General features: G+C 47.3%; 5 protein-coding genes and 2 long non-coding RNA genes across 17 annotated transcripts; 3 read left to right on the top strand and 4 right to left on the bottom strand.

Annotated features, from left to right (window-relative positions):
* The first annotated feature begins 59484 nt into the window (after positions 1 to 59484).
* On the top strand, positions 59485 to 59838 carry LOC131828161 (large ribosomal subunit protein uL14-like). Its single transcript, XM_059168972.1, has one exon. It carries the CDS (start codon positions 59485 to 59487, stop codon positions 59836 to 59838), a length of 354 nt encoding a protein of 117 aa, XP_059024955.1.
* A 154356-nt stretch (positions 59839 to 214194) lies between these two features.
* Positions 214195 to 221458, bottom strand: LOC131827304 (uncharacterized). Its single transcript, XR_009351970.1, has 4 exons — positions 221300 to 221458; positions 217780 to 218089; positions 216290 to 216422; positions 214195 to 214409 (listed from the first exon to the last, which is right to left on the bottom strand). It is a non-coding gene; the product is annotated as an uncharacterized LOC131827304 (long non-coding RNA).
* An 85013-nt stretch (positions 221459 to 306471) lies between these two features.
* AGAP1 (ArfGAP with GTPase domain, ankyrin repeat and PH domain 1) lies at positions 306472 to 812275 on the top strand. Of its 7 annotated transcripts, none has more exons than XM_059167640.1 (19): positions 306472 to 307230; positions 475866 to 475924; positions 482883 to 482970; positions 504582 to 504667; positions 507483 to 507624; positions 512366 to 512500; positions 553135 to 553262; positions 554428 to 554583; positions 560947 to 561039; positions 623265 to 623369; positions 642728 to 642896; positions 661717 to 661875; positions 692283 to 692444; positions 725505 to 725582; positions 742796 to 742950; positions 746013 to 746103; positions 754426 to 754648; positions 809116 to 809371; positions 810924 to 812275. In XM_059167640.1, exons 1-19 carry the CDS (start codon positions 307068 to 307070, stop codon positions 811125 to 811127), a joined length of 2652 nt encoding a protein of 883 aa, XP_059023623.1. In that variant the 5' UTR covers positions 306472 to 307067; the 3' UTR covers positions 811128 to 812275. The 7 variants fall into 7 exon arrangements, with proteins under 7 accessions (XP_059023623.1, XP_059023624.1, XP_059023625.1 ...); XM_059167637.1 differs by lacking the exon at positions 306472 to 307230 and adding an exon at positions 447129 to 448645; XM_059167635.1 differs by lacking the exon at positions 306472 to 307230 and adding an exon at positions 447129 to 448666.
* A 31702-nt stretch (positions 812276 to 843977) lies between these two features.
* Positions 843978 to 846996, bottom strand: GBX2 (gastrulation brain homeobox 2). The gene is made up of 2 exons (XM_059167633.1): positions 846058 to 846996; positions 843978 to 844972 (listed from the first exon to the last, which is right to left on the bottom strand). Exons 1-2 carry the CDS (start codon positions 846578 to 846580, stop codon positions 844449 to 844451), a joined length of 1047 nt encoding a protein of 348 aa, XP_059023616.1. The 5' UTR covers positions 846581 to 846996; the 3' UTR covers positions 843978 to 844448.
* LOC131827302 (uncharacterized) lies at positions 846110 to 986730 on the top strand. Of its 4 annotated transcripts, none has more exons than XR_009351967.1 (3): positions 846110 to 846278; positions 881740 to 881980; positions 986674 to 986730. It is a non-coding gene; the product is annotated as an uncharacterized LOC131827302 (long non-coding RNA). The 4 variants fall into 4 exon arrangements; XR_009351969.1 differs by lacking the exon at positions 986674 to 986730 and adding an exon at positions 885747 to 885830 and having other exon boundaries at positions 881740 to 881976; XR_009351968.1 differs by lacking the exon at positions 986674 to 986730 and adding an exon at positions 885809 to 886260 and having other exon boundaries at positions 846111 to 846278; positions 881740 to 881976.
* On the bottom strand, positions 864186 to 925724 carry ASB18 (ankyrin repeat and SOCS box containing 18). The gene is made up of 7 exons (XM_059167634.1): positions 925473 to 925724; positions 918584 to 918586; positions 905660 to 905779; positions 902084 to 902351; positions 882419 to 882923; positions 866254 to 866367; positions 864186 to 865515 (listed from the first exon to the last, which is right to left on the bottom strand). Exons 1-7 carry the CDS (start codon positions 925681 to 925683, stop codon positions 865330 to 865332), a joined length of 1407 nt encoding a protein of 468 aa, XP_059023617.1. The 5' UTR covers positions 925684 to 925724; the 3' UTR covers positions 864186 to 865329.
* On the bottom strand, positions 961904 to 1114694 carry IQCA1 (IQ motif containing with AAA domain 1). Of its 2 annotated transcripts, XM_059167631.1 has the most exons (19): positions 1114438 to 1114694; positions 1104463 to 1104787; positions 1101075 to 1101194; positions 1097809 to 1098000; positions 1095766 to 1095837; positions 1080375 to 1080580; positions 1047705 to 1047789; positions 1039642 to 1039773; positions 1031077 to 1031152; positions 1024170 to 1024276; positions 1023903 to 1024004; positions 1017909 to 1017976; positions 1015209 to 1015291; positions 1008199 to 1008306; positions 1004451 to 1004650; positions 984109 to 984195; positions 974057 to 974234; positions 967767 to 968005; positions 961904 to 962453 (listed from the first exon to the last, which is right to left on the bottom strand). In XM_059167631.1, exons 1-19 carry the CDS (start codon positions 1114446 to 1114448, stop codon positions 962325 to 962327), a joined length of 2520 nt encoding a protein of 839 aa, XP_059023614.1. In that variant the 5' UTR covers positions 1114449 to 1114694; the 3' UTR covers positions 961904 to 962324. The 2 variants fall into 2 exon arrangements, with proteins under 2 accessions (XP_059023614.1, XP_059023615.1); XM_059167632.1 differs by lacking the exon at positions 1008199 to 1008306.
* Positions 1114695 to 1153433: the final 38739 nt, after the last annotated feature.

Genomic DNA, 1153433 nt, shown 5'->3' with positions numbered 1-1153433 from the left:
GCCATGGTTTACAGATGAGAAAGTAAGGCGCAGAGAGGTTAAGCAACTTCCCCAACGTCACACAGCTCTGAAGCAGGGAGCTGAGACCTAAGGACCAGGCAGCTTGGCTCCAAGGCCCTTGTTGTCCCCCTTTCCTGCCACACCCAGGTGATGTTTTCCTGTGAGCCCAAATCCCCAGCAGGAGACCGAAACTGTCACGTGCATCGTTGCAAGTGGTAAATAGCAAAAATTGTATTTCTGACTTCAGAATGTTTTACGTGGAGATGATAAAAGGTAGAGAGGTTTGCAACAGGCCTTTCATTTTTAATTTCCTTTGGTGAAGCAGATGTAATTCGTTCCCGTTCTGTCCGCATACATCAGGGGCTGCCTAGAAGTCAGCGCAGAGGACGGCTAAAGGAAGAGTGACTTTAAAATCTGCTGCGATACAAATGTCCATCGGTAATGGGACAGTTAGAGGAATTATGGTACATTTATATAGGGGAATGCTGTTCAACCAATACCTATTCAAATGGAATAGGCAGCTCTGTAATTACTGGTGCAAAAGGGTCTCCAAGATACAGTAAGTGAAACAAGATTTTTTCATTTATGTTAAAAGTAAAAAACAGGGCCATACACGAAGCACTCTTAGAATGACATTACGACACTATTAGAATTATGCTTAGTGGGGCAGGAAGGTCGCTGGGGCCTGGAGATCTGCATTTGGGGGAAGAACTTTCTGTTGCAGATCTTTTCTGTGCCTTTTGATTTCTTACCCTATAATGCTGATATTTTCATACTTCCATATATTTTTTGCTGCAGATAATAACGTATGAAATGAGAGTAATTTAGAATTGGCTCTGGGGAGACAACGAATTCCTCAATTTGCAAAATTTAAAAATCGAACAAGTACCTAATTTGCATATTGTTCATCAGTAAAGTGGGTAAAGATAGGCAGAAAATCAAAATTGATTTATATGCCCAGAACTGGATGTTTTCAGTCAGGGTACCCAACCAGCCAAAACCTGGATGGGTTTCTGGGGGTGTCTAGGAAATCCTCAGATAGTGTGCTGATTTTTTGTTCATTTTTCTCTGTGCATCCCCTTTGGAGGATGTCTGGAGTTTTTAATAGGTTGGTAATCCACAAAACTGTAACAACCACTAGCCTAGAAGCCATAAAAAGATGATGTCCGTGTAAAAGACTATATACTAATTCAGAGTTTTAATGAGTATCCCAGAGGGACCCAGCAGCGTGATGCTAAGTGGGGGTAAGAGGAGAGCCCAGCAACACTGGTCATGGTCCCGTGCAGCCTGCCAGCCAGCACCCAGGGCACAGCCCACCCACAGGCTCTCAGTATGCCCTACATACAACGTGCATCATTCTGTCCGTCTGCCGGGACTGCACTTGGCTGCATGCCACAGAAACTAAGAGAGACTATGGGCAGGGGGGAGGGGTTCATTTTTCTTACTGACAAGTTGACCAGGTGGGTGAGTGCTCAGGGGCTCACGCTCCTGCTAAGGGAGCCAGCCTCCTCCTATCCCCGCACAGCTGTCCTTCGTGTGGCTTTGTCCTCTGCTCAAGAGAGCTCTCGAATTTCTAGGTGCCAGGTCCTTTCTCCAGGCAGTCATAAGGGGAGAGGGCAAAGAGCCTGGGGTCATCCCGCTAAGCATGTCTCCTTTTACAAGGGAAACGAGAACTTTCCCAGCCATCACACTCAATAGAAATCCTTCGTGTTTCACTAGCCAGCACACTGTCACACAGCTAGCTCTGGAGGAGGGAGCCTGGGAGTGGTCCGCTAGTCGGTTGCAATAACCATACACCAACTAGAAATCCTGTAAGGAAGAGGCACAGACTCCAGTGGAGATCCCAGATGGAGTTCCCCTGTGCGTGTGGAGCATGCGTAGACGGCCCGATCTTCCTGCCCTAAAAACAGGCCTAAGAGCCTCATGGGAAAGGTGCAGCCGGGGGTTCTAACTTATGATCTACATTTTTCAGTGCCATTGACATCAAAGGTAAATGCAATTACATGACTTTAAACTCATCACTGTAATTTCTGTAACAGGGACTCACACAGCAGGGATGCCTTTAAGGGTTCCTGATGAAAGCGACATGCTTTTTTTCTTTTTTAAGTTTTAATTGAGATGTAACTGACCCAGCGCCGTACACATGTACAGCTTATGAGTTAAGTGAGTGAGGTTTTTAAGTTTAAAGCCAAATGCATTTTAATAAAACCAGCATACAGTGAAACAGCCAACAGGGTTTGGTTCACTTGGAGTCACAACCAGAGCTCCAATTCGGAATAAACTGAGTGCACCTGTTATCCACCAAACACTCCAGGAGCCTGGCCTGCCTGCAGATTCTGCTCTCATTCTTCACTGTAAAAAAAAGCAAGGATGTCTTTTGTCTGAGCTCTTTTCCTAGATACGACCAGATGCCAAAGCTCCTCCTAACTGAGGGCAGGAAGCCTGGGGTTGGGGCCGCAGCAGGGAAGGAGCCTGTGAACAGTGAGGTGGTTTGACTAGAGAACGTGGGAGCCGGAAGTGATGTGATGTAGTCTTGAACCAAATGGCCGAACGGGTCTTTCAAGGTACAGACAGCGACTACCCACAGAAGCAGTAGATGCCCCCTGACACAGGATTGAGTCCCATGAAGTGATACTGATTTATCATCACCATGACGTAGTCTTGAGTTCTAACCAGAAGCGTCCTCCTTGTGGACTGGCAGCCGGCCTCCTGGGATCCCACCTCCCACGGCCATCTCTCTCCCAACCCCAGCTGCCTACAGTCCAAGCTGCAGCATCCAACAGCCAGAGAACTTCTCAGGTGAGCTGCCTTTTTGGGGATGCTTTGCTAAAAAATGTCTGCAACATGGTATTTCTCCAGAAGCCAAGAACCCACCAAAGGACAGTAACGTCTCAACGGAAACCAAGTATGAATATAAACCTAAAGCCCTCCTCCCCTTCGGAAATCTTCCATTTTCTTTAATATCACTCTGAAGCTTTAATTTGAAAATCTTGTATCTTAAAGTGATGCGACGGGAAAGCCATCTTCAGGTTTTCCCTCCTGTCCATTACAACGTAATATTTGTCCTAAACATGGAGGGTTTATCTGGATCCAGATTTAATACAGGAGGAAAAATTGTTTGGGTCTATCCTTGCTGAATTACCCACAGTTTAGGCAAAAGAGTGAAATTTTATTTTCCAAAAGAAAAAATACACTCTCAATTGCATGCCCCACCTTCTGGAGAAATGATTGGAGAATGAGTTCTGACAGAGCTCCTCTTACATGGTTACCCATGATGCTATTTTATAACTCATACAGAGCATCTTTGATTTATGTTTTCTGCACGCCCAAAGGAATAATGATAGGGAGACTATCATTTGGGGGAAATATCAGTTCTTTCATTTAGTTTCATTTAGTTTTAGTTTCTGAAGGTACATTTAAATCTCTGTTTCTCTAACATAAATATTAGTTGCTTATCACAGCTCTACAATAGGTTAAAGAGGTAGATTTCATGTAGTCTGATTCTTTAGGGTATTTTGAAATATTCTCTGACAGCTTGTGAGTCTTTAAAATGTCTCTATGGGAGCTGCATAAACATTAAAGAGATAGGCAATAAAAAATGCAGGGACCTGTAAGTGCTCTTGCTGGGGCTGCCCATAAATGTTTACTGGGGGGTCTGCACAGCCCATCCTCACACACTCCACTCGCTCTGAGAAGAGGCAGCCAGAACTCTCCTCTCTGGATAGATGAGAGGAGGCCCAAATGACATCTGGTCAACCCAGAGAACACTAAACTTCAGCAGAGACTTCCCAAGGACGAGAGGACCAGAACAGGTCACGTGTGATACCTGCTCTCAGTTCTCTCACCCCTCCTAGACATACACGGGGTCCCCTCTTTGGAGATGGCTTTCTCCTTTGCACCCCCTGACACTTCCCTGGGAAGCTCCTTCTCTAGCACCTCTCTAGGGTTCCCCTCCAATCCTCAGGCTTGGCCAGGTTCCTTCATGAACTACTGGTAGATCCGTGACTCTTTCCCCCCAAGAACTTACCCTACTTTGTCATTTAAATGTCTTTAACGTAACTACTTCCCTGACTTAAGCCTCTCCTACAGGACTCTGGGCAGGTGCCTGGTCTAGTTCTGCTGACTGTTGTGCCCCCGGTGGCCAGTATTGAGCAGCACAGTAGACACTTGTGGGAAGGGGAGGGGAAGGGACAAGAGGGTCCCACTGCGGAGTCACTCAAATTTTCACAAGGATAGTCTGACAACTCCACAGAGCCCAAAACTGAAGCTGAACACAGTACTTAATTTGCTGGTTCTTTTGATTCTATCCACACACAGTGAGAATCTCCTTCATCTGAAGAACTCAGCCCCCTCCTCGCTGCTCATTCACTTTTAAGCTGCATCCTCTATTGTACTTAGAATTGCTTAAAGGAACAAAACTGCCATCATATTTTATAAAACCATTTCATACCAGAGATCTGAATGTATGGTAGGCCCCTGAAAACTGCCTGTAGGCGTCTAGTTCTAATATCATTACCTGTGGTTTTATAGCTCAACTTTGTCAAAATGAAGGGCTGCCATCCATAAACAGGAACTCTGTAGAAGTTCCTTTTAGTCGTCTGGGAAAACTTACGGGCTTTAGCTGCACTTAAGCACCTTTTGCTTTGAAAAAAAAAAAAAAAAAATTCCACTGCTGTTTTTTCATCCATACATTATCCAGAGTTAAATGAAGAAAGACACAATAAGGTCTAACCTCTGCAAAGTCAACCTAAAACCTCACTTCAAGGGAAATAGGATCCTCTGTGTTGCCAGTGGAAACCAGTGAGGAGGCCAGCTCAGAATGCTGGAGATACAGCTACGTGTATCTCCACGTGAGTGGCTATTGCCGGCTGGCATTCTGCCTGTCTGCCCTGCATTGTAGGACAACCCTTCCACCCAGAGTGGTCAGATGTGACCTTGACCAGACCAACTACTCCACCAGCATATAGAGAAGCCTGTGCCATGCTGGATCTGAGGGTCTGAGAGCGCAGGATGGGCAGTTGTGAAGAGAAAGTGTATAGGAATTCGACTGACCCTCCTCTCTGTCCTTGCTCTTGAATAGGCTCATTTGTTTTGAATTCAAACTCATAATGAAAGTGGTTTATACCCATATCTGTCCACTGTTATTGGACATTCAAAGCTTTCTGCATGCCACTGAGACCAGTGCATGTTTATGTAATGCTGGATACAAACACTATTATACAAACACTCTAAACCTGTCACACACAGAAAAATTAAAAATGAAACTCTAAAAGATCAATTTAATGGAAAAATAATTTAACTTCTTGCCAAAAAAACAAAGAAACAAACAAAAAACACTGCAGTACTATTTAAAGGAAGACAACAAAATCTGGGCATTCAATAATGAAATGTTCACAATATCCGATACCCAATCAAAACTTCCTAGACACACAAAGTTGTAAGAAAATGTGACACATGGTCTGGATAAAATCAGACATAGAAACAGACCCCAAAATGCTACAGATGATGGAGAGATGATGGACTTAGCAGAGAAGGGCTTTAAAACAGTTATTATAAATATGCCCCAACATTTTAAGGAAAGAAAGAACATAATGAGGAGAGAAATAGAACATAGAACCATAGGAAACTGTTAAGCTATGGATAATATAATGCAAGAAATACAAAATTCTCTATACCTTTGCTAATCCAGGGGATTCGCTTTTAATATGAAAACATTTCAAACACTCAAAAATAGAAGAATACAGTGAACTTTGGTACCCAGCACCCATTTTGACAATCACCCACACTTTGTTCTTTGTGTTTATCTGTCTTCCTAAAACTTCTCTTTTTCTGGAACAATTAAAATAAATCCTAGATATCATATCGTTTCACTCATAAATACCCCAATATTTATGTCTAACAAATAAGCGATCAAAGCTTAAATGTACCCACAATACCATTACCCCACTGAAAAGATTACCAGCAATTTGTCCGTGTTACCTAATAACGAATCTCTCATCAACTTTCCTGATTGTCGTAGGAAATTGGAATTGGCCTTTGTGGTTCATTTGCTCTATTTATTGCTTTCAGCTGATGTGTCTCTTAATTCTCTTGTAATCTTAATGGTTTTGTCTCCTCCTCTGGTTTTTCCATACCAGTTATTTGTTGGAAACAAGCTAATCATTTTCCAGGTCATTTGCCTGACAGAATGTCTCACTTTTTGATTTGGCTGGCTGAATCACTGGGGCATCATTTAAATTTATTCTAAACCTCATATTTTCTGTGAATGGGTAAATCTAGAGGCTTGATTAGGTTAAAGTTCAATTATAATAATACTTCACAGGTATTATTATACTGCAAACTTCTCATTGCCCAGCTTCAGGAAGCACAGGTTGTCTGGCTGTCCCTCCTTTGGTGACATTAAGATAGATGAGAGCAATCAGCTGTTGCTGGCCTGATCCAAATCCATTATAAGTTCCCCCATCGACTCTGGTTTTAGATCTCCCTTGGAATTATAATTTCAAAATATCTTTGACAATTTGAAAGTTGAGGTATTGGACTTGTTTTAATTGGTCAATGTTGATTCATTGTATTGTTTTACTCAGAGAACTCCTCCTTGATTCAGCTCCCCAACCCCTTGCCAGGCCTCCTCACTGGGTCTTCATCTTCTCCTGGCCATTCTTTTGCCCATCTCATCAGGCCCTTTGGACTGCTTGATGCAGGAATCATTCCACGCTCAGCTCCTAGGAATTGTCTCCATGTTCCAGGCCACAAGTAGGTATGAGATACCAGGCCCTGATTCCAGGTCACCATGAAACGTCCATGGGCAGGCTGCCAAGCCACCAACTGCACACCCTTTCCCCATCACAGTTAATACTGTAGAGTGGGGAAAGTTTAATGAAGCAAGTCTGTTCATTCCTAGCCACTTTTAAACTTTCAGACCCTCTTCCTTAGATACAGGAATGAGTCTGCTCAGGTTGGGTCTTAGACCCAGTTTGTGGAACAAACACTGTCCCGAATTAGAATGGGCCTCCCCTCCCCAGTTGGGTCTTTGGCTTTGGGCTACCTTGTGCTCTTCTACTCTCCTTCATCTTACGATGCATTATTTCCAAATGTATACTTGGTGGGCTCACTCCAGAGGCCATATACATGGGCCACAGAGACATGCCAAGATCTAGCACAATCCTAAGATGAGCACAGGTCAGGCTGGCTGGCTTGTGGGAGTCCTGCCTCGGCCGACAGAGTAACAGGAAGCAATGAGGTCACTAACCATAGAGAGATGCATTGTGCTGCCAAAAGAATGCTTTTCCAAAAGGTTTTTCTTTGTTTTGTTTTGCTTTTGTTTTTGTTTTTGGGTTTGTTTGGGTTTTTTTAAGAAAATAATGTAAAATTTATTTTTAGTAGTAATCCAGGCAACTTTGTGAAAAATGTTGAAACCCCTTCCCCCCAAGGAATTCCTATGAATCTCCCTAGGAAGCCTGCAAGACTCAAGGAGTGCTCCCCTGCAGGGCGCTGCAGGACACCCTCCCCATGGGAAACTCCTTCACGCATCAGGTCCTGATCAAAGACATGCTTCAAGTTTGGTGTATTTTTGACCAGTTTGTGTCATCCACTGCGTTGGGGGGAATCTAATCAGAGCCACTGTTGGAATGGTGGGGGTGCCGGGATGGACCCAAGTTCACTCACTGCCACGACCATGGTCGCAGTGACATTTTAACATTCACAGCACCCCGAGGGGCAAGTGGTGAGATCAGCCTATCCTTAAGTCAGAATTTTGTCTTCAGCCCAGCCTTGGGTCACAGACACTTCTCTCAGAAAGATATAGGATTCCAGGCCCTGATTCCAGGCATCCTGCACCAAGGGGGAAATATTCACACCTTGGAAACCCATCTAGGGAAGAACATGGGACTCTCCTACTAGTGATTCTTGTAACACTTTATTTTATCTTTGGAATAGTAGAGACATCCCTTTCCATCTTAGCAACAAAGAGACCATCAGTTCCCACTGTGTTCCTGGCCGCATAGCTTTATCAAGACCACCGGAAACCTCCTTCCTCAGTCTGATTTACCCGCGGCCAGCGTCCCGGGCTGCTTCCTTTCTGCAGCTAAAAGCCAGGGGAAACCAAACACTATTTTACTATACCTGGCAAAGAGTCTCCTATTCTTCATTAGAATGAATTTATTGCAGTTGAATTTCAGCTCATTTTGTCTCATTCAGGGAAGAGCTGCTGAGTCTACATGACAGTTGGCCGGGACACCTGAAGAGTATGAGCCTCGGACCACTGAGCAATTTTGTGTCTGGACAGTCAGCCCTTCACCATATGTGGCTGGAGTAGGGTGCTCTGCAACTCCCCAGTTCTTGTCTCCTAGGAATACGTGATCACTGGTGCCAAGTCCTCAGACTCCCCACGTCCGGCTACCACACCCTATCTCCATCCCACTGCTGCTCTCTCCTGGGACTTCCAGAATGGCTGAGCTATCTCTTCCCCAGGTTCCGTTTCGTCCCTTTCCTTGCTCTCTGCAGTTTGTCAAGCGCCCCTTTGCCATTGCTTCCATCCAGACATGCGCTCTTGGCACTTGCCCCATGGCACTGGAAGGAGGGCGACTGCTTCAGTCAATAGAATATGGCAAAGGGAGGCTGTGTGACAGCTAAAACCAGGGCAGAAGTCCACATGGTTTCTGGAACATTCACACCTGAAGTCTTGACTGCTACGTAAAAAGTCCTATTATTCTGAGCCCCCATGTTCTGGGCAGGCCCACATCACAGTGAGGCCATGCGGAAGTGCTGAACAGTCCCTGCTCAGCCCAGCCCAGGCACCAGACAGGTGAGTGAACATCACTCCAGAAGTTTGCAGTCACTCAAGCTTTTTGCATTGTGGAACAGAGACAAAACATCCTGCCTGTGCCCTGCACGCATTCATGACTCACAGAATCCAAGAACATGAGAAATGGCTATTGTTTTCCACCTCGACGTTTAGGGAGTTTTGTTCAACGGCACCCAATAACGAGAACAGTGCTGAATGTCTCTGCTCCTTGGTCTCCATACATGTGGGGACAGTCCTTACTTTTACCTTCTCCTCCCGTGTCTTCCCTCTCTTCCAGCTAGCATCCATTATGCCTGCAGAAATCCTGAACTCTTCCCGTCCCTTCTAGAAAAGCCAAAGGAGCGTACTCAGCTGTTTAATAATTAACAGTCCATCTTTTGCAAATCCGTAGAAATGTGCCAAAGAGCGAGCCCACAGGAGCATGGGTGGTTGATGAGGGAGGGGAGGTCCATGCGTGGCCATTGGCTTCACTGACCCGCATTTTTGATGATCTGAGATGATACAGAAGAGAAGAAGTGCATCTAAATACGGGGGAAGTTATGCCGTCAGGACGTTCCTGGTGGATTTATCGCCGTCCTCCCTGAGTATGGATAGAGTTGCTTAGAGTCAGGGAAATGGCTTCGTCCACGCGATGGAGTTTGCAAGCACTTAAAATGATGGCGTGGGGACAGCAGAGTCTGTGGTGGGACGTTGCACCGTGCGGTTGCTGAGCAAACCAGCCATGTATGCATTGAAAATAGTTCCAAGAACGATTTTAAAAGAAGAGAAACAAACCCGGGGCACAGTGCTCACATACCACAGGAAACCTGGACTAGAACACTCACTGCAGCCCTGGGAGCCTTAGCAAAGCCATGGAAACAACGCCAGGCCAGCCGGGAGAAGAGCAGACCGGTGAACTCTATCTGTCCACAGCATTGCAGCAAAACTATGCAGAAAGCAAAAGTAAGGTTTGGGTGATCAGCCTCTGGTGGACGAAGGCAGCAGGATGTAAAGGTGGCAAAACCACAGGCTAGGTGTAGGTCATTGCTAGTGACCCAGCTATTGCTTTGGGTAATGAATTCTTACAAATACCTAAATAGGCAAATAAACGGGGGGAGGGGGTGGGGGGAATTATTCATGCACCAAGGCTGAGTGTGTGTCCAGGAGCAAAGATGGGGCTTTATCTGGTCCTGCAGGCATGAGGCCCAATGGGGCAAAGAGGGAGCATGAATACGGCAGGAGGAAAGGCTGGAAAGGAGGTCAAGACAACTTTTTCCAGAGGCTGAGCCATGGTGGGGGAATAAAACAAGGACAGTCACTAGGGGAGCGGACAAGTTTACAAGGTGGTGCTGCGCGTGTCTGTTTTGAGTCTGTGGGCTAACGGGAATAATCAAGCAGCTGGAAAAATGATGATGCTGGAGAGAGGGAGGTTCAGGACCAATGTCCTCGAGGAGGCAAGAGGGAATGTGGCTTGGTATCAGGTAGGTATCTCTCTTAGGAACAAATTCTTCTCCCGGATGGTTCTGTCGGAGCCCCCTCCCCACCAGGCAGGGCGTTGGCGCCAGCCCAAGGAGTAACTGAGACTTTTCCCTTGTGCCCACACAGCTCAGCTTACAAGCTGACTGTTCTCCCAGGAGCTGTTTTCTCATTTGCATGGATCTGAAAGCCACAGATCCAAACTACCCCTCTCCACCTGCCTGCCGTTCCTCCAAATCCTGCCTTTGTCCACATCATCCTCTTGGGAGAAGGAAGATGGGCCACATGCCTGAGGGGAGCACACTCAGCAGCCATTAAGCCACTGCCTGTTTTGTGGGCTCCCCGATTGGTGCACAGAGGGACCCCCAGGCTCCCTGTACCTGCTCAGACCCACCTGCTGCCTCCCCATTCACAAACCCTGAGCTCCTGACAGCGGGGCGTTCCACTTTCTCCTCCATGCTGCTCCCGAGGCTCTTTCTTCCTTCTCACCTGGAAGAAACAGTCCACACCATTTTAGGCTTAGTTCAAAAGCTGCCTCCTACATGAAGCATCCCCAGCCTTCCCTGCCCCACCCCAACCCCAACCTGTCCGGCCTCTCCCATGCTGCCCATGGCTCTGTGTCCTGGCCAGCAGCCAGACTCCCAGGGCCTTCTTCACCCCTCCCCAGAAGCAGAGCTCCTGATGCTCCCCCTTCAGAGAGAGGCTGGGGGAGCTGGGTATCAGGCCTACCCCTGAGTCAAAGTCATCAGTCAAAACTGAACCTGAGTGACCCACGGTTTTACTTTTCTGAAAATCTTTGTTCTTTAAAAAAAAAAAATGGACTACTCTCTTTGTGAAACAGTTCTGAACCCAAAGGTGGAAACAGATACTTCCAATTCCTTCTGGAACATTCTTCCAGGGCTTATCCTGGAAACGCCCTCCTCAGCTCCCTCTCCTGCCTCCTCCTCCAAGGAGGCTCCTGTCTATGGGGCTACACTCCCCTACTTCAGGCCTCACCCTGCCCTGGCCCAAAGCTCAATCTTGCCCATTCCTGGATCCAGATGGGCGTCCCCCCATTCCCTATTCTTCCCCCTTGCCCACCCCACCCGGTGATAGGTGATAGGTGCCTCCCAGCCCCAGTACCCACCTGCTCCATAGGCCCAGACCAGGGGCAGAGGCTGTCCCCAGCACTGTGCTCCCTTCTGCTCCCCAGGGACCTGGGCACAGGAATGAACCCTGACGAGAGGGGATAGAAAGGCTTTAATTGATTTTTCGTCTCTCCAGGCCAGCTTCCTTTACTCCCTGCCTCCCATCCCAGTCCCTTCCCCACCCACAAAAAGGTGGGCTGGAGCAGCAGGAGAGGGTGGGACCTGGTTTTGCATGCTTGGTTTCTATGAAGGATCTAAAGCGGAGCAAGAAACCCAGCAGAGGGACCCACCACCGTACTGTACCCTAAACAGCCCATACATTTCCCCGCAGTTTACATCTCCAGCTGTGCAGGGAGAGTAGAGGAAGTAGGGCTGGGCCCTTCGGAGCAGAGATGTCTCACAGCGTTGCAGCCCGGGGCATGCAAGGGGTGGGGAGGGGCGGGGGACCACATCCTGTGGGCAGAGGGGTGGAAACCTCTGAAGGCCCTCAGACTCAGGGCTGATCCTCCTTTCAGGAAACAAAAGCCCAGGGCCAGACGGCTTCCCAGGGGAATTCTACCAAACATTTAAAGAAGAACTAATTCCCATTCTCCTGAAACTGTTCCAAAAAATAGAAATGGAAGGAAAACTTCCAAACTCATTTTATGAGGGCAGCATCACCTTGATCCCAAAACCAGACAAGGATCCCATCAAAAAAGAGAGCTGACCAATATCCTTGAGGAACACAGATGCGAAAATTCTCACCAAAATACTAGCCAATAGGATTCAACAGTACATTAAAAGGATTATTCACCACGACCAAGTGGGATTTATTCCAGGGCTGCAAGGTTGGTTCAACATCCACAAATCAGTCAGTGTGATACAACACATCAATAAAAGAAAGAACAAGAACCATATGATACTCTCAATAGATGCTGAAAACGCATTTGACAAAGTACAGCATCCCTTCCTGATCAAAACTCTTCAAAGTGTAGGGATAGAGGGCACATACCTCAATATCATCAAAGCCATCTATGAAAAACCTACCGCAAATATCATTCTCAATGGAGAAAAACTGAAAGCTTTTCCGCTAAGGTCAGGAACAAGGCAGGGATGTCCATTATCACCACTGCTATTCAACATAGTACTAGAAGTCCTAGCCTCAGCAGTCAGACAACAAAAGGAAATTAAAGGCATCCAAATCGGCAAAGAAGAAGTCAAATTATCACTCTTCACAGATGATATGATACTATATGTGGAAAACCCAAAAGACTCCACTGCAAAACTGCTAGAACTTGTACAGGAATTCAGTAAAGTGTCAGGATATAAAATCAATGCACAGAAATCAGTTGCATTTCTCTACACCAACAACAAGACAGAAGAAAGAGAAATGAAGGAGTCAATCCCATTTACAATTGCACCCAAAACCGTAAGATACCTAGGAATAAACCTAACCAAAGAGGCACAGAATCTATACTCAGAAAACTATAAAGTACTCATGAAAGAAATTGAGGAAGACACAAAGAAATGGAAAAATATTCTATGCTCCTGGATGGGAAGAATAAATATTGTGAAAATGTCTATGCTACCTAAAGCAATCTACACATTTAATGCAATTCCTATCAAAGTACCATCCATCTTTTTCAAAGAAATGGAACAAATAATTCTAAAATTTATATGGAACCGGAAAAGACCTCGAATAGCCAAAGGGATATTGAAAAAGGAATTTTTTGATCCCGCTCTGCTCCCAGCATAGGAATCTCCCTTCCACTCCCGAGCCAAATAAGAGATGGGTTTCCGCAGCAACCGAGGAAACATCTCAAGAGAGCGGTTATGTTGTTTTGAAGTGTTTTGAAATCTTATCAATGGTTTCCAGGGAAACCCAGGATGAGGACTCAGAGGCTCTGCTAGGTAAGTTTAAGATGAGGCTCAAGGGAATGTATCTGAACCCACAGTATGCAAGGACTCGGCTGTTTATTACGGCAGAAAACTATAGATCTCTCTCACATCTGACATTTTAATTTTATTGACAGCTCGGGCTTATGTGAAGTGACTGCTTGGAGAGGTCAGCATCATTCAGACCATGATGTAAGAAATTACACAAAGCTTAAAAATCATGAAATTTGTGAATCCCATGGGACTGGAGATTTAATTAACAGCGTATATTACACTTTGGGAAAATAAAGTTCAAAAGTTAACAACCCAGCTGCCAAATTTGGGGTAGAACACTCTGTAAATCAAATGATGGTGCAATGACCAATTAATTGGCTCAGAGCAAAATGACCACGACCTTTGATGTTTCCTCCCAGACCACCCACTCTGTCTTGCCCATCCTTCCTACCATACTCACCAGTCAAAACCGTGGCCAGTCTGAATCCCTCATGGATATTGGATTTTAATGCACTTTTGGTTTTGGTTTTGCATCTGCTGAGATCGCTGGATGCTTTTGCATTTCTGCAACAAGCAACGTCTTTCCCTTGGTCCCTGATCATCTCTCAGATCCTCCCACTCCCACATCTCAAATTCTCCTTTGCCCTTATTTGCATGTGAATATTTAGGAAGTCTCCTGAGCTCTCTGAAGGCTGCTCAAAGGAACAAGGGTGGAAAAGCAAAGTGCCAACATGCTCGCAGTCTGGGCAACCTCATATCACCACCTCTCTTGAGAATAATCTTCTGTTTAATTAAAATTAAAGTTTATATTTTAATTTCCTAAGTAATATTTTTCATTGTCATGGTGCTATATACATTCTTTATATAAAGTGACCTTTTATTGTCCCTGGATTTTCTTATTGGAACCAAATTCAGTGACTATGAGAAGAAACAGATGAATCTATACATAGTTAGATTCACAGACACACAGACAAATGCAATTCAAGTAACTTTTGGAAAGTTTGCTCTGGCTGTGCACACACCATGGGATATATTTTGAAGACAAAAGAGCTGCAAAGAAATCTTAAAATTTATATAACAGGTTTGTTTTCTGTAGCAATATTGATGTAATTACAAAACACTATTTCATGTGTATTCTAGGATTGGGTAAATGCATCAGTGTGCAAATGTTGGAAACAAGGAATCTTGCTACGGGAGGAGATAAGCTAATATGAATTGTGGGGATGTGAACAAGAACCCTCCGATGTTGAATTGGTGGTAAAGTCATCATCCACACAAACTTATAATTTAAAAATATATATATATATTGAATCTCTCTCCACCAACAAGATATAGAAACAAGGACACTCAACTGCAGCGAGCACACTCAATGCCCAGAACCTGGTTTCTAAATTTCTTTCTCCACCAAAGGGAAGGTTGACTGACTCTAGGCTTGCAGCAAGGAAAATACAAAATCTGTCTTACAAGGTCAGAAGGGAGGTCCCCAAAGGCTGATGTGGGCATGCAAAAACAGCTCTCTTGAAAGGCCTCCCCCTGTACAAATTTGGGCTGTTTTGAGGTTTTAAAATAAGTTTGACTATAAACACAGTGAATTTTTTAGAAAGGTATTTGCAAACCCAAAATAATAGTTTAAAAAGTGGTGAGGGGACAGGTCCTCTTTATGAAAGAATGTACTCATAAATAGAGAAGAAACAGTAGATCAGAAAAAAAAATCACAGACTTAACTATTCAGAGATCACCCCTTGATGTTTAAAATCATTAAGTGAAAGGCTTTTGTGGAACATAGTCACATGGGCTCAAAATGTCATTCCACAGATTAAAGGATGATGTATATTTAAAAATTATAACTTCTTGTCCCCTGTAATGGGATGAAGTCATGTTTGTCATGTCTCTCTCTCTCTCTTTTTATGATTTATTAATTTATTTGAGAGAGAGAGAATGAAAGTCGGGGGTGGGGGCAGAGGGAGAGAACCTCAAGCAGACTCCCCGCTGAGTACAGAACCTGACATGGGGCTCGATCCCGTGACCCTGAAATCATGACCTGAGCCAAGACGCAAAGAGCTGGACACTTAACTGACTGACGCACCCAGGCGCCCCAGTCATGTGTGTCTCCTGATGGGAAGTGCTAATCCACACATCACCCATGTGACATTCCTTCCAAAATGTCTATCTTCAAATCTACCTTGAGCAGGCAGTGAGACAAATACGAGCCAAATTAGGGGATATTGGAAAAAAGCCAAAAAGCCAGCCTGGACTCTTTTTTTTTTTTAAAGATTTTAATTATTTATTTGACAGAGAGAAATCACAAGTACACTGAGAGGCAGGCAGAGAGAGAGAGAGAAGGAAGCAGGCTCCCTGCCGAGCAGAGAGCCCGACGCGGGACTCGATCCCAGCCTGGACTCTTTAAAAATATCAGTCATGGAAGACCGTAAACAGACGGGCCACTTAAGATTAAAGATGAAGAAAAAACCATGACAACTGAACACAATTTAGGGTTCTTGATCACAATCTCTCCTTAAAACAAGCAGGAAGGATGTACTTGGGAAGATTTGGATATGGATTGACTATTAGGTAATATGACTATATTAAAGTTGAATTTCTTGGGTACCGTAGTGGTAGAGATGCTTAGAAAAACAATGAATGTCCTCTTTCTCAGTACTTAAGAGTGAAGCACCAGAATGCTTGCAAATTCCAAATAATCAAGTAGCTCAAGGGGGAGATCACAGATGTAGACATGCGCACACATAGGTATATGAAGCGTGCCATATTACAGTGGACACACAGAGAAAGAACAAATGGGGCAAAGTGTTCATTGATGGATCAATGTATAGATTATTCTTTCAACTTTGCTATAAGCATGAACATTTTCAATACAAAATTTTGGAGAAAAGTTAAAAACTAGGTGATCTTTCTTATCTTACCCCAAATGAGGTGTCTTAAAATACCAGGCTTTCATCTCCCAAGGTTCTGCAAGGCAATAACAGTTGGAAATCAAGGCATCAGGTGGGCCAGGCTCTTTCTGAAAACTTCGGGGGAGAATCCTCGTTTCTCCCAGCCTTGGGAGGGTCCAGGTTCCTTGGCTGGTGGCTGTGTCACCACAGCCTGTCTCTGCCTCCATCCCTCATCTCCTCTGTGTCTCTCTCCTGGCTGTGATGTTCTACTTTATCAGACAAGATACTCCCTTCCGGAACACTGGGTGGAAGATAAAGATCTTTGTGTAGTATTTCTCATAACTGTATTGGAACGTACAATTATCTCAAGCTGAAAAGGTTTTGTTTTGTTTTGGTTTTTTCTTAATTGGCAGAAGCAGAGAGACTGAGGGAGGAGGAGTCTGTGGGTCTTGGCATCTGATTAGCTGTGGGCAGAATGACAGGTTGGAGGTGGCGTCATGGTTTCACACAGGGATGATGGGAGATGGTAGAATCAGAGCGAAACCAAGGACAGGAATGGATGAGCAAAACCTAGAGCCAGGCTAGGAGGATGCATGATCAGTAGGATGGGCTTTGGGGACTGGAAGCCCTTGTTTCTTTGTGATGCTAGCACCATCAGCCCACTGGAGCCACCTGATGTAGAAATGGGTCATTGCCTCTAAGGCTAGAGGGCAGACATGGGAACCAAAACAGAAATGCAACTTGGCCCGAGGCAGAACCAGGGCCAGGATGAGGGTGAACACACTCCCTGTCTTTCACTTTTAGCAAAACCACATTCAAGGGAGGGTCTGCCTCGGCTCTGCATGAACTATTGTTGAGAATGGCTGTCCCCAACTCCCATGTGTAGTAATTCCAGCCTGCAGGAGAAGGTGACCTCTTGCTATTGGCCTTGCTCCCAAATCCTTGAGGGAAAAAGTTCTGACTGAGTGTCCTGGGGCCGGGTGCCCTTGCCACCGTGGCCGGCGTACAGGGTCACTTTCCGCGGGCCTGGCCAGAGCCCCACAGAGTGCCACAGTCTGCGGGACTCCCCTTGAGCTGGGACATCTCACAACGCATTGGTCACAAAGGTCCTTAAAGTGCCTTATGTTCAGTCCAAGGATCTTATGAGAGTCGTAGAATTAACCACATTTTCTTTTTTCTTTTCCAGCATTATGTTTTAGAAAAACTTCTTGCCAATGGGACCTGAAGCAAACATTTAGATTGGCTTTGATTAATTGACCCGGACCACCCCAGGTGGTCCAATCCCCAGGTCTTCTCAGGATCAGAGTTTCATTTTGTTATCAAATCCTGATCTAGACAAATGAAAGTCATTCTTTTATGAACGTGTAATGATTGCTCCTTTACAATCCCTCACACTTTCTAAAATCATTACTGATTTTTCTGGTAAAACTTACTTGGCAATAATTTATGGTAGAATAACCTTTCCACACGAGGCCATTTTTCTTTAATGGAGAAACACGACTTCCTCATGGTGACGGACGCAGACGTAAGCAGCTGGTGGTCGTTCTCCGGAAGTCCGCTGGGATACGTTGGGCTGTCTGCTGCAGGTCCTGAGGCACCATCACGTGGGGCTGGGGACAGGTGGTAAGAATCAAAGGAACGCCTACGAAGCTGTGGCAGGAAGGTAGACTTTTTCTTTCCTTTTCTTTCTTTCTTTCTTTTTTTTTATTTCCTTTTCTTGTTTGAAAGTACAAGCAAACCTTCTGGGAGAAGGATTTCCCCTCCTGGGTTGGCGTTCATGGAGCCAAGTCCCAAGCACCACACATCTGAATAAATAAATAGGTCTGCTTCCTCGATTTGGGATTTGTTGGTTTAATCCCACAGTTCTGCCTCCTGGTGATCCTTCGTTAATTACATGCTCTAGAAACAAAAGAACTTTGTATTCTTTAATCATGGAATTTCCAAAACATCAAAGTGGACAAGGAAGTTTTCCAAAGCTCTTTGATTCCACCCATGTTCCTCCCCTTCGGAGTGTCTACCAGTGAAGGGGACTAAAGGTCAACCACAGAGGAGGGGGCACCCCGTGAGCAGGGAGGACCGGCTACCGCATTTGCGGATGGTCGCTCCTGCAAATGTGGTTGAAAGGTTGTTTTTTTTGTTGTTGTTGTTTGTTTTTTTTTTTTTTTTTTTTTTTTTTTTTTTTAATAAGAGCTTTGAGCAACCCCAGGAGTTATCTCTGTCCGGGCTGGCAGCTGGGGGATGTGGGTGATACAGAACGAAATGACATTCCGAACATGCCATTTCTGGTGTGGAGTAAACACATTCTGCAAAACCAGGTTCAAGGGAGGGTCTGCTTAGGCTGCACATGAACTATGGTTAAAGAGCCGGGGACCCTCTAAAACTTGATTGTGAGGTCTTCACAGTCCTGTGAGCGGGAGTTTCTCTCAGAAATTAGGTCAGAATTGAACTAAAAAGAATCCCAGTGCAATGCAGTAGAGAAGAATGGGTGGGACGGTGTGTGGGACAGAAATCTAAGGCGGTTCCCAGGATTCCGGTCCCCAGGATTCCGGTCCCCTCCCCATCCCCAATGTGGGTGCTGTGTGTAGTCCTCTCCTAGGGAACGCTGCGGACTGTGACCCACAGGGGATAATCGCTCTTAGGTCGAGCTTATGTCACATGACCAGATGATGGCCCTTCTTTGCATATGTGACCTTATCCAGGACTCTGTCACGCTGAGGGGCTTTCTGTAAAGGGTGGACCACAAAGGCCTCTCTGATAAGATGAAATTGGGACAAGTCCTGAAGGAAGCGAGGTGCACAGCCGTGCATTTGTCTGGGGTGAGGCCAGAGGCCAGGGTGTGCGTGTTGGAGCAGCGGGAGGCTGGGCTGGGGTCGACAAGAGGTCCCTGTGATTTGCAGGAATCAGGAGGCCTGAGCACCGGTGGAGAGGGAGGGGGCACTGTCCCTGGAGAGAGCACCATCACCCAAAAGGAAAGAGGTCCATGAGTAGCTTACCCTGTTGAGAGATGCAAAGGAAGTTAACTCTTCCAAGGGGGGTCAGAGAGCTTTGTTAGATCACGAAAGGTAGTTTGGGGATGGCAGACCTAGCCCATTCTTGGTGAGGTATGGCCATTGCCACTGGCTTACTGGGTAATATTGAGGAAGCCATGTTGCCTCCTTGAGCACAAGGAAGGAGTTGGATTGAACCAGTGATTTCCAACCCGGAGACTTGGAGGTCTAAGGGCTACAAACCAAACAGTGCAGGAAGGAGACTCACGTCCTATGGAACTGTGTGGGTCCAAGCGTTAGCCTGAACCACAGGTACAGTAGAGGTCCGGACAGAGTTTCACCATAGTCTGTGTAATGGAAAGGGGTGATTGGGTGAGGTGGCCATTGACCCTGGCGCACAGGGAGCTGTCCTGTCGTCCCTGCCTGGTCTGAGCCTGAGGAAGAGAAGAGGTCGTTCGGTACTCCTGCACAGATCCTGAGCGCTGCCTCTGTGGGGAGAGATACTCAGCATTTCTGCTGCCTTTAGAGACTGTCCCATCTCTGAGTTACAGCTCTTCTGAGGTGTGTGTGCGTACATTCATGCCTGGATGCACATGTGTGTATATGTGTGTACGTCTTGGGTTATGGATATGGATCTCTGCATGTATGTGTACACATGTGTGTGAGTATGAGTCTGAGTGTGTATGTGCGTGCTGTATGTGATTATATATACATGTGTGGGTGTTTGTGTGCTATTATATGTGCATGTATGTGTGCAGTTGTGGGTCCATGTGGGGTCTGTATATATGTGGTCTATGTGCATGAATTATATGTAATTGTGTGTACATGTGTGTTGCGTGTGCATGTGGTGTGTGTTGTGCACATGCATGGTATGTGTGCATTGTGTTGTGTGTGTGCACGTGTGTGTACACATGTAGGCTGTGGACACGTGTGAGTGTGTGTTCCTACAGTTCCTATAGTTACTCACAGAAGGTGAACCAGAGGAAGAGGAGGGGGCTCGGTAAAGCTCACAGGAGATAGGCATGGAGGGCCATCCCCTGGGAGGGTGTTCAGGGGGAAGGCGCCACATTGAAATGTTACATGTCACCAAAGAATTACTGAACTCTACATCTGAAACTAAGGAGGTAATATGTTAGCTAATTGAATTTAAATAAAACTTAAAAAAGAAAAAAAAAGTTAAAAAATACATAAAATGTTATGTGTCCAATGTTAAAATGTCCATACTACACAAAGCCATCTACAGTTTTAAGACAATCCTTATCAAAAGACTGACAATGTTTTCAGAGAGCTAGAATAAATAATCCTAAAATTAGTATGGACCCGTAGAAGACCCCAGATAGCCAAAACAATCTTGAAAAAGAAAAACAAAGCTGGAGGTAGCAGAATTCCAGATTTCTAGTTGTACTACAAAGCTGTAGTAATTAAAACAGCATGGGATTGGCACAAAAATAGGCACACAGATCAATGGGATAAAATAGAAAGCTGAGAAATAAACCCACAGTTATGTGGTCAACTAATCTTTGACAAAGGAGGCAAGAATATGCAATGGGTAAAAGACAGTCTCTTCAGTCAATGGTGTTGGGAAAACTGGACAGCTCTATACAAAAGAATGAAGCCGGACCACTTTCTTACACCATACCCAAATATAAATTCAAAATGGATTAAGGACCTAAATGTGAGACCTGAAACTATAAAAATCACAGAAGGCACAGGCAACAATTTCTCTGACATCAGCTCTAGCAACATTTTTCTAGAGATGTCTCCCGAAGCAAGGGAAATGAAAGGAAAAATAAACTATTGGGATTACATCAGAACAAAAAGCTTCTGCACAGCAAAGGAAATAATCATCAGCACAACTAGAAAGCAACCTGCTGAATGGGAGAGGATGTCTGCAAATGACATATCTGATAAAGGGTTAGTATTGAAAATATATAAAGAATTTAAACAACTCAGCATCCAAAAAACAATCCAATTTTAAAAAGGGGTGAGGACATGAATAGCTATCTCTCCAAAAAAGCAATACAGATGGCCAACAGACCCATGAAAAGATGTTCAACATCATTCTTTGTCTGGGAAATACAAACCAAAACCACATGAGATTTCAGCCTCACACCTGTCAGAATGGCGAAAATCAACATCACAAGAACAACAGGTGTTGGCGAGGATGCAGAGAAAGGGGAACCCTCGTGCTCTGCTGATGGGAAGGCAAACTTGTGCAGCCGCTGTGGGAAAACAGTATGGAGGTTCCTCAGAAAGTTAAAAATAGAACTACCTTATGATCCAGCAATTGCAATGCTAGGTATTTACCCAAAGAATACAAAATATTAATTGGAAGGGACACATGCACCCCGATGTTTATGGCAGCATTATTGACAATAACCAAACTACAGACACAACCCAAGTGTCCCATTGACTCCCACTGACTGATGAACGGATAAAGAAATGTGGTATCTATATGTGTGTGTGTGTGTGTGTGTGTGTGTGTGTGTAAGCACATATGTATATTGAATATATATATATATACTTATATATATACATACACACACACAATGGAGTATTATTCAGCAGTAAAAAAAGAATGAAAACTTGCCATTTGCAACAACGTGAATGGAGCTAGAGAGTATAATGCTAAGTGAAACAAGTCAGTCAGAAAGACACATGCCATACAATTTCATTCATATGTGGAATTTTAAAAGCAAAAACAAATAAGCAAAGGAAACCAAAGAAAGAGACAAACCAAAAAACAGACTCTTAACTCTCGAGAACGCACTGATGGTGACTAGGAGGGAGGTGGGGGTGGGGATGGAGGAAACCGGTGATGGGGATTCAGGATGGCACTTGTGATCAGCACTCGTGGATGTAAGTAAGTGTTGAATGACTGTATTGTACACCTGAATATAATCGAACTCTGTGTATTTACTATACTTGGACCCAAACAGTTTAATTAAGAAAAAAAAAAAAGGTGCCAGCTGACAGGTCACAAACAGTCATCTGACCTCTTAAATCCTGATTTCCGCTCCTGCTGGAGTCTGACAAGGAAAAAAAGGAGGGAAACCGCTTCTCAGATTCCTCCCATTTGGCCCTTCCCACTCTTCTGATGAGAAAGAGAGGGCAGGTCACAAGGAGAAAAGCCAGGGAGTTCACCTCCTGCCAGATATGGGCTGGGCAGGAGAGAATTTCCACCATGCAGGGAGGAGCTGGGGGTCACACCTCTGTCCCAGGCTCCGCTGCCTGAATTCATGCTCCCTGAGGCTGCCCAGGGCTCAGTCCTTCTGTGCCCTCCTGTGACTGTGACGCTTCATTGAGCCATTTTCTGGCCGTCGTTAACGCTGGAACAGACCTTGCGCTCGCCTGCTCTCTGACTTTCCCTTTCTTTATTTTGTTTGACCCTAGACCGATAAACCGAAGAAGATCTAATCAGGGTGCTTCAAGTTACTTGAAACGGTCATCTAAATATGGACCAATTATCATTCAGCTATTTCCTCCGCCCTCAGCAATGGGCGATCAAGTTTAAGCCAATCTTTGCTGAAGTTTGGGCAAAGATAAGTGTTTTCTACTTAAAGGACGGGATGTGGATGATACCAGCACATACGGATGGGAAAGGAGAATGGTGTCCTGAGAAGACTCACTTCAGAGGGGGCAGCCCGCGTGCATGGCCGCCCAGGGCTGCTGTGGGGAGTGCGATGGCTCGCCACTGACCCACTGTCCAGCCCCTCTGATGGTGGATCACTCAACACCTCGCCTGTCCCCAGGAGCCTGTGGGCAGGAGACAGACCACAGTTCTTGGACTTCTGTGCTTGAGTTATCGCCATCCAAGATGGTCACTCTACTTTCTCCCTACCTTCTCTTCGGACTAATTTTTTCCCCCAAAGACATTTTTCTTCAATGAACCCCAGGCTGGTAATCCTACGACTGGAGCCAGTCTTGAGCACAGAAGTGAGCCAGGCCTGGTGTGGCAGCTCTCACAAGATGCTGCTGGGAATCTCCGGAGGGTGTCGACAGCCTTCGGGTGGCAGAGTCCAGCAGAAAGTCACACTAGTCAGTCGTTTGGATGGTGCCCCCTTCCCCTTCTCACTAACAAGGCTGCACCTCTGCGCTCCTCCTCAGTTCCCAGTGCACAGCAGGCGCCACCTGCCGGCCCTGAAGCCCTCTTTTTTTTTTTTTTTTTTTTTTTTTTTAAGTCCCTCACTGCTTGGGGACCAGAGTACTAAGATCCCAGCCCTCCAGTTCTCTAGCAAAGTTGCTGATGGATTCTGACTCTGAAGGAGGCAAGGGGAGCAGCATTCTTGGACTGCCAGCTGTAGAGGGTCACAATTATAGCAAACACTTCTCCTAACCCAATATACATAATGAAGAACACACAGGCTCCCCTTTTGCTCGGATGCTTGCACTTGGCTCCAGCATGGAGTCACCCTAAGTTCTAAACATCTCTTCTTGTGAATAGTGCCGCCCAGGTCCCAGGGAATCGCTTCTCTGTAAGTCTTTGGCCTTGAGACCAAAGGCGACTTTATCCTGAAGTGGGGAAGGTTTGTAGGTTGTGCAAATGAGCTGTCACAGATGGTGAATGCAGGGAGCACTGTGGGCCCTGAAGAGTAAAAATCCAAAATAAATCCCCTGTCACATTCTCCCCTGTACAAGCAGGGATCCGAGTGCCTCTTGTATCACCAACTATCATTTCCAACAGTCCTGAGCATCCACTTTCTTACTTCCCTGTGTTCCTATAGGTGCTTCTAGAAATATTCCTGGATAAGCAGGTGCTCAGAGGACTTGCATATGGTAGCAGAGGAGCAGTTTTCCATATCAGACCATTTGTTTCACGTTTCATTTGCCCACACAGAATCCTTGATGTAACACATACGAACCAAAACGACTTCTTTATCTTTCTCTATAAAACTTGATATTGCTGGAAGGGGTGGTGGAAATAATATGAGTGACATGATAGATTATATGGTCAGATTAAAACATTTTGCAGTGTTTTATGATACAATAATTATCTATTTTATAAAGCCCTGTGACGATGCCTGAACAAAACCTGTAAATTTCCAGTACGTTCCTGAAGTGAAGTATTGCTTTAAGACTTTTATTGACGATTTCAGTTTCTATGCTTTAGCAGATGGAAGTTTCTTAAAAATAAAACTAATAAAAAAGATCTGAGAACCCCAGTGACTCAAAAACATTTGTCTACTTTGTCATTACTATCAATAAAATGCAGATTATATGAAAATATTGATTATAATGGCATAATTAGTGTGTCTTGCTGAAATGAAAAGATAGAAATGTATAGACAATATATGACTTATGAATTATTATGTTATTATAATTGCTTTTCCAACAGCATAACCTAGCTACAAGACAGTCAGACACACAATACTCAGAAGTCCCATACTTCACCAGCTTTCTGTCATTCTTTTAAAAATTGTACTTATTTATTTGACAGGGGTGGGGAGAGAGAGTGTGAGCACAAGCAGGGGGAGAGGAAGGCAGAGGAAGAAGAAGGCTCCTGGTGGAACAAGTAGCCTGATGCAGGGCTCGATCCCAGGACCCTGGGATCATGACCTGAGCCAAAGGCAGACACATAAGTAACTGAGTCACCCAGGTGCCCCAGCTTTCAGTCATTTCAAATCGCAGCTTCACAAATATGCTCAAGAGGCCGGGGGAGGTTGGCAACACACAGCATTGTGGCTAAGAACTTCAAGAGAAAGGAGTTTCAGTTGATGAGGAGTCCTGGAGAAGAGGATCTTTTGGGGTGTGACACAGAGGTACCATGAGCTTTGATATAGGAGCTTGATTGACTCCAGGTATTCCCAAATCAGCTTCTGGAAAGCCTCTTCCTCTTCTCCAAGTAGAAATGTGGAAGTTGTAGTTGACAATGACAACTGTCATGCATCCCACTCCAAGACTACAGGAGATGGGGGCTTTGTCCTCCTGGTGAAGGACTCGTAGGGTCCAGCTTTACAGAGGAATACCCCTTCACGGGATAGTTCAAAGCCACTTGCCACAAACAGTATGGCAGTTCCTCAAAAAATTAAAAATAGAATTATCATATGACCCAGCCTTTAGGCATATACCCAAACGAACTGAACGCAGGGTCTTGAAGAGATGTTTATACAACCGTGCTCATAGCAGCATTATTCACAATAGCCAAAAGGTGGAAACAACTGAAGCATTCATCAAATGCCGAGTGGATAAACCGAGTGTGATATACACATGCAACAGAGTATTACCCAGTCTTTAAAAAAAAGGAAATTCTTTTTTTTTTTTTAATTTGACAGACAGAGATCACAAGTAGGCAGAGAGGCAGGCAGAGAGAGAGAGGGAAGCAGGCTCCCTGCTGAGCAGAGAGCCCAATGCGGGGCTCGATCCCAGAACTCTGAGATCTTGACCTGAGCTGAAGGCAGAGGCTTAACCCACTGAGCCACCCAGGCACCCCAAAAAGAAGGAAATTCTAACACCAGCTACATTAAAGAACTTTAGAGATATTATGCCAAGTGAAATAAGCCAGACACAAAAGAACGATACTCTGATGCCATTTCCATGAGGTGCCTACAGTAGTCAGACTCATAGATACAGATGTTGGAGGGTGAAGCCGGGGGAGGGGAGGTGGTGAAGGATGTTGGTGATGGTTGCGGAACAAGGTGAATGTACTTCATGCCTGTGAACTGTACACTTAAAATGGTGAAGTCGGGGGGTGCCTGGGTGGCTCAGTGGATTATGCCTCTGCCTTCAGCTCGGGTCATGATCTCAGGGTCCTGGGATTGAGCCCCACATCGGGCTCTCTGCTCAGCAGGGAGTCTGTTCCCCCCCCCCTCTCTGCCTGCCTCTCTGTCTACTTGTGATCTCTCTCTCTCTCTGTCAAATAAATAAATAAAAATTTAAAAAAATTAAAAAACAAATGGCGAAGTCGGTACGTTTTCTGTAAGGTCACCTAGCTGGAATCACACAGTGCGTAGCCTTTTCAGGCTGGCTTCTTTCACTCAGCAGCATGCATAGAAGTTTCCTCTGGGTCTTTTTATGCCTTGATGTTCTATTTCTTTGGAGTGGAGTAATATCTATTCACCTCCTGAAGGACATCTTGGTTGCTTCCAAGTTTCTGCAGTTGTGAATAAGGCTACTATAAACATCAGGGTGCATGTGTTTGTGTGGATGTTAAGTTTTCAAGTCCTTTGAGTAAACACTAAGGAGCACTGTTGCCAAATCATACTGGAAAGTATGTGTAGTTTTGTAAGAAATTCTCAAACTGTCTTCCAAAGTGGCCGTGCCATTCTGCTTTCCCACAAGCAACGTGGGAGCGTTCCACTTGCTTCACGCCCTCATCAGCATTTGATGTTGTCAGTGTTCCAGATCTTGGATATTTTAAGAGGTATTTAGTAGTCGTTTTTATATATTTCTGTAAAGCTTTCCTTTCTACATTGTGGCCAATATGCCTGTCCACGGAGAAGTAAACCTCATCAGCTGGAATGCCCAGTGAAATGAAGCCTTCCGATTTCCAGGGAAGAATTCTAGCCCGCAGGAGCGAGACGACGTGCAGTGATAACCCAAGGCAGGCCAACTGTGCACTTCTTGGACACCAAGCCCTGTGGAGAGAGCTCAGATGCTAAAACTGTTAATTACATGGTAGCCTTTCTCTCACGAGTCCCATTTCCAGCTCCATAACAGAAAGGCATTTCACGGAGAGGCTACCATCTCAGCCTACCTAAGCCGCCAGCATAGATTTGTAATCTTAATAAAACCGAGACTGGCTTTTTATTCTCTGGAGGTGGCAGAGATTTTATGGTATGCAGGATAAACATACAAATGGGTCCTTTATAGCCTTTTGAACTAGAAATCTGGGAAACATACCAGCAGGCCATAGCTGGGGACTGGGTGCAGGCTCATCCTAAAGTGCCCTGACTCTCCTGGTCCTTCCCACAATTCTTTATTCATGTCCTCCCAAAGTGAAAACTGTGAACAGACAGGGACTATGTGACTCGCTAAATTAAAAAGTACCAAAAAGTGACTTGCTTGGTGTGATAGTTAGTTCCATGTGTCAACTTGGCTCAGTTATGGTACCCAGATGTTTGCTCAAACACTCCTCCAAATGTTGTTCTGAAGGTACTTTTTGGATGTGATTACTATTTAAATCAGCAGACTTTGAGTAAAGCAGATTCCAATCCATAATGTGGGTGGGCCTCCTCCAATCAGCTGAAGGCCTTAAGCAAAAACACAGAGAACCCCTGAAGAGGAAGGATTTCTGCTTCCAGACAGCCTTTGGACCTGAGCGGCAGTGCCTACTCTGTGCTCCTCACTAGCCCTTCTCTGGGTTCTCCATGACCGGTGCAGAGCCCATGCCTCCACCAAGTCGGACGTGTCATGCATCATCATTGGGATCAGATTCCAGATTTTGTAGGTGTTGTCGGGTACATTCTCACCTGCCTCCACGACCCCCTTTATGCTGCAAAGGCAAAGCTGTCTATGCAGTGCTCTTTTGGTGTTCAAATTATGTGACGTAAAAACAAAGGATATAGAAAGGAGATATAGAAATCCCACTCCAAGTGAGAGTGATCCTCCCCAAACATAAACAAAATAAAATTTAGATTAAAAAAAATCACTGAGACTTGCACTCTGTAATTCCAAAGCTGGCAAGCCGCACGAATTCTAGCTTGTCTTTGATCTGTCGTCGTATGGTAGGGACACTTTAACTGTCAACAGCAATCTTATCCATCCTTTTAAAAAATTGCACGGACCACATCGCTGTTCTTTTGCATCTGGACTTCTGTGATTTCCGTGTTGTTGTTATTTCCCATTGGAATGCCGTCTGAGCTGTCCAGTGGTGACACTGGTGCCTAAAGGTACAGGAGAAAATCTGTGCCCTTAAAACAAGTCACAGGGCTACTGGCGATGAGGGAAGCTAAAACATTAGTCTATGCCTGGCTCCTATTTTAGGAGAGGCCACTGCCAAAGATTAGGGATGGTGCTGGGAAATAAAAGTATTGTTGAGATGGGTGATGCTTTACATTTAAAATACAGAATCCAGGAAGGATGATGAAAAATGTGAATAGTGTCAGCTGCAGGGCAGATGACATGCTCATCTTGAGCCGGATCCAAGGTCCCGTCGGTGGTGGAGAAGCTGGTGACGCTCACAGAGGGAAGCTGAGAGAAAGCAGAAAGACCAAGCTGACGCTTAAGGAGCTGACGAAGGCAGGAGGGAGGAAGAGCAGAAAGGCAGCTGGGGTGGGTGTTCGAGAGGTGTTGGGGTTTGCAGAGAGGGAGAGAGAACAGAAAAGAAGAGTGGAAGTGACGGAGTGTGTGAGTTTTATGGCCTTGCATGCTCTTTCGCAGACACATCGTGGTGGGCGACCTTGAAGGACACCACAGGTGGCTGGACTGGGCCATGTGGGTGCTGAGACATCCTGGGGTTTCACAGGGCAGAGAAAGTCAGCTGAACGAGCCTTCATGACCTGTCCGTTGTTGAGACTTATCTGATCAGATGTGAGCATGAGAAAGTGTTGACTGAGCCTGGCTCTCTGGTGAGACTCAGAAACAATTGTGTACAGTCCTAGCCCACTCATACCCCTGCTGGACCCTACTTCTTCCCAGCCACGTCTGGTCACATCCTGCCTCCTTGGCCTGGACTTCAAGGTCATCCATATTCACACCCACCTCTCCAGCCCTGCTCCCAACAGTGAAACCGTGGTCCTGCCCAAGGCTGGCAATCTCCATGCTGGCTCCCTGCTCCTCCAGGCCTGCCCTTCACCGCCCTCCTACTTGCAGCCACTCCCGTTTCTGACTTGCCTGGTGATTATCCCAGACTCCGGAGTCTGTCTCCCACATTTGGGAGCTTTATCCCCTCATCCCTTAGATCTCCTGTAGCACTAACTGGCTCAGCCTTTAACGTTGGTGCTTTCTGGATGGTGCGTTATAGACTGGTAAATTCTAAATCGTTTAAATTAACTCGTAAAATCCGCTATTATTATCATTCAACTCTTGTAACAGGTCAGTTAGCCTTGATCAGAGTTGTCATCGACGTTATTGGAAAGGATACATATAAGAGAATAATATAATGGGGAGTTTTCTAGCAATACTTTTTTTCCCCCCCAAAATCGGAGTATGTCTTTTTCTGAAGAAATGGCACAAATTCTATCAAATCACTCTGCAGGATTTCCCCTAATCCTTCTCATGTGGCATAAGAATAAAGCATGAAAGGCCCACCACTTAATCTTACAATTACTCTCTCCCTACATTCTCTTAGCAAAACCAGCAAACACAGCATTCCAAGCCCTGGCTATTTCATGACCCTGCTTGGTAAATTATGTTACTTTATCTGCAATGCTATACTTCCCCCTGGTGGAAATAAACCAGCTATAACAACTGTAATCTTCCTTTTCCTGAATCCACGGGCATATTGGGAAAGGACCAGGGAGGGAAATCTAGTCTGTTTATCTCCAGACTTTTCATCCTGAAACTAATTGTTTCATCTCGTTTGGTTCCAAGTTTGAAATATGTTCTTGTGCTTTATTTTCCTCCCTACCTACAGTGTTGTATATAGTCTTGCAATTTATCTATTTAAATTAATTTATCTTCCTATTAGAGTTAACACGCAATATTATATTAGCTTCGGGTGTACAACACCGTGATTCAACAGTTGTATACAGTACGAAATGCTCACCAGGGTAAGTCTGGTTACCATCTTTCTCCATATGACCTTATTACAACACGATTGACTGGATTTCCTTCTCTGTGTTTTACATACCCTTGTATGGTCTTAGAATTCTTTCACAGCATTATACAGATGAAAAGGTATATTTTTGGAAAGATATTTTTATCTCCCCCAATTTAATGTATTAATTAATGATGTTTTAACCTTTCTTTTTTTTTTCTTAAAGATTTTATTTATTTGACAGAGTAGTTTCAATCCCCCCCAGAGACAGAGTCATAATTGGTCAGTCGGGAGTTTTCTGACCAGTGCTAATGAGATAAGTCACATGGGTCCTATCCATCCCCCAAGAGAAGACAAGGTGATCCACCTAATAAGACCCCTTCCCCTTCCCCCTAAAGGAAGGTGACCAGGTCTGAAGCAATCTATTATTTTCTCTCATTAATTGTTCTTTTTATTTTCCGCCTATGAAATCCTCCTATTTAATGCATCACTTCCTTCCTACTTGCTAGATGGGATGCTACTTGCTTCATAAATCGTCAGATAAAGCTGATTAGATCTTTAAATTTATTCAGGTGAATTTTGTTTCTTTCTCTCTTTTTTTAAGATTTTATTTATTTATTTGACAGAGATCACAAGAAGGCGGAGAGGCAGGCAGAGAGAGAGGAAGAAGCAGGCTTCCTGCTGAGCAGAGAGCCCGATGCGGGGCTCGATCCCAGGACCCTGGGATCATGACCTGAGCCAAAGGCAGCGGCTTAACCCACTGAGCCACCCAGGCATCCCTGAATTTTGTTTCTTTAACAACACGGAACTATATCTACCAAAAGATTTGCAAGTTGTCTCCGCATGAAACTATAAACGTGTTCTTGGATTGGAAGACCCAACATGGAAAGAGGTCAGGTCTACTGAAATTCATCTATAGACTGAATGCAATCCCAGGCAAAAGATCGGCAGGTCATTTGGGGGCACATCGACCAGGTCACTGTAAATTTTATGGAAATGCAAATGACCAAAAAATCTTGAAGGGGAATAATAACTTTGAGAAATATACTCTCCTGGTTATTAATGCTTATCAAGAAATTATAGGAATGAAGATTATAGAGTGTAGGTATAAAATCAAACTACAGACCAAACCAGCAAACAAACATAGATCAAACTAACAAAGTAGAGAGCCTAGGGAGGGCTCTGATAAAGTTGTCACGACACAAAGAGTGGATGGATGTCACGGCTTTTGTCTTACTGGTGATGGGTCAGTTGTATATCTATGTAACTAGAGCAATGCATACTGACCCCTCCCTTACACCATATACAAAAAATCAAGTAACTCGTAGGTAGATTACAGACCTATATGAAAGAGGCGAGTGATGAAGCTTCCAAACCAGCACTATTCAGAGAATTTCTGCGGTGATGGAAATGCTCAGATTCCGAGCTGTCCCATGCAGTGGCTACTGGCTGCAGGGGGCTGGGAAGCATTTGAAATGTGACTAGTGCGGGGGCGCCTGGGTGTCTCAGTGGGTTAAAGCCTCTGCCTTCCCCTCAGGTCAGGATCCCAGGGTCCTGGGATCGAGCCCACACTGGACTCTCTGCTCAGCAGGGAGCCTGCTTCCCCCTCTCTCTCTGAAATGTGACTAGTGTGGTTGAGGAATTGGAATTTATCCTATTTAAATTCACTTTGGGGTGTTTTGTTGTTGTTCTTTGCTTTTTTTTTTTTTTTTTAGAGAAGGAGGTAGAGCAGAAGGGAGGGGATTTCCCCTCATATGAATCTGTTGTTTTATATTCACACCCATTCTTCTGTGGGGTTTTTTGTCTTCTTGTTTATTCAAAGTAAACAAAATCTTAATTTCATGATATTGTTCCCATACCAATCATACATGTTGCAAAGATCTTTAACCAAGGTCTCCTCTGCCTGTGGACATTGTCTACGTGGTACTTTAGTGAATATAAATCTTTAATTTGGATATATCAAATCATAATTTTCTCCCTGGTATTTGTACTGTTTTGGCTTTCTTTGCCTAGGTCCAGCTTCCATCTTGTTTTGTTGCCTTTTCTAAATAGGTTTAATGAGGTGTAACCGATGTATAATAAACTGCATATATTTAAAACATATAATTTGATAAATTTAGCAACACACACACACCTATTAGATAATCACAATGAAGATAATGAACCTGTCTACCACTCCCCCAAATTTTCTTACAACCTTTTGTAATCCATCCCTTTGTCTCTCACCCCTATCCTTAGAAATCACTGATTTGTTTTTTATCACCACAGGTAATTTTGAATTTTCTAGAATTTTCTATAAATGGCAGCAGAAGTATGTCCTTTTTTTAATGTCTGGCCTCTTTCATTCAGCATAACTATGCTAAGATTCATTCATCTTGTCATAGGTCGGTTCCTTTTTCCTTTTTGAATTACTGAAGGGTGTCCCATCATCCATTCTGCAATCACTTAGCGTTGGACATTTTTGTGTTGTCTCACGTTATTGGATTATTATAAATAATACGGTATAGTACTTTATAACTTTCAGTTCATTTTATTATAAATAATAATGCTTGACTTTGTTTAGGAGTCTTGTATGTTTGTGCATGGAAACATTTCTATTCTCCTTGGGTAGATACCTAAGAGTGTCCTGGCTAAGAGGGGCCAGAGTTTTGGGGCTAAGCCTGAGTCTCACCATGTCTAGGCAATAGGCTGGGCGATCTTGGGGTCACCCGGTGTGTTCCCCCTTTCCCAGGGACTGCTATTCTCTGTTTCTTGTTGGCCAGTGTTCAAACCATTATTTCACATATTCTGTTCAGTTTTTTGGTTCTCTAAGGTGGTGATGGGGTAAATCTATTCCCTATTATTATTCTGTCATGTCTGGACCCAGGTGTTCTCCCTAAGTTGACTTTATAATTTCTCCTTCTACATTTAGGGCTTCAGCCCATCTAGGGTATGCCTTTATGTAGGCTGTTATGTAAGGTCCACTGTTGTTTTCCTCTACGTAATGGGCCACTTCTCCCAAGGCTATCTACTAAATCATCTGTCCCCCCCACCATTGAAACCATCTTTGTCGTACATCAGGTTCTCAGTTTATAGGGCAAGAGATCTCTGTGCCCCATCAGCCACTCTCTGCCCACAGCCAGTGCCACACCACACCTACCACATTACTGTGTCTTTGTGCTAATTTGGTAGGACACGGCTGTCAAGTTTCCCTTCACTATAGTAAATCTCTCTTCTTCTATAGATCGGAAATGTATTATTAAATGACGAAGCTGGTTAAAACTGGAAAAAAGTCTTTCTGAAAATTTGAATTCAATTTCAAATTTCAGAATTCAAAGTTCCAGAAATTCAAATTTCTGAAAATTTGAATGCAATTTCTTGGAATTTACAGAAAAGTCAGGGGAGAATTGATACATTTGTAAAGGGATATATTCTCTTCCAAAGAACAATCTTACCTTTTCGGTTTCAATTTTCATATATATTCTTTAGAACTCTTTCTTTCATAGAGTTCTCACGTAGAAGGAAAGTGTTTGGTATAGCTGTGTCATTGAGTTTTCATAATTTGTTTTGGAGTCTAGAAACCTTCCTAAAATCATTATTTCTAAACAGTTTTAGAGAGAGAGAGAGTCAAAGAGAAATTATTCCCCAGACTTGTTAAAAATAGCAAGCTAGATTTTATTCAGACTACTGCTGAGAGGCAAGTTATCAGTAGAGAACCAAGCTCAGCTCCGATGTGTGCAGAGGTGACTCAGTATGTCAAAGGGGGGAGGAGGAGGAGGAAGGAGAAGGGTAGGAAGCAGACAATTCTAAAAGGTGGGTAAGGGCTTGGTTAATGACATTAGGCCCTCTGTGTCTACTAACTGGTGCTTGTTGAGTAAGGCTCCTACCCACATTTCATTTCATTACTGTTTTCATTATTACTGGGTTCTAAGTGTTTCATTATTTTAAGGAGGCATACATGAGATCATTTGTGATGAAAGTTTGTAGTTCTTATAGACCAAGGTCCATAAAAGGTCTCAAGGGCAACCTCTTTGTCAATAGGACCATAGTGATGGGGGAAACAAAGGGAAAAGAAAAATTAAATGTTCTTACTTCTTACAGCCCACTGACAAGTCCTTGAAACAGGCAGAATGACATTCCTCTAGGAACTCAGCTGCCTTGATGTTAAGGCTTTGCCAAGGGCAAAAGGCAACCTTAGCTGGACCCCCTAGGATCCTGTAAGTCTACTTTAACATATAAAAATTCCTTTGGAAACTTCCTTTATCTCTAAACCCCCCAAGATACATGTCAGCAATCATCCCCCAAGCATATGATCTACCAATATACATCTGAAGGGTCTCATGACTCAGGTTTGATTAGACAGTAATAAAAGACTTTTTCCTAACAGCAGCCAGACAACTCAGGGTCCTAGAAAACTTGCTTCCAAAGTTCCTTGGAGACCTATGCTGTCCCTAACCCACTACTAACTTGAAAGTTTATAATGGGCCACTCCTCATGAAGCCAGGGCAGCTCCTTCTGCCGATAGGGTCCTGTCCCCTTGTTTTAATAAAACCACCTTTTTGCTTCAAAGATGTCTCAAGAATTCTTTCTTGGCCATCCACTCCAGAACCCCAGTGTATTTCCTGCATCAATATCATCTGCAAACAATGCAATTTTATATCAACCCTTCCAATTCAGCGCTGCTTGTTTTTTATACTTGCCTTACAGGTCACCACCAGTATTTCTTTAACCCATACTGGACACCCTTACCTTAATCTCTATTTTTTAAAGCCAATGTGTCTCAAGTGTTTTCCTTAAGTGGGACTTTGGCTGAAGGTTGTGGAGTCCTTTGCATTTTCTGGTTTGCTGAGAAGACTAATCATAAACAGGTGTTGTACATGTTGCGATCACAAGTTTTATCTTATAGAAAAGAGTTTCTGACTCTGCAGAGATAAATAATTCTAAGAGCTGCCTCATTGTGCTATTAATGTGGGAAACTACATCCTTTGATTTTTCCCTTTTTTTTTTCAGATGTAACTTGTTAATTTATTTGAGAGAGAAATGGCATGTGTGCTTGTGAGGGTGGGGAGAACAGAGGGAGAGGGACAAGCAGACTCCATGCTGAATGAGGAGCCCTGTGTGGGGCTCCATCTCAGGACCCTGAGACCATAACCTAAGCCAAGATCAAGAGTCAGACACTTAACTGAATGAGCCACCCAAGTGCCCCTGATTTATTTGATACTAAGGTATCCTTGCAGTGCTCAGACAAACCTCACTGAATCAGAATATAACTCTACAAATATCTTAGTTTATGTTGACGACCATACTACTTGAGACTTTTGCGTGATTGTCCAGAAGTGAACAGGACTATAAAATACCGTTTTCAGTACTACCTTAGCCAATTTTAGAATAAAAGTTACACAGCATGATTAAAATTAATGTAGCAGCTTTCCATTTTCTGGAATAACTTAGACAAAATAGAAATTTTCTGTTCCCTGAGAGTTTGGTTAACTGGCCGACTGAACCTATGGCCTATTGGGGGAGTGATTGGTCTTTAAGGACCATTTCAAGTTTTCATGTTTTTGTTCTTCTGTTCAAGCTTTCTATTGCTTCTCACATCTAATTTCACATTCTACACTTTCCCAGAAATTTACCTCGTAACCCTTATTAGAGTGTAGATGTTCACAATATTCTTAGTTTAAAATCAGTGGTTTCCCATCTGACCACTCTCTCCATATAGTTGATTTGCAATTTTTACTCTTTAATCTTAATTATTCTCGCTAGAGGTTTCTCTTGTTTTTCTTTTCATAAAATCAACTATATGTTACTAATTATCTATATTTCTATTCTCCTGTTTCTGGCTTTGTCTTTGTTGTAGACATCTGACATCATCTCTGTGACTCCCCTCCCTTTCGATTTGTGTTTGATCAGATGTTCTTTTTTAACTTTCCAGGTACAATGCTTCACTTGCTTGTTTGCAATGTTTCCTATTTTGTAATAAACACATTTATTCGCTTTTCTATAAGAGCTGATTTCTCTGTTTTCCAAAACACATTAACACACATTTCATTTCATTTACTGTTTTCATTATTACTGGGTTCTAAGTATTTCCTTCTTTTAAGGATGGTTACTTTGAAATCTGATCTCTATTTTGAAAAATTAGTTTGTAGTCAGTCACATGGGATTTTTTAGGTTTTTTTAATTATTTCAAAATATATTCTATTATAGAATTTATGAAGACTTCCTTTTTAGACAAAAGAAGTCTTTTTGTCTAAAACATGCCTTTGTGGATATTTTATGGGCCTGAAAGCAGTGTTTTCTCTAGTGTTGGGAATAGACTTCAAGCTCAATAATTGTGCTATTCAACTCTTATTAAATTTGACCAGTATGTGTTATTTGTTGCCAGATCTGTTCTTGCTTATTGTATTTGATATTGTAATTAAACAATTTATGTATGTTTAATTACAACAAACAGAGGAAATATGATGACCAAGGTAAACAAATGAAATAGGACCACCAAAACCGTGTTCCCAGGAAATGGAAGAATCCTTTAGAAAGGAAAATAAGAGCAATTTGCTTAAAAAGGCATATGGAATTCAGTGATGAGGTGTTAGTGAGATCATTGTAAAGGAAGGGGGGTGGGGGCGGAACATCTAGGAGGATTCCACACTTAGATTTTACCTGGGTATCCTTAAGGACACACTTGACTTCACAGAAAACAAAACCGTCCATCCTAAAAAATGCATCCCGGGTACAGTTCATGTAGGAAAGATGACTTAAAACTCCAGTCAGAGCCAAGGCATCATATGAAAACAGTGTCTATTTTTATTTATGATAGGTTTTTTAATTAAAATAAAATATTTAAATTATACATGTATTTTTTATGACTTCCTCCTTTTAGTTTTTTGATTAACCCACCAATTAATCATTATTACTGTGTTAGAGAAAAGGGCATCTACCACATATTATTCACGTGAATATTAGAATATCTGTAAAAAAAGATTGATGGCCAATATTCTAAAACGTTAACCGTAGTTCTAGCTCCGTGAAAGGATTTTATCTTCCTGCAGCTTCCGTCTACTTGACGTATTTTTACGGCAAGTTTGTGTTATTCTTGTAACCGGAGGGGAAGTTTCTTAAATGAAAAAAAATAAGAAGTACTAATAAAATTAAAAGTAGGGAAAGGAAGAAACAATAAACAAAAACAGTATAACTTACAGTCCTTTACAGATCTCGAAACACTTATTTGATCTTTACAAAAGCCTTACGGATCAGCTACTCTAAAAGACCGTCTTCTTTCTCTTTTAAACCGATGCAAAAACAGGTTCCAAAAAGCTGAAGGGCTAGCCCATGGTCACTGTTCCTGTTATCTTTTTGTCAAAACCTAGTGGCTCAGCTGGGTGGCTATATTTTGGAGGTCTCTCCTGGGGTTGCTGCCACCTGGAGGCCTACTGGGTTGATGATCAAGATGGTGCCTTCCCATGGCCACCGCTGATGCTGGCCCTGTGCTGGGAGCTTGGCTGGACCCGGATCCAGAGGGCTTACATGAGCCCCTCTGGCAGCACGGATGCCAGATTCTTAGAGAGAGACACTACTAGAAGTGAGTCTTGACGAGCCTCAGGCAGAAGAGGCATGTCTTCCAGAAGATCCTCAAAAATCCCAGAGCATCATTTCCACCACCTGCCATTGTCCAACCAGTCACCAAGACCAGCCTGCCTTCCAGAAGAGGGTCCCCCTCTTGATGGAGCATGACATGGTCACACCACAGAAGAGCATGCAGAATGGAGAACACTGTTGGGGCCATCTTGGAAAACAGAATGTGTTTCCATGGTCACAAAGCTAAAGATCATTAGGACCAGGATGACACTGGTGTTCTTTCTACTGCAGAACACCCTCTGTCAGTAAGATTCACAGGTGTGAACCACTGTCCCACAGAGTCTGAAGGGATGGAGGTCTGGTAAGCCTTTCACTTCTGCATTTATTTTTAATAAAAACTATTTGAGGGCAATTGTATATTTTCGTGTAGCATCAGGACTGGTATTTTAAAAGTTCTTAAGCCAAATTATAGAACGTGCCTGTGATTTCCCAAAGGCTCGAGGGGGACTAGGAATTCACACTTGGTGGTTTCTCTTCACATAGAAGTCAGTGTGTTTGGATTGCTGATTGGTTATTGGTAATAAAGTGATTTACCTAGGCATGGAAAAAAAACTTAATAACTGCTTTGTCTATTAAAGTCATGAATTGCTTCAAGCAGCTTCCTTCTCCTCCAGGAATCTCAAACAAAGCAAAGAGTGACTTTGATGGTCTCCCTTATTTCCCCTGGAGCCCGCATGACTTACGTTCTTCCTTTCTCTCTCCTCTTTCCACACCCAAAATTTCCCTCTGAAGAAGTCTCTGGGGAGCCCAGGTCCCTGGAAGATTCCAGAGCGCGGGTTGACAGGTGGCACCTCAGGGTCAAAGGTCAGCATAAGCCTGGGGAAGTTCAGGCCTGGGTTGGCGGGGGACACCTAAGTATTTTTTTCTTTCAAGAGATATGGTCTACTTGGTTTTGTTCCTCCAGGGTTTTAACAAGATTAAAGAGTGCTTTTAATGAGCAAAAACAGAATCTTTTGACAGACTATCTAGTAATCTGTCATATTCATCAGGACTTTAAATTTCGCTCAGTATTTGTTTCCCTCATTACTGCTTAGGGTGATTACGGGACACTTACTTTCCAATTACTTTCATTAATTGTCGTCTTCTGCTATGCATTAAATTCAAAGCACACTTGACAAACTGTTGGGGGCCGCCTTCTTCTCCACCTGCTGCTTCACCAGAGCTGCTGAAAGACGCCCCATAATTCACTTGCTGAGAGCACCTCCTTCCTCCCCTGACCCCCATCAGCTCTGCTCCTCTGCTCCCAGAGTCCGTGGGGTCAGAGACATCCAGGAGGGAGCCCAAGGGGCAGGAGCAGGGTGGCCCTCCCTGTTGGGAGATGCTGTGAAGCAGCACAATTTTTGTTTGGAGAGGGGTCACTGTGGGGAGGTGGGGACTGTGAACATAGCAGGGCCCGTAGGACAACCAGAGCAAGTTCCATCAGATTCTCTGTTTCTTGAGTGGATCCATGATGAGCTGGGGTTTTCAGAGTCATTTCTCCTTATAACCAACATGCACCCATCCACCTAAGGGCATAAGGGGCTAACCCCGAGAGTCATGGGCACCCTGGGGAACACTGACATAGGGCAGTCCAAGGGAGGACCCACCACATTTGACCTCTAGAGCAGTTTGCATTTCAACAACTCCCTTTTTTTGGGACAAAATTAATTTTTATAATAATTACAAAATCGATGTAGGTAGGCAGGGTATGTCTGAGGACCCAGAGAGGGGGTCCTAAAAAACTAGCCAAAAGGGTGCTTGGCTTTATGCAGGATGGAAATCAAACTTGAGCCAACAGGAAGTGAAAGTGGAGTTTATTGAAGATGCAGAAGGAGTGAACAAGGGATGTGGACAGAGCATCTGGGAGACCCAGAAAGGAAAAAAGCATGAGTCTCATCTTTGCCTGGGGTCTGGAGTTTTTATTGGAGATTGTGCTTTGGTGCCCATGTCCTCTTAAACATCTAGAAACTGGTCAGAACAAGGACTTGGTCCTATTGGTGTCAAGGTGTTTAGAGCAGAGGTCTTGGAGACATTTTATGATGGCCACGTCCCCCAGCCTTTAGCTGTTTTGCTGGAAGCCTCCAAATTTATCGCTATCTCTTGGCGGAGAACTGGGAGAGCATATGCTATTTGCATTACAAGGCTCATGCAGAGTGGGTGGGGGAGCAGGTGTTAGGAAGAATAGAAGCCAGAAGAGGAGCAAAGGTGAGAAAAGGCTTTTTTTTTTTTAATAGAAACTGTTCAGTTTTCCTGCCTCAAAATGAAGCAAATGATAATAATGACCAGAAAAGAAACACAAATGGTGAAAATTTTCTTGTTTCAAATTACATAGATATAATCATACTTAAAAATAAATCATAATAATCAAATAAGTATTGTGGTACAAAAAAGGGAAAATACACACACTTCTTTTTTTCAATTGTTCTAAAATCTACATAATGGTTTAGACTTTGACCCTGTGGATATGGTTTGGTATGATATTTATTTTTTTACTCATTATTTTTTCTGGTTTTATTGAGGCTCAATTGACATATAACACGGTCTGAGTTTTGGCTGTTCACTCTCATGATTTGGCATGTGTGTACATTGCAAAATGATTGCACGGTAACTTACCATCCAAAACCTCGCCTAGTTACAAAGTTTTTTCTTGTGATGAGAACTTTTAGGAACTTTTAAGATCTATTCTTTTAGCAGTAGATGTCTGCGACAGTCTGATAATAATAATTTACATCAATAATTGTCCAGTAACCAACAAGCAGTTTTTAATAAAACTGAAGTGTCTACAAAAGACACAATTCAGGCAACTGCTAAATCACAGCCTTTCTGTACATCTTATCTTGATCTACTCTTTAGTTTTAAAATAAGCGAAGAGAATACATTATATTTTCAAGATATTCAAATTCAACACACAGCTGCTGGTAGGAACTAAAATAAGTAGAAGAGAAGGGGCATAAACCAGAGCCTGGTTCTTCCCTGTCACCTCTCCATTTGTTTCGTGAATCAGAGTGAAGGAAGAGTCACAGTTCCAGAGTCGTGGAGCAAAACCAGGGCTTCTCCATGATAACTTACATGTGTAATACAATGTTATTAATGTGCAATTTGAGGCTTTCTATTACTTGTAAGAGCCTATTTAGCCAGAGCAATGGCATCCGGTTAAGCAGTGATTTTGTTGTTTATGCAGTAAAACTTAAACAGTTCCTGCCCCCCCTGGCTCCCAGGGGACTTACTTAAAAACAAGTCCCAGAAACCAGTCCCAGGTAACAAAGCCCAAATACAAGGGTGAGTCAGGCCACGTGGAGACATCCAATCAGTGGGGGTGCATACTGTCTCCCTAGCTACAAAGAAGTATGGGTCCCGCCCTTTGGGCTCCTTTTGGGAACCAATTCTGACCAAGGTGATAGGCTAGTTCAAATATCTACTATAGGGTAAATTGTAATTCAGTTGATCACTTATGTGTGACCTAACATGACTGTGTAGCTCTCTCTGTGTGTTACAATCTCATTGGCCTCCTGTGCGTGGCCAGGCCCAACCACATGGCCTTTGCCCTTAAAAGCTAGTCTGTAAGGCAGAGAGAGCTCACCTCTTTGCAAGACACAGTCCTGGCTGGTCAGTTTGATTCTTGATGCTTGGCGCAAAATAAAGCTTTGCTTGACCTTCACTTTGTATCAGCCTCGCTCCTTTAATTACCAACCCAACATTGGGGGCTCATCCGGGATTAAACGACAAGAACTGAGCCAGCATCAGAATTTCTGGGAAAAGCCTCCACAGGTAAGATCTCCAGATTTTATTCTGTGAGATCCAGTCTGTCTGCCTGGTTGTGGAGCTCCAGGGTATGGCCCATTGGGGAGAAGCTGGATGCAGCATTGCTCTCCAGGGCTGGAGTGGATGCGGGGATGCCCCATCCCTCTTCTGGTAGATCGCCAGGGGGTTCGAGTCATCCTAGGTGGTCAGGGGACCAAGAAAATCCCCACCAGTGGGTGGTTGCAAGAGACCAAGAAAATCTCCACCTATCACTGGGTCTGCGGTTGTCTTTGTCTTGTTTTTTTGTTGTCTTTAGTATTGCTTGTTTCTAGGGAACTGAAAAATCCCACCAGTGAGTATTTCTAGGGGATCGAGAAAATCCCCACCAGTGGCAGGTTCTGGGTAAGGGCTGCATGGTCTGTGGTTGTCTTTGTCTTGTCTTTTTGTTGTCTGTTGCATTGTTTGTTGTGTTTGAAGAAATGAGGCAAGCAGACAGTAAGGGGACTCTGACTTTCATCTCTCTGTTCCTTCTAATAGATGTGGGGCTTCTCCCTTATTCACTTCTTGTGTTAATGGCTGACTATAACTGGAGCCAACTGTAGTTAGGCTAACTCGAGACAGAGACTTTAAGGAATATTCCCAAGCAGCTGCTGAAACTCCCTTTGTTTGGGGAAGTTCCTTGCCCTCTCTGGCCCAACCTGGACTGGCTAGCCCCGCCCCCCTTGCTGGCAGGAAAGCATTGCATCTGCTCCTCTCTTTTAGCTGATGAGCTCTAGAACTGGGAACCCTTTCTCTGCCTTCTGACGGCACTTTGTTCTGTTCTTCAGTGTCAGGAAACAAAAAGAGCACCCCCTGGACCTAACACCCCCACCCCCAGATCGTCCCACCCATGTCTCAGGTAAACATTCAAAGTGGAGTGGGCCCAGGTGGAAAGTAAATCAGTATTTGAACTAAGTTAAGTTTGTTGGATTAATTAGGATGGAAATGCTGTAAGGGCCTACTTAATCAGAGGGAGCCATTTTGTTGTTTATGCAGTAAACTTAGATTGACCCTATACAGTAAACTTAGATTGACCCTGTCCCTCCCAGAGGAACTTACTTGCAAAGCCCAGATACAGGGTGGGTCAGGCCAGGTAGAGACATCCAATCAATGGGGCACACATATATCTACTAGGGTGAATTGTAATTCAATTGGCCGCCCATGTGTGACTTAACATGACAGTGCAGTTTTCTCTGTGCATTGCAATCTCATTGGCCTGTGTATAGCCCAGCTAAACTACCTCTATAAAAGTTAGTCTGTGAGGCTGGGAGTTGTTGCCTCTTTGGAAGAGATGGCCCTGACCGGTCAGTTTGATTCTCGATGCTTAGCATGAAATAAAGCTTTGCTTGGCCTTCGCTTTGTATCAGTCTCGCTCCTTTGATTATGGACCCTAACAATGTCTTTTGAGTTAACAGCAGTAATTGTGAAACTTCAAAGCTTTTATTTAAGGTCAAATAATCTCGTGTTATTTGTTAAAATCTGTTAGCAAAGAGATGGCTGAACTCATGGTTAATTGTCTGTCTCAGGGTTTTAATGGGAAATTGTAAAGTAGCTTTCAAAGTCTTTAGTAACCTGAAACTTTAAATCAAATGGGATAAAATGCTAGAGCGCTGGCTTCTGGAACTAGATTTGTGCTGTTGAAATCTGTTGGTAAACATGTTTTGTGCTTAACTGGTTCATAAATTTGCCTTCTAAGAATTCTGTTGTAACAGTTCACAATTGGTTAGTATTTTGTCTTCACTAGAGATTGAAATGTTTCTTTAAAAAAAAAAAAAAAGTAAATGGTTTTCTCTTTGTCTGCCCAGAGTTGTAAATGAGATCTCTTTGACTCATAAGGCTATTCCTTGATATGCTAAGTTACTCAGGGAGTACTGCTAAACCAATGATAAACCTTGGGTTACATTTGGGTAAATGCTGTAACTACTCTAGAGGTTCTATACATTTCCTAAAGTTTTAATGTTTTGATAAGGGTCATCACTTGATATTTAATCATATCTATTCTGAGTTTTTGTCATTTGTAATTGTCTTAATTCTCTTGTAAGATAAATTCCACCTTAAAGGAAATTCATATGGGAGACTTTCAGGACAAATAAAGGTCTTTGATATGTTAAAATCCTGGAACTTAAATGGGTAAGAATTTCCAGAAGTAAGAGCTGTATTCAGACTAAACCAGAATTAGCAACATGGGACTAGATGAACTGAAAGATTGTAATGTTGTGTCTCTTGATGTTTTGTCTTATTTTAAGCATTATTGGTTCTGTAATGTTTGCTCTTCCAGACTAGGGAAGCTTTTTCTTAAGTTATCTGTAACTTACAGAGATGTAAAAGTACTCATTTGTAAACAAATCAAGGCATTCAACTCTTTCTATCTGAACCTTCTGAAAGTCAAGGCCTCAGCAAGTATTCTTTCTTCCATGGCAATCGGTCATTTGCACAAGTTCAATAAGAATCTGTTCTCCTTGTAACAGAACACCATTGGAAACACTGGTAATTTTACCAAAGCTTTAACTGGAATGTCATATTTGAAAAAGACTCAGATAAGACCAGACAGCTTAAAGGAACTAAGGTTAACTTTATAAAACCTGGAGCCAGAAAGCCCTTTGGAACTGTTGGCCTGATACCTTGCTTACAGAGTTCCCAGCAGCCTCACCAGGTGAGTAAAGAATGTCACTTCTTGGCAGCTACAGAAACCTCAGGATACTTTGAGTACCTCAGGAAGAGGAATTCGCCCAAATTGACAGGTATTGCAGGCATGTCTAATGGCAAGTATGTGGCTTGGCTTCTGGCTCGGAGAGTCTACTAAAAGTTCAACCTAGAGATTCATTATAAGAAGTTCCAGCAAAGCAGATTCTAAAAGATCTATATGATCACTTACTGTTCTTGCTGAGCTTATGTAAATAAGTAGGCCAAGTTTGTTAAAACTAGACTTGTTTTTCAGATGAATTAGTCCTGATCTGGCTATCTCTGGAAATGAGAGTTATTTTAGAGAGAGAAATTATGCTTTAATAACACACCTTTATGGATGTTAAATTCTAGATTTGATTGTTTTTAAATGTTTGTTTACCTAAGCTAGACAACTTGAGGTAAACGTCAGAGAAATTGCACAATAGCTCATTTAGACGATCTTGCTTTTGCCAGTCAGCCAGCCCAAGATATAAGAACACTTCAGAAAATTGAAGGATTTGAAAAGAAGAATCTGACTGAGTTAGTGGGAATAGCAGAAATAGTCGCTGAGGACTATGGGTCATGCTTGCGGGAGATGAGAGCTCTCTTACAGACTCTGAAGGAAAAGGGGTATTAGGTGTCAGCAAAGAAAGCACAGCTTTGTCAAGCCACGCCACTTATTTAGGCTTTGATCTCCACGAATGAGTTCCTTGGGACGGTGGGCTAATGCAGGCTGTGGATACCGCGGTTCGCGGAGATGGCGCGACCTCTCTATGAACTGGTTAAGGGAAGACTCACTATGATAGAGTGGACAGCTGAGGCAGAAGGAGCATTTCGGGAATTACAAACAGCCTTACTGAGTGCTCCAGCATTGGCCATCCCAGATGTTACCAAGCCCTTCCACTTGTATGTGGATGAAAAGGCAGGGGTGGCCAAAGGAGTTTTGACTCAGATTCTGGGGCCTTGGCAAAGGCCAGTAGCCTATCTTAGCAAGAAACTAGATCCAGTAGCAGCTGGGTTCCCCTCTTACCTCCACATAATTGCTGCCACAGCCCTCCTGGTCAAGGATGGAAGTGTATTTACAAAAATGGACTAAATTCGACTCTAAAGGGGATTGGGCTAAGACTAGAACAGGAAAGTTAATTCTTCCTCAAAGATTAAGAAGAAATTAGTAAGCCAAATATATCATGGCACTCATTTGGGGACATGCAAGCTTAAGGAGCTTATGGGCAAGCAGTTCCAGGTATCTAAATTAGGGCATATGGCTCAGGATGTGGTCAATAGTGTTGGGTCCAAGGTCAAAGGAGCGAGACTGATACAAAGCGAAGGTCAAGCAAAGCTTTATTTTCGTGCCAAGCATCAGGAATCAAACCGACCAGGCGGAGCCACTCCTTGCAAGGAGGCGACTTCTCTCTGCCTTACAGACTAGCTTTTAAGGGCAAAGGCCATGTGGTTGGATTTGGCCATGCACAGGTGGCCAATGAGATTGTGACACACAGAGAAAGCTGCACAGTCCTGCTAGGTCACACATAAATGACCAATTGAATTACAATTTACCCTATAGTAGATATTTCAACTAGCCTATCACCTTGGTCAGAATTGGCACCCAAAAGGCGCCCAAAGGGCGAGGTCCATACTCCTTGGTAGCTAGGGAGACAGTATGCACCCCCACTGATTGGATGTCTCCATGTGGCCTGACCCACCCTTGTATTTGGGCTTTGTTACCTGGGACTGGTTTCTGGGACTTGTTTTTAAGTAAGTCCCGGGGGGAGGGGGGGGACAGGGTCACTTTAAGGTTTACTGTATAAACAACAAAGTCATTGTTTAACCAGATGGAACTGCTCTGGCTAAATAGGCCCTTACAGATTGATGTGCTCAATGTCAGGAGGTAAATGTGGGAAGAACTAGAATGGGAAGAGGGAAGAGAGAAAGAGGTAAGGAGCCAGGAATTTATTGGGAAATGGATTTTACAGAGATGAAACCGGGAAAATATGGGCACAAGTATATGTTAGTTTTTGTGGATACTTTTTCAGGCTGGGTAGAGGCTTTCTCCACCAAACACGAGACAGCAGGGGTGGTAGCCAAAAAACTACTAGAGGTTTGGGTACCTCTCATGATTGGGTCAGACAACGGCCCTGTATTTGGGAGTTCAGTCTCACAGGCATTGGCCAAGGCCATGGGCACTAATTGGAAACGACATTGTGCCTACTGGTCCCAGAGTTCTGGGCAAGTAGAAAGAATGAACCAGACTCTTAAAGAGACCTTGACAAAGTTAATTCTGGAGACTGGCGGTGGATGGGTGGATCTCCTTCCTTTCGCCCTCCTCAGGGCGTGGTGTACACCCTACTTAAACAAGGTGACCCCATTTGAAATATGTTCGGGAGACCCCTCCGCTCTGCCCTCAGCTACAAGAGGTTGCCCTAGCAGAAATGACTGATCAGTCTGTACTCCAGTCACTGCAGGCATTACAGTCTGTCTTAAAAAGAGCCTATGCAGGGATCCGAACTGCCCACACTGAGATGGAGATGGAGGTGGAACCACATCCTTACCAACCTGGGTACTTGGTTTGGATACGTCACCACCACGTGGGAAACTTGGAGCCTTGCTAAAAGGGACCATTTACTGTCATCCTGACCACCCCCATGGTGGTGGAAGTTGAGGGAGTCAGGGCCTGGATTCGCGCAGGTCACGTCAAACAAGCCAAGGATGAAGACACTCCCCAGAGGTGGATGCCACTGCCAACAGACCCTCCTAAGACTCAAAAAATAATGGGTTCATTGAGTTCATTGTTGCTCCAATTGTTAAAGTATAGGTGGGAGATATAGACAATTGCAAAATAGAAGAAGACTTGGCATACTATTTCTAGAAAAAGAGGGGCATAGAACTGGCTAAAAGTCAAGGATTTGACTAATCTTCAAAGAAAAGGAGAAATGTAAGGGCCTATTTAGCCAGAGCAGTTCCATCCGGTTAAACAGTGATTTTGTTGTTTATGCAGTAAAACTTAAACTGTCCCTGACCCCGCTCTCCGCAGGGGACTTACTTAAAAACAAGTCCAAGAAACCAGTCCCAGGTAACAAAGCCCAAATACAAGGGTGAGTCAGGCCACCTGGAAATATTCGATCAGTGGGGAGGCATACTGTCTCCCTAGCTACCAAGAAGTGTGGGCCCCGCCCTTTGGGCACCTTTTGGGCGCCAATTCTGACCAAGGTGATAGGCTAGCTCAAATATCTACTATAGGGTAAATTGTAATTCAATTGGTCATTTATGTGTGACCTAGCAGGACTGTGCAGCTTTCTCTGTGTGTCACAATCTCATAAGCCACCTGTGCATGGCCAGGCCCGACCACATGGCCTTTGCCCTTAAAAGCTAGTCTGTAAGGCAGAGAGAGGTCACCTCTTTGCAGGAGATGGCCCTGGCCAGTCGGTTTGATTCTCAATGCTTGGCACAAAATAAAGCTTTGCTTGACCTTTGCTTTATATCAGTCTCGCTCCTTTAATTACGGACCCAACATAATGAGACAGTGATAGTAGCAGCTGTCAGAAACTTACAACCAAAAATAGATTCCAGTTCACTTAGGTGTATTGTAATGTAGATGCTGTTTAGAACTGCCCACACATCGAAACAATAAAATCCAGACTGGCTTTTAGTTGGTTTTATTATTCTTTTCCAAGTACTTCAAACAATGCCATCCCCTCCCCTTATTGTCTGCTCCGGATAGACCAGCCCACTGCCTGTGGCTCCAATTTAGACAAAGACACAAAGCAAGAAACGTGAACCCCACCTCCAGGATCTGGTAAGGAGAAGGAATGTCTGCAAGCGACGCTGGCAGGCCGGGTGCAGACCCAGAGAGGGTCCCACAGGACAACCCAAGAGGGTCCTAGGCTTCATCCAGAATGGAAATCAAATGTGAGCTTGCAGGAGGTGAAAGCAGAATTTATTGAGTAGAGAGAGAGAAACAGATGGAGCATCTGGGAGACTTGAAGAGGAAAGGACCATGAGTCTCGACTTTTACTGAAGATGGTGGTCTGGTGTACATGGAAACTCAGCATCATGGAAGTGGCTAGAACAAAGATGAGGGCCCAGGTGTCATTCCTGGAGCCCAGGGTCTTGGCTTCGAGATGTCTAGTGCCGGTGGTCTGAAATACTCATAGGATGGCTTCCCCTGGTCATTCCCACCTGATCCTTCCTTAGATATTATGGTTCTAGAGAAATCATAAACTCCTTGTCCCTTACAAGAAGTACATGCTGTTGGCATTCTGAGGCATGTGCAGAATGGGTTGTGGGGGCGTGCAGGTCCTCACAAGAACAGAATCAGGGAAAGGAGCAAAATGCAGATTTTTATGGAGTTCTTCAGTTTACCTCTTTCACAAGGAGTCCTGCTTCTTCCAAATACCAGTCTTAAAAAACACTTTCTGAACCTCCCAGGCACAGAAACTTCCAAGGCCACAGCTCCATGGTGGCTAATATGTGCCCTTGTTGGGTCCATGGTCAAAGGAGCGAGACTGATACAAAGCGAAAGTCAAGCAAAGCTTTATTTCACACCAAGCATCGAGAATCAAGCAGACTGGCCAGGGCCGTCTCTTGCAAAGAGGTGACCTCTCTCTGCCTTACAGACTAGCTTTTAAGGGCAAAGGCCATGTGGTCGGGCCTGGCCACGCACAGGTGGCCAATGAGATTGTGACACACAGAGAAAGCTGCACAGTCCTGCTAGGTCACACATAAATGACCAATTGAATTACAATTTACCCTATAGTAGATATTTGAGCTAGCCTATCACCTTGGTCAGAATTGGTGCCCAAAAGGCGCCCAAAGGGCGGGTCCCATACTCCTTGGTAGCTAGGGAGACAGTATGTGCCCCCACTAATTGAATACCTCCATGTGGCCTGACCCACCCTTGTATTTGGGCTTTGTTACCTGGGACTGGTTTCCAGGACTTGTTTTTAAGTTAAGTCCCCTGGGGAGGGGGGTAGGGCAGGGACAGTTTAAGTTTTACTACATAAACAACAAAATCACTGTTTAACCGGATGGACTGCTCTGGCTAAATAGGCCCTTACACCCTGAGCTCCTGAAAATCCCAGGATTGTGGGCATGAGGCCTTCCTTTCCCAGGCTTCCCCCAAAGGCTTGAGGTCTGCTTAGAGTGAGCTCTCTGCAGAGAAAGGCCTCCCGTGTCTGCTCCTCCTAAAGCCACAGGCCCGGCATCCTCACCTTCCTACAGAAAGTGTGTTCACGCCTCCACAATCTCCAATTCCTGCAAATCTCAAATGAAAAATTAGCTTAATAACTGGTAATCGTTAGTCACATATTGAATTTCTTTGGGACTAAAGCTAAACATAAATTGGAATAAATTGTTCTAAAATGGGAGACAGGGAAATAAGCAGACTAGAGAGAACATTTTAAAAAGTGAATTAAAGTTATTTAAAACATAGCACTAGAGTCCTGCAGTAAACAGGGTACTAGCTCCCTAAGATGTCTATGTCCCAATTCCCCAAGCCTACGAATCTGCAAAGGGTGGGCTGGGTTCAGGAGAGGAGCAGCGAGCCCCAGATTCAACCCGACTCCAAGGACCTCCATCACGAGTGGGTCCCCTGGAGCCCTGGGTCCCTCCCACGTTGCAACTCCTGGAGAGAGCAGAAGGCCTCCATGGAAGCCACAATCCCTCCCCTAAGACTGTGACTAGTCTCATATGGAATGTTCTCGTACCTTGCAGTCCAGATCATACACCAGCTACGAGGGCCGAGAGGAACCTTGGTCTATCTTAAGGCTCAGTTCAGGATTGGTTCAGAGATTTCTAACTTTTCAGGTTTAACACTTTAATACTAATGGTATATGGGTCCAAAGCAGTTTCCTATTGCTGCCATAATATACTACCACAAACTCAGTGGCTTAAAATAACACAAATGTATTATCTTATGTTCTGGAGGTCAGAAGTCTGCACATGGGTCTCACTGGGCTAAAATCAGGGTGTCAGCAGAGCTGCTCGCCTTCTGGGGGCTCTAGGCAGAATCTGTCCTTGCTTTCTCCTGCCTGAGAGGCTGCCAGCTTCCCCAGGCTCCAAGCCCCGCCCTCCATCTTCAAGCACATCTCTTCCTACATCTGACCCTGACCTTCTGTCTCCCTCTCATAAAATTCCCTGTGACTGCCTCGGGCTCACCCAGATAATGCAGAAAGATCTTTTCATCTCAAGATCCTCCACTTCATCATCTCCTCCGAGTCCAAAGGGTCAAGTAAGGCAATCAGAGACAGGGATTAGCATGTGGGTTGAGGGGGCCAGCTCACCGTTTCTGAAAAATAATCTTAAAAATGAGCTCTGGTCTGTTCATTTCTCTGTCTCTTAAATTAAAGCAATTTCCTCTGCTTTATGTTTAGCTCAAGTCCCAAAGAAATTCAATATGTAACAAATAGTTACTAGTTTTTAGGCTAATTTATGATCTGGGACTTGGCTACACTTGGTCATTGAACTAAGAGGTGGTTAGCATATTTGTTCCTTATTTTGATTTAGGCTGTGTATCAGTCTTTAAAAACAATTAATGTGGTTTAGGAACCTAAAATAGAATGGATTAAATTAAAACCAAAATAAGGCTCAATTAGAATGGTAGGTGGGTTTCTCCAGGCACCTGCAGATAGCCACTAGGGACATAACTTCAAGGTGTTCTGGCTGGTGGTTTGGGTTAAAAGATGAGCCCATTAGGTTTCCTTGTCATGTGGTCAAGTACACACAGATCCCAGACTCTTCCTCTTTGAGCCCTCATCTTGGGGTCAATCCCCACCCCCAACCTGCCCGGACGCTTGTCCTGAAGGTTCAAGTAGCGGTTCGCTCCTACAGGAGCTGTCCCCATGCTCCTCTCTTACCGCGGACACACAGGCCCGCCTGGCTCCTGCTCAGGCCGTTCTGGCCATCACCTTCTGCCCATCTCCGCCGGGCACTCACCCATGCACCCCACTCCCATGCCAACGCACTGACCCCCAAGGGAGGCTGCAGGAATTTGCAGGAGCTCGGCCATCCCTGGTCTCCAAACTCAGGCTTGCAGCAACTCACACCCGCCGCACGGTGCCCTTCCAAACCTTTCCTGCCCTCCCAGATGCCGCCGGCCTTTCTCTCCCAAGTCCCTCCCTCGACTCTCACCGAGAAAAGCCACGATGGAGTTTCCCCCTCCCTGGGCCAGGGAGACTCGGGATCACGAGGTACCGCAAGTATTTCTTTCCCTGACTGATTTTTCTCCAGCTCCTGTCAGGGAAGGAGAGTATACAGGTGCTGCATTTTATTTATTTTTAAGGTTTTTGTTTATTTAAGAGAGAGAGCAGCATGGTCGGGGAGAGACAGAAGGGGGACAGAGATCTCCCTCCCCCAAGCAGGGAGCCTGTCCTGGGGCTTGATCCCAGGACCCTGAGATCACGACCTGAGCCCGATGCTTCACCGACTGATCCACCCAGGGGCCGCCGCACCTGCTGTATTTTTAAGGTTCTTCACCTCTCTGTCCCTAGTGTCTGGGGCATGGGGGGACTGAACATAGCTCGGACTTCTGTCGTGCCAATGGGAAGTCCTATTTTTCTCAGATGTCATCTTCCTTGGAAGGACATAATGAGAAATAACCCACTTTGCATTGTGCATGCCTTCATGTGAAACCATTTCTAGACCACCTGCTGTGGGTCAGGAGTTGCACCCGGTCCTGGGGACCCTGTAATGATTGGGATGCCTGCCACCAAATGTGTAGGGCAGCCTGGTGATGGTACTGGATCATATTTATGGCAATGTTTTAAACTCAACTCTAATAGAAGGCTTCCAGAAATAAAGGTTTCCATGATCTTTTACGGAACGATGTCTCCTCGATCTCCCCATGGTCAGTCCTCAGGGGCTTTGACGTTGCTCACAGTGAAGCCGGGAAGACCCACCCTTGAATTCCTCCAATGAGGTCACTGTCCTCCTGAGCCTCTGTGGCCTGTCAGGCCCACCGTCACAGTGACATCATCACAGGGGCCTTGGTGGTCCCTCCAACACCTGAATGGGGGATTCCTGGCCCCCACAGCTCACAGTCTGGAAAGAAAGGACGAGAAGTACAAAGAGAAACCCGTGGTGGGATGGCCCATCCCCGTGCAAGGAGGTCCCGCTTTTTCTCATCCCAGTGGACCTCCCGGAGAGACCCTGGGATAAAGGCACAGAGCATGTTTAACAGGCCATCTGCATCCGGTTGGAGGGTGAGCCTCCTTAGCAATCAGAAATTGCCAGGGGCAGGGCTCCAAGGAGAGAGTGAGCCCTGGGGTGCTGGAGGGGGTGGTGCCTGCTGACCTGTCAAGCACCGGGAACGCTTGAGACTTCACCATACCTGGAGCTCTCTCTTGCCTTAGAGAGACAGAGCGGACTAATGGGCACTAGGATCTAGAGGAACTGGGGGCATGACCTTGGGTCATGGCTTACGGTTCACTTTTTTTTTTCACTTAGTCTTTATATGATCAAAGTCTCACATGCCCACGGCTTGAAAAATCCAGCTCTTCTACAAGTCCTATTATAAATAATAGGACTTCCCTGCCTCCTTGTTTCCTACTTCCCAGGGACAGCGTCACTCACCAACAGCAGCCAATTCTTTTGGTGTCCACCTCCATGTCTGAAATCACACTGTGCCCTTGGGATCTATTAACCCCAGTGGTCAGCTGGTGGTTCTCCTCAGTGGTTGAGGACTGACTGGGTTTGTTTACAGCACACATGTGCCACGTCTGCTCAATGAGGTGATGCAGTAACTTTGGCGAGATCAATACCTAGTATCTGCATTAATAGAAGTTCATAAATGCAGTTCCCAGCTGCAATGGTGAGTTTTGTGTCAACTCGGTCAGAACGCGGTACCCAGTTATCCAACCAAACACTAATGTACATGTCGCTATGACAGTAAACATCATCTACAATCACTCACCTTTAAGTAAAGGAGAAAAATATCCAAGGTGTGGGTGGGCCTTGTCTAATCAGGTGAAAGGCCTCGAGGACAAGCCTGAGGTTCCCCTGAGGTAGGAGATATTCTTTCTCCAGACTGCAGCACCAGCTCCTGCCCAAGCTTCTAGCCAATGCTCTTCAGGTTTTGGACTCACCAGCCCTTCAACCACACAAGCCCAATCCTTTAAGTGAATAAATAAATAAGTTTGTGTGTTTATTGATGCCTAAAGGATAATATTCTTCTCCCTGCTCTTCCTCTGGAGAGCCTTGACTCCTGCCATGCTAAGCCTGTAACACATGATGCTAATGCTTCCTTTTCTACATCATTCTGGTTTTTTGGGGGTTACTGATGGTTTGGTTTTGGTTTGCCCACCTTGGGACCTAGTTAACATTCATTTACCCCCAGCCCCCGAGGAGCACAGCTGTCCTCTCCTACCACTGCTGTGGTGCTGCCGTCCAAAACCTCAACTTACCCGTGAAGCTTTTCTCTGGGCCCCACATGGCTGCCCCCCTAGGATCCTCTCCTTGTCCCTCTCCTGGAGACCCCCTTCCTGGATTCACACCTTCTCGTGCCTTCTTTCCTCCCTCAGTTCAGCAGAGCATATCTTCATTGTGCCCTGACAGAAAATAATTTTTCTGAATTCTTTAATATCTGAAAATGTCTCTTTCTCTCCTCCAGCTGAAGGGTGGAGGAATTCGAGGTTGGAAACCACTTCTCCTCGGGTTCAAGGGCGTTGCTCCTAGCTCCCAGCATAGCTGGGCATGGTCCCTTAGCTCCCAGCGTGGTTCTTGGCAAGTCCTAAAGTGTTCTGGTTTTGGATCCCCTGTGAGAAAGCAGTTGCCTGCTCTCTGAAAGCCGCACGGGATACTTTTTGTCCATGATATTCTGGAATGTCCTGACGCTGTGGCTCATGCGGGCTACCTAGGTCCACCCAGCTGGGTGCTGGCCATCCTTTCATGCAGGAAGTCCAGTCCCTCAGTTCCAGAACTGAGGGACCCTCCAGCCTCCCTTCCTGTCTCCCCTTTGGAATTCACATTATTTGGACCATGGTCCCTTCAGGCCAATACCCTCATGTTCTCTTCTTTTTCCCTTTTGATTTCACCTCTTTTCTTTCTACTTTGCTTTCTGGAAATTTTTTTCAACTTTGGTTTCAAAAGTTTTATCAGGTGTTAACTTTCTACACTTTCTCTCTCTCTCTCCCTCTCTCTCTCTCTCTCTTTCCCCCAAGGTCTTTGTTATTATTCTCTTACATTCATTTTCTAAAATTACTTTTGAAGCATTATATTCATACCTCCTGGGAGCACTGGATCTTCAGTTCTTCCAGGAATTCTGATAGCTTTACGTATGTATTATAACTTTCTGTCTCCATGCATATCCCAGAAAGCTGACTGGACCCCTGTGTAGGTGGGTAGGGTTTGTGTGGGGTGGTCTGGGTGAGCTACTCAGTTTGAGGGATACTCTGTGTTCCTTCAGATCCCCAGACTCCAACAGCCTCTTTCCTGGAGACTGGAAGCCTGAGGTTCTAGAAGCTGCAGAAACAGGACAGGTATCCTCCGACTCTCCTGGGTGACTTATGGATGGGACCGCGGACCAGGGAGGTGCTGCTTCCCCCAGCCCAGCACCGGTCTACTACCCTTGGGAGACTAACCAATCTTCTGCTGGAGGGAGGAGGGGTCATCCAGCCGACGGGGGCAGGGGAAGGAGGTTTGGGGGGGTCTCAATACTGGGATTGGCTTTCATCCCATCCTCTTGTGTTCAGCTCACGCTCAGGCCTCTTCAGAGCTTTGTGGCTCTGATCCTGCGGGTGCTTGGTTTCCTCTGCGGCCGGTTTAGGATCCCCAGGATTTTTGGCTGGGTCAGTTACCAACCACATCTGCGCTCTTAGGCGTTCAACTCTCTCTGTTTGCGCTTATCTTCTGTTCCGTTTGCCCTCAGAGATTCATGACTAAAGAATAGAACAGTCAGCCAAAGTAAAAACCTCCCCTGTTGTCCCCGTGGGGTTTCAGAAGGGAGCCAGGGATAAAGGCGTGAGATCAAGTCTTGGACTCCTGTAGGATGTTTCTGTCACACGCTCTCTATACCCTTAGCAGCCCATGTCCTGGAGCTTCCCAGGGCGGCTGGCTTCTGTAAGGACACTCTTCTTGGCCAGAGAGCATCTCAGGACGGAAGTAAGTCTAGGCATAAGGAATTCACCTTCCAAGGGGATGCCCGCAGTGCTTGGTTTCCACAGCTCACATCCAACACCTTCCCAAGCCACGAACATGCCTCACCAGAAGACCAGTGCCTCAACCCCATCCTTCAGAGGGAGCTTGCTCCTAGTAATGAAACTGCCTGTTTGGCTTCAGGATGCTGGGCGCTGTGACCATTCACAGCAGAGCCGGTCACTCCCGGCCCCGGAGAAGCAGGGATGTTCTGGGTACTGGCTTGGTCTCTGTGCTGTGGTCCAGCGGGCAAGGCAGTTCCCCCCTGGGTGCTAGTCTCTGCCTCTAAGTTGGGGTCTCCACAGAGCAGGAGGCAGGCCCGTGAAAGCATCCTGCCTAGCATTGGCTTGACTTCCCCATCGTGTTCATGGAAGCTCAATTCCAAGGGTGTAAGTTGTCCCTTAAAAAATCATGTGTATCCTGGGGCACCTGGATGGCTCAGTGGGTTAAACCTCTGCCTTCGGCTCAAGTCATGATCTCAGGGTCCTGGGATCAAGCCCCACATCAGGCTCTCTGCTCAGTGGGGAGCCTGCTTCCTCCTCCTCTCTCTCTCTCTGCCTGCCTCTCCACCTACTTGAGATTGAAATAAATAATATCTTTAAAAAAAGAAATCATGTGTATCCTTTCACATCCTGACTGGAGAGAGTTTGGAGGCCTTAAGTTCCCCCACCGGGCTTGAGGCAGCCACCAGCGACTTGCCCTGTGCTGTTTCCTAAAGTCGCCTAAGTAGGTCAGTAGAGAAGCAAGAAACCTATCGTGCACAAATTCCATAATTTTCATTTGAAAAGCTGTAGAGAGTTGTTTTAAACCAGCATATGACTTACACACCTATAAAACTCACTTGTCTTAAGTGTACAGCACAGTGAGTTTTGCAACAAATGTGTGTGATCAATTATATTCACGATACAGGCTGTTTGCAACCCTGGAAAGCACTCCTGTGCCTCTTGGGGGTCTCCCTGGCCACTCGTCTCCCATCCTCCATCCTCAGACAACCCCTGCCTGCTCTCCATCACTGGAGCTTTGCCTTTTCTAGATAAACAGATCATATAATTATACAGTCTGGCTTCTTTCCTTTAGTGTAACATTACTGTGTATCAGAAATGTGTTCCTTTTTATCTCTGGGTAGTATTTCACTGTATGGATGTATCATAATTTGTTTTTCCTTGCATCAGTTGGCAGACATTGGAGTTGTTTCTAATTTCCGGAGATTATGAATAAATCCACCATGGACATTTGAATGCATTTCTCTGTGTGTTCATATGTTTCCTTTCTCTTGCACAAGCACCTGGGAGCACACTTGCTGGTTATGTAAGTGTCCTTCATGTTTTATAAGAGAACTAATTATACAAGGTGTCTCAATGATATACATGACTATCCACATTCAAACCAATTAAAATTAAATAAAAGTGAAAAGTCAGTTCCTCGGTTGTGGTAGCTATTTGGCAAAGTGCTCAGTAACCACATGGGACTAGCACAGAGGAGTATTTCCACCAGCCTGGAAAATACTGCTGGACAGCGTGGGCACCAAATTTGAAACCTCGAGTTTCAGAATAGAAAGTTTTGTGTCAATTTGGACCAAAGGATTTAAAAATTTTTTTTAAAGATTTTACTTATTTGACAGAGAGACATCACAAGTAGGCAGAGAGGCAAGCAGAGAGAGAGGGGGGAAGCAGGCTTCCCACTGAGCAGAGCCCGATGCAGGGCTCAATCCCAGGACCCTGAGACCATGACCTGAGCTGAAGGCAGAGGCTTTAACCCACTGAGCCACCCAGGTGTCCTGGACCAAAGGATTTTTAAAGGCCAGCGGTGGTCTTTCTCACCATTGTTTACGTAAACAGTAATATCCTTGCCAAATCTATTTACAAGTGGAACACTACCATCCTGTATTCATTTTGCAGAACTAATGTTTGGAGCAGCCCAAGGACCAAAGCGTCCGACAGCCTGAAGAAGTTATTGTTCAGGCTGGAGCATCTGGCCGTCCATGGGGGCCAGCCACCCACGGGGATCCACTGCCCTCCCAGCCTCAGCAAAGTCCTGGAAACAGCTGCGAGAGCCGGGGACTCTACCAAATGGAGAGGAGGCTCTGCTCACGGCTGGGAGAATGCCAGAGGCTCCGTGACAGGTAACGTTGTAATGGATGGGAATCACAATCTGGACTCTTCATTCATCACTCTTTAAAATGAGGGCATGAAACCCACCTGATGGAAGTGTAGATTACTGGTCAGCCTTGACACTCTAGGTTTCAAGCCCCAGCCTTCTTGAAGAGATTGGGATTTAACAAATAGAATTTTTTTCTGACCCCACCTCAAATAGGTTCTTTTCACCTTGGCTCTTCCCTAAGAAGTTCTGATTTCCTGGCAGCTGAGGCTAGTGGTGGGGAAGCTAGACTCGGGACAATCAGGGGTATTGACAGTGGGCATGGCTCCGTCCCTTGTGTGTGGTCTTTCTCAGAGAAGGGAAGGCACATCGTAGAAGAAGGGGGTTTTGTTACCTCTGGGGCAATGTTGCATTTTGTGAAAGAAAGTATTTTAACCACCAATTTGAACAAAGCTGGCAGAACAATAGTCCTTCTTGTGGTCTTAGGCATTAATCTTCCTTTATGTAGGGGGGAAAATCAGACGCCTCGATGACGTCATCATTTGGCTAGGAACAGAACCAACAGAACCAAAGGGCACCATTGTTTCCCTGACAGGGGGTTCGAGAGGAAGCTGTGTTGGCTTTTTCTTTTCCAGAAAGAAGAGGGGCACATCTGCAGCTGACCACTAATAAACATGGCTGGAATCTTAACACTGGGAGAATTTGCCGGAATGTCTGTCTTTGTAGAAGTGATTCAACATTTCCGAAGAGGTTCCTCCCCATCTGTCATCTCTTTCTTTTCACCCTCAGATTTAAAAAGAGCTCAATTTTTTTTTTTTTTTTTTTATGGTAAGTCTAGTGGAATGGTTTTTCCTCCTTCCTTCTATTGTTTCTTTCTCTCTTCACTTTTGGTAGACAAAGTCATTTAGGACAATAAAGCAATAAAGTTATCTTATGAAAGGTGGTCAGCATGAGCAAGGGGGAAAATGTGTTGTCGGGAGATACTTGGTGTGAAGAAGCCGAATGACATAACAAGCTGGTTCTTGGGAGGAGCATGAAGGCTTGGCGCTGCCCTTCCAGAATGTTCCAAAAACTTAAAATCTCCATGGTCTGGTGAGAAAGACTCCCTGGGGAGGAGGGAGGGAAAGAGAAGACAAATGGATAGAAAAAGGGGTGGGTACTAGACCCTACAGAGACTTGACAGAGACGCCCGGACCCCTGTCAGGACTTCACTTTGAGCACACCAAGCGCTACCTTGACAGCAAAATGCAGTTCACATAATGGGCCACTAGTGTGACTATTGATGGCCTGTTTCTACAAGCCCTGCTTGGACTGCAGGGCACACCAGCAAGGTAACACAACTGACTTTCAATAGACTGATTGCTAAAATGACCCCATTTTCCACTCCTTTCTGTACTCATGCCTTTTGCAATGTGGCTTTGCCTTCTTTTCCTTGAGAGATGGCATGTATTTCCTCATCCCTTGAATCCAGACTGGTCTTTGACTTGCTTTAGCCAATGAAAGTGGCAGAAGTGTTTGGACCTTGGCTTCAAGATGGTTCGTGCTCTTCTGCCTTCTCTTGGACCCCTGCCTCCACTGGGAGAACAAGCCTGGGCTAACCAGCTGGAGAATGAGCTCCACATGGAGCAGAGCTGACTCTTCTTAGCTGAGACCTTCCTAGACCAAGCTAACCAGCTTGCCAATGTGCACTCAAGCTAAGCCTGGCCAGGTAAACCACAGGTTTGCAAGTAACACATGATGGGGCACCTGGATGGTGAGTCGGGTAAGTATCTAACTCTTTATTTTAGCTCAGGTCATGATCTCAGGGTCATGAGATCGAGCCCTTTGGCAGGCTCCAGGCTCACTGTGGGGTCTGCTGGAGATTCTCTCCCTCTCCATCTGCCCTTCCCACTTATGCTCTCTCTCTCTCTCTCTCATTTTCTAAAATAAATAAATGAATCTGTAACATCTGTAAATTGTAAAAAAAAAAAAAAAAAAAAAAAAAAGAAGTAACACAAGATTGCTCTCTTAAGCCACTAAGTTTTGGGGTGGTTTGTTACATAGCAATAACATAGCTGGTAACTCTTTGGAAACTGAGAGTCGTAGAGGGCAAAGAGATGGCAGATGACATAAAATCATCATAAAACCCAAACGACAGTAAGCCCTGGCTTGTGCGTGAGCTGTGGTTACTTATGAAGCAGAACCCCGCCATGAGCTCTCCCCCCAACTGGCAATGAGGAACACGAGGCATCCCAACCAAACTTCTTCTGGAGTGCCTTCTCTAGGTCCCTCAGCTCAGTGAGCTCCCAACCCAAAAGCCCACACTCTGCACTCACGGGCAAGCCACAGTGAGAAGCGAGCCACCTCTGGATTCATGTTCCACAGCCATGTGGAACAGATACCATTCGTAGAGGAAACCCTAAGTCTCTAGGGTTTCCTCTACGAATGATATCTGTTCTGTCCCGTTCCAGCATTGAAGATGTCCAAGCAAGGTTGTGGTGGCTCCTTCGGTATGAAATTCCAGATTTCTCTGGGTCTTCCGGTAGGGGCTGTGATCAGCTGCACTGAAAACACAGCAACCGAAAATCTGTATATCATCTCTGTGAAGGGGACCAAGGGAGGACTGAACAGATCTCCTGTCGCTGGAGTGGGTGACGTGGTGATGGCCACAGAGCTTGGAAAGAAGGGACCTTCAGCAGTGGGAGTTCAGAAAGCCAGACAAGAGAAAAGATGGTGTGTTTCCCTCCTTGAAGATAACGCAGGGGTCACAGTAAACAAAAAGGTGAAAGGTTTTTCTGTCCGGGACCAGTTTCACAGGAGTGTGCAGACTTGAGGCCCAGGATTGCATCCAATGCTGATAGCATTGCAGGATAATTTGGTGCCTTTGTTTAAAAAAAATTAAAAATTATCTGTGGGGCACCTGGGTCGCTCAGTTGGTTGGGCGTCCCACTCTTGATTTCAGCTCTGGCCGTGACCTAAGTGTCCTGAGATGGAGCCCCATACTGGTCTCTGTGCTCGGAGCAGAATCTGCTTGAGATTCTCTCTCTCCCTCTGCCTCTGTCCTTTTCCCTGCTTGCACACACACACACACACACACACACACACACACACACTCCCTCTCTCTCTCTCTCAAAATAATACATAAATCTTCAAAAAATTATTTGCTCTTCCACCAAAATAATGATGCTTCCTTTCTGAAGCAGGTGCAGTCTACCGTTCCCTCACTATTGGTGGACACCCTTTAAACACAGCAGTGGGCACACAAACCTATGAATGGCTCTCACGAATAGGCTCCAGTGATGTCAACGGAGGCTTACTGCTTTTCTAAAATGACAAGTTATCACATGCCCTTTGTAGATCATTCAAATGACAATTAAACAATTCTTTTTAAACTGATCTTAAAGATCAGGGAGCATCTAAATTGGGGTAAGAAAGCCCTCCATTCCCATAACTGCTGATGACAGCCTTACGAATCTCTTTCTGCCCCTTTATCCTGACGTCTAGAACATGGATTTCTCAGTGATGTCCATTTCATTATCTAGTCCTCCTACTGTGGTTCTTGTTTCGATATTAGCGGTTTTTGTTGGTTATCGTGTTTTATTTCCAGGAACTGTTTGTTGGATTGATTGTTTTCAGAGCAGCCTGTCTTTGTTTAAGGACTGCAGTGTTGGTTCCCAAAACTCTCCAGGGATATTACTCGGGCTTCTAAAGGACTTCTCTTCCTTTTCTTTCCCCCATCTTTTAAAATATATTCCAGGGTGCCTGGGTGGTTCAGTGGGTTAGGCCTCTGCCTTCTGCTTGGGTCATGATCTCAGGGTCCTGGGATCAAGCCTCGCATCAGGCTCTCTGCTCAGCGGGGAGCCTGCTTCTCCCCCGTCTCTCTCTGCCTGCCTCTCTGCCTACTTGTGATCTCTGTCAAATAAATAAATAAAATCTTTAAAAAAAATAAAAAATACATATTCCCAAAATAACTGATTGGCTAGAAAGATCAGAGAAGCAACCAATCTACATTTACACCCTCTCACTCCATAAATAATCTTCATTACTTTTTTTTTCTTTCTGTTTCTCTCCTTGTGTTAACTGTTTCTTGTGCTTGCCACCTTCTGGCATGTGCCTTTCCTCCAACGCCTTAGGATCTTGCCTATGGACTTGTATTTACTAATCATGATCTAGATTCATCAGTATTGACTGCTGTTGTGAGAATCCTTCACAGATATGAAGGCCACTCTTCTAATTCTCTTTTTAATTCTCATGGCTATTCCCAGAGTGCACCATTTGGCTGCGTGTTTTGGGGGTGGGTTTTTCTTTGCCTGCAAGAGGTGTATGGCCAATTGAGGAATTCTCTGTAGTTCTGGTGGATGAGAAAGGGGGCTAGTGGACTGCAGATTCTCTTCGATGGAGAACGAGAGAATTTACCCTGGGAGCAGACTGTATGGGGTGTATATCGGAATTGCTTGGGTTGGGAGGTGGGTGTTAAAATGTCTGTCGGGTCCCACTGGCTGTGTTTCTCATACATAGGGTTTGGGGTGGGGCCTGGAGAATTTGCATTTCTAACACATTCCCAGGGCATCCTGCTGCTGCTGGTGGTCCTAGGTTGGCACTTTTAGAAAAACCGTTAGGGGCTCTCCCTGCAGTGCGAAGACTCCTGGTGCTTGACCCCTCCATGCTGCTGATGTGGTGGCGGGAATCTGATCGGGACAGGATGGGACCTCACTCACTCCTTTATGGCCTTGATGTTCTCCTGAGGACCACAGACCTGCAGGAAACCTGCTGCAGCAGAGGCCTGGGGCTCTTCTGGAACCTGGATGTCAACTCTCAGCCCCAGCTGCTCCTGAGTTTGGGTGGTCCCTGAAAAAGCGGTCTCTTCCCTCTTCCTGCAGCCTCCCAGGCTGCGAGCCATGTGGGTTCTGACCAGGCCTGTACCGCTTCCATCCTGTCTACTGGGCACCATTCAGAGATTGCCAAGAACTCCTCATCTGATACTGGTTCCCACCTCAGTCCTCCAGCACTGCTAGGAGTGCCTCCTCCTTCTCCTGTCCTTCTACTTAACTTTTAATTGGCCATTTCTCAACAAACACACAAGTTGACAGAATGAAACAAGTAACCTCCTGCTAATAAATGAATGAATGAATGAATGAATGAATTCATTACTAAATTTTAAATGCTTCTGTTATTTATTTTTAAAGATTTTATTTATTTGTTTGAGAAAGACACAGAGAGAGCACAGGAGCAGGGGGGAGGGGCAGAGAGAGAGGGAAAAGCAGGCTTCCCCCTGAGCAGGGAGCCCAATGTGGGACTTAGTTCTAGGACCTAACATGATCTTAGTTCCAGATCATGACCTGAGCTGAAGGCAGATACTTAACCAACTGAGCCACGCAGGCGCCCTTGCTTCTGTTATTATTTATTTATTTATTTTAAGATATTATTTATTTCAATCTCAAGTAGGTGGAGAGGCAGGCAGAGAGAGAGGAGGAAGCAGGCTCCCTGCTGAGCAGAGAGTCATCGCGATGCAGGGCTCCATCCCAGGACCCTGAGATCATGACCTGAACCGAAGGCAGAGGTTTAACCCACTGAGCCATCCAGGTGCCCCACTTCTGTTAGTTAAATATTTCTTGTTTAAATGAGATCTGGGGAGGTAAATAGGGAAAGCAGGTGTTTCGTCTGCCATCGGGAGCTCGTGCTCCCCCGTGATCCTAGTTAAAGTCTCATCCGCACTTGTTTCTAAGTTTTCATTCTCAGTATCTCCGGCTACCTAACCCTCCCAGTTATACTTTGTTTTCTAGAAAGTTTTGTTCATGTTACACGTTCCACTTCATTTCATGAAGCCATCCACAACTAAGCCAGATATACGCATCAGTGGGGACCAGGTAACTATAATCTCCCTTGTAAACCCCGTAAACCTTTCAATTGTGAAGACAGAAGACAGGATAAGAGATTTTAAGATCTGCCTCAGAAAAGGATAAGGTTTTGTTCATTTATGGGTGAAACTTTACCTTGGATTTAGTCCATGCTTCTAATCCTTAGAGTCCCACTACTCTATTTTTTTTTTTTTTTTTAGTATTTTATTTGTTTATTTGAGGAGTGAGAGTGAGCATGGGAGGGGGAAGGGTCAGAGGAGAAGCAGACCCCCCGCTGAGCAAGAAGTCTGACGCAGAACTCAATCCCAGGATCCCGGGATCATGACCTGAGCTGAAGACAGATGCTTAACCCACTGAGCCACCCAGGCGCCCAGATTCTCACTACTTTTCATGTGTCTGCATACTCTTCCTTCTGCCCCATGAGGGCAAGCCTCCACCATATTTGGATACGTTTCAGATGCAGCAATTTACATGGGTGTAGATCGGCTGTGTTGACTTAATATTCTTTTCTGTATGCGAGAAACGTGTGGAAGTGGAGAATAGGGCTTTAGGATGAGGGAGTCTCCTTGACTCGGCTCTGCTCCTCCCTGGCCAGCACCGGGATCTTCTGGGTGTAGCTCCAACATCACCATGCAGAATGCACACCTGCCCTGGGGAGAGGGAATGCAAAATGTCCCTCCAGCAGCCTCTATCTGGCCAGTTTGTCTCTTGGAGCTGATAAGTTGTGCCAGCACCCTATTTTAAAAAAAAATAGATTTAAACTTTCTGGGGGGCAGGGACCAGGTTTTAAAAGAGAAAGAAAGCTCAGCTGGGGGTGGATGGGTCTTCACCTGTGTCATTTATCTGTGGGTCTGCCTGCCCTGAACATCAGAGCCAGGGAATCTGTGTCAAGGTTCATGCAGATGGAGCACCAGGTCCCACCTGTCTCCTCCCTGGGCCAGGCACACCAGACAAACTAGCAAAGAGTGAATGGACACCAGCTACCACCTCTTGCTCTTTAATGTTTTTGTAAATAAAGAAGACACATGCATTATACAAAAATGTGCATAATAGACATGAAAGTCTGTCGCTCTAATCTTACATCCCAAAAGCAGCCACTGCTGGCAGTTAGGTATTTTTCATTCCAGAACCTTCTATCCATATAAACCTGCTTTGTCACTCGCTTGTACTTTCACTTTCTCTAGCCTATCAAAAACACGTTATAAACATTTAGAGCCCCAACTGCACAGCGTTCTTCCCACAATTGCAGAGTTGTCCTAATGAGGACCCCGTAGGTCGTAGCTGTCATTGTCAGCATCTGTGTGAGTGTATCCACACAGGCAATGGCTGGGTCAAAGAACAACTAAGTATTTAGATCAGCTAGACGAGGCCAAATGCCCTCCTAGATCCTGCTCTTTTAAATCTTAGCACTTCCGGTGTGCTCCTTCCTGACTCCATTCTGAAATCACTTGGCAGGCCCAGGGGCTCGCCACTTCATGGAGGCCTGCTGGGTCCTCCACTGGGTCTGTGTTCTGGGTTTCTGCCCCCACGTGTTCTTTAAATGTCAGGATTTGAAGTCCCATGCCTACCGACCTCAAAGCTCCATCCCATTTCATTCTAGAGGATTGCTTCTGCCACCGCTTTCTTCCCAGCCTGGTGTGTCCCCATTAGCAACTAAAAATAGTCCTTGGCTCAGCACACGGGCTTGCCGCTAGATCCAGGTCTCGGTATGTGAGCGCTTCCCTGGGGCACAGATAGGCGGGGCACGTGTCACCTCTTTGGCCCATTCCGCCATCCTTGGTCCTCACCGCCAGCTGGAGCGTGCTGCCAGATGGAGCTCGCTGCAGATGGAGGGTTTAGCATTCTGGGGAGAAAGAACCTGTGCTAGCTGCTTCCCAGGCTGCCATCCCATGGGTCAATCCCTGTGCCCGGTAATGACTTCTCCGCTGTAGCCAAGGAACAAGCACAGTGCAAACCATCTGTCTCAAAGGCTTTCCTGTAGCCGGAGGAAGGAGCGTGTGCATGTACGTCCACGTGTGTGTGCATGGGTGGGTGTTTTCTCTTCTGAACCCTCCCCCTGTCTGGGCTGCAAGACTCATCATCCTGTCCATTTCTTCAGTCCCCTTGTATAGCAAGGACTCCGAGTGGTGGTGAGCTGGTCAATGTTAACCAACCAGCTCCCGGGAGGAGAAAGCCCTGATGAGCGTTTGTGGGTTTCCAGGATATAAACAGTCCCGCCATGGCCAATAGCAAGCTATCAACATGACATCATTGACTTCGGAGTTGGGAAGAAAGGCACAGAAACCACCACCATTCTGTAGGATTTCTGCCACACACACACAATAGACATAAATAGCCTGAAAAAAAAAAAAAAAAACAACCCACTGAGGTTAGTAAAAGAGACAGGAAGTGATGAGTTTTGAATATTTATTATTTCTTTTTAAATTCAGCTTATTTCTAAGTTTATATGCTTTGGTTTTTAATAACAGCTATGCTTAATAACTGGCTCAAAAAATTCCTGAGACTTTAGCCATTTGCTCCTACATATCAGTCCAAGCCACTGAAGGCTCAGCCGCCTCTGAGTGGCTCTCAGGGAGGAGTAAACTCTTGAGTTTGGGCATTTTCTTAAATATTTCTGTGAAACAGTTCCCTGCTTTCTTGCATAGTTCTTGGGGGCTGCGTGGCAAGTCCTTCTTCAGCCTGACACCCATATCTCAATTCTCCACTCTTCCCAAATGGACTTCTGATACTTTCTTAGTCTTTTTTGAGGGAAGAGGAGAACTTTCTAGAATGTTCTAGAAAGAAAGATTCTGGGTTAATAGTTATTCTGAGTACCTGTCGCAGAGGTCAAGTTGAGCTTGATTCTAAATACAGATCTGCACGTATTCCTTGCTTCTGACTCTACAGAGACTCTGAGCAGAGAGGTATTTGAGCCTCCAGAAGGAAACTAAGAGCCTTGGTCACTCTGACTCCTGGGGATGTACTTATCTGAAATGAAGATAGAGACCATGCACCCGGAGAACAGCTGGAAAAGATTCTAAATGCATTTTCAAAACTTTCCTTACATAAACTCTCCAATTAAACTTCCAATAAGAGAGCCAGATCTCTTTCCACTAATTAGGAATCCAAATTTGGCTTTTGGATTAAATCCAATAAACCAACTTGGGTCTTCAAGTGTATTCATTCATCAGCAATAAATATAGAAGTTGAGAGCCCTGTATGAATGCACCCCTTCTTTGGGTTAGCGAGTGGGTGGTGGGATGTGGGAGCTGAGTTCTCCCCAGACCTGCCTCTGTGTTTTGCTCCAGGATGTGTGTCTGGCTTGCTGGTTCTTCTCACTCCGTGCCAACAGCATCCCTCTCCCACCCCATTCCCTCTGATCTTGTTTTGGGATTCATTTCTCAACATAGCACTCCAAGGACTACCTACGTACCAGAGGAGGCACAAGGGAGAAACAAATGTGTTACTTCCCGATCACCAAAACAACCACAAATACGCACACACATATATACATAGCACGTGCAAACACAAGCACACAAAGACACACACACACACACACACACACACAAACACATGCACATACACACACAGACACAACCAAGAACACATGTGCCCACATACACACAGAGTTCATAGTCTTTCAAGAAACTTTTCAGACACTGAATTTCTTGCCTTTGGCCCTCCTACTTTTATTGGATCAGTGTTGGCTAGGATTACCAGCAAGAGTTTCCTGCAGTGAGCTACCGGATTCCGTGTGAAGACATTTCTGTGAATGGTTTGAATGGTTTCTGACTTGGGCATCCATCAACCCAAGGATTCTGTACCCAGTCCCAGTCATGATGTGTCAGGAAGGGCAGTGTCCGCACCAACGAGCAATGCTCAGACACCACCTGTGTGTCCTACTAGTCAACTCCTTTTCACACTGTCTAGGGGATGGCATCAGGTCCCACAAGTTGAGGGATCGGTCCCACAGATCTGCCCGGCACTCCAGATGCCAATGGTCAGCCCAGGGTGTCCCCTGTGCTTCTCACTGACTGACTACAGACTGCAGATTCCAACAACCCCATCCTTGAGTTCCACTGGTTTGCTCTAAGAACTCAGAGAAACATCTTACTTACTAGATCACCAGTTTATTATAAAAGGGTATAGTTCAGAAACAGTCAGATGGAGGAGATGCACAGGACAGTGTATAGGGAAGGGACGCGGAGCTTCCATGCTCTTTGAGAGCTGCATTCTTGCTACATCTCCATGGGCTCAACAACACAGCAGCTCTCCAAACTCTGCTTGTTTGGAGTTTTATAGAAGCTTTATTACATGGATACGATTGATTAAACCATTGGCCATCGGTGACTTGGTCAGCCTCTCCTCTTATGAGAGTGGGTGGGACTGAGTTCCATCCCTGTAGTCACACAGGAGTTCTCCTGGCAACCAGCCCCCACTCTCAGGTGCTTTCTAGAAGTCCCCTCAGTGACCTAACAAAGGACACCTTTGGGACTCTCATCACTTAGGAAGCCCCAAGAGTTTTAGCGGCTTTGTGCCAGAACCAGGTGGACACCAACTATGTGTTTCTTATTACAAATCACAGTATCAGAGCCTCACCTGGGGCATGGAGGCTGGCCTGGGGGGCCAAGGCCATGTGCATATCATGTGAAGTTCCCTTGTTCCTTATCTTCAGTGGCGTCTCTGATTCGCACCATGCTGAGGTGATGGTGTGATCACGGAGAGGGGAGGCGGATGGAGCTCCATGTGACCAGGGAGCGCAGACCCACAGGCAGGGACTGAGTCTGAGTGTCAGTGGAAGCCAGGGCAGGGACATGCATGTGAACAGGGGGTGGCTCACCTGCGTCTTGGTCATAGTCATTAAATCGATTAAATGTCATGACAATAGACAACTTCCCCAATAAAGAACCCAACAGATATTTTCCCAATGAATTATTTCAAAGTAGAATCTCCACGGAATGCTTCAAATTCTTGGAAAGGTCGCCTCTCATCCCCTCACCAAGCGTCGTGGGCTTCCCGCCCTCCTTGTGCTGTGTCGAGTTCCACACGTGTTCATGTGATTTATGATTTGAGGTTCCAGGCTCTTTTTTTACTTGACTTTTTCGGAGCACCTACTGCTATACGTCAGGGGAATTACATGTTGACCTGTTCACTGCACACCCCTTCCGTGATCAGTGAGCACGATCGCTGTGCTGAAAGACCGGACCTCAGAGGCTCAGACAGGCCAGCAGACATCCCAGGGCCACCTGGACTGTCCCCTCGCTGGTCAGGAGCCAGGGGGCTCTCTGCCGGCATGTCCACCCCACCCCACTCCGTCTGTCTTGGGCTCCCCCTGTTCTGGGCCCATACATCACATCAACCCGATGCTCTGACTTGGAGGCTCAGCTAACAAGGCACCCTGCAGGATGCTGGAGGGGGAAAGGTTGGGGTATCTATCTCCCCGAAGCCTTCCCTGCCGGTCCCCTCAGTTGGCTGTCATGGCTCCCCTCAGGACAGACATCTTTACAGGTCCCCCTTCTTTTAAGTTCTAGCAGCTGCTCCCTCCGCTGGTCCCATGGGGTGGGGCCTGGAGATGCTGTGATTAGCCCCAGGGTACAGGATACAGCTCTGGGCCCAGTTATCCACCACCACCACCCCCAAACACACAGGGCCCAAACCTTTGTAAATAGCTCCTTCCTGTTTTAGCTCCCTACTGCTGAGTAGCTATCACCACAAACCTGGCACACCAAGCAGCACTCTATTATCTCACCGTTTGGAACGTCAGAAGTCCAAAGAGAGTGCCTCTGGGATGCAGTCAAGCATCTGCAGGGACACTCTCCCTCTGGAGGCTCAGGGAAGAATCCATCCCTTGCCTCTTCCAGCTTTGGGCATCGGCCAGCCCTCCCTGGCTTAAGGCTGCGCATCCCCGCTCTCTGCCTCGAGGATGGCACTGCCCTCTCCAGTCTCTGTCCCGTCTCCCTCTACCTCTCTCTTACAAGGACACTGGAGACCACACTGAAGGACCATCTAAGAGTAGTATCCCCATTTTAAGATCCTTATTGACCTCTGCCAAGCCTTTGTCCTAAACAGTAAAGTTTCTGGTTCCAGGGATTAGGACCCTATCTCTTTGGGGCTATTGTTCAAACTGCCGCTTTGTTACACCTTCCTCATACTATCCCACTTTGAGCATGCTGTCTGGCCCTGCTAGGGCCTGACCCAGACAGCTGGGCCCGCCATAGATGCAGGAGTGCAAAGTCAAGCCCGGTGAGTAAGTTACCATGATAACTTGCACGGGGCTTTCAAAACAATTTATAGGCTAATGACTCCCAAATTGACATCTCTGGTCCATTCCTTCCCACTGAGTTTCAGGATCATGCGTCCAGTTGGCTATGTGACATTTTCATTTGGGATAGTTGCCTTTCCATTTCGTAAGCTCCTCAAGATTGCACGGCAAAATCGACCCCTTCTCTTTTCCTGCCTCCCACCTGCTCCCTCCCTAGCCTTCCTGTCCAGCAAACAGCCCCACTCCCCACTGGTTCACCCAAGATGGAAATCAAAGTGTCGCCAACATATCTCAACAACCTCCCCACACCCACCAAACATCCAAGGCACTGTTCCTGTGGGTTCTACCCCCAATTCATTACCGTGTCCCCATAGGTCCCACCTGCACGACAGATCTGGATTCTTGTGTGGAAAGCCAGTGAGCGGACCTCTTGATGGGACAGCAGCAGTCATCCCGCAAAGGGTGAGCATACCAGGAGGAAGGATGGACAGTGGCTCTTGGTGGGCTCCCCCACGCGGTGGACAATAAGGAAACCAGGCTGATCCCAGGAAGTGGGTCCCATGATCTCCACAGAAACAGAAGGGCCTTCCAAGTCCTGAATTCATTCTGGACTGGCCATCTGTGCCTCTTGGGTCCCCATGAGAGGTGACTGGGCTGTGACTCCTGGACAAGAGGCAGGCCTATGGGGAAGATTCTCTCTGCGTTGTGGCCTGGCTCAGGATCACTGGAGGGGTCTGATCAGCCAAGGGTTGCACCACCATCGTTGGTACATGCCATGCGGTAATTTGTCCCTGCGACCTTGACTTGCTGTTCCATGCTGTTCGCCTCCTCCCTAGGGGCAGGGATTGGTAGCTGGAGGGGGAAGTCCAGATTCCTGCTGAGTATCAGAAAGAGGCAATCCAAGATCCAAAATGAGTCACAAAATAAAAATATCTGCATAGACCACGCCGGGTTACCGTCCATAAACTGAGGAGCAGCAGGAGCCCTGTGTGGTGAAAGCGATGTCAGAAGCAGTTCCTGGCCACGTGCAGAGCTGCGCCATAGACCGGGAGGGCAGGCGTCCAGGCGCCCAGGGGCTGGAAGGGACCCGTGCAGGAGCGTGGCGGCAGGCGGTGGTATGGGAGTGTGGGGTCAGCGGCTGGGTCACCCGCACTTTCTTCCTCTAAAATTACCCTCAAGGCCAGGCATAAATCATGGGCTTTTTCCCCCCTGTAGTCACTAGATGTCACTGCAGGAAAAAATCTGACCAGAAAACAGATGCGAGGCAGAGAGGGATATTAATGTTTTGGATCCTACGGAAGTGGTCGCCTTGGCAACGGGGAGCATGTGAAAGAACTTCCTTCTTTGTGGACACCAGCGGCTTCCGAGTGATATCACCATCAGCGCCCCAAACAGAAGATGCTGTCTGTTAGGAACCCAGGGGAAGGGAGCAGCACGGGAGGGGCTGGAGGGAGGCGGTGTGCAGACGGAGGGACACACAGACAGCATCTGGCAGTGTGAGCGCTCAGCAGACCTGTGTCCATTCTAACCGAATTACAAAGACCCCCAACCAGAATGATGGCTTTTCCTTCCCAGTGTTCACTCTTCCGATAAAGACGCACCTCTTTGGCCATTTCGACCACAGCCTCGGAAATACCGAGATGGAGCCGGGCCCAGACAGCAGGCAGGAAAACCCCAGATACTGAACCACAGCGGAGGGGCGGCCCTGGGGGCAGAGGCTCAGTGCGCCTCGCCAGGCACTTCTCTGCGTTTTCGCTTTCTGCGCCACCTCTGTGGGAGGGAGAGGATTCTACCCCAGGCTGTGGAGCTGGGAGGTGGGAGAAGGAAGAGGGGAGGAGGGGGGTCAGTCCTGCCTTAATTCAGCTCCCACTAGCTCACTAACTGACCCTGTGGCCAGGAAGGTGCAGACAGAGATCTCCCACGCCTGCGGCCACCACAGCTGAGAGCCAGAGCCATCTCCAGAGGTATAAGTGCCCTTGAACTGCCCTCTGGCTTTTCACAGGGAGCTTTCTTCCGCCTCCATTGGAGCTGGCTCCCACAGCCCCGTGGATCTTTGCATCTTGGAATTAATCAGTTTGCTAGAGCCTGACCCTTGGGGGGATATTAGCATTTAAAGGGTAGTTTCTTCTCCAAATGCATATCTAATTGCTAGAATGTATGCAAGCGGGAGCTCAGAGAATTCTAGAGCGACCTCCGTCCAGAGCTAAGAAAACCAGTGTCTTCTCCGGAACAAGGCCTTGGGCAGGGTCTTCCACGAAGCACGCAGGGTGCAATGCGGAGGATGAGTCCCAGAAGCAGGACCACCAGCGGGACCTCCATGTGGAGAGGGACTGGTGTCTCTGGCAGGGCACTCAGGGAGCTGGCCAGAAGAAATTGTATCCGGAGATGGGAACAAATTAAAAACAAAGACAACAACAAAAAACAAAACAAGAGACGTAAGTTCTGAAGATCCAGGTCCACACTGGCCATGCCAGCTCACACCAAGGTCAGGCTGGAGCAGCGGACAGGGGTGCATGAGAGGAAGGAGGGCTTGGAGGCCACGCAGGCTACTTACATTGGGCCAGGACCTGGACCTGGAGGTGCTGAGGCCAGCCTCTGGGGACAGTCCTTTAGGACAAGCTGTAGTCTTGCTTTTCTGTATTTTCATTCTTCTACAAAAAACATTTGTTATTCATATTATTTTAAAAATACAAACTCATTATTTGGGCCTGTTGTGCCCAGAACAGCAAGCTGGTTTCTCCACTACGTAAAGTGTTTGTTTTATCTCAGGCTTTCACTGTTACTAAATGTCTATTAAATATATTAAGCCAAATTATCCACATTGGCTGTTGCTAAGACAACAGGTTTTAGGCTTCATTTCTGACGCACGCCCCCAGGGGAAGCCTCCAGTCCTGCCCTCACACTGGGAGCCTTGGCCTGGCTTGTCAGCTGTCTCAGCTCAGGGCACCTTGCAAATAGTGATGGGAGAGCAGGGCCTAGATTCTCCTGCCTCCACAACCCTCAGCAGGAAACTTCTCTCTTCAGAGCCGTTGGTTGATCCTCCTCACCGCGCCCCAATCCCCAACACATGTGGCACGTTGTCACCTGCATTTGCTATATAGAGGGCTCCCTGGATACTTAGCTCTGTGGGCTGCTAGACCCATTTCCCGCATGTGTGCGGCGGGGGGCTTCCCCACACCCACGGACAATTTGGACACCAATAAGTTGAGGGCTTAGTCTTAAAATCCTGCCTCCATCCCCCACACCTGCCCACCCCAGAGGCCAGGTGCGTGCTCACACTGTGGCATGTGTTTCTACCCACTGCAGACCAGAGGCTCCAACACCACAGCCTTGGGTTTTGGTCACCAGCTGCAAGTCTAGGTCGCCAGCTGGGCTTCTGACTAATGGTATAAATCAGCAACTGGTCCTCCAGTTGCATTGAATTTGCTAGAGTGGTTCAAAAAACTTACTAGATCACCAGTTTATTATAAAAGGATGTAACTTGTTGCACCTGACCGGGTCCATTGGCTGGTTTCAGCTCAGGTCATGATCTCATGGGTCCGGAGATTAAGTCCCACCTCCGGGCTCCGCACTCCACAGGGAGTCTGCTTGAAGATTCTCAACCTCTTCCCCTCCCCCTATGAGCTATCCCTCTCTCTCTCTCTCTCTCTCTCAAATAAATAAATAAATAAATCTTTAAACAAATAAAAATAAATGAAGGGATCTGACTTAGAAACAGCCCGGGTGGAGGAGACGCATGGGGCTAGACCCAGGAAAGGGCATGGAGCTTCCTCGTTCCCAGCACTCCATGTTCTTAAACCCAGAAGCTCTCTGAATCTTGTCCTTTTGATCTGTTTTTATGGACGCTTCACTACATAGGATTGATTAAATCACTGGCCATTGGTGATTGACTGGACCTCCAGCCCCTCTCCCCTCCCCAGAGTCAGGGCCTCCGTTGGAAAGTTCCAGCCCTCCGAATTGCAGGGTTGGCTCTTCTGACAACTGGCCCCGCCCTTAGGTGCTTTCCAAAAGACACTTCACTAACATGACAAAAGATACCTTGAAGCTCCTGTCACTTGGGAAATCCCAATGGTTTCAGGCGCTCTGTGCCAAAAATGGGGATGAAGACCAAACACATATTTGTCCTAAATCACAATTTCACACAGCCAAATACCGTCCACACTAAAGGCAACCCATGCACATCAGGAAAAGACACCACATCTTGGGTTTTGGCAAATGTTTATGCATCTGGCAACGCTTGCCTGGAAACATGCTCGTTGTGGAACATTCCACCTGTACTCAAGGTGGGGCTGTCCTTCCCCCCTCCCCTCCCCCACCCCCACACAGGAAACACCAGTGCCCACCGTCCCTCCAGCAGGCCCCGCACCTTCGGGGCCCGTTCACCTTGCCCAGATGCTTCTGCAGTCCTCTTCGGGCCTCAACTCCAGGGGTTCTCAGAGGGAGGAGGGACACTGGCTATGCTGGATGCCCCGGAGGGCTTGTTAGAGACCTGGGTCTCAGGTCCCACCTCAGCCTTACTGGTCAGTATTTACAGCCTTACACCGAAACCCTCACACTGAGAAATATCAGTGTTTGCCAGTGGTTGCAGACTATGGCCCGTGGGCTAAATCGGGTGACCTCTGGCTTCTGTATGGTCCACAAGCTAAGAATGGGCTTTATGTTTTTAAATGGTTGGTGCTCTAGACTGAATGCTTGTGTCGCCCCCCAAATTCATATGTGGAAACATATTTCCCGATGTGGTGGTATTTGGTGGTAAGACCTTTGGGAAGTGATTAGGTTCTGGAGATGGAGCCTCATGAATGGCATTAGTTCCCCTTATAAGAGAGCCCCCACCCCCCAACGATGGAATAGTATGCAGTCATAAAGAAGGCAATCTTGTCCTTAGTGACAATATGGACAGGTCTGGAGGGCATCGTGCTAAGTGAGGTAAGTCAGACAGAGGAAGATAAATACCATATGATTTCATTTATATGTGGAATCTGAAAAGAAAAACCCACCTCATAGAAACAGACTAGAATGGTGGTCACTAGTGGTGGTGGATGGGGTCGGGAGGGATGGACGAAGGTGTTCAAAAGGCACAAAATTCCAGTTATATTATAAATGAGTCCTGGGGATGTAATGTACAGCATGGTGATGTTAGTTACAATTTTGTATTGTCTACTGGAAAGTAGCTAAGAGAGTGGAACTTGCAAGTTCTCAGCGCAAGAAAAAAAAAATTGTAACTACGTGAAATGATAGATGCTAACTGTGTAACCACTTTGCAATATATACCTATGTCAGTGTGTTACATATTTTACTTGAAAGTACTACAAATTTATATGTCAATTACATTTTAACAAGACTGAGAGGAAGAAAAAGAGAGAGCCCAGAGAGCCATGTGAGGACACAGTGAGAAGATGGCCGTTTATGAGCCAGGAAGTGGGGTCTCACCAGATGCAGAATGTGCACAGGAGCCTGGTGAGACCCCAGGTGCCTGGACCCAGTGTGCAGGTATCTTGGAACAGTGTGACATACATTACTACCATTTGCAAGCCACCCCAACCCCATGGTGCTCTGTTAAAGCAGACCTGACAGACTAAGACAGCTGGAAAATAAAACAAAAGAAAAATATTCCATGATGTGAGAATTATGCAAAATCAAATTTCAACATCTCTAAATAAAGTTTTAATGGAACATAGCCACATCACTCCTTTATGAATTTCTATGGCTCTTCTCATCCCACCACAGCAGAGGTGAGTAGTTGGGATGGGGACCACATATGGCCCATGAAGCCCAAAATATTTACTATCTTGTCCTTTACGGGAACGGTTTTCCCAGACCTGATCTGTAGGATCATATGCCATTGATCATTCCCATGATTTTCCAACAATTGTTCCCAAAAAAGTTCCTCCTTTGACCTCATCACCGCATCCCACAACTTGTGCAACTCCCATCCCATTTCCCGTGCCCCTACCCTGCACGTCTCCTTGGACAGGTGCAGAAACACAGGGCTCTCCTTTCCTGAAGACTTGGTGGGTTTGAGTCGCAGCCTCAATTTCTCCTTTGCTAAACTCGCAGCCTGGCCTCTGGGACTGCACAGGTCAGCATGGCACTGAATGCCACATTCCAGTCTTATTGGGGATTTTTTTCAGGATGGCTAATCTGAGTGCCATCTTCATAACCTGAGCATCCATGGAGCTCTTGGCAGAGAGAAAGCACTCAATAAATTGTTTACTGAGCCAATGACTGAATTAATGGGCCATGTCATCTATTTCTGGGTGCTCTTCACAGCACCCAGCACAGCTATGGGTAGACAGTGTCTAATAGAATGATTAATTGATGAATTGATTTTCCTTCAAGAGGTCCGAAACGCCTTGTCTCATCCGTTCACCCATTTATCCTCCACAAATATATTAAACCATGATGCTGGGCTGGTTTCTAGGATTACTAAGATGAATTAAGATAGAAAACACCTTTATAATCTTGCAAATCGGTAAGAGAGGGAGGCATATGCTGTAACTATTCCGGTGGTTGGCTCCATTCTGCTTATGCAATGATTCCTCCACCCGCTGGACATCTCTGGGACCCCCACATACACGCGAAACACTTCTGGCTTCCAGGCTGAGGGATGTGATGGGTGTGGTCCTGCTGCCACCCTGCTTGCCCTGCCATTTCTGGCACCAAGTTTCCTGCATGGCTCAGGACCCATCGGGGCCACTTTGAGGACATGACAGGTGCTTCCTGCCCTGTACTGGCCGCTGAGTTTCATAGAGTACAGAGGTCTTTCCTGATGGTTTCCTGAACTCCTGGGATGCTGGAGCCTCTGCAGGCTGGGGCGGTGTGAGATGCATCCTTTCCAAGAGAGGAGTGAGGCCACACTGTGTTGTGTCCGAGTTCCAATGTGTTACTGGGTGCTTCCATTGAAGTCCTAACTTCTGTGACCTCAGAATGTGACCTTATTTGGAGACAGGGTCATTGCAAAGGTAATTGGTTAAGCTGAGGTCATACAGGAGTAGCATGGGCTCCTAATCCAATGTGTCCAGTGTCCTCGTAAAAAAGGAAATTTGGACCCAGAGACACACATGCAGAGGGAAGTCCATATGAAGACAGACACCCATGAGTCAAGGAGAAAAGCTTCAAACAGCTTCTCCCTCAGCCTTTAGAAGGATCCAACCCCACCAACACCATGATTCCGGACTTCTAAAATTGTAGCTTGTGAAACATTCCATTTCTATTGTTTAAGCCAAGGATGTTGTCCTCAGAATCCCCACTCGTCCTGACCAGCAAGATTTGGTTACCTGACCCAGCTCATCCTTCGGGGCTCCTTTCCCCAAGGAAGCCCCTTCCCCCAGGCTCTTTGGGTCCCTCCAACCCACAGGTACCTACAGGTACAGGGAAGCCCACCCATCTGCCCTACCAGTGGAGGCTAGTCTGGTCCCTGGTGGAGGGCGCCGATGGCCCTCAGCCCCGCCCATCCACTGACCAGCTTGTTCCCATAGGCCAGACCCAGGAAGTAGGCAGTGGAAGGAGAGGTTCTTCTCTAAGCAATTATCTTACACTGCCCTTAAGACTACAGCCAAGAAGAGACTGGTGGGTAAATGGGAAAGAGCAGCTCTATTCTCTGGATATTTGCGTCCATCAGAGCAGCGAGGCCCCACTGCTCACAGACCCTCCGTCTTTCATAGGGGGGCTTGCCTGTGGTTCTCAAAGGAAGAGTAAGGACTACCTCGGCAACATTCACCTACCTACCTCTTGTGCTTCTGAAGGAAGTCCTTGACCTGGGGGCTGGAGGGAGGAGCCCCATCGGCCCTTCTCCTTGGAGGGCAAGGCCAAGTTAGGCTACTTCATACAGCCCTATGCGACCCCCCATGGCCTGCTCCTGAGCAGGAAACTCCAGTTATTAGAGGGAAATGAAAAGTAAAAAGTGGTGAGCTGTCCCCTGACTTAGTCATATCCTTTGACCTCTGTCCTAGAAATCGGAGCCTTATTACAAGAAAAAATACTGTCACTTCATCCCCAAAGGCCTCTTAAGACAAATTCTTAAGGCCTTGGGGCCTTATTCAGCAACTTGATTTTCCCAAGGGCATTGGTCTTTTAAAGGTTATCCCTAGTAGCCTGAGTACTTTCTGTTTATTGGAACAACAGTGAACCTCTGCCATAGTCCACATAATCTGATTTCTAAGACAGGTTCAGTCAAGGAGCATTACAAACAAATGCCCCGCGGCCTGGCATGAACCATTAGGGCAAGCCAGCGTCTCGCAGAGATGACAGGTGGGAAGAGAAGGAAGATTTCTCTTCCGTTTGAACTAGCTCTACCCACTGGGCCAGAAGACTCCAGCAGCTGATGGAAACCCTGTCCTAAGACAAGCCTTCAGGGCATCATGTCAGAAATCCCACTAATCACTTCCCACCCTTGCGGAGTAAAGCCCAGTCAATAGCATTTACTGCTAAGAACGTTATTAAAAATCGAACCAAGCAACGCCCGCCAAACCCTAGGGTGAGAGTGACTGGGAATGAATAATTCTGAAAAGATCCTGGACATCAGTGTGCATAAAGCACAGACAGCCCGTAACATCCAAATGGTGAGAGGTCGGCTCCCTCCTGTCAGCCCACCTGGGTTGCTGATGCCTGGGCTCGAACCTACGGTCTCAGCCTGTGGGCTGCCCTGTCCCCCTTGTGAATGCAGTAAAGGAACAAGCAGATTCCTTCTCACCAGTTCAGGGGAGGCCCTTCTGCCCTTGACTCAGGTTACTTATGAGGCTTCCCCAGAGCCCTGCAGGGCTGAGGCATTGCCCTCTGCTGGGGGGCAGCCAGGGTAGTGACCTGCTTCCTGCTTCCTGGCCTCACTTGCGGAACACAATTCATGGAGAAAGCTCGGTACCCCCTTCCCTACTTGGCCTCTCCTTTTGTCCCTACCAAAGACTGATGTTCCAGATGTTGCTGTCTGGATGATGCTGAGGTTGGGGCTCTGTGGCCCGTCCCAACCCCAGCCCCGCACAATGAGAACCTCTGTTTCGGGTGAGTTGGGTGCACACGCAAGAGGAGGGTCACCAGCAGGCAGCTCGGAAAACTGGGCTGCCTTTTTGAATCCACTGGGGGCTTAAAGCCCATCCTGATGCCCAGGTACCTCCTAGACAATTAAATCAGACTGCAGGGTGGGAGCTGGAATTTCTAGGGGAGAAGTTCTCCAGGTATTACTCATGGGCAGACACTTTGGAAAGCCTCTAATCTAGGTCCTTTTTCCCAAACTTGGGGCAGGGCCATGATTTGAGGGGCCCCATTTTTCACAAGTCCCCACACCTCGAGAGGTGGCCGGTGCAGGGCCAGACTTTGCAAGAGCCAAGTTCGGGACTTCAGGCTCCCAGACAGCAGACAGCAGTTATTAACTCTGCAGGTACATCACAGTCCCTGGGGGTGGCTTTAAGCATTCTGTCGCCCAGACTGCCCTAGGCCAATTAAAAGAGAATCTGAGGGGTTTGAAGTGGCGGGGGGGGGGGGGGGGTTCAGGGTACCGGGGGTGGGTATTATAGAGGGCACGGATTGCATGGAGCACTGGGTGTGGTGAAAAAATAATGATACTGTTATGCTGAAAATAAATAAATGAAAAAAAAGAGAGAGAGAATGGGGAGCGTGCAGAGAATGAGGAACCTGTGTCCTCAGGATATTTAAACTTCCCTGGAGATTCCACAAACACCCAAGACAGAGCCCTGTCATGGATGATGCGTGTCTCTCCTGCACGGGCCAGCTGGAGGCCGAGTGCCCAGCACCCTGCCCACCACAGCAGGTGTGCCCCACTATGACTTCCCTTCTGGCTTCTAGATACTTGGGGTGCCCAGTGCATTTGCTCATCTCCACCCTGGCTTCTGGCACGTTCTGGAGACTGACCCAGGCTGCAAGGTCCATGTCAGAGATGCTGGCCCACACACAATAAAGAAAGAGTGGAAAGGAAGGCTCCAGTGAGCAGCAAACTCTGCTGGGTGCCCTGGAGCACAGGAGCCCAGCCATGCTGCTGAAGGATTTCAGGTCTCATCAGGGCAATACCCTGTGCCACCCCCCCCCCCATCCTGCATGTTCTGTCCCCAGAGAGCTCCTACATCTGATGATGTGATTGCCTCCTTAGAATCCACCAGGGGCTGGATTTGCAGTACAAAGGGGCACTTTGCAGTACATTGGAACCCCCGGAGGGCTTGTTGATTAAATCAGGTCTTGGGGCTCTGCCTGGGAGCATCTGATGCAGAAGGTCTGGAGCAGGGCCTGAGAATATGCATTTCTATGCTGTTCTACTCCACATCTGAAGGACCTGGCTGGATTCTTTGCTCTCTTGTTTGCCAGGCATTTGTTAATGGGTTCATCACACGCACCTCATCCCCATGTCCGGGGACCCGCAAGCCGATCTGTGAAATGCTTTGGGACACAGTCTCCAGTCCTGAACTGCATGAAAGGGTCCCTAGCTAGGCCTCCCCAACTGCTCCCAGAAGGTTCTGACATTCTGGTCCTAGAATGTTTTCAGAACAAAGACACATTGGACACCTGGTCTAGCTCCCTCCAAGGAGCAGAAGAAGGCAGCCCCTGTGGGGCAATTAGAAAACCCCCATAGTGCTCCTGGGAAGCTGCTTGATTTCACTTTGTGGCCACAAACATTTGGCGATGCTGTGGGTCCTTTGGGGCTTCGATGCCCCGCCTGCCCAGGGAGCACCTTAAGTCACCCTCTGTGGTTCTGCATGGGGTAGCTGGGGCCCCCACATTCTGACTGCTCTCTCTCCAGAGAGCTCTGGAAGCAGCTCCAAGAGGCATCTGGTGACTTTGCTCAAGTCACCCTGGGTGGTACCGCCAAGCCCTCAAGATTCAGTCCCAGCAATAATGGTCATGCTTGCTTCTGCACATTTCTGCTTCATAACAAAGCAGATTATAGATGAGCTCCTGAGCTGTGCTGCTGACCGCCAGTTCCCTGGGGTAGAGCTTCTCCAGCTGAGGTCCTCCCAGAATGCGTGGATAAGACAGTGGTCGGCTCTCCCTGGCAGTGCCATGAGGATGACCTGGACAGTCTGCCAACCTGTGCACGTCAGAGACCACGCCCACATCCAGGAGGCCAGCGACCCATCCAGGTGGTCTGTACATCACTCTGGGAATCCAAAGTTGGGGTGAATTCTTGCTACTTATTTCCCCCCGTATAATGGGATCATGTATCATTTGTCTTTTTGTGACTTAGCTTAATGTCCCCAAGCTTCATCCATGTGGCAGCATGTTAAAGGATTTTCTTCCTTTTCAAGGCTAAGTAATATCCTGTTGTGCACTTAGAACATATTTTGTGTATCCGTTCATCTGTCCACAGGTGTTTGGTCTGCTTCCACCCCTTTGTACCGCTGTTGTGATAGTTGGTGTGCAAATATCTCTTGGAGGCCCTTCTTTCAATCCTTTGGAATGTGTACCTGGAAGTGAGATCGCCGGGTCAGACAGTAGTTTTTTTGCCAGCCTGTCTTCAGCGGTGACTGCACCACTTGACATGTCCACCAGCAAACAGTACCCATGGTCCCGTTCCCACATCCTCCCCAACACTGATTTCTGCTGTTTTGATAATAGTCATCCTTTCCATCCCACTGTGGTTTGATTTGCATTTCTCTGACCGTGAGGGATGTCATGGACCTGTGGCCATCTCTGCGTTGTCTTTGGATAAGAACAGTTTCAAGTGCGGGGAGGCAGCCCACGCAGAATGAACTCCCGTCTTCCCTGGGCATCCATCCTACCAGACAAAAACAAACCAACCAAGAGTACAACCGCATGTGCATCCTGTGATGACAGAGGCTACAGTGAGTCCCCAGTTAGGGTTGGTGATGGAGGTGAGGCTGAGGCAGGAGGAGCCAGAGAGGACTCTGCAGTAAGTAAGCATCCCCGAGGAGACCTGGAGGGGAAGTGCTGGGCATGGAGAGCATGGGAGGAGCTGTCCAGCTGGCACAAGCAGACGCACAGGCCCCAGGGGGAGTGGCCGATATGTCAGAGGCCCCAGAAGACTAGGGGCTGGAGAGGAAGGCCAGGGGCCAGGACAGCAGCAGAGCACGGGGGGACCTCTGTGGACGGTAGTTATGTGAGGTCTTTATGTCCAGTGGAAGTCTTTGGTTCTTACTCTGAGCAAGATGGGGGGCATAACGTGTCTAATGCTCTCTAGGATGTGAAGAGTGCTTACTATCAGTGCAAGTTATTAAGGTCAGCCTATTTTATTCATTTAAGAGAAAACACCTTGGCTGTTTTAATTTTGTGGTCAAATGAAGGAGGGAGTCTGAGGAGAAAACATATAATAAAACCCCTTCTTCCTTCTGGAAGCTGGGCATTTGGGGCTCTGGGAGCAGCAACCTGGGTTTTCTGCAGTTACTGATCTAGAGTTTATCCTGCTTCTCAGTCATTTGGCTGCTGTCTGGAATTCTCAAAACCCTTCAGAAATTCTAGGGGTCTTGTTATGTAGGCCTTGTTATGTAATTGTTACGCAAGAAAATCTTCCAGGGAGGTGAGAGGGAGCGAGCGCACACGGCCTTCAAGATTCCATGAACCACTTCAGCCTCTGTTGACCTCCACAGCCCAGAAGGGAGAGCTCAGGCTCAGCTTGTTTCTTCAGCAGAAGTCTTTGAATGTTTTCATGCCTTCAAAATAGGGTCGACTGGTTGCTGTCCTTGGCACAGAGATGACCAGACGTCGGAGCAATCCCACAGAGCAGGTTGGCCCCAGTATAGATGTGAGGTCTTTCCATGGGAGGAAGTTTAGTTCTTTCTTCAGAGATGGGTCAGTCCACACAGCAGAGGCTCCAGTCAGCCTCCCTGACCACCGGGGTAGCTCTTTCCATGACATCCATTGGCACTGGACACATCAAAAGAAAGAGCCAGATTGGAATCAGAAAGATTCTTCATGCACATCGGGGAAGGGAGGAGGAAGGGGAAGGGGGGGGAGTACATGCACAGCAGAGCCTTCTTAGGAGCAGAGATGCGAGGTCTCATCACCCTGACTCTAGCCTGCCCACACTGTGGGACTGGAAAACCCATCCACTTCCAGCCTTTTCCTCCAGAGAGGCAGCTGTCCAGAACACCATGCTGCTTTCTAGTAGCTCTCTATCTCCTGTAGAGTCTTTTTTTAAAAAAAAAAATATATATATATTATTTATTTATTTATTTACTTATTTGAAAGAGAGATCAGAGCAAGAGAGACAGAGTATGAGCCAGGGTCGAGGTCAGAGGGAGAGGGAGAAGCCGACTCCCCATGAACAGGGAGCCTATTTGTGGGGCTCGATCCCAGGACCCTGAGATCGACCTGAGCTGAAGGCAGATGTCCAACTGACTGAGCCACCCAAGCTCCCCTACTGTAGGACTCTGGATGTGAAAGATTTGTCTTCCTTGTATGTCCTAAAGTATTCCCCAGGAATCCAAAACGGTCAACAAATGGCCATATGATCATATTGATTTTCCTGTTTTCTCTCAAGAAAAGATGAGCTGCGTGGCTTTGTGCTGTAGGTCAGGGTCCGTAACTGAGTCCTCCTCTGTGTTCCCCCAGGAGATGTGAGCGTGAGCAGACAGGGAAGGGCACGGGGGGGAACCTGTGATCGCCCAGGGTGAGGTGGAACACAGAGTAGGGAAGGAGCCAGAAAAACAGAACAATATCCCGAATAAACCAAACCAGCTCAGGTGGGATCCGACAATCCGTACCATCATATGGATGAGCGCTGGAAGCCTTTGGCTATACATAAATTGGAAAGACTCCTTCAGGCTTCACGGTTCAAGACGTCTTGGGAAAGACAGAACACCAGCTTGAAGCACTTACAATTGTGCTGATGGACGTGGCCCGGCGCGGAAGGGCATGTGACCCCACGATGATGTGCCCTCGACACTCTTCCTAGGGTCCAACCGCTGCCTCTCAGGGCTGCTATGGAGATTAAGTGATGGGAAACTCAAGAAAGCCCCCATGACACTGGAGTGTGCTATTCAATTTTAGCGATTTTTCTTGTCAGAAGATTGAAATTCTATTTGCATAAGAAGTTTCTATCGAGGTTCTACTAACATACTCTAAGTGCATGACTTATTGTCACTTATCCAGTGACACTGCAAGGCAGGTTTGGGTCCCATTGTTCTTTAAGGGAAGATAACTTACAGCCAGTTTTTCTCCAAGAGATGTTTCTAGGTTTTAGAGTTTGGGAGAAATTTCCCACGCATACAAAGTAGCTCTAGATGAAATTCCTGAACACGAGGATGGTAGAAGGTGGAACTTGGATTGTGCCCGATGTAACAGCAGTAAACCCAGAGCTGAGTCTTCAAGGCAACCACACTTGGTGCTCCCTGCAGTGGGGGCATGTCCAGTAGATGCCCATTCTCTGAGAAGAAACATGAAAAGATAAGATCGCAATGTGAAAAAGAGAAAGGGTGGGCTTCTCAGATGACCTCAGTTCCCGGGTCCCACCTCCCTAGCCCATGTTGAGGAGAGGGCACGAGCTAGGTCTTTCCACAGTTGTTCTCAAACCACTGGTCTAGGGGATGGGCGGAGAGGCTCACAGTAGAGGGAGAGAGGGTGGGTGTGTGTAGAGTAGAGGGAGGGTGTGAACGAAGATGCTGTAGGGATGAAAGACACAAGGTGACACCAGGCTCTTCTGAAGAGCTGCAAAGAAGTGTTTCTTCTAACATCGCAGGTTCAGAACTTTTGAGGCTAAACAGCAGGTACAGAGAGCAGAGAGAGAAAGTTGGCCTAGGAGATGTTGTGGAATATAATCACAGGAATGAAGAAACAGAAAATGCAGCTGTTGGGCCTATTGGTAGGCATGCTCTTCCTTGGCGGGGGGTTACTCTCATTGCGGCCCTGTGGCTAGGGAACCAAAGGACTGGAGTCACACCCAGGCTGACTTGTTCAAAACTGGCTCCTGGCTGTGTCTTGTGGACCAGGTACTGTTGTAGGTGCTAGGGACACATCGGGCGGGCCCATTGCTTCCCTCACCTTGGCTCCTTCCTAAAGCAGAAGTCAGCATGCTACGCAGAGGTTGCAAAGTGGATAGATGTCGCTCCAAACAGGACCATCCAGATCCAAGGGCCTGGGGCAGCCCAGACTAGGCCTGACGCCCAGCCACCATGGGGTGATGGGCCGGGGAGCCCCTACTGACCTGACCCTCCAGCTCCCATGTGAGGGATGTACAAGGAAGATAAACAAGTGGCTGCAAAGCACATGGAGAGATGAGCTCAACTCAGTAAGAGGGAAATGCAAATCCAAACCACTGTGAGATGCCACCATATGCCCATCAGGTTAGCTACAGCCGTTAAACAAGCAAACAACAAGTGTTGGAGAGCACATTGGCATCGGAATCGCTGAGCACTGTTGATGGGAATGCAAAATGGTGCAAACACTGTGGAAAAAAGATGGAGTTCTCTCTTAAAATTAAAAATAGAATTACCCCATGGTCTAGCAATTCTTCTTGTGGGTAGACACTCAAAATAATTGAAAGCAGGGACTCAAAGGGGTATTTGTACAGCTATGTTCATAATGTTATTCACAATGGCCAAAAAGAGGAAGTGTCCACTAATGGATGAGTAAGTCACAACATGGGATCCCTACTGGAATATTTTTCAGCTTCCAAAGGAAGGAAATCCTGGCATGTCTAAACATGAATGAGCCTACTTAGAGGAGTCACATGCAGAGAGATGGAAAGCAGAACGGTGGGTGCCAGGGTCCAGGGGAGGAAGGAATGGGGACTCCTGCTTAAGGCGGACAGAGTTTCAGTTTTGCCAGATGAAGAGGTGGTGTGTACAGTGTGAACGTACTTAGTGCCCCTGAGAGGTGCACTTAAAAATGGTTAAGATGAGGGGCGCCTGGCTGGCTCAGTCCAAGGAGGGTGCAACTCTTGATCTCAGGGTTGTGAGTTCGAATTCCTTGTTGGGTGTAGAGATTACTAAAAACAAATAAATAGACTTCTTTTTTTAAGATTTTATTTATTTGACAGAGAGAGGGGGAGAGAGGGAGAGAGAGCGAGAAAGCATAAGCAAGAGGAGGGGCAGAAGGAGAGAGAGAGAACTAGACTCTCTGCCTAGCAGGGAGCCACTTGTGGGACTCGATCCCAGGACCCTGGGGTCATGACGTGAGTGTAAAGCAGACACTTCGCTGACTGAGCCACCCAGGTGCCCTTGAATAAATAAACCTTTAAAAAGGTGGTTAATAGTTGGGGCGCCTGGGTGGGTCAGTGGGTTAAAGCCTCTGCCTCCGGCTCAGGTCATGATCCCAGAGTCCTGGGATCTAGCCCCGAATCAGGCTCTCTGCTCAGCGGACAGCCTACTTCTCCCTCTGTCTCTGCCTGCCTCCCTGCCTACTTGTAATCTCTGTCTGTCAAATAAATAAATAAAATCTTAAAAAAAAAAAAAAGATGTTTCAAAGGGAAATTTAGTTTAAAAAAAAAAGATGGTTAAGAAGGTAAAATTTTCTGTTGTGTTTATTTTACCATAGTTTTTTGGGCTTTTTGTTTGTTTGTTTGTTTGTTTAAAGTAGGCTCCATGCTGGGCAGAGCTTAAACTCATGACCCTGAGATCAAGACCTGAGCTGAGATCAGGAGTCGGATGCCTGACCCACTGGGCTACCCAGGTGTTCCTATTTTACCATAATTCTTAGAAAGTGGTTGAGGAGGCAGATAATGCTGGAGGTTTCAGGAGAAATAGTCTTTCTCCCAAGCACCGTGTCCTCTCTCCTCTTCTCCAAAGAGAAACTCCCCTCACTTGTGGGTTTGTGCCCTTCTTGAAGTCTGGGTCCCACATCACGGTACCCACTGTTGAGCTTCACATGAACCTCCTTTTCATGTGAGTAAAACTGTTTCCTGGGACGCCTGGGTGGCTCAGTCAGTTAAACATCTGCTTTCAGCTCAGGTCATGGTCCCAGGGTCCTGCGATAGAGCCCCACATCAGGCTCTCCTGCTCATCGGGAAGTCTACTTCTCCCTCTCCCTCTGCCATTCCCCTGTCTTGTGCTCTTTGGATCTCTCTCTGTGTCAAATAAATAAATAAAATGTTTCTTAAAGAAAAAAAAAAAGTGTTTCCCAAAGAGAAGTAGGAGACGCAGAATGATCTGTGGGGCCCAGGCCAGCCGAGAACACAGAGCTCAAGGGGTGGTGAGGGGGACATGGTGCTCACTGTGGGAGCCCCCTCCCCAGGACACCTGCAGCACAGAGGGAAGGCCCCTGCATCCCTGTGATGGCCACGGGGCAGGCAGGAGGACATGGTAAGCAAGAGAGAAGGGGTGGAATGTAGGAAGCCGTGGTGGGATTCAAGATGACATCTGAGTGGTTCCACCCAGACGCTGGTGAGTACGTCCTTGCCACTCAGGGCCTCACTCAGATGTGCATTCCATCTGTATGAAGGCACTGGCCGGAAGGAGTGACCCTAGGCTCCAAATAAATGCCCAGAGCCATCAGATCAGCACGACCAGAAGCTGACATAGAAGAACAGGTAGGAAGTATCATCTGGCAGACCTTCTGCTCTGCCCCCAGTTAGCCATGTGATTTCTGTAACATTCTCGAGCCTCTCCGGGTCTTTGTTTCTACTTTGTCAAATTTGAGGCAAGACTAGTTGGCCCCTGGAACCCCTCCTAGCCATTACAGCAGGGAATTCCTTGATCCTATGAACTCACATTTCAACACATGTCAGATCTGAAGAAATTTGTGGCAGTGAAGACTTTTAAGGGTGACCAGCTACCAAGGAAGGCTGTGGAATTTAATTCCCCAAAGAGTCCTTGTGAACGAAGACAGAACTTTCTCTTCTAGCCTCCGTGAAGTGCAGTGTTGCTCGAGGCCAGAGGACTAAGACTGCCGGCCTCTGGATTCCAAGGACAGCTTCACCCTTCTCTAATTCTGTAACTCCATCTTCCGTGGATGGCTCATGGCCACAGCCAGGAATCCCAGCACGTTCTTTCCTTTGCAGTTACTGGGGCCACAGCCACACACACACACACACACACACACACACACACCCAAGGGAGGCACTGTCCCCATCCTGCAGGGGCTGCAGGTTCCCCCTCAAGAACATTCAAAAGAGATTGAGGTCTCCTCCCCACCGATGCGTGGGGCCGGTCCATCAGCCCTTGGCGGGGAAACTGATCATGTAAGTTGCAGCGATGTTAAAGAAGTGTGTTTTCATAGCATTTCTAGGTTGCTTGGAAGTTCCTATGTCCATTGCTTAACACTTTCTGAAAAATTGGAGTATGAATCAAGTTTTGGTGAGTGGAATTATTTTAGGTGACTTTACTATGTGGGGGGAATCCTGCAAAAAAAAATTTCTTTGTGCAAAGGTCTAAAGTTTTAGGTTTTATGAGGCTGGATGTTGGTGTATTTATCTGCTGTTAAAACAAGCAAACAAACAATGGGGTGCCTGGGTAGCTCAGTTAAGTATTTTGACTTTGACTCGGGTCATGATCTCAGGGTTGTGGGATTGAGCCCTACACGTGGAGCCTGTTCACGATTCTCCCTCCAACTCCCTCTGCCCCCGCAGCTTCTCTCAGTAAACAAATTCACAAACCCAGATACATATTTGAGTATTAGGTTTTTGCACAGTGACTTCTCTCTTTCATAGGAGGCCTTCCCTGCCCTCCTAGTTCTGGCCGTAGAAGGTCCCACTCCTTGGTGGCTCATGATGGTGAACATGCTGGATCATTCCAAGTATATTGCTGATAAATTTGTTCTTTCTTAGAAAGGCACTGATACGACCCCTGTTTTTATGTATGTCTCTTAAGAAGTCTGTGAAGTGGCCCAGATGGGGTGGGGGGTTCTTCTTGCCCTCTCAGAGGTGAGCGAAGGAAAGCGAAGGAAAGATTGAGCCTTCAGTAGTTAGTGGTGGGGGTTGGGTAAGAGGCAGAGCTTTCCGGCAAGGTGGAGGGCCCCTGGGGCTGGAGTTTGATTAGCTCACAGGCCGACAGTAATTGTGTCTGAGAGTGGCTGTCATGCCTCCCTGGCGTTACCCAGTGGGAATGGCCAGTCAGCTTTCCAGAGTTGGCCCGGATCTGGCCCAACGAGAAAAAGACACTCTGGGTGAAGTTGTCTTGAACTTTTGGCTCATTCCTGGGACCAGTTTCTTCCCTTATCCTCTAGGTGTCTTCATGGCCTTCCCCCCCCTTGCCCCCCCGTCCCCCGGCCTGAGCTTTCTGCCCTGATTTCCAAGAACATTTACCTGTCTGTACTGTATGAGTCAGGGTTCTGCAGAAAACAGAACAAAAAGGAGAGAGAAACACTTATTTTCAGGAATTGGCTCATACAACTCAGGCTGACAAGTTCAGAGTCCACAGAGCAGGTAGAGAGGGCTGGATGTGCAGGGTTTTTAATAATAGTCTTTTTTTTTTTTTTTTTTTTTTTTTTTTAGCATTTTATTTACTTGTCAGAGAGAAAGAGAACACAAGCAGAAGGAGCAGCAGGCAGAGGGAGAAGCAGGCTCCCCGCTGAGCAAGGAGCCCAATATGGGACTTGATCCCAGGGCTCTGGGATCATAACCTGAGGCAAAGGTTTAACTGACTGAGCCACAGAGGCATCTTGATAATACAGTCTTGAGACAAAATTCTTCCTATGAGAAAAGTTTTTGCTCTTAAGACCTTCAAGTGATTGGATCAGGCCCACCCATGTTACAGAGGGTAATCGCCTTTGCTTAAAGTCTACTCATTTTAAAATTTAATCACGTCTACAAAACCCCATTCACAGCAATATCTAGACTAGTATTTGGCCAAACAAGTGGACATCGTAGCCAAGCCAAAATGACACATAAAAAACTTAAGTGTCAAAAAACCTCCATGACTACCTTTGTCCAAACTCCTGCCCCTACCCACCTCATGTTTGACCCCTTTTGGCTTGCTGTAGGATGCCTCCTGGTCCGCTGGTTACCTGCCAGCCCTGGCAGTTTGTCTGACCCTCACATTTCTGACCCCTCCAATCGGAGAGTCTGATGATAACTGAGCACTATCCTTGGGATGTAACTTTCTCAATAAAGATGTTGAAAAAATAAACAAGGCTTATTGTCATATCCACTGCACATGAATGTTACTGTTACTGGTTTTCAGTCCCTTTCAAGGGAAAATAAAAAGACGAACTAGAAATAAAGGGGCCCCTCTCCACCCCACCATGCCCTCTCTCTCCTCTGCTGCATTTCCAACCCCCTCTCTGGCTGCGACCCTCCAGCCATCCTGCCCAGACTCCAGCAACAGACCCTCAAGCTGAACCACAGCAGCCCAAGGAGGGAGGCTGGGGTATAAACACCATGGCTTTGCTTTCCTTCTTCTTCTTCTTTTTTAAGATTTATCTTTACTTATTTGACAGAGAGAGAACAAGCAGGCAGAGAGGCAGGCAGAGAGAGGGGGGGAAGCAGGCTCCCCGCTGAGCAGAGAGCCTGATGCGGGGCTCGATCCCAGGACCCTGAGATCATGACCTGAACCAAAGGCAGAGGCTTTAACCCACTGAGCCACCCAGGTGCCCCAACACCATTGCTTTTCAAAGTTAACCCTGTGGATTGGACACAGCTGTGCTCATTCTTCCTGGTTCTTCCATTTCAAAGCTGCTGCATGCACTTTGATCTCCAAGAGTCCAGTCTGTTCGCTTTAATTAATGATGTGCTACTTCATTCTAATTTGTTCTATATTTGTTCGCTTTCAAGATGCCACTTGGGCATCTTCCCTATTTGAAGCAATGATGAAAGCAAGTCAGGTTACATAACAGGGCTTCCAGGCACGTGGGACCAGCTGCTGTTTCTGGCTTGTACATTTTGTCTCTTGGTGAAGCCAGAGGTCAGTGGCATTGTGTGTAACGGAAAGGAGGAAATAGACTCAGAAAACAGGAGAGCCAATTCCTGGGTGCCCAGGCATCAGCCAAGCCACATATGGTCTTTTGGGGGAAAATCAATTTCTGAAGATCAGGTGTAGAGCAGCAATGACCTTCGATTACTTCATGTATCTCTTCCTCCTCCAAAAGTTCATAAAACTAGCAGAGTCACTTTTTATTAAGACATTTGTACCTATCCTGAGATACTCATTCTAAGAACAAACACTCATTTCTGAAGAACTTACAGTTCTTGACACCTACTGCTCCGACACAACCCTCCTGAAGACACACACACACACACACACACACGTGCATGTGCACGCACACCAAAGTATATTCCAGTTTCTTCTTTAGTTCATCCAAGATTGTCCCTGACCCACACACCACCTACCAGTCATGAGTCTGCAGGAAATGTAAGAGTCTCCACCAACCGAGTTTCTAGTCTTTCCAACAAGCTACAAAGCAGGTGGCCTGAGGCCCATCTGACAGATGGCGATGCAGACTCAGAGTGGATGAGGATCTTGCTTGAGGCCACCGGAACACCAGGTGCTGAAGCAGGTGCTCCTGAATCAAACTTCATATTCTATCCACGGAGACTTCTCCAGTGGCCCGATGAGGGATGGGACACCACGCACGATAAAGTGCCTACTAGGATTTACAGTAAGGTTCACAAGCATCCCACGTCTAGCCCCTCCATAGAATTAATATTCTGTCACTTGGTGCTGGTGTCCTAGCTCACGTGTGCAAAGCAAAGACACTGAGGTCACACGGGAAGATTAGTGGTGCTTTGGCATCATGCCCTTCTCATAATGACCATCAATTCCTCTGGGAGAAGCACCACAAACACAGGCACAAAAGCATTGCTTCCCAGGCCATTGCAATGATCCTTGGCAAATGGACATGCTCTGTCTGGTTGCCAGATAAGTTATTACACACAGCAGTGTGTGCGCGAGTGTGTTGCTGCCAACTGTAACAACTGCTCCCACCATTAGCTGCTGCTTGATATATACTGACGGTTTAATCCTCAAGGATCTATGCCTGGAGATAAACCAGGTCCTGAAAGCAAGCACCTGTTAATATGTTTTAGCATCCCCACCACCGAGGGTATCTTCTCTCATGAAGACATTGACCATGGGTGAAAATCACCCTCCCTCACACTGAAATTTTAGCTGGGGGGCCCAGTGAATGTGGGCCCACATCTCTGAGGGCCACAGAGTGGTAGACACAGCTCTGTGACTGCATGTCTGGGCTGAGTTGAGCACCAGGGACCAGACTGTACCTTGGACCTCAGCAGGGATGTGCGGGCTGATTATGGAAAATGTGTCCTGGGCAGCAAACAACTCCAGGGCTGGGGCGGGGATCTGGACTAGGAAAAGATTCTCATCTGAGACCAAAGATAGAGCCACAGCTGGAGCAAGACCAGGAAAGCCACAAAGGAGGGCTGGGGTGTTTGAGGCTTGGCTCTCCATTTAAGAAAACCTTAATTAAACTAAATTAAAACCTAAATTAAATTAATTAAAATTCTTAATTTTTCTTTCCAAAAGTTCCCCTCTCAATGCATGTTCCCCAGGCACCTGAGGATTGTTAGGGACCCTCTCCTCACTCCCTCGAGCTCTGTGTCCATCTTTCATCCAGTTCTACCAATTTTATGCCCCTCCCCCTAGCCCAGTAGCTCTCGAATCTGCCTCTCTCCAGCCCTCCATTAGGCCTTCTGTGGACAATTACAATGTTATTACGAAGTCACACCATCACCACCTGCCCACTGTCACACTTAACCCACCATAATTCTCCATGTCCTCCCACCCCAGGGATCCTTGGAAAACACAACTATGCTTGTGTCCCTTCTCTACTTGAATTACTTCTATAGTATCCCACCTTCAGACTAAAAGCACACACCTTGGACGTGGCCTCTGATTCCGTGTGGTTGGACCTGTCAGCCTCCCTGGCCACGTCCACCCTGCTGCTGCACCCTCTCTGCCACCACCTCTGACTTTCATCCTTACGTCTCATCTTGGCTGTCCCCCCCAGGACCTTTGCACAGACCACCCCTTCTGCATAGACCCCCTTCCCTCCCTCCTTCCTTGACTGAGTCCTGCTTACCCTCAGATCTTTGGACACATGTCACTTCCCCAAGAATGCATCCCCATCGCTTTAAGTAACACCCCATTCCACGAGTATGTATGACTCCATGCTTCATCAACCGATTAGTGAGACTCTCCCCAGTTTCTTATAGAATAGTGATAAATATCTGTTTCCCTGTGGTTACCTGCTTCATGAAGACAGAGCCACAGCCACACCTGCTGTTTGACCATTGTGTTCCCAGCACTAACCAAATATCTGGGACGTGGTGTGTGCACAAACATACTTGTGGCCTGCAGGAGGCTGAGTGTCAGTTATCTTGGTGCTGAAACCATGGTGAGTAGATCATGGTATCAGGACCCCCACTGACCATCAGGCCACCAGTTCATGATTAGAAGTTGGACTCCTCCTGTTGCCAAATAACCACGTGCTGGTCAAGGATACATCTGTTAAGCCTCTCCAAAAGGCCTACATTTTTAACCAAGATACATATCAATCACAAAACTCCCTTTGCTGCATAAAGCCTTTTCCCCAGCTCTAGGTCTGCAAGCAGGGGGAACACCTACATCAGCCAGGTGGTAGAGCAATCAGATTGTCATCCAAAGCGAGGGGGTGTGCAAACGGGGGCAGAGGAGGTTTCCAGGGGGTCCTGAATATTGTTATATTCAGATGCATTTATTTATTTGGGTGTGTGTTGAAAATATATACAATCCGCGTGTCCAACCTGCGACCGCACAGATATGATTGCTTAGGAGAAGACTAAAGAAGAAAGAGAATAAATAAATAAAATTCATTTTAAAAGTCTATTTCTAGAAAAATATAAGCTAAATCGGATGTTGGTAAACCATGGAGCACAGGCCAGATCTGCTCCCCGGACTGGTTTTGTATGGCCCACAAGCTAAGAATGTTTGTTTTTTAATGTTTTTAAAGGGTCTTAAAAAAAAAACGGTAAGAACAGGTGACAGGGATCACGTGTGACCCACACAGCCTGAAATGCTTTCGAACTGGCCCTTTCCAGATGACACTTGCCAAGCCTGGAGCTACCACCTCGGAGTGGGGCCGGAGTCATGACTGCATGGGGAGAGCACACGGCAGGTGCTCGGGAAAGTCAGTTCCGTGACTCTGGACACGTGGCGGAAGCTTCTGAAAGCAGTGTCTTCCCATCTGTAAATGGGAATGACAACAGTACCTGCCTTGTACAGATGGTGTGGAAACGAATGGGTTAATTCATATAAAGCACTCAGGATAATGCCTGGTGCCAGGAATGTTAGGGGTTGTGGGTTTTTTTTTTTTTTTTCTTTCTTTCTTTTTAAGTTTGTTTTCTCCATCACAGAAATTTGATAAATACTGCAGCCTGTCCCCAGTCTGGCGTGCCGGCTTTGTCCTTCATTTGTTCCATCCTTCATTGATCTTACATCATGCGCCGCTCGGGTCCTGCAAGAGGCAGACTCCTGATGGGGTCCGGAATACGGGAAGAGTACTGGAACCAGGCTCTAGGGAAGAGGGAGGAGGGAAGGAGTGGGATTGGGCACGAGCGCCTTCAGACGGCCAAGCAGCCCGGATAAGGTCTCAGCCACCAAGCTGGAGGGGTCCTGGAACCACGCAGAAGCATCCAGACTCAGCATCCTCCGCACCTTCTCTGTATGGGGCAGTCCTGAAGGCCTGCGGTCTCTTCCAGAAGCGAAGGTAGAGTCTGAGGCCACTGACACCTGGAGGAGAGTCGCTCACTGCCGGTCTCCATTGCAGGGAGAGGCAGCAGTCCCCCCCACCTCGTGACCCCCCTGCACAGGGCGTCCACCTCAGCGTGCATCACCCAGAAGTGGCCCAGCCGGCTTCCAGTGCAGCTCTTGCTGGGGAGGCTGCCACTGAGGTGCCCCTTCTCCCTCCTCTGCTGTCTGTGATAAGCTCCTCTTCCCTTCGGGTATCAGCTCAGCAGGGCTGGGGACTGACCTGGTACCCTGACCTGAACTCTCTCTCCAGCAGACTGATGCCCTGGTTAGCATCTTCTTCTCAGGCTCAGGTTACCTCACGCGACTCATCATAGTCACTGCGGGGCACCAAGATGCTTGGAGGGGGTCCCTTGCCTTCCACGTGGACTCCCCCCTCCCCAGCCCCACCAACTCTGTCAAATCAACTCTTGCCCCTCTTGGTGACAAGATCCAATGACCCCTACCAAGATGGGGACTCCTCTTTTGCCTGCTGAGGCCCGGGTGCAAGGGCCCTAGAGCTCTGGAAGCAGCGTTGGCCAGTACTTGGCTTTGTAGAGGCCTGGCTGTTTCCCCCAGGAGCAGAGTATCTCCTCCAGAAGCCAGAAGCCCTGGAGAGCCCTGGCGTGCAGTACAAGTCTCCCGTGGAGTTCTCTGGAAGGATGGTGTGCCCGCTCAGGTCCTCTGAGGAGCGGATGCCAAGATGGGAGTAGATGCGCAAGAGCTTCCCGGGGAAGCACTGTGAGCAGAAAGGGAGAGAGCGGGGTGTAGGAAGAGCCTGAGCTCTGGCAGAGCAGACACCTGTGAAGGAGGGAGAGAGAAGCGGGGCCGGAAGAGCCCCAGACCCCTGGAACCCAAGTCACCATTAGAAGTGTCGGTTAAGACCGCCTTCCCGCAGCGAGGCGCATGCACAAGACTCCTGTACGAGGGGGAGGTGGGTGGGGGGAGGTGCTGCAGGGGGGAGGCCCATTCCCCAGGAAGCCCGCTCTCACCTTCACAGCTGCCTGGAGCTGGAGCCCGCAAGCAGGAGGGCACGGGCGCCTCCAGGACCCCCACACTGAGCATTCTCACCTGATCGGTTTCGATTTTATTGCCAACATCGTTGAATGGCTGCTTAGTTTCTTTAGGTTGAGTAAAACAGGTTGAATATTTTAAGTATCTCTTTATAATTATTTATATCCCTTAAGAGAGTTTTCTCAAAATGGAGGTCCAGGGCCAAAAGGGTGATTCTTTCTAAGATTCTTGGTACGCGGTGCTAATTCTGAACCATTGTTTTTCACCCAGCAGTATACGAGTGTGCTAGCTCCTTGAAAAAGGCCAGCTTAGGGAGGTCTAGTTAAAAGGAAAAAACAAACAAACAAACAAACAAAACCCAACCCTTTCATCCTGGTATTTCTTTATTTATTCCGAATAGAATGGGATCTTTGAGGGCTGTGGGGGGTTGGACATTTTTTGTAATGGTAGTTAAACCAGTCGTGCTATTTATTTATTTATTTATTTATTTATTTACTTGACAGGCAGAGATCACAAGTAGGCAGAGAGGCAAGCACAGAGAGAGGAGGAAGCAGGCTTCCCTCTGAGCAGAGAGTCCGAAGCGGGGCTTGATCCCAGGACCCTGAGAACCATGACCTGAGCCGAAGGCAGAGGCTTTAACCCACTGAGCCACTGAGCCACCCAGGTGCCCCACCAGCCGTGGTTTTAAAAAATTGGTCGTGAGCATCTTCGGACTGGTGGGCGCCAAGATATGACTGGCCTTGACAGAGACTCACGAGGACACTGGCCTGCACGGGAAGCTGGCTAGGGCGCCGGGTAAGGGAAGCTGGCAGACCATGGTGAGTGTTTGACCCCACGTGAAGGAGAGCGGGAAGGAAGGTTGGTTCTGGAAGAGATCTTCAGCTAAGTGCAGCCCACCTCCCCCAAGAATGGCCTTCTTATAACCCTGCTGCCCTTGGTGCCTGGCTGGGAGCAGCCCACAGGAAGATGGCGGAGGTGTGAATGTGGTGACAGGTTTGAGCGCCAGCCAGGCCCTTGGTGATCAGGGTCCCTGCAGTTGGAGATCTGAGAGGCGCATTTCCATGGTCACCACATAATTCTTCCTGCCTTTTGCCCACTCCTCGGTAGGTATTACGGTATTTAATTGCTTTATATGAGAATTTAACATAATTACTAGCTGTTTGCTTGCCAATAATGTCTTAGATGTGTTCCCCAATTTAGGATATTTCTTTCAGTTTTTTAGGCAGGTTTTTTTTTTAAGTAGTCAAATGGACCTTTTTAAAAAAATCCTTTTTTACCCTGTAATCTCAAGTAATAGGTTTGCTTTGTCTGAATTTTTATATTTAAATTTTGAATTGTTCTAGAATTTGTTCTAACATAGGGTTTAAAGTTAAGTATAAATAGTTTCAAAATTCCAAATCACCACCTAGTTTTCCCCCAACAGTTGTTTGAACATTACCTCCCTTCTTTAGTGAGTCAAAATGTCACTTTCATCAGATATCATATGCTTACATACTCTTCTCTGCTATACATGGTGCACCTGCTCTGTTACTTTCCCAGGACCACAGTTAATGCCCAGCGGTGGCTCAGCCACTGAGTTTCGTGGCTGCATCCTTCTTATGCGCTGGACACCCTGCTAACCACTGGATCTGAGTATCTCCTCTAATTCACACCACCAACACCAACACAGATACTCTTATCATCCCAGCCTGTAGAAGAGGCATCGAGGCTTCAGGGGTTCGCTGATTCGCGAATGCATCTAACCAGAGAGTCATGGCAGTAGCAGACTCACGCAGGCAGCTGCAGCCTGACGTCCCGCCAGGGACCGCCGTGAGCATCCATCCAACCCTCCATGTGTCACTATGCCCGAGTGTGTGAGCTCTCCGCTTGGTTCCCCAGATCCATCAGACTCTCCTAGAACAATAGAAACCGCTAGTGCCTTTAAGGCACAGATGAATATCCCACTGGACAAGTGACAACCCCGCCTCTTCTTGTTCAATGCCTCCCTGAGTGGGATGAGCTAAGCTACTTGTGACGGGTTTAAGCCATGAAGGTTGACATGCGTGTCTCCGTTTCCAAGCCTGCCATAACAAAGCATCCAAACCTGGGTGGTTTAAAACAACAGAAATGTCTTCTCGCCCAAATCTGGAGGCCAGAAGTCTGAAACGAGGATGTCGGCAGGGCCAAGCGCTCTCCAAAGGCTCTCGGGGAGAATCTGTTCCAGGCCCTTCTCTTAGCTTCTGGTGCTGCCAACAGTCCTTGGCACTGCTTGGCTTGGAGACACATCCCTCCCACCTCCGTCTCCTCGTCACCAGCTGCTCTCTCAAGCTCCTCTCTGCCTTTTCTCTTCTTGTAAGGACACTGGTCACCTTGGATGAAGGGCCTCCAGGATGACCTCATCTTAAGTGACTTCATCTGCAAAGGCTCTTCTCTCCCAGAGCCTTCGTGGGAGGCTCAGCCCTTCTGGATGCTCTCGTCTCCCTCTCTGTGCCCGTACAGTGGTCTTCCCCTGTGTCCCTGTGTCCCTGTGTCCCTGTGCTCAGCACGTGGACTCAGGCCCTATCTTGCCGACTGGAAGTCTTGGTTTAGTCAGTCTGCTCTGCAGACCCAAACCCTTCTAGGTGCAATTATCTCAAGGGTGCTGATTCGTGGCCCACCCTGCTTTCCCAGTACAAAAGCTCATTTATTCTGTCTATCTGCCTGAATCCTGTGTCTGACCTTCAAGTAGTCTGGGATCTGGGAGTCAGATAAATCGGAGAGGTGTCTGGAAAGGATTGGTGTTTGGGGGCCAGAATTCATGTGTAGGGAGAGGGAAGATCTTGGCTAGGACCGGGCAGCGGCTTGAAATCTCGGGAAGCCCGGTGTGCCGAGGGGCAGAGCTGGCAAGGAAGTGGCCAGGGAGTGAGGAGAAGCGGGCCCAGAGCTCTGCAGTCACCTTGACCCGACTCACCAGGGCCAGCTGGGTCACAGCAGGGACTGCAGACCAAGGGTGAGTCTTTGCAGCCCCAGCCAAGGAGAGAAGCCAGGCACAGGCTGCTCAGAGAGAAGGGCTTATTTTTGGTTTTCTCCAGGTCTATAGCCAGGCTGGGGTTTATACTCAGACAGATTTGTTATTTTCCTCTTCATCATGTAGGACCTTTATCTAAGGTCAAGACCAATTTAGCCAGCCATAGTGTTGTCTCCCCACCCCCAGAGAACTAAATTAACCTCTTGGAGCTCTGGAGATCCAGAAATGTGACTGTGGTGACTCTGGATCTGGGAAATCAGAGATGACTTTACACACCAGGCACAGAGGGTCTTTCAACAGAGGAAACTGCGCAAAGACCAGTGTGGGAGAGCAAAACAGAAGTCAGCTTGAAGGACATTAACATAAATCTGAAGGGCAAAATAAGCCTGATGTGAGCCTCACAGCAGGAACATCTGAAGGAATGTCCCAGACTGGGATCTAGAAAATAGATCGTGACCTCCACCTCCCCATTCCTGGCACAGAGCTACGATAACTCTCGTAATTTCCAAAGCGATAAGAGCACCGGGAGTGTCTTTTGTTCTGAAATCTGGTCTTTGACTTTGGTTCCTGACAATGAGCTCCTCAATCCCTTGTCATTTCCCGGGTGATAGGGGTGACTTTGCTCTAATAAAGTGACTCTGGGTGGGCTCCCGCATGGGGGCTGGTCACCAGAGAGACCAAGCCATGCTGAGAAGCTTGGGATTTTCAGCCTTACCTCTTATTCTCCAGAGAAGGAAGAGGGGCTGGAAATGGAGTTTATGATCCAGCAGGCCTAGCTGAAGAAGCCTCCGGAAAATCCCAATAGTATGGAATTCCAGAGAGCTTCCAAGTTGGCGGATGCATCTATACCAAGAAGTAAGGCTCTCCAACTTGACAGGGATAGAAGATCCTGAGCTCAGGGACCTCCCCGACCTTGCTCTGTGTGTCTGTTCATCTTTGCTGCATCCTTTAGTAAATTGGTAAACCTGTTCTTCTGAGTTCCACGAGTTTTTCTAACGAACAGTCTAATCCATGAGGAGAGGAGGTCATGGGAAACTCCAACCTGTAGCCAGATCAGACAGAGGCTGTGGGTAACTTGGGGACATACTACTTGCCATGGTACCTGAAGTAGGAGAGTCTGACAGAACTGGCAGGGTCTGAGGTTATCTCTCATAGCAGAGCATCAGAATGGAGATAAATTCTAGGCACAGAGTTGATATCACAGAATTGCTCGGTAAGGGGAAAAAAAAAATCCCATCCCCTTGATGACCAGAAGGGTTGGAAGTGAAGTATTCTGTGTGAAAGCAAATGATACACATAAAAAGAAAAGACCAGAGTTTTTTCCAATACATGGGCCATGCTGAGACCTAAGGCAGCAGTTAGAGAAGTTTCTGGAAGCAATGGAACTGAGCAAAGGCAAGTCCAGACACAACCTGCTCCCACACTGGGCCTCCCGTCCACAGAGCTAAAAGCTGAGCAGAAATAGGTTTTGGGGGAGCAGAAACATTGATCCCACCAGGCCATTAGGAACATCAGAATCATCAATGGCACCAACTATTCAGAAATCCGCTGAGGGTTGTCCTGACAAAATAAATGCTGAAAAGGAGAAGTAAATTAACCAGTAGGAGTTAGATTTTACTGGCTAGAGCAATTCCACAGCAAAATGCAGTAGTAGCAGCCAGGGTGACCAAGACATTGTCACTCAACAGCTCATCCTCAGTGCGGTGCCCAGGGTCAGCTTGGGGCTCAGAGGGAAATGGAAATTAAAAGTCTTTCTATACTTTTATACTATACTATACCCAGGGGCACCTGGGTGGCTCAGTCAGTTGGGCATGTGACTCTTGATCTCGGCTCAGGTCATGATCTCTGGGTTCTAGGATAGAGCCCTGAGTCAGGCTCTGTGCTCACATTGGAGTCTGCTTCAAATTCTCTCTCTCCTTCTGCTCCTCCCCCTGCTCCCGTGTGCTCACATATGCTCTCTCTCTCTCTCTCTCTAAAAATATATAATCTTAAAAACAAAGTCTTTCTATACTTGGAATGTGCAAAAAGAAACCCAAATCTAAGACCTGGAGATTGGAGTGTCATCAGTCAGTATCCTACAGTGTTCGAGAATATGGGATATATTCTTATATATATTCTATACTCCTTACATGTTAGGAGATGCAAGAAAATGGGGATTGGACTTCTTTTCTTTGTATCAAGCAGCTATTGCTGCAATAGTGCTGCTTAACAAACAAGCCCAGAACTCCACATCATATTTCTCATTCCTGTGTTTGTGTGCAGGCTGTGGCTCTGCTGGGCCGGGCTGGGCTGGATTCCAGGCTGGGGACTTAGCTCCGGCTTGCTGATTCACCTCCTCGTTGTCCTTAGAGAAAGTGGCCAGCTAGGCCTGGGCCTTTCATGGCAGATGTGCAGGAGTCAACCCAAGCCATGCTGACACCCTTGAGGCCTCTGTCAGCATCCTGCATGCTCACTGGCCAGGAAAAGCAAGTCACGAGACCAAGCTCTAAATCAACTGCAGATATAGATTATTACCCATACATTCCACTGGGAGGCATTACAAAGTCACATGGGGAAAAATCTGGACATATTACAGAGATGGGTAAAGGACCCATCTTCCAACTGACAGCTTTCCTGATGGAAGATTGCTCTCAAAAAAGTGTAGAGCTCTAGATTATGGTTATAGGCAATGCTCCCAGCAAGAGTGAAATCAAGAACTTTCTCTCATGTTGCCTCTGTCTGCCTCTCTTTCTTTTAGATATACAAGTCCCTAGGATGGTTTTGGAAGTGGGGCTGGCTTTGCGCCTGGGAGTTTCTTGATGCAGACTTTGTACAGTCTTTTGATCACATCGCAAAGCCTCTGGTGAGCTGTATCGTACAACTGGCTGGACGTCGTGTAAGACAATTACTGGAAGAGAGAGTATATTTTCAGCCCCAGGCGCAATATGGCATGAGACAAATCTGATTAATGTTCTGTGCTGCACATTTCAGAACCATCCTGGGGAAGGGGCTGAACAGCTCACCAGTGGTCCCTGGATCCCTGGAGGATACATAAAGGAGCAGGGAGTGAAATTAGAGGAAGGGGCCTCGTGAAGATGGAGGGCACTGCTAACTCTTCTCTACTGAAGGGTCCAGCCACAAACCGCCAGCTGACCATAAGCCTGACAGTTGAGTCCAGCAGGCTGACAGCACAAAGCATGGGGTGAGCCTGAGCCTTCACATCTACCATTTTCATGGAAGGAAGATTGTATCGGTCAGCATGAGCTGGATGACACTGAGTAACAAACAAGCACACGATCTCAAGGCTGAAAACCACCAGGGATTATGTCTGGCTCACTCTCTGTGTGATCATCACAGGCTGCAGGCTGTTCTGCTCCACCCCGCGCTTCCTCAGTGACCCAGGATGCTGGACTAGACTCCCCTGAGTGAGGAGCTCCCCATCACATGGTGAGACTTCCACTCTCAAAGGCTTCCAGCCAAAAGCCACACACCACTCCCACCTCCTTGGTCTAAGACAGCCCTGCACGTGGTGGGGAAGTGCAGTCCTCCCATGCGCCCAGGAAGGAGAATCAGAATGTTAGGAATAGTCCTGGGGACCACTGTGGGAAGGATTGTCAGTTCTCTCTCCAGAAGGGAGAGTCTGGAAGAGCCTCCACTGGCCTCCATCCTCATGCTCATTCACTCCCACCTCCCACAGACTTTTCTGACTGGTAAGACTAGCGACAGGCACAGTGGTTGATCAGTGGATGAATTCAGCTCCCCTCTGCTGCCATAAGCACATGGAGGTCAGGTGCAGGTCAGGCCACCCAACGCTCCAGGTCCCCGGGCAGGGGGCTGGGCCACCAGTGGGTAATGTGGCAGGCACCATGAGTCTCCCTGCTCTGCAGACCTCAACTCTACTTGGTGTGAGTCACTCTGGAAGAGAAGCTGCCAAAAAGCCCAGTGGGGGCCTTAAGTCCAAACAGAGCTCTTCAACAGAAGTTTATTTCTCCAACGAAAGTCCTTCTGTTGGTTTTAAAGCCCAATTGCTATGGCTTCAGAGTCTTATTTCTCACCAAGTTCTCAACTCAGAGGTGATTTAGGGCCGATGATTAATTAGCATCCTCTATGCCTACAAGACCCTCTGCATTGGGTTCCTTTTTTCATTTTTTAGTAAGTTTTTCATTAAAACATAATGAAAACTTTGGGGCTTTTATGTCACACCCCGCTTAAGGACGTGGGGAGGAAAATGCATGGTCAGGAAGAGATCCACAGTGCCCTGGGCCGCCCCCCCCCCCCCCCCAGCTATGGAGGTCAGGTAGAAATTTCTGTTCAGGGCGTAGATGGTTAAACATCTGAGTTCGGCTCAGGTCATGATCTCCAGGTCCTGCAGTCAAGCCCCATGACGGGCTCCCAGCTCACTGGGGAGTCTGCTTCTCCCTCTCCCTCTGCCTCTCCCCCAGCTTGTACTCTCTCTGTCTCTCTCTCAAATAAATTAATAAATCTTAAAAAAGAAAAAGAAAAAGAAATTTCTGTCCATACCAGTGGGGGTACACAGAGTTCACTGCTGTTTGGCTGGGAAGTTTCCCAGAATAGTGGCTGGGGAGTGGGCAAAATGACACAGGGCCAGACACCCCGGCTAAGGACTGAGTGGGAGCCCGAGGCAGACCTCAGTGGGATACCCACCAGGGAGGGCTGGGATGGCATCCTGTCAGCCGGGAGAGCCACTGGCCTTGACCACGTGAGGACAGATCATGCCAACCGGACATTCACAGGCTCCAGACTGGTGCGCTCATTTCTGATGCCTTGGCGGTCAAGGTCAAAACATGAAATCTAATGAGAAAAAAAATGTGCTGTTGTTTTTATCCATGTTCTTCTTATTTCTTAATAAATGCACCATTTTTTAAGATATTCTCCATTTTTGTTTTCCCTGTTGCTAGTTCAGCCTCCTGAAGTGCTATTTCTTTTTTTTTTTTTTTAATTTCTTCCAACAATGATGGTGTTTGGTTTATTATAAATCTTATTCACCCTCTGCCCCATCCTGCTTTTGTTTAAAAGATCATGCACCTTTTAAAAAATCTCTTTAAGAATAGAAAACCTCCCCTTGATCAATCTTCCCTTTGTTCAAGGAAATTAATTTATTTCAGGGTAAAGACTTCCCTCTTGGTTGTTACAACAATGATCTGTTATATTCTAAATGTTCATCCCAGATCCCTGTTTCTTGTTATTCTATGCTTGCCTCGTTCTTAAAACTGACACATTTTCTTTTATTCTTGTAGTTTAGGAATATTGAAGGCCTGCTTGTCTTTATAAGGAAAATTATCAACCATGACTAAAGTATTTCTCCAAAGACCCCATATACCCGCCACCCAGATTCAAGTATTAGCTAGAAATTGCCACATCATTTGTGTTTCTCTCCTTCCCTTCCTTCTTTCTGAAATATTTTAACACAAATTCTACATATCAGATCCTTTCTCCCTTACCCTCTTCAATCTACATTTCTTTTTAAAATATGAGCCTTTTGTTACATAATCACAAAACTAACATAATTAATCTCCATTCTTTGATATCAGCCCATACCCCTTTCATATTGGAATGCCCCTAATTGCCTCAAAAATGACTTTCATACAGGTGGTTGGAAAGGGTCCGCTTATTAAATCTAGGCTGTACTGTCTTTGGTCACAGAGAATAAACTAAATGGAGAAAAACCCTCTCCTTCCTGCCCCCCCCCCCAATCCCAGCTCATTCAGCTGTCCCATTCTTCCTCATGCCAAGTGAATTGCAGACACTGGAAGAAAAGCACTGAGTACTTCCTGACAGTCTTTAGGATGAATATTTGATTTAGCAGCTTCATTTATTCCGAGTTCTCATTAAACCCTGTCCTTCAAGGTGTCAGTCAGCCCCAGCAGAAACCCAAACAAGGACCAAGCCCAGCCACTCAGGCTAGGATGATAAAGATGGATTATTTTTTTCCATTTTATTGTATATTCCCTTAAGAAATTTCTGAGGCTTGGAGACCACTTTTGTTCAGCACAGGTTAAGAACAAAGCACTTAGGCTCAGTGGCCTATCTGCAAGGAGAAGACAGTGCAGCAGATCAGAAGGCAGGCTGGACATCGTAGTCATGAATTTGAGGACTTCTTGTGGTAGTCACAAGAGTGGAAAGAACACAGCAGTTCTTTTTGCGTTGGTTTGTTTCTGTGTAGGAGGAAAGAGATGTCGACACATAAAAATTATTTTTTTCGGGTGACGTTCTCTGTTGGTCAAAGTAGTTAAGGTTGGCATTCTTTTTCCCTCGTTCCAAGCAGTTTCTTCTCCCCTCAAGCTTCTGAGGATGTATTCTGTCTTCTGCCACATGGAGGCAAAGCATCAGGGTTCCAATCTGATCCCGACCATCTGCACCAAGATGGTGGAGGTCACCCATTGGTCCACCAACTAGAATCAGAGCCAAGAGCAGAAATAAGAGTTTCCTAAGGCTAGATTGTCTTCGCTTTGTCACCTGCATGAATACATTGGGGAATGACATTTGTTTCAGACAATGACATAAGTTTTGGTCGGGGATATACGTTTGGGACAATTCTTTGGTGTCTTTAGGGATCCTGACATGCTCTGAGTTTCCAGTGGCATCACCTTCAGCTTGTCCTCATTAAGACTTCACCCCCAGGATGCTTTTCCAAAAATCGTGGTCAAATCATACTCCTCGTGGTGCAGGACTACCCAGGTGTTGTTGCTATGGCTGTCCTTCCAAATCTTTTCCAGAGGGGAGCACTTCACAGCCTTGTATGAGCGCTTGGCCATGCTGGTGTGTAGCAAGCCTCCAAGGCCCAGCAGATACCAGAGCATCTCAGGGTGCTCAACCCAGGACATTCCCCACATACCCTGGCCTCTTGCTAGGGGCCTGATCCTGTTTTTCTGGCCCTGAAATGATGACAGCAGACTGGGCAGTGGAAGGGTCTATACCATTAAGAACGTCACTGTTGGTGCCAAGCTGCCCAAGTTCAAGACCCACTTCCTCTGCTTACTATCCTCCTTTCTACCTGATATCCCAGCATGGTTATTGTAGCTCCCTCTCACTCTCCAGGGTACCAGGAGTTGGCAAGATTCAGCTGGATTTCAGAACTGAAGCAGTTACAACCATGCCTGGATCCCAGAGAAGGTCCCGTCATTTCCTGTCCTCAGGTCTCCTTCTTCAACAATGTCTTCTTTACTGAACAAACAGAGGAGAGCTTGAGCATTAGCCCTGGGGGAGTAGGGGCTATTGCCCTTTCTTCTCTGTGCTGTTGTAAAGCACTTTCATTACTCCCTGTGTAAATCCTAAGGAAGGGACTTTTGCTGGGTCTGAGCTCAGAAGTAAGTGGTTAGGTGAGGGATGGATTGATTGGGGTATGAGAAGCCAGGATGGTGGGGGAGCACCGTGTCTAGGGATCTTGAGTAGAAGTGGGAAGGCAAGCAGGGCAAAAGACACACATGACCTCTTTCCCAATTTTGTTGGAAGTGCCACTGGAACAGATGAAAGGAGAATGGATATCCACCATGGATCTCTTTTAGGACATCACTGTTATAAAATTGCCTGGAGGAGCTTCTTTCTATTGGTGCCCAGGCCCCAAACAGAAGGTAGGATCTGGGAGGAACAGCAGAAGACATCTGTCTCAGTCCCCCTGGCCACACTTGATACAGTTTCCTGTGGAATGGTAGGGAGGTCAAGAACCTTGAGGACATTTTGTCCCAGGGAGCTCCCCTCTTGGGCTGCTGACTGGGCCAGGGCTTTAGGGATGTTGGGAAGCATAGCTTTGTCACTGGGCTGATAATTCAAGGGCACAAAGACAATTTGCTTCCTAAAGGGGCTAGATGTGGTTTAGAGAGAAGTAACAAATCAAGAAATGGGGTTTAGGGGCACCTGGTGTCTCAGTTGGTTGAGCCTCCAAATCTGGTTTCAGCTCAGGCCATGATCTCAGGGTTCTGGGGTGGAGGCCCACATAGGGCTCTCTGCTCAGCAGGGAGTCTGCTTGAGGTTCACTCTCCCTCTCCCTTTGCCCCTCCCCCTGCTTGTGTTCTCCCTTTCTCTCTTTCTCTCAAATAAATAAGTCTTTTAAAAAATGGGATTTATATTCTGTTAATAAGCCCTGGGGGAGTCGGGGCTATTGCCCTTTCTTCTCTGTGCTGTTGTAAAGCACTTTCATTACTCCCTGTGTAAATCCACCTGCGTAGCAGATAATGTGAGAGAAAAACACATGGTCAGGACCTGTTGAGGGGTCTAGACTCCTGACCATCGATTACCAATGAGTATTGACAGAGCTCATACGGGGTGGAAACACAGCTCAAAGGGAGAGAAGAGTTGAATACATTTCAAAATGATCTGTAGTTAATAACAGCAATAGCATTTGAGAGAATGACAGAAATGGAGTGACATAAAGATTAGGAAATTGGGGCAACACAAAAGGAAAAATGCTGCAAAACAAACACATATTTACAAGTCTGACTGATCATCCAAATCAGATGTGTGGCAGAGACCCGATTTCTCTCTCAAAATGTTTGCATGTGTGCATCTCTAGGACAGAAGGATAAAAGCAGTGCACCACAGGAAACTTGAGGTCACCACTATGCTTCATAAGGGGAAGGACACATGTCCCCGGGGGGCTGGGGGGAAGAGGTGGGCTTTGTCTGAAGACCCTCCAACTCTGAGTAGCAGCACCCACCTTCCTACAAATCCTGACCTCTGGGGAGCTTGACTTCCTGATCCCAGCAAGGGCCAGGAAGCCTGCCTTTTGGAGTATTCTGAACATGACCCAACGGGGAGCTGGGGCAGATGGCACTCCTCAATCCTAGTTCATTCTTCTCTCCAGTTTTCTGTGTGGAAGGAAAAGCTGTGGGGCAGGGACTGTATGAGATCCAGACCCACTCAAGATCTGTGATTTTTAGGGGCACTGACTTTTGATTTCAGCTCAGGTCACAAGCTCAGAGTCCTGGGATTGAGCCCTACATCAGGCTCCTCACTCAGCAAGGAGTCTGCTTCAGGTTCCCTCTCTCACCCCTCCTCTGCCCCTCCCCCCTCACGTGTGCACTCTTCCACTATCTCTCTTTCTCAAATAAATAAATACATTTTTCTTTTTTTTTTAAACATATAATTTATGATTTGTTTCAGGGGTACAGGTCTATGATTCTTCAGTCTTACACAGTTCACAGCACTCACCATAGTACATACCCTCCCCAATGTCCATCACCCAGCCACCCTATCCTTACCCCCCCACCCCCAGAAAATCTCAGTTTGTTTTCTGAGATTAACAGTGTCTTATGGTTTTGTCTCTCTCCCTAGTCCCCAGTAAAATAAATAAATAAATCTTAAAAAAAAAAAATCTATGACTTTACAGGGAAAATCCTTAAGAATCTCCCAAGACATATTTAGAAAACGAACTGTAAACACACATATTCCAAATATTTCTGTTACTGAATATTTATTTAAAAATACAAATATGCTCTAAGCATAAAAGAAAAATAGCTATACCTTTGATTCTAACTTACGATTAATGTTTTTCAATATTTGAGAAATCCTCCTTTTTAAGGTTTGTGTTTCAATATTCTCCATATAATTATTGTCTACTCTGATTAAAAAAAAAAAGTCAAGGGGGAATTGTTTTTCTTTTTTAATATAGAAGCCAATATGACATGCGTTTGTTGTCTTTATGACTGCTCACTCTATAGAATTAAAAATTGTTTGTGGTCTTATCCTCATTCACACTATAAAGATGCCCCTCACAGAGGTTCCAAGTCACACAGTGGGAAAGACCCTCTGGCTTCAGCCTTGGCAAAAATTTTTTGTTGATCCCAATGAAGTGACTAATTCATAGATTTTGTTACAGAGTCACTGTTTTTATTCAACACCTTCCGCAAAGACACAGTGATAACCACAGGAGTACAGGACCACTATCACGACCAAATCTTCCCTTCCAACCCACCCCTTTGCTTTGCTCATGTTTATTACAATAGCTTTACAAAATTTTACAAAGTAACTTTTCTTGAAGCTGAGCGAGGGAGCCCTGAAAAGCCTTAGAACCTTCCCAACAGATGGGGGGAGGGTGCACACATGTCGGGGACCCAACAGATGGGGGGAGGGTGCACACATGTCGGGGAGAGATTGTATATTGCAAAGTTACGTATCATGAATCTTGCTTAATTCAGATGTAACTATAGCAACTACGTATAATTGAAGATTAGTGAAGAGTGATGTCCCATGAAAATCAACTTCGCCTTAGGGCATTTTAATTAAAGCATAAATATTTTGAAGACAGAACAAGTTCGATGTTTTTAAAGTAGAAAAAGGAGTGAGGAGGAAAACATAGACGTGTGTGGGTATGTGTATGGATAACATCTTTAATTCTTCTGTTTTCTTTCCGGGGCCATAAAACTAGGAAAACTATTAACATAAAAGAAGAACATATTTGAAAGAGACACATTTGGTTGCATTCACTTTTTAAATGCATTCTCTGGAGACATAATCCATTTGTTCTTATTTCTATGCATGAACTCTACTATACCGAGTACTTGGGAGAATGAGACAGAGTTCCCATGACTTCTAAGGGTTGGCTGGCGCACAGAGCCCCCTGGGGGAAATAGTGGGGAGGTGGGACTGGGTCATGGACATGGACAGCCTTCTGGGCACGACTGCTGGGTCCTGGGTTTACAGGACCATGTACTAGCTGCAAGTTTAGGCAAGCTTCCAAACTCTCTGATCCTGGGTCTCCTCATCTATAAAAGGGTAATAATAATACCAGCGCCATAGGGTTGTTGGCAGAATTAATGAGGGTAATGAGTGAAAATTATGTGGCACAGGATAAACAGTGACAAAGTCAGTTCTTACTGTTGTCATTCGAGGTCTCATTAATGAGGAAGAGAGGGATGGAAGGCTCAGGAACAGAAGTTTGAAGACATGAATCCTAAATCTTACACTTCCAGAAACAGCTAGGAAAGTTCTTGCCATATCTGGGGTTCAGCCCCCTTGCCTACAACCTCAGGAGCTTGAAGTTTATGATGTTCAAGACCCATCCAATTCCCAAATCCTAGGCTTGTGACTCAGCCTTCCTCCGCACGCCTTCCAGATGCCATGGCCTCATTTACCCTCTGAAGGACCCACCAAAGTGGGTGATCTCGAGTCTGCTTGTCACAGGTGAGGATGTCAGGCTCGCTGGCTGGGAGAGCAAGACAGGTGGAGCCAGGTGCTGGTCTCATTACATCACTCTGCTTCCTCACCCTCCTTTCAGTTCAGAGGTCTGTAGAGAGAGATTCGATTAAGAGAAACCCATCCATCATCCAGCTAAAGCCATGCCACAGAGTACGCATTGATTTCTGCCTTCATACTTGATCGATATGATCCTCCCTCCGGACATTCCCTACCATGTTGTTCACACACTGGAAATCCAAGTGTCCTTCCCAGCGTTCAGCTGTGTTAATTAGCCTGGAAATGACAGCCTTGACACTGACGTGTGGCTATGATCCCTACATGCTTTCCCTTGAGCTGTGTATGATGACCTCGTGAATATAATTACCAGTATTTATAAGAGGGAATTCTGATTCATGTCAGATTTTTTTTTTAATCAATAGGCTATGTAAAAGAAAACACATGCCCACTCCACCCCACTCCCAGCATAAGGGAGCATTTAAAGGATGTGGATGGTTCCATTTATTACAGTCACATAGGGAAATGTATTGACTGATATATTTATTATTCTATTAAATGGATAATTCTGTTTTTAAAAGAGGAGGGAAATTTATCTCATGAAACTTCTCATTTAAATTCAACAATTCCATCACTGTTGCTGGGGATGTAGAGGACCTGGGGAAAAATAAGGCAAATGAGTGTCACAGAATTTACACCACGGCAATGGGTGGGTGTCCCCATGGCTCCTGACAGTCCCAGATTTACCTGTCACCCAGGCAACCCTAGGAACAATGGAGGGATCCGAGGGCTTGGAAGGAGGTGTTTGTTCGAGGCCTCAGGGAAGACTTCAGTAAGAGATATTTCTCCTGAAGGTTGAGTGGAACGTGTAGAGGAAGCAATGAGGCAGTGGCCTCACACCAAACCTTTGAATTTTGAACTTTATGTTGCAATCATGAGGGGTCTGATACAGTGAACTGGCACGCCTTCGGGTTGGGTTCTTCCAGAAGCAGATGCTGAGAGCAAGTTACAAGGACAGGATTAAGAGGTTTGTTGAGGAGTGACATCTGTGAACGGAAAAGAGATGACATAGAACTGGGTGGGGAAACTCGTTGCAGTACAGAACAGACTGGACCCATGCCACCCACAGGGGCTGCCCACGAAAGGAGGCCCATGAGGACAGACATGACCAGTGGTTGTCCGGGACATCCCCGAGAAGAGTGGGACTGGGCACAGAAGCTGAGGGGTCCTCTGAAGGAGCCAAAAGAGGGAGGCCATTAGCACCTCACCCTGTTCTAGAAGGTGAGACTCAGTGATGTACCTCCTTGTCTGCAACAGTAAGGAGTCAAGTGCTCCAGAAGTAAGAGTTAACATTTATCGAGTGCGCGATATGCTCTCTTGGAAACACGTTACCTGGATTATATCATCCAACCCCCAGAGCAGGATGGAATGATGGTACTATTATAATTATTCCCATTTTCTGGATGAAGAATGGAGGCCCAGAAAGGTAACATTGACTCGGAGGCAGTAAGGCAACTCCCGTCTCTTCAGTGTCTGGAGTCACCGGTCTTAGCAATAACACCAAACCATGACTAGGGTGAGCAGCTGACATGGGAAGCCTAGTCAGAGGGCTGTTCTGGAGTGTTCTGTGCCATAGCCTAGAGCAGTGGCATGGGGTAAAGAAGAAGGGAAGGCTTTGGAAACGTCTTCCAAGAGAGAACTTGCACAACACTGTCTATAAGTAGATGCAGTGGGTAAAAAGGATACATCACTAGAGGAGGTTGAGATGTCAGCCGCTTTGGGTTTGATACCTCTTCTCAGATCAATTTTGGCAACTTATAAATATATTGGAAAGACATGGACCACATGCAGATTCCTAAATTTATGAGCTTAAATTATGCATGTGATATTACTTATCTAATTTGCTGAATAGGTAATACATTCACTTTGAAGAGCTAAAAGTATCAAATTGTATATGGTAAAGATCTCCATCCTCTGTCTCCATCTGATTAGTCCTCACCATGCAGGACATCCAACACACTTCCCGTTCATCAGTTTCTGATGCATTCTTCCAGAACCTTTAATACACATGGGAGCAAAGACAAAGCATATCCACCATTTTTTTAGGCCAATTAAAAATTTCTATATACACACAGTTTTTCCAGGTTAGAACATAAAATCTTGTCTCATTTTTTTTTCATGGCAGCAGGGGATGGCAGCAGTAGGATGGGGAATTGTTATAACACATTTGGTGAATCCTATTAAGAGACATTTACTTATTTGTCACCATTAAGAAGATTTCTTCTTTGGGGACAAAAATCACGTTATTTGTCTTAAAAGTTTTAGTTTGTTTTATCTCTGTGGGTATATTCTCTTTTTTGAAATCCAAAGTCTACAGGTTTTCATTTCTTTCTTTTTTCCCCTTGGTCACACTTCTTGAAAGCTTCTATTTTGCTTGTCTTTTCAAAGAATCTGATCTTGGCTCTATTTATTATGTCTACCCATTTTATTTCTACCTTATCATGTTCCCTTGTCATAATGAATACCTGATTGGGGGGTGCTTATTTTTCTGTAACTTCTTGAGTTGAATACTTAGTTTAAATTCTTTAATCTTTCTTCTCCAGTAGAAAGGATTATAGAGCTATGACTTTAAATTGACAACATACAAGTTTAATCTGAATTTTATTGTCATTATTCATTCTAATTCATTTGTAAATCCACTTTGACATGAATTAATTTGCTCTTTGGCTCAAAACTATTTGAAAGAGTACTTTCAGAATGTCCTAGTACTTAAGTTTCATTTTTCATTTTTTATTTGTGGTTTGTTTCTACATTTAATGCCTTTTGGTTAAATAATCTGACCTATGTAATTTTGACTTTGGAGTATGTAATCAAGTTTTCCTTTAGCCTATATATAACCAACTTTGGTAAATATTCCATGGTTATTTGGGGGGAAGAAACTTTGTGTCTATTTGCCGGATACAAAATTCAATATGTGTCTATTAAAATAAATGTTAATTGTAATGTGCGGTCCTCTTCCTTCCTTATTTTAATTCTTGTCTCCATCTGGCCAAGTCTGAGTTGGTGCCTTAATGTCTTCCATTATTATGGTGTCTTGATCATTTCTTTTAGCAATTCTAGGGATTTGCACTTTATGTATTTCAGTGCGATGCTGTTTGTACATCAAACACACTCACGACTTTACACATCCCAAAGCATTCTTATAGAGTAGAAAATAAGCACCCAAGAGCTGCATTACTTCTTCATTTATAGAGTGGGCTATGGAACCACTTTCCTGCCTCTTATGGAATCTCTTTAACCACCAAATTTGGCCAGACCACAGAGTGCACAGAAATCTGTTTGCTCAGTAATTTTACTGATATTCTCAGAAATTCAGCCAGTATCTTTTTCCCTGAATGTAATCCAGCCATTTCATGGAGCTCATTAGCTCTCCCAAGGTATGAGTTTATGATTTCTTAAATCATGGGGTCACCATAACAAAACAAGTAGGGGCTAATTTGTACCCAGACCAAGTTTCTACTCTTGGCAAAACTTGCTCTATTTCATCCCAAAAAATTTACTGTAAAGATGAAAAACTCTACCACAGTTTGTGGGATTTTCAAAGTGATGTCAAGTTAAGCTATAATTCACATTTTGCCTTGCTAAATAAAGTTTACCTTATTGTAATAGGGAAGAAGTTTAAACACATTTCCCAGTCCTGAGTTCATGCACGCCCATATTTCGGGGTTGATAACTCATGGAATTTGGAGAAGCAGTACGAGGGATTTTTTTTTTTCCCTCTTGACATCTTTCTGGCAAAATATTATTTTAAATATCTATCTATCTATCTATCTATCTATCTATACCTGTATGTGCTTATGCTACCATTCCTTAACATTAACTCCTATAAGTAGAACTCTCACATCAAAGGATGAGAAACTTAAGATTTTAATATGCAATCTGATATTGCTCTTTGCAAAGCTGGTCCCAATCCACACAATTTGGTGTGGAGCAAAGCCTGTTCGCCCATTGTCCTTGTCACACCAGTATCAGTCTCAGATCTTTTCGACCTGGCAGAACAAATGTTTCAACCCTGTAATTTGCATTTCTTTAGTCGTTAGTAAGTTTTACAATTTTCCTAAATTTGTTTATTTATTTTTCCAGTTTTATGGAGACATAATTGACATATCATATTGTATAAGTTTAAGGTGTACAACATAAGGATTTGATATATATAGTATTACAAAGCAATCACCACAATAAAATCAATTAATGTAAATCACCTCACACAGTTACAATTGGTTTTCTCCTTGTAAGGAGAACCTTTAAGATGTACTCTCTTAGCAACTTGCAAACACACAACACAGTGTTGTTGACAACACTCAGCAGACTGTACAATATCTACTGCAACCGAAAGGCCATTTGCATTACTTCTGTTAGTTGCCTGTTCCTATTTACTGCCCATTTTTCTATTGGGTTATTTGTATTTTTTTTTCTTTTTGAAATCTTTCAGAGCTCTGTGGAGGAGTTTGCCTCTTCTGCCCTCTTGATGAGATTTTCAAAGCATTCTAGATTCGATTCTTTTACATGTCTGACCCAGCTGAATTATTCTTATCAATCATTTCTCATATAAAAATACCCCACAAAGAAGATTGCTATTGTTATTCCCATTCTACAGGCACTGAAAATGGAACTCAGAGGTTCAGTGCTTGGGAACTGACTAAAAACCAGGATAGGGATCTGAAGTTCCAACCACATCTTGTCCTCAGTCTCCTGAAGGCTCATCGTGTAGCTTTGTTCAGAGCTGCCACCGACTTTCTGCTACCGCGCTACAGGGCTGCTGACAGTGTGACCAACTTCTATTTATTTGACCCAGAAACATGCCATTTCAGCCTGAACAACCTCTAACACCCTTTTCTCCACCCTCAAAATTCTAGCCTAGGAACACCTCTGTGTAAAGTCCTGCCTCCTTAAACTCACAAAGTTCCAGTTCTCAAGCATCTCTGTGTTTAGTCCAAGGGGAAAGTATGCTTGGGCTTGGATCTGTCTTGGGTTCAGACACCAGAGAGCAACGTTGTGAATAGAGCTTGTCCCGAGGAGAGACTGCTTCCCTTTTGGTATTTGCCACAACCCTGGAGAGCTCTGATCGTCATCTTTCCTGGCCAGTTCCCCCCAGAGGCTGCGGTTGAATGGATGGACGGATCATGTTATTAGCCATCTCTAGCTGATGCCAACCGGACTGAACTGCTTCGAGGAAGAGCCAAGGGAAAGCTGAGACACATGAGGTGTCCTGCTTCTTGGCTGTAGCATAAATTCAGCATTTTTCGGACAGAACTACCACTGCTCGACTGTGAGCGGAAATCTGCGTCCAGGGGGCAAGTGGCCACCCCCGGGTATGAAAGCCCAAAGGCCAATGCAGGTGCAGGCAGACAGACCCTGGGAAGGACCTGCAGTCCAGCTGCAGGGGGCCCTCCCTGCTACCCAGTCCAGCACAGGTGTCAAGGGCTCTCAGACCACCTCAGGGGTTATGCTTACAATCCAATATAACACCACATCTGTGAATTTAAATGATGCAAATTTGAAATAGCGTAATATTTTTAAATCGATGCACTTTAAAAAATTATTTTTATTAACATATAATGTATTATTTGCCCCAGAGGTCAAGTCTGTGAATCTTTAGGTTTATACAGTGCACAGTGTTCACCACAGCCTATACCCTCCCCAACGTCCATAACCCAACCATCCTATCCCTACCCCACCACCCCCAGCAACCCTCAGTTTGTTTTATGAGATTAAGAGTCTCACGTTTTTCTCCATCCCGATCCCATCTTGTTTCATTTTTTCCTTCCCTACCCCATACAACCCACTACCCCGCCTCTCAAATTCCTCATATCAGAGAGATCACATGATAATTGTCTTTTTCTGGTTGACTTTAAATCGATGCATTTTAACTAGATGAAAAATAAATAAAATAGTTCAATTCCTGAAAGTCAAAACATCAGGAATCAACACCATTCTAAGGCAAGCAAGCTGAAGACTTTGGAAACGTGTTCCTGCCCTTGTCGCCTGGTGGCGCTATGTCCACAGGTGGGCTGGCACGCCTGAATTCCTGAGGGGGGTGGTGGGAGGGGCGAGCAGGTCCTCCTGGGCACTCTGCAAACCCTAAAGATCCCACAGCTTCAGAAGTGCCTGCTTTTCCCAAAAGGTTCCTTCCACCCTATCCCTCCAGCCGCTCTCTCTGCTGACGCTTCATACAATTCAACAAACTTCTTGAACAGTTACTTTGGGCCAGGTACTATGCTGGTTGCAGGACAGGCAGCAAAGATAGAGGACGTAATTCCTAGAAAAAGTTATGCTCTAAGGTCAAGATCATCCCCTAAGTAGTCACCAGGGTAATATGAGGCGCGTAAGCAGGAAGCCTGCTTGTGTGTGAGTGGAGGTTTACTCAGAGGGGCTGCCAAGGCCTCCTGGGGAGACATAACCTGAGACGTGAAGGATTAGAAAGCATTAGGTGAAAGCTTTGGGGAGGAGGGCAGCTGAGAGAAGTCACGGCAGGTGAGGGCAGGTGACGGTGGCAGGAGCAAGCTCACAGAGCAGCAAAGAGGGGAGGTCTCAGCAGCTCCCCTCACCCTGCAGTGGGCTCTCCAGCTTTTGAATTTGTCCACTGGGCTTTGCTGTGTGTTCAGAGTCAAAGGCACTTTGTCCTTGATCAACTAGAGATCCCCGAGGGACAAACCTCAAACCTGTGGCCCTAGACTTAATGAACTCATTGGCCAATGTAATTAAGCAGAGACTCAGAAGAACATGGCCTCCTGCGACCAGCAAGCCCTTTAGCAATCCCTGAAAACACAGACCCTGAACTTCACACTGAGCTCAGGGGTTTCTTGTCTCTAGGCTGATGGGTCTCAGTGAAGCCCCCTTCTCCATTCAGAGCACACCAGAAAGGACCATTAGTCCCATCTCTGAGCAAATGTCCAGTTCTTGGCGTTAGCAAAGCCATCCTTCCAGAAACCCATGCTGACCTCTGCTGTCCTTTTGGTTTCCTTTTGCAAAGTCAGTAAATCAGGGATGCTTTCAGCTCCCATTTCATAGCAAATGTTTCCTTCCAAGGTAAGAATATTTCCAAAAGAATTTGGCCCTGTCTTGTCTATTACGTGTAGGTTCATTGTAAGAAAACATCCTTAGAAACACAGATCGTCCAGCATTTGGCTGCACTGATTCTTGCCTGTGTGCTTTATTTAATTTTTTAAAAAGATTTTATTTATTTATTTGACACAGAGAGAGCACAAACAGGGGGAGGAGGATCCCTGCTGAGCGGGGAGCCTGCCACGAGGCTCCATCCCAGGACTCCAGAATCATGACCTGAGCTGAAGGCAATCACTCAGCCAATGGAGGTACCGACCGAGATGCCCAATGCCTGTGCCGGTTTGGACAGCTGTTCTACTTGATTAGATGGTGAGCCCCGAGTGTGAGTTTTCACCTGCTTACTCTGAGATCCATGATTCGTGGATTTCCTTGACAGCAAAATCAAGATGGCATTGATTATGTCTTGAGCTCTTTTGAGAATTAAATTCAGGATAGCATAAGAAAAACACATAGCATAGTACTTGGCGCATAGTATAGTACTTGGCTGAGATGATTATAAATATTATCATATCTTTGAAAAAAGATTGTAAACATTTATTACAGCTTTTTAAATATGATGTAAAGATATTTTTTTAACCAGAATTTAAAGAGTCAATATATTCTGATCTATATGGAGCTAAGTTTTCTCTCTATGAGAAGTCAAATTTGGTTGTCTCAGTGTTACCACTCAGTGTTCACATTCTTTAAATGAAAACTACTATGAATTATTCCTCACACTGGTATTCGAGGCTCGTGTCTGGTCCTGAATGTTCACTGCGCATGACCAGCAGACTCCATTGGTTCCTGGCCACATTTAATATGATGGCCAACCACCCCCCACCCCATCCTCATGCCCCTGGTACACAGCAGCTGCCCCTGGCAATCATTTTCCTCCCTAGAGAAACACATCGATGCTTTCAGATCCATGAAACAAAGCCATCACCTATTTGTTTTAGAGTTTTATGGGTATAATTCCCTTGAGCCTCTCTGAAATAAACAGGACAGTTTCGATCTCATGGGCCCACAAAGAAAGGAAGGGAGAAGGGCCATGCACTGGGGAGGGCTATTCGCTGGGAAGGGGAGGATTTGGTTGGGCTGTTTCAACACCACTGGGCTCGGTCAAGATGCCATGCACGTGATGCTGTGGCTGACTTTCAGTTCACCAGGATTCTTCCTTCCCTGCATGGCAGCCCTGGGCCCTTCCTTCCCAACATGGCACACCCTCTCTGCTCTACCGACTCCCTACTCCTGGTCATCCCCCCATGGCTCTAGGACAGACACTGGACCTCAACTGGGCCAGATTTTCACCTGGGGGATTTGAAGGGAAACTCGGTATGGTGGGTGAGAGACTATTGGGCAAGGTGCCTTGGAAAGCTGTGAGAGGAGCCTGCACTCCATCGGGTGAGCAGGGAGACAAAGGAGAGCAGTCAGCAAAGAGAAAGGCGGGACCCTAGAGGGGACAGGGCACAGCAGAGGAGACAATCCTGCACCTCCTCCCTCTGCTCTCAGACCCATATCCTGGAGCCCACTTTCTTTTAATCCATCCAATGTCACTTCTCCTGCTTATAATCCGAGAATCTCACATTTCCCCCGAACCTACGTTCATTTTATGTCTGTTGCTTGCAATATAAGAATCTGAGCAAGGAAAATCTGCTAGTTCCAGAGGATTTGAAGGCTCAAACCTCAAGATATTCAATGAAGATTTTTTTAGATGGCATTTGGAGGATAAGGAATCTTGGAGGGTGTGACAAAGAGGTGGGGTTTAGCAAATTCCGTTTCCACTGAGGATATATCACAGCAAAGCGCTCAAACTCATTATTCCTCATTTCTCTCTGGCACAAAATTATCGATGCCTGATGCTTAAGAAATGATCATTATGAAAGAAAAATAGATGTTCAGGGGACACTGCTCCCTGGCAAATACAACAAAATAAACCAAAGCAAACCCTGCTTTTTCATGTGAGTGAAGCACTTCTAATTATGCACAACTAGATGCACAACATCGAATGTTCTAGAATGATCTGACTGAAAATACCCTAAGGCACAGACCTGAAGCTGAGTCTGGGGTGGGGAAAGCTGTCAGGGGAGGACAAGAGGAAGTGCCGCTTGGGTGTGTTCAGGCGGGCAAAGAGGCTCCACCTACCCTGGTGATTTCCCCTACATTTTGTTTTTTTATCTATAGGGAAGGCACAAACAAGAACACAAGAATGTAAATTTTTAAACATTATCCAAGTCATTCTTATGCTATGTAATTTTCTGGGGAATATGCACTTTACTTTAAAACAACAATAAAACCAGGCCATGGAAATATAATCACTCCTCCCTCCTATGGCTATTCCTGCTATCCACTGTCTAGGTCGGGGTGACAGGGAGGGAGGAGCCAGGCATCTCCTCTAGGAGGGGCCAGCTTGAGGTCAAATCCCACACAGCAGGGCCCAGCCCAGGCAGACTGTGTGGTGCGGAGAACGCTCGCTGTCCACCGTGGAGATCACCTCTGCTCACGATGCCAGCTTTTCACTCTGTGCTGATGCGGATCCGGGATGCAGGTCCGAGGAAACTGATAAAGAAGGGCATTCTGTGTCCGGCGGCTTTACTAGGCATTCTGAAATGTGAGGCTACTCCCAGCTCAGCCTGGCATCTGCTCTCCAAATAGCGTTAATGGGAGGCCATGTGGAAGGAAAAGAGAAATGCAAAGGAAGAAAAGGGAAGACTGAAGACTAGAATGGGAGGCAGGGCAGGTGAGAAGACAGAAGGGGCGGGTGGGGGGTGGGGGGAGCAGAGAGGAAGCGCGCATCTCCCAGGAGGCTCTCAACACTTCCAGGACGTCCCAGCTCTCCCTGGAGCCTGGAAAGCAAAACCAGTTTCTCTCCCTCCTTTCCGTCCTTCCTTCCTATTTCTCTTTCTTTAGAGCCCGAAGGCAAAGTTGGTCATTCTTCATCCTTCAAGAATTATGACAAGGTTTAGAGCTCTTGGTATGTGCAATGTCTCAGAAGTACAAAGAGTTTATTATCTATTTTCCAAACAAAGCAATAATCAGATCACTCCAGATAACTAATATCGTGTTTTCAGAAGCCCTGAGTAGATGATAAGCTAATATTTGTACAGTTGACCTTAAAAATGTGACAGCTAAGAAGCTCTTGGAGAGATGCCCAGAAAGACACCAATTATTACAGGATTTAGCAATGCCGTGTGAAAAGGAACTTTTCACGATTCTTTTAAAAATACATCTCCAGTTTCGTAAAGCAGTGTGCTAGAGTAACTGGGGGATTATTCTTTGACAGCATAATTACATTTTAATTGTATAGCAATTATGTGTTCGGTAGCAATGAAGGAGGGCCCCAGGAGCCAATCGGCTGCCACCACTGTGACATGGAAAGACTCTGCAGCTCGCGTTGGAGAAGAGGTAGCCATTTCCATCTTCTCGTTGTGCTCCTGCTTTTACAAAGATGGCGAGGACTCTCCAAGACATTTGGGCACTCACATTGTCCGAAGAAACAGCCACTGTCTGTCAAAAACCCAGCTAGAGGCTGTTTCACAAAATGTTCTAAGACATATTTAGGAAACTATTCCCCTTTGTGCAATCAGCTCCCAGGGGACAATGAAGTCTACAGAGGGAAAAGGGAGCCTTTTGCAGGGAGCTGGGTTGGGTGGGGAGCCCCGTCCAAGATTCCCGAGGGACAGTCCCATTCGGAACCGTTTTCCTTTCTCTCCGCTCTAAATGTGAAGCAATTCAAGCTAGAAGGCACGACGAGCACTAATGAGCAGGGAAGTGGCCCAGAATCCCAAGATCTGTGTATTATTTTCTCCCCATTTTTTTTCCCACTACCCTTCCCCCACGGCCCTCACTCACAGATCTGCTGTCTGGGCTCGGAGGACAGGACACTCCTGTGAACTGTAAACTACTGTAAACTATTTCCCAAACCCCAGCTTTCTAAAGCACTAAACGTTTTGTCTCCATTATGATTTTTACCTTATGAAGGGATGAACATTGTGTCTAAAAGGGTAGTTGTGACCTTCGGACAAACCGGCAGCTTTGGGAAAACTGGAGTCCGTTTTGAACTGGATCTGGGTAGCACGTTACAAATTAAATATTCACTGATCTAGATTCGTAAAGGATGGAGACGTTAGTCGTCCCGGACTTGAAGGCCGGGCCAAATGAACTCGATCTGTTGCAGAGAACGCACAGTGTCTGCGTGCACAACCCTCTGTCTGTGTCTCTTTCTCTCAATCTGTCTCTCATTCCTAGATCATTGGAAAGTTGAAGACTTTAAGTCCCCCTGAATATTTCGGCTCACACTGGATGATGTATTCATATCATTCTATCATATAAGGATACTCATCAGGTGTTCTTTAATTTTGTCAGAAAATTAAATATTGGTCATTTCTTCTTGGTTCCTAGACTCCCAAACCCAGATCTACCTTTCAGGAAGGCTGCACCTTGAGAATCTTTAGTGGGAAACTGACCTGGAAATGCCAGCTCCTTCTTCCCCAGCATCCCTTGCATCCTCTCTTTCCCAGCATCCCTTGCAGTAGGGCATGGTCATGTGACCAGCCTCCACCAATCGGGCGTGTATCTCCTCCGTGGACTTGGGCATTGGTGACACAGGAAGCAGGGATGTGGACCCTTGTTGTAGCAATGGGCGTCAGCTGCATCGAGGCCCTGGGTGGCCACGGCCGCCCCATGTGGGGTGGTCGCCAGCCCACATGGTGTGCAGATGGTGGCTGTGGTCCCGGAGCAGCCCACCGTCCCTTGCAGCCTGTTTCCCACCACCGTCCTGGGGGCTGCCCCCTTGCCTGTCCCTGAGCTCTGCTCCCCCTCAGTCAGCTAGAGCTGCCCCAGCTGACCCGACCCTGCCCCTGCAGAGGATTACTCACACGCACCTTGCTAGGAGCAACACAGGGTCACTTATGCCGCAGAGGCTGGGCCTTGGCGTCTGGGTCTCCAGAACGTCCTCCCAGGATGGTCGTGAAAGAAGAGAGGAAGGAGCCCATGGCTCGTGTGCAGCGGGGCTTAGTGGCCGGGGCTCCTGTCCTGAGGAGGTCCCCACCGTTTTCTATGCACAGTAGCCTCTCAACCATCTAATATTGTTTGGAAAGAAACAGCATTTTTATCCTGTAACGTGACTGCATTTTACAAAGGTAGTTTTCAAGATTTTGCAATCTTCATGAACCTCCCCCCCAAAAGTCTGCTCGTGTTCTCCCCATATCTGTGGGACCCGGTAAAGAGTGTCTTCTGCAAAGAGTTAACCAGATCTGTGTAGCCTAACTACAACCAGATAGATCTTAAATCTTCCCTCCATCTGCTCTTCCTCAGGGAGGGAAACAGCAATTTCTTAATTTTTTAATTTTTTTTTAAATTTTTTTGCTTGGCTGTTAAATATGCCCATCATGAGAATGAAGCTCTGAGAGGTTAGGTGCCTTACAGGTTTGAAGCAGCAGAAGCAGCGTTGATCCGGGATCTTGGGCTTCCCTGGTTTGGAACTTGGTGCCATTTTGCAGTAAACAATTAGGGGGGGGGGGGCTGGGGCAGGGTTGGAGGGGATTCCGGGGTGGGGTGCTTCCTCATGCACAGAGAATGGGATCATAAAGTGGTGCATTTCTTATGAGAAGTGATTCGGTAATATGCTATGAGAGCCTTGAGAATATTCCTGATTGGCTTCCAGGAATCTGTCAGGGGGACTCAATCACAGATACAATAAAAGCTTCAAACTCAGAGTTGTTTATTTCAGCTTTATCTATAAAAGCAGAAATTGGAAACATAAATAAGTCAGAGGTGGGAATGATTGAGAAATGATAATTCATCCCTTTGTGCTGTCATCAAAATCTGTTTTCAATGGCACTGGAATTGCTCATGAGGTAATGTTAAGCGGGAGAAAAAAAGAGAAAACTATATTCAGCATATAAATTATGTATATTTATGTTTTATGTATTTAATACATATTTATAATTATATACATATAAGTCACTAACACCAAAGTGTTAGAATGATTCTGTCTGGCTAGAAAGCTCATTGGTGGTTTATAGTATTTTCCAAAATCTTTACAATGAGATGTTGTGAGAATCTACAAAATTCTGTAGGGTGTCTTTTACTTTATGTATTTATTTTTATTTCTTTTCCCCAGCTTTATTGAGATATATATGACATATAACATTAATCATATAAGCACAGAGTGTATAATGTGATTTGATACACATACAAATATTTGAAAATGCTACCATGTAAGTTCAGTTAACACATATAACACCTCACATAATTTTGTGTGTGTGTGTGTGTGTGTGTGTGAGAGAGAGACACAGAGAGAGAGAGAACATTTAAGAACTACTCTCGTGACAACTTTCAAGTACGTATCTGGTATTGTTCACTGCAATCACTGTGCTGCACTTTTGATCCCAGAACTTACTCACCTTCTAACTGGAACTTCACACCCTTTGAGCAGCATCTTCTGTTCCCCATTCCTCTTCCAGGCCCTGGAAATCTGCATTCTGCTTTATTCTAGAACGCATTTGTGTACTAAAATAAAAATGTGTATAGCCATGAATCTAGATCTCCATATTAAAAAGAAATGTTCTAATAAGATTAGATTAAAAGCAAAGAAACAAATAAACAACAACAACAAAAAAAAACCCTGAAAGACCCACAAGAAAGTGACCAGAGGTGATGGGAAAGAGAAAGCAGGAAAGCAAAGAGAAGGCAGACATCTAATATTGACACAGGACAAAGTGGAGATTTATTAAGAAAATACATTCTGGGAGCACCTGGGTGACTCAGTGGTTTAAGCATTTACCTTCGGCTCAGGTCATGATCTCAGGGTCCTGGGAAAATAAAATCTTTAAAAAAAAAAAAACGAAAATACATTCTGAAAAACCTTGTCATTTTTTAAAAAGATTTTATTTTAGAGAGATTTTATTAGAGTTTTTTTTTTTAAAGATTTTATTTATTTTAGAGAGCACATGCCTTTTGGAGGGGTGGTCATGGGCAGAGGGAGAGAGAGAGAATCTCAAGCAGACTTCCAGCTGAGCATGGAGCCTGACGTGGGTCTCCATCTCATGACCCTGAGATCACGAACCTAAGCCAAAATCAATAGTTGGATGCTTAAACAACTGAGCCTCCCAGGTGCCCCCCAAAATCTTATCATTTAAAAAAATTTTTTTGAAGATTTTATTTATTTATTTGACAGACAGAGATCACAAGCAGGCAGAGAGACAGTCAGAGAGAGAGAGGAGGAAGCAGGCTCCCCGCTAAGCAGAGAATCCAATGTGGGGCTCGATCCCAGAACCCTGGGATCATGACCTGAGCCAAAGGCAGAGGCTTTAACCCACTGAGCCACTCAGGCGCCCCAAAACCTTATCATTGTTAATGAATGAATTATAGGACATCCTCAGACTTCTACACTGACTTGCTGTTAGAGAAGCCTGAAGACACCAGTCTCTTTCTGAGTCATTTTCTTTGTCCTAATGGTAGAAATACCAGCCACAACCTCTTGGAGTAGCTGTGGAATGGGATGAGATGAGCTGTGTATCACTCATGCAATAATGTGCCTAAGTAGTTGCTCAATACATTTCATTTCATGTTGCTGAACAGCATGGCAACAAAATATGCAAAGGAAAATTTATTAGACATTCAAAGGAAGTAGACAGAAATGTAACTATCAAATGAGATTGTAACTCACCTTTGTCCAAACTCAGACAATAGCAACCACCTCAAGTTGTTGTCTGGGGGATCATGAGAGATACTGAAGGGTTCTGTAAACCATAACACAACATAACAGTGTTAGTTATTTTCAAGAAGCAAAATAATATTTATGGGAAGTGATTACATTTTTTCCAAGGTCATAAAGAGATTCTCAATAAATCTTAAAGAAATCTTGCAATCCATGTTTATGGTCCCAATATAATATTTAATATTAGCCATTTATATTTAAATCAGAGAAAATCCATCCCCTCTAACATTTTTAAGTGTTCTCCCGAATAGTACTTACATATAACAAATGAAATAAAGAATGCAATAGTAACTGATTTGGAAAATAAACATTATATATTGAAATCAAATTATAAATTATAATAATAAATCAAACCATGCCTTAAATGACATACTTTAATATTAGATTTTGAATGCAGGATTAGTTTATGAGCTCTGATGTAATTTGAAAAAAATCACAAAACAGACATTGGAAAGGTGTGGTAATAGGGGCACCTGGGTGGCTTGGCTTCGTTGGTTGAGCAGCTGATTCTTGGTCTCGGCTCAGGTCATGGTCTCAGGGTCCTGAGGTCCAGCCCCACCTCTGGCTCTGCACTCAGTAAGGAGCCCACTTGGGATTCTCTCTCCCTCTTCCTTCACCCCTCCCCCCCACTCACACACCTGCCCTCTCTCTCTAAAATAAAAAATAAATAAATCTTTAAAAGAGATTTGGTAATAAAAAAAAAGTTTAAATCATAAGAATGAGGGAGGCTGAGATAATACTGCCAGAAAATATCCAGACTCCATAAAAAGCTCATGGAAATGAAAGAAAAAAAAATTAAAGGTCCAGCAGGTAAGTAGACAAAGGGTTTTAACCCACAGTGCATCCTTCATTATGAACTTGTGCATAGTAGATGGAAAGATAAACAAGAACACATAATTAAATACCCATCTAGTTTTCCTATATGGGGGGCATGTTCCTAAGCAGTGACCTATTAATCCATTTCATTTGCCACCATGCTGTACAGTAGATAGTGCTGTTGTTCTCACTTTATGGATGGAGAAATGAATCCTGGGGAAGTGGAATGGCTCACCCAGAGGCACTCTGCCAGGATGTGGCAAAGCCAAGATTTGAGCGCAGGGTATAATCCCTCTTGGTCACTACCTCAGCAAGGTCAAGGGAACAGAAGATGCATGAGTGAAGGTGTGGAGGCAGAATGATGTACCACAGTTAGGACACAGAGGCATCCAACAATGTGGCAATGCCGAAATAACCTCTATGCACTGAAGAACAGATGCTGTCATTAAATTTGTAATTAAACCAACTCTGAGCTACTGGAAAAATAGGGTAAGTGAAAAGAACATCAGTTGCAGGCACACGAATGTTTGCAGTGATGGAAAACATGTGTGCACATAGACTAGCACAGGAAGGGTACCCAGAGGGTGAGAACAATGGAAGTGTCTGTAAATTGTCACACAGTGTCAGGTGATGGCATTGGTCTTGCCCCAGATACAGCACCCTGGCTTCTGGCAGGGCTAACTGGGGCACAGCGAGGAAATCCCTGCCCTTCCACTCCTGGTGGGTCCCCATGCCTCATCCTTGAACCTCCTCACTTCCCTTGTGCAGACTTCTCTGGGTCCTGACGAGGCTGGCTCCCAGACCCCAGAGGGTGAGGTTAGGTAGCCCCAGCTCCTGCCATCGAACCTGGCCTGGGGTATATCTGTTGAAGAACTCAGATGTCTAGGTACTGCAGAGGAAGTTCCAATAGCTTCATCACATTCATCAGAAAATGCAAACTTTCCCTCTGAGAACACTGTAAATTTTGACCCAGAATTTCCCATTGTAAGGTAGACATTCCGGACCACTGTACATGGGAGGAATGCTAGGTAATCTTTCAAACAGAAAAAGGAATGTGGGACAATATCTGCTTTTCTAATTAATTTTTAGTTTTCATTCCAAGAGCTCCACTGTAATAACAATGTTTTAAAACCCGCACATTTTTCTGGATAGTAAATTTCACCGTAAAAAGACTTGGACGAGAACTGGCATGATCTTTGCCACGGGCCTAGGAAGGGGGGTCTTCATTTGTCCTGTTTACCTCTGCTGGGTGGAGTGGCCATGGGGCGTATTTGCCCACAGTCGTCCAGCTAACACAAGTCCACCCCCTTGAGGACGCACTGTGAACAAACCCCCAGGAGAAGCACTCCAAGTGCGTTCAGTGCAATACTGAGATGGCCCCAGCTTTGGGTCCATAGTAACAAGATCAGTGGGGGCTCACATTTGCACGGCAAGGTGTCATTTTCCAAGCTCTGAAGGTATCAGCTCACTTTCTCTTCCCACCCTGTGAAGTTTGGGGCCGCATGCGCCTTATTTGATGGGCCCTCATGAAGCCGAGAGCTGGAGAGGCGCGTGCACCAAGAGTGTGGAGCCTTCCCGGGGCCCGCTCTCAGCTCACCTGCGACCTCTCTCCTCTCATCTCCAGATGCCTTCGGAGGAGCAGGTGCCTTGGGATACTAACTGTATACCACAGGAAATGAAGGTGAGAGGATTTAAATACTACTACTGTGATTGCATAGCCAGTGAATGGAAAACCAAGAAAACCCGGGAAACCTCAGCAGTTCTGCTCCTGAACCCACAACTGGCACCTTTAGCTTAATGGCAGCAATTCTCAAACTGCGGTCCCCAGACCAGCAGCCGCAGCCTGTTTGGGACCTGTCAGAAAGGAAGATTCTTGGGATTCTCTGGATTCTGGATTCTGCATTCGAGTCTCTGGGGCGGAGGCCGGCTGTTGGTGTTTTTGCCAGCCCTGGGTGATCTGAATGCTCTCATCCTTCTGTGTGTATATATGTAAACACGCACACAAATGCACATGTGTGATCACGTCCATACACGTGACTGTTAGCTGGTGGGATGAGGGCTCAAATCCAGGTGTCCTGACACTTAATTCCATCTTCTACCAGCTGTTCTCAAGCCCTCCTGAACATTCGATCATTTGGAGAGTTTAAAAGCAACGCGTTAACAACAGAAACAAATAAAACATCATGTCCACCCCACCCCAGGACAATTAAGTCAGAGTCTGGGGGTAATGCCAGGCGCTGCCTTTGTTAAAAAGTCCCCAGATGCCAGACAGCTGTTTCCACAGACTATCCTATGATCTCTGGCAATAAGTTTATATTCCAGGGCCAGGCCCTAAAACACATACTGGAAGCAGGGTGTGTGGGGGCGGGGAGCATGTGTGGGGTTACCGTAGGGGTCAGTCCCCTCTGTCGGGTGACCGCCTGGGCCACATCATTGGGGAGACTCTGTGTTCATACTCCAAGAGCTGGAGCCCTGAGATGAGCGGTAGGGGGGGCATCTTGGACTGGTCAGAGCCCCCAAAGTAAGTTCTCCTGATCCCCTCCAGGGAGGTGCCAGGGGTCAGGTGGGCAGTAATCATGGAGTGTGGGCATCCTGTATGCAGACCTCGCTGTGGCGCCTCCTGGGCGGCAGCGTAACTGGGATTGCTCCCCTGCTCTCCCTGGTACAGTCTCATCTGCTCTTTCACACTATCTCTGCCGGCTGGTATCTTTCTTTAATCTCCTATTTTTAATTGATTCAGTAGTATTTCAGGAAGAAGGGTCACTCAGTGCATGTGTTAAGCCTGTCACTTCTAACCAAAAACATGTACGGGATTTCCCAATAGAGTCCTCTTGTATCCCAGATGTGTGTCCGGACATTCTCCCTCTTCTCCCTAAAAAAACAGCTACCTCTCATCCTCATATACTTACTTGTTCCTTTCCTCCCACAGGGCCTTTGCACATGTGCCTCCCACTGCTGTTTCCTGCAGCCCCTGGGCCTGTGTTTGCAGCATGTTGTAGTATGCTTAATGTCTGTCTTCCCAGTTCCCTGTAAGTTCATGAGGCCTGAAAACGTGTCTGATTGTGTGCATTGTTGCATCTATCTCTTCTACTCAATAAGTATTTTCTCAGTGAACAAACGAGTGCATGGGCACATGGGGGCTTGAAGACATTCCAGTTTTGGCAACATCAGGAGCCCCATATGAACCGACTTTACAGACTGGTCAAGCTGGAGTGTCTCAAAACTCCTCCACAAAGAGTGTTTGGGGCCACGCTGACCTATAACCCAAAACTGAAGGCACACTAAGCCAGGCTTTCACTAGGAATAGCTCTAAGACCAGAAACACAGGGGTAATTAATGCCATCCCTTACACACTTACTGATCTTTAGTTTCTGATATTCAGAGTCCTGTGCAAGGCAGACTTAGGTCACCTGCCTCTGGTCCCTTCTTGGACTTGTCACCAATGACCTTGGCTGTATAACGTGGTAGGATCACAGTAAAAGGAAACACAATCCATGGGGTGTGGGAGAGTTGGTACTTGTGCAAGCGTTAGGAGCCTTCAGTAAAAGCCATAAAATAAACAAAGCTATGGATATCGAGGATGGAGAAAAACTGCCACTTGCAGCGATGGGCCTTTGGGTAGCTGAACACTGTCTCTGAGCTGGAGTCTCTTGAACCAGCAGCCTGTCCAGGAAAGGTGGGTGGGAACAATGGTGACAGCCTGTCCCGTAATGCAGTTGTTCAGGCTTCTTGGGCTGACAAGATTAAGTGAGCACAGTGCAGGACAAGACCTATTCTGCCAGCCTTCTGCCCTACTGCCACCCCTGCCTAAGCCCCCACATGGGCTTTCAAATTAGACCTTGCCCTGAAAAACCTTCCTCTTATTCTACTTAACAATTCAAGGCAGGCTGGACCAGAATCCAGAGACCTGGCCTTCTATACCAGCACAACAATTAGCCAACACGATGGGAAAAATCCGTTTTCCCTGTTTGTGTCTCCTTATACAACAAGGAAGTGGGGCTAGAGGAGCTTTAATTCCTTCTAATTCTGAAATGCTGTGCTTCTTTTATGAGTTCTGAACTCCAGGGTCTTCTTCGCACAGAGGACACAGTCATGTCTTGCTTGATGACAAGTGGTGGGAAGGCAGGTTTCCAGGACAGAAGAGAGAAATCTGAGAGCTGTGCCATCCCCTGAATCACAATTACATATTGGGGGAGATTAGAAAGACAGAACCCCACGGATTTTGGGGGAGGAAAGTCAGTGGGATCTAGGGAGTATGTATCAGCTACCTATTGCTGCATAACAAATTTCCCCGAAGCTTAATGGTGTGAGACAACTCATGTATCCTGATTTCTTTGAGTCAGAAAGCTGAGTGAAGCTGTGCTGGGTCCTCTGTCTTCTGCCCTGGGCATCTGACAGGCAAGAATCTGGGCATCAGTGAGGCATGAGCAACGGACAGCAGACTGGGGAAGGGTCAGCTTCCAAGTGCATGTGGTTGTGGGAGGGATTCAGTTCCTTGCCGGCAGTCCCAGGGAGGTGGCCCTTACCTCCCATGGGACTCCTCTGACATGCAGCACTCAACATCAGCATGGGCAGCCTGGAAAGGGGTCTGCTAGCAGAACAGAAGCTACAGTTTTATGTAACCTAATTATGAAAATGACAGCCCCTCCCCTTTGCCACATCCTACTGGTCAGAAGCAAGGCTCCTCACACAGCCCACAGGGGGTGGAAGATGATCTGTTTGTCTGCCCTTTCAGACGTGGAGTCTCCTGGAGAGTGAGAGAACTTCGATGGTACCAACAGAGGCCATCAAGAGGCTGCTGGTGCTGTGTAAGTGTCCAGGGTCTCCCTAACAAAACATTGCAGCTGGGTGGCTTCACAGAAGAAACATCATGTCTCACAGTTCTGAGCCCCGAAGTCCAAGATCATGGTGTTGATAGGGCTGGTTGCTTCTGGGGCTGTGAGGGGGGACCTGATCCAGGACTCTCTGAGCCTCTCATGGCCTCAGGAATCCTTGACTTAGATACGTTCAAGTCACCTATCCTTTGTGCACATCTGTCTCTGGGTCTACATTTCCCCTTTTTGTAAAAACACAGCCACCAGTAGCACCCACCCTAATGACCTCATTGTAAATTGCCCATCTGCAAAGACCCTATTTCCAACTAAGTTCCTGGTCACAGGTGCTGGGGGTTGGGACTTCAACATCTATTTTGGGGACATGATTCACCCGATTACAAGTTCTAACACAAATATTATTTTTCTGACATAAGCCATACTTGGCTAGGGTTTTGGCTTTTTAAAACTAGGCTATTGTTTTGTTTTGTTTTGTTTTGTTTTGTTTTGTTTTTCCCAAAGCACTGAATAGTTTTTCTGACGTTGGAGTGAAATTCACAAAACATGAAATTAACCATTTAACGTGAATAATTCAGTGACATTTTATGCATTCATGATGTTGTAAAACTACCACCTCTCTCTAGTTCCAAAGCATTGTCATGACCACAGAAGGAAACTCTGTACCCATCAAACAGTACAGTTTCTCCCCCTCCCCCCTCCCCAGCCCTGAAACCATCAGTTTAGGTCTTTGTTCTTTGAGGATTTTTTTAAGTATACTGAGCTTACTCCAACCCATCACTATACTCTTCACCCAAGTGTATGAGATAGCCCTCTAGGAGATGAGTGATACTATTGCATTCATCAGTACTCTCCAGATATCTCCAGATAAACCAAACCAACAGGATGTATATATATGAGGAGAGAGAGTTCTATTTTATTTTTTTAAATTTTTGGTTAAATTTTATTTATTTATTTATTTGTCAGAGAGAGAGAGAGAGACACCACAAGCAAGGAGAGCAGCAGGCAGAGGGAGAAGCAGGATCCCTGCTGAGCCAGGAGCCTGTTGTGGGACTCAATCCCATAAACTTGGGATCATGACCCAAGCTGAACTCAGATGCTTAACTGACGGACCCACCCAGGTGTCCTGAGAGAGTTCTATTTTAAAGAATTGGTTCACGCAGTTGTGGTGGCTTGGTGTGTCTCCATTCTGATAGGGTGGTTGGAGCAGGCTAACTCAGGATAGAGCTGCAGCTTAAGTCCCAAGGCCATCTACTGGCAGAATCAGTCTCTGCTCTATGAAGGCCTTCAACTGATTGGAAAAGGCTCACCTGCATTATGGATGACAATCTGCTTTATTCAAAACCCACCAACTTAAAAGTAAAGTTCATCTAAAAAACACCCTCACAAAAACATCCAGAATAATGTTTGACCAAATCTCTGAGCATGACAGCCCAGCCAGGTTGACGTGTAAAATTAACCATCATGACTATATGAATCTTCACTGCTTCTTTTTCTTAAGATTTTATTTATTTATTTATTTATTTATTTATTTATTTATTTGAGAGAGAGAGAGAGAGGATAGGGAAGGGCAGGGGAAGGAAACATGGAGAGACTATCAAACAGACTCCCTGATGAGCACAGAGCCCAAAAAGGGCTTGATCTCACAACCCTGAGATCAAGACCTGAGCCAAAAGCAAAAGTCAGAACCTTAACCAACTGAGCCACCCAGGCGCCCTGAATCATCACTTCCTTTCCTACAGTGAGGAAGCTGAGCCATGGAGAAGCTGAGTTACCAGCCCCTGGTGAGATGGGAATGCTGTCTTAGCCCAGGTAGTCTGGTTCCGTGGTCCACACTCTACTGCCTGCTTCACCACCTGTCACACACCTGACTTAAATACACCGTCTGCTGTGCTTCTGCTGAGACCATGGCTCCCTCCTCACACCAGCAGAGATGCGCTGGTGAAGGATGACAGCCTCCCTGGGGGTCTCTCCACCCTCCTGCTCTCAACCCACAGCCCTGTCTTCCCCTCAGTCCTGCTGTTGAGGGATGCCTTCAGGCTGTGGGGTGGTGGGGAACTTGCAGGAACTCCTCTGGAAGAAGCTCAGCATCTCCTTTGGGGGCACTTCCGGGTTCCACCCGTCCTAAGAGTCATGTCTTAAGAGGACACTGTATTGCCTCCTCCTTCCCTGCCTTTCTGATGTCTCTTCCCTCTCCCCCCATCTCCCATCTTCGCCACTTCACCCCAGTGTTTGTGGATCACACATGCCCCTGCCTCTCCCCGCACTTCCTAGCCTCAGAATTTTCCATGGCATTTGCTAAAATAAACCAGTGCTCATCCACCAGGCTGATGGAAATAGCTGTGGACAAAACAGGGGGCAGGCCACACTTTCAAGTAGGCAGGGGCCATGTAAGGGGCCTCAGGACCCCAGCACCATGGAGGCTGAGGTCATAGCAGTCAGCCTCACTATGCCCTACAGCTCCCCAAGCCTGAGGGGTCTTCTCTGCCCAACTCTGGCTCAGCACCCATGTGCCCTGTGTCCCCTAGTGGCCCACCCTCTGGAGTCAGCCACATCTGGACAACTCAGTCCTCTCTCCCCAGGCTCCTGGAATTGCCTTTGGTCTGGATAGTCCTCTCTCCACATTTCCCCAGAGGCACATGGTATGACTTCTTGTGAGGACACCTACCCCAATTTCCATGACCATCAAGGTGTTTGGAAACCAGCCCCGGGACACCCGGCCCCAAACATGGTCTGAGGCCTGCACACTGAACAGTGGACTTTGCCTTGAATGGGCAAATATGGGAGAGAGGAAAGCCTTAATATTTATCTCAAAAAGCTGTTCTGCCCCATTACAGAATGCTCTTCTGGAATTTTCTTGGGATCTCCTCAGGGTGGCCTCCAGAGAGAAGGATTTAAACAGGACCCACTGCTGTTGACCTAAACCCCGTTCCCCAGAGCTCCAGCGTCTCCCTTTAGGGGTGACCATGAGATGCCCGTCACAGGCACTGTGTGGACAGTCTGCCTCCTCCATGAGACAACGCATCCCACAGCAACAGCGAGAAGAAGGAAACAAAGTTAGAAAGCTGAGAGCTGGAGGATCCTTGGATTTCACCAAGACCAGTTTCCTGTTATGGATGAAGTCAAGAGCCTGGAAAATGAAATGATCTCTCCAGGCTGGTGGGTCCACGGAGGGCCCTGCTTCCATCCACCAGCCATTGGGAGGGAGCTCCCAGGCAACCCTAGAGCTCTCTGCATGCCCACTGGTGAGGAGCAGCAGCAAGGGGCTCATGCCAATGGAATGAACAGCAACTTTCCCTGGTGCCTAATGGCAGAAGTTACAGAAGGATCTTTCCAGAAGTGGGTATAAGCATTTCACAACACGGAGTGCTTTTCAAAGACACATTTCACAAAATGCCAGTCCTCGAGGAGATAATAGTGGGTTTTCAGAAAAAGAGGAAAGCAGGATGCCTGAACATTTCTGCTCTCTTTGAAAAACCTCAAAAACCACAGCAGGAACAAATGTGACAGAAGAAGGCTTCCCGCCAAATGTGGGCTGGTGGGGGGATGAGACTCCTTCTTTCACAACGGAGACAGAGACCGACCCTCCAGCCGGAAGTGAAGGATGTCTCTCTGGAGAACAGGCTGTTCCCACGGTCACAAAATACACTCATTTTCCAAGAGACAAATGGGGTGACCTGCCAGCCTTCAGTCTGTGTAATAATGCGACTCAGTATTTATGAGACCCTGCAACAAAGGATAATTAAAAATGGGAACGCAGTGAAATATAATGAAAACGGCACAGAGCTCTGACAACAGACACATGACAAGAAGTGGCCTGGGTACTAAAAACCAAACAGAGAGTTTCTTTTCATGACTCTTTAGATGTAAATTTAGTCTTGTAGGAGATTTAACATATCTCAGAAGCCACGAATTTACTTCTAGCTCCATATGGTTTTGGTTTTGGGTATAATCGCACTGAGATCTTAGCTACTGTGAAGAAAGGAACCCCACATTTTAGTCTCAGTGGCTGAGTAACACCAGTGAGGGTGTTTTGAAATGGTTTGTAAAGCAGGCTCAGATAAATGAGAAATAAACATGAAGATTCACTCCGGGAACCACATCTTTTGGAAGCAACACTGTGACAAAAGGAGTTTGCATGGGCACTCTTCATCATTTCCCTCTTTGATTTTTCTTTTTCCCCTGCTGATCAGTGGTAAGTAGAATTGTTAAAATGCTCTGGGAGATAAAGATAATGACACCGCTTTTTAAAAAATGACCATAGTTAAGAGAATTTCAAGAGCATTATATCGGGGTCGGACCAAAAACTCATCCCAGAGAGCACTCTTCTGAGCACAGGCTGAATGTGGTAACCTTGGAAACGATAAAATAAAAACAGTTTAGACTGGTTCACCAAACTGCATGTCTAAGTCTCTGTTGGGGGAAGAACTCGGCCAAACTCAGCCATTCAACATAGCTGTGGGTTGAGCTTCAGACGGTAACATAGAAAGATAATAGATTAAAGAAGAAAAAGCATGTGATTATCTCAACTGATCGAGGAGAAGTATTTTGTAATACTCAACAGCTATTAATGAAAAAAAAAATCTCTTAGCAAACTGGGGGAAAAGGTGAACTTCCATAATGTGATAAAACTTTATACCAATCACATGCAGCCATTCTTCTCCTCCTGATGGAGAAATCTTAAAACACATTCCTTTTAAGATTAGTTACAAGACAAGAATGCCCATTATTACTGGGGTTGTGGAATATGCGGTCAGAGGTCCTGGCCAATGGCAAAAGAAAAGAAAATGAATTAAGGCTATAAGGATTGAAGAGGAAGAAATAAAAGTGTCATCAGTTATAGACTGAACAATCATTTACCTGGAAAAGCTGATCAGCACCACAAAGTATTAAAGCTCAAAACAATTATTCATTAAGGAGTGCCTGGGTGGCTCAGTGGTTAGGCCTCTGCCTTTGGCTTGGGTCATGGTCTCAGGGTCCTGGGATCGAGTCCCACGTCGGGCTCTCTGCTCAGCGAAAAGCCTGCTTCCTCCTCTCTCTCTCTGTCTGCCTCTCTGCCTACTTGTGATCTCTATCAAATAAATAAATAAAATCTTAAAAAAACACAATTATTCATCAAGTTCTGGGTGATATGATCCACCTTCAATGTCAGTGCTCTGCATCAGCAAAAACAACAAAAATTATTGTAAAACACCTTCTTACATATTTAGAAATTCAGGTAATAGCTTAATTTAGAAATGAGCTTAACCAGTAACATGCAAAGTTTCTGTCGTGAAATTTCCAAATCATGACAAGCATCCTAGATGATCTGGGTAAGCGGAAATGCTGCCTACTTTGGGGAGAGATGATTGAATATTATGAAGAAGACGCCAATGATCTCCCAGCTAGTACAAGATTTAATACAACCCAATCAAAACTCCAGCCCTGGGGCACCCGGGTGACTCAGGTGTTAAGCATCTGCCTTCAGCTCAGGTCATGATACCAGGGTCCTGAGATCAAGCCCTGCATCGGGCTCCCTGCTCAGCGGGAAGCCTGCTTCTCTCTCTCCCACTCCCCCTGTTTATGTTCCCTCTTTCCCTATGTCTCTCTCTGTCAAATAAATAAATAAATCTTAAAAAATAAAATAAAACAACTCCAGTCCTTTTTTTTTTAAGAAACTCAGAAGCTTATTAAAAATTATGTGAAAAAATAAAAGTCCACTAATATGTAAGTAAACCTTACCCAAAAAAAAATGGGATTTCCCTTACCAGGTATTAAGACGCACTGCAAGGTCATAGGAATGTGGCATGATCCCCTAGAAGAATCGAACGGAGGAGTAAGGCAGGGAGAGCTCAGGAAACAGGGTGTTGTGGGATTTATGGCACCTTAACGCACATGCCCCAAGAAGAATGGGCAAATAAGTGAGCAGATTTCTCAGGAAAACAGGCTCACTCTATGAAGAAAAATCAGATTGGATGCTTACACTAAACCATATCTGAAAGTGAACTCTACTTAAGCTAAAAACCAACTGTGGCAAGTAAACTTGTAAAGTAACTAGAAAAAAATATTGTGGAACATTTTGGGGACTAGGCTTAGGGAAGTATATATGAAACTAAACTCCAAGAGCAAGGTTACAGGGCAAAATTAATAAATTTGTGCACACTAAAATTAAGGATTTCTACTCAAAGAAGGATACACTGGACAATGTTAATAGATCACAGAATTGCAACTATCTAAAAATGACAGGGATGGACGTGTAGAACATACAAGGAATTCTTACAAATCTACCAGGAAAATGGGGGGAAAACCAACAGAATGGCAAAAGGGTATGAACAAGCAAACTAGGGGAACATTCAAAACTTAACAAGCACATACAATGATTGCTCACATTCATTAGTTCAAATCAGAAAAATTCAAATTAGGGACACATGGGTGGCTCAGTCGGTTAAGCATCTTCCTTCGGCTCGGGTCATGATCTCAGGGTCCTGGGATCGAGCCCCATGTAGAACTCCCTGTTCAGTGGGGAGCCTGCTTCTCCCTCTCCCTCTGCCTGCCACTCCCTTTGCTTGTGCTTGCTCTCACTCTCTCTCAAATAAATAAATAAATAAATTCTTTAAAAAATGCAAATTAAAACAGCTTCAAGAAATTACCACTGTAGATGAGCACAAACTAAATGCTACAATTATGGAGTCAGATGATTCCCTTAAATATCACTACAAGGAAGATAGACCAACCATTCCAAATGATGGGACATTATGCAGCCCAGTTCGACAACGGCATACCCTCTGAGGCAGAAATCCTGTGCCTGTGTACATTACCCCCAAAGAAATCCATCCCTAGGTGCATTAGGAAACATGCAGGAAGATTTCATCATGGCATTATTTATGGGGGTAGTGAGCTGGAGGCATTCAAGGGCCCATTGTCAGCAGAGAATAGGAAAAGCATGGTGTATGTGTTCTCTGGCATATTATGCATCAAGGAGAATATTTACTATTAAGGGTGCATCTTAGTAACAGTGAAAAATAAGAAACACAATGTAATGTATATGAACTTCATATATTTACTCTATCACCTATGATATTTTACATATATGAAAACTTACATGTATTAGAGTCACATACATTACATACCAATTACCTATTTGTAAATAGATTGAACTTGCAGAGTTCATCTTCAGTCGTACTCTGATGAGATAGTCTTAGGCCAAGCATCTCGCTTAGTAAGACTAAAGGAAGTTGGACAAAATCCAGAAAATATTTCTGTGAAGGAAGATCCAAAAGAAGAATGAAACTGAAAAAGGTGACACCGGCATTCAGGGCACATTTGCTCTTTTCCAAGAGGACAGACTGGGGGATCTCCTCTTCAGTACAAGCTTCCAGCCATCTCTCCTGCCTTTATCTGGAGGATAAAATTGGTGTTCTGGACCCAACAGCAGGGACGGCCTTAGACACACACCAAGCTTTCAATAGGACTCTGAAGACTGCACCCCAGCAGGAAAACTGAACAGGAAAAGGACCAGCCCCCACCAGGACAGCCAGCCAGCAATGAACCGTCCTCCACTGCCATCAGGGGAGGTGACATGCAGCTACTTCTAGAAGCAACAAACCGAAAAAACCTGTCTATTAGGAGAGTAAACTCTTTACTTCATTAATAGTATAAGGATGCCTTTGATCTCTCCCTTAGTGCACGGCTGCCTACCGTCTTTTCTCTCAGATTTTGTTGGTCTGAAAATATCTTTGCCTTCGCTTTGAAGGGGTGTTTATCATATTTGAAGAGACGACACTTGCGCACGACCTTTATACTGTGTCCTTTGTATTTCTTAGAACTTTTTTTCATGTTTTTGATCATATATCATCTGTGGGCTAATTCCTTCCTTGCAGTATCTAATCTGCCCTTAAGCCATGTGCTTAGAATACCAGGTTGCTAGTTATCCCATCTCTGCTTTCAAACTAATCCATTGTTCCCTGGATGTTATCATTTCTGCTGACTAAGAGTCTTGTTTTTTCTTTGTGTCAATTTGTTTTAGAGTTTTGAAAGACACCAAAATTTCTAGAGAGAAAGGAACTACCCAAATCAAGAGAAGATACAGAAAATATAACTAGTTCTTTGTTCCAACCACAAAGAAAACTTATTCTCAGACAGTGTCACCAGTGAATTCTTCCAAACATCTCCCATATTCCCAAAGAAATAATACTGCTGTTTTACAGAATCTTCCAGAAAATAGGAAAAGTCACCTTTGGGTCCAGCCTACCCTTGATATCAAAGCCTGACAAGGACATGATAAAGAATGAATGTTACAGATCTGCCCTACTCAAGTGCACAGATAGAAAAACACTTTAAAAATGTTTTCTTTTCATAACAGATCTAGTGGTTTTCAAAAGATTGATATGTCATAATCGAGTTAAATTTATTCACGGAGCGCATTTTAAAATATATCACAGTATTTTACTGCATCAACAGGAGAAAAGAGCACCACCAAACGACCATCTTGAAAGAGGCGGCAAGAGCGTTTGACAAAATTCAACGCTCCTTATGTTAGAGGTTGGTGCCAACCTGACAATGAAGGGAACCTTCTTTACTTGAAAAAGATTACCCACAAGAGAGGAAAAGAAAAGGAAACAACAGTTCTCAGCTTCATGGTTCAATGTAAATTGTTGAAAGCTTCTCCTTTGGACCAGGAACAAGATAAGGATGCCAGCTAGCATCCCTTCTTTTTTAAAAATTTATTTTTTGAGAAAGAGAGAAAAGGAGAGAGAGAGAGAGTGAGAGAGAATGAGCAGGGGTAGGGACAAAGGGAGAAGAAGAGAGAATTTCAAGCAAACTCCCTGCTGAGCATGGAGCCCAACATGGGGCTTGATCCCACGACCCTGTGATCATGACCTGCACCAAAACCAAAAATCAGAAGCTTAACTGACTAAACCATCCAGGCACCCCACTAGCATCTCTTCTGTTGACTTCATGCTAGCCGTCCCAACCAGGGCAGCTAATTAGAGAAACAAAAAGACATAAGGATTGGAAAGGAAGATAAAAACCTTTCCTTGCTTGCTGACAACATGATGTTATTTAGAAAAGCTAGGTTAAATGTCACGGTTCATGAGCAAATACATCAGAGTCACTGAGAAAAGGTCAATCTTTATCAGCCAGTTTTATTTCTTCATGTCAACAACAGTTAGAAAACTAAATCTAAAAAATGTTTTCAGTAACATAAAAAATTATCCAATACCTGGGAATGGATCTTATCAAAGATGTGTGAAGCCTTTAAAAAGCGAGTTGTTAATAGTAATGAGAAAAATGGAATAAAACCTGAATCAATGGAGAGATATACTATGTCCATTTATTAAAAAACTCAATGTTAGGGGCGCCTGCGTGGCTCAGTGGGTCAAAGCCTCTGCTTTCGGCTCAGGTCAGGATTCTGGGATCGAGTCCCACATTGGGCTCTCTGCTCAGCGGGGAGCCTGCTTCCTCCACTCTCTCTCTCTCTCTCTCTCTCTTTTTCTGCCTACTTGGGATCTCTGTCTGTCAAATAAATAAAATCTTTTAAAAATAAAAATAAAGATAAAAGGGTCAATGTTATAATGATGTTGGTTTACATCAAGTCGATCTTTAGATTTGATGCCGTCCAATGTACAGGTCTAATAAGTGCGTGTGTGTGTGCACATGTGTGTAAATTGGCAAGTGTATTCTTAAACATATATGTAACTATCAAGGCCCAAGACTAGACAAAATAATCTTGAAGATTGAGGACAAAGTTGGAAGATAAATACTACTAGCCAGTATGGGGTCAAAGTAATATAGGAAAATGGAACCACATAGAGTCTGAAAACAAACACATAAAAAGATACCTGATTTGTGGCAAAGAGCACTATTGGGCAATTGGGAAATTCGGGTCCTTCACTGAGTGTGCTGGGTCAGTTAACTGTTCAGAGGGAGTAAAGTGAATCTCATTCCTCCACCACAACTTCAGTCTCAAGGATTAAAGATGAGCAATAAAACTTCCAGAAGAAATATCTTCATAATCTTGAGACTGCAAAGATGTATCAAACAAGATCCAAGAAGTATTCATCATAAAGGCAAAGGTTGATAAATCATACTATATATTAATTAGGAGCTTTTATTCGACAAGCGACATTGTTCTGAGGTTTAAAGAGTGAAACAAAACATTTGCGAGACACGTAAGTGACAAAGGCCTTATATCTCAGAAAACAGAAAGTATTCCTACAAATGAATACGAAAAAGACAGACAAACCAAAAGAAAGATGGCAAGAATTTTAACAAGCCCTTAACAAAACAAATTCTCCAAGTAACTAATAAACATAAATAAGTGTTTATTCTCATTAGTCATCAGGGAAATAAATGAAGTCCTTAGTGAGCTATCACAGGACAGGTAAAATTAAAAAGATTGACAAGGCTGGTGACAGCAGGATGTGAAATGGTAGGAACTCTGATATATTGCTAGAAAGAAATAGAAATTCTACAACCGCTTTGAAAATCTCTTTGGCTGTATCTAGCAATCCTAAACATATCTAGCACTTCCTTCCCTAGATTTAAAATCAACACAATGCATATATATGTGCATAGACAGACATATTCAAGAATCTCTCTGACAGTGTTACTCACAATTGTCACAAACTGGTAACAATCCAAATGTCCATTAAACATAGACTAGTTAAATAAATTACAGTGTAACGATACAATGAAATAGTATACGGTGATAAAAACAAACTGACCTGGGTGCACTGGAATGAATGGTCTCAGGAACACATCTTTGAGGGGCACCTGGATGGCTCAGTCAGTTGGACATCTGCCTTCAGCTCAGGTCCTGATCCCAGGGTCCTGGGATTGAGCCCCACATTGGGCTCATTGCTCAACAGGAAGTCCGTTTCTCCCTATCCCTCTCCCCCACTCATGCTTGCTCGCTCTCTCTCAAATAAGTAAATAAAATCTTTTAAAAAAAAGAAATATCATTGATTAAAAGACAGCAGACACATAAGATGTTTGTGATTTCATTTCTATGAAATGCAAAAATAGGCAAACTAAATCTATGGTTTAAGAAATCAGGATAGTAGTTATCTTTGAGAATTAAGAAGGGAATAGCATTTGAGAGGGTCCACAGGAGGAGCTCTGGGGCCAAGAAATGTTCTTATTGACCTGGTACTTATCACGTGTGTATTCACTTCATAAACATTCACTGACATGAGCTTACTTATACATGGAATCTGAAATTGCCAAACTCGTACAGAGAGTAGGGTGGTGGTTTCCAGGGAGTAGAGGGTAGGAGATGGGGAGATGTTGGTCAAGTGGTGCTAAGTTTTAGTTATGCAAGATGAGTAAGTTTGGGAGATCTAAGGTGCAACATTGTGACAACAAGTAACAATAATGTCTTGTGTCCCTGAAATTTGCTAAGTCAAAATAGCTTTACACACACACACACACACACACACGTAACTTACATGAGATAATAGATATGTTAATTGTTCTGGAATGTTCTGGAAGGTTATCCCGGCCAACAAATATGGTGCACTCATATGGGCAAGGCACCTGGTTGGGATGTGGGTGGGTGATGCTCGAAACAAAGCAGGACTGCAACAGCCATTGGAGAGGTGAACACACTGGTGTCAGGGTGCCAACCCCTAGGGGAGGGCAGCCACCCATGAGCCAGAGGTCCTCCGGAGCTCCAAACAGGTGTGTGGACAGGAGTACAAGCAGAAAGACCACAAGAAGGGAAGACAGGGGCTGGCAGAAGAAGCAGGAGTTGCTGACATTCCTGGTACAGATTCCAAAAAGAAAGCAAAGCACATGTATTTCTCATGTTTAAAGTAAATCTGCATATTTTACAAAAGTTTGACAATACAGAGAAATATAAATAAAAGAAGAAATATCACCGAGCCACCAGCCAACAGTGCTGGCAAGATGCTCTCTCCAGCCTTATGATCTTCACCATGAGCGCATGGGGGATGCTGGAGGCTCTTCCATAATCCTGCTCTTGAATGCTAAAAACAGCAACATCAGCATTTTTCCAAATGCTTGTCAGTCTGAGACCATCATAGGAAAAAAACCAAGATTTGCTTTGGAAGAAAGAGGCTGATGAATTGAACTAGACACTAATTCCAGAGATAACCTGCAAGCATCTTCAGGGGAAGCAGGTGTGAATCCCAAAGGACAAACTCACCAGCAGTCACGGTGAAGGTCGTCAGACGTTGCACGTATGTGAACAGGAAATTATAAATCTATCCACCAATCACTAGATCATGCTAAGGCCACAGAAGGCCTTTTAAATTCCTAATTTTTCCATTCACACATATTCAAATCTCTCAGAACTCCTTGAGAAAACAAAGTCAATGAACTTCTGTTTTAAAAAACGAATTTTGAAGTTTCAAAATAAAAGCAGACAATCTTCTTGGGGTAAAGAAAGGAGAGTTTATAAGATACTGAAATTCAAACTCAGAGTCATAGTCTCAAAGAGCTGAGAATTCAGTGGAATATGTGTGAAAGAAAAGTGCTTTGAACATGTAAATTTTATCTCAATATTAGTCTGCTAGTATCACTCACTTATTTACGTGTCAAAAGAAGTCTCCCAGGGAGGTTTTTATGGAAGGTTTGATGTACTCCTGGGTCACATGTGGCAGAATCGGTGAAGGTGAAATCTGTGATTTAATCACAGCGACAGCTTGGGAGTAAATTCAGTCTGCTGTGACACGCGGAATTTACAACTGGAATTTAATAAATGCAGTTTTCCGCACCAGGCATAGTAGCAAACCCAGTTTCTGTACAACTCCTACCCCCACTTGAGTTTACCAAGCAGCTCTCACTCAAGGATAAGCACTAATGCAAAACCTCAGAATGCCACAGGAAAGAAAGTTCCTGGCCTCTTTTATTAAGCAGACTCAGAAATCTATTTTTTTTTTTAAGATTTTATTTATTTGACAGAGAGAGAGAGACCGCGAGAGAGGGAATACAAGCAGGGGGAGAGGGAGAGAGAGAAGCAGGCTTCCCGCTGAGCAGGGAGGCAGATGCGGGGCGTGATCCCAGGACCCTGGGATCATGATGTGAGCCAAAGGCGGATGCTTGAAGATTCAGCACCCAGATGCCCCCCAGGAATGTATTTTTAAAGATAGAGAAGAACTGCATATTTAGCTGACATTTTATGGTTTGTCTTTACGTCCTCTCTGCCCTCTTAATTTCCTAGACCAGGCCGTGTTGCAAACCAGAGGCTTCACATTCTTGAAAGTGTTTTTGTAAACATATCATAAGGAACTTGTCACTAAGTCCTATTGAGACTGGAGCTGGTTCACACAACTTTTAGACAAGGCTCAATTATGGTATTTGGGGCTAACAAGAGTCTTGGTCCCAGACACACATCTGATTCAGGGCCATTGGAAGTGTTTGGGCTGACAAGCCCAGTGTGCTTTGGAACCTACAACTTCACTTCTCAGACAGTAATTTTGCTTATTCAACTTCTCTCTTTTCCAATTTTCTCGAATGTTGACTTCATCTTCTCCTCCCCTCTGTATCTAGTTCTACCCATTGCATATGGCAGAACGAGAAGGCAGTGGACTGGCTTACATGGTGACTCTCGGTGGCCTGGAGAGATGCCAGTCCGTTCTCAATCTTCACAGTACTCACCGTCTACAAAGTCGCCGCAGACGCACGATCAGTGAAGACCATATCATTGCCCCATATCATTGCCCCTAGGGAAATAGATGGTTAGGCTCCTGCTGGCCTCTGGTTACATTTTCCAACATTTTCATCAACCAGTCAATACATGACCTTGTTTTAGGTGTACTTATTTATTTTTTTTAAAGATTTTATTTATTCATTTGACAGAGGGACAGAGATCACAAGTAGGCAGAGAAGCAGGCAGAGAGAGAGTGGGAAGCAGGCTCCCTGCTGAGCAGAGACCCCCCCCCCCCCCCGTGCGGGACTCAATCCCAGGACCCTGAGATCGTGACCTGAGCCGAAGGCAGAGGCTTAACCCACTGAACCACCCAGGCACCCTAGGCACATTTATGTTTAAAGACACCTTATTTAATATACACGTGGCTTCATTAGCGTTGAACAGCACCGTAACTCCAGCCTGACCCACACTGAGCTGTGCTCTTATGTTCTCTGTAAGGTGCATGGCAGCTTCCTTGCACCAGAGCAAGGACCAGACAGCAGCTAGCGCTGCACATTGGGGCCACTTTCAATAGCAAAACCACCAACAAAAAGTACAAAACTGGAAAACGTGTCTCTTCATGGAGCATGAAGAGGTCACTTTTCTCCAGTGTGAGTGGAAGCAGGACGGCAGAGCAGCACCTGGTGCCAGCTTACCTGTGAGCAGATGGGTAGCAGAGTGACTCAGACTTCTCAAGGCACTGTTGCTGTCTGCACATGACCACAAAAGCACCAGGAGCACTTATTTGGGGGTTTCAAATGGAATTTTCCCAGGTAGACAAATTTGCAAATCGCCATCTTCAAATAATAAGAATTGTCTGTATTTTGTTTCTCTTCTTTGGTCTCAGTTTTCTTATTTGCAAAATATATCAGGGGAGGAGGAAGCAGGGGAGCTCTTGGCTGGTTTTCAATCTGTGCTTCCCCTCACCTCCCCCTGGGGACCCTAAGGATTCAGGGGCCGGGCCTCCGAGCTGGGGCGCAGCTGGGGTGCTGTCACTCCTCCCTTTCTTCCTGTGGCAACCACACCTTTGGTTACAGAGGTGTTTCTCCCTTATTCTGTCACATGCTTCCACTAAACAGATTTGCTGCCATGCTGCCAGCGTAGCACGGGGCATCTGATCCTCTGGGTCCCCTCAAGGCCCTGGCCTCCCTCTCCTGCCTCAGTAATCAGGCCAGGGGGGCAAAGTCCTCTAGGGCACAAGAGGGAGCCTGGGAAGGAGAGCCATTCTTGTTCTGTCTGGCAGTGCTATTGGCCACCTCGGGCCTGGGAATGACGCCATCGCCAAAGGAAACGGAGCCAAGAGATGGGAGAGGGAGAAAGAGAGAGGAAACCAGCTCAGCCTGACAGCAGGGTTGAGCCTCTGAAGTCAGCTGACTTTCAGACTCCCCGCAAGTGCACTTAAAAGAATATGTTTCTTTACTTAAGTAAATTCAAGTTGGATTCCTGCCCCTTGAGAAAGAACAAAGCACCATTGGCTTAGAGGATCTTTGCGATTCTCTCTCTCTCTTTCCTCCCCCTCCCCCACCCCTGGGGCCCCTGGTGTCCTTTGCTGCACCAGGCTGGGGGTGGGGGGGGGGCAAGTCACTACTTGACAGGTGCTTTCCAACCACATTTCATGTCTCTTTGCCTTATTGTGAAAAGCAGAATGCATGATGTCATCACAACTACCATTCCAGTCACACACAGTTGACTTCTTATAAATGGTGATTGGTTTTAAAGATGGTTGTCCTTTCCTTTTTTTTTTTTTTAACAAGTCATGTGGCCTATGTCTAGCTGAGTGAGGGACACAGAAAGGCAACCTCGAGCTTCTGGAGCGCCGTTCTGGTGGGCTCCAGAATACAGCAGGAGTCGCATTACTGGAAGCAAGGTTTCAGGGCTGCACGCGTCTGATGGAACAGACAACTAGTCCACCCCGGGGGGCTTCTGACTCAGTTCCTGCAACTTTCTCTCCTGGCTTCTGCTGCGGCATCCTCGGGGCCTGTCGTTCTGGGAGCAGAGCCTCCAGATCTGGCTCATAGCTCCTGCTCGTAATCACACCCCCAGAGCTGTCATGAGGCTGGTGAGCCATCAGGGCGCAAAGCCAGCTCTCCCACGTGGCTCCACCATGTTGAACCCGGAAACTTCTCTTTGTCCGACCCGCCTATCTGACACCTTAACCTGGAGGATCTGCACTTCTCGGAAGAGGAAGGCGATGGGTCTCATCGGCACTTTCCCTTTTTTATTCTCTGATCAGCTTCTCGCTAAAGTAGACCAGCCATCCCCGCGTGCTGAGTTGGAACCACCGTGTGGCATTTTCAATATATCCATTCAATTAATCATCCCCAAACCCATAATGAGTGGATATGTTTTTATACTTTACAGATTAAGACACTGCAACTCAAGAGAGGGGAAGTGACTTGCCCAGGATCGTCACACTCACAGATGATGGGGCAGGACTGGAACCCAGCTGTGCCTTCCAGTGCCCCCCAATGGAGAGCAGGGAAACCAGCTGTCCCTCTGCAGGGAGGGAAGAATCCCTATTTTCCCCTGGCTCAGCCGCTCAGATCGTTGTTCCAGGGACGCCAAAGCTGCGCCTGCAAGTTTCCAAATAGGTTGTGTTCAAGTTTTGTGCAGCAGGTGGGACTGAGGCCTCCGGGGAAACAGCCTAAGCAGAGACAAGATAAGGACCGGAATGTGACCACTGGAGACAGGATAGTAGGCGAGGTAAAGACCTGGGTTGTCTCCACCAGAGTGTAGACTACTGGCCAATTGGGGATGCTGAGCATGTGGTGGGCTCCGAGCCCAGGGCGGGCTGTGCCATCCTTGTCACGGACACGGCAGGTTTCCAACACGGGGTATGGCAGAGAATGCCAAACATCTCCTTGCCATTGACCACATGCCGAAATGACAATATGTGGGATACGCTGGGTGAAATAGAATAGAATTTAAGAGTACCATCACATGTTTCTTTTACAGTTTTCCTGTGGCTACGAATACATTTTACACTACGTATGTGGGCTCCATTTGAGGCCCACATTCCATCTCTACTGGACAAACTGGACTAGACAGATAAACGCCCGAAGCCAGTCACTACCAGTAACAGACAGATAAACTTCGGAAGGCAGTAACTGTGCTATTGGTGGTATTGTAACTACCACCAGACTGTTCCAAGGCTGGGGAGGTTATGCCCCATAAGAAGAGAAAATTGCAGAAGGAGGCACCTTCAGGATGGAATAGATGCTTTTATGAAATCCTCAAATATGCAGACAGAGTGTTCAATGTGTAATGTTGGTAAGGCTATGTGTAAAACTCTGTAGCCATAGGACGAAATGCATGATTAACTAGGGAGGTTAACTAAAGCCGTGAAATAACGAGATAGATGTTATGGCCTTGCGGCATGCGTTGGCACTCTCCGACGGCCCCGACAGGGGCAACCCTGGACTCCGTCCTGCACAGCGCTCTAGCGGGCTGAGTGGGCTTGCCCTCCCTGGCTGGTGGCTTGGCCCACGGGAGGCACTGGCAGGAGTTCAAAGGGTGAGAGCGGAGAGAGGACAGGGTGTCAGCTCTCTTGGCCACACCCTGCCGGGCTGTAGGTGGGCGTGGCCGCGGCTCCCTTGCCAAGACCACAGCTCCTCCCAGATGGTCACTCCACAGCCACGGCCAGTTCTTGGCATCGATCCCTCCCCCAGCCCCAGGGAGCTCCCACCTTGCCGCTTTCCTGGAACGCTGCCCACTCCTTGTAAACAAGCTTCCAGCAGGCTCTCTTTGCTGGTCCCTTTTGAAATTACCACTTAGTGCCTACCTCTGCCCTGCCACCACCACCCCCCCCCCCCGTGGGTGTAGAGCACAGAATGAATGAGTGACAAACTGCCCCTGGGGGTTAAGCCACCCGTGTCCCAGATAGCTGGGAGAGGAACCAGGCGAAGGCAATGCATAGACTTCATGGCACGGGAGAGACCCCTGTGCGGAGTCTGGGAGGGGGCGGGGCACAGAAGGGCGTGGAAGGAGACAGGGGAGGAAAGCAAGTTTGGAGCACAGCAGCATGGGGCCACCCGTGTGACCACCCAGCCTCATCTTCCTCATTGGTAAGGTGGGCAGTGTCCACCCGACACGTGGTTGAGAGGCTCAGCCGAAACACGGACCTGTCCGGGGAAGAGAGACTGGTAGTAGCCAGTTCCCGGCTTGCTGGCAGGTAAGAAAGCCCCTGGGGCACATCGGTGCTCACACCAAATTTAAGTCAGAAACAGCATCTGGGACATGTCCCTCGTCCTCGTGACCCCTCCCCACCAGCTTGGGTCTCTCCACACTGGAGCAGGGCGAGATATTGGGGACCTTCCTCAGCCCTCCTCCACGGGGGCCTCAGGGAAAGGACAGGCAGGAGCATACATCCCTGGGACAGGGCGTCCCCTCTGCCGGCAGGAGAGCTTCAGGCTAATCCGTTCCCACACCAGCTTCTCGAGCACTCAGAGTCCCTACTTTAGTGTCTGTTCCACACTTTAGCTTATGGTGTCCTGTCATTTCTCGCCCCTCACTGAGCACCTGTAGTTTTCATCTGCTCAACCTTTCCCCTGTACCCTCTGCATCCTGGGCTCAGAGACCAGCTCAGGTCCACACGGCCCGAAGGCTCATCATCAGCACGTCCCCACATGGCTTCCTGTGACTGGCTGTCCTCTTCCGCCCGAGGTCAATGCAGCCACGCCAAGCAGTGGCGGTTAATGTCTCAGTGGCCCCTTCTCTTCGAGTTGAGACCTGGGTTGTACCCTCTTCAATTGGACCAGCACAACATCCTTCCCGCCTCCGCGGGACCCGCCTGCCAAGCCTCCGCCGGAGCCAAATTCAGAGCTGGCGGTGGCACTACCAGGAATTGGGTGGAGAGTACCAGAGACTTAGCCCTCCAGTCCCTATTCCGTGCCATGGCCGGGTTAACCGGGACCTTGACCTACTGACCTGCGATCACCCTGTCTCCTCGTGAGCTCCAGCCTTTCCTGGTCTTCCCCAAGTGGCCTCCCACTTTTCACAGAGCGCTGTCCCTCCATCTCCACACAGACCCACCTCCAGCTCCACCGAGTTCGCTTCTGCCGTTCCTCTCCCCTCCCTCCCCCTCCCTCCCCCCTCCCTCCCCCTCCCTCCTTTCTTCCTCCAACACTGCACAAAACCCATCTTCCACAGAAGGAAATTTCCCACAGCCAGGTCCTGTTGTGTTATTGGGGTGACCACCTCCTTCCTTGTCCCTCAACTTTCCTGTGTCCACCTAGGGCCACTCCTCCTGCCTGTGAACCCCAGTGTCCCCAAATGCAGATTATCTGCACCCTTCTTTGTCCAAACCTTTCACACTGAGGCTAACTAACCAAAGGGACCCTCACTTTATATGGCCATGTTCGTTCTTTGCCTAAACAAAGCAATTTTCTGCAAAGACGAATTCCGCATTCTCACCAGGTCATAACACCTTCATACTACAAACAGATTTTGCAATCATCAGTGTCCCTTTGTATCCTTTGTCACGTGGTCTCCTTGGCTGTCCTGCTTTCTGCTGAAGCCCTAGCACAAACCACAGTGACTCACACAGTAGACAATCTATTTATATTTGGTAAGTGAGTAAGCGGACACTTTAAGATGAATCAGTGTAGCCTGTCAGAATTATTAGAAAAGAAACCCCAAGCCTGAGCCTATGGGATGACAGACCATCAGCGACATCCTCTCCCGGGCGAGGACCCACGGATCTGGCAGTCTCTGCGGCTGAATCCCACCGGCATCAGTCAGTGTCTTCTGCTCTCATCTCTTATGAGACTCATGGGCTGGAAACGGCTTCACTTAGTCTCATTTTAAATCAGTGTGCAGTCTTATTAAAAACAGAGATCTCACATTTACAAAATGCGTAGTTCTTCTCTATTCCGGTCTTGGTGTAATGCCTCAAAACAGAATCCAGTCTCCAATGCCGACATTCCCATGCGCAAAGTGCCACCCTCCCTGCCCCGGGCTGCCCGCGTTTCCCACAACTCCACGCTCTTCGGGACTCGAGGTCCCTCCATGCAGCAAAGATAGGCAAGACAGGTGTCTTCATGCTGGGTCCATCCCATTGGCAGAAAATCAGGGGCGGGAAGGCGCGATGGCTGACGCTCTCTCCCTTCCAGCCCCTGCTTCGTCCCAAACTACGTGCAGTCCTCACAGAACCTTCTCCCATCTCCACCCCGACTCTCACTTCCTCTCACCACCAAAACCACACAGTTACTTCCCCTTCATCACCTCTATGTGTCCAAATACCATCATATGAAGACACGTATTTGCGAATCAAGGTAGATTCATCTTATCCCATGGAATCAGTATATTTTATTTCAAACAACTGAATTTAATATTAAAAATATTCCCAACTTGGCATGAACACATTCCAGATCTCAGAACCTTAAGGTAATGTAACATTTTTTAGAGCACGTTTCTCTCCTAGTTAGGATCACCATGAAATAAGAGGCCATCGTTGAAGCTAGGAATGGGAAGGGATGGGGCAAGGGGCATTTTATCATGCTCGGTCTCTCTCCAACCCTGGGACAGCCTTGATCTCTGCAGATCCGTTTGTCTCATGGAGCACTAGCTGGTTACCATTTGTGTCTTTTTTTTTTTTTTAAGTTTATTTATTTGTAATCTCTACACCCAACGTGGGGCTCAATCTCACAACCCCAAGATCAAGAGTTGCAACCGTTTGCCAGTCATTTTCAGTCAATAGCCATAGAACCCTGAATAACAGCTGTTGATAGCATCTTTTACATCAGATATTGCATGAGCTTGCTCGAGCTTCAACAACAGACACTTACTTCCTCACAGTTCTGGAGGCTAAAGTCCAAGATCAAGGTACCGGCAGCTCTCCTGAAGCCTCTCCCCTTGGCATGTAGTTGGGCACCTTCTCGCCATGTCCCCATATGGCCTTTCCTCTATGCATGGGCATCCCAGCATCTCTGTGTGTCCAAACGTCGTCCGCTTCTTGTAAGGACTCCAGTCAGATTGTGTTAAGACCCCTTCTAGTGGCCTCAATTGTAACTTCATTAGCCCCTGAAAGACCCCATCTGCCACGTTCAAATTGCATACTCTTGGGCAAATTTCTTAATCCTCCCTGAACTTCAAATACCACATCTTCCAAAGGTAGGTGATGAGTGCCATCCATTAGGACGTAGGTAAGGATTCAATGAGATAATGTGGGCTAAATGTTCAGCACAGTGAATGGCACAAATTGGATGCTCAGGTAATGGAAGTCTCTGCAGGAGACTTCTCTGTATTTGCAGCTGGGAGCCCTGCCTGAAATTTCACAGAGGAGTTAGTGTTCATGGTAATGGTAACAACAGTTGGCATGACACAAGCTTCTCCTGATTTCTTGGTTGCCAACCATAATAGGACCCCCATGAGCATCTCTGAGCTTCTGGTCCAGGACCGTGAAGGCTCAGAGGGAAGTTACTAATCTTTATTATGGTAATAAACCTGTGTTTACATTCTGGGTCTGAAAAGGAAATATAAGCATTATTTTCATGTCTTTTTATAAAATGTTGGATGCTAAAACGTCTTGCCTACTTAGAAGTCCCTGAAGGGTTACAGACGTATCTTCTAGTTGATTTTTGCTTTCCCACTTCCATCTACTATTTTTAAGGTGACTTTTCTGTTTTCAGTTTTCTTCTTCTCTTGGCTAAATATATTTCCATAATTAACATATTTTCACTTAGCAGATTTATATTTATCATCATTACTTATGCCCATCTCCTTTTCTGCTTTTATAAACTGAGAAATGAGATTTTTTTCAACCAGTTAAACATTACTTTAAGACTTCTTTTCAACCGTACTTTTTTTTTTCATTTTCGCCCTGTTTTCTCCAACCTTCTGCTTTTGTTTTCCATTTACTTTAAAGGGACAGAGTACTTTGAGAAAAATCAAAATATCATTTTACAAATAACAATTTCTCTTCCTCCCTTAACCAGTGAATGGAACTATATATGAAGTCTGTCCGCTTCTCAGAGTCTCATTATCCATTTGATGTATTCAATCTTACTTGCAATAAATCCATTCTGCCTGGGCTCATAAGAGCTTCATTCATTCAATACACTTCTGCTTAAATGTCCTACCCAGAAGGGCTGCAGAATTTGTCTTCTTACATATGCAAATCCAATTTTGGCCATTGGTAAATGGACACACCTGCTAAATGACCACCTGGTCTTTCCAATGGCATTCACGAAAGACTCACCTTTAAGATGGCATAAAAGGGAATGATGATCCGTGTCTCCAGTGGAATTTTGTGCTAGAGGACTGCCAAGGCTCTGTCAAGCCTGGGGTTCTAGTAGTCTGTGAGATGCCTCATGCTCCAAATAAACTGATGTCTTTCTTTGCCATGAGGTCTGTCCATAATCCACTCTGCTTTTATGGTCAATTACTGTCAACTTTCTAAGGAATATAGCACCTTACTTTTCCTTCAGAAAGAACATGAGCCCATCAGTAAATTGCTTTGATGCAAAGAAAATGAAAGCAAAGTGGTTATTATCTGGTCCCTTATCTACTCCAGTTTGTAACTTAAAATAAAAGCCTTTATAAATAAAAAAATAAAGAGCATGAAAACAGTATTAAAATAACAATGGAAAAACTCAGCTTAGAAATGGAAATCTCTTGGCAGGACTGGGTAAATCAACAAGGCGAAACCAGAGTCCTGAAAATTAAGCCCCTGGGAGTTTTGCTCAGGACTTGAATAATTCTGTGACTCCCTGATGTGGCAGTTAGGGGGATATGATACCAAGTTCACAAACAGTATATCTTGTACTACCAGCTACAACAGGAGTATGTCTTCATACCATCCAACGTAGGTCTATGCATGCATGCCAATGACTTGTAATCCAGTTTTGACAGTCAAAATGTACTAAGTGAATGAATGAATGAATGAATGGCATGGTAGAATAAGAATGATCCTATTCCTCTGTAGATGTGAGCCTGGACCTTCATTTTATAGAATCCTAAGGTCTGTATCTTCTCATTCTTTTTTTTTTTTTTTAAGATTTTATTTATTTATTTGACAGAGAGATAGCAGAGCACAAGCAGGGGGAGCATCAGGCAGAGGGAGAAGTTGGCTCTCTGATGAGCAGGGAGCCCAATACGGGCTCAATTCCAGAATCCTAGGATCATGACCTAAGCCGAAGGCAGACACTTAACTGACTGAGCCACCCAGGTACCCTATATTTTCTCACTCTTGAAAAAAATAAAAAAACTGAGACCCAAAGAGATGATATGACTTGGGTGATATCCCACTGGACCAAAACACTATTCCTGTCCCCTAGTTTTCTATTTCAACCACTCCATTCCCTTTTGTGTTGCCTTGCAAGATGGAGGAAGCCCTAACCAGAACATGTACACCTGGTTTCCTTACTCAGTGAGTTATCTGGGGCAGAGATTCTTACTCCATCTGTACCAACTCTTTCCTCATTCTCGCAATGAGGAAGGAAAGCCTTCTGTGTCCCCTACCTCACAAGAGATGTGGAGGAGGGGCCCTCAGATGAGCCTGTGGGTAGGATCAGAAAAAGCAAACCAACATTGAATACTGATATTATTTTACTAGCATTTTCTTCATTCGTGTCACTGAACACTACCTAAGGTCGTACTTCTTCCTTAACTTTGGTACAGCTGGGTATTTATTAGGAAAATTTCCTCTTAGGTGTCTTTGAATTCTTTGGTTCATGTTAAAAATCCTGGGTGATGGAAAGAATGTGGGTTGAGCAATGAGTATTAAATTCTGCAGGTATTGTGCCATAACCTGGTGCACCAGAGTAACTACAAAGCAAAAACCGTGGGTGGCCGCAACCCCAATACAACCTCAGTGGCCAGCCACAGAAACACAAAGAATCTTGGAGGAAGTTAGGTTTTGGTTATAGGTTACCACGGCGAACTTGTTATCACAAGTTGCCGTAAGGAAGTGTTGCATCTACAAAGAAGCAAATATTCTTTGGGCCTGTGAGTCATTGTCCAAAATCATTATTCTATTTTGAGTGCATGGGAAATTCAATGATCTGTTTATGCATTTTTCTTAAAATTCTAGAAGAATGAAGCACATAAGAGGCATTTTCTTTTCTTCATTCCCAATCCTTTAGATCCCTTTGTCTTAGCTTACTGACATGGGCTTGTTGAGAAAGCCTGAATTCTTCCATGAGAATTCTAAACACTCCCATTGAGCACAGCTGGCATAATTTGAGCAATCAAACATAGTACTCTTGGGTTATAACCCAATATAAAATAAATATCCATGAGTCCATACTGATGGAAATAAATGGTTCATTAAATAAACGAATGGGAGAGAATAGACAAATCTCCCATGGAGAGGAGTTCCAAATAGTTGTGTAAATATTCTGTCAAGGAGGGGGTGGGAGGGCAGGCACAAACCCCCTATTCCGTAAGCATGGACCACTCGTGGTAACTGTTTGACTAATACTCCTCAGAACTATCCATGTGTCAGCCAAGAGGCTCTTAAGGAGACATATAAGAAAACACAATATGGTATCCCACATGGATCCTCGAAGGGAGATGGGTAGGAGGTGTCTTGCTCATAGTGAAAGGCTGAGACCTAGCTGGTAGCTGTGAGGGAGAGGTGGGTTGAAAAAAAAAATCATCATTTTGCCAATATCTTGGTAAGGACTGGATGAGAAAAGAGTCAATAAGGGATAGGCAAAATTTTTGATAAAGGGCAAAATATTCTGTGGACAATAGACAAACAGGTTCTAAAGTTTATATTGAAATTCAAAAGACTCAGAATAACCAACACAGTCCTGAAGAAGAAGAACCAAGTTGGAGGACTGATACTACCTGACTTCAAAGTTTACTGTAAAGCTATGGTAATCAAGACGGTGTGGCATTGGTGGAAGAAAAGACAGATAGATCATTGGAGCAGAACAGAATGCCCAGAGATAGACCCACATACATGTCACCAACTGATCTCCGACAAAGGAGCAAAAGAAGTTCAGAGGAGAAAGGCTCGTCTTTTCAACCCAGGAAGCTGGAACAACTGGACCTCACAGGCGAAATAATGAATCTAGACACAGACCTTCCACCAGAATGAATCACAGACCTAAATGTAAGAAGCCAAACTGTGACATGGGAGGTGATCTGTGAGGTCATGATGTGTATTTATTCATTTACAATGATGATAGTTATTAAATGGAATGGTGTCATCCATCATGAAACAAACAACAGCATTTTCTCTTTTTAGGCTGATCTGCATAATAAATGCGTTGGAACAGGAAGGAACGAAGGAAGGAAAGTAGCCGAAGCGGTGCAGGATTGAAGGGAGGCGTGGCGGGAGGAAAGGGGCAGGGGAAAGGGGAGGCGAGGGGTGGGGGGTGGGCCTGGTGTCTGGGAAAATCTGGAGGTCTTCCCCTAGCTGCAGCCTTGACAAGCCAAGCCCCAGCCAGTCTGTAGCTCTTTAGCCCAAACCCAAAAAAGCCTCATGCTATTGGAAGGGCACGTGTTCCCAGGTCTTACGATAAACCTAAGAGCCCAAAACTTCCACCCCAGAGAGTGGATGTGAACCAGGAGCAAGACTTTCCCTAATTTGACGTTTTCCTGTTCTGAGACTCCCATACTCCATAGGTCACAATGACCGAGGTTCTTGACGCTTCCACATTTGCCTCTATTGCCTTCTTGGACTTATAGATAAATGATCCAATCCCCTCCTCACAGACCATTCATAATGACAAGAACCCATGCAAACGGTGTGGAGAGCGAGAGCATTTGATGGAACCACGGGAAGGGCTCCAGATTATTTTCAGGGCTTTTTCTGTATGTAAGAAAGAAATTTGGGACCAATTAAGTTCTTCTTTGGTAGAGGAATTGTAGTCGTTTGTGTGTGTTTCCGCTGTGAAGTGCCTGTTCATTATACAACACTCGTCCAGTGCTACCCCATGCATATTATATCCCGCTTTTTTCTAGAACCAAGTTTTGGTGTTCTGAGCTCACCTTTTCTCATTTTTAATTCCTGCTAAAATGAGAGATGACAGTTCTGATGTCGAAATCAGAAGTTATTTTTAGGAACTGGGTTACAGATTTTTTTTTTTTTAATCTGGGATGTTTCATGAAAATTGTAGTGTTTTAATGTCTTTAAAAGATCTTTGGGAAGCCAGGCTTTTCTAGGGAATGTACACATTTCGGAGAAGGGATGAACAATTTTCTAGGCAAAGGTATATACTTAGGATAAAACCATGGTACAGGGGGCGCCCGGGTGGCTCAGTGAGTTTAGTGTCTGATGCTTGATCTCAGCTCAGGTCTTGATCTTAGATTTGTGAGTTCAAGCCCCTTGTTGGGCTCCACAAAACAAAACAAACAAACAAACAAAAAACCACAACAACAATCAAAAACCAAAAATCAAAAAACCAAAAACAGCACAGAGTTGTCCAGATGCCAGGAGCCTCTAAGAGTCTAACCTGCTTTATTTCTTCAGCTTTGTTGACAAATAGGGACTGTGCTTCTTGTCCACACACTTGGCCTTTGGAGCAGGCTTTCTTCCTTACTTGAACACACGCCAAGGTTGACTGATTAACAGCATCTTAGGATTTTTCCCGGTCATATTTTGCATTTGCTCCTGAAACACCAGTAAGATAACAAGGATTTTTGCTCTGAATACTTACTTATATAGTCAATGATTAACTCTATGTTGTATTTAAAAAGTGCTTGTTAGAATCGGGCATGGCCTCACATTTTTAAGGTGGAAGGCACCCGGGAATCTTCTCCCAATATATACAGGGAATTCAGGATTTAGATGCTTTTGGTCAAGGATGGACTAAAGCTCTCTGTTATCCATTACTGTGTAACAAATTATCCTTCATTCAACAGCCTAAAACCATATGTACTTACTATATTCACAGTTTCTGTAGGTCAGGATTCTGGACACTGCTTAGCTGGGTCTTCTGCTGAGTGTCTAATAAGGCTGCCATGGTGTGAGCCAGGGTTTCATCAGAAAGCTCCAGTCGGGAAGGATCTCCTTCTATGCTCACGTGACCATTGGCAGGAATCAATTCCTTACAGGTTGTTGGACTGAGGGTCTCAGGATCTTGAGTGCCCCCCCCCCACTGTCAACACCCTTAACAAAATAGGCCCAGAAGGAGCCATGTCCTCCTCACTCTGTGGTAACTTTGGGCATCTCTCTGTCCCAACTACAATGACTGTACCAGACTCATTCCTCTCACTTTTAGGTACATAATCTTCAGTGAGCCATGAAGAGAGAAAGGGCAACTCTAGAATAACTAGCATCCTGGTCAGGAGCTGGGGAGGACTCTGGCCAAAGGGCATATCCAAATTCCGGCTCCATTGATGCAGGTCTGAAAGTACTAACCTGACCTCAGGATGAAAGATCCCTTTACTAGCCCCAACAGGGACAGTAGACCCCAGGCATGGCCTCTGGGGTTTCACTATAAGGGTGACTTTATACCCCCAAGCTTTTGGAAACTGGACATATTGGTTACAATGGCATTCTTTGGCTTTTGTCTAATAGTTAGATCTCCAGGCTTCCCAATGGAGCTCAGTCTCTTGTTTATATCGATCTCTGACTCCATGCTAGGAGGGCATGTGGTCAATTTCTTCCACGCCAACTGTTCACCAGCCTCCCAAAGAAGGACTATTTGGGTGCTCATGTGGAAGTACTTGGGCTGTAGACTCCAGTTCTAAACTCTGTCTCAGCTTCAGCCCAGATGGGACTTTCAGAATAAGCATCTGAGACACTTGATGCTCTTCATAACTTCCGTTAAAAGTATCATTTTCAGGGACGTCTGGGTGGCTCATTGTGTGAAGCCTCTGCCTTCGGCTTAGGTCATGATCTCAGGGTCCTGGGATCAAACCCCACATCGGGCTCTCTGCTCAGCAGGGAGCCTGCATCCCCCTGCCTCGCCTGCCTCTCTGCCTACTTGTGATCGCTCTCTGTCAAATAAATAAATGAAATCTTTTTTATTTAAAGTATCATTTTCAGCCCAACCTAGAAAGGAAATAAACAAGAGTTCCTAATAAATTCCATGTTTAAACAACTTGAAGAACAAATTCTATTCATCCATTACAAAATGACGGGGGAGGAAACCCCTCTAATGAGGATTATGAGGCATCAGCCCTTCTGTGTTGATTTTACTTATAAGGAATATTAAGTTACCTCACAAAACCCGAGTGATCATTCCGAATACATTCATGCAGTCACTCAACAAACAGTTACCAACACTGTATACCAACACTGTTCTTCTCTAGGTACTGGGGATACAATGGCAGGAAAAGAAATGAGATTAAAAAAAAAAATTCTGGAATCCTGGAATCACAGAATTGTAGGAGGGAATTAGCTAGCTCAAGTTATTTTCAGGGATGTTGAAAGTATGGATTAATACACATTAATTTTCCTTAAAAATCGTTCTTAGATCAGCGGTAATACATTTTTAATGATGCAAAAGTCTTCCAAATGTGACATAGATAGGAAGGGCCTATTATGCTCATATTCATATTTCCTATTAAATATTCTAGGTGAAATTACTCTTTCACCTGCCTCTCCATTGTATTCGCAAATAAAACAACTAGGGTTGAAAATACCAAGTTAGTGTTAAAGAATTGCTAACACTGCCTTTTCAGAAACAGCCCGATACCTTGGGCCCCTAGGCTCTGTGCCCCTCAGAAGGAGGCCCCACCTGGAGTTGAAGTCTCTGTGGCCAATGTTTTAGAATTCTTAATAGTATTCTCTTTGAATTTGTGTTTTATGAGTGATGTGCCGTGGGACAATGGAATATACACTGGGATCCTAGAGCCTCAGCTCAGCCCCAACCCCCTCTACCTCTCCTCTACCCACCACCCATTTTCAGTCACCTTCTTCACCAACAACAGCAACTATAACTGGGGACCTGGGCATGGGTGGGAGTAGACAGCAGGTGTACCAAGGCACTGAGTCTAGGGGCAGAGCTGAGAAACCTGGGGAGTGTCCATCTGCATTTCCGACATTAAATAGCAAATAAAAACCACCAAGGCAGGTAGAGAGAAAACCCACAAAAGAAAGGAAAAGCTTTTCTCTCGTGCTTTGAACAGAGGTCTTGGATGTTCATGTGGCGCGGGATGATGTAGCTGGCCCTGGCCATTAGTGCCTCAAACTCTATTCCCAGCCTCACTTGTGGTTTAGAGGTGGCCAGCCCTGCCGATTTGCCGAATGGAGCTCCCTGCGAGCTAGAAACATTTGTCTTAGTCATTGTTAATTTCTCAATATAGAGCAAAAACAGGTGTTCAGCAAAACCTAATAAAGGTAACTCATTAAAGCCCATTATGTATTTGTACGCTTACTAATTATTGCTAATGTATTACTCATGTCTTGTATCATTATTCCTGTTTGATCTGTTGAATCATGAAAACGATATGTGTTCTCCAGTATAGTTTTTGTGAAATACTCCTTTGATTATCAGACACTTTCTATATTAGACAACTGTGTTTGGTCCATAAAGGTACATGACATTTGTTTTTGGTTTGTATCTTTTGTTAATGTAAACATTTCTTTCTAGGGGATAATATTATTCAGGCTTTAAAAAGATGGAAATCTCCAGGGGTGCCTGTGTGGCTCAGTCGGTTAAACCTCTGACTCTCGGTTTTGGCTCTGGTTGTGGTCTCAGTGTTGTGGGATAAAGCCCTGAGACACGCTGGGTCTCAGCACAAAGTCTGCTTGAGGTTCTCTCTCTCTCCCTCTCTTTCGCTCCCTCAGTTCCTCCCCGTACTCTCGCACTCTCTCTCTCTCAGATAAACAAATAAAATCTTTCTTTAAAAAAAAGACAAATCCTTGGTTAATGGGTTCAAAGTGACAGATACGTAGGATGAATGTACAACATACGACTGAAGTTGCTAATATGGTATTGAATACCAGAAATTTGCTAAGAGAGTAGATTTCAGATGATCCCACCACATACGGGAAATAACCAGTAACTCTAGGAGAAAATGATGTTAATTAGCTTGACTCTAGCGAGTGTTTCACTATGTACGGCTTTACCAAATCACATACACTTCAAATGTATGCGACTTCCTTTAAAAACATCAAATGAGGAAGTCCTGGCATTTGCCACAATATGGATGAACCTGGAGGACATCATGCTAAGTAAAATAAGCCAAATGCTTTCCAAACTGCCTTCTGGGAGGTCAGGGCAAATTGAGGGATGCAGGTGCTCGAAATAAACCTACAGTGCACATTGGGAAGGTAGAGACAGGTGAGTTCCCCCGATCGGCACCCTCTGTTCAGCATGAACTCTTGGATGTTGATTCTTCCTGGGGTCAGCTGTAAGGAGATGGACGCTTACCAGGACAGAAGATGGTGATTAAACAGCCCTTGTGGCCAGCATGGTGTCTTTCTGCGTTACTCAGAACCCTGCCTGATGGTGGCCGCCCCAGCTGGGACCATCTGATTCCCACGGCACCAGCTGCAGCTGCCAAGCTCCACGGACACTGCTTGACTTCCAGCCCCTCAGGGATGCTGAGGCCACAGCTACCTGACATCAAGATAATCCATCTGCTTCAAAACATAATGAGAAGAACAATTATAAACAAAACAGCTGCTTGAACGACTATGGTTTGTTTCCCCCTTCAACAGCTTGTTTTGTCCACTGACGACTCTGGAAAGAGCCTTCCCAGAAAAGAACAGGTTTTTCTGGGCTCAGAATGATGTCCTGGACGAGGGTGATTGACACCTCCATGGGTCTTGGATGGACAAGGATATAATTAAGGAGCCAGCTGATGCGGGCTGACAAACCCCCCTCTCGCTGTAGAAGGCTGATGCACGGAATAAGTCTCATTCCTGGCGTTTGAGCCGGCCTCTGAATTAGACCGTCGCCTTCATCTGTCCTCTTTGTCAGCATCTGCTTTCCGTTGCTTTTTTTTTTTTTTTTTTTGGACCTGAGTCCCAACAAGCTGCAATTTAGGCCTTGGTAGGGTTCTCGATGATGGGTTTGCTGAGGACTGTCAGTAATCTGGAATTTATGTCATTCATTGATTTGTTGTTGAGTAAAATAAAACCCACTTATGGTGCAGACAAGAGAAATAATTCAGGAAGAGTGCTCGTGAAAGGCAGCCAAGCCGGCTCCACTCCTTTCCCACCGGCTCTTGCTCCGGACACAGCAGCATTCAACTTTCCATTCCTCTTGTCCAGTGCTTCTTCCTTGTGTCTAAATACGACGTGTCTACCATTCAGTTCTGATTTATCCCCCGGTAAACTGCTGTAGGTGATCTGTTATGACGTGTCTTGGTACACCGACACTCCGACTTCCCTGCGTCTGATAACACTACGTCCCCACTTTTAGTCGCCTTCACAGATGTGGTGCCACCATGATCCCCGAGCGCTCCTCATCTGTCTCGGTGTCTGCCTCCCAAGGACCTGATCCACGCAGTCGGACACAGGGTATCTGAGATAGCAAGGGAAGATGAGGTTAGAGTAGGTGACTCAACCCCAAGACCTCAGTTCTCACCCCATCCATTTATGAATTCATCAAAATGCCAATACAAATATCGACAAGTAGTTTTGTGAGGTTAAGAAGTTGATGCTGATGTCCCTGTGGAAAATGAAACACCAAAGAACGCAAGGGAGACCGAGGAGGGAAATGTAGGATGAGATCCAGCTTTTCTTGTCAGGAAAACATCCTAGAAGGCCTCCAGAAGGAAAGCAGTGAATTGATAGGCAGGTGGAATAGAATTTTAAAAATCCCAAAATAGACCCAAGTACATATGGAAACTTAGTATATAGTAAAGATATTATTTCAAATCATCAGAGTGGAGACAGATGTTTCAATAAATGGCACAAGGCCAACTAGATAACCATTTGGGAAAAGATAAAATTAGATCCACACCTCCCACCATATGCAAAAATCAAGTCCAAGGGCGCCTGGGGTCTGAATGAGGAAACGTGCAGGTGTGTACATGCTCTGCGCAAACAGGGGTAAATTCTCTTTAACCTGAGGGTAGGAAAGGCTTGTGGCTATGATCCCAAAGGGAAAAACAATAAAAGTAAGGCGTGATCAACTTGACTCTATAAATATATATTTTAAAAAGCTTTTGTACAGGAAAAAAAAATCATCATAAGGAAAGCTAAAAGATAGTGACATCTGGGGGATGTATTCAAAATTCTTATTAGGGATTTAGGGTAATATCTTCAATATAAAGATTTCTTTAAAATGGAGAGGAAAATAACAAAAAAAAAACAATAGAAAAATGGGCAAAAGATACAAGCAATTCACAAAAAGATATAAAAATGGCCAAGAAACATGAAAACATCTTCCATCTCACTCCTAATAAGAGAAATGTAAAGTAAAACAACAGAGAGGTTCCATTTCTCACTTATCAGATTGGCAAAAATTCAAGCATGACAACACTTTCTGTCAGTGAAGCTTTCTCCTGTGTTGCTAGTGAGAACACGAGTTAATACAACCCTTTTCAAGAGGCATTTGGCAACATCTGGCAGCACTGCATGTGTGTTTGTCCTGTGATCTAGTAATCTGACCTATGAAGACAAGGTGATTCACTGCAGCGACAGTTAGAATCAGAGGCTATCCAGTCATTCTCACCTAAGGCAGTGCACGAACAACCATGGGGCATCCTCATGGTGCCTAGAGTGCTGTGCAGCTGCCCAAATGATGGTAAAGCTCAAATGATATGGAGGATTTCCAGGAGGCATTAAGTTAAAAACAGAAAGGCCAAGTGCAAAAGAGGACTAAGGTATGCTACTGCCTGTGTAGGAAAAAGGGAAGAATAAGAAAATATTTGTGTATATTTCTGTTCACTTGTGCAAAAAGATAAACCAGAAGCTGATGGCACTGGTCACCCCAAGATAATGGGGTGAAAGGATGAAGAAGGACGAGTCCCCGTGAGTCTAGTGCTGACTTTTGGAAGCACACTAATGTCTCCTAGACTCAAAATCAGTAAGAACGAGACCAGCGCTAGTGGTGAAGGGCACAGGGAACTTAACTTACAGATGAACTTTATGATGTGGTTTCCAATGAATGGCATAACCACACTGAAGGATCAGGAGAGAGAACAAACCCAAGTAACATTTAAAAATGATATTTTGACTCTGTGCCTTATGCCAGAGACAGAAAGAACAATAAACAGAAATTGAACTCTAACTATAAGGTTTGGTTTTCTTAGTAGTCTAGGTTAGCATATCTGAAACTATGTATTCTAGCTTTAAGGAAATAAGCAAGTTTACTGTGGATCAGGGGAGCCAGATATCTCATCCAAGAAGGAAATTAAAAATATGGAAAGAAGGGGCACCTGAATGGTTCAGTTAGGTATGCATCTGACTCTTGATTGTGGCTCAGGTCCTGATCTCAGGGTCATGAAATTGAGCTCTGCGCTGGGCTCCATGCTCAGCGGGGACTCTGCCTGAGATTCTGTCTGTCTCCCTCTCCCTCTGTCCCTCCCTCCCTGCTCTCTTTCTCTCAAATAAATAAATTAAATATTTTTAAAATATGGGAAGAATAAAGATTAGAGTGATCCCAAAGTGATGTATTGGAGATCACAGTATGAAACACAAGACTTTAAAGACGGGAGGGAGGGAAGGAGTGAGGAGGAAAGGAAAGAGATAGATGATGGATAGACAGATAAACAGAGGAATAGATATTGACATATTTCTTTTTCTTTGTCTTCTGAGAGGTCATAGAATCAATGATACCAAATGGTAATAAGCACCTATCACTTCGATCTTGGTTTCTAAAAACCATTCCCCAATAAAGAGAACCAGCGTTTCTTGAAGAAATGGTTGGTTTGGGGTCTGAAGATGGAAAAGACCTTGAAGAAGAATGTGAAACATTGTTGCACCTGAAGATAAGGATAGCTCCGAGAATTATGGCCACATGTCAATGGACACAGGAGCACCTTGAAGGCACACAGCTGGCCAAATCCGGGACAATTCAAGTATCAAAACAAATAATGACAAAATACTGACAGATGCAAACAAAGGGAGAAGAGACAAATTTCCTAAAAGTACAGTGCCAGCTGATACATGCAGAGAAAACATGAAATCGGAAAAAATCTCCATTCAGAGACCATCGTAATAAATACTGACTTGGAATGTGACCAGCAACCTTGATAACCGCATGCGGTCATCATGATGGGACCAGAGCACTGCCTAACCTAAGAGAGATGATGACTTCCAGAGAGGTACCTGACCAAGCAGACTGGTCACTTGCGAGAATGCAGATCAGGATTTAGTTTAGGCTGATCAGGGAACAAGATATTTGTTTGTTCCCTGGGCATTCGGTTTCCCTTCAGCCCCCTCCCTGTTAACCACATCAAGCAGGACACCAGCCCAGGTCTGAGAAAGGCAGGCATACACTTAGTAGGAGCTGCTAGACTGGCAGAATCCCTTTGCCGCCGTAAGCCTCAGAAGCAAGTTGACGGGGAGGAAAGTGGTCTTCCTCTGCAAGCCAGTGGGTTGGCGGGGCTTCAGCAGTCTGCAGATTCTTCCCTTCCTTGGAGACAGCCCTTGGGATCATTAGCACCAGCAGACTTGCTTTTTCAAGAAGCGTGCAATCACAGCTCTCAGCTCGAAGGCTCTGAGCCCTGCGGGGTCTCCTGTGAGTTTCAACATTTTTATTACGTTGGATGTTCCTTGTCATCGTTCAGACGGAACCTATCAAGACAGTCCTGGGGTGGGCACCATATGGTTACCCTCCCCTTCTTGGAGTGACACTAAGGAGAATAATGACATTCTTCCAGATCTGACTGGATCATTTTAATCACATACACCATACGCCACCCGGCTGCTAATCCCAGCTCTGGGCTTCCCACGTCCTGAAGTCAGCCTAGTAGGGAATTCGATTAATGAGGCACCCTTGAGGAATAGCTTGCTCCCTTCATTACTACTGGGAAAACAGAAATGGAAATTGTAAGTTCTGCTCCACAACCTTGGTGTCTCACAAGCCGCAGAGCTGTCCCTGCAAGGAAGGATGGGGGTTTTGTTTGGGTTCGACTGTCAAAACCAAAATTTCTACTTTCTGCCTGATGGCTCGTTAACATCTGTTTAGCCATAGGGCTACGAAGATCCTAATCCCACATTAGTTTTTGAAACTCTTATGTCCCAGCTTCTCCATCCAGAGTTTTCTCTGCATTTTTTTTTTTTTTTTTTTTTTAGAGGGGAGGGAAACCTGGACATGATGTGTGTGCATGACCACAGTGCTTTCTTTCTGGACAGTAGAAAGTCCTCAAAACTTGAATTTTGGGCTCTTTAATTTTTTTAAGTTTTTCTCCTTTTTTTTTTTTAAAGATTTTATTTGCTTTAGAGAGAGTACAAGCAGGGGGAGGGGCAGAAGGAGAAGCAGGCTCCCCACTGAGCTCAAAGCCTAATAGCGTGCTTGATCCCAGGACCCCAAGATCATGACCTGAGCCAAAGGCAGACACTTAACCAACTGAGCCACCCAGGCGCCACTGCATTCTTTAACATTAATGTAGTTCAAAGGTGTATGCATACCTTTCTGAAGTCCTTTATCTCAAGAGTCCTTTAAACTGTCTGTTCTCCAAGTGTTATATATTTCAGAAAAGGAAAAAAAAAAAATGCTGTGTTTTTCTCCCTCTCTTTTTAAGACAAATGTATGGACCTCTTGGAAGGATTACATAGCCACACCAGAGAAAACACGGAAAATATAAAATATTACCTGCAACCTCAACATGAGGAAATGAATGTTTAGTATTTGTTAGAGCTATTTGCCTCAGCCTGCTGTTGGTCTTTTTATTTTTGCATTTTTCTTGCGTTCACAATTTCCCATTTTTATTTATACACATGTGTTGATTGCTTTTATCACTTTTAAGTTTAGAAAGTTATTTCTTCTCTACAGTCATCCATTTCAATTTCTTACAGGTTTTTTTTTATGTCTGATTTTTTAAAAACTCTTTAATCCATTTAGAAGTTAACTTTACTGGAAGATAAGATTTTTTTACTCTGAGGAACCACCAAAAGATGTCTCGGTAAATCATTGGGTTCCACACATGTCCCTCCTCCGCCCTCTCCCCCCATGTGTCCGGGGTGATGGCTCCTGCCAACATAAACCCTCCTCTTGGGGCACCTAGGGGGCTCCGTCGGTTAAGCGTCTCTTGATTTTGGCTCAGGTCCTGATCTCAGGGTCATGAGATCAAGCCCCACATCAGGTTCCCTGCTCAGCACAGAGTCTGCTTGAGATTCTCTCTCTCTCCTTCTGCCTCTCTTCCAAAGAGAGTGAAATTCTTTCTCAAATAAATAAGTTAATCTCTTAAAAAAAAAAAAAAAAAGACTCTTCTTGCTTGTTGACCTGTGGACACAAGGAATTCAAAGTAGGAGGGACCCCTTGTGGTTCAGTGGGGCTCTCACTGTGTCCCCAGGCAAGAGTGTGAACCATCTAGGGGCCAGAACAGCTTACCCTGTAGAGCCCAGAATTATAGGGAGAGGGATCACTACATCTCCAGTGGGTCATTGGAAATTAGGGTAAGAAGGGGCATTCCTGCTTTGCCCTAGGTTCCAGAACACAGTCCTCTTACTGTTAGGCCAGAGTCTGATTCTACTACATCCTGGGGGATGGCACCCACCCTCAGAGGGCCATCTCAGCACTCAAGACTCATCCTCATGGGCTCAGTGCTCACCTTCCTTCTACCCTTCTGGGCAAATGTTATGTTGTGCAAAATGTCAGGCTTGTGGATCAGGCACTTCTGAAGGACCCGGGTAGTGGAGATTATGGAGGTGGTGGGAGGTACCTCTCCTGACTGCTCTGAGGCTCCTCAAAGCTGACAGCCTTCTGTGTCACCAGGCAAACAAACCAATGCAATGTTTCTAGGTGTGGAATATGGTGCCTCCAGAGCAAAAAGAAACTTAATAGATGCATTCTTTCTTTCCTTCTTCCCTCCTCCCTCCTTTCTTTTCTTTCTTATCAGAAAAGGATACGGCATGTAGCAATTTGCCTTCTATTTGGGGAGGCATTGTGAACAGATCCCCGACCACTGAGCTCCTGTCCTGAAGTAACAGGCCCCTCGACCTTCGCAGCAGTTACCATGCAGAGCACATGCGCCTTGCCAAGGCCTCCAGCATACCAGCCACCTCTCGCTCATTGTTGCACACACTGTCACTGATGTAGTGGGTTAAAGTGATGTCGTCCAGGATGCTCAGAGGAAGCCAAAGCTCTCTGGCCGATAGAGCTCCTGGAAGATCTGTGAGTGTGTGTTATTGTCCATTAAAGGTGAATATAAATGGTTTCTGAGCCTCTTCCCTGAGTGAGCTAGAATACAGTCACCAAATCGGTGATAAATTCTCCTATCCCAGCCTCCACATGGCTGCTGCCATGGGACTTCTACTTGTCTGAAACTGCAGTGGACCAGACTTCCCCTTCAGATCTACCTGCTCTCTGCAGGAGCCAAGCTGGCAAATTAAATGTGATTATAGTTGGGACCAAAACCCTGCATTTTTTATCTTTGATGATACACTACTGTTCCTTACTTCCCTTCATAAGCTGTAATCTTACAGTTTTTTAAAAAAGATCTTATTTATTTGAAAGAGAGAGAGCACATAAGCAGGGGGAGGGGCAGAGGGAGAGAGACAAGCAGATTCCTTGCTGAGTGCAGAGCCCAACGTGGGACCCAATCCCAGGACCCTGGGATCATGACCTGAGTCGAAGTCAGGCACTTAACTAAGCCACCCAGGTGCCCCTGTAATCTTATTTTTTATTTGTTATCTTTGGTGGGGGAGGGGGCAGTTTCAGAGTTTCCACTTAACCACCTCCCCTATGATAGCTCTCCTTTCATGAACCAATGAACCTATATGGGGCTTCTTCCACCTATAAGATATATTGATCCTAACTATATAATGGGGGGCTAAGGACATGGTCACCAGATGGATTCACCAAACCACCTGACACATGCTAGGGTGTCCTCTGACCAGGATACCACTTACCTGGTCTCCAAATGCCCTCACTCCAGTAGGGGACCACAGGACACTTTGGGTCTCTGACTAACGAGGTCAACACTGATTCTTTTAATACTAGTCCTCAAAAAGTCCTGGAATTCTCCTTTCCACAGTGTCTAGGCACTTGAGTAAATGACCATAGTCCCTCTCGGGAGAGACTGAGGGTATCGTCATTGTATATAGTTAGGACAATGTTGGGGGGCCTTTAGTTCTGGGAATCTGGGGAGTTTTTCAATCCAATGGGTTTGCAGCCTGAAACCTGACTTGGGTCTAGGACCCCGGGCAACAGTAGTGACTTTATTTGGAATGACTACCCTCAGCTTCTGGCTCATCCATTCTCAGTTGCTTTTGAATTTACATATGAAATACCACTGTTGGAGGCTCATCTGTTTTCCTCCTGGAATACCACCATTTATTAAATTATCGTCACAACTCACACCCCTCACTGTCAATCCAATTTTGCCAGTTGTTTTGATCATTGTGACCCTCTGGCTTCTGGTGGTCTGGTGCTGCCCATGGTATCTGTTGCTTTAGGATCTCCAAAGTCCCGAAACCTCACTGTCAATGAGCCAGATTGTGTGACAGTCTCTCTGACAATTAGCCCCAGCCCAAGGCAGCTCCGAGGAGAAACCAACAGCCCAAGGGGAACAAAGAGGATATGCCTGGATTGTCGTGGCAGATGGTGGAAGAAGGGACTGAAAGGCTCAGGGGAGTGGACGTACTGGAATGGGGCCAAAGTGGGAGAGCCTCCTTCAAACTTCTTGATGATGCTGGTGTTCCTCTTATCAGCACATTCTAGTTGGCCTTAAAACCGGTCTGAAAGTGTGTGAAAAGGGTGTCCCCAGGCCTTCCTGTGGAACATGGAAAACAACATTTGAGAGAGTTTTCTGGTCTCTGCCAACCAAGAAGGGAGCTCTGGAGTGACGACTGCCCATTAGAAGAGTCTTACTGAGGAGGAATTATCAAGTTCTAATATTCTGACCTGCTTTCTCATTAGCAAAGGGCTACCCAAAAAGGGAATGGCCTCTTCTTAAGGGCACTAATCACTGGAGGCCAGGAGCTAACTATGCTTCTTGCAGCTGAATGGCAAGTTCATTCATTTTTTTTTTTTTTTTTTTACTTAGTGTTCAAAGATTCATTGTTTACGTGTAACACCCAGTGCTCCATGCAATACATGTTCCCTTTAACCACCAGGTTCGACCATACCACCAGCTGCCTCCCCTTCAAAACCCTCAGTTTGTTTCTCAGAGTCCACAGGGTTCATCTCCCCCTCCAGTTTCCCCCATTTCACTTTTCCATTCCTTCTACTAATGTCCTCCATGTTATTGCTTATGTTCACAAGGAAGTGAAACCATATGGTAATTGACTTTCCCTGGTTAACTTAATTCATTTAGCATAATCTCCTCTAGCCCCATCCATGTTGATGCAAAAGTTGGGCATTCATCCTTTCTGATGGCTGAGTAATATTCCATTGTGTATATAGACCACATCATCTTTATCCATTCATCTGTCGAAGGGCATCTTGGCCCTTTCCACAGTTTGACTATTGTGGACATTGCTGCTATCAACATTAGGGTGCATATGTCCCTTCTTTTCACTTCATCTGTATCTTTGGGGTAAAGACCCAGTAGTGCAATGGGCAGGTCTTAGGGTAGCTCTATTTTAATTTTTTGAGGAGACTCCACACTGTTTTCCAAAGTGGCTGCACCAACTTCCGTTCCCACCAACAGTGCAAGAGGATTCCCCTTTCTCCACATCCTCACCAACATTTGTTGTTTCTTGCTTTGCTAATTTTTGCCATTCTAACTGGTATAAGGTGGTATTTCAGTGTGGTTTTGATTTGAATTTCCATGATGGTTAATGATGATGAACGTATTTTCATATGTCTGCTAGCCATTTGTATATCTTCATTGGAGACATGTCTGTTCATGTCATCTGCCCATTTTCTGACTTGATTATCTGTTTTTTGGGTGATGAGTTTGAGAAGTTCCTTATAATTTTTGGATATCAGCCCTTTGTCTATAGCGCCCTTTGCAAATATCTTCTCCCATTCCGTGGGATGCTGGGAAAATTGGAAAGCTATTTACAGACAAATGAAACTTGACCATTCTTTTATACCATACACAAAGATAAACTTGAAATGGATGAAAGACCTCAATGTGAGACAGAAATCCATCCAAATCCTAGAGGACAACATAGGCAGTAACATCTATGACATCGGTCACACCAACTTCTTTCAAGACACTTCTCCAAAAGCAAGGGAAACAAAAGTGAAAATGAACTTTTGGGACTTCATCAAGATAAAAAACTGTTACATGGCAAGTTCATTCTTGAAAGAAAATTGAAGCAACATATCTCCACGGTTGTTACACCTATAATGTGATGAAAGGTGACTTCAGAATTATCTGTATTCTTTTTATATTTTTCACATATTTTCAAAGAACTTTATGATGTTTACATTCACAAAAAACCATAAACGAATTGTGTAAAAATTAATTGCTCAATTGGGCACTTTCCCCACCATACCTTGTGGTCATTGGTGACCTTGGAAAAGGCAGAGTTGCAAGAATGGATGACAGATTAAAGGGAGTAAGGAAGTAGTTGGGTACCAATTCCCTGATCAGTAGCCTGGCTGTTAAATTATTTCATCATGAAGCCTTCACAATGGCCCATCAGGCACCCTGCTTTGACTTCCCATGCCATGACAGACATATGATAGGGTTGCAGTGGTGGTCATGGTATTTGGGCAACAGAACTGGGGAGACCCAGAAGTCATCTCAGTGAGGATTCATCTACCATGACAAGATATGAATCTAAAAGTGTGAGCACATCAATGGAGCTGCGTTCATGAGGAACTGAAGTCAGATGAAGGACAATTTCTGCAGGAGACTTCAAAAGATGGAAACAATATGAGGTGCTGAAAACAATCTTTCCAAACCTTCTCACTTGCCCTCTCTTTTCTGGAGGGCTCATCTGCATGGTACTGGGCTACTGAAGTCTCCTATATTCTCATCACATTGCATCCTGCTTTCTCTGGGAAGTGGACATCCCCCTTTACTGCCCTGGTTCAGTAAACGGGTAAACCAAGGCCAAGATAGTCACCTGAGAACACATGTTAAATAAGCTCCTGTGTTTCCTTGATGGCAAAATGGAATCAATACTAGTTTGTCTTGGGCACATGAATGAAAAATGAAAGCTATGTTTCCTTTGTGCCTTTGTGACTGGGAATCTTAATGCCAAATGCAATGCCCCATTGTAGAAAATAATTCATCTAAGATTCTTTCCCTCCTATTAGATAGATTTTTAAATTCATTTATAGGTATATTGTTTTGCTTTATGAGTTTTAACTCAAGATAACCTTAAATCTGATGGGAGTAAAAAAAGTGTAATTCTCAAGTAAAAAAAAAAATCCTGCCTTGTGAAGCCAATATGAAGATTAATGAGTTAATATTTACACAGACCTTTGAAGAACATTGGTGGGTAGTATTTTTTTTAATATAAGTCATAACCAGAAGAATTATAATAACCTCTTATGTTCTGGAAGATGCAGAGCTCTTATTCATTCATTAATTCTCAGTTAAGGAAAGCATGGTTTACAGATGTCACATTTCCTTGAAGCAAATTAAGTGTCCTTAAGAACCTAGGATTGATTCTTTACAAAGCACAATAATGGGGGAGACAGTTCTGGGACCTGGGAGGTTTCACTGCTCATCCAGGCTTTGCTCTCTCCTACCCACAGGATCATCACCAAACTCTCCATTCCCTAGGCCTCCATCTCTTCATCTGTAAAGAGCGGTTTGAATGGTGGATCTTTGGGGTCACACATTTGGGGTCACATGTCCTAGGACAACCAGTTGAAAACTATGGACCTTCTCCCAAGATAAATATAATACACAACATTTATGTACAGCTTTGGGGGGACTGTAGAACAAAGGAAACCCATTCTGGAGTCCTTGCTGAAGAATGCTGGATGACCTCTTAGTTCTCTCCAAGCTTACGAGTTTTATATGTCCAAAATGAACGTGCCCTTTGGAGGAAGGGAAATGATGGGCATGTACAAAGCTGTCATTTTCCCCTGAAGAGCAGCCTGTCCCTGTCATATCATTTCTGGGTCTCATTCAAATAAACTTGTGAGAAAGGAAGGCTATGATGCCTGTAGGAAAAAGACCACTGGGTATGGCCAGATGCTGGACATACTTTACATTTTTTTCTGAGACCACAAATATTTCCATGCTTTGAAACTGCTTTTCCTTTTTCCTGATGTGAGCTTGAATTTGCTCCTATAACTCATGCCCACTCAACATTCTTAACCCTTCAATCTTCATAGCTAAGTCTTTCAGGTGATCATCAACCCTGGTTCTATTAACAAGTCCTTAACTAACCCCACGAATCCAAAAGGCACTCATTGAAGACACTTTAGCCCAAGGTTTTGCATCCATTCTTTATGTCTAGCAATGTGATTCCTGGTATATAGATCACACAAGGACGTGTTGATTCACAAAAGAAATGTGTCTAATTGGACATTCTTCTAACCAAAGCAGAAACACGGGAGTCTGTGGGCTGTGCTCTGGGCTGAAGCTCCTCTCACTGACAAGACACGTGGGATAGGATTTCTAACCTCCTTTCCAAGCAAGATGGCAGCTCCATTGCTTTTTGCATCCTCTGTGGGATACTTCATCTCCAATTTTCCTATCCCACCCTCAATGATTTGGAGGCCTGACCTCTGCCTTGAGCCCTGACTGAGCAGCAGTACCCCCCACTTGGGCTGGGGTTACTCCCTGGATGGACCTGCCTCTGGATCTCTTGAGATTTCAACAGTGAGAACTCTTCAGGTTGCAAATAAAAGAAAAAGGTTGGGGTGGGGATATTTAGAAAATCCTGGAGTGTCTCAAGAGCTCAATAGTAAGAATCCATCAAGACTTCAGAAGCAAATGAGTCTGGGGTGGGGACAGCAGTCTTGGGGGTCTTTCACCCCCCATCTCCCTGTTCAGCTTCCTTTGCTTCTTTAGCCCACATGGCCGAAACCCACCCCAGCAGGTCTAAACTTTGGGCCCCCAAAGGAGGCTGACTTCATTTTTTTTTTTTTAATTGAAAATCCAAAACCTCACAAAGCTCTCTTGCCTGTGTTCAGTCAGGTGCACACCTAAGACCCATCCACCGCAGCCAGCGATGGGTCACACAGCATTGTCATGGTGGCTTCCATGGGGAGCAAGAAATGGAATGGAAGACAGATGAACAAAGTTCCCCAAAATGGACAGAGATCACGCTGGGTGAACAGAACTCCTGCCTCCTTTTCCTCTCCTCCTCAGCTATAACCACAAAACTTGAGTTCCTCCAGCCCCTTAACTATAAGTAGTTGTATTTATATAACTACCTTAAAAGAGGCTATTTCCCCAAAACTTCTCCTACTAGGGCATCTCTGTATAAACTACGAAATAGGCACTACATGGAAAATTAAGGCTGAGATACCTCTTGAAAATAATACCTCCATTGTGAATGACAACTAGAGGGCCCCAAGAAGTGGGCTCTGCCACCAGGTCCCTTTCTCCTTCCCCTGACTCTTTGCAGTCACCTGGAGACACAAGTCTGGCAGAGGTCACAAACGATGGAATGAAGGAATTCACAAAATCAGTGAAAGGAACGACTTCAAAGGATACACTCAGAAATTGGCACCAGTGGGGCACTTTTGGTGCTGTTCCACATGGACCAGACCACGCAGTTCGTAATGTTCCGGTTACCGCCCGAAGGCACATAACCCACGTTCATTCTGCATCTCTGATCACCACCACCATCTCTGGGTTAGCAGCCAAGTGGTACATTCCCAAAGTGGGAAAACATGTTCAATGCTGCTCCGAATTCTGCTCTAGAAATTGAAATTGTTTCAAGCTTAACACTATTTGCAATTTATCTTTTGGGCCCCCTTGGGAGGAAGCCCTGATGGAGAGGTTTCCATGCATAAGCCCATCTCCTATCTTGCTGGAAAAAACCTTCTAGGGTGGGAGTTCTCTGTCTGAATCTTTGGCCTCCAGGAGATTTCAGGATGGTGATCCTTGGAACCTGCTAGTGTTATGTGTGAAAGGTTATGTGGATTTCTCTAGGAAGTTCTTAGCTTTCATCAGATTCTCAAAGTGACTCGTAACAGGAGAGAGATTTCAAATGGCTATTTTCTGGAAAGAGCTAAAACTGATCTTACCTTGGATTTCACCCCATCCATTGAAACTTTGTTCTGCAAGCCAGGGGACCCACTGAAAACAGGTTGTGGAGGCAGCCCATCCCATGTCACAACTGGAAGAGTCTTGAAGGTTGGATCAGGAGTGCAGCAAACAACCTTTTCCAGTCCATGTCCTCCCTCCCCCAGTGTTCTCATTAACTCCCCCAGGTTCAGCCACCGCCAGTTGACCTGAAACCTGGATCCTTACCCTCCATACTGCCTGACCTACACTTGAACTTGGGCAGTCCTTAGTTACCCCAAACTCAGTGTGAGTTAGGTAGAGTGGAAACAAGTTCAGATTAGGAGATAAGTCTGCCCTGCAGGAAGTTTGACTGTATCACACACTTACCAAGAAGCTCAGGCAGCCCTAGGTCTCTCTGAGCCTCCTTTCCCTGCATGGTAGTGGGGATGATGAGGCCTTCCTTGCTGGCTTGGGTGAAAATTGAAGGCCAAGGCCAATGCTTTGCTCAAGATTGGCATCGGTGTCTTTCCCTTCAAACTAGACCCTACCTGGTGCTCTGCTCTGTAGAAACCCAGTCTCCATTCAATAAATCATTCTGCAAATAACCCTGATGCCTGCTGGGTGCCAGACCCCATGCTGGGTGCCGTGGACTTGGTGGTAGACCAACGGCTGTAGCTGCCTTGGGAGAGAAAAGGCCCCGTGACTACAAGGAGAGTACGGTGAGATGAAGGTGGGGGCCAGGACGGACCTCACGCAAGCTCATCCAACTAGAACAGGAAAGCCCTCCGGACGGGCAACGACAGGGGTCCCCTGGGTTTTCAGCTCCCTCTGGCCACTGTGTGCAAGAGGACCACAGTGGGCAAGCATGGCAGCAGGGTACCAGTCACAAGCCAGGGCAGGGGTCCAGCGACAACCAGGGATAGCAGGTCTCATCCAGCTATTTTGGCCTCTGTCCCTTCTCCTCCCCACACCCCATCACTTTTCCTTTAAAACGTATCTCACCATGACCTTCTCCTTGTCCCACACTTGCTGAAAGAAAGAGAGAGGGTGGGTGAGAAAGACAGTGGAGAGTGAGAGAGGGAGGAGAGAGAATACCTGGGAGCAGAATCTGGTTTCAGAGAGTTGATTCCTCCCTACCAGGCTGTCCTGCGTACACGGCCACCAGCAGCCCACTGCATGCCACTGCCGAGCACCCTTCCTCCAAGATGCCCAGGGCATCTGTTTCTCGAACCTGCGATAACTCAGTTTCCTTTATCTCCCATCTCCATACCTCCCCATCCTCCACCCCATCCTCCCTCCTTCTCAATAGTCTGCTGAAAGCAAATACACATATATTTGAAGGCAGGCTCCAGAGCTTTCTAAGAGAAGATTTTAACTGTTTTGAATCTTCTACAGCAGGTTCCATTTGTTAGCGATAGTTGATGAGGCGGACCACATAGGCAAGAGGGACGTGTGTTTTTAAGGGATGCTTTATGCATTTAAAATCAACTTAAAAATAGATCAATTTAAGGGAGACCCCAAGCTAAATTTGCATACGATGCCCTTTGTCTGTGTGTCATTTGCTATCAACAGCACAACTGTCATCTCTGGGGATTTTGTAGGCTAAGTGAAGAGGATTTATTTCTTTCTCTTTATTGTCCCATATTATTTTGTTCCGGTCTGAAACACAGATATCATACCATAGATAAACAAATGAACAGGACTACTTGCTCATTCTTTTCGTTCCTGGCGTGGAAACCTGCTAATAAAACCATAATCCCTCAGCTCTGCAGTAGTAAAACAACGGGGGAAAGTCTGCTTCATTGGTCGAGATCTTTCATCAGCCCAGAACTAGGAACTACTGTGCTTTTAAAAGAGTTCTGCCTGACGCTAGGCTCTTTCTGTACATGACAGAAACACACAGTACTCTGACATGTCCGTTTAACATGAAGGAGAAATGCGGTCTTGTAGCATGAACACCTGAGTTCCCACAAACAAAATGCTCTTTAATTGTAACATTTTTCTGGTTAATCTCCAAAAATGATTTCTCAAATTATCCTAAATTTAGGTATTTTTTTAAAAATCTCCAAATTCGGAGTCCCCTTCAACCTTCATTTTCCTAGAGTTCGAGCAAAACATCAATTTAGACAGTCAACTTATTTAAATATAATTAGCCAGCTCATTCAACTAAAATCCTGTGGTTAAATTTAGGTCGAAGGGGACGTTCTCAAGAATTTGAATTTACTGGTTTTCTAGGTTCCAAAAGCCCACCCTCATTGGCAGACAGACATTCATCTTCAGCTCTGCTAGCTGTCCCCCCAAATGCTGGGCTCTGAGCGATGCTCAATAAACTAACTTCGCTTATGTTAAGCAAAAGGTGACCCATGGAGAGGGCAGGTTTGATTATGACACTCAGCGGAAGTAGTAAAGCGAGGCTCAGTCACCTCTTTGTGCGGGACTATGTCATCCCCAAGGATAAATGCAGAACAGTCCACACAATGACCCTCCCTGCTGGCCTAATGAGAGTCGTCTCTGTGGTTGCGATTCCTGCATTGTTGTCTTTGTTGGTCAGTGACAGGTGTCTTTCCGGCTTTCGGCTTTCGTGGTCTCCCCTTTCTCAGTTTTCAGAGCCGGCAAGGGTCTCTGTGGGGTTGCTACAAGGCTCTGGTTCCCTGAGCGGAGAGTGTGCCTCAGGCGCCATTACCCCCCTGGCTCTGCGGGGCTGCTCCTCTTGGCGCTGTTGGAGCTACCGACAGGATTTGCAGAGACTAGCTTTGAACTCCAGTGGTTGGGCAGAAGAGTGGTCCTCGGTGGCACTAATAAGCCAGAGCCAGCTGGTGAAAGCTCACAAGAGCCAATTAGTCAAGTGTTCAGAATTTTGCAAGCCAGTTGTTCAAGCAGTGGTGTCTTGAAATCAGTTGTCTGCGATAGGGCCATTGACACCCCAGAAATGGTCACACGGTAAAAATCCAGGCTCTGGCTCTTTCCCCGCTTAGAGCCAGTGGTTAAACATTCATCAGCATGGGGCCAGGTCATCCCTTGGCTACCAGGAGACCAGATGTACAGTTCTTTTTTTTTTTTTTTTTAAAGATTTTATTTATTTATTTGACAGACAGAGATCACAAGGAGGCAGAGAGGTAGGCAGAGAGAGAGGGAGAAGCAGGCTCTCCACGGAACAGAGAGCCCGATGCGGGGCTCCATCCCAGGACCCTGGGATCATGACCTGAGCCAAAGGCAAAGGCTTTAACCCACTGAGCCACCCAGGTGCCCCCAGACGTACAGTTCTAATGGCTTTCTCAGGCTGCAGGAAAACCCAAGAAGGTGGTGCTCCCAGGAGATCATACTTCTCAGAAATTAGCGTGGTTGAGGCCAGAGGTTATAACAGACTTTTTAGGCTTGAAAGTATGAGTCGCTTCTGTTGCCTTTCACTGAGGCAGATTGTACAGTGGATGTTTGGGCCAGCTCCGAAGACGGCATTGTATTTTCTTCCATTTTCAGTATCGCTTCTCTGGGAATCTACAGGATGCCCTTGAAAGAAGAGGTGTGGTTGGAGGGAGAGGCTACTGACACCAGGAGATTCCTTCTCCCGGGAAAGAGGCGAAGGTCCGTGTGAACACTGCAAGGACATGCAGGGTTCACTGTAGTCCCCGAGGGTGGTGGGAGCGCATGACAGCTAAGTGTCCTGTGTGGTGCATGCCATCCCGGTAGCTGGTGCTGCCTGGGCCCCCTCCCTGGCTCTTGAGCCTCCTGCTGGCCTCCCACCCAGCAGCTGCATCTGAATTCAAGCCCCCAGGGGGGCAGCTCTCAACAAAAGACTGACAGTTGGTGTGTAAATACCCCAGCACCCAAGGATGCTGAGTCCTTGTCTCGGGATGGCTGAGTCGAGTCCACGGGTCACCCAGAGCTCCCCAGCATTTAACGGGCCAGGATTCCACGTGGTAAGAATAATGCATTCTTTATTGGGTCTCCTCCTGTCCCTGGCTTATTTTTCTATTTTCCACCAGTGCTCACTAGGATTAGCTCCCAAGTAAATGCCTGGGGCCGGAACCCTCGTCCCACTTGGAGCCTGCAGCCAGGGAAGGTGGAGGAAGGCAGCCGTCAGTTTCACTGAAACCGACCTCACCCAGCTACCACTCAGGTGTGCACCTGCTCCTGGAACCAGATGGTACCCAGACTCAGCGCCTGCGGATTCCAGCCGGGATGCTCCTTCTGCTCCTGAACCTGGAGCATGAGAATGTGACCTCATGCTGCTGGGAATTAAACCCAGTGGAGGTTCTATCCCATGTTGGAGACCTCAGCTGATTATCGTTAGGCTGCTGAGAACTGAGTAGAGAATGTCTGGCGGACTTCTTCTTTTTTTTTTTTTTTTAAGTCTTACTATGGAAGTTCTTAAGCATACATACAGCACAAAACTGATAGATGTCACTGTGTCAGTATGTTGTCAGGAGACAGAGGTCACCTTATGGGTGATGGGCCCACCGGGGTTTAGAGTAGCTGGGACACAGGACAGAGACGATAGGCAATCTGGTACATCAAAAGGGGTTCCTACCATGCCCTACGTTAACAAAACACAGTGGCCGTATGAAAACTAGCCATGCATGGCTAGCCCGGGCATCATATTGGTGGGTGAGCAGATTGCCCTGCACAGCCCTGTAGCAGGAGTGGCCCTAACACAAACCTGGAAGCAGAGGACAAGCTTCGAAGAATCTTTCCAGGAGTAAAGTAGAAATTGAGGGCCATGCATAAGTCAGGGCTCTGAACGTGGGGGCGAGGATAAAATCTGCCAGCCAGCCCCAGGAAAGGGCAAGGAATGGATAGCTCTTTAGACTCTAGATGGGGAGAAATGTTTCCCGTTGCCTCCTGCCAGTTTGATGTTTGGTTTCATAGTTCCAGGCATCTCCAAGCTCTGAAGTTAGTGGAAAAAAACAAAAACATTGAGGAGGGACAGTAACATAGTTGAGGCACTGGTGGGTTAAATAGAAAACCCTACGATTCCACGAGCAGGTAGGAGGACACTGAAAATGAGCTGGAAATCGAAAAACGAACAGAGCAATCGGCCATAAGGGAAACCCAGCAGACGGGCATCAAAAACCCCGCATCAGACGCGGGCACTAAAGCAGCAAGACGGATGACGATTGCAAGAAAAGAGCAGGAGTGAATACGGAAGGACAGCTTTGAAAAAAAATAAATTGGCTAGTACAATTCTAAAGTTATACTTACCAAAAAACGAAACTCCACAGAAGAGTTCTAAAAAGAGATTCAGTCCAGCAGAGTTTGAGTTCAGAGCCAGGTATACCAAGTCAAAGTTAGGAGCCGTCTGACCCTCCCACCGAAATAATCTAACAATATCCAGAGGATTCCTTCCTGTGGGGTCAAGAACAACAATGCAGAAGTCAAGCCTTCCTCCACACTTGAGGAACTGTGCATTGCACGCCGCCTCTGCGCAGGAGAAGACCCTCTCTGGGGGAATATGGCTTGCTTAGTTCATGCAGTAGGGCAACCAATCGTGTAAAGCTGTGTAGGGGCGATTTTTTTTTTTTTTATCAGGGTTCCTCTACAGACTTACTTCCTGGCATTCCTGTCCCACTTTTTTCTCGAGTCAGTCACGCCTTCAGTGGATCAGACAGGTGGTGAGGGTTTGGTTGCCTTTTAATCAACATCACTTGATGGTTTCCTAGAAACTCACCCCCAACATGTATTCATTCTGCAAGTATTGCTTGAGTATCCGCCATATACCGTCTATTCTTTCAAGTCCTCAGGATAAACTCATGGGGGAAATATTCTGGCCTTAAGGAGCTTGCATTTATGAGAGAAAGAAGGAGGAGGAGGAAGGGGGGAGGAGGAGGTGTGTAGGGGAGAAGGAGATGGGGGGGAGGAGGAGGGGGAGGAGGAGGAGAAGGAGAAGGAAGAGGAGGAGGAAGAGGAGGAGGAAGAAGAAGAAGAAGAAGAAGAAGAAGAAGAAGAAGAAGAAGAAGAAGAAGAAGAAGAAGGAGAAGGAGAAGGAGAAGGAGGAGAAGGAGAAGTAGTTGAAGAAGAAGAAGTAGAAGAAGAAGGAGGAGGAGAAGAAGGAGGAGGAGGAGGAAGAGAAGGAGGAAGAGAAGGGAAGGAGGAGGAGAGGGAGGAGAGGAGGGAGGGAGAAGAAGCAGAAAAGGAAAGGGGGAAAGGAATGAGGGGAAGGGAAAGAAGAATAAGAGGAGGAGGAGAAGGGACAGGGAGGAAGGGGAAGAAGAAGATGGAGAAAAAGAAGGTGGATGAGGGGTAAGTGGGGAGGAAGGGGAGGAGGAAAAGAAGAGGAAGAGGCATTTGGGTGGCTCCGTCAATTGAGCATCTGCCTTCGGCTCAGGTCACGATCCCAGGGTCTTGGGACAGAGCCCCTCATGGGGCTCCCTCCTTGGCGGGGAGCCTGCTTCTCCCTCTCCCTCTCCCTCTGCCTGCTGCTCCCTTGCTGTGTGCTCTCTCTCACTCTCTCTCTCTCTCTCTGTCAAATTAATAAAATCTTAAAAAAAGAAGGAGGAGGAGGAGGAGAAGTAAATGACTTCATAGGTTGAACATGGTAGGGATTATGAAGAAAAGACACAGATGCTCTTCACCCTGCCCTGCTTGTCACCAAAGACAACCATGATCTACCCTTTCCTATTACAGATTTCCCTGAAGCAAGCACACATACTCTCACTGTTTTTCTTATTGGGTTTCATGTCCACAAACTGATAGATTTTGTTATTTTTAATACAAACAGCAACCTAAGCATACAGTCATGTCTCTTGTCGCTGTTTTTATTACACAAACAGAGAAGATCCGGAGGTGAGCAGCTCAGCCCCTGCCAGCCCCCCTTCAGGCTGACCAGGTGATCTTAACTGCTCGCCTTCCCTGGACTCCCCACTGATCAACCATTCCGGGCAACTGCTGGCAGCAACATAGTCTGAAAATGGATCAGAAGCCCAGATGCAGCTCCACAGCTGAGCGAGCTCCCGGGTCTCTGGAAAGCAAAACCCACAACAGACAAGCTTCTGGGGAAATAGGATTTGGCATCACAGGAAGCCACGGCATGGCAGAGAGTAAGCCTCTGGGGAGAATAGGAAGAGACCACTGACCTCTCCGTGCAATAATGCAGCGCCTGCCCCCTCCCACCACCAGGGAAAGTCTGATCAGGATGGGAGGTGGAGAAGGGAGGGAGGTTGGGGCAAGAGAATGGATCATATCCTGTGAGTGAATTTTAGGGGGGCACGAGCTGGAAAAGGCAAGGAAATGCTCCCACCCTCCAGAATCACAAGAAATTTGGCAGGGGGGTGGGCAGAGGGAAAGCCCCTAGAAAGCCTAGGGAATGTGCTAACTTGGTGTGTCATGAGAGCCAGAGAGACATGTAAATGCTTGGTGGGGTCCAGGCAACTGGAAGGCTGCCATGCAGAGCCCGAACCCCAGCTGTGCCCGGGGCCTGGAAGAAGGGAGCCCACATGTGGCACGGAGGAGGCAGCTGGGTTTCCAGGGAATCACAGTAACTTCTGTTTTGTTGATAGTGAAGAATAGATTTTTCTATGTACATCGAGGCACCAATTCTGTTGGACTCAAACACCCACAGGCTTGATCAGTTTGAACTTCATCTCAACCTCATTGTACAGTAAAAAAGTGTGTTCCCAAAATTCCACTCCTAGTAATTTTGTGTAAGTGGTAGGCACCTACCTATCACCTATAAAGATATTCCTTATGTCATTTTTACAGTGGCAAAGACGTAAGAGCACAAAATTCACAGATGGGTAAAATAGTTTATAGAACATTCATGTTGTGAGTTATTATGCAATCCTTAAGATGCGTGTTAAAAGAAAAACTGTAATAATTTGAGTTTTTTAAGCACCACCTTGAAATTTCCTTAAAGAAGTACCTAGCATATTTTTATCAGCTCGTTGAATTCCCACAACCTTAGGAGGTATATACTAGAATTCCTTTCTTTTCAGATGCGAGAATAAGGCATGGGGATGTCAAGTTCCTTCCCTAAGGACACATCGCTAGTAATTCTGAGAGGTGGTAAGCAAACAAGAGAAATTAACTAGCCATTTTCAAAATGGGTCCTATATCTACAAATTAACCATCTCCCAAAGCATTGGGAAGACCATTATTACTTTTTTTTTTTTTTACAGTTGCTTTTGAGGGGGAAAATACCATGAGTCAGGGGGGCAGCTCTGTCCACAGAGGGCTATCAGAGGACCAGCATTCACCCAGTGTACTTTGTGCCTCTCTGAAGTGTTACAGTCCTCAGCACAGGTGTCATGTCGCTTAGAGTACTGTCCTTGACATTAAATTCCAGATGGGCAACTCTAGACAAAAGTGCTTAACTAGTGTGAAGGGAGAGAAAAAGGAAGTGTGTCATCCTTAGGGACAAACCTCAATCTCTCTCCCTCAGGGAACCCTGCAGCCCTCTGATGTTTAACTGAGTCACTGTGACTTCCTCCCTGGGTCTGTTCATTGAACTTTCCATCTGAGAATGTCAGCACTGGAAAAAGGTCCTAGAGGGCATCTCGTCCAGCCCACACATCCTGCAGAGATTCTAGAATAGCCCTCTTTTTCCATGATGGAATTTTCCATCCCTGGGAAGAGATATGCCTCAGATCCAGCAAATCATATCTATCAAGTACTGACATTCCTAGAGATGAAAACAAAGTCTGCCTCAGTGGGATATCTGTGGTAGATCAAAGATGACCACAAATTCCTGACATGTATCCCATTGAGAAGGCGCTCGAGATGGAGATCCATATGCCCTCCCTTGAATCTAGGCAGCTCTGTGACTGCTTGACTGATCATGACAGAAATGGCGTTGTGTAGTTTTGGGGGGCTCAGATCTTAAGAGACTGGCAGCCTCCACTTCCTGCCTCTTATGGATTCCAGGCACCTCGCTCTAAAAAGCCTGAGCCACAGGGTGAGGCCACACAGGGACATTCTGGTGGAGAGCCCCAGCGAGCCTGATGCTGACAATCAGCATCAAGACTTGCCATGTGAGTGCACCATCTTGGATTTCCAGTAGAGCTGAGCCTTTAAAGGGTTCCAGCTCCAGCCATGCAGGCTGCAAGTGCATGAAAGAGCCTGTTTGAGAATTTCTCAGCTGAGCCCACAGCTCAGGTGGGTTTGTCAACCCACAGAACCAAAGTCGATATTAATAATGAGTTGTTGTTTCAACTGCTAAGCGTTGGGTGGTTTGCTAAGAAGCAACCAGGGCAAGGGGCATTTTCACCTCCTCCATTCTAGAATGTCAGTATTCAAAAAAGTCTTAGAAGTCATTGCTTCATTCAACAGATGTTAATTGAATATCTTCTGTAATCTAAGAGCATTCCAGGCACTCAAGATTCAGCAATGAATAGAATAAACAAGGTCCCTGTTCTCATGGGATTGATAGTCTAGCAGAGGGGGAGAGAAAATACCAGGTAATGACAAATGTTGCACAGAAAATTAAAATAGAGAAATCAATGTAATTTTAAATTATATATATACTTCTATATTAATATTGTTACTTTCTAGCTATAAGCAGTGTTTTCTTTCTGTGGTGTATCTTTCTACCTCTTTAATTTCAATTTTTTTGTGTCAGCCCATGTTTTACTTTTGTAAACAACATATATTTGAATTGTACCTCTTTTAAAGATTTTATTTTTTTATTTTTTATTTTATTTTATTTTATTTTTATTTATTTGACAGACAGAGATCACAAGTAGGCAGAGAAGAAGGCAGAGAGAGAGGAGGAAGCAGGCTCCCCGCTGAGCAGAGACCCCGATGCGGGGCTCGATCCCAGGACTCTGAGATCATGACCTGAGCCGAAGGCAGAGGTTTTAACCCACTGAGCCACCCAGGTGCCCCAAATTGTACCTTTTTTAATGGTTGCAATCATGCATTCATGTTTGTTGTGGTTATTGTTATTTTGGACTTAAGTCTTCCATATTGTTTCCTGTTTTTTAAGCTATGACTTTACTTTCATTCTCAATAATTGAATCTCCTCTATGATGCCTCTTCCAAATCTCTCTCTAAGCCCAGTTTCTGCTTAACCATCTCCAACCTGATGTATCTGCTAGATACTATACTGGAGAACACAAAATACCCTTTAAGTTCCACCCAGTGGTGTTTATGTTGTATCCACACAGAAGGAGTCCCATCCATGTCCAATGAGCCAGAACTGCAAATCTCTGATGTGTATGACTTGCTCGTCCCTTCCGGATTCTTCTCTCTATAACATGCTTGTTCCTTCACCCGTGCTCCCAGGACATAGAGAGTTTCAAGAAGCATTATTCCATTTTGCTATCACCCTTTTGCAGTGTGGTGCCCACGTTGGAAAAAGTGAGCCTGAGAGTAATCTGATCGGTCCCAAGAAAAATGAGACTGTCTCCTCCTTCCCTTAGACAAGGCACTACCTCTCACAGGCTTTGCTTACACTGACTCTCGGAAGCTGACCCACGGTTGGCTCATGGCAAACACAACACCAACCAAAGTCTACGTGTCACCTCCCTTCTGTGAAGCCATGTCTCTTCTTTGTATGTTTTACCACAGACTCATCCTAATGCAAGTTCCAGGCTGCACGATTATCCCCCATCAGTCTTCATCTTAGAGTCAGGCCACCACTCCAAGCTGTCAAAGATATTTTTGGATTTCTCCCTGTACTATCACCCAGGAAGTGGATGTTTTCTTTGTTCCGATTTTTCTTTCTGTAATTCTCATGGCCCTAGCCCAATAACTCTTTATGTTCCTTGTCTTACTTTCTGGAATATACTCATATCTGTTGGCAGTTTAGGAAAGGTGATTGAGGGAGAGGACAGAAACCCCAAAGAACTTGGGCATAAACCCTGTCTCCAAGCTCAGGTAATAAAACTGTCACATGGTGGGTGTGATTAGCCATGTGTAGGAAGGAACTGAGAGGTTACTAGTGTGCGACAGCAAAGTTTGAGCACATCCAAGAAATAACCAAGAGAAATCTCAGGAAGGCAGGATTGGGTCATGACTGGCACATAACAAGCAGAAATATGCTAATTTGTATCATAGACTGTTTGTATAAAGAAAGGGTTGGCCAGTAGTGGAAATATTGAAAAACAAAAAAAACAAAAAAGCAGGACGCCTGGCTAGTTCATTCGGTTAAAACTCCTGGTTTTGGCTCATGTCATGATCTCAGTGTTTTGAGATCAAGTCCTGTGTTGGACTCTGTGCTGGGCAAGGAGCCTGCTTGAGACTCTCTCTCTCCCTCTAACCCTACCTTCCCTCTCTCCCTCTGTAAAATCAATCAACCAATCAATAACAAAAAAGCAAAAATAGACTCTTAGAAGCAAACATTACTGGCCTCCTAGATTTGATCATTGGATAGGCTAAACTGTGTCCCTTCAAAATTCATATGTTGAAGTCCTAACTCCCAGTATCTCAGAATGTGACTATACACGGAACCAGGGTCTTTAACGAGGTAACGAAATTAAAATAAGGTCATTCGGGTGGGTCCCAATCCCACACAAGATACCCTTTAAGGGGTGATCAGGGCACAGACACACACAGAGGGACAACCACACGAAGACACAGAGAGGAGATGGTCATCTACATGCCAAGGGGAGAGGCCTCAGAGGTAACTGACCCTGCAGACACCTTGATCTCAGTCTTCTGGCCTCTAGAACAGTGAGAAAATAAATTTCTGTTGTGTAAGCCACTCGGTCTGTCATCCTTTCTTACAGCAGCTGGATCAAAACAATATCCCTGCTGGGCCTAAGCTTGCACTAGATCAGACCATAATGACTTCTCCAGCAGGCCACCCCTGAATGACAGTGACTCAGGCCACCTTCCTAAGGTCGACCAGATTCCTTTGTGTTGACTCTGTACCCCCAGGAAACCACCTTCCCTTGAGGTTGGGTTTTTCAAGCATTTACTCCACAAGCACATTTCTCCAGAAAGGTGATGGACCAGGAAGGGTCTTGACACCTGTCTGCAGGTGTATGTATGTATCAGCACACGTACCAACTAGCATCTGCAGCCCATGACCATAGCTGCAGGTAGACATGAGCATCCGCCTCAGGGAGACAAGCAGACCTGTGGCCCTGGGTAACCTCAGCCTCAGTGCATGGGCAAGATGGAGTTTCTGAAGATGCAGAATTGAGAACCAGAGCCTGGACATTACAGAAAGGGCCACGATGATGCCACTTTCTGGAACTGTCCAGATAGCCAGACTGGTGATGCTCAAGTAATGCTCCTCTAACTTATCCCCTGTGTTCTTGGAAATGCAACACCAACAATGTGATCCGGAGGTTTTGTTTGTTTGCTTTCCCAAAACCAGAAAGTGGTAACGATTTAAGGATCCAGGCAGGCCTAAAGGAGACTGATAGAGAAGGTCTATGGTATGTGGCCTGTGAGGAGTTAGGTCAACCTGACTTCTGGGTCATTACTGAGTTCTTCCTAGGATTGAGCAAACCTGGCCCAGCCTGAGAATCTTGTAGCCTCAAGAGTTTTGGGGATGGGGACAGAGTGGGTCTCAGACTTGTGGTAGTCTTTGTTTTATACAATGGGTCACTGACATATTTGAGGCCAGAATGAAGGGTTGGTACCATCCTGCTGGCTTCTCTTGGGCTCTGAGTGCCGGCAAGGAAGGTCAGGTGACTAGGGGACACCTCCAACATAGGCCATGAAGTCTCAGGGACTTCAACTCCTCCTTCCCCACAGAAGCCCTCCAGGTAAATTCAGACTCCTCACTTACATGCTCAGGTCAGATCCAGGCTCCATGCTGTCAGAGCCTGCTCCGGAGTCTGTATCAAACACCCAGGCAGCAGGTAAATAACAAGGCCCTCACAAGGCAGTGAGAACAGGGACAAAAGCAGAGTGTCCCTCCATCAGTACTGGCTGTATGAGAGAATGGGCCCATTGGCCCTCACTCTGGGCCCTGGAAAAAAGGAGCTAAAAGTGGACCTTTCACACTTACTTCACACACAATCCCCATAGGATTATTTTCTTTTTCTTAAAAGATCAAATTAGCCCTCTAACAGAGGGATTAGGACATTTAGAGGCAAGTATAAGGGAGAGCCCCAAGAATCAAAACAAATAGCCTGTCAGAAAAAAAAATTCTTAAAACAAGAAAGAAAAAGGCAACTTTTTTTCCTTGATTTTCCTGATGGCTTAATATCATCACTGGAAACACTGCAAACATGGTGACCTCAGGGCTCTGGGTGGGGTGAAGACACTCATCCCTACAGGGAATGGCCAGTAGATGCCATTTTTCTTGAAAGTCAAATTATTGTCCACACATTCTCATCTTTATTTATTTATTTATTTATTTATTTGATTTTTTATTTTTTATAAACATATATTTTTATCCCCAGGGGTACAGGTCTGTGAATTACCAGGTTTACACACTTCACAGCACTCACCAAAGCACATACCCTCCCCAATGTCCATAACCCCACCCCCCTTCTCCCAAACCCCCTCCCCCCAGCAACCCTCAGTTTGTTTTGTGAGATTAAGAGTCACTTATGGTTTGTCTCCCTTCCAATCCCATCTTGTTTCATTGATTCTTCTCCTACCCACTTAAGCCCCCATGTTGCATCACCACTTCCTCATATCAGGGAGATCATATGATAGTTGTCTTTCTCAAAATGTTGAAAATAGAACTGCCCTATGACCCACACATTCTCATCTTAAAGACAAAGACAACATATACATTGCATTCTGGGTGGGTTTGTACCACAACGTGTTAGTGTCTCAGTCATCTAGGATAGGAATCGGCAGACTTTTTCTTTGTGTGCTATATAATCTCTCTAGTGATAATAATCTCTATCAATAACACTAAGCAGAAGGGCATGGCTGTGTTCCAATAAAACTTTATTTCTAAAACCTGGTAACAGTCCCAATTTGGCCTCTGGCATAGTTTTATAACCACCATCTAAAACATTCCTACTGTGGAGCTCTTCACTTCCCACCGTGTCAGATGAGGGAGTAGAGGGACCTCTGAGTCTTAAATGGCTTGGCTATCATCTTATCAAGTCTGCAAGCTGGCTCCTTTCCCTCTGCACCCTGCTGGAGCTAGGGGTGAGATCTGCACATTCCTCTTTGTGCCTGGATCATATCTCTGGTCTAGCACTACCAGGCCATTGCGGGGTCTCCGTGAGCCATGCAGATGAGAATGCATGCACTGAAAAGTCCATCCCCCTCCCCCTTCCCACACCGGAGGACCTAGAACAATGAGTGATGTTATTAGCGGTTCTTGCTGCCTAATGAAGAACACTGCTTGGCTCTAATAATACTGCTAATTAAAGCCAATACACTTAGTCAAACAAAAGAAGCTTATTTTGCCACTTTATTCTAACTGTGGGCATTAACTTAAATGAAGCATTCTAGCACAGAAGTAGTGGTATAAAATACTCCCACACAAATTCTTCATATTTACTTTTGTGAGTCTTCCAGTTATGTTTTTGTCATTTGCCTGGGTAAGCCCTCCTCCTCTTCCTCCCAACCCCCTTTAAACTTCAAGTGTCATTGCCAAGACTAAGCTTAACACCAAAGTTAATTGACCACAAATTAATTGCCACCCCCAATAGTCAGTTCTGGAAATGACTCGGTGGCTATTAAATGCAGACTTCAGTGAAGCTCATCAAAGTCTGTTTAGGAAAGCATCAGGAGATTTGCGACTGCCATAAGCTCACAAGAGTGCTTGGGCAGTGTCCCGCCTTGTACTCCCAGCTGGAAGACACAGTGAGGTAATCCGTGCTATGACAACAGAGAAAACATCACACAGAGAAAATCGCAAGGAGAAGCAGCAGCTTTCTCTTGAGGAACATGAACCATAGGTCTGAAATTCTAGACTACCTAAGTCAATGAGGCCTCACTGGATTGTGATTTCTGGGTACTTAATTTCGATCTAGGTTTCCCTGAATATCTATATTTCCAGGACATACTTAGAAAAGAAAAGTAGGACTATTTGTATGATATGGGGAATGGCAGAAAAGAAGATAATTTCAGTTACCTGATAATCATATCTTGTCACAATGAGGCAATAAAATAGGTCAGGCCTATGGATAAAAGAAATTTAAGGTTATCCTAAGGCCTTTAATTATAAGGTTAAATGTGCTACAAATTCAAAATTTGAAATTAAATTCAATCACTGGGGCCTCTCGTCATAGAGACTCAGAGGGCCTGCAAAACTAAAGCTGCTTCTGGAAGCTCCATTAGCCCCAAGCATCACATTTGGGAAGAAATCAAAATTTTCTTCAGAAATATTTAGAGGGAAATCCCAAAAGAAGACTAAAGTTGAATAGAGAAAAATGAAGTGGTATTCTGCTGCCATCTGGGATGTAGAAAGCTGGAAAAAGCATCGTTCCTACTTTAATTATGAGAGAAAGAAAGATAAATTGCAAAACCATAACATGCTTTCACCTATCAGAGATCTGAAGTTGCAGGGCAACCAAGTATCCTAAAATCCAAAGAAATGAAGGTAGGTCAAAGGTAGGGTGCAATCACCCGCTCATGTATGAAGCACAGCAGGAGAGGAGGAGATGCTGAGTCCTACAAACAGCCAAGACAAATGCAGCTATAGCAATAAGGAAGAGCAAAAGGTTGAACATGGGCTGGGATGAGAATGTAGGACCCCAGCAGACACATGGGGATTTGCACACACCGGTAGGCTGTTTTCCACAGACTTGCAGCAAATGTTTACCAAAAATGATCAGGGATTGAGGAGGAGACAGGAAATAGCTTCCTTAGTGATGCGGAGCTGGAAGAATGGAGCAGTCACAGATGCAGGAAAGACATGCAGTCCTCTGTGAACCTTACCAGACTGGAAACAAAATTCTTAAGCCTCTGGGAGAGGGACAGCAAATCTATGTCTTACAGAGCATAAGAGAAGACCCACTTGGATGGAACTAGAGAGTATTATGCTTGCCAAAATAAGACAGTCAGAGAGGGACAATTATATGAGGAATTTGAGAAACAAGACAGAGGATCATAGGGGAAGGGAGGGAAAAATGAAACAAGATGAAACCAGAGAGGGAGACAAAATTTAAGAGATTCTTGGTCTCAGGAAACAAACTGAGGATTGCTGGAGTGGAAGGGGGTAAAAGGGATGGGGTGGCTGGTTGATGGACATTGGAGAAGGTATGTGCTATGGTGAGTGCTGTGAATTGTGCAAGACTGATGAATCACAGATCTGTACCCCTGAAATAAATAATACATTATATGTTAATGTAAAAAATTAGAAAAAAGAAGAAGACGCACTTGGGGTTAAGAGAGGGTAAAAATAAAAACTCTATACTCCTGGGCTGGGGAAGCAAACGGTGCTGGGCCCAGGGTCCTACTCAAATATCACTGAAGGCCCTTCCTACCAAGACACAAGGCAGAGAGTGACCACCACAGGGATGGTGTCAGCATCACTTAGAAAGCACCAGACTAAAGACACTGGCACAAGTCTGTCCTAAGCCTATGGCTTGACCAGGTTAACAAAGAACCCAATCTCCCCAATCACCAGGCTAACAAGCACCAAGAAATAAGAACAAGAGTTTCCCACAGGGAAAGGACTGGGAATATAAACAGAGAACCCTGTCTGTAATCACATCACACAAAGACAAAACCGAAAGCTAAATAAGGAGCTGAGAAACTGAGAAAAGCCCTCCAACACCCCAGGTCCCTCTATAAGTATAAGGTAATGCTAGAGTAATTCAGTGAGGATGGTGGTGCAATGGACATAGTCACAACAGCAAGAAAACCCAAACCCAGCTCTGTTCCTGACAAGAGTAACTCACACTGACAGTGTAGAAGAAAGTGTCCACTTTAGACATAATATCATTTACTTCAATCTCTACCCTTTCACACATGATGTCTAACACTAATAAAAAAAATTCTGAAACAAACAAACAAAAGCAAGAAGTAAGCTTATTCCAAAAGACAAAGAAATCAACAAAATCAGACTCAAAGATGACCAGTCCTATGAGACAGGAAATTTAAAATAAATATGATTAGTAAGTCAAAGCTCTAGCAGAAAATGTGGATGACATGTATGAACAGATGGAGAATTTCAATAGAAAAATGAAAACTATAAAAGGCAAACTAAAATATTAGAAAACAGGAGAGAAAAAGCCTGGTAATAGAAATGAAGAAATTGTCTTCATCAAGCTGATCAGTAGACCTAACTTGGCTGAGGTCTACCAACACCTTATAATAATAAGGCTGAGGAAAGAATCAGTAAATTTGAAGGCAGGACAATAGAAAATACCCAACTGACACACAGAGGGAAAAAGCTAAGAAAATAAAAGCAACAGAGCATTGAAGAATTGTGGGAGTTTATCACGTAGCATTATATATATATATATATATATATATATATATATATATATTACATATATATATTGCTATAGAAATTATATATATATGTAATATATTTATATATTTTTATATATATATATATATATATAAAATTGCTATCCTAGAAGGGTAAAAAAAGAAAAACAAGGCAAAAACTATATTTGAGGAGAAAATAGTTGAGAATTTTCCAAAAATAATGAAAGATTGCAAACTACAGATCCAAGAATATTGCAGAACCTCAAGCAGTCCCACTGCATCTCACATAAACCACCAGGTCATATCTATGGAATAATGCAGAAAGAAGATATGACAATGTCCAAACTGTGCAATGTACGGATAAAGACCAGGCTCAAAAACATGTAGTCTGCAGGTCTACAACTGGTACTAGGGAGGCTGGAGTATGAAATAAGCCTTTTGATGAAGAATGTGAAAACATGAGAAAATCAAGTATCAAAATCATTGGGCTTTATACCACTAAGGGCTAGTTCAAAACTCTGGAAAAACTCCCATCTGCATATCATTAAACATTCATTCATCTAATCAGTATTTTCTGTCTCAGGTTGGATAAATTATACTTTTCAGTAATTTTCCCACTTCACCTAAATCTGTCAAATTTACTATTTATAAAATCCATAAAAATATAGTATCATATCTTATTATCCATTAAATGTCAGGATTGGTACTAATTTTCCCTTTCCATTCCTAATCATGATCATTATGATCATGCTCAGTCTTGCCACAAGTATATCAATGGATGAATATTTTCAAAGAGCTGACATTCTACTTGTTTTCTCCACCACAAGTCTGTCTTCTCTTTCACCGATTTCTGTCTTTATTCTGTTATTTTTGTTGCTCTCTTTCTTTTTGGTTTTAAAATGCTTCTACTTCTAATCTTTCTGGAGATGATGCTTAAAATTTGATTTTTAAACTTCCTCTTCCTTACATTTAAAGCTATAAATTTCCCTCTAATCCTTCTCTAGTTGCGTTCCATAAATTGTTATGTATTTATGTTATTATTCTTTTGAAAATAAATTTATGTTTTTAATTTCCATGGTAATTTTTTTAGCCCATCGGTATTGATGAATTTAATAGCGTATTGATGAATTTCCAAATATTTAGAAGAATCTTAGTTATTTTTATTATTAATAACTAGTTAAATTCCACTTTTATCACAGAACATTCTGTCCTACTTCAGTCCTTAAATATTTATGGAAACTTACTTTGTGGTTTAAGTATACAGTTTATTTTGGTGAGAGTTGCATCTGTATTTGAAAAGAATGATTATTCTGAAGTTGTCAAAAGTGGCATTCTGTAAATGTCAACCAGGTCAGGTTGGTTAATAGAGTTGTTCAAATCTTTTATATCCATAATGACTTTTTCTACTTTTCTACTTCCATCAGTTACTAAGAGTGATGTTTTAACAGCTTTAACTATCTTTGAAGATTTATCTATTTTTCCTTACAGTTATGTCAATTTTTGTTTTATGTATTTTGTAGCTGTTATTAAGAGAACACACATTTTTAATAGTATGTCTTTCCAGTAAATTGTCCCTTTTATCCTTGTATGATGTTCTTTAGTTCTGGTGATACGATCTTGAAATTGACTTTAATATTCATATAGTCACTCTAGCTTTCTTATGCTTAGTGATTACATGGTACATCTTTTCCCATCTTTATTTTTCAGTGTAGCTCTGACCATATCTTAAGTGTGAATTAAAAATGTATATGTAAGTGGATCTTGATTTTGCTCCAATCTGACAATCTCTATCTTTCATTGAGATTATTTCATTTATATGTATTTAGTACAAGTATGGATATGACTGTGTTTATCATCTTGTTTTATCATCTTGTTTATCATCTTGTTTTCTAGTTGTCCCTTCTATTCTATCCCTTTGTTTTTCTTGTCCTATATTCTTTGGGTTAACTAAGTATTTTTTCAAAACTTTTCTACCTTATCTCCTCTCTTGGGGAGGTGGTGTTGCTCCTCCTCATTCCCTCCCACTCCACCTACTCACTGCTTTCCAGCTCACCCCTTTAGCTTTCTGCAGACCACGCACTCAGCAATCCCATGAGAGTAAGAAGTGGGCAAAGAGAATTAGCCTGCTGATTCGGGTCTTCTGATTTCCATTCATATGACCAATCCACACGGTCATTAAAATGTCTCTGATTTCTTCTTAGCCCAGAAAATTTTCTCTGTCTGCTCTTGCCCAGACTTGGCAATTGCCTCAGAAAGGAGAGTCTGCTGATCTCACTTCCCTTAGGAACGACTTGTCTTTATCTTCAATTTTTGGATTTCTTTGCATCACAGCTCTTTGATGGTTTTTAAAAATACACTATTTTTTACTTCATTTAGTTTTTTTCTAGCTTTTATGGTGCAAGCGATGCCCTGTTGTGATCTTTGCATTTTAAGCTGAAAAAGAAACTCCCATTTAACAAACGTATGGTGGTAAATTATTCTGTACCAGGCCCGCTGCCCATTGCTCAGGATTCAGTTCAGAACTCTAGACCAGAATATCAGGAATACCACACTAGTGTTTCCAGAACAGCTGGAAACAGTAGGAAGAACGGCATCTTTCCAGGACAAGTTTTTATTAATCTAATAAAACTGATTTGTGCTAGAAGTCATTTTTTAACATGATTTCAATGCCATTTTTAAAAGTTTCTTTTCTAACCATCTATTTTTTTTCTGCAACCTTAATCTTGCCACCTGTATAAAACTGTAGATACTTTCTCCCTTTATTTTCCCTATACCTCCTTTGCCCTTAAAAAGCACAATTAAAGCAGGAGCACCTGGATGGCTCAGTTCGTTGAGCATCTGACTCTTGGTTTTGGCTCAGGTCATGATCTCAGGGTCATGAGATTGAGTCCTGCATAGGGCTCTCTGTTCAGCGGGGGAGGGGCTATCTGTTAGGGTTTCTCCCTCTTTTCCACCTCCCACTCATGCATGTGCTCACTCTCTCTCTCTCAAATAAATCGTTAAAACAAAAACACAAAGCAACCCAACAGTCTCACTCTCCGTAAATACAGGCAGCTACTGAAAAGAACAAATGTGATATATGTAAAAATATTAAGAAGGCCCCATTTCTAGATAACTTCCCCCCTGTAAACCATTTCTTCACTGTTAACTAGAACAGATCAACTGACAGTTAATATTTATATCCCTGCCACTGAGTAATTTGTGGGAATATACAAATGCCAGGTGGCTGCATGTTATGTAAAACTCATCAAGCCAGTGCCTACAGGATGCCAAGCAAGCGGCCGTAAATTGAAATTTTCAGTCTGTTTGCTTTGTTGGACTTAACTATGCAAGTGCTTTGACTGGTTCTTTAGGATCAACTGAATGTTCTGTCATCATCAATTAACCAGAAAACCCTCCCAGGCCAGTGGTACTCAATACTACCTTTGTGGCTCCTACAGAGCAAGGAGGAAAACAAAGCACTCCATTTGGAATTACAAATCTAGTTTCCATCTAGGCCTGCCATTAATGAGCCATATGTCCCGGGCATGTTACTTCCTCTTGCTCAGACTCTAATTCCTCCTCTGTAAAACGAGGAGGTTGGACTAAACATCCCAGTACCTGCCATCTGTCACATCCTACATTCTTGGTAACTGGCCATTAGTTGATTTGGAAATATGTGTGTTGGTTCTGGGTTAGCTCAAGAACAGGTAAGGAAACAAGAGAGCCTGTCTCTGTCTCTGAGTTTTGTCTGTGCTTCAGTGACTCCCCAGGTCTCCCCTTAGAACTTCCTTCTCCTTCATTCTCACCATAACCTCCGCCCGATCATATGCCCCAAGATGAAAGCACTGGCAACAAAAGAAAGCTTTACCCAACCTCATACTTGAAAAAGAAAGAAGAGGAGACTATGGGTGGGCATGGGGCTTGGAAAGTTGGGTTCATACTTCTTCCCGCGGTGTGTTTCAGGCAAGCTACACATACATTGTCTTTTTTTTTTTAATGAGGATTTTTATGAGGATTTACTGAGAAAATGTATATGGTATCCGCAGAACTATGTTTGACAATTAATAAGGACTCAAAAAATGTTAGATGTTGTTACTGTTATCCCTACTCACCAGGAAATTATAAAACTCTTAAGATAGGAAGAATGAAGTTATTTGGTAGTTGGCACCGTTATTTAGGAAATGATCATTCTTCCCCTTCACGTTGTGGTTGGAATATACTGCCCTACTTCACTGAGATTGGGTTTGGCCAATGGAATTTCAGGGTACATGATGCTAGCAATGGCTTTAGATGTTCTTTCCTAGACTGGCATGGTCTCTAGAGGCTTCTGATCTACGAGGGGAGAACACCCCCGATAGCCAATACCCATTCAACTGGGGAGCCAGAATGAGACATGTAGAACTGACTTGAATCTGAGACCCAGCCACACTGCAGTGAACCCTTGAGCATAAGAGTAAATGATTGCTGTTTGCTTTCTTACACAGCATTTTTTTTAAAGAAGCAGTCTCCCCACTGAGCAAGGAGCTCAATGTAGTACTCGATCGCAGGACCCTGGGATCATGACCTGAGCAGAAGGCCGATGCCTAACTGACTGAGCCATTCAGGTGTCCTTTACACTGTATTATAGAAATAGCTGAATTGTATATATTATAAAATTATATTATTTTATTATTATAGAAATAGCTGACTGATAACACATCACGGTGATGTTATTGTGGGTCAAAGCCTGGATATAAGGGAAGACTTTCAGGTGTCAATCATATTTCCTGTCCCGCTTGGTTTCCTTGTATCTGCTTCCTTTCTAGTGCTCTGTCCCTGGGGGGAGAGAGGGTTTCCTGTCAGAAAATTCTTCACTGAATACTGGTCTGCCAGGTTCTAGGGATATAATGCAAACAAAACATTATCCTTGCCCTCTTCTTCTCTAATGAGAACCACTGATAAGTTAACAAGAAATAACAACACTGTAGGTTACAGACTATGATAGAAGAACATCAGGCTGTTATGGGACTAAACAGAAGGGACACCTGGCCCAGGTAATGGGGCGAAAGAAAGCATAAAATGGGACCTAAAGAATGAATAGGCATAATGAGGCAAAGAGTGGAAGGAACATCTCACACCAGGACCAAAGAAACAGGACACAAGCCAACAAAATCCCATCTTTCAAGATGGTGTTCTTTTTTTTTTTTTTTTTAAGATTTTATTTATTTATTTGACAGAGAGAGATCACAAGTAGACAGAGAGGCAGGCAGAGAGAGAGAGGGAAACAGGCTCCCTGCTGAGCAGAGAGCCCCATGCGGGACTCCATCCCAGGACCCTGAGATCATGACCTGAGCCAAAGGCAGCGGCTTAACCCACTGAGCCACCGGGTGCCCCTCAAGATGGTGTTCTTGCCCCAAATCCCCACTTCCCTCCCCTGGTGAGCTGGATTAAACCCAGCAAAACCTCAAGACAGCTTAATGTTTGCCTCACTCTCCCTTGGGGAACTGCTTGGAAATACCCGTGCAGGGGTCCACTTCTGGAAATTCTGAATTAGCACATCCTTGAAATGGCTCAGGCAATCTGCTTGGTAAAATGCCCATCCAGCCTGCTCCTCCCTCCTTCCTTTCTTCTGACTCCTACCCTGCTCTCGTCACTCAGGATCCTCGGAGGAGGCTCTCCTTAAGTCTGTCACACCAGTCCAGCTCAAGAGGCAGAAAAAGCCGTGGGCGTGTGGGTGTTGAGCCCTCTGCTCTTCCCCTGAAACTCCCAGCAGCAACCACTGGAAATTCCTATGGTGCCGCATGCCTGTGGCCACAAGAACGATTTGTAGCTGGGGCTTTGTGGCTCTCACGCCCAACAGAGAAGCAAAGAGTCACAACAGGAGAGACCCTGGTGTGGGCTGGAGGGCGCAGGAAGATTCTAAGTGTGGAAACGATATCAGGCTGCTTCTTAGCCTTGAAACGCAGATTTTCAAAGGAATGTGGTTGAGGCAATTTACTCAAACATATCCCTGGAAGGCAGTTTAACTAGATCATTTATGACCTGACTCTACCCAGCTCCCCTCCCACATGTGTGATTCCTGCTTCTCCCCACCCCTGCCATCGGGCTACACATTCCCACACAAACACACATGTGTACACATTCTCACTCACACACTCACACGTGTCCTCATATGAACATGCATATGTACACACTCTCACTCACACACTCATGCAACCCACACAAATACACGTGTACACACACTCACCAGCACACTCACATGTGTCCCCACACAAATAGTGCTCACACTCACAGCTGTTCCCACACAAACCATGTATACGCACTCTCACTTGTACGCTCACACATGTTCCCACATATACATATGTGCACACCCTCACTCTCATGCTCATACATGTTCTCCCACATACATGTGTACACACCCTCGCTCGCATTCTCACACATGTTCACTCACACACACACACTCACAGCTGCAGAACCTGAGGATGAAGGGAAGGGGAAGCTGTCACCGAGCTTCAGCAAGTACAGCACCAGCTCATACTTTTGTCACCACGGATCATCTAGGCAGGGTCGTGGGGACGACTGCGAGGGTCTAATCGGTGGCCAGCTCGTCCAGCCTCCTCTGCGATCATCTTCGCTCTACAAGAGAAAATCACTCCCCTCTCTGTTGAAAATCTCTTTTCCTGTCAAGCAGTCTGACTCAAGGGAGGAGGGGAGGCTGGGAGAGGTGGTTGTTCAAGTGCCCCACTGGGCGGTGCAGGGTGTGTGTTATGTTTCCGGATTAAGGAGTGTGTGTGCATGTGGCGTGGTGTGTATGGCATACGGCATGTATGTGTGTGTGTCTGTGTGTGTGTGTAGTGTGATGTGTGTGTTATGGTACAGTGTGTGTTGGTGTGTTGTGATGTGTGTGCTGCAGTGTAGGGGTATGTAAGTGTTGTGGTGTGGAGATGAGGGGTGCTGGCGGTATGTGTGTGGGGATGGGCTGTGTTGTGTCTGTATGCTGTGGTGCGGTATTATTGGTGTGTGTGGGACAGTGTAGGTGTGTGTACAGTGTAATGTGTGTATGGGGGTGACAGTATGTGTGTGGAGTGTGTGTGTTGTGGTGTGGCATGTGTTTGTGTGTTTTGGTATGTGCGGTGCGGTGTGGTGTGCATGATATGGTGTAGGGGTGTGTGTGTGTTGCAGTGTGGCAGGGTATGGTGTGTGCAGCATGGTCTGGGTGTGTGCGACTGTGTGTATACACGTGCAGACAACACCCCAAGAAGCATCTCAATGACAGAGAAGCAAATTTCTCCCTAAAACCCTATTTCCCAGGTTTTCCAATTTTTTTTAAAGATTTGATTTATTTATTTGAGAGAGAGAGTGAGAAAGAACATGAGAGGGGAGAAGGTCAGAGGGAGAAGCAGACTCCCCATGGAGCTGGAAGCCCAATGCAAGACTCGATCTCGGGACTCGGGGGGCATGACCTGAGCGAAGGCAGACGCTTGACAGACTGAGCCACCCACGTGCCCGGTTTTCTGATTTTTTTTCTGAGTTTTCTTTCTGAATGTCATTTTTCCCAGGTTTGGGCCTGACTTGAAGATGAATTTCTTCTCTGGAAATAGAAATTATCTATATCTAATCAATGCACTTCTGAGCAACCTTAGCAAACACAATTTAAAAGCAGATCAAAGTGCAAAATTTTTCATCACTTTTGTAGGAACACATTAAATTTTGAAATATCAGGGACACCTGGGTGGCTCAGTCATTAAGCATCTGCCCTTGGCTCGGGTCATGGTCCTGGGGTCCTGGGATCCACCCCTGCATCGGGCTCCTTGTTCAACGGGGAGCCTGCTTCTCCCTCTGCCTCTGCCTACTGCTCCCCCTGCTTGTGTGCTTTATCTCTCTCTCTGCCTCTCTCTCTGGCAAATAAATGAAATAAATAAATTAATGTAAATAAAAATAAATAAGTGAAATCTTTTTTAATTAAGAAAAAGAGAGAAATATCAGAATAGCTGCCTGCCCGGTAAGAAGCCCCTCTCCTTTCCTGGAGGGGAGGAATTCGGGACGTGGGCCGGCGAGGCACGCCGTGAACACGGACACTCTGCTCCTCCAGCCCTTCCCACCCGCAGGTCACACAGCCCACGCAGACTGTCCTTCTCCCAAACAAGCGTTGGTTGTCCTGTCAGTCTCATCTTCCGAGGCTCACGTTCACATTTTCCTTTGCAAAGGGAAGCCCAGAAATGGGGCAGAGAAATGAATGTGTTTGGTGTCCTGGGGCCGTGAGGCACTTGGCCCGCTAGGCAGACACAGAGGATAGAAGGCCAGACCCTGGGACCGTGGGGCCTCCAGCACTGTCCAGCACTGTCCTCCTGAGTGGCACCTCCCACCAGCTCCCCTCTGGGAAGAGCAGCGGGGGCCGAGGCAGCTGGAGGCAGGGCTGACCCTGGTGTAAAGCAGAGCTGTCCTGAGCAAAACACCCGGGGATGTGGCCCAGGATGGCTGACGACGGCCACCCCCAGAACAGCCAGCCAAGCCCCAGCGTGTTCCCCCATCCATTCTCCTTTCCTCGCCCTACCCTCAGGTGCAGGAGGCTGGCAGGCATGGGCCCCCTGGGGGCAGGGGGCATTGGCATTTGGATTCCAGGGGGCTGGGCCAAAGGGGAGCCCAGGCAGGAGGTGGGAAGGAGGAGCAGAGTGAGCCTGGGGTAGTCTCCCTGCTCCCTTGGATGAGTCAGCCTGGGCTGGCGGCCCACCTCCCCGGATGACCCAAGAGCTGAGCTCATGCAAGGGCTCCCATTCCACTCCCATCCTCTGTCCTTTGGTCCTGGGACCGATAGCAGCTCTCTGACTAGCACCTGTCCAGGGGTGGTGCCCCTCCCCCTGGCACTCTCCCTCCGTCCTTCCCACACCTCTGTAAATGGCTCTTCACCAAACTCCCCTTGCCCCACCCAATCTGCCAGGACCTCCCCACCCCGCCCACCATACACACAGGTCATACAGACCTCCTCTCTCATTTCTCCACGTTTCAATTCCCATCCTATCCAAGCTCCAGGGAAAGCAGGCTGAGCCTGCACCCCATGAACGAGCTCCCAGCAGCCTGTGTGCCACACCGCCCAGCCTGGCCGCCACCACCCCAACACTGACATCTCCAGCCAGCTCCGCCCCGAGTTCCATCCCTTTTCTGCGCTGTCCTTGCCCCCTCAACCTTCCTCCTCCTTCAGGACCTCTCCGTTCTGCCTTCTGGAACGTTCATTCCTTTGAAAGCACACGCCCCAACCTCACTACACCCTCACAGAATGCTCCTGCCACCTCTAGGCTCCCCATTAAGGATACTTCTTTGGTGGTAACCCCGCCCGGGGTGTTCCTCGTCCCCTGGAGCCCCCAGATAGGACAAGAGAGTGGGTCTCCCAGATGCCCCGCCGAGGCTTCCGGAGCAGTGCATCTCCATGCATGGACAAAAGCCACCCCCACCCCGACCTGCGCACAGCGACCCAAGTCTAAGTGTCCCCCTTCAAGGCCTGCCCACACCTTCTAGCATTTTCCCTAATCTTAGTCTTGATCACCAAGCTTCAGCCATCCTTCAACAAACTGTCACTCTTCCCTTCATCTGTTAGGAAACTCGATCAAGCTGTGTTCTCGAAGATGGTGAGTCACTGATCCTTCAGACCTCACCAAGTTCTGTGACTCAGAAACACCAGGCAGGCAGCTCCCAAGCAATGGGCATCCAGCTTGCAAAGGGCCAGTGGAGATCCTGCGTGAAGGACAGAGAAGAGAAACTCTCTGGTCCATGGGTTCTAGGCGAGAGCAGAGGGCTTGCTCCAGAACAGGAAATGAGACCTGCATTACAGTTTGGGAAACAGACTATCATTTCTATGAGCACTTTACCCATTCCAAATAGTCATTATGAGTTTGATTTCAAGTAAATGCTTTTCTTTTTATTAGGGATGCTGCTGCATTTAAGAACATCTAAAAATAAGATAAAAAGAACAATTGTTTCTAGTTTTGTTACCATGACCACAGCCTGCTTTGATTTATTGTAATATTATTGGTGAATCAATGCCTGGTCTTAGGAGAGCAAACTTGCTTCTTTAAGGGACCTCTGAGAAGGCAGCGATGTACTGTAGATGACCACAGAAGAGACAGAAATCTCCAGAGCTGGCCTGGGCTCCTGGCTACGTGGAGTCATCAGGAGACTCTGGGACAAATGAGAGCAGACACGGAGCTTCCAAGCCCATCCCATGGGGCAGCGGCTGCAGCCCGCCAGGGCCCTAGGAGAGCAGAATGGGGGTGGGGGGGGCTGGCCTGCTCCCCAGCGAGGCACCTGCGTGAGTGCCCAGCCTGGCAGGGTTTACCCTCCTCAGTTTCAGATGCTCCTGAGGGGCTTCATAGATCCAGGCCATGTGAAGAGGTGGTCTTCCGGGCAAGGACGGTGCACCATGCAGAGCCAGGGCAGGGAGGTCCCTGGGCCAGTAAGGAAACCTGGCAGGTGGCCTAGTGCCCGCCTCTTGGCTGTACTTTGTCCTCTGTTCTCCATGGAAGCAGCAGGTCTCAGGGGCAATTGCCTTGGACCTTTCTTGTGCTTAGAAGGAAGGGCAATATTGTAACATTAACATTAACCATCACAGAGCACTTGCCACATGTCAGGTGCTGAGTTAAGGACCTTCCTGCCTCAAATCACAAGAACTCTGGGAGACAGTGGTTGTTTTTAGGCAGCTGATGCTCAGAGAGGTTAAGTAACTCTTAGAAGATCACACAGCTTGTGACACCACTGGTACACCCATCTAACTGTAAAAGTCACGCTCGTAACCACAGCTCTGAGCCCCTCAGAAGACGACGTCCCCATGGGCATCAAGTGTCCTATAGGGGTTATGTGAGCACCACTCACTCGACAAATCTTTGAGTCCTGGGCTGTGCAATGTACCACGCACATGAAGACAGTGAGCTAAGAACCAGTCTTGGAGCAAAAAGACACGTGCATAAACACCTGAACAAAGGGAGTGTGTGGTAAGTGTGCAGATCAGGAAGTCACGGGTGAACTGAGAAGGTGAGCAGGAGACAGGAACAGAGGAGGCAGGGTAGACGCATGTAGAGGCAGGACGCCAGGCAGCCCAGAAAGAGGGGACACGGAGCAACAGTGGGGGTGTGCAGGGGGATCCACCAAGCTCCCAGCTCAACAAGAGGCAGCATGTATAGAGCAGAACACCCCAAAAGGACTTCAAAGAAGCAAACCCCCCCTCAGGTGCCCACCAAACTGGGGAATATGAGTTTCATTTTACTGCCAAGAAAGTTTCGAGCAGAGGAAAGAACAAGATCTGAGCTATGATTTGGGGACGTCAAACAGAAGCCTTGGTGCGTGCATAGGTTGGAGGGAGGCCAGAAGCGAAGCAAGGAGACCACATAAAAGAAGACACAACTACCCAGGAGAGAAGCACTGAAGATCTAAACCGCAGCCTCGGCAGGGAGGTGGAGAAAAAGAGAAGAACTCCAGCACCACCGGAGCAGACTGGAGAAAATGGGAGGCTAAACAGATTTGCCAGTTCCAAAGGGTAGAGTAAGTCAATGAGACTTAAGCCCAGGGATAGAGTTACTGCGAGTAGGAGCACACACAATTTTAAACTCGGCCATATTCTCAGTATGACTCAAAAGGACTTTACATCCTTAAAATCAAAGCAGGCTATCTTGAAAGAAAGAAAAAAAAAAAAAAAGAACCCTCTCAAATCAAAAAGAGGCCTACGTGGAGAATAAGATGACTGCATATTTTCACTTAGCAGGGATGGAAAACAGTAGATTGTGAGTTGCAGAAAACAAATGGTAACCTAAAAGAACAGATAGAGAAATGCTTCCAGAACTATAAGGGAAAAGAAAAGATGGGAACTGAGAAAGGAGAAATGCGAGAGTAATTCAATCACGTACATTCATGTAACGACCACTTTTGGGCACCTGCTGTCTACCAGACTGGGCTGGTGCTGTGAACTGTCAGGAAGCAGAAGGAAGGAAGATCCCTGCCATTGAGGGGCTCACATTCTAGGGGACAGATGGACCTTGAACAGAAGCTGCAACCACATTAGGAGACACTGAATACTATAAAACAGGGGAACGCAGGGCAGGTATGGGGACTGGCAGTTTTAGGTATCTATCGGGTGACTATCTGGGCCAAATTGAACAAAGACTGGCAGGGCTGATTCTAGAGTGGGGTTACCGGGGAAGGAGCATCTCAGGCAGAGGAATGAGTGCAGAGGACCCAAGCATGGCCAAGGAACAGCAGGCACCCAGGAGGCTTTGACGGGGAGGCTGGGGAGGATGGGACCGATGAGACCAGGAGGTAATGGCAAGTTTTGGAGGCCACTGGGAAAGTTTGGGCTTCTATTCTTTTTTTTTTTTTTTTAAGATTTTATTTACTTATTTGACAGAGAGAGAGAGAGAGAGATCACAAGTAGGCAGAGTAGCAGGCAGAGAGAAGGGGAAGCAGGCTCCCCGCTGAGCAGAGAGCCTGATGCAGGCCTCCATCCCAGGACCCTGGGATCATGACCTAAGCTGAAGGCAGAGGCTTAACCCACTGAGCCACCCAGGCACCCCTGGGTGGGAAACCAGGGAAATTGCTTTTGAGCAGAGTAACCTGTTCATATTTAATTTTAAGAGGATCACTCTGTCTACTGCATTGAGAAAAGATTAGGGACCAGGGAGGAAATAGGGACACAGGGATAGGATCAGGGAGACCAGTCCCGTGATGGAGAAAGACAGCAACAGCATAAAACAGGGCAGTAGAGGAGGGGTGCCGGGTTCTGTAGAAATTCTGAAGCCAACCCAGTGCCAATACGATTCCTCATGCCTTGATGTGGGGGGCAACAAAAAGAGAGGAGGGAAGATTTCCCAGTCTTCTGGCAGGGAAGCTGGGAGTCTGAAGTTGCCATAGGCCAAGACAGGAGGAAGTTGGAGGAGTGCATCCTGAAGTCAGTTTTAAACATAAGAGGTTGGAAATGTCTGTTGGCCATTCTGGTGTCAAGTTTGAAGGCTGAAACTCGGAAGAGAGGTCTACAGTGGAGATGTATACGTACAGTCTCCATCTAAAGACAAATGTGAGCAGACACATACCTGGCCCAGATCAAGAATGTGCATTTTGCAGCATTATGTGACTGTGTTCTCTTCATCACAGTGTAGTATATACTTACTATGCACAAACATAGTATACACAAAGAAGTCATTTGCAATCTCCCTTGAATTGGATAATTACTGCATATTTACAAAAAATAATTCTGTGCTAAGTATAATGCTTTAAATGCCACAGCATCATCTCACTGCAGGAGGGACAGCTGCAGCCCACCCACCTGAACAGCATCGTTAACTGACACTCAGAGCTGCGATGCCATGAGGAAGAGGGCCCAGTGGGTACTCAGCAATGTCCGGGACACAACTCAGTGGATTTCAGTGAGCCAGCCAACCATTGAACCCAACCATCAGGCCATCAGTGATTATTAACAAAGAGAATGATGGAAACATCTGTAAGTGGGAAGGAAGAGAAGCGAGAATGGAACATTTTTATCAAATTATATCAATGACATAATCCTGCTCGATGATTTTAACCCAATGTCTCTAGTCCTCTCTGCTCACAATGAGGATGGACGCCATGGTGAGTGGTCAGGAGGGACATCATTGCTGCTGCATGGGAAAGACTTCCAGATGAAACTTAACCAACTTCCACTCAAGCTCATTGGATGGACCAATCACTGACCACCCGCCATGTGCAAGAAACTATGGGGTGCTACAGACATGAAATAAAACATGGCTCCCTTTCTCCTCTTCCCATGCCCTACCTCTCCAACCTTGGCTTCACCTTGACGTTTCAGTAGACAGAAACCTTTCAGAAGACACCTAGACCTTTCAGAAGACAGAGAGGAGCTTCACCCAAGAAGGGTCTTGTCATGTCTGTTCTGACTAGTGAGCAAAGGGGAAAGGAGAATTATACCACCCTTCTACCCTTGGTTCTTCCTCCCCATTTCTTCCATGAAAATCCTACAAAAAGGGAGCCATTAAATTGACCTTATGGACCTTGAAACATACTTTCTCAGAGGAGGGTACCGGAACATGTCTTCCAAGAGCAGGTGAGCTATGACAGTCCAAAGCAGTGGTTCATGACTCTTCTCCCCTGGCTGAGGACATCTGGCAACATCTGGGACACTTTTGGTTATCTCCATGAGGGGAGGAGAGGTGCTAACAGGTGCATCAGGAGTCGAGGCTGGGGATGCTGCTAACCTTCCTGTCATGCACTGCACCACCCCATCACATGGAATCACACAGTCCAAAATGTCAAAAGTGCCAAAAGAAAGAAACTTTGATCCAAAGAGAAGAAGCCAGATAACATGGAAAGATCAAAGCCAATGCATCAGTCTCCTGAGGAAACATGCCAACAAATGATGCATTCACCAATGGTGGAGTCGGCAGCATGACCTACTCATCTTTTATTCTTTTCTACCTCGACACTATCACGTTGGCAAAGCAGAGGTTCAATGTGAGGGGGAAAATGAGAAGCTGGCAAACCTTAGTTTTTTTTTTTTTTTTAACCTCGCCACACAACTGCACAGAAATTTTATATAGACCTTCTGCGTTTTCAACATCCACATCATGTCATCTCATGCTGGAAGCAGAGATGATTCTGCCCTCTGAATGCCAACATTTCCCCAAGACTGGTACCTTGAGTGTATTGGAAGGAAGAAGGCTATGGGAGCTGGCCAATGAAGTTCTCTGAAGCATTAGTAAAAACGTAGACTCACGTAGTACGTAGAGTACTGGTTAAAGAAATTGGATGATGTTCTAATCAAATGTCAAGCTTGATTTTTTCGGAGTCTTTTATTACTTCCATAATAAATGGAAAACTAAATTCATGTAGATATAAAGTCAGAGTTGATTTTTACGTTATGATTGCCTTGTATGTTGAAAAGGTGGGTCTCTGTAAAAGCTCCTGCTTCCCCAAACTATAAAGAATGTAACAAAATATTAAGAGAATCTTCAGCCATTAAAAAATGCTTCTCTTTGCCCATCTTGCCACCAGTATAGCAGCTAAGCCCCATTGTCTGGACGCTAAGGGTTAGCCCCCACATCTGGTGGTTTGAGGATGTTTTTCTTAGGTTTGTAGATTGTGTTTGGTTTTTGTCTTTTGATACTGTCGACAGTAGAACATAACAGGAACAGAGAAACAAAAGCAATTATTTCCTTTGGCATCGTTGAGACGAGTACTGAGTCTCCAGTAAGCTTGATTTAGGTGACTTATTTTCCATGGCCTTGGTTTCACCAAAGGTGGGCTCTCTCTCACAAAGACCTGTAATGAGGTCCCATGAGGCGTCCCCTTGAACAACACCCAGGTGCATCGAACACCAACCAAGACAGAGAGTGGAAGAGTGTTTGCTGGAGAGAGACCTCCCCCTGAGATAATGCACGCAGGCACCGAAGCTTCGTGGTTCCTCACAGAGACTCAGGTACAGCCGAGTCGCTGGCTGACTGACACCTTACATCAGGAACTTGTGATGTGAGCGGAGGAGAGAGCAGGGCATCGGGATGGTGAGAAGACTGGCCATGATGTCTTCGTTGATCATGGGGGATGTGGACAATCTTAGAAGACCGAAGAGCTGCTAGTGAGATTCCTAATTTTCAAATGCAGGAGACCAGTTTACTTTAACTTAATGCTTTTCTGTGGTACCGCCTTCCAGGGCTAAGAGCATGTGGGGAAGGGAAGCGCAGAAGGGCTCATCACTCCCTACGCAAGAGGACGAGAATCCCCAAGGGAGGAGGGGGAAGAGCTATGGTGTGTCCATCCTGCAAAGACTCTACAGAAGAGGCCTCACAGGTGTATCCCGCCACACCTCCCTGCCCCCAACCACCCCAGGGAATGGGAACTGCCAGCAAATTGCACTCATGGGCCTCAGAGAGCTGGCCTCCTGCACAGACTGAGCAGGGATGTGGAGGGGAAGGGAACTGGCCCCAGGCCAAGGCCTTTCCAAAACCCATTCCATGTTGTGGACAACTTTCTAGACACAAGTGCCTGTCCCAGCTGGAGAGGGGACGAAAGTGTGCCTCCTGGCCTCATCTTCCATTGATGGGATTCATCAGTGGGGCATCGCCTTCCCTGACTGGCCCTGAGAGGCCTGTGGCATGACACCCCTGGGCCACCAATGGGAGGCAAGGGTCTTGCCTGGAGTCTTGCATGCCAGCAGAAAGTGGAACCAGAAGCAGCCACCGGCAGCCCACCACGGTGGCAGTGAGGCTCTGTGGCAAGACCTGAACCCCAACCTGTCCCAGTGACGGAGTGGGTGCTCCCGCAGGTCTCCTTCTACTGTCCTCCAGGCACAGCTCTTCTCAGCAATCGGACAGCTCTCAGGCCTGTCTCTTCCACGTCTGGATTAGGGGACAGGGGAAGTAACAACAGGGTACTTTGCACACCCACACACCCACACCCACTGTCAGCACACTTGGATTTGGAAACTTCCAAGGGTGCTCTGCTCCATGTAGCTGCAGACAGCTGTTTTTGGCTACCAGCTCCTGACTTGGCTTCGGTTTCCTTCAGGCCCTAACAATGGCCACAAACTGGTTGGCTTGCAACTACAGGAGTCTCTTCTCTCCCAGCTCTGGAGGCTGGAAATCCAAAGCCAAGGTGTTGGCAGGGCCATACTCCCTTGGAAGGCTCTGGAGGGAATCCTCCTTTACCTCTCCGGCTCCTAGTGGTTATCAGCAGCCCTGGGCTGCTAGCAGCATCCCTGTGATCTCTGCCTCGGTCATCACGTGGCCTTCCTCCCTGGGACCATAACCCCCCCCCATGTCTCTGTGTCCAAATTGCTACCTCTTAGGACACCAGGCATTGGATTTGGGGTGCCCCCAAATCAGTACCACCTCATCTTAACTTGATTTTACCTACAAAGACTCTACTTTCAAATAAGGTGACATTCCCAGGTGACCATACAGGGAGTTCGGCATGTCTTTCTGGGGGACACAAGTGTACCCCCCAACGTTTTATCATAGAAATCAAGCACCTGGTAGGCTGCCCATCTCATTCTCCTGTAATAAAACTTCATCCATCGAGTCATTACAGGCACAGGTCCCCCCATAGCCAATGCCTCCTGCTTGTCATCATGGCCTTGGTAGCTGTCATTGAATTTATCTTCACATATCTCTGCCAGTTAAGTGTCCAAGACCCCATCTCACTCTATGCACCCCACTTCTATGGGAGCCTCTCTGGGTGAACCCATCTCCAAACCCCTAGAGATGCCAGTAGACCCTTCCTGGTGTGTTTCCTCTCTATTGAATAAGGGGAACACCCTCTTGCCCTCTGAACCCTCAGGTCCCACAAGGCAAATCCATCCTAATATGTCAGCCTCCAGGAGCCTTCTGACCCACCCCTCTACACGGGGCCTCTACCGGGCTGGGCATGCATGGGTACCTAGTGGGTCCGGTCGAATCTCTCCCCTCCCAGGGGTAATAGTAGAACCAGGGCTAGGACACAAGCCCTGAGGAGAGGAGCTATGAGACCACAGCTGCCACCACCTGAGGGACCAGGGGGAGCTGGGATTGTGGGTGTTTCTTACCACCTGACTCTCAACTTCAGCCAGTGCTGGGCCCTTGGCCAGAAGGTGAGGCAAAGGCAAGAACAAGAGGAGCTCCCACACTGAGCGAGGTAGGAAGGAAGGGATTCCTCCCAACCCAGCCCTCCGAAGGGGTACATTTTTGTGCAAGGAGAGAGAGGCACAGCGAGGTTTGGTAACTTGCCCAGTGTCACCAGGTGCTGGCTCCAGAGGAAGTGGCTCACCAGTTCTAGAGGCTTCTCACCCCGTTCTGCAGGATGGCCCGCATGGCCAGCTGGCCCCAGCAAACAGCAACAGAGGCAGACACCAAAGGGTGACACAGTGTTAAAGTAGAGAAATGTTTACGATTGAAAAAGTAGGGTCCAAGGTCATCATGCTTTCTGGAAAGTAGGAGAAGGTTCTCACTGTTTCTTCTGCAACAGAAGCCCTCAGCCCAGCTTGGAAGCAAAGCTGGGGATGACCTTCCCCTGGTATTCCATATTTGTCAGGAGAGCTGGGTCGCCGGAGGCACCCTCCCTATACAGACAGAACACTAGCTGTGGGAGGTCAAGCTAAGGGCCCTTAGGCCAGGATCTTAACGCTTCCCAATCTCCTTCACTCCAGCACAAGGGATTAAACCAGACACCGTATGGAAAGTCCCTCTCGTGTTACACCAGAGGGACTGGTGGTGGTTAAGTTTGTATGGCAACTTGGCCGGGCCTCCGGGCACGCAGATACTCAGTCAAACATGATCCTGGGTGTTTCTGGGGTTTGGGGGTGAGATTTACATTTAATCGGTGGACTTTGAGCAAAGATGACAGCCCTGCATAAACTGGGCAGGTCTCCTCCAATCCCCTGCAAGCCAGAATAGAACAGAAAGGTGGGCCTCCCAGACGTAAGAGGGAGTTCTGCACTAGAAGGCCTCTGGACTTGAATGTCAATGTCTGCTCTGAGCCTCCGCCTGACGGCCCACCCCGAGGATTGTGGACTTGTCAGGCTCCATCATCACATGAGCGAATTCCTTAAAATAGATTTATAAATTTATAAATACACATCCTACTGGGTCTCTTTCTCTGGAAAACTCTAATATATGTGGTTTGAGACAACACAAAGCAAGAAGGCCCTGCCATAGTGCAGGTGAGCTTAGCCGGGAACGTCTGTCCTACCACTGAGCTTTCTAGATGCAGAACCCACACTTGGACAACTGGTCTACGGTGGGCCTGCTTGGCCCATCTACTATCCTTTGACAACGTAATGTTGGTAGCCAGAAGATGGTACAACATTGGGTCTAAATAGGCAGCCATTGGGGCGCCTGGGTGGCCCAGACTGCTGGGTGTTTGACCCTTGAATTTGGCTCAGGTCATGATCCCAGAGTGGTGGGATTGAGCCCCTCATAAGACTCCAGGCTCGGAGCGCGGTATGGAGTCTCCTTTCTCCCTTGCTCCCTGCTCCTACCCCACTCATGTGTGCACTCTCTCTGTCTCTCTCTCAGGTAAATAAATAAATAAGATCTTTTATAAATAAATAAGTAAATAGGTAAGTTGTCCTGGGCTGGCCGGGCCTCTGCACCTCCATTTAGGACTTTGGCGGATGTACACCGAACACGTTCACAGCTACGGAAGTCTGGGTTTCTTTCTTCCAAAGCTTGAAAGACTTGCTCTTGACATGTCTGCGTCTGACAGAGAGAACCATGTAGAGGCAAAAACACGGGTCTCAAGTGTTGACTGCTTCCTTCTGCATCCGATCCCATCTGTCCATTTCCTACACTTAACTCATCCTGGAGGACGATTGCCTCCCTCCGCAGTGCGTGCATTCAGTGGACCATCCTCCTCACTTCCTTCACCCACCAATGCCGGAAAGAAAAAATAAAAAGCACACAACAAACAGAGCTGCTCTGGTCAAGCTTGGGGCTGTGATGATGGACCGGCAGGAAGGATCAGACTGCCCCAAGTTGCCCTGATCCCACATAGGCGCCAACGGGATTTGTTCCAAAGCAAGAGGAACGATTTGCATAGCAGAAGCCTGACCGTGGTCCCTGCAGGTAGGTCGGCTCCCGAGTATTTGGAGCCTGTAGAATGCAGAGAGGAAAGCAGCTTCTTTCCGTCCTCTCCTCTTTGAACGAAGTGCGACAGACATCCATCCCCAGACCTGGAATCCTCTGCTTCAGATCTTTTTGCTCTTTTTGGTTAACTGGATTTAGGAATTGTTGGTGGGTGGGTTGGTTGGTTGGTTGGTTGGAGGCTTTGAGGAGCGAGGGCTATTTCTTTGGTCTGGGTTAGTTTTATTTAGCTTTGTAGGAGCATAAGGACAGAAAGTCGATACCAGAGCATTTCAAATGGAAAGGTCACGCTCCCATCTCTCCTGCTTCTGGTCCCTGCAGGTAATCAGTTTGTTTTCCTGGCCTGTGGCACGTGGCCCTCTTCTCCTAGAAATGATTTTCTCCCATCTCTCAAGTTTCTCCAAGCCCTAAGCTTTAGGGCACCTGTCCTCATATGACAACGTGCATCAGAATCACCTAGAACCACACACTTAGGTGGTTTTAAATTTTCTAGAAGCCATGCTTTAAAAAAAAAGGTAAAAGGAAGCAGATAAGATTGATGTTAATAATAATACAATTTAGTTAACTCCATATGTCGAAATAAAAATTCAATAAAAAAGTTGAATGCAGGGGCGCCTGGGTGGCTCAGTGGGTTAAGCCGCTGCCTTCGACTCAGGTCATGATCTCAGGGTCCTGGGATCGAGTCCCGCATCGGGCTCTCTGCTCAGCAGGGAGCCTGCTTCCTTCTCTCTCTCTCTCTCTCTCTGCCTGCCTCTCAGTGTACTTGTGATTTCTCTCTGTCAAATAAATAAATAAAATCTTTAAAAAAAAAAAAAGTTGAATGCATTAGTTGTGATCTCTCCCTTTTCATTCATAATTTCATTATTTTGGGCTTTCTCTCTTTTCTTTTGGATTAGTGTGGCCAATGGTTTATCGATCTTACTGATTCTTTCAAAAAACCAGCTTCTAGTTTCATTGATACGTTCTACTCTATCTCTGGTTTCTACCTCATTGATCTCAGCTCTAATCTTGATTATTTCCCTTCTTATGTGTGGAGTTGGTTTGATTTGTTGTTGATTCTCCAGTTCTTTAAGGTGTAGAGACAGCATGGCGGGAGTGGGAGGTTGCGGGAACCAAGTGGTGAGTATTAAAGAGGGCACGGATTGCATGGAGCACTGGGTGTGGTGCAAAAATAATGAATACTGTTATGCTGAAAATAAATAAAAGGAAAAAAAAGTGTTCAAGAAATCCCTTTGCCAGCAGGTAGAAGCTGACCAGTGTGCACTGGGAGGAAGATACAGTTAGTTGGGGGAAGTGGGAGCATCTGCCTTCCAAAGGTGAAATGCTTTTGCAAGTTTATATGTATCATAAGTTATCAGAAATAGAATTATTGGAATTTCTTTTTCAAGTCTTCCTACAATTCAAATGAGTTTAGTTATTATTATTATTACTGCAACACTCTTTTCCCTTTTATAAGCTGAGCACATGCAATCAATTTAGATGCTAGCCTGGTTTTACAACAGCATAAGGAATCTCATGATACAAATTATATGTTGTATCATAGTAAAAAAAAAAAAAATTGAATGCGGCCTTCCACATGCCTTCCTCACATCAGGTGGCGAGGTCGAGTGTACCTCACCAGCCGAGTATTCACCTGTCAAATGTTCACTTGCCACCGTAAGGCTAGCGGCCACCACGCAGGATGGTGCAAGCTAGGGAAGCTTATTCAACCACAGCTTACCGGTTGCCAGACATGGAGTTTCCGGTTTGGGGGCATCTGGGTCTGGGTGGGACCTGAGAACCCGAGTATCCACAGTGTCACTGTTGGGAGTAGAGCTCCACTATCCAATGTGGCAACATCCAGCCCCATTGGGCTACAGAGCCTTTGAAAGGTGCTGGGTGCTGCAAGCTTCATATGCATACAAGATTTTAATGGCTTGATAGAAAAAAAATGTAAACATCACTACTTTCATATTGATTATGCCTTGAAATGATAATATTCTTATATGAGTTACATATGTCATATGTCATATGTCATTGTATATGTGTTACATACACATAAGAGTTTTATATTTTTATACATGATTTCATATTTTATAACATAGCATAGAGTAGATTATTAAAGTTAATTTCACCCAGTTCGTGTTACTTTTTAATGTGACTCCTGAAAAATTAAAATCATAGCTGTGGCTTGTCTTTGTGGTTCACATTATGCTGCTATTTGGACAGTGCTGGCCTGGAAGATCACTAGGAATCATTCCATTGACGGCAACGTTTCCTAGAATATGTACCTGAGAAGGCGAGTCCCAGGGGTGTTCTACACCAAAAGATTTCCTTGACTTAGGCAACTAAGTTTGAGACGCGCCCTCTAGGACCTCCCTCCCTTGAAGGTACACATTCACACAGAGGACCCTGCATAGTCATGTAATGAGAAGACTTCCAACCCAGCACTCCCATAATTGTAGGCTTCCATCCTGCCCTTTCCCACCCCACAGAACGAATGTTCCAGGGGACCGACGATAAGATTGCCTCACCATGCCACCATGGGGAACACGAGCCCTTAGCAGCAGGAGAAGCCGGAGATATGGCGTGAAACGCCCCATGCGGAATTTATGAGGCTCCGTGGGAAAGCTGCAGAGGAGACGGAATGTCCCTGTTCCAGGTCACTGATGCTCAGGATCAGACCTAATGGCTGCAGAAGGATTGATGGAGAGACGGATGCCTGATCTCATCAGTCACCGACTAAATCATCTTCGTATCTTCATCACAGTCTGTTTTCCACGGGCCAGAAAATTCCTTAGGGAAGGGAGTGAGAATAATAAGACTTAAATACTCTGCTTTCCACCTGTTTGGTTCCAGGACTTATAACTGTGAATATTTCCATTCAATTAGCAAACTCCTATTTGCCTTCAGAGGCCAAGGCTCTGCGATGTCGGTGGTTTGTCTCTGTCCAATTGTCAACTGACGGTAAGAAGTTGGCTATATTCCTGTCTTCAGCATCTTTTCAGTGGGGTCCTGGTTGTGGGAGGGGGCTTGAAAAGAATGGCAAGGGGACTGCCATTAGCATCAACGGATGCTTCTCTGGCCTGGGGACAGTGACCACCTCGGTCACCTGGAGTGACTTCTGTGTCCTGGGAGAATCACTTGAGTGGCCTCTCCTTAGGCATGGCCTTGGGAAAGCAGCAGCAGGACCCTCTTTAGTGTCTTAAAATGTCCCAATTTTGTTTCCTCCCGACATGCTCACATAGTCCATCTGCCCAACCAGGCCCTGCCGCTTCTCCGGAACCCCCGTCACACTGATGGTGCTCAGTGCAGTGAGACAGACCTTTCTCAGCATCACGGACAGAAACCAGTAAAAGGATTTTCTCTGCCCGCCATCCCCTGTCAGGAGCAACTTCACGCTCTATGCTGAAGCTGTCACACCACCCAACGTCTGCCTGAAGCACCTTCAGTGCAGGGAGAAGCCTGAGACCCAGAGTGTCTCAGAGGGTCACAAAGAGTATTACTGGGTGGCTGGGAATGAATGAGCCAAGGCCTCATAGGTGACCCAGCCGGGACCCTGCAGGGACCTCCAAGAGACTTCCCAAGATCTATTCCAGTACGTGGGTGGGGGAGCTTCTTAAAGCTTTCTACCAGACTCTGGAACAAAAGCTACAAGGATGGTAGAAGTCTGCTTGTAACTTCCTTCTTCTGTCTTTGGGATGCAAAAGATAATTTTCTATATAACCTGTCCATGGAGATATCCATGTAAGAGGAAGGAAGGAAGAAAAGGAGGAAGAGTGAGAAGAAGGGAGGCAGGACAGGACAGAGGGAGGGAGGGAAGCAGGATTTTTGATAAATTTTCCTGCTTGAATCACTTCATTTCTGGGATGACCTTGTTTGACCTTGGTTGGGATTTTTTTTAGCATAAAGTCTGAAAGAACGTAGCAAGCTTGACATTACTTGCTTAAGAATGATGTTCTTGATGCATTAGTCTCCCCTGTCTGTTCAGAAGGTGAAAATATATGCCCCAGGGCTCTGCTGAGGAGCTCCCTTACCACCCCCAAGGCTCACCGGCAGGCGAGGTTCCCAGCGCTACCTGGCAGGGAAGAGCCAATGCTGGAAGGTGTCCCCACTCCAGCCCTAAGATCAGAGCATGGAAATAGACAATACAGCAAGCCGGACCTGCCAAGCAGGGCAGGGAAGCTGGGAGAGCCAACGGCCTCCTTGCAGCCCGGCCAGACACACCAGGGGAGGCAGCCCCCCCTACCCCCACTCCAGCTGCACAGGGTGTCAGCAAGTGCTGACAGCCAAAGCCAGGGTCTGCTCCAAGAGCAGAGAGTCTCAGCTTCCCTCTCCAGGGAACTTTTTGAAGCAGCACTGGCCTCTTGGTGAAGGGAGCCTCAAGGCTTGTGGACAACACGGGGAGTGGTGGAGGCCCCTTTTCACTTATAATAGAAGGGTTTTTCAGCTCTATCTTCAAGACAAGTATGACTGTAATTACTTGCCATTAACGATGCACCTGGAGGATAGTAATAGTAGTCAAGTTCTCCTTAGCTCAGGGAAGAGTTCTCCCAGCAGAAAAGGGAAAGAATCCGCTTTCTTCCACAAACGTCCCCTTCTCTTGCCGTCCAGCAGCCAGTGAGCTGTCCATGAGAGCAGTGAGCTCTTGGCTCACTGGAAGCAGTGGCATATTCCTCTTGAACCACAGCCTTGTGGCCCGAGCTACGGAGAATGACAGTACAGAGGGGCTTGGTGGTCCGAAGGGCAGGTGCGCCTTGCCCTTCACAGCCCCAACACCCAGAGATGTTCTTTAAAGCACTTTGCTTAAAAACCAAATAATGAAAATGTGGATGTTTAAAACCAGCACCGAAGCTCGTCCTTTGGTCTCATTAGGAAGTGTTGGCTGGGGCGGAAGTGTGAAAGCATGGGGTGGGGTGGGGGGTGCAGGACAAGAATATGCAAAGATTTCACACCCCGGAATTGCACTGCAACTCTGCCCCCTCAAACACACACTGGAAGAAGTCTTCCAGAATCCTCATGTGCTCCAACCATGTCCCAGGCTCTAGCTCCCACAACTGCGTGCACCCAGACTGTTGAAGCTCCTTCTCATCCCCACTCCCGCCCCCAGGAAGACAACTTCTCAACTACACAGCCAGAAGCAGAACAGCAACAGGGGCCACTCCGTGGCCTGAGGAGGCATCAGCAGTTGGGAACGGAAGGCCAGGAACTGGCTTTGCAAACCTGGGACCCCTCCGTGTCACCCGATGTCAGTGTTTCCTCAACTAGGTGCTTGCCTCACGAAGAAGGTGTGTAAGTCCACCATTAAGGGGCACATTAAGGATGAGCTCATTAGCTGACAAAGCACTGGGTAAGGGTTCTGCAGTGTTGTTATTTTTGAATTGTGACGCAAGGCATCATTACGGTTGGCTGTGTCAGCTTTAATGAGGTGCCTCATTAAGTCTAAGGATACACATTAAACCTGTCCAGGGTCGAGCTTCCGTGGGCACCAGCCATTCTGGGGCACTGGAGGGAACAGCAGCAGGCAGGGCAGGGTCAGGAGCCAAAATGCTAGAAATCATCCAAACACGTCCAAAGACCTCTCCACCTCCCATCTCCCCCCACCCCCAGACCCATTTTCCTGCTCTTTGCAGCAAAGTTCTTAGGAAGAGTTGTCCATGATAGGCCTCCTGGCCTGCACCTGCCATGTTCTCTGCACCCCATACCACCAACATCTTCTCTTTACCACTCCACCAAATTCATCCTAGTCAAGGTCACTGATGACCTCCCATTGCCAATTCCAATGGCCAGCTGGCTCCTAAGTGTGTTTGTCCTGCCCCAGTCTCATCCCTGGAGCATACACCTTCTACATAGACCAAACAGCCTTCTCCTCATCTCTGTGTGGTTGTCTCTGAAGCACCTCAAGCTTGCCTATCCACACTGAACTCATTCGAGGGCTTCATCCCCATGGCTCCCCCAGCTAGTCCACAGCCGTGAGGGCCAAACTTTCCACCAGCTGGATCAGGCCAAGGCAATCATCTCCCCCTTGATTCCTCTTTCCTCTCCCTCCTCTCATCCAATCCACCAGAAAATCTTGTCAGCCCACCTTCAAATGTATCCAGAATGTGAGCAACTGTCACCCCACCATTAGTACAACAGTCAGAAACACCCTGGCCTGCCCCAGACTTGTGATGCGTCCATGCCCATGTCCTGTCCATCCAAAAAGTTCCAGGGAACCTGGACAACAGAGGACATACAGAAGGACCAAAGGATGTCTAAGTTTCAGCTTGGTGTGCTGGTGATGACACCATGACAAGGAATGGACACATGTGGGTGCTTGTCCTTAGGACAGCCACTGAGGTGTCCCAGTAAGGTTGCGGTAAGGGAGGAAACAAGCAGGCCCACCAGGGACCATCTTCCTCTTTGTGCGTCTTCTGGAAAGTGAGGCCGGCCAAGAAGGCTGACGTGTTCATAATGGTATTCTTATGTGTTGACCATTTATGAAGTGATCTAGAATAAGGAAAGTGCCTAAGGAAAACATGCTTTATCACGTGGCAGAGAAAAATCTAGAAGCACCACAAGGATAAGCATCTGTCAACACGCACGGTAAGAGTTGAAGCAGAAGCTACTGTTGCGACCTGGGGAGCTCTGCAACAGATGCACATGTAAGGCTTCACCATCCGTTGTAGGCTTTCGTTTTTGCAAAGAAAAGGAGCAGCAAACGCAATCTGTAAGAATCTGCATGGAAGCGAGAGAAAATGAATTTCACTAATGTATGTAGGTTCTTGCTCATTTCATGAGCAAGGAAGAGAGTGTTACCACGGAGAGCTCCAGTATCACAGTTTAAACACATCCTGAGCTCAAAATGTGGGCTCCCAGCAAAGCAAATTATCACATTTTCAAGAGTCATCACCAGTGGGAAGTAGAGGGAAGCTGATAAATGTGTGAAGAGTTTAGAATGAACAGTGTGTCTCTCTGCTCAGAAGTTTATAAATAAAAAAGGGGAAATAAGATCTAGTCATGTCCTTCCCTATGTGGGCGGAGCTCAGGAGACCAATCCCCAAGGTCTCATAGTTGGGCTGGTAAAAATCGGGAAGCATTTCCAAACCTTCCTTTCAAGAGCCCAGTCTTACCAAAGCCCACCCCTTCACCATCCTGCCCTTCGTCCTGTGTCGCCATCTTACAAATGGTGGTTCCTTTTCCCATCAGGCTTTGGGGGCGCTTCTCCAGAGCCCCTGCCATCAGAGAGCACATCTCGGTCCCAGAGTAAAGGCAGGACAGCTCCTGCTCCTTCTGGCAGAGTGGGGTGAGAAAGAGGAACAGAATTCAGAAAGGGGTTTGGAGGATGGGGAGGTTGTGTTCAGCCACCAGGATACAGGCTGATGGCTTGGAGGAGCTGATGTTTGGATAGGGTCGTGAATGGTTGGGAATGCCAGAGTGGAAGAGGGGTTCCCTGGGAGCCAGACCAGCATGTGCAAAGGCCAGGGGTAGAAAAGCACACTTAGGGAAAAGTGGTTGTCTGGCCTGCCTGCTGGGTAGTGTAAGGCACAGAGAGAGAGAGAAGGAGGAGGAAGGGTTCTAGAGCAAGGCCAGGCCAGGGCAGAAGAGGTCTTGAATGGTATTCTATTAGGATTTGAACTTGATTCAGAGTCTATAGGCCTCATTTGTCGGCAGCTCCTATCACAGACTGAGCATCACAGAGCTGTTCTCCTAAGGAAGCAAGACCCAGAGACTCCAGAAAGCCCATTTTCTGGCAATGCTCTCATTGCCACATTTCTGGGCTCCCCCAGAGCCCAGCTCAGGGGCATGCAGCGGTTTCTTAGGCAAGACTCAAACTGAGCACAAATCCTCTTCTCTCCTCCAAAGATGGTAAGTCATCCTATTTCAAGGCTTGACCACATCATTGGACATTTTTACGTCTAGGTGTCAGGCATAAAGGAAAGTCATGGCGGGCCCTCACCCTCTCCAGGAAGGGCACACTCACACGAAAGTGTGGGCCCAGCTGGTGGCATCCTGTGCTCCTCCTAATATCTCAGGACGCGAGGCTGCAGCAGGGCCCCTGGGATGGGAACAGCCACTACCAGAAGTGACTTACCTTCTGCAGCAGCAAATTGTTTGATTATACCAGACGAACCCATGATACTGGATCAAAATTATCCAGTAAAGTAGAACTAATTATTCCGAGATTGTTCCAGGTCAGCTTTGCAATTGCTGTCTTTAAAATGGGCACATACAGGGCGCCTGGGTGGCTCAGTGGGTTAAAGCCTCTGCCTTCAGCTCAGGTCATGGTCCCAGGGTCCTGGGATCAAGCCCCGCGTCGGGCTCTCTGCTCCGTGGAGAGCCTGCTTCCTTCTCTCTCTCTCTCTCTCTCTGCCTGCCTCTCCGCCTACTTGTGATATCTCTCTCTGTCAAATAAATAAATAAAATCTTTAAAAAAATAAATAAAAATAAAAATAAAATGGGCACATACGTGAAATCCAAAGGCAAACCCAAGGCACATTAGGCACAGTGGTCACTGTGAGGTGGGACATGTGTGGAGTAATGTAAGTGCCACCAGGCAGACCTTCTGTCTACCACCCTGACTCTGGGTCCTGCAGCTTCCAAACAAACCAGTTTCCTCTTGTCTCACTCATGCTCATTCATGAGGCTGGATGGACAGACCCCGCCCCCACCCCGCCACCTCCCATCAATGTCTCAGCTCTAGCAGAAATCCCAATTGGCTTTCACAGTCCTGCCTCCCTGGAAACGCTCCTTCTAGAGTCATGGGGCAGGCAGCCCCCAGCCGGAATCTACCAGAAGCCCACCTGTACCCCTCCTGCAGATCCAAACAGCCGCCCAATGCACCTTCGAACGCTTGCTTTGGCTTCTCCCATCTCCAGCCAGCTCAGCTCAGCACCTGCTCTGCCCAGGGCTTCTCTGAGGCAGCTCTTGTCCCTGAATTGGTTTGGCATCATCACCCACACCTGCATGAGGAGTTTAGAAATGCAGATTTCTTGGCCCCTACTTCATATGAGGTGGAGCTTGGGAATCATTCCTTTTGGAAGCATCCAGCTGATTCTGACCTCGAGTGGAGCCTGTGAGCCCTGGCCACCCTGGGGATCCCAGCTTCCATGTTCTGTGCTACAAAAATGCAGCATGACCTCCTTCCTTTGTTCTTCAACACATATGTCTTGAGTAATTTCCTAGGACCAAGGGCTGTGCTGGGTACAGAGGGGCTGGGGGAGGGGATTTATGAGAAATTAAGAAGACATGCGCTCTAGAATGAGAAAGTTCACTGTCCATTACAAATAACAGAAATATGAATAAATCATTGTTGTCCGCTGTGAACAGGTCTCCCTTAAAATGAGTGTCCAAGTTCCCATCAGAGCAAAGGAGAGGCTAATCCTTCCTGAAAGTCAAAGGTGACTGCCCAGAGCTGCATCTTGCAGGACCAGCAGACCAAACAGGTAAGAGAGGGGTCATCCATCACCCCAACCTGTTTTCTTCTATACCATCCTTTTCCAGGATTACAAGCGTGGCCATTTTAAGGCTGTGCCATAATTTATAAAAATCAATCTCCCGTTACTGCACATGTAGTTTACTTCCAGTTTTTTTCCTATTGTAAACATATGGCAGCCTTGAAGAATTAAAAATGTTTCCCTCAGGAAAATTCCACAACATCCAATTCCCCTGTCAGAATACTGGGTTTGAAACAAAAACAAAACAAACAAAACAACAGCAACAAAAAAACCTTCTGTCAATTTTTAAAGGTGAAAATTTGATTACTACTTTTTTTTCCCAAAAAAGTTTTATTTATTTGATAGAGAGAGAACACACGCAGGGGGAGCAGCAGGCAGAGGGAGAGGGAGAAGCAGATTCTTCAATGCAGGAGCCCGATGCCGGACTCGATCCCAGGACCCTGGGATCATAACCTGAGCCCAAGGCAGCGGCTTCACCAACTGAGCCACCCAGGTGCCCAAGATTATTATTTTAATTCTATACCTAAAAATATTAATAAAGAAGTACTTTAAAAAATATTGGGTGTGTTATAATGAGCACTGGGTATTACATAAGACCAGTACCCCTGAAACAAATTATACATTATATGTTAATTAATTGAATTTAAGTTAAAAAAATAAACTTAAAAAAATAAAATGTAAAACATTTAACACAAGGTAAAAGCAAAATTTATTGGCGGGGCTCCTGGGTGGCTCAGTCTGTTGAGCATCTGACTTTTGGTATCAGCTCAGGTCATGATCTCGGGGTCCTAAGATCGAGCCCCACATCAGGCTCCATGCTCAGTGGGGAGTCTGCTTGAGATTCTCTCTCTGTTCCTCTTCCTCTGCCCCTCCCCCTGCTTGCTTGCACTCTCTCTCTCACTCAAATGAATAAATAAATAAAATCTTTATAAACATATATTTATTGGCAATTTTTAAGTCTTCTTTTGAGAATCTTACTTGTCTTTTGTCTACTGTAGTGTTTGCCTTTTTCTTACTGACTTCAAAGAATTTTTTAATCTTTTAAAAATATTGACCCTTCATTATATATAGGAAATATATAGATTGGAAATTCTCTTAATTTCTTGGTCACCTTTTATTTTTGAATAGGATGTGTTTGGGGATGGGATACTGAAGTCATCTTCTGCAGAGTAAACCCTACCAATATTTGGCTTTTATGATTTCTGCTTTGGGTGGTCGTATCTCATTGCTGAATTACATATTTAATCTGCTATGTATTTAACAGCTCCTGCTACGTTGCCTCATATTTTATGTTCTATCTGTATATAGTGTAATTAAATACTGATTGAATCTGTTCTTAAAGGGCTGTTTCCAGGGCATCGATTTTTTTTGTGATGATATAGGAAGCAGTTGGTGCTCAGAGGAAACTATCATCCTACAAAATGAAAAACTGGCTCCTGCTTTACAGGCAGGTTCCACTCGAGCGTCCCTTCCAGCAGCTACAGCAATTGTCACTAAAGAACACGTGCCTAAACCACTCAGCCTAGCAGAAGCGTTGTCCTTCTCTTCGAAGGCCCTCTTCATCCACTTGCCTTTCTCCTAAGAATTTCAAGCTCAGCTTCCTTTGCTCTACCCTAGTCATTCCCAAAGCGTGGCCCCTGGAGCAACAGCATCAACCAGGAGCCTGTTAGTAATGCCAGTTCTCGGACCCCACCCCAGACCTACCAAGTCAGACTTTCTGGGGTTGGGGCCCTCATGGCTGAAGCTTGGGGACCATTGCTTTGCATCATCTTGTGAAAATGTTCAAATCATTCTCTCCGGGTCAACCATTGCTTGTGAGCTCTAGATCCACACACTAACCCCCCCCCCACACACACACACAAGATATCCCCTTTTTTGATATCTCTCAGGGACCTGGACTCCACACGTGAAAATAATGTCACCTTTGTGTCTCCCCCCAGCCCTACTCTGTCCCCCCAGCTCCATCATGACCTCTCTCCATGAATAGCACCCCCACTCTGCCCTTCCTTCTAGGTTCTGCTCACACCTCCCATTCCCATGAGTCCTGCCCATCCCTGTTCCCAAGAATACCCCCGTCACCCACCTCACCCCTCTCCCCACCGCCCTTCCCCCGCAGCTTTCTCTTCCCATAACACCAGCCACCTTCTACCTACTCACCTGATCGCCGTGTTCAGTGTCTGTTGTCTGTCTAGAATGGAACATCCACAAAGGAGGGGTCTTTGTTTGGTTCACTGTGTACCCCAAGCGTCCAGAGTAATGCCTGCCACATCAGAAACATTCCTTAAATATTTAGATGAATGAATGAATGAATCTATTTAAGTCCGTCCACTTCACTCACATGCTTATCGTGTTAAGTCAGACTTGGAACGATGACTACGGCATGACTTCATGAGTTTCACAATCTATTGCTGAGTGGAAAAGTAGATGATAGAACCCTGTGCTTAGTAAGATCGCCTTTGTTTGCAGTCAAATGCTCTGCAATGTGCGTGCATCGACGCTATGTGTGCTCGGCGACATCCAGCAGGAGAGTCACCAGCACATCTGAGTGAGTGCCTTCTGGTGATCTCATTCACACCTCCTCCTCCCGCATGCAGGTTTCAAGCTGCTGGTCACACCCACCTGCCAAACCCAGATAAATCCTACGTCCAGAACCTCAGCAGCGGCATCTTGTCACCTCCTTTAGCGAACTCATGCTCTACACCCTTGTTTCCTTCAGGTTCTCTCCTTCCTCCCAGCATGGCCTCCTCCACCTCCCCCAGCCCTCCCCTCCAGCTCCCTGGCCTCATCCCCTACCTCTCACCTGCACCAGCCTCTCGAATGCAGCCTTTCCTGGGGCCTCAACCCACGACTCAACGTTTTTCCTGGAAAAGCCTGTTCTCACTGCTCTTGCTGCGTTGTTCTTCCCGATGAATTTTATGATCAAACAGCTCAACTCCTGTAAAAGAAACAAACTAAAAACGGTGGGTATGTTTGCTGAGATTATGTGACCTGTATAACCTAACAGGTAAAATCATTTTCTGTTCAAGCACGTGTGTGTCTCTCCATGTGTTTGAGTTGTGCTCCTGTTTTAGCTCTTATGGTTTTCTCCAGGCAGGTTTGAGGCATTTCTTGAGTTTTTTTAGCTGTTGTATTTTCCTCTTTGCTCTCGTGCTGGATTTTCTCTCCTGTTATATCATTTGTATTACTTGTATATAAAGGGATTAAGATAGATAGATATCAATATATACATTGAGGAAAACTATAATATATATAAACAATGTATACATTGATACATACAATATATACTATATATACATATATATACTTTCATTTCATAAGTGGCTACTTAACTAAGTTCTCTTTTTTATGGCTTTTCCATCAACTATTTCATGTTTTCCAGATATATAAGCATATCCTTTACAAATAGAGAATGTTTCAGTTTTTCCTTCTAATACAAATGCCTTTTATTGTTTTCCCTTGTTGAAATGCATGGACTGGTCATTGCAGTGTCGTTAAATAACAGTGAAAACAGAGGGCATACTTGTCTTATTGTTCCCTTTAATGGGAAATCCTCACATGTTTTCTGATTAAGGAAGGTGCTAGTCTGGGGCCTGAGATATAATATTTTTATTAAGAAAGTATCCATGAAGTCCGATTTTATTAAGTAGATATTGTCTTTTGTCAAGCTCTTTGTTTTATGACATCTTTGGAGATGACTTTTACACTTTTACCCTTATTTCTATTAACATAATGGATTATATTAATGGGTTTCTTAATATGGACTCAAACCTCACTGTATTTGTTGAATTATTATTGGTGGTAACAAATCATCCCAGAACTTAATGGCTTAAAATAATAATGAACACATATTTTCTCATAGTTTCTCCTTTTTAAAGATTTATTTATTTGAGAGAGAAAGAGAGCGGGAGAGCATGCATGTGAGTATGGGGGATGGCACGGAGAGGGGCAGAGGAAGAAATTCTCAAGTAGACTCCTTGCTGAGCATGGAGCCCAATGAGGGCTCAATGTCGTCACCATGAGATCACGACCTGAGCTGAACAAAGAGTAGAATGCTCAACCAACTGACCCCCCGCCCAGGCATCTCTATTTTCTTATCGTTTCTGAGGGTCAGAAATTGGGGAGGGGCACCTGGGTGGCTCAGTGGGTTAAGGCCTCTGCCTTCAGCTCAGGTCATGATCCCAAGGTCCTGGGATTGAGCCCCGCATTGGGCTCTCTGCTCAGCAGGGATCCTGCTTCCTCCTCTCTCTCTGCCGGCCTCTCTGCCTACTTGTGATCTCTGTCTGTCAAATAAATAAATAAAATATTAAAAAAAAGAAAGAAAGAAATTGGGGAGCAGGCTGTCCATGTTAACTAGACATTAATCCTCAAAAGCTATTAACATTACGCACACACACACACACACACACACAGAGTTGGGTATTATGCAACTCCTGATGGAAGAATATATCATCACCTGTTAAAGAACTGAACTCCCATTTAATCAAAACTTGACCCAACTACCAATTAATTTATAATAAATATACAGAAGACAAAAGAACATCGTAGGGACATCATAGGGAAACAGTCAGCAAATTGCAGACCACAGGAAATGCTGTGTGACAAACAGTCTAGTTTTCTAAATGTAAATTGTAAAGAAAAGAGAGACAGAGACTGGGAGAGAGAGAGATGTGAGAAACAGCTATAAGTAAAAACAGATGTGACAGACTCAGTATTCAATCACAACGGACGGATCTTGTGTGGATCCTGACTCAAAGAAAACATTAAAAAATAATAAGGAGCCACACCTGGGTGGCAGAGTCAGCTGAATGTCTGATTCTTGGTTTTGGCTCAGGTCGTGATCTTGGGGTCTTGAGATCGAGCCCCACGTCAGGCTTTGTGGTCAGCATGGAATCGGCTTGAGACTCTCTCTCCCTCTCCTTCTGCCCCTCCCACTCATTCTCTCTCTCATAGAAACAAATCTTTAAAAAACAAATAAATAACACTTTAAAAATAAGGAAACAGAAATTCGATCAGTAGCTGACTATAATCATATTAAGGAACCATTGTGAATTTTTTTACTGTAATATTCATATTTTGATTTTTTTTAATTTTTCATCTTTTAGAGAGACTTACTGAGCTGTTAGTGGAGGATGGGATACAATGTCTGGAATCTATTTCAAAATTATATGAGAGTGAGAGGTAGACGGAAGTACAGGAACAGCTTTGTTGGCCATGACTGGTCATTGTTGAATTTGGTTAACAGGCACAAGGTTTCATTACCTTCCTCTGCGTGATTTTGTGTGTATGTGACATTTTACCATCTCAAAGATTTTTAGACATCCTGATACATCATTTTCTTCTATTCTGAGCTGCTCCTTCTCTTGAAAGCCTTATTGCAATGATGGCATCCCCTTCCCCCCATGGACCTTGAACCAGAAAGCTGGGGAGACAGCCAGTTCTCTCTTCTTTGCCTCGCTCTGCAGGGTCCATCGAGTTCTGTGTCCTGATGTTTTATATCACCCACATTTTTTTATGGAGGTGAAATTCACATAACCATTTTGATGCGTACCATTCAGGGGCACTTAGTGTATTCACAGCCTTGTACAACCAACCCCCACCCCTCTAGTTCTCAACATTTCATCACACCGAAAAAACAATCTGTACCCATTAAGGACTCACTCCCCATTCTGCCCTCCCCCCAGCCACTGGTAACCTCGAATCCGTGTCCTGTCTCCATGGATTCGCCTGTTCTGGACGGGCCATAGCAGTCGGAGCCTTTTGTGTCTGGCTCCTTTCACTTAGCATCAGGCTGTCAGGGTTCATCCTAGCCATAGCATGCATCAGTCCTTCCCCTACATTTTTATTAATCTTTGCATTTCTTTCCATTGCCTGCACCAATGCTTTACTTCAGGGCGTCCATCTCTCTTTCCCAGGGCGCCTGAACACGCCACGCCCTCCACTGTCTGAAACGACCTCCCTGCCTCCCCAACCCATTTTCCCCAGCGCCGCCACAGCAATCGTACATTTCACCAACACTGTCCACTCCCCACGTTGGCCACCTGCCTGTCCTCCAGGCTTCACTCCTAGGTCCCCTTCACTCAGCCCCCTCCGACCCACATTGTTCTTCTCTCTCGTTCCTTGATCACATTCTTTCTGACCACTGTGACGTGGAACATGCTCCTTGTCACAGTCACTGCACCATTGCTTTCTCTAGCCGGACACCAGGAACCACCAAAAAGCCCATCCAGGGAGGGAGGGGTGGCGTCATAATGTGAAAGCCACTGGAGCAAATGTCACTGGGCTGAAGAACCTGGTACCAGGGGCTCCCTGATGTGAATCATTGCTTAAGAGCACTCTTGCCCACATGAGGGACCGGGCCCTAGTGCCAGGACAAACTCAGCCGAAGGAACATTCTACAGAACACCTGGCCTGCACGCCTCGCCACACGTGAGTGTCGTGAAACACCCGCAAATGATGAGGGGCAGCTCCAGATTCAAGGCTTCACGGAGGCAGGACAGCCAGGTGAGATGAGAGACCCTACACCAGACCCTGAATCAGAAAAAAAAAAAAAAAAAAAAAACTGGGAGGACTTACTGGGACAACTGGTGGAATCTGAAGGTGGACCGAACATGAGACAGCAGTGTTACACGGATATTAGGGACTATTTTGGTGTTTTTGGTTTTTTTTTAAGATTTTATTTATGTATTTGCCAGAGAGAGAGAGCACAAAGAGGCAGAACGACATACAGAGGGAGAGGGGAAAGCAGGTTCCCTGCTGAGCAGGAGCCGGATGAGGGGCTCAATCCCAGGACTCTGGGATCATGACCTGAGCCTAAGGCAGAGGCTTAACTGACTGAGCCACCCAGGTGCCCCTAGGGACTGGATTTATAAACAATGGTTACATTGTGTCCACTGTGTTAAGGCCTAATTTTCTGACCACCCCCCAGTCTGCAGAGCAGGGCACTTGGCATAAGTCTGTTAATGCCTAACTTTGATTTTAGTAAGGACTAGTGTGCCCTTGACATGATCTAACCCCATAAGCCATCCCACACGGGGCATGCTCTGGTCTCCCCTTACGATGGGAGTCTCTGAGAGTTTCCAGAATGAGGTCACCTAAACTCCAGGGCCCATAGAAGCCCACCCCCACCTCTCTACCTTGCTGGGCCCAGCCTGCTGTTTCTTTCTCAGCCTCTCCCCTGGGGAGCTGCCGAGGGGAACCAGCCCCCAGCCCAGCTGTGTCGGGCACACAGAGGGCATTTTTGTGCCCTGTCAAGGCTGGACATGACCAGGGTGGCAATCAGGGCTTTGACATGTGACTCCCCCTCTCCCACCTAATTCCCTGGCCTGATCTGGTCCAGGGCCCGCTCACACGGCTTTTCTGATTTCCCAGCCATTGTTCCAGGCTGGGCGGAAGAGAGGCTTCCCCGAGGCTTCCTGGCGTCCGGGAATGTATAATGAAGTCACCAGCCTGCGAAAGAAAAGGCCTCTGTTTCTCGGGGTGATGGGGCTCGATTCCGGGACGTGCGTTATGCTGCTCCATCTTCAGAAATAAAGTGGGGACTGTTAGGAACACATCATCTGCCCTGGCAGCCCTGAGAGGGGACACTGCATTTCGTGCTCTGTGAGTTCCCTTTTGCTTTCCTATTGGCTGCGTGGCTGCGTGGCTGCGTGCCCGAACGGTGGGCCGTCGCTCTTCTGCCAAGATGGTGTGAGCCACTGGCTTAGAGGAGCCCCGATTTGCACCTTCCTCCAGGCCTTACGAACCAAGAGGCCAGGAGATCCGCTGGGGCAGAGGACCTCCTAGAGGCTCTCAGGGCCTGCAGAGGCTCTTAATCTAAGCCCAGACGACAAGAGAGGTCACCCTGTCTTGGCTCCCGCAGAGGCCGCCACGGGAGCTGTGAGCACAAAGCCGGGATCGTGGTCATGATGAAACCATCAGGACAGGGGCTGGGGGCTCACGCCACGCCCGCCAGACAAAGCCAGAGTCAGGGCCAGGCCAGGTCTTGGGGGCACAGAGTGCGCTGCCCATCCCAGCGGAGTGAGAGTGGCTGAGAATCCGCCGACTGAGAATCGGCCGGCCAAACCAAGGGCCAAACCCCACAGCAGCTGTCAAGGAAAGGGAAGGTCCAAACCTGGGAGTCTGAGGTGGTCTCACTCAGTTTCTCAACTCGAGCTGGGGCCATCACAAAGTGAATCTGTTAGTTCCAAATCCTGGTTTTCCAAACCAATCAGGGGGAGGGGGAACCCTCCAAAGTTCTGGAACCTTCATTGTGGGAAGAACTCCTGAGGCACCACTTGAGCTCATGAAATTAGAACCCACACGTGGCCCTTACAACAGCTTCACCAGCTTTTTCTGGGGTGTGGGGAGAACAGAACCCTATTAACTATTTTAAAAGTATGTCCTTGTCTCATTTTACTTATTTAATTTGTTCCCTTTATATTCCTGTTCCAACCACCCCATCAAGGCAGCCTTGCCCATGGGTGACTATGCATCTTTGAATTTAAATGTATCTTTGAAAAGTGCATATTTCTTGGTGCGTACTGCTATTTTGATTTCTATACACAAGGTTGCCTTGACCAACTGCCTCTTCTGTTGCTCCTGCCGCTCCGAGTGCTTGAGATAAACCCATGCTGCTTAGCGAGCATCTCCACTGTTTCCAAGCACTGCTCAGAGCTCCGTGGTGTGTGTGTGTCCCTCCGGTTGTACCTCTATCCCCGAAGGGTTGGGAGTTCCAGATGCTTCCATCCCCCCCACACCCAGCAGATACAGACACACATACATATAGACACACATGCACATGCACACGCACATGCATACACAGAAACACATACAGTTCGTGTGTGACTCTGTGTGTATGTGTGTGTGTGTGTGCATGCCCAGAAGCAGGATTCCTTGGTCATACTGGGAATAACCCAGGTTCATCAATTGATGAACCCTGAACTGATGACAGACCTGGAGTCCATCAGCTGAATCCACCAGATGGCCCCCCACCAAGGATACGTCCATCTACACTCCCACCACCAATGCGCAAGGGCCCACACACCCCATGTTCCAGAGTTAATGTCATCCTGCTTCTACTTTCCTAATTTTTGCTGGTCTCGTAGATTTAAAGTAAAGACTCACTATAGTTTGAATTTGCATTTTTTTCAAGATTTTATTTATTTATTTGACTGAGAGAGAGAGACAGGGATAGCAACAGAAAGTATAAGCAGGGAGGAGAGGGAGAAGCAGTCTCCCCACTGAGCAGGGGAGTCCAATGTGGGATCTAATCCCAGGACTCTGGGATCAAGACCTGAGCTGAAGGCATGATTAACTGACTGAGCCACCCAGGTGTTCCAACATTACAAACTTCTTATCTCACTTTTACATATTTTTCTCAATTTATGATGCACCTTTCTCATTACGTATTTTTAAATGTTTCTGTTGAGGTATAATTGACATATAACATTAATTTCAGGTGTGTAACATAGTGATTCAATATATGTGTGTATTGCAAAGTGATCACCACAATAAGTCTGGCTAACATCCATCACTATACATTGTTAAAAAAGACTCTTCTTTGTGAAGGACTTTTAAGATCTACTCTCTGAGCCACTTTCAAAAATACAGTATAGTATCATTAACTGCGGTCACCATGCTGTATGCTACATCTCATGACATATTTATTTTATAACCGACAGTTTGTACTTTTTGACTTCCTTCACCCCTTCTGCCCACCCCCACCCCTGCCTCTGGCAATCGCCAATCTGTTCTCAATGGTGTACTTTTTTGTAAACAACTTAACTGAGATACAAATCACATATTGTACAATTAAATTGTGTCATTCAATGGTCTTCAGTGTATTCATAGTTGCGCAACCGTCACCACAATCAATTTTAATAACATTTCCATTATCCCCCAAAGAAGCCATGTATCCATTAACAATTCTCCCCACTACCCCCACCCCCGAAGCACCCAGCCCTTAAGCAACTGCTGATATCCTTTCCATCTCCATAGATTTGCCCACTCTGGATATTTCATATAAATGGAATCCTACAACATGTGGTCTTTTGTGTCTGGCTTCTTTCACTTAGCATCATGTTTTCAAGGTTCATTTGTCTTAAAATGTGTGTCAGTACTTTGTTCTTTATTACCAAACAATGGGTATGGCTAGACCGCGTTCTGCTTATCCATTCATCAGTTGATGGACATTTGGAGTTGTTTCCACTTAGTGGTTATTACGAATGATGCTGTTGTGAACATTTGTGCTTACAGAATTTTGTGTGGACATGTGTTTCCTTCTCTTGGCTATTTACTTTAAGAGTGGAATCATATGGTGACTCTACATATTACATTTTCAGGAACTGCAAAACTGCCTTCCATGGTAGCTGCGCCATTTTACATTCCCACCAGCCATATATGAACATCCCCATTTCTTCACATCTTGCCCACATTTGTTGTAGCCGTCTCCTCTATTACAGCCATCCTGGTGGGGTGGAGCACTATCTCCACCGACGGCGCTGAGCATCTTGTCGTGTGCTCCTGACCATGTGTATATCTTCGTTGGAGAAATGTCTATTCAGATCCACTGTCCATTTTCAACCTGGTTTATCTTTTAATTGTCGAATTGTGCAAGTTCAGTGTACTTTTTGGACCAAAAGGATAAACCATTACTTTGAGGTAATCACAACAGGCTTATTTTGTTTGAGTTTTGCCTTACATATGGTCTGTGATCCATTTGTGGAACGTTTCTCCTCTTCTCGATCTGCACCTCTGTGTTGATTTGCATTGGAGTTCCTGTAGGACTTGGATCATTGGTGCCCTCCAGTTTTCTAGGTATCCCATAATATAACCAAGGAGAAACTGCTATGACTTTATGGCTAATGCTCTCCTACCAAGAACCCTTTTGACGGGACCAGTTGTTTTAGTTTGCCAAATCTGTCTTCAGATAGCTGGGGTCCTAAGTCATGGTTTAGGGACTTACATAAAGCATGACTTCAGTGAACCAGCGCCTTAAGATGGCAGCTCTGGTTTCATGTCACAAAGGTTCATGCCCTCCTCCAATGAGCCTGAAACCACGCTTTTCCTGGGGGCCCTGAGTGTCCCCACCTGGTGTGGATATCAGAGAAGCAGGGCTGCGTATATACAGTCTGGATAGTGATGCATCCCTGTGTGGTCTAGCACCATCTGTCTTTTTATGGATGCAGTATCCAGGTGCTAGGACGTACCTGGCTGGACAGCTGAGGATAACATACCACCCAAGCCTCAAGATTAAGAAAATGTTACACTTTACAACTGTATCACTGTATACAATTTGATTTTATTATGTTTATTAATCACCATACAGCACGTTATTAGTTTTTGATGTCGTGTTCCATGATTCATTGTTTGCCTATAACACACAGTGCTCCATACAATACAATTTTAAAAGAACGTGTACTTATTGCACTAAACCCTTAGTGCCTTCTGGTGAAATAGTCAAAGCCCTGTATTGTAATTTTCCCCATTTTAAAGGTGGAGAAACTGAGTGCAGAGGTGGTATGTGATTGCCTGTGACCCCAGAGCTCATGAGTGGTGGGTAGAGCTTAGGAAAGACCCCAGCTTTCTCACCTACACTACATAACTGCATTGGTCTGCTAGGACCACCATGACAAGACACCCCAGGGGCTTAAACAATAGACCTTGACTTCTCACCATTCCAGAGGTTGGAAGTCCAAGAGTAAGGTCCAGCAGAGTTTGGTTTCTGGTGAGAACCCTCTGCTTGACTTGTGGATGGCCACTTTGTCCTCCGGTGCATGGAGAGGGGAGGAGGGAGAGAGGGAAAGAGTGCACTGGTGTGTCTTGTTATAAGGACACATCCTGTCAGATCAGGGCCCCTCCTTTATGATCTCATTTAACCTAAATTACTTCCTAAAAATTGCATCTCCAAATACAGTCACACTGGAGGTCTTACTCTTTAACATGCGAATCTGGAGGAGACAGGATTCTGCCCTTGGCAATATTATAACAAATTGCTGCAAACTTAGTGGCTGAAAACAACACAATGGTACTATGTTGCAGTTCTGGAGGGCCGAAATCAAGGTTTTACTGGGTTTCAGCAGAGCTGCATTCCTTCTGGAAGCTTCCAAGGGGAAGCCATCTCCTTGTCTCTTGCAGCTCCTAGGGGCCACCTGTACTCCCTGGCTCATGGCCCTTCCTCATGCTGCTCCAGCCTCTCATGCTCTGTCCTCACATCTCCTTCTCCCGACTCCGATGTCCTGCTTCCCTTGTATAAGGACCTCATGATGACCTTGAGCCCGCTCAAGTACTTCAGGATACTATTACCATCCCTAGATCCTTAACTCAATCCTATCTGCAAAGGGCCTTTTGCCAGGTAAGGTGACATTCACAGGTTCCAGGGATTAAGAAGAGACCTCTTTGGGAGCGTATTCAGCCCCCAATGTTCACTTAACTCCCCTAGATTGCATCTTCCTTTCTATAAAATGAGGAAGTAGAACAAAAAGATTCCTAAGACCCTTGCAGACTCTCTCCCGCTGTGGCTCGTGGTTAGCCTGCTCAGAAGAGCAATTTCTGGTTTGCTTCATGTATACCTGTCACCTGCTGGCCATGCTCCCCTAGCTTGGAGCACGAATGAGGTTACATACCTGTTAGATCATAGCTTTTCTCCTCCTCTTTCTTAGAACAACTCTCTCTCTCAAAACTTCAGCTCATCAGCATTATTTTCCAATTTTAGGAAAACCAAAATGAACTCATTTTGCTCAAATATTCGGCAACATTGCATTTTTCAGAATTTCTCACTTTTTCTTCAGAAATTAATCAGATTGGGTATGCATCCATTCATTCATTCCACAGATATTTACTAACATCTGTGTGCCAAGCACTGTGCTACTTTGCAAGGATGCTCCTAAGTCAACATGTGGAAGTAAGAAAAAAAAAATGGGGATTCAGGACATCTGTTTCCTGTTGCCTGGATACCTCATCTATAAAAAGATAGATGATGGTAATGATGACACTAGATCACGTAAGGACTCATCACTATTCAGGACACCTTCAATTCTGAAGATGGCAGGAAACACAGTTCAAATGAAGAGACTCCAGTGAAAAGCTCCCTGCCTTGTCCAGAGGTGTGGGCAGGGTTAAGGGACCACCCAAGGGATGATGGGGAACCCAGAGCCCTGTTACAATGGCCAGTGCTACCATCCCCAGGGACAAGGGAACCAGGTGAGATTTGGAACCACAGAGGTGGGAGCTGTCATCACAAAAAGTCAGAGCTACGATCAGAGATGAGGTGTCAAAGTAGACAGTGGGTGGGTGGCAAGAAGTACCCCAACTCGTCTCTCTTCTGCCCATTCATCTTATGCCAGTGATCAAAGCCAACCAGAAGGGACCCCTGGAGATGCAGTCATGGGAGTTAGTCTCTGGGGGCACAGAGAGGGCAGAGAAAAGCTGAGAGCGGATCTTGCTAGGGTGGGTGGAAGGAGAGAACCAGGGAGAACCAGCTTTCCCGCAAGTCACTCACCAGCTCTGGTTTTTGTTTCCCTCACCTAAAAATGAACCAGAGAACTGGAGTCTACTAGGTGAAGGGTCGTATCCCCATTTATTTCAATTTTAATAATCTATGGTTCGAGCTACAGACATAAAGCAGAAATATAGAGATATGATCTATATTCAACCGCCGCCAAGCCATATGTTTGTTTTCTGTAAATATATAAAATACCGTGAAGACGTGGCTTTCCAGGCACCAATATGTATAAATATATCAACAGGGCTTCCCTCAGCACACATAATTCATAGCTGACTTGCACAGAGTTAAGAGGAAAATCAACAAATAAGAGCATATTCTAGCATTCGGTCTGGCCTGATTGGGGTGGGGGAGGGGTTCTTCAAACTTTCTTGGATTTTAATCTTTACATGAACAGCTGTCATAAAAATAAGAAAGCTTGGGGAACACAATGCACTCTCACAGAAGCCTTCTCTCCTTCCAAGCCATAAATTCATTGAGGAGACAGACATATAGCACCGTGTCCATGAGCCCGCGAGGAAGACTCTGCTGAGAGCCCGAGCCTCCCCGGGGACATGGAGGGAGAGGAAGCCTCTCAGCTTGTGTCCCAGATACGGCAGTGGCAGCTGACGGTCTCTAGCACAGCGCTCTTTCAATCTGGCTGATCATCTAATAATACCTTTGAACAGAAAGAGACAGCCACTGGCAGCAAATGAAAATACTGCAATGCGTTCAGAGAGCAGAAGGGAAGCCAGGCTTCTACTGTTTGCAGACACTCAGCCGTGAACCCTCCGGCTCTTAGCTTGGGGCTGCTGTCTTTGTGAGAAGTCACCCTCTTGACTGGCTCTGGTGGGGGGACATCTCTTTCCTTGTCATGGCAGTGAAGGGGTCCCTGACCCTCTCCTGGTACCATGGCCAGGTTTCAAGGGGAGAATAGCAACAATTGTCTGAAAGGCGTCTGTTGTTAGTTCAAAAATGAACACGTGCAAGGAAATTTCTGGAAGAACATACAGACAACAGTGTACTACTCCCTGGGGAATAATAGGAATTCCCCCTAGGAAGGAAAATTGAAGTCTTGGGGTAGGAAGAAGAATTCTATCTTTACTACGTATCCTTCAGTTCTGTCTAAACCCTTGACTCATGCATGTGTACCTTTTTAAATTAAAAACCACTGTCCTAAGGGGTCCAACCATTCTACAAGTTCTGGTCCTGTTTTGCGATGAGAAGTTCTTTGCCACAAAATGGTTTGCAGAGTATCCCCGATGTGTTTGCACATATCACTCAACCCTGGGGAAGGTATAAGGAATAGGTTTGCTTAGAACTCATAGAATCAAAGTAAATAAAACCGAAAGGCTCTAAAATATCCGAAGAAGTCCCCCCTCTGCATGCCCTGACCGGCATTTGGCATGATTAACTCACACCAGTGACTGATGCCATCCAGACAGGATGCAGGGTACTCCAATCAGCTGATGGGGATAATGGATATTTCTCTTTGCAGGAGAGGACATTGCTGTGGACAGCATGGCCATTGCCAGGTCTTCCTATTTACCGGAAACCTCCACTGGTGGATGCCTTTTGGTTTTCATCAACCCCTGTCTGCCTTTTTCCCAGAAAGCAGAAAGAAAGCAGAGAAAACCTCTGTGAGCCTGCACTAGCCTGGGATCTGGAAGTGGTCAAGGCACCCTTTCCACCACATTATGACTCAGGGATGCTCCCCATGGGGGCAGAACTGAACATCTCCAAAACCCATGATTTTGGAAAGACACAACCTTGACCATTTAACCTTCAGACCCAGCCTGTGATGACCTGCGCTCTGGGGTTCTCGATCTCTACTGCCAGCTCTCAGAGACCCTCTTGGCGCTTTGCTCCCAACTCAGCATGTCAACTCCATCCTCTTTGCCAAGTGAATTTGTCTTCTCCCCAGTTCCAGGTGCTACCACTCCTTGAAGCAAAAGGTCGAGATCCCTTGTGTTCCCCCAGCTCCAGCTAATCTGCCCAGAAGAAGTCACTGGAAGTGAATCAGAAATGTTAAGGAAATAGAATGTGGAAAGAAGTCTGGAAAAAATTAACCAAGAAACTGTTGCAAAACCATCTTTGTGGTGAACAAAATTACCACACTCAAAACATTGTAGGCTTTCACTATCAACAAAACTGCTGTCTCGACCAAATGGCCGTGTTGACTCCCCCTTTGCTTTCTTCCAAACTGCTTTCATGCAAATACTTTTCAGCTTTATCACTTGCTGCCCTGTCCCTCAGCCAGCTCTTGAACCTGACCTGGTGGCACCACACTTTTACTCAGAACATTGCCTCCCCACCCCCACACCTTCCCTGCTATGAGGCGTTGTCATGAGGTCAGGCATGAACCAGAGACTGGGGAGACGCCTTTATTTTTAGGAACACCTGCACACCACTTGGCAAGGGGTCAGAGACATTAATAAACTTTTGGTCAATGAACACCACCAGCTAGAGGATCGTGTGAGCAAGAAACATGGAAAGGTTCCCCTTTTGCCCACCTACACCCATCTATACCCACCCTGCCTCAAGCTGGGGTAAGGACATATCTGAGGCCCTGTGATCTCCTGGCCCTGCACCCTTCCTCCAGCCCCTTAATAAAAGCTCTGCTTTCACTCCACTAAGCTCTCCTACAACCAACACCCATCCTACCACTGTCCCATGACTTGCTTGATTTCCCTCATTTTGATATTTTCCAGTTCAATGATTCCAAAGATGGCCATCAAGATACCACCACACCTGGGCTAGGTCCTCACATGCAGTGTCCCATATGGGACACCTTCGTCCTACAGAACCTGCTCAACTTGGGGGATGAGCCCCATAATGAGGATTTTCTGAAGTCACATTTGGGGCAGCCCGGGTAGGTCAATGCCATCTGGTACAGCTCCCTTTCCCTCTGGCACATAACTGCTATCTAGGTTTGGAATTGTTCTTTATGAACTGAAAGCCAGGGGTTGGAATTTGGAAAGAAAGGGAGACAGAAGACATTACTGGTTGGAGGATTTCGGACACACAGACAACCTGAGACAACCTGAGACCGCCGGCTGGTGTGTTTCTCTCGGCTGCAAACCCAGCCCGCACCCCTTTTACACCCTTAGTCTTTAATTCTACATCTCAGTGGTATTACTGAAGATTAGTGTACTTGTGATCTGGGCACACCTACTAGCTTCAGCCGAAGGGAGTACCTGGGGAAGAGTGATGGTTTTGAGTCATCGGAGGAGGGGCTGTTCAGTCCGAGTGTAGGAAAGGTGGGGCACAGCTGAAATCACCAGAACCAAGGTTCATGGGTCATATGTTTGTCATCTCAGTGTGTCTGCTGCCCAGCCTCATGCCCTCTCATCCTGGGCGGCTTTCCCCCGTGGCTGGAGACACGGAGGCCAGCACCTAGCGCACTGGTTATCTTGGGTTCCCTGCTAGCAGAGACAGACTCCTTGGTTAAGTTTCTCCCAGCATTCTGGGTCTATGAATCATGTTTGTTAGCTCTTGACCCTGACTTTCCTAACTCCGAGAACTCAAGTCCACCACACACTGGAAAGGAAATGCTGTCACAGCAGAGAAGTGGACAGAAGGAACGGCACACTTTATGTAATAATAACAAGCATAGCCATGAGCGGAATAGGGAATATTGGTTGGCTAAGGTGGGGCAGGTTCTGAGGGTGGACAGTAGTGCTTTTCACTGGAATTGTCGGCATCTGGAATTATGCCTGGAGGCTTTTGTACACTGTGGTGGGCAGAATTACCATCCCTGAAGATGTCCACATCTTATCCCTCGTGCCTGGGATTGCTACATTACACCGAAAAGGGGAATTCACATTGCTCATCAGCTGACCTTAAAATGGGAAGATGATTGTGGATTATCTCAGTACGTCCAGTGTAATCACCAGGATCCTTAAATATGAAAGAGGGAGGCAGGAGAGTCCGGGCCAGGGTGATGCCACCTGAACAAGGAGTGATGGGACATTTCCGGCTTTGGGGACAGGTGAGGACCTGGCAAGGCAAGGGGGTGGGGCCTCTGGGAGCTGGAAGGGGGCAAGAAGATGGATCTCCCCTGGAGCCCTCAGAAGGATCACAGCCTCTGCCAACACCTCAGTTTTAGCCAGGGAGACCCATTTTGGATTTCTGACCTGTAGAACTGTCCAATAAAGAGCGTGTGTTGTTTCACACCACTGAGTTTGCGATTATCAGTTACACCAGCACCAGGAAACTAACACATGAAGTAATGGGCTTGTAGGGAAGATTTTGGCTTGGGGAGAAGCAGATAAGAGAGCAGGAAGAGTAATAGGGTCTGTGCTCCTTTCTGTGGCCCATGCCCTTTGAAGAGGCTTGAGCCCCTATGTTTGGAGGATTTGGACTGGGAGTTGATGGTGTTGCTTTCAGGAAACAGCCCCATGAGCCTCTGCGCATCAAGGGACCACCTGACAGAGCTGGTGCTGAAATGTGGGGCAAGGCCCTTCTCCTCACCTTCGTTTTCTTCCCCCTTCTACCCTTGGCACATGAAGGACCATCCTCATTGGACACATCCAAGGTGGAAGCCTGTGCATTGGTATGTCTCTTACCATGATGGAAACCATCAGCTAAGGGAGGTAGGTGGTCTCCCTGGAGAAGCAGCCAATGGGTAGGGGCCGCAGCAGAATGGAAAAAGAAAGAGGAAGGCGCATGTGCACAAAATCTTGTAAATTTAAGACCTTCCCATAGAGCTGTTCCACATAACCGGTAGCCAAGCCCCAGTTAGGAAGTACTGAGTTATTCCTTCCTTCTATTTTTACATTAAGTCTGCTCAGCTCATAAAAGACACAAACACCAGCCAAAAACAGGAAAACTAGGAGCATCCTAAGAAGATCCTGACACTCCCCCTGACTTACTTTCTTGTTCTTTATGACCTGATCTCATGCTGAACCTTTATATACTCTTGATGTCACTGTCCCAAGTTCAATACTGTCTTTCAATATTTATGAATGGAGTTTAAGTCCTTGGCCACCGCACCATCTGATTCTTGGCTTTCTCCAGTGATGCCTCAAGTGAGAATCTCTCTGCTTCCCCAGCACAATTCCCTGTCCTCCTGGCTTCACTAGTGTCCTAGTCAGGCAAGCCTGACCCTCCCACAAAATGAAGTAAGAGGTGGGCTTCGATGTAGATATTGGCCATGACCTCAGTTTCTGAAACCCTCAGAAAAATTGAGGAAAATTTTCCCCAAATTCAAAATAGTCTAGTTTTTTTTCCCTCTCCAACAATGACTGAAATTATAAAAATGTCTCATTTTAACTTGGTATTTCATCAGTGCCCTTCAACTGTCATGAACCAACTCCAACCCTATTATGCAGAGATAGATTAATATGTATCTGTGTAAAATGTATCTCTGTAATTCTGTTTCCTGAATCCAGTGCCCCAAGGCAACACCTGGCTTTGTGACATCAGAACTGATCACTGACAAAAAGCTTATGCTGGTAGAGTATGAATATTTTGGTTCATTTCTGCATCCCTACCCCTCCCATCCTTATCAGAAGCCACCCCAGAACAATTTTCCATTTTGGTGGTGAGCTGGGAGATAGGCGAGTGTCTGCCTTGCATCAAGCTCTGCAGAATGTGCTCCCATATGAGTTCTGGTTTATTCCCCCACTCCATTGGCACTAACCCGTCTCACTGGCCTTCCGAAGGGCAAAGTAGACATTCTTTCCTGGTGCAATAACTGTGAACTTTGCCCAGGTCATCTCCAATCAGAAGGAAAGAATGGTCTTCTACCCATGAAAGGAGTATGGCATTTTCTTCCACCCATGGATCACTGCTCAGTAGATTTCTATTAGAAACTTGACATTCCTTAGCAACTCCCTAGCAACAAAAGCTCACCTGAAATTTCATAAAGCTTTCCAGAAATTGTTTTCTAAAAGGATTCATTCCCTCCCAACATTTTTACCCTCAAGGAAATAATTTCTCTTTATTGCTTTTCCTGATCACAAAAGTAATATAGACTTGCTTTAGAAAATTCAAGCAATATACAGATATAAAAGTAAGAATTCCTGGCTGGTACCACTCCCATCCCTGCCCCCTGTCCCCTGCCAAGAACATCTCCTAAGAAACATTATTAAACAAGGTTGGTTGGTTATTGTTTTCAAACAGAGTTCAAGTTACTTTCATGAGCAATAAGTAACAAAACTCTGTCTAGGTGTCAAAATAAAAAGAGACTTTCCTTTCTTTTTAAGGAAGTTACCACTAGCTCTGCATTGTTTCCCTTTCATTCCTAAACAATAAAAGTTTGCTTTATCCTGGATTTCATCTTTCTAGCCACTATATCGAATGAGGATAAACCAGGAAGAGATTGAGGAAAGCACAGACTCCGCTGAAAGACACTGAGTAGAAGTTCAGCCAACCCAATAAATTGGGTTATAGTGTGAAGTATAGACATGGAAATAATTAATGTGAAGGAAAAAGAGGAGGTGGTTATTGAGTAGCAATCACACCAATAAGATAAGCCAGAAACTTCTGAGCATGAAAATAACCAAGGTGCTTTATAAAGGAAAAGTGATCTTGACCTCATGTACATCCTAAATGGTTCAAAGTTGTTCTTTTTCTAACTGTGGGAAGTCTGAGCCAGCAGGATTTCATACAAACTGGCACTGCAGAAATATGTGTATTATATTAGGGTCTGGGCTCTGTCTTTAGAAAAGCTTAGCATCCTAATTCCAATTTTCTGCATCCAAAGTAAGTCAGTATCCTAAAATAAGGTCATTTATTCTCCGTGGCATAGACAAGATTAAAATAATGCTTCTGTCATCATAGATTGCTCAAGAGAAAGAAAAAAACCTGCATTCTGACAGCCATTGATATATTCAAGAAATATTACTAAGTGTAAATTTTTATGTGAAGCCCGCCACCCAGATGTGTGAGAATAATGTGTGTGTGAATCTTGCAAAACAAAAGAAAAAATAAATCCTTGACCAGACCCGTTGCTAGGCTTTGAAGATGCCATGATTAATAAGAAGAGACAAGGAAACAACTATTAGTCCCACGAAGTGCATGCCACGGTCAAGGAGAGCATCTGTGAGGGTGAGGAGTGTATCCTAAAGGAAAGCATACACTAAGAGAATGTGAAAACCTCAAATATGTCAAGGAACATTTTCTTATTAGGAAATGTGGGACAAATCCCTCTTCAAATTACCCACAAAGCAATTTTTCACTTAAAAAAAAAAAAAAGACTTCATCTGTGTTAGTTTCCCACAGCCGCTATAACAAATGACCACACACTGAGTGACTTAGAGCAGGAGGAATGCATGCTCTCACAGTTCAGGAGGGGGGAAGCCCAAAGACAAGGTGTCAGCAGGGCCATGCCCTCTCCAAAGGCTCTAGGGGAGGGTCATTCCTCACCTCTTCCGGTTTCCGGTGGTGCTGGCAGTCCTGGTGGTCCCTGGCTTGTACACTTCAGACAGTGTCCGTCTCTGCTGGCTTTCTGTGTCCGAACCTCCCTGCTGTTGAGGACAACATTCCTGTTGGGTTTAGGGTCTGCACTCGCTCTTCTGGTAGAAACTCATCTTAGCTCAGTTACATCAGCAAAGACTATTTCCAAAGAAGGTCACACTCACAGGTTCCAGTGGACATTAATTTGGGAGAACCGTGTTCTACCACATAACATTTTGTAACCTTTAGAAGGGAGCATTTTTCAAATTGCCATCTGAACTTCACAGTCAAGCAAGCTTGCGATCTATTTTTGGTCAGTTCTTTGTTTGATTGGAAACATTTCTCACACACAGAAATACTTCCAGAGTAAGGCGCCACTGTGATCCGTTTAAAGTCAGCTAATTCTCCGAAGAACCCCAGACCCTGAAAAACAGGGTCTTGGAAGTGAGGAGCCTCTGGGTTTGAGCTGTGTTTCTGTCACAGGCTGACCAACCCGACCCATTTGCCAGCTTCTGTACTAAACGCGCCGCATTCCGGGAACCCCACAGCACCACCCAGATTGGAACAGCTCGTCGCCTCACCAAGCCTACGGAAAAGCAACACGGCTTTGCAAATGTCAGGACTTACCAGAACAGGAGCCAAGCTCTGGAAAAGCCGTCCTCCAGCTCTGCTCCAAAAGTGTGCTTCTATTCAATCAGCCGTTTAGAAGGGGGACTGGAATCTTGGTCTGAGAATCCACACAGGGTCGGCCCTGAATAAGTCATCTTAATGGGCCAAATGACTGCCTTTAATGACAGCACCAGATGAGGGGTGCCTGGCGGACTCCCTGGGGAACCGGAGGTCTGAGCCGGCCCCGCAGGTAACATCCACCTGTCTCGGGCCTGGAATGTTCCATCTCTGAGATTCTTTCCTTTGGATCTTAAAGACAAAGTTCAAAACTCTCATCCGTACAAATGCCCTCAGGGGGAAGGAAAGATGAGTTTGGAAAGCCCCCGTACTGAACAGAACAGATAGGACGTTTGTCTCAAATCCTGGCTCTGGCCCCCATTTTATATTTGGCGCCAGCAACTCCCTTAATCTCATTGGGTCCCAGTTTCTTCAACTGTAAGATGAGAAAGACAACCTGCCCCTCCCGGAGCCGCAGGGTTGGGGTGAGGTGTGTGAAGTACTCTCTCGGAAGGGCGATTTAAATACGATGTATGATTATGAGAGCAGCAGAGGGGAAGCTTTGCTGGGCCCCGCAGTCCGCCAACAGCCCAGCCAGAATGGGGTATCAGAACAGAACAGAAATCTTCTTGGCCTAACTCAAGACTTTAAAGTTATGCTGAGAGCACTGGCCAATAATTGTAGGGAAAGGGGCTGCTTGCCCTAATATTTCTGGCTATAGAACCTAAAGGATGTGAGGGCTCCTCTGGGGACCCACGAGCCTGGAGAACCAAACAGGGAGGCAGCAGGAACAGAGAGGAAAAAAACAGGAAAGCGTAGGTAGAGAGGTGCAGCACAGACTTGGGGGGTCGAGGGGATCGGCAGGGTTGGCAGGCCGGAGCCCAAGCAGAGATCCAGTCCCCACTCTCAGCCCCTCCCCGAGTGCCCATGGTCAGCTGGTCATCAGGTTCCTTTCTCATAATGAACTAAAGCTCCATGCCTCTCCAGATTTAGATCACACCCAGAGGGTCCCCAGTGAAAACTGAGAAGCCTAGCTGCTCTGGTTGCCACCAAGGGAACACAGCGGTCAAACCAGGTCCCGTCCCTGGTAGCTCCCTGACATGGAAGGGGGGGGGAACAGCAAGGCTCAGGGACACCACTGTGTGGGGCCTCGAAGTCCTTGCAGAAACTGCCCTCGAGGACTCCTGAGAAGGGCAGGAGGGAGAAGATGAGGCCAGGGAACATTAGGGAGCAGGGCTGTGAAGGAGGGTGTCAGGAGAAGGGGGAGCCGGGGAGCAAAGGAGCACTTTATCAGGAGTCCCTTTCCCGGAATTACTTGCCCTCCAGCCCAAGCAGGCAGGCCCAGTGGTCTCCCCCCAGCCTCCCAACCAGGAGGACACCCTGCAGGAGGCATCGTCTATCTATAAACCCCTCGGAGGAACATGCCGCTGGCCCTTTTGGCCTATGGCCAGCGATCTGAAAACAACTCTGTGGGTGTTGAATTCCTTGAACTTTGAGTAGGAGAAATGACTCTTCTGAATTTGCGAATGTTGCCCAAGGCCTGGAGTCAAGACTATCATTTCAGAATAAAAGCTCCAACGGCATCTTTCGAAATTCATCTACTTGTTCCTGCATATTCTTATCTTAAAAAGGAATAAAAGCCACAACAAAAAAAACCCAAAGAACCCAATTTAAAAATGGACAAATGTCTTGAGTCAAACTCTCTCCAAAGACATACTAACGGCCAACAAGCACGTGGGAAGATACTGAACATCCCCATTAGGGAAATGCAAATCAAAACCACAATGAGAGACCACCTCATGCCCACTAGGAAGGCCACTATCAAAAAAAAAAAAAAGCATAAAAGAAAAAATATTGGCAAGGATGTGGAGAAATTGGAATCCCTGTGCACGGTCATTGGGAATGTAAAGTGGTGCCACCACTACAGAAAAGAATATCATGTCTCCTTCAGGAATGAAACATAGACTTTCCAAATGAACCAGCAACCCCACTTCTGGGCATTCCCCCGAAAGAAAAGAAAGCGGGGTCTCCAAAAGGTATTTATTTGTACATCTGTGTTCACAACAGCCCTATTCCCAATAAGCAAAATGTAGAAGAAACCCAAGTGTCCATGGACAGTGAGGGAATGATGTAGTATTATTCCATCTTTTTTTTTTTTAAGATTTTATTTATTTATTTGACAGAGAGAGATCACAAGTAGGCAGAGAGGCAGGCAGAGAGAGAGAGGGAAGCAGGCTCCCTGCTGAGCAGAGAGCCCGATGCGGGACTCGATCCCAGGACCCTGAGATCATGACCTGAGCTGAAGGCAGCGGCCCAACCCACTGAGCCCCCCAGGCGCCCGTATTATTCCATCTTAACCAAGAAGGAAACCCCATCCCACACTATAACACGGATGACCTTTGAAGACATTATGGTAGATGAAACAAGGCTGTCACGCAAAGACAAATTCTGTGTGACATCGCTCTATGAGGGACATAGAGGAGTGGCACTTAGAGGGACAGGAAGTAGAATAGTTGCAGGAGGACAGGGAATGGGGCGTCGTTGCTTGGTGAGGGTGGAGTTTCAGTTTGGGGAGATGAAGCGTCCTGGAGATGTTGCACAGCAACGTGAATCCACTCAGCGCCGTTGAACAAGACACGTAAAAATGCTCAAGATGGTGCATTTAATGTTACGTATATTTTACTACAATTAAATTCTTTGAATAACAATGGTTTTTTTTTTTTTTTTAAAGCTAAAGTCTAAAAAAAGCACCATGATTTACAGTAAAAGAGAACACAGGTCATCAACTGTTGGTCCTATTTAATAAAGAAGGAGAAGCAGAAACATGAAAGGCTAAGTGGTGCCTAGTGATAAAGAACAGAAGGGTTAAATACAAACCAAAGCAAAAAAAAAGCGGTGGGGGGGGTGGGGGGAGCAGACGGTGGAGAGTTTCTTCGTTAGCATTCGAAAGATCAAGATCCTAAATGCCAGACAGCGGTTCCTACAAGTGATGAAAAAGTGGTCGCCCATAACAGAGATGCTACCAATGACTCTGTGCATTTGTGGTCCCCCACACTTTCTCTAGTTCCATCCACCAAAGTAAGTAAGATGATTCCCATCTCTCTCCCCACCACAGTGTGGCCGCATCCAAGCAGAAGTCACCTGTTTCCCTCAGAGTGGTATCCACAGACCATCCAGCAATAAGAGGCAACTCCATAAATACCTTGTTGACTCACTGATTGATTATTTGATTGACTGAGTGCCTGCCTGGATGAACGAATACAGAAATTGCATTTGACATGCCCTTCTCCGGGGTATAAATTGGTGTTCTGTTTTAGAAATACAATTTAGCAAAATCTCTAAGCACTTTTAGAGCACACAGCCTTTGACTCAGAAATTCTCCTCCCAGAAATGTGTCCCGTCGATAAAGCCCGCAAGTGGGGGAAGATGCCAACATGAGTGTCTACAGCAGTACTAAGCAGTTGCAACTGGAAAATTCTGGAAACCATGTGTTTAAGTAATAGGATATTCAGTATCTTCCCACATGCATTCACCTGATGGGATACTATGTGGTAACTTTTTAACTATACCTTCATGTAACAGATTCAAAATCTAGTTTCAAATTGAAAAGGCAGATTGTTAAAGAATATGACCAGTAATCCTGATGGCGGTCTTTTTTATTCAGCGCTTGTACTTAAAGAGAAGTTCTGTAAGGAAAGCTGTGTCAGGAATAGAACTCTGTTTAAGACAGGGAGAGGGACTTCTCCTTTTCAAGTTACACGCTTGTTTGCTCTGATTTATTTTATTTAAAGGTTTTAATTTTTAAATGTGAAAACAAGTATGAAACAATTGTTTCATCTGTAGCCTGGAACATTAAATCGTAGAGAGATATCCACTGAAAGTCAGGATGCTGTACAGCCTCCCGACATGCCAGGCTCGCTCAAAGGGTTCTCTGTAAGCAAGAAGCCACTTCAGTGTTGTCCAAATGCCAAGCTGGCCAGGCCACAAAAACCGAGCCTTTGGACAGGGGCCTTGAGCCCTCCGAGGTCACATCAATGACATATTATAGGAAGGGTTTCAAGGCTTCGTTTTATTTTAATTTTTTCCGTGCTGCTTTTATTCAATGAAAAGACTAATTTCAAATCTACACGAAGCTAAGCTGAATCCAAAGACTTAGAGGAGGAGGTCTTGTGGTCTTGTTTGTAAAAACGAGGCCACTATCCTTTGGCCTTCAAACTCAGGGAAGGGCCTCTCAAATGGCTTCCTGTTAGTGTTTCAGGGACAGTGCAGAGGACTGGCCCCTGGCATCCAGATGTTCTTGGGCTACAGGAGTATCGAGTCTCCGCAGCAGATCCCTCTTTGGTAAAGAGATGACTGCAAGAAATTCTCCGCCTCCTGGCTTTGACTTAGGTCTCACATCATCTGTATCCTCTCCATGCATAGTTCCCACCGTGTACTATCTGCACCATCACCGTTAAGCCCGTTTCTTCCTCAGGCCCCCAGAGAGCCTTCCTTAAATTGCAGGGGGCCCCCTGGGACCTCCACGCAGCGACCTTCCTTCGGGGGTCAGAGCTGCTTCCCCAGAAAGATGCACACATGGTGAGGAGTTCTCCGCTTGCAAGGACAGGCGCCATGCCACCTGCCAACGGTCCTGCCTGGTGACACATTTCATGGTCTCCCAAGTTCTTATTTGACCAGTAGGATCCATGCGAGCCCCATCTTCAGGCTTGGCCCATCTTCCTTCTGAAAGTACCTACGGCGCTCTCCCACACCGAGGGGACAGCCTCAGTGCAGACATCCAGCCCTGGCCTTTTTCTCCCCATCCTGTCTTTCACGTCCGGCCAGCAGCAACCTAAGAATTACCAGCAGATCCCCTCTGAAATAATAAACTGGGATTTTGAGAAGGATCCGCTGGTTCTCGGTTTCTCATCTTCAAGCTAGTTAGTCTTTTTCGTTCTCAGGCAGGAAGTTCACACTCCTGGGCTGTGCACGACTTAGAATCTCTGTCTCGACACTTCCAGGACTCCTATCCTAGAACCCGGAGGCTGTGTGTGTGTGTGTGTGTGTTTGTGTGTACTAAAAGTCACTCCACGATTTTCCTCTGCTCCCTTTTCTGCTCTCACCTCCTTTCCTTTTCTCAAGTCTTCATTTTATAGTAGGTGATGTCTTATTTGGAGGAGGACTTGGGGGTAAGAAATAGGGTAACCCTTGAGGAATTTCGAAATACATGAATTCATCAGGATCGTCTCAGCTATGCTTCAGTAACAAATACACCCTCAGTAAAGGTCAATTTCTTCCAATGCTGGTCGGGCAGCCCACTTATTTGGGTGGCTTCGCAGGCGGTCATGGCTAGGGAAGAGACAGAAGTGGAGAATCTAGAAAGAAGTTCTGAACCCCAGGCTTGCAGGTGGCTCCTGTAACTTTGGTCCACATCCCACAAGCTGGAATCCCAGCCACAACCTAACTTCAAGGGAGATGGGGAAAGGCAGAGAAAAGGAATGTGGGGCCGTCACAGATAGTCATAGCCCAGGCACCCTAATGTTTATTGAGATACTGATACCTGACAATGTCCCTGGGAAGAAGAAAGGGATGGTCCCCTTCCCCCTTTTATGAGACAACCAGATGAATAGCTTGTTCAGCATCAAAGAAGCCTATATCATGTGCCAAGTGCTCTGTGGCCGGGCTCGATGGATGGGACTTTGAGTCTCACAGGTATCAGTGTTTCTCCCATTTGACAGGTGAGGACACACACTCAGAGGTGGGCTGCTCTTCCAGATCAGAGAGTGCCCAGGACAGAGCTGTCCAGAGATCCCGTGTCTCTAGACCCTGAGTCTGAGTGCTCTCTGCCACTCTGAGCCACCAGCCTCTGCCATCACCAGTCACCTTGCATCTCCCAGCTCCCAGCAGATCTCCCGTTCTCTCTTCCTCTGCCATAACCCACCTCAGAAGCCACAGAAGGAAACAGCTGCCCAGCTTGCAAGCAGCTGGGCACCCCTGGGCCCTCCATTTCGGAGCCAGTCCCAGTAGGGACCCGTGCAACCTCGCCCTACCAGGCGGAGGGGGCCAGCGCCGTTGTCACTCTCCCAGGAGACCTCTCCTCCACCCCTTTAGCACCCTGGTTTCCTGATTCAAACTCAAGTTTCCTGCTGGGTCCTGGGCCCATGTCTGAGTTCCATCTGGTCTCGGGTCCTGAGAGCCTATAGAGATCTGCCGATCTATTTCCCGCCAGCCGCTACCACTTACTCATCTCTGGACAGGCTGAAGGCCAAGCCTTGCACTCTCTAGCCCCACACTCCTCCAAATTCCAGCTCCGGGAGCAATGTCTTACCTCCTCTGATGGCCTCAGAGGAGAGCACAGCTCCTGATTCCTTCCGATCCCTTCAGAGCCCAAGGTTCCAAGAATCCAGCCCCAGACACATCGGAGCCAGTCAACTGTCTCCCTTCTTCTCCTTCTGTCTTACTGACTAGGAATCCCTCCCAACCCCTGACTCCAGCATGAATCCACCATGGGAGGGACAGGCCAACTTCAGATATTGTGAGCAGTTCCGAGGTCTCAATTCCCACCAGCTAGACCCTGAACCTCCAGCGTCTCATGGAACCTCTACTTTTCCAAGTTTTGCCCATAAAATAATCCTTAGTGCAATGCAAGGATTTGTAAATTTCTAGGGAAGCAAAGGACACAGATCTTAAGGACACAGAGCTGAGGGAAAAAACATCATTGTGTGTTTAGGAGGGACTATGAACCCTGTTAAGGAGAAGCTGGAGCCCTGAGCCCTGACCCCTTCCTTCTGCTGGGACTACCCATCCCCATGTTGTCCATCTGCATGGCCCCTCTGCAAGAATCCAAGTTCATAGCTTATGACCCTGCGAGGCTGATGCAAGGCAGGCTAAAGAGGTAAGTGTGGGGAGAAAGACCTTGAGGACCTATGAGTATACTTCATTCCTGTTGTTAAAAAGGATGCTTTTAATCCAAAAATTTACCAAGTTGGTGTGTGTGTGTGTGTGTGTGTGTGTGTGTGTGTGTGTGTGTGTCTTATAAGTGAATTTCCTTTGTTGCCTAAGCAGCTCATGCAACTATCTGGGCTCTGCAGCCAAAATTCCTCAGTAATACAAGGTGTAATTGAGAAAGACCAGCATTGATCAATTAGCAATCAGAATTTCCCATCAATACTTTCAAGAATTTCTATAAAATACGTCTAAATTGTGAACAAATTAATTTGGAAGCAAGGCAACAGGTATTTATCTTCCTTGAAATTATTTACTACTCTGACCTAGCTTTCTCAGCATTGGCAAATTAGTAAATTTAATCTATTTTGTTTATTATACACAAGCCACCACAGACTGATTGCACGAGGGAGGTTGCTGTTTTTACGGTAATAGCCTTTGGCCTTTCGGCATTCTGAATTTCTTGCAAAATGTGCCAGTCTTTCTCTACCTTGGGGTGACCGTGTCTCCAGTTGCCTAAATTTTAAGCCTGGTTTTTGTTTTGTTTGTTTTTTCAACCATGATAGGAACAAGTATACCTGATCGCTTGTCCAGAATATAGCAGGAAGGAGGAAATTGGCTAAAAAGAAATTCAGTGAATTCCACTTGTATCTGTGTGGGCATGCACAGTGCCCCCACCATACACATCAACCCCATTCCTGCTGTCTGCCAGGCCCTGTGCCTACTGCTGGGCACTCAGAGAAAACTGGGATGGTGTCTCAGCCCTCCAGGAGGCTCACAGGGTCATCAGGAAGAAGGACAGGTAGCCAGGAACCACGATGCCATGTGACCAGTCCAAAAGGAGCACAGCCTTTAGGCACTCAGAGAACAGAGTGAGGCAAGATGCCAGGCCCATTCAGGGAAACCACAGAGAAGTGTGGGCGTGGAGGGGCAGGGCTGGATGGACTGGATGGTTTGCCAAGCAGGAGTGGGAAGAGTACTCCAGGAAGGACAGAAGGACGAGTAGAAACATGGTGTCGAAAAGGCACTTGGAAGCCTCCAGAAACTGCTAGTAGGCTAGTTCCCTGAGTGAACCAGACCCCATCCATGCCCTTAAGTACAGGAAGTAGAAATGCCCTTTGATCTTTGTTTCTTCCTTACTTCTTTCCACTTTTTTTGTTTTTGTTTTGTTTAATAACAGATATGTGTGTGTGTGTGTGTGTGTATATATATATTTCCCATGCCATACAAATCACCTATTCAAGTGTACAATTCAATGGCTGTAAGTACATGCATGATGTCATGCAACCATCTCCACCATCTAATGTTAAAATAATCCATCACCCGAAACAGACATTCTGTGCTCAGCAGTCCCTTCCCCTCCCCCAACCCCTGGAACTGCTAATCCAGTTCCTGTCTCTGTAGATTTACGTGTATTGGACATTTCGTGTAAATGGAATAATGCAACATGGCATCTTCTGTGACCAACTATTCTCACTGAGCATCCCGTCTTCCAGGGTTACCCGGGGACCAGCACGGGTCAGCACTTCATTCTCTTTTACTGCCAAATAACATTCCTGTGTATGGATAGAGTGCATTTCGTGTACCCACTGATGAATGTTTAGTTTATTTTCACTTTTTGGCTACTGTGAGTTCAACTCCTGTGAACATTCACATACAGGTTGTGTGTGGACGTGTGTTTTTATTTCTCTTGAGTACGTACCTAGGAGTGGAATTGCTGGGGCCCGTGGTCACTCTACGTTTAACTTTGTTTTGTTTTGTTTTGCTTTAAGATTTTATTTATTTATTTGACAGAGAGAGATAGCAATAGAGGGAACACAAGCAGGGGGAGTGGGAGAGGGAGAAACAGGCTTTCCACTGAAGGGGGCTCGATCCCAGAACTCTGGGATCATGACCTGAGATGAAGGCAGATGCTTAACACCTGAGCCACCCAGGCCCCCCAATGTTTAACATTTTGAGGAGCCCCCAGACTACTTTCTAAGGTAGATGCACTATTTCACATTCCTACCAACAGTGTATACAGGTTCTAATATCTCTGTATATCTGCTAATACTTATTATTTTCTGTGTTTTTGATCAAAGCCATCTTAGTAGGTGTGACATTGTACCACATTGTGGTTTTGGTTTGTATTTCCCCAACGACTAAAGATATTGATCATCTTTTCAAGTGCTCTTTTTTTCTTTTTTAAAGTTCTTTCTTAAAGCTCACTAAATGCTTGATTTCTTGGCTGAAGAAGTGATCGGAAGGAGCCAGGGACATCACTTCAGGTTGGGTAGGTAAGGACCGCTGGACCATGGAAGAGCACAGACGGTCACAGCTCTCAAGCTGGGTAAGGACCCACTGCACAGTGTGAAGGAGGGGAGCTCTGAGACCCCATTAATCTGCTTAAGTCCTGGTATCAAAGAGGATGTTATCATCTGAGATTCATCATGATTAAATATAGTTGGATCTGTACAATGTGTTGGAAGGCTCTTTAATATATGAAAAATAGAGAAGTCAGGCAAACCTAAGTTTTTGGGTTTTTTTTAAGATTTTATTTATTTATTTATTTATTTATTTATTTAAGAGAGAGAGATACAGGAGAGAGGAAATACAGGCAGCAGGGGGTTGGAGAGGGAGAAGCAGGCTTCCCACTGAATAAGGAGTCTGATGCAGGTCCTGATCCTATGCATGGGATCGTGACCTGTGCCAAAGGCAGATGCCCAATGACTGAGCCAGCCAGGTGCCCCCTAGACAAACCTAAGTTTTATTCCCTATGCTTTCATTGTGTGGCTTTGGGCAATTTACATAATCTCTGTAAGGCTCCGCTTCCTTGCCTGTAATATGGGAAAACAAATACCTAATTCACAGCTTATTGTGAAAATTAAAAAATATATTAAAATAAACCTATCGCTTTATGGTCAATAAATTTTGGTTTCTTTCTCCTCCTTCTAATACTTGACTGGGGACACTTTGTAATCGCACATCACCGTGAATTTCATACTGTGGATTTTCACAACTATAGAATGCCCCCGGACATAGGAAAGGACTTTTCCACTGCATTGGCTTGGTTGTTTGGTAAAGGCTGAGACCCAGGGCCTGATGCAGTCAGTAAACAAGGCTGTGTTCTCCACAGCTGAGCAGACTCTGAGAAGGATCTAATTATATTTCCCCCTCACCTTCAAGACCTCAGCATCTCAGTGTGGTTTGGAGGGAATTGGCAAGGTGGTTTGGACAGTACAGGGAAGACAAGCTGTGTGCTCTGTCAACGGATTCCTGGAAGGCTGAGTTTTCTGGGAAGGTCATGGAGACGTTGTTCCTGGAGCCAAGGCTGGGAAGAGGAGGAAGAATTGGGTGGTTAAAGAGGAGGCCGCTTCTTTCCCTCTGAAGGGAAACTGATAGGCAAGCCACGCCGAGGCTGGCAAAGTATCTCGGGGTTGGGGAGGAAGTGAGCAAGACTTTGGTTGCGCAGAATTCACATGTGAGAAACAGCCTCCCCAAATTCCTCCTGTGCTACCATATATGGCTCTGGTTGTTTAAATGTGATTGTCAGCGCTCTCCCGGGTGGCTGTCTCATGGTTTGGATGACTGTTCTCATCCATAGTCAACTCATGGACAAATGGAAAGAGCATCGTCTTGCCAGTACTATCAACCCCTGCCCCCCTAGATCCCCACATAGCTCGTCATGGAGACGGTGCCTGCCAATTCCCACAACCAGGCCAGGGGAGGCTCCCTGCTGGGATCTGTCCCTTCCGGTCCATTCAGCTCCTCTCTGGCAGCGCCTGGACACTGGCTGGGTGTTTCTGGCTTTTCTGGCTGCCAACTTTCAAGGCAACAGTCTAAAGATGTCTATCTTCAGAGGAAACGTGTATGCAAGTCTGTATATTTATACCACACACACACACACACACACACACAAAATATGTTACGTCCTGAACATTTGTGTCCCCCTCTTGAAATTCATATACGGAAGCCCTACCCTCCAGTGGGATGGTATTTGGAAAAGGGGTCTGTAGGAGGCCGGTAGGGTGGGGGTCCCCAGGTTGCAATGTGAGGTACCAGAGTTCTGGATCTCTCCCCACTTCTGCACAGGGAAGAGGCCCCATGAACCTACAGCAAGATGGCAGCTACCCAAAATCTAAGAGAAGAGCCTTCAGATTGGAACCCACTTTGCCGGCACCTTGACCTTGGACTTCCAGCCTCCAGAACCATGAGAAATTTCTGTCGTTTTAAGCTGCGCTATCTGTGTTGTTCCATTATGGTGGCCCCCGTTAAGACAACATATATACCAATATGTTTACTTCTGGGCGAAGCTCTTTAAGTAGCCCCATTGCAATTGTGCAAAAGCACCTGTTTTTCTCTGTATAGTTTATGGGCTTTTAAAGCAACAGTTCCTTTTTTTTTTTTTTTTTTTTCAGGTGTTTTCTAAGAAGCCCAGGGACCTCACAGTAAAGACATTTCCTGAGACCATGGCCCTCGGTGAGGTGATTTCACATGATCTGTATGGCTCCTTGCTTCTGGAATCTTCCAGGGCTCCTAAATTACTGAAGGAAACAGATGCCTTATAACCTTTGAAGCTCTTACTCCGTGAAGCCCTGTGCTTGTCCTTACTCCTGTGTGAGACTATGTCAACATTTAATACATTTCGTCTCACCATCTTTCAACTTCAGACTAACATCCAAAATGCTGTATTGATTTTCTAGTTTGGGACATGCATTTTTCCAAATAGCATTCGCTTCTGATGAGTGTCTTTAAAAAAAGAAAACGGTTCCCTGGTGAGTCTCCTGCCCAGCAGGTCTGAGGAATGAGGAGCTGGAGACCAGCTTAGCTCACCCCTTGTGGAGAAAATTGGAACATCAGGTGGGAGAGAGGGTGGTGGGACCAGGTGTGCCCTGAGAAGCTGTATTGACGTAAATATTTTCCCACGGGCCTTGCATATCATTGGACTGTGAATGATATCACTTTCCCATATTGAATATACTTCTCTTTGGCTCCATTCTTGATAACATGCCACTTCCTCAGGCCACGGTCAAGTTGCTTGTCACTTTTCCGAGGCACGGCTGCTTTGAGGACTATATGTGAGATGTGTCGTGTCGAACCTCAGTAGAACAGTCTTTGGCCTAGCTGCTCCCACTTCAGGAGACTTTTCAGAAATGTCCTCACTGACTAAGTTGTGGGAGAACTGGAAAAACTGTAACATTAACTGTTCTGATGGCTTGAGAATTTGAGGATGCCTAGGGACAGGTCAGACCCCTGTTCGTGCCCCTGCACTGTGCCCGGAAAATTGCAGCAGCGCCCCCCTGACCCGAGCCGCGGCCGAGCCTTAGCCAACTCTACCGAACCCCTGAGTCTGTGCCTTGTTCCTTACTGTTCTGCCTCAGAAGCGGAGGAGGCCATGACCTCTGGGGTCACTCCTCCAACCCTTTTATGGGTGAGGATATTGGATTGCAGAGATCTGACAGGACCTGCCGAGGTCATTCAATGAGTCAGAAGCTGAAGGCAGGCTGCCTCCTACTCTGTGGACATCCAGGCCCTTTCCCCACCTCTAGCGACCTCATGGTGACTGCCTCGTCCCCTTCGCGCCTGCACAGGAGAGTGGCTGCCGTCAGGTGCCCTCCATGTCGGGCCCTCATGCTCCCGTTGTGTTCCCACCATGGCCGAGCACTGGGGCTGCATGAAGCCAGTGCTCTTAGTCACCTAATTAAGCGGGAAGACCCAGCCACCACCCTGGCCCCTCGTTTTTGTCTAGGCATCCAGTTCCACCCTCCCCCCAAGTGTTTTAACATCTCCTCCCTCCTGAGGCTCCACTCAACACCCACCTCTCCAGCAAGGGATTGTTGCACAAATGTGAACTGTTTTCCCCATAGGAAGGCAAGTTTCAAAATAGGAGGTGCAGCTGTGTTTAAAAAAAAAGGAAAAAAAAAACAAAAAAACAAGAGTGTTTTCACAGCATCCGGAAGAGCAGAAGCTCACCCAGACTCAGGTTCTTGCAGGCGATCGCAGTGTCAGTCTTCAGGGAGATTTCGAGCGAGAACAGAATGGTCCAGCGTGGAACAGAAGGACATTTCACATTGACTTTCCAGATCCATCCGACAGCGCCGGCTGCGAGCAGGTCAGGAAACGAAAGGTAAAGGGGCAGCATCTCTGGCCTCAGAGAGTGCGTAGTTTTGAACAGGAAGAAAACGTGTCTCCAAACACAATGTGCTTATTAATGGGTGGCGGGAGGTGTTCTCCTGCAAGACCAGGGGCAGCGCCTGTATTCCGTCTGCAGGGTGGGCCCCTTGTCTACGGACAGCAGGATGAGGCTACCAGGCCCGGATCACGCAGAATCCACATTCCCCGGGGCCACTCATGGGCCGCACCCTCCCCCCCCCCCAACACTCCATGGTGACCGTGGTCTGGGTATAACTTGGGACTCTCCTTTGGGGTCAGATTCAGGGACTCTGGGATGTCCTGAAGCCTTGTTTGCATGGGAGATTCTGAAGTCCATGAAGGGGGCCCAGAAGGAGTTTGGAGCTCAGCTTTGATCCCTGGAATTAGGTTCAGACCATCCAAGTCTGAACAACCAGCAGGAGGAGACGGGTGCCTCACAGAGGCCTGGGGAGGATGTTCAGAGGAGGAAGGGAGCTCTGAGCAGAGGAGAAGACCGAGAAGTTCTTCCTGTCCTGCTCTGAGGGGCTGGAGGCCAGAATGGGGCCCAGAGGCCCGCCAGCTCACCAGGCCCACGGCACTCTTGCCAGCATAGTGATTTGTCCCCCCACCGAGGTGTCCAGGCCACATTGAGACGGGCCTCGAATGCCCTCCTGTTCACAGATTCCATCCCGACTCACACATAAAACAGGATTTATTATTACTTAGGACAATGTACTCTGATATTTCCTCTAATCTGTTTCATTGTATTAAAATTCAGATCATCCCAGGGTCCTGGGATGGAGCCTACTCAGCGGGGAGTCTGCTTTTCCCTCTCCTTTTGCCCCTCCCCAGCCCACCCCTGCTCTCTCTTTCTCTCACTCTCTCTCAAATAAAGAAATAAAATCTTTAAAAATAAATAAATAAATAAAATGCAGACCATAACCCTCCAAATTGATTTCATGACCCCCTGGAGAGTCATGACCCGTAGTATGAAAAACAGAGGTCTAAGCCTCCATCGGGAACCTCCTGTGTCAGGAGAGCAAATGATCAGAGGCCAAGTGAAAGCAGAGGAAAGGGGCTGCGGGGCTGCCCGACCTCACCACGCGGAGGCTCTCGGGGGCTGGGAAGGAGGGCCAGTCTAACACCCAGGGGGGACAGGGACTCCGGCAGCATTTCCACCTATGCAGAAAGTGAGAGAAAAGTCAATTATTCCCATACGAGAGAACACTATATGTATGCTCTGACGCAACGTTCCAGTATAAAATAATAGCCTGTAAATGAGAACAACCGAAACGTTCTAGAATGCTCACCCGATGAATTACAAATTATTTTAACCTTGCAATTGCATCAACACCTGTGGAATATTACCATGTCTGCCTTAGCAATGGGGGGTAGGGGTGAGCTACGCTTCTCACAAGGCAGGCATGTTTAAAATCGCTGGACAATGCAAAAGAAGAACTGAGGAAATTGTATCAGCGCACAGAGAGCCTCCCCACCCAGACTGCAGCTTTCCAAAGGTATTAGGAGAGCGCTAGGATAACTGCAATGTATAATTAAAAAGTGACAATGGCTGTTAGAGCAACCAGAGAATAAACTTCTGAGAGGCAGAAGAGCCTGAGCTGAGCACCAGGAGCTGGACCACCCCACTGTGGGCTGGAGGATACCCTTCATATGAAATCCAGAGTCGCTGAAACTAACCAGGGGTGATGGACATCAGACCAGGGGTCACCTGGAGCTGTGAGGGTTGGTGCGGAGATCGACTGCAGAGGGGTACGGCGGGACCTGCTGGAATGATGGATGGATCTCATATTGTGGGGGGTGCCTGAGGGGCGCAATCAGTTAAGCATCTGCCATCGGCTCAGCTCATGATCCCTGGGTCCTGGGCGAGTCCTGCATCCGGCTCCCTGCTCAGTAGGGAGCCTGCCTCTCCTTCTCCCTGTCCCCCAGCTCTTGCTCTCTCTCTCTCTCTCTCTCAAATAAATAAAAAATCTTTAAAAAAAGAAAAAAAGATCTTATATCGTGGTTGGGAAGGTGGTTGTGCCGATAAAGCACTTACCAAAATTCATCAAATTGCACAGTAGAAAATAGACAGCATTGTGCCATATGTAAATTAGGCTTAAAGCTGATTTTTAAAAAATAGCTAAAATTAATCACTATGCTTGGCTGAAGGTACTGATAAGAATATTTTAAGAAGAAAACAGAATGGCTGTCCCCCACATAAGAATCTTGATAACCCACACGTACACGGGTCTGGTAGAAATTTCTGATACCCCGTGGCCGCCAGTTTTTCTCTCCGCCAACAAGAGGAATCTCAGGACATGCTGGTAACACAGGAGATTTAGCTGATAAATGCTCATCTTAGAAGCTGCCAGTACCTCGTTAGTAAGGACGTGAGGTCATACACGAAATAGGATGTGGGTTCCTTGGCCTGTGAGACACAAATAGTAACTTGCCTGTGGGGACCCATCCGAGGTCCCCCCGTTGGACCTGCTCAATATCCAAGGTTCACAAACCACATTTGAGAATCACCGCGGCACCCACGCCTCCTGCTGTATCAGGAACACGAGGGTGGCGTTTCAGGCCACGCACACACCTGGAAGCGTCCATCATGTGTGACAAACCTTGGTCACTCCCTGTGCCTTGCCTGTCTCCTGCCCAGCAGAGCAAGGAGATGGTTTGCTGTGAGCTCTCTCCTAGCTCCTCTGGTCCATCCTGCGCCTTGATGCCTGTTCCCCAGTTGTGAGCTCCTCTGGGCAGCCTGGCAAGTGCCCACCTTCTGTCTCATGGAAGGCTGTCTGCTCTGCCCTGCATGCCCTGAGGCCCAGGGACCAGCTCTCCAGCGGGACTTTCTCTCCCCAGCAGGCTCCTTCCTGCCATCACTCCCTGGACAGGTGCAGCCCGGCCATCCGGCAACCACAGCAGGCCCTTGGCTCTGTCTGCAGCTAACAAGCCTGGATCCCAGTGAAGGCTGGCATGGGTGTCCCATGTCCATACAGTCAGAGAGCATGTGGATTGTACCCAGCAATCACCTTATATTAGTAGACACACAGCACAAATGGAAAGCCACACCCCTCCAAGTTTGAATCCTGGCAAGTTATACATTAAGCTGCATTTACAGTCTGGGCTCCTCCTTTACTCCCCAGAATTTTCGGCTTACTCCCCCAGAATCAGTCTTGTGATCTAGAAGCTAACCCAGCCCTAAGTCAGAGCATGGATCAGCCAAGCCCAAGACTCCAGGGTGATGACTGGCCTTCCACTCCCCCAGGGACCCCACATGGCAGATGCCTCCTTTAGCATCTCTGGATGTCCTGGCACTTGGGGGAAGGGAGAGCACAGCTGTCAGGGAGCCCAGCCTGCCTGGACTCCACTTTAGGGGTCGGGGAGGAGTCCGTTTGGAACAAACGCAGCTGCGCTTCCTCTGTTTGGTGCTAAGGGCAGGATGTGAAGAGGGGAGAAGCTGTCGGTGCTGGGAAGGCAGCCATCGCAGTGAAAGTCTCCGGTGAAGGCAGAGAGGATGGACCATCCCTGATGATTCTGATGCTCAGAGGGAAGCACTCACCCCAGGGCGTAGGAGGGAAACAGGGCAACAGGGGGATGCTTGCCAACGCCACGAGGCTGAGGGCTCTGTCCTCCGTGACGGGGGCCGGCTTACCTGCCCGGCAAACACATCTGGTCCACAGGACTGGAGCAGGATCAGGAGGAGAGCTGAGTCTGGTCCACAGGAATGTGCAGAGCTAATGTGAGTGACGTTCCTCCAGCTCTGTGGAACCTCCCAGGTGAGGGGTGAGGATTCTGCCTCTGGTACCATGCACCTGACTCACACCAACTTGCTTGACTGGGTGAATTTCACCTGTTTGTGGTTCCCAACTCACCGAAGGTGTGTGCTCCCTGAGCAAAGGGGCCACGTGTTATAATTCTTTACCAACCCAAGAGTAATGTTCACAGGGACATAAATAAAGCAATGTTTTCTATTTTTGTTGTCATTGTTCGGTAGGTCCTATGTGTTGCTTTCAATATTGGCATGGGCCAACTGTCTCTCTGACCAAGGCAGGGCTTGAACTCACAACCCCAAGATCAAGAGCTGAGCTGAGATCAAGAGTTGGACACTTAACCAACTGAGCTACCCAGGCGCCCCTCAACTAAGTCTCTTAAAAAGAAAAAAGACATAGCTCTGAAAGACTTCAATGAAAATTATGATTTCGATGCACTTGAAGACAATGCATCTTATTTTTTTAAGATTTTATTTATTTATTTATTTTAAGGAGACTGGGGAGGGAGGGGCAGAGCAAGAGGGAGAAAGTCTCAAGTAGACTGCCCTGAGAGCAGAGTCCTATAGGGGGCTTGATCCCAGGACCCTGAGATCACGACCTGAGCCGAAATCCAGAGTCGGCCACCTAATGGGCTATACAACCCAGTGCCCCAAAAGCAACACATTTTGAAACAATGAGTGCAAAGAAGGTGACTGTTCCTGTGTCCCTCCATGCTGCAGGTAAGGACCATCTGTCCCAGGTAAGAAAGATGACCCTAGGCAGAAAGGGAAGATGGAATGGGCACGTGCCCAGCTGGACCTCGCCAGAGGGGCCACGTCCTAGCCGGAGCAGAAGCAGACATGTGGGTGGCTAGCAATGGCAGAGGAGATGGCTAGTGTACAGGGAGAAAAGCCGGTCCAAGAGTTTGCCTAAAGAAAAGCAGTAAGAAGTCTCCAGGACGCATGTGGCAGGTGTTATCAGGGGGCTGTCGAGGGGCGAGGAGGGCCCAGGGTCTCAGGTGGGATGCTTCTAAGCCACAGGTGTCGCCCTGAGACCCAGTGGGACTGAGCAGGAAGGAGAATGTCCCCAGATTCTGAAATCTAAAAACACCCAGCCTCTAGTTCAAATGGTGCCGGCACAAAAGCCCTCAGTCTGCGTGAAGATGGAGGCTACAGAAACTCAGAGCGACTCCCAAATGACGACATGAGCGATCGCCGGGATCTGGGAAGAGTTGGCACTGGCCATCAGAAAACTGAAAAGAGATTAGGAAGAGGATCCCCAGACACCATCTAAACAGATGCCCCTTTGCTTCAAGAGATACAGACTGGCCCTAGTTTCTACCCCCAGGCTCAGATTTAGGTGTCCCAACCAAAGAACTGGCCAGCTTCCCCTCCATCCAGCAGGTATAATGTCCTGGGAAAGACAAGGAACTGATTCCACCCGGCCATATCCTGCCAGAGCAGGTGACCAATATATCTATGAACATAAGCTTAACACCTGTAGTAATCACACAAATTCAAATGGAATGAAAAATGAAGTCATCTTTTGCCTATTAAACTTATAAAATCCTTTAAAATGATAATACTTACTCTTAGGAAGCATGCCAAGAAATAGACACTCGTGACTGTTTCTAAGAATGCAAAGTGATTCACCATTCTGAAATCTCTGATGAACTGAAAAATTAAAAATATGGACATACGTTTATCTGTCCCTCATGTCCTCTTCTGGGCAACCACTTCTTCTCTGAGGAATTTCTGTGTGGCTTCAAATCAAGGAGCCATTTCTCCTCATTCCCACAGATAGTATGAGAAGCAAGCCAGTAAGCCAAGCCCCCCTCAGGATTTTTCCCAGGACTCTCAGGAAAGACACGATTGCATGCATCATCTTGGTGCACACACAAGACTCAAGACATGGAAAGGGAGGAGAAAAAGCTGTGCACATCAGCAGGGGGAAAAGCTCAAATGCAATACTAAATGAAAATTAAGAAACAAGTTTGGGGTGCCTAGGTGGCTCAGTGGGTTAAAGCCTCTGCCTTTGGCTCAGGTCATGATCCCAGGGTCCTGGGTTGGAGCCCTGCATCGGGCTCTCTGCTCAGCAGGGAGCCTGGTTCTTCCTCTCTCTCTGCCTGCCTCTCTGCCTACTTGTGATCTCTCTCCCTCTCTGTCAAATAAATAAATAAAATCATTTAAATTTTATTTTATTTATTTATTGACAGACAGAGATCACAAGTAGGCAGAGAGGCAGGCAGAGAGAGAGCCAGGGAAACAGGCTCCTTGCTGAGCAGAGAGCCCAAGGTGGAGCTCCATCTCAGGACCCTGGGATCTTGACCTGAGCCGAGGGCAGAGGTTTTAACCCACTGAGCCACCCAGGCACCTCAATAAATAAAATCTTTTTAAAAAATGCAAGTTTTAAAACACCCAGGATAATATATGCTTCCCCAAATTACGTATATGTGTAACTAAAAGTCTAGAAAATAGATCAGAAGGACACACAAATTACTCAAAAGTAAGATCTGTGAAGGAGCAGTAGAACGAAATTTGGGACGGAATGAAGAAGGAAATAAAACAATACAAAATTTTTCTAATGGATTAATGAAGACACAGTGCCCTGAGCTGGAGATCAGGAGCAATCCAAGTCTGTGCACCTAAAATGCAAAACAAGCAAGAAAATTATGAGCATGCCTAGCTGTTGCACAGAAATAATTGTGAGAGACCAGAAGCTACTTAATCATTCAGGAATTAAGACCTATCAAAAAAATTATGGTACATGCATATGATGAAATGATATGCAGCCATTAAAAAGTACACAGCCCTGTGAGATTATGATTTCTAAGAGGTATGTGCTTGGTCTGCATCCAGTTCCTGGCACAAAACACCTAAAACCCTTGGAATTTCCTCTAAGAAGAGCTGGAAAGATGTCTTTTATTATGTTAATGAAGTGGCTTTTGGAGAGCACCTAGGATGGGGGCTGGTTGCCAGGGGAACAAACCTTGAGATTAGAGGCTTGGAATATTTAATACCCCCCTCCCCACTCCTGGGAAGAAAGAGAGCTTGAGATGGAGTTCAATCACCAATAGCCAATGATTCAATCAGTCGTGTCCGTGTAATGAAGCCCTCCACAGAACCGTGAAGGATGGGGTTAGGAGAGCTTCTGGCCAGGAACTAGCAGAGATACAGGGAGACTGGCGCACTCGGAGCACAGAGAGGCTCCTGTTCACCCTGCCTTGTGTATCTCTTCCACCTGGCTGTTCCTCAGTTATATTCTTTCATAATAAACCAGTAGAATTATAAGTGAGATGCTTCCCTGAGTTCTGTGAGCTGCTCGAGCAAGTTCATTTCTCCCTGGAGCCAGTCCATCAGAAGCACAGGTTCACAACTTGGACTCACGACTGGCATCTGAAGAGGGCTGGGGAGGCGGGCAGTCTTGTGGCACTGAGCCATTAACCTGTGAGATCTGAGATCGGAAGCTATCTCCAGGTGAAGAGTACTGGAACTGAATTAAACTGTAGAACAGCCGGCTGGTCTAAGAGAGTTGCTTGGATATGAGGAGGAAAAAAATCTACACGCTGGAACTGGAATCAGAATCAGAATTGCAGAAATTAATTAATCAGTATAGAAAGTTATTCTTGATGCACTGACTCATAAGAAGGCAGATTATAAAATAGTACATACAATTGATTCATACGTGAAATAGAGAACATTCCAGAAGATTGTGTAGCAAATAGGGGCACCTGCGTGGCTCAGTCAGGTAAGCTGCCAACTCTTGATTTTTGGCTCAGGTCATGATCTCAAGGTCATGAGATTGAGCCCCACAGCAGGCTCCACGCTGAGCATGGAGTCTGCTTGAGATTCTTTCCCTCTCCCTCCATCCCTCCATTGCTCATGCGCTCTCTCTCTCTAAAATAAATGAATAATTTTTTTTAATAAAAAAGAATGTGCCATGAATCATTAAGTGTTGTTACTGTTGCGATAACAAGTCTTTTTCCCACTTTTTTTCTTGGTTTATGTGTGTCTTCGGAGAGTTCAGCAGTGAGCATATATTACTTATACAATAAAGAAATACTAAATTTCCAGAAGGGGCTTTTATTCAGTAGAAAATGATGTACTAACGTGCCAACTCTCAAATGCAACTAACTCCTCTATACCCCATTAGCATATTTTAACGATTGCAAGTGTCAGACTATTTTTATGCCATTATAGCCTATCAACCCCTAGATGTGTTGATTTCTGGAGGAAAAAGAGATCAGCACCTTGAGACAGAGCATGAATGACCCACAGGTGTTTCCCGTGATGAAGGAAGAGCCTAAATATAGAAAATCCAACTGTGAGAATGAATTCACACTGTTCGTGATCTGAACGTAAGCAGGTTTTCTTCCTGTGCCATTCTTCAAGCCCTGTGCCTGTGGAGCAGCGCTGTTTGGGTGGATGTCAGGATATAAGCTAGTTTTCCATTCTGTACGCCACTCGCCGCCTGCTTCTGGGTCATTTGGCACCCGCATGCCCACACCATCCTGTTGGAAGGGGCCCAAGGGAAAGACCACGGTGGTTAAGGGCACAAAAGCTGGACTTTGCCAAGAGCAACACTCACGCCACTCCGACTTCACAGGATGGGACTCGATCCAAAGAGGCAGGCTCTTTCCCAAGGAAGCAGGCTCTCTCCCCTGGTAGAGAATGCAACTGAGAAAAGTAGAACTTGCCCAGGACCCGCTAAGACTTTCCTGGAACTTATAAAAATAACTTCCAAAGTTAGAAGGGACATTACTTCAGCTGTGTGTCCTATTCCCAAATGAAAATCAAACCACAACCCAGAAAGTAATTTCCACCATGACTTTGAAGTGCTTCCTTGTACATTCATGACCCTTTTGCAGGTTTCAATGTTTATAGGGGAAATAGTCGTGTAATTGTCAAAAAAAAAAAAAAAAAAAAGGTTTAAGTTTAGCCCTAAACAGCCCACCACCATTTAATTAAGAATTCTCATTCTTCCAACCCAAGGGGAGCAGTTCTAAACTTGCTTTAAACACTGTTGGCTAAGTTAGGCAGGATTTGGAGGCCCCAGATGTCTCTCTAAAGAATTGGGAGCTAATCTGGGGAAGGGAGGAGGGAAAGAGAAGATTGAACACCTGGGACTAACATCCTGAATGGCAGGGGGTGTGGCCTTTCAGAGGATGGGTCCTACACCTAAGTCATCCAACAATAACAATATGTCACCAAAAACAAATGTGGCTTGAGATACAGGAAAGAGCGTGGTGTCCATTGGATGTCGCATTTGGCTAAAAGTAAAGCATCTGGAAATTCTATTTTAACAACAAGTTCCTTGCTGAGAAGGTAGCTGAAACTGTAAGAACTGACATCCTACTAAGAGGCTAAGCAACAAAGAAGAGCTGATGAGTGGACACGCTTGGAATTGGGATACAGGCCATCTTGGGGTTCGTGATTGTCAAGGAGGGGGATTTTGTGCAAAGCCTGGTCCACAGCTGATCTCAGTTCAAGAGCTGTGACAAGGACAAAGTCCCTAAAAGAGGAACACCCTCTTTTCACTCCCTGCAAATGAGTGAGGGGCTTCAGAGTTTTTTAATGTTGACTAGGACATCTTCACATGAGCGAACCACTCCTTCCTTTCCTCCTTTGCATGTCTGCCCCATGTCACCTCCCGGGGCAGCCTCTTCTGACCACCCCAAATCTCGCACCCTCCCGACCTGGCATTCCTGTCCCTACTTTACTTTTCTCCACGACACCTGTCGCCTGACATACCTATGTCTTACTTGCTTGTTTTCTGTCTCCCCGCCGGAGTGTTCGTTCCATGAGAGCAGGGACTTTGCCCACTGACATTTCCCCAGTGCCTCCATCTGAAGGAACGTGGTAGGCCCTCAGTAAATACTTACCTCATCATTGGGTTAATTAACTGATGAATTAATTCCATTCCTATTATTCTGCTTTTTAGTGGAGCCATTTGTCGCATCCTTCATCTCTAGATTATAGCTTCTCAAGGGCAAAGACTCTAAGGGAAACCTTTGGATTCCCTAACTACTTAGCCCATTGATGAATGAATGAATGAGTGAACAAGTGAGTGAATCAATGAACTAACAAAGGAACAAATTATCTAAGGCCCAAAGGACAAATGACACGTTAGAAGAAAAGGGGGAGCCATTAGGAAACCTCTGAATGGACACTTGGAATTTCTTCTTTAGCCCAATTCAAGCTTGTGTCTATACTGCTCGAAACGGAGTACACCCACATAAAAATTTATTTCTATTTATTCAAAGCAAGTCAGAGTTTTTCAAACCGAATGGGAATTTTTAAAGATGATTCTTCCTAGAGTCAAATAAGTTTGGAAAACTCTTCATGTAACAATGTTAAACAGATTTCTTTATGGCAAAACTTGCATGTAGATACATTCATTCATTCTGAATGAATCACCAATATTCATGATTTTTTCCTCCAGTTTTGTTGTTGTTGTCTTACGACCGGGTGCTCTGCCTGTGGACTAGCCGTGAACGCCTCCCAGTGTTCCACGAAACAGTGTGGAAAATGTCGTTTCAACATATAGGTCAGAAATTAGCACTGGCACCTTTTTTCTCCATGGCCTTATTGATGGGAAAACCCGCTGCTCACTTTTCTGTTTGCCGAAGAACTGACATGTTAAAGTAAAGACAGAAAGACCCAGAAGAGCTGAGCATGACCTCTGAGCCTGCCAGGTGGTTAGGAAGGTTCCAGCATGATTTTTATTTTTTTTTAATTTTTTTTTAAATATTTTATTTATTTATTTGACAGACAGAGATCACAGGCAGGCAGAGAGGCAGGCAGAGAGAGGAGGAAGCAGACTCCCCGCTGAGCAGAGAGCCTGATGCGGGGCTTGATCCCAGGACCCTGAGATCATGACCTGAGCCAAAGGCAGAGGTTTTAACCCACTGAGCCACCCAGGCGCCCCTGATTTTTAAATAATAATAGTAGTAAAGTTCTTAAAAGTCTGTAGATGTCAAGGTAAAGAAAAATGAGGAGGGTAGAGAAAGCTTGGGCCCCGGAAGGACGAAAAAAACCCGTTTCCTCTGAGGGTAAAGCATGTCTCGTGTGCTGGGGAATCCCTCTCTCTCTCACCCTCTTGCTCGCTCACTCTTTTTCAGGCTCAAGCCACAGCTGAGGTGGAGGACAAGTTCCGTGACCAGTGGACCCAGGCCGCACTTCACGCCTCCTAGGGCCGGCCCTCAGAGCCCCCCAAGATCACCTCCAACACTCTGTAGCTTCCGAGGCATGGCTGGCGGAGCCCTGAGTTACAAAATGGCAGCAGAAGGGCAAAAAGAAGATCTTTCCTTCCAGCTTGACATGAAACAAGCAAACATGACGGTTCAAGGTCATGGGCGCCTTTTCTAATTTCATTAAGGACGTTTGTTTGCCGAAAGCTCGTTGGCTGCCAGCACAGGGCATGAGGCTGGAGCCGCCCGCTGCAGGCCTCTTCCCTAAAGGGTTTGAAATATCAGAGTCTGTCACTTCTATTCCTGTTGGCAAAGGAGACTTGGCTGGGTTGTTCTATCAAAAGCTTTCATCAAAATAGCCCATTCACATTACATAAGCACATGCAGGTTATATTTGAGAGGGAGAGAGAGATGTTGACGTTTGGGGACAAATGACAGAGCTTGCTGTATGTTGGGGACAAGTCTAAACTCCCCATGGGTGGGGAGGGCTGGCCACAGGAGTCCCTCTGCCCAGACTCCAAAGTCCCCACGGGGCCAGAGAGTGTTTCTCAGGGTTGCAGCGATAAGCTTTCTGGGGGAGGTGAGCACAGAGGGGGGTCTCTCCTCTGTCCTGCCCCTCCCGGTGAGGACTGCGATACTCCTCCATAGTACTTCTGAGCCTGGGAGGGGGAGGCCTGTGCTGGGTTGTCCTCTCTCTTCCTCACACTCAGGAAGGCCTCGGGTCCCTGGGTCCCTGGGTCCCTGAGGGTGCAGCCTTCTGAGGGATCTGGCCTATTTTTTCCCCAGAGATAGATAGATTTCTTTCTTTCCTTCTTTCTTTCTTTTTTTTTCCTTTCTTTCTTTCTTCCTTCTTTTCCTCACCTTCCCTCTTCCTTCCTTCCTTCCTTCCTATCTTAAGATTTTATTTATTTGCCAGAGAGAGAAAGAGAGGCCAAGTAGGGGGAACAGCAGGTGGAGGGAGAAGCCAGCTCCTTGCTGAGCAAGAAACCCGAAGCAGGGCTCCACCCCAGGACTCCGGGATCATGACCTGAGCCAGAGGCAAACAGTTAACCAACTGAGCCACTCAGGTGTCCCCAACTCCCTGGAGATGTCTTAGGTTCTGAGTCTAGGAGGGCTTCTTGACGCAGGCATAGAAGGCGTTTTTCTCCTGTTCCCTTCCTCCAGATATAGTGCGTCTTGAATTCTGCCCTGGGGAGCAACAAGGTTTGCTACCCCTACCCAAACAGCCTGAGACTCCTGTTTCCCACATGAGCAGGTCCTGGGTGGGCCTCTGGGTCTCCTGTCAAGGCCGCTGCGGCTGCCCTCCCAGGCCCACGTCCTTAGGAAGGTTTTTTACCCTACCCCTCCGCACCCCAGTCTTTCCTGTGCTCCAGACATCGCTGAGGTCCGTGGAGCAGAGCCAGGCGTGGGTGCCAACTCCCCTGGTGTCTGCCGCTCCCCGGGCTTCTGGGCTCTCAGAAGCGCCCACATTCAGCCTTGACAATTCATTAAAAGTTTGGGTGGAATCTTGCAGCTGCTTGGAGGCGGACCCCGTCTTTCTCATGCTCTGTGCCCCCAATAAGCTGGACCTGGTACCCAGCTGCCCGTGGAGCCACCAGAGTCCCCCTAGTTTCCAGGCCAGTGGCCACCTCTCTTGCTCTTAGCCTGCAACCCTCTCTCCACCTTCCTGTGCCCTATGCAGAATCGGAAGTCCTCCCCACCTCTTTCTGCAAAGAATCCAAGTGGTTAAAAGGATTAGGTTTATTTTGAGTTTATTTTGTTTTGGTTTTGATACATGTAACAACACTGCAGGGGTTGAGTGCTTTGTTTTGTGTGATACTTTTACGTACATCAAACGAAGCCCTGGAATTTTTGAGCAGTGTTTTACAATTCACAATAGGCATCCTTTCGGGGGTGCATTACCTAATGACCTTCGCAGTAACCTGAGACTCGTGCTTGGTCTCTGGACTCACACGACCGTGAGCCGCAGAGCGTTAACCTGGCTGTCAGGGCCAAATCTATGATTATCTTTCTTTGACATGCTTACTCTTGTAGCAGTCCAGATGCTGTTGTTCTTCTGTCATTTTAATTAAAAAGAAGCTTCGTTTTCGAACAGTTAGGGTCCTTGTTCAAAGAACAGAATGGAGCCTTCCAGCACAAGGCTGGCTCTGGAACCCCTCTCTCCAATCAGTTTTGATGCGCTGTGCACCCTGTGCCAGGCGTCCTATCAGATTCAGGACTAGCAGTCATGAGACCCAGCCCTGAGTCGGGCACAGGCTGCACTCCTTTATTACCATCCCATTTAATTCTTAGGATAGTGCCATGAGATGAGAGACCATTATATCCATTTAAACATAATCTGGGGGGATTTTGGTGGCTCAGTCCGTTAAGTTGGCTCAGCTGGTTAAGTTGGCTCAGCTGGTTAAGTTGGCTCAGCCAAGTCTTGGTTTCAGCTCAGGTCATGATCTTGGGGTCATGGGATCCAGCTCCGCCCACACCAGGCTCTGGACTGGGCATGGAGTCTGCTTGGGATTAAAAATAAATAAAATATATTTTTTAAAAAACATAATTTTGTAGTTTTTTAAATTTCTGAAGTAGTACTCATGGTTTTGTTTCTTAGAATCAAACTTTTTTCTTTTTCTTTAAGATTTTATTTATTTATTTATTTAATTTTTTTGCGGAAGAGCAAGAGAGCACCAGCAGGAGGAGGGGCAGAGGGAGAGGGAGAAGCAGACTCCCTGCTGAGCAGGGAGCCTGATGCAGGGCTCAGTGCCAGGACCCTGAGATCACAACCTGAGCTGAAGGCAGAGGCTTAACCCACTGAGCCACCCAGGCGCCCCATAAAATCACACTTTATGGAAGCATAAGAAGTGAAAAATAAGGCTTCCATCCTTTATCCCAACACTTAGGCTCTATTAGTAACCACAAGTAGGGTGTGTGTCTTATACAGGATTCTTATGTATCTTTGTAGTAAATGCCTATACATACAGAAGCAGACTCCTACAGGATACATTTATAGTAAAACTTTTTTCTGTCTCTGTGGGCTGACACTATTTGCCACCTGATTTTTTGCACCAAGTATATATATGTATTATGTATTTATATATAGTAAACACATCTATCCCTCTATATAGATATATATATCTGTATCTATAGAGGTGTATATATCTTAAATATCTTTCCTTATCAGTAGGTAAATAAGCATCTATGTTAATATTCCAAGCATCTGTTCAGTATTGCCTTGAGTGACTGCTCTAAAATTTATTTATCCAGTTCCCTAATTGTGAGCTATGCAAGTTGTATCTCGATGTTGTGATTGTGTGCGTGCTGCAATAAATTAGCTTTGTGTTTTGCGGGCAAGATAATTCAACTCTATCTCAATATTCTCATCTGTGGGCGCCTGGGTGGCTCAGTGGGTTGAGCTGCTGCCTTCGGCTCGGGTCATGGTCTCGGGGTCCTGCGATCGAGTCCCGCGTCGGGCTCTCTGCTCAGCGGGGAGCCTGCATCCTCCTCTCTCTCTGCCTGCCTCTCTGCCTACTTGTGATCTCTCTCTGTCAAATAAATAAATAAGATCTTAAAAAAATATATTCTCATCTGTGTAATGGAAATAAAAATAGTACCTCCCAGCCATCTATTGAGAGGATAAAATGAGATCATAACATAAAGCGCTGAGAAGGGTTCCTGGCATGTTGCAAACATTCAGCAATTGCTGAATATTATTATTATTCTAAATTTCTGTGTTCTTTTGCAAGAATAAACAATACATTTCTGTAAGTGAAAATTCATGTGGAAAAGAGTACAGGCATTTAGAGTTTTGAGAAACATTAACAAATTACCTTCCTGCAATTTACTCTAAAAATGTTCAAATCACTCGTAAATAAAGGTTAGTCACAGCAACAGTGCAGTTCCATTTCTCACCCACCTAATCACCGAAGACTGAACAATGGGAAGGTAACTGGTGCTGGTGAGCCTTTGGGGGAAGGTGTTCTCAGACTGACTGGAATCATCTTGAAGAGGTTCTCCTTGCTAATTTTGTCAGGCACACTTAGAATATCTGCAGTTTTTGTTGTTGTTGTTGTTGTTTGTTTGTTAACAATTACATAAAGTCTAGTTTGGCCTTCAGTGACCCAGAAGCTGAGGAGTTATGGGGAGTGTCCCTCTGGGGAGAAAGTCCCTCCAGATGCTATGAGTCCATTCCTGGGTCCAAATGGTTCTCAGGAAGAGGCACCCACTGTATTTCATCTCCTCGAAGTCATGGGATTAGCCCTCCAGCTGTTCCTAGGTCCATGAGCAGCAACCTAAAGGGATAGAATAAATGACTCAGTGGAGGACCCTTCATTTCGAGTCTCCGGGGCCAGTGCCAAGAGATTCAGCAGACTCCTTCCACCTTCCATCGTGTGAGCCGGAACAGGTTACTTGACCTCTCTCAACCTCTCTCTCCTCAGTAAAAGAATGCCAATGTCAGCTCCTATCTCCAGGGCTGGTATCTCCATGGCTATTGGCATAAGGAAGGCCATAAGATGCTGAACCACTCCTGTCCCCGTGGGTGACTAGCCCCTGTCCTCATCCATGTGCCTGAACTCTGCGTGTCAGCTCTTCCTGCCCATCCTCCCAGGCTCCCACCCCCCGTTCCCCCACCACTAAAGGGTTCATACCTGGCTCATCAGTGGGCCTCCCCGCTTTATCACCACAGCCGAGTTTGTTTTTGATCGACCGTCACTCATGCCCTAACAAAGTTGAATAATTTCGGGGCACCTGAGTGGCTCAGAGGGTTAAAGCCTCTGCCTTCGGCTCAGGTCATGATCTCAGGGTCCTGGGATCGAGCCCCGCATCGGGCCCTCTGCTCAGCAGGGAGCCTGCTTCCTCCTCTCTCTCTGCCTGCCTCTCTGCCTGTGATCTCTGTCTGTCAAATAAATAAATAAAATCTTTAAATTAAAAAAAAAAAAACAGTTGAGTAATTTCAACGGCACTCTTGCCTGTCTCCCAGAGTCACCAGGGATATTTGGGATGACGCACAGGAATCCCCCGGTACCCTGTACACACTAACCACAAGTAATAACTTATGGCCATAACTGACACTAAATTATCAGTGTCGAATGGAGAGAAGCAATCCTACCGCAGGGTCACCCTCGGTCTCCTCCCTGTCTCTGGCTCCCATGGGAAAGGATTCTTGTTTGTGGTGTCTTGCAAAGAAGAACAAAAGAGGCCAAAGAGTAGAAGGTGGTCCGCATCATGTGGGACTAGCAAAGTAAGAGATGGGAAACAGAGGCAGAAAAGCCTTGCTGGCCAAGCGCCTGGGAGAGGCTGCTTTGGGAATGAGAGTGGAATGTGGGAGAAAGCCATAGTCTGCTGAGGGGGCCAGCCAGAGGCTGACTCAGCTGAAGTCCACGAGTTTATGCTTTGGGGCCATTGGTTTGCAGGGGCTCCTTCTAAGACCCCGGGCAGGGCCAAGTGATACATTGACACAATCATGTATGTTTTGAAAACTTTGCAAAAGCAAGATGTTTTAACCACAGTTCCTTATGATTCTCTTTCCCTCCTTCCCCTCCAACACCTTTACCTCCTGTCGGGGGTGTTAGAGCGAAGTTCCTAAAATATTTTAGTTGGGGTTTTTGTGGATCTATTTATCTGGTTTGTGGTTACTTTTGTGCATAGTTATAATTCTAGCCATCCCAGCATGGGAACGGCTGTCAGGAATAATGCTCTTCCCATCTCTGTGACTCCCCTGTTGCACTGCCCCAGGGACTGCTTCCTTGCATGAAGGTATCCTTTGGTTCTTAGCATCGCAAGGATGTATCTAAAGGAGCAACACTAGGTTTAAAATAAGAAGCAGGAGCTAGACTGCTACATCCTTCCAACATTATGTATATAAAATTACAAGCTGAGAATTCAGTTCTCATGGATGCCTTGCTAATAGGGGAGCCCTCTCCCTCCCATCAGGAGTAGATCTACAAAGCCTCACAGACAGCTGTGCCTCGCCGCAGCTTTTTCTTTAGCACAGAATTGTGTAAATAGAATTTATCAGAGTTCCCATGTAAGTTGCACTAACCTGCAGCTGTAGTAGAAACAGTAGGCACATCTGGGTATAAAGATAGATATTTTATCTGCCCCAAATCCTGGATCCTGTTTTCGTGTATCTGATGGATCAACTCCTTACAAAGTCTGAGGGTTCTCGGTGAAACGGCAGTGCAGAGTTGCTGTCCACACAGCAAAATGGCCTAAGTGAACCAGGTCTCACTGAAAGCAGCACTTTTCGGTAAGTCAGCATTTGTGGGATGAGGGCAGCTCAATTACAAAATTATGTGCAATCAAATATCGACTGCACTTTCTTTACTCTTTATAAACACTCATTTTTGCATCTAATTTTACAGTCATAATTTTGTATTCTTCTTCTTAATGAGGTCCTCCGAAATCATATAAGCCACGGGCTCCACAAAAGCTGGATCTGTCCCTGCCTGAACTCAGGGGGAGAGAAAGGTTTTCCTTTTAAACTCACTGAGTTCATTTCAGATGTAAAATGAAATTGTGAAAATAGGATACCCTGCTTCTAGCTCCTGTTAACACAACCTTAGTTGAATCAAGAACAGGAAATGAACTAAACTGTAGACCTTATGAGAATCTCACTGATTTTTCCTCTAATGCCCCTTTTCTGGTCCAAGGTCCCATCTGCGATTGCACACTGCATTTAGCGATTGGTTCCAGTTAGTGTCTCCAGTCTAAGACAGTTCCTTAGTCTTCCATCCCTCATGACTCTAACACTTTGGAAGGCTGCTCAGTAATTTTGTACACTGTGCCTCAGATAAGGTTTCTCCAATGTTTCCTCAGGGTTGGAGCAAGGAGGTGCATGTTTAGCAAGAATAGGGCAAAAAGGACTTTATATCCTTTCAGTGCAACTCCTGGAGAAGTTCATGAGGCCAACATATGTTATTAATTATGGCAGTTCCCTTGATCATTTTGGTTAAGTTGGTGTCTGCTGGGTTTCTCCATCATAAATTTGCTAACTTTCCCTTCTTGGTAGTAGATAAGAATCTCAGGGGAGATGCTTTGAGACTCTGCAGACCCTACTTCTCAAGCTTTCTCCTTCTAACTTTAGTATCAAGGATCTTGTCTGAGACAATTATTACTGAGGTGTTTGCTTCATGATTATTTTTTATTTCCCTCTTTTTTTTTTTTTTTGGTCTTTTTTTAGCAATCGAAATTCTATTTTGAGGAAGCGCTGTCTCTTCTCCCCCCATTTACTTAGTTATTGTTCAATTATTTATATATACCAGTACGAGATAATGGTGGCTTTTTATTTTGTTCTATATGTTAGAATTCAATACTATCATCATTTATTTTGTTGCTCAAATGTTTGAGCTTTGGCCACTCTGGGTTCCTTCAGGTCAACTCCTGTGTTCTTTTGACAGGTTGTCATCTTTTTTTGAGTATTTCCTTACTTTGGGGCACCACAATATGTTCTAGGTTCATCTTGCATTTTCCCTTCCCCAGCACTGAGATCAACCACTTCCCCTTGGTTCCCTTTATTAGAGACCAAGATATGGGCAGCAGGTGTACCCATTGTTACTGGGGTGTCGCTGCTTCCAGGCTCTCTCAGAAGACAGAGCTAAGGAGTATATGATCATACAACCTACTGAATGGGAGAAGATATTTGCAAAGGACATATCGGATAAAGAGTTAGTATCCAACATATACAAAGAACGGATACAACTCAACACCAAAAAACCCCTAAATAATCCAACTAAAAAATATGGCAAAAGATATGAACTTCTCCAAAGAAGACATCCAGATGGCCAACAGACATGTGAACAGATGCTCACCATCACTTATCAACAGGGAAATGCAAATCAAAACTACAATGAGGTATCACCTCACATCTGTCAGAATGGCCAAAATCAAAAACACAAGAAACAACAGGTGTTCACAAGGATGCAGAGAAAGGGGAACCCTTCATGCCTTATTGGTGGGAATGCAAATCGATGCAGCCACTGTGGAAAATAGTATGGATGTTCCTCAAAAAAAAGTGAAAAACAGAACTATTCTATGATCCAGCAATCACATTACTGGATATTTACCCAAAGAATATCTGTGGTACATGCCCCCCAATGTCTTCAGCAGCATTGCTCACCAGAGCCAAGATATGGAAGCAGCCAAGTGTCCATCGATTGATGAACAGTTAAAGAAGATGTGGGGTACACACACACACACACACACACACACACATACACACACTCACACAGAGGAATATTGCTCAGCCACAAAAAGAATGAAATCTTGCCATTTGCAAAGACATGGATGGAGCTGGAGAGTATAATCCTAAGCAAAATAAATCAAATCAAATCAAACAAATGTCCTATGATTTCACTCACATGTGGAATTTAAGAAACAAAACAATCAAATGGAAAAAAATAAGAGAGAGAGAGAGAAATCAAGAAACAGACTCTTAACTATAGAGAAAAAAATGATGGTTACGGGGGGGTGGGCAGAGAGGAGTGCACCTGTCGTCATGAGCATTGGGTGTTGAATGGAAGTGATGAATCACTGTATTATATACCCGAAAGTAATACAGCACTATATGTTAACTAACTGGAATTAAAATTAAAACTTTAAAAAATTTTATGGAAATATAGTAACACGTGTGTATGTCTGTATCTGTATTTCTTTATCTGTCTTTGTCTACCTACCTCTAGAAAATAATAAGTTTCTACTAATACCTCTGATCCCAGTTCAGCACCTTCTTTAGATAAATACATGGGAGAGGGAACTAGTGGCACCAAAATGGCAGCATAACCAATCCTCCAGAAACCCGCGATCCATCCCGTATCCATGGGGTCTCATGGATACTTCTCAGGGGTATGCATTATTCGAGCTCCCCCCGTGCTGCCATGATTTCAAACAGACATAAGAGCTCACATCCACTGTGAATAAGTAAATCACCTTTGCCCTTCATAAAGCCAAGAACACAAAATAAAATTAAAATGACCTAATTCCAATTGCCAATTCTCCAAATGTTATGACTGGCAAATATTCAGATAAGTTAAGATGCTTGTATCCTGCTGATTTTATCTTTAAAATTATACTTTGTTGATGTTGGAACTCCACTGTCCACAACAAGTCATTGCATTTCAGGTAACAGAGCTGCGTATAATTTGAGTGAACACTTCAGTAAGGGTGACTGACGTCATGGGGTTTTGGAGCTCATGGGGCATGATGCGTGCTGGGTAATGCGAGCTAACACAAGACTTACCAGCAATGACCCTAACGTAGCGCTAATACTCCCAACGGCATCCAAGTCCTTCTTGTTAATATTATAGGAATAGGATGCAGAAGTTTGTCTCTTGCTACACTGGTTTCCACAAGAGGAATTTCCAAAGTATATAATTCTGGCTCCTTGTCCTACCTCCCACTTTTCTCAAGGAAGCTGGGGTCCAGGAGTGGATTGGGAGGTCAGGAAAGGAGAACAGCCATGCACAGCCAGCCCATCCTCCTTCTGACAGCAAAAAGGAGAGACTCGGTTTGCTCCTCCCAGTCCCAAGGGCTCCAAGGCCAAGGCCACATAGGTGGAGGGATGATTCTTTGTCTCTGCCTGTGGTTCAGCAGGGCAGTGTCAGCCTGGTGCTGTTCCAAAGCCTAAGCCATGATCTGGTCCAAGAGTTCCTTTTGGGTTGCAAGTCGCAGGTCACTTGAGGCCAGAGGGAGGACAGGCCTTGCAGATTTTGAATATTAACAGTTCCAAGCAGACTCAAGACCACTCTAGTGAGATTTGATCTTAGTGAGTTACTGCAGTTTGGGGCAGTTCTGTTTTTCAAAAGGAAGGACAGCAGGCCCTGACCTTGGCCAGGCACAAGCTACCCACACCTTCACAAACGCTCCCAGCCTCAGCCAACTCAGGGGGTGGGGCGGTGGTAGGAGGCTGCAGAGCACAGGCCTCAGCAAAGGCAGGTGCCGCTGGGACCGAGTAGGTGTGTCAGCCAAACATGAGCTGCGTGGGAGGCTACAGGGTGCCAGCTGCTACGGCTTGACCTTGAGCTATGCAGACACAGCTGACATTTAAACATGCATGCCAGTGTCACAGGTGAGGCTAAGGCTCGACCTTGACCTTGACTTCGGCAGGCAGAACATTTTCTGCTTTTAAAGCTGAGAGGCAGCTGAGTTCTGCAGGCAGCTGAGTTCTGCAGGGAGTTAGGTCTAGCTTTTATGTGGGTGGCAAGCCTGGGGAGACGGGCCACGAGAGACTGGCAGCCCGATTCCGTCCCATAAGCATGGCTGAGGAGGGACGAATCTTTAATCATATGGTTCCTCACTGGGCCCCGAGTTGGCTCTAGACAGGTTCATTACAAAAGCCCGCTCTGGGTTTTAGACTTCAGGGACCCAAGCAGACTCACCTGCAAGACGTGTGGATTTTTAGTTAAAAACAAATAAAAAGAAATAGGAGTCTCTCATGAAACAAAAGCTGTCATTTTGGGTTAAGGGAGAAACCCAGTTCAGTGAAACCGTTGCTAGAAACCCAAAAGCTAGAAATGCCGGTGCCTCTAAGAAACACATTTGCTCAGAAAATCAAGTGGAAATCAGAATGACATTTAAAAGAAAAAAAAGCTTTAGGCTTATAGTCAGAACAGTAGCCCTGGAAAAATCAAAATAAAATAAGGCAGACTGGGAGGATTAAACCAGAGAGAGAGCTTTCTTTAAGAGGCAGGAGAAAGGGCAGGATTTTAGCAGCTGTCCAAAACCATACTGAAGAAATAAGTATCGGAGATCTAAGGCCAGGAGAGACAGATATAAACAGGAAAGAGCTAACTGCTCTCACAGGGAAATAGTGAGAGCAGTTTGGTTGCTCTCAGATCAGAAACAGTGATGAGGGGTACCTGGGGGGCTCAGTGGGTTAAGCCCCTGCCTTAGGCTTAGGTCATGATCTCAGGGTCCTAGGATTGAACCCCGCATCGGGCTCTCTGCTCAGCAGGGAGCCTGCTTCCCTCTCTCTCTCTGCCTGCCTCTCTGCCTACTTGCGATCTCTCTCTCTCTCTGTCAAATAAATAAATAAAATTAACTAAATAAATAAATAAATAAAAAGAAATGGTGATGGAGTCCAGTGAAATCTGGCAGAACTGTCCTCTCAAGAGCTATGCCAGGCGGGCCTCCTGGAGGAGGTAAGGAAGAAGATATTTAGAGCATCAGAGTCAACAGTAAAATCAACCGGAAACCAGCAGGAGTGCATTCCAGGTGGTTGGAGAAAATCTGAACAGCTTTGAGAGACAGTCACTCAGACCAGTGTGGAACATCAAGGCGGCCTCCTCGGGTGCACTTCAGGGTGACAAGCTTGGTGGGGTCCCCGTGCATCCTACCCTGAGAGGACAAGCCTCAGGAACAGGGATGCCAACGCCCTGAGCCAGGACCGTGAAGGTGGAGTCCAGGCCGGGCTGAGATGCTTGCCTCATGGCAGAATGATCCAGCTCAGGGAGCGAGTTGTAAGGAGGTGGGCAGTGGGGGGTTGCCACAGACCTACAACGGTTGTTTTTCTTTCCTTCTTCTTACTCTGACAGCCTCGCAAGTCTGTGTGGAGGCATATGTTTGAAAAATAAAGGCCACAAGGAAAAGGAAGAAGAAAAGACACTCAGACTAAGCAACCAGTCGTAACCCAGGACCCCTGAGCCAAGGACAGGGAGCCAGTCAGCACACGGCTGAAGTTGCTGGAAACTCAACCCTGAAGAGTGGGACACCTAGGGCACCTGACGCTTCACCATCAGGCCCTGGAAAGGGAGTACTCCCAGTGGAGAAGCTCAGAGCATGAGCTCAAAGTACCAACCAAGCCCAGAGTTCTCCTCACGCAGAATGGGGATGAGCATCCAACAAGACCAGGAATGGGTCTCTATGGGACGAGGGATGTCTAAGGACTACGGACTACAAAGTTCTAAGTCCTGCAAGGAGGCAGCTGTGTCGTGTCACATGTGAGCAGGTGGATTCTTCCCAGATGAGATGAACATGGCACTGACATAAGAATATTTCCATGACATATTTCTCCCAAGTTTAACTCAGAGGTCAAGGATTTGAGCCTGATGGGCACCTGTAGGGGGAAGGGGTGAAAGCAAGATTGTCTCCTTCCACACCATCTGTTCACATGCCCAGGTCAATGCAAGGCTGGGCAGTAGGTGTGACATGCGTGCTCCGTTGTTCCTGTCCTGTCCTCCTAGCTCTTGGATTATTTAAAAGAGGAACACACAAGAGACTTGGGCAACCTTCTGCATGTTGGAATCACCTGAGCAGCCCTGAGAAAGCACTGAAGCCTGGATCTCACCCCAGAGATTCTGAGTGGGCAGGTGTGGGAGCTGAATGGACCCTCCAGGTATAACAGGACACCCAGAACTCAGAATGTCGCCTTATTTGGAAATAGGGTTTTTGTGGATATCTTTAGTTAAAAATCATCAGGGTGTGCCCTAAATCCAATGACAGGGTCGTTTCAAGAGACAGGTGGGACATGCAGAGCCCGGAGAAGTCGATGTGAAGATGGAGGCAGAGGTGGGAGGGAGGAAGGGTTTACAGATCAAGGAAGGCCAAGGATTCCCAGCAACTGCCAGGAGCTAGGAGAGGCCAAGTTCGCAGAAGGAACCAACCCTGACAACATCTTGATTCTGAAGGTCTAGCCTTGAACACTGTGAAAGAATAGCTTTCTGTGGTTTCAAGTCCCTCAATTTGTAGCATTTTGATACAGCAGAAGCTAATGCACCAGGTGACTGTCCCACGTCCCCACATCGGCCACTCTTGCCCTTTCCAATGGAAGAGAGCGCCGCTGCACAGAGACGCCTCCATCCGCGGTGCTTCCCATCCAGACTGTGTCTGGCTGAGCCAGAGAGGATTAGAAATGGGAGATTAATTTCTGGTCTTTAACTTCTTTGACTTTTAACCAACAAGGGAGAAAAAAATTTTAATTCCAAGTTTTACTCCTTTGGATTCCCACTTCTTTGAAGTTTCACAGGCAAGAGGACCTCATCTTCTCGTTTCATTTTATCGCCAGAAACTTCCTAACAAAGACAGGGTTTGTAGTCACATAGGAGGATTTTTGGAGAATCTTTAGGATGTCCCTTGGCATACCGCAGATGCTCTGACAGGCCACGTCAAAGAGCATGGCTGGACAGGATGCAACAGGGCACCGGAAGACGGAGTGAGTGTGCGGCCATGGGGAAAACAGTGACCTTGAGCTGGTTGAACTCCGGCAGCGTTCCTACTGAGTTTTGAGCTATGTGGGAGCGGAGGGTATTACGCTGCAAGTCCCTAAGACAATCCGTTAAAGAGCAGAGCCTGGTTCTATGGGGAGCGGGATGCAGGCCTGGCCCGATACACGGCTGGTGCCCTCCTCGGAGATGTGGGGCCTGGAGGACCGCGGCCCCACCAGGCAAGTCCTGTGGGTAATAAAGATACAAAGCTGGGAGTAGGGAAGCCACCCCCCAGCCCTTCGAGAGGCTTTTCCTCCCTCTCCCTACCCAGACCTGGGCAAAGTGTATCAACTGAGCGTGGGTTTGCTCTCTCCCTCTGCAGCCTGTGCCCAGGCTCACCTGCCGGCAGGACGCCAGCAGGCCATATCTTGAACCTGGCCTTGTCAGTAGTAAAGGTGACATTAAGGTCTTTGCCTGCTGATTGTCTGACTTTACCATTCGTCAGAAATCAGGAGGGAGGGGAGATCCTTTGGCTGACCCTGAAAGCAAAGGCCACTGGCCCTTACCGAGGCCTGGCCCTATGCTGGGGTCTATGTCCAGACCCTACAGGAATCTTACCGTATTTCCATAGGGAGTTTTCCCTACTGCTCTAGAAGGAAGACTACCTATTGTCCCATTTCACAGATGAGGATACTGAAGCACAGAGAGGCTGGGTGAGATTGCACAGGCTAGGAGTAGAAGAGCTGAGATCTGAAGGCAAGCAGTCTGATCCCCAAACTCTAAAGTTAATGAGACAAAAGCAAACCTAGATAGTGCCAAAACCTTTTCTGGCATTATATATCATATAACCTATATTAGATCGTATATAAATATAGAAAATACACGTGGGTATGTATTTAATACATATGGATATCATTTGGGCATGATACTTATGAATATATATACACTCACATATGAGCTTGTGAGTATGTATATGAACATATAGACACATAATTTTTGATATGTATGTATTATATATAGCAAATACGCATATCCAGCAATTTCTCTTACAAGAATCTATTCTAAGAAAGAGTCAAAGAGCTATATAAACGCATATGTATAAGGCTGTTCAAAGCAGCTTCTTTTTAACAACAAAATGGAAATAATTTGAATATCCAAAATAAATATCGATTAATTATATTACAATAAAGTCATGCAGGGGCACCTGGGTGGCCCAGGCAATTAAGCATCTTACTCTTGATTTTGGCTCAGGTCATGATCTCCAGGTTGTGGGATTGAACCCCACGTTGGGCTCCCCACTTGGTGCAGAGTCTGCTTGAGATTCTCTCACTCTGCCTCTGCCTCTCCCCCTGCTCTCTCTCTCTCTCTCTCTGAAAAATAAATAAAATCTTTAAGGAAATAGAGTCAAGCAACACTGGAAAGATATTTGGAAAGGTAAGGGAAGTCTCAGGGACAGCAGTAAGATTTGGAACTGGGAAGCAGACCAAAGGGTGACCAGCACCTAGCAAGGCTGAGACACCTTCAAGCAGTGAGAGCTGAGAACTAAGAAGCAGCGTCCCTGGAACGTCTAGGAATTGAGGCACAGGATACATCCAGTAGTGGGGTCAGTGGGGGTGATCTAGAGCTACACCAAGGAGAGGAATGTGCCTTCCCCACCCCTGCACGAACTGGAAGTAGACCCTCAACAGAAAATGAGGCTGCTGGCCTCTAGACTGGTCACCGCAGGCTTGCTCGAGGGCAGGGCTGCCTCTGAAGACAGGAAGGCTAAGGTGTTTATGTTCTGGATGCTGACACCCTGCGCCTCCTCTTCTAACAGCTCCCGGGCAGGTGCTGCAGGACCTCCCCTCCTGGCAGAATGCCAGTGGCATCTCCTCAGGAAAGGACCTAAAGACTTCAACATCAGCAATTTTCCTTTTTTTTTTTCTTTTAAAGATTTTATTTATTTATTTGACAGAGAGAGAGATCACAAGTAGAGAGAGAGGCAGGCAGAGAGAGAGGGAGAAGCAGGCTTCCCGTCGAGCAGAGAGCCTGACATGGGGCTCGATCCCAGGACCCTGAGATCACGACCCAAGCTGAAAGCAGAGGCTTAACACACTGAGCCACCCAGGCGCCCCAACATCAGCAATTTTCAATGAAACATCCAGCCATTGAAAGAGGTTAGCCAGGTGGGAAGATTGTGACCCTGTTGTGCAAACAGAACAAAGAGGTGACCTTGGAGGTAAGGCTACTGGCTCTTGTGTCCCTCGTGGGTGACCACCAGGATTGGCCAGTTTGAGGTTCCCAAACTGAACACAGTGAGAGCCAAATGGAGGAGACAGGATCAACGGAATGTTCCATAAACATGGGTGGAAATTACACCCTATCTGGGGACACAGCCCAGAGTCAGTGCTGCCAGGGAACGAAGATAAGAACAAAGCCGTTGGTGTGTTGGCACAGGAAACAGCATGGTATTGGTGACAAAGCCCCAGAAGGACAGCAACCAGAATTCAGAACAAACATGGTGAGGGTGTGTGTTCACAGGGAAACTCATTTCATATCTCACAGGAGCTAAATAGACCCATGTACTACCATTCATGAGCCCAAAGGCCAGTGGTTAGAAAGAACTGATGGTATGTGGATAAGAGGTAAAAATTGATCTTACTAGTTCCATTACCAGCTTCTTACTAGTTCCATTACCAGCTGTGGCCTTTTGCATTAGTTTTTCATGCATCAGTGTGGGGGTTTTGTGACCAAATGAAAAACACTCACTACAACTATCGGTCTGCCATTAATGGCCACCCCTAGCACGAAATCATCCTCATGATGCTCACAGTAAATATCCAGACAGTGGGAGCCAGGGTTAAAGCATGTTGAGGGTTGAACTGTGGCCCCAGCACCACTACCGCAAAAGATAGGTTGAAGTCCTTACCCTCGGTTACCTGTGAATGTGACTTTGTTTGCAAAAGGGATCTTCGAAGACATCATTAAGACGTAAGTTAGGTTAAGTTCACACTGGAGTAGGTAGATCTTTTACCCAGCATGACCAGTGTCCTTACAAGAAGAGGACAAGAGGCACAGAGACATACACAGGGGAAAAGATCACCTGTACACAGAAGTGGGGGGAGGGATATGTCCACAAGCCAAGGAACGCCAAGGATTGCTGGCAGAGCTCAGGAGGGGCACAGAAGCTTTGACCTTTGAGTTGCCAGGAGGAAACAACCCCGCTGACACCTTTGATTTGGGACTTCTTGCCTCCCTACTGTGAGACAAAGAATCTCGATTGTCTTACATCACCAGTTAGGGGTTCTTTGTCTCAGTAGCTGGAGGAAACCAACACAAAAGGGCTCAAAGGTGCACCCAGGGCTGGAATTGGAAACCACCCCCCTCCTGATGGTCTTCCCTCCACCTGGCTCTACTCGTCTGGGAGCTCATTATCATACTCCTCGGGGGTGTGGGGGAAACAAAACAATTGTTCCCCCCAAGAGAGAGGACGCTGAAACATATACAAAGGTTAAAATGGAGCCAGGAGCAGGGAGTCCAGCACCAACAAAGAGAGCAGCCCGGCTCCCGTTATAGATTTGTAGTCCTGGTAGTTCAATACAAGCCTAAAAGCCCTCCAACCTGATTTTCAAAATTCAATATTGGCAGAGAGGAAAATAAGCCTTTGTTTTTCATGCGTGAGGACCATTTCTCTGTTCTCAAGCTATCGAGGAAAACAAACGTGGAACCAGAAGATACCTCTTTTCCAAAGCCCTTTTTTCTGCCTCTCAACTGTGCTCTATGGTTTTTCAATAAAGGACAATTAGGCCTGTGATGGCTGTGTGGTCCCTACGTAGCCACAGGTCTGTGGAATTTGTGTGCTGTGGAGCACAAATTGGTCTTCTTTAAATTCTTATTAATTAGATACCTCTTATCTGAATGCGACACCATTTCTGCCTGTTCCCATGGGGGTACCTTACGGCAGTGCTAAGCACGGCAGCATATCTGCCACCCACACCTGCCCTCCACAGCTGGCACTCGCCCAGCTGCACCTGCCAGCCAGGTAGGGCTCCTGCTGGGGTGCACGGTGTGAGGTTGGCTTCTGCCAGAGAGGGAACAGACCTCCCCAACAGCACCCAAACCCAGAAGAACCACATGGTGTGTTGTAGTACCTGCCAACCTTTTATATTTCTCTTTTTGCTCCCCTAACTGTTGTCCTTGAACTTGGCTCTACAGGATTAGAAGAGAGCTAGGACACGTTAAAAGGAAGAGGGAGAGAAGGGAAGGGAAATCAAGGAAGATCCAAAACTGTGAAAGGAGGTGTTCCCATGCCATCATATATGACTTGTTTCTTTACTGTTGTCTTAGAATTTCAGGGAGGGTCCCATTCCTGAGGGCAACGGTAACCTCAGGTTTTCACATAGACCTTCAAGACATATGCCCATGGGACTTATCCTGAGTTGACCACATAGGCTCTGCTCCTTAAACCTGATACCATGAGCAGGCTCTCTAGGCAAAGACTAGAGCATATGGGAGGTAATTGTGGGAATAGAGAACAGTTGAACTGTGGGAATCAGGGATTGCTAACCTCCAACCTTAAGAAGCTCCAAGAGAATCTTCCTTATAGTATTGCTGCTGTGTCTTTCTCCCACCTGGATGGGGACTGAGCCACAGAAACCCATGGCCACCCTGCTGCCCTGGGCTGGAGCTTAGAGGGCTGGGCTTGGGAGAACTGTGACCTGATCCCTATGGGAGGGCCCTGATGTGGGGAGCTGACTAGAACACTTATAATGGCAGACTAAGAGAGAGGCTACCTACCATACAGTTGCACAGACCCTCAACATTGAGGTGGTACAAATTCATCAGTTTTCTTTGGGCCAAGTGGTAGCCTGATATAGCTGACTTTATGGGAACCCACCCAAGAAGGCAGCCTTTGAGGTCATGGTGATCTCAGGGGTAAGAGGCTATGAGGTGGACCACTGGGGCAAGAGCCAGAATGCAGGCCTTCGAAAGAGCTAATGCCTTGATGCCTTGGATGCAACAAGAGAGCCAGCATTCAGACCCTCGTCATGACCAAGAGCTTTGGGAGAGGCTCAAGATGGGTAAGGAATGACTGCTGTTTGGGGTGGAAGGGCCCCCAGATGTAGAGCTGACATGCAGAAGCTAACCCTCCAACCATCACCATTTGTACTGAGCTGGCTTCCCATGAGAACTTGGGACTAGCTGTGTGTGCACTTGTGGGTATGTGGACTCTATTTCTTAAAAGGACACAGCAGTCTTTCAACTCTTTTGCTATGGTCTCAGCCATCACCATTAGCGTAGCTATTAGATGTTAACTATTAGGGTGAAACTAGATGGAAATGGGATATAAAAGTGTAGGAAATACCAAGGAATGAATTGCCATCTACTGTGCTCAGGCTGGGACATAGATGCTTCTGCTGAGTGAGCCTACGCTCTGAGATACTGTAAGGAGAGAAGCTCTCTGAAAGTTCTTTGCAATGGAGCCAGCGGAGTGTCCCAAAATAGACTCCAATACACGCAGGAATCCACCATATGATAAGGGCGACATCTCAAATCAAGGAGAAAAGGTAGGTTCAGTAGATGATATTAGGGACAACTGGTTAGGCATTAGGGGGAGATGGGGAGCGATCCTTATGACAATCTTTTTTTTTTTTTTTTAAACGTTTTATTTATGTATTTGACAGACAGAGATCACAAGTAGGCAGAGAGGCAGGCAAAGAGAGGGGGGAAGCAGGCTCCCTGCCGAGCAGAGAGCCCGATGCATGGCTTGATCCCAGGACCCTGAGATCACGACCCCAGCCAAAGGCAGAGGCTTAACCCTCTGAGCCACCCAGGTGCCCCCTTACAGCAATCTTTTTTTTTTTTTTTTAAGATTTTATTTATTTATTTGACAGACAGAGATCACAAGTAGGCAGAGAGGCAGGCAGAGAGAGAGAGAGGAGGAAACAGGCTCCCTGCTGAGCAGAGAGCCCAATGCGGGGCTTGATCCCACAACCTGGGATCATGACCTGAGCCGAAGGCAGAGGCCTTAACTCACTAAGCCATCCAGGCGCCCCCCCACTTACAGCAATCTTTTTTTTTTTTTTTTAAGATTTTATTTATTTATTTGACAGAGACCACAAGTAGGCAGAAAGGCAGGCAGAGAGAGGTAGGGAAGCAGGCTCCCTGCCGAGCAGAGAGGGCTTGATGTGGGGCTCGATCCCAGGAATCTGGGATCATGACCTGAGCTGAAGGCAGAGGCTTTAACCCACTGAGTCACCCAGGTGCCCCCCCTTACAGCAATCTTAACACCAAAGTCAAGATGTATGGTTTGTAACAGTAGCCACTGGCCATGTGTGGCTATTTAAATCTAAACTAATTAAAATTGGGGGCACCTGGGTGACCCAGTCGGCTAAACATCCAACTTGGCTTGGATCATGATCTCAGGGTCCTGGGTTTGAGCCCCATATTGGGCTCGGTACTCAGCGGGGAGTCTGCTTGAGATTCTCTCCTCCCTCTGCACCTTCCGCTGCCCACAAACTTGCTCTCTCTGTATAAAATAAATAAATATATATATATATTTTTTTGAAATTGAGTAAAAGTAAGGACTCATTTATTCTCTCACATTAGCCACATTTAAAGTGGTGAAGAACTGCAGGGGACTGGTGACCAACAGACTAGACAGCATAGAACATAGCTGTCACCGCAGAAAGTACCATTGAACAAGGTTGTCTAGATGATTCAAACGTTTAAACATTACAACTTACCTTATTAAAGCACTAGAAGAAAAATAAACATAAATTTTAAAATATTGGAATGAAGGAGGGTCTCAAAATGGTTCAAAAAGGTAGATACCAGATAAAAATGGTTCAAATCCATAAGTAAAGAGTTAACATTTTCTCTGTATGAAAGATAGCCTCAGTTTCACAGTGTGAAAAACCAGGGGAAGATTATAACTCATAAGCAGATAAAGAGCTAATCTTCTTAATCAAATCATAAGAAAAATACCAACAGAAAAACTTGCCAGGGGCCAGGCATGTAAATGGCCAAAGAATATATGAAAAGATGCTTAACCTCACTCACAGTTAAGGAAATCCAAATTAAATAATGATGACACCATCTGTTGATAAATAACGGAAGAGGCCACTTTATAACTATCACTGATAAAAATGTAAAAGTTTGCAAAAACCACAAAAAGGTAACACCTCCTACCTGTCAGAATGGCTAAAATAAAAGACAAGAAATAACAGGTGTTGGGAAGGTTGTGGAAGAAAATGAACCTTTGTGCGCTGTTGGTGGAATGCACACTGGTACAGCCACTCTGGAAAACAGTATGGAGGGTCCTCAAAAAATTAAAAACAGAGCTACAATACGATCCAGCAATTCCACTTCTGAGACTGTCCCCAAAGGAAAGGAAACGCTAACTTGGAAAGATAGCTGCACCTCCACATTCCTTGCAGCATCATCTACAACAGCCAAGATGGCAAAACAAAATTAGGCGTCCACTAACAGATGAATGGGTAAAGAAGCTATGATGTTATTCAGCCATGAAAAACAAGGAAATCCAGCCATTTGTGACAACATGGGTGGACCTTGAGGGCAGTATGCTAAGTGAGATAAGTCAGACAGAGGAAGACAAATATTTTATGATCTCACTCAAATGTGGAATCTGAAACAACCAAAGTCATGGAAAAAGAGGTCATATCTGTGGTTGCCGGGGTTGGGGAGGGAGGAACGGGGGAACTGAAGGAAGGTGGTCCAAAGAGGTATACTTCCAGATACAAGATAAATGGGGCCTAGGGATGTAATACACACCATCATGATGGCGGCCAGCGATGGATGTCCTCCCATAGACAGGAAAGCTGCAGAGGGAGTAGGTCCTAAAAGCTCTCATCACAAGGAGAATCTTTTTTCTTTCCTTCTTTTTTTTTTTTTCTTCTTTTTATTCTATCTACATGAGATGACATGTGGTAACTAAAAGTTGCTGTGGCAATCATTTCACAAATCATGTAATTTAAACCCCTATGTGGTCCACATTAGACTTACACAGTGATGTGTGTCCATTAAAACTCAGTAAAATTTTAAAAAGTTTGCACGTATCATGAGCCAGAATGTGGAATATCTGGTGGGTTCATACATGGTCGGTAGAAGAAAAAACTAGAAAAACCTCTTGGGAGGCAGTTTGCCAGCAGAAATCTAAATTTCAAATGCACGTTCCCCTTGGCCCCATATTTCCATCATTAAGAATTTACTCTGCAAATAAACTTGGAGATGCGTACAAAGTTATGTTCACAAAATGGTCACTTGCAGTGTTATTTGTTACAACAAAACAAAAATCCGAATGTCTGTTAAATGGTCTATTTCAATAAATCATGCTACAGTTGTATAGAGAGATAACGGGCACCCACTAAAAAATATATGGGCTGATAAGTTAAGATCCCCGAGATACATAATTAAGTGAAAAATGCAAGGCAAGAACAGTGCATGGTATGATCCTAACTGGAATTTTTTTCTATTTTCAGGTATACAAAATATACACACAGATTCTGCATACACACAAATAGGCACAGACACAAGGGGACGCAGGAGCCTGCTCATAATTTCTCCCAAAGAATAGAACTGGGGTGGGGGAGAGGCATCATTTTATTTTTTTTCTCTTTAGATCTTTTCATGCTTTGGAGTTTTTTATTTTGTTTTGTTTTCCTTTGGAGTTTTTTTTTTTTACCTTAAGCATTCATTTGTTTATATTAGAAAGGATTTAGTTTCAAAAAATGCTCAAGGCACTGTATAAATGGAAAACAGCCATCAACATCTTGCCTAAATTTAATTCCCTTGGGCAGGTATCCCCGCAGGTAATGTAGACAAAGGGACTGAAGTGAGTTTGGAGACTGAGTACAGGGTCACGCATGCGCTGAGTGCGGGAGCGGCTGCAGTCCGTCACCATGGAAGCGAAGGGACGCCCTTCCTGAGGTCTCCGCGCCAACGTGCCAGGCCAGGTATCACCTAACTCCAGCTACCTGATACCCGGTGAGAGGATCCAGCTCTGACTCAGGGAAGGATCTGGTTCCAGGGAATGTGGTCCTCAAGAGCAAATCATGCGACAACCCAGGAAGAGAACCAGCCGGCCCGTGGAAATCCTTGGAAAATGGAAGTTGGTCCTGGCTCCGAGCTGCCCGGAGGATTTTCTGTTCCCCGGAGGTGAACCCAGCGGCTCGGTTAATGCAGAGGCGCAGAGAGGGCTGTTGGGGACGGCCGTGACCGTTCACATTGCGGTGGAGGACCCGGTTCGGGGACAAGCGGGTGTCGCTGGCAGCGCACAGCGCCCCTGGGACTGAGGCTCGGAAGGCCTCTCGTGGGTCTGGAATGGCAGCCTGGAGGAGACAGGCTGGCGGCAGGCCCTGCTGGGGATGTCAGCTGACAAGTAGAAGCCTTGTTTTGTTCTCTGTAGGAACAATGGAGCTTCCACGAGGTGGGGAAGTGTTCAAATGTCTCACATTCTCTAACATCCCACCACACCGAGTTCACTCCTTTTATTTGGACAGACTCTCTTCCTATCTCCCCCCCACCCCCCGCCTTGGATACATATTTTTCACAGTTCTCATTAAAACATAACCCCCAAAATAACATTTTCCCATTTTATTTTTTAAGGGTTTATTTATTTATTTGAGAGAGAGGGAGAGTGAGTGAGAACAAGCAAGAGTGACCTGAGAGCAAGCAGCAGCAAGCAGAGGGGCAGAGGAAGAGGGAGAAGCAGGTTCCCTGCTGAGCAGCGAGTCCAACTCGCAGCTCCGTCCCAGGACCCTGAGATGGTGACCCGAGCTGTAGGCAGACACTGAACCAACAGAGCACCGAGGTGCCCCCCATTTTGCCATTTTAAGTCATTTAATGTTAAATGTATTTTCCACATCTCTGCATAGCACTCCTACTTATAGTTTCAGTGGACTGAAAGTCCCTTACTTCACTGAGCTGACACCCTGTTCCTGTTCCTCTTTTGGGTGGTGACACGTTGCCGGATATTTCTTATTTGGTAACCCGAAAGATGAGACTCCAATGAGCATCTCCAATGTATCCAGTGCTTTCCTTCTATCAAATTACTTCCTAAAAGTGCTCAGGACTGAAATCACAGCACGAAAGATAAAGTTTTTTTTTTTTAAAGACAGAGACAGCAAGAGAGGGAACACAAGCAGGAGGAGTGGGGGAGGGAGAAGCAGGCTCCCCACTGAGCAGAGAACCTGATGCGGGGCTCCATCCCAGGACCCTTGGATCATGACCTGAGCCAAAGGCAGATGCTTAATGACAGTCACCCAAGTGCCCAGACAGAAACACGTTTTAGACGTGTCGCCACATTGCTTTCCAGATGGGACAAAACGGTAGAAGCACAAAGCCAGGAAGGCCTTAGCAATCCTTGTCAGCTGGGCTTCTATACCAAAATACCACAGGTGAATGGCTAACGAAAACAGAAAGCGATTTCTGCCAGTTCTGGAAACTGGAAGTCTGAGATCGGGGGGCAGGGTGGTTGGGTTCTGGTGAGAGCTATCTTGTTGGTTCACAGATGGCCACCCTCCTACTGTGTCCTCACACGGTGGAGAGAGAGAAATAGAACACTTCCTCTTCATATAAGGCCACCAATCCTATTGCATGAGGACCCCATCCTTATAATCGCATTTAACCTTAATTACCTTCTAAAAACCCTAACTCCAAATACAGTTACCCTAGATGTTAGGGCTTCAATATACGAGTTTAGGGGGAATGCAATTCCGTTGGCAAGAGTAGCCCTGTCTCTAGGGGAGCTGCTGGACCATCTGAGCCCAGTTCCAACCAGAGATAGGTGGTTACACCAGCCACTTCTCTGGAGAAAAGCCAGGGTGTGGCATGTGGAAGCAGAATGTGAGCTCCGACCTTACAAGAGTCTGGGGTAAAGTCAACAAAACAGGGGAGAAGGGAAGGCTTTCCAATTTCCATAGCGAGACCTGGAAAGTCATTCCACTTTTTTGTTTATAATCTATGATAATCATTGAATATGAGCTCAGCTGCAGTGAATTGGGAATGAGGCTATTACATTCTAGACCTGAACCTGCCCAGAAACCGTCTGCTCTCAGGTTCTCCCACTGCCAATCTTTTGGGACCTTACTTTGACCGGATACCACCACCAGGACCTTCTCAGTGTCCCCGGCATGCTGGGGTAGCTTCATGAAGACAGGTGTATTTGCTTTAGAGGACCACTAAAAACATGTGTGGCCTCTGGACACCACCAGCACCCTGGAAACAGGTGGTGCACGAGCTCAGGCTGAGGTCAAAGACTAAGCATCACAGAGATGAATCCACACTGCATCGCCTTGCCCAGCCCACGCCCACTTCAGTCCCTCTCCTCCTGTCATCCCACAGAAGGGCCTGTTCCTTTCAAGATAAAATGGGGAAGTGTGCCTGCAAATGTGCCATTTGCTACCTCTTGTCCTCTGCTGGGCCTCTGACACGTTATGGGTGTCAGCACTGGACAGCCCATATGGATTAAAGCTTGGGTCATAAGGATTTTTCTGGAAAGAAAAGAGCTAGTGACCAAGGCTGCAGAGCACGCATGGCAGGACTAAGAACCCCTGTTCTTACCCTATCACACCCTCTGCCTGGGGGCAAACTTCAAGTATTGCCGCCACTTCCCCACTCAGACTCATTGCTCCTTCCATCCTAAATAAAAACTCCTTATCTGGGTCTAACACATGTGCAAGTAATGTAGATTTTACTGATTTTCCATGGAAAGAAAAGAATGCCATATTTTTAAAAATAACATCTTATAGTAAAATGTAACGAGACGTCCCTATTAGTCCTGTTCTTCTCTATCTTTTTAACCAGACTGCCCATCACTGGGCCTCTTCCCGCCTCCCCCTCTCTTCCACAGAACCTCAAAAAATGACCTTCCATTGTCCGAGACTCTTCAGCTCTATTCTTGTGCAAACATTTACTCTCTCTTCACAATAAACAACGCTATCATTTGCCAAAACTCGACCAGATTCTGCTCCTCGAGCCTGTCCCTGGGGCTTCAGCTCATATTGGCCATTAAGGCCAAGGTCAAAGACCAGTTCAGGAGCTACAGGGTAATAAGCACATGAAGCTGGAGAAAGGAAAATGGAAATCTGGCCCAACCTTGGATCCACAGACACTGAAGCCGATGGGAAGTGTCACTTACCGCAGGTCCACCAGAGCACATACTTGAAATGAGCTAAACAGCCACAAGTCAGTATTTAGTTACCTTCCACCTGGACAGCTCTGGGAAGGAAGTGACTGTTTTGTTAACCACAGTGTCCCAAGTCCGCGGCCCACTGCCTCCCACAGAGTGGGTACTCAATAAATATTTGTTGACTGGCTGATTGGCCCCATTTTTATGCTACCCCAGCCGAGCTTATGAATGTGTAAATCCCCAAAAATAAAATAAAATTGCAGATGGCATATTTAACCTAAGCTCAGTTAGACACACGCTGAGTTTGAGAATATAAGAAATTGTTGTAATTTCACATGTGTACCTTAAATTAGCAACTGCTGTTTCTAATAAGATTGCAGGTAAAGTCAACTTCCAGGGGTGCCTGGGTGGCTCAGATCATTGAACATCTTCCTTTGGTTCAGGTCATGATCTCAGGGTCCTGGGATTGAGCCCCATGTCCAGCTCCCAGCTCAGCAGGGGAGTCTGCTTCTCCCTCTGCCTGTGTGCTCTCTTTCTCTCTTATGAATAAATAAAATCTTTTTTAAAAGGCCCAATTCCCGGAAAGGGAATGCTAATATCCTATGAGGTAGGTATGTTAGTAGTTCCGTTTTACAGATGAGGGAACCAAGGCCTGAAGACGACAGTAAGTTCGCCGGAGTCACACAGTGAACAATGGCAGGGCAAGATCTTGAACCAAGAGGGCTGACCTATGCAAAGTTCTGTTTGTGGTCAGTTTGGGGGTTGTCTGGAGAGCGTCCTGGACCAGACATTTTGTCCGACTGCTATCTCTGCCATTGACCTTCGGGTGACCGGAGGTTAGCTTTAAGCCACTGTTTTCTCATCCATAAATAAGAGCCATCTGGAGGTGCTGTGCCCAGGTCTGGCCTGCCGAAATCATGAGCACAAGACTGGTGGAGCCGATTACCACCTCCAGGAAGAGCAGTTTGGCCGAGAGTGAGCCAGGCCAGGATCCAGTCTGCTGTTGAGTCGGAGGCGGCTGACCTGCCTCGGGCCAGTGTTGCTGCCAGAAGTCAAGGACTGAAAAGTTCTATTCCAGCTCTGGTGGGGGTGAGATTGGGGGAGGGGGAGAATTGGCTCGAATGCCCACCTCACTCCAATCAGGGCATTCTACGCTATAAAACTGGGAGCGACTTGATGCTTTCAATAACCAGGCAGGTGGCTTGGGATAATGACACAAGGAGGATGTCTGGAGTCCCAGAGAAATGCCCTATGAGAAGACTCACAGATTGAATTCATTGCTAAGAAACTTCTAGAAGGTGCTTTGGTTTTCAAAAATACTGTAACTTTCCTAAAACAGAGCTGTGGTCTAAAACATTATAGAGAGACATTCAATGACAAGAATCGGAAGAGCAGCAACAGATATGTTCCCACTAAGAGCTGTATACATTGTCGGATCCTGTCCCCACACCATGCTGGTTCACCAGAGACTTTTGGTGGACAAAGCCTAGCTATTCCACATGAGATGGGCAGATGAGCCCAGTGGCTTCTAGTAACGAATCTGAGGACTTATCTGAGCCTACTAAGTCAGAACCTGGATTTCAGGTTCCCGGTGGTCTGTGAGCACACAGAAGTCTCAGAACCATGGGCCGTCAGGTCTTCTATCCATCCCAGGTTTTTCAAGTTGGGAAACAGAAGCACAGGTGAGGAAGTCACTTACTTGGTGACAGGAAGTTGGTGGCTATGCTCAGGGAGCCCCTCACCTCTCACCCCTGGCTGAGGCAGGATCGCTGCCACTTCCTGTGCCCCAGGACCTCCTCCTGGTTGTGAGACTGTCTCCCCCTTCCAGGAGCCCCGACAAGGATGGAGGTGGGACCAGCGGGGTGCCTCCTTGAGCAGCAGACTGAGAGGGACCCAAAACACCACTGCAAACGAACCAAGGTGGGAATTCCCAGGATCCTTACCCAGTGCGTGGAGAGGGATAGGGAGAATGTAACTGGTGCCTTCCCCTTCACCCCTAGGCTCACCACCAAAAACACGCGGGTGGCTTTTCCCCATGGGAACCCAAGGGGTTTCTGTGATCACAGGAGTGTGCTAAGTTTGAAATGTCAGGGAACCAAGGCCTCAGAGAACAACCCCTAGTCCGTGGATTGGTGAACAACTATCCCAGCTTCCTCATCCTTTGGGGTGACCCAATGCAGTCCCCCAGAGGACCCAGGTAGACTGAACCCCAGTTGCCTATAGCAGCATCCTTCTTAGGAACACAGTCTACATTGGCTTCTTCCTCTTCCCCATCTCGCTTCCCAGCACCCCCCCACCCTGGAGCTTCCTGGGGTCACCTCTCAGACCAACTCCTTGGGCTCACATCCTCATCTCTGGGTCAGCTCCTGAAGGAGTCCCACTGGACTGCCTTGAGAAGCCCAAAGACAGTCAGACAGTTGGCGCACTGCTTTCTATGGAGGGTGATTTCTAGTACTTTCCAGAACTGAATATTTTTTGCTGAATAGGTGATGTGGGTTTGGGGCAGAGCTGAACAGCTGTGGAGAATGGAGATAAGGTTTGGCTCATGATATCCCCATGGTACCTTTTTCTTTATCTCTCTGGGAAGCGCAGAAGCTATGCATCTGTATACATTAACCGTTCAGTGAATGTTGGTTTGGATGGATTCAAGGTCACCATCAAGCTCTGTCCAGCTTTGCACCATCAAGCTCTGTCCAGCTCTTGGTTATACAACTGCTTCAAAGACCTGGTTCGTAGCACATAGCTACTAAAATTCAGAAATGAGCTTGCCCAAGTTTGCTGTATGCTATTAGCAGACTCATGAAATCTCTGTGTATTCACAACAGCATCAAAACAAAAGTTCTGTACTTACCCAGCTGGCCCTTCCTTAGGTATCCATAGGCTCCCCCATAGAAATATCCAAATCTCCAAGTGAGTGCAGATTAATGACTCCCTGACTTCCACTCCAGACCCTTTCTGTGATTTTCTGTCCTGTTACCATTAGAAGTTTGCTGTTAAGGGAATACCTTCTGGAGACCCCTCTAAAACCAGGCAGAACCCTCCAAAAGTGATATGGGAGTCCACAAACGCTTTCTGCAGAGGGCCCTACCATAAATAGGTTTTGCAGGCCTTAGGTCCCTGTCATAGCTCTTCCCCCCTGGAGTGTGAAAGTGGCCATAGATAGCAAGTGAATGAATGGCTATGGATGTGTTCTAATAAAACTTTATTCAGATACTCGAAATTTAAATTTATATAACTTCTGCATGCTTTATGGAATAGTCTTCTTTTTGACTTTTTAAAAGCCATTAACACATAAACATGATTCTTACCTTCTAGGCCCCACAGAAACCGGCTGTGGCTAGGGTCTCGTCCATAGGCTAGAGTCTGCAGACCCGAAGCCTAGTGTTGCATCAGCACGTCTCCGCTGTCGGTGGAGGGAACGGTGGAAAGAAAGTAGAATCTGAGGGTGATGTTCAAAAGAGAAGTGAAGGGGAGTGTTCTTCAGCAATTCGCTTCTGCCCACGTCTTCCCTTTGCCTTCTCCTTCCATGATGAGCAGAGCAAAAATGCCCCGAGCAGGTGACACTTGCAGATGATAACGAAGAGGTGTCAATGACACAGAAAATATTTAAATCCTTAGAAAGCATGTTGGTGCCCTGCACTGGTGCATCTCGCTTCTTAAGCTCTCCCCCAAAGTGAATCTAGTGGGGAACCTCATCTACGAAGATAAAGTGGAGCTTTTCTGTGGAGGGAACCAGAATTGGGGATGGAGGGGTGCATTCAGTGCATTCAGTGCACTCAGACCATCCTCCCACCCCTGCCAGCGGACTTCCTCAGGGGGTCCCAAGGAACACCGTTCGACAACCGCTGGTCTCGGAGAAGGAGGAGGGGAGTCAAGCAAATGGCTGCTGTTCCTTTCCAAAGTCAGTCCTATGATCTCGGGAGTCACACGGAAAGTTGGCTGGCGTGCTGCACACCAGGTGTGCCCTGGACCCCAGCCGGGCACAGGCCGGCCCCTCCTCTGTAGTGTGTGCTCACACTCTGGGCAGCGTGACAGAGGGCACACAGGGACACAGTGGGAAGGGATCCTCGCAGCCCGCTCCCTGAGCTAGGTGGCGCGCGACTTAGGAAAGCCGCAGCTCACAGGCCCCCAACATGACCGGTGAGATGAGAGAGCAAGGTCAGAGCGAGAAAAACCTCCTAACTGTGCCTGTCCGTCCAGACAGGTTTTGTAACGGGCTCGTCTTCCCTCTTGCAGAAAATGTCTCTGTGATCATGCTGGTGAGAACTCTGCTGTGTTTTATCCGCACCGACGCTGCGGTGAGGAAGGAAGACACACAGGCTCACACTCAGAACACAGAAAATCGGGTCTTTAACACCGGGTGTGTCACGGCCCCCAGACCCAGCCCTCAAGGTCTGAGAAGGTTAAATGAGATAACACCCAAACATGCCAAGTACTTAGTGGCGATTCGATAAATATTTAAACGCAACTTATACTTGGAAACTAAGTGAAAATCGAAGAACAGAAAAGCAATCCTTTTTTGGTGGATGTCGTTTTACATACATTCAGAGGGCACATGGAGAGGAACAGATGACCCAATGTATGAGATCCTAAGTTTCCCAAAACCCCCGAAGATATTGTAGCAGGTCATCTATCAAACCAAAAGCGTGAAGATGTTTTCAAATATGCACGGTGAGCATGATGAGAAAGATACAGTTGGTAAACATCGCAGAATCCGTCCTTTTAGCTGCCTCAGTAGATCCATTCTAAATCATTACTCGGTTTTCACATGATCTGGGAGACGATTATATAATTTCAAAAGTGTCTGTAAACTACTCATTTGCATCTGATTTCTCAATGTCTCATTTGTTCATCAGCCAAAGCCATGTGTATAAAACCAGCTATTTAATCTGTGCACAGAATGTGTATAAGCAAATTAATCTTCCGTTTTATGAGAGAAAAATTCATACACTCTAAATTACCACGCATTGCGCACATGATACCCAGAAGAGATCCTTTACACGATTGTGTGAGCATGGTCTCCATAAACACCCACTTTAAAAACCACTGCAAATCTAAAGTCAGTGGGCAAAGTGCAGATTTTCACACCCCCGGTAACCAACATGAACACAGACTAGTGTTTCTGCGGCATACGGAAGATGGCTTGAAGGCGTTGCTAGGAGAATAAGGCATCTTTGCCTATTACCTTCATCTGGGAAACAGAAAGCAGTCATAGCAGCTGGGGCCATGGAACCCGTCCAGGACAACTAGCGTGTGGCTGCGTGGCTGTCAGGGAAGGGGCAGGGGCCTTTCTACTGAGCAGCGACTTCTGCCCTAGGGCCAGCACCCCTCTCTGCTCTGGGATCTCTGATTCCAAAAGCCTGCTGGGTCTGCAGCCCTGTTGATCCCCATTCCTGTGTAAGGCTGGGATCTGGAGGGTTTCCTGGACTCAGTGCTGCTCCTAGGTCCACGTCTAACAAGCAGTGAAGTTTGGGGATTGACTTCACCCATTCGGGCTTTCTCCTCTGTGCGTGAAAGGGACTCTGAGATCCCATGCACAGCTCGATTGTGTGACACTTCAGCCTGCAGACTGACTGTTAATTACTTCTTTTGTAACCCCTGGGAAGCGGGCTTGAGTTTTGCCTCGACATGCTGTTACAAGGACTTGGCTTGGCCACCAATCCCGCTTCTGGATGAATACACCCAAAGGAAATGAGGGTGAGGGTCTCCAGGAGATGTTCGTGCCCCCCAGTTCATAGCGTCATTATTCGCAGCGGTCAAAGGATAGAAACAACCTTTGTCTGTCAAGGGATGAAATGAATAAACAACTGTGATCTAAACAGGCTTGACATAAATTATAAATATGAATAATATATTGATATAAATTTATATCAATAATTTATATATATTAATTTATATGTATAAATAAAATGGAATGTTCCTTAGCCTTAAAAAGGAAGGAAAGGCTGCCATGTGCCACCACATGCGCAGACTTGGGGGACATCATGCTCGGTGAAATAAGCCAGACACAGAAAGGCGTGTACTGCATGATCCCACTTAGAGCAGTCCAATTCATACAGATGGAAAGTCGAAAGGTGGTCGCTGGGGGCTCGGGTGGGGGAGTGGGAAGTGTTGTTTAGTGGGTATTTTATTCCAGTTTACAAAACGAGAAAGTTCTGTAGATTGGGTGCACAGCTATATGATTACACTTAATGTCACTCAACTATACACTTAGAAATGGTTAAGATGTTAAGTTTTTCGTGATTTTTTTTTTTTTTTTTTTTGGCCACAATTTAAAAACAATAAAATAAAGGCACGCCTGGGTAGCTCAGTCAGTTGAGTGACTGATTCTTGATTTTGGCTCCTGTCATGATCTCGGGGTCACCCTGCACCCTGCATGGGAGTCTCTCTCTCCCTCTCCCTCCGTCCCTCCTCACCCACCCTGTCTCAGAAAATAAAATAATAAAGTAAACTGTAAAGTAAAATAAACAAATACAATAAAATAAAGGTCTTGCCTAAGAAAACTTAACCCTCTTCCAAGGCTGGACACCCTGGCTTGCCCGCTCTGTCCTGTCCTGAAAGCAGGAAGAGGGGAGGTCTGTGAATTTGGACAGGAAAGCACCGACATCCTTAATTTCACTAAGCTCTAAGTGAAATATAGTATCACCTTCCATCGTGAACATAAACTAAAAAATCACAGAAGAATTAGCAGTATCTGAAATTTTGCCACCAAGGGAAATCAGATATTTTCCTATAGCATTCAAATAATACAAATATCTTAAAATATTCTTTAAGTTTATCAGTAATTCAAAGTTATAGTAGTTACTAGACTGGCTGCTTTATCTTGTTAATTAGTGTGTTTATAAAGAAGTACATATATTCCTATAAACTGTTAAATATCTTGTTAACTGTATGTCAATGTAACTGGTTTCTTTCATAAGTTTATGTATTTTATTGAACAAATTTAAAAACATCAAATTAAATTTTAGGTGAAAATGAGGAAAGCTGACAATGCTTCAGTTTCCCCCAGAGAGGTTGGCTTTTTATTAGTGTGTCACTAATTATGTGTTGATGTCCATACATCCAAGGGCCATCCCATGATTATTTTTTTTTTTAAGATTTTATTTATTTATTTGACAGAGAGAGATCACAAGTAGGCAGAGAGGCAGGCAGAGAGAGAGAGGAGGAAGCAGGCTCCCTGCTGAGCAGAGGGCCCGATGCAGGACTCGATCCCAGCACCCCAAGATCATGACCTGAGCCGAAGGCAGTGGTTTAACCCACTGAGCCACCCAGGCGCCCCCATCCCATGATTATTTCAGTGAAATGTGCAAAGCCCGTGTCTCTTTCCATGCATTTTCAGCTAAGAGGTCAGCAAAAAAAGGCCCCAGCGATCCCCGTGTCCCAATGCCCGGCACCTGTGAAGACTGCCTCCAGTGACAGAAGGGATTTTGGAGGTGTGGCTAAATTAAGGATCCTGAGCTGGGGAGATTATCCTGGATCACCCCAGTGGGCCCAGTGTAATCACACAGTCCTTGTAAGAGGGACACAGGAGAGTCAGAAGGGGGTTAGAAGACACTCCACACTGCTGGCTTGGGAGAGAGAGGAAGGGGCCAGGAGCCAAGGAAGGCAGGAGGCCTCTTGCAGCTGGAAAAGGCAAGGAAACAGATTCTTCCCAGAAGCCTTCAGAAGGAACACAGCCTGGCTGACACCTGGGTTTTAGCTGGTGAGGCCTCTTCCAGAGTTCTGTCTTTCAGAACTGTAAGAGAATAAATGGATGCTTTCTTACACTACCATGTTGGTGGTACTGTGTTACAGCCACCATGGGAAGATGCCTCAACACAGGGACTCCAGCATAGTTGTGCTTAGCAAAGACATCCAAGGGGAAGGCAGGGTGAGCGTTTTGCTTACATGCTTGTCCTCTGAGACACGCTACTTATTCTCTGCCTTTACACAATAACAAAAGTTTGCAGAATAATCATTACCCCCAAAGAGTACTCAGCCCTACTACCTGTGATATACCAACATTCTGTTCTGTTCTCTCCTATTCTTCATCAATAGAACTGATTTCTCAACCTATTGAAAAATCATGAGCCATAGAAATCTTCTCTGAGTGACAATTACTCCTTAATTTGGGAAAATAAGAGTGATGGACTTTTTTTTTTTTTTTTTTTTTTTTTTTTTTGTGCCTTTGGTCTTTATGCAAGAGGTAAAGCAAGTACCATAAAGTATCACGGCTCAGGGAAAATTCCATTCTGACAATTCAAGATGGCTGAGGAGAGGGGCAATGATCCCCATGACAAGGGAGGGTCCTGAGGGGAAAGGTCAACGGTGAGGGATCCTGATTGCTACGATCAAGGAAGTTCTGAGAAAAGTAATGTACAGTGTACAGTTTTAATTTGTCCCATCACCTTGAACTCTGATTTACCCCTGCCCACATTATTATCCCTAAAGCTTTCTAAGAGTCCTTAACAGCCATACCCTTATTTTAGTGACACAGGAGCAATAAAACTTGGATTTCAAGGAGGAACTATTTGCACTTTCAGGGTGATTTTTAAAGTCTGTATAAAATCCATATATCATTCATTAAATTAATTTTAGGGCTCTCCATTACACGTGAACATCTTTTTTTAATGACCCTCAGGGAAGTAATACTGCCACTCACTTTGTTTACTTTTCACAAGAGGGAGACATTCCTCTAATGCTCTTCTCTAAAAATAACTTCCTTTATTTATTAAATAGGCTCCATGCCTAGTGTGGGGCTCACACTCAAAACCCCAAGATCAAGAGTCACACGCTCCACTGACTGAGCCAACCAGGAGCCTCAAGGTAGATATTCTTCTAACCCTATGAATCACTACACACTGACCTAAATATGTCAGGGTAAGAGAAATAAAGATGTGAGTTCTTAAAAGTGGTATTCATCTGGGGGCACCAGGATGGCTCAGTTGGTTGGGTGTCCAGCTCTTTGGCTCAGATCATAATCTCAGAGTAATGGATCAGGCCCTACGTTGGGCTCCATACCCAGCGGAGAGTCTGCTGGAGTCTCTCTCTCCCTCTCCCTCAGCCCCCGTCCCCAATCTCTCTCTTTCTCACTCTAATATCAATAAATCCATTCTTTTAAAAAATGTTATGTTCATCTTTATTTTGTTTTCCATCACCTTGGCTTGGGGGTCACGGGTTCCTGTGGTAGGATTCTGAATATGTTAGTAGCAGGTGGTGACTCACCAGCTTACACAAATCTCATGAGCTCCAGAAAGATACCTGGCATTGAGTAGTGTGGGTGGGTGCAAGGCTGATTCTGACAACTGAGGATTCCTTTTGAAAGCTGTCCTGGTTACTCATAGGTGTAGGTTCAAATGCAACAGCTACTACATATGACAGCACCAAATAGTAAACCACCATGTTACACATTGCATACTGGACTATGGCAGAGTTTATTAACGTGTTATAGGCAGGATAATGAACAACCCCCTTTCTAAAGCTGTCCATATCCTAATGCCCAGACCTTGTGGATATGTTACCTAACATGTCAGTGAGGTATGAAGACTGCAGGGGGAATTGAGGTTACAAATAAGATGACCTTGTAATGGGGAAATTATCCTGGATTATTCAAGTGGGATCAGTAGAATCACATGTGTTCCAAAAACCAAGAGAAAGCAGCAAAAGAGGGGGTCAGGCAATGTGACAAGAGAAAAACTCAGCTCCCCGTTGCTGGCTCTGAAGCGGATACAGAAAAGGGCCACAAGCCCGGGGAGTGTGCAGGCGGCCTGGAGAGGCTGGAAAGGCAAGAAAGGACCCCACACAGATCCTACAGACATGAACGCAGCCACTGACATCTCAGTTTTAGTGTGGTGAGACGCGTGGCGGGCTTTAGACCTGCAGAACTGGAGGGTGGTACATTTGTGTTGTGTAAGCCCCTAAGTTTGTGGTGCAGTAGAAAACTAATAATGTTGCTTCAGAAGAGGGGTCATGGCCATCAAGTAAGAGCTGTGGAGAGTAGATAAGCAGAACTAATGCGGGGACTGGGCTCTCCTTCAAGGGGTCCCTTATTCAGGGCAAAGGCTCAATGAATGATGAACCAAGAAACAAAAATGTCTTACACATGTGCTCTCACAGACATGCCACAATTCTCAGGCATTTTCACAGGGTGTAGGGATCGTCTCTCCATCAGTACCTATTACTACAGTACAAATTACTCCAAAATGTAGTGGCTTGAGGAGCAATCATCATTTATTATCTTTCCCAGTTTCTGTGAGTCAGGGATTCAGACAAAGCACAGAAGGGATGGGTTTTCTCACTGAACTGTATCTGGGGCCTCAGCAGGAAGACCTGAAGCTGGGGAGCAGGCATCTTCTGAAGGATCTTTTATTCACATGTGACCTCTCCATGTGGCTTAGGCTTCCTCCCAACATGGTGGCCAAGGACAAGTGGAAGGAGTAGGAAGCGGGTTGAAGAGGAAGAAAAAACAAGCAGAAGTGGTCTTGCTTTACATGACTCACCCTCAGACATCCTGTATCACTGCTTTTGCTGTTTGGATGGCTGGGAAGTTGCACATAGAGAAAACAGGGATGCCGTCCCTCTATGCTTCCTTTAGAGAAGTGGAGTAAAACAGATTTGGATTCTATCACTTTTAGTAGCCATATGAACTTGGGAAAGTTGTGTTTTAGGTTATATAACTGATCTTTACAGATAAGAAAACCAAGGCTTAAAGATATCCTTCCTCCATTGACAAAGCATCAGACACACATTTTGTTCGATGTTTATGACCACCTGTGACATGTCGCTGCTTTCTTCCTGGAACCAAAAACTGAACAGCGAACACAAACTCGGGAGATTGGCTTGGTTGCATGGCCAAGGATGGCATGACAGACCATGGTAGGAGTCAACTATATGCTACCTCCCAGCAGCTGGGTTATTTACCCATACCTGACCAGCAACTTCCTAGGACCATCCCACTACGAGGAGCAGCTCTTCCTTCCCCTTACTCTCTGCTCAGTTTTGTGATTTACTTTGACCACAGGGATGTCTGCAGATGTGGAGTGCAGATGCTTGAAATATACTTGCCCACTGGGGATAGTTCTCATGAACCACCACCATCACTAAGAAATGTACATGCCTGATCTAGCCCACAGTGCCAGGTGGAGAATGAGAACTACAATGGGGTAAAGGTCAATGGCCATGGAGAGCCCAGTCAAGTCATTTCCCAGAAGGGAAAGTCCACCCAGGGGCAAATGCAAGATAAGGACATTTAATTTTGGTAACTTTCCAAATTCCCCCTCCTCCTGGTCCCTGCTCTTCTCTCCTACCCCGTATGACCCTTCCCCACCTCCACCAGGAACCCAAAGTCTTTAGGAGACACTGATTCTTCAAAACTACCTAGTGCCTTCTGCAGATGACCCTATGAGATGAACTGACCTCTGTCATATTACCACCCATACACATGTCAAACAAAAATCTCAGAGCTCTTTAAACATGGGTGTCATCTAATGAAATCAATGCAAGCTTAGGCAAATGGATAGAGTACACAAAAAATCCAAAGACACATAATGCTTCATGAATTTTCTTATTTACTTATTTATTTATTTGAGAGAAAGAGAGAGAGAAAGCATGTGAACAGGGATAGGGGCAGAGGGAGAGAGAGATTAGCAGACTCACCAATGAGTGGGGAGCCTGACGTGGGGCTCAATCCCAGGACCCCGTGATCATGACCTAAACTGAAACCAAGAGTAGGATGCTTAAACGATGGAGCCACCCAGGCATCCCTGCTTCATGAATTTTCTACGACACTTCTTAGAGATAATTTAGGTGGAATAGCTATGTAGCTATGCATACGGGCAGTTCTGTAGGTTTGGGGGATGGGGAGCATTTTGATGTTTAAGGTTATGGCTGTGAAATTATTCCTACAGACCACATAATTCACACTGTCGTGCCACAGGAGAACATGTCTATCTATGGCTACGCACTAGCAGAACTGCCCTTAATTCACACTTTTAATTAAACATTATCAGAATTATTCACCCAACTCTAACTCAGCTGCTGAATGTGTTCGTGTGGGACCCCTGTGTCCACGTGTGTGTGTCTTCGAGTCTGGCTTCATCTGTAGCGATTCTCACTCTCTGTTCATGATCTCAGACTTGGATTCAGATAGTGAACCCTAAAAGCAGTCCCTCTTTTACAAATAACCCCCTGGAACAAAAGCTCACGAAAGGTTGGTATCATCTTTTTCATCTTTGTGTTCCTAGAATGTAGCACCCTGCCGGGATAGAGTAGATAACCAAAACAAAAATTTGTTGAATGAATAAATGAGAGAATTAATGAATGAACGAATGGGATGACCCTTAGATCTTTCCTTGACTGTTCGGCTGATGGGAGAAACTACTTGGAGGGCCAGCTTGCTCTCAAAGTGAGGTTTTCACTCATTCGTTGAAATCCTTAGAAGGACTAGCCGTATCAAAAATGGCCAGAATTCTTGGCTGTATTCACACAAGATGAACCTATAGTAACCTTCTCGGCAGTGCCACTGAGTCTCATGTTGGTAGAAAAACTTTAATTTCAAAGCAGCTAACATTTATTGAATACCTACTACGTGCATGGTGTGGCAAGAGAAAAGTCTTACTATTTGAGAGATGTTTGTTCACTTATTAATTTATTGAATATTTCTTGCCCCTACAATGACCAAGCACTGTGCAGAAGAAAGATGGTCCTGTCTTCATGGAAATTACAATTTAATTGGGAAGCCATTCATTACCCAAGCATTGACTGGGTATCTATGTCAAGCACTTCTTATATGAGCTGCAAGTAGAATAGGGAGCTTATATTCTAGAGGAGGACACAGACTATACATAAGATAAACCAGGAAAGTATGTATTGTCTTAGAGAGAAGTGCTAAGAAGAAAACAAAGCAAGTGTGGTTTTTTTCCTACTGCTGTTAGAACTTAGTGCTATAAACACAAATTTAGGATCTTATAGTTCTGGAGGTTACAAGTCAGAAACAGGTCAATAAGGCTGTGTTCCTTCAAAATATCTAGAAGAAGATCCATTTTCTTGGCCTTTCTAGCTTCTAGAGGCCACCTTCATTCCTTGGCTCATAGCCCTTTCCTCCATCTTCAAAGACAATGATGCATAGGAATTACCAACCTCTCTCTCTCTCTGTCTGACTCCCACATCTGTCTTCCCATCTTCTTCTCTGACACTGACCTCCTTGCTTCCATCTTATGAGGACGCTTGTGATTACATGGGATGCCCACAGATGGTACAGGAACATTTCCTCCTCTGAGTGTCCTTAAATTGATGACATCTGGAAAGCCCTTTGTCATGTAAGGGAACATATTTACAGATTTTAGGGGTTTGGATGGGGGTACCTTCTTCTTGCCACAGCAAGGAAGTGAAACATGAGGTATTGATGAAGAGGGATGTCATTTTATTTTACTTTTTGGAGAGAGAGAGGGAGAGCACACAAATACATGCACAAGCAGGTGTTGTGGGGGAGGGGGGCAGAGGGAGAGGGAATCCACACCCAGTGCAGAGCCCACCTGGGGCTCGACCTCATGGCCCTGAGATCATGACCTGAGCCAAAATCAAGAGTCAAATGCTTAACCAACTGAGACACCCAGGTGCCCAGGAGGGATGCCATCTTAGGGTGTCCAGGAAGGCCTTCCTGAGAAGATGGATTTGGAATCAATATGTGAAGGAAATGGCGGAATTGGTGGGCACGGTTGCTGGGGAAGCACATTCCTGGCAGAGGAAGCACCAAGTATAACACCAGAGGGGGGCTGTGCCTGGCATGACAGCATGGGAGGCTCTGCAGTGTGACTAAAGAGGAGAAACCATCCTTCATTGGTCTCTCATCTCTGAACATCTGTGGGCAGAGACATGGACTGTCTGCTCTGAACCATCCTTTTTTTTTTTTTTTAAGATTTATTTATTCATTTTAGAGAGAGAGCAAGATAGTCTATGTGGGCATGTGAATCAGGGGAGGAGCAGAGGGAGAAGGAAAGAGAGAATCCCAAGGACAGGGCTCACCAAGTGTGGAGCCCAACATGGGACTCAGTCCTGATCCTAGGACCCTTAGAATACAACCTGAGCCAAAATCAAGAGCCAGGTGCCTAACACACTGAGCCATGCAGGTGCCCTGCTCTGAACCATCTCTGTAAGACCCTTTGTAGGGCAACAGCCTAGGGAGATGGAGATAGTGCTTCCTGTTCACAGTTAAGTGCAAATATGCTTACTGTCCATGATAATTAAGATAGGGTTTCCCTCCTGAAAGAACCCTTCCCATATAAAAGGTTGGGGTTCTCTAAGCTCAGGATTCCTCTCCTGTAGGGCAGTCCACTATGTGTCCATGAGGTCTGACCTCATGGTCCTGTGGAAATGGGGCTCATTGATCTGGTGCATGAAAATGCTGATATTCTACCTACTGCTATTGCTGTCAAGGATAAAGTCCTTTGTTTCTGACCCAGGAGTCTCATGTCTTCTGGCAGCATCTGTGAACTTACAGCAGGCTAACTTGTTAGCTTAGAAGTAGTGGGAATGCTCAGACCCTGAACTGGTGCCTATATGGCTTCAGAGGCCAGAGTAAGCTAGATTTCACTCTGAGTGGGATGGGAGTCACCGGAGGGTTTTGAGCTGAGGTGTCACATGACCTTAGGTTTTATAAAGGTTCACCAAAGCTGCCTTATTGAGAATATGCCGTAAGAAGCAGAAGATCAATGGTCAGGTCAATGACCTACCAATAACCCAGAGGCAAGATGATCAGGGCTCAGTAGTGGTGGTAGAGCGGTGTGAGTAGTGGGATTCTGGATCCGTTGGAGGTGAAGCTGACACTCTTCCGGGTATGAGAGGAGAGGTGTCAAGTTGTTAGCTTGAGCAGACAGAAGCCAGAAGTTGCCCATAACTGGGATGGAGATGATTTCAGGGGGAGCCGGGGGAGGGGATAGCAAGAGTTCAGCTTGAGGATGTTGGATTTAAATTGCCAGGGGGCATCCAACAGATGTTGAGGCATTTGGATATAAATTCATTATTCAGGGGTGAGGTCTGGTCTGGAGAAACAAATTTGAAGTTCATTAACCATATACGATATTCAAAGCCTAAAGACCGAGATCACTGCATATAGAAAAGAGAAGAGGCCCAAGAATGAACATCCCCCACTCCCACCTTCCATATTTAAGAGGTTAGGGAAGTAAGCAGAAATCACAAAAGGGACTGAGAAGCCAGGAAGATAGTAGGGAAGCCTGATGAGCAGGTTATCCCAGCAGCCAGGAGAAGAAGGGGTTTTCAGGAGAGGGAGTGACCAAGGCCTGCTGATAGGTTAAGTAAAATGAGGCCACATGCCGGCATCTCAGTTATTATAGTTACTTACAATAAGTGTAAAGCCAGAGGCATATCACAGATGGAGCAATGAACTCTAAGTGTGTCAAGAACCCTGCTGGGGCTTGGGGATGGGGAGGAGGGCATGAGCAAAGGCTCAGAATGCTGAAGACGGTCGGCACGTTTGTCTGGGGGAATTGTGAGCCCAGGGAGGGTAACGCAGCGAGGCTAGATATCAGGGTACAATACGCGGGCTGCAGGTGAACCGGTGAAGGCTCAGCTGGCTTTGCTCAGGCATGCCTAGGCAGCGGATCTCTGTTTCCGAAAGACCCTTCGGAAGTGTGGGGGCAGGGACTCGGCCAGCGCACAAACCAAGCCCTTCGGGGCCGCCCATTGGTCCTGGTGTTCCACACATCTGCAACAATCCACTAGCTTAGAACCCGCGGGGAGAGCGGTCTGCGCGCGGAGGCCAATGCTGCAGTGCGGTCCAGCTCCGCGGGGTCCGGAGGCTGAGCTTACGCGGGGCTGGGGGCTGGCAGGCAAGGGGCTGCAAGCCCCCTCTGAGCGGGCGGTGTATGAGCTGTCTGATTCACACCTCAACCTTTTGATTTTAAAGGGAAAGGGTACCTAGGAAGTCTCCGTGGTAGTCCAACGCCCCTCGCTTCCCCGTCTAAACTTCAGTTCACTCGTGGAGTGTGAACTCCACGCCCCCACGGCTAAGGAGGCTTTTCGCCTTCGCGAGGTAATTTCATTTAAGAGGAAGCACTCACGTCACTTTCGGAAGAGGCGAAAAGTTTAAAAATGCGGGTTGGGGGAGGCCGACCAAGTGTGGTCGTGGGGCACTGGCGAGTCGCAGAGCCTCCTGCAGTCGGCCCCGGGGAAACAAACAAAAACACGGGGGGGGGGAGGTCGCTCCCCGCCTCCCGGTCCCGAGGCGCGGGGGCACAGGGGCAGCTCCAGGGCCCACGGGGAAGGCTGCGTGGGATGCGAGATTGTCCCGCGCCCTCGGCGCCTTGACCTGGGCCATGCGCCCCCTCCCCGTGGTCCCGGGCGGGGCGGGCCGCGACGTGGCGCGGACTACAAGTCCCAGGAAGCCCAGAGGCGGGCGCGGGCGGAGCCTGGCGCAATTCCCCGGGATCCGGCGCGCAGGGAAGCGCCGCGGAGGACGCAGCGGCGGCGACCGGAGGGCGGCGAGCGCGCGGGCGGGCGGGGCGCGGGCGGAGGCGGGGCGCGGGCGGAGGCGGGGCCGACGTGGGCCGGAGCCCTGCGTGCCGGGGAGGGGGCCGGCCGGGCAGGCGGCGGGCGGCGCTCGGAGCGGGCTCCGCGGCTTGCGCGGCGCCTGCGGCTCGGTCCCGGCTCGGCGGGCGGCGCACGGCAGGCGCGGCTTGGGGGCCCCGGCGCGCCGGGCAGCGCAGCACGCAGAGAGCGGACCCACGCCGCAGCCGGGCGCCCAGAGCATTGCGGCCACTGCCCGGGGGCCGGCCCTCGGCCCCGGCGCTCGGAGCGCGGCGGCTGTCTGGCTTTAATGGCTGCTCGGCCGGGCAGCGCCTAGGGGTGGAAGGGGCTGAGGCGCAGGAAGGCGCCCGAGCGAGCCTCCTCCGGGGCCGGCCGCGCCTGCCGCGGCGCGCTCCATGGGGGCCCGCTGACCCGGGGCGCCGGGGCCCGCTCGCTCGCCGGCCGCGCGTCCCGGCCATGAACTGAGTCTGCGGGCCGGCCCCGCGCCTGCTCCGCCCGCTCCTTTCTTCTCGCGCCTCCTCCGCCCGCCGCCGGCGGGCCCGGCTCCCCGGGGGCTGCGGCGCCCCGGGCTCGGCGGCCCGCGGGCCCCGGGGCGCGGGGCGGCGGCGGCGGCGGCGGGGGGCGCGCGGCTCCGGGCGCGGCGCCTGCACCATGAACTACCAGCAGCAGCTGGCCAACTCGGCTGCCATCCGGGCCGAGATCCAGCGCTTCGAGTCGGTCCACCCCAACATCTACTCCATCTACGAGCTGCTGGAGCGCGTGGAGGAGCCGGTGCTGCAGAACCAGATCCGGGAGCACGTCATCGCCATCGAAGGTGAGGGCCGGGCCGCCGCGGGGCTTCTGGAAAGCGCGGGGGAGCGGGCGCCCCCGGCGCGGCGGGGTGCGCGCGCGCGTGTGTCTGTGCGTGCGTGTGTACACACGCGCGGGGCCGTGGCACGCGGCTGCCCCGCGGAGGGAGCTTTGCGGTGCTTCATGTCCTGCAAGGCCGGGCGACGGCGGAGGGGGAGGCCGAGGGCGCCGCCAGCTCTCCGGGGGAAGATGGGCGGGCAGCGTTAATTTGATCATGGGCAGTGGAGTCTCTCCTGTGCGAAGGTGGCTCGATGCTGCCGCGTCCCGGGCCGCCCTACTGACCGGACCGAGCCGATCCCCGGGGACTGCTGGCAGGGTTGGTGCCACCGGACCCGTGACAGGTTACCAGGCCAGGGCTGGGCGTCTTGCTAGATGTTGAAGAGGTTTGGGGAAGTGCAGCTGCTGGGCTGGGGGCCCTGACCAGAGTGCTTAGGTGGGGCAGGGCCACCCCCTTCTCGTCTTTGCCCAATTCAGGGAGCCCGGTGGAGACAGCTTCACGGAGCCCGTGCAGACAGCCAGCCGGGGCTGCAGGCTGTGTCGTGTCCTGGTGCCTGTCCACCTGCCTCAGTGCAAAGGCTCGTCTCCCTAGAGTGTTTTCTACCAAAAGTCTGGGGCCAGATTAGAAGTAGAGCCTTCCCTACCGGGAGGAGAGGGGGTCCCTCAGCCTCAGGGTCTCATTTTCACAGGCCAGAGGCCACCCCCTTCCAGTTTGTCCAGCGCGGCTGTGACCCTGCTGGAGAGGTGCTTCAGAGTTCGCCTCTCTTGGGCCTGTATTCTCTTGGGATTATGAGTGGCTCTTACCTCTCTGCTAGTGGGTTTCTGGTTGTCTCCTTGGTCCTTCCATTTGGCCCCACCGAGATCCGCTGCGGGGACAAGGTGGGATGTCAGTATGGGCTGTGGTGTTCGACTCCAGCCAACACTCAGTCAGCAGTTTTTCCTCTCTGTTGACCAGAGGTGGTACAAGGCCTGTGGGTGGGCCATGCTACAACTGTCCTAACCAGACGCCACTGGGGCCGCTGTTGAGGAACATTGAGAATGTTCCAAGGCCTGGCAGGAGTTTGTCCAAAAGCCTGGGTACAGGCAGTCACCCAGCTCCCCTCCATCTGGGACGGCATCGGCCACAGGAAGGCTTTGCTTTGGCATCATGCAGTCCGAACTACTAACCCCAGAGCGTCTTGGTTTGACACTTAGCCAGTTTAGGTGGGGAGGGTGGGTGCTGTGGTGCTGATCCTCTTGGCATTTGGCAGCGCGATGGACTTGAACCATGTCCCGGCCCGGCTGCCTGCCGATTGGCTGACTGCATCCACAGGGGACCTGCTGATTCCCTGGGAGGATCGGAGCAGAGCTCCAGCCTGTGTGGGACCTGGCTGTCAGAGCACGTGGCCGCCTTGTTGGCAATTTAAGATGCTTCCAGATTTCTTGAGAGCTGGAGAGTCCCCGTGTACCTCCGATGAGACCTGTGGGAGGCCGTGGGAGCTGCACGCATCTGCTGATGGCCACGTGATGTTGCACGAAGGTTCCTCCAGGGCCTGGGCATCGGCTTGGTTGTGGTCAGAGTGAGAGGGACACTGTGCCTGCTTCCCTTGTCTCTTTGCAGCTCTCTGGTTGTATCCATAGAAGTCTGATGAAACACTTGAAAAGCTAGTGGCAAGTGTTGGTTGCCTTGGCTGAGAGCCCCTCGTGGCCGTGCAGGGACCTCTCGTTGAGTGTGGTTCCTGACGCCTCGTTCTCATTTCTCATTCGGGAAGCCCAGCTCTGGGGTCTCCCGCACTTCCAGCAAAGCAGTCTGACTTTCTAGCAAGAGGCTGTGGTTACATTTTTCTTTTCTTTTCTTTCTCTCTTAAAAAAAGATGTTATATGGTTTCTAGGTGAAGGTTTTTGGTAGCTTGATGTCTGCCTTTACCATGTGACAAGTTAAGCCCTTTCTTGGCTGGAATCCTTGTCATTTTTAATAAGACTCAGAATCACTGAATATGAATCCTATTTGGGACTTTGATGCTATTATTTTTCTGTTAGAAAAAGGAATGTCTGTGTTGTGTGTGGCTGTTAATGAAGCTTAAGAACCATTCTCATATGTTTCTGTTCTTCGCTTTACTGTGAGCAGTCATATCTCCTTTCATTTGTATAGAACTTTAGCAGAAATACTCTTGCATTCATCATCTCATTGTGTGTCTGTACCAGCCCTGTGAGAATGTGGGCCAGATTCATTATCTTCCTGTCGTGAAGAATGGCAGTTCAGGGAGGGATAATGACCTCCTGAACATTTGACTGAGGTCATTCCAAGTCTGGTCTAAAGCAGAGGGTCATTTGAATAGGGAGTGTAGATCTGTACCTCCCAAAGCACCTTACACTGCCCCTTCCAACGAAAGGTAAGTTCATCCATGATAATGAAATGTCCTCTCCCTCTGTGCTGATTTTAAGATATGGCTGTGATTTATGTCTGTATTGTTGATGTTTTGGAAATTGAGAGGATTGCTCGATTGTGGCAGGGGGACATTTTTGCTACGAAAAGAACACTGTGCAGAAGCAATTTTGCGTGATTGTGTAGTGCGTGGGTTATTCACGCATACGGAGCCCAAGAGTGTGGCCGTGGGGCCCGGAAGCTGCAGGCGTCATTTGAAGGAGCCCAGGGCTGGACGTGGGCATCTGCCCAGAGTATTAGCACCTTGCAAGTCAGGATGACACAGCGGCCAAGTAGAAGTCTTTCTGAATTTTAAAACAGAACCATCTGCTATCAGGAAAGCCTGTGCACATCAGGGCAGATAGTTGTTTAAAAATCATTTGTCCCACCAAACAGAAAACAGTCTGCATTTCAGAGGCTATCCAGCTCGTCTTCCCCTGCTTCTGTGAGTACATGTACAAAGTTGGATTCCTATTTACAGAGTTTCTCGGTTAACATATTGTGAGTACTTTTCAGTGATATAGACAATTTTGGAGATATAATTTCTTATTTTGGCATAATAATCCGGCATTTGGCTGTGCCATAATTTATTTAAAATTTTTCTATTTTTTGGTGTTTTCAAGAGTTTTTACTGTTGGTGTGAGGAGTGGCCTTGTTTGGCCAACATCTTTTCAAAGCTCATTTCAAAGTGATTGTAAGTGGGTCTGGATTGGAAAATCTCTTGGTGATGGGCTGAATTGTGTCTATCTTATTTGAAAGAGTTCACTGAGAGTTCCAAATAAGAATGGGTCTGTGGACCCTGTTCGCAGGCATGGGAAATGTGATTTTGTTTTTGTTTTAAAATAATAACTTGTCAAAAAGTTTTTTTTTTTTTCAAATTTTTATTTTAGACTTTGAGAGATTCATTTTTTTCTCCTAAATCTCTGGATTCTAAGGAAGCATTGCCTACTGTTTTCAGATTGTCTTGGTCAGATTTCTGGAGTGTCCCACAGGGGTGTGGCATGCTCTGAAATGTAGCTGGGTGGCACGGATGTTCTCCAAACCCAGACACAAGGGCAGGATCCGCTGCTTCTGGTGTGGAGAGCTTGTCTGGGTTCCCCCCTTTGGTTCTCTTTAAAAAAAAAATCTGTCTGGGGTGGATGGGTCTGAGGTAAACGAAGTCAGCTGCCTTTCTTGTTAAATAAACTTGCTCTTCTCTTAGGGCTCATGTCTCTGTTGGCGACTGCACAGTGTAATTCAGTTTGCCAGCAGTCGCACTGTGGTGGGAATAGCAGCACAGAGGGCTCACTTGCTGGGGTGATGGCTGAGCCCCCAACCAGCTTTTAGGCCTCCACACCACCCCCCCTTTCCCAGGTGGCCCATCAGGCTTCCTGCCAGTCCCACTGGTGGTTTGTGCAGCTTCCTCTGGAGAGAAAGGCAGGAGAGCGCAGTCGCAGTCCTCAGCCAGAGAGCTCTGCCTGGCGTCTCTGGAAAGGGCACTTCGATGGAGTGGGGAGGAGGGGTGCTTGGGCTGAGCCCCTGCACCAGGGGACCTGGGAAGGTGGGGGTAAAGGGCCACTTAAATGCTGTGATCCAGCTGCACTGTGGAGCATCTGCGGACAGTGGAGTGCTAAGTGCTTACCCTGCATCGTCTCAGTTCATCCTGCGGTGATCCTAGGATCTTGATGCCACCGCTGAGGTCCTGAACATGGAGGAGACTTGTCAGAGCTGGCCGCGGGCTGGACTGACCTGGGTGCTGGCTCCGCAGCTCCTTACGAGCCAGAGCAGAGCTCCTGGTCATTCATAGTCTCCGCAGGCTGGAAGCGCCGCGGTCCCCAGCACAGCCTGCCTTTCCCCTGCCAGGAAGGGTCTGACAGTGCTGCTGGTAGCTGCGGGTGTTGTTTCTGTAAAGCTGCTCACCGTGGCGAGCTTGTAAGAGTTGGTTTTCATATAGGACATTATTCAATCTGGTTGTTGCCTGTGTATGTGTCTAGGGAACAAGTACCTTCTTCCTGCCATGGATGAGCATGATTTTTCTTTGCCAGTATCGCCTGCATTTATATATTTCAGGTTTAATTGAAAGGTGCAGTTATGGGGCCTTCTAGTTATTGATACAAATGTTGCACTTTCTTCCTTCGAAATAATTCTCAGTTGGCCGTTACTTGCTTCCAGGTTAAAGTTCATACCTTCCCGTCCAGACGTCCCTTCTGGCCTGGCTGACGGCAGCATCTTCCCATACCTCTCCCAGGCACAGTTTCGGCCTGCCCGTTCCGTGTCCTTCGACTCCTCTCTAGCCTGCAGGACTGGGAGCTTTCTGAGGGCAGAAATAAGGATCTGTTCATTTTTTTAAATGTCCTCAGCGATTCAGTGTGACATGTCTGGCTCTTGGAGGAGGCCCAGGAATTGTTTGTTGACTGGCTCACTTGCCAGAGGGACTAACCTTTTCTCTGGAGTTTGAGTCTCTTTGCTCCTCATTGGTAATATAAATAGCGTTTATCCCCTGGCAGAAGTTGAGGGCGTTTTGAAACTTGTTAGGAGGGTACAGATGTTAGGGCTGGGCACCTTTTGGATCTGATGGGTTTCAGCCTGGGTGGAAACTAAACACCATGTGTTTGGGGTGGAAATGAGGCTTCTTTAGCGGGTGTAGGAGAAGGGAAGACTGCTTGATGAATCTGAGAGCCCTTTTCCACCAGGCGCTTTGCACAGAGAGGGTGTTCCTTTGTGTTGGGTGTGATTGACTTTCCAGCGGAGAAGACTGACGTGATGTATCTTCACTGTAACACTGAGATCCGTGGTTCCCCAAGTTCAAGTGCAGTTGGATGACATGGAGGGAAGCAGACTGCTGGCCCCCAACCCCCAACTTCCTAGCTCTGTAGGTCCGGAGTGGGGTCCAAGAATGTGTTTTTTGAATGAGTTTCCAGAGGCTGCCAGAGCTGCTGGTCCAGGGACCACTCTCTGAGAAGTGTTGCTGTGGGTGGAGGAGCTCCTGCGGGCAGGACCTCTCTGGGCCCGCTGGTGGGCACGCATTCTTACGTGCAGGTGACAGGTGAGGCTGGGGAGTTCATTAAGGCCACACAACTTAGGCATCATGGAGAAGGGATCTAAATCCAGGTCCGAACGGGTTCACGTCACTGTTCCGGCTACATCCATGATGCTGAGTGCTGATGCTGAGTGCCCGTGAGGGAGGCAGTCACACGGGGGTGGACATGATTGGGGGAGCCTATAGGGAGCTGCTCCCGCTTTAAGGCCCCTCTGCTGTGACGTTTGCTTTCCTTCCAGTCTTCTGGAGATTTTTGCGGCTTCTTGGAGTCCCCTGTGCATTTAGAAGGGGCTCGTCAAACTTCAGTTGGCGGGGTGATTCGTCAGAGGATAACGTTTTGTTATCGCCGGTGTGGAGCTGGAAGAGGCTTTCAGTGAAGGAGGCGAGCTGCGTGTCATGAGCAGCCTGGGAGGGCCGACGGGGAGCCCGAAGGACGTGACTCAGAGCCGAGAAGCCACTAGAGCAGCTGCAGGAAACTTCATAGCAAATTCTGGGGCCCTGTCACTGCCACCTCTGTTTTTGTGGTTGTTGTTGTTGTTTTGTTTTGTTTTTCCAAACCAGACTTTTTATTTGGTTAAGACTAAAATCCCTTAGTTTGCATCCTTCTTCTTCTTCTTCTTCTTCTTGTTCCTGTGTACCCTGCAGGTGTTTATAGTTTGTGAGTCTCGCTCCGGCTTGTTTTAACTACTGATTTGGTCTTGTCTCGTGTTTCTCAACATTCAAACAAACCCGTTCCCCCACCTCCCACCCCCCTTCTCTACGCTGCAGATCCTCTGAGTCCTTTGCTTAAGTGATTGAGTTTGGCAAAGCGGATCAGGCTTAGTTATTTTTAAAATCCAGGGTTCGGAGTTCTGATCTGGTGCTTAGCTGCATAATTCCTTCCCTTTGTTAAGTGCCTCTCTCTGAGGAGGAGGCCTTCTGCAGAAATTAAGCCGCAGTCTCTGCAGCATCTGTTATTTTGGGACTGGGGATGAGGGCAAGGCTTTGTATGTGCCGCCGTGGGCCCCTCTTCCAGGAGTTCTGTGCTTTTGAGGGGCTGAGAGGGATTGTGGGTTCTTGCTTTATGGAGTGGGAAGCCCATATGCAGGGCTGCGAGTGAAGTGACTTTCCCGAGATGCACTGATGACCCACCCAGGAGCAGGGTTGTTCCGGTCTGGTCCCTCCAGCCTCCCTGGGCCCCAGCTCTCAACTGCCTGAGGCCCGAAAGTGGTGTCTTGGTTGCCTCTGGGGGTTGCGAGGGAAAGAGAACAGTGCCACCCCTACAGAAGAGGTTGTTAATGGACCCTTTGAATAACCAGCCAAATAGTTTGTGTGCGAGGTCGGAACATTTTCCATAAAGAGCAGGCTAAATATAGGCTCCAGGGTGGGGACCTGGGCCCAAGAGGGGGGTGTCAGGCCTCAGATATTGTTTCTTCCACTGGTAATCAGAACTTGCCACCAGCCCGGAACAGGTGGCCACCCTGAGCTGTCTGGGAACAGATTGGTGTTTTTGTTTAACCAGGGCCTCATTTGCAAATTTCACACTTCTCCCGCTGTTTGGTGGGGATTGTCTTTTTTTGGGCTGCAGTGTTGGAGTATTTGTACAGTGTTTCTACACAAGCAACTGTCTCATCTTTAAAGCTGCTCATGCCGTCTGCTTGTCATTAGCATCGTGGTTTAGAAGCAGCTTTTTATTTTTCATTTTTTAAGGGTGGGAAACACTTTTCATGGTCCTGGGAGAAGAATTCAAATAATTACTGGCCATGTTCACTTTTGATTTATGTTTGGTCTTAGAAATGTCAACATTCAACAGGCTCCCGCAAATAGAACCATGTTGATTTCCAGCTTAGGACACAGCCTCACCGAAGCCACTGTTCCCATGTTCCCAGATAATAGTCTTCAAGGGAGAAGAGTGTCTTTTGGAAGTCAATTTAGTTTGAGTTTAAAGAGTTTTAGTTGACAGGGACATACCAACAATAATGATGAAAGGAAGAAATTAGAAATTTTTTTTTTTTTAATCAATGCCTGCGACAAAACAAGACCCATTTTAGGTTCCTGGCAGAGTTTTTACCTCTGAAGTGCAAGACCAGAAGCGTGCCCTCTGCGTGAGGACGGATGGTGGCCGTTAGCAAGATTTGGTCTTGCAGGTGAGCTGGTTACTTCCTGGTTTCTGTAATGAAAACGAAATTGATTTGGAGAGAGCTGATGGCCCTGAGATTCAGCTGTTTGTTTCCAGTTGTCCTTTTCCGTGAGGGGAGAGCAGGCCTATCTTCCAGGGAGGGTGCTTGGCTGAAGCCTGCCAACCCACCCTTCGTGGTGGTTCTTGAGGACCTGGGGTGCCGCAGTCACGTGTGGTTCCCTCTCCCGTTCTGACCCGGCTGCCATTAGTGCAGGCTGGTAAGCCTGATTTCAGACGGACAAGAGCATTGTTTCAGTTGTAGGCTCAACAACCAGGTCTGGGTCTCTGCTTGTCCATGTGTTACTATTTTGAGTTTGGGATTGCTGGGACTGGGACCACTTTAAGCTCCTGAATTTGTCTGAGCTCTTTTTTCACCTAGAGCATTATTACAGAAAGATGCCCGAGTCATCAGGGAGGAGGTTTTCACGGACTGAGCACATGTATGTCACAGGCATTCAGATGAACAGACAAGGCAGCCGGCACAGCCAGGACCCGTCTGGGCTCTGGGTTGAGTTTAGTTATAGGAGGTTGCCTTGGTTTATTGGTGCGTTCTCCCACTGATGGGCATTTGCATGGTTTCCTGTTTCTGGCTGCTACGAACAGCGCCACTGAGAACATTCTCGTACTGGTCTTTTGGTTCCTATCAGGTACCTAGGAGTGGGGAGCTGTGTGATGTTACCTGTGTGGACACAACCAACCATGAAACCAGTCTGTCTGGTCGGTAGGCACCAGTCTGAAGAGACCTTTCATTGCTGTTCAGTGTTTAGTTCATGGGGCTTAGGGACTGCCTTCTGCTTTTGATTTTAATTCTCTGCCTTGTTTGTTCATAAACAAATATTTAAGTGGCTAATAAATTTCCGGCACTGTCTTAGATTTTAGGATTTTTCTATGCACTGTTAAATCCTTGTTAGATGAATAATTACAGCTCTGTAAAGAGAAGCTGTGTGAGTGAAATCCTTCACCAGGAAGTACTTTCCTTTAAAATGTGGATGGCACAGTTCCCCTGAGGCCGGCATGGGCCCCTTTGGGCTCTCCCTGGCTCTTGGCAAATCAGTAATCAGTTGGGGTACTCATTCTGGAGGATCCCAGCCCAGTCCAGGATCCATCTCACCACACCCATCCTGGGTGTTAGGTAACCTTTGGATCTGTGTTGGCATTTGAATGGAAACTCATTTTCTACTCTGGGCCTAAGCTGTTCTGTGGTCTTATAGTTACATATTAGCACTCCTCAGTTTCTGTTGTTTGTAGCAATTATGTGCAAGACAGGAAAGAAAAAAAGCTAAGTGTTGCCAACTCTGTTACTCTCAAGGGGTTATTTTCTTTGTTCCTTCTGTGGTGATCTGGAGCTGCCCATCCTCTCGACAAAGGCCACACTGACCGGGGCCAAACCTGGGAGCTCATGAGGGTGGGAGGGTGTGTGCGTGCGGGAGAGCTTCTCCAGTGGCTTCACACAAGAAAATGTTTATTTTGAGGGATGGGGGTGGGAGGGCTGTGTTTATTGTCCCAGCTTAGCATGGAAGTAGCTAGTGTGAGAATCAATAGGCAAGGTTTTATGAAGCACTTACAGTGGGGCAAAGGGCAGTTTTTAAAATCTGGGGTGGGGGAGGGCAGGCAGATGTACGGGACCCGAGGCCTTCTGCCAGCACACCTTAGATCTAGCTCAGGAGGCCATAGGAATACAAACTGAGATAAGGGGCCACAGTAGTTCCAGGCTACGTGAGAAAGCCAGGGCTGCCTTGCAGGGAATGGGATTAACCCAGTTTGGAGGGTGGGTGGGACTCCCAGTGGAGGGTTTTCCGGCTAGTGGGTAACAAACAGGATGGATCCTCAGCATACAGAGACTCAAGGAGTTCTGGGTGATGGAGAAGAGCCTCTGCTCTTCCAGAGAGCAGGTCAGGAGCACTTTTATTGGGGAGCAGGAAACTATTGATTATGGATTTCCATTTGGGGAGGGGAGCACTGTGATGCTCAGCTGTGGCCCTGCAGGCTAGAGGGGGTCTTGGTGGCTGCAGTCATGGGGACTGGTGGGGAGGGCTCAAAACCGGGACCATCATCCAGGCTGTTATGGGGGGAGGTGGGAGCACAGACAGGCCCCAGGAGATGGTCAGGGAGGTGCAGGCCACCAATGTGGCCTGTGAGCCTCAGGATGGAGTGGGGGAGAAGAGAGACTGAGGTTTGATCCTTGAGGTTTGTTGAAGGGATTCCAACTATGGATGCCCTGGGGGTTTGGGCAGGGGGTGTACGGGGCCATGTGCGACAGTTACCTGGGATTTGTGGAAGAGGGCCCTGTCCTGTGGGGCTGATTTGCATATGTAGATCAGGGAATCACCCTGTCTCTGGAGCAGGCCAAGAGGCAGGCATCCGGGATGTATTGTGGCCTCTTCCTACCCTGCAGACTTTAAATGGGTGTCCGAGGTGTGTGGACGAGAGTTGCTCCGGAGTCTGGCTGGTGTGTATCTGTCCAGGAGCTGAATCTGCCCCAGGTAGGGGCTTACATGATTGAGTTGTTGCTCATAGCCCCTGGACTGTGGTGGCCCCTGAAGTCTAGCTTGTCCAGCCAGAGTCTTTTGGCCAGCTGTTCCTTTTTCAGAGCAGTGCCGAGGGCATACCCCGGGATGCTTGACTGATGTATCGGTCTGGAGCTAAACCTGAACTTACATCTTTACGTCGGGCTCTCTACCCAAGTCTGTGGCTGTTCCTGTCTATTAGGTGTGTGTAGTTTCCACTTAATGGCTTGAATCCATAGACTTGTAGAGCCAAGTGCTGGGAGTACAGAGGTGAATGGGCCATTTGCCAGGTGTGAACAAGACAGGTTTGTGCTTTGGGCCAGGTGTGTAGTGAGCTGGGGGGTAGCGAGGGTGCCATGAAGAGGCCCGGGGGCTCCTGGAAGAGGCCTTGTTTGAGCCCCAAAAGGCAGAAAGCTAATGTCGTGGAGGGTTGTTGACAGGGGACTCTGTCATCTATCAGGAGGCCTTGGAAAACTCATCTTTGCCCAAAGATGTCTCACTGTGTTCACGCAGAGAAGTCAGTTTCCATTTTTTCACTTAGAAAATTACAGTTTTACTGGGGTTTCTCAGTCTGTGTTTGCGTTTCTGGTCATCTCATGCTGGGGAATAAAAGAGTTACTTGTCTCTTTTCGTCCACAGTCTGAATCTACAGGTTTTTTCTTTTCCTTCCCCCCGCCCCCACTCCCCCCTGCTTTAGACTCCCCAAATCCTACACTCTTTCCCTAAGTTCCCAGCTGGCCAGGAGACATCACCAGAGTGCTGCTAAAATCATGCGCAGTGGCATGTGGTTTGTTGCCCCCCCCCCCAGCCCTGCCCCCATGCCAGGTGAGGCCTGGAGGTGCTGGGAGGGCAACTTGTCCTGAAAGTGCTTCAGAATTCCAGAGTTCCAATTAAGAGCCTGTGTTCTTCTAGAATTCCACCTTCTCCTTCTGATGGGACGCAGGTTGCTGTGCACTGAGAGTTTTGCAGATTGCCTGCTTAGAGATAAAAGACATAGAGTGGTACAGCTGTACTCTCGTCTGGGGAGATCGGCACCCCTCCACTTGCTGGCATTGATGCTGGGGTGTGTTGTGTTGAGCAGAGTGTGGTAAGAGGCAATTGCGCATCTGAGTGGACGGAGCCCTCACCCACCTGTGGGTCTCAGGCACCTCCTTCTGGGTCTGCTTAGGGAGGGAGCAGTGTACTATTCTAGGGCCTGGGAGCCATACAAACAAGGCATTTTGTGACTAAGAGACAAAATTTGCAGATTAACTCCAGCTTGAGCTTGAGGAGGCTTTCTTTTCTTCAGCGTTTTGTGATGAAAATTGTCAAACACACAGAAGAGTTAAAAGAATGTTTAGAGGAACTCTTCTGTTCCCTTTGCCTTGCTTCTCTCCTTGTCATTGCGGCGTATCTCCCCATCCAGCCAGAGGATTGTTATCTAGCATTTTCTCTAGATTTCAGAGTTTTCCAAGGCTCATCTGATTTTGACTTGGAATCCAAAGGATTACTGGAAATGGTGCTAGGCAGGGTGTTAGGGCATCTGGTTCGAGGTGCAGTGCCGGCAGAGAGGGGCAACGCATGGGCTGAGTGTGGGTGCTTGTGAGGGGGTCTCATTCTGCAGGGAGTTGGTTTAATTTGGGGTCTGGAAGGACAGCATTTTGTTGTGTTACTGTTGATTTAGTTCAGATGTGAACCCAGAAGGAAACTTGAACTGAATTCTGACTTGAATTCCCCATTTCAGGGGGTGTATTTGGGAGGGCAGCCCCTCTTCGGTCCTTGGTAGTTTTGGGGATGGGATGGCACAGAGGGCTTTGGTTTTAGGAGGAGCCCATGTGTTGATATGGAAGACAGGCATTTTCTCATTTAATAAGTTACATTGTGATCGTTTCCTGGAAGGGGAATGATGTCCTGGAGGCTGACAGCCATGGTGACTCTGTGTGGCCTCTAGCAGACAGATACCTCTTGCTTGGGGATCCGAGGCAGGGTCCTGCCTCGTGACTTGCCATGGCATTCTTGGGACACACATGTCCCTTTGGTCCTTCAATTTAGAAGGGGTTGAACTTTGATCTCAGGGTTCCCCCGTCTCTGAAGTGACCACCACAACTGCCCCTTTCATTGCTCCTCATTCTCCAAAATGACCAAGTCTGGCAGAGGTGGGGATGGGTGGGGGGAGGAGGAGATGGTCAGATGAGGCCCGATTGCCCTAGGGCCTTGTGTTGAATTGTTTCTATCCATAATTCTCCTCCGCCAACAAAGTCACAGAGTGAAATCTCACTCAGTAGAGCAGTGTCCAGTCAAGGGAAGGAAACATATTGCGTGTGTGTGTGTGTAACCCATGTGGTCCATGGAAAAAGTAGCACCGACATGGGTGCATCTCTTGAAGGCTTCCTTCTGACACCTGAGCGTGGGCAGGTGTGTGCTGAAGAACCTCGTGGACGATAATCTCCAGCTCTCTGCAGTACTCTGGTCCCCCAGACTTAGAGACAGTAAACAGCAGGTGTGCAGCTGTCTAACCTGGTGATGGTGTGTCATTGTCATCGTAATGGGCATGTGTTGAAAGCAGCCGGGGTGATGAACACGTCTGTTATGTGTATGACTTATATGGCAGGTTTTAAGGCAGATCCTAGAAGTCTAATTAAGCTCTCAGTCACCTCGCTGGTTCACGAGTTTGAGGGAGCAGCCTCCAGAATGGCAGTCATTGTGGCCCTGAATGGGGAGCTGAATTACAGTGTGATTCTTGTCTCTGCAGTGTTAATCACAGTGTTAATTATAGAACCCGATTGGCCCCAAATTCCTGTTCTCCAGACTGGGCCCAAATGGGGCATGTCTTCCGGGTTGTCCTTGAGCCAGCAGTGACTTCACAGTGGGCTGGTAGAGTCCCCAGCCTCCTCCTCATCTGCCCCCTGCAGTGCTCCCCGCATCCTGCCCAGAGCTGGCTGGACCGGAAGGCCTGGAGGTGGGGTGTTACTGAGTTAGCAGATTCCTTCCCGGATCCTCTCTCAGGTCTTCTACACACAGAGTCCTCTCCGGGTGGGCTCCGCTTCTGCTGGCCGGTCGGACTCTCCTCTCCCCTTCCCAGGACTTCCAGCATCTTTGCTCAGGGACCTACCTTCGTTTCTTTGCCAGATTTCAGTTTGAATGGGTCTGTGTGTCCAAAATCTCTAGCAGAGCTCGGGCTTTAATTTCCATTTGGTCGCATTCCTGTCTTCACGGCAAGCAGGCTTTGAGCTAAGGGGAATTTATGGCAGAATGTGTCTCGGTTGTCACCTCTTTGTCACTCGGTGAGGGGTTGAGTTTCTGAAGAAAAGGTTGGTGGCTCGATGCCCCTCCCTCTCTTCCCACTCCTTCCTTTCTCACGATGTGGGAAAGCTATCCCCCCCCCCCCCCCAAGTGGGAAAGCTTAGCTTTTGAACGTGTCCTCTGTGGTGGGACACGATGCTTTGGCCCTTCCAGCAGTTTATGAAAGTGCGATCCAGCCTAGTTCGTGAGCTATCGTGGAGGAGGGCGTTCCCCAGAGACTGGCCTGTACAGTTCATCTGGTCATTTCCGTAACAGGCAACCCAAATTCTCCTTATAGCTTGGCTCCCCCTGAGTACTGAAAGGCCTCTTGTTTCTGAGGCCTTATCTTAAATGCTGCTTCCCGGGGATCCCAGGGCCGTCGGCCTCTCCAGACGCCCAGACATCCCTCTCCCTTCTCTATCTGTCTCTGGTGTGTGTGTTTGTGGACACATGGGGATGTCTTTCCCCCGGTTTATCCCAAAAGCAGCCTGGCAGCCTTGGCCGTGATTTGTTCCCAGAAGGGTGGGCAGTGGAGACATGCGTGGACCATCTGCATGGTGGAGGGAGGGGGGGGCGTCTGCACCTTCTCACACCAGAGAACAACAGTTCCTCACCCTGCTGCACCCACCTGTGGCTTCTGAAAACAGTCCCTGCCTAAGAATTCTGTAGGAAGATACCGTGTAAGAGCTAATTGCAGTGAACTTTTCCAGAAACGTGTGTTTGGAAGATCCATGTTCCATGGTTACTGTTACCTTGGCTCTTGTTACATAACTCCTGTTAGATACGGGGGTTTTGGGAGCTTGGGTTCCAATATTTGAAAAACATGACTTCAACTACAGTGACTATGGTATTGCCTTTTTGGGGCTTTCTGGACATAAACACAGGAATTGTAATCAGAAACCTGAGTTTATTTGACCAAGAGTTTCTTTGTTGGTTTGAAAATATGCTGCTGGGACCACTCCTGACGAGGGGCTGTCAGAGGCTGCGTCCCCAGGAGAAGGGCCACTGAGCCTCCAGGCCACTACTGTTGGCCTCACGCTTAGGCTGACCCACGTCCATGCTGCATTCCTCCCTCCACACTCTGCAGGGATGGGGAGGCAGGGCTGGTGGGCAAGGGGCTGAAGGGACAGCATGTTAGACCGAGACCCTAGCCGTCTGCTTATGCAGTTGACTAGAGTATGTCTTCTGATGGTTTTTCTGTGATCTCAGGCCAGCTTCTGGCCTTTTCCCTGAGCCTGAGGGAAGCTGGAGCTGGAACAGCCCCTTGCTGATTCTTTCTCTCTAAAGCCCCAGGTGGCCAGGTCCTACTTGGGCTGGGCTGACTCTCTTTCATTGGGGAATTTGTTTGTGATCAGTTGTGACCTTTTCCATGCTGAGCTTCTGTACCTGGAAAGCCCCAGAGGGAGCAGCTGCTGGGAGTCTGTCGGGCGGGTTTGGAGTGCTCCCGTGTTCCAGGCCCAGCGCTGCAGCCAACTGGCCCAGGGGCCTCCACGCTCTCCTCCCTGGTTGCTCCATCCCAGACCTTAGCTACGAGTTCATTTTGAGGAAGAGAAGACAGAAACGGCTCCCTGAGATTGCCCTGTGCGGTGCAGACCTCCAGGGAGAGGCTGATGCAGGGATGTCCCTCTTGGGCCTGGGGTATAGTTCTGCTCCCGATGCCAGGCAGGCAGCAGGTTTGCCTTGTAAATGACACCGTTTGTTGCCTGGAGGCGTCTCTGACAGCTGCTCCTGCTCTGGATTCCAGAAATTTCTATGAAACATTTCAGGAACACCCTCCCTCCCTCCCAGTTTCTTCCTTTTCTTCACTTGGTACAACCCATAACCGCTCCAGCTGTTTCCTGAGTGTGTGCTGTGCGTGGGACCCCGTGGTGAGCGCTTAAACATGCTTTCTGTCCTTTTATCCAGGTTTCCCTAGGACAGATGTGGTAGGACCCTCATTTGACAGGTGTGGAGCCTGAGAGCCAGGGTTTGAGCCCTTGCCTGAATCCACCCACACCTTGGAGCTGGCAAATTTAGGGTTTAGACTCGGGAGTCACAGTCATGATGTTTTAGTGAAACAGAGAGGAAGCCTCTCTCATCAGACCAAGGCCTGCAGGTTCTAGTTGGTGATTGGAAGCTCATACCCACACCCAGTGTTTTACTTATTGCTGAAGTTTTAAAGAAAAGAAAAGCTGCAGATCATGTTGACTGTGTCGCTGAGGTTTGGTGATGCTGGGATGCTGAGTGCTGGTTTTGGTTGCACAAGGAGGAGACACGGTGGCAGGCTCGCTGCTTGCAGTGGCAGGTCTGTGGTCTGGGACAGGGACAACTTCCAGATGTTGTGCCATTGAAAAGACGCCCAAGTTCAGAAAGTCTGCAGCACCTTTAATCTGAGTTGGTTGGAAGTACTGCTCTTAAACCGAAGCCACATGAATTATGTGACATTTTAATAATGGAGATGCTAGCAAGCAGTTAATTTTTAACACATATAAATAGAAGTTACTTTTCCTCTGGCCTATAATTAGCATAATAGGGAGAAATTGATACCCTGGGAATCAAGGGATTTGCCCGAGGTCACGCAAAGTGAGGCGCTGAGCCGGGAGGTCGAATCGAGGTGCTCTCCTGGTGCTGCATTCATGGGGGAGCGGAGCCAGTTTTCCATTTGGGAAGCTTGGCACAGGGTTTACTTTTCACCACAGGTTGTGGGCTGGCTGGGTCCTGGGCATGGCCCCTCTTTCCCACCGGGGCCTGGGCTGGAGGGCCAGCCCAGACTCTCTCGGGTTGTGCAGTGGTTGGCTTTCTGGAATGGGGTTCTCTGATGCCCGTCCGGGGCTCTGGCCACAGCATTCCTACCATCAGCCTTTGGTGATGGTCTGGATTCTTAACCCTGTTCTGGTCCTGATCCCGTCCTATGCAGGGAGCTGACCGCGGGGAAATGACCACAGTGCCCCGCCTGGGGCTGCAGCCTCAGGGCCCCCCTTTCCTTGCTGGCATTGTCATGGTTAGCAGGCGTGCGGCGCTGCTAACTGGGAGTTCCCACCTGCACCATCCGCGACGTCAGCGCCATCCACATGGCCCGTGCCCTCGTGTGAGGGGATGCTGTGGGCAGTTCCTGTTAAAGTTAAATCTGGTGGGTGCCTGGGTGGCTCAGTTGGGTAAGTGTTCCACCCTCGACTTTGGTTCAGGTCAGGATCTCGGGGCTGTGAGATCAAGCCCCAAGCAGGCTCCCATGCTCAGCAGGGCATCTGCTTGTGCTTCTGTCGCCCTCTGCCCGTGCACATGCGCTCTTGCTCTCTCTCCAGCCCTCCTGCTGCCCTCCATCTGCTTGCACTGATGTGCTTTCTGTCACCGTGAGTTAGTTTGTGTTTTCTGGAATTTAATAGAAATGAAATAGTGCAGCAAAGCCCCCTTCTTTTCTAGCTTCATCCACTCCCTGTGGTGATTCTGAGGCTCATTCCGCTTGCTGGGTGTATTGGCAGTGAGTTCTTTTTCACTGCTGACTAGTGTTCTATTGTGTGGCTCTACCACGGTTAATCCTGTCGATGGACACTGATTGCCGAGTTCATGGGTTTCGTTTGTGCAGATAAAGTGCCATGAGCATCTGGTTCTTCATGCGGCCACGTGCTCTTTTGGTAAATACCTAGGAGTGAGGTGCCCGGGACATGGGGTGGGTGTGTATCTGACTTTTAGAGAGCTGCCCAACTTTTCCAAGTCAACCGTTTGGTTTTTCGCTCTTGCCAGCAGTGTGAGAGTCTCCGCTTGGGGCCGAGGCTCTGCAGGCTCCTGGCAGGGACGGTTTCGGGGTGGCACCCATCCTGCAGAAGGAGGAGGGCGCCTGGGGGGCTCATTTGGTGAAGCATCTGCCTTTGACTCAGGTCATGATCCCAGGGTTCTGGGATCAAGTCGCGCATTGGGCTCCCGGCTCAGCAGTGAGCCTGCTTCTCTGCCTGTTGCTCCCTCCTCTTGTGCTCTCTCTCTCTCTAATAAATAAATGAAGTCTTCTAAAAAGAGCATGTGCCATCTGTGTGTCATGGGCTGTGAGCTGTCTTGTACTAACGGGGGATGTGGGGGTGAGGCCGAGGTGGGGCTAGAGGTGAAGTGGGAACTGGGTGAAGAGGCCCAAGGGAGAGAGGCTGTGGTCACACACGGTTGTGTGTGTAAAAACCAGACCCATTTGGGTGCTTCTGGAACCGTCTGGGTAACGTGAAGAGCTGCCTCAGGACCTCCACAGCGGGCACTAGGCGCAGGCACTGAGATGAGGTGGGCAGAAGGTGGTAGGCAGACATCGGTAGTCAGGCCTCCATCCTCTGCATTGCTTTGTGACCCCTGGCCTCAGTTTCCCTGCCTGTAATTCCAAGTGTTTGGCCAAGATCGGTGGTTTTTAATGGGGGGATGGGGCAGTTTTGCAGTGTTCGGGGAAATTTTTAATTGTCACGACTTTGGCATCTGGTGGCTGTCCTGCAGCCTGGTCTGCTACCCCTCTGTGGTTCCCTCCAGCTTCTGCTCTGCGTGCAGGGCCCTGCGCTGACTAAGCCTTACCTGGCACATGCCTTTCTCGGGGGACAGCTGCAGGTGTGTGTACCTGTGTGCTCACCGGATCTCAGCGGGATCAAGGACTTCTCAATGAGAAGGGCTGACAGGGGAATGGGAAGTAAATGGGAGCCTCCGTGGCTCCTTCTCCCCAGAGTTTTCTAGGAAACTGACTCCCTGTGGGGATGTCTCTCTCCCATCCCGCCTCCAGTGCTGGAGTAGGCAAATTCCACCCTGCTCTTTATGACTAAGTGTCTGGCAGCCTGAGCCCAGGATAGTCATTTTTTTTTTTTTTAATTTATTTATTTAACAGATGAGATCACAAGTAAGCTGAGAGGCAGGTAGAGAGAGAGAGAGGGGGAAGCAGGCTCCCTGCCCAGCAGAGAGCCCGATGCGGGGCTCGATCCCAGGACCCTGGGATCATGACGTGATCCAAAGGCAGAAGCTCAACCCACTGAACCACCCAGGCGCCCCCCAGGACAGTCTTAATGAACCTCTCTGATTATTAACCTTTGCCTGGCTCAGGGAAATCGCTCACTTTTTCTCTGGCCAAGAGTAGACCTGGAAACCTTTATTTGGAAGTCTTTTTGACAACTCCACCTTCTGGAGAGCTTAGTTCCTTTATTTACGGGGTGGGGAGAAAACCCTGAGTGATTTCCTCAAAGAGTGGATTTGCTCCTGCGGAGTTTTACGCAAGTGCTCATGGCGGGGTTCACAGTGGGGAGGGGAGATGGTGGGGTGTCCACATCACTTCCTGCTCTGATGCCACATCAACAGAACACCGGAGAGGCAGATATTATCTCAGCTGGGGTTCTGGGGTGTCTGTTTTTAACTTTTGGAGGTGCATCCCGAGGATGAGAAGTGGTTTTCTGGACATAGAAAAAGAATATATTCCACGCACGTCCTTCTGCATTCCCACCTTGCTTTCTGTGGTGCTCACTGCAGAACAGACCTCCAGACAGGGCCATCGCTGGCCTCACGGAGGTCCTACCTGCCGTGCTCAGCAGCTTCCATGTCTTCGGAGAGCCGCAAACTTCCAGGCCAGCCAGAGAGCCTGCCCTTTGCCTCCCTTTCCAGGAAATGAACATACATGAGTGAGAACATTAGGAAGTGCTTTTGGATGTTCTAAGAAGAATGTGCTATTCTGTTAGTAGGAATGAGGGGTCCTGGCCGGCCTGGGTCCCTCTGCTGAGGGACTTGTTGGCCGCGGTGGTCGAGGTGGGCGCTCCTGGTCCCGCTTGGGGACGCTCCTCTGGCCAGCTGCCATCGGGTTTGGTTGTCTGCGGTTTACTGGGCCCATCGATGCTTCTCTAGTCCAGATGTGGCTTTGCTCCTGGCATCTTCCCGACCCCAGACAGCCAGAGCTCGTGTAGTTTGGAGGTGTGTGGGGTGTTGTTTTCTCCCTCCCCATGTTCCCTTCACTGTGTCAGGTGGAGGGGGGTGCTGCTGACCTGCGGTATGCTGGCCTGTCAGCCCTCCCCTTGCCGTCTCCACGGCACACACGCGCCATCCTGGAGGGGCCAGTCCTGGAGGGGCCAGTCTTCGGGCCTTTCTTCCTTAAAAAGCCAAAAGCTCCCACAGTGTGCAGCCCCACCACGGTCAGCCTTCTAGAGAATGTCGGGCTCTTCCAACCGAATAATGATCTTACAGGCTTCCCAAGTTTGGCAGTGTGGTCACCCCTGGGATTCTGCTGAGATGTTTTATGGTCAGCCCAACATGTGCTTTCCCCTGCATGGTGTGTGTGTGTGTGTGTGTGACAAACGTGGGTCTCTGTTGACGTGAGTAAGCGCAGGCTGTCCCATCAAGTCTCCCCTCCGTGCATGCCGGCTTGTCTGTGCATCTGTGCTCGATGTCCAAGGATGTTGATGTGGTAATTCGCGTTTGACAGCTTGGCTCACCCAGAAATAGGTTCCAAAACAAATCTGGCCAGGCCCTGCCCTGCTTAAAAGCCTTTAATGGTTCAGCAGGCGATCAGAAGGAAGTCAAGATTCCTTGACCTCACCCCTAACCCTGCTGAGAGCAAGTCATGGGGTAAATAAAGAAAAAGGAGTTACTTTGTTTAGCCCCCAGGGCCCTTTGCCACAGGCCTGCCTGGTCCTGCTCCTTAGCAGTTCCCTGGGGCCACCCCATCCTCCTCAGACTCACTGGCAGTCCACGTCCTGCACCCCTCAGATCCTGTGTCGCTGCTCCCCCGAGGTCATTCAGAAGGTCCCTGACCCAGTGCCCACGTGTGGCCTTTGCACTTTGTCTTATTGTGGGATCACCTGTCTTTCCCCAGCGTGGGCTCAGAAAGCTCTGGGATTGTGCTCCTCGGGCCTGGACCTGTGGTCATCCAGGGCCTACTGGGTGGCGGGAGCTCCAGCCTGACCGCCTGCCAACAGAAGGACCTCAGAGGCCTTTCCTTCTGTAGCAGAGGGAAAGCAGCAAGGTAGCAGCAAGTTGCGTGCCTGCTGTGTGTCATGTATGTCCTGGCATCTGGTTATCCCAGAAAAGAGGCCCCGTCATGGTAATGAGTTGGTGAGGTGGGAATTTGAGGTGGCTGTGGCTGCCATTTTGAGAATCGCAGAATTTAGGGCACTAAAAAAAAAAAAGTTCTTAAATTTCAGTAGTCTTTGCCCTAAGCAGATAATCTTTGCTTTTTAGAATAGAAATTGCTTATTCTTTAATCTGGCAGGGGCGGGGGGGTGGTGAATGCTAAGTTAGTCCCTTCTGGTCCGTGGTTGAAAACATCAGAATCCCATTGTAGGTCCTGCAGGCACATGTGACGTTTCCCAGAAGGCTGTGGGGGGTGCATCCATGTGGGAGGCCAGCCGGTGAGCCAGCCCTGGGGCTGGACTGAGCCAAGCCCACCGATGGGGTCCAGGGAGGAGGCACAAGTCCCGTGTCATGGAGACACTGCTATTTTCTTCTTGGCCACCACCCGGACCACTTGTTCCTGGAGAGCTTCAGCCACCCCTTGGCCACCTGGAGTGACAGCCCCACAGGGATGGTAGCAGAGAGGAGGGCCTGGTCCCGATGGTCTGTGGGGAAGCTGTCTCCAAGAGCTGGGAGAATGGGCACAGGCTGTCAGTGACGAGATGCTAGTCACACGTCTCAAGTGTGGTTTCAGGTCTCTGCTGAAGTCCACCACTTCCTTGTACTTCCGTTTGAGAAGCTCTGTTGAGCTGGACACTTTGTGGCTTCAAAAGAGAATGTGATGGGTTCGTTGGTGACTTCTGACACAGGTGCTCATCTTTAAGATGTACGGACATCACAGGCAAACATACCAGCAGCTTCAGACATTTCGAGTGACTCCATGCACATCTGAAGGACAGACATTAAACCTACAGGGAACTGGGAAGACGCGGTGGACTGCGTCGCCTTTTAAACCTTAGTGGATGTGGGGTACTTTTGAGAGCGGAGGTGCCTGCGGGACGTGGGGAGATGTTGCTGGGCTGCGTGTGGGATTCGTGGACCAGGGGTCCTGTGGACTGTGACAGGTGATGGAGCATGGTTTGTGCTGCTGCTTGGGACGACTGTGAGGTTTCCATGGGTGCACACTTGACCGTGCTTTCTTCCTCTCTAGACATCACTGCTATCGCCACCTGTCTTACTGTCCCTCAGGGCCCCCCTGTTTCTGGGCATGCTGAGCAGCACTGAATGTCCCGTGGAAGGAAGCCCTTTCCTGAGTGGTGGTCTCTGCTCCCCGCACAAACCAGAGATGCTGTGTGCCCTTTTCAGCTCCCAAGCTTGGGAGTCTGTTGTTTGAACCTTCCTTATGCTGTTTTCTGCTTCCCTGTCTCATAACTGCTGGTGGAGGGGCAGTCCGTGCAGGGTTGAAGGGCAGGTCTCAGGAAGTATGCTGCTGCTGCTGCTTTCTAGCTGTGCACCTTGGGGCAGTCTTTTTAATTCCCGAGCCTCAGTGCTTCCTGCTTTCTTCAGAGGACGTGAGTGTAAGTGCTTGGCACCCGGGTGCACGGCCCATGCTGTGGCCCTCCCTGACCGGTCCTCCTCCAACTGGCCTCCTGCCATATCCGGGCATGCATGGATGTCTGTCTGGTGGGTGTGCATTCGTTTGGCTTCCCTGGGAGACTTCAGCTCACCTCTACTGGGGATCGGCAGTGTGGACGCTCAGCCTGAGGGAGGGCACTGAGCAGGGAGGCCCTCCACCAGCTGGGTCTCCATGGTGGGATTCGCCCTCTAATGTAATTGACCCAGCAGTTGGCCAGGCAGGTGCTGTGATGGGCAGTTGCCGGCAGATGCATCCAGCAACCTGCGGGGTGAGATCTGACTGGCTGGGGTTGCTGTGGGGTGTGGGAAGGGCTTGGGGTCTAGATCTGTCTGCAGGCTGTCCTGTCGCAGACTGGCCGGCCCAAGCAACAGATGTTGACTGTCTCAGTCCTAGAGGCTGGAAGTCTGAGATTGAGGTGGTGACTGGTTTGGATTCTTCTGAGGTCTCTCTCCTTGACCTGTGGACAGACTCCTTCTTGTGTCCCCTTGTGACCTCTCCTCTGTGTGTGCATGCCTGGTGACTGTCTCCTCTTAGGAGGATACCGGTTCTACTAGATTAGAGCCTTATACTTAGGACCCTTATGACTTTGCTTAGCCTTGGCTGCCTCCTTGAAGGCATTGCCTGCAGGTACAACCACACTGTTGGTTTGGGCTTCAACATAGGAATTGGGGGTGGTGGTGGTGTCTGTGCATAGTTTAGTCCATAACAGTGTCCTTCCCTGCCTCCGCCTTCCCCAGGTCACGTGGTGACACGGGCTGACAGGTGGTCATTATTCATGCGGATCGGGCTGGGGCTGCAGGCTGTGTCCTGTCCTGCCCTGCCCACGCTGGTGGGTCATTCAGGTGCAGACTTCCAAAGTGAGTGGAACCAGGCAACAGTGAATTTCTGGACCCGAACCAAACTACTTACTTTCCATCTTTATTGTGATTTCTTCTTATGATATCTTTATTTGTTTTATAATATCTTTGTTTACTTCATATATTTAATTGTATTTATCCGATGTCTGTATTTTCTATATTTATTATAATCTTATTTTAATTGAAGTTGTAGAGATTTCATTTTTACTGGGAAAGCATGAGAGACATTAGGATATTACGTTCTGAAAATTTGAAAGAATGTGTGTTTAGATCAGAACAATGTTTTAAAAATATAAAACAAATTGTGAAAAAATTAGGAAATTTGTCTTACAGAAAAGTGGAAGTGGAGTAGTCTGGGGTGAAGCCTGATTTCAGGGCACCTGTCACAGGAGCTGTGCTTGCCCGGTTGGGAGGGGAGCTGCTGTGGGCTCAACCAGGCCTCGGCTCCCGGCTCCCGGCTCCCCGCTCCCCGCTCCCTGTTCCCGACTCCAAGTGTGGCCCCAACCCTGTGGCTCCAGTCTCACACGTGGCCCAGAAACAATATCCAGATGCAAAGGGGAGGGTTGGCCATCTTCCTCTGCCTGAAGACCACTGCCCTGCCACATTCTGTTACCATGGTCAGTTTCTTCTGTGGCCGTGTTCCATCATCCAGGCGGGAATGGTGGTCATCAGGTGATTGATTGAATACAGTCTCGCATCTCCACAGCTTTGAGCAGACAGAGTTGACGGTGATCTTTGAGTGGTTTTACAGAAGGGGTTTTGATCAGGAGCTTTAAAGATGACAGAAATAAAATTGGCTATCTGCCCACGTCCCATGCCCGTTCAGTTACATTCTGAAGACTCCTTGTGAGTCCGCCCCGCTGGCACTGGCTCCCCGGAATTGACTTTGATCTCCGAGTCCCGACACAGATGTGAAGGTGGAAGGTGCAGGTCAGCCCGTGTCAGCTGTCCCCACAGTCAGCCTTTGGGAGGAACACCAAACTTCTAGAACATCTCAGGCTGGCATTTTCTGCTGTTGTGCAAAGAGAAGAAGAGCGCATAAGGTTTCCAGTGTTGAGTAGTAAAACAGCCTTCAACCTACACCAAACCAAGAAAAAAGATGAGTGATAATTCAGTTTTTAAAACCTCAAAACAATAAAACTTTAGTCTTGGCAGATGCTGGCAGAGCCAGCGTAACCATAATCCTCAGGTTAACTTGGTTTCCAGGCTGGTGCGATAGCCCTTCTTCGTGCACGCTGCTCCTGCAGTGAGGGGTCCTCCGCCCTGGGTCTTGTCCAGTGTGGAGACACGGGGCCCCACCCTGTTCAGGGCGGCGGGATCGTCAGAGCCAAAACCTTGATGTGTTGGAAACTGGCACTGTTAATGAGTACAATTTGCAGATTATGTGACATGAATCATGTTAATCAGCTTATATTTATTAATTGGTCTAATCCTCACAGCAACTCAGAGACAGATATAATTGCCAGTTTATAGATGTGGAACCTTGAGACCAAGGGTATCGAATGATAATTCACCACCTTCTGAAGGTGTTAATGATACGCATAGAAAATACAGAATTTGTGTGTGTGTGTGTTTTGTGTTATGTATGTATGAATGAAGTTCGAAAAAAGTCTAAAATGAACCTTTTGCGGTTTTATTTTATATATGTATGTATGTATTTTAAGCTCCTTGCTGGGGCTTGAACGCGCAGCCCTGAGATCAAGACCTGAGCTGAAATCAAGAGTCAGAAGCTTAACAGACTCAGCTGGTCAGGTGCCCTTGAGGTGTTATTTTCTAAAACTTATGAGACAATTCAAACGTATGAAGAATGCATAGACTCCTGTAATCACCTCCTGGTACCCTCAGGGAGCTTCAGTAATTACCAGCCCATGGCTGGTCTCACTTCCTCTGTATGCCCTGCCACCGATTAATGTTATTTTCAAGCAAGTCCAAGACACCCTATCATTTCACCCATAAATGTTTCAGTACTTGTCTCTAAAGTTGAGAACTTAAAACATACACACTCACGTGTGCATACATAATAACCATATTACCACTGTTACGCTTAACAAAGGAACAGTTCCTGGGTGCCTGACTGGCTCAGTCAGTTAAGCATCCGACGCTTGGTGTTGGCTCAGGTCATGATCTCAGGGTCCTGGGATTGAGCCCCGTGTCAGGCTCTGCGCTCAGTAGGGAGTCTGTCTGCCTTTCTCTCTCTGTCCCCCTCGGATAGATAAATAAATCTACAAAAAATAAAAAAAGTTCCTTAATATCACCGAAAATCCCATTCATGTTCAGTTGGAAATTGGAGTACCATAATTTTTGTCTTTCACCTTGTTTGAATCAGGATCCATTAAATTTCTACCCAGTGCAACTGGGCTGATCTTCTAGGTCTCTTAATGTGTGGGTCCCATGGCCAGCTTTTCTTTGTTCCCATGTGATATGTTTGCAAAGCTGAGTTGTGTGTTTTGTGGTGTTTCCTTAATCTGGACTTTCTTTCTTTCTTTCTTTCTTTCTTTCTTTCTTTCTTTCTTTAACTGCATCCACTTGGAGTCACTTATACGCTCCCTTGCCTTCTCTGTTTCCCCATAAATTGATGGTTTATTTTGGTGTCCCTTCTGGTTTGCTTGGTAGACTATTTCCTGGGTGGTGGCTGGGCTTCATCAGGAGGAATGGACCTTCTGGTTGTCTTACTATTGATGGTAACTGCTGCCGGTGGGCCCGGCCCAGATCCGGTAATGCTCAGAGGTTGCAGAATGGTAGTTTGTGACTCTGTCATTCATTCTGTTTGCTTGTTGGGGAGCTCTCAGGGAGAAAAGCTTTCTTTATGCTGGTCTAGGCCTTGCCCACCTCTGGGGCATTTCAGGGGAAGGGAGCATTTTCCTCTAAGCCAGATGGATCCCTGCAGAGGACAAGACCCAGACCCATGGCGATACCCCTTGCTGTAGCCGGCTCCTGGGAGAGGTGGCCTGGTTCCCACTCAAGGATGGGAGCTCTCTGCTGTGCTCCCTTGCTCCATCTCTAGTCCTATTCCCTGTGAAGCCAGTTTTGAGAAGTGTTTCATGCCGTCCATGGAGGTAACAGCCGGTGTTTATCTGGTCACAGAGTCCGCTGGACTGGGTGTCCCCAAGGAAGGAGCTGCCGGTTGAGATGGGGAGATGGTGGTTTGAATGCCCCACTGGCCACTTAATGACCTCAGCAGATTGTGGGATTGGGCTGGGCTCTGCTTCCCCTCTGTCCAGCGGGGATGATGCCGCCCATGTCCTCTGCATTGTGTGGTGAGTGTTAAAGGGGCTGAAAAGCTCTGAGAGGGAACCACCTCCAAGCATGGGGCTCGGCACCATGGAGACGCCATGTAGTGTGTCCTTCCGCTTCGCCTCGTTCCCCCAGTCATTGTGGGGGCCCCTTTGTCACGTGGCATCTGTCTGGACTCGGGTCCCTGCAGCACATGCAGCAGACCCTGAACCCAGCAATACCCACTGACACTGGGTCTGATTGCAGGTGCCGCCTGGAGCCAGTGGGCTGCACTGGGATGAGGTGGGGGCTGGCTCGGGCCCCAAACACCCTGCCTGGCTGTTGGGTGTGACAGCACACATACAATGTGTGAGGAAGCTGCAGTGTTGTGTGCGTGGGAGTGAAAGTATACGTTTGTAGGAGGCTCCGATCTGGTGGAAAGTTTTGAACCTTCCAGCTGAGAATCAAGACAGGAGAGGGTACGGGTAGACAGTTGCTCCAAACCTCTTTGTTTTAGAAGCCAGTGCCGCTGTGGTTCTAACCAGGTCCCAGTGGACGTGCCCATCCCGCCCCCCTCCCCCACTCGGTTCCAGAGGCCCCTCCCAAGGGATGGGTTGACAGTACACACTTCGCTTTCCCGTAAATGTTCTTGGTACATAAAGTAGGAAAACGGAAGGTTGTAATTGGAGAGGTTCCTGCTCCCTGAGCACAGGAGGTAACATGGATCAGAGGGAACAAGGCAGTGGGCTGCATGTTGCCTTTCCCTTTACTTAGCAACCTCCTTGGACCCCACAGAATGGGGGGAGGCGTTCTGTAAGGATCAGCTGGCAAACTAGATATTAAGTTCTGGATAAGCTGGTGCTGCGTACAGATTCTGGGTACAATGTCTCTGTTGCAAAGTAGGATTTTTCATTAAAAAAATAGGAGCTTTAAAATGTATCTTTTGTTTCTCCTGAGTCTGCAGAATGTGAATATCACCCTAAAATGTCAGGGCTAAATTTCTTAAGGTGAGTGAGTGGGACAGCCTTGAAATTGAGCAAAGAAAATTGAGATTGATCACTTAAGTTTACTTTCCCCCGTTTGGTAGGTGATTGTTTCATGTTAAATTTGTGTTTTATGTCCATGCCTCCTTTGAAGCTTGAGATGCTGATGTGATCGGAAGCAAACATCTCCAGAACAAGACAGAGAGGACTGGTTTATGAAGTGGGTAGACGGAGTGAGAGCATATGTTCACATGGCTGTTTTTCAAAGGCAGGGCTACTCAGCCAGATGAATCCAGGCACGTGTGGTTTCTTATGGTTGATGCAAACCTGTGGACCAGCTACGATGAGGGCCCCCAGAGCAGCCCTGTGGGAAGGCATTCGGTGTGGTTCAGATGCCTCCTCCCAGGGCAGGCCTCGGCATGGCTGTTGCCTTTGCTGATAATCCATCTCTGTTTACTTGGAGACTGTGAGTTAGATTTTAATTTTTTCAGCAAGAAAATCATTTGAAAATATAGAACATTCCTCTTGTAATCCTCTTAAACAAAATGGTTTACGTTAAGGAAAGCCTCTTGCGGGTAAGTGGGGGTAATAAGGAATGAATTAATACAAAGAAAAAAAACCCTAAAAATAAAAAAGCAGTAGGACCTTTTTGAGATTGTTGTGCATAAATGAAAATCAGAAGCAGGTGCAGAAGTGGGTGTGAACAGTAGAAATGAGTGAGAAAGGCCGTGACCATCCTCAGGTTGGAAATCTGAGGCACGTGTTGTTTCTTTAGGTTGAGAATAGTTTTGATGCATAATGAGCCTAAACGTTAAAGAAACACTGTTTTTTCTCTCAAATCGTAGGTGAAAGTGGGTGAGTGCTGGCAGCGTTTGTCTAAAACATTACGCAGGCAGACTTCTGTTGATGGAGTGGGACAGCGGGGCTGCCGTGGTGGCTGGCTCCTTCTGGGCCGTAGCTCTCTTGTGTGCCGGGGGTGGTCTCTTGTTTCCTTCCTGGAGTGGAAATAACAGTCAGACCTGGAGTCTTCCTGAGACTGCATCTCGTGAAAGTGAAACAGTAATTCTTCTGTGTCGGCTTCGTGTTTTGTTCTGCGTGCCACAGTGATGGGCAGGGATGGGCTGTGGCTGAGAAGGGGGAAGTGGCACCCGGGCAGCGGCGTGTGGCCACAGCAGGACTCGGCTTGTCGAGCAGGCCACTGGCCGGGCATCGGTCCCAGTGTGGACGTGTGGTTTGTGTGTCCAAGTGGACCTCAAAGAGGACATTATTAATAAGCAGGAAAATGCCTGAAAAATAGCCATCCTGTTACTTTTAAACAGACTCTTAGACATTTATGATTAGACATTATGATTAGACATTTGTGTGTTTTTTGTAGGATTATTCAAGTAGAAACAGAAAAACCCCAAACCTAGCACTGTAAGATGCCGTGTATAGGTTTTGCGTTTGTCATTTTGGGTGTGGTTTGCTTGCTTCTAGTCACATCTTTGGACTGAGGCTCTGAGGACATTTTTCAGATGTGGTGGTCCTTCTGGCGTGTCTTCACCAAATTGCTTCTGTCATCCTTGCTAGCATGTGGATATTTCATAGATGGCCACTTTGTTAGACATTGAAGCTCCTTCTGGCTTTTCAGTATTCTGAACAACACAATACAGGATGTTTTCATAATAACTGCGTTGAATACTTCTTTGTGATGTTGCCCTAGATGGGTAACTGTTCTGCCAAAATTTTCTTCAATAAAAATAATGTTGTGTGGACTCTGGAAAGTTGGTACCAATTTACCCCTCCACCCGCCAGGCATCGCATTGAGGGGTAGGTGGTGGCTGCAGGGGGAGTTAGTCCTTCCACCCTGCAAGCCCCAGGGTGGGGGGCGGACCTCCATCGCACACTCGGGGTCCCTCACCCTGCCTCCCTCTCCCCCTCCAGCCCAGCCTTCAGTTTCTTAAGCTTCATAAGAATACTGATCATGAGGGGGACGGAGCGGGGCTCAGTCGGTTAAGTGTCCGCCTCTTCCTTTCTGCTTAGGTCAGGATCTCACGGCTGTGGGATGGAGCCCTGTGTTAGGCTCTGCGCTCAGTGTGGCGTCTGCTTCAGATTCTCTCTCCCTCCTCCTCCCCCTTCTCCTGTGTGCACATGCACTCTCTCTCTCTCTGATAAATAAATAGATGAATAAAGTCTTTTAAAAAAAAAAGGAATATGGATTATGGACTTGTGGCTGACTTCAGGTGTGGCATTGGAGGGTGAGGTAGGGACATGCCCACAGCTCTGGGTAAGGGGAACCTTCCCCAGAGGCTGCCGAGGAGCGATGGCCGAGGCAGTTGGCGGAAGAGACAGGCTTCCCAGCACCTGCGGCCTGGCTGGCGTCTTCCACGTGGCGGCTTTGGAAAGATGCGCATGTCCACCCTTCTTGGGGAGCGTGGGTGTGCAGCGTGCTTGGGTGAGATGAAGGCTTCCCATCACTGTCTGGCTGTGGCGTGTGACTTTCTCTTTCCTTCCTCGTCTGCAGGGCCATTTTGGCCGAGGGCTGCGCCACACCGAGTAATCTAGGCCAGGAGTCTGAACTCCATGTGGGGAGTGGCTCCAGGTCCCTGCTCTCCTGCTAGTGGCATATCAGGCCGCACTGCCAGAAAGCCCCTGTGTTGCCTTGTCATAGCCAGAGCACAGATTCCTTCTGTTGTGGGAATTGCTTGTTTTGAGTCCTCTGCAGGGAGCTGGTACTGGTGTAGTGTGTGCCAGAGGTGGTTCTGTGCTGATGGTGGTCGTGGCTGTGGTTAGTGGGCATCTCCTGAGTACCAAGAGTTCTGTGTAATTTGGCTACCTCTATGAATAAGCCACAAAATCCACATTATCATGTCATTGTAGGGATTAAGAAACTCAGAGAGTACAAACCTCTTGTGGGGTCCTTCCAGGGTGGGGTCGGGGGTGGAGAAGGCCAGGTTGGTGTCCAGGTTTCCAGGCCCCCTGACCCCAGAGCCTATGGGTAGAGATTGAATGGGCAGGAGCTGCTGGTGTCCTTGAGGCAAGGGAGGGAGGTGCACAGCCAGCCTTGGACGGGACAGCTTCAGGGAGCTGGTACAGAAGCCGCAGGGCTTGGGCTAGAGGAACTCAGCTCCTGTCCTACGGAGCCTGAGAGCGCATGGGAGTAGCAGACATCTGCGTCCTGCGTGTTTTTGTTCCTATGTTAATCTGTCCCCAGCTGGGCAGGTCCCCTCAGGACGTTGTAAGGCATACACACATGCACAGGAATCTTTGGGACCATCATCCTTTCCTTCCCGCAGCCCAGCCTGGGAGTCGGGGCTGTTGGCAGCTTCGGGTGGGAGGTGGGGCCGTGGAAGAGATGGGAGCAGGGCGGGCAGCACTGGGCCCAGGTCTGCCTGCCCTCCTGAGCCTTTGCGGAGGGCTGGCTGCTATGACAGCACGGCATCTGGGTCCAGAATGCTTGTCTTCCAGGGCTAGGGGAGTTGCGGTGGGGTGTATTAGGTCCTTGCCGAGTCTTAAGTCTCAGTGTGGCTTTGGGATCCCAGGGGTGGGGAGGCAGCACTTGGTGCCCGGGCGCAGAGAAGGCCCAGGGTGCCCCGCCCCTGTGTGCAGACACTGACCACGGAAGCGGACAGAGCTGGAAGCCCGAAGTTTCTGTTGAAGAACGGGTGCTAGCCAAGTGCCTGCATGACTGCAGTGCCACAAGGGACCCACAAGAGGCAGGTACATGAGATTCGGGCCAGCAGGTTCCTGAATGAGTGAATGCTGCCAGGTCTTGGCCTGTCATTGTCCCTTAGTGAGGGTGTCCTTGTGCTGTTGGTTTGGCTCCTGCCATATGAAATCTGCCATTAGATTGTGCTCTGACTTCCTGCAGCAGGTAGTTCCCCGGGCCTGCACCAGGTTGCCGTGACCTTGGTGTCAGTTCCCTGCTGCTGCTGTAGCAAACTGCCCCCAACTTGGGGCACGCATGTATTCTCTTGCGGCCCTCTCTGGAGGGCACGTGTTCTAAAGTGAAGGTGTTTGCAGGGCTGTGCTCCTTCTGGAGACGCCATGGGAGGGAACCCACCCCACCGCCTCCCCCTGCCATTCCTGGTACACCCCTGTCCACCGGCCTCAAGGGCAGCAGGGTGGCCTTCCCCCAGGCTCTCTCTGACCTCTTCTTCCATCCACATGCCACCTCTCTCCTCTGCTTCCCTTTGCCAAATTGTTAGGACCATTATGGTTGCCTTGGGCCCATCTGGACACTCTAGAACAAGATCCTTAACTCACACCTGCGAAGCCCCCTTGGTCATGGTAACAGTCACAGGATCTGGGGATTCTGACGTGATCGTCTCTGCTGGGAGGGGGCCTTTTTCTGGGGATCACAACAGTCCCCTCACTCTGTTTCTGAAGCTCCTGTGAGTCACACTTCCACCCGGCAGAGTAGGGGGCGTGCTTATTGTCACTGGGGCTCAGCCTTCCCCTCAGGCTGGGGCGGGGGCCCTGCTGAGTCCCGGGCTGTCCGGTGCCATCTACTAACTTAGGCTACAGTTTAGAAAGTACAGTTAGACTGTGAGGACCTGGGTAATGATTTGGGGCACTTGGCACAGGCTGACTGATGTGTGGGCACCAGAGATCTTGACTCAGTACAGGAACGCTGAGTTTGGAAACCCAGCCCATTCTTCTGGTCCAGACTGCTGTCTGTGGGCATCCTTCATGGCCGGACTCCCCGCCCCTTGTGCAGCCAGCCTTGCCCCTGCTCACTGCCACCGAGGAGCCTTGCTGCTTCTCCCCTGCATGGCATTCCAACCACCGGCTGCTCCTGTCCCACTCCTTGCTGGTGGGGACACAATCTGCCTTTTGGCCCTGGTGTGGCCTGTCCTATCCCTTGGATACTCTTTGTGAATCCCTTGACTTGTGACTCACCCTGTCCCATGTCACCTGCCACTGTCTGCCTGGAAATGCGGTCATGACTTGTGCCTTCTTCATGTAGCGTCCCTTGGGGGATGAGGGGATTGGGAGACTGGGGTTCTCTGTCCGGCTTTGCTCCTACACTGCAGGCAGGACCTGCAGCCCTGCAGGATGGGTGCCCCCACTAGCCTGGACAACTGGCAGATGCCTGTTTAGGCTTTAGATTTTAAACAGGAAAAAGAGAAGAAAGGAGAAAAGGTAGAGTTGATCCCAAGAAGTGGCATTTGCCGGGAATACGTTCAACTCTTGTTCTGGTCACTAACCTATTACCTGCTCGATACAGAAAATATGGGGCAGTGTAACGAGGGGGAAAAATTGCCTGTAATTAATCCGTCTGTAGGCAACCGTGGTTAAGTGGGGCGGTGGCGGGTCCTGTTTTCCCACCTTTCTGTTCTGCGAAGGTTCACATGTGTGGCGTGCTCAGTGGTGTTTCCGATTTTTTTGCTATGTCATCTTTGTTACACTGACATTTTCCCATCCTCACCTTCTAATTGATTATGTATCCTACGGCTGTGTGTGAGATTTAATCATGGATGGATTGGAATGGACTCATCCCAAACTAGATTTCTTTTCTTGTCTTTTCTTTCTTTCTTTCTTTTTTTTTTTTTTTTAAGATTTTATTTATTTATTTGATAGAGAGCAAGCGAGCATAAGCAAGGGGAGCAGTGGGCAGAGGGAGAGGGAGAAGCGGGCTCCTTGCTGAGCAGGGAGCCTGATAGGAGGCTCTATCCCAGGATCCTGGAGCATGACCTGTGGTGAAGGCAGCTGCCTAACCCACTGAGCCACCCAGGCAGCCCCCCCAAACTAGATTTCTTTTTAGAACTTTTTGAGTGCTTCAAGTTTAAAAAAAAAAAAAAAAGGACAGCAGTTTATGTTTTATTTGTTTTAAAACAGGTAAGAAGGAAACCAAATACCCTTCCCTCAGTACCCCCTGTCTCTTACCGTGTGAGGCGTGGCCCATGTGCTGTCTGTTCCCTCCGGGAGCAGGTGATTGGTGGCTGTGGGCTCTCTTCCACTGGGCGGCTCTTCTAAGTTGGCAAGCACACGGTTTGCTCTTTGGTCTGTCTCCTCTGGTGCTTCTGACTGGGCATGGTTTGCTTTGCTCCTGAGCGTAGAAAGGGACACCCCTCCCCCCAAACCTTATGTGTGGTGCCAGTCTGGTAAGAGTGAAGGGCTGCAGAGCAAACCATGACCAGGTTCATGAGCATCAGAGGTATGTAGGATTATGGGCCCTGCTGTGGATATTTTGTTCCAAAAAAGTTTTTGCAATCTACTGGTAGTCCATTAAAAATAAAGTATGGTCAAGTTTATTAAAAACCACAGTCAGCTACCTGATGAAAGAGGTTTTGACTTTTTGCTTTTTAGAATTAATGAAGATCCAGATGTTTGTGGTAGGCAGGAAATCAAGCAGATTTTATAGGAAATTATGTAAGGAAGCTTAATGACTAACTTTTTTCTGGATTAGACAAGTGGAGAACAGTCTTAGGGAAATGTGTACATCCATTACTCATTAGTTTACTATATGATAATTAAAATTGTATAGAAGCATGTCAGATAATTAGAAACTGGGTGGCATTTTGTGCTAAGGGTCAAAACAAAGATTTTGCTTGGAATGTCGAGCAGAATTACACTCGGGCTCAGATTAAACACATGGCAGGCATCCTATTCCAATTTTTGAAATCATCAGCCAGGCTTTATTCTATTTTTCGGGTTTTTGTTCTTTTGTCCTTTGTGCTAATGAAAAGGAACGCTGGGAAAATGGCATTGGGAGGCCAGTGAAAAATCGGTTGGGGTTTTTCTCCCTGGTGGGAACTGTGAGATCTGCCTGTCTGCTCCTTCCCCCTCAGTCACTCCCCCTCCGTTCCTTGTTGGGCTGAGGTTTTTGTCTCCATAACCCAAGTTTACCTTTTTGGATGAATGAAACTTAACCAAATGAGTAGTTTATTTATATACATACATTCATGTATAATTTTTTACTCGGGTTCATCGTAATGCATGTCTACTACAGAGAGTTTCCTTATATCTCAGCGACACCCCATGGCTCAGTTTCTTGGTCCAGTGACACTGGGATAGTGGTAGTGTGTCTTGAGCTGTGTTGGGAAGTATCAGCATAGTAATCCCTGGGAAGCCTTTGTAGATCAGTGCCCAGGAAGGTGGCAGCTTTCTCTCTCTCTCAAATGGTTGGGCATTTGCTTTCAACCTCATTCTGCCCTGTTCAGGGTTCCTTGGATGAGTTATCGTTCACAGCATTGACCTTTTCTCCAAAATAGTGTGGAGAAACCCTGGCAACAGTGGGAAGCAAACCCTATTCTTGAGCAATGAACATTGGGATGCTTGTTTTCGGCAGATACCTTCTGTCTGGTTCCCTACCTCCTCCCATGTAATTCTGCTGGTGTGTCTTCAGATGGAGAAGGACCCACCCCCTGGTGAACGTCCCTGCCTCCTGGAGCTACGCCTCCTGCTTTCATGCCTGGTCCCTGCAGAAACACCCCATAGGGGGGTTGGGCGGACACCCTCAGTGCAACTCCCTGTCCCCAGATCATGCTTGGGAGGAACTTTCAGGGAGAAGTATGGTCAGGAATAGATGGAACTGTGTGTGAGTGGAGGTCCCAGGTCTCTAAGCTGTCACTACAAAGGCAGTCAGAGCTCTGCAGCCTTCCATGTGGGGCCCAGGCGCAGAGCAGCCCTGGGGATGGCCCATGCAAAGGCTGCCCTCTCTGGGGCTTGAATGTCTGCAACCTTTAGCAAAGGTTGGTCTGCCTGATTAGTGAGCTTGTGTGCACAGTGAGCTCTGAGCTCTGACAGTCCAGTGTGAGGCCAGCATGGTGGGGGGAATGTTGCCCTGGCTGGCCCTTGCATGCTCCCACAGGCAGTGGTCCACTTTCCAGAACTTTCTCTGATTGGGGCACATGTGTTTGGAGCTCAGGGCCCTGGCTGGCTGGCTGGCTGGCTGGTCTTTTGAGCCCTCCAGGGTCTGGCCATAGAGGCCATTCTGGCTTGCTGTGTAGGACTTAGGAGTTGGCTTCTAACCCTTGCTTGTTACTTGCTTGTCCCTGAAAGTGCTTCATCTTTTAGAGGTTATATTGCTAAATTTCATTGCATTTCCCCTTGCTCTGGTGTTTTTTCATCAAGAACAAAAAATTTCCATTTCCATTAGTGGAAGTCCGATAATCTTTCAAGGACAGATCAATGCATCCAGATGTCCAGTTTTTCCGTGAAAACTGTCTCCCTTTAGCTTCCCATGGGAGTGAGTATCTGCCTTCTTTGTGGCCCTCTCTCCTTGCAGCATGATTACATGGAGCCCAGTGTGCGTGTGTGTGTATGTGTACCTGTACATGCTTCTGCTGTGCAGCTTGTGTTCAGGTATGTGTGCATAGCTGTGTGTGTGTGTGAATGTGTATGCCTGTGGGCATGGGTGTGTGTGCATAGCTGTACATGTGTGAGTGTGCACGCATGTGGGCATATTTGTGCATAGCTGTGTGCGTGTGTGAATGTGCATGCATGTGGGCATGTTTGTGTGTGCATAGTTGTGTGCATGTGTGAATGTGCATGCACTTGGGTGTGTTTGTGCATAGCTGTGTGCATGTGTGAATGTGCATGCATATGGGCGTGTTTGTGTGTGTATAGCTGTGTGCGTGTGTGAATGTGCATGCACGTGGGCATGTTTGTGTGTGCATGTGGGCATGTTTGTGCATAGCTCTGTGTGTGTGTGAATGTTAATGCACATGGGCATGTTTGTGTGTGCATAGCTGTGCTTGTGTGAGTGTGCATGCACGTGGGTGTGGGTGTGTGAGTACGTGTCCTGCAGGTACTGGTACTGTGTCTGGTCCTCTTGGTCCCTTGCACTGTGTAGATTGGTGGCACATGTGAACAGCATGGGTGGAGCTCCATCTGGGAGGAGAGTCTCACCCAAGTTTCACAGATAAATATATATAAAGATTGATTTATGTGTTTTGGAGAGAGCGTGCACACGGGTGGGGAGAATGGCAGAGAGAGAATCCCAGGTAGACTCCCCGTGGAGCCCAGAGCCTGAAGCAGGGCTCCATCTCCCTGAGATCATGGCCTGAGCTGAAAGGGAGGGTCGATGCCTAAACCAAGCCGCCCAGGCGCCCCCACATAGACGTATTTTTAACTGGGGGCCTGGTTTAGACAGCGTGTCGCTTTTCTTAGGTTGTAGTGACTTTGTTTTCCTCCCTGTTGTCCTTCCCCCCAGCCTCTGCATAGCGCCTTGCTTTTTTGACAGGTGGGCAGCTTTGGGAGCCCAAATGATTCCTTTGTGTATTTGTGTACTCACTCACTCCTTCACAGTTTAGCAGGTCCCTGTCGAGTTGCTCCCTGTGCTGACCCCGTGCCTGGCACTGGGGATCTAGCTGTGAAGGGGGCAGGCACCAACTGGTGTTCCTGGAGCCAGTCCCATTTGGACTAGGTGGAGGAGATAGATGAGAGACTGAGATGAGTGCATTATAGTGCAATTTCCAGGATAAGGACCGGAACGCAGCAGGGAATAGTGGGAGGAGTGTAGGTCTGCAGTGGATGGCGTGAGGGTGCAGTGGAGTCCCGGAAGGAGGTGTGGCTGAGAGAGCACGTCTGACCACAGACCTGGAGGAGGGGAGGAGGGGAGGATGGAGACCTCCAGCAGGGGTGGTGGGAGCTCTGGGCAGAGTCCTGAGAAGGAGGGGCCTTGAAGCATTTTAGGACCATTTTAGGAGCCAGAGAGAGCTGTGCATGTTCTGAGAGCAACGTGAGTTGGATAAAGAGCGAGCAGCAGGCCGTGGGTGGGCGGCCTGCAGTGGCCATTGGTAGCTACTACTGAGCCAGTCATGGCCCCTGCTGGTTCTGCAGACCCCCCCCCCCCCCCCCCGCCCCACGCCCAATAGCAGTCTTAGGGGCTTGCAGCTCTCTGAATGAAAACTGTCACTTTGATTCTAATGATCACTTTAAAGATGACTATTGTCGAACCTATAGGAGCTTTCAAGTTTAGATGATTGAGCTCTGAATCCTGTCCAGTAGTTATCTCAACAATTGGGGTATTTTGGCAGCAGGTTGGGGGTGTTTTAAGGCCCGAGTCAGTGAGTGATCTGGGGGGACGCACGCTGGAAGTCACTTGCATTTTTTTGTTTTTCTCCTGCCCTCCATTTTTTTTTGGTGCAGTATTAAGTCAGCCTCATTTTAGACTTTGGGCTTCTGTCATCAGTAAAGCTGTCATGCTTTTCCCTAAAGACCAGGCTTGAAGCCTTTCTTCTAATGTTTTGTACCAGCCACAGTAAGTGGCTTCATGTCAACTCTCCATTCATATTTTCTGCAGCAGCTAATATGCCTGGTGTGCTCATAATTGTTGCATATTCAAAATGCATGTGAAATCTCCGTGTATGCCCTGCTTTTCTGGGGATAAATTCAGAGAACAACTGTGAAGTCTAATCCATATTGTCATGTTGTTGAAAAGAAAATAGGGTTAGAGGCTTATTTGGAGGCTTTGAGTGTTCGTGGTGATACAGATGGGTGTTACTGACGGATGATGTAAAATCTCGAGTTCCCGAGGCAGGGGCAGGCTCAGTTTTCGGCTGAGGCATATTGCGCCATGGTGGTGCTGTTGAAGAAAAAGGAGCATCTGGGGTGCCTGCGGAGCTCAGTGGGTTAAGCCTCTGTTTTCGGCTCAGGTCATGATCTCAGGGTCCTGGGATCGAGCCCCACATTGAACTCTTTGCTCAGTGAAGAGCCTGCTTCTCTCTCTCCCTCTGTCACTCCCCCTTCTTCTGTGCTCCTGCTCTGTCTAAAATCTTTAAAAAAGAAAAAAAAAAAAGAAAAACAAATGAGCGTCTTTTATGATTAGCATTATTTGGTCCCAGAGTCTGTTAGATTATATTCCGATTGTTGAGGATGCACTGCACCCCCCACCTCTGCCCCGGTTTAGGAGGAAGACTCAGCCATTGTGTATGTATGCGTGCTTGCACGAACCTCTCTGCAGAGGATGGGGGGTCTCCTGGAACCTTCTCTGTGCAAGGGTTTCCCACGCCTTGTTGCCTTCTTGTCGGACGCACGGAGCAGGTTGTCTATCACTGGAGGCCTCTCTCACGGCAGGGGCCATTCCTGCCTCTGGGTCCACCCTGAGCCATCTCAGGGCCTTCATCCTCCTCCTAGGGCTCCCCTTCCCACCTTCTCCTCGGAGTTCCCTCCTCTGGATGCCTTTTCCTCTTTGAGGACAGTTTTGAAGTTTGTTGTCCAGCATAGGATTTGGTGCTCTGGAGGAGGGCCTGAAATATCCATGGGGAAGAATTGGATTACCCTGGGAAAAAATGAGGGGAAGATGTTTTTATTTATTCATTTAATTAATTTTTTAAAAAAGATTATATTTATTTGAGAGAGGGAGAGAGAATGCACGTGTGCAAACATGAGGGGGTGGGGCAGAAGAGGGAGAAGCCGTGCTCAGCACAAAGCCAACGCGGGGCTCAGTCCCAGGGCCCTGAGATCATGACCTGAGCTGAAGGCAGGTGCTTTACTGACCGAGCCACCCAGGCGCCCCTTTTAAATTTTTCATTAGTTGATTATAGTGTTTTAACACCATTAAAATAAGTAGAAAACTGTTACTATTACTTTATTAGAGCACTTTAAACTATTTTTTCCTGGGTGGGTGGCAGAAAGAAAACCTTGTCTTGTCTCAGCCACTTTTTAAAATGCAAATTTTAAATGGTTTATTTTTTTGTTGGCAGCAAAGCATCATCTGTGTTTTTTACACACAGAGTTGCGGACACTGTAAGAGAGCACAGCAAACTGGTGTGTGCCCCTGCTTTCCCCGCTGGCCAGTGGGGATCCCTGTGGGTCTGGAAGGACGCCTGTAGCACGGCAGTGCTTGGGGTGCAAACATCTGACCGCATCGAGTAGCGCACTCTGTGTGCACCTTCTCCTAGAGTTGGGAATGTTCCCTTCTGGGGCTGAGATTGGGGCTGCATTGAACCGTCTGTGTGGGAGATGACTTGAAGGGCTCAGAGCAGGAGCAGTGCTTTGGAATCTTCTTCAGCTGGGTCAGGAGCTGATTTTTAGGGATTTCTATATTTAACCCCATGCTAATTCTTGGGCTGTGGGGATGGGAGATGGATCTCATCCCTCCCTGGGGCTACCTGTCGAGGGGCTCCTGGCCCAATTCAAGTAAAGGATGCTGGTCTCTCCTGCCTCCTGTTCTTGGTCCTTTTTAGGGTGCCGTGCTGCCATGAGTGGTTATTTCTCATGTTGCTCCTACTTTTGTAGGTTTTCTCTCTACCCTCCTTCCTGAGTTTTCCCGTTGCGTGGGAGGGAGGAGACCTGGGCGTGAGGTGGCCCAGGTTAGAGCCCCGGGGCCCGCACTAGGGGGCAGAAGCCAAGGGGATGCATCCCATCTTCCCTGCTCCCGGAAGACACTCCTCATTTGTTTCTGAGGAGAGACCCTGCCAAATGCTGGTGTGAGGGATTGCGGGACGGCCCCCGGGGCAAACGTGTTAGAATGGAGGCCCGTGTTGGGGCTGTGAGAGACTGTGGATGTGGAAGGAGAATGAACAACTACTAGGGGAACGTAGGTTTCCTTTCTGCCAGGGTTTTGGGCATCAGAAACGAAGCCCTTTTTTGGTCTGGGACAAGGAAGCAGCTAGTGCCTGCACCTGGGGGATCCACCTCGGCCTCCTGGGTCTCCGCTCAGGCTGCCGGGCCCTGGGTGGGTCCTGCTTCCTCGCATAGCATCCTCGGGAGTGGGGTGCGCCAGGTGATTGGCAGCTGGGGGGAGCAGGGACACTGGTTCTCATCCTAGTTCTTCTCTACATCTGTGTTGAGGAGAGAGTGTTATTTTTATTAAATAAGCTCAAAAAGAAAAGAAACTGGTTATCAAGAAAGCAAATGATGTGTTTAAAGACTTCAGAAAGCTTCTCTTTGGAGGGAAAGAGAAGATGGGAGAAAATCTCTACAAAATCTTCTTACAGTGTCTAAGAGAGTAGACAGTAAGCAAATCTGCAATGAATTAAAATGGGATGCAGAGACCATTATGAAGGGATTAAACGTATGGGAGAAACGGGAGCTGCTCTTAGAGAAAGGGCATTTATCTCCGCCTGTCCCAGGACTGGGACTGCATAAGTGAGGAGGCAGCTCGGGCGGCCACACAACCGCATGGAGAAAGAAATGACTTCTGGTATTTCCGAAGGATGGAATAAAAAAGTTGCAGACCTGGAAGGGAGTTTGTCGCCTTCTTTTGTTTGTTTGTTTGTTTTTAACCCAGCATGACTATGAGATTACTGAGCTCCTTGAACAGTCTAGATGGACATAGGTTTGAAGAGTATTAATTAAAAAAAAAAAAAGTAATACATACTCATGGATATTGTTTTTTGTTTATTGTGTTAAGGAGTATAGATACCAAAAGTAATTATAGGTAATTTTTCTTTGGAATATTCTGGAAATATTTTTTCTGAATCTCGCACTTAAACAGTTGAGCACAGTTACCATGTTTAACAGTAACTGTGGGACAGGGTCCTGCATCGGGTCAGTCCAGACCGACCTCACGCAAACATGGATGGACACGAAGCCCATCTGCTTGAGGGCCGCTCACACGGACGCCTGCACTCCCACTGACTTGAGGAAACACACGCCCCCGTCTCCACTGACCCGTGGTCCTCCCTCTTCCCCCAGTAACTTCTGTCCTCAGCATTCTCTTCGCTGTTCCTGTCATTCGTTGAAAGTGTTACCGTGTAATAGATGTAGCCTAAAATAGCATGTTGTTGGTGGTGTCTGTCCTTGTAAGCTTTATGTAAACGGGATTTATGTGCATGTGGTGCCGCAGCCATTACGTTTGTTCCCCGGGTTGCGGTAGCGGGCAGCTGCGGCTCCTTCATTCCCACTCTGTCATGGAGAAGTCCATTCTGTGCATTGAGCAGCGTGACCAACTGTCTTCCTCTTTCTAATGGATGCATCGTTTTTTTCTTGCTGACGCTGGATGCCCTGTGGCATTTCGGGTGGATAAAGGACAGAGACCGGGAGCCACCGTTCTGTCCCAGGGAGGAGGTTGCTGTTCTCTGTGGCGCAAGGGTGACTGCTCTTCGAGCTTCGGCTGTGGGCGAGCTCTCTCTGTGTCTTTCACATTCACACACAACTGGTCTATAGAGCGGGACTCAGGGAGTGGAGTGCAGTTCAAACAGCAGGGCCCTGTGGGCTGCTTGTCAGGGATCCTGAGGTCAGGCACTTGAAGCCAGAGTGCAGGGACCCATCCTGAGCACAAGGCCCAGTGCCAGGCCCAGGTCACGGCCTTGGCCTTCAGGGAGTCTTCCTTGTGTGGACATGGGGAGCACAAGTGAGTCTGTAGATGAAGAGGAAGCAATCTGTACAGCTCATTTCCTCCTGCGGTTTCAGGCAGCTTCTCTCTCAGATCAGAAGAGACTAGCAGTCCCCAGCCTCCATCCCTGAAGTAAAATCTCGTCTTTCACTGTTGAAAACAGTCACACGATGTCGGAAGAGACGCTGATCCTTGAACCCCCCCTCCCCTCCCTGGTAGTAACTAACACAGGAGTTTAATATGTCCATGCACGTTGTTAGAAATGATTATAAAATGTATATGTTTTACATGAGATGATCCTAAAAAGAAGGTTGATTTTCTTTCAGGCTTTTGGAAAAACCAGTTTGTTGGATTCACCTTACCTGCCTTTGTCTTCGTGAATGTCTATCTAGTCTGTCTCACTGAGCCATTGGAGGCTGCTTTAGGGTACTTTGGCACCAGATGCTGCTGCCTGTGTCCTGAGAAACAAGGAAAGAATACTTAACCGCGGGGCGTGGAGCATTCTGCCAGTACCACCCCTACTTCTCCGGCCGTGTTTATGGCTCCCAGTTGTCCTATGAATGGCCCTCGTAGCCTTCTGGAAACTCTGAATTTTTATTTACCTCTGGGAGCTGGACCACCAGAATAGGGGGCACCAAACTGCAGCTGGGGTTTTGTCCTTCAGTTTTGGGATTTGGAGCTGTGCCCCTGTTGACTGAAGGCTGGGTTTTCTTTGGGACGGATGAGTGAGTGGTGGTACTGTCCTTCTCTGGGGATCGTCTGGCCCCTTCCCACATGGAGTGAGTCTGTGGCAAGTACCAGGGGTAGGCTGGGCCCTGAGAAGGAGGGCTGGCTGTCATTGCAGCCAAAGGGGCTCAGTGTCGCCTGCAGGTTCCGAGTGGGGAAGTGACTGAGCTGGGCTAATTATAGTGTAGCTACTCTGTAGGATAGAAGGTTTCTGCTCATTGCTATTAAGTGTCCACTCTTGCAGAGCATGCTCAATAGGACATTGTTCAGTCGGCCTGGCGACATTCCCTGTCCCTGAGCCTGGGAAGGATTATTGGCTTTGCATCTTAACCAGGCAATGAAGGGCCCCTAGGGCGTCTAGGGGAGAAGTTGGAGGAAGATTGTTGATCTGAGCTTCAGACTGTAGCTGCCTGGGATTGTTTTCAGGGCCTCTCACCCAGACCTGGAGCTGCGCCCTGGGGTCTGACAGATTGAAGGCACGAGCAGCTCTGTCCCTCGGGGATCTCTGTGTCTGCAGGAGCTCTGCCCGGCAGGTTAAGTCTGGGGTGAAGTCACACCCTGCCAGCAGGAAGCTTCTCCAGGGCTGGCCTGGCCCTAGGCTGCCCCTCCTGTTGGTTTCCCTTTCAAGTTTACCCTCTGTCCTTCAAGTCTGAAGTGCCTCCCTGGCTTTTGCCCCCACCACTCCTCCGCCCCCCACCTGGGGAGGCTTCCTGGAGCATCCCTGCTTGGAAAGGTCATTTTTCCTGCTTTAGAAACAAAGTATCTATGTCTTAACTACCAGCCAGCTCCAGAGGGTGCAGACCATGTTACAGTAGAAGGCACAGAACATGGCCGTCCCGGGGGAGTCAGGGCCAGTCTCTGCTCCAAGACTGGGCTCTGGGTGCACCCGGACTCCTGTCTATCTCCTCCCTTGGAGATCTACCCCCACACCCACCCCCCTGCCCTGGGAGGGGCTTCCTCTTGGGTGGAGGCTCAGTTAGTACAATTTGACATCTTGTTTCCAAATAGATTGAGCAAGAGAAGATAGGGACTCCCTTTTCTGGATCTTTTTCTAGGAGTTTCTAGAGCTCTTTTCAGGTGGATGGATACTCCTGGGAAGAGAAAGAATTCTCCGGTGAAGGCAGAGAGCTATTTTTCTGATTAGATCTTATCAGGCTTCTCTAGTTCCTTTTCCAGTTCCTGTTAATTCATTTTCTTGCTTGACAGCCCTGACAGAGCATTCACAGCTGGGACCTCAGCCTGGAGCACTGGTAGTGAGCTCAGGCTTCACTTCTTGATGGGAGCCGTGGCGGGAGCTGGGTGGTGTTCGGGAAAGCCCCTCCGAGCCCTCACCTGTGCTAGCAGGGTGCACTTCGGGATATCCAGTGATGGTGTGTGCCCTCCAGAAACACCGGCTCAGGAAGAACATCGTGGGATGGATCTCAGGTGACGTCCCACCAGGGCCTGGCATCTGCTTTTGCCTGCTGCCACAGATGCGACTGTTCATGTATCTGCCTCTGGCTCTGGTCATGCCCTTTCCTTGTGCGCTGGCTGCCCTGTTGCTTCCCTCTCCCCCGTTCCAGGAAGAGCGTTTGAATGCCTGGTGACTGGGGGTGGCTTTTGATGAGGCTTACCCTCCAGTGTGCTCAGTGCTTACCAAACATTTGACCTTCAATGGCCATCTGTATGAGTGATGACTGATTGCTCAGATGTGGGTTCCGCCTGTCCCAGGAACGTAACGGGAGTGAGTGGCAGAGGTCTGTAGGCCAGCTATCTGCCCAGTGGCCCATCAGGCATGGTGGGCAGGACATAGGGAAGCTGCCAGAGGGACCTAGGAAGCTGCAGTTTGCTTTTGTGAAAAATGTCCCCGAACCTGAGGGGCTTTGTGCTACCCTGTGGGGCTTAATGGGTCCTGGGTTCCACAGAAACTGTTTCCTCTCTAGATGAATCTGTGTGTAGTTTCTATTATGTAAGCTCAGAAGGAAAGGATGCTCTCTGGGTCTTGACCGGCCTCTGAGGGGGAGAAATAGGATCCTTCCCAGAGTCATTGTGGCTGGAAATATGCTTTTGTTCACTGGAAGTCAAGCTCTCAAAGCTGAGGGTGAGCACGTGAGCCCTTTCCCTGTGAGTTTCGTCCTATTGGCCACCGGGGTGGGGTGGTGTGTGCCTGGCCTGGGGAAAGTGGGGGGCCTGCTGAACCCACCCCCATTAAGATGCCTGGAGCTCTTTATGACGTGAAGACTTTTGCTAAAGGCCCTCTATGCTGTAACTGTCAAACTTGAATTTCCAGTTGATTAAAGGGGAAAATCTGTCTTCCTGTTGGAAGGTCGACTTTATAAACCTTTCGTGTCAGGTTTCAGAATCGCTCTCTTTCCTGTGGGTAAGACTGCCTCAGCCAGGGTCACGTTACCTTCTCCTCAATGGCCCTGTATTCTGTGGATGGAAGTTCTTTGTAGTTCAGTTTTTAAATTTTGGCTTGAGTTAAACGATATTCTAATGACACAAGCAGTCACTTCAACATACGAACGGATCTTTTGCACCCCATGGAGTTGAATCAGACCATTTCCTCTCTTCCTTGGGTTATTGCCATTTTGTTGTGTAGATCACCGTTTATTAGGGGGATTACGATTCTGTGTTCTGCGTGATGTGGGCACTCCCAAACCTGACCCCACTGACCCACCCAGGTTCAAAGGGCTTATAGGTCACAGTGCTGTCGGTTAAGGTCATTTTGACTCTCTCCTCCTTCCCGCGTCGAGAATAGTGCACACATTTGAGAACGGCGTCCGTGCGCACAGTTTCGTTCGACCACACAGCAAGTCTGAGCATTTTGCTTTTGCAAGGAAGGGACGATAGTCGCAAGGCTGAGGTTTGGGAGAAACACTCCATCCTGGTGACTGTGTCACAGGGCGAGCGCAGGGATTCTGAGTTCGACGTTTATTTAGAGGAAACTGGGGACAGAATTGAAACCTGTCTTGGTCTCTTGCAACCACGGATAATGAAGCAGGGGCAGTAGGAGATGGGGTGTTCTGCTTCTGCTCCCAGCACCTTATTAGACTGAGTCAGACCCAGTAACTGCGTCCTGAGGCCATTTACTCCCGAAGGTGGGGGGTGTTGGGCTGTAGTGGGGGTGCGTCCCTGTCGTCAGCTACAGTCTGCCCTCCTCAACCATGCGTGCGGATTCTGTTGGGGGGATGCAGTGCATGCCAGTTCCAGGCCCCCTGGGACGCTGGCCCTGATGGATCCTGCCATGATCAACTCTTCTCCTGGCCTTGTCACGAGATCGCTCTAAGATGGACAGTGTTGAGCTGTTTCTGCTCTGTTGGTGTCCACAGCCCTTGAGGCTGGGGACCCTCATTGACACACCCTGTTATCTACCACAGCACCGAGCATTGGTTGGCACTTGCTGCCTCCTTGTCAGACACAGAGCCTGGGAGAGGTGGGGCTTCTGCTGCAGGGCAGGGCCCGGGGGACACCTCCTGACTCTGGAAGACAGGGTAGGCTGCAGATGGCGGGTGTCCCCCAGTTGGCAGAGCACGTCCCCTGCTTGAAGCTGTTTGTAACCCCTTTACACCCAGCCTTCTCAGTAGGGGTGAAAGTCCATTCCTGAGAGGGGAAAAAATCCCAAATGCTGCAAGGGTGTCTGGCCCTCAAAAGCCTTAGGACACAAACAGGTGTTCAGTGTGTCTCTGCTGCTCAAGTTTCACAGAGGGGATGATGAGAAGAATTCTGAAAAGGTTTTTGGGTTGTGTAATAATGAGACACAGGTTTAGAAACACTGCTCTATGCTAAGTGTGGTTCTTACCTCCAGGCCTTTGTTCCTGGGGTCCTGTTCACCTGGATGGCCACCCCTCCCCCCACCCACAAGGTCTTGGCCAGACCCTCCTCATTCTTGAAGATTCAGCACAGTCTTCACTTTCTCTCCGTGGTGATTTCCACACTGGGCTCTAATGGTCTGTCTGTGACAGAGGGGCCCAAAGGGCAGGAATCTGGAGGCGTGGGGACAGCTGTCTCCCAGACCTCAGCTGACTTCTTGCCATCGTGTGTGAATGTTATCCTGAGCCAAGCTTGGGGCTGCAGGGAACGCCCCGGCTGAGTGCCCAGCAGGCCCACACTCCACCCTGATGGGAGCCATCTTGCTTCTTTAGGGCCTTATTATCCTGTGAAATGGAAATGAGATGCTTAAAAATCTCTTTTTCAGGGTCAGAGGGGACAAGCAAAGTGGAGACTGCATTCTGGAAGTAACCTGGGTTTCACTTAGCCAGCTTGAACTCCTGGTGATGCTTGGCATTCTATCAGGAGAAGGAATCGTGGTTCCAGAAGCATGCCTGGGGTCTGCACATCTGTCCCGGGGCTCTGTTGGGAAACAGGGCTGGGGCCCTTCCAAGATGACTTTGGTTTCTGTCCAAGACTGGGGTTATTTAGTAGCTATGGTGATGATGGGGTGGGAGCTTATGTGGGGATTGGAGGGTGATCCTTGGGGGTGATGGTGACAGCTTGCCCCCTTCCCCAACTGGTCCTTGGCTCCCACCCCGCGAGAGGGCTCTCATGGAGACCTCCTGCTGTGTTCCACCTCACCCAGGAGCTTGCTTCTGCCCGTGTGTTCTTCAGTTCCTTGGCAGAATGAGAGTTTTATTTAGATGCTGCTGTGAATCTCGAAACAGATTAAAGAAAGTTATGGAAAATCCTGTCAGTGGAAGGAAAGCAAGCAGTTTGCGGAAGTAGAGTGAGAAGGTGGGTCATCTGTAGTCGTCAGCCCATGGTCCGCCTGCTGCTGCCCTGTTAGCCGTGAGGCTGTGCAGAGGGGGACCCCTGAAGGAGAAAGGGCACCTCATCTCTAGGAGCCTGTTGCCAGCTCACAGAAAACATACATTTTTGAGATTGTTGTGTAAGATGGCACTGTGGAGGGATGGTCTTTACCCTCCAGTGGACAACAGAGAAGTTACGGAGGCAGCAGGCATGGGAATCGAACCCCACGTGGTCAGCCTCAGGGAGCTAGCTAGCTTAGCCATTTGGTACCCTCTGCCCAAGTTCTGTACTTTTGCTTGTGCTTCTAGAACACTTTTAGAATTCTTTGAGGAAATCTTTGTTTTTTTCCTCCCCAGTACTTGAATAAAACTCCAGGGAGCTACATGCTGCTTTTAGTGACTTCTTGACTGTTTTCCCAAAGTCTTAGAAGCTCAAGAGAATGATTTTGGACTCACCGCAAGGCTCCTAGTCCTGGTTCTGTGAACACTGCTTTGCTTCTTGGAGCATGTATAACACAGTATGAGAAACAAGTCCCGTTCTTCCAGTGTTTTCCATCAGCTGCCCCAATAAAACTAAATACAGATGAGGGAGATCACAGACTTGTGAGGCCACATTATCAGCCCAGCACAGGCAGAACCTACTGGTGCTGTGAGATCCATTAACACAAGATTAGCGAACCCCAGGAGCACACCCGATTGAAGATGAGTGGGCCTCCAGTGTTCCTGTCTGCTGGGGTTCCCTTTGTCTGTGTTAATAAGATTTCTAGGTCCTACCCCCCCCCCCTTTTTTTTACAGGATGTGTATGGTGTGCTTGAGATTCAACACAGGGCTTACCTGAAGCGATGCCATGGAGAACATGTACCTTTTGTGTTCGATTTGGAAAGGAGTCTGTTTCTCCTAGGAAATACTCAAATCCCTATGGTGCCAACCTCCCAGATAACCTCAGCTTGTGTGAGTCCTTTCAGCCATGAGGATGGACTTATTTCATGTGGTTCCTGTGAGAAGCTATATTTGTGGGTGTGGGGGTAGGCTTGGGAGTGGAGGCAACAGGCAGATGCTTGGGTGTCTGTGCTCCGAAAAGAAAAGAGCCTGGTAAAATTCTGCACTGATCTGTGTGTAACACTTTGTTCTAGAAACTGTTTTATGGAAATGCATACACACCAGCAACAGGTATAATGAATTCCTGTCAGCCGGACCTTGGGGGAGGTTAGTCTCTTGTTGCCATTTCTGTCCAAAGGTCAGGAGACGTAGTTATATCCATTTTAGTGCGAGAAGACAGAGTGAATGCTCCGAGGCTCCTGCTAATTCTGGGGCAGAGAGCAAAGTCCAGTGCTTTGGGCACTGATTCGATACTCAAGACAACGGGCTCCTGTTATCCTGGTAATCACGGTGGTGACCCTTTTCCGGGTCTGGGGGCGCTCACCTGCTCTGCCTCTGTGTTCCAGTTGTGAGATTGTGGTGGTGAAGCCCTGCAGGGTGGTGCTGGGGGGCTCAACTCCTTGACTTAAAGATTTCTTTCCCCTTTCCCGCAGCTTACTTTCAGAAACACTGGAGTGTGCAGAAGGCCAGAAGCTCCTCAGTTTGGAGCAAAGCCTAGTTTGTCTAGCTGGGAGGCTGGTTCTATTTATGCAGATGAAAGGACCCATATTTCACTCCCACATTTTCTACCTGTCCCAACTAGGGGTACTCTGCTGCTGGGGTCAGCAAACACCCTCAGGCTGAGTCCAGCCCGCCATCCCTGTTTTTGAAAATAAAGGTTTTTTGAAACAGGCACACCCTTCTGTGTGTGCATTGCCTCTGGCTGCTTTGGCATCTGGCCCCCTGCAGAGGTGCCTTGACCCCCCTCCCCCCACGCTAGAGGGACACCTGGGTGTTTGCAGGGGTGTTCAGTACAGACTGAACTTGCTGCATTCTGGGGCTTGGGCAGAAAGGGAGAAACAGCCTCTAGGCATGTGGCACTCACCCAGGTGACTGAGTGTTTCACAGCTTCCCTGTTCCTCTGACATTGTGTCCCTCACGGTTCTTGGAGGGTGGAATGCTAAAGAAATGAAGTTCTCCAGATCCTGGCATAGGCCTGTGTGGGCAGTCAGGTGGGGAGGGCTGGAGAAGACCAAGGCAGTTGGAGGAAATCAGTGAGCGCTGCCTGGCGGGAGGTCCATTTGCCAGCCACCTCGCTCAGGAAGGACAGCATCTGGGTTTGCAGTCTGCACAAGCCTCAGGCTTGAGATCAGCTGTACCTCCAGCCACTTGTTTGTAGAGCTGCCGAAGAGGCTCAGAGGAGAGGCAGGGCATTCACCAGCCTGCGTGAAAGGCTCCCCATTCAGCTTCTATTTTTAGCTCTGCCAGCCTGTCCTAGCTTTCCTGGTACAAGTTGATTTTGTCTGTTAATTTTCTGTGTGCCTTGTGGGCAGCTTTTGCTCCCTTTAAATTATTATTTTTTAAAAGCCCTTTTCCACCACCTAATTTTTAAAAAATGAGCCTAATACTGTTCACATTTTAGCACCTGGGTATCATAGCGACAGTATTGATGTATCTGGGCACTCACGTTGAGTCTGTTTGGTGCACGCCCTGAGCAGTCTATTCTATGTGGAAGCCCCGTTTAAGCCACTCAGAATTGTTAGATTCCAGAAACAAAGTAGGATATATGGATAACACCCTCTCAGCCACTCAGTATCAGTGAAAGACCCCTGTCCCCTGGGAGCATGTTGGGGATGGGGGATGTGTGCCCCAGTCCTAAGTGCCTTTGGATCCGCACATGAATGGTGGACATGTTATAGAAGTTCTGGGCTGCCCCCCAATCCGTCCTCCTCCTGCTCCATACGTGGCTCCCACTGGGTGGAGGAGTCAGGAAAACAGGCAGTAGCAGTCCAGTCCTTGGGGCAGTCACCCCACAGGTGCGGCGTCACCTGTGCTGGAAGGCAGGGAGGGGCGCCATCCTGCCCAGCATTGTAGACTGGTTATGTGAGACAGAGGGCCTTTGTGGGCCCAGCAACGGGCCACTTGTTCTCCACCTGCGGCCAAGACCCTCCCTTCTGCCCAGCTGCCTCATCAGAGGGATTCCCGACTGCAACCTGGGCTGCCACCTGCTGGGGAGACCTGCGGCCACCCTCTGGAGAAAGCCTGTTGTCAACCCTGGACGTGTGCTAGGGCCACGTCTTGGAGCCTCTGTGCCGACAGTGCTCTGCAGTCACTGTATACAGTACATTGGTGGCGAGCTTAGCCTCATGAAGTCACCTGGGTGTGGTGGCTCCCGCAGTGGCATCTCTCCTTGGCTATAGCTTCTAAGGCTCTCAAACAGCCCTGGAACAGGATGTTCCAGGCTGATGTTGCCTAGGTGCAGGCCCTGCAGGGCTGTCGGTATCTCAGATGACCAGAGCTGACCTCTTCGGCAATGTAGGACCTCCACTATGCAGGAGGATTGGCCCTCGACTGTTGTGGACTCCTGTGGACTTGGCTCACTCTTCTGTGATCTATTCTGTGTGAAATGACGAATGTCCTGTCTGTGCCCTCGTGGTGTCAGGTGAATTTTTCGGGGCCTCTGGTGGCATTGGTGCTCTAGTGACCTGCTCCATGTCCACCTGTGGGTAGGCGTGAGAGCTGAGGGTCTTCGGGGGTGCCGGCAGGGAGCGGCTGGGGCCTGGGCAAGGAGGGGGGCCAGTATCATCCCTGCAGGCCTGCACACTCCCAGCCTGTGCCCACAGCCGGCTGTGCAAGTGGAAGGTTGGCCCAAGGCTCTTGGTGCTCACCGTGCTTCAGGCAGCCCTGCCCGGTCAGGTTCTGTGCTCATGTTCCCACCTGAAGCGGAGTCTCCCCTGTGTTCTTCCCTGCTTTTCTCTTGGAGCCCTCTGTAAAACTGAAGCCCTTTGCTGCCTGCAGCTTCTCCCCCATCATCCGTCCCGCAAATGTCAGCTGAGAGGGCCAAGTGGCTTCTCTGCTTCTCATGGAGCTCTGCCTCTCCGTGGGCGCCGGTGGGAGCTGCGGGGAATGCCAGTGCATGGGCTCCCCCACCCGCGGGCCCCGGCCACCAGCTCAGTGAGTGCCCTGTGTGTCTGCCTTGGTGCTGTTGCGGGCTCCGCAGGGCTCTAGGACCCACCACCCTGGGTCCTGCGCCTGAGCAGTGGGAGCTGTAGACAGGATGCTGCAACAGGAGGGAGAACCTTGATCCCTTCGTGGATCTGAAGTGTGAGCTCTTTGAGTCTGCTGATAAAACAGTGCTTCCTAAAAGTGAGCATATGTCAAAGGGAAGGGGCAGGCTCAGCGGGACGGGACTTGGCAGCTGGTGCTCCACGCACGGGCCTGACAGTCTCGTGCCCCACTAGCCCCTCCAGGGCAGCTGAGACCGCTTGGTGGGGTCAGGCCCTGTCCTGCCTTCTCTCTCTCAGGAGCCCTATTTCCTTCTTTCCTGCCTCCTGGGAATGAAGCTTCCAGACCTCCCATCTCCCCGCTGATTTTGAGCAGCTGAAGGGAGAGGAGCCAGACAGCTTCTGGAGCCCCCATGTGAGACTGATTTTCTTTCCTAGGCACAGTCTTGGAGGGCATTTGCCAGTGGTTACTGAGTGGGGCATTTCAGGAGAGAGAGAAGGTCAAACCCTGAGAGTTTTCTCTCGAATATGGAGGGGGCTCACTTCTGCTCTTCCCTTGGCCAGTAGGTCCTGGAGGGGAGGGGGCGGGTCCTCCGATCAGGACTCATAGAGGCACCCTGCACTTGGGGTGATGCAGAGAGCGGGGTAGCTGCTGCCCTTCCTCCAGCCCTGAGTGCGGGCTTTGGGAAGGGGGAGGCCTCTCGTGCACTCCTCTCCTGGTTTATTCTTCCAGCTTCTACAAAGGTACAGGAAGTCTGCAAGTCTTTCTGGAGAACCTAGTATGGAGGTATGGCAAATAGCCTGGTTTAAATCTGGCTACTGATACCCACTTGAGCAGGACTTGGGGACGCGTGACAGGGGTGAGTTTGAGGACCGTCTGTGTGGCTTTTAACCTCCCTTCTGGCCACACACATCTGGGAGGCTCCACTTAGACCCACTTGAAGTTCTGCATGTTGCTGGCACTGAGAAACACAGTTACTGCAGAGAGAAGAGAGAAGTTGGAGCCAAGAAATTTATCAAGGGACATTTTATAACTGGAAATAGTTTAGGAAACCAGGCTTGGAATGCTTCCCTGGTGTACTTATAATGCAAATGGGATTTCATTGTGTGTTTAATGCTTGCTGTTGTTGGAGGCCCAAAGACCAGTGGAGTCGCCTGGTCAAATAGAACCATTGGTTCCTTGGAGACAGTGCAGAACCCTGTGGAGTGGGCTTTCTGGAAAGTGTGGCATGGTTCCACTGCTCCTTCATTTGGTGAGTCATTCGCGCATCAGAAGCATCAGCAGAGCAGCTCGTGTTTGCCAGGCAGCGGGGATGCGGGGTGGGAGCAGCTCCTCCAGCTGCAGGGGTGGTGAGCCGGGGCTGGCACCTGCCGGAGGTCGGAGACAGGTGTGGCTGAGGCAGGCAGAGCTGCTGTGGGTGCAGGGAGGCTTGGGCCCTGAGAATGGGGGCAGAGGAGACAAGGAGGTTCGTGGTGGTGGGGCAGCTGGAGAGAGCAGTGTCTGCAGTCCGGAAAGTGGAGTTGCAGGAACGCAGCTGCAGAATGTAGTGCCCGAAGTGAGGGGCCGTGAGCCAGCTTCTCAGCGAGGGCCCTTCTGCAGACACAGGTGGTAGTATGGAGCGGCAGGGCCCACTTTGCTCCTAAGTGTGCACATGCGCACACACACAGACACACAGAGTTTTTATGGGCGTGAGTGTGACATCCCCAGATGTGTAGTTTCTCTGAGCCCCCAGTTAAATTGTATCAGCATGTAGCATTAATGCTCATCTTGTGGTGTTACTAGGATTGGTTAAGAGAAACAGATTCTAGAACGCTGGTACGTGGCAAGTAGTTCATAAATGATTACCGCTGTTACAGTCACCATCTTTGTCATCATTGTCATTGTCATTGGCTTTAAAAGGACTGGTTGAGCCTTGGTGTATGAGCACATCTCCCTGCCCTGTTTGGCGGGGTCATTTGGTGGCAGTGGGATCTGTGTGTGAGATGGCGGCCAGCAGTTTATATCTGGAGCCACACTAGGATGCTTCCCAGGGCTTTGGATCTGGAAGGACCTCCAGCAGGTGTGGTGGGGACTGCAGGTGGCAGAGCCTTCCAGGGCACCTGTCAGCATGTTCGATGTTCCTACCTGGCTCGCCCTGTGCTCTGTAGGAGAATCGCCTTGAAAATGTCTCAACTGTGGTCACTGGATGTGAGAAAGAAGCGCAACTTGGGGATCAGAGAGCTACCGTCACTCCTGTAGCCCAGTCCCACTTGCCCTGGGGGCCTGTTACTGGGTGGACAAAAAGGCTATTTTTCCTCTTGATACCTCTGTCCAGGAATTCATGGAAGCTTCCTGGTAGCAAACATTCAGTCCAGTCACTGCAGGAGACCTCCAGAAGGGCTCCAAGGAAAGCAATTTTCTAAAAGTAGAAAGGTAGATAGCAAGGTAGGCTTTGCGGGAGGAGGAAGACAAGGAGCCTGTAAGACAGTACGTCAATCTGTCAGGTGATTAGGAACCCTGAACTTGAGCATCTCGTTTTAATTAGTGTGCGTCTGCCTGTGTGTATATACCAAAGCAGAGTGTGGCCTGCTTAGCCGCTCCTCGTGGTGTGTTTGGGTTTCTTATGTGGGAAGTCTGCTTGCAACCAGGGCTCCTGATTACATCCTCTGGGGTGGGAGAGGGGCACAGTCCCGGGAGTGCCTGGGGAGCATGTGGACCTTCCTGGTAAGGAAAGCAAACTGGAAGGACCAGGCTGCCCATTATAGCCCGCTGTGTTCCCCGTGCCTCTCAGGAGACCACCAAGGGGGCCTCCAGCTTCCGGGAAGGAGGAAGAGAGTTCCACTGACACGCCTCTGGTTGGAGGTTCCCAGGGCCTCATAAAAGTCTTGATGTCATTTGGAACCATTTTTTGATTTTGCCAAACAAACTTTCTTTCTGGCCGATAATGTTGTAGGGAGGTCCAGGGAGGTGGTTTCCCGTGGTGTGAGCACTAGGTGTCTTAGCATTTTAGAACCCCCAGGGTAGCCCTGGGGTAGTCTGGGGGCTAGGGTAGGGGTGGGGGGAAGGTCTGGTGCCCCTAGGCAGAACTTCCAGGGCTCTGGGATTCTTTTCTCAGATGGATCATTTCTTTAAGAATCTGGGTTAATGAGGAAAGTATTTCTCCTTAAAGGAGCCAGGGTCTCACCTGCTCTGTACTAGCACTCTTTTGCCTATGCCCAAGCCTTAGTGACACAGACTGCCAGTTGTCCTGCTCTGTGGATCTCCCCACAGACTGTGGGTCTGTCAGCTGAGAATCGTCGGTGACACAGCCCTGAGGACCCAGCTGGCTGTCCACTTGTGCCCATTGGTCTGCATTTCCAGTCTCTGAGTAAAAGCAATCCCCACTTCAGTGTCTGAAGCTCGGCTACATGCTCGGGGAGACCTCCGCTTGTGGTGTCCTGGGTCTGCTGAGTGTCAGGACCACATGCTATATAGGGGTGTCCCAGGTGGGACAGGGGCAGGGGGCTTGCCTCTGCAAGTGAAGGAGGTTTCTGCACAGTGCCTGCCGCCCCCTGCACTCCCAGCTGGATAGCAGGAGGGATAGCTGTGTTCAGAGGCTGGGCTGTGTACAGGCAGGTCTGTCCTGGGGCCTTTTCATCAGATTGCTTTTGGCCAGATAGGAGGGAGCGACCCAAACGTGTGAACTTCTGCGTCGATCTTGGCAGCCTCACTCCTGAGTAAAGCCACAGTTGGCAAAGGTGCTGGGGGAAGAGAACCGGGGTCCCCACCTAGCATGCTGGTTGCCTGAGGCTTGTGGCTGGTGACCGATGCTCCTGTGGCTTCCGTCAGGATGTAGGATTGGTTGGATGATGACTTGGTTGTTGGGTGTTTGGGCACCCGCTCTGTGGGTGTACCATGTGGTTACGTAAGGCCACGGAGACTGAGAATAGGCCTCCCAGGCCTGCCTCCCTCTGTCCTCTGGTTCAGTTGTGCACCTGCTGGGAGCTGCTGGTTGGGGAGCTGTGGAGTTGGGGGAGAGGCTGCAGAGTTGCCCCGAGAGGAGGCAGGGGATGGAGACTGAAGTGTGTGTGGTGCGGGGTGCCCACTGGGGACTACACCTGCATCCTGCCTGCTGATCAGCAGAGGAGCTGCCCCTTTCTCAGAGCTATCCCCTGTGAGGCTGGTGTCACAGGAGCTGTGATGCCTAAGGTCCCCCTGTCCTTGGCTCGCACCTGCCTTCTGCATTTGAGGACTCAGCTGCTGCTCCAGCGGCCCCAGATGAGACAGGAGGGGTGCAGCCTCCACAGCCCAAGCCAGCGGGGCCCTGTCACCCGCACCTGGGCCTTGCAGGGTGGGCCATGGCTCAGGCAGTGGCTTATCCCTCCTGTGGATAGGCCACGTGGGAGTCTGGGGTGACAGAGGGGGAGGGGGTTTAGTGGTGAGGCCACGGATGCCAAATCCTGCACCCTTTCCCTGCTCAGACTGCCCCTGGGTGCCCAGGCCCTGAGTGACCCCTGCCTGGGGAGGGAGGGAGTCCAGATTTGCTCATTGCACTTCCTAAGGCAGCTGGGTCCATCAGCATCCTTGTCGTGCTCGTTTATAGGTTCGTTTACTGAAACACACACCTGCACACATGGAGGTGGAGCCTCCTCCCACTGAACCCTCTTGGAGGCTCTGGGCTCCCTCCCTCCTTGCTGCTGAGCTGCACAGCCTTGCTCATGTACTGCAGTTGGCAAGGCCCATGAGGGAGCTCCGAGAGCAAGAGATTCAGCAGGACGGGGTATAGGTGGAGGCTTAGGGCCGTTTTGATTTGGGAAAGGAGTGAATCTGACCTCATTCCAGAGACTCTGGCTTGTGAGAACCAACGAAAGTGAGAACCAAGAAGTGTTGGGGCTAGTGGTGGGGTCCGTGTGCCCCGTTCCTCATTGGCCTTTCCTCTGTGACAGGAGCACTAAGGGCTCTACCAGAAGGTGCCTACGACTCCCCCATGCCGGAACGTTCCCTGCTGCCCAGATGGAGAAACTGAGGCACGGAAGCTTCTCAGACTCGCACAGTACTGCAGTTCCATTAGGGAGACTGGAGTGCATGCCCTGCCCCATCCCCAAAGCAGCTATGAGGCCATGTGCGTGCATGCGTGTGTGTGTGTGTCTGTGTGTGTCCGCGCGCGTGCCCTGGGGCTGTGGGTGTGGGACTTGTGATGTGCAGCTAACCATTGATGCCACACTGAGATCTGAGGTCTGCGTTGGTGCTTCCGTGGGCCCTTCCTCGTGTGAGCGAGCATTCAGTCATGAGCTCACCTGCTTATAAGGTGGTGGTTTGGGTGTGGACGGGGCTGTGCTGTGGAGGCCGAGCTGCTGGGCCAAGTCCCCATGTCGCCTGTCTATCCATGGGCTCTGTGCTCATGAGCCTCCAAGCGGGAGGAGAATGGTAGAGCCCGCAGCAGCTGTGTGTGGAGGGGTGCGTCCTTCCCTGCACAGACAGGGTGTGGCTCTGCCCACGGAGGTCATGTGGTAAATGTGCACAGTGGTCATTACTCAGGTCCTTGAGGACTGTGGGGCCTGTGTGTGGATGTGTGTGTGTGTGTCTGTGAGAGCCCGTGTGTGAGCAAGAGCCCGTGTGTGTGTGTGAGAGAGAGAGCCTGAGTGTGTGTCTGTGTGTGTGTGTGAGCTTGTGTGTGACCCTCTGTGTGTGTGTGTTTGTGAAAGAGCCTGGGGGTCTGTGTGGAGCGATGCCCCCGGGAGATGGACCCCCCTCCCATGCTGTGGCCTCCTGTCGTGGGAAGCACCACACTTTTGTGTACATGGGCTATTTCACACGCACATTGCTTTATTCCCCTATTTCATGACTTCTTTCTCATCTGATTCTGTGTTGTCTTCGTTGCGTATCTGTGTACAGTGACTTTAGCCACTACTTTTCTCCTTCTTTTAAACCACTTTTTCTCCCTGAAAATCCTTTCTGTCACCTTTTCCTTGTTAACCATGAAAACATGCCTACTGTTTATCTCTGATGGGCTTTTGTTCTCTGTCAGCCTCTGTGTGTCTCTGCCTCAGTTTCCCTCTCGTGGTACTTCTAATGCATGTGATGGGTTCTGAGAATGAAGCATGCCCAGGAAAATTATATATGTTGAAATCCAGCTTCTCAAGCCTTTAAAACTACTCAAAGCCCTTCCAGAATGTTCTCACATCTCCACCAACTTCCTTTCTCTTTCTGCTGTAACCCAGCTACCCTCCAGCCTTTGCCCTCAGGAGAAATAAGAGCACCCTGGAGATTCCAGCCCAATTTCCCTCGCACTGAGTTCCAGGAAGCTTCCGCTGGTTTTCCCACAGGAACAATGTGATGATGGGATCAGGACCACATTCCTCACAGAGGACGTAGCCTTGAAAGATATGATTGGAAAGATGCAACAACTTTGAACTGCTGTAATTTATAATAATGCAGTTATGCTCTCGACCATAAATATACTATACAAATTGACTTTTTGAGGGGCCCCAAGGTGCTGTGGGTAGAAGTCGAGTATATGCAGATGGACTCTGGGAAATCATTACCGTAGCCTCAGATGGGTCTGTTTGTAATTAGGAAAAAAGTTTATTACACATTTCATTGAGGTTTCTTATAATTATTTGCCAGCTTAGAATTCATGAGAGTACCATTATGGGGGTTTGTGAGTGTCCTCAGACCGTCTGGAAGGGGTTTTGTCTTAGTTTGCGTCTTGTGCTTCTCTGTGGTCACAAATACAGGCTTTGCAGTGAGCACGACCTTGGACCAGTGGGCGCAGGCTGTGTGCTGGCGGCTTGATGAGGATGCTGGGAGTGCCTCTTGCTCTAAGCACTGCTCTCTGAGAGGGTTTTAAATCACTGCAGAGAAAACCAGAGAACACAGATGATGGAGTAGTGAAGGACAGAACTCATCCCAGTCCCCAGGGGGAAGCAGCGTGATGTTTCTTGGAGGTTGTTGTGCAAATTCTTTGCGCCCGTGGAATTTAATATACAATTATTTTAAAACAATTTTTATTGAAATAAAATTTGGATACCATAAAATGGGCTCCTTAAAATGTATGCTTGAGCTCTTGAGATTCAACACCACCATCTAATTCCAGATCATTTTTGTCACCCCAAAGAGAGCTCTGTACCCGTTAGCAGATGCTCTCAGTTTCTCCCTCCTCTCAGGCCCCAGCAGCCTTTAATTTAATATCTGTCTCTGTGAATTTGATTATTCTGGACATTTCTATAAATAGAACCATAGAGTATGTGGGCTGTTGTGGCCGGCTTCTTTCACGTAGCAATGCGTGTTCAAGGTTCGTCTGTGGTATAGCCTGTCAGTCCCTTCTTAAGACCAAATTCACATAGAGCGTGGGGAAAAGGCGGGGAGCTCACATTTGTTAAAACAGTCATTCAAGGATGGATGTTGGGTTGTTTCCACATTTTGGTGTTGGGAATCAGTTCTCACAGCCGTGTTTAAGGGTCCACATTTCTCTACATCCTTGCTAATACTTGTTATTATCTTTTTGATTACAGCTGTCTTAGTGGGTGTGAAGTGGTATCTCATTGTGGTTTTGAGTTTTGTTTCCCTGATGTCTAGTAGTGTTGAGCATTTTTTCATGTACTTAGTGGCCACTTATATACCTTCTTAGGAGAAATGCCTATTTAGATCTTTTGCCCATATTTTAATTGGATTATTTGTCTTTTTATTGAGCTGTAAAAGTTCTTTATGTATTCTGGATTATGAAACTCTTAGGAGACATACGATTTGCAAATATATTCTCCCATTCCATGGCTTGTCTTCTCACAGGGTGTTCTTTGATGTACAGAAGTGTTTAAGGAAGTCCAGTTTACCGGTTTTTTATTTGGTTGTTGGACTCTTGGTGTCCTGTTTGAGAAATCACTGCCCAATTTCAGGTCATGAAGGTTTATTCCTGTTTTCTTGTAAGCCTCTCCTGTTACACTTAGGTCGTCAATCTGTTTTGAGTTAATTTTTTGTATGTGGTGTGAGATACAGGGTAATTCTTCACATTTTCCCTTCCCAGTGTGTTTGGATGTTTCTCTACATCAGTGTGTTCAGATTTCTCCTTTTAAGAGGGCCTGGGTCATTCCCTTGTATGGCTGTGCAGTCATGTGTTTACCGGGACTTCTGTTCAGTGCTTGGCCTCTCCATTTTCTCCACTTGTGAGCAGTGACATAGGGACTCTCCTTGCATGTATGTTAAAATACATTTTTATTTGTTTATTTTTAAAAGATTTATTTATTCTTTAGAGAGAGAGCATGGTGGGAGAGGAAGGGGGGATAGGGAGAGAGAATCCCAGGTAGATTCCCTGCTGAGCTTGGAGCCCCATGTGGGGCTCGATCCCACAACCCCAAGATCACAACCTGGCCAAAACCAAGAGTTGGACACTCAACCGACTGTGCTGCCCAGGCGCCCCTGAAATGCATTTTTTGATCAGCCCCATCTTGCACTATTGTGGTAGGCAAAATAGTGACCTCCAAAGATGTCCATGGCCCGATCCCCAGAACCTGGGATTCTGTTACCTTACACGGCACAAGGGACTGTGTAGGCGTGATTATGGTTAAGAACCTTGAGTTGGGGGGATTATCTTGGATTATCTCATGGGCCCAGTATTATCACAAGGGTCCTTAATTGTAGAAGAGGAGAATCTAAGGGAGAGATGTAACTTTGGAAGAATGATCACATCAGATATGATGCTGCTGGCTTTGGAGAAGGGGCTATGAGCCAGAGTTTGTGTGGCCCCTACAAGCTGTTGGAAAAGCCAAGGAGTGTGTCATCCCCCTGAAGCCTTCAGAAGGGAATGCAGCCGTCCCTCCCCCATTGGACTTCTGACCTCCAGAAGTGAAAGATAGATCCTAAGTTGTTGTTTTAAGCCTCTGAGTTTAGGAGCAGTGGGTAGTGAACACATGTGGCTTCTCAGGTGCTTCAGATTTCAGGTGTGTGTTCTCGGCTAGACCAGGTGATACTCCTGCAGGGTCGGGGTGCTGTTAGGCGCTCTGCGCACTGTCCGAGGCCTTGTGTTCTGTTGAGAGGTCATTACGAAAAGCAGACAGCTCTGTCTGCGCAGACCCAGGCTTGAGCGTCAGGGAAACTGTGCATGCTGCCGCCGTGACATCTGGGCCATGTGGAGAAGGCCCACAGGAGGAGGGGGTGGCCCCGCAACTGGGAGTGGGGAGCCAGGAGCCGGCACCCCTGTGTCTGGATCTGGAGCCATTGTGTTGTGCTACACTTACTGGTCTTGCCGTGACACTGCCTCCGCAAGTCTGTTCTCTTTGCATGAGCAGAGTTCCTGCCTCATCAAGGGCCACAGGGGCCTCAGTGGGCTGGCCGTGGACCTGGCCACCGTTGCCAGTGCTGTGTACCCTGAATCCCAAACCACCGACAAACCGGTGACCTTTAGAAGCTGTGCCGTTGGAGAGTGGCCAGGCCATGTGCAGGAGGACAGGGAGGGTTTACAGAGCCCTTCTGCTGCTTTGGGGGCTGGGGCAGTCATGGCAGCTAGAGCGTTTCCCTAACATGTTGGAATTTTCCGGAATCCCTCCCAGATGGCTCAGGTGTGTAACCAGGTGCTCCTTTCCTTGTGCTTCCTCTGGCTACTAAGCTGGGGGTGCAGGGCCTGGACGGGCCTGCCTGGCCCCACCCCGGTGATGGGCCTACCTCGTCCCAGCCCCAGGCCAGTCTTCTCCAGGCTGCAGCCTTCTGCCTCTGTGGTGGGGATGTTGAGAGGATTAAGTATCTAATTCAGTATTTGGAAAAAATATCTGAGTTTAAATAGAGGCTCATTAGATACCTTTTTTGGATTAGAACTGTAATTGACTTAGCATTTAAGACAGAAACAGGCCTTTGATTTAAAAACTGTTGACAGATTTGAACCTAAGCTGCTTCTGTTTGCAGAGGAAAGCGACCGACTTCAGTCAAGTTGAAACATAACTTCCTCTGTGTCCTCTGAAGTTTGACTTTTGTCGTGTCTTGTAAAACACAAGGCTTTTAATTGTAGCTCACGTTTATGGCTCCTTCCTGGCCTAGCTTGAGGGCTTTTCTTTCCTAAACAAACTAGGTAATACCGGGACATGGTCGAAAGGGTTGAACATACAGAACTCTCAACAAAAGATGAGAAATGTTTGAGCTTAGAGATTGAGGTGTGTGTGGTGTTATGTTTTGCACGTAAAGGATGGTCTTCAGTGATCTTGAAGGGAATGGGTAGTTAACTTTTAAGGCCATTCCCCATGAGTGAAAGCGATTCCTTTATTCGTCTGTTACATTAGGCACCATGTAAACGATTCTTTTCTTCTCTCATACCATAATAAGCAAGCAGTGTAGTCAAAGCATAACATATTATGGCCTGTAATCAAGTGATTATAGGGTACGAGTGTATTTTTTGCTGCTCTGGGGTTGAGGAATGAGGAAGAGATGCTAGGCATTTGTTGTACTGCTGATCACTAATGGGGGTTGAGGGGGTTAAGGCTGCCTCTTTTTGTGCCTTCTGGAGCAAGGGGTGCTGTTCCTGCTGCCTCCCCCCGCCCCACCACATGTCTCTATGTGGGCTTCTAGCTGTACCCCACCCTTAAACCCTGAAATCCACCCTGCAGCTCCCAGCCATCTGCCTTCCCTCCGTGTGCCTGGAGCTTTCCAGGGGCCTTCTCATTGTCCGACCCGGGCTGTCTTTCATCCCCTTTTCCTTAAAACCCTCCTCCCAGAGAAGCTCCCTGTAGCTTCGGTTGTGAAGATCCTCAGTCCTTAACCAAGAGTGAAGCCTCAGGAGCCAGACCACTTGGATTCTCGTCCTGGCTCTGCTGCTCTGCAGCCTGCTGACCTTGAGCCATCCCGGTGCACGGCGCCCCCATCTTTGAAATGGGGACGGCAGCAGAGCAGGTGCTCCCCTCTGGGGCTGCCGTGGAGATACGTAAGTGCGTGTGGTATGGGGCCTGCCTCACACCTCCAGCGTACTTCCCACATGGAGGCCCCGGGGCCCCCAACCGGCCCTCTGCCAACTGCCCTCGGCTGCTGGGCGCTGGCCCCCGACCCTGACGGCCATAGAGCCACTCATCCCAGCCATGTCCTGTCCCTTTTCTTCTGTGTCTGGGTCTGTTGCCTTCCCCGATGCCCCGTCGTGAATTGGCCGTGGTGCCCTCAGCTTTGGGCTGTGACTGCAGCCCACACTTGCCTCAACTCCCCCTCCGGCGACGGCAGTGCCCCGCACCCACAGCCCAGCTTCCTGAGTCCTGCTGATCAGCCCCGGTTTCCTCTGCAAGGCCACAAGCTCAGATGCGCCAGCTCCTTCTGGGGAGGAAATTGGTGCGTTAATTGGATCCAGGGTCTTCTGCAAACACTGCTCTATTTTTACAATCAGACAGGAAGCTGTAGTTTTAGGATACTCTGTATCCATTAGATCCCTGGGAACTTGGAATGTTATAGTAAAATTATCCTGTTCTTGGTGGGTTTTTTTTTTTTTTTTCTGATTTCTTGGCAAATTTGAGGACTTTGTCATATTCTCTTCATTTTAATTTATTTTGCCGTGGGTTGGGAAGGTAGAGAGAGAGAGAGCAGGAGGCCAGCATCAAGTGTCTGCTGTGTGTTGAGCACGGGGCCAGCTGCTTCAGTGTCAGTGTCCTTATTATAGCCCCTGGGAAGGAGGTGGTAGTGTTCCTGTCACAGATCAGGAAACTGAGGCTGAGGTCGGCTGGCATCTTGCTTAGGTCCCGTGGCCAGAAAGAGAAGCTGGGAGATCAGTAGGACTCTCTGGTTTCCAAGCCCACGCGTCTTCACGGGAGAAAGTGTGTGTTGCTATTGGTCTGTAGGTCTCTGCTGGGAGGAAATGACCTCTGGAGAAGTCAGTAGGTCTTCCTCTTGGCAATTACCTTTCATCCTGCATGCTTTTTCAACCCACACAACCTTTTAAAATCTATTTATGATCTTGACCCTGGCCTGTATTCATTGAATCTTAAAGTGGTCCAGCTACTAATGATCAAGATGTGACCTCATGTGATGCTTTCCTTGGACGGATGAATCATGTTTCAGTTACAGTCTTGAGCCTTGCTTTGGAGTTGTCAGACTCTGGGGGATGCTGTTATTATTATGGAGCTTTGTTTTCCACAGAAATTGATCTTGCCTGACATACAGTAGGCCAGGGAGGCCTCCTAGTGCCTCTGGTGGGGGAGGATTTTCATCCATTTGCTCAGACCCAGTACCTGAGACCAGGTTTCTGCAAATTCTGTGCAAGTGTTGGTACTTTTGAGAATGCCTTCTCTTCAGGGGCCACTCCTAAACTTCAGGTTCATGCACTGGTCACGCATGTGACACGGCAAGGGCCTGCCTATTGTGAGCAGCCTTGAGAGCAGGTGTCTGCCTGGGTCCTTTCCAGGGGCCTGGCCTCAGCCCCCTGCTGGTCTTTTAAGCCAGGGTGGAGGAGCCCTGCTGGACTTTGCTGGGGGGGGCTGGGGGGGGATTTGGTTAAAGGGAATGAAGGGGATCCTTTGAAAAGGCCCATGTGTTTCGCCGTTTCCCACAGTGTTGTGCCTGCAGGTGCAGAGCTCCTGCCACCCCGCGGGCTCAGCCGTGTGACCTGCGGAAGACGATTCTTCGAAGGAGCTAACCAGGCAGTTGGGTATTCGAATGTTATTACACACTTTTCTTAGTTATTTCTGATGAAAATGTTCTTAAAAGGCCATCGGGAGCTATAAATACCAAAGCTTTTCATGTTTCTGCTATTTATAAACTTTCAAAGGATGTTCTATGATGAACTATTTATTGCAGTGTTTTATTATTAATTTTTTCAAATACAGAGAAACAGAAAGGATTTCACAGCAACTGCTGGTCTGCCTACTATGTGGATCCTGCAGTGCACAGCTGACCGTGCGGGCGCCCCGCCCCAGGGTCTTTGGGGTGCACTTCAGGGCCATTGAAGACTTTGGAATGGATCGCTCAAGCATTGGGGGGGCGGCGAGCGTAACTTGAGCTCAGTATTGGTTACCGGATCCTTCTTTTGAGAAGAACCTTGATGATCAGAGAAGCGCACAGATCCTGTGTGTGCCATTGGATGAAGGTTGGTGAGCTCTTCGTTGCAGGGAAGAGTGGGCAGGCTTGTCAGTGGGCATGCGCTGGGCTCCCTGTCTCTGCGTCTCCCGTTCAGGTGGTTGCCCGTCTGGTGCCCACTTGCTCTGCTCCTGAGTCTTGTGTGTGGAGGGTGGAGGTCCTTGGCCGGCAGACCCCCGGGGGGCTCTCAGAGATACTGTCTGTCACCTGCTTGCTGAAAAGCCCAACACCATGTTGTGGGAGTGTCAAACTATTTAAAGTCTCACCAGACATCTGGGGGCTGGTGAGAAGGGAGCCGCAGGCCAGAGTGGAGAAATCTCTGGAAGGTTGCTTCAGGGTCAGCATGCTCGCTGACGTTCAAGGAGGGCCAGGTAGATGCCCTCTGGGAGGTTGTCCCGCGGCGTGTGGGCAGATGGGGTGGATGACCTCACCAGTGCTGTTCCTTCTGTGGTGCCCTGAGTCTGCGGGCGCCCGTAAGGACCTCATTGTGATGGCTCTGGTGCCAGCAGGGCCCCCAATGGCGTCCTGAGAAGGCTGCCTGCAGGCAGCATGTTGTCAGGCTGGGGCCCGTGTGGCATTCATCCCTGAGTGGGCCTTTGTCAAGGGTGAGGGCAGAGCGGCGGAGACAGATCCACAGGCAGCCCACATGTTTTGGACTCCAAGCGGGTGGCTGGCGGCATGCTTAGCATTCATCCCCCATCCTCCAGGTCCATGGACACAGGAACCCATCGCAGTAGCACTCTTCCTGTTGAGAAGGAGGCTGAGGCTCACTGGCAAGGCTAAGGTGCGTCCAAAGCCGCTAGAACTTGGCACGTGATGGGCACCAGTGAGTCTGTGGTGCTTGAGTGTTATCTAGGGCAGAGCTGTGGCTCTGACACAGGATAGAGATGTTCTGTGTGTGTGTGCTGGGCTCAGAGAGGATGTGGGTCCCCCCATCGCTGAACAGAGCATGAGAGGAAGACCATTGTGCGTGCGTTTCCGATGGCTGCTGTACCCAGTTATGGTACATGGTGACTTCAAACCATTCATGTTTATTCTTGAGGAGTTCTTGAGGTTGGAAGTTTTTAAATGTGTCCTCAAGGCTGCATTTCTTCTAGAGGCTCCAATGGGGTTGTTGTTCCCTTGTCTTTTCCAGGAAGCTCCTGGGCCCCTTCCTCCGCCTTCAGAGCCAGCTGTGTCATGCCTTCCAGTCCATCTTTGTCTCTCTGTGGTCCCACAGCCCTTTCTTTGACCCGGGCTCTCCTGCTGTTCTTGAGTAGGGACGCTGGCGATAACGTTGGGCCCACCTGGATAACCCAGACTGAGTTGAAGATACTTAATCAGACCTGCGAAGTCCCTTTGCCACGTGAAGTGACATACCCAGACGTTCCAGGGACTAGGAGGTGGACGTTTCTGGGGCCCGTTTAACCTTGTGCTGTGACAAAGGCTCTTAGAGCCCTAACACAACCGCTTCTGGATACTTGCAGGGGGCCAGGCATCCCTTTATGTGTGCTGCACAGCAGCCTTGCAAAGTAGGCTTGTTACTCAGCTTTTCCGGTAGGGAAACTCGACTGTTGGTGCCCACATGCAATAAGGACAGATGGAAAGAGAAGCTGGTGTGTCAGGCTTCTGAACCCAAAGTTCTGCCTTTCCCCCTGCATGAGAACAGTCTGGGAGCAACCTGGGTGCACAGATTCAGGTGACTGAGACAAGGGAGGGTGCGGGAGGGTTGGACGTGGGCAGCAGGTGTGTGCTGGGCCCACACTCCCACCTGGGGGAGGCTCCCCCCGGCTTGCGGGTCACAGAAGGTGCTGGTCTTCTCTTGGTGCTGGTTCAGAGAGTGAGTCACGTACAGCACTTACTGCTTGGGCTGCCTGTGTCCGGAATTCCCACGGCCAATCAATACCCCCAAATGGATACAATCATCTCTAAGACCTGTGCCTCCTTAATCTAGTAAGTGTAGATTTAAGGAGTTTGTAGAATTAAATATTAAAACCAGAACTGCGTATCTCAGGGAGAAGTGGTGTGCCCGCCCACAACCGGAGATTGGGAGAGAACTGGTCCTCCTCCCCTCGTCTCTTTCAGGGCTTTGTCTCTCCCCTTCCTTGTTTCCAGGTCTTGGAAGTGTTTCGGTTTTTGAAGAGAAAGCCAATGGGGATCCATTTTCATTTTGTCCAGAATGAGTCTGCAGACTCCCCTTCCACTGAGCCTTTGCTTTATTGCGAGGCTGAGCCTGAGTAGAAGGGTTAGTGGTATTTGTGTTCTTCCGGGAGCAGTTTCTTCCAGTGTGCGTCCTGGGGGGTGATTGGTGCCATCTGTCCAGTCCTCGTCCTGGGGAGGGTAAGATTGGTGTCGTCTGTCCATTGCTTGTCCTGGGGGATGATCTGTGCTGTTCGCCAAGTGCTCATCTTTGGGGAATGGTGGGTGCTGTTCGTCCAGTGCTTGTCCTGGGGAGTGATGGGTGCTGTTCGCACAGTGCTGCTCCTGGTGGGGGAGGGGTGATGCTTGTCCATTGTTTGTCCTGGGAAGTGATCCGCGAGGTTCATCCTGGTGGAGAAGGTGCATGCTCCCAACAGGCAGCTGTCAGGCTTACCAGCCCCAGCCCCATTTGAAAGCCGCCTGGGTGGGGATGGGACTTTTTTTCCAAGGCAGAGCCTCTCCATTAAGGCTGGTCTTCCTCTTCCTGGTCAAGAGGAATGTCAAAGTCAGACTATCCTTTTAAGAGTGTCTGAGAAAGCCTCTTCCTGAGAAAGACAAAGTCTTACCACACAAACTTGGGGGGTCCTTTTTGTGCCTTAAGAAGCACATTCTATGTAGCACACCCTATCATTATTACCTTGCAAAGATGTAGAGAAAGAAGTGACTCACTAACTGAAAATTCTTTTGATAATTTTCTAGGTGAGTTTGGTGGTGGTTTTATGGCCACTGATTATAAAGTGCTGATTTCTGGTCGTTATGTTAAGACACTAGTTTTCAGGGTTACTTTTGTTGGGGTGTCTCATAGTTCTCTTAAGTTCAGAGATTGTTTCCAGCTTCACTGAACCTTGGATTCTTCTTTGCTAAAGTGGGGATAAGGGCAGTGCTCTGATAACATATTTATCAGGATTAAGTGTGAAAATGCTTGTCAATGGTTAGGACAGTACCTGGCAAAGCAGCATTACTAAGGAAATCTTACGTGTCTTATGTTTATGGTAACATATTTTAAAATATGTCTCTAACTAGCTCTGCATGCTCCAGTATGGTGACCACTGGCCACATGGAACTCTTTAAATATGAAGTGAATGAGAACTTGAGTTCCTCAGTGGCAGTGGCCACATTTTTACTGTCCCGTGGCCAAGTGTTGCTGGTGGCTGCCACGTTGGACCGTGTGGATAAGGGACATGGCTGGCATTGCAGAGCTCTGTTGACCAGTGTTTGTCTGACTCAGGTTAAAGTATCAGCTACCTGAACTTTCTTTGTATATAAGCCAATTTCTGGGGCTCTTCTCCAGTATTTATTTTACTTGGAACAACCCTTTTTGTGTCACAGGGAGTTGTGAATTTTTGTTCTAAAGAGCTTTTTTAGAAGATAGAAGGCTGGGTTGGCTTCAAGAGGCAAACAGGGCCCTGGGGTGGTGTCAGCACTTGGTAAAGGAAAAATGACCTCTCCTTGAGGCCTGGCAGCCCAGAGGTCCGTGGTCTACTCTCTGCGCTGACGCTGATGTGGGCTCAGCCTCTGTTTGCCTTTGAACTTCACTGCACTTTGTTCAACAGCTGCAGGGAAAAGACGTGAACCACACAGCATCCCTGAGAACCGCTGGTTTGGGGGTGGGGGAGGTCGTGCTTGGATGCTTCTTTGCTTTCCCTGCGGGTCCAGGTTCTGCCTCCTCCTCCTGGTGTCACCTGGCCCTTCCTCACAGCTGCCTGCAGCCGGGTGTGTGGGGAGACTCAGCCTTTCATAGTTCCTCCATTTTTGGAGCAGCCTTCGAGACATCATCTATAAATCGCTTTGGCTTAGCATCCCCAGGTGTGTGCCCCTGACCGTGCAGCCCCATGGCACCTGTGGGGACAGTGGCCCTGAGGCCTCCCCTGCAGGTGTCAGCATCTCCATTACAGTGCCACATGTGTGGCTGTGTGACCCCAGGACCTGGGTCCTGCTTGCTGCACGCAGGCTGTGGCAGTTCCCCCAGAGACTGGGGTGATGCCCATCAGCAGACCCTTTCCTGCCTTCTGACTTCCCTCCCTGCTCTGCACCGTTGGCCCCACGGTCCCAGCACCCCGGAACGTGCTGCTGTCTTCCCTCCCATGTTTGCCTCATGCCCCCTTGTCTGTACCTCACTGCAGCCCAATCTCACTGAAACAGTGACTGACATCTTTCCCCATCCCCTTGGCCACAAGTCATCTCTCAGCCTTCAAAGTGCTACACAGCTTCCTCTCCAGAGCCAGACTGTCACAGGTGTCATTATTGGCGTTAGTCCTGTGAACAAGGGCCTACTGTGTGCTGAATATGTGCTAGAAGCACACCAGACCCAAACCTGGCCCTGCAGCGCCTCCCAGACTGGGTGTTAAGAGCCGTGAGCAGACATTCCAGCTGCCCTCCTTTTGGAACAGGAACAGATACGTGCAAATGAAAAAGAAACCTTGTGCCAGCCGCTGCTAGACCTTTGCCTCCCCCCCTCCTGTCCTGCAGGTTGTCTTGCTCGTACTTACTTAAACCTTCCTTCCTTTCTTCCTTTATAAAGCAGTTTGTCTTCAAGTCTTCCTAAAACATTCAACTTAATTTTCATAGGAAAAAACCCTCTTACTTGAATTCTTATAATCAGTCTGTGTAATGTTTAATCAAATGATGTAATTATACTTACTCTTATTAAAACGTCCATTGCATTGATGTGTGTAATATTTAATTAAGTGATGTAATTACAGTTACAAGTACAGTGGGGATACGGAGGTTTGGAGACAACAGTGAGGCTCTTGAGGACCACAGTCTCCACAGGTGGTTGTGGAAGGGTGTGGGCAGCCTTGGCATGGGTGGGCTTGGCGGGGGTTTTAGGAGGAAAGGGCTTCAGTGAATCGCTAGAGTCAGGTTGGCATGGCTGGTCAAGATCGCTGTGGACACATGGAATGTGAGTTTCCACAATCCCGTTCTCCCTGTGCCTCATCGCTGGGACGGACCAGCCCAGAGGCTGGAGGCTGGGCTCTGGGCAGGGTCATCTGGCTGCTTGGTACTCTGTTCTGCTTTCCCCCACTCCTGGCACCACCTCTCCTCCTAGCTCGACCCTTCCCTTGTTGGCCAGGAGCCCCTGGCTTCACCAAGTCCCAGATGTCTGTCAGCTCCTCATGAAGAGAGGGCACGAGTAGCTTGGGGTCCTGCACACTGATTCGCATGTGGCCCTGGGCTTGGCCTCAGAGGTCTGGTGTTTGCAGGGACGTCCCTTCCAAGTTGCAGTCTGCTTAGTGGCACTTAGTCCAAGCTGGGGTCAGCGTTCGCATGAATGTACTCCCAGACCTAAAGAATTCAGGGCTGCATGGACTCTTTCCTGTTCTTCTGGAACGTGACTGCCAGCTCTGCCACTGGGGGAGTCATTCTCAAAACACCTCTTCACTGGGCATTAGAAAAATCAGACATGTTCCTTTCCCTCAATGGAATGACATGAATGGACAGACTTAATTGTATGTATCGTGCAGTTTTGTTTTGTTTTTTTGCTTTGCTAAACACATAAACCGTTTCACAAAATATAATTAGTTAAGATGCATCATCTGATAGAGAAAATAAATGACAGCCCCTTCTAAAGAACCTCTGTGACAGCGTGGTTTCTCCTTCTAATAGTCGTTATCAGGTGATGCCTTCAGATCTCCTTAGAACTTCCTACCACTGAACACTGTAGTTTTCTGCATTTGAAAGTTCTCATCAGGCTTTTGAAAAGGTGAAGAATTCTCCTGTTAGGACTGTTTCGGCACGATGCTTCCCGAAGGCCCGTGCACGTGGCTTGAGTGAGGGAAGGTCTGTAGCTTTCTGAGGAGACCTGTCTGGAGGGAAGGAGCAACAAGAAGGAAGAGTGAAATCAAACAAGATTGGATGACTGATTTTGAATATTTCTGAGATCTTTGGTGTAGGATCTCAACTTCTGAGCTGTTCTGCTCAGGAGATGAATAAGATGTAGCATGGTATCATTGTTCCCTATGCTGGTGTTACGCGCGGTGCTCGCCGACGATCTGTGTTTGTATTGTCATGCATGTTAGAAAGACATCAACGTTGGAGTTTGTGAGTGATTTAGTACTTGGGATAGATCTCAGGTGTGAAAGATTTAAAGTCCCTGAAAGAGTGGGTGCGTAACAGGTGGAACTTGGCGGTGGCAGGAATCACGAAGGTGGGAGATGATGCCTGAGGTTGGGAGGCAAACCCAAGGAAGCATAGTCAAGCCTTTTAAGGACCAATCTGATGATAAACAGTCAGTTCGCCGCGTTGTCACTGTCACCTCTCTGTGTTGGCAAGCAGCATGCTCTGTGCGGCAGATGCTGAGGTTCTCAACCCTTGTGGTCCTTAGACCTGTCCTGCCGGGCCTTGGCTGTGTCCCTCTGCCCTGCCAGATGGAGCCGCCGTCGGGAGACGTGGAAATGCGCAGGCTGCATATTTACTGTTATGGAAGTTTTCTTCATTGCAAAGGTCTTTTTCTACTTTTCCTTTCCACATGTATGTTATCTTAAGTGTCTTTCTGTTTCTGGTGTCCTTCGTGTCCTTTTTCTTTCTATTAAATACCAGCTACCTCGCTCCTGAGATCATGGGGGAAGTCTGTCTCTTGAGTGATCCCCTGTCCACATCAGATAAAACTCCCTTCTTTCTGTTGTCTTCGAAAGAGAAGCAGCTGTGGAATGGTGGCATTTTTTTATGAGGCACATGGCTTTCTTGGATGTCCTTCCTTTGTCCAAGGGACCCCAACTCTCTGGCTGTTACTCTTAGCCCATGCTGGCTCCTGTGGTGGCTGAGACCAGGGGTGGGGGAAGTGTCTCCCCAGAGGCAGTTGTCTGGGCAGCCGCTGGGGCCTCGGGGATCTAGCTTCCCTGCTCTTGCCTCGGGCTGTGGCTCTTGTTGACAGTGATGCCAGGGGGAGGGACTGGGCACTTGGCCAGGGGGACACTGTCCTGGGGATCCACAAGAAGCCTTCCTGGAGAATGAGCCTGCTGGCCGATGCTGGCAATGAGCTAGGTCCCAGGAAGAGGGTTAGGAGGGGCTCAGCAGGGCAGGGTTGCAGGCCACATGGGAGTGTGGCTGGGTGCTTAGTGCAAAATGGTTTAGGACAAGGATTGTGTAAAGCAAAGCCCATGGAAAACCAGCAAAGGCTTGCAAAAGAGGAAGAGGCTGAAGGAGGCCAGAAGGCTTGCTCATTCCTCCTGTGCACCATCTGGGGGCTCACAGCCTGCCTATGCCGGCTCCATTGGATGCGGGAAACGTGAGGTTTCGAAGAGTGATCTGGAAGGTCAGCAGCCGCATGCACAGCCTGGGCCTACCTCACTGCTCAGGCAGGAGCCGTCAGCGGGAAGGACGGACACTTGTGACGTGTTTCACTTCACCTCTTTCCCTGTTTCTTTCCTCTCTGGTGGCTGGGGAAAGCTGACATTTCGGGTTGTACCCCTTGTCACTGTTCCTCCCACCTTTCCCGTAAAGAGGTGCCCAGCGGCAGCTCCTGACTGCGACACTGAGATTTGTAAGAAATATGCACATGGTCATTCAGATGACTGGAAATAGGTATCTCATTAGCTTGCCAGGAGAACCAGCTACGACTGGAGGGTTAGAACTTCCAGTCCCCTCTACGCCACCTCTGGAGAGGGGAGAGGGGCTTGGAGGTTGGATCAGTCACTAGTGGCCAATGTATTAAATCAATCGTGCTTTTGTAACAAACCCTCCATAAAATCCCAGTAGTGCAAGGTACAGAGAGCTTCCAGGCTCGTGAATATATAGACACACCAGGAGGGTGACACCGTCCCCCTAGCTCCACTGAGACAGAAGCTCCTGTGCTCCAGACCCTCCGTGACCTTGCCTTGTGTGTCTGTTGTCTGGCTGTTCATGTGTATCCTTTGTCACATCCTTTAATAAACTGGAAAAGGTAAGTGTTTCTCTGAGTTCTGTGAGCCACTCTAGCAAATTAATCAAACCTGAGGAGGGGTGGTGGGGGCCTCTGATCTCTGTCAGGTTGGTCAGAAGCCCAGGTGACAGCATGGGCTCACTGCTGGTGTCTGAAGTATGTGTGCGCGCCTGTGTGCATGTGTGTTCATGGTGCATGTGGTTTGTGTGTGTGCATGCATGGTTGTGTGTGTCTGTGTGTGTGTGAATGGTGGGTGTTGTGTGTGCACAGTTGTATGCATGGTTCTGGGTATGTGTGTGGTATTGTGTGTGTGTGTGTGTGTGTGTGTGTGTGTGTACGTGCGCAGGAAGACATTCTGAGGGGACTGAGCCCTTAACTTGGGATCTGATGCTGTCTCTAGGTAGATCAGAATTGAGTTAAACTGTAGACACCCAGCTGGTATCAGAGAATTACTTGGTATGGGGAAAAACCTCCACATGTTTGGTGACGAGAAGTGTCAGAATTGAAGTCTTCTCTGTGAAGGTAAAGGAGACACACAGGGAAGAAAGACATAGTAGGGAAAATCTGCATTATTTCCTACATAGAAGGAGGGGAAAATTGAGTTTTTTCCATTTCACCGATATTCCTTTAGAGGACTCCCACAGAAGTGAGCCTTCTGTCCCACCCTCTGTCACATGCACGTGCCACGCAGGCCTGAAGTTCCCGCCATCTCGGCCCATCTTGGGAGATGCTCACGGAGGGGCTCCCACCAGCGCAGCACTCCAGGACTCCCTGTGGGGCGGGGCTGTCCCTTGGGCTCTCCCTCTGGTCAGTCCTGCTTCCTGCCTTCCTTCCTTCCACTGGCTCCCATCTCCCAACTCTGGCCTGAATGTCAGGATCCACTTCCACATCTTTCCCAAGGAAAGATACAGTATTGTCAGAGTTGGGACTTTCTTGAGGTCACTTCGTAGAGCTATCCAGTGGAAATAGAATGTGAGCCATATGAGCCCTATAAAATTCTCCAGGAGCCACATAAAGATGTAAAAGAAACCAGTGAAATTAATTTTACCAATACATTCTGTTTAAGCCAGCATATCTGCTGTATTGGTGACCCTTCTGCTTGGCGAGTGTATGGAATGTATTAAGGAGTTGTGTTATATTTGCTTTTGGTCCTGAGCCTCTGGCATACAGTGCACGTGGCTTGCTCACCACACGTCTGCCCCGGTTTGCAGCAGACATACCGCATTTGCCCAGGAGCCACCTGTGGCTGGTAGCCTCTGTGTCGCACAGTGTGGTCCTGGAGTTTTGATTTGGTCCTGTTCTTGTGTCCCTCTGCCCAGAGCCTTTGGCAGAAGCTATGCAGGTATTCAGCCCATTGCTGAGTGTCAGCAGACTCCTGTGTTAGTAGGGAAGTCTTTGGCTCCCACACTGCTGGCTGGGCTCAGTGGTGGCCCGAGTCCTTGCTGCCCAGAGTGTGGCTGGTGGGCAGGCAGGAGATTTGCCACCCCCATACCCCCAACCCCAGTTGTTTTTGTGGGGCCCGTTAACTCGGGACGTTCTGCTCGCTGATTGAGCCAGAAACAAAAAGTGCATTCAACACAGACGTGTCGGCTGCCTCCTCCAGGAGGGAGAGGAGGTTAGCTATTCCTGAAATGTAATCCCTCTTTCAGCCCTGCACAAAAGCCTCATGTCTACGGGCTTGGGACCTGATAGATTGCCTTTGTGCTGATTGAAAAAACCAAACACAGGCCTGGTATGAATAGGGCTGTTGAGGGGAGGCTCCTGGGGCAGAGGAAGGGGCAGGTAGTGTCTGCAGGGGCACCTGGCCTGCACCTGAGGCCGTCCCAGCTGCTGCCGTAGTGGGGACTTCAGGTTGGTCATCCCTGTTGTCTGGACTGGAGCTCCAAGGGCTCCAGCACGAGGAGCCCCGGTCCTGGGACCGCCCTTTGCCTGCATCCTCTAGCCCAGGAACACTCAGGCCCTTGCCCCTTACTACTTCTGGTGTTTGGGTGAGAAGTCAGTGGTGGGATTGAGGATAGTGAGCACAACACGTGAATGTACTTACTGCCACTGATCTGCACGCTTAAAAATGGTTAGAATGGCAGACGCCATGTTCCCTGTATTTTTCCCCCTGGTTAAAGGAGGCTAGTCCTGTTTTTTTTTTTTTTTTTTTTTTTAAAGATTTCATTTATTTACTTGACAGAGAGATCACAAGCAGGCAGAGAGAGAGGAGGAAGCAGGCTCCCCGCTGAGCAGAGAGCCCGATGCGGGCCTCGATCTCAGGACCCTGAGATCATGACCTGAGCCGAAGGCAGCGGCTTAACCCACTGAGCCACCCAGGCGCCCTAGTCCTGTATTTTTAAAAGTACTTGTGTTAAAGCCCAGTCAGTTTTCAGTGTCTAGGGTCAGAATTATACACTTACTGTGTATTTGTTTCTGTGTCTCTAACAGCTGTTTCTGTAATGCCTCTCTGTGTAGGTACAGATACGTAATTTATTTCTGCTTCCTTGGACAGTGAGAGTGTTAGAGGGGCTGTATTAGTACTGGCCGAAGTTAAAAGGTATTCAGTTTAATAATCTTGTGAGATTGTCACCATGAAGCAGCTCTCCCCCCTCTTGTCACAGTGATGTGCTTCTGCTCCTGGCTCGTTGACCGAGGGGAACAACCTCAGTGCCGCCTCCCCCATCCCCCGCCCGGGCCCCTGTGTGCCGCGAGGGCCTCAGCCGTGAAGGGCGTCCTCTGTTAGGGCCAGCTGGCTTCCGGCGAGCTGGGCTCTGTTTTCTGTGTGCGAGAAGCATCTGAAGGTCTTACTGTGCGGCCACACAGGAGTGTTCTGGGGCCGTGGGGCCGCGGTCCTGAAGCAGCCATTGTTCACACTGGGAGGCTGGCTTCTAGGCTGGTGCCTCCTGTGGGAGGACCTTGCACCCCGGCGCCCCGTGGCTGTGAACCTCTTCCCGTGAAGAGCCTTCGTCTGGCACAGTGCTCTGGGGACCCAGTCCGGCCCGGGGCGGCCTCGCGGTGGCTGGGGCGGCCCTTCTGTTGTCGCCATCCGGTAAACGATGGATGCAGGACTGGTAGGATGTCAGATTCGCCATTTTAAAGTGAGCGCTTCAGGGGCAGTGGGTCCACCGGAGTGCACGCCGTGTTGCCCCAGAGCAACTCCAGCCCCCCCTGGAAACCCTGCACCCATCAGCTGTTAGCTCTCACCCCCTCCCCCCGCCCCTGGCCCTGGCAACCGCCTATCTCCCCGGCCTTACCCATTCTGGACGTTTCACGGGAATGCAGTCCTCCTGCACATGGACGTGGGTCTATCTGCTTTCTCTCGGCTTGATGTTTTCGAGGTTCCCAGGTCCCTCCATGTCCTTGCGTGTGTCGTGTGTTGGGACTCTTCTGCTCCTTTTCAGGGCCGAGTCCTGACACTACCCTGTGCCTGCACGTGCTCGGTCTTTCCCCCTAGTCTGCTGTTGGATGTTCGGGTGCTCTCTGGCTGTTAGGACGCGTGCTGCTGTGCACATGAGCTTGCGTGTGTCCTCGCGTTGTCTGTTCTCCTCTCTTTCCGATGTATGCATTGGCGCCGAGTCCCTGTCCCTGTGGGAGTCTATGTTTAACTCTTGGAGGTGCCCCTAAACTTTTCCCCATTCTTTCTTTCTTTTTTTTTTTTTTTTTTTTAAATCAGTAGTGAGAATATAGAAATCCGGGCCACTTGCTTCTGTTGGGTTGAGCTGTTCCCTTATTTTGTTTTACCTCCGTCATGGTGGCTTCTGTGTTGGTCCCCCTGGAGACAACAGGTGGATTTCCTCACCGTCTGGGGGTCTCTGAGGCAGCGTCGGACGAGCCCAGAGGCCTCGGGGTGCTGTGTGAAAGTCTTGGATCACCACCTTGTACGCCTGAACTAGTAGAACACTGAACTGTGCTGGAATGGAAATGCAAACACACGAACCCAAGGGTCCTTCATTCTCAGACTATGTGATACTTGTTTTGTAAAGGGATTTGTGTGGCCACATGTCCAGGCGTCTTCAAGTATGAGTATCATTTGGGTGGGTCATTTGTCTAGGATGGCTTTGTTAATTGATAGCTTTCTTTTGTCTTTGTGGTCCCTTCTTCTTGGCCCCTCTGGCCTCTGCTGTTTTGCCAGTGGTCTTTCATTAAGTGCCAGCAGTGGTAGCAGTGAAGAAAACCAAACAACTCACCTGTGGGGACAAGGGAAGAAATCAGGAGAGAACCCTTGCATCGGCCTCCGGGTGCAAGGCAGCATCTCTCTGAGCAGCAGGTCCTTTGCCCTGGATGGGAGAGCGTGGCCCCACGCGGTTTGGGCAAACAGCCCTACATGTAACTTGTGTTTCCATATGTGCCAGTTCACACAGCAGGTTTGCACACACTGTTCCGTGATCCGATCCTGATGACCACCCTGTGGGTATGGAAGGTTTTCTTAAGAAGCTGGCGCTCAGTGAGATTGGACTTGGGGTGCGCACAGGTGCTGGGATCTAAGCCTTAGGCACTGACCCGAGAGTTACACAGAACTGGGTCACGAAGCAGGGAGGTCGTCCGTGTTTTTAATGGATGGGGTGTGAGATTCATAGAACTATGTTAATGGTCATAGGTGGGTTTGGAGGACAGACCTGGAAAGATCCCACAGAAATGCGAATCCATTTTTACTAAATACATGATTTCCTTTCTAGAAGCTCAGCCATGTGCAGGTCTGTCACACACACAGTTTCTGCTTGTTGGCATCCCCCACCCCCCAGGTTGGAATTTATGCTGCGGGATCAGTCCCTGTGTGTGTGTGTGCCTGAAACAAAGCCACCGCCCCAATTCCTGTTTCCTTGGAGACGTCTGGAGACCTGTGCACATGGGGTGCAGACCCCTCAGCTGTGTGGAAGAGTTGGCTAATCTGTGCTTCTCGCAGGGCAGCTCCCGGTGCACAGATGAGACATGGGGCTGGGGTGGGGGGCTTGCAGTCGTAGCTAGTCTCAGCTGCTGGGCACACACCTGTCGGGCAAGGGTGGGCTGAGCAGAAACCCCGGGAGAACAGCGCATGCAGGGATTTTAGCGGACTAGGGGCGCCGTCTGAGTCAGCGTGCTGGTGTGGGTGCCTCGCACAGACACGCCCCACAAGCTGGAGTGCGCCGAGCCCTCAGGCCACCTTACAGTCATGTCACCTGAAAGAGAGACGGACAGTCACGGGGCTTAGCACGTGCCAGGCCGACCCACGGATGTGTGTGGACTTGTGTCGGGAAGGGGGCAGGCAGACCCTGGCTGGCAGGCCCAGCTGCGGAGCCCTTTGGGTGCTGGCCTGGGGCAGGAGAGGAGGTGGTGAGGCTGTGCTGTGCTGGGGGACACCGAGGGCCGGCTGTTGGGGGAGGCGGCAGAGGGCTGCTGCTGTGTGGCGCCCAGGTTGGGGTCCGCCGTGAAGTGTGTGGATGACGGGCTGGACCCAAACTCTGCCACACACCGGCCCTTCCCTGCAGAGGCCTCTTGGTGAGAACCGAGTGCCCCCCTGAGTCCCGGCCTCACAGCTGTTAGGATTCATGTTGTCCCTGTGAAGACCCCCCTGCGACACTCTCGTTCCGCAGGGTTCAGTTTTGTTCCATGAACACAACAGACCTCTAGGAGGCGAGACTGGCTTACCCTGTCCTCCCTGTCCCCAGTAGGAAAGGGGGGCCGGGGGCTTGGCCAGAGGCCCAGGCTTCCAGGGGGTTCTGGGGCACGTGCTTTGTGGCTGTGTTCCCATATGACGCCCTTTGTCACCCTGTGCAGCTTGGAGGCCTCCCGTGACAGAGCTCACGTGTGTGTGAGCAGTGGTCGGATCAAGACCAGAGAACGACCGGCGTGGGGAGGTCGGGGTGGGGTAGTTCTGGGAAAACAGATGCATGGACTCAGCCGGGCTCCGGCATCCGTTAATTCTCACGCAGTTTAATGAGCAAATGCTCACTAGATGCTTTTGTGAATGGATGGATGAGTCAGTGGCTTGAATAATTTCTGAGCAATTTGTAGGGAGAAGGTTCTACCCAAATAGAAACCTGGGGGTAATAATAGGAGTGCGTTTTTCGCTTGTTAAAGTGAGCAGACACCTCTTACCTCCTCGGTATGCACAGAGCCATCTACAAGGCACCAGCAGGTGGGAAAGGAGGAAACATGCCCATCACCAGCAGCCAGAGGTGAAGAAAATGAGGGACAGAAGCTTTCTTTCCGTGCTGCGTCTTTGTTGGAATGATCATAGGTGTAAACACAGCTGAGGTTCTGAGCTCACCACTGCCGGATGTTCTTCAGAGGACTAGAAGGGTGTCATTTCCTTTGTCTGGCAGTCCTAACTCCCCAAGACGGTGTCACGGAAGAGAAGAGAGGGCTGGAGGCTGCGGAAAGTACAGGAACCCGCCCGAGGCCTTTGTGGCCATTTACACCAGGTCTAGCCGCTCGCCCTGCAGCTGCCCAGTGTTTGGAGCCCAGTGTCCTGCTCAGAGGATTTTATCTAGCGACAAGTGCAAGTGATTATGGGGGTAGTGCTCAGAATTCCTTGTGGATGAAATACCGAATGAAGGGAAAACCCAGGCTTTCTTCCCTTGCGGCATTTCCCTACAATTCAGGCCCTTGTACCCCATCCTTCATGTAATGCGGCCTCCTACCCTTCACTCTGCCCCTTCTCAGTCCTCAGTGCTGACAGGCGGGAACCTCGGCCGTGGTAGAACCCGTGGCTCACTCCTGCCAACACATGTGGTCAGTCATGCCTGGCCTCCGGGGGGAGTGAAATCCTAGTGAAAATAATCATTGGCTTGTAGTAGAACTCAGAAATTATTCAATTGCAGCAGCCAGGTTGCTGGAATGTATTAGGTTATACCTTGTTCATTCAAATACCTAAAGTCCTCCCTGGGAAAATTTCCGGATTTCCTTAAATTCAGAGAGTGACATAAGGTGTTATTTTTCTGTTTCTTTTTTAACCCACCTTTTCCTCGGAGGTCGTTAGTGTGAATTATAGATCAAGCCCACCATGTCATTACCAAGTTGAGGCTATTGACAGGCTCTGTGAATGCAGCTGGGCTCCCTGAACAGAGCTGCTGGGGATTGTCATTACTGATGGGACCCTCGAAAGACTCTTCCAGCAGGAGGGTCCTCCGTGGCCCATTTTCCTAGCTTATTTCAGAATTTTAACTAGCCTCTAGGTAATCAGCAGTTTGGATTTCTTGCTGTTCTTCACTGAAATATGGCTGTGTTTCCCTTACCTTGGGTATATTTGTCTCAGTGGATCAGGGTTGCCGTCGTACAAATACCACACTGGGCGGCTTATAGAACATTTCAAACGGTTCTGGAGGCCGAGAGGAAGGTACCGGCAGGTGTGGGGTCTGGTAAGGGTCGGCTTCCTGGCTCACAGGTGACTGCTTTCTCACTGTGCCCTCACAGGGCACAAAGGCCAGGAGTCTTCTTGGGTCTCTGATTCGTCACCAGGGCTCCCCATGTGGTACGTGATCGCCCCCTACAGGCCTTACCTCCTAACACCATTGCCCTGGGGGTTTGATTTCCAACGTAGGAGTTTTGTGTGGGACACATTCAGTCCACAGTAATATCTCTGCCAGATTTTCCAAGGGCCCCTTTCTCCAAGAGGCCTGGGAAATGCCCTTTCCCAGCCCCTCTTGGGTGGAGCCCTCAAGGCCTCTGGAAGGGTGATGGACGTATTGAGACTTTGAGAGACACCTTTCTTTCAACGGCTGAGTTTCAAATTCTCACTCCAGCTCAATTTTTTTTTTAAAAAAGATTTTATTTATTTTTTGTCAGGGCGAGAGAGAGAGAGAGCACAAGCAGGCAAAGTGGCAGGCAGAGGCAGAGAGAGAAGCAGGCTCCCTGCTGAGCAAGGAGCCAGATGCGGGACTTGATCCCAGGACCCTGGGATCATGACCTGGGCTGAAGGCAGCGGCTTAACCGACTGAGCCACCCAGGTATCCCCCAGCTTGAGTTTTCAGAGGGTAGCTCTTGGCTCTTCACAGGTACGAGGACTAGGCCAGCTGATGGTGTCATATGCCCTTTGGGAAAGCTGTCTTTATATTTCATATTTTTCTGGAGTGAAAATGATGGGAGGAAGGGAAGGTCATCTTGGTGGTTGTGCTGCTCCATATGGCCAGGAAGGAGAGGTCGGGTCCAGGTGGCACGCTTCTAAGGAGGGACTACTGAATTCTGGGGAATCCAGGTGAAGAAAGAGGTGTGGCCCTAGGGATTTGTTGGGGGATGGGGATTAGGAAGCATCTTTTCTTTCTTTCTCTCTAATGTGCTGTGCTCCCCCATGTTTTACTCAAGGGAACTTTTTAAAGGTTTGAATTTTTAAAACTAGTTATTTTAATTTTTCTTATCATAAAAACATAAACAGAAAGCAACTGTAATCTCTCTGCACCAAGAGAGATTATTAACCCCCTGGTGGTCATCCTTCATGCTTTCCTGAATGCAGTGTCTCCAGGGTCTGGCGCTCCCTGGGCATTTGCACATCCTGGTGATAAAGGAGGAGCCCCGAGTCCCTGGAGGGTGGATCGGGTGCTGAAGCCAGTGATGAAGGGCCGTGGGCAAGATGGGCAGAGGCTGCTGGTGGAAAGATGAGACTGGTGGGCAAGGAGAGGAGCGCCAGCAAAGCTGAGCCTGGCCATGAAGCCAAAAGTGAATTTGGGAAACACATTTTATCTGTGTTTTGGGATGAGATGCAAAGGGGGCAGACCGCCTCCCCACCAGGGCTGTCATTTCTGCTCAGGCCCATGGGAAGGCAGGTGGGAGAGGCGGCCAGGCCTGAGGGAGGCGTCCCCCTTAGGTCACCACCACACTTCTCTTCCATCCCCAGCCACAGCCTGTCCAGGGGACTCCTTTCTGGTAGAATTAGGCAGTTTCCTAGAATTCTGCAAGAGATTGAAAGAGTGACTGTGTGATGGAGCTGATAGGAAATAGCACGTCATCTTGGCCACAGCAGTGCACTAAAGGCTGATGGGTCTGGGCTCAGAGAATTCCTCCTTTTCTTGGTGGATGTGGCTCCAGAGGAGTGGTATGCCCTATTTGCTGTGCCCCGTTTACTGTGCCACATACACAGCTTCAAGTCGCAAGTCGGAGGTGAGTTTCAGTGGAACATTTGTGGTCCCAAGGAGCCCAAGCCAAGCAGGACAGGTTGCTGTGTCCAGGGAGGGTCATTGAGGTGGCTGGGAGCCGTGTGTGTCATTCCTGTCCTGCAGCAAAGGAGCGAACATTCATCCTGCACAGCTCTGACTGTTGGGATGGGGCATTTAACCTGCACACGGCACTCCTGAAGACCAGGAGATAGACCATCGCTTCTAGAATGAGCACAATGGGGGAGAGGCCTTGAAACCTCTTCACTGACTGTGAGGGCCTTTGCTCTGAAGACACTGTCTTCCCGTGCCTTTGGAGGGCTGGGCTCTAGCAGAGGCTGTTTCAGAACAAGGACCATGGTGAGTTTATGGCTGGTGGTGCAGGGCTCCAGAAGGAACCTGTGCAAGGCCCTGCCCCCTGTTGGGTGCAAGTGATTGCCAGCAGGCCTCTAGTTTATGGGTATTTCATGCCCAGGAAGGATGCCGAACCCCGGTCATCATTGCAGAGCTGAGTCAGGGACATGCAAGCCTTGGTACCTTTCAGGAATACAATGAGAAGGCTGAATTTGGTGGAGGTTGTTTAGGGAGGTAGTTGCTAGAAAGCCATGGCCTCTCAGGGCTGAAGGTACTAGGTAGGCTCTTTTCCTCAAGAAGAGGGGACCAGCTGGGAAATGGAAGGGGTTCTAACTCCTGTACTCTCCCAGGGGTACTGGGATCCCAAGAAAGCACATGGTCACTCAGTATAAGGAAAAGCACGCTGTCTGTCAGTCAGTGAATGAACAGATGAAAAGGTCTGGGACTGTGGCCAGCAGGGGGTGAGGAGGTGAGGGGGGTGACCTCCAGGGCCACTGAGCTTCTAGAATGAGTTTCAGGTGCCTCTTCACCTGGGCAGGTATGTGATACCTGACAGGCGGTGGGTGCAGGTTGTAGGTCTGTAGTTCTGTACTGACGTCAGCCACCCCCAACCCGTGGGTGACTCGGGGTTACCTGTGTTTCTCGAGCACTGTCAGGCCAGCTATGTTCATAGAGCCTTCCGGAAGATTCTATTGTGCAGCTGATGGAAGCGATGGGTGGGTGAACGTGGACCCTCCTTGTGCAGGGATGGACCTTGTTCCCCACAAGTTCCTCTAAAGAGGCCCTGATACGAGACTGACCACACGGAGAGCGACAGATTTGAAGTGGAATGAGTTTATTAAACTTCTCTGAGTGCAGGGGGAGAAGTATGTTTGTTTTTGATCACATTTTTCCTTCTTGGTTTACATTTTACATGTTTCTGATGAACTTTGCTAAGAAACATTTTGGAGACTTTTACTGTCTCTAAGCAAACATATTTTTCTGTACATACAGACATATGCTTAAATATATATAGACACGGTGTTTTGGCTCTGAGGTTTTCAAAAAAATGTGTATTCAAGTAACATAAGAGATTGCTACTGTTACATAAGGTAAAGGGTGAGCCACTAGGTCAGTTTATATCATAGATACACGTGTTATGTTAATTACAATTTTATTTTAATGGTAGGTTCACGTGCGGTAAGAAATTTTTTCTTTTTCAGGTAATATAAGGGAAGTGGAGATTTGGAGATTGAGATACTTAAATGCAATCTGGTGTAATTTTAGTTCTCAAAGGGGCTTTTAATATCTGAGCTTCTTGCCGGAGAGCCCGGAGAGCAAGCTTCTCCATTGTCTTTAAGATGCTGCCCCCTTCTGGTGATGACGCTCACTCGGATACTGGCTGTTCTCAGCAAAATTGCATTCTGATGTTCTTGCTATTTGAATATTATTTTTATGAGTAAACCTGAAAAAGCCATGGAATCAAGAGTAACCCTGGAATCAGCCATGGTCTGTTTTCCTTTGTCTTGGGCAGTCTCCTGCTCCATGAGACCTGGGAATAACTTTTTGGTCTGTCTACCATCCCGATTTCTAAAATGATTGTATTTTTTCACTCCCATGTTACTTCTTCCTTTAGCTGACATGTGGAGCACCTCTGTGGGCCAGGCACCATTATTGGCATCCCAGGAGATACAGCACTTTTGTTTTTGTAAAGACTTGGGAATATGGTGTGTAGTTTACCAGATCATTATTTCTTATGATATAAACACAATTATAAGAGCATTAAAATAATTTTTAAAAAAGATTTTATTTATTGATTTGAGAGAGAGAGAGAGAGAGACAGAGCACATATGCAGGGGGAGAGGCAGAGGGAGAAGGAGAAGCAGGGTCCGTGCTGAGCCACTCGGGGGCCCAGTCCATCCTGGGACTGGAGATCATGGCCTGAGCCGAAGGCAGATGCCCAACCAGTCATCTGAGTCACCCAGATGCCCCATTAAAATAATTTTAAAGAAATTTCGTCTCACTCTGCCCAAAGGAGGTGGCTGGAAGCAGGACCCCAGCTTTGGAGCACTTACAAGGAGGAAGAGGCACACCTATTTGCCCGAAGTTCTTGGGGGGGTAAGGGATGGCCCCAGTGAGATGCATGTGGAGCCCAGAGGAGAGCTCACTCGGATATTCTCAGAAAAGGAGTCTCAGAGAATGAGGGGCACCCTCGAAGAAGTGCTTGGAAGAGAGGCAAAAGGGCAGCCCTGTACCCAGGGGAAGGAAGCAGGAAGTGAATGGGAAACCAGAGATTTCTTGGTAGGGAGGGTAGAGTGGGGGTCAGCTAGCATGGGGATATTAACCCATGGCGCCCCATGCCCTATGTGAATACTGCAGTACATTCTCAGGACATATTACCAAAGTCTAGAATTCAGCTTGCTCCTACACATGGGACCACTGTTGCCTTAATTTACTCATATGGTTTCAGTTTTGTAAAGTAAGCATAGCACTCCAAATTGTGCTGTCTCTTGTAACTAAGTGAAGCAATGCTTTGTGGATTTGTCAGTGCCCATTATTTTAAAACTTAAGCCTGGACTTTTTGGGGACTCCTTTTCAGCAGCCACCAGTAGATGGAGGGAGTGAGACATATAAACAGGAAAGATCCCATCCTGGGCTGGTACTGTTGTTTTATGGTTACTTAACATAGTGTGCAGGATGAGATCTTACCTTCTTACACTCATCACTCTTGCATAATCCAACTACAAGTTCACAATGACTAAACCACAGGCAATAACCTAAGGAACCACTTTAATTCAAATGTAACAGATGAGGTGCTTTTGCACAACTAAGCCAGCCTCTGGGTGTGATTCGCGGTAGTCAGAGGGAGGCCCAGGCTCTGTGTGTTTGGGGTGTCTTAGTTTCCAGATGCCTCTGCTGTGCCCACAGCACAGCCTTTAGTTCTTTAAGATATTTACTCCAAGTGAAAATGCACATAACCCCTGAAGGTTGCTGAGGCTGAGTCTGCTGCAGACCTTTTAGGCTGCCCCATTCGGGTGCTTCTCAGAGAATATCGATCAGTCTTCAGTTCCCATGCATTGCCCATTAAGATCAAGGCACCATGTTTAAAAAGCAGAGTTGGAGGAAACTCAGATTGGGCAGCCGGGGACCTTGCTTTTGAGCAGAAAGCACCTTGCACAGGTGAATCCATCAGTAAAGATATGGGAGGCACACCCCTGGTAATTCGGTCAGAGGCCCAGGCAGATAGTGGGGGCTTTAAGAAGGTGTCACCATTGCAGTCACGAGAGCAGGAGTCCTCTGCCTCACCCGGAATTATGCAGTGCTTGAGGCAGGTGGGTCCAGTGGTCCAGAGTGGATGGGAGAGACTGATCAGAGGACCCTCATTGTTCCTAGAGAGTTGTTCCTCACTTATGAGCCCCAAATCCCTGAGGAGAGAGGAGTAATTGGTCATTTCTCATTTGTGAGCAGAGGGATGAACGAGGTCCCCAATGTCTTCTCACTTGCTGTGTGCACCAGATTAAGTGCCTTTATTTTAAAAGCATGTGAAAAATGAATTCTTGGTTCAGTGATCCAAATATTTGGGGCTGTGGATGGGCTCAGCTGCTTTAAATATTTGGCTGGTGCAGTGAGCCGGGAGTCTGTCTTCCTTTTGTTGATATTTCCCCGTGTGGTTGTATATACAGATGAGCTCATTGTTTTCTCTGAGCAGGTAAAAGTGCATTTACTTAGATGCCTTTGGATACTTGTCCTAAATCCGTTTGAAATTCTTCCTCTGCTTTTATTTGTGGAAAACTTACTTGAAGCCAAGATGGAAACTGCTAGCTGCTTCTAGAAGACATCCTGGTTTACTGCAGCTGATCCCTTGCGCATATGCTGACAGAGCCCGTGCAGGTATATATTTTTAGCTGCCAAGGGTGTGTGGGCTGGAGTAAGTTACCCTGTGTTTTCTTCTTCTGTCCTAGTTTTGTAGATGGTGCAGCCATTATGGAAACCGGTGTGGAGGTTCCTCAAAAAATTAAAAAAACAGAACTACCATATGATCCAGCAATCCTATTTCTGAATATATACCTAAAGGAAATGAAAACAGGATCCCCATGTGCACTGCAGCATTATTTACAGTAGTCAACATATAGAAACAACCTGAATGTCCATGGGCAGATGAAAGGAAATGGGCATATATGTACACACAATGGAATATTATCCAGCCATAAAAAAACAAGGAAGTTCTGCCTTATGTGAAAACATGGGTGGACTTTGAGGGCATTGTGCTAAGTGAAATAAGTCAGAGAGAGACAAATACTGATTCCACTGATGTGTGGATTCAAAAACCAGAAAAGTGGTGGCTGCTGGTGTTTGGGGGTGGGGACAGGGAGCTGTGGATCAAAGGGTATAGGCACTCACTGATGAGATGAGTAAGTTCTGGGGATCTAATGTGCCCCATGGTGACTGTAATTAATAGCACTCTATTGTATACTTGAAAGTTGTTAAGAGTGTAGATCTAAAATATTCTAAGCACAAAAAAGGTATCATGTGAGGGAGTGAAGTTGTTAACTAAGCTCATGGTCGGGGTCATTTCTCAGTGTATATGTGTCTCTGATCATCACGTTATAAACCTTAAACTTTTGTTACATGTCAATTTTATCTCTGTGAAACCAGAATAGAGGGGGAAACCTGAGGGTTCCTTGTGAACCTACTCTTGCATTTCTCCCTTTAATGACCCCTGTGTCTGCTTGGGCCAGAACACTTAGGAGCTCTTCCTCTGTGTGGAAAGGGACCAATGTTGAGGATGTTCAGAGAGAGCACCTGGCTGGTGACTGGCAGAACCTGTGCACTCACACCTGCTTGTGGTCAGGCTGGGAAGGTGCTTAGGGATCTTGGGCAAGGCAGTGCCTGTACCCAGGGCATGGAGGCTGCAGAGGCCATGGTGGGCTGTGACAGTGAGAATGATCATTCTGTGTAACTGACTCGAGGAAGCTCCCGTTTCCAGGTGGAAGTTAAACTGTCCTTTGAAAGTAGGACAGTTTTCTTTAAGGATGAATAGGGATTAGGTGCATATCGCAGCTGCAATAAACTGTTGTAACCTGAATCTAAACAGCCTTCAGGGAGCTCCCGGGCCCTTAGTGATTATTCATTCACCAAATGTGGAGTCAAGTCGCTTGTCCTATGTGCAGAAACTGGTGAGAATGGGACTGTTTTGTAGGTCAGTTGGCAGCAGAGCCAGTGGTGAGGACCTAATAAGGTGGGTGGTTGTGGCTTCTCTTTATCCCCCCTGAGGCGAACATCGCCATGCTTCCCCGTGCAACTCTCAATGTGTGCGACTCCAGGGGCTGCCTGTGAGGGACTGCACCGAGTCACTTTTCTCCAGTCTTAATGCCGCTCTGCTCCTGGTGATCTGCCGCCGCAGCAGCCTGAATGAAGCCCGAGTCCCCTTCCTCCTGCCCCACTCAGTCCCACCCGCTCTACCTGCCCCACCTTGCCCCGCCCTGCCCCGCCCCTCCTGCCCCCACCCCTCCTTGACTCAGCCCCGCCCCACCTGCCTCGGGCCCGCCCCTCCAGCCTCGACCGCTCCCCACCTCAGTTCGGCCCCACCGGCCTGGTCTCAGCTTTTCCCATCTCCGTGGGCAGTGCCTGCATTTTTCCAGTTAGGCCCCAGAGCTAATACCTAGTCATCCTTGGAGAACGTGGGCTGTTTCTCCAACGGACCGCTGTGCCCTTTCTCTCTGGTTTTCACTTCCTTCCAGTGCTTGCTGGGCTGGCCCCCGTGCACTGCTGTGACGAGTCTTGGGTCCTCCCCCACGGCTTTTCTTCTCTTCTTCCTTTCTCGAGCAGTCACCAACATTGAACGTGTGCATTATTACGTTGTTTTTGAGCTGTTTTCCGCTGGAGGACTGTACGCTCCCGAGGACGGGGTCTTCGTCTCTTTGGGCCCCAGTGTATCCCAAGCCCTGCTTCATGGGGCTCTGGCCGAATGCGCTGGGTAATGTACCGCGTGGAGTAAAGATCAAGCACTGTGGGGGCTTGGGTTGGTGTGTGAGGCATAGATGGAAGGCTTCCAGACTGGCCTCATAGTCTACCCCAGGGAAGGCAGTTTTCCCCCAGATACCGCCACGCGCGGATAAAAACACGTTAGATTATATATGTATGAAACTTGCAGTGATTTTTTTGTTTGTTTGTTTTTAAGAACTAAAGTCTCTTTTCCTCCCCACAGTGTGTCTGCATGCATGTGAAGTGTGATCCCGTATCCGCAAAGTCCAGCTTGCAGGGGCCTCGGCTGTAAAGGATTTCACAGGGGATTTGAGCACTAGGATTCTTGCAAGATAGTGAATCAGTTTAGTTTAATCCCATTTTGTCAGAAAGAGATGCATTGCGTTGGTTTCCCATCTCGGAGTGAGACGCGGTTGCTCGTGGGGAGTGTGGTAGTGCGCGCGTGCACGTGGTGGTGTGCGCGTGCGTTGGAGTAGCGCGCGCGCATGCACGTACACCCATCTGTGGGCAGGTATTACTCTGGTTTCTTCTGGCATTCATGAGATCACCGCCCCCTTCCAGTGCTCGTTCCCCATCTTGCTTTTTCTGTTGCTTTGGAAGGTTTACTATTAGTGGATCCCTAATCTAAAAATGTAGATTACAAAACTTACATGTCAGGTGCGTCTTGTTAAAAGCACCATAGCTATGCATTTCATTTGCTCACTTTTTTCCCTTAAGATACATAGAATCATTACCCTCAGAATTGAGGCGACCTCCATAGCTGTAATTTGGCATGTGTAATGGAATTAAAAAATGTTTTTGTTCAGATTTGCCATTCGTTCTCTAGTTGTGTATGTAAAAGGAATATTGTCACTTTATGCTATTTTTTTGTATCAGTTGCACATTTTTATTTCCTCTGGCAAATGATATTTAAAACTATGATAACAATAAAACTTAATAGGCAGGGCTAACATCAAGTGCTTTCCATGTTCTGTGCTATATGCGTTTCACATACATTGCCTTTAATTGTGTGGGTATTATCAGGGACACCTGGGTGGCTTAGCCTGTTAAGTACCTGCCGTCAGCTCAGGTCATGATCCCAGGGTGTTGGGATCCAGCCCCACATTGGGCTCCCTGCTCAGTGGGGAGTCTGCTTTTCCCTCTCCATCTATCTGCTGCTCCCCCTGCTTGTGCTCTCTCTTTTTCTCTCAAATAAATAAAATCTTTTAAAGAATACTGGTATTATCACCATTCCTGTTTTGTCAGATGGGAATGGCCAGGCTCTAGCTCACACCCGTGGGCACTGAATTTCACCACACGTGGTCTTATCTTAGTATCTGTTTTTAACCTTTTTAAAGGTAGCACTGCATTATTGAGCGTTCTATCATTTTTATCAATATCAGCGATTTTCTCCTTGTCGTGTTGTGAAATACGGACACCTAACAAGTAAAACAGGACACCCCAAGAGAGAACATAAAGGAAGCAGTCTTTAAGAAATGGAAGCACATTTACAGAAATTTCAAAATTTTAGTCTCTACATCAGAAATTGGAAGTGTCTGAAGACACTGCTTTCCAAAAATGGCCAGCTCTGCCTGGTCGGCACATTTTTGTTGTGCAACATTTCTTCCCAACCGGCAATTAGTTGATGACTCTAGAATTTCTGCTGTGGATCTGAAGAGTTCCTGGAGGCAGCACACACCCTCTGTGCCCTGAGTTGCCATGGTAACGGGCACGCATATCCTCCTGCTGCTCAGTTGGTCTCTGGGTTGGCCCATCAAGAGCTCTGCAGACACAAAATGAGTTTGCCTCCTCCAATTAGATTTTTTTTCTTCTAGTTTTGAGCATTTTATAGACTTTCATAAGCATGCATTTTGTGGTGAAAACAAAACAAGCAGATACGTGTCTATGTATGCAGAGGATTCTTTGGAGGCTAGTAAATATTGATGAGTGCTTCCCAAGGTCAACTGGGGCCAGTTGCTTACTTGCTGTGTCTGTCAGGCTCGGTGTTATCCAGATGTATTTACCGCTGTTCTACTCATGGCCTCTTTCAGCCTCTTGGTGAAACTGGTGCAGGAGGCAGGAGAGAGCAGGCTGCCGGAGGCTCAGAACTTGGTAGTGTGTCATTTTTCAACAAAAGCAAAAGTGGTTTGCCCCAGACGAACACAGTTCACCTGGTAGCTGTCCATCCTCTCCGGGATCTAGAGAGTGACTCTCAGTATGTAGTTCAGAGACCAAGACCTACTTTGATCGAGTCATCAGTGGGGCTCAGCTTCCTGATGCCTAGTATTGCATCCAGAATGAGCTGTTTAAAAAAAAAAAAATCACCCTGACTCCTACGTATCACCAGAGGGGCCGCACGAACCGTCCTTGGGGAATAACGGCAGAAGCAGTCAGTCCCTGGTCCATGGAGCTTGTGCATGAGGAGCAGCACTTCTGACCCCAGATGATCATTGTTTACAAGCCCGTTTCACATGCATTATCTCATTTGTCCACTGAGGCTGGAAGGAAGGAAGAGTGGGTATGAAATCCTGTTTACATTCTGTGGATGAGAAAATGGGTCAGGTGGGTGAGGGGCTTTCCCAGGTCCTCCAATTGCAGATCTGGCACCAAAGTGAGTTCCCATGGCTCCAAGCCCGGAACCAACTCTCCCCAGACCCTGGGCTGTCCCCAAACCACGCAGGGGAGGGTTCTAGGTGGGGGAGGTGGGAGACTGTATAGAAGGCCAGTGCATGATGAAGCCAGTCGACACTTGGCTTCCAGTTACTCCAGCAGATCCCCAACGCTTGCTTCACCAGCTCCTGCTCACTCACGCCACGTGGCTAGCTGTGCAGTGGTCTTGCTGCTGTCCTGTGCGGTCTCCTTTCAGTGCTCCTGCAGGAACAGCACGTAGCACCCAGGGCAGGAGGAGGGCCTGCTGGATGTCGGGGGAAAATGAGGATCACTTAGGGCTCCTCTCAGCCTTTGCTCACCCTGCCACCCAAAGGGTTGGACGCAGAGGCTTCTTTCAGCTGGCACACCATCCGGGGTCGATTTGGGCCCCCTCAGAACTCGGAAGATCCAGCTCCAAGGTGTCTTCCTGGAGATGGGGGAGCAGCAGGGAGAGGAGATGGCTGTGTAGCTGGAGGTTTGGGGCCTCAAGCCCTGAGACACTGTCCTGGGAACATTCTTTGAGTTTTTATTAGCATCTTAGAGTTTTAAAAGGATAGATAATATCTGGATGTCATGTCCCACCAAGATAATTACTGATCTGTTGAAAATATATTAGACCAAAAGTGCACCCACATCTTCTCAGCCTGATGTAGAAATGTGTTGCATGAATGCTGCTGTGTCCCAGATGCAGGGGAGCCGAGAAGAGCTGGCCGGGCCTGTAGTCTGAGGGATGCCCTGGCCTACAGGGTGGGCGGGTGGGTTAGGCCTGGAATCCTGCCCCTGGTCTGTGTAGCTCTCAGTTTTCCCACTTGTACTATGTTTGTTTTGTTTGTTTTTGAGTTACGGATTTATTTCAGAGAGTGTGAGCATAGGGGGCAGGGGTAAGGAAAGGGAGAGAGAATCTCAAGCAGACTCCCAGCTGAGTGCAGAGCCAGACTTGGGGCTTGATCTCAGGATGAGCTGAAGTCAGAGTCGGCCGGTTAGCTGACTGCGCCACTGAGGTGCCCCTGCTTGCGTGCACTTTGGATGTCCTGGCTACCAGGTTGGGAACATCCCCTGTGGAGCCCCAGTGCTACTCTTCTGCCTGGTGCACCTCTGGTGCCTCCACATTGTGCTGGGGAAAGGAGCACTGGCCAGGCATGCTGGGGACCTTCGGACCCAGAGCTCGCTGGCCTTATTCTGTAAAATTCCATGGTGTGTGTTTTTTCCCTGTGTAATCTGGCTCTGGAAACAGAGCTGCTGATGGGAGTTCCCAGCTGGGAGGGCCTGGCAAGGCTTGCGCTGGGTGTGGTCCTCAGATGGAGGAGCTGTCTCAGGCCAGGGCCCCAGGGATGCTCTGGGAGAGGTGGCCTGGCCCTGGGTCTGCAGCAGCAGTAGCCGCTGCCCCACACAGCAGGCACTCCCGACCCCCGCAGTGGGGCTGGGCCTCCCACTGCCCTCCCCCGGGGGGCTGGCCCTGCCCTCTGATCAGTGGGGAGGACGTGGGGGGCCGCCATGCTCAGAGAGGTTACATGGTTAGATGACTCCTCCATGGTCACAGACCAAGAGCAATTTTCCATGAGCTGTAACTTATAGGACACCTGGAAGTCAGTCTTTCGGAGGTCTGGAGGAGGTGAGGGACACGACTGAAAGGGATGCTAGAATGTAAGGGAAGGTTTGATCTGGCAGAACCCACTCTGGGATATCCAGTCTCAGCTTTCTCTACTTTCCAGGTAACCCCCTTGCCCCTCTCCCCAACCCCTCGTTACTCACATAGTAGTACTAGTACTAGTAGTAATAATAATAGAAGTAGTTGTGATATAATAGTATTAGTAGTAGTAATAGAAGTAGAAGTAGTAACAATACTAGTAATATAATTGTATATAACATAGTAAGAATAGCTTGAGGAGACCCCAGAGGCAGGAAACAGTGGTCACACTGGGTATAGAAGTAACATAGCACAGAGCTTGGTCACTTTGAAGGGTGCTTATTACAGAAGGCTTGGTGGTTTCTTGTCCTTCTTTCTTGTCTTATTTTTGTTGGTTTTCTTTGTTGGTGTGGGGGCGTGGGTGGCAGGTTCGAAGCCAAGACTTACCATGCCTGTGTGTGTGCATGACTGGGGTGCTCAGGCCTGGAATACAGATTGGCTGCAGAATCCCTCTCTGTGGTCTCTGGATGGGGGTCCCAAGCTTGTTGGGTCACCGTGCTGATGAACATGGGCTTGAGCCTGTGGTAAAGAGCAACGCTGTAGAAATGACAGTGAGACTAAAAGATACAGTCTGAGTTCTTGCTAGAATCGTGATTTGGTATGAAGGTCTTACTTTTTTATTTTATTATTTATTTGAGATAGAGTGTGTGAGAGAGAGACACAAGCAGGGAGAGGGAGAAGCAGACTCCCCGCTGAAAAGGGAGCCTGACTTGGGGCTCAGTCCTAGGACTCTAAGATCATGACCTGAGCCGAAGACAGACGCCTAAACCACTGAGCCACCATGCACCCCTGTCTTTATTTCTTTAAATAGCATTCATCAGAGATGCCTGGGTGGCTCAGTCGGTTAAGCGTCAGCCTTCAGCTCAGGTCATGATCCTGGGGTCCTGGGATCGATCCCCGTGTCGGGCTCCCTGCTCAGGGTGGAGTGTGCTTCTCCCTTTGCTGCTCCCCCTGCTTGTGCTCTCTCTCTGTGTCAAATAAATGAAACCTTAAAAAAAAAAAAAAAAGTAAGAGCATTCATCAATTATAAATGTGATTTGAATTTTGTACCTTTATAAGAGTTTTCACATAACTATGTATACACAGTGAACAAAGAAGCTCTTCCCTCTTCTGTGCCAGCTTTGGAACACACAGTTGCTGTTCTGTAACGTGTTTAGGTGCCTGTGCGTCTGTCCTTCAGGGTCTGGGGCTGCGTTTTAGGCCTGCTGGTCAGAAACCCCAGTACCGGGGACCTCCCTTGCCCTCCGTCAGTGTTGATGTTGATAATTATGTAAAATTATTCTGCTCTGCAGCCTGCCGACTCACTGGAGAACCATCAGACATGCTTGACTTTCTAATTATAATCATAATCTGAGCGTAATTTCAGGATTTTGTTTCCCAAATTGCTTATTGTTTTCTACTTTCCCTTGGCGCAGTGAAGCCTTCCGCGCCTGCGGGAGCGGCGTTGGGCGGGTTCGCTGTGCTGGGAGGGAGGCTTGGGAGAATTGAATCCCAGTCCTCACTTCTCATCTCTGTGGGACTTCAGTGTGCGTGTTAATTGATTGCACCTTTCCCTCCTCTCGGAGCTGGTGCCTCTGGACAGTAGCCTGTTTAAAGTGGGGCTCAGATGCACCTTTTTGTGGGCAATGCCTGTGCATAATCAGAGGGCCAGAGCTGCAGTGAATAATTCATGTCAGCCGGGGCTCCTGCCCCTAGTAATGAGATCTCAGGGGCAATGTCTTGAGTGCCCAGACCCCTCCAGATGATCTATGAATTGGTCTTTGCCTTTGTGCTTATTCAAACTGACAAATACACACTTAAGAACTAATCACATTCAGGGCTAAGGGAAACGAGAACAACTCTGTGTGGTTTTCCCTCCGACTCTTGAGAACCTGCCATCTTCTGAACCAGTGTAGGAAGAGTTGTGGGCGCCTGTGGACAGAATTTGGGAGTTCTCAGCCACCATATCCAGGGGCACTTGGTGGGGTGAAGGGGTGGTGGGCTAGAGGCAGTGGGGGTTGGGGGTCCAGCCTGGTGATTCTCCCCGGATGCAACCCCAACAGCACCTACCCGCCACTTCCTTGGGCTTGTCCTGCCCCCCAGCTCTTTGCTCCTGTGGATGGATAAACCAGTGTCTGGATTCCAGTTTCTGCCCCCACGCGATAGTGCTAGCTCAGGGCTCCATGATCTTCACCTTCCCAGTGTTCTGTGCTCTCTGCCCGACTAGGGGTGCTTTTCTTGTTGGGCCATTCTGTGGAGCTGGGGCTCTGTTTCCCAAGGCGCTGTGAGCAGGTAAACTACAGTGGTTTTGAAATAGCTTTACGTTTACTGCTCGTTCACCTGAAAGTCTGGGGCAGACAGCCTAAGGAATACAAGCGCTTTGTAATTTGGCAGCTTACAAGAAAATGGGTCTTGCCTTGTAACCTCAACCTGTTTCCGTTCAGTGCGTATATTAGAAGTGCCGTCCCCCAAACCTTTCTGCTTCCTTTAACGAGAAGTGTTACATCTATTTGAATAGAAACTGGGGATTCAGAAACTAACATCACCACGTTCCTCTGCAGGAGAAGAAAAGCTAGAGAAAGAATTTTTAGCCAAACCTTAAAACATTCTTGCTGGTTGGACATTCCCTTTTCTCCTGCTCTCCCTTAAAAACCACTAAATGAAGGAAAAGGAAAAATGAAAATACATCAGAGGTGAAGGGATCCACTTTATTGCTTATTACTCCAGGTGATCTACCGATAAGTTAAAAGAAGTATTTAAAATAAACTGGCAATCATTTAAGAATATTCCTTTGTGAATGTGCCTAATTGGCACATCCCTCCCCATAGGACAGTCACTCCTCTGGCAGTGGTGAGGAGAGGCAGTAATTAGCGGTAATTAGCATATCGCCACGCTGGGCAGTCCGCAGGTGTTCTTTCCCATCTGCTGTGCAGGGAGCTGAGGTGACACCTGGCCAGCAGTGGCCCACACGAGTTCTTTGTCATTTGGGAATTTATGGTTGAATCAAAATCTGTGCAAGGATTTTCTTCCTACATTAAAAAAAAAAATGTACGTATAGATTTACACCCAAACACACATGGTTGTGTGTTCTGCCCAGATGGTTGTGAAAAGCCCCCAGATTTCCTTCATTGATGTCAGCTCCTTTATTCTTTCTTTAGGTATGTGTTGAACACCTGTAGACATACTGGGTAGACACCCTGGTGGTGCTGGCAAGCAAGCAAACAGGGTCTTCAGCCTTGGGGGTCCTTGGAGTCTAGAGGGGAAGGCAGCACTGGCCATAGTCACCCTAGTAACCAAAAAGTTAACAGTATAGTCAGTGCTGCTCAGATGGGAGGTGGCTAGTGTGGGGTACGTGTGCCAGAAGTGGGATCAGGATGGGCTTCTGCAGACATGGGAGACCTTAGTGAGCTGCTGCTCTTTTCTGAGGTCTTAGTTGGGGGAGGAGTGTGTGTCATCCCAAAGGGGGCAGTGTGTGCAAAGGTCCTGTGGTGGAATGGATGGATTTGAGGACATGGAAGGGGTCTGTTGCAGCTGCTCTGTGGATAGGGAATGCAAGAAGCATGAAGTGTGGTCTTGGGCACTTACAAAGTCTGTGAGCAGAGAGAAGTCTTGATACCGAAGGGTTTCTGGTGCAAGGTGTTCCATCAGCTTCCCTTTGGGAGTGCTGAGGGTCCCTGCAGGAGCCTAGGCCTCCCACCCGACCCCTGTGCAGCCTGGCATAGGATTTGGGACGTGCCAGGCACAGGGGCAGACGCAGGCAGACATAAGCATCCACATGGTTGGGGAGGAGGCTGGATCTGCTGCCTTAGTACTCACCACGGGTTCTTCTGTGCAAAATACAACAAAACATTGGGTACCACGAGGTGCTTTTTCCATTTTCTCTGCCTCTTAGGAATAAATTTGATTTTGTGGCTGTTCATTGTTTAGCTGAGATGTTTTCTCTACTTAGAGCACATGCCACATGTGATAGTCTTACAACACATTCAGGCCCTCAGCCTCCGTAACCCTAGGAACAACCTCCAAACAACCAAGGCCAAGTCAGCATCTGCCTGTGGGTTGTGTGCTCAGACAAACAGTGCTGTGCAAGATGAATGGTTTTCTGTGGGTTGTTTGGTAAAATGCAAATGACGGTGGCGTCTTGTGTGAAGGTGATGAGGGGGTGACATGGAGCTTCTGCGGCTTCATTTGGTCAGCGTCAGGTGTGGTCCCTCCGCAGTCCAGCTGTGGGCAGTGGTGACCGGGCTCTGCTTGTGCAGGGCCACATGACTGGGAGTCAAAGAAGCAGTCTCTGCAGGGCATCTGACAACAGCATCTGCCTCTTTCTGCTCTCCCTTGGACTGTCTTGTAGCTGACCCCACAGAGGAGCCTGTCAGACTGTTAAAATTGGAATGATCGAAAATGACCTAAAACTGGAGGGATCCCATTCTTTACTCACAGCCCAAGATATTTTTTCAAAGGATTATCTCTCTAGTGTTTCTAGGCCGAGAATTTATTACATTTTTCCTAAATTTATCCATAAACGTGGATCAGATGTACATTTGGCATTACTCTCTTCCCTGAGCCATTGTGGCCCTATTTTTTATGCCAAGAGAAAGTATTCTCAGGCAGCAGGGTCAGCTGTGCTGTGGTCTCCTGACTTCACAGAATAACTATGCATTCTGCCTCTCTTGGGGAGCCGGGTTATTGTGAAACTAGGTCAAATTATTGTTTTTCTCTTTTTGCCTATTACTATTCCAAAGACAGAATCCTTTCCTCAAAAACAAGGCTTGAAAGTCCGATATGCTTGGGATGGCCGTCAACGGCAGAAAATAAAAGCAGTTTGCCTTGACAGCATCTGAGCAAGCGAGTGTTGTCTGAACAGGATAGAGACACTTTAGCCAAAATTAAAAGGCAAATAAGAAACAAAATATTTACAACATGTGGTGAAGGGTTGTCTTTTATATGTAAAGAGTTCTTATAAAGCAATAAGAAAAAGAAGTTTCCCAACAAAAGGAATGGGCACAGATTCATCAAAATAAATCAAGGAACAAATAGTATGTAAGCATATTTATTAGCTTTACTAAGGAGCAATTTAAATGATGAGGTGATTTTTTTTTTTTTTTTAAACCTAAAGTAGAATATTAAATTAGGGAAAGACTCTGTGTCGGCAACGGCATATGGACCTGGGTCTCTGGTCTGTTTAGGTGGTGATGACAAAACCCCACTGTCTGGGTGGTTAAAAACAATAGAAGTTCAGATCTCAGGGTTGTGGAGACTGGAAGTGGAGGTCATGGCACCGGCGTGGTCTGGTGAAGGCCATCTCCTAGGTAGCCGACAGCTTGCTGTGTTTCACATGGCAGAAGGAGGTAAGGGGGACACTTGGACCGGTCTTAGAAGGGCATTAATCCTGTTCATGAGGGTCTGCTGTCATGACCTCATCATCTCCCAAAGTCCCCACCTCCTAAGAACACCTAATAGGTTAGTTTTCAGCTGACAGATTTTGGGGACACACATTCAGGCCATACCATTCACCTTTCAAATAAGTGGAAGGAATGTAAATTGGCATAGTCCCTTTATATTACATTTGACACCATGTAATGAAAGCCTTTAAAGTGTATGTAGCCTTTGACCTAGCAGGTTCCACTTCTGCCTGCCAGTCCTTAACCCTGGATTTGTTCAGCCCATTAAATAAAACACGTGGTGTTGAGTATATAGCAGACCTCATCCGTTTATGGCCCCAGCCCCACGTGGGGTCTCATCCTGCCCAGCTGTGGTCAGTGTGACATCACTCTGTGGAGACCTTTAAGAAATGTGCTTGCCCAGAACAGATCGTAAGATTAACAGTAAAGAAAAAAAAATTTTTTTTTTGAAATATACAATTTAAAAAAATCCACTTTGCAGTTTAACAAATTGTTAGCTTGGGAAAGATGCCCTTTTTGTTGCATCTTGGAAGTGAGGGGGGATATGTTGTGTAATTTTTAAATGCCATTAACTTCCCTAGAGATAATTGTAAAATGAACAAATGTGAATGTGTAATTTTTTTTTTTTTTTAAGTTCAAGTGAATTAAAAAGTCAAAGTCGCACAAGTTCTCCAGGGATTGGGCAGACTCACATTTTATGAATTTGCAGTGCAAAAGGGAAACATTTGCTTTCTTTTTTGGCATGCTGAAGTGGTCTTACCAGGGGATTGTGACTTTTAATTTTAAGGATTAATTATAATGTGGGGGAAAAAATATTCCTAAAACCCAGAACAGATACGGGGGAGTAAATGAGCAAGGGCAGTCAAAACAGTGATTTGTAAAAACAAGGTTCAAATGTCCAGAGAATTCAATTTTGTTCTGTCCAGAGCACAGCAAGTTATTCTTTGTACAGTTTTGCGGCACTGGATTTGCAGAGGAAGGTAGGATAGTGGTTGAAATTGTGAATCTGGAGTGTGCTGCTGGCTGCTGCTGCTTAGTTGTTCAGAACATTTGCTCTTGGGTGATCATCTCCAACTCGTGACCTGGCTCAAGGTTTTGGGTAGAAACATACTTTACCTTCAAGGGGTTTGCTTATTTTTTAAACTCTCGCAAACCAGATTTTTTTTTTTTTTTTTTTAAATTATCTAAGTGAACACAGCCACTGGTTTTAGGATATGCATGAACTTCCTTTTGGGTAGAAGCACTAAACTGATTTGGGAGCCTGGGTCTCTGGAGGGGGTGTAGGCAGCAGGTGGGCAGAGGGAGTCCCGTTCCCTGGATTAAGTAACTAACATTTCATGGAGCATCCAGCACGTGTGACTTGTCTAACTGAGAAAACCAGCATTTGGAAGGCTCACAGTTTTGATTACACGTATGCATTTTGAAGGGTTGTTTGAATTCAGTCTTCAGGATGCCTGCAGGTTTTTCCCCTACCTTTTTTGTTTTGTTTTTTGTTTTTTTGTTACCGCAGTTTCGATTTGTAAACCCACTGTATGTATTAGTATCTGTGGTTTTTGACTGTGTTCTGGTTGGGACCCAGAGCTCCAGATTGATAGGATACTGAGGATTTCTTTGTCATCGTTACTGAGCCACAGGGGCTGACAATTTTCAGTAGGTTTTTGTGTGTGATTATCCAGAGCACTGGCTTTTGTGGGTCCCACCCCTACTCTGGGGAGCCGACACATTGTTGTGGGGCACCTGGTCTGTTCTTAAAATTCACGCCCGATCTGTCCAGCTTAATTGGCTCCCTGAAGCGCCTTTCCTTTTTTAACTTCGAATTTCCTATAGACCCATTTTACATTGCTGCAAAAATTTGGAGGCGTGATTCAGGCACAAATTAACAAGCTTCAGGGTTAGGATTTAAGGAGTAAAAGGGCTTTAATTATTTTTTCTTTGTTTTCATTAAAAAGATCCATCATTAAGCTTATATTTAGACAACATACCGTAAATGTGTAACATTTGAAGACTTAATTTTGATAGTGTCTATTAATTACTATTATTAAGCTCTAGATAGTAATACGTACATTTTATCAGGCTGTGGTTAAATGGCGTGTAATTTCATTTACTATTCACCAAAACAAAACCAAAAACCCAAACCTGGGGGTATAAATATGGTAGAAAAATGGCCCCCAAGGATGTCCCCGTCCTGATCCCCTCCCCGAACCCTGCGAATACGTGACCTGCATGGTTAAAAGACTTTGCAGATGTGATGAAATGGCCCTTTGGGTGGGAGATTAGCCTGGCTTAGCCACGTGGGCCCTGTGTCATCACAAGGGACTTTGTAAGAGGGAGGCCTGAGCGTCCGAGTTCTCAGGAGGCGATGTGGGGGAGAAGCTGGGCTGAGGGGTAGAGCCAGGAGCCAAGGAATCAGCTTCTTCCCTGGAAGCTGGAAATGACAGGGAAATGGCTTCTCCCTAGAACCTCCAGAAGGAGCACAGCCCTGTGGATCCAGTGATTTTAGGCACAACTGATTGTGGGTGTGAGATAGGACATCCGTGTTGTGAGCTGCTGGTTGGTGATGAGTGTTCCAGCAGCGACAGGAGAGAGACGCCGTCCGCATGGGGACTTGTTCTCAGGCATCTTGCTTGGTGTACCCTTAACCCATGTCCCCGGTCAGCATTTGGACATGGGCAAGCCCCCTGTGCTATTGCGCTATGTGTGGCTCTGTCTGGAATGTGTGCCCTGAGCGTGGGCCTTGTTTTTCCTGAGCCTGGGTGCCTGCCGGGCCCTTCTGATGTGGCCTGGCTGCCTTTGGTGACATGTGTCCAGGAGAACTGTGTTGTATTTGCACTCCCTGAGGGGTGCTGCCTTCTTGCGCCTCTGTAGCGCCTGCCCTTAGCCACCTGGAGACCTCCTTCACCCCATCTGAAGCCGTGCCACGCTTCACACCGAGATCCCTCACCTTCCGGGAACCCTCACCTTCCGGGAACCCGCTCTTTAAGTCCCGGCCCTGGACGGCAGCGTTGCCCCAGCAGGTCCTAGCTACACCTTCTGGCCTCTTCCCCTGCCCCCCCAACCCCTCCCCGGACACTGGGCTTCACACAGCATCCAGGACTGGGGAGACGGTCCTCAGAACCCAAGTCAGGTGTGATCACCTCTGAACAGAACCTCTTCCTGGAGCCGAGGTGCCCACATAGCCCTCTGGCTCTCCTGCCCCACCCCCAGCCCTCTGGCTCCCCTGCCCCCACCCCCAGCTCTCTGGCTCTCCTGCCCCCATCTGCTGCTCTTGGCCTTGCTGGTCGTCCTGCTGTTCTTCAACACGCAGAGTCACTCTTCTGCCCATTAGTGTTGTGTACTGTTACTTTTTACTGGACGGCCTCCACCCAGTACCTTCAGGCTTTACTCAGGGCCAATGCCCCAGCCACAGCCCTTCTCCCTCACCTGTCTCATGTCTCTCCATGGAGCGTAGCAGCAACCCCCTGCTGCAGGCGTTGCCCTCTCTGCTCACTGCATGGAGTCTGAGAGCACTGGGGTTGTGCAGGGCTGCGGCCCCAGCCCCCAGGTGAGGGGGCCAGCCCCCAGCAGGTGTTTTGTCCATGTTTGCTAGGTGTGCAGGTGAACGAAGCTTGCATTTTCTCCACTGTCCTCTCCCTGGTGGTAGGTGATTCTTGAACCGTAGCTCTTCGACCTTTATGGGTGACAAGTTGTTGGTACTCCTCCTCACTGATGGAGAGGTGAAGAGGTGTGGGAGTCATTGTGAGTTCTGGAGCCCAGAGGCCCCATTTGAATCTCCGCTGGATTCCCTAATTGGCTGGGCGACTTTAGAAAGTTGCTTAATTTCTTTGTGCCTCAGTTTGTTCCTCTGTCAGTAAAACAGGCATGTTCTAGTCCTTCCTTCTCACAGTGAGGGTGGGGGAGAATCAGTGACATGAGTGCATAGAGCAGTACCAGGTACGCAGCGAGTGAAAACCGTCACTGCAGTCTTTCTTGCCATCCTGACTTTGGGCACCCCAGATTCTTATGTCTGCATCCGGGGAGCCCATCGATTCCTTAGGGATCCATCATGTATCTGGTGCGGTTTCCTGGAAACCAGGGAAGGCCTCCTGCCCTTTGTGCTTTTCGAGGCGTCTCTGACTTCATACCTGTGACCCCTCTGGTCTCTGACAGGAGGGCGGGTCATTCCCTATGTCTGTGTTTGGAAGCGGAGTGCTTGCTCTTTGCCATGGGCTTGTGGTCCAAGTATCCAAAGATGGAAGCTGTTCCTTCCGAGCTGTCCCGGTGTAGGAAGAGGGAGCACGGCTGGGACCACCAGGGACAGCTGGCACCATGTGGGTAGGGAGGGTGCTGCACACATGTGCCGTCCACCCCTAGGAATGGCGGTCTGCTCTGGGGACATTCCCTGTGCCTCTTACAGACTCTGCCCCTTTTCTTGCAGCAGATGAAGCATAATTTAAACTACACGTCCTGGGGTGCCTGGGTGGCTCAGTCAGCAAAGTATCTGCCTTCGGCTCAGGTCATGATCTCCAGGTGCTGGGATTGAGTCCCCCGTCAGGCTCTCTGCTCAGCGGGGCACCTTCAGTCTCCCTCTCCCCCACCCCTGCTCATGTTCTATCGCACGCGCACACGTACGCACTTTCTTTCTCAAATAAAGAAAATCTTAAAAAAATAACTACACATCCTATCGAGTGTTGAGCCTGCTGCTGTCCAGCATTAAATCCTGTTTACCACCCTAGAATGCCTTCACCTTCCCTTGGTGTGTGGTGAATAGGTCACCCATAGATGGCCATCCAGAATGATTAGACATTCTTGGTGGTTGTTGTGTTGTTGGTTTTGTTTTGTTTTGTTTTGTCTTGCTGCACAAAATAAGATTTAGTAAAAGAGCCCTGGTTAATAGCTGGGATTTCTTTTCATTATCTTCCCAGCCTTGAGAAAGGAACTTTCTGGAATGGTCAGTGTCTGCAGGCCAACCTGGCCCTCTTGCTGGCTTTCTGGAGTGTTGGCTGTGGTTTAGACTCTGGCATGAGCTAGTAAAGGATCTCTTGTACTTTCTGTCCAGTCAGTGGTCTGTGGCATCCTCCTCCGCCAGGGGCCCCCGAGCCTCGTGAGATGGGACCTCTCCTCACATCTGTGTGCCCCCACATGCCTTGTTCCTGTGGACTCATGGTACAAAGCCCGGTGAGTGTGATCTGAAGACAGTTGTAGGAGAGGGCAGTGTTGGTCCTTGCCCTGCTTTCTTTAACTGAACTCTGGTAGTCTCGTTGCTCTGATTCATGGACTTAAGGTCAGTGTCAGTTTTGAAAAACAGTCCTGTAACCCCAGGAGCCCCTGGCCAGGACAGAAGCAAGCCACTCACACAGGTCTCATGAGTCAATTGGACCATAGTGTTTATTGAGCACTTTACATGGGCCAGCCCCTGTTGTATGGTAAGCTTTCAGCAAATGCACACATCTCTTACACACATACACACACTGGCCCATCCTCGTAGTCCGTAAACTGTTATGTTTCTAGTCTGTTCTGCTGGTCAGGGGATATAGGACCTGGGAGGGCGTAGGTCTTGGTAGGCTGGGACTCATGATCCTGGCACCTCCCACCCCCACCTGCACCCTGGAGGGACGGGATGGGGGAATAGGGTGTGAACAGTGATGCTGTCGGTTATGTGAATGTATTCTAGGGCTGCGCTCATTTTCCTGTTGATTGCCCTGTATTCTCCAGGCCGCCACAGCTCTGATGTTTTCACGCATGTGGGCCTCTCCTTTCCGCTGGAACTTCCACTGAGCTGCAGAAATGGTGTGTCCACGCTGATGGACCACTCCACGGATAGATGCTTTGTTCAGTGGTCTGTGCACGACCCAGAAATCTATGGGTGGCAGCTTCTGGAGCAAGATTTGCTTTGCTTCATGCCAACTTGTGTAAACATTAGCAAAATATGTTTTGGGGACAGAACATGAGCTAATTTGGAAATGGTGGGTTATTAGACTCCATTTGTTCTGCACATGGTGGCATTGAAAGTTGCTGTTTCAGGCTTTCAGGGTGTGGGGAGCTGTCCTGAGTCAAGACCTTTGTCTTCTTGCCCTTTGGTCAGTGCACTTTGTGCTCCCGTCCATGTGCTGCCGGCTCCCACACTGGTGCGCGTGGGCCTCCCAGCACGGCTGCGCACAAATGGAAGGCTAGGATGCAGTATTGGAGAGCTATGAGCTTGTACTTCTGGTTGCCTCTCAACCACATATCTAGGGTGTATTTTCTGACTTTGGGCTTTTTTCCCCTGCCGCCCCCAATAACTCAAGACATTTTCTCTGAATGAATGACACATCTCTGCTTTCTGACAGCCTGGGTCATTCTTTCTTTTCCTGTTCCTTTTTTTTTTTTTTTTTTTTTTTTAATTCTTTTTAGTATTGTAGTGTTTCTCAATATTTGTGAATCACTTAGCATTTGTAATAAGACAAAAGGTCATATTTAATAAGGTATTGTACCCAAGAGGAAAATTTTGTTTCCGTTTTAAAGATGATTCCAGTGCAAGCTGCCTCATGGATAAGTTAGATCACACCGAGTGTGTCCTTAAGCAGGGCCTCGGGGGGGAATCTCTGACCACTAATTACTAACAGAAGAGCACCGAAATACGGCCAGCCCCTCTGCAGCCTGCGTCCCAAGTGAGGCTTCGCTGAAAAGAAACTTTTTCACTGTTGAGAGAGTCTCATGTTGTCATTTTTGAAAATGTTAAAGGCGGGTCACCTGGGTGGCTCAGTGGAATAAATGTCTGCCTTCAGCTCAGGTCATGATCTCAGGGTCCTGGGATCGAGTCCTGCATCGGGCTCTCTTCTCAGCAGGGAGCCTACTTCTCCCTCTGCCTCTGCTGCTCTCCCTGCTTGTGCTCATAGCACATATGCTCTCTCTCTCTCATAAATAAATAAAATCTTTAAAAAAAAAGTGTTAAATGATTGAAATACTCAAATCCAGAGAGGAGACCGTGGTGAGTGTTATTGTGTATTTCCCTGATTTCAGATTTTACCATCTTTGCTTTCTATGCAAAGGGTGTGTGTTTATGTTTCTGAAGTTACGGATACTGGAAGGGCCATCGCTGGTCTGCCACACTGTTGATGGTGGCTGTGTCCCTACCACCTACATCTCTTCAAACTGTGATGCATTTGACCTCAAACAGCATCTGGTATTCTTTGCACACGGGACGTAAGACCCTACAGACGTAACATGCTGAAGATGCCCTTTTGCACTTTGAATGAAAGAAACTGTGTTATTGCATATTGTTTTTTTTTAAATTTTATCCACTATAGAGTATTCCATTTAGAACCTTAATTATTTCATAGCTAAATATCTCTTTAAAGGTTTAAAAGTTTTATTTTACGTATTTAAAAATACTTCCTTGCTGTGTATGCTTATGCTGTGAAGCCTGTGTGTGTGCTCCTGCGTTCGAATCATGATTGCTGGGCACCTGGTGGTGGGTTAAGCTCAGTGGGTTAAGCTGCTGCCTTCAGCTCAGGTCATGATCTCAGGGTCCTAGGATCGAGTCCTGCATCTCTGAGCAGAGAGCCCGCTTCCTTCTCTCTCTGCCTGCCTCTCTGCCTACTTGTGATCTCTCTCTAATAAATAAATAAAATCTTTAAAAAAAAAAAAGAATCGTGATTGCTTGTGTCGGTATGTTGAGAGTTGCCGAGGGGGACCCACATCCTGCCCAACAGATTAGGCTGTAACCCCCACGACCGTTGTGGGCATATTTGATGGGAGGGCTCTGAGAATTGCTCCAGGTGCTTGGTCGAGACTTGGGGTGCCACTCTCTTCCTCCATCACCTTGAGATCTCTGAATGTAGCAGCAAACCTCAGAGACCTGGGCTGCCTGTCGGGATACTGTCCAGACAGCTCAGGTCTCAGGCTCTGGTACAGGTGCTTCTCTCGCAGCAGGGAGCACAGGGTGCATTGTGTGATGACCTGTGTACCGAGGTGGTTTAGAACCTAGCTGGGGCAGCCGGAGGAAAGTTGCAGGTGTCCGGTGTGCCTGGGGTCAGGGCTGGCTCTGTGTATCTGGGAGAAGGGGAATTATAAGCCTGGTTGTCTGAAAGAGAGATAAAAACTGTGCTTGGAAAAGGCACTGTTATTAACCCAATGGAATAGCTATTTTTGCAATTCCAAATCACCAGATTTTAATTAGTTAAAAGTGTCCGCTGATCAGGGGATTATGAACTGACTATGTAAATCAGGGTACGTGAGTGTTGAGTCCTCCTTCACACAAGTTGCCAAACACCAGGTTGGCTGTGACGTGTTAGACCAGCAGCAGAAAGTGGGATCTCAAAGACAGATTGGTTGTGGTTAGTTTCCATAGGACTTTCTGTTGTGATCGTGGTTTAACGTGGTGTCTAACAGAAGATTGAAATAAAATAACTTGAGACACGGTCACACTGTTGGTAGGTGTAGGTGTTGGCCAGCCCATCTGGGAGGCCCTGGGACAGCCTGTGACCTGTGTTTCAGAAATGTTCACATGTTTGACCGAGAAACTGCATGGAGAGAGGTGCTAAAGCAAAGCAGAACACTGGCCAAGATAGTTGTCAGCAGAAAGCACAGGTGTCTTTTGCTGCATTTTATAAGAGTGGAAACTTGGGAAAATGTGTGTGGGCAGATGTCTTTCTTTCATGCGGCGGGCAGAAGTCACTGAGTACAGCGTGCACGTACTCCCTTGGAGGTTTGTTTGGTGGCTCCGCGGGGAGACCCAGGTAGGACCTGTGCTGTCGCGTCTGGCACTTGGTGAGAGCCATCTTTTTTTTTTTTTTTTAAGATTTTATTTATTTATTTATTTTATTAGAGAGAGAGACAGTGAGCGCATGTGCTGGGGAGGGGCAGAGGGAGAGGAAGAGACTCTCAAGCAGACTCCCTGCTGAGCACAGGGCCTGACATGGGGCTGATCCCACAACCCTAAGACCCTGACCTGAGTGGAAACCGAGAGTCGGCCGCTTACCCGACTAAGCCACCCAAGCGCCCCGTTGCCATTCTTTTTAAAAAGCATCTTGTGGGGGCGCCTGGGTGGCTCAGTGGGTTAAGCCGCTGCTTTCGGCTCAGGTCATGATCTCAGGGTCCTGGGATCGAGTCCCGTATCGGGGCTCTCTGCTCAGCGGGGAGCCTGCTTCCTCCTCTTTCTCTCTGCCTGCCTCTCTGCCTGCTTGTGATCTCTCTCTGTCAAATAAATAAATAAAATTTAAAAAAAAAATAAAAAAATAAAAAGCATCTTGCGCGCATATAAAAAATCCAGAAGAACGTACACCAGAATATGAGTGGTAGTGATGGTAGGTTTTATGGGTCTTTTTCCCTTTTTAAATTTTTTTAAATCAAATATATATACTTTTCCTCAGTGAACACCTATTACTTATATACATGAAGTTAGTTACTTTTTTTTTTTTTTTTTAAATTCTGGCCAAATGGAGATGAGAATGCGTTTGGAACTAGAAATGTATGTCCCGGAATCTCCTCCAGTGGGGGAAGAGGAGGGTCACTGGTAGTGAACTTGGGAAAGGAATGGCGTGCTTTGCTGGAGAAGAGGGAGGAGGTGAGCCAGGGAGGTACCTCATGTCCTTGAATGGCTCAGGACAGTGGCCTCACCCCCCACTCACTTGTGGGTGAGTCTCCCCCGGCACCAGGCAGGAATGTGTCTGGAGGGGTGGGGAGCACAGGACCCATGTGAGTGAGTCAGGGCCCGGACTGAGCTGGGTGAGTTCTTTGGGGTGGACGGAGGAAAGCACTCCAGGGAAGCAGCCTCAGGGGTTCACGGCAGGGGCGGAAAGGGGGAGTACTATGCATGGACTCCTGGATCGGCCTGCAGGTGAATGGGCCCAGAGGCCTTCAAGGGCAGGTCGTCCGAGGGAAGGCGGGAAGAAGGCACTGGAGGAACGGCTCTCAGGTGAGGTGGAGTGTGACCTGACTTGGGGAGCTGGGAGGGTAAGGCCAGTTTGGATGCTTTGGCCATGGCCGGACCTCCTAGACCAGGAGGAGAAGGAGGATGGGACAGACATGCAGGGATAGTGTCTCCAGGCATGGGGACCAAGTGTCCAGCAAGGTGATCCTCACTGATAACGGACACAAGGGACATCATGGAAGGCAGAAAATGACCCTGGGAGGATTGTTAACAACACTCCATTGATCAAGGTATCATCTTCTGAAGCATTCACCATTTTGTCACTTCATGTGGAATATTTCATTGCACCTGTTTGTCCCATTAGTGTTGTAATACATTAATGCAAAATTTTAAAACAGAGAAGTATAGAAGGGTTTTGTGCCAAATAAAACTGAAAGAAAATTACTTCTTTGAAAACTTGGAGTCTTGTCGTACATCCTCGTTAATATTTTGGTGAAATTTCTCCTAAACATTTCTCTCGATTGATTGATTGATTGATGTTTGAGAGGGGGTTTGGGAGCCTGGCCGCCTGAGTGTCCAGAGCCGTGTGGTCCAGCAAACCGTCCTCTGCATGGTCTGAAGTTGACGGAGAGTGAGTGGGATGCATGGGCTTCCTCCGTCCCCAGGTCTGGTAATGGTGCTTGTCTGGTGTTGGCGGGGCCTTATTTAGGCGGGGGCGCATTTGTCCTTCCTCCCATGTGGCCACCTTCCTTTGCCACCGCCATGACAATGCTGTGCCCCCCCCCCCCCCCCCCCCCCCCGCACCGCCTGCGTGTCTGTCCTTCTCCAACGGCTGGGACCAGGGCCCGTGTGCCGCCCCCGCCCGGTGCAGGGTCTGCATAATGGATGAGCCCGAGTGACAGGGTGACAGCCCGCACACAGCCTGATCAAAACAAAGAGCCCGCCGCAGAGAGACCGGCAGATTGCGGAAACATATTGTGAACACATTCCCTGCTAACTGAGAATCGTGTCATAAAACGCGTCTCTGGCCTGTCAAGAAATATTTTGACAGGGCCCTCTAGCCTCACTCCTTCATATGCAAATGTGTTGGCAGTGCCGAGCTGGGGGGTGCCCCCCTCGCTAGAGGAGTCGTCCACCAAAGGGTGGCCCCATCGTCAGGGTTCACTGCTCCTGCGGATATACACGCGGAAACCCCCTCTGAATGTTTTCCCTCTAACATGTAAACTGCCAGCTGGGTGATGCCGGCGCTGCCGGGTCCTGGGGCTGCAGAAAGGTTCCCTGAGGGTGTGAAGGGAGAAGCCACGCCTGGAGGCTGGCATGAGGAGGGATGGCGGATGGGCCAGGCTGTGGGAAGTAGCCACACTGAGGCTGGGTGAAGGGGGAGCCGCGGTGGGGGGGTTCACCCCCCAGGGAAACTGTTGGTGAAGAAGGGGCCTGTGCCTCAGGAGCAAGCCATGGGGTCTTGGTTGTGGCTGGTGTGCCCTGCCCGGCTCACAGAACACCCCTCTTGGGAACTCATCCCCCCATGCCTCTTCCTCCCAAGAAGGGCAGCTGTCTTTCCCGGCTTACCGTAAGCCCCCCTGTGCCAGCCTCCCTGTGCTGGTGTCTGCAGGGGCCTGGTGAGGTGACGCAGCCTCTCCCTTGGTGTCCTCCACTGGAGCGGCGGTGGGGAGGGCATATCTATGAAACATGGTTGTCCTGGAAGTTCAGGGGTGCATGGGCCAATGCATGGGCAAATGCTTGGACGTGCAGGTGGCACATGGGAAATGCTAATGAGGTGTCGGTTATTGTCAGGGCTAGTCCTCCGCTGGGTTGTCCAGAATAAGCCTCTTGGTTGTCCAGAATAAGCCTCTCGTGCTGGTAGGTGTAGAGTTACTATGTGGCCGCTTTTGGTAAATCTCATTACAAAAGACTGGGTGGGTCCCTTTGCCCCCTCCCCCATTTTTTCCCCTCTTTTGCCTGTGTGTGTATTGGACCACAACAGTGACAGTCACATCTGCCTGGAGACAGGTCTGGGCTTTTGGAGCCACCAGCCATGTGGGACAGCCCCCCTGGAGACATGACGGAGAAATACCTCTCAGTCTTGCTGAAGCCACTGATGGTTGAGGGTTCTCTGTCGCGGACGGTTGAAGGCCACATTGATTCCTACGCAGGCTGAGACTGTTGCTGCCAGAGCTAAGCCTCGTGTCATCAGGTGAATTAACATAGCGGCTTTCGGATGCTGGCTCTTCTCTCTGGAGCCGCATTCCGGGGAGACTGCATGGCCGCTGCCCCGGTGCCCACTGGCCATGCTGCAGCTGAGGGGGAATGGTCAGGGCAGAGACCTGTGGACTCTGGAGCCCCCAGGATTCCCTCTGCTCCTCGTGCTACCTGCAGCCCTGGGAACTCTGGGTGGGGTGCTGGCCGGCCAGGGACAGGGGCTGGTGGCCACGTGTCACCCAGCTGGTTTCCTGAGCTGGAATTGGGCAGGTGCTTGCAGCCGCCGAGAACCTTCCTTGTCACCTTGGGCTTCTCTCTAGGGGGTCGAGGCTCTCTCCTCTGTTGGAACAATGCCCGGTCAGTCGGGATACACGCAGGCAGAGCCTGATGGCACATTGGTGTGTGGTTTATAACATATGCCCTGTCACCTTGCTGTTCCTCTTGAGATTGATGGTTGTCTTAGCGCTCGGTGTAAGAGCTTAGTGGCTGGAAAGTGGAAAGGGCTGCAGTGGCCGACCTGACTGGCCCTTACTGTGCAGATGGACAGCCCAGTGTCCTGCAAAACCAGAGCCCGCTTGGCGTCTTAGCCCCTCACAGTGGGGGAGCTTGGGGGGGTCTCCCGAGTGTCGCTTTGCCTGAGCGCCCCTCCCCCCTGCCCCACAGAGGTGCAGCCAGGTTCCCTGAGTTTCCGGAATCCTCGAGCAGGGGGGACCCTCGCGCGTGGGCTAGATGCTGACGGAAGGCAGCAGCTGTGGCTTTCAGACAGATGGTAGGGCTTTTCACTGCCTTGTCCCACAATCGTGGATCTCTCGAATTTCTTCTTTTCGGCGCTGGTAATAATTTATTGTCTGTGTTTGCCAATGCATGCCTGAGTTGGCACAGGCGCACCGCTTCAAGCCAGCTCCATGCCAGACAGGGTCACTGTCCTGTAGGGTCCCATTTCCCCTCCCCAGCCTTGGGAGTTTTAACCATAGCAGCAGCAATACCACCACCATAGTAATTGTGGACCCCCCCCCACCCCCCCCCCCACCCCCCCCCCCCCCCCCCCCCGTGGTGCTGCAGGAACAATAGAGCTCAGCCTTGGGAAGTTCCCCAGGGCATCCTCAGCTGTCTTGATCTCTCCAGAAACAGCGACTTCCCGGCTTCCCACGGGAACCAGAGGACAGACATGGTCCATCAGAAAGTTCGGTCTTGTGTCAAAGTTGAGCATCTCAGGCTGTGACCTCGTCCCGTCCCTGACCAGTTGCACCGCCTTGTGCTGTGACCAGCTGTGTCCGTGACACTGCGGATGGTCAGAGGAAGGCGGAATCTTCTGGGGTGGGTTGGCGGGCGGGGGGGGGGGGGGAGGCAGGGCATCTTTCTGGTATGTTTGCAAGTGTCAGCAAGCCCTTCCTCAGCAAGCTTGCTCAGAGTGAGGCTTTCCTCTCTGATTCCCACACACTCCCACTTTCACTTGTGCAGCGGAAGCATAGAATGCTGGTTTTTGTGTGCACCAAAATAATATCATCCTTTGGTAGTGTTGGAATTGTTTGACCGTTTGAACTGTCTGGTGGCGGTCAGCTGTGTGAACTCAGACCTGCGTGGTTTTTCTGTGGCCCTTCCTCAGCTCGGGGACCAGCTTGCCCTCAGAAGTGTGAACGTTTGTTTCCTGCCAGGGAACCTTGTACAACCTTCTGCCCCAGGACCTGCTGGTCAAGAGGCACCTGAGGTGTAAGTAACGGTGTCCAAAATTTGATCCTTGACCTCGTAGCCCAGCTGTGTGGCATTAGGTGAGTTGTTACACCTTTCTGAACCTCTGCCTCCTTGTCTGTGAAAGGAAAGACGGTAGCTACCCAAATACCTACCCAAAGTGATTCTGGGAAGGAAGTGACACACTTCCGTGAATGCGCTGTGCTCACACAAGCTCCCGGAGCACACTGCTGGTATCCCTTCCATTTCTCCTTTTCTCTGCTTTGTGGGATTTGCCTGTAGACCCACCTGGAAGAACAGGTTGCCCTGAATTTTTGTAGTCCTCAGGTTTGTAAGGTGGATGAATTCTTTCATCTGTCATTCAGAAAATGCCCGTTTCTGAGGTTATTTAAGTTCTTCGGCAAAGGTGGTTTAAGGCTCAGAGAAACAAGAAGATCGAAGAAAGGATGCACTTTGATTTTAGTTTTGGAAAGAATCAACTAGATCAGTGACTTTTTTTGTCCAAGTGACAGCGTTGTCCACAGGGCCTTTTGCAGAACTCCGCCCCTCCCTCCACCAGAGCTGTGCCCTGGGAGCCACCGCCCTGGGGGACGTGGGCTTGTGTGAGGTGGGGATACTTGAAGGATGTTGTACTGAGTAGGACAGTTTTTTTTCCTTTCCATGCTTTAAAATCGCACCTTCCAGAGAACAGGATTCTGGGGAATGAGGCTGGTCTTCAAGGCTCTGTCCCCCTCAGCTGTGGTTTTCTTTCCTTCAGTGAATGCATCTTGTGGGCGTCTTTCCAGGACTTTGGCCTCATGCAGGGAACAGGGTAGTGTCCCGTGCCCTGTGCCTTTGGCGGTGACTAGTAAAAGATAAACATAGTCCTCACTGAGTTGCTGTGGGGCTGCTGGACTCAGAGAAGGAAGAGGAAGGGAAAGCTCGTTGATTGAGGACATGGTCATGGCTGTGGGAAAGGCAGTGGATGGGCAGTTGTGAGCCCTCTGGGTAAGTGTTGGGGATGTAAGAGGACTTGTGCAGAACCAAGAGGCATGTTCAGACTTTCCCCTTCTGGAGGCCCAAGTGCCCCCTCCTCTAGCCCTGTGGGACCCTCCACATCAGAATCCCAGAACTCTGCTGGCTTAGTGGTGAGTCAGCCTCACTGAATCCTTGTCACACTACTTGTGGTGGGCTGAGTTGTGTCCCCATGGAATCCATATGCTGTTAAGTCCTGACCCCCGCAACCTCAGAATGTGATCTTTTGTAGAAGAGGCTTCATTGCAGACATCGTTAGTTGAGATGAGGTGATACTGGAGTTGGGTGGGTCCTAATTTGGAGACAAACATGCCCCTGGGAGAACACCATGTGATGATGAAGGCAGAGGAGCCCCAAAGATGGCCAGCGGGCCACCAGAGTTACCCTCGCAGCTTCAGAAGAAACTGACCCTGTGCACACCTTGGTCTGGGACTTCCAGCCTCCAGGACTCTTAGACCAGGGATTTCTGTGGCTTCCACTACCAGGCTGGGGCTGGGAGCTAAAACACCACTTGATTTACTGTGTGCCCATGTTGTTTGGCAGTTGTCCTTGACCTCCGTTTCTTTATCTGTACACTGAGGGTTAGACCTGCCTGATACGGTTGGAAGGTGCTCAGCACCTCCTGGTCTGTCAGAATGTAACTATATTTCGAAGGAACGGGAAGCCAGGTGCTCTGGGCCAGCAGGCAGCACTTTCAGACCTTTACAGCTGGGAAGGTGGAGTAGTGCCATGTTATAGAGGTATGGCCAGGAAGTACAGATGCAGCTGGTGGTGTCACACACTGGCGCTATGGCCTGGTTGTGTCCCTCCTGCTTCCCTGGTCCAGGTGTCCTTGGCTGTAAAACAGGAAGTTAGACTAGATAACCGTGTTCAGCCCCAAGATGTTGTGACCTTGGCAGGTGAATGTGACACTGTCACTGTTGTGGCCCTGGGAATGGGAGCCCCTGGAGGGTCCTGTCTTAGTCTGGTCTGATGCCCTGCACATGTTAGGTGTCTCATAAACATTGGCTCCAACCGAGAAGAAAACTGGAGCATGTCCCCAGGAAAAAATTGTGAAGAATGTAGAGATAAACATCAGAATGATGTGGGAAAATGCTAACATCACTTTGTTAAATTGGAAAACGAGTTATAAGATGATAGGTTAATTATTATCTCAGTTTGGTTAAAAAAATTACAAATAAAAAAATGGTCTATGCATACACAGATAAAAGATGGAAGAGAAAAGGAGCACAGTATTGATAGTAGCTGTCAGTGATGGGGAGCTCGCAAGTCATTGGCTTTACTCTCCGGGATTGGGGTAAGAAGAACCTGGTGATTGTGTGGGTCTTGGAGTCAGATGTGTATCCTGGCTCCCCTGTAGAGCACAGGCTGGGGGGAAGGAGAGACCAAAGGGGTCGGGGAGAGACCAGCCAGGAAGCTCATAATCCAAGAGAGGGGTGATGTTGGCCTAAAACGGGTTTTCTCGACGTGGGTGCAATAGACATTTTGAGCAGGACAATTCTTTGTTGAGGAGACTGTTCTGTGTCTTGCTGGGATATGTGGCAGCCTCCCTGGCCGCGAGACCCATCCAGAGGCCAGCAGGAACCTCTCCTCAGTGGTGACAACCAAACACATCTCTAGGCAGTCCAGTCCAGTGTCTCCTGTGGGGAAGAATGGCTTGTTAGGAAACCATTATCCTACGAAGAGCCTTGGAGGTGAAGGAAGGGGGTCAGTCTGGAGAGATCAGAGGGAGGTTGGAGGAACAGCACCTTCCCTCCTGGCCTGGGGCCATGGTGGTTGTTAGGATTTGGGCTGGGAGTGGCTCTCAGGTTTGGGGGGTGGGTGTGGGGTGTGTTCGGCTTTGGCCATGCCATTGTTGAGTGTGGAGTGCCTGTGGGGGTGGCTCAGTGGGTTTGTTCCAGAAGGCTGTTGGGTCAGGGGCCGTCCAAGGCTCAGATCTGAGCAGGAGCATTCTGAGGTTATCTCGGGACTGGGGCAAGCCTTGGGGGTGGATGAAGTCCTCCAGGAGGATTGTGTAGCCTGAGAAGTGGGCCTGAGATGGAGCCCCGGGGAATCCCAGAATTTCCAGGGTGGGCAGGGGGGAATCCCAGAGTTTCCAGAGTGGTCAGGGGACGAGGAGGCTGAGGGAGGAATTTGTTTCCCTGGCTGGACCTGTTGCTCAGCAACCACTGGGCGGTGAGGCTGAGGCCCCAGGGCAGATGTGGCAGGGTGGTGGGATGACCTCACGTGCGGTGGGTGTGCCCCCATCCCCGCAGTGCTCCCGGCCTTTCCTGGTTCCGCCGTCTGTGTGTTTGGGCAGATAGGAGATGTTTGTCATTTGAGGAGGAACCCGAGAGAGTCTCTCTCCCTTTCAGGGCATGACGGAGTGGAGCCTGTTGTGCCGCTGTGTCTCCCAAGCCCAAAATAGTGTGTTTGACCCCTGTTGTGGGTCTGTTCATTGCTGCTGATCAGAGCTGTGGAAGATAACAGAACAAAACCAAATTGCTTTCAGGGCAGTTTAAACTGTTCTAGGACTTTTTCTTTTTTGTTTGGATCATTTGTCGGGTGTTGAAATATTCAGGACCTGGTAATGTCAGGAATAGAGAGTTTCCCTTTCAGGAAACTGGCATCTGTGTAGCTGTGATGGGTCCCTTACGAGGTTCAGGGACCCAGGGTTGCTCAAAAATCACTTGCGGTTTTCCTTGACATGAGGATCTCTTTGGGTGTTTGGTGTCCCCGTGGGATGTGGTCGTCAGCCTCTAGGGCCACGAACTTCCGGTTCCCCATTCACAGGCGCTTCCCTCTTTCCTCTCGAGGTGTGCCAACACTGTCACTGACTGGTGCCGTCCCCCTGACTGAGGTGGCCGATTGTGGACAGCTATACCTCTCAGGGCCCTGCTGTCTCTGCTGGATTCCCACGTGAAACATGGACACTGTGCTGTGTGAGCCTGAGATATCTGTCACATTTCCTGCCTTCTGTTTGGTCCAAGCTGGCCCATCTCCCAGGATTCTGACTGGTTTACTGTGCAGTTAATAAGGAAAAATGGTGCCTAATGGCCATTATGGCCCCAGGCCAGAAGGGAAGGTAGTATTCCTCCCCTCAGAAGTTCAAGGGTCGGGAGAGGCCAGCCCTGCCCAGGCAGAAGGATTGTCTTCCAGAAAAGGAATGCACCGGGTGTTACCTCCCAGATCGCAAGTCACCATCTCGGGGCCCAGAAGAAAGAAATCCTAAAACTCCCAAGTACCATTTTCCCAACCCATGGACTGACAGGCTCAGCCTAATTAGAGGCCAGTAAGGAATCGCGTTTCCCCCCGGTCATCTGCCCACGGCTCTAGTCCATAAGCAGGGTGGGTCTGTAATTAAGCTGTCTAATTGGGCAGGACTGCAGAGGAAGCTGGGAACTGGCTGGCTCTGGTACCAGCCACCATGTCTGTCCTCTGTCACCTCTGGAGAATGGCTTGGGGGTAAATTCTAAAGACCTTACGGGGCATGCTCTTTGAACTTCCCTTTGGTCAGCTGGCCTGAGAAGGAGTGGGGGGAGGCGCATTCTTTCCTTTCCCAAGGAAGGTGAACTGGCCAGAAGTTTGGTGCACTGGGAGACAGGAGAGAGGAGTCCTGGGCTGTTCTTCTGGGGGTCAAGACAGGTGATGAAGCCTCCCCGTCTACCTCTGCTTGTTCTTGGGTCTGATCACCCGGTCTTGGGCCTGGCATTTGTGTATTGATGAGCCTGTTGCCTATGCCTGCAAGACTGCTTTTCTCCCTGGGAGTTTCATTCGGGTCACGATTGGAAGGCATTTCCCATAAATCAGCCAGAGCACATGTCCTTGCCCACCAGCCAATTACAGAATGTACTGGGGCAGACCTGTACATTACCCAAAACAATGTATCACGGCACTTCTGAACTTTAAAAAATAGTCTCTAATCTTGCCCTCAAATGTAGACAAGTCAAACTATACATAAGTATGGGTATGTCCCCAAAATGTGCATTTTTTAAAAATGTGTTGTGGTTATATTTTAGGGAAACTTAAAATTAGACAAGAAACCCTGCGTGTGCGCATGTGTGCACGTGTATGTGCACAGAATTCCTTCCTTTTCCTTCCAGCAGCTCGTGGTAAATGTCAGAAAGTCAAGGTGCTGAGCTGCTGTGTTGGTGTTTCTCCGGGTGTGTCGTGGGTCTCCTTTCCTCCCCATGGGGCTGCCGGCCAGGTGGCGTCCCTCAGAGAACTGCTTGTCCTCTGTCTAGAGCCTTCACTTTTCTCACTCAGCCTTTGAGTGACATCCTCTTCTCTGTGTAAAAAATACACATTTTATTCCGCAAACAGCTTTGCTACATTACCACCGTCTAAGAAGTAATCAGTAAAGAAGATCCCCCCCACCACCACCACCACCTAGTCTGATCTCACCAGTCTCATGGTTTACCTGTGTTCCTTTCTTCCCTTCTCCACATCCTGCTCTGACCTGGATCTGGGTGCAGAGATAGCTCTAATAATGCTGCTTAGAAACGATGGCTAGTGTATTCTTCTGGGCAACTTAGCCTTCAGGCTCAGTATCTCCGTGGTGGCCCAGGGTCCTCTCTGCCTTGCTTCTGCCTGCGTTTCTGTCTTCCCTTCCTTTCCACGAGCAGTGGGTTGCTCACTACTGACTGGCTGTTTCTGCCATCATCCACTGCCTTGTGTTTCCACATTGCTTCCCAGAGGGTCCCAGAGCACCCGTGTCTGAGGTGCGCGTCTCCCCACCCAGCTCAGCCATCCCAGCACCAGGGACTCCCTTCCAGAACCTGCTGGCTGCTTGTTACGGTGGGATCTCTTTCTCAGGTGTGTGTTTCTTTCTTCCCTGAGGTCCGGGGCATTTGGTGGGGAGGATTTACAAGGAAACGTGGCTGGGGCCTTTCTGCATGTGCCTTCCCAGGGCTGTGACCGCTGGCATCACGGAAGAGATTCTGGCCTAGGAGGGAAAGCCTGGCTTCGAGATCAGAAGAGCCTTCTGCGTTTTGCTGGAGGGACCGTCCCCGGGGTTCTCCAGGAGAGCCTTGGCACACCCCGGAGGCATCTGTGTCGGGATTCGAGCCTTGGTTTTTCCAGAAATTCAGTGCACAGTCGTGCTTGAACTTGCCCTCCCCACCCTCCATGTGTCCCAGCAGCTGCTGGCAAAGGTGTCCCCAGGGGCCAGCTGTCTGAAGGCAGGCCCGCCGGTGAGGGCAAGAGAGCCCTGGCCTCCGCTCCGCTGATTCACTGGGAGGTGAATCATTGTTCCTTTGGCTTCAGAAGTCACACGGCGGTGGAGAGCTGTGTTTATGAGGAAGCACAAACGTAATTCTTGCTTTTAGAAGGAAGAAAATGTGAGTCGGGGATCAGTTTGGCTTTGCAGCAGATTCCCTCAGGAGGGCAGGGGAGCGATCTCAGTAACCGTCTTCTTCCTCTGCCTTCCAGCTGCAGGGGAGGGAACGGAGGCCCGGGGAGAGGATGCCCGTGAACACACGGGGTCTCAGAAAGTATAGAGGACATTCTTGATTTTCTCTGAACTGTCTTTTAATTCAGGGAAGAGTGATCATCATCGTGACATGGAAGAAATGGAAGAAGCTAACTCTGTGTGTGGTATAAAGGAAATCTACCTGTTTGGGGTTACCGAGTAAGACCCAAAACATCTTCCCTGGGGGTGCGCTGGTAATCGACTGTCTCCATCTGCAGGGGCCCCAGGAGATCAGGTCATCATGTGGATTGTCTGAGCACAATCCTATTTCCCTGACTTTGGACAGGAAGCCAGAAAGTGAGAAGCACACCATTGAAGCATATTTTAGACATAGACTTGGGCAAACATGGCTTCTCTCCCCCCATACTGTCTCTTGAGTAGGGTCCCTGGTAGCAGAGCCAGCTGCGCATTCGGCCCTTCTGCGCCCTGTGATCCTCCCCTGAGGGAGAGCCCATCATCTAATCAGAGCTGGCAGAAGACAGAGCCCCAGGGTGTGCTGCCTGGTTTCGTGCCTGTGCTACAGGAGGTGTGGAAAGGGCAGGGACGCTGCTCTCTGGCCACAAAGTGGGGGTGCCGAGCTGCAGAGCAGGGTTCACGTTCTGGAAATGGGGAGCCTGTTAAGTTGTACAGAGTGGGCCTTGCAGGCGTCCCGGTTCTCTTTGAGCTGCTTCCACTGCAGGTGGTTGGGGAGGACTGGAGGGAGTCCTTGGAAGCAAGATGAGAGGCTGGGAGCAGAAATCCTGGAACCCAGTTAGATTTCTTCCGGATGAGATAATACCGAGGAGGAGCGGGACAAGGACACAGCACGCGGCCAGTGCGTTCTCTTTCCCTTGCACGGGCATGTGGCATGCTCATGGATGTGTGTGTGTGTGTGTGTTCCCCTGGGGACTTCTGAGCATTGGCTGTTGACGTTCATCTCTTGGACATGCTGGTGCTTACTCAGGTGGCTCCAAGGAGTCTACACCCTGCAGGCACAGAAGAGCGCCCCCGGTTATGGGAGGGGAACGCGTGATTATTCTCGGCGCTAGAATTCACGGGCTGCTCACAGAGCCTGAACCCCCTGAGCTGGGGACCGGCAGTAGTCTCTCCCCTGGGAGGGAGTCATTCAGCTGTCCATGCATGAGCGTGAGGTGAAGCTGGGTCAGACCCCTAGCGCGCGAGGCAATCTCGGAGAAGAAGTTGGCTGAAGGGGCCCCGGGGTTTGACCCATGATCCGAAACACAGCTCGGCAGACTGGGTTGCCGAGGTCCTGCCACGTGCTGTCGCACCCGTTGGTGGTGCCCCTGGACCTGTCGATTGAGGTTTCAGATGGACTGACTTGCATGGGGATCCTTTCTTGATAGTGCATCATTGTTCTGTCTTCGCAGAGGGACTTTGGCAGAGCAAACTGATGTGGGGGGGGGGGTGCCGCTGGCCAGGGCGGGACTCCCCATCTGAGACGGGCGCACTGCTGCCAGCCCTGCACAGTAGCGTTAAAAATGAATACCGTGAGCTGTGCATAAAATTAAAGGCGGGCTCACAAAACTGTGCCGTGATGCTCAGCGAGAAAGATTCAGCTAACATACGAGAAGCTGCGGGGCGTGAGTCTATCTGTCCTGGACGGTCAACCCAAGGCCGGCATTGCATGGTGCAAGTCACCTGGCAGCATGAAGGGTGGATGTGTGTTTGCGTTTTGAGGCACTGGCTGATGGTTTGGTCACAACTGCCTGTGAATGAGAATAATTATTACCTTGACAATTCTTCGCAGTCTGTCTGCCATTAAAGTGTCTAAGTGACTTGCTGAGCAGGGAGCAAATACCTACCTGAGGCCACCTGAGTGATGGGGATGTATCCGCTGTCACGGGAGGCCTTGGAACCTGCTTTATGGAGCTCCTCGGTGGAGGAATCCCGTCATAGTGGTCTGCAAAAGAGATCCTGCTGTTCGTGGGGTGGACTCTGACATCTGGAATGAAATTCTTCCAGGGCTCCGTCTGATCTCATCATTGTTTTGTGGTCCAGGACCTGACAGTGTGGCCGTGAGCGGCTGGCATCTCCCTGCCCCCCATCGTGGACCACACGGCCACTCACTTCCCCCTCAGGCCCCCTCAGTCTGGAGTAGAGCAGATTGTTGCCATTCAGTTAATGCCCCCCACCCAGTATGAGCAAAAAAGCTCAGGAGTACCGGGGTGACTGAGATTGACCCAGATGACTTCTTATCTTGAAGACAACTGCTCCCACATTATGCTTTAAAAATCCCTCACGGTCGTGGGCCAGTATGGGGGAGGCTTTTTGGCCGTGTGTCCGTGGTGTCCACCACTTCCATCTGTTTCTATCTTCCTGCAACTTCGGGGTCACCCCCAGCCACCTGCCTCTCCACCTGCTCTGCAGGCCCCTGTCCCAGGGCGGTGATCTTCACATTGTTTTCTTTCCTTTTGCTCTGTTTTTTGTCTAGGGTGGGTCCTGAAACTGTGCTAGTGTCCCCCTAGGGGATGGGCCATCAGTGCGTGGCCCTGTCCTTCTTCACAGGGAGATGCGTAGAGGCAGGACCCATGGAGAGTCTTGGAGGATGGTTTGAAATTTGCCTGAATTAAAGTGACTTAAGTGATGCTGCAAGCTCCATGGGTGTGGTTCCTACTCCCTCCCTTGGTGGTGAGGTTCCTCCCTGGGAAAGACAGTTTTCCATTTGCATTGTGAACTCATCCACAGCCTAAGAAGCTGAGGTCGGGGAGGGACATGCTGGCCTGTGCCTGTAGTCACCCCCCCCCCCCCAACCCTGGTTCGTGTTTTCCATTGCCTCCATCAGGAACCAGGGGTTTGTAGCCAGTCTAACCTGAGTTCAGATTTCTGTCCCTCCCCTCCTGCTTCGCTGTGCAATTTGAGTGACCCCTTCTAAGCCTCTAGTCGGTTGTCTGAAAAAGTTAGAGGGTTGCCAGGGACTGAATGCTAGCGGGTGTAACAGGCACACAGCCTGTGCCTGAGTTTCTCTGAGCGCCTGACCTGCATTAACTTTCCTGGTGTTACTGTTGGTCCCAGCCCTGGTCACCATGCTGACACCAGGTCAGTGCAGTGGCCCCTCTGATAGGGTCTTAGAGGACACACGGGACAGTGTGCCTTTTGTGAGAGTTGCAAAGGAGGGTAGTGAAACATTTTTAGAAGGTTTACTTAAAACTCCTGTGCTGGTTATGTATTGGAATTTAGTTGTATTGTTGTTTAGAGAGATGGGCAGAGGGCTCCCTGGAGGAGGTGGCCTCCTTCCCCGGGAGGAGGTAAGTGTGGTCACTGGGCAGGGAGCTCCTGGAGGACTTGGTGGGGCATGGAGGAGTGTCAGTTTTTCCTAAACCGGAGAGTGAGTCTAGCAGAGAAGTTATTTTTCTATGACAAACTAAGTCCCAGTGACCTTCTGTCTCTGCTTCCAAAGTTCTAATTTTTCCATTATTCCATCCTTGACTTTATCACACTTTAAAAGCCTCTTACACTTTTATATGTCTTTTTAAAATGTGTCATTTTAATGATCCTTCAAATGGTGTGCCTTTCTTCCAAAAATGAGGGAAATGAGGGAGGGAGGGAGGGGAAAAGAGAACATTTGGCTTTTTACTAAATCAGTCATTTTAAGACATTTGAGTCGATTGTTTATCTAAAATGTAATCTGTTACATCTTTAATGTCGGAAAAGATACCAACACTCTGTGCCCTAGTGTGGTGCTTTTGCGCACTTGTATAGAGATGCGTGAGAGGAATCTGGGGGAGGCTTTTTGAAGCAGATTTCTGGGTTCTGCCCTCAGAGATTCTGACTCAGGGAGTCTGGGGTGGGGCCCGAGACTTTGCATTTCTTTAAAAAATTTTTTTTAAAGATTTATTTTATTTGAGAAAAAGGGAGAGTGCCTGGGCACAAGAGTCAGGGGAGGGGCAGGGAGAGAGAATCTTAAAACAGACTCCCCTCTGAGCTCAGAGTCTGATGCGGGGCTTGATCTCTGGATCCTGAGATCATGACCTGAGCCAAAACCTAACAGCTGGACACTCAACCAACTGAGCCACCCAGGTGCCGAAGACTCTGCATTTCTAACATTGGTGCCATGTATTTGCAGACGCCCCTGGTCCGGGGACCATATGCCGAAGAACACTGCCTAGACGTTCCATGATTTCAAAGGGTACCATGCAATATATCATGTGTCACTAGGCATCATGGGTTGATGAAAAGGAAATCAATTAGAAATACTTCAGCCCTTCCATTAGATCATGGGCTAGCTTCTCTTGTTATTTATTCTGGAGTACCTCTTATATCAAAGTAGTGGCTTTTTAATTTCGAGCTTGGGTTAATTTATGGAGTTTCTGAAGCAACAGAATTCAGTAAATCAAAGTGGATGACCGTGGTGATAGGCAATCAGAAAAATGTCTTTTTGATTAGAGCATGATCTTTGGATGAAAAAGCTGAAAATAAGCATGGATCAGATCTTGGGGGAGTGAAACATTGGGAGGGAGTCCCTTGCTGCCCTGGGAACTGGGTGGGTTTGTGTGTTCATTCATTCATTCACTCATTTCCCCCCCCCCAACACCTCCACTGCTCTTTCCCCTCTTTCCCCATGTCTCATTGGCTGGCCCATCCATCCATCCATCCATCCATCCATCCATCCCCAGTTAGCTGTTTTCCATGGCAGCTCCAGGCACTGACGATGCACCAGAGGAGAAGGAACGTAAACTCTGTGCACTCATACTGAAGCACGCAGCCAGCGGTGCCTTCTGAGTTCCTGGGGGTTCTTGCAAGTGCAATTGCCCTCCACCCCTCCACTCTGCTGCTCTGAGGAACACCTGGCAAATAGCACATGGAAAACTCTATGTGAAAACAAGTACCAATTTTCAAAGTAGAAAAAAGCATGGTTTCTACAAATTGCAAATCTGTGAGCTTAGCTTCAGCTGCATCTAAAAGTCTAGAAAAACTTGATTTTAGCTTGTGCCCCAGCCAACACAAGATGGAAACCATTAGATGGGTAACGCCAACAGGAGAGAGATTTGCTACCACTGAGAATACTGTGCCCTGGTTCTTCATATCAGCAATTTTCTTAAAATTCTTTCTTTTTGATGGACTCTGATCCCCATTTTGACAAATTAAGGACAACTATTTGCAGTGAATGTTATAGATGAACGGAATGCACAAAACCCAGCTAGTCTGAGATGTTATTTGAGCAAATAAGCAAATATTAAAATCACTGATGACAATGACATAGAAACACCCATTTCTATGTGGGCGTCAGATGGGCTGCTACCAGAAGATGCTTGGTGGGCAAGGGTGCAGGGGTGGGAAGCGTTGAACCCCCACGCTCCCAGTGATGGAGTTGAAATCATTTACCTTTTCTAGAAAGCAGTTTGAAAATGTTGAATCAATGAAAGGTTCCTACACTGTGACCTGGGAATTATGCTTCTAGCAATCTAGGCTAAATAAATAGAGATTTTCACAGTGATTGATGGGTTGGTTTATATTTTTCCCCTTCTTGTTCCAGAGAGGATATAAAACAGCCTACAGGGATGAGCGGGTGTTTAAAGGCAAGATACTGTTTCTGAAAATGTCTTACTTTGACAAAAATCAGTCTTACATCACACCAGGTGTCTTCTAGGATGAAATGATTAAGGTTTAGCGTACCATGTTTATTTTTTGAACTTGATTTTTTATGGTTATTTAACTGGGAAAGAGATACAGAGTGATGCTAACTGTACCCCATACTGAAGGCGGTCGGCTGACCTTCACACCTTGACTGGGCAAGAGACTCGCTGACCTGCTTTCCAGATGGCAGAGGAAAGGGTCTTGGTGAGTCCCCAGATAGACGCGCTTCAAGCTTGCCTCCTGGAAGCAGCACACCTGACCCCTGTGGCTGGGCCCTGCTTCCACGGTTATCAAGGGCACCACCCAGGCCATCTGGTCACGCTCCAGCTTCTGTCTACTCCAGACTGAAGTTCTGCCTCCCAGCCTCAGGCCCTCCCCTGAGTCCCTGTGTCCCTGAGACTCCCTGTCCCCTACTCTCACCCAATCTTGAAGTACTGCCATCAGCAAATGAGCTGATCAGGTGTCTGTGGGGTGACAACACCGATCATAACTGAAGGGAACAGTGTTCTACCTGGGGCTGGGGGAGGGGCACTGATGGCAATGCCAGAGATCCCCAATGGCATTTCATAGGCCTCATGGGACACCAGGGATGAATCAGAGCAGGAAAGACCCCAATTCCTCCACCCATAACAAGTGTGGGATGGTAGCACAGCACTGAGGAGGAGCAGAGCCTGGGTCCATCTCCCTCACCATCCACGTACGAGCTCTCTGGCCCTGGGCGACTCCTTGACCTCTTGAAGCCCTTCCCTCCTCTGCAAAAAGGAAATCGGACCCAGTTGCTGCATGGGTCACCCTCTTGCTTTGTTATGTAAAGAAAAGGGGTGTAGATTCACTGGTTTCTTCTATGTGATCCGTTCCAACTTTGCATGTTATTGGATGGATTCAGTAGTAAAGGAGAAACTTTCCAAGAAGGATTTGAAAGGTGGTCACTATGAGCAGAACAGAAAGAAAGCTTTTAAAGTCATTTATATTGTGTTCAGAGCATAAACAGAATTGTTGAAAAGCCAGCCTAAATCCAAGTTTTAAAAATTAAAAATAACCTTCCTTGTAAAAAACAATGTAAGTCAGTTTTCTTTTTTAATTTTTATCATGGAGCCCAGGACGGGGCTTGAACTCTTGACACCTAACTGATTGAGTCAGATACCTAACTGATTGAGCCACCTTGGGCACCTCAGCAACACAAGTCGAATTAGAAAATACAGAGCAAGAATGAAGAAGACAAGTCCTAACAGTTACTCGGAGGAAGGTAGAATCCGTATTCTCTAGCTGCAAATTTCAGTCTGGACTGCGAGGATGGCTTTTATTCATAACGTATATTTAATGTCATGTGAGCTCTTCTTCCTTCTGCTGCTGCTGCTTCTTCCCTGGGCCTCTGTGTGTAGCATATGAAATGGTTGACAGGAGCCCCAAATGATTCTTCTCTGCCCAATAATGTGATCATTGCGGTGGCATTTCCTGGACAGCTGGGGTTGCTTAACTTTGTAGCTACATGGTAAGATGAAGGAAACAGATTTTCCAATTGAATATTTTAATACATGACGATTGAAAAGGGATACCATAAACCACATCACGGACACTGCTGCTGATGTGATGAGAAGAAGGATTTTAATAGGTGCGTCACGGTCCCAGTGTGGAGACCGGAATAAAGAGTGGTTCATCCAACTGAAGGTCATCCTTGGGCCTCCATGTGTGGGTTTAGCAGAGAGGGAGTGATCTCAGGACAGTGACACGTAACAAGTGACAGGAGCTGGATATTGGTAGTCAGTCTTGCCCCCGGCCAGTTCTGAAGGTGATGTGCTCTCATCTTAACCCCCCGGGCTTTCTGAGGACCTTCCCTTCTCCTTTCAACAGGACAGTGCTTGATGGTAATTTCCTCTGAAAAGTCCATCATGGGTCTCTGCTATATTTTCACGGCAGCAAATGGTCTTAAGGAAATTAGAATAAAAATATCCAGCATATTCTGAGTCTCCGAGCTGCTGCTCGCCGCTTTATCGGGAGCTAGTTGAAACATTTATAAGGAGTGAGCAGTGCGTTTTCAGTCCTTATGTTGTGTCTTTGTCACTGTGATTTGTATTCATATAGGAAGCCCAGCAAACTTGGAAAGAAAATGACTTTCTGATTGAATCATATAATTTCAAACAAAGCTATTTCATGAATAAGGAATATTAATTATGGTATCCGGAGTGATCCCCAGGTTTTTGTTTTGTTTTTTTTTGTTGTTGTTGTTGTTGTTTTTTAGTTTTGTGTTAGCAGAAACATTTGTGCCTTCCATACAAGGTCAGCATAGATTTAAAAGCAGACATACGCTTTGAAAATTTATTCATGCTGGAATCGCGAACATGGAATTAATTAAGTGTACAGAAGCTGGAAGATAGAAGGGTCACTGCCTCCATTTTTGTTCTGTAAAGCGCTTTATTCCACCGGGAGATCATACTTGGCTGTCATGCGTGGTGTATGGTTTCTTCATGGTGTGTATTAATAACATGTAGGTGGAAACCATGACAGACAGAAGACCGGAAAGTGACGTGCCCTGAATTTGTTTCTAGGAATGGTAATCCTAACGATGCCCGGGGATCTCTTGGGGAATCATGGCATCATATCTCTCCCGGCCTTGATGTCTCACTTCTCTGTTACTTTTGTCCTTTTCCCTTTATTTCACCACTATCAGACTCCCCACCCCCAGTTTCCAAAGGGAAGGTTGGTGGAGGTAATGGAACAGTCCTGAGTGCTTTTATCTGATCAACTAGTAACAGCTAGCGTGTTTCTCAGGGCGGGACTGTGTGTGCATCTGGTGCTCGGCAGAGTGGCCTGAGAAGCCAGAGCACGTGGTTCTTGTGTTGTTGTCCCTGGCAGTCTCCTTGGAGCAGAATTCCTTAGTTTGTGGCGAAGTCATCTACATTATCATATGGACGTATGTGTGTCATATCATATGTACATATGGTAATATACATTATCATGTATCATATATACATATAAGTATACATACTTATACGCGTATGTATGAGTACATACTTGTGTGTGTATTTGTGATACATTTCAAAAAGTATGCTTTATTCATGCTTGAGTTTGTTCAGTGGAAATTTCTAAGCTTTTTTTTCCTGCCCCAGTGAGGAGGCTCTGTCCTACAGGCCATGGGGGTATCTCTGTTGGGAAAAGATCCTAGTCTTTGATCTGGAGATTTAAGGAAGGGGGTGGGGCCAATGCAGAATGAGACAAGGCCCTTGGAGCTTGGATACTTCCAGTAAGTGACCAGCAGGGCTGTACACACTTTGCTGGGCAAGTGAAGAAAGCATCCTGTTCCAGGAAGGCAGGTGCCTGGCATGTCTTTTCCTTCCCTGCAAAGATGAAGGAGTCGTTCTTCATCCTTCAGTCGTCCCAAGACTGCAGCCCCTGTTCCCACTGGCCTGGGGGGATGCTCCTGCTAATGACTGCTAGTAAGGATACCACGCAGGACAGAATATTGCTTTCATTTATCTGGGTGTCTTATTACCACCATGGAAACGGACATTCAGGTCTGAAGAAGACACACCTTCTTTGTAGGGCTGTCATCATATCCTTGTTTCTAGAGCTCCATTTAAGAGAAAGAAAAAGAAAAAACAAGAGAGTTTCAAGCCTAAAATCCTGACTTGTGTATGTTAATAATGTGGTTTATTGTAATGGCATTAAGGAAATGGGAGCGTCGGGTTCAGCTTCTGCTAGAGCCCTCCAGTCAACATTGCTGACAACATATGAGGATGACGGTTTAATGGTTGCACAAGACACACCTGGTTTTAGGTGAATCCAGTAAGGTATTCCAGTGAAAAGCGGAAACCCAAACTGACCCCACCTCACACGTGTGCGGTTGATTCCTGGTTTCTATGAGAGGGTGGCAGGGAGGCTGAGCAGAGGCGTCCCTGCTGCTGTCAGTTGGAGGGGCCGTACTTGGTCATTGGCACCCTAGGAGCAGAGCTGGCCTCCCAGTCCTGAGCTTCTCACGTCTAGTAACTGTTCTTTCAGTTGCGGTGCTGGGCAGCCCTGGAGTTGAGCTGCACCTTGTAAGGCCTGTTGATGATGGGGCAGCTTTGAGATCTACTGGGGGGGGGGGCTTTTGTAGATCCAGATGTGACTGTTACACACCAAATGCTCCTCTTTAAGAATTGCTGTTTGCTAATCATGAAGGTGCTTTCATGAGCTGAATGGTGTTTACCCAGAATCCATATGTCCAATGAGGCCTAGCCCCTCCCCAACAGCACGTCAGAGACTGTTGGGAGACAGGATCTTTAAAGAAGTCAGGAAGTTAGATCAAGTCACTTGGATGGGCCCTGATCTAGAAGACACACCTGACTGGTGTCCTTATAAGAGGACATTAAGACACAGGCACGAAGGCACCACCATGTGAAGACATGGGGGAGACACCGTCTACAAGCTAGAGAGAGACCTCGGAAGAAGTCAGCTCTCTGACACCTTGACTTCAGACTTCTACCCCCTAGAGCTTGGAGAAAATAAATGCCTGTTGCTTACACCCCCAATCTGTGAGACTTTGTTACAGCAACGAGAGCAGACTTTGAAAGAACTTTGAAATATTTGTCTTGATAGTCAAGTTCATTAAAACCTTGGTGGCCAATCAAACATTTATGGAAATTTCTCCTTTACACTTTTAACCCCTTTGAAAAACGTTTTTGCTTGTTTGTGCACAACTTGTCTATTAGCAGAATGTCTTTTGGTATTAGAAGTGATGAGGTTTTGCTTTAGAAATAATGCTGCTGGGGTGCCTGGGTGGCTCAATGGGTTAAAGCCTCTGCCTTTGGCTCAGGTCATGATCCCAGGGCCCTGGGATCGAGCCCCGCATCGGGCTTTCTGCTCCTCGGAGAGCCGGCTTCTTCCTCTCTCTGCCTGCCTCCCTGCCTACTTGTGATCTCTCTCTCTCTGTCAAATAAATAAATAAAATCTTAAAAAACAAAAAAAAAGAAAGAAAAGAAAGAATGCTGCTGATGCTACATGTGGAGGTACTGAGTTGACAGACCTCCTAAGGTCTGCATGTCTTCTGAGCAATGCTCAGTTTTCCAAGGACCCTGGCCTTTGGACTGATCTAATTATATCCGGAATGTGTCTGATGGTGAGAATTTATGGCTTACTTATAAGTGAGTATTTCCGCTTTAGGGAGGAGAGATCCACAGTTGGCAGACTTCCCTGCAACCTTCCAGGGTCAGGAGCAAGGGCAGGAGGAGGAGGGTTGAGAGGGTGCTGGGGGCACTGGGTGGGGGAACCTGGAGAGGGCTCGCAGGCAGAGACGGGCCCAGCAGATGGGCTGGGAAGGAGACGTTGTGATTTGGAGCCCACACCGGTGTTTCTGCCAGGGATGCCCTAGAGTCTCCGCTGGCGGGGGAAGCAGAAGCCAAGTTAGAGCCAGAGATAAGGGCTGAGGGGAAAGCTGAGGGTTTACTCATTTTTCCAGGGTGGGATTTGGGGATAATACTAACCTCAGGACTGGTAGCTGTCCTTGAGATCCAAATAAACAAGGAGCCTGTTTTAGCCTGATCTGGTATGTCTTGAGCTTCCAGTGCCCTATCCTTCGGAAGCAGGGTGAGGGGCTTGTGTGCCTGCCTGGTCCCAAAACATTTTACACTTTGCTCTCCTTTGCCTTCCCCCTTCTGTCCCGCCCCCGCCCAAGCAGAGTGGAAGGACATGCCCCCGACATTCTCCAGCAAAGCTCTTTCACAGTTTTATTCCTGGCACTCTGCCTCTGTGGCCTCGCTCTGCAGATCCAGAAACCTGGCTGGGCCCTCCTTGGAGGCAGGCCACATGGGGGGCTGTGGGTCGGAGGCCTGGGGAGCGGGGTCGGGGGGCTGCTGTCAGCCATTCCCCTTGCATGGACTTGGTGCTTTTCTGAGCGTCCCCGGGTAGCGCTGGGCTCCAGTCTAGCTCTAGGCCTTACCCTGAGGTCCAGGATGCCTTTTCTACTGTCTGTGATGAAAAGTTTCTGTATCTGTAAAAGATGTCTAATAATAATACCTACCTTATAGGAACACTGGAGAATAGAAACTGAATTAAATGAATTAATCCCTGAAGGCCCTTCAGCTGAGCCTGGCCTTTGGCATGCCCTCCTCAGGCCTGGCCTTGGCCAGGGCAGGAAAGGGGGAGCTGAGGGTTGGTCTGGCTGAGCCTTGAGGCCCACCAAGGGGGGACCCTGGGCTGCAGAGGGAGGGTCAGGACGAGCAAGCTCCTGGGGAGTCTAACAGAAGTGCTAGAAGTTCTGGGGTCATGGTGGGGCTGCTGATGGCCTGGTGCCCTTTAAGCCAAGGCCAACCCTCTCTGGTCGGCAGTAGCCCTGCACAGCTAGGCTTTTTTGGGCCTTCGAGTCCTCAGTCAGTGTAAATCACTTCTGTTCTATTTCGCTCCTAAGCTCGTAGGAGAGTTGAAGGTGTGCTGCGTGCCTGGCTGGCAAAGTGTGGCCACTTTGTACATTGTTTCTCAGGAGGGAGGTTGCCTCTAGCCGGGCTGGCCAAGTGTGGACCCACGTGACCTGCATGGTGCGCAGGAGGTGTGAGCAGCTCAGGCTCCATATTTATCCCCTTGCCTTGGCATTCAGCGGCATCCTGTGGATGGTGGAACATTCTAGAGCCGTGGTGTGCAGCAGTGGGGAGTCTCGGCAGCTTGCTTGGGTAAACGGCCATCTCAAGCGTTACATTTCCTTGCATACGAACTCCTGACTTCCTGGAGCATTCTTCTGGAGGAAAAGTCCTTTTGTGCAAACATCCTGTTGGCCAGTGTCACTTTATCCCCACCCAGAAGCATCCAGTGCCTGCTGTCGCTTCTCTGGAAATTCTTGGACAGTCGATCCAGTGTGGTAGTGTTTGCACACACAAATGTGGCCACCCTTGCGGGTGACTTCCCAGAGTGCATGCCCTGCACAGGGTCCCACTGCAGCTCCCGACAGCTTCCCTGAAGGTGCCCTTGGAAACACGAAAGCCAGGATTTTGAAAACTTCTCAAGTGCCACATGCCAGGGACCAGGCCCTTAGGTCTTTGCATTGACTCTGGGTAGGCCCACGATCGTCTTCCTTTTCAGTAGTTCTAAGTTACTTCAAGTGTTCTGGTTCTTTTTTTTTTTTTTTTCCCCTTTTGAAGGTTTTTATTTATTTGAGAGAGGGAGAGGGCGCTCACATGAACAGGGGGAGGGACAAGCAGTCTCCCCTCTGAGCAGGGAGCCTGATGCAGGGCCCAATCCCATGACCCTGGGATCATCACCTGAGCTGAAGGCTGACACTTAGCCGACTGAACCACTGAGCCCAGCAGGCGCCCCTCTAGTGTTCTGGTTTTCAGTGAGTATCTGAGCACTGAGATCAATGGCTTGCATTTCCTTCTATGTCAGTAATGGCCCAGTACCCTGCGGGTAGCCCTGGCTAGCTGAACCTTGGCCAACCTGCTGGCCTTCCTCATCCTGGGACGGCTGCTGCTTTCGCACAGTTATCATGGCCCAGACTTGAGGGGGAGGAGGGGGGCCTTGGAGGGCTTCTTGGAGGATCCAAACCCTTCCCTTCTGACCAGTTCCCAAGTGAAGCCGCTGCTTCCCTAGGTAGTCACAGTCTGGAAACTCCCTGCCCCCAAGCATGGCTTTGAGTCCTGGAAGGAGGGGCACGATCTTGCCGGGGGGGTGGGGGGGGTGGGTGGGCGGCCACCCAGGATCAGCTGCACTGCAGGATTTTTGTGGCCAGGGGAAGAAGTGAATCGCCCTCCTCTCTGTGTCTTTCCCTAACCACTAGAGACCTTGTAGATAAGCTTCTCGGGGGTGGGGGGCTGCTGTGTGGTGTAGCAGTGTAAACAGGGGCGTCAGCCGACCTCTGCTATTACTTGCAACATGAGCAAGGTGCAACTGCTCCCTTCCAGAATTAACCTTGAATCAGTTGCCTGGATTGGTAAAGTTAACCACCTGGCAGCATTTATTAAGCAGAACACTGATAATGCCTGGGGCTGGGAGATAAAGATGCTGGTCCTGTGTTGGGACTGATACCCAGAAGGGGTGGCCCAGGTGTGCCTCTGCGGGAGGGGGGGAGGCCCAGGCTGTGAGTAGGACCTACCATACCAGCCCCAGCGGGAGGCTGTGGGGAGATGGGGTATGGTGTGGTCAGGACTGGACAGGAGTTGGCTCTGTTGGAATGAAGGGTCTTGGGAGGCAGCAGGCAGCGCATGTTTGTTAAGCACTGGGACACACGCTTCATATATATAGTCACGTTTGATTGTCACATCTACCCTGTCATCACGGCCTTACTGCCAAGTGAAGCTGGCTCAGAGACTTGAGATCCCTTTCCCGAAGTCACACAGGCTTTGCATCATTCTGGCCTCAGAGCTCAGCCCCTTAGCTGCTCTGCACAGCAGGGGTGGCGGGGGCCATCCAGGGCCTGGCGTGCGGGGTATGAGTGGGCATTCTGTTCTGCAGGTGACAGGGAGTCTCTGAGCGGAACGGTGGCCCACAGATTCCATCAGGGCGGTGGAGAGGCTGCTGTCTGCTAGCTCTGCGACTCCGGTGAGGGGTGAGGAGGGTATAAAGGGAGGAAGGAGAGTGCGCTCTTCAGGAGGTAGGAGGAGTTTAGGAGGGGGCCAGAGGGCACACAGAGGGAGGATAGGCTTTTGTTTCTGTCTGTTATTAAGTGGGAGATAATTCAGTATTTTCCGTGCTGGCTGGATGAATGTGATGGATGGCCACGGTCTGTTTGCCAGCTCTGAGCAGGAGAGGTGAGCGTGGGTGGGAGGCCCAGAGTGTGGCAGCTCTGCGGTGTGGTCCCCCCAGGTTCTCAGAGCAGGCTGCAGGCTAGGAGAGTTGGGATGGGCTTGTGGGGGGACCAGTGCTGCAGGGAGGGCCTGCGGGGTGCTGGCGCCCAGCCTGCGCCCCCACCCCCCGTCGTGTGAGCATCTGCCTAGTGGGGCCCCGAGATGCAGACTCAACACTCCCACACTTGAGCATGGGTCCAGCGGGCTTGAGTTTGGATGGAGCCACCTTTGGGGTGGGCCTAGGTGGGGTTCTCAGAGGCATCAGGGGCCAGCAGAGCAGCGGGGGGCGAGGGCAAGGGGTGTGCCTTGGCCTTGGCTGGATAGAGTAGGGCCTACAGATTGGAAAGGACTGGACGTGTCACGCGAGCCTGCAGAGAGCAGGAGTGGACGCGCTGGAAAGAGAACAGCTGTTTGGAGGCTTGTGGCCCGGTAGGAGACATTTGGAGGCTAAGATTGTGGGTTGTCACAGACCTAGGTAATTCAAGGGCATAACCTTGGGAGGAGGCCCCAGGAGCTAGTGAAGAGAAAGACCACGTGCATTCAGGAGACAGTGTGGCCTGGCTCTCCACAGGGATGCTGTACCCCTAGGCACCTTTTTTATTTTTTATTTTTTATTTTTTTAAGATTTTTTTTTTTTTTAATTTATTTGTTAGAGAGAGAGAGAGATACAGAGCGCAAGCACAGGCAGACAGAGTGGCAGGCTAGAGGCAGAGGGAGAAGCAGGCTCCCTGCCGAGCAAGGAGCCCGATGTGGGACTCGATCCCAGGACACTGGGATCATGACCTGAGCCGAAGGTAGCCGCTTAACCAACTGAGCCACCCAGGCGTCCCCCTAGGCACCTTTTTTGGGGTATCCGGGAGGTAGTAACAGGAAGAAAAGAGGCCCTGGGGCATGGCATCGACATCCCCATTCTGTGTATGCACTCCCTGCCAGGCCACCTGGCGATGTCTTAGCTGACGCTAGGACTTTGTAGTTTGGAGTCTTTTGGGGACTGCCTTTGATCCATTCACACTCGGGTCAGTAGCTGGGTGAACCTCCTTTTACAGATTCGACAAGTTTTGTATTGGTAACCAGCCACATCACCATCTTCAGGAGCACTCCCAAGAGCAGAGGCGATGCTGGAGCCCTACGAATTGTTTGATTGTGGCAGTGTTGTTTCTCATCCCTCCTCTTTGTCTCATGGAAGATTCTGGAGCAGGTGGTGATTTCAAGGATGTGCGCCTAGCATGGCATGCATCTTAGCCCAGGGAGGTAGCTCCAGGGCAGCCTGGGCTCTCTGGCCCCCATGCCAGCGTCTTCCTGGCACAGGACCTCCTCACCCCTGCTCCCCACAGGCCGCTTGCCAATGAGCCGTGCGTGGCAAGCAGATGAGAGGACACGGATGCTTTATTTCATCTTACAATGTCAGAACGGGTCCCCGTGACCCACTTCTCCGCTTTCTCAGGAGCTCTTATGCAAATTGTAACTAGCAAGGGGGCCGCCACCACTTCCGCCCCAAGTGGTGTGTTTGTCCTCTGCCCCCGGGAAGGCCGAGCCGGGGACATACTGGCTAATAGAGGCAGGAGGGTGGTCATGTGGCTCCCGCTGCTGACCAGGGGGAGTGTGTCTGGGCTATGAGCAGGCTTCTTAGCCATGTTGTTTTCCACATTTAGAGAGAAATACATCAAGCCTTCGGGTCTCCCAGGCACAGAGAAAAGATCTCAGCAGACAAATCCCAAATGGGACACAGAAGTGATAACTGCCCAAATAGGCTCTTCTTGAGCCTTTAATGGTGTGGCCAGAAGTTCCCAGGGCGTTATTTGCAGATGGGTTATTTTGTTTTCATGAAGTCGTGGGCTTCACGAATCCTCCTTGTTGGGGGTGGGGGTTGTCAGTACAGCTAAAGACAGATTCGGTAAACATTCTCAAGTGTCAGACAGACTGAGGCCTCTGTCCTTTGACAGCTCGTGGTATTTGTCTGAACTCTGGGGGGCCGTTCAGGGGTGAGGGGTGAGGTCCGTATCAGATGGTTCCCTGTGTTTTGGTTGTAAGGTTTGTAGGAAGATGCTAGTGCTGATCATAGTATTAGGAGAATGTCTGCCAGTGGAGCCTCAGAGGAAAATGCTACTGGACAGGCCTGGTCCCGTGCACCCTCGGAGTCGGGGAAGATTAGGTAATCGGTAGGAATTCCTTGGTTCTTCTCCTCACAAATTCCGGAGCTTCTCTGCAGCTGTCCAAGGGACAGCTGCACAGTTGTGTTTTACCCTTGATTAAGTCCTTCTCATTCCTCAGCTGTGTCTCCCCAGAGTGCTGAAGGCCAGAGAGGAAAGCAGGAACGTCCCCCGGGGAGCTCTGGGCTCTGCCCGCGCCCGTCACCTCAAGGGTGACTGTCACTTGCAGAGGCCGTGGTTGTGCCACAGACCACGAAGTGTGGTGTTCGCATTTGTTTCTGCAAAGTGACGCTTAACACATTTGGTTTTAATTTTATCTGAAGTCACCTTTGCCTGGCATTTAGCAAGAAAGACCACCAAGAAATGTCTGATCTTTTCTTTTATATGGGAGTGAGAATCTATTCGCAAGGGAGTCTTACTGGCACATTTCTAAAAATCAGGACTTTTTCTCCTTGGCCTATGTAAGTGGATGTGAGTTTTCAGCTTCGTTTCATACGCTCCCTCTTGGCTCACAGTACCAGAGTGTGGGGAGGAATTTCTCCCCCGTTCCCCATGGAGTAGACGTCTTTATTTGAAAAATGGGTTGGATTAAGGTTTCTTCTTGTCCTGGCTCGTGGTAATATAAATGAGTTCTCATTTTCCGAAGATGCAGTCTGTGTGTGAATAACGCCAGCCTGACCCAGTGCAGAGGGAGCAAGGGAGGGGAGGGGACAGTGTCCTAAGGCAGCTCCAGCCCTGTGCACACGGGTGGGCAGGGGCTCATGGTGGGAGCTCCCTGGAGGGCCAGCCAGTGAGCTTCCCTGAGATCATAGAGTTCAGGTGCTCTGGGGGGACCTGGCCAGGGCCGGCCTGCCTTCTCTGCATGCTTCTTAAGACCCAAAGTCTTCAAGCACCGTGCTTAGGATGAAAACAACACAGCATTGTTTGAGATTTTAAAGACTTAACATTGGCAAAACTGAGGGTTTTTTTTCCTCTTTCCAGAATTTTAGTCATGTCTTTGATACTCACTGATTTAAACTAACCGTAATGGATGGCTTGTCTTTCACAGAATGACGACTGGTAGTGGCCTCATCTGGAACTATTGCTGTTTTTCCAATTTTGGAAGGGTTACTGGAAATGATCGCTTCTTTTTGTTATAGAGGGACCTTCTAGAGCTTTTTAGTTTTACCTGTAGAGGCTAGAGAGTGTGGTTGCATCAATGAAATAATAAAATGAAAAGTTGCCAGGACACGGGAGCCACTCCTTCCTTCTTTCTGTGCACCTGCCTGTCCTGGTTCTCTGCTGGTGACATTCTGCTCTGCAGGAGACCCGAGGCAACATTTGCCTGCTGTTTGGGTGGTCCTGACTTATGGAGGGGCATTCTGGCACTGCTAGGGAGAGGCCCTGGGGTACTGCTCAACATCCTCTGATGAGCGGGACGGACAGTCCGCAAAGGAGAACCCAGCCCAGAGCATCTGTGGCGCTGGGGCTGCCCACCCTCCCGGGCCAAAAACCCATTTTCACCTCCTTCTTGAAGCTTTTTTTTTTCTTTAATCTTTCCCCTAGAAATAATCATCTTCCGCCTTCTTCTTTCCCCCCTCCTTCCCCTCACATGTAACGCTTTCTGCTGGACATTGGCCATCTAGGACACTTGTCAGGCTCCTCAGCTCCCCATCACCCCATCCCTGGGCCGAGCGCTCTGGGCACAGTCGGGGTGCTCCTCACTGCTGATGCCTGCTGGAGGGTGGAAAGTGGGTGAGAAGCGGGGGCTCTTGCTGTCCTGTTGAGGGCCCCAACTGCCAGGGCCCACGTTTCTGACACGCCTCGCAGACTCCTCAGCAAGCTGAGGGCCAGGCTCTGGGCCACGGCCCCACACAGGTGTGCTTGCGCTGCTTGTTCTACTCCTCTGTCATCCAGAATCGGCAGGGGGCTGCCTGGAGAAGCCCTTTGTTGGCAGGACACTAAGCTGGGCTTGGGGCATCATGGTTCAGGGGTTGGGGGAGTGTTCTCTCATGCCTCCTCTGCCCCCCCTTCCCACAGAGGTGCCCACTCCTGGCCTCCTTATACAAAACCTCCTGATTCTCTGATCAGGGGATGCCTTTAGATGGGACATGGATTAAAAAAGCCCTTCCCTTCATGTAAAGTCTCACCAAAATTGGTTTTGATAAGTAGTTGCTGACCTTTTTCCTCTGACTCCTTCTGTCTGGGGCCTGCTGCTGTTGCCCATTGAGAAAACAGTGGGGCCTCCTTTTAAAATTGAGGAATCTGGAGCCCAGGTGCTGCCCTACAATGTCCGTGTGTACAGACATGTAGGAATGTGAAAGGTTCTCTTGGCAGTGGGGGCATTACTGGTCCTCGAGGGAGAATATAGGTGCTTAGGTGCTCAGGGGACTTCTTTCTCTCTCTTGGGTCAGAAATGTCTTGGCCTTAGGGCCCCAGCGTACTGCTCCCTCTGTGACTCATCAAGTCTTTATCTCTTTCATGGCTCCTCTTTTAACTTTCAGCTTATAAACTGAGGGAAACGGGGTCCCTAATGAGTTCAGCCCAGGCAGGGTTGGTCACAGAGTCATCTGTGCAGAAACTGGGCATCCTGGTGGGTCTTAGATCAGATAGCATCATTCCTGTAGTGATCGGACTGGAGTCTCATGCTGAAAGGTAAATCCAGGACAATGTTGGTTTAGCACAAATGCCATTATTTTTGCTTCTATCTGTCTGTATCTTTCAGTCAACCCGCTGTCAGAAAATAGCCTTTTAAGGGCCCCATGCACTGGGGGAGATGCTTTGTTGCCCCCCAGGAAGGTGTGCAGAACCTTGCAGGTTCAGTGGTTGGCCTGTGGCGGTGGCCCCCCCCCACGGTTCCGCGAAGGTCCTGTAAATGTGATCACTGGCGGGCAAGTTGTGTTCCTGGGAAAGTCTCCTTGTGTAGCAGATGGCTCTGCTGACTACCAGAGATTTCCTTTCAATAGGGCTTACCAGCTCTAGTAACACTCTTGAGAAATAGTATTCTCATGGAGGATGTGTAATTTATAGATAGCTAGAAATGGCCCAGGACAGGGAAGTCGCTCAGGAGGGTGGCCAGATGATCCCATAAACCCAGAATGGGTGAGGAAAGCTAGCTGCAGGAGGCAATGGAATGGAGGGGTAGGTAGGGCTGTCCCCCACTGCTGGACCTCTCTGCAGCCCTTCCAGTCAGCACTGGAGCCCCTGCATTGCTGAGCCTTTTCCTGCCTCCCTGTTAATTTGCTTTTGATGGAGCAGTGAGATCAACCACAGGCTTGCCTTTTTTTTTTTTTTTTTTTTAAATAAGCCAAAATGGTGATATATTCGAAGGCACAGAAAAATTTAAGAAATGATTATCAAGAGGGGTCAGTTTCAAAAGCAGCAGAAAAAGCATAGTGCACCTGAACGTATATAGTATGACTTCTATTTTTAAAAGGCAGGTCCCGCTGTGTGAAAGGGGATTTCGATTTTGGAGTGACAAGATCTGTCTGAGCCTCTGATTCTGTGCACTGGAAGAGCCCATGTATCCAGGGCAGCGGGGAGAGTCCTCTCCCGGTCTTTCAGCCTAAACTGTAAGGCCCAGCGTTGGAGCATTGCGATCTCGGTGTGGAAAAGATATGCGTGCTTGGGAGGGGAAAGCACTGAGGGGTAGTGAACCTCTCCGCTGTGGCTGGAAGAGTTTCCCTCATTCAACACCATCTGAGATTCCGAGGCATCTAAGGTGGATCAAATGGAATCTTCTACTCTGCAGCCTGAATCCTCCCACGGCAAAGTGCAAACCCTGGGCTGGATTCCAGACAACCCAACCGGCAGGAGTGGGAAGATGCCAGCAGTTCAAGATTCCAGCCCTTAAGGAATGCTATCTATGTTTTTTTTATACCTTTGACTCAGATAACAAGCAAGATCTATGTCTTAATCATGGCTGACTAATTTCATAGTAAACTTCATCACAATATTTGAGGGTTGCCTTTGTCTTAAAAAGTGAGAGTGGATCCCAGGCTAATTTATGAGCTCTTGGTTCTGATGCCACTCTGCATGGCGGAGTCCCTTGTCTCCACTTGAAGCCAGCTTGATCTTTCTGTCCACACAGCTGCAGGGATGAAACCATAGACCCTGCCCAGTGCTTCTGGTGCTCACCCTGTAGACAGACAGACAGGTCCTCTCACCTCCCTCCCCTTCTTTATGGTAAATCACAGGCCTTGAAAACACCATTGTTTCACAACTTTGTGAGTTCTTTGAGGCCAGAGACTCTGCCTTCTCACTGAGTGCTGTGCAGTAGGCATGCAACATAGATTTGAAGAGTAAATGAACAAATGAACCTCATTCTGAAAGCTCATTACTCTCCATTTCCCTCTCTGGAAGCTGCTGGTTCTTGGGTCTTATCCAAGTGGGCTTTTTATCCAAACTGAAGGTAAGACTGATCCATTCTGGGGTTCCCTAACATTGCACTTGAGGACACATTAGAGGCACTGCTCTTGAACCCTTGAGGGCCAGGAGTAGGTAGACACATGACCCCATGATTATGGCAGTCATATCCAGGTGCAGCCACTGGGGGTGGTCAAATGCGTTTTAAACTTTTTTTTTTTTTTAATGGACTTTATTTTTTAGAGCAGTTTTAGGTGAACGGCAGTATTGAGCAGAAGGTACAGATGGTTTCCCTATACCTCCTGCTTTTACACACGCATAGAATCCTCCATTACCGTCCACTACCCACATTCCCTCCAGAGTGGTACATTTGTTATGGTCGATAGATCGATGTTGGCATTGTTATCACCCAGAGTCTAGAATTTCCTGTAGGGTTCACGCTTGGTGTTGTACATTCTGTGTGTCTGGGCAGATGTATAAAGACACATGTCCACCATTATGGTGCCATTTAGACGGGTTCCCTGCTCTAAAAATCCTCTGCGTTAAAGTATCATCTTAAAAAGAAATGGCATCGGGGCAGCTGGGTGGCTCAGTGGGTTAAAACCTCTACCTTCAGCCTCAGGTCATGATCTCAGGGTCCTGGGATCGAGCCCCTCATCAGGCTCTCTACTTGGTGGGGAGGCTGCTTCCCTTCCTCTCTCTGCGTGCCTCTCTGCCTACTTGTGATCTCTGTCTGTTAAATAAATAAAATCTTAAAAAAAAAAAAAAAAGAAAGAAAGAAATGGCTTCACCTAGGAAGCTTTCTGATCTGTCCCATTAAATCTGAATACTTAATTTCCCTTCAAGGTAAAAATCCAGGTAAAAAATTTCCCTTCAAGGTAACGTCCTCCTTCAGACACCTCGCCATTCATCTTTGTGTCCCCTTCTGTGCTGTGAGCATGGTATTTGCTGAAAGGAGGGGAAAAGAGGACTTGCGAACAGTCACAGAATCCCAGAATGATGCTTTCCCTCTAAACAGCTTCTCATGCGTCTTTGGCATTTCCAGGCCCAGAGAAGCCCGTATGAGCATCCAGCTTGATTACACAGTTGATTCATGCTATTTATGACACTTTCCTATGGAAGCTTCTAAGCCACCAAACGGAAACCGCTATGTTCAGGACATCATCAAGAACTAACAGGTTGATGGGGCGCCTCAGTAGCTCAGTCATTAGCATCTGCCTTCCGCTCAGGTCGTGGTCCCAGGGTCCTGGGATCAAGCCCTGCATTGGGCTCCCTGCTCTGCAGGAAGCCTGCTTCTCCCTCTCCCACTTCTCCTGCTTGTGTTCCTTCTTTCACTCTCTCTCTCTCTCTGTCAAATAAATAAAATCTTAAAAAAACACAGAAAAACAAAAAAACCTAACAGGTTGATCAACTATGTGAGAATATTGTGCCACAACAGATCCTATCAAGAAACAGGATCTGGAGATCCAAGGGGTAGTGGATGGGGGAAATTTGATGGAAGACAAACTCAGTATGGCACATGGTATCTTAGCTGTTTCAGTCCTCTACTCAGAGTTTGGGTCCAATTTTCTCCACCGCCATCTTCCAGGTGTAAAATCTGAGACGGCAGTGGACAGGCTTGGACAGGCAAGTCTTCCTTCTTCCTGCTCTGAACCATTGTGTTCTCCTGTCTGTTACTATCAGGGGCCTTTTCCCACACCTAGGGATAATACTCCCCAAACAGCATTTTAGGAGTGGAACTGCCTGTCCTTTGCTGGAGGGCGGTGGTGTGAGCAGCACCGTCACAGGGAAGCTGCCACCCTCATCCCTCCCAAGCACAAGTGTAGTACTGAGTACACTTGTGAGGGGGTAACAAGTATCTGAGACACCTTGCTTTTTAAAGAAGTCATTGTTTGAGTTGCATCCTCTTCAGAGCTCCAAATAAATAGGTGAGACATGGCCCAGATTTAGTTTTGCAGGTCAAGCCCTGGATTGAAGGGTTCAGGCCAGGTGCCAGGCTGGCCCCCGGAGGCTCCGGTCCGCGCGGCGGAATCCAGCCCGGCGCTTCTGCCTGCGCGCCAGGCCGCGCTCCCGCCGCCGCGCTCCCGGGACTCGGCCGCCAGGCTGGGCGCGCGGCCCGCCCGCGGTCGCTGCACGTCGGGCCCCGCCCGCCCCGCCCCGCCCCGGCGCGCATTTCCATTTTAAACCGCCGTCCGCCAGCCCCTCGGCCGTGGCAGGCGCAGCTGCCGGTGATCCCCAGCTCAGGGAGTGGCGGAGGCTGCGGAGCTGCCGAACTGTGCAGAAAAGGCCTGAAGATGCAAGCGGGCCCCGCGCCGTAGACAATGAAGCCGCGGGCGCTGCCGCCCGCCCCAAGCTCCGCGCGCCGCGGCCGCACCTGCCGGCGAGACCATCTCCACGCCTGATCGCCCGCCGCTCCGCCCACCCGCCCGGCAGGACCATGGCTCGGCGCCCCAGGCCCGGACCCCCGCACACGGGCCGCGCCGCGCACGGGCCGGCGGGCGCCAGCAGTGCCGTCCCCGCAGCCTGAGCATATCCCTCACGGCCAGCGGGGGGCGTGGGCCCACTGCGGGCGTGCCCGTTCTCCCGCCTCGCCCCGCGACCTCCCGACAGCGCGTCCCGGCCCGCGGCCCGCTGGATGCGGCGGGGCCCCGGCGGGCGGCGCGGTGGCTGCGGCCCCGGGCGACATGTACCTGCTGGACGGCAGCGGCGAGCCCGCGTCTCCGCCCGCGGATGCGATGCCGCGCGGGACCCCCCCCAGGAAGACCGTCTACCGTATCTCCGTGACCATGGTCAGGAAGGACCAGCTGGCCGCCCCGGTCCCCGGCGGTCCCGACCCGCGGCCGCCTCGGAGGCCCCGGCCCACGCGCTCCCCGGACGGGCCCGGGCGGCTGGTGGAGGAGGCGGAGGAGGAGGCTGCGAGCGCTGAGGACCCCGAGGGCCGCCGGCCGTGCGCCTGGGACTTCCGCACTTTCCGCACCCGCAGCACTGGGCAGCTGGAGCTCGGGCGTCTCCGGCCTTGCGCACGCGGCCTCGAGCCCGCGGACCTGTCCGGTGGCCCCCCAGCCATGGATGAGGGGCCCGGCTCGCCCACGCCCGGCAGCCCCGATGTGGAGGGGGTTCCGGCCGCGCCCCTACGGCGGAGCCTCAGCTTCAGGCACTGGAGCGGTCCCGAGGCGTCGCAGAGTCGAGCCCTGGGCCGAGGGAGGCGCCACAGCAGCTCTGGGAGTCTGGCCTGGGCACCGGGTGGCGAGGCCACGGCCGACCCGTTGACAGCGGTGGAGCCCGCGGCCCCCGCGCAGCCCGCCTCGGAAAAGCGCAACACCCTGGACGTGGGCGAGGTGCTTAGCAAGAACGACGCGCTCTCGGACCTTGAGCGCTGGGAGCGCAGTAAGAGCAAGAACCGCACGCTGGACAACAGCGACCTGCAGCGGCTGGATCGTGCGCGGGCGGCGGCCGCGAGCTCCGGCGCCGCTTCCGAGCACCGGCTGCTGCGCTTCTTCAGCGGCATCTTCGCGCGCAGGGATGGCGCGCCTGGCAGCGGGCCCTCTCCCCGGAGCGGCTCCTCGCGACCCCGCGGCTACTTCAGCAGCCTGCGGCGGGCCCCAGCCGAGGCGCACTCGTCCAGCGCTGAGAGCATTGACGGGTCCCCGCGCAGAGGTGGGCAGCGCGTCGAGGGAGGTGAGGGCAGTGTTGGGAACTGGCCTGGTTCCGCGGTGGCTGCTTAGCAGAGTCCCTTGGGACTTGGAAGTAGCCAAGGGACCTGCCTTCATGGGCCACCAGTCGGCAGGTGGCCACGCCAGATGTGAACTTGCTACTGCAATCCGGAGGTTCTTGGCTGCCCTGCCTCCAGCTGTGTCTGGTGGTGCCCTTCGGAGTCTGTCTCCTCAGCCACCGAGAGCCTGTCTGGGGACAGATCACCTTGCCATGCTGCATGTTTCTCCTTGTGCGGAGCAGGGAGACTGGAGAACCTGTGGGCTGCCGCACAGGTGGTGCTGCCTGGCCAGGAGCAGTAGCGTTTGTTTTGGTTAATCTCCACCCCCTGCCCTATGCCTGGTCTTCCTGTGGGCGCTGCCATCTGCCATTGCTGTGGTGTGGCCTCCCTGACTTGGCAACTCTCACCTATTGCGTTCCTGCTAAGGATGCTTCATCCCAGTGGGCAGGAAGGCGGGCCTCTCCCCACAGCTTTTGGAATCTTAGCGGGAGAGCAAGTCTGGGTCAGGATTCTGTTTGCTAATGATGTATTGTACCATACCGGTAGGAAAATAACCCCCCCACCCCCCTCAGACAGCCAGTTCAGAAACTTTACTTCCCTGTTGCCTTGTAACCTCCCTATAGGGACCTCACAGGGAAGGTTTTGGAGGCATATGTGACAGTATTGTCTTGCAAGAATTAGGTAATCTGCTGGTGTTTGGAGATTAGGCTCCTCCAGAAGTTAGAAAATCCAGATCCCCATGTGGGGTCATCACCCTAAAGGGAAGAGAGCGGGGTGAGTGGAGGGGCTGGATTGTTACACTGTGCTTGCATTGGAGGTGGAGGGGGATGGCTAAAGATACTGTCCCCATGTACTTCACCACCAAGAAATCATTAGTAACATCCTTGGTGCTGATTCCCAAACACTGCTGCTGGTGGAGATGAAGGGAGTTGAGGCTCTGCAGTGTGGATTTTTAATTGGAGAGTGTCAGCTGGTAACTCAACCCCCTTGGAGAGAATAGTCCTCCCTAGTGGACTTCACAGGTCAGCTGACTGCCTGGGGTAAGTGTGCAAACAGCCAGCGCAAAGACATCCCTGACCTTGCTCAAGTATCTTCAAGGGAAACTGAAGATCAGTGATGTCATGTTGTAAGATGCTTCTGATGACCCTAAAAATGCAATAGAGAATAGTTAAAATTAAGCACTTGCATATGCAGTAGAGTAAATCTGAATTTTCTTTTTATAGGTGAGGTTGTAACATAAAGTTATCTGTTGCCAGGCTTGTGTTAGTTGAACTTGCTGTGCACATCCTGTGGCTAACCTGCCCTGGAATATTCTAGAAGGGACTGTGTTTGACTCTGGCCACTATCCCATCCCTTCCTGCTGTGTTTGACTCTGGCCACTATCCCATCCCTTCCTGCGTGCTCTTCAGATTCTAAAAAATGGTGTGAGCTATTTTGTTTAAGTTGGTTGCTCTGAAGTTGCTCTTGCCCTTACTTGCATTCAGTGGAGGTTCAAATCCGTAGGGTCAAGTTCTACCTGTAATAGCAGGCTTGCATCTTTGTTCTCCTGGGCTTGCTGAAAATAGTAATTAGCTGCCTGGGTTCCAGACAAGTACCCGTGGTTGGTGGGGAGGGGAGTAGAAATGAACACTCCATTTAGAATGAATGCATTTCCTTGTGGTCTCTATTGATTCCAGTTAAAAGTATTGGGGTTTAGGTCTTGGTGATCCGGTCAGAGAGATCAATGCCTTTGGAAAGAAGAGGTGTAAAGTGTGTTGGAATTTTTCCCTGTAGGGCAGTATAAGATTAAAACAGTAACAATTACAGTAACGCTTGGTTTGTTTGTTTCTCGTGGCCAACCCTTCTCAGGGTGGAATTACTTTGGGCTGAGACATCAGCCAGCACCGTGGGCTGTATGGAAGAGCAGACTGTGAATGAGCTAGGTCACAGCACGCATAGTCCCAAACCCAGGTTCTCACTTGACTCTGAAGTTAGAGGTAATCACAGAAAAAAGCCACAGTTCTCACCTGCCTTCGGCTAAAAGGCCTGGAGCAGTGTCTGTGTTCTTGAGGTTTGGTAAGGTCAGTGGATCTTATGGTAAAGGTGCAGCCCCTTTATTATGCCGTTCTACTTTATACATATTTGCTGCTTCTGATGTAAATGAGGTTTTGAATTTAGGGTAAAATGCTCTGAGGTAACATTCCGATGCAGTGGAACCCTGGCTCCATTTTCCTGGAAGTGTCTGATCACAGGTGCACAGAGCCTTGCTGAAACCCTGGGGCCAGGGAGGTCGGTAAGACTTAGAACATTTGGATTTTAGGAAGGTCAAATGCCGTGTGTTACAGAACACCGCGTGTAGCGTGTATAGAGAAGGCGTACTGCATTCAGACACTAACAATGGCCCAAGAGCTGGAGACACTCCCATTCGGTGTGATAAATATGTTTACCATTAGAGTCTGCTAAGCTTTTGTGAGTAAAGCTTCCATCTTTAGCCCTTTTTGGATTTCAGGACTACGGATAAATGATCCTGGAACTGAAATGTAGTACACATCATGAGCATCATCTCTAGCTTTCTTTAAATCTTGGGCCACAGTGTATTAAAATTTGAAGCCCTTTCAAGTATGAAGGAAATTAGAGGACCTTTGTCATCAGGGCACGTTTTCCTTTTGTTAGACTCAGCTATTAGGTTGTCATTTGGCTCTGGGAAAATAACTTTAAAAGACAAAGTAACTCTTAGGTTCCTTAAGTTAACTTAGAAATCTTCTTCCTCTTAGACAAGGCACCTAGGCTAGTGGTAGGGAAGGAAGATGGTTGGTCTTCTGAAACACACACACAGGCTCACACATCCCGTGCCTATGGTTTTCTTGTATTCTTAAGGCATTAGGATGAAAGGATTGGAGCACCTACTTTTGTAGGATGGTTCTCTTGTACTTTGTAATCCCTATTGTGGCTTTTCTCTTCCTGTGACTGTTGCACACCTGCCTCCCAGAGACCCATGGCTGATTCTTCTCTCTTAGGTTCATAACCATCAGGAACCCCGAGAAGGTTTCAGAGTGACCCTGTGTGAGATTAAGGGAAGTTTCCTATACCTGCCAGCCCCATACCAGGGCAGAGTCTGTTGACATAAGTATAATTTAATGCAAAAAAAGATCGAATAATAAGTGATGAATTGCACTGTAGGGTGTCCCTTCCTGGCGCATGCTCTTTTTGCGTCTTGCCCCCTGCTGCTGGCCCTCTGCTGCTGGCTGGTCCTCCCTGCAAGCAGCTGCAGGCAGTGCCCGCGCTGGGCTGGGCTGCCAGTGTCTTTGTGGTGTTCTGTTGCTGTCCACGAGGATTGATGACCGCAATAAAGTGATCACGGACAGCCCTGGCTGAGGTTAGCTTTTCAGATTAGTAATTTACAACTGATTTCTGACAGCATTGTTTTTATGAGTGGCTTTGTTCTTTAATTCCTGATTCCCTTGATGTGTATCACTCAATTTGTGCAGCTTGATAGACTGTTTTATAGTTAAAAAACAAAACAAAACAAGCCTTCAGTGGAGAAAGAGAGGAAACAGTAATTAAATGAAATAAAACTGAAAATTTTTTCACTTGATTTGTTGCTGAAAAGGACATACATGGTTTTAAAGGAGCAGTATAATTCAGTTGCTCGTTTGAAACATTTTAAACTAATTATGTACTCCGTATTTGGGAAATCACCTGCTTTTTAGAAATGAATCAAGATAGTGGTTTAGGAGAACCTTCACTGTTTTTGTTATAAGGTCGAATTGCTTTCCTGGAGAACAAGCAATCCACTTGGCATCCAGGCAGAGCTGCCCCCATGAAGGTCAGCTGGGGACGCTCTAGGCAACTGCTGAAGGCTTGTACTGTGTCTTGCTATGTTGATGTTCTCAATGTGGAGACCCCAGTGTCAGCAGACTCACCTGTTAGCACCTTCCTTTATGTCAGCCGGGACCCTGAATATCATGCTATCACAGGCATGTTCTCAAGTATGTCTGTCTGCCAAAGAGGCCTCAACAGTTTAAGCCTAGTCTGGCCCATTGCAGCAAAATCTGGTCAGTTATACAGTTAACAAATACCTTTGTTTGGAAACGAAACTCAACTATAAAGCACTGATAATATTTAACCCTTTTTTAAGTTTGTTTTCCTGTTCATGGACAGATATTTATGGAGTTTCTGTGGTGTGTTCTGAGCAGGAGCAGGGAGCTAGAGCTAAGTCAGGTATCATGCCTGTCTTTGGAGGCCCCATAGTCTTTTGGAGGATGGGAAAGTTCCAAGGAATCACTGTTTAGGGGAAGGTACGACTATATTTCTCTCTACAACATACCTCCCTTAGAGCACTGCTAATCCCAATATGTAACAATAACCTCGTCTACATACTTGCCACTTCTCCCTCCTGGGCATGAAGCCTGTATTAGTCCTCTTCTTAGTACAGAGTTCAGAGTGCTGTTCTTGGCTCTTGGACTTTTAATAAATGTTTGTGGGAGGAATTAATGAGAGGACTGGGGACACAAAAAAGGGAGCAGATGTCCTTGAGCAGGAGAAGGAATTAATGAAGACCTCACAGAGGGATAAAATGATTCGGGTGTTGCAGGGTCACTAAGAGTTTGACAACTGGAGAAGAGAAGATTTCAGCAAGCTGGTTGGGATTTCTGTAATTAACATCTAAGAAGTCATTCCTTCCTCTAATCTGTATGATTAGCACTAGCCTCAAGCATAAGAAAAAGGATGTTACAGCTTCCACAATGAGTTGGTTTATTTTGTTTTATTTTTAGCATAAGTTGTTTGTTTTTGATAGGAAATCTCCTTTAGGCTGTTATTTTTCTCTGTAATGATTTGAAAATCAATTTAAAATGACATCACAATGAGTAAAATAATGAAAAGTAAAGGTTTTATTTATTAAGGACAGCGATTGAGACAAAGTACATCCAGCTGGGGTCTCTCCCCAGGTGACGAACAGAATTGGGATTAAGGTCAACAGATTAGCAAAAAGAAGGGAGATTATTGTCTTTGCATCATTTTGAGAGAAGGACCATCTGCCCGCCATCGTTTTGCTCTGGGTTTTGTTCAGCTCAAATCCCAGTCGGCTGTGCTTGTTTGTAGGTGACGGCTTGAAATTCTGTTTCTCTTTAGGTTTTTCAGTTGATGGAGGCATTCACGCCAGTTTTCTTTTCTCCCATTAAGTAGGAATTAACGTAGAGGCCTCTACAATTAAACATATTTTAGTCCCCATTCATTTGGTTGGTTTTCTCATAATCTCTTGTTAACTTCCGTTTTTGTAGTTGGCTTTCCGTCCTAACATCATCGATGGATCTATAGGCTCAGAGCTTATGGAGAAATCAGCTTTCCTGGGTTGGAAGGTGGATTCATGTTCACTCATTCCGAATGGGGCCGCCCCAGTGGGAGGCTTGTGAAGGGATCCTTTGGCTTGTCCTTGTCTAACAAATGCAGATAATTTTGAGAGGTGCATTTCAATTGGCAGGAGTGAAAGGGAAAGTGAGGGTCACTTTCCTACACAGTCCCTTGTTGGTGATCATACTGAACGCAAAATCTATTTCTGGTGTGATAGCAGGTCCAAGACTTCGCATGACCCAGTGAGCCAGGCGTCTCTGGGGGCATGCAGGACTGTTCCCGTTGTTCAGTAGGTTGTCTTTGAGTGGGACGCATGGGACACACATTCATTGAGTGGATGCTCACTTGTTTGAGCTGGTTGGTAGTCAAAGGGAGTCTTGTGCTCCCTCTGTGCCTGTCATTGGCCGGGCTGCTTTCCGAGATCCTGCTGACCCACTCCAGAGAGAGAAGTCCCTGGACAATGCCGCCAGCCTTTCTGGGGCAGCTCACATTCTCTCCAGTTCCTACCCCATATCAGAATCCCTCAGACGCCGCTTCTTCCGTGGATGGGGGTGGGGAACAGCGGCATTTATCCACTTTGTACCTTCCTGCTCACTTAGCTTAGCAAGGGCTTTAAAACAACCAGAGACCTGTGAATTATGTGAAACAGGATTCTGGACTTAGGGATGCTTACCTGTGACTTGCTTTCCTGCCGCTTACGTCCCACTACCTTAAAGATGGGCACAGTTCCTGCTGTGTGGGAGACCTGGAGCGAGGCTGCTTCCGTCTCCTTCCGCACCATGCAGCAAGCTCCTTGATGGCTCCCTGGGACTTGGGGCTTGTTCTTCTGATTCGTTTAGTTCCCAAACTAGAATCCCCACCTTCGGAGAGTCTGATCTCTCTTGCATTCAAGAGCAGCTGCTGAATCTGCTTTCTTGATCTGATTCATGGAAGATTCTGGAAGCCGAGTTCATTAAAGACACTGGAAATTTTTAGTTTGAAAGAGAAGCTCAGGAGCCTGGAGACTTGTCTGCCAGTATTTGAGAAGCAGACATAAGAAGGGCCCAGCAGTTAGCACCGATGAGGGAAACTCCTAGGGAAAGGGATTTTGCCTCAAAAGTAGGCAGTCACTTCTCAGAAGCCCTCACACCGTGGAACAGGCTGCCTTCTTATGTGCAAAGTTCCTGTGACTGGAGGTGTCCAAGCCCAGGTGAGTCTGGGAATGTTGGAAGGGGTGCTTTGTTTGTTGTCTGGGGGCTTAGAGTGGATGGTCCTAAAAGCCTCCGCCCAGTTTTAAGGTCAGGAATTCCCTTCAGGCTGTAGGATTTTGATGATTTTGTATCTGGTGTTCTCTCAGAAAGTGGTTCCTCCCAAACTCCAAGGGAGATTTGTCTGTATTTTCTTGGTCCTCTTGCCCGGCCCTCACCTGGCCCCCAGTGTGGCTCCCACTTTGTTCTGCTGGTTTATCTGGGTTGGGGTAAGAGTTCTGCCTGCCAGCCAGAAGTAGTCTGCTTCCCCCACCTCCTCTGTCTCCCCATCCGTTGCCCCCCTCCAAGTTCCCCTCTAGTTAGTGCTTCCCAAGCTCGTGTTGGGCCTATAGAGCCCCCGAGGTACGGATGCCATTGGCACCAGGGCGGTGGGGGATGTCCGAGCGTGACATCGTGGTGTTTCCTTCTTGCTCGCTTCCTCCTGGTGCTCCGACTCGGGGTGTGAGTGATGCCATGACGCTGGCGGGAAGGAATGTTCTGTGCATGGTGGGAGATACTAAGGTGCTGTGTGGGGACAGCAGCGTGAGTTGGTGGGCGAGGTTTCATTTTGGCTGCAGCACTCAGGCTCACGCCGAGCCCCGACGTGTCACGTGACGGCCTGAGCTCTGTCTCCCTCATGCACGTGAGGGGTTCGCTCCCCACCTGGCTGGTTCTCAGGAAGGCCGGAGGGGAGTGAGGACACCCCCTGAGCCGTGCAGCTCAGCCGTGTCAGCTTTGCTTTACAGTCGCTGCCTCTGAGAGCTTTTGCAGAAGCTCCAGGGATAGAAAATAACCAAGTAGCGGCTGTGCTTGGATTTATGTGGGCTGGGAGGTGTGCCTCTACCCTGGTGGGACAGGTGGCCTCCCCGCACTAGCGCGAGTGTAAGTCCCCCTTGCAGTTCGTTTTCAGTAAGTGACCCTGTATTTCTCATGATCTGCAGTTTTAACTGCTGCTTTTTAAGTTACTGACCATCAGACCCTCAAACCCTAATCCGGGAGAGCAGTCCTCGTTTGTCTTGGGCGTCATCTCCTGCCTCCCCTTCCTTATTCATGTCACTAGAAGGTTCACTGTTCTTCGCAACATATGGGTTCATGGAGTTCCTGATCCAAGCCGAGGACGTGCTGATTCTAGAAAGCTGTCCCTAGCAGTGCCTTCCCTTACTGTGCTCCCTGGAGCGCGTCGGCTGCGGCCCCTGAAGGAAGAAGCCGCCATCCATGTCAGTGGCTGATCATGCTCTTGGCAGTGACTAGCCTTCAGAGTAGTAAGCACTGGTAGGAGGTGTTACCAGGCGTGTTGAGTGGAGTAGTTTGTAATAAAGATCATCTGGAGCATTCTACTTACCTAATAGTATTTAGGTTTTCCAGTCTCATGACCCAGGTGGTGTCACTGGACCCACGTTGCTCCCAAGCCAGCATTCTGACTCTGTGGACAGAACTTCCTGGGCTTAGCATGGGGTGAGATGCTGATAAACCCATTGTAAGTTGAAAACGACAGAAGTCGAAAATGCCTTTGACAGACCTAACTTACTGGGCATCATAGCTCAGCCCTGCCCACCTCCAGCATGCTCAGGACAGGCCTGTGAGGCCACAGCTGGGCAGACCCATTGGACACAAAGCCTGTTGTGTGATGAAGTGCTGTTGGATGCAGTGCGGTGAGCACTGTGCTGCGCGTGACAGACACTGGGTCTGCGGACACAGAGCTCTTGTGAGTGGGTTGGCTGTTGACCCCGTGATCGCTCGCTGCCTGGGAGCCACAGCTGGCCTGCCCCCGAGAGGGGATTGGGCCGCACGTCACTAGCAAGCACGGTCTCTGCCGACCACACGGGTTTCCGCAGCCCCGTGCCTTGGGGACTGTCCGTTCGGTGCACTGAGCTTGACTGTTGACTATGACGTAAAACGCCCATCACTTGTGCCCGCAAGAAACCCTAGCGAGAGGTCCTTCGGGTTGAACAGGAACAGAACAGGGAGCAGAAGCCGTGGCTGCTCCCTCACCCTTCAGGACTGAAGAGAGGTCAAGAGATACATGCATAAGATGGAGAACATGTTCACCGTCAGTGGACAGGGGCTCAAATGTTAGGAAACTGGGCAGCTTTGGTGGGGCTGTGAGGGAGGAGTTCAGGCTGAGCCCGGGGGTGATGGGCTGGCATGGGGGTCCGAGCCTGAGTGCCAGTGTGTGGAGGGTCAGGGGTCTGGGAGCCGCTCTGGAAGCTGTAGCTCTGGAGGGTTCCTGGAGCCTATTCACCTCATGATGTGTGATGGCTGCTCCCAGGCATGTCTCTGGCCCTTCACAGGCTGGGGCAAAGGGACCCAGGTGGCCTCATCCAGTCCTCAGGCACTGAGGACAAAGTCTGGCCTCCCCCGGGCCTTGTCTTTGTGTGGCAACAGGTGACGTCCGTTTAGACTGGTTCTGGTGCCCAGTGTGTCTTCTGGTAGTGCTCTGTCCCTTGTCCTCCCTCATTGGGAGCATTTGTTCTGATAGTTCTTCTACAGAGTGTCCCCTTCAGGCCTTGCTGAGAAAGGTGGGCAAGTGGGAAGAGAGGCTGCGGAGCCCCAGAGTCTCTGCTAAGAGCCCTTCTCCATCACCTTCTGCGTCAGGCTCCAGAGGTACCACCTGTCTACCACCTGCCAGGCTGACCTGGGGCCATGGCACCAGGAAAGGTGACCAGCTCCCTTGACTGCGGTCTGGGACTCGGTGGCCACACACTCACCTTCTCCTCACAGCTGTGCGGTCTGCTGCCTGGGTGAGTCCGTGCTCCTTTCACACTCACTGTGGCCATCTGGGTTTTGCTGCAGGTGGAGAGCATGCACTGGTAGGACCTGGTTCCAATCCCGTGCTGTGGTCCCCAGCTTGTTTCTGCCCCACTGCAGCTGACGGCCTTGCCCACCCACTTCTGACACAGCCAGGCACATGCACATACAGACATGGAGAGCCACTCAGGAGGGCGTTTGTCTTTTCGTAGACCTGTTCAAGTTTGAAGGCTTTGCCTATCCATTCTTAAACTAAGATCTCGAGTTTATGGCACAGGAGTGAATGTCAGGGGGCACCGGGGTGGCCCAGTGGGTGAGCGTCCAACTCTGGATGCCAGCTCAGGTCATGATCTTAGGGTCATGAGATCAAGCCCCATGTTGGCCTTGGTGCTCAGCATGGAGTCTGCTTGAGATTCTCTCTGTCCCTCTTACCCTTCCCACCATACTTCGCCTCTCAAAATGAACAAATAAATCTTTTTTTTTTTTTCCCCCCGAAGCGGAGAATCACATGCAACAGAATCTGAAAGCCTTATGCAGATAGCCAAAGGTCGTCCCGCGTGGCCATGGGCGCCGCTGGAGACGGGGCTGGCGGGCTGGGCCACTGTGGTCCGAGCAGGTGGGCTGTGAGCTTACCCGTTGCACTCCCTGCCAGGGGTTCTTGGAGCGGGGACTATCAGGCTGGATACTGTGCTTTCTGGACTGTTCCTGAACACTTACGGACATGAAGTGGTACTTACAGTGTTTGGTTTTTTGTTAAAGTAGGATTGATGTACAGTGTTGTTAGTTTCAGGCTTACAACATAGGGGTTGGAGAAGTCTCTACGTTACTCAGAACTCGCCACGATGAGTGTAGTTACCCTGTGACCGTGTGGCATCGTCACACTTATTGACTGTGTTCCCTGTGCTATACTTTTCACCTGTGGCTTATACCTAGAAGTTTGTACCTCTTAATCCTTTTCCCTCCATCCATCCCACTACCTCTGTCCCCTCTGGCCACCGCCAGTTCTCTGTGCTTGTGAGTCTGTTTTTGCTTTGTGTTCATTTTCTAAAGATTTTATTTGAGAGTTTGAGAGAGAGCATGAACAATCAAGTGTGTGCCCATGGGTGGCGAGGAGCAGAGGGAGAGGGAGAGAGAAAATTGTGACATGGAGCCCAACACGGGACTCCGTCTCACAACCCTGAGGTCATGACTTGAACCAAAATTAAGAGTCAGACACTCAACTGACTGAGCCACCCAGGTGACCCTGTCTGTTTTTTTTTTTTTTTTTTAGATTCCACAGCTAAGTGAAGTCATATGGTATTTGTTTTTTATGATTTGTAAAACCGTTCCAGGGTCCATCCATATTGAAGCAGATAGCAGTATCTCATTCTTTTTTTGTGGTTGAGTAATATTCCAGTGTGTGTGTGTGTGTGTGTGTGTGTGAGAGAGAGAGAGAGAGAGAGAGAGAGCAAGAGAGAAAGAATACAGACGTGTGGACTTGGGTTGCATCCATGTCTTGGCTATTGTAAATAACTGTGCCATAGACAGAGGGGTGTGTGTGTCCTTTTGAATTAGCGTTTTCATTTTCTTTGGGGAAATAACCCAGTAGTGCAATTACTGGATCATATGGCATTTCTATTTTTAATTTTTTGAGAACCTGCATATTGTTTCCACAGTGGCTGCCCCAGTGTCCATCCCCACCACCAGGGTGTGAAGGCTGATTTCCCCATGTGCTTGCCAACACGTGTTGTTTCTGGTGTTGTTGATTCTAGCCATTCTGACAGGTGTGAGATGATACCTCACTGTGGCTTTGACTTGCATTTCTCTGATGAGTGAGGTGGAGCATTTTTCCACATGTCTGGTGGCCATTTCTGTATGTCTTCTTTGGGGAAATATTTATTCAGGTCCTCTGCCCATTTTTAATCAGGTTATTTGTTTTTCTGGTGTCAATTGTGTAAGTTCTTTGTATGTTCTGTATACTCACTCCTTACTGCATATGTCATTTGCAAATACCTTCTTCCTTTCAGGAGGTTGCCTTTTAGTTTTGTTGATGGTTTCCTTCCCTGTGCAAAGCTTTTTATGTTGGTATAATCCCAGTAGTCTTTTTTTGCTTTTGTTTTCTTTGCCTGAGGAGACACAGCCATAAATACCTTGCTAAGGTCAATGTCCAAGAGATTATTGCCTGTGTTGTCTTTTAAGGTTCTTACGGTTTCAGGTCTCACATTTAGGTCTTTAAACCATTTTGAATTTATTTTTGCATGTGGTGTAAGAAAGTGGTCCGGTTTTATGCTTTCGTGCATAGCTGTCCAGTTTTCCCAGCACCGTGTACTGGAGAGAGACTGTCTTTTCCCTGCCATGTGATCATGTCTTTGTGTCGTATGGTAATTGACCATATAGGCTTGGGTTTATTTCTGGGCTGTCTGTTCTGTCCCACTGGTCTGTGCGTCTGCTTTTGTGCCAGTACATACCGTTTTGAAGACTGTAGCTTTGTAGCACACCTTGGACTTGAGGATTGTGGCACTTCAGGTTTCCTCCTTCTTTCTCAGGATGGCTTTGGCTATTTGGAATGTTTGCTGTGGTTAAATTTTAGGGTTATTGTTCTATTTCTGTGAAAAACACTGTTGGCATTTTGATAGGATTGCATTCAATCTGTAGATTGCTTTGGTAGTATGGATGTTTTAAAAACACTGATTCTTCCAGTCCATGAGCATGGAATATCTTTCTGCTTATTGTTTCGTCTTCAGTTTCTTTCATCAATGTCATAAATTTCAGAATACAGGTCTTTCATCTCCTTGGTGAATTTTTTTTTAGGTATTTTATTTGGTATACCGTGTTTTTAAAAATGCTGCTTCTGCTCATTTCCCTTGGACTACTTTTATGTGATGGTGGATGGATCTCGTGCTGCATGTGTTTGAGGAGTATGATGACATCGTCAATGTGTGGGTGACAGGAGACCCCTTGGTTTCCTTCCTTACTGGCTTTCCGGCAGTATTGACACGCGACATGCATCCCTTCTCCCCGTCACTGATGGGCCCCAAGGTGCTTCTTTTATCTCGTCCTTGGGTGAGGAGGTGTCTTGCTGCCCAACCCACATCTGGAGCCAATGCGGTGGCTACACTTTTCCTGCTCAGGGGACTTCAATGCCCATGCCTGGAAAGTTAAAACTGGAAGGAACCTTGACCCTCCCACTTCCCAACCTTAATCCCTACCCATTTGAAAGAAAAAGCAGTACCTGGCTTTTAAAGACCCCTTCCCTGTGGCCTCCTGGGCTGCAGGCAGGTGCAGGAGGGGGCCTGTCCCACATGCCCTCCCCTCCCTCCTTCTCAGCCTCAGGCTTGTTTTGTTCCAGAGGCAGAACCCAAATCGAAACATTTGATAGTACTCTCTTGGGACATTTTAGGCGCAGGCTTAGTGGAAAATAAAAGTGATAACCAAAAAGCAAAGTGTGGTGTATTCTTAGCTGCTGACTGAAGCCCTTCCCTTCAGTCCAGTAGTGAGATTGGGTCTGAGAAGTCCAAACCTATGGTTTTATTTTGAGAGTTCTAAATTCGGCCATGTAAACACTTCTGAGTCTGAGCCGAGGGTTTGGCTTGGAGTCAAGGCTGCTATTTTAAATATGCCAGAAGCCTTCTTGGAAATCACTTGCTGCTGGCTTTCCTCTGATTAGGCTGTGAGCTTGGGATCTCAGGGGGCTCAGATTGGAGAGTTAGAGCCCTGGGGTTCTAACTTCTAATAAACAAATTAGAAGATCCTCCCCCACCCCAGATCCCACTGCCCGGACCAGGCAGGGTCCAAGTGAGTGTTCAACTTTCTGAAGGGGCCAGGCTGTGGGCTGCTCTGCTGCACCACCACCCCACCCCCCCCCCCAACCCCCCGGGGAAGGGCCAGGGTCTCGGCAGATGGGTATGGCTGCTGCTAATCCAAGGAGGAGAGAAGTACGCCTTTTCAAAGGCCAGCGCTGGCCCATGACTGACACCCAAGGCAGGAATTTCTACCCATTTCCATTACAGTAGACAAGAGTAAATTGAGCACATCTTGAAAATCTGATTACAACCTCAAATTAAAGATCATCATTCGAGATGTATCAGCATTCTGTTGAGACATGGGGGAGTCTGTAGCTGGCTTTGGTTCCCCTCCTTCCCCCCTTCCCCCCACTATAGAGCAACATTGGGTTTAAAATGGTCAGATCATCACGGTCAGTTGTGGGCAGGTGCTACACAGTAGTTGCCAGGGGAAGACTCAGGAACAGTTACCTGTTGCTTTGGGATCCCCAGTGCAGAGTCCCCTTCCTCCCCCTTCTCTCTGTGGCCACCCTGGGGCCCCTTCCCTACCCTGCCCCCCATTCACCCTTGGGGATGAAGCGCTCACCAGGCTTAGGGACAGTGGCTGATGACCTCCAGGAGGCTCGAGGCAAGGCGGGGATGCAAAAATCAATTTCCCACTACAAACAAACACACATCGTCTTAGGAAGCTTCTCAGAGACTTGCATGCCATCGTGATGCCAGTTGTAAGAGAGACCCGCAGCTAGATCCCCCTCACCCCACTACTGTGCCTCCTTCCCTCTACTGTGTCTACCTTCACTCTGGTCCATCAGCTGGGCCTTCTCTCTTATCTGGTCCCTCAGTGCCCCCCGCCCAGGCCCCTGCGGCTCTGGGAGAGCTGATCTTCTCCAACCCCTTCCCTTCCCCAGCCCCCCACGCTCTCCCCCTTCTCTCCTGTCTGCTTTCCTCTTTCCATACCTCCACCCCCTGGGTCCGCGGGAGCATGGGCCTTCCAGCCTGCCCGCTGTGGCCAGGTCTCGCTCATCAGCCAGAATGTGTGGCTTATGTCATCTTCTGACTTTAAAGCCATCAGGTGACTTCCACTGCCACGGTGGTACAATCTAATCTCTCTACACCAACCATGTAATATCAATCTGCTCTTCATCCTGTTCCCCTTCATCACCCGCCTCACTGCCCTCCTGAGTGTGCCCGGCCCCTCGGAGAAGCCTTTATGACCAGCCCACCCTCAGCCAGCCTCTCCCAACGTACCCTTTCGCAGGGTCTCTTGTATTCCTGCCTGGCGTCCTTGTGGTCTGTCCTCCCAGACTTCTTTGTGGCCTTGTTGGTCATCCACTCTGGCCTGATGCTCCCCAAGGGTGGCATCAGCTTGGAGCTGGTCTTGGGTACCTCCCTAATTCTTGGCATGGGGCCTGCCTGCCAGAACCCCGGGTGAATGAATGAGCCAGGAAGGGCATCGTGCGAGTCGTGGACAGCTACATCAGGAAGCCAGCAGGGTGCTGTGATCCAGGGAGGCGCCGTTAACTGTCAGACTCATCTTCTCCCTTCTTGGTGTGAGGACCTTCCTGGTGGGAGCTCTGTGTACGATTTGCAGCGTTCCCCATGGGATACAGCCCTTGTGGGAGGTCAGCTGCTCTGGAAACTGGCTTGGGAAGGAGAGCGGCATGCAGGATGTTTCCTGAGTCCCGCTCTTGGGAGGACGGTAGTGTTGGGCTACAATGCAGCTATCAGAGGGGTTCTGGCACTGTGAGGAGGTGGGCAGAGTGGGACCCTGGAGCTGGGACAGTTCTTAGAGTTGTCCCTAGTTAGGGACCATGCATTTATACCCATGACTAATCTGGGTGCCCTTCATGGGTCACGTCCTAGGGCTCCACCACTCTCTTCACTCCTGGACAGTTCCTGGAGGGGTCTCAGGTTGGAGTGGCCAGCCTCCAGCACTTCATGGACAGCCAGGTGCTGAGGGGGATGGAAGGACAGGGCAGCGCCCATGTGGTCATGAAAAGATACTGCTGAACACTTCTTAAAATCCCATTAGAAGTAGTATTTGCTTTCCTCCCAAGCTGAGAGTCAGTTGTAGTTTAGCTTTTTTTTTTTTTTTTTTAAAGATTTTATTTATTAGAGAGTGAGCATGTGAGAGAGAGAGAGAGAGAGAGAGAGAAAACATGAGCAGGAGGAGGGGCAGAGGGAGAAACAGAGTCCCTGCTGAGCAGGGAGCCCAATGCAGGGCTTGACCCCAGAACCCTGAGATCTTGACCCGAGCTGAAGGCAGATGCTTAACCTACTGAGCCACATAGACGTCCCTTAATTAGGTTTTTTACTCACACATATCAGATTGTCTAGGAATATTCTTGGTTCCTTTCCAGTAAGAGCAGGTCCTGTGAGTTGCTCCCTAGCAGGTGGTAATTAATGGCTTTTCCTTTTGGAAAACATGAGAGTTTGGATGTCTGCTTATTTTGCAAAAACATATCGAACCTTTCATCAGAGGTGGAAGAGATCAGATCGCTGTCTGATATTGGAGTATAGGTAACTGTCTGTTTAGCTTTAAGGTCAGTAGTGTAAAGTATAAGGAACACAAAGATTAGGCAGCCCAGTTCTGTGCACCTGCTTGGATCCTGGTGTGATTAGACAGCAGACACATCTCAGACTTGGGACACATTACTAGGAGTTCGTCAGCACCGGGAAGCATGGGGACACGTTCCTTGTTCCCAGTTTCACCTGCATGGTGTGGACCTTTTGACTTCATAACCAGGTAAGAATCTCTGACATCCATAGTCTGAGGGCTAAGAATCACAGAAACAACGGGGACCTTCTCCATATGTTCTGTTCTTAATTATGCTCAGTGATGCCTGGACACTCAGGCTGACCTTTGAAGCCTCCCTGGTTTGCCTCCTTGATCAGCAAGAGGGTTGATGTCTGACACTGTAGTTCTTGGAGGCATACAAAGGAGGTTCTCGGGAGAAGGTATTTCTGCCTTTTCTTACTACAGAAGTAATACGTGCCCTCGGTGAGAATGAAAAGGACCCAAACCATTGAGCGAGATTACGCCTGTCTCCCTTGCCCCTGCCCCTCATAGAGACCCCTGCTGTAAGGTCTCTGGCTAGAACTCCAGGGAGCCTTCCTTGGGGCTGTTTGCCTGCCATCCAGCTCGTTAAGGACCTGGTGATCGTCCATGGGCTCAGGTTACGTGTTCTGCAGGCCAGTTTTTATGCTTGGTGTGTTCTACTTAATCTGTCGTGGGACTTCTCCATGCACAGCCAGGGTGGGTCCAGGGTGTGGTGGTTTGTGGGGGTGAAGCCATTAGAGCAATGACCGGGAAACTGTGTGGGGCGCCAGGTCAGGTGTGGTGGGGGCACCGTGCTGGGGGAAGGAGGTAAGAGGTGGGCCGTGACTCGAGCAGATGGCCCCAGGTGAGCGCCTGTGTGCATGGGACAGTGTGAGCATGGAGCCTGGGGACTAAGCCAAAAAGCAGGGTAGCGACTGTCCTTCCCAGGGGGCTTCCTAGTGGAGTGAGGTGGACGCTTGTAGACGCCACATGGCATCATCAGCCTGAGATGCCGATGATGCCCGTGACTGTCATCATCCCCTCTGTGTGGACTTTGTGCTCTTGTCACTTTCTGCTGAGAACTGAGGGGGGTCGAGAAGGAGTGTGCCCTGGGGCCCAGGATGGGCAGTGCAGTGGTGAGCACTCCCGTGACAATGAGGAGGGAGTTGGCACACTTGTTTTGCTTTCCCGTTTATAATTCTGGCCCATGACCTGTACTGACCCCGATCGTCAGTGACTGAGGGGGTCCTAGGAGTCCCACAGGGTCGTGGGCTGCTCGGTGGGCATTGAGCATGACGAGGGGGGTAACCCTGTGGCTGCCGGCGTGGTCCTGGATGAGAGGCCGGGACAAGGCCCGCGGAGAGGAGTGGTGGACCCATGCTTGCTGCCGGCACAGCCCACGTGCTGCTGGGACCCCAGTCCCATTGGCGGGCATCATGAGCTGACGTGTAGCACAGCCACAGACTTGGTCGTGACACTGGGATCTTGCTGTGCATTCCCTGTATGTGGGCTACAGGTGGAGTCCCTGTTGGGGGAGGGATCAGTCAGGCGAACTCTCCAGATGAGCCCTGTCCCCACCCTACAAAGTGATACTTCCTTTTTTTTTCTTCTTCTCAGTTTGTTTTGACTTGGTTTTATCAAAATTAAGTCGAAGGTTATTTTAGCCAAAGGCCATGATGAGGCCGCATGAAGGATCGGGGGTCTGTGAAGCGTCCCTGGGGTTCAGTGAGGGCCTGTGTCGGTGAGAGCAGCTGGGGACAGCCCCGAGCATGCACGGCTGTGTGCCCACATGGATGCTGTTCCTGGAAGAGAAGACTTCAGGGTGTGACAGCCCGGGGCCCCTGGCAATGGGATCGAGGCCCAAAGAACTGAAATGACTTGCTGAAATTGCCCAGCTCTCGGGTGCAGAGCATCCCCGCAGCTCAGCCATCCCCCAGCCCCACTCCAGGAGTTTGTCCCCATGGAGCTGCCGCAGAGGCAGGCCAACCCCTGGGATTCCTCGCAGCCCCAGAGGGAGTGATGTTTCTCTGCGAGCAGTGGTGACAGACGGGGTGGCCTCTCTGCATCTTTCTCCCTGATCTGGGGCAGCAGGACCCCAGGCCCCCCGCTCTGCTGCTGGCAGTCCCCTGGCTGGTGAAGTCTGACGGCTCCTCCTCTGTTATCTTCTGGGTTCATTGTCCTCTGTCATCAAGCTGTCCCTTGTCATAAATATCACGTGCACCATGAATTTTAAAATGTTACTGTGTACAATTCTTTACCGAATTCAGACCACTTGGTGTAAGAATTCTGCATACGAGTTAACAGTCTTGGGGCCTGTCCTCCTGTTTCCTCAGCATTTGATTTAACCAGGGGCAGCTTTGCTTATTTCAGCTTTGTCTTAACTTCCACAGACCATGGTTGTTGCCACCCTCGGCACCTAAGCCATGCGTGGAGAGTCCCTTGTCATACTTGGGTCCACAGCAGAAACCTCCGTAAGACAAACAGCTGTGAACGATCTCAGAAAAATGGCTGTGAATGTAACCTACCAATTCTGTTTTATCTCGTAATTTCTGACTCCTACCATTTCATAAAATATCCTTATTTCAGGGTGCCTGGGTGGCTCAGTCGTTGAGCATCTACCTTCAGCTCAGGTCATGATCCCAGGGTCCTGGGATCGAGCCCTGCATCGGGCTCTCTGCTCAGCAGGGAGCCTGCCTCCCCCCCTCTCTCTGCCTGCCTCTCTGCCTACTGGTGATCTCTGTCTGTCAAATAAATGAGAAATCTTTAAAAGAGAATATTTTTTAAAAATGTCCTTATTTCAACATCTTCCTTTTCAAGGACCCTGCAGGTTCATTTTAGGTGTTAAAATGTTTTAAAGAATCCTTAAAAGAGTTTTTCATAGTTTTAAGTCTCATAAAATCTGAGGTCCTCACTAGTCTGAGAGACGAGGTGCTGCTGCTGCTTAGAAGTACCAGTTGCCCCTGCACGAGACTGTGTGTCCTTGGCGGTGGCTGGCACATTTGCCAGGGCCCGGGGGTCCCTACGGTCCCTCTGTCAGGGATTCTTCCTGCCGCAACCCACTGCGCAGGGTTTCCTCTTTGTAAACTCTTCATCACACCAGCCACACACTTCAAGTCCTTGTTAATCTTCCACATAACAGAAGCTGTTCCCTGAGGCCCAGGCAGCCACCAGTCCTCCTGAAGGCCCGTTTGGAGCCTCCCTGTGCTGAGATCCTGGGGTGGCCATGGCCATAGAGAGGAGTTGGAGGGAGGCCTGTGCCTGTGGCTGGTCTGGGGGCCGTGCGGCAGATGTTGGCAGCCTGGACCCTGTGGGCATCCGACAGGCTCTGACCCCTGGTTCGCGTGGGAATGAAACAAGAAAAAAAGTCTGGTTTGACAAGGTGTCCCAGAGAGCCCCGCACTCAAACTGGAGGTCTCCTAGGCCTGTGGTTTTACTGCCCGGGAGGGGGACAGGCAGAGTCCAATGGGTTGGGGCCCAGGGCAAGCAAGACCAGGAGACCTCCTACAGACTTGGGCAGAGTCTTTGGTTTGGGGTTGTCTCGGTGTAGAAAGCCTGAAGTGGAAGAGAAGGTTTGGGGTGGCAGCGGCTGGTGTAGCTGGGGAGATAGAGGCTGACTTTTCATAACAGTTTGGCTTCCTGCCTGATAGATACTGGAAGTTGGAGGTATTTTTTTTTTCCTGAAAGTTTTGTGACCCTTTTGAATTCCCACTGGTTAAAGAGGATCCCCAAATACTTAGTTGAGTCTCTCCTTTTTAAAACCCCTGGAGCATCTCCTGGCCAGAATTTCCTCTTTACAGCTGCGAAATAGGCTCTGGAAGGTGGACAGCCACGTCCTGATTGCATTCTGCTACCACAGGGGTTGGCATAATTCAGAGCCCAGCTTTGGAAGCGGTTTCTGTTTTCTGGACAGTGCCTTAACCACCCGCAAGGAACACCCTTCCTTCTCTGCGGACAGGGGAACAGACAAGGCCTTGTGAGGCCTGCTTGTCCTGCAAACATCTCGCTCCCAGTGATGCTGTCTAAACTTGCCCTGACACTGTCGGGGTTGGGGAGTTAGAGCTGTACGTGAGACCCTGGTGAAGTCCGCAAACCCAGAGTGTGATGTTTTTCCAGAAAAAGCAAGGGAGCAGGCACCTGGGTGGCTCAGTGGGTTAAGCCGCTGCCTTCAGCTCAGGTCATGATCTCAGGGTCCTGGGATCAAGTCCCGCATCGGGCACTCTGCTCAGCAGGGAGCCTGCTTCCTCCTCTCTCTCTCTCTCTGCCTGCCTCTATGCCTACTTGTGATCTCTCTCTCTGTCAAATAAATAAATGGAATCTTAAAAAAAAAAAAAAAAAAAAAAAGGCAAGGGAGCAGCCGTAGGTATTTCCGGGGCCTGTGCGCAAGTGGTTGTTCTGGGGACGTCTGTGTTGAGAGGCTTGGGCCCGTTTCTGCGTGTGTGGCATTCTTGTGTTCTGTGTCTCAGGTTAACAAGAGCTGGGAACCAGGTGCGCGGCAGCCACTCAGGAACATCATTGAGGACAGTGTAGGGAAGGGAGCCATCATCCTCTGGAAAGTGAGAACCTTGCGGATTCCCCAGAGTTCATCTGGGCAGGCAGCATTTTGCCTTGGGGGCTCCTTAGGGGAGAGAGGAAAGGGTCCAACTCACTCTGAGCAGTGCAGCGAAGGGTTCTGGGTCCTGTTGGGGCCCCTCGGGGGGCATGCTGGAGGTTGCAATGCTGGCATGAGTCTGGTGGTGGGATTGGGGCATCTTGGTGGCCCTGTTGTCATTTGCATTGGGAGGGGCTTAGGAATGGGGAGGGTGGCAGGGGTGGGGGGGACTGTCTTGTGTGCGGATTTTTGAGGCCACTGAGAAGCAACGTGGACTTCCAGGGACCCCTGACATGAGTCTGGTATCCCGGCGGCTTATGCTTTATTCCATTTATTATTGAGATCCAAAGATTTCCTAATGAGAAACGAAGTCACACGGTGGCAGGTGGTGCCCGTGAGCTTAAGTCCTCCTTTTGTGACTCATCAACGTATTAACCAGTTTGCAGTGGGGCTCTCTCCTGCTGAGTTGAAATGGATTTCCTTATTTTATTAAAGATGTGCATTTCCTTTCTCAGCACAGAAATGAGGCTGCAGTAGGAGCCATGTTGCCTGTTCCTGTGGGTGCGCTTGCTTTTCCCCATTGCTTCCGTTTATATTTTGGGATTATGTGTGCATGCTCCTTCACTTTTCTCTTGCTAAAAAGAATAGTTGTTTTGTTTTTTTAATAAAATCCTTATGAAATTTAAGGTTTTTAAATTAGCATCTCAGTCCATGAGATAATACATTGTTTTAAAATTTTCACCTGCAATTTCAGGTTCCTTTTTTTAAACCCTTGTATATAATTTCACGAGTTTTGCTTAGAACCTCTATTTGTGGTCACTGGAGCCAAATGGGATCGCAGAGGGGAGGCGAGACTGTAAAGTCGTTCTAATTGTGGCCGCATGCTGTGCTTCTGGTTGGCAATTAGGAAGAAGAAATCAGAGTCCATGGCTCTGCTGGGGATTGAGCCCACCAGCCAAAGGATGGGGGTTTAATGTAGTGAGAGATGAGGGAGTGAGATGCGGCTGTCTAATGAGATCGCTGGTGAGCCTGTGGTTGCAGGCTCTGCTCCCCGAGGAAGGGCTCGGGGCCAGGAGAGGAACTGGAGCCTCTGTGGAAGCTGGGCTGGCCTCCCTGGTCCTTGGGTAGCCAGAATCTGGGGAGGTGGGGCTTTGTTGCCTTTCTAGTCCCCTGGAAGAGCTCTTCTTGGTTTAAGCTTATTAGTTCTCTTGCTCTGTTCCTTTGATTAGGGGTATTTTCAGGATTTTAGAATTCTGCAGCATTCCTGCTCTCTATCAGTAATCACTCCATGTGGATATGATTTTTGCCTTTGCATTCTCATGTGCTATAGGTTGAACCATAGGAAACTGTCATCTTTCAGCCACCTTTGACCTACAAAACATCAGTTACACCTGGTTAAACATAATATAAACTGAGATTGAAACCAACTGACGATACTTTTAGCTGGTTTTACTCACTTGAGCCTTACGGGTTTCTTTGCCCTAGGAGAACTGGGGTGTGGTTGCTTGCCCAGTGCTTTTTTAGCCACATGTCACTTCGGGCTCCCCTATGGCTCACTGTCCCTTGTGGGCCCAGGGCAGTAGCCTGTGTCTACCCCAGAAAGGGGACACCCGAATGTTCTTCATCACACCTCCAAAGGCAGCTGGGGGGGTCCCGCTGCAGGTAGTCCGGCCTGTCGCCAGGCACAGTCTCTGTCACGGCTGCAGGTCCGCGTGGAATCCGTGGGAGGGAAATACTTCCATTTTATCGGTGAGGACACTGAGGGTCAGACTCACAAAGTCACCCAAGGTTGAGGACACCACCAGCTAGGACTCTGAGGCTCTGGCACTGAGTTCCTCACAACCTGGGTTGTGTCCCTGTCTTGGGTCTTGTAAATAATGCCATAGTAACCATAGGGGTGCATGTGTCATTTTGAATTAGTGTTTTCATTTTCTTTAGGGAAATAACCTGTAGTGGAATTACTGGATCATACAGTATTTTGATTTTTGATTTTTTGAGCAACCTTCGTACTGTTTTCCACAGTAGCTGCATCAGTGCATTTTCCCAGCAACAGTGCCTGAACGGTTCCCCTTTCTCCACATCCTCACCAACTTGTATTTCTTGTCAAGATCCTGAATTTCTAGGATTAGTCTGGGCTGAGGGGTCTGAGACAAAGTGTGGTGGGGAGTAAACTTGGAGGAGCACAGAAAAGAAAGAGGGAGGGATTTAGAATCTGCTGGTGTAGATGTGACATTTGCTTGGTGCTCCCAGGAGCAGGGAAAACCCAGCCACTAACTGCTGTAGTGTTTACCAAGCACAGGGGTTGTGCATGCTCTGGAGACCATCTTCAGGGTCACGTGCTCAGTCACAAAACACGAGTGCAGCTCTCTCCTCTGTTTTCTCTGTGTGCTCCATTCGGTATGTATGTATGGACTTATTTCTGCTCATTAAACAGACGATGCTGAAGTCACATGTACTCTGGGCAATTTTCTTTCTTTTCTTTCTCTCGTTCTTTTTTTTTTTTTTTTAAATTACTGAAATTATTTGTCTCCAAACCAAATTAGTTGTGATGGAAAAATTGCACTGTTTGCCTGGATAGCAAAGAAATTTAATTGCATTTTGTAAAGAAGACATGTGTTTGTACTCATAATTTCTGTGCTCCTGGGAAAGTCCTTCCCACAGGTGTTTGAGGTGAGGGGGTAAGAGGACCAGGAGAAGACAAAATACATCGCTTTCTAACTTTAGCTTCCCCGACCGGATATGCTAATAAGATTATCCTCAATTATTTTAACTGAGATTTACTGTTATGTCAGTGGATTTGAGTGTTTATTCTTAGAGAGCGCTTATTTTCAGGAGGAAGTTACTCTCCAGCTCAATGCTTTTCTTTTCTTTTTTTTTTTTTTAATGCTTTTCTTTCTTTCTTTCTTTCTTTCTTTTTTAAGATTTATTTATTTATTTATTTGACAGACAGAGATCACAAGTAGGCAGAGAGGCAGGCAGAGAGAGGGGGAAGCAGGCTCCCTGCTGAGCAGAGAGCCAGATGTGGGGCTCCATCCAGGGTCCTGGAATCATGACCTGAGCCGAAGGCAGAGGCTTTAACCCACTGAGCCACACAGGTACCCCTTGATGCTTTTCTGATGTCAAAGTATACGTGGTTGGTGCAGGCCGGGCAGAAAGGGGACATAATGAAGAGGTCCTTTCATTGGTCGATCTTACCCCTGGCGTTCCTGGTTGTTGCTGGAACCAAGAGGTTAATGCTCATACCCTGCATTTAAATTAACTCGGAGGTTAATGCTGAAGGACAAGGTGTAATTTTCAGCTAGTTTGCAAAATTCTGCCAGCTTCAAGACTTGAATTTCTGCCTTTAATACATCAAGAGCGTGGACGAGTCGTGCTGGAATGATAGAGAATACAAGGTCACGGAGGCAGAAACAGGTTTTCTGACGTCTGTGTGTTTGCTGGGCCTGTCTTCATGTGTGTTCCCACCGCTGGGAGGCAGATGATCGGTGCACCCCCATCGACCCGTCCGTGTCCCGTCATGCCTCCACTTCTGCTCTTTGGCACGTGGCGGAGGTGGGGGGTTGCCAAAGAGGAACATTTCTGGCTTACAGGCTCGAGCGTGTTTTTTGTGTGTCGTGTAATGAGGGCCTTAAATTTCCTGGGTACCCTTGTGGTTCACACATGAATATTTTTGAGGGCAAACCTAGAGCCAAGTTCCTCAATTAGTGTTAGTAGCAAGTGGAGAATAAAGGGAATTAGGAGTCACAACGAATTTCAAGAACACACAGGCAAGGGAAACAATACCATTCTTCTCTTAGAGTAAAAATAAAATTAAATTGGATAGACTCGCTTTTGTTTTCTTCTTGTTTCTTCCTGTGCTCCCAGGCCCCGACCTTAGGTCCGTCCTCCTACCTGTCAGCATTAGTGGGTGTTTGCATTCCTTGGGGTCCAGAGTCTTGTCTCAGTGTGTGGCCGGGGGTGGCCCTGGAAGGGAGGGTTCTGGAAAAACAGCCTCCCTGTCTCTTTGCTTTTCTCTAGTGCTTTTCTTAGAAAAGCAGCTTGTACTCTGGGAAGAGGAACTTTTCTCTGAGATTGAGTTTTCTGTAGCTGTGTCTCTTCTAAAAGAACAAGGAAGGACTTTGGGCAACTGCTGAGGATGCTCCCCTGAGACCCACTGAGGGTCTTTGTGCATCCCCTGGAAAGGGTCCGTCTGTCTGGGTGTTTCAGCCCCAGTGGGGTGTGTGCTGTTGTGCTGTAATCCGGGGCTGCAGTCAGGCCATCGAGGCAAGCTGCTGTTGGGACCAGGAGAGCGGGGCAGCTACAAATGAGGGTTCCCTTCTCTGCAATGTGGGTGGAGCCTCTTGTTTACATTTCAACGTTGTCTGAGCTGGAGTTGGACTCAGCCTGCAGACCTGGTGAGCCAGCCCAGTACCCAGGAGGAGGCAGCTAGATGGACGCAGGTCCTAGGACACCGCTGGCCTCTGTGCGCTCTCCTTAAAGGAGGGGGGGCCTCCCAGGAGGAGGGGGGAGGCAGGGGACTTTCAACTCAGTGTCTGTGTGATCCCCAGGTTCCACCACACCAGCAGTGTGGGCTCAGCTGGAAAGTCCGGAGTCCTGCTCGCCCTCAGAAGGATGAGCAGGAGTGTAGGGGTGCCGAGGAGGGCTAACCACAGTGCCACAGGCACTGCTCCCCATGAGGGAACCAGGCAGATCGCAGGCACCCAGGCAGTGCCAGGACCAGCATTTTCCATTCTCCAGCCCCAAAGCCACTGTCCATGGACACACTGACCATTCAGTGACCTCTATATTCAGCAGGAGTGCGGGAGACCCAGATGGGAATGAACCTCAGTAGTAGTATCTGTATGCACAAGTCTCAAGCCGCCTCCTCCATCTTGGGAAAACAGTCTGGCCACAGACCCCCTTTCTTTTATTTTATTGCCTAAAGAGACTGTTAGAACTGATGACAGTTGATTGGGAAAAAATACAGTTTTGGGACGCCTGGGGGGCTCTGTGGGTTAAGCGTCTGGCTTTGGCTCAGGTCATGATCCCGTGGTCTTGGGATGGAGTCCCGTATTGGGCTCCCTGCTCAGCGGGAAGCCTGCTTCTCACTCTACCTCTGCCTGCTTCTCCCCCTGCTTGTGCTCGCATGCTCTCTCTGTCTGACAAATGAGTAAGTAAAATCTTTAAAAAAAATACAGGGAAGCCAAAACCCAAAATTCGTGGTGGAAGCGACGCAGTGTCTGACTTCCCTGGGTCACCTGGGTCACCCTGCAGATCATATAAGGCCACGTTCCCATTTTTTTTCCAAGAGAGCTGTTGGTGACAGAAAATAAGTGTTTTGGCGACTTCATTCGCAGTGCCGTTCACTAGGAAGGATGTTTGTTACCATTGCCGCGTTCCTACCAGGGCTCAGGCTCCCTGCTCACAGCGTCCCTGTTTACTGTTTACAGGTGACATCTTATCTGTGGCAAAGCAGGGGCTGCTGGGCTCACTGAAGAGCGGGTGCACCCGACAGCCCCCAGCCTGCTGGCTTCAGTGGGGGGCAAAAGCTGCTCTCAGTCTTTACTTTCATGAAGGTCTTTCTTCCTGTGTTCCTGCCGACGCCCCTCTGCTCACCAGCTCCACCCGCCAGCCAGCCCCTCAGCGCCCCAGAGCACAGACTCTTTGACATTCAGCACCAGTCTCTTCTGCAGCCAAGGTTTCGAGGTGACCAGACATGTCCGCATCAGCTGTGCCTCTGCCCCGGCTGCTAACAGCCTTCTGTCTCCTCCCAAACCCCTGACCCATCCTAAGCAGTGAGTCCTCTGTGCTGGGCACCTCCCATGCCCTTCTACAGGGCCCAGGAGCTCATTTCTGCGTCCCCGTGGATCGTGCTCGCCTTGCTTCCTTCAGATATGTTATTCGTCCTTCCACGGGATGGCCCCAGTGGAACTGCACGGTCATGCCCTTTGCTTCCATTCCTGCCCCTGTGATCTAGAACATCATGTATTTCTTTGTAAATGATGGGCATTCCTTGACTTCTGTGAATCACTTCACTTCTTCTTGGACATAACGCGGAGTGATGAAATTTCTGAATTTGTGGGAAAGAGATAGAAAGGGAATCCCATTTGGAATGAGAAGTGTTGGCCCTGGGCTGGTTGTGGTGGGAGCAGGTGACCACGTCTTTGTGAGCTCGGCTCCAACTGTTCCTAAGTGCCTAGTACTGGCGGTGTTGTGGGGTCTCCCTGATGAGAAGGGATGAGCGGGAGGTGTGGGGTGTTGGGTCGTGGGGTCATCTGAATTCGGTGGGTCCACCTGACCCACACATATGAGATGAGCGGCAGAGACGGCCGTCCGGGAAGGGCGGGTACCACGAGCCTGCTGGCTGGGATGGGGCTGGGCTCTGCAGAGCACCTCAAGGTGGCTGGGCGCCCCCTCCCCCATCTTTCTGGCAGGTCTTCCAGTCCTGACCGCATCTTCAGTGTACCATGTGTGTGTGAGCATCAGAGCTCCACTAAGTCTCCTGAACCATAAGTGGCTGTTGTATGGGGAACATTGGGATTTTCAAAACTCATTCCCTCTGTGACTTTGTTGGTGGAATTTCAGATAAGACTCTCTTAGCAACAAACTGAGAAACCAGAAGTTGACTGACAGCTACGGGGTCAGTTCCCAGGAAGCCAGGGGCCTCCTTGATCATCCTGCCTGCAAATGTGCAGGATCACGAGGCTCCTAGCTCACCCCCTGGACAACGCGGGCTGGTGGGGCTCAGGCGGGGATGTCTGAGGTAGGGACATGGAGTTCCCGAGGCCCCTTGGTGTTGCTGGATGGAGTGTACGTCCTGGTTTAGGAGACAGACCCAGACTTGGGATAGGAATGGGGTAGGAGGAACATGAGGATGGGGGGGTCTCCACCATCCTTGGTGTTTTCCTGGTCTGGAAAGTGGCACTCTGGGGCATTCTGACTGCACTGAAGTGAGTTGTGGTGTCTGACTTTGCTTTACGTCCTGTTTTACAGATGCCTTTGTGAATAGCCAGGAATGGACGTTAAGTCGATCTGTGCCAGAGCTCAAAGTGGTAAGTGGTTCTTCTGGCCTCTGTGGTTGTGGTTCCTGCCCTGCAGGAGGTGGGCCTCTGTACGGGGTGGGAGGTGGCCTGTGTGCATGCCCAGGCCTGCATTCGAGAGGGCCTGGCTGTCCCTGGGGCCTTGACGTGGGTGTATGCCTGGGAAGGACCAGATGTAGCTGACAGTTTGGGACCGGAGCCCCGAGTATGCCCAGGATGGCCATGCCAGCCAGCCCACCAGCATGGCCCTGTTCATGCCAGGCAGGGTCCGTCCGCCATTTTCTCTCTTGTGTCTGTGCGCTTGTGTGAGAGAGAGACAGAGTCACACATACACGCACAGATGTGTCTGCCTTTATCCTTTGCCGGGATGCCATGGAAGGTTTCTGTGATGAGCTGTCACGCCTTGGAATTCATCATTTTAAAAACGTGACTGGTCACTTAGCATGGTACATAGTAATAACATAAAAGATTTTGTTTTTATTAAAAAGTTTAAATACTCTCCCAGTGAAATTATTTAATGCATCAAATTGCCTTACATAAAAAAATGACTTGGGTCTATTGCAACCACACCCCTGAGCACATCTCCACTGCATGTCTGCTGGCTTAGGGTTGAAGGAAGGGACCAGTATGACTTTTAAGTAAGTGTGTTCTTTGTCATGATGTCAGTGACATTTGGGAGAAGTGTGTGTGTGTGTGTGTATTTACATGCATATGTATGCACACATTTACACGTGTGTATGCATTTATGCGTGCATCTGTGTGCGATGTATATGCTTATATGTATGCGTGTACTATGCATATATGTGTGTATATTTATATGCAAAATGTGTATATTTGATGCATGTGTTTACATGTATATGTGTGTATGTGTATATGCATATTTATGGTGTGTGCATATGTGTGCCTACACATGTGTGCATTTATATGCATAAGTAGGTATGTATTTATGGTGTGTGTATGCTTACATATATACATGTATGATGCACATACGTGAGTGTATATTTGTGGTGTGTATATTTATGTCTGTGTAGGTGTGCTTGTATATGGTGTGTGTGTGTGGTACATACGTATATATATTCATGTGTGTATATGTGTGTATTTCTGTGGTGTGTATAGTTGTGTGTGGTGTGCATACATATGTGTGTACACGTGTGTTTACACGTGTGCATTTATGTGTGGCATCTGTATATGTGTGTGTACACTTGTGTGTGGTGTGTGTGCATTGTTTGTATACGTGTGTGCATGTGCATGTACATATTTGTGGGGTGTGTGATTGTGTGTATACATGTGTGTACATTGTGTGCATGTGTGTGCATATTTGTATGTATACTTGTGTGTGGCGTGTGTGTGTGTGTTGGGCTGCTCCAGTGGCGTGTAGGACCGTAGGACGCAGGCAGACAGGCCACCCTTGTTTCCTTCCGCCAGTGACTTGCACACAGGCCTGCTCGGTTCTCCCCAGCCCCCTGCCTATCTCTGCATACACAGCCTTTCCCCTGCATGAGCCCCTTCTCCCGAGGTTTGTGTAGCTGTTAGTCTCTCTGGCACGTCTGCCAGTAGCCCTCCCCGTCCCCACCCCCAGCTGCAGCCTCCGTGGTGTTTTGTGGGTGACCCGGGGTAGGGGCCAGACTTCAGGTTTCTCACCTCTGAGAAGAGATGGAGCCACAAGGAACGTCCAGCTTTGAAGAGAATGTATATGACTTTGGTCACTAGAAAAAACACGTTTTTAAACCTAAGAAATAAAGGATGACGTGGGAAGGGACTCTGGGATCTGCAGGTGTGGTCATCAGGCCCTCCTGTCCTGTCTGACGTGCCCATCCCGCTGCCCTCACCGCGTGTCTTGTCGGGGCCTCCTTCCCATTTCTCCTCGCCCTTCCTGCCAGAACCCTGACCTTTCTCTGCCAGAACCCTGACCTTTCCCTGCAGCATTGCAGGAGGCTCTGTTCCTCATGGGAGATATGGGGTCTTCTGGTCTTGTGGCCCTGCCCGAAGCCAGCATCTGCACGACTGGCCTCGAGACAGCCACTTCTTTCCTTCGTGTTTTGTGCTGTCCTGGCACAGGAATGATTCTGTCAGGTGGGCACCTTCAGGAAACGCCTGTTGAGAAGGGATAATGAAGATGTGGTCCATACACGCAATGAAATATTACTCAGCCATCAGAAAGAATGAATACCCAGCTTTTGCATCAACATGGATAGCTTGGAGGAGATTATGCTGAGTGAAATAAGTCAAGCAGAGAAAGTCCATTATCCTATGGTTTCACTTACTTGTGCAGCCTAAGAAATAGCATGAAGGACATTGGGAGAAGGAAGGGAAAAAGGAAGAGGGAGAAATTGGAGGGAGAGACGACGCATGAGAGACTCTGAACTCCAGGAAACACACTGAGGGTTTCAGAGGGGAGGGTTTGGGTGAGTCTGGTGATGGGTATTACGGAGAGCACGATTTCATGGAGCACTGGGTGTTATATGCAGACAATGAATCACGGAATACTACATCAAAAACTAATTCCGTACTGTATGGTGTCATAATTAAAAAAAAAAAAAGGAAACGCCTGTGGAATGAATGCTACAGAGTTGGCAACACTGTTACTAGGAGCTTTGCGGGAAGATTTACTGGTTGCAGGTACGGCCTCAAACTCAAACCGCTGAGGCATCTTTCTGTCCTGCAGTCAGAGCACAACAGTGGGCGCAGCGTTGTGGTGAGGCCGCGAACCACGGCCACTGTGCATGGCGGGTTGTGATTGTGTCACAGGAGCACCTCACTTCCACTGCCTGTGAACCACGTCCTGCTGTTACCCCCATTTCAGGAGGAGGAAGTACCCTCAGCGTCCTGGGAACTCCCCCGCAAGCCACAGTCAGCGAGTGGCAGGGCTGGGACTTGAACCTGTGCCTGGCGTTCCTGCGTCAGCACTGCTGGCGGAGCTTCCTGCTCCCGGGGAACCTCCTCTGTCTCGCCGCCCAGGCCGCCAGCTGCTGGCCCCACGCAGCCGCCGAGCGCTTGAAGGGCAGCCAGTGCGGCCGAGGAGCTGAGTATGAAACTTTCATTTAAGTTTAATGAACTGAATTTGAATGAGCCCCAGGAGACCAGGGGCTCCCCTTCTGACGGTGTTCCAGTCTGTGATGGTTGAGTATCCAACCCTGTGATTTGGACCCAAGCTTGGTAGTTTGTCAGGGGTTCCGCCACCAGCCACATGTGCAGACCAGCCATGACTGAAGATGCTCACTACTAAACACTGGTCTTCTGCGGGTATTTCAGAAGCATGTCATTTTTTGGAGGAATGCTCAGAGGGGTGGGAGGTGAGTCCGTGAAGAGGTGGCTTGGATTTGTGTTCCCAAACGTAACAGTCTTGAGGTTTGCACATGTGCCGAAGGGTCGGCCACGCCCCATTGATGCAGAAATGTGGTTCGGCACGCTTTCCGCGGAGCTGTGTGTCGTGGCCCTGACCTGAGTGTGGATGGATGGACTCCCCGACTGCGGAAGGGCGGGCGGCTCTTCCTCCCTGGCTGCCCCAGCAGGTCCCCCTTCTGCGCCGAGGACTTCTCAGCTTCTGCAAAAGTGCTCCTTTGTTCCGAGGCAGCCTGTGAGCTGCCATTGTTTGACACCCCATCCCCGAGACAGGTGGCCCCTTAGGTCAGCGCCTTCGGAATCCCTGACTCTGTCGCAAATGCAGTGGGTGCATGACATAATCCCAAGCCTCAAGTGGACTCTTTATGTTTGCGATAAATCTTCTGGAATCTGTCAGAGGAGAAATCTTAGCGTTCGCGTTCTTTCAAGAGTGGTGGGACCATGCCTTATGTTTTCTGAAGGCATGCCGTGATGAGATCATCGGTGACCAGTGGCTCTTGGACCAGGGCACCACTCTTGGGCGGCGGGTGCTTGGTGCTGGTGTCTGGGCGAGAAGAGCCACCCTCCACGTCCTGCCTGTAGGGGGAGCCTCGGGTCACAACCCACGTGTGGGTTTTCACTGAGTTCACTGGGATTTTTACAGACAGCCTTGGCTTCCTTTTCAGCAGACTGCACGCATAGCAGGTAAGTGGTGAGGTGAGGACGACAGGGAAAGCAGTCCGAAAAGAGAGAGCACTCCTTTCCCCCGTGTGGCGTGAGGATGCGAGCAGGAGCTCTGATGCTTCTTGGCCTCACCCCGAGGACACGGTCTGCAATCCGGGGACCGTGACTGCCTCTGGCCACCAAACGTTGGCGGGCCCATGTGTGATTTTCCCAACTCTGCTCCCACGTCAGCCTCCCACGAAGCTGGTAGACGATGGATGGGCTGGTTCCATTCTCTCCTTTTTATTCCCAGTAGCTCTCACGGGTCCCAGTGGAGCTTTACAGCCTGAAGAGCATTTCCGTGCCTTATTTTATTCCTCCTTCCAGCTGGCTGGTAGTTTCTGCCAGTCTTTGAGATTAGCATAAGGCCTGTGGGGCTGAATATGACGGTCTATGAGGCGGCCGTGCAGACCGGAGCTCAGGCCTTCCCCCGCTACCCTCAGGACTGACGGATTCTCTCCTCCTGAAGGCCCGCTTCTCCACAGAGCATTGGTGTGTGCGGAATGGACGCTGCCCATGCAGACACACAGGCCAAGCAGTGCTGGAGTCTGAGCATTTTCCTCCTCAGGAAAGAGAAGCTCTAATCTTAATTAAAAATTTAATTCTGTGGCATACTGGTTTGGATTTTCTCAGCATGAAGCTGACAAACAGCAGGTGCCCTGGAGCAAAAGAATAATTAATAGGTAGAAACTCAGATTATAGAGGCCGCAGGTAAAAGGAAGACATGAGTCCCCCCGGGAAGGGAGACAGCTTTATTTAGGATCTGTCCATGTCGCCTGGCTTTGTGCCTCCGCAGCAAAGCCTCTGTTTGTACTTGTGCTTGGTTGTTCACGTGTTGGCTCGTTAGTGCGGCCAGGGCTGGTGGGAGGCTGTCCTTGCTGGGGTGACACTGGGAGAGACAAGGTGACCCCGAGCCTGCCCATTGAGACTCGTCAGCATCACTGGTCAGACCCATACAGCGATACTGGTAAGATAAAGGTCAAGGTACAGCGTCATGAGGAGGGCACGAAACGGGGTTTGAAGAGAGGTGCCCAGTTGAGGTTGTGCGTTAGGAAGGCTTCTCAGAGGAGGTGACATCTGAACTGCTTGCTGACCCGTGAGCAGGAGCAGCATTTCAGGAAGTGATGGATGTGAGAAAGTCCAGGTGTCTGGAGACAGCAAGGCCTCTCAGGACAAGGCAGTTTCCAGGAGTCTCTCTGGTACTCCAGGGGTGAGGAGGGGAGCCTGTTGGCTCGTTAGTGCGGCCAGCACTAACAGGCCAGCTAACATCTGCCCTTGTGATCCAGTGGACAGCAGACCTGCCCCAGGAGTACTCCCAAGGGAGTACGAGGAAAGTACTCCCAAGTACAGGGGCTCCATGGCCGGAAAGGGTGAGAATCTGGGATGACTTCCATGTTTCTGGTTTGAGAGGCAGGGTGGGGTGTGGCCACAGAGATGGATGAACAAACTGGGGGAAGTGATGAAGTCTGGGCATGGTGGGGTCTGAGTACCAGCAGGGATGGTGTGGGGTGCATGCAGAGAACTTCGTGGTTCTCCTGGTGGCGGCTGGAGAATGAGATTTGGGATCAGTAGCTTACTGGGGGTAGGAGGGATGTGGCCAGGCACACTGGGGGTCAAGCATCTAGAAGAAGCTAGGAGATCTGCAAGGATCCTGTGTAGGCCAAGAGGAAGTTCAGGGAGGAAGCCCGGAGCAGAAAGTTTGAAGAAAGCATAGCTCACCTCCAGCTTCTGGTGGTGGGCTGGGTCAGGAGCAAGAGAAAGGCCAGTGCTCCGAGAAGCATAGTCCTTGCTGACCTCAGGGGCAGCGTCCTTGCAGCCCTCGGCTCAACACTTGAGATCTTAGGGGTCGAGGACAGGCCTGGGAGGGCACGAGCATGGCTGAGAGCCTGGCTCTGCTGGGAAGGGGACCTGGCTTTCATAGGAGGGGACTTGCGTCCAGAGGCAGGGCTCTTGTTTTTTTCTTACAGAATTGATTTGGGCATCTTGAATGCAGAGAGGAAAGTTCTGGTGGGGAAGGGAAAGGTAAATATACAGAAGGAGGTTCTCCCTGGGCGGCTTGCAGAGGAGGTGGAGGAAGTGAGGTTCCTGGCATAGGCGAAGGAAGGTTTTCAAGGGTCCCCCGCAGGGAGGGTCCAGCTGCCCTCAGGTCCATGTGTCAGGGCTGTGGTAAGAGAGCTTTTCCTGAAGAAGGCGCTGCACAGGGGACACTGCCCACTGGGAGTAAGACGCAGCTGGTTCTGGCTGGAGCCTTGGTCCTCCTCGCTCTGGATGGGCATTTTAACCCAGTCCAGACACCTTTGCCGCCTTCACTGCGGGCCCCTCTCTGCCCTGTGTCCTGGTCCCGCCGCCCGGACCCATGCTCCAGAGAAGAAGGCTTCTCCCTGTTCTCCGCGCCCTGCTCCCAGCCCCCCTTTCAGCCCCTGCAGCCCCCATGGTTCATCCTCCATGTGGCTCTTTTTAGTTGATCTCTCTCTGGGCTCTGGGACCAATGCCGTAGTCTTGGTGGAACATATCAGAACACCCTTCTCATTCCTATATGAGTCCAGACTGCTCCAGGCCCCATGGAACCCCCATGGACCTCGCTCAGGATGGTGAGGGTGTACGGTCAGTGTCGATGGGCTGACTCACTGTGCGCACTGCCGGTGGTGCCGCTGCCCACGGTGCCAGCACGACCACAACCAGCGTGTGCTCAGACGGCGCTGACGTGCTCAGAGCCTGCGAGACTGGTGAGGACAGGAGACGGGCAGCTGGGCTCAGGAAGCCCTTTGACTTCAGGAGAGTTTGACGAGCCAGGTTTGGTACTTCCTGTGGATGCTTGGGTGTGATCAAACTTTGACTTACTATACATGCTCACCTCTCTCTGTTTGCAGATTGACGAGTAGAGTGACAGAATGATAATGAACGGTCGTCCGATTCTGTGTTTCAGGGCATCGTGGGTAATTTGGCCAGCGGCAAGTCGGCCCTGGTGCACCGGTATCTGACCGGCACGTACGTCCAGGAGGAGTCTCCCGAAGGTATGCTGTCTGCCAGGCTGTCTCAAGCTCCAGAGCGTTTAGTTTATTAGATTTTCCCATAGCATACTCTGAATCGTGACGATGATGCATCATCACATGTCGAAAAAGAGTAAAATGCCAAGCAGTAAAGATCCTTAGGTATGTTGTTTCTTCCATAGTGTTTTTAGCTAACCGATTATACTTACTTTGGCATTTAGAGTGGTAGAGTAGAGTCTTGAAATGCTGTTGAATTTATTTCTTATGTAATAGTCCTGGCGTTTCAAATGTCAGTCCGGTGTCGCCCCCTTTAAATACTGCTCGGACATTCCTCTGATCTGGGTATTGAGTTTTTCCGTAACTTGTATGTACTGTTACGTGGTCCTGGATCAGAGCCTCTCACATGACCACCACATGTTTGAGTACATCCCCCCATATATTGTATTATGAACATGTAAGAATCATTTTGCATGAGAGTAAGAGATTTCTTTTGCCATTAGGGTTTTGCTTCTTCAGTTAACATATTCATATTTTATTTTTTGCTTTAAGTGAAATTATGGTAGCAGTAGGAAGCCACGCAGACCCTGTGTCTTTAATCAATGTAGAGTTCACAGGCGGCTTTCTGAATGATATTTTCTCTCCATGTAACCTTTTACAATCCAACTCTGAGACACTGAATTTCTGGTTCCTTCTTTTTCTTACTGGCTGTTCCATTCTTTGCAGATATGGATGCAGGTAACTATACGTTTCCTTCATGGCAGCGCTTGTCTTGTTTGAAGAGAGAGGACAGGCTCGACTTCGCACTGTAGTGTTCCCTCCCTCCTCGTTCTGTGTGCCATTGATTCTGTTTCATTTTATCCTTTTGTTTAAGTTACACATTTCACCCTGTTTTGTCCCTTAGATGTGTTCTTAGAAGCAATCCTGAGTAGCTTCTCATGTTCCCTGTAACACCTGTTCTAGTATTTAACTCTTGTCCTGGAGACCGTGTAACCATTCCGAAGAGCACGGAAGGCTGGCGTTCTGGGGCTCTCTGGGGGCTTGGCCGTCATTCTGCAGGGTCTTGCAACCCTGTCCTCAAAGCCTCGTGGTGGTCACCTCAGGGAAAGGTCTGCTTTTTCGTTATCCACATGGACATTAAGGTGTAGGGAGTTCAGACACACAGGCTTCTAGCTGGGAGTTGAAGAGAAGCCCGTGTATCTGATGGATGGAGAATGTATACAGATGCTAGGAAAAGTACCATCTGGACAGGGGTTGGGGGAGAGGTGGTCCTGGGTCTTTCTGACGTCTTCCCTGGGACCTGTGCCTGGGCTGTGCTGGTGTTGCGTCTGTTCCTCGGTGTCTGAGCATGGATTTTAGCCATAGTCCTTTGGATTCCACTGAGGAGGCCTGAGCTCTTTTCTTGGGCTTTCTGCATCTTTGTTGGGGTTAGGGACTATTGATGAGGCCAGCTGTTGAGGGACAGGCTAACCTGACCTCCCACGATCGCCTCGTGGAGTGAATCTGCACGCATTCTCGGGGGTCGCTGGTGACAGGGTCTGGGCCCCTGGTTTTCTGCCAGTGCTTGGGCTCCTCCTGCGCTCAGTTCGGCGTCCAGTGTAGTCAGCGTGGGCGCCCCCAAGTCATGGATGCTGGTTCTTCCCCACGCAGTGCTGTGCTGTTGTTATGTGGCTTTTGCTGTTTTCCCATGTGCTGTTTTTGGTCTGTTCCATCACATTTGGGGCTGTGGTTTCTTTTCAAGGGACCCTTATATTTTGATGAGCATGAAGGCATTTTTCTTGAATGTTCATACTTCAGATAAAAATTATACTTAGTGGAATGACTCAAACGGTGGTCTCTGATGAACCCCCCTTCTTTGATTGTTTAACACATTTTACTCTATTGAAATGTCATGGCAGTGCATACAGTTTTAAAAATACACCATTTTACAGGGTAGAAGCATGCGTGAGCACACCAAAGGACATCCCTTTCCTCATCTGCAAAGTCTCATTCCCCACAGTGAGGCTTGTGCCCAATGTGTCTTGGATCGGGGAAAGACCATCCATGATCCTTTCTCTCTACTTTCAAGGACAGGCCACCTGCCTGTCCTCTCATGTGTGACTCAGGTCAGGGTAGGGCCCCCAGGTGAGCCTGAGTAGACGTGCATTGGGGCCTCTGGCTGCAGAAGGAACTGGGCAGGTGCCGCTGTGTGTTTGGGAAACCCATACCTCCTCCCCTACAATCTTTGCTTCCCAGGGGCTGTCCACTCCCGCCTTCCTGGAACCAGGCAGGTAGCCACGTCCTTGCCTCGTGGGGAGGCCGGGGCACTGACTCCCACTTCCTGTCCCCTGGCCTGGGCGAGTCTCGTAGCAGCAGGAGAATCCGTTTGTTTCAGAAAGGGCGTGAATGACGGAAGCCTCGCTTTCTCACTGTCTGGCCACACTGGAGTTCTTTCTGGAACTGGAACTCTGCCAGGGACCCTGCAGCTGGAAAAAGTGATCTTGGTTGTTGTTGAATGTGAATGACATTGACGTATTAGATATGCTTACTTCATTGAGAAGCCTTCCATCCAGAATGTTCTGGATTTGGAGTATACCAAATTTCTGCCCAGGTTTGTGTGCCCATGCGGGCGGCACGAGAAGCTGATCACAGCTCAGCCCCACCTGTGAGTATCTGCGAGACAAAGGGTCAGGTTAGGGGCAGCAAGCTGAGGATGGATATCTCCAGTGCCACCCTGGGGGGAGGGCACGTCCTGCAAGCTGTGCGGCCCTTCACTTCTTCTAACTCATCCTTCTTCCCTCCTGCAGCTGTTGGAGTGACCAGCTGGCTGCCCCCGGCCGCGCATGGCAGTGACTTCAGGCACCAGCTTGCTGCTGCCGGTGGCCGTGAAATCGACCAGTGTGCATGGCTCGCTGGAGCTCTCCTGTCCTCTCAGGGTTGTTTCTTGATTTCCTTAGCATGCAAATGTCCCTTAGTGCCACTCTGACCCGCCGCCATGAGACCTTCACATTGGGGACAGCTTTCTCTTTGCAGGAGAGTTCTCTCTTCTGCAGAAACCGGTGCGGGATGACCGGGACTTTTGGCCGAATGTACTTTTCGTCAGATGGGTTGTAGCTGGGTCTCCGAGGAGAACAGCTGCTGTGTTTGAAACGGCTGATAGGTTCTCACAGATACTCCTGTAGCAGAGGGTTGACAAACACGATTTCAATGATTTTAAAGGTGCAGTTTAAATGAGGGATAGATTTAAATATTATGTGTGTTTCTTAATGAGTAAATGAGCAATGCAAAAGTGGGTAACTCAGAGGGGAGCCAGTGGTTCCGTCCAAGTCATCTGAGGAATGAAATTTCTGTGTAAATACCCATTCAGCTGTGTGTGTGTGTGTGCATGCGTGTCAGTTCTAGGGCTGTCATAGCAAGTGACCACAGATGGCATACTGTCGCCATGCCGGAGACCTGAAGCCCGACAGGATGGTGTTGACCAGGTGCATTCCTCTTGGAGGCTCTGACCACTGGTCTGTTCTCACGCAGTGTTCTTCCAATGGCCTTGTCTACGTGCGATGGCACTCTTCTCATGGGGCTGGTGGTCACTGGATGTAGGGCCCACCCTGGTCTCGTCTGACCTCATCTTTGTCACCTCTGCAAAGACCCTGTTACCAGATGAGGTCACATCACGGATATTAGGGGCGAGGACTCAAGCTTCTCTGTCACGGGAGGGAATCCCCCCACCAGCGCTGCTCCATGGGTGATGCACACCTGGTTTTGAAGCAGAAGCTGCACCTGGCATGGTTGTCCGCTCCCTGCGGTGGGGGGGTGGGGACAGACCGTGAGCTGCCCTGCTGTCGCTGGAGGTGCTCACTGCTGGTGTCCTGGAGCTCTGCAGAGAGATGAGCTTGCCTGTGACCATCACACCTTTGATGGGGATTTCACAGCTGTCACTCACTGTCTGTAAGGAGAAGCAGCGTGATCCGTGCCTTGTTATTGGCGCTTATTAGAATTGTGAACGATTTTGGCCATGTTGTCTGAGTGTCCACCTCACGTCCATGCTTCATGTTCATGGTGCTCCCTCCCACCATGCCCCACCAACCTCAGACCTCCTCTTGGGTTTTCACTCTGTCCCCCTCAAAATCAAGAAAGAGAAAAGAAAGGAAACACGGATGTCCAGTCTCTGCGGGAACATGAAGGACACCTGCCCTGAGCCGTGGTGCCCCTTGAGGATTGGGAGGTGGTGGACTGTGGTGATGTCGAGAGACTTCGAGCTTTAGAATGGGGTCAGTGCCCTGAGACCCTGTCTCTGTGACATCCCTGTGTTCTTCCTCTTCTCTCTTATGCCGTGGGCCTTGCTGAACTGTGCAGAGAGCTCGGGTGGAAGAATCTAGAGCCTGGAGGAGCTCACACCGGCTAGCTGCCATGGTGGTAGTGCAGGGCAAGGGCCCAGGAGCTTCCCAGGATGAGACTTCACTGTCCCGTGGGTTGAGGGGAAGATTTTACAGTCTGCAGAGGTGAGCTTAATGTCCACAGACCCTTTCTCCTGTGTTTATAAAACTAACTGCTCTTAGCTAATTTTCCAAGGAACTGTGGGAACAAAATGGGGAGAAAGGTGCCGGGCTGCCCCGTTCCTGGCTGCCCCTGTCCCATGTGGGTGGAGAGCTCTGTGGTCATGGCTCCTGGCAGGAGCAAGGGCCTGCTGGCAGTGAGGTCCCTGCAGGCTGGCTATCCTCCCCTGGTCTTGCCATCGGCACCGCCAGCAGCTGTTTCTCAGCAGATACGTCTGTCTTGGGGTGGGAGGTGGTTCTCAGGAGCACATGGGTCTGAAATATTTTTTTTAATGAATGTTTGCTTAGTTGCTTAGAAACAAACCATGTGGTAAACACTTAGCCATATTTTTTGGGACACGTGAAGTGCATTTGAGCTGTCAGCCCCTGAAACCCTTTCCAAATCAAATAAACTTAAAAAAATTTTTTGTCAGCTACCACTGCTCAACAGATGTTAGGGCTTACTTCTAAACACGTCCTCTTGTGCTGTTTAAAGTCCTGATGAAAAAAAATCTGTAAACTCTAATAAAAGTTGAGTAGTTTTGAAATCCAGCCTTTTAAGTGTTTTAACACAATTTTGCCATGTTACTTGTAACTGAGTGATTATGAGTACATGACAATTTTTTAATGAGGATTATCTGTAAACCTTGAGGTTACGAGCAGCCTGCTGGGAGTTTGGTTTAATAGATCAGGCACAAGTCCGGTCTTTTTCACGTTCTCTGATCCTTTCAAATCCGTCCCTGGCCATGGAACGTCACTGACCTCTCACTTCCTTCCCCCTGCTCTTCACTCTGTCCTCTCAGACGTAAGCCACGTAGAGGGCCAGGTGATACTGCCCAGAATAGGGGAGGGATCCTGAAATTATCCCTAGAGCCACAAAGAAATCATGAAAGAGCACGTTCTGCTTTGTTTTGAACAAGGAAAAGAAGGCTGTAAAGTAAGAATGAGGAGGTCGTCATGTTTTTGGCATTGACAGAGCTGGCAGGACAAAATGTGTTTTTGAGTTGGTCGTTTGGAACTCAGAACACATCTTCCCATGTTGTTACAATTAGGTCAACAAGAAACCGAGGGCGTACTGTGAGCCGGGTACCTTCCAGAAAAGAGAAGAACCTTCTGTTGAATTAACTCAAGTTCAAGGCCGTGATTCACACCTGGCCAAAGAAGACAGTGAGCACTCAGAGGAGGGCTTGCTGGCTTCTGCCCGGAAGAGTGCCAGCTTCCCCCTGCAGCCCACAAATGCTCCCTCTGGCCATGTGATGCAGAGCCCCCAAATAGCACCGTGCACACTGTTGACACAGCTGTTGCTTTCCCAAGACCTCTTGGGACATCACACGTTGCTACAAAACCATTTCTTTAATAGGAAAAAGGAGATGAGGGTCCAGAAAGTTTCACCTTTGCAATTATAGGTCACTTTTTCCTGGAGAAGTTTTAATACCAAAGGTGTGTTTTAGAGCTTCAATTGTGTGACCTCTGTATTGCAAATGGAAAAGTGGTCATTGGAGAGTCCCCTGGTCCGTTGCTGCATCTGTCCCTGTGTCTGGCCTTGATTCTGTCATCTTGTTGGCAGCCGGCTCCCGTCTCAGGCAGTCTGAATGGCAGTAGAGCCGTTACCACTGGCCCTGCAGCGGCCTGCTCGGATCTGGCTTCTGATCTGGAAGTCACAGGGTACACATGCAGTGTGTCAGCCTAGACTGTAGGTGACCACCTTCAAGGAGTTTGCGTAGAAAAGCAGGGATTTATGTAACTCGTGTGTGGGGAGCAGCTAAGAGGAAGGATTTCGTCTAGGAAACCTTGCTGATCCACGTAAGCTCCCGAGGAATGATCTGTCCCATTTCTTGCCTCAGTGGGCTTTCTGCTCAGCGAGGTCTCCCCACTTGGTGGCAGGCATTTCATTGGTGATCCTTAGTGTTCCCGGGAAATGGGGAGGAGAGTTGGCTATTTCTGTAGCTCCAGCAGAAGATCAGACATCCGTCTGGTTGCCTGGCTGCAGTTCTGTGCTCTTCTGTATCGTCACTGATGGGGGCTCGTAATGCAGAGCTCTTCCGTGACACTCGGACCCGCTGTCTGGCCTTACGCCCTGAGGACCCGCCCTGGCAGTGCCCCGGGTACCGTTTGAACTCACCCCTGTGCTGCTGCTGCCAAATCGTTCTGGCTTCCATGGCCCTGCTTTGGCTGTGGACCTTGGGCTTCTTAGGCATGTTTTCCTTCTTGATTTTCAAGGACAGCAAACTCCAGAATGTTATGCATTTGTTTGGATCTGAAAGTATCAGCTCACAAAACTTTTTCTGTATCTCCCTCCCCACTGTTGTCTTAACTCACCACCCCTTCCTCCTGCTCAGGCTGCTTTACTGGTTCTAGGAAGTGGGAGACCTCAGATGTCTGTGACCATGACTTCGCTAGGTGAGAGGTTTTCTGTGGAAGGCAGCATAGAAAGGAAGAAATACTGGGCTGAGACCAGCCTTGGGGTGAAGAGAGGAGAAGGTGAGGGGCACACCATGCCTGGTGCAGAGGGGAGGGTGCAGGGAGGAATGCGTGGGTTAGGAGAAACTCCCTGTGGGTCAAGGTGGAGAGACTGACATTCCGGAGGAGGCTGGGTATCATTTGAATGGATGGAGCTCACCTGGCAGGTATGGCTGATGAGAGATGCAGCGGTTGACATTGTCTGCAGAAAATGTTACCTCCTGGGAGACCATGCTTACTGGACCGAGAACTCCTAAGTGCCAACTCTCCTTTAGGGTCATGGACTCGGAGGACCAGGACTTGGTGATGAGGGAGGTCAAAGTTAGCAGAAGTGAAATAGGCCAAGTGGCAAAACTACATGGAAGAATCTGTGGTCAAATGAGAGTGCCCATGTCTGTGACTGTGCAGGAGTCCCCTGTCTCCAGCCTAGGGGCAGAGATCATGTGACCGTGTGGGAGTCCCCTATCTCCAGCCTGGGGGCAGGACGTCCGCAGGTACTAGCTGTTCCAGTCTCACCGGATGAGAAGGCTCGCCCAATCCTGTATGTGCGTGTGCGTGCTTGCACATGGGTAGACCATGCAGATCTACCACTGATCCTGCGGATGACGGTTTCATAGCATCCACGTGAATTCTCTGGTGACTGACCCAGGCCAGAAGTAAAAGCCAGAGTCGACTTCAGTGTCGTGTTCTGTGCATCCTGGGTGGCTTCCTGGAGGCAGTGTGTTGGGAGACTCTGAGGGAGGGTCTAGTCTGGGCAGAATATGAAGTGTGATGAGTAAGCAGCAGAGGCCTGTGTTCTGCTCACACGGCCCCGTGGAGCAGCATGTGTGGCCGGCATTTGTTACCCTTTTCCCGAGACCCATTTTTTCAAAGCTGTTTTACTTATTTTTAAAAAATAACATCAGGGACAAAAGAAGAAAACAGCACTTGCTCTTTGAGGGCTGCTTGAGTAGTGGATGGTGTGGAGAGAGCGGGGGAGGGGGGCTTGGTGCACAGACCCGACTGGCTCGCAGCATGCTCTTGTCTCTCCCCAGGGTGGGGGGGCGGGGAGCGGGCCTGGACTGGTGTGGGGAGCGTGGGGGGCATGTGGGCGAACTGTCCAAAACCACGTGCCCTGTAACCACGTAGCCTGGCAGGGGTGCGGGTCAGCTGCTCTGTGCGTCTTCCTTGCAGTCCAGGGAAGAAAGAGGCCTTGTTGGGTCAGGGGGATGGCTACTGTAGACATGCTCTGACAGGAGTTGGGGGTCCGGCCTCTGACAGGATGTGGGGACAGGGAGGAGTCCTTGGACAACCTCTGGAGGTTGGAATGGATTCACATCCCGACAGAAGGAACTGCAGGAACCTGTTGACCTCCACGCCCTCTACAGCCTGTCAGGGGTTCTGGCTGCTCGTTAGTTCTGAGAAACACTGGCCACAGAGTGTGTTTGTGCTGTCTGGGCGCTGGGCCCTGTGCCCTGGAGTGCCCTCCAGCTTGGGCAGGCGCCCGCCATGCACCAGGGAGCAATGCAAGTTGATCTTGTTCCAGAATGTTCCAGATGCAGGAGCTTCCTGTGCCATGTGCAGAGTCAGGTTTAGCTGGAGAGGCAGTGACACACAGGCATGCATGCGTGTGCATGCACACATACCACACACACACACTCACACACACACACACACCCGTGAGGACACCCCAGGGGCAGTCTGTCTCCTGCCCGCACTTTGCAGGCTCGGAGCTGTGCAGCTCATGCTCTGCACTCTCCTCAGGTGTGCTCGCCGACCAAAGCTCCCTCTAGGATGGGGACAGAGACCTAGAGACAAAACCCGGATTCCTTCCAGTAAAGTAAATACACTGTTTCCACAGGACTGGAACAGTTACAGCGAGTCTCTAGAGGGAAGGCGGAAAACTGTAATGTGCGGGCATTGGCATGAGAAATGTCAAAGGGGAGACTGGGTCCAGCAGCGCCTGCCCTGCTCGAGCTGTGACTGTCCATGAGCTGGAAGAGTCACTGCATTTTGAAACATTTGTAAAAGTAAATAAACCAACCAAGAGGCACCCAGGGGGAAAGAAGAATATGGCCCATGGTGCCTAAACTATTTATTACTTGGTCCTTTAGTGACAGTTTACAGACCCCACGTTACAGTGTGTAGAAATGGCATCAACTCGTTAAAATGGATAGGATTTTTTGGTTTCTCCGTAGGGTTGGATCTAACAGTGAGCAGTCTTTTTTAATTTCTTGAAGCAGATACCTGATTTACACTCAGGGAATAGTGAGTGAGCAGTTATTTATTTATTTATTTTTTGAGAGAGAGTGAGTGAGAATGAGTTGGGCAGAGAAGCAGAGGGGGAGAGCAAACCTCAAGCAGGGTTACCCGCTCAGCGTGGAGCCTGATATGGGGCTCTATCCGGTGAGGCCGAGTTCATGACTAAGCTGAAATCAAGAGCTGTACACTTAGCCGGCTGAGCCACCCAGGCACCCCATGAGTGAGCAGTTCTGAAAGCCATTACTTTTCCATATTTGATTCTAGATTTGCATATTTAAAAATAGAGTTTGTGCAACAGATTATTTTTATTTATTTATTTATTTATTTATTAGGATTTTATTTATTTATTTGACAGAGATCACAAGTAGGCAGAGAGGCAGGCAGAGAGAGAGAGGAGGAAGCAGACTCCCCACTGAGCAGAGAGCCCGATGTGGGACTCGATCCCAGGACCCTGAGATCATGACCTGAGCCGAAGGCAGCGGCTTAACCCACTGAGCCACCCAGGCGCCCCAACAGATTATTTTTTTAATGGAAAGTTACTTTCACATGGATTGCGCTAGTTGAGTCCCCATGAATCTGGGGACTGAGGGACCACTCGCCAGCATGCCAGTAGCTGCGTAACCCAGCGTCCGGCTTCAGTTTGGAGCTTGTGGTCACGCGCCCACTACCATTCTGGGGCTCTGGCCCTGACACCTGGGTCAGGCCACAGGTAGTGTCACTGGTCGAGGAAGCCTTGTTTCAGTATTCTGCATGAGCCAGGTTCTTGGACCCCAGTTTGCAAAGCTCTTCGCAAGTTTACTTTTTTTGGTGCTTAAAATAAATGTGCAGAATACTAAATAAAACAACCTTAAGTGTGTTCTTTTCCCCCAAAGAAACTAGTACGAGACTAAGTATATTTCATTAAGTTCACCACGCAAGTTATTTCAGGGATGGCAGTAGGTGCTGGAATGTTCAAGTCCAGCCACCGCCGTGGGCACTGGAATGTTTTCAATAAACAGTTCACTGATTTGGTTATGAATCAGATTTTACTGAGCAGGGGCCTCGAGAATGCAGTTCTGGGACTGCCCCCCTCCCCCCATCCACTCAGTGGATTCTGGGGGCAGGTTCTGTACCTACTCTCGGTACCCTCCCTATCCCCCCCGCCCCATCCGACACCAGGCCTGGCTCTTCTCCTCCTGCCCACCGCCCTTGAAAACAAGCTGCATTCTGGCAGAGCTTCTGCCCCTTTCCCTCTGTTCCCAGCACCAGCACTCTGCGTGGCACGGGGCAGGGCTTGCCAAACACGTGATTGGTGGTTCGGAAGGCCACGGTTAGGCGGACCCCAGTGCCAAATTGGCAGGAAGCACTTGGGAAAGGCTCACAGGTAGCAACTCTCTTGCCTGTGCTGGGAAGAGCCAGATGGTGTCACCGGAGTGCTGATCAGATACATTCTACCCTTTACTGGTGTGGAAGCCCAGCTGGTGGTGAGGAGCACGCCTCGGGCTTGGGTAAGTGTGGAGAGGCTGTTAGCAGAGACTGGAGAACCTTCTCCTTGGAGCGGTTTAAGAAGCACTGTGGAAGCCTTGCTATCTCATGAGTTGTTTTGACCTGGTCTCCTAGATCTTCCAGAACATGGGGAATTAGGACCAAATGTTAGGCAAACTCTTGGTTTTCATGTAGGAATGGGAGCAGTGTTTTTTGCCTTCTGGTTGCATCCTCCTGGATGTGCTCCCATGTCACTGCCTTTGCAAGTGGAAACTCTCCCGCTAAGTGTGAGTTTGCATTTGGAAATCGCAAAATTGTCCTTGTAACGGAGCAGTCTCTAGCTGATTTCTGCCAGGCACTTGTGATGTTTAAGGACCCGATGGGGAGCTGATGTGGGCCAGCTCCTGCCTGCTCACCTTGGTCACTTGAGTCAGGTGCTGTGATTACCTGAGTTTTCACATGAGGAAATGAATGCACCAGGAGGCACAGATACCATTGAGGTTTGGGCCAGGGGTTCACGTTGGTAGGTGTGAACCCAGGGTTGACGTTGGTGGGTGTGAGCCCAGGACTTACCCTTGGCCGGCAAGTGCTGCCTGGAAGTACCACCACCCAGAGTTACAACTTGACGGATCATCAGCTGGGCTCCAGCACTTGGAAGGACCTTGGGCGGTCATGCGGTCTGCGTGCTGGGCTCTGCTGCTGACTGTGGGGGTCTTGAGCCCTGGTACAGCTGCCAAGTTATTTGGGAGAATACTGAGTTCTGCGGGAAAGTATAAGTGAGCTTTGAGGCTTTGGGTTCTAGCTTCGCAGAACAGTGTTAACAGGAAAATTCTGAGTGTATGGAAGCATGAGGAAGCCTTGGCTCCTGATCCCAGAGGTGGGACCCACACTGAGAGGCCTGGGTGGGAAGCCATTCGCATGCAGAGGTCTCTTTCTGGACGGCGTTCCCCTTATTTCAGGGGGAACCCCTGGACACCTTTGGGCTCTGTGGCCTCCTTGCCAGCCTACCTTCTGGCGTTGATGACAACACAGAGGATGTGTTATTCTTTGCAGTTGCTCTATTAAAGATAATTTTGGGGGGGGGGATAATAGTATTTGAAGCAATTTTGGGGGGAGGGGGAAACTCATGAAACTTAATGAGAATGATATTGGGTTTATCAGTGGATGTTGAAAATTGGAGATTGGCTTGGATAAATCAGTCTACATACTTGCCCAGAGTTGCTGGATTTATTTTAGTCTTAAAAAGAGATGATTTGAGGGCACCTGGGTAACTTAGAAGGTTAAGCGCCTTCCTTGGACTCAGGTCATGATGGATCGAGTCCCACATCGGGCTCCCTGCTCAGTGGGAAGCCACTTCCCCCTCTGCCTGCTTGTGCACGCATGTTCTCTCTCTCTGTCTCTCAAACAAATAAAATATTTAATTAAAAAAATGATTTGGAGGAGAGAACTCTCAGTAGGATTTATGTATTAAACTGCTGGTTTGCATATTCCTCAGTAAGATGTGAAGAAATCCTGACTATTGAGCAACAAGCCACTTCCTCGGCTGTTTCATTTTCCAGCTTCTGTTGGAGCAGCCGTTTCCTCCTGCAGGCCTCTGGGACATCACAGTGCTTTCCACGGGCCATGCTCAGTGCTCCGGAGGGGCAGCCCCAAAGCTCTTTTGGGAACAGGGCCTGAGGCTCTTGGGTTCCAGTGTTCCAGTGTTATGTCTGCCTTTCTGTCCAGCTGGTTTTGGGTTTTGTTGGCTGGATGTCAGGAAATCTGAACTGCGTGAATGACACTTTTAAAAAAAAATACATTTTATATATATATATAATCAGCCTGTTTACTATTTCAAGGTACCCTTCCACGAAGTAGGTCCACAAGTGTGGAAGTAAAAGGAGTGGCTGGACTTTCATAATTTCGTGTTGTGTTAATGGAAGAGCTGTTGTCCTTTCATGGAATTGTTCAGACAGGGGCCCTCCGAGTTGTGGTAAGCACTCAACGCACCATGACATCCCGAGGTTAGCATGTGAACCAATTACTGTTGCCCCACTGACCGACACACAGAAAACTGCCCCCATACACGTGCCTGGCTTGTCGGCCTTGAGAACATGGGGCATGTCCTGTAGCCAGGTACTTGTCTGCATAGATTGTGGCTGGATTTCAGGTGCAGACGCTCACAAGACAAGGGTTTTCAAAAGTCAAGTTCAAAGCCACCTTTCTGCTAATATTCCAGAAGGTGGGTTTCTGCGTTTACGTAGGAGTTTACCTGACACAGCCAAATCCACGTGTTCTGGGTCTCATTCAGTGCATCACTTACTTGGTTCATTGTCACCTATGATTCACTCACCAAACCAGTTATCTGTATTTAAAAATGCTCGAATCAACCATTTTTAAAAGCCTTGAGGCCTCGCTGGAGGAAAGTTCTTTTGAGTAGCTTCGAAACCCTGCTGCCTGATAAGAAACCCCACTGTTGGTGGCGGGAGCTGTTTCCACCAGGGTCTCTGTTTTCTCTCCTTTAAAGTGGTTGAGAGTGTGTGTCACTGTTTCCTGGAACATCGTGTAGTCTTTTGATCTGCAGATTCAGATCTCTCTGCATTTCTGGAAAACTCCTTTGTATTTTCTCTCTCAAGAGGCTTGTCTTTCTTCGGGGGAGTTTGTTGTCAGCGACCCTGTTTACCTCCCACCCCGTCAGCTTCATCTGTCGTCCTGTCCACTAACTCCTGCCTCAGGTTTGTCTCCATCTTTCTGATCTCACCAGCTGTTTATTTCAAGCCGTCCCCTCTGTGTCAGACTCTCGGCTTGGAGCATTGTCTCTTCCGTTCCTGTTTTTCAAATTTTACTCATTTGTTCCAGAAGGTCGCTGTGTTTCTCCTTTCTCGGGGTTTGCACTTCATCTCCTATCTGAGATTCTCATCGCTGGCATTCTTGTTGTTTGGAAAGCCTGTTCTTAAATTGCATTAGAGAGGAAAGCGCTTGTAAGGGATTTCCTTCTGCTTTTTGAGTTTAGTTTTCTTCTCCGTTGGCTCCTGTGTTCTTCGTGTGCTCCCTTCCTCTCTCCCTTCTTGCCTCTTACCGCTGCATCAGCACGCGGTGTCCTTACCATTTCTCTGCAGCATACCTCCTCTGTGGGCATCTGCCCACACCTTCTCTCTGACAAGACTGCTGCTGTCTTGACTGTGCTCTGGGGTCCCTCCGGGGTCGGCCACCAACACTAGCTGGGGCCACCAAGGAGGCTCCTCTCGCTCATCCTGAGTCCGGTAGAGACTGTGGAGAGCCCCCTGCCATCTGGTTTCCTGCAGGAGACGATAGCCCCAGTCTTGAGTGTCCTGGAGCAGAGGGCTGGACCGCTCCGCTCACACTGCTGTTCTCCAGGCCCCCGTCATGCACGCAGATTCCCTGCAGGGATGTGCTTGGGCCACAGGACCAGGCTGGATGTTCTTTTCCTGGAGAATGACAGTCCAAATGCATCATCATGCCCTACCCATCCCTGTCCTCTGTCCCCTGAGGGAACCGGCCCCCAACCACAGGGATCTGCTTTTTGTCACAGGCTGGGCTCTGTTTCTCCTGTGAATTTGAGAATGCCCAAGTATGGGGTTCCCTTCATTTATGGGGTGGGGGTTGGAATACAGACTGTCATTCCCCATTCTGGCATTTTCTTTGCCTCCAGAGGGTCGAGGATAAGGCTCTGCTGCCTCTACCCTCTTTCCCTCCACCCTTTGGGGGCCGTTGTTAACCCCAGGGGATGTGATTAGGGGCCCCCGTCCAGTCCTGGAGTCTTCTTTTTATGCAGAGCCCACTGTGTTTGAGGATTTAGTCGGTGAAGCTTAATTCCTTTTCTCAGTGGATGATCAGTTTTCTTCCTCCTGCTGTTTACTTTCCCTCCTTTGTTTTATTAGGAATAAAGGAAAGGAAATTGAATGATAGTGAAGTTCATTTCTGCCATCTTAACCTGGGACTTTGACTTCTCTCTCAATCTTTGTTATTTTACTTAGATCTGGGTGAAGTGAACTCATTAGAGTCCTCGGGCTGCTGGAGAAAATAGCATGTTGAACCCTCATCTCACCGAGTCATAACCCTGAGTGCTTCACCCTTGGGAGCACTTCGAGGTCGCTGCACATTAATCCTCTTTGCTGGTACAGTCTTACAGTTGTTACTGTTCCGGTTGGGTGTTGTTTTTTTTTTTTTTTTTTTTTTAAACAATGTAAGTTTAAAAAAAAAATTGACAAAGGAGATGAAGTCTGACTCTGTTAAATTTTGTAAACTAATACATTACCGATGAGACTTTTTTCCCAGTGAAAAAAATAGCATGTGGTCCAAAATTCCTTTTAAATGTCACAATAGAGAACTTCTCCAAAACCTCTTTATTAATAAGTTATCAACTTTGGTATTTTTGTCAGACTTAAAAGGGCAAAATTTAAAAGTTTCTGGCACATTCACAATTAATTTTTTTTATATTCTCCTAGGGAAAAATGAATTCATAGTTTTTATTCAATGTATCCCTCTCATTCCATTTGCCTTAAATAATTAGGAAACAATAACATTTGCAGATACTCCGTTTTATCTAGTGGTTATGTGTAGAACATCATTTTGGGCAAATGTTAGAAGGGTTCTCATGGCCAGCATTGCTCAGGGAGTGTAGGAGGCCCAGTCCCTGATGGATGTCCCCGCCTGAGCCACGGCTCGTGATTGCTGCCCAGTCCCGAGGCCAGCTTGCCCCCACGGGAAGCAGTGGGCCCAGCCACAGCTCCATCAGCTGCTAGGACAGTGCCCCTCCCCTCTTACAGAAAAAGGAAATAATATGCTCTACAAATGCAAATTGAAACTCAGAAATAATTTTCATCCTTTGCCAGAGCATGAAAAAGTAAAGATGAAAGTCCACAGTTTAAAAAAAAAAAAAAAAAAGGAAACAAAATGATAAGCAGGTTTCTTTTTAGTGATGATTTTGGAGCTGTGAGCAGAGCAAGGAAGAGGCTGGGTTCTCAGTCGGCCCCGTGGGTGCTGGGAACTTCCCCGAAGGCTGTGAGGCTCATCTGTGGACAGGGCGGCATCACGTGCACCCGTCCCAGCAGAGTCCCCTCGGGAGAAAGAGGGCAGGGATCCGTGGGCACCTCTGGGTTTGTGTCTCCTTCCTGCAGCGTGCTGGTGAGGGGGTTGCGGTCAGCGCCTGACCTTCTCTTCCTCCCCAGGAGATGGGGATGTCGGTGACGATGTTTGCCTCACCCGGTATCGTGAGCAACAGCAGAGAGCATGTGGGGAGAACAGCGCTTTGTGAGCTCTCAAGGGTTCTAGGTCTGTTATTGGCTTTGTCTTCTCTTGCTCAGAGAAATGTTAACGATATATTAGTAGCTTTCAGTCCTATTCACCAAAACGATAGAAACAGAAATGTCAAACATCTGTTGCAGTGCTCACTCCCAAGAAAGCTTTTTTCAAAGGAAAATTAATTTGCTTTTTTCCCCCTTAAAGCAGAATGACAACACAGATGAGTGCTTAGCCCTCCGTGTGGGGATCACCGTCCACAGTGGGTCAATCCCACTGACTGTGAGCCATGACAAGGAACGCACTTATTCTACTTAACCCAGCATCTTGACTTTAGAACTGGTTCCCAGGAGTGAGACCGAGACTCAGTATAGTAACCTCGACACCTTTAGAGTGTCTGATTGTGGTTGGGTGGTCAGAGACATTCTCCAGTCTTTCTGGAAGCTCCTTAGAAACCAGAACTGCCTTCTTCCCAGGTGTGCCGTTCACAACACCTGCAAGTCAGCGTCCCTGTTCTCATTAGGCACACCCAGGTCCACCAGGTCTGCCTTTTACCTGTTTTGGGGGGAGAAATGAAGACTTCGACTCCCTTCAGAATGCAAGCTCAAGTACACACAAAGGTCAACAGGGGAGTTTCCTGGGAAGCCAGAAAACTTGCCTTTGGCTGAACTAGAAGATGCACATGAGGCTGAGTTCAGTCAGCAGAGCAGCCTATCTGTCTGTCTGTCTGCTGAGCGCCGAGTGTGATGTTCCCCTCTGCTGGCCGCAGCGTGTCTTTGGAAGGAACTCACATGAGCTGAGAGGGACATCCGTTTTCCATTCCCACAGGGATGTCATCCCGGGCTCTGGGCCCTGGTGCTAGGGTCGAGCCAGCAGGCTTGCAACTGCATGGGGGCCCCATGGCCCTGGGGTCGGCACACCCCTGCCTGCTGTGCCCACCGCACCCCTGTACACAGGTGTGCTGGGCCAGCCAGCGCTGACAGTTTCCAAGATGAGGTCAGGTATGGGGACACTTTCTAAAAGTAAAATCATTCCAGTAGTAATTTAATATTATGTAATAATAGCTGGCAGAGAAGGTTGAACGCCAATCATGTAACAAATTTACATGTTGGCCACGGGGAAGACTGGGCACTGTGGGCTAGGAACACAAAGTCGGGGAGAATAGACCTGCAGGAAAACCATTGGAAATTGGATTATAAAATAGGCATCAAAAAAACACTACATGAAAAGTGCAGTTGGATGCAGAATTTGGGGGTGTCCTCTTAAATCTAAGGTAGGCAAAGACCTAATGCTCGGGATGGACTGGACGCTTGCTTTGAAGTCCTGAGCCATGGCCCCCACTGAAGCCAGGCCAGCTTGGCGCTTCACAGGCTGTCCTCCTGAGGCTCTCCCCTTTGCATTTCTAAACTGCAGAAAACGAATTTTAAAGTCGAATTTTATTTACGTGCCAGACCGTGTTTCTTCAGGACCCAGCAGCCCCATTCTAGGGGAGCCCACTGGTGGTCAGTGGGAGTTTATTTATATATAAGTCTTCTTAATCTCTTTCTTTGTTCTCACACCCTGGATGCTTCAGTATCTGGCCGAATTTTATTTAATTATTAAATCTTTGGGGTTCTTGGCAAATCCATAGGTGTATTTAATTTTTTACCTGTTGTGTGTATAGTGCCAGAAAAATCACATAAGCCAATTATAGGTGTCTAATATTAGTAATTGTAAGTTACTGAAAAAACATGCTAATTATATACCTTGAGGGGAAACGTTAAGTGATTTTAAAATTGGGAGGGGCCTTTAGCGGTGGGAGAAAGGATCACCCCTCCTTTTAGAGATGATGTAAATTAGGTCTGGACCCTTTGCTGAGGTTACAGAGCTGGATATTGTAGAGGAGTAAGAAAAGAGGTCGTTGCTAACCTTCCTTGAGTTGAATACTGTGATGGAACCATCTGGAAGCAGAACTTGCCAGTAAGGCTCCACAAATATGCTGGAAAGGAAGAAAGTGAAGGAATGGTGGTTAAATTCATCCAGCAGGGTCTGTGGGTAGGACATGCGAGGTGGAGGTGCTGAGCCCTATGCCATCCCGTTCCTGGAAGGCTGGGTGCTGACGCCTGCCCACTGGGCTCTTGCTCCCTGGAGGGGGATGGGGGAGATCGGGTGGCCCCAGGGACAGGCTCCATTGCTCGCCTCCTGCTTGGAGGCCACGTGTGTGGCCATTGTGCCCAGGGCAGGTTTGTGTGCCCTCCAGTGCTGGTGCATCAGGGAGCTGCTGGGCCAGCTGGCAGGGACCCAGGGTCCCAGGGAGATGAAGAAGGGCAGGGGTTCTGAGTCAGACCTGCACGTGGTGCAGAACTTACAGACTGTGGATTGCCGTGGGGGTGGGCCTGCGGCCAAGGGCGGGTGTGAGGCTGCCAGGAAACTCCTGCAGAAGCCTGGATGATTTAACAGATACAGACAGTCAGGATGGAGAGAGTAAAGGGGGTTTCAAAATGTTCTGGGGATAAGCTAGGTGGAGAGAGAGAAAGTGCGTGCGTGCGTGTGTGTGTGTGTGTGTGTGTGTGTTCGTGCGCATGTGAGCTCACTCTAGGAGGGTCTTGAGGACCAAGACGGCACCAGTGTATTAGTTTGCTCGGGCTGCTGTACCTGAGGGCTACCAACAGGGGGCGCTCCAAACAACGCAGATTGATTCTCCCATCATTCCCAAGGCCAGAAATCAGAGGTCACAGTGTGGGTAGGGTTGATTCCCCCTGAGCCTGTGGGGGTGGATCTGTTCCAGGCCTGTCTCAGGCTTCTTGTGGTTTGGGGGCATCTTCGGTGTTTCTTGGCGTATAAAGCTCCTGCATCCATCTTCACCAAAATTTCCTTTGTCCAGGGACTCCAGTCCCTGGATAAGGGGCCCATCCTACACTAGTATGAGCTCATCTTAACAATCACATCTGCAGTGAATTTATTAGCACATAAGATCCTTTTCTGATGTTTTGGGCGTGAGGACCTCAGCATATGAATTTGGAGGGGAGGGGACCCAGTTCCACCTATAACAGAGGTAATGGTGGGCCACTGCATGAAATTAACGTTGCTCTTTTAGGATGTGATAATTAGCAACTTAACAGATTGAGGAGCACTTAATGATTACTGGGTTTTTTTAAATACCTGCTGGAACAACAGGGTTCCCACAGCCTCCTGAGGGCCCCAGACCTCAGCCCTTCCCTTCGTTCTCCCGAGCACAGGCAGGACTGTGTTGCTGAAAGGACATTTGTGAGGTGCTACCCAGACCAGTCCCTGCCACCAGAGGGCCCAGCGGATGTGACATGTGAACTGCCTTGAAATCACTCAGAGCACCAGTATTTCCTGCGACGTGAGAGCTCTAACTTCTGCCTCAGATCTCTAGACAGACATGATCTGAAGTGCTGTGCTCACTCGGCTTCTCTGTAGTGGTATCTCCCTAACTCAGGCACTAAGATCGACCCACTGGGAGTCAGAGGGAGGAATCGTGAGCTTGTACACAGATTCCCGTGGCTTTTCCCTTGTCCCCGTCAGATCTCTACAAATAGGATGTGAGGGGAAAGGTTTTTCCCAAAGTATAGATTTCCTATCTGACATTGGTTTTTCATGAGAAGTTGAATTCGATTTATTCTCACCAAGACATAGAAGGTTTCCAGCATCTCTCTCTCTCTTTTGAGGATTTTATTTATTTGAGAGAGAGAGAGAGATCACAAGTAGGCAGAGAGGCAGGCAGGAAGCAGGCTCCCTGCTGAGCAGAGAGCCCGATGTGGGGCTCGATCCCAGGACCCTGGGACCATGACCTGAGCCGAAGGCAGAGGCTTAACCCACTGAGCCACCCAGGACCCCCAAGCATCTCTCTTTTTTAAAGGTTTTTAAAAATGCGGAAGTGATCCTGATTGCTGTTGCAATAGCAATATAAGAAGGCTTACACATTAAGTGTATCTTTTATAAAAGCAAGTGATAACTCTTGGCAGAAATTTTGAATAGCACTAGTAATCCTTGTGAGTGGTTGCTGCCCTTCGCGTGGGGCAGGGGCCCCATTTTATAGAGGGGGACACTGGGGTAGAGAGAGTTGAATAAGGACAGTGAAGTCCCTGGGGTGGCGTGTTGTGGCCCTGGGATCCGCACATAGTGCTGGCCTGGCCTTGGAGTCTTGTGGCTGTGTGCCCATGGGGACATGGGGACTCTGCTGGGTGCCTAAGGTTTCCTAGCTCATTTTACAATCTCGGCAGCCCAGCAGGGACAGGGTGCTATACTTTTCTCCTTACACATAGTCTGTGATTCGGGGACCATAGGTCATCTGCCCGTCTTCCTACAAGTGCAGAAAGTGGGCTGAGCTTGTCCAGATCCAGCGAGCAAAATGCCGGTCTCTGTGCTCTGCCTGCAGTCTTTGATGGTTGCCTTGCGGTGGGAGGGGGAGCAGAAGGAGCATCAGTCTGTGCTGTTGGAACGTTGGAGAATTGTCTTTGGTTTTTGTTACTGAGCAGACTGAACAGCAGATAGAGCACGTGTGTTTTGTGGGCCCAGGAAGGAGAAGAAAGTGGGGGCGTGCATCTCTGTATGTGCAGATGGGGGCCTGCTTCAAAAGGTTGGTCCCCCTGCTGGCCTGCCACTGTGCACATAGCAGGTGCCCGTCCGGAGCTGTCAGGAAGGCCTGGGAGACAGAGAGCCCAGTTGCATCCTCCAGGGCTGGTGGGGACGCTCTGCCCGTGTGGTTCTCTGGGAAGTGGTCGTCCGGGGCTCAGGTGGTGTTTCTGGAAGGCACCTGTGCCGAGGACAGAATGAGAGCAGGTGCTGATGCATTTCTTTCTCAGAAACAATTCAGAATCCTGGTGAGGACTCAAAGCCCAGGATCTCCAAAGTGCTTTGTCTTTGAGGTGGCTGAGGGAACCAGAAGTGGACATCCTTCCCATGTCCAGGAGAAGCCTGGTGGGGTGGTCTGGGGTGCTACAAGGAGGTGCACAGGACAGATGCGTGTCCCTCCCCAGCTAGGCGTGTGCAGGGCCGAGATGAGGAGGGCCAGCCCCCCTTCCCGTGTGCACACACACACAGCAGCCCAGCAGGGTCCCTGGTGGTTTCTCGCTAACATGGCGTGCTCTCTAACCCCCCACCCCCGCCAGCCAGCTGCCCCGCTCTGTCTCGACTTGTGCGAGAGGCCATCCGTAGTTCTGTCTAACACGTGTGTGCTAGTCGAGCGTCCTCCCCGTGCTCGTGCCCCGTGAATACGGAAACACCATTCCCATGATGTTCTGTGTTTTCCTTTCAAAAACTGGGTTTCTCTTGAGGAGAATACAGGTTCTCAGCCCTTGAATTTCTCAAAATGTTGTAGATTAGGCACCTGTTGAACATGAAAAATTCGTTTCAGTTTTGCGAACCCAACAAGAGAATGCTAATTCCTGTGCTGTTTCTGAACTCTGCATCAATGTGTTCCCAGGGAGAGCGAATTCCCGAATTTACAAACAAAGGCTGCGATCAAATGCTTCCCTTCTCAGCCGCAGGTGACCCCGGCATTGCCTGGGAGGCTGTGGACACAGGTCCTTAATGACAAATACTTAAAATCTGAGTTCAGTACTTCTTTTAAAAATCCAGTGGTTGCTGGTCCTAAATACTGAGAGTTGCCTCCCGGGCGACAGCCTAGGGTGTATTTTTCCACAAGCGAAGCCCACGTCTGTTTGCCCTCCTCACACCCTGTCTTTCTTCTGTAACGAGATGTTTTGTGTGTGGCAGGTGGCAGGTTCAAGAAAGAGATCGTTGTTGATGGACAGAGCTACCTGCTGCTGATTAGAGATGAAGGGGGCCCCCCAGAGGCGCAGGTGAGTACTACAAGCAAAAAAATGGAAAGCAGCCTCTTACCTTTGCTCCCTTGTTAAGGTTTTGGTTCAATAGGTGATTCTAGAAATCTGTCAGGTGTGTGCAAGAAAGGTAACTAGAGCCCCCATGAACACATTCTGTCTAATAAACATTCTGTTGCTCCTTCAGACACAGTCCTGGAGGGACGTTAGGTCTGTGTGGCTGGTTTTCACTTTGTGTTTTTAAGATGGAAGGAACAGCAAATGTGCACTGATTTGTCAACTGTTGATGTGACATCTGGAGATGTCCATAGTCCTCTACCATTCTCTGTCTGCAGTTTATTCCCTAGAGCAGCAGGATGATTGAGAAAGTTGCTGGTCTAAAGTCTGGAAATCCATTGGGGGCTGCCGTGCTGCTTTCTGGCCTTCTTGGTGCAGGTTAACCCTACTGAAAACCAGTGTACGGTATGGTGTGATTTCCTTGGAGGTTCCCTCAAGGCTGGGCGTCCTGGAGATCAAAAAGCTTAGATGTGGAAAGCTTTGCCTTGGTTTACTCAATCTCCAGTTTATTATTTTACTTATGTAATAATTTACTAGCCAAGCACATATTACGTCTGAATCCAGTCAGCAGCGAGCGAATGCCTGCTGCTGTGGTGTGGGTTCGCTCCTGTCATCCTTGAGACGACCCCGGGGAGCATGCTCTTAGGAATCCTGTCTTCATGGAGGACCCTGATGCCATGACATCTTGGCCGGGGTGGACATGGTGGAGGGGCACAGACCAGGGGATGGAACAAGAACCCCCTGGAGATCTCTGTCTTGGCCTCTGGCCATGAGACTGTGTTGACCAGTCCTTTCTTCTAGCTGTACTTTGTTCAGGAGCCTTCTTTAGCTCAGAAGCCTTCTTTAGCCCAGAAGTGTACCCTAGTTAAAGATTTCTACCGTGGGGGGATATCAGCAAAAAGCCTTTCAAAATTAGGGACAGGATTTTGTACAAAATTAGGCAGAGTGTGTTTGAATATCTGGGGCTGGGGGCATATCTGTTTTCCTATTACCCTTTTCAGGCACATGGAAGCCTGATCTTTGTTTTCATTGTTCCAGAACAGTTCATGCACCTCACCTAAGAGAACAGCTTCATGAACAGGATTGTAAGGCTTCTTTGTGGCTACTAGTGTCCTCTTAGGTTTGTGGAAAACCTGCCGGTTCACCGGCTTTTTGTGTGTGGCAGTTGGTGGGAGCAGCCATTGGGATGGGTGAGGGCTGGTTCTGGAGTGCTCACCACCTGCTAGGTGCTGGGGTAGCCCGGCCATGACCACAGGAGTGCGGGGTGTGGCTTGCTTTTCCTCTGCACAGGGGCTCACACAGCCTTGCTCCAGTCCTGGAGGACCACAAGAGCTCTCCGGGTGCTTGTGCTCGTGCGTGTGGGGAAGCTTCACTGCACTTCTCGGAAGAGAAAGGGAGAACATACCTGGAGGTGGTGAAAGGGGAAAGGAGAAGCCCCTGGCCCCCTGGTCTTGGGCCCTTTGTAGGGGCATCAGGCCTATCCCAGGATTCATTCTTAACAAGATTCTGGGCTCATTTAATTCTGCTGTTAGCATTTGGACTTTGTCTTTATTTAAATTTTATCATATAGAATTTTGACTTATAACTGAATCACTTTTCTGTCACAAGTCAGAGCTTACCCCACAAAAAAATTCCCCCAGTTATATCAGAGCTGATGCCTAGACTGGTAAAAGCTTACCTAGGAACTGTGGCTTCACAGAGAAAGTAAACAGGACTAATATTACTTTTCATTTTCATGTGGAAAGAGCAGGGTCTTAGGTGGCAAATTGGCCTGCTCTGGATTCTACTGTTGGAACCATGTGTGATGCTGGGGGGCTGAGCCTCCAGGGCTCCCATTCACTAGGCTCCAGCCTTACGAGTGGTTTAAGTACTGAGTGGGCCAGTACATGCCTGGCTGTAGTCACTTGCCCCGAGTAGAAGTGATGGAGGCTTCACCTGGATGCAGGTAAAACAGGAAAAAAATAGCAAGAGTCAGGCTGTTGTGGGATTTTAATGTTTTTCTCTGATTTTTGCTCATTTTGTTGATTAGCTTTGTGTATTTCTCTAACCATGGTTTATCATATCCTCAGAGGGGGCTTTCAGAATTCACTGGCAGGGGTGCCTGGCTGGCTCATTTGGTGGAACACACGACTCTTGATCTTGGGATTGTGAGTTTGAGCCCCATGTTGGGGATAGAGATTACTTTAAAAAAAAAAAAAAGGATTCAGTGGCAGCTGATATTTTCAGTAGAAAGACCTCTTCTTGTGAGAAGGGAGTGGGCCACAGCCTGGGTAGAGGATTTCTGAGAGGCCACTGGAGCTCGGAGAGGAGCCCCCACCCCCATCTCAGAGGGGTCCAGCCAGGCTCCTGGGGGTCCTGCGGAAGGGAGTTGGTGTGAAACAAAGCTCCAGCATCACTGTCAGCACCTGTCTTCCAATGTAGGGAAGTTTCTTCTGTGAGCCTGGGTTTGCTTTGGGTTTGTGGGACTGTGGCCGGCTAGATCGGGGGCAGAGGGTAGACGTGCCCATGGGCAAGCATATGCAGGTTGTGTTTCTGGGAGTCCGGGGTGGCCTGGGTGGGAAGGCGGCGAAGGTCCACTTCCAGATGTGTCACAAGGTGGATGTTAGTGACACCAGAGCCACGTGTTACAGCCGAAGTCAGGCATCCACTGGACTTGGCCTGCGTGACGGGACTGCCCGCCACGCACCCTGTCCCCAGGAAGACACTGTCCCCACCCTTCCTCTCCGACAGACAGCCTTGTCACTCAGCTTCCCTTCTCTCTGCCCTCTTTTCTCCCTAGTTTGCCATGTGGGTGGACGCTGTGATATTTGTCTTCAGCTTAGAGGATGAGATAAGCTTCCAGACCGTTTACCACTACTACAGTCGGATGGCCAACTATCGGAACACGAGCGAGATCCCTCTGGTTCTGGTGGGGACCCAGGGTGAGTGCCGCCCGTGCGCAGCTTGGGGGTGAAGGACCCCGGCAGTTGAACAGTGAGTGGACCCAGGGCCTGTGGTTTTGGCATGGAGGAATTTGAAAATGGTGTGAAGAAGAAATAATTTCCTCCTGAAGGCTTTTTCTGTGAGAATCCAGGAAACTGAAATTTTCCCATTTCCTGATTTGATTCTATGGAGAAATCACTCGGTCAGCACCTTCAAAGAGCAAAAAATCCTTTCCAAGTGCTCTCGAGAAAACAAAATCTATTTTCTCTTCCTGTCATGGGACCTCTTAATTCTTTTGGGTATGTCAGATAGTTGATAAGCAATTTAAAAGCGTATTGATTTTAACTTTTGGTACATCTTTAAAATACTACTGATTTCTTATATGCAGCAGAGTTTTGTTTTATGTTGCTCTCTTTGTTAATGTGTTATGATCTTTGTGTAATTTTTCACCTGGCAGGTACCTCAGTGTCTGGTATTACCTGTAAGAGTGCATTTCTTGTCTTCCGCTAGGCCACTTAACACTTGGCCTCTTGCAAAGTGACAGCCCTGAAGTGTCCTTGTTCTGGATCAGATTCACTGATGGGCGGATGTCCACCGTCTGTGTCTTAAGGCCACATAGAATGTTTTTAAAAATCAGATGCAGGTTGACTTTAAAGCTGCTTTGTCAGCAGTATGGGTAACTTACAAATGATCATGTCAAGACAAACTGGATTATGCCTTCATTTTGTTGTTGTTGCTGTTCATGTGCTATGTGTGTTAATTCCTTTAGAGCGTCCACATCTGGTTTGCCTTTCTGTGCCCTGATGTGAGACTTTTCTAAACGAGAAACGGGCTGTGTGGCAGCAGGGACAGAAGGCCAGCTGTGTGCATGGTATGGGGTCTCGTGTGCCAAGAGGGAGCTCAGGTAGGGAAGCAGCTGCCCTGCCACGGAGCCGCGTGGGCCAGCCCCAGCGGGGGTGGGTGTGTCTCATGAGAACGGAAGTAACGGAAGTGGCATGGGATCCACGGAAAGCATCATCTCCGTGTGCTAGATAGAAAATGTTCGAGTCGGGTTATCGTGGGGAGCACCCCCACCCTCTTTTAGGGAACGTGTAATGGCCAGGGGTCTCAAGACTTAAGCCTGGGAGCTAGTGGTGGGTAGACTCCACCTACAACCAGATGGGAAAGAGGTTCTTTGTGCCCAGGGCGCCCTCTAGTGGTCTCCGGGAAACCAGGGCGGGCCCTTGGGAAGCCCTGGGTTCTTGCTCTAACTCACTGAACCGGCCTATTGGAATGGGGCCTCCTGAAAATTCTGTGTTTTGTGGTGGGTGGCAGGATCTCCAGCCGGTCTGCTGAGAGATGCCCTGAGGCTAGAGCGAATCCTGCGGGCAGCTTTCCCTGCGGGCCAGCCCAGGGCATTTCTGAGCAAAGTCAGACCCTGGGTGCAACCGTCCCCTCGGCGGCTGAGTTCAGGGCTTTGTATCTTTGACGCACAAGGCCTTTTTTCTGTGGACTCACTGTGCTGGGCTCAGGGACTTCCTCGGTCTGGGCAGGGAGGCGATACGTGATCCACTTGGGGTCTTGTCGTCTTAGACAACTGTGGTTTCGGTAGTAGAGAGTGGAGTGGCTGGTCCTGGGTGTGGGGCTGGCCAGCCCTGGCATCAGAGCATCCTGGCGCCATGACCTGGACTGCTGCCTGCCCGGACTCTGGCTGGGGTACAGTGCAGGAGCTCCCGTGAGGCCCCTGAAGCACCTGCGGGCACGTGAATGTACGACAAGCCGTCATTTCGTTCTCTTTGTTAGATGCCGACAGACAGCTTTACTAGGCCCGGCTGGGGCTCCAGAAGCACGCCTCTCTGTTCCCTTCCCTGGAGATGAGCGTTGTCCTCTGTGTCCTACCACAGTTGCGGGAAGGCAGAACCATGCCTCCCCCCAGGATGGCCCACGTGTTTGTAGAGGAAGCCTGCAGAAGGCTCCATAAGACTCTGTGGAAGCCCCAGTGTGGTCCCCAAGGGGAAGAACCCACCCCTTTCTCTTCGTGCTGGTCTTCTTAGCATTTGTGTGGAAAGGCCTCAGGCGAGTGAGCACCTGAGCCAGGGAGCCTGGGTGGAGGGGGGTTGCTGGCAGTCTCCTCATGTTCACATTTGTCTATGGGGCTTTGTTCATACGTTAGCACTGCCGAATCCCAAATGAACAGGACATGTTACCAAGTAGGGACATTCCTCACCTGAGGGGTCCTCTTGGTCAGACCTCTCATTTCCAGAGTGCCCTAGAAATCCCTGTGGCAAGAGGGTAGAGTGAGTGTAGGCTTCTAGAAGGTTCTGCTCTTAGGTTCACTGCTTGCAGACTTGCTTTCTGTGAAGCCTGCGTATGCCTGGTGCTTTTGCTTGGGCTTCATGGGATGCTGGAGGTAAAAGGTGGGTGAGGTCATAGATGGAGGACCCTGAGCTTTCCCCCACGCTAGGTGTTTGGGGTTGGAGGCCTTATCTAAGGGCGGGAGGAGTGTCTCTGCGAGACTGTGTGTTCTCTCCAGGTACAGTCAGGGAACTGTGCGAGGGTCTGCAAGTGGACAGGACACTTGTGAATGAGGCAGTTACATGATGTTTGTTAAGCTCATTCTGTTTTAAAGGCTTCAGATGATACCAGTTTAAGGGAGGAGGGGTACAAGCTATGAACAGATGCAGGGTTACAGGTGGAATGAGAGATGGGGCTGGTATAGCCCTCTCTGGTGTGTGCTGTGGGTACAACATGGCCACAGAGGAGATGTGTTGCTGCCCCTGGGAAGTCCAGATGAGACAGTGCAGCAGGCCTCTTGCTGAGGAAGGTGGGCTCTGCGATTGTTGGGGACCCCAGGTCACGATAAGCTGGATTTACTCTATGGCATGTGTTTTCCACATTACACCAGAGCATTGAAAAATTACAGATTTTGACCTGAAAACTACCGTTTTCTTAAAAGATGCATGCACTGGGGCGCCTGGATGGCTCAGTGGGTTAAAGCCTCTGCCTTCGGCTCAGGTCATGATCCCAGGGTCCTGGGATCGAGCCCTGCATCAGGCTCTCTGCTCGGCAGGGAGCCTGCTTCCCCCTCTCTCTGCCTGCCTCTCTGCCTACTTGTGATCTCTGTCAAATAAATAAAATCTTAAAAAAGAAATGTATGCACCTTTAAAAAATAGTTCTTTTCCTTAAGTGTTGTGAAATCCAGGTCAGATTTATTAGTTTGGAAGACAAGAAGACAGGATGGGGTGGTATTTGAAGAAATCCCTATAGGGGACCTTACCAGGGAGTATTCTAGAACATTATTGAGGTGGCACAGGCCATTGTCAGAGAAAGAGGCCTGAATCAGAGTTAGTCTTGATTTCTCTATGGGAAACTGTCAGGTCAGGCATATCCCATGAGATAAAAATAAAACAGGAAGCAAGAGAAAAATGGGGGAAAAAATGAATAAATTATTTCCTCAAGATGCCACTTTTTCATACTTACAAAATTAAATGTCACATGCATGTCCTGAGCCCAAAAACAAACACAATTTATTTATGTATTTATGTATTTATTTATTTTTAAAGATCTTATTTATTTATTTGATAGAGATCACAAGCAGGCAGAGAGGCAGGCAGAGAGAGAGGAAGGGAAGCAGTCTCCCTGCTGAGCAGAGAGCCCGATGCGGGGCTCGATCACAGGACCCTGAGACCATGACCTGAGTCGAAAGCAGAGGTTTCACCCACTGAGCCACCCAGGCGCCCCAAACAATTTAAAAAGTCGTTGCCATCTCCATGATTTCTGCTGTGCTGCTGCTCTTCCTTTGACTAGTGGAGAAAAGCCTGTCGGTGGATCTTTGTTTCAAGAGCCATTGGCATTTTCCGTGGTGCAGGAGCCTCAAGCCTATGAAGAAAATGTCATAGGACAAAAAAGTCCCTGAAAAGTGACTGTTGTCTCATACCTTGGTCCTAACATCTTGACCTTTCTCTGTTGGCGTGTGCCAGGCACCAGAACGCATGATGGGATGGGATCGAGGCATCTTGGACACTTGAGCTAAAGAAGCCTGGTTTTTCTTTGTTTAGGGGCCTGGTGGCAGATGGCCCACACCTATTTGCTACTCAGACATCCCCGTCTGTGTACAGATCCTGCAGGAAATGGGTACACCCCGGCCTGGCTCTGTTAAAACCTCAGGTGGTTTGCAGCCCAGTGCTTGGGGCCCTCTACCCGCCCCTTCACTTATACTCCTGTCTCTGTCTCCTGTAAACACACCAGGTGCTTGGTTGCCCCCTGCCCCAGGCTCTCCCCCCTTTCCCCCCCAACCCCACCTCGCCCCAGGTAGCGGCTGGTTGGTCTTTACCTCCTTCCTACAGGTGGGGCTGCCCTGAACATCCACACTGAGCCCACTGACCGTCGAGTGTCCTGCCTGCCTGACTCAGGTCTTGCGGCCACACTGCATTCACAGCTGTTCACGTCCCTGTCTTGTTCTCTGCCTCTCCCCCGGCCAACCTGGTAGCCCCTCTGTGGGAGTGCCAAGTTTTGTCTCACTCACTGGGCATCCCTGAGCCTGGAACAGAAGCGGGATCCTCTGAAACACGTGTTTACAAATGATGACTCTGCTGAATGTTTGAGATCATTACCTGGAGAACAAAGCAGGTTCTAAAAACTCCGGTTCTTAAACATGTTACTTCCCTGGGAGCAGGGCACAGGTTTTGAGCTACTTGGAGACTTGAAGTGGCAGGAAATAAGCGGGGCTGCTTACGGTCACCATGTTACTGTCTGTTCCAGATGCCATAAGTTCCACTAACCCACGGGTCATTGACGATGCCAGGGCACGGAAGCTGTCCAGCGACCTGAAGCGCTGTACCTACTATGAGACGTGTGCCACATATGGGCTGAATGTGGAGCGGGTCTTTCAGGATGGTGAGTGCTCCTGGCACAGCCGGGTCCCCTTCCCACGGCGCGGGGTCCCGTCGGCGGGCACGTGGGCCTTGGTGGGAATCCGGGGGCCCCTCTGTACTGAGGTGGTGCTCAGTGGCATGCAGCAGTCCACAGGGAATCCTATGTGGCACGCTTGTGATGGGACTTCTGTGCACAGGGTGCGACACCGCCCACACTTACTTCTGCATGTGATGGGTCACAGGTACGCATTTGCCATTTCTTATCCACCATAGCTGCTCATTCTTAACCCCAGCCCATCTCTAAAAACAGTCTGAAATATTTGCTTTTAGGCTTTGGGGAGAATAAACCAAAAGATAGTCAAGTTTGGGCCAAAAAAAACCCAAACAAACGAAAAACCCAACACCAACCTCACATTAAGACTCATGGCTGAGAGCCAGCACCACAATTTAGGAATTGTTTCTTTGTTGCTGAATTCATCAGTGATCACCCACCCCCAGAACAGCCAGGCAGCAGACTGGAAGCCCTCCTGGAGAAGCACGGGGCCTTTGCACGGGGCTTTTACGGGGCAGAGACAGTCTTGTACAAGATCAGAGTGGCGGGCTGGGAAGTGGAAGGGGTGGATGAAGAGGTGGGAGGGAGGGCTGGTCTCTGGTCTGGAGGGCTCGGGAAAGTCTGGGGGAAGGAGAGTCCCTAGGCCTGAAGGGACAGTACTCCCTGCAGAGGGTCTTGATGTCCACGGGGAGTTGTGGGTAGTCACTGCCAGGCCGTCCCCCCTTGCCCCTCCATCTGGCTGACCTCTGTGGTTGCAGAGGAGACCACCCGAGCCGTGGGTCATCCCGGTCTTGCCGGCCCAGACCCCAACAAAGACCTGTTTCTGCCAGGGCAAGCAGTAATTACATGCCTGCGTCTCCGACCTCCCCAAACGGGGCAATATATGCTCATCTTCTAAATGTCCAGATGAGTTTTCAGATGGAATTGGAGAAATCCCACATTTGGACCATTTTAGGACATTTCATAGATTGGGTCCTCTCCAAACCTTGCATTTTCTTCCCTTTTCCACAAGAGCTGGTCCCGTTCTCAACTCACAGCCTCCTTCCCTGCACCGTGGCCGGTCCTCCCCCTTCTCAGCCCGTGTGCCCTCTGGGTCCTCCCTGCCTCCCCAGCGCCTGTTCTGAAACAGCGGCGTCCTGCTGAGGAACAGCACGAGGGCCTTCCTCTTTTGGCACACATTTACAACCCCCCTCGCCATCCCCCTCCCTGCTGGAGCCTGTGATGGCCCATGAGCGCCCCTACTTATGTGAAGAGCAGTGCGCGGAGGCACAGGGGGTTCCGGGGGTGGGGAGGGGGCACCCTGCGGGGCAGGCAGCCCAAACCTTGTGGGGTTACCGCAGGTGATGGTCGCCAGTCTGGGGCGCACGGGCCGCTGCTGGCCAACCACCTGTGTCTGTGTCCCCTGGGGCGTGTGGGTGGGCTGCTCTGGTTGCCACAGAGGCCTGTGCACGTCGCCCTGCCAGGCCCGACCGAAATAGCTCCTCTCTGGCTGGTCCTCTGCAGCGGCTTGCCCGCCCCTGCTGGCAGTTTTAGGAATTTTATCCCGTGAATGAGCTAATTCTCCATAGTGATTGCTTTACATGTGCATTTATCGCAGACATGAATTGTTCATCAATAAATGAGCTCATACGTAATAATTGTAAGAGTTGGTCCACACTAGGGGATGCCCAGGTCCCGTGCTTCCCTGCCCTGACCCCGCTGACTGTGAGGGGGATCACCAGCCAGGGGAGAAGAGGGAGGACCTTTCTAAACAGCGTTACTGTATCCTCTCCCAGGGCTTCTCCTGCTGTGATTTGACAAAGCACCTGAGTTTTCACAGGCTCAGGAGATTTCCAATACATTTTGTTACTTCTTATTTTAGAAATAATGCATTGCTGTTAAATATTTGAACTGTATAGAATCAGAAAAGAAAATAATACTCATGGTACTATGGTTTCTATGACTATTATGATTTTGTCTTTAAAATATTTCTATTTATACGAGGATCAGTTTTAAAAATAAAATTAGGGCTTACTCTGCATGTTCTGTAGGAGGATTATATCTTTTTGTGTAATTGTTTTATCTGTGATAAAAGTCGTTGCTGACCAAGTTGGGACTATGCTCAGTATTTAGAAGCCATGAACAGTAACAGTCCATTTTAGTCCTTAAGGAGAAAAGAAACCTCATAGTGTTTAGAGTTTAAAGAAATCAAGGCTTAGAAAAATTATGGAACTTAACCAGAGGCATTGGGTCTGGATGGGATGCCTGTCTTGGGACCAGGAGCCCAGAGCCTTACCGTTCTGCCGCACGGATGTGGGTCCTGCCTGGTCCCCTGGGGGAGTCTGGACAAGGGTGCACAGCGGGCTCCCCACCCACTCACAGACTCAGGTCACTCAGATTTCTCGGTGGACTTTTCTGGCTTCCTTTACGCCTTAGGACTTGCTTTTATTTATGTGCTTTTTGTAACTTCTTATCAGAGAGAAAGAACAAGCATGTGGTTTCTACGGAACATTTAACTGACTCCTGAAAGGAGGATGCAGGCCTGGGTCTTAGACCAGCCAGATGCCCCCCGCTGCCCCTGCCCCCGCCCACCAGACTTACTGGTTGACTGGCTCCCTGAGTTTTTTGTTTGTTTGTTTTTAAAGATTTTATTTATTTATTTGACAGAGAGAGATCACAAGTAGACAGAGAGGCAGGCAGAGAGAGAGAGGAGGAAGCAGGCTTCCTGCTGAGCAGAGAGCCCGATGTGGGACTCGATCCCAGGACTCCGAGATCATGACCTGAGCTGAAGGCAGCGGCTCAACCCACTGAGCCACCCAGGCACCCCTTGAGTTTATTTTTTAAGATGCCAGGGACTATAGTCTTTGCTTCTTAAACTCAGGAATTCTTAGTATCCTGAAACTGAAGACAAATTGTGAAATTAATGGAGAAAGAGAATGCCTACTTTTCTCTACAGGGTGTAGTTCTCACACAGCTCTTGGGAAGGAGTCCAGGACACAGGGACTCCGTCAGCCCTGGGGGTGTCCAGAGGCTGTTCGGCGGGTGGATGCCCTCACCCAAGCAGAGGCCTTGCTCACACTGAGTCTCTGGTTCGGGGTCGAGAAGAGGGGATGGTACGGGGGGAGGGCCCCTGCCTTGGCGAAGTGGAGGGCTAGTGCCCAGAGATGGAAGCTTGCGCCTTCCCCAAGGGTGGAAGGCAGGTTGTGAAGGACCTGGCTGCCTTGACCACAGTGATGCTGGATCATCGTTGATCCTGCTCCTAGCTATGTCTGTGTGGCTTGGAGAGCAGAATGTCTGGCCTCCACAAGGGGGTTCCTGTAAATAAGATTCACCTGCTGAGAAATCACATACTCCCCAGTTCTCCTGCATCTGGGCTACCGGTCCTCACATGGGCGTGGTTACCCATCTGTCTGTCTGTCTGTCTCTCTGTCTGGATTCGCAGAAGAGCACTGCAGGGAGCACGGGGCCCCACACGCTGGACCAGGGGATTGAGGCAGCCAGAGCTGCGTATGGCCCCCCACCTGCCGTGTCTCTCTGTCTGTCCAGTTCTGTGCAGCTCTGGTCACCGCCGGCCGTGTCTACAAGATTAGCTTCAGGCTTTTGTAGTTTTAACGTTATAACAGTGATGTCCGTGCTTGGCATGAAATTTTTCAAAAGTCCCTGGTTATTTGTTCTCTTGGCCTGGATTCCTGAAGGCCAGGATTACAGAAAAATGATGTTCACTCTCTGCAGATATTGTCTGGTGCTAAGATTTTTATTCAAGAGAAGGTCCTCTCCCTCTCTGAAGGAACCAGCCAAGTGGGAGAATCTCTTGCTGTGAGCACATGTTTCCTGCCACTTTAGTTCAGTATCTGGGTAGGGAAAGGCGGGTCATGTTGGTGATGGGATGTTTCAACCAAGATAGGGACAACCTAAAATGAATATAACTTAGTGACAGGAATAAATCCTTCCCCTAGACCAACCTGTGCTGAAAGGCAGTGAAGAGCCACGTGTAGAAGTGGTTGGAGGGCCCCTTGGGCCATTTGTGTGTGCCATCTTGAGAGAAGAAAGGGGACACTGACTCCCCATGTTCCGAAGGGAACATTTGGAGTTTTCGTTCCTTGAGGTTGGGTTCTGGAAATGATGAATTCTCCTCTCTTTCCAAACACACTTAGATTTCTCAGCCTACACAGATTGTCCCTGGTTATGGCCTGTTTTGTTTTGATGGCAGTGATCGTACAGTGGGTATACGAGGCGTGCAGTGATTTCGGTCATAGTGCAGTTCTCTTTTTCAAACTCCGCATGATGTAGAAGCAGTTTTCAGTGTGTTTTGATGTTTTGTGAAGTAGAACCAATAGACCCCTAAGTGTTTGGGGAGGTATATTTTATAATTTTTAAATATTACATTATCTGACTGGTGTGTGATATTTTAAAGATATCTGATATATAAAGAAAAGCAGTTTCCCTTTCATGTGGAATGAGTAAACCCTGATGGTGGTACAAAATATTTAAATTTTCCCTTATCCAAGCTCCTTTATGACTTTTTTCTCTAGCCCTCCCTCCCTCTCCTAAAATGAGCAGATAAATACTTGTATTGTAAAACAGCAGTGTTTTATATACAGGTCATTCCTGTTATGCATCCTAATGCCAGCTTTTTTTTTTTTAACAGAATGTAATACTTTTACACATAAACTCTAAAACTGTCATCACTTGTTAAATCTGAACTGAAAACACCCTATTAGACATTAGAGCATGCTGCCCTGTAAAGCTTTAACTTCTTGTCTTAAGCTTGTTTTCATAGGATGGTAGGAACACTGTATATAGCATTTCGCTCTGACAGTAATTGTTCAGACCCAGTCAAGATCCGTATAAGCAAGATGTAAATCAATTACATGTCACTGTCTGTCTCCCTGACCCTCCCCGAGACGGCTGGGTCTGTTCTGTGTTATTGAGAGTACCTGGGTTGTTGAGTGATCTCCCGTGGAAGACCGCTCACCCTAGGGTAGATGTTCTGCATTACTTCCATTAAAAAGAGACAGTTCAGTTAGAGGTGCATGAGGGTGGGGAGGCTGGCCGGTCGCCTCAGCAGGGTTCTGTGCACTGGTGGCTGGCTGTCTGGGCTTCCTGGTGATCACGTACTTGGTGCAGTGTCCTGCAGTGCCGGTATGGGCCCGTTCAAGGAGGATCCACGGCAGTCTCTTAGCATGGCCATACCAGCTCTTTAAATGCGTGTTGTGGTTCACATTCTGGAAAGCACCTGCATAGAAGCGATGCCTAGTGTCCCCCAACCTGCGATGGCTCACCTACGTGTGGATGCCCTGTGCTGTCAGGGCTGAGCCTGGAGAGGCTGCGTGAGTGCCCCAGGGCTCTGTGGTCTGTGGGGGAGCCTCAGTTTGCTTTCTGTCCTTCTCTTGCAAGGGCTGATACCCTAATGTACAAAGCATCCTATTTCACATTAAATTCTGCAGCTGCTTGGTCCTAATTATGGCCACGTCCCGCACAAGAGTAGCTGTATTAATGAGCCCAGTTTGTACAACCTAATTGCTTGTGTTAGAGCATCATTAAGTGGGAGCAGTCTCCAGGGGTTTTGGCCCTGAGTGCTGCGTCACCCTGTTCCTTTCCGTTTTGCTGACGCCGCGGTCTTTGTTTGTGCTGTTAAAGGATACGGCAATTAGGCCTCTTCTGGGCTTTCTCGGAACCGCTTAATTTTCATTGTTGGGGTGGCCTATTTTATTATTTGTTTTGTGCTGCTTTTTTTCTCTTTATTGTGTTAGGGAGGAGACTGGAGCCTGTCATTTGTTTTTATGTTTGTGTAATTCTTTCTTCAAAGGAGTTCTTTCAAAAATAAGATTTTCCGTGTTGAAAAGCAATCCATATATATGTGTACATTGGGCACCTCATATATATATATATATAAGATAGATATAGCCAACAGAGTCATTTAGTATCTGTCAATTTATATTTTTTTATCATTTGTATATATTTATGTATGTACATATGTATGTATATTTTTTATCATTTGTAATAATGACTAATATTTATGTCACAGTTTAAGGGTTTCTAATGGACGATGGTAGATCTTAATAGTCCCTCTTTACAGCCAGCGTCCAGCCTGCGCGTCCTTTCTGTGCACGGTTTTCTCCACATGCCTGTGCCCGTCACCATCCCCATGGTCCCCCCCCCCCCGCCTTTGGCGTGGCGTGTGCTCACTCCCCCGCTCCTCGTTGCACTGAAAGGTTGTACATTCAAGATTTCATGGGCAGATGGGTAGTTTATGTTATGACAGGGCAAACAGACTTTATTATGCTTAAATTACACTTTATTTGGTTAATATTTTAAAACTTCTAAGAACAAGGATGACACAAGCAAGTTGCCTCCATGTGGCAGAAGTAGGAGAAAGGCTCCTTGGACCGCTGTTGGTGAGTTGTATAAGACGGGCTTGGCCCCGTTTGTCGGCCGCTCCGCGGTTGTCATTAAACACCAGTGTCAGTGGCTGTCACCGCCGGGCGGCTTCTAACCTGGTCAGTTCCTGCCGAAATTAGAATCTGCATGTCACCTCCAAAAGAACCACGTCTGTCCCATTGTTTGTCGCCTCTCATTAAATTGAAAAGATACCTATCCGGTGTTGACGTTAAGTAGACTTCGGGTTGAGCCTGTGGGTGGGGAGGAGGGAGTGCGTGCGGGAGCAAGAAGGCCGGGGTCTGGGCGGGTCTTTCTGTGCCCTGTAGACCGTTTGTGTGTCGCTGGGAGAGTGCGCGCGTGGTTCGCCTTGGTTGTTTTTATAAAACATGATGTTGCCGGTGCCCTTTGTGTGTGCATCTTTAAACTCAGTGAACTTCTTAAACCGGAGAAACTTTCTGTATGAGCAGGGTTAGATCACAAAATGAAATAGTGAATTAATACCAAAGCTAAAATATCAGCATTAGCTATAATATGCCATATTTTCAGAGGCTCAGAACCAAAACCAAAACCAAAAGAAAAACAAAAAACCCTCTTGAATTGATATTTTTAGGGAAAAAAAAAAAAAGTTGTTTGGAGTTGAAAGCATCTTACAGATGAGCCAGCCCCCTGGTGGCCGCCCTGCCGCCCAGTGTTCTCAAGCACAGTTGACAAATGGGGGACGTGCTGAGGTGGGGCTGACAGCCAGGCTGTACATGAACATTGTCAGGATTCATGTGAGAATTTGTTGAAAGTGATGACCCTGACATAATCCAAGTGTCTTAAGATATTATTATGAATTGGACACAAGCATGAAATCAGTTTGTTTCTTGTTTGGAGTCTCTCTGTGCAGAAATTTCCCCTTTTGAGAGTTTCTCTCTCATCCATTGAACTGTTCAGTGGCCCCCAAAGCTGGACGTTTATGAGGGTCTAACTCCTTTGGATGTGAGCCGATCTGCTTACCATCACTGACACAGGTGAAAGCATTCGGCTAGAGGTATCTCAGTGGTGGGTGAGACTTCGAGACTGCAGCTCCTGGCCCTGACAACTCAGATTCAGGTGTGAAACTGGGTAATTCTTTTTTATTTTTTTAAAGATTTTATTTATTTATTTGACAGTCAGAGATCACAAGCAGGCAGAAAGGCAGTCAGAGAGAGGAGGAAGCAGGCTCCCTGCTGAGCAGAGAGCCCTATGTGGGGCTCGATCCCAGGACCCTTGGATCATGACCCCAGCTGAAGGCAGAGGCTTTAATCCACTGAGCCACCCAGGCGCCCCCGAAACTGGGTAATTCTTAAATTAGTTTATTTAATTTAATTTAATTTAATTCTTAAATTAGTTTCTGGTGGGGCAGAGAGGACCCTGACATTTTTTACTCTTTCCAGAACAACATCCAAAGATGTCATCTTAAAATCCTGATACCAAGGTTGCTTGTTATCACAAACAACAGGGGACAATGCATAGTCTTCCGTTTCACAGTTTTGTAGACGGGTCTGGAAGGAGAGACTGTGACTGTCTCTGGAAGTTTCTTACCCCGCGTCGGAAAGGTTTCCTGCCACGGTTCCCTTACTGCGACCGTGGGCAGGCACCACGGCTGGCCTGTTCCTGTAGATGCTGCTCTAACGCCCACCCCACCGACATGAGATCAGTAAACACACTATGCTCTGTTCTGATTTTCATGTGAACACTCCTGTCTTCTGCTCATAGAATTAATGTTATCAGTGACACAGAAGACGGTGTGCTTATACTTTCCTATGCTGTGGCATTATAGCCAGGCCTGCCCCCGGATTCTGTTAATGACTTGAGCCAGCTTGAATTAGCTTGATGTATCATTAATGCATACAAATGGCTCTTATTTTTGTTCATAATCTGTTCATAATGCCCCGCCACTCTGCTCTTCTTAGTGGTTTTAAAATGATTAAATGCTGATGTACTTTTTGACCTACTTAACCCTCCTCAGCCTCTGATCAACACAATATGAAAATATTCCTTACATAGGATCGTCAGAAATTGTTGTTGTCATGGCTGTTGTTTTCAGCCCAGTTTGAAGTCTTCTGTTTATAACATTTTCCCCCTAGAGAATACAGACATGGCCAGATTCTTAAGGCCTCCCCCTCCCCAAGAACTGTCTGCCATTGATGGGGGTTAGCAGCACCATTAAGTTCAGTTCGTGAGAGACAAGGAAGAGTAACCCTCCAAGGAGGGAAGTCGTGAAAGTCCTTAGCACCAGAAAGCATAGCTTTTCCTTATGAATACTGATGTTTTTGAGTGCTTCTCAGCAGCTGGGGGCTGGCCAGGAGTGTGTGAGGGTCCGGCTCGGAGCAGACACTGGGCGTCCCTGGAGATAGGCTCTGAGATCTGACGTCGGCTTGTAGGGTTAGTGCAGAGTCACTGGAAGTTCTCTGAAGAGAAGATGACCCCCGAACGGCTGGATGGATCTTCCCTGATTTAGGGAGAAGGCAGCTGTGAGGGATGTGGATCGCACACTTGTTTGTCTGAAGAAAAAGAGCCTGTAGAAACTGCTGATGACGAAATGGGATTGTGTGAGATAGGCTTAAAGAAGTTTACTTTAAAGAAGTTTAAAGAAGAAAAGAAGTTTACTAATTTGAGAGAGAGAAAACGCACCTGGGGTGGGAAGGGCGGGGAGTGGGGAGAGGGAAAGAGAGCCCCAAGCAGAGTCCCTGCTGAGTACAGAGCCTGATGCAGGGCTCGATCCCAGGACCCTGAGATCACAACCTGAGCTGAAACCAGGAGTTGGACACCTAACCAACGGAGCAACGCCCCTAAAGAGAGGACTTTTAAAGGATGGATGTGAAATACGGAGGTAGAAACCACCCATCACACCACCCCCTACTGGCTGTTACCGTTAAGGTGTGGGCTGTGTGGCTGTGTCCATTATCCGCCCTTGTGACACGGCACAACCGCTTTTTCACATCAGTACTTTCTCTACCATATATTTCCTCATTTTTGCATTGTGTTCCCTTGAGTGACTAGAAATACTTTTTTGGCCCAATCCTCTATTAGACATTGAGGGGATCCCCCTACTTATGTATTTGTTTTAGGATCAGTGCCTGAGTAGATGGCTCTTTACCTAAATATTTGTTTCCATCCTTAATTCTTTCTTCAGTAGACAGCCCTGGAGGGGAGACTGCAGGCTCCATGGCCCACGTGGCCTCACGGATTTTGGTTCTTGACCTGTAGGCATTCTTTGGGGTCATTCCTGCCCTCAGTTCTCCAGCGGGTGTCCTTTTTCTGTACCCTGGTCACACTGGATATTTTCAGTTTAAAAACTTTCATCATGTATAAAGAGAAAATAATCACAATTCTTAAATTTGTCTCAAGTATGATTTTCTACCTGTTAATATAAAAATAAGCTCATTGTCCACAGTCAGGCATTTTGTTAAGAGATAGCAGTCAGTGCCTTGGGTGGGCCAAGGTCTGGCGTTTTGGGTGGCACATGGGAGCAGGTGGGCCTCGCTGCTCTTGCAGATGTGGCCTTGGTGCTTCTGGTAGGTTCTGCACAGCTGGAACACCCCAGCTTGCCATAGGTCAACAGCCCAGAGACCTCCCCAGTTCTATGTGTAGCCATGACCTTGAACTGGGGTTTTTTTGCACTTCATCCATCCCTTCTGACCCATGGTGCCACCAGCATGCTGCCTTGTGTCACCTCCGAGGCAGACCCCTGCAGTGGGTGGGAAGCGGCAGCTCCTGGCATTTGGACCTTCCCAGAGCTCCAGGTCATGTCGGTGCTCGAGAGGGCTCAAGGGACTCTGGAAACAGAAGCATTCCAGAGAGGGGCCGTGACCCACTCCCCGCCCCACCCCTTGCCCTGGTCATGGGGCCTCTGCTGCGGCTGGGGACTGTCCCTCTGCAGTGGGGTCCCGACGCTCAACGCATGTGACCCCTTTGGTGGATATAAAAATCCTATTGCGTTTATTTCCTGTTTGGACTGTCAGAATCTGGGAAGCACACAAAGTCTCTGAAAATCGAAGACGTAAAGCAAAGGCCTGCATTCCCCTCCCCCCACCCCCCACCCCCACCCGCATGTCCTGTTGGGCTCTCAGGCACAGGGGTCTCTGCCTAGGAAGGTGGGGCCCCAGCGTCAGTAACGGCGTGGTGGCCACGTTTTTCCAGGCTGCGTTCAGCCACAGCCCCGGGTGGGGGGGGGGCAGTCCTGTCTAAAAGAAAAGAGAACTGGAAAAGAGTTCGGTGGGGGACGTCTGGCTGGCTGCTGCATGATCAGGCCTGGGGCCGCGAGGGGCACTGGGTGGACAGCACCCCAGCGTCCCTTCCCCGGGCTGGGAGGTGGCGCTCCCTTGTGTGCGATGCGCCTGCAGGGGGCGCTGTGATTCATCTCCCTCCGCGGAGCTGCGGGAGCGGCCGCGGTTCGCGCGGTTCGAGGGGCATTTCTTCAGGTGACTTTTGGAATTTCAGGAAGCTTCCTCCCATTTTACTTTGTGCGTGAGCCATAAGAACAGCGGTGTTGCAGTCACTTGGGATGCTAGGAAGTTAACTCCCGTTCCTGCACAAGGATCTCTACTAAATGACCTACCGGGGTGTCCCTTTCGGGGCTGAACTCCAACCTTGTGGAATGTCCAGTCTGGAAGGGTGTGAGACCCCGGCTAGCTCGGGGTTTGCTTGCCAGCCCGCCAGAGAGCACGCTTAGTCACAAAGCAGGAGCCGCACGGTCGCACCTTTGTCTGGAAATGTTGAAAGCCATGGACTGCATTTTAAAATCCAGTAGTGAGTGAAATGCTCCTTTAAGTTAGAGTTCTCTTCATAAAATTAAGCCAGGCCGCCGCTGAGGGGTTTGGGGTTAAATGTGACGCTGTATTCAACATGTGAATTATTTCCGATTAGCTATGGACTAAACGCTTATCTGCGCACCTGTTCTTCTTCCAGGAGTAGAGTATGTGGGAGTTGGGATGTTGGCTCTCTAAGGGCCTCTCAGATTCAGCGGAAATACTGCCCAAAGGAAACGTTGGCTTTCAACCACTTGGTTTTGTAATTTAGTGAGAAGCCACTAGGGGGCATCAAAAGAGCGCGTGAGGGTGATTCTGGCCGGCCTATTTTTCCCTTTTGCTGTCACTGTGGAGAATAGACATAGTAAAACTAACATAGTGGTTTAAGAGATCATTTAGACCTGTAATAAGATACACTCCATAAAGCGTGCGAAGTTACTGGATCAGCAGTACAAGAACACAGAAGTAAAGTTTCATTCATGGGCATGGGGAGGAACAAAACAAAGATGAAATGATACATTCTGTGGTTGTAGGGACTCACATCCCTTCTTGCTTTTTACCTTGTGTGTAACCTTAGAGAAGATTCAAAGATAAAGTGACAAAAGATATGCTTTTTTAAGCTAGCATATAGTAATAAACAGACTTATTACTTAGTACATCGTACTCTTTTTCATAGAATTCACCAAGTTTTGCAGACCTGATGACAGCCAGGGTGTCTCTGATGCCGGGGCTGAGCAGGTGGCCATACACGGCTGGGGCAGAGCCTCTGCCATCAGCGTCTCTGCCTGACCCTCACCTCTCCCTGCAGGGACACTGAGGGTTCTTCCTATAGTCAGGTGTTGATGTGGAGGTCAGTGGTGAAATCAGGCTGATGCCCCTGGGCAGAGGAAAGGGAGTTGATCAGTTTGAGGAAATGTAGAAATCTTATAGAGGCCAGCTGTGGGCCTGGGAGTGCTGCCCTGCAGAGGGTGCAGAAGCACTGGGCTCGGGGCATGTAGAGAGAAGAGTCCCATTGTGGGAGTTTGGGGTTTTTTTCTCCTCCTCTGTTTTCCTAAGGTTGAGGGCTTTTCTACTGTTTTCCATTGATTTATTTTTTGCTTTTACCCTTTATTTTCTCCCACTACATAAATTCTAGTAGAAATTACAACATTTCAGATCATGACTTTTTTTTTAAGATTTTAAGTAATTTCTACACTGAACACGGGGCTGAAACTTACACACACACACACACACACCCGCGAGATTGAGAGTCCCATGTGCCACTGACTGAACCTCAGATCATGACATTTTCAGTTTCTTGATGTGGCTAGGGGGCCTTACTCCACTTCTGGTGTCTTAGGTGAGGAGCCTGTCAAGTCACAGTCTTTCCGTACAGATGGTTTCTTTTTTCGGATTACGTACAGCTGGAGCGTTCAGAATCAGCAAGGAAGTAACATCTAGTTCAGGAGCGCTCCAGTTTTCCAGCCCTGGAAATGGTGTCAGCATGGGCAGAACCCCATGAGCACCGAGAGGACTGCGTCCTGCAGGGCGATTCCATCGGTTGAAGAGCAGCGTCCGCCGCTGGGGGGTTGCTCTCACAGACTGTGAGAAAAGTGTTTGCCCAGCCCCTGAAGATGCGAATGCTGGGGGCACACGTAGGTGGAGCACTGGCCCGGGTTCTGGGTGCTTCGGCTGCACTTGGTGGAGTCTGCATTCAGCCCTTCCACGGCGGTGGGTGCTCGGGACCCGCGGGAAGGGAGCCCAGCGCCGAAGTGAGGTGGCTGCCCACCGCTGTGGGGGAGCCCTTACTCACCAGGGCTGCAGGATGGATTTTTCTTTTTTTAAGAACAGAGAAAGCCTGCTCCTGCAGTCCAGTTTGAAAACCATTGCTCTCCTAAATATGTTCCTGATCACAGACCTCAGCACATAGCCCCACGAATCTAGTCAGTCAAAGGGTGAGGGAAAATTCCCAGGAAATCAGAACTTGCTGGTGATGGGTCTGTTGCTGGGCATTCCCCTTCCCCAGGCTCCTTGGGCTGCTCCTGCTGGTCCCTTAGGGTTGGTGTTAGGGGGAGACTGGGGGGGCTCCATGCCTTTGTTTTGTGCTTTCTCCTAGACAGGCTGTGTTCCCAAATGGTGATTAAAGAAACGCAAGCAGGTAGTTCTCCCAGCTCACGAGCCTGTGCAGCATGGAAACAATTAGGAAGCCCTTGAAATGAACTGATATGTAAAGGAAATCTTTCAGCATAATACACAGTGAACATGACTGCTGTAAAATCCAATGGCTCTGGAGGGAGGGACAGTTGAAAAAGACCGATCAGATGAATAGGGGCAGCTCCATGTGCCACTGCTCCCCAGGTCAGGTGACGGTGCGGAAGCCCAAGCAGAAGGTCTGTTCCCAGGCTTCCTGAACTGGTCAGGGACGGAGGTGGGGAGGGAGCTTGTTTGCCACAGCAGGGAATCAGCCCGGAGAGGCAGGAGGGCATTGCCCTCGGCCACTAAAATAGCATCACATCCGGCATGGATTTTGCTTTTCAGCATTATGTTTCGTATCTGTTTCTGTTAAAATACACATTGATGTATATTTTATACGTTATCTATTTACGTGTACTTAAAGGTGTTTAGTTTTTCTCATCAGAGTAACACCTGTTTATAAAAATACAGAAAACTAGGGTGCCTGGGTGGCACAATGGGTTAAGTGTCCGACTCTTGATTTCAGCTTGGGTCATGTGTGATCTCAGGGTCCTGAGATGGAGCCCAGCGATGGGCTCTGCACGCTCAGTGGGGAGTCTGCCCGGGATCTCTCTCCCTCTGCCCCTCCCTCCACTCGCACACACATGAGCGCACTTTCTTTTTTTCTTTAAAATAAATAAAATCTTTTAAAAAATACAGAAAACCACAAAGGAGCCAATTAAAATCAACTGTGATCCCACTACCTAGGAATAAACATTTTATTGAATGTTGAGTCGACTTTCAATACTTTTCAAATGGAATTGGGACTTTATTCTATGTCCTTTTAAATAGCCTGCTTTAAAAAGACCTAAGAATAGTTACTGTGTTATTTCATTTCCTCTAAAGCCTGTGTTTTTATGACCTCACTGCATTCCTTTTGGAAACTTGCATGTGCTAGCCTGGATTTACCAGTCCCAGAGCCAGAAGGCTGGTCCTGAGACTCCCCTTCCCCAGATCTGTTCTGTAAGTAACCCTTGAGTGCCTGTGGGGTTGGCAGAAATGCCCACTTCCTGCTGAGACCATCTTAGATTCATACCTTTTGGATCAGGTGTGGTCCGCTGGGACCTTCCCAACCAGAGCCCCTGGTGCACGGGGACACACTCCTGGGTAGGCCTCTGTCTCTCCCCACCATGTGCACAGGCCACCTCTCCTATCCCTCGTCACCAGTGAGCTGGGGGCTACAGGCCGGCTCTGGTAGACTTGACCACCAGAAGTCACTGGCCTGAAGACCTCAGGGGTCCATCTCTTTGGTGTAGATTCCTCATGGGAAAGAAAGAATTGATTCCATTAAATATGTATATTAGACAAAATTTACAACGGACCAGATCGGCCCTTTTTGCCCCATGCCCTTTTCTGGCAGATGAACAGAACTAGGCCAGATTCTGTAAAGATCCATTTCTAAATCTCATGTATTCATTTGTCCAAATATAAAGTCCTTTAAAATATAAGATTTAAAATTAAAATTGAGGCTTAAATTGAAGGGCAGATCTTAAAACGCTCAGAATCATTTCAGATTTATATTAAAACTACTTAGAAAAGTTGGTAGGTTTGGTTTAAAAAAAACAGCTTTGGTAGGTCGTCAATCAGTGTGAGGATATTCGTGTTGGAGCTGTGGCCTGAAGTGGTGTGGGGGGCTGGATAAGTCATGCATCCCCCACTCCCCGCCCCCTCGCAACTAGCACAGCTTCATCCCTGGAAGAACCAGGGACTTGCAGATGTGGTTAAGGGCCTTCCGATAAGGGGGTGGCCCTGGATTACCGGGCTGGGCCTTGCAGGAGGGAGGCAGAGATGTGGCCGTCTACAGAGAGAGCACCCTGTGAAGGTGGGGACGTGAGGATTGGGGTGCCCTGGCCCCCAGAAACCGGGTGAGGCGGCAGTAGGTTCTCGCCTCAAGCATCTGTAGGGAGCACAGCCTTGCTAGCACCTCGATATCAGCCAGCGATCCAGGTCTGGACTTGGTCCCCAGCCCCAGGCCAGAATGTCTCCTCCAGCCTGTGGGACCTGGCTCCAGCAGCCCCCTGAAGCTACTACCACACATGGAAGGAGGCAAGGTGACCCGGGAAGGAATAGGTGAAAGCTCAGAGGGAGAAATGCATCTTGCTCAGTCCAAGGTGTGGGCTTGAGGGGCCGCATGGCTGCCCTGGGCTCCAGGAGCTGACCCCCCCCCCCCCCAGCTGTACCTGTGCACACCTGTAGCAGGTGCATCACCAGGAGCCCACGGGCCGGCCCTGTGACCGCAGCCTGGGTGACCACAGTCACATGACCACATGAGCAGCTTTCCAAGGCAGCTGCCCTCGACCCAAGGGGGCAGATGGCTGTGTGCTCACTGACAACAGGGAGGTGGGACAAGAGGTCAGGGACATGGGCAGCCCACCCGCTGGCTGTTCACTGCAGCCCCAGTACCCTCATCTGGGTCTGTCACCCCTTGTGTGGCCAGGGGTCTCCGTGGCCCCTGCCCCCCACTAATCACGCCACTCTACCCTCCCATCTCCTCATGCTCTTCAGTGACCTTTCTTCCTGAATCCAGAGGCCAAGTTCAGTTGCCATGCTGCCTTCACCTGGTGGCCTGGACTCACACGCACCCTTTCATCCTGGGACTCTGGGCCCACCTGTTTTCATTTCATGACTCAGGGCGCCTGCTGTTCCCTGGATTTCTTCTCTGTGCAGCCTCTCCGTGATGCCCTTCACTGAGACCTGGTCCCAGGCCATCACGTCCCTTGGCAGCAGCTCCAGACGGGATCCAGATTCATGTCGGTGACATGGGAGATGTAATTAAGGGTCAAGAAACTGTGGGGTTTCTGCCATGCAGCAGCAAGAAGCGGGGGTCAGGCTGAGCCCCACGGCAGGTGTTGCTGAGTACGGTGTGTCCATCGGCCTGCTTGCCACATGATACCGGATTCCTGTCCTGTGCCCGGGTCTACCTGGCACTGACCAGCTTGAGCAAGGACCAGCGGTATGCTGCCCAGCAGCCTCCCCAGCGCCTAGCCCGAGACTCTGCCCTAGCTAGTCTTTTCAGATCAGAAAAAACATGTTTAAATTAGTGCAGCTGGTGTGGCAGGCTCTGTGGACAATTAGGAAAACATCCGCATGTGAGTCCTAGAGTCAGAACACCTTCCCGTTTGAGCTTTACTCTGTTTTGTATTTTATCATTCGGCCTTCCCGGTTTCAAAACCAGGGCCGTGGCAGATGAAGCCCATATCCAAGGTGTCAAAGACAAACTACGAAGCTCAGGTGGGATTATTCAGCTGTTGTATAGAGAAGGTAGTTGAAGTCAGTGACCGTCCCAAGGCACAGATGTTTCTTGTAACTTTGCCAGTGACAAGCTGAGCCATTGCTAAGCACGTGACTCACTGAGAAACTTCATTTCCTCTTAAGGAACTTCCTATTTTAATTCTGGAGAGACCGCTGTTACGAGTAGGAGTAGGAGTAGCCGCCTGCCCCGAGGCACATGAAGTCAGCGGACATGGGAACAAAATCTCATTTATTGCTGAGTCAGTCCCCAAGAAGCCATCGCCCCAGGTGCCCGTGGACAAAGGTAGGGGCAGCGGCAGGGGCTCCATCTGGAGCTTAGCTTAGTCAGCAGCTCACTTCCTCAGTTGTCCCAGCTGTGAAATCGGGATGCCTTCCCCCTTTCACTTCTTCTAGGGATGCCCATAAGAACCGAAATACAGCTGTCCCAGCCTGTCATAAAGTAGCGGAAGGCCTGGAAAGGTGGCATGATTCTGAGCAGAGGCCTGTTCATCAGGAGATCCATTCTGCTTGGCAGAGACTGAAGGCGGAGCTGGGAGCAGACGGGCAGAAGCCGCCCTCGGTCAGCTCCACACCAAGGGCGGAGGTAGGACAGAAAGCACTGTTTGTAACCAGCTTTCTCCCTCGTGTTCCGGAAGCAGATTAACCCGGGTGTCAACTCAAGCCTGACTGCCACATTCAGAACAGCTCCCCAAGACCCGGAAAGTGGATCGCGCATCCCGTGCTCCCCAGTGCCATTCCCTGAGATGGCCGGATACTAAATGAGTACTGACCCTGGTTTCTTTTCTTGTAGCTGCAACCCCCCCCCAAAGTGTCCTGAAAATATTACCAAAATGCCGCAGAGAGGTGTTTTTTTTCCCTGCTTGAAGATAAATATTTATCTCACCTGCTGGTCAGTTCCACCAAGCTCTGTTTCCAGGGGCTCTTAGCAAAAATAAGCAGCGTTGACAGCCTAGTTAACCGGTTAGTCCTCGAGCAAAACCTGATGTCCTTTGCCTGGCTCATGCTGATAGACGAACTTGCCATGAAGTATCCAAGTCCGTGAACTTACTGCGTTAAGTCTCAAGAAGAAAATTCAAAGAATAGCTAGCTTTTCTGGAGATACCATGCCCGTGTGTCCCTTCCACCCCCCGCAGAATATGGCATATGTCTAATGAGGAACCCACGTCTGAAAAACCCATAGAACAGAAATGCAGCCATTCTGACAGTCTGTGGTGTTACCCCGCCTCTCCTTCCCCCCGCCCGCCGCCACCACCACTGGGGAGAGGGCCGGGGTGCTTGGAGAGATGGGGACAGGCAGGTCCAGGGTGAGTGGTGCTGCAGACAGGGGCAGCGTGTGTGGGATGGGCCCCCACCCCCACCCCCCACTCCCATGTTGCTCCAACGCCTGCACCCGATCTGCGCACGACACGTAGGCCAGGGGGAACATAGGAACCCAACCCAGAGCCGTGAGGTCTACAGCCTGAGAGCCGCTGATGGTGGAGCCACCGAGGACTGAGAAACGAAGCATTGAAAGTGGAAATAACGCCACTGCTCTGAGGTAGCGCCGCTTTAAAATGCAGTAATTAAAGTAGCTGCTAGGCTGCTCCTAATTCCCTTCGCTGCGGCGGCCGCCTTTATCTTTGCGGCCGTGCTTTCATTCCAGTCGTGCGCTTCTGCTGGTGTTTTCAGTGAAGTTTCACCGTAGAAAACAGATGTAGCTCGAAAGTAATTATAATCATTTTTCATCCTGTGGAAAAGTAAGACGCATGAGATGTGGGTGCTGCAGGAGAGAAGTCCGGGAGGTGACGGAGCCGTGGGACAGTCCTTCGCGCCACTTCCTCTTGTCTCCTGGCTGGTCCTTGGGCCCTGGGAGCAAAGCCACCAGCACCCGGAGGAGGCCACGGTTCACGTGTGGGAAGATGCAGAGCTTCCGAGAGCCTAACTGGTTTGCCTAACTGGTTTTCTCATGGAAAGGATTCCTTTCATTAAAGGAATTAAATTTAATTCTGGGAAAGGCAGAGGGGAGGTTCAGATAGTGGGGATGCGATGGTCCTATGTTAGTGCTGTGGGGGGTGGCAGAGGAGGCTGTGTCCTCTGCCCACAGCCTCGTGGGACAAACGAGGGAGGTCAGCGGGGTGTGGGAGCCCACACACAGATACCCGCGCCCCAGTCGTCGTCCTCCGCCACCAGGCATGGAGCTGCCCGGTCACCCTCAGTGGGAGGAGATTGGCATCCATGTCCCCTTCGTTTGGTGTCCTGATGACTGACATTAATAGTCATGAGTGCATTTTAATCCAACAAAGATACAGTTTTCCTGGGGGAAGACCATTCTTTAAAAACCATGGGTGTCCTGACATTCTTTACTCTGGAACAAGAAAAGCAGCATCTTCAGGACAGAATAAGCCACCATGGAAAGTTCAGGAAGGCTATCCTCCATCCGTCACCAGCACCCGGGTTCCTCCGTCCTGCAAGGGGCAAGTGCTTCCTAGTTCCCGATCCAGCAGGGCTTCGTCACCTTGCTTTCCAAGAGCAAGAGTTCAAGGCGGTCTGCTCCAGCCAGATTTCCAACCCACTGGCTGCACTTGGTGCATCCCGGATTTCCCTGGGGACCTGGGATGATGGGTGAACCATGGTTTGGGCTGAAATTGTACATTGGTATGATGAATCAAGAAATTAGTCTCCTGGAGGTATCTCAAAGACAGAAGACTTTTAGAAATGAATTTTAGGAATTTAGGACATTAATTTTCTTCAAGGAGGTGCTGCCTGTCCTTCCGTGTCATACAGACGTACGACTCAATTTGAAGACCGCCTCTTGATCCTCTTCAGGCTTTCAGGTTTCCCAGTGCCTGGGATTGCTGCGTGCGTCTGCTAACTCTGGTCCTTAAAAGGTTCTCCTATGGTGTTTTCTGAGTTACTTGGAAAAGTATGAACACGGGGCTCTGGACCCTCAGGAGACTGGGTTTCGTTTTGTTTTGAGCACGTACGGGACTCGAGATCCTCCTTAGAGCTGATTTCACTTTCATAAGCTCTGCAGGAGCAGGGAGTGGATCTGTTTCCAAATCTGGGTCACAGCATTTGGCATATGATGACTTCTGCACAAATATGATTTGATGAAGAAGGGAACTAACAGAGGGGCTGGTTTGTAAACCCCATGGCGGTGGTGGTCTTGCTTCCAACCCGCCTTCTGAATCCAGGCAGGCCGTCCTACTCCCAGTCTCTCTATGGCCTAGATCAGCCCTCAGATAATGACTGTTTCCTGCTCAGAGGCCTAGGCGAGTTGCTGGCACCTCCTACGGTGGTCTCCACGCCTGGCTGTGACTGGTTGTGACGGTGAGCTGCTCTCTGGGAGGGGAGGATGGCCCGGACCCTGCAGAGAAAAAAGGAAGAGAAGACAGATTTCCTGAGCTCTTCACATGGGAGAAGGCAGGTGGAACAATCCAGAAACACTGCTGTGAGAGTTCTGCCCACCCTTGAGCCCCCAGCCCCCTCTTCCTCATCAACAGATACCCTTGCTCCCATCTTTGGGGACACACAGAAGCCACTGTTTCAGACGGGACGCTCCCCAGTGTCCTCCTCCCGCTCCACTGTGCCCTGAGCTGGTGGTTCCTCAGCCGCTGGCTCCAACCCCTGACCGCACCCTGCTGTGCCTGCTCTGCTGTGGCTGCTCTGTCGTTTATTTTTTCCCTGCTGTGGCTGCCCTGCCGTGGTTGCTCTGTCGTTCCCCTTCCATGGCTGCCCTGCCGTGGCTGCTCTGTCGTAGCTCCCCTTCTGTAGTGGCCAGCAGGGCTGCTCTGCCGCAGGTCACTTTGCCAGCCCAAGCCACTCCCACGTGCAACTGCGGACACAGACCCTTCCTGAAGGTCGCCAGCGGCGTCATGGCTGTGTAGACACCTGTCCTTTTGAGAAGGTACATGTTGGAATGTTCAGGGCTGGGGGAAGTGACATCTCTGACTTACTTCATTCAGTTAAAACAAATAAGGTGAAATACTTGCGTGTGTCGGATGTCAGTGGTGCTCATGTAGCCTGGCTGTTCATTTGTATTACTACATTTTACCCTATGCTTAAAAATGTTCCTAGCACAGCAGGGGCTTAGGGGCAGGGTTTTCCACGGACGCTCCTGGCTCTGTCCTCTGTCCGCACTGACCCGGCCAGTGTTGCGTGGCTGTGTGACATGCATCTGGGTCCCTGCCAGCTGAGCTTGACACTCACTCGTCCTCTGTCCACTTGGCATCCCGTGGGTATCTGAGGCGCTTCTGGCTCAGCATGTGGCCCTTCCATGTACCCTGATGCTCAGACAGCTGGGGCATGTTCTGACTCCCCTCTCTGCCTTCCTCCCTGTGCACTCCGGTGGTCAAAGTGTGTTGGTATAACTGCGTGGCTGTGTGGTCACATGTCCCAAGTGGCCCCATCCACCCTGCACCAGGGCTCCCACCAGTCTGTATACTTTGCAGGTGTCTGTCCCCCAGTCCTCCCAGTGTGGCCAGGGGGATTTTTTAATTAATTTATTTTTTTTTAATTAGAGAGAGAGCATGAGCCAGGGAGGGTCAAAAAGAGAAGCAGACTCCTCACTGAGCAGGGAGCCTGATGTGGGATTTGATCCTGGGAGTCCAGGATCATGACCTGAACCAAAGGCAGTTGCTTCACCGACTGAGCCACCCAGGTGCCCCCAGAGGGGCTTTTTAAATTCATGTGTAATTAGAGGCCCTCCTGGTGTCTTTTCAGACTCCCCATTGTGCTGGACATGGAGACCCCAGTCTGTCTGTGTCGAGTCTGCATCCGGGCTCCTCTCCTTCCCTGGGACCCTTGCTTTCCCTCAGCTCCAGTGCCACTTTCTCAGAAAGGGCTCTTTCCTCCCTTGTTCAGCTCTTAGCTGGAAACCCCAAACACAGGAGGCCTGCCCACTGCCCCACCTCACCACCCTAGAGCTGGGCAAGGTGCAGTGTCCTCAGTAAATGAGGGGACAACAGGGCACCTGCTGTCAGTTGGTTATGCCTAGAGCAGATCCTGACAAGGGGATTAGGGGCTCAGCAAGCTTAGTGGTGATCATGTTCTGAGTGACATCCCCATGGGAGTGGGAACCGTGTCCAGACTCGAATCCATGGCCCCAGCCCCACACCGTCTTCCCTGGCACCATGGTGGTCTTTCTGATGTGGCATATACAGATGAGGAAACTGAGTCACAGAATGGCTCAGTCTGGCTCCAGCGGTCCAGGCCATCAGTTGCAGAGCGGAGTTGGGGACTGAGGTGTCTGGACACCTGTGTCCCTCCCTGTTGCTCTCACCACCTTTGTTAAGGGATCAATAAATTCGAGAATCCAAATGGAGTCATTAGCAAAGAGTCCTCAGGAACTTGGTAAATTGTCAGAAGAGGAAGTCCTTACAGAAACATCGAGCAGCCGGGTTTTTTGAGTAACGGCTTAGCTGAAATGTAATGCGCCCGCCGGCAGAGCTGCCTGTCAGAGTTGGGGTTTTTGTTTTTGGCTTCGCTTTTTGCCACAGCTTCCTTTGGGGTATTTGTAATCTGAAAGCTGATTAATACGGTTTACTCTTTGTGCCGCATGAGATAAATATTCCTCCTCCTAGCTTGTTCTCCTGTAGCTCTTTAAGGAGCATTATTGGCTGCCCTTGACCCTGTCAGAACTCTGCGGCTTCCTGTGGTTCTCTAGTGCGCCTGAGCCGGAGCTGCTCGGGGGCCGCTAGGTGGCAGCACCGGCCCGGCCAGAGCGCCCGCGGGGGGCTTCCTCCAGGTGAGGCGATCTGCCTGGGAGCCTTGCAGTCGGAAGGTGGGGAGTTAATGTGCCACATCAATTTTAGTCTGAAAGATACAATTAATTCGATTAGGCATAAAGTGGACGTGATAGGAAGCTGGAAGCCCAGGGCCGAGGCGCAGTGAGCTACCGGAGTGTCGACCTCCATTCTGCTTCGCCTCTGGGGCGATATCCTCACCAACTCTGCTCTGAGCGTATGGTTCATAAAGTTCCCACCGTTATGGAAAAATACTTGCATCATCGGTATTTCATTAAAGGATTGGACTGCACAGTCTTGTTAGGGAAAACTTGATACAGCTGTTCCCCTGAGGCTCAGAATAAAGATGTTGAGAGAAAGAAGGTAGCAGGTGCCTCTAGGGATTGTCTGTCCCAACCCCCTCGCCTGCCCTTTCTTGGTACAGTTGTGCTCGATTTTATTTCAAGAAGATAGTTGGTGGTGGTGGTGTGTGTATGTGGTTTTTTTTAAACAGCTTTCAAAGTAAGTTGAAGAATTTAGGCCTACAAAAATTAATAGCTATAGGTAACCGCAAAAGATATTATTGGCAGATGCAGCAAAAAATATATTTCCACAGAAAATTGGATTTTGCACATAAAACTTAGTAATACTAATAAAGACAGGTCATTACCAGTTTTAAGCCAAATAAGCAAACTCAAAGAGATCCGCTGTCGGTGTGACTCTTGGTGGTTTTTTATTTTTTTGAGAAGTGTAAATCAGCTTTAGTATAGCAAGTACACCGCGGATTTGCTCAAATCATTCCTACCCTTTCTGGCGGTGGGGAGAGTTGCTCGCGCCGAATAATTTACAGTCCTATGGCAAGGTATGTTTATATTTAAGCTGTGCAACGGTGTAGCTAATGAGAAAGATAAGAAATTTATAGTCCTTGGTGATTGATAGGATTACTGCTTCAGCATTAATTGAAATCTGAGGGATCACAGCTGTGGGCTTAAGTTAGGAGGAAAAATTACTTCAAGTAAAGGAAAACTTTTAGCTATGCATCTGAACATTTTAAAGATAATTTTCCTGCTGACAGTATGGTTGGTGGTAGAAACAGTTGCTCCTTGCCAGGGCGTGGGTAATTACACAGAGATAATTATGGCATTTCCTTTGTGACCTCCCTATGGTGTAGGTGGTTATAAGTGTGGAAAAAAAAATTAAATACTGTGGAGTTTTTTAAATGGCTTTAAAATTTTACATGTATAATAATAAAATTCTCTATGGCTAACTCTTTGCTAAATATTCTCTGAAATATTTAAGATGGTAGGGAGAAAAAAAAAGGCCCATACTAATAATGGTAGAGGCAAGTCTGTGCTATTAGTCATTGCCTTAAAATTTCCTCTGATTATATTAAATCTGGGGATGTCCAAAGTAATCTCACAGAGCTTCCCTGCCTGCCACTTTTAAATGCACCATTCTTGTTTAAGCTCAGTCTTGTGAAAATGTCTAAATTTTCCCATTAAGTGCTTAAAAAGTAATAAAACTAAAGTCATTAGCCTTCACTCATCAGAGCTGTATCAGGAGAAATATTCTTTGGCGCAATAAATCTGACCAAGGGTTCGACATTCATATCCCTTGGATTCATTCCCTGGAAATGGCCATTTGAAGGTAAATTGCTTAAGTAGGGCAGTTTAAATTTTTAATACAATCTTATTGTAACTGTTAGCAAATGATTAAAGTGCAAAGGGGCCTTATATGTTCTCTAAGATTTATAATAAACGCTCTATGATGCCTTTTCTGGGCTGAGTTATAGATGTTATGACAGCTAAATGCATAGAAAGGCCAGAAAGTCTCAAATGCAGAGTTGAGTCTTTACAGGAGACTAAATCATGCTTTCTGAATGCAGACATCTTTCTGGTGGACACTTGTTAGTTCCTGCATTAGTTAGTTAGTGGTGCTCAGGCACCTGCCAGCTTGCTTAGGACAGGTAGCACACAGTGCCCCTTGGAATCCACTGCACAGCCAATGGCAACAGCTTTGAAAATAAAAGAACAGCAAATTATTGTTCCCGTCACCAGTTTGCTCGTGGGATGTAAATTAATCTTATCAGATGTCTCTTTCTCTGACGGAATGCCTTTAATTTATGATGCCTTCTGGCCTTTCTTTTGCACAATCAAGGAGGCCGCCAGCTACCTGTTCGTGAATCGTGGCCACTGCGATGCTCTCCTTACTTTCTCATCTCCCAGGGATGCGATGAGATTCCTTGGACTGTCATATGTCCAGCTGTCATGTGTGGATTTGACGTTGGAAGGCACGTGACTGGACTGCCGGACTGGCTCTCTCTTGAGGGCCCAGCTGAAGCCCAGGAGAGCCCCAGGGGTGGGCAGGGTGGCCTCGTGGACAGACACCAGGTCAAGGTGCAGAGCCGTGAGAGTGTCCCCTTCTGTTTCATGTGCATGTGAATCAAAGCCGCTGTTGGGTGCACCTGTGATACATTGGCAGGGTAGCTTTTTGTAGCTACTATACATCTTATATTTTCCCTCCTCTTTTTTGATGTATTATTGCACATCAAAAGAGAAATCTGTTTTAAAGACGATGCTAATATCTTTTCTCATTTGCATTATATGTTTTTGGAGGAAGGTACTAAATACCCAGATTTTCTCAACTTCCTTTCACGTGTTAATTTAGCATAGTAAATCTCCTGGGGAGAAATTTGTCTTTTACCGGGTGTCTCGTTCACAGGTGTATTTTGAGTGTCTGCAGCGAAGAGAGAACATTCCTTTTAAATTAATGTCCTTAATTCCTGAGATGGGTATTAATGATTTATTAACTCATACATGTTTGAGTTCTTTTTATCTATCCATGTTGGGTTTTTTTCCCCCCTGAGACTGAATTCCCAAGAGCTTCACTCGAAAAGCTTGTCTGTAAACAGATTTCTTGTTATCAGATAAAATGTGAGGTGTAGCAGGATCCGTGGAGGAACTTGAGACCCCGGAGGAGAATCGACCTTCCTTAGTAACTAGAAGTCACAGTCACTTCCTTTCTCTTCAAGTGGTACGGAAGCAGCAGTGTTGCAGATTTCATTTTCATAGTTTTTTTGACCCTAAGATAAACCTGGTGCCGGGCTACGAAGTAGAGGAGCCTTTTGCTTCCATTCCTCAGGGTGGGTTCCGTGCCTCCCGCTGCCGTCAAACAGATGGGAGGGGACTGTGCTCAGCCGGGACTGCCGGTCACTCGTGTGAGTTGGCAATCTCTCTCTTAGACTTTTGGGATACAGATGATAACTTTTTGTGACCTGCCGGTTGCTGAGAGCGGAGTCTGTGATTCTCTGACTTGTCTTCCGATGTGTCCACCGTGGGTTTTTCTGACGCCATTTTCCTTGGTGAGTTTGAGCCGTGATGTATCTAGGACAGCACGCCTCCGGTTTTTGTGAGTGAAAGATGATGTGTTCTGAGGGTGGGCTAACACAGTACTTTTGAATAAAGGAGAAAGGGCTTTGAACTTACGATCTAAAGGGTCATTTCATAACCTTTTGTCTGTAGCTAATGCTTATACCCCGGGTCAAACAGATTTAGAAATAGATTGGCTTTTCTAAAAATAATGGGTACTGAGTCCCCTTCTCATTCCTGGCAGGACCAGAGAAGTTGATGATAATTAGGTGTCATGTTCTCTGTGGTAGGAGATCCCCGTCTTCTCTGGGAATCTGTGGAAGGCAGTGAAGGACTGTTGTGTTCCACTAGGATGAGAAGAAGAGTTGGTAATGTCCCTCCCTTAGAACTCTAAGATTGTGGTGCACCAGTGATGAAGTTAGTTTGCAGACTTGTGATTGTGGACGTATCTACAAGACAGGACTGAGTGAAGAGCCAGGAAGTCGAGGATTCCGTTTACATCAATTCTACGAAAGGCAGAACTAACTGATGGCCAAGAAACCCGGAAGGGTGGATTTAGAGAAGAGTGAAGGACTGCTTAAGGTGGGGGGCACAAGGCAGCTCCCTTGTGGGGATGGAAACTTCAGAATCTTCATGGTGATACGGGTTCCATGACTTGTCAAAACTCCCAGCAGAACGGTACAGCTAAGACTTTTGCATTTTATGGTATGTACATTTAATCTCGAAAAGACCCTTGAACAGTTAATGAGTTAATTATGCGCATGCTGAAATGTATCAGGTGAAGGGAACCCACGTCTGCAGTGGGTTAGAAATGGATCAGAAGATAAGATGGATGGGTGGAGGGATGGGTATGTGATAAAGCCGCTCTAGCAACAATATGTTGTCGGGAGACCTAGTGGTGTGTCAATGGGTACTGATTCATTCTTGCAACTTTTTGCACAGGTTTAAAAATTTCCATTATAAAAACTTAGGAGGAAAAATCAAAACAGTTCTTCCATTTAAAATCTTTTTGTGGATATTTTACATTAAAATGGATACAGGGAAACTAAGTCACGTCAAGTACTTTCCCACTCACAGGTGAAAGTGTGTACTATTATTGGGAGCTCTAATTTTTTTTTTTTAGATGTGGCCTTCTTGAATTAAAATGCACGCACGATTCTTTTAATAATTTCCATAATTCGTAGAAACTGGCAATAACAGATCGGGGAGCTTGACTTCCCCACCGTCACTAAATCACAGCAGATTACAAATTCAAAATCAATCCGTATTCTCCGCTGGACTCTAATTAACACTTAAACGTTATTAGTCACAAACGTGAAATCTTGATTGGCGATGACCTCCGGTATTCTAAATGTAAATAAAATTAGATTTAGATCCTTTTTAATTACCTGAGGTGCTGTGAGTAATTACAATGGCAATTGATAAACTTCATTTCTTGTTAAAGAAAAAAAAAAAGCTTACAGAAAGTTTCTCCACACAATATACTTAACTCTTCAGTAACCACAGTCTATGGAAAAAAATTCTCCAGATTTCGGTGTTGATGAAATGGAATTATTACATCATTTCTTTACTCGGGCCCTCGAGTGCACAGAACCACAATGCCTTATAGTGCCGTAATACCCCACAAGGCAAGACCTGCCCAGAGGAACCTTGCATGTTTGAAAGGGTGGCTTTCTGGATGTTACTGGTTACATAATAATAATTGATGGGCGGCGGGGAGAGCGTTACAATGACTTAATGCACAGAGCCCCGTTGAAGACCAAGTGGAAATCTGTTTTGTCATGTCATCCTTCTTCCTAATTGCATCACACTACATTGTATAATTCAGCCTGTGTGTCACTGTCACTTGTTTGAAGGCCTCTCACACTGGGGCCACCACCACTGGCTCATTATTAACGGAGCCGGGGGAGAGGAATAATTTTCTCCAGTCCCAGCCAAGACATCTTCTCTCCCACTTTAAGAGGGAAATGTCTTTTTTATGGAGATTGTTGTAAGGATAATTATTTCTGGAAATAGGAAAACAGCTTCAGTTGTGATAGATAAGTCCATTTTTCTCAAAAGTTAAAAGATCTCTGAAGGAGAATGTGCTTGTGGCAAACGGGGAGATTAGAGAAATGTCTAAGCTCCTTTTTTCCTCAAAGTATATCTTCAAATAGGAAGCAATTTAGACCCAATGAATTGGGCTTAACCAATTATTAATCAAAGTCTATTAAAAAAAAAAGAGAAGGAAACCCAGTGAGACCCCTCACGGAATCTGTGTCGGGTGCCCTGGTTCCAGAACCTGACAGCTCACCCATCCTCTTGTTTGGGGCCCTTTCTGTCTGTTCCTTGCTGGTCCCATCTCTTCCTACCTTAAATTTTTATGCAATTTCTTTGGTCTGAATAACTTAGCATAATCAGTTTTATGCATCTGTCATTTCTTCGAGGTGCCTTCCCCATTTCCATGTTTGAAGATCCTTCGTCAGTTCTGTGTTTGTGGGACCATGCGTCCTGTGGTGTCCCCGCGCATCCGAGCACTCACCTGGAGCGTGTCTGTCACCCCACCCATGAGCCCGGTTCGCAGGTTCCACCATCTGTGATTCACCTTCCAAGCAAGAGCAATGCAGAGGTCGAGTCCTGGGGCATGGCAGGAAGGGCGCAGAGCCTCGCCAGGCATGGGGAAGAATCCAGGCAGGATGAGCTTTCACCTTCAGGGGGTGTCAGAGACATTTCTGCTCTGGAATCATCAGCTTTCTCCGCAAGACAGCTTGATGAGTTGAGAAGAAGTGACAGGCTCATTTTTCCCCTCTTTGTTTAAGCCATTCATCTTGCAGATCCCGCCTGCCATTCTAGTTGTGTTGCCCATTTATTGGGATAGTCACGTGCCTCGTCTTGAAAGACGCTGATTTGCATCCAACTTGAGAAGAAGTGAGGGAGAAAGTTAATCATCTCTTGGCCTTTTGAACGGATGTGCCTGGGGTTTAATTGCAGCATTTGGACCATTTGCTACTCAGGGTCTGTATCCAGCTCCATGTTAACCCAGGTCTTCGTGGGAATAGACTAGGGACCCAGTACAGAAATTGTCCCTCTTTGCAAGGTTTTTAATTTCTGCTTTCTGCACATCTTGTCTCCCTTTCAGATTAACGTAACCTGCAGTAGCTCCTTTTTAGCTCTCCCAGCTACTGAGTATTTATTCAGTTACGTGGAATAATAGTACTGAATGCTAGGTAGACCCCGAGTACATGGCTGTCCGGCCTCATCAGTTCATCAGCGTACGGCAGTCTGTTAAGACAAGAGTACAGTGTTCTGACTTCTGAGCCAGCGAGCTCCTGAACGAGACGTCCTGTGTCCAGGTCTAGGGGACCAGCCGGCATCCCAGCCCCCACCCTGGTCTCCACACCTGCCAGAGGGACCAGCTCCTGCCACCCAGCATCCCGCTGCCCCCAGCTTGTACACGCTCGGACCACCCACCTTCTCCTGGCTTAGAGCCGAGCGGAGACCCAAAGACCAACACAGCCGGACTCGGGTGCGTTGGAAGGTGTGCTCATTGTGTACTGCTGACCGCCCACTCCACGGGCACGACACTCTTATGTTTCATGCGTTCCTGGCCATCTTTTCCAAGTGCTTCCCATTTTTAAGGCTTCTTCAGCGTTCCCCCAAGATTTGTAATTTCTCAGTATTTCCCTTTGAGAATTATCCCAACTTACGATTCCCCCATAAACACGTGCCTTTCTTTGAAGCTATTCGTGCTCCCACAGCTGGTCACAGACCTGGTGTACTGGTTCCCAGACATCTTGCTGGATGGATTCTGATGAGGAGTGAGGAGGAGCTTGGGGGCTCTAGGCCAAGACTGATGAGCACGGCTTCTTGACACCCTAATAAAATGTCATGGGAAGTGGCCTGACTTGTCTCCTCCACGGGACACTCTGACAGAGAGCAGAATCTGTGCTGGGTGTCCTGGCTGCTGGCTCACCATTTGCAGTGGTGGGGACAGCAGCTTCTCACGCTCTCCCCTTGTTCAATGGCTTGCCTGGCCCACACCAGCCACTCCATGACGTCATGAAAGAATAAGCAGGGAGTGAGTAGGGGTGCCTGATGAGGACGCTTCCCCAACACACGGACAGTAAAAGCGGCCAACCCCATGTAGTGGACATAGAGTGAGCAGCACTCGGGCATGACCAGGAGTGTTTTGGGGGCCCTTGGTGTCCCTGTTGCACCCTCTGGGTCACACATATCTCGTGGGTTTTATCCCACCCTCACCTGTGGTGGGGAAAGTGGGAGGCAGAGCTGGGATGCCTCCTTCCTCCCTTCTCTTTCCTCATGAGAGTCCCCACTCAGGTTCTTGGTGTCCGTTCCTGTTTGGAGAGCCAGGGGACCCTTATGAGCTAGGCAGCATGGCAGGCACAAGTATACTGTGGGTGGTTGGGGCTTTCAGGAGCCCGAGCCTGGCCCAGCCTGGTGCCCTGCTTCTCTGGGCACGCACCAGTCCTGGGTGTGATGATGTCCTTTCTAAGCCTCATGTCCTGACCAGCAGTCAGAGACACAGAAGAGGTCCTTCCAGCTGGAGAGGGACTTGGATGTATACATATCGTATCCCCGAGCGTAGTGCAGACCTGGAGAATATTTAAACTGGGAACGTACACAGAGAGGAAAACCAGCCAGCAGCCGGCACAGTCAGGAGGGATGACTCGGTGAAGGTCTCCGACAGGGCGCCGGTAGGGTCTGCCAGTTGGAGAGAACATGGCTGCAAGTGTGGAGCCAAGGGAAGACCAGATGGTGCATGGCGAGGAGAAGGCAGAGCAGCTGGAGGGTCTTCCAGAAGGTCAGGGAGTGACCATCCTGTCCTGTTGGCACAGGGGGCAGTCCGGAGCCTGAGATGCAGTCCTGCGGGGGGACACCAGGCCGTGCTGTTTGCAGTGCCTTCCTTTCTCCTGGGGGAGAGATGCTGATAAAAGCAGCTTTGAGCCCCAGCAGCCCCACGCTCACACAGGCTGTGGGCAGTACCAGCCAAAGAACACTTGATGATATGATATTGGGATATATTGACCCTTATTTTTCAGAGACATGAATGTATGCAGTTCTCTGGACCTGGGGACCTTGTGCCCTTTGGAGCCTAGAACCAGCAAGTGGTCAGCACTGTGGTTCCCTCCACCCACTAGCCCAGCGTCCATAGTGACTGTGGGACCCATGTTCCTGTTGGCAACTGCACTTGGGACTCAACTTTAAGGGGCAATTGTGACAAGACAAGGGTAGAGCGTGCATTTCCTCCAGGGGAATTTAACGTCCCTAACAACCTGTGACCTCACCCCGCTGCTGTCCCTATTGGTCACAGATACTAACTTTATGTGAAAATTAGGAGTGTGTATAAAAACACCGAATAGACCACATTTATTTCAGCATGGGTTTCTCTAAATTTTATGTTCTTTCACTTTCTGTGAAATGGGAAATCCAGCTGCCTTGGACATGGTAGAAATTTCCCCTCGTTCTGAAATTAATGTCGGCAGCCATGACTTTGCTCCGTCCTGAAGGTAACTGTTTATTACAGTCGGCATTTAAATCCCCCGATTAATAGGAGCAATTAAACAATAGCTTCATTTCCAGCAAATTAACAACCCTAATAGGTAATTGCGACATAAATGAAGATAAATTTGTTTTAATACAACGAGATAAAAAGAATACAGACAAGCACTGAATCTCAAATTAAGAATTCAGACTTCATTAGTTTGTGGAAAACTTGAGAGCATCCCCAGAAGAGACGAAAGCTAGCTTGGCTTTTCAACCAGGGCCTGTTTTGGATTTGAGGTGTTTTTTGTTGTTGTTGTTTTAATATAATAGAAATATTATAGTTTGTGCTTAGGTACACATAAGGTAAATCATCAAAGGATCTCATGTGCCCCCCAACCCTCTCTTCTTAGGAGTCCCTCGATTTTTGTCCAAAGTTCGTCCGGTTTTCTGCAGAAAGCAGATGCATAGAAGAACATTGCCTTTGTACTCACCCCTAAGTTATCATTATGATCTTTTAAGTTACAGGGTACCTGTCCTTTTTTATTAATATTTGTCATAATTAGGAAACTGTACGGGTGGTTTATGGTTTGTTTCGTAGAAATGTGAAAACGAGCCAGGCCTGTTTATAGAACGATAAACGTAGCATTGGTGGCAACGGTGGGGCTGGGATGTCCGCTTTGGACAGCAGGGGGGTGAGGTCACAGGTTGTGGCAGAGAGGGTGAGAATCTCACTAGATCCAGGATAAGGAGCTTCCCCTTGTGAGTCACTGTGCTCCTGGGAAGATCTAATGTACTTCAGAGAACAGGAACCGGGTCCAGACTGTCTCTTTTAAGAGGATCAACATACTCAGGTTTTGGGAACTTTTGGCTTAGCCTGGTTCAAGTTCCAAATCTGCTTGGAACATTTTTTAAACTGTGGACTTTTACCTGAATCCATCACTGAGGCTTGATCACTTCAGAAGAACGCCTTCTGGTAGCTTTGAACTGTAAAATGATGCATGGTCAGCCCAGAATTCTATCCCCTATAGGAGTATTCATCAAGCATAAAGGAAGAGGGACAGTTCTAGAGACAAGCCTCAAAAGAGAAGGTCCAATTGCTTCTATAAGCCATAAGTACCTGGCTCCAGCATCAAGGCCACGGCGGCTCCAGTACAGCCCCTCACTGCCTGCACCCCCGCCCCACACTCTCTCCCCATCCGGATGGAGAGGACCTGCAGCTCCCATTCCACACCAGGTGTCCTTCCAAAGCCGAGGTCCTATCACACCAGTCTGTGAGTGGTTTTGTCCGCCCCCATTGCCTCAAGGATCAAGCCCACACTGGCTGCCCCTCTTTGCATACGAGAACCTTAAAAACGTGTTTCCAGTTGCCATTTTAAGCTGCCTCTCCCACTTCCTCCTCTCCTAACCTCCCTATCTGCTCTGCGGCTTCATCTGTTCACTTGTGTGCCCACCTGCCCAGGACTGGCTGTGTGTCAGGCACACAGCAGTTCTAGGAAGGTAAATGAAGTTTGGCATCCAGCATTTCCAGAATGGTTTAGAGCTCCGCGGAGTTGACCCATTGTCCCAGAAGGTGAGCAAACTGTACTTTCCAGTTGGCAGGATCTCCACAGGTGTGTAGGTCCCAGGCCAGGCCATGGATCCCTCTGGTTTACTAATGTCATCAAGCATCAGACAACCTGAGAGACCTTTATGAACACATCTCTCCTCACTGACTCTCTCTCTTTACCTGTTTTTCTGGCATTGTTCCTCTATACCCAAAACTGATAATATAAAAACAAATCTAATAGATGGGGCTTGGGGTTCCAGCAGTGCCGAATATGCCTCCTTTCACATAGGCTCACTGAGATACTTGCGGTGAGGAAAATCCCACCTCAGATTGCTTGTCATTCCTAACGAAGTCACAAATTCAGAACTACATAGATAATTTGGTAATTAATTTCTTCTTAATTAATAAGATAGTTTAATGATCACTGAACTGTAATTTAAAACTGAGTTGAGACATTAGAAGATCTTTTATTTGTTACTGGAAGATTTACAACCCCTGGTGGCTTCCGTTATTTATGGGAGTTCTCCCCATGGTTCCAGTGGAGGAGCCGTTGGGTGAGAGGCGCCCCAGACGGCACCTTCGGGGGCAGCACCAAAGACAGGTGATGCACGCATGGCCTTGTCCTCTGTTGGTGCTTTTAAGATACCTCTGTGGAGTAAAATTAGTCTCAACGCTAGTTGATTTTTACAAGTATGTCTGTTATAAACATGTTAAATACTATTTTATTAGATTTATTCATACTTAAATTCCTGTCTCACATTACTTACGGTCTGGGCTTTCCATCCTTTCATTCCTCCCCCACCCCACATTCTTGGCCTCCACGTGCTGCGTACAGTTTTCTGCAGTAGCTAAAAAATCATCTTCCTCAGATTTGGCTCAGTTCACACTAAACGTCCACTTGGCATCTAATTGTGGCTCTTCAGTGTCAGATCGATGTGCTCTTGGAGTGCTGACCTTGGCTTCTCCCCGATCCCTGCCAGCCCTCTGCTCCCCAGCACAGGCTGAGTGTGCGGGTCTCCCCCCAGAGCCCCGCTTACCCTGGAAGAGGCTGTCCGTGTACACAGTTGTGCTACGGTAGAAGTTGACATTGTAAAGGATGTAATCATGTGGAATACTGAATAGCAAGACATTGCACAATCTGTCCGTTAGTTACCTCTCTTGCACTGTGCAGGGGGTGGGGGTGAGGGGAGGTGAAGGGACAGGCCACCTTGGAGCCTGGTCGCCTGGGACCTGTGTGGGGCCTGTGAGCAAATCACGAGGGGAGGAGGGCTGCCCAGGGAGCCTTTGAGCAGTTCCAGCAGTGGCCCCTTGGTCTCTGGTGGACAAGCCGGCGCTCTGGGGGTGCGAGCTCCTTGACCAGGTCATCCTTCTCTCCTCTCCTGCCTCTGGCCCTGCCTCTGCTGCTTCACAGATGCCACGTCAAAAGTTCTCGCTAACTGATTAATTCAAGCAAATCATTTAAACCAGAGAAGATACTTCGCTGATTAAATTTACTAATGTTTATTGTACTATGCCAAAAATGTCATAATCCTTAATGAAACCAAAAAGCTTAATTTCAGATGTTGCGGAAGCCAGGCAGCGCCTTGCAAACAGCCGCTCAGAGGCAGCCCTCCGCCCCTGGCAGGAGGCCGGGCCGCCACGAACCCTCATACGTCGGGCTTGGGGGTGTTGAGTACGTCGTCGTCTCTTGAGTGACTGCACGCCGGGCGCTATGGGAACCCCGAACCGCGGCCTTTCCACAGGGGCCCCGAGCGCGTGCGTGTACGAGCGTGTGCGTGCGGCGTGCGGCGTGCGCGTGCGCGCGCCGCAGCGTGCCAGTGCGGCGTGAGGAGGCTCCGCGGTAGCCACTCGGCAGCTGCAGGAACCAGGGTACGGGGCCTCCCCTGAGGCTCCGGGCGTGGCTTCCGGGACAGGGTGGGAGGGCGACAGGGCCGTGCTCTGGGCCTCGGTGACCCCACGCTCCGGGCTTTAGAACGACCGCGCCACGTGACCTGTACGGCAGGCTGGCCGTGGCCGGGCCGTGAGGTTGGGGGGCCGCAGCGTGGGGTTGGGAAGGGATCCCTGCCCTCTCCGGGGTTCTGAACCGATTCAAAAATAAGACGAGGGACTTGGGCCCCTGGAAGACCGAATTCCTGCTTTCTGTCGGTAAAGCTGTGCTGCGAACTGAAGCTGGGCTGGGTTAACCCCTTGGAAACCAAAGTCAGACAGCCTCGCCCCCAGGTTCCAGGCAGTGCCCCCCCGCCGCCCCCCAAGCTCCAAGCATGCTGGTTCCCACTGCAGGGTTGAGAAGGGATAGCCTGTTGCAGGACAGGTCTCCCCGTGTGGTCTGGCGCCTTTATGGGGACGCTGGTAAAGAGGCCACGAGTGCTCGGGCGGTGGGAGTCTCTGTGTGGAAGGAGATTCCAGGAGTGTGGACGGTCCATTTCGCTGCGGAGCTTCAGGTGTGATGTGTGTCTGCTGGGAGCCGCGAAAGAACTGTGAGCAGAACGGCGCTGTGGGGGGACTGGCCTGCAGCAGAATGGGCTTTGGGGGCCGCGGTGGACAGGACTGCTTTGGAAGCCAGTTCAGGAACCAGCCACGGAGGGTGAGGTCTTGGACCAAGGCAGTGGCCATGCAGATAAATTTGAGATTCTGGTAATAGGATGTCCCCTGTGTCCATCCCTGTTGGGGGTGGGGGGTCTCCCGTCATGGAGTTAGGTGGCAGGAGGGTGAGGCTCACTTGGGCCACATAGACTCTGAAGTACATCCCAGGGGAGATATGTGGTTCTGGAATGCAGAAGGGTTCAGAGCAAGGTTGTCCTATAGATCTGGGAGCCATTGGCATTGAGGTGGATGAGACTGCCCGGCGGGGGGGGGGGGGGGTGCACGGAGGTAAAGGGAAGCTGAGGAGGGCTGTTTGGAAGCACCCAGGCATGAAGAGCCAGTGCAGGGGGCTGAGCACCAGACGTTCCGGCTAGAGGAGGCAACTGGAAGTCAGTGTCAGGGAAGCAAAAATGAGTCAGGAAAGGAGGGAACCATCAGCCATGGCAAATGCTGCCCAGAGGTCAAGTGAGATGATGGCCTCTAGTCAGTCACCAGTGGCCTTGGCAGTGGCAGGCTCCACCCTGGGGGTGGCGATGGTCAGGAGTGCCATGGTCAGAAGAACAGAGGAACAGTCCAGAGAGTCCCCTGCTGGTAGAGGGCTGACTGGAAACAGAGGTTGGCCAACAGTTGGATGGTACCAGGGTCGGCTGAGCATCTCCTGGGTGCCAGTCACCAAGCTGCCTCTCTTACCCATTACCCAGATAGAATGTGAAGATTATAGAGAAAGTTAGGGTACAAAGCAAAAGGATACATAGTCCCTGTTCTGGAAGAGGTAGAATCTTATGGGGAGGCAAATGGGAAAATCTATTCTGTTGCCACATGGCATTGTTGCCCCCATGGCAGAGCCACACTGATGGCACCTGAATCCTACTTCTGCCCCCAGTGCCCCGTCTGCTCTGTCGACCTCGTCTGTGGCACCGGGAGCTGTGCGGGTGAAGTGAGTTGCTAGATGGGACTGTGTGGCCCAGATGTAAGCCACAACAACAAGGAGGGTACAGACTCGGGGGAGGCAGGAGAGGCAGGCCTGACTCCCACTGTCACCAGACGTGTTCTTTCCCTTGTTCAGTGCAAATGAATTAAAAAATAAGGTCAGAGCAGAAATTGGGCATCACACCAGGGTTTAATGAAGTCTTATTTGGGAATGATGAGAGAATCTTATTTTTATCACTAATTAAAGGGGGCTGTTTACAATAGGAAATCTTGTTTGTAGAGCAAGGAAATATACAACTCACTTTCCTTGTTGCTGAAGTTTTTGAATAAACTTCTTTTTAGGGACACCTGGTGTGCTCAGATTTTAAGCATCTGCCTTTGGCTCAGGTCATGATCCCAGGGTCCTGGGATTGAGCCCCTGTGTCAGGCTTCCTGCTCAGCAGGAAGCCTGCTTCTCCCTCTCCCATTCCCGTTTGTATTCCCTCTCTCACTGTCTCTTTTCTCTCTGTCAAATAAATAAATAAGATCTTTAAAAATAAATAAGTAAATAATAAACTTCTTTTTAATGAAAGGATGGAAATAAGTATATGAAAGTATAATTGAGTGTGGTTTAAAAAAATCATCTCAAAGTCATCACTTACATCAAGTAAGGGCACCACCAGCCCCCTAGAAGTCCCTTATGCCCTGATTATAGATAGATCTTTTATCTGTTATCCAAATAAATTTCCCAATTATGGAGGAAGTACCTTTTAAAACAGCATGGAGCATTAGTACAAAATATACGGACACTAATGAAATTGTTTAGCAGTGTTGGGTAAAAGAGCAAACATTTCCGTATGTGGTGATGACAGCATTTAGGACTTAGGTGTAGTTCATGTCACCAACACTGAGAAAACAGCACCTCCCAATGATAACGATTCCAGATTCTTAGCTCAAGTGATTGGGTTTGTGTTATTCATTTATTCACATCCATGTATTTTTTAAGACATGTAAGAGGGGCACCTGGGTGGCCCAGTGGGTTAAAGCCTCTGCCTTCAGCTCAGGTCATGATCCCAGAGCCCTGGGATCGAGCCCCGTATCGGGCTTTCTGCTCTGCGGAGAGCCTGCTTCCCCCTCTCTCTCTGCCTACTTGTGATCTCTGTCAAATAAGTAAATAAAATCTTAAAAAAAAAAAAGACATGTAAGATACTTCACTTGTTGAATGAGCAAATGTAGACAAAAACTTGATAGTTAAAAACTGCCCAGCCCCTATAATCTGGGGTAATACTGATGTTTTAAGTCTGTTAACATTCCAGTGTTATAAACATCATGAGTAGTTAATGATTGTAACTCAGGAGAACAGTTCCTCCCTCTGGCATCCCACTGCCTGTGAGTTGTTGGGGAGGGAGATTCATCCATCTGTCCCACCATCTGTCCATCCCTCTCTCCCTCCCTCCATTCCTCCCTTCCTCTGTCTCTCCTTTCCTTCCCTCCCTCCCTCCATTCCAGCTACCCTGGGGCTGGCTCCTGTAAGTTCACTTGCTTTAGCAAAGTCATCCGAGGGACGGACCATGACAGTATCTCAGCAGGCAGTAGTCACGCTAGCCTTTGCACACCCGAACGATTCACCTTGGAAGGTGTTGAAGTGAAGTACACAGAGACTCCACCTCTCAGGTCACATTGTTGGGGCATTCAGCAAGTAACAACGGTGACACTTAACCAGAGGGGAGACACTGGTTTTCACTTTGGCGGGGAGGATGGCCACACCTTACCAGACAGTCACTTTGCCTTCTCTTTCCTGTCTTTCTCTTCTTATTCTTGAGTCACATGCTTTCATTGCTCATCATTAGGTTTTCCTAACTTTTATGGGTTATCCTACGGCTCTAAAGCAGTCTAATTTTTTTGTTCATTTGTTTTGAAGATTATTTATATCTTTTATTTGAGAGAGGGAACTTGTCCAGGGGAGTGGCAGAGGGCGAGGGAGAGCATCTTAAGCAGACTCCATGCCCAGCACGGAGCCCAGCCGTCTATATATTTTACAACACAATATCTATAAATCATTTCCTTTTGCCAATTGTTTATCGAGGCAGGAAGACAAAAGTTATGGGGGAGATGGGAAAATGGAATGAATATGAGTAAAAGTTCTAGTAAAGTAAAAGATGCAATAGAAGTTCTCACTTTGGTTTATGTAAATAATGTGGTAGAACAATTAGAAAAATTTTAGTACTTAACAGGCACCATATGCTTCATACAGCTGTCACTTGGGGAGAAGCCTCGGTGTAAAAACGTTATTTTTGGCCATGAGCTCACTCCCTCCAGCCTCCAACCAGAAGAGGTGGAATGGAATGCTCATTTGCACTTGGAGTTTCATAAAATGAGGATTTTATCTTATTTTTTAAAAGATTTTATTTATTTTACACAGAGAGATCTCAAGTAGGCAGAGAGGCAGGCAGGCAGAGAGAGAGGGGGAAGCAGGCTCCCCACTGAGCAAAGAGCCTGATGCAGGGCTTGATCCCAGGACCCTGAGATCATGGCCTGAGTCAAAGGCAGACACTTAACCAACTGAGCCATCCAGGCACCCCAAAATGAGGATTTTATAACACATTTGGCTTGTCTTGGAAAGTTTCTCAGATCTTCCCTTCGTGTAGAAAACAACTGTAGAAAACGCTTACACAGAGCTCTCTGGACAGCTTAGCTGCATTCCGTTCCGGCTCTGTGTGCTCTCTGCAGGCTTAAAGATTCTAGCCTGCGTGGTCATCCTGTGGTACAGTGACTCTGAGGCTGGGAGTAAAACAAAAATGCCTCTGCACTGCTCATCAAAACCCCCTTTCACTACCTCCTCAGAAAAAAAAAAAAAAAAAAAAAAGAAGTACTTTGGCAGTCACCCTGACAGTCGTGACTTTTGGTCTTTGGATTTCACTTCACCTGCATGACCCATGTTTTGCAGCTTTTGGAAGCTGAGCTTAGATTTTATTTCCGAGTTCACATAATGATTTTTAAAATGTTCTGATATACGTCTTCAAAGACCCCAGATCGATACGCCAATGGTTTTGAAATGACAGAATGCTGCGATATTCCTCTGTAATTTAAACATGATTAGCTGATGAAGCTTGTGATCAATACACTGCGGGAAGATAAATTAATTGATATCATCCTTTCGGGATAAGAGGCCCATTGGAGGCGGGATGTAACTAATGAAGCTGCTGCTTCATCTCTGAGAGCCATTTTTTACACCCTGCATTTTCGCTTCATCATATTTACACGATCATTCATTTATAGGAAAGCCATAAGCTGTGGACAGACCAGTTCCCTATTAAAATTTTGTTCATTTGGAAAAGAAACCACGGACACTGTGTGTGCTCCTTTAGTGTTAACAGCCTATCGCTGGGGATGACGGTGTGTTCCTTGGCACAGGCCTCTTTAAAAATAGCAGCTCTCGGGACTGAGACAAGGATTGAACACCACTGAACTTCATTACAGCTTGTCCCCAAAGACACACATCTATTCAAACAAAAGCTGCAGTTCTTCTGCAGTGACACCTATTGGTATGGGAAGAGTTTTCTTATTGTGGACTTCCTTTCCAATTAAAGGCAGCATGCTTTATCAGCGAGCCCATTTGCCAAGAGAAGTTATGGCTGGTTGAATTTAGATTTGTATTGATTAAGATAAACTTCCAATGTGTGTAGTAATGTATTTAAATAAAGTCTTTGATATAATTACATGTCCTTGGCTATAATTCTATGCAGTAGCTTATAAAGTTAAGAGTGATTCTTTAGGCTATGCAAAAAATAGATTTTTGATTTTCAAGGGGGAGAGGTTAGTCAAATAACCTTGTCTCATTTAGGATTATTTTTGCTGCAAGTAACAGGAAAAAATTCATAACATTAGAATAATTTGAATAGGACAGGTGTGTATTTTTTATTGTTTTGTTTGATGGTCAAGGCTGCTGAGGTGGTCTGGGCAGGGCTACCAAGGCTGGAGCTGGAGGGCCAGCTCCCTCTGTCTTGTGCCCCACTACATGTGGCTTCTGTCCCTAATATGGCTGCAGAGGCTACAGCTTACATCTGTATTTTCAGCAGCAAGAAAGGAAAAGGTGGAAGGAAGAAATGGGCCAAGGGCAGCCCTTTCAAGGAAAATTCCTGGAAGCTGCTGCATGAGCCCTCTCAACAGTCATCCCCCCGGCCAGCACTTGCCTATGTGGCCGCACTTAGCGAGGTTGCAGGAGAACAAGGAGGAGAAGGCTCTGGGAAATGCTATCTTTATTCTAGTGGTCCTGTGCCCAGCCCAGAGGTGGGAGCTCTATTACTGCAGAGGAAGGAAGTAGTGGATTGTGGGGACAGCTGGTGGTCTCTGCCACATTCCCTATATTTGGAAACCAGCCTCAAATGAATTCCTCTTGTCTCCCATCCACTAGTTGCTCAGAAGATTGTGGCCACGAGGAAGAAGCAGCAGCTGTCCATCGGGCCCTGCAAGTCGCTGCCCAACTCCCCCAGCCACTCGTCCGTCTGTTCGGCACAGGTGTCCGCTGTGCACATAAGCCAGGTACGTGGGGTGGAAAGGCACAGCAGAACCGGGGAGCAAGCCGGTCCCAAGGGTACTCTTAGCCATTTCTATGCTAGATATCTTTTTTTTTCCTTTTCCACTTTATAAATAACAGCATGTTGGTAATTCACTGCACATTTCCTTGAGAAACTGCTGTGGCCAAGTGGATTTTATGGGAATCATTCTTCAGTGTTTCCATCTTCGTGCTGTCTGTGTTGTGAGGCATGCTGGTATGGGCAGAGGCTCCAGGTGTGCGTTGTGCTCTTTGCTTTTGATTTAAATTATCCTGCGTTGGTCCTGGTTCTGGTGTGCTCATGGGTTGAACAACTGCGGGTAAACCTCAGTGGCTAATCCCACTATATGCTTAAATTTGGTAGCACACCTCAACTATAATTACCATCTCCCTTGGTTACATCTTTCCAGAGTAATATTCTGGCAAATTAATTACTTGAAAGCAAACAAAGTAATTTTCACTTTGAAGAACCAAACCCATAGTCTGCTAAGGAAACCATTGACTTGGTTTGCCTGTGTGTGTTTTTAACTAATATTTCTTGGGCAGGTGTTATATTTGGACTTTTTTAAAAGGCTACAGGGTTTGGTATGCCACTTCCATTTTCCTTGGGGAAGTCAGTAAGTGATGGATTTACGGTAAGGGCCTATGAAGGTAGACTCAAGGATGTGGATGTCTCCACTGTAGGCATCTCATTTTCTGTGAATCTTTAAATGTCTTTGAAAGTATTCGAATTTTCATAGTGTGCATTGGGTTCTTTCAAGACAAACAGCATTTTTTCTGCATCTGGTCTAGAGCCATGGAGTCTTAGGGCCCATTTAGTTCAGCCAACCCCTGATCTTTCAGAGGAAATAGAACATAATTACATTTTAATCCCCCTTCCCATTTTCAAATCAAATAACAGAGACCTCTCTTTCTCAAGTCACTTTTCTTAGGAAAAAGTACTTTATGAGATAGATGACTGGTATAGTCTACAATGAGGCCATGTTCTACTCGATGCCAATCAACTAGCTGGGTCAGAGAAGCTATCCCACCTGTCATGCAGGCCTCTCTTCAGTGTAACTTGCTAACTTGTGGCTTACGACCCTGCAAAGGTGGTGACATTAGGTTCCTGGAGCGTGTCATTAGTAAAACCTTCGTTTTCCATTGTTTCAGACAAGTAACGGAGGCGGGAGTTTAAGCGACTACTCTTCCTCCGTCCCGTCGACGCCAAGCACCAGCCAGAAGGAACTGCGAATCGACGTCCCTCCCACTGCCAACACACCAACACCTGTCCGGAAGCAGTCCAAGCGCCGCTCCAATCTCTTCACCGTGAGTGTCTGCCCCAGAAGCTTGAGTGAAGAACGTCAATCACTATGCATCGATTAGCTGCTGGATGGTTTAGTGTTACTTGTAGAATCCAGACTTAGTTAATGAGACTAGCACTGATTTCTTTGAAGGTCTAACAAAATTACAAGAAGCAAGGGTTTGGGCACTGAGGAAAATGTGAATTTCTCTGTGTGCAAGGAGTTCAGATACATGTGTCAAAATGAAGAGTGAGGGGCTGTACAAGGGTATTTATTATCTCGTGGTTGTCCCAGTCTCTAGCGACAGACTTGTCACTCTGGGTATGAGATGACAAAACTGTGCCAGAATCCCCAGACGTGGGCCTCTAACCTTCCTTGTGGGATGCATCAGCGACTTTGGTGTACGGAACCGTCCCTTCTCGGGCTGGGGCTTCTGAGGATTTATCACGGGGGTGGAGGGGTGGGGGTGGCTTCATCACCAGGAGGCTCTTCATTGGACTTTTCTTCAGAGTTATTTGTGGAGCATTTTAAACCTGAGGATCATCTCCATGGGCTTAGGTTTATGAACTCAGAATCTGTAGGTGAGCCCCAGGCATGTGCAGTTTTTAAAAGCTCCCTTGGGCAATGGGGACACAGAGAAAACCCCTAAATCAGCGAGGAGGCAAAAGCACTCCCACCACATCCCTTCCTGTGCACCCAGCAGACATATCCAGTCAATCGTGAGAGGCTCTGCAGCTGACCCTAGAGCTGCAGGCAGAACTGCTGGCTTGTGACTGGAGTCGTTTGACCTCAGAAGAACGTTTTCCCTCCCGAGACCAGGTGTGTGCATCATAAGTATATCATTTCAGCCAGTGCTTTTGCTCCCTGGGGACACCTGGCAGTTTCTGGAGAAATTCTGAGTTGTTACAACTGGGAGCCAGGTGGAGTCATGGGTAGCACCTGAGGTTGCTGCTAAGTATTGTACAAGCCCAGGTCAGCAGTACAGCACACAGTCATGTGGTGCCCTGTTTTAAACCATTGGACTTCTCATTTTGGGTGATTACCGCTGACTTAGATGCATATGAGTCCAGGATTTCATGTCTTGAACTAAGGGGGGCTCTGCAGGGGTGGCTGGGAGCCTCAGCTGACCTGTTGCCTTATTCAGAGACAGCATTTCTGATGTTGCATGCAGCTGCCAAGCCTGGTAGACACCCATGCCTTTCCTACCATGTTTGAGGCAGTCTTCCTATTGGAGAGTTGTAATTGCCAAGATCTGCTTTCGACAGACCGTCCCCTTTCCTTTGCTGCCTACCCTCTGCCACGTCAGTTCTGACGGACGCTGTTGCTGTGAGTGCAGGGTAAGGAGCAGACAGACCAGACCCAGACCCCAGCCTCCTGGGGTCTCTGCTTAGCCTCCCTGGGCCGGAAGCGGCAGCATTCTCTGTGAGTCGTGCTGCTGGAAGAATCTCCCGAGGGGTGAGGGGTCTTAGTGGCATGGATTTCAATTTTGTGTCTCTACCCTTGCAGCTGTGAAAAGAATTATGACAGTGCTAATAAGCAAAAGCAGTTGTAGGACTGTGTGACCCACTGGGAGGGTGGTGTTCAGCCTTCTACAATATGCAGGGGAATGCATGATTTGGTTATAAACTCCTCTGTGATATAAGAGGCTTTCTTATGAAATGTTTCACACGCCAAGAATTAACAGCAGTTCCCAGTGCACCCAATACTGGCAGCACTTGGCATCACCCAGGCCAGGGGAGAAAGAACATGCAGGCTCACCACACTTTCCAGGGGCTGCATGTACTGGTCATCAGCTTTGGTTTCCATTCTAAGGAAGAGGTGAGAAGCCAGGAAGTCTCTTTAAAAATAGGGCTGTTTGGAAAGACAGCTGTAGCATATACCCATTCCTACTCTTTAAAGAGTAGCTCTGGAATTGGAATGTACCAGAAAACATTATCCTGGACCCTGCCTACTAGGTAATCATGACAACCCAGGTTGCATACAAAGGAGAAACTTTAAGGCAGGTGGAATCAAAAATATTAAGAACTCTGTTAATATATACTTCCTTTCCCACTACTGTCTGCGGAGACTGGTTTTTCTGTCTGTCAGGAATATTTCTTGCCAGAGTCAACCCACATTCAAGACAAAGTGTTTTTGGAGAAGAAGGAGGGGCCGGAGAAGAACAGAAGTGAGGCATGAGGCCTTCCCCTCCTTCTCCAGGCCAAGCACAAGTGTGCATGCAGCATGCGGCGTCCAAGAAGAGACGAGGGCCCCCCAGCAGCCCAGACTGGGCTGGGCGGGTGCGGAGCCAATAAAAACTCATCCTTACGGTTTCTGAAAATCTCCATTAATTATGTCGTAATTAATGTGTCTAATAGTGGAAAAGCCTCCCTGTGAACCTGTACATAATCACTCCTTACTCTCTTTCCCTTTCAATGTTGGAAAACAGCTGGAGTAAACCATTTTAGAAATTGAGTCTAGCCATGCAGCAGTTCTTAAAGGGAACAGAAATTTGGGGTTGTGAAGGAAGCAAACACTGCAATGGATTTACATCATGGCATTTAAGGAAAAAGGTTAAAATCCCAGGGCGTGACCCAGGTGTTGATGTTGAACAAAATGGTGATGGTGCTGGTGATGGTGACTTGTGGGTATTTTTAAGTTCAAGATCTTAGAAATAGGAACTCCACTAGATGTCAGTGTCATCCAAGGAATGAGAAGAGGCAAATTAGTTTTGAAATTGTAGCAATTAAGAAACTAAATTCTCATTATTACCAGTTTGCATCTACTCTTAAATATGTAAAATTCATAGACTCTTCATCTCTGGCAGTTGTTTGTAATTATTGGCTTAAATTGGGGAAACGTGTATTTATTCAAAAGCATCTAGTAGGAGGACACATGTGCCCTCGGCCAAACAATCTTAGTGAGTAAAATTCCATGCAGACTGCGGCTGTACCACCCCAGTGAAGGAGCGCTATCCACCTTATTTATTAGACCGTCATAAAGAGGCCAGAGTTAATTAAGTAGTACACACATCATTTTTCAAATACCACGCTTATAAATTTTATAAAGTAGACCTGTAATGTACCACTCTGAGCTCAGATTTTGCAGTCCCAGATGTTTATTTGCATATACACAGGTTTTTAGACAGAAATCATATGCACTCTGAACAAATTATAGTAAACTTCACGTTGCTCCCCTAGTAGCAAATTGTTATATTTGTAGTAGGAATTAATCAAAAGCTTAGTTATATCTTACTTTGCTCTTTTCTTTGAAAAAAATCATTGTTTTAAGAAAAATTTTAAAAGACTATGTCCATTCCATTTTTGGTTTTGTAACCAAAACCAAAGTGGGTTCTTAGGACAATTAATTTAGTGTAGTTGTTCTAATGTACATGTGGTTAAAATGTTTTATTAGAAAATATTTTTATGCAGAGGTAGGAGTAAAAAACATAGGCATGTACTTACGTGGGGCTCATCAAATGCACACATTTTGCTGCGCCTGCCAGGACTTTAAGAAATAGCACATCTTGGGTAAAAGTTGAAGCCCTGCAGGTGTGCCTCCTAGATATACGCCTGCCCAGTTCCCTGCTGGAGGATCAGCATCATCTTGAATTTGGTGTTTATCATCCATCTGCACATCTTAAATTCACTCTAGTACATGTCCATCACTGGCACTGCCTTGCTGCTTTTCGTATTTAAAATAACAGTGTCCTTACACGATCCTTCTAAAAGCTCCCCATCCTGCCCGCCGACACCAGTTAACGGTGCCCAGCATACCCACGAAGCATACTGTGAAAAGATCCCTAGAAACCCACTGTAAAAATGAGGCATTGAAGTTGATGGTGCAAACAGCAGCATGTGTGTTTTGTCTGCTGTGGAGGGGAGCGTGGGTCCTGTCACAATGTGTCCTAGTCAAAAGGCTCACTGTGGGTTGGAAGGGGGAAAGCAGGCTTCTGTGTGATAGCGTGGGCTCCTGGCAGCATTGCTTCCTGTCCCTGGATGCAGATAGTTGATGGGGTGTCCCTCCGTGGCTTCTTGCATCACATGAGGAAAGGTAAATATTGGTGCAAAGAAGGAGGTGATGATGAGACTATCTTTAGCCTTTCTTTCTTCACATTTGGGGCTGGCAAGGATGATGGTCTCTCCAAGGGCTCACCGCTGACCCCTGTGCCGAGCATGGTTGACCCTTGTTAGCTTCCAGTTGTGCGTGTCTGGCTGGTCCCTGCACACTGTTACTTGTGATACGCGCAGCTGGTGCCCAGAGCCTCTTTGTACGGGAGGATTTCACGGAGCAGTTTCAGTGCGAGCAGAAGGGTGTGTTGTGGCCATGCAGTCTCCGGGCCAGCAGAAGACTCGGGAGAGCTCCCTGCAGATGCTTGTGTGCCCAGGGGTCTGTCTCCGCACAGTTGTTGGGTGCCCATTGCTTTGGCAGCCACACAGCCTGGGGGCGGGGGGAAGTAATCGTGGGGCGGGGCTGCAGCAGACCCTTCTACCCAGCAGCTGGTCAGAGCCTTAGAGTAATCGGGATTCTCTGTGCCATTTTGGTGGTGAAGTCTTCCTAACTTCCGGGGTCATTCATAGCAGCGTGTGTGATCGGACAGAGATGGGTTTTCTGGCAGCCTGCACCCCTGGAATCTGGGCATCCGGCTTGGAGCACAGAGGGACTAGGGGGACAGATGTGCTGCCTTGAGGAAGATGTTAATTTTTTTTATGTTTGTTTTGTTAATTATTCTGGTTAACAGAGAATAATGAAGGTGGATTTTCAAATTTGGAAATTTGAATGAGCTCTGTTGATTTAAAAAAAAAATTTTTTTTTAAAATATTATCATCGGGAGCTTTGAATCTTCTTTTACAAATGGAAACTTCAAGTGCCAACCTGCCTGTGGACTAAGATACAGCAAAAGGAGACTCGAGAGTCATTTCATAGCTCTAACTGAACATTACTAATTAAAGAATTAATTAAAGAGAAAAGTGAGCCCCTACCCTGTAGCTGAAATTCATGACAAGGAATCAGTATTTCCTATTTCCTCCCGGCCCAAATGGACAAACTCTGTCTTAGTTTTTCTGCAACTTTCGGTTTGTTGCTTTTTCACTTCCCGTTACCTCATTCCAGGCTTTTCTACTACCTTAAAGAAAAAAAGCACACAGTGCCTAGCACATAGTAGGTTTTCAGTAAATGTCGGCTTCCACAGTCATCAAAGGGTCCTGTTTCCTAATGAGCACATGTGCTCTTCAAAGTGCCACATCTGAGTTTACATCCTAGGGAGTTTTCTCACACCCGGTGACACTGCCCCTTTTAATATTAGAAAAAAAAACCTGGCTGCTCTCACACCCCTTTGAAACTGGATTTCATTAGCTCTTCGCTGCACACCGGACACCACGAAGTCTGTTCATTTCATATATCATCTCAGATTTGAAAAGCACATGAAAATATTTCTCCATTTTCAATATTGCGTGAGTAATGTTCCCATTGAAAAGTAATGGAGTGAAGTTGTCACTTGTCAGCACAGTTATTAAGGAGGACGAGTTTCAGATCTTTCTCTCATAATAAAATAAATCTGTCAGAAAATCATTGTGCTCACACTTCCTCATGCCATCCGGAGATGGAGGCTGAGCTGTGGTGCTCCTTCCACTTGCCGAAGTCGCCTGCGCTCAGGGTTGTGGCTTCCCTGAGCGGCACGGGGCCACCTGCCCAATCCCAAGCTGGTCACACAGTGTCAGCAATGCCGCCCAGGAGACGGTTCTGCAAACTTAGCAGACAGAACTGCTCATTTTTCCCCAAGCACTGATGTGTTGTCAAAAAAGAGGTCTTCAACTTTGTTTCCCCTTTGTTATTTTTTGTGGTGTGGTGTGGTAACAGTAGTTAGACTTTGCTGCTTTCTAACTGTCCAGAAGCAGTTAAAAAAAAGAAGTTCACGGCACCTTGATATGAATGAAGAGTGCACTATTAAATTGCTCTGCTCTGTCGTTCGTAGAATTTCAAAATCCTCCTTCAGACATTAACTCAACATACACATTCATGTGGTAGGTTCCCCCAACAAGCCGCAAGGAGGCCTTTTCTCCTCGGCTGGATTAGCTGCAGCCCCAGAAAGCGCTTTCCTGTTGGGCGTTACTTTCCTATACGGTCCGTTGGTTTCTACTGATTGAATTTTGAGCTCTGTAAAAAAAGAATTAAAAGGGAATTTGGCGGAGGAAAAGTAGGGGGCAAAGTTTGGAGAATTCTCTGTAAAATGATGGGTTGGTGGGAGCGAAGTATTCAACAGCCCGCTTTTTGGGCTTGTGTGTGCTTGCGCCTGCGTTGTCCACGGCTTCTGGTTGTGGGAGCGAAGAAACCGTCCGGGGAAGGGCAGGCCTGCAGATCCACGAGCCACAGCCCTTACCCAGATGCTAACTTTATTTTTGCTTTGCAGTCTCGGAAAGGGAGTGACCCAGACAAAGAGAAAAAAGGCCTGGAGAGCCGCGCGGACAGCATCGGGAGCGGTCGAGCCATCCCAATTAAACAGGTACGCCGCTTCCCCCTTTTTCCCTTCCTGGAGCTGGAGACACACCTCGGCTCTCCTTGCTATGATGCCGGCTCGTGCGCCAAGGTTTGTTTGATGTGCTCTGTTGATGAATGTAGAAGTCACTCACTTGACATCAATTAGAAGAGGTTCCTGTGTGTATTAAAATAGGATCATTAGAATAAGAAGAGGGAAAAATGTGACAACAGATCTAATGAAGTGCAGTCTGCCCGCTGCATATGGAGTGTGTTTCGAGGCTGAGCTGGCTTCAAAGGCTGCCTTTGTAGCTCGGCTTTGATTGGGCCGCGGGCCGCCAGTCGACAGGGGTAAATCAGATCGCCGTACAAGAGCCCCTTGTGATCACAGGAATAGCCCGATGTGGCCCTAATTTGCTCTTGCAGACGGACATCTGAACACTGTTTCAGGCTGGTTTGTAACAACGAGGCAATTAGTTGTGATAATCATAGCCGGTGTGTCAGCTGCGCGCTCTTGTTTGTAATTTGCTAATGAAGGAATTGTAACTTTGATTAGGTTCAGTTTCATTTAGACCTTATTATATAAAGGAACATTTACAGCTGTAATGTGGGGCCTTAATTAAACTTCCTCATTACACAACAGGACTTGAATTCAAGCATTTGTTTTGGCCTATGTCGCTAGCCTGGAATAGGTTTTCATTAGCCCAGAAACCGGGTACCAAATTACTTTATGTCTCAAGTAAAATGGAAATTCACGTGACATATTTTGCTATTATAGTTCCAGAGAAAATAAAAATAAAGACTTCGACCCAGCACTGTGGCTCCTGGTAATAGCATCTTTTACTTTGTGAAAGAAGTCCAATTGATTTAGAGTGCATTCTGCTTGAGAGAGGGGGAAAAAAATCTGCAGGCAGGATAATAGCTCTTCCTCTTATGAACATGGCTGTAACCACTTTGTTCCTCTGGGGGATTGCTCTTTGCCAGCCTCTTCCACGGGCACTCCATTTCCTGTGCCCTTCCACAACTCCGGTTGGCTCCGGCCACCCCTCCAGAGGGCAGAAGTCAGTGCACAAATACAACTTTACCATCTGAAACAAGCAGGAAGGCCGCGTTAGCTGGGGGCCAGGCAGCCTCAGCGTAGACAGGTGAAAACAGGTCGGTTGGGGCCTGAGCCGGGACTCTGGAAACATTCAGTACCCAGGCCACGAATGTGTGGCCAGGCTCTGGGCACCATCGAGAAGAGTCCTCTTCCCTCCCCTTTGCTGGCGGGCAGTGTCTTCACGCTCTAAAATGGTTTTGTTACTGTCGAGGTCCACACTCGTCGTTGCTCATTCTTTTCTTTGTATGCTTTTATTTAGACACTGAGCTGTCTACAGGAGGTGATTTTAATGCGTGATTTTTCTGTTGATTTTGTTCCAAGTAGGATTATGAAACTCCTTTTCATATCATTTAACTCCTTTTCTCTCATTTAAAAAATGAGTCCTGAGACTTTTCCTTTTGGGAATATTAAAACTTAATTCTCAACCATTTCCTTGATTCACGCTTCTTGTCTGTTGGGGGGTGCCGCCCTCCACACGGGCTGGGCAGGCCCCTGGCGTAATTGGAACCTTCACTCAATTTGTACCCTGCTCAACTGCAGAGGGGGCCCGCCGTACAGACTAGATTTTCAATCTGTGTGCCGATTGGAGTTGACCATCAAGCGTAAAATGAGTATTATCTAGTCTTTGGAAGCCTTTCAGTTGTGAATGTTCTAAATAATGTCGTCGAAATCTAAATCATGGTCTGATTTCCCGATGAGTCATGGTTCAAGAGCGTGCACAGATCCTTGTCCCTCATGGCTGCCCAGGGCAGCTCCTTCCTAGAAGTACACACCTGTCAGATCAGAGTCCCCCTGTGGCAGAACCTTCCAGGCCTCGGATTTCTCTTCTGTGAAATGGGCCCTGGATGATAATCAGAGCCCCTTGAAACACCAGGATGTGGAGATTCCAAGAGAGAATTTTTTAAAATTCCAGCAAAACTGGATTTTCCAGTTAGTCATGCTCAGGGCACCTTTGTTGGAGCCTGTCTTTAGGTCACAGGGACTGATGTGGGTTTATAGCTGGTCCTACAGATTTATCTCACATGCCTGTGTGTGCTGTGTTTGTAAAGGATTCGAGATCATTAGAGACTGTCTGAATTCCTAACCCTTCCTGCACAGTGACTTCAGCAAGCAGAAATGAGGAGCAAGACTGCAGAGGAAGGAGCCAGGTGCTGGCATGTTCTTTATAGGTGCTCGCCAGACCTCTTGTCGAGGGAACGAACAGTTAGATGAGTCCTTAATATTGGTTAAGTGCTCATATAGTGTCCCCTTGAACCCCCCACACCGCCACAGGTGTGGCTGTACTATCCTTGCTTTAAATGAAACCCCGGGCAGGGTGAGCACTCCCGACCAGGCCACTTAGAGAAGTGATGGGGCCAGGATCCAGACACCAGCCCCTCGCCCCTGTGCTTGTGCTTTCTCCATGGCTGGTTGGGGGAAAGCCTTCGGAAAGCTCAGAAAGCAAAGTTATGTGTTTTAAGTAAAACAGGTGAGCCCTGACCTCAGACAAATACCTTCCACCTATGTAGAAGAAACGTCCAAGACGGTCCCCACATTTGTCTGGGGACTACGCCACCACGTGCTCCAGGCATGGAAGGTCTCCCTTTCCCCTGCCATGGTTTCATTTGCTCTCCCACCCTTCTCCCCAGTGCAGGCCCTTGGCCTTGCCACACAGCCATGTTCAAGACTTGGTCTGGGCATGGGAGCCCCATATCCCGGCTTGTAGGCCAGTCACCCCATGGCAAAGAAACCGTCCTGGAATCTCGGTGACCGCCATGGGGCTGGTGATGGTGACGGGTTTAGGACCAGCTAGTTGGTTTTTTTTTTTATGAAAAAACTCCATACAGGAATCTTGTAGCAGCTGGTTTAGGGTACGAGCAAGGTGGTCTTCACCACGCTATGCCACTAGACTCGCATTTGTCCAGATTGTGTTCCAGTGGATAATTTTAATCACACTTTGCTCACATTCTACAGCTCGTTCATTTTGAGAACAGAGGCCTCTTCCCCCAGTGTGGGAGCTAGCTGGAGCATGCTGGACAAGGATTTCATCTCTTCCCCTTTCCCCCCAGTTAAAGATTCTTCATCAAGAGTATGACTGATTTTCTGCAAAATAACTTCATTTTTCGAACCTGCACCCATTTCTTTTTTTGTCCTTTCCGGGACCTTAGAGGAGAAGAGGAGAATTGGGTCAGAGGGGTCCTAGTTTTCCTTGTTTTTTTGTTTTTGTTTTTTTTTAACTAATAAGATAAGGTCTGTTCGAATAAAAATTAAAAAGCAAAGCAAGAAAAGTAAAAAAAAAGCCAGAGGCCCAGCTCAGCGGCGAGTGGGCTTGTCACGTATTAATTTTTCATTGCTGTGGAGAGTTGTACATACATAATCACTTGATTGCAGTGGGAGTTAGGGAGCTCCTATGGTGTCATTTGCATAAATCTTGTTAAGTCAATGGCAGTTAATGAAGTACAAATGAGCCCGGAGAAGGTGACATGCAAATCGTGGGTGGCAGATGGGAGGTCTGTTTGGGGGACGGCAGCTGTGTGCTCTCCTTTCTTTCTTTCCCTTTGGCATTTTTTAATCTCTATATTATAGTACGGATACACAGCCCCAGCCCTGGCCTCTCCCCCTCCCGGCAGACTCCCGGCCAGAGCCTGGCCTCTCCCCACCCCTGCCGCGCTCACTGTGCAGAAACAGACCTGACGGCCGCACCTCACCTCCCGCTTCCTAACAAGCACTGGGGTGTTTCTGAATCTTTGAAATCTTGGTCCGCTTGTCTTATCATGCTTCCGTCATTGAGAATACATATTTCACTTGGTGAGGCAAACATGCGAGCTTGGAGAGAGTATATTGTCTCCTGCAGGACTTCGAAGAATGAGAGTAAGAAACACTGTCTTTGCTTCATCATACTTCCATATGGGAGTCTGGTGTTCCCCCTGAGACAGGCCAGTGGTGTCTACCCAGCATTACCCACCTTCGCATGTGTGCTGTGGGCCTGGGGGGCAGCGGGCCTCGTGGGGCTGGTCAGGAACGAGAGGCTCTGGAGGTGGATGGGCATCCTTAAGGTCAGGCTGCGGCAGATCAGTGCCCCTGCCAATCAGTGCAGATCCCTCAGGCGGGCCCCCTCAGGCCTGTCTCAGTCATCTCTTGGGGTCCCTTGCCTGCTGGTTTGCATTTTTAAGCTCCACGTGCCATCAGGCCTCACCATGAACTTTTAGAGATTTATGGGCAAAACATCTACTTCCTGCTTTCAGAAGTTGGAGTTATTGTTTTGTTTTTTTTTTTAATCTGTTTCATCAACTGGATTTTTTGAGAGAAACTGGTCTCTGTGGACTTTGAAGAGAGGCAGGCAGAGAGGCATGTGTGGGCAGCCTGTGCCTGGCAGCCGCTGTCCTGCTCACACAGGAGTTGCCAGGCCATTGGTCCTCGCTCTGTGAGTCCAGCTGAGCACTTTCCCCGGTGTGTGGGCCTGCGAGATAGCGCCATAGGCCGAGATCAGCACAGGTTTGGGATGGGTGCCCCAGGGATACATCGAAGCCATGAATTGTCCTCCAAACACCTGACTTTAAATCTTAATTTTGACCTTGAAGCTGGATATCATGGTCCCCTCGGGAGGAGAGCACTTTTCAACAGCCACCTGAAGCCACCAGGAAACCCTCCCCAAGCTCTCGTGGAAGGGCCGACCTGCATGGAACTTTCCCGTAGCACTCTGCCACAGGGCCTGGGAACCGTTTGAAGCCCTGTGTGGTTTTGATTCTCAGCTGAGTAGAAAGAAGCAATTGTCAATTAAGTGAAAGGCACCTCTGGAGTTAATCCTTTTGGCCAGCCTGCTGCAGGCCACTGCAGCACTGGTACCTGGGATCGGCCTGAGGGGGTGGATTGTGTGGTGCTGGCAGAATAAAAGCCACCTATTGATGCTCACTTTAACTTCTCCAAGTTTGACACCAGTCACAGTTGGTCAATCAGCTGCCGGCCAGTGCTCTTGTGCAGGAAGCAGAATTGAAGAGTGGGCTGAAACTTCTGGGGGGTTTGGAAGAGAGAGAGAGTGGCCGCACTCTTCCTCCCGGGAGTGCAGCAGAAGCCACCCAGGTCCATCCCGCCACATGTGTGGCGTCTACAAGGTGTCAGCGCTGCGGCTCCTATCTGTCAGGCCTGACCACAGAGGGACCAAGGTGAGCAAGAGGCGGCCCTGAGAATCTGCTGTTCACCCATGTGGCAAATCAGCTCTGCCCGGGCATCGGGGGCCCATTTAGTTCCCCAGAAGCAGATAATTTACTGATGTGGACCCCAGTGCCCTGAAAGCTAATTTACCTCACTTGGGTGAACAACTCCCTGAGAGTGTTGCATCTGGCCTGGTTCACGACAGACTCAGCCAATTACAATTATTAATTTAATGGGTCAGGTGGGTGCATCACATGCTTTTAATTTGACTCCTCAAATACCAGACTGTCATTGGAAAAACCACTCCGACTCTCTGGATGCCTGGGTAGGAATTGACCACCATCCATCTTGGACCAACGAGGACACACACCCCGCCACCCCCAGACCCCTTTGGCTGTACGGGTGGACGACAGAGTGGTCTAAACAAAAATGCCTAAAAAGATTATGTTAACCGAAATACAGAACCCATCATTTAAATATAAATCTGCAAATTAATTTAAAATGTGACTCCCCTTAGTACCGGGGGCTGCAGGGGGTGACACAGAGCAGTGTGTGCACTCAGGTGCTTGGTACACCGTAAACTGCCGTGCAGACATGATGTATCCTCTGTGGATCCATAATCCAGGAGCTGGGATAATAACTGACTAAGTGATTCATTTCAGTAAAATGTTTATTTTCTTGAAAAGTTCAGCAGTGATGGTGAAGCCCAATTCCCCACGAGCTCAGCAGTGCAAGTTCATGCACAAATAGAGGAAAGTTCCCCAAAGCCAGCACTGGCATGAATCACCAGAGTTTATTTTTGTCCAGATGAATGAAGAGGGTTTTTTTCCCGGTGTTATTTCCTATCAGACACGATCAGCTTGGAACAGTCGTGTGCTCTTCCTGCACAGCTGTGCTCTGGGAACCCTGCTAGGGCTCAGAAGAGTCTACGTGCCAGCCAGGGCCCAGACCCCACCCTGTGTCCTCCAGGACTGGGGAGGACAAATGTTGGAATAGAGCTGTGTGGCAGGGGTCCTGGGAGCCCCAGGAGCTAAGGAACAGTAGATTCTCCTGAGCTGGAAAGGTGTGGGGTGAGCAGGGAAAGGGAAGTGGAGGTGGGGGACAGGCGGAAGCGGCTGCCGGAGGCAGGTGGGAAGGACCGGTGCTGAAAGAGGGTGTGAGGAGGGCAGCCTGGAAAGGCTGGGGTGTCCCATGGCCAAAGGGTCTGGTCGGCCTTGAGTGGGTGTTGGGAAGGTAGTTGGTTTCCCAGAGTCATTTGGGGGTGAGGGGGGGCGCCATGCCATGTCTCCACAACTTGGCAGTTTGGGGTTATGAGACTGAGGACAGTCTAGAGCTAGGGGCACCAGCTCCCCAAGGGACAGTGCCTGCTTCAGGGCAGTGTCTCTGAGGACCAGAGGAGCCTTTCCTTTGGAGAGCAGCCCTTGGCCACTGTTCTCCCTAATCAGAGGGTTTCTTCCCTCCTGCTGCTTTATCCCCTAGGGGTAATTACGATCCCTCAGAGTATCAGCAGTTGCCAACACTTCCTGTTTATGCACTAGAGATTGTCTCGCATTTAGCAGATGAGGAAGGGAGGGTTCAAGGAGAAGGCCGCTTGCCCAGCGTCACACAGCACATCCATGGCGAGAGCTGTCCTAACAACCGCAGACCAGGGCCTTCAGCAACATTGGTTTCTAGAGACTGGAAGTCTAGGCTCAAGACATTAGCAGGAGCAGTTTCCGATGAGGACTCCCCCTGGCTTGGTGTGGCTGCCTTCCCACTCTGCCCTCACATGGCTTCTCGGTGGAATGGGTCCTGGCATCTATTCCTCTCTTCCCCACCACCAGTCATCTTGGAGGAGGGCCCTGCCCTTCTGACCTCAGTTCACCTTAGTTACTTCTTTAAGAGCCCTGTCTCCAAGTATGGTCACACTGGGAGTGAGGGCTCCAGCATATGGATTTGGGGGGCACGTAATTCAGCCTGTAATGTGGGACTGATTAATAACAGAGCTGGGGCACAAGGTTGAGTGTGTGTGTGACCATAAGGGACACCTGCTGCTGTCTCTCCTGTAATAGTCTTCTGCCTTAGGCCTTCTGGACATTACAAGTTAAGACCACTGTGTTCCTGTGCACATGTTTGAGAATTGAAAGAACCTACTTTGGGAGTTCGAAAAAACTCCATGTACTGGTTAATAAACATGCAATAGTCAAAATATTCTGATTTGAAGGTTTTGACCTAAATCCTCCTAAGTTGCAATAAATCGAGAATTTGAAGTAAGCCTGTGGGAACACATCCTTTCACGAAGCCTGGAGCATCCTCTCTGTGCAGCACATTTTATAAGTTAGGGCAGTGGAGACCCTTTAGGTCAGTTCTAAAATGAAAAGCTGCAATAATCTATGATTTCAGTGGGCCCTTTCCCATGCAAAGGTGGCTCCTCAGGACTGTGGGCACGTGTCAGGCCTATAGCTGGAATGGCCAGGAAAAGCATGTTTATTCATCAAGTGCCTACAGTCCTGGGGTTCATCCTGTACATGTCTTCCCTTCTAGCCTTCCAGAAAAGCAAAAGCAAAAAAAAAATCCATTGTGTCCACAAATTACTTAACCTGTCACTGTGGTAAAGGCACAGTGCAGTGTTTTATCAGTTTATTGCAGGTAGAGGAGAAGACATCCAGAGAATACATGTCATAATTGAAGGAGAGATGTGGCAGGAGCACAGGGACCTCACCATGAAGGTGATGAGGGGCCATAAGGCTGCACTCATGGGCCACAGGTTTGCAGATACTACCTACAAACCAAAGTCTACCAAGACGCCTGAGAAAATCATAGCACATCACAACCTCATTTCACTTCTGCTCCATCAAGCTGTTTCCAATGGAGGACTCTTCTTTTTCCATGTGTAAGAACATAGAACATGGATTGGGACCTCTCCCAAGCTGGCTTTTGTCCTTTGTTTATAGGAAGTTTAGAAAATGAGTGAGCGCCTCTCCTCCTGCAGGAAGAATCACACTGGCTGTTAAAAACAGCAGCAGTGGAACTCTGGGGGCGTTTGGCTGCTGGAACGGACCCTTTTCCAAAAAACGGAGATGGGCCCCCAGCTTAACCAGCTTTACTTGTGCCCCGGGCATCCCGGGTGCTCTGTGGCCCCTGTGTAGGCCCTCTGCCCTCAGCGGGCTTGTACCTGGTGCTTGCTCCAGAGCCTTTAGCCCAAAATTCTAGAGAAGATGACTTTGTGAGTCTTTCAAGTCCCTGTTTCAGGAAAGACATCAGACCATGATGCTTTGGGTCTTTTTGTTGTTGTTGTTGTTGTTTTAAGATTTTATTTGAGAGAGAGAGAGAGAGCACAAGCAGGGGGAGCAGCAGAGGGAGAAGCAGGCTCCCTGATGAGCAGGGAGCCTGATGCAGGTCTCAGTCCCAGGACCCTGGGATCATGACGTGAGCTGAAGGCAGTCATTTAACCAACTGAGCCACCCAGGTGCCCCCAGACAGTGATGCTTTTATCAGATAATTTTGAGTAGCAAAAACATCCTTTCCTTCCAGCATCTCACAAGGGGACTTATTTCCAACTGACTTACTGATGGCCAGGTCTTCAAATTTTTGGTATCAAAGCTGATGCTATTATAACATGTAGATATTTGGTGAAATTATATAGAATGGGCATGGGAAGGGCTCGGGCATGGGAAGTATGTTCCTAGTTAGACCCTTTTATGAAGTACCTAATAGCATAAGTATGTTTATAGACTGGGAAAAGAGACACATTTAAAAGAAAAAATACTACTAACTCCTCAGGGCCTTCCCAAACCTTGTCTTCCCCAGTTCAGGGAGACCTACACCCCACTGTACTTACTTGCTCACATTTCCATCTGCTTAAAAAGTCTGCACAATGAACCAGATGGTGATTGTGTTGTATTTATCATAGCAGTGCTGGCCCCTCTTTCCTTGGTGCCTGTTGTGCATTGGTTACTATTAGATGCTTCAATCCTACAACCTTATTTAATTCTCTGCCAAGCTAGGGCACAACGTCTGCCAATGGGAGACGGGAAATCCAGGGTTCAGTGGGATTAAGTCCTCCAGCAGATGAGGTTCCCACACTAACCAGTGTCAGAGCTGGGATTCAAATGGAAGAGTCTTAGTGTGTTTCTAGAAAAGTCTTCCATGCCCCATTCCCCGATTTTATCCATGCTTACAATGGCCATCTTTTCCACACCACATCAAAAATCATGTAAATGGTGTCCTCTCCTTGTGGGGTTCCATGTGCCCTGTGGGGCCATCCTCAACAGCCCTGTGCTGTCTGGCACCCGGACTGACCGTAGTACCAACGTGGCAGTGTCCTCACAGCCCAGAGATTGACCAGACAGCCAGAGCTGTCTCATGAGAGATTTTGACCTGAACTAGCCACATGGGGCATGCGTGGCTCCTAGCTCTGGCTGATACTGGTCCCTTTAATCTGTGCTTGTCATAATCTTCCTGTCTTTGGGGCCCAAGTCAAATGCCTTCTGTTCCAGAAAAATCTTACCTTGTCCTCAAATAGGTGTGGTGTCTTTCCCCTTCTCCCTTCCCAGGACATTCCATCAAGTCTTGGGATCCTGCTGCCATCTTGTCTGACGCTCATCAGCACGTGCGTCCTTCGTGCATCCACATCCCCACTGCCATGTGCTCTCACGCTCCTGGAGGGATGCTCGCTGGCAGAGCTCCTCCCCTGCTGTGTCAAGTAGGGAGGCAAGCAATGGTCATAGATGAAGTAGTGTTATATTTTGAAAAATGGAATAAATTTTAATTCGGTGTTCTTTACACTGAACTCTATTTCATGTACATAGAATACTGTATTTAGGTAAAAGAGAAGAGGTACATTTTTTAACTATCAAAGAATCAAACCGTCGTCCGTGACCAAAATCATTTGTGAAAACTGGTTTCTTCTAAAACTTATCTACTTTTCAATATTTGTACATTAGAAATTACATTTAAGTAAATATCTTCACTATGTAACTTTGTTTATAAGAATTGTTTCATGTCAAACCTACAAATTTTAGAAACAGTGGGCTATTTTTATAATTGCCAGATTTTTACCCCATTCTTCATTCTGTATCAGCCAGAGCCTTTGTGATTGTGATTAGTGCTAAAAACAGGAGTATGTGTGTTCTCAAAGTTATTTTGGAAAAATGATTGATACTGTTTTTAATATACATTAAATTTTATGGAAATTTATAAATCTATCTGCTACATAGATATTATATTGCTGGGGCTATAAGTGACCTAGAAGAGAAGGTTTGGAAATGAAAAACTACAGGAAGCAAATAAGCATGGGTGGGTATTTGGTTTTTCTTGTGAGTGTCTAAAAAGCTTTGGAAACTTAAAACAATTAGAAATCATTTTATACTTAGGTTTGTAACTCACAAAGCATGATAGAATCCTTTTGGCAAAAGTTAGTTTAAAAAGAAAGTTCTAGAAATGGATTGCTATGTCACTAAAAGTTGGCCTGGTGTTCTTGGAGGGTATAAAAAATTTTACTCACTTTTCCCCATTAATCTCTCTGCTAGAAATTTACCCCAAAGGAATAATTAACAAGACAAAATTTTTAAGTATACAGAAATGTTCATAGCAGAATTATTTATAATATCAAAATCCTGAAAACTACTGATGTCCAACAAGCAAGGAATTAAATTAGTGATGGTCATTAAATAGTGCTAGGATCGGTAACCTCTAGAACTTTCATTTTGGAGACTATTTAGAGGTGTGAAAAGTGTTTATAAAACAGAGAAAGCATAAAACTATAATCAGTACATGAAAATAATTGTATATTTGGTTTAAAATTGGATGAACAGGAACACAAGATATGAGGTAAGGCTTAAAGAAGAGCTTTAATACTTTTGACTCTCTTTAATATTTCTTGTGAAATAATTTTGCAAAAGCTACAGAGCCAGCGAGAGCTCCACGTGCCCCATGCCCAGCTCCCTCGCAACACCAGCTGCTCTCTCGAGCTCAGTGCAGCGATGGCAGCCACAACACCTCAGCCATAAACCTCATTCCAACTCCATCTCCCAGTTCAGCCCAGGGTCCCTGCATGCGTGGGGGTCACTTCGTCCCCCTTGGTCACCTCCACCCTGAGACTGCTCTGTGGTCTGTCTTACCCTGACTTTAATGCTGTTTGAGGAATGCTGCAGGAACCCTGCAGAACGGAGTGCCCCTCAGTGTACACTGCCTGCTGTTGGTTCCTCGGTTGAGGTGATGCATTTGGGGCTGGAGAACCACAGGGCTGTTCTGTTCTTCTTGGTGCCCTCAGCAGGGGGGCACATGGTGGTGGTGTATCTTATCCTTGGTAGCTTTGACTGTGGCCATTTGGTTCACATGGGGGGTCTGCCTGGTTTCCTCTGTTGGAAGGGATTATTTTTCCCTTTGATGACAATGAATTGATGAATACCTTGGGGGAAATACTTAGAAACTATGCTGATAGTCTGTAAAAATATTTTTAATGATATAAATTGTATTCGATAAGTAGGTTTTAAAAAATGAAGACAATTTCCTTCTGATAAATGTGCATTGTCTTGAATAAAATGCCCTGGGTGCCGTGTGCACATCTGTGAGTGTGTGTGTGTGTGTGTATGTGTGTGTGTGTGTGTGTAGGTATAGCAAAGCTAAATTTCCCTTCCTTTATACTGAGTGAATTAGAAGTCTAAATACCATGAAATGCCTCTCCTATCCAAGGAAATTTCAAGAGCAATAGTTACATGTGTGCTAGTACTTTTAAATACTTATTGGCCTTTTAGTAGTATCTACAATGCAAAAATATTTTACAGCCTGAAAGGACCACTAATATTGTCCCAGTGTTCTTTTTTTCTTTCTTAATTTCTATTTTTAAAATTTTTATTTAAATTGGATTTAGCTAACATATAGTATATTATTAGTTTCAGGGGTAGATGCTGTGGTTCATCAGTTGCATACAACACCTTATGCTCATTTGCATCAAGTGCCCTCCTTAATGCCCAGTCACCCAGTTACCCCATCCCCCGACCCCCCTCCCCTCTAGCAATTGTATTTCTTTTTTTAATCTTAAAACATTGATTTACCATCTAAGAACAGTCAAGTGAGTGCTTCTTTCCTCCCTCCAGTGTTGGAGGGAACGGGAAAGTGAGGATAATTTGGAACTTACTGGGCCTTTGAGGAGGAGCTGAAGGGTCCTGGGTAGGTGGAGGAGGGGAGGAGGAGCCTGGTTGGGGTGTGGGGAGGAGGCCTGAGTGGTGTTAGAGGGGGTTGGAGATGAGGCAACATCTAAAGGGGGGTGGGGAGGAGCCCTGAGGCAGGGATGGGAGATTTGAGGAGGAGCCCCAGGGGTACAGAGGAGCTGGAGCATTGGGAGTGTGAGTGGACCTGGTGAGAATGGAGAGGCAGTTTGCAAACTCAGGGGGAACCAGAGGCTGTGAGCCTTGAAGGGTAGGCACATTGTAGGTTCTTGGCAGACCCTAAGTGCAATGAATGCTCAGGGCACTGCTGTGGCCTGGGTGCAGTGTCACGTTGGTGTAAAGCAGGAGGGAAGCTTCACAGAGATTCGTTTGCAAACCAGGGTCTCTTGGGTTTGGTCTCAGTTTTTTTTTTTAAATGAAAATTGAAGTTCTGCTTAAGATTTCACCTGTTTTTTAAATAATTTATCTTAGAAAATGGAGAATAGGTACATGGGTACACCTCTACGTATGTATTATATACTTGTATGTGTATGTGATACGTTAATATATAGGAATTTCGTGAATTAACCGTAAGAGGGTTTTGTTTTGTTGTTTTTCTCTCCGAGCGTCCCGTTTTTGCCCAAACACCATACTCTGCTGGTGCTTGGGCTGAACTTGAGGCAGCCCTGGCATAGCAAACGCGCTATTTCTAAAGCTGGAGGAGATCCACATTTTGCACATGGAGAAACTGAACCCTGGGAAGGTGATGTGTCTTGCCCAGGCTTGCACCTGATGTGATGGGATCCAGGTCCCATCTTCTCTGATGCTCACTCCAGTGCGCCTTTCACTATTCACACCCATATCCTGGGTATTTTCTTTTCCCTTGGGCTTAAAAAATACATAGAAATAATGTATACATCTATCTTGGTTGTAATGTGAGTGGCCATTTTTTCCTAAGTGGAACCTCTAAGCTTCATACTGTTTGATCCAGCTATTATAAAAGTGAGGAAGAGAATAAAAATTACTACATTTGCAAGGATCTGGTTCCTAGGGGTGGATAAATCATTTGGGGGACATTTCTCTATCCCATGGCCTCACTGAGGCCACATCAACCCCCTGAGACTCTGTGTGCTCTCTTTTACATTTTACAGATGAGAAAGCTGGGGCTCAGACACATGATTTCATAAAGCCAGGAAGAGGCAAAGACAGGATTCAAACCCATGTTTGCCTCTTTCCAGAACATGCTGCCACTGAGTCTCCAGCATGACTTCCCGGTTATAGTAAAAATTCAGGCGTGGGCAACACCCAGACACTGCTGCAAACAATGCCCACGCTGAGGGGTCTTCGGTTGGTGGCACCCGTGCTCTACGGCACAGCCGGGCCTCCCCCGCCAGAGCTCCTTCCCCCGTTTCAGAAACCCTCTAAGTGTATTCCACAGCGGTTGTTTGTAATTGGAGTATCTGGAATTCACTGTGGTTTTAATTAGTTGATTACTAGTTCTTTAAAATGTACTGTACTCACTGTGGGTCTCGCAAATTGGTAACTGGTAGCTACCAGTATAATTAAATATTTCAGAGCACTTGGCTACAGTAGCATTGAACTGTGAAGAAATAATGTTGTATAGCCAATCAAAAAGAGATCCTTGTAAACTCATTTACAGCGGCAGTGTGTGTTAGGACCATCATAGAGATGCTTATTGCAGGAGAAATTAAAGATACAATTTTGTGCTAAGAGGCAATATAGAAATTAGTTCCTGAATTACTTGTTAATTGATTTGGTAATTCCCTTAGGTCTGCATGCTCTTTTTTTCCCCCTTTTTGTTGTTGCATTCAGTTAACAGTGACTGTTCCCAGAGCAATAAAAATATTTTTCACACTTAGATTAGATACGTCCTTACATCAGACTGCTAACATTCATATTTGCAGAACCAAAAAATATCTGCCTTAACTACAACCAGCATATTGTTGTTTTATGTGCACTCATCAAGGTAACCAGTGCGTTTGTTCGTGGGACTGGATAATTTCAGCAACAAGGAAGTGTGTTTTTATGTCTTGTGTTTGAGGAGGTTTCTCTGATTTTTTTTTTCTTTTTCCTAATGGAAGCCCTCATTTTATTATCAACAGTGGAGCAGATTTGGCAGGCTTGATTTATGAAAGTCTTATTGTTTGCAATTCAGCAAGAATAACCATACAAAAGACCATTTGTAGAGAAGCAAGGATTGCTCCTAGAAATGATATTAGAAGAGAATGAGACCTGTTTCTCCTGTTGAGATTGAGTGTGGGTCCAAAAGGAGCACTGTGAATCCCAGGCTGGCAGGGGGAGCCTCAGGGACCGCTCCCTGCGTGGGGTTGGCCCCTCCCCTGCTGCTGGCTGACAGACAGGAAAGAACGTTGGGATTCACACACATATTTCTGCTGCTTCTGTGAGGAGGCAGAAACCGTTGTCCTTTTGGATTTTTGAAAGAAGGAACTGACTCCCATTTGGACAGCTACCAGCACGCTGGCCCCATTCTCATGGTGAAGAACACATTTCTCATCTTTCGGCTGTGCCTGTGGCCCAAGCAGGAACCTGGAAGACTTTTTGGAAACGTCATGACCTCAGTTTTAGGCCAGTCTCTTATATTTTCTGTTGCCCCTCCCCATCCCCTACCTGTATAAATATCATTATGCTCTTGCTAAATTCAGAGTAGTTGATTCATTTCAGTGTCTGCTCTTAAAAATGTGCAATAAAAATTTATATTCAGTTAGGAAAAGTGGAAAATGTTTGCATTTAGCCTTATCTCTATTAAAAAGTACAAAGTTGTGACAGTAAAAAAGCCATGTTTATCCTGAAATAAAAGGCATCCCAAATTTAGCTTCACACGGGAACAGAAGACACATGCAAAATGGGGCTCCCGTCGAGCAGACCCTTTGATGAAAGAGCTATCTGGCTAGTTGTTGATTTTAGTGGACAGAGAAGGAATACTCTGTGTGTTCTGTGCTCTAGACACATTCCTTCTCAGTGCCCAAAATGGGGTAGCTGGCATTTTCCTCATTCTCATGGTTTAGTCAGAGCCCATAAGACACAGTGTTGTCTCTGCCAGCAGATGCTGCTTGGGCACACGTGGTACTTGACCAAGGCTAACAGGTGCATTCCCAGCCTCATCCTTGTACACTGTGGTTTTAGTTCTAATTCCCTACCCATTGCTTCGCTCCCATCTACCTTATTTTAAAGGTTTTTCTCATAGAACTAGCTTGCAAGTTACTTCGCAAAGGCTCCTGGGAAGGTACCTGTCTGTGTCACTTTCCTCTACTGATTATTTAAAAATGACCCAAATTTAGCTTAACCCCAGAAGCAATGGTTTTCTAACCCTCCTTCCCCAACGCCCCCAGCCTTGATGGAGTTAAATCAGCCTGCTTTCAGTTTTCAGGTAGTATGGATGGTTGGTTCCCTTGCTGGAGAATTCAGCACCAGGTCCCATTGCTGACCCTAAAGTGGGCCATTGCGGGGGGGGCGGTTCACAGCCTTGGGCAATTTTGTAGTCCTGAGTTGTGCTTCTCCCCAAATTGCAGAGGAGAGGAAATGCATCCCCTTGAGAGATTGGAAGGACATAGCTCTATATATTTTATTTTGTATTTTTTATTTATTTTCTGCTTCATAAGGGTATCTTATGCTGGAATATGTCTTCTGGTAGTTAAATTGCTGATTGTCTCCAAATATTGGAGCCAAGTTGGTGTTCCACTGAAGCTTGCCTTTCTTGTTTACTGGGGCCCTGACCTGAGCGCCCCAGGTGTAGACCATAGGCTGCATCTCCTGCTATGCAGGACTGAGAGTTTGGAAGCAGGAAGTGAGGGCTGGCAGTGAAGCCCTCATCACCTCATCAAGGTGATGAATATTTCTCCATGATATTTCTGCACTTTAATGACTATTTCTACTAATACTTGTACTAATAATTTTTAATGGTTCACACCGAGTAGGTGACATTTTGATACATTAATGAGCCTTATCAATGACTTTTAAAAGTTCTCTAGTTTGCCATGATGCTTTGCCACAGTCCCCCCAAAGGAAGGGTGAGAATGGAGTATCCAGAGTCATGACCCCCTGGCTATGCTCTCTGTGAGCTATAAAGAGTGGGTGTCATACCAGCTGCCGGCTTTGAGAATAAGTCCATCACTACATTGTGTCAGAGGTGCTGAATTACCCTTCCACGGTTTGTCATGGAGTATTTCCCTTAAAAATCATTTGCCTATGTACTAAAAGGTATGTCCGAATCCTCGAGAAGAGTAAGCCTCAGGAATGGTTGGGGGGTATTCAGCAGTGGCTGTGTCCTGCGCCAGGAGAGGGCCAGCTGGGGGACTGCTAGTGTGTGTGGAAGGAGAGGCCATAAGGAGAAGCTTCAGGAGTTGAAAATGCTGGAGGTTTGGAGCAGGTAGGCTCTGGGAGATTCCTGCTGAGGGCAGGAGGCCTCCCCAGGACCGATGCTTGCCTGGGCCGCTGTGGGTCCCGATGATAGGGTGTGGGGCGTTTTGGCAGGATTGTGACAAATATCCTAAAGAAAGGTCAGTGTGGATAACCTTCCTGAATTTTGCTTTTTGGGAGACAAGTGTTTTCTAGTTTGCTCTTGGGGTTCTGGAAAGCAATGGGCATAACTCAGGTACCTTCTCAGGCACCAGATTTGTCAGAAATGGAAACACTTTGAGAATGATGAGATAAGAACCCGCTGGTGCTGTTCCCTATGTCAGGCCCGGGGGCTTACCCGCTGGTGGGTGGCCCAGTGCAACGTCAGCATCACATGGTCAGGAATTCCAAGTCTCTAGACTAGTAGGTACTTGGTAAATATTTATTGAGTGGGCAAAAAAATCTCCATTCTTACAACCACCTTATAAGAATGATAGCATAATTCCCATTTTATAAATAGAACGAGTGCTCAGAAGAGTGAAGCCACTTACTTAGTGTCATATTCCAGTGTTTGGAAATGGTGTTACTTGGGCTTAGGCATTGTGTGACTTCCCAGGAGTCAGGTATGTTCTGGAAGGACCCCGGAGGCTCAGTGGAGTGTGTGCCTTAGCTGATAACACATCTGGAGCTGGTGGGTATGATTCAAGGTAAGATTCAGGGGTGAGTTTCCTTTGGCACATGTTGCCTTAAGAGTGGAGTGGTGAAAGGTCAAGGAGAGAATTCTGGGAGCTTCTGCTCACCCTAAGCAGGTTTCCCAAAGAGCATCCCAGGACTGTCAGGTCCACTTGTTTCATGGCTGTAACCGGGTGAGGAACAGCTGACCAGGGCTGGGCCAGGCCAGGATAACAGGTACCTTTTTTCAGGACTCAATACCTTTGCTGTTCTTCCTGGCACTGGAGCCTCCAAGAAATGGTGGAGCACGTGTCCTCATTTGCAAGACACATCTCTTGGGACTCCATTACTCCAAGGCCCTGATCCTCAGTTTTCAAATCAGGTGTCAGTGTTTCCAGAGGCAGTCTCATGGACTGGTGTGAAGAGGCCAATGTAAGACAGTCTTTCTTTTGTTCCCATAGTGTTTCAATGTCTGGGACAGGGAGTGGGGTGTGGGGGGTGGCGTCAGGACATTCTCTGATGCCTGGGCTCATTGTGCCACAGGGCTTGCCCCCCAGAGCCTGGCCATCCTTGGCCAGTATTGTCTGTAGGGCCTGGGGAGGACCACTGTCTGTCACCCCTGCTCCTAGCCTGGCTATTGTGCATTTTATTTCCTGAAGTGGGGGGAGCTGGGCCACTTGTGACCTTTATCAGAATTCCATTTTATTGGTCAAGGATTAATTTTCTTCATGTCCTTTGTATCACAGGCAGCATGGGCAGTCTGTCACCTTGATTTCGAAAGGCAGAAGTCTTTTTAGGACGAAGATACTGTGCTATGTTTAACCAAGTTCTAATTCGAATAAGAACTCTGAGCAGGAAAGGGCCCTGACCGGACATCTGATCTCTTGTTAGCCGAGCAAGTCCTTGATTGCTCACGAGAACTTGTTCATGTTCCAGGTGGGCTGGAACAGTGGTTTTCCTACCCTTCCTCAAAGATGAATCATGACATTAGCTTTATTTATCATAAAGAGATTTTTTTTAATGTTGATGATAAATGCTTTTTAATTTTTCAGACCCTGTATGTAATTCGGGCCTCCTTTTCTTTGGGGGAAATCCAACCACATGAGGGTTTGGTGCTGGAGCATGATGATGACTTCTGTCCTTGCCTTGCTGGGTAGCTGTTGGTGCTGGGCTGTACAGCAGGTGCAAGATGGACAGGAGGCTCCTTTGGGCCTCCAGAGTTTGCAATGCAGTAGATAGGAGGACCTGAGGGTGTGGGACATGTGACAAGAGGGCTGGGACCCGCTCTGCTGGGAGGGGAGTGAAGGGAGGGGCAGCGTGAACATCATGTAGTGGAGAGGAATTGTGTTCTGGGGGAGGCGGAAGGGGATGTGGGAAATGACAAGTTTATGGTGACAGACTGCTACCTGGACACTCTCTGGAAACAGCAGGAAGGGCTCAGAGTGGGTAATACACAGTCTGGACAGCAGGCAGAGCACCATTGCTGAAGACAGAGGCAGGGAGCCAAGGCAGGAATTTCCAAAGAAAGGACATCATGGCTCCACCCAGGAGAGAGCAGAGAGAACCGAGTGCGGAGGCCCATGGAAGAAGCGGACAGAAGAGACCTCAGCTTTGGAGCTTTCCGTGATAATGTCAGGCGGGTGGGGCTGGACTGGGCCATTTTGGTGGCCTGGGTGGTTTGGTTTGCTCAGTAAACGAGTCCTATCAATCCAGGCCACTTAATTCTTTTTTTTTTCTTTGTTTCTTTTCAGTGTAACAGTATTCATTGTTTTTGCACCACACCCAGTGCTCCATGCAGTAGTGACCTCCCTAATACCCATCACCTTGTTACTCCAACCTCCCCCCTCCCCGCCCCTTCAGGACCCTCAGGTTGTTTTTCAGAGTACATAGTCTCTCATGGTTCACCTCCCCTTCCAATTTTCCTCAACTCCCTTCTCCTCTCCATCTCCCCTTGTCCTCCATGCTATTTGTTATGCTCTACAAATAAGTGAAACCATATGATAATTGACTCTCTCTGCTTGACTTATTTCACTCAGCATAATCTCTTCCAGTCCCGTCCATCTTGCTACAAAAGTTGGGTGTTCATCCTTTCTAATGGAGGCATAATACTCCATAGCGTATACGGACCACATCTTCCTTATCCATTCGTCCGTTGAAGGGCATCTTGGTTCTTTCCACAGTTTGGCGACCGTGGCCATTGCTGCTATAAACATTGGGGTACAGATGGCCCTTCTTTTCACTACCTCTGTAGCTTTGGGGTAAATACCCAGGAGTGCAATGGCAGGGTCATAGGGAAATTCTATTTTTAATTTCTTGAAGAATCTCCACACTGTTCTCCAAAGTGGCTGCACCAACTTGCATTCCCACCAACAGTGTAAGAGGGTTCCCCTTTGTCCACAACCTCTCCAACACATGTTGTTTCCTGTATTGCTAATTTTGCAGGCCGCTTAATTCTTTAGTGCATTGACTTTTCTCTGCATGTGAGTAATCCCTGTGGGGAAACACATGCCGTCAGGCCCAGTCAGAGCGAGGCCAGGAGACCTCTGCCTGGAAGGGCATCAAGACAGCAGACATGCTCGTTGTCTTCCTCTCAAAGGATTCCTTTCAGTGAACGTCCTGTAATTTGGAAACCCTACAACAGTCTCCTCTCCTCAGGGTGGCACAGACCAGGGAAGGTGACTGTTCAGGAAGATGGAATTCTTCCCCGGATGCTTTGGAAGTCAGAGGAACTGGGGCTTCCTTCTGGGGAACTGTGTTGGGCCGGGGTGAGGTCCCAGGCAAGCCTGCGGGTGTTGCCCCTGTGTTCACAAGCTGTCCTGCACCACTCACCTCACAGCAGTTCAGCAATGTGTCCACAGATCATTTCTTCCTTGGGCGTTTTCATCGTTTGCCAGCTGTCGGATTCCAGACACACCCCTCCATGAATCCAGTGGGCAGCTCTTACTCTCAGTCCCTATCCACAACCCCACAGGCCTGGGGACTCATTGAGATGTCAGTGGGGAGTGATAATGGCACCAGCCAGGTGTCCCCAGCAGGTGAGTCCCAAAGCATTTGTGTGAGGCTGGCGTCGCATGCAATGACAGGATGTGTTGAGGCCCAGGGACCTGCTGCAGGACTCATGGAGGTGCTGGTACCTCTTGGATGCTCATCGTGCTGATTTGACCTGGTGGGGGCTCACAGCCCAGCTTTAACTTGATTGGCCCTGGCCTCCTTCCCTTCCTCCTCCTCCGCTTCCTATTCTTCATCATTACCAATACACTTATAGAATGGTTTTAGATTCGCAGCAGGATAAGCAGAAAGGACAGAAAGTCCTGCCACAGCAGTGCACACCTGTACTAGCTGGCCCACCGTTACCACCCACAGCTCACAGTTTCTGTTAGGGTCTCCCTTCATGTGCACATTCTTTGAGTTTGGACAAGTGTATGGTGACGTGTATGTTGTTACGGGATCCTACTGAGTGGTTTCACTGCCCTGAAAATCCTCTGTGCTCTGTCTGCTCATCTCTCCTTCTCCACCGCTGGACACCACTGACCTTTTTATAGTGACTATATTTTTTGCCTTTTCCAGAACTATGTATCATATAGTTGGAATCATAAGGTATGTTGCTTTTTCAAAGTTGCTTCTTTCACTTAGTAATACACATTTAAGGTTCCTCTAGGTCTTTATGGCTTGAAAGCTCATTTCTTTTTAGTGCCAAATACTATTGCATTGCCTGGACATAACACAGTCTGATTATCCATTCATCTATTGAAGGACATTGTGGTTGCTTCCAAGTTTTGGCACCTTGAGTAAAGCTGATTTGATAAGCATTTGTGTGCAGCCTGGGGTGTGGATGTAAGTTGTCACTCATTTGAGTCAATACCAGGGTGTGGTTGATAGATTGCATGGAAAGAATAATTGTAGTTTAGTCAGAAACTTCGCTGGCCTTCCCACATGCCCGTACCACACTGCAGCCCCACCAGCCATCAGTGAGAGTTCCTGTGGCTCCACATCCTCGCCAGCATTTGGTGTTGGCAGTGTTTCAGATTTGGGCCGTTCTGGTAAGTGTGGAGCGATGTCTCATTGTTTTAATTTGCAATTCCTTAGTGACTCATGATGCCAGGCACCCTTTCTTATGCTCGTTTGCCATCTGTTTGTCTTGGTGAGGTTTCTGTTCAGATCTCACTTTTCATTTGGGTTTTTTTATTGTTAATTTAAATTTTTTTTTTACATTTTAGATGACATTGTCTGACATAGAGTACTTTCTTCCAGCCTGTGGCTTGCCTTCTCATTCTCTTGATCACTTCTACTCTCCTTTCTAATAATTACCCTGAAGTGTTCCTGGCCGTCAGTATCGAGGTGCCCCTTTCACTGGAATGTTGGACTTGTTTGGTTTGCTGGTAGCGTTTTGTTGGTCTTTTCTTTAGAGGTTAGAATTCTTGCATACATTTCAGCCAATATACACTGTATGTAAATGCACCCTCAAAATCATCAACTCTTGATTACATAATTGCTCAGAAGCATGGCTATTTCTTACAAGTACTTTATCGTGCTATGTTTAGAATAGGTGAAACATTTTATAAGTTATATATTGTAGACATTCTAAACTTAATTCTAATTAATAAACATTTAGGAATGTGCAGAAGTTCTTATGAGTAATAATTCTCCCTGTCTTGTGTTACTGTCAACATCGGTAACTAACAGCTGGGGGAGTAACCAGTTGCCACTTGGCTTCTGTCTTCATTGTCTAGAGTAACCATGTGCAGACCAAGTCTATCTGAGCCTTGGGGAAGCTGTGTCTCCCTACTTTCTCATGGGCGTAGTATGGGAAGTTGCCCCTCCCCAAAAGGCAGGATCTTCTTGGGCTGAAACAGTGTTACATCCCATTCTTGAGTCATGGATGTGGTTGCAAGGTCATGAGGCTGGGGTGCTGGCCAACTGAGGAACTGAGTGGAAAGGAACAAGAGAGCTAAGAGCAGGTGTCTTTGGAGAGTAGGTGGAAGAATTGCTGCATTTAGTAGGCAGGCTGCTGAGTACAGAGAGTCTCAGCTAGGGCAGCGCTGTAGAAGGACCCTTGGCCTGCAGCCAGGGTGGGGGTGTCAGCAGGAGCACTGTGTAAGCCTGCAAGACTGAGGGAGGCCAGGAAGTGTCGGGGGGGTTGCAGGTCAGGACTTGGAGCTACAAGGAAGACCTGATGCCTGGGGAGGGAGGTAGAAGAGGCTCCCCTGAACATGGGGAGGAGCCACAGATGGCTAAGATGGGACTGGATGGAATTGTTTAGCAAACCACAAAAAACCCTGAAAGTAGTACATGCTCATTGTATCAAAATTAGAAAATATGCATGGACAAAAGGAAAAACAGTCACCCATGATGCTAAGTCTTGTGCTAACAGTGATTACCACATTATTTCGGACTCCGTTCTATCTAGTTCATGGTCTCTGGAACCTTTTTCCTTCCTGCCCACCCTAATCCCCAAAGGTCCTCTTGCTCCCCATCCCCCATGCTTCTGCAGATTCCCTCCTGTCACCTGGCCCCCACAGACCACCTGTGTCACCCTGGTTGGTCACATCTGCTCTGGGCCCCATGAGGGAAGGAATCTTGACTCTCGGTGATGGTTAAAACCATAGTAGATGCTCAATAAACATTTCTTGAATGAATAGTTGGAAGAGTAACTGATGTGTCTGTAAGTATATTTATAAAATGAGAGCACGCTGTATGTGCCATTTGGAACCTGCTTCTGGTTTCCAGCCTTTGAGCCCCGGAGGCATCTCTGAGGCACATTCTCCTTAGATCCCATTCACACCCCTGGTTCATTCCTACTTTCTCTCCAACTTCCCTAGCATAAATCTCCAACCACAGTCTTGCTTAGCCAAAGGGCATAAGAATTTTAAATCTTTTAGATACATTTCCAAATTGTTCTCCAGAAGAAAAAAAAATCACTCTTTTGCAAGCATTGTTTCTACATACTCTTTTCTACATTTGGGTATTTTATGTATGTGTTTTTAAATCTTAATGAGTTTTATGGAGTTTTTTAGAATTACATTTTCCTATTTAAAAAATACGCACTTCCTTTATTATTAGTTCTAAAAATCATTTTTATTGGCTACTTGTATTGTTTGTGTGTGAAGTACCTGTTCAATTGTTAGCTCATTTTTTTACTGGTGTTCTCATCATTGGCCTGTTAATTCACTATTCAGTAGGCACATTAGCCATTTGCTCTAGATACATTACACATTTTCCTCATTTACCTTTTCGCTTCAGTTTTATTTACAGTAATTTTTGACATGGACAAGTTTTTCCAAAATTTTAGAGTCAGACCCTCTTAAACTTTTTTTCCTCCTTTATTAATTATGTTTTAAATGTTTTCTCTCACCCCAAGTTCTAGAACTGCATCCTTTTACTGTTGGGCTGCTTGATGCTTTCAGCTACTTAAGCTTTCATCAATTGAGAAGTTGAGCCATTTTCTGATGAACCGAATGTCATCTTTTTCATGTTCTGTAAACTTTCAGTGCCTCAGGAACTTTGTCTTCTGTCCCATTGGCGGGATCCGTGCCGTACTCCCTCAGGTTACTTCTGCAGGTTTTGAACTAAGCTTCAAAATCTGGCAGGAGAACGGCTCTTCTAGGGGAATGGAGGAGGAATGGTTTGTGGGTGACCTTGGGGAGTCAAGCCAGTACTGCCCTGTCCCTTCCTTCTGTCCCCAAGGACTGGGAGGTGCCAGTGATGAGGAAGGTGGTCAGTTTGCAAGGGGCTAAAACGAGGAAAAAGTGAGAAAGCTAGGGGTCGCACTCCTTACCAGTGCTTATGGAGAACTTGCTGTAGGCCTGGTGCTGGAGCCAGTTTACTTCTGTCATGTGGTTTTATAGAACCCCGAGGTATTATAGAGCCCTGAGGTACCTGTACTAGGCAATGTCACTTGCCCAAAGTCTCCCAGGTCATAAGTGCTGAGTCAGCATTGTGGGCTTACGCTGTGCAAAATGGCCAAGATGACAGGGATGTGTGAAGCTGGGGTCTTCTGGGTCCCTCTTGGGGTCAGGGTCCAGACACAGCTCCCCTATGGCTTTGGCCTTCCAGAGTCTCCACACCTTGGCTGAAGTGATATTTGGGCAGAGTCCGCAGAAACCTGGTCTCTAGGAGTCTGGTGGCTGAACAAACATAGGAGTGTCTAGGCAGAGGGGAGATTGGCCTTCCATAAGGAGGTGACTGCCTGTGCCCCATGTCCCATGAAGGCTTTGTCTCGGGGGCTAGGCAGAAAGGCCTGCGGTCTCAAGAGCTAGGGCTACAGCCCTGAAGGCCGAGCACCATGGTGTGCCAGAGCTGATTGGTGGCCAGGTTTCCTGGGGAGGCTGGTGCTGGAGGAGCTATGGAAGGGACCCTGCTGGCACCACATTCCTTTATTTTGTCAAATAAGGTCCCTCTCAGAGGGAATTTGTGACTTGATTCTCACATCACTTTTTTTTTTAATTTATTTTCAGCATAACAGTATTCATTGTTTTTGCACCACACCCAGTGCCCCATGCAATTTGTGTCCTCTCTAATACCCACCACCTGGTTCCCCCAACCTCCCACCCCCCGCCCCTTTAAAACCCTCAGATTGTTTTTCAGAGTCCATAGTCTCTCATGGTTCACCTCCCCTTCCAATTTCCCTCAACTCCCTTCTCCTCTCCATCTCCCCTTGTCCTCCATGCTATTTGTTATGCTCCACAAATAAGTGAAACCATATGATAATTGACTCTCTCTGCTTGACTTATTTCACTCAGCATAATCTTTTCCAGTCCCGTCCATCTTGCTACAAAAGTTGGGTGTTCATCCTTTCTGACGGAGGCATAATATTCCATAGTGTATATGGACCACATCTTCCTTATCCATTCATCCGTTGAAGGGCATCTTGGTTCTTTCCACAGTTTGGCGACCGTGGCCATTGCTGCTATAAACATTGGGGTACAGATGGCCCTTCTTTTCACTACATCTGTATCACATTTTTATGTGCATTCAACATTCCAGAATATAATTAGAGCAGGTAACTGTATAAGCTCATTTTGGACATGTTCCTATGTTCTTATAGTTACAAAAGCCACCACAAAGCTAGCCCTCTTTTTACCAGATGTTTCAGACTTCGTTGACCGCAACACCTACAAAGAAACAGATCTTCTGTGTGACTGTATCAGGATATATATGCACACATGTATGTATAAGTGAAAGTTTTGTGAAATAATGGTTTTAGGTGCATTGTACTTGAGTTTGTTCCCTTCTGTCCTGCTTTATGAAAAGGACTGGTAGCAGCTCACAACAGTGGTTTCATGACCCTCTTTTGGCATAACTCACATTTTTTTGCAAACACCATCCTAATGGCCTGGTAAGCGTGGTGAGGTCTTTGCATGTTGAATCCACACTTGGTGTTGACTTCCGATTTCACCCTCCTAATTGCAGGGCTGGTTGACCTAGTTGAGCGGCACTCAGCCAGAGAGCACTGCGGTGTTCCTACATTTCTCCCAGGCCACACCATCACAACAACTCTTAATTCCACACCTGCTTTACGTGGAGTGTCAGTTCGGGAGGGCACTGTCTGCTGGGGTTGAAATTCATTTTCACCAGCTCTGCCTTTAGCAGACTATTATGAAGGAGGTCTCCATGAGAGGTTAGGAAAGAAAATATAATGAAAAGGTCCCCTGAGAAGGGAAGGCTCTGAAATCAGACAGGCACTGGCCGAGCAAACAGGCTGGTGGGGAGGCTTCGCTCTTGGGGAAGGAGCTCCTTAGCAGTAGCTGAGGTTCTGCCACAGGACAGGGTGCTGTGTCTCTATAAGGTGCTCCATGGAAATCACCTGAAGCAAGCAGGACAGACTCCTGAGTCACAACACTTTCAAAACCGTTTACATAATTGCATGAGAGCCTTTGATTCATTCACTGTGGCCAAACTCCAAGAAGCTCCATGGAGAAGATCACTTAAGATCGTGGTGTCACTGTGGCCCCACACTCTTGACCTTTCTTAACGCATCAATAGGGAATGCTTCATGCGGCCTCCCTACCTTCTCCCCATTTGCTCTGCTCTATCCCCCCAGCTTGCAGGACAGACTCCCTGGGGGATCAGCCTGACCACCATGTCCCCCACTGCACTGGAGTCCCACACTGAAGCCAAAGCTTGCTTTCAGAAAATGCCAATTTGATCCTGTCACCAGTTAGCTTAGAATCTTCTGTGTCTCCTCCCTGCGTGCTCCAAGGTGTCCAGAGCTCCTCTCCACCACCCAGCCTTGATCTGGTTTCAGGCAGGCCTCTCCACCTTCCACAGAGAGGGTCTAGAGCTCCTAGCATGGCTCCCCCTTTGCCTTTCTCCGTCGCTAAACTTGGCATCTGTAAGATGCCTCCCATAAATCCCCTCTCCTTTGAAACCTTCCATGTTTATCTGAAGAGTGGATACCCCCACTCACTCTCACCCCATTCCTCTTAGCACTTTGTTCCTTTATTAAGTTGCCTGGTGCATTGGATCAGCTTTCTCTTGGGGAGACCATGGAGAGTGCATATCAGGCTCTCCTGACAGGGAGTTCCCTGAGGACCGTGGGTCGTTGGCTTCTGCTGCTGCTGCTGCTGCTGGCATGTCGAAAATGCAGAAAGTTTACACCACATACAGTGTTCATGTGGTTTATTCATCAGCGCGTATAGACGATTAAGGTGGAAAGGAATGACTGAGCCACCGCATTTCAGGGAGACAAAGGAAGAGTGGCTGAGACGAGCCAGCCAGTGACTGGAGAGGCCCTGGCTGTCACCATGATTATTAATACATTGTAAAGACATTTTGGGGATTCCGCCATATTTTGTATGGTTGCCAACAAAATGTTGACAGTTGTATTGTGGTTAATAAATTCATTTAGATTTATAAGCATTGTTTACAGAACCTGTTCGCCTGCTGAAACTCTAACAGCATCTGTTCCTTCTTACTAATTAACTGCTAATTACGAATGAGCTTTGTGTGTTTGTCAGTATAACTGGCTCATGCATTTTGTAAGGAACATTAACAAATTGATTTACATAGCGGCAAAGCCATCAAAAGAGTAAACTGAACAGCAAGCCTCTAAAGCCCTTCAGCCGCTTTCCCAACGAAGCAAACTTTTGATGCTACGGACTTGATTGTAAATTTCCTGTTACCTTAATTCTTTGGTAAAGGGTGACCAAAAGCGCACTTCTTGAGTCATCAGTATATTGGTGCTGCACAGCAGAGGGGCCCGAAGGGGCGGGGACCTGGGGGATACCAGTGGGGATGCCACAGGGGAGGAGTCCCACAGAAGTGGTCCCTCAGAAAACTCATATCAAAACCGGTGATACTTTGTGTCAGAGTAGCAGAGTAGATGTGTAGCTCACAGGCAGCAAGGTGCCTGGCCAGAAATTTGAAATCTGTTGTCCATCACATTTTTTCCCCCTTCCTTGCATTTTTCCCAGTTTCAGACTCCACAGATGCACAGCATGTTTTTAAGAGCAGGCATTTAAAATTAACCAGTTTAGATGGCTGACTCTAGCAGTTCAGGGCTCATCGACTTTACAGGGAGAGGATGAAGGCAGCCCCCTGCCTCGCTGGGATGTCGGGCCTGTTTGCATCCTAACAGCTCCAGAAGAATCTAGCCCCTTGGGGTTTTCTCTGCAGTTACCTCCTTGGTTAGAGTTAAGGGACAGAAAAATAGAACCAAGGCAAGAGAGTTTGTGAGCAGAAAAACAAGGGAAGAAATATGTTGTACCACTGACCATTTATTTTCAAGGTTACCTCTGCCAGTATTTCAGAATGCTGGTGTAAAGCTGGAGGTCGTGAACCAGGCAGGTGGATGGAAAGTGGGTTCAAGGGTTTTGAGAATAGCTCAGGTTAAATACGATAACAGCATTACATTAAAAAAAGAAGAAGAGGGAGCAGCAGCCCTAGTAAGAGTTTGCAGAGTGAGAATATTCAGTACAAAGAATTAAAGTACACAATGCTGGCATGAGCCTTGACACTGTCGCTCTGGAGGTGCCAAGATCCGGGCTTGCAGGGAGACCCTGTACCCCAGCTCCTCAGGCAGACAACCCCCACCCTCTTCTGAACCTACAGAGTTAACTCCTCTGTAGAATGGGAATGACAGGATAACCCCCCTTGCAGGGTTGTTGGATATGTTAGAAAGAGAATAAGTAATCTGTGTACAGCAGGTGGCCCGAGTGATAGATCTGGAAAGAACAGTTAGCCATTCTTGTCATCTCTGCATTCATATAAAAGTAAATACGTGTAAACACTATATACTCAACTTTAGTAGAGTATAGTAGTTACGTGGGCGAGGAGAGTCTTCTTTCTACACAGTGAATTTATTGCTTTTAATTTGAAATGAAAAAACTTTAAGCAAGCATAAGGATGGAAGCTGAGAAGTACAAGCTTCAGGGGAGGGGTAGGATAGAGGGGCAGTTATTTTACAAAGCTGTAAATGTATTTCATGGATAGCCGAGACATTTGATGAGTATCTTTAAATGGTACCACTGACAAAAGAATAGGTTGCCACTGGTCACAATTACACCTACAAAGTAATTTTGTTAAAAGTGAAAAACTGCTTGCTGCAACATTTCAGTATATTAGGAGGAGGAATAGGAGTCATGCTTTCTGAAGAAATTCTTGCATTTCTTCCCATGGAATTTTCCCATGGAGAAGTTAAGCTTTGAAAACTTAATTCAAAATAGTTGGCTCCAAAATATTATGAAATGATTGCGTGAACTACAAGATAATTTCAGGTGGCATTTTCTGGTTGTGTGTGTTAGCTAGTTACCAAAAAGGGGACTCAAACTTACAACCTAGCAGGAAAGACAGTTTGTCTTGGTCACTGTGGTCTGTATCTGACTCTCCCTGCTGCTATAACAGGAAGTCCCGGGGAATCCAGAAGGGAACATTCACTCTGCTTCTGTATTTGACATGCACTGTCCTTAGCTTTCCAGTGTTCACTGCAGATGACAGTTCATGAACAGAAAGCCTTTTCTCTTGGAACTTAATTGATTAAAGACTTGGTTTTTAAAGCATAAATTGAAATAGATACCATTTTTTGGATTTATAGTAGAAATCCAGTTTCTAAGACTTTCTGGGTAAATTTTGCAACCCAGGAATGTACTTTTGAAATAGAAAGGGATCTTGAAACTGCCTCTGGTGAATATGGAATTTACCCACAACAACAACACGCCACGTTGTTGATGGTTCTTAATGAACAAATTCCCAGTGCTGGGTATTTAACGTGATTCTGGTCTAGTTTCCAAAAGATGTCCACATGGGTATTCCTCTCCCCAAGGACCTTAATCTACACTTAGCATGAAGCAATCTTGTGTAGAAAAAGCTTACAAACCATAGGATGAGTTTGGAATAAAGTGAGAACACACCGTAGTTCTTTTCCATTTAAATAGTGCACAAAGGACTTGGGAAAGCGCTTGGACCGGTGGTTTTCGATCTTGGAGATATATCTGTGTGTGGCTCTGTGTACATACAGACACACGGTACACTCCATCAGTACAATGCCTGGGCTTTGTGAGGGGGCTTGTGGGGAGGAGGTTTGTTGCTAATCAGTTTTCACAGCCATCCTACCCCATTAAGAACCACTTCAGGGAAACCTGAAGGCTGCTTGGTGCCTCCTCTCTGGGGTTCCTAGCGAAAGGGGTATTTGTGCTTTCACACATGAAATCGTTCCTTATTTGCAGATTATCATCATTTGAAAGACATTTTTGTAGCTTGATTTCCACTCGGAAATAGATGTCACCAACACAGGATGAGAGAAACTTAGAAAGAATTATGAACTTCTTTTTAAAATGAGAAAGTCAATGAAGGGAGGCGGCATAACCAGAAAAGGGGAAAATTAAAATCTGAAATAATTTATGAGCAAAATAATTTTCCAGCTAAGAGTATATTAGCTGTTTACTCAAAACATTTGAGAGGAATATTTAGAATCAGACTACATTGTGATCTCTGGGGAATTCATGATCTCCCTGCAGCCCTTGGGGTCAGTCTTTCTCCTTGTGGATTTACAGCTAGAGAAGCATGGAACAGACTCCCCGTACTCCCCTGAGAGTAGGGTGACTCACCTGTTGATGGTCAGTCTTCTATGATGATACGCCGCTGTCCACTGGCTTCAGCCATTGTGCATCCATTTAAGAAAAGAAATGGTTTAGAGAGGTAAGCACAGTGACATTTATGCAGGGAGGGAGAAAACATTGCTGGTCCTCCACCCTCCTTCCCCTTGGAAAGAGTTGGAAGCCTCCCCCTCTCTTTTCTGGCCTCCCTCTTGACTCCTTTTTTAACTCCTTTCTTTAGAAGCCTTGCAAATGATGGGTCAGAACTCAGCATTCATGGGCCTGGGTTTCACTAGCCATATTCCAGCATGATGTCCTTCAGCAGTGCCCTTCTAGCTGCAGGTTGGAGGCTGTTCAGAGGGAGCAGGAGCCCAGGTAGAAAGCAGGCAGAGCAGTGATCCAGGTAAGTGGTGGACCCTAGAGAAGGCTCCTGAAGGCGGTGGCTGCAGGTGTGGAGGGAAGGGGACGAATCTGGGAGCCTTTATGGCAGCGGTTGATAGGTGTGAAGATGAGAGAGAAAGAAGGAGGAGGATGGTGTTGAGATTTCTGGCTTGATTAGCGTCAGAGAAGATGTCCAGTCACAGACTGAGATGGGACCCCAAAAGAAGTCCTGAGTGTCACGTGGTTTAGACATCCTGGGTCTGAAGGGCCTGCAGAACAGCCCAACAAGCCTTTTGGTGATGTTCTTACAGCCGGGGGAATCCTGGGCTGAAGGTTCATGTTTGGGGACCATTAGTATAGACGTCGTGATTGTAGACATGAGAGGATACCATTTGGAGGGATCACACAGAACGAGAGTAGAGGGCTGGGGTGGCATCTGAGAAACATGAGGGTTGTAAGAACGGGCAAGTGAGGGAAAGCCCAAACTGAGAAACAGGAGCAGAGAAGTGGGAGAAAATCTAAGCAGCTGTGTGGTCAAAGGAAAACAGAACTTGGCTTTTGCAGACGGGGAGAATAGGGCGGGGACAGGAAGCTGTCTGTTGAGGTGGGTGACGAGGTCATTGGTGCCATCCATGACGCAATGAGAGGAAGCTAGCTTACAGGCTGTTGAATAGAGAGCAGGAGGGAAGGTGCAGGACAGCGAGGGTAGACAACACTTTAAAGCCGCCCGACTGGTGAAGAAGAGGAAAAGAAGTCTAGAAGTTCTTGATGAACACATGACAGTAATGCAGTATTGAACTGCCATGCATTTCTGCTCAGAAGAGTTACCAGCAGTCTCATTCTGAATCTCTTGAATAGACATGCATGGGTCTTTAAGTAGTTCCTCACATACCATTTAGTGGTTGACGAATAATTACCAGTGTGTATGAAGCACTCACCACGTGAGGCGTCGGGGTATGGTGGCCAGTGTCTCCCTCACAGCTGTGAATTTCTGTTGACTTCTTTCATTGCTGAAAGAATAAATTATTTCAGGCATGCATCCCTTCTCCCAGCCTCACCCTGGTCATTCCTCACCCCTCGCTGTGTCCCGTCCCCGTTCGTATATGCACGGCCCTTTCCCTTCCCCCAGAGCCCCAGGTGCCCTTACCTGTGGTCTCACCTGTGCTCCCATCAATGAGATGAGGAACTTCCAGCCCTGTGTTAGGAAGCGTCTCCATATTTAAAGCAAATCTTGCAGTCCTTGTTCCACAAGGGTGGTGGATAAGGTGTACCTACTTCTACACGGTGCCCCTCACAGGGAGGGGTTCCTCTCTCTGGAAGCAGGAGCCTGCCTGATGGTTGGGCCTCCTCCACTGGCTCCAGGTTTTGGCTTTCCTTCTGGATTTTTTGTTTTTTAAGGTTTTGTTTGTAGACCATGCACACAGGCAGGGAATGAGCCAAAGAGAGAGGGAATCTCAAGCAGACTCTGCTGAGTGTGGACTCTGACATGAGCCCTGATCCCATGGCACCAAGGTCATGACCTGAGCAGGAACCCAGGAGTCGGATGTATAGCCTGAGCCACGAGGCGGCCCTTCCTTTCTGTTCTTTACGTCAGAGTTCAAGAGCAGAGCCTGCCTGTGAGAGAGCAAGGAAGTCTGCCTCCTCACCGGCTGCTGCAGCCCAATAGTGCTTGGAATGATTGCTTAGTTGCAGAGCACACACTGGGTGCTCAGGAGCCCGAGTTCTTAATGAGTGTTCTGCAGGTAGTTTTCGGGGACCCGACAGTGTGGGTGGGGGAAAGGGAGGATTCATCCTTACGTCTGCCAGGCTCTGAGGAAATTAGCGTTTCATTCAGATGTTGGCGGCGACCCACGGTAGTGAGAGCAGAGCCTGTGACTTGATCCCCACGGACCTATAGCTATCACAGATAGTTTGACTGGGTCCCTGGTACTCTCAGTCTTTGGCAGATTGGCAGGTCAGCCGCCAGCTCTGAAAGTGTTATTGAAGGGCTGTGTTGTTTACCTATCACAGGTATGTTTTTATATTTGGGTTACTGTGTTTAAGTTTAGTTGGTCCTTTTGTATTCCAATGGATTTAAAGATGCTCTTTTTAAGAGATCCTTCAGGAAGAATCTATGAAGACTCAGTCTTCTGGGAGCACGCCTACCAGTGGCTCAGGGTTTTCTTACCCTGTCAATTCAGTAAACTGAAAATGTTTTCATCTTACATATAAAGTTTCATGTAAAATCAGGGATGAGTGTGTTCAAAGCTAAATGGAGGTGTTCGCTGTCCTGTTCTGCCCTTTCTCACTTTTCCCCATGGAGCCCTTCAGAGTCCAAGGGGTGGGTCCAGCGTTGGCCCGCCCCTCCCAGCCTATCCCTGCCCCTTATCTCCCATCCTTCCCCAGATTGTCTCTCCTGACCTCTCCTTGAGAATATTTCAGAAATGCTGCTCACTCCCCACTCTCCTACGTGGAAGTGGAAGTGGAATTGCCGGGGCCAGTGGGTGACAGTCCCCTTACCAGAAAAGGATGCTTGTTCTCCTTCCTCCTAAGGCCTGACATCTCCAGCATGTGACAGCGGCATCAGCTCTCCTCCTCCTGTGGCTCTCTGCCCTGGGATTGCTCCTCCTCCCTGTCCAAATCCCTCCCAGAGCCTGTGCTGCCCATCTCTGGGTGCTCTGTCTTACCCAGTGCACCCCATCATCGCTGGCCTCCCAGCCCTTGGCACCTGTCTGCCCTGAATTGGATACCTCTGTTTTAAGCCTGCCTGCTCCAGGATCCACAGCCTTTGGAGCTCTTCCTGATCCCATAAATTCTGTTTCCTACACGACTTTTCTACTTGACCCGAGGATGTTAGTGGACAGCTTGAACTTGGGTTGTCTGTGGTCCAACAAATAAAACTATTTAATGTAGGAGTTGTAAACACAGTACTTTATAGGGGCCACAGTACTTTACAGGGGTCAGATGCACTTTGGCTGAGTATATTCTGGGGGTAGGTTTGGGCATTTGGTTCATGGGGAGGGCAGCTCCTACTGTGGGAGCAGCAGTCACTCTCACACCCCCTATTTTGTGATCCATTTTTCCAGATGGCCCTAGTGTTTAAGGGAAGCCAGGAATCTGGGTTGGCATATTAAATCTTGTCCTTTTCAAATGTTGGCAACTATTCCAAGAGATGGTAAGCACTTGTAGGGGCTAATGGAAACACTGCTGTAGGGTGGAAACAGCCCCCAAGCTTTCTCACCTACAGGTCCTCCCCACCTTCCCAAGGATCTGGTGTCTCTAACACAGCATGAGACCGCTTGTCCTGTCTCTGCCTTCTGGCCCCGGCTCCGTCCCATCCTGTGTGCTGCCTCAGCACTGACCACCTCTCCTCTACCCAGCCTGCTTCTCCGTGGCCCAGGGAGAAGCCCTTTTTTGTGCCCCATCCCTCAATTCCCTAGGTGGTCCTCTGCACACAAACACCATAGCACTTGTCACACTGCGTGTTGACAGCTCCTGGTCTTCCTGCGTCTACCTCCAGACTGTGCTTCTTGTTTGGACACCAATTACAGCATACTGTTTGGGGTGTCCCCAGGACCTAGTGGGGACCCAGCCTGGCAGCTAGGCTCTGTTACTGAATGATCAACAAGAAACTTTCACGCCATGGGCCTTGCTTTATGCCAGGCAAGTTACCAGACCAGGAAAAGAAATGTGCATCAGGTTAAAGCTTCAGCCCAAGAACCAGGCATGTTGGGGATTAAGAGTGAGGCTGTCCCCAGATCTTGGGAAGGGGGCTAGCAGGGAGATCCTCCCCCAGACCCCAGCTACATCCTGAGTTAGATCAGGCCATGAGGCTACTAGTTCTGTCATCAGTGCAGCTCAGACCACATTTAGGATGTATTCACCTGAAGCCAAAACAGGCTCGGTGCCCACTTCTGAATGCACGTGTTTATAGACACGGATGCAGAAAATCAGGCTATGCCTGACACTTGTGAACAGGAAAATGGCATGTGGGAGAAGCTCAGGGAGCTTGCCAAGGGTGCCCTGTTCTTAGCCGTGGGTTATCTCTGGCCCTGCTGATCTACCATGGACCTTCTCTTCTCATGCCTCTGTTCCTGAGCTTGCTCATCTTTGTATCTTTCCTATCAGCAACATCCATGGATTCGCCCAAGTCAGGAACCTAGGATCTTGGAGTTTCATGTTGTCCTTCCCCACTCATTCCTGGATGGTCAGCATGTCCGGCCCACTTTCCAATCTGACTGCTAACCCTTGGGAAAGCCTGCTTGGGAGGTGGCCCTTGGCTGTGGTCTGGGTGCTTTGGCAGCTTCCCAGCATCCTCAGGACTGACAAGAGTGGCTCACTGTGCCTACACCGTGTGCATACAGCATGGTTGAGGCTGAACTTCTGCTCTCCTCCTGGGAAGCTGGAATTCGGGTACATGCCAGGCAGAGGATGCCTACAGGACCAGCCCCCAGCAAGGTCCCTGGTGCTGAGTGTCTGACGAGTGTCCCTGGTAGACATTTCACACACGTCCTCACAGACTGTTGCTGGAAAAATTCAGGGTGCTCCGGGATACCTGCAAGCTTGTGCCTGTTTCCCTTGGATGTCTCCCTGTGCTCCTTCTCCCTTTGCTGACTGCTTTGCATCTTTGCCCTGTAATAAACCACCGCCACAGTCCTGGCAGTCCTCTTAGTGAGCCGTCAACCCCCTGGGGGAACCTTAGCATACCAGCTCTGTTAAGACTAGATGTCCCCTCCTCTTTGCCAGAAACCTTCATTTTACTATATGCTCAACCTCAACTTTCCTTCACACTTAACCATGTTTTATTGAGCATAGATAGATAGGTAGACAGATGAGTTTCTGGCTGAGTTTAAAGAGGAATCCTCTTAAACACTTTATTGGATGGTTGGAGATTTGGGTCTAGACCTCAGAGGGAAAAGGTTTTGAAGGCAGCCATTTGTAGGTTCTTAGCCTGAAGTGCATAGACCCCCTGAAATCCAGATGGAACATAGGAGTTGATGTATCTCTTTCTTGGAATCTCACTGCTTCCCAGTGGGCTCAGGCCTCCCCAGAACCAAGAACCACAGACCGGTTGGTATTCCCCAAGCTGACCATGTGGAGCCAAATGAGAGGAGACTGTCCTGCAGGCGGCAGACCCATCAGGCCGACCAGTGCCCCAGAACTCAGCGACACCATGAGTCTTGTGTGGAAATAGGAGCATCTTGTGAGACCAGGTGCCCAGAAGGGTGATGTGGTTCTGTTCACAGAATTGGAAACCAGAGAAGAAAAGAGAGTTCAAATAGCTTCTCAGCCTTTGGTTTTGGCTGAAACTGAGTGAAAAGAGGATTCCATTCAGAAAAAAAATAAATGCTTTTGAAAAGAAGCTGGAACCAAAAAACATGATCATCTTTTGTTTGCTTTCAGAGGTGCCGTTCTGGTTCTTTACACAATCCCAAAATTCAGAGCCCTCTTTCCATTCACATAACTCAGGCTTTCAATTTTTTCCAGAAGGACAGAGGGTCACAGTGGAGGTGGTTTACATGTGCGCGTTGCTGTCTTAAGCTCATACGCGGCATGAGCCTCTTCCTACATTAGCTTAAAGTCCACTCTCCATGGCACCTTGCATCTCTGAAGAGATGCGGCAGGGTTTAAGTGAATCAGATTTACCGTAAAACTATTCTAACCATAGCAGCTTAATTTGCTATTTTATCAAACAAAAACCATTTTTAATATTTTTGACTACTCCGAACTGAAGTAGCACAGCTAGCCCATTAAAGGAACCATTTTTACCATTGCAGTTCTGTTTCCAGATCCCGAGATGTGCCATTCTGGGTTGTTGGTCAAGATGGGTGACCCTGGAACACTGCCTGCCCCATGGTGCCTCATCTCGAGGGCAGCCTGAGCCATGCCTCCCTGGGGCTCTGCCTTGTGTTTCTTCTACCAAGTAGGGCAAAATCCCGCAAAGTCACTTTGTTCCCAGCATATGTTTTACTGGTCAGTATAAGAAGTTGGACTTCACCAGGAGCCTCGAAAGCTAATTCTCATGCCAGGATAGTAAGGTCTTACAGTTTCATAGTATCGTCAGTGCAGTGGGGAGGGAGTGTTAAAACCTTTGACCTAAAATAATTTCTGGTCAGTACTGTAAGATCAGCACTGTGTGTTCACCTCTCAGAGTGGCTGTTGCTGTATGTCCACCCCATCCCCCCAGCACCACACCAGGGACAGAGTCTGCACTTTGTAGATGAATGGTGGGCAAAGTCCTACTCCTAGTACATAGCTGCATTCTTATCCTGAAGCTGGTAGCCTGCCTGTGCCACAGCAGAATGTGGTTAAGAAAAGGAGGAAAATAATCATTGTCTCAACAAAGATTTGGATTTAGCAAAAGGGAAAAGTCATTCATAGTGGACGTAATTGTCCATTGATTGTGATGACCATGATGAGATCTTAATACTGATAGTGTAGTCCACTTCTAAGGTGCTCTTCTCAAAGCTCTTACACCTCTGACCCAACTGTGTGTACAGACACACGATCACACACCGAGAGCAGATAAAGTTTCACCGCTCTTCTGACAGAGTAGGAACTCATAGTTGCGTCTTGGTAATTGATTGCACTTTTCGTCCCTTCTTGTAAATATTTGGAAGCATTTCTCTCTTAATGCTTTTCTGGTTTTGGAGAGGATTTTTAGTTGTGTGGGTGGTTGATTTCTCCGCGTCCCTCAGCTGCCCCTTAGGGCTTGGGGTCTTCATGGACCGAAACCCCTCATTCATGTGTGTGGTTTAGGGGTACCCTGGCCATGTTGTTCCTTAAAGCTCTAAGTAAAAATGACTTTGTTCCATGGCGCTATGTTAAATTGGCTGGTTAATTCTGGTGTTATTTACCCTGTAATTCATTAGTTTCACCCCACCATTGGCAGCTGACAGGCCGTAATTTCACGCCTTGCAGTAAAAGATGTCTCATAATCTGCTTCATTTAGCAGCAAGAGAATTTAATGAAATTAACTGCAGTCCTAATTATGCCAGTGAATACTAAAGACTGCCATCAAGTTTTCTCAGAAAAAGGACGAGGTCCACCTCGTGAAGGATTTAGAATATAATTTCCTGGGAAAAGTTGCAAATGTCTTCCTTCTATTGGCCAACAAGGGCCAATTATGACCACACACACGACTATAATTAACTGATTTTTTTTTCTGAATGTCTCTCTAAGTATTCATCGTTTCCAGTCAGATTTAAAAGTGATTCCTCCATTGGAGTGGCATTGATGATGTAAACAAGCTGATATTACGTTTTGCATTAATGGGTTTTCTCCTATGACATAGGTCTGCACATGCCATCACCGTGGGCAGCAGGTTTTCAACACGTGAAGGTGGATATTTCCGTGAATATCCTGAAATGAAGCCTTCCTTTGCGTGGTCTGTTCCAAGCTTGGTGGGGTGGGGATGGGGCCCAACGGCTGTAGCTTGTTAGCTCTTGGGCTTGGAGCATCCACCCCTACCCGATCCCTCCCCACCACTCTCCTCTTGGACAGGTGGTCTTTCCTGCCTCTCACTCCAGCCCACTCCCTGCTCCTCAGGTAGGGGGAGAAGATGTATTCTTGGCACCCAGTGTACCCAGTCACCTGCTCGTGTGCACCTTTCCTGCCCTGCCTTCACTTCTCCCTATGGTCCCCTTTAGTAGAGGGCTTGGAGGAGAAAGGAAGACAAGCTAATGCCCTGAGAACACCCAGGCTTCCCTGCCACCACAGCCCTGGCCTGTAGGGTCTCCTGCCATCTGCTGCCCCTCATCGGGATGCAGAGGACACAAGCATGGTGGGAGTATAATGACCCCAGGGAAAACACCAGTGGCTGCATGTGAGCCAAAGGAGTGGAGACTCAGCAGAGGAAGAGCCACGCCTTCTCACCAGCACAGAAAGCAATTCAGACACAGACGTGAGAAATTCTGCATTTTATTTAAGTACTATAGAAACATCAACAGCCATGAGTTGTTCACTGCTGCCTGTCTTGTAATCACACTTACAAATGAGTGACATTTCTTACGTTCTAAAAGTAATCACCTGCCTGGGAGCGGTGGCCTGCTTCCATGGGCCTCCAACACCTGTGCTTTGTGGGCTCCATGTACACCTGCCCACGTTACACATCAGCACAGGCACGGGACTCGTTCCAGGCAGCTTTCATTCCAGAGACCTCATTTGAAAAATGATGGTGAGGTTTTCCTTTACTGGAGGCTGTGGGCAGGGAGGGTTTGGCAAAGAAGCCCTTTGGGGCAGGTCAGGATAGCCACCGTGTACTCGTGACAGCATGGCTGAGTATGCTTGTCCGTGACCACCCTCACCTCGCTCTCCCTACACGGTGGGTCCCCTGCCATCCTGCACCGGCCACACTCCGAGGTACTGCCAGGTCGCGCCCTCCCCAGCCACTCCTGTCAGGCCCATTCCTGAAGCTCCATGAGTCTTGCAGGTCTGCGTCCGGATGGGGGCTCGGGGTCTGCAGTGGGCAGGGGTGACCAACCTGCCTGGGGGTGTTTAGCGGCTTGCTGGTGGTGCTGGATCCTGACCTGGGGTCTTCTGCGCCACATAGCCTCCTTCACCGGCCGCTGTGTCCCTCTCCTCCCTGACACAGCTGACCTAGGGGCTCCCAGGCTGTGTGGCTGGATGGGCCCTGGTTCTTCTCCGTGCATGGAGCTCTGAACCCAGACAGTCCGTGCCAGTGCCTATGCCAGGAGCCACCTGGGAGGCTGCCCAGGGAAGGCCAAGTGTAGGAGCACGTGACCAGAGGAAGGCGGGGATGGGAGGCGTTTCCTGAGTGCTGCATAAAAATAATTGTACTGAGATGCAAGCTGGGGGTCCCGGCGGCCTCCCAGCTGGACGAGGAGGAAGCTGGGTGTTTGGACGCACACCCGGCACATCTCGCCTGTACTACGCCAGAGGCAGTTTTGGCGACGAGCAGTAAGGAAACCTGGAGTATTTCTCTCCCAGACCCTCCCAGCTTATTAAAAGAACTTATAGACATGAAAATACATTAAAGGGGCAAAGCGGAGAGGGTGAGAGAGATTAACAGCCTCCGCTGAATAGAGCCTATTGATGAGACAGTCCTGTGGGCTGCTGCTGGCTCTGCAACAAGGTGCTAGGAACTGAGAAAGGAGGTCAGGCCTGTCCAGAATTTCGAGGGGAAATGGAAATTTGTATTTAAAAATATTCCCTGCCCGCGTGCTCCTTCCTCCCCTCCTCCCGTGGGGAGCTGGCGCTGGGAAGAGGCCGGCCCCCCTGCAGCCTGTTCCTTTGCATCCACATGGAAGGATCTGCTCAAAATGCCGTGGGGCCCCGGGGAGCTGCGACAAGACACGTGCCTCACCTCCACCGGGTCTTGTCTGTGTGTCTGGGGCCGCTGTGTCCTGCCAGGGTGCAGCGCCAGAAAGGGCCCCCCCCCCCAACATTGGGGCAGCCACCCACATGCGGGGGCAGGGGTGGGTGCCTTGGGCGGTGCCGGTGGGGAGCAGGGCGCTGGTGGGGGTGCCCATGGGTGCAGGGCTGCCGCGCACGACTGTGTGCAAGCCAAAGTTAGCCGTCAGTCAAGTTTTATCTCTTAATGAGTAGAGACTGCTGAAGTAAGGGTTAGGTAATTGAGTTTATAATTAATTAGCCATAACCCTCATCAGATAAAGGAGTTGTGAGGAATATTTTTTTTTATCTCCTTTCTCTCCCCAGGGCCTGCCCTTCTTTGTCCTTGCACTGACAGCCCGCACTTATCTCGGGCCGCGGCCGCCCGTGCCGCCCACCCTCCCCCAGCCGGGGCCACGGGTGGCCAGCAGGCTGCATTGTGCTGGCGGGGCCGCAATCAGCCCAGCTGTCCCGGCCATGATGAATTAGCGGGGGGAGGCCGGCGGAGGTGGCCTCCAGATCGGCTGATAGCTCGCAGGCTGCAGCCGCTCTGCCGACTTGGGCGCATCTCTGATAGACCTTTGACACCTCCCAACAAAGAGGTTAAAGAAGGTAGACCTGGAAGAATGGAGCGCTCGCCAGAAAGTTGGGCAACTTACAAAAGACCCCTTAATTTCTATAGCCCGGCAATTCATGCCACAAAGGAAGGAAATCAATGAGAATTTGCCCTCTTTCTTTGAGGAGCCCTTTTTTTTTTTAATCCCATTTATTGGAACTTTGTGCGTTTGGGGTCCAAGCAGCAGTAAACACGGAAGGCATTCAAATCAGAGACTGGAGGGAATCTGTCTTGTCTTCACTGCATTCTGCAGACTGCGCAGAGAAGGATACCTCTGCCTCCTCTGTTTGAAGATTAGAAATCTTGGGTTTGGACAGGTTAAGTGAGGAATTTTTCATGCAACAAGACTGCGACCCCCTTACTGCTGATGATAAACTGAGTTGGATAAACTCAGGGCTTACAGTATCAGCTTTCTTGTGATTATAGTTTCTTTCTGATTGATCCCCAGGCAGGTACAGGTAAGTTCCCCGACATCCCAGGGAGGTGGCAGGTGAGAGGGTATGACCCTTCTTTCCATGTGCACTTGCTGTCCCTTGTAGATGATGAAGGCAACAAGGCAGTTTTTACCTGTTAGCAGAACCAGGTATCACTTCTTGAGACCATGTGGCAGTTATTTGGGGACTGAGAAGCCAGAATGTTTTACCAGACAATATGACTGAGTAATGATTTTGAACGTTAATGAAAATTTAATCAGATTGAATATATTATTCAGCCTCATTTAGGGAGTAAAGTATGATAAGTGCATTTACAAGTGCTGAAATTTATAGAACAAACGAGTTCCCTTTTGTGGGGAGGAAGACGAGAAACCCACAGACTGATGCATGGTTAATTCAATGGGGAGAAGATGGTAGGTGGTTCCTGTTGGGTTTGGTTAGAAATACAGACTTTCCTCAGAATTCGTTTGGGAAAGACCATTCTCAGCAGATGTTTCCTGGTAAACACAGACTCTGCTCATCAGCTCCTGGTATAGAGATGCTGCCTGCTCTCCTGGAGCCACACCTCATGACCCATCTTTTAAGGGAAGCAGGTAACAGTGAATTTGTCAGTTCTGGGCATTCTCTGGAAGAAGCAAAAGGCGTTTGGTGTGTACTTGTGGAATGGTGAATACCGAGATGTGGAATCCAGATTGATCAGCTGGAGAAAGTGGCGCTGCCTTATTGACCAGAGTACTTGGGGTCCCCTCCAGGACACCCAGTGTGAAAAACAGTGGCCAGCTCTGTCAGCTCCTGTCACCGCTGGGACAGTGTAGACCCAGTTCCTTGCTCCTAACAGATCAAGAACACTGTGTATAGGGGCCCAGCCATGGTCCTTCTGGTGGCCCCATGCAGACTGCATGGTGCAAAGCAGAGCTCCTGCACATCTTGCCCCGCTCGCATCCCCTCGTGGCATGTGAGGCCTGTTCCCAGTGGGGTCAGCTGGGCCGCCCTAGGGATGTCACCTCCCAGCTAGCTGCTCCACCCATCCTCACAGAGACTAACCAACTGACTCCTTCTTTTGCCTTAAACTGCTGTAGTCTGTGCAGGGTGACAGGCTCCTTGGCCAGCCAACTGGGATGTAGTGTGGCCTAGAGACTGGTGGCAACAAGGGCTTTGAACCTGCCAGCCTGGCGCCTGGTCCTGACGCTTCCATCTGGTGACCATGATTTAGGGAAGTCTCATCCCCTGTCCGAGCTTCATCTGTGTCCTCCGTTGACCTGGTGGAATGATGGGCAGTCTCGTGGTAGGGTCTCAAAAATGGCTGGTTTCCCCCCTGCTCTACTTTCCCCCCCTTTTTTCCTCATCTATAAGTTAATGAAACAAATGACAAGAAACAGTTCTTCAGACATCCTTATTTTTGGAGCCAGTATTCTGTGAAGCATCCCTGAGAGTATGGGTCACTTCCAAGGCAGGAGCCCTGGTGGTCTTTTCTCCCAGTGGGATCGGGTGGCTCAGAGGAGGTCCTGCCTTTCGATCTTTGCTTTCCATGGTCATCACTTCCAAAATCTCAACCTTCCTTTTTTTAAACTAGGGTGACTAATGAAACCTTTCCAACCATGAGAAGGAAAAGCAGAAAGGTCTTTAAAGGAAGAAAAGATGAAGGTTGTCCTTTGTGATGTTCTCAGGCCAGCCACGTGGATAGTTGATATGCTTGACGCTCATGTGGCTCTTTGTTGGGATGGCACGAGGGAGAGACAATGGGAGGTCTGGCCAGCTTGCAGACAGGTTGCAAAAGGTCTTCCGGCAAAACAGTGGCTTGGATGTGTCAAGGGATTAAGGGTAGTGTAGCAGGCATTTCAGATTCAGTTGTTAATATGTTTGATTCAAAAGTAGATATCACCTGAAATTCTAAATTCTCTTTCCTACTCTTTATTTAAGCAGCACAGTATTTTTTAGACATAGTTATTAAATCAGTTATGGATTTATCAGTTTTCAAACCTAATTCTAAGCTTATTTTATCTTAGGTATGTTTTTGAAGCCTTTAAGTTGAGTTATACTAAATTAAAAATAGAGTGATTCTGGATTTAGATATAAATAGAGTCTCAGTTTTCTTTTCCTTTAGATTCATTGCCCTGAACTACAAGTTTCTGTATTGTGAATACTTGTACCCCATTCTCTTGCCTCCAAAGCACTGGGGCCACTGGGAGAGTTGAGCCTTCTCTCTCAATTCAGGTCTCAGTTGAACTGGAGATATGGTGTTGTAAATGGGCGATCAGGCATCTGGGTAGGGAGGAGACTTCTTGATCGTCATGCCATAGAGGGAGACATGGAGTTCTTTACCCTTTGGGGGTCTCTCGGTGGTTAGAGGCTGCTTATTCCCAGGAAGTCGTTCTTATCTCAGAAGTACCAAAGACATTGAAAATTTTCATCTTAAGTTAGCCTTCCTAAGGCTGTAGCTCCTCTTAGGTTTGTTTGGCTCCCCATTGGCTCACCCAGAATTATTTGAATTATGTGTCTAAGAAAATGCATCTTACCTAGTGTCCACAAGGAAGAGGTTTACTGACTCAGTGATGTGGAAGGCCAACCCCAAATAATGGCAACACAAGGCACCTCTTGGCTCTCTGATCTTTTTGGGTTTGGGCCCTGCACATACTCCGTGTGTGAAACCCGGGCATCTGTGGTTTTATACCCTTTCCACATCTAAGCCAGCAGTAGACCCAAGCAGAAGTTCCAGAAATGACTCTAGTTGTGAAAGCCCCACATGGACCACCTTGCAGTCTAATGCTGACCCAGTCTCTATTGACTTTGGGGATGAAATGGGCAGTGGTAAGGTGAAGACCTTGATGTAAGGCCTTATGTTGGCCCAGAGTACAGAGGCCAAGATAAGAAAAGGTTAAGTTCCCATGCAGAGTTGGATACCTACAGCCATGTGAATTCAGGGTAGGGTGCAGGACAGCCACCAAAAAATGTCCCCTGCCCAGAGTTACCATTAAAACCTCAAATCATCAAGTAATGCTGCTTGCTTGCACCTGAACCCTAAAGACCGTTTGCAAAGGGTCGGCTCATTCTGTGAGCTCTGGCATCTGAGAATCCACTTGGTTTCTGCAGTCTGGTAGGGCATATCCTCAGAGATGGCAGTGCCTGAGAGGACATGGCTGTAAATAAACAGACACCCAAGCTCAGCTGTACCTTATTTAATGGGCCCAGGTGTATGTGGGAGCCAGGTATTCTCAGTGGTGTGCCCTCGTTGGGAGCTCCCCAGATTCTGACTCCTCACTCAGTAGCTCACGTTAGAGGTGCTACATTCCTGGGTTGCTGCTCTTTAGAGCCTTCCCGAACATCACAAGGAGACCTTAAGACACAGTGTCCTTCTCCCATCTGTCCCCCACCCTCCTAGGTTGCCCGGAGCACATTCACTGCGGACCATGCATCCTTCTTAAAGACATTTCTTTTAAATCAGAAACAACAAGAGTAGACACACACAAACACTTGAGTGTGTTACACAGCACATACAGACCTTGCGTTTCTCCATGTGTGCACCACACAAGAAGGACACAGAAGAGCACAATCTCGGTTTGCCAGCCAGCTTTCAGCTAGTAGCAAACACAAGGTCAGTTAGTGATAAGGAAAGATGAATAGACAAGCATTTTCTATGTATGTCTGTAACTGAATTCCAGGAATTCAGCACAGAAGTCATTTGGGAATCAATTGAGTATAAAGACAGGTTTTCCAGTTAAAAGCACTGAAAAACCCAGAAGTGCCGAAGTTACTCCTAAAACACGCCTTTTGATCTGTGCCCCTGTGCATGTTTTTTGTTAGACTGTTTGAATGCATTAGGTGAGTGTAGCTGCGGTTGCCACTGCTGCCTGAGTGATCTCGGAATCTTCACTGACAAGGCACCATAGCTGTCCAGGCATTTCCTCTAGCTTTGCCATTTTGGACAAGTGTGTCTCTTCATTGCTAAGACCTTTAACTTTGTATACGTTGAAACTTTAAATAAATTCTATCATCAACATGACTACGGAAAGGAAACTTAGTGGGCAGAAAAGATTATAATTCATTGACTCTTTCTTCAGCTGGTAAGCATATAACTATTCATTGGTTCAAATACGTCATCCAGCGTTTTGGTAGCAGTTCAGAAATGGAAAGATACTGCTGTAGAAGATGAACATAACATTTTCGGTGAAACCTGTTTATCTAACTTTATAGCTGCAAAGCTCTAGAGGGCTTTTCAGCAACAAAAAAGTGTTTTTACTTCTAAAAGATAAGACTTGTTGTGTCTTTTTCTAAAAACATCGAGCCCTCAAGTTGGTAGAATGACACTCAGAATATATCCATTTTCTTGATTTTATTTGAGATAGAGTAATTTAGAAGGAAATTATTTTAAAACTATACAAAATTTAGAAAATGGACCTTTCAAGGAGTTCTTAAGACTCCTACCCCAGAGGTGCTACAAAGTAACGAATAGAAATTATTTCACAATGAATTATATTTTGTGTTCACAATTATATGTGCTCATTACAGGATGTGTACTTCCCCTTTGTCAAATGTTATAATGTATCCATCTACCATGAAAGGTCCATATAACATGGAAGGTGGTTTCCTTCCATGCCTATGAAATTGATGAGCTGATGAGCCGGGAGAGACTTACTCATATTTTAATGCCAACAGCAACAGTGCTCACACCCAGAGAACAGGGGCATCAAAGTTGGTGGTAGCAAGGAGTATTTGCCGCTGTAATTGACAAATAATACCCCTCATAAATACTGCCAGTCTTTTCAATTAGTTTTCATCTAAAATTCGGGCTACAAAATGATGGCCTGTCAACTGACAATGAATGGCAAAAATTAATAAATTGTCTTCTAAATAGAATGGACACTTAAGAAAAATTGGGCAGCCAATTTAGCACAGCATGAAGCGAGGGGAACCTTTTGTACTGATGCCGGGCACTAATGTCGTCTCTGTCTTTATTAATGGTGCTCGGCGGCTGCTGACAGTTTTGTTGCTACTGGCAACTTTCTTCATTAAAATTAAAGCCAGCATCAAATTCCATTAGCCGTACTCTGGGCACCTTGCATTTTCTTATACATATTGTTTCTTTTATTAACTCCCTGTCCACCCATGAGAAGTTTTAAAAGAAGTTAAACAGGAGGAATTATTTGCCAAGGCCAGGGAACCATTCTGTGTTCCTGAGGAAGAATGGCTGTTACCTTTTCTATTAGAGCCTGCATCCTGAAATCTACAAACCCCCTCTTTTTTGTTCCCCCCTCTTTTAAAGTGGGAACACATGACCTGGAAATACAAACTTCTTGGGGTCTGCCAAGCTTTCAGATAGGAACAGCCTATTCTAGTTTCTGATTTTTTTTTTTTTCTGAGCAGTTTTTTTTTTTTTTTTTTTAAAGTTGGGCTTCCCATTTCCACTCTATTTCCATAGCTGACTGTACCCTGACACAATAGTAGGTTGACGCTTGGAGAGACTTGCATTTGTCACAAATGCCTTAGAGTTATTTTCCCCAAAGGCATTACTTTTATCTGTAGAACAAATTTCAACCTTTGAAGGAGAAAAAACCAAGCTTTGCTGAACAAGTTCTCAACTATTGTCTGAAAAGCTGTTGCTGCCCTTCACAGCCCTGTAAGCAGTTCAAAGGCCTGAAATGCCTCCGCCCCGGAGCGTTGCCTCTTTGGGCAGCAAGAAGTCACAAACAGCTCAGGTTCTAGGACAGCACAGGTCTTGCCTGCGCACTGACGCCGTCCACCACCACTGAGCAGAGGTCGTGTGGCTGCTGTGGACGGCTCTCAGGAAGGCACTGGGCTAGAATCACCAGCCACACAGGTCAGCTTCCCCTCTCCAACCAGCATCCTAATTGCTTTCTCAGACCCTGAGTCATGCTCAGCTGAGGGGCTCAGCCTGCGTCTGCATTGTTTTTCTTCTCCGCCTCCTCTTCCTCCTTTCAGTTGGTCCCTTATACTAAAAGAAACCCAGATACTAATTAAAACAATGGAGAGTTAAGTGCCAGACAACAAAGGAAAAGGCATTATGCCAGAAAACCTGCACTCAGAAACTAACATCTGATCTCTGAGCGTCCTGGCACTGGAGGCAAAAAGGAAAGCATAGTTCTGAGCTCTGCTGGAAGTCAATGCCTCTGTAGACGCATTCCCATAACCTCGTCTTAACTGACTTGAAAGCATGGATTGCAATTACTTTATTTCCCCTTACCTCAAGGAGAAATATATAATATAAGAGTTAGTATTTTCTGATTGTACAGGTGTCTAGTCCCTACTGTCTCCTTGTACCTTATCTCCCACCATAGATTAATATTAGCAATATCTAGGGTAGTGTTAAATAAATGAGAATCCCAACAGGCAAAGTATCCGTCTTATTCCTGATTTTGGATTTTCTTTTTTAACCTAAGAAGTGACTAGTAGTCCAGACAGTTTATAATTAAAAACTGGACGTGTTTTTGCTTTGCAGAGAGGTGATGCTTGTTGCAATCTGTTTTTTTCTAATAAATATTTGCAACATTTTAATAGTGAAGCAAATCAATCAGGTAATTGCAGGAAGGCTTGGCTAGCCCATCTTCTTTTTGAATAATCTTAAAAATTAAATGAAAATCAACATAGCGTTTCAATTAGTTGCACTTAAAAAAAAGTATTCACTAAAGATTGTATTATTTGTTAAAATGTAGATGTGCGATTATTTAATATTGTTGATGGGTCTACGAAAGGAACAGTACCAAATCCCTGTCCATGTGTGTAGCTATCTGCAGCTCCAATGGCTCTTCTCCCACTGCAGACCCCCTCCCCAATATCTGAACCCTTCAAGGAAACAATTGTTACTTGATGACTGAACCCACTAATATGTTACAGTAAATGGGGCATGAAATACAACACTTTATATATAGTATATACTAAGTGATTCTTATATTGAAACAACAAGGCCATTTTTAACTTGCTGACACAATGTTTGCAGTGTTTCATCATTAAATTGTCCTGATTAACAATCAACTTCTATAGTGGGACCAGTAATTTTTTTTAATGTGATGAATCAGATCTGTTGAACACAACTTCATCCCCTTCTTTATTTTAAATTTTCACATTTGAGGACTTGAGTGAAATAAGGTGTCATTCATTTTATGTGCTCATTTCCATAGCTGCATGTTTGACCACTGCTGAGAAGTTTTATCCAGACATTTTATAGCGATAAGATGTCGTAGGCATCATTTGATTTTACTCCATAATCTGGGAATGTGTTCCTTGTTGATGGCAACAACAGTCTTGTCTTTCTCAGGGTCTCTAAGTTGAAGAGAAGACGGTCGTGGAAGATGTTAGCTAGAAAACACATCTAAGCTTCCCCACATTTAGCATCACATCTGTCACCCACATATACTGCGTATAATGGGCAGGGTAACCTCTGCCTATGACTTGGGGCATTCGAGCTGATGGCTGTCTTCTCCCTCCTTGGTTCCAGATATATGTAGACATGCCAGCTGGTTGTTATCTGTAAAAAGACCCACTGGTGTCCCCTGGGGGCAACTGGTGGACTGGTAGGAACACCAGTTCTTATTCACGAAGGGAATGATTCTAAGGATGACCCTTTACCTTCTTTATGCATATCTGTATTCATAAGCACATGTGTCCATATCCATTTTATCACAATTTTCAGTAACCTGACATTTCCTCAAATGAAAATGGTGGGGGGAAACACTGGAATCCATAGAAAAGTTCTACGTGACATCTTTGCCATAACGCAACTTAAAACGCACCTTTTGCAAGGCAAAGGACTGTTGGGAACCTTGCCCTAATCTTTGTTTGAACTTAGCCCTTCAGGTCAAAGACCAAAAGCACGGGTTCCCCCTTCATCCCAGACTACAGAGCACCTGGATGACTCAGTCAGTTAAGCATCTGACTCTTGACTTTGGCTCAGGTCATGATTGGGATTGAGCCCCGTATTGGCCTCTACTCTCAGCGGGGAGTCGCTTGAGATTCTCTCTCTCCCTTTGCCCCTCCCGACCGCTTGCACACACTCTCTCAAAAAAAAATTAAATAAATAAATAAAATCTTTAAAGAGAGAGAAAATAGAAGAAAGAAATGGCTGTAGTGTCTTTAGACCACCAGAGACTCTGGTGTCCTGGGTGTTCGGTGACAGCCCCCATGTACACACAGCCCCAAAACAGGACACTGACTAGATCTGCTTTGTTTTTCCAGAAGCACAGACTCTCTTTTTTTTAAATGAGTGTGTGATGGCATTCAGTTTCCAAGAAATGAAGTGGCAGTAGTGGTAGTCATCGCTATCATCCCTGGGTCAGTAGTGCCAACAGAAGGAAGGCTTTGTGCTGCTCAGCTGCCTGTGGTATGTTTGCAGATCAGGGACTGCCTTGGGACTCATTTTCTGTGCCGGCTCTCGTGTATAGTGGAGGCTAGCTGTGGGCTGTGTTGAGAAAACTTCTGAGGCTCTTCACAGCAAGTTCTCTCTGCTGTCAGTTCAGGGGAGGGGAGTGGGAGCCCATCTGCCAGGTGTTTGCCATGCCTGTTTAAATACTGGCCTCACGTTGAAACTTGGCTATTTGCACCAACCTTTTTCTTGTCCTAACCAGGGTGACGGTGAGTGATGGTTCCCTCCTTGGATTTCTCCAGTAGAAACTATTCCAGGCTTGAACTGCCTTTCTCTGCCCACATCCTCATTTTTGTAAGAGAGAGGAATCCTGAGGGCCAGGTCCTAGGTAGCGTTTCTCTGTAAATGTCCCCCCATATCCAGAGTAGCGGTTTGCATTTACAATGTGTGCAGTAAGACTGTTTGTGTTGATTTGGTCTCTGCTGAGATCTCTGTATGAGCATCATTCAAATCAGTTTTAACACATAGCATGAGGCACACACGTATGGTTACAATAGGACTGGAGCCCTCCAGATGACACAGATCAGAGTTGGGTTTCGCTCCCCACTGATCTTGTTGCCTAGCTTAGTTACTTACTCTCTGTGGAAGCCTTTCTCATTCATGGCTATGGTTGTAATTGCTCCGCTGCTTCGTTCATTCATTCAGCAGGCATTTGGGGATCATTTATTCTTTGCCAGGTTATAGGAAACAGAAACAAGCAAGATAAGAATGGTCTCTGCCGTTGCTCAGCTGGTGAGGTGGAGGCTAGGGAGCCACATGGGGCAGGAGCTTGGTACAGCATGCACGGCATCATCAAACAAAAACAGAATGGGATCCACCGGTTCAGTTTCAACTCTAATTTTCTTTTGGTAGCCACATAAGGGGAAGAAAAGTGAAATTAATTTTAATTTGTTATGTCAGCAAGTATGCGAAATATATTCATCTCAACATGTAACCAACATAAGAAGTCTTCCTCTTCCTGAGCTTTCCGAAGTGGGCGTATAGTTACCCTCAGGGCAGCACATGTCAGAACTGACCCCAGGTGGCATCTGCAGGTGTCATGTGGGGCTTTTGGGGGCACAGAAGTGGCTGGGGCAGCACCAAAGAGGAGGTGGGGAGGCAGCATGAGGCAGGTGCTCTGGGCTCAGGGGGCACTTGGGCACATAGGAGAGTGTGCCGATGGGGAGCTCTGGGCTCAAGGTGTCAGAGGTTGAGATCACTCTCCCTGTGGGGCACCAGCCAGTGCTGTCACAGTGTAGTGAGATTTTCTAGGGCAGGAGTGTAACTGGTAGAGAAATAAGCTCCAAGGGTGGCAGCCTTAGAGAGTGAAGTGGGTGAGCAAGGGCCAGAAACAGGAGTGAGAACAGGTGCATTCCCAAGGAGAACATATTTCCAGGTGTTGGTGGGGGAGAAAAGACAGGGCTTCTGTGCAGAGGACTTCCAAATAGCTTCTGTAGGCATGAAATCTTCTCCATAGCTTACTTGAGCTTTGGACTCTTACTCAAGCCCACTTGAGTGCACAAGCATGGTGCCCAGAGGCACTTTAGTGAACAGTGGGTGGGGGGCCGTGTGGTGTTTGCAGTGACTGTGGGCTCAAGGGTCATTTACCTAAACAAAGAAGCAGCCACAGGTTTCTTATTATTGCTTATACAGGAGTTCCTCTCTGCGTTGTCCCTGTGTCACGTTGTAGGTGCCCAGTTCTGTGCAGTGCCTGCCCGCCCTAGCAGGAGGGGATGGGGCCCCTCCACCCCCGGCCTCTCTCTGACTGCCTGGACATTGGGACACGCTGGCTCCCTGGGCAAGCGATTGAGTTCAGGTTTATTTCATGTAGCTAAAGCTAAAGGAGGACTCTCCCAGCTCGCAGAGTGGCATGCTGGCCCCCAGGGCTGGCCAGGGCAGGAGGAGAGGCCACCGCCAAGGAGGAGCCCACACCCCAGTCTGTCAGGGCTTGCCTGCAGGGGTGTTGTCACCCCTGCTGCTGAAAACCCAGTGACAGGAAGGAGTAGAATGAAAGGCAAGAAAAAAACGAGGTGATGAAGAGATAATATTAACTAGAAAAATCAAGATGAGATTTGTCGGTCCAGGTGGGAAACATTTCTTTCTTAGCATCCTCTGCTTGTGTTTGGCCAAAGGAGGTGTTTTCTCGTAATTGGTGCAACACAGAGCGGCTTCAGTGGGTTTTTTCCACGCGGGTTTAGAATTTGTATGTTCTTGTTGGGACTTAATAATTCCAGTCAGACCCAACATGAAGTGGAAATCTCCGTGGCCTTCCTCCCTGCCAACATGGTGCCTAAAGGGGAGAGAAACCCAACAAACTTTTCTCCCTTCGCTGTCATTGTTCTTGGTCTTGTTACTCAGTGGACACGGTGTTAAATCGGATTCTGTGTCCATCATTATTAAAATGTGAAGTGTGTCGGTCACAAAGCATACATTTCGGGGCAGTTAGCTGAATAATTCCTTTCTTTATTATCCCAAATTACTGCTGAGCTCTGGAGAGGGGACCGGTTTAGCCAATTATTGCCATTTGAGCTGGATTTGTGGGTGATTAGCTCCTGGTCGAATCCAGTCCCGGCCGGTGCTTTGAAGCCCGCGCCGTGTGATTTTCTCAGCAGTGAGGTAGGAATAGACGCGGCTAATGACAGCAAGGTCACGCGGGTGAGCTGACCTGTGTGTGGCGCAGGTTTGGGTTTCGCAAATAGGGCATCCACAATAACAAGTGTGGCACTAACCCTGCCGTGCATAATCGGGGCTTTCTAGGATTGTCGGAGATGCTGACAGCTCAATTAAAGTGTAACCCTTTGTACCCTACAGCCTGGCAGAATAACAGAAATATTACTAACCAGCAAGGGGAGGGGGCCACGAGGGAGCTGGTTAAAGATCCAGAATTGGCTCCTCGACCCCCTCCCCCACTCCCTCCCGGCACAGAACAAGCTGGGAGAAAAGCCTCCATTTGTGGTATAATAGATCCTCTGGAGGAGGGAGACAGAGACAAATATTACTTTAAAAAAAAAAAAAAAGGAATTCAGTTATTGGGGGGGGGGCACGTGCGAGCTCCCTGTTGTTTCTATGGAAACACTTTAAACTGGGAAGAAAGTTAAGATGGTATAATTGCGGCCGAGCTCACATGTGCTGAGCTCAAATTGGTCCGGCTCCTTCTGCTAAAGCTTACATCCAGGCATCACGTTGGTGAATTTGCGGCAAGTTTTCCGTTTGAGGAGGATCTGGGGAAACCAGTTAATTGGGATTATTTTCTTGCACACGGTGAATGTTTATGTTCTTGATTTACTGCTTTCACTTAAGAGCATTTTGTGAACCTTGAACGACAAGCTGTTCTGACCCCACGGTGTGTCTGTAGTCTTGTCATTTTTGTCACACTTGGTTTTTTTTTTTTTCTCTTAAACCATGTAACGTGGGGTTCACTCATCCAGATTTGACTCAGTGGCATTTAATTGAGTGCAAGATGTTACTCTTTCCACATGTTTTAGGTTTTTGATGGATCACTTGTATATTTGGAGATATTTTAGAATGAGGAACGGAGTGATGGAATAATTATTATCGAGACTAACTGTGTACAAGGAACTGACAAGAGAATCTGGGAGCCCATGCCAGCATGGATAACCCAGTCTCCCGCAGAATTCCCGGTCACAGAGGGAGATAACCCATGTGTCCACTTGGGGACTGGGCATTTGAGGTGCCTGATAGATCCTCAGGGAAGGACATCCAGTTGGGACTGAGAAGCGACACTCCCTGAGTGGGGAGGTAACCGCTGTAGGGACGGGTGTGACCAGGGACCTTCGGGGCACTGTGCCTTCTGATGGGGAAGAGCACTTCTCTGTCCTGCAGCAGCTCCCAGCCTGGGCACGTGCTCACATGCCACCTTATTCACCTACCAGGGCTGCCAAGACAAGGTGCCATGGCCCGGGTGCCTCAGACAGCAACTTTATTTCCTCACAGTTCTGGAGACCAGAATCCGAGATCAAGGTGTCCTTAGGGCGGTTTTCTTCGAAGGTCTGTCTCCTTGGCGTGGGGATCATGCCTTCTCTTTGTCTCCCCATAGCCTTGTCTCTGTGCTTGTCTGTGTCCTCATTCCCCCTTCTCACAAGGACAGTCAGATTGGAAGAGGGCCTGTCTCACAGCCCCATTTAACCTTACTTACCTCTTTGAAGACGTGTCTGCACATGCAGTCATACTTTGAGGCAGGGGGGTTAGGATTTCCACATTCGAATTTGAGGAGGACATAATTCAGCTCCTGACAGCCAGTATCTAAAGGTCTGGATGATGCTTGTTTCAGGAGAGGTTATGGAAGCCCAGAACCCATGACCCTGAGGCTCAGGGCTAAAGGGTAGGGGCTGTTCACCAGGATGGCAGGAAGGAAGGGGAGGATGTGAGGAGGACATTCCAGCGAGAAAGAACAGAATTTGCACTTTTAAGTAAAACTGATGACTGCTGGCTGTTTTTGCACGGTTCCGTATCCTGGAGCTGGCTCCACACCCGTTTTCTGTAAAGGGCCAGGTAGCAAGTGCTTTGAGCTTTTCAGCAACTACTGAGCTCAGCCAGTGCAGGGTGAAGGCAGTAGCACTGATGCGCGAGAGTAGCTGTGTTCCCATTAGACCTTACTTACAAGAGGCAAATGGACAAAAGGTTAGATTTGGCCCTTAGACCAGACTTGGCCAGCCCCGGTCCGGTGGGATTCCCAGCACCAAAAGTCCAGATTCATGTGCACTGGATGGGACATCATGTGTCAACAATGAAGGACCGTGGGGGAGAGGCCTGTGCAGATTTGACCCCCATAGGAGGTGTTGCAGTGTGTCGCTTACCGCTCATCTGAGTCCAGGTGCACTCTTGAGAAACGTGCATTTGTTATTTGCAAGGGAGGGCTTAGCATGAGGGGAGAACAGGGGCAGGATGGGTAAGTTTTCATTTTAGAAGAGCTGAATATCGTTAGGGATGGCAGGGAGCCTGTGACATAGGAAAAGATTGTCCCTGCTCCTGGTACCACCCCTTTGTGTTCCCCAATTTCTGATGATGAGATTCTGTCACCTAACACCCACATAAACATGTTTTTTTAGGTGCTTTTTTGTTTTGGGATTTTTTTTGTTTGTTTGTTTTTGTCAACACCCTCATGGAGGGCTTGATCTCACGACCCCAAGATCTAGAGTTGCATGCTCTACCAGCTGAGCCAGCCAGGCACCCCTCTAGGTGGATGATGATGCTGATTACGATTATTTTAAGTAAACCAAAAGTTTAATACATGTCCTAGGAAAAATCTTGATTAGAATAAGTAATAAATATAAATGTGAAGACTGATTGGAGTTTATAGTCCTTGGATCTCTGTTAAAGATGCCAGCATTTAAATAAATAAAATCTTTTAAAAGGGAGGTGGTGCCTGGGTGGCTTAGTGGGTTAAAGCCCCTGCCTTCGGCTCGGGTCATGATCCCGGGGTCCTGGGATCGAGCCCCGCAGCAAGCTCTCTGCTCGGTGGGGAGCCTGCTTCCCCCTCTATCTCTCTGCCTGCCTCTCTGCCTACTTGTGATCTCTGTCTGTCAAATAAATAAATAAATTCTTTAAAATGAAAAAAAAGTGATGCCAGCATTTCTCTGCAATGCTTTAGAGAAACATAGAAATCTTTAACTGCCATAAAGAGAATTTGTTACAAACTGAAGAATGTGAATCATAAAACATGGAGGAACCATAGCAGGTGTTTTATTACAGGAACCAAAGAAGTACTCAGACTTCACTTTAAAAAAAAAGAAAAAAGTTTAGACACATTGAACCTTTCTGAGCTAGTATAGATATGTTTAAAAACATAGGACACTTGTGTTCTTAAACTTGGTAACAAGGAAGCTGTTGGCACCACTGCCAGGGCAGCGGGGCCATTCAGTTACTGTCACCGTGAGATTCGGCATGTGCTCCCCCTTCTGTCCACTCCCATGCACGCCCAGCCCCCAGCCTCCGTCCAAGCCAATGAGAAATACTCTCTGGGGAGCCAAGGTGGTCTGATCTTCACGTGGAGCAGCCTGCCACTGGCTGGTGCCCCCTTGCTGCAGAGGCCCTGGCCATTAAACGTCCCCCTGTGTTGCAGTGAACTCCGTGCTGACAGGCAACATCGCCGTTCCGTCCCTCAAACCCAAAACAAAGACTGATGGGCCTGGTTAAGACCCCCAGTCTCTAATGCAGTCAGTAAATCTTTGTTGGTAAATAATTGCGATCGAGCAGAGTTTTAATATAAATTTATGAGTGGTGTTTCATCACAGCTTGGGGCTGCAGCAAGCACTGAGTGATGAAGTTCAGATAGCACTTACATTCGTTACATTAACTTTGTGAGTTATTTAAAGCTTGTACACTTAACATTGCTTTTGGCTTTCCATGACCTCTTGGGACTCGGCACACGAATGCACACGACTAATAAAGAGATTGCAGCCAAAAGACAATTCTACCCTTTGCTCCACCACAGGGAAAGTTCCTTGAGCAAAAAAAGCAGGAAGTGCCTGCTTGAAATTCTGGTCTTCTGGTTGTAGATCATTAAAATCACAGTCTTTCTGATGCGCCAGTAAATTAACTAGGTGGTAGCAATTAGATCAACATGTGCCATTTCCAAGTAAGATCAGAGGAGCACTGGAGAGGTCACAAAGCCCTTCTGTTTCTTACTATGCAAACAGGTGACAGACATCAAAGCTTTAAAATAAGTCTGGAGGGCAAACTGATTCACGGGGAGGCAGCCTGGTGTTGGGGTTACAGGTATAGACTGTTGCCCCTGGCTCTTCCTGCTGCATGGCTTACCTGTTGCTGGCAACTACCCCAAATCACAGTGGTTTAAAACCATAAACATTGCATTATTTCTCCTAGGTCTCAGGGTCAGGCATTTCTGCCAGGCATCATGGGGACATGATCATCTCTGCCCCACAGAGGCCTTTTAGGGCTGGGGCAGCTGGGATCCTTCCTTCACTACCATCTTTGGTGCCTCAACAGACATGGTTCAGATGCCTGGGCATCGAGCCAGCAGCTCAGTGGCCATCCTGTAGCTGGCACCGGGGCTATCCTCCACATGGCGTTGGGGTCTTTCTCTTCACAGTCTCCCCAGTTGGAGAGATGGAATTCTCACGAGGCCACTCAGGGCTCCCAGGGGCATAAAAACAGGAGTGGCCAGACTCTTGAGGCCTCAGCTAGAGCAGGCCCAGCATCATTTCTGCCACATTCTGTGGGCAAATCGAGAAGCCCCCTGAGGACCACATAGGAGGTTTTTTTGAGGGTAATCTTAAGAGACTAGCTACTTTGATCTGCCCTCCCAGCGTGCAAAGCACCCCCCCCCCCCGGCCTCAGATTCCCAAAATCTCATGGCCTGGTGGCATCCAGTTCAGGCTTGAAGTCTGAGACTGTCATCTGTATTGGGTACGTTTGGGTGTGGTCCTTGCCATCTGAAGACCAGGAGGAGACAATTCACCCAACACACACACTTGCACACACAAGGCAAAACTCTTCAGCCCAAAAGGAGGAGAAAGAAGGGGCCTGTAACAGTTAGTGGTCCACAGCAGCTCCAAACCCAGCCAGGTACCTGTTGCTAATCATCCTGCCCAGGGCATGGTGGGAGGGGTTGTTCTCTTCCCAGGGACACCCTTTTGGGCCCCAAGCTCTGCTGTCTCAGCCAACCTTCCTTTTCCTTAAGAAATGGCCTGGTTTTGCAGCTGTGTGGCTCTCTTCCTGCTTCCTGCTGGTCGTAGTTGGAGGGTCAGGGGCCTCTTTTCATTTTAGACTTGCGCTGTGCCTTTTAGTCCAGCACGGTACAATTCCTTTAAAACCCTTGTGGGTATCCTTTGTATCAGATTGTAATTTATTCCATTAGACAAAAGCCACCCCACAGGTCCTTGTCTGTGGTCCACGTGTGCTCTCTAATTGGAAGGGTCTGTGAGGCCCTGCCTTAAATCTTTGTGTTCTCAAGATGAGGGTCCAACTGCCACAACCTTGCTGGGTCTTCATTCTGAGATCACATCCCCTGGACTCCCTGGATTAGATCTTTGTTCTGAGGCCAGTTCTTACCTTGAGTTTTCTGCTGGCAGGAGAAGCTAGGAATGAGAAACGACTTTTCTCATGTTGGTGTTTAAATTGGCAATATTTTCTCTAATCCTGCTGAAGACTGAACACCCTTGACTCCCCCCGCTCAGCTCATCGGAGCCAGTAGCATGGTGAGCCTTCTGCTCGAAAATCTCCCCTCCAGGTCCCGGGCTTCCCAGGCCAGCTGGCTATGCCTCACGTTCCTGCAGACAGCAGGTTGGTGGATGGCTGTGCCGCTGCCCGGCTGGGCCACCCTTTTTCCATACTCAGGTAGCGTCTTCCTCCCTGTCCTTCTTGCCTGCGTCCACAGACAGCTGTTCCATTCCTGCAGCCTTGGCGAGCTGCCTGGTGCCAAGCCATGGGCACATGTTTATGGATTTTACTACAGAAGCATTACGTGCGGATTCTGTTTTCTTATCTATCATTGCCTACAACCTACCACAAGACTTAGTGATTTCAGGACCACAGACAGAGCACAGTGTGGCTTCTCTCTCAGCCCTCCCCAAAGCACAGAACCTGCCAAGATTTCTTTCTCTTTTTTTTTTTTCAGCATAACAGTATTCATTGTTTTTGTACCACACCCAGTGCTCCATGCAATCTGTGCCCTCTCTGATACCCATCACCTGGTTCCCCCAACCTCCCACCCCCCGCCCCTTCAAATCCCTCAGATTGTTTTTCAGAGTCCATAGTCTCTCATGGTTCACCTCCCCTTACAATTTCTCCCAATTCCCTTCTCTTCTCTTAACTCCCCTTGTCCTCTATGCTATTTGTTATGCTCCACAAATAAGTGAAACCATATGATAATTGACTCTCTCTGCTTGACTTATTTCACTCAACATAATCTCTTCCGGTCCCGTCCATGTTGCTACAGAAGTTGGGTATTCATCATTTCTGATGGAAGCATAATACTCAGTGGCCTCATCTGTAAAATGGGGATAATCATAGTAACTTACATTGGGTTGTGAGATTTCTCTGGGTTAATATGTGTCATGCTTTTAGAGCAGTGACAATATTGTTTTAGAGCAATATTGTTTTGCAGTAGTAAAATTTGTAAATAGATGCATAAGCCACATAAGAGTTAAAGAAAACACTAACAGCAGTGATGTCCACACTGATAGCAGGTCAGTGAGAAGCAGTCTTATGCAAGAGATTGTTTTCGAGTATACAGAAGTGGCATCTGAAAGATAGACCAAGTATGTGCTGTGACATACTCCCGCACAGTTTTGCCCTGGGTAACACAGAATCAAAGAGACTTAGAATCATAAGGGCCATTTGCACCTGCTGATGGGAACTGCCCGCCCATGTGTGTCTCTAGCAGAGAGCCTTCCGGCCTCTTCATCCTCATGACTTCATGTCCTTTAAAAGTTGAATATGAACTGGTTTTAGATTTTCCATTTTCTTGGTACTTAAGTAGACAATGTATAAGTTCAGGATGCCAGGAGCATTGTAGTTGAAGTACAGGGGCTCAGTCTGATGCAGGGAGGGGCTACCAGGACCCTAGGCTTCTCACTGCACTGATAAAAGTCTGTCCCAAAGGGGCACAGTGCGTTTGCTCTCCTTCTTGACATGTTGGGGGACACTCTGTTCAGAGGGGGGCCCCACCGTGGCAGAGCAATTGGAACGTTATGCTTCTGGAAGAGTCTGGGACTAAGAAGGGGCTCCTGGTATGTAGCCATGTGACGGGATGTCTCACTGGGGCTTTGCGGTGGCTCTGCGGTTCCTCCAAGTGAGGGCACTTTGGAGGGGGCCTCCTCTTTCCATGTGACTCCAGAATTAAGAACCAGGATTATCCAACCCCCCTCAGACAGCAGAGCATTGCTCCCGCAGTTCTGGCCATCTGGACCAATGGGCTCCCTGGCACACGGCTGCCCAGGCAGGACTAGGGGACCCTGGACACGAATTGTAAAATAAATACTGGTCTCAGATTCGGGGCTGAGTGGTTTAAACTCTGGGGTCTTTTTAGACTCTGAAACTCCCTGATTCCCACTTCATACAAATACTATGAAAAATCAGTGTTTGGAGTGAACTTTAGCAAAAAAAAGAAAAAGAAACTAAAAGAGAACATATTTTCAGTCTGCAGAAGCTATTTGCTGAGTCTTGTCATTCGTCATCTGATTGAGCCTCTGATTACAGAACTTCACCTTGCAGCTGCCTCTGCTGCTCATCAGGGCAGCACGCGTCTCCTCATGACGCCTCTCAGGGTGGGCTCTTGCTATCAGTCACAGAGTGGCGGGTGCGGCTGGCGGGCCCCAGCTTGGGTGCTTCACCGAGGCAGGGAGCAGGGCAACCGAACAGCTCTAACAGCACAGAAATCTTGGGGGTCGGGTCATGAACCCACCGGGGGCCTGGCCCAGAGGGTGGAGGCATGGCCTCTAGGACGCTTGGGTGTTCTTCAGCCCTGCTGACTTGTACAGCATTTGGTTGTTATCAGAGATTATCCTGCAAGGTGAACCATAAGATTTATTTAAGATTGTCAAGATTTGGACATTCACCTTTCCCAGCACCAAGATAAGTCAGCCTAATTTAGTTTCCTGACAATGTCATCTCTTCTCGTTGCCTCCTAGTGGGACTGTTCCCCTCTATCCCCTTAGGAGTAAGTCCTGGCAGCCCCCACTGGGGAGAGGATAATTGTGCATATAGGATTTGCTCCGTGAAAGTACCCGTAATCTAGCCAGGAGCTGTGTAGATCCATCTGCACGGAGCCCTGGGGTTTGGGGGGGGGGGCGGTGCAGCCTGCATTTTTGTCTGAGTGCAGATGGACAAAGCTTTCTGATGCCTGGAGCAGCTTCCTGCTACCAGTGACACTGAGGTGACCCCCGGCCCCTGGTATTGTTGGAATTCCATCTGAAACGGATGGTGGAAAAATGGGAGCCCACAGGAGAACGTCTGTGAAGTTTTGTTAAGCTAAGTTTAAAAATCTTAGAAATCTGCCAGAGAGGGAAATGTAAAGATTTTAAGTGAATGCTTATTTACCATCGAATCACCAGCAGTGACTGCCCCTCTCCCTAATTCTTACTCTGCAGGGTGACCTCGAAACATCTGGGTTTGTAACCAGCATTTTCCTTGGGGCCTGCCTCTCTTTGTTGGTCTCTGCACCATATTTGGTTTAGATTGGTTTTTCTTAAATCTATGTTGAGCAGAGCGATGCTGTGTGTTTTCTTCAAATAATAAGAACGTGCAGAGGGATGACCTTCTGAAGGTTTACTTGTGAGTTTCTTCAAACTTAGAAATATTTTCCCCCAGAAACAATGTTTTAGGGGTAGTCAGGCTTCCCAGCTGGCTCGTCATCCATTATACTTGTGAAAATTGGTGTAGAAAGCAGTATTGTTGGAACTTGAACCTAATTATCCCATAAAAGTGCTTCCTTGATCTTACCTTGTATTTGTGGTTCATGGGGGACAGCAGAATTAGGAGGTCGGGCAAAGCTGGTACACATTTGCAAGGACACTCATGGGCACCTCTTCTTCTGGAAGACTCTTTCTCACACTCAGAATTTCGCTTTGGCCTCGGCCTGGGTACACCAACTAGCATTCTTCTTGTGCCTTCTTAGTCACCCTTACCATGCTGTGAGTTTCTAAATGGGCATTGAGAGTAAGAGCAAGCCAGGAGATGCTTGGCTTTCCCTTATTCCACGAGGTCAGGGGCTGAAGATTTCAGAGGCAGTAGCTCAAGCTGAGATCATCTGACCTGAGAGGGTGTGGAGCTGCCCCAGGGAATAAACCCCCCAAGTCAAGGCTGAGCTCAGTACTGGCCATGGGTTTTCACCCCAGAAAAGCCTGGAGGCCACGTGGGAGGTTTGCTGGGAATGGGGAGTTCAAGCAGGAGTGAGCTCCCATCAGTTGTCAAGGGTGGCCTGGCTTCAAATGCTGGGTGGTTTTCAAGAGGCCCTAATATGGTTCCATTCAAGATGGATTATGTTAGCCATGGTGTGTCTATTAGATGCTGTACTAGGGGCGCCTGGGTGGCTCAGTGGGTTAATCCTCTGCCTTCCGCTCTGGTCATGATCTCAGGGTCCTGAGATCGAGCCCCACATCGGGCTCTCTGCTCAGCAGGGAGTCTGCTTCCTCCTCTCTCTGCCTCCCTTTCTGCCTACTTGTGATCTCTCTCTCTGTTACAGGAAGAAATAAAAAAAAAAATCTTTTAGATGCTGTACTAAATTTACAAATTGAATTTCATGTTTAGTAAATTAAAAATCTGGAATGAAAAACTGTAAAGTAAAATGCTCTTATTTGTAAATACCAGAATTTTCAGAATTCAGTTAATGTCTGATTTCAGAAAGAGAAATTTGGGTTTCCTTTTTTAAAGCATTATACCTTTGGTTCCAGGATGCTTGCTTAGGTAAAGGAAAGGTGCACAGTGCTTCGTGGCAGTTGGCAAATCGCATTTGTTGAACCAGCGGCACATCAGCCCCCAGTAGCGTCACACAGTTAAGATCTACATACACACAGGGAAATTGGTTGAACATACATGTCATTCACAAAGTAGAGGAGAAAAGCTGAATTACCAAGCTAAAAATAAGTGTCATTTCCATTTTATAATGACAAGAGAAAAATGAATGTTTAAAATTTCTTAAATTAGTGCCTACTTTTTTTAAAAAAACTTATGCCAGACTTTATAATTTGTGTTTATGAATGAATATTTTCCTTCTAGGGCATGTTATTGAAGCGGAGCGGCAAATCGCTGAACAAGGAGTGGAAAAAGAAATACGTCACCCTGTGCGACAACGGCGTGCTGACCTACCATCCAAGTTTACATGTGAGTGTGGCCCCTTGGCGCAGGTGGCAGGCCTGGAGTTCAGCTTGCATACCGTGTGGGGGGTGGGGGGGTCCTAAGCATCAGGACTCTTGTCTCTGAAGTTAAAGTAGTCTTGGGTCTCCTGCTCCATCATGAAGTAAATCATACGTTCCTCACTCTCCATCAGACCATGTGTCTCTCCCTTCCCCTCCCCGTCACCCAGCTCTGGTTCTCTAATTCTGCAAGGACTTACAACAAAGGGGACAGATAAAGTAAAGTAAAAATAAAGTAAAAATTTCAGTGAAAGTGAAAAGATAAGAGCAGGTAGCAGGAGAGAGAAAAAAGCGAGCATACACCTGAGAATCTAGAACAAAATCTGAACAATTGGTTCAGAACCCAGTACTATGCTCTGAGCAGCTGAGAAAAACCGGAAAGTTAAATGTAGTTCATGACTCAGGTTTTATCCTCAGATAAGAACCACAAATCTGTCTATAAGGTAAGAGCTTTTCTGCATGTGTTAATAAAATGAGATATGTTGGTGATTTATAGAAGATAGATTAAAAGGCAGAATTAATTTTATTTTAGGGGGAAAATGTGGAGGACATTTTCCTCATCCTAAGTTGTCTTAGGAAGCCTGATAAAATCTGAAAATGGGGTGTAATGACAGTTCTCTAACAACATATTACGTGAGTCTTTGGTATTTATAGGTCTTAATGTAGATAGATGTGTAGATCAGAATATATAGTGGTAGCTGCTCAGCTAATTGTATCACTATGGTAAGATTTTAATTTAAAGATGTCTAAATATTTTTTTAAAGATTTTATTTATTTATTTGACAGAGATCACAAGTAGGCAGAGAGAGAGGAGGAAGCAGGCTCCCTGCTGAGCAGAGAGCCCAATGCAGGGCTCGATCCCAGGATCCTGGGATTGTGACCCGAGCCAAAGGCAGAGGCTTTAACCCACTGAGCCACCCAGGTGCCCCGAAAGATGTCGAAATACTTCAAAAATTACAGTTACAAACAAGAAGTTACACACAAGAATACTAAAGAAAATTAAAATCGTTCCCACAGTACCACCTGGGGAACAGGACTGCTGGCATTTTGGAGCATGTGCTCCCAGCCATTTCTGAGCATCGGTGCTTTTTCCTCCCATGAGCACGTGGTTACCCTGTACACTCTGTCTGTGCCCACTTCCGTAGATGATGACAGATCACATGCCCTGCCTGTGCCCGCGAATACTCTTATATGCTGCCATTATTGATAGTGACTTGATAGTCATGGTGCAGATATGTCCTGATTGGTGTAACGAGGTCTCCAAAATGGACGTTTGGTAAATAAATTTACTTTGAATTATTTTTAATGTTTTAAGTACTAATCATTGTCCTCTATTGACATCCCTGTGCCCTTATCCATTTCCCTGGGACCGTTTTCTAGCAGTCACTTCTGGAGTTGAAGAGTGCTGATGCTCTCATGGCTTTGGGTATATGTTGCTGGATTCTTGGAAAGAGTGTATCAGTTTTTCTCCACCAGCAGCATACCAGAGGGCTTATACCTATATTCCCATGAACATTCACTTCAGAATAACATATATGTCATTTTTCAATATAATAGGTAACAAGTGGTACCCTTACTGTTTCGTTTGCTTCCTGGGGTGAATTTCCATTCTTCTCCAAGTCGTCCAGCAGTGGCTTTCCCCTTTAGAACCATGTTACGAAACAGGTGTTTCGTTAAGTGTCCCTGACTTATTCTAACATTGATGGGAATGCCTCCCATGCTTTACCAGTAAGTAGAATCCTGAGATGTCAGTACTTATTGTACTGAGGAAACTCCTCTGTGCTTGATTTATTTTGGCTGATTTGGGAATAGAGTCCGGTCACTTCTCTAAGAAGCCTGCGTGTGGCTGTTCCTGCGTCACCTGCAGCCCACTCTTAGCCTCTGTTAGAACACCAAAGCAGTGTGGGCTCATCGCTGTGTTCTCTTCCCAGCGCTGCCCCGTCAGCTGCCGTCTCACTGGTTCGTGTCCTCTTCCTCTTAAGACCATGTCAGGGAGCACAGGTCAAATTATTGACCCACTTGCTTTGTGTTATTTAGAGAGAGAAGTGTAATCAAAATACTCTTCATGCTCTAAGACTCACTGATCAGGAAAAAGTGGGGTCCAACTGATGAGCTTTTCGGGCCACCTTACACTCATCTGTTAAGCCCAGGCTTGATTGGAGGGACATCTGCTTCTTCTTGCCAAGGGGAAAAGGCATGAACATCAGTATGTCCCAGAAAGTTCCTGTAGGAAAGATAATGCCTACTTACTTCCTGTCCCAGCCCCTCAATTAATAGAATCACAATCAGTTCTTCAAAAATTGTCCCACATGAGTTTCTTCTTGTGATGCCCCTCAGTGCTTCCCAGTTCCTTTACACACACACGTGTGTTTGCATGGACATGCATGGACATCATCAGAGCACAGAAAAAGGAGCATAGTGGGGCTTTGCTATATAATTATATGGCAGGCAAGAGCTAATATCATTGTAAAGTGCAGTTCAGTGAATGTCAGTCTCCTGGGAACTAAAATTATTGAAGCAGATACATGCCCCCCCCACCCCGCAAAGGAAATGGTGTAGTCTAGAGATAGATTTTAATTACCAGAGCACGGAGAGGTGGCATGACCTTCACTGTAATCCTGCTTTGGTTTTATTTCCACAACCAAGCTTTGGTTGGAAGTTCGGAGAAGAAGTGAGGTCCAAATACATGTTCTCTTCCAAGATAGAGAGCTACAGATCCCCAACTACAGAGTTAGTCTGGCATTCTTTGGCTCAAAATGAGAAGACTTGTCAAAGGGATGCCCATGGCAGAGTCCAGATTTGTTTTAGCGATAAATCCAGAAGCATGCAAATTTGTTGCAAATTTATGTATTAAAATTCTACACCATGAAGACTGTCCTAATTATTTTAGTCCAGGAAATTTCAAATGGTGATAGAACCCAGTGATATCAGTTAAACTGATTGCACTGTGTCACCCACTTCCTGGTGGTCTGTGGGCTGTGTTATGGCTGGAAGTCCATGAGGGTGCATCTGTTGTGAGTGCTTAAATACTGGGGAAATCCGCCAGGTTAGTGGCTTTGGGTTTCATTACTGTGGGTCATCACTGTTAATGGCCATCTGCGGTGATCCAAAATAGCATAGCCTACAGCCCATGTCTCTCCAGGGAGTGAAGGGAAATAAACCTGGCTAAATAATCTGTTATTTGTAGATAGTTTTCCACAAAGACTAACTGTATCTCAGTAATGGAGTAACGGGGCCAGCTGCTGGTGCCTACCACTAATTTTCAATGATTAGATAGTGTATTTACCAAAAAGGATCATGGTGTGCTTTTCTGAGGATGGGAGTCTAATAGTGTAATGATTCTGTAACAGGGTGAGCGCTGCAGGATTGAGCACGCAGTGCTTGAGAAACACGAAACATGTAGGAATGGAACAGATACTAAACAGAGCCACACAGCAGCCCCTTCCAAGCCAGTGTGGCCACACGGCCCTCATCATGAGCACAAATGTGAATTCCTTGTGCACGTGTGTGCTGCCTATGGTCCCCCTCAGGCTGGACCCTGATTCCACCACTAGCCACCTTTAGCTTGGTGATCATGCTGAACCCAGGGAGCTCAGCCCGGTTCTTGCACATAGGGCAGAGTAAGGGATCGAATCAAGTTTAGAGGGAAAATAGGCTGGCATTATGAGGGCCCTTAATAATTTCATTCAAAGTTGAGATTGCCTGGCCATATCGGCCACTAGTAGAATGCCACCGGTATTGGAGGGCCCCGTCCAGGAAGCTGATCCAGATGCCTCTGGTGTTCATTAGCCAAATGGGATCCCTGGCTGAGCTCCCCAGCAAGAGCTGCCAGACAGACAGGCCTGGGCAAGAGGGTGTCAGAACAGGTATAGAGCTTGCTGCCCCCACAAGCCTCTCCCTTCCCCACTCTTGCTGAATCAGTGCCTTGGCTCCTGCAGCCCCCGGGCAATGCAGATCTCCTGAGACCTTTGCTTGGAAAAGATGCTGGAGCAGCAGCAGATTCCGGCTTTAGCTTACCTTGGGTGCTGTGGAAGCAGAAGACTGACCATTTCCTAAATTTGCCACCACCAAAAAAATCTTGGAAGTTTTTAAATGTCTTCCTTGGATGCGCTCAAAGTAAAGAAGGTCTCCTGGAGAAATGAATTGTGATCCTTTAAGAGACCAGTACGTTTTTCTTATTACACAGGTGTCCATGGCCATGTTTGTGTAAATGATCGTCCTTCAGACACCCCAAATTTCAATCCCAAGCATAAGTTTTGTGTACATAGCTGTGATTGAAAAAAGCCTCTTGACAACCCAGACTGTTGGTTCGTGGCCCCAGCGGCGGGCTGGGCTCCGGGCTCCCAGTGGAGTGCCACGCACTTTGAAATGGCGGCTTCAGAATCAGGCTGCTGGGCGTGAGCTGGGGGACCCGGCTTTGCAGCACACAGTAGGGTTGGCGTGCGGCTGGCAGGCTCGCCACATGCTTGGAATGGGTTGTCTGCCAGGGACACTCCCAAAGCTGGCCTCTGAGGACAGCCCGCCTCTCCAAACTTGGAGGATCTCTGCTGGATGATGGCCCCAGGGTGTCAGTTCCCACTGGTCCTGTTGCTCCCGATCCCTCTTCCTTCCCTCCCATCCTTTCCCAGCCCCATCTTCTTCTGAGGCTTCATTCTTCCCAGGTTGGTGGCTTCATCCCCAGCAGCATCCGTAGTTCATCCTGAGACCCAAGCACAGGCGCAGATGAGTTAGGGACCAGCTGTCCTCAGTGGCTGTGACACGCAGCTTTGCCTTGCTCTGTTGTCAGTAGATTCAAGCTCTCCCTGCACTTGAGAGAAAGCCTGTCACCCTGGCCATGCCTCCTACTATTGGAACCCTTACACGTTTTTCTCAGGGAGGAGAGAATGGCTGTCTGTAAGCAGGGGCGGAACTGCCTATGTGTGGCAGATCATTGGAAGAGACAGTCTCTCTGGAAACCAGGAGGAAAGAGGGAAGAGACTGACCACCCTAACCCAGAATGAGAGTTTCCTGAATGTTGATGGTGGCAGTGCCTCCCGACCCCAGATGTCCTCCCTGTGTGCTCCTTGCCTGTGTCAGCCCGTCCTTAGAGGCTCAGGAGACGCCAGCAGGGCCGGCCTCCCGCAGATAGGTCCCCGCCTACCCCACACTGTCGCAGGGGAACAGGAGGAAGAAGTGACAGTCTCAGCCCTAACTGTTCCTCAGGATGGGTGGTCACCACACTGGCTGCCAGCAGGGCGGCTGGGTAGCGGTAGAGAGGCACCGGCCAGGATGTGGGAGCCGCTGAGAGAATGCACGCTACCTGAGCATGACAGCAGCTGCTCCACTGTAGGCCTGGGGGCCATCCCGCCTTTTAAACACAAGCTGGAACCCATGCACCAGCACACATCCGCAGTCTGCAGCATTCCTTCTAGGGAATGCATCTTAACAGTGGACACTGAGCAATGGGCTCGACGGTGTCCACTCTGCATATCTGGAAGAATCCTTCGGTTGAGAGGTCTGAGAATCACGTGTTCACTTCAGAGGCTTCTCCTGCACCTCTGTAAAACAGAGGCTGATGGAGTCCGTTGGACTTGTGAGGAAAAGCCTCTCCTCAGATTGGGGCTGCTGGGCAGGGTCATTAGTCACATGGGACGGTGAAACCTGGGGTCCAGGGTAACCCAGTTCACTTGCTGCCTGTTTCTCAAGATGCTGTTCATAAGTAAGGTAAACCTGTAACCCAGTTTAGGTAATAGGTGGCAGTGTCAAGCAACATAATGAAGCTGCTTTGGGTTTGGGGCTGCTCTGATGGCTGGTTGCACTGGTTAGCCCAGGACACAGGACCTGTCAGTGCCAACATCCGCGAGGCCCAGGGCTCCAGGGATAAGCGGGTCACCCGCACTCCGGTGCTGACCAGCTGAGCGCCTCCTCCATCTCCACTTGGCATTCTGTAAACACAGCCCTAGCATGATCAAAGTATGTGGGCAGACTTCTGAGGCTGCTCTGTGGTCCGGGTTTCTGTTTCTCAGAGAATTTGTACATTTAGACGACCTTTAAAAAGCCCTCCCTGCGTCACGTTCTTGGGGGAGGTAGGTCTGAGTGTTTCATTGATGACACCTCACTGGGTCACTGTCAGGGGGTGGAGGGCGGCGTGTTCTTTGGACTTAACTCTGAGCCGCAGGGAGCACCTTGATGGAAAAATGGAGGGGATAATGAGAAAGAACTCGGACCTGGGGGCTTCACAGTCCAGTGTCCCCACCTATTCATCTTTGTGTCGAGAGAGCACCATCGAGGGCATGGCTAACAGAGGTGTGTGTGCTGGGCTTCCTCAGTGGGAGCTCGTGGCCGTACGGTTGGGCCAGTGACTTCATGGGGCCCTGGCCAAGAGGCCTTTCCTGGCATCCTCATGAGGATGCAGGACGGTTGGGCACAGTCCACCTGCCTGGCATGGGCTCGGATTGCTCACACTGTAGAAAACCTCGTTCTTGGATTTCATTCCCTTTCAGTGCATATGGCCTGACTTGGAAGCAGCCGTGGCTCTGTCCTTCCCTGACCTGCAGAGCTGGACTCCTCCTTCCCACGGCACCTCCTTCCTGGGTGACGGAGAAGCTCCCGATGCAGAGCAGTTGTGCTCTGGGTGCCACTGGCATTTGCTTGTCTTCTCCCAAGCTGGTAGAGTCAAACTTGGGCTCTCTGAACCTTGCTATCAGAATGCTGATTTCCGTCAATTTTCAGGTGCAAAATCAAAAAATCCACCCCTCTACCAATGCAAAAATGAAGAAAAGATCTGGGATGATGCCCTGAGTGGGTATTTATCTAAAAAAATAATAATAATAATAACATCAGGAAAGAAAGGAAGATACTTCTACTGGGAGAACAACTCTTGCCCATACCCACTGCTGGTAATCATCATTTAAGGTACACACAGTCCTCACATAAGATCAGGAACTTTTCTGTGATGATTCACTATGAATCCGTGATCAGTTCCTTCAGTGAGTTTTGCACACCTGCTAAGGTAGACCTCAAATTTCTTCAGGTGTTGATTACTGAGTTATACCCAGAGAAACTCTTCATTGGTTTCCCCAAAACATTGCAGAAGTCGGACTAGCTTGAATCTAGATGACTACGCAGCTACTTCAAAGCCCAGATTTCTAGATGTCAAATATTTTGAGTCATGGGATGACAGAGGACCCTGAGGTTTCAGGACCCCCTTCTTACTGAGCAGAATAATGTCAGACATGTCCTGTCTAACATGCTACTGCAGGAGCATAATTAGTTTTATGATGAACAGTTATTTGATCTTGCTTCCCCTGTATAAGCCACAGTGTTGCAGGCTCTCCTTCTCTGCTCTATATGTTCTTTTCCAGCCAGGCTGCTTCTAATTCCAGTCTGCAATCCATCCTGCTGGTAGACCTGCATGGCCTTCCTCCACAAGAAGTCCTCCCTGATCACTTGGCAGACCACCTCTTCTCCTGGTGCCTTCCAGTATCTCTGTACCACCCTGTCTAGCAAGGACCTTGCCCTGTTTCCCACTGTTTGCTCAGGACTAGCATAGGCTAGGGCACCCTGGCCAGCTCCTGTGGGTCACATGCAGTCAAGTCATGGGCTCCTTCCCGGGCTGGGATCCTCACAGAGGACGATCCTGCCTCTACTTTGAAAATTCCAGTGGGACTGGGGTAGAGGTTTATTTCCTCTAGACCTCCCTGAGTGCTTGCATTGGGTGGGGGAGAACACACACATACACAGTCTTATACGAAGGCCATAAAATCTTAAAACACTGCTGAAACCCACAAATAATCCCCTTTAAAGTAGATCAGGAAAATATGTCAATACTGAGGAACAGAGATCTGGAACTCTGGCTACAAGTGAACCTTTCTGTTCTGTTACAGGTGGGTGGAAATGGGTTTGAAAACCATGGGAGTTCTTAGAGTGGCCGGCTTTATCCATGGGGCAGCAGAAGAACCCTGAGTTTGCTGGGATGGGGACTGTATAGGGGGATGTGGGGGGCTTTGCTGAGGTTGGGGTAGAAGTTGTATTCCTGAGTCTGAGCGTCTCCTCGGCCTGCCCCGGGAATAACCGCTGTCTGGTTGTCCCACCAGAGTGGTTTCCTGGGCCCATGGTGGGAGCAGTCCCTCCAGGAGCCCCACATCCATTGATCTTGCTTGCTTCTAGTTGCACTTGATGCTCTGCCCCTTCCCAGGAGAGGCATTCAGGCAGCTTGCCACAAACCATGGACGTGAGAGTAAATTAAGAACATGCCCCTGCATAGTCATGTGAGAACATAGGCCATCCATGCACACATGTACAGAACTCCCATCTCCTTTGTCTTAGGTAGAGAAAGAAGTCACTGTGGATCTCCATGGTTCGCACATCCTTACCTCTGTCCTTAAAATTCCTTCCTTCCTTCATGTCTGACAGATTCCATCAGCATCCTGTGCTGATTCCTTCTGATGCACAGGGGGGTCCGCACTCATGACTTAGGGCCTGGCAGGGCCCTTCTGCACCATGGTGGCTGGGATGGAGCCCCGTGGCATGCCAGGACTCGGCGGCCCACTTTGGGGATCACCAAGCCCCTTTCAGGTCTGTGACTCTGGTTACTCTGTGGGCTTCTCATCTTCTGCCCTAGCTTTGGTCTCCACCTTCTGTCCTCCCTGGGAACTCATCCAGCAGGGCCTCAGAATGGAAGTCCCATTGGCAGAGGTGATATGCTCAAACCCCCCTCTCCCAGACCTCAGGCCTGCTTGTCTGCTCCGTTAGCCACCAGAGCACCCTGCCTCAGGTTTTTCAAAAGTCAGCCGCTGTCTGCGGTACAGAGAAGGGCAGTTCTCCCCCTTCACCATGTACTTCTCATAGTCTTGTTACTTCTCTCCACTTGACTCTTTTAAATGCGTCAGTGATGAAGAAGATCCCCACTCTGCTTAAGATGGAGCCCTCATCTTTTCACAGGACCCGCCAGGTCTTTCTGAGTGTTGCACCGCATACTGCCTCTGACCCACCATGTCCCTCCGGGCCGGACTTTCCTTCCAGCTGCTCGCACTGCCGTGTTCTCTGGCCTCCAGGCCCAAACACATGCAATCGCTCCACCAGGAACACCCTCTCCTATTCCTCCTCCTTGCCACACCAACTCTGCTCATCCTTCCCCCGCAGTCTCGAGAACGGCATGTCTCTGTGGGGTTTCCTCGGCCTGTCCTCTTGGGGTGTACCTGCCGTGCATGCCCTTCCCTTGCTATGTCCATTGGTGCTCTGTTGTTCCAGTGTATCCTGCAGCCTGCATCTCCCACAGGCTTGGGCAGAGACCTCCAGGGTCCTGTCAGCTGCATGTCCTTCCCATCAGCGTAGTCTTGCTGAACAAAGAGTGAGGCACGATTTGTCCATGTGCTTGGGGTGTCCTCATACCAGCAGGGCCTGTAGTTCCCAAAATCATGAGCAGAGGAAGCCACCTCCTTACACTTTAACACTGAAATATGTCCCAGCTGTATTGAGGTTCCACTCAAAGAGAAGACTGCAGGAAAAGTCCAGGGTGGGAGAGGAGCACAGGATTTCGGTTTTGTCTTTCTAACTGTGGTAAAACACACACAACCTAAGACTGACCATCTTAACCTTTTTTAAGTGTACATTTCAGTGGCCTGAAGTGTATTCTCACTGCCGGCAGCCAGTCTCCAGAAGCTTTTCATCTGGCAGAACTGGGATTGTCCCCATTATACACTAAGTCCCCATCCCCTTCCCTGCAACCCCCTTCCCTGCAGCATCATTGTACTTTCTGTCCCTGTGAATTTGTCTACTCTAAGTTCCTCATATTAGTGGAATCACATAGTGTTTGTCTTTTTGTGACTTACTTATTTCATTCAGCGTAATGTCCTTGAGGTCTGCCCACGTTGTAGCATGGGTTGAATCATACTCTGTTCTGTGTTTTTACCACAGTTAGTTTATCCATTCCCCTGTGGATGGATTTGTGAATCGCTTCCTCCTCTTGGCTGCTGTGACTCATGCTACTGCAGATGTGGGCGTGCAGATGCTGCTTGGAAGCTTTGTTGTCTAAGCTACAACATGCGAGAACTGTAGAGATATCCATCCTTAAGCAGGGCCCACTGGGGAATTGGCTGGGTGCAGTCCTGAGCAGAACGAGTCCTGGAGGAATCCAGGTGGTATGAGAGCAGCCACCCAGCCCTGTTCCTATGGGCTGCCCCTGGCCTTGTCACAAGCCCTTGGAGCACTGGGGAGGCTGCCCTGTCTGTGCTTGGGGCAGCCCAGGACCTATCTCTGACATTCACCCAGTTTCAGGCAGTGTGGTGAATATCAGTGTTGTCAGACCCATGGAATGATCCTGCCAAAATTAGTATAAATACTTTCGGAGAAATAATTACAATTTTTGTTAGAAAGAATGACTACTGAAAAACTCATACCTTTTACATATACACAAAAAAGGTTAGATGCTTTTTCAAAGTCTTATTTCTGCCTGAGGAAACTCTTACTTATCTTATAGAACGCTCGGGGTTTGTAAAGTGTTTAGATTTTCAAATAAAATGGCCAGAATGCCTGCTCGCGTGGGACAAGTTATCTTCATGTTGATCACACAGTGTGTAAGTAGGGCGTGACCAGACCAAGAAAAGTCTTCATGTTTCTGTAAAAACTAAACCACCAAATATTCTAGATTCTACCTAACCTATTTTTTCTACATTGAGAAAAATCCATCTGCCTTCTTTTCTAAATTAAAAAAATAATAATATATGCATATTTGTGTGTTTCTGTAAATATGCAGATTTAACCGGTAGCTTGCAGATTTGAGTCTTCAAGCTTTTAGAGTCAATAGGACATTGTCTTATGGGGACGCAGCATGGTAGTTCATCTCTTGACCCAGTCCGTATCATTTTGTTTTCCATTTTTGGTCTTTTTAGTGTTCCTAACCGTAGCTAGAATTCTTGCAAAAAGGTAAATAAGTCAAACCCATTGGTTTTTTTCTCTGGCAGTAAGTCACTACAGAGGAGAACTCTCTATGGTAGAGGATGGACGTGGGGGGTCACAAGAAATATTCTTCCTCTTCTACCAAGAGATTGAATTCCATTACGATATTTTATAAATATTTTCTTCTGTAGCTCATAACCCGGTTACTGGCTTGTTGCGAAGGTCTTGCAAGGAAGAGAGGGATGGAAGGCCTGCCTCTTCTCAGGTGTGCCTGTGGCCCCAAATGGAAACCAATCAAGGTGGCGATTTATGTTCATTAAGTGCTTGTCAAAACTGAAAAATTTTCTAATCAACAGCAATCTAGCGGCGGCCCCCTCGATGGCTGGGAGTGCCACCTCGGCCGCATCGGCTCTCTGCCTGTTACAACTCTAGGCGAAAATCCGCTGATGATTACATTAGGCTAAGCTGCGGAGTAAATGAACCGTGTCTTATTTAGGTGCCACTAGCTCCAGCGTAGGCCTGCCCCGCGGGGCACTGGGTAGCGTTTTATGGCTTTAAAATTAGTGTAGCTTCCCATTTGCTGCAGGGTGCTGCATGTTATGCCTTTGAACTCAATAAGCAAAGGGAAGGGGGCCTTTTGTTTTCCCCCCCCCTGTGTTTTTCTCCCTTGCATTTTAGCAGTTTTGTTTTGCATCTTTTCCAGACGGCATTTTGCAATAAAAATGTCTGACTACCATATACATGCCTCCCCCACAAAAAAAAAAAAAAAGAGAGAGAGAGAGAGAGAGAGAAGAGAAAAGAAAGAAAGGAAAGTGGAGGGGGAGAAAAATAAAAAGTAGAACATAGCAGATGTCTGCGGAGGAAGAGTTTCTTTTTTTCTGAGCTCGGAAATGAAAAGTCGCTTGGCAGGTCACCCCTCATGGCTTATCATGTCAGGATTACTACCTCAAGTAGTAACAACACCTTGAGCTCAGGGAATGATCATGTCAGATCGGAGGGCAAAGATTTCAGTATGTTGACTGGACAGCAGTAAGGAGAGCTGTCGTTTGGGGAGGGCTCTGGCATTCTCTTAAACAGTTTGCAAATGATCTTCGTCCATCCTTAGAACTGTCCCATGAGGCGGGAACTGTTCATCTCCCTATCTTAAAGATGTGGAAATGGGGACCAGGAATGATTAAGTAGTATGCCCCAAGTGCAAAACTCCCCAGACCCCAAGGCTGGATCCCGGGCTGGTTCCAGAGGCCGTTCTCTGGCCCGAAGGAAGCTGACTTTGTCCTCTGCAGACTTCTTTAGTTGAGGAAATTAGAATGTTAACGGACATGAAGCAGTAGCATCAGGGGAACAGAATTATTCCTAGAAAAGCAATGTGTCAGAAGAAAACACAGGTGTGGTGAGCGTTCAGTATGGGGAGAAATCCTTCAGTGTTCTGGTAGGCAACAGTGAATGTGGGAAATTTCTGTCCTGCACTGGGTTAAATGGCAGAAGAAAAGGTGTAGTGATCATTAGCGCCCCCCTGAGGACAGACTGTGTGTGCTCTCTGTCTTAAAAATCTGCTTTTTGAAGAGCTATGTGTTCTAGCAAATTCACCCCAAGAAGTCTGAAGTTTTAAAGAGCTTCAGATCTAATATCGCTATGCTGAACATTCCTATCTCACTAAAAACTTCCCAGATATAACTGCTGGTCCAGTTGTTTCAAGCCATAATTAATTATTAAAGTACTCACATAGCCAAGGAACAGTGCCAGCTCCTTGAAGTTCATTGCAGTGAAATTTCACTCATGCTTGCCTTCGGAAGAGGCCTACAGTGACTGGGAAGACAGGAAGCCATTTTCATACCCGACACATTCATTTTGTGTGGGCTGGGTTTGAGCACGCATGGGTTACAACTGGGTAATATTCAATTTGAACCTAAAATGAGGAAAATCTTTCTTGCAGTGTAAAGCTCAATATGCTAGGTCAATCAAGACAGATACAATCAGGAAGCAATAGGTGTATTCATAATTCAATTTGGAGTTTTCTGCTGTTTTGATTTATATTATAATAACCTATCCCCCAGGGCTGACGTTGGACTTCAGCCCACATGTGTCAGATGCTCGCTGGCGGAGGGGCCTCTAGAGGTTGGCCCTGGCTGTGTGTGGGAGCTGTCCATGGTGCATGAAGCGCGCTGCCCCTGACCCCCGCCCCCCCGTGACACTTCCCCAGCCTTCCCTTCTGCTGGGTCTTCCATGATCACGGGGCCCACTAAAGAATATGCTGTCGTAACTGTTGCATTTGTCCCGGGCACCAGGTACCTTCTTCCTGGGGTGGCCACGCGTCACGTTGGCGTGTACTTACAAGCCAACGTTGGTCGAGGGGTCCTTTCAAAGGCAGGTCCAAAAGCGAAACCCTGCAATTCTGTTGGCTGTCTGGGGAAACAAAAATCATCTCTCCTAGGGTTTTCCACTTTGAAGCTGCCTCCTACCTTGCTATTGTGACTGGCCCTTTGGAGAGAAGGAGAAATTGTCTTCTTTGAGTTATATGATCTGAAAGGACATGGCCAGAAGATTCCTCCTAGTTTTACGATATTTTCATAGTATTTTTAGGGTATCGGTTTCGTGCGCTCCTGTGACTGTATATGAGCCTATTGTTTATTATTCAGAAATGTTGGACTTGAACATTTGCTTGGGTCTCTTTGAATGGATGGTATTATGTGTGTCTTTATAGATTAGTTTCCTTTGAAAATAGTATTAAATGGAGTTGGGAATAGCAGTGCATTTAACAATGGCTTCTCTTACATACTTTTTTTTTTTTTCTGAGCCCTGAAGTAAGGATTTTTTAAAAATAGAACTTATACAAACTATAGTTCCTCTTTGAACCTGGACATTCATGAAGTACAGTGAAAATTGGAAGAATGAGTCAATCCTTTCCTCCAGGAAAAGACAAACAAATCTGAAGAACATTTCTGGCATCTCTGCAGAAGCCCAGCTCTCATTCTCTTCCCCCAGTTGTGTGTGTGAAGCTGTTGCACACTCGTAGCTCTTGGCTGTTTTGTGAATATTGAACTGGGCCAGTGGTTCTTAACCTTTGGGCCTCAAAACTCCTTTACTTTATTAAAAATAACTGAGGAATCCTAAAGGCCTTTTGTTTCTGAGGGTTATATCTTTTTTTTTTTTCAAGTTTTTTTTTATTTAAGTCATTTCTACACCCAGAGTGAGGGCTCGAACTCACGATCATGAGACCAAGAGTCACACACACCTCCCACTGAACCAGCCAGGCACTGCATCTGTGGATTATACCTAATTGATACTAAGCATGTTAAAAATCAAAACTAAGAAAATTTTAAAATACTCATATAATTTATTTAAAAGAATAATAAACCACCCTTCTGTGATATATTATTACATAAATAACATTTTTATGGAAAACACATTTTCCACAACAAAAGGAAATCTTGAGAACAGTAGGACAGTCTTACTGTTTCCATTGAACTGTCTTGCTGGTTGAATGACCTTCTGTGTGACACCATGCATGGGTCATTTCAAAAACATTGCTTAGGGACGCCTGGGTGGCTCATTCAGTTAAACATCCGACTCTTGATGCACCTTAGGTCTTGATCTCAGGTTTATGAGATCGAGAGTCCCATGCTCAGAAGGGAGTGTGCTTGAGATTCTCTCCTTTCCTTCTCCCTCACCCTCTCCCTCTGCATCTCCTGCTGTGTGTGTGTATGTGTGTGTGCATTCTCTCTTTCTCTCTCTCAAATAAGTAATTGAAAAAAAATTGTTTAACTGAGATATGCAGCTTTTCAAATGGAGACACTTTCCATCATATAATATCCAGAAACTGTTTGGATTTATATCACCATCTGTCTTGTTGGGAAAGAGTGTCAGTATTTGGAAAGTGTGAAGCTCACGGTGAGAGATGCAAGTTGCCAAGATTCTCATCCTCACCGGAAACTCGGGTTCTACATCAGCCACAGATACTGTCCACTCTTTTCCCTGCAGTGGTCATGCTGTTCATTTCAAGAAAATAGCTGCCAAAAGCCCAAGGTTGAATAGTCATATAACGTCTGACATATCATTCTTTCAAGTAAAAATAGGTCCCACCAAAAAAGCAGCTAGTTCAGCTCGAACCTCAGACAACTGCAGAAGTATGTTTTTGTGGGACACCCGTCCCCTTCCATGTGTGGCACCAACGCTCACACACGCTTGCCCTGTCATTACCCAAAAAAATTAAGAAGATATGTATGTACTTCAGGGTTGAAATGTTTAAGAATCAATAGTTGCCCTTTTTTTTTTTTTTTTTTTAATTTGACACAGAGAGAGAAGCAACAGCAGTAGGGGGAGCGGCAGAGAGAGGGAGACTGATACTGGGCTTGATCCCAGGACCCCAGGATTATGACCTAAGCCAAAGGCAGATGCTTAACCCACTGAGCCACCCAGGTGCCTCAAGAACATTCTTAAGTGAAACTTTCTGTTTGTTTTTATTTAGAGAACATGGCAATGAATACTGACAAGAGGGACTAGTGCAGTTTGGTTCTGCTGCCTGGGTTTATGGTCTAGAACCAGCAGTTTTAGTCACCAGAAAAACAAATTTCAGCTCTGGAAGAGGCGAACAGTGTCTTGGGATATTTTAAAGGTAGTCTGAACCTGTGAACCCCTGGATAGTGTATCAGGGACCACACTTTGAGGACTGCCAAGCTAGGTCATGCAAAGAGGAAAAATTCAATATATTGGCCACAGCAAGTATTAGTTTGTGCTAACAATTATCTCACCTAGACAAGCTGTATTACATGTTAATATATTAAGTTTCTAGACATTTATGTATAATTAGAAACCAGAACTTATTGGGAAAACATCATGGGAACAAAGTTTCTGTGATTTTTTTTCACATTTGTGAAGATGAAGGGTCTCCATACTGTATAAAAAATCTGTGTTAAAATCACAGTGGTGTTAATTGCATTATCTGTCCTTGAAGATAGTCTCAAAGCCGTGTGTTTGATTCAGATGCTCTCGTTCTGAGATGCCAGTCATACCATTTCTACATTTGGAGTTGGCTTTAAGATCTTGTTAACTGCTTTTGGTAACCCCATGAACACATCAAGCAAACCCATCTTTCAGCAGACAGCCAAAGGTAACGTCGGGATGGGAGGCAGTGAGAATCAATATAGTAAGAGTATTTTTAGGGACTATTGATGGATTGCTGTATTTTGAGCTTAAGTCCAACGCCAGATGCCCCAGAGCTGACTAAGATGAACTCACCATTTACTGAGTACCGTATAGTCCATCACACACGGAGAGGGCTCTGAGATCGCCAGGCCAAGACCTCCACACCTTTCCCTCTGCAGTTTTGGGGAAAACGCCTGGGTTCCAGCAGCCTCATGCTGTGTTTGGGTGAGGGCTTACTCTCCCTGCCAGAGTACCGCATTAGCCAGTCGATGACCTCGAGGTCCTGGTAACGCATGACCATGAGACTGGAGGACAAGACTGTCAGCCGCAAATCAATTAATTCTCCAAGTCTGGAGAGATGCCGTCCACCACGGCACTAATGACTCCGTGGCCCTCTCTGAAGGCAGCCCCCCAGAAGGCTGGAGCCGCGTTAAACCGTGCTTCTGTCAGCAAGCTGGAAGCTGTGGGTCTCTGACACGGCTCTCAATTGCTAGCAGGTTTCTCTCATTGCACCTCATTTGCATCTGGGACATCAATTAGCATGTTTGTTGAGGCTAATTGAATGAAACTCAATCATAGCTCTTAATTGCTTGACTATGTGAAAAGAAATCACATTAATGCAGCTAATTAAGTGTACGGCAATAGATGCAACATAATTAGGAGCGAGAGGTAAAAAACAAGGGATGGCAAAGGTGCAGGAGTGGGCTTGCGGGGGGCCGCAGTGCTCTGTTCCTGAGCTCACCGCACGTTCGGCAACGGGTCCCTTTGCTCCAGCGCCTGCTTGGAGAAAATAATCCGCACGATGAGCATGGACAACTTGAGAAGAAAAATGCAAATAGGTTTGCAATTACTACTTTTTCAAGCTGTTGAGGGGCAGGAGATAGCACCTCTGGGGGGCCTGGCTCTTGAGTGGGCCCCAGGGACTTGTTAAGTGCTGTTTAAAAGTACTTGGCTTTGAATTACCCTCATGCCTTGTTAAAGGGTTTTTTCCCCTTTTATCATCGATCAGCATTTTCTACAAGGAACAGGAGAAGGGTAGTATCTGTAACATTTGCATATCAAAATCAAGCTTGCTGTCTTTACTTCACCCAGTGAGGCCCCTACCTCAAACCTGTAGGGCCGCGTGTCCCACTTCTGAGGAGGCGACATTGGTTAGTGGTCCTAGCTTTAATTCCTCAAGTACCAAGCTGGGGCAAGATGAAAAGGCTGGGTTCTTTCAAAAACAGAAAACTCAGTGTCGTTTCTCTTGGGGGAAACTTGAAGCCACAGACACGCGCCTTTGCATTCCACCTGTTTCCGAAGCACCATAGTAAAGGGCTTTTGTGGATTAGGAAGTGCATTTTGTAAGGTTTGTAAAACTGTTAGTGGCTTGCACTATAAGAATTGCCAAGTTTATATCCTGGTTTGTTTTTTTTAGATCTAGCTCCTCTGAAGTTTTGGTGCCTAACTCAAGCGAGAAAACAGATTCCCTGGCCCATGCTGAGCCAAAGATAAATGTGTTCCCTTGCTGCATTGTAATCCAAAAAGCAGACACTTGGTACATTTCTATAATAATTTTAAATAAAATATCATGGTTATTGTATGTTAAAACATGCCTATTAAAAGAACCCATGCTGAGGCTTTAGTCACTATCTGATTAGCCTCATTTTAGAGCCCATAAGCAATAAATGCTCAATTACACTCCTGTTATTGTATTTTAATTTGTTAAGAATTGGCATTAAAGAAGAAAGTTATAGCAAGTTGATATTTTTGAAAGAGTAACTATGCAAGAATGAATTCATTATGTACAAGCCTTAACTTTGGTGTTGAAGCTTAGGTTGGCCTATTTTCAGTGGCTATTAATGGAAGTAAGTTAAAGATGTTTAAGAACAACATTTTTTTTTTTTTCGGTGGATGACCTTGACCCTCAGTCCTAGACTAACCAAGGATCACTTCCCTTCTGCTTTTTGTTCACCATCCTCAACACCCTGAGCTCATTCATGAGGTTCCATGTATTTTTTCCAGTTTGTCTTATCCTTCTATCTAATTTAATGGTAACAGCCTTCTGTCTTTGGTCCACATCCTTTCAAAACATAGCTCTTTCATGGTTAATTATATTTTGGGGAGTTTCCCAAGCATCTTGACTTTCAGGTGGAGTCTTGGGTCTGTCAAGATGGCGGAGGCGAACGCCAACCAGCCTGTCCTGCAGGGGTAGGTTGCATCAGGGCCTCTGCTCCTGGCTCCCATGGCTGACAGCAGCTCTGTGGATCCCACTATATCTCTCTGGGTGGTGACTGCTGACAGAGGCCTAGCCTCCCCACTCCCATTGAAGAGCTGGTCTGTTTCTGACCCCCTTTGGTGCAGCTCCGGATCCTTTCTCTGCTGGTCTTTGCTCCCATATTCCTCCTGGTTCCAGCCTTGTGTAGCCTTTTGAACATTCTTCGCACGTGGAGGTCCAGTAATTCCTAATTCACCAGTAAGCCCCTCACTCTGGCTCTCATTTTCCTCTCCCATTCCCCCACCCAGCAACCAGTTCTTCGGTGGTACTTTACACTGAAATGTTGTCAGGTGACCTCCACAGAGACCATCACTATCCACCTAGACTTCCCCCTGGTTCTGTTAGCTCCTGGTCATTCACCTCCAGCATGGAAAGAATGGCAAGATAACTTTTTCTGGATACATTGAATCACTTGGAGAAACACAATGCTTGAGTACCAGACTTACTCAGTATTCTTTCTTTTTTAACATCCAGCTATTACACATCCATCCATAAGCTCTGTGTTTTCTCAGCACCATACCACCAACCTCTCAGACATTGTCCTGGTCCTTAGTGAAATCCTTGACCTTTTACTTAGTTTTCTCCTGAGCTCCCACCAGAGAGCTTCATTCTTGTCTAGGCGCTTAGTGGTGTTGCTATCTGAGACTGAACAGTTGTTACAAAGCAGTTTCCTACTGCATGGAATTTTACCTGAAACTTAGACAGAGTCTGGGGTCCTAGTGTGCCATGTAATAAGCAGCAATTTAAAAAACATGATTTCACATGGATACTTATTTTCTCCAGCTGGCCTGTCCTCCACCAAGTGGAAGCATTTCCTGTGTCTCCTTGTATTTCCAGGGTCTGGGTTAGTTCAGGACACAGAGGCTGTGATTTCAGTATAATGATGATGCTACCATACTAGACGGATCAAAACCTCATTATTTTTAAAGTGCCTGCCTCAGTGGAAGGGGTCATAGGATTATAACTTATGGTGTCTGATAGAACCTTGTGTCCTAGATTGTACGAGGTCTTCTTTTTAATCTCTCTTGGATGTTTAACATTTTGAACAGGATTACATGCAGAATGTTCATGGTAAAGAGATTGATCTTCTGAGAACCACTGTGAAAGTCCCAGGGAAGAGGCCACCCCGAGCCACGTCGGCCTGCGCGCCCATCTCCAGCCCTAAAACCAACGGCCTGTCCAAGGACATGAGCAGTTTACACATCTCACCAAATTCAGGTAAGCTCATGGCAGACCCGCACAAGAACCCAGTGGTAGGTGCTGCTGGTCGCAGGACAGTGTGGAGCCTTGGAGATGAAGTGAGGTTAGAACCATAAACATTGTACTTTAAGGTTTAGAAACCTCTTCTCTTCTGTGGATGGTCATCTTCCCTACACCTGTGGTTCCGGGACTGCCAGCCAGCACATGGCACCATCTTGAGTCACAGTCTCACAAACCAAACCACGAGGTTTTCCCAGAGATGTGTAGTTGGAAGTAGAGTTTTGCATATGATTGAGGATTTAAGGGTCTTCTAAAGTATGTAAATGAGCTGTGAAACTATCAAGGGCTGGTGTGTATTTGTAGTGACTAAGTGGATGAAAGTGGAAGAGCTATTTGGAACAAGATTGAAAGGAAACTATTGGACCTCAACTTTCAATTCTCTTGGCTTCATATTGTTAACTTTTATGTCATTCTTTTAAACAACTTTAATTTTCTTTATTCTCTTTTGAAAGGAGATTTGGTCTTTATTTCAGGATCAGAGGAAGTGTTTCTCAAATCTAGATGTGTTTAGAAATTCCTGGCCATTGTGTGCAGTTGCAGGCCATTCAGAATGTCGTGGTTCATTTTGTGAGTCTTTGCAAATGGTTGCCTTCCGGCTTTGACCTTCCAGTGATTACTTATCAGAGAAAAGGCCTGAGTCCTCCTTCTAACACACTTTAACACACAGGTTTGTTTTCTCGAGCAAAAAGTCCCTTTTTTCTCTTTGACATACATCCAGTCTTTTAAAAACGAATTAACTGTTCTTTGGGACTTTCTGGCATAGACTCTGCTGCATTTTTCTCCTTCTGAGGTGTCAGGTGCTTTGAAAGACAGATCATGCTGACCCCACAGTTCTGTGGTATACACAGTGTTGGTTGGTGAAAGCAAGGTACTAGAAAGGGGCCAGAACTGGGGTCCATTGGGGCTCTACTGTGTGATACCAAGTGGCGTTGGACCGCTAACTCGGTAAAGTTTTACCACCATATTAGGTCCATCTCGCCTGGCCTGTGTGCACCACAGAAATGTGATTGCAGGTAAGATAATACATAGGAAAGTTTTGGGAAACTTGTAAAGTACAATTCAAACATCAGCTGCTATTAAAAATCCAAAGAAGTAGGGCTTTCTGCTAGGGAGATATCAGTTCATTCCAAAATGGTGGTAAGGTCTCTTATGACTTGCTGACCTTCCTTCTGAGACATACCTGAAATTTCCCTTTTCTGGATGGTGTGCTAACTCTGGGATAAGAAGAGAGAAAATAAGTACCCATGGTGGAAGGAGGGATTCTGTATTAAATGAAAAGCTGATATCTTCACTGCTTTGTATTTATTAGCTTTTTCAAAAAATATTTAGTGAGCGCCTGTCCTACGCCAGGAACTGTGTATGCTATGGGTGTGGAGACCCCAGTCTCCAGAACTTACACCTGAGGCCATCACCTTAAAACGAGCTCATTTTCCACTTCTTCTAACCCACCATGCCAAACCCACCCATTTTAGTCACGTGAACAAACATTTATGGCATATCTGATGGATGCCAGGCATGGTGCTGGGCTCTGGGAACACAGAAGATTAAGACTCATTTCTGCTGTTGAGAATCTTGGGCTCTGGTGGGGAAGAAAGACCAGCAGACAGGTAAAGGCAGGGCTCTGAGGCAGGCCACGGTACAAGTACACAGTGGCCTGAAGGTCTAGGGGTGATGGGTCCAGTTTACCCGAGAAGGTGGACCAAGGCTCAGGGCTTAGAGGGTGCCTGTGCAGAGTGTAAAGAAAGGATGGATGGGAATCTGCCAGGCACAAGGATGAGGGAAGAGCCTCAGTGATTTGAAGGAGTTTTAAATACATGTTTGGAATTTAGAGTTTTTTTAATCTTGAGACTTGTGTTCTTTGGTGCTGAACTGCCCCTTGTTTTCCTCAGAAAAATGTAATGTGGGGCGCCTGGGTGGCACAGTGGGTTAAGCCGCTGCCTTCGGCTCAGGTCATGATCTCAGGGTCCTGGGATCGAGTCCCGCATCGGGCTCTCTGCTCAGCAGGGAGCCTGCTTCCCTCTCTCTCTCTCTCTGCCTGCCTCTCTGCCTACTTGTGATCTCTGTCAAATAAAGAAATAAAATCTTTAAAAAAAAAAAAAAGAAAGAAAAAAAGAAAAACGTAATGTTTGGTAAACAAAATACAAAATGCCTTGTAACCTTATCATATGCGTGGAGTGGCTCATGTCCTGTGCCTTGGCTAAAGGAGCATTCCTTTAGCACCCCCTTTCTCTCGAATGCCCTGGCATTGTGTGGATAGGAGGGTTTGGGATTCTTTTGCACAGAATCCCTTTCCCTGCTCCCACTTTCAACTGATGACAGCACGTTCTTCCAACCCTTAGCCAAGTTAATTCCTCTTAAAGGGAACCTGGTTAATGTGTACTCTTCCTCGGATCACAAGTAGGGACATGTTAAGTGGGGCTGTGACATCATAGGAGCACAATACCACTTTGGGGAAAGACAGTGCCTCGTGGTCACAATGGTGCTCAGGGACGTAGCTTCCTTGTCTCTGCATGCAGGTGACCGCATCAGCTGGTGACCCTCTGTCCCCTTGTTCACATATACTCTCTCACGTGAAGAACAATTTTAACTTGAAGTATGTTGATGTTATTTTAAGTGGCAGACTTTGACCTAAAAATAGGTACTATTTCAGCTATTTTAGGGCTGTTTGCCAAAGAACTTAACATGCTACTTAACTGTATTCTTCTTTCTCAACTCATTTGATTTCTGCTGTTTTGTTCTAGAGGTTCGAGTTAACATGGAGATGTTTGTTTCTTTTTATGCTTTTCCTTTTTATTTGTTTTCTTATCTCAATTACTGGAATAGAGCAATGTTTTGTGCCTTCCCTTCTTGTAACTTTATCACTTGTGTAGACATGATAATATGCATGTACCCAAATCCTTGTGTATACCATTTGTTACTGTCTTAGGACAAATGTCCCTAAGTGAAGTGACTCAGTCAGTGGTTAGATACCAAGATAGTGGTATGCATTTCCAAAGTAATTTCTGGAAAGGTTTTGTTACACAAGTACCCTTCCATCTCTAAAGTAAGTATCCATTTCACCCACACATGCTTGCTAGCATTGCTGTTATCATTTTGGAATCTATACTAAAAATATCTCATGCTTTGTTTATTTGGATTTCTTCAGTTAACACTAAAGTTGACCATTGCATGCCTGTTGATACAGATATTTCTTACGTCACAATTGTTTAGATGTATCTTTTCCCATTTTTGTATTTGGTGTTTGTCTTCTTTACATGTTAAGGATATTAATGCTGTATAATATGTTCTATAGGTATTTCTTCAGTTTATTATTTGCTTTTTAAATTTTATGGTCTAATTTACATATAGAGGTTTTCCCTTTTTTAATGTATAATCAAGAATATATACATATAATCAAATTATAAGTCTTAGTTCTGCAATTTCTGCTTTAGATATTTATAAACCCTTTAGTAATAATCCTGAAAACAGATCACAATTCATAAATGTATATTTCTGAGTTTTGCGGTTTTATTTTTGTTTCTTTCTTAAGAATATTTAGCCCTGAATCTACCTTTAATTTGTTTGCATCAATTATACACAATAGGAAATCTAATTAAACTCCTTTTTCAAATAGATAACTAATTGTCCTTTCTCTGTCAAACTGTTTACTTATAACTGTGTGTGTCACCTTTATTATACAACTAACTCATTTAATCAAAATCACTGTGCTTCTGGGCTTGGGAATCTTTCAGTTGACCTATTGTTACCATTGTGTTACCATGTCTGGATTTACCACAGTTTCTTAGGTTTATGATTCAGTTTATATCTGGCAGTAATATTACTCTGATTTTACTGGTGTTCTTGACTATTGCCACTCATTTATTTTTTCCAATAAACTTAAGAGTAACTTGAAACCTACTCCTTTCCCCGAAAAATAATCACATTGTGACTCATTGACAGTGCTTTTAATCTATCAGTTAATTGGGGAGGAACTGATATCTTTACTATATTGAGCTTCTTGTCATGGAACACAAGCCTTGCCCGATTTATTCAAATCTAATATATATCCCTCAGTAAAATGTTAACACTTTTCTTCATTTAGATGTATCATGTCTATCCGTTCTGTTAGTTTATAATTTTTGATGAAATGTGAAGCTAGTGTTTTGGGGGAGAGGGGTTGGAAGAGGAGGGGGCTGTCTGTTATCTCATCTACTTTGCAAGAAATAAGAAAGCTCGGGGTGCCTGGGTAGCTCAGTGGGTTAGAGCCTCCGTTTTCGGCTCAGGTTATGATCCCAGAGTTCTGGGATCAAGTCCCACATTGGGCTCTCTGCTTAAACAGGGAGCCTGCTTCTCCCCCACCTCTCTCTGCCTGCCTCTCTGCCTACTTGTGATCTCTGTCTGTCAAATAAATAAATAAAATATTTTTTTAAAAAATAGAAATAAGAAAGCTCATAGTCTTTATGTTTTTTATATCCAGTCATTATATTGAACTCTATGTTAGTGGGAATATTTATTCAAATGTTTCTCTTGATTTTCTAGTATATGATCTTAATGCATCTCACATTTCAGATATGATAATGCCTAATTGTATGTCTGTGTTGACTTTGGAATACCTTACTGCTTTTCTTCCTGTACTGCTCGTGTACCATCATTACTGGGTCGGCTGCATGTATGCCCAGCCCCGAATAGTGCTTTGGAGGTTTCATGGGCAGTATGAGATCTTCCCTTCAGAGGCCTTGCACTCTGGTGGGGGCGGAGGAATCAGAAGATAAACAGATAAGACCATTGAAGTTGGTGATCAATGCTCAAGGGATGAAGGGGGCAACTGGATAGAAAATCACTGGTTGTGGTGGTGGTCTTATGTTATTCCTAGTATTGGGAAATGCTTCACCAGTCTTGGAATGTTGATTGCATTTCAGACATCAAAATGCTGGAACTGTGATGATCTTCATATCATATTTTGACCAGGGCTTAGGGAAGGGGAGGAAAAACACATCCAAGTAGCTGCCTTGTGTACTGATAACTGAGCCTGAGTCTCCCTTTGGGGCCCACAAGTTACGCAGAGCAGAAGAACTGCAGTGAAGGTGGGGAGGCCCCACACTCCGTGGGGCAGCTGCGGAGGGCAGGCATGGCGGGTAGAGGGACACATTCCAGAGGAGCCTGCCATAGGTGTCCCCCACCTCCAATCCGATGGGGACACTGATGCTTGAAAGAGAAGGGAGTGGCTTAGGGAGCTCAGACATCCACACACAGAGACAGAAAGAAATGACAAGGAAAGGCAGTCTTGCCGTGAGGGACGTCACTGATGCACACCAGCCTGCCCATGAGCCCTGTGCAGTTGATCTAAAATGAACCTCCCAGTCAGCTTGGGCCACACACCTTCCAAAGGCTGCAGGGCCAGCCCCTGCCTCTACCTGATGGACTGGCGGGCACACGTTCACAAATACGTTGCATTTGTGGAAACCAACACATTTGTGGAAACCAACACTAAAAATGAGAGAAACCAAGATAAACTGCAACTGATCCTATAAGAGAGTGAGAGGTGGGGAAGAAGGAAGACTTAAGAGGCTAATTATTATTGTCTTCGTAAAATGAAACAAAGTTTACATGAAAAACCTGGGGATAAAGAGTCCTTGAAAATTAAAGAAAAATTGATTACAAAAAGAAAAAAAATTTTTTTTTTAATTTTAAATTCAGTAGATAGGTTCAGTGCTGTAAAGATCATGGCCAAGGATACTGTTGGTGATTGTACCTGTGATAGCAGAAAGCACACTAGAGGTGATGAAGGACATGTTAGTGTCTTCCATCTGAAGAGCTGAGTGTCAAGTTCAGGGGAGAGGAGACTCTGCAAACACAGATTCCCAGAAAGCATCCCAGGCAGGAAGAGAGCATGCTTACCTATTGAGAGGGAACTATTCCGGCCTAGGAACTTCGGAGCAAACACCATATGCTAAAAGACAATGGAAGAATTCCTTTCTAAGGACAAATCATTTTGAACCTAGAAGTCTATGAAGGGCCAAACCACTATCAATCAAGTATGGAGGAAGAAAAAATTTTTTAGATATACATGGATACAGAAACAAATTACTTTTTGAAAAATTACTTAAGCATCTACTCCAGCAAGAAAGAGGAGGAAGAAGAAGAATCCAGGAGATATTTATTCAGGCCTGGTTAAATTTCCCCTTCCTGATCACATCTCCCCATTCTTCCAAGGTCACTCACTCAGGATGTCCATGACAGTATCTGCCTTTCCTGGTGCTTTTTGGCTTGGAACCCACGTCACCATTCTAGTCAGAAGCCACATTTTAGTGAATCCATCCAACTGTAATTTCAGGCATACTTCCAGAGAAGACAGTCAGATGTCCCACAGTATCTTCTGACAGGAGTTGTCAGCCAGGCTGGTTTTGTAGAATCGTATCCACCTACAGTGGAATACTGAGTTGTGTCAGGTCTGGATGTTATTCTGACAGTGAAGTAACAACAGGAAAACGTAATGGTCCACAAAAGGGCCTTGAGAGGCAGAAACCCTACATTGAATATCACCTTCCCCATCTTAGGACCTTATGCAGATGAACACCGGTTTTTTCATTGCTGCCGTGGGCAGTGTACCTACTTCGCTCTTGGGAGTGCACCTTTGCAAAGTCCAGCAGTCCAGGGCCAGTCTCTAGATTCCATCAGGAATCCATCATATTTGTTGTACTTGTCACTGGTGAAGAAAAGGAAGCAAGAGGACAGAAATTTTGCATGGATTTTTTCCATGCCGGGCACTATTGTTTCTGTCACCTGTGTGCAGCCCTCATGGGTCAGACACACTAAACCCATGCCCGACCCCCAACAGCATTCCCTCTGTTGTGGTGGGAGCGGAGCTCTGCAGGACCAGCCGGATCTCCGTGGGCACCGGGCTCCTAGGCCATGTCCCCCCGACTCTTTATTCCCACACTGCCCCATTTTGGTCCGAGATGCCAGATACCTCCCTGTCCCAAAAGCGTGTCTTTGTTGGGTATTTGGCATGGTGACTGTGTTTTTATCCTCAGCAGAGCAATGTGTAGGCCTTTGTCGCAGGAAACCTTGCCCCCTCCTCTTCCCTCCCTCCCTGCGCTTCAGGCCCCCAGCGGTTTCAAAATATTAAAGCCTCCGGGAGGGTTGAGGCTGATTTTTCGGGGTTGGGGGCGGGGATCTCGATGTGTTTTGAGTATTGAACTGCCGTTGACATCTAAAGTCTCAACCATGCTGTTTTCCTCCACACTTCAGTAATCAGGACATCCAGCAAACCCATAAAAAACCAAACTAATAGCATGAATATTCAGTGACCTAGAATACTAATTATTGTCATGAATATTAATGTGATCGGACTTGCTTTTTCCTCTCCTCTTTCTCTCCCGTCCTCTTTCTCCCTCTCTCCCTCTCTCTTTTTTTCCACTTAGCCGGCTCTAAAGATGGGTCATAATGAGAGCATTTAAGAGGGAGCGCGCTCTCCGCCGTGACAGGGACTGGGGTAATAAGGAGAGCTTGATTAACGCGGTGCACTTGGGGGAGAGATGAGAGGCTTCACGTGGGCCTGTTCGGGGGAGGCAATGAGACACCGGCGGCTCTGTTGCTGCTCCCGGAGATTAATGAGGCCTAAGAGTGCATTAGGAACAGTGACAAAGGTTTGATCTAATGGGCTCAGCCATTTTTCCTTTGAGTGACAGACGCACAGAAGTAATTGGCTGTGCAGAATGGCAGCTCATTGGCGGTACTTAAGGATACATTATCCCCGTTGTGTGGCCCGCAGAGGCTGTTTATCAAAACTGCTCACACTGCAGACGCCGAGCCGCTAAGCTGCTGTTACAGTCGTAATAGCTATGAAAAAATAAATAAATAAATAACGCAACATCAGAATTAGATCCGTTGTCTCCTAGAAACAAAGTTTTTCTTTGTTTAGTTTCAAATGGTCTAGAAAACATTTTAATAACTCCAGAGTCTGCTCTGGGCACAGAGGGAACCGCATGGCTCATGTGTGTCTTCTGGGTCGTGGGCCTCCCACAAGGGAGGGGACCACCCCCCTATCCCGACTGCTTTTCGCTGTGTTTCTGCCTCAGTCACCCCTTCCTGTCGCACACTTTGGACTTTGTTTGCCACGTTAGTCTGATTCATAAATCGGGTCCTTTTCCTAAACACCCATCTAGCCACTTGGTAGAACGCTTGCAAATAAAAGCCTTACTGGTTGAGAATTATTTTGCTAAAAAATAATAAATAAATTTTAGCCAAAAAATTGATTTTTTGCTAAAAAAAAAAATAATAATGATAATCTCCTTCCACAAACCAGGGTTTACTTGGAGTAGATTTGATGGCTTTTTAATAACTCATTATTTTTAGGGAAAGGAAGAAATATTTGGGGGCATTTCTTTCAGACCCAAAACATCAGGAAGTGTGCTAACTCTGTAACTAAAAGAGACACTAAAGTTACTACTCTTCAGAAGAGTTGCACCATCTTCAGCTTTTGTGAGAAACACATTCTTATTGCTAGCTGTTTCTGTGTTTAGATGTTTCTACCACTGAGGTTTAGGCAGATTTCTGTTCTGTTGTTTCCATCCTGAAACTGTAAGCTCTTTGAGATGGAGACCATTGCATCCTTTTCTTTGTTACCCTCTCCTAGTTTCGTGACCTCACAGTTATTTTATCATTAAGCATCTCTGCCCAGGAGAACTATAAGGGATGATCATTGAGGCTAAGCACTGTTTGCTTTCTTTCGATGCAGCACTCCATGGGCAGAACCGTTGGGGAGGAATTCAGGGATAAATCAGAAGCATGCTTTCCAGTTTAAGGAAACCTCCTTCAATTATTTGAACCCTAAGTGGGGTGGTCTCTTCTGAGAAGATGACAAAAGCACCTTGATCTTGATGATTTCCATTTAAAATACTCGGGATACTGAGCTATCTTTCACTCTGGGGACAGATATTCCCGTAAGTAAATAAAAGTTGCTTTAGAAACTTTGTTCCCCCTTTCAGAAAAGTGCACGTTTGGTGAAGAATAATGTTTTGGCTGTTCCCGTGATGCTTTCAGCACCAGCAAATGGTCTGCATGGGAAGAGCTGGAGGAAAGAGGGTCCCTGAGAAGGACCTCGTCCTTCAGGAGGGTGGCTGAGTGCTGTCTGGGGCCCGGGGAAAGAGCCATTCTGTGATCGAGCCAAGCCCATGACTGGCTTCCTTGCTGCATGCCTGCTCCCACTCAGGCAGGGGTGTTTTCAGAGTAGTCATGACGTTCACCATATCCAAACCAGGTGGGCCTGGTGTTTGGTAGTTACCGCTTATTAAGAGAACATTTGTCTTTCTGGAATATTCTGGGGAGTGGTAAAAGGCCCACCTCCACACCACAGCCATGATTTCTTTATAAGAGCTGACCTCGTAGGACCGGAATAGAGGGAAAGAAGTGAGCACTTCTGAGCATAAGCCTACATGACTGCCACAGTCTCCTTCCTGAAGAGGATAATGAATGTACTGACAGCCAGAGAAACCTGTTCTCAAAATGGATTTTGGGTAAAACACCTATTGTGTATATCATATAAAGGAGAAAGAACATTTTCAAGACAGAACTGTCATCAAGTGCAAAAGAAGAAACTCAATGTTGGATGTAGTTGTTAGGAGTATAGTACCAAATTACAAAAATAGAGGAGAAGACACAGGCATCTTGGGCTTTATGTGTTACAAAACATGACTATGTGAACATGGTAATCATATTTTGTTACTTAGATTTTATTTATTTATGTGTCAGAGAAGGAGAGAGAGGGCAAGCCTGGGGAGCTGCAGAGGGAGAGGGAGAAGCAGACTCCTTGCTGAGCAGGGAGCCCAACACAGGACTCGATCCCAACACCTTGAGATCGTGACCTGAGCCGAAGGCAGATGCTTCACCGACTGAGCCCCCTAGGCATCCCTTAAAAGAAAATCCTTAGTTTTATTTTCCTTTTGTGCAATGTTGCTTATACTTTGTTATCACTGCATTGCTATAAACTCATTCATGTAGCCCATACAAGTAATGGGCAGTAGGCAGGCAAGCCCGATGTATGTACTATGTGAGTAAACACCTCAGAGTCTGTAGTAACAGGTGTTCCTGCCCCTGATAAAAGTGGGCAAGAAAGCGCGGGCATTGTTTTCACAGTGATGAGTGTGGCGCCGGAGAACTGGGAAGACATGGACTTTGTCTTTGGAGTAAATATATTTGGACTGATTTCTGGATATAATCCCTTAAAGTGAGCGCCTCCCTTCTCATGTGCTTAATATTTTCATCTTGAATTGTCCCGAACACCAGATTTATATCCATCTCCAGGATGCAGTGGTGGCCCGGCTGTGGCACGTGAGCAGGCCCAGGGCTTTTCCAGCTCCTCTTTCTTTCTGCACATCTGGTTGTACTATTCATCCACTGTTAGCACCATGTCCCAGGCCCATGGTTTCATTTCTTCTTTCCCTTTATAAATTGTGCCTCTGATGGCTTGGATGGACCTGGTTGTAATCCTTTGGAAATTCTGGAAGACCTGGAGTGGTAGGAGTGTTGTCACGCTGTCCCAGCACTAAGCACTGCCCAGGTCCATACAGCAGATGCTCAGGATGCCTTTGAGAGCATGCATGTTGGCTCATGCATTGTGAGGACGACTGTAATAGCCGAATGCAGGTGTGAGCAAGGGACACATGAGGAGACCCCAGCACAAGAAAGATGTAAGGATGACATTCATACCTTTTTAGATTTTAAAGGCAAACAAAATTAGCATTATTGGCATTTTAAGCTTTTAGTAAAAAATAAACTAGAGAGAAAAGGAAAACTCACCATTGGTGAAATTAATAACAGCTTATATCCACAGAGGCTTTGTGGTTTACAAAGTGCTTTATACAATTTGATGTTTATATAAATCAGCCACATGGGGCATATTATTGTCATCATCATTAACGTTATATCCATTTTACAAATCATGAACTGAATTGTTTTCAAGATGTCCAGGTTCCATCATCTTTTGGCCAGTGGCCTCAGCAAATCAGCAATATATGCCACAAGTCAAAAAGACATTAATGCTATTGGACTGAGTAATGATTCTTCCAAGATTTTATCCTAAGGAAGAGTCTTAATAGAAGATGTCCTTTGCAGTTTTGTTTACTCCAATGAGAAATTGGAAATGAAGCTATCCAGAAGTAAGAAAATAGCAGTATGAATTGTCTGCCTTAAATCAGCAAGATGTCATATATCTAAAATTATGATGAAAATAATGGAACACATGAAAAGGATTAGAAGCCATAAGAAAGAAGTGTAATATAAAATTACATCATTCCTATGGCCATTACAAAGAAGAATCGATGCTCATGTTCAATAATGAGTTGATCTGTTACATGAGATTCTGGAAGTCTTCTAATTGACAGCATTCGTGCAAGGTAAGTTTTAAAGACATTGATACAACAAGAATGATTCGGTGTTTTTTTTCCTTGGACATCATAATCAGAACAAGGAGAAATCCAAGCAAAATGAACTATTTCTGCTTTTTAGGAAATAGGTGGGAACTGGTCCCAGGACTGTAGTCCTGAGTGTGGCCACACTGTTGTAGGTAGTAGCAAATACATCCACTGTGACCACCGGGTCTGGGCTCCATACATTCTCTCCTCTCTGGTCAGCACATATGGGCTTATATCCCAGTGAAGAGGTGCACCGCGATTCCCATCTCAGTAGTGGACGTGTTGAACGCACTCTAACAAAACAAGTGTCAGTTTATAACAATGCAGAATCCCGGACGCCTATGTCTTTAAGATACTGAATGTGTCCTTGGAAAAAATCCTCTTAGCCTCAAGTCCTGGATGCCAAAAAGGAGGGCAGATTTCCAATGCAAATAGTGCAGCGAACGGCCCTGCTCATAGGCACTTAAATCATCCGTATCTCACTTTTTATGGTAGTGTTGTGAATTATATTTCTTTTTGGGTTTATAATTGGAGGACGAACAGATGGCAAAGGCCTATTTTGAAGTGGTGTGGCCATTATAGTAGCCTCAGTCGCCCTGCTCCAATTCCAGCAAACTGGCCGACTTGCTCGTGCTCAGTGGGGGCTGTGCTTCGGAGGTTTGCAAGGCGGCCTCATACCCCAGACTCCTCTCACATTGGAGGCCAGGTAGGAATGAGAATCCACCCCCAAAACCGATCTGTTTCTCAGTGTGAGGCCTCCGAGGATCAGGGAAAGCTCCTATCAATACTATGCTGTAATTACGATTTGTTTTTAAAAAGGTATAAAATCCCACAGTAGATACCAATGTCTGCATTGTACTGGGGCCTTTGTATACCCCTCTCTGCGTCGTGCTCCCCTCATGCAAGGCACAGGTCTCTAACCTACTGGCAAGCACTGCTGCTCTTCTACAAGCTACTTTACCAGTAATTCAAATGCCAAATATTCCTTTTCCACTTTAAGCTTTTGAGAAGGCCAAGCTGTGTTTGTGAAAATGAACTAAAACGGAAAGTGCAGTGAGCAAAATTTTGTATTTTACAAGACATAATTGTTGATGAACCTTTATTTGAATGCTATGAAAAGCCTTATTTCAGAGTATATTTTTAAAAATCAGAGCAAGCTATTTTTTATGTAATAAGCCTATAGCTTAAAAGAGGCATTCTGTCTTTGATGGCATTTGGTGGATGAAAACAGTCGTGTTCAATAGAAAACCAGCATCTTTTTCATGCTCGTTTGAGATCAGTTCAGGCAACATACTGATATTCATTCAGATATAAATGCCATAGTCACTTTGAAATGCAAATTGTTTTAAGAAAAATAGCATATGGTGGAGGTAAGTACCTTTTCAAATCAACTCTTACACTTTAGGGATAGAAGTAAAGCTAAAATTATTCTTTGGGAAGAATCTGGCGCTTTTGACACATGGAAGCTGGGCTAATCAGGGCGGCCCATAAGCACACACATATCCATATCAAGGAGATGGCGCTGAGACTCCATGGATTAGCATGGTAATGTAGCCGCCCCCTGCTAATCAAGGCCAGCAGCCAGCTGATCCGGAGATAGGGTGTTGGAGGAAGCACTCTGTCTGAGTTCAGAATGGGCCAGGTAGTCGACTGTGTATATCCCGATATTTGGGGAAAAGATACTGAGACAAACAACAAATAGGTCTTTTCATGACTCCCTTGCTGTGGAAGCAACAGCTCCTACTGTGAAGGGCTGGGCTCCTCTTTGAGACTTCATATTGGTGCCCCTGTCTCCTCTCCCCCACCCCAACTCTGTCTCTCACACTTGCTGACCTGACCTCTGTTTCCACAAACTCTTCAGATGACCCATTTTTAGCTTTTTTGGGAGGGTGAGATACATTATATCAATAGAACACACACAGAGAAAGTGCAAAATCCTGGTAGCTAAGTGTGTAGGTGGCCCGTCCTCAGGTTGGGAAGCAGCAGGTGGCCGCCAGCCCGTGCCTATACACACGCGTCTGAGGGTGGTTGCTATCCCATTGCTCTCTCCTAGGACTGGTTGCTTGTGGATGGTGAACTGTTGGGTGGGGTCACAGCCATTGGTGCTCGAGTTGGTCTTCTCCACACATCCTGTCTGTGAAGTTCGTCCTGTCGTGGCCATGTCAGCATCCGTCCTTCCTGCTTGTGGTGTTCCACCATATGGGCATACCACGGGGTGCCTGTGGTGGGGAGATGTCCTCCTTTGCTGGTTCGGGGCTGTTCCGAGGAACACCACTGCGAATATTCTTGTACAGGATTTCTGGCACAAGTGTTAGGCACTTGTGGGACTAACATTGGACTGAGTGTGTGACTTCCATCAGACTGAGGTGAAAAGGGAAACAGGAATCTGGGGAGAGAGGCTCTTATTGGACATCAGGTGAGTCAGAAGAGCGTTTGGGTAGTCCCAGGATTGCGTGAGATCCCTCTTTCCACACTTTTCTGGAGGGGGGTGGTCTCCATTTCCAAAATCTAAAATAAATCTGCAACGTTTCATAAAGTCTCTCCCACACCCTTCCAGGGGCTGTTCTTCCTGCCCCTCAGACCTTCCTATGGCTCCTATATTCCTCGGCCTTGTGTTTTGGGCACACACGGGCTTGTCCAGTCAGATAGACTTGAGTGTCATATCTTGGTTCTCAGCCACACGAGTGAAATTCTGTAGCAAGATGGATGTGTGTTCGGATGAGGACCTGCTGGAGCCATTCAGTCTGACGGCCCAGAGAGGCCCCTCGGCCTAGGCACAGCCGCTCAGAGCTGCTCCGCATTTGAGGCTGACCCCGACTACGTTGAGAATAGTGTCCAGGTCCTCCCGTGTATCTCTATGGTCTTGGTCTTCCATGCTTGACTGCCAGGAATAGATCAGCTGTGGGCTTCTTTCACAGATGAGAACCCCAGATCCTCAGCCTTAATTAATAATATGTTAATGTGAAATGAATTACCATTCACTTGAAGATGTAGGCCTAGAGAACTTAGGAAATAAAGTGAGTTTAAGCTTAGCACCTCTCTTACTTGCTTTAGAAGCATTTTCAGAAGTGGTGAGAAGATCGCAGTGTGGTCACACGTAGGGCAGACTCTGCTGGGTGTGCATGTGTACAGTCTAGAAGCAGAGGCTGGTGTTGCTTGACTGGTGCCAATTCGTGACATTTTTTCAGAAATACAAATGAAATTATGCATTAGCCTTTTTTGGATGAGGGGTGTATATGTGTGTGTGTGTGTGTGTGTGTGTGTAAAAATAAGCATCAGAAATTGACATAAAATACCATAATTAGATCTGTAGAGTTATTTAAGATAATTCATGAAACATTTGGGGGTAGCTGGTTTCTTTGACTTATGGTTTCACTCAGAGCAAGTCGAAATGCCTCAGAGGGTAACCACTGGCCCAGGACTGCTCCCGCGGGGAGTGAGATGCTCCACAGGCCACAGTGAGCCACTGAGACTACTTCCATGGGGCCATGGAGCACTGGTTTGCGTCAAAGTTAAAACCTGTGTCTTCATGTGTTTACCTTTAAAGGCGAGGGCATGTCTGTGTTGATCCCCAAGCTATATATTTATGGCAAAAACGGGATTTTTAGCCCTTCATAATTTTTTTCTTACATACTAGTTAGTTGATCTTTTATTGTTTGGTGTTTAGAAAAATTTTAACTGACATTTAAAATTGAGTATATACGAGAGATTCGCTCTCTTGGGAGAAAATCAGAAACGTTTTACTTCTGAAACAAGATTGTTCTTCAGCCAATTTTTGAAAGATTTTGTGACTTGCGGTTAGCAAAGATGAGGACTGGGCAGGCAGGTGTGTTCTCTGGCTGCTGCACTGGCCATTTGGAGAGCACAGGCACAAGCCCGCTGCTGCCAGATGCTCTTCATTTTTTCAAATAATGCCAGAAACCACAGATTTTTAAAAGATCTCCCAGATTCTGCCTTTAAAAAGAAATCATTATGTACTCAGGAAAAATCATCTATGAGCTCAACCCAGACTCTAGGCCACAAGTCTTACCCATATTCATGTGGCCAGAACTCGGTCATGTAGTGTATCTTGAGTCCACAGTGGGGGGTTTGGTTTGATTGCAAGAAGGAGAGCCTCACGCACTGCAGGGCCCTGAGGTTGGGCTTCCTGAAGAGCTCTGCCCACCTGCTTTGGGTCTTGCGCTGAGTCGGCAGTCACACACCAGGAGCACACAGTCTTGCCAGAAGTTTCTTCACAGGCCCCAGTGGGGTTCCTTGAGGATCCCCTCAGGAGCCAAACCCCAGAGATGCTCCCCAGCAGCTTTATACATTGAACGTGCTATGCTTGAAAGTTCACTTGACAAACAGCTGGAAGCTTGAGGACTAGGGGACCCGCTGCAGACACATGGCCAACTCTGTCACATGGGTTTCCTACAGTGTGTTCATTTCAAGAAACCTACTCCTCTCCTTCCACAGTGGCTATTTGGCCTGGACATGAAGAGTTTGTTGACCTAAGACGAGCTCTTTGTCGGATACCCCCATTAGGACACTGCACGTGTTCCTGTCCCAAGTTCAGACTGAGCAGGCTGCACTGTGTGCAAGTGGATATCCTAGGGCTTCTGCTATGTGTAGTCAGGGACAGGTACACTTGGGAAACTCTGCCTTTCAAGGGAAGTGTGTCAGGAGGTTTTTAGGCTGGTTGTCGTCTGGGAGCCACTCCCCGGAAGGGAAGCCACACTGTGGGCTTAAGTGTCGTCCTGGCATCATTGGCTCGAAGACAGACAGTGAAGGTGTTTGGGTACTTGTGAGCCTTGCCCTTGTGTGCCTCAGGCTGGTGTAAGAAGAGGTTTTGTGGACAGAGTGCACGCTTGATCATGACTTGTCACCGGTGTGATTGGCCCTCACAGAGAGGAAAGAATCATCTCCTCAGCGTTTTTGCCAAACGGCAGGTGTGCCCACAGGCAGTTAGGCTTTGGGGCTGGGGGTTGCTGGTTCAGCGGTGAGGTCACAGCTTGTGTGGATCTTCTCGTGGTCCTCTCTGTCCTCTTTCCAGCTTTTTTCTTTGCCCTGCCATAAAAGTATTAGCAGTGTCCTCGGGCCCCTATCTGCCGAGAATTCATGTGATGAAAGTAGAAATGGTTTTGAGGTCTTAGGGTAGGTGGGGTTTGTCTTGAATGTGGCTCTGAGTGTAGGTGTGTGAGATGAGGATCCTCCCAGGGAAGAGCAGGCCCAGGGTCTGAAGGTGTGGGCACCGGGGCCGGTGGAAGTGCCACAGACATCACTGGGGCAAGGGGAGGGGTGCCCCAGAAAGTCTCAGGGACAGCCAGCCCCAGGTGACCGCCCATCTCATCCCTCTCCCCACTGGTTGAGCCTAACAGGAAGCCAGTGGTTGTAGCCTAAATGGGTGCCCTCCTAGGAGAGCAGGGCAGGGGAAAGGGATGGTGGGAAGGTGGCCAGCAGACACCTATATGGACATAGGCTGCAGGGGGAGAACCACACTGCACTGCCCAATGGGAGTACCTCGTCCGCACCCCCAGATGGTGCCCTGCTGTGGGTCTGAGCCCCGAAGGAGCATGTGGTCTGTCCCTGATTGCCACCCCCACTGAGCATGAGCTGCTCCTCTGTGTCTGAGCTGCCAGATGCCCGGCCTTTCTCCCCAGTCTGCCATGGGGATCAGCCCCCAAGTGGGTGCAGGAATCCTAGCCAGCAGCATCAGTCACAGTGTGTGCTTACAGGATTGGAGGGCCTGAGTGGGCCCAAAAATCAGCACCTCCGTGGTAGGAGGGAAATAGCTAAACTGGCTCAGACCCTGCAGCCAGACAGAACCAGGAGCGGGCTCCTGACCTGCAGTCCTGCATGCTGCCTGAGGACACCTTTGACAGCAGGCGTCTGAGGTGGCAAAGAGCTCCAGTTGTCGGTATCGTGTTCGTAGTGATTTCTGGGTATCCGAGCTTCAGCAGGTGCCCCCAGGATGTCATGTGTGCCCGCGTTTCCGAAGGAGGGTCTGAAACAGCAGGAGCTAGGGCAGGGCCTGGGGGTCTGCGTTCCTAACGAGCTCCTGGCCGAGCACTGGTCTGAGAACCGCACTCAGGAGGGTCTGGGTCCGCCCATGCTCCAGGTCCTGAGGTGTTGCTTTCAGCTTTTTTCTGGAAGTGGGTAGAGCTGCCTGGGAATAGTTTTCCTCTGTGACATTCAAAGTATTCCCGGTTCAGATAACAGCATAAAATCGGTATCCCCTTTTAAAGTAGAAATATACTTTTTGAAGCATCTCATCTCTGTGGACCACTTGTTTGTTGCATGGCTCACGTAGGCGTTTCAGTAGATGATCTTGGGATCGCAGTCCAGTTGGTTGTTGGTAGCAGAGCCCCAGTTCCCACATCTTGATGGCTCACCGGGACCACCAGAGTTCTGTGGGAAATGTGCATTCTCTCCAGCCCCAGCCCCAGCCCCAGGCCTTCGGAATCAAAATACAAATATTCTGAAGCCTTTGTTTTTTAAAAGTTCCATGGGCAGTTCTGGTAATTGGCCATATTTGGGAACTACGAACCCAATCTATGCACTTAAAATCTTGTGCTATGAGAGCCTTCTATTAAAACAATTTGAACTTGATTGGATCTAAACTAACATAAGCAGGAAAGTCTAAAACAAAACAAACCTGATCTCTCTGAAGATCTGCATCGAATACATGAATTTACTCACAGACAGTAGGATGGCCGCACTTTAGAGAAAGGCTCTGAGTCATGATTTTGAGTTTATAGTTGATATGACCAGGAGATCACTCGTTCTGATGTTGGGCTCCTGATCGCTGTCATTCCACACACATTGGGACTGTTCCATAACCGCCCCATGTGCTGAGCAGTGGCGAAGGCTGTCTTTCCTCTACTGGGCCTCTTCGGGGTAAGAGTGAGCTAACCTGGGTTAAGTGTGCATGTCCTCCAATGTCTTGTCTAGGAGCTTCGATTCGTGTTGACCATAAAGTAGAGCTTCACTGTAAAAGTTGGCTGCCATTTGTGATCATTTTCCCTTCCATCAATACGTGGACACAGTGGGGGCTCCTGTAGGGTTCGTCTTGCTGGGACTGAGGCTTTGCCCAAAAGTGGGTTTTCCATCTTCACCTCTGCCCCCACCTAGAGATGGTGTCGCGTCGGCGTCTTTTTGTTTAGGATTGTGTTGCGTGGTTAGGTTCCTTGGCAGTGTGCCAGCAGGCTCCCTAGGATCTGTTCCACCCTTGCTTTCCTCTTGAATATTGTTCTGTAGGATGCATCCATCTTTCACGTAGGCAGGATGCCAGCTGCTCTCGGTACCGAGGTCCACCATGCGCAACCACGTGGGCGTCTCTACTGACTCGTGCTGGCTTCTGGGGTCTGCAGTCCGAGGTGGTGTTCACCTGACTTGTTTATTCCTAGGGAATGTCACTAGTGCATCTGGGTCTCAGATGGCCAGCGGCATCAGCCTGGGCTCCTTCGGCAGCCGGCCGGACGGTATGCAGCAGCGCTCCTACTCTGTCTCCAGTGCCGACCAGTGGAGTGAGGCTACGGTCATTGCAAACTCAGCCATCAGCAGTGGTAAGAGAGGGCGCAGGCCCCCGGACCCGTGCCCCCCTCACGGTCCTCGGTGTGAGCCAGGGGCCGGATGTGGCTCCCTGGTCATCCGTGCTCACTCTGTGTGCAGGCCCTATGGGGCAGCTTCATGAGCTGGGTGTGTGTCACCTTTCATCTGCAGAGCATTTGGTCCTTGACAAAGGTTTCACTCACATCCTCCCATGTGGTCCTATCAGGGAGGAGCAGATTGCCTGCCAGGTTTGGAAAGCAAGGCTGCACACACACGGTCCCATGACAAGGAGGCGAGAAATAATTATAGCCAGTATCCCAGTCACACTTTCCCTGAGACCCCACACCCATACTTCAAGTAGCACTGCTGATGTTCCATTGTCGGATGTGGGGTGTGTTTGCTTTTTTCATCAAAGGAAAACACAGAATTCGTTCTCCCTATTAGTTTTCCAAAATTCCTGATGCACCTTCTAAATTTGGAGAGTTCCCTGTCACCTTTTTTTTTGATGAGTGTGGGCAGCCTTTTGGGAGACGGGTGTGGACGTCAGAAGCTGCCCTGATGTCTGGGCGGAATCGTAACTGATGTGCTATCGAGGCCGCCTGGCTTTACAGCAGCGCACTTTGCCTGTGGCGTTCTATCTACGGCCCGCTCACCGGTATTTAACGGAATTCCCACTGTTGTATGTCGTCTATCAGACAGGGGTTTAAAGTAATTTTAGCATAATTTGTTCTAATTAAAAGATTCAGCATCAGGTCTTCCCTGTAGACCCACCAGCTGCTGTAGCAGGACGTTTGCTGTGGGTAAACATCGTCGTTATTTCTAGTTGCTTCCATCTCTGTGGCCAACCCTGCCAAGTGAGGGTTTGCAGTAAGGACAGCTCCAGACTGGTTGCTGAGGAGAAGTGGAGTCCATCAAGGCCACACCCAGGGGTGCCATGACAGTGTGGGTCTGGAAGGGTGGGTGGCATGGCATGTGTGAACAGAGCATGGCCCCTGTGCCCAGCACACACCTGCCTCTGGGCCCCCTTCCCCACCCAGAGGAGGATGCTTTGGCAATCGGTGTCCCCTTCTGCCTCTTTAGGGCTTTACGCCCATTGTCTCAGGTCCTGCGATGCCCAAGGACCCCAGGAAAGCGGGTTCTGACTCACTGAGACAAAGCACCTGGAGTTTGGTCCCTTGGAAAGTGACATTTGAGTGTTCACCTCTGTTGCCTGCCTTTGGAAGGGCCTGTGCTGGGTCAGCACCTGAACCACCCACATGGTGGCCACAAGCCTGTCTGGTCCGAAGCATGGGTGTGCTTCCCTCCTTGTGTGGTTTGGGTGTGAACACAGCACCTGGTCCGGGGTGGCTTCTGTCGCCGAGTGTCTGCTGCTGTCATTACAGTGAGCAAGCAGTTCACATAATTACTGCATCATCAAGGTGCTCTTTCAGTATCGCTGGCCAGCCACGGTTGGCCTGTGGCCGCCTTTCTGCACAGATGTTTCCGGAGCCTGCTGTGCACACTGCCTTGGTTCCTCCTGGTCAAATGGGGACCTCTTAGAACTTTCCTCCTCCCAGTTCACTATGGATCCACTACCAGGGCCTGAGGAGGGCAACAGCATTGGAGTTCTCCTTATGTTCTATGGGAGTTATATTTGGGAAGAGGGGGGGACAAAAGAGCAGGTTCTTAAGAAAGACCTCACCCCCAGTCTTTGCCTCCCCTCTACTCAGAATGTTTTATAGGGGCGCCTGGCTGGCTCAGTGGGTTAAGCGTCTGACTTTTGATCTCATCTTAGGTCTTGATCTCAGGCTCATGAGTGCCAGCCCTGCATTGGGCTCCATGCTGGGGGTGGAGCCTACTTTAAAAAAAAAAAATGTTTTCTAGAAAAGGCATGGAAAGTGGCATATTGTCTAAATCTGTTCTGTGTAAGCCTTCCTGCTGCACACTTAGGTCTTTGATAAAGACTCACTAGGTCACTGTGCCCCCACCCCACATCATAGCTCTTTGCGCCCAGCTAGGCGTGTGTGCCACAGGCACTCCCCAGCACCAAAGCTTGGGACTCTGTTATTTCCAGACCATCAGTTTGGTTGGAAGTGGCATTGCACGGAAAGAGATGGCATTGGTCTCTACACACACATTTATAAAGTTCATGTAAGAGACGGTGCTTGCCTACATACAAATGGTGTTTTTATATTTACAAAGTGATTTCTCATCTGTTGACACCCTCGAGTGTCCATTCTTCATGTAACACGCTTGGTAAAACTCTTTAGACTCCCTGACGCCACAGGGCCTGAGCCCCAAACATGACACAGAAGGAGCTCCAGTCCCGCCCTTTGTGAGCCCTGTGCCATGGGACACAGAGAACCTGTAGGAAAGCCTGGGCTGAGATTGTGCAGGTAGTTGAGGGATGGACAGTCCATCAAGGAAAACTGAAAGAGAATCCAACTTGAACAATGCTTACAGACCCAGATGGGGGGTTTTTTGGTGCCAAACCACAAGAGGAAGTTATTATAAGCATTGAGGCAGTTTGGACAAGGGCTCAGGGAGAAGGAAAAAGGGAAATGCAACCACCAGGGAGTGGACGTGACATGAAGGGGCTGTTGGGAGCGTGCAAGGGGAGATGGGTGCAGACTGGACAAGAAGAGGTCAGAATGGCAACATTAATTAGCATCTTAATTTTAAGGCTTAGAGCTGGCATCACTTATATAGCAGAGATCTGGAAAGGCAGCAGAGCACTGCACAGAAGGAGGATTCTTGCAGTTTTCCTCGATCCTTCCTGCTTCTTCTATTTTCTGAGGGTTGATGGCATGTCACAACCAACATATAGTTGAAAAGGGAAACAACAGTGGTAATAATAATGAGAGATGATATTTATGGAGGTCTTCATGTGGCTGATCTCATTTGATCTTCAGGGAGTAGACAATGATGTTAGCTCTACTTGGTGGGTAGGGAGATGTGGGACCATATTGCTTGTCCAAATTCACCCTCTGAGAGGGGCCGGGATGCAAACCTGAGAACACGTCGGTGCTTTTTGAGATGTGCTTCCCAGACAAACAGTAGCAGTCACCGCCCCTGGAAATTGGTTACAGGTGCACATTCCTAGTCTCTTCCCAGACCCACTGACTCCGAGGCTCAGGGCTGGGCCCCAGCAACCTGTGTGTTAACAAACCCTCCATGGAACCGTGTCGCATGCTGACGTTTGAGAACCATGGCTCTGGGATCAGGCAGTGCCTGGGAGTTTGAGAGTCAGAGCCTGGATGGCTCCGCCAAGACCCGCCCAGTGGCAGCCTCATGTTCCTGGGATCCCTGGGTACTCTGGTCCACCTGGGCATTAAGAAGCCCTGTACCCACCTGCGGTGAGAGTAACATCCTGGCTTCTTGCTGCTTAGCACCATCCCTGCCTTCCGTGATCCATCAGGTCCCCAGACCCTGAGCAATTTTTAATGAACATCAGGGCATCAGGTCTGACAGGCGACTTCCAAGGAAACATGTTTATTGAATGGATTTCCAGACTTCAACTTGGGCATCAACATTCCCTGCCGTGTTGGAAAATAATCACCAAAGAAACAAATATAATTAATAGCTTTCTGTCATACTTTTTTCTTTTCAAGTTACAGTTGATACAAATCCCACTCTCTTTTTTTTTAATCATTTTATTCCCCCCTGCCTGGCCCAGGTATCTGGTTTGGATGTCAGAATCATAAAAGCTTACACAGCGCTAGCAGCAGGGACAGGGAAAGCTAAGCTGCTTTTGAATCCAAATGCCCCTGAATTGGTGAATTTGCCTTCCCATTGTCATACACTTTATTATAAAATGTAATAATAACAACATCAGGACTCAATTTTTCTCTGCCCCCTCATCCACAACTAAATTAAGACTTTGGCTCCGGAGAACTTTTGAAAGGCAACCCCTCTCTATGCACAGGTACCCTGAGGGGTTTCTCTCTTTTAAGCAGCTGTGAGCAACTCCTAATTAGATAGATTACTTTGTAGTGTGCAAAACTACCAAACAGGAGGTTCTGGTTAAATTAAGGGGGGAGGAGAAGAAGAATCCATTCTGTGAAATGGAATGCCCCACTGCTTTATGACTATTACTGTTGTAAGGTTTTACATTAAGTACCTGAGGTTTAAAATTAAATGTCTAATATAATTTGGCGTTGCTAACATGAGACCCGCATCTGCCCTTAGAGGAAATCCAGACAGCTCAGTTCGGGGTTTCAAATTGCTGTCTGCTGGCTCTCGAGCAGCACGGAGGATTGGGTCCCTCTTAGGCGAAGCGCCACATGCTGCTCGGCATAATTTTTTAAATGCAGAAACATATTCATCTTCAGCTTCAGCATTGGAAGAGGCTGTTCCCGTAGTACATGAAAAATTAATTTTTTTACATTTTTCCTCACTCTCCTAAGTGTTTGACAGAAGTAATTTTTGCAGCAAGAGGGAATAAAAACTGGTGGCTGTAAATTCCTGTCCTGCAACCTCTTGTGTAGATTCTTTATGGACCCAGAATTGATCTACATGTCAGACCCTGTTGTGGTTTAAACTGTTTATCACCGTAATGGCAGCAGTGAGCCTGTGAACACCAACTTATAATCCTGGGTGAAAGAAATTGTTGTTTGCAGTCAATGAAGGGGCAGCTTAGCTTTATTGATAGATTCAGGACAATTATCTCTGCAACAACTATTGGCTGAGAGTTTTCGTGAGTCTTATCGGGAGCCTGTGATTTTTTTTTTTTTATTAATCTTTTTCTTTATAGGTCGTTTTCTCTAGAAGCCTTATCCTAGAGTTTGCATTACTGAGGGTGTAGCAGGGGACACCAGGGGGTCGTTTGTACACACTTTCTTGTCATATCTTGCTCTGAGGCTAAATGCATTTTGAGATGCATCACACCTATGCCAGTGGACCCCCCACGTGTGTGTCTGAGTGTGTTCAGGCCAGGCAGGCCTGCCACCGTGTCTCCCACCAGTGCCAGCTTTGGGCCTCAACTGTTGGTGTCGCCACGACAGCCCTGCCCCCCACCCTCGGCTGTCAGGTGGTTCTGCTGGCTCTACCCCATCCCCCCCCACCCCGATTGCTCCATTCCAACAGTTCATCTTTGCTGCCCTGGCTGGCCATTACTGTGAATACTGCATTGCTTTCAGTGATTCTAAAGCATTTCTCTTCGACCCTAGAGGCTGGCCTGCCTCTACACCCAGCCAGCAGACAGCCTTGTCCTTGTGCACACACCGTGCTCAGCTTTCGTCGTGAAAGTCCGTGTGTGTATGCATGTGCGGTTGTGCATCTCCTTCCAACAGTTTAATCCTGCGTCCTCCTTTTGGAATCTACCAGAATCTGCTATTGGACCACTGATCCTGAATCTGAAGCCTTTAAGCTTTTTAAACCTTTAAATAGTTTGAACTGGTTTTTTTCTGTGGCTATTTTAATGATAGAGGCTAGACACACAAGTTTCAGTCCCGCTGGTTGTGTGCCCCACACTTCCCTCTGTCTTTCCCTTCCCAGGGGGCTGGTCCAGGGCCGGTCCAGGGATGGTCAGAGAGGGTGCTGGGACTGGGTGCCGGGATGTTTACAGTCTGAGCACTTTTTTCCTCTCCCTGGATAGTATGCTGACAATTTTGGCGTGTTGCCAGCAGGTGGTGGTAGTGTGACACAGCCACTCCGACCATGAGGCTTCATTTGTAGGAGGGTTTTTGCCAGGGAGGAAAGGAGAAGGTTAAGGTGGGAACTGCCTTTGTAGTCAGCGGCCTCTCTGTGTCCAGAGCTTGACATCTAATGTTCATTTTCTGAGAATCACTGTTGCTATTTGATAACTGAGGTTCAAAAAGGCTGAGAAACCCAAGACTCTTAATAATTAGCCAAAATTCAAACCCAGGTCTTTCTGATGCAGAAGCTTACAGTTTGCCCCTTTGCCTTTTTTTAAAAGGGAACGTGAATGCTTAATATTAAAACATTGTATCATGAAAGTTGTTTATCTTTATAAAGCTTGCTTTTAAAGAAAATAACGTTTTCCCTTCTCTGGTTTCTCCTGAACTTTTCCCTTTATCATCAGTTCCTCCCCGATCCTGGCTGGCATTCAAAAACCATTCCCTGGGGTTTGTCATCAACCTTCAGCTCAGTGCAGTGTTAAAGGGCCCGTGGGCTCTCATCTCTCAAAGCTGGACACCCCGTCTCAGCGGCTGAGGTCTGCTCCCCTCATTGGGCTGGTCGGCCTAATTAAAGGGATGACCCCAGTTCCCTCTGTGCTCAGAGCCTGCTTTCCTTTCTCTGCATGTGGCCAAGGAGAAAGCAGAAGCTTCCTGGGGTAACTGGCCACAGGGGGGAAAAGGTGTATTTTTTTTCTTCTCTCAATCAAAACGCTGTTACTTTGTACTTTATCTTCTTAGTTCCTTCCTGCCAGCTATTTCTAGCAGCAGGTGCTGACCAGAGAAAACATTGCCCCCAATATTAGAACAGGGAGCCGTGGATTTCATGCTTGAAGGCCAGCAGCTCTCATTTTGCCTAGCAGAAGTCTAGAAATCATTTTAAACGGATGGCAGAGAGAGATACTCTTGTCAGTTGCTGTTAATACCTGCCGTGAGTCTCTTAGCCCTCTCTGGCCCTTGGTATCTTCTTCTGGACCACTGGTTCTCAACGAGGAGTAATTTTTCCCCTCTCCTGGAGGTATTTGGCCATGTCTGGAGACATTTGGGGTTGTCGCAGCTAAGGATCAGAGGGGTGTGCTTCTGATTTCTAGTAGCAGAGAAGCTGCTAAATTCAGCGCCACAGGATAGCCCACCCGACGCAAGAAGTGATCCTACCTAAAAATGTCATTAATACCAAGGTTGACAAACCCTAATCTAGACAAGACAACTTCAGGTCTCTGGTCCTTTTTTCCAGCCATCGGTCCCTCGTGAATTAAATAATCCTTCCTGAAGAGATGGAAGCTTGGATGCCTCCTTTCTGGAGGGAATTCCTGCAGCCAGCCCCAGGAAGTGTCTCGTCCCTTTGACTTTGAGGGACTTTGACTTTGAGACTTTGAGCTTACCCCCAGGCAGAAGCCGGAGGTTGTCGCTTCTACTCAGTCTTTTGCCCTCACCAGCTCAAATGTTCCCTGGCATCCAGCAAACACTTGCTGCTTGCTGGGCATAAGGGCCCCCCAAGATGAGGACCTAGAATGATCCCCACCCAGCAGACCAGGGCTGGACTGAGTCTCAGGTGCCCAGAGCGCAGTGCAGGGGAGGGAAGGCCCCAGCAAGCATGGGATGGCCTTGGCTGTTGGCAGTCCTGTGTGCCGCCTGTGTGAGGATGTGTGGACAACATCGCAGGCATCACATTGGTCCCCTTCCAATCTAGAGACCACAGAGTGAAACAGAGGGCTGATGGCCCAAATTCTGTTCAGTGAGCCAACTGTACAGGGCTGCAGTGGGGCGGCTAGTCCTAAACGGTGCTCACTGACATAGCTTTGTCCTGAGAGAATGGGAGGCCTCGGACCACCTTCTGTGCTCACCTCCCCTCAGGTTCTGTCGTGGGAACCCCTCTCCAGTAACCTACATCAGATAGGGACTGAGAACTGGGAGAATGGGAACCTCATAAGCCTGGCTGCACATCTTAGGCTTCAGGATGCTTTTTAGAAATCCCAGTTCCCAGGGTTGAGGGCTGGCACCACAGTTCCTCTGGCCAGGGCTGAACCTGAGCACCAGAATGTTCCCCAGGTGTTTCGAACGTGCATCCAAGGTTGAGATCCACTCTTCAAGGGGTTGTGAAGTGTGCATGAACCATGGCTCTGATAAGAAACATGAGCCTTATTCTGTAGATCTCAGGGCACTGACTCCACAGTGCAGGAAGGATTGTTGTGACGGTTTTGACACAAATAGCAACAGATAACCAGACATAGCATACTGCGAAATGATTGGCTCCAACTTTTTCTTCTTGAATCTTCTTCTTTCTTATTCACCTGATGACTCTCTTTTACTTTTACCAAGGAAATAGGGGGAGATGCTCACTCACTCCCTATGCTCAGACCCACCCCTGCTGCATCTGCCCATCCCCGCTTTACCTACGATGCCCACGGCCTCTCTGCTTCCTGCTTGCACAAGGGATAAGCTGTCCCTGCCCTTGGCCAGCGTCCTCCCTTCCACCTCTGTACCCATCAGCTCTCCACGTCCAAATGACTCTGTTCCTAGGTTTATCCTGTCTCCTTCCTGTGCCCCCAGCTTTCCCCAGTCATCAGATCCTGCCTAGGAGCCTGCACACCTGCCCTGACAGCTCTCCTCCTGGTGCTGGCCTCAGCAGTTCCCAGGCCTACCAAGCGGACCACCGCTCTCCTTCTGAGCACACCTGCCTGAGGCAGCTTTCCATACTCCCTGTCCCCAGTGACTCCCCGGCCACTTTCTCTCTGACCTGTCCCATTCGTCCTCTCTCCCAGCCCTTCTGAAACACTGTTCTCACCCGTGGCCAGACCTTCCCCCTGCCAACTCCTTGGTTTCCTTCATAATCTCCTTGCTGGAAGCTCTTTTCTTGGCTTCCCCCATGACACATTCTCTGTGTTTTCCTGCTATTTTCTTGGCTATGTCTCAGAATCATCGCCTTCTCTTTCAGACCTCAGATCCTTGATGTTGCTCCAAACATAGTCTTCTCTCTGCACCTTACACACCACCCCCCTTCCTCCGAGTGGTCCTAGCCATCTATCTAGACACAGAGGACACCCGAGTTCTTACACCCCACTGGACCACGCTCTGTTCTGTTGAGCACGTGTAATCAGCCACCTACCTGAAGGACTGTTGACCCACTCACACTTAGCATTTCCAAAGGGGACTCCAGACTTCAGTCTGCCATCCACCATCTCCTCCCAGGAGATCAGGCCACACACAGTTTCTCATATTCTTACCACACTGAATCAACTCATACGGCTGGTTCTTTGCACTCTCCTCCTGAGTGCACACCTGGTTGCCCGCCAATCTGCCTCTCTTGCCCATGGTTCCCACCACAGCTCTGTCTTGTCAGCCCTGTTTCTTCCCCTACCGTGTGTTGTTGCTTCCGAGAGGTTGGCCAGACTCATCTTCTAAAAAAAAACAAACATGAATCAGCTTGCCACGCCCCCCGCATGACACTGTGGTGGCTTCCTCGCTGCGCACGGGCTGTGTTCCTGATGTTTTATTTCTGGCTGACAAGGCCCCAGCTGGTCTGGCCCCTGATGTTTCTTTATCCCATGCCCCACCTGCCCCTCCCGTCTCCCTGTCCTTGGCTCCTGCCCGCTGCTCTGCTCAGAGCTGGTTGAGCTTCTGTGTGTCCGTGTCACCCCCAGTGGCTCCTCTGTTTCCCCTCCAAGCCTGCCCATATTGCCTTCTCCTCTTGGTGGGACCTAGCTTACACCGTGTGCCTGCCTGTTTGTTTCCCTGCCCCAGCCACTTTCTAGCCAGTAACTGTGTGGGATTGTGTGAAGTCATCCCTTCTTGTTTTCTTATTTGTCTTATCTTGCAAGAAAGTAACTACACAAGGAGAGAGTCTTCAGAGTCTTACTGTCTCCATCCTTGAGTGCCAGAGGCCACGCCCTGCACACTGTCCCAGTGTCTTCTCCCCAGACTGCTGGTCTCGCTCATGATCCTTGAATGAGCACACGTGGACAGGCACCAGAACACACCAGGAAAGTACATGCCCCATGTGACGCGGCGGCATGGTGGGCTGGCTAAGGCCTCTGCCCATCCCATGATAAAATTCATTGAGTTTTTAAGATTTCTCTTAAACAAAATGCTTGGCATGGTGCTCCAAAAACTATTTACTAGCAGAGCTGGTGTCCCTCAGCTAGGACAGAGTATGTTGCCAGGACTTACCATGTGCCAGCAGGGGACGTTCACAGCGGGCTGTCGGAAGCACATTGTGCATGTTTTCAGAGTTAGTTACCAGTTAGAGTTCACAACTGAATTTCCTGCCTTTAATTATCTCAACCCTTTCTGGAATCACAAGCAGAGTCAGTGCTAAATTAAGGAGGAATAATCTAGATTAGGTGCACTTCACAGCAATTATTAAATTTTCTATTTAATTTCATGTATTTCACAAATATTTATTGACCACTTACCATGCTCCGGCTGCTTCCCATGCTCCCTGGTAGGAGCTCAGGGATCCACACAAAATTCCTGGTCTGTGGAGGGAAAGGGAAAAGAGACGGGGTATCATTGAGTGAACACATTGAAATAGGCTTCGTCAAGTGGTGAGAAGTAGATTGAGGGTAGAGGGTGGCTAAGACATGTGTGTTTGATTCCGAAATCAGGTCTGGAGTAAATGTATAAATTACTAAGTATTTTTCCAACAGAAACTGTGAAAGCAAATTATGCATTTGTTCATTCATTCTTTGAGCAAATACACACCAGCATTTTACCATGTAGGTCAGTGCCCTATTTGTATTTGAAGGTGGCCCCAAGGAAGGCAGATTGATTCATTGGACCTTAAATGCTGGTAAGAACCGGTAGTCTGGAGGACGTATGTGCACCCAGTGCAGAGGGAAGAGTGTGTGCAAAGGCTAAGGCGGTACAAGGCATCATGGAGCACTATTGAATGACAAAGGGGAAGAGCGGGGTATGAGGCATGGAGGTTGGAAGGAGAGTTCAAGTTCTGTCATGAAGGATAAGAGCAAGAATCCTAGAAGGTTCAGCATTGACCCTGAACAGCTGGGTGCCCCTGTGATTTTCAGGAGGAGAGTGATGTGACTTTACAAGCTGCCTGTCTAGCCAGCAGGGGTCCTCATCTCACATATGGAGAGGTTGGGCAGAGGTGTGTTAGGAGAGGGGACACCCAAGTCCAGGCAGGTCACGATTCTCCGGGAAGTCTAGAAGTCTCTGCTGGAATTTACACTGAGACTTGCACTTCTCATCCCCTGGGTATTTTTAGTAACATCATTTCACATTGGCCTTAACCCTGTAACAATGTATTGTTAAACTTTTAAAGCTTCCTAAAATATAGAAGTCTAAAATTCTGTGAAATTATTTAGTGTTTTAATATTTTTGTTTATTGGTCCCTGCAGTTTTAATTGCCAACTTTCAATTTTAGAGTTTTTGTTTTGTTTTGTTTTTAAAGATAGAATCATTTACTACCCCAGTATCCAATCATCTATAGATAGAGCAATATAAAAAGATCAGTCAAATATATATGCTGTTACTCCAAATAGAAAGAAAACTTTGAGTGATCTTTTGTTTGCCACATTAAAACATCTGATTTTCTACTGTATGTTTTTAAGTAGTCTAGGACTGCTTTTCATGTTTTTTTTTATCACCCTTGAGCCAGGAAAATACTCATTTTGTATTTCTGTGTTTTGCTCAGGTTCTCATCCTGTGAATCAGGTAGTTTAAGAAATGTCAGTAATACTGTCTTCCTGGTGACTTTGTTCATTATTAGAATAAAACTTGATCAGATCTTTTTCAGTGTCTTCCATGTTCTTTACTATAGAATGTGTAAGGACATGTAAAAATGGAAAGACCTAAAGGGCTCAAAACATTTTAGGTACCAAGAAGAAAAAAAGGAGTGGAAATAAGAGTGGAGAAGGAGTGACTATAAAAATATAAGTAATTGTGAGTTGTTTGGAAGGAGATGGATCAGGTAGATAGAGTGGATGGATGGATGGATGGATGGACAGACAGATGGACGGATGGCCTGGTGGGCAGATGGGTGGGTGGATGGATGAGATAGGTAGACAGGGTGATGACAGATAGATAGAGGGACAGAGAGATAGACAGATAGAGGATAGATTGAGTGGAAGGGCAGAAGGATGAGATGAGTAGGTAGATAGGAGATAGATGGTAGATAGGTTGATAGATACAGTTGGCCGCTGTGTAGTGGTTGATCAGTGCCATCCTTAAACCCTCTGTATTTCCACCTTTAGGTTTTGTATATTGCTGTGGTTTTCATTCTTAAACTTCTTTCAATGAATATATATCTTTTGTTACATCTTTGCTTTATTATCTGACAGAAAAGATTATTAACAGAAAGTGATATGAATATTAATTATACAATGATACTAAAAATTTTATATCATGAGGAAACAGATGGTTATTTTAAATGACCTAAAATTTTATTCTTTTATATGAAGAAACATTTTAAACATACATAGTTATAAATGCTATTTTAATTGCTACATTATTTCTGCAGTGGGGTTTTTTAAATCTTACTACAGTTGCAGGGAAATGTTTCTGTTTATTGCAGAGTTTCTTAAAATGTATCTTATTTACAGGAAAATAATTGTAATTGTATTTGAGATCTAGTGTGGGGGCAGACATCGTCAATGAACGTGGCATGCGGTTACCCCACCCCAGCTTGCCATCTGGCATGGTTCGGGAGTTCTCCTCTCATGTGCTGGCTGGTCTGCAGCCTGTGGTTGAGCCCACAGCCTTGTCAGTTTTCAGATGGACCCTCCCTTTCTCACAGTGTTTGTAAATAAGGAGTCCCCAGCTAGACTCATAATCAAATCTCGAATCGTAACTGAGATAATCATTACTACTTTAGAAGTATTTTCTGTGTATAGTGTAATGAGAAACAATTACCTAATGTACTTCAAAATGTCGAGCTTGTTTTTACAAGATCAGAAACTCAGCTTTCAACCAGCTGTTGACTCTTATTTCATATCCAGCTTTGCATTAGTGTGATAAGTCAACTAAGCATCTCTGCTCCCCAAAACCAGCCCACAGAAATCTCGTAACTGTTTTCCTTTGACATCAAAATGTCCAGGAAATCCTGTGTCTAGAAACACTACCTCAGCACCTGAGCATCTCCACGCAAGATGCCTTTATGGTGGGGGTGCAGAGGGAAATTGAAGTCTGGGGGCACGTCAGCCCCAATCAATCAGAAGACAGTGGCAGCGCCCACCAGACACGCGGGTCAGGCCCCCAGATGAGATTTGTACGGCAACAGCATCCATCCAGAGCACGCATTCTAGAAAAACTATCATCATATGATACCATCTACAGAAGTCAAGGTGTAGGTTATTACCTGAGCCAGCACCTGGTTTTTATACACGGCTTTCTTCTAGGGGCACAAGCAAGCTGTAATCCACAGTGTTAGCAATCAGATCACATTAATACCAGTTCCTGAACAAGTAATTATTTTAAAAAAGAAATTATTTCATACGCTAGTCCTTTTTTTCCTTAAAATTGTGTTACCAATAGTCTGTTTCTTGTTTAAAAGATTCTTTGATTTCTAGATAAATGGATACTAGATGCACTAGTATGAAAGCGCTACCAGTAAATGGATGTGACATCTGTCCTGTGGCTAGAACACGGTGACACGCTGGTGTCAGTTATGCACCTGTCACCCCATTCTGGAAAGCCTGCTGCCTTCCCTCTGGCACATGGCTAACTACCACGTCACTTCATTCTGGCAAGTGGCTAACTACCATTTCCCTTCATTAATTTTTACAATAATAACTGTATTTTTCCTTCAGTATAAAACATCATATTGAGAAATATTGAAAAGGCAGAGAAGCTTTTTGCTTTAAAAACAAACTCCTTACAGTAAGTTTTCAGTTTGAGGGTATACACCCTTCTAGTTGTGTATGTGTTCTTCTTGATTTCCAAAGCTGGATTATATTATAAGTGACTTTAGCTGTAAATACGTTAACTTTCCATTCTGTCTAAGAACAGTTCATAAATTTAAAACAACCTCTATGACCAGCAGTGAGGGACTGGATAAAGAAATCATGGTAAGCTCCTGCGAGGAGATACTGCACGGCCATGAAAAGGTCACTCTCTCTGGACAGACATTCCTAGGTGTCCTTGTCCTATGGAGGTGGTTGAGCCTTGCTCCCATGCAGTTCACCCCAGCTGTACCTTTCATGTCCCAGCAGAGACCATTTTATCCATGAGGCCCTGGTGACCCCCACCTAAAAGTGCCCCCACTCCACTTCCCTGCCTTACTTTCTCTGTACCCCTAATCGCCTTTGTGATTTTTTCCTTTACTGCTTAATTTGTTATCTTCCACCACCAGAATGTGAGGGGAAGGACTCTGCCAAGTTCACAGGTTTGTTTCCCAGGCCGCCTCAGTCCGTATCCACCCAGTGAACTTCCACTCAGGTTTTATGTAATGGAATGAACAGCCAAATGTTATTATTTGCCATGTGGTTGTCCTGGATTGGGTGATTTTTTTATATTGCTCATTAAATTTACTGTACAGCTCTGTGAGGTCGTGTTGTTATCTCTGTTTTTAAATGAGAAAACACAGTCTTAGAGACTTTGAATAATTTTCCCAGGGTCATACAGCTCGGAGGGGTCATGTGTGATGCAGGTGTGACACACAGGTGGAAACCCGAGCTGTGGGTGGGGCCGACTGCGTACCCACCTGTGTGCCCAGCTGCATGCATGTGTGTAAAAAAACCAGCTGGATGGAGAGTACAGACATCTCCAAGATCGTAAATGCTTTTCCCTTTTCTCTTTTCATCCTTCAGCAATAAATACATACTATTTATGGAAAAATATGTTAAATAAAATTATTTCAACTAGGAATTCTATAGTTAGAAAACACAAAGTAGGAGGTAAACATTTGCAAATCTTTCTACTTGTCAGTAGGTATAGTCAATTCGAAACCATAATTTATCCAAAAACCAAGAGCAGTGAGTCTTTCTATGTGGTAATAGAAAGTGGTCCTTGCCTGGCTATGGAGGGCAGAAGAGCTGGAGGTAGGCATTTGGGGCCCTGGGTGGCAGCCGTGGGAGAGCCAAGACACCTACGTCCTTGCCCCCATCCTGCCCCTTGCCGCACAGCGAAGAAAATTAGAGATACAGAAAGACCCAACCAAATGCAGAACAACTGGTCCAGTCCTGGTGACGCTGTGCAGAGCCTGCCCCGTCCCCTGGAGGGCAGACGTAGTTGCAGCAATAAGCCGAATTGTTTGCAAACATGGATTGGCTTCAGTAGGATGTGCCTTGGCCTCGAGTTTAATTATATTGAGGAAATTACAGGGTTTCATAGTCCGTGAATGTCTTTGGCCGCCTGGACAGAGGGCAAGGCTCTGAATCCTGCTCTTGCCGGCCCCGTCCTTTCTCGGCCAGAAAGCACGCCTTGAACAAGTTAGGCCTGTTCTGAGAAGTACCAGATGTGAAGTCAGATAGAATCAGACTCCGACTTCAGTGTGTGATCTCACTTTTCAATTTCTTCCTGCAAATGTGTACTGAAGTTGGATTTGTAAGAATCATAGCTGTAACACTTCACAAAGGGCCATGCTTTCCCAGAGGAGCTAGAAAATACTGTGAGAGTCCTAATTACGCCTCATCTCAGCCTCTTCTTCTGCATTCTGTCTCCATGTCATCATTTTGTTCTCTTTCTTCACAACTGAGCAGCTCCGCTTAAATCCCCCACGTAGCCAAGGCTATCTAGACTTGTTACTTTGAGCGTGCCTAGTGAATTCCATTTTTGTGCCCATTTTGCATGAAGCTTGTACGTGCGTGCTCTCTTCACTAATACCAGCATCTCCTTTTTTCTGTTTCTCTCTCAGTCTCATAAAATAAGAGCAAAATCTCTGTAGTCACCCTAGCTGCATGCATAGCCCCAGCCAGGCTCTCCCTCCAGGTCTGTGGGGTATCCTTGTCCTTCAGGTAGCCATGCCTCCAAAGGTCAGGGTCTCAGCTGGAGCTGGATGACAAGGTGTGCTGGATAGAAGGAGACCATTTCCCCTGTGAAGAACTGCCTCTGGATCTAGAATGAGCAAACGAATTCAAATTTCAAAGAAGAAAATACATAGATCCATTCTTCCTTTTCTATGCCCAGAACCAGGGAGTCAGAGGCACCAGAAGTAGCAATGGGGCCACTCCTGAGAGCCCTTGGCCACTGTGAATGGAGAGGGGAGTGTTTACTGATAAAAGCCAGTCGGGGCCGGAGTTTGAGACTATGGAAGTGGGGAGGATGCTGGGGTCTGCATACATGTGGATTGAGAGACCCTTTCCCAGACTACCTGGAAGTCCCCACTTCCTGGGGCCACTCAGAGTCTCCTGAAGCCTGTGAGCCATAGAATCTCAAAGATTAGAGACAGCTGGTCCCGGCCACTGCTGGACGGCAGACTGTGCCAGGGTGTATGGGCAGGGGCAACTGGCAAGAGTGTATTCAGGAGAAAATTGTGGATCGCCTGGAACCTTCTGTAGAAATGGGGGGAGAAGAGGAAAAAAATGTATTCCTCAGGAAAGGGGCGGACAGAGCCTTGGAGGCAGGGAGGAGGCCCACATCCTGGTTGGGGAGGCTGGTGGGTAGTTGTTTCTTTTAACCTCACCCCAGGGGATAAAAGGCAGCAGTAGGGAAGAATGGGAATGAGCGATTCTTTGATGAATAGCAGGCGGCAGATTCCACTTCTCTAGCTGGGGCTGCTGCACCCTCCACTGACCCTTCCATCGGCCACAGGGGGCTGGCCTTCTGCTTAAGGAAAAGGAGAAAAATGTCAGTTATTATGTTTGGGAACACAATCTTATCTTTCATTTTATTTTACAGCAATTTCCCCAAAGATCAACCATAGTGTCTGATTGAACCATATTGACAAAATTTTTAGCCACAATAAAGAAAATGCTTTAAACTCAAAGCAGATTCCACTCACAATCTCAAAACACTTTATTTTATCGTGCTGCATTTTATTTTATTTTTGCCAGGAGAGAGCCCAAGTTCTAAGGCAGTGCTGGAAGTAACACGATAAAACCATTGTAGTATCAGTGACATCTGTTTTTTTCTTTAAAAGAATGTTCTAGACTTAATGCTGCATTATTAACTGCTTCTTGTCAGAAGCAAGCTTAACCTTAGTTTTTACACACCATCATTAATTTTAGAGATGACAGCAATTTGTCATTTTTGTAGAGAAGACAAAATAAGAGCCACTCACTTGACCAATATTATCATCTATTGAAAAAGGCTGTACTTTAAACTGTGCTTCAGAAATGAAATGATGTCTTGGCTGCGGTTCTGAACGAAGATATTACTCGTGGTATCTTTATCCATGGGGTTATTGGCAGAGACAGTTATCCTGAGTATAAAATTTGACAGATTTTCAGTCAGGTTAAAATGATCTGTCATGTTACGAACTTTTCCTGTACTTAGCAGTCCAGGGGGATTCTTGATTTGAGATTGACGCAAGGTTGTCATGACTCCCAGCTGCATGGAACACAGAAATAAAGGGCAGGTTTGCAGAGGGGCTGTCCCATTTTCACACAACCTCTTACATACCCAATTCTTAATCATCATAATCATTAGATTTTCTTGAGCTTTCTTCTTTTTCTCATTCTTGGAAAGGATCGCAGAGTGGGATTAAGATTGGGGTGCCCATGGACGGCTCAGGTCATGATCTCAGGGTCATGGGATCGAGCCCCACACCATGCTCCAGACTAAGCACAGAGTCCACTTGAGGTTCTCCACCACCCCCCACCGCTCTTCCCCTGCTCATGAGTGTGTGTGCTCTCCCTCTCTCTCACTCAAGTAAATAAATAAATACATAAAATCTTTAAAAAGATTGAGGTGTCCATGTGTTAATACTTATGGTGGGAAACTGGCGTAAACGGGGATTGTCCCAAGCAAAGCAGGATGAATGTCACCCTAGTTAAGCTTGGGGCAGCCTTGATTTCTCACGGGTAGTACTCATGGGAATCACTGGTTTTATGCTAGCCCCAAACCCATGGTATCATCTTCCGTTACATGATCAGAATCCTGGCCTGGAGATGCATTACGCTTCACCAGCCCACTAGCCCCTTCGTGGATTGGGCTGTGTTTGCACCCCTAGAACTTAAAGCTTGCCAAATGCAGGAAACCATCAGGCTCCTTTGCAACAAGGAGGAATCCTGACTACAAATCTTGGATGAAAACCAGAGAGCCCACTCTGATCTACTTGTTTGCCATCTGGACCTGCTACCTATTTGTGACCTGGTAAATATTTTAAATACAGTGTTTTAATAGTGTGTCAAAAGTAAGAAGTCATTAACCTCATCTTCTCATTAATGTCACACCAGATTGATTCCAGTGCTCAGTGAACAGATGACCTTACTGTCTCAACTTCCTTATTTAAATGAGTGTGTGGCCACTGCTCACATGCCACTAGTTAGAAACATGAGTGGGTTGATAATATCTGGTTTGCCGACAGAAGAGTTAGAGGTCAACCCCAGCCTTGGAATCTACATAAAATATGTAGCGCAGTCATTAGTCATTAGCAGCAGGTTAGCAAAATTCTGGAACAGCAGGAAAGAGAAATACTCTCTTTTCAGTAGCTGTTCAAGGAGTCATTTCACCCTTATTTAAAAAAAAAAAAAAAAAAAATTCATGGCCCAGATCCTCGCATTTGAATATTAGGGGAGGGGTGTTTCTGTATTTTTCCCCCAAATGTTTATTTTGTTAAAAGGTTATTCAGTTACAGAGCAGGTACACAAGGCACCTCATGATGCAAATTTAGGTACCTTCAGCATCCGCGCGAATCAGTTCTTAGCCACATGGGACTACAGTTGGATTAGTCTATTAGGGCTCTGCACTGTTAACTGCACCACCATACTTTTCTGTTTTCTTCACTGTTCTTTCCCCAGGGCCTGGAACAGTACACCCCGCGAAGCGGGCCCTGGGTAGTAGTTTGTTGAATCGGTGAATACCTCTTGTCTACACACATCCATGCACTTGCTCCCTGAATAGGTGGTCAAGGTCTTGCTCCTCTCCACACTGAGCCACATCACCTGTGTCCCCAGTGGTTGCAGGTTGCCCTCCATCAGCTCCAGGGTTTTCTATGGGTGGGTTACCCATGGATCCCAACCGTTTGGAGTTTCCCTCACTGGCCAAGTGGCTCAGGGAGCGAGGGAGTCCCACTCAGCAACCTCAAGCCCACTGACTGGGGCTATTGTTAGGGCCCAGGTGTGGCGGAAGGGAATGGAGTTTCAGAGGCTGGCGGGGCCTCTTTCAAGTGGCCTGGCCTTTTGTTTGAGGCACCTGACACCACAGCACTCTCTCTAGCTCCTGTGATGGGGGCATGCCACCCACCAGCAATAAAGACTTGGGAAGCTCAAGGGTCCCTTTTCATAATCAAGCTGCCTGTCCCGCAGCTTAGGAGAGAATAGTGAAATCACATGGAACAATAAGTTTTTCAAATACTATTTTTAATGACATCATTTCTCTGACTTTGCAAATTAGCATTTGATTTCATTCTAAACAAAAATACACACCATTGACTTGAAACAACAAAATGTTACATGGGATGCCTGGGGGAAATTGAGATTTTTTTTAAAAAAATAAAATTTATCATCTTTGTGTGATAATAATTTATTTTGCAAAGTGCTCAAAACTGTGTGGATATTTATTACAGATTTTTCAGCTGGCGTTTAAATAATATTTAAAGTCTCCGGGTCTTAAACATGCAATTCTAGATATATTGGATGTTTGTTTCCCCTGGCATTTAAAAAAAAAATTACTCATGTTTATGTTCTTTGTGCTGCCAGTTAAGTCTTTGAGACCCTTTGTTTTTCAAAGACCTTTTTATTGAGCACCGATTTTTGCTGATTGGTGCCTACTGGAGGGACACTACCGTGTAAGAGAAACACCCACAGACAAAATCACAGCAATGAGAAGGAAGGCAGTGATAGGAGCCCTGTGTTGAGAGGAAGTGCAAAGAGAGGCTGGGAGGTCATGGTGAAGGTCATCTGGTGCACGCAGTCCCACTGCTGAGGAGCCCTCAAGCAGCCTGTCAACAGCACTGTGGTCTGTCTAGCTGTAGTGGAGACATATCTCAAAGTCAGTCTCCCAGGATCCATTCTAATAGTTACCAAAATTTCCCTCTATGTTTCTAATGTTATGGTATCAGTCATGTGTGAATTTTGGTGTTGAGAATCCTCACTTTTGACATACTGGATGATGATTATTTTAGAAAACTTGACCACCCTTTGTGGACTTGTGTTTACAGTGTTCAAGATCTGCACTCTGCCCTCGGTGCTTTGTGTCTGTCTATAGCTTGCACCGTCCTTCCTCCAGTGCTGTGAATGCCTGTGTGTTTTATATGTCTGCTGGTAATATTTTTGCATTAGAATGTAAACTGTTTAGGACAGGAGCTGTCTTTTGCGTACTTGGATTGTTCCAACTCTAGAAGAGAGCTGGATGCTGGTGAGTCATTCTGCATGTCTGTCTGGCAGCTGGCCTGCCACCACACTGAGCAAACGGCTGAAGCCATATGCGTCTCTGTCCTCATGGATAGAGGTAGATGTGAGAGGAAGCGGGGAGTCAGGCAGCCCAGGGCCACCGGTCTGAGCAGCAGGAGGGTGCCGTTGCTGTCAGCCAAGATGGGGAAAGGAGCACGTTGAGGCATGGCAGGCCAAGAGTGGGTGTTCAGGACAGCTGTTTTGCCCAGTTTACCTGTGAAGAAATTGAGGCTAACAGACGTGAATTCCCCCAAGTGGCCAGCTAGGATTTTGAACAGCCTTTCTGATTGTACAGCTGGGCTGGTTCCTCTTTATGGAACACATCATGGTTCTTTCCCTGCCCTCAGTGTTTCCATCTTATGCCGTGTGATGTAGGCCATTCAGAGGACCAGGGGCTGCTTCGTGGAAACGGGCAAGGGAGGAGCTGAAGTGCAAATTTGACCAGCAGTCAGTATGCAGGCTTCAAGAACTTGGTTAGTTGGATGACCTCACACTCTGCTGGCGAGACAGGCACAGAGCTTCCAAAAGTGGTTGAGCAACATGTATCCAGAGCCCCACAAATACTTACTTTCTTCAACCAATACCTCGAAAATTGTCCTAATGCCATAATTCTAAATATTCAAAAATGTATGCAGAAGTGTTGACATTGGTCAAAATTTTGAAATCCATCCTAGCAGGAGAAATAATTAAGCAAAGTGAGATACATATTCTGTTCTTTCTGATGTTTTTTGTTTGTTTGTAACCTATAATTGACCCTGGAGCAGTAGGATATGTCACAGCCAAATGACCTGTTTTTTTCAGTCTGGGTGTCTGTGTATCAAATTTTCTTAAAGCTGAGGACACCAGCTCCCTATTTCTTCAAATCACATGATGTCAGCAGGTTAAGAACAGGTATGTGTCATGAAGAAGCAGCCTTATTTATTGTGGTGAACCAGAATGCTCTGGTTGAATGTGTTCAGAACCCTGGACAGAGGCACCCCGCTTACCTAGAAACTAGCTATCCCTGCGTCAGACAGGATGCTTTCTTGTGTAGCAGTTGACAATTTGACTCCATGTGACTTTTAATAGAAACAGCTAAATTCCTAAAATGGGAAATTTACATTATCAGAGAGGGAACAGACATTTAATTAACTTCTCTAATTGAGTTTTCTTCTCAGACATGCTCAGTCCTTCCCCAGCCTGCCCAGCCAGTGGAGCCTCCCATGTGAACCAGGATCTCTTTGTCAGTTACTACTTATAAGCACCAAACTTGAGAAATGGTTGTGGCTGATTATGTAAAAATAAAGAAGGCTGGAAAGAAACAGACATCTCTTGAAATGATTTCATTTCTACTTAACAGCCTTGCTCCAAGCACCTTTGCATTTTTCCGAGTATGCTGGATTAATTCAGCTAAAAATCAACTAGAGAACAATTTGATTTTTGATCCTCAAGTGTAAAATACTGACTTGCATTCCCTGATATGTTCCTTCCCAGCATGTTCCCACATTGACTTCCTCAGGCTGTCAGCCTCACTGGACCACAACACGTTCTACCTTTTATCCCCTGAGATCAGATCAAGGTTTTCAATGCAAGCTGGCCATCCAGCTTGAGGGAAAACTAGAGAGACCTGAGAGGAACAAGGCCGTTCTGGCTGCAGTCATATGCTGTGCTCTGCAGGAGGTGGGGGAGACTGGGACAGCTCCCTCAGAGAAGGATGGAACATTCTGGGATCTGCCATTCACTCAAAGCATACAGCCAGGTCCTGGCACATGGCTGGAGGACCAGACCATCAGCCCCATAGATCCCCCGGTCCCTTCCTGACCGTCACTCTGATACCCTCCCTGCATCTTGTTAGACTATGACGTTGACTTGATCTTCCTTGTTTGATTGCTTCGTAGCATTTAACACAATGACCATCCGCCCCCCCTTTTTCTCTCTCTTTTTTCTTTTTAACAGCTTCATTGAGATAAAACTCACATAGCAATATGCTTCATTCACTCAAAGTATACAATTCGGGAGTTTTAGTGGATTCACAGGGATGTGCAACCATCACCACAGTCCTCTTTAGAGCATTTCCATCACCTAAAAAAAAAAAATCCTGCACCCTGATTACTGATCAGCATTTGTGCCACTATTTTTAAGGCTGTTACAGATGTGTTTCAGTAAGGGCTTCACATAAATGAAGATCAATTCCAGTACTTTAGTTTTATTTACAGAGACATCTTGGTGCGACTGAACGTGGCCCGGGTAGGAGATGGTTCTCCCCTACATTTTCTCTCCATTCTGGCCCCTCCTATTGTATTCCTTTCCTCCCCACTTTGTAACTCAGTCTAACACTGTGGTGTCTCTTCCTTCCCCCAACACCTGTCATCTTCCTCGAACCCCCATCGTGTCCCTGCTGCCCCTTCTTCTGACACCGTGTACCTCTGTGTGAGCGCCGTGAGCGGCAAAGGGAACCGGACAATATACCAGTCTCTGAAACATCTTCAGAGATTGGGATTCAAGTAAACCTCCTCCTGTTGAAAGCTCCCGTCAAAAGGACTATGAGAAGGGGCGAGGTTTTGAACTTCACTTCACACTCACCTTTTAACAGAGGCCGGGATGTTGTGATTTCCTTGGATGGCAGAGGTGGCCTGTTCTTTATTTACCAGCCCGCACATCTCTCTGAGCTTCAGAAAGAACAGAGCCCTTCTTAAAGATCCAAATGAGCTTTATATGGTTGGCCTTGTCTCGAAGGAAATGTGTTTTAATTCACTGGCTCCTACGTGACCTCATCTTGGGTTTTTAGAAGGTCTTAGCCATCAGCTGATGCGCCCTGCCCCCAACCCAGCACGGACAAATAGCTCTGTCTTTGATCATTTTGTATTCTTTCAATAACCCCCCCCCAAAAAAAGGATTTTTAGGAATATATGCTACTTCATACTGCCAAATGAGTAAGGTAGGGAGTGTGTGAAAGGAGACAGGGAGGGCTGGTGTGCACACACCTGTCCTTCTCCTTTTTCCTGCTTCCTTTTTTTTTGTATAGATGTGTACTTCCTATGAGCATGCATTTGAAGGTTTTTGTATCTGTCTTTGACACACTGGAAATTAACAGCCAGCCAGCCCTGGGGACCATTAGCAGCTCCTCTGGTCATGTGGGCGGCTTCCAGCAGCAACTTCTTGATGTCCCCTCTCTCCAAACCAAGCCCACTAAAGAAGAGTGGTGGGAGGTCAAGCTCCTTCCAGTGCCTGGGAAGGGCCTGACCTCTGACCTGGTGGGGACTGGGGATGTGTGCAGGGACAGCCAGCCCAGGCGCCGTCGCAGGAAGAGCAGTACATACGGTTGTGGGGGGCAGGGTGGGGGTCACCACCCCTTTCCAGAGTGGAGCTGAAGGATGCCTCCCCCAGCAGACAAGTTTCCAGAGACTTGGAAGTAGTCGAGCCATAAGAGCCACATGCATAGAGCCCCGAGTATTTGAATATCAGCCAGGATATCAAAAACCTATCTACACACCTGGCAGTGACGGCTCCCGCCAAGGCAAGCTCCCTGCAACAGTTCATCAGAAATGGCCCAGCTAATGATCGGCTGGGCAGATAATCGGAGGAGAGTTAATTGTAAGGTTTCGATATGGCATCTTGTCAGCAGAGATAAGTTGTCACGTTTTCCACTTGAGCTGAAACTAAATGATTGTAAAATAAGTTATGAGTGTCCTTGGGCCTGTCTGCCGGAATGATAGCTAAGAATACATTCCTGGCCATCCGTCTCAAGCAGGCTGCTTGATATTTATGCGAGCGGAATGTTATTTTATTCCCCTCTGGTCATGCTTGTCAGCTCTCCGAGTGAAAAGTGAGGCACGTCTTTGACTCATACTTCACGTACCGGAGCCTGGAGAGACTGCAGATTGTTATCATTATTGCTCATATTATATATTTTTTGGGGTGTGCGTTGAACATTGATGCCCGATTGGGAAGAACTAATGGTTGACACTGAGCGCACGGGACGGCAGCGGACCAGCCCATGCTGGCTCGGCGTCGCACACCCAGGGGACTCCAAGTCCCTCCGTCAAAGTCGGGTTCGATGTGGAGTAATGAGGCGCTTGCTTTTTTAATTTGGCATGCCTTTCTTCTCTTCGCGTCCACCCTCCCGTACTTAGCTCTGTCGATGGTCGCCGGCTATCCCAGCGCCCTGTAATTGATACAAAATAAAATGCATTATTTGTATTCAGTCAGGAGGAGCGGATTGCGTCCCGTGGGCTGCGGCTGGAGCTCATTTACTGAGTCTGGGGCTGGGCTTTCCGGGCCTCTTCACTTTGAGGGATACCTTGTCAGGCAAGAGGAGTCGTCGGAAATGGAAAAGCACAGCATGGAAGCCTAGTACATTTTGATTGCTCATATTTTAAACCAGAGGAATTTAAACAACTCCTCTGAAAAGGGGGTTCTCAAAATCTGGAAGCCAGGGGCATTAATACAGCAGCTCAGGACCCAACTAACTCCAAATGTAGCTCTCTCTGCCCCACCCACCCCAGCCTCCAGAATAGCCCTGCTGGCCAGAGTCGTGTCTCCTGCCGCAGCCCCCCTGACCGGCCCCCAACCAAGGGTCCTGAGGCTCCCTCGAGAGCTGGGTTCCCCTATGCCATAGCAGGCCCCTCCCACAGCCAGACCACCCGGTCCCTGTACACACAGCCCCCTCGCCCCGCCATGCACTCCTAAGCTCTCCCTACTCCCACTGACCGAGGCCTGGAGCATCTGGTTTTTCCAGATACTTGTGTTCCCATCCCACTCCATCTCCCGCCTCAGCCCCTCCACTGTAGACTTTCAGCCTCTAGGTGGCCACAGTGCTGCTGCCTGTGGAAGTAAATTGCTGAGGGGAGGCGGCGGGGGGGGGGGGGGGGTGCAGAGGTGTTGGGGCACAGACACACAGACATGGGACCAGGAGGAGACAAGAAAGATGGACTCCACCTTCACCTGCAGAGTGGCCTCGAGAGTCACTGCCCCAGCTCGTCACCTCTAAACCCAGGCAAGGATGGTCCTCTCTGTGGGACCTGGGCCCACTACCTGGTGCACTACCAATCAGGCAGCAGGTGGGAAGTACTCCTGGATTCCAAAGTGTTTTGTGCCCATCAGTTACTTTATTCATCTTCCTTCTTGTCTGAAATAGAATTTATGGGGCTTACAAATGCTGATCCTGCTTTTCTGTTTTCATTATGACAACCCTGTGTCATCTTAAAAGCTTATCTCCTTCTCTCCCTCCAGTGGCCAGGGCTCCTGTGTTCTGTTTGTCCCCAGCCCCACCCTGCCCCAGGGCCTTCTAATTCAGTGGTACTTCGTCTCCCTGTCACCCTCACACACTCATTCTCTGAGTCCTCATGGCCCAACCAGTTGTCCCAAGTCACATTTCTGTTTCTCAAGGGGACCTACAGGGCCAGCCGGTTGGCCTGTTCCACCCAGGAAGGTGGGCATACAGATGGCGCCTCACCTTACTTCCATCTGCGTGCGGGGTCGCTTGCATGAGCATGCAGTGACCTGCGTGCAGCTGGCGTGCCCACTGCACGCATGAGCCCCCCCTTCACTCTCTGTTCTGATAACATGGCCCCAGAAAAAGAGTTCTTCGTGAAGACATTGAGCAAGAAATTAGATAGGCATTCCTTCACTCATAGAAATCAGCTCTGTGGTGCAGGGGTTTTGCCCTTTTCTTTCTTTTTTTTTTTTTTTTTTAAGATTTTATTTATTTACTTGACAGAGATCACAAGTAAGCAGAGAGGCAGGCACAGAGAGAGGGGGAAGCGGGCTTCCCGCTGCGCAGAGAACCTGATGTGGGGCTCGATCCCAGGACCCCAGGATCATGACCCAAGCCAAAAACAGGGGCTTAATCCTCTGAGCCACCCAGGTGCCCCTTTTGCCCTTTTCTTGGTGCTGAACCTCAGGTGCCTGGCCAGAGTTGGCTCATGCAGCACTCCATGCTCATGCAGTCTACGTGGTGTATTTAAGGCTTCCTTATTCTCAGTGTGAGTAGACTCATTCACAGAGTTAGAAGCTCACCTTCAAACAGGTCCCGGATGGCTGGAAACTTGCGTGCCCATATTTTACCAGGAAGTCACCAAGTGCTTCTCTGTTACACAGCAGAAAACACCATCCACCTGTGTGAGTGCCCCTCAAAGGGACCTCAACTCCTTATAAAACTTAATGCCACAAATATGCATGCAACTCCCATTTTCATCCCAAATCTGTACCAGGCGGCATCCTGGTGAAGAGGCCGAAGCAAGTCCCTGCCTCCATAAGGTTCACATCACAAGAAGGCGTTCGTCACCAAGGACACAAGTGTGCCCTCCGTGGTGACGGAGCATTCCACATAGGGAACACCACCTGCCACGTGAGGCAGTTGGACTGGATGCCAGGCAGCTGTGGACAGTGGTTCTCTGGGGGCCTCTCTGGGAGCCTCTCCTTTGGGTTCTAAAACCCACACCTTCCTAGTTTCCCTGTGATCTGACAGGCGTCCAGTTCACTCCGGCTTGTCCACAAAGGTGGGGGCTGTGAGCTGTGTGGGGTGTTGCCAAGACCCGCGCAAACCCACTGGGGCTTGTCCACTGATGGGGCTGTGATAGTGCTGGTGGCCACCGTGAAGGCAGGGCAGCGGCTGGTGGGGCAAGCTTGATGGGAATGGGGTCAGCCTTGACCAAACACAAGCAGCAAAGAGGGGAGAGGCTCAGGGGGCTCTGCTTTAAAGAGGATCAGAAATCAGGTGGTGGCTGGGCAAGGGCACGGGGTCACGGAGGTTTTTGTTAGAAACAGGAGGCAGTGCAGTGATACAGCACGTTTGATGCAGGCCAGAGAGGGTAAGAAAGGCTGGGGCAAAGTCACTCCAGGAGCAAAATGGGATGGGAGCCAGCTCCCAGAGCGAGGAGGCCCCGGGTCTATGAGAACCAGGGACAGGAAGGAGGATGCTCTCTTCTGATTGTTGCTTTTTCGGTTTGGTTGGGTTTTTTTGTTTGTTTTGTTTTGTTTCTGTCTTCAGCAAAATGAAAGGTGATGTCTTTATGGGGGATGGAGTGAGGTGTGGGGCATTTGGGGAGAATGGAGGGAGTGTGATACAGCCTATTGGAGAGCAGGAAGCAGCTTTACTCCGGGAGCATAATAGATGGAAGGGCAAGCCCAGTGGCCCAGCCCCAGTGGGAATGAGGGTGTCTCTCCAGCAGGGCCTGAGCGCAGGCACCAAGCAGGTGGAGGGTGGAAGTTAGCAGTCAAGTTGGATGAGTGATCAGGAAGGGTAGAGGGGGGCGCCTGGGTGGCTCAGTGGGTTAAGCCGCTACCTTCGGCTCAGGTCATGATCTCAGGGTCCTGGGATTGAGTCCCGCATCGGGCTCTCTGCTCAGCAGGGAGCCTGCTTCTTTCTCTCTCTCTCTCTGCCTGCCTCTCAGTGTACTTGTAATTTCTCTCTGTCAAATAAATAAATAAAATCTTTAAAAAAAAAAAATAAATAAAGGAAGGGTAGAGGGTGAAGAGTGCTGCTGGATTAACCCTCAGAGTGTGGGTCCTGGTGTAAGTGGCCTGGGAGACCAACAAATGAGACGCAGTGAAGCTGGTTTCCTGTGGTGGTCTTGAGTCAGGACCATGAGGGCGAGAGGGAAGGAGGGAGCTTAACGAGGCAGAGGCCTAAGAGGCCAGGATGCTGAAATGAGCACCTAGGAGGAGCTGGACATTGTCACTCCTAAGTGAGGGTGGGGTGAGCTGCTGCTAAAACAGGGAGCGAAGAAGGAGCAGATGCCAGGGGTCAGTGGGTGTGAGCAGGCTCAGGGAGGGGGGATGGGGGGATTGCTTCATGGGGTGGGGCTGGAGGGGGAGTGTTCTGCAAGCAGTGCCTAGTGAGGAAGGATACCTGCCCCCATCTGTGAGCTTCCTGGGGGTGGAACGCCAATGCCATCACCTGGGTGGGGGGGCCAACTCAAAGCAGGTAAAGCGAGTGTTCCAAGAGGTTCATTGTCGTGAGGGGGTTCGCACGGACAGATCAGGAGATTGAGCCGGTGACGAGGAACAGAGCAATTCAGATCCTGCAGGTCTCTCCCTGTTGCCATTTTAGACCAGTCAGTTTTTAGTGGTGGGAGCTGTTCTGTGTGTCCTGGGACATTTTTTAGCATCTCTGGCTTCTACCTGCTCTATGCCCATACACCTCCACCTTGTCTCAGTCTGATAACCAGAAACATCTGTGGACATGACCAGGTGTCCCTGGGCAGGGGTTTCCAGTTGGGAGCCAGTGGTGCAGTGGAATGCCAGAGCCACAGGTGGAAGGATGTGCTGGTGTGGAAGGTGCCCATGAAGAAGAAGGCTGGAGAGACTGCTCAGGGTCCCTCGGGGGAAGGCAGGTGTCACTGCTGCCCCAGGATGCCCCTCAGCCACTTCCTTCAGGAGGAGGCCCCTCAGCCACTTCCTTCAAGAGAATCAGAGATTTCTCCCTGAATTACAAATATTCCAAGATGCCCAGAAAACTTGGGAATGAAATCACCAAGTCCCTGTTAGTGACTTTAGGAACAGTTTTCTGCATCTGGAATGGAGGGAGGTTCCTGGACAACAACACATACATTTTGTTCCCCAGGAGGGTAAATCATGACTAGTATTTCAGGGAGTTGAAGTGACCTTCCAGGTGGATCCTGAATTAGGCTGTTGGAGAATTGCTTTGTGTGTGTGTAGACTAAACAAGGTAGCTTATTAAGGAGAGAAAACATGAAGTGGATTTCCCTTTATTATTCAAAAATTGTCAAAAATATGTGTCAGTGGGGCAGCCGTGTAGGCCTTCAATGAGGTGCTTGACGAGAGCATTCAGCACTTTCTTCCTGGGTAAGTCCGAAGATCTGTGAGCGGGACACGCACAACATGATGTCCCCCGGTCTTGTCGCACCAGTGCTCACCAGCGTTTCCAGCTCAGTGTTGCTGCGTCTGCAAGCTGGGGCTTTGTTTGGACTCCTCTCAGGTTAATGTGTTCCCTGGTGACATGTAGGTGGAGGTACCAGGTTGTGTGCTCAGCACGAGCAGGCAAGGCAGTGGTGAAGGATCAACAACGTGCAGGGGGATGTGCCAGCCACATGAAGCACCAGGACTCCTTGGCCGTTGCATTCAAGGCCGTGTGCTGTTACAGGGCAGACAGAGGGAAAGAGTCTCAGAAGGGACTTAGAGGGCGCAGACATAGAGCCACCCCATGTGATGGCAGCTGCTACTTGACCACATGTGACTCTAGTGTATGTTCTTAACATCTTGCAAAGAAACATGAGTGTGTGCCTTAAGAAGAAGTACCAGGTGATGGGAGGGACCTGGGGAAGCTTGCTGGGAATGGTGTCGACACTCCGTGCTCAGCATCAAACGGAGGAAAGGGCATCTAAGGCTGCGCGGGGGGACAGGCATGCTGGTTAGAGCCAGACAACTGGCAGACCTCCGAGTGCAGGGATGAGAAACATTCATCTGGGAGAGAGCAGTATAGCTGTGGAGTGACCAAAGAATTAGGGTGCACAGTTGGGAATGAAAGTGGTGCCTTGAATTGAGTGGTTGCCCAAGGGGCAGAGTGAAGGAGCAAAAGGCCAGCCCTGCCATGGCAGAGACCAGTCGTCCTTGCCTGTTCTCCTCATCTGCCTCCATGGTGAGGCTTCAGCTCCTCAAGGGTAGGGATGGAGGAATGGTCATTGGGACATTGGGACAGTTCCATTGCCTGTCAATGTGCCTGACACAGGGTAGGTCCCGAAGAGTCAGAGAATCAAAAATTGGCAGGTCTGCTATGGGGAGAGAGACAGCATGCTGTTTTTCACTAATAATAAACCTATGCTGCAGTTGTATGTGACATTGAGGGTGGAAGTGAGCTAATTGGGACTCCCTCTCCTCTGTGTGCATGCACAGAGGCCGAGCCACCCCCAGGACACCTTCGTATGCGTCCGCAGACATCTTGATTTCTTTCCTAATGGATCAGGGTAATTATGGGATGAGAAAAATAAACTAGTAAAAAGCATGGACTTCTCACTTTGCTTTTCCAGAACCCCAGGCATGCAAAGTGGAGGATTTTAAATTCATAGCCTACAGTGATCCAGAAATGAAGTCTTTTTTTCTTTTTTTTCTTTTTATTTTTTTTTTGAAACTCACTAATAGCACATTTATTTTTATTTTTTTTTTATAAACATATATTTTTATCCCCAGGGGTACAGGTTTTTTTTTCTTTTTAAATGGGAGGTGTTACATTAGAGGAAACAGCCCCATGAACTTTTAATACTGCATGCTTTGGGGCCTTCAGTCCAGTGAGCTCACCTAAAAAATAATACTTGTGGGACCTGGTAGGCTATTGGAGGAACATTGCTTTCGTATTTCTGCAAAGCTAGCTTTATAAGTGTTAACTTTTGCATTCTTTTGTCTTTTCTGGTCCCATGGCAGACACAGGGCTGGGCGACTCCGTGTGCTCCAGCCCAAGTATCTCCAGCACCACCAGCCCCAAGCTCGACCCGCCCCCTTCCCCTCACGCGAACAGAAAGAAGCACCGAAGGAAGAAAAGTACCAGCAACTTCAAAGCTGACGGGCTCTCCGGCACCGCTGAAGGTAAGGTTTCCCGGGGAGCTCAGGGTGAGAGTCTGCATTCCTGGAAATTAGTTTTTATTTCTCAAGCTGGGGAGGTCCCATATCCTTTGGACTGCACATGCATAGCGCTGCTGGTCACCACACGTGTATTCTGTGTGCCAGGCTGCCCCAGAGGGGCCCTTGGAGCTGCCTCGTCACTGACTGAGTCTCGAGATCATTCCACCAGATCAACTCTCTTCCCCTCTAGCAGTCATCATCTGGTAGACGGTAAACCTGGTTTCCCTGTCACCCGCCTGGTCAGGTTCTGGGTCTGACCCAGCCTCTGCACCCTGTACGCCAACTGGGAGGGGCGCCATATTGTTTTATTCTAACAAAGACAGTTTCCTTTCCTATTCTAGAAGTGTTTTCTAGTATTGGCTGGTCTTAATTCTTATAAGACAGCTACTCCAATCCTGGCTTTCAGCAACACATTATGATAAATGCTTCTTCTATGAGTGTCTGTCTATTCTTTTTGTTTTGTGGACTCTATTAATATTCCAGTTGTCACAGTTTGTCATGGCTTGTCTTGGTTCTCCTTTTACTTGTTGAGCCCTTAGTTTTTATTCTCAATGATGGCCAGATGTGATCTTTCTGAAGTCACTCCTTCAGATGGATTTACATTTTTTTATTTCACAGATGCAAAGTGGAGATGCGCATGTGTACACACACACACCCATTATGAGAGTGAAATTAATGCAGTTGTAGTCAATAAGCTGAAGAAATATGTCAAAGGAAGATAAAAATTTCGTAGCGTCATTGTTTAACATGAATAGTTGTCTGTGACACCATCAATAGTAAGAGTCTGTTTTCGACACACATTCCACACAGGCATCGGAAATACTTTTATAACTTTATACGCTTTCTCTTCCTCTGTTTCTGCTATGCTTTTCCCGAATCCTCTACTTGATTGTTCAGAACTACAATTTGCAATGTTGGAAAAAGTGCCTTCTTCCCTCCTAGTATCCAGCCATGTGCCTGGGAACCCACAATGTGTACATTAGCAAGGAAGGAATGGAGTTGATGGTGTGTGCAGGGGGTTTGTTGTTCACATGATTCTGTGAGTTGAGTTGTGGCATGTTTCACGCATCTGAGAACTCGGGAGTTCAGAGTTTCCAGTGGCTTGCCAGGGTTCTCATGGTGGCGAGCAGGGAAGAGTCTGAGAGCACTTCTTCAAATCTCTTACCCTATTGCCCCCCTTAGGCTGCCTGTCAACAAGTTTAGCTAGTAAAAACTGATTTTCTCCCATTATAATAAATAAGGATGATTCTATTATATCAGGAGTGGTGAAAAATAATGATTATGGATCAGAGCACCCACCTAGACATTTCTGACCTTCCCAGTTGAAAAGAATGAGCTACAGATGCCCAGCGTTGCTGAGACTTTCAAACACTGCTTTAACAAAGAGCATCCGGCTGTAGAGGTGCACCGGTGGCCATGCCCTACCCAAATGGGAGGTTGGAGGTAAAACCAGGAAGAAGCCTGGAGCCTCATCAGTCTGGGTGACATTTACCCCATGTACCCCAGGGGAGAAGAAGGTTTGCTGTAGGAAAAGGCCTCCTATCCGTATCACAGATAACCATCTTACTGGGTATGTCGTGTTTCTGTTGGACAACTTTTTTCAGAAACACCACTTGGTAGAAACTGATGATCAGGTCCACCTTTAAGTACATGACACTATTACACATATTTTACACTTTCTGCTTATATTCTACCCACCTCCTGATGGAGTGACAACTGTGTCAGTAAGATACAGCCTTCAGGTAAATCAGTGGTTGCGTGTTTAATAGGACCGCGGCTTCAAACCAGCATCCCGGTCAGCCAGGCATGACTCAAGAGAGGTTTTAGATGTGTCGATGAATTTGGTGGACACCTGAGAAGCTCCCAGCCCATTTCCTGAGTTACTGGGATCATATCCTATGCTGAGCAATAGTGTATAATAAGGCTGAGACAGATCCTCAACGTAAAAACAACCTTGGACCCTTTCATTAAAGGGCCTAACTGCTGCGATGGTGACGCAGACAGAAAGATGGACTCCCAGGCACCATAGAAACACCCAGATTAGAAATCGCCACAATATCTCAAGCATGGATGATGATTAATGGTTGACGTGTGTTCAGAAATTCAACACCAGTGATCAGAAGGGAAGCTGCCCCTCACTTCCTAGTTCACAGTTACTGAGTCTGTAATACCAACGGCCATGACATCTTTCCAGTAGGAAATAAGGCAACAGATTCTCTATTAAAAGGAAAAAAGAAAAGGTATCATTTTTCCTAGGAAAGGTTACATACAAGATGGTAAATGAGTCATTTTTGTGAGAGGCCCTATATTTCATTATTTCTGAAGTACGCTTTTTTTTTCGTGTTTTAACATCTCTAAAGTCATAAGGCAACCTACAATTGAGAATTGAGGTCATTTTAGATTTAATGATACAAAATGTTTTGTAATAGTCTTAACAGCTATTAGCTCCTTTAAGTCAAGAGCATAAACTGTCTAAACATCTGTTCTTGAAATTAAAGCTAGTTGTATATGTTTTATTTTTAGAGGATATTGTTTAATTTTAATTATAAGAAAATATTTGTTTCTCTTTCCTGTTCTATATGTTCATCAACCAGTTCTATGACTGGTTGTTTCCACTGTATTCTTTGTTGACTGACCTCATAGTGAAAAGTTGAAATTGTAGATATCAAACGTTCTCTACAAGGTGTTTAAAAAGTAGTTGAATTATATCGTTTTTGACATAACCTGCTGGAACAAATGACTAGATTCAAAGGTCTTCAGAGTATAAGACAAATAAAATTCCACTGAAAGCTACTTTAGTCAGGGTCCTGGGAGAAAACATAGCACCCTCAAGCTGGGTCATTGAGGGGAGTTGACCCTCAATGGGTCTGCCTGCAGAGGTGTGGGAAGAGCTGTGGGATGGTGCAGAACCCCAGGAGTGTAACAGACAACAGAGGGGTCAGTTATCAGGACCCAGACAGAGAGCTGTTTGGGCAAGGTTAGGAGCTATGACCTTCAACAGAAGGACCTATGTTAGTCTGTGGTGACGTGGAGGGTAAGGGACCCAGGGGGACTGCCCTAACTTCATTCCCTTCCCTGACTCTGATTCTGCCTGACCCCTTCTTTGACTAAATCCTAGCAGAAGCCAAAGGCACCAGCCACATGGGTCCACCTCCAAGGCAGAGACGGCAAGAAGGTAGAGATGAAGCAGCAGAAGCAAGGCGGTGCTCATGCCTTTGATTGTGTCTCTCAGAAATCCCTGGGGAAGTCTGTGCCTCTGACCCTTGACTAAGTGCACTGGGCCAGAAGCCCTGCAAGAGGGCAGAGGTGTGTGCTAGCCACCATTGTTTTCTGGGCGCCCGGCCCAAGCCCAGCTGAGGGGCATGGTCAGAGCTTCCTGAGTGCACCTCTGAACCATTCCTCAGCCAGGTGCCCCACACAGGGGCCCTAGACGCTCAGCCAAGCACCAAGATTCTGGTGCCAGGTATTTCTTACCTTGGTACCATGTTTGTCCAGAAAGTACGAGCTAACAGTATAATATTCTCAGGATCTGTGCTGCCGCAAAAGCCAGAAACACTGTCCACATGGGGGCTCTTGGTGCACCTGACAGAAATAAGGGCATCCCAACCAACAAGTTTGTCACTGGACCAGCATTCACAGTCATTGTCCCAGTTCTCTGATGCTGCAGAGCGGTGATAAACTCTACACCCGATGGAAGAATGCGCTATGACCTAACTTAAGCTGAACAGTCATCTGCTTATATGTATAACTTAAAATGAATGGAGTGAATCTAGTAAATTATAGAAGCAGAGACTGTGATCTTTATACATATAACGTAAAATAATTCCTTAACTTTATAAACATTTTGAGTTCTGACGTCGTAACTTGATCAGGTGTGTGCATATATGTGTAAGCGCTGGAGGTGTTTGGATGATCAAGCCAGTCACTGGACTTATCTGGAACTATTAGTATCACTTACAGAGTCAAAAACTAGGGGCGCCTGGGTGGCTCAGTTGGTTAAGCAGCCAACTCTTGATTGCAGCTCAGGTCATGATCTCAGAGTCCTCTGATCGAGCCCTGAGTTGGGCTCTACGCTTAGTGGGGAGTCTGCTTCAGAATCTCTCTCTCCTTCTGCCTCTCCCCCCACTTGCTTGCATATTCTCTCTCTTTCTCTCTGTGTGTGTCTAAAATAAAGAAAGAACCTGTAAGGGGGGGGGGGGGGAGTTGGAAATTTAAAATAATCCAACCCTGTCCTTGTGCTGTACAGGAGGTGTGAGGTACAAGCTGGGGCCGCGAGCTCTGACTTTGTGAGAGTGACCTCATGTATCGTTGAAAGCAGAGTGCCCCAGCAAGGTAATGGATGCCTCGTTGCTCCCAGGGCTCAGATCTGAGGCTGCTAACTTTGGGCAAGAGTAGACACTTTCTCACTGAGTTTAACTTTAAGCAGAACAAGCCTCATAGAAGCCACCATCTTCTAGCCGTACCATAAAAAAGGTGCAGGTGGTCATTACGTTTTTAAAAAAAAAAAAAGAAATTTGCAAATCCCATTTCTACTTGTACTCCTACTTAATAGACCCTTGAGAATATTGGATATTAAAATATCGGTGATCTTGATTTTAAAAATTGGATCTGATTTGTTCAGGATGAATTGCATTTAGGAAAATGTCATATGTTCAGATCTGGGCTCTGTATTCTTTGATGATGATAGACCAGTGAAGATGAATTCAGATGGGGACAAGAAGCACAGGCATGGGAACTGAAGCCCATGACATGGAGGGAATCTTTGAAGTACCTAGAAGAGCTGTAGGGAAGGACAGGAGGAGCCTGGTGGCATGTGAACTCACCTGTCCTGGGTGGCCTAGGTGGGTTTCTTTGGGACCAATGGATGGACACTTCAAGGAGATGGGTTTGGGTTCAGATATTAGAAGGCAAACTTTGTAAGAGGCAGGGCACCTTGCCCCCTGTGGTGGTCACAGCACTGGCTGGAGGGGAGTTTGGCTCTGGAAGGGTGCTGACACTCAGGGCCCTGGATTTGTTTCCAGAACCGAGTTGAAGGGCGTGTGCCTGGAAACCCCTGGGCAGTGGGAATAATGCAGGTCTTTCAGGACTTGCTGTGTTTTGGCATTGTCTCTAAATTGCCATAGTCTCTGGGCATCTTCTTACTCAGGGTCCAGTAGTGAGCTTACCGCTGCAGAAATGAAACAAAGAGCCCTGCATTCTCTGTGGTCCTAACTCTGGTGGTTCTCGTTAGTTCGACAACATTCATGCAAGTTTGCATCGAGTGTTAATTTCCCTGTTTCCCCAGTGAAAAGGTGGAAGTAGAGAGAGGTTAAGTGGCTTTCTTGTCCAGGGTCAGGTTGCTGGTAGGTGACAGAACTTTCTCTTGATTCTCTGCCTCAAACTCTTTCCACCAGGCAAAAAGCAAGTCTTTGAGGTATGTGGAGCGGCTTTTGAATCTAGGAGTGGGGCAGACAGAGTAGCTTCCTTGATATTTCTCAGATTCTATGTAAAGATACTGACTTTTATATGGATCATAACATCTAGAAGTTGTGTAGCAAAGATCTTTCTTTAAAAATGCAGAGCCAGTCTGGATTTACCGAGTCTTATTATAGGAGAGGGTATGCAGAAATCCTGTTGTGTTCCCCCCACCCCCTGCCACCTTGGGTTCACAGTGCTTTGTTCCAAAGGTCTCAGAAGGGAATTTGTTTTATCCTTCTCATTCTGATCCCTTGGTTGTTCACTCTGGGTCTTTATAGAACCATTGAATGGTTGATCCTGGATGGATATTGAAATATTACCTTGTGGAGGAAAGTCACAAACGGCCTCTCTCCATTAGGATAAGAGAAAAAGAAAAAAATTGCCCAACCCAGCTGCACTCAGTAAGCAATCAGAGGAAAGGGCTCAGCCTGTTTCCAAATTCCATTAAGTCCAAGTTGCAGGGGTCAGCCTGGATGGAGCTTTCCTCCCCTCTCACCCCGAAGAACCTGACATGGCACATCATTTTATCCTCTCAAGTATCAAGCATCCTGCACAAAGGAAGGACCACTCGTTTGGCTCTGGGGAAGATATGAGAAATTAAGGCTCCGCTTCTCTCTCCCCCGAGAGGCTGTTAGAGCCTTAACTTGGAGCCAAGACACACACAAGAGACGACCTCCATTTATACCTTAAAACACCAGTGCTGGGGACTGAATTTGGCGAAAATGAAGTTTCGTCTTCACCTTCGCTTAGCTCCGACTAACACAACGGTGGTTGCTCTGCCCAGTCAGTGAATCTTTTACCTCAGGAAAAAAATGTTTTATACGTGAGGTGAGGTTTGGAAAGGTAGTCTGGCGAGGAAATAACCATGCACATGCATCGTCCAGTCTTGTTCCTGCACTTAGGGTTACAAGAAGGCGAGACCTGGGGGCATTGAAGCTCTGTTCCTCGGTGTCCATTGGGTTGTGTTGACTGTCATGCAGTTTGGGCATCACTGGGTCATTGGGGGATTTTCCATATGAAGATTGGGCGGGGGGGGGGGGGCAGTTTGTTTCATTTGTTATGGAAGTGTCATACCACCATGATGTTGTGGTCCTTCCTCTCTCCTTGGCCACAGCTGACACATCAGGTAACACGCCATGTTGCTCATGATGACGTATGAGGCCAGCATGGGGTCAGGGCCAAGGAACTGCCTTCACGGTTTGTTTCCTGTCTGTGTGGTTTTCTCATTTAATTTCATATTTGGAGGTGGCTGGAGAGGGAGGGGGGAAGGTTTATGAAACCCGTGCAAGCATTACTAGCACACATCACCTTGGATTCCCTCCTTTTAATCTTCAAGAACATTCCAGCAGCATCCCTCGGGTCTGCTTCTTGTTCTAATTTTGGCAGCTGCCTTGCGTCAAAAGAGAGGAAACAAGAAGCCTCCATAATCACCAGCCATGTTTTGTAACAATAAGGACTTCATAATTGAACTCCCTCATTATTAAACTAGTTAGTGCATCTGAATCTTTGAGCAGTTAATCAGAGTGAATTGGAAAACCAGTAATTCAAGCTTTTCCTGGAAGATATTCCTCAAGTATAGCCACTCAGAGAAGGGAGCCGGGGGGCTGGGTTTCTTCACCCTTGATCTGGAAGTCAGAGGAGATACCACGTTTTCAGATGGACTCATTACTCCCCACCAACCAGGTCTTTTTTCCAAAGCGAGTTCTCAGGTTGTAACCCCAGCTCCCACGAGAACGGACTTGCTGGATTTATGCAGCTCAGGGTTTACTCTAGACGTGGACATGATAGATGGGGCACCGTGGACTCCAAAGCTGTCCTGCAGGGTCCCATCCTCCCAGCATGCTCGAGCTGCAGGTGCCCACAGCTCCTTTGTAGGAATCGGCGGGTGAGAAATAAACAAAGATGAGTCGACCACAGCAGGAGGAGCCAGAACAGAGGCTCTCAGTCATCAGGCACTGACAACAACAGAAGGGTTTTTGATATTATCTTTTTTTTCAAGTACACACAAACTAGAGAGTTAGATTGAGTTCCCTGGAAGTGCATTGGTCACCTGCTTGGCTGTCACAGTGACGGAGACAACCCCTGCCTTCAGGATGCCCACCATCTGGTGCAGTGCCCACATCCGTAAACAGGCTGCGGCCACCGAGCAAGGCCCCTCGGGCCCTTGGGGTCCCCGCAGGAGGCTCTGCAGAGGAGCTGAGCTGCTCGTTCATGGCCTGTTACGTGGAGAAGGAAGTCTCTGGTGCTATAGAAAGTCAGGGGGAGTACAAGAAGGGAATGGTGTTAGAACAAGGGAATCTTATTCTAAGGCAGCTTGGGGGCCCCAGGGTCTCTTGCCGTCCACGAGCGAGCAGGCATAGGCTCACCCGTGAGAAATGTGGACTCCTTTGAAGGTGCCATTCCCAAAGGACAGGGAATGGGACAGACCTCAATGGCCCTTGTTTTCCCTCAAGTTAGGGGTACTGTTCTGCAGTGGGGCTTGGTTGGCAAGAGCTGCCCACAGCCTCCAGGGTTCACTGACAGACTGTGAGGCGGCATGTTTCCTCCTGGAATGCTGCCTCATCTGGGACACTGAGTCACCTGAAGTTTATCCCTCAGAGTCTTTTTCTTGACGTTCTCAGAAAGTCCAAGCTGTCAGGATCCTTGGTTATTGCTTAACTCTGCGACAACACAGAGACCGCCCCCCCCACCCCCGCCAGCTGTGAGCGTTGTGCTTGACCAGGGCCCCCGAGCTGGGAGGGGCAGAGCCAGTGCCATTCCGCTGGGGCCTTCCTGGCCATTCCAGTTGCATGGCCACTTTTTATACTTCTACTTTGCTGCATGACTTTTGTCACAAAAAGTACCAGAGGAAAACTGACACTGTAATGCTCAGAAGAAACATGTGATGTTGTGTCTGAATCTGCCTCGGCCTCCCAGGGGCCTCAGATGCTTCCACCTGGATGATTCCAGGGCAGACTGGCCCCTGGGAGGTTCTAGCCGAAGATGCCGTAGCTCCCTTGCAGCGCAGGCGGGCATGAAACACGCAGGTCGAGGGGCCTTCGTTCCTAAGGATGTAAAACAACATAATAAAGATGGTGACCAGATGCAGAACTGGGTCTGTGTAGAAACAACTTGATAAATGGAAAGTAAAATCAAATCCGCATACACCTTATGTCTCAGGCAGCTGGGGCCATGACAGACCCACAGATGGGCAGTTTAGATGGTGGAAATCCATTTCTCCCAGTTCTGGGGGCTGCAAGTCCACGAGCAGGGCGAGGTCTTTCTGGTTCTCAGCAAGGATTAGATTCCCAGCTTGCAGAAGCCGCCCTCCCACATGTTCGCATGGCCTTTCCTACATGTGCTCGCTGCCTCTTCTTGTGAGACCACGAAGTGCACCGTGAGAGCCCCGCCCTCTCCATACCAACCCTGGTCACCTCCCGCCTTCTCCATCTCCAGCACCATAGGCTTCAATGGATGAATTTTGGAAGGACATAAACATTAAGGCCATACAACCTGGTGAATTCCTGTTTTTGTGGGCTGCCGTGTGCCCTCCTGTGCCACTGAAGGAAGAAGACACTCTGTGGACTCAATCACGCAAACCAAGCCTGTTCTCCCCACATCTTCCTCCCCAGGGCCTTAGGTCCCTTGCTAGGATATGTCACGAAGTGTAAGGGAAGGAAGCCAGGATTGATTCAGTGCCCACTCTTGAGTGTGTGCCCTCATTGCAGCCTGTAGACAATGTGGTGGTCTTAGGGGGAGTGCGTAGGGGAGAAGGTTGTCTCCCGTTTTCACGGGTGAAGGACGAGGTTCAGGGAGGTAATTGGCCAAGATCTGCAGATGATGTGAATCTGAGGTCTGCCTCTGGCCTCCAGACCTCATGCTGTTCACCTGCACCAGGTCCACCTGGCAAGGACCTCAAGGGCTTGGCATGAGGAGGAGCTCAAGGCAGGGCCATGCCTGCCACTCCCCACTGTGGCCTTTTAAGAACTCAGAAGCAGCAGGGTGCCTGGTGGCTCAGTTGGTTAAGCCTGACTCTTGGTATTGGCTCAGGCCGAGATCTTAGGGTCCTGGGATCAAGCCCCACGTTGGGCTCTGCATTCACTGGGGGGTTGGCTTCACCCCACCCCCATTCATTCTGCCCCTCCTCCTACTCGTGTGCATGTGCTTTCTCTAAAATTTAAAAAAAAAAAAAAAAAAAACTCAGAAGCAGTGATTCCTTTGCCACTCTTGACCTCAACATCTTTCCTCAGGACCCCCGTGGTGGCACAGCTTTTTAGCAAACACTCTCTCACGTGTACATGCACACTCTGGTACCTTCCAGGGAAATTTGGGAGTCACTGCTTCAGCCACTCTGCAAATAGTTGGAACATGCAGAACTCGAAGACAGGCTGTCTCCTGTCTGTGACAAGGGGAGATCAGTCTTGAAACTTTCTAAAACTTAAGGATGTTTAACTACCTAACACGGACACAACAAATCCCTGTTTTTGTGTTCCTTCTGAGGATGATACCTTTTTGTGGGGGATAGGGGGAGTGACACAGTTTGAAGATGGAGGGCAGAGAGAAACCCTGGACGAAGCCCCCCCACCAATTGCCTGAACCCCACCTTGCTGGATTCAGGTATTCATCAGAGGTCTGCCTCACGTGCTTGTGGGGTGATCATGGCACACTCCCGTGTCATTGGATCATGTTAGAGAGGCTCCAGAGCAGGTGTGGTCTTGAGGTAAACTATTGCTTGAGGAAGCTTTGCCAGTGCCCTTCTGCTTTCCAGCGGCATCCCTTTCCATCGGAGTCATGCCGTAGGCTCCAGGCTCCAAGCCCAGGGTGTCATCACCCATGAAAGAGGGAGGCCCCATGAGCCCCACAGCAGGCATCGCCACTCACACACACACACAACTTACCAAGGGCTTCCTTTGTACTCAGGACATGGAGGAAATTGGCCATATGTCTGTGGGGTAATGGGCTCGGCTGCAATATGAAAATCTCTCAAATGGTTAAATTCAATGACATTACATCAGAGTTCATGAAGAGCGACAGCTGCACACAGTTTAATTCTATTTAATTTTTTTAAGGGGGAAAAAGCAAAAGGGAAAATGTTTTAGTTTCTCTTAAGCTGATTTCTCTCTGCTTTTGCCTTAAAAGTGCCTTTCTAGTTGCCACACAGTGATGTGATCATTATCCGCCACCTCGTCGCCGTGCCGTCCCTGCGCGCAGGAAAATACAAAAAGAGAGAGAGAGGGAGACCAGGGGAGCTTGTGAAGTATGACTTCCTATCCCAAGACTCATTGCCTGCGATTCGTAGCGCTTGACAGTAATGATCTTATTACAGTACTCTGGACCTTGAAGAGATTTCATGAGGAGAGAGAAAGGACAGGCCTCCGTGTAATCAAGTGGTGCTGAATATTCCACGCGTTTTTGATCACACACTGATTGGGCACAGTTTTAGCCCATCTTCTAGTCAATTATGCATGGCCCCTGCGCTCTCGGAGAGTCAGAAACATTGATGGCTGTTGTCTGGGTTTTGGCAGGCAGCCAGGGGTTTGAAGTGCCTTGCACACCATCATCCCAGGATAAGTGCTTTTTAGTTGGAATTGATTACCTTTCTTTGGGTTTTGCTTAATAGCAAAACTGCATTTGGAGAGGGCTTCAGGTGAAAAATGGACGTATTAGCCATTTAGAGCATCTGAACTCCCAGGCAATCCTTGGGCTTCCCTTGTTTCTGTCTAATTTCTGTTTAATGATACGACGTTTGGTAATATTTAAGATATTCCACGTCCTTTGCCGCCAAGCACACATGTTGAGCGTGGAGGGCAGGTTGGAGTGCATGGCCACCATTGGGGGCCTCCAGGACAGTCTGGGGGATGCGGCTCCAGACTCTGAGGGGGTCTCCGCCAGTGAGCTTCCATCCTGGTCAGAAGGCATTAATTACCTAGAGAGATCTGTGTCTGCAAGAAAATAGATGGTGGGTTTGTCCTGCAGTTGACCACCTCGTCATAGGTCACTGTGGCACGCTCTGCTGATTGATGCCTAAGAGAGCTGTTAGCTTGGGGCTTATGCAGTTGTGTACTTCCCATTATTGATCTCAAAGCCTAGTGATATTTGAAAGGATGAGATTTTTCCTACCAGAATGATCACTTGATATTGTCCATTATGAAGCTAACACAGTTAAGCAAATGATAATATGCCTAAGAGACCACAGTTATGAACCAGGATTTTTTCTTCCCTGTGTTACCCTCAGAATTCTGGTTCTTAGTGTGTAGATGGTCTCAGAATCATCAGATAGGAAAACATCAAAGTTCTTTTTAAGTGTGTGTGTGAGACCAAGGAGTTAGACATACCAAAACCCAGTGGAGGGGAAGGGGGGAGTTGTTAGTAGATGTTTCTAGAAATCTGTCCTGAGCCTACCTCTAGCCATTGACATAACTGACACTGGAAATGGGAACTATGCCATTTTGCCACGGGGTCCCTCAGTAACCTGACTTGACTCTTCTTAATTGAGTAAATAGGTAGCTTTGTTCTTTTTTCTTGGTTTTCATTTAGAGCTTTCTTGCTTTCTGCAGGTGGGAATAATTTTCCTCTTCAGTGGCTCTCTGCAGAAGCCATGCATCTCTGTAGCAAGGTTACTAAACAGCCCTAGGAGAACTTACCAGAATCCCTAACTCCATGTTCTCTGTGCACGTGCACAAACAGAGGGTTTTTTTCCTTTCTCAGTCTCGTGAAAATAAAATTATTTTCTCTCAGTGCACATTGAGTGATGATTCTTGAAAAGAGAAAACCTCAAAACAGAAAACCAAAGTTGACCATCACTGATGGCCAGAATTGCCCCCGATTGTTGACCTTTGCATGGTGTGGGCAGTGCAGCCTTCTTTGTGGCCTCTCAGCCCCATGGGAATCTCTTATTCACATCCACACTCCATACTGTGGCGTATCTAGGACCTTTCCTAAGGCATAAGTTCATGTAAAATAAAGGATTTTATAATAGGTTTTCAAAAGGATATTCCTTGATTTTGATAAGTTCCTATTCAAGCCCTTAAAGACTTTTGTCATCTTACCCATTGCTGCATTTCAACAGGTTGATAAAATGTGTTTTTATAACAACTGGAACATGCCAAATCCGCAGTTAGCTAATAATGCAAGTTTTAAAGGCCATAACTTTAGAAGAGCAGGGCATACAGTATGATGATCTCCTTTCAGCCTGTAATTTTACCTGAAAAAGTGAGTCTAGTGTTTGCATTTAAAGCAAAAGAGTCAATAAACTCATACAGTTTCATCTATGAATGCAGAATAGCTCTTGTAATTAACCTGTAATTTACCCTGAACGGGCCAATCAATTGATGTAAACAATTAAAGACCAACTGCTTTCTTGAAATCTGCCCCACCCTCCTGACAAACATTGGTTCCTCACAGTGTTGGGAGATCAGTCTCTTAAAACTAGGATACCAGAAGGAGGGAGGGAAGGATTCATCTAGTGGTTGGTGGTTTGGGACCATTTTCTTAAACAACTCGTAACAGTGAATGTAAGTTGTATTGTCTGTCGTTGGCTCTCAAGGAGTGCTAAAGACAGTATTGACAGCATCCTTCCCAGTTCTGCCAGCGGGAATGGGAAGGGACACGGACATGGTTTGGCTGTTTTGTTTTGAGCAGCATAGAACCCCTCACCCCCACCCCACCACCATGAGCACTCATGGAGGGGGAGGAAATGAAGGCAGCCCACAGCCATCATCTCCAAACTATGCATGGTTCCAGAATGGTGGTAAAGAGCCACTGGTCTTCTTAAATTTTGAACATTTGAAGATGAATATGTTGCTGGTGTCAGAGTAACTTGTTACCTTCTATTTCTGATCACAACAGATCAGATTAGTTCACCCAAGAGGATTCTTTGTCCCAAGTTCCTTTCTTAAAGAACTCTAAGACATGATTTGAAGCCATTCATTTATAAGCCAAATCTAGTTCTTGGTGTCACTTTTTTCCCAAACCTCAAAGTATTCTGATTCCCCCCTCCATACTGTCAAAATCAATGAGTACATTGTATGACTGGGATGGAACATTCCATAAGCGATCAAGGTCTGCATCAAGGAAGGGCATTTACCCCTGCAAGGCCATTTGCAGGCAATTTCCAGGGAAGCAAGCTGGGAAAGGAAGTATGCATTAGGAGAGACTTGGGGCTCTGGGGATGCTGGGGCCACATGGGGGTGGGACCTAGGGGCCGCAGGGGGAAGCTGGACCTGCAGCTGAGATGCTGCCAGGGGACCAGGGCTGGAAAGGACTCCATCCAGACAGGACTACTCTGTCTTTTGGCAGGTGAGGTTGGGCTCCATCCTTTGCTTGCAGCCCCTCCCCCCATTTTCCTCGTTCTTGCTTCTGTTCTCATTTTACTCTTTCTTTCTCGAACTTCCTTTATCTGGGACTTTTCTTGCTTTTTTTCTTATTTTCTCTTTCCATTTTTTCTGATCTATACCTCAATAGGCATCTTTTTTTCCTTTACTTTTTTATTTTCTTTCCTTGTGTTTTGCTAATTTTTAAACTTTCTGTGTATCATGAGGAAATACATAACATAAAATCTGCCCCTGGAAGCTTAGGGTTCATTGACATCGGTCAAAGTGTCGCCTAACCATCACCGCTGCTGATTTTCAGATCTTTATTGTCGCCCCTTTCTCTGGCCCAGGGTGACCTCTAGCCTACTTTTCGGCTCTGTGGATCTGCCCGTGCTGGATACGGTCTGTAAATGGGATCATTTAGCGTTTGTCCTTCGTGACCGGCTCCTCACACTCTGCCTGTCTCCAGGGCTCACCATGCACACATGTGTCAGTGCTCTCTTCCTTTTTAATATCGAGTCATATTCCATTGTGTGCACAGACCACGTTTGGCTTACATGATAACCTGCTGATGGACACTTGAACTGTTTCCACTTTAGGCTGTTGCGTAATGTCGCAGTGAACATTGGCATAAAATAGCTGGTCCTTTTTCTCACTTTTTTTTTATAGCGTTTATGGAAGAGTGCATTTAACTTTTTGAAGAGTGTCCGGATTCCTTTGTTCCTTACATTGCTCTCTGCCTTTCCTTTCTTTCCTCATCTGTACTATGGACTTGAAGGACCTCCCACAGTTGAATGAATCAATTTTTGTCTCCCTCTTAATTACAAAGCTAAATATATATGACTTGAAGATGTGTTTGAATCTTTTCCGTTTTCCTTTTTAAAAAGCTCTAAATGTTTTTTAGTTCAAAGCTCCTTTCATTGGTTTGGGAGTGTTGATGGACTCCCCACATCTGCTGCTTGAGTGGATCACACCACCCAGCATCCTGAGCCCACGGGCTCCCCCTGACCACACAGACTCAGAGCCGCAGGCTGGCGTCCCCAGGGGGTGTGCTCCTGTGTCCACACACCTGCCTGTCCTACGCACAGGCATTTCTCACTATGGTTGCTCAGACCCCAACATGCCCCTCTGCAACTTCCTAGTAGTGAGCAACCGGGTGGGTTCATGAAACCTTAAAGACAAGAGATGATTATTCCTCACTTCTGCCGACTACTTTGACCAAGATGAGCTTTTCCACTTCCCTTCCGAATTAGTGACCTCAGCCGTTCGCCTTTGCCCGTCATCCCGCTGCAGCAGAACCCATGTGCTGGGTCAGGTGTCCCGGCCTCCACTGCCCTGTCCTCCTCACAGCACTTCCCAGGACTCAAGTTCTGGTCTCTGGTACCCGTCACTTCATTTTCAAGACAACGTGGGTCTGAGCACTGGCGCCCTCCTAATTCCTGTGCATTTTGCCTGCATGTCGTTAAAAACTTCCAGCCTGGCTCATGAAGGAATGCAGCCGATTGCTATGGGCTCCATGGTTGTATGTTTCTCTCTGTAAAAGCTCAAATACTGCTATCTGTTCTGTGAACCAAAGTTAGTATCAGAATAGAAGCTGCTGTTTTCAGGACAAGTCAAACCCTCGTCCCTCCCTCTCCACTCTGCCTGCCCCTCCTTCCAGCTACCCAGGCCAGCAGGTGCAGTGCCAGCCCCCCAGGGCAGCCTCTGTGGCTCAGGCATTAGGACGGGGCCCACTAGGATGGCTTGTCTCTGCTCCACAGTGTCTAGGGCCTCACTTAGAAGACCAAGTCCAGAGGCTGGAAGTCTCTGGAATGGTTCTCAGCTACTTATGGGTGCCTGTGAGGACCTTCACAGGGTCTGTCAGCCAAAACATCTGCACATGAGCTCTCCACATGGCCAGGGCTTCCTCCTGACACAATGGCCAAGCACCATAGGAGAGCCATGTAGCCAAGAGGAAGCCATGTTTCCCTCTGCGCCTAAGCCTCAGGGGACACACAATGTCACTTCTCCTATAAACTGTCAACATGGTCACAGAGTCCCACCTAGGTTCCAGGTAGGGAAGTAGGCTCTGTCTCTTGCTTGGAGTGTGGCAAGGTTCTAGAAGAGTGTGTGAACCTCAAACATTGCTGCTCCCATTAAGGAAAAATCACCACGGGTAGTAAATAAATACATGCTATGTCAGGTTGTGGTCAGTGCAGTGGAACAAGATGACGTGGAGCAGGAGGACTCACATTCCCCGGGGGAGGGCTAGGTTATTTTCTGAGGTGGGCGAAGGGGCCAGGAAGGCTCCCTAAGGAGACCTAGGAGCAAAGACCTGGCGGAGGAGGCGAGGCTGGGAGCAGGTGGTCCGCTGGGGTCCGCATGTTCCTGGCAGAGGGGTCGCATTCCCATTGGAGTTACGGGGGCCTCAACAAACTCAGCACTTGTCCCTGGTCAGTCTAGTGACCTCTGTGCATATTTATGTTCTGCTGTATTGCTGACTTTTACCTTGATTTCAGTATCGTGATTTTTTTAGTGGTTAAATAACAGGAAAAATCATTTCATTTTATTTTTAGAGTTGTTATATGTTTATTTCTCCATTTCTTAGTAGAAGAGTCAATATAAAAATATTTCAGTATCCTCTAGCCTCTTCCCCACATACATTTGTACTCCAGTATTATGGGATTTGCCCTTTCCAAGCAGCACTGGGCATCTAGAACTTGTACTGCCTTTAAAGGTGCTCCAGAGACCCACTGAATACAAAGGGATGCTTGAGAAAAATGATCATTTTTCTACATGCTAAAGAAGAAGAAATACAGAAGAAGTTCTTGAGTATTTTATTCTGTGTAGAATTATTTTCAGAGTTGGGAGAATGGCATTGGGAGTTTTCCAACAGTGGGAGGAAGACATGAGCCCTTAATAGTGAATATTCTCCTTTCTAGTGCTCTTAAGATGAAGGCAATCACATAAGGTTATCTTGCTTCATGGGTAATTAAGGCATTTCACTCTGTGATCCCTTATTCTAATGAAGAAGAAGAAATTTCTCTTTTGCTGAATTATTTCTTACAAGGGCTTTATTTCTGCTCATTGCTCCGATTTTGCAAAGTGTTCCTTTTACTTGTGATTGTCCCCTATAATGTCTTATTGGACTGTGAGTCAGGAGGGAAAAAAAAGTAAAGATTCTCCACAGAATCAAACTTTTTAAAAAATGCTTAGAATCTCACTGCCCACAAAAGCAAAACAAGCAACATGGCAAGCATCCAGTTCCCTCTCTTCTCCTTCAGCTGTAGCTACACTTTGCTCACCTGTGGCGTTTGGTTTCTTTGCCAAGGACATGGTGGATCCGGGTAGGCAGGTGGCTGTGCATGAAGAGAGGCTGGGGAGGGTGAAAGTCGTGGGACCAGGCAGATAGAAGCCATTTAGGAATTCGGGCTCAGGAACCATGCGTGCTGGGTTTGAATTAGGCTCTACCTCTTGCTGGCGGGATGACCTGGGTGAGCTCCTTGTCCCTCCCATGGCAGTGCTCTCAGCTGTGAAATGAGGGGACCGTGCCATGCCCTTGCTGTCCGAGTCATGGAGCTCTATCCTGAGTCCACAGGACAGAACCTGCCCCTCATTCCTTCTCGGGAGCTGGTTCGTGCATACCACAGTATTACTCTCGGGAGCCGGAGTACTCCTCGCGTGTCTGAAGATGATGCTGACTCACCCAAGAAAGGGCCCAGGGGCCCTGTTGTTCTGACGTAAGGGGTCATTCGTTAAATTGTGCTACTTTCAGTGTCATGGACAGTAGCAATCAGAGATCATCCTTGAAAGAGCATTGACCAAAATGTTGAAGCTACTTCTTCAACATCCAGACCTCCTGCCTGCTACCATTCTTCCCTCGCGTGGTGGGCAGCAAAAGAGAGTGGCCCCTCTCACTGCCGCATGAGCGGGAACACAAATTGTTTCCAGGCGGAAGTGGCAGGTTGCCACAGCACCCCACTGCATCGACTCCTCCCAGTCTCTCACAGCTGATCTCCAAATGAAGGCCATACGCCTTCCTCTGCCTCCTCCAGGGAGCCTACCCAGCCACAGAGGTGAACTGGAGATCCTGCACTGTCGTGACTGCCATTAACATTGGAAACCACCCCCCCCCCCAGAAGAACCCACAAAAAACAGATTTTTTTTTTTTTTAAATTGGAAATTCCCTAATTAAGATAGTGGTAAAAGTGCATTAAAGATGAAGAAAAACAACTTAATATTGAGGCATGGGTTTTTATATTATGGCCTATCAATGACTTTAACATAGACTCTGCACCTTCAAGACCCCAGTGGTGTTGTTTTCCCTCAGCATTGGCAGCAATGGGTCTAGGACGCTCCCACATCAGAGCTGTGCAACTGAGAAGGCCGACTCTTTGTGGCGAGGACAGAGCAACGCATTGCTTTTCCTCCTTTTGCTACACTGCTGAATTGACTGGGGCTGCTTGTCCTGTGTCCTGTGCCCCTGCATACTTGCTGGTGTCCCCAAAAGCCCGGCACTGTGTACGCGTGTGGGGTGCTCCTAATGTATGCTGATACAGTGGAAGAAGAGGAAGGGTACCTCCGTGGGCCCACATGGACATACCAGAAGGTTTTCCAAAGTATTTCTTCCGTACAAGTTGGTTTTATGTGATATAAACCCAAAAGTTTGTATTTTGGATAATGAATCCAGCAAGATGCTCTGAAGGAAAAAGTTGCAAAAACATCATGTAGTCTGTTTTCCTGTTGGGAATTTTAGTCGACAGATGTGCTCGGAAACAGAGTCTTCATTTAACTTATTTAAACGGTGATACCAGGTGGGTGTGGCCATACCCATCTAAACCGTAGTTAGTCCTCAGGACCATTATTCTGTTCTGGAACACATTTTGGGAAATGTTCAAACCAAAGAAGACAGTGTCGGGTTTGGTGGTTTTTTTGTTTGTTTGTTTGTTTGTTTTTAAGATCTTTTTAAATAATCTCTGCACCCACCATGGACCTTGAACTCACAACCTCAAGATCAAGAGTCTTGCTCCACCAACTGAGCCAGCCAGGCACCTTGGGAGTACAGCATTTTAATTGCTTATCCGACAGTGTGTGGGATGTCCTGAAGCCTCCTCACTGCTAATTTGGGAAAGACTGAGTGAGCACGTGGGATTTCACCCATGTGAAAACCCAGAACATTCCTAGGGTCACAGAGGTCTTGAGTGTTTGTTCAGCTCTGGAAAGCTGCAGTCCCAGGACTGCTCTGGGGCAGACGTCTGCCTCATGGTCCCTGGCCCCTAATTCCCAAAGAGCTCCAGGCCAGAATTATAGCTCACATTACAGATCACCTGAAATCAGACAGCACACTTTCCTTATGTGTCTTTTTTAATAACTGTGTGCTTTCATTTTATCCTTTCAAGGCACCTTAGAGAATGCTTACCCCTGCTTTAATCCTTTGCATTTAGCATATGTATTCCTGCAAGCTAGTTACACATAGGGATGTTCCTGACTTTTTCATTGCCGTGTGATAGTGGAAGGAGATAATGTTGTCTTTCTGTGCAGGTGCTTATATTCATCTGGAACTTCCTGATGGACAGACGCATATACTCCATGGAGGCTTGCTTCTTTCCATGTTGAAACTTGAAAAATAAATCATCTTCATTACATTTAATATTTATTATTTACTCTTTGCCAAACTATACACTAATTGCATTCTGTGCATTATCTTCTTTAATCCTGACTTTCCCCCACCCCGACCTGATGAGACAGGCATTAAGCAAGAGTAGAGGGTTCAAAAGACCAAGTTGTGTTGGTTTCCACGTTCTGTGAATTTCCTGGGGAGAGAGAGTATATTGAATGGATTTGATTTTAATCAAAACTAAATGATACTCAGAATCAAAATAATACTCAGCATATGGTGCCATAGAAATAAGTATATTATTTTCAATGTTGTTTCTCAGTAAAATCTTTAATTTACCTAAAAGGCATGCTAACCACCACCCTCCCACGGTGGGGGCAGGGTTGGGGGGCAAGGACAGAAGATCTGCTTCAAGAAACTGCAGGCTCTGTGCATCTTGGACGGGAGGCCTGTGCCACAGCCCAGCACCCTAGGAGGGCACAAGCCTCCATAGGGCACTCGGATGCTGCTGGTCAGATGTTACTGTTGAGCAAAAATGTAAGCTGTCCTGAGCCAATGGGAAGCCCTTCTGCTCTCCTGCTGCCCAGGATTCTGTGTCAGGACCCTGCTCTCTCCGCGTGGCTTATTCATCTTTGTTCACGTTGTGCTTCGCTCTTTCTCTCCCTTTTCTCTTCTCTCCCTTGCCCCTCACCCAAAAACTCCATTCTGCAAATGGACTCGGAGATGGGCCTTGATAAAACACTGGCGTGTCGCCCTCGCAGCCTCCGCGTGGCGGTGTCATTAGCTCTTGCTGATTATCTGGCTGCGCGAGCTGAAGCTGCCGCCGCGGCGGGCTTGGCGGGGTGCGGAGATTAACTGGGGGCTTTCCAGCCGTTTGTCACACAAATAGCGGTGCCAGTAAACTGAAAAACGATAAATCATTTTTCTCAAGATTGAAACCTTTTATCAGTTGTTTCAGTTTCATTATTCAATCAACGATTAGCAGCCAGCCATCCTCGCTCAGTCATCCGCTGCGCACAGCTCCGGCTGCTGCCAGCTGAGCAGCTCACAGGCCCTTCCTCCCACCTGTCCTCTTGCTGGTCCCCGCCACTAAATAGACAAGCGGTAGGTAGGTTTCCGGTGTTCCTCTCCTGATTTCCTAAAGCTAGGCTTTGACACACGGTTCCTTTCTGCTGCAGCTGTGAGATTGGTTGGGGGGGGGGGGCATTTTTCTTTTGCCTCCTGGTAGGTGTTTTATTTAAGATATTTTTGCCTTTTAATTTAAATGTCTGCCATCTTGATTAGAGAAATGAGGTGGCAGTATTCTTGCTCACACCTAAGTCCTTGATGTCGGGGTGAATGGGTGATGGAGCCCTTTGGCTGCCCGCTCTAGAGCCCAGTGATACTGTGGTTCATTGAAAACAGAGTCGTTCTGGAATGTTGACAGATCATGGCCATCAGAAAGGCCTGCAAATTTTGTAAAATGTGGGGGCTACTAATAGAGATCTTTGCCTTTTTTTTTTTTTTTCGCTTTTTCATTCACGTTTAGTCTATCAGAAAATATATTTCTACCACTAGCTAAATGTGGAAGAGGGAAAAATCACTTAGTTTATTTATGTATCATTGAGACCGTACTTGGTTATTCTGTTGGAGCTCTCCTCAGCCAGGAGTGGAGAAGTATATGTGTGTGTGTGTGTGTGTGTGTGTGTGTGTGTACACATATGCACGTATATGTGAAGACTTTAGGGCAGACTTTTTTTGTAAGAGAGAAAAAGAGCATGAGTTGGGGGGGGGGGGAGGGAGAGAAAGAGCCCCAAGCAGGTTCCATACCCAGTGCAGAGCCTGATGCTGGGCTCGAGCCCACAACCCTGAAATAAAGACCTGAGCCAAAATCAACAGTTGGACCCTGAACTGACTGAGCCACCCAGGCGCTCCTAGTGAAGACTTTTTTTTTTTTTAAGATTTATTTATTTATTTATGTTAGAGAACACACGAGAGAAGGGCAGAGGGACAGAGAGAAAATCTTAAGCAGACTCCACGCTGAGCACAGCCTCACGTGGGGATCCAGTGTCACAGACCTGAGACTGAGACCTGAGCCAAAACCAAGAGTTGGGTGTTTAACCAGTTGAGCTACACAGGTGCCCCAAGACTTTTAAAAATACTATAATTTTAGAAATATTCTGAATTATATTTCTACAACTTTCAAAAATACTTCCATACCATCTTAAGACTAATCTGTATTTTTTTCCTTGGTGGTACATTTTTGTGAGGGATGTGACTGTGTCTTGTTCCTTCAGTTCCTGTAGTATCAACATCAAGATAACGTCATACAGTATGTGGTTAGTGGTTTGTCACATGCTGATACCATTAAGTTGTCCAATTTATTGTTTAAGAAGAAGTAATTTGGAGAACTTTTCCAGCTTCCCCAGTGTAGTCATTTTCCAAGATAACTAGTAAAAACCTCTGTACTTTGTAACTGGAACACTCCCAGCCCCACTCAGTGAGAAGGTTCTGGTCTCCCCGTGGATTGTAGCAGTCCTGTCCCATCTGCTGAGATCCCTTTCTGCCGCTCTTCCTTGCCATCTTCCTCAACATGTGTGTGAGACACGGTGCGTGCACACCCGCCCCCACCACCACGAGGGAGTTCCTTGCTCTTGTTAAAGAGTTTCTTGGGGAAAAAGAGTTTCATCTTTTTCTCCTTCACCTTTGAGAACAGAACTCCATACATCCTCCTGTCCTCCCTGGATGAGTGGCTCACCAGGAGAAAATAGTGGAGGCTCTGAGAACTAATACAGAAGGTCACCAGGAATTATTCAGATAACACTCCAACCAGTGTTTCCCTCCCTCGTGTCTGTCATGCTGTTTGAGCTTTTCTTTCTGTGCATCTTACACTTCGCATGGTCTCGATCTTGTGCACGCAGTAAGGGGAGGATGGTGGCATGCACCGAGGCAGACTTTGTGCCCCTCTTGGTGCCATGTCCCCTTCATGTCTTGTGGCAGGCCTGGGATGGAGGAGGAAGGGGACTGTGGCACTCTGCTCTGAGTCACCCTTTGGCCACCCTGTGCCTCTGCCAGATGGGGTGGCCTGAGCATCAGCTTTCCTACCTCACTCCCGTTCTCTGTTGTATATTACCTTGCCTTGCCCCTGCACCCCTGAGGAGAGACACATATTCACTATGCCAGCTGGTTGGGCCAATGACCCACTGAATCCCACCACAGCCTGTGACTGTATCTCCTCTATGAAGGGAGCAGTCCATTGCCATCCTGATACTATTTTCTGGGCAGTTTGCATGTCCTACATGCTCTGTAAAATACCACTTTTCTTCCCTGAAAGAATTAGAAAAAAAAATAAATAATAAAAGAAAACCCTCAAATAATGCATATGTGATACAGATTCCTGTGTTGTATACTCCTTCATGAAACTGATGGTCAAAAACCATAAGGCCACAAGCTTAGTACTTGTATGGAATGAGCCACTCTAGGATTCCTTTATCTTACAGTTTGGGGTTTTTCTATATGAAATGCCCCTCAGTGAGAATGGCCGATTGTACTTCATATCTTGTACCCAAATGAAATATATCTATTTGGGACAATATTTTGTAGATGCACTTGTGATTGCACACTTGTTTTGCCTACCTAACTTTATCAGTATTTCTCTGTGTAAGAAAAGGGGCTGATTTGGTCCCCTGACACTTGGGAATCTGAGCTCAGACCTTCCAGAGCAGATAACTTCCCACAGCTGTGCCTTCCTGAATTTCACAAAACCAACTTAGCATGACTCTGGTCTTTAATTTTATTAAGCTCTTCCACTTTTAGTTAAAAAGGTGAGTTTCTTGTGCTGATTACAAGCAAAGATCTAAATTCAGCATGGGAGCAAACATTTTCTCTCAGTGGATCGAACTCATTTTCTGATTCTTGCAAGTTAATTCTGAAGATTGATTGGAGCATTGTTCAGACTTGGTACACTTTTGTTAAATATATGTTGTAATTCACTAAAGGGGAAAAAACATAATTTCAAGGTCGGTAATGCCAGATGACATACAAGGAGACAGCTTTAGTATCCATAAGAGCTGGCCATATTGAATTGCTGCCTCTAGAGAGCATTAGTTCACAAACGTACCCTGAAACTCATGTTCATGATCAGAAATTAAACAGCCCATCTCGGCACAACCACTGGGTGGAGCAGGCTTTCAAGTTGTTAAGAGTTTCCAGAGTGGGGGCTTCTGGGTGGCTCAGTGTGTTAAGCGACTGCCTTTAGCTCAGGTCATGATCCTGGGGTCCTGGGATCGAACCCTGAGTTGGGCTCCCTGCTCAACAGGCAGCCTGCTTCTCCCTCTGCTGCTCCCCTTGCATGTACTCTCTCTCCCCTCTCCTCAAATAAATAAAATCTTAAAAAAAAAAAAAAAAAAGAAGAAGGAGGAGGAGGAGGAGAAGAATTTCCAGAGCATGTGTGACACGTACTGGTCATGCCACACAAAGATTTCAAAGTGTCTTTAATTTGTAAACGTTGGTTTAGTGAGAATAAGTGATACCTGACAATGAGATAATAGTTTCCTCTGTACATACTCCAAGCAGTAGAGTAATCCTTTCCCTGGGTAATGTTACTCTTGGCCTTTCCTTCCGAAGAAACAATTAAAATGATCAGGAGAAAAATAACCATACTCCTGCCCAAAGATGCTTATTATAGTATTTTTAATAGACTTTATTTTCTAGAAAAGTTTTAGTTTCTAGAGAAGACTTCTAGAAAAATTGAGGAGCTACTGCAAGTAATTCCCAGATGACCTCCACACATACACATGTGTACACATGAGTTCCCTCGTTATTCACATCTTTAATTAGTATGGCATATTCATGAGCCAACATTGGTACATTCTTATTAACTGAAGTCTGTACTTTTTTTGGATTTCCAAGGTTTTTACTCGCGATCTCTGCTCCAAGATGCCTGCCAGGATACCACATGACACATGGGGCTGCGACATTTTCTCAGACTTCTTGTTGTGGATGACCTTGACAGTTTTGTGGAGTGCTGGTCAGGCATACTGTAGGATCTCCTACTGCTGGAATTCATCTAATGTTTTTGTTAGGATTAGTCTGGGGCGGTGGTTTTGAGGAGGAAGACCACAGAGGTAAAGTGCTGTTTGGTGGGGGTGGCACCTGGGTGACTCAGTTGGTTAAGCATCCCACTCTTGATTTTTGCTCAGGTTGTGATCTCTGGTCATGACAGTGAGCCCTGCATCGGGCTTTGTACTTGGTACAGAGTCTCCTTGTCCTCTCCCTCCCTCTCTGTTCCTCTTCCTCTCTCTCTCAAAATAAGTAAATAGGATCTTTGTGGGGGGGGGGGGGGCTGTATTTGTCATGCCCTTCTCAAGGGTCATACTCCCTCTGGCGTATATGACCTTGATCGCTGGCTTGAGGTTGTTTGTCGGCTGCCACTCTGTGAAGTTACCCGCCCCACCCTCCCACTTCCACACTGTGCTCCTGGGGAGGAAGCCTCTTGGTCAGCTGTCCCTGAGAATTGGGAAGTTAGGCTCTTCTTCCTCTAGGGTTTGGTAACAACATAAATTATTTGGGATTCTTCTACATGGAAGCTTTATCTCTTCTCCCCCATTTATTTATTCAGTTACTTCTTTATATTTGCATCAACTCTTGGCTATTTCTTTTATACTTTAGGTTATAATCCAGTACCACTTTGCTTATTTTGTGCTCAAACTGTTCCAGCTCTGGCCACTGGAAGTCCTTCCTGTTGGCTCCTGTGCCTCTTGTCACCTGCCCCACACCCCAACAATTACGCTTGTTTGCCTTAGCCCTTCCTTAGCTTCCTAGGACCATACAACGCCCTGGGCTCATTTGTGCATTTCCTGACCCAGTGCTAGAATGAGCCACTTCTCTGAGGAGCCCTAGTTCTTTTTGTTGGAGAATAGCATTGGAGACAGAGATCCGTGGGCTAGATTTGCTTGTTGTGACTGGTGTCATTTCTCCTTGGCTCTGTCCTCAGCATGGCAGAGAAGAGAGACCAGTGTGTGTGTCCTACCACGTCTGTACCCATATCTGTAAATAATTCTATATGTGACCATCTCTATCCATATTAAGTCAAAGAGAAGATAATGTTTTTAGTAACATGAAGCTGGAAGTAACTAAATACTTAACGATAAGGAATAGCTGCGACTATGCCACGCTGACTCCATGATGCAGCTGTTAAAAAGAATGATTTTGAAAACTCTAGTAACCTAACACCTTGCATTCAAAAGTAATACAGGTCTCTGTAGAAGTCATACCTGTAAGTGGGGTAATTATGCATACATATGGATAAGAACTTTGAAGAGGACAGTGAGATAGCTCATGGTTTATTCTTATTATTAAACTGCTGTGAAGCTAACTTTGCTCCTGCAATAATATTGAAGCAGTGTTCCCGTATGTTCTTGCTTGAGGCTGAATAAAGTGGGTGTATTTAGATCATTCTTACAGAAAGCAATGAGACCTTTATTGTTACTCTGCTGTGTGAGTGCAGCTCTCTCCTGGGCCCTCCTGAGATAACTGTGACCTTGTTTGTTCACTCACAGTAGCCAGGGGGCAAGCTGCAGAGCTGCAGAGTTCTGTGTGGCCAAAGCAGTTTTGCAGAAAGCAACATGTTAGTGTTTCAAGGCATGCATGTCCATGGTAGCAAGAAGAATCAAAAGTTTAGAAATCTTCTCTCTGTCACTCTGCTCTTTGTACCCTATCGACTAAACACGTACCCGCCTATCTCACAGCTTCCGTGGTTTCTGAAGCTACAGATCAGAATTCTGTTAGAAATTTCCAGGGAAATTCTCCTGAAATGCCAAAGGTTACAAATGTTTCCGAGAAGATATTTTTGCTAGTCTTCTCGGATTCACATAGCCATGTCTGTGGGGACTGTGACGGGCGAAATAGCCCTGAAGAAGTGTCCTGTTTCACTCAGACAGGTGTAGGAAGTCAGCTACAAAGATGGCAGATCAAATGCGGCATCCGCCATGGTGGAAGCTGGTGGTCCAGTGATCACAGCCCCTCAATTATAGCCCTGCAAGGGGCGCAGGCAGCCGTCATCAAATAATTACGCCTTTGATTAGTTGCTTTAACTGGTCATCGCCTTTGAAATACGATAGTGCAATTCAAGGTTTTATTAAAAAACTATTTTTTCTGGAATTGTTGAGAAAGAATTTATGTTAAAAAAAAAAAAAATCCAAAGAAAAGCCTGCAGTACATTCTCTTGGAGGAGACTGGGAAGAAAAAATGAAGAAGAAAGGAAAGCAGGGGTGGGAGGTGGGGGGGATGAATGTTTCCCATTATCACTCCTTCCCTTGGTAAGCCCCTCAGGCAGCCTGCTGCCCAGCCCCCCCCCCCCCCCACAGTGTGGCTGGCCCTTTTCCTGCCACCCACTTCCCCAAGCCCTGAGCTGGCCCTCTGGGGCTGGCCCTCAAAAGGGGCTGGGAGATGCAGCTGGGCAGAACCCTTGCCCCATCACACTTAACTGCGTGAACACAGTTGAAGCCATCTCACAAAAGGTGTATTCCATACACACATCATTCATCTTGGCAAAACTCATTTGCACCTCATTTTGTCCTAAGTGAGAATTTGGTTTGCATCTTGTTCCTGTTTGGAATGCCAGGTATCCAGCCCCGTAACACGAAATGCCATTCCCAGAGTAACTAGCCCTAGAGAAAGCTGAAGACCCATCACTACGCATTAGCTCGACAATCATCCACAGGAGAGTGAAGCGGGGCTCCGTTGTCCATATGATCCTTACAAGTCGTCCCCAATCTCCCCCCCCCAAAAAAACCTTTCCTTTTCAAAATGAATAGCTGCTCCATGAAGACAGGGAAAGAAGTTAATACCATGTACTGATGTGTTTCCACTCTCCCTCTGAGACTGTGCCAAACCCAAGATCTACACCCAGATTTATCATGAAATTGTGCTCAACTTCAGCTCTTATTTTATTCTAGTCCCTGTTAAAAGTCATCCTCTTGGCATCATACTGAAAAACCCGATTAATTTTGGGTACCCTTGAACCCTTACCCTGCAACGCAGTGTGTTTCTAGGCCATGAGGAAAGCTGGCTCTCCACCTAATTGGAACTTCTGGTTTTATGGTGTATCCCGGAGCTTTCGCTTAGTTTTTATTTTCGCTGTTTTCTGGGGTTAATGGTATTTTCTGTGTGCATCTGCATTAACCACTATGCAGAAGCCCTCGGCAGCTTGCCTCTCCTAGCAGCATTAAAGAAGCCACCGCTACGGAAATTGTATTTGCTGTAAAGAAAGCCATTAGGAGTTATTGGAAATTGAATTAAAATTTTATAATTAAGGGTCAGTGACTTAATTTCAGGTTTTTCTTTAGTTGGGTGTTTTATCTTCTGCGTTCTGGAGCTTCTGATTAGCTAGCTCTCGTCTTGCTAGAAACTGGCAACGGTGAAGTTCTTTTGCTTCCTGAATGGACGTCCTATATTTGCTTGGCCTCCGGTTTTGTTTAATCCTCTCAAAGCCCTTTTAATGGACGTTTCAACATGACTACTTCTCTGTGTGGCAGCCTCTAGGAAGCGACCGTTATGTCAAGCCCCTTCACAGCTCAAGGAGTGAGTTTCCAGTGCGTAGGAATCTTTGGGTTGCATCTTGTAAGGGTAAAAAAAAAAAAAAAAAAAAACTGCCTTTTTATAAGAGAACAGAACATTTACATTCTTGTTGAGCAAATGAACATTTAAATGGCCAGGACAAAAGAAATCTACAATCTCTAACCTCACAATGAAATCGCCACCAACAAAAGATCACAGGGTGCTGGGCGCGTGAAACTGGAAGTGACACAGAACCCACAGCTGCCCGCGGGGGCTCCTGGGGGATGCTCTTTATCCAGCGTCCTGGTCCCTGAAGGCTCTGAGGAGCAGAGGCACTCCCCTCTGCACAAGTGGCATTTATACTGATGGCCTCTTTAAAAATAAATAAATACACGTCTGGTGTGGACTGGGAGCGGTGCTGTCTGACAAGGTTATCATTTGGCTTCTGTAAGAGCTACAAGCTTACAGTCCTTCGTATGAATGCAGGGGGTTATTTGTTTCGTTTGGAGACAAGACATTCTTAGAAATGAGTGACACACCTTCTCCGTCCCAGCCCCATCCTCTGTGTAGGTAAAAAGATTCTATTCGTTCTCATAATTGATTCTGAGGGCTACAGCGTGCCTCATTTAGCCGGCCCTGTTCGGTTCACGCCAGGGATGTAATTCATGTGCACTTGGACATACAACATGGCTGACAGGGCTTGGACATACAAGCTCACGGCTGCATCATTTTTTAATCAGCTATCTGAGGAATATTTATCTAATCAGCAAAGAGCGCTGTCAGAAGGAGACCATAGGTGACATTAATATAAGTCTGTGGTCTCCTGGTACAATGATGGAGGAAGACTTTAGGAGAAAACCCTGCTCGTTTGAGCATGCCAACAGACTAAGGAGTATTTTTATTCCCCGTGTAAAGAGCCAGTCCCAAATTCTCCTGCTAGAAATCTGCATGTGATCAGTTCTCAGGTTTTTGTTCACATGCTGTAGTTCAAAAAAAAAAGGAATTTTTTTTCTTTGCTTACAGAAACAAAATAACAATTTTTTCTTTAAAATAAAATTTGTAAGTCCCTCATGATCATTGTGTGAACTCCTATGAAAAGGTATATCTTGCAAAAACCAGGAGATGTGTCATAACTGGGAGTTGTTAACTCTAAATGATTCCAGCTACTCTAACTTAGTAGAAAGCCCTAATTTGCACATTTTCGCCCTCGCTCACTCTCCTTTGAAAAGATTGTGACTGTCTGTTAGTAATTATGAGTTGAATGTATTGTGTCATATCTCATTTTGGACTTCTGGACACAGAATTCTTCATTTATAACTCTCAGACCTTACCTTAAAGAAATATTCTGTGTACTGAAGTTAATGCCCGCCTCCCTTCTTTAGATGTAGGACTCAAGATAAGGAGCATTTGAGACCCAGATGAGCTGGGTCACAGCCACCCCACCTGGCAATGTGGCACATGCTGCTGAAGAAGACCAGTCACTCCAAATGTGGATCTCTGTGGGGCAGCTTTCTGGAAAGGCCATGTTCCTCAACGACCAGGGCGCATATGCTTATACACTTGTCAGCCTTAGGACTTGGGTACCATAGATCCTGCAGGTCACCTCTCTTTGTCCTTCTTTATAATTTGAAGATTACCTTATAAATTCACTCTGCTAATGTGAATCAGTGCTTCTTCAGCCAGGGGGCTGTTCGTTCATCATAGGGGGACAATGACAATGCCACTGTTACTAAAAGGCAGGAAGCTTTCTGTCTTAGAGTTCAGAGGATGAGTCCCTACTCTCTTACCATGTCTTTTTTAAAATTTTGATCTTTTCAACCTTAGGAAACACATTCCAACCCATATAATGATGAGTTCTATGACCTTCTCTATCATAATTCTTAACCCATCAGCCATGTGTCCCACGTATCGCCTCTTGATGTGGCACTCATGTAACAATCTGGTATTCATCGTGAGCTCATAGTTCACGTTTTGATGCCATTGTGGGGAGACATTGGCGTCCTTTCCCCAGGCCCTGCTGACTCTTCCTGCTGACCCAAGCTGGGGTTCAGAACGTCCCATTTAATTTGCAGGCTAAACTGAGAAGAGGTCAGTCTTACTATCTACATTCAGGCTGACCGTTGGTTTGCATTATTTCTGAAATTACATGTTGGAGGGTTGTGTGTCCTTTGAGGTTTGCATTTGTGTTCTCGACATTTAAGACTGTGCAGGGACATCGTGCCGTTTAAACAGCCACAAGAGGCACTGAAAATCCTTTAGAGAAGAGACTTGCATATCCAGTGAACCCAGCAGCAGAATGGAAATACCCACAGCAGCTCACACCCTGCCACTCTTCTGTCCAGTAATGTGAGACTCTGACACTAAAACAGTAGTGTTGTGAGAAGGAACACGAGTGACAAAATCAAAGTAAGTTAGCCTGTGTTTAAGTGGAAGAAACTGTACACCTGAAAATTTTTTTAAAAAAGAATAAATTTGCTCATTAAAATAAAGATAACCCAGAACATTCAGAGATTTGAACTAGTCCACAGGAAGCCCTCAAGTATCCCCCAGAGGGTGTGGTTGTAGCATGGCGTGGGGTGGCATGGTGTGCAGTGGCACGGCATGGGGTGGCATGGTACAGGGTGGCACAGTACAGCGCGCCCGGCCAGCAGCAGGTGCGCTGCTGTGCTCCTGCATCTGCTCAGGGCACTGTCTCCATTTCCTTAAGAAGGGAGCCCAGGCAGCAGCAGTGTGCACACCTGGAGATTTTTATCAATGATAATCTGATTGTATTTTCTCTTTGAGAAGCTTCGAAACAAGTGGACCCAGAGCATTCAATGCCCCAGGAGACAAATGCACGGATCAGGACCTTGGTATCCTCCAGAAAAAGTCCATTTGTTTAAGGGGAAGAAAAAGGCATGACATTTTACACATTAAAATTGATTATTTCATCAATAGGTTAATAGAAAACCAGACTGCGAACTCACTTCCTGCTTCTACATCCGTATGATAATGGGAGATGGGAGCATGAAAAATGCAGGGTATAAAGCAGAAGAGGGAAGAGGTTTGTGCTGAGCATCCCTCCCTTCCAGAGGGGTGCCCAGCCCAGACTAGGCCTATTTATATGTAAATGTTTGAGACAGAGGTAGGTTTTACACTGAGGAGTGTAGCCTCTTTTGCAATTACTACTTTCTGGAACTTGTGAAACATGGGCCAAGACAACACAACTTCGTCTGTTGAAATAATTAAACACACAATTAATTCTACAAAAGCACGCGCTCTACCTGAGGAAGCGGATAAACATTCATTGAACACTTCTAAAGTAAACATCGGAAATCTGTGACTGGCTTGGTCCAGAAGTCAGGGCATTTGTGCTGCCATGTGGCAGTGGCTAGCTCTCTTTGCCAGGTGTGTTCACCCCTGGGACAGACCCCTTGTAGGTAGTTGATAGCCTTGGGGGTGCGGAGACAAGGGGAGCTCCTCCAGGCACATAAGATTACATCCAGACCATCTGTTGCAGGAGGTAGTCCGGGTCACCACGACTCTGGAGATTACAGTTCTTGTTAATTGTCAGTTTTCAAGCTGCGAAGTCATTCTGAGGTTTAGTTATGGCTTACTCTTTTCTCGTTTTAGATCGGGTGACAGCTAAGTTAGAGCTCGGTTTTTGTTTTCATCAGGAACACAGAATTTGCATCCTAAATATACAGTATGTGTTTCAGAGTTGCGCTTGCTTCCTGAAACATCCCTGTTTCTTACACGAAGCTTACTTTGCGCTCTCCAAATAAGTCGAATACGCACAGAAGTGCTGGAGATTCAGGTCCACGGTGCAGCTACTCGTGAGGACCTGGTCATCACTATGGGTCACGTGCTGGCCACCAGAACTGCATGCACCCTTTGAGATTGAGCCATGGACCTGACAGCGGGCCAGAAGAGCCCACCTGTTCTAAGTCAGGAATGCAGTGGGGTGTGAGGGACTCCCGGCCAGCCTGCCGTGGTCTCGGGGTTGGCCTGGTTTCCTGCAGTGTGCTGCAGACACCCTGTGGCAATGCAAACACCTGCCTTCCCAGATGAACGAGCGCTTCTTCCCTACCCACAGTGAACGGTTTTCCAGAAGAGGCCCTACCAGCAGGTTGGACCACTTTCTTTTCCTGGCTCTGGTGGTGGAGAGAGAGGGCCGGTCCAGTGTGCCCTACTTTGGGAACTTCTCGAAGTTTGTGAACTGTCTCCTCTGAAGGGCTGGCGGGAACCAGCCTCTTACCACAGGTGTCTGCTGGCCCAAATATATGGTTGGTAGGCCAGGGGGTTGATGAGTTGAGAATGTGTCCCTGGAAAAGAGTGTCTGAGAAGGCTGGGGACCCCTCCCACCTACCTCCCAGGACACCGCACACATTGTTAAATTTGTTCTGCATTTCCCTCCCAAACCCAGGATTTTTCTGTGGGTAACTCACTATTTGTCTAACCCCCCCCCAACCCGGGATGCTTTCCTGGGCGAGCTGAGAGCTTGAGGCTCATGCTTTTTGGGGTTCCTTGGTGCTCCATTCAGAGCCTCCAGCAGCCCCCATAGGAAGGAGAAGGGACTTCACCCTTTGATGACAGCAAGATGCTAGCGGTTTTGCTGGTGCAGGCTACTGTCCAGATCAAAATAGGAGTGGGGAGAGACCACTTCTCTGTGGATAGCTCTGGGTGCTGTAGACCTCCCTTCTGCAGCATACATGCGAACTGCTAACTGCCAGGGGCTCTTGGTTAGACATGCTCCCAGTGTTTTGCCAGATAAAAGGACTGCTGGCTTCATAGCTCCTTCAAGAGACGCCATCCGTCGCCAAGGAGAAGGCCAGCGTGGCACCATTTGGAGGAGCCACGTGTCCAGCCCAGCAGGGTGAAAAGGATGCACGGACTTCCTTGCCTGGTTGTTTGATTTTGTACAAATCTAATGACACTGGATAGCCCACCCCTGCCTGCTCCTGAGCTCTGCAGGGGAGGGGGGCGCAGCAGGGGTGAATGGGGGGTGTGAGGCCCAATGCCCACCTGCCTCCCAGGATGCGCCAGCTCAGGGCTGACGTCACAAGCTGCTTTGACATTTCTTTTCTCCCCTTTTCATTTGTTTTCTTTTCCTTTTTGTTTCCTCTCTTTCCCCCCCTCCCTCCCCTTGCTCTCGGGATGCAGCCAAACGCAAGGCTTGGAAACTAAACCGTGTTGGTAGCCTGCGAAATATTTACAGCAGCAGCAGCACCAACACTGAAGGTAACGCCACGCGCCGCCCGGAGCCGCATGCCCCCTCGTTGTGTTCGCGGACTCATCCCCGCCGTCTCTCCATCTCCCGTCCGTGTGCCTGGTTTTGCCATTCGTGTTCCTTTCAGCTTACTTAAATTTTGACCTTTCGCTTCAGTCCTCGAGTAGCGATGTTTAAATTACTTCAGAAACCTATTTTCTTCTCTTTTTTCTTTCCCTTTATACATGCGGGCACTCAATGTAATATTTCCCAAGTTATTACAGTTTTTAAAAGTGTGAGTATCAGGTGTAATGATCTGTAGCCAAATACAATAGTGTGCCGTGACATTTAAGTCACAGTCTTAATTTGTTTTGTGGACGCATACTCCATAATGCTCTGTGAGGCTCTAATCCAGAGGCGGCCAGGCCCGGGTCATTTGCATGGGCTGCTATTGCTTGTAAATTCAGTATATTGTTGTGTTTCTAAAGGTCGTCTGGTGCCAAAGTTCACAAATTGACTTGCGTTGCTTTCTCCACTGGAGACAGCCGCCACTGCTTTTGTATAATAGCAGATTGAATTTTTCCCACCTTCATTTGAACAACACAATTATAAATTGCCTTTTTTTTTATGATTACAAATGTCAAGGGTCAGAATTATTTTGATGCCAGGCAAAGGAAAACCACCGTCCGCCCAAGCGCTTGTGCGGGAGGGTGGTGTACGATGTGTACGATGCAAAATAGGTCACAATCCAGCGATCTTGGTATAATAGGGGGACATTTTTTTTCACTTAAGTGCAAGCCAAATGGGTCAAGTAATCGTAAGCTCGTGCCCTAACACTAATTGACTTATTTGGGGATGATTATAACTGTAATATTTTTCTTAATGTCACTGTTTTCTGGGCTGTTGATTTTAGCGATTGCCAAGCAGTGGCATTAAATCTCTTGTAAATTTTAAATTGCACGCTATTTCTGTAAACAAGTCCCTCTCTTCACATCCCGATCATTAACCTTTGCTGATTTATATCACCATCCTCTTTTTCTTCCTTCCACAATTACTCCTGTCTTGCTGCTGAAAGCCCTGCTCTCAGCCAGAAAAAAAAAAAAATGAATCTGGAAAACAAAACTACATTTTCATGATGGCTTGTTAAAGACCTATTTTTTTAATCATAATTTTTTTTTCATTCCTCAAGGGGAAATTGTCATCTGTTAAGGTACCAGTGGGGCTTGACCCCCCCACTTGGTATCTTCTTTCAAAGCATTCATTCAAGAAAGACAAAACGAGAGGGAAAAATAATAGAATTTTACGAGCAGTCACATGCAGTATGATTTTTTGTCTTATTTTTAAGGGTGTTAAATATACTCTTTCACTGTTTTTTTAGTGTTAGTTTTTCAACTTAGGCTGCATATCATTTCTTTTCCCTGTGTCCTTATCAGATTTGTTTTTCTTTCGTGTGTGTATGCATTTGTCATGACAAATTTGTTTATTGACTCCTGGCCTTCAAAAAAAAAAAAAAAGGCACATCTGGTTTTCCATGTGGTCATATATAAAGTTGGGAGACAGTGAGGAGGTGGACAGACAGTTCCCCCTGGGACTTGCTGACAGCCCTTCCTGGAGACACTGGTGGGCTGTCGCCCCCGACAGGTGTGGTGATGTGCAGAAGTAGGAGCTTCTCACCTTGACCGGCCAGGTAATCTGTGGCGTCTGCCCTGCCCGGCTGTCCTGGCTGGGGTCGGACAGTGATGTGTGCAGCTCCCAGGAGTCCAAACACCAGATGAGGCTGCATCTCCAGGCCCTCAGTCGACTGCCAGCAGCCGCTGCAGGCAGTCCCAGGGGAACTGGAGTAGCTAATGACCACCAAGCCAATCCTCCCTCCCATTTTCTCTCATTTCCATTCAGCGTTGAGTTACATCTGTGAATCTTCAATTAAGTGACATGACTGTTCTTCCTTTACTTTGTTTGGTAATTCTGTAAGCACACCATCTCATTTCATACCGCTTTTAGTCATGTTTTCCTGAATTCGTGTAATTATATAAATTCTCAAAATGCCTTTCTGACCTCCAGTCTTTTGCTGTGTGATGTCATCATGTATTCTCTATAAGATGATCCTTTATGAAAATTCATACCCTGAACATTCCAAGGTTGGTTATCACCTGAGGCCTTGGGTGATCTGCTAAATGTACCTTCCTCAGACTGAGTATTTTTTAAACTGGTCTCTTTGTATAGTGTATTCAGACGTACCCTCCAAAACACCAGAAGGAGAGTTGATCCCAAGATCAACTGAGTTCCCAACTCAGTTTCCAACTCCAACAAGTTTTGGGAGTTAGGGAGGGGCACACGCTATGAGCCAGGCACCATACGAGGAGCGCGTCCACACCTCTGAGCCGGCCTCAGCATGACCTGGAACGGGGCACCTGCATCCCCCTTTCCAGATCCAGGGAGTGCAGCTCAGGTGTTTTGGGCTTGCCTGGAGACTCAGGTTGGCGGGAGACAGGCAGGACTGGAATTTGGACCTGGTAGTTTCACTCTAAAACTCTTTTTCTCCTGTGTCCACTCATTCCTGGCCTGCATTATCTCAGCAAATCCACATGGTACCCTGCTGGTAGGTATCCTGTTGGAGATGGGAAATTGGAGTTCTAGAGGTAGAATGCATGCCCAGAGAGCTCAACTCCAGGACCTACTCCTGGATCCTCATGGAACAGGTCAATAGATGGGTCAATGGTGGGAGGAGATAAGACAGATTACCCAGAACTGATGACGGAAATGCCCAAGACGAGAAAACAAACAAAAATGTGCTCTTTTCTACTTTTTTCTGTCCATTGGGGTTAGTTACCTCAGAAACCGAAACGGAAACCTGATGTTTCTGTATATGTATATTAGACTAATTTTTACATCTCTGTTACTTTATAAAAATTCAACTCTGCCAAGGTTGGTGAAATTTCAGTTCCTTCAACAAGAACGAGCTTTCATTTTGCCATCTCAGAGGTTTGTGAAATGGGATGGAAGATCTGTTGATGGTGGGATTCTCCAGTTCATCGCTGCCTCTGAGCCCAAGGGAGAACCACGTCCGCATCAGGCGGCTGAAGCCAGACTTGGGAATGTTCAGATCCGAGGTCAGCGTCTTTCGGAGGAAGAATAGAGAGGGCTGAGCAGAAAGTGGGCGCTGTGTCAAGGGGATGTAGAAGGAAGACCTGTGGGATGTGTGTGAGCAGCAGCACCCCAGAATAGGGCCACACAGGGTCCCTGCACTGTCTTTCTCCGCCCACCCAGAGACAGGTGGGATTATCGTCCCCTGCAAGACAGAACAGAAGGACTCTTCCAGGACATGATAAAGCATAAATGGGTAAAGGAGAAATGCGTTGGGGCACAAGGGGTGTTTCTTGGGGTGCCAGGCCCACCCTCATTTTGTGAGCTGAACAAGCCACTTTGAGGTATAGGTGATGCTCACACCCAGGTCCCAGCCAGGTTCAATATTAGCCTGAGTCTCAGTTCAGTCCCGTCTCGGGGTACATTTCTGTGGATCTGGGACTTGCCCAGAGACGGGTCTGTGAAACCTGTTTGCACGGCTTCCCCATGCCACAGCGGGCCAAACGGAGGGACTCTAAGGTCCCTAGCACGTGGTCACAAACAGGCCCCACATAGAGGGATACAAGCCATTTGGAGAGCACCAGCCAGCACGGCTCCTTGCCTCGGACCTCCATCTGTGTCCCTCCTGCACCAGACGGCCAGCACAGTCCCTGTCCAGCACCTGATGCCCCCGGTCGTGGTGCTGAAATATCTGTCTCCTTCAGGTCGAGGCAAACAGATGATGCTTATGCACTCGCGGCTGAGATAGTGACGAGCTTGCCAGGTCTCAGGTCCCTATCCTGCGCAGGTCTGGGGCAGAGGGAAGGGAGAAGGGCTTGCAGTCAGACAAGGGATGTTGGACGAAGACTCTGGCATGGAGTGAGGGAATATTCGTTCCAGAGGAGGCATGGTGTGCCCTGTGGGTTAGTGGAGAGTGAAGCTCGACCTTCCTCTGGATATGTTATGGTGGAGGGGGTCAGGAAAGGCTTCACTGTCTCCGGGATTCAACAGGAGCCACAACGGACTGTAGCACTGAGCATTTTCCTGGCATCCTGCCCTGGGATTCCCAGGAAGCCCAAGGGGGAGGCTCATATCCTCCACATTTCCCAAAAGGAGAAACTGAGGTGTGGGGAGGAGCGGTCACGTGCCTCCAGAATGCACCCTCACAGGTGGCCACTGAGGTCAGAGCCACAGCCTGAACCCGTGGGCTCCATAACAGGTGTTGGGCAGGTGGAGGCTCGAGCAGAGAGGCACAGACTCCCTGCTCGGGCTGTGACCTCCATGGACGGCCCTCACCACAGGGAGGGGAACAAGGCTGCTCTGCCGCTGTGGATGTGACCTGTTGTGTCCTTTGGTGTCTGCATCCAGCCCTGACCTCCGGGCTCATCTCCTGAGGCTGCCTTCGACACCTGGACACAGGGCTTGCCACTGTGAGTCCTTCGGACACCTGCAGACCCACTGTGAGTCCTTCGGACACCTGCTCGATCGGAGGTTCTGCACACTGCGTATTTGTGAGCAGTGGTGTAGACGGCGCTTATTCAGCCCCAACTCCTGAGCCAGATGGGGGTCCAGTTCTGGAGTCTCCACGGCACCTCGGTCCCCCGTCTGCAGGCTGTGGAGACGGCACACTAACATATCCAGAGGAAGGTCGCTCAGCATCCACACCTGCTGCTATTGTCCATGTCTTGTGCCAGAGCACCGCCGGTCCCGTCATCAAGGAAAACTCAGAGCTTGAGAAACGTGGACATGGCAAGGAGCAGAGATTCAGCAAGAGATGTTTCCCTGAAAGTGTGAGGGGGGACTTAAAATCAAACCTCGTTTTTTTCCAGACCTTGAAAGCTACCCCTCTCCCTTCACTGTCATCCTCAAAGCAGTCATCAAACACAGAAATTTGGCTTTGGAAACAGACGTGCCTGAGCAGATCCCAGTTCTGCCACTTCCCAACTGTGTGGGTTACGATGCCTTGCTAGGTCTGTCCTCCCCCTGCCTTGTTTTCTTACCCCAGAATGAACACAATGAAGCCTACTTGGAAGGATGATTGGAGAAGAAATGACTTGACAGCAGAGCTGGGCCCACGGTCAGGATGACCACAGGGGTCACAGTGAAATTCTTAGACTTATTTAATAGGCAGATCACTCCAAGAACACAGTCTGTGGAGAGTATCCATGGCACTATTTTCTAGGCCTGTTGAGTGTATTAGTTGAGGGCAAAATCGGCCAAGGTAGACGCTGGTCAGTGATGAATGGCACAGATTATGAACTCCTGCAGATCAATTAAGATTGGAGACCCTTTCATGGAAAGTAACTCCAGAATTGACTTTTAGAGGAGAAAAGTGAGGGTACTTGTCTTTCCAGCCATCAGCTTTTCAAAGGGTAACCAAGACACTGTCAACCAATCCCACAGCCAGCAGTAGCTAGGGGCAGCCCCAGGGGCAATACAGGGCCCGCCCAGCAGCAGAGCCCACACACACCTTCCACCAGGAGACTGGGGACCCTGGAAAGTAACGAACATCAACTAGAATGAGTAACAAATGATAAATGCGCAGAGCACTGCTTAGGAACAACATAAATCAAAACAGATGTTCTGGGCTCGTTTTCTCTTTCTAAACCAAGAGCTTGGGCCTCAGGCTTTCCTGCAGTGCCTTGGCCATAAGCAGATGCCAGGAAGTTGCTCGAACATCTGTCTTCTCCATCCTGAAGTGTCGCAGTTTTGGATCTGTTTATATTTTTTCAGGAGATTTGTCTTAGGTACTTTCCCTAATTTAAGAAATGCCTGGCACCCCATGGCTTTGGAAGCCAAAGCTGATAGAACAGAGTTTCGTGGTGCCCAGCTCTCAGACTGCTCTCCCGGCTCTTTCTAATGTGTTTGGAAAATAAGAGAATCTTCCCATGACAACAGCGATTAACATCCCTAACTTTGTGACCTCCCCCTGGGGACTCGCTTCTTCACAGAATTAATTCTGCTCATGCCCTAAATTAAGCCACAGTACAACACCTCTGTTGGACTCTGGGCTAAACAAAGATATTTACCTAATTCAGAGTTTGCAAAAATATTTACCTAAATACCACAAACTGAGTGTGTTCATAATGAGCAGAAAAAATGGTGTTTTTTTTTTTCCTTTTCTGCTTAAAATTAACTTCTGGAGCAGGAGGAGGGAGTGTTTTTCTATGTATTATTTAGTGCCCATAGGTCTTGGTTCTGCAAAACCCTAGACCATATTCTTTAGGTTTTCCTTCACATTTATTGTGTTCTATGAAAATGGGAGAATTACTGAAAATAAGTAGAAACTAACTTTTTGTATTATGGTGGGTTTGGCTGAAACCTTAAACATGTGGTTTTCGTAATGAAGTAAAAGATCCAGACCACGTGCCTATGTGATATATGCTTTGAAAGCGGAAGTATCTCAATATTTTACAAAATGCGTGGCTCAAAAAATGAACATAAAAGCCTGGGGCTGCGTACAACATAACCACGAGTGATCTCGCCGTGTGTAGATTGTGGTAGACCCGAAGAGGGGGCAGAACAGCAAATGCTGTTCCCCTCCCTGTTCTGTCCCCTCCCTGTTTCCAACTTGGACCAGCTGACAATGGCTGTGTGCAGAGTTGCGTTAGGAAGGATTCTGAGGCTGCATCAGGCTCTTCAGGATCCATTATGGATGTCTTTCCTGGCAAAAGAAAGGGAGGGACAGCACGCCTCTGTCATCCCAGGCCAGCCTTGGGCCTCCCTCATGCTTGAAGCTGAGATGAAAGGGTGGGATGGGCTCCCAGTTGGCAGGTGGCAGAGCAGGAAGGGCAGAAGAGGGAAGCTCATTCCCGGAGAGTACCACAAAATTGGAAGGACGTGAAGAAAAGACAATGTGGAGTTTCAGGCAAAAATTGGGAGAAACCGATTGCTATGCTCACTTGGTAATGAGAAAAAAAAAAAAATGAGCCAAACGTTGAAGTGACTATTAACCTGTTAATCCAGGTACTGTGATAGATCCTAAAACAAAAGTCCTAATTCTTGATCAACAGAAGTCTGGAGTGGAGAAGACCACTGTCTGACTTCAGGGCTTGGCTATTTCACAGTCAGATCACTTTTAAATGGTGAGCAGCTGGGAACCCTCAGGTTCTGTGGATCCTGGACTCCTCCCTTGGCCCCCTCTTCAAGGAGACCTGTGCCTCGGCGCAGAGCAGCTCATCCCTGCAGAGTTGAGAGAACACATTCTCATCATGGGTTTGTCATGACCTATGTCAGGAAGGACGCTTAGCCTCACAGATAGCACTGAGCATGGGAGGCTGGGTTCCAGCTTAGTAGAGGCGCTCAGGAGAATGGACTCAGGTGTCCCATCCTGCCAGTGAAGACAGCGACAGACACGCTGACCCCTTCTAAACTCAGAAGAGAGTCCTTGCTCGTGTCAAACCTGCATCTCAGTTTCAAGCAGTTGTGTGTCCCCTGGGCATAGGGGACCAGGTTGCCTGGGCCTTTGTAAGAACACAGTGCAGTTGCTCTGTTGCTCAGACCTACCCCTGGAGACAGGCTCACATCTGTCTGGTTCTTCTCCCCTTCCACCCACTTGCCCAAAACGCATCCCTGGTCCAGGCAGTCTCCTGTTGGAAACAGCTTCCAAATGTAGCACAGTTGCAGCTGCTTTAAGTCCTTTAACCCTTTGTCTGCTAGGAGTCCGCAAAAATAATTGATGACTGATTGGCCCATTAACCTTTAAAAAAAAAAAAGTTTGACAGGCCAGACTTGTGTAATGAGGAGGGATTCCTCGTGAAATCAGTCTGATGGCTGAGTTGCTTGCCCCTGAGGAGGCAAAATTAGCCCCACGGGGCCTCGTCTGCATAGAAACTGGACGCAATTAGTGTAATATCCGGTGTTATTAATGTCGTTTGGAATAATTGGGCAGGTTGATTTCGACAGGTTCATGGCGCTAAAATACTATTATAGTGGACCTCTCCGCAGCTAACTGTTAAACACGGAAAACTGTTCAAATCCCTGCGAGCCCAATCACAAAACTTTATTTAGCAGCTCAGCCCTGGAATGTCACGTCGCGAGACAACACAGTTCTTCATCCCCAGCCGTGGATATGCGGCGCTCTGATATCCCCGCCCAAGGGCCGTGGACCAAAGATTACTGGTGACGTGTGCGTCTGACACGGAGAAGCCCACTCGTGACGTCCGCGCCAGCAGGCCTTCTGGCAACCTGAGTTCTATTTCTACAGGATAAATTAAATATAAGCCGCTGTAGTTGTCACGAGTTTGTATTAGTGAAAGGAATAATAGCAAGTGTATGTTCCTGGGGTCCACGTGCACACTCTTCACATTTTAAATGAGGGTGACAGTGAAGAGTAATGTTCAGTCTGTCTTTCTGACTGATTGGCCTCACGCTGCCAATTACTGTTTTTATCATTTTTTATGTAGTTGCATATAACTAAAATATCACTGTGCCACTTCATTATGGGATGGAATCCTGCTCGTCCATTGGTGATTTGAATAAGGCCATATCACCAAAAAGAAATTCATGTTCATCCGTAAAGAAGAAGGGAAAATGTCCAAAAATCTGCTATGAATGAATGTAAACAGTCACTGCTATTAAGCAAGGATTAAATCAAGAGATTTACTAAGCGTTGACCCTAGTAGGATGCCTGGTTAGTCTGTCCCAAGTCTTCTGTCCCCGGGATGAATCAGGATGGAGTTTGAAACAGGTGGCTTCAGCTGGCTAGAGGGGAACCTGGAGGGCATCCGGCACATCCCATCACTCCACTTTGCCGGTCGGCAGCCGTCTTACCTCCCCTGGGTGGGGTGGGGGTAGGTCTCGGCGTGGAGGGGCCAAGGTACCTGCATTTGTGGGACATAGCGTGACAGGTCCCCAGTAAGAGAGGAAGGAGATCTGTGGCCCCAGCCCAGTTATGAAAACCTGGAGAAGGAAACTTGACACGTGCCACCCACCCCCAGAACAGAGCACAGCAGCCAAGACTGTCACTTGCTCTGATGATCCTGGTATAGATGGGACTGTCCTCCTCCTGGTGCTAACCGATCACTGACAATGGCAGCTGGACAGTCCCCAGCTTATGACAGACACACCCAAGGGCATCACGTCCCAGGAGCCGTGACAACAGCTCTGCGGATGTCTGTCATCCCGTTCCCCTGGCATTCTCCAACTGGACGAGCTTAAAAGAATCGACACTAGTGACAAGCTGGGTAGAGATTTTAGGGAAACTCCTTTTTAAAAGTTCGCACACCTTGCTTGTCTGACATAGGTAACAAGGAAAAATAACAGAAAGGTCACTGGGAAGAGGAGAGACACTTCCAGCTCCCACTAGACACCCACTAAGAGTTCCTTTCCTTTAAATGTTTGTTTTCAAAAAGCAAAGAGCACTACTAGCCACTTTAAAGAAAGAAGAATAATTAAAGGTAATGAGATGATGACGATAGGTCTTTTTGTATTTTTCCTAACACAGAACTAGAGCCTGACAGTATTTATTTTGTATTTATTATTCCACGCAGTTTCATTACAAAGAAACAAAGTATCCCTTCATGGAAATTATATGTAGTGTGATTAAAAATGCAGTTGCTCTGTAATCCTTGTTCTTATTTTGTTTTAATTTAGGGAGGCAGAGAAAAGCCATACGGCAGATATAATTCAGTTCTGTATCTCTGTTAATATATTACCCCCCCACCACCACCAAAAATAAAGCCACATAAAGACATTAGTATCTGGGAAAGCATGTTATGCCGTAAGCATCAGCTGGGACCCCTGTGAGGACAGCAAGTAGACCCCTTATTTGGAGTCTCAACCCCTTATTTGGGGAGGGAGGCATCCCTGCTGCCCAGCTCCTTATAAAGACATCTTCACCAGAGCCCAGAATCCAAAAGAAGGCTCACCCCCACTGGGGATGCCTCTTTGCTGGGACAGTGCCAGAGTTCCATCCACCTTCTCCACACAAGCTGGACCCCTCTCCTCCAACTATCCCCAAGGTTTCCGTTGGCAGTCCAGCAAGGAGCCCCATAAGTGTGGCCCACCTGGCTAAGGCCAGCCCAGCGCCAAAGGCAGCAGCATTTGTCGGGAGCTGTTACTGGGGCCCTATGGGCAAGACTGGAGGGCCCATCTTCTGCCACATGAAGGCCCAGCAGTTGGGGTAAAAGAGAAAACTTCCCCCAAAGAAGTTCTGTCAGTGTTTAACAGCATATTGAGCTTCGGCTTAGAGTGAGTCCTGTCGGAGACCAGTCCTGACGCTCCCACCTGTCCTGTGACCGCTGGGCCTCAGTGCACGCTTCCAGGCACCTTAGAAACAGCACATACACACAGATGTCACAGTGACCACACTTACTATGACACCACACTTTGTCCTCATTCGTGGCTTCATTATTTCCGTGACTGTGTGCCTTTCCGGGTTGGCAGTCACCCCCAGGCCTTCCCCTGGGCAAAGCACAGTGTCCCAGATGAATTGGAGTCTTGTGCGTTTGCACCGGTGGTTCTTCGTTGGGTCATGAAACTTGTGCTTTCCAGGGTTGTTGGGGCGACCCTTGTTTTCTAGACACTTCTGGTAACCTTGCCAGTCTCACACCTCTCCTCGAGAGCCCATGTCCACCAGGCTGGGTCACAGGATGTCTTGCATCCATTTGTTCTGTGCTTTGCTGATTCTTATTGGTGTTTCATTACAGTTAGCAGACCCAGCAAGGGTCTCAGCTCCCAGGAGACGAGGCGTGAAACCCTCTCCGGCTGCTTGCATACTCTGGTTTGTCCTTCACCTCGAAATGCAGGGTGGGCTCTGCCCTTCACCACCTGTTAGCAGTGACTGCAGGTTCCAATGATCCTTTGTGTAGTTACTTTAACAACAAAGTCAAATTGGCTTATTCACAGTTCTTCGTATCCTTCCCTATCACAGATGGAAGGAAATATATATTTGTAAACAGATATATTTACATATGATTTGTTTTTTCTAATGTACAGAAATGCAACTGGTATTTCTTTATATTGGTCTTACATACCGTCCATTTACTAACGGTTGTTCTTATTTTTCATAAATCTAAATTACTTGTGGTGTCCTATGTAAACAGTCCTGCAATCCATGATTTTTTTTTCTTTCCAGTGTTTAGGTCTTCTATTCTCTGGTATATCTTGGCCCCAGGGTTGAACAAATGCTGTTACAGTGATCATCTTTGCTTTGAGTACCCTTTGACTATAAGAAGTGATTGCTTCTGTTCGTCATTAAGAATAATGATGCTACGGGTTTGATAGGTACTTTTTGTCCAACTAACGGGGTTCCCTTCTAGTCCTGGTTTGATTATAGATTTTGGTCGTATATCTTTTTCTTATTTAAGTGTTTCCCCCTTCTGATTTGGAAGGTGCATCTTTTACTTCTTTTTTTGTAGAGACTGACCCTGGTACTCTATCATATGTGCCTAATGCTCGTCCTTCACGCCCTTACAGATGAGTAGGCCACCTGATAACACATTGGTTCCAGTGTCTCTCTGCCAGCCTGTCTCGGGTACTTTGAAATGAGACTTTATTCTCAAAAGTAGTATCTGACACAGGTTTTGCTTAATGCATCTACATCTCTATCTGTTCAGCTGTTCACCAGTCCTTCCCTGGTGCTGGCTTGTTTTCTAGACACTTCTGAAGAGCATATTTGTTAGCAGCTCCTTCAGCGAGTCTTGGTAATAGACTCTTTCTGCTGTTTTGTTTTGTTTTCCACATAAAATATGTTCCACTCTTCTTCTTCAGAGAAGGTTTTCCAGGCTCCCATGCCTTGACCGACATTATTTTCTTCCAGGACTCGAGGGTATTATCCCTCTGTCTTGAAGTTTTTGTTGTTGCTCTTGAGATAATCTGTCATCCATTCCACTGCCATTTTTTTAAGAGCAGTCTGCCTTCTCTTTCTTTGTGTTATTATGGACCCTTTTTTGTCTAGTTTTCCATGGTTTCGTAAGCTTCTGGTGTGGTTCTTCATGGCTGCGATCCTTCCTGGTTGATGCTGTTTTCCCTGGTTTAGAGCCCCCTATCATTCACAGTCCCCTGAGGCACCCACCATTTACCCGGTGGTCAGGTATGCGTCCCACTTTCCACATGCCCCATCATTTCTCTTCCACAGCGGCCTCACTGTGTCCTCTGTTAGTCCCTCTGTCCTCCCGCTCTTCACTCCCCCACCCCACCCCCTTGCAGCTCCTCCTTCATCCTGTCGGGGGTGGGGGGGGTTGTTAACAGTATCATTCGAATTTCCAAAAGAACTATCCTTTTTTCTGCTCTACCTAATCAATTTTCATGGTCTCCTTTTGCCTGAAAATTTAGGGTTCCATTTTTTGTGTTTATACATTTCAAGCATAGTTACTTTAAATTAGGTATCTGTAATCCTTTGGATCTAAATTTACTGTCCTGTTTTCTTTGTGTTTAGTGTCTTTGGTATTGAGTTCACATGTGGTCAATTTTTGTGGAATGCTTTCCTTGCAAGGACATGCCAGGAGCCAAGGAGGCTCTACAAAGACAGGGCCCATGTCCCCTTCTCATCCTGATTGCTTGGTTGTGGGGGGGAGTCACTCAAGGTTCTCTCTCCCACCTTATTATGACCACCTTGTTTGTTATGCCACCAAAGGTGTTTGCCCCTTAGGGTGGTGCTTACTTATAGGCATTTAGCTCTCAGTGCTCACTGTTCTGGTGTCTGAATTCCTGGGGCCTCGGGGACGGGGAGAGACGGTAGGCTGGGAGATTGGGCCGTCGGTACAGTAACAAGTACGTTTTGTGGAGAAGCCCTGCATATGTCTGTCCACCATATTGCAGGGCAGTATGGTTAGCAGAGTGTGTGGAAGCCATGCTCAGGCTCGTGCTCCCCTGGGAGGAATGTGGCACACAGTCATCACATGGTAAACTCCAAGCCAGAGCCAGGGAAGCAGTCAGCTGAAGGCCAGAAGTAGGGGATGCAGAGAACCCTGCAGAGCAGGGAGTTTGGTAAACAATGCTGTAACTAAGGAGATGGCCGTGGGAAGAGAGGAGAAGGTGGGATCTGGGTGATTTTGAAGGGTTATGGCAATTTGGTTTCATGCATGGTAATTTGATGTGAGGACACAATATTTAAAGAGTATCTGTGGGCATTTTTAAAATTCCACAAATGATTAGATCTGGGGGTCGGAGCTACAGATCTGAGAATTGTCCACATATATCAGAAGTGACTGTCTATGTTTTGGAAGGAAATGAACCCTCAGAAGTGGTGGGGTGGGGAGCCATGAACTAAACCTGGGGTATATATTCACCGGTGGTCGGCAAAGGAGGGCTGGGTAGGAGAAGAAGAAGCTGTGATTTATAAGCTAGAAAGAAAATTCTGAGCCTAGCAAAGCAATGGCCAGCGTGCTGAGCTGCAGTCCCCCCTTCCCCTAGGGCAGACATTGCTAGTTGAGCGTAGCACTCATTCTCCAGAAGCCTGAAGCCAGCCTTGGGTCCCTCCACACAGAGGCCTGGCTGCTGCTCAAAGCCATGTGTTACAAAAAAGTTGAAAAACTGTCCTGCGTCTCTCCCGTAGTGAGTAGAGAGGGCCTACAGGTCATCTCTGAGAAGCTGAATTTCCTCCAGGCTCCCTCTGAAGAGGACACACAACAGGGGATTAACTTCTCAAGGGTATGATGTCCCAAAGTTGGTTGTTCATCTGCAAATAGCTCCGACAGGGAGAGAATCTTCTGCAAGTACAAGCAGGAATGTTGGGTGGTATAGAATATGCTAGAAAAGGAAACTTGTGTCCAGTATAAGTAGCTGGAGAAGACAAATGGTGGGATTGACTTTGGAAGTGATGGAAAAGTTCCAGAGGAGATGTAGCAAGAGTTCCATTTGGAGATTTGCAAGAAATGAAGTCCGATATTCCTGTAACTGCTTAATTATGTTTATTCCCACAAGTAGATTTGGCATACACAGGTAAGTTCTGTTTACATAATTAATGGGACAAAGCCAGACTCTACTCCAGCAGTTGAATCTGGAAGTCTAGTCTTTGCATGAGCTATGACGAGTGTTTCAGTGGAGAACTCTTCATAACAGCTAGAACCAAACAAAAAGTATTAGTGTTCCCGCACCACAGACCCCCATCAGCGTGTGCCCCTGCGCCACAGGCCCCGATTAGCGTGTTTCCTGGTGCCACAGGCCCCCATCAGTGTTCTCACTGCTTTGTGCTGAATCATCTGAGGTTATGCGTGCACCGGTGCCCCCTAGATGATGTCTCCTGTGTGTCTGAATCCTTGCCCCCCTCGCGGAGCCCGGCAGTCACACACCTGAGCTGTCATCAGTGGAAAGCAAGCTCAGTTCTTTCCCTTAGTTCCAGGGGAGGTAGCCAGTGATTCTGGCTAGAAAGCTTTGTGGCAGACCAGTGATGCGTGAATTTAACTGAGAAACTAATGGTTATAATATTTTTTTCCCCTGATAGGTTCAAAAAATCCTGATCAGGGGAACTTTTGTGGTACATTTGAATTTCACAGATTAAGACAAGTGTGAGCCTATTGGGTAGATGTAATCAACAATTGTCACATTGCACTGTGAATTAGCAAGCTTTTCCCAGTGGCCTGACTATGACTTCAGTTGTTCTTCTTATCTCCCCTACCAGTTCACTGGGGTGGTTTTGCATAAAGTACATGAATTCAGGGTACTATCTTACAGAATTCAGTATAGAAGAGATTGTATTTATAGTGTTAGGACATTAAACCCTGTGGATCAAGAAGCTAGACCTTTAAGAATCCACAGATGTAGTATCTCAGCAAATAATTGCAAGGTACAGTTGTGGGTCAGTCATGGAAGACCTATTTGAAAGTCACAGCGAGGTTTTGGGTTTTTTGTTGTTGTTGTTGTTGTTTTAAGATTTTAGTTACTCATTTAGAGAGAGGGAGAGGCAGAGAGAGAATCCCAAACAGACTCCACACTGAGCCAGGCCTGACATGGGGCTCGATCCCAGGACCCTGAGATCATGACCCCAGCCCAAATGAAGAGTTGGACACTCAGCCAACTGAACTACCCAGGTGCCTTAAAAACAGCTAGTTTTTAAGATGAAAATCCCAACAAGGCCGTAAGTGTCCAAGGGCATCCGGGGTGGAGGGGGAGCAGACCCCCTGCCTTCCTCCCCCTCCACCCTGTTCCATAGCAGATCACTTCTCTCTTCTGTGTGAACACAGGGGTCATTTGTTCTCCAGCTCAAGAGCATGGTAGATTGGGGTAGAATTTCTGATGCCCCCTCACTTCTGAACTCTTAATCACCGTCTCTCCAGAACTCAAGTCATAGAGAGTTAGGAAGTGTGGCATGCTCACCTACCCCACAGGCAAGCGTAAGACACCCCCCACCCAGACCCCTGCGTCCTGCGATGCCTTCCAGAGGCCCTGCCCTTGCCCTTGCCCCTGAAGGGGAATACCCTTCAGCCCTTTCTCCGAGCTCTGCCAGTCTTCTCCACAGGAAACCCAGCTTTTGGCCCCTTCTGGTGGGAGGGCCTTCAGTTCAGCCAGGGCCATGCCTGACCAGCACTTGGCACCTGCATCCCACAGTGCACTGCATCACAGGAGCTTTGAACAATGCCAGCATTGTCATAGACCTTTGAGAAGCCGGTGGGAGCACTGGACCCTCTTGTCAGACAGATGTCAGTCACATTACCTGAGACCAGGTGCATTTGTAGAAGGCCTTCAGCAGTGGTTTGGCCTGTGGACATACCCACCTACTCTCCTTCCAGTGCTATTCAGAGTTGGTTCCAGCTCCCTGGGGGACTAAGTTCTAAAATAGTGACTTTACATGGAGCACAATACCGTTATCATCAGAATGCGTATAGATGCTGTGTAACTGTGGCGTAGCCTTGTTTCCAAGGCAGTTCAATCAAGCTCCTTTAGGGAAGTGGTTGCCCAGAGCTGGCTGTGCATTAAGAACGTTCTGGTTCCTGGGTCGGATGGGAGGGGTCCATCCATCACAGTGGTCGAGGCTGCTCCTCTCCTGAGACAGGGAAGCAGGTAAGGACCTGATGTGCAGGATAGCCTCCTCATCTCGGGGCTGAAGGATTCCGGGGAGGCAGGGCTCTGGGAGAACAGCCTCGAAAAGGGCAGGACTGACCTGCGCAGCAGGGAACTGGGCAAAGGTCAGGGGCTGGGAGGGCTGCTCCAGAGCCGAGAGTGTGGAAGATCAGGGCTTGGTGTGGTAGATGTGCCTACATGTGGGTGACAGTGGTCACCTAGGCAGTGGTCTGCTTGGCAGGTCTCAGTGGTTCTTAGTATGACTAACAGCTGCTCACAGGGCAATTGTAACGCAGCTGCTTCACAGTCCAGTGCCTGCAAACTACAGCTCAAATGAGATGTTGTGACTAAAACTCGAGCTCGAGATCTCTCCATGGTTGTTGGTAACTCATCATGCTGCTTTTATGTGGTGCCCCTTCTGTCTCCGTGGCAGTAGCGGGGCTAGACAGAAACAGAGGGTCTCCCGTGGCCCAGGCTGTGTCAGCCTCAATGGCACATGTCACTAAGCCAATGTGTAACACTGTGGAGTGGGCGGCCTTTCCCCCCAGGTTAAGGGTACGGAAGTGAGCCTCGGAGGAGTCAAGAATCTGTCCAAAGACCCCACCATGGCAAGTGGTAGAGCATGATTTGATTGCAGGTCCCACCCTTCCCTGTGCAGATGGTCACCCCAGTCGCAGCCGTGATGTCGCCTCAAATCACCTGGAGTCCCACTCACTTTCCAGGCAGAAGACAATGGAATGAAAGCCTTCCTCACTGAAACGGGTCTCCTGCCGATAAAGAGCAGAAACCCCCAGGTGTCCCCGTTTGCCTTTGGTCAGTCTGTGGATCTTCACACAGGTGCCTGAGAGAAATCAAGACTCTACCCTGAGATTAATGCCATTAACTGAATTTTCACCCCCACAGATCTCAATGGTGCAGTGAGTGACCGTGTTATTTTCCTGAGTGGCTTCCTCTGTGCCCAACACAGAGACACGGACATCACACACTGATTTTCATTTTTCCTCATCCCCCGAGCACTGATTGAAACCCAGCTAAACCATGCTGGCTTTAGGAACCAAATCTTGCGTGTTTGGAGGTCTGTGGATTCAGATCTCCGCTGTGTAGTCGGGCCGTCCTGTGTGTGCCGCCAGCCCCATGCAGGCACGATTGAACCCAAAGGCACTTTTATGACCGAGGACGGGCAGAGGGGCTGCGATCTCATGAAAGCTAAACTCTTCATCCCCACCACTCTGTGTTTCAGAACAAGAAGAAAACTTTGAGTTTATCATTGTGTCCCTCACTGGCCAGACGTGGCACTTTGAAGCCACCACATATGAAGAGCGAGATGCGTGGGTCCAAGCCATCGAGAGCCAGATCCTAGCCAGCTTACAGTCATGTGAGAGCAGCAAGAATAAGGTAAGACCCTTAGCAGGCTGCCCCCCGAAATCAAGAGCCACTGATCGTTAAAGGGAAGTGGAGGCCCGGAGGAATGCCCAAGGGAGGGGAAGCATCATATGATGTGTGTGACTGACAGAAGCCACTTATTCTTCCAGAGTGAAAAGCTAAATAATTGAAAAGAATGAAAAAACACTTTGTGTCGATACGTATCGAGTATGAGTATCCTAGCCTAACCATGTTCCTGTGGCAGAACATCCCATTTTACATCTTGACTCTCTCAACTAATCCCCAAAAGAAAGCATTGACCTTTTCATGGTGGGTGATGAGATCTTTTAAACTCTTGTAGCTTATGCATCGACATTTACTTTGTTTTAGGCAGAATACACTCAGGAGAGGGAGACTTAAAAGATGCACTGTTCTCTTCTCACAAATGCACAAAATTCAAACCCATGTCAAGTTAGAACACGGACTCTTGCTACAGAAGTAAAGGAAAACGAAAGGCGCATGGATGAGTCTGCAGGGCATCAGGCGGGAGGTGGGCGGTGGCGGACAGCGTCCATTCTGTAAACTCTGCTGATGAAGCCCGCTGTGTGCTTTATTCAGTCAGCAGAGGTGATTCTTTGCAGTTGTTTAGCCAGAAAAACAAAACAGAACAAGAAACTGTAAGCTGCGTTTCCTAGACCACTGCTGGGGATATTCCCATTATGGCTTTTTTCTCAGTCATTGCTTCAGTAGGGTAGGTGTTTTCAACCCCTTTTCTGGGACATTGTAAAGTCTCGAAGAACGTTTTGATTTTTTAAACTATGATCAACCAGAAAAGGAGAGAAAGAGCATTGCCCACCAATCTGCCGCCTCCGTTTGTGACCATTTGAAGAAACCTCTGCACGATCCCTGCTCAGCTTAAGAAGGGAGTCTGTCTTTCAGAAAGGTGGAGTGTCTTACCTTATTACCCTCTTTAACCAGGATAAACCAGACCACAGTCATTGTTATTATAATGTAATTTGCTTCTCTTCTTTAAAGATGTTTTATACCAGGGTGGGAGGATCACTGCCTTTCCTTTCCAAGAACCTTGGCTTTACTGACTCACATCCACAGATGGGGCTTCTGAAGCAAATGCAAGGAAGTTTCTGGATCTCCTCATGGACAGGGATTGACGACACATATCCCACACAAAGCATGGGACTCTAGTTTCAGAACAGGAGTGGGGAGAGCATATGGTCGAACAAACAAACACATCCTCCAAATCTTAGACACGATCATGGTATTTTACGTCAGACTTAAATCCATGTCACGCCCTTGCCGGACTCTTCCCAGCTCTTTGGGAGAACAGACAGCATCACTCTGGGCATGACACAAACAACTGCCTACAATGCTGTTCCCTTTCACTCTGTCTACCAGCGCTCTCCCTTGGAGGACTCATGAGCACCAGGGAAGACAGACTCATACCTGTTCCCCTGGGTGTTTGCTGAGTAGGTGTCAAAGTCTGCAGCATGGAAGTTCCATCCAAGGAAAAGCTGCAGGGAAAATACAGACTCAAATGAGTATGAAGTCTAAGGAATTTTGGCTGCTTGTGGATAATGCAGGCATGGGCATACATATGCTGTAGAAGTCAAACAGGCAGACAGACAGACAGACACATCCCTTTGTGTGCACATACTCCAGAAGCCAACATAAGTTGTTAAGTACACTTTGGATACTGGGGTATCCAGCCAAAGGGAAAAAAAAAAATCTTAATAATGCAGTTATGCTGATTAGATAATAGATACAAATAAATTATAATTTATGTTAGTAAACAGTCGGTTGTTCCACATCAGTTTGACATGTGATGATTCAATTTGTGATTTCTGATATAAAAATCCAGCTTATTTTAAGTATTCTCTGATACTTGTTATGTTTAACCATTATTAAATATATGCATTGTTAACCTTTAGAAACAGTACCTGTCCTGGGATGCCTGGCTGGCTCAGTCAGTAGAACCTGCAGCTTTTGACCTTGGGGTCATGAGTTCAAGCCCCATATTGGGCATGGGTTTACTTTAAAAATAATAATAATAAAGTTAGCTTAAAAATAGTACATACCCTTGTACCTAGCACCTCTGCTTCCAAAACTTTGCCATCAGTAAGTAATAACGAATGTAGGCTAAATTTTAGCAATGAGTTCTTTACAGCACTATTTACAGTGGAGAAAAATTGGAAACCATCTAAATGTCCACCAAAGAAAACTTCAGAAAGAAATTCTTATAAGTGGCATGAGATCCAGCCACTCAAAATGATGACATGGGAGAATGCAAGGTGGCATTGAGAAGTGACCCCATGTCTTTAGGCTAAAGCACAGGTTCCAAAGCAATACAGGCTGGCCCTTTTTTTAAAGTACGTGTATGCATACAGGTGTGCTTTTGAAAACAGGTTAGAGGAATAGATACCATAATGTTGCTAAAACGAAGCATGGATGATCACATCAAAGCTTGTAAATTCTTAAGTTGTTCTTTTCTCCCTTGGGTATTTCTTTAACTTGTAGAGAGAAGAGGCTTAAGTATCAGTTTAAGAATCAGTGCCCCTCCTTGCCCTCCACCCTCCTTAGTGACTTTGTTGCTAGAGCAACTGAGATACTCTTAATGTGAAAAGTGCATCTCTAAGGCATGAAGTGTGGTGTGGACGTGGTTTCCTGCTGAGGAATCATGAGATGTGTCTCGTGGTGCTGATTAAGCCCTGACCCATGGCTCATAAGCAGATTCTTTCCCCTTCTTCCATCTTCAGAGCAAGCAGACCCGACAGGGCATGCTAACCACTTCCATCCCCCAGGTGGCGGTTGGTCTGTGTTCACTCACGAATGATCCCGAACTTACCTCTGTCCTCATTCCTAGCAGAGTCCCTTCGCCTGACAGGTCTTAACGCAGGGCACACAGCTTTCTCTGGTGGTCATGCTTTTCCCCCAAAGACCTAAGAAGAGGAGCGGCTGCTTCAGATCGTCCTCATCCTAAATCTGCTGACACACAGTTTGGCTTTGCCCCGATGTTGCCAGGGGCTGTGCCAGTGTCTCCCGGGCTTCTCACCTCTTGCCTTTTTTCCCTCTATGCCCAGTCCCGACTGACGAGCCAGAGTGAGGCCATGGCCTTGCAGTCGATACGAAACATCCGCGGGAACTCCCACTGCGTGGACTGCGAGACCCAGAGTAAGTCTGGGCGGGGGAAGGCACACAGGAGGCGGGGCAGTCTGGTGACACCCAGGGCACAGTGGACCCATGTCAGTCCTTTGGCAAATAAGGTTTATGACGTGATGTGATGACTTTTAAAGAACTGAAATATTCGTGTTTGGATTTTATTTGAACACAGTACCCTGCACTCAAGCCTAGGTTTGCCTTCTGCCTCAGGCTTCCTGATGATCAGTGGTCAGGCCAGCCAGGGGTTCGGCTGTGCTCCCAGATTCGGTGCCATATCCAGAAATTAGCCTTTTGCTTCATCAGTGATTATATGCTTGTTTGCTTTTTCATAAAAATGCAGCACAATGGCTAATTCCTGCCCAGAGATTTCTGGGGTCAGTTTTTCTTAATTTCAAAATCATATGTTCTGGATTTTGGCATCAAAGGTGTTTATTTTTTTAATGTGAAAGTTATTGTACACTAAAGCCTCTGATTAAACTGATAGACTTTATTTTGATTGCTTTGTGCCTTGGAGTGACCCAGTTTCACTTTGTGCTTCCTGCTGTCCAGCACAGAATACAAAGTTTTGACAAGAGGGAGATCCAGTTGAGACCAGGTGAAAGTCACGGGCCCCAGGCTCAGTGTCACTTGGGAATCAGAGGCATGTAATGTGGTCCTGGCTGTCCTGGAGCCCAAGCCCAGTGGGCGAGGCAGGACCCAGAGACCACAGAACCTGCCACCATGGAGAAGGGCTGTTACAGGGCACACAGCAACTCAGGCAGACTTTCTGCAGAAGTTAGTGTTTCCAGGGGCATTGGAAACTCATGGGATCTGAACAGGTGGCTGGAGGGGTCCTGGTATCAGGGAAGCAGTAGGACATGTACCTGCTGCTCAGGTTAGAGGCTGGTTGGAGCCAAGAAAGGTGAGGATAATGGAGTGGGTGGAGGGTGAGGATGCTAAGTGTGTTGAAGGTAAGGATGCTAAGTGGGTTGGAGGTGATGATGCCAAGTGGGGGGAGGTGAGGATGCTAAGTAGGTTAGAGGTGAGGATGCTAAGTGGCAGGGAGGTGAGGATGCTGGAGTGGGGGGAGGTGTAGGTACTAAGTGGTGGGGAGGTGAGGATGCTGGAGTGGGGGGAGGTGAGGGTGCTAAGTGGAGAACATTAGAGCCTTTATCTTCATCTGTAAACACTGGGAACTCCTTTGAGTTTCAGAGCAGGAGTGAGATGAATTCTGAGCTGTGCTCAGGGAGATTGGCCTGGCCGTCCCATCTCCTGTAGATTGGAACAGAGCAGTAAAGGGAGGAGGAGGCCGCTCTCGGGGATGGTCACGTAAACAGGAGGAGGTAGGAACTAACTCAGGTTGTTAGATGAAAGGGAAGTGGGGAACCCCTCTGAGAAGCCACTGTGCTGCAGGGCAGGAACAGGAAGGGTCACCAGGCCCATGTCTGTGGTGCCCAGGGGAGAGAATGGGTCTCTTCTTCAGGTGTCTTAACAAACTTCTCTAAAGTATCTTCTTTTGTTTAAAGTTTTGAAATTTACTTTTAAAATGTATTGTGAAAGAAGTTATAAGAGAGTACTTATTAAATGTGTTTTTATCACAAAGTTGTTAAAGTAAGAATTTTTAAAGCTGTTAGAGCCTCCATTAGAAGCAGCTACAACTGTTTCCACCATACAGCCGAAGTCCCTTAGGGACGATTCCGTGACTCACAGGCTTCGTGGTATGAGCCACACTGGAGGTCAAGAGTCCCTTCTGGGAGCAGGTGGGTTGCTCGAGTGCTGAGGTGTGGGGTCGGGGGCGTGGAGCAGTGGGGAAGGGAGGCTCCTAAGCAGATATGCAGGGATGAAGGGAGCGGGGAGAGGCCAAAGGTGACAAGCCCAGAGAAAAAAGAGACCACGAGCTCCCATTCCTTAAACACTTTGTCTCCTTCAGGCCTGTGCCAAACCCGCCATTGCGCTCTTTCAGTTCTTATGACTGTGAATGTTGGTGCTGCAGTCAGCCCCAGTTACAGGGGAGGAGACGGGAGTCTGAGGGGGGAGTTATGTATCGAGTTCTATATTCTGTGCCACGAGAAAGAGTAAGCGGAGCTCCTTGCCTCCCTGCTGTATTTTTTCAGAGAATAAGATGGGGGGACAGAGATCAAGGACACCAGAAGGGGACACTTTAGCAAAGGCTTTTTGTTTTTAAATCAAGATACCCAGTTTTGGAGAAAGTGCTGGTAAGGGCCCCACCCACACACTGTTGATGACCTGTAAAAGCTCCCTGAGCACTTAGGCAATGTACCTAACAAGCCTCAGGCAGGTGGATGCCCTGCACTCCAGCGGTGTCCTCTGGGGACCAAGCCCATGCAAATGCGCAAAAAGGCGTAGAAATGTCGCTTCATAGGTATCCATCACTGTGCTGTTGGCAGAGTAAAGAACCAGAGCACCCCCAAAGTGCGAGACTTGAAGAACCATTAATGGTGGCGTCTGCTCAGTGCAGTAACATGTGCAACCTTAAAGAGTGATGGTAAAAATTAATAACGTTATGTAAAAAAAAAAAAACATATTAATTGAGATGGAGAAACTTTATAATGCATTGGAAACGACAAAGAACTTGGGCAGTAAGTCAAGAAGACCCTAGCGAATCATTTCAGGAATTTAGGCAGAAAAGATCTGTAAGGTTGCACTCCAGAACGTGGACCCCACCTCTTTCTGGAAGTGGTAGAGTATGGTGATGTGGGTCATCTAATTGTTGTAGAATGGGCACCTGTGTCTTGGGAAATTGGATGTTGAGTAGCCTGTATTTCGGTGTGTGCAAGTACACACACACATTTGTCAGTGTGTCAAACTTTAAATGTAAGGCCATTTACATTGGTCAAACATGAAATGATCAAACATTAAATGTAAGGAGAGGCTCTGGTTTCTGGGTGTTGAAGAAGAAACGGGGTCAAGAAGAGGTTGCTGCTTTCTGCAGAGCCCTGGAGAGCCCGATTTCACCCAGGGACCTGGTCCTGCCTGCATCTTCTCAGGGAGGGCACAGGACACTTCTGCAGCCCCCAGCATCACAGCTAGGAGATCATCCCTCATGCTTCTAGAGGGTTCTGGCAGGAGGGGGTGGGCCTGCCAGGCCACAAACGTGCGGGATACTTCCTTGGGTTCCAGTGGGATCGAGGCTTCCCTGCTTTGCTGCTAAAGCCAAAACACAGGAAACTGTGTCCTGCCCTCTGCCTGCAGGTCCTGGGAACTGGGTCCAGTGTTTGGTCCTTCTTACTGATTAAAGGTCTTTCTTTTTTATTTGTTTTCTGGTTTTGTTTTGTTTTGGTTTGGTTTGGTTTTTTGAGAAAAGAGACATTGGGAATAAGAAGACGACTTTTTGGAGTCCCAGTTAGCTTGGTGGTCTCTGTGAAGAGAGGATCAAGTTAGGGGAGAGTGGCTGCTCTATCGGCCATGATGGGCAGCATGCTAGTAGAACAAAAGACACTCCTGTCCTCCATAGCATTGCTGGGGACAGAAGCAGCGGATGGCTCCAGCTCCAGCCATTCAGGGAATTAACCAATAAAGGAAGCGTTCCAACCCCAAGAGTTATTTTTCATAGAAAGTGCATAGGTAGATTGTTCAATGAACAGAAGCAAGAGAGAGTCTTGTGCATTTCTTCCATGTAAATACGCACAGATAAAAAATAAGTTGACTGTGATCGAAGTGGGTCGTAGTTCCAAAGATTTTCTTTCCTTGTCCTTTGTACTTGACACCTGTCTTTAAATGAGCCCATTACTGTTATCATTTTAAAGGGATCTTTAGAGAGGCTTGAGGGGGACTTGAAGGTGTGGCCGCCCCATTGGCTTTCTGTCCACCTGAGAGCAGGGCCCTTTGCTTCATGGTCCTATGTCTGGAGATCATGTGGGAGGAACCCTGGGCTCCAGGTGCCACAGACGCCTCTCTGGATGATTCCACTGGCTTGTGAACACCCCCCTCCCAGTTCAGTTGTGTTCTCTTGGAGCTGAGGGGAGTAGGGCTTGACCATTTCCATGACATGTGGGATTGGGAGCTGTTGGACCCCCCGCTACCCACCCATCATTCTTCCTGCGAATGTGCTAGACTGTCGGCAGCTGCCTGTCTACACCTGGTAAACCCCAGACCAGGCTGTTAGCTTCCTTAGTTCAGGGGGTCCATCGGTGGAGGGAGGCAGTGCTGCAGTGAGTTTGGAAAACCATAGCAGCTGTCCCTCGAGGAGCTGCAGCCTTCAGCCATCCGTGCTTCTGGGAAGTCCTCCCATAAAGATAAGGAACATGGCCCAGACTGATCAGACAGTGGGAGTCTTCGTTCAGGGCACCTGCTGCCAACTCTCCACCAGGAACATGTTCGGGAAAGTCCATCCTCCAGAGCCCTTGACAACCCAAGAGCTTGGAGCCCTGGCACGTTGGTTGCCAGTAGGCCTGACCTGCATGGACAGACCGGTAGAGGCGATGCAGCCTTTCCACAACTCCCAAGACCCCTCGTCCATGATGCCCTCCTTCTCTTCCTGGGCAGAGCTGATCCCTCTCTCCTGGCTGGTCCCCGCTGCCCTGGATAGAAAATAGGGGCGTGAACTCCTCCCACCATGTTGTAGTGATGTTGGGAGTAGCTTTGCTGGTGTCCCACTGGACGTCTGGGATCCTGTCTTAGGTATCTTTATGGACCCCGGACCTGCACACAGGAGGGGAGACTCTACTCCCCTCTCCTTCCCCAGTCTCTAGATGTCCCAGCAAAACCCGTAGTGGGAGCACATCAGCCTCTCACTTCTGTTGCCTGCTTTTTCCAATAGGCATAAAAAGAAACTGCAAATTATATAACTATATATTTTTAAATTACAAACGAATTATGTAGTTATATCTGTAAAGACATCCTTGGGGCTTTGCCCACATGTTCCCTCAGAGAAGCATTCCCCAGCCATCACTGGAGGGACCCACACATGGGTCCATCTCACTCTTTCCCTAGCCGGGTTTTCTCATAACACACACTTCCCTGACACCTGGTATGTTTTTCCTGTCTTCCCTGTTGGTCTGCCCCATGGAATCGAAGCCCTCCACTTAACCCTCAGGACAGGCCCCACGAGGAATGAGCATCATTAGCCTCATTTCCTAAGCAAGGCCTACAGCGCAGAAGACACTTCAAGGGGCAGGTGGGCAGGCTGGTGGGGTCACTGCCCTGAGACACTGGAGATAATCCAGGGCTTAAAGACCATGCTGGACTCGCCTGTAGGCCTGATGTGGCAGCCCAGGCTGCAGCGCCCCAAGGCATCCTGGTGGGAGTGAGGTGTGTGACTCAGCAGTGTCCTTGGCAATGTAGGGATGCTGACAGCTGTCAACACCTTCTCACCTATTGGGGCAGAAGTGAAGCTATCCCCCTCCACCCCCTGCGGCCCCAGTGGACATGTCCCTGTAGCCACTGGTCTTCCTGAGGTGATGGAAGGTCACAGCAACGCTTCACCTCCCCACACCAGCTCCCCCCAACCACTCTCGGTATTCTGATTTCCATGGAGATCTGCATGCAGTCTTTGAAATGTGTCCTGCGTGTGCCATCCTCCTCCAGGGGATGCTGCACCAGGCTGGTCTCCGAAGCTTGGAGGGGGAGGGGCTGAGGCAGCACTATATGGAGTTCCAAACCAGGGGTTGGGGTCATTGGGGTCCTATGCCCATGGGGTAACTCAGAATGGTTGTGGAGGTCGGTGGAGCTTGGCACCTACTGAGGGGATCTTTCCACAGTCCAAGTGAGTGGCACGGGGGCAGCGGGGACAGCATGTAGAGCTTTCACCCACTGTGCACCATGATGGGTGGGGGTGGGCACCTGGGCCTCGTGGCATCCTAGTGTGTGGGCCCCACCTCCCGCCAGCCCTGGGGAGGGGGCCTTTGCTCTAGTTGGGCCATTCTTTCCTTTGCCTGAAAGTGGCTCCCTGAGGCGGGCTCTGCAGAGTCATGAACGCGAAGAGTTTGGTGCCCCCAGCTCTGCCTGACACAGGGTGGGTTTTGCATCATGAGGCACATGTGTGTGAAGGTCTCCCAGGAGCAGCTGGAAGGCTCCCATGAGGAAGCGAGCTGTGTGCTGAGGCCAGCAGGAAGAGATGGTGGCCACGCAGAGGGCGCAATGTGTGGGAGTCAGCGAACTGAAGGGCTCCTGAGAGACACACACACAAAGACAGGCTCACTTCTGAACCTGCTGGTCAGGATTGTGGGTCGGATCCAAAGGTCGGATCCAGAAGGCCAGTTGAGAAGGGGCAGGATATGGTCAGATGTACCGAGGAGGCCACAGGCCACCATATAGAACACAGGCTGTGGGGCATTGGAAGGCAAGACCCCAGATGGGAGGCCGCTGCATCCTGGTGGTGATGGTGGCATGCACCAGGGCAGGAGCGGTGGAGACAAGGAGGAGATGAACATCAAGACTGAAGGACTTGGTGATAGGCTAGGGGGTGATGGAAGGATCAGGCTCAATTCCCAGAATTCCAGCTTGAATAACTAGATGAATCTGTGCCATTGGCTGGGATGGAGCTGTCCCTTGGAGGAGACAATGTTCAAGGGCAAAATGTCGACGGGGAGGTACTTGCAAGATTTCCAAGTGCAAATGTGTGGTGAGCATTACAGGTTCTATTTGAGAGAGAAGCATATCCATGTTCACTCCTGAGGTGGGCGGTGTCTGTGGATAGTTGTTAGCAGTTGGATCGTACTGGGATCCACAGGTTAGGTAGAGTTTGCTTGGAAGAGCATGTAAAATCAAGAGATGAGCCTGCAGAGCCCCCTGAAATAAGGGACAGGTTCAGGAGGAAGAATTGGGAAGGAAATCAAGTTGGGGAGCCAGACAGGTGCTGGAAAAATCCAGAGATGGCATTGACCAAAAAGCCATCTAAAGGCAGTGTTATAAGAAGTTTCCAGAGGTCAAGTAAAATGATGACTGAACACCGTCCTGATCTTGCCCACCCTGATGACATTGGCTGCCCGGCTCCAAGGGGAAGTTGGGGGTGGGGGGCCAGGCTGGGATTGAGAGGTGTAGACTCAGAGGTGGCCAGTGCAGGAGTTGGACTATGAAGGGGCACAGCGGGGGTGTTCCGCAAACTGTTCACCACCCCACCCTCTTCTCTCACCACCCTATAGGGCCCAGGCCAGCCCTCCACCGTGTAGCCTACCCTCCGGCACCTGCTACGGTCAACCTCTTCCTTCCATGCCGCCTGTGCATTTATTCCTCCAATTCTACTCTTCAGCATGTAGTCTGCATTTCCTTATTCCGTTTATTTTATTATTATTATTTGGGACATATGTCTCCTTTTCCCAGCCAGAACATCTCTAAGGCACAGACCTCTCTTCTCCTGTATCCCCCCATGGTATCCATCCCCACCTCCCAGAGTTTGTATTAGATATAAATGGCTGGCTGATTTCTGATGAAGTAGCACAAGGCCATTCCTGGTTTTTTGTTGACTCAGATGTACCTGGAGTAAATCTTGATTGTCCCTGGATGATTTAAGCCTTCCTTGCATCTGTTGGTAGTTCAAGCCATTGACTGTCCTGGTGAGCCCTGTCTTCACAATCAGCTGCAGATTCCAGCACGAAGCCAACCTTGGGCTTGAGTCCAACATCTTCAGAGCTGCCAGCCACTTTCACACAGGGAATGATCCATCTCAAGGAATCCGGTGGTGTTCTCTAAACTTATTTGTTCTTGTTGGTGTGTTCTCACAGCCTAAAGCATCACCATTCATTCTGCAGGTCAGGGTTGATCAAGCTGGGTCATGACCTAACCAGCGGACCCTGTCCGCCATCTTACCAGCCTTGATAGATTCTTCCAATGGTTGACCTTACGTAAGATCACTGAAAACCATGTCTTCATGGTAGCATGCCTGCCTTTGTCTTTGAAAGTTGCAAACATGTCCATCATATGGCTAATGAAAACTCCGATGTGCCTAGAGTTGCAGGAATGGCTGGTTACGAAGGACACTGTAGCTTTGGAAGTCCTCTTGAGCATTCCCTCACTCTCCCTCTGTGAGCAGCTGTCCCCCGTGGATGCCAGGTCACATACAGTTCTTTCCCATGTGCATTGGTGCTCTCGAGGGGGTTGCTCTGGAGGTGTTAGAACATACATCTCTGTGTCCAACCCAGTGCCTGCACCTGTTCGTCATGTGGGAAATCCTACACTTTGGCTGAAGCCAGGTTTTTTTAAAGGCATCCCCAACATGTCAAACCTTTCAAAATGCCTGAATCAGCATGGAGGACTGGCATGGGCTCCATGATTCTAGGGAGGGATGTGAACATCCCTTCACACCGGATGTGAAGTCCGGTAACAGGCCTTTTTGTTCCTGAGATGCTGAGGGCAGTTGGGATGAGTAATGATGGTCTGACGGTCCTCTTCCCACAGATCCGAACTGGGCCAGTTTGAACTTGGGAGCCCTCATGTGCATCGAGTGCTCAGGGATCCACCGGAACTTGGGCACCCACCTTTCTCGAGTCCGGTCTCTGGACCTCGATGACTGGCCCATCGAGCTTATTAAGGTGATGTCATCCATTGGGAATGAGCTGGCCAACAGCGTCTGGGAAGAGAGCAGCCAGGGGCGGACGAAGCCCTCAATGGACTCCACAAGGTAGGGACATGGGCAGCTGTGTGGCTCTGGGTCCTTCTGCCGGCAGTTCAGCCTGGGGAAGTGACCTTCATGACAGCCCCCCCACAGCCACCCTGGTGACCTGTAGGAATGCTGAGGGGCCGGGCCACGGAAACGTCTGTTTTTAAAATTGGTTTTCAGCAGGCATGGATAATTCAGACTCCTTAATTTTTTATGTTTGTTTTTAGACCTTGGGGATTCCTCTCCCCCTCTTAGAAATATATTAAGCTTCCAACCTTATGAATATATCACTTTAATTAATACATTTCTAATAGGAGTAAGCTGTGCTGTGAACACTAATTATGAATTTTTGATTCTTTAATTTTGTGATTCTTCTGTCTTTGATAAGCATCTCCTCAGTTGGTTTCCCTTCTCACCCCCACAGACCCATAGCAAGCCAGTTTACAGTAACACAATATATTTTATTTTCTAAAATATATTTCCAACACAGTTAATCAGCCAAGTATGGCGTAACGTATGGTGACTCCTCATTAACGTTAATTGTTACCCAGTGTAAAAAACGCATTTATTTTGAGCCCATTTATTTTCTCATTTTTCATTTACAGCTATTATAAACCGTTTTTGAGTACACATACATATTTAATGTACCTAAGAGGTGATAAAATGGCATGTCTTCCAAGAAAGCCTGCTTCACAGAGGCAGAGTGGGCCATCAGGTCCCTGCAGCTGCCCCCAGGAGGAGGCGCTCATGGTCGCATCCCCCACTTTCTCTGGGGGGTGGGCAGTACTCACTTTACGCTTTTACTTCTCCTGTGTGTGTGTGTGTGTGTGTGTGTGTGTGTGTGGAGAGGTGAAAGGAGAGAAGGTCATTAGCACTTTTTAAATTCCTCTGGCTTGTTTTGCTGGTGATGAGACAGCATGAGAGTCAACACAGCCATCTGCGGTCGGGCCCCATGTGATGCCTAAGAAGTCGGTTTCGTCCACTAAGCCATGATCCTGTGCGAGGAGTCGGTGGATTTTTTTTCATGAATGCTGAAAAATGAATTTGTGGTGCCACCTTCGGTTCACTTTAGAGAATGAAGTTGGTGTGTTACGAACCTATTCTTCTCGTACAGTGTCCTGTGGGGCAGGGGCGAGGGGAGCAGGAGCGCCCAGAGCCAGCCTGGCATCGCCTCCATTTGCTGGGCGAGCTCGACCACGCAGTACCCATGTAGGCAGCTTTCCTGCAAACTGAAGGAACGATAGGCTCCTTTAAACTCTTGATCTTGATCAAGAACGTAGGAATTAACCATCAGTGAGGAGCATTCTTAAAAGACGAATTTGCACATTAATATCTGTTTTTTCATAGATGTAGTTTCCTCGGAGGACATGTAGGCCTAACAATGAAATAAGATTAGAAATTGGATCGAGTTTCATGTAGGAGTGCAGAGAACTTTGAAATTGTTAGGAAAAACAATTACTCCTGCATCTTCCTGTTTTATGTGTAAAAGAAGAGTATTATTATTTTTAGTTTCCAGAATTGGGCAAAAGTTTGTTTTTCCATCTGTCATAATTAGCCACCATTTAGAGTGTTTAGGCAACCAAGACAGGTTGATATTTTTAACTGGTAAATATTTTATAAGAATCTCATCTTCATTCCTAAGTGAGGGTTTTGCACATGCAGGCACTTGACTCCTCTAACCTGTGTATTTGATCTGAGCTCTTGAGTGTATGTTCTCTTCTCTCCATCATTATCAGGGGCTTCCTTTCCCACAAATGGGGTGATTGCAGCAAAGTCCCAGCTCTCCGTGGGTCCCATTTACTGTCCTAAGGGGCTGTCTCAAGTGACAGTGCTCCCCCACCCCACCCCACCACCACCCCCCACAAAGTCTGTGGTGACAGTGATACTGGGTTACACGGCAGTTCCAAAGAACATGAACCTCTTTGAGAACTGAATGTTTCCTTGTGCCTTTAGTTATTCTGTCTGGCAGTTTCGTTTTTAAATTAATATTCAGCAAATAGTCACTGAGCACTTTCTCATAGAAAAGAAGTGATACGTGGTGATTATTGCCCCACGGCGACTGATGAATGTTGATGAATGTTCTCAGGGCCACAGCTGAGGGTGCCGGGACTCTGGAGAATTCACGCATGGGAAGTTCTTACAACCACTGTGCTCCAGGGAGGTGTCACTGGCCAAACAATGTCTGAGCTGGACTTGAAAATGTAGGGTGATGTCTAGGCCAGGGTAGTGTGGTGTGCAGGTGTGGGCGTGGCCCAGGCCAAGTCCGGCCCACAGGAGAGTGTAGAAACTGGGCAGTCACCAGCCATGGGGTGGGACCTTCAGGTAAATGAGGAGGGGTAGGGGCTGGTAAGGCCAAAAGAGAGGAAAGGCCTGGCTGAGCCTTTGAGCCAGGGGTGTATTATAACAGTGACTCTGGGGTTTGTGTGTTCACGTGTGATCCACCTGTTCCCAAGAGGACTGGAGGCAGCCAGCGGCATTGCTGGAAGGGATGAGATGAGGCAGGGAGGCCCGTTGGAAGGCTGTGGTCCTGGTGGATCCTGTGAAAGCCATAAATGCTCTGTCAAAAATATAAAGAAACAACTCAGCGTAATAGCACAGCAATAATTCAGACACCCACCATCTTCACTACCTCATGCAGTCTCCTCGAACAGAAATGAAGAACTCCAAAGTTTGGGCTAGAATTTTCATGTGGAATTCAGTCTGCAACGTGAGAATGGACAGGCAGCCTGGATCCTGCCTCTCTGAGACAGGGACAGACGCCCCCCTCCCAACCATTCCCTCTGGTCTCTCTGCAGAGTCTAGGATTGTTAGTACAAACAGCTAGAGGGGTCTTTTAATGTGGCCCTAAGGCAATACTAAAAAGAAATATTTTAATAAATTTTTATTTCTATCCAAGGAAGGGCCAAGTGCAATATATCCAGGCTAATTCTTTGGAAAAGGGCCCAGCTGTTTTCCTAAGAAGCTCGGTCCATTCCATCTTGTGCAGGAGATTCATTCTGACAGTGGAATATAATTAGAAATGTGCTGTTCCTCCCCCAAACACACACACATGACCATGGAGAGGTTCAACACAGCAATCTTCCTCCAAAGAAATATCCAGTCCCCTGAAACCACCTCTCATTGGTGTCCCCCAGGCCCGCAGGTGAGTTAGGAAAACAGGCGGCTTTGACCAACTGGCTGGCCTTCTGCTTGTTGTCCCAGCTGCCCTGAGAACTGCCGTTCAAACTTGAGCAGCGTCATGATCAATCGAAGCTGACGGCAGTGAAGCAGTATTGACTTCCCATTCCTAAACCGGGGAATCATTAGTCAAGAAAAGCATCTTTTAATTACTCCCAGGAAGAAAAAAAAATCTTTTTGGATGGATTCTGCAACAACTGCCATTTTTTTCCAGTGCATTCGATATTAAATTTATTGTCGCAGGAGGGGAGAGGATGCCCTTCATCCCCCATCAGTGATGGAGGTTTAATTCAGAGAAAGGAGCCCGGTAGAGGATATCGATGGTACAACAGTTAACTACAGCTGGGGTGGAATCAGAATCCCCCTCTCTAATTGCTATTGATGCCATTTAAGCACACACTTAAAATATTGATTTTAAATGGGGATGCTGAAGCAGGAGAGCCGTGGTGACAGCGGACAGGATTTGCTAGGTCCTAGGGGCTAACGCAGGGGCAGTGGGCTGTGTGTGGGGGGTGGGGGGGCCAAGAGCTTCATGATACATAGCACATGAGTGTGCAGGGGCTTCATGACACGTAGCACGCGAGTGTGTGGGTCGCTCCGTGCAATGTGTTGTCTGCACTTGGACGTGGGGCCTGGAGCAACCAGGCAGGGCCCTGGCTCCCACATTAGGACACGTGGAACCGTCGGGCCAAGTCCCGGAGCTCGCTGTGGCCCCTTTCACATCAAGGAGTAGTGCACTTGGAGGCAGCAACAGCCAAACTGTGAAGAGCATGTTTCTTGAGCGAATGAACAAATGAGCGAGCGGATGGGGGGACACGGGAATGAGGCCGCGTGGAACCTACATGCCAGGTGCTCCTGCTGCCTCAGGGCCGGGGGTTGCTCGCTTGTTCGTGCATGAAATCGGGGCTGCGTGTTTGCAGCACACCATGAAGTCGTCTGGGCAAACCTCAGACCTCTTTCCCTCCTCAGCCCCGTGAGGGTGTTTGGAGGGCTACTCTCTGTGTCACTGTGATGCATTGTTCTCCATTCCTGTCGCTGTTTCACTTCGGAATCTTTTAGGATTGCCTGTGGTGACCCTAATTTCCTTCCAGGACCGAGCGGAGCCCTCTGGTCCGTGTTCCTCTTGGCAGAAGCCAGACCATACTCAGCCACCTACTTCGTCTTCCCCTCTCCCACCTTTAGGTCTCCATGTATAAGCATCGGGTCCATAGGGTCTGCAGGGATCCCTCGCGGCTGGCGTTTCAGGGCAGGTAGCCTATTTACACAGTGGTCTGGGAGCCAGCTGATTTGGTCTCAGAAATCAAAGGAACGTGGACGTGTGTTTTCCATTCTGTCAAAGAGCCCTTGGGAGGAGCTCTAAACCCCACCGAAATCCCCCTTCCTTCTGATCCCACTTGGAAGGGAGCCGAGTTGCTGATTTAGGATACACTCTTCTGCCTCTTTGAGCATTCTTTTTCTTTCTGTCATTGTCACCTGCACATCCAAACTCCCCTCTTGTCTTTAACCTATAAAAAGATGCCACCTTCGGGAGGAAGATTTGGGGCCGGACGTCAGAAATCTGCGTGGGAGAGACTGGCCGCGCACTTCCAGATGGAGCAAGTCTGCCCAGTGACACGAGTTCCGGTCCTTTTTGATTTGGGATCGCCACTTTCATCTTATTTATGCACATGGAGATATTGATAAAGGGGAAATGTATCCAAACTGAAAATAATTGGATCCCTACCGTTAACTCTGAGATATTAAAAGCAGTACCACTTGGCCACGTCTTTGTCTCGTTAGGTTTGATCATAAGATCACAATATAGTAATCTCGGGCTCAAATTTCTGGCATAAAGATGCACTGTTCCAAATGTGGCCTCAGGGAACATGAGTACCCACACAGCCCCAGGATTATCTCATCTTATTATTTTTCAACAGTTCTTGGCCCGCTGAGGTCAGTGTTTTGTCTCTTTTGAGTGTTCCTCTATGCTTGACACCTTTTCCTATTTTCTTTCTTTAAAAAAAAAAAAAAATGGGCAGGGGGAGGAATCGGGGGTGGGGGGGATGGGGAAGGACTTTGCACTGATGACCAGAGCCCATCTGCAGTTGGGTGGCATCTGCTCCCCACATGTCACTTCCCTCATTAACAAGCAATTGAATTAATTAAATGCTACTCAGAACACGCATAACAAGCTACCGGCAGTGTCCAAATTAGCACTGATAATCAAGGATGATTTCCTTTATTATCCTGCTAAGTGGTGTGCAGACTCTGATCTCCCTGTCTGCCCTCATCTATTTACATACCCCCAGCTTCTGCCTTTGGAAGCGGAGGTTATCTTACCTAGTTAATTTGCCACGATCACCAAGCATGGCGGATTGATGCCCTGCCCCCGCCGCCACCGCCACCGCGCAGCCCCCTCCCTGCGTGCCCTCCCCCAGCCCCAGCCTTTGTATCTCAAGCTCACTGATAAATTAAAGGCCACCCCTGTGGTCTCTCAAGTGAGTAATAGAGGCAGAAATTTCATTTTGCAACTGGCTGATTTAATGATCCAAAGGGTAATTAATGGCCTGATTATCTTAATGTTAAATATGTCCGGCAGCAATTACTGTGACCTCCCGCTTGTCAAGGTCCGGGCTGTGCTCTTCTTTCAATTAAGTTCTCTGGGGCTTAATGGTATGAATAAACTCCTCTGATTCTATCATCCCGGACGGACGCAGAGGGTTCAGGAGCTGGGGGCTCGCTTGGAGTTTTAATCAGCCTGTCTCCTACTCTGGCGATCAGAGTTAACAGTTACAACAAGGACAGCTTAACTTTGTTCTTCCCCATGCAGAGCACCCACACACACACACATACACGCACGCGCGCACACATACACACGCTTTATTGTTGTTTTATTTTTTTTATTTTCTGTCGTTTATTTCAGCGCTCTGAGGGAGAATCCTGTGTGTGGAGGAAGCCGCTGGTCTCTTCCAATATAAATTATCATGTGAGCGCTGTGGTTTTTCTGTTTGACAGGCTTAATTAATTGGCAGGAGCCCCCGAAAATGACAGTGCCACTAATTGCAACTCAGAGTGAATTTCTGTCATCATGGTGTGCCTGTCAGCGGGCGTGCTCCGGCCCTAGCCGGCACAGCGGCCACCCTCCCCGTCCAGGTGGGGACCGACTCCCGAGCGCATGGGGACAGAGGCAGAGCTGTGGGCTTACAGGCACGCCGTCTGTGTGCAGGACTGACGTTTACTGACGATAAAGTTTACACGGCTGCGGCCCTGCAGACCCAACAGCTGCTTGGGGACCTCAGATTCTACTTCAGATATTTCAGCGACGTCTCCTCGCAGGCTGGCTTGGAACCAGACTGCAGGAACCATAACTCACCGAGCGCCCCCCCATGACCGGCTGGTCCTCCCTAGTACATGGTGAAATATGCTTGGTTTACCGGGGCTCTTCCCAGATCAGAAATAGTCCACTATAAATATGAAGCCAATTAGAAAAATGTACAAATGAGAAGTATATTAACACTGGCTCAGAAATAATGCCAGTAGATTACAGTCGACAACAGATTCGGTGGTTCATCTGGTAAACCGCGGTCAGGGAGCTTGGCGGGAATTTATGCTCAGCTGTAGTGGTCTCCGATTAAGCGCTCGTTAACAGACTCGCTCCAATTGTAAGAAAGCGGATTTAAGAAGATTCTCTCCTTATGGTTCAGTAAAATGGGATCTGCTTTTTACAAGAGAACTGTACCTTCCATTTGCCTTTGAACCAGACGGACAATGTAGTGCTCTGGTGTATTGTGGCCGCCTGCTGCCCACAAACCCCAGGGTTTGTTTGATCCTGCAGGAGACTGAATGTGTCCTGGGAGCCAGTGTGGCTACCGGGGAGCTGTCTTGAGTTGAAAATCCCTCTCGTTTACTCTCTGAAATGGAGCAATGGAGACAATTAAGGAGTTTTTTTTATTTCTAAGAATTTTTATTGCCACCGGTAGATGTAAATGCAAGCCAGTGGCCAGCGCTGGCAGCCTCTGGGGGTCCTGGGCATGCCTGGGCCTCTGGCTCGTTGTGAGTGTATATAAGGGAACATCACGCTAAGATTAACCTCTTGGGGCTTGAAGTACCTATCATGGAAGACATTCCAAACAATGGGCCCATGAATTCTTTCTACAACAGCTGCCTCTGTTTTTATTCCTATGATGGTAGAACATTTTCCAAAGTGTGTTTTCTTCCGGTGTTGTTTTGAGTCTTTTGCACCAGAAACTATCTCTTTTCTGGGGAACTTTCTGCTTGGTGCTGTGAGCTTTTCCTTAGCACGGAGCTGTCCTGTGACACAGGGTGATCCCCATTTTCCAAGCAAGAGGAGTGAGGACCTAAGGTCCTTGTGTCATTTCTCTGGGATCCCACACAGTACTGTGGGCTGGATCACGTGAATTCAGGATCAGACCCCTGGAACCTAGTCTTGGTCCTTCTACTGCTCCTGTTCTTGGCCACTCAGCCTCTTGTGGCTAAATCCAGTAGCTAAATCCATGTGGCTAAATCCTGTGGCATTTAGAGATGCAGTGTCCCTTTCCTCTCCTCCCCAAGGCCCCAGCTCACACTCTCATTAGCATGGCGTCTCTGTGTATATATATTACCAGTGTAAAGAGATAATATATAAGATCACATAGCCACCATATCTCTACACTTGTGAAATCCAGTGGCCTCACTCATAGTTACTGAAGTATGATAAAGCATCATTCATTTCCGTTTGCATTCATGGGGCAAACCTGATCTTTTAAGTCATTCAGTCATGATTCTAAAGTCTTCATTTTCTGCAGTTGGTGCTAATCTTGAAAGCTTTACGTATCTGGATCAACCACCACAGATGTGTGGATCGAGCCCCGACATTTCATGTAACTACATCCTTCTGCCTGAGGCTCCCTCTGTCCATGACCCTGACACAGCATTGTGTGTTGAAAACATTCAGCTTCCATTTCCAGAAAGCCTTACAATCACATTTATTATCTGCATGATGAAATGCACAGGCAGGCTAGAAGATTTCTAGTTTGGGTTCCATGACCACCATTTTCTGAAATTTTTTATTTAAAACAAAAAACAGGGTATGTTCTCTTTTTTAATAGGAAACTACCCATTATTTCCACCCAATTGATCGTGTAGATTTAATGTTGAAACAATATTTATGAAGTTTCCTGGGTTCTTTTTTTTTTTTTTTAAGATTTATTTATTTGGGGGGGGGGTACAGGCAGATGGAGAGGGTAAGAGGGAGATCTCAAGCAGATGCCCCACTGAGCATGTACCCCAACATGATGCTCAATCTGAGGACCCTGAGATCATGACCTGAGCCAAAATCAGGATTCAGACTGTCAACTGACTGAGCCATTCAGGCACCTGTCCTGGGCTCCTTTTTATCTGGAAGACAGAATCAGCTGAATACCTAGGTCCTGCAGGCTAACAGTGAGAGAGGCAGACAAGTGGTCTGTGCCATCTCAGGTGCTGGCAAGGGTCTACTGATGTGGATGATGTGGGGTTTTGTTTATTTCCCTTTATACTTGTTAAGTGGTTTTACTACAGCATCAGCATCACCTAGAGGTATATGTTTTTGGCCCTACCCCACATCTACCTGGTTGGCATTTCTAGAGCGGGGCCCAGCAATATGCTTTAACCTTCTGTGTGATTCTTACGCTTATTAGAATTTGAGAAGCCCTGGTTCACACCATACAGCATAGACAAAAGTTCACAGCCCTTCCTGAAGTCCACTCCCTATCTCAGCCTAAGTCCCTGGACTTCATTCCTCATTTCTTGAGATGCAGGTGTCTGTCCTCTTTGTTTCCCAGACAGCTGTCTGGCCTGACATATCCAGGATGCCAACCCAGCAGGTGCTGCCATCCACAGAGGACATCTCTTTGTCTTGCCCCAGTACAAGAGGATTATACGCTATGATCAAATGTCATTGTCCCCATAAATGCAAGGTTGGTTCAACACCCCAAAATCAGTCCATATAAAACACTACATTAATAGAATAAAGGACACAAAGTACACAAACATCTCAGGAAATGCAGAAAATAAATCTGACAAAATTCAGCACCCTTTCATGATACAAACACTCAGCAAACTGGGATTAAAAGGATACTCAGCCTCCATCTTAGAAAAGCCCACAGCTAACACCTGCTGAATGGTAACATACCAAAGGCTCTCTCTCTAAGATCAGGAACAAAAAGCAAGGATGTCTGCTGTCATCACTTCTGTTCAACATTGTACTGGAGGTTCAAGCCAAGGAATTAGGCCAGAAAAAGAAACGAAAATTATCCAAATCAGAAGTTAAACTATCTCTTGGCAGATGACATGATCTGTATATCAGAAGTCTGCCAGAATCCACAATTAATTATTAGAGCTAATAAATGAGTTCAGCAAAATTGAAGGGTACAGAATCAGGTACAAAACTCAATTGTATTTCTATATACTTGCAGTGAACAATCCAAAATAAAATTTAAGAACAAAATTCCATTTAGTATACCATCAAAAATAATATGCTTAGAAATACATTAACCTGTGTACTGACAACCACAAAACATCATTGGAAGAGATTGAAGAAGACCTAAATAATTGACAGGACATCCCATGTTCATGGACTAGAAGACTTAATACTGTAAAGATGTCAGTACTTCTTAAATTGACACATATTGAACACAAAGTTGGTCTTTCACAATCTCAGCTGCTTTTTTTCTTGTTTTGCAGAAATGGACAAGCTGAGCTTCTAGCATATATGGAAATGTAAGAGACCCCCCCCCCCAGACAGGCAAAACAATCTTGAAAAAGAATAACAAAGTTGGAGGACCCACACATAAAACTAACTATAAGAGTATAATAATCTAAGGCTGTGTAATATTGGCATAAGAATAGACTTAGAGATCAACAGAACAGAGTTAAGAGTTATGTAATACCCCATACATCCTTGATCAGTTGATTTTCAACAATGATGACAAAACAATTCAGTGGGTATGGGGGGGAACACTCTTTTCAACAGGTATCCAGATGCAAAAGAATGAAGTTGGACCCCTCTCTTTATATGCCATATATAAGTTAGCTCCAAAGGAATTAAAGATCTAAGTATAAAGACTAGAACTTTATTATAATACTTTTAGAAGAAAACGTGGATAAATCTTTGCAACCTTAAATTTGGCAATGGCTTCCTAGATACAACATCTAGAGCACAAGCAACGTAAGGAAAAACAGATTGGACTTCATGGAAATTAAAAATCTCATTGCTTCAAAGGACAATACCAAGCAAGTGCAAAGGCAACACACAAGGGACACCTGGGTGGCTCAGTTGGTTAAGCATCTGCCTTTGGCTCAGGTCATGATCCCAGGGCCCTGGAATTAAGTCCTGCTGAGCAAGGAACCTGCTTATCCCTCTGTCTGCCACTCCCCCTGCTTGTGCATGCATGCACTCTTTCTCTCTCTGACAAAATCTTTAAAAACAAAACTATAAAAAAAAAGACCACACAGAATGGGCGATAATATATAAAAACAGTACATTTAATAATCTAGTATCCAGATCATATAAACGACGTTCACAGCTCAACAATAAGAAGACAAATAACCCAGGTTTTAAATGTGCAGAGACTGTGAAAAGACATTTTTTCTAAGCAAGATGCAAACACACAAAAAGATGCCAAGCATCATTACGTACTAGGGAAATGGAAATAAAGCCCATATTGAGAGACTACTTTACACCACTAGCATGGCTGTAATCCAGAAGATGGACAGTGGTGGGTGTTGGCAAGGATGTGGAGAAACTAGAACGTTCCTACACTGTTGGTAGGAATAGTAAGTCACAGAGCGCCTTGGAAAACAGCCTGGCAGTTTCTCAAAAAGTGAAACATAGAGTTACCATGTGACCAAGCAATTTTCCTCCTAGGTATATACTTAAGAGAAATGAAAACACATGCCCGTACAAAAATTTACACTTACGTGTTCACAGAAGCACTATTCTTAATAGCCAAAAAGTGAAAGCAAAACACCCATCAGCTGATGAATCGATACATAAAATAGGGTCTGTCCATACAATGGAATGTTATTCAGACATAAAAAGGAATAAAGTATCACGTATGCTGCAATTTGTGTGAACCTTGAGAACAAAATGCTGAGTGGAAGGAGCCAGACACAAGAGGCCACACGTTGTACAATTCTGTTTATACAGAATGTCCAGAATAGGCAAATCCACAGAGACAAAGTAGACGAGTGCCTGCTGGGAGCTGGGTGAGGCAGGGCAGTGAGGCCTAGGGACTGGCTTTCTTTTGGGGATACTGAAAAAGACCTGGATTTCCATGGTGGGAATGGCTGTACAACTTTGTAAATATCCTAAACACCACTGAATTGTACACATTTAAAGGGTGGATTTTATGGCATATAAATTATGTCAATTAAAATAAAAAGGAGGAAATTCCAAGGAGAAAGATGAGGCAAGACATTCTGCAAAAAGAGAACATTCTGGACAAAGGTGCAGAGGCATGTGTGGTGGGGAAAGGTTGGCCTGGCCAGCCCTTCTGGCCCTCGTCCGGCATGGGGAGACAGTGGAGGAGTTTTTCCAGTGTGATGCTTTGACCGGTGGTTCCACTCTAGCCAGAGCTCCCTGTACTTGGAAGGATAGACCAGACAAGGATGAGACCAGGAAGAAGGTCATGCTGATCGAGTCTGAATTGGTGATCATCCCTACCAGGGCCTTCGGGGAACCTGAGCGAGGCCCCAGGCACAGCCCGCCATTGTGGCACAGAATCCACACAACAAACCGACGTCCTTCAGAGTGTCCTTTCCTGGGCCATGGGACAATTGCCAAGGCCATTAACTGACAAGCAGAACAAACAAGGTAACAAGTCACAAGCCCCTGATGGATCGATATCATGATAGTAAAGGTAAAAGTTGCACAGGAAGAGGGCAGAGTAGTGGCACAGCCTGCCCAGCATGGCCTTGGCCCAGCCGTGGCCGTCCTCTTGTGGCTTCAGAGCAGGATCTCTGGGCCACACCCTCCAAAACCAGCAGACAGAGCGAGCCTCCCCCGCTGCAGAGCCCTGATTTCCCCAAGAAACTGGCTGTGGTCCCAGAGAGTAGGAACAGCAGGGGCAGTGCTAGTAAAGCCTCAAATAACTAAATGTTCATTTGTAACTTATACACACTTTCATCGACCTGAGATCCAGAAGATGAACATTACTGGAGTACACAGCACTCAGTCTTAGGGACCGACTCATACGGAAAGCATCTCTAATGTGCATGATTTAATACAAATGACCCTGGGTGGCAAATACATAATCATGATTACTTACTCATGACTTTATCCTTGACGACCCCCAAGTGCCACCTTGTGTGTTTTCACATGGATCCTCATGATCTCAATGAGCTTGGAAGATACTGATCTGGAATCAGAGAAGAGGACCCCCAGGCAGGCAAAATGTCTTGCATGTAATCTAACCCAGACTTGGAGCAGAGTTAGCTCATGGACTTCCCATTTGGGGCCCCTAAGAAAAGTTGGGTACATGACTTACAAGTGTGGAATTCTGTCAACAAATGACCACAGTCTTGAGCCATGCCTTCCCACCACTCCAGTGGTTTTCAGCTGGGAGACCTTTAGAATAGACCGTGGGGTAGGTTATGGGACTGGAGGCCTGGGATGCCTGTGCCCAGGAAGGAGAAGTCGCTTTGCCCAGAGGGACTGTAGCGCCCTGACGGAAGTACACGGTAGAGCAAACCATGAAGTAAACCCGTGCTGCTCTGACGAACAGAACCAGCCCTCCATTCACGGGCTGCCTACACGCTTCCAGACTCCAGCAGAGGCCTCTGGGGAGCCAGGACCTCTCGCAGGAGGTTCCTTCTTGGTGTGGGCAGTGGATGAACTCAGAAAGAGAAACACGTTTTCATTCTAGAATGCCAAACTGTACCTTTGTAAATGCATTAGACGAAACGAGGATAATTGTATACTCCATAAAGTTCCAAAGGAACCACAGTAGATGCTCAATAAATATTTGAGAACCTGTGGGTTTTCTTCCCCAAAAAACTAAAGTTAGGGCTATGACACATGATCACTAAAAAGGAAGTAAATGGCTGACCACTGGCCCCAGGGAGTATCTGTCTGATGGAAGATATATGCAAAATAGTGTGAACGCCAGTACTTGGAGAAGGTGACAAAGCAGAGTCATGTGCCCCAGCAACTTAGAGCTGTGTAGAATGCAAACTCATTTAAAAGCTAGGAGACAGCTTAGAGAGGTGTAAGGTATAGGGTATCTTGAGACTTGCGGATGAAGCAGTGTTTCTGGGACTGGGATCAAGGCCCCGTCCAGGGGCTCTAATCTAGTGGGAACTGCACACCCCACGGGGCTACCATAACGCAAGACTGAAGGGTACTGCAGTGTGAGTACAGATAAACAGTACAGTTGCCTAAATGCATAATCAGGAGTAAACTTTGCGTCAGGAAGAAAGGTGGGATATTATGTCATTTTCTGTCATAAGTAACCATATAGCTCCATAAAATTACTCTTGATTTCAAAGTTCTCATTCCTTTGTTACGTTCCTGTCCAAGACTATTCTTTAACAATCATGTTTCATCTTGCAAAGCATGTGTGAGCTTTTCTTCATCTCCTGGGATTGACCCTGTTTTCCAAAGTGCGACAAAAGCCAGTGGCTGGGCCATATCGTGAGGCAGCATCTGAGGATGACGTCACCAGCCATCATGGTAAAGGCGACGGCTGCGCCCATACAAAGTGAGGGTGCTTCTTCTTAGACTCAGTTGGGACAAAGCAGAGCACCCTTTCCAGGTGACATCATTGCTAAGGGGATACACATCTCTGGCACTAGGAAGGGAGCAGTAAGGGATTGAAATGTAATTGTGGTTACACTGAGAAAACTATTTCCACGATGGCAAGGCACCAAGAGCTGAGCAGAAAAGACATAAGTCAGGAAGGGCCAGAATGTTCTGTAAAGTCATATGATGTTCTACAGTTGGAAGAAGATCTAAAGTGCTCCCTGTCAGCCCACATGTTTGGCGATGGCCACGGATGTGTGGTGATTCATGAAGGCCACTGCTTCTTCCATGGTCACTGGGCTCATGTGAGGTCTTCCCAATGGAATATCCTGTGACCCAAAGCAAGGTGACTTCAAGGATGGGCTTGATTCCCCCTTGGCCTCTGACACCACCCTCTCATGTCCAGCACACTGAAGACATCAAGGCCAGAAATAAGCCGAAAAGGTCCCAAAGGCCTGGGGCCGCCAGGAGAACTTGCCCAAGTAGGTGGACAATCCAGGCATTCCCTACACAACCTGCAGCCTCCAGGAATAGGGAGATCCACTGATGCTACAAAGGCCACATGTGCAGACCACCCACAGCCTGCACACTTTGGGGGCCCCTGCTGAGGTCTCTAACAGCTCTTGGAAGGTGGGCAGGCTCTGTCCCCATGGTACGGCTGAGGATATGAAGGTCACACAGCAGGTACTTGGTGACATGGAGTCCAGGCCCGGGGAACCTACAGCCTGTGCTCTACACCTCAGTGCTTTGCTGCTGGGATCCTGAGCCGGCAACTGAAGGCTGTTGCATATAATGCTGGACAGCAGTGAGATGTGGCGCAGCAGCTGGCAGGGTCTGCAGGACGTGGGACATCAGAGGCAGCGTATCACTGCCTGTGCCTCTCACCCCACCCGTATGGAGCAGGCAGCTAGGGCCAGGGGGCTCGTCACTTCCCATGCCTACACTGCCATATGGCACAGCTTTTCCGGGCTTGGTGACCATAATGCCATCTGAGTGCCATGGAGAATGCAGGCCCAGAAACACAGTATCTGAAATTTGTATTTCATTTTTCAGGCGTAGCAAACACTGAGACACAGCTGGATTCTCTCAAAAGTCGACTTCTCAGTACACTGGGTTTTGATCCCCACCCCCAAGCATGGTGGGTCGTACCCACCTTCCTCAGGGTGAAGAACCACAGGTCGGCTTTAGGAAGCTTTCAGCCTGCCTGTTGCTTGGATGCCATGTCTGCTTTAGGGCAGGGGGTACCGGTCTGTTGAGCACTTTGTAGGAGCAAAGAGAAGAAAAGAGGAGTATTTTGTGATGCTTATTGGAAATAGTGATTTTGCTCTGATGTGCACCCCGGCGTGCATGACTGTCTTTTGGGCAGCAGATCCTTAAGTGAAAAAGCCTCCTGGGGGGTTGGAGTTAAGGGAAAGCCGGGAGGCCCTTCTGGATGCCAGGAGAAATTTCTGGAAGGCGATATGTCAGCTCCCAGGAGAAGCTTCTGGAAGGCGATATGTCAGCTCCCAGGAGAAGCTTCTGGAAGGCGACACGTCAACTCCCAGGGCCCAGACGGTATTGTTGCTGTGCTTTGAGGAGCATCAATTCCCAACAGGGCAGTCTCTCAGTGTCTCTTGTTCAGGAAAGGTGCTTTCTGAATCTTATTTTAAAGATAATACCAAGTTAACAAGCATAATGGCTTTTCTCCTCTGTTGTCGAAGCTTTCATCAGCAGCTTGAAAGAGGACAGGAGCAGTATGTAGCTTTGTGAAAAGCTCAGGCTTGGCATCTGTGAGCTGGGAACTTCGTCGCGGCTTCCCGGGGCAGGAAGATGCCAGGGGACCACAGAGGCCCTGACCCATCTTCCATGCTGCTGTGAGCCTGGCCCGTGCAGAGCCCTGAGAGGCAGCTGCTGGTGGAGGGCTGCTGGGCTGCTTTTCCTGGCTCTCCCCAAGCCCAGGGGAAGCTCATGTGGGTGAAGGGGTATGCGTACAGCTACAGAACGGGACAGCTGGACCCCAGTCCTGGGCCTGCCTGCCCTCATCGGTGAATGCTAATTACACCTGTTCCTAAAACTCCCAGCATCCCTTCAGACACTTACCCTCACCTAAAACCCACTGAGCGGGTCTCCATGAGGAGGGCCTGAGAGCCAGCCGAGCGGCGACCCCCATGTGTCCCTCGGGGTGGCCAGGGAGCTCACTCAACACAGGGAGCAGAAGCGGCTCCAGCCCGAGCACCAGCCCTCATCCAGAGGCCCACAGGTAAAGCCTGCAGCGCTTTGCTGTGCCTCAGTGGCGCCCTTTGCAGACCCACCATCAGGCAGTCTACCCCCATCCAGGCAGGTAACGTGTGGGTGAGACAGACGCAGACATTCCGACTTAATCACAGGCTTCCAGAAAAGCTCCTGGGTTTGGCGGTGTTGGAAAGGCTCTGTCCTGATGTCTGCACGTGTAGTTTGGAAATCGTCGAACTGGGTGAGGCTGAATCGCTCATCTGGGCACAGGGAGCGCACGCGTGGGATTTGAGTTAGGAGCCTCAGCTCACTGCCTCCGGCGCCGGCCACCCTATTGTTGCGCCTGCTTGTTACCCTGCCATCCACTGGCTGAGCTTTATTTCTGAAGTGCACTCCCCTCGCGGCTGGTTTTCATCTGACTGTTAAGCAGCCATCAAAGGAAACTACCCTAAATGTTCTGTTCGCCGACAGCCTGGAAACCTTTGCTGACATGTTGCTCACGCGCAGGCGGGCTCTCAAGAATGGGAACGGTGTCTGGCCAGCCCGTGGGCCGCTGGGTAGTTAGCGAAGGGAGGCCCGCAGGGGCTGCAGAATGAGTAGAAAAGGAGCCCTTTTAACGTCCATATTGACAGTGAAGTCCTGTTCCCCAGGGCAGGCAGTGGGTCCAATTGTTGCTGGAACAGTTCGTCTCACTAATCCTTCTAGAACGGGGATCTTTGACAGTTGCCTCGGGTTGAGTTTGAGAGCCCTGCCATGAGCAGCTGGGGTGCCTGTTTATCGAGAGCCCTGGGGCTCCCGTCCCAGCAGTGGGACTAGCCCTCCAAAGCCCTGAAACTGTCCCTCGAACTCATCAGTGGCATTACTCCTTTTTGCCCTTAAATACGAACTTTAAGTTCCTGGGGCTTTTCCCCGTGTGTCTTCTGCTGAGATTCTGTGGAATGGCTGACCTGTGGTGGGTTTGTGTCCAGCAACTTCCATGTCACTGTTCGGCGCCTCGGGTAGGGGTGGAGGGGCATGGCTTGGCTGTGTGTCTTGAAAAACCCCACTCTCCTTGGTTGTTTCCTTGATCCAAGGAAGGACTTGAGGTCTTGGGGTCGCATTCTCCCCTGGGGCAGGGGGTTCTCTCTGCCTTCTTCATCACCATCGTATAACTACCCTCCCAAGCTCATGGAGGCCGACCACAGTGCAGATCCATTCACTAAAGTAGGGACTGCAAGAAGCTTTGACGTGTGGGCTGATGCGAGCATGCAAAGGCCAGAATTATGAGTGCCTTATTCTAAAAGTCCCGAATAGAAACCAGAGACTCCCCAAGAAGACTCCTTTGGCAGTTGTTGAGGTGAATTATGAACTCCTGGAATTGTTAGATTATTTATTTAGTAAGGCAGTGAGAGGTAATTTTTAAAAATTTATTTTGAGGTAAACCTTACACACAGTGCATTGGACACATCTTGGGTATGTAATCAGTCCCACTGGGTTTTTTTCGTTTGTAAAATTACTTTAAATTCCATACAGTGCTAGATAAGTTTCAGGTGTGCGATAGAGTGATTCGGCCGCTCCATACATCACCCGGTGCTCATCAGGACAGGTGTCCTCCTTCATCACCATCACCTGTTTCCCCCCTCCACTCTGGTCCCCATCAGTGTGTTCTCTAGAGTTGAGTCTGTTTGTTGATCTGACACCCTCTCTCTCTCTCTCTCTCTCTCTTTTTTTACTATGTGCTTCTGTTTCTTAAATTCCACATGAGTGAAATCATCTGATATATGTCTTTCTCTGACTAATTCATTTTACTTAGCATAATATATTTTAGCTCCATCCCTGTTCTAGCAAATGGCAAAATTTTATTCTTTTTCATGGCTGAATACTATTCCTGGGTGTGTGTGGGTGTGTGTGTGTGTGTGTACACCTACCACATCTTTTTTATCCCCATTCGTCTATCAGTGGACACTTGGTCTGCCTTCATACCTTGGCTATTGTAAATAATACTGTAGTAAACAGGGGGGTGCACGCATTCCTTTGAATTAGTGTTTTCGTATTTTTGCAGTAAACACCCAATAATGCCATTACTGGATCATAGGGTAGCTCTAATTCTAACATTTTGAGGACCTGGAGGGTCCTTTTCCACTGAGTCTGCACCCATTTGCATTCCCACCAGCAGTGCACAAGAAAGAGTTCTTTTTTCTACACACGTCTTTGCCAACACGTGTTTTTTGTGTTGAGGATTTTAACCATGCTGACAAGTGTAAGGTGATAGCTCATCGTGGCTGTGATTTGCATTTCTCTGATGATGAATGAGCATCTTCTCATGTGTCTGTTGGTCATCTGGATGACTTCTTTGGAGAACTGTCTGTTTATTCTTAATTAGGCTATTTGGTTTTATTGTGTTGTGTAAGTTCTTTATATATTTTGGATATTAACCCCTTAATCTGTTAAGGTATTTGCAAACATTTCCTCCTGCAAAACAAACTACTGAATACAGACATTCAGTAGGTTGCCTTTTAGTTGGGTTGATTGTTTCCTTTGCTGTGCAGAAGCTTTTTATTTTGATGAAATCACAATAGTTTGTTTTTGCTTTTGTGTCCCTTGCCTCAGGAAACATATCTAGAAAAATGTTGCTATAGCCAATGTCAGAGACATTTCTGCCTATGCTCTCCTCTAGGATTTTTATGGTTTCAGGTCTCACCTTTAGATCTAATCCATTTTGAGTTTATTTTTGTATATGGTGTAAGGAAATGGTCCAGTTTCATCTTCTGCATGTAGCTGTCCAGTTTTCCCAAACCATTTGTTGAAGAGACATTTTTCCCTTGGATATTCTTCCCTGCTTTGTCAAAGATAATTAACCATGTAATTGTGAGTTTATTTCTGGGCTTTCTGTTCTGTTCCATTGATCTGTGTCTGTTTTTACCAGTACCATACTGTCTTGATCTCTACAGCTTTATAATACTGCTTGAAGTCCAGAATCTTGATGCCTTTAGCTTTGTTTTTCTTTTTCAAGATTGCTTTGGCTATTTGGGATCTTTTGTGGTTCCATGAAAGTTTTAGGATTGTTTGCTCTAGTTCTGTGAAAAATGCTGTTAGTTTTTTGATAGGGATTGCATTAAATCTATAGATCGCTTTGGGTAGTATAGACATTTTAACGATACTTGTTCTTCCAACCAATGAGCATGGAATGTCTTTCCATTTCTTTACATCATCTTGAATTTATTTCATCAGTGTTTTATAGTTTTCAGAGTGTGGATCTTTCACCTCTCTGATTAAGCTGATTCCTAGATATTTTTGGTTTGATGCAATTATAGATGGGATTGTTTTCTTAATTTCACTTTCTGCAGCTTTGTTATTAGTGGATAGGAATGCAACAGATGTCTGCATATTGATTTTCTATTCTGCAGCTTTACTGAATTCACCAGTTCTAGCAGTTTTTTGATGGAGTCCTTATGGCTTTCTATATATCTAATATCCTGTCATCGGCAAATACAGCTTTACACTTTCTTTACCAATTTGAATGCCTTTTATTTCTTGTTATCTGATTGCTGTGACTGGGACCTCCAGTACTGTTGAATAGAAGTGGTGAACGTGAACATGTTTGTCTTGTTTCTGACCTTAAAGGGAAAAGCTCTCCGTTTCTCCCCTTTGATTATGATGTTCACTGTGGGTTTTTCATATATGATCTTCATGATGTTGAGGTATATTCTCTCTAAACCTATTATGTTACCAACAAATTGGAACAACCTAGAAGAAATGGATAAATTCCTAGACACATAAACTACCAAAACTGAAGCAGGGAGAAGTAAAAAATTTGAACAGACCCATAACCAGCAAGGAGTAATCAAAAACCCCCAACAAACAAAAGTCCAGGACCAGACGGCTTCACAGGCAAATTCGGGCAGACATTTAAAGACAAGTCAGTACCTGTTCTTCTCAAACTATTCCAAAAAATAAAAGAGGAAGGAAACTTCCGAATTCATTTCATGAGGCCAATATCACCCTGATCCCCAAACCAGATAAAGACACCACAGGGAGAAGACAGGCCAGTATCTCTGCTGAGCATAAATGCAGTCTCACCAGTTTTAACAAGCACACACACCTGTGTAACTCACACTCCTGTTGGTATCCCTCTGTCATCCCAGGAAGTTCACTCATTCTCCTTCCAGCTAATCTCTATATTAGGCAGTCATGGGTTTGATCTCTGTCAGGACACATTAGTTTTGCCTCTTCTAGAAATTTACATAAATAGTATTATATGGTATGTACTGTTTTTCTGACTGACTTCTGTCCCTCAAAAGTATTGAAAAGTGTTATGGTTCTATCACTGGTATATTTTTTTGCACTCCTTTATTTTTTCAAAGAAGTATCTAGAATATAGTTTCTCATCAACCATTGTTTTTCCCATTTTATGAATTTTGAATCACTATGACCTAAGAGCTAAGTGTATGTCAGGTGCACTGTAAATGGACCTGGTTCTGGTGCCGAGGTTCAAGGACAGACTCAGGTCAGACTCTTAGTTTATACTGACTTGTTGTGTATCCTGGGCTGTTTGTGTCTCAGTCACCCTGTCTGCAAAGTAGGGATAATTACAATACCTGCCCCAAGGGAAGATTTTGAGAAGTAAGGAGAAATATATGTAATACCGAAACTTCTAAATAAAGGTCAGAATTCTAGGTAATTGTCACCTATTAGCTCTTGTTAGGAAAGGGGAAAAAATTTCTAGGAGTTCAGATATGTTGGGATCTGGTTCAACGAGCTTATTTAAAGATGATAGTAATACACACTTCCTGTTTACTGCAGCATCCTGAATGAATCATAAACACATTACATCTGCAACTATTATAATACCCAGTCCTGACCCAACCCCTTTGAGATAGACAAGAAGAATATTTCTGAAAAGACAGTTTGATTATTATGACATAATGTTACCGTGTGCTCAGTTCTGTGGCTAAGACTACAAGTGGCCACATATCTGAAGAAGAGAATAAAGTGACATTTCCTCTCTGGTTCTGGGGAGGCAGCCTTGTCCCTTAGAGAGACGTCCTTCTGTCCCTTAGAGAGAGACGTCCTCCTCATCCTTTGCAGCCTGCGTGTTCCGAACTTTTGAGACGAGACTCAGGAACTGCGAGAGATGTTCCGGTGTGGTCACAGAAGCCAGAGAAGCAGGGACCACCCCCAGGGCATGGATGTCCCAGATCATAGTCACTGGTCTAAGGCTGGCTGGGCCAGCAAAGAGAAGGGCAGGTTGCATGCGGTCCTTTAAGATGGGTGGCTCTCACTGAAATCAAATAATTAGCTTCAAATCAATGTGTGACAACTTAACATGTAAAAAAGATAATTACTTTTTTTTTTTTTAATAATAATGCTTAATGTTATCCAGCGTTTCCTGGAAATGTGCCCATGTCCATCCCTGCCACCCCCCCCCCGCCCCCCACACACACACTGGTGGCAATAAAAATTGGCAAAATTACCAAAATCTTCCTGGAAGGAACTTAGCAATATGTATAAACAGCCTTCAAAACCACATGCTTTTTTACCTAGCAGTACTTCTAGCATTTATTCTAAATGATGAGGCTCTAAGAAAAGATTTCATTGCAAAGGTATTCATTGCATCATTGTTGCAAAGTTAAAAATTTTAAATAAAGCAGGATTCCAAATAGGTGATTACATTATTTATTTTGTATACAAATAAGGTATCAATTATATAAAATGCATATATGATTATAGTACAGAGTATATACCATGAAGCATTTTGAAGTCTTTAAAAATGATGCCACTAAAAATATAGTCACACAGAGGGGTAGTCACACTATGTTAAATTAAAAACATCTTATAGATTAGAATGTACCCCAGATTGCTAATTTTGACTTTCTTATAAAAGACTGAAGACTTATTAGAAGGACTGGGGTTACATTATTAGCATGGGCATCATGTAGATGACCATGCTTCTCAGACGGTGTGAGATTGTTACTACCCAAAGGTGCACTTGCCTGCTCTGTCCAAAGGCCCGTAGCTGGCGTACTAAATTAGGAATGTGCAGATTATGGCTTGCTGAGTAAGGAGGCATGAGACCCTCACACAGAATCGGTAGGTGGTTCCCTCAGCATCCCAGCTTCCATTTTGGGGAAATGAAAACCTTAGGTCATTTTGATTGAAGGTACAGTTCCAGTGTACCCCAACAAAGGAAGTAGAGCCTAGGATGTATTGTTACTTATAGAGCCTAGGAATGGGGGAGGGAGGCAGTGGCGGTGAGCCAGTGGAAGGGCCGTTTTCTGACCCAGGTCACAAGGCAGCGGGAGATAGACAGCAGGGTAGCATGCACCTGTTATGAAAGCTGTTAAAAAAGCGGGGCTGACGTCGCTAACTTTGCTCGTGGTCAACTCTAAGTGGTTATTTTAAAAGGTGCGGGGAAAGAGCCAAGCAGGAACTTGGGACGGGCATCCTAAGCTCAGGTCCTTCTCTAAATGTCCAGTTTCTGGGTGTGAGCAGGGTATCATGCTATCAGCTGTCTAGGTAGCACCTCAGATAGCTGTCTCCCCTGCCTGTGGGGCCCTGGCATCCCTGGCTGTGCTCGATGCTAGGAATGGTAAAGCTGGGGGAGCGTGAAACTTGGGGGGGGGGGGGGTCGTGTGATACTTGGACTTGAGCTGCGCAGCCATGAAGTTGGCCCTCCCTAGGTCTCTGTTTCCATTCTTATAGAAGAACCTGGCTGTTCTCTTTTTGTTGCCATGGGCTGCGTTTGGGGGGGCAGAGCGGACAGTGAGGGGTGGTATCCAGAGCACCAAGTCTGCCACCCGCATGATTAATCATGAGAATGAGCCATATTTACACAGACTGATTCTGAAGGACTGTTGGCAGGTGGGGGGTGTCAGGAGCATTATGAGTGCCTCAAAAGGTTCAGTGTAAACATGGAGTTCCCACAGGACCAAGGACTATCACCCCTAGGCATATACACAAGAGAAACGAAAACATGCATCCACACAAAAACTTGTTCGCCAGTGTTCACAGCAGCATTGTTCACAGTGTTTCAGAAGTGGACACAAACCAAACGTCCATCAGCCGAGGAACCGTGTGGACTGTCCACACAATGGACAGTTTCTCAGCCCTAAAAAGAGCAATGTACTGATTCTCGCTATAGCACAAATGACCTTGAAAACACTATGCTAAGTGGAATATTGTTAGCTTCTGTTTGTATGGAACACCCAGAATAAGACAGCTCTGTAGAGACAGACAGTGGGTAGTTAGTGGCCAGGGCCAGGTCCAAGGGAATGCCGAGGGAGATGGGCAGTCCTGCTGACAGGAGTGCGATCACTTTTTGAGGTGATGACAGTGGGCCAAACTTGATTGTGCTGGTGGTCACATAACTGTGAAAATGTGAAAAACATTGAATTGTACACTTTTAATGAGTGAATCGGCATGGTATAGGGACTGTATCTCAATAAAGCTGTGAGATTAAAAAAAAAAACATCATCCGCTTTAAGTGGCAAAAAGAAGAAAAGGCAGCAGGCTCTCAAGTTTTAAGTGAAGCTGGAAAAAATCACGTTTCCACGGTAAATAGTAAGCGTTTGCAGAGCACAAGGCATTGCCCGCATGGGGAAGACCAGGCAGGGTCACCCCAGCCATCTGGCTCGAGGCAGCACGGCTTCCTCCTTTGACCTCAGTGGCCTTCTCCCCACAGAATGTGTCCAGAAGATGGGAGAGTCACTCAAGGTCAACATGCGGGATTTCTCAAGTATCCCCCAGGGTTTGACTTGGGACTGCAGGAGGGGCCCATGCTTCCCCACACGGGCATGCACTAGTCAGAACCCAAACGTGTGTCCATGCGGCTGCTCGCTGAGCCCCTCCCACCCTGGCCTCTGCAGGAGGGACTGTCCCTGCACAAGGACAGGCTGAGCCTGCCTGCGGGACTTTGCTGGCCCAGCCGTGCGTAAGGCCGGGATGGCCGGGCCTGACCACATGGGTGTGTACGTCCCAGGGTGGTTTAGCAGTGGCCTCCCAGACCCGCACCGGAGTCGTGTAATCCAAACCCCAGCGTGAGTCCTATTTGCACGGGGAACACCAGCTCAGCAAACATATGGGGCTCTGCAGTGGGCCAGGGAGCTTGTGAGCCAGTGCGCACAAAACAGGACACGCCCCCTCGCCTGCTTCTGAATGACTTCTCACGGCCTCATGAGGCCACACCAGCTTATTAGTCTGAAAGAGATCAATTAAAGGTGAGAGTGTTAATAGCAAAATTAGGAAGAAAAACTAACAAGGGATGGGGGCCATGGTTCTGAACGTCACGGCAGAGCTCTTTGCTGCCGGCCCTGTGGGGTCTACCCCAAGCTCTCCACGGAGAAGGCCTGGGGGTTACGGCTCTGTGAGGTGAGTATACAGTCGGAGTTCTCAGCTCAAAAAGCCAAGCCACAGTTTGGAATTCTCCATTGTTGTTGAGAGCTGAGAAATGTCCCTAAATGTCGGTGCTCATGGCTGTGATGATTCTCCTTCACATGGGTGTCCTTGGCCATCTCTAGGAGGGAATGAATACCTACCCACAAGAGGAAAAAAAAATCTATAACCTGTCATTTTCCATTGCCCATAGACTGGTTTTTTTCTCTCCAAGAACCGTCTCATCGTTTTCCCCTCAAATTTCTCACCATCACCACATCTCTGCCTGCACGATCCAGATGTACAGTGTGAGTTCCGTCACATCTGAAATTTCTTAGCAGCTGTAACTGCTCTCTCTGGATAAATCGATGGGAGCGGTGCAATGAGGGCAAGGGTTAGCCAGAATTCTGCCTCTGCAGAGTGCCTGGATCAGAGTGCTGCCTCCTACGCTCACAAACTGTGTGGCTTTGGACAAGTCTGTCAGCCTTCCCCAACCTTGTGTCCTTGAATATACTCCAGGGAGGAGAACGTGTGTGTTCTAGGAGTGTGTGAAACCCCTTCGTTTGACCTGGGCCAATAAGCAGTGTGTATGTATGTCAACACCGCAGCCTCTTTCAAGACCTATGTCAACGCCACCTGCCCAGATGTGAAGCCTATGTGGCCACAGCTCTCCTGGGCCGGCAGAGCCTCCCTCCCTCCTATTTGCCCCTGAGGACCCTCAGCGCCAAACCCCGGCCCTTTTCCCAAACACACACTTGGCTCCATAGCCCCAGTGCTGAACAGGTGTTGCAAGTACCCGCTGACTGAATTCCAGGAAAATCAGAGCCACCAGTTTCCCAGAGTAACTTGGGGCCATGCTCGAGAAAGGCAGAGAGAGATTATGGAGAATGTTATAGACTTCCCTGGGAACAGAGAACCCATGATTTTTGACTTCCAGACAGTCCTTTAGAATAGACGACCCTCCTTCTCATTAAAGATCTAGTGACAGTTTTCATTAGAGGTTTGCCCTAATGTCCTTGATAGTAAGTCCTTCCAAACCACGACTCCCATACCAGCTGATGAGAGGGAGCTGCTGGACAGTGTGGAAACTTCTGGTGAGAATCTGCAGATTCTTGGTCCACTTGGGCGCAGATCAGTGCAGGTCAGTTCATTCTGTGTCACTCTGCAAAGGGGGGTGTTGAGCAGAAGACCACCAAGGAGCCCCTCTAGCTTGGAGAGTCTGTGGACCTGTCTTCTCCCCTTCCCCATTTGTAATCAGCTACAGAAGGCTTGGACATTTCTCTGGTGTGAGTTAGTGTAGACTAAGATGCGGTACAGGAATGACTTCCTAATTCTCCATGGAATCCACTAATACCTCGGAATGGGACAACTGCCTCAGGGGGTTCACATGTAAAGACACTGAGGTGTTCCTTCCCTTCCTGCACTCTGGAACGTTCACAATCAGTTTCTTTCTGGCACCACACAGGCTATTCCTAATTTCCAAAAGCTTAAACTTGGGGATTCATTTTAAATATCAAAAGAGTCTATTTGCTCATACTAAACAACAGCCTACACCAGACCCAGCCCCTAAATGCAGTAGGTGTTTCTGAAACACACGGAGCCAAAATACACCTGTATAAGGTTTATGAAATGTAAATTAGTTGAGCAGTGACCACAAATGACTTCGATGCAACCCATTTTCTCAGCTGTGTTTTCCATTTGCAATTCCTATTTTTATTTACTGTCCTCTGTGGAATGAACTTAAAGATGAGTCCTCACGGAAGAAGCCAGAGAGAAAAGACCTACGTAGCACATGATTCCATTTCTGTGAGACACTCAGAAGAAGCAAGGCTGCAGAGACGGAAGGCGGATGAGAGGTGGCGTGGGTCCAGGGTATGGGATGGAGGACTGGCTGCAGGGGGATGTGAAGCATCTTCTGGGGGAAACAGAGATGTTCTCAAACTGAAGAGCAGGGCTAGTCATACAGCTCTCTAGGTTTTCTAACAATAGTTGAATTGTATCCTTAAAACAGGTGAATGTAATGGTATGTAAACTATACCTCAATAAAGCTGTGAGGGAAACAAAAGACTTGGTACCCTCCCCCACCCCAGGGGGCACCCGGCTTATTAAGAAAACACAAGACAAAGAGGCAGCATCAATGAGGGTGAGGCCACAAAGCGGTCCCCTGCTGCAGACATAACAGTGACCCATATTCGTATTCCCACCTGCAAGGAGGCAAGGAGGCGGCGGGACCTCTTATCCCTGGTTTTCAAAGCCTTTCCGGTCAATGTGGGACCTGCTGGGGGCCTCTCCAGGACTGGAAATGGCTTGAGGTCCTGTCCTCAGGCCCTGCGGCAGGCCTGTCACAGGCTCTCCCCTGCCTCGAAGAAGCACCTCTATCTCTGACAGCTCCTGGCAGGGCCTTGACCCCCAGGAGCAGCCATGCAAATGTCCGATGCATCATGAGATGCCACCGTGGGCTCTAGGCTTGAAAGCTCATATCAGGGTGAGTGGTTCAGGATCCGAAATGTATCGGGGCACTTGGCTGGCGCCGTCGGAACACACGACTCTTGATCTTGGGGTCATGAGCATGAGCCCCATGCTGGGATTACTGAAAAAAAAAATGAACTTTAAAAAAAAAAAAAAAAAGAATCTGATGTGTATTCAGAGAAAAGGAGGACCCTGTCACTTGGCTTGGGGCGCGCCCTGTGTCTGCACCTCCGAGGCTTGTGACTGGTCCTCCCCTATGGCTTCCTAGGAGGACCCATCTAGGAGGAGTCTGGCTCTGGGCTGTGCACCTGTCGGGGGACGGAACAGGGTCACTGCTTCGACCTCCAGGAAGAGGGTGCCTGGGCACCAAGCATCCATCCTTGCCGCCCATTCGCCTGATGCCGCTCATCTCCTGAAGCCGGTCCACATACTGCCTCCAGGCTCGTGATTCTATAGCTGCACTCTGGCCAGGCTGCTCTTGGGCTCACTGACCTGTTCTGTCGGTCAGCCAGACACGGAGCTCCCAGTGCGTGTGCCTGTGCAAAGAGAAAGAGAGAAACAGAAAGAAAGCTCTGTTGTAAGGAGTTGGCTCCTATAGTTAGGAGAGCTGGCAAAGCCATAGGGCAGGCCCACAGGCTGGAAACTCAAGCACACGTTAATGCCCGGGGCATGGGGCACAGTTGTCTCTCCAGAAAACTGCAGGTGTTTGCCCCCAAGCCTGAGGCCCGGTGGATGGGGCCCCTGTTGAGGATCATCTCCGCTACTTAACAGCTGCTGGTTAGAGATGATGTTAACTGTTCAAGGCAACTCGTAGGCAGGTGGTCAATGAAATCGTGGGTGTCACAGCGTGGACACCTTGACACATGAAATTGAGCTTGAGACTTGCCATGGCTCCAGCTGGCCAGAGGATTCCATTGAAGCAGAAGCCACACGCTCTCTATCCTGGGGCAGTGCTTTTTATTGGGCCCTTTCACCTTTCCACACTTCTGGAGAAGTGTGATCACTGCATGACACCTTGAACAACTTCATGGCCTCGCCTGATACCAGACAGGTGCCTACGTTTTGGTTCCTGTGACTTGGTGCTTTTATGGACTCTATGCATTCAGCCCGCCTGCTCCCCTTGTCACTGTGGAGCTGTGTACTTAGCCAGGCTGTAGAGGCTCTGGCCCCGTCTCCTGCCCTTGGCCTGATTATGTCCTTCTCTCCACCTGGGGCACCCCTCATCCTGTGTGCTCAAATGAGTGACAACACCCCCAGCCTTTCCTTCCTCACCCCCAGCCCTGCACTTCTTTCCAGTGGGAGGTCTGACTGCATACAGTGACCCCAGGGCTTGAGCAGTGAGGTTCCAGTCCTGTCCTCATGAGGGGATGACACGGCAGCAGCCTGATCTCTACTCCCCACCCAGGCACACCATGCCAGTCCTCCAGAGTCTGACAGCCCAGAAGGGAGACAGACACACTCAAAATTGTTTGATGAGGGGTGCAGGGGGTGCTCAGTCAGCTGAGCATCCAACTCAGTTTCGGCTCCGGTCATGGTCTCAGGGTGGTGGGATCGAGCCCCACATGCAGCTCTGCACTGGATGTCAAGCCAACTGAAGATTCTTTCTCTCCCTCTCCTTCTGCATCTTTCTCCTTAAAACCATTGTTTGATGATATGATGCATGGAAACACTGAAGCAGGCAGAGGGGAATGGAAAAGTCCAGGGAGGCCTCACCAAGGAAAGCAGGGAACGGTAGACAGAAAGCTGGTGGGATAGGGAGCGACTATGCAGCAGTATGGAAGAGAGGCCGAGTGGGACACACAAACGTGGGTTTCCCAGTTGCTGAAGACTAGCATCCAGGGCAGGGAGTAGCTGGAGATAGAGTGCTTTGGGTCTGAAATTGTTCAAACTAGGGCAAGTCCACTCCATAGAGCCCATCAAACACATAAAACTCATGTGTCCGAGACAAAAGCTTAGCAAAATCTGTAGCTGAAATACCAGCACCTGTATGCTTCCCCAGCCCTCCCTGCCTGGTCCCCATAGGGTGATGGGACGGGGCGGGGGACATCTGGGCATGCCAGAGCTGAGCCCTGATCTCAACACAGTGATGGACAGAGAGCACACTGGCCTGGGCTCTGAGGGGGACATTCTGTGGTGCAAGGAGCCCCCTCCGCAAACATTCTTGGAAGAAGAATTGGAAACAAAGACAGTTGAGCCTCTGCTGGGAAGACAAACAGAGACGAGAGCCACCTCTAAAGACCGGTTTCCCGACAAGAGGCAGGGAGACAGGGTCACACCACCTCTCTCATCACATCTCCAATCTAGACTCTGTGAGGGTCCAGAACCCTCCTTAATCGGGCAGGAGGGGTAGCAGGGGGCAATTGAGGGCAGCTTGTGGCCGGACAAGGTTGGGGGCCTGTGGAATTCCCAGGTCAAAGGCAGAGGGTTTCACGAGGCCTCCTGCTGCCCAACGTCAAGTCCAATGGGCCGCACTCTGAGCAAGCTTGCTGAGGCCAGCCAGCCTGCACTCTCTACATGGTTCATCCATGCCCTCTCCTCCTAACAGTGTGCGAATCAGATTCCCACCACTGCTGGGATAAATTACCACAAGCTCAGTGGCTTAAAGTAACAGATTTATTATCTTGCAAGTCTGGAAGCCAGAAGTCCATGGGTCGACATGGCTCTGTGTCTTGTAGAGGCTCCCGGGGAGTCCATTTGCTTTTGGAGGCCACCCCCGCCCCCTGCCTTGTGGCCCTGATATCCCTGTCCTCTGTGATCCCCCTGCCTCCCAGTGGGATCACCATGTGGGCTGGTGTATTCATGGGAATGAAGATATGGACGTCTTTGGGGAGACTTTGTCTGCCACATTCTCCTGTCCTCTCGAGGTGTTGCAGCCCACATCATCAGTTCCCCACCACAGACATGGCCCTCTGCATGTTTTTCTCCACCCAGATGTGGTGCGTGTGGACATATCTCTGTCTGGGGTACAGAGGGAACCATCGTTGCAGGGAAGACCATGCAGAATCAGGACAAGGAGCATCTTAGGCTAAACAAAGGCATCAGGCAGGAGAGCTGGGTCAAATTCTTCCATACTGTTGACTACCTTGACTTTCTTCTTTAAAAAAAAAAAAAAAAAAAGTGAGGGACACTTAGGTGGCTCAGTTGGTTAAGGGTCTGACTCTTGATTTTGGCTCAGGTCACAATGTCAGAATTGTAAGATCCATCCCGTCAGGCTATTTGTGGAGCCTGCTTAAGATTCTCTCTCCCTCTGCCTCTCCACTACTCGTGCATGGGTGGTCTCTTAAAAAAATAACAACAACAACACTACTTGACCTATTTACCTACTAGGTGGTTATGAAGCTCAAATGAAAAATGCCCAGGGATAGCTCTCTGAACTATACTGTATTGAAAATGTTGCCACTTGCTCTGTTCCCTCCATTTAACTGCAAGCTTTTGGGTATCTAGATTGGGATAAAATGTTGACCAGTTGCCAGGCAGATGCCATAACTCTTGGTCAAAAGCCACCAAGCCATTAGTCAAAGCCTCTTTAGTAGAGATGCATGCCTTCCACGTTGGAATAACTTACTTAAAAATATGTGATTAGTAGAAAACATAATGTTTCCATCTGCCTGAAGTTCTGCAGGGTTTTGCCAGGCAATTATCTGTACAAAATACTTTTTTTTTTTTTTAAGTAGAATCCTATTGCTAATGAAACCATATTTTGAACATGAGATTTTTACAAAGAAGAAAAAAATGTCATTATCCAGAAAAGCAGCATTAGCTCTCACATTTGATGGTCTACACAGAATATTCCTCTTCTAGGAGAGATGAAAGTCGTCCCCATATATCGGCCTATGAAATTACTGTAGAATTGTGTTTTAATCCTCAGAAGAAGGCAGGGAAATGGAACCCTAAGCTGGGTTCCACGCATGGGAAGTCAAATCCTAAATGTAGAGACGGGATGTATAGGGTAGCATACCTCGTCACTAATCCAAAAGAGATACAGAAAAAGTGGGTTGTTTTCATGTTGGAAAGAGGCAGCTTGAAAGGTAAGGCTTCATTCCTGCAGTTTCTGCTGGTGCCCTTTTCCCCTGATCACATTTGCTAGATGTCCATTTCTGTAAGTTTTCCCTCTAGAACAAACCTATCATTTCTCGCCACAGGATATTTACAGCTTCAATCAGTGCCAAATTCAATTGGCTTCTGATCTCATCGCTGGAAGTTATAGATGCAGATATTATTTGCACTGCGGTTAATTATGGAGCAATCAAACTTTGGCTTTTCCACTGTAATTTCCTCTGCCAGCTAATTTAATTAATCACCCCCAGCTCAGCTCTTCCAGCTGCGACCAGCAGGGTCATTAATTAGGCGTGTGGCGGTAGCTCACCGACCAGGTCCTGCTTCCAGGCTGCTGCCCAAGTGATCTCTCCGGGAGGGAGAGCCCTTCCTAAGCATCCAGGCAGGATTAGGGGTGGGAAAAACATTGCTCCATCCCCTCCCAAAAAGAAGACATCTCCTAAAGGACCTGTGGGGGCAGAGAGCTGACCCACAGTGGTGTCTGGCTTGGGAAGCTCTCGGAGTAAAAGCAGCCTGGACCTCACTCTCCGTTTAGACTGGCCTGGGGACCAGGGGAGGCAGGCAGCACTGATGATCACTTCTGGTCTCCAGTGTTTCGATATGGCGGCGAGCTGCCAATAATGCAGATATCACTGTGAAGAGCTGAGTCCATGACACAGAAGTGTCGGTTTCCTTACAGGCTCGTGACATCAATCCTGTGACTTGGGAGCTGACTTTTGCCCTGGAAGCAAGAGGAAAGGGTCATTTTGGTTATATCCTAAGGAAGTGACTTTTTTTGGTCTGTACCCATCGAAATGGATGCCTCCGTGATGCAGGTGATTCTCCCATTGCTTTGGAGAGCCTGTTAATTTTCAAGCAGTTTCCAGCTTAACTTTTCCTACATAAGAAAACCCATTACTAAGAAGTAGTCTCTGGAATTCCACATTATCGTGTGTGTGTGTGTACATATATAGAGAAACAGTCCCCCAGATGTGGGAGGCTTTCTTATGCTTATTCTTTAATAGACTTCCTTTTCTTATAATTATGGTTTTTTTTAACTTAATATATTACGTAGGAAGATCTTTTTTAAGCAACTGGTTAGTAAGTCTGAGTTTTGTATAGAAGGATAAATTGATGAACAGGTGTTTTCAAGAGCTGTAATAAATCATCCTAGAACAAGGAATGTCTCTTCTAAGATCCTATCAAATGCCCTGCCCTCAATTAAATGAATCAAAGAGACAAATGTGAATGCGTGCGCGCACACACACACAGCACACACAAAGGTTCTAGTCGGGAGGGAGCAGGGCGGTCCAGCTCAGTAATTAAAGGGATAATAAGGACCCATTGTGTGCCAGGTGGAAGAAAATGTGCAGGAGAACTCACAAAGTCTATAGGGTTGGACCTGTCTGTTCAGCCGGACAGGAAGCACCCCCATCATAAAACCCCCATGGCCTGTAAACACCAAATTTCCCTCCTGCCAGGGAATGGGGCTGGGGAGGCCCCAGTGGGTAATGGCTCCAACAGTGGCTTTAGTCGTGCCTTCCTGAGTAGGCGGGGTCCACACAGTCCTTAAACAAGTGTGTTCCGTCCTGACGGCCAGCCCCGTGACCCTCTGGCATATTAAAATTTAAATGCACAGTACATGCATTCATTTCACACTGTAAAGATTGTTCTGGAATGAATTATAAGCGGAGGTTCCTCCCTAATGTTCCCACTCTGCTACTGGGAATATAGGAGAATTTTGTAATTCTTGAGAATTGCAAAACAGCCATAATGCAAAGGTCTTCTGCAAATTTCTCTCTTCAAAAAAAAAAAAATTATTTTTGATTCATTTTTTTTCTAGAGGAACCTCTTTGGATTCAAGTAATTGCAAACCCTGGACCAAATCTGTCTTAGTCCTAGCACTAATTCAGATATCCATCATAAGAATTGTTGTTTGTCCAATTCCACTCCTGCCTGAACCAGCCCTAGGAATGGAAGGAAGGCAGAAACACCTGATTCTTTCCTTTCGGAACACTGAAGTACAAATTGGAAAACTCTTGTATTCCTCTAGGAACTCCCACCACCACCTCCAAGCTGGTAGGTGGATCTCTTTGCAGTGGAATGCTGTACAGGGCTGCTTACACACACTGGCTGCAGGGTCTGTAATGCTAACCTCAGGCCTCAGTTTCCTACACATGGAACAGCAGACCCCATCCCAGGTAGGAGAACCAGCTCTTGTAGAGCCGAGAGGCCCGAAAGGCTTTACATTGACTGTTTCCTTCTTATCTGGAGGGCCTTCTACCCTGGCAGCCTTTACTGCCCCTGAAGAGAATTGCTTCCGTAAAGAGAGCCAAGGGGAAGCTGCTGGAGGAGGGGTAGGCAGGCCCAGGCCGTGACGAGGGCCCTGCTGTGGCCCCTGAGGGCACCCTGTGGTTTTCCAGGACTCAGTGTGGGCCTGCTCCATGGGCCACCTTAGGATGTAGCCTAGCCTCCTTCCTTTGTGAAGGCCTGCCAGCCCTCAAGGAGGGCTCCTGGCGGGGACAATGGCTGTCCGTCAGGGGTAACAAATCCCATGTCCTGCCCTTGGGTTCACTGGGCCCAGTGGGGCGGGGTGATGGCAAAAACCCTGATCACTGTTGTCATTTCTCTGCTCTCATCACAGCCTTGGAGCCGGAGAGCGTCCATTCCATTCGCTGAGTCTTGAAAATCTGCCCTAATCTTCCCCCTTTTCCCTCCTGCTTAAAAACAGGCTCTGACAGTCTGAATGTTGGAAATAATTGGATTCTAAATTCTAATTCATCTGTAAAGTATTCGGTGATTAAATTAGCCTAATAGATATTATTTCTTACGTGGCTGCATAATTTTCCCCTGCTCAGATCTCGGAGGCCCTAACGTCAGTCCCCCCCACCCAGCCCCCATTTGCTATTGATGTGAAATTCTCAGAAGGCGAGACATAACTCTCCCTTCTTCAGTCTGTTTTCCCAGGTTAAGAGTTAAACTGATTTATGCTTAAAGGGTATTGCCTTATTGCTCAAGTGTGGTTGCACGGGGTGTGTTATTCGCTAAGAAGAGCTGGAGAGGAAAATATTATTTTATGTAATTTTGGATAATCTTTTTCTATTCAGATGCTAAAAGATATGCAGACCCTAAAGCGTGTTGGCCTGCACATCTCTTATCAGTTGCATGGGGTTTTCCAAATAGTTGAGACTATATCACAGTTAAATCATGAGCTCATTCCATAGATCTTATAAATGTGAAGACCATCCAAAGAATCTTAGAGAAGCTGAAAATGCCTTTTAGCTGGGGTGTCTTTAAGGATTTTCTGTAGAGCTGATTAAATTCTTGGCCGGAAAGGGGGGACTGCAGGAAAGGCCAGACCCCGGACTTGCTCCAAAGAGGGCATCTTGGCCCATCACCCTTTTGCCCCATTTCTGTATTTCTACACCTGAATTCAATTTCTCCAAGTGTGTGCCTCTCCCCTCCCCTCCTCCGCCTCCCAGCCTGCCTCCCTGCAAACATCTGCAAATAAAATCCGCCGTTCCCTCCCTGGTTCAGTAGCTGGAAACAGCTGGTGGGTTTTGTGCAGCAGCCGAGCAGTGGGGGGACACAGTTTTGGCAAACACTCGGAAACCGGGAGAGAGGAGGCAGGGTAAAGTCAGGAAACTGTTTTCATGAGTAAATGAAGGAAAACAAAGGCCGCTCAGCAGGAACAGAAGGGACACACACCCCCTCTGAATAGCTCCCTAAAAGCAGAGCTGAAAAGGAAGAAGGCCCGTTTGCTTCTGGGGATCCAATAAATTGTTTCAGGAAGTGAAAGTCTGTCCAGGCTAATGGAGCTGTGATTGACAGCACTTCTCATTATGGAACCCATCAGGGGGCGGGGCATTCAGTGCTGTGAGGGGCCAGGGTGGGAGCCAGGGAGCCCTGGCCCCAGGTGGGGGTCGTCCTGTGTTCACTGAAAGAGTCCTGCATCCCCTTCCCCTCCCCAAGGAAGGAGAACCACATCTTTCAGGAGCTCGTCCCTTTCCTGTCTTAGCACATCCTGCTTGCCACCGTCAGAAGTCTACCAGAATCTTCCTTCGAGTCTTTCCTGAGAGAACCTGCTGCAAGCGCTGGTTGCAGTACCAGGCAAGATGGCAGAGCATAGGTCTCCAGGATTTGGCCGCCTTATGGCCTGGACCCACCTGGACCAGTTTGATGTTAGGGATAAGGGTCCTCCTGGAGGTTGTTGATAACGATCATGGGCTTTTTAAAAAGCCTTTCTCTCTCTCTCTCTGTGTGTGTGTGTGTGTGTGTGTGTTGCTGTGTGTTACAGAGGCAGCCCTGCTAGACTACCAGAGACGGTTGCTTTCTTTGCCCACACTGGGCCATACTGAGGGCAAATTGGCCTCAGTTAAGTGAGATGGATTAATCGTTATCTAGGACTCTAGAATGGGCCCTGGAAGGGCATGACAAGCATCTTCTGTGCTCGAGACCCCTGTGTGATCAGAAGCGTGGGGAGACCTTGAGCTGGTCAGCATTCCCATAAGGAGGGTCACCTGACACAGCAAGTCAGATTCAATGTCAGCAGCAAGCACAGGCCAGGGTTAGGGAAGGCAAATCGACATGCCTAGTGTCCCTGGCCTGAGGGACAGGTCACAAAGGCCTGGTTGTCCAATTTGTTGATGTACTGGGCTGACAAGACTCCCTGCCGGGGCAGGAGAGACTCCATGATGGTCATTTCCAGAAAGCTGGGGAGCGTTGCTACTGTCCTTTCATTTTAAACCTCAACCCTGTTGGTCACTCGTGGACCTCCAGCAGTATTCCCTCTCCTGGGTCCCAGTCCCAACCTTGCCAGGTCTCTGAGAGCGCCGCTCCACTAAACATGGGACCAAGGGTGGGGGATGGGGGTACTTTTCCACCCTCCTAGGCCTAGTGGCTGGGGGGTGGGGGATGGGGGAGTGCTGTGAATTAGATTGTCAACAGATAAAGAGGAGAAAAACCATACAAGTTTACTGATTTTTTTTTTTTTTTTTTTTTTTTTTTTTGAGAGAGAGAGAGACAGAGGGAGGAGGGGCACAGGGAGGGGAAGAGAATCCTAAACACACTCCATGCCTAATGTAAAGCCAGACACGGGGCTAGATCTCAGGACCCTGAGATCACCTGAGTTGAAATCAAGAATCAGACGCCTCATAGATTCTATATGCAGGACAAAGTAATAAAAACTTGTCTTTAAGAAAAAAAAGAATCAGACGCTTAACTGACCAAGCCATCCAGGCACCCCACGAGCTTATTGATTTTTAGTTTTAACGCATGGGGAGCCATCAGAGAAGTGAATACCGAAGGGATGTGGAGGTTTGAGAGGTTATATGCTGTCTTCACAGGGGAGGGGAAGGGGAGAAAGGCCGCTCCTGGGAGAGCCGCTGATGTGTAAAAAGGATCAGGGGACCCTTAGGAAAATAGTGGGAGACCTGAGAGCCCGGGACAGAGTTTGGGTGCAGGGCCGACTTCCGGCTTCTTTGGGGCTAAGGGTTCACCTTCCCTGGTGGATACGCCTCTTGGGACAGAGATCTCCCACAGCTGAGTTCTCTGTGATGGAAGACCTGTTTGTAGGCAGGTAAGAGTGGGTCAGAGAAGTCTTCCTGCATTTGTGGGTTCTCAGAATGGTCCTTGTGCCTGTGTTGCCCATCTTGGTTCCCACACAGGATATCGCCTGTCCTTGGACAGTGGTGTCCTTTATTAACCTTGTCGAGAGTCCTTAAGCACTTTCCCTTTGAATTAGCAAAGGAGTTTTCTCCTGCCATGTTCTCCTCCATGCACCCTGAAGAATAGGTACAAAACTCCAGCTCTGCTGAAAATGCAAGGGCCTACTTGTGGGGTTTGGGTCTGGTACCGCCTCCTTGTGACCACCATCCTGAAACATGAGACACTCTCGTACCCCTGTCGGTTGGCTGGCATTTCCATAAAGTCTGCCTGGTGCTCTTAAATTAATGGATGGTCAGTGTATCTTGAGGTTGATGCCTCTGTGAACTTAAATATTTGTTGTAGTCATTTTGCCTGCAAATTGGAGATGCGCCAACACTGACCAGTGCATACTCTGTGTGTGTGTGTGTGTGTGTGTGTGTGTGTGTGTGTGTGTTTAAGGTTTTAGTTTTAAGTAATCTCTACCCCCAGGCTAGGGCTCGAACTCACAGCCCTGAAATCAGGAGTTGCACACTCCACCAACTGAGCCAGCCAGGCACCCCCATTATGTGTTCTTAATCTACAGGAAATAGTATGGTTTTCTCATCTGGGTTGGCTACACTTGAAATTTTGTAAACTAGATCCTGGGCTGTCTGTGTAATAAAAACCCAAAGGAGAAGGATTCTCTGTCTCCCTCCGTTTGTTTTGTTCCCGTGAAATTAGAGCAGCAGCTACGGCCAGGACCGCTCTCTCCCCATTGTGCTGTATTTACTTATCCATCGGCCTCTGTTCACCCTGTAGCCCAGAACCTAACTCCTAGTGAGCATTCAATTGATATTTCTTGAAAGAATGAATGCCTAATAGGGCATTGGATGATGGTGGTAATCAAATCAAATTCAAAGAACTCCCAACTAAGAGAAAAAAAGAATTATATGTTTCGAAGTACAGAGGTGGAAGGGATGTCGACATCCGTCCGTTGGAAAAATGGATGCAAAGCAGGGGGATGGGGACCGCACTCGGGGTACGGTATAGAGCCAGAAGTGCCAGCAGGCAAGGGAGGAAGGCAGACCACTCACGCCCAAGTCCACATTGCCCCATTCTTCAGTTGACTTTTTCTTAAAGATCATGTACTTCTTTTGTGATTTTTTTTCCCCAAAGAAAACATAGAAAATTAAATTTCTTCTAGTCAGTTACTTTAGTGCAGAGAGCAAATGACCACTCTTTCACTGGGCAGGTCTGTGCTTCTCCTCAGTCAATGTCTGTGCGTCTTCTCCAGAAAGGGGGATACTACCTCTGCGCCTCTGGGTCTCACTGCTGCCAGGACGCCGGCTCTGCTCAGGCCAAGATGCTTTCTTCTGGCTCTGTGACGGAGATGAGCACATCCCGGGCCTCAGGGCCTGGCAGAGGAGGACATGGTGCCTCACTGAAGGTAGCTGTACCAGTAATCCACAAGGTTCCTTGCTGGCCGGTGCCTGATGAGGAAACCCAAAGTGTGGAATCTTGTTCTGTTTGGATCTTGTGGCCCTCTCAGGTCCCTGTTTACCTCCCTAGAACAAAGAGAAGTTTGCACAGAAGAAGAGGGAGGTGGTTTAACCAGAAAAGCTCTCTGGAAATTACAGATTCCTGTACAGTCAGCATTAATATGCCGCTTTTCAAACATATAAATGGGGGATTGAATTGCAAGAATGTCAGCAATAAAGAGTGCATTTGTGGAATGATGACCTGATTGGCATCCCTGCCTTTTGAATGGCTGACGAGGTCTAATTGGCATAGAACGCCCTATAAATTTATTAGCGGGCCTCGCCTGTCATTGGTGGACTTTCTACTGTTAACCACCAAGAAATTACCAATTTTCAGGAGTTAGTCACTCAAGTCGCACTATAACTGGTTTAAAAAAAAAAAAAAGTGCACACCGCTCATGTTATAAATCAGGCTTATGCCTCGTACAGCACAGCCCTCCGGCTGCCAATTATCACTGGGTTAGGGAAGTTTGGGACCAGTGGAGTTGCAGGGAAGAGCCCGTGCTCACAAGGAAGCCCACCGCCTCTCTGCATACTTGCGCTCCTCTCGAGCTGTCCACAAAGACGGCTGGCTGGAGCTGTCTGCTGACCTGTTTACCAGCCCCCCTCTGCCCCCCCAACACCCCCACTGCTCCAGCTGCTCAGGCCACCGATGGGCTGGCTGGAAATTGCAGTTTTGTGGTCGTTCACATCCAGGGCTTTGATGTTCTTATTGATACATTCAACCCTCGGGCACATCATGCAAAGAGGACACATCTACCCTCTTATTTCAGGAACATAATAGAAATATTCAGGAGCAGACATAATTATTTCAATTACTTCTCTCTGGTGTTTCAGACACACACTCGAGAGTCACAAATTAGAAAATAATATTCACATGTGTCTTCTAATTGGTAACAGATTAGAGGCATTTTATCTTCTTAAATAATTTCCAAATGTGCCCTGAAGAGACAGAGGAAGGAACGGAATAAAGGTGTAGAAAAGCAAACACGGCTTTGGAAGGCTGGCGCGAGGCCCCTGTTTTGGCCACAACTGCAGGACAGTGAGGTGTGGGAGGCCCTTCTGTTTTCAGTTGTCCAGGTTTTGTGTTCATCACTTTTTTTCCTGTCAAAACCCAGCAGCGATGGGGCTGCCCACGTCTGTGCCAGCCTGACTTGTAAACGGCAGTCCTCACGTGTGAGTGCGTTATAAACACGGTTCCCGCCCCTGTACCCTGTGTCTTTAGCCACGCCTTCCACACACACACACACAGTTGCGTATCTGCACTCGGTCTTGGAGTCGTCTGTGCCTTTGTGTCCAGGAATTTTGGAGGAATGAGGACCGAGGTGACAGTGACCCCAGATCACCCAGTAGGCCGTGCTCTCATTCACACGCAGGCAATGCTGCATTCCTTTCAGTCACAAGGGCTCTCTCCATTCCTTTCTCATAATGGAATTTAGTTTTATCAAATAATGTTTTTAAAAACGTATAGCTTCTGTGGGACACCTGGGTGGCTTGGTCACCTTTAGCTCGTCTGCCTTTAGCTCGGGTCGTGGTTCCAGGGTCCTGGGATACAAGCCCCACATCGGGCTCCTTGCTCGGTGGGGAGCCTGCTTCTCCCCCTCTGCCTCTGCCTGCTACTCCCCCTGCTCATGCTCCCAATCTCTCTCTAACAAATAAATAAATAAAATATTAAAAAAAAAAAAAAAAAAGGCAAAAAACTTGTAGCTCCTGCTCTGGAAAACAGTTTGGCGGCTTCTTACAAAACTAAGCACGCAAGTCCCATACAACCCAGCCACAGTGCTCTTTGGCATTTATCCCAGAGAAATAAAAACTTAAGTTCACACAAAAACGTTTTCCTAATACTCATGGCAGCTTTATTTGTCATGGTGCAGATGTCCCTCAGTGGGATGGTTGTACACACTGTGGTCCATCCACACCACGGAATGCAGTTCAGCAGCCAGAAGGTGTGGACCATTGATGCACACAAGAGCCCAGAGGGGACTCCAGAGTTACGCTGAGTAAAAACAGCACATCCCCAGAGATTACATGCTGTATGAGTCCATTTATGGAGCATTCCGGAAATGATGGAGTTAGAGAGCAGATTAGTGGTTGTCAGAGGGGGAGGGAGGGAGGGAGAGAATGGGAGGGGGGGTGCGGTTTTAGAAGGGTCTGCGAGAGGAACCCCAGCAGTGGGAATGTTGTCTGCCTTGACCATGAGGGGTGCAGCAATGTGTCACAGGAATCGGATAGGATGGCCTGGAACTAAGCAGACACACCACAGACACAGATGACACCACACAAAACTGGGGCAACCCCAACCAGATGGCTGGATGGTATCACTGCCAAGATGTGTCCTGTTGTTAGACTGGACTGTAGTTTCCCAAGATGGTAACGTGGGAGGATGCTAGCTCAGACATACGGGGTCTCCCTACATTATGCCCTTAAACTACATTTGAATCTCAACATGTAAGTAAAGTAAATACAGCAAAATAAATGGCGGCTTCAGTAACAGGATGAGGATTCCTTAGGGAAATCTCTCATCCCTGATGTGGGGGAGTGCAAGTCGGCCTGGGACACGCTGCCATGCTGGGCAGCACGATGTTCTCAGGGTCTGTTGTACAGAACAGGGACAGCTCCGGAAGGTGCCCTGTGGCCAGCCCTGGAGCAGCATGTAAGCATCAGAATAATGGCAGTAGGAAATCCTAGAACACAGGGACTTTTTTAAAGCCTGTGGGTCTGTGATACCCCCAAAAGGAGATGTTTGGGGGGGGTGACTCTTCTTTACAGAAAATGCCAACTAATAATTAGAGAGGGACTGACAGAGCTGGAAAGTCTCTGTCTTGCCTTCAAGGATGTACCAGCAGATTCTGCGGGCATCAGAGCTTTGGGGAAACATCTTGAGGAACCAAAGGTGCAACGTCTTGAGGGGTCAGGTCCAGGCCACTTGTTAGTTATAAAGAGAGAAAGGTTCTGGACAGAGGACAAGTCTGGGGACCACTGTTTTCACCTGTGCCCAGACTCAGTAGTTGCAGCACTCCCCGGTCTTTACCTCCTGATGTGATGGGGGGGGCAGTGAGCATGTGTCTAGTGTCCTCATCACAAGTGACCCGGATCGAATGAGATTGGGGGACAGTGTACAATCCAAACTGCTTGGACTCCTCAAGAATCCCCATGTAATGAAAGACCAGAGGGGGTGCAGAGTTCGGGAGGACAGAGTAAAGGAGATGAGGAGGGTAGGGATCAGATGCAGCCTCATGGAATGACTTCTGGCTAGAGGAAACATTTGGCTCTCGCGGGTGTTGGGGATTACTGGGGGAAACGGAGTATGGACTGATTACTGTCAGTAATAACGTTACGTGGATATGAAGTGCTTGGGTCGAATGGCGGGGAGCCGTCATGATACAGGGACGTAAGCTGAGTCTCACACAGTGGTACCTGGGGGACACAAGACAGCATTCAGGTTCTGGAATATTTTTTAATTGAAACAAAATAGATATAACATAAAATTTACCATTTTAATCAATTTTTAGTGTCCACTTCGGTGGCATTAAGCATGTCCACATTGTTGTACAGCCATCATCCCCATCATCTCCAGAAGTTTCACATCTTCCCAAACTAAAACTCTGACCCCATTAAACATGAACTCCCCACCCCCCTCCCCCAACCCCGTTGCCACCATTCCACCTTTTGTTTCTGAGTTTGACTCCTCCAGGACTCATGTGGTCTTTGCCTTTCTGTGACAGTCTTCTTTTGCTCAGCACAGTGTCCTTCGCGTTCATCAGTGCTGTAGTGTGGGACAGAATCCATCCTTTTTTATGGCTGAATGATATTCCATTGTATGGATAGACCCCATCATGCTTATTCATTCATCTGGTGATGGACACTCAGGTTGCTTCCATATTTTGACTGTTGTGAACAATGCTGTTGTGAACATGGGTGTTCAAATAACTCTTCAGTGTCCCTCTTTCAGTTTTTCTGCCAATATACCCAGAAGTGGCCTTGCTGGGTCATGTGGTTATACTGTCTTGAACCTTTTGAAGAACTGCCTTGCTATTTTCCCAGATTCTAGATTATTGACTCATTTAAATAGTGAGTGTTGGCTGTCTCATAGAACTCCTTTTTCCTAGAGGCCTCCGACATCCTACTGCATCCTACAGAGCGAGAGGGCATGCTCACAGGAGCACAGGGCTCCCCGTTCTCCACTGTGGCGTCAGTGAGCGGGCCCTCCTTGGCCAAGGCTCTCTGCAGAGAGGCTGGCAGACCAGGGCTCTCCAGTTAAGATGCAGGGTATCTGGTTCCTACCTTTGTCATATTAAAGACACATAATAAATTGGTTGTTGTTACCATCATTTTATAAAAGGACGTTAACATCCAGAAGATAGGAAGAATGTAACCTCAGAAAAGGAAGTGCCCTATAAATGCATGAGTTTAGCTTTATTCAAGCTCCATTACGTGGTTCATGTTTTGCCACTTCTCGGTGGACTGGAGATAGCTTTGCCGCCAACTGATACTTTATTTTTTTTAAGGCTTTATTTATTTACTTGAGATAGCGTACGAGCAGGGCGAGGGGCAGAGGGAGAGGGAGAAGCAGACTCCCCAGTGAGCAGGGACCCTGGGACCATGAGCTGAAGGCAGACACTTAACCAACCTAGCCACCCAGCTGCCTCACCAGCTGATTCTTTAAGGCTACTGGACTATCCAGGGGGCACCCGGGTGGCTCAGTCAGTTAAGTGTCCAGCTCTTGGTTTCTACTCAGGTCATGATCTCGTGATCGTGGGATCGAGTCCCATGCTGGATCTGCTCTGTGCATAGTTTGCTTCAGATTCTCTCTCCCTCTCCCTGTTTTCTCTCTCTCTCTCTCTCTCTCTCTCTCTCTCTCTCTCTCTCTCTCTCTTTCTCTCTCTGAAGTCAATCAATCTAAAGCAACTAGACTATCTAGGAGCAACTAGAGAATTTGCAGGGCCTTGTGTTCAGGTACCGTCAGAAATTTCAAAACAGCGTAATGTTAAACCAGGCATGGACCCCTTCTGGGACAAGGGCCCATGTGTCTGCAGATTTGCACCCCCACGAAGTCAGCCTGGGCTAGGAAAGCCCTGACATCTCTGTACCACTGTTCCAGGATTCGTTTTCCAAGAAAAAGCAGGAAGAATTTTCCTGTTGCATCATCAAAGACAATGACATTGGGCATGTTAAACACTGTGTCAGTTGTGGAAAATAAAACATCTGACCAGTTTCTGCTTCCTGATCCAATTAGGTAGATAGATGTTTGGTGATTTTCATGAAAGAATTAACTTTAGCTTGTTAAAGGATCATGTTTTCCTTACACTAGAGAATTCACGTATATACTGCAGTGACTCATTCCCAAGATCACCTCTACACTCACACGTGACCAAACTCAGAAAAAAATAGTACCTAGTGGGGACATAGATTGGGTCTAATATTTGCAGTATTTAAGATCAGTTGAGAAAGAAAAAACAGCCATTACTCATCTGTTGGGTTTTCTCTGAGAGGGACATCTAGTCTTCAACAGATTTTTGAGTTGCCAGTGACACTGGCATGGAGTCCATGTTGTCTGGTGTGAAGGGTCTCTGGCAGACCAGCCACACTGTCCTGACTCTGTCAGTCAAGCTGGCAGCTGATCCAGTTTGGATCTTTCAGCATGTTTTTATGTTTCTGTATTTTGAAGAAAATTAACATGCAAACTCATCTTGCATGCCATTTCCATTTACATACCCTCTGGGCTTCATTTTCCCTTGTAAAATCTGTTCTGTTCTTGTTATTATTGTTTTGTTTGTGTGGTCATTGAGAAAACACATGACTATTACAATCCCCACCTCCCCCACCCCCGCGCCCAATTTAAGAGGAAAACTACATTAAGAAGACTCTTCATTGTTCAAAATCATTAGTCTTAGGTCTTTAAGAGGCTGCCACTCTTAAAGCCACTTGACCATTTTTACCGGAAACCTCAGAGCTCGGCACATGTGGCCAGTGTGTCTCAAGCCTGTAACCTGTGGCCTGCCTCTCTTTGTGGTTAACGACCACTTAGCGGACAGGTCTTGGGGAAGCCACCAGGTCATGCTTGGCCCTGTGCAATCACTCCATCCTGTCCCTTGGTTTTGCATTTACGAACAGCCCCAGAATTTTTGCTCCCTGGTGTTTAAAGGGCACTGGGGCACACACAGCAGAGGCTTCTATCCATTTCACAGTATTCCGAGCGGAGGAAAAGGGCCATTTCTCTTCCCTTATCTGTTTATGATGCGATATGTTCCAAAGCAGATCCCATCAGCCACTGTTATGGTGAACTTAATTCGCTGTGATGGGGGTCCTACCACCAGGGCTGCCGCAGAGGCTGCCGAGGCGCATCCCGTTTCATGCCACATTACGCAGGATCGAGGACCGCCTCACCTGACTGGCTCAGGCTCCCTCTCACTTGGCACAGATGTATTGGGATTTATGCTCTAAAACAGTTTTTCACATTTTTTCTCATGTTGAAGTACGGAAAACGTCCGTTGTGTGCATGGCTACCGTTGCTGAGCCATGATTACAATGTGAAAACATGCGCTCAATGTGCAAATTAATTCACAAACTGAATTTGTCAAACTAGCTTTGCACAGAATAATAAAGGTGTCTGCTAAAACTCCAACAAGAGAATATGTCTGGGAGTGGAGCATGGCACGGGAGCACTGACAGTAAGAGTTTGCAAGTTGAGGTGGTTTTTCCTTTAACTTCCCACGTTTTGATGGGTTGTTTTATAATAGATGAGAAAATGGAGGGAAATCCTGAAAATAAAAATAGTGTGACTGCTTCTGGAATAGTCTGGTCATTCTGACTTTCTCTCATAATATTCCAGGTTTTCAGAAGGATTTTCTTGAAAGTCACATGTGCTCTGAGCTGCCCTCAGTGCCCACCCCCCCCCCACACCCCACTACCTGCCCCCGTGCCTGCTCTCCCCTCTCCAGGACCAGCCCCAGCCAACTGGCCCCAGCTCTGTCCAGGGCTCTGGGAAGACAGGCCCGCCTCCCCTTCCAGTTACACCTACCTCTCTAACTGGTCGCCTTTTAAGTGGGCACTTAAAGGGTGGAGAGGGGTGGGCCCTGGGGTCCATGCTGTGATTCCAGGGCCCAGAAAGTAAACATGAGCAGATTCTCCCATTCTGGGATTAATTTCCCACGTATGAAGCCTGAGAAGGCAGTTCAGGCCACTCTTGGAGGGCCACAGCCTGGGCCAGGGATTCCACCTTCACTGCCAGCAACATGGCATCTGCAGGTTGTGGACCCAGAGAGGCCTCAAAGCGGCTGCTACAAGGGAATGGGAGTGTGCTGGGTCTCAGATGGATGGTTAAAAGCTCCAAGGGAGTGGCTGCGCGGGTGCCGTGTGTTGTCCAAATGGGAAGCCAGGTGAGGCCTGCCTTCCAGTGGACCCAGCGGGAGGAGGAAGGCCTGGGTGGACGTCTGGCCCAGCGGTGCAGGGCTCTCCCAGCACAGTGAGGTTAATACCCGCCTTTGTCTTTTCAAGCCAATGTTCCCATGGGACCTTCAACTTCAGAGTCAGTAGGTCTTTAAATCACCCAGCCTCTCCAGAGGGGGAATGGAGGCCCAAGAGAGGGTGGCTGCCTGGTGAAAGACGCTCTCCCAGAGATGCCCAGGTCTGTTCTTTGTGACTGTCTGGCCTGTCGTAGACAACCAGGGTTGTGTCGTAGACAATCCTCCTGGGTTGTTGAGGATTGACCTGGGTCTGGTCTGGAATCAGCCGAATGTTTTCCCCTCCCCAGGTCAACTTGAGCTTGTGACCCAGCCTGACATCTCCTTTATGTCTACTTTGAAAATTTCAAGGAGGATCCCTGCAGGTTATCCCAAAACTTGAGAGGAATGGTGTTGTATATGCTCTGTTGCTTGTAGCCCAGAGCATACTTCTGCTCAGCCTGGCCAGGTTCCAAACAGACAGGTGCTGGGAGGTGCCCAGTACTAATGACAGCAAAGCTACCAGGGCCCCAGGACTCAGCCTGAACCCCAGACTGAGATGTGGGTGTGGGACCCCCTCTGCTGTCCCTCTGCTTGTGGTGACTGGCGCTCTCATCCACTGCCTTCTGGGTGGAAGGGGGTGGGACCCAGTGTGCACCGGGCAAGCAGTACCCCTGAGGACGTGCTCCTGCCTCCTGGGCTGCCCAGGGTTGCACCTGCATCCCCCCACCAGCCACTCACCTCCAACACCTGCAGCTGGGCACACTTACCTAGGACTCACAGAAGTAATAAGCCTAATACAGTTGACTTTATTTAATTAATAATGATTCTGTTCTGTTCCTGCAAGCTCATAAAACACCCTGCAGGTTGGCAAAAACACTCATAATATTGATCAGAAGTCAGGAGGGATATTTATTTTGTCTTTGCCCCATGAGCATAAATCCTTGTCCGTTGCCTCCTGCTCTCTGCATGCGGAATTTACAGTGGCCAGTTTCTTAAAAGCTTTCGGTAATTAAGGAATAAATATCCATCGGTCTTTGTTGGCCGCCCTCCCTTAGCAACGCAGCTGGGGGAGAAGGCATGCATGCCAGGGGCAGCCAAGTGCTCAGTGCTCGGCCTGCAGCGGGCCGGGGTCTGCCCCTGCAGAGAGAGGAAGCCCCCTGTTTTCCTAACATATTGTTCCACCCCCCTTCCGTGCCTCCCTCCCAGTTCCTGCTTTGCTTGAGGCAGAAAGACACTTTGGAAATTCCTTGCTGCTAGCTAGCCCTGTCTTCCCTCTCCCGTCACTGTCACTGACTCCGCGGAAGCCGAGCGCGTCTCCTCCTCGCCGCTAAGGATAGCCCTTCACTCCCATATTCTCTGCTCCAGAATCTTCTTTAAAATCAGTGTTGACAAATCCTCTCCCAGCCCATGAAGGTGGAAGAGAGATGTTTCCGAAAAGAACAATGTGACAAGTGACAGGCCCCCCAAAAAAGTTATTGGCCTTTTAACGTTTGGGGGGAGGGGTTCCCATAAAAATGAACACATTAGACTTGACATGGAGGGGACTTTCGGGAAAGGCCACTGCTGGTCCGCGTCACATGGAGGCGTCCAGGGAAAGTCTCGCTCATACGGAATGGAAGGCTGGGGCCAGATCCTCCAAGGGTCACGGGTCCTCGAGGACCCAACACGGTAAGCTGGTCACCACGCAGGTGTCTGTGCCCCACGTGACTCGCCTCCTGGAGTGCCGCAGAACAGTGCCGAGAGCCAATCAGAAGCTTCGACATTATTTGCTAAAAACTGCCTTTTCTGGGAATCCAACCCATTAACCTCATTCCCCCTTGGCAGCCTGCTGAGCCCCCCCTGCCAGACTTAAAGTGCAGCTGATGGCAGTTACATGTGGCTGCGTCAGGATCAGACAGGGGCACCGCCTCAAGAGAATGCTCTCTGAGGACGGTGGCTAGCCTGGCTCTTCCTCGCTCTCCGGGTCCCCCCACGGGCCTGTGAGACCTGCTCTGCACTCTGCTCCTCGCTGACGGTGACCGACGACCCCTCTGGGACACAGCTGCTGGGGGCCCTGCCGCCCAGTGTTGCTCACCTCACCGCACTTCTCTCATGGGTCCTGGTGTCTGTGATGTTGGCTTTGCACTCACTCTTCTCACCTCTCTGTGGTTTCCTTTCTCTTCGTTCTAAATTTTTAATGGCAAATAGTTTTGGTACAGGAAAAAAATGGGAGGAAAGAAAGGACAGCTTGTCTAGAAGGGCACTTTGCAAGCAGCAGAGAGAATGTTCTAGATCATGTGCACCGACCGTCCAGGGCCCCAGCCGCCTGCTGCGTGTGGCAGCTGCACACCGGGCCTAGGTGTGGGGCGTCTAGAGGAGCTGAGCAGAACTCACCGTTTACTTCAATGACACTTAGACACCAGCGTGTGGCTCACGCTGCCCCGTTGGGTGACATGACTCGTTACCTACCCCTTCCCTGAGGAGAGGGAGTGGGTGTTGAGATGGCCAAAGAGAGGCCCAGCCGGAAGCCTGCTGCCCAGGCACTGACCTGGGATCAGTTTTCCTCATTTGAGAGGCAGCGGGGCCCGGAGGAGGCGCTCAGGCAGTGACCCCTGGGTCAGCTGCTTGGCCCTCACAGGTGGGGGACCCAGAGCAGCTGTCTTCACTGCTCTGTGGCTCACCTTTTTCCCTTTTAAAACAAGGTAAGACCCACGTACGTCACCAGGTGTCATCAGAGTGAAACCAGATAATTTATGTAAAGCTCAACCCAACGGCTGACACATCAGAGGTACTTATAGCACACAGCAGCTGTGACCTGCACGGTCGCACTCCTGGTCTGGGTGACAGAGTCAAGCCATTTGAGTTGTGATTCTTGCCTGGTGTACAATCACGTGTGCACAGGCCAATTACCGAAAGCCTGGCTCACGCAGGCTTGTAAACAATGGTAGAGAGACGGTGAGGGGCTCAGGGCTTGTTGCACGGCAGTGGAGGGAGGCACCCCAGGGGATTCAGACAGGACGCCCCCCACAGCAGTACTTCTACTCACGGGGCTGAAAAGGTGCCAGCCTGGTACTGGGTGACTCCGGGTGCTGGGGATACCCAACCCTTCCAAGGACACCCCTGCCATTACCAAGGACGGGTGACCTTCACAGTCGATGTCTTTCTTATCATACTCAACAGCACCATCCGTGTCTTGCCCTGCCGGCCTTCTTCGCTTCTAGACACTTCCATCCCACTCTCCTCTGGCTTGTCAGTGACCTTCGTTGTCTGCCCCAGAGCTGAACAATGCAGGGGTCTGCCAGCACCTGGTACAGTGGCCCTCACTCCACGACTGGATCCCATAACCCCAGATGGAGCCTAGTGTAGCCCACACATGTTGAGTGTCCCCAGCCCTGGGTCCTGACCGCAGACCCCACTGCCCTGACCCTCCGCGTTTTGTTCCGCAAGCCTAAGTGCTTATTTCTGTCCCTTGCCCTGCCCCCTTGTTGGCCATCTTTTCTTGACTCTGGCCTGGATTCTGTCATCCACCGAGATAGCTGCCCCCGTGGCCGCCTGTACGTCACCCAGCATTTATTCACAGGTCCCAGGAGTGACTGGTGCCACACTAGTGAGATGGCACGAGCATCTGGCTCGCTCACAGGGCCCGTGCAGGCTGGAAAGCCCTTCTGCCCGCTGCACCCGGTCCCTGTCCAGGCCACAGAGATGGGCTACGGCCCAACCAAGGTCCCGGCCCGAGCGGGTGCCTCAAGCCCATCTTGAAGGCCTGGCCTGGTGTGGGAGCCTTGCCACAGCCTGTCCTGCCGGGATGACTCTGGGCTCCCTGGGTCTTCACAGCCCAGCCACCCTTCCCCCTCTTCTGAAACTTGGGACAAAACTGACCCATCTCATTTTTCCCCGAAGCTTTTCAGGAAACAGCCTTTCCTTTTTGTCATGATTTCTCAAAATGACTCTGCCATCACATGTGCATTTTGCTCAATGCTTGATATGTAGCTCTTTTGTGAAAACATGTAACATGAGCCTGGCATGACTGGGAATTCTCCAGAAAGCCGGTTTCTGTCGTCATCATCCTCATCCTCACCCTTACCCTCACCGCCCCAGTGCTCCCGGGACTTGGGGGCGGTCCCTTTTCTGCTGCGCCCGGTAGCCCTCACTGGTGTGGGCGGCTGTTTCCGTCCGCCAGGCACTACAGAGGCAGGCTGCAGGGGCAACGTGTCCTGGGGACATCTTTAGAGAGGCACCTGGAACCTTGGCCACATCAAGGTCAAGTATGGCAATACCTTGTCTGTTGGGCCACCGGACCAGAGCCCATCCTGATTTAGCCTGGCAGACCCCACATGGCTCCGGGGACCATGGCTCCCCCTGTCCTCTGATCCCCAGATCCTGGGCTCAGTACCTGGCCTGCCCACGGCTGCGCTCGTGTACCGGGCAGTTTCCTGGCCCCCAGACAGGAGGACATAGCAGGCCCCCTCAGAAAGGGGTTTCATTTCAGGCAGGAAGAGAGGAAAGTGTTACGCCTCCAGTTGTATCTTTTCTTTTTATTTTTGGGGATTGGGTTAGTGTCTCTCTTCTGATGAGTTGCCCGTTCTCTCATTTTCTCTCACTCCTGTGCAGTTGATTTATTTAAAGGTGTGTCAGCACGGGGCTCAAATGAGGAGCCGGGCCTGCTTCTTTTCTGCTGACGGCCGGCCATGCCAATAAGTCATTTTTTAGCTCATTAGCTAACGGAGACTGTGAGCCGCGGGCCTCCGGGGGATTGGAATGAGGTGAAGTGATCTACTGCCAGCTACGTTGCTCTTGAACTGGCCTTCCTTGGGGAGAATGAAAGGCTTGGCCAAGACAAGCGGGGGATCCCAAAAGTAAGATTGGGACATCAGAGTAACAATTAGCGTATTTGTGCTTTGGCGTCCTGGTTTCTTGGGATAAATGGTTTTAGACAGAATATTCTTGTAGCAAAGGAGTCATTAGCAGAGTGTCCATCTTTCACGTGGTAACTGTGGGCACAGGAGCCAGATGACAGTGATGGAGGCCATGGTCATCCAGGGCGTTAGCCTGGGCTGCCTGAACAGAAGGCCACAGAGCAGGTGGCTATAACAACAGAGATGTATTTTCTCACAGCTCGGGGGGCCGCAAAGTCAAGGTCAGGATGGCCAGGGTTGTTTTCCGGTGAGAGCTCTTTCTTGTGTCTCTTCCTCATCTTTAAAGGACACCAGCCCCACTGGAGTAGGGGAGTATGATCTTACTGAACCCCAGTGACCTCCTTAGAGGCCTGGTCTCCAAATGCAGACACATCTGGGTTAGGACTTCAGTATATGCATTTGGGGGCACACAGTTCAGGCCGTAGCACCCGGGAAGACGTCAGACATCTCAGGGCTATGGGCTGGGGCTAACCTCACTTGGCCCCAGATGACAGCCACAGCGTCCTTCGTACTAGCCAGGCACCCCTCGCCCAGTGTCCCGAGCCCCTCTGCCCCATGTTAGGGTGTGGGGGGATCCACAGGGTGTCAGTGGGTTTGTCAGGGCCCCTGGCCTAGGGCCCTCACCTTGCCCTCCCCAGGGCATTGACAGCCTGGACTTAGAAACCTAAAGCATCCAGCAGGCGTTTGACCTCCATGAACCCCTGTGCCATGGACCCCTCTTTGTCCCACACGTCACCCCCACAGGTGAGGTCACAGGTGCTCGAGAGCAGTGGTGCGTCATTAGAGACGCCATTCGATTCCATCATGACAGTGCCCATGGCCAGCCCGCCCTCCAAACATGGTCACCTTGACCCCGAGACTACCCTGCCTGCTGTAGATGTCACTGTGCCCACTTTGAAGATGAGGAAGACAGGGCCCAAGGGGTCCCTGAAGGTGTGGCAGTCGACACCACAAGGAGGAGGAACCAAGCAGGCACACAGATGCCATGTCTCCATGGCCAAAAACCAGGGTCTTGTAGCCCTCGGCAGTTCTTTCTTCCTGCCCTTGACCACTATGGAAAGCACAAAGGGTGAAGGTTACCCCCTCGGTTGCCAGGGTGCGTGGTGACCAGGGGACATGGGTTCAGGATAAAGGCAAGTGCTTGCGCATGAATAGGGCTTCTTGAATTAGCAAGACCCACGTGCCCTTGTCAGTGCTCTCTGCTCCTACCAGCTGGAATGTGTGCGCCTGGGGCAAGCATGAAGCCCAGTGGCCTCCCTTAGCTTTCTGGCCCCTCCTGGAATTAGAACACTGACACCCTGCGGTCCTTAGGGTGCAGGAGCCAGCATGGAAAGAAGTCTTGATGAAGAGCCCTAGGTCCCCCCACGACAAAAGCCACACGTTAAGACAGCTCTAGGGGCACCAGGTGGAGTGTTGCTAGAAGAGGCAGTCCCCACGAAGTCCTTGCAGTAGTCCTTTGGGGACAGCCCCCGTAGCAAGCCTGTTCTCTGTCTCTGAGTTGGTGGAGGTTCAGAAGCCCTGTTGGGATCAGTCACCTCCCTCCAGCTCTGCAGGGTTGCAGGTGGACCAGCTGAGAAGAGCTCAGGCCTTGGGCCTTCCCTTGCAGGAACCCTCTCCAAGACCTTGTTCCTAATTTCATATCATAACATTACAGTCTTTCTCCTGAAGAAGCTCCCAAAATACTGTTCAGCCCCCTAAAATCTGGACCCACGTTTGTGACATGAAGAGCACCGACTTTGAAATGTAAGGAACAGTTTAATAAACAGGTCAGTTGTTGACACACATGTTGATTTCCGTGAACCCAGAAAAACCTGTTTGTGGGGGTGACCCGACCCCCAACCAAAAAGTCACCCTCACTTCCCCGGGAGAACATGCTGGCTGCTGGACAGGACTCAGAAGCTGCAGGCTATCCTCAATCTTCGCCTGGGGCATCCAAATATTAAAAAGAGAATTGGATAATTATAGTGAGGATGATAGTTACCGTGTTCAGTTCTCTGTTTTATCCCTGGGTGATTTGGCAATGTGCATTAAAATCCACCAGAGCAGAATAAAACAGCTCTGATTTTAATGCCTACCCCCAAAAACGAGAGTTAGCAAATTGAAGCTTGAAAATCTGGACACATCCTTCACCACTGTCCCTTTTCATTGCATTCACGTTTGGTTCTTTTCTTTGGTGATTTATGAAATGCACCAACGTATGTTAAATACATTTTAAATAAGGGTTTTTTTTTTAATACCATGAGAGACATGATTTGTTTGCAGCCTTCTTTCTTTCTCCTGCCCAGAGCTTTTTGTGCTTGTATTTTGTCCCAAGTAGGGACTGGGTTCCAGGCTGCATCCCGGGTGGGGTGTGTGGTGGGTTTTCAGCTGTAGCGGAGTGTTTGTCCTGGAAATCTCCGCATGAAAAGGGTCGGGGGTCACTCTGGGGTCACTCACATGTACCAGGAAGTGAAGCAAAACTAATCCAGATTTACTCCTGGAAGAATTTGTTTGCCTAAGTATTTAAAAACAGATTAGGGCTAACCCGACACTAGATCACTAGGAGCAATGTAAACATGGGTAAAAGGTGTACACAAGGCCTTTCTTCTGTACTTCGGGAGAAAAAATGTCAGGGTTAATGAGTTTTCTTTCTAGAGTATCACGGAGGTCCTAAGTCATTCTCTGTGTGGTGTGTAGCTATGTACCCTGATCCTTCTCTGGGAGGAAATGCTGGGTTGTAGGAGGGGGCAGCGGTGAAGCAGTGTGTTAAGTCACTCTGCTCTGCACGGCTGTCCTTTCATCTCTCATCGTCCTCATAGAAAAGCATCTGTCCAGCTAGCTGCACCCTGGCTGCGCCCACCCTGCATGCTCGCCACCCCCCAAGACTGGCACCCCCCCCCCAGACTCCCCCACCTCCAGAGCTGCTTGTGAAATCCCCCTTTAGTCTCCAGCATTTCCTCTTTGCCCCAGGCAAGGCTGCAGGGTCATGACGCTGAAAAGTGTCTCTCGCACCCTGTTTTGAGAAACCAAGACCCATGTACACACCTTGCAGTTGGTTTCTTCCTTTTTCTCTCTACTTTCTCTTCCCATTCTCCCCCCGCCCTCTTATGCTCAGCCCTCCTTCCAGATGTCATAGGCAGCATCCTGTCGTATTTGGATCCCAGCTCCCCACCCCCCACAACCAAGTTCCCAGAAGACCAGAGCTCCTGGGGGAGGGACTCCCCTGCAGCTCGTTGCATCTGTGACCCCAGGCCCTTCCCCTCTCCTCCTTGTATCATCCCCTCCTGCACCCCTAGCTCAGCTCTGGCCTTGGGCCCCCTGCCTTGTCTCCCGGGCTGGGCCCTCTAACACCTTGACACTCTCCACTTCAGACCTCTCCATTGGGGTCTCTGTGGTTTTACACGTGGGTCTGTAACAAGATGTTCCTTAACCGAAGCACCGGGAGACCCCCAGGGAGTTCACACACTCCCTTCCCAGGCTCCAAGTTAGGGGCTAAGAGTTCAAGATCACACCGGGTCAGGTAGCCCCCTGGCCATCCTGTCCCCTGGCCCTGAACTCCAGCTGGGTCCTCTAATCCCAACTAAAAGCTGTCATTGCTTACAGTAGAGGGGGCCTCCAGACTGCCTTGCCATGCGTGGAGTCTTGGACAGGAAGGTGGTTCCTCAGGCTTCTGGGCTAAAACCAAAAGAAATCACGTGAGAGCTCAAGGCCGTGGGCCTCTGTGCATACCTGCAGGCATCAGAACTCCCTTCCCCAGAGGTTCTGATTCAAGGAGGCCTGGGGCAGAGCCTGGGGATCTGCATTTCTAGCACGTTTCCAGGTGGTGCTGATGCTGCTTGGGGGAGGACCCGTCTGGGCTTTCTTGTGGCTCCGTGGAGGCACTTGTCTCCTGCTATTGCACTTCCACCCTGAGGCCACCAGACCACCTAGGTGCTGGAGCAGATAGGCGTTTCAGCCTTGGTTGTCCTTCCTGGCAGTGACCGCACCCGTGTGGTGGCTCTTGCAGGGAAGAAAAAGAGCGGTGGATCCGAGCCAAGTACGAGCAGAAGCTCTTCCTGGCGCCGCTACCCTGCACGGAGCTGTCCCTGGGCCAGCACCTGCTGCGGGCCACCGCCGACGAAGACCTGCGGGCCGTCATCCTGCTGCTGGCCCACGGCTCCCGGGAGGAGGTGAATGAGACCTGCGGAGAGGGGGATGGCCGCACAGCACTGCACCTGGCGTGCCGGAAGGGGAACGTGGTCCTGGCACAGCTCCTGATTTGGGTAGGTCGCCTGGGTGCCGCGAAGGGGGCACCATGTTCTGCTCTGCAGGCATGGTTGGGGCAGAAGGTCACAGGTCTCAAGGTGGGAAGCAGTGTGGACAAGGCACGGGGGATTTCGGTGTGGAGGCCCCCGGCTCTCAGGCTCCCTTGCGTGAGGACACCCCTAGAGGACTGAGGGAGCAAAGGGAGGAGGTGAGCGGGACACGCTCCACCTGCCATGGGTCAGGGTGTCTGCAGAGTTCGCGTTTCTCGTGACCCCTCTGGGTGGAGCGTGGCTGGAGGTGTCCCTCTTGTTCCTTTTATGACAGACTCCTGGCATCTTTACTTCAGAGCAGGGTGGAAAGCAAGGACATAGCTAGTTTATGTGGTTTTCCCTTTTCCAGACACAAAAATACTGGACCCAAAGTTTGGTGTTTAATACAGTAGGACTTTAGCCAAGTGCTTCTTCTGGACTGTTCTGGCTAACTTCTACTATTTTTTAAATATCTAAATTTATTTTGTTTTATTTTATTTATATTTTTTATATTTTATTTTTAAATATCTAAATATTTTTAAAATATCTATTATTTTTTAAATATCAATGGAAGCATTTGCCATAAAGTCTGAATGGGGACAGGGATGGGACAACATGCATAGCAGGGCAGTGCCTGGGCCGCGGGGTGGGGTGCTGCTTCCAAGAAGCCCACATCCCATGGGGGCAGCTTTCTTCGGGCTTGGCCATTGTGGGTCCGGTGGAAGACTGCTACTGAGAGGTCCCTGGCCGGCGTGGAGGAAAACACTTGCCCACTGAATAGACTGAAGTGTGCAGTGCGGTAGGAGCTGACTTTCTGTGCTCTTGTGTATTACATATGTGTTTCCTACAATGGAAAGGAATCACCTCCAAGATCAAGAAGTGATTATTTTTGTTTTTACAGTTGCAGAGTCAGAATAGAAATAGCAACATGAGAATGATTTTTGGTCTGCCACACAATGTGCTTTTGTCCTTGTAAAAAGCACGTTATTAGGGTATCTGGGTGGCTCAGTTGGTGAAGCCTCTGCCTTCGGTTCAGTTCATGATCCCAGGGTCCTGGGATCGAGCCCCACATCAGGTTCCTTGCTCAGCAGGAAGCCTGCATCTCCCTCTGCCCACTGCTCTCTCCCTGTTTGTGCTCATTCGCTCTTCCTCACTGACAAATAAAATCTTAAAAATAAATAGCACATTTTTTTTAAAGATTATATTTATTAGAGAAAGAGCATGCATACAAGCAAGAGGGAGCAGCAGGCAGAGGCAGAGGGAGAAGCAGACTCCCCGCTGAGCAGGGAGTCTGACTCAGGGCTCCATCCTAGGACCCTGGGATCATTACCTGAGCCAAAGGCTGGTGCTTCACCTACTGAGCCCCCCAGGCGCCCCAAAAAGTACCTTCTTTCAAAGAGCACGCAGAGGGGCGAGGTGTGGCACCTGGCCATGCGGCTCCCCTCCAGCTCATGTGTAGCCCATCCCAGGGGTCCGTGTCCCTGCAGGAGCTGAGCTGTGCTCCCTCTGGTGACCTAACAGTCCTCTGTTGCCTCTACAGTACGGGGTGGACGTCATGGCCCGGGACGCCCACGGGAACACAGCACTGGCCTACGCGCGCCAGGCCTCCAGCCAGGAGTGCATCGACGTGCTGCTGCAGTACGGCTGCCCCGACGAGCGCTTCGTGCTCATGGCCACCCCCAACCTGTCCCGGAAGAACAATAACCGGAACAGCAGCAGCGGGAGGGTGCCCACCATCATCTGAGGACTGCGCGCCCCCTGCCCGCCGCACCCGGGCGCCTGCAGCCTTGTGCCCTCTCTCGGAAGTCACGACACGTGAGTCCCATCACGTCCCCACTCTGTTCCCGCTGGTCGCCTGCCACCTGCCCACCTGCCCTCACCCCACGTGAAATCACAATACCTGACCGTCCTTGCGGGGCGAAGAGGAGGCCAGGAGGCTGCCGAACGGAGTCCTTTTCATAAACTCCCCTAGCGACAAGCAGGAGCTACCGGCGGGCCTCGGTTTATTGACGATAGCACACAGCAAGGGACCCCCCCCCCCCCAAGCCCCTGCCTGGAGACCTGGAGCGTGGCACAAGGGACAGGGACGAGAGGGGGAGGGGAGGCAAGGAGAAAGGAGAAGGGTAACTCTCCTTAACCGGCAGTTAAGCACATCAGTACACTTCACCTCTACCAACGGAACACTCGGATTTCATCTCCTCTCCGAGGAGCTTGACGGCATAAATCAGAAGCAAGCAGAGTTTGTCAGGTTTGAAGCCCCTATGATGGTATGTGTCAAATCAGTTGTAGCTAATCTGTCCAGGGAGAATACTGGCTTCATTACACTTGCATAGTTGGGTTCTTCCAGCATTACCGCTGTTTAATAGAACATGATTAGTCATCACCGAGAAGAAAGCATATTAGCTGGGGAGGTAGTTACGCAGCACGCTTCGATGATTGCCACGATGTGATTGCAATACTTCTCAGAAGCATCGTATTATCCCAGACATGTTCTTTCGAGCCCTTGGAGCCCTCCTTTCTAAATTCACTGTCATAATTTAGTATCTGTTTAATTTTTCAGTCCAAAGAGAGGAAATCGGTTGCTGAGTATTATTTGACTGGAGTCTCCTTGGTGCAAAAACAAAATGGAAAAAATAAATAAGATTAAGTCGGAAATTTGAAAGGAAATCACGAATTCAAGCTAATAATAACATTTCGAGGCCATGTAGTAAACTTGGTAAAGGCACAAAAGGCTTCTTTTTGTAAATCTAAGAGATTTTACTTCCTTTTGCCAAGGTGGATGTCATGGGTCTGAGTCACTGCCGGGCCACTGCTGAGTGTCACACAGGCTTCTGTGTCATGTCTGTAGCTAAGATTGTGAAAATCTATTTGAATAAAAGAAGTTCATAAATATGCATTGATTTTTGTTCAGATAAATGGCACCTCTGTTAATTTATAAATTGAACTGGATATGAACTAATAACGTGCAACTAGTTGAGATAAGAGAGTTACAGATCGTTGTACATGGAAAGCACTCCCAGCAGCAAACACTTCCATTAATGTGATCGACAGCTTTTTAAAAAGGAAACTATCAGAAGATGATGGTGGTACAATTTGCTTATTAAAATCGAGAAAGAAAAAAAAAAAAGATGCCTATGAGAGAAAGGAGGGGGAGACATGTGATTTCTCATTGTTTAGATCTGATACCACTTCTGCCGACCCAGAGGAGGGGGCCGTGGGGCAGGCCAGGGATGAGTTTCTGAGTCCCCGCCCCGGGTGCTGGGCAGAGGCAGGCCATGACCGGCTGACTCGTGGGCACTGCTGGCACTTCACTGGGTGGCCAGACCCTCCATTTCCTTTATTTTGGCACCTAACCTGCCATCTCCGAGGTGTGGGATGACTTCGGACTTAGCTGCCTTCAGTGTGATGGCCAAACAGAGTAAAAAATCCGATCACGACACCTTAGGTTAAAAGGGTGTGCTGTGCCTGGAACCCTTTAGCAAGTCCGAGTGAGAAGAGGGCTGGCTGTCTCCCTGGCAGGTGACCCTGGGTCCGCTGTCACCCAGGAGCAGGGCCACGTCCGCCCAGCCACATCTGCCCGCAGCCTCCAGGCAGGTCTCTTGCTCTTCTGTGATGAACCTATTTTGTAAGAGTTTTTTCTCTTCTTTCACCTTTTAAGAAAAAAAATTTAAGTAGGTGGGGGAAAAAATAAAGCTTTACACAGAATTTATATGTGGGTCAGTGTTTCATGGATATGTGTAACCTTGATTCCATTGCGTGGAAGCCAGCGGGCTCCGGGAACAGCAGGTGCGAAAGCCAAGAAGCTGCGAACCTTGACAACAGGTCCCTAATCCTACTCCCATCCCCACCCATCCTACTCCCATCCCCACCCCACCCCCACAGTTTTTAATTCTGTGTTTCATCACTGTGTAGTTATTTTAAATGTGAATAGAAAAAAAAAATGTCATTGCCTATTTTTGAAGAACGCATCACTGTTCTGATGCAGCTGTACACGTTTGCCTCTGCACAGCCTGGCTTCTAGCGTAGACTTGATGTAGTGAACGCAGATACAGCACAAATGAAATTCTTAAATTATTTCATTGTCGTTAACGCCCACTATAGGAATGCTCTATTCATATAGCGAAGCCTTGTTTTGAAAAGAAACGGAATTCCTTGTCAGGCTTCCCTTTGAGATATATATGAGCGTGTACATATGATTATATGTGTTTATAATATAATATTTTCCCAGATGACTTCTTTTTTCACTTAGCCTTTCACGACCTGAATGCCACATTGGTTTGGTTTGGTTTGTTTTTTGCGTCCTTCCCTCTCTCAGACACCGGGACTTCACTGATCCCTTCTCAGAAAACTTGACCCCTCTTCTGCTATTCTGAGCAATGTTGATCTGCGCTGGGAGGCAGCCAGCTTTCCTGAACCTGAGTTTTGGCAGCAGAGGGGAGGCAGTGGTGGGCTTCAGGGGTTTTCCTTGAAAAAAAGAAGGTGGCTGGTGGCTAATCTGCTTGTATTTCCGTGTCACACCAAAAGGCCTTTCTTCACTGACAGTGCTCTCATGCCCATCTCAAAACCTTGCTAACACTGAGGAGGGGAGCAAAAAGCCACAAGGGCTGGTGTTAGAAATGACCAGTTCGGCAAGGGGGTCGAGTTGTCACTTTCTAGTCCCATGGAAGTTTTGTGAAGTGACAGTGATGAGAAGACAGCACCGCATCATCCCCATAGCATGTTCTAGCCAGAAGTAAATTTCCCCGAACTTGAAACCACGTGCTGGGGTAGGCACAGGTGCATGTGGTCACCGGGGAGGGTAGCTTCTCCATCTGGCCAGAAACTCTGCAGAGGAAGGAGCCTCGATTCTGATCCCTTGAGAGTGGACTTCCAGAACTGAGTAGGAGGATGGCTCGCCAAGCCCAGAGCCCTAGTCATGGGGCCCTGGCCCCTCTGTCTCCTGTTGTCCCAGGAGATGAGCAGCTCGAGGGTGAGTAACATGTTCTTAAGTCTCTGGCCCCATGAGCTGGCACAGTTCTATGTCTCCCAGGAAGAGCACGCTGTGTGTGATTATCCCGGAGAGCAGGGGAAGGCAGGGGGTCCTTGCCGATCCCAGGGCTGTCAAGAGCTCTTGCGGATTAATCTTGACCGGAACCCTAAAAGGAGCCCATTCTCTACCCATGACCCCAGGCACCGAGGCAGGGCCTTGCTCTTCTGCCTGTCTTCTGAAGTTTTGTCTAGCCTTTGCCACCTACCCAGCCTCTGCCATCGGGCCTCGGGACCAGTCTTCCCCAGTTTTGTAACCTCTGCACCCTTCCAGAGTCATCCTCTCCATCTGCAAGGGCGCAGTCACTGACCTTCATGAGGGGAGAACAGGGTCCAGTGATGAGAAGGACAGTCATAGGGCTGAGCAGACCCAGCTTCACCCGGCTTTGCTGCCCCTCCTGGGTGACCCTGGCCAGGTCCTCAGCTTTGGGGCGCTCTTTCCTTAGCTGTGAAACTGAGGGGTAGGGCGGGGTGGCCTTGCAGGATCCAGTGACCCATTGGTTTCCAAGCATTGTGATCACTGCCAGCCAGACACCCGGCCAGGGGCTGGAAGCTCAGGAAATGGGAGTGTTCGGGAAGAACAGAGTTGCTGATGGCATCAAAGCCTGCGCACCCACATAGAGAGGGTCCCCAGGCTGGAGGTGCTTGCTTTCTCCAGCCGCGCCCTGGGGAGCCTGTGACGGCATGCTCGCTAGGCCGAGCCAGAGGATGAGCGAGGCTCTCGGTGAGCCCCTGCCCCAAGGGGTGAGCTCCAGTGCTCACTTCCTGATGTTGATCCTCCCATCTTCATGGTCTGATTTTGCTTTTCCAGAGGCAAAGTAAAGGTTGAGTCTTAACTCTCAAGCATTCTCCAAGATCCCTTGAGGCCCAAGGTGACCCCTTCTCTCTGACGCCGTGCTGTGTCATTGGCTCAGACAGGCCTCCCACCATTCAGAAGCCACCAGGAGGCTGCTGTTCACTCTTGGCCCTCAGAGCTTGCCAAAGAGCACCCTGGCTGGCAGAGGTCGAGGCCTTGGGGCCTCTCGTGCGTCGCTTAGACACTTGCACGGTGAGCAGGCACCTCGCCAGAGCTGCTCTCCCTCTTGAGGCTGGCGTTCGGCTGATCCTGTGCCTGCAGCTGGTGAATGTAACTTCCCCTCGAGGGCGGCCTTGGGTCCCACCCGGACCCCAGCCCGAGCTGTGCTCCAGGGTGACCCAGGTCACCACGGCTCCAGTTCTGCCATCCCTTCCTCCTGGCATTTAGAATGTTCTGGAAATAAGAAATCCACATTCCCACCTAGGGAGGTTCAGAAGTCTTGCAGCAATGTAGAGGCTCTACGAGTAAGTATGATCCGGGCTCCAGAACTTCTCAAAAGGCAAAGATAATTGGAAAGCAAATCCATTACCCCTCCATGGGCTCTTTGCCCCTCCCCCACCTGCTCTATTTCCATCCCTCACGCGCCCCACAAGGTCGGCATGACTTTCTAGAACTCCCCTGGATTGTATTTATGTCCTTCAAGCAAACAAATTGAAAAGCAGTCAGGAAGGAATTCAAATAGAAATGTGCTGAAGATACACATCTTTCTTTCCCAGGAAATATAATTTATTTCTAACTGCCTCCTCGAACATGGGCTTCACACATTGTGAAGTCCTGTCTTCAAGTGATTTTCACCCTCATCTTTCACCAAAAAGCTAAATAAGGGCCTTTGGCATCCAGACTTGGATTTTTCACTTTGGGCCATTATCAACAATGTTGCTTTTTCTTGAATTCCTAAGTGGCTTTCTTCTGGAAGCCCTGTGGTCATTGAGGCTTCGGTGTGGGCCCCGTCCGTGCTGCGTCCTGGCCAGGCCCACCATGTGTGTGGCTCACACGGGCAGGGGTCTGGCTCCCCACCTGGCCTGAGGTGGGGGGATTGGCCCCCACGCTGCTCTGTACCCTGCACCCTGGTGGGCCTTTCCTGATTCAAGCATCTTAGGTCACCTTTCAGTCAAATTGTTGAATTGCTTCCAGTTACGCAGGAGAGAGAAGGGGGAGTGGGTTCATCCCTCGAGTACACAGGAATGGCGTCAGGCTTTTATTTCCACTGCAACCCGAAGTGACCCTTGGAAGCCGGAAGTGACAGCTTAGAACTCCTATTTCAAAAACATGGGTGCTCTTCCCCTTCTAGAAGAAAGGTTGTCCTTGTTAATGGATTCTCCATTTCGTTTTGGATGTCTGCTGCTTTTTGAGCACAGACTGACGCTTCTTTCCGGTTCCAGCTTCTCCGTGTGGGTCAAGAGTGGGAAGCGGAGGACATCTCCTCAGCATGGGACTCCGCAAGACCACAAAGTCTGGTTTTCAGTTTGCGGTTTTTAAAGCACCCAAGTTCTAAAAATCATTCCGTTTCACCAGTGTGGGGAAGAGCTTCCCAGGGCAAGGGCTCAGGGTGGCAGATATGAAAGCCTCTCCTTCCTGCATTTCATTTCTGGGGGGGGGGGGGGGGGGGGCTGCTTCTGCTCGTGGATGGTCGCGTCTGTGCTGGAGCTTGTTCCTCCTTGGTAAAAACGCCCTCGTCCGAGGCCCTCATCCCACCTAAAGGGCCATTGGTGCCCAGAGGCAGGTGTGCCCAGCATCGACCCGCCATGAGCCGTTCCCGCCAAGCAGACAAACTAGGGTCTGTCTGGGTGTCTCCCCGGCTCCCAGAAGCTGCGGGGTCTGTGCAGGGCAAGCTGCCTTCGTCGGGGTGCACGAGGTCAGCTCAGGGCCTGTGTTTTATTTGGACCTGGTGTGTGGCTTCTGCAGAGAACGCCCCCAAAGGTCAGGATGGAGCCATATGACAGAGACTTGCTGTCAAAGTCCAGTAAGGTCTAATCTAGAATTCACCATCAGTGGGGATCCCGTGTCTGTCCTTCATCTTGAGACACAGGTGAAAGAAAGCGATACTACATGTAAGAGCTTTCGGGGATCTTCCAAACGAACAACGAGTTGTTAGAGGAGCAGCTGCCCCCAAACCAGAGTGTGCCCTGATCTCCCCAGGCAGTGTCCACGATGGCCTGGGAAGCAAATATCTGAGCTGGCCCAAACACGAGTAACAGTAACAGAAGCCCACACCGTCTGTGATCCCATGAGTAAGATGGGGAGTGTCCAGGCTTGATGGAGGATGTCGCGGGGCTTTCCACCCCTGGTCTAGCACCCAGATGTCGAAAGCCTGAGTGACAGGCCACTTTCAAAGACCCTGGGGCAGCCCAGCTGATGACCACTGCACCCAGCTCATCAGCTGACATTCCACTGAGTGGCCTGGGGGAAGTTTCATCCCACCTGGGGTCCTTGAGGGTCGGAGGACAGAGGGGACCAAGGGTGCGTGAGCTGGAGCCAGAGCGGGGAGTGAGTCCTCACTGACCACTCACAAGAGCACAGCACGCCCTTCCCGTCCTGCCCCAGGGCGCAGGGGCGGACCTGAGTGGGAATCAGGCTGTTCCAAGGTGCATGGGTGATGGGTATGTTTAGAAACTGCTTTATGGCACATCACACATCTTGAAGTTAGAAGTCATGCCTTCTCCAAACCCTGAAAAACATCTCGGTTTCCATTCTCCAGCTGGGCTTTTGTCTAAAATATATCAAACTCTTGAGGTTGCAACCCCTGTCCCGGTCTGAGCACCCATGTGCTGGGGAGGATGCCGTGTGGCCTTGACCAAGGGCACTGCACAAAGCCTTGGGACCGCTGAGCTGGCTGCCCCAGGAAGGACTGGAGGAGTTGGCCACTCCAGGCCCAGGCACGGCCACTTGGGTTCTGAGAGTGCTTCCTGCTCCCAGACAGTCCCCCACTCCTGCTCATGACCTTGAATGGGGTTCTTATAGGGCCACACATGTGTTTCTGAACAGGAGACTGAGCGGGTCAAAGGTGGCAACCAAGAGGCATCTCTTGCAGGGAACAGGGAAGGCCGAGTCTCTCTGCCCACCTCTCAGCACATTTTTCTGTTTCTGTAAATAGTGATGTATAGAAGATGGAAGAGCGGCCCGGCGTTTATCCAGAGATGGGTTTGGTTTCTTCGGGTTTTTTTGTTTGGGGTTTTTTTTCTTTTTTTTTTTTTGGTTGTCTTTCTATTACCTCATTCAGCAAGTTTGTTTCACAATGACTCAATGATGCTTTATTTATGTTGTTTGTACTGTAATTAAAACCATTGACAGACATTTCACTTTGCTTGTTATCTCATATGATTTTGTTTTGATTAAATATGCCAGTTTGTATTTTCCTGCATTGGGATTTTTTGTGTCAGCTGTACAGTATTCTAAGGGGGGGAGGGAGAGAAAAAGAAAAATGTGTAAAGTACAGGAGAGAGGTGGCTATGGTGTAGAGACCTCTTTCTAATAAAGAAATGAAAATATGTCTACACTGCTTCTGTGGAGGTTTTGTGGGGACTTGGGGGGCAGGGCGTGTTGGCCATTCGTCACGACTAATTGGATATGTGTGCTCAGGCGAGGTCAGTCATAGAGGAGAGGTGCTTAGAGAAGGGAGGCGCTGGGCTCTGGCCACCTCCCTCGTGTGGAAGGAAACGGGCGCACGCATGCTGTGGTCACGGCATCGGGACCATGAGGAGCATCTCTCCACTTGTTCATCCCCAAGACACTGCAAGGGACTGTGGCTCCAGCTGGGGATTGGCTGGGTCCGGAAGTTACAGAGGCTTGTCAAGTGTCTTTGCGCTGGACCACACTGCCCCAGATGTGTGATTAGGACTAGGAAAGAAAACCCTTCCAGAATGCCTTTATCAATACTCTCTCCTTATGAGCAGCATCACATTTTTCTCACACAAAATACACAGTATCTTTACCCTCACACTCAGAAAATTAAAGCACCCAACTGCCACCACCCAGACATCACCAGTTAGCAGTTTGGTGACACCTTCCAGATGCTTCTGTCTGCAGACGGGCGGATGTCCGCTCCCTCGTCACTTGCAGGGCAGTAAACATAAAGCCCTACGATCCCACGACATGTCCGTACTGACATTTGCTGCGGAGATTGTCTCACGGCCCGGGGGGCCACAGCAGCCAGCAGGCCGCAAGCAAAATGTGATGAAGGCTCCTTGTCTTAGGGGGACTCAGCAAAAGGAGGACAAAGAAAGTGCTTGAGGAGGAATCCGTTCCATTTACACGCATGTTGGTTCTCTTGGATCTGGTAACGTGTGCCTTAAATGACGTAAGGGACTGGGCAGTAAGCCAGGGCAGGCACGGACACCTGGAGGGCCTCCCGGGCCCAGGCTCCTCCAGCCAGCTGGTCAACCGCGGTCCGTGGGTGTGTTACCTCCTGGCACCCATGTGAGGTTCTCCACCACCGGCTTCAGCATCCCATGCAGGGAGAGGAAAGGCAAGGGGAGAGGCAGCGGGCAGGCCTCTCCCATCCGGTGTTGCCTGAAGCTCCACTCGCGGCTCCATTGACGTGGCCACACTGGATGAGGTCACTTAGGGCTGCAAAGGAGACTGGAGGACGTGGCAGCTCGAGGCAGGGAGGGTCTGGTGGTAGGGAAGAGGGGGAGAGTGGGTGTCAGGCGGCATGCGGTCTCAGCCCATCCACTGTGTGGGTCCCCAAAACGCCCTCTGTCAATAACCCAGAACAGCGGCTCCCCCAGAGACATGTCCAGTGGGCTGTCAGCCCCACCCATGACTGGCCCCACCTTCCGTCCAGCGCTCCCCACTCGATCTCAGAGGGTCCATCCAGGCCCAGAAGCACTTTGTCGGACCGGACAGGTACCAAAGGCAAGACGGAAGCTTCAGATTTTACAGCTGAGATCTTGGAAAGCGACTGTACTCAGTGCTGGCCCGGCTCTGGGGGCACTGACAAGAACGCGCCACTAGGGGAAAGGAAGTCAACCAGCGTTTCTGCAAAGCCCTGTGGAATCGTGGAGAATGCCCTGAGAACCTTCCCTTTGGCCCAGGAGCCCAGGGCCTAGACCACCTCCATCCCGTAAACATACGTTGGTGACATGAATGAATTTGATGCTCGGAATCTGCCCGAGGAGTAATGTGGCTACGTGAGCATTTGTGTGAGAGATGTTCACAACTACAGTATTTATAACAACAAAGTTTGGGGAACAAGCCCAAAGTCTAACAGGAAGGCAATAGTGAAATAAATCCATGTACCTCCATAAACGCAAAGTGGAGTCAGTTCAAATGTGTTTATCTCATAGGAAAGTGATAGCATGGAAATTAAAAATTAGGATACAGAATATACATAAATTCTATTAATAAAGAATTTATATAAGCTGTCTTGAAAGTTATTTTTTATCCTTATTTCATATTGAGGGGGGAAAAATCCAAAATGTTTGCAGTGCTGCCTCCCTGGGGAGTTCCTGTCCACATTTCTTGTTCATACTAAAATCGGAGAAATGGTTGGTTAATTGATTAAATAGATGCCTGAGCGTGGAACCCGATGTGGGACTGGATCCCATGACCTTGAGATCATGACCCAAGCCAAAATTAAGAGTTCAATCAATGCTTAACCAACTGAGCCATCCAGGTGTCCCCCTGCTCCCGACAGCAAGTCCGCAGTCCTAAAGGTGGTCCCTGCCGTCTGCTTGCTCCGCCCTCCTGTCCCTCCCCTGCCTTCTCCTGCCCCTCTGCCCCTCGTGGTCAGCTCCAGCCACGCCCTGTGTCCTGGCCTCTCCTGCTCCAGACCTTTATCCACCTGTGCCTCCCCCTGGGAAGACCCCGCTGTTTGTGGCTAGCTCCTTCTCATCTTTGGGGTCTCCGATGAAACGTCCCTCTGAGAGACGTCTCCCCACGCTACCCCCAGCTCAGTCAGGCCTCCCTGCACTGGCTCTTGGCACCCTCCCTGACCTTCACAGTGCATTTCTCTGTGGGAAAGGTCAGCCCGCTTCTGTGCCTCCCTCGGTTCCAGGGCCCTGAGTCTGCCTGGGTCTGGGATATCGGCCCCACCAAATACCACTGACCCAAGGCGTGCGTGAGGCAAGGACAAACTCCAGCCCCCCGTGGCCTACACGGCCCAGGGCACTGAGGCACCCAGGGTCCACTTGCACCAACAGTGTTCCTTTTAGGAACCGAGCCTCGTCGTCACCATGAAATGTCTGAGCAGTGTCCTCGCTGGACGCCCGGGGCCTGTCAGGACGATCCCTACCAGGCCGTCGCAGCCCCACAGCCGTCCCAAGGCCCTCGGGTGGGACTCCGTCATGGCAGGTGGGCCCCCTCTGGGGGTTGATGTCCAGAGCTCGCGACCCCAGAGACGCCCCGATGGGTCCCAGTCTGTCCCCTGCCATGGCCCGAATGGGGACAAAAGCCTCGCTTGCCAGTCATGCCAGTGGTGAGACAGAGCTCCAGTGGCCCCACGTCCCCAGCACGTTCCCAGAAGCCGCTGAGCCACAATTTATCACCACACGTGTCCAGTAAGGCGCCTAATTGGCCCATAAATGTGGCCCAATAACCGCGCCTGACACCCAGAGACACTGTGGGCAATTAGCTCTTATTTATCTGCATGTGGCACTGGCCACTTGCTAGCTCCGCACACGTTCACGATCTGTTTATTTGCAAAGCTGGAGGGACACGCACCTCATTACTGCATGAGACAGCACAGTACCCACACACACCCATTTGCCACGCACCCCAGACACACACACACACACACGCACACATGCACACTGGACACACAAACACACCCCACAGACAGACACACACATATACACCACCACACCATACAGATGGACAGACACACAAACACACACACACATACACCCCAGACACACAAACACACCTCACAGACGGAGAGACACACACCAGATACACACACACACACACACCCTTGAGACACATACCGCCCCCCACACACACACCAGAAACACACCACAAACATTGTAGAAACACACACTATATACCAGACACAAACCCACACACATTCCACAGACACACACACCCCAGACACACAACATATCACAGATACACACACATCTTGACACACACACACCACATACACACCGCACACACCACACACACACACCACACACACATCACACGCACACACTACACATACAACTGCATATACCGCATATACACACCACATACACATCAGACATACATACCTTCATACATACACACCATGCACACAAATACACACCACACACTACACACCCCCACATTACACACCAGAGACCCACATGCATACAGAGAACACACATTCACGTGCACACATGCATGCACACAGACACACTAGCAGGGACGATGGAACTTGGCATCGCCCTGCTGTTGGCTGAGGAAGTGGGTGATGCATGTGTGGGCAGGGCTTTCTCTCATGAAACACTCAACAGATCAGGCCCCAGAGCGGCTGCCGGCTCCTGGCGGTCTGTCCAGGTGACTCTGCACCAGGCTGGGGCAACTGGCCCAGGACCTGTGCCCTGGTTATGTGGACTTTCAAAATGCACAGAGATTTGGTCACTTCCGTTCTGTGGCATTCATCTTGACTTTACCCAGCCTCGCTCAGGGAAACGACTTCCTGTAAACAAATGATTGGCTGGACGTGGAGTTCCCCAGAGACTGGGGGCTGCCGCTCCTCCCAGCACCTGAGCCATTTGGTGTGGAAGAGGTAACGTGACCTTTGAACGGGAGAATGCCACACTCATCGCCACGGCCATGTACTGGGCTGGTGAAGGTGGGGGCTGTGCTCCCAGACAACCTGGGCTTCAAGGCCTTCCGAGCGCTCATCTGTGAAATGGGTGTAATTTGTGAAGACTTAATGGGTTAACAATACGTGGAAAGAACTGAGAACCATGCTTGGTCCTCAAGAAGCTCATAGCAAGTATTAAAACTCATCAATATTGTCACAGAAAATTTGGAACATCCAAATAAGCAACATCGTACATAACATTAAAATTCCCCCTAATCCATATACAGGCAAAAAGATGTTATCTGAGACGGAAAGATGTTTCTACAGCAGAGGGAGAAGCAAGTTATCTGACAGTTATCAGACAGCACGGATAGCGGGAGCCCTTTCTTGGCAGGAAAATATGTCGAGTTACATATCTGTAAACATATATATTTAAAAACAACAAAAATAATAAAAGAAAAAAAACAAAGGGATAAAAAGAAGAAATAAACAAAATAAACATATATACACAGAGACCTTTCAGAAGAACACGCAGGAAGTGCTGCCGGGAGTTCTCGTGGAGATTAATCTTGATTTTAACTTGTTCTCTGCCTGTTTGGATTTTCTGATTCATCTGAACATTGAATAGTTACTCCTGTAACTATTTTTAAAATAAAGAAAATGAAATGAACAATTAGGACCCGCCCACCCCGGATAGTCACTCCCAACTTGAATGTGTATCTTTCAGCCTTCTAAATTCGTATATATGTGTCCTTTTATTTAAAACATAAAATAGGGAGGGACCTGGGTGGCTCAGGGGTTAAGCCTCTGCCTTCTGCTCAGGTCATGATCTCAGGGTCCTGGGATCGAGCCCCGCATCGGGCTCTCTGCTCAGCAGGGAGCCTGCTTTCCCCTCTCTCTCCCCACTGCCTCTCTACCTTCTTGTGATCTCTCTTTCTCTCTCTGTCAAATAAATAAGTAAAACCTTTAAAAAGGGTTAAAAAAAAAACATAAAATAGGGGTGGCTGCGTGGCTCAGTCAGTTGAGCATCCGACTTTGGATTTCTTTTTTTTTTTTTTAAGATTTTATTTATTTATCAGAGGGGGGGGGAGAGCAAGCACAGGCAGACAGAATGGCAGGCAGAGGGAGAAGCAGGCTCCCTGCTGAGCAAGGAGCCCGATGTGGGACTCGATCCCAGGATGCTGGGATCATGACCTGAGCTGAAGGCAGCCGCTCAACCAACTGAGCCACCCAGGCATCCCCGACTCTGGATTTCGACTCAGGTCATAATCTCAGGGTCATGAGATCGAGTCCCACACCAGACCCCGTGCTGTGCGTGGAGCCCACTTAAGATTCTGCCTCCCTCCCTCTGCCTCTCCCCACCTCTCTCAAACAAATTAATCTCCAAAACATAAAATAACATTCTTCAAACTATTACTTCAAACTATCTACTCTTCCCTTCTGTCCTTCAAATGTTGGTTTTGAAGGTTTCAAGCCAACAGAAAAGTGAAACAATGGAGTATTCCAGAAAACACTCTGAGAAACCTCATCTGCAGTCACCAGTTACTCACATTTTCACATCGTGGGGCTCTTCAGATCGATGACGCACAGAAGATACAGACGACATACGGATGACAATGAGCACACACACTAGGCGGAGCCTCTTGAAAGTAAATTACCAACATCATGATTTTTCACCCTTAAATAAATAAGCACAAGGACTTTCCCTGTCGTAACTACAAGACCATTATCACTCCCCAGATAGTTCCCATTGATATGATATAATATGCAGTCCATATTCAAATCTCTTCAATTGTCCCAATAATGTCTTTTATAGCTGATTTTCCTCTCATCCAAGATCCAATCAATAATCACACAGAGCCCTTAATTGTCACGATAACCTACTTCTTTAAACTTAAATGAGCATGAACAACTTTTCATGTCAAAAAAAAAATAGCTAATATGATTTAAACACTCACCAGCCAGGAAGGAGGCTGCGTGGTTCCTGGCGCTTCACCAACACCAGGACGAACATTTTATTTAAGTTTTTCCGTTTTAAAGGCAAAAATGAGGATCTCTTGGTTTTTCTGCATTTCAAGACTACTGGGTTGTGATTTTTTTACGTTTAATGACTCCTGGTATTTTGGTGTTCCCCCCGAGTGTTCTCTCCTCACTTTTCTTTTGGAGCATTTATCTTTCTCCTAATGACATGTGAACGTGGAGGGCATTACCAGCTACAGGTCATATGTTATATAATGTTTCTCATTGTTTCCTTTTTGAACTTTGCAAATTTTCAGGGTGCCGAATTTTGACACTTGTGACCTCAAATCAGCATTTACTTTCATGATTCTTGGCCTTAGTGCTTCCCTTAAAAAGTCCTTCCTCACCCCCATTTCTCTTCTAGTACACTCCTGTCGTTTTCTGGTACTTCGTTACAGTTCAACTTTTCATCCCTCTTCCGTTTGTGAAAGTTGTATTTTTCTCCAATTAGTTAGCTAATCATACCAATTCCATTATTTATTCTTTTACAAATTACATGTATAAACAATAGGAGGGATCCTTATTAAATGAATGACATGTAAATTACAGAATTTCCATGTAATAGACTAATCATTGGCTGATAAAAGAATAAGGTAGGGGCACCTGGGTGGCTCAGTGGGTTAAACCTCTGCCTTTAGCTCAAGTCATGATTCCAGGAACCTGGGATGGTGCTCCACATCGGTCCTCAAGGGTCATGGAGGACCCCTCAAGGGTCAGGGAGCCTGCTTCCCCCTCTCTCTGCCTACTTGTGATCTCTCTCTCTGTCTCTCTGTCTGTCTCTCTATCTCTCTGTTAAATAAATAAATAAAATATTTTTTTTTAAAAAGAATAAGGTAGACAGGTCCTGACAAGGGAAGATCTCTAGGATATATGCTGAGCAAAAATTCATGCTGCAGAGCAGTGCACATAAGTGTCACATGTGACTCCCAAAGCATAGGTGTATGCGTGTGTGTACACACATACACACACACGAGACACTCTCTGGTCCCTCTTGGTCGTCTTTGCTGCCCGCTCCTCCTCCTTTTTTCACTTCCAAATATTGGGAGTCCCAGGACTCAGGTCTTGAGCCATCCTGTACCTACACAACCTCCCTAAATGATCTTATCTAGGCCCAAGGTTTTCAGTATTTGCCCCTGACTTCCAAATTTACCTCTATCCTTCCCTCTCTCCTGAGTTCTAGACCTGTCTATCCAATGCTAAGTAGATACTTGGATGGTGTATAGTTAGGAATGCTTTGGGCTACAAATAATAGTAACAGAGGCTTAAGGACACTACCCCTTAAACATTACAAGAGGTTTAATTGTATCACATAAAATATTTCTGGCAGACAGTCCAGGGCTGGTGCTGTGGCTCAGCAATGCTATAAAAAATAAAATAAATCAAGGGGCACCTCGGTGGCTCAGTCATTAAGTGTCTGCCTTCGGCTCAGGTCATGATCCCAGGGTCCAGGAATCAAGCCCCACACCAGGCTCCCCGCTCACCAGGAAGCCTGCTTCTCCCTCTCCCTCTCCCTCTGCTTGTGTTCCCTCTCTCACTCTGTCAAATAAATAAATAAAATCTTGAAAAAAAAAAATCAAGTTCTTTCATGCTATTATTGTTAGCAATATGGCTGCCACAACTCCAGACATTGCAGTCACATCCATGGCAAAATCCACATCTGTCCTTTTGATCAGGAAAACAAAGACATTTTCAGATTTTCCACCATCCTCCAGCTAATTTTCCTTTTATGGCAGTCTCATTGGCCATATGCAGAGACATGCAAGAGCAAATATGGTACCTCTCTTTTCCAGCCTCCGCTCTGTGGGTGGGAATGAGAAAATAGAGGAATAGGTGTTGGGCTGGGCAACAATAGTGCCTCTGATACCCAACAGTCACCTCAGGTACACTTCCCCAAACAAAACAGTATTCCTTCCCAATAGAGCCCTCCCACATCTGACCTGTGTTGTAAGTAGCATCTCATTGTTGTGAATCTCATTTTTGTGAATAAGTAGCATCTCACTTATGCCAGTACCTCTTGCCCATATGCACAGGAACCATCAGGGACCTCTCTATGTATCAATCTGATCTGTCATCTCCAAAGATACGCCCTAGCACTGACTACCTCTCATTCTCTCCAGCTCTGCACCCGAATCCAAGTGCCAGGTTACTCCCAAGCTGCTCTTCCTGCTTCTTCTCCTGTCCCCTTTGTTGAATCTCCATCAGAAGCCAAAATAACCCTTTTAAAATGTAAGTCAGTTCCTGAAACTTGTGCTCTCCATGCGGATGGCTTCTAGCGACCCTAGGATAAAAATCCAGTTGCTCACCTTGTCCTGCAAAAGTCCCATGTGATCCTGCCCCTCTCCTCCTCCGACCTGTCCTCCACAAGCTGCCCTCCCACAGCGTCGCTCTTTCTCAGAGTATGCCATTTGATGGCCTTCCCATCTTTGCACGTGCTGTTCCCTCTCCTCTTCTGTTCCTTGTCCTGTAACAAAGAGATCAGAGTTATATCCAGGTTCTAGGAAATGGATCAGAAGCAGATGGGAATTTAGCATATGATAAAAGTAGCACTTTGCATCAGTGGAAAATATGAACCACTTAACAAATGAGGAGGGACAACTGGCTATGCTTTTAGGGGCAAGTATACTTCAACTCTTACCTCCCCATGTGCAAAAATAAATCCCAAATAGATTGAAGCAAAATGTAAACACGGAAGGTAAAAGAATACTAGAAATGTATGGAATATTTTTATCATCCTGGAAAAGCCTTGTCTCACTGATATATAGAAACCAAAAGCTTAGAAAAGTGGACAGATTTGATACATAAAAATGAAAAACTCTTATATAATAAAATGCATTGTTTTTCTTTTCTTAGAGCCATCCTGCGCCCTAAGGACTTTAATTACCTAGAGGAAACACATAGGACAGAGAAAGAAACACTACTTGGACAATTCTAGGTAGGAAGGCATTTTGTAACAATATTCACCTGAAGCCTTTCAAAAAGTCAACGTCAGGGTGTGCCTGGGTGGCTCAGTCAGTCGAGCATCTGACTGGATTTTGGCTCAGGGTGGTGTCTAGATCAAGCCCCATGTCGGGCTCTGTGCTTGCACGGAACCTGCTTGAGATTCTCCCTCCTTCTCCCTCTGCCCCTCACATTTGTGCTCTCTGTCTCTCTCTCAAGTAAATAAATAAATCATTTCCAAAAAAAAAGTCAGTGTCAGGTGTGTAATTATAGGGTAAGAGAGACCAAAATCTGTAACAACCAGGTACAGTTTATGAAATTGACCAGATGCTGGTCTTTCACAAAGCTATCTAATGTGAGAAGGGGACGCCTGGGTGACTCCGTAGATTGGGTGTCTGCTGTTGGCTCAAGTGATGGTCAAGGGTCCTGGTGCTCTCTCTCAAATAAACAAATAAAATCTTAAAAAAAAAAAAAAAAGTGAGATGGTTGAGGAAATCCAAACACAGGCTGAACATTAGATACTGTTGGAGAATTCCGTGAGTCTTCTCAGGCCAGTGATGGTTTGAGTCAAGGGGGCCAGTGTCTTTATTCTCAGAATATGCACAGAGGTTTAGAGTGATTCAACAGCCATAAATAATAAAAATAAATTAACCATTATATAGTGTAGGCAAAGGGTATATAGATCTTCACTTGCTATTCTTTTAACTTTTCTCTATGTTTGAAGATTTTCAAAGGAAAAATTGGGGAACATTTGTAGTTAGACAAAGTGTGATAATGAAATGGAGTAGATGTTAATCAGTTATGAAAGCGAGTAATAAAGAAACCCACCATCCCAGTGCCTCCAACGGAGATAACCACTATCTTGAATTTTGTGCCAATCTCTCCCTTGCTTTAAAAAAATACTTTAAGTCCTATAGCACGTTGGTTTTGTTCGTTTCTGAGCTTTATAAATCTGAAATCCTATTTTTTTTCCACTCAACTGATTTTCTAAGATTTATCTAGGCTGTGTGTCGCTGAAGTTCATCCATTTGTACTGTTCCAGCATGTGAATGGACCACAATTTGTTTATTCATTCTCCTCCTGATTTGAGGTTCCGGTTTTTGCCGTCACCAAGCAGGCTGCCAAGAATGTTTTCATGCAGACAGGTCATGATCCCAGGGTTCTGGGATTGAGCCCCACATAGCATTAGGCTCTCTGCTCAGCAGGCAGCCTGCTTCCCCTCTCTCTCTCTGCCTGCCTCTCTGTCTACTTGTGATCTCTGTCTGTCAATTAAATAAAAAGTATCTTAAAAAAAAAAAAGAAAAAAGAATGTTTTCGTGCACTTCTCCAGCACAGATGTTTGGGAGTTCCTGCAGGTTTGTGGTCTCCAAGTTTTCCCTCCCTTACTCTAAAAGAATTTGAAGAATTACGTATCCTCTTCCATTTCTTTTTTAAGATTTTATTTACTTGGGAGAGAGAGAGTGAGCATGAGTGGTGGAAAGGGACAGAGGGAGAGGGAGAAGCAGAGTCCTGGCCTAGCAGGGAGCCTGACTCGGGGCTCAATCCCAGGACCCCGAGATCATAACCTGAGCCAAAGGCAGAGGCTTAACCCACGAAGCCACCCAGGCGCTCTGCCTCTTCCACTTTTTAAAGTTGAAATGTCAACTTTTTATCGTAAGTTTCAGAGTTGGAAAGGATATAACTTGGGTACATCTCAAATATTAACATTTTAAAATAATGACAGTATTCTTTAGATAAAGTAGTTTTATTTCATTGTGTTCCAAGTGCATTATCCTGAACATCATTACTATTGTATAAGGAAAATAGCAAAAATAAGGAATTTTGTCAAAGAGACAAAGAAGGAATATATCTAATCTGATGGTGAATGGCTAATAAATACATTGTTCTTTGTCTCATTTTGGAGTTAGCTCTTCCAGCTTTTCAAGCTAAACCACTTAAAAAAAAAATCTGTCCAAAAAAAAAAATTCTTCCCGGTGCAAGTGGTGACTATGCTGGCAAGAACTGAGGAATGCATAGAACTGTGGAGTAGAACTGCTGTATTATAAATCGGAAACTAATGTAACAGTGTATGCTAATTATACTTCAATAAAAAAACAGGTTAAACTAGAACTGTGTCCAGCAGAGTGCAAACACCATAGCAATTTTCCATCACTCACCATTCCATTTAAAATTACATGACTAAGGTCTTTGAAGCTCAGAAATCTCAGCTTGCTCCCCCTTTTTCCCTTGAAGTTGTCCTTCTAGTCATCCTCCCCACAAAATGTAATCCTAATACTTGTATCCTAAAAGATAATTCACTGGTCACCTTATTGCACGTCTCTGCCATGCAGATATGTTTATAACACGAATTTTTAATTTATTTTAACTTCCCATGACCCTATTTCTCTACTTGTTAAACATTATTTTTAATAATGTACCAGCTAATCACTGGATTGGTTCTCCTCCGTGTCTTTGAAGACAATAAATTGAAACGACTTGCAGGAAGTTTATTAGACAATCACTAGTCATTCTCTTTTACAACGTTGACATCAGAATCTCTCATTGCACCTCTGGCTGACAGTCTAGAATATTCTTTACAACCTGGGGTGATGCACCAAAGATTAGGCATAGTGGAGGGAGAGTGGAAGAGGGTGTCGTGGTGAGAGCAGAATGGATAGAAAGGAGGACATTTGGAAATGTGATTAAATAGGTTCCCTCAAAACCATCAGTTTCTCATTACTCCTTGGAAAGTCTTCATATGCATCAGTGTTCTAGAATAAATACCTAGAAGTAAAATCACCATGTGACTGTGTGTGTGTTTGACTTCACAGTATGAGAGACAAATCATTTTCCAACATGGTTGTATGAATTTACATTCCCACCATCTGTAGAGGAGGGTTCCAGGTCTCCACACCTTTGCGACCACTTGGTATCATCAGGTTTTTAAATTTTTGCAATTGGATAGATGACAAATGATATTTCATAGTGGCCTTAATTAAATTTCTCTGGTTACAAATTAGATTGAGCATATAATATAAATGTACTTGCCAATCATATTTCTCATCTATGAAATATGTACTTTTCTTATTTCTTACTGATTAATCTGTTCCTTTTTCACTAGTAGCAGCTCTTTTATTGTTCTTTATACCAGTTCCATACAAAGATTTTCTTCTAGTTAATGGCTTTTAAAAAATGCTCTCATTTGATGAGCAGTGCATTTTGAAACCTGTTGAAATCTTTTAGAAAACAGCAATTCTTCCGTATTTGTTTCTTTTTTTTTTTTTTTTTAAGTGGATCTTGAGGGACACCTGGGTGGCTCTGTCAATTAAGCGTCTGCCTTCAGCTCAGGTTGTGATCCCAGGGTCCTGGAATCAAGGTCCACATTGGAGATGGTGGGGGGGTCCTTGCTCAGTGGGGAGCCTGCTTCCCCCTCTCCTTTTGCCTTCTGCTCCCCCTGCTTGTGCTCTCTGTCTGTCTCTGACAAATAAATAAAATCTTAGAAAAATAAACAAAGTGGGACTTGAACTCATGACTCTGAGATTAAGACCTGAGTGGAGATCAAAAGTCAGATGCTTAACTGACTGAGCCACCTAGGTGCCCCTATTCTAATTTTTTTTTTAAAATTTTGTCTTTTACATCAGTATCTTCAAACTATTTTTAATGTGTGTGTGGTGCATGAAGGAACATTTTTTTTCTGGAGAGATAATCAATTGCTTCAACACTATTTATTTAAAGATCTGTGATGGGGCGCCTGCATGGCTCACTCAGTGAAGCATGTGCCTTTGGCTCAGGTCATACCCTGGGTCCTGGGATTGAGGCCCACATCAGCCTCCGTGCTCAGCAGGAGGTCTGCGTCTCCCTCTCTCACTCCCTCTGCTTGTCTTCCCTCTCTGGCTATCTCTCTCTGTCAAATAAATTTAAAAATCTTTTTTTTTTTTAAAGATTTTATTTATTTGATATATAGAGAGAAATCACAAGTAGGCAGAGAAGCAAGCAGAGAGAGAGAGGGGAGGAAGCAGTCTTCCTGCAGAGCAGAGAGCCCAATGTGGGGCTCCATCCCAGGACCCTGGGATCATGACCTGAGCTGAAAGCAGAGGCTTTAACCCACTGAGCCACCCAGGACACCCGTCCTACAGTTTTGATAGGAATGATTTTGAATCTTATGAACTGGTTTGGGAATAATCGACACATTTATGACACTGAATCTTTCTATTCATAATCATCATGCCTCTCTCCATTTATTTTTATATTCCTTAATGTCTCTCAAAAAAATTTTATAATTTTCCCAATTACCTTATATTTTGTTTTTAAATGTATACTTTTATTTCCCCCTCTTTATTCTTACACCTTTTAATTTTTCTTATCTTACTGCTTTGGTTAGGACCTCTAGATACAATGCCGACTAAAAGTAGTAATAGTGGTTTTCTTATTCATTTTTTGATAGCAAAGTTTATTGCTAAACAAATTTAAAATAGACTGAGAGAAAATTTTGCCCTGCCTCCTTTGCCCTCTTGTCCACAACCACCTCTCTGGCTCCTTGAAGACTGGTTTATGGTGGCAGCTCAGTCATAAGTTATTGAATGGATGTGCTTCCTCCAGCCATGAATGAGGGCCACTTCAGTGTGTCAGTGTCTGATATACCCCATGTATCAGTGTCTGGTCTTACTAACTTTTTATATCATAAATTCTTATATTATTTTTATATTAAAAACTTTGTTAAAGGATTAAAGTGTTATTTCGTTTTGGTCTTAATTTATATTTCCTTGAGTTTGACCAATTTTATTTTATTTTTTTAAAGATTTTATTTATTTATTTATTTATTTATTTATTTATTTGAGAGAGACAACACAAGCCGTGGGTGGAGGGTAGAGGCAGAGGGAGAGGGAGAAGCAGACTACCTGTTGAGCAGGGAGCCCAGTGTGGGGTTTGATCCCAGGACCCTGAGATCATGACCTGAGCCAAAGGCAGATGCTTAACCAACAGAGCCACCCAGACATGCCTGATTTTGGCCAATTTTATACATTTATTAGCAATTAAAGAAAAAAGTACGCATTGTTCTGCCCAAGGCCCTCCAGTGGCTTCCTGCATCACTTGACAGAAAATCCAAACTTCTTTCCAGAATCTCCAAAGTCTTCCATCATCAGGATGCTTGACTACTACCTTTGTGACCGCAGGGGTCCCACCCACCGCTCTCCTCACCAGTCTGCTCCAGGCACAGTTGTCTCATTGCTGGTCCCTCTGCCTGGAATGTTCTCCCCCCAGATCTGTGCATTTCTTGCTCCCTTCTGCTTTCAGGGAGCTACCCACTGTCACCTTATCAACAAGGTTGTCCTGACCTTCTTATCTAAAATAGCTCCTCTCACCCCTTGCCTCTTTAGCCTTGTTTTCCTTCCTATCACCTATTTGTCTGTGTAGTGCCTGGTATTATATGACATTCGTTCATTGGTGTGTTTAATGTCACTCTCACCCCCTGGAATGCCAGCTACATCCCAAGAGCAGAACAGTGTTTGACAAGTAACGTGTCCCCATAAATATTTGTGGGATCGATGGGTTTGCTTTTCACCTTCCATGAAAGGCCCGTCCACGCCCCTTCCCACCTTCCTTTCCCTTTTATTCTAGTCATTAATGTGGAAACATGTTTTTGACAAGTATTTTTCCCAGTTGCTCCTGATATTTTAACATTTTTTATGATCTTTTTAATGAACAGGAGCTTCCGTTTTTTACGTAGACAGCTTTGCTCTTCTTTCCTTGTGTCCTCCCCACTCAGCAGATAATTATTTAGCTAATCCTCTTTTCTAGGTTCTGAAGGTTTCCTTTTATCCACTGAATTCTGTAATCCATCTGTAATTGATCCACAGTAAGGTGGGAGGTGAGGATCTTTTCTTTTTCCCCAATTAGCCAGTTTTAGCAAATACCACATATGCAATAATTCTTCATTTTCCACAGATTTGTGGAGCTTTCTTTATCACAGATTCAATCTTCATATATTTGAGTCTATTTCTGAGTAGCTAGTCTGTCAATTATATAATGTAATCCAGGAGCACTAACCCTGCATCCAGTCTGTCTGGATATAATTTCTCAATCTACTGATTGATAGTTGCGTGAACTTGGGACCATACTTAACCTCTCTGTGCCATGGCTTTGCCATCTTCAAAATGTGGGTGACAATAATACAAAATTGCCCCTTCGTAGGTCCAAGAGGCTAGCCATTACCAGCCATTTCTTATGGTTAAACATAATACCTACCTCATTGGGTTGCTGTGAGGATTCAAGTAATTAACGAATTTTTTAAAAAAGATTTTATTTATTTATTTGTCAGAGAGAGAGAGCACAGGCAGAGAGGCAGGCAGAGTCAGAGGGAGAGGCAGGCTCCCTGCGGGGCAAGGAGCCTGATGTGGGACTCGATCCCAGGACGCTGGGATCATGACCTGAGCCGAAGGCAGCTGCTTAACCAACTGAGCCACCCAGGCGTCCCAGTAATTAACGAATTTCAGGTGCTCAGAGGAGGGCCCATCACCCATGGACGTCAGTTGTTGGCTCTTATTAGAGCAAATGCCCTCCTCATTATGTATTTTGGAATCATTGGCTCACTTTCAGAGAAGTCTTCTGGGACTCTGGTTGGGACTGTACCGAGGTAATCAATTCACCTGAGGAGTCCTGGCGGCTTTGAAATTCCATCCTCTCCCAGCTCACAGGCTGGTCTCCAACGGACTCCAGCATCCTCCCAATGTTTCTGCGCAGAGTTGAGGGAGGAGCAGGGTAAAGCATCTGGGGATTCTCCTGCCTGGAGGGAGAGTCTGGGGGTAGGGGAGGGTAGATCTGACCTAAGGGCTGGGGTGGGGGACACATGGGGTCACCTTTTACTAAATCTTTATTTCAAGACCAAGGCGGCCCTGTCAGGAAGAAATCACGTCAATGAGAACATTTCCTGAAAGCACCACTCAATTCCTCCAGCAGAGGCTGTGCAGATGCTGGGGGAGGTTGGCCAACTCCAGGTCTCATGGGCTGAATTGCTCAGAATCTGTGGGCTCTGACCTCACCAAGGTCTTGGTTAAACGTCTCCAACTTGGGCTGTAAACCCCACCATTTACCTGCCTGTCAGGTGGCTGGAGCGGGGTAACATGCAGTGGAAGGACCATTATCGTTAGTATTACTGTTGGTCTTGGTATTGTTCATTCATTTTGAGAAAGCTTTCCAAAGACCCAGTGACACCACAGAGGCCCTCGTGTCCCCCCAAGGGCATTGTGGTCCTAAGCCCAAGGAAGTGGGATGCTGAACCGAGGAGGTGCATCTCAACCTTTGGCAGAGTGGGAGTTGTCTCTGAAAAGAGAGAGACTCCTCCCCAGATGGGTTCATTGTCAGCTCATAGCCCAGGGGCCCTGAGAGCTGTGTTTCCACAGTAGCCAGCCCAGCTACTCAGCTGGGGTGGGGGTGGGGGGACATCACTGCTACAGCTTCTGAAGCAGGTCATGACTTATCTGGAGCAGGGACGCTGGAGCCCAGGGGACATCTGTGTGGAGGAACTGGGTGACCCCTGAGGGCACCGAGTTCTAGGCAGCGAGTCTGGGAGAGGCTTGGACGCAAGCCCTGCTGTACGGATTCTGGGGGTGCCCTGCACAGACTCACAGCCCGGGGAGCTGAGAGAGGGGCTGGGGTGAATGCCCTCTCTCCCCATGGCCTCTGCTCAGGCTCCCCGAGCCTGTGTCCCCTTCTTGTCTGTGCTCACTGGGGATGAGGGCCTTGCCTTTAGCCTCAGGGCCCACTGGTCTCCCACGATCAAAGTTGCTGTCTTACCGTGGCTCTGAGGGCCCAAGGGTGTGTCTAGCAATGTCTTGTCCAGTCTTCCATGCCTAGCCCAGTGCCAACAGAAGTGTTCTCAACCAGGGACAGTTCCCCTCTCCTTGAGAGAATTTTTGGTGGTCACATAGTGGGTCACACCTTTGAGTTCGTGGGACAGTCCTACACCACCACAAGGACTGTTGTGCCACCAATGCCAGACCATTGGTGGGGGAGGGGCTCTGCATACAGGTGGTGCCAGTGCAGGGAGAGGGAAGCCTCCCGTGGCGCTCTCAGGAACCCAGGCCACTACTAGGGTCCCCTCATCTCATCCCCAGATGGCCTCCTCTTCATGGCAGAACTGCCTTCTGGAGGGAGAGAGTAATTAGGGGAAAGAATGGAAATCTCCTGACTTTACAAATGTGACTTTGCAAAATGAGGCAGGAAGACAAATCTGTCTTCACTGTTATTCATTAAGGAAAGTCCTTTATAAATCCCAAATTAACGATTTCTCATTTAAAGATGGGCGATTATCATTCTTTTCTGGCAATTTGTAGCTTTCAAAATGCTGAAATATGGAAATTATTGGCAAGCAAATTCCAGCCATGTTCCTGGAAAATAGGAACCCACTTCAAAACTACGGATAAACATTTTAAAGAATGATCCATCCTCTAAAGTCTAAGAGCAAAAATCACAAGCCTATTATGGAAGCACTGCTTCGTATGTTTCAGATGACCCCATGAAGGTCGGCACTCTGGACGGTACAGAGTCCCACATTACTGGAAACTGAGTCTAGCCAGAGGGTACACAACCAGGAGATTTGCTGACCTAGGATCGTGTCACCTCTGTGTTTGCATTCTGCCTTTGTCAATGCTCAGGCTCCTACCAGCTTTCTAAATAATCCCTCCAGACACCTCTGGAGGGAGATGGGTTTCTGTGCAAATGAGTAACTGCAAATATTAGGAATGATGAAGGCCCTTCTGAAAGGAGACTTCACGTCATTAGTCTTGATTTACACAACCACTGAGACCTCCCCTGCCAACGTCCTGCTGAAGACTAAGAACGAGCCAGAGCAGGACTCCCGTGGACAGCCACACTGCCCCCTCCTTAGGGACTTGGGTGGGGGGCTAAGGCATCCCCACAGGGGTTGAGATGGTCTTCACCAGTTAACAGAGGAGGCAGCCTGCTGAGGTCTGAGAGTTCACTGCCCAAGGACTGGAGCGCAAGGCAGTCTGAGTTTGAGGGCTGCTGCCATGGCCAGACGTTACTGTTCCCCTCCTCTGTGTTACATCATCAACCTCCCAGAAAGCAAGACATCTTGAAGTTTCCACTCTGTGCAGGTCATCCGGCGAAGAAACAGTGGTTCAGATGGCTGAACTGGTCTAGCTCTAGCTAGAGTCTCTACAAGGATCAGCCCCTCCCCTCCACTTCCTAGGCCCTTTGCCATGTTCTCTGCTCCCTCTCCCCCAAGATCTAGCCAATTCCAGACGCTGGACTCTGTGAAGAGAAAGGAAAACTTGAAACAGGCCCCAAGCACCCCCAGAACCCGCCCGCCACCCCAGATCCACCAGCAGGAGTGCTGTCTAGAATCCCTTTCCCTCCAGCGCCCTCCGTCTCTCACCTCTTCCCCAGCAGGCCCATGGCTCTGCCTCCCCAGGATGGGGTGGGGGTGGGGGGGCGGAGGTGGTCTGGTCCTCAGCACCCAAGGCTTGTGCAGACACAGAGATCAGGTGTGGCAGTGGTCCAGGATAGACCACCCAGCTGGAGGCTCTTCTAGTGGTCTAGCCACTGCCTCTGCAGCCAGGGCTGCCTCCCCCAGCTGCTGTGAGATCTGAGCGCCCTGGAAGGCCTTAAGGGCTGAGTACAGCTACTGCCCTTCCGACTCTACTTGCACTCCAGGCCCCAGCTACCTTGGCTGGTGCGGTGGGAGGGGTGTCCTGGAAGCTTCCAGGCTGAACCACCCAGCTTGGGTTCAGACACCTGCGCTGGACTGACCCTGCCTGAGAGAGGCCAGTCCAAGGCCTGATGGGGTCACCCCCCTCCACCACTTGTTTCCTTCCGAGGTGTGGCCGGGCTCGGTCTTTGTCATTCAAAGAGAGGGCCAAGCTCCCACCCTGGGGTCAAGCGGCCACTTCCAAACCCCCCAGGCGCTCAGCCCACTTGGGTCGCCAGGCCAGGTGCTTGGGTAGAAGTCGGGCTGGGGGCGGGGAGAGAAGGAACGGGCAGGGGATCTGAGCCGGCCCGGAGTCCCGCTGGAGGGCCGGGTTGCGGGGTGGGGGGGTGAGGGTGGGGGAGGGAGGCTTAATGGGATTGGCTTGGTGTAATCCCATTTCAGCCTTTGTCGTTTGGCAGCCACGGGGACCGAGCTGGGGGGCCGGGCCCTTTAAGAGGACGCGCGGCCACACACGAGACAGACCAGCACGACAAAGGCCCCAAGGGATCCGGTGGCGGGAAATCAGGAGATGGAGGCGGGTGGAGGCGAGAGAGAGGCGCCCGGCATGACGTCTGCCTCAGAGACCAGGCCCTGCCGCAGGCCTTAGCCTGCACACTAGGCCGCTGCCTCTAGCCTTGGGGGGGTGGGGACCCTTTAGGCAGGGCTTGCTATACTGGGCGCTGGGCCCAGGAGAGTTACCCCAGAAAAGTCTGTTAGGGTCGAGAGTGAGAATCGCGCGCCGGATGAGCTACCGCGCCCACCAGTAGCCTCCTTGCCTCCATGGAGCTCTGAGCTGCGGGGCGCCCAGATCTGCTCCTCTCCCCTTTGGGGCCCAGGGGGCGCACGATGGTTTCGGACAGAACAGGCTCTCCTCACCGTCTGAGGACCTCGCCCTGAGCTACCCCGGCCTCGGCCTCCGCTTTCCCTTCCCTACCCCTGCGCATTGCGCAGCTCCGCGGTGGACACGTGGATGTCGATGGGGGCCTGTTCCAGGAAGAGCGCGGTGGGCAGGGGTAGGCCAGGGCCCGCGCACTGGTGGAGGTGGGAGTTTTGGTGGTGGACTGTGGGATCGCGAAGGAGGCAACAGCCCAGAGTCCACACTCGGGGATAGCTCAAAGGCCAGATGGGGTCTGGTGGGGCTGGATATGGACCTGGGGAGGGGGGTGGGGCATCCCAGAGACTAGAAGTGGGGGTGATGCCTGCATCGTGGAGGTCTGGGCTGTGTGGGGAGATCGCAGAGGCCAAAGGCGATGAGGGGACATGGAGTATGGGGGTGGAGGGTGGGGGCCAGAGACCAGATTCTGGCCTGGGGCAGATTCTGGCAGTGGGGAAGAAACAGGCAGTGGGGTAGAAACAGGCAGTGGGGTAGAAACAGGATGGAGCACAGAGGCCCAGGCCGTCGAAAGGGCTTCTGGCAGTGGAAGGTAGGGTTGATGAGTTGGAGAAATGCGGAGGCCAGACTTGAGTGCACAGTGGGCTCTCAACTTCCATAGGCATCTCTGAATGGTGTTTTTGGTTCCTCCAGTGGGCTGGGGTCTCTTGGCCGTTGGGGATCCAGGAAGACAGAAAATCATGGCAAGGCAGGTTGAGACATAGCAGGGAATCCCATAACTCCATGCACTCACACCCGTGCTTGCCCCAGAGCTCACTCTGTGGGGAGGGAGGCCTTTGCAGGGACCTTTGGGTCTGAGCTAGAAATCTGAGCAGCATCAGGGAAGGTAGCAGCAGCAGCATGTGCCCCAGGTTTCTGGGACCCAGACTGGCCCATGACCCACCCCTAGCAGGGCGCCCATGGTTGTGGGCCTGTCCCCTCCCTGTGGCCCGGTGCTGGCAATGCGCACCGAGTGTAAAATGTGCTTCCCACCCCTGGCTCCACCAGGTTGGGCCACAGCGCTGGCAGGAGACTCTGGGTGCTGTGACCCCGGTCTGAGGCCAGTCGGGGGGAGTGCTCTCCCTGACCTTCTTCCAAAGCCATGGAGGGCGGAAGTCAGCTTAGGTCTCTCACTTCTGAACTATTCAAATAGGCAATCAATTTTATGATGTAATTTATAATTTATGCAGGTTGTCTTCATACATATGGTGTTGCTTTTGTGTGTCGGGGTTTCAGGTGCTTTATTACTCTGACGGTGTGATTTGCATTCATGTTAGGTTGCCAGGATCATATTTCTCCTGTTTACACCATAAGGGCCCAAAATGAAGATTAATGCCTCCTCCCTTCGCCCGGGCCGCTTCTGGTAGACCCCAGACCGCAGCTTCCCCCTCGACCCCAAAGCCTGGCTCCCCGACAGCCCCGGCGCCGAGCTTCAGAAGAAAGAGGCCCTGTCCCTGGCATGAGGGCCTTCCAGGAAGCCCTGCCTTGCAGAGGGCCCAAGCAGGCCTCCTGCTCAGACTGCCCACTGGAGAGAAGGCAGGGGTGGGGGGTGTTCCCGGGGACAGAAGCAGGCATGCGCCTACAGGAGCCTCCTTCCCAGGGAGGCCATGGCTGGGTGTGGGCAGGCTACTTGGCTGCGTGGTCACTCCACTATCCTGCAGGCGAGAGAAGAGCCAGTCGAGGTAGATTCCATGGCTGGGCCTCAGGAAGCCACCTCCAGCTTTCCCCAGGGAAGCGGATGAGATCTGGGAAGGCCCAGGATCAGCGAAGGTGGTGACCAGATCTGAGGTCCACTGGAGTGAGCCTCCTGACTTCCAGCGTATGCAGATGCCCCTGCCAGGAGGAGGACAGTGGAGGACTCCACTTGGGACAGGACCGGGGATAGGGAGCAGTCCCAGGAGCCCTCTGCTAGGGTAGGCAGGCACAGCTGAAATGATTAAGCCAATTAAGCTCAAACAAACAGACACTAGGCTAAACGGGCTTTGACCCTGAGAGAAACCGCAGCCTTGAAATGCAGGTGCTCAGGCCAGCCACAGGCTCAGCCAGAGACTCTGGATGATCTTGGGAGGCACACCAGACCTGGAGGTCCACCACCCTCAGTTAGCTGCAAGTCTCCTGTGAAAGGACGACCCAGGGGGGCTGAGGACTATGAGGCAAATGCTGAATGTGGAGGCACGTGCTAACTCTCAAGAATTCCCTCGTGGATGGGGTGGGGGAGGATCCAAGCGCTCGTGGCCCAGGCGGCCCCAAGGATATCCCCAGCCCCTGCAGGGAAAGTGGGAGAGGTTGCTTGGGGGCAAGACCAGTCCCATGAGGGCTCTGTTCAAGGAAGTGTAGATGTGTTTTCAAAGGATGCTTGGTTCTCCAAAAGAGGGGGGGGGGGTTGCCCAACTCCCCGGAGATCTAGGGCAGAGGGTCCCTGATAGGGTTGATGCTCCCTCACCCTCCCCACTACCCTTGTCCAGCTTGGTGCACAAGGGGGGCCGGCAGCCCCCAGGGGCTCTAGCGGATGGCTGGGGGCGCCGGGCCGGGAGCTCCCAAGCGTAATTATTTGATCTGCAGATGTAAGTGGAATTTATTGTAACAACAAATATAGTGATGTCAAAACCCAACCTTGGATTAAAGCCGGCAGCCAAAGGGGAAGTGTATTAATTTCCAACAGCATCTCAGGCCAGAGCCTATTAGAACAAGCTATTCTTCAGGCCCCCCCATCAGAATTAATCATTGGGAGTTAATTTGAAGCTCAGACAAGTTGCTGTTAATTTAGTGCAGGGAGGACGGGATGGAATAAAAAGCTGAGGTGCTGGCCGAGCCTCGTGGGTCTCATTAATCAGCCAGCTGAGACGGCCTGGCTTGATTACAATTTGCAAAAAAATTCATTAGGGCCCAGGCGATTGACAATTTTTCTCTCTGCCTGTGATGTGACTCATTAGGCAGCCAAATGAAAGCCATGATGACGGCCATGATGACAGCGGCCATCAAGCGCTGCTTGTTTATCTTCCTCCCCTCGGCCTGTCTCTCGGGCCTCGGCCTCCGCACCAGGCTCTCGGGGGCGCCCCGGCATTGGGGGTTGGGAGGAGGGGCGCAGCTTCGCAAGAGAATAAACGGGCTCCACGTCCCCAGGCTGGGGGAGCTCCGGCCCCTCTCCTCGTGCTTCCGAAGGGCGAGGGTCTCACAGCTGGGAAGGGCCAGGCAGCATTTTTCCCCCGCCCACGGGGGTGGGGATTCCCGGAGGTGGCCCCCAGTTTCTAGGGAGCTTCATTCCCGAGAGGTTCGCGTAGCCAAGGCTCTGGGTCCCTCTGTGCTTTCTGCACCTACCACGGACTTTCAGAGAAGATGGGTGGGAGTTACACCTGTTAGGGTGTAAAGGTGTAGGGGAAGCGGGGGCGCTCCAGAATCTGACCTGGGCACCCAGCTCTCGATACCCAGGGTTCTTCCCGCAGGCCCAGAGTGCCAAGTGGGGGCGCCCCCGCCCGGGAGGCCGCCGCTCCTTAGGCTGGGACTCTGCACCACTCGCCACTGTTCCACCGGGGGCGCCTATCCATCCCGCCCCCGGACTGACTGGCTCAGGTGTGCGGGGTGGGGGTGGAGGAATGGGACATGGTGGGAGCGGCGTCTCCTCTGGCCTCATGCGCGGGGAGGCGTGTGGCCGGGGGAAACCTGCCTGAGCAGGTGACGCCAGCGGGTGATCCGGGTGGCGCACCAGCTGGTCGCTGGCAAGATCAGGGGGAGCGGCCGGGCCTGGCTGACCGGGCGCGGGGGCAGGGAAGGACCCCGGCGCAGCCTCCACCGCGGGCCTCAGGGCTCTTGGTGGGGCAGGACGGGGCGGGGGTGGGGGGGGACAGCAAGAATCCCCTAAGCTCTCCGCGCCCGGCAGAGCCCGCTGAGGCCTTCGGAGGACCGGCCGCTCCGCTGTATTGTGCTCGAAAACCAAGTCTGGGCCATTTTCCACGCCTGGAAATCTTGGGAACACGGCGGGAAACGCTGACTCGGTCGCTTCCGTCCCTCACCTTGTGCCTTAAGTGTCGACTTAGGCCGCAGTCCCCACGGCCCTCCGCGGCGGGGAGGTGACGGGTTGTAAGCGGAGTACTTTAGGCCAATACTAGTATTGGCCGAGGGCGCCGTGTCTGCCCTCCCAGGGTTGCGATCCGTGGTGGGTACCGCGCGGTTGCTTGGGAGCCTGCTCCCCACGCCGAAGGCCGAGGTTGGTGAAGCCTCTGGCTTCTTTCTCTTCGCCCTTGAGAGGCCACAGGTCAGCGGGCCGCGCTCCCTCTCGCTCACCCGCTCCAAGCCCCTGGAGAGACCCGGGCCTGTTCGAGAGAGTCTCCAGGGGTCCTGGCCTGGCGCTTCGGGGTCGGGAAGGGAGCGTGCGTCCAGGGCTAGGCTCGGGTGCGCGGTGCCCAGGGCTGGGGGTGGGCCTCGGGGGCCCTTCCCGCGCCCTGTGAGCCGCCCGGCCCAGGCGGGGAGCTGCCCAGCTCTCAAGTACCCCTGCGGACCAGCCGCCACCCCGTGTGCGCCCTTCTCCGCGACCCTTTTTGTGCTGCCGACCGCCCCAGAGCCCTCGGGGTGGGGCGGTGGTCGGGGCCCGCCCCTCCGACCCCGCCTGGAGAGGGAGGTGCGCGGGCTGCCGACGCTCTTCGCACGCCCGGCCCTTGGAGCTGGGCGCTGCCGGGAAGCCCAGCTCGGCTGGGTGGGTTTCTGCTCCCGTCACCAGATAACGCCCGGAGCCTGATTTATGGGCGCTTGGCCCAGCTTGGGGCGCAAGCACCGCTCCTTTTCCGACCGGGGATGTTGGTAAGAAAACGATTTTCCTCCCTGGCAGTGGTCGGTTTAGAGCATCAGGAGTCTGTGAAAAGCCACCAATACCCCCGCTCGCTTTCCCTCCTCCGGGAGCCCGCTGCCTCCTCTGGCCGAAGTTTGCCAGCCTCCTAGGTATTGATTAGAGCAGGCAAAAGGGAAGAAGTCAGTTTTCTAGGATGAAAAAGAGGCTCCCTTAAATTAAAAACCCAACTAGAGCTCTCGCTCTCCACTTAAAAACCTAGTAGTAAGGTGCAAGGTGGCTGGTGTCCAGCCAGCCTGCAGAGACCAGGACAGGGGACTTTTATCCAGTACGGGCCCCAGACCAGCTACCTGGCCATAGCCTGGCAGTGCCCTCGAAACAGTCAAATCTGGACACACTTATGAGACCCAGAGATTGGTCTTTTTTTCCCCCTTCTCTCTCTCTCTCTCCTTTTTATTATTCACAAGACTGCGATTGTTTAAATGTCATAACTTATAAGAAAAGAAGCTACATTGAAATAAATTAAACACAACGGAGACGTGCTTCAAACATGGCTCAGATAGGATGTGCAACCCCAGGAAAGAAAGCCAGGCAAAACCAAATCAAAGCAAATCTCCCGGCTGCCCCCAAAACATCTGCTTTTCAGTCAACTAAAAAAAAAAAAAAAAAAAAAAAAGAACCCCACAAAGAACCAAATAAACAACAACAACAACAACAACAAAAACCCAAAACGAAGATGGAACCAAAAATGAGCGTAAACCCCATGGTTTGTTCTGGAGTGTTGTGTTTACCTTTGGAAAAGTATGGAAAGGAGGCTGCTATGCGTGGAAGATTACAGCAGAGGGTTTGTTTTCTTCTGGAATGTGAGTGGAGAATATTACTGGGTAGTTTGGTCCTATAACTTTCAAAATACTGCGGCTGAGATCCAGTTTATATAGATATCTATGTACAAAGTAGGATAGTATAATAAATATTTAGTGTGTCTTCAGGTGTAGCTGTAGCCCCTTCAAAAGCAGTCATTTAAGCCTTTTTAATGAATATACTCTCAATTTGCTTGGGGTGTCCAAAGTTGGGTGGGGGTGACTTTGAGTTTTGCTTCAAACATGGCAGAAGCCACCGCGGTTCCCTCCAGAGCTGTGGCTTCTCCGCGGTGGTCCAGGCCCCGGGTTCTCCCTGGATCCTCAGGGCCGGGCCTGCTCCAGCTGCTGATGCTGACTTCTGATGGCGAACCTGCTGACGTGGACGGGGATGGGGACGACGATCTTGGGGTTCCTGGAGGGCTCCCCTGTCTTGGAATTGGCATTGCCAGCCTTGACGCGTTTCCACTTGGCCCGGCGGTTCTGGAACCAGATTTTCACTTGCACCTCGCTGAGTTTGAGGGCGTGGGCGATCTGCGAGCGCTCGGTCAACGAGAGGTACTTTTTGCAGTGGAACTCCTTCTCCAGCTCGAGCAGCTGCTCACTGGTGAAGGCAGTCCGCCGCCGCCGGTTCTTGCCCGTGGACGTGGTGCTGCCCGCCGCGCCGCCGCTCGGCGGGGTCTCCTCCAGCGCATGGCCGGGGTCTTCTTCCTTGTGAGCCGCCTGGCCAGTCAGATTGTCATCCGAGCTGTAGTCCAGATCACTCTCCAGTGAGAAACTCTCCTCCTTGCCCTTCGGGTCGTCTTCCAGCTTTGACTCGTCTTTCCCTTGCCCTCTGACAGCCCCGACTGAAAGCAAAACCAAACGGCGTTTTATTACATTTCGCACACTGGCCTTCCTTTCCCCTTCCCACCGTCACTTGGGCCTTTTCCCCCCTTAGCGGATTGTCTTTCTATGACATTAACACATTGTGATTTCCTGGCCTTTGAGGGGCAGGGGGGGGGGGCGTGAGAAAGCTCAAAGGAGGAAAGAAGACAGTACAGACGACGGCCCTTTGCCCAGAACCATCACTCAAGGGGCCCCAGGCCACGTCTGCACCCTCCCAGCCTCCAGCAGCTTAAGGCAGAAGTAACAGGAGGCCTGAGGCCCAAGAGAGCATCCTCTTTGTCCCCAGGGTGGGGGCTGGGTGAGGACGGAAGAGGAAATTCATGATCCATCTTGCCCCCCACCCCCGCAGTGTAAATTTAGTGAGCCTCAATTACATCGCAGTCAAAGTGGGGACACAGGGAGGTATAGATCCCGGACAGTGTCTCAGTGTCTTTTTTCTTTCTTTCTTTCTTTCTTTTTTTTTTTTTTTTTTTGACAGATAATGTTGGCAAAAGGGAAGTTTTGAAGCCTTAGGAGAACTTCCCACCAGACACCACAAAACACCGGCAGACGCACAGCCTCCCAGGAATCTGCTTCTCCCGGGCAAGCCCAGTAAAGGGGTTTAATAGGTTTGGGGGAGTCCAAACCCGGCGCCCCCCCCCACCCCCCCACCCCCCCACCAGCACACGCACTACTGAGACACATAGCCCAACCCGCCACCCCTAAAGGCTGAAACCTATCCGGGGCCCCAGGTCACGGCTCGCAGGAGGGGATGGTTAGACTCCTCCAAACTCGCCGCCAGATAGGTCAACCGCCCCGCGCAGCAGCTGGCCCCGGGAGCTAAATGCCACCCCACCCCCTAGCTTGTTGCTCGGCTCTAAATGCCCCCCGGAGGCCTCTCGGCACAGCTTGGCCGCGTCCTCCTGCCGCTCAGGAGGGGGAAGCCGGGGCGGGGTGTCGGGAGGGGGCTCGGCCTCGCCCCCTCGGCCCCAGCGGGAACCCGGAGCTGGCTCGCCCCCGCCCCCTCCCGCCCCCGCGCCCGGGGTCGCGCGCGCCGCCGACTCACCGAGCGACGCCTGCACAGCCTCGGCCGCGGAGAAGGCAAGCAACGAGCCCTCCTTGGCCAGGAAGCCTTTGCCGTCCTCAGTGTCGGCTTGCAGCGCCTCCGCCTTGTCGAAGTTGCCGCCACCCGGCAGCGGCTGCGGCGCGAACTTGCGGGCGGCCGCCGCCTCCTGGTGCTGGGGAGACGCAGAGAAGCCTCCAGGCAGCGTAGCCATGAGCGTGGAGGTGAGCGCCATGCCCTGCGCCAAGCTGGAGCAGAAACCGGTGGGCAGGCTGGGGATCTGGTGGTGAGGGTGCGCGGGCGGCAGCGCGGGCTGCAGCGCGGCCTGGGGCAGCGCGGGTGGCGGCGGCGGCGGCGGCGGCAGCACCACCGGCCGGTAGGGCATAAACATGGGATAGCCGGTGTAGACGAAATGGCCGGGGCTGGGCTGCGGCGGGCTGCCGATCAGCGAGTCTATGCTGAAGGCGGTACTACTCCCCAGCGGGCGCTGCATCATCATCAGCGACGGCGGGAACGCTGCGCTCATAGACGCGCTCGGGAGAGGCCAGCGAGAGGCGAAAAGTCCCCGCGCCGCGCCGCCGCCAGGAAGCCCCCCGGGCGCTGGGAGCACAGCCGGGTGCGCTGAGCAGGGGTCGAGCGGAACCCTGAAAGCAGGCGCCGCCGACCCTCAGTCCTGAGCGGGTTGCATGCCCGGCGGGAGCGCGTGCGGACGGTACGCCGGGTGAGGCCGTGCGCCCCGGAGTGGAGAGGGCACCCGGGCCCCGCGGGCTCGCTGGAGCAGCTGCCCGCCGCTTGCCCGTCGGAGCCCGCGCGAGTCTCGTCTGCCACCCTCTGCCCCGGCTTTCAGCCGTCGGTGCGTCCGTCTGTCGGATCCGCAGTCCGTCGCCTCCCGCGGGCCGCTGGGGAGCGCGCGAAGCTGGCGCACTTGTCTTCGGCGGGCGCCGCCAGCACCTTTAAATCGCGCTCCTCTTTCTCATTCACATTTTGCCTGCTGCCCGGCCGGGCTTACCTCACGTGGGGCCAGGCACCACCGCCTATTGGCTGCGCCGGGAGGGGGCGGAGCGAAAACGGGGCTCCGCCCCTTCTACCAGGGCTGGCGGGGAGCCGGCCGCGCGAGCCACCGGCCAAGCGCGCGGGCCCGAGAGCCGGGACCTGCGCGCCGGGCCCGCGCCGCGCAAACTTGAAAAGGGCTGTGGGCTCCAAAGCTCCAAGGCTCGAACCCTGCGGCCCGACGTCCTAGTCGAAGCCGCCTCCCAGGGCATCTTCCGGGGTTGGGACCTACCGCGGCTGGGCCAGGGGCGTTCTATTTCTCCCTCAAATGCCCTGGAACAAACCTGTCCGCGGCTCTCCCTAGCGTTGGGTGCCGCTGCTGCGCCCGTGCTCCAGAAGAGGTCCCCAGAGTTGGGAGCAAGGTCCTGCCCCTTCACATCCGCCCCCAGGGCTCTGATCGGGAGCTGGAAGGCCCCAGCCACCGGCTGGAGCGGGCCGAGTTCCTCACTGCGCCCCCCCCCCCCACGCTCCCGGGCGGGGCGGGGAGGCTGCTGGTCCCCCCATCCCGACCTGGGCCCTCCTGTGAGCGATCCCTTCTCATTTTTCATGACATTCTTAATCATCGCACCTATTTACACACTTTGCCTGCGCGCACCAAAATAACAGCCACGATAATTATGATAATAAAGCGAGTCCTTTATCTGCTCCATCCTCGGGGAGGAAGGGGGAGTTGCTGTGCCTCCAGATTGTATAACGTGAGATTATCCTGATGAAAGCTTTATGATGTTTGCTCAAATAAAAGCTGCGTTTTGTAAATAGGCGCTAATTAAGCACGTTGAGAACCGAGGGAGCGCTCACCCCGGCGCCGCCACCCGGTTTCCTGAGCGAGGACTCGAGGGCGCGCGGTTCCCCTTTGCCTACTGCAGGATGGAGCGGATTCCCTCAAGATGTTTCCCCTGCCTCGACAATGGTAAAATCCCAGAATTTGGGAATAAGGGAACTGGCGGGGAGAGAGTGGGGGCTAGTGAGGTGCTTATCTCCTTCTCTATGACAAAACCAGAAACTTGCAGTGCTCGAATTTCTCTTAAAAAACGGAATCGTTAGTGGCCAGGGCTGCCCGTGCAGTGCGCGTCAGTGCGCGCGGGGCTTCCACGCGCCCGCAGGACCTCGGCTCCAACTTCCCGGGTCTAGACGCTCACCCGGAGCGGCCGAGGAGCACCTGGTTCGCGAGGAGAGGAGAGAAGGGCATTGTTATTCCAGTCATTAAAAATCAGCTCACGCCGAGGACCTAGTGGTTGGGGAGTTGGCCCGTGTTGGACGTGTGTTATGTATCACTTACAAGCACATTTAATTGGGAGATAAAGATAAATCGATCTTTATGAATTTATCGACCCTATTCCTTGAAGCTCTTCTTTCTCGCTCTTCTTTCTCCCGCTCTAATTCCAAGGCCCCCAGGGGGACGTCTTAATTCGAGAGCACCTCTAAAGCCGTGGGTCTGGCCAGGAACCCACTGCCCACCCAAAGGGCCCTGGAGGAAAGAGAGGAGGGTGCATCCCGGCGCCCCCGAGTGCTGGGAAAACTCGCCGTCCCCGCAGCCAGCCGCCCTCCTCCCGCTTGCCTCCTCCCCCCCGCCCCACCGCCACCCGGACAAAGACGTCTCGAGCGCGTTTCCCCACTCCAGGCGGCAGTAATAGATGGCTCCGGCGGCAGGCGGTTTGAAAGGAATTCATTAGGACGCCGCTGACTGTACCGCCTGCACTCCCTTCACGCCCAGACCCCGAGGTGGCTTAGGCGGCGTGAGGGGGAATCGGTGGAATCCGCGGGGCAGGAGGTGTCTGTGGGGTCTTTAAGCTCTATCCCTCTTTCTCCACTCCTACAAAAGAAGAAAAAGAAGAAAAGGAAGGGGGGGGGGGAATCGAAGCCCAGGGCAAAAGGCTGATTTCTTTATGAGCATAATAAATACTCCCTCTCATTATGGGATAGTTACAGGCACAGAGTCTCTGGTATGGTTACCTTGTTTTTTGAATACTAAGAAAAAAATGTTCGACTTCTTGCTTGATTTACGTTGCTACAGCCGGGTCTCTTCGCGGCTTGACACTGGCGTGTGTGTGTAAGCTGTTACTCATTTTACCCGAGCAGATTTGCCATCCACTTTGCTATTTCGCAGTAAAAATATTGTTCTAGGGACTTCCGTCGCCTGATTACCCTCCGAGAGACAGGGATTCCTTTGATTATTTTGGTGATAATTCTACATTTAAAGTTCAGCAAGAAGATTTAGGTCCGCTGAATTATAGCTACACTTGAAATAATTTGATGGCATATTATTTGCATCCATAAATTGCTGTGGAAAGTATTGACTGCGGGGTTGACTGCGGGGGTTATAATACTAATCTTCTTTTATTAGTGAGTTCAGAGAATTCTCATCAATATGAATTTTATTTACTAGTGTGCTTTTTCTCGAATGCAATGCGGTCATATTTTCTCATCTAATGCTTAACTGCTCAGAAAACGACTGTTCGCATCATAAAAGGATTCTTGTGTTTCGCCGGTGATTAACAAGATTCATTCCGGGCACCTCAGCTACCTGCAAAGCGTTCAGAGCGCGGGGACTGTGGAAAATAAAAGCCCCTAGAGTTCTTCCTTTTCTCCTCCGAGAGATTTATGGGTAGCGAGCGACAGGTACAGGGCTTATCCATCCTTCGGATTCCTACCTGCTTACCTCGGACCTGCCTCAAACTGCAGAACCCTTGGGGTGACTCGGCTCGGCCCAAGCTCCGCAGGAAAACCACCTGGCACAGATCTTTGCAACTTTGCCTTCAGAGGTACCCCCCTTCCCCCCCAGCCCCCACCGCGCGCGCTCCCTCGGGTTCGGAAAAAGGAAGGACACAACCTCCAGCACATCTGGGTGCTCCAACTCTAGTTAACTTCCGAGAACTTTTTTTTTCCCCTCTCAGGAAGACTCCCGCGGGGATGAAGCTGGCCCACCCCTTACGCACTTTCCTCGGCCGATGCCAAGCTGGTGTCAAGACCGTATTAAGCCACTTAAAACCTCAGACGTCAGTAAAAGTGATGGTAATTAAGTTGTCTCCACGCTTCGGGGCTGTCCCAGTCAACGTTCGCGTGCAGGTGTATGGAGGCTGAGTATAAAATGCTAAACGCACAAGTACATGAATATTCATGTAGCAAAGTTGCGTCGGCCCGTGGAGTCCAGCCCGGAGGAGGAAGCACGGCGAACCGCGCCTTTTACAACCGCGGTCAGGGTGGAGGTCGCGGGCGGTGGAGGAGAAGGGGCTCCGTGGGCGCCCTAGGTCTCCGTGTGTGCGGAGACACCCGCAGACCCAGCGGGCCGGGTGCTCCCGCCCGCCACCCAGTCCCGGGAGAGAGGCTGGTTTCTCTGGCAACCGTGTTGTTTTTATTTATAGAGACTTTGAGTGGCCTGATCATTCGGTCATGGCAGCGGCTCTTGCTCCTGGCAATCGTTGGGAAATAGCTTGGGATGGGTTTTATTTATGGAAGGGCAATTGGGATTCACACCCAGCAAACCCACAACAGTCCCTCCCAAGCCCAAGACGCACTTACAAAGGGGTGCTTGTGTAAAATTCCCCATCAGACACACCAATTTGCAAGTAGCAGAAAGCATTGAAGCCTCATCTTTTTTAACTATTTTATTCAGCCTTTTTTTTTTTTTTTTTTTTTTTAATCTGAAAGCCCAAAATAGACTCCATGTGGTTCTAAGTGAAGTCAGCCCTTGGCTGGCTTTGAAATAGCTCCTGCAATTATGTAAAAGAGCCATTCACTAACAGGACGGAATTAAAAGGGATCTCGCCTGCTTCCCTTTCATTGCCAACCTCTCCTGTTTGGCTTTTCAAAGCGCTTCCAACACGATGTCTTTCTCCAGGACAAAAGGCAGAACAAAAAAAGTCCCCAAACTTGTAAATTGAACGTCAAGGGAACTTTAAACAATTTAAAGCCCATAAATAATGATAAAGGGGACTGGCAAAAAAGGCAAACCCATTCAATTAATAGAGTTTCCCAAGCAAAGATCAAGTGGTTTATAAAATGAAAGTCTTTGGTTTCATTATTCTCCTCCTTGACCATGCAGAAAGCAGGACAGGGGGTTTTTCTAAAGCGCCCTGAAGAAGAAACACTTTGCGGGACTGTGTGTGCTGAGACATTCTTATGTAGAAAGTTTTGCTTTTTGTCCCCCACCCTCAAAGTAGCAGAAACAAACCCGCAAATCAGAAACGTAAAAGGGAGGAGACTGTGTGTGTGTGTGTGTGTGTGTGTGTGTGTTTTCTTGGGGGACTTGGAAAGTGTTCCCCGCAGGCCCGAAGGCCGGGGAACCTGACCCTTAACACCTGTGCCGCCCTCCCCACCCCGGTGCGCAGTAACGGACGGAGCCACCGGCTCGCGTGGTCTGTGAGCCGTGCCCTCATAGGATCTAGCGGCGGGGATGAGGAGGGTTCTGCACCGCCCGGGAGCCTGGGATCTGCGGGCCGGGACGCGCTGACCTGTCACTCCATCCTGGGCTCGGCTTCAGACACCGGGCCTAGGCGTCCCAGGGCGCAGGCGGAGGTCCTAGTTGCTTTTGGGAATAGCCCCACAGGTTGGCGTGGGGAGTGCGTGACCACTGGGGGTACTGGATGGCGCGGGAATCCCCGCGCCCGCGCACAACGTTAATCGCCTCGCGAGCACACAGTCCTGGGGGTGGGGTGGGGGAAGGAGGATCCTTAGCGGGGGTTGAGGCCCGCCGCCCCGGGGTTCCCAGCGTCGGGCTGAGGCCGGGGCGAACCCGGTCCGAGGGCTGCAGTTGGGGGACGGAAACTGACGCGCGGACGGCAAGGACTGCGAGTGCTCGTGCGGGGCCGCACAGGACGAGCGTCCCCTTGGGTGGGGTCCGGGGCTGGCTGCTGGAGGGGGCCCGGGAGGCTGTGCGGTCTCCGAGACCCTGGCCCTGGGTCGCTGGGGAGGTTGGCGCATGGCCGCGCGGCGTTTCTCACCTGGCTCTATCTCCTCCCATCAGTCCCCTCGGATTCCCGCGGCTCCACCTTCGGGGACTTCAAACGACCCCCAGCCACCGGGCGCCCGACTTTCATCTCCCCGCACAGCGGGCATTGTTTGCGGGACTTCACAGATATGCTAATCCAGGGGCCGCGAACCGGACGGCCTGGGAGGCGGGCGGAGGGCACAGAGGCGTGAGGAGGGGCGCAGGCGGGACTGGGGAATCGGGGACCGCCTGGCGAGCAGGCCTCCTGGGACGCCAGGGGCCGCTGCGGTGCCCGCGGCCCGACCCGTCCGTTACCCTGGAAGGTCCGGGGCTGGACACGGCTGGTGTCCGATGGATGCTGAAGTCGGAAGCGTCGGCCTCAGCGGTGCACCCCGCGAGCTCCCAGCTCGGGAGAGGGGGACCGCGTGTCGAGGTGAAGCCGGCCAAGGACTCGCGCGCGTCACCCCATGGCTGGCGATCGGGAGACCCCCCAGGTTCTCGCGAAGCAGGGCCCCTGCCGTCTCCCCACGACAGCCCAGACACCCCTGGAGGTGGCATGTCTTTTTTAAAAAGACGCGGTTTACCTCTACTTTATCCATTTAACCCTTTCGAAACCACCCTAGAGGCAACCAGAATGTTTGGGTCAACAGTTACGCACATCAGGGGCTGTGCTGCAACTCTAACTTCTGGGGGACCGAACAAAAAGCGGCCATCGCTGGGAGGCGGAACTCGGTTTGCCCTCCTTCGAGAACTACTTGCAAAGCGGAGCCCGCGCTTGCTTTCGTTCCCGCCCCTTCCCATTGGAAAACTGCACCTAGAGAGGAGGTCACCAGACTAGGACGAGGCCTTGGGTGTAAACGCAGGGGAGAGAAATTGGCTAACTGGGGAGGGAGCATGAGAATGGCCTCTGTTCCTCTTGTGGATTTCTGCGGGAGGTGGGGGGTTGATGTCTTTGTAAAATTGCACTTCGCTTTAACCTCATCTGGAAAAACTCCAGGTGACTGCATGTGTACCTGACCAACCTAGCTCCTCTGAGGTTTCCCAGAAGGACAGTTGTGACTAGTAGGGACAGCAACTCAAGGAGGGCCACCTTAAATGTCAGGCTTTCCCAAGGAGAGGGTGGAAGGAACCTGTGCTGTTGGGCGCTGGGAAGAGCCCCCCTATTAGCCCACAATTGGAGGGAGCTCACAATAGATGCCAACCCCTTCTAAAAAAAAAAAAAAAAAAAAAGCACTTGGCTTACAACAGAACACCCAGCTTACAGAAGAACCAGGGAAAAGAAATGTGCTTGCTCCAAAGCCACTGGGATCATTACATTCCACATTGGATGAAGAGCCCAGTGTAGATCTTTGACTCTCATTTGAGGGGTGAAAAAGACATTGAGCACCAGAGTCATTGGAGACTGGCCACGGGACTTAACACTCCTCTCCACGCTCTTTGACTCACCTGTCCCCTTTGCTCTTGCTCGCTGACCTGAGGTTAGCTGTAGGCCACTGGCCAAAAGAGAGAGAGCCGATTTCCTTCAGCGAGGCTTGAGAAGTTAAAATGTCAGCAGGCACCTGTATTTGCCAGGCCGGGACAAACGAACACCATTTCCTTGTTACATAGACACACTCACTGTCTTGCTTCCCTCCGCTACTGCCGGGAGAAGCTTGCGGCGCTAGAGGAAGGAGAGCGCCCTTGTTTGTAGGCCTCTCGCTTGTCCCCGCTGCCTCCGGTTCCCTAAATATACAGCCCCTTGGTGGTGGCGATGGCAGAAATAACTGGAGATACTCACCTGCTAGACCTCGGAGACAGAAGAATCTTGGAATTTCCCTCACTTGTCCTCTGAGAAAACACAGGGGAGCTGAACTGCCTGACTCTGCTGCCAACAGTGATCTCCCTTGTGGGTGTGTCCTGAAGTCCCAGAACTTTAGGGAAAAAAGGAGCCAAGAGCAAGGACAGAGAGCAAAGGCCAACATCCTGAAGTATTTTCGGCCGGGCCCGACCTGCTAGAACCGAGGAAAGAGGAGCTCCTTCAGGCCCAGAAGAAAAAATCAAGAAAAATTCAAATGCTGTCCCCATACTGTCCTAGGGGACACGTCTGGGTTTTGCAGGAAATGCTGCAAAATGCTCTGTGGAGCCTGGGTTCCGCTGAGCCGGGGGAGTTAGTGGATCCCCGACTCCCCTTCTCAGGGGATAAGAAGGGCTGAGACGTCTATTTTTTTGTTCCATGCCTACAACTGCATAAGAAAAAATGCATTTTTCTTTCTTTTCTTTTCATTATAAACATCTACAGCACATCTTTCTGTGGGGCATGTTGCCTGTGTGTGTGTGTGTGTGTGTGTGTGTGTAGCACACTTTCCTCCCTCTTTCTTTCTTTCCTTCCTCATTTCTTTCCTTCCCCCCCTTTCCTCCTTCCTTCCAGCAGGGAGTTAAAGAAGGCCTGTTGTTCATACCTCACTATCTACTGTTTATTCTGCGCAGTGATTTTGAAACACCCTTCGAAGGGAAGTTATTCACGTGAATGTCCACACTGAGGGTGACGGCGGCCTGCAAGGACATTGCCACGGACAACCAAGAGAGGGCTTCGGAGGCTGCTTCTGGAGGCCCTTATGGGTATCTGAGGCCTGCTCAAACCAGCCTGCAGCAGAGCGGCCGTCCAGAGTGGCGACGGAAATGACAGTGGGGCAGGGACAGGGTGGGGGGGAGCGGGCCTCCTGCAGCCCTCTGCCTCAGGCTCTTCTTCCCCCAGGGGAATGTGTGAAAAACTAGGTTCTGCTGGGAAGTGAGCCAAAGCCAGAAGCAATCCGGCTCATCTCCACCCGGACAAACCTTCTGTTCTCCATAATCTGGGACAATAATGAACGGTAAGCTTCAGAACCAGCAGAAATTGATCATGGTAGCTCAGAGAGGGAGGGTGATTGACTTCATGTGACCAATCTGATGCATCCTCTGAGTTCAGGGACTTCCCCTCCCCTGCCCTTGCTCACCATGCCCTCTCCTTCTAGTCATTATATTTTGTTTTTGAGAAGATGACTATTTTAAATTTCTGTTATTGTGAGGTGATACTCCTAGCTTATCTTTTGCTTTTTATAATTCCCCCCTGTTCTGAGTTTCTCTCAGACCCACTTAAATTGCAACAAACAGGGGCACCTGTGTGGCTCAGTGGGTAAAAGCCTCTGCCTTTGGCTCAGGTCATGATCCCAGGGGTCTGGGATTGAGCCCCACATCGGGCTCTCTGCTCAGTGGGGAGCCTGCTGCCTCCTTTCTCTCTCTCTCTCTGCCTACTTGTGATCTCTGTTCATAGGATGTGATCTCTGTTCTCTCTCTCTCTCTCTCTCCAACTGCCTACTTGTGATCTCTGTTTAGTAAATAAATAAAACCTTTAAAAAATAAATTGCAACAAACACCCACCACCACCACCACCAAAACCCAAGAAAAACCTCAGGAAACTTAAGAAATGAGAGACTTAAAAGTTTAACTTCATTCTAACCCAAAAAACATTCCAATTCAGTTCATTCGTTTTATTGAATGTTATTTGGAAATTTATACTTTAAAATGTAATGAACTGAATACTTGTATTTTGCAACACAAATTTCACATTACACATTTTCAATTTAATGAAGTAACAGGGCTATTTCCTATCTGTAAACGAGCTCAAATGTGTTATTATGTATCTTAATAAATTAATGAGGGAATGACAGGAAACATTTTTATTTGAGGTTTCACAATTTCCAAAGGAGTAACAGCCTGAAAAGCGACGCGGGTGTGCAGAGCGCTCAGGGATCCACATCGCCCCCTATGGGCCATGGAAGTAATGGCATCTGCTTTGGAGCCTGGGTTCCGCTGAGCCGGGGGAGTTAGTGGATCCCCGACTCCCCTTCTCAGGGGATAAGAAGGACTGAGACGTCTATTTTTTTGTTCCATGCCTACAACTGCATAAGAAAAAAATGCATTTTTCTTTCTTTTCTTTTCATTATAAACATCTAGAGCACAAGAGAAGCCTTTGTCACAAATGAGGGGGAAAATTCAGACACACACAGTGCTAGGAAGTATGATCCGATTTGAGATGTGATAATAGGAACCCCACCTCGGCTGTCTTTACAACCCCAATTTTCCTGACTCTGACTCATCCTGAGCAGCCTCATCCAGGAAGTGGCTGGATAAGAAACCTTCTGACATCCGGGCCTGACCCGCATGCACGCACCGCCCAGCACACCGTGGCCTCTGTTGCCCCACCTGCATAATGGGCGGGGGACTCTGGCTCTCTCCCACCAGCGGCCCGACTGCGTTTCTAAAACGGGGGTCATTAATACAGCGCTTCCGCCACGGTTTGTAGCGGAACTGAATTAGATCGCGTGGCATTCCTTGGCAGGGGGCCTGGCCCGGAATGGTGGCCTGGTAGGGTAGCTGCATTGCGCCAGAGGCGTTGCAGAGTGCTGTATGGATGTGGGGCAGCGTGGGGCGCAGGCCTGCGCTCTCAGAGGGAGAGTATCGGTTTGAGGGCAGCCTCTGATCACAAGACTCTCGAGCATTTAAAGACAAACCATAGGCCACCCATGGAACAGGCTGCAGTGTAGTACTGAACATGCGCGACTACTGGGGGATGAGGGGTGGGTTGGAGGTCCCAAAGCACCGCCCCCAGGTCGGTTCAGTGTCAGCCCCTCTGCATGCACTGCAACATGCACTGCAACCGGCGCAGAGGCAGTTCCTGGCCCTGGGAGCTTTCCTGGCAGTGGGCCCTTGTCACCAAATTGAGCATCAGAAGGGCATAAGGCACTATCTTCCTGGGAAGATGGCCTCTATGTCATTTTAGATTATTTTATTTTGAATAAAAGCTCTGTAAATTCTGTTAACGTAATAAACAAACCCTAGATCCCCAACTCTTTGGGGGAAGGGATAGGCAACCCTTGCACTTTGCCCTCTTGCTTCCCCCCAAACTCCATGTCCCCAGGGCTCCCATCGCGATCCCACCGTCAGAGTTTTGAACGTAGCTGGGGTACTAGGATGGACGAAGCTGAGGGAACGGACGCAGGTGCACGACCTGGACCAAGGTCTGACCGCCCCTTTCCTCTCGGGGCTCCGTTTTCGCCTCAGGACCCTGGCTCGAGGGCTCCCCCTGCGGGCCGCGGTCGGGATCGGTCCCTCGGAGCCGGGGAGGCCTGCTGTGGTTACTTGGTCTGGAGGGGCGCCTGGCCAAGGTCCCGGCAGGCTGGGATCCCGCGCACTCCCGCACTTCTGGTCTCTGAGCAGCAGTCGCCCCGAGTCCTTGTTTCGGATGTGTGAGCTGGGGGCGCTTTTACCGCCCCACCCCCTCGGCTTTTTTTTTTTTTTTTTTGGAAGGAGCAAACATCTCCAGTTTTAATGTGGCCCAATTATCTCCTTTAAACGACTTAAAATGTTTCTCTTTAACTCATTTCAATCTAGTAAATATGCTGCAGCAAGTAGCTAATTTCTCAGGGATGGCTTCGCCTCTCCATTTGCATATAAAGCGCGTCGGGGGCCGGCCCCCTCTTGGGGTGCCCAGGTCTCAGGCAGCTGGGCCACCTCCTCCCGGGGTGACGCCTGGGTTTGGCCTGGGAAGGCGGAGGCCTGGGTCCGCGATTGAGCCCGGGGACCAGAGCAGCAGCCGGGGCGGGGCACCTTCCCCCTCCCCACCCCCCAGAGAGCAGCCCCTCCTCTGAGCGCCCCCCTCCGCGCCTGCGGCCTCCGTTTGGCCCCCGGTCCCCGCTTGCTCGCGTCCCAGGGAGGGGCCTCTCCTTGGATGCCACAGGGGCGCGAGGGTCGCGGGCGCATTTATCCCCAAGTGCGTTTATTAAATCGCGTCTGGAGATAGATGGACGTGGATACAGGAAAGGAAATCGCAGCGCTCAGTTGAGCAATCTTCTGGCTTTAAATTCCGAATAAAAGTCTCAAATATTCCCGGGTCAGGGGGGCACTGTCTCATTAAAACCACTCTCGTCCTGAAACTGCAATGCAGACATTAAAGTGCAGTATTTTTCAATTAGAGCTGACGAATTCAATCAAAATTCCATAGATTAGGATGAAATGAGGCATGGGTCATTTACAGGGGAATTTAATTGCCGAGCCATTAGACAAATAGTATATTTGCCATTCCCGCGTTATCCATCATTTTCGACATCAATACCGGGGCCGCATCTCCCCGTCCCGCAGCCGCCCGGCGTCGGCTGTAAACACTCCCTTCCCCGTATCTTCTGATTATATCTGATTTCATTTAGGGCCATGGGGGATTATAAATGTTCACGCAATCAAGTTCATTAGGACTTCAAATCGCATTTCTGATTGGGATCGCTCTATGGCTGTCCTCGGTGCGCCTTTCAAACCCCAGGACGAGGCTTTCAAAAACATCTTTTTGAATTCAAAGCTGCACATCCTTTTGTCTTCCGACGTCGCCTCCCGCCTCCTCCTCCCCTGGGCGTCCCCGCGCCCCTCTGTTCTCCTTCACGGGGGAGCGGTCCCCGAACCCCACCGCCCCTTCAGCTGGACCTCCGCGCTCCCAGGCCCGCCTTCGAGACCCCCAACGCTGGGCGACAACCTCCCCCCCCCCCCCCCCGCGCGGCCGCGGGACGCTCGGGACCCCGGAGACAGGAGCGGCCCGCGGGGGGTAAAGCCCCAAGCGCTGGCGGATCTCGGGCGGGTGCCCGGCCCTGCTGCTCGCCCCCAGCCCGGCGCCGCGGGGAGCAAGTGGGCGCACCTTGGAGTCTCGTGACCGCAGGCCTCGGGGCGGCGGTTGGGCCCGACCCTGGGGACGGACACCCGGGACCCCTTTCCTGGCTGGCCCCTTTGACTCCACAGAGGAGGGCGGGGGCGGGCCCCAGCAATTCTCTCTTCCTATTAGTGCACTCAAGAAACAAAGGAGCAGACTCTTCTGGGGAGCGCTCGGCAAGGAAGGCTCGAGACATCCCTTCCAGCACAGTTGAAAAATAATAGCTTAATATTAACTGCTTCTCATAAAAATATACTTCCACAGTGATACAGTTACAAGAAGAAACCCTCATTTTACCCCCGTACTTTGCGCTCATCGCTGTTAGCTGCCTCAGTAATTTAATTGGAATGAAACGTGAGAAATGTGTCATTTTTGAAGAATTTATGCATCACTTCCTAGAAATCTCATTGTGTTAACTAGGAGCCTACTGCGTTCTGTTTAGAACCCATAATCACATTTTTATGTGTCTGTATTACCAGTTAATGTGACCTCCTGTCTTTAGCAGATAAAAAAAATTATTCTTTTTCTATAACATCTGCATCCAACCCTGGTTTGCATAGTGTACGTGGAAATCCTGCATCCCCAATGTTCTGCAAACTTACCAACTTTCTCTAGAACAGGGCAAAGACATGTGAATGGAAAAAGTGCCTACTAAATGAATAATTACACACCAAATTAAAACCCTGCATTAAACATAGTCGACAGCAAATACTGCATTCTCAATCATGTTTATTGCTTACAAATTGCATTACAAAGAAATCTACTCTTTTTATTGGCGTGATTAAGCAGAGTGTTAGGACTGCAGAAATACCATTCTGTTAGATTAGATGGAGGCTGGAAGCCGGGCTAGTCCCATTGCCATGGTGAATGTATAATTTTGTTAAAGAACACGTTTAACACACAAATGAGGACTGTCTGTCATTATGGCATCATAAAAGAGTCATCTTAAAATATATTTATTTATAAACACAGTGCCTATAAAACGTGCATAGTTAATACAAAGGAAGTAGCAATTCCATAATCAATATTTTAATTACTGAATTTTTATGATAGTAGCGCAATTCTATATGATACGTCACAATTCTGTAGCTTTTCTATATTCTCCTCCCCTTTTTCCTGTGAGCTAAAATCTCGTTTTCTTGTTTTTAATTCTGGGGAGAGCGGGTTGGTGGACGTGGGTAAGACCGTTTGCTTATGGCGCCACCTGCAGGATTCTATGAAAATGCGTTTCAATCCTTGCAACCCTCTGCAGGTCTCTAGCAATGTAACCCCAGGCTTGTTTTAGCAATTCAGTGAAATTAGTTTTTGTTTTAAAATAGAACGATGTTGACAGTTTGAAGACAAAATCCTGGGGTCTGAAAAGAAGACTTAAATCCTCAAGTAAGGTGCGGTATTGATCACAGTTGATAATTTGGGGTTTCTGACTATCCCCAAGGGGACATCAAAAATTTGAGTAAGGAATGATTCATTCTTGAAATAATGGGATAAAAGGTGCAATATTCCTGGTTTATCACTTGGTCCTTGGGCAGCCCTTAAGAGATGTAAAGCACTTGGCAAGCTAATAATATCTACGATTACAGTGATTAAGCTTCCCCTCAGCTGGCCCGCATCAGGACCGGTCACTGGAGCAGACCAGCTCATTCTCCAAGCCTATATTTTACACCATTTTTGTAGAGGGTTAAGTGTCATTTGCAAAAGTTCAACAGCCTTCTCCATCAATGTGTGTCTAAAGGGTTATTTCAGAGATTGGAAATGTGGCAATTATATATAGTTACTGGAATTAGCAAATGCTTCTTCGTAAGGAGTCAGTGGTGTTGATTTTCTTGAAAACATGCTACATTGATGATTATCATGTAACTTAAAATTAAGCAGACACAAAGACAGTCAAAGACCAGCCCAATGTCGTGCTCAGAATTTTAGGCATAACACGTCCCAGGGTGCTGTGTCCATGTACTGATCGCCCATGGACTGTGGATGGTGTCTAACGGCCCCACTGTGCAGTGGATGGTTTGCCCTGGGCAGGACACGGCCAGGGATGCAGGGAGGCGGACCTCCTCAGGACCACCGCTGCTGGAGAACCTCACTTGTGTATTTTTGATTTCTCAGGGTTTGGATGACAAGTAGTACTGCCAAAGACACTCAATAAAAGCGGAAGGAAACTATTCCTCTGTTATCTTTTTTTAGTGGAAACAGCATTTAGTCTTTTGTTACCATCTGATTTTTGAACCATGTAAATCCATCATTAAAAGCTAAATATGAAGTTAAAAAAAAAACAATTTAGATCTTATGGAATTGAGTTTATGTAATATACTCAAAGAGAAAAGTAATGATGTCCGTAGGAACCGCTTAAGAATGGAAAACATTTTTAGATCCTTTAATAAAAAAAAAAATACCAGGGTACATTTTGTTCACTGGAAGAGAAGTCAGCCAGGATAATTCTAGCTTTAAAGTAGAATGTCTTGGGGCGCCTGGCTGGCTCGGTCAGGCGAGCATGTGACTCTTGATCTTGGGGTCATGCGTTTGAGCCCCATTGTTGAGTGTAGAGATTACTTTAAAAAAATTTTTAAAAAGTAACGTAGAATGACTTTTTGGATATTTATTTCAGCTAGCTGATCTCTCTCCCACCCTCCTCCTCTTCAGCCTGTCCGCCCTCTCCTCCATTTCTCTTTCTTTTCTATCTAGAATTACGCAAGTCTCGTTGACTCCACAACTTCCAAATACTTGTGGCTCATACTAGAGGGTCATCAAAACAAGTTGTTTTTTTTTTTTAAATACAGTTTTTATTTATTTGTTGGAGAGAGACAGCACAAGCAAGGGGAGCCGCAGGCAGAGGGGGAAGCAGGCTCCCTCCTGAACCATGAGCAGGGATGCAGGGATCGGATGCGGGACTCAGTCCCCAGGGATCATGACTGGAGCCAAAGACAGACACTTAACCGACTGAGCCACCCGGGTGTCTGCCAACAACACATTTCTGACAGGTATTTTATTTTTGGCCAAACGAAGCAAATTGCTAGCAGTAATTGCATTCTGCAACACTGTAAGTCACTTTCATGCCATCTGATGATTAAGGTAGCCCCAATCACATGAGGCTTCTTTGTCTCATACAGCCATGACCATCCTTTGGGAGAGGCATTTAGCACTTGTGGATGGCTGCTGAAACCCAGGGGATTTGAATGAATTTCTAGGACCAGTTAATTTTCTGCCTTTTCTCGTGATGTCAGGTTCCTGATGAGCTGGAGAACTTGGGAGAGCGTCGCTAGGTTCCTGTTGTGCATGGGCGTGGGTTGACCTAGAATGGGACTGGCTGGTGGAGTGGGGTGAGGGTGCTTCTCGTGGAAGTTCCATGATGGTGTGTAGGGCACAGTGGGGAGAGGGAGGAATGGGGAGATGCCTGAACGCCCACCTGCCCTGGGAATACGTCGGCATCTCTCATGTGCTGCAGAGCCAAAGCCAGAGGGAGGGTGGCCGAGAAGAGGACCCTTCCTCTCCACAGCCCACCCCACCACGTGCCAGTTCTGTCCAGCAGCCTGGCTGATGAGTGGGTCTTCTTTGCTTGGCTCTGAGCTGTCCAAGGAGGAGGAGGAGCCTTTGAGCCTGTGTTGTTGAGGATGGGCCCTCAGCCCCAAGGTGGGCAGGCCCAGTCAGGATGGGTTAAAGCAATGAGCAAAGGACTCAATCGGTGAGTGATTAAACCCAAGGACTTTTTTTTTTTTTTCCTTAAAAGATTGTATTTATTTATTGAGAGAGAGAGAGAGAGAGAGAGAGAGCATGAGCAGGCGGAGTGGCAGGCAGAGGGACAGGGAGAAGCAGGCTCCCCGCTGAGCAGGGAGCTCCATGCGGGGCTCGATCCCAGGACCCTGGGATCATGATCTGAGCCAACGGCAGACGCTTAAATGACTGAACCATCCAGGTGCCCCCCACCCCTCAAAAATTAAACCCCAGGAACTTTAGGGATTAGCTCTTTTGGGAACATCTACATGTTCAAAGAAGTTCTTGGAGTGAAGAAGGAAGTATTCCCTCCAGGCAGCTATGGAGAGCCATCCAGGGTTCCTTCTGTGAATCTTACTGTCATTCGAAGCTGTAATTTGGGGAAACCTAATAACTGATCATCATTTATCAGTTTAGAAATGTAAGGTCAGTATGTTTGAAGGGGTTCTGCTTTGTTTCAGGACTCTAAAAACTCCGTAAATGTTAGTGCATTTCAGAAATATGACCGGATTGTTTTCTATGATGGGCAGTATGGAGAGGGTGGCTGGAGATCCTGTCCTGCAAGGACAGCGTGTTTGCTCAGCTTCTCATTTGCCAATCTGATGAGGACAGGGCTTGGGGGGTGGGGCGGCGCAGTGGTTGTGTTTCTTACCCTGTACTCTTGTCCTTTCTGCTTGTTCTTATAAATAACAAGACTTCGCCTTTTCCCTTTTTATCCCTTTCTTGGGCCATTTTCTGCTAAAAATAATGCAATCATAATAACAGAAGGAAACATTTATTGAATTTCTACTCTCAGCCGGCTCTGGACTTGGGGCTTTGTGCTCTCTGCAGTCAGTGGGGACAGCCACCAAGAGCAGGGTTGTCAACCACGCTGGTGATCCACACTCCACACCACCTCCCCCAACCCCTCCACGCCCCCTCACTGCCCAGACCTCCATAGTTAGGATCTGCAATTCGACAACATCCTTCCAGAGCTGGAGAAGCCCAGCCTTGCTGCAGTTCTGTCATGGAATCCCGACCCAGCAAGAAGGATGCAGATACACCTCCAGCTGAGCAAATCACATCTGGTTTCGGTTAAGTAACTCTACCTGCTCCGGTGGGACAGCCCCAATTCTGGGGTGGTCACTGAGGGCTCCCACCCGTCCCACAGTGTGCTGCCTGTCTTTCCAGAGCAAAGCCATCTCCCCAGAGTCCCACTGTGACCACATCTGCTCACCTGCTCCGTGGATCCCCGTGGCTTCTCTAGTTCAGAATCCCTGGTCTGGAAGCCAAGGTCCTCCCGGTCTGCCCCAATGCTGTCCAGCTCTTTCTTCTTCTAGTGGTCGAAGCATGGGGACCTTCCCCTCCAGGAGGAAGACGGCTCTCTGGTCCTCCTGCATGTCCCATACCTTCCTGCACGCTGCCACCAGCCTGCGTAGGGGGCACTGTGTGAGGAGTCCTGAAGTCAAGGCACACATAGGCCTTTTCTGGGTTTGTTGAGTTGTCTGTCTTAGGGATGTGGGCAGGGCGCCCGGGTGGCTCAGGCAGTTAAGCATCCGACTCTTGGTTTCAGCTTAGGTCATAGTCTCAGGGTCATGCGATCGAGCCTTGTGCTGGGCTCTGCACTGAAAGTGGGGCCTGGTTAAGATTCTCTCTCTCCCTCTTCCCCTCCCCTACTCATTCTCTCTCTAAAAAATATGGCATATTAATAGAAAATTTGAGATCTAGTAAGGCCAAGAGATCAAGAGACAATTGCCATTGAAAAGATAGTTTATTACTCATCATTCCCAAGAGAAGGGGCACATCATACCATGGTGGGGGGTGGTCACAAGGGCACACACTAGGCTTGTTCAAGCAGTTGGCGGAGGGGATGCGGACAGAAGCCTTTGTTGTGGTTTTCATGGATGGAACAGGCCAGGCAGGATAGACAGGCTTAGGACCAGCAGGTCTGAATAGTTTCAGCAGGCTGTCCCTATCTCTCTGGCACCTGGCCCTCGGATAGTTAGGACGGGTGGAAGGTAGCCCAGAGTGTGACAGCCCAGTAGAAGGGGTGGTTGGGGGTGTGTATGTGAGCTCTGGACTGGTCGGTTTGCATTTGGAAAGCATGCTCGGGGTAAGTTGTATGCTGTCTCTGGAATTGGCTGACTCTGGGAGGAGCAGTCCCTCCAAGGTCAGCCAAGGCCCTGGATATCAAAGCACCAGAATACAGAAAATGAAAGAGATGGTTCATATAGTCCTTGACCCTTAGAACATCTCTCTTGCTATGCGACGCTCAGGCCGGGCTGATGGCTATCTTTAGCAACCTGTCTGTCCCTGGCATCTGGCTTCCTGGGCTGTTGGCCACTGGGGTTTGGCAAGGGCGTCGGAAGACTCACATGGGATCACAATGTTGGGCTTGCCACCCCTCCGACGTCCTTTAGGGAGTTCTGGGCTGTAATGTGCTGGGAAGCACCGGTGGGCTCCAGAAGGGCACTCCTGTTACGGCAACAGGTGTCCTCTCTCAGTAGATACACCTGTCATGTGTTGGGGACAGAGCTTTTCTAGGTGGCCAGGCTCCAGGAGGGGTGGGACGCCCCTGTGAGGCAGACAGTCTGTTAACCCTCTGCAGGGGATGTGTGTATACTTTTTAGTTCAACTTCTGTTGAGAAGTACTTTCTGATACAAATACTATGATATTTGCAATCTTGATCCTCACAAGCAACCCTGAGAGGCAGAAAGGCCTTTTAGGACCCATTCCATTTCCAAGTGAGCATGAAGCTCAGGGAGGCCAGTGCATCCACAAGGTGGGGACATGGGTAGTGCCACCCGGGTCTGCCCCCTTCCCCGCGGTGCTGTCCTCAACATACGGCCTCCACTGAGGGCAGTGGTGCTAACTACAGCCTCAGTCCCAACACTCTGGTTTTCAGTGCAAAACACCCTCTGGTTCCAGAAGGAGGTAATCTTGCAGGGACTTTGGCAAGGGTAACAGGGGCACAAGGTGAAAGCACTTTTTGCCAAATAATTTCCGAATGGCACAGCGGCAAAGATGCTGCAGACAGCGTGGCTTGTGGGCCAAGGCCAAGAGGGACTGGTAGAAGGCCTGGTGCATCTGGAAGGAAGGCAGATGGAACATAAACCTGAGTGCATGGACCCAAAAGCCAGAAGGCCCCATGGTTGCCATGCCCTCCACCAAGAGGGTGTATGCACATTTTGGAGGTGCGGTTCCTCAGGGGGTCCGAGGATGTCTGTTTTGGGTGGTAGAATGGGTAACACAGATAGTCTCCTCACATCCTGCTCTACTCCCTCCACCCCCGCCCCCTGCACAGTGCATTGGCTGTTGAGCCATGTGGATGGAACTCAAGTCAATGAGACATGAGGGGATGTCTTCTAGAGGCTTCTGGGGAAAAAAAAACCCACCCTCACTCTTTCTTCAGCGACAGTGACTGTGGACTCTGTTGGGTACATATGTGGTGCCTGCCACTGCCTAGGCCATATCTAAGCTCTCACAGGGAGAAGGAGGACACACAGAGTAGAGCCCGTGGATTCAGGTGGCTCTGCATGCCCCTCTTCTCTGGGGGGAGGGGTGGTTACTCAAGTCCAGCTGGGTGTGTTGGGTTTCTGCTCCTTGCAGCCAACAGCACCCCAAATATAATAACAGCTCTTGGCTGCATGATTCCTCCCAAAGAAAACCAGCAATGCTCAGCTATGCTTTCACACTCTCCCTTTCTCCATCCTTCTTCAGATGCCTTACATCTCAATGGGTAAGTGCCCAAGTGCACATGGTGCGGGGAGGGAGCTGAAGCTCGGGGCTCTTGTACTGAGGGGGAAGGAAGGGCTGCTGCCTTACCTGAAATACTTCCTCAGGAATCACTTCCCTCCAGGACTCTGACACACGGAGCTGAGGGTAGGCATTGAAAAGAGTCTCAATGACCCTGGGGGCTGGCGCACAGGTCTTCAGCACCTGTTGGAAGTGGTGGGAGACCAAGTTCACGTTGACTGGGTTTTGGGTCCAGGTGGGGGACAGGGCCAGCTGATAGGGAGGTGTGTTTGGGGTCTCCCTTCTGTCACTTCCTGGCCATGGGACCTCATTATGCCTTAGCCACATGGGGAACAAGAGCCCTCATGGTAAGAGGACAGCAGGGTTCCCAACAAGCCCAAGGCAGCGTTCTGGCTGGGGCAGTGTGGGAGGGCGGGGGTGCTGTCTTAGCGCTAGGAGAGCTACATGTCCCAAGTCTGGGCTTGGGAATGGCTTGCTCATCCTTGTGCCCAAGAGCAGCATGCCCATGGCTCCGTGGGCTCTCCTGACCTCTACATTGTTGCTCAGAGCAGAGGAGGGAGGTTCTGCTGGGGGCGGTGGGAGGAGTGTGGTTCAAGGATGGTGTTCGTAATTTCTTATCTCAATTTTCTTATATGTCAGGACAATGAGGGAGAAGAATGGCTTTGTTGTTGAATTTCCTCCTGACTTGGCCTTTCTATTTTATTTTCCGTCCCCACTGGCAAAGGATTCCTCTTTTCTTATTAGCAAATTTTACAATTCAGGTTCATCAGTTTCATCATGAAGATGAGAACACTGTTTGCTTTTTTAAAAAATACATTTCTTGTGATGGTGAATGTCAGTGAGCACAAAAGTAGACCCAGTGGTATGATGACCTCATGTACCCACCATCAACCCATGCCTCATCCCCCCCCATCCACATGCCCGTCATCTCCCCCAGTATTATTTTAAAGCCATTGCAATGGATCCTGTATTTTCATCTGTAAATATTTCAGTGTGACTCCTATAGGACACTGTAGGAGAAATACAACATCATTATAAGACCTGAGAAGTTAATAAGTTTCTTAGCATCTTCAAATATATGGCCAGTGTTTAAATTCACAAATTTCTCTTAAATGCCATTGTATGAAAAAAAAAAAATTGTTTGAATTAGAACCCAGATAAATAAAGAATAAATAAAGAACCCAACAGGATTAAGATTGGTTGATATGCTGTGTTATCAGATCTCCCATTTTTGTGTCATGTTACTTATTTGTTGAAGAAACTGGGTTATCTGTCTAGCAGGGTTTCTCGGTGTTTGAATTTTGTTCCTGGTATTCGTGTAGAGTTTGGGAACATAAAGCTCTTCATCTGCTTTTTGTAAATGCGTAGTTGGGTTGGGAAGATTGATCAAATTCAGATTTGATTTTGGGGAGGGGTAAGGCAACTTCATACTCCTCTGTTTTTGAGGTTTACGATCTACTAAGTGTTGTAAAATTAGTATTTCTTCACTGAGAAAACTGAAGTTAAGCAATTTTCTTATAATCAGGCACCAAATATCTACAGCAGACAATTAACAGGCAGGGCCAGTAGCTGAGCTCACTGGGGCTCTGTGAACAAGGTCAAATAGAAGACAGACCTGAATCACTCAGTATGGTTGCTTCATTCACAACTTGCTGAACTTCCTTCACATATGAAACCCCTTTTAAATATATTAAAACAAAACAGGAAATTAATATCTTTTTGTTTAGAGATAGGGACTATTAGCATTTTGTATATATTAATGTTTTATGCATTTAGACAAAAAAATAAGATATACAGTAAAAGTGGAGTAATACTGTGCCTATTATTTTGAAACTTGATTTTTGTCTACTCAACATCAATTGTGAACAATTCAGAAATTATAAATAAGCACTTCAACATCATTTCAGGGGCCATATATTTTATGAATGTATTGTAATATATTCAATGAGGTGATTATTGTAAATGGATGTTATAAACAATGAACACTCTTGAATATCATTCTTTCTCTTTCTGCCTCCAACCATTCTTTTTTTTTTTTTTTTTTTTTTACAGAGAGAGATCACAAGTAGACAGAGAGGAGAGGCAGGCAGAGAGAGAGAGAGGGAAGCAGGCTCCCCACTGAGCAGAGAGCCCGATGCGGGCCTCGATCCCAGGACCCTGAGATCATGACCTGAGCCGAAGGCAGCGGCTTAACCCACTGAGCCACCCAGGCGCCCCCTCCAACCATTCTTATTTAGATAACAAGATAAGTCTGTTCCCTTCTGACACTGAATTCCTAGAAGTAGAAATGTGGGATCAAGGAGTATGTACATTTTAGAGGTTTTAGCACTTACTGTCTAATTGTAAGTGTGTAAATTATCACACTTTTTGAAGAAATGAGTATGAGAGTCTCTTTCTCCCCTACCCAAGTCATCTCATTAATTATTTAAATTTGATAGAAAAAGTATGGCATATTTACATTTTGGTTGACCATTTCTCTTCCTTTATAAATTGCTAAGTTATGTCTTTTGCTCAGTTTTTCTATAGTATGTTAATTTTCCGCATTGATTTGTATATACACTTTATTAAGGTTATATCTTAGTCATTCATTTTTGCAAATAATAGTATTTTCTCCTCTCGGTATAAATATTTCACATTTATTTTTCTTGTCTTATTACATTGACCAGAGTTTTAAAGTTCAGTGTTAAAGACTTATTTATTTATTTATGAGAGAGAGAGAGGTTAAACATGTGTGTGGATAGGAAGAGGGGCAGTGGGAGAGAATCTTTAAACAGATTCCCCGCTGAGCTTGGAGCCTGACCAGGGGTTCCATCTCACAACCCTGAGATCATGATCTGAGCCAAAACCAAGAGTTGGATGCTTAACCAAATGAGCCACCTAGGTGCCCCTAAAGTTCAATGTAAAATAATAATACTGATGCATCATTATCTTATTCCAAATTTTAACAAGATTATCCCTAAAGTTTCACTATAATAACCTTGGCTATTAGTATTAGATAATCTGTTCTCAGTGAAGGAAGTAGCTCTCTATTTCTAAATTACTACACATTTAAGGATGTATTTTTTGCCTTTTTCTGACCAAGTCGATACAAGATTTTCCAATACTGACCCATTTTTGTCTTCATGGAATAGACCGTGTTTGGCTATTCTGCATAAAATGGCAGATTCAATTTGCTAAGATTTCTGTATTTAAGAACTAAATATGGTTTGTCATTTCAGCTTTTTTAGCTTCTTTTGTCAGATTTTGATGTGAGTTTATGCCAACTTAGTCAATTTAGAAAATTTCTATCTTTTTAACTCCTAGAAGATTTTAAAAGTACGTATTATTGGAATTAAGAAGGCATAACAGATCTTGTATTTAACATTGTCTAAGCCTAGCCTTAAGCTGCAGGTGATATCAAGTTTTTATCATTTTCTCTTCCATGGTTATTGGTATACTTTGTTTTGATTATTATTATTTCCCCTCCCCCTCCCCCTCCTCCTCCTTCTTCAATTTGATTTTTAAGTAATCTCTGTACTCAACATGGGGTTTGAACTCACAACCCCAAGATCAACAGTTGCATGCTCCCATGACTGAGCCAGCCAGGTGCTCCTTGCTTTTTTCTTGAATCGTTTGTTAATGTATACTTTCCTGGGAAACAATCGTTTCATTTTATTTATTTTTTAAAAAATTAATTCCAGCGTAGTTAACATACAGTGTTATATTAGTTCAGGTATACAGTGTGATGAGTCAACAATTCTATACTCAGTGCTCATCACGATGAGTGCACTCTTGGTCCCCTTCACCTACTTCACCCACCCCCCCCACCTCTCTTCTAGTAACCAGCAGTTCGCTCTTTATAGTTAAGAGTTTGTTTGTTTTTGTCTCTTTTCTTCTTTGTTCATTTGTCTTGTTTCTTAAAGTCCACATATAAGTGAGATCATATGGTATGTCTTTCTCTGACTTATTTCCCTTAGCATTTTACTCTCTAGCTCCATCCATGTTGTTGCAAATGGAACAATCTTCATTTTATTTCATTTATTTTTAAAAGAGATTTTATTTATTTATTTGAGAGAGAGTGAGAGCACGAGAGAGGAGGTCAGAGGGAGAAGCAGACTCCCCATGGAGCTCAATGCCGGACTCGATCCCGGGACTCTGGGATCATTACCTGAGCCGAAGGCAGTTGCTTAACCAACTGAGCCACCCAGGCACCCAACAATCTTCATTTTAAAGAAATTTAGCATTGCATGTATATAGGAAATAGACGGCATGTTGATACAGGATCTTTCTGGGAGGAGTTTTTATTTTATTGTTTAATTTTATTGGTATAGCAGCTATTTAGCACCATTTGAATACAGGGGAAGTCAAGGGACAGCGCTCTAATGTGGAGTTGGAAACACAGCCCTTTCTGCCTCTGGGCCTGAAGAGTACAGAGTCAGGTGGGCTGTGTATCAGGAGTAGTGGTCCTGGGGTGCCTGGGTGGCTCAGAGGGTTAAGCCTTTGCCTTCAGCTCAGGTCACAATCTCAGGGTCCTGGGATTGAGCGCTGCATGGGGCTCTCTGCTTGGCAGGGAGCCTGCTTCCCCCTCTTTCTCTGCCTGCCTGCTTGTGATGTCTCTCTCTTGTCAAATAAATAAACAAAAAAATCTTAAAAAAACAAAAAAGGAGTAGTGGTCTTGGATTGGGGACATGCATCCAGCCTATGGCAGAAGGGGGTCCAATCAGAGACATCCTCTGACCTCACCCTCCTCTGTCTGTCTGCTGGGAGACTGTACTGGTGAAACCCAGGAAGGCAGAGGGCCCAAAGCCTTGTCAATGTGTCTGTGCATGTGGGGAGAAAACCTGGATGGGAGATAACCCCACTACATCTAGAAATAAGCATCCTTCTTCATTTGAAATAAATATATATATGTATTCATATAGTGATGAAATAATTGTATTTCCAGTGTCATTCCTTATTTAGTCTTACTGGAATTTTGCTAATTTTTTTTTTTTTCAGGGAATCCCCTATTGGCTTTTGTTGACCCATTCTCTTTTAAAATACTCTAACCCATCAGTTATTGTGTTTATTGTTATTAATTCCTTTGTCTGTTTCTTTCTGACTCCTTGGACTGATCACTCAGCTAGTTTAGTAACATTTTTCCCCTTGAGACATAATATAGGCAACTTTCAAAATAGTACAGATTTTCCTTTGAACATAGGTGTGGTCATAGCCATAACTTTTGAGGCACAGTGTACTACTTTCTTAAATATTCTGCAATGATGTAACTATTGATGTAGTGGTTATTTAGAGGTTTATCCTGCAATTTTCAAAAGGTTATTTTTTAAAAATTAGCTGTTTGGTATTAATTTTCTGGCCTGTTGTATTATGACTTTATTTATTTATTTTTTAAAAAAGATTTTACTTACTTATTTGACAGAGAGAGAGATCACAAGTAGGTAGGGAGGCAGGCAGAGAGGGGAAGAAGCAGCCTCTCCACGGAGCAGAGAGCCCAATGCAGGGCTCAATCCCAGGACCCTGGGATCATGACCTGAGCCGAAGGCAGACACTTAACTGACTGAGCCATCCAGGTGCCCCAATTCTTCTCCTTTCTTAATAAGATCTGGAGTTTTAGTCTCAGATTATGGTTATTACAAGATCATATTTTATGTTATGTGTATCTTCCAGAAATGATTTTTGGTATTAGTGTTTAGTTTTATAACCTGCGTTTCAATTACTGAAGTTGTTTCTCTTTCACTGGGTTGTATGTTCACCTCCTGTCCATGAAGCCATTTGTCCTAGATACTTACCAAGCTCCTGCTAGAAGCTGGGGATTGTGTTATGTCTGCATGATACAGTGGCAAGATCTGCCCTCACAGACTTTTATAATCTCAAATAAAAGAAAAAGCACAGCAACAATAGAAAACAGGTGCCACAGTACCACAGAGGGGAATCACAAGGTACTAGACATGGTACCTAGGTGAGACCTGGATTTGCTGTGGGTGGTGATTTGGTTGGTCAGTTAAGACCTGCTAAGGAGGAGGAGTTACAAAAGTATGGAGAGTCCTGAGGACAAGATTGTTCCAGGTAGAGAAAACAGGGACCAAACCTGGGAGGTGAGGAGGAGCTTAAAATGTTGGCCAGGTGCGGAGCATGATGTGGGGAGTGTGAGCCAGAGCCTGGGGATGAAGGCAGGGCATGGGCAGGAGGAGCGCAACCACTGTGATGAGGCTGGACATGACCCTGAGGACACAAGGGAGGCATGGGGAACTGCAAGTTGGGGGGTGACAGGATCAGATTTTAATTTCACAAGCATCACCATGGCTACAAAGTGAAGAACAGTTTCCTGGGGCCATATTGAAGGGTCAGAGTGCAGCTTAGGGGACATTTCCACAGGCTAGGAGAGATGGTGGTGGCCCAAACTCAGTTGGTATGAGTCAGGATGGAGAGAACAGGACGATCCTGAGAGACGGTTAGGAGGTGGAGTTGTGGGAATCTACGAACTTGAGTTTCCCAACCCTGAGATAGTCTTTCATCTCATCTGTCTCTCTTTTTTTAAATAGGACAACAATTTTTAAAAGATTTTATTTATTTATTTGAGAGAGAGAGAGAGAAAGAGAGAGAGAGAGGGATTGAGAGAATGAGTGGAGGGGCAGAAGGAGAAGCAGACTCCCCATAGAGCTGAGATCCCGATGTGGGACTCCATCCCAGGACCCTGGGATCACAACCCGAGCTGAAGGCAGAAGCTTAACAACTGAGCCACTCAGGCGCTCCCTGTCACCTCATCTCTTTGACAACTGGTGTATTTCACCCCACGGACCTTCAGCCCTGGACACTTGAGACAACCTACCCTTGTTAAGCGTATTGATGGGCGGGGGCTGCTGCATCCTGTGGCCAGTGCTCTACCTCGCCTTGTGCTGTGTCGACCACGTCTGACACAGTCATTCAGGTCCTCCTCTATAATACGTTCTTTAGCTGGTTTCCAGGAAGCCTCATTGGCCCCTCCTTTTTCCTTGGCTGTCTTCTCATTTCTCCTTCTTCTTGATGTTGGAATGTCTCTGCATTCAGCCCTTGTTTCTCTTCTTCTTCTGTGCATTCTCACTTCCTGGTGATCCCATCCAGTTTCCTGGCTTTAAATCCCATGCGTATGTAGAGAAGGTGTAGTACGTACACATAATGGAATGTCACTCAGCCATAAAAAAGACTGAAGTAGGGGCGCCTGGGTAGCTCAGTGGGTTAAGCCGCTGCCTTTGGCTCAGGTCATGATCTCAGAGTCCTGGGATCGAGTCCCGCGTCGGGCTCTCTGCTCAGCGGAGAGCCTGCTTCCCTCTCTCTCTCTCTGCCTGCCTCTCCATCTACTTGTGATTTCTCTCTGTCAAATAAATAAATAAAATCTTAAAAAAAAAAAAGACTGAAGTCTTGCACTTTTCAATGACAAGGGGCTAGAGAGTATGATACTAAGTAAAATAAGTCAGTCAGAGAGGGACACATGACCTATGATCCCACATATATGTGAAATTGAAGAAACAAAGAAAGAAGGAAAGAAAGAAGAAAAGAGACAAACCAAAAAACCCCAGACTCTTAATTATAGAGAACAAACTGGTGGTTACCATAGGGGCTGTGAAGGGGGATGAGGGAAGTAGGTGAAGGGCACTAAGAGTGTACTCATTCATCATGATGAGCACTGAGGAATGTACAGAATTGTGGATTCACTGTATCGTATACCTGAGACTGATATAACACTAGGTGTTGATTATACTTGACTAAAAATAAATAAATTCCACTCACATGCCATTGGCACTCAAAAGTTGTATTTCTAGGTCAGTCAAATCCTTCCCTCAAGCCCCGGACTGGAACAGCCAACTGCTTCCTTGGTATCAAAACAACCCTGAATTCTGTTAATTACTATACCCACAATCTTCCCACTTCAGCTGATGGCAAACCCATCTAACCAGTCTCTTGGGCTGAATGCCTTAGAGGTCATCTTTGACCCCTCTCTTTCTCTCACATTGCACATTCAATCCACCAAGATACCCTGGTGGCTTCACCTCCAAAATACAGCCAGCATCAGAGTGCCTCCCTCCCACTTGCCCCCAGCACTCCTCACATGGATCCTCACGTAGCCCCCCAACTTGTCCCTCCACTTTCTGCACTCTTCCTCCTGACGTATTTCCTCAGCACAGAGAGCAGAGGGTCCCCATCAAATGTTAGCAGGTCCTGCCACTCTGCTCAAAGCCCTCCATGGCTAAAGTCATGACAATGCCCTATAAGTGCCCCATACTATTTGAGCCTCTCCTCTCCCTCTGGTCTCATCTCCTACTGTCACTGGTTCTCTCCACCATCAGCCACACTAGTCACCTCATTCTCAGGTCAGGCCCACTCTAATCTCAGACTGCATATTGGCTGCTGGTTGGCTGGCCCCTTCCCCTATAATACTTGAAATGCACATGTCCTCACCTCTCTCAAGTGTTGACTCAAAGCCACCCACCCTAGCTACTGCACGTACAACTGCAACTGCTCACCTTTTCCCTTACTTTCTCTCTTTCTAGTCCTTATCATTTTATTGGCCCGTTCATTATGCTTGTGGTTTAAAGACTGTCTTCCCATTAGACTGTTAGCCCCACGAAGGCAAGAATACGTCTTCCCCCTTGAACTATCTACTCATATATCCAAAACATCTAATATGTTGCTGACACGTGGCTGGTGCTCAATAAATATTTTTTGGCTAAATAATCAAATAAATAGAAGTATTTTTTTGATGCATTACGAAGGCATATCTTATGAGCCCATGATATCTAAAAGCGTTTTACTTTTGCCATCAAAATGAAAACCATCTAGGATGAGTCTAAAATTCTAGCATCCAAACTTTTTTTTTTCCATTAGAGGATTTATTTGGAGAGCAAGTAAAATGAGTCCATATGATTAAAATCTAATGACAAGTATACCGAAACCTTCATTACTACTACTTATCCATATTAGCATAATCAAATTTTTAAAAATTAATTTATTAATTTTTATAAACATATAATGTATTTTTATCCCCAGGGGTACACATCCAAACTTTTTCTTTAAAAGTCTGAAAATGATATTTTCTTGTCTCATGATACTATAGCAGCAGAGAAATCAGAGTCCAGCCTGAGTTTGATTCCTTTATGAATAGCTTTTCTGCTCACATACTTGGCAAGATATTTTTCATGCTTTTTATGAATACTTCTGCTAGAATGTATATAGGAATGTGTCTCCAAGGACGCCTTGCTGGCTCTGCCGGTAGAGCATGAGACTCTTGATCTCAGGGTTGTAAATTCAAGTCCCATGTTGGGCATAGAGATTAGTTAAAATTAAAATCCTAAAGAAAAGAGAAGAAATTAAAAATAAAAGGAGTGTGTCTCCCATCACTGATTTGCATAGAGTATCCATTCAACTTCTAGGAGTTAAGACTTTAAGACTTCTAGTGCAGCTAAGTTTTCTTCTATTATGTCTTTGATTACTATTTCTGATCCATTTGCTCTAGGCTTTTCTTCAGTAATATCACTTTTCTGTAGGTTGGCTCACTTCACTCTGCTCTTCATGACCACTTTTTCTTCTATTTCTTCTTCTTCTTTTTTTTTTTTTTTACCTTTGCACTTAGGAAGAGGTTTTAATATTAGTAGTGAACACACAGTGGTTGATTTTCCAACAGTCCAAAGGATTAGTGTGATTCAGTCACAGTAACTCCATTCTACTTGTCATCACTGGTTTGGGAAAGTGCATGTTTAAGTCAGCCTGAGCCAGTGAAACATGGGAAGATCTCCTCAGGGCTTCCAGAGAAAAGCAATTGGATATGAAGCTGGCTGGCCCAGTTGTTGCTGGATGCCATCTTATCACAAAAGCTATTTTGAGGACAAAGCTGACTCACTGAGGTTGGACAAACCTGATTCCTTGATAGCTTCGTGAGGACACAGAAACAACCAGTCCAAAAGCCTGCCTTACTTCTACATTTCTTGTTATATGAGATACAGTGGAGTCTGGAACCAAGTCAGCGGCTGCCCAGTGGGGGCTGTGACCATAAGGAGGAGTCGTTGGGGTCCCAGAACCTTGGGGATGCAGGTACTGCTGGTGAACCTACCAAGGCAGAGAAAGAGGAGAAACACCCTGGCTTCTTTTTCCCTCCATGCCTAGTTTTCCATGGTGTCACCTTTTGCTGAAGCCAGTCAGAAACCAGCTGGCCTGGGACTCTGAGCTCAGCTTGAAAGTTCTAGCTGTGCTGCCCTCACCCCTTCAACAAGTCGAGTAGACCCCAGGGGACACCAGGGAAGGGATCTGAAGCCACAGGTGCCACCAGCCCAGCTCCCTTACTTAAATCACAGACTCTGTTCCTTTTATGAATCTGTTCTGTTTTCTGCCTTGCTTCATATACTTGCCACCCTCCCCCATATGACCTTGTCTCCTCCATCTTCCTTTTCACATCATTCTGCTGCCTTGTCCCCATCACGGGCTCTGTTTTTAGGGATGTAGAGGCTATGTCTTCTTGCACTCTGTAGGTGAGAGCATCCATGGCACACAGTTTCTCAGACTTTCTTCTGGATCTTCTGATGAGGGGTATAGGTCGCCTTTCTATTCTGTGGATGCTGTCCCCATTTTTTGTTTTTCTGCTCCCTTTCCCCGTCATGGATCTATTTATTTATCTCCCTATTCAGCATCAGTTAAGGGAAGATCAGACACGAGGTCTGTTAACATGCAGGGGAAGTCTGTGGTGCCAGTCTCATTCCACCAGGGGGGCCTGTGGAGGGCCTGAGCAGAGGTAGGCTCATGAGGATGGTGCCCAGCCTCCCTCTGCTTCCATATTCACCTGGTGACTGCGCCCCACCCCCACTGGGAGGCCTCCTCTCTTACCCTCTTCCCAGCAGAGCTCTCAGGTTGCTATGCAACCCGGGTTCCTTGGTTTCCACCTCTGCACTTCCCTGCATCTCTTAGAATGCACTGCATCTCCAAAGACATCCCCTAATGCCTTTTTGACCTCTAGAATATTTTTGTAGCAACTGCCTGATTGCCTGAAAACTCGGGGTGGTGCAGCGCAGGAGCGGGAGCTCCCTGACTCAGACATGAGGTCATCGTGTTGGGGCCTTGGATCTGCTTTGCGGCCCCCTCCCTTCCTGTCTTCCTTACCTCCTCTTGCCTGTCTTTGCAGCTATGTCAGTACGAAGACAAGAACGGCTGCCCTTCAAAAGCCCCTAATCACCTTACTGCTGGAAGAACCAACATCTCTGGGTGCCTCCCTACTCGAAACTTGTTTTTTTGTCCCAATCCCTTCCTGTTTCAAAGTCCAACATAAACGGGCTTTAGAGTAGGAGAGAGACAGAGGGAGAGCCAGGCAGGCAAGCATCTTCCCACCTGAGCCTCGCCCAGTCTTATCCCTTCACCACCGCACAGGATGCCCCCAACGTGTGGCTATTTCCGGCTTTCACGAGTCACCACTAATGTGCTATTTTCTGGGGCGTGGCGGTCTCTGATTTCAATGGTCTCTCTTCTGCACTGGGAGGAAACCACACCATGAAGAGGAGCGGTTCACACTGGATCCCTTCAGATCTAGTCTCCCAAGCCATTCCTGCTTCTTCGGATACCCTCACCCAGCCACTGCCCCTGCCCTTGGCCCTCTCCCTTGTCTCTGCAAACTGTTAAATGGTCCCCAGGGACTGCACGTGACAGGAAAGGCCTCTCCCACACTGCCCCCCTCCCCCCAAGAGCTGCCCTCCCTCAGCAGACGCGCCCCCCCCCTCCCTGGGGCCCCTCCTCCCTGGGTCACAGACTGTGACCAAGTCTTATTGCCTGTCTCTGGGAATTCATTTCCTGTCTCTCCTCAGTTCCACCTCTCTGGGGCTCCCCGGCCCTCCCCCATCCCCCGGCACTGTGCCCCCTCACGTTTGCCAGGCAGCTGGCTGCTTCCATTATTTTTATGCCAACACAGTTTAAAGATCTCCGCCGCCTCCGTGCTGTCTGCGGAGACGCAGCAGTTACACTCCTCTGACATCCTGGTGTCATTAGGGTCCACGCGCACTCTCCTCGGCTAATGAGGCGGCAGAAAGAAAATTAAGGGGAAAAAACCACACAGGCGCCTTACTCTATATGCAGATGGAGAAATAAAACAAGAGCAAGAGAAACAGAGGTGCGCCATTTAGGGGAGCTCACCTCCGTCCTCCCAGGGGGAGGGGCGCATACGCCACTCGCTCACTGGAGACCGGAGGGAAATGGAGTCTGGTTTGTGACTACTACCACCCCGGGATTCTCCCCCTGAAAAGCTTGGGAGGTTGGAGAACCGTGAAGTCACTTCACCTTGTTCTGTACTTAGGTAAAATGCAAATGTAAAAACTTGGGCCCCATATCCTTTCAGCATGGTCAGTGCTGGGAAGGTAAGGCAAGACCAGAGCTCTGCAGACGTTTCTAGAATCTGTCATTCTCACCGCCAATCTTCGTTTCCCCTGGCGGAAGCTATCTGCAGGCCTCACCTGGATTGCCACAGCAGCGTGTGCTTTCCCACTCATCCCCTGCCCGCACATTTTCTCCATTCTTCTGCAGAAAAATCAACCCCATGCTCATTTGATTATGTCACTTCTGCTTCAAATGATGTAATACATTCCCACTGCTCTTACGACAAAGGCTAAGACTCTTAATCCCTGAAACCCCTGCCTCTTGCCCCCTCTTACTGCTTCCTTCTAGCTCCTGGGTCATCTTTCAACTGCCCCTACTACAGTGCTCTTTCTGCTCCAAGATTCTTGCCTATGCTGCCGGGAATGGCCCTTCCTTTCTTCACGCAGCCAGCCGAGTCTTCCGCCTTCAGGTCTGGGCTCATTCCCCACGCGCCCAGGGAAGTCTCTCACCCTGCCCTCTGCATCAGCCAGCTCAGGCCCCCATTTGGCACTTTCGAGCCACACAGGGCCTTGTTTGAGCAAGCTCTCCGACCACGGCAACTTCGCACTGAACATGTAGTGGTTTGAGTCAAGGCTGTCCTCCACTCAGGTGACTGGCAGCTCCACTAGGGCGGGACACACGCGAACTGCCGTCCAACACGAACTCCAGCACTGAGCACAGGCGTTCTGAGAAACGTCTGCTGAAGGAGTAAGCAAGTGCCGGGGGGAAACAGCCTGTGAGTGCGGCTTGGTGGAGATGGCTCATTGCTGCTGCAGTCCCTGCACAGCCAGCACTCCTGGGCCAGTCTGGATGATTTAGATGGCCCAGCACAGAGGAACAAGGGGCAGGAGATGTGAGCAAAACCCACATTGCAGACCAAGCATCTGACCCACTATCCACTAGTGACAATTGCAAAACAAATTTGGATCTGCTGGTGTGTGTCACCCCACCCTCCCGCCTGCTCTCCTGTAGGCCGGCGCCCGCCCAGGCGGACAGCTTCCAGGATTCAAACCCGGCAGCAGCCTGCCACCGCGCCTGCGCCTGCCCTCGCGCCCCAACGTCTGACTCCGGTGTTAACTAGCGGGCAGCCGGGCAGAAAGGCCTGGCACTGTCAACATGCTTGCTTCCCAAGCTGTGACACCACTTTGATTTTCGGGGCAGAGCACTGCGCACGGCTCCGATGGATGCTCCGAGTCCGCCCGCCGCGGCGACAGTGCCTTTGTCTGGGCATGGGGGAGCTGTGATTTATGTCATAAGCTCGCTGTGAAACCTTTGCCTCAGTAATTCTGAGCTCCGTGGGTGTCTCTTTACATCTATTTAAAGCACGGCTGTTGCCCACGGACGGCGTGCTCTGTGACATTCCCCGGTGCCTCTGTGTACGCCCCGCCACGGCGCTGAGTCTTGCCGGCAGAGCGTCTTTGTGGCTCGGTTCAGTGTTTGCTGCGCACTCCACGAGTCTGCTGAGCAGTCGGGTCTGTCCCTTTGATGCCCTGCGTGGTGATTAGACCCCTTCCCTGGTGGACCACTTGCAGGGGCCTGGGGGGAGGGACGGGCTGCTGCCTGATTTCCAGAGTTCGCTGTATTTGTCCTGGGCAAGGCTAGAACAAACGCAGCCGCCTGCCTCTGTTTACAGGATTCCCAGGGTGGCGGTCAGTGTGTTCCCCTTTGAAACCCACTCCAGACCTGAGCGCCAGGGGCTGGTGGCTGTGGACCCCATCGGCACTCCTTGGTGGGGTAGAGGTAGAGGTAGAGGTATGGGGGATCTCGGCGCAAAGAAGTCTCATCCCGGTTTCCAAAGATCTAACCCTTGGGGCACTGGCCCTGGAGTTGTTGGAGCTCACTTCATTCATTCAGCAAACACTGATGGAGGAATTGCCCTGCGACACTGTGCTTACTGTGGGGTGGAGGAGACAAGGTGGCAATGCTTTTTTGTGAACACCTCCAGGTATTAAGCTTTCTCAAGAAAGCTCCAATCCCTTCCCAGATGGTGTGAAATGGCTGAGAGATCCATTGTCACTTTTAGGAGCCAAGCGCTTCTCATGGCTTCTTGGTCATTGCTGTATAACGGCCTCTGAGTTCAAACCTACCTGAAGCTCCCTGCCCCCCCTCAGTGGCCGTGCTCTAGTCTCATGTGGCTGGCGAAGCATGGGGGAATTCCAGGAGGGGGCCCTTGGGGGCCCAGGCGGGAGACATTGTGCCTTCTCCTGCATCTCGAAGCAAAGATAGGATAATTCTTAGAGCTCTGAAGACAGAGTTCAGGTGCTGGAGGTCCTGCCCCCAGGGATGATGTCCATGAGGCTGCGCCCAGGACTTGGAAACCTACAGAGATCACTCAGATCGCATGACTCCCAGGCTAACAAAGGATTACGACTCGTCACTACTGAACTATATTGACTTTTTTCTCTTTTAAAGAACTTGCCCCAAATATTTTTCACTTTTGGCCTATGCGTAAGGACATTTATTTTGTTCTGTTTGTTTCTCGGTCCTTCTTTATGCGGTTCCATGCCAGGAAGGGTGAAGTGAGCTTCTTGGTTTAATGCAAACATGGCCGGAGGGGCAGCAGGGATGTCCTGTTCCCTTGGCTGATAAACCAAGATCGCTAATACGGGGACACATTGCAATGTAAATGATGACTATGAAAGGTAAGTGGTACAGAATATGGAAATGCTGGTGCTCCCTTTCAAGAGCCTGCCATATTGAAATTCTGCATTAGTGGAGTGCCATGGAGAACAATTCAAAGATACTGTGAGAGGTAGGGGAAGAACCTTGTCACAGTGCTGGTGAGGTAAGGACACACCGAGGGAGTTATGTGGGTAGAATTGCCCCTCTTTGACCTATGTTTTAATAGACACAAGTGTTATTCTGAATGCATCTACAAGGCAAAGTTGGCATTTGAGAGAAGTGTGTGGATTTCACTATTTCAGACCATCTAGAGTGATGTCCTTTTAAAGTAGAAGCTTTTCAGCTATTTGTTCAAAACATACCCAGCCAAAGTGTGTCTCCTGCATATGATCACTGAGTCTGGGGATAATTTTTAAGTCGAACACTCTCAGTTTATACCTAATGGCATGACTTCCTTTCAATGGAGTCTTTTTAGGAGGACAAACCCTTATTCCAACCAATATTTGGGGGACCTTCGTTTTGGAAATATTTTCCATCTTCTAAGTGCTTTCTCTAATGGGCAATCCTTACCCTTTATCTTTGTCATTTCAGGGCAGATCTGATACGTGGAAAAAGTGACATGCTGCTTCAGAGTCAAGTCTGCAACTTGGGGCTGAGACCCCAACACAGTCCTAACCCTGAATGAGGCATTTCACCTGGCTGAAACCCAGGTGGGAGAACCTCATGGGCCTGGGTCACGTGCCCGGTGTCTTTTGTAGGAGTGTGGTGTGGACTGAATGTCAGATATTTGCGGACGTGTCAAGTGCTTTCATTCAAGTAATGACTAAGGTAGGTAGCCAGATTGGGTATTTCATTTTATATCAAACACTGAATGGACTTTCATTGTTTACCAATTAGATAAGCTGCCAAAACATTTTGAGCCATGAGGGCGCCGTCCAACTAAGTGTCCTGTGTCCCCAGTTTATTTAAAAACAACTATATTTAAGTTGGCTCTGCATCCAACGTGACGCTTGAACTCACAACCCGGGGATTAAGAGTTGCAGGTTCCACCCAAGGAGCAAGCCAGGCGCCCAGCCAACTGAATTTTCTAGGGACTGGCCCAGGGACACCTGCCCTTCCAAGTGTGGCCCCAAGTTCAGCAGCCACCGCCTCACCAGGGAGAGCTATATTCCCCCACCTCCCGCACCCGGGGAATCAGAAGCTGCAATCCCGACAAGTTCGCAGGCGCAGCGAGCCCCCAGCTGCAGGCCGGTCCCCGGGGCCCTCTTACCTTGGGGAAGGCGTCGGGCCACACGGCGGGGGAGCCGTGGTTGAGCAGCGCCTGCACGGTGCGCTGCGGGCCGGGCTCAGGAGCGCAGGCGGCCGTCTGCAGCGCGCGGGCCAGCGGCGAGGCCCCGCCGTAGTCGAGCGCGCCCGCGTCAGCGCCGTGTCGCAGCAGGAGGAGCGCCAGCCCCGGGCACGCGTGGCCGCAGGCCTTGTGCAGCGGGCTGCGCTCGTCCTCGTCGCGCGCGTCCGCCGCCGCCCCGCGCCGCAGCAGGAGCGCGCACAGGCGCAGGCGGCGCGCGTGCTCGTCGGGCCACCGCGCCGCGCCGCACGCCGCGCTCAGGGGCGTCTCGCCGCGCCCGTTCCTCGAGTCCACGCGCGCGCCGCAACCCAGGTAGAGGCACGCGTGCTCGTCCAGGCCGCGCTGCGCCGCGACGTGCAGCGGTGTGTCCCCGCCCGCGCCGCCCGCGCAGTGCACCGAGGCGCCGTGCTCCAGCAGCGCTTGCGCACACCTGTGGGAAGGCCAAGGCGGGTCATTGCGAGGTCGGGGTGCGCGACCCCCCCTATGGCCCTTGATCGCCGCTGCCACCCCTTCACCCCTCCACTCTACTCCTGGGGCATGTCGGCTCCGTGGAAGGCAGGGGCGGCTGTGAGCTCAGCATTTCCCTACCCAGGCTCTGGGAGGTCAGCCTGAGCTGAGGGGCGGAAGTGAGAGTCTGGACGACCCTGGGGCTTACAAGTGGTGGAGGTAGCTGGAAGGTTTCCGAAGACGCCATGTGCAGAGTAGGACCTTATGAGGAATTTGTAGCTGCTTGGTGATCCTTGGGAAGGTAATGTGGTTCAAATGGCAGCGCTCGAAGCACTAATTACCTGGGCTCTTTGTCATAGTTGCCAATCACAGTGGGCCTGGGAGTCCTGGTTCTATCGAGGGTCCTTTAGACCATCAGGCTCTTTCTCAGTCTCTGCTGTAAACTGTTCATCTTTAGTGATGGTGTGAGGCAAGGCTTGCCTTGCTCCCACAGAGGGACTGAATGCATCCTTCAAGGCAATGACACGGATTGGTCCTGGGGTGTCCTCAGACAGGGCTGGAAGAAGGAGTAGAGCACATAGCCATCCCTAACTAGGGGGATCCCTTTGTTTCAATCGGACTTTCCTTGGAGACTGTGAATCTTGGCTGAGCCCATCTGGGTACAGACCCCAGTGGTCTCCTGGGGGGGGGGGGTCCTAGATTCCTATGGGACACTGTGGTCTCCCTCAGAGGTGGGAGTCCTCTGCTGCCTCCCAGTCCACCAGCTGATCCCAAAGTGTCCTCTTCCTCAAACACCAGTGCCTCTCGGGACAGTGGCTTCTTCAGAGCCTCTTGGCACCTGGGGGAACGCCACACGCCTACCTAAGGGCAGATGGCAGGCTGCTGACTGGGCCAGGGTCATGCTGAGCCTTGGGCCTCAGACCCCAGTGGGAAACTCTCGGCTGAAAGCAGGAGGCCAGTCGCACAGCCCCTCCCTCCACCACGGGGCTGGCCCTTGTCCCCTGTGGGCACTCCTAAAACACCAGCCCCACTGCGAACCCGTGCTCCTGGGTCACTGTCTGGACAAGCTGTGAATGTGTTTGCCTTGCTCACGGAGCTTTCGGCCTCTCTAGCTCGTCCATGCCTGTCAGTCCCCTTCTCATCTCCGCCCTGCTCAGACGTGGGTTGTAGGCCCCTCATCTCTCAGCCCGTCCTGGCCTTCTTCCTTCCTGAGTGGCACTGTGGTCACTCTTCTCAGCATCCCAGCCCCTGGAACTGAGGGGACATGGCCATCCCCCACGCCAAATGTGGCTCGTGAGCCTCTGCTCCCTCTCGGTTTCCTGTGTCCTCCCCGTCCGCCCTCTGGTCCTGCTTTATTCTGAGCTCTGGCTCTCTCAGGAGCGGCTGCCCATCCTGCTTTCTGCCCACGAGTCCATCCCGACTGCAACTGGGATCTGTTTCTGCAACGACTGCTCCGTCCTTTCCGCATGTGCCTGGGGAAGGGAGTCCCCCCCCCCCCCCCCCTCCATCATCTGCCCCAGATTTAACCCTCTTCTGCCTCCCTGTCTTGTTCTGTAAGTTATTGGCTCTTTGCCTTTTTCTTGTCACCCGGCTGCCCTGCATTTCAACTGGTCACTTGGCCCCGTGGACTCCTAGTCGTTCATCATCACCGGAAACGCTTCCTCCTTCCGCTCCCACCGCCACCGCCCTGTGTGGAGGCCCACATCATTTCTAGCCTGAGCTTTAGCCGCGGACTCCTACTCTGCCCCCTGCTCTAATCGAGCAAGCTCCATACCACCCAGAAAGAGCCTCTCCAGTGTGACTCAGCCATGTGCCCGATGAAACCCCAAGGGCTCCTCCTGCCCGCTGCACGGAGCCCATGCTCGTTTCCCCCTCAGACACAGGACACGGTCTGACCCAGCTCCCACTGGCCTTGCGGCTTTAATTCCTGGAGCTCCAGCCTGTGTCTCAACCCTGCCTGGCCAGGTGCAGTTCTTGGAACACACCTGCTGTGTCATGCCCTCATGCCTTCTGCCTGCGGCTCCTTCCTGGGGGTGGTGCACACATTCCCCACGTCCCCTCCTCTTCATCTGCGATGCCTTCCCAGTGCCACCGACAGAGGGTTACCCCCCTGTGTTGTCATCATATACCACATACATGAAGTGCCCGGGGAATTGCATTTATCACACCACGTTTCAAACGTGCATTAGCACGTCTGACTCCTCTCTTAAGACGGGTGGCTCCCTGAGTGTAGAAATGGGGTTTTATTGGTGTCTGTGCCTCAGTGCCCACAGCAGAGCTAGCCCGCTGTGGGTATTCCCTGAAATTCAACATGTCGCACCAACGCATCTGCTTAATGACTGCTTTTCAGCTCTCCTTTCTGTGGCGGCTCTTTTTCCTGTTATTTACCTGGCTGGGGCTCCGAACGAGATCCCCCATCGAGGGTTTCCAGGCTGGAAGTGGCTTCTGTCCTTCCGTCCCATTCATGTCTCTACCCCGGGTCCCTCAGCATTTTTTAATTCTGTCTCTCTAGTTCTCTAGCCTCCCGACAGCAGTATCTGGAGAAGTGGTTTGTCTTGGGGGGAAGAATCTTTATAAACAAATACAGTTTGATGTGAAATGTCCTTCGGGACAATAACCAGCTAAGAGAGGATGCGAATTTCACAATCAGTGTTTCGCATTTGCTTCCTCCTTGCCTCTCTGGGAGGCATTTTGAACATTTTGAACAGTGCAGCAGGAGGTGAGAAATCAAGGGTTCTGTCTCATTTTGTCGCTGAGCCTGTGTGTGCTCACAAACAATCACAAAACATTTTCTTTTTTTTAAAAGCTGCCTAGCTTTTCCAAAGTGGTCCACGGGGAAATAGAGCCGGGTCTCTTTCCCCCATCCAGGGCTTCACCGGCGGAGGGCCAGGTTGCTGTTCGCAACAAGGATACCCTTCAGAAGAACGAGGACACCGGCCCACCCTCTGGAGGGCTGCAGGTGCCCTTTTTCATTTTTAATGAAGAGCTTCTAATTGGCCAAACCTTGGCACTTCCTTCGAGCAGGTAATGATGTAACTTGCAGACCACAGGCATGAGAGAAACAACACAAACAATTGACTGAGGCAGATCTAGCCGGCGCACACTGGGCAGTCATCAAAAATGAAGGTGTGGGAGCCTGTTTAATGACACGGAAAGCTATTTGCAGTGGTTATGTGAAAAGATGAGGTACAAAACAGCACTGAGCAGTCTTGTGTGTGTGTGTTTTGTTTTGTTTTTTGTGTTTTAAAGCAGAGATGTATAGGCATCGATAGCAAGCAAGCCTGGAAGTAGGCTGATGTGTATTTACCTATGGCTGATGGGGTGAGGGGTGTTCTGATTTCCTTTTTGCTTGCCTATATTTTCAAAATTTGCATAATGAATCAGAGTTACAGTTCGAGAAGGGAGCAAGAGAGGCTGATAATAACAGACCCGTCCCCTGCCGGCTGTTGCGACATTCCTGGATTCTAAGAATGTCAGCTGAGCTTTCCAGGTTCCCAGAATGAGCTCAAAGTTTCCATGGCTCTGTCCAAGCTGCGCTTCATAGAAAGTATGTATGGCAGTACCCCCCGAGAAGGTGAGCCTGAAGTTGGGCAGGGGTGGTAATAAGCAGAGTGGTAAGTGATAACTGTCTTGGGGACCTCCTAGACCTGACCTTATAGGTGTCAAGTTCTCCAGCGGAAGAAGAAATAGCCCAGGGAGGAAGGCCCCACCCAAGTTTTTGCACAACTGTGTGGGCAACTCAGCTTTGGCCGAGTCCTTTCCTCGGAGGCAGGTTTTATGAGTAGGTTTCCTGCTATCCTGATAGGCAAGTCAGGAAGGCCTGGGGCCAGTGTCCAACGGTCACTGTCAGGGACCAAGACTACATTTCCATGTAAGCATGTCAGAACGACTTGTCTCTGGCTTGCAGGGATTAAGGAGACACTGTGTGTCTGAACAGCCTCTGATCCAAAGCAGCTGGGGTGAACACTAACAGCCCCCATGTCTCTTCGCCATCCTTGATAGTGATCGTGGTGACAGGCTGTTACAAGGGCCCGAGGTTCATAGTACACAGAAAAAGTTACTTGAGCCCAAAAGCAGGAGTTAATAGAGATGAGCCCATCAAGGGCTATTGAATCAATGTCATTTTAACTAATTTCTAAGTGGGGAAGTAGGGTTCTGAGCCCACATCCCACACATGGCTCCCATCAACCTTCCAGCATCTTCCCGAGGCCCTGCCTGGTTCCCTCTCAGGTGCGGAAGCCCACACCAATCCTTCACCCCGGGCTTTTCTGCTGTTTCCTCACTCCCTTGACACCACCTGCCAAGCCTCCCTGCATCCTGTGAGACCATGCCTGCTCAAGGCTTTCCTTCTTTCCTCCTCATTACTTGGTTTCCACAAAGTCCTCAACAATGGGATTTCAAAGCCTCTGGACCTGAGCTGAGAGGTCCCCAGTACTTGATTTTTAGATTTATTTTTAAAAAATGTCTGTGGTTTTGCAACAAATCTACACTGTGGACGGAATTTGCAGGTGGGGAAACTGAGGCTTAAAAGACCAGTGACTTGCATCAGGCCATACAGTCAAGGACTTCCTCCTCTGGCTCCAAAGCTCTCAGTCACTTCGCCCACCTGCTGCCTCTTCCCACTGGTATGGTCTGTTACTCCGAGCCAGGAGTGCAAGGCATTTTCCATAAGTTATTTCTGGACTTTTCTGTCAGTGGTTCATGCGTTCGCTCATTCATTCAGTAAGCGGGGAACACCGTCTGTGCTGTGTTCAGTACCACCCTCAAAGCAGGGAGAAGTGTGTCTTGTTTAAGCACGTCACAAGAATTTCTGGGAAGACTCGTGGACCCAGAAGGCAGGACAAAGCAGGGGAGGTCACCAGCCTTGGGGACTTGGTGCTATGGGGCAGGTGAGAGCAACCTACTTCTCACCCAATCGTGCCAGCAGCTCTGCACGCAAGATCTCATTCTTACCAGCTGGACTCAGTTTTCGAGGTTTGGGCAAGGATCTCAAGGGTTACATGGGAGATGACAGTGAACCCACAGCCAGTACATCGTGCTTGGGGAGGGAGCCCCAGCTATCCCTGGATAACAGCATGACCCAGCAACCACCAAAAACCGGTACCGAGAGAGCAATGCAACCAATAGGGAGAAGAAACTGTTCAAAATCAAATGAAACTTAAGGTCCAGAAACCTCACTTAATCTTTCTCGTGGGGAAACAGACACAGCTCCTATGTTCGCATGTTAATCATCTGTCTCCTGAGCAGTGTTTCCTATGGCCGGAGGTCGCCAGGGTCCTTGGATAAGCCTGACTGCCCTTCCCCATTCTCCTTCCATGACTGTTGTCCAGTCCCCCTGACAGGCAGAAGGGGTTTCACACTGGTTGATGTGCATAGTGAGTGTTATGAACCAGACTTGTTGGATCATCGTTGCTACTATGTTTCCTTTTCAGAGCTGATATGCCTGGTGATGGGCTGGGGACGGGTCCCTGGGGCAAGGTGGCTGGAGCTCCAAGTCTGGGTCCCTGGGTGGGGGCTGGACGCCACCATTTGAGCCCTGGGCAAGTGCCAGCCTGTGGGAGGCAGGGGACATGGGGGAGTGACTGAGAGGAAAATACAGCCATGTTTTCTAATGAAGCTATTGCGAGAAGTTTCCCTCCTGTGGATAGACTCCCCAGCTGGCTCTGAATGAAGGACGGGGAAGTCACTGCCCTGAGACTTTGATGGAGGAGCAGTTCCACTTTATTTCCCTGGACCTTCTGCTGAGGCTCTCTTTTGGGGACCTGCCACCCGCCCCTTTCTGTTCTGTGGTTTCTTCTCTTTCTCTTTCTTCAGGGATGCTAAACTGTGAGACTAAACAAGCATACATGTTTACAGTTGAAATGACTGATGTGCATGGACAAATCTGTCAGGGTAGGGGCAAGATTGAGAGAGAAATCGGCCGGCCATTTCCATCCTTATGGTTTCTCTCGGAGCAATGGCCATCACTTACATTTTTTTCTGAAGTGATCGATGGTTGTGGCTGGTGATGATATTTTGGGCAGAGTCTCCCCAGATTGCAAGTGAAACCCTGCATTTTGGCAAACTGGGAAATAATTTAAGGAACAAACTGAGAATTCTGCTTTGCTTGCCCCTGAAGTAGTACCTGACTTTCTAGAAGCTTCACTAGTGTCCCTTCCTCAACAAGAAATAGACAACCCCTTTCTCCTCCCAATACACTGGATGAAGAGGAAGACCCAGAATCATCAGAATGATGAGCAAAATGAAGAATGAAAAAAAGAAGAAAGCAAGACTTGACTCCCTTTTAAAGCAGGTGTAGGGATAAGGTGGGGGGGCTTTGAATTGGATGAGAGAAAAGTTTTATGTATGTATGCATGCTTGAATGCATGTATGTATGTATTTTTAAGGTGAGGGAAATTTTGCAGACAGAGGAATGCACTGGTCTTAAGATTACCGTTGTATAAATTTTGACAAAGGAATACACTTGTGTAAGTAACATCCAAATCAAGATGTCAAATGTTTCTATCACCCAAGAAATTCCCTTGTGTTTGTTATGTGTCAGTCATCACCCCCATAGACAACCACTCTTCTGATTTCTCTCATGATTTAGTTTTGTCTTTTCTAGAATTTTCTCCTTTTTGGTGTCTGACGTCTTTTGCTCGGTGTAATGTCTGCGGCGTTCATCCCTATTGTTGCATGCATGAGTCATATTCATTTTTATTTCAGAGTCATATTTAATTGTATGGATATGCCACACTTTTCAAATTCCTTCTTCTATTGAGAGTATGGACATTTGAGTTTTTCTGTTTTTTTTTTTTTTGTCTATTATGAATAAAGCTGCTATGAACATTTATTTTTTAAAGACTTAATTTATCTATTTGAGAGAGAGCATGAGCAGGGGGAGTAGCAGAGGGAGGGGGGAAGCAGGCTCCCCACAGAGCAGGGAGCCCAATGCAGGACTTGATCCCAGGACCTTGGGATCATAACCTGAGCTGAAGGCAGATGCCTAATCAACGCCCTGCTATAAACATCTTTGTGTTAGTCTTCTTGAGGGCATATTTTCTGATTTCTCTTGGGGAAATATCTAGAAGTAGAATTGCTGGCAGGTGTGTAGTTGATATTTAATATATATTTAATGTATATAAATGGCCAACATTTTTGGAAGTGATTACATTATTACACACTCCCAACAACAGTGTACATGAGCTGTGGTTGTTCTGAATTTTTCCTGATGTTCATTATTTCTCAGTGTTTTTGATCTTAGCCATTCTAATGGGTGTGAAAGAGTGAATTTTTCCTCGTGGCCTCAATTTGCATTTCCCAGATGGCTAATGATGTTGAGCACCTTTTCACTGACTTATTGGACATTTATATAACTTTCTGGAAGTGTCTGATCAAGGCTTGTGCCCTGAGGGTAAAGGTTTGATTTGGCTGCATTACCTCTTTTCCTTCCTGATGATGAGTTATAGATGTTCAAATAGGACTTGGCAAGTGACCAGAAAGCCGACAAATCTGCCTGAGAGGCCATCCAGGGTTGGTGGGAAGGGGTGTAAACCTGGGATAGTTCATGTCTGAAAGGTGGTGACTAGATACAGAGTTTTTTGAAAAGAACTTAGGTGAACAAGGGAGAGGTGATCTTTCAGCATTGGCCTATCTTACAATACTTGGCTTTTGGGAATTTCTACCGTGTGCCACCTTACTAGCAAAACATGGGTCCTTGAAGAGGCTCAGTTTCCTGATCTGCAGACTGGGGATAACCATGCCTTGCTGGTCTGCTAGAGGACTATGGGAATTAAGACCCTTGCAAGTGCTCAGGAATGTGTGAAGTTCTGCAAATAATCAAATCACCTGACAGGGGCAGCCCCTCCCTGACACCTTGCTCTTTAATACCCTTCTGATGCCTCAAACACCTGTTGGATCAGGCCATGTTTTCTCCCCTCAAAAAAATAACTCATTCATTTAGGATGTGGAAGGTGTGGACAGTTTTCTGGATTATGTATCAGTGCCCGAGAGCCTGGCTCCTTAGGCAAGTAACTCTTCTGTTATTTGGTGGAAACGTTGGGGTTGGTGTGGGGACTTTCAACAGTTATCCATGCTTGAACCTGACCAGAGAGTGCCTTTCTTGCCTCAGGAAACCTAATACCGTCTTTCTCTCTGCTCGGATTTCAGCCTGTCTGGTCTGAACCAGAAAAGCATTGTCCAGTGATTTTCTTCAGTGATTTTTAAGGTAATTAGCTACTTTCAGAGGTCTAATTCTGGCTTATGAATTATATTTTATTAAGTCAAATTAATCCAGCTGGGACAAAAAAAGTTAACATGCATGCTTTTTACTAGTATGTTCATGAAAGAAGAGAGTCCTCCTCACTTCAAGTCCAGATAACTTTACATGCAAAAAAGAATCAGGACTCTACTAATTCTTTTTCTCATTTTAATTATTTCAGAATTTTAAAAAGGGTCAAGGAGAAGAGCCTGATAATAAATAGGGCGAGGCTGACATGCAGGCTACTAACGTGAAGAGAGTAACTTTACTGGAACTTTTCTTTTTGGGAAAATCTCTTCAAAAGGCTCCTAGATTAAAGCTTCGATATCCCTTTTTGTGTGTTGAATTCTGAATTCTGAAGCTTGCTGGTTGGAAGGAAGCACAGATAATTTTTCTTTTTTAATCCCAGGAACTCAGAGACTCAAAGGTTTTAAAGTCTTGCACCCATGGTGAATTGCTGACTAAAAGGGGTTGGAGCAGAAGTGGGTCCCTAGGTGTGGAGACCATTGTCATCAAGAGTAAGAAAATGAAATGGCTCTGTATGTAGGTCAACGACCCCCTCTCTCCTGTAAGGTAAAAAAATTAAGGATGACCTAAAATCTACTATGTATAAAAGATTCTGGAGAAAGTAGCTCTTTCTTGTCAAAGTGATAATATGTTTATACTACCTGAAGACAGACCTCCTCGGAGTCTAACTTTAGGGGAACTCTTTAGAGCTGAAAAGCTGTGGTCGAAACTCCAAGCCCTTTCTGACATCTACTACCTTTTTATCCTTCAAGGTAGTTGGCTATGTTATTGTAGAGGTGTTCAATGGAATCCACCAGCATTTCCCATTATAATCATGGATATTGAAGGGATTCTAAGTCAGCTGTTGCATAGTTCAGCCTGAACTTCTGGGATATTCATCACTTATCTCAAACGTTCCCCCACTAACCAGGATTTAAATAAGTCAAGACTGTCAAATGAAAGCACCAGGGGGAAAGATTCACATTGAGAGACACGTAGAGGCAGAAGACAAATGAGAAGAAGAAAAGGAGGAGAAATGAAGACAAAAGAAAGGAGATTTAAAAATCTCCCCATTAATTCAAAAGCATTTTAAAAAGTCCTTATTAAACCATGTTCTGGACCTGTATGATTCCTAAAAAACCAGCTCAAGCCAGGAAATTAGTTTCTATCACACAGTGCTCTGGTGGTCTGCATACATCTCAGCTCTTTATGATATCCAAATGTGAGCTTGTTGGCTTATTGGAAGAGCTGTTGAAGGGATTCACAATAATTTGTACTCTGAGTAGGTGTTTCTATCTCCTTTCTTAGTAAAGAGCAGTATTTTTCTAATATTGTAAAATGGGAGGTTGGAGCCCAGGGTGTGAAGCCAACTTGGTTTTAAAAACTCTTTTTAGTTTAAAACTATTTTAGATTTATAAAAGAGTTGCAAAGGTAGCACAGATAATTTCCAAATGCCTCTCACCCAGCTTCCCCTAAAGTTGAACTAGCAAATGGAGAATGCCTACAGCTGAGGACAGAAATGGATGACAAGGTCTGAACTTACCAACATGACTGGCAAACACTGAACTGCTTGACCTCTCAAAGGACCTCTGGGCTCCTAGGATCTCCGTGAAGAGATCCTAGGCAGAGAGCAAGGGACTCTCTGAATTGAGGAGTGGGATCTAGGAGTCTGGGGAGGCCAAGGCAGGTGGCATTTGCAAGGCAAAGTACTGGGCAGGGGTGTCTTCACAGAGAAAAAAACTTTGTAGAGGGTCCCCTTGAAAATGCGTTCGATTACTGGTTAGTGTATGTGTGTGAGGGAACTGCTCATGACTGGGGAAATAGCACCCCTCCCCGAAAGGGTTAGAGGAAATTGTGCCCATAGCATGTATGGGTTCAGGAATAGTGCCTGTTCTCAACAACCAGAGCATAAAATCTCATAAATAATGGGGCGTGGATTGGAGTGCTAAGCAGGGTGTTGTCTCAGTAGTGGGGAAAAATTAACCTTAGACTAAATACTGCTGTGGTCAAGACCCCAAAATGTTATAAAGTATTTCCAAGTAACTTTACATTCCAGAGCAGAGATCAAGAATATTGATAGAGATACAAAAATATCCAGCACCCAGTGAAATAAAAGGGGGAAAAAAAAAGGAAAGGAAAGAAAGGAAAAAAAAAACTCAGTCAATTAAAACTGACCTAGATGATAGACTTAGTAGATAGGTAAAACAGTTACTACAATGGTTACCATATATTTGAGAAGCTAGAAGAAGGACAAAGCATATTAATTAAATGTGGGGGAAGATAATAAAAGAAACCTAACACTGGACTTCTAAAGTTGAAAACCATGACTGAGATGAAAAATACACTGGATGGGAATAATGGTAGATCATGTATTTTAGAACAAAAGATAAGTACAGAAGAAAAAAGTGAACAAAGCATGGGTAAGCTGTGCAACCTCAAATGGTGTCACATACCTGTAATTGGAGTCCCTTAAAGGGAGGAGGAGATCGTATAGAAAAAATGTAAAGAAATAATTGACAAAATTTTTCCAAATTTGATGAAAAGTATAAGCCCATAGATCCAAGAAAGTCACTGAATCTTAAGGATAAGAAACATAAACATCAAAACACATTATTATCAAATTTCTTAAATCAGTGATAAGGAGAAAAGATTCAAGCTAGGGAAAAGGACATTATTACAGAAGAATAAAGATAAAGAAGACAGATTTCTCATTGAAAAATGCAAGTTTAAAGATAATGGAGCTGTCTAAAACACTGAAGGAAAAAAACTCTGCCAAATCAGAATTCATTACCTAAGAAAGTATCTTTCAAACACTCAGGTGAAATAAAGATGTTTTCAAACACACAGACACTGAAATGATTCATCACCAGCATATCTTCCCTCAAAAAATATTTTTAAAAAGTCCTTCAGGCAGAAAGAAAATGATACTAGATGAAATCTTTGATCTATACAAAAGGATGAAGGAAACTGGAAATAGGAACTCTCTGGGTAAGCATAAACACTTTTTTCCTATTATTTCAATATTTATTTATTTATTTATTTATTTGAGAGAGAGAAGAGAGAGAGCATGAGCAGGAAAGAGAGACAGAAGGCAGAGGGAGAAGCAGACTCCACACTAAGCAGGGAGTCCAATGTGGGACTCCATCCCAGGACCCCACGATGATGACCTGAGAAAAAGATGCTTAACTCACTGAGCCACTCAGGTGCCCCCACCCCCCAAATCCTCAATTAATACGGAAGAAGGTAGAAAAAAAAGAAGATAAAGGGAACAAAGAATGGATAGAAAAATATAGCAAGATGTTTGATTTGAACCTAGCCATGTCAAAATCACATTAGATGTAAATGATTTAAACATCCAATTAAAAGGCAGAGACTATCAGACCAGATTTAAAGAAAGATCCAACTATAAGCTGCTTGTAAGAAATCCACTTTAAAAATAAAGATACAACCTGAGTTTGGCCTCCAATCAACTCTCAGCAAGAAACTAAGACCTTCAGGGGTGCCTGGGGGTGCACAGTCGGTTAAACACTGGACTTTTGTTTTTTTCTCAGGTTGCGATGGGGATTATGAGATGGAGCCCGGTGTTAGGCTCCTTGCTCAGTGTGGAATCTGCTTAAATTTCTTTCTCCCTCTCCCTTAATCCCCCACCCCAACCATTCTCTAAAATAAATAAATAAAGCTTTAAAAAGACCCCTGAGGCCTTCATTCCACAGTCCCTGAGGAACTGAATTCTGCTGATGACCTTATGAGTTTGGCAACAGATTCTTGTCCAGTTGATTCTCCAGATGAGACCCTGGGCCTTGATGACATCTTGATTGGAGTCTTGTGACTGTGAAGTACAGAACCCAGCACAGCCATTCCCAAACTTTTCACCCATAGAAATTTTGAGGTAATAAATGTGTATTGTTTCAAGTTGTTTTTAAGTTTGTGGTGATTTTTTAAAAAAAGATTTTATTTATTTATTTGACAGAGATCACAAGTAGGCAGAGAGGCAGGCAGAGAAAGTGAGAGGGAAGTAGGCTCCCTGCTGAGCAGAGAGCCCGATGCGGGACTCGATCCCAGGACCCTGAGATCATGACCTGAGCCGAAGGCAGAGGCTTAACCCACTGAGCCACCCAGGTCCCGATTTTTTTTTTTTAAATTAGTATCCAAGCCCAGCATGGGGCTTGACCTCATGACCTTGAGATTAAGACCTGAGCTGAAATCAAGAGTTGGGGGCTTAAATGTTTGAACCACTCAGGTGCCCCTGTGGTGATCTGTTATGGAGCAGTAGAGAACTAATGCAGATGTTAAAAGATATACTAATGAAAACACTGTTCAGAAGCAATCTATATTAACATCAAACTAGATATTTTAATATGAAACTAAGTAGACTTTATTTTTTAGTTGCTTTATTTTATTTTTAAAAGGTTATTTATTTGAGAGGGAGAAAGTGAGAGAGCACAGGGTGGGGAGGGACAAAGGGAGAAGGAGAGAGAATCTCAAGCAGAGTCCACACCAAGGGCAGGACCCGACATGGGGCTTGATTTCACAGTGCTGAGATCATAACTGAGCTGATGAGTTGGATGCTTAACCCACAGAGCCTCCCAGGAACCCCAAGACTAAGTAGATTTTAGAGCAAAGAATATTACATGCCATATGCAACTGATGAATCACTACATATTACCCCTGAACCCAATAATACACTATATGTTAACTAACTTGAATTTAAATAAAATCTTAAAAAAAAGGTATCTTTTCATAATGATAGAGGTCATTTCTTTAAGAGGACATAACTGCTAAATATCCATGAACCTAATAACAAAGTTTCAAAAGATTTGAAGCAAAAGCTGATAGAACTGTAGAGAGAAATAGACAAATCCATGGTTGTAGTCAGAGATTTCAACACCTCTTTTTCCATATCTTCACCTTTTTCCATATCAACACCTCTTTATTCCATATAAAAGAAAAGAGCAGAATATCAGTAAGGATATGGAAGACTTAATACTATTCAGAAACTTGACTCAGTTGACATTTATAGAATACTTCCTCACAAACTGCGGAATACAAATTCCTTTCTGGTGTACCTGGAGCATTTGCTAAGACCAAATATATTTTGGATAATAAAAGAAGACTCAAATTTAAAAGTACTAAAGTGATACAAAGTAAGTTCTTTAATAACATGGAATTAAATTAGAAATCAATACTATAGATATCTGGAAAATACCCAAATAATTGAAAACCAAATAACACACTTCTAAATAATTATGATTCAAAGAAAAAAGAAGAGAAATTAGAAAGAATTTAAGACTAATTGAAAGTGAAAATATGATATTAAAATTCGTGGGATTTAGCTAAAGTAATACATATGGGGACATGGATAGCACCAAAAGCCTATATTAGAAAATTTTAAAAAAATTGTCACATCAATGACATTAGTTTCTATTTTCAGCAATTAAAAAAAGGAGAGCAAATGAAATTCAAGATAATTAAAGAATGGAGGGTAATAAAGACCATAGGAAAAGTTAGTGAAATAGAAAACAGTAAAACCAACTAACCAACCAATGAAATCAAAAGCAAGACTGATCAGGGTGGAAAATAAAAGAAACAATATAATGAATTCCAATATCATTAATGAGAGTGATGCTATTACTATAGCTTCTATAGATTAAGAGGATAGTAAGGAACAACTTATGCCAATAAATTCAGCAATGTTGACGAAAGGGCTAAATCTCTTGAAATATACAAGCTATCAAAGCTCACTCAAAAGGAAAGAAATATTTTGAGTAACACTATAGCTATAAGACAAATTGAATTAATAGTTAAAAAGAAAACGTACAGGGATGCCTGGGTGGCTCAGTTGGTTGGACGACAGCTTTCTGCTCAGGTCATGGTCCTGGAGTCTCAGGATCGAGTCCCACATTGGGCTCCCAGCTACACGGGGAGTCTGCTTCTCCCTCTGACTTTCTCCTTGCTCATGCTCTCTCTCACTGCCTGTCTCTCAAATAAATAAGTAAAATCTTAAAAAAAAAAAAAAAAAGAAAGAAAACGTACAAAGAAAAAACTCAGGCCCAGGTAACTTCACTGATGAATTCCATTAAACATTTAAGAAAGAAGTAACAATTTTATATCAAGCTTTTTAAGAAAAAAGATAAGGAAGAGACACTTTTCAACTCATTTTTGAGGCCAGCATCACTCTGACACAAAGACCAGATAAACAGATTACCAGAAAAGAAAATTACAGACAAATATCTTTCATGAACATAGATACAGATTAAGTTTTTTTCCATTTTATCAAACCAAAGAATTTATTAAAAAGGATAACACTCATGATTGAGTGTAGTTTATCTCAAGAAGGCAAGGTTGGTTTAACATTTGGAAAACAATCATTGTTAATCATCCTATTAACAGACTGAAAAAACACACCATATAATCATCTCTAAATGTGCAGAAAAGGCATTAAAAAAATCCAATATCCATTCATAATAAAAATGCTCAGAAAGCTAGGAATAGAAGGGAACTCTGTTATCTGAAAAGGTTCAGCTACAAAATTCAACATCTAATATCATACTTAATAGGGAAAGACTTAATGCTTTCCTCTAAGATCAGGAATAAGAAAAATTTTCTGCTCTTTACCACTTCTATTCATCATTGCACTGGAGGTTTTAGACAATGCTATAAAACCAGAAAAAGGAATAAAATGCATCAACAGAAAAAGAAATAAAGCTCTGTTCATTCAAAGATCACATGGCTGCCCACATAAAAATCTTATGGAATTTCCAATGAGTTACAAGAACAATTAGTGAGTTTAGCAAGGTTGCAAGATAGAAGATCAATATACAAAAAACAAATTATTATTTTTATATGATAGCTATGTATGATAAAAATTTAAATAAAAAAATACTATTTATGAAGCACCAAAAAATAAAAAAAAATTTAAGGAGAAATCTGACAAAAATGTGGCATATGCTGAAAACTAAGAAACAGCAGAGAGAAATTAAAGAACTAAAGAAATGGAGAGCTTGGGGCACCTGGGTGGCTCAGTGGGTTGAGCCTCAGGTCATGATCTTAGGGTCCTGGGATCAAGCCTTGCATGGGCTCTCTGCTCAGCGGGGAGCCTGCTTCCCCCCACCCCTTCTCTGCCTGCCTCTCTGCCTACTTATGATTTCTGTCTGTCAAATAAATAAATAAATAAAATAATAAATGGAATAAATAAATAAAATCTTAGAAAAGGAAATGGGAAGATTTATTATGTTTGTTATATCAATTCTCCCCAAATTCATAGATTGATCCATAGATTCATAACAATCCCAGTGAAAACCCTGAAGCCTTTTTATACAAATTGACAAACTAGTTTTAAAATTTATATGGACAGGCACCTGGGTGCTTAGCCGTTAAGCATCTGCCTTGGGCTCAGGTCATGATCCCAGGGTCCTGGGAAGAGCTCCATATCCGGCTCTCTGCTTGGGGGCCTGGGGGTTGGGGGGGCTTTGGGGTGGGGCAGGGGGGTTGGGGGTGCCGTGGGGATCAGGTGGGGAGAGCCTGTTTCTCCCTCTCCTACTCCCCCTGCTGTGTTCCCGCTCTCACTCTGTCAAATAAATAAATAACTTAAATAAAATAAAATAAAATTTGTATGGAAATGCAAAGAGCTAGGGTAGCCAAACAACTCTGAAAATGAACAGTGCCTAAGAACTTCTACTATGTGACTTCAAGATCTTCTAGAGCTATAATATTCAATACAATGGGGTATTGGTGTTGACACTGACAAGTAGATCAATGAAATATAATATGAATATAAGAAAGGCTCCGCTGTGAAGCCCTGGGAACCTTGCATGTATCCATACAGGCCATGGAAGCAGAAGTCTTGACCCACTGCTGATGTAAGTCTTGGCAGGACACTCAGTGATCTTTATGGATGGGAAGCTTTAAAGTGCTGCTGTAGGGCCAGTGTCCACTTGCTTCACTATCATGAGAGTTTTTCATTATCTTTTGGGTTCTGGCGAGTTTTGGGACTTCCTGCCTTGCCTCCTGAGAACAAAGCTTCAGACTATAGCACCATTCAGCTGAAGTCTACAGTTGGCTCTTCAGCAAACGGATATCCTATAACTCAGACTGCTAATTATCTGCCTCCTTTCCTTTAGGTGTTGTCCCTCCTGATATGTAGGAGGAGGCGCTGGCACTTTTGGCTATTCCTCTCTTCACTGTTTCTATAAGTGATAAATGGTCTGAATTTAAGGGTGACTCTTTAGGTCTTTACCAACTGAAACAGTCAGACCTCATCCTGTCCTGTGTGCACGTGACAAGAGAGTCCAGAAAGAAACCCACACCTATGTATAGTCAGTTGCTTTTAGATGAAAGTACAAAGGCAGTTCAGTGGAGAAAGGAAAGGTTTGCCGAATGGTGCTGGAACAATTGGACATCCACATGCAGAGAAAAAAGCTTCGACCCATACCTCACACCATATCCAGAAATTAACTAAACATGGGTTGTGGACTTAAGTGTAAAATATACAATCGTTACATTTGTAGAGGAAAATGCAAGAGGAAATGTTTGTGACCCTGGGTTAGGCAAAGTTTTTTTTTTTTTAAATATATATATAATAACCTAAAATAATCCCTAAAAGAAAAAAATTGATAAGCTGGATTCCACCAACATTGTGAACTGCTGTTCTTCAAAACACAATTTTAAGAGAAGAAAATATAACCCATGGGTCAGAAGATAAGATTAACCAATTACATGTCTGGTGAGGAACTTGCAGCCAGCATATACAAAGAAATCTCAAAATTTAAGAAGACAACCTAATTTAAAAACATGGGCACAAGGGGTCAGCAGGTGCCTCATTAAAGCAGATCTATGGAACTCAAATAGGCACATGAAAAGATGCTCAGATCACTTGTCATTAGGGAATTCCAAATCAAAACTAATAGTATACTTAGACACACCTTTTAGGATGTCTACAATTAAAGGGTGACCATACCAAGGACCAGTGAGAGTTTGAAACAACCAGGACACCGTTGGTGGGAATGCAACGTGGCACAGCCACTTTGGAAACCAGTTTGGCCGTTTCTTAAAAGGTTACCTTTTAATCACATCATAGCAGAGGGGCCAGACCTTCGAATCCCAAGTCTACAGCCAGAAGAAAGGAAAGCATGCGCCTGTACAAAGGCTGGCACACAAGTGTTCATAGCGGCTGTATTTGTAATAGCCCCAGACTGGAAGCAATCCAGTGTCTTTCAGTGTAGGAATGGATAAACACATGGTGGTGTTCCCATACCGTGGAACACCAACTGAGCTAGGAACAGGAGTGAATCATGGATCCGTGAAACCGCATGATGAATCTCGAGGTAATTACGTCGCATGAAAGAGTTGGGACAAAATACAAAAGTCTGGCAAATTCAGACTAAATTATAGTGACTGAAAGCAGATCAGTGGGGGCGATGGAAGAGATCGCAGGGGACAGGGAACCTTGGGATGGCGACGGGTGCGTGCGCTATCTTGATTGTGGGGACGGTTCCACGGATGCATATGTAGGTCCGCATGTGGCAGATGGCACATTTATCGCAGTTTACTGTATGCTGACCACACCTGAGTCAAGCTACTTAAAAAAATGTGTTGTTGGAATATGGCTTCCTTCAGCCGCTCGGAAGACCCGGCGGTCCTTGTGCCTCTCTGAGTCCCTGTTCTCCTCTCCAGTGATCCTGGGAGGTGGTGCCCCTGCTTCGGTCATAGCCCTCCGCGCCTGCTCTGACAGCGGTGATTTTATTCAATCCTCACCTCGGCGAGAGAAGAAATGAGAGAAGAAATGATAAGCCCGAGGGCAGGGATGAGAACGTTTTGACTAAAGAAGTGTCAAGATGACAAAATGCAAGCTGAGAAACCCAAGCCTAATTCCTGCGCTCCGACGCTGTGGCCCCCCGCCGCCTCTCCCGGGCCCTCGCGGGCCCCGCGGGGACGGACACCCTGCAGCCTCAGCCGCGGGGCCCGACGGGCAGCTGCGGGACTCGCCGAACCCCGGCGCCTGGGCGGGCGGTGAGCTCCGGGCGGCGGTGCCCCTGCAAATGCCGAGCACACAGCTCGGCTTCCTGTGGGACTCCGAAGCCCCGCCCGAGGAGCTAACCATTTGTGTCACACTGTGACAATTATTCTGCATAAAATTATCATTAAAAACCCTAATTTTTCAGCTTCCAACCCCGCCAGTGGCCTTTTAGCATTCTTCAGCGCCGGCGTCTGCAGGCCTGTGATCACCGCGCTCATTACCTCGGTGTGGGGCCTCCCGCCTCGCGCTCGCAATCAAGCGCTAATTATACCCGCCCGGGGGCCGGGGACCGGGGGCCGGGGGATCGGGGTCCGGGGTCCCGGGCCCTGGGCCCGGAGGAGAGAATCCAGTACTCTCTGGGGCGTGGCAGGGTCTGGGTCTGGGGTCTTGGGTGTTCCGTCTGAGTCGCGAGGCAGGGCTGGGGTAGGAGCTCAGGTCGGTGAGGGGTCTGGGGTCTGGGGTTCAGGGTCTGGGTAGGGTGGTGGGGGCAAGGGTAGGGACCAAGGGGGGGCCGCGGTCTGGGGTCAGAGCGCAGGGGTTGTCTGAGGCCGGTGGCCCGGCCCGGGACCAGTTGGGTTTTGCTGCGGTGTGGGGGAAGGGGGCAGAGGGTCTGGGGGCGGAGTCCGGAGGTGGGGGTGGCTAGCTGGGCCCCGGAGCGGTGACAGCGGCCCGGGTCCGAATTCCAGGTTGGTTGAGGACGCGGGGTGTACCGGGGTCATGGAGCATGGGCTGAGGCTAGGTGGGGGGACCCGGTCTAGGGGCGGCGGGAGCTCGGAGGCGGGGCCGGGGGCGGAGGGACGTGGCGGGCTTCTGGAAGCCCGGCCCAGGTCGGCTCCAGGTCTGCGGCCGCGGTCTGGGGCCCTGCCCCGCCGCGCGTCCTTACCCGAGCGAGGCGGCGGTGCGGCAGAGGTGCAGGGGCGTCAGGCCCTCGGCGCTGAGCAGGTCGGGGTCGGCGCCGTGCTGCAGCAGCAGCTGGACGCAGGCCGTGTGGCCTCCCAGGCAGGCCTCGTGCAGGGCTCCCTGGCCGCCCGGGCTGGCGTCGGGGTCTGCACAGCGGCTGAGCAGGTGGCGCACGCAGGCGGTGTGGCCGCGGGCCGCCGCAATGCACAGCGGGGTGGTGAGCTCGCGCTTGTACTCTAGGGTCCAGAGGCCTGTGGGAGAGGAGAAGTAAAGTGAATGGGGGAGGGGAGAGGGGGGGCAGTGTCCACTAAGGACGATGGAGGGTGGAACCATCTCTTAGAATTCGCCACCACGAGGGCGTGTAGATAAAGAAAGATACATATAGACCAAAGAGGGGCATATAAAGACCCAGAGGGCTGGGATGGGGTGGCTATCTCCTACCCTAGGGAAACGGAGGTGGGAAGACAAAGGCAGACAGGGGCAGAGAGAACTCTTGAGGGAAAACCAGCGCAGGAAAGTTGGAAGGAGAGTCTCGAGGCCCAGGAGAGGTGATGCCGAGGAAGGTGGAATAAAAGAGAGACGGATAGGGCCACAACTGAGCCAGAAGGAATGGAGGGTATCGAGAAGCAAGAGGGTCTTGCCAAATACGGGAAGCCGGGGGCCTGGGCTAGGATTTGAGAAGTGAAGGGCTGACCCAGTGGGTGGCTGGTGGGAGGCTGTAAGCCAGGAATTCACATTTTCCAGGCTCTGAATTTGGGACAGCTTGAAGCAGGAGAGTGAGCTGTGGATTTTTCTGGAATCCAGCTCTCTCTCACTGAACCCCAAACTTATCCCTTTGTCATTAACAGGAGAAGACAGCAGACAGAACAAACTGACCTGCCGAGCCAAGGTTGCTCAAGGAAAGGCCTTACAAAGTTTAGTCCTCTTGGAAGTGCTGGGTTTCAGAGGCTCCCTTTGATGTGGTGTCCACATTCAGCACAATTCTGGTTTGTTTCTTTGCGCTCTTTAGGGTTGTGTGTGTGTGTGTGCGTGTGTATAGGGTTGCTCTTTCTTGGTGGATGAATGAAGCGGGTGCTATACATTGTACTTGTCTGAAAACTTTGGGCTTTCAAAAGGCCCGTGGAAGGTTGTTAGCGGCCAGGAGCGCTCGTGGAAATGGGGGAAGCGGTCCCCGGTGAATGCACTTCAAGGGACAGGATTTCACATGGCAGGGATGCCTTCTGATAATGATGGAAGAATCGATATCATGGCTGTAATGAGCTGCAGAGGAGACCCTTTTCAGAGGCCACCTCCTTCCTGGGACCCATGCTGAGCCGGTTTTGAAAGACCACTCATAATTACCTACCTGTATGTAGTGCGGAGTTCCAGCCTGCTCTGGGTCCCCAAGGCCCAGCCTGCGGGCTGTTGCCCACTCACCGGGGGATGTGGGGCCTATTGTCTTGGCAGTGGGTGATAGTGGCCAGAGGCCAGCTCCTGGTTTTGATTGTACTAATTTTCCTGAGCTAGGAAGTCTACTCACTGGGTGGGTTGGTAGGCGTCTAGGAAGGGGGTACTCCATTCTCCCAGACCAACTCTGCCCACCCTGGCAGCCCTGTTCACCCACCCTGGATTCCTGAGACTTCCTGTGGACTGATGGAATGGGTCTCGGGTGGACCTTTGGCTCAGTGTCGGGTCAGCACCCCTGTCCAGGTCCTGCGAGATGGTGATAATCTTCCACAAGGCCTTCAGGAAAACCCGACTTCTGAGGCCGCTGTTTAGATCAGAAAGCTTGCATCCGGTGCCTGTAATCTCCACTCCCACTCCCTGGTCCAGGTTCTGGCACCAGGAGGAACAAGGACATAGGATTCTCCCCAGGTAGTTCATCCCTCCTCAAGCCAACACTCTCCTTGGATTGCGTTCCATCCTGGGTGCACTGAGGTGCTGGGGGACAAGCACTGTGAGCGGCTAGTGTTACCCCCTTGCCCATGACCCCCTTCATGGGGAGCAGTAACTGGCCATCAGCAAGTCCTCATATGAGAGAGGGCGCTGTTCCCAAGCCATGTTTGGTCATTTCTGAGGCTTGGGTGAGCTTCGGGGAAAGCGGAGTGGGTAATCGGAAAAGAGCAGGGAGTGCAGCCGTCCCCAGGGCCACCCACCCTCTCTTTGCAGTCCACATGAGGCCAGAGACCAGCCCTGGCTCTCAGGGCAGCCCCTTCCACTGCAACAGTTTATCGCCTTGGTGGCTGGGATGCCCTAAGTTTCTGTGGTTCCGGTGTGCTGTAGAAAACCAGCAGAACTCACGGGGTGGAAAGAGTAAGGCAGAGAAAAGGAAGGAGCCCTTAGATTCAGACCATGGATTAACATTAATGCTTATTTGAAATTGCAACATTTGGGGGTGGGTGGGTGTGTCCAGGACTGGGAGGCATGGGATTTAAAAAAAAAAAAAAAAAAGACATTGATTGAGTGTGCAAGCAGTTGGCATTCTTGGCCGAATCACCACCCAGCTCCTGGGAGGAATGCGTTGCCCCTGTCTGGGGCAGATGAAGGAGGGGAGGCCCGGAAGGATTCCAGGACCCCCTGAGCTGGGGGGTGGTGTGACCCAGACTGTAGCTGCCCTTGTCTTCCCTAAAGCCCATGCCACCTCTGTTTGTACCGAGCTGCTTAGCCCTTTGACAATTTGGGGTTTATTTCCTTCTCCCTGGGTGGGGAATAAACGGAATGGTACTCTGTTCTTTGGAAGCTGATCTTCTGCATTCTTTGCCTGCCTGAACCCGCAAGTAAAGCACATGGGACATGGGACATGGGACAGTGGCCATTGACCCAGTGACCACAGAGTCTCACATCCTTTTGGTCTGGCTGTGCTGCAGTGGCTTCCAACACATGAACCCTTTTGGTAAATGTCTTGTGTCTGGGGACCCTGGGGCAGGAGGGGAAGGATGCTCAATGCAGAGTGCCAGCTGAGAATACCCTGGCTGAAGCCTGCTGGTCAGCAAGTCTCCTCAGACCGGGTGGGTAAATGGAGGGTGTTTCTCTCCTTGGGGGAATCTCTTGCACATTGTGGTGTTCAGGCTGCAAGAATGCCCTCAGATATATGACTTAGGGACCTCTGATTTCTTTCTCTCCCTCCCCTATTCTCAGGCTCCCCTGGGTTCTGGGAGAAGCACCTGCTGAGGGCTTTCCCTTTGTTGATGCTGGCTGTGCCCCAGCCACCCCACTGTAGCTGTGGTGTTCACAGGTTCATAGAAGGACCTGGAGCAGAGCTGCATGCCAGGGGACCTGCTTCCCCGGCTGCCAGACCCAGGCACTGGCAGATCAGCTCCGAAACCAAGGCTGTCTTTTAAAGAGGCACCTTCCAGCACCAGATGGGTACTTCTCACACATTTTGGCCTTTCCAATTTGATTTGTCCCATCTCATCATCTAAGACATTGTGCTGACCAAATTTCATTTATAGATGTCCCTTGCTCGTGTGTGTTAAATGCAGCACCAAAGTGAGCAGTCTGTACCCTAGAGTTCCTCATCTGGAGGAGAGTTAGTAGCTCCTTAAACGTACACAGCTGAGCTTTAAAGGAGAAAGCGTACCTGACAGTCCAAATGTGGCTGGGGATGTCACCTGCCACTCCATCTCATCCTTCTTGATCTCAAACACCACGTTGGCATCGTGGAAGGAGCGGTTCATGAGTTGCTGCAGACGACTCAGATCTCCCGTGACCAAGGCAGCATGGTACTGAAGCACTGGGGACCCAGCTCTCGCTTGAGGCTCTCTTTCCATCTTGTGAAAGATTTGAAGTTCTCTAACTGGCTCTGGCCATCTCTCCATTGAAATGCCCTTGGTTTCAGAAAAGCTCTCCAGGAAGGCGAAAGATGGTCTTATGGAGCGTGAGCTATTTCTATTGTCATTACTCAATTGTCATCCAGACAGGGCTCGGTGCTGGTGTATTTATAACTCCTGTGGGCTCCGATGTGATCATGGTTACTTGATATGACCAGCGTCGTGTGACCACTGACATGCCTGAGTGCTCAGCCACCCCCTTGTGATTATATAGATTTGACTTCCAGAGACAGATACATCTGTTTATCTCCAAAACAGCTCTCCACAGGAGGGCAGGCACCCGACGATGGGCAGGGCTCCTTTTCCTGCTCTGTTGGGCAGGGCTCCTTTTCCTGCTCTGTAGGGTATCGTCTTTTTGTTGGCCTATCGCTTTCTTTGCTGCTGTGGATAAGGGTGGGCAGACGTGTGTTCTGAGGGCTGTGGAGCCCTGAGCATGTATAAGGAGTCCCAGCTGGATGCTGCAAATGACCAGGCTGTCTCCAAGTGTCCCTGGGTGGGAGGCTCCATAGGGCAGACCACGGATTCCCAAAGGCATCATCTTGGGTTCCTGGTGGCTTGTGAATTTCTTTCAGTTGTTGAGAACTCATCCCCAAAGGCCCATAGAAATGCCACAATCTCTGTTTCCGAAACAAATGGGAACAGCTTTTTATTAGCAACTTACTAGTTATTTGCTACAGTTTAGTGCAGGGCTTTATTTTATTGTCTAAAAATTAATAAAATCATTTTTTTCTCATAATATGGGTAATACACATTCTTACATCTTTTTTTCTTGTTTTTCTCCCACTAGGAAGTTGGAATGGGCCACCTTGGTTGGGCTATAGCATTCTTTGCCATGTCCGTGTCAGTGATGACAAAAGAGAGGCTAGAGGGCGGACGGAGGCTCAGGGAGGGTGCTGCTTGGATGGGCCAAAGGAGACATGGTGGAGCACGTGCCTGGGACACTGATGCACAGAGATGCTGAGGGAGGGGAAAGAACAGCAGCCACCATTCACGCGGCTCCAGTGTTGTACGCGCATCCATGGGATCAGACACACCCCCGTGGGATCCTGTTGCTCTATGGCGTTGCAGTCAAAGAAATGACAGAGATGACAGGAAGAAAGACTTGAACTCAAGGAATCGGGGTCGTAGGGAAAGCACAGGCTTGGTCAGAGCCAAACTTCTTAAGCACCCTCTTCCCCCGTGTTCCTGTCTCTTGATCTTTGTACCTCAAAGCGCCCCTTGACTCCTTCTGTTCTTCTAAGCACGCCCTCTGCCGCCCCCCAGCCTCAGCAGTCTGTCTGTGTTGGCTCTTTGTTTTGAACAGTAATTCATCAAGTCTTTCCACAACAACAGCAGGCCCAGCAGAGTACCCTTGATCTTCCTTAGAAGAGGTAAAGGGTGAAGGCCAAATCACCTGCATTTATCATTTAATACAGATATGGTTCTACCCTGGTTATAGAGCTGATTTGCAGGCATAAATGCACATGCATGGACTGACCCAAGGCCTGGAGTTTCCCTCACGTGGTAGAACTCAGATCTCCTCTGCTGAAGAGGGCTGTGGGGTTGCTGGGAAGAGGGAGATGTGCTCATCTGTCTGGTCACTGTGATGCTTTCATGCAGGCAGATAAACAGTGTTGATGGTGTCCCCATAGCTGAAGGGCTCTCATTGGTGACACACAGTGTGCAGGCAGGAGAGACTTGGTCACAGCCTGAGCCAGCTGCCAAGGGGCTGCAGGTTAATGATCCTCACTGTGAATGTCTGATGTCTGGGCCGAGGCTCAGTACAGAGGGTGCCGAAGGATCCACGGAGTTTAGCTCTCAGGGCTCAGGGTGAATTGCAGGAGGAGGCTCTTTCTACCCAAATATCCCCAGCAAGTAGCTTTCTGTTGGGGACCCCATAGGTGGGCAGCCTTGATGACATTTGCAGAAGAGGAAACCAGGACTCCAAGGTCCAGGTAACTTGCTCAAGGCTTCTCGATCCTGAGATGGTCAGCACCCGAACACCTGACTGTGAGCACAGGGACTTCCTACCTAGCCCTCACTGCTGCCGTTGACCATGACACATTTTAGCACAGGGATTGGTAGTCCTCTGGTGGTGTATGGTGTGTCAGGCCTCCAAATGTATGTACATGCTGTCCCCTGTACCTGGCATTCTGGTGGTCCCCTTGTCAGCTGGCTGGCCCCATTCTTCAATGCTCAGCTTAGATTCCCTTCACTTCCGTAGCTAGTCCTGTTGTCTGTTCTGGCACTCTGTCCATGGTACCTGGCTCACTGTTGATTGCTGCTCTTGTCTCTGCCCCCCACTGGACCATGAGCATCTGTTTCTTCATCTGCACAAGGTTTCTTAGTACTTAGCACAGTGTTGTCACTGTGGTCCTCAACTGGTCCTCAGTGGAGACGGCAAAAGAACAAATGGATTGATTTCTTTGAAATTTGCTCAAGTGCTCTGAAATTCCTCTTGTTCTTGGCCATCTGCTACCTTTTTCCCTTAGGGAATTTAGGTGGTAAACTAGCCCCATGGCTGGCCAAGGACAGGGACTCAGATGCTGGGGCTAGGGGTTCTGCCTCAGATCTGTGAGATTCAGTGTACACCCTACCTTTCCCCACATGTCAAAATGCTTCACCAAATTTCATAGGACTGTCTATTGAATGCTTCCTGGAGTCTCTTTATTTTCATATTCCACTATAATTAGCACATGGCATTATATTAGTTTCCAGAGTACAATAGAATGATTCAATAATTCTATAAATTTCTCAGTGCTCATCATGGCAAGCGTACTTGTTGAGCATCTTTTCACGTTTTTGGTGGCCATCTGTATGTCTTCTTTGAAAAAAAGTCTATTCAGGTCCTCTGCTCATTTTTAATTGGATTATTATTATTGTCATTTTGGTGTTGAGTTATAGAAGTTCTTTATATATTTTGGATATTTACCCCTCATCGGATATATCATTTGCAAATATCTTCTCCATTTCAGTAGGCTGCCCTTTCATTTGTTGATGATTTCCTTTGCTGTGCAGAAGCTTTTTATTTCGGTGTAATCTCAATAGTTTAATCTTGCTTTGGTTTCCCTTGCCAAAAGAGACATATCTAGGAAAATGTTTCTACGGTTGATATCAGAGAAATTATTGCTTATGTTTTCTTCTAGGAATTTTATGGTTCAGGTCTCACATTTAGGTCTTTTTTTTTTTTTTCTGAGTAGTTCCAAGTGTTTATTTAATTCCTCTAATCTTTATGTATTTCTATCACTGCCAGCAGTTCACATGTATTTCTTCCATGATAAAAAAAAATTGACAAAACTACAGAAATGGACAGACTGCATTAAGGTTGCCAGGGAACAAAGATAGGAGAGGTATTCAAATATAAAGGGGTAGGGGCACCTGGGTGGCTCAGTGGGTTAAGCCACTGCCTTCGGCTCAGGTCATGATCTCAGGGGCCTGGGACATTTAGGTCTTTATTTCATTCTGAGTTTATTTTTGTGTATGGTATAAGAAGGTGGTCCATTTTCCTTCTTCTGCATGTTGCTTCCAGTTTTACCAGCACCTTTTGGTAGAGAATGTCTCTTTCCCACTGGATATTAATAGATCAATCAACCATACAAGCATGGGTTTATTTTTGGACTCTATTTCATCCTATTCAACTATGTGTCTATTTTTGTGCCACCACCCTACTGTTTTGATTACTACAGTTTTTTAGTGTATCTTGAAATCTGGGATTGTGATACCTTCACTTCAGCTTTGTTCTTCTTTTTAAGACTGCTTTGGCTATTTTTTTTTTTTTTAGTTCTGTAAATAATGTTGGTATAGGAATTGCATTCAATCTATAAATTGCTTTGGGTGGTATGGACATTTTTAACAATATTTTTTCTCCCAATCCATGAAAATGGATCCATGAGGGTCCTTTAGAATGTCATTTCACATGTTTTAAACTTTACCTCCCTTGTCTCCATCAGCAGTGGCAAAGAGAGAATCAGTGTCATCAGTGGAAGAACTGAGATTTTTTTCAAGACTGCTCCTGTGTGCCTGAAACACTGCTCGTTGCTATGGACAGGGTAGTGGTAAAGAATATAACCACATTTGCAAGGAACTCACAGCCTCCATCAGACATAAGAGGCTTGTGCATACAGAAAATGACAAAAGGCAACACTACATAGACCATATCCTGTGTCAGCTGTACACTAGCATAAAGCCAACCACTCTCCACACTTCATTCATATACTAGGCAGTTACTCTATTTGTTCTTTGGATTTTTCATTTCTATAAGCTTAGCTATTTTGCCATGTTATTTTTCTCAGACTAATTGTGATTGGATTCATTTCAGAAGGACTTATTCATACAAAACTATAATATACACAACTATAATATGATCCAACTCGGACTTCACTTTAAACCAGAGAATTCCTTTGTTCCTGATGTATTTTGTCATGGGTTATTTTTAGAAGGGGTGGGGAAATTGGAGGTGCGTCCTGGCATAAGAGCCATTCTGGCCTGTGTTCTGCGATAAATTTAGCTTTCCATGCATTATATTTGTCAACAGCACCCTAAATATCCAAGCTTGATTTCAGCGGGTAGAGAGTAGCAGTCCAGAAACAGACATGGTTCTTTGTGAGAGCTTTAAAAATAGCCCACAGAAGACAGCATTGGTTTTATAAGTAGGACATGTAGATTACTTCAGGAGCATGACGGAGGCGTCTTGTTTTTGTTTTTGTTTTTTTTTAAAGAGCAGCAATAGCCATATGTGGTTATTACATTAAAAAACAAAATAAAAAAAAACTCTACAAACACTTAAAAACAAATCTAGTCGTTCCACTATTCATTCAAGAAGCATTCATGGGATATTATGCTCTAGGGTGTGTGGTTAGGTTTGGGGGATAGAGAGACAAAAAATACAAGAATCCTGCCCCCAAGGATCACACAAGAAAGAGCAGTGACCACAGGACCCTAACATAGAGGAGTTTTTTAGTCCTCCTTCCCACCAGCTGAACGATGTCCTTTGGTGACAGGTGAACAGCACTGATCCCTGATCCAACACTGGGCTCCTTCTTGCCCATTGTACAACAGTTCTTTCTATCCATACCTTGCTTGGGTTGGGCCATTTTAATTTTATTTTTATTGTCTTCGCCCTTCTCAGCTGAGTCAGAGCCAATGTGTAAGCTTTAAGATACAACTCAAACCTTATCTTCTCTGCCTATTTCCGTCCATATGAAAACAACTTATTCCAAGAGTGAATTTGTATATGATGCTGCTGAGCAATTATTAAAATCCTTGAAGAATTATGATAAAACAGAAGGACCAGAACGACCAGAGTTTTAGTTTTCAAATAAGTAAAGAATTTGATCCCTCAAAGTCTGAATTGACATCAGTGCTGGGCAAAATCCCTAAAAAGGATGAAAAGGATGGTTTGGGAACATTTAGAAAAGAGAGTGGGGATACTTGGAGCTTTGTAGGTCCCTAGGAACAAGTCATGGTGGATAAAAGAATTTTCCTTTGTGACATGGAGTCATTCATTAATATGTAGACGGGATGTAGGCATGGGGTATAGTTCCACCTGCAGTGGAAAGTTTCCTGGAAACCTTTGAGAAAGTGGAAAAAAAAATGGGTCTTCTTTTAGGAAAGTCTTGCTAAAAACTCCAGCTTGAGAAGTAATACACATGGCATGTGCAGAGCAGGGGTTCAAATCTTGGCTGTCAAACGGAACCACCTGGGGAGCGTTAAAAAGATATGGATGTCTGGATCTCACCTGACAGGTCCTGGTGTCACGGGATGGGCAATGCAGCCTGGGCATCAGGTCTGTTAGATACCCCCCACCCCCACCACCACAGGGACTTCTAATGTGTAGACAAGGTTTTCCTCTGATCCTGTGCAATACGCTTATGGATGATTTACATGGCATATGGAAAGGTGGATATCCGATTGATGAGTGACATGGATCATGACAACCACAATCGCCAAAGATCTCAACAGGCCAGAGCAATGGGCTGATTCCAGTGATGCCCCAAGGTGACCTTAAAGCCTCACCCACATAGGATCCCATTGTCCTCTGGGTCACGTGGCTGAGACCGGTTCCTGCTGCTGGGGGCTCCCATTTGTGGTACCAGAATTTTCTTTTTCTTGATTTTAGGGTCAGAGGTTAATGGTGCTAGGTGACATAAACACTGCAAATTATCTGACAGTATTTTAAATCATTCAGAGAGCATTTTGGTCCAGAGTAACTTGTGTCAGTCAGGGTCAGTTTGAGTTCCCTTCCTTCCTGGGACCCTGGCAGCACCTCTGCTTTGCCTCCTCATGTTTTTCCTGACTTTCCTGTCTGCTCAGACTGTGTATGCTCTGCCCTGCCCCCACACTGGGGCACAGCATTGGCTCTTGAGTTTTTTTTGTCTGGTTTGTTTGCTTAACATCCACTACCAACATCATGTAGGGAGTTTGGCGACTATCCTGAAGTTATGAAGGGTCCGGCACCATGTGCAGTCTTACCCCACCTCTCTTCTCCATCTGCACATCCTGTCTCTGTTGCAGCCACTGAAGTCCCTCCTCCCCTCCTTTCCCCTTAATTGTGGTTCCTGTCAGTTCCAGCTTCTCCTCCAGAGATCTGGTCCAGGAAATTCTTCTGAACAAATACCGTGTCCTTCTTGAAAGAGGGGGACTCTGATGAAAAGAACCTTCTCCAAATCAGCATGCTTAATAGTTTTGGTTCTTCAGAGGAACTATCAAATGGTACTTATCTGATGGAAGAACTTCATTTGTATCTGTGGACCATTTCAGAGTACTACACAGATTTGACTGTGGCGGCCTTTTATTGGAGTAATCTTGGGAAAAGAAGGACAAAAATCCAAATGGGGTGGATACCCAGCTTCTATCTGGACAACTCAGTGAATGGACTAAATCTCTCTAGTAATTGCCCATGTAGTTAACTGGACTTGAATATAATTTTGCAAAGACTATTTTTTGGATTTGAATTATAAACACGTTTTATCCACACAAAAACTGAAGGGCCGGTAGCTCATGAGAGGGAGTTTTGGTCTCGGGATCCGATAAGATGAAAAAGTAAAAATCTGCCTTAAAATTATGAGATATACAAATGGTACCATTTGAATGAATGGTAGTTCTTATTCTCAAGTGATGTCAGGATCTTTGTATTCTGCCATTGAACTGATGAATGATTTTCTTTTGCTCAGAAGTGTCTGAGGATGAGCTCTGCTAGTACTCAGTGGAAAAATATAGTTGAGCTTGAAATGTGAGTTTTATTACAGGGTCAGACTGTTTTTTCTCCAGGACAGAGACTTTCCATGTGTTCAGGCCACGAAGTAGATTTTCGCTCCCTGCCATTTCTTTGTATTCTTGGAGAAAGCCAAATGTGTGGATTCTGGGGTCAAATGTCCAAGTAAATGGTTAAGTTAAGACAGCAAGTCATTCCCCAGGTGGACGTTGTGAGATTCTGAGCACTTTCTCAAATATGTGAATATGTATTGTTAGCCTGGTCAGTTCATACTTCCTACACGAATCGTTTCTCTAAATGGCCGTGTATGAAATTCGATCAGACCCTAGATGTTCACATTACTACCACTTGGCCAAGAGCTAAGGTCTTACTGTGAATCCACTTTCACCGTAAATCATTTTATCTTGTTTTGGTCCCCTCTGTCCCATTTAATTTCTAAGGGCCACTCCTCCTTCATCCCCACTCCCAGTAGCTTTTTCAAATAATAATAATAAAAAGTTTTTAGAATTATAAGGTAGGCGGGTGTATAAGGCTCTGCTTTCAAGAGCTCCAGGACACATTCACCCATGTACCAGAGTTAGTCACACAGATATTAATATAAAAAATGTTAAAATATCTCAACCTTTTCTCTGAATAACAGTGTTAGCACAGCACACCTCATTTAACAAAACATTAAAACATTTTACTTCCTCAGATCAAGTGTATCTATTAATAATGACTTAAATTGTCTGTACTGATTTCACATTATTAAGAAATCTCATTCCCATCATGTGGAAGAACACAATATGGAGGGGGGGTGGCGGTTTGCGGTGGGAACACCTCGCTAACCTATTTTGCCGACATGGCTACCCAGCCCAACTCGGATCATGCAAAACAACAGAGTCCCTTCTCATTATGAATGCAATCTTATCCAAAGGTCAAGTGCTGCTTTCATCTAGAGCCCAAGAGAGCTTTTTTGGAAGCTCTGAACCAAAGGTGCCCTTGAGGGCTGCATATCCACTGTGGTAGAGTGTGAAACAGGCCGCCAGATCCTGAACATGCACAGCCAAGAGTAAATAGCCCTGGAAGGACATTTATAGACTCAGGGGACGTTGCTGGAAAACATATTATCGAAGCTTTCCCTGATAAAGGTGACAACGTTTCTTTACGACTGTCATGGGGATTTAATTACATGATAAAATTGCAGCTCCTGCCTCTTGAGACAAATTGCATGCTAAGACTGATTGTTTTTTATGAATCTCACACTGAGAGCGAAATACTTCTCTCTTGAAGTTGCTTTGATCTGATCGTTATGTCCTGTCACCCTTCATATCCCTTCTAGATACGAGAACTTGGCTGATCCTGCGGTTGAAGAAGGGGGCTCCTGATGGGCTTGCTTGGGTGCTTTGCAGCTCGGCATGGAGCAGAGTGGGCCAGTTTTGTCTGATGGATTTAAAGTTGGCTTCACTCATTTTTTAGTTGGTAAAAAATGAGAACTTTGGGCTTCCAATAGAAAGATAGGAAAAAAGCATTAAAAGAAATGAAAATGACTATTACAGACATATATAATATATAATTTTACTAATTTCAAAGGCAAGTTAAAATAAGATTTTTTTAAAAGTCATATTTTGGAAAACTTCGACAAAACTGATGCTTCTTAATTTGCAGGTAGAAGGGTACATTTCTGTGCAATTTGGAAATATTCTATGTTGAGCTGATACATATGGAGGATTTTCCAGGTGCTAGCAGCCTAGCAGCCTACAGAGGCAAAGAGTAGAAGCCCTTGCCTGTAGGAAGTGTTGCACTTTGTGAAGAGATAGATGAGGCAACCAGTAACTAGTGAGCGGGATGAGATCACTGCCAATGACAGGTGTGGGTCTGATGGGGAGAATGCAACAAACAGAGCATTATAGTGATGGGAAGTAGGGATGGGACAGACTTTCTCCACAGGAGGCATCTGAGCAAAGCACAGAGGAGGTTGAGGTACAAGGCTAGCTCATGTCCCTGGGAGGGTGTCTGTTTCCTTTCCTTAACCTATAGTGAGGATAAGCAACTGTACCCTATTATTTTTGGCTGAGCAAGAGGCAAGGTGTAGCCTCAGAACTGCATTGCATGGGGCCATGAGTGCCATCTGGAAGGGGGGTCAGGCAAAGGAAGGGTTGTGGGTAGTAAAGAAAAGCAGCATCCAGCAGGCCCAGGGGGTCAGAACATAAGTGAGTGGCAGGGACTAGACCTTTGGTGGACATGGAGAGGGGTCACCCAGACCCTACTCTTAGGGAGGACTTGTTACCCTGATGCAACTCCTTCAGGGTTTGTCTCAGCTCTAGAGAGCTGCCTTACTCCAGAATACACCTCTCAAGGCAGCCAGATCCCATAACCACTTTGGTGTGTGGAGAGGTCCTGACATCTTGACCAGATGTGGGAAAACTGTGAGAAGGGACTCTGCTCCAGAGCTCCCCTAGGGTTGGCTACACATGGCACTGTGCCTTCTGTGTCACAGATCAACTTCTCCTCTGCCAGTCTGATTTTCTCCCTCTCTTCACAGGTGTTCATGCCCTGCAAATATCCTGTGAGGCAAACTCTACTCAGCATCAGACTGTGAGCCCCAGAGTCTCTTGGACCACCTAGAAGGTTGGGGGTGGGTGTGTGTGTGTTGTTAGAGCAGGTGAAGACAGGAGAGCAGAGAGATGGCCTGCTCAAGAGCCAAGAAGGGTGTAAGGGATTGATAGTGTCATTGGGGTATTTTTTTCAAAAGATTTTATTGATTTATTTGACACAGAGAGAGCGAGTGAGTGAGAGAGACAGAGAGCAAGCACTAGCAGGGGGGACAGCAGGCAGGGGAGAAGCAGGCTTCCTGCTGATCAAGGAGCCTGATGTGGGTTCAATCCCAGGCCCCCAGGATCATGACCTGAGCCAAAGGCAGGCACTTCATTGGCTGAGCCACCCAGGATCCTCTAGGGGATGGTTTTAACCAGAGTTCCTAACCACTAGTTAAGCACCTGGGATTTTTTTTTTTTTTGTCTCAATTTGCCATGGGTTGATTCTTTTTAAAAGTACAATTAAAAGTAATTACAAGAAAAAATATAATAGAAAAAAGTCCAGTAATCACACACTGTCATATTAATTGTTAAGTTGCTGTCAATATTTTTAAAAGCTTACTGTCAATTTCCACGGCAAACACTTGGCAGAGTGTCATCTGCCTCTCACTGTGCTCTGACTAGTGCTATTTTCCATCACTCACCGGGGTACAGGGCTGGTAAAAGGATGCTGGCAGAAGTGCTTACGGGTAAGTTAGCTCCTGGCACATCTTTCAGGCCCTTGAACACTTGCTATAAAATTTGAACTAGAAGGTATTGGACAGAGGTCACTAGACTTTTTCTGCAAAGTGCCAGAAAGCAAACATTTTAGGTTTGTAGGTCGTATGGCCCCTGAGGCAACTTCAGCTCTGCCATGATAGAATGAAAGTAGTCATTGATAACATGTAAATGAATGAGCTTGGCCAATCAAACCTTACTTGTAAAAACTGGCAGCCAGGACTGGGATCATAATTTGTTGACCTTTGCTGTAGGCAGTAGGGAGCCACTGCAGGTTTGTGGGAAGGGGAGAGACAAGCACCTTCAAATAGGAAACAGTCATTGCATCCTTCTCTCTGTGTGCCTTTCCCACTCCTCACTTGAGTGAACCTGCTCTCTCTTCTCAAGGCAAGCTCAACTCAACAACACTCAGCAGAGCATCCAGGTACCCTGGCACACATTTGACATATTTTCCTCACTTATATCTCTCTTCTGGTTTGCTGAACTTCTTGAATCTGTAAATTTATGTCTTTCATCAAATTTGGGACATGATTGGAATCTATTTCTTAAAATATTTCTTCTGTTCCATTATCTTCCTTCTCTCTTTCTTGGACTCCATTTGGCTATATTAGATCTTCTAAATTGTCCCACAGTCTCTGTTCATTTTCTTTTCTATCATTTTACTTGCTGTTCTTCAGGTTGGATACTTTCCGTTGATCTATTTTCAAATTCATAGACCCTCTTCTGTTAAGCCCATTATTGACTACAACAAAGCCAACTCTAACTTCAAGAGCGGTGGGTGAGCTGTATTGCCTTAAGGACTCAATTAATAGAGAAGGAAGCACCTCCTTGGTTCCAGTCTCTCCACTGCCATCCTTCCTATTAGAAGATCTCATTCCATTGCTGAATGGATCCTCACTGCCTTTCCAAGATAGTGGTCTAGAATTTGTGCTATCTATCCCAACTTACTTGCCTCAACTTTTCTCCCCCTACTCTGAATTACACAGCCTCATTTCCAGGCAGGTCCCTCTTCATTGCACAGGGTGTTGTGCCCCAGCATGCTTCACTTTTTCTCAATCTACTCCCTCTATTTGGATTCCCTTGCTTTTGATCACAGCCATCTATCAAGGACCAGCCCAAGAGAGTTTTAGTGTCCCCCATATGTTATGTGGCCTGTTAATATTTATTATGTACCTACTGTGTGCCAGAATATGGTGAATAGGACAAACCCAGTCCCCGTTCATATCCAGTTGCTGAATTCAGTATTGGAAGATAATGGGCAATGAGGTAGTCATTTGCCACTTCCAATTAGTGCCTTAGGAATGTTTTTCCTGAACAGAGCTCACCATTGCAGGAACTGCCATCCTCCTGGGAAGGAGAAAAGCCTCTTTGCTATCATCCTCATTTCTTTTTGTTCTTTCAAAACTCTCCAGTGTGCTTGGGAGTGATGCTAATAGAAGTATGTCATCAGCATACATTATTTCTTTATTAGCCTGTTTCTCAATTTTGATTCTGAAAATATCCTGATTTAGTCTAATTGCAATTTCACCGTGTTCCACAGGCAGTGACAATTCATACTGGGGGGAGCTGAGACGTGACCCTTAGGATTTTTCTTCCTGCCCCATATGATCTGAAGCTGGACCATTAGCTCTAAGGCATGCATCTCATCTCATCACAGTGACTCAACCTGCTTCTGGGGAAGAAGAGAGCCTAGGGTGTGTATCTGGTTGAAAGCAAAGAAATATCTTTATTCTAGGTGGTGGGAGATATTTTTCTGTATCTAAAGCAAAGGCTAGAGCCATTTTATTCCTAAATAATTTAACTATATTCAAAGATAATCTGATGTTATTGTAGGAAAGTGTATTTCTAATAAATTCCACTTGATCTGGGTGAATCAATTCAGGCAGCGCATAATTGAGTCTGTTAGCAAGGACTTTAGCAAGAATTTTGCAATCAGTGTTAATTAAGAAGATGGGACAATAATTTGTGCATAATTCCGGATCTTTTCCTGGCTTGTGAATCAAAGTAATAAGAGCAATGCTCCGGCTGGTGGTGGGATAGTGTCATTAGGTGCTGATTTATAAGTACTTAGAAAGGTTTAATTTCATTTTGCTTCGAGCAGGGTCTCCCTGCCCCCACATCGTCTGCTCAGGGTGTGCAGCCAAGATGGTGGAGAGCTTCCCTCTCTATCCTTCCCTGTCACTGCTGACCTCCTGCTTTCCATTTCTGTTTTATTCGGCAGCCATGGACCCCATTTATTCATCCATGTTTTTTCTTAATACTCTTACTTGAATTATTTGAAGCCAGAGACTCCATGCTATTGATGTGTGTGGGCACGAGTATGTGTGTAAGGTAAAGTAAAAGGGCTGTATGCAGCTTCATTGGGGGAAATTTGTTCATGGATCTTCCTGAAAAAATGTGTCTGGGTGCGTATCAAGAGCCCTTCACTAAAACTTAGGAAACATACCTTGTTTATACAATGCTGCTAACTGGCTGTTGACCAATGGAGGAACAAATGTGAGCCTCAGTGTCTCCATCTGTAAAATGCAGCTGTAAGATGTGTGAACTACAGGTATCATGGAATTCTGGGAAGAGTTTTGGATTTATACTTTCCACCAGCTGTGAGGCCTCAGGGGTGTAACATACCCTCTTTGAGCCCCATTTTCCTCAGCTGGGTAAGCAGGAAAGGCAATAGCTCTTGGGGAATAGGGACTTAATGAAGTTCCTTGATACCTGTAAGTCCTCTCTCTTTGCTTCCACTTAGGGTTGGTTCCAGTTCTAACATGTTCTGGTTTGGGGATGTATTCTCCTTAAAGATTAGAACAGGCTGGCCTTGTGCCAAGCCACTGCTTATTTGGTGCATTCAAGTTCATAAATCAGTCTACACCACCCTCCAGGAGATACCTTCTTTCTCCCATTGTTGTGGAGTTAGCCATTCCTTTGCATGTGGGGCGGGGTCTACACAGGGCTCTGTTTGGATGTTCCAGAATTCTGAAGGCAACAGGGTTTTGTTAATGGCCTCCACAAACACAAGTCATTGGTCTCAAAACCTTAGCACAATTTATAAAGACCCTGAGAGATGAGCCAACCAACCCCATAAAGTGAGGATATTAAGGTTCAGAGAGATGGACTGACAAGTTCAAGGCCACGGAGGCAATGGTAGAGCCAAGGGAAGAACTGGGTCATCTCACTGTTAGTTTCTTGCCGTCCCCAGTACACCATTCTCAGAGCCCCCAGCAACATACATGATTCTGTCATTAGTTCAAATATGACTCCTACAAGGGAGGGGCTGTGCTCATTTCACTGACATTTGACTGTTGGGTTTGTCCTGGGTGATGTTCTCCTCTATGCACAGGGAAGGGGTGGCAGATGTGGCCCAAAGTGATGGTGGCCTCAGTGTCAAGTCTACCGGGGTGTTGGCTGGGTGAGAAGTTGCACTGCACAAACAGACCCCATTTTGATGTGTATGCATATGCCTATCACACATTCCCCACAATCACTCCCCAAGTGTATACATGCTGCTGGGTACGATCTCTTAATAAAAACCCAATTAGTATTTCTTTAACTTGCCTCCAGATGCTTAAATACCATTACCCCAAACACAACATAATGTCTCTAGTTTTCTGTTTCAATCAAGAATTCAAGTAGCATCTTGACTTGTATATAATATATCAGCAGCAAAATCATGGAATGCTGACATCCTTAATAATAGCAATTAGTAATCAGTTGTTTCTTAAGTAGTTTGATTACACCAGTTACCAAATTGTACAGTTGATGCATTTGGGGGCAAGAAGGGTCTCGCCACCCCTCCCCCAGCCATCCTTTCTCCCTTTCCATGTTCTTGGTGGTTAGTGAACTGATAGGCATTGAAGGATGCGAGGACAAACGATGCAATCATCACTAATATTAAAATATTATCCAAAAATAGAATTAAATATTTCTTTACAGAAAGGCTAACCCCAGTAGTATCCATGGGAAGGCAATCCATCATGTCAGCAAAAGAGCTTAGACTATCTGTGCTAGGCAGCACACACAGACTTTGAGCTCCTTCTCAGAGCAAAGACCTTGTGCTAGGCTCTGGGTACCAATATGTGTTCAGTAAGGTTCTCACCTTCAAGGAGTTGTTTTTAAGTTTTAAATATCTGGTGGGTATAGCAATTAGCCCAGCAAGGCCATGTGTTTCCGTAACTAATGGAGACTGAGGCCATTGTGTCTTTATGGAGGAGGAGAGTCTGTGGGCCAGGTGACCAGGGATGGTCCTCTAGTGGAGGCCATCCGCTGAGCAGGCTCTGGAAGGAAGGAGTGGCCTAGGTGAGCAGAGGAGGTCCTCACGTGCCTCAGAATTTGGGTGCAGCCCTGGTGGGGAGGTTCCTATTGGAATGGGGTGGATGGCATAGATGGGGGAGTTGATTATTGGACAGCTATGTGCTTGGTCCTGTTCACCTTCTCTCCCTCTCCCTCTCCCTCTCCCTCTCCCTCTCCTCTCTCTCTCTCTCTCTCTCTCTCTCTCTCACACACACACACACACACACACACACACACACACGGGGGGCGATGCCCCATTCCTGGTCCATCTCAGTCCATCCTTGCAGGGGACATGTGAATAGTGTCTTTAGGGAAATCCCAGCCAATGACCGTTCCCCTGCCTGTCTGCCAACTGTGTATGGAAGGCACATGCTGCACTTTGTCCCATGATCTGTTAGGGCTAAAATTTCAAGTTCCTCTGACCTCAGCCCTCATCAAGGTGGGGGGCATCTACACCTGGGGAGACTTCTCCAGAAAAAGCTCCTCCCACCATTTTCTCAGCTGGTGCCTCCTTTTCTCATGCTTTTATTGTGATGCTAACATGATACATTGGAATAAATTATTATTATTGTTTTGTATTCCCTTTGGTTGAATAGTAAGTTCCTAGTGCAATGAACATGGGGAGTTCACTGACAGATAAGGTCCTTGTGTGTTCATAGTGACAAGCACATGAGAGAGAATGGTTACTTTTCTTTTTCTTATTTTTGCAGATCGTTGTCTTTGGAACTAGACTCAAAAACCTGTAACCAGGGTTGTTCTTGGGATGGAAACTTTCCTCCTCTCCCCTAAATGCATTTGCCAACATGCATCTTGGCTCTTTCCTCTCCTGGCCTAAGTAGGCATTCCAGGTGCTGGTCCTCGCTGGCCCAGCCCCATACCCCATCTTCATATTTCTTCCCCGGAGGAGAATAAGTTCTTCACAGTATCCATTTCCAGTATGAGCTGTATTTCAGCATATTGCTGTAAGTTCTAACCACTCTTCAAGCATTCTAAAGACCTCACATGTATATTTAAATCCAAACAGCTCTTGTTCCTGACAAGGATAGTCCTCAAGGACTCAAAGTTGCTTTGAGAAAGAGCTCATTTGCTCTCACAAATCCGCAAAAAGGAACTCATGCTTCACTGCAGGCTGTGACAATGAATCTTTGGGATCATCGCCTCAGAGAAGCACAGAGATGATGGGACCTCAACATTGATGCAAGCCGGCGTTTCCCAGGAAGCACCTACAAACTACCAATTCCCCTGGTGACGAAACCACACCAAGCCTTTAATATACCATCGTGCCAAACTCCAAGCGCATGATTCTGCAGAAGCATCTCCCAAGTTCATTCCATCATGGACCTCTGTTTGGGAAGCCCTCATTGAATCTCATGTCACTGGCCCAGAAAGGGAAAGAGACGTTCCTAAGGTCACACAGCTCATTGGTGGCAGAGCCCAAGTTCCCTTCTTGAATATCCCACTCCACGGCGGGAGCTTCTCCAGACCCCTGGTGACCGCTTGGGGCTGATGTGCCTGGGCTGTGAGCCTGGGAGTCATCCCTCATATCACTCTTTTTTTTTTTTTTTAAAGATTTTATTTATTTATCTGACAGAGAGAAATCACAAGTAGATGGAGAGGCAGGCAGAGAGAGAGAGAGGGTAGCAGGCTCCCTGCTGAGCAGAGAGCCCGATGCGGGACTTGATCCCAAGACCCTGAGATCATGACCCAAGCCGAAGGCAGCAGCTTAATCCACTGAGCTACCCAGGCGCCCCCCTCGTATCACTCTTGTTTATGTTCTCCACTCTCCCTGTTGCCAGGCACACAGTAGGGGCTCAGCACACTGTCACAATTAGGTCCCTCTGTTTTTGGTCTCCACTGGTAGCACCAGCCTCTACTTGTCACCAAGACCTTCCCATGGGCCCACCCATGCAGTTCTCATCTTTGTCACTGACCTTTGTATTTATCCTGCTCTCTTGGTTGAGACTCTTGTCATCTCTCACCTAGAAACTGTCTTTGGTCACCTTCTAATTAGGCTCTCCTTCCCTTTCTTGTTTCCTTCAAATACTGTTTTCACATTATGTCCAGAGCAGCATGCCCAGAACACAAGACCGAGCACACTGCACGCTCTGCCTTGGATTCAAGGCCAGCCCTCTTTCCCTATAATAGAGTCACTGGTAACAAGATGTGCCTTAATCATTCAGGGTATGATCACCCTGAAATGAAAACAACCCTGAAGGAACCCAAGCCCTTAAAACATGTCATCAGCAATGAATTGTTCTTGCCTTTCTAAATGGTGCACTTCAGCAGGGAGAAGTATATACATATATGATTTAGGATGTAATGGGTTCATCGTGGGAAGGAATGAAACTCTCTTAAAACAAATGTCACTGCTTTCAAGGGTCCAGCAGAGTTGTGGTGGTTGGGGGACAGTGAAGGTGGGGCAGGGCAATTAGGAATGTGAAAAGAATGATATTTTAAATTGCGGATTCCAAATACACCCATCCCCAACCAGCATTGATGGCTTTGTAAAAGGGGATGTCGAGGGGGGACTTGCTTTTAAGCTTAGCAGAAGACAGAGGGCATGACCATGGGGTGTAACAAATGTAGGCGGGGTTCAGGGAGGCAACCAGGCGTGGCACAGACAAAGGGGGAGCCCTCGTCCCTGTGTCTGAAGGGGCAAGATGGGAGGTGAGAGCTGTCAGCCAGGAGCTGAACTTTTGGCACAAGGATGAAGCCATCTGCTGCATCCAACAGGGGTCAGAGTGCATGAGGCAGGTGATGCAGTTCAGAAGGTCAGCTTCATAGACGGGCACAGGGCAGGCAGGGTGAGGTAGGGAGGGTGGCAAAAGCAAAACATAGAGCTCAGTGCTCCAGGCGAAACTGCAGTTTATGATGGCTAAGTTCCCTCCTCACACGCCAGGGCAATCTCCTGCACTGGGCAGCATCCCCGGTACTGGCTTGGTGAGACTGCAGTGCCTGTCTATGTGAAGCTAAGATCAGAACAGAGGTGTGTTGTTCTTTGGGCTTGTGGCTCCTGGACCCTCACCCTGATCATGGCCACAGATACTAGGAAAACCAAGGAAAAGAAGAAGCGGGAGATGCTTTCTCCCTATAGCCTAATGCAGCTTGCTTAACTCCCCAGTGAAAGGCAGCCAAGGGGGTACACCCATGCCGTGAGGGAGCAGAGGGATTGTCACCCCCATCCAGACTGATCTGGATCTCCCTCTTCATCACATGAAAGCCCCACTGGCTAGCACCAATGTCCCGTGCACATTCCTTTTTGATATATTTTCTGCTTGTGGGAGCATGTGTGTATGTGTGAGTGTGTGTGTGTGTGTGCGCGTGCACGTGCGCAGGTATACATGTGTGTGCATGCAGGCGTGGATGACAGGACTCAGTCTAGTGGGTTGACAAGAGCCCCCTGTACACCTTGTAGGGGCCAAGCACCTCTGACAAGCTAGAACACAGCCCTCGTGTGTGCAGCATAAGGAATAGCATGGAGGACATTAGGAGAATGAAGGGAAAACTGAAGTGGGGGAATCCAAGGGGAGACAAACCATGAGACTGTGGACTTTGAGAAACAAACTGAGGATTTTTGAGGGGAGAGGGGTAGAATGATGGGTGAGCCCCGTGGTGGGTATTAAGAAGGGCACAGATTGCATGGAGCACTGGGCTGGGTGTCATACGTAAACAATGAATTATGGAACACTACATCAAAAACTCATGACGTACTGTACGGTGACTCACATGACACAATAAAAAAAGAAAGGAAATCTTGCACCAAGGCAAATAGTTCCATTTTTTATACAAAGAAGTTCTGTAAAATGACAAAAAAAAAAAAAAAAAAGAAGTGGGAAGAGATTGCCTCCCTGAATAGACACATCCCATGTGTACAGGTCTACAAAGAAAAAGAAAGCCCTGTGGCTAAGACTTTGTCCTGAGCTATACCAGAAGGACGGGTGGGCAGGCAGAGGACAAGGGCCAGTGCATGCTTTTTCCGTTGCTGGCTCAAGGATTAATATTCACCACCAGCAATGTTCAGGATATGGTGAGGCACACGCTCGCACTGTTGGAGGAAATAGAAACCCTTTTAGAAGGCAGTTTGTTAACTTTTCTGTCCTTGTTTTCTTGTCCTTGTAATTCTGCTCCTAGGAATTTATTTTAAGACTATAACTTGACATGTTACAGGTAAACAATGAATCATGGAACACTACATCAAACTCTAATGATGTATGGTGACTAACATAACACAATAAAAAAATTATTAAAAAAGGATATTACCTGAATAGGAAAAAAAAAAACCCCATCATACGAAGGCTGATAAAGATGCTAATTATGGCGTTAATTATGGTAGTAAAAATGTAAACAAATATTCCTTTCTTGTTGGCATTCGGTTTAAGTATTTTGTGATTAATCACCTCAATAGGTGATTGAAATTAGTAAGACTATGTAACATCATGGAAAATACTTTAGATATATTAACTCAACAGAGCAGAACACAAAATTACATCGCGGACATGGCTATAAGGGAGGGGGGAAATCTACACATGCAGAAAAAGTGGAGAAATGGAAACAGGTGTGTGGGAGGCCAGGGGCCCCAGGAGTGCTTGTCCTCTGTTTAAATTGTTTGTAGCAGGTACTGGGGGTTGCATAGCAACACACACGGTGCATGCAGCCAAGTGTGTACGTATATATAAACAAGAACCAGACGGACAAACCTCCAGCATGTGCCGTTTTCACCCATTCACCCTTCCACCTCCAGGAACAGCCCACCCCCCATGATGGGAAATTTGATGTCAGACACACGCTGGTTACCTACGAGCGCGCCAACGGGCAGCTGAGCCGCGGGGTCCTTCATCCAGTCATCATTGTCCAGTTCTATGATGGCGTCCACGTGCCTCACTTCCGTGCAGATCAAGTGGCTCACCCTCTCCTCATCCTTGGCGTCCAGGGCAGACTTTAATCTCCTCACTAAATCCGAGTGGAGCGGGTAATCCGGAAGGCGATCAGAGTTGGACATCGTCATGCTGTTTGTGCATCGACCAAACTTCCCAACGGAGTCCAAAGGTAGCAGCTGTGGTGCGCAGGGCACTGTGGGCGTTGCTTTAAATAGAACAAACCCAGCTCGCTTTTCAGCTGCTGGGGAGGGCCACTGGCTGGCAGCCCTTTTCTTCACAGGGCCATGGGAATCAAGCTTCCTGAAGGTCTCTGGTTAAGATTATTCTAGGGATGGGGCAGTAGACATGTTGGTAAGTGGAGGAAGAAGATAAGGGGATAGAATTTTAAAAGAGAACTCTCATAGGTAGTGTTGAGCAATGCCCTCTTTCAGCAAAAGTGAGATCTTTTCGTGAAACTGATTGAAAGGGGAAGTATTACCCAGTGGTCCACTTTCCTTCTTTCCTTGAACATTGACATGATGTGTGGAGATGTGGCAACCATATTATAGCCATGAGGTGACAGTCAAGAGTGAAGGATCAACATACTGAGGAGAATGGAATAGAAGGAGGGGAAGAGATGGCTTCTCAATGGCATTTCTGGACCTTTGCTTTAGCTCTGGGCCGCCAACCACCAGACTTCCTGTCTTTATTCCTTAAGCACTATTCACGAGTTTTTGTTGACTTGCACCTCATAGTGTTTCTGGTTGATGTATTCAGTCTACCTTTAAAATCATGGCAATGTCCTGGTTTAGTCTAGAGATGCAGCACAAGAATGTCGTAAATAATGTGGATGATCTCCCCAAGCCTTCTGGTCTCTGGCCCTTGAACTCTTGCCTTCCATGATAAAATCCCACTATATGTTGCTTGGACAGCAGCCAACCCCAGAGTCTTTGAGGAAGGAACAGTGGCATGGTGGGCTGGGGTCATCAATGAGCAAGTGGCCAGTACCCCTTAAGGGACTGCCTTCTAGTGTCACAGGAACTGAAAATGGACCTTGCTGGAGACATTCTGGGAATCTTGGAAATGGGTTAAAAAAAATTTTTTTTTTATTAAAGACTTTTGTTTATTCATTTGACAGAAAGAGATTGCAAGTAGGCAGAGAGGCAGGCAGAGAGAGAAGGGGAAGTAGGCTCCCTGCCAAGCAGAGTCTGATGTGGGGCTCAATCCCAGGACCCTGAGATCATGACCTGAGCCAAAGGCAGAGGCTTAACCCACTGAGCCACCAGGTGGCCTGGAAATGGGTTTTTGAGATCTTAACTCAATGGATCAGTCTTCAGTTCAGATGTCTGACCAACTTGTTGAGAGGGTAGTTGCCCTTTGATTCTTCCTTTGGCCAAAGAATTGTGAATTTTGACAGGAGAGATTTTTGAACCTGAATTTCCAGGTCCAAATGCTTGGCAGTATCAAATACCTTATGTTTAGAAAGAAACATAACAACACAAGCACCATTTGTGTAAATGCAAAGAGAGGGAGGGTAGTGGCCAAAGGAAAATTATCTGAATTTGGTAAGGTAATTTGAAGAAAAAACCCGAGAATTATTGAGATTGCTATCAAACTTCAAATCAGAAGGGAGGTAAAGATGAAGCACTTGTTAGGCAGATAATAAGATGACAAAGCCTCAAAATATGGCACTCACTGATCTTAATTACCAAGCTATCTGCTGGGTGTTTAATCAGTAGCACATATACTATGCTAATTATTCTGGCTAATTTTGTTATAATGTAATTCTTTATCAACCCTGCTATGTATAAATTAGGAATTGAAATGTAACTAACACAAATTATATTTAAGGCAACATGAATTTCTTTATTTCAGTGTGAAATCTTTTAATCTCTATTTCTTTATCTTTCTTTTTTTTGATTAGCCTATGTGAACCACCCCCTCTACTGTCCACCCTGCCTCAGTGCCCAGCAACCTGACTATTATTTGAAGAGAAAGGAGAGCCCAGCATTAACACTCCCCCCAACTTCTTGGAAATCTTATATATGACTATCTCCTTCAGTGATTGTCCTTGAAAGGTGCAGAACGTATTTAAGCAATCAACGGTAGACAGATACTGGCTTTCTCTGAATGAGATAAAGGTTGTTTCACTGTTCTACCTTAATGTTTAAATAATCATCAGAGGGTACCATAATTCACATATTTTCAGTGATATATTGTATGTGACTTATGTCAATTTGTTTACAAATGTGTTTAGTTGAGAACTAATAACACAGATCCTCACAGAAAAGCATAAACATTATCTAGAGGGTTTTATTTTTTTATGTCATTTGAGCTTGCATCCAAATTAGGTCAGGCTGGTACAGAAGTTGATGGAGCTGTGCATAGCCCACTGGCATGCCTTCAGACACTGCCAGACACAGAGCTTTTAAAAAAAAATGAATCAGTATTTTTGGTTTTGAATTATTTTGGGGCAAAATAACAAAGCTTATTGAATAAAAGAGTACAGTGTGGTTCTAATTTAGTTTTGGCACCATCAGTGTGAGTCAGTTGCCAACAGAGGGTCATGGTGTGGGAGAAATGGCCAGTCCCAAATACTCAGACCCCATTGTGACCTCAGGGTAAGGGGCAAGCCCTGGGCATATCCAGATTAACTTGAAGTGACCATGAAGTAAATCCATTTCTGATTTCTTCTTTGAGCCTGAAATGCCCCTGCTATTTCCTGAGGTTCTAGAGAACTACTCCTTTGACCTATAGGTTCCCACTAGGAGGCCCCAGTGGCGCATACCTCACCTTTGAATCCAGCCATGGGCCTTCCCAGCTCAGGGTTGTCCTGGGGTTCCCTTCCCAGGCCGTACTCCCTCTCTCTCACCATTCTGTCCTCTCTCTGGATCCTGCAGCCCGGTTTCCAGAGTCTACCATTTCCCTGCTCCAGGACACAGATGCTTCTCCCTGTGGTCAGAAGCTTTTTAATTTGGCTGAAGTTTCCTCTAAATCCCTTTTTAATGGGTCTCTCATAGGCTTTCAGGCCTGATGGTTTCAACCAGGACATTTGTGTAGAATGTATTTACCGTTGTGTGGCTGGACTGACTTGCCCATCAATCTCCTAGGCCATGGGGAGCCACTTTGTGAAGTGGCATTGTGATGTGGTCTTTATGGGCAGCTCTTTGTGCAAGGAGAAAACAGAAGCCCCTTTCATTCCCTTTGTATTTTTGGAGGCTTGAAACAACGCGATGGGATGTGGGCACAAATGAAATGTGATGAAAGCCATTTACAACTTTTGCAAGGTTTTTCTTTTTCTTTTTTTTCTTCTATTGGGGCATGATTTGTGATGGCACAAGGATGGAGTTGTACAACTGGAGACGCAGACATTTCCATTAATGAAGCCCTCAAAGAAAATAACAAATGAGTTTCATTCAATGAATACGTTTTGAGTCCTAGTGTATGGCAGGCTCTTCTCCATGTGCTGGGAGCACAAGATATGATATACTATGTACTGATTATATGGTTCGTGACACAAACCAGGCACTCTTCTAAAGGCATTGCATACATAAACTCGTTTTCTCCTGGTAACAATCTTGCAAAGTGGTGCTATCATTATTGCCACTGGGCAGAGGGAGAAACTGAGTAAGTGAAACAATTTGCTTTCTAAGTGGCAAAGCTGCTAAGTGACAAAGTCACACTACTGCTAAGTGGCAAAGACAAGATGCAAATAAGTAGAGTCTAAGTGTGCCCTTTAAAACTCCAGGTCGAGCTTCTCAGCTGTCTGATTCCTCCCTGAAGATCCCACTCTGCTCTCCTGTAGTCTGTTGCTTCCTCATCCTTCCTTTCTGTTATTTTGTCTTTTTTGAGATGGAGTCTTGTGAGAAAAGATGAGGAAACAGTGGGAGGAAGGAGAAAGACACAAGGGCAAGGCATGCACTGAGAGTATTTGGGGAACTTTGGGAGAAAAAGGTCTATGAGCAACTGTCGCGTATGTAGGAAGTGGATAAAGAAAGAAGGAATCTTTGGTTGCTGGATGGTGTTCCGTTGAGACTGGACCACCAGGGTCATGGCTTCTTAAGAGTATTAACAGCTAATTACGTGTATCACTGCCATTGACCGAATGACAGTGATGCATCCATCAAGCACGATGATGGGAGGTGAGGAGTTTGCCTTCTGAAAAGTAAACGTGGAAATCAACATGATGGAAAGCAGACAGTGCAGTCACTTTGGGGGTGCAGACGAACAGTTTGAGGGCAGCAATCTGCTTTCAAATTTTAACTCCTCCTAATTCAGATAATCTTAGCAATAAAGGAAAAGGAGAAAAATGGAGAAAATGTATGTCCGTGGTTGAACTTAGAGCAGACTGCATCACCATGACAAAAATTCTGAGCAATTCCTCTGAGAAATAGAGCAGGCAAGATTGAGAAAGGGCTGACCAGCTCACTGTGGGCATGACTGAAAGGAAATGCAGAGCGGAGCCCTGGGATGAGTATGGGACTGATCTTGCCTCCTCAGCAGGTTCAGAAAGGGGCCCTGAGAATCACGTGTGTCCAGAACACCAGCATCTCATGTCACATTCTATTTCTGATGCAGGCAGGGGACCCATTGGCTTCTCAGCAGGACAGTCATGTGTGTTTCAGAAAGGGGTCCCATATTGGCCATTTCAAACTAGGAACAATCCAAATGTCATCAACAGTAGAATGGATAGATAAACTGTGGTATATTCCCACAGGGGGTAAAGATAGAGTAATGAGGAGGAATATACCGCAGTTACTTGCGATAAGGGCTTGACTCTCACAAATACAATGTTGAATAAATGAAGCTGCCAGACACAAAAGAATAAATGCCATAGGACACAACTTGCCTAAAATTTAAAAACAGGCAAAAGTAAACTATAGGGATGGAAGTCAAGACACTGATGACTTTTTCAAGAGAAAGAGGAGGTAGTGAGCAGGAGGGGACATAGAGGAATTTCAGGCAGTATTTTACTTCTTGAACTGCTTGATGGTTACAGGGGTGTTTGGGATAATTCATCGGACCGTTATGTTGTCTCTGTGTGAACTTTTCTGTATGCATCTTGTACTTCATAATATAAAAAAGATAGTTATAGAATGTTTCAAAGAAAAAGGCAGCTGAAATAGATACAAGACAGAAATATTCTGAAGAGCTTTTTTTGAGAGTTTCTTCATATTTTGAAACCAAAATATTAATGGCCCAGGAGAGGTGGAGTATGGTTGACAGTATCCAACCCCCCCCCCCCCCCCCCATCCCAGGACAGATGAAGAACTGGACTTTCCATTACAAATACCAGGAAGCTCCATGGGGACTGATTCAGGGCTGAGGGGTTCCTTAGTTAATCTTCTAGACATAGTGTTTCAAAGGTCAACTTGTCAGCTAATCAACATCTGGTTTGGATGATATTTGGTGTTTCCAAGATTGTCCAGTTTTTTCCTCCTCCCTCTTATTGACTTATCACTTGTGGGAAACTCACTTTAAGTAGTCTGAATGCTCAAAATCCTACTGAAAAGAGAGCCCCTGTAAATCAATTAGAAAAAGGTAGGCAGCCTAGTGGAAAAGTGGAGAAGAGACTTGTGAAGGAATTGTGGTGTGAAGATAAACACTTCTGATCCAAGATGAGACTGGACAGTAACCAGTAGAACACTGCCCAATGTCCTGGGGTGGTCCACTATTACATAACAAATAAATACATGTTGCATTTTGCAGTATGCAAATGGACAAGCATAGTCTTTCCAAATGTCCCTGCAACGTTTATTGATACACAGACATTTGTTTATATTCAAAGCCATGTGGAAAGTATTAATAAATTTCCAGAGAAATGTATTTATATTCTCTGACCACAAATATATAAATTGAGAACTTATCAATATCTTTTGGACAAACAAAGATCATCAAAGCACTTGGGTATTAAAAACAAACAAAACATTTTTTTAAATGAGGAGCTTAGATGTTATAAGATAAATCAGTGATAAGAAATTGTTTCAGAGGAATGACAACAAGGGCAAGGTATAGCAAAATTTACCAGAGGTGGCCAAAGCCATCCTCAGAAGAACATTCATAGCCTTCAGTGTGTGTTTTTTTTTTTTTTTAAAGATTTTATTTATTTATTTGACAGACAGAGATCACAAGTAGGCAGAGTGGGAGGCAGAGAGAGAGGAGGAAGCAGGCTCCCTGCCAAGCAGAGAGCCCAATGCGGGGCTTGATCCCAGGACCCTGGGATCATGACCTGAGCTGAATGCAGAGGCTTTAACCCCCTGAGCCACCCAGGCATCCCAGCCTTCAGTGTCTTTATTATGAAACAAGAAAGAAGGGAAATAGAGGAACTAGGCATTCACCTAAACAGCAATATAAAGGTAAAACCAAGAAAGCAAGAATGTAGGACTAATAGATTTAGATAGAAGGAGGAGAGAGAAAAATAGTCAAGATAATTTAAGAACTCAACAATATTTTGAAAAGAAAATATATTAAAAAAACCTCTAGCAAGATTAATAAAATAATAAGTGAACAAGCACAAATACATAATCTTAGGGAAAAAAAGCTATCGCTAAATAAAGGACATAGTTTTCAATCTTCAGGAAAAATATATTTTAACTCATCTAAAAGTCTTTTTTTTTTTAGTGGTATTTTTCACATTTTTAAAAAAGATTTTATTTATTTGACAGAGAGAGAGAGAGAGATCACAAGCAGGCAGAGAGGCAGGCAGGGAGAGGGGGAAAGCAGGCTTCCTGCTGAGCAGAGAGCCTGATGTGGGGCTCAATCCCAGGACCCTGAGATCATGACCTGGGCCGAAGGCAGAGACTCAACCCACTGAGCCACCACCCAGGTTCCCCGACTCATCTGAAAGTCTTAATGAAATGAATGATTTTTCAGGAAAATGAAAAGAAATAAAAATGAAATAAGGAAAAGGCAGAAAACCAAAGTACATCAATTTTGTTGATGAAACTAAAAAATTCTGCCAAAGAAATATTCATAAAAGGCTCCAATAAAACACAACAAACATAAGAGCAATCATAGCAGAAACAACAAACAGAGGTAGACCAACATCAATTACAAATACATTTATAAAAATGCCATGTAAAATATTGACAAATCAAATCCACCAGTCTGATGAAAGAATAATACACGTGACCATGTAGTGTTTATTGTAGGATTGCAAAATTTAACTTTAAAAAACCTACTAGTATGTTTTATCTCACAATATGTCAAAAGAGAAACAATATAGTTATCTCACTAGATGCTAAAATAACATTCAATGGCATCTAACACCCATTTCTTTAAAAAAAAAAATCCCTTTATTTATTTATTTATTTTAAGTAATCTGTACTCCCAGTGTTGGGCTTGAAGTCAGGACCCTGACATCAAGAGTCACATGCTCTATTGACTGAGACAGCCAGGTACCACATATTTATTTCTTATTTCTTATTAAAACATCCAGTAAGCTAGAATTAAAGGATGTTCTCTTACATGATAGAAGTTATCTTTCTAAAAGTAACAACTAACCTCATATTTAAAGCTGAAACAGAGATATTTTTTACTAAGATCAAGAACAAAACAGGAAAGCTCACTATCATCCCTTCTTCCCTGTCTCAGTTTGGGATCAATCGAAAGGAGGCATCAAACAGATGCAGCTCAAAATGTCAGCTTCATTACGATAAAGCCAACTGAAGAAGGTGGCTTCAGATCTGAAGCCAGAGAAGCTGGCTAGCAATCCATGAATTAGGCGAGATGCACAGTCACTGGCAGCTCTGACACTCCTTTCCCCACCCACACCCGACTAGGACTGACCCTTCCCAGGAAGCAGAGAGATCAGAGCGAACCCTCTCAGATGGGCAGACCCATAGAGAATCCAGAAGGGGCTGAGCCATAGAGCCATCTTTTTCCTAAAGATATAATAAAGCGTTCCCAAGGGAAAAGACAGGAGATGAGAGGGCGGCCAGGAGCGAGATAGAAGATCAAGTTTTGCATGTGGAAGCATGAAGCCAAGGGGACCTTGGTATTCTGTACTCCTCGTGACATTTTAGCCAGTGTGATGAACAGAAAAAGAAATAAGAGCAATAAGTATCTTTAGATAAATCAGAATGATCAATTATTATCTGCACATGATGCAGCTCTTTGGAAAACCCAAGTGAACCAACTGACAAATATATTCATTTGAACTTCCAAAAATGTTCAGTAAGCTGGCCAATTTCCCTCCCCAAATGAAAAAATTAATAATCTGAGGGTTTTGAAGGGGTGGGGGGTGGGAGTTTGGGTGAGTCTGGTGGTGGGTATTAAGGAGGGCACGGATTGCATGGAGCACTGGGTGTGGTGCATAAACAATGAATTCTGGAACACTGAAAAGAAATAAAAAAAATTAAAAATAAAAACATTAAAAATAGCTTATTTATATATTCTGGCAAAGTTAGAAAATTGGGCAAGGTATGGAGGAGGGAATCCTGGAAAAATAAATTTACTCCAATGTCCAAGAAGCTACAGTGATTTGTAAAGCGTGGTTGTGGCAGAAGAAGGAAGGAAGATCAATGGAAGAGAATACTGGAAAGGTTTAGAATATGAAATCAGGCATTTAAGTCACTGGCAAGGAAAGGTTTCAATAAATAGAGCTGAGATAATTGGATAAAAATAAAATATCAAATTTGTCATATTATACACCAAAAGAAATCCCAGATAATTTAAAACTTTATTTATTTATTTAAAAAAAAGATTTTATTTATTTGTTTGAGAGAGAGAGGCCGAGAGAGAGAGAGAGAGAGAGAGAGAGAGCATGAACAGGGAGAAGAGGGAGAAGCAGAATCCCAGCTGAGCAGGGAACCCAGTGTGGAGCTTGATCCCAGGACCCCAGGATCATGACCTGAGCCAAAGGCAGACGCTTTACTGATTGGGCCACCCAGGTGCTCCTAAAATTTAAATAAGGAAAATAAAACCATCTAACCATTAAAGGAGACTATAGATGCATACTTCCATTACTTGGGGATGAAAAAGATCTCTCTAAATATTAAAATAAGGGCAGAATCTGAAAGAAGACAGATTTGCCCAAACAAGTTTAAGCTTTCAAATATCAAAAGCCCTAAAAGCAAATGGGCAGAGCACTTGTGAAAAATATGAAAGATGATCAATCCTTCATATGTAAATGACTTCTTAGTAGTCAATAAACACAACTCCAAATCTCCAATGGCAAAAAAAGGGTAAAGAATATTTATGGATTTTTCACAAAAAATAAGTTAACATGCCAACAAATTGCTTAAAGTAATGTTAAACTTCACAAACATTCAGAACAATGCCAATTAAAACAAGATATTAAACTGACAAAGTTTCAAAAACGTTTATTTGTGTGTTGAGGTGACTATAAGAAAAGGAGCATTTATAAACACTTCTGGTGGGTATAAAATTTCTGGAGGTCAGAATGTATAGTGTGATTCTACTTTTGGTAAAGTCTTTATGATATTATGCTTAGGGAAAGAGTGAAAGGACAGATTTCAAATACTAACAGTGGTTCTCTTTAAATGAGCATTTTAGATTTTCATCTGTATTTTCTGTTTTCCGCAATGAAATGATTACTTTCGTAATCATGCTGAAAAAGCTTTTTTTTTTTTTTTTTTAGAGGAAAGAATACACACGTGTGCTAGTTTAGGACACTTTGAGGAGCAAGGGAAAGACAAGAACTTCCTCAGAAGGTACACAGGGACAGTGATTAGAAGTGTGGGGCAGGGGCGCCTGGGTGGCTCAGTCCTTAAACGTCTGCTTTTGGCTCAGGTCATGGTCCGGGGGTCCTGGGATTGAGCCCCACATCAGGCTCCCTGCTCCACAGGAGGCCTGCTTCTCCCTCTCCTACTCCCTCTGCTGTGTTCCCTCTCTCACTGTGTCTCTGCCAAATAAATAAATAAAATCTTAAAAAAAAAAAAAAAGGAAGCATGGGGCAGTGTGGGAATTAACAGACCAACGGAGTGGGGGAAATGGTGGAGAAAGGGTCCTTAGTGGATATTAGATCTCAAAATTGTTGAAGCTGAAATACTGTCACTGGGAGGATTGCAAGCATTTCTGCAGTGGGATTTCTCTTTGGGAGGGTCTACTTGGTGAATCTCTGCCAACTGGAAACAACCCAAATATCCAGCAATAGGGAATTGGCTGAGTAAATTATGGCACTTGATTCAGTGGCATTGTACAGAGCCAGAACAATGCTATGGTGGTAGAATATTCAGTGGCATGGAAATTTTTTCACAGTTTATTGTTAGTGAAAATCTTGTTTCAAAACAATGCACATGGCAGACCAATATTTACAAAAACACACATTTAGTTAAAGAACGTATTTTATTCTGCTCACTTAATTCCTTTTTTTTTTTTTTTTTTTGTATAATGAGGATCTATTTCCTTCAGAAGAGAACACACAATAGAGTTTATATAAAGATGTTAAAAGGGAGAATGGTTTTCTGGTTAGCAAGATTCAGCTCTGAAATGACTGGATGAATCCATACATCCAAGAAGGAGTCAGTTAGAAGGGGGTTGATCAACAGAAGACAAAAGGAAAATGCTACCACCAAGTCCTGCTCAGGGGAGAAGACCTCTGGCCCCTGGACCCCAAATAGAAAGACCCACAGGCCAGTCCATCTACTTTTCAAGATGGAAGCTTGAGGGCACCTAGCCTCATACCATGACACATTCCAGTCATCCCACTAGCCCTCTAGATTTGGTACAGGGATTTGGCTTGCATTGACTTGCATGATTATGGAGACTGAAAAGACCCACAATCTGTGTTGGCAAACTGGAGACCCAGGAAGGCTGGTGGGGTGTTTACAGTCTGTTTGAAGGCCCCAAAGCCAGGAGAACCATTGTGGCAAATTCCAGATTGATGGTGGGGGAAGGTCAACATCCCAGCTCAGCACTCCGGCAGAGACAATACCTTCTCCCTTCGGAGCCTTTGTGCTTTATGGGGTCTTCGATGGAGTGGGTGAAGCCCACCCACACTGTGGAGCGCAGTCTTTGCCCAGTCTTTGGATTCCAGTGCTGATCTTGTCTGAAAACAACATCAGAGACACAGCCGGGAGTGATATTTCACCAGATATCTGGGCCCAAACCAGCTGACACATAAAATTAACCTTCCCAGGGATGGACCTGTAATTGTGAGATGCAGAGATTTGAGCATTTTATATTCTAACAGATAATACCTTATATAGAAAGGAATATTGAAAATCCTCTGGGAAGGGAAAGTAAGTGACCAGAATGAGTCAGGACTGGGGACAGAGCGGAGGGGCTGGTAAGGGGCCTGAGTTGGGGCCGGTGAGGGGAGTGCTGTAAGACTCTGCTGCAGAACGGCAGGAAATTCCTGATGCGGGAGAGGAGGATAGGATAGATGCCCCAGAGACGAGTGGGTTTGTGCCCAGAGTCCGGATTTTTATGGGAGGAGATCTAATGGTGTCTTGTCTTTGGGTGAATTAAGAGCGTCTGTGCCGGAGAGAGGGACGAGAGATGGGGGAGGGAGTGTGGACACAGCAGTGGAAATTAGAAATTATCGGCTGGGGTTATGGAAGAGGTTGATCAGTTGCAAAGACAAAGTTGGTGGTTGGCATTGCCCGTGATTTTTTTTTTTTTTTTTTAGGTTGTCTTATAGTTTTTTTTTTTTAATTTTTAATTTTTAAAATTTCTTTTCAGTGTTCCAGAATTCATTGTTTATGCACCACACCCAGGGCTCCATGAAATACATGCCCTCCATAATACCCGCCGCCGGGCTCACCCACCTTCCCACCCCCCCGCCTCTTCAAAACCCTCAGATAGTTTTTTCAGAGTCCATAGTTTCTCATGGTTCATCTCCCCCTCCAATTTCCCTCAACTCCCTTCTCCTCTCCATCTCCCCATATCCTCTGTGTTATTTCTTATGCTCCACAAATAAGTGAAACTATATGATAATTGACTCTCTCTGCTTGACTTATTTCACTCAGCATAATCTCTTCCAGTCCCGTCCATGTAGATACAAAAGTTGGGTATTCGTCCTTTCTGAGGGAGGCATAATACTCCATGGTGTATATGGACCACATCTTCCTTATCCATTTGTCCGTTGAAGAGCAGCTTGGTTCTTTCCACAGTTTGGCGACCGAGGCCATTGCTGCCATGAGCATTGGGGTACAGATGGCCCTTCTTTTCACTCCATCTGTATCTTTGGGGTAAATACCCAGTAGTGCAATTGCAGGGTCATAGGGAAGCTCTATTTTTAATTTCTTAAGGAAACTCCACACTGTTTTCCAAAGTGGCTGCACCAGGGAAGGAAGTAGACTGCTTGAGCTCGTCACGTCTTATGCTTCTCTCATCTGTCAGGATGGGTTAAGGAGAGACATGATCTCTCTCTCAGTAATCTTTAGTCCAAAATCAGTGGCTCAGGGAACCCCTATTTTAGGCTACAGAAAGGCTTGTAGAGCAAGGATCCTGGTTCTGGGACCAGCTAGATAGGAGGCATGATATGGAACTTGATCAGCCTGACCGGTAATGGTGGGGAGATGACTTCTTGCTGTAATCATCAGAACCTACAGGCAGGTGGCATTTGAATGGATTCCTATGAAACGGGGAGGCTTTTGGTAGATAGCCAGATCTGTGCAGGAGGAGAGTGAGCAAAGGGATGTGGAGGGACGACTAGGTGTGTAGACCAGGCCGGCAGGGGTGGAAGTGTATGTGGGTATGGTGTCACAGGAAAAGGACACCGGTCAGCATGCAGGGTCTTAAGTGCCAAGGATTGGCTGTTAATGAGCAGCTCTTTAAGTATTTAAATGACCAGAGTGGGGCTTTGGGCAGGTTAATTTGGCATAGTTTGTAAGAAGGAGAGGAAGGGGAGCCTCGGAAGAGGGGGCAGGCCCCGGTGTCAGAGACATCTAAAAAGAGTAGCTAATGAGTGGCAAAACAATGAGATTAAACAATCCATGTGATTATGCATTTAAACTTCTAATTTTAAATCCAGCACCCTAATTAAGCATAAATTATTTTGCCATTCAAATGTATTCTGGCTTGAAGCCCCCTCTCCGTTGGTGGCGAGAGGGGAGGAGGGCAGAGGGGAAGTGAGCACACGTCAACAATCCAGAATTATCTGTACTTCCCACCATAGAGTCCTGAAGGTTTACAGCCATTCCCCAGGTATCTTAATCTTCTAAATTGGGCTCACCCTTTGCCATCCTGGCTGATTTCGACCTTCTCTGAAAGGTTGCCATTCCAGGATGTGGACTGTGTTCTTAGCGGCCCTCTCTCTCCACTCCTCTGACATCTGCAGCTGGCGAGGGTGCTGGAGGAGAGCATGGCACAGTCCGGCCAGAGTGTGGTACAGAAGGGTCTGGGGTCTCCATGTCCAGAGGAAATTAGAAGCCCAGGATCATCAAGAAGAATTTTCAGGCACCAGTGAAGCTCATCTAGGACATCTTTCCATCAGGGAGGGGACGTTCACACCCAGCGTGGCGGGGGTGGGGGGGTGTGGGGTGGGGTTCGATGAGCAGCACCATTGAACTTCTATGGATGCTTATGACTCCCTGAAGGGAAAGTTGGGTGGGATCAGAGAGCGAACACAGAACGGAGGAGACACCGGTTTCATATAAAGGTGCATGCAAGAACTTGCGGCTCTGCCCATTTGTTGCTTTTCCCAGCAGACTGATGGGCCAGAGGGTTAATCCGTCATGCAGTGGGAATTCCATTGTCTCACCGGTTCTACCACTGTGGGGAGAAGTGTGTGCCGGGAAAGAAGAGGGCGCTCTCTCCCTGGGTGTCTTGCCAGATGATCTGGGGTTGCAGGGATCTGGACCACTGGTTGCTGAGGATAGCTCTCCCTGAGTGGGAGTCCATCACCTCTGAGTTTGGGACCACTCACGTGTGGAGGTCAAGGTCAGCACAAAATAAAGAGTTGTCAGCTTGCAAGAGTCTGCGCTCAATGCCTTCTCTGTTCCTGACCCTTGAAGAGGGTGGGGACCATAAAACCACACAGTTTCTCCTCCCTGGGTTTTACAACATGTTGGCAGGACAGTTAGACAACTAGTCCTAAATCTAGAGAATGTTTTTCGTGGACTATGCCAAAGGGAAAGTGGGAAGAGATATGTAAGTGAAGGAATTCATAGGAAGAAAGGTTCATGTGATTTTTGGATCTATTCTGAGGACTTCCTGGAGGAGGTGTGAGTGAGCAGAGCATGGTTTGGAGAGAGGGAGGGGAGGGCTTTGTGGTCGGGACACTGGGGTAGCAGCAGGGCCAAGGTGGAGGGTAAAGAAATGATCAGGACTGACTGATCAATTCATTAATTCCACCAGTGATCCTCTGGCCCAGCCCTGGGCATGGGGCCATAGCCACCAACCAAAGCAGCAAGGTCCCAACCCTCGCTGAGTGTCCACCGTCCGGGAGACCACGGGTGCAGAGTGTCCTGGAGGAAAATCACAGGGCAGGAAGCATGGGTGTCGAGGATGGTTTCTGTTTGCTGTGGGTGGTTAGGAGAGCTCCTCTGATGAAGTGACATTGAGCAATGCAGAGGGAGCGTGGGGGGAGAGAGAGCCTTGCAGACAGCGGAGGGGAGAGCGTCCCAGGCCAGCGGAACAGCAGGTGCGAAGGTCCCTGAGCAAGGAACATGCCAGGTGTGTGCAAGGAGCAGGGTCGGGAGAGACAGAATGGAGACTAAGTCCCGGAAGGGCTTGATGGTCATTATAAGGCTGTGGACTGCTCTGCTGAGAGGGATGGGAGGTGCCTGGAACGTCTGGCGCAGGGCGGCGACTCCCTGCCTCCCAGCTGAGCGCAGGGCCGGCTGTAGGGACCGAGGGTAGAACCCAGCACGCAGGTGGGAACTCACTGCAGCATTTCAGAGGGGAGTCGATGGCGTGGACCGGAGCATTTGCAGTGGAGGAGAGGGCAGGAACTGGGGGTCTGGGTAGATGTGGAAGATGGAGGAGACGTGGGGTGGAAACCCTTCCCTAGGATGAATGAGAGTTCCTGTCCAGGGTCCCTGAGAGGGGCAGGCCTCAGTGGGCAGCCGGGGAGGATGTCTTCAGGGTGCTTTGTGATCCATTCACAGCTCCTTCACCCATTTCCTGGCAGGCCTTGGGCCAACAGTGGGGACAGATGACCCTCTATCCCTGGCCACCCGGCCACCTGCCCACAGCTGCAGGGACGTGGCTGCTGAGCCCAGGCTTCCCAGCAGGGGGCAGCAGTGGCCAGCGGTCAGTCTTCTAACTGGCGAGTTACTGGCCGACGGCGTCTAACACCCAGGCTCAGAACGTTCAGCACCAAAGCCTGGCAGGAGAGGCTTTTGGGGCGGTGATGGGGCACAGCCAGCAGGATGCTGTCTGTCTGTCTGAGGGAGGAGTGGGGTTGGCTATAAAGCTGGAACCCCAAGGACCTGGGATTTAAATCAGTCAGCTTGAGACGGGGCCGACCCCCCTTGCCATCTTAGTCTTTGGAGCCAGTCCAGGTTCACAGTTTACCAGCCATGTGCCTTGGGCAGTTAACTGATTTTTCTGTGCCTTCGTTATCTCCTCCATAAAATGGGAGGAATGTAGTGCTTTCTGGTTCTGATACGTGTGAACAGCGCTGGCCCATGACAAGGGCAAAGTGAATGTTCCTTTATGATTCTGTGAACATTGTTCAGTGAGGCATGAAGGTGGCCCCGTCTGTGTACAGTGGGTGTATCGGAACCTTTGGGAGCATGGGAGCCTCTCCCCTTCCTTGCAGGGGAGAGGGTATCTACTTAGCTCATAGCTCATGTGCACGACAGTGCTCCGTACTTATCCCTTATCCCTGGGCGGCCATGGGTTAGATGTTCAGGCGCTGTCCTCCCAGGGTTCTTGGACTTTAGTGACAACCTCGCTGGGGTTGTGGAGGACGGTGTATCAAACAGCCCAAAATATCCAAGTTTGGCTGTAGGACATGGGGTGGTGGCCTGGGTCCGTCCCTTCCTGGTATGATATGTGGTCTGCTTCCCCAGGTGGGCTTGGTTGAAATCATCTCTAGGGTCCAATGTGGTCTGGAATCCCCTTGATGTCTGAGCAAGGTTCCTACTTCACACCCCCCAACACAGTGTCCACCAGGTCTGGTTAAGATAAAACAATCAGTGAACATCTACTCTGGCAATAAGCCCTGGATTTCTGTCAAATCCCTGCTCCAAAGCCAGCTTTTCTTGCTGCTCCGGAGTCCAGAGGAGTGTTGCCAAGTGGAGCTGGACCCAGGTGCTGGCAAATAGGACGATAGTCTTTGCTTTGCAAGGTAATGAGATGTGGTTGCCAGATTGTTACACTTCGCTCTTTCCTGGAGGTTTGGGGAATCGACATAAGGCTGTGACCAAGAAGAGCAGATTAAAGTATGTCTGAAAGGAAATAGCCCATTTAAAAAATATGGTAAAATATACATAGTATAAAATTTGCCATTTTAACTAATTTGAAGTGTATGGTTCAGTGGGTTTCAGTATATTCTCACTGTTCTGCAACCCTCTCCACCATCCCTTTCCAGAACTTCTTACATCCTCCTAGACAGAAGCTCTGTACCCAGTAAACCCTAGCTCCCTCTTCCCCCCATCCCCAGTCCCTGATGACCACCTCCCTACTTTCTGTCTATGTGACTTTCACTGTGCTAGGATCTTATATGAGTGGAATCGTATTTGCTTGTTTGTGATTGCTTATTTCACTTAGTATAAGGTCCCCAAGCCTCATCCATATTGTAGCACGGGACAGAATTTCCTTCCTTTGTAAGTCTGAGTAATATTCCACTGTATAGATAGACTGCATTTTGTTTATCCACTTATCTGTTGGTGGACACTTGGGTTACTTCCATCACTCAACTCTCATGAATACCATGAGTATCTCCTGAATATTGTGAACACGGGTGTGGACATGCCAGGAGCCTGTCTTGTTCCTTCTTCTCACTGTGGGCTCTTACCCCTGCTCAGAGCAGCTGCAGAAGTTCCTCTCCCTGGAGCTGGGGCTTCTCTCAAAGAAATTCCAATCTGTTTACTTTCTCAAACACCCAAGTGTCTTCCAAAATGCTGCAACAGAGCAGAGAAGAGATGAGTGTGGTCTGGGAAATTGTAAGCCAGGAATTCCTGAATGTCCATTTCTAGCAAAATAGAGTCTTTTTTTTTTTTTTAATTTTTTATTTTTTATAAACATATATTTTTTATATACATATATTTTTATCCCCAGGTCTGTGAATCACCAGGTTTACACACTTCACAGCACTCACCAAATCACATACCCTCCCCAATGTCCATAATCCCACCCCCTTCTCCCCAACCCCCTCCCCCCGGCAACCCTCAGTTTGTTTTGTGAGATTAAGAGTCAATTATGGTTTGTCTCCCTCCCAATCCCATCTTGTTTCATTTATTCTTCTACCCACTTAAGCCTCCATGTTGCATCACCACTTCCTCATATCAGGGAGATCATATGATAGTTGTCTTTCTCTGCTTGACTTATTTCGCTAAGCATGATACGCTCTAGTTCCATCCATGTTGTTGCAAATGGCAAGATTTCATTTCTTTTGATGGCTGCATAGTATTCCATTGTGTATATATACCACATCTTCTTGATCCATTCATCTGTTGATGGACATCTAGGTTCTTTCCATAGTTTGGCTATTGTGGACATTGCTGCTATAAACATTCGGGTGCATGTGTCCCTTTGGATCACTACATTTGTATCTTTAGGGTAAATACCCAATAGTGCAATTGCTGGGTCATAGGGCAGTTCTATTTTCAACATTTTGAGGAACCTCCATGCTGTTTTCCAGAGTGGCTGCACCAGCTTGCATTCCCACCAACAGTGTAGGAGGGTTCCCCTTTCTCCGCATCCTCGCCAGCATCTGTCATTTCCTGACTTGTTGATTTTAGCCATTCTGACTGGTGTGAGGTGATATCTCATTGTGGTTTTGATTTGTATTTCCCTGATGCCGAGTGATATGGAGCACTTTTTCATGTGTCTGTTCGCCATCTGGATGTCTTCTTTGCAGAAATGTCTGTTCATGTCTTCTGCCCATTTCTTGATTGGATTATTTGTTCTTTGGGTGTTGAGTTTGCTAAGTTCTTTATAGATTCTGGACACTAGTCCTTTATCTGATATGTCGTTTGCAAATATCTTCTCCCATTCTGTCAGTTGTCTTTTGATTTTGTTAACTGTTTCCTTTGCTGTGCAAAAGCTTTTGATCTTGATGAAATCCCAGTAGTTCATTTTTTCCCTTGCTTCCCTTGTCTTTTGCGTTGTTCCTAGGAAGATGTTGCTGCGGCAGAGGTCGAAGAGGTTGCTGCCCGTGTTCTCCTCAAGGATTTTGATGGATTCCTTTCGTACATTGAGGTCCTTCATCCATTTTGAGTCTATTTTTGTGTGTGGTGTAAGGAAATGGTCCAATTTCATTTTTCTGCATGTGGCTGTCCAATTTTCCCAGCACCATTTATTGAAAAGGCTGTCTTTTTTCCATTGGACATTCTTTCCTGCTTTGTCGAAGATTAGTTGACCATAGAGTTGAGGGTCTATTTCTGGGCTCTCTATTCTGTTCCATTGATCTATGTGTCTGTTTTTGTGCCAGTACCATGCTGTCTTGATGATGACAGCTTTGTAATAGAGCCTGAAGTCCGGAATTCTGATGCCACCAACGTTGGCTTTCTTTTTCAATATCCCTTTGGCTATTCGAGGTCTTTTCTGGTTCCATATAAATTTTAGAATTATTTGTTCCATTTCTTTGAAAAAGATGGATGGTACTTTGATAGGAATTGCATTAAATGTGTAGATTGCTTTAGGTAGCATAGACATTTTCACAATATTTATTCTTCCAATCCAGGAGCATGGAACATTTTTCCATTTCTTTGTGTCTTCCTCAATTTCTTTCATGAGTACTTTATAGTTTTCTGAGTATAGATTCTGTGTCTCTTTGGTTAGGTTTATTCCTAGGTATCTTATGGTTTTGGATGCAATTGTAAATGGGATTGACTCCTTAATATCTCTTTCTTCTGTCTTGCTGTTGGTGTAGAGAAATGCAACTGATTTCTGTGCATTGATTTTATATCCTGACACTTTACTGAATTCCTGTATAAGTTCTAGCAGTTTTGGAGTGGAGTCTTTTGGGTTTTCCACATATAGTATCATATCATCTGCGAAGAGTGATAATTTGACTTCTTCTTTGCCGATTTGGATGCCTTTAATTTCCTTTTGTTGTCTGATTGCTGAGGCTAGGACCTCTAGTACGATGTTGAATAGCAGTGGTGATAATGGACATCCCTGCCGTGTTCCTGACCTTAGCGGAAAAGCTTTCAGTTTTTCTCCATTGAGAATGATATTTGCGGTGGGTTTTTCATAGATGGCTTTGATGATATTGAGGTATGTGCCCTCTATCCCTACACTTTGAAGAGTTTTGATCAGGAAGGGATGTTGTACTTTGTCAAATGCTTTTTCAGCATCTATTGAGAGTATCATATGGTTCTTGTTCTTACTTTTATTGATGTGTTGTATCACATTGACTGATTTGCGGATGTTGAACCAACCTTGCAGCCCTGGAATAAATCCCACTTGGTCGTGGTGAATAATCTTTTTAATGTACTGTTGAATCCGATTGGCTAGTATTTTGTTGAGTATTTTCGCATCTGTGTTCATCAAGGATATCGGTCTATAGCTCTCTTTTTTGGTGGGATCCTTGTCTGGTTTTGGGATCAAGGTGATGCTGGCCTCATAAAATGAGTTTGGAAGTTTTCCTTCCATTTCTATTTTTTGGAACAGTTTCAGGAGAATAGGAATTAGTTCTTCTTTAAATGTTTGGTAGAATTCCCCCGGGAAGCCGTCTGGCCCTGGGCTTTTGTTTGTTTGGAGATTTTTAATGACTGTTTCAATCTCCTTACTGGTTATGGGTCTGTTCAGGCTTTCTATTTCTTCATGGTTCAGTTGTGGTAGTTTATATGTTTCTAGGAATGCATCCATTTCTTCCAGATTGTCAAATTTATTGCCGTAGAGTTGCTCATAGTATGTTCTTATAATAGTTTGTATTTCCTTGGTGTTAGTTGTGATCTCTCCTCTTTCATTCATGATTTTATTTATTTGGGTCTTTTCTCTTTTCTTTTTGATAAGTCGGGCCAGGGGTTTATCAATTTTATTAATTCTTTCAAAGAACCAGCTCCTAGTTTCGTTGATTTGTTCTATTGTTTTTTTGGTTTCTATTTCATTGATTTCTGCTCTGATCTTTATGATTTCTCTTCTCCTGCTGGGCTTAGGGTTTCTTTCTTGTTCTTTCTCCAGCTCCTTTAGGTGTAGGGTTAGGTTGTGTACCTGAGACCTTTCTTGTTTCTTGAGAAAGGCTTGTACCGCTATATATTTTCCTCTCAGGACTGCCTTTGTTGTGTCCCACAGATTTTGAACCGTTGTATTTTCATTATCATTTGTTTCCATGATTTTTTTCAATTCTTCTTTAATTTCCCGGTTGACCCATTCATTCTTTAGAAGGATACTGTTTAGTCTCCATGTATTTGGGTTCTTTCCAAACTTCCTTTTGTGGTTGAGTTCTAGCTTTAGAGCATTGTGGTCTGAAAATATGCAGGGAATGATCCCAATCTTTTGATACCGGTTGAGTCCTGATTTAGGACCGAGGATGTGATCTATTCTGGAGAATGTTCCATGTGCACTAGAGAAGAATGTGTATTCTGTTGCTTTGGGATGAAATATTCTGAATATATCTGTGATGTCCATCTGGTCCAGTGTGTCATTTAAGGCCTTTATTTCCTTGCTGATCTTTTGCTTGGATGACCTGTCCATTTCAGTGAGGGGAATGTTAAAGTCCCCTACTATTATTGTATTGTTGTTTATGTGTTTCTTTGATTTTGTTATTAATTGGTTTATATAGTTGGCTGCTCCCACGTTGGGGGCATAGATATTTAAAATTGTTAAATCTTCTTGTTGGACAGACCCTTTGAGTATGATATAGTGTCCTTCCTCATCTCTTATTACAGTCTTTGGCTTAAAATCTAATTGATCTGATATAAGGATTGCCACTCCTGCTTTCTTCTGATGTCCATTAGCATGGTAAATTCTTTTCCACCCCCTCACTTTAAATCTGGAGGTGTCTTCGGGCTTAAAATGTGTTTCTTGGAGGCAACATATAGATGGGTTTTGTTTTTTTATCCATTCTGATACCCTGTGTCTTTTGACAGGGGCATTTAGCCCATTCACATTCAGGGTAACTATTGAGAGATATGAATTTAGTGCCATTGTATTGCCTGTAAGGTGACTGTTACTGTATATGGTCTCTGTTCCTTTCTGATCTACCACTTGTAGGCTCTCTCTTTGCTTAGAGGACCCCTTTCAATATTTCCTGTAGAGCTGGTTTGGTATTTGCAAATTCTTTCAGTTGTTGTTTGTCCTGGAAGCTTTTAATCTCTCCTTCTATTTTCAATGATAGCCTAGCTGGATATAGTATTCTTGGCTGCATGTTTTTCTCGTTTAGTGCTCTGAAAATATCATGCCAGCTCTTTCTGGCCTGCCAGGTCTCTGTGGATAAGTCAGCTGCCAATCTAATATTTTTACCATTGTATGTTACAGACTTCTTTTCCCGGGCTGCTTTCAGGATTTTCTCTTTGTCATTGAGACTTGTAAATTTTACTATTATGTGACGGGGTGTGGGCCTATTCTTATTGATTTTGAGGGGCATTCTCTGAACCTCCTGAATTTTGATGCTTGTTCCCTTTGCCATATTGGGGAAATTCTCCCCAATAATTCTCTCCAGTATACCTTCTGCTCCCCTCTCACTTTCTTCTTCTTCTGGAATCCCAATTATTCTAATGTTGTTTCGTCTTATGGTGTCACTTATTTCTCGAATTCTCCCCTCGTGGTCCAGTAGCTGTTTGTCCCTCTTTTGATCAGCTTCTTTATTCTCTGTCATTTGGTCTTCTATATCACTAATTCTTTCTTCTGCCTCATTTATCCTAGCAGTGAGAGCCTCCATTTTTGATTGCACCTCATTAATAGCTTTTTTGATTTCAACTTGGTTAGATTTTAGTTCTTTTATTTCTCCAGAAAGGGCTTTTATATCTCTCGAGAGGGTTTCTCTAATATCTTCCATGCCTTTTTCGAGCCCGGCTAGAACCTTGAGAATTGTCATTCTGAACTCTAGATCTGACATATTACCGATGTCTGTATTGATTAGGTCCCTAGCCTTCGGTACTGCCTCTTGTTCTTTTTTTTGTGGTGAATTTTTACGTCTTGTCATTTTGTCCAGATAAGAGTAAATGAAGGGGCAAGTAAAATACTAAAAGGGTGGCAACAACCCCAGGAAAATATGCTTTAGCCAAATTAGAAGAGATCCAAAATCGTGAGTGGGGAGAAAGGGGATAAAAAGAGGTTCAAAAAGGAAGAAAGAAAAAAGAAAAAAAAAAAAAAAAAAAAAGAAAAGAAAAGAAAAGAATTTTTTTTTTAAAAAAGAAAACACCTAAGAAAAATGTAAAAAAATATATATATATATTAGATAAACTAGTAAAAAATCGTTAAAAAAGAAAAAGGTAACAGTTAAAAAAAAAAAAATTTTACCCGAAGGCGAGAAAAAAGAAAAAAAAAAAATGAAAAAGAAAAAATTAAATTAACTGCAAGACTAAAAAAAATCACAGGAAAAAAGCCATGAGTTCCGTGCTTGGCTTTCTCCTCCTCTGGAATTCTGCTGCTCTCCTTGGTATTGAAACCGCACTCCTTGGTAGGTGAACTTGGTCTCGGCTGGATTTCTTGTTGATCTTCTGGGGGAGGGGCCTGGTGTAGTGATTCTCAAGTGTCTTTGCCCCAGGCGGAATTACACCGCCCTTACCCGGGGCCGGGGTGAGTAATCCGCTCGGGTTTGCTTTCAGGAGCTTTTGTTCCCTGAGCGCTTTCCGTAGAGTTCCAGAGGACGGGAATACAAATGGCGGCCTCCTGGTCTCCGGCCCGGAGGAGCCGAGAGCCCAGGGCCCCACTCCTCAGTGCGCCCTCAGAGAACAGCGCCCAGTTACTCCCGTCTGCCTGACCTCCGGCCGCGCTCCGAGCTCACCGAGCCTGCGACCGGTTCAAGGTAACACCGAGCTGCGAGCTTACTGTCGGCTCTGTCTCTGTAGCCAGCTTTCCCGTTCCAATACCCGCAAGCTCTGCGACACTCAGACACCCCCGATCCTTCTGTGACCCTGCGGGACCTGAGGCCACGCTGACCCCGCGTGGGCTTCGCCCCGGTTTAGCCTCTGGAGCGATGTCCCTCAGCGGAACAGACTTTTAAAAGTCCTGATTTTGTGCGCGGTTGCTCCGCCGCTTGCCGGGAGCCGGCCCCTCCCCCCGGGGTCTATCTTCCCGTCGCTTTGGGTTCACTTCTCCGCCGGTCCTACCTTTCAGAAAGTGGTTGTTTTTCTGTTTCCAGAATTGCTGTTCTTCTTCTCTTCGATCTGCCGATGGATTTTCAGGTGTTTGCAATCTTTAGATAAGCTATCTAGCTGATCTCCGGCTAGCTGAAGCAGTCTCAGCTTGCTACTTCTCCGCCATCTTGACTCCTTCCTCCCAAAATAGAGTCTTAATAGCTGCTGATAGCACCGTGTGTTGGAGTCAGCGCTGGGTATTAGGATTAGGACCACATCCTAATGGAGCCACCAGGACACATTAGTCATGTTATGCACACACCCACCCCCCTACAGATAAGTACAGACATTAATCTGTTGAAGAGCTTTGTATAGAAATAGTCTTTCAGAGCCTTCAGAAATCTGGCAGAAACAGCTGAGGTTTTGGCCTGTGTGTCTGGATGCTCTTCTTGACAATAGTTTTCCAATAAGTGTAGCTTATTCTAAAGGCTGTTTCTGCTGGTCTTTCTGTGAATGTTTGAGGATGCACATCTCCTGTTTCCGCCCCTCACCCCCGGCAGAGATGCGTGATTTCTATTCCTCTAAAAGCAGCACTGAGTTTTTTAGTTAATTAAATTTAGTTAAAAGGAGGGAAAGTGGGCAAAAGACACGAACAGACATTTCCCTGAAGAGGAGATGCAGATGGCCAATCAGCCCAGCAAAAGAGGTTCAACATCGTTAGCCATCAGGGAAAGGCAAATTATAATGACCATGCGATATCGCTGCTCGTGTATCAGGAGGGCTCAAGTAAGAAATAGTGACAACATCAAATGCTGGCGGGGCTGCAGAGAAGCTGGATCCCTGGGCCATCGCTGCTGAGAATTTAATACGCTGCAGCCCCTCTGGGAAACAGAATGACAATTTCCTATAAAACTAAACATGACATTTCCACAGACCCAGAGGTGTCATTCCTGGGGCATTTATTCCAGAGAAGTGAAAACGTATGTTCACACCAAAACCTGAGTGTGGTGATGGGTGCAGCAACATGGATATGAAAAAAATTGCATAGAACCACACACACACACAACTACAAGTGAAGCTGGAGAAATCTGAATCAGAACAGTAGAACGTGCCTTTGTCAGTGTTCTTGTTGTGACTTGGTGCATTGTACTGTCATTTTACAGGACGTTACCACCGGGGGAGACCTGGTGGAGGTTGTACAGGATCTGTCTATTGTTTATCACAAGTACACGTGAATCTACAATTATCTCAAAGTAGAAAGGCTAATAAAAAGAGAGGGCTGAGCTGCCAGACTTCATTTACTCCTTTAAGGATGGACATTTGGTCCATCCAAGGGTGGTCCCCACCCATCCTGATGCTCATGGTGCCTGTAAAGTCACCAAGGACCTGGGACAAGCCTGGTCAGCATCAGCATTTGACTTAGTAGATGAGGAAACACTTCTGGGAGGTTGTACCAATGGGCAAACCTTCTACGAACTGGATCTTTTCTCTATGAGATTTGCAGATGTTTAGGGAGAAAGAGAAAAACACAACTGTCTGCAAGCATGTGTTCAAATTTTAATTTGAAAGTGGAGCCATGCAGTTGTGTTTGCAGTCAAAGCTCTAACACGTATCTGGTTACCTGAGCAAAAGAGAGATTGCAGAAGGAGGACACATAAGGTGGAGAATACATTAGAGAAAGAATATGAGACGGTAGAGTGGGTGTTGTCCTTACTGTTGTTCTCTGCAAAGCGGGGAAACTGTCCATAAACAGACTTGGAGCCAGAGCAGAGGTTTCTGAGGGCTGTGTATTTATCAGTCCTGCAAGGGCTGGAGCCCTTTTGTCCACTTACTTAGAAGGCCCTGTGATGGCCTCAATTAATGCAGAAGAAGATCTTGGAGAACCTTGGAGATCGTTTCGTGTTCTTGGTGAAGTTGTTTATAATAATCTACCAACTGGGGTTGGCCATAGACTGTAAGTCTGTGTCCCCCCCAGAATTCCTATGTTGAAATCTACACCTGCCCCCCCCGACCCCTGCAGAGTGATGGTATTGGGAGATGGGGCCTTAGTTCATAAGGGTGTTGTTTATAAGCCACGAATCTATGGTATCTTTGTTGTAACAGCCCAGATGGATGAATACAAGGTTAAAAAAAAAAAAAAAGAATATGGCAAATAGCAAGGCATCAGAATAGCTCAAAACAATGACAACAACAACAACAACACACACACACACACACACACACAATCCTAGTGGAGGTAAGAGTAGGGAGCACACGAAACTCAGATACTTTGCTGGTCAAGTGTAAATTTGAATCACCACTTTGGAAAACTGTTTGGCATTATCTACTAACACTGAAAACTTCATGTGCCTTTGAGTCACCTGGGATGTAAAAAATTGCAGATTTTGATTTACTAGGTCTGGGGTGGAGCCCGAGATGATGTATTTCTTTCTTTTCTTTCTTTCTTTCTTTCTTTTTTTTTTTTTTTGCATTTTTTAAAAAATTTCTTTTCAGCGTAACAGTATTCATTGTTTTAGCACCATACCCAGTGCTCCATGCAATCCGTGCCCTCTCCGATACCCACCACCTCGTTCCCCCAACCTCCCACCCCCACCCCTTCAAAACCCTCAGATTGTTTTTCAGATGATGTATTTCTAATACCGTTTTTGGAGACAAATTGTATCGGCATCATCTGAGAGTTCATCATAGATGCAGAATCTCGGACCCCATTCCTGACCTGCGGGTAAAGAATCTGCATATCTACCAGATTCACAGGAAACTCAAGTGCGCATTCAGCATGAAGAGGTTCTGTTCCGAAACGCAATGGTGCAGGCCATTGTGGGAGGCCCTGGCTGCCAGTGACCATGTACAGACAGCAGCTGCACTGGGTTACGCTGGGAACCCTCTCATGCACTGATGTTGTGCAAGTCCCTTAAGACCAACCTGGATCATTCCTCCTCTACCTTTTGGGTGACTTTGATGACCCACCATCCTTCCCTTCCCTTCTCCTCCCTGGGGGTCTGCTTCCTATTGCATAAACACAGTCCACTATGAACCCTTCCTTCTTAACAGGCATCTGTTTTGTGCAGTGGACCTTCTCCCCACCTTACTATCTGTGTTCCCTAAAATCCCAGGGATGCTAGGAAGAGATGGGATCTGGTGGGGAGGATCTGAGGACACTTTGTTGACCTCCAGCCACCCTAAGGCACCCTGGAGGCAGCCATAAGACACCAGCCTCTAGTTTCAGCTGCCAGCACCCACCAGGTCTCCCTTCACAGAAGGCAGTCCCTGGGCTCCAGGGATGATGTGCGGGTAGAAATCTCAGGAGAGTTTATTGTCCTAATAATGCCAGCATGACACTGGGTGTCGCACTGTGGGTGAAAGCACTGTGGGGTCCCCAATGTGTCTCCAAGTAGCTGACTTTTAAGAAGGTTTTATTGGCCCCAGTGTACTAATATCTTTTCCACTCTCCTGGTTTGGCTTCCTTCTTATCACCAAGACAACCTCCATTTTGTAGGGATTCATCAAGGCAACCTGGAGGAAGGCTCTGACAAATGTTCCTGTTATAGGTGCCTTAGCTCTTCCCTCCATACCTGATGGAAATCACTAGGATTTAGCACTTCCAAATTATATATGTCAGCTGAGATGTGTGCACACGTGTCTGCATTTGGCAGTGACAGTGGTGTGAGAAGGTAAATGCATGGGTCATATTCCAATCTAATGGCCCAGACAAAAAGAAAATCATGGGCGAACACAGTTATTTGGTTCTGAAGAAGTCCCATCCAATCCTAGGTCTGATAAGGAGAGAGGAGAAGGAGCAGATGCCAAGTTTTCTTTTCTTCTGTATTCCTTCTAAATCTGTTTGAATATTAAACCTGTCTGGTTAATATTCATCTCTTGAAATATTGGGAGATATTAACTTAACTTAAATTGTGACTGTGACTCTGTGTGTAAATTATCATAGATGGTGAAATAGCAATACCCCCTTCTTCACAGCATAGTCCCGTCTCAACCGGCACCCCATTCTCTCCACCATTATGACACATGCCCCTCTAATAAAGTGGCCCATCTTAGGGCCGCCTGAGTGGCTCAGTGGGTTAAAGTGGCCCATCTTTATGGAGATGGGGTACTGACCTTGACCATCAGAAGTGTTGATTTTCAGAGGTGAGTCTTGTCCTCCTCCTGCCTTGGGCATGCAGTACTGCCTACATGTATCATGTGGTCCCTTAGGGTGTTCAGGACTCAAGAGAGGACATTAAGATGATTCATCTCATCCTGGATTCTTGGTGCTAAGGATTTCCTGCTTCATCTATCCCAAGAAGAACCACTCCGAGCACCCATCTCTGGCATCCCCTCTCTACCCTATGCTGCACCAGTCATAACTGCTTGTGGGAAGGTAGAGCACCATTCGAGGAGTGGGGAGGGATAAAGGAGGCGGCTGGTTAGTGCAAGCCTCTTGTCCCTTGAGCTAGGGCAGTGCTTACAGATCTCCACTTGAGGGCACTGTGATCACAGTATTGCTTCAGTGTCCCCTTCAACTGGGCCCTTGGGCTGGTGACCAACTGGTCTACCTCTTCCTCAACCTCTCAGTGTGCTGGTTGAGAAATGAGAACATTTCCATTTTCCTCAAGCATGGAGGCCTTGAGGCAGGTGACTGGCATGCCCATTGTCTCTGCATAGAGACAACATTGGATGTCCTTGGTCACTGGGGAGCCACGTGAGTGAGAAGAGGTGGTCCCATCTCTGCAGGGGTGGTCAGCTTTCTGGTGCTGCCAGTGCAGGGGTGGCTGTTCCAGGTTAATCTGTGATTGGTGGGAAAGAGCCTGGGTTATCTTCCTCACAGGACTGAGGGCCTGGGTGGAGAGCCCAGCCTAGGAAGCCAGGCCCGAAGTAACAGTAGAATCCTGTCTTCCTGGGGTCATCTCTGTATCATTTGAGCTCAAGAAGACCTATCATTCCTTCCCTTCCTGGAAAGAGTATAGAAAGGAGGGATAGGCTTCACCAAGACCAAATGGAGTCCATATTCAGATTGTGAGCATTTGGAAGATGGCATAGGCCAGCCTCTCGAGGAGCAAACTGTGCTCTGACAGTCCTGAAGTTCTCCACCCACTGACCATGACACCCCCACACTCCAGGGCCAAACACAAAACCTCAGTCATTCCATTTTCCTCATTTCCATAAGCATTATTTCATCTGATGGTACCATAATCCTCCCCTTGTGTATGTGTGCATATGTATTATGCAAGATCCAAAGTCACTTGATGCCACGAGGAACATAAAAACTCTGCATAGGGCAGAAATAATTTGCAAGGCCGACTTGGGTAAGAGTGTTCTCAAATGAACTCCAGTGGACCCACAGCTTTCAGAGGTGCATGCAAACCCCCCTTTGAAGAGCTGTGTAACAAAAGGCCCTGGCTGGGTGCATTATAATTTGTTCCAACTAGTTCCAAGGTACTCATATTTTCAATGATGTGAGGAGAAATACTAATGTCACAGGACGTGGGCATTGTGCTTAGAATAAATACACACACAAAAGCTAAACGTGGGTATTTTGGATGTCTTGTTGGGGAGGATGTAATTGCATTTACCTTACAGAACACTTTGAAGTGGGAGACTGACTGTTTTATATAAAGGTAACGTTCCCCATCAGCTGATCTACCAGTTGCAGAATTCATGCGGGATCAATTAATTCCCATGTGGAGTAAAATCTGCCTTTCAAGAAGGAGGATGTCATCCTTTTTTTGGATGTTTAATTAAGCACTGACTCACCTGTAAGGATGATGTACTGTGTTCAGAGGGCCCTGGGAGTCCCCCAGGCCTCCTGTGGGTCTGGGCTGCTGAGCATCGTCCCCTACCCCTACCCGCTGTGTACCGCGGGGAGATCTAGGTGTTGGGCTGGTATCAGCTTCTGCACAGGCCTGGAGCTGTCAGACTGCAGCATAATGAGAGCTCCCCACCCTCTGAGCCTCATAAACACTGGAGCCTGGCTGGGGGGAGGGGAAAGCGCCACATCCCACGGAGGATGGGTTGGAAGTGGCCCATGCTACTTCCTACCTAGGGTGAAGTGTTGCTCCTCAGTTTCTCCCTGTCCCAGGTTGGAGCGCTCAGAGCGGGTGCCTTGCACCGGCCTCCCGGCTGGCCCTCCCTCCCAGCCGTCTTGTCAGGGATGGCTTGTTCTCCGTCTCCCCCACGTCATTCACATTTCTCCAGACCAGGACAGAGTTGGTTCTGCTTCGATCCAATATTCCCACTTTTCTAGGGGTCCTCGAGGCCCAAGGGCTGCTGTGTCAGGTGACAGTGGCCACAATTTAGCTGATATAAGGCTACTGGACTGAGAGTCAAGAGAGCACAGAGGAGAAAAGGTGTGAGGAAGACCAGCGGGACTGCAGGGCTGGCAGGTGGGTGGAGATGTGTGTATGGGGATGGTTACTGATGATCCGCTTTGGCTCCCTGGGTCTCTTCTTGGAGGCCAACTCATGCTTGGACACCCAACCACAGGTCTTAGGGCACGACATAATGCCAAGCCAGGTCTGGAGGGGACAGTGGGGATGCAGGTGAGGGTCACCAGTAAACTATGTAGCCTCTCGGTGTCTATTTCTTCTCTTCTAGAATTTCTACTCTGTGGATATTGTAAGGTGCTTCTGCCCCCTTTCTTCCTGGGCCTCTAAGTAGCTGGGTAAAGCATGCTTATTTCCCATTTTATTTTTCATTATCAGTCAATTCCTTAAAACTCACATTTTGTGTTGTTCACTGGGATCTGATTTTTATTTATTTTAAGAGATTAATTAATTTATTTCGGAGCAAGAGAGAGTGTGGGAGGAGGGGCAAAGGGAGAGGGAGAGAGAGAATAACCAAGCAGACTCCCCACTGAGCTTAGAGCCCTGTATGGGGCTCGATGTGGGGCTTGATCCTAAGACCCTGTGTCAGACCTGAGCAGAAACCAAGGGTCTAATGCTGAACCAGCTGTGCCACCCAGACGTCCCTGTTATCTGCTTTTTAAAAACATACCATAGGATTCCAGGTGAGCTCCCTAAGGACATACACAGAGATAAGGTTTTTAGCACAAAAATTGTAACTAAAGTTGACAACAGGGTAGAGATGGTATAGAATCTGCTTTATTAAATCTTTTAAATGTATGGCATTTTCTTTCTAGCCTGCTTTCACACAGAGCAAGATAGAGGTCCGAGCCTCCAGTTTTAGATTTTGATCTCATTTATTTTAATTTACACTTGCTTATCCTAGTGTTTTAAAAAATATTTTATACTAATTGCAAATGCATTAGTTAATTAACTGCAAATGCATTAGTTAATTAATTGTGGTATGCAGTAAATGGGAAAATAAGCATTTGTGTACCCCACTTCCTGGAGGCCCCTGCTTATCTCATTCTTTGTGTATGTGCAGGCACCCTAAAATGCATCACCCTGATCATAGTTCATCCTTGGAGCTGTTTTTTTTTTTTAACATGGCAAATACCAAGGGAGATTTTCAGAGGGAAATTTGTAGCTCTACAAGTTTATATTTAAAGGAAGCTAAAAATCAATGAGATAGTTGTCTTAATTAGAAAAAGAAGAGCAAATTAACCCCTAAGAAGTGTGGAAAGGAAGAAGTGGTAAAGATAAACTCAAAAATTAGTATAATTAAAACATTACAGAAGCTGACTCCTTGAAAATGATGAAGTCCTGAAGAGAAAAGCCAAGGAAAAGGAGAAAAGGCATAAATAACCAACATCAGTTTTCTACATCAGGTCCTACAGACTTAAGTATTGTTGGAGGGCACTGGGAACAACTCTCTGCCAATAAATGTGAATGTTTAGATAAATTAAGTGAATTCCTTAAAATATACAACTTACCAGACTGACACAAGAAGAAATAGATTCTGAATTGCTTTATAATACTTTAAGAAGTTAAGTTGGAAACTGAAATCCTTCCCACAAGGAAACTCAATTTGCCTGTAATGCTACCAAAACTTTTTAAAGAAGATATAAAGGTAATTTTGCACAAATTCTTACAGATAGAAAAAGAAAGAATTCTTTCCTACTGATTTAAAGAGGTCTTGATATGAAAAGGCAACAAGAACATTGTGAGAGAAGAAAATTATAGAGCAGTTTTATTTAAGAACATAGCTGGAAATATTCTATGCGAAATATTAACAAAGATAATACAATTATTATAAAAACACACTTCAAATGCAACCTTTTACTTGACAATGAAAGGCTGGTTTAACTCTCAAAATGTGAGTTACTACACGTGTGTCAGAACAAGTAAATTATAATATGGTGGCAATGAGACATAAATGGACAGAAAGACTGTAGCAAAGTATGCGAAGAATCAATTAGCTGTTGCATAAGACACAAAGAATCAACTAGCTATTGCATAGAACACATAGAATCAACTAGCTGTTGCATAGGACACAAAAATGTGTAACCACAAAGAAAAAATTGATACGTTTAGTTACATTCACATTAAGAACTGTTCATCAAGACCCCATGAAGGCAGTGAAAGGGTTAATGGAGAGTGGAAGATGATATTTGCAGCCCACGTACCTGCAAACAGCTTCTTTCCAGAACATAGAAAGAACTCTAAAGCTGGTTAAAGAAAAGATAGACAACTCAGCAGAGAAACAGGCAAGAGACTTATCAGGCATTGCACAAAAGAGTAGATCCCGATGGGTTCCTAAACATATGAGAAGGTGAGCAACCTTGACAGTGAGCAGGGATAAGGAAGGTAAAGCCACTGTTTGGTGCCATGATACCCACTCCAGAGGGGGGATGACCCAAAGGGCTGGCCACACCATGTTTGGGAAGGTTGTGGAGTGGCATGGGGAGATCAAGACAGCTTTCTACACCTGAGGATGCTCTGGGGCAAGCAGCTCTGAGCTCTAACTGTTTACCTAATTCATAAGCACTGGGTCTTGCATCTCTTAGGATAAAAACCTTGGCACTCTGGTGACGTTTACTGTATATATGCCAAGGACATTGTGCTGTGATATTTTGGGTGCCTTCTCAGGATGCATTTGGAGGAGGTGTGGTGAACTGGGCCATGGGTCTTTTATCTCAGGTGTCCCTGATGACTCTCACAGGTGAAGGTTTTACAGATCTCTGTCTCTGGGCTGCTTCTGTCCTAAGGGCAGTAGGAACTTAGAGCTATAAGGATCCTTATCTCTTATGGAGCTCACCCTTGTCTTTTATGTATAAGGAAACACACATGGCACCCAGGGGCCCACAGGATGGGTCCCAGATCACCCTGTATTCAGTTACCATCCTACTTCTCTGAGTCTCAACCTTGGTCTTGTGGTATTGGGGAGGAGCTCTGTGACTTTGGGAAGACTATTAACCTCTCTGAGCCCTGCTGGTGAAGTGGGGATGACTGGTTCTGGTTTTTGGTGGAGGTGCCCTTCCGGCAGGTGACCGACCATGCCTGTAGCCACGGAACCTTACTGTCGCTCCCTGCTCCAGGTGCAGCTGAGTGGGAGCTGTGGGAGGTCTGCTCAGCCTTTCCTGTTGTGAAGAGTAGGAAGCGGATGTTTTCATGGCAGACTCACTCGGTGTAAGCTCACCACCCCCACCCCTCTGGGGCCAGTACCACCTGCCTGGGGAGCTCCCCATTTGCTGCTTCCGGTCCCTGCTGCAGCCCAGGGTGAAGCGTGAGGATCTGGGAGGTGTGGTGCCCTCAGCCCAGTGGAGGAAATGCGTGCTTGTGGGAGGTGTGTGTGTAGTGTGTATGTGCATGTGCATGGGGATCTGTATGTGGTTTGTGGGGAGTATGTGCATATTTGTGTGTATGTGTTGATATGTGTGTTTATGTCTCTATGTGTGTTTATGTTCAAATGTCTGTGTGTCATGAGCTGTGTGTGTTTGTGTGTCGTGTGTTTGCATGTAGTGTGTACATGTGCTGTGTATATGTAAGTATGTGTGTGGCTGGCTTGGTCCAAGGTCACTCAGCTTGTTTGTGAATTTGGACACAACCCAGCCCAGCCCAGCCTGTGCTGCTTCCCAAGAAGCCACACCCCTTCCCCGGCAGGCTGAGGGGAGCCTGAGGAAAGGTTGGATAAAGCAAGGCTGGCCAAGGACTCTGGAGATGGAGCTGGGGTATCCAGGAGGCAAAGCACGGAGGTCTACCGGACCCCCAAACTAGCCCCCAATAAGGAAAACAAGGTTGCATGAAAGGCTTGGAGATGGAGGGTAGTGGGGGGACGCTACAGAGAGTTCCAGGCTTCTCACCTGACCCTTTATTTCACACTGGCTCTGAGAAGGTAGGGGTTTCCCTTCCCTAGCTCTCTTTTGTCACAGCACGGCACTATCATCTCACGAAGGTAGAGAGAGACCTCCGTTAGAGCACCTGCTCTGCTGGGTGGGCTCTATCTGGGGCATCTGAAGCAACCAAAAAGCAGGTGATATTCACCGAGAATACAGGTGGTGCCGGGGCCCTGGCAGGTGCATCGGGTACAGCTGGGTTTCCTCTCCCAGCAGCCCAGTGAGGCAGAAACTGAATGCATGCCCACGGGGAACTCGGAGAGTGCATGGCCAGTAGAGAGCTGGGATGAGACTCTGCCCTTGCCGTGGGGTCTGCCAGGGTCTTTGCTTTAAACCACTAGAATTAACTGCAAGGATCTGACTTCTAAGACTGTAATCCCTAGGCCGAAAGAAGGAGTGGGACTGGGCCTGGCTGCCACATGGAGGAACTAGGCTTGTTGCTTCAGGCAAGAAGATGGCAATCTGACAACAAATCAGAGTGTGGGGGAGGCCAGAATGCACCCCCCCACCCCGACCCCTGGACTCCCATTTCCCTCCCCAAAGTTCATTGGGAGAAGCTGACTCCTGAACAGCTACAGAGCAGCAAACCCTAATGAGTGCATCCTATGTGCCAAGACCCCGAAACACACTGTCTTAGGTAATTACATAGCCACAGAGGGAAAGCAGCTGGGAAGAGTTAAAGCATCAGACAGACCTGCCACTTCTACCTGGAGTCTCAGATTCTCCATCCGAGAGGGGTCCCTGCAGGGATGAAGCCTGATCCCGGAGGTGTGCCCCGGTTCTTGGTCATGCACCCACATTGTGCCATCTGGCCTTGCACGTTCATGGCACACCCATTTTACTCAGTCTCTTCCCCCACTCAACTGCAAAGCAGCTCATTCGGGTTGTATCCCGGTGCTGCACATAGCAGGTGCTTAGTGCAAGACTTGGAAGTTGAGCAAAGAAGCGCTTTGCTGCGGCTGTGAATTCTAATGAAACGGAATTGTTCCAGGACTGTGCATCCACAGGTGATTCTAATGGAGGGATTTTGGGGGCTGGGAGCCACTGCTCCAGGCCAAGGTCCTTTTGGTTTTCCAAATCTCACTGCTCAGGTGGCTGCTCGCTTCGTTCCAAGTCCAGCGTCTCTTATTTCCTCCGCTGTTGTTAGCATCACCCCATGCATCTCTTCAAGTCTGGACTTTCAAGGACATCGGAAGCCACTTCTCTCAGAGGTTTGGGTCCCCTAGTGTCATTAGTGGCTGAAAATAGTGTCACTTTTGTAAAATAGCCCTGTGACGCCTACCTCCATGACTGCCCTTGTGTTCCATGTGGACGTGGGCTTAAGAGCCTCCAAACAGCATGAGAGGGTTCTAAACTTGCTAGTTCCAGATGGAGGTGTTTGTGTAAGCCCCAATGGTCTTGGGGACGCCTTTTAGGGAACGTCGTGTAATCAGGCTTCTGAACCTGAAACTTGCTCCTTCATCGGGGCAGGCTGAGTGCAGAGCCACCAAGAGATTTCATTCCACTTTAATCAGATCCTATTCCATAGAACGCTCCTGTAATGAGGGTTAATGACATTAATTACTGTCCCCTTCACTTAAGAACACGCTCAAGAGGAGCTAAATGTCACATAATGGCCCAGGAATAGCTCAGGCCCCAGCAGAATTCCCTAGAAGAGCCTACGGCTCTTCTTTCTGCCAGCCCCTCCGCCCTCCACTGCACACACCTCCTATTTCTCTTTCCTCACGTCATTTCTCCCATGTCTCTGTTGGTTAGAAATAGGAGGTTGCTTATTGCTGCATCACCTTTCCCAGAAACTTGGGAGTTTTACACTGACCACTGGCAGGGTCATAGCTTGTTATCCACTGGGCAGGTGCCCAGTTTTGGAACCTGCCCCATGGATGATAACATAATTGGCACCAACTGTGGCAGGGGGGACGTGCTGGGGACCAGAAGACTCCCAGAAATACAGGGCACTGAAGAGGTAACCTACTAGGAACCAGGAAAAACTTAGAGAGATAGCTTGGTCTTTAGAGAAGGAGATTTTCCAAGTTTCTATGCTATGACCAAAACTTTCAGATAGGGTATTCCTAAATTCCAGATGAAATTCAGTTAAAGTCTAGGGCAACTAGGTGCTGTAGTCTCTGAGTCTTGGTTTCAGCTCAGGTCATGATCTCAAGGTCGTGGGATCAGCCCCATGTCAGGCTCTGAGCTCAGTGTGGAGTCTGCTTGAGATTCTCCCTCTCCCCCTCTCCCTGCTTGTGCCAACTTGCTTTCTCTCTAAAATGAATAAATACATCTTTAAATAAATTAAATTTCAAATAAATGCAGTCTGCTTCTTCTGCCGGCATTCCCACTGCAACTTAGAAACAGGTTACTTACCATCTTCCACCAAACAAACTTTCATCTTCATATAAAATTTAAATTTAATTTGACCATTATTTTTCTGTTCTTTAGTTTTGTTCTTATTTAACGTTTCTTGCTTCTTCATTCAGGCTTCCTCATTTCCACATCTACCCTATGTTTATGTAGTACTTTTCCTCTAGCCATTGGCCTGCTCATGTTCCTGCACTTCTCAAGAGCACCAGTCTGGGAGGGAGGATGATTTTAGTCCCGCTGTCCCATATGTCCACTGTGTGACCCTGGACTTAGGTTCCTCCATCTTCAAAGTCAGTCATTCATTACGCCCAGTGTGGAGCCAACCATGGGGCTTGAACTCACAAACCTGAGGTCAGAACCTGAACTGAGATCAAGTGTTGGATGCTCAACTGACAAGGCCACCCAGGTGCCCCTAAACTCACCAATTTTAAACATCTTTTTTGGCTCCAACAACCAAATTACTGAGTCAGTTCAAAGACAACAGTTTTTATTCCATTATACGAAATAGATTAATAGAGCAAAGAATTAATGTATTAAAATATGTGTAAGATCATACACAGTATATATGGATTAATAAAAAGCCGGAGTGCTGGTGACAGACTCAAATTACTTATAGTTGTCAAATTAGAGTATTTTCTAACTATCATATTGTAAATTTGTCAACTAGTACTGATGAAGTGGAAAGACTGTGTGTAGAGTGGATTTCGATTACACACAAATTTCACACAAACTGAGAAACAAGAGCTCTAGAAACAATTGTGATGGACATCACACTTGGTGTGCAGCCTCCTACAGACGTAAGTGAACGCAGGGGCAGATGAGCTCGGGGCATCGGCCAGGGTCTTCTTCAGACAGGCAATGGTGAGCCTTCTCCCCGGCAGGTCAGGTCCACCTCCATCCCTGAGACACTCAAGGATGGTTCCTCAGAAGGGCATTACTTTTTCTTCTTCTCCTTTTTTCCCTTCTTCTCCTTCTTTTTCCCTTTGTCCTTTTCTTTTTCAGTGTTCCCTCCCATTAGTGCCAAAGCTCGCTTTTTACCCATGGGGGTTTTGGCATACCAGTCCTGAAACAGAACAGATGTTTAGGAAAATATCAAAATGGCACATATTCAGGAGAAAGAAAGGAAAAGTGAACTGGGCAAAAATTGGAAGGTGAGACAAACCATGAGAGACTGTGGATACTGAGAAACAAACTGAGTGTTTTGGAGGGGAGGGGGGGTGGGGAATTAGGTGAGATTGGTGGTGGGTATTAAGGAGGGCATGTATTGCATGGAGTACTGGGTGTGGTGCATAAACAATGAATCTTGGAACACTGAAAAAATAAAATTTTAAAAAATGGCATGCATTCACTGGAATATTCTTAAAAATAAAGAAAAGCTTGCTAAGAAGGAAGGGGCAAGCAGCCATCAAACTTTGGACATTTAATGTATATTTAACACAAATTCTTTTTTCAGGGAGTTTTCCAACCCGTATTTTGACACAACTTGAAATTTCCACCTCAAGGAGTTAACAGTTTGAGAGCATCACAGTCCACATCTAATGAGCAGGTCTTCCTTTCAACATTACCTGTCTTTCTGGGGATCCTATTCTGTCCTGAGGGCATGGGCTTTCTTGGTAATGTGAATGACCCTCTGTGGTTCACACGTGGGCATCAGAAGTTGGATTGGTGGCCAAGTGGGAGCCATGGGAGGCCACACAAACACTGGGAGGGGGACTTTTGAAAACATGGCAGAAATACTGGAGCTGATATACCAACAGAGCACCTCGTGGTTCCAACTGGCCCTGTGAATGCATTTTCCTCAACCTTCACTTTTCATTTGAAAGCTGAGAAACATTTTAGTTTATAAACTTTATAGTAGTAAAATATTTCACTGAATGACTGCACTACAAGTTGTTTATCAATTCTCCTATTAATGGACATATAGGCCATTTCCAACTTTTTGTTAGGAATTTGTATGTATCTCCTTGTATACTTAGAGGAAACTTCTCTATGACATATACATAGAAATGGAATTCCTGGGGGTGGGGTAGGACATGAGCTTCTTCAGGTTTTTTTTTTTTAAGATTTTATTTATTTATTTGACAGACAGAGATCACAAGTATTCAGAGAGGCAGGCAGAGATAGAGGGAGAAGCAGGCTCCCTGCTGAGCAGAGAGCCCAAAGTGGGGCTCAATCCCAGGATGCTAGGATCATGACCTGAGTGGAAGGCAGAGGCTTTAGCCCACTGAGCCACCCAGTTGCCCTGAGCTTCTTTAGTTTTACTGGTATTTCTAAATTGCTCTGAGTGGAAGGCTAGCTCAGTCTTTTTAAGTCTTAAAGTGTCTTTATTGTCTCCTGTCTCTTGGGTGCTAGTTTAGCTGGGGATAAATGTTAGGCACACAGTTACTGTTCCTCAGCACCTTGCAGAAATGATTGTGTTGTCTTCTGGAACAGATCTCTGTCAAAAAACTGCAGGACCTCCCCATTGTTTCTTTGTAGGCCATCTGGCATGTTTGAAGACTAGCTTGTTATCTTATTCAAAGATTCACAGTAATATATGTTTGTGTGGATTTTTAAAATTTTTTTCTGCTGGTCACTTAAAGTTCATTTTTAATCTAAGAACGCATGTCTTTAATTCAAGAAAATTTTCAGCAAATCTTTCTTCAAATAATTGCTCCTTTGACATTTCTTCTATTATTTTCTTCTAGAGCTTCCATAAGTTAGGTGTCAATGTCTTCAAAGGTTCTTAATTGCAGTTTATGGATTTTATCTTTTTGGTTTTTCTGTACTGTCTCCAGAGGGAGTATCCTCCAGTCCATAAATTTGCTCTTTGACAATGCCTAGTCTAGAGTTCATACTGCTTTTATTTTTGCTATTTCAAATTATTGTATTTTTTATTTCTAAGCTTTCTTTTGTGATTTTTCCCATAATTATTTCTTCTTATTCCATTTCTGGAATGGAATGTTTCAACACTTAGTGTACATCTCTATTGGAAAAGACACCTTCATTTATTTCTTCCAACATCTGAATGAATTATATTAATTTAAACATCTTTGTCAGGCTGTACTAGGCACTCAATTTCCTAACATGTTTTGGAGTTTTTATTTTCAGGTTCCTTTTGAGTAGGAGGCTCTGTTTTTTTCTTTATCTTTCTCATTATTTGTCTGTCCCTTGGTACTGCTTCAACAGTCCTCTAAAGCCAGATGCAGAAGCACATCTTGTAGTGATGCTTTGAAGTTAATGCTCCTTGGTGATGTTGACATACCACAGAACTATTCACAACAGCAGCAGGTATTGCCTCTTCATCCTCTATGGCCCTAATCTCTTTCTTGTTTCCTAGTCTTGACTTTTCTCTATGCTGCAGGCCAGGCACATGGTTGTCCCAGTGTTTGGGATTTATCTTTGTTTCTGGCACTTGGGGATTATTCTCATCTTTCTTTTCCCTTTGGCTCTGTTTTCAATGTAAGATGATGAACTCCTAATTTATTGAGACACAGTATAAAATATGGGTAATAAAATTGCCTTAGGAGGATGGCTTGAATTTCAGCTCTGTTCGCTTTTAGCTGTGTGACTAGGAGAAGTCACTTTGCCTCCCACTGTTTTTCCTGCTGTAGCAAATTACCAATGTAAAAAAAAAAACCCAAAACCATTCATTGTTCTTTGGTCCTGAAGTTTGAAAGTCCAAAATGGATATCACTGGGCTAAAATCTTGGTGTCTGCATGCTGTCATCCTTTCTGGAACTCCAGAGGACAATCCACTCCCTCATCTTTTACACTTTCCTGAGACCACCAGCTCTCCTGGCTTGTGGCCCCTCCACCTTCAAGCTAGCAACACGGGGCTACTTGGGATACAAATGGGTCCTTCCCATGTTGCTAACTTTCTGGTTCTCTCTTCTGATTCCCTCTTCTACTTTTTATCGTTATGTTGGACTCACCAGTATAAATAAGGATAATCTATTTTAGGTTCAGTGGATTAACACATTTACTCCATCTGTAACCTTAACTCCTTTTGCCATGTGACCAAACATATTTATAGATTCTAGGGACTGGGATGTAGACATCATTGGAGGGCCATTATTCTGCCTGCCATACCTGTCTCTGTTTCCATTTGTAAAATGGAAGATTATAAGGTCTAAATGAGTTACAACAGCACCTGGCAGAGAAGTAGTCAATAAGTATTAGCTAACATCATTATGATTTTTACCATCATTATCCTTAAATATTTTCTCCATTATGTCCATGAAGCAGGGTACTATGTGTTTGGAGCATCTGCAAGATCCTAGTCTGCACATTGTCAGAAGCACAGTTAGGTCCAATTTCTCAGAGAAGAAATGATTGGAATGAGCACAAGCAACTTCAGCCACAGTATCACATTATTCACCAGCATCAAGTGTCAGCCCATCTATCCATCTGCTCTATAAATTTGCCACTAAAAATGTTTATTGAACATCTATTTGGGGCCGAGTGCTGTACCAAGCTCCTCAGCTACATAAGAAGCAGAAATTGATGGGGGAGGGGACTGGCAGTGATGGTGGAAAAATGATTTAGTTTGCTTAAAAAAAAAAAAAAAAGAATAAAGTAATCAAATAGGCCAAGAATGGAAGTGAGAAGCATGTGTGTTCTCATCTCAGATTATACCATGGTAGCATTTCCTTCTCTTGAATAGTGTGATCAGTTAGTTACTGGACCTCCAGTACCTAGAACAGAAAAACTTACACAAATCACTTCGGAAAGTTAAAAACCCAGCTAAGAGAAAGCATGGGTTTTACTACCCCAAACCCAGCTCCTCAGAATGAGTAGGAAAATGATTATTTTACAAAAGAAAAAAAATAGGAAAAGAATAGGTTATATAACAAGAAGAGGGTAAATATTTGCAATTAATTCTAACAAGGCTTAAATAGTTAACAAGAACATTAATTCAAATCCTTGGCAAAAACTCCAGCTTGGAGTTGGAAATATTTCTTTGCTGTTTTCCTAGACCCTTTTAAGCAAAACTATAGCTGATGGTCCATATCTGGCCTGCTTGCTGTTTTTGCAAATAAAGTTTTATCAGAACACAGCCATGCCCATTCATTTACATACTGCGTATGAATGCTTTTGTACTATGATACAACATTGAATAGTTGTAACAGAGACTGCAGAGCTCTCAAAGCAGAAAATATTTGCTCTCTGGCCCTTTGTAGAAAAGTTTGTCAGTTCTTATGCTAATTTTTGTGGGAGATCAGTATTGTGACTCTTTTCCAACTTGTACTGAAACATCAGCAGTAAAGCAGGAGGGAAACATGGTTTTTAGAGTTGGTGGAAAGTGATATATTGCAGCGGGAAATTTTCCTAATCTTAAGCAGGCTTCCAGATGCACAAGGCTTAGATGAGAATTCTGATACTTTTTCTGATGATTGCATGGCCAATGTTGTGGTGGGTATAATTGCATGGATATAATTTTCCTCTTGTTTTCTCAGTTGGACAAGGAAACTGCCTCCAGGTCCAGAAAGTGAACACTGTCGTATTCATTTTGATTAAAAGGAGTGTGAGGTGTGCCTGTTGGCCTGGGCATCTAGGTTTTCATGGTGATTTGCTTGGATAAGGCACATAGCTTTCTGCAACTTCTTTTCCTCCTGTAAAAGAGGGATTTGGAAGAGCTGGTTCTCAGTTTCCTCTAGATCTAAAAAATTCTCTGAACATCACAGATTATAATAAAAAAATTAGAAAATCAAATTTTGGTGAGTCCTCTTGTGATTCCCTATTGCAAATGCACTGAAAAATGAAGCATGCCACAGCAAATCTGGGACAAAACCATCATGGGCTTGAAATGCACTATTTAGAGAATGGTTTTCTTTCTGCACAATTTGTTCCATGACATGAAATATGAAGTAAAATCTAGTGACCCAAGGGGAAGGTGTGCATACATGTATGTATGGTGTGTGTGTGTGTGTGTGTGTGTGTGTGTGTATGTGTGTGCTTGTGTGTGTGTTTGAATCCAGTGGTTTCAAAACTACTATTTATTTATTTTAAAGATTTTATTTATTTATTTGACAGACAGAGATCACAAGTAGGCAGAGAGGCAGGCAGAGGGTCGGGGGAAGCAGGCTTCCTGCTGAGCAGAGAGCCCGATGTGGGGCTCGATCCCAGGACTCTGGGATCATGACCTGAGTTGAAGGCAGAGGTTTAACCCACTGAGCCACCCAGGCACCCCTCAAAACTACTATTTAATTCTGCAGTTTCCTAAATCTTGGAAGACATGTTTTACCAGCAAGGCTGGCACGAATTTGTGATATAAAATTTCAGGTTTCCAAAATTCATTGTATATGACAAATTCATGAAATTCAGGAACCAGAGGGAGGAGGTTATGTGACAAGTGTCTGTGGCGAAGAACTGACCACATAGGTGTTCTGTGTACCTTAAAGCTCTCCTCTTCTTCCTGGTACACGGGACTCATGCTGGTTAGCATTGCGATAAACTCTGCTGCCATGAGTGGTTTGTAATTTTGCTGCCGGATTCTGCGGTCTGTGAGCACGCCTTTAACTACCTCGACTATGTGTCCCTGGGTGAAACCGTCGGTGATCTTTGCCAGGCAACTTATATTCAAGGCATTGGTAATGATGCCTCCGTTGCGTTGAATGATCTGTTTCCACAAAACTGTTGCATCCAAGATGGTGGAAAAGACACAGAGAACAAGGGTCACCACAGGGAAAGCAATATTGTCTCATTCTTGGTACAAAGCTGCAGGTCATCAAGAAAGCAATGTGCAGGGCGAATACTCCAGTTTAATTGTAATTCAAATGATCAGAAAGCCACAGAACTGAATACTTTTTTCCCTCTGAATGATTTCAACCCTAAGACCTGCATATTGTTGGCCCTGAGGTCCTAGACCCACAAAACAAGAAAAAAAATGAAACCACATTCAATATAGTTTTAGTGTGGTATCTTCAGAGATGTTCAAAATCTTTCAAGATTGGAAATTCAGATAGGGTACATATGGGATCTCTGCAAAGTTCTCAAATACTCTGAAAAATTATATTTTGCAAATTATTTTTGAGTAGGACTTTGACCTTTTTTTAAACTTATAAATATTTTGTGCATTATTTTTATATGTGGGATTGGAATTCAGATTCTAATTTCCATTCATCATCACTGGGCTCAGTTCCCTTCAGGTGACATTTGACCCTTATTCTCCCCTTGCCCCCCAGTAATTGTAAATAGGCAGCGGTCTACTGAAATCCCATGGGTGGGTGCTCAGTGGTTCTCCGGGTTAGTGGGACCTGGGATGACAGAGAGATTTCTCTTAGAACACAGGGATGTTGTGAAAATGAATTTTGGAATTACTGAACTTAAGAGAGAGAACGGACTCTCACACAGCATTTGTAATAATATTAAACTCAGGGAATTTCAGGCATTGCACAGAGAGGGAAGTACGTGAGAGTCACAGTGGCTTGTTTCATTGTATCTAGACAGTAAGAAAGGTGAGACTTTGCCAAGGCCGCCTGTCTCCTAGCTGTTCTCAGTGCTGGAGTGCTGGGAGGATCTGGTCAAATGTTTCTCAAGCATTTTGACCTTCTTCGAGGGATATTTGAAACAGTTTTTTTTTTTTTTAAATGACCATTACTATATAATCTGGCACTGTTGAATTTGTTAAATGACTAGCTCATCCAAATACATTGATCCACAAATACTTGATAAAATGAAAAGGAATAGGATGACCTCCATGTGTCTATGAGCCACATCACAGAGTGAGATTTTGGGTCATGAGTCATTTTAACAATCCACCTCCACCAGAGTGATGGGGGTGGTGGTCCTTGGCCTTGTGGTGAGCCGAGTTTCTGGCAGGCATATTACTCTGGGCCATACTATGTCTATGTGTAAGGTTATGTATCAAGGGCCACGTGGGCCACCAAACGGACACATCTAACCCCCCACATCTACTCTGTTACTTTCTTGATGGGTGTGTTTGAGCTTGAATTCCTCTTAGGGTTCCCTATAAAATGTGAGTAGAAAGATCTGTTCCTCAGGCTGCTGTGACAAATAAATACAAGAAGGCAGAGAAAGGGATTGGAAGAGCATTGACCTAGCATATGGCGGGCAGCTTACTTTCTTGTAGCTGTGTCACTGTTGTTCTTGTAATTATCATTAGTAATTCCATTTTGTATCAAATTTCCCAATTCTCATTAAAGCATAAATACAGAACATGTCTAAGAATATATCTGTACAGCCTAGACATAACTGAGGTTGAATCAGAAATTAGAAAATATAATCCATGGGAAAAATAAGAAAAATGACCAGGCAGCATTATCCCTTGGGATCTAATGTGCCCCAGCCCAGATTTATAACCCTGAAAAACAGTATGTCCAGGTCTGCATGGTGACTCTGGAAGCTGAGAAGAGAGCATGCTTAATGCTGAAGCACAGGGCACAGTTCCCCCAGCTGAGGACCCAATTATTTTCCCAGGCTGGGAACTCTGAGAGCTTCTGACCTGGGCATCCAGGCAAACTTCTTCCCAATGGTGTGGACGTGAACCAGTGGGTAAGCAAACAGGAAGGGTGAGGGCTCCCAGAAACCAATACCCAGCTCCCATTCCTGCCTCTCTGCTAAGCTGCAACAGTCACAGCCACCCAGCCTCCCAACACAAGAGGTCTCTCTGTAAGTAAAGATTCTTTAGAAGCAGAGCAAAAAACTATAATTACTCTGGTTTAGCAAGTATGTGGGAACACACTGTTGATTCTTTAAAATGTATGGTACTTGATGCTTAAGTGGAGTTTTGGCCAAGGGTCCTCATAATACACACATCATTGATTTCCCCCCGAAGCTCACCGTTTGTTAATGGAGGCGCAGTAAGGGAAAACGTGGAAGTGGCCACCGCTACAGGGGGGCTGGGCCACTTGCCCACAGTCTCCTCAAGATCCAGAGAATGAGGAAGAGAATCACTTTGACTTCTCGTATGATGAACTAGACTTCCTTTAAAAGAACAGCTTCTACTGCTTCTAAAAATCCACCCGCTGTGGGGTTAGGATGGGGGTCAGGAGCAGAGTGAGTCACAGCCTGGGGTGGGGACCGTGGATGTGGGAAGCCCACAGTGAGCTCTGGAGCACAAGCTGCCCAGTCTTTGCCCAGCAGGGCAGGTGGAGAGGACGAGAGAGAGCACAGCAGAATAGGGGCTGGCTGTGAGGGTGTTGGGGGTGGTGGGATCGGTGAATGGAGTGTGGTAAAGGGAGCAGAGGGGCTCCAGACCAAGTGCACAGACTCCTCACCTCTTCAGACTAATCTGCATTCTCTTTCCCTTCTTTAGACTGAAAAGAACCTGGTCTTTGAATCTCCTTTTCTGCTTTTGATGTTCCAAATGGATTCTGTCCTGGCTCCCAACTGTGTTCTTGAGATGATGTAGTATCTTAAAATTCATTTGTTATTTGTGATTTTACAAAAGCCCAGGAAGTGATAATAGGATTTGGACGAGCTTCTGGCCTCTGAAGACCAGAATTTTAGAAAAATCGGAAGATGTGGACTGAACTCATCCGACCAGACACTGGGTCTGGGGTGGAGGTCTATGATAAATTGGGTTATTAGTGAAACAGACCCCCAGGAAGAGAGGCGAGAGCAGGAAGCATTAGGAATGTGGGGAGAGGAGGCCCAGAGGGACTTCTGGGGACTAGATGAGGCATTAATCAACCTTGCGGGTGGATTTTCTTTGCAGACATTTTGAAGGAAACAGCTTGATTTGGGGAAAGAAGGTAGATATTGAATTCTATTTGGTAAACCTTAAGGATTGTGCTTCCTCGTTCTGACCCACCCTTTCCTTCTCAGCTGTTACTCCCCCACCCTGCCTGGAGGGATTTGAGACGCGGGAAGGTGAATGTTCCCCAACACCTCCCTCACTCTGCTGCTGGTAGATAGATGGCCAGGCAGAGGCCCAGGTTATGGATTTGCAGCCCATGCTTTATGGGCTGGAAGAGACCATTTTTGATCACGGCAAAGACAGGAACAGTCTTTCTTTAAGACGGATGTCCTAGCCACCGTGGCTATGAAAACTTCAAAGGTCACTGGAGGAAATGCCGGACAGCAGCATTGTGACATCAGCAAGAATGGCGACCTGAACAAATCAGCCACCATGGAAGACATATGTGAGAAGCCTGTGGTGTAGTGGGCAGAGCCTTGGGCCCAAGCAAACCCCTGCCTGCAGGTTTATCATCTGCCCGCGGGTGAGGGGATGCTTTCTCCTTCCTCCCCTGTGATGCTGCCACAGGGAGATTCAGGTTGGAATCTGTAATATGATCTGTGTCCTTACGGATGCCTGTCATTTTAGCAAAACAACACAACTGTCCTTGTTATGCATCAATAGCTTCATTTTTAAAGGGCCTGTGGTTTTGTCAAATAATAGAAACTATTCAATCCAAAGTCAAGAATAATGCTCTGTTCCCCCCAAATTAATAACACCATAACTTATTCCATTAAAAGAGCTCAAAATACATATCTACCACAAAAAACCCCAAACAAAATCAAACCCTGGGATCGTGAGAGGAAATCTACCAACAGAAATGAGAGAGAGAAAGCCGGGAGAGGGGGATGCTCTGTGTGGACTCCAGGAGGAGAGGGGGATGGCTGGCATCCACTGAGCTCCGTGCCGAGCCTTTCCTTGGTGGGACTGCACAGCCCTGCTGCCTTGAACTCCAGTGAGGCCATGGGAGTCATTCTGGCCAAGGCAACAGGAGTGAAACAACAGTTGGCCCTTCTGGGTCTTGCCCCTGAAACCTCCTGTGAGGCAGATACTCTCTCCTGTCTTCTTTCTTTTCCTTTGATGCTGGCTGATTACAAAGGACCTAGTGGATGTCCCAGAGGCTCCAGGGGATGAAGAAGCCACTAGAATGAAGGAGGAATAATTGAGAATGACGTCCTCCTGTACTTTGTGTATGACATGGATTTGTGAAGCCAGGATCACAGCTTATCAAGAGAGAAAGGAGCTTGTACAACACATGGAGTGGCTGGTGGTTCTCTAGCAGATAACATGGGCCAGGAGCTTAAGATGAAGCAGAAAGGGTTTTGGGGGTGCTGTTGTGACTGGAGAAGGCTGCCTAGAAACCGAGTCTGACCTGGTCATTTTCATTATCTTATTCATGTTAACTGCTACCATAGGCTGACTCACCTCCATCCCTACTCCACCGGGGGCACCTTCTTGTCCATACCACACTGCTGCCCCCACTGCTGCCCATGCGACCACCTTCCTGTTCCCTGGCACCAGGCTGCCACCACCATCACTGCCCTTTGCCACACTGAATCCACCATCACTGTCTCTATACCAAATCTGCCATCACCACCACAAGAGGTAAAGATGACCCCTCCCTGAGCTGCCCTGTAGTATTCAGACCCTTGTTTGGTCCATTGCCCTTGAATCTGGGCTGGCCTGGGACTTGCTCTTGACCCATGGGGTTTGGTGAAAGGGACTTTGTGTGATGTCTGAGGCTGGGTCACAGGAATCTCTCCAGCTTCTGCCTGAACCTTTTGAAACGTTTGCTCTCAGGATGCTCTTTTGTGAGACCCAACCGCTGTGCAGGGCAAAGCCACATGGAGAGACCAGGTGTAGGCTGTCTGGCTGCGAGTCCCAGCTGAGCATCTAGCATCAACTCCAGTTGTGGGTGTGAATAACCACGTATGTCCGGCCCTGTTGAGTCTTCAGATGAAGCCCAAACAGACCCCTGACAGCAACATCCTAAGGAACATGAAGGAGAACTTGCCAGTTGAGTCTGTGAGCCCTCTGAACCATGGGGTGGAATAATCAGTTGTTTGAAGCCACTGAGGTGGTTTGCTTGACAGACACAGGTAATAGAAACCACTCCTGCAACACGGTGGCCACTCATGGCCCGGTCACACTCTCCTTCTCTATAACCATGGCTGCCATCTTGGCTTCTTCCCTGTGAAGCACCCCTGGGCTCTCCAGGGGGCCGGTATGACGCTGAGTGTTCTGCTGCCAACCTCACATAAGGGTCATGACAGCCCTGGGGACTAAGGGGTCCTCTGTACGGAGCAAGCAGTGGAGGCTCAGAAGGTCCACTGAGCTGTCCAGGTTGTCCCGCCATCCCGGGCAGAGCCTGGATTCAGAATTATGTCTCCTGAGGGCTCATACCTTGTGGCTCTCTACGGCTTCATTGCACCACCTCCAAAATCACTTTTTTAGTGTCAGTTCCACTTAAAAATACATTTCAAAAGAAGGAGATTTTGAATGGTCTGTTCAAGGGGCAAAAACTCCAGAGGCACGTTGTTACTGTTCATGGTTATTTTAAGTAAGTCAACGCGCTCCTGGATGAATACTTTGAGACTGGGAAACTAAAATGAATCATCCTGTGGAAAGAGAGGTGCTCTCTGAGGGAGACACCATCACCGTGGGTCCAAGGCACCTGTCGCAAGAAAAATCGGCACCTGCAGCCTGCAACTCTCGTCACCTTCAGGGCCCCAAATAGTAATCCCTGTCCAGTTTCCTTCTGTCCTGGGTAACAGGACAGACACTCTTTGCTCTCACGACCTGATTGTTCATATTTATGGCCCAGGTTCTGCCCCTGTCCCGGAGCCCCCTCCAGCACACGGGCTCTTCCTCCACCACTGTCCGGTCAGGGCTGTGTTCCTGGGGATCTCGCGCTGGTGCCACATGTCTGACACCGCCCGGCCCACCCTCCACCACCCCACACGGGAAAGGGCTGGGGTACTTGCCGAATCTTGAAGCATAGTCTGGTCTGGGAACCAAAATAATTTTTTGGTAAACTTTGCAAAAAGATTGAAGTTCAGCATCAAAAGGGCGCTGTGTCGTCCCCACAATCAGAATCCTGTCGTCCGGTTTCAGAAGTCTCAGGATTTTTGGAAGCTGTTTTTTGAGGCGTTTAGGTTCCATCTGGGAGAAAGAGGGGGAAGGGGAACATGAGCTCACATGCAGAAAAAAAAATTCAGGACGGAAGAACACTTACTCTCGGAATGCTCCGGGGCACGCATTTGTCTGAGTGAACCTCAAAGCCCGGACAGGCATGATTCTCAGAGTTCATCCTGGTCTGGGTGGTTCCAATTGCAGTCCCTTCCTTTCCTCCACTGCCAGCATTCGGATTTGGAAAAGGGGAAGGAAGAAGGAAGCACCTGACTGACCTTTTTAGCACCTTGGCCCTCGGAATGGGAAGCTGGGCAGGTTTCCCAGTGGAAGGAAGCTGGCTAGAGTGAGGGGCTCGGCCGTGGCAATCTGCGTTCCTCTGAACCATTCTGAGGGTGACCCCAAAGCTGCCTTTGCTGCCAGCCCTGACTGCGAGCCTCCGAAGGTCTGGATCTCCTGTCTGGAAAGCACCTGCTTACAAAAGAGTGTGATGCTTCTGTCTCTGAAGCAGTTTGGAAAGAGTTTGAACCTGTATTATTTTAGTAAAGTCTCAACACTAACGAGGGAGAGGAGCAAGATGCGAGGGACCCCAGGGAGGAGGAGTTCCAGGCCATGGGGGTCAGATTTGGCCAGGTTGCCATGGCGACGCACCAGCTTTCAATTAGCCGCATGAGGAGGAAGTGTGGGGAGGAGGAGGACGGTTGGTGTGATGGAGAGAGCCTCTGCAGAGGAGCCCCGAGCAGACTCGGCTGTTTTTGGTCCCACTTGGCTTGGGGGTGATTGAGCCAATTAGAATCTGAGTGTTGAGCAGGAGTGACAGAAGCCAGTGCATGGCTTTCCCAGAGCACAGAAGGCCTGATCTTGCTGTGACCACCCTGCAGGGACTGGCCCCTGTTGCCCAGTCCGGGTTTCCCTGTGTGTCCCTGCACAGCCCAGCCCAGGGACAGCCCTGCAGGCAGGAAGGGCCTGTGACCCTGGGGGAGAGCAGGTGTTTGATAAGACCTGTGCTCAGGAATAACAGTGAATGGTAGTGTATTGGGGCCATAGTTGGTGGGTGCAGTGACAGTGCTGGGGACAGTTTGCAGGGTCCCTGAGACAGGGATGCTCACTTGCTGTGATACCCTGTTCCATGGGAGGCCCTGAGCAGAGCTGGGAGTCACAGCTGGGCCCACCAACTGTCCTGCACAGTGGAGGGGGGAGTCAGGTGTGACTGAGCACTCAGGAGGTCAGGGGCACCCCAGGGGAGCTGCACAGCCCTGGGGTGACTGTTCCTCATCATTAGACTGTTGGCTGTGCCTGCTCGCAGTGGTGGTTGGCATTCTTCTTTTTCCTTCCTTTTGACCAGTAAGAAGGCCCCATTCCACATCTGGATTGAGAAGGTGCAGGAGGGAGGCCAGGTGGGAAAGAACAGGCGCCTGGAGCTTGCAGGGATGTTAGGAGGAGAGCCTGATGGGAAGCTGCAGAAACATGGGGAGGTCTGGCCCCGGCAGACCTGGGGACTTCTGTTGGTGTCCAAGGACCAGGTAGGAAGCTAGACCTCTCCGATGTCGACCACGCACTTGCCACTTCTTATGTCCAGGCTGTTTATGCGACTTCCAGCTTAATAATCCTAGTAAGTAGGAGCTGGTGAGGGCCTACTGGGTTCCAGGTACTTCTCTCTCCACAACATGGACTTCCCACTGAGTCCTCAGGACCTCCCCCAGAGGGAACAGTCCTCCCCTCACTCAGACATGAAAACTTTGGGCCCAGAGAGGCTGAGTGATGTCTCCAGTCCCAGAGTAGATGAGCAAGATGACTCCCAGACTCATGCTCCTCCTTCTGCTCTGCTGGGGTCCCCTCCCTCTCAGAGGGGATTGCCAGGGGCTTGCGTGTCCCCCACCTCCCCACCCCCATTCCTCTTCCTGGGTCAGGGACTCTCTCAGTGGAGGGTTACAAAGGAGAAATAAAGTATGTGTTTATTATTATTGTAGTGTGTTATGTCATATTTTCTTATTAGATATATATTATTATGATGTATCCATATTAGCTTTATTGAGGTAGAATTCACATACTATATGATTCATCTATTTAAACTGTATAATTTGAGTGTTTTTTTTAGTATATTCACAGAGTTGTGCAAACGTTGCCACAGTCCATTTTAGAATATTTTCATCATTCCCAAAAGACCGCCCTGTAGCAGTCACTGAAAGCTTCCACCCTAACCCCTTCCTCCAGACTGAGGCAGCCAGTTCTTCACCCTGTGTCTCTACAGATTTGTATATTCTGGATATTTCAGAGAAATGAGATCACCCGGTATATGGTGTGCGTGCATGTCTGTGGCTTCCTTCACTTTGTGTAGTATCTTCGGGATTCTCCCATATTGTGGCAGCATTCATTACTTGCTGCGTGACAGCCATTGTCCAGATAGGCCATATTTTATGCATCCCACCATCAGTTGTTGGGTGTCTGGGTTGTTTCTACCTTTGGGCTCTTGTGAATCATGCTGCTATGAACATTTTACTTGGGCTCAGACACACAGGAATTGAGTTGCTAGATCATATAGTTATTTTATGTTTAACCTTTTGAGGAGATGTCAGACTTCTTTCCTAAGTGGCTGAGGTTTACATCTCCCTACATCCTATGAACACTTGTTATTATGTGTTCTTCTGTTCTCTTTCTTTTCCCTTTTTAAAAAAATTTAACTACCCTTACAGATGTAAAGGGGTATCTCATTGGGATTTCAATTTGTGTCTTTCTGATGGCTGATGACGTTGAGCATCTTTTCATGCGTTTATCAGCCATTTCTTGACTTCTTCAACTCTTTTGTCCACTTTTTAAAAAATCGGGTCATTTGTCTTTTTATTATTGAGTTGTAAGAGTTCTTTATATGTTCTAGACACAAGTACCTTGTCAGATCAATGATTTCCAAGTACTTTCTTCCATGCTGTGAGTCGCCTTTCCACTTTCTTGATGATGTCCATTACAGCAAAAAATGTTTTTAGCTTTGATGAGATGTAACTTTTTTTCTTCTGTTGTTCATATTTTCAGTGTCATATCTAAGGTATCATTGCTTTAAGGTCACAGAGATTTATGCTTCTATATTCTTCTACAGGTTTTAGAGTTTTAGCTCTTCCTTGTAGGTCTTCGATGCATTAGGGTTTGATTTTTGAATACTGTGTGAGGTAGGGATCCAACTTTATTCTTTTGCACATGGCTATGGAATTGTCCCAGCACCATTTCTTGAAAAACTATACTCCCTCCATTGAATTGTCTTGGCACCTTGTTCAAAAAGTCAATTGATTGTAAATATAAGGGTTTATTTTTGGACTCTGAATTCTATCCTGCTGATCTATATGTCTCTTCTAATGCCAGCACCACACTGTCCTGCTTGGTACAGCTTTGTGGTAAGTTTTGACACTGGGAAGTGTCAGCACTCCAACTCTGTTCTTCAAGATTGTTTTGGCTTTTGAAGGTCCCTTGAATTTCCATATGGATTTTAGGATCAGCTTGTCAATTTCTTCCCGTAAGTCAGATGGCACTGTGATGGGAATTGCACTGAATGTGCAGGTCAGTTTGGGAATTCTTGCTGTTTAACAATATTAAGGTTTTCAGTCCATGAAATTGATATATCTTTCCATTTATCTAGCTTTTAACTTTTTCAACGTTTATGTAGTTTTCAGGGTTGAAATCTTGTACTTCCTTTGTTAAATTTATTCCTAATATTTTATTTTTTGATGTTATTATAAATTATTTCTTAATTTTAATTTTTGATTTTTCATTGCACATGTATAGAAATAAGTTGCTTTTTGTGTATGGATCTTGTGTCTTGCAAACTTGCTGAACTTGTTTATTAGTCCTAATGGTTTTTAGTGGATTCCTTAAGATTTTCTATATATAAGGTCATGCCATCTACAAATAGAAATAGTTTTACCTCTTCTTTTCTAATGTGGATACCTTTTATTTCATTTTTCCCCCTAATTGCCCAGGTGAGACCCTCCAATATAATACTGGGGAGAAAAGGTTATGTTAAGGGAAAAGCATACAGTCTTTTGCCATTAAATATGATGTTAGCTGTGGATTTTTTGTAGTTGCCCTTTATCGGGTGGAGGAAGTTCTTTTTTTTCCCTATGTCATTGATTTTCTATTATGAAGGGTTGCTGGATTTTGTCAAGTGCTTTTTCTGCACGTATTGAGATGATATGGTTTTTGTCTTTTCTTCCAATGATTTAATAGTATATTACATTAATTGATTTTTGGATGTTAAACCGAGGGTAAATCCCACTTGGTCATGGTGTATAATCCTTTTTTTATGTTGTTGGATTCAGTTTAGAGGAGACTTTTTATAATGTAAAACATAGCAGAGAAAGAGAGGAATTTTTCCAGCAAAATAAATCCTGGAGGCTGGGCCTGAGGCCAGACCACCAGGCATCTTCCTATCATCTCCGCCTGCACCCACAGGAATCCAGAGCCTGCTCCAGCCCCACCAGGAGGAAGCAATGGCCCTGCATGATTCTACCCAGGAGAACAGAAGAGCTTAAAAGGGGAAAGCACAAGAGAGGGATGATGGAATGAGACTTCCTGGAATCCTAGAAGTGGACAGCTCTGACAATGAGAATCAGGATCTGCTCATGAAGGGGCTGCTCCTTAATCCCCACCCCAGGTCTCTGCAGAAACCTGCCATCACTCAGACCCAGCCTCTGGGCTGTCCTGAGACAGGGAGGGGTGTTTGCTGGGGTTAACTTTGATGCTGAACTTAACTTGGGGGCCAGGCTATGTGCAAACTCCCTCCCCTCTCCACTAAATGCAAACAAAGAAACAAACACCCAAGGAAGAAACTCCATAATAATAGGCAGATGATATGGCAAATAGTTAAATGCACAGCTTTTGATTCAGACATATTTGGTTACAGTCTTGGCTCTGCTCTTAACAGCTGTGTGACCTTGAGCAGATGACTCAACTTCTCTGAGCCTTAGTCCCTAAATCTGAGAAATGGGGTAGTCACAGTGCCCATCTTATTGGGGTGTTGTGAGGATTGCATGGCCTAATGTGTCTGTCTGATGAAGTGCTTATTAAGGGATAATTGTGTCTTATTCTGAAATACGCGTGTGGGTGAAACCAATGCCTAGTCTTCTCTACTGAAGAGTAAGGTGTTTAAAGGACAGAGACAGAAAAACTGGAGGCTTTGCAATTTGGAGGAAACTAGCAATTTGCCAACAGAGTGCACAATGACTGCGTAAAAAGTTCCCATCAGTTTCTGTTATATTAAATGATAATTTTTCATTTACCTAGTTCTGAGAAACTGCCTTTGGGCCCCATATTGCTGAAGAAAGCCCTCTGCTGAGATTCTGGAAGAACAGACCTCATGAGAATATCTATACCTGTGCCAGGAAATAATCCACTGCACATCTATGAGGCTCGGCGAGTTTGGTGATATTCAGGGTTCATTTTACCAGTGCGAATCCAAAGCCCTCTTATGAAGCATGATTATTTTAACCCCCTGAGCCACCCAGGCACCCCTGAAGCATGGTTGTTTTAAATAAAATCAACCTTTTGAAAATGCAAAAGCAGCAGCAGTCATGAGGGAGGCGGGTTTGGGCAGGCTTTGTAGACTCCATGGGCGGTTTCCCATGGATGCTTGGACCTGAGCCTCAGGGGAGAACACTGGGCTGGGGATGGGGTGGGGCTGTCATTGGTTTGGGGGTGATTTTTCAAGCCATGAGATGGTGCCCAAGAAAGACAAGGTGAGAGAAATAGGCCAGGGGCCTGGGATGGAAACTTGAGGAGACAGAAGACACAGAAGGAGGAGACACAGAAAAAAGTGTTGGTGGGGTATTAGGAAGCCAGGGTTGTGGAAGTTAAGGGAAGACAGAGTTTTACAAAATGGTGAAATTCAACCACCTCAAACATGGCAAAAAGAGCAATGGAACCGAAGTGTTTGTTGGCAAAATAGATGTCAAAGAAAAACTTTCAGAGAGCAGTTTCTATGGAGTTGGAAAGCAAAAAACAGATAGTGATGGGTTGAGGGGTGAGTGGGGATGTGAGAACAGACTGGTCTTTTAAGAAGCTTGATGGAGAATAAAGCAGGTGGCAGGGGTGACAGGGATGTGCCAGGTGCACATGGCAGCTGCCCAAAGGCCGGCGGAAGGAGGACAGACCTCAGGGCCCCAATGAAGCTGGAGACTGCACTTGGTGTGGTGAGAGACTTGCTTGTGTGGTCTGAGCCCATCCCCAGCAGTTTGGTTGCCATGGTGATGGTGGGGCTGGCTGCCTGTTCGGAGGCAGAGGATCTTGCTACATGCACATCCGGAAATGGCAGGGACCCCTGAACTTCATTAGCCTGTTTCCGATAACAAATGTTGATCCTGGGCTGCAGCGGAGTGACACCCTTGCTGACAGTGCCGTGTAGTCCCATTCAGAGGGGGTGCAAATGAAAGGCGAGTCCATTCAATCAGCACTCCCCTGCACCCGGGCCACCCCTGTTCCAGTTCAGAGGCCTGTCCATTATGCACGAGACCCTGGCGCCTATCCATCACACCAGCCAAAGTCCCCACAGTCACCTGGCAACATCCACGGCCACGGCCTCTATGTCCGGTCCTGCCAGCCCCCGCATGGCCACAATCCCATGGGCAGTTTCAAATTATTGCTTAGCATCCACACGGCAATTTCCATTTGCCGTTCTGTAGTCAGCTCCCCAAAACCCCACTGCAGCCGGCTCTAACAAAGCACGAGCTTCCCTCGCGGAGGCCTACCGTGATGTCAGGAAGGCTCCTGCTAGATGGGGGACGAAGGGTTATGGTGCGGAAAATGCAGCTGCAGCCTGTCTGGTCTCATTCTTTACTGCCTTCCCCTCGTCCACAAACAACTGCCTGGCAGTGTGAGCTGCACCCAGTGGAGAGGAGGACTCTGCTCGCAGGAGGAGGAGAAGAGAAGGGGGCTGCTCGTGGTGGGGAGGGAGGGACATGCTGGGAGCTCAGACCTTCGAGAAAGTCTAGAGGTGAAGGACTTTCTGGGCTGTTGAGGACAACGGGGGAGGATGAGGGTGTGGGCAGGAGTGCTGGAACTCTGGAGCAGGGTACCTGGTCTCTAAGACCAGAGGACCCCACAGGCAGTTTTCAGGTTGTGGTCTGGAGTGGCCTGTGGGCTGGGGAGATGTGGAGAATGGACCTGGGTGTCCACATGGTAGGCGGAAGCATGAGGGAGGGGAGAATGCCTGGCACTCAGTGGCATCCCAGCTGGGAGCACTGTCCAGACGGGGAGAAAGGCCTGGCCTTTGCGTTCAGACAAACGTGTTTCTGGGTGCCAGCACTATCCCCAATCTGCTGTGGCTCCGTTGGAGACCTTTGTCCTCTTATGTAAAACAGGAGAAGACCGCTTCCTTCCCAGCGTTGCTGGAAGCCTCCCTGACATAGGAGTTGTGCCCCTGGGAACCTCTTCCTCTTGTTCACAGCTGTCCTAGGTGTTGGGCCTGCGGTCCCTGCCCCAGAGAGCTCAGCTTCCCAGGCTGCGCCAGGCTCAGTATCCATCGTGCCCAGGCTGGGCTTCTTCCTTGCTTTGCTGCTCAAAACGGGGTGCTCCTCATACATTTCATGACCTTGGGAGACTTAATCCAAATGTTGAGGCATCAAGGGGGCAGTGAGTCACTGTGGTGAGCGAGACTTTTTTTCAAGGGGAGATTCTGGAATGCCTCTGATCCAGGTGGCAGTCTCTAGCGGGCTGTCTGTTGTAGTTTTTGTTGGTGGGCTTGGCAGCCTCCTGATTTCTTTGCAGGTGGACTTCCTTCTCTATGCCTCAGTATCTTTGGGATCGTGGAGCCTTTGGGACAAAGGATGGACCATGGCAGAAGGAAGGCTGTAGGCTTTGCCCAGGGGTAGTCGAGTAAGCAATGAGAAGCTGGTTGTGATGTCTCCTGGGTTCCTGTCACCTGTGGATGCCCTTGGCTTTTGGTGGCCAGCTTCAGAAGGCAGCTGGACAATGCTCCAACAGCTCCAGCCCTGGTGACTGGGGGACTTGGTAAGAGCCTAAGTCAGAGGCAGGGTGTGGGGACAGAGAGCTGAAGTGGCCCAGGCCTGGCCCCATCTCTCCAGGAAGGAAGCAGGGGCCGCCTGAGGGGCAGGTCCAGGACTTAGGGGTGAGTGGGGATACCTGCTCCCATGTAGAGCTGGAGGACACACACAGTGATTCCCACCCCACCACCCCCGCTGCCATGCTCTCCTGCCAGATGGGGTATTCATGCCTCCTACAGCTCTGTCTGCACCTGGGATGGCTCAGGACATTTGGGAACCCAAGGACCACTTCAGTTTGTTGCCTGTCAGGTGTCCTAGGAATTACCTAGGGGTGTGATTCATGCCCCTCAGCACCGTTAATTCCCTTGAGGGATGGCAGACTGTTGCAATGCAGAGCTGGAGAGAATAAAGGTCCGACTGGTCCCCTGCAAAGACTCTGGCACCAAAGGCCTTCATTTCTTACTGGAATAACATTAGCCCGTGGCTATGTTTGTGGGAATCAGAGCTTGGGCTGAGTCTCCTGAGATCAGCAACAGTGGGGCTGGTTTAGGTGGGAGGCCTGGAGACACCCTGCTTGTCTCTCCTTTGCCGGCATCCTGCCTTGCACCAGGGCTCCCTCTGTGGGAGATGTCTGCTGACCCTGAGGCATTTCATTTCCCACCATCAGCCCTTCCCTTAGGGCTCCTCTGGCTCTCTTACAAATGAGCATTTTGGATTCATCTTGGTCCCCACAGACTCCGGGGTGCAGACGAGCAGCCAGAGCCTGTGGGCAGGCATGGCAGAGAATGGGGGGGGGGGTTCTGAGCTGGAGGCTGTGCTCTCTGGAAACCGTTAATTAAGTCATTAAGGAAGTGGATGCTCAGAGAGGTTAAGTTACTTGCTCAGACACACAGTCAGCTCAGGTGAACAACACAGAGAGCCCGGAAACCACGTCTCCTACTCCCCAGGCAAGGTTTCTGATGATGTTGGGTGTGGGGCACGTTGTATTATACACGCCCGGGAGGTCTCTTTGTCTCTTTAGATTTCTGATCGGGCTCATAGTAACGCCCGCCTTCACGTGTTCCTGTGGGGTGGGTGGGGAGGGACTTTCGTCAATGCAGCAACTTGGCCAGCAGAGGGAGTGAAATCTCAGATTCCCGGATTTAATAATGAATGAGTCCTCTTAAGAGTTTCTGAAATGACAGGGCAATCAAGGCTCATTTGGGGAAGAAAAGATGGAGCTTTCATTCTTTATCCAAATCATCTCTACCTGCTAAAAATGATGTATAATACATAAGGATTGAAAGTGATTAAAATCCTTATGAATTTAATCAGAAATTCACAGTTAACCACTATTTGCTTTGGTGCAAATTGATGTGGAATAACAATCATGTGTATCTGCAAATTTTTTTTAACTTGTGGGAAATTTGCTGGTGATTTGTGGGGGGAGGTTCGGGGGAGGGGGAGCATCTGAAGGAGAGAAAGGAAGGAAGGAAGCAGTTGAGAGGGCGCTCCCCGGGGGCCCCCACCACCGGCACTTAGCAGTCCTGTCGAAGGTCTTTGTTCCTAAATGTCAAGCCTTTGCTATTTATTATTATGAACAATAGGAAATCCTAATAATAACTCCTATGTGTACCATTTGCTTTAACCAAGGAAAATTCTCTGAATTGTTTCTTACCTCTGAGTCCCATGTTTGGGTCCAAAGCTCCTCCTCCCCCTTCCTTCCATACTTTCCTTCATGTTTTCCCCTAATCACGCCTCATAAAATCAGACCACTGAAGTTTTTCAAGTACAGACATGTAGAGGGCAGAGAAAGACAGCTGCCCCTTCATGCCCTTCCTCCCTTAAAGAAGACGTTCTTGAAAAGTGGAGACAGTCCTTGGTAAGGGTCCCCTGAGGGGAGGGGAAAGAGAAGGCCAAATGGAGAAAGATCGAGAACCCCTCACCATCCTTTCTGCGCTGGGGACTCTCTTGTAGAAGGTTTTTTCTGTGTCTCCTATCCACACCACGGAGGGCTGGAGCTCCCGGGCCACCTGCAAGGAGAAGAAGGGGCTTGGCTGTAAATGCATTTCTCTCGTGGACCCTGACGGACAGCAGGACCCGATGGCTCTCCAACAGGGCTCTCGGGGGTAGGGGTGCCCAGAAGGGCTCCGGGGCAGGACCGCACCCCTCCTGCATAGCAGGATGGGGCACCACATGCCGGCACTGTCCGTTCTTCCCTAGGACCCGGAGCCTTGAATCGGTTCGGCTTGAAATCAACCGGTCGTGTTCTGCGGCAAACCAACGGGCATTTGGGCCTCAGGTTTAATGACAGCCTACTTGCTGCTCCCAGGTTCATTCAGACTCGCTTGTCGTGAGAAAAGCTGTTTCAGCACAAGGGGCCCCTGTGATGCCATTTGTTCGCTGCTGCGCAGCTGTGCTTTTGTGCCCGACGTTTTGCCTGGAAGGTGGCTCTGAGCCCCTCCATGGCGGGCAGGGCTTCGCGCCAGCGCTGGGCCTTACTTACCGTGGGCCTGGGAATAATTGCCACTCACTGAACAATCTCTTCAAAGCGCCCCCACGATAGCAAAGTTTGGGTATTTTTGCAACAATCTGTGCTTTGTGCAAAACCGTGACCAGATAAAAGCTGTCTCCAGCCACGGCAAATAGAGCCTTATGTACTCCTATTTTTATATATCTTAAAACATCATTAAGGCAGCTGGCATGAGTTGTAACCAAGACGGGCATTTAGTAAATGATGGGAAAGTCACGAGGTGCACGTGGCCATGTCTCTTCCCACAGCATCAGGAGCCACGGTGAGCAGATCATGCCTGTGTAAAGACAGGAGCGCATGGAACCTGATCCTGGGGCCAGTATGAGTCCTGGGCCATGAGCCTTCACAGCCCCATGCTCATCAGCACTTTTGGACAGAAGCAAACCAGCCGGCCCCTGTTTGGTAGGCCTTAATTTTTAGACACAGAGCCACAGAGTTTAAGAATCCAGAATTGCACATTGTAATCCCAGCTCCTGGGGGGTGTGGTGGGTGTGACCTTCACGGTGAGTCAGTGAGAAGCCCTGGGCCTGGCCGGGGCCACATGTGTCACCCATGGCAGCACACGCACCGTTGGGGCCAGCACTGACGCGGCATGAGTCCACACCCTGGCCGCTCTTTCACACTCTTTCACGCTCATGACAACTCTTTCACGCCATGCCCTAGGAGGCAGGTGCCTCTCCGCTCATCCAGATTTTACAAATGGCGAAACTTAGCTGAAAGACGCAAGGGGACCTTGTCCAAGTTCACACAGCTGGAGAGTGGCAGAAGCAGGCTGCAGAGTTGGCTGGAAGCACGGCCATGTCCACGGGTTCCCTCTGTACCCAAGCCAGACCCTGGGGCCCCCTCCCCAGCTGTCCATTCTTTGGGCTCCTCGCCCCTCTACTTTACAGTGCCCCTGGCCTGCTGCAGAGGGCGGGGCCTACAGAAGCATTGTTCTGCTAAAAGCTATTTTAAGTCCAAAGCTTCCCTACTTCCAGCCCCCAAAGAAAATAAGAAAATGAGATGCTGGGTTTTAAGCTTCTTAGAAAAGAGACACTTTATAATGACAAAGGCAAAACCTTATTCTTTTCACTCCCTTGGAAAAATCGTAGCTTTGGAACAGAAAGCTGCAGCGGAACAGTTTCCGCATAAACTGTTGTCTCCTGTCTTTGGCTAAATCTTGCGCTCGCTGGGGCAGCGGGCCTCCCCACTCCCGTGTCCACTTGGCAAGGGACAGCTTTTCCACAGCCCACTTTTCTTAATGGCAATTGCAGATGTGAGCACCGAGAATTGCTGTGGGACTTTTCTCCTTCTGCCTCTAATGAAGTAAGCCACCTCAATGGTCCCGAAATGCAGGAGTCTTCTTAGCTGGGACAATTTTGAGACCAGCAGTCTCACTTCCAGTACCTGGTTTAAAATTGTTCTGTTCACGGCATTGCATTGAACGGGCCCGCCCACAATTGTCCTGTGAACTTGTCTGCGCCGTTGGGCTGGTGGGGGAATTCCGTACTTCCTGTAAGCGTGCACCTGCATCTGTGAAGGAATGGCTTTGACGGGACCATTCACCTGCTTTGGGGCCCACGGGGCTGCATAAAGGACCTTGGTGGTGACGTGGTTTGGCAGGGCTCAGTACTTATCAAATGAAGAAGACATTTCCCCAGTGAGTGTTTGACAATGACAATACAAGGAATAATTGTGGGCAAAGAGCCTTGATCTCCACGACTTCACTGCTATCCTCACTCGCCATGTGCCCCATCCTGTGCCAAGCACGTCCTAGCACCACCCCCCCCTTATACACGAGGTCACTGAGTGGGGGGTAACATGCCCATCAGCACTGGAGAAATGTTGGAACCTGAAGTCAAACCTGGCTCAGCCTGACGTCCCCAGGCCCTTCTATTAACCAGGGGTCACATTGCCATGTCACCATGGTAGACAAGATGTCTGGTCAAAAGCATCTCATTAACCCATTTCCTTCTCTGTCCCCTGCCATTCCAGGTAGAAGAACTCTAAAAACCATTATTGTCTTGTCCTGCCGGGTGTGCATTTTCCATTTTCCATGTCCACGGGTGGCGAGCTGGCCTGAGGACACCTGGTGATGGCCTGAGGACACCTGGTGATGGCGCTTAGCTCTGGACTGAGAAGGGAGAACAGAACCTGGGTCCTCCCATGCGGACAGCCTCTCCCACCAGGAACCATCTAAGGGAAGAGACTTTTCCTTGGAGAAAAGAAGACTCAAGGCAGCAAGGGAGCTGTTTTCAAATAGTCGACGGGTTGTCGTGGGAGGGATAGATTGGCTTTACTGTTTTTGGCTCTGGATGTGGAAGAAGAGCTGTTCTCACATGTTCCTTCATTAGTGCCTCTGGAGGAGCTCTGATGTGCTAGGTACGGTGCTTGGTGCTGGGGTCCCTGCCCTCAAGGCCCTGTCCGTGGGCAGGGAGGGAAGCTTGTGAGGGGGCCCAAGGAAAATGGGGTGTCAGCAAGGACCACTAATGACAGAAAGATGGAAAAGTGGGTCAGGCAGGCCACCAGGAATGGAGATTGCAGATAAAGTTTAGAGCAGACTGAATGTCTAGTGGTCTCTAGAAAGTCACAGAGGTGAAGAGGGGGACGCACTGGCTATGCTGGGGACAGGAGCCAGGGCACAGGGCTATGTGTGCCCTCGTGGGGATGCATGGGGTCACAAAGGCATCACAGAGGCTGTCACCATGCTATGGAGCTTGCTTTTATCCTGGAAGCTGTGGAGGGTCTGTAAGGGACTTGAATCAAGAACTTTGATCCTAGTCGTGTTCTAGAAAAATCCCTCTGGCGGGTGTGTAAGGCATGATAGTCTGGACAGCTGTTCCTGGGGAACTGGGAATGTGGTTGGTGGGCATGTGGGACTGGATGGCAGGGACTCACAAGTGAAGGATGAGAGTGGAGAAGCCGAGTGTGGGCTATGGAATGGGGTCGGGGTGAAGACACCGACGGAGCAGGAGGGCTCAGGCTAGGGGGTAAGAGCAGCACCAGAGAGAACAAAGGGCACAGAAGAGAGAACTTTCCCCTGAGCCCAGGGAGGTCAGAGATCCAGGCAGGCAGAATAGGCAACCATGGCCAGCATTGCCCTGAAGCTCTGGCATTCTGGAGGTCACTGCTGGCATTGGCAGGGCATGGAAGGGACAGAAGCTGGGTGATGAGGGCTAAGATGTGAATGGTCAGAGACTGAGACAGGGAACATTCTTTCAGAAGGATGGGGGGGTGGTGCATGGAGACCAGGGGTGGCACGGAATGGGAGGGGAATCAGGAGAGGATGACCTCAGAAGGAGAAGGGCTGTCCTCCTCCTCCAGGGAGCAGGAGGGATGGGTGGTTACTGGTGCAGGCTGCACGTCTATGAGACAACAGACAGCAAGAAATACAAAGGGTGGACAGACTAAGCTTTGAAAACATGGAAATTGGTAGAATTTTGGTTCTTTCTTATTGTTATTGCAAGAGCAGTATTCATTAACAAAATTTTCAGAATACATATTCAGACGCAGAGACAGCACTCTTTGCCTCTTCCATTCAAGTCACTCATCAAACATTTCCCGTCTTTACAGACCGTCTTCGATGTGCGTATTTGCCAAAATGAGATCGTTCCTCAATCAAATCAGATTGTTCCTCACACTGTTCCTGCATTACCTTCTGGCTTACCCAGTGTGAAATTTATTTCTCCAACATCATTTTAACATAAAGTCCCGTAATTTATTGATCGGCCCTCCTGTTTTTGAACCTTTGGGCGGTTTCTGCCTTCTTATGAAATTAAACAGTGGTTCGATGAGTTTGGGGGACACATGATGGTTGCTTTCCATAGAACGAGGCCACACCCGTAGCTGCTGGGTCTCAAGGCTTGTGTTGTTTACGTTTTCACCTGCATTGCAAACCTGTCTTCCTGGAGAGTCCCTGCTTACACCCTCTCCAGCCGTGGAGAAGCGGATCTGTTTTTCTACACGCCTCTCCTTAACAATGTATTAAAAATAAACTCTTTGCCAATTTGTTAATGAAAAATGGTATCCCTTGCTCTTTTGATTTTCATTTAGCAATGAAAAGCCTTCATTTAAATTACCCACAGATAGTTTGAGGTCCTGGGTAATTAGATGTAATTAATTCATAATTGAACTTTTTAGAAGTTCCACCGGGCAGTTTGATTCAGCTGCCAGTAGAGGGCTCTTTAGTCCTATCACATTTAACTTCAGGGTTTCAGTTTTCTGTCCGTTCTGGAATGAAGATGGGACTTCCACCAACGAGTGTTTTTTTTTTTTTCAAATTTTGGGGAGCTCTAGTGATCAATTAAAGACTTCTCCTTCTACATGAGTTTGATGGCTTTGATCTTTTGCAATCTCTAAAGAAACACTGTCAAACATTCACCGTCAGAATGAGATTCTCTTGGGTTACGATGTGATGGCTCCACAGTGAAAATTGTTTGTGTTTGGCATGCTTGAATTACCAATATGATTTGTCCAAATGACTCCTGGAAGCTTTGAAAGTTCTCTCTGAAAATGTCCTACTTTGCTTGCCTTAGAGAAACTGATGAAAAACCAGTTATTTCCCCCTCCAATTGTTGAGTCTCAGTTTACCAAACCGAAAAGGACCACCCGCTCAACCATCCAACCATCCATCTACTCACCCACCCTTCTATCTGTTTACCCTTCCTTTGTCTATCCATACATTTATCTACCCCTGTATCATCCACACATCTACCCACATATTAATCCATCCAACCATCCATCCATCCAACCATTTGCTGTGGTGAGATCAAGCTGTGATGTATCAGGCTCAGTGTTGGGAGACAGGAGCGTCTGGGGACCGAGAGACATGGTCCCTGCCTGCATAGAACGTGTAGTTTCTCTGTCTGAATGGGCGGTGCTGGGCACAAGGAGGCAGCCAGCCGTGAGCTGCTGCCATGCTGGGGAGGAGTTAGAGAGGCGTGGGTTACTTGGGGAGAGGGGAGGCTCATGTTCCCAGACTGGAGTCACTTGGATTCCATTTAAGTACTGAAAATGTGAGCACATTTTGTTCTGTATTTCCACTATTTAAAAATATTTAATATTTCAATTTCCTTGCATTAACTTTTATGAGATTGCAGAAATTACTTCAAGTCTTCACTGGGTGTCAGCTGGGAAAACCATAAATGATACTCAAAAGAAGTGCAGAGGTGTGCTAAAGAGTCAGGAGCCCAGGTGGGCTGATCCTGCATGGAAAGGAAGGTAAATTGAGGCAGAGGAGAGGACCAGGAGGGAGCCAACATACAGGTCCAGTTGATAGACTGTGGCAGACGCCATATGGGGAATCGGGTTTGTGCTGGCCACAGAAAGACATTGACGTCATTGCTGATTGTTCGGCTGTATTCAAGCGGTAGGTGTCTGAATGCTGGCAGGCACCAGGCTTACAAATCACCTGGACTTCCCTTTGGAGCCCTTCTCCTCCCCAGCTCGCTCTCAGCCATACTAGGGCTAATGGCGTCACAGGAAACCGCCTTCTGAGCTGACTCTGAGCAGCAAAGGGGTTAACGCCTGTGCGCACGGCCATCCTCAACTTCCCATGGCACAATCTAGCCACACCCAAGGCCTTCCCTGCTTTTGGTGTTTCCAAATTGGTTAACAATCCTTTAATACCTGTGGATTGACCCTGGTCCTAGCCCACCCCCATTAGCGTTCCAGGGAACAAGAACAGATGGACACGGTATTTACGGTGATTTATAGCCCACAGAATGTCTGCACATCCTTGCTGACAGACAATGCTTGGGGCACCCACGGTCCAGGGCCTGCCCCCCCCGCGGAGTCCACTCAGCCCTCCATAAGCAAGTGGAAATGTTCTGTAGCTTCCGCTCAGTTTGGCTGTGAACCTAACAGTGCTCTAAAATATAAAGTCTGTGCTAAAAAAAGATGGGAAAAAACAAAACAACCCCCCACTCGCCCAATCCAAAAAAACCCATTCTGAAGTCCATGGGCGTTCCCTTCCTCAACCTGAAACCATATCCATGACACAGTGAACAGTGAGCTGGCCTCTGACGGCAAACCCATCTGGGACTTGGGGTCACCAGTCCCTCTCTTCTCTTATTTTCATCCCCGGTGCTTCACCAGAGCTCCTAAATTCTGTGTCCGTCCCGTCTCCCCCACTCCTCCCTTCTTTCACAGGAGCGGCTCTGTGGTTTGGGGTCAGATGTGCTATGTGTTTGCTTTATCCTAATTGAATTCCATCTTGTGAAGGTGACTGCCATAATTATTGTATTTATTACACATCTGTGTTTGCAAAAAACCACCCACAAACAACCACAATGTCTCTGTTTGGGTTATTAACTGGGAGTATAGGTTTCCATGAGCTATAGAAACATAATTGGCTGGGCTCTCCATCACCTGACTCCTGGACCAGCTGTTTGTACCAGCACATCTGGGCAAGATCTATTGGCACGTGGCCGCAGGCGGTTGGCTGTGAGCCCAATGAGGAGCCCCTGGTGGGTGATGCCAAGGCACGAATAGCATCATAACTTCTTTTTGTCCAGATGTGTAGGCCAGAATGGGCCACGTGGTCTAGACCCATCACCACTGGGTGTGGGGGGCATCCTCTCTCTAGGTCTGGCTATCGCTGGAGGGAAGGGAGGGCTCAAGGACCACAGAGAGAAGAAAATCTCTCTCTCAAGACCGGGAGCACGAGACAGGAGTTCTCTGCCTGGTCTGCCTTCCTGGCTCTGCGGGCCTCCTCTCGGCCTTCTTGTGGGAGGACTAGAAGTTCAGGAGAAGAGTTTGCTGGACAAGAGGGAATCCAGAAGTCATGGAAATCCACCAGGGGGCCAACAGCATGTGGGAGCTTCCCGTTCCTCACCTTCTTATGCTGAAGTGTGCCCAGCTGACACTTTGACCCAAGAATGTCCTTGCCCTTGGGTCACTCACTGTGAGGGCACGGCAGCCACAGGCCGGGCACGACGGAGGCTTCCTTTCCCCAGCAGCCCGTCGGGAGCCACGTGACAGCTCTGGGGTCAGATGTGGGCTAACGTCTAGATGCCAGCCTCTTTGTTCTTTTGTAGTTTGGGTCAAATTAAGCACTCTGAGCCTCACTTTTCTTGTCTGCAAAATGGAGACTTTAATTCCCGCCTCATCTGGGATTGGTGCGGTTGAAAAGGAAAGTGTGTATAAAACTCCTTCTCATATGTCAGACTCCAGGCGAGATGAGAATCCTTCCTGCTCTTCCATCCTGATTCACCGTCATGAAGACCCAAGGAGGCTGGTGCCTTGCTTTCATAACTTCTTTCTTTTTAAGATTTATTTCTTTTGGAAGGAGAACAAGAGTGCAGGGGAGAAGGGCAGAGGGAGAGGAGGAGTGAATCTTTTTTTTTTTTTTTAAAGATTTTATTTATTTATTTCACAGAGAGAGAGAGAGAGCACAAGCAGGGAGAAGGAGAGAGGGAGGGATGAGGGAGAAGCAGGCTCCTTGCAAGAAAGAAGCTCAGTGTGGGGCTCGATCCCAAGACTCTGGGACCATGACCTGAGCTGAAGGCTGATGTTTAACTGACTGAACCACTGAGGTGTTCCGGGAGAGTGAATCTTAAGCAGAGCCCACGCGGAGCGTGGATCCCAGTGCAGGGCTTGATCTCACAACCCTGAGTTCACGACCTGAACTGAAACCAAGAGTTGGATGCTTAACAAATGGTGCCACTCAGGCGCCCCCCTCCTCAATAACTTTCTACCAAATATGTATTCAATACTAAATTTTTATCACATTTCTTAATTGTTAGATATATTTCTAATATTTCCCCGCTGGATAGATGTGTATTCTTTTCCACGTACACTTTTAGTATAAGAGGGAGTTTGAGACAATAGTTGCTTATTTGTATATAGTAAACTTGTTTCTTCAGGGAACTCCCTTACCCAAACTGTTAATCTATTAGCATTATTGTGTGTAAAGCAAAGGAACCCACCAAAAATAATGATCAGAGAATGGACTTGAATTGTAGGCCATGGAAACAAATCCGAGGCTTGTTTCCACGGTGTTTCCTGGTGAGCAGAGTGTGCCAGGTGAAGCCTGAGGTGCCACCCGCCAGAAGGGTGATTAGGAGCGGTTTCCTAAGAGTTGCATTCTTATCTTCCTGGAGATTAATTCAGAGATAGGAATTCTTTTTAAGGAGGTGTGATGAGTAGCAGGCCCTTCTGTTATAGTTCACCTTCTCCTGCAAATGCCGAAGACCGGATTCTGCTGCGTGCCAGGCGCAGCCCGCTCCACGGTTCACACAACACAGGAATGCACTATAGCTTCCTGCCCTTGATTTTCCGGCACAGGCATCACTTCCTACTTTTCTGTGGTTAATTGAAAGCAAATACTTTTTTTTGCAATGCAGATAGCGGTTCTGTCAATCATGCCAGGACACAGTGGCCCACCGCATGTGGCTTCTAATTGAATGACACCCACTCCAGAGACCTTTACGTCTTTCATTTATTGGTTATACACACGGTGAACGTGAGGCTTAATGAGGCAGGTGTCAGGCACTCAGGCATGGAGGGGCCTCAGTGGATAAAGACACTCTTCCACATTTTGAAAATTGGATGTTCAGCATTTTGGGGCCCACATGATGTCAGAATGCAATGATTCTAATAAATGCAAAGATAGCTTACTTGATATCAAGATGAATTCTCAGCAGTGGAAGCAATAACTTCTTGAGAGAAAGCACATCATGATCACGCTATTGGCTCTGTCCTGGGGTCATACCAGGAGCAAGGGAGCCATGTAGTAGTAGGGAGAAGAGGCTCACTTCAACTAGTCCTACTTCAATCAGAGGCAGAATAGTGTAGTGATGACACCCAGTGGCTCTGGACCCCGATTGTGTGGGCTCACATTGCAGCACTGCTGGCCAGGGAAAACTTCTTCAGTGCTTCAGTTTCCTCATCAGTAAAATGGGGATAATGACAGTGCTTCCCTCCTAAGGTTGTTGTGAGGACAGAATGAGTTAATTTACACAGAGACGTGCTAGAACAGGATCTGGTATATATGGATGCTTATGAAATGCCAATATTTTAATATTTATGTGCTTCTGTCTGTTACTTGACAATGTCAACAAAATTAGGTGTTTATTCGGGGTGGCAGGGGGAAGCAAGAGGGTAGGTTTCTTTAACCTTTCCTCTGAAGCACTTAGTGCTTGGGGCTTGGTGGGTGAGCCCATGAGGTCATAAGCCAGGCTACTGGGCTTTAAATTCCAACTCATGTTCAAATCCTTGGCTAGCCTCAGAAATGTGCTTGCACGCTGGAAGATTCCGAGAAGCTCAGTGGAGAGCAACAGCCAGAAAGTTAGAAGAACTAAGCACACACCTTAGCCTTTGCCAAGTTAAAGGCATTTGTTAAACTCCTCAGGCTTTCTATTTAAGTTTCATTAAAGTGAAGATGATGTTATAGGACTAAGAGATTCACCTTAGACTAAAGGCAAAACCGAAATAGACCCACAATAACAAACTGGAAAACAAAACCTTTGCAAAAGCTCAAGCTGATCAGCTAGTAATATAACTGCCTGTCAGAACAAAGCTCAGCATGCCCAGAGTATCAACAACATATCATCCACAATGTCTAATATGCAAATAAGAGTAATTAACGATATGAATAAACAGGAAAATGGGACCCACAGTCAAGGAAAACAGTCAAACAGAGAGCGACTCCAAGATGACCCAGTGTTGGAATTTGCAGACTAGAACTGTAAAGCAACTCTTAAGTTGACTTAAAGGAAAAGATAGTCATATTGAATGAATAGATGGAGAATTGCAAGAGAGAAATAAAAATCTATAAAAATAAGCAAAGTTAAATTCCATAACTGAAAAGCAAAATGTCAGAAATACAAAAGAAATCCACAAGATAGGCTTAATATCAGATTGGCAATGGTAGAAGAAAATGCAGAGTACAGAGAGAGGAGCCAAGATGGCGGAGAAGTAGCAAGCTGAGACTGCTTCAGCTAGCCGGAGATCAGCTAGATAGCTTATCTAAAGATTGCAAACACCTGAAAATCCATCGGCAGATCGAAGAGAAGAAGAACAGCAATTCTGGAAACAGAAAAACAACCACTTTCTGAAAGGTAGGACCGGCGGAGAAGTGAATCCAAAGCGACGGGAAGATAGACCCCGGGGGGAGGGGCCGGCTCCCGGCAAGCGGCGGAGCAACCGTGCACAAAATCAGGACTTTTAAAAGTCTGTTCCGCTGAGGGACATCGCTCCAGAGGCTAAACCGGGGCGAAGCCCACGCGGGGTCAGCGTGGCCTCAGGTCCCGCAGGGTCACAGAAGGATCGGGGGTGTCTGAGTGTCGCAGAGCTTGCGGGTATTGGAACGGGAAAGCCGGCTACAGAGACAGAGCCGACAGTAAGCTCGCAGCTCCGTGTTACCTTGAACCGGTCGCAGGCTCGGTGAGCTCGGAGCGGGGCCGGAGGTCAGGCAGACGGGAGTAACTGGGCGCGGTTCTCTGAGCGCGCACTGAGGAGTGCGGCCCTGGGCTCTCGGTTCCTCCGGGCCGGAGACCAGGAGGCCGCCATTTGTATTCCCATCCTCTGGAACTCTACGGAAAGCGCTCAGGGAACAAAAGCTCCTGAAAGCAAACCCAAGCGGATTACTCACCCTGGCCCCGGGTAAGGGCGGTGTAATTCCGCCTGGGGCAAAGACACTTGAGAATCACTACAACAGGCCCCTCCCCCAGAAGATCAACAAGAAATCCAGCCGAGACCAAGTTCACCTACCAAGGAGTGCGGTTTCAATACCAAGGAGAGCAGCAGAATTCCAGAGGAGGAGAAAGCCAAGCACGGAACTCATGGCTTTTTTCCTGTGATTTTTTTTAGTCTTGCAGTTAATTTAATTTTTTCTTTTTCATTTTTTTTTTTTCTCGCCTTCGGGTAAAATTTTTTTTTTAACTGTTACCTTTTTCTTTTTTAACGATTTTTTACTAGTTTATCTAATATATATATATTTTCTTTTTTACATTTTTCTTAGGTATTTTCTTTTTTTAAAAATTCTTTTCTTTTCTTTTCTTTTTTTTCTTTCTTTTATTTTTGTTTTTTTTTTCTTTCTTCCTTTTTGAACCTCTTTTTATCCCCTTTCTCCCCACTCACGATTTTGGATCTCTTCTAATTTGGTTAAAGCATATTTTCCTGGGGTTGTTGCCACCCTTTTAGTATTTTACTTGCCCCTTCATTTACTCTTATCTGGACAAAATGACAAGACGTAAAAATTCAACACACAAAAAAGAACAAGAGGCAGTACCGAAGGCCAGGGACCTAATCAATACAGACATCGGTAATATGTCAGATCTAGAGTTCAGAATGACAATTCTCAAGGTTCTAGCTGGGCTCGAAAAAGGCATGGAAGATATTAGAGAAACCCTCTCGAGAGATATAAAAGCCCTTTCTGGAGAAATAAAAGAACTAAAATCTAACCAAGGTGAAATCAAAAAAGCTGTTAATGAGGTGCAATAAAAAATGGAGGCTCTAACTGCTAGAATAAATGAGGCAGAAGAAAGAATTAGTGATATAGAAGACCAAATGACAGAGAATAAAGAAGCTGAGCAAAAGAGGGACAAACAGCTACTGGACCACGAGGGGAGAATTCGAGAGATAAGTGACACCATAAGACGAAACAACATTAGAATAATTGGGATTCCAGAAGAAGAAGAAAGTGAGAGGGGAGCAGAAGGTATACTGGAGAGAATTATTGGGGAGAATTTCCCCAATATGGCAAAGGGAACGAGCATCAAAATTCAGGAGGTTCAGAGAACGCCCCTCAAAATCAATAAGAATAGGCCCACACCCCGTCACCTAATAGTAAAATTTACAAGTCTCAGTGACAAAGAGAAAATCCTGAAAGCAGCCCGGGAAAAGAAGTCTGTAACATACAATGGTAAAAATATTAGATTGGCAGCTGACTTATCCACAGAGACCTGGCAGGCCAGAAAGAGCTGGCATGATATTTTCAGAGCACTAAACGAGAAAAACATGCAGCCAAGAATACTATATCCAGCTAGGCTATCATTGAAAATAGAAGGAGAGATTAAAAGCTTCCAGGACAAACAACAACTGAAGGAATTTGCAAATACCAAACCAGCTCTACAGGAAATCTTGAAAGGGGTCCTCTAAGCAAAGAGAGAGCCTACAAGTGGTAGATCAGAAAGGAACAGAGACCATATACAGTAACAGTCACCTTACAGGCAATACAATGGCACTAAATTCATATCTCTCAATAGTTACCCTGAATGTGAATGGGCTAAATGCCCCTGTCAAAAGACACAGGGTATCAGAATGGATAAAAAAACAAAACCCATCTATATGTTGCCTCCAAGAAACACATTTTAAGCCCGAAGACACCTCCAGATTTAAAGTGAGGGGGTGGAAAAGAATTTACCATGCTAATGGACATCAGAAGAAAGCAGGAGTGGCAATCCTTATATCAGATCAATTAGATTTTAAGCCAAAGACTATAATAAGAGATGAGGAAGGACACTATATCATACTCAAAGGGTCTGTCCAACAAGAAGATTTAACAATTTTAAATATCTATGCCCCCAATGTGGGAGCAGCCAACTATATAAACCAATTAATAACAAGATCAAAGAAACACATCAACAATAATACAATAATAGTAGGGGACTTTAACACTCCCCTCACTGAAATGGACAGGTCATCCAAGCAAAAGATCAGCAAGGAAATAAAGGCCTTAAACGACACACTGGACCAGATGGACATCACAGATATATTCAGAATATTTCATCCCAAAGCAACAGAATACACATTCTTCTCTAGTGCACATGGAACATTCTCCAGAATAGATCACATCCTCGGTCCTAAATCAGGACTCAACCGGTATCAAAAGATTGGGATCATTCCCTGCATATTTTCAGACCACAATGCTCTAAAGCTAGAACTCAACCACAAAAGGAAGTTTGGAAAGAACCCAAATACATGGAGACTAAACAGTATCCTTCTAAAGAATGAATGGGTCAACCGGGAAATTAAAGAAGAATTGAAAAAAATCATGGAAACAAATGATAATGAAAATACAACGGTTCAAAATCTGTGGGACACAACAAAGGCAGTCCTGAGAGGAAAATATATAGCGGTACAAGCCTTTCTCAAGAAACAAGAAAGGTCTCAGGTACACAACCTAACCCTACACCTAAAGGAGCTGGAGAAAGAACAAGAAAGAAACCCTAAGCCCAGCAGGAGAAGAGAAATCATAATGATCAGAGCAGAAATCAATGAAATAGAAACAAAAAAAACAATAGAACAAATCAACGAAACTAGGAGCTGGTTCTTTGAAAGAATTAATAAAATTCATAAACCCCTGGCCCGACTTATCAAAAAGAAAAGAGAAAGGACCCAAATAAATAAAATCATGAATGAAAGAGGAGAGATCACAACTAACACCAAAGAAATACAAACTATTATAAGAACATACTATGAGCAACTCTACGGCAATAAATTTGACAATCTGGAAGAAATGGATGCATTCCTAGAAACATATAAACTACCACAACTGAACCAGGAAGAAATAGAAAGCCTGAACAGACCCATAACCAGTAAGGAGATTGAAACAGTCATTAAAAATCTCCAAACAAACAAAAGCCCAGGGCCAGACGGCTTCCCGGGGGAATTCTACCAAACATTTAAAGAAGAACTAATTCCTATTCTCCTGAAACTGTTCCAAAAAATAGAAATGGAAGGAAAACTTCCAAACTCATTTTATGAGGCCAGCATCACCTTGATCCCAAAACCAGACAAGGATCCCACCAAAAAAGAGAGCTATAGACCGATATCCTTGATGAACACAGATGCGAAAATACTCAACAAAATACTAGCCAATAGGATTCAACAGTATATTAAAAAGATTATTCACCACGACCAAGTGGGATTTATTCCAGGGCTGCAAGGTTGGTTCAACATCCGCAAATCAGTCAATGTGATACAACACATCAATAAAAGAAAGAACAAGAACCATATGATACTCTCAATAGATGCTGAAAAAGCATTTGACAAAGTACAACATCCCTTCCTGATCAAAACTCTTCAAAGTGTAGGGATAGAGGGCACATACCTCAATATCATCAAAGCCATCTATGAAAAACCCACCGCAAATATCATTCTCAATGGAGAAAAACTGAAAGCTTTTCCGCTAAGGTCAGGAACACGGCAGGGATGTCCATTATCACCACTGCTATTCAACATCGTACTAGAGGTCCTAGCCTCAGCAATCAGACAACAAAAGGAAATTAAAGGCATCCAAATCGGCAAAGAAGAAGTCAAATTATCACTCTTCGCAGATGATATGATACTATATGTGGAAAACCCAAAAGACTCCACTCCAAAACTGCTAGAACTTATACAGGAATTCAGTAAAGTGTCAGGATATAAAATCAATGCACAGAAATCAGTTGCATTTCTCTACACCAACAGCAAGACAGAAGAAAGAGATATTAAGAAGTCAATCCCATTTACAATTGCATCCAAAACCATAAGATACCTAGGAATAAACCTAACCAAAGAGACACAGAATCTATACTCAGAAAACTATAAAGTACTCATGAAAGAAATTGAGGAAGACACAAAGAAATGGAAAAATGTTCCATGCTCCTGGATTGGAAGAATAAATATTGTGAAAATGTCTATGCTACCTAAAGCAATCTACACATTTAATGCAATTCCTATCAAAGTACCATCCATCTTTTTCAAAGAAATGGAACAAATAATGCTAAAATTTATATGGAACCAGAAAAGACCTCGAATAGCCAAAGGGATATTGAAAAAGAAAGCCAACGTTGGTGGCATCAGAATTCCGGACTTCAGGCTCTATTACAAAGCTGTCATCATCAAGACAGCATGGTACTGGCACAAAAACAGACACATAGATCAATGGAACAGAATAGAGAGCCCAGAAATAGACCCTCAAATCTATGGTCAAATAATCTTCGACAAAGCAGGAAAGAATGTCCAATGGAAAAAAGACAGCCTTTTCAATAAATGGTGCTGGGAAAATTGGACAGCCACATGCAGAAAAATGAAATTGGACCATTCCCTTACACCACACACAAAAATAGACTCAAAATGGATGAAGGACCTCAATGTACGAAAGGAATCCATCAAAATCCTTGAGGAGAACACGGGCAGCAACCTCTTCGACCTCTGCCGCAGCAACATCTTCCTAGGAACAACGCAAAAGGCAAGGGAAGCAAGGGAAAAAATGAACTACTGGGATTTCATCAAGATCAAAAGCTTTTGCACAGCAAAGGAAACAGTTAACAAAATCAAAAGACAACTGACAGAATGGGAGAAGATATTTGCAAACGACATATCAGATAAAGGACTAGTGTCCAGAATCTATAAAGAACTTAGGAAACTCAACACCCAAAGAACAAATAATCCAATCAAGAAATGGGCAGAGGACATGAACAGACATTTCTGCAAAGAAGACATCCAGATGGCGAACAGACACATGAAAAAGTGCTCCATATCACTCGGCATCAGGGAAATACAAATCAAAACCACAATGCGATATCACCTCACACCAGTCAGAATGGCTAAAATCAACAAGTCAGGAAATGACAGATGCTGGCGAGGATGCGGAGAAAGGGGAACCCTCCTACACTGTTGGTGGGAATGCAAGCTGGTGCAGCCACTCTGGAAAACAGCATGGAGGTTCCTCAAAATGTTGAAAATAGAACTGCCCTATGACCCAGCAATTGCACTACTGGGTATTTACCCTAAAGATACAAATGTAGTGATCCAAAGGGGCACATGCACCCGAATGTTTATAGCAGCAATGTCCACAATAGCCAAACTATGGAAAGAACCTAGATGTCCATCAACAGATGAATGGATCAAGAAGAGGTGGTATATATACACAATGGAATACTATGCAGCCATCAAAAGAAATGAAATCTTGCCATTTGCAACAACATGGATGGAACTAGAGCGTATCATGCTTAGCGAAATAAGTCAAGCAGAGAAAGACAACTATCATATGATCTCCCCGATATGAGGAAGTGGTGACACAACATGGAGGCTTAAGTGGGTAGAAGAAGAATAAATGAAACAAGATGGGATTGGGAGGGAGACAAACCATAAGTGACTCTTAATCTCACAAAACAAACTGAGGGTTGCTGGGGGGAGGGGGTTTGGGAGAAGGGGGTGGGATTATGGACATTGGGGAGGGTATGTGATTTGGTGAGTGCTGTGAAGTGTGTAAACCTGGTGATTCACAGACCTGTACCCCTGGGGATAAAAATATATGTTTATAAAAAATAAAAAATTAAAGTCTAAAAAAAAAAAAAAAAAAAGAAAAAAGAAAAAAAAATGCAGAGTACAGACTTGAGTACAGATGAACAGTAATTACCTGATGTGGAAACTAGAGAGAACAAGACGTGAAGGACTTGTGGAACAACACCAAGCAGTCAAATACATGTGTGATGAGAGCACCCAAAGGAGAGGACCGAGAATGGGGCAGAAAGAATATTTGAGGAAGTGGTGTCCCAAGTATCCAAAATTTGGTATAAAACATGTATTTATGGATTCAATTATCACAGTGAGCCACAAGCAGTTTAAGCCCAGAGAAAAAACAAAAAACTCCAAGTACCTCATAGTCAAGCTGAGGAAAACCAAAATAAAGAAAAATACTTATGATGTTGGGAGAATAATGACACATGCACACACGAGATGAACAGTCCAAATTTCTGATAACTTTTTATCAGAAATACAGAGGTAAGAAGATAGATGGAATCACATCTTTAAATGCTTAAAGAAAAATATAACCTGGAATTCTATATCCAGTGAATCATGACTTTACAAATGGAAGTGCTATAAAGGCATTTAAAAATAAATCAAAAGAAAGCTAAAAATTACTTGTTGCCACCAGACCAGCACTGAAAAAAATGCTGAAGTCCTTTGGCTACAGGGGAAATGACACCATGTGGGAACCTGGATGGGTGGAAGGGAACAAAGATCACTAAAAAGAGTAAATATGGAGATGAGTATAAAACCGCACTCCCCCGCCATTTAATTTCTTTAAAAGACACATGACTATTTAATATAAGTAGTGCAGAAATGGTACCACTCTACTGTGTTTATAACATTTCTAGATGTAAAATGTATGATAAAAACATGAAGGACGCTGGACAACAAAAGGCTTATATTGTTCTCTCATTTTATGTAAAATAGTACAATGTGAACTGTGCATACACAGTGCTAAGTTAAAAATGACTATTGTAGTCCATAGAGACAATAAAGGAATCCAAATAAAGTAATAAAAAGTACTGAGTTAACCCAGTAGAAGACAGGAAAGGACAAACAGAAGAATAAAAGAAGAGATGGGGCAACAGAGAACAAACAGCAAAATGGCGGAACTAACACCACCAGATGATGACTGCATTTAGTGTAAATGGAGCAAAGGCTCAATTAAATGGCCTGTGTTGTCAGGCTGAAGAAGAAAGCAAGACTCAACTACATGCTGCCTACGAGAAATGCATTTTAACTCTAAAGACATTGAAAATAGAAGAGTTATCAAGAGAGCTCCATTAGTATTCAGTGAAGTGGACCTCAGGACGAGAAGTATTGCCAGAGACAAAAAGGGTCATTTCCTAACGATAAAATAACCAAAGAGGAGGTCACATCAATCCAAAATGTGGACATATCTCCTAACGGTGCTTCGACATCTGTGAAGTACAAACTGACAGAATGAGAGGGAGAAATTTGGAATTCTATGATCACAGTGGGAGGTTTCCACACCCTTTGGCACTAAGAGGTAGGACAAGTAAATGACAAAAAAAATTAGAAAATGGTTCATCTCCCCCTCTGATTCCATCCTCCCCTTCATTTTTTCCCTTCGGTTAACAAACTGAGGGTTTTAGAGGGGAGGGTGATGGGGTGATGGGTGAGTCGTCCAGTGGTGGGTATTAAGGAGGGCATGGATTGCATGGAGCACTGGGTGTTGTACGCAAACAATGAATCATAACAATGAATCATGGGACACTACATCAAAAACTAATGATGTGCTGTATGGTGACTCCTAATATAATAAAAAATTATTGAAACTTAAAAAAATTAGAAAATGAACAAGCAGGCCACAGAACAAGACACAATATTTGCAATATGTACGTCTGGCAAAGATCTTGTAATGAAAATAAACAAAGAACGCTTGCAAATCACAAGACCAACCAGGCAGTAAAAAGTAGGCAAATGACTTGAACACATATTTCAAAGAAGTTAAACGAGGACCAAAAACCCATGAAAATGGTGCCCACCCAGCTGTGTACATTTTTCAAAGCTTGCACTTAAGATGCATCCTTAAGATCTATGCATTTCTCCTTGTATAAGTTTTGCCTTGATAAAAATGGTGCAGGAGGACGAAGAGGAGCAGGAGGAGCTGGGTCTCAACCCCAGCTCAGCCACACGCTCTTCATGGCCTTGGTCAAGTCACTGAACCTGTCAGAGCCCGATTGTCTTTATCTGTAAATGGGATGAGGATTGGGCCCTTCACGGGCCGGCTGCGAACAGGCAACAGCCCCGTACAGAGGTGACACAGGTGGTCCCTACGAGGGGAGGGCTCTATTAAACAGCTCGGTGGTCTTTACTCCCTGCCCACCTTCCTCCCCTCCCACCTCCCAGGTCTTCAAGATTCTCTCTCTATAGGGATTCCTGCAGGGTGAGCAGCGGGGAAAGGAGAATGGGAAATGTCCCGACCCGCCACAAGGGTAGGGACCATGAGGCTAAGAGAACAAAACCCCATTGCCATCACAGCCTCACTCCAGGGGTCAACATCATGTGGAAAAGGAAGGATTTCTATGGGCAACTGCTTGCATATAAGCCCCAGAGCCCCCCGAGAGCTGATGCACAGGTGACACCGTGCCCCAGATGTGGGGTGTCCTTGCTAGGCCATAAAAGCTGGCTGATTCGGCATTCTAGCAACTAAAAGTGAATTGAACAGCATAGAGACAACCTTCCGTTACTCAATGAAATAAAAATTAAATCTGTCCAGTTTTAACATTAAATATGAATATTCTGTTATAAAATGCTTGAAAACTTGGTAATCCATTTGTGAATATATCATCTCCCCATCTACCTATCCACACCTGTCTATTACCGTCATTACCCATTTCTAAATGATATCAGAGAATCTTTGCTTTTAGGGATGACAGTATCATTAGGTCTTACTGCTTCATTTTGCTGGCATAAGACAGAGATGCAGGGAAGTGATGAACTCTTCTAAGATCCTGGGACTGCGTAGTATATGGATCTTTTAGGGTATCCTGTCTTCCAGCCCAGAGATCATGGAGCATGGAACCCCCTGTGGTCAGCTTAGCTTCCTGCAGGCTCCTTGGGATCATCTGTGTGAGGAGCAGACATGCCCAAGGAACCACATACCTTGGAGACTCATGCCATGTGTGAAAGAACAACTGCCCCCCAACCCCTGCCCTAGCAAGTGGCTGACACTGTTACCAAAGGAAGGGGGGCTGGAGGTAGAAATTGTGGCTTTCGATTTCAGAGACATGTGGGGGCATTTCAGGGAGGATTCCTGCGGCGGGAGGAGGCTGATCTAGACAGGACAGTAGGGGTTATTTATGTAAAGGAAGGTGCTGTTTCTGCCCGTTGCATGCTCAGCCAGCTGCACAGTTGAAGTGATTTATAGCAGGATGCGATGGGGGGTACAGGAGAGATGGGCGTGTCAGCCTTCGGGAATCATCCGCAAGGGTCGGCGCTCATGGGCGTAAGGGGGTTAACAGCAGGATCTGAACATGTAATCTGAACAAGAAATGCAAGCAGTACCTTGACCACCACGTGCAGCATCATCTGCAGGCCGTTTTTGCCAGGGTACTTCCCCGCAATGTTGGCTGCGGACAGGTTGAAGAGGTTGGCTCCCGTTTCGGTGCAGATGGCGTGGACCAGCATTTTCTTCCCTACCCCCGATGGCCCTGCCAGCAGCAGGGATTTCACCAAAGGAGCCTTCTCGTGCACTGTTGCAGAACCTATAAGACGTAGAGGCAGAGGCTCTAAAATTGTGCAGAGAAGCTAAGTGGCACTGGAAAGAGCATCCCTCAAGGCTGTTCCTCCAGCGTGTGACCCCACTTTCTGCAACAGTGATGAATGTGTCCAAAGCATTTCTAACTGGAGGCACATCCCTGGTCTGAGCTGGGCGGTGACACCTTTGATTTTGTATGTCAGGGCTAGAGGTGGGGGCCACGAACCATCCTGCTTATTCTGCACATACCTTCCCTGCTGCCCCTTTCCCTAGAATTTTTCCCAAACTCATCATTCTAAAGAGCATTCCTACAATAACTAACCTCTGGCGGTTTTTTTTTTTTTTTTTTTTTTTTTTTTTTTTTTTTTTCAGGCGGGGGTTGGGGGCCGGTTTCTCTGCTAGCTGCAGTCTTTGAAAGCTTAGGAAAAGGAATGCGGACATGAAGCCACAGCCGGAGAGGGGGGCTGGGAATGTTCCTTAGTGGTTCTCAGGAGAGAAAAGGGAAACGAAAGAGGCAGGTGTAGTGGCCAGACTTCCTTGATCTGCCCTCGGTTCCAGCCTGTTGATGAAGAGCCTGGAGTTACCACGCGGACACTCGGAGGTCAGTCACACTGTCCATTTCCTCCAGCCCGAGCGGGACTTGGCCTCCAGCATCTTCTGCCATCCCGAACACAAGTGGAGTGCACACTGGCGTGAAGTAATTATGATATGAAGTCCTGGAAAGTGCTGTGATCAAAACATCTCCTATCATGTGACTTTGCTTTGGGCAGCCACTGGGCACTTTTTGATGAACTGGAATATATATATCCAAATTACGATTATTATTGTGCTTTTTCTTCTTGGGTAAGTGAAAAGATACAATGAATTTATCAAATAATCAGGAATAATTTTTATGGTTACATAACATAATCTTGGAAGCCGGTTTTGAGCAAGTTCTGTTTAAAATGCAATGACACAGGGGGCACCTGGGTGGCTCAGTGTGTTAAGCCTCTGCCTTCAGCTCAGGTCATGATCTCAGGGTCCTGGGATGGAGTCCCACATCGGGCTCTCTGCTCTGCAGTGAGCCTGCTTCCTCCTCTCTCTCTCTGCTTGCCTCTCTGTCCACTTGTGATTTCTCTCTGTCAAATAAATAAAATCTTAAAAAAAATGCAATGACACAGACGGGCTTTATTTGTGGTCAGTGAGGAGCACAGTAATGTAATACGATAAAGGTTATTCTGTTGCTCACAATCGGAGAGGGATGCCATTCACTGGGTGGTCCGCGCAGCACAGGTATTGGGGGCTGGTGCATTCATGGCCCTGGCGAGGGGCTGGTGGGGAAAACTCAGGGCTTATTGTCGAGAGTTTATGGCTAGGACGGGAGCTGAACCTGAGCAGACGTGACCAGAACAGGAGGCAAATAGTGCTGAGATCTGTGCAAGCCGCGGAGGGTTCAGAGAAGAACCTTTTCCCAGGTCGGGGGATGGGGGCCTCAGGCAGGACTTCTGGGAGAGCATGGCACCTGAGCTGGCCTTGGAAGCAGCAGAACTGGACCTTGTAGACACAGGGACCCTTGAGAAGATGCTGGGTGAGGAGGCACAGTGACTGTGGGCCTGGAGAGGGAGGTCAGACGGGTGCTGGGGAGTGGCAGATAATTCTTGCTAGTGATATAGCAGGGGGACAGCAAGGGGCTGGGGATGTAGACTGATGCCGGCTTTAGGGGTCCCTGGAAGGCAGCTGGCATTGCAGATTTGCCAAGGGGGCGGGCTGAGTGCCTTCCTCCTTCTTCTCCCTCCACATACTGGGAGGCAGTCACATTTCTGGGAGCGTGTGCGGGTGAACGCTGACCAGATGCATCCTGGGTGCTCCCTTATCTGCCCGGTGGGCTCGGAAAGCTCATGCCTTGTCCTGGGAGCCCTGGTTGAGGTTCTTGGGGTTCTGGAGGCCAGTGGATGCTTCTGCTGCCTGGCCAGGGTACAGAATGGCCACACAGAGTGTCCTTGGGGCCCTCTGCAGAGTGGCTAGGTTGGCTGGGACCTGAACACAGTGCCAGCAAACACAGTTCCTGTTGTCATTGGATATGATTTTAGATTTATGAAATTTAAAGGAAGCACCTGAAGGCAGATCTGTGAATGTCCTTGTCTGTCTGGCTGGTTTGTGCCTTGCATACACACACACACACACACACACACACACACACAAACACACACACAGGTCCCGAGAAGAAATGCCTGTTGGCTCTGGGACCCAGGGAGGTCTGCAGCCTGTAGGGACTTCAGGTTCCTCATCGACAAGAGAAGGATTTAGGTGGGATGTTCCCTGAGTATCCTTCTTTTGAGGCTTTTAAGCCAGCTTGGAAATGACATCCAACATTTTGTTTCTTGGAGTCAAGGATCAAACATACTGCCCCTGTCGAGGACGTCTTAGGAGTTCCCGTGACAACATGCTAGGTCTTGGTGCTTTCAGCTCGACTGTTTTCCATCTCACTGTGATGAGGGTTGAGGGCTCATTGTTTCATTTGCATGGGCCTCATAAATATTGCATATTTATTTTGTGGACCCCTGAAGTATCATATACTTATATATATGATATGTTCCATATATATAAAATTGATGTTGACCCCCAATTGCACTTATTACTTCTGACATGAAAGTAAAAGAGGAAGGGACCATTTCTGGCCTGTAGGTCTAAGTCAAAGTGGAACAATATTGTAAGTGCCCAAACTATTCTCATATTATTTTAAAGCCAGTTAAGCAAATAAAGCATGATTTCTCTTTCAGAATTGTCAACAGAGCCCAGCCCAGATGACCGAGGTCATACCCATAAAAAGGTTGTTAAAATGATAAGAGAGAAGGAGAGCAGCAGAGAGCTCTGTGACAGAGGGCCCCGCCCTTCCTGCACCTGTCGCCACACTGCAGAACGCTGGTCTGTTGGTCTGAACAATCACGACCGCATCTCACTTAGCAGTTAGAGTGGATATCAGTGAAAACTGGCAGAGCCTTAATCCTTTAGATTCATGAAACACACTTTCACTGGTTCATGAAAGGCCAGCTTTGTTAAGGACCTAGTAACAGAAGTCTGTGTGTAAAAGGCAAGCCTAACATTAGCCCTTTGTCTAATTTGATTAATTTTAATCGCAGGTGCTTGATTGCTGACGGGACCTTCAGCCCAGAATGTTAAGCAGGCGCTCAGAAGTGGTGCACACATGTCCCCCGTGCAGGACCTTCTTGTGCTCTCTGGGATCAGGGTCACAATAGAACAACCCTTCCTCAGAGTGGTCTGCATGAAAAGATCAAACAGGAAGATGCTGCCAATGTAGCAAGCAGTTCACCGCTGCCTCTAGGAGACGTGCAACGGGGGTGCCTGGGTGGCTCAGTCCTTAAGTGTCTGCCTTTGGTTCAGGTCATGATCCCAGGGTCCTGGGATTGAGCTCTGCCTAGGGTTTCCTGCTTCTCCCTCTTCCACTCCTCTTGCCTGTGTTCCCTCTTGCTGTGTCTCTCTCTGTCAAATAAATAAAATCTAAAAAAAAAAAAAAAAAAAAAAGGAAATGCACAACAGGGTGTGTGGTCTCTTTACCTAGTGGCAAGACCCCATAGAGGGCGATGAGCTGTCTGACGTCCAGGAGGGAAGGCATGGGTTCTATGGATACCTGGCGAAGTGTGGTCCCCAGGTAACTGTACTCTCCTGGGGGAACACAACCAGAGGGTAAGTCAGTGGAGACTGTGCTGGTCTGAGCGGCATGATCTTGGTACCTGTGAAACTAACACAGAATACACAGTCAACATGTCTGAGCAAATACAACGGTGTTGCCGGGAGACACAGAGAACACCTCTTCTCTCAGACCAAGGCCTTAGAAGACCCACCCATTCCTGAACTCTCCGCTCTCCAGGCTACTGTAACGGTACATTCTGTTGAGTAGGACACTAACCTCCTAGGATTTCCAAAATTGGCCTTGGACTCTAGAATACACGAAGCGGAACAAAATTTTAAAATGAAGGACGTATAGAGTAGACTAAGCTATGGTAGGCTTTATTTCATTTATATTTCTATTCCAAGCGATGATATCTAACATGGGCATAAACTTTAAGTACAAATTATGTAAGATCAATGTGGAATTTGTACCGGAGCAGGGTAAATCTGAACCTAAAATACAATCATTTGAAAGGAAGGATATGAGTCTAATTTAGAATAAATAGAAACATCTCCTTTTGCGGGTCATATTCATTTACATTTTTATCATTTTCAAAGGATTACCAAAGGAATAATATAGAAATAAATCTTTACAGGTTTAATTAGAAGGCATCAAAGGTCTTAATTGTAACTAGTCATAAATCTGAAATGTTATTTTCTAACTAATTTAGATAAGGTCACCAAGAAAATTAGTTTGGCTGTCTCCATTTCTCACAAGGACGGACCCTTTATATGCTCAGACAGTTCTCTCTTGATTTGTACCGGAATCTGAAGGGAAAATATTCAATGCCCGAGTCATGGAATCTTGATCATTTTTTTAAAACTTTTTCTTTCTATAAGAAGTATGGGTCTTGCAGAATTTCGATGTTCTATACATATGTCCGACAGAATGCTCTTATGTGTACGTGAACTGAGAAAAGCTTTAAAGCATTTTCGAATGCTGAGAAAATTAGAATTAGAGATCAGATAATGCTTGCTGTTTTGTTGTGGAGGGCAGGCTTTCAAAGCTTCCATGTGAAAAAAAAAAAAAAAAGTCCTTGGCAAGGACAATGGGTATTGGTGGAGAGAGTGAGTGATAGTGAAAGCTTCCATTGCGGCTTCCGATCCCCGTGCTTTTTAATGAGCAGGTCATAAATAGGAGAGTGGTTAATTTCGCCTTCACTAGAGCAGGAAGAGATCCTGTAGCCACCATTAAATCCAGTGCTTATTGCTATAAACATGACATTAGAGGTGGTCTGAAAGTGACCCCAATTTTCCTGCTTAAATAAATCCATATTAATACCCTGATGCACCATATTTTCTAGAACCTAACAGATTTCATTTAGACACATCATATTAAATTGAATTAGTGGGTGTTGCTTCTGATGGAGCGAAGGACACCACCAGTCCCTTGCCAGGCTTTGGGACTCATCCTGAAAGCATGCTGCTGTGCTTTGCTATTCCTGGTGTGGATGCCCTAAACCCTTCCCACGTGCTCAGGCAGAGCTTAGAAACTTCAGGATTTCCCGCACAGATCCCAGGTCTTCTGCCAGAGAGGGAAGAAGGCGACGATGGATGAAAAGGCATTTAAGTACAAAGCATGAACAGGGGCAAGAAAGCCTACAATAGTGGATGGAAAAGGAACAAGGAATGTCTTACTGGTCAGACTGGGTTTCCTTACAATTCTAATGTGAAAGGCAGATCACCAATATCACAGTGTGTGACCTTGTTTGGAAATAGGGCCATTGCAGATATGACTAGTGAAGGTGAGGTCATTAGGGTAAGTCCCAGTGCAATATGACTAGTGTCCTTTATAAAAAGGGCCATGTGCACACAGGTGTGAAGATGGGCACAGGGACAAGGAGACCTAGCAGAACGCCAGAGGCTGCAGCAAACCTCCAGGGGACAGGACAAGGGGTGAAATGATGAGGTCGTAGGAGCGCAGGGACAGCAGGGTAGCCATGCAGGAGGGCTGGCAGTCGGAGCAAGAGAGACTCGGGAGGGGCATGTGCAGAGAGGCTAGGGCAAGGCAACAGCTTCTCCTTCAGGCTCTCAGAAGAGACCACCTTGCCGACACTTCGATTTTGGACTTCTGGCCCCCAGACTGTGAGGGAATGTTTGTGACACCTGTTCCAGCAGCCCTAGCAAACTAGTACAGAAGGAGTAAAATAATGGAAGACCATGGGGACATCAAAGCAGTTAAAAAAAAAAAAGAGAAATTAAAAAAAAATTTGAGAAATAAGGATGGGATCAGCCTCTAATGTTCCATTCTACCCCCGACACAGCATTAAAGAGAGTATGGTGAGCACTGTATAATAAGTCCTAACTTCTCAAACACGTTCCTCGGGGACCAGGGGCGAGGTCCAAGGGCAGATGTTACTGATCGGTGTTTGCTTCTCCTGACCCCTCGCCGCCAAGTGCAAGGATGTCCTGCCACCCTTACTCCAACAGGGCTGCACACGCACCGTCTCCCAACAGCGAGGATGGGCACGCGTGTTACACGGTGATGGGTCAGGAGTACGGACTGGTTCATAAACTGTATGTTTGACGCTGGCCGCCTGGCTTCCAGGACGAGGTCAGCCAGAGAAACTGCTCTAGGTCGACTCCATGTTGGGAGAGCTCAGCTGAGATTGTGCAGGACGTGCCAGGTATCAGCTATTCCGAAGCTCTGGGGGTTTCATGTGTGCAGACGTGTAAGTCATACCGTCTAAGATAATGAGTTTTCTCCTCTGTAGAGCAGGCTCTGAACACCAAGGGGAGTGTGGGAAACACCAGCTCTGGCCTCAGGTCAGTGTTCCCCCAAAGGCACAGGGACTGAAACATGGGTGGAGCCGGATAGTTTAGCAGAATATTAATTTGTGTCTGTTCTCTCTGTATTTTGGCCTTAGGCAGTGGCCCCACACTCATGCTTCCGTAATGTGGATTGGTGGGGGAGGCCCCTAGAGATACCACGAAGTCTCAAGCCCTCTGATTTGCAGTCCCTCTCCCTCCCCTCACGCCCCCAGCCTGCCAAAGCCTAGGCAAGAATGCCACCACCAGCAATGGCGGTATATGTTCCGGATGCCCGATCTCATACCTCACTATTTCCAGTGATTTAATGAGGCGGGTGCTGTGACTGTTCCCCTAATTGTGGAAACTGAGGCACAGAAGGATCACATAAAGGACAAGCCTCCTTCAGAAGGTGAGGGGTGGGAGAGGGGACATTCTGCCTTTCACATTTTATTTCTCTTAAGGTGTTATTTACTCATTCTTTGATTCATTATAATTTATTTTCCAAAGTGATTTTTCTTTTTATTTCTAATATTCCTTGAGTTTTGTCCACTCATTTCTGAGTTTTTCTAATTTCCATTCTATGTATTCTTTCATTTCTTCTATAATTCTCATATGTTATGTTAGCTTGCTTGAACGAGTGGGTTCCATCTTTTTGTGATGTTAATTTGTTCCTTATTCTTTCTTTTTGATAGAAACGTTGTGTGGGCTTTGATCTTGGATGTTTCCATTGCTACATTTCATGTGAGACAGTATTTCTCTACTTTTAGAAGAAGGCTTGGCACAGGGTAGCTTTTTAAATGTCACAGAGCCCCCTCTTCTGTTGTTTCCAGATGAATTAAAAGCGCAATGGTGTGCTTTTCTGAGGTGGTCATGCCTCTCCTAGTTCTGGCTGCCGCTGCTGTCTTGGTCTGGTCTACCTCCCTGTGAACGCCTGCTGGTCATTTTGGTGTTCCTTTGCTCTGTGTCCCCAGTGGCTTGTACTTTGGGATTTCAGGGGAGACCCTGTCATTTAGTTTTGGTGTAAATGTTGTCCGTAGATTTCTGGTTTTGCTCTCTGGCTGCTCTGCCAGTTTTTACGTAGGGATTTGGGGCAATCCACTGTCATCTTTCAAGCTAAGGAACTTAACTGGGAAAAAAATAAGGAAAACATGGAAACGCCCTCATGGCAGTTTGACTGATTTTGTTTTAGACTGGGTCGTTTTCTTTTTTCTTTCGATTTTTTAATTTAAGTTCTAGTTAGTTAAAATGAAGGGCAATATTGATTTCTGGAATAGAATTTGGTGATTCCTTGCTTACATACGAACACCCAGCGCTCATGACATCAAATGCTCTCCCATCTCCCATCTAGCCCTTCCTTCACCCACCTCTCCTCCAGCAACCCTCAGTTTGTTCTGTATCTTGAGAATCTCTTTCTCTCTTTTTCCTTTTCTCCCCGCTTCCATCTGTTCATTTGTTCTGCTTTTTAAATATGTATGAGTGAAATCATACAGTATTTGTCCTTCTCTGACTTACTTCACTTAGCATAATACTCTCTAGCTCTATCCATGTCATTGCAAATGACAATTTCTTTTTGATGGCTGAGTAATATTCCACTGTATATAGACTACATCTTTGTCCATTCATCAGTTGATGGAACTTGGGCTCTTTCTATAGTTTGGCTAATGCTGATAAGCTGTTATAAACATCAGGGTGCATGTATACAGACCCTCCAGATCTATATTTTTGTAGCCTTTGGGTAAACACCTAGTAGTGTAATTGCTGGGTTGTAGGGTAGTTCTATTTTTAACTTTAGAGGAAGCCTCATACTCTTTTCCAGAGTGGCTGCATCAGTTTGCATTCCCAGCCACAGTGCAAAAGGGTTTCCCTTTTTTCACATCTTCATCACCATCTGTTGTTTCTTGTGTTGTTAATCTTAGCTATTCTGACAGGTGTGAGGTGGTATCTCATCATGGTTGTGATTTGCATTTCCCTGATGATAAGTGATGTTGAACATCTTTTCATGTGTCTGTTGGCCATCTGGATGTCTTCTTCAGAGAAATGTCTATTCATTCGACTGGGTCATTTTATTTTCTTTCTTTTATTTTTTTAAAAAAGATTTTATTTATTTATTTGACACAGAGAGATCACAAGTAGACAGACAGGCAGGCGGGGGTGGGGGGGAAGCAGGCTCCCTGATGAGCAGAAAGTCCGATGTGGGGCTCCATCCCAGGACCCTGGGATCATGACATGAGCCGAAGGCACCCCACGACTGGGTTATTTTCATGTGAGGTCTGATTGCATTCATTTTGGCCTTTGCATCATGAAGATGCTGCCTGGAAACTGACAGATTGATGCAAAGTCCAAGATGGGTGAGAAATCAAACAGAAGATGAGAAATATATCCATCAGTTTATTTTTGGAGACTCCATTTTGTGCCAGGCACGTCTAAACACTAGGAATTCAGTGATAAGCAAAAATACAGGATATCAAAGGAAAAGACAGACAAGGAGAAGTCAGAGATCCCAACCACAAGGAAAGGAGCAGTGTTCTGTTAACGATGTCATGTTTTCATAAGAACAGAATTAACAGAGCTAAATCAAGGGAATCCAGGAGAAAACTCTTTGGTAGTTGAACAAGAAGCACATTAAATAAATAGAAACCCAATATATATTCCAGTATATGTCCTGGTAAAATTCTTATACTGTTAGGAAATACAAATGCTCCCAAGGCCCTAAGGAACTATGGATCTATTTCAAAGGCATTAAAATAACTATTTTTTGATCAGAGGGAAATGCCTTCCTGTTCCTACAGGCCCAAATTAGGTCAGTGTGTAATATAATACTATGAAAAAGAAAGATTCCATGTTTCTATACACATACCACAGCACATTAAAAAGAGGGTGGGGAGGACACTTCTTTCTAGAAAAATGGCACCTACTAGACATAGAAGGGATGATAGAAATAGATCCCCCCATTTCACAGCTACCCTAGTAGGAATCGATGCAGGCAAAGAGCCTCAATGGAGGATAAAACCTTTAAGCCAGCTGGGAATGGAATCTCCAGAACCTGGAATAATTCACCTCAACCCCCGGTTTTTCATTAACTAGGAAGCAGAGAGTGAAGCTTAACAGTGGAGAAGTCTGGGGAACAGCACCTTAGCCAGTGATGGTACTTAGCATCCCCAGTGATGGGGCACACGTGACCCCAGTGTTAAATACTGAGAAGGACATAACATCAGCTATATAGTCTACTTTCAGAAACATTTAACCTGAATCAAGTTAAGAGCAAATTGTCAAACCACTTCTGAGAAGGGCAGTCTGTGCGACAGCTCGGGCTCTGACAATGTCAATGGGGGGAAAGACGTTGGGTTGGAAGTTGTTCTAGATTAAAGGTATGAAAGACGACTAAACAGATTTGAACACCATAGCCAAGGTCCTTGACTGGATTTTGGATTCAGAAAAACAAAATTGTATAAAGAACATTATTAGGACGATTGGGGCAGTTGATTGCTTACTAGGTATTAAGTAAGAACATTGTAGTAATATGTGTGATTATTCTTTTGTGGTTATGTGGGAGAATGTCTTGGCTCATGGCCGATGTGAGAAAGCGAACATTATACCTGCATTGGGGTGCTGGGATTAAGAGTTTTAAGCTTTGAGTGTGTTTTCAGGTCATCATTTGTTTTTTAAAAATTGAGAGAAAACATTTGTTGGAGATAATGACAGCCTATGTCCCCCCCCCCCCCCTTCCTCCTTCCTCCCAGCTACTTCTGTGGTGACCCTTTCTGGAGGGAATTTCTCTTGTGAGAACTGTGTGTTGTTCAAGTTCCAGGGGCTGCTCCCTTGGGGCATTTGTTTAAACCTGAAAGTATGAACACTTCTTCATTTCCTCAATTTAACTTATGCCAGACAGAATGCCCCCAGGAACATGGCTAATAGGCTCAAAACCCTGCCTTTACCACATTCGGGGAGAAAGCTGGACCTGTGAGTTCACGGCACAGACTGAATTCAAATCCATTCAGTCCAACAAAAATCTACTACGAGCCACTATGGGCCAGGTTTGGCTTTGGACAACAACACAAATGAAACCTCTTTCCAGCTGTTGGGACTACAAAACCCAAGGAGTGACATAGGCGGGACATACATGTGTTAATTTTGGTGAGCCTTACCGATGTAATCAGAGAGGTTAACTTTCAGAGCCTGGATCAGCAGCCCTTCTTCCACCAGTTCCTTATACAGAGACTCAATGGTCCTGGTGATAAAGCAGACCATCTATTCCATGAGCAGACACATAAAACCAGCACTTCCGTTAATCGCCACATACGCAAAGAACTTCCACCAGATCTATTTCTAAGCACGTTGGTATGTATGCAAATAAGTTGATTTTTTGAAGCTTTTCTACCATTTGGGGGACATTCTCGGCTTTAAAAACAATACTTTTGCTCATCCACGTGTACGTCTGACGTTTCCCATTAATAAGAATTATATTCCTGGGCATCTGAGACCAGGTATAGCTCCTACAGCCTGCCCTTTCATTAGTCTTTGTGATGGCACTGATATGAATTAGAAATTGCCCAGTTATAGCAGCGCAATGGGCTCACGATTATATATTCAGTTAGCATCTGCAAGCCGTAGTAGATCATTAATCCTTTGTGAATTGATGTTTCCTTTTAACCCAATAGCATAGTAGTTTAGAAGAAATATCTATAAAGGGGAACTAATTCTACTACGAAAGACAAAATGTCCAACACAGTGAGTGTGATGATTTTTCTGGAAGATGTTATACATTTCCATAGTGTTTACAGATGTCCAAACCACTCCCCTAAGGGAGCCTTGGGCATACAGCCAGCACACTGGTAATTTATACTAATTGAGGAAAAAATCAAGACAGTATCCCACTTAATGAATGAAACTCCCAGTGAAATTAACTGGGGCTTGGCTTGTAGGAATATAGATAGGTCAAGCTCAAATATTGAGTTTAATTCTTTGAGATGTTTTGTCTATTCCCTTTTCATTGCTAGGGGCCTTATGCTTTAGTTCTACCCTAGTCTTTAGAATGAAGGATTGTAAAAATAACTATTTAACCAGTTCTTTGTTCTGTGATCCAGGTTAGTAGGATCAAGAATACCAGTTATATTTAAGCCAGATACCATTGAGATAAATGTTAATTAAATGACCCCAGTCTTTGATTGACTGGAATTGTATTCTTTCAAATATGTTTAAAATAGTGTTTAAATTAATAGCATTTAAAATTCTGCAGCGAATTAAGGAGGTTTTAATTGTAATGGGATTTGGGATAAGAAAGTACCAACTGTAGGTTTCTAACTAGAATACTGATTTAATATAAACATACAATATATGCATACAACTCTCAAGCACAGTTTGGGAATGTACCCCTGCTAGCCAGGGGATGACTAGGAAATACCCCCGAACAGGTGCACAATACGTGGTCTCCATTAACAAAACCCATGGGAAGAAAGGTATACCTTCAGAATGATTTCTGACATTCACTTATTAGAGACTGTATATTTTTTTAAGATTTTATTTATTTATTTGACAGACAGAGATCACAGGTAGGCAGAGAGGCAGGCAGAGAGAGAGGAGAAAGCAGGCTCCCCGCAGAGCAGAGAGCCCGATGCGGGACTCGATCCCAGGACCCCAGGATCATGACCTGAGCTGAAGGCAGAGGCTTTAACCCTCTGAACCACCCAGGCACCCCAAAGACTGTATTTTATTTTATTCTTATTTATCTATTTAATTGAAGTATAATTGACATACAATATCTTATCAGTTTCAGATGTGTATCATAATGATTCAATATTTTTATACATTACAGACTGATCCCCATGATGTCTAGTCCCCATCTGTCACAATATGAAGTCATTACAATATTATTGACTATATTCCCTGTGCTGTATATTACATCCCCATGACTTACTTATTTTATAAGAAGTTTCTGTGTTTTGATCCCCTTCCCCTATTTCACCTGTTCCCCAGGGCTCCCGCAGCTGGTGACCACTAGCTTGTTTCCTGCACCTGTTTTGTTTTGTTTATTTTGTTTTTTAGATCCTAATACATTCCTTGAAAATATTTGAAAACCTGGGTCCTATTTATTTCCAATGTTAAAGCATGGAAGGGCCATTTTAGCTTAAAAATGAGCACTGAAAATGATTCATGAGTATCAGAGTTTGGCCAGTGGAGCTCAAGCAATGGAAATGCCCCTCAATGAGGCAAAACCCCATCCTTCCTTTCAAAGAGCACTTGTGAAGTGCCAGGGCAGGGCAGAAAATGGGAACCATCTCTGCCCTCCAGGAGGGTCTGTACTCCTCCAAAGTTGGATCAGGTTGCTGTTTCTTGAACACCTTCTTAAGACTGTCCACAAATTTTGGGGTGCTTGGGTGGTGTGGTCAGGTAAACATCCAACTCTTGATTTCAGCTTAGATTATGATTCAGGGTCATGGGATTGAGCCCCACATTGGGCTCCACGCTTGGCACAGAGTCTGCTTGGGATTCTCTCTCTCTCTCTCCCTCTGCCCCTCCCTGTGCTTGAGAATTCTCTCTTTCTCTCAATAAATAAATAAAATCTTAAAAAAAAAAAGAACCCCACGAATTTTAAAACTTAAAAAAAGTCACATGATTTCAGAGGTGACTCCAGTGTTCATCCTTTGGCACGCATCTTTGCAGGCTAGGAGGCCACTCTTTATACAGGACTGCAGAGCGGCCCAGCACCCCCAGGGTGGAGGAGGTGTGGTGAGCAGAGAGGGGTGCTATTCCCAGGCTGGGGCCGAACACTTCGGCTGTGACCTACCCTCTGCTCTGGAGGTGGGGGGAGCCCTCCATGTGCAGCAAAAGTCTAGAGCACACCTCACCTGTCCGCTGTCAGGTCTTTGTCCTTCTTTCCTCTTTTTCCTTTTTTTCCTTTCTTCCCTTTCTTTTTCTGGAAAAAAAAAAAAGGAAATAGCCAACAATTTAGTAAAAACAAGTAAGCAAATAAGCTCTAGAATTTCAGCTGTTTTTGGTAATGGTGTCAAGGAATGGGATGGGAATGTCCATTGTGCACACTGGACGTGTGACAGCCATATTTTAGTGGATGGAGGGCTTGCCCTGGGAAACAGCAGGTTGCTTATGTGGGCATGTCCCTGAGCGAGTAGAGAGTGAGGTCATCCCTGTGAAGCCTGCACGGGGCCTGACTGCCAACAGGCACTGAGCATCCTGGCTCTCTTCTTGCAGGCTCTCAATTACAAAGGATGAGAGCACCATGGGCCCAGGCCATCAGGCTGTGCTGGTCTTTGACACCCAATCGCATGCCCTGTTAGCATCCCTCCCAGATTTGGTTCCCAGATCTAATCAATTGTTTTTTTTAACTACAGAGTTTTGAGAGTTCTTTGTATTCTCTATGTTACTAGCTCTTCCTCAGATAATGTTGTTTGCAAATATTTTCTCCTAGTCTCTAGTTTGTCTTCTTATGCTCTCGATAGAATCTTTCATGGAGAAGTTTCTAATTTTGATCAAGTCCAAATTTTCCTTCTATGAATTCTGCTTTTGGTGATTTTTCCTAAGAACTTTGCCTTGTCTTAGATCCCAAAGATGTTCTTCTATATTTTAATAACACATTTTCCGTTTAAGTGTATGATCTGGTTTGAGTTAGTTTTGTACAATGTATGAGACTTAGGTAAAGGTTCATTTTTCTGTTTGGGGATATCTAATTGTTCCAACCCCATGTATTATAAAGGTTATTCTTCCTTGAATTTTTGTACTTCTATCAAAAGTCAGTCAGGAATATTCGTGTTGGCTTACTTCTGGGTTGTGTGTTCTTTTTTCTTTTGATCTATGCATCTAATCCTGTACCAATAGTTAAGTTTAATTCTATCATTGCCATATCTTTTTCTATTTGTGCAATCTGTTCTTTTTTTCTTTTCCTTTTCCTTTCCTGTATTCTTTCTGATCAATCAACTATTTTTTATTTTCTCACTTTATGTTCACTATTACTTTTTGATATATACTTTAGTACTATTTAGAGAATTACAAAATATATTACTAACTTATTACAGTTTACCTTAAGTTAGCACTTTATGGTGCCCCAAATGACACAATAACCTTACAAGTACATTCACCCCTACTTACCTTATTGATTGCTGTTGTCACATATTTTATTTCTACGTTATAAATACATAAGGCTTTGTTACTATTCCTGCCTTAAAAAAACAGAATATTCTAAAAGTAGTCTTTTATATTTTCAATAGCTGATCATTCCTTCTTATGTTTCTTTGTTTCCATTTGGGATCATTTTCCTTTAACCTGAAAAATATCCTTTTACTATTTTCATATTGTGGATCTGCCACTGATAAGTTCTCTAAGATTTTGTTTGTCTGGGAGCATCTCTATTTCATTCCATTTTTGGAGGATATTTTCTCTGGGTCCAGAGTTCTAGGTTGATAGCTAATTTTTTCCAATCTCTTAAGAAGCCATTCATTGCCTTATGGCTCCATAGTTTCTGTTGGGAAAGTCAGCAGTAATTCTTATTTTTATTTTTGTTTCCTTGAAGGAAATGTGTTTTTATTTTCTTTTTTTAAAGATTTTATTTATTTATTTATTTGTCAGAGACAGAGAGAGCAAGTGAGTGCACAAGGAGGCAGAGAGGCAGGCATAGAGAGAGGAAGGGAAGCAGGCTCCCTGCCAAGCAAGGAGACTGATATGGGACTTGATCCCAGGATCCTGGGATCATTACCTGAGCTGAAGGCAGTGGCCTAACCGACTGAGCCACCCAGGCATCCCAGAAATGTGTCTTAAAGCAAAACAAAACAAAACAAAAACTCGTAAGATTTTGCCTTTTATCTTTGACTTTTAGCATTTTGACTATGATGTGTTGAGATGTGGTTTTCTTTGTTTCACCCTATTAGACCTCACTAAGGCTCCTGAATTTGTGGCTTCATGTATTTCATCTGATTGGGAAAATTCATGGACATTACTTTTTCATATATTGCTCTTTTCCCATTCCTCTTTTCTGGGGGACTGCAAGTAGACATATAGTGCAACTATTGACCATGTCTCAAATGTCTCTTATTCTCCTTCTGTTCTTTATATTCTTCTTCTTTTTATGCTTCAGTTTAGATTTCCTTTTGGTTGGTCTTTAAACTCAACCTGTATTCTGCATGTCCATGTTATTGTTAACCAGTTCAGGGAGTTTTCAATTTCTGTTAGAATTTTCAGTTGTAGAATGTTCATTTGTTTCTTTTAAAAGTAGATTTTTAATTTATTTTTAAATATGGCATTCTACCCTTTCCTACTATAAATGCTAGCACTTGGGAATGCAAAAAAGAGTCAGCCAAGGATTTTACACTTAAGGAAATTCCTAGCTTCTTCAAGAACTCCTATATCCTTAAAACTTCTGTGATTATGGCAGGAGAGGAACTTAGGAAACAGAGGGCCTCTGAGAGGTAGGACCTCACCCAGTGATGTGATCAGGGGAACGACAGCACATCCAGAATGATCTAGCCCTGCAGATCTGGAAACTTGCCTTTGCCAGTACAGAAGCTTTGACTTGTCTTGTTCTCTTCTGTACTCTAAATGCCTTGAAATATACCTGGCATACAGTGCTGAATAAATACTTGTTGAATGAAAAAAAATTAATACAGATAGTCTGTCTCCCAAGCCTAATTTTGGATCTACGAATTGCAGGAGAATGTGGGATAGACTGTGATATAAATTTATGAATTTAGAATGAGACATACAATTGCTAAGAGAATCAGACCCTGGACATCTCCATCTTATAGAAAAATCAAAATGAAAATATAATAACTCATACGAAGGTTGCTTGATGAATAAGGAATCAACAAGGGAGGTGGCTGGATATCGTGAATTGCTGCTGATGCTATAATGTGATATTCTGAGGCATATATTTAGCTTATAGGGATCAATCTTCATGGGAACTAGATTTGACTAATTTACTTGATATATGTATTAAGGACTTGCTTTGTGTCAGAAAGGGGTACAATGGTGAATAAGCAAAAAAAAAAAAATCATACAGTGCCTGCACTTATAGTCCTCCAGTAGGTTCGGGAAAGAAGATACCAATAAAATGATCTCACTAGTAAATATAACACTAAAACTCTGATAAAGCATCAGGAAGACCTAGTAAACATGCCATGTATATACAAAGAAAGCAGACCTACTATGGATGGCTCAGAAGGCTTCCCTAGGAAGAAAGGCTTGGACTGAGACCTAAGGGATGAGTAGGAGTTAACAAAGCTAGGGATTAGGGGCACGGGAGTAAAGATAGTTCTTGAGGGAGAACAGTATGTGCAAAGGCCCTGTGGTGGGAAGGAGCACAGTGGGTTTGGAGAACAAAGAGGAAGGTCAGGGTGCTAAAGTGTAACTGGTAAGGGAGAATGGGTGAAGAGCTTGGGGAAGAAGGCACTGGCCAGGTTAGATATGCCCTTGTAAGCCTGGCTGAAGACTGTCATCTTTGTTCTCAGAGGATTAAAATGCCATAGAACAGGGTTAGCATGGAATGATAAGATCAGATTTGTATTTTGAAAGGAAGACTCAGGCTGCTGTAAAATTTCTGATTAAGTCACTTTCTCTGGAAGATGATGGGTTAATACTGCCTAACTCTATCCCTCTGAGTTCTTTCCCTCCTCTTCTACGTATAGGGTAAACTACTCCCCTTCTGCTAATGGTCTTTCTGAGGATGGGATTTGATATAGTTAATTATGTTTCAGTTAACAAAATAAACCACATTATGTCTCCAAAGTTTATGTTATTGGATTGGAATTTGGGACACTCAAAACTCCATAGTTACACAATTACCATCAATCTATTGGGGTGTGCATAGGCACACCCACTGCATGTTAAACCAGCTTAATTCCAAGTAGGAAATTCACAGTGATCCCTCCCTGTGACATCCTGAGTCATGACATGGAACAAGCACACACCAGACTACAAGGAATGAGAGGTGGCAGTCATGTAAGAGGGTGAGGAAGTCCAGTCTGATGTTAGGCCTGCATGATGATACTTGCTGGGTAAAAGGAGAAAGACTATTTTCAGCCAGAGGAGTACATCCACTTCTTCCCTTCATTTCCCATTTTGTTTAGCTTAACTACCATGATCAATCATCAAAACATCATGTTTTCATGTAGATGTGCAGACATTAATAGAGTCAATGGTGTCATCAATAAGTGTCCTCACCTACTGGTGTGAGAGAATAACCTACAGATCACCCTCATTAACCTTCAGTGATGTATCCTCAAGGAGGGCTATCAAAGACACTCAGGTATTGAACCGAAAAGTCAGAGTTAAACTCAATACAAAATGGATTGGGATAGCGCCATCCTAAGGGGATTGGCTGAATAGACACTCATGTAGTTGGATATACGAAAAGCTCTAAGAGAGTACAGAACTGCAAGAAGGGTTGATCAGCCATGGATCCATAAGAAAGCCATCAAAGGGGCAAAGATCGCCTCTCCACCTGCTAACACTGCCAGAGAGGAGAAGTCTGGCCTCTCCTTGGAGGATTCTGGCCCCAGTGGCAGGGCTGGATCTGGAATGAAAGTGGAAATAGGGGTCTAGGGTAGGAAAAGTAGTTCTTTCTTCCTGTGTCTCTCCTTTGCTCCCACTGACTACCACATACACAACACTTCTGACACCAGATGTGCATGGGTGGGTTTCCCCCACCAAGCAACATCGACTGTCCTACAATTTGACTCCATTCTGATACCACCTACTTAGAAATAGCACCAGATCCGACAGGCTGAAGGTCCATCCCACATGACTACTCCCACATTCCCCACGTCAGGCACCAGTCACAAGTCCGTGTTGTCACCTGTGTTTCTGACCCAGTGGTTGTAAACCTGAGGTTCCCATGACCCCTTTTTTGAGGTCAATTACTTTGTTACAGTATTTCACAGAACTGAGGGAAACACTTCATGTTTACCAGTTTATTAAAGGATGTGAAGGTTACAGACAACAGCCAGACAGAGTGGTACTTTGGGCGAGTTCTGGGAGAGTCCTGAGTGCAGGAGCTTCTGTCCCCATGGAGTTGGGGCAATCTGCCTCCTTGTTCATGCCTGTGTTCATTCACCCTCCTGACATTATCGGGATTTCATGGAGGCTTCCTCACACAGGCACAATCAGTTATTAACCCCCTTTCCAGCCCTTCTCCCCTTGCTAGAGGATGAGGAGTAGGGCTGAAAATTCTAAGCTTCTAATAATCATGCTTTGGTCTTCCTGGTGACTGGGCCCTAGACAAGAGCCATCCAGGAGCCCACCCAGATATGCTCCAAGTGCTCTCATGATGTAAGGATTTACAAGAGATTCGGGAGCTCTGTGCCAGGAACTGGAGGCAGGGATCTATATATTTTCTATTCTCTCACAGGGCCCAGTAAATGAACTTTGAATATTAGGATCTAATTGGCTACTCCAAAACACTGTGAGATGGATTGGTGGCAATTTAAAATTCAATTCATCTGAACCATTACTCACAAAGAACTTGCTCATTGCCATGGGCAGCCCTTACAGATCTTCCCAAAGGGAGAAAGGGGCAGACATTTGGGCACATCACTGGCTCCCCTGATGGTCCTCATCCTATCTGCGGGACCTGGGTAATGCGAATCCGCAGTGAGGACGTGTGGGGCAGGTCACTCTCAGACTGTTGGATGTCTCCCATTTATGAACCCATGTCCCTGAGGACTGCATGGTAGAACAAGGCACATCCCTCCACGGAAGGCGTTTCCCTGCACAGCAGCCTGGGTCGGCCGGTGTGCCAGGCAGCAACCCGGACTCAGCACCGGGACCCCAGGTGGCGCTCCTGCTGGTGATTCAAATCTGCGTCTCCCTCATCCCTCCCATGCTTACTTGCTCCTCACCTTTTTACCTCCTTTCTTCTTTCCTGCTTTGACGGGATACTCCTTTTCTCTGTCCACAGCCAGTTTCAAGTTTTTTAGTTCCTGTCGCATTAGCTCATCCACCTATATGAGTACAAAACACACCACTTTTGAGTGGCTTTGTGTGTCTCGTGTTTTCTCTGTGAAGTTTAAAAATAGCTTAAGCTCTGGGTCGGTCGTGGATGGGAAATGGTAAAGAAGCCCAACGGTGGCCGCTGATGACTGTCTTTGTGCAAAGTGTGGTGTTACCTGCACTCTGATCTCCGACTCCAGTTCCTTCCGTTTCTCCTGTTTGATCAGTTCCGGGTCATAGTTCTGGGGGAAATTCCATGACTCGTCTTTATTCTTCCACAGGTCTGTGGTCCGGAAGGATCAGGAAAAGGAAAATGATTTTTTTTTTTCAACATGAGAATGAACAGAAACTATGATTGCAATAAAAAACACAAGTCTAATTTTCTATTCTATTGCATGGAATACAAGTTCAAATTAAATACTCAAGCGATTATTGATGGCAGAGCGACGAGACCCATGTAAACGACAAGATCCATGTAAAAAATAATACATTAGGGGCGCCTGGGTGGTTCAGTGGGTTAAAGCCTCTGCCTTCGGTTCAGGTCATGATCCCAGGGTCCTGGGATCAAGCCCAGCGTCAGGCTGTCTGCTCCTCGGGGAACCTGCTTCCTCCACTCTCTCTCTGCCTGCCTCTCTGCCTACTTGTGATTTCTCTCTCTCTGTCAAATAAATAAAAAATCTTTCAAAAAATACATTAATCTTGGGATTATATAATTAGACAAAGGTGAGATGACTATTTTTGTAATATGTTTTATATTACTTTCAGTTTTCAAACAATTCACTAAATGTGGAAGATTTTATTGCTAGCTGAATCCACCAGCAACTGACCCCAACCCCTTGTTAAAAGACAACACTGAACATACAAGCACCCATGACTTTCCCCAGACAGCTATATTTTTAAATTACTTTTTGGATGTGTTTGAAATCATACATGTTTTGCATTTCCCTTTTGCCTGGCCCTGGCAGTGAAGAGGATGGTTAGACAAATATGACCTTAGAGGAAATAAGGATAATTTTGTATCACTGGAAAAAATTGAACTATAGCTCATTTCTCAGGGGGGGAATTCCAAATGTGTGCCAAGGTACAGCTCAGCTGGATCCTGGCACTGGGACATGGGTGGTGTCCTATGGAAAAAGAGACTTGTCAGTCTGGGAAAGGAGAACTTTTCCCAGAATCTATGTTCAGAATGTGATGGAAGCTTGCCAGAACCCAACCTGCAATCACCACCCAGCTTGGCTACACCACTGGGAGCTCATCCTTGGGACAATGATGCTCTTCAAGTTGGGGAGGCAATAGAGGGTCACAGGGACCGGGCAGAGGCCTCCCCCAATCTGTCCGATGATGGCTCCACTTGGGAAGAAGGGGGACAGTGCAGGGCTGGATGGCATTGAGCATGTGAATGAACGGGCAAAGGTTTCTCAATCATGACCTTCCCTATGGGCACAGAAGGGGCATCCCGAGAGTGGCCGGGAGTGTGTCCCCCTGAAGCAGCTGACTGAGAAGGGAGGGACAGTCACAGTAACAGACGGAAACAGATGTCTGGGTGCTGTGGAGAGCAAGCGGTGTCAACCATGAAGACAGAATGGAGAAGGTATGTAGAGAGATACCTGGGCAAACAAATGAGTAGGGAGGGTCAGATCTGCAAATCTGTCACAGGGGTCCGGGGTCAGCAAAAGAGACCAGAGACAAGAGAAAGGACAAGATGTGGTGTGACCCAGGAAAAGTTGCAGATTCTGGAGAGAAGGTCAGCATAGCAAGGAGATTCTGATGCACAACTCAAACTTGGCCGATGGGCACAAAGAATTGCCCCAAGGGCTTTGGCTATCTGATACCTGCCCAGGGATGCAGCCCACACTTGGGGTCAGGTGGAACCTCTGTCCTACTGGTTATCTGCTGTTGGTCTTATGGTCTTCACCCTCCTGGTTGAAAATTCCTACCTACCTCCTGAGGGGGGAGGAGGCTCTGCAGGACATCTGTGCCCAGAGCAGACACTTTCTTGTCAGCAAAAAGGAGGCAAAGGGTACCTGAGGACCAGTGAGTGTGTCATCTCAAGGTCATCAGTCAGGACCCTGTGGACAGGAAAACTATAGGAAGATGGGACGTGGAAAGCAGCTCCAGTTCTCCAAAAGTGTGGAAGCCCCAGGCTGAAGACCCTACAATGCTCCTGGTGGTTGGCATGGAAATTTCCAGAAGTGGAAATGGTCACCACAGGGTATTGCCACACACAGGTCAGGCAGGCCCACATCACTCCCAGCCATCTGTGTAACATAGTGTTGGCCAGAAAGGAGCCTATTTGGAATTTGGGTCCAGCAAGGGCTCTCAGCCTCCCTCGGCTTCCTGTCAGAGAATCAAGGGTGGGGTGGGGGGTGGTGGCTGGGCAGGGCTCTGCCAGTTGCTGCACTAGTCAGGGTCTCTGCCATGGTCACAGCCTATGGTGATGCAAATCTAGGGGGACAGATTTTGGAAAACGAGGATGATGAAAGGACCTAGTTTCTTCTGGGGTGGCTACTGTAGACATACAAGAAATAGACAGGAACTAAGTGACAAACATGGTACAGATTTCATAAAGTCTATTCACCCATGTGTCTTTCCCCATCGGGGTGGCCACGTGACAGGTGGCCCTGTCTTTGTGGCAGAGATGATGGCAAGGGATGATGGGGTTGGGATTGGGTTTGGCACCTGTCTCCTAGATGGCTGCCTGTCTGTGGATGACCCCAGAGATGAGGATATCATCACCTGGGAGGGGCAGGTGACCAGCCTGGAACAGAGTTCACATCTCCATGAAGACCAAGAAGGAGACGACCCAAAACAGATGGGATGGAGGCCACTTTTGACAGGAGTGGGCACACAGGAAATTGCTAGAAAGCTAGGAGCTGAATTTTTATTATTTTAAATAATCACTCCTGTGACCGAGTGCCAGCCAGAGAAGCCCATCCTGTGTTTTACAGCCAGGTAATGAAAAATACTGCATTGCATAAATTGCGTATGTCAGCCCATTCATGTAAAACATGTTTTAAGTCATTAATTGAGTTTATTCTTGGCCCCGAACCCCCTAGCAGGTGGATTTTGTGGTTGGTCTGTAAGGTGCATGTTCACTTACGGAAGAACTAAGTAGTTTACATGTCCCTTATTTGAAGGTAACTGTCCTTTCAGAGTGCTTTTTCTGAAATGCACATGAACTTAAATTGTGGAAAACTTTAAAATGTGTGACAATTATGATTTTTCTTCCATGTTTGAAATTGTAAGGTCTTCCCCCTTGAAAACACTATGAAGGGTTTAAACGTGTTAAAACATGCTATTTACCAGTAACTGTTGTTTACCAGATGTCCCCCTTACACGATCATTAAATCTCCCACAGCAAAGCTCACCTGTTTCTATTAAGATATTTTTAAAGCAAAATCGCTTTGCTGAGGCGAGGTAGCTACTTTGCTTTCTCACTAGACAGACTTGCTAAAATCTGGAAGCGGTGCATTTCCTAAAGAAAGGGACACAGACTATTGAACAGGAAGGAACACGAGGCGATTATTTATGTAAAAGCACCTCGCAGCAAATTCTCATTCTGCGGTTGTAACTGTGTCTCACGAATAAAGCGGAACTTAGTGGCCTTTGCTGATTTCACCTCCACCGCCCTTTGAATGGTCCTGGTTTTGCGAGGAAATTTTGCATTTCTCATGACACTTCGGCACAGGGCACCTCTCAATCCCTTCAAGAATTTCATGGACATTTACAAATGCAGGAAGCTTTTCAGGGTCCTCAAAGCACTAACAACTGCCCCAGGAGCTTTCATCCCCAGAGTGTGAAAAGCTGGCCAGGGCAGTTTCTCACGTAGGGGGGTGATTAAAATGCTAATGTCTTATTTGAAAAGGAAAACCTTTGATTTTTGAGAAAAGATTTCTAAGATGAAGACATTTAATTTCTTTAAAAGACCAGAGACCTGGCAGATAGCACAGGAAACGCCACAAACCCAACTAGGAAAATGGTCCTTCACATTTCCTGCTCCCAAGTGACCACTGCTTGTTTTTTTTTTTTTTCTTTCTTAGCCTTAATGGAAACAGATATTCTACAAACAGCGTAATGGAAACATATTACACAAACGGTGTGGAAAGTCTCAAGAGCTTTCCCGAGTGGGTCAGCAGGTCGCAAGCCTTGGTTTCCCACGGGAACATCAGATTTCCCCCAAGTTAATTTTTGCTTTTATCAAATTAATACAGGCACATTGTTTTAGACTGAGTCTGATAAGATGGAAGGGATTATAACAAAAAACAGTCTAATTCTGCCTTCCAGAGAAATTGCCCAATGGCATTCATTCCTGTTTTCATTCATTCATTCGTTTAAGATTGTGAGGAATAATTTCAGATTTATCTGCAAATCTGATATATGCATAAGTTTAATTCATTACTTGATGGAGCTTGATTGTGGAGCAGGCACTGTTCTCAGAGTAGGCAGACAGTGAGGGGCCTTGTGGTCTGGGACCACGTCCCCCCATGGGGAAGCAAGGAACACCCCCATCCCCATAGATGGAGGTGAGTAAAATAGGGTGGGCACAGGGTGAGGCTGGAGACAGCCCACAAAGGTCTTGGGGAAGGCCTGCAGGGACAGCATTCCAGGCAAGGGGAATGGACAACATCAGGTCTCTGAGGTGGAACCGACTAGCTTGCTGGTGGAAGAGCATGGAGCCCACGAGAGGAGGGTGTGAAGCCAGTGTGAAGTGGTCTAGCTTCCCAAGAACTTTTCGAGCTATGTCTCTATTTCGAGCTATGTCACTGCTACTTCTTGATTTTTGAATTTGAGATGGGAGCCCCTGACTTCCTGTAATGGCAGAGGAAGGCTTGGCTGTCTCTCACCTTCCTGTCTTTCCCCTTATTCTCTCCTGATAGTAATTTCAGAGGGAGCTAGGCCCTCCACACACTGAGGGAAACTGTTGCCTGAAAGAGGACTTCAGCAGAACATTGAGCGGGTCAGTGACCTGATGTGTTAGAAGGTGCAAACAATGACCTTGGAGGTTGGTGATCGATGTGTAGCATATGAAGCTATGAGGGGTCTATAAAGAGCAAAAGAAATGTGGCACAAAGCGTGTGAACAAGAAGTTGGTCATGTTGCAAACACACCTGGGTTCCTGTGGCATCCACAGCACACCGGTGACCTTGCCATGGGATGCATGCAGCTCCTAGCTGACCCTTGGGTGTTGTTGCCGCCAGCCTAATTTGCACAAGCCACTCAACTTGTGCCCCTGGCCCGTCCCATCCATCTCTGCCACACCCTGTATGTTGTGAGTAGGTTGATGGTGGGCACCATTTTTGTATCTCCACGGTTGCCTTGCACCTGGCACACTGGACACAGAGGTTGTTGAATGAAGACGAAGACATAAGGGTATGAATGTGTCTTGATAGTGATTGCTTTATAATGATTTGAGGCCCCTGTACCCCAATGTTTATAGCAGCAAGGTCCACAGTAGCCAAGCTATGAAAAGAGCCCAATGTCCATCAAATGGATAAAGAAGATGTAGTATAGATATATGATGGAGTATTAATCAGCCATCAGGCAGGATGAAATGTTACCATTGGCAGTAATGTGGATGGAATTAGAGGGTGTTATGCTGAGCAGAATAAGTCAGTTGGAGAAAGACAAATACGACATGATCTCACTCACATGTGGAATTTAAGAAACAAAACAGATGAACATAGGGGAAAGGAAGGAAAAATAAAATAAGACGGAACCAGAGAAGGAGAAGAACCATAAGAGACTCTTAACCACAGAGAACAAACTGAGGGTGGCTAGAGGGGAGGTGGACGGAGAGATGGAGTCACTGGGGGATGGGTATTAAGGAGGACACGTGATGTGATGAGCAAGGGTGTTAATATGCAACTAATGAATCCCTAAAATCTGTCCCCGAAATTAATAATACAATATATGCTAACTAACTTGAATTTAAATAAAATGTTAAAAAAAGATGTGACTTTGAGACTTGAGTGGCAGCATGTGTTCTAACAGTACCTGCCAATAGAGGGGTCGCTGGGTCACTTCTTGCCATTGTCGTGAAGATCAAATGAGACGAACATGGAAAACACAGAGGCTTGCGTGCTTTGGGCATCTAATAACGTGAGGTTACTGCCTTGACCTCCGTCCTCCCCAATTAAAACAGCGGCTAGTCCTGGTGATGTCCCCTGTCCCCCCTGTCCTGGTTCAGCACCATGTGCAGGGTGGGACCCTTGCCATTAGTGGAAAGTCAAAGAATTTCGGGTGGAGCACGGATTTTTTCTTTCATACAACTAGCAACTCAGACCTGAAACGACATGGATCTTGCGGCTAAGGGTGAAGCTCAGTTTATTGGGGGTAAAAACCATGAGTCGATGAAAAAGTATGTTAAGTGATTAACAGTACCAGTGCTGTCCAGATAAGACCAGAGTCAGGGAGGAAGCCCATGTGTGACTGACGTTTGGAAATATTCTACTCCATGTCCCTATTGCATTTTTTAGCAATTACCAAAGAGGACCAATGCCCAGGGTCATCGTGGCCCCTCATTCAGGGTTGAGATTCATCCTGAGAGAGGAGTGAAGCCAAAGGAGCTGGGTAATTGTTCCAGTAAACTGTAATAGAAATGTCTGAAAGACTAATTCCTACACTTGCAGCTCCCCTCATATTCTAGCTACTATGCTAATTACGCTGAACAATGGACAAAAGAACTCTGTGTCGGTCTTCAGGCACCTGTCTTTGTCCGACAGGATTAGAATATCTTATTGTACATCTGGTATTGATTTTCTTAATTTAAACAATCTAGGCCGATCCCTTTCATTCCAGCAAGAGAATGTTCAGCTGACGTCCTACAGTTTGAAAACAGAATGGAGGGTTCGATTGTGTTCTCGTACTATTCATATTTGGTCTTTTACCGACCCTATGCCTTTAGGCGTCTGGAAGGAATTTTAAAATAGAGATGGACGGAAGGTCTGGGCCATGAGCTGCGTGTTTTCAGCCTCTCCCTACTGAGCGCCTAATTATGGCCCTCACGGGGTGGGTGCGGGGCCAGAGGTCATGCTGGGTGGGCCGGGCAACTCCCGGGGGGCCCGCATGGTCTCCTAAACTAACCTTTGTACACGTTATTTCCTTCTTGCATCGTGGGAAGGAAAACACTTGGTGACATTTTCCAGCCCTCATCTTCTTCCTGTTGAAGAAGAATGAGATTTCTGTTAATTACAGAGCTGCCGTACCTGTCTGGATGAGACAGTACCCGGTGAACATCCTGACGACAGGGCTATCGTAAGGCACACAGGCTCTTTCCTGGTTTATGAACTTGCCTACCCCCCTGGGAAGTTTCCCTGCTGGCCAGTCTGAGCAGGGAGTGTGGTGTCCACCAACCAGGGCATGGATGGTTCTAGAAACTTAGCTCCACCTGCAGGCTCACTGAGGTGCCCCTATTTCAGTCACCTCTCCTGGGGTACTCCAAGCCCTGAGTCTGGTCTGTTGTCTGATGTTCTGGTTCCTTCTTTGCTCTGAAAACTGATTCCCAGCCTGAGTCCTTCCGCCGCCCTCCAGCAGCTTGCAGGTTCAAATGTCAGACTGGTTACTCAGTGGCTTTCAGATAATCTAATGGTTCCCTTGGGGTCTGTGTCCTTGGGGTGGGGGTGGGGTTACTGTGATTTGGAAGAGGCTGATCATTTCCCACTCAACTAGGAGTGAAATTATACATCAATTCCAGATCCAGAAGTAGAAACTGGCCCAGGAGCTCTCATTACTATTAACTATATTTTAAAATAAAAATGCATCAAAAAAAGTGATAGTTCGTTGCAAAAAACAAACATAACCTCCTATTTTCAAGCTTGCATTTAGAATGTCATTTTACTTCTCTGCTCACACTTTTCTCTCCATTCATTGAGATTAAGAATCAAAGCTACTAAAAAAAAAAAAAAAAAAAAAAAAAAAAAGTTACTCATGCCTTTTTGGGATAAGTTACTCATGCCTTTTTGGGATTTGGAGTGCTGCTCCTTTCTGGAAGTAGTGGTTTTTGAGCATTTCAGACAGAAGGAAACATAAAGAAAACTCACATAATTTCTTCTCAGAGGAATGCATTTTCACATAAAACTTTACATACAATTTCAGGCAGTCTATCCTTGGGGTCTCTGTTTCCTAGGTTAAGTGTGTCTGTTTCCTCTGGAGATCAGCAGCTTCTCACTTCCTCTTATCTTCCCCTCTCACTGCCCCTCAGTGGACACAGAACATGCTCAGAATGGATGTTTCCATGATGACATCCTTATTCCTGATAACAGCCTCTGGAAATTCACAACATTCATGTCTCCATCTTTGTGAATTAGTACAAAGTTTTGTTTGAAGTCCCCTAAAATACCGTAAGAATGTGGTTGGCTCAGTGGTTCAGTCTGGAGCACCTCCTTGGGCCAGGCTGCTGGAGAAGGGGCACTGGGATCACAGAAAGGCTGGGTAGCCCCTTGGACAAACAGAAGCTTTTAAAGCTAATGGGTGCTGTATGCGGGTGCTAGGCTCTTCCCAGGATTCAGCATGAAGTTAGAATGTAGAGGACTCTTCTGTATTCACATGATCCTGTGTTCTGGTCAGGTAAAATACATTTAAAATAGTTCCAAATGGTTTAACATATAGCTTGAAAAATAACAAAGAGAAAAGGATTGTAAGGATGGATTGCACAGTGCTCCTTTTCTGGCTCCTGAAGCCAAAGAGAGGTCCACATAGCTGACTTGTTAGGCTAATGGTGTAACTTTGATACTGAAAGCACATTTGTAAAGATGGCTATTGGTTTGCAGAGAATGTCCTCCTGACACTCGCATTCCCCTCTATCACGAAGTCTTAACACAGATCTCCTTACCTGTGATCCTTAACACTTTTAGAGATGGTTAGCAAACCAAAGATCCAAAAGAAAGACAATTTTTTTTTTGCTGTTGAATTTTAAGAATTCTTTATATATTCTGGATGCAAGTCCCTTTGCAAGATCTATAACTTGCCAACATTTTCTCCCAGTTTGTAGATTGTCTTTTTATCCTCTTCCCAGAGCTAAAGTATTTTTTTTTTAACTTTTTATTAAAATGATGTCCAATTTATCAATCTTTCACTTCTATGGACACTTTTGGTTGTCAAGCTGAACTGTGTGCAGAGCCCTAGATCCTGAAGATATTTTTCCTCCTCTTTTTACCTGAAGGTTTTATGGTTTTACATGGGAGTCCATAATCCTTGTTGAGTTAATTTTTGAATAAGGTACAAGATAGACATTCCTTTTCTTGTCTAGGGGTGAAAAGATTAACTCTTGTAAAGCCCATCTTTGAAGATGTATATGGTGCTTTTATGTATTCCCTTTACTAGCTCTGAGGGTGAAAACCCCTAAACTAATCTCTTCGCTTCTGTCCTTCAGCATCTCAGTATACAGGGTCACTGGATGGATCTAGACATGAAATTGAAGACTTCATGCTTCCAATGTTAAATTGCTTGCAAAGTTTTTCGTTGAAATGGTCAAATGAATGTAAGATTACCAGCCACTGTTATTTTATTTTAATTTTTGTACAGAGAGAGAAAATGCATGTGAGCTGGGTGGAAGAGAAGGGGGGTAGTGAGAGAGGGAGAAAGAGGATCTTAAGCAGACTTCCCCCTGAGTGCAGAGCCTGACCCGGAGCTCGATTTTGTGACCTTGAGATTATAACCTGAGCTGAAATCAAGAGTCAGATGCCCAGCTGACTGAGCCACCCAGGCGCCCCATAGTTATTTTACTATACTTTATTTTATTTTACTTCGACCCTCTCTTTTCTCCTACTGTTAGCCCCACAGTAAATTGTAAATCCAAGCAGGGACACTGAAGCCTACAAATTCTCACCTTTAAACTTCCTTCTAGTTACCTTCAGGCTCAAGTGTCTTAAGATTCTATAGGGACACTCACTAATCCTGAGTCCTGAATAACAGAGTATCTAATGGGAGCTCTCTTCTGCTGCACTAGGATCAGAGGGAGAGAGGTTTTGGGCAGATCACTCCAAGACACATTTATTCAGATGGAGGTGACCCTAGGAAGGGGTTGAGGTGGGAGGTGAAGTCATGAAAGCATGACCATGGGTCTTTGTGATTAGAGAAGAGTGTTACTCTGCTGCTCCCTATGAGCCCAGATGTTCATACCACCAGCTGGATGCACCTTTCCTTCTTCATTATTTTCAGAAAAAATCAACGAGGTGATTAGAACTCACTTGCTTTGCTCTCAACCTCGTGAATGACATTTGGCTTTAAATGCATCCTCCCATGTGTATGGATGCAAACTTCTGAGGGGCTATGGCTGCTGGCCCACACTTGTCCTTTGGTGAGACATGGACTTGTACTAACCCTGCTTCTCGTCTAAGCCTGGACCTACTGGTTTCCTTGTCTTGGTTACACCCTCACCCACAGGCCATCCCAACCATAGCCACAAACCACAAACCTTAGACTACAACTCACACAACTCAGGTTTGCTCACGTCACTATCCCAGGGATGACTCTTGTCTCCTCCAGCAGGTTCTGCCCTAACAACCATGGCTGTTCCAAGCTTTCCCAGCTCTATATCACATCCTCTCCCTAGAGTCTGTCATCCTTGCTCTGAAGTTGCCTTCTGGTTCTCTGGTTCAGCAACTGCCTGGAATCCTTCCTGTAGTTCCTGGTCCTTATCCAGCCTTCAGATTTACCCACCACCAGACGCATGTCAACAGCCCCTCTGGGGCCCCTTAGGCTCTTTTGTAGCCATCTTATGGACTGACAAAAGTTGTATTCCTATGATATTTTGACAAGAGACTATTTTTCATTTATCGAGGTGAGTGGAAATATTCAGATAATCCTCAGTTTTTTGTTTTTAATAGGAGGTCTTTACCAAGTTTTCTGAGTATATATGGACTAGCAATTGAGAAATGACCAAATTTATAAAAATACCTGAAGGATAATCCCACAGCTGTGCTACAGTGAAACAGTAGGGGTGAGTCAGTTACGTAAGTTGAACAAAACTAGTTTCCTCTCTCCTCTGCCTTACCCTTTACCCAGGATGAATAATAGATGCTTTTTCTACAGGTCAAAATACCAATTCTCATACAAAGATTTTGAGTAGCTTGTCTCAAGAATGCTTCTAGATGCCTTGGGATTGATTCTAAAATAAGATTTTTAAAAGTTAATAAAAGAGATAATCTGACCTCAAATATGAGTAGCAATATAATGTAAATATATTGATTTCATTAGAGATTACCATTTATGATCACATTGTTACTGTGTAGACATATACCTATCAAGAATAAATTCAGTTCTAAGGAACTGTGAAGGATTTTGCCCTTCATTTGCAACTACTTCATAAATGCTGATGTACTCAAACTTCTCTTTTTGTCTCAAACTGTTCATCATTAAATGACTCTTTAATAGCTAGTTAATAAAATACCTTCACTCAACAAAGACCAGATTGTATAGCTGATAATTTCAGAATTTTTATGGAACAAGCTTCATTAACAGTGAATTTTTAATTAGCAAGTGTCAAACTCCCTAATGCATATTTAGAGGAAGAGAATGCTTAGAATAAAATTGAAATTCTTCCAATTGTCCTTATTCTTTGGCACGGCTTCAAAATTATCTTGCAGAGTGAGAGGAGGGCTTTTAAAATTAAGAAGTAAGCTCTCTTCTTATTTTTTTCTGCAACAAGTTAGAAGATTTGGGGCACAAGCAGAGCAGTAGGGCAACAGGTGGCCTTGTGGGTTGGGTTCCATGGAAACACTCAGATGGAGGCTGTGCAGGTTCCCTGTGGGAACCCACCCACAAGGATGGAGGGAGAGAAGCAGCAATGGACAGAGAAGCTGATGCAAGTGAGCTCTGATGCAATTTGATGTGAGATGTCAGCTGACCTTACAGGGAGCCCAGGAGCTAGGAGAATGCTTCAGAGATGTCCCAGTGTGGGGGCTGGGTCTTTGTACCCAAACATGGCTATCCTTGGATGCAGCTGCCTGGGTGGGTAGTGTGACTTTGCATGGAGCAGCTCCTTTACACTTGGAAAAATTCCTGGGGAGGAATTAGGTGAGGAGTCAGCACAAAATACTGAGTGGCGGGGGACTAAGTTGGGGACTACAGTGGAGTGGGTTGTGAGCAGTGAGAGGTCTCTCTTCTTTTGTTCACAGCAATGGAACATGGTGAAGGAGAGGGACAAAGACAGATGGGGGCAGTTGGATGATTTCTGATGATCATGGTGCAGAATATGAGCCTTGCAAAAGGGTCAATTGCCTCCAGCTGGGTGGCTGCAGTCATGCAAGGAATTTTTAACAAAATGTTGTCTTTCATAAATGCAAAATGTTGCATTTATGTGGAGTTTGGCTATTTTTTAAAATTTTAAATTCAATTAGCCAATCTATAGTACAACATAAGTTTCAGGTGTAGTGTTCAATAACTCATCAGTTGCCTGTAACACCCAATGCTCATCACATCACATGCTCTCCTCAATGTCCATCACCCACTGACCTCATCCCCCTAACTTTTCCCTCCAGCAACCCTCAGTTTGTTTCCTATAGTTAAGAGTCTCTCATGGTTTTTCTCCCTGCCTGCTGACTTCCCATTCAGTTTTCCCTCCCTTCCCCTTTGATCCTCTGCAGTGTTTCTCATATTCCACATATACGTGAAACTATATGATAACTGTCTTTCTCTGATTGACTTATTTTGCTTAGCATAATACTCTCTAGTTCCATCCTTATTGATGTAAATGGTAAGTGTTCATCCTTTCTGATAGCTGAGTAATATTCTACCATATATATATATATATATATATATATATATATATATATATTTACCACATCTTTATCCATTCATCTGTTGATGGATAAGTGATTCATTTTAGACCCAAACACACTTCCAGATTGAAAGTGAGGGGGTGAAGAACCATTTATCTTGTTAATGGACATCAAAAGAAAGTTGAGGTAGCAACACTTATATCAGAATATTAGATTTTAAATCAAAGAATTTAGTAAGGGATATAGAGGGACACACTATATCATACTTAAAGAGTCTATTCAACAAGAAGATCTAACAGTTATAAATATTTATGCTCCTAACTTGGGGTCAGCCAAATATATAAACCAATTAATAACAGAATTAAAGAAACATATTGATAATAAAATAATAATAATAGGGGACTTTAACACCTTGCTTACAGCAATGGATAGATCATCTAAGCAGAAGATCAACAAGGAAACACGGGCTTTGAATGACACACTGGACCAGATGGACTTCAGATATATACAGAGTATTCCATCCTAAAGCAATAGAATACACATTCTTCTCAAGTGTACATGGAACATTCTCCAGAGTAGATCACATACTGGCACAAATTAGGTCTCAAATAGTACCAAAAGACTGGGATTGTTCCATGCATATTTTCAGACAACAATGCTTTGAAACTTGAACTCAGTCACAAGGGGAAATTTGGAAGGAACTCAAATACTTGGAAGATAAAGAGCATCTTACTAAAGAATGAATGGATCAACAAGGAAATTGAAGAACTAAAAAATTCATGGAAACAAATGAAAATGAAGACACAACTGTTCAATACCATTGGGATGCCACAAAAGGGGCCCTAAGAAGGAAGCACATAGCAATATAAGCCTTTCTTAAAAAATTAGAAAAGTCTCAAATACACAAACTAAGCTTACACCTAAAGGACCTGGAGAAAGAACAGCAAATAAAGCCTACACCAAGCAGGAAAAGAGAAATAATGATTAGAGTAGAAATCAATGAAATAGAAACGAAAAGAACAGTAGAACAGATTAATGAAACTAGGAGCTGGTTCTTTGAAATAACTAACAATATCAAAAAACTTCCAGCCAGATTTACCAAAAACAAAAGAGAAAAGACCCAAATTAATAAAATCACGAATGAAAGAAGAGAGATCACAACCAACACCAAGGAAACACAAATAATTTTAAGAACATATTATGAGCAACTATATGCCAACAGATGAGGCAATCTGGAAGAAATGGATGCATTCCCAGAAACTTGTAAATGACCAAAACTGAAACAGAAAGAAATGGAAAACCTGAACAGACCCATAATCAACAAGGAAACTGAAGCAGTTGTCAAAAATTTCCCAACAAGGGTCGCTGGGGGGCTCAGTGGGTTAAAGCCTCTGCCTTTGGTTCAGGTCAGGATCCCAGGGTCCTGGGATTGAGCCCTGAATCAGGCTCTCTGCTCAGTGGGGAGCCTGCCTCCTCCTCTCTCTCTCTGCCTGCCTCTCTGCCTACTTGACTGTCAAATAAATACATAAAATCTTTAAAAAAAAAAGAATAAATAAAATCTTACAAAAAAAAATCTTCGAACAGACAAGAGACCATGGCCAGATGGCTTCCCAGAGGGAATTCTACCAAACATTTAGAAAAATAATACTTATTTTTCTGAAGTTATTTCAAAAAACAGAAATGGAAGAAAAACTTCCAAACTTGTTCTGTGAGGCAGACAAAGAGCCCACCAAAAAAGGAGAATTACAGACCAATATCCCTGATGAACATGGACGCCAAAATTCTCACCAAGATACTGGTCAATATGATCCAATGGTACATTAGAAGGATTATTCACCACGACCAAGTGGGATTTATTCCTGGGATACAAGGGTGGTTCAACATTTGCAGACCAATCATTATGATACATCACATAAATAAAACAAAGGACAAGGACCATATAATCCTCTCAACAGATGTAGAAAAAGCATTTGAGAAGGTATAGCATCCTTTCTTGATTAAAACTCTCCACAGGGTAGAGATAGAGGGAATATACCTCAATATCATAAAAGCAATCTATGAAAAGCCCACAATATCACTCTCTTTTCCTGTAAGGTCTGGAATTTGGGTATTGTCATTGTGTATCCACCGTCCTCCTTTCCTTCCTCCTCACAATTTCTGACTCCTTGATCCCATCACTTGTCCTTGATGATGTAGCCTGTCCTATTTCTGTCATGAACTCACCTCCTGGAATACGAGAAATGGCCCAAAGTGACACTGTTTGAAATCTGATTTCTTTTGGGTAGTAAGAAATGAAAACTTCCAATAAAATGCATCCACTATGTCAACCTGAAGTAAAAAGTTTGAACAAACACACTTTGGTTAAAGTAGGGATTATTTTGACTTTGCAGTCTCGCCTGGTTTCTACCTTGAGGAAAGACCAGGCGGATCATTTATTTTGAGGAATAAAAATTCAAAGCTATAACATATGTGAATAACACAAAGTATCAAAGTCACTGAAACCACCTTTATCCTAATAGGTATTTATTATAAGTCATAGGGAGGATGATGACTGGTGATCAAACAACATAAAAAAATATTGAAAAATAGTTGGTAGAACGGTTTCCTAGGAAATGAACTACTGCAGTCTCAGGAGATTGGAGATCATGTCACTGGTTCAAAGCAAAAAAGCCACTTTAAGGAAAATTTCTTTTATTTTTTTATTTTTTTAAAGATTTTATTTATTTATTTGATAGAGATCACAAGTAGATGGAGAGGCAGGCAGAGAGAGAGAGAGAGAGATGGAAGCAGGCTCCCTGTTGAGCAGAGAGTCCCACGCGGGACTCGATCCCAGGACCCTGAGATCATGGCCTGAGCCGAAGGCAGCAGCTTAACCCACTGAGCCACCCAGGCACCTGGAAAATTTCTTTTAAAATTCCAAATTCCTTACCTTGTTTTTTTCCTTTGCTCCCTTCTTTTCCTTTTCTTTTTTAGGTTTCTTGGGTTTCTTGGCCTTCTTATTCTTTTTCTTCTTTTTATTTTTCTCTTCTTCTTCTTGGTTTGCAATAATATCTTCAGTAACCTGGCAAGAAACAAAAAATAAGCATCATGATTTCATGGAGCCTGATCAAGACAAGGACTGCTTTCCCTCTCATGAACATGAGGGAGGTGACGGCTTCCTCAGGATCTCTGCCGCAGCCAGGAGGCCAGGCCCCACCCCCACACCTCTTCCCCAGTGGAGCTCAGGACACCCTGAGTTTCCTGTCCGAACTCTGCCTGACAATTGCTCTTGCTGTCACTTTGCTTTCCCATAAATGATCATGCCTCTCTTCTCAGGGTTGGTTTCTTTCCTCTGTGATTTAATTTGTATTTCCTACAGTGACAAAATCCCACTTATCAGTTCATCTCGGATTAGCATCATTGGAGAATTAGTAAGGGTTTGTAAAAAACGATACAATCCATTCTATACAACAGATGTTTGCGGAGGTCCCGCTTGCTGAGGTCTCCCAAAGAGCGACTTCTGGGAGACACGAGGCTGTGTAGACCCTAGGACACATTGCTGGTCATGGGACCAAGGTAAGCGGCGTAACATCTCTGGGACTTAGTATCCTATTTTCATTTTCTAAAATCAGGTCCGTATTTCCAACCATTGGTCTTATGATAAGCCAAGCACGGTTCTAAGAGCTGCACAAAGATGAACTCGTTTACTGCTAAATGCAGCCTAGGGATGCGAGCTGTTACCAGCCTGTTTTATCGATAAGAGAACAGGCCACAAAGAGGTCAGTCTCATGGCCAAGGGCATACAGCAGGTGAGTGCTGAGCTGGGATTCAAACAGAGGCTAACCAGGATGAATTTCACAACATAGAAAGAAAAGAGGCAAGATGCTGAACAACATACATAAGTTTATTCTATTGTACAAAATGCACACGGTTAAACAAAAGAATAACACCCTACAGTTTCGGGATATATATGCACATAGGCAAAGTACAAATAAATACAAGGGAATGACAAACACCAAATACAGTGCAGTGGTTACCTCTGGAGAGCAAGGTATGCAATTAAACAGAAGGACTAGTATCCTTCACTTCTACTGGGTTGTACTAAACCATCCTCCTGGGATCCAGTCACTTGTTTTATGCCTTATTAATGATTTACTACAGTGCTGAAGTTTATTTTCTAGTATTATGTTTTTGATATTTATACCTATGCTATTCTTAGGAGTTTAGTTCACATTTTAAAGAGTATAAAAGACAGTTTACCATGAACAAATCAGGATATTCTGGTCCCACCTGGACTTAAAAAACACACCACCACTACAGTCATTGGACATGTGCCCCCTTCCCACTATCCAGAGGCCAACTTATCCCCTAGGCTCCCATGAAGCTCTCGGTGGGATGAGACTCAGGATAATGGTGCTGGCGAGCGTAAGAGGTGTCGTATGTGTTGTGCACATTATTTGGTGATAAAAAGCGTGTCTTTAGGTGGAATTAAAAGTCCTTTGTCCAAGTGGCATTGTTATCCTTGGGGATCAGGCTCACTTTAATGCATGGAGCCAAATCGTGGCTGCACAGGACTTATATGTTTGGAGCACTTAGGAAGCATGAGCATTTTTTGGTCCTTGGAAGTTTGGAAGCTTTCAGAAAATGTACAGACAGTTTTTGAAAAATGACCTGATGTATAAACTGAGCAGCTACAAGGAGGAGGAATCCTTATTTGTGGAACACACAATTCAGTGCCTCTTGTAAATCCTTCTCCATTGTACTATTTACTTCCTCTATCTCCTCAGTTTATTAATTTAATACTTTGATAAGTACATTCACAAGGCCCACAATTCAAAACTTACAAAAGATCAAGTCCGGAAACCTTCCATTCCCATGCTGTGAGCCAGTCAGCAGGATCTGCTTCCAGAGACATTTTACATAGCTATATGCAAATACACGTGTACACACACACACACACACACTGCTGTGTTATGTTCCCCATCACACGCTTGAAAATGGTGTGTGATTGGAATTTGTCTCTTTTTTAGCCAATGTTGAAATTGTTTTGCTCTTGATTTTCAACTCAAGCAAAATCTTCCAAAGTACACAAATATGTACATATATACACCCAGATACACACTGTAAATATAGATGGGTCATTTTGTTCCAATGTCAGTGTCTCGTACACACAGTCCTTGTTGTATGTTTTCCTCCTATTCATGTCCCTAGCTTTCTTAGTGGTACATAAAGAGCTTCCTTGCTCTGTTTTTACGGGTGTTCTGTAGATGATCTGGCCCTTCCCCTGCTGATGGAATTAGGCTGTTTCCAATCATCTGCTGTTACTAGTAATGCTGCATACATAAATGCCTGGAAATACCATTTTGCAGGTGTATGAGCATATTGGCAGGATAAATTGCTAAAAGTAGAAGTGCTGGATCAAGGATATGTATGTATATTTGTAATACTGTCCAACTGCCTCCATCGGGCTGTGCCAATTCACACCTCTGCCAGCCATGCGGGTGGGTGCTGGTTTCCCCATATGCTCTGACACAGTGTGACACAGTGTGTTATGTTTGCCAACTGAATGGCTGAAGAAATGGTCTGCTGTTGTCGTTGGTTTTTTTTTTTTTTTTTTTTTTTTTTTTAAGATGGCCAGTGCTGAATTTATTTTGCTCATGTACTTTAGCTACAGCAAAATCTCCCAAAGTGAGAAGAGCACTTATTGCCCTATTAAGTAAGCCATCATATTTTTGGCATACTGGGAGGTCTGAAGACCAGATGCATTTTGTTTTATAATAATATAATATATTATAATTTTATTGAGGCATATTTTACATGGCCTACGTCCATCCATTCCAAGGGTCCGTGTCAATCATTTTAAGTACACTTACCTAGTCGTGCAACCATCACCATAGTCAGCTTTGGAACATCTCCATCACCCTAGGGTGACCTCTCATGTCCATTCTCAGTCTCTTTCCTTTTCCTTCTTTCTTTGCCAGGCCCCTGCTAATCTCCTCCCCACCTCTATTCATTTTGTTTGGACGTTTTCTGTGAATGGAACTGTATAATGTGTGGTCTCTTGGGTCTGGTTCCTTTCCCTCTGCATCACAATTGAGTCTGTTGTAGCGAATCTTGATTGGTGTTTCCTTTTTTTGTAGGAAATCTAAATAACATTCTATTGCCATACACACCACAGTTTGCCTATCCAGTCATCACCTGATATTTAGGCTGTTCCAAATTTTTGGCTATTATGAGCAATGCTCCTATAGTCTCGTACAAACTTCTTCGTGTGGACCTATTTTCATTTCTCTTGGATAGAGTATCAATAGTGGACTGATGGCTCATTTGGAATGTTCAGATTTAACTTTTAAGAAATGGACAAGCATTTCCCAAAGCAGCTGTACCATTTTACATTCCTTCCAGCACCACAGGAGTGTTCCTTTTCCTCTATACCCTCAAATTTTGTGTCTATCTTCTTGATTATGGCCATCCTAGTGGGAATAAAATGGTCTCACTGAAGTTTTAAGTTTTATTTCCCTAAGACTAATGATGTCAAGCATCTTTTCATGTGCTAATTAGCTATTCATATATGATCCTTTGTGAATTATCTATTCAAGACTTTTGTCCATTTTTTGATTGAATTGTCTTCTTACTGAGATGCAAGAGTTTTTTGTTTATCCTGGATACAAACCCCTTATCAGGTATTTGTTTTCCAATATCTTCCCCCAGTATGCTTTTGTCTTTGCATTTTCTTGACGGCATCTTTTGAAGTGCAAAAGTTTTTAATTTTGATGAGGTTCAATTTATCAATTTTGTCTGTTTCATTTCCGTTATATGTGTGAGGTTGATCATCTCTTTATATGTTGAACACCCTTTATTATGTTTCAAATCCATTTACATTTTCTTTACTGAGAAATGTCTGTTCATATCCTTTGGCTTTTTAAAATATTGGGTTATTGATCTTTTTAAAATAGAGCTGTAGGGGATCTTTATATATGAGAAAAATGATCTCTTATGTATGGTCCTCATTACAAGTAATTATCCTACGTGTCATCTGTCATTTGACTTCACTTGGGGTCTGTTTTGCCATGCAGGTTAGAAAATTTTGTGTGTGTGTCATTTAAAATTTCATTTTTTTTTTTTTTCTTCTACCACCCCTGGGTTGTGCAACAGAGGTAGAAACGTCTTTCCCAACATTTCTTCCTTGGCCTCTTCGAATTCTTTTGTGTTTTTGTTTTGTTTGGCATTTAAATCTTTGGTCCATCTGGAATCATTCTCGCGTGAAGGATAAAGAAATGGAGATTTAATTTTCTTTTTTCCAGACGAGAACCTGGTTATTCTAATCCCATTTGTTAAAATTTCCCTCTTACTCAAGAAAGGCGTGATGCCATCTTTATTATGTACTAAACTGGCCTATGTATTTGGGTATATTTCTTGACTTTCTATTCTTTTCCATTGATGTGTCTTTCTATTTATTTGCCTGGAGCCAATGGGATCTTAATAGCAAGGCTCCATACTACTCGCTTCTCCTTACATTGTGTAATTACATTTGGAATTTTACTGGTTATTCTTGGCTATTTACTTTCACCTCAAGTTTAGAATTAGGCTGCTCACCTTCTGCGTGGCCTGCCCCTGCCCTGAAACATAATGCCATTGGTATTTTGTTTAGATCATATCACACGTGTGATGATGTTTGGGAGAAGTGATGTACTATAATGTGGAGGATCCCTACCCAAGGACACAGTATGCTTTTCCCTCTTTCCATTTGCATCCCTCATACTTTTTAAAACTTTTCCTCACAGAGAACACACCTTTATTGTTAAGTTTGCTCCTGGCTGCTTTATCTTCGTGTTGTTGGTGCTGTTGTAAATGGACAGTTTTGTAGTATTTTCTATCGAGCTGCTGTTTGTACACACCAAAGCTTTTGCTCTCTGTAACTCCCTGTATTCCTTCTCACACTGTTTAATTTTCAATTTATTCTCTTTGCTTTTCTAAGTGTAGGGCATACCTGAAAAGTGATCATTTTGCCTCTTCTGTTCCAATTTCTATATCTCTACATTCTTTTTCGTGTTCAGCGGTGTTCAACAGATCCTAGGGAAATCCTTGCACTTTACATGACATTGGTGGACTTTCCATGGCCATCCTTGTGACTTTCATGATATTGGTGGACTTTTCATGACCATGATTGTGCCTTTCATGACATTGGTGGAATTGTTTCTAGTGCATATCATTAAGCATAATATTAGATCTTGAACTAAGAACTACTTTACCTAATTAAAGAAGTATCCCTATATTCTAATTTTTTTTTTTTTTTTTGCTTTACTTTTTAAAATCAAGAATGGATGTTGAATCTGCAAAAGGCTCCATCAAACTCCACAGAGATGCACTCAGGGTTTTCCATTTTGAATCTCTTTATAGGATGCAGTGTATTCGCAGACATCCTCAACAGCAGCCATTCTTGCATTCTGGAATAGACGCCACTTGATTGTGGTGTTCTGCTTCCTTGATGTGCTGCTGGTTGTGGTGTGCTAATATTTCAGTTTGAATTATTGCATTAACACTTGTAAGGAAGACTCATCTGCGACTCTGTATTTGGTGTTCTTTGGGAGCATTGGTGTCAATGTGATTATGCTCGCTTTGCAGAAAGTGTTTGTATTGCTTGATTTTTTTTTTTTTTTTTACAATTACAAAGTGGACTCTTCATGCACACGCTCTAATGATTATGCTTTGTCTGTTTCTTCATCCTTCATCTCTGCTCGGTGATGATTAAAACGAGCTCCTGTGGAGATGTCCATGTGTCCAGCTGCAGGTACACTTCATGGGTGACCTCACCTAATTGTTACATCAGCCCAGGGAGGGAGGCACATGGTGGAGGAGCCCCCTGAGACTGCAGACCCAGCAGGTGGTGGGACTATGGTCCATCACCTCTACCCTGTCCCAACTCTTCTTCTCCTGTCTTTACAATTCATGATTTTGGGCCTTCTTTGCCTTATCTTAACATATTAACCAGATGTCTTCATCTTCTTTTGTTTTTAGTCTATATGAACCCTCCTTTTGAATGTTTCTTGTATACAATGTAGACATTGCATCAATATGTTTAATCCTGTAATCATTACCTTTCTAAACTAACACGAACCACATTTGGTCCCTGGCTGTGGGATTTCAAGATACGACTTGGGCCTGACAATTTAGCTATGGGGGCAAGACCTCACCAGGTAACAAAGGGAAATAACACTAGGTGAAAAGGTTAGTCCCTCAAGGCAGGACTTGATGAACCCCCAAACAGTAGGGTGTAGAGTGGTCACTTGACTTCTGAGGAGGACAGGAGTCTGTCAGAGGCTGGAATGAGGACTGAGGAGCTGGTGTCAGCTTCTGACAGGAGGTGGGGGAAGAGCATGACCCTCTGACACTAACGGCTCCCTTGGGGGAGTACAGGGGGATGGGAGGCTGACTGTGGGGACAGTAGTGCTGAGGTGGAAAAACCCTGATTGTGGAATGCTTTATGCCCCCTAACTAGTTCCCTCCTTATGAACAGTAGCTGCTCTCTGCGTCTGTGTGATAAACGGTGTGGCCACAAACAGCTGTTTCTGTTTATGGCACAGGTCAGCAAATCATATTGCATAGGCCAAATCTGGCCCGTTGGCCAATTTCTAAATAAAGCTTTATTGGAACACAGCCATATCCATTAATTACCTCTTGTCTGTGTCCACTTTCATGCTAGAATAGCAGAGTTGAGTAGTTGTGCCAGAGAATGTGTGTTCCACTGCCTCAAATATTTACTATTTGGCCCCCTATGGAAAAAAATTTATTGTCTCCGGTCTATGGCAACTTGTCTTATTATTTGCTTCCTATAAATTCCTTAAAAAGCATTTATGGGTCAAAGAGTAGACACATTAAACATCTGATGAAGTATACTTGGTCCATGTCCTTCAAAAAGGTTATGCTAATTTATGTATTTATGTATCCAGCCACAATGTATGGGAGTGACCTTTTTCCACATGTTCACCAACTCCTGTGATTATCATGATTTAAAATTTTTACCAATCCTATAGGTGAAAAGAGATATAGTAATATTATTTTATATTTGAGTTTCTTTGATTGTGAGTTTTCAAGTTTTGAAAAATAAGTTCACATTTTTTTTGCTTTCTTTTCTATTGAGGTGTTTAGATTTTTCTTCTTTCATAAGAACTCTTTATATATGAAAGATAGCCATTATCATCTACATTGCAAATATTTTCTCCACTTTATCATATGATTTTTAATTCCAGTTATGATATTTTTTGCCATTTGAGTTGTATGTGGTCCAGTATATTAGCTTGAGTATATGAGTGAGTTTCACTTTTAACAGCAATGCTTCTAGTGCTCTGCTGCTGAGCACGATGCCAACTTTCTCTTGGTTTCCATGATAAATACCCTGAGGTTAAGAACAGTTTTCCTATTTCTAGCTTATTGAGGCTTTTCTAAAACAGACTTACATGTCAATTTCATGCCACAAATGCATCTGCAGAGATGTTTCTCTGGAAGAGCATCAATATGGTAAAGAGTTGACTCTTGACAAGTGAGCAGGAGTGAAGCGGGGGACAAAGGGCAGAAGGCCAATCTGGGATGAGGAGAGAGCATGATGTGCAGAAAGGCACTGAAGGTGCAGTGACACAGGGCACAGGGGAGGGTGGGCCAGTGGACCACTGGGGCTCATGGCAGGACGATGGGGATGAGGGGACAGCAGATGACACCAGGAGGCAAGCAGGGACCAGAACATAAAGGGCCCTTGAAATCAAGCTGCTCAGAACTTACCAAGAAAGTAAGCGCGGTGTGTTGTCATGTCTCTTTCAAAGGTAAGATAGTAGGAAGAGTGATTTCATTTCGAAATACATTTAGCAGTCCACAATTGATGAAACATTGAGATATTTCCATGTAAATATTTGCAGGAAAATAACCCAAACCTAATAGCACTATGAACCCATTCAGGTTACAGTTTAAAGAAATGGGGTTAAAATGGATTTGTGTTTTCTTTCTCAAGCATCTCTGTACCTGTTGTGGGGTCTTGTTGGAAAAGATAATGGCTGACCCTCCTTCTTCCACATTAGGGTATTCAGGAAATGTGCCAGTTAAGTTCCTGAGGAAGAAAAAGAGGGAAATTAAGTAGGAATGAACCCCATACTCTCTGTTATACTTCCCACTGGTTAGCTCTGCTCACTGAAATGGGGGACAGTTCTTAGGATGGAAGCTCCCTGACCCTTGCAGCCAGATACTCTGCCTCAAAGGAATAGCAGACCTGGCCATATCCCTGGAGGTCGGCTTCCTCCAGGTAATTGTTGTTCTGAAATAGACACACCTCTCTCTCTATTTTTAATTTTTTAAAAATTTCTTTTCAGTGTTCCAAAATTCATTGTTTATGCACCACACCCAGGGCTCCATGCAATATGTGCCCTCCATAATACCCACCACCAGGCTCACCCAATCTCTCACTCCTCCTTCCTTCCAAAACTCTCAGATTGTTTCTCAGAGTCCACAGTCTCTCATGGTTCTTCTCCCCCTCCAATTTCCCCCAACTCCCTTCTACTCTCCAGCTCCCCATGTCCTCCGTGTTATTCCACAAATAAGCGAAACCATATGATAATTGACTCTCTTCTTGACTTATTTCACTCAGCATAATCTCTTCCAGTCCCACCCATGTTGATACAAAAGTTGGGTATTCATCCTTTCTGATGGAGGCATAATACTCCACAGTATATACGGACCACATCTTCCTTATCCATTCATCCATTGAAGGGCGTCTTGGTTCATTCCACATTTTGGCGACTGTGACCATTGCTGCTATGAACATTGGGGTGGGTACAGGTGGCCCTTATTTTCACTACATCAGTATCTTTGGGTTAAATACCCAGTAGTGCAATTACAGGGTCATAGGGAAGCTCTGCTTTTAATTTCTCAAGGAATCTCCACACTGTTTTCCAAAGTGGCTGCACCAACTTGCATCCCACCAACCGTGTAAGAGGGTTCCCCTTTCTCCACATCCTCTCCAACACATGTTGTTTACTGTCTTGTCAATTTTTGCCATTCTAACTGGTGTAAGGTGCTATCTCAATATAGTTTTGATTTGAATTTCCCTGATGGCTAATGATGAAGAACATTTTTTTTCTTGTGTCTGTTAGCCATTTGTATGTCTTTATTGGAGAAGTGTCTGTTCATGTCTTCTGCCTATTTTTTGACAAGATTATCTGTTTTGTGTGTGTTGAGTTTGAGGAGTTCTTTATAGATTCTGGATATCAGCCCTTTGTCTGTAGTGTCACTTGCGAATATCTTCTCCCATTCTGTGGGTTGCCTCTTTGTTTTGTTGACTGTTTCCTTTGCTGTGCAGAAGCTTTTGATCTTGATGAAGTCCCAAAAGTTCATTTTTGCTTTTGTTTCCTTTGCCTTTGGAGACATATCTTGAAAGAAGTTGCTGTGGCTGATGTCAAAGAGGTTACTGCCTATGTTCTCCTCTAGGATTCTGATGGATTCCTGCCTCAGGTTGAGATCTTTTATCCATCTATGACACACCTCTCTTTAGAACAGATTGTACTTTTCTCCTCCTCCTCCTTCTCCTTTTTTTTTTTTTTTTAAATTATTTAGGTACTCTGTGCTTGAATTAGGAATGAAGACAGAAGCACAAATCACTTCTTCCTGTTTAAATTTTAGGATAAACACAGGATTTTGAAACTAAACAGAAGGATGGGGTTGTTCAGATGATAAATTTAGTAATAATGCATGAAATACACAGACAAGCTTTAGGTTTCCATAAGGCTAAGGCTTCATTTCGTGTGAGTTCCAGATAGTAATTTTTTGTGTGTCACCATACAATTTCTACCTTTTAAAAAGCATACATTGCAATTTAATATTGAGGAATTTCAGGAGGCATGTGTAGTTACAATTTCTAAGTTCCACCAATCCACTGAAGTAGAAAATCTAAGGATTAGAGGAGACAACCATGCTTATAAGTTCTCAAACTTTTGACCTTTGGAGCCCTTTATATTCTTGACAATTTTTGAATATCTCAAGGAGCTTTTGTTTATATGAGTTATAGTTATTGATATTTACTGTAATAAATATTAAAACCAGGAAATTTCTAAAATACACATTTTAAAGTCACTCAACAATAACAATAATAAACTCATTATATGTTCACATAAGTGACATTTTTAGTATATGTTCCAAAACAACAACAAAAAAATTAGTGAGAAGAGTGTTCCTGTTCTGCCAATTTGAAATCTTTTCAATGTCTGGCTTGATGGAGGGTAGGCATGTGCTCATACGTGCTTCTGTATCCATTCTGCCGCCTGTTCTGTTTTGGTTGAAGTTTGAGAAGAAAATCTGTTCTCACATTTGACACATCTCCTCATATCAAAATCACACTCATCCATAACTCCACTGGTCTCAAAACCAAAACTCTAAGTAACGGGAAGCTCTCAGGCTCACAGAGGTGATTACGAGATTTCCAAAATTTTAATTTTTCTTAGGTCAGAGCTTTGCTTTCAGGCTCATTTTGTTCATTTTTGAGAAAATGCCTCTCAAAAGTCAAAGTTTGTTGTTGTTTTCTAGATTAAAAATGATGTTCCGTGGATAGTGGCTGCTTCAGCTGCAGGCAGATGACTTCACAGGTTGGCTTCCTTGTGGCCACCATATTTCCACGAGCTTCCCAAGACTGCACGCCCAATTTCGTTACATAGCATATGAAAAAGCTGTGTAGTCAAGGTTCAAGTCTTACTACAATTATTTTTTACTGTGTCCTCAAGGATATTGCTAAATGAAACTGTTTTTTTAAAGCAGATGCCTAATAGTGAGGACCACAATGATTCTAAGTAGGGGTCACAGCTTGATTCATGCTGAGAAGCATGCTCTGCTTCTGGGGCCCCATTGTTCCTGTGGAATTACCCTGAAAACTTTTTAAAATAGTCACATCATTGTCTGGACAAAATATCTCAGGTCTCTGGAACCTTTCCTGTGGGCTCATTCAGTAGGAACATGACTCAGCACCTCAGCTTTGCTTTGAAAGGAACTGAACACAATGGGGGCATGTGTGGAGAAATGTAAGGACAAGGATGACAGAGGAGATCACACACTAAATGTGTAATTCTGTCAATGGAGTTGCCATCATTGGAGGTACTTTGGTGGCCTCATGCACTCATTTACCATCCACCTCTGTCCATCCAACCATCCATCCATCCATCCATCCATCCATCCATGCTTCCTCCTTTCATATAGTTAATCAACAAACACCTGATTAGTACCAACTAGATTCTGGATGTAGTGATGGGAAAGAGTGATCTGAAGATATTAAAATGTCAACCCTTGCCTGGATAACCCTCACCTTCCACCATCACATGGCTGGAATGTGTAGTTGACCTCAGACACTTCTTGTCCACAAGACTCAAATCTCAAAGCCTATTAAACTGCCTGACCACCATCTGTCTTGTTCTGTGTATCACTTGGCCTTGATGGGTCTTGGATAAGAACTGTGAATACACCTTGACTAAAAGCTCTAGCATTCTCTGTTCTGTGCACCCACTTGATCATTCCCCTGATGGTCACCTTTACATGGTCATCTTTTATTTCCACACATTAAAGCTTGAGTGTTCTTGAGGACACAGAACAAACCTAGAAACTTATATAAACAAGAGCCCAAAAGAATTTACATGTGCCATTTTTAAAGCAGATTTCTTTTTAAAATTTTTTTATATCTAAAAAAATTTTTTAACATTTTTTAAAAAGATTTATTTATTTATTTGACAGAGAGACACAGCGAGAGAGGAAACACAAGCAGGGGGAGTGGGAGAGGGAGAAGCAGACTCCCTGCTGAGCAGGGAGCCTGATGTGGGACTTGATCCCAGGACCCTGGCATCATGACCTGAGCTGAAGGCAGACACTTAATGACTGAGCGCCTCTAAAATAGAATTCTTTTTTTTTTCATTTAATATCTTATTTCTTTTTAGTGTTCCATCATTCATTGTTTCATGCACCACACCCAGGGCTCCATGCAATATGTGCCCTCCATAATACCCACCACCAGGCTCACCCAACCTCCCACTCCTCCTTCCCTCCCAAACCCTCAGATTGTTTCTCAGAGTCCACAGTCTCTCATGGTTCATCTCCCCCTCCAATTTCCCCCAACTCCCTTCTACTCTCCAGCTCCCCATGTCCTCCGTGTTATTCCACAAATAAGCGAAACCATATGATAATTGACTCTCTTCTTGACTTATTTCACTCAGCATAATCTCTTCCAGTCCCATCCATGTTGATACAAAAGTTGGGTATTCATCCTTTCTGATGGAGGCATAATACTCCACAGTATATACGGACCACATCTTCCTTATCCATTCATCCATTGAAGGGCGTCTTGGTTCATTCCACATTTTGGCGACTGTGACCATTGCTGCTATGAACATTGGGGTACAGGTGGCCCTTATTTTCACTACATCAGTATCTTTGGGTTAAATACCCAGTAGTGCAATTGCAGGATCATAGGGAAGCTCTGCTTTTAATTTCTCAAGGAAACTCCACACTGTTTTCCAAAGTGGCTGCACCAACTTGCATCCCACCAACCGTGTAAGAGGGTTCCCCTTTCTCCACATCCTCTCCAACACATGTTGTTTACTGTCTTGTCAATTTTTGCCATTCTAACTGGTGTAAGGTGCTATCTCAATATGGTTTTGATTTGAATTTCCCTGATGGCTAATGATGAAGAACATTTTTTTCATGTGTCTGCTAGCCATTTGTATGTCTTTATTGGAGAAGTGTCTGTTCATGTCTTCTGCCTATTTTTTGACAAGATTATCTGTTTTGTGTGTGTTGAGTTTGAGGAGTTCTTTATAGATTCTGGATATCAGCCCTTTGTCTGTAGTGTCACTTGCGAATATCTTCTCCCATTCTGTGGGTTGCCTCTTTGTTTTGTTGACTGTTTCCTTTGCTGTGCAGAAGCTTTTGATCTTGATGAAGTCCCAAAAGTTCATTTTTGCTTTTGTTTCCTTTGCCTTTGGAGACATATCTTGAAAGAAGTTGCTGTGGCTGATGTCGAAAAGGTTACTGCCTATGTTCTCCCCTAGGATTTTGATAGATTCCTGCCTCACATTGAGGTTTCTTATTCATTTCGAGTTTGTCTTTGTGTATGGTGTAAGAGAATGGTCGAGTTTCATTCTTCTCCATGTAGCTGTCCAATTTCCCCAGCACCATTTATTGAAGAGACTGTCTTTTTTCCACTGTGTATTTTTTCCTGCTTTGTTGAATTTTATTTGCCATAGAGTTGAGGGTCCATATCTGGGCCCTCTACTCTGTTCCACTGATCCATGTGTCTGTTTTTCTGCCAGTACCATGCTGTCTTGGTGATCACAGCTTTGTATTAAAGCTTGAAATCAGGCAACGTGATGCCCCCAGTTTTGTTTTTCTTTTTTAACACTTCCTTAGCAATGTGGAGTCTCTTCTGGTTCCATACACATTTTAGGATTGCTTGTTCCAGCTCTTTGAAAAACGCCAGTGGAATTTTGATCAGGATGGCATTGAAAGTATGGACTGCTCTACGTAGTATAGACATTTTAACAAGGCTTATTCTTCCAATCCATGAGCACGGAATGGTCTTCCATCTTTTTGTGTCTTCTTCAATTTCTTTCATAAGTGTTCTGTAGTTCTTTGAGTACTGATCCTTTACGTCTTTGGTTAGGTTTATTCCCAGATATCTCGTGGTTGCTACAGTAAGTGGAATCGATTCTCTAATTTCCCTTTCTGTATTTTCATTGTTAGTGTATAAGAAGGCAACCGATTTCTATACACTGATTTTGTATCCTGCCACATTATTGAATTGCTGTATGAGTTCTAGTAGTTTAGGGGTGGAGACTTTGGGTTTTCCATATAAAGTATCATGTCATCTGTGAAGACAAAGCATTTGCTTTCTTCATTACCAATACCATTGAATACTTTTTATTTCTTTTTGTTGTCTGATTGTTGTTGCTAGGACTTCTAGTACTATGTCGAACATAGTAGTGGGAGTGGGCATCCTTGTCATGTTCCTGATCTCAAAGGGAAGGCTGTCAGCTTTTCCCCATTGAGGATGATATTTGCTGAGGTTTTTCATAGATAGATTTTATGAAGTTGAGGATATTCCCTCTATCCCTATACTATGAATCATTTTAATCAGGAATGGATGCTGTATCTTGTCAAATGCTTTTTCTGCATCAATTGAGAGGACCATGTGGTTCTTCTTTCTTCTCTTATTGACTTGTTCTATCACATTGATTTGCAGCTGTTGAACCACCCTTGCATCCCATGGATAAATCCCACCTGGTCATGGTGGATAATCTTTTTAATGAACTGTTGGATCCTATTAGCTAGGATCTTGTTGAGAATCTTAGCATGCATATTCATCAGGGATATTGGCCAGAAATTCTCCTTTTTGGTGGGGTCTTTGCCTAGTTTGGGAATCAGAGTAATGTCGGCTTCATAAAAAGAGTCTGGAAGTTTTCCTTCTGTTTTTATTTTCCGAAACAGCTTCAGGAGAATAGGTATTATTTCTTCTTTGAATGTTTAGTAGAATTCTCCAGGGAATCCATCAGGTCCTGGGCTCTTGTCTCTTGGGAGATTTTTGATCACTGCTTCAATCTCGTTAATAGATATTGGTATATTCAGGTTGTCAATTTCTTCCTGATTCAGTTTTTGGAAGTTTATAGCTTTCCAGGAATGCATCCATTTTGTCTAGGTTGCTTAACTTATTAGCTTATAACGTTCATAATAATTTCTGATTATTGTTCCTATTTCCTTGGTGTTAGTCATGATCTCTCCCTTTTCATTCATTATTTTATTAATTTGGGTCCTCTTCTCTTTTGGATTAGTTTGGCCAATGGTTTATTGATATTATTGATTCTTTAAAAAAAACAGCTTCTAGTTTCATTGATGTGTTCTACTGTAACTCTAGTTTCTATCTCATTGATCTCTGCTCTAATCTTTATTATTTCCCTTCTTGTGTTTGGGGTTAGCTTAATTTGTTGTTGATTCTCCAGTTCTTTAAGGTGTAAAGAGAGCTGTGTGTATTCTGGATTTTTCAGTTTTTTAGCTGTATACCATAGGTTTTGGACCAAAGTGTCTTCATTCTCATTGATTTCCATGAATTGTTTAAGTTCTTTTTTGATTTCCTGGTTGAGCCAAACATTTTTAAGTAAGGTGGCCTTTAGCTTCCAGGTGTTTGAATTCCTTCCGAACTTTTTCTTGTGGTTGAGTTCCAGTTTCAAAGCATCGTGGTCTGAGAATATACAGGGAATAATCTCAGTCTTTTGGTATTGATTGAGCCCTGATGTGACCCAGTATGTGGTCTATTCTGGAGAAAGTTCCATGTGCACTCAAGAAGAATGAGTATTCTGTCGTTTTAGGGTGGAGTGTTCTGTATATATCTATGAGGTCCATCTGGTCCAATGTGTCATTCAATGCTCTTCTTTATTGATTTTCTCTTGGATGATCTGTCTATTACTGAGAGTGGTGTGTTAAGATCCCCTATTATCAACGTATTCATATCAATATGACTCTTTATCTTGATTAACATTTGTCTTATGTAGTTGGCTGCTCCCGTATTGGGGGCATAAATATATACAATTGTTAAATCTCCTGGTGGATAGACCCTTTAAGAATGATGCAGTGTCCTTCTTTATCTCTGACTACAGTCTTTTTTTAAAAAAATTAATTAATTTTCAGCATAACAGTATTCATTATTTTTTCACCACACCCAGTGCTCCATGCAATCTGTGCCCTCTATAGTACCTCTATAGTACCCACCACCTGGTACCCTAACCTCCCACCACCCCCGCCACTTCAGGGTCCATAGTCTGTCATGATTCACCAGTCTTTAGTTTAAAATCTAATTTATCTGATATGAGAATTGCTATCCCAGCTCTCTTTTGAGGCCCACTGGCATGAAAGATGCTTCTCTATCCCATATCCTTAAGTTCCCTAAAGTAGAATTTTTAATGATATTACACATCCATTGTCATAGTAAGATTTAAAAATATTACATTGTTCATAGTACTTTTTTGGCAAAAATAGTATTAACTATATTTATTCTTTTTTTAAATTTTAAAAAAGATTTTTATTTATTTGTTTGTCAAAGAGAGAGAGCACACACAAGCAGGCAGAGTGGCAGGAAGAGGCAGAGAGAGAAGCAGGCTCCCCACTGAGCAAGAGCCCAATGTGGGACTCGATCCCAGGACCCTGGGATCATGACCTGAGCCAAAGGCAACAGCTTAACCCACTGAGCCACTCAGACACCCCTATATTTATTCTTAACAGATAAAAGAACATACTTAGTTTTAAAGCCTCATTAAATAGTTTCTGATAATCTGAAATTGGATGTCTTGACCTTAAATAACACAAAAACTGTTGTAGGGCACACATTTAAGACATATATTTATATGTATTTAAAGAGATTTAAAATTCTTATCTAGAAATGACAGTTTAGCCTGATAGGTTTGTCTCACTCCCCCACATGTGCACACATATGTGTGCATGCATACTTGCACACACACACAGTTATGCACGCACACACATGCACATGCACACATGCACACACACACATACATGCTTCCCTGTGCTCACTCCACCCCATGGTCTCCCAACTTCAGCGAGGAGACCTCTGTCCCCAGAGCTGTTGTTGCTTCCCTGCTTTGGGAGATCCCAAGTGCACCCCAGGTTTGCCCTGACTGGGCTTCTCTCCTTAGCCCTGTCCCCGTGACCTGGTCACGTAGAGCATGCCATGAGAACACAGGTCTTGAGTTTTGTTTTATGTTTCCTTGGCTGCTGGGTTTCACCTTCACATTTTTGGTTGCGTGCAATGGCAGAGATGAGGATGTGTCTTCCCTCTCCAGAGTCAGGGTGCTCAGAGCTGGACATGTTCGCTCTGTCCCATTGATCACCATCAGGAAAGCTGGGAGGTGAGGAGTGTTCAGCATTCTGGGCTCAGCGCCCTGGGAGCTGGGGCAGACAGACAGCTTTGACTTGGGGACGATGGAAGAGAATATAATTTTGGCTCCCACCATGTTCCTGGCAGAAACAGCTGGGGGCTGACAGCATTAGCTGCAGGTGACAGGCCCATCTGGGGACTCCTGGGGGAGTAACTGAGGAGCTCCAATGACATGGTGTCAGGAAAGATTACAAGTGGAGACAATATATCTGGTTTCTGCTGGACTCCGCTCCCCCTACAGGCATGTTATTCCTGTCTTCACCTTCTTCACAGTCCCTGCATCACCAGGGTGGCAGCGGTCCATTCAGTTGGGCACAGACATGGTGTATGCCCACCACCCACAGGGTCTGGACACCACTGGTGCCCATCCAGGTCCCTGTCTGGAAATCCTGCCCCTGTGTGTAGGGCTGACACAGGGTGGGAACACTGACTTATTCAAACAACTGGAATTGCAAAATGATGGAAAATTCTCCTGCCCACCCCTCCCTAGGACTCTGCTCCTGATTGCTTAAACGTGTCCTGGGCAGAGGAGAGTGGGGACATGCCATCAGACAGAGATGGCTGGTCCCCTCTCTTCACTGGGGGACAGAACCATTGCTCTCCAAGATGGGCCAGACTGGTCCTAACTCTCAGGACCTCAGAATGTGGCCTTACTTGGAAATCAGACCATTGTGGATAGCAGTAGTTGAGAGGAGGTCATACTGGATGGAGTAGGGTGGACTGAAATCCAGTATGACTAGTGTCTTTATAAAACGGGGAAATCTGGACCCCAGGGCAGACACATACAGAGGGAGGACGTGTGAGGACACAGGGAGAAGACAGCTATCCATACACCAAGGAGAGAGGCCTGGAACAGTTTTCCCTCATAGCTCGTGCAAGGAATAACCCGGCTGTCACCATGGAGATGTTGGACTTGGAGCCCCAGCCTGGGAGGGAGGGAATTCCCACTGTTTCAATAGCCCAGGCTATGGTCCTTGTTACCGTCACCCTAGGAGGCTAATCCATGAGTTTGGCAATGAGTTTGCTGCGGCTGACTTCTGTTTTACAAATTCCATTCCACTCTCTCTGGATCTCTTATATGGCCTAATTCTCTTTTCTGGAAGGTTTTCTTTCTTGGCTTCCTCCTACCTCTCTCATCCCTCCTCTGGCTTTTTAGGCAACCCTTCCTCTGCCTCACACAGGAGGAGCTTAGATTGGACGACCTATAATTAATATTTGAGCCCTCCACTGTCCCTTCTTTCTGAAATGAAGTGCTAATTGGATTCCCTCCATGCTCTCCTGCCCCCGCTGACCACCTCCCTAGCCTGCTGGGCCAGGGCCTCCTCGTCTTCCCACTTGTAGGTGTTGAGGCCCAGGACTCCATCCTTAGGCTCTTTTCTGTGCACACCCATCAGGGTCTCATCTGGTTTCGTGGCTTCAAACAGCACTGCGGGCTTCACCTCTCCCAATGCCCAGTCTCCTGCTTGTCTGTCCCCTGGGCCACAGACCTACATTCAGCTGCCTGCCCAGTACCCCCTCCAAAAGGCAGCGAGTTCTTCAGGCTCCGATGGCCCAGACTCAACCCTTGTTCTCATTTTGTCCCCCCAACCTCCTCCTCCTCTCACATTTCCCTGTTTAAGAAAATGGGAACTCTTCTAGTTGTTCCAGAGGGAAGAGCCTAGACTCCTGCTCACGTGCTCTCCTCTTTCACAGACATAGATATCTGTCCAACCCATCTGCCCACCCTGCTGGATCCACCTTCTGATCACACCTGCCGCCTGACCACCTCTTACTCCTTGTGCTGGTCCTTCCACCACCACCTCTAATGCCTTCCTACAAAGTACTGGATCCCAATAGGAAGCCCCCACAGCTCCAGTTCCCAACATACTCCTCAAAGCAGCCGGAGCAATCCTTTGAAAACAGAAGCCCTGTCATTCTCTGTTTCTGCTCACAAGTCTGCCAATTCTCCCGCTCAAAGTGAAACCAATGTCCGTATAATTAGATTATCCTCTGTCCCTGCTTACAGGTCTCATTCATTATGCAATTAACAATGCACCCCCTTTCCTTCTTAAGTGTTCTGTTTTGGGCATTAAATGACATGGTTCCTCCATTTGCAATGGCCTCTGTAAGAGTCCCCTGCCATCTCCCTGGATGGACCTCCCAACACCTTTCTCCTACTTCTAGCCTCTCCTCGGTCTACCTGGATTCTCCCTCCTCAGAGACATGCTCGCCCGCAGAGACAGCACACACTCCCATGTCATCCTATCTGAGGTCTTTGCTGACTCTCTCTCTCTCTTTTAAAAAATATTTATTTATTTGACAAACAGAGATCACAAGTAGGCAGAGAGGCAGGCAGAGAGAGAGGGGGAAGCAGGCTCCTGCTGAGCAGAGAGCCCGATGCGGGGCTCGATCCCAGGACCCTGGGTTCATGACCTGAGCCTAAGGCAGAGGCTTTAGCCCACTGAGCCACCCAGGTGCCCCTTTCCTGACTCTCTTGCATAAAATAAAGTTTTCGGCCAAATAAAATATGTGTCCTCCCATCTGATAGCCGAAGGCCTTGCTGAGGTAGGTCTATCTGGGGTGGAGAAGAACAGTGACATTTTCGGATAATTACTCTGGTTTCTCTTTGCAGTTTGGAAATTCCTTTAATAGATGCGGGGATGTTCTCTCCTTAAATGTTAACACAACAGTCTCTGCAAAAGCATTGTGTTAGACATGCTGTCTCTGTGCATCATTATGGAAATCATGGCTTTCCCTCAATTATACTTTGAACCTTGATCCAAAAAGCATTTGATTATTCTGAAATTTCATCATTTCAGAATGATGACATGCCAAGTTAATGCATGGCTTGCCCTTCCCAGACACCCCACACCCACCCCAACATTTGTCCTCCAGTTGCTGCAACAGGCAAGGTAAAAGTGGGGGCTTCCAACCGGCTCCAGACCACCTAATAGAGCAAGCGATGCAGAAAATGGAACTTGGCCCATGGCAGCATGAAGGATGGCCTGGACGGTGCATGGGACGTCTGCCTCGGTTCACCAAGTCTATAGAGCAAGACGGAAAAGGAGAAGCAAGAAAGGGGGACACTGTCCGAGAACATGAAGCTTGAGAACCGGATACAGAGCTTGAGAAGATTGGATTCATCAGATATTTCTGAGTCTTAGCATCGAGTCACCCACTGGCAAATGCCGGCACATTCCATGGGGGTCACATTTATTTTAAAGTAAGAATTCAGCTTTTTGGGACAAAATTTAATTTGTATTAAATTAAATCTGATTTCCAAAAGACAGTCTTTTTTTTTTTTTTTTTTTTTTTTTTAAGCTGGTATATTAAATCTTCTCCTTAAAAGTACTTAGAAAGATTTGAACACCAACATTGGAGGTGAATATATTATGGATCAAACTCTAGGGACTGTCTTACAGTTTTCAAAAACAAATGACACCTGCATAGCTCAATCTGGACTACTCCAGGAATAGTACAAAAGAAGGAAGCTGAGGAGCCACCAGGTCCCCATCCCTGCCAGAGAATTAATCTTCTGGGGGATGATACATTCTAGTTGTTCCAGAGTTGGACAGCTGTGGTGGTCTGACCTTCCTTCCAGTTTCTCCTATCAATCTGGTTCTTGACTCTCTACTGCATGATCAGAGTTATTTAGGGTAACGGCCTCCAACCTCTTGGATCCTAAGTGAGGTCTGCACCCATCACACCTGCTCACCCCTGACTGAGCTTCCGTGTAGGTTTCATAGGTGTCAAACGATCCCACTGTTTGGTCCTAACCTATTCTCACTTGGTTCTCCCCCACTCCCACTCCAATCCTTGGTTGGTGATTTCTCTTCCAGTCCCTGTCTGGGGCCCTACAGATACGGCTAAGAGGAACTCCAGCCTGAGGCACATGAAACCCAAGCTGCCATTCTCCCCAGAGACCAGTGGCCCTTCCTGCCCACTCTCCATCTCCACAGTGGGAGGTGGGAAGTAGCCTATATTTCACTTTGTACAAATAGCATTTGCCCGATATCTGGATGGCTGAGGCAATGGTATTGTCCTTTCCTTATTGTGCCTGAAATTTGTTTCCACCAGGGCACCAAAGTCTGGAGGCAGGGGCTGGAACTGGGGCACAGAACTGCGTCTTGGATGCTGAAGGGCCAACCTGGCCTGTCTGGAGTTCCCATGCCCTGATCTGACCAAGTTCAGGTCACCCAAGTTCACGTTTCACTTGGGCATCTCCTGCTAACTGCACCCACCTGTTTGGGAAAGTCAGAGGTTTCCCACAGGATGCCCGTGTTTCCTGATCTTCAATGGAAGAGTTACAATTCGGTACAACCCCCCGCCCCTGGCGAGCAAGCAGTATGATGGCAGCGGGGAGGACAGGGGTGATGGCAGTGCACTGGGAAAAGCCCCCTGGTCACCCCCCAAAAGAAGAGAATTCACACCCAAACATGCCATGTGGCTCCCTCTTCCCGCACCAGGAAATGAAAAAAGGAAAAAAGATCTGTCAGCCGGGAGCCCAGTGTGTTGAGAAAATGTGATCAATGAGCTGTTGTCTCAGTTTCTGTTCCAGGACATTGGGGTGATTATTTCCATACCTGAAATAACCACAGAATGTGTACTGACAGATCTTACAAATATTCTTTTAAGTATTTCCTCATGCTAAATTTTATCCATGAGATTACCCCAGGGCATGGGGCACGCTCCCCTCCTGGCTGTATGTTGGTTCTCCTGAAGATCTCCAGAGAGCTGCTGCTGATCGAAAGCCCTGGGTGAAGAGCCGAGAAAAGAGACCCGACCCTGACTCTGGCCGCTCCTCCCGTGGGGAAGCCCCGTCTCCAACCGGCTTCTCTGGAGAACCGTTCAACGGTTGCGCCAATAGGTTAGCTCTCTCCTTCCTCTGATGCCTTCATCATATTGCCTTGATGGGTTGTGACCCGTTGGGAGTGTAAAACAGAAGCCAGATGTGGATTTGAGTTTCTTTGGCTGCTAGTGAGGTTGACACTTTGCTCCGCACCCCGTGCATGTGTGTCTCCTCATTTCTTGGATCCACTCAATGTAGCAGAAATTCTAACAGCTCATATGCTTGTTGCACGAATGTTTACAACGCATTTTCACACATGCCTTTCCCAAGGTACCTTCTCATTTTCTCCTTAAAGAAATTCTGCGAGATGAGCATTTCTCTCCATTTTGCAAAGGAGGACATTTGGACACTCGAGGGTTTAAGTGATTTATCCTAAGGCAAATGGTTCCTTACGGGAAGAGCCTGGATTCCAGCTTGGACTTCTGCCTGGATGCCCAGGGTGCCCCTGCTCATCACAATCACTCACTGTGTTTGAATGATCCCTTAGATAAGGGATTCCTACTACTATTGCTGTCATGTGTGCTCTAAACACTTCCCACGTTGTTTGCCCCAACGGTTCCTCTGTGATGACTCTTCACAGAAATGAAAGCAGAGGTACTCTGTGATGTGCCATTTGTACTAGCAAAAACTGTAAATAATGAAATCTGTAATAAAATCCCACAAATTATCACCCACTGGGGAACTGATCTATAACCATGGTAAAGCCTCGCGGTGGGACTCAGCTTCTGGACCTGACTTCATCTGTTCTTCTTTACCTGTTCACTGCGGGCACTTCGTAAACACTTGTATGGATGAATAAATTCAGCCCTTGCAAAGACGAATCTGCTCTATAGGAATAGCGGGGATGTTAATGGTAGAATATCAAGGAGAAAGAACAGGCTGGGAAGCGGTGTGTGTTATAGAAGGAAGAGGGAGGAAGAGAGCCTCATGGGTGTGTGTTTCTGTCTGCAGGTGTGTGGAGAGCAGTCAACAGAGACACAGTGTGGTGAGCTGGAGTCACCCACAGCTGTGGGGTTGGAGGGAGGAAGGCCAAGAAGCTCTTCCCTGTTTGTTTTAGTATTGTACTCCTTGCTATAGTATATGGGAATTATGTTGATAATTAAATAAAATAATAAGCTAAAATAAATTCCAATAAAAACAAATGTCATATTTGGTTGGTTTCCTTTTATGTCTTATTTTGGGGGTCGATTTATACAGACTTTGTGAATTGTCAGTCCAATTTTCTCTGACAATATTTTTGTTTCTGTTAGAAAATTGTGACCTGTGTCTAGGAGGGCTAAATTCTCCATCCTGCTTTCTATCCCTTTTTGACCTTAATAGTTAAATCAATCCAATTATTGCAACTATGTTGTTTGTATTCCCATGACTTTTTACTTAACTCATCACACACTATTTATTTCCATCTGTCTGTCAATGCCTGGGCTCTCGGCTTGGCTCTACTAATCTATGTTTTTATGCTTTCATATCAGTATAATACACTTATCTTATTTTTCTTTATAATATACTTGGAAACACAATGCCCTTTGTCCTTCCTGTTCTTCTTCTCTTCCTGTGTTAATCCTAATGGTTTCAATAATCATGTTTTCCAGTTCAGTAAATAACCCCGTTAGATCGTGATTGGAATAGCAGCCTCTCTATAAATTACCTAGAGCAGTCGTGTCCTTTTTCCATTTAACCAGGAAAGTGGCCTATGTGGCCACTTATTCAAGTCTCATTTCATTCCCTCCTTTTAACATTTATGGAATTTTTCTTTCATCTTTAGTCTATCATCGATTTAAAGAAATACATTTTGTCACTTTAAAAAAATATTTATTCTCATTTCTTTCTCATGTCATCCTACTGAAAACAATTTCTAGGATGGCACAGATTATTATTAGGGGCAGAAGTCATCCATATGGTCCTTTCCTTTCATGGGAAAGCCTACAGTGTTTCTTCATTCTTTTGTTTTAAAGAATACTGGATGTTTCATTCATTCATTTACTTATTTATTCACCGATTTGGAGCTTATTTATTGAGGATCTACTATGTGCCAGACACTGTTCTAGGCACTGGGAGAAAACAACAAACAGAAGATACAAAGGTCTTTGTTTTTATTCAGCCTACACTTCATTATGCCAGGAATTTGTCCTTGCCCTTCCATTTTTAAATTTTAAAATCAGAAGTAGGTATTGATGCTATGAAATGGTTTCTCTGAATGAGCTGAGATGATCATATTGCTTTTATGGGTATACATAATATTGAATTTTCCTACCACTTAATTTTTTGTTTGTGGGAATAAACACTTGCGGTCTGATTTCAAGCCACTTAGAAATCTAAAAGTACTCTTTGAAATAACAACTGAGCCAGAGACAAAAGTCAAAACACAAACAGGTTGAAAATGGACAACAAGAAAATCATGACTTGTGATGTTTTAAAAAATCCTACAGAATGAGGAATCAGCACCATAATTGCATGCCTCTAATTTCCTTTCTCCCAGATCCTGCTGGGACAGGTCTGGGAGCGAGAATTCCTGGGGCGGGGGCTCCCGTGGAGTCCTCACAGCACCTGCTCTGGGGAGGGAGGTGTCTGTGGTCTGATCTGGGCATCTGGGAGCTGCAGGTCGGGGTCAATGCCGCAGGACAGTGAGGCCAGGAGTGCGAAGGAAGCTGCTGCTGGGTCATGACCCTCCTGAGGGTTTTAAAGGATGTTTCTTCCTCTCTGTGGTGAACAGACTGTATGCAGTGCCTGTGTTCATGCCACTGTGTGTTTCCTTCCCCTTGAGTGTGGGTGGGACTTGGTGGCTGGCTTGTAACCAACAGAACACAGCAAGCACAGTGACCGGATGTCACTTCTCTGATTGTTCTCTGATTGTTCTATGCGGTTTTAATTGCCACCTTGCTCCCAGATTCTCTCCCTTGCTGGCATTGATGGGGCCCGCTGCCAGACCAGGAGGCGCACCTAGCCAGGACCTGGGGGTGACTCCAGCCAATGTCCAGGGAGCACTGAGGCTCTTGGAATGGTGGCCCACGAGGAAATGCGCGCTGCCGGCAGCCACAGGGCTTGAACACCTTGTCTGCAGCCTTGTTGGGCCCCTGAACAGAGGCTCCAGCCAAGCCCAGACTCCTGATCCATTATGGTGGTGAGCCCCTCAATGGGTGTGGTTTCCAGCCTCTAAGTTTGTGAGCAGGAGTAATCCGTTAGCAGCAGTAGACAGTGAATGCTGTCATGCTGAAACAGATCTTGGGGGGGCAAGGGGGATTGCAGGGATGAGTTAGGAGGCCATGCAGTCTAGGTTGGGGCTGGTGTGACACACACCAGACCCAGTGGCAGTGAAGATGGAGGCTGAAAAGGGGGTGGGTTTGGGGCATATTCTGAAGGCAAAGCCAACGGAATTTTCTGATGGACTAGAAGTTGGGCAGAGAGGAGAGGTGTCCTGGTCACAGCTAAGAGACTGGCAGGGTGGGTTCTCCATCTGTTGGGATGGGGAAGGCTGTGTGGGCGAAGCTTTGAGGGAATGAGGGTCTGGACATGTGGAGCCTAGGAAGTCGCCTGGATACCCGTATCTCCATGTCTTTTGGGGCTGAGGACTCACATTTGTGAGTCAATGAAGCCTGGATGGGATGGAAACCATGTGCCCAGATGAGATTGCCAGGGAGACAGAAGGTTTGGGAAGGCAGGCCTGGGTCCTGTGACTCCGGCTGTTGAGGTGGGATAGAACAGGGGGGCAGGGAGCCCGCTGGGGTAGCTTCTATCAGCTCTTCCTGTCCAGGATTTTTTTCCCCCTCTTGTTTCAGATGATTGCACTCTATGATGTAACCAAAGTCAGCCTCAAGATGGGGCATGTGCTGGGCAAAGCTGATGATTTCATGGAACCAGAGGAGACTACTTCAAGTTTGATGGCCTTTCCAGCGGGAAAGGGCGATGTCCTCGGCCCCCAGCTGACAGGTCCATGCCCCATGTTGGCTGCTGCTAATCATCCCTGTACCCTAATCGTTCACTATAGGTGAAAACCTCTAGTCATTGAAAATGCAGTGTCATTTCTGGGTAACCGGATCTGGTAAAAGTAGTGAAATGAGTTGTAAAGAACCTTCCATAGTAGTGTAGTCATTAACACTTACGTGCCTGGAACTTGATACCATCGTCTGTGTACTGCTTCCAACGGTCCTACAAGGTAGGTACTCTTATTTTTTGTCAGTGGTTTTCAGAGAAAACTGGGACTTGGCAAGTTTCAGGGACTTGCCCACGAAGAATCCGACCCAGAGCAACTCCAGAACCTTCGGGACCCATGTGGACTGAGCTGATGGTGACGGGAAGCAACGGTCGGTTGAGGTTCCAGTAATAAAAACGTAAAATAAAGCTTTAGACACAGTAAAGCAGCATCTGGTGGCTAGAGGCATGGCAAAGATAGTTTCCTGGAAATGAAGGAAGCCAGGCTGCTGTGCCCGTTAGCTGTGAGGCCCAGCAACGCACTTCATCATTTCATCATGGTAGGACCTCTTCTCTTTCCTCAGCCACACGGTGTAGCTGAACTAGGTTTATGACTTTAGTTGTTATAAAATAAGTATGGTGTGCCTCTTAGACCATTTCTAAAGTTCCTTTCAGCTTTAGAAACTCTATAATTTATTTGTGACGGAAGTGGGAAAGGAAAGGCAACGTTCGTTTCTTACAGAATCGACTCCATGATTGTTACTTTCTTAGAAAAATATATTTGATGTAGCCATCTGACTTTGTATGCTTTTATGGAGAAAACTTAAGGAGAAAAACACCCGTGCCTTATTATATCTTCCAGTTAGCGAATGTGAGGTACAGAACCCTTGGTAAAGTGAAGGCCTATTAAAAATTTATGCATATTGTCAAAAAGTCTTGCACAAACATGAAAATGACCAGCCCCAGAGTTTGCAGTGATTTAGAAAGCAGAACTACTAAAATGATAAATATTTCCCTTGAGGTCTGACACTGGGCTTCAGTGGGTCCCACCATTTCAGACTCCCAGGACAGAGATTTATCTGTGTTTCATCAAGTATGAAAAATATATGGATGAAGGGGCTTCCGGCCGCCCACCCCCCCCAAGTCATCCAGTTACCTCCATTAATGTCAGCAGGCTCATAAATTTCTCCCGTGTTCTAAAGAAAGCAGCTTGTGCCACTGCACAGAAGCCTCCAGAAGTGTCACTTGCTGCCTATAAATTCACTTACACTCAATAAAGGCAATTGGCTGCACATGGACTTAATTACCATCGCCCTCCTTGGGAAACTGAGGGGTTCACCATTTCTCAAAGGAGAGGAGGAAAAAGGAGTGTGCAAAGCAAGGCAGTTTCATAGTGGCACATCACAGAATCTGATTTATTCATTGATGTTTCTACTTATTAGTGGGATATTATAAGCAGTTATCACTCAAGATGGAAACTTCCTTCTTGATTCGAAAGTAATACCTTTGCTCATGCTTGAATCCTATGGGAAGCTTCCTGCCCTACCCCCTGCCCATTCTTTTTTTTTTTTTTTTAAATTTATTTATTTGTCAGAGAGAGAGAGAGAGAAAGCACAAGCAGGCAAAGTGGCAGGCAGAGGCAGAGAGAGAAGCAGGCTCCCTGCTGAGCAAGGAGCCCGGTGCTGGACTCAATCCCAGGACCCTGAGATCACGACCTGAGCCAAAGGCAGCCGCTTAACCAACTAAGCCACCCATGCATCCCCCTCTGTCCATTCTTATTTGAGCAAAAGAAACAATATATTAGTGATCACGTAATTTACTATTTTGATTACTCTTCAGTTGAGAAGATGACATATACAGCTTATTTTCACTTTTCTGGCTTAAATATTTTTTTGTAAAGAGAAATGGTTACCTAGGCACGAGCAAAGCACTCTAGGAAGGAAAGCCGAGATTTCCCATTCAAATAGGCAGTCACCAGTTTCTGTCCACGTACTCCTACTTCAGAACCCCAGCGTTGTTCACCCGCCAACCCTTCCTCATTTAAGGAGTCAGGCATTCTCTTGTCTATCCCAAGACTCCAGAAAGCCTCGGAAGGTAGTTGTAGGAGCAAAAGTGTAAGTTAGCAGAACAGATGCATATGCTCTCAACTCATTTCTTAGGTGCCACTTTTTAAAAATAAGCAATCGGTTACGGACCGCAGCAGAACAAATTCTAGAAAAGGGCAGCATTAGGGCATAAAGGTTAATTCTAAAGATTCTCTGACCTTGCTTGGTTAAGTGGCAAATACAGATTTGTGAAGCACAAAGTCAAGATGATTTCCATCTGAAACAACACATACATGTTGACACATGTCACCATAGGACATAGAAAGTAAAAGTGAGCTAAATCAAACCAAAGGGCGCTCTATCCAAGGAACACTTAGTCTGTCCTTGGTTATGGTGAGTAAGCACTGGAAAGTGGATGGCTCCAAAGTCATCTGGCTTTCGAAGTTAGTGACCTCAGTCGGTAGACTTGCGGGCTTTCACTTTCCAGGGATAATACTGGTTTTAATTTTTTCAGTAGTGCTCTGCCCCTCCTTCAGGTGATTTCCTACATAGTTCCCTTCTCTAGACGGGGTGACCAGTGTGACCATAATTCGGGCCCAGGGCTACTCCAAGTACAGTCCCGGGGCAGGGACTTCAACATCACCCAGAGCTCGTTAGAAACTCAAAGTCTACACCAAAAACGCAGGCAATAAAAGCAAAACTAGACAAGTGGGATTGTATTAAACTAAAAAGCTTTTGTATAGCAAAGGGAAGAGTCAACAACATGAAAATGCAACCGATAAAATGGGAGAAAATATTTGCGAGCTATATATCTGACAAAGGGTTGACATCTAAAATATATGAGGAACTCCAAAAACCCAATATAAAAAAAAAAAAAACCTGATTAAAAAATGGGCAAAGGAACTGAAAAGACATTTCTCAAACAAGGATATACTAAGGTCCAATGTGTGTGGGGGGCACGCTAAAGTAATAGAAATATATATATGTGTCTGCCCTTAGTTCCTTGCACAGACTCCTAAAACCCTTGTCATTTTCTGAGTGATCGGAGCACCAGGACCATCCTTTTTTCTAGTAATTATTCTTTGACCCCACTTCCTCACACAGGGGCTCGTAAATCCCTGGGTGATAGGAGCATCTTTTGTTCCACTGAAACGATGTCTGGTGGGTAGCTGAATAGGGGGCTCACCCTGAGGAAGATGGAGCCATGCTAAGCTTGGAACTTTCAGTCCCACTCTCTGCTCCCCAGAAAGTAGAGAAAGGATGGAAACTGAGTTAATGATCAGTCATGCCTGCATGATGAAGTCTCTGTGAACATCCCCAAAGCATGGGGTTTGGAGATATTCCAGGTTGGTGAACACGCTTGGGGGCTGGGGGCCTCCCCTTCCCCACACCTCACCCTCTGCATCTCTTCCATTCAATGGTCACCTGTCTCCTTTCATTATAGACATGCATTTCCCTGAGTTCTGTGAGCCCTTTTAGCAGATCATTGAACCCAAGGCCGGAGTCGTGGGAACCTCAACTTAGAGCTAATCAATCAGAAGTAAAGGGGACAGCCCGAGACCCGTGACAGACATCTGCAGCAGAAGCGGTCTTGTAGGACCTGGCCCTCGGTCTTTGGGGTCCGGTGTGGTCTTTGGGTTGCGTCTAAGCTATGCTGAGTTATGGGGAACCTGGCTGGTGGTGAGGAAAAGTGCTCCACGTGTGGAAAATGCACACAGCTGGTGTCACAGGTGAAGGGAATTCCTGTGAGCGTTGAATGGTGGTTGTCAGGGGAGGGGTTAGGGAGGAGCGGGGTGGCTATTAGTCAAAGGGTACAAAGTTTGGGTCTATAGACCAGCACTTCTTGTAGGTCTAGCTGTATGCTTACGGTTAACAATGCCGCATTGTATACTTAAAGGTTAGCTAAGACGGTAGATTCTATCTTAAGGGTTTTTAGTGGTGTGGGTGCATGTGCGCGGGCGCGCAAGGGCGCGCGCGCGCGCACACACACACACACACACACACAGACACAGTAATAAAGTAAAAAGACTAGGAGGTGATTAAAATTAAAAAAGAAAATGCAGGCTCTCAGTTCCCACCCAAGTCCTTCTGGAGATGAGGTCCAGCAACCTGTGTTCCAACAGGCTTTCCAGCTAATTCTGACGCAGCCTCCAGTATGAGCCCCACCCCCCGCCCCGCAGTCTGGCCCCATATTAGTGACAATATTTAGTTAGACATTTGGGTATTCCCTGCCCCTGAGCTCAGCTCGATTCACGTATTCCATCTGCTGAATCCCAGGCCCTGTGCTTGGCTGGGAAAGGACCAGAGCAAGACATCACTGTCCCCCCACCCCCAAAGCTTGTGGTCTCACGGAACAGACACAGAAGCATCGCAGAGTGGAGGGTGCAGTGGGAGCTGGGTCTATAAGCCGGAGTCGTCCCCAGCCCACAGAAAGGGTGTCTGTCTGCTGCATTCACAAAAGAGCCTCAGGGCCTGTCTTTTAACAGGACTTGGCACCTGGACGGAGCATGAGAGCTCGAGAGCCCCTGGCTGATTTAGCATGACGGCTGGCACAATGCACGTGATTTCACGCAGGGGGTGCATCTGTCCCCCAGGCCTCGATTGGTCGAGCCGCGCACTTAATTTCTCGTCCCACCTCTTCTTACGTCCTGTGCTCACCCGGATGTACTTTCCACCAAAACAGATGGCAGAAATGTTATTCACCTCCTGGTCTGAGCAACCTACATGTGTTCCCATCTCCTCTCTAGACCTCAGCTGTGCTGTTTTGCTGATGATAGAATTTGAAATAAAGAGCTTCTCACTCACCTCCCTGGGTGTGACCAACCCTTTCCCTTCTATATTCCCTTCTGGAAGTTATTCCTGCTTCATGCGGGAAACTCCGGGGAGGGGTATAAAGGAAAGAACCAGCTGTGGGCCCTACTACCCAGACGGTGTCTGCCATGTACTTTCTAGTGATTTCTTCTTGACGTCTTGAAAAATCCTCAGAGGCCCCAGTTCTGAACCCTGCCCTGAAACCAGTTCTGGTTTTATAAGAAGTTTGTGTTTCTGCAAGTCTTCACACCGCCGGGTTTCAGTTCTGCAAGTAAATACCTAGGTTTTAGCCAACTTCTTGCTTCTCTGAACCCACTCTGAAATCTGTAAGATAACTGGGGCACGGCAGGTCCCCAGAATCCCACGGTGCCTCTCCCGCCTTCTCCCTACACAGGACCATTGCCATGCTCACTGTGCAGATGTCTAGGAGGAGGGGAAAGAGAAGGAATCAGAAAGGAGAGCCCTGGGTTTCCAGGTGGTATGGAATGAGCCCCGTGGACTCCCATAACTCCTAGCTCTTCCTGCAGGATGACACTGCACGCAGGACAAGGTTTCTGCTTCTGGAAGGCTCAGAGCAAGGAAACACACTTAGGGGTGTGGGGCCATCGTGGTTTTTGAAATCCAGAGACCTGAGTATGAATTCCAGCCCTGCCTCTCCTGAGCCACGGGCCCTGAGAGCGCCACTGGTGCAGACTTTCTAAGCCCTGGGATCCCAGAAGAGCACCCATAGGAAGCTCCTAGTGCAGTTTCTTCTGTAGGAGAGTGGAGAGCCACAGAGGCCGAGACAAATGGACCCGCGTCTGAAGGAATGAATCATGGTGGAAGCTGGTGTGGCCCCGAGGGTTTAGGACATCCAGAAGGGGACCACTAAAGACTAGATCGGGGCGAGACCCGGACAGCCCTCCACTTTCCCATGCCAGCAGGGAATGGGCTTTCTGCTTCCATCCAAACCACACAACCTCAGCGAATTTCTGCTCATGGCCCGGGGCTCTGCTGGCCAGTGAGCATGGTCACCCCAGTTTTAGAATCTCCTCCAGTGTGAGTTCCTGAAGCTCAGATTGCCATAAACTGGGAGAGCAAGAGAAGAGTCTCCTTGGGTCCACACACCTTAAAGTGACAAAGCTTAACTTGCAAAACGGTGCACAAAAGGACAAATTTTACTGCATTTCAATGATATCTTAACTTTAAAAATGAAACAAGCAAACAAACAAAGCTCCTGCTGCCCAAACAAAGCATTCCAAGACCTCTTCCAGAAAGAATGCACATTTGCTGGTGATCTGTAGACATGTCACTGCTCTGCCCTGGGGATCTGAAGCACATTCCGTGCTGTCTAATTCTTGTTTGTCTGCCCTGTTATTATCCCCTCAACTTTTTTCCCTACCCCCAGCCCTGACAGTCCTGCCTCTCTCTGCTCCACCACCAGCCAGTCTCTCTTTCGGAGATTTCCAATGCAGCATTTCAAAAAGATGCTCACAGCTGGGATTATAAATTTCCCACACCCGGGAATGGAAACTGCAAATTTTGTGTCTAGAAAATGATGGCCTTTCTCAATGCTTGACATAATTATGGAGGGTGTAACACGTGACACACATATGTCTCCAAGGATTTTATATGAACTAATCGATTTTATCCTACCTGTGAGTTAGGTGTTATTAAGATTCTCTTTTTAAGATGAGGAAATGGAGGCCCAGAGAGGTTAAATAACTGGCTCAAGATCACACATCCCATAAGTCTCAGAGCTGGGAGTTGAAACCACGTTGCCTGGGTCCACAACCTCTACCTCCCTTGTGTGTGTTTGATTTATAAAGTATATGTTCATCATGAATATGATCACACAGTAAGATTAGAGAAAGTGGCTCTGTCCATTACATTCCCAGCTATGTCCACCCCACTGACCAAAATCATCCCAAGCCTTTCCTCTTGACCATCCCTCTGGACTGTATGTTGGCTTAAAAAATGGAATAAGGCTACGTAATTTACATCTCTTGCAGATTCCTTAAGAGTGTGTGAATTAAAAGGAGTTGGCTAAAATCTGAGAAGCACCACTGGGCCAATCCTAGAGCTAGCCCTCTATCTGGGGTGTTACGCTCTGTACTGAGGGGTGAGCTGCACTTTGGGCCTAGTTGCCACATATGGAGGAAGTGGCAATGCTCTGTCACAGGACAATCTGCAATTTGCAAAGACCCGAAGGCTGTGGTCAGCCCTGGTTTTCAGGTGGCCTGAGGGCCGGTTCTTCGGTGGTCAGAGCCCACAGTCCCCCTTGAGGGCTGGCTGTGAGCAGGCAGCCTCCCTGGGGTTCAGCATTCTCACAACCCTGAGACGCTGGAGGGGACTCTTCTGAGACCTTTGATGACACTTTAAAATAAAGCTTACTGAAGGATTTTGAAACATCAATGACAGTTTATGATGGATCCCAAGCCAGGAGACATAGCAATTGTAGCAAGATATTTTCTGAAGACAAGTGTCCCCATGATAGTGCTCTTCAACATGGTAGTCACTTGTGACTTGTGGCTATCTCAACTTCAATCTAAATTTATTAGAATAAAATAAGATTAACCATTCAGATCCTCCCTAATTACCTTGCAAGTGTTCAAAAGCCCCATGTGGCTTAGGCTACTCTGCTGGACAAAATAGAAAGGCTGACGGGATAGCGCAGGTCTAGAGTAAAGCACTATTCTAGAACAAAGCTGTGTGGTTCTGTCCTTCATCGAGAATGCTACTGTGAAAAGGAGGAGAGTGCGTATCTCAGAGCTGTTGAGCCGTGTGGTCTGCTGAATAGTGGCTCCCCGAAGCGCTGGGTCCTGACCCCTGGAGCCTGTAAATGTTCTCTTACATGGAAATAGGATCTTTGTAAATGGGGTTAAATTCAGGATCACGAAACAGGGGGATTATCCTGGGTTATCTGGGTGGGCACTAAAAGCAATCATAGGAGTCCCCCCCAAGAGAGGAGCACAGAGAGATTAGGGACACATAGAAGAGTGGAGACTGAAGGGACGCAACCATGAGCCAAGGGATGCTAGCCACTTCTGGAAGCTGCAAGAGGTGAGAAACAGACTCTCCTTTAGAGCTGATGGGAGAGGGTGCGGGGGTGGGGGTGGGGGAACCGCCCTGATGACACCCTTGACTACACATTTCCAACTTCCAGAACTGGGGGAAAATAAATTTCTATTGGTTTGAAACCACTAAGTTTGTGTCATTTGTTATAGGAGCAATAGCAAATTAATGCATAGTTTAAATTAATGTGTAAAGCACTTGGAATTCCTGGGACTGAATGAACACTCAATAAATGTTAGTCTCCGTTATTTTTATTGTTATTGTTTTAGATGAATACACACCAAATGTATCCAGTCAGCAAGTGTTTCTAACTACAACGGAGGCCAGTGGTGAGTTTGGGCAGCGGGCACCCGCCTTTCAGCAGGGTCCCAGGGGTGTGAGGAGGGATGGAAGATTGGGTGGAGGGAGCTGGTGCTTCTGATGAACAAGTGAAGCGCCCACCAGCTGAAATCATGTTTCCAAGATTGCAATATTTGACAAAAACAGCTATTCTGAATAGTTTAGCCTCTACAAAGGACCAAGAAACACAACTGCCTCATTATCCAGAAGATTCTTGGCCACTGGTGTGAATAAAGTGTGAAGTGAAGGGAAACACACCACAGGAGGAAGTGTCAGCCTGGAGCCTCCCCAGAGGGAAGGAGCCAGAAGAGTAACTCCAGGGACAGGGAGAGAGAATCAGCCACATTTTTACCATGACTGCATATTCAAGAAAATCCAAAGGAATCAGCTAAAGGACTATTAGAAATAACCTGAGAGTTCACTTAGCTGATGGTGCAAATATATATATATAATATAAAAGTAAAAAAAAAAAAATAAGATTAGAACTCACAGCCCGGAGAACACAGTAGTATTGTAATAACGTCAAGTGGGGACGGGTGGAGACAGGTGGGGACTACAGTCATGATGAGTGTTGTGTAATGTACCAACTTGTCGAGTCCCTATGTTGCACAACTGAAACTGATATGACATTTTATGTCAACTATACCTCTATAATAAAAAATATAAGTAAAATATACAACAGATAATAACAGGAAATGATATTTGGAGAAAATCTCATTTAAAATAGGAAAATACCTATGAAATTCATAACCTCAAAGAGAAACTGATGGGGCCCAGGTGTTTCATCTGCATCATCTCATTAGCCACCCTCAGCAACCGCAGGTGGCAGGTGTGGTGACTTCCTGGTCCAGGTGGCCAGGGTGGGGCTCAGAGGCTCCCAGGGCACAGAAAGTGGGCACTGGGTTCTTAACGGCTGTGCGATTTCTCTCCTTCTGTGTCTTTCTTCCTCTCTCTTTCTAGTTTTCTTAGCGGTCAGCTAAAAAATCAAAGGCAAATGATAACTGAGAAGTCATTATTATAATAATATGTCCCAAACAGCTTTAGTATCAGTAACATAGATGACTCCACTTTAGAAAGATGACTTAAAAAGATGACTTAGAAAGATGACTCCACTTAAAAGGATGACATCACAGAGCGAAACATACAGGGCAGGGTGGTTCACAGAAGAGATGCCAGACTGACAAAACCCAAAAAAGAGTTTCACGTTCCCCATAACGCCCCTCCCCCCATAAGAAGACAGGTGTAAATGGAAAGATTACCAAGAACATTTTTCTTTTGTCAACTTGACAAAAGATTAAAAAGTAAGTAATTAATTCAGTCACTAGTAAACCCACGCTGTAGAATGCTAAGCAATCACTAAAAACATCTTCTGGAAAATATTTTAAGGACATGGGAGAACCCAGGGTTAACTTTAGAAAAATTTTAAAAAGTCATAAAAGTGAAATGAAATACATATGTGAGAGAAAAAAGGAGGAAATTTACCAAGAACTTCTACAGTAGCAACTTCAGCATGCTGAGGTCAGGAGTGATTTTAATTTTCCTCTCCATACTCTTCCCTGTTTTGTGCATTTTCTACATAAGCAAGTGCTACTTTTAATGTTGGCAAACCAGGATTCCTTTAAAGTAATTTAAAAATTGACTTACAAAACAAATCCGAGTACAATTTGGCAGCTGTAAGGACTGATTAAACAAGCTCAGCATACATATTCTAAATTGTGGGAGCCTATATTAATTGTTACTTCTGGCAACTTTTCCGAGTTGTCATCCTGTGTCCTATTGGAATTTAGCCCAAGGACTAATCATGTTTCAGGTTTCAAAAGACGGTATTTGCTTTTTATTTGTCTTTGATTTAAAAAAACAAGGAAAAGGATTTTTATCAATTGGATAAGTGTGACCCAATTATGAAAATAAATTTGCCCTTGACCTTACATCACTTAAAAAAAGAGGAATCTTTATGTTTTTGTGAATGATGCCCAGCACGCCCGTGGGAGCTGCTCTAATCCAGCCTCCAAACCATCAGGCCAGTGGCATCAGGATGAAAAATTCTCAAGGGACCAGCCAGTGAGGGCTGGGTCTCCAGAGGAGCCCACAACTCCTGGAACAATGGAAGTTCCCCTCCTAGGATGACACCAAGGCCTGCCAAGTCCTCCATGAACCTTCTGGAACACAACTTACATTTCCTGCCAGCCTCATGTCTCCCAATTCTTTTATCAAAGGGTGATTTCCAAGAGTATTATGCAAGCATTGCATTAACCTACTTTTTGAAAATTAGGGTTTTAAAATTCTCAATATTTATTTTGAATTATCCCAAATTGATTGCTCTCTTTCTTTGCTTTTTAGTATATTTTTCATGAGGCTTTTTATCATGAAAATAATATTTGTTAAAAAATACTTCCAATAGCACAGAATATAAAATAAAAAGTAACATTACCACGCTAGTCCCTAGATGTAGCCATGCTAACAGTTTCCAGTGTTATCATTCCAGAAATTTTCCATGCATATACAAACATACACTTAATGAGTTAAATATGTGTATGAATGTATGTGTGTATGTATGTATATTTTATAGATTTCAGTTTATTTGGGATTATAATTGTACACAGTGCTTTCAACTTGGTTTTGTTGCCTAGCAGTAAATTGGACTTTAAAACATAAAGCATCATTTCATTTATAGTAGACGTATTTGTGGAGACTTATTCCCCACAGTCCTGAGAGGAGGGGAGGGAAGGTCCTGGTAACTGAGGGTACGGAGCGTGGGGCATAGCCTTCTCACTGTAAAAATGAATTTTATTATAAACCTATGTGATTTCATCAGAAGACTCCATCCTTTTGAAACTATGCCTTTCTACCTAAATGTCCATGATTGTACAAAATCGCCCCAGGTATATTTCCTCTGGACACAATCAGGTAATTGGATAAGAGTGGAATGCTGCAGAACCGTGGCTTGCATGAATAACTGTTTACTCATGGAATTCACATACTTCTCAGCACCAGGCTCATCCCCGGGGCTTGCCGTGTGACTGGGGGAGGGGCACTTGAGCAAGCAGGTGGCTACTGGCCAGTAGAAATAGTCATGGCCTGGTGTACAAGTCTCAGTATCCTGTGTTTCTTAGCAACCCCATGGAGTAGGGGCGAGTCTGGTCCTCATAGCACAGATGGGGAAACTGACCCCCAGAGAAGCCACACAACTTGCCCAAGGCTACACAGCGATCTCCAGCCTCTGCTCTTAATCATTATGCAAACTTCCAGGGGCAGGAATGGTGGGCGCAGGGCTAGTCAGAACTTAAGCACGAGACAGGGAGGAATTCTGGAAGGAGACTCCTCAAGGACCCTAAAGAGTCTCAACTTGAACAAGAAGTTAGTGAGGCAGAAGGGGGTGGGAGGAAGCCAAAGAAGGTGGATGAGTGGGGACACCAACAGTGTCCTTGAGCCTCACCCTGTAGGGGTCTTGATGAAGGAGGGGGTGAATGCTGAGATCCCAGTTGAAACCCCAGAATGGCTGAAGAAGATCTAGGAACATCTGGGTCGTGCTTGTCTTCCTGGACGTGCAGCTTGCTGGACGGAGATGGTGGGGTTCTGATGGCAGTATTGGTGGATGAGGGTCGGAAGGAGCCTGTTCATGCCGAGGCTGTGCTCCTGGGAGATGTGGAGTTCCTGGGGGATGTGGGGTTTCTGAGGGAACTGGCATCTCAGTGAAGGTGTGTGTGCTCAGAAATAAGAGGCCAGGATTGTGGGTGCCCAGTGACTAGGGGCATGTGGCAGAAATCACAGGCTGTGGAAGGAAGCCCCCCAAGGACCAGGTGGGCCACCCTGTGTTGGACCAAATAACTAACTTCACGCCTGCATGACTGGCCAAGGCAGGGGCAACAGCATGTGCTCAGACGTCATTCACTCTTGGTCCAGCCCCCAACTGGTGAAGTTAGGATTTAACCTCCCTTTGTTGTCAGATGCCATAAGGGGAAGAAAAGTGGCCCAACATTCCTGATAAGCATTTGAATGGACTCCGAATATATTAAAAATAGACAGTTCACCTGAAAGAGACTATTTCAAACCAGAAGACACTGAGTTACCTACAATGGACAAAGCTAAGTTTTCCTTAGATTGTGAGCAGGAGAGTGGGTAGTCCAAGGACAAGGTTATCAAAGGGAAGACTGGGTTTTGACTTTTGGATAACAGAAAAACATGCTCCTTTTAAAAGCTAAAAACACATATATCCTTGCTGATACAATGCCATTACATTTTTAACAGCTTTATTGATGTATAATTGATACATAGACACATGAAGTGTACAGATTGGTAAGTTCTGACTCCCTATACACATGAAACCACCACCAGAATGGGGAGAGGAAGGAATGTGATGGAAAAAGAAGGATGTATGTGGACATATATGCCTCCCTCTCTGTTAATAGCTTAATTCACTTTTCACTATAAGTATCTTTTTACTGAAAATGTCCCATTTTGCTATAACATACCCTTGACAAATAAGATACCAGAAGAAAAGCTCAGCAGTTTAAGCAATTTTGAATTTTTAAAAATCATCAGTATTTTAAAATTATATTTGTACAACAAAGGACAGAACTCCTCAATTGAAAGCAATTAATTGCTATATCAAACATTCATCAAGTTTGTTATAAAACTTCAGTATTATTGGGATCCCATACAAAGTTACTACAAGAGGATTTATGATGGCTGAAATGTCTCTAAATCATTATAAAAGTAACTGATACATATTATCTATCACTGCCTAACACGTTACATCAGAACTTCAGGTTGGAAACAGCAAACGTTTATGTGGTCACTGTTTCTATGGGGAGAGACCAGGTGTGGCTGTGCTGGGGGTCCCTGACTCAAGATCTCCCACCAGGCTGCAGACCAAGTATTAGCCGGGTTCCAGTCTCATCTGAAGGCTTGCCTGGGGGAGAATCTACATCCAAGGTCACCCATGGCTGTGAGCAGAAGTCTCCCAGGCTCCTGGAGTGAGGCCTTTGTTTCCTTCCCTCATGGGCCTTTCCCCTGGTCAACTCACAACTGATTTTTCTCAGAGCAGTGAGAAACAGAGCAAGAGATAGGGCTAGAGAGGCAGGCAAGAAGGCAGTGACACTCCATCTCCATCCCTTCTGCCATTGCTTTTCCTTCAGAAGGAAAGTTTTAGGTCCAGATTCCACTCAAGGGGGGGGCATTATGAGGAGCAAAGGGTGAGGTTACCAGAGGTCATCTCTTAGGCTGTTTACCATGGATATGAATATCTTTTAATGTCATTTTTTGAGACGAAGTTTGATTTTCTGCTGCAGACAGCTCAATTCTCTGGTTCTGATGAACTAACTGAAGCGAGGGTCTGAGCATCTTGGACCCAACGGGAAGCAGCACGGTGCCCATTAAAGGAAACAGATGGCCAAGTCTGTCCTCCATGACTCCCGGGACTGATCACTACAACCTCACCTCATTTTCTCCCCCTCTTGAAATAAAATAGATTTTAAAACTGCTTTAACTAGGTTTTCTACAAAGTGTTTGTTCCACTATGTAGAGACTTCTGTGTTCCACAGGTGTCTGTGCTGCTGTGTGTGCTTCTCTTAAAACCAATACCTTTAAAGCATATAACATTTCAATCAAGAAGACACTTCCTGCAGGGAGGCCTGGGGCCCTGTCCCCTGAACTGCTACCCACCCACCCACCCACCCACCCATTTCAAGGAGGCCCAGGGTCTCCCTATTAGTTCACAGGTTAAGCAGCTGTCTCAGAGAATTCTGACAGAGTTGAGCTGTGATTGAGAATCTCAAGGGTCACCCAAGTAGAGAGGCTGGACAGACCCTGGAGGGCAGGACAGCAGAATCTACTTGTGCCTGGACTCCTTGATTTCCAGACAGATCTGGCCCATGAAATCCACCTGTGATGTTCAAGTCCATGTGATTGTAGGAGCATTATATGGACCTTATTATTTGTTCATTTATTTAAATGAATATTTTCAATGTTATTGAAAATATTTTTATATTGAAAATAACATTTATATATATAAATATATATTTCAATTTTTTTATATATATATACACACACATATATATTAGGAAGAGAAAGAGAGCACATATGTGCAAGTGGGGATGCGAGGGGTAGAGGGAGAGGAAGAAAGGGAATCTACAGCAGGCCATGCCCAGTGTGAAGCCCAACACAGAGCTCAATCCCATGACCCCAACATCATGAGCTTAGCTGAAATCAAGAGTCAGATGCTTAACTGACTGAGCCACCCAGGTGCCCCATTATAAGGACCTTATTTTAAAAAAGCAAGACCAGCACAAAAAGCAATCTTATTAAAAAATTTTTTTCATATGGCTTCACTTATTTGTGGAGCATAACAACATGGAGGACATGGGGAGATGGAGAGAAGGGAGTTGAGGGAAATTGGAAGGGGAGGTGAACCATGAGAGACTATGGATTCTGAAAAACAACCTGAGGGTTTTGAAGGGGTGGGGGTGGGTGGGAAGTTGGGGGAACCAAGTGGTGGGTATTAGGGAGGGCACGGATTGCATGGAGCACTGGGTGTGGTGCAAAAACAATGAATACGGTTACGCTGAAAAGAAATAATAAAAAAAAAAATTAGCTCTTGAATTCTTAGCCTTGACATTTTACTCCTCAAAAGGAAGCCCCAAATTCCATGAATCTATATGGACATATTTTTGTACTTGAAAACATCCCACAGCCTCAACCCCAGCAGAAGAGCCATCAGGATATATGTCTGTGTGGCTCACATTTACCTGCATTCAATGAACCAATGTCGGATCTGGTCTTGAAGGTTCTCCTTGATGTCTGGACCCTCTATTAATTTCAGGTCATTCTTGATTGTAACCAAGGCTTTCCTGTAGTTCTCCTCATGCTTTACCTGCGTCTCATTCCTCAGGGAGCTCACCTTCTCAGCCTGGATTATTGTAGCACTGACTTCGTTAAACAGAGGAGGTGGATCCTGAAAACACAAGCAAAAAGGTTTGAGATCTTAAAGGTTATTGTGCTGGTGAAGGGCATCAGATGCTAACAAAGTATGTCAATATCTTTGATGCTGTCTTATCAAGGCCTGTGAGAAATACATGGAACAAAAGAATCAAGTGTGGCAGGAAAATCTGAAGAAATATTTCACCACTACGGAAAGGAAAGATGGAGATCACTTTATACCATTTCCCAGAATCTGGGGGGTTGAAGTTAGCTTGAAAAAGGCGTAACTAAGAAAACAATAAGAAAATACAGTTCAAACTCCTGAAAGTGTTTCCAAATCTTCTTGGTTCATGGGAAAACAAAGCATATAGAGGAAGAAAGAACCTGAAGCAAGACTGGTGAAAAATTTGGGTACTCTGATTTCAAGAAAAACTATCCCCAAATCGACTCGGCAAACATCTATTCTATTGTTAAAGACCTCCCAAGTAGGAAATTCTCAGCTGACTCCAGACATTCACCCTGATATTATATCTTTTCTTTTTTCTTTTTTTTTTTTTTTTTTTACAATGTTCTACTTCAAAATCTGCTGATTAGCAAGTCAACAGAAGTCTGGTTATTAAGCACCAATCAAACGCTCAGTGCTGGTCTATGTCATCTACCATCTGAAGAGAAAATACAAAATCACTTTGAGGTGCGCCTGGCTGGCTAAGTTGGTCTAGCGTATGATTCCTGATCTCAGGGTCGTGAGTTCAAATCCCACATTGGGTGGAGGCCCTACTTAAAAAACAAAAAACAAAAAACAACAAAACAAAACAAAACCGCCCTAATCATTTTGAGACATAATTCTTGTTCTCTAGAATTTCTAAAGAACTGGAGTTGGCAAGAGAAGAGTAACATAAAACATAGTGGCAAACAATGTCAGATAACCTAGACCTTCCAGCATGGGTTTGGATGGAAATTTCAAACTAAAACAGACTTGGAGAAGGAAAACAGGTACAGAACAGAGGTACCTGGTATCCTCCCTCAGCAAGATAAAGGTCTCTTTCCTTCATGGATAAAGGATTTGAACTCTGAGCAGTTCAAAGTCAGCCTGGGCCATCCAGCAAATAAAGAACATAGTCACTGCTGCCACCAGCCCATGATAGCTCATGGGAGCCAAATGACACACTTTCTGGAATATGGCAATCTGGTTGTTAAATACGGTCAGTCTAAAATGTGTAATTGTAGTAACTTCTGAAGCAAATTATAATACAAAGTTCCCAATACTCAAAACTCATTGCTTCCTAATTATTTTGCTGGGTATTACTGTATCATCTATGTTCTTGATGTTATTGACGTCCGCTGTCTCTCTATGGTGAAAATACTATATAATGATATGCCAGAATGTGTATCTTCCCAACTGTTAGTAGCTTGAATGGGCTATGATGGGAATATTTACGCCATGGAAATTAGCAAAGGCTATTTAAATTTAACCCTAAGTTGTTCTGATTTCTCTGTTTACTCTGTCTTTCTTGTATTCCGTTTTCATTTTGCACATGCATTTCACCGCACATGCAGCGGTGAACCTTCCAAGTGCTTGCCCTTCCGAGGTGTTGCCTTGGGCCCCTCCCACCTGAATGGCAGTGTGGCAGCTTCCCTGGAGGAGACTTCTAGGAAGCAGAGCCTGCAGGGACCAGTTTGGTGGACACTGTTGTTCCTTGTGGATAAGCTCTTCTCCCTTCTGCTTTATACTCGGAGTTCTGAATGTTGATTGAAATCCGACTAGCTGTGGGCAGGTCCTCACTCACCCTAGTCTCCCTCTGGTGGGTCCACTCAATACAGAAAATGATGTCTTCAATTCTGAAAATGTCTTTTCTGTTATTCCCCCCCCCCCATTTCTCTCTCTGCAACAAATATTAGCTAAAATGGCAGGCCACCGGATTAATCTCCCGCAGCTCTGACTTTCCTCATCTATGATCCTTCTCCCCTTGATCTATTGCACTATGTTATAGGAGGTTCTTGAACTTTATCTTCCAGAACTCATTTGGTTTTCAGTGATGTCCATTTATTATTTGCATTTATTTAACATTTTAGGAGGGGTTATTGTTTTGCCTTTGGGGGCATGTTTTTTATTTTCCCAGAATTCTTTCTTATTTTATTTTTGTTCTCTTCTTGTTTTTAGTAGTCATTTTGTTTGGGGAATTTTTTTTTTTTTTTTTAAGAGGCAACTTACTCTCAAATACACTGGTGAATAATTTTTTCCAAATTCTCCCCTCCCCCTCAAAATTCTGGAGGGCTTAAAAAACAGATTCCGAGTTTCATCCTGGCAGTGAGGAAGCAGGAAGAAACTAGTAGTTTTGGAAAAATCCTTCAGGTGATTCTGGTAATTATCCAGGGTAGGGTTTAGTAACTTGTAGCCCATAGGTCACACCTGACCCACATGCATGTTTTTGTAAATAAAGTTATACTGGATCATGGCCAAGCCGATTCATTTGCATACTGTCTGTGACTGCTTTCACACTCCAAGGACAATGTTGAATAGTTGTGGCAGAGATTGACAACTAAGGAGAAGGGGGAGAGGGAGAAAGGGAGAGGGGAGGGGAGCCGGAGAGGGAGAGCAGAGAGGAGGAGGAGACAGAGGAGGAGGGGCTGTTTCACAGAAAAATCACAGAAGATGCAGGAATCCCTCGCTTCTGAGTGCACACTCACTCTATGGAAGTAATCCTTCAATCTTTACAATAATCCGGCCAGGCAGGCATTTGTAGAAGACAAAGAAATTAACCAGAAAGGCTAATTAGCCTTTCCAAATTCACACAGCTGGAAAATGGAAGAGGCAGGAAACAACCCCAGCTTTATCTGACTCAAAGCCAGGCTGCTCCAGGGTTTGGGACAACAGCCTGGGTGCGAGCTGGGGCTCAGGTGATTCTATAAAATCACCCAATTTTACAATTTTGGGTGATTTTGTAAAAGGCATCGACACTGGTGAGGCTCAGTTTCCTCCTCTTTAATGGGTACAGCAGCAGACTGTGAAGACTGAGGGGAACCCTCTTTGTGAGGTCCTGCTACAGAGCCTGTCACTGAGTGACCCTTCTGTGCATTTCCTGCTCTTATGACGACTGTCACCACAATGTCAGCTGCACCAACGTCTAAGCATGTAAACCCAGGAGTGCTAGGAGTGACTATTCAAGGAAAATTTCAGGGATAAGAGAAGAACTTTAAAGTTCATCTCAAACGCTCTGAAACAAATCCAAGACAAAATTCAAGTATAGGACAAAATTTTGCCTCATTTACAAAGGATATTAACAAAATCATACATTTAAACCAATTAGCAGGAAAAAAGATATTCTTAAAGACTCAATTGACACCATAAACTAAAATAAATTCAAAATGAATGAAATGGGTAATTCCAACAAGTATGCATGTACAGCCCCACACCCCCACACAATCTCTAAGAGCTACCTATAACCCTCTGGGAGTGATTTCTCAACTAGAAACTGCAATCGAGATGCCATTAGAACATAGCACCCACTTAACAACACGAAGTCTGTGAAAAAGATGAAAAAATTATATATGCATTAGAAAGTCTAAAGAACTAATCCAGTTGCCTGAGTTTAGTATAATGAAAATATACAACTTTTATGGCAGAAAAAAAAATGCTAAAGCCGCTTCAGAAGTGAATCTAGAATGAAAATAACAGGATGACTTTAAAGAACAACGTTCACAACAAGTGATCTAAATTCCCTCTCTACGCAGTTGCTCAAGGCATGACTGTATTATATATCTTGTGCCAAAATAGAAATTTCCTTTATTTAATCATTTAAAAAAGTACCTAATTCTGATATCTTTCAGGTGATTTTTTTTTTTATTCCTAGTGTTTACATTTTAACTGTATGAAGTGGGAGTTTGTAATCACGGAGGAATTTTTATCTGATCTCTGCAATAACTATTTTAAAGTTCATTGTTTTCATGAAGATGTTAAAATGGCTCTCTACTACAAATGACCCAAATCTCTTTGTCTGTGATGAATGTGCAAAATTGTTTGGAATCTTGCATTAATGTTCTGATTCTCTACTCTATCAATCAATCATATGGTATTGCTTTACCCCTAACGGCATTGTTTTTATGGTAATTTACAGCAGATTTCTTTCATAGATGGACACGTACAAACTACATTGTAGCCGGTCTTTCTCCCTTTTGTCCCCTGAAAATGAAGCAATGTGTAGGTGACCCTGATTTGGGTCTTGGCAATAGCTCTATAACATGATGGAGCATCCTACCAACTTCCTAGCACTTCCTAGTGCTTCCTAGCACCCAGCTAGATGAGCAGAGAAATCTCTCAGCTCTCACTAGATTTTATAAGAACCCCAGTGGCGTGTGCTCTGTCCTCTGCATTCTTACTCTGCATTTCCTTACTGATGTTCCATCCATTTTGGAGGTAGAAATGAGGACATGACTATCCCATTGAACAGATGAGGACACTGAGGATCGTGCCTAAGTGGCTCTTCCAAGTCTTTCTACATTAATGAAGAAGCTAGCAGTAAGGTTCCCTGATTCCTTCCGTTCTGTTTCTCTCCTATTACACCATGCTGTGCCGTTAATATGTGTGTATTCATGCATGTTTCTTGATATAGACTGTCTCTGACAAAAATACATTTGGGGTCATTTGTAGCTTCTTTCTCTACTTGCTTCTGAATTTAAAGGTTATAATATATTTAGGTCCTATGTTAATGAGCAGCTTTTCCTTTGGGCTAAAACATCTTTTCCTCGTTAGGAACTTTGGTCATACAGAATTCAAATTTGTTAACTCACCGCATAAACAGCAACTCATTTAAAAATAAATTACGAATATTAAAGGGAAATAGAGAACATGATAATACACTATACATTGAAATACATCAGCTGTAGAATAATGCATCTTAATGAAGGCTTCCCATGTGAATAAACCATTATATTTACAAGCTTTCCATAGTTAATGACCCAGAACGGGATAGCGAAACCTATGTTTATAGCAAGGTCCTCTGTCAGCAAAAATATACATATTAATAATTGATGTTGCTGTAAAAATAGGACGTCTGATGATGCTTCCTGGGTTTGTGGGGAAATAGGACGCCATGGTCCATTACCTTAAAATGCTTATCTAATGTTTGATGGGCTTTGTCTTTAAAAATCCTTGTTCAAATTAGTCAGATAAAATGGACATTTGTCCACATGAAAATCCATTCAATTTATCAGTCACAGATACACTTGCAGAAGAGGGATTTAAGGCTGGCATCGTTCTCCAGAAGCTCATTGTCTTGGTGGCTTTTGATACCTCATGGTGGCCAAGTTGGAGCAGGGAGGGGAAGGGGAAGCGTCTATTCCAAGCAAGTGGCCATCCCGGGAAATCTATGCACAGATTAATTAGCTCCAGCGTCTCCCGAACACAGCGTGTGCTGCTGTTCATTAGGAAGCCGCGAGAGGCAGGCTCAGGGGGCCCCCAACTCCCGCCACACGCTTCCTGCTCTAATTTTGCTCATGGAATGCATGTGTCACGCTGCGGAGGGGGGCTGCTCTTCGGCTGGTCCATTGCAAGATGGTGCGTGTGGTGTTCCTCAGTTCATGAAAATATGCCATTTTGTTCCATTATTTCATTTAGAGGAACACATCTATATTTAATGTGTCTGCATTTATACAAATACACCTACTTATAAAGATGAACCTGGCAGGAGAACTGGGAAAAAACCATATGCAGAGCCCCCGCCAGTGATTTTCTTGGGCTCTCTGCTCCTGGTGATGATGGTGGGTCCTTATTTTAGGATGCCACAATTTAAGTGGGTGCAAAACTATTAAATAATACATATATATGTATTATATAATAGTTTACATATATAACTTTAATATATATTATTTTATTATTATATATATTTTACATATATAAACTTTAATAGTTTAATATTATATATATATATGTATATATAAACTCCCACAAGCTAGCTTCTAAAAATTTAGTCATTTGAAGATCTGCTAAGTGAGGAGCAGGGCCAGAATGGGTAAGTTGAGTTTATTTTTGATTAGTGATAGAACCCTTAGATAGAATCGGCTACTTTTGTGTCTTACTCTCTTGAAATATTTTTTTAAATAAACACTTGGATGATGGCCCTTCTAGGTCAGGAGGCCCAATTTTAAGTGATTGACAAATATTAACTAATTTATTCCTCCTAATGGCTTTTTTTTAAGTAGGTAGCATTCTTTCTTATCTTCATTTCATAGGGAAGGAAGTGGAAGTACTGGAGGGTCACACAGTCCTGTGACCTTGCCCGTGTCACATAGCCCTACAGGGCAGACTGGGGCTTTGGCCCTCCAGGTCTATTTCTGGCATCTCTGCTCTGACCCTCTAAGCTCCATTGATAGGTTTCTTCTGCCTTAAGCCACTTTTGTCTGAAAATGGTTTTTTTGGGATAATATAGACCATACATTTTAGAAACCGCGCATTGTAATTTTGTTAGATTGCTGATCTGCCCTGCAAAGATGTTAGAGGATTTTCTCTCCCCGCAACAGTGTAGGACAGAGCCTGTCTTTCCATTTTTTGCCAACATGGTGACATTAACTCTTTCGGTCTTAGCTAACTTAAATAGGTTTAAAAAAATTGGCAATTTGTAAGCATTTTTGAATCATGGATGATGTGAAACTCTAAACCCATGATATTAAACCATTTGAAGAAAAGCAACCGCTAACGGTCCCTTGGCACTCACTGTGAATGTGTCAGAGGCTATTTTAAATGCTTGACAGATAGCAATTTCTTTAGGAATGAACACCTATCTAGGAGTCAGGTGCCACAGCCATCTCCATTTCATGCATGTGGAAACCGCGGCACCCAGAAGTCAAGTCACCACCCAAATTCCCCCAGCTAGGAGAGAGGAGAACCAGGATCTGAACGCGGGCAGGAGGGCTCCAGCATTCATGGCCCTAACCTCTCTACCTGCTGCATTAGCAGACTGCGTAATGGGCCCTAATCTAAGATAGATGAGGACGAATGTCCTACCCCAGGATGTAGGTAAAGAAACCCTGGGATCAGGTGACAAAGGGAGGGTAAGAAGAGGATTCTTGTAACTTCTGATGATCTGGGGACCCAGGACAAGAGTAAAGCAGAATCACAACAGTAACAACATCAAACTAAAAGTGCCCAAGTAGCTAGACTGTAAAATCCCATTTAATAGAAAATGGTGTCCTCCCTCAAGCTCTGATCTCCCTGCTCAGCCTAAGAGCCCTTCATGCACACCCCCCCCCCCCCCCCCGTACTAAAGTCACTGCCTTTCCGGGTTTGCGAACTTTTTTCTGGGGCAACACACATAGTGTGGGTGGTGTGTGGGTGGCACCTGCTGTCTTTTGGGATCCTCAGAATTCTCCCCCCACAGCTATCTGAGGTGGCTGCGGATTAGACTCAGACCCCCATGGGCTGCCCCAACTCCACTGCTTTTTGAGATCCTACTTTTAACAGACTAATTTCAGCTTCATAAATCTGAGCAGCAAATAACAAAGGCCAAGAGAGTTTATATTTGGGAATTGGTGGCATGTCTCTTTTAGGCAACGACTTATTTTGGAACATACTGTGTTCGGTTACAGATGAGAGTTATCACACTTTTTTGTGATTCAGTTACTGTGACACTGTACTATAATTTTCCAGGAGGATCAATGTTGGCCACGATTCCCTGAAGGCATATCGTATTCCAAGCTCCTGGATAGGCCCTTTACCTCTAAACTCTCTTGAAGCACTTCTAATAGCTTTGTGAAATAGATAGCAGCATCTTGCTCTTACAGAAGAAGAAACTGAGGTTCAGAGGGAGGGTGAGTATGTTGCTCTAACCCCCTCCCCCACGTGCCCTGTTGTAGAGCTGGGTTCCCATTCCCAGCTGGCCATGCCATATGCTTGGGTCTTCATCATCATGGTGGACCAAACCCTTCAGAGCTGGTGCCTGAAGACTTGCACTCATTTCTAAGAGGATGCCTCCCCAAAAGACACTTAGGGAATAGCTCTTTTGCCTTTAGAAATTAAAATAAAACTAAAACAAATTAAAACAGAACCCCAGATATAATGGGTGTTATCCAAATCCGTGTTTTGGGGAATAAATTTATTTCTAGAAACAAACATCATTTGAAGCCAACTATAATGAATGATAGACATGACCATGTGGGATGACGTGGGTTTCGGTTGAAACTAAAGTGTGACCGTGAGGGGCCCTTCACTTTGATCCTTCATGCATTTTGGCTTTGACAATAGTTCCCAAAGAGCCCATGACTGCGGAGGGCGCCAGAAGTACCGCCTTCCCAAGGAGATCCTTCACTGACCTGCCTTTTGAGAATTCTGTGGGTGCCCAAGCTCCAACTTTGGGTTATTTGTTAATCAGAAAGACCGTAATGACCAAAATAATAATATAGCTTGTTTGATTTTAGAATCTGAAGGTAAGCTGGGTTTTATGGTGCTTCGAGGCCTTCATGGACTCATTTCAAAGTGACAGTTCCTCCTCTTTAATAAGTGTCCCCCAGTGTTCTTTCTTATAATGAAAACACTGCTAGCTCCAGGGTAACATAAAATATATGATGGGCATGACCGTAGGACAAATTATTTCGAAGAGATCCACAGAAGGAAATGTATTACATTCATTAAGTTTCCTTCCACTCGATCCACTCCATTGGCTCTGCCAATTAAAATAACTGCACATGAATTTTTAGAGCGCTATTTATTTTCTCTGTAGATTTTAGAATATAAATATTTAAAACGGCAATATAAAAAAATTTGTATGACAATGGGAAAGGAAACGTTTGGTCAGGAATGGAAGGCATAATGATATCTCTTGTTCTAATTCTGGTTTCAGTAACTAAATACCTGGAAACAGGCCAAGCTTCCCAAAACATACAAATACTGTTTTGAACAGATAAGTCAATGGTTTATTCATTGGCGTGATGTAACGAAATGAAATAATGGAAAAGTGAAATTTTAAAATGAGTGGACAATATCTTCATTAGTGACAGAGTGGGAAATAGAGTCAATTGAAAACATTTCTTGGAGTTGGGATAATGGATTTTCATGGTTATCAGCCAGAGAACAGAAGATATCATTCTTTTAAGAATTGAATCCATATATTTCTCAATGATGTAAAGTTTCAGTAGAACACACACTAGCAGGAGATGTACTTGAAAAGAAAGGCAAACTGAAGAAAGTCACATTTAACACGAAACAGACAAGTTGGTCTCCTTATAGTATCTAAAACCCTACAATGCTGAAAAATTTATACAGACTTCTTTGGTTTGATCTGAGGAGATGCAAACTCCAAAGTAAAACAGAAAAAATTACAGTAATAAATGTGTAATTCTATCTTTGTGTGCTATCATTGTAAGCAATTAAGACTTCAGGATGAAAAGGAGTGCTGGGCCATTCTCAGGTTTCTGGAATGCTACGTATAGTAGATGTTCAGTAAATGTATGCTGAATTAAATGGAAAGGAAAAATTGTTTTAAAGATTTTATTTATTTATTTGACAGAGAGAGATATCACAAGCAGGCAGAGAGAGAGAGGGAAGCAGGCTCCCCGCCAAGCAGAGAGCCTGATATAGGACTCGATTCCAAGACCCCGAGACCATGACCTGATTTGAAGGCAGAGGCCCAACCTGCTGAGCCACCCAGGTGCCCCTGAAAGGAAATTTTTGAATCAAACTACTAATGTAAAATTTTGTATCAAACTTAGATGATCTTAGATAGAATCTTCTGACTGCTAATTTAGTGTTGAAAGTAGAAAGGTGGAGTTCACCATTGTGTTGATCATGACATCTTGAGTCTGTGTGCCCCTGAAGGATGGGACAGAGAAACACATTTGTGTCATTGTCTATCTCCCCATCCGGAGGCACCAAATGGTGTGGAGATCTCAGGAGAAAAAAAAATGATATGATTCTACAGCCATATGCTTTCATTTTAAATGTATATGTTCCCCCAGTTATTGCAGTAAAATTTAAGCATATTGGAAAATACAAATACAGACAGAAAAAAATCTTCTGAAGTCTCTACATTTAAAAAAGAGTGCTATTTGAATGTGGTATCTTTTCTTTCTTTTGCATGTGCATAGATGTGTGAATATATTTAGTTGAAATCATATTCTATGTATAATTCTACACCTTGAATTTTCACTTAGAGCATTTTCGTGTCATAAAAAATTAGTCACGAACATGCTTTTCCATGGTGACATACTATGGCATCAGTGTAGGTCCACCAGAAGTTGGGGACTTACATCCCTACTCTGATGGGTTTTATTCCCAATTTTTCATTATTAAAAAGACACTTTTCAATATTTAATTTTAATTAAATTAAACCATTAAATTTATTTTATTATTTTATTATTATATTATTAATTATTGTTATAATTTTACATTATTATCAATTAAATTGAAATTAATATTTAAATTTTAATATTTTAAAGATAAATTAAAAATCTAATTTTTAAATTAAATTTATATTTAATTAAAAATTACTCTTAAAAAGAACACTTTTTAAGGAGACTTCCATGCACATAAATCTCTACTTCTGATGATTTCCTTAATTCAGAAATAGAGCATGGGGGCGAAGGGATTTAAATATGTTAATGAACTTGGGGCACCTTGCTCAGGATCTTTTAGAAAGGCCGAGTTGATGTAATTCATGGTGTAGGAGAAAGAGTGTCTCCTCCTACTCTTGTCAATAATTACAATTTGAAAAAACTTTTTTTGTTTGCTTATAAGATAGAAAGAACTTACCCTATCTCACCAATTCTAAGATGCATAGTTTTGCATAGGAAACTAGTTTTCCTGGTTAAACGTAACTCAAATCAGGGATGGATGTGTCTTACCTACCATCAAGGTTGTGTTTTGGCTTATTCGACAATATTTTCTTTCTTTAAAAGTACATAAAAATCATGATGCATCTTACAACTGATAACATCAGGATTCAAGGAAATGCAGTATCTCATGTAATTTTTAACTTGTATTTTAGGACCACGAGTGATTCATGATTCTTATAGAACCACTTCAGCATACATTTCAATGTCCTGGTCAATTAAAACAATTTTTTTAAATCGTGATAAAAAGGCCATAATGCAATGTTATCGCTGTAGCCATTTTTGAAGATAGAGTTCTGTAGTGTTAAGGGTATTCACATTGTTGGGGCACAGGTCTGTAAAACTTGTAAATTTTGCAAAACTGAAACTCCATGCCCACTGGGCGGCATTTGCTCCCTCTCCCTCCCTCAGCCCCTGGCAGCCACTGCTCTATTCTGTTTCTGAGTCTGACGATACTAGGTGCCTCAGATAAGTGAAATCACACAGTATTTCTCTTTTTGTGAGTGCTTATTTTACTTAACATAATGTCTTCAAAGTTCGCCCCTGCTATAGCATGGGGCAGGATTTCTTTCTTTCTTTCTTTTTTTTTTTCTTGAGATTTTACTTATTTGACAGAGAGAGAGTGCAGAAGCAGGAGGGAGATACAGAGGGAGAAGGAGAAGCAAACTTCCCAAGGAGCAGGTAGCCCGACGTTGGGCTTGATCCCAGGACCCTGGGATTATGACTTGAGCCGAAGGCAGACACTTAACTGACTCCCCAGGATTTCCTTCTTTTTATGACTAAATAATATGCCACCCAGTGAATGTGTTAAATCCTAAAAATCTCCAGGGCGCCTGGGTGGTTCAGTCAGTTAAGCGTCCGACTCTGGATTTCAGCTAAGGTCTTGATCTCAGGGTCATGAGTTCAAGCCCTGCATTAGGCTTTGCACTGGGCTTGGAGCCTACTTAAAAAAAAAAAAAAGCATATATAGATTTATATTTATATACATATTTATACACAAATACACATTTATATTTATATACTATGCAAATATTTATTTATATTTATATGCAATATATAAATATATATTTACAGGTATAATATTTATTATATTTATATGCATTTATAAATATGTAAATATAGATGTAAAGATAAAATCTGCAACAGCAGGCAGAGACTGCTTGCCCACATGGCTCTCCTAGCGTGACCCAGCAACAGCACGGTACAGGATGGGTTGTGGTTCCCAGCGGTTTCAATTCCAAAAATAAACGTTGACTTATCTTTTAAATCCAAAGATAAAAGGGAACTCAAAAATGTAGGTGATCAAGATCAAGGTGTTTCTCAAATCATGTAAAGCATACTCAGGTACGATTTACCATAGTTTTTTGGACAATAAAGGCAGGACGTCACAACTGAGACTTTCTAAGCACATGCAGTGGTCCCATTCCCCTTCATGGGGAGACTATGCTCTTCCGAATGTCTGGAACCCAGAGCTGAATTCCTTCCTCGAGCAAAATAATTCACAATTTTAATTCTGTGCTGACAACAGAGGTGGTGCACAGAGGCCACAGCTGGAGGTGGGGCGGTCCAGGATGTGGGGCCAGAGGGAGACATAAGACATTCCCAGACGAAGCGTACTGACCACGCCATTTGTAATTTAGAACGTGCCGTCATCAAAATGACACAAGTTACACGGTTACATCCTGAATGTGGGACCGGATTACAGTTTTTCTATATTTAACAGTATCACTGAGAAGATCTTCTAATGTAATTAAATCTAAAATCTCAGAACAGAAAATCTAAATATTTCATACCCGAAGACCTGATGGAAACACAGCATCAGCGGACGTGTTTACTGATCACAGATCAGTGGAGCTGCCTGCCTCCCTGCTCCTGCTCAGTCACACACCGGTGACCCTCGATTTCTCTCCTCTAACAGTGAGACGTGGGAGTGCAGTGTGAGCAAATATAACTCCCACAGAGGAAGAGAAGAGTAATATAACAAAACCCACATCCCTCCATTGGTTAAAAAAGTACAGATCACATTTTTTTTTCACTTACAGTATTCTGTGCATATTAACTTACAAATAGAAAGGAAAATCTTAAATCCTGATTTTTGTCCTATTGAGATACACATTTGATAAGAACTACACAGAATTGGGAAAAGGTATTATGAATTATTATTTAATTTTAAAGTTTTTTTAAAAGTTAGTTTCTGGGGAAGAATTTAGTGATTCATCAGTTGCGTCTAACGCCCAATGCTCATTCCTTCCCGTGCCCTCCTGAATGCCGGTCACCCAGGGATGCCCCCTCCAGCAGCCAGTTTGTTCCCTAGAGCTCAGCGTCTCTTACATGAAGTTTCAGTGAAAAGCGCTACAAATTGCTTAAACCATGATTCCTATCTTTTTTCCCCTCTGACAAAATTCTGAACACATATTTTATCTGTAATTTTTTAGACATAAGATATATGTTGAAGATAGAGAAATGTAAAAATAAGTAAAAGCATAAATTTAGGATCATGTGTTCACACACACTTTGCGCCACACAGAGAAACCCTAAACATCACTCCTGAACATACACAATGGGGTGTTTTAACTGTGTGAACTGTTTCTGGACACCCGTCTGTGACTGTAAAACTACCCTAATATGAATATTTATATATTGTAAACTTTGCTCACTTTCTTCTTTTTTTTTTTTCAGCAAAGAAGTTGCAAAGGGTAGGGATTTCTGAGCAAACAGGTGTGTTTTAACGCGTGTGATGAAACAAATCGTCCCCAGTGGGTGAGTGCGCACTTAAACCTGTGAGTGATCCCCATGCAGCCCTCATCCCTGGGTCCTTTCCCAGACTGGGCATCCCCATGCCTGTTTATTATTCTTTCATTAGCATAGATACTTAAAGATGGTGTTGGCCTCTGTTTTGGATGGTGTTGGCCTCTGTTATGGAAATGTGTTGCTGTGCTGGCTCTTCCCGCCCACCCTTCTCCCTCACTTCTGTCTGGTCACCCCTGCGTCCCCGCGGAGCTCCCCCTGCCTCTCTGTCCCAGTAACTGTCCTGTGCGTCCAAGTCCTCCTGGCCCCTGGCTCTCACCAGACTGAAACGAACCCCGGCGCTTACGAGACCTTTCCAGCATTTGCTGCGGTGATCGTTTTATTGAGGTATTTTATCTCTTTGATCTGTTTCGATATTAGACTTCCCTGGATAATCTTCTCTGTTCAGTATTTTCTAATTTGTGACCATGGTTACTCATGATACTAATAGTTTTTTTTTTTAATGTATTGGTATCTGTGGCTATATAGAGTGTATTTGTGTTTTTATTTCTTCTTTTAGCCTCACCAGAGCTCGGTTCCTGATCAGCATTTTCAAAGACTCGGTTACAGTGTTTACCAACATTATCACTGCAGTGTTTTTCTCCTGGCACGGAACAGGGAGCCCCGAATAATGTAGATCATTCCAGTGCACCAACTCAATGCTGTTAACAGGCTTTCTTTTCCTTTAAATTGTAATATCCTTTCAGGGACAGTGAGCAGGTCAGGAAGTAAAACTCGCCAGATTGGTCACCACCTGTGGTGGTAATTGGCTCTGAGAAGAGCTGGCATGGAGGGTTCGAGAGCTGCCTTCAAATCCTTGAAGGCTCGTCAGGTGACAGGGCAAGCAGAGATGTTCTGAGTTGCCACAGGGGACAGAACCACAGCCAAGCTGTGGCAGCCATCAGCCAGCAGCCTTCAGGTAAATGAAAGGAAGAAGCTTCTAGAACGGAACAGAATGGGCAGGCCTGGGAAGCAGGGGCTCTACGTTCAGGAGGGGCTCAGGCAGAAGACAAATGAGACCTCCTCAGAGGCCTTTGGCTTGATGATGCAGATAATGTAGAAAAGTCCTTTGCACAGATGGAGACTCTAAGCCAGTCCCCAATGACCCCCACCTCCTGGTGTGCATCACACTTGCTTCTAACCCATCACCCAGTGGTGATGCACACTACTTCTGTGGTCATTGCATGAGATTGTAGGCATCCCCTCTCTCCCTTGCTAGCTCTGGTGAAGCAAGTGACCACATGGAAAGGCCCACCTGACATGGAGCTGGGATCCGTCTCCAGTGAGCAACTAGCAAAAAACAGGCCTTCAATCTGCAGCCCACGAAGAGCTAAGTCCTGCCAACATGCACACAAGCCTGGGAGTGGATTCTGCCCTGCTGGGCCTCCAGTGACACCCGGCCCTCAGACTTGCAAGATCCCGAGCAGACCATTCTGCTAAGCCCAGATCCCTGACCTACAGCAGCTGAGGTGATGAGTGTGTGTGAGCTGGTAAATGGTGGTAACACTGTCACAAGGCAACAAATGGCAAACCCATGCTCTTGGCTACAGATGCTGAGGAAGACACACATCTCAAAGAAACCTCTACACATATCCTGTCTGCAGGAGGACTTACCATCCCCAGGAATATCATCTCCTCTTCTCTCTGTTTCTTGGTTTTCTGGCATTGACTAAAACCTCGCCAAACCTGAAAGCAAAGAAATGGTTACTTGTCTAATACATCAAAGAAATAAATGGTATAATCACTGTTTTGAAGAGATAATCTACACCTTCACGTTCATCCCAGCATTACTGACAATAGCAATGACATGCGAACAATGGGTCAGTTGATGGATAATAAATGTGGTATATATACAAAGAGAATATCATTCAGCCAAAAAAAAGGAAGGAAGTCCTGACATATGTGACAACATGCATGAATTTGGAGGGCAAAAAAGTGAAAAAAGTTGTAGAGAATGACAACTACTACATCCTCTCCCTTAGCTATGGAATCTAAAATACCGAATTCTAGAAATAGAGTAGATTCGGGATCACCAGGGGCTGAAGGGTGAGGAAAATGTGTGAAAGTGGCCAAAAGATATAAACTTCCAGTTTTCAGATGAATGAGTTCTAGGGGTCTGTGTACAGCAGGGTGACTGTAACCAACACAATGTTGTGTCCTTGAAAGCTGCTAAGACAGCTGGCCTTGAGTGTTCTCACTATAGAAATGGGTAAGTATGTGATGTGAGATGTTTTAATTATGCTTATGGTGATCATTACTTTGTAATATATATGTCTATCAAATCATGATGTTGACCATCTCAAATGTGTGCAATGTTTTACGTCAGTAATGGTGGACGAGGCTGTGAGAGAAGAAATGACTTGTAATTTTGTGTTTTTTAAGATTTTATTTGACAGAGATCTCAAGTAGGCAGAGAGGCAAGCAGAGAGAGAGAGGAGGAAGCAGGCTCCCTGCTGAGCAGAAAGCCTGCCGCAGGGCTCCATCCCAGGACCCCGAGATCATGACCTGAGCCAAAGACAGAGGCTTAACTCACTGAGCCACCCAGGTACCCCTAACTTGTAATTTTGGTTAGGGACAGTCCCCTACCTGGGTTTCTTCAAGAGAAACTTCCAGATTTCAGGTTAGATCTAAGGGGGGGGGGCACTTTATAGATTTAAAAGAAAAATTTTCACTCAAATGTGGGGAAATAGAACATGGTCATGTCCAAGACTGGTAACAGCTCAGCTCTGAATTCAGATGCTTGTTTACAACTTCCTATCTTCATTGAAACTTGAAAGGAAACAGTCTGTTATGGGTCCTTCCATTCCCTGCCCTGCACCCCCATTCAGACCCCAGCAGGGATGGGGTCCTGACTCTCTGGCTGGGGTCTATGATCTCCTGGTGACTTCCTTCTCTCTCTCCTTTTCTTTTTTTTTTTTTTTTTAAGATTTTATTTATTTATTTGATAGAGATCACAAGTAGGCAGAGAGGCAGGCAGAGAGGCAGGCAGAGAGAGAGAGGAGGAAGCAGACTCTCACTGAGCAGAGAGCCCGATGTGGGGCTCGATCCCAGTACCCTGAGATCATGACCTGCGCTGAAAGCAGAGGCTTAACTCTCTGAGCCACCCAGGCACCCCCCCTTCTCTCTTTTCTCATTCTCATTTGTCCCATATGCCAGCTTCTACATTTTCCTGCAAGCGACCTTAGCCTCCATTTGGAACAAGATAAGGTGCAAACCGATGGTGCTCATTTGGGGACGAAACCTCAGGCCCACTTCTAAAGAGAACATCGATGTCCTGGTTCTTAGTGACGGTCACTGGCATTATGAACAGCACACACCAGCTCCGGCCAGCAGGTGTGGACCCTTGCTCCCTTTCTGTGATTGCATCTATGTGTGAATGCACATTGAGGATATAAGCCCTCAATGAATTTTCTGCCACATTCTTTCCCACAATTATCAATGACCTTTAAAAATATTTGAATGAGATGCCCTGCATTTTATACCAATTTATAATAAAATCTAAAAAAACATGACCGAGCTTAGTTAATGGTTTCTCCAGGGCAAGATATTAAAGGTAGGATTTTGTGACTTGGGCTTTCCGAGCTCACCCCTGACCCTGGGGTGGGTCTCTGGCTGTGTCAAGACACCTGTCCCCAGCTCCCTGAGCACCACGCACACCTTCTGAATCTGCAGTGCAGCGGCTCCCATGTCGATGACTTTCTCGCCAAGCATCCTGGCTTGCTTCGCTCTGTATTCTTGAAGGAAGATCTGTTTCATGAACATAGCTCTTAGGCGACCTTGCCGTGCCCGCTCAGCGATCTGGATTAGTTTAACAGCCTCTTCTAGAGGGATACTTTTTGTGGTGTATTTCTGTGAAAAATTTAAAGTTAAGTCGATGTTTAAACAGGTTAACTCCCTCAGTTGGTCCCAGATACATCATGTGCTTACTTCTAACACTACCTTGCTAAGAGTTCCCAAGCTGTTGATCGAGAGTCTGATGGGGATTTAATACTAACCATTTCACTCATCAGTTATGTGAATTTTGATAACCTGCCATGGTTATCGGGCCCTGGTTCCCTATTTAAGAACCCCATAAGCGTTCCTCTTCCATTCTGAACAAAATACCAATTAGTTCCATAATATTCTAGGTTGGCAGGAAATTATACCAGGAATGCCAATAAAATGAATTCAATAAACCTCAAAATTGATTTTTATGTTTTATTAACTTAGTAGTAGGAACATATAAATAAAAAGCATATCTTTAATATGAGAACTTAGAATTTAAAAATCATATGAAGTAAAATGCTGACATCAAAATCCATTACAGGATGATTTAGTAATCATGAGTAAGATTAAAATCATTTTAGAAGTATTCAATTTACATGTGAAATGTCTTCTAGTCCTTACAAATTTGTATTTCAAAACATCCAAATGGGATAGGAAGATTATAATTGGAGAAACACCAGGGCTCGGGTGGTAAAATGCTGCCTTGGGGGAATCAGGTGGTCTAGGAGGAGACAAAGCCAGGTGTGGGACTGTGTGGTTTCCCAAGGAGAGCCAAGAGCAAGGTTTCTGGGGCATCTGGAGCCCTGTGAGAGCTCTGAGTGGGATCAGAGGGCCCTCTATGGCCCTTGGAGTGAGGGAGAAGCTGGGGATATGGCTTGGCTTGGGTGAAGCCTCATACAGGGACAGAGGCAGAAGAGAGAGGTCTTCAGAATCAGAAAACTCCTGATCATGGGATGAATCTTTGCCAAGGTGTCAGAGTGAAGGGTGGCCCCTTTATCAGGCCATGGTGCCAGACACTGAGGCTCCAAGTGTGGGGTGCTCTGGTTCATCCCCAAAGCCCCTATTTGCCATGATGATCTCTTGTCTGTGGGGGTGGGGGTGGGGGGACAGTGTCCAGAAAGGATCAGGGAGAGGGAAGGGGCATTTCCTGAGACCCTACAGAAGCCAAAGGCTTTTCATAGATCCTCTTGGCAAATGCACAAAGCAACCCCAAAGCCGGTATTCTTCTGACCAGTCAAGAGTTAATAAGACTGAGGCTGACCGAAGAAATAGAATTGACATGAGCTGCCATGGTTAGTAAGGGGTGGAGCCAATCTGAGCCAAGACTGACCCTTTTCCCAAAAGAGCATCCACGGATCCTCGGTGTGGAAGCCTGGTTCCCTTTGAAGGGGCTGTTTCAGTAACATTTCCTCAGAGTTCGGTTTTCGGTGAGATCTTGTCACCTCAAATTTGCAGTGAGCTCACATTTCCAAAAATGCACTCAGCGGGTTAGAACAGAATGGATATCATGGTGGCAGTGAACCGGACAAGGTCACTCTGAAAATCATTACAGCCCTTACTGAAGACTTCTGAGGGTTTGAGTGGTCTACTTAATACGACAAAGATTTTTGAACATTTATGGAAGGCCCAAGAGTAAATACTAAGCACTAGAGATGTAGGACTGGATGGTAATAGTTGCCTCTCAAAATTCTTTTTGGGCTGTATATTGCATATGTCTTCAAGAAATAAGCAGCTTGAGGTGAAAATGGGGTGTCACGAGGCACTGAAGGGTATAAGAAAGTCACACAGATGTCAAGGGCTGTTGCCCAGAGTCCGGCGTGTTGCCGACGTTGGGCCCACCAGAAGTCGGGGCTGGGAGGGAGATGGACGGCTCTACCCAGTGGGGCCAGCTAGCGTTGCCTGCTGAGAAAGAAGGTTCCCTGCCGCTGACCCCGCCCCAGCAAAGAGGGACAGCAGAATAAAGAAACGGCCAAGAGGAATTTTTAGGGTTTGACCATAGTGTGTACAATGTCATCTCCCTCCTCCACTTCCCCTATAAAATCCTCTGTAAATTCTGCCCTGTTTGTCAATGTTCTGTGCCAGGGGATTCCTTGGGGGAGCTGGGTGAAGGGCTGAGTGCCTCCTTCTGAATGATGTGTGGACTGAAGGCACCAGCAGGTGCAGGACGGTGAGATGACCCCTCTCAAAACAGCCCCAGACCAACTTCAGGAATGGAATGTAGGGGAAGGGTCAGTCTGTTAGGGGAGAGGTGGAGGAGGGAGAGACGGTCCTGAGTTAGCTGGGTCGGTGTAGGTTGCTGGAGGGATGTTGCATCAAGTTGGGCTCTGCTGAATGAGTACCATTTCGACAGGCTGGGCTGTAGGGAGAAGAGTGAGCCCTCTATGCAGCATGAAGCATGCCCGCAGTTGAGAGAGCGCAGGATACCGTGAACCCACCCTCGTGTGTCCTGCGGCAGGCAGACAGGGCACATCCTGTTCCTGCCCCACTGTCCTTCTGGTTGCGCTTGGAATTTTCCTTGGCACCAGGACCCAGGCTGACAACACTCAGCAGGACCTGTCTAGAGGAAGCTCTCATGTGCTGCTCTGCCCTGGGCACCGGAGAGTTACTGACAGTGCCCGCTTCACTCGGAATAGTCCCAGCTTGGATAGCAACTGCCACCTCCCTGCATGAGCCATGACCAACCAAGGCCGTGGAGCACTGATGTGCAGGAGGCAGCGAGGGCCACCGAAATGCTCAGCGGACTTGCCACAAGTTGGGTATAAAAGTGCCGAGCAGAAAAGTCTGGAAGGTAATGACTGACAGGTAGGTTATCTTAACACTTAAAGATTTCACGAGATAACATTCCACTTCTGACTTTAGGTTAGGGGTCTGAGATGAGAACTCAAGCTGAGCTGATAAATCTACTCTGTCTCAGAGATGCTGACTGAACCAACAAAGCGTTAGGTTTCAATCTCTATTTCTAAGTTCTTGAAAAATAATGGTCGTGCGTCACCGAAAATACATCTCCAAGGGAAGCAGCTTCTTACACATATGGAATAGCAAGAGGAGCGGGTGCTGCTTTCCTTCCACTGGAAATAATCTGTCTCCCACACAATCAGGATGCACAGAAAAAGGTTCTATCAATTGCGGAAGGATGTTTATAAAAATGATGTACAAACCTTATCGGGAATATCTAGTCCAATGTCAGCTAGTATCTGAGCAAGGATTTTCTCTCTTCCTTTGATGACTTCCAGCTTCTCTTTCAAAAAATACTTGGGAATGGGAATATCTAATTGTTGCTAGAGGAGAGAAAGAATAAGCCAAAGGGCACAATTTTGTCACAATCAGTCACAACTGTCACTTTTGTCCCAATCCCAGAACTTAAATCTGTCTAAACTGTATAGTAAGGACTGTACACTAAAGGGACACACTTTGCCTCCCATCCTGATCTAAGAGGTCATGAGGCCAATGGTGTCAAGAGAATTCATCACTGTTAAGGAGACACAGAATCACAAGGAAAAATCATCACCTTGGCCCTTATTTTAATCATTACAGTAAAACTTGAGAACTCACATTAGTTAATTCTCAGTTAACTAATGATAACTTAATGAAGGCCTTTAAAGAAACATAATATCATCTCAGCCTACCTAAAGTAATAATGCAAATTAAGATAGCAAAGCATTGTGATGCAGAGACCTTTGAATTCAACTTCATAATTTATCATTAGCATCATTATTTGCATGTAAGTGATCACAATTTTTTTCCTAATAATGTTTTTATTTTTGTCTACATTACCTGAAATTATAAAAATTACTGGTAAAGTTCATCTGCTTTAGTAGGAAACTTGTTTTTTCATGCAATCAATATAAACTCCTGTTTCTCATTTATGCATATTACCAAATATTTCAGTTAGTGGAGGTCACACAAATATTTCCCAGCCCAAGTTCAACAATCAGGAGTGCAGAAGAGTTTTTCAGGGGTATGGGATGGGCCCTTGACCATCCCCATCGAGAAATACTGTCCTAGACTCTCAGACACTCCTGGGTGCGCTCTGGTAGACCAGTTGGCTCAGCAAAGCTAAGGTTCTGGTCCTCATGTTCAACTCCCTTCTTCCCATTCTGGGGTGACTCTCCACACCTTCTCATCCGGGGGATTTTGAATAGGCCTTCCCTTGAAGAAGCATTATAACATAAAGGGGTGTCTTTTTTAGGACTTGGTGAGATGGTATCCATACCAGGTGGCAACCGTTTTTGAAAACCAAACCTTTTAGACTAATGGAGTTTTGGGGTGAGGCCTGGGGTTCACTGAGTGAGTGAGACCTGGGAATGGAGGGCAGTCAGAGGAGAAATATTCCACTTTTATTCAATGTTGAGATTTTATTTATTATCAAGTATGTTTAAGTGCTGTACTTTCCCAACTTTTAAGACAACATTTTTGTGCTACAGCTCACCCCTGTCCACTAGTTAAGATTTTGAGGGGCAGGAAATACAGCCTTTGAGAATGAAGAGAGGGGAGACACATATCAGTGGCCTCCGTCCATGACACCCCAAACGTCCATCTCAGATACCCTGGGATTTCCCCTCCTCTAAAGGGCAGAATAAAGGACACTCCTTGTGGCAGAGAAACCCCCTCTCTCCCTGAGACGTCTCTCGACATCAGGGACCTGTTAGAGAGGCTCCTCATGTGGCAGGCTGCAGAAACACTCTTCTGGTTAGTTTGGCCACAGGGGATAATAATGACTTCTCGGACGCAGGGCAGGAGCACAGTGGAGAGTCTGTCAGCAGCAGTGATGTGTCCAGGGATGAGGAAGCCTCCAGGACTTGGCATTTCCTTCTGCTCCTCTTGGTGAAGTCTGTTTTGTTCCGTCTCTCTCCCTCTTTTATGCTCAGGAGCAGCTTTCTTCATTCTTCTGAGCATCTGAGAACGAAGGCTCCAACTACTCAGAAACCTGGGAGTCCCCGGTTCAGACTCCAAGATAGAAACTGGTCTTTCTGTCTGTTTCAGAATCTCAGAGGGAAGGCTTGCCTGGTGCCACCACCAGTACCCATCCCTGAGATGACCAACTGTGGTTGGACTGGGGGGGTCATATTATACGGAGAGCTGTGTGTTGTGCAGGTGGTGGGCACGGGGGCCCATACACAGGGGTGCAGAGCTGAGCCACGTAGGAGCTCCCAGAGATGGCACACGTGTCTTCCTGGCCTGGAACTAGCTCCTAGGGTCCAAGCTGCTGCTATTAGACGTGCCCCCTAACCATCTGGACCCCCATGTCATCACATGGCTCACCATGCATCCTCCAGAAATGGTGGGAAACACAGTTGAGAGTCTCCTACTGGGAAGGCTTCCTGGACAATGTCCGTCATTTGTCACCCCTTTCAGTGTTCATGGTCTTTGAAAAGATGAACCAGGTGAACCAGAAAATCTGAAGGAGCCCACCACAGAAGTTTCATAAATTTCTTATTCTCCAGCTTCGAGAATATTATTTAATATTCTTGGCATTAAGTTAACACATTTAATACTGATTTATTAATTCAATTTAGGGATATGATTTAATGACTTGATTTCATGTTTATCCTCAGGTGTTCTTGGTAGACTCACCCGGGTGAGTCAAGTACACCTGATCGAAAAATTGCTTTAATCCACGCCTTTATAAATGAATGGCAATTCATTCAACTTCAACATTTCCAGTCGTTCTAGTTATTCTTTAGAGTCCAATCCAATGACGTGCAGTAGTAATGCTAGGAAAGTCTATTTCAGAAACAAACATAACCTTTATAGACTCTTGACTATTTTCAAAAGAAAGGGGCATTAAATGCCAGGTAGAAAATTGAACACTGTCTCCTTTCAATTTTATTTTAGGGAAATGTTCCTTTCAAAATGAAGATTGAGCTCACAGGACAGTGGTCCTGAAGTGAGCTCTCTGTCCACTGACTGCTGGCAGACTCATCCAAGGAGTCTGGCAGTGGGTGTCTGGTGGTGAAGGTTGGGAGGACAGCAGGAAGGCAGAATGCTCATGGCTCCAGGGCATCAGAGGTAGGGAGGATGCCCTTCTTTCTTGTCTGAGGCTTGAAGGCCTATTGCCAAAAATCCCCGAGTCACCAAAGACCCAAAGCAAAGGAGGAGACACAAGCACCTGGGAGGAAGGAAATGGCCACCCATTGGCTGTTCATCCTGAAGAAGATGATGGGAAACAGAGGCCAGAGGGAGATCTCCTTTGGAAACAGAAGTAGGGGCAGTGGGACTGGAAATTGGGAGGGTTTGTGTCTCAGGATATTTATGGAAGAGTTGGCTTACTCCAGCCAACAGACCTGGGCAGACCCACAGAGACAAGGAAGATAACAACTTCAGTGTCCAGTGGACCCAAGGAATGTGTGAAGATTTGTCTGTACCCAAAGCTACAGGAACTCAATCCTTGTCCGGGTGGGTATGGCCCAGCCGAGGGGCAACGCTTCAACTTTTCATACAACAACCAGCACAGATGTCTAGAAAGCCTGTAGAAAATTGGTTACAGGCCTACCTGGCTGATTTAAAGCAACAAGAAACAGATAAGAGAAGAAGCTGAGTACTTACAGGAGCCAACTTTAGATCCTGTAGGATGTCATCAAAATAATGAAACTCTGTTAATTCCAATTCAACCATTTCATTCTTCAGTTCCAGGAGGCGACCCATCACTCCATCCAGGATTTTTCGGATCAGTATTCGCTTCTGCGGGTGGACAATCTGGTCATAAACGTCCTCCAAGTTTCTGAAGATCTGCACGTATTTTATGTAGAAGGTGGCTAACATTTGGAAGATGAAGATTTGATTGCTTTGGGATTCCATCATGTGCTGAGACTCTTTATCAAGCAAAGAATTGAGGGTGTCTTGGGTCTGATGCCACATCTTGTTATACATTCTGGTGGAAGACAAGAGAATAAGTGAAAATTCCTTTGTGAGACATATGAAATGGGCATCCGGAATAACAAAACAAACGTGAACCAGGAACACGGCATGTAGTTCCCTTCAGACCATTTATGTCTTGTTTCGAGGTGCAAGTGATTTTCGGACATGACCACTGTTACCATTATCAAATGCATAGCTTAAAAAATCCTTTCACCTCAATGATAAGACTCATTTCTCCCTGTACCTGCAAAACCAGCATGATTACACCCATTACAGAGACGAAGAAGCTGTGAGTCTGAATTTTGCACAGACCTGTCCATACATACAGTTGATGGGCTATGAGGTGGAATGACCACGTTGGAAAGGAATTCTGCAACACCTCATAAAGTCAAACACAGGCAGCCCCTATGAGCAAACAATCATTCCCCAGAGAAACTCTTGTAAATCTGTATTGAGGATGAACATAATAGCGTTTCTTTATAAGAGTCCAAACAAGGAGATAACCCAACTGTTTATAAATGAAAGAATGAACAGATAAACTGCAGTGAATTCACAGTGGACTAGTCCCTGCGATGGAGAGTGAATGACTTAGAGCTCTAAGCAACAACTGTGAACTTGAGACCCGTAATGAGGGACATAAGAAGTGAGAGGCGGCTGCCATGGGACTCAGGACTGCCTGAGCGGGCTCCTCATCCTCATTTGAGTCAGTGGAAGCAGCAGACAGGAAGCTGGAGGGCAGGAGGAGAATGGGATGCAGGTATGTCCTCTCCCACTGCTCCCTGGCCAGTTAGCACATGGTTGGGAGCCTCTTTCTACCAAAGGCTCAAGGTAGTGTGGCCTCTCTGCATTGCTTGCCTCAGGACCCTTGTTGGTTCCTCGAGACTCTGTCCCCATTTCTTCTGCCAGTCCCTTTCTTAACCATCCTGCTGAGTGTGCCATCCTTTTCCAGCCTGGACCCTGACAAACATATCCAAGGCAGACTTTTTTTGGTTGACATTTTGGGAAATTTTTTGCTTTCTTTGTATCCAAGAACCAGATGAAAAGCTAATGGAAAGTTCAGTGTGTCCGGGAAGAGGCTTAATATTTCTCCCAGGGGTAAGAAGGTGGGGAAGAACCTGGCCCTTTCCCTGGGATGAGGGGGAAACCCACAACCCATTAGGTCTTTCCCGTGCTGGCCAGGGGCTCACTCTCTGCCTGAATGGAGCCACTGGGTCAGGAGTGAGGATTCTCCCTTCCTCTTTGCGGTCGCCCTGACCTCCCAACCCCACGCTCAGCTGTGTGTGGCATCCTCGGGGCCAGGCTGCCTGCACAAGCCTCTTCTGCCAGCACAGGGGCAGCTGGGCACCTGCTCTCTGCAGTCTACCTACCACCTTTAGCCCCACCTCAGAAGGACCAGACCTTGCCTCCTCTCTTCGCAGGGTTCTGCTGGAAGGTGGGCTTTTCCTCGTTCCCCCTCTGCTGGCCCTCGGGTCCCACATTCTCAGGCCTGCCCCCTCGTCCTCATCTCACCTGCTTTCCCTCCTTCGATGTTTTCATGGTATCTTCTGGAAAATGCTCTAACGTTCCCTTAGCCCTCATGTATTTATAGCCTTTGACATCTCCTGTTGCCATGTTGGAGGTGATTCAGGAAGAGCAGGGGAGAAAATTGCTCATTCAATCCACCGTGTTTTACTGTGAGTCCCTCACTGATCTTCCCAAGGTCATTAGCAGGCATCTCTGCTAGGTCCTTTGCTCTGGTCCCACTACCTGCCCTTCCTTACTCATGCTCCGCACTTCCCTCTGAGAAATGGCCAACATCACTTCCTGCAGTTGACCACACGCTGTGACCCTGGCCATACTCCATGAATAGGGCTCCCGTCACTCTCACTGAGGTGGGAGGAGGTGGTCTGTTCCCTAGTGTCTGAACCCAGTCTATGGGATTCTAAGCTTGGAACCATTATGCAGCACTGTGCCACCACCTCTTCCTTGACCAAAAATAAAAGAATACCACCGTGACCAGAAAATACGTAATTGTAACTCTTGCCAAGATGATGGAATCAAAAGCTTCTGCACAGCAAAGGAAACCGTCAACAAAACAAAGAGCAACCCTTGGAATGGGAGAAGATATTCACAAATGACAGTACAGACAAAGGGCTGATCTCCAAGATCTATAAAGACCGCCTCAAACTCAACACACACATGTCAAATCATGTCAAAAAATGGGCAGAAGAGGGGCGCCTGGGTGGCTCAGTGGGCTAAGTCTCTGCCTTCAGCTCAGGTCATGACCCCAGAGTCTTGGGATCGAGCTTTGCATCGGGCTCTCTGCTCAGCAGGGAGCCTGCTTCCTCCTCTCTCTCTGTGATCTGTCAAATAAATAAATTTTAAAAATCTTAAAAAAAATGGGCAGAAGATAGGAACAGGCACTTCTCCAATGAAGACATACAAATGGCTACAAACACATAAAAAATTGTTCATTCATTAGTCATCAGGGAGATTCAAATCAAAACCACATTGAGATCCTACCTTATACCAGCTAGAATGGCCAAAATTGACAAGACAGTAAACAACATGTGTCGGAGAGGATGTGGAGAAAGGGGAACCCTCTTACACTGTTGGTGGGAATGCAAGTTGGTGCAGCCACTTTGGAAAACAGTGTGGAGATTCCTCAAGAAATTAAAAATAGAGCTTCCCTATGATGCTGCAATTGCACTACTGGGTATTTACTCCAAAGAAACAGATACAGTGAAAAGAAGGGCCATCTGTACCCCTTTGTTCATAGCAGCAATGGCCATAGTCGCCAAACTGTGGAAAGAGCCAAAATACCCTTCTTGGACATCTTGACGAATGGATAAAGAGGTTATTGTCCATATATACTACGGAGCATTATCCTCCATCAGAAAGGATAAACACCCAACTTTTGTATCAACAGGGACAGGACTGGAGGAAATTATGTTGAGTGAAATAAGTCAAGAAGAGAGTCAATTATCATATGGTTTCACTTACTTGTGGAGCATAAGGAATAGCACGGGGGACATGGGGAGATGGAGAGAAGTGAGTTGGGGGAAAATCGGAGGGGAAGACAAACTATGAGAGACTGTGGACTCTGAGAAACAAACTGAGGGTTTTGGAGGGGAGGAGGGTGGGAGGTTGGGTGAGCCTGGTGAGTATTATGGAGGGCACGTATTGCATGGAACCCTGGTGTGTTGCAAAACAATGAATTCTGGCAGAACACTGAAAAGAAATAAAAGAGAAAAAAAGATGATGGGTGAGAAATTTAATGTGAATATTTGAATGTCCGTTCGCCTGGTTGCAGATGAGATGAACCACCTGCATAAGGGTTGTGCGTAAGTTCTGTTCTCAAATTATTTATCCATTTATTTTGCTTGTTTTTCCACTGGATTGTTTTTCTATTCATTTATGGGGGTTCTTTAAATACACTGAGTGTCTATGCATTCCTTAACTTGCCTTCTAGCTGAGAAGCTGCTGTCTTATCACCCACAGCCCAGGGCAGGCTGTAGGCACGTACCCTCCACCTCTGTCCTGCTGGGAAGGGCAATCCCACCTGGATTCATAGGGGTCCAGCTGCAGCCCTCCAGGCTGGTTTGGGGCCAGGCCCCGTAGGAGCAGCGATCGCAGAGCACTGTGCCAGTGCCTGACGAGGCCTCCTCCTCGTGCCTGCTCACTGCTGTGTGCTCCCATGCTGTTCTTGGTCCAGAGAGTTTCAACTTGCATTAAAAAATTTCTGATTCTTTAGTTTTTAAATTTAGAATATTTTCATTTTATTTTAAAATGTACTATCCTACTCTTAAGTATAACAAATACACAGTAGTATGTTATCAATTAATACAAACTTAAAAGAACAAATAGAAACTTTTAAAAAAAGATTTATTTATTTATTTCAGAGAAAGAGAGAGATTTATTTCAGCGAGTGTGTGTGCCAGCAAGGGGAGGGACAGTGGGAGAGGGTGACAAGAAGACTCTCCACTGAGCTCAGAGCCCCACATAGGGCTCCACCCCAGCACACTGAGATCATGACCTGAGGCAAAATCCAGAGTTGGATGCTTAACCTACTGAGCCACCCAGGAGCCCCTAAAAATAAAATTTTTATATAAAACATTAAGAAATAATTTTTTTACATGTCTCATTTTTATATTCTTGGAACAGAGATGAGAGACTCATCTTCTTGGCCAAAAATTAGAAGCTTATCTTGGTGTGTGAAGAGTCTTTCAGGTTCAGACGATGACAACGATGATGACGATGACGACGATGATGACGTAGAGTTCAGAAGTTTATAATGCTGGTCACCGTCCTAAATGCTTTACAGGCCTCAGCTCACATAAAGCTGACAGCCCCCTCAGGCAGGTGCTTCCATCACTGCAGGTTACAGACGAGCCAACTGAGGCACAGCAAAGCTGACCCACGTCCAGAGTTCATAGTCTGAGCCCCTCTGTGGCCCCCATTCTTCAGGATGAAGGCAAATGAGGGTGACAAAGCAACCGCCAAGATTTGCGGTTGGAAATACACTTTTTCCCTGCAGCCCGCACCTGAGTTTGGATACTGAATACTGCCCCAGGCATGCCTCCCGGAGAGTCAGATATCTCCAAACTTGGACATCTTTAAAACCATTGCTAATGAAAGAATGTTCTGCCAGATGGCTTTAGGAAGCGAGAACATTTTCAGGGGCAGTTCGATTCCACTTAGCACAGGACTTGCCCCTCCTTGCAGAATAAATGACAATTTATTAGAAACAACCCCACCACAGAACAGTACCGTAGCAGCTTCTGCCTGGTCCCAGCATCAGATGGCCTTAAAAAACGAGGCAAACAGGACAGGGGAGGTGGAGGCAGAAACTGAGTGGACAATGAAGGCTGCCTTATCAAATACCTGCTCTGGGGGAGGTAAAGCTGGGAAGGGTGCCGAGAAGCAGAACATATTCCTAGATGACCAAAGCCCAGACTTGGAGCAGCGGAGGGGGGCAGCACACCCAGGGGTCCCCTGACCTGACCAGCTGCCCAACCAATGTTACATAAAACAGCAAACCATGTGGTTTGTTTTGTGCCCGAAACCTGTCAGGACAACATTACAGAAGAAAATTATAGGCTAATTTTGTTTAGAACTGGGATCTGAAATTCCACTTAGCAAACAGGACTCAGCACCAGATCAAAAGCATGGTTCCCTCTGACCGGGGAGGGGTCATCCCAGGAATCTGCGAGAGTTCAGCATGGAGACAAGCTGAGCTAAATACAGCAACAGAACAGTACAAAGCTGAAGATTATTTCCACAGGATGCCAAGAAAATTCTCAATAAATTTAATTTATGGCATATGCCTGATTAAGAAGACCATCCAGATACCCCAAAGAACAGATGCTGTCAGCCCTTCAAAAACGCTGAATGCCAGAGACCAAAAACATTTTCAGGAGACACACTAGAAATCTAAAAGACAGGAGTGAAAAAGAATGAAGCAGACAGAAAAGGGATTCATACAAAAGATTTAAGAAACTCCTTGTAAATGACACAGCTGCAATAGCCAAGGAACTCGATAACAAAATATAAGAAGTTAGCTGGACAGCTAATTTGCAAGCCATCGATAAAAGCCACAAACACTGAACACAGAGGAAAAATACGAAAAAGGAAAAACAAACTCCCTTTCCCAGTACTGATTAAACATCTAAGAATGAATATGGTGGGAGCCACACAAGAGGTAACTGAAGAAAATTCTAGAAGGCTAGTTGCAGAGGATTGGACCAGGCAGAAGGCTGGAAAGACAAGATGAAAAGAAAGCAGACTCTTGAGATTGACATGCAGATTTAACATCACTGAGAATTTGGGAATATAAAATATTCCCAAATAAATAAATCTAGTCATAACTTCCAAATACGGGGGTGAGGTCAGTAATGAAAAATAAGGGGCATTTATCAGACTTCAAAGCACTGAGCACACCAGTACGCACTAAGGTTGTGCAAGACCCCAGGGAAGCTGCCCCATGAGGTGCAGGTGGGGTGACCTGAACCTTACAAAGACCCATACCCATTGAAAGCAAGGGATGTTGGGTAGAGGATGTTTCCACCAGGGGCGATCACACCCACACTGATGGAGGGAGCCCGCCCAGAATTTAGGAATGCCCAGATTCCACTCTGGGACAGACCAGCCTGAGAAAGCCTTGCTGCCCTAGCTCAGTGCACTCATTGGCTTCCACCCAGGGTCAAAGAAGCAGAAACCCCTCCAGGACCATGGCTGAGCTGACCCACCCCTGGAACTCTGGGCTGAGGATTCTCCTGGCGGCCTGAGCCTTCCAGGCCCCGTCTTTGGGCCGCAGCGTCTTCCTTCCTCACCTGGTCCTTTTCTGGAGAGCGTTGCTGGAGAGACCAGGCACCGGTCATTGGGTGATAGGAAGCATGAGACAGCCACGTGAGCCGGCCCACCAGCATCATCACCCTGTCCTCTGGACACTGACCTCGGCGTTCTTGCCTTCCAGGTTCCCTACTTTCCTGGGCACCCACTGGCCACAGCCCCACCACTCTCTTCACTGCCAGCAGCCACTGGCCAGCCTGGAACCACCCCCCACCCCCACCCCGCCACCGCCCCCTGCATGCAGTCCCAGCCCGGCCTCGCTGCCCCACGGTCCCTGCATCTTTCTGCGGAGCTGGTGCCCGGGAACATTACATGAGACCTGGGATGCCGCAGGACGTTTTTTGCTTTTTAATTTTCTTTCCAAATAAGAACATCACTGAGATATAATTCATGTTCCATAAGTTTACCCTTTTAAAGGGCACCCATCAATGGGTTTTAGTATATTCACAACGACCGCCTCTATCTAACTCGAGGACATTTTCATCTTCCCGAAAGGAGCCCCTGTCCACTGTCTACCCAGCCCCCAGTCACCATTACTGTAACTGCCGCGGACATTTCACATAAATGGACTCACACAGTTGGTGGCGCCTGCACAATGTTTGCAGAGTGCGCATGTGCAGAGGCCGGCACCGGGACCTCGCTGCTTCTTGATGCGGTCCAGGCACGCCCCTGACCGGCATGGGGCCGCGTCTGCCTCCTGGCCCTTGTGAATGAGACCCCAGTATCCATGCGTTTTTATTTTTATTTCCCTTTCGTCTGGCCAGGAGGGTTTTAAAGGCAAAGGGCCGTAAGGTTAGAATCAGAAGCTGTCTCCTGACCTAGTGGGTCTCAGGCTAGCCACAGCCTCCCTGCACTTTCACTTCCTCCTCACGGGGAAAATCTGGACAGGGACACGCCTCTGGACACCTGAAGGGGTTACTATGGGATGGGATAACCGATGTGAAAGTGTTCTTGAAATTTTAAATGCACTTTGTAAAGAGAAAGTGGTATTTTATCCATGGGACTACTTAGAATATTATTTTTTAAGTACACGATTGATTTCAGACTTGGGCATATGACAAGAAGTGTTACAGATTTTGAAGTCAGGAGGATTGTGGGTGGAGAAGATGAAATATGACAGCTGAAAATGGCCAGACTGTTATTTACATAGCTTGGCAGATTTCTGTAGCTGGGTGGGTGGGGGAAGGGAAGACTAGAGTATTCAGACATACAACATGCTTTGATGAAAAATCTAAATCTTGGGGCGCCTGGGTGGCTCAGTGGTTTAAGCCTCTGCCTTCAGCTCAAGTTATGATCTCAGGGTCCTGGGATCGAGCCCCACATTGGGCTCTCTGCTCAGCGGGGAGCCTGCTTCCCCCTCTCTCTATGCCTGCCTTCTGCCTACTTGTGATCTCTCTCTGTCTATCAAATAGATAAATAAAAATCTTAAAAAAAAAAAAGAAAAATCTAAATCTTGCAAAATGGGAATTCTCCCCAAGATATTTTATACAGGATAAATCTTCAGATTCTTCCAGTACTATGTAGCTGTTTGTCCTATTTCCAGAATATTTCCTTGGCCTTCTTGCTTAAGGGAGAGGCCCAGCTGTCCTTCCCTGAAGCCCTCACAGGAGAGGCTCCTTTTCTGCCAGAATCATCCGGCTGCTGTAGGGATGGGGGGGTCAAGGTCCTTGCTCCTCACTGCCACTTCCCAATCAGTCTGACTGCCCCCCCTCAGCTTTGTATCTCATTTAATCAGGTGGCATCACTATTGCCCCTCACTGTCACCATCATCTACGCCCTGCACCATCTTTCCAGGACCTCACAAGGTGTCTACGCATGAATAGTATTTACGGACAGATTCCTCCCTCCTCAATTCCCTGTGATAAACAACTCAGCTCCTCCCTTGAAGCCAAGACCTCCAGCTACGTGCTGGGGCTCATGCCCCCACTGGCAACCCCACTACTCCCTCCTCTTCCTTACCCTTTCCTTTAGCAAAGTAACATGCCATTGCCTCCTGTCTTTAAAAAAAAAAAAAAAAATCTGTCTCCTGGCCTGTTTCCCTAAATCAGGTTTAGCAAAACTCCTTTAAAAAGTTGGCCATGCTCACTGTCCTCCTGTTCCCGCCCATTCTCAGCAACCTTTATACTCCATCCCCCACAAGGGTCAAGGGAACCATGGATGGCCCACTTTGGTTCTCTTCTAACCTGTCTCAGCAGTGTTTGAGTTTGTCACTCCCTCCTCCCAGAAACCTTATTTCCTGTTCATCTAAACACCACGATTTTGCTTCCCCCTCATGGATGCTACCTTCGATACTTTTGCTGGTGTCTGCTCCCCAGTCTCTTACCACCGGATGACCCCTTCTCTGTCTATACTCATGCTGTGTCAATAAAGCCCATCTACATACCAACACGTTGAGTTTATATTTCATACACAGACCTCTCTTCTGAACTCAAGGCTCGAATATTCAACTCCCTACTTGATCTCCAAAAGGCACATCAAACTCAATATGCCCCAACCTGAAATCCCGATCTTCTGCACTGCAACATCTCTGCAAGCCCTTGATCTCTCTGCCCTCATCTCTTCACTCATAAACATGGTTAGTAAGAGCATGCCTAATGCTGGAGGTGGAATGCCTGGGAGGGCACCCTCTGCTTGCCCGGAATGAACCCTTTAGCCTCTTCGTCCCTGATTCCTCTGCTCTGCAATGGGAATAACACCATTTACAGGTCCTGAGTTACTGGGTGTTGTGAGGATCACACGCCCTGCCATATTTCACACACTCAGCACAGTGCTGGCAGACTCAGCACTGTAACACGTCAGAAATGTCCTGATGAAGACCACAGAAACACGCTGCTGAACAAGTGCTGGGCGAGCAGCTCAGGGCTGGGCACATACTCTTCCCGGTACCCCTACCACCCGACTGCAATTCCTTGAGAAAAGCAGAGTGGTACCATAAAGCTTCCTCAAGCTCCTTCTTGATTTAATACGGAACCTAGGTTTCTACCAAGCAATCCACAGATAACTGAGAAAGGCGAACAAAAAAGCAGACGATGTACAGAATGTCTTGAAGTTGCTACTGTTTCAAAATGACAGCAGCTAGGGCATAAGCCACGGGCTCTTGGGACCTCATGTCCACGGGGCAAGAAGGCAGTGCGACGGGGAGGATGGAGACCCAGGCGTATGGCGTTCCTTGTCCACAAGAACCTGATACTCTACCCTGGGCCCGTCTTCATTTACTAACAAATGAAAAGGAGAGGAGAGGAGAGAAGAAAAGAAGGAAGAGAAGCAGAGCAAGCCATCTCTCCGCCTGAAGACGTCCGGCCTAGGTCTATAAGCCGGCCGCCCATCACTTACGCGTTCGACATGGCTGACTACTTTCTCTCTTTCCCTCGCCCGCCTGGAAGCTCTTCCGTCTCTCTCCGAAGGGCGGCCGGCAGCAGGCGTCGGGACACAGGGACACAGCCACGGGCGTCCACGGAGAGGTCCTTCTGGAGGACAGGGTCGGGGTGGGGGCTATCCTCCACTCTGGGCAGGAAAATGCGATAGCGTGTAGGCACAGATAGGTTCTGAAACCTTCCTGTAGCCCCTAGGCTGGACGCAAGGCGGAACCTAGCAACCGAGACGCTACGCCTGCGCAGTGCCGGCTCGCCGCGAGCATGGGACACGCCCCCTGAGCTCCGCGCGCCTGCGCTCTAGGCTGGTTTCCGTGGCAACCGAGGAGCTGCGCGGCGGGATTCACGTTTTGAGGAAAGGAACTGCTTCCCGCGGGCAGGAGCTCCCAAGATGAGGGGCTGATCTCCCTGTGGACCCTCCCGGACACCAATCCCCGGGGTACAGCCTGGGTCCCTTCCGCCGGCTCGCCGTCCTCCATGCCTTATTCCCACTTTCCTGTTTGCCCCCATGTCATCTGCCTTCTGATATGTGGCCTTGGTCAAGGACCTTGATTGTAGCATCCATCTTCCCATCTGTAACATGGGATAGCAGTCATTCATTTGTTCAGAACTTGATTGGGCTTCTCTCCGGGGCATGCGCAGACTTAGGTTCTGGTGATACAGGGTGGAAGCAGTCCTGGACTTCTGGGGCAAAATGAAAATGAAATGAGGAGCTAGAGAGTTGTACATAGAAAAATGCCGTGTGGATGCTAGTTATTAGCAGGTCGCTATGAGTGTCTGCTTTCACTGCCCTTCTTTCTTCATCTTTAGTAACTATTGAGATTTATTTGCAAATTTTATAACCTGCAATTCCTACAGGAATACATTCAGGACCAATACAGTTGAAAGAGCATGGGAAAGGCATCCCCATAAAAATGACAGGGTGATCTGGATGACAGAACCTCTATCACACATAAAATGAACAAAAGAAGAGCAAAAATAGGGAATAACAACAACAAGAGAAAAGAACAACTAAACAAACAAAAAAAATTAAGTACAACTTTGCGCCATCAACTTCAAAAAACTGTACTCAGTGAAACAGATGTCTGCCATGGAGAATGGGATCTGAATCTCATCCCCGTTGCCCAAAAATCCCCATGAGGGAAGAAAACCAAGTAGACAAAAATACTAAGATTTCTCACTAATGCTTTTTGATACAAAGAAGACATGAATCTGCAAAGTGAAATGAGAATGTGCGCACAGAAGCAAGCTACCTGGGGAAATCCAGGTGAGACAAAATAATCGTTAGTAGAAAACAGCCCCTGCTGCCCACAGGATTTGACCAGAGCTAGGATAAATCACTAGGACTTGCCACTTTCTAGGGCTCTGCACTGTACAGAGGCAAAGATTCAAAGTCCAAGGACGGTTGTCACAGAGACAGGGTGGGCTCCTCATAAGGGTCGGGAAGTTGAGCAGAATCTCTGGAGAAAGCAGAGCCCAGGGCCTGCACACATTCAGGGACTCAGTCCTAATGCTCAGTGTGTACCCAGGTCACAGCAAAGTAGATAAAAATGCCATCTTCCAACTTTCAAACTCATTCAGATATAGTGAGAAAGGAGTCAATGAGAATTTGCTCACATTATGTTTGAACAGAAGATTCATAAAGAGCAACCCATGTTAGATACAAATAAGATAGAAGCAACAAATCCATTATCCAAATCTAAGACGTTAGTAACAAGGTAAGGGGGGAAAAACAAATAACAAGAACAAAAGAGAGATGGCCGGGTGGCTCAGTCAGTTAAACATCTGCCTTCAGTTAAACATCTGCCTTCGGCTCAGGTCCTGGGATTGAGCCTCAAGTTGGGCTTCCATGGGGAGTCTGCTTCTCCCTCTGCTTCTGTCCCTCCCTATCCAAGCTCGCGCATGCACTCTCTCTCTATCAAATAAAATAACATTAAAAAAATTATGGCATGGGTGAGACAGTTGAAGAACTTAGTCTTGAAAAAAAGTAACCAAATAAAATAAAATTCTTCACATATGTCCCATGTTATAGAATAAATTAAAAAGAACACCAACCTAATAGACTAAGTGTTGGGAGAAAAGATAAAACAACACAATGAGAAGAGGGAGATGATACAGCTAAGACAACCAAATGAAAATTAAAAAAAAATTGCCAATAGAGAAACCAAATTAGAAAGACCAAAAAGCAGACTAGGGCACAATTCACCTGGATTACTGACTTACAGGAAAAGCTTGGATCAACTGCATTGAATGTGCAGGAAAAAGACTCCATAATTTGAGCAATTAGAAGGGTTAGTTGATATTCCTTAAAAAAAAGAGTCCTCTAATATTAATTTTTTTTCAAAGCTGTAAGGAAATGCCTCTTAAAGAAGAGAACCAAATCAGCAGATCAAAAGTTCTCACTGTGTTCCAGGAAAAACTGGTATAGAACAAGCAACACCAAAGATCTCCTGGATGTGTGATTGAACTTCAGGAAGAAGTGGTAGGGGGATCTGGTGGCCTCAGATGTCTGCATGGTAGCTTTCAACATCAAATGAAATGATAGCAACATTCACAAAGGTTTTGGAGAAAAATGTGACCCAAGATATTTCTGCTCACTGAAGTTAATATTCCCAAATATGAAAGCCCTCTGGAAATACAGCACTCATGCATAAATTGGCATATTTTCAAACACAAGTAACCCAATGTCTGATGGCTTGAACAATAAGGATTTAGAATCTCCCAAGAATAGAGGTGAGACAATTTTGGACTGGTTATTCCAATGGCTCAGTGACATCATCCTTCTTTGGTGGTCGTTTGGTCTTTTGGTGTTATCATCCTTAAGATGTTGGATGACTTCCCTCATGGTCATAAAATGTCTGCAGTGATGCCAGACATTACAACCTCGCTCTGGGATATCTCAAGAAAGCATAAGACCAGCTGGGAAATGTGAACACCATTATTGCCTTAGAGAAATCAGGGTTTACCTGCATTATGAGAGAGAGAGAAGTGGATAAAAGAACCAAAACAGGGCTCTGCCAGCCTGGAAGCAGGAAATATGGCTGGTTGTGTAGGGGACATTCAGGAAAAGCCATAACTCGAGCTCTTCTAGAAAATAAATCAGGGACACCTGAGTGGCTCACTGGGTTAAGCCTTTGCCTTCCACTGGGGTCATGATCTCAGGGTCCATAATCTCAGGCTCCCTGCTCAGTGGGGAGCCTGCTTCCACCCCTCTCTCGCTGCCTGCCTCTCTGCCTACTTGTGATCTCTGTCAAATAAATAAATAAAATCTTAACAAAAAGGAAATAAATGAATTGAAGGTGCAATCTAGCAATCAAAAGATGTAAGTCACGTTCAAAGGATGAACAAGCGCTCAGTTGTGGGAAGACAGTGCAGCAAGGTCTCCCAAAGTCTACAGAGCAGGAGAACAAATAGAGATTTCTCTGATTATGTCCCATGAGCTTTGCAGGTGCTAAGGTGATCTACTTATTGGCTACTTACTCTGTGCTGGGGACTCTGTGGGACTGGATGCATATTCATACACAAAGCTGGCCCGTTAACATTATGAGGTGGGCAATATTTTCATCCCTATTTTACACATGTGGAAGCTGAGATAGAGGGAGGCTATGTCTAAGGCCACACTCCAGGAGACAGTGGAGTTGGCATTCAAACCGGCTGATTATCTCACTTTGAAGACTATACCTCCGACAATTATCATTTTGTTGGGAGTAAAAACTATCTTAATATCTGTTAAAAATTGCATTCTGTGAGATGAATGCTATTAAAAACAGTGGTTCTCAAATCATTTCTCCTTTAAGAAAAAAAAAAAAAATCAATGCTGCCTAATCAGGGAGATAGAAAGTGACTTCGTCCTCAATATTCGATAATTTACACAGCTTCATGATCAGACTGCCAGGTCTATGGGAAAATGTATCTTGTCCCATATGCAGTCGCTCAGGCAAATATTTGCTAATGTTTGTTCTGAGCAAAACACAAGTGTCCCCACGGCGTGGCCGAAAAAGATGACGGATCTCGCTGCATTCTGTCTGCAAGGAATAGGAGCGATAACCGTCCAGAGGAGCTCAGGCTTCCTTATCACAGGCTCATTTCTTGGAGGAATGGGAGGTCTGCAAGAGCCCTCAGACACCGTCCATGCAACCGGGTCAGGTGCTTCAAGCCCCAGGACATTCCTATCCTTTGAGCGCCTCTTTGCTGCCCACACACCGGCAGGGATTGGGACCACCTGGCCCCTCTCAAAAGTCCATTCTGGTTCTGTAGAGCCCACTGTTACCCTTTTACGTCAAGGCTCCAGTCCCAGCAGAACAACCTTTTAGCAGAGCAGCCTCATAAACTTTTAAGCCCCCGCATCCCTGCCCCGGTCTCTCTGATTACAGGGCAAGCTCCCTCAAGTTCCTTAGGCTCCCCTGCCATCATGGTCTCCGGGGTCACGCCGTCCTCAGTGTCCTTCTGACTTAACCCCATGAAACAGAACCTCCCCTTTATCAACATCACACTGTTGGCTGGGGTGGGTCGACCAGAACTCTCTTTCTTGCTCCATTGTCTCCTGCTGAGTTCCCTGAGCCACCCAGTTCCCAGATGGAATGTTCTCTACAAGAAAGCCAGGGAGCCCTAGCACAGCATGGGAAGTGCGTCTGAATTTCCACCAGCTGACAAGTTAGACACCTGCCCCACTCCGCTGCCATCTGGCTGGTGTGTCTCAGCAATCCCGGGAGATGAGGGTTTGGTCAAGTGCGTTGCTGGTAGGAGGCCCTGTGGTACGGACAGCGTCATCCCCAGGTAGGAGGCTAGTGACGGAATTTAAGATTAGGCTCATCTACTCTGCCTTGTTTTTTAGAGAACCCAAAATGACCCTTGTCTCTGCTTCCTTTTCTGAGAACTCACAGATCATTTTAATGGTCTGTTCTGGATCCATGTGAGGCTTGCTGGACCAGCACCTGATCTTCTTTTCTTCCCAGAATCACCGGCCACTCTGAAAATACTACGTTCATTTTGTTTAGTGACCATACTCTGTGCTCTGCTAGACATCTGAGGTCCAAATCATTATTCAAACTGACTTTCCAGTAATTTCTTCTAAACTGATCAGTACCTTTTTCATAGTTACTGTGTTTTGTCCTAGTAATTGATGTTTTATTCCATTTTAGATGTAAATGTCTTTTTGCACAGTCTCCTAATCTGACTGCCGGGTCTCTGGGGAAGTCCATCTTCCCACCAGTCTTGATACGTATGAAATCATTTGGGCAATAGTTTATTGATGTGGGTTCTATACAAAGCCCAGCACTCGACACTGTGCAATAGAAAAAGATGATTCTGATATGAATTCTGTCTTCAAGGAGTAGAGCAGAGGAGAGCAAGGCTAGAGGTGGCCCAATGCCACAGCGTCGAGTTGTCTGTGAGTTTGGAACTGTGAGGGCCAAGGGGCCCCTGGGAAAGGGAAACGTATTGCACAGTAGATGGGAGCTGAGCTGGCCATGCTGAGAATGAGTGGGGCTGTGGCCTGAGGAAATAGAAGGAGAACATTCCAGGAAATGGACTCAACATGGGGAGAGGCATAAGAACAAAAGTGTGGGGATACACTCATTGGAGAATCAATGCCTCTGTCTGACCTGGGAACAGGTTTGGCATCCCAGACTGGGGCTAGGGGTACGTGCTCTCCCACCCCCCAGCCAGAGATGCCGAGGTTTGGCTGAGCAGGAGAGCTGACGTGATCACAGGACACAGAGACCCTAAAAGACAGGGAGTCCAGGGGTGTGGATACACAGAATGGGGAGTGAGCATACTGTGGGTTGTGGAATAACTCTCAGGCATGTGAAGGAATGACGTGCCGACCCCTGCTACAACACAGAAGAGACTAGAAAGGCCTTAGGCTGAGTGAAATAGACCAGATAACAAAGGACAAATACTGTGTGGTGTCACTTAGTATGAACTATGTCTTGAGGCAAATTTATAGAGACAGCAGTGGATTTGAGAGGTTACCGGGGGCTGGGGAAGGAGGGCATGGGGTGTTATTGCCGAATGGGTGTGGAGGTTCTCGTTGGGGTGAAGAAAAATTTTGGAAATTGTGCTGATGGTCACACAACATTGTGAATGTAGTTAATGTTACTGAACAGCACTCTTTGAATCGCATATACGTTGGAGGGCTGGCAAAGCTCCGTGAGGAAGAGGAGACGGGAGAGCAGCTCGAAAGGGATACCGGGACACGGAAGCTGCTGTGAGTTAGGGGGGATGAGCTCATTTTTAGGGTACATGGAAAGGAAGAACTGCAAGTTGTACTCCTCAGCCAAATGCACTGGACTGTTAAAGCCTGGTCTAGACGTGGCTGACCCCCAACCACCCCTTGGGCATGATGAGCCCTTCAACCCCCCCATCCTGCTTTCTTTTCCTGGTTCCAGTCCTCTCCCCCTCACAGCAATTGGGACTCTACCTGCGACTCAGGGTGGTGGCATTTGGCCTTTACCAGATCAGGTGGAGCTGGCACAGAGCACACTCTTGGTGAGTCTTGGCAAGTATCTGAGGGAAGACAGCCCATCCCTGGCTTCCTGCCCAGCACACGTGTCCAGGGGCATGAGTGTCTCTTCTTGGCTTCGACCATTTGCAGAATCAGGCTTTTCACAACCCTCCCTCCCCACTGCCCATCACTCAGAGCATACGGTGTGACTCCTGGAATGGTATGAAATTGCCATGTGCCAGAAACCTGGGTGGTACGTTACTGTGTACTTAGCATTCAGGAGATCCAGTTCATGAAACGTTTTCCAGAAACGTTTCTGGAAACTCAGTGCTTGAACATTGTTGGCATTTCTCACTTCCTCAGCGATGCCATAGAGGAGTCAAGTCCTCCAAAGATGAGTTTACCTGGCTTGTGAGGAGGCTGCCAGTGAGGCTGTCTGATGTGACTGAGCCTGCTGCCGTTTGATGGGACTTCCCGGCTCTGGGACAGGAACCCCCCAGACTCTGACTCTGTGCCCATAGGTGTCCAGGTAAGCCCCCAGGTCTGCAGAACGTGAAGGCAACACAGCTAAAAGGGGAAGGAGTCAGGTTCAAGTTGAATTTGCAGGCCTTCTCTCCCCTTCCATGTAATAAACATTCCCAATGCTTCTATGTATAAAATGTCATTCTGCTCAAGAGGTGTATTTTTAAATGTTAGTTATGAAAACTTCTGCTGTGACATACCACCTTTTATGTCCGATGTTCCGTTTGCACAAAAGCAAATGCTGACGTGCTAAGCTTGTCACATTCACACGTGTAACTGGAAATGAATAGAGCATTCATGTCATTCACTCGTCGTTATGACAGTACCACTGGCAGACCCTTGGTGTCCCAAGGCCCAACACATTCAGACTCTTGACTCCTCCTGAGCAGGCTCCAGTGTTGGTGACATATTATCATCTATAGCAGTTCTATCTGCCTCAAAGGATGATGGTAAGGATTAAATGAATAATGGATGTAGGGCACTTGGCACAAGTTAGAACCCACCTGCTGTTATGTAGCAGCTAATCCCTTAAACCCCTGGGGTTGCCAAGGTGTCTGCTCGAAATCCACATCTCAATTAGCAGTTTTTCTAATCTGGAGGTTATTCAGTGATCTTGGGAGAAATCCCAGATGTCAAAGATCTGTCCCATACAGGTTGCCTGGTGGAGCTTTCATAGCATAGATATTGCCTTCATGATAGGATTAGTTACAAACTCGGCTCCAACGGCTGAAGTCTGCCTGCCCAAACAGCAAAACCGTGGACTGTGAATCTTGGCTTCTCTCCAGTCTATTACAATAACATAGCAAAGGATATCGGACTGGAAATGAGTCTTATTGGATGGATTGTGTTGAGCTCATGCTAGTAAACAGATTTAAAATGGATATTAGTAATCCAAGCATTATATTCTGGATGGAATTCCAAAGATAATAGACGATACAAATAGCAAAGCTCTTTTACGTCAAATAAACATCACTTCCACTGGGAAATGAGTGTGTGTGTGTGGGTTTCTTATAAGCTATTTTATTATCTATAAATAAGACTGTCCAGTGTGAGAAAAAAATAGAAAGGAACTAGCCAAAGACAGGATGTTTTTTATTTATATATTATTATTATTATTATCCTGTTTTTTTCTCACAAACACTGAGGCAGCTTTTATAACCCAGGTGCAAAGGAGGTCACTTCTCATTGTTTGAACACCTGCTGTCTTTTAAAATGAACATGATTTCCACAGGCCATTGATAAATTTGTTCTTAAAACCGCCTCAGAAAGGACTGTCTCCCTGTATTTTGCTAATCCTTCTGAATAAGTAGCACGTGTCTGTCCAATTGGTTTTGTTTTGTTTCTGTTTGACTCTCAAACCGTTTCCCTCCTCTTGTGCGATTTTCACAATGCTTCTAATAAAACAATAGTTCTCGGTGCCCAGGGTGGAAAGCTAATTGCAAATAACAGCTGCATTGTTCGTAAAACAAAGTGATACGTTAATGAGAGGCATTTAGAATCTTGAATTGCCAGTGGCCCCAATTGCATCAGTAAGATGTGGTTGAACAGAAGAGAAAATATTTAGTCAATCTCTTCATTTATCGCAGTTTGCTGCTAGACTTAATAGAAATAGAATCGCCGTTTTAAAAAAAAATCAGGCAGAAGGCTAGTACGCTTTTTACATGCACATTTCATCCTCTGTCGGTCTTCTGGCTGTCTCTCGGCTTGTCCTTGTCTATTTATATCTTCTCCCTGGAAGTGCACTACATCTGAGAAGAGGTGTTACCCTGTACCTGGGCACCAGGATGGTATCATCTGTCCCAACCATACCCAGTGCCTCCTGTTGATGCCATGTGCTGAATGCAACATTAAAGTCATCCCGGGAGTTGTTTGCATCTGCTTTTCTAAGCTAAGGACACTCTTTCAAACTTTTTAGCTGTCCTCACATGTGAAATGCAGATAAACGTAGTAAGAGCTACAACCTTTAAAATACTTTTTATTTTAGCAAGTGCAGACCAGGGTGCGGCTCTTAAGCACACAGCTCAGTGAATTTTCTCCATCTGGAAACACTCATGTAATAAGTACAGAGATCAAGATATCGAGGAGCAGACTCCTGGGAGCTCCTCTGTGACCTTCCTAATCCCATCCTGTGTCTTTCTCCCAACCACTGCCTGTCTGACCCCAAAGATTACTTTTTCCCTTATAAAGGAAGACTTCCTGTATACATTTTGAGTGAATGGAGTTATCCAGTGTGTATTCTTTTGGATAAGGCTTGGATCTACTTGGGAATGTGAGATGTTTCCACATGGCTTCATGTAGAGGAAGTTGTTTTCATTGCTGTGTAATATTCCACTGCATGATCAGACTACAGTTTTTCTATCCATTCTACTGCTTACGGACAGTAGGATTGCTCCCAGGCTGAGCTTATCACCAATGATTTTTTTGGTCAAAAGATTTTATTGATTTATTTGAGAGAGAGAGAGAGAGCGAGTGCGAGTGACGTGGGGTGGAACAGAGGAAAAGGGACAAGCAGATACAGTGCTGAGCACACAGCCAGATGTAGGGCTCAGTACCACGATGGTGAGATCATGACCTGAGCTTAAACCAAGAGCTGGATGCTTAACTGACTGAGCCCCCATGTGCCCCATGAATAATTCTTGCATGGGTATTCTAGTATACAGGCATACTCTTCCTTGGATCGCAGGGTGCACGCATGGTCAACTTCAGCAGATATCGCCCAAACAGCTCCCCAGTGTGGTTGCGCCAACATTTTTTTCAGGTTTTCTTGTTCCACATGCTTACCAATACTTGGAATTTTCTTTTTCTTTGGAATAGTGGTATTATACATCTTGTGGTTTTGATTGGCATTTCCCTGATGAGTAACGGTACTGAGAACCTTTTCATATGTCTCTTTGGCCATTTGGATATCCCTTTTTTGGTTTGATTTTTGTGAAACCCCAGTGAAAATCATTGGTCAATTTTTTTTAGAATTTCTTTTCCTTATTGATATTTAGAAGACATTTATGTATTCTGACACAAATCCATGCTTCATATATTTGTTGAGAATAACTCCTCCCACCCCATGGTTTGCCTTTTCTCTGTCTTAATGATGTCTTCTGAAGAATGGAATCTCTCAGTTCTAATAAAAACCTAATATATCCATGTATGTCTTTATGATTTGTGCTTTTTCTGGACCTGTTTAAGAATTTCTTTGCCTGCTTCAAGGTGACGCAATGTTCTTCTACATTCTCTTCTAGAAACTATATTGTTCTATCTTTTCACATTTGGATTGAGAATTTATTCAGAATTAGTTTTTATATGGAGTATGACATAGACATTAAATCTTGTTTGTTTTTTTTTTTCTATGTGAACGTCCAAATCTACTAGCACTGTTCATGAGAAGACCACCTTTCCTCCCCGCTCTGCTGTGACACCTTTCTCATGATTTCAGGGTCCGTATCAGTGTGGATGTCTTTCCGAGGGGGTATTGAAGTTCCTTGAGTGTTTTTCGAATCTTTGGGATGATCATATGATTTCCCCTTTATTCAGTTAATGTGGGGAAGTACACTGTTTGATTTTTGAACGTACATCTGGGATGAGCCCCACTTGGTGGATTATCCTGATTACAGACTGCAACAGTATATATATAAGATATTGTTGAGGATTTTGCATCTGCATTCATGAAGGTTATCAGTCTTTGATTTTCTTCTGATATCTTGTGTGAAGTTTTTGCTATCATGGTGACGTTATGCTTCAAAAATAATTTGGGAAGTGTTCCTTTTTTCCTGTGCTTTTTAAAGAGTTTGTATAAAGTAGTTATTATTTCTTTCTGAAATGTTTACTAGAAGTGGTCTGGACCTGAAATTTTCTTTGTGGGAAATTTTCTTTCTTTTTTTTTTTTTTTAAAGAATTCAATGTCTCTAATAGATAAAGTATTATTTGGATTTTCCATTTCTTCTTAGTTTTGGTAAGTTGTGTGCTTCAGGCCACTTGATCATTTCATGTAACCTGTGGAATTTTGATATTAAATTGGTTGTCATATTTCTACACTGTCCTTTTAATATCTGTGCGATCGGTGATGATATTCCTTTTGTCATTCTTAATGTGTGTGATTTGTGTTTTCTCTTCTTTCCCTTGATTAGTCTTACTAGGGTTTCATTATTTGTATTAATATAGTAAAAAAGGCAACCTTTAGTGTTATTAAATATCTTTATCATTTGTCTTCTGTATTAGCTATCTGTCTCTGTGTAACAAATTATCCCCAAAGTCCGTGGCTTACAACAATACACATTTATTCTTTCAGCGCCTGTGTGGGTCTGAAATCTGCTCACAGCACAAGGGCGTCTCTGCCCACAGGCTCCTGACAGGCCACACTTGTGGGATCATCTGGGCCATGGTCTCATCTGAGTCGTGGTCTCATCCGATGTCTTGGTCACGAGGTCGGTGTGGGTGGCATTCCCCTTAACTGGGAGGCTGTTGGCGGGAGAACTAAGTTTATCATGAGTTGTTGGACTGGCAAATTCGCTCTGGGTAGGCTGCTGTCTGGAGGCTTCTCCTCAGCTCGTTCCCACAGGACCCTTTCCATTGGGCGGCTTATAGATCGGAGCTGGACTCGGTCAGAGTGAGCAAGTGAGAGACAGGGAGCAGGACAGCAGCCCCAGTCTGTCTGCAACCCATTCCTGGAAATGACTGCATCCCTTCTGTTTTTGTCTTCTCTTGGGTTCCATACCACTTGTGGTTTAAAACACTTGAAAAACAGTTAATACACAGCTTTCATCCAATTGTTGTTTACAGCAGGAGGACTGACACTGGAGTAGTTAATTCATCAGGGCTAGACAGAACTGTGATTATTTTATCTTAATAAATAACTGCCTTTAGCTTTTAGGCTTACTCTTCCAAAACACTGCTAGATCATTTCCTTGACAGATATTCTTCCTTTATACTGTTCGCTTCAGGACTATTTTCTCAACATCTGTTCTTTTCATGCCCTGCCTACATCTAGATTTAATGACACAGGCACTAACATAAAATTGATAAGAAATAGCAACATCTGCATTCAAAGTACTGATAACCTTCCTGTGACTAACAGCTTGGATTAGAAATTCATATCAGAAAAATGGTGGGTCATGCATGAGGTACTATGCTACAAAATCATTATAATCTAAGGTTTAAATGAATGATGTATAGCCAAAATGATTTTCAGTTATTTTATTCAACTTTTTAAACGTTTTCTCCATTTATTATTATAAGTGGTCATGAGTATTCCTTCCAATTCTCCACTTCAGATTGAGAAATCACTGGAAACATGCATCCGACTCTAGTTTCCTAGTGCAGGAAGATTTGGCATCAGAATGTCCAAAGTGGGGGTGCCTGGGTGGCTCAGTAGTTTAGGCCTCTGCCTTCGGCTCAGGTCATGATCTCAGGGTCCTGGGATGGAGCCCCACATTGGGCTCTCTGCTCAGCGGGGAGCCTGCTTCCCCCTCTTTCTCTGCCTGCCTCTCTGCCTACTTGTGATCTCTCTCTCTCTGTCTATCAAATAAATAAATAAAAATCTTAAAAAAAAAAAAAAAAGAATGTCCAAAGTGTTCATCCTTGACTTGAGTGTAGAGTCATTATCCATATTCCCCTGTAGAGACCTTAGGACAGATGAGAAGGAAATAAAATGTCTTGCAAGCCTGAAGATGAAGCTTGGAGGACAGGAGGTGAGACAGGAGACGGCCTGCTCTGTGGTTCCTTTCTCCGTGATACTAAAATGAATCGGTTGGATGCTGGATGTCTCTGGGCTCTGAAAGAGGTCCTGCCTTCCTCAGGGTCAGAGGCTAGCCCAAAGGCCGTGTCCTCGCTCTCTCACACTGGCTGGTGTGCGAGTCTGGGATGATCATGAGCCAAATCAAATCCTGTTTGTACACCTGCTGCGGAACGAGTGGGATTACTTTTATTTCTGCTTGTGTCAAGGCCTGGATATATTAGCAAGAAGCTGAACTAAGGACCTTTTTCCCTTTTTGAGGGAGCTTGGGGGCTGTATTACCATTAAATAATATAATGGGTGCAGAATTCAGGCTGAGGTGAGTAGAGAAAATAAATGGTCAGAGGTGAAGACAAGGCAAAAAAGGAGAATTAGGTAAAAACCATAGACAATGAGTCTGTTTTACTTTTCCCTTGTTGTACAATTTATTATCATAAACTCAGGGCCTTTCAGTGTCTAGAAGTTTCTGCTGGTCAGAAATCCCAGCATGGCTCAGCTGGGCTCTCTGCTCAGGGTCTCCCAAGGCTGGAATTGAGTGCTGGCTAGGCTGCATTCCTTTCGGGAGCTCTGCCTCCTCTTACGAGCTCACTCAGGTTGCAGACAGAATTCATTTCCCTGTGGTGTGGGACCAAGCCCCTTTGGAACTCAGATCCTAGAAGCCACACTGAGCACCTCTGCAAAGCTGGCAGGGGAACTCCGCTGTGTGCTACCATGGACAAGCTTAGAGGTTGTATCCCGATCAAGGGATGTCACCTGTGCATCCATCCACATTCAAGGGGAAAGAGTGATCCAGGCATATCCACCGAGGTTGTGGGCATCTCCGGATCCTTCTGATAGAATTCTACCTGCCACAGGTTATTAAATCAGGTGGTTAGAAAACAAACAAACAAACAAACAAACAAAAAAACAAAAAACAAAACAACGACACTTTGGCTAATACAAAAAAATTAGCAGCCATCACTTGAGAGGTAGAACTCTTAACTGATGGCTGCTAATTTTTTCCAGCTTCAAAATATGGTGATACGATACGAAATCTGTGTCCTGTTTGGGGTTGTTACAGGACTGCTCATGGGAGTTGAACGCATGCGTGTGGGCAGGTGCCTGTGTGTGCAGGAAAATATCCCTTATCAGATGCCTCCCTCTTCCGCATTTAGAGGTGAACCCAACCCCCTTTCCTGTCCCAACGGCACCTTGGCTTCCGTTAGGAAATTAACACATTCCCACTAGTCTTGTAATGTCTTCTGCACCTTATTGTGGCTCCCCGCCAGTTTAGAAACTGTCTAACTAGTGAGTTTGCCCTCTGTTCATTTTGGCATACACTTCGGTGTCCCCCCAAAATGAAGTGGGGTATAATCTACCATAAACGCAGCCCATTCTGAGGCAGCGTGCATTCTTTAGGCAGTGGGGCAGGCTGCCGCTGTCTGGGAGGCCCTTTGCAGCAGATGTGGCCAAGTTCCTTTAGGAAGCGTTTACGGAGTGCCCAGGGTCAAGCAGGAACAATGTCTGCAAAGTGAAGCTGCTCTCCAGGATTTCTGCCTTCCCAGAGACACTTCCCTGTTAAAACAAAACAAAACAAATGCACCCTGTGTCGCAGCGTGGGAGGTTTTCATAATGGTACAAAATATCATTTTGCACTACGTGGGCTTAAGAGTGAGAAAGGGAAAAAATGATACTGGCAGAACACATCCTTTCAAAATTCGCAGTAGTAGCGGTGGTCTTTAGGGGGACATGCGTGCGTTCTTAGTGCTGGCCTCACTCCTGGAGAGAAGCCTGGCTTGCAGGAAAATCTGGGGGTGTGATGATCTCTTGACAGAGGCAAGTGGTGTGGGGTTCAGGTACCATCAGGAGAGAAAAGCTGCTTGCACGGGCTGGAGGAGAGGGCAGGAAGGCTCATTGCTCATGGCATCTGATAAACACCACAAATCAGGAGATGAAGGAATTATTAGTGGCAGGTTGACCTGCTGTGAACTCGTAACAGGTTAAGAGGCATTATTGATAGCTTTTTTCATTCTTGGGACTCAGAGAGGGTTACCTTTTACTTCAATGTAAACACACTCAGAACGCTTTTAATAACAATCGCCAGCCACGTCTCAGCAGAGACTAAAAATCCCTGCTTGGTCCGGTTTTCTGATGCTATGATTAAGGCTAGGTTTGCACCATGAACTCATGTAGTGAGTTTCAGAATTTCAGGCTGTTTGTCAAACTAGGGATTTTTCTAATCTCCTCAGTGAAAGATTAGCCAAAACATGCACAAGAACCACCACGTCGTCTTCTTTCTCAACACTGATGCCTTCTTCTTAGAAAAAAAAAAAAACCAAAAATAATTTTTAAGTAGGCTCCACGCCTAGCCTGGAGCCCAAGGCGGGGCTCAAACCCAGGATCCCGAGATCAAGACCTGAGCTGAGCTGACGGAGCCCGCCCAGACTCCCCCAGAAAACAAAATTTTAATTCTGTTTCTTCTTCGCAAAACTACTTTTTCCAAAGTGGCACATGCCCGAGGAAGGTCAGAAATGGCTTCTTGGGGTTTATCCTCTTACTTTTTAGAATTTTTTTCGTTGAAGTATGGTTGACGTATAGTATTATATGAGTTTCAGGCGCCTGACACAGTGAACCAACAGTTGTGTGTGTGACCAGGTGCTCGTCACACGGAGTGTAGCCCATCTGTCCCCATACGACGTTACTACGACATGATCAACTATACTCCCTCTGCTGTGCTTTTCGTCCTCGTCGTGACTTAGGTTCTAACTCCAACTCTGATCTCTTGCAGTTTCGCAGCTAAGAACTGAGGCCCCTCTGCCCGCTCTCACCTCATTCGTAGGGGACCCCTTGAACCCCACGGCTGCCACAGACCTCTCCTACCTGTGCAGTCCTGCCATCTTTCCCCGCTCTGAACTTCTGCAGGGCTGTTGTTTATTTTGTTTAGCTTGTAAGTGGCAGAAAACCACTTACCAACTCCAATTGGCTTAGCAAAACGGGATGTTTGTTGACTTGCAGACCTGAGGGGGTCGAAGTCCAGGATGCTTTCACACAGAACTGGTCTGAGTTTGTCCTCTTGCTGCCACACGCTGGTGTCTCAGCTCCCATGTGGTGGCACAGGGCAAGACTCTTCCCCAGCCTGTGTTGGCAGCTGTGTTTCCTTCTGAATCAAATAATTTAGAGGATTCTAGGACCCATAATATTTTCCTTTGGATTACTTTATTCTCCTCCTCCTCCTCCTCCTTCTTTTAATATTTTATTTATTTATTTGAGATAGAGAGAAAGTGAGATTGAGAGAGAGAGAGAGAGCACAAGTCTAGCGACAGAGGCAGAGCGAGAAGCAGACTCCACGCTAAGCAGGGAACCAGACTCGGGAATCGATCCCAGGACCAGGATCATGACGGGAGCAGAAGGCAGACACTTAATGGACTGAGCCACCCAGGTGCCCCACATCACTTTCTTCGTACTATTGATCCGTGTCTGTGTGTGAAGACACACCTCTTGCCCTCTGTGTGATTAGAAAGTCGGAGTACTAGAGTACCCTTCCTATCTCTCTGGGCCCTAGGAAGTCCACAAATAATTTCTGTTACTACTTACTGAAAGCAATACTAATTTAGTACTTGTGATCAATGCAAATGCCTTCCTTTAAAATTATTGCTGCATTTCTCCGAGAGGCTCCAGTCTCCTCCTGAGCTGACTCAGTGCAACAGGAGTGTTCTTCACGCATCTTCTGGGACCAACATCACCTGTTCACAAGCATGGTGATGTCTGTTAGGTGTCCTTAACAAATGTGAGTGTTGATGACTGCACAGCAACAAACTGGGAAAAAGCACCAACCCTCTGCAATGCGCAGACACGAGCTGTGCTAGAGTTTTAAAATCCCCGGTGTTGGGTTTATTCAAAACCCGAGAAACGTAGTATTGTCATGTATTTGCACCCTAACACCTGATCTGTGGCGAAGACTGCCTGTCTTTGGCCAGTTTACAAGGAAGAAATAATTCACTTCGTTGAATTTTTATGAATATTTAGTTTGATAGAATGATTTTCAGAGCATTTGCCAAAATAACATATTTTTTCCAAGCAACCAGAAAAACAGAACTGACAGCACAGTTCGAATAATTAAAATCATTCTTTTTAGTAAAGTGAAAAATACCTCTTTGCTTTATCAAATAGACTTAGTTTGCGTGGCAAAGGGCTCAGTGTTGGTGTTCTGTGTTTTCTTGGAGTCCTGAAAATCTGGGGGTGCATCACCACTTCCTGGTCTTCCCTTCTTGAGGTGATGGAGCCTCTGTGTTGGAGTCCATTCTGCTCTTGGTCTGTAGACCTTCCAAGAACAGAAGGGGGACTGAGACAGCATGGAGAAAATAGAAAACACAGAACAAAATGGCAGATTCTAAGCCAACCATATCAGTAATCGTGCTAAACACAAGTTGTCTAAACCCCCTGGCCAGGAATAGGCTAGAAGTGCCTTGAAATGCCTTGGATCTCCACCTGGAAGAGTCTGATGAGGCAATCTGGGGCCATGTTACAGCCTACTGTTTTATTTGTGTGTTTCCCAGAAAGGAAAAGCTCCCAATTCCTTCAGACATGCTCATTGTATACATTGTCCTTCTAATCCCACCAGTAGACCTGTCCACGCTTTAGTGGACCAAGCTCTAAGGTGGGACTGGTTTCTGTGCTTTTCTGCTCCTCGCCACTCAGGTCCTCATCCTAGAAATAGCTGTGACAGTATTTCCCTTACAAAACACTCAGTGTTGTTTTGAGGACAAAATAATGTCAAATGGCTATTTGTAGTATTTTATAGTTGATAAGCACTATATATGCACACATACACACATACCTCATTTAGTCCCCATAATGAAGCCAGCTTTATTATTGTTATTGTGTAAATATGAAAATGAAGGCCATATAACTTCGTAAAATCCAGGCAGCAAGTGAGTAGTCAAGCCCGTACTTACCCCAAGACTTCCATGTTCTAGAGGCTCATGTGACAAAAGATTGAATTTGTGGAAGTCTTGTAAAGTTCCCACTGGAACCACATGGTAAAAACCAAATAATCCCACTCCAACTAACTTACACAGAAAGAGGAGAATTCATTAAGAAGATTCAAGGACATATCCAGAATCCAAAGTTAGCTTGACTTTATAAGGGCCAGAGTTCCAGAAAAACTGCCAGGACCAAGGACAGCTGGCTTTGTTCTCTAGCTCAGGTTCTCCACGGAGATGTTTCCCCTCCACAGATCTGTTCTGTCCTTCACTCCATTCTCTTTTGTCACACTTCAAGAATTTCTGCAAGTAAGTCCATGCAAGGTAAAAAACAATGTACATTCTACTGCACTATGTCCTGAAGAAGAGCACAAGGCTGCATTACGGAAGGGGAATTATTATACACTAAGTGGAAACCACTAGTCATTTTTCAACAAGGTAAAATTATTTCCCACCCAGTGCTTCCTACTGAATTTCATACATACGTTGCCATCTGCATTACTCAAAATTTTTTGAATAGAATCTTCTTAACATAGGATTTCTAGTACCTGGAATAAGGACTGGTCATCAACATTGAATAGGACATGTAACCCACGCATCAAAAACGGATGGGCCAAGTCTTTTTTTTTATAAGAGAAAATATAATTAGTATTCCACCAGTATATGCACATCTTGTAAGGATAGAACTGGGGAGAAAGGCTTCTGTGGGCAATTCCCCGCACCTCCTGTCTTATCTGCTTGGGGAAGGTGTCTGTGCTGCAGCTCTGGCTGCATGGGGAGTGTCAACCAAAAGGTAGGGACAGCTGCTGCCCCCCGCTGAGGCCAGAAGTCACCTGTCCCCACTCCCAAACCACATGGGGCTTCTTATCGCACTTCCTCGTGGTTGCCGTCTCTCTTCTTTGAAGTCCAAGAGCTCTCCCCAGCTACCCCTTTCCCTTCCTAAACCCTAAAACGCTACATCCAGATGTCTAGATTTCAGATGTGGACAGGGTCTGTGGCAGCCTGCTGCCCCTTGTTCTCTTAGAACCAGAGGAATTTGGTGATACAGAAAAATCACCTCCCGAATGCCTAGGGATGGTGTTTCCTTGCATGTCCCCACTTGACCCTTTCCCAGGCTCAGTGCCCGAGGCATTGCATCTAAGGTAAGCAGATGTCACAGCTGCCAGGATGTGTCGGGAGGCACAAAGATAGACCCTGAGATGTGGCAACTCTCAGGGGAGGGCTTCGCAGCCCAGGGCACCAGAGTCCCTCTATTCCATCTGCTGGTCTGATCTCCTTGCAACAGGAGTCCGTTCACTCTTCTTCCGTTGTCAGCTGCACCTGCTCTATCCTCACGGAGGAATCATGGGTCCAGAGTGCAATTAGTAAATGTTTTTAGTATGCTGTCCCAGACTGGGTTCCCCAGAGCAAACTCTGTGACAAGGAATGGAGTGCAAGTGTGTGATTTGGGTGGAGATCCTGGAAAGCTCTAATGAGGGGGTGGGGAAGTAAGATGGAGAAGAGAAAGAAGCCAACAAAGGCACATTTTCCAGCTGTTTCCACTGTGGCAACAGGGACTCACTACTGCTGACCACACAGCCATTGGCTCATGGTGCAAGGAGCTGGTTATCTGTCAGCTGGGGCCACCCTGCCATGCTGTCCCCAGCACAGAGGGAGCTCTCGGGTGGAGGGACAGGCACCTGCGGTGGGAGGCGCTGCCAGCTCTGGGTGCCTTCTTGGTCATCAGCGTGAGTCTTGGGTGAAAGACGAAGGTATAGACCACACTGGAAGGGCACAGGGCAAAGGGCCAAGATCAGCACATGTTGGAAGAAATGTAAATTAAAACTACTGTTATTGTTTTCAGAAATATTGTCAATTCCAAAGTCTCCGCGATTGGAAAGAACACAAGATCTGGTGAGGATTCTCGAGAACCAGCTCAGCTACACATCGCTGGTACACTGAGCTGGTCAGAGCATAAATCAGTATAAAGTTTGAAAGCTCTTTGGCAGTGTGTACTTACAGGTGATTCTCTTTAATGAGGGTAGTAGCAGCATAGGTCTTCTTGTCTGATGTAAATAGTCGAGGTAGAGGAGATGTTTAGAACGATTTTGCTCTGTTCTTCAGTGGAGATAGGGAGCCACTAAAAATGAATTGGAAACTGACAATTCTCCTCCGTCCCCACCCACTTTCCCTAACTCATCTTTTTGCCATTATCATCCACTGAAATGATGTCACATGTGGTTTTAAACCTCTTTAGTGTCTATTTCCGTGTGATCACGTAAGCTTCATGCCTTGTGTATGAGCACCCAAACCGTGCCCAGCCGGAGCTCAGAGCAAGCAGCAGTACCAGGGAGCGGTGGTAGGAACAGAGGGAGGAGATCATCTTTGCTGACTGGGCATTGACCCATTCACCCAGTCCAGTGAGGTTCTCGGCAGGATGTCTTGATGAGACCCCCTGGTGTCACCTATGACATGTACCAGCTGATCAGACCACCATGCTGTGAGCCCCTGGGGTGGTGCTGAGAAGCAGAGCTTCTGTCACCCAGAGTTGGACTGGCCAAGACTGAGGAAAGCCAGTCTCAGTGGGGGCATCCCAGGGGAAGGAGAGACTGGCGGTAGGTAGCTTCTTCAGCAGCCAGCCATGGGATCTCAGTGTTGGAATCCAAGCCCTCTGGAGGGCAGTCTTCTAAGTCCTGATCATGGTGGATTTTCTGACAGCAGGTTTTGCACACTGGCCAGGGGGCTCCCCTAGCTGGGGCAGTGGAAGGAGGTGGGTGCAGAGTAGCGGGGAGCCATGCGGGGAGAGGGGTACTGACATGGGGAAGATGGGCAAGGTTATAGAAGGTACTTCCTCAGGCTGGCCACCACTGTGGGCTGTGGGGTTCCATTCACTGGGATCCCCTTAGGAGCTGCAAGGAGTCTGCCTCTAAGAGTGGTCTGCCCTAGTTCAGAAGACGCTGTTCCTCATCGTCAGGGGAGACTGCGAGGGTGTCACTGCCTTGAACCTTCCAACCTTTGTGCGTGGGCGACAGGCAGGTGTCAGAGGCACAAAGCAGTCTTGGGGCAGTGGAAGCAAAGTGAGGAGAACGAGCCCCTGCAGGAAGCCACAATGTTGCAGGAGAAGGTCAGCGAGGAGGATGTTCAGGGGTGGGGTGGGAGGGGGGCGGTTCAAGGAGGGGCCTTTGGGAGCCGGTCTTAGGTGCAGGGATCCCAGGACCTGATCCTAAGCCAGGCCTTTGCTGTCAGGACTGAGCAGCCTCTGGGGCTGTTGGGAAGTTTGCTGGTGGCATGTGGGTGGCCGGTGCCTAGTATCTAGGGTAACTTGGTGACCTTTCGTCCTGGGTTTCTGCCTGGTGGTCTGGTCCTGGACACACGCACCAGGCTTGTGAGTGAAGAAAGGCAGCCCTCCAAACCTGAGACTCTAGTGTTCTCACCTGTGAAGTGGGAGTGGTAATTTTGACTGTTCCTGCTTCACGGGTATTTTCAGATACTAATCAATGATCCACAGTGAGTTTCCAAGGGAGGCACTTTGCAGTTTGCAAATCACTGTTCAAGTGTGAAATAACACTGCTTGTAACACTTGTCCCATGCTTGACACTTTATATACATAGTGTCATTCTGTCTTCATTGCAGCCCCCGAGGTGAGTGCTACCATCATCCCTGTTACAGATGAGGCTGCAGAAGCTGGGGGAGACCAGGGCTTTGCCAAGCGGGGCTCTCTTCACTCCTGTCTCTGTCTCTTGCCCCAAATCTCTCACCATGCAGTGTCAGCCAGCTGTGTGACACCGTGTCAAGTGTCCTAGGATTCATGCTCAGACTAGAAATAATCAGGTGGTTGCCCAGGCTGCTGGGTGCTGCGGGGGGAATGGATGGGTCAAGGTTCTGGCCCCTGCAGCCCCCCTCAGCTTCAAGGGCCAGAGGCCACAGGGGTCATGGAGTGGGGGGGAGGCGGGGAGTGGGAAAGACATTGGTGGTGCTTAGTGCAAGGATTCCTGACCTGGGCTCTAGGAGGAAATGTGGGGGCAGTGTCTGAACCCCTCGCAGGGGTCTGGAAGGCTGGGTTTCAGACGGGTGTACATGCACTCTCCAAGAAGCAGTTTTCTGATTTGTACGAGGATCTTAATGATCCATGACCCAAACGTCTTACAGTCCCTTTAGTCGGGCCATCCCAGCGTGACTTCCAAAGGAGCAGGGCCCCCTGCGCACCCCTGAACATGGTGAGACCCATCCAGTGCATCCTTTGCAACAGCTGGGATTCCTCGTTTTGCTTTGTTAATGCACCCCACTTCCAAATTTCACCTTTTTGTCTTTTTGCACCTGTTATCTATGATCCAGGGTTAGAAAGCTTTCATGGAGAAGAGCAGGGAGGGGGAAATGCATGTTAATTTTGTTCCAAATGTTCCCTTCCACCATCTTATTATTTCCCATGCTTTCCCCAAAGGTATAATTTTCTTGTCAAAGTTCGTGTCTCTCACTGATAGATATTCATGTTCTTTCCAGCAAGCGAATGTGCTTCTTTCAGGGAATCAGCTCTTGTAAATTACACCCTCTTTTGGTTGCCAGGCTAGAAAGAAAAAAAAAAAAACTATTAAGAAAGTGTTTATGTTCAAAGTAGGCATTCTAAAAAAAAAAAATGTTCTTTAAAAAATAATTCCTCAAACAGCTCTTAACAGGCTTTCCTTGAAGGGATTCTCCTTGTTACTGGTGTGAAAGGCTGCATAAACAGATCAGACTGGCCTTGCTTGTGGGATGCAGTAAATATCCGAGCTGTCACACCTGCTATTTGACTTCTTGGAAACTGGCTAAAAATCTTGTGTGCTGTAATCCCCTCTTTGATGAACTGTGATTGAGCGTGTTCTGCAAATGCACAGGAGTTTAGACATCTCAGGAAAGGAAAAGCAGAACTGAGGCAAATAACCCACATAAAGCAGCGCACTGTAATGACACACTGTCGCAATGGGCAATAACGACAGAGTGGTCCAAGGGATCCATTCAAGCCAGAGAGTGGGCTCTGTCCTCCTGGGGTGTGGGTCCCCCACCTGAGGCTTGTAAACACAGCAAGCTTTGCACCCCTAAAACTTTTGAGAAATCCAGGGCAAAGCCACATAGCAGGGATGGGGTTCTGCATGCTGGAAGGGGTCTAGGGCACATGCGTTTTCTCTCCCCTTCTCTGAGAAATGACTGGGGGTTAGACCAGCCCTGCAGACCTCGGTCTTGATATTTAGGCCTGTGAGCAATTTCGAATTAATTTTTGTGTACGGTGTAAAGGAAGGGGTGGGTAAGGGGGAACTTCCTCCTGTCCCCAGTGCTTCATTGAAAAGGCTTTCTTTTCCCCTGTCTTGGTTGAAAATTAATGGAGCATGTGTGTGTTTCTAGCATGTTCTGCTCCATTGCTTCCTGGGTCTATCTTTATAGTGATGCCATCCTGTCCTGGTTACTGGGGCTTTACGGTAAGTCTGGAGATCCCCGTGCCCAAGTGCTGATCACAGATGACTTTGCCTTCTGGGGGAACCCAAGGCAAGATCAATGGGGCATAAACCTCCTGGCATACTTCCTTATTAATGCCAACCTATGGCTTCGTCTACACCTTTATGGAAACCCACATCTTGTCCTGCAGTTATCTTGGGCTGCTAGGTAACAAGCACTGACTCTGGCCATCTTTAGGAAGGTCACTCCAGAATGCTTACTTCTTTGTCCTTCCTCCCTGCAAGAAATGGTTTCTCCTTCTATGATATAAAAATAAACTTTGTTGAAAGTTCTGACCAGTAAAACACACTTGGCATTTTTAACTTCTCCTACCTTCCAGGTTTCTCTCTCTTTTGCTGCAAAAACCTCACCACAATAGACAAATGCCGGTGTTCCATGTCCATCCCCACAGGTGTCAGCCTTTGGCTGCTGTCTCAGAGCTCATGGCCAGTGGAGCAGGAAGCATCCCATGTCTGACATGCTGACATACTCCTGTCGGCCTTCAGAGCACTCTTCTGCAGCCGGTAAGGGCCCCTCCTGGTTTCTCCTGCTCAGAACGTGCATCTGAATGAGAACAGTGGACTCGCCTATGATAGGGAAAAGTCCATTAAGTTTTCTATGGTCAATGCTTGAAAATCTCGATACTTTACTGAGAGTAAGAGATTGCTTGGGTCTCAACCCCCCGTGAAGATCTGTGGCTTTGCTTCTGTGAGACTGAGTAGGATCACATACCCACCAAGGGCTTAATGCTTGTCAAGGACACAGGTGAGGGACAGGTCAGCCCACGACACCTCTTGGTGATGAGCACCAAGGGCCCAGCAAGTGTTGTGCAGCCGTGCAGCTGGCTCATGGTCCTTGTCCTCATTCTTTCCAGGGCCATACTCCACAACCTCGTGCTGGCAGCTTGCAAACTGCAGTGATGCACACGTTTACACCAAGGAAACTGGCCAGGGCCACAACTCTGGGGGGACTTTCTCCCCAGAGTGGGCAAACATTTAGCAGCACGTCCCTGGGTTCCACCTTCCTGCTGGTGGGGAGACAAGCAGAGACTGAGTTTTCACACAGAGGTTTTGTACAAGGGGGCAGAAAGGCTTACACCGCCGTGGACAGCTGTCTTAGGGACAGATGTCTTACCACTGGTGACAGAGTTGCCTGAGCACTCTGAATTAATAGAGTGCACTGTATTCGTTTCCACCAGCTTGCAGAGTGGCTGTTGATGGGATCTAGCCCCAGCACAACCTTGAAGCCAGTGTGCAGAGGGGACTTCGGGTTAGAAAGGAGTGGCACAGATTTTGTGCTGAGCAGCATCGTGGTGTTTCCAGAGAAGTCCCATTTCAGTTGGAGTTAAAATGTAAATGAGAAAGGTATACGACATTTCTTAGATGCGGCACAAACCCGAAAGAAAAGCAGTACCGATCTGCGAGGGCACTTGTGCACGAGCGACTGGTGTGAAATTCCTCCCCCGCGTTCTGAGAGATTCCTATAAAAACTCAGAGCAGCTCCCGCCTCTTTGCGCTCTTGGCCATGGCTTCCGTTCTCTAATGGAAACGACTTGTCTAATACCCTGTGAAGACCACCGCAGCTACAAAGAAGATGGTTTTTGGCCTCCAGGAGTACAAGTCTTTTGAGGGAGAGAGAGAAAGGAAACAATTACAGTCTAGTGTGATTATAGGCTTTACCAAAGCAACAAAGAAATCGGGAAATCTTTCTGGATGACGCACTGTTTGGAGTATATGATGATGAGTAGGGTTATCCTAGTGGGTAGGAAAGGGAAGCTGCTCCAGTACAGGGGAGAGAAAGTGCACAGGAAGAGACTTGTGCCTTTGGGGATCTCACCAGAGCTCAGCATGTGCGGGCAGAGGCAGGTTCCCATCGGGGAGGACAGGGCTCACGTGGTATGGACCCTAGGAGAAGGAGGGAACCTCTTTGTTTCAGGTTCAACTATGACCCCCATATGGGTGCCATATTTTGAAAGGGGGATTTGCAGTCACCATGGAGGAGCTGGTGAGGACAAAAGCTGTCTTACTTCTCTTAACTCTTCAGCCACACTGAAGCTGCAGAAAAGGGGTTGGAGATGAAGAGAAGACGTTGGGGTTATTAATGCATTGTGTATCCTAACCCCATCGCCAGGGACTGGATGGGTAAATACACACGGCGTGGAAAGACAGGGATGCCCCCAACCTCCTAAGTGGGTGCCCAGCCAGGATTGGACCCAGCCTGGCAAGGAGGAGTCACTTTAGATGAAATCTCACATCTTGATTAAATCACCACACCAGTCATGTTAATTACGGACGGGTTTGGGAGCTATTATTGGTTGGATGTGACCGGAATGGTGATGGTCCTAAATTTTTATGACCTAAATTCCATCCAAGGGCAGGGCAAGAATTGGCCTTTCAGAGTAAATCTGAATGCACAGTGCCCCGCCCCCCGAATAAAATAAATAGGATTACTGAATTATTCTATCTATAGCTTACGCTCATTAATGTCACGGTTACAGATCTGCAGCGCATGTATGATTTTTGTCCTCTGGGAGAGGGGTCTCTAGATTCATACAGATTCAGAGGGGCTCAGAATGCAGAGAGGTTTTCACTGCTGTTGTCGTCACTGAAGGCCACTCAGCCGGGTCATGGGCCATCACGAGAGCTTTGTCATTGCCATGGCTTCCTTTGTGGGTAGGGAGGCTGTCCCGGGGGTAGATCCAAGTCTGGAGCAGTTGTCCCTGGGAGTGTAGAGCTGAGGGCAGACAAGAGAGACATGGGGGAAGGCCGGATGGATGGGAAGAGGGCCTGCTCAGAGGGTGACTGTGAAGGGGACATGTGAAGGTGACCCCCAGTGTGTAGGTTGTCCACTTGGATGGATTATGGGCTTAAGACTGAGCTGGGGGATCAGGAGAGGAGAAGCAGATTTTACAGGGGGAGATTTTGGCTTAACCAAAAATTTCAAGCATAGCAAGAAAGGGGTACATGCAGGTTTGATGCTCAGGAAGGAGACCTGGGCTGCATTTGGAAGAAAGTAGAGACGCAGAGTGTAGGCAATTATTTTAGGGAACTTGGAAATTATGGCAGAAATCTACAAGACACAATGTGGATTTTGTTTTCTTTTAATTGGAGACATTTGGACGTATTTATAGGGGAACAGGGCCACTGGTTTTCACCCTAAAGAAGAGGAATCTGGTCTACAGATGGTGGCAAGCCACCAGAGCTGGGGTTGGGGGACAGACATAGGACCTCCGGGAAGCCTAGCACCTCAGAGGCCCGTGTTTCTTGTTCACTGCAGTCCCTCAGGATGCAGGTCTTTGCTTCCTCTGAATTCCGGGGGATGCACTGGGTCTTTTCTACCCATTCTTCATGGATGGAAACTTAAGTGAGGCTGAGAGAGCCTCTGTTTCTTGAAACTGAAGGATATAAAAGAAGCACTCTGACTTTCGGGGGCTTGGCCACTCTCATAAGCTAGGGTAGTATTGTTCGCAACTCTGAATGCCCACCATGCTGGGCGTTCACTGCTTCCCCCTCAGTCACCCTTCCCAGAAATACAACTGCCATGTTTTCCACTTTATGCGTCATCTTGAAGTTGTAGCCATACTCAGTGTCTCCATGTGATATCACTTTAAAATGTTGCCCCTGTCGTAGGTCCTTGGAACCCTCCATCAGCATCATAGTTAAAGAGGAAGATGCTACTTCATACCTTTGACACCCCACACTCCCAAAGCCAGGATGCCGTAGCCATATGATAAATATTTGATAATGATGGTCAAGATATGGTAGTCAGGATGGACAGAATATTAGGAATCCATGCAAATTGTCCGTAAGAGGAATCAGTGGCAAGCCGAAACAAAACACTTCTCTTCTGAGTGTGGTTCACACCAACAAAGGCCAGGAAGTTCACTGGGGCCTGAGGTTCTACTTCCCCTTCCCCCACCAACACTTGACTTCACCAGCACGCAGGGGATGGGGGCATTCCGGATGGACTCTGGTCTCCAGACAGCTACTTTTGAAAGCTCTGAAACAGGCAGATTTGATGGCATGTCACGTGGGATCTCCTTTCTCTGGGGATAGAAACAAGAACCCCTGGGAATATATCTTATAGATCTTCTGGGGGCAACTTCATCATGTTCTCCAAGCCAAATACTTGTGGATTACTAGAAAGAGAAGTCATGTTTATTTATGAAGGGATTTGCATGGTGCAGGCCATCCCTGGTGAATTTCACATGCCTCCAGCCCATGGTGTGATGAGAACTGCAAAGCCCCGAGTTTACAGCATGTGGGAAAGGAAATGAAGCTCAGGACCAGCTGTTCTCTGCATTATTTTTTAGTATGACTACAAAGGAGGGAGCTGTACTTTGACCACAAGAGTTTTGCTTCCTTTTCAGAGATGCAATACGTGTGTGGCTGGAGAAAACGCATGGCGCCCTTTGTGAATGGTGAAACATTTTATTGTTTATGTTATATTTATTATTTATAATCAACACAGAATTCATGTGGTCTCACGAGAAACCATGTATCTGGTGAACTGTGTTGAACTTGTGAGATGAAGACCATATTTCTGAACGGAGTCCTTGGTAAAATGGGTCCTTTGATGACCGGCATGCCCACAAGGGGGATCAGCCTGGGTCAGGCTCATTCTGGAAGGATGTCTCCTTGACTTCAGGGGCCACAGATCTCCTCTCTGTCTCTTAGTCTCTGTGGGCAAAGGTAAGGCTCTTCCACTTGTTACTTTGACACATAGCTACGTTTCCACTACAAATTTAATAAAATATATCAGTGCTGAGTGGTCACAGTGAGAACCTAGATTTAAGGGGACAAGGGTGTCCTCTGAGATCTAAGCTGAAAAGTGCAAGGCTGGATGGACACTGTTCACCCTGGAGTGGGCACCCCTGTCTGCCAGTGTGGCCACCCTCCTGAGTGAGGGTGAGGCACTCAAGGAAGAGGGGACATTGGTCAGCCCGGGGGGACATGGGAAGCTGGGGGTTGGTGAGGACATGTTGCTCCACCTCCCTCATGGAAAATCCTTTGCGCACACTTTTGTGGACGACATGGAATGTCTCCTTTCGTCATTTCCAACCTCAGCAATGAGGACTCTACAAAATGCAGAAAAACTATTAAAATGTAAGTAAAGAAATAAAAATTGCCCAGAGCATCTCCACACCAAGAAAATGACACTTAAAAAATATTATACTTTTGGGGTGCCTGAGTGGCTCAGCGGGTTAAAGCCTCTGCCTTCGGCTCAGGTCATGGTTCCAGGGTCCTGGGATCGAGCCCCGCATCGGGCTCTGCTCAGTGGGGGATCCTGCTTCCTCCTCTCTCTCTGCCTGCTTGTGATCTCTATCTGTCAAATAAATAAATAAAATCTTTTAAAAAATTATACTTCCCCCCCTTTAACATATTTCTAATCATACTATAAAAATATAAATACAAGTTAACTAAAGTTCTGGCCCTAAATGAGAGATGCTCTGAAGGGAGCCCATTTGTATCTAGAAAAGAATGTATATTCCTTATTCAAAAAGGATAAACTCCCCAAATACATAATCAGAATCTGAATTGTTCACCCATAAGTATTTTATTTTCTTTGATCATCTTTTCTTCTTACATATCAGAATTTTTTTTTCTGGGATAATTTTATTTCTTCCTTTGAGAAAGGTTTGTTTGGTAAAAATCTCAGTTTTTGATAACCCCAAAGATATTTTTGATAGTATGTATGTGTGATACGTTATCATAAAAATGGTCTTTGGAAAATGAATACTTGAAACTAATTTTTAAACTGAAGCACATCTTTTGGGATGATGGAAGTGTTCTAAAATTTGATTTTGGTGATGGTTTCTAAGCTTTATAAATGTATTAGAGATCACTGAATTGTACACATAAACAGATGAACTGAATGCAAGTATAGCAAGTTTTACTTTACTTATTTACTTATTTTGTTTATTGACTTGTACTTATTCTTTTTTTTTTAAGATTGTATTTATTTATTTGAGAGAGTGAGAGTGCATATTGGGAGCCAGAGAGAGAGAGAGAGAGCATGAGCAGGGGAGGAGTGGTGGAGGGAGAGGGAGAAACAGATTCCCCACTGAGCTGGGAGCCTGATGTGGGGCTCAATCCTAGGACCCTGAGATCATGACCTGAGGCCAAGGCAGACTCCTCACTGACTGAGCCACCCAGGTGCCCTATTCTGCTTTCACTCTTAATAGATAATCATCCTGGGTTGACAGTTCTAGATTAACAGCTACTGTCTGTCATCATGTTAAAGTTCGTATTCCCCTGACTTCTGGCTTCTATTCTTCTGGTGTCTGACAAGTCAGATTTCAGGCTGATTGCCATTGCTTTTTGAGAGTCTTTCTTTTCTCTGAGGTTGCTCTGATGATCTTCACTTTTGACTTCAGCGCTCTGAAACGTCTTCGTAATGCATCCGTGTGTTGAGTGTTTCACGTGTATTCTGCTTGAGGGTTCTTGTGCTTCCTGAGCCTGTGGGTTTGTGCCTTTCATCAGTTCTGGAAAATTCAGGACTGTTTCCCCCAATTACTGTGTCATCCTCTTTCTCCTCTGTCTATCCTGGATCTTCCATTAGACATATAACAGGCATTTCTACTGGCCCTTTCTATCTTTCCTTCTTCATTCCTATTTCCATGTCTGCAGTTTTCCACATTCCTATTTCCAAGTCCGTGTCCAATAAGTCCAGTGTCTGTGTCTTCGCAGGTTTGGATTTGCCATTTGTCTTGTCTGCTGACTCCATGTTCATGGTACCTTGTTTCCTCATGAGCTTTGTGATTTTTCTAAATTTATTTTTAATTATTTATCTAATTATTTACTTTTAAAGATTTTATTTATTTATTTGACAGAGAGAGAGAGAGAGAGAGAGAGAGCACAAGTAGGCAGAGTGGCAGGCAAAGGGAGAGAGAGAAAAAGGCTCTTGGCTGAGCAGGGAGCCCAATGTGGGGTTGCATCCCAGGACCCTGAGATCATCACCTGAGCTGAAGGCAGATGCTTAACCAACTGAGCCACCCAAGGCCCCTATCTTTTAAATTTCATGTTAAATTTTATTATTTATTATTTGAGAGAGAGAGAGAGGGAGAAGGTGAGGGGGGTGAGGGCAGAGGGAGAAGCAGGATCTCCACTGAGCTTGGAGCCCAACACAGGGCTCAATCCCAGAACTCCAGGATCATGACCTGAGCTGAAGTCAGATTCTTAACTGACTGAGCTACCCAGGCGCCCTTCTAGGTTTATTTCGCTTGTGAACTCAAGACCAATGCTCTTCATCTCAAGGAGATCTGAGGCCTGGCTTGAGAGTGCATTCTTCCAGGGAGCATTTGTGTTTGCTTTAGTCTGCCTGCTGCAGGAAAGTCCATTTCTTACCAAATTCTCAGTCAAGATATATTTGGACCACAAAAGTGGGAGAAATTAGGCCACAAATGTGCATAAGGTCTGGACTGTTTTTATGAATTTTTATCCTTTTCTCCCTAACAAGGACTGAGATTCTTCATCTTTTCTTTCCTTTCTTTTCCTTTTTGTTTTAAAAAGAGAGCCAAAATGCACTCATACACACGAACATGGGTGGGAGGGGCAGAGGAAAGGGAAGAGAGAGAATCTTAAGGAGGCTTCACACCCAGTGGGAAGTCCAATGTGGGGCTCCATTGCACGACACTGAGATCATGACCTGAGCTGAAATCAAGAGTCAGATGTTTAATGGACTGAGACATCCACCAGATGCCCCTTTCACCATCTTTCTTAATCATCTGCCAGAGAGTGTGGCAGTGTGTATGGAGGACTCTGATCTAACCTCTCATCTCTGTCCTTTGTCCCATCTTCATGAGCAAATCAATCCATCTAGAGGACAGAGAGTGGACATTGCCAACCTCTGGACAGAAGCAATTGCTCAGCTTGGAAAGCGGGCCCCGTGCGATGCAAGAATGCGAAGATCAGGGAGCGTTATTGAAGACAATCACAGACATCAGCTTTTTCTGACATAACAGCCAATAAAAACTCCCATCAACACAGTGTAGTATTTATTTAATTGTAATTTATACTCACTGGGTGAGTTTCTTGCCAAGTAGCTTATTAAAAGCTCATTTACATGTATCTACAGAGGACATATTTTATCATTCTGGAATATATCTCCTAAACAAACAACAAGGGCCCACACATTTATGCTACTCTTAAAAACTTTAACTTAAGCAGCTTTTGGTTAAACATTATCATCATTTAATTAAATATAGAACCTTAGTTATCTTTGTTCAACTTTGGGAGAATTTGAGACTGCTTTAGTGAGTTACTAAAAACCCATGACAGAATGATAAATTTTGTTTCTCTAAAATGAGGGAACCCCTGGCTGGCTCAGTCAGTTAAGCATCTGCCTTCAGCTCAGGTCATGATCCTGGGGTCCTGGTATTCAGCCCCACGTCAGGCTCCCTGCTCAGTAAGGAGTCTCCTTCTCCCACTCCCTCTGCCCCCATGCTTGTGTTCTCTCTCATTCCCTCTATCTCAAATAAAATAAAATAAAATAAAATTAAAGGAGGTAAGCTCTTCTCTTATCCAGTAAGATTGAGTTGAGGTGTTTCCAAAGGTTGAAACACTTCTGCCTCCACTCTCTCCCTGTCTGATGGGGCTTTGTCTGAGCCCACAATTTCCATGGAGCAAGCTTCTCCTGCGGGTTTAGCTCGGTTGGGCTCAGGCTCTTCTCTCACCCCTGTCCCTATTCTTCAGGCCCGAGGTGGCTGAGCAAAGGGGGTGCTTTCACTTTTGCTGGCCTCTGGACTGCTTTGCAGTCTCTGGTTGGTCTCAATAAGGCTGCCCATAATTCTTTATGGGTCCCTACCCAGCCACCCTTCTGAGTGTCTTCTGCACCTGCCAGTAGGGTGACTCCTGGTACCTTGTGTTCCTCCTCCTCCATCCCCAGGGGCTCCCCTCATGGTGCACTGGCCTGTCCCCATCTCTCTCTTGCTATGGGGGTGGGAGTGGGGGCACCCGCTGCTGCATTTCACATTCCACCTGAGAGCTGGTCCCAGAGGACCCTGGGTAAGCTGATGTGGGGCTGTATGACCAGCTCCCGGCTTCTCCTTCACCCCTCAAACTCCAGAGCCCTTCCTGCCTGGCCAGGTGAAGTCCCTTGCTCTGGTGTCTGGGGATCCCGCTGGTGACATTGAGTTGAAGGTGGCTGCTCCTGAGGCCAGCCTTATGGCTGCAGGATGGGAGGTGTTCTTCTGCCCTCTTGGCCCCCAAGGAGGAACTCAGAAAAAATTTCCCCGTGAAACTCTGAGGCACACCGTGGCTGGCACACTGTTGTGACTGGCATTCAGGGGCTGTCTTGGGAGCTTATGTCCCCAAGCACCCTGTCTCTGTAAGACAGTGGGATCCAGGTACCTGCCAATGCCTGTACTAACTGACCCCCTACCTCAGGACAGATTGTGTTGGGACTGTCACCTGCTCTTCCTCCCCCACCTTAACCCACAGAATGATGGCTTCCAGGAGGCAAAACGGAGTATTTGCAAACAGGAAAATGTGCCTTGGGCTGTTTGCCTTCATTTTCAGCATCTACCAGCACTGGTTTGTATTTGAGCATGGAACCCCAAGACCTACGTATGCCTGATCCTGGGCCTGGGGTCTCAGATTCTTGTAGCTGAAGCCCAAAGGGAGGCCGGTCCTCACTCTGTCTCTGTACCAGCCTGCCCTGTCCCAGGCTGTGGGTTGGAGGCCATGGGTCTCACCTGCCTTGAGACTCAGGTACCAGTATTCGGAGCCCGTCCTTGATTCTTATTATCAAACTCTTCTTTCTATCACCATGTTACCAATTGAAATGGGTCTCTTCCCCTGATGGGACTTTCTGCTGGGTTTCCTGCCCAATACCCTGATTCAGAGTATTTATATTTTTGTGGCAGAGCCAGGGGGGATTTCCCAGAGCAAGTAGTGATTATCTTCTAAGACCTGTATGTGCTTAGTGAAACCCCGGAAGGAGGTGTGAGGAGGGAGGGAGCGCTTCCTAGTAGGTGACTCTGACCTTGCCCTTGGGTGTGCAGGAGGTGGTAGTGAGGGACAGAGGCAGGGAGAGGCAGGATCTCTTCCCACCTGCCTGTCATTGGTCTTGTTCATTTCTTTCTATTTCCCATGGTGAACAATTGAGGAGATTAGTAAAATCAGAAGTAAGTGAATGTCAACATTGACCCCACCACCCAAAGAAAACCACCTTGGGAGTTTTGGTGTGTTTTTCCCAGGCTTTTCCTCCTCTGTTTTATTCTTTGAGAGTAGTGATTGCTATGGGCTGCAGGGACCCAAAGCAATATCTGTTTTGGTGGTGGAGGGATCGCTGTGTTTGGAAAAAAGCTACAAACGTAGTGATCCAAAGGGGCACGTGCACCCGAATGTTTATAGCAGCAATATCCACAATAGCCAAACTATGGAAAGAACCTAGATGTCCATCAACAGATGAATGGTTCAAGAAGATGTGGTATATATACACAATGGAATACTATGCAGCCATCAAAAGAAATGAAATCTTGCCATTTGCGACAACATGGATGGAACTAGAGCGTATCATGCTTAGCGAAATAAGTCAAGCAGAGAAAGACAACTATCATATGATCTCCCTGATATGAGGAAGTGGTGATACAACATGGGGCTTAAGTGGGTAGGAGAAGAATCAATGAAACAAGATGGGATTGGGAGGGAGACAAACCATAAGTGACTCTTAATCTCACAAAACAAACTGAGGGTTGCTGGGGGGAGGGGGCTTGGGAGAAGGGGGGTGGGGTTATGGACATTGGGGAGGGTATGTGCTTTGGTGAGTGCTGTGAAATGTGTAAACCTGGTGATTCACAGACCTGTACCCCTGGGGATAAAAATATATGTTTATAAAAAATAAAAAATTAAAAAAAAAAGTTGGGAAAAAAAAATCTGTAAATGTCTGCTCTTGTCAAAAAATTAGGTAAGAGATTCTCAACTTTTAAAACTGAGGGTTGCTGGAGGGGGGAGTGGGGGGATGGGGCAGCTGGGGGATGGGCATTAAGGAGGGCACGTGATGGAATGAGCACTGGGTGTCATATGCAACTGACGAATCCCTGGTTTCGACCCCTGAAACTAATAATACAGTAGATGTGAATTTAATTTAAATAAAAAATTAAGAAAACATATCCCAATGAAAGAAATAATTAGAAAACATAGATGGTGATGACACTATCAGAATAGGGAAATCGGAATCATGTGTGTCTACAAAGCATGTACGTAGCAAGATGGTAGGTGACACAGACTGTGCAGTGCCAAGCAGTCCCTAGGGCCAGAAGCAGGGGGTTGTGGCACACTCAGGGACGCCTCCTGCCAGCCTATTCCCAGGCCCCTTCCTGGGCCCCAGAAGAGGACAGAGTCTCCTGGTTGCTCCCATTATCCCATCGTTTGGAACATTTGTAGAAAGAACCCATTTTTTTTTTTTTTTTGACTTACTTATTTGATAGAGAGAGAGAGAGAGAGATCACAAGTAGGCAGAGTGGCAGGCAGAGAAGAGAGGAGGAAGCAGGCTCCCTGCTGAGCAGAGAGCCCAGTGCAGGACTTGATCCCAGAACCCTGAGATCATGACCTGAGCCAAAGGCAGCGGCTTTAACCCACTGAGCCACCCAGGCGCCCCTAGAAATAACCCATTTTAACGGCCACTGGGTAAACACATTTCTCTTCCCATTCTGACTTCAAGTTCCCTTTGGCACATACTTCTTCCCCTGCACTTGGGGGTTGACAGTGGCCTAGGTGTTTTCTATTTATAATTTTGCATTCTTTTTCTGAAAGAGAACCACCCAAGTTGTGTCAGTCCCACAGCACCTGGATCCACCGTTAAGGAAGAAACAAGGTTGCGCGGAGTTGGTGGCTCAGCGAGGCACACCGGCATGAGGGTGGAGAGCAGGGTGATGGTCCCCTGCTATCTGCTGCCTGGTCCCACCAGAGGCCAGGGTGCCCTGGAGCCTGTGGATGTGTCCACTGGCTCAGCCTGCTGGCTCAGCCTCCCGGGTGGGGAGCAGGTGGAGGAGGACCGGGTGTGGATCTAAAGGGCAAATGAAGCTCATTGACACCCCACGTATTCCCCCATGTAAAGATAGCCACTAGTGACATTAGCGCATTTTATGCTTGTGATCCTTTAAAGAGAGCTCTGCTAGAGGTGGAAAAGTCCAGGATCTGGAGAAGCCAATGAAGAAGAGCCAGAACAGAGAAGACAGATTCCAGAATGCTCTCAGTCAAGAACAATACTAGCTAAACTGGAATATGACCCAGTTGCTCTGAACAGAATCACACGTCCAGTGAAATAAGGCACAGATAGAGAAGCTCCTGGTGAAAATCTGAGATGGATAAGGAAACTCCTCGTCCATAGGCAGCACATGAGACACTGATGGTCAGAGGCCTGGGGGACTGGCCGTGCACCATGGGGGCCCTGAGAGGCCTGTATTCAGAGCTGTTTTGAATGAGCCAGTACTGGGCTTCTGGCGTTAGGTGGTTTGGTTTGTAAGCATCTATAACAGTAAGGGGAGTGGAAAGGGGCCTCAGAAAAATAGGACCTTCCGGGAAAAAAAAAGAAGCGTTCTTTTTGGAGATATTTTAATTATTTCATCTCAACTTATTGCAGTCGCTGTGGGAGATTTGTCCTGAATTGTTATTCTGTTTATGTAGGTCTTTGTTCCGAAAATTCCTGCACGCTTGCTCTCTGCACCATCGCTAGACAGGGCCCAGGACAAAAGCTCACAAGCTGTTTTTGTTTCTGAGGGACAGGACACAGTGTCCTAAGGAGCAACTCCAAGACACAGCTGGGAGTCTGAGCTGGACTCCTCTTCAGTGGGAAAGCGTAGTTTGGAAAGGCTTCCAGGTGATTCTGATACCTGCCCCATCTCCCTTTCTGGGAAAATAAGTGATTAAGACACATTCCCTTACCTTCAAGGCATTATTAATCCTTACATTCTATATAAATAATATGATTTATGATTAAGGCCTGTGCCCACAGATCTACAGGAGGGGTCCCTGGATCCACAAGGCGGTGATACACTCTGAATGGGAGGGAGAGGAAAAGCATCCTGAGGAACAAGGCAGGTGCCTCCATTGGGGTCCAAACAGGAGAGAAACCACACAGTAGCCTGAACGGAGAGGGTTTAATGTAAAGCACTCTAAACTCTCACAGAATATTCAAGTAAGGAGAGAATGGCCAGCAAGAAGTAGAGAGAACTCTCAGGAAGATAGGACTGGCAGATAGAAGAGCAGCCCTGGGGTGACCCACACCTCTGCTGAGACCCAGGCCTCACAGCACAGGGTATGGTCGGGGCTTCCTGGATGCCTGAGATGTTGCTATGGTGACTCACTGCCAGGACTCATCAGAACTCTGTCCTCTAGCGCAATGGGGAGAGCAGTTCTCGAGGCGACATTTCATGACAAGGCAACCCAGATTTTGTACAAAAACACCGCCCGCGTTTCTGCTACAAAACCATGTTGGGTGTTGTGGGAAGCTGCTGGCTGTTGCTGTCTGCCATGTCCATTGGGAACTCCATAACTAACGCACCCACATTAGGAAGCCACGCCCCTGCGGCTCCCTCCATTGACAAAACTCCACGTCATGCCCACGGATACAGTAACAACATTTAAGGGGCTCATACCCATTACAGAACAGTAAAAAGTGTGAATTTGCTGCTGAGAGGCACTAAGTCAGAAGCATAAAGCAGGGTTTCACCGAATGTCAAGTTGAAGAGGGACTCTCAAAGCCGTATTGTATCCCAATCCTCACATCCCCACTGAGTGGTTGTCAAGCTTGCGAGACATCCACAGCAAGGTGCCTACCACCACCTGGGATGGTCAGACAGCTCCTCCTCACCCTGAGCCCCCATCTGTCTCTGGTTTTGGGTCTGATTTACCTCACGTCTGCCACCTGACATAATGTAAGCTCTTCAAATATATGAACCTGGTCCTTCTGCTTTGCTTCTTCCCCAAAGCTTCTGTCTTTTGTAAGCTACCCGTCTTATGACCTCTATAACAATTCAGAGCCTTTTCATTCTACCAAGCATGGTGGTGAAGGTACTTCCATGAATTTGGGTCTCAATCCAAGACTTGGTCATATCCACCCCCCAAACCTGTTCCAATGTGCTCTGATTGTACAAAATAGAGCACTTGTAAGTGATCTGTCTTTTTGGCCACAGGGATTGATCTAAGTAGCGACTCCTGATCTATGTCAGAAATGGTGGTCCTTCTGCTTTGCTTCTTCCCCAAAGCTTCTGTCTTTTGTAAGCTACCCGTCTTATGACCTCTATAACAATTCAGAGCCTTTTCATTCTACCAAGCATGGTGGTGAAGGTACTTCCATGAATTTGGGTCTCAATCCAAGACTTGGTCATATCCACCCCTCAAACCTGTTCCAATGTGCTCTGATTTTACAAAATAGAGCACTTGTAAGTGATCTGTCTTTTTGGCCACAGGGATTGATCTAAGTAGCGACTCCTGATCTATGTCAGAAATGGTGCTTTTCAAAATGGCGGTAGGAAAGAGAAGTCTCTTTTCACAGCCAATGATGAAGGTAAGATCTTAAAAAACCAAAAGCTGCCTCCAGGCCTGACTATAGCCAAAGAGAATGCATCCAAGTTGAGAGGGATGTAGAGATGGCAGACAGAGAGAAAGCACCTGATGCCACTAGAGTCCCCCGTGTCCACCATCATCTGTGAGACCAGGCCCAGTACCTCTTTGCCTTGGTTTAGTTATAGGAGCCAATAAATTATTTTTTTTTCTTTTTCCTAAACTAGTTCAAGTTGGGTTTCTGGCAATCACCAACAAAGAACACCAACTCCACCTTTCTTAACATTAAAAGAAAAAAAAAAGGGCAAGGGTGTCATTGTCTCACTTCTTTGATACAGGGTTTCTGTAGAAGCTGATATAATTTTAAATAGTAACTCTGGGAATTTGTTATTAATGATTTTTAGAAAAAGTGTATCTAGAAAATAAGACCTTGCTCCTCACTGTCTCTTCCCTTTTCTTTATAAGCAATTTAGTCCTAAAGCAATTAAGTCCTTCCCACAGTGGGAAGCCAGGGAGACTCAGGATGGGATAAGCAGGGCACTCTCACAGGTCAGTCCTGTGGGGGTGTTGAGGCCCAAGGGAGTGAGGAGGGCATTCACAGACGGGGAAGAAGGACGACGAGTTCTCCCAAAGATGTCCACATCTTTGATCCCCGAACACATTTTTGGTTCCTCCAAACCTATGGATATTACCTGGATGGCAAGTTGTGATTAACTAAGGATCTTGAGACGGGGAGTTTATCTGGATTATCCAGGTAGGTCCAATGTCATCACAGGTCCTTACAGAAGGGAGGCGGGAGATCAGAGTCAGGAGTAAGAGATGCGAGGACAGGACACAAGATTGGAGTAACATGGGGAATGGGCCAAGTCAGGGCCTGCTGGTGGCCTCTAGAGGTTGGAAAAAGCAGGAAAGTGTCTTCTCTGAAGCCTTCAGAAGGGAAGAATCTCCACGGGAACAATGCTTTTAAGCTTATGATGTCCAAAAATGTAAGAAAAGGTGATTTGTTATAGCAGCAACAGGAAAGTAATAACAAGGAGAGTGATCAGATGAATTACCGTAAGGATAATGGAAGCCAAGACTGTCATTGAGAAGGGAGTTGGAATAAACATTAGCTGTGAGCACATTTTGCACCCAGATCTTGACTTCTAAATACCACTGTCTACTAAGGCTCCTTGGAAGGCTGAGTCTAAACTGGGTTAGGGAGAGTGCAAGATGAACCTGGGTCATCATCTTGTGCTAGGAAACAAAGGAAGTTCCAAAAAAATGGTGGAGGTATATTAAAAGGACACGGATGCCAGTTCTCACTGGCCAGATCAGGGAAAATTCTGAGCTGCAGAATAAATACTGAGAGTA

The sequence above is a fragment of the Mustela lutreola genome, chromosome 3, assembly GCF_030435805.1.
Source record: "Mustela lutreola isolate mMusLut2 chromosome 3, mMusLut2.pri, whole genome shotgun sequence".
In the NCBI taxonomy this organism is placed as follows: Eukaryota; Metazoa; Chordata; class Mammalia; order Carnivora; family Mustelidae; genus Mustela; species Mustela lutreola.
This window is presented reverse-complemented; position numbering and strand designations above follow the sequence as displayed.

Excerpts from the sequence above, each read along its gene's own strand:
- AGAP1 (XM_059167635.1), top strand. The coding sequence starts at position 447,673 with ATGTACCTGCTGGACGGCAGCGGCGAGCCCGCGTCTCCGCCCGCGGAT. Across the intron at positions 475,925-482,882 it reads CTGTGCCAGAGCTCAAAGTG|GGCATCGTGGGTAATTTGGC; the intron begins GTAAGTGGTTCT and ends TCTGTGTTTCAG. Across the intron at positions 554,584-560,946 it reads GCCGCTCCAATCTCTTCACC|TCTCGGAAAGGGAGTGACCC; the intron begins GTGAGTGTCTGC and ends TTTGCTTTGCAG.
- IQCA1 (XM_059167631.1), bottom strand. Across the intron at positions 1,098,001-1,101,074 it reads GACTAGATATTCCCGATAAG|AAATACACCACAAAAAGTAT; the intron begins GTTTGTACATCA and ends AATTTTTCACAG. Across the intron at positions 1,004,651-1,008,198 it reads CTATGGGGTCTTGCCACTAG|GTTCTGCAACAGTGCACGAG; the intron begins GTAAAGAGACCA and ends TACGTCTTATAG.
- ASB18 (XM_059167634.1), bottom strand. The coding sequence starts at position 925,683 with ATGACGATGTCCAACTCTGATCGCCTTCCGGATTACCCGCTCCACTCG. Across the intron at positions 882,924-902,083 it reads CGCACCGCCGCCTCGCTCGG|GTGTGCGCAAGCGCTGCTGG; the intron begins GTAAGGACGCGC and ends GCCTTCCCACAG. Across the intron at positions 866,368-882,418 it reads GGCCCGACGCCTTCCCCAAG|GTGCTGAAGACCTGTGCGCC; the intron begins GTAAGAGGGCCC and ends CACTTCCAACAG.
- GBX2 (XM_059167633.1), bottom strand. The coding sequence starts at position 846,580 with ATGAGCGCAGCGTTCCCGCCGTCGCTGATGATGATGCAGCGCCCGCTG. Across the intron at positions 844,973-846,057 it reads GGCTGTGCAGGCGTCGCTCG|TCGGGGCTGTCAGAGGGCAA; the intron begins GTGAGTCGGCGG and ends TTTTGCTTTCAG.
- LOC131828161 (XM_059168972.1), top strand. The coding sequence starts at position 59,485 with ATGTCCAAGCAAGGTTGTGGTGGCTCCTTCGGTATGAAATTCCAGATT.